We start from the raw sequence: 897,053 nt of genomic DNA, 5'->3' as shown, positions 1-897,053 counted from the left end.
AGAGGGAGAAAAGAAAGAGACAGTAAAGAATGTGCTAGAGAGAAAAAAAGTTACGTGTGGCCCTAAAAGAGAAAAAAAAGCGGGAGCCAGAGGAGAAAGTGTGGCGGGGAAAAGCATGACGAAAGAGCGGCGGAAAAAAAGTACAACGAAAGAGTGGGGGAAAAAAAGTACGACGAAAGAGTGGTGGAAAAAAGCATGATGAAAGAGTGGGGAAAAAGCACTAAGAAAGAATGGCCGGAAAATGCACTATGCACTGAGGGGGGAGCACGAACAGACGAAAGAGTGGGGAAAAACAAGCATTAGCCGAAAAAAGATAAAGCATGAGCCAGAGAATGAGGTTAAAGAAATTAGCCAGACAGAGAGAAAAAAAACACAATAGTGAGAGGGAAAAATGAATAAGTATTAGCAAGAGACCTCAAAGAAAAAAGCATGAACCAGAGAAGAAAGTAAAATGTGAGCCAGAGAGAGACAGGAAATAAGTAACGCACCATATAGAAAAAGTGTGAGGGACAGAAATAAAAGTAAAGCCATCAAAAGAGAAGTGAAGTAGGAATACAGCCAGTAAGAGACAAAGAGGGAGCACATCAGGTAAAGAGTTGGCGTGGGGGCGCTGAAGTGGGTTAACAAGGGAGTGAGATAGAGACATAAAAGCAGGGGTTAGAGGGAGTTAAAGTGGGCATGAGAGTGCATTAAAAGGTGTAGGTGCACGTGTGCTATAAATCAGGCAGGGTCACATTAAGGACCACAGTAAAGAAAGTGGGGAAAAAAGGACAAAGCAGCGTGGATGAGAAAACGAACATTGAAGTTGAAGCACAAGTTACTACTTGTGTAACGATATATCTGTAAGAGACATTAGTTAGTATTAGATTCCTTACCTTAGAATATGCCCAGGCGTCAGACTGGATCCGGAAGCTTTTGCGTAGCAGTACCCTTGCGCGTCGGTAGGCGTCGTCTGCGGATCCGCGTCCGTCGTCGGTGCCGTGATGACGTCGTCGGAGTACTTAGACGCCGCCTCCGCGTGCTGACGTCAGTTCTTAGACACACCTTTTCCGCGCCAGAAACGCAGAGCCATGTTAAAAACCAACACTGGTGCCATTGAAACTAGGGCCCTGGAAGGGGGTAACCCTAACCCTAGATATCGGTTCGCAGAACGGGGAGGATGGGTTGGTGGGTAAGGAATCTAATACTAACTAATGTCTCTTACAGATATATCGTTACACAAGTAGTAACTTGTGCATCTGAAAGAGACACGTTAGTATTAGATTCCTTACCTTAGAATAGATACCCCAGCAATACCAACCCCGGTGGTGGGTCTGCGAACCAATAATCACACCAGAAAGTCCTGGAGGACAGAACGGCCAAAGAAGCCATCCCTCCGGACTTGGCTGTCCAGGCAGTAGTGTCTTGCAAACGTGTGCAGCGATGCTCACGTAGCTGCCTGGCAGATGTCTTGTAAGGGCTCTCCCCGGCCCAGGGCAGTTGTAGTTGCCGTGGCTCGGGTGGAATGAGCCCGCAATCTAACAGGGGGCTCCTTTTTAGCCAAGGAGTAGCATGCCTGGATACACAAGATGATCCACCGGGAGATTGTCCTCTTGTGCACCGCTTTCCCCTTCTTAGCGCCCACGTAACGAACAAAGAGTTGGTCATCCACCCGGAACTGGCGTGTGCGATCCAAGTAAAATGAGAGCGCACGTTTTGGGTCCAGACGGTGGAGCCGCTCTTCCTCTTTAGAGGGATGCGGTGGCGGGAAGAAGGTTGGCAAGGTGATAGACTGCCCGATGTGAAAGGCTGTGACAACCTTGGGCAGGAAAGATGGCTTAGTACGCAACACCACTTTGTCCGGATGGACAGAAAGGAAAGGTGGAGTACAAGAAAGGGCCTGGAGCTCACTCACTCTCCTGGCAGAGGTGATGGCAACCAGGAAAGCAGTCTTCGGAGTAAGAAGGCAGAGAGGACAGTTGTGAAGTGGCGCAAAGGGAGCGCACATCAGAAACGTAAGAACCAGGTTCAAGTCCCACTGAGGCATCACAAACGAACAGGAGGGAATGTGTGTGTGATGCCCTTTAGAAATCTATTTACAATAGGGGACTTGAACAAAGAAGGTTGATCAGGCAGCCTTAGAAAGGCTGAAAGGGCAGAAAGGTAGCCCTTGATAGTGCCCAGAGCCGAGCCCTGCTGGGCAGGAGAAAGAAGGAAGAGAAGAACCTCAGAAAGAGGGGCAGCAAGAGGATCCACAGCCTTTGCTGTGCACCATGCCACAAATCTGTTCCACCTGCAGGCGTATACCGACTTTGTGGAGGGACGCCTGGCTGCCAGAATGACGTTACAGACTTCAGGAGGCAAGTCAAATGGCCTCAACTGTCGCCGCTCAATCTCCAAGCATGGAGGTGGAGACTGGACAGGTTTGGGTGGAGGACCGTCCCCTGCTGCTGCGACAGAAGGTCCTCCTGAAGAGGCAGACGAACCGGGGGAGCGACTGACATACTGAGTAGCTCTGGATACCAGTACCTTCGAGCCCAGTCCGGAGCCACAAGAATGACTTGGGCCCGGTCGCGCTTGATCTTCTTCAGCACTCTGGGCAGAAGTGGTATAGGCGGAAAGGCGTACAGTAGACCGCAGCTCCACTCGCGACGAAAAGCGTCTCCGAGCGAGTGCCGCCTTGAAAATTCCAACGCGCAGAACTGAGGACATTGCGCGTTCTCTTCGGTGGCGAATAGATCTAACCAAGGCTCTCCCCATTGCTGAAAGAGGCCTTGCGCCACGTCCGAGTTCAGACGCCATTCGTGATCCATCATGCACCGACGGCTGAGCTCGTCCGCCCTGGAATTCAGAGAACCTGCCAGGTGTTGAGCCACCAAGGTCACGCCCTGGCGTTCCATCCATTGCCAGAGGCGCAGAGCCTCCTGGCAAAGGGTCCACGACCCCACCCCGCCCTGTTTGTTGCAGTACCACATGGCGGTGGTGTTGTCCGTGAACACCTGCACTACACTCCCCCGGACAGAGGGGAGGAATGCTTTCAGTGCTAGACGAATCGCCCGTAACTCCAACAGGTTGATGTGGAGCCGGGTCTCCGCCGGGGACCAGAGGCCTCTGATCTCCGCCTCTCCCATGTGGCCTCCCCAGCCCTGGAGGGACGCATCCGTCACAACTACGTGCTCCTGTTGGGGAAGGGAGAGGGATCTGCCGCTGACCCAATCGCGGTCCGTGAGCCACCACTGCAGCTGTCTCGTAGTGCCCTCCGAGATCAGGACGTGGTCGGATCGGTTGCCCTGATGCTGGGCCCACTGAAACTTCAGGTCCCACTGCAGAGCCCGCATCTGCCACCTGGCGTGATGCACCAGCAGGATGCAGGAGGCCATCAGCCCCAGAAGCTGCAGCGTCAACCTGACCGAGACCAGGGATAACGGCTGAAAGATGGGAATCAGAGCCTGAATATCCCGGACCCGCTGTTCGGGTGGATAAACCCGAAACCGCGCCGAGTCGAGAACCGCTCCGATGAAAAGGAGCTTCTGAGATGGGCACAGGTGTGACTTCGGCACATTGATGGAGAACCCCAGCCGGTGCAGGAGATCCGCCGTAGTCTGGAGGTGGCTGACGACTGTCTGGGGCGAGCCCGCCTTCAACAACCAGTAGTCGAGGTAGGGGAAGACTGAAACCCCTAACCTGCGCAGATGAGCTGCGAGCACCGCCATCACCTTTGTGAACACCCGTGGGGCGCTGGTAAGGCCGAAGGGGAGCACGGTATACTGAAAGTGCTCGTGGCCAACCGTGAACCGCAGGTAGCACCGGTGGGCCGGCAGGACGGGGATGTGGAAATAAGCGTCCTGCAAGTCCAACGCTACCATCCAGTCTCCTGGGTCCAGGGCAGCTAGGACCTGAGCCAGTGTCAGCATCTTGAACTTCTTCTTCCGGAGAAAGCCGTTGACGTTCCTTACGTCCAAGATAGGGCGTAGGCCCCCTTTGCCCTTCTTGGGTACCAGAAAGTAGTGGGAGTAGCAACCACACCCTACTTCTGGCCCAGGAACGCGCTCGATGGCCCCCTTGGCCAAGAGGGCCGTAACTTCCTCCTGCAGAAGTCGCAAATGATCCCCGATACACGGTGGTTCTGCGGTGGCATGGCTGGAGGAGTCGCCTCGAAGGGGAGGGAGTAGCCCCTTCGGACGATCTGCAGCACCCACCTGTCCGAAGTGACGGTGCGCCAGTGGAGTTGGAGATGGCAAACCCTGCGCCCCACTGGCGTCACATGGGCCTGAAAGCACAGACTAGGAGGGTTTTGAGGCGGATGCTGCGGGGGAAGGTGTGGACTGACCTCGCCGTTTTCCCCGACCGCCGGGACGGCCGTTCCCACGGCAGCTACCGCGTTGGGTATTACCCTGCGGAGCGTGGGTGGCAGTACATGTGTGTACACCCCTTCCGTGGCCACGAAAGGAATGAAAGGCAGCAGGTTGCTGGCGCAGGGAGGGCCGGAATGGAAGGCCGGGATGGAGGCCCAAGGACTTGGCCGTAGCCCTGGAGTCCTTAAAGCGCTCAAGCGCATGGTCTGCCTTGTCGCCAAAGAGGCGATGGCCATCAAACGGCATGTCCATCAAGGTGTTCTGGACATCGGCCGAAAAGTTGGCGGACCTCAACCAGGCGTGACATCTGACCGCCACCGTCGTTGCCATCGCTCTACCTAGTGAGTCGGTGGTATCCAGCCCACACCGTATAGAATATTTGGCTGCATCCCGGCCCTCCACAAGGGCTTGGCCGAGTTTGGCCCGTACCTCCAACGGACACTCTGGCAGCCCTTCCGCAACCGTATCCCAGAGAGTGGGTGTAGCGGCCCAAGAGGCATGCGGTGTTGGAAGACCGCATTCCCAGACTAAGGGACGAGAAGATCTTTTTGTCGTACTGCTCGTACCTCTTGGATTCCCTGTCCGGCGGTGCCGACGTGAATGCGGTCTGGGAATTGGAGGTCTGGATGACCAGGCTCTCGGGGGTAGGGTGGGTGGACAGGAAACATGGGTCACCCGGTGCTGGGCGGTGGCGTCTGGCCACGTTCCTATCTACGGGCGAACCCGTAGCGGGCTTGGACCAAGTGCCCAGAAGAACGTTGGTCAAGGCCTCATTAAAGGGCAGCAGAGGCTCGGCCGAGCTTGACTGCGGTTTAAGGACCTCAGTGAGGAGATTAGCCCTCACGGCTGCGACGGGGTGCTCAAGGCCCGAGGCCTTGGCAGCCCTCATCAACACCACACTGTAGGTTGCCCCCTCCTCCGAAGCCAGGGTAGGAGGGGAGACAAAACCAGTGTCTGGAGAGGTGTCCAGGCCACTGGCCTCCCCAAGGTCTCCTGCCCAGTCCTCATGAGACTGACACTCTCGGGTCAGAGGGTCCTCAGACCCCTCCCAATCCCCTTCATCACCCATCTCCTGAAACTCAGGGTTCTCAACTAATGGGGCCTGCTCATAGAAGTGAAACTCCCCAAACGACGTCTGGAGCGGCGCCCATCGGGGCCGTTCCGACGTCGGAACAGGAATGAAGGGGGCATCGGGGACTGCGCCGCCCGAGGACGGCGCCGGAGGCGACACCTGATGGTCCGACGCCGGGGAGGTCGAAAGGTCCACCGGCGACGTTCCAGATCCCGAAGAAGGTCTAGCGGCGTCCCGCGGCGCTGGGCCCGAGGCGCCGGCGGCGCCGGGGCCACTGTACCCTGCGGCGCCGGGCCCGAAGGCGCCGGGCCCCAAGGCACCGGCGGCGGCGGGATAGCGGGAACCTGCGGCGCCGGGCCCGAAGGCGTTGGCGGCGTCGGGGCCGAAGCACCTGACGGCGTCGGGGCCGAAACCCCCGACCCGCTAGAGGCCCCAGACGGGTCCGCTGGGCCCGAAGGCGCCGCGGAGCCCGTTGGGGAGAGTTTCCTCATGGCCATGAGGAAGCGCCCGATCTCCTCCGGCGTCGCGTTGAGCCCAGGGACCGGAGGGTGTGGAGCTGAACGCGGCGCCCGCGACTCCGACGGAGCGGCGTGGGCGGTGTCACCCGAACCCCCGGCCGCATCGCGCGAGCGTCGGGGGGAGTCCGCAGAGCGATGACGCCTCTTGGACTTCTTGTGCTTCTTACCTGACGACGACTTCGACCCGGAGGAGTGCGGCCTACTCTCGGAGCTGTGGTGGCTCCGAGCCCGCGACCTGTCCCTCGACCTCCCGTGGGACCGAGACCTCTCGCGGCGCGGGACCGACTGCCGGAGTTCGAGTCGCCTGCGGGACCGCTCCCGCCTGGCTTTCGAAGAGAGGGCCCAGCAGTCGGAGCAGGCCTTGTCGTCGTGATCGACGCCTAGACAAGTTAAACACAGGTGGTGAGGATCCGTGACCGACATCGTGCGGTCGCAATCCTCGCAGTGCTTAAAGCCGGGCATCCCTACGGCACCAATCGGAGTCGAAAGGCTTCGAGAAATGATCAAAAAACGATCAAAAAGTTAGTCAAAAATTGACTAGGGTTACTGCTTCTTCCAGATCTGCGCTTGCTGGCGCGGAAAAAAGAAGAACTGACGTCAGCACGCGGAGGCGGCGTCTAAGTACTCCGACGACGTCATCACGGCGCCCACGACGCCGACGACGGACGCGGAGCCGCAGACGACGCCTACTGACGCGCAAGGGTACTGCTACGCAAAAGTTTCCGGATCCAGTCTGACGCCTGGGGATATTCTAAGGTAAGGAATCTAATACTAACGTGTCTCTTTCAGATAGGGCAAGACAGTAAGCGATACAGTGGTGGGAGTGCACGAGACAGCAAGCGATACAGTGGTGGCCCGGTTTACTTCTGACAACGGCACTGTCGCCTCTGCCCCCGAATTCCGGCAGGCGACCCTGGGCGATGTACATTAGGGCGGCCGACACTTGAGCTAAGATTGGGCTTAGCTAGTGTGCCGCCTGAAATGCCATTTACCTTGTTTATGTAACTTATGAAAACAAAGCCCTTGTGTAGTGCACCGATTCCTGTGAAAAGTGTTCTGACACCTTTGGGTACTGTCAGCGCTATATAAATTCGCCTCAAACTAAGCCTTGCTACATCTTTTGACAAACCAGGTGTGAGCAAACCGTAAACAAGGCTTTTAAATCAAATTAATACCCTCTTTATGCTCAGCATTGCTCTAACTAATGGCATGCAAACGGGGAGGGGGGTGAAGGGGGTTCAGTACCGAGTACGCTGCCACCTGGGGGTACCTGACCCCGTTAATGATTTATCCCCAATGCCGATCGAAAAACAGCAGCTACTGTGAAACGCTCTGGCGCTATGACGGTATTTACTTCTTTCGAAACAACAGGAGTGAAAACCCATCAACAGGTCGGGATTGGGGTAATAGGCTATATATATTAAACAATATCCCAACTGGTATGATGAAAGGACAAATATTAAGGATATGAAAACATTATCCAGGGAGGCACAAGGAGACTCTATGCATTCATTTTCAGTGCTAAAAGCATCAATTTAATTGAACATATTTAAGGAATAGGACAGGGGAGAATTACAGTTAAATATCAGCACTGCAATTGTGAATACAAAATTTCAATGACCCAAGTGTGTACAAGGTGCACGAGTGAAAAGAGAGTGACACTACGGCGACGCAAGTATATGACGGTATTTACAGCGCAGAGCGGTGACATAAGAAATGCGCAACCATAATACTTTTTTTTTTTCTCTCCCATGCACCCTCACCAAGCCTCGACCCATTTCGGGGTGTCCGCCTGCAAAGCTCGGTGTCATCTGCCCCTCCAGCTGCACAACACCCGGCGTGGACCGAGGCCACATCGGGATGCCAAAAACGCGTGAGCACCGTGCAGGATGCTGTGCGGGGTCCGAGACCTTCTCCCTGAGCTCAAAGTAGGTTAAGGGTCCCTGCCGACCAAGCGCGCAGGCAAGCCCTCGGACTAAGATTAAGGTGAAAGTAGCCGGTGCCCCTAACATTAAAGAGACCAGCGCGCCCGGCTCTGCCCCCGCCATGGCCGCTGGAGAGGGAGGGAGGGGTGGGCGCCCGGGGGAGCGGCAGAGCAGAGTCGAGAGCGCGACGGAGAAGAGCTGCGGCAGAGGGAGGGGGGGAGGCGAGAGCGTGACGGAGGAGGGCAGAGGGAAGGGGGGGAGGCGAGCGGAGTCGAGCAGCTCCTGAAAGCAGAAGGGAAGGGAGGGGAGCAGATCCGGAAACAGCACTACGTTTCTCCGAGGCAAAGCAGAAATGCCTCGGAGAAACGCACCGCCGTTTTGCGATTCGGGGGCGTGTTTTTAGCAGTTGAGTGATGATTGACATCACTGATTAAAAACTGCAAAAAAACACGCCCCCGAATCTGCTCAAGCCGGGGCTAGAACCGAGTGACGCCCCTCTCCTCCAATGGCTGGCCAGCATTTACGAGGTCAGCCAATGGAGAAGAGGGGCGGGTTCAAGCCCCCATACTAGACATCATTAAATCTTCGGCTCCGCCCACCACTGTTTACATCAGTGTGGACGAGGCCTCGACCTAAAAACTCAGCCCAACGCCCTAAAACCGTATTCTCCACCCCAGGCCCAATCCTCCTTATGAGCCAGCTCTTCTGAGGCACAGTGCAGGTCGTAAAGAGGAAGCGGAATGGCCTCTCTGTTTCCTCTAATATTTCAGGCTGCACAGTGTGTGATCCGCAGGTCTTAAGACGTAACATGAAGTGTATCCAATGGAATGACAATGCTGACCTAAAAAGGCACAAAATAATTGTGAAAATGTTGAGGGAGCTCAGAATTCTGGCATCTCAGTCATATGAAAATAAAGGACCTGACATCACAGGCATGGAGGACGTCCCCAAGGAGCAGTTCTCGGGCTTTGAAGTAAACTCTCCGTTTGAAGCTAGCGGTGTCATCAATTAGTCTTGTTGTTCATTTGTTGTATTTATGCCACAAAGTATAGCATTCCCCAAACCAGAAAAAGGCCACACCATTTTAGCAACCCCGGATACATTAGAAGGTTGATTGCAAAAGTGATTTTATGTGATGCATTTTACAGAGAGAAACGTTAACACCCATTTGTTAAAAAATATATGGTTTCCGGGTTTGAATCACACTCGTTTACATGGAGTAACTTAAGATGTATCTACAATATGCATAGCATTCCCGCTGTCACTACTGGGTGGGGCAGTCTTTAAAAACTGATAAATACACACAGTGGTGACGTATATAACATGGACATATCCTGTTTAAGTACTTATTAACTGTAAAATTATTTGTTAGGGTTTTAATTAACTGAAACAATAAAATGATTTTGACTGAGAAGCGACGTCGTCTTTTAAATGCTCCTGTGCCACCCGTAACAAATGTAGATCGCTCACCATGTGCCACATTCATTGTAGCTGACCTATAATCAAGCAAATCCCCCAAAGAAAATACTGTTTGAGACAAACGATTTGAAAATAAAGATGTCACTTTTATTATGCTGTGAAGCAAGAGATTGCAGCAATACACATTTCATCAACGACCCAAAGTTACAATTTACTTTTGTTGTATTATAAAGGCACATCATTTTACTGATACATATTCAGTAACACATTTTCATTTAAAGGATTTTTTTTAGGAAGCTAGCAGATTTCACTTAGCTTTTCAAAGTTAATATAAAATTACAAATCCCCAGCGTAGATATATTAAAAATAAATGTGAGATGTCAATGGATACCTAGGAAAATACAGAAAACGCATGATATGCTGCATTGTGAAATTTAGTTGTGCATTGCAAGTACTTATAAAAACATCCTCTTAACATTGGCTATTTAGAAAAACAATGAATTTTCAGTCTATTATTCCAGTTAGCAGTTTAAAAAAATGTTGCAATCAAAATGTCATAATTTCCAAAAGTGTTAGTATTTTAATGTAAAAGTGTTGTTTCCCCCAAAAGGAGAACCATTACCAAAATATGCAAAAGTTAAAGATGGGCCCATGAAGTACTATCCACCTACTATAGAAAAATGACTGCAATCGTTGATGTACAAAATGGCAACACATTATCACACTTGGATGCACCTTGCAGAGGCGGCCAGAGGGGTGACTCTACCTGTTACCTCAAGAGTATTTCAGAGGAATGCATATAGGCTCATAAATGGGGTCTTGAGGATATATACAATTAACCACAAGTTCTAGATTTCAAATATTAGCAGTATTGTAACAAGCTTTCTGGTGTAGTCCTTCTCTTTTCCGTGTTTATTGGAAAATTGACCCATATATGGAAAACCTTTCTTTTAGCGTAAAAAAAGAATACCCTCTCACACCCAAACAGCTGTTGGTCTGTACATTAAGGAAAGTGAATTAGGCTTCTCTTCCTTTAAAATCAATTTCAGTAGCGGAAGAGGCAGGGCCCTCATTTGTTTGACTTGTCTGAAAGGTAGCTACCAGACTCTCAAATATAGGTGTGCTGTTCCGATAGACGTGTAAATAAACCTGAACTTTACAATTCAAAAAATGCTCAAGCAACTTTGAAGTACAAGAAAAGCCTTTATAATGTTTTGCCTTTTCTAGGCGAATATGATTTTCATTTTCCGAGAAGGTACCACTGTAGTGCATCATCAAAACGTAGTCCAATATGGCTACTAGCGGAGATCAGTGAACGATATTTTTTCAGTTTGAACATTACTTTAAAAGGCAGAAATTAAAATTGGACAACCCTTATTGTCAAAGTTGCTTGACGTTTTTTTAATGTGGAATAATCTTCAGTTTTATATAACCCTTCGCTGAACTTAATGCAAGGGGTGTCTATCCAAAGGGTGGCAACCCCAAGGGCCCTGCTCATAAGAATGATTCCCCTGGAGAGAAGGGACAGAGGTCATGCTTCGCCTTCCACCCTCTGGGACATGCAGGTACACCACCCTTAAGGAGTGCATCTTCTGTGCATGAACTCACAGCTGCTTAGCCATGGCTTCAAAAGACGACAACATGACAATAAGCTCCTTACTGGTGAAGGAAGGCAGCAACAGTGTTGGCTTCATAAAGGTCCTTGGCTTTCTTCGGGCTCCAGCGCATCCGCAGAGCTACGAAGAGTTAGACGAGCATCTTTGAAGGAGGAGATTGTGGCACACGTCACAGACCCGCACAGGTTTGGGGTAGGATGGAAGGGACAGTTCATTGCTTGAACAGCTGTTGCAAAAGATGTCACCGCAGTTTCTGCAATGATGCTGTAAAAGATTGTAAAGAGGAAAAAATGAAATGCTTCAATTTCGAAGTGAACATATGAAGTTGAGTTATAGTGGCTGCATTAATAGAGGTGTCTCAAAACACACTTTCGCATACACCCTCCTATAATGATTTTTCTAACAATTTAATTTAGAACTAAAATCAAACCAAGCTCTTTATTTAAATGAGGACATGTTCGCCAGTTAGCATCACTCTGCAAAACTTGGCTGCTCAGTTGACCTTGGCCTCTCTCTGGTTAACTGGGGTCATGGGCAGCATAGGATTTAATGGCACGTGAGCAAATAATGTACGCTTTGGAAGGTTGAAACATCGGTTTACATTACACTTTAGGCCCCTTTAATACTCTGGATGGGGAACAAAATAAAAAGGTGACAGACCCGGCTGTGTAAAGTGTCCTCCGCAGCTTCCCTTGAATACAATATATAAATGAATAGCTGGACGTGGCTTTTTGGCCCGAGAGTGGTACTTGGTGTGAGTAATACATCTCAAGGGCATTTTAGTACTTGTGTAATCCTGTCGGTGGTGAAGAAGTATAGTCAAAGAAATGCACAACAGAACAATGCTCAAGGCCATCTGAAGGTAGATGACAGAGGGAAGATGGTGAAGAATGTGAGACAGGTCACATCTATATTTTTTGTTTGATGAACTATTTAATATAGTGTTAGTAGACAAAAATGTGGTAGCAGGATGTATGTTGCCTTCTTTGTGATGCCAACTTGGAGGTCTACTTTTGATCTGAAAAATCAATAAAGGTTAAGATATAATAACTGGGATATATTCTTGCTTGTGCATCATACAAAAAGGTGTCATCTAAATTGTAGTCTCCATCTAGACCCGTTCATATGTGTACTCCGAGAAATCGCAGAGTTGATGGGACCAGGTGTGGCAGACCATGATGTCTAAGTGACTCAAGTCTCTCATGCAGAAACTTTCGATTTTATGGGACATCGGCTTAAAGTTGAAACTGCCCTGTGCTTTGAGTTTGGAGTATCTTGCGACCATATTCTGTGATATCCACGTGGTCAAACTATAGTAATTCAGCAACTGTTCTGTTGCGATCGAATACACTGGATTATGAAATAGTGTCGGCCCCTACGCCAAAGCCAGGAGATGTAGATACCTATTTATTTGCCTGCCTCCCTAGTGCAGTCAAGAACATTTCCAAATACTGTGCCTCGATTTGGTCACTAATCTGTGGATTACCAGGGTGGGTCGAAAGGTTCACACTAAAGTCTTTGATCAGGGAAATACAAAGTGTTTCCATAGTCTGTATATTTAGTTACCAAGCCTTGCTAGTAAAGTGCCGGGACGTTACCCGTGCTGAGGAAGGCAGATGCCTCTGGAGAGCTACCCATGGCGTTAAGATTTGTTCCATGGTACCTTGTCGAGGTTGTCAGTGTCTGGCAGATTGTTCGTCATGCCTGGCAAGTGTTTTCTGGTGAACATGATATTTTTCTCTAATAAATCTTCCCAAAACGTTTGGGTTTATAGGACGTGTTTAGTACAAAGCTTTTTGTAAGTGAACTGGATCCCATGTCTGTTATCCTCCGCAGCAGGGACACAAGTACCAGATGCTTTTCCATGAGCTCTGTAACGTTCATATGCGGGAGCCTTTCTTGTAAAGTCCCATGCTATTTCAACATAGATATCCTCTCTTTGCCAGTGACCGTTTTGTCAGTGTCTTTCCTTACTTGGGGTCTTGCAAGGCAGACCTCGCCGGAGACTGCGCTGTTCAGAGGTAAATAAGGAATTTCCGCTATGGTCCGCTGGGATCCATCTGGGAAAACAATCAAGCCCTTCCCTGTCAATAAAGATGTCCGCGAAAGTTCATTGGTTCCTTGCGGTTTTGTCTGTATATGAACCAAGTGGTACCAAGAGTGTTACTCTTTAACTCACAGATGATATCTTCTTGGTCTCTAAGCCACCAAGAGGCCCACAGAAATAATTAGATACATTTGCTGAGTTCTGCAGGCTAAAGGGCCCAGTCATCAACAATGGTAAAACTCAGCTGAACTTGGTGAAAACCTTTGGCGCCAATAATGGCTGTGAGAAAAAGACCTGACAGGTTAAGCATAAAAGGGAGGAACTTTCCATGCCTTGGATGGATATGTGACACTCGTGGGCATATTAACTAAAACTTCACACAAAGTTACTGTGCTGCGTTGCGTGAAACAGAGAGAGTAGAAATGCACCATATACATGTCCGGACTGGCTGTAGCGGGCAGTTTTTGCAGCATAGCTGCAATATCACCCCCTGTAATAAAAACTGCCCTGTCAAACAGCTCGGCCGCACCCCAACCCCCATGGGGGCCGGCCGAGCACTTTGCCAGGGCTGGTTTTGGTTCCCAGTCCGGCCCCAACCATATCTACTAAGATATGGGGCACTTGAGGCTGCCTTGCACCAACAGAGGCATCGTTGAGCTTTGCTGCAAGGGTGCCTGTGTTACGAGTACATTTGCTTTTGTACAGGGAGGGATACTTTCTGCACAAAAACAATCCTTAAAGGCATTTTTCTTTTTCCATGTGTGATGTGGAATGCATCACAAATAGAAAAAGCAAGTAACAAGGAGAAGTAAAGGTATTTCTCCCTGTCAGGGATGCGCACCATACTGGTGCAATCCCAAGTTTACCGACCTAGTAGATCAGGGATTGCATCAAAATCCATAGGTGGATGGTTAAAACCAGTATGCAGGGAGTTGGGAGTTGGTGACTATAGGGTCGCCCTACACATCCCCTCTTCAGACACAACATCTCTGCTTATTGTATGTGGGGTTGCAAAATACTTATCAAGTGCTTGGCTGATACGCACTAGGTCGATAAACTCAAACAAAGCTGTGAATTTGCCTGTATAGAAAGTCCATATGTACATCATTATCTTGCACTTTACTTCCTGTTATCAGGTTTAAAAAAATAAAATAAAATTGTATATAGATTTTTTTAACGTCTTTTATTGTTCTTATATTTGTGAATTGGACATACTATTTTATGCGTGTTTTTATGTTTAGAATGTATGTACTTTTATGATATGTAATATATCGAATAAAGTAATCCAATAACATAGGTGGATGCATGGGAAGGCCCATGCTCCATCCATGGAGCGCTGCCCGAAGCAAAGTAACACAAGCCAGAGGCGATATGTGCTGCCTTGTGTTGCTTTTTTAAAAATACAAAGCCAACAAAGGTACCGCAAATCAGCCGGTGCGTGACTTTGTAAATCTCTACTAACATTTTGCGTCATGGCTCCTCCAAAAAAGTGGCGCAGACACAACACAAAATGTTAGTAGGTCTGCGCCTAGGCATTTTCTATCACCAGCACAATATCTTATTTCTGCAGGAACAGTATGATGTTTTGAAGGGCCACTACACAAAATTAGTATGCACTGAGCAATTCGTTTTTAAACCACAAAATCATACATCTACTATTGGCATCCAGTGCCTGACATTTTCTTTATTATGAAATGCCTATAAAACATTCCCTCCTTCCTTTGTTAGGGCCGACTACCGTTTCACAGTTTTACTATTATTAGTATTATTTTAATTTTTTTACTAACTCAGACGAAATGTTATGAACAACAAGTTACATACCTTTAGTAACTATCTCTACTCGGAGATTCCTCACCCTTTAAACTGTTCCAGACTGGATCTAGAAACTTTGTAATAGCTCGCAGCGCAACTAAGTGAGATAGTGGGGCCAGTGGTGGCTGGCACAGGTAAGCGCGGTGTGGTGGGGAAAGTTAACAGACGTCAGAATAGGTATAATTAAATAAATAACACCTATTTCGGCGTCTGTCGACTCCCTCCCCTGCCACACCCCACTACACCATGCTTACCTGTCCCGGCCGCTACTGAGTGGGGCTCTGGTAGCAGTTGCAATCCTTCCTTCTGACATGCCAATGCACAGACATAGAAAGTGCTACCCTATGTGTTGATGGCAGTTCCCTTCCATTTTCCACACCCTCAGAGGCTAAGAGAAGACCAACGTAATTATATATATATGTATATATATATATATATATATATATATATATATATATATATATATATATATGAACTCCACTATTGCTGGTAGAAGGGGTCAGCTGTCACGGGCGGTCCTGCATGAAGCTACCAGCCAGCCACATTAAATTCTTCAGAAAAACTCCACCAATTATGGAAAGATGCAGGACACTCGTAGTTCAGTGGTATAAGATTTATTCCGCAGATGAAAAAGTAACGACGCGTTTCGCCAATACGGCTTGATCACGCTCGTCTGCATGTAAACACAGCCATTTTTTTATACATCCAACACCCTAGTGCATAGTTACCAACTTGGAAAATAAGCAGCCATTTTGGAATGGTAAAATGTTGATGGAAAACATATGCTAACCCGTCCGGGTCGCAATTCCTGACATTGATATATTTCAAAAACATGTAACATGAATTATGTACATATTAAATACAAAAATATATTAGTTGCTGTCAAAAGAGTTACGTATGATCAAATCACATAATTTGAACTCCCACAATGTTTTCGACATATCAGAATCTAGTAAATGCATAATTATATCATCATTACACATGTACTCCCAGATATCTTCCTCGGGAGAAAATAAATTACCAGCGTGAGTGATAGTATTTCATTCGCTGCTCAATAATCTTCCGCGCCATTGGTTAAACGTTGTCCTAGCTACATGCCGTCAACAGTCGTAATGATCGACTATGTGAGAAAAAATGCATACAACTCTGCCCCAGTGGGCTATAAACCTCCCAAGTGTTCAAAGTCACGTGAAATCATATAAACCCCAGTGGGTTTCAAAAAATAATATTGCATTAATAGATTCTTCCAATAGAGTCCAATATCTTCTGCTAGCCCAAGTTGTGTGAAATCTAAAAACAATACAAAGATTGTGTTAAAATCAAGAAGACTACGGATACATTATTACAATAGATTAACTCTAATCTGAATGTGCACATATATTCATTCATATAAATGTACGGCCAGTTCTTCACTCATATTAAATCCTTTCGGAGTAAGACACTCGAAATCCACAATATATTTTGATTCTAGTTTCCTAAGTGACAACTCGCGATTGCCTCCTCGGATCCCCAAATCAACGCTGTCAATAACCACTAACTGCACCAATTTCTCATCCTGCATGTGTTCTGAGAAGAAATGTCGCGCTATAGGGTATTGTCTGTTGTTGTTGCGTATTGCGCGAAGGTGCTCCAGTACTCTCTTTTTGGCCTCATGTTTGGTACTTCCCACATACCATTTATTGCATGGGCAGATGAGCACATATACACTATAGGGTGTGTTGCATGTTAGATATTTGCGTATTGTGAAGGTCTTACTAGTAGTGGGCACAAGAAGAGTCTGGCAATCATGACTAAATTTACATGCTTTACAGCGTCTGCAGCATTTAAAGCCAACATCCTGATTAGTTGTACTCGCTGATGTAACATAATTTCTACTTAGTTCATCTCTTAATGATCTACCTTTCCGGAAGGTTATTTGTGGGTTGTCACTCAAATATTTCTTGAGATGTATGTCAGTATGCAACACATGCCAATGTTTCTCAAATATTTTACGCACCTCACGTGCTTGACCTGAAAAAGTAGTGATAAATCTTACTTGGTTTACATCATCCGATGTAACTCTCGGAATCAATAATTCGTCTCTGGTTTTCAGTGCTACTCTTTCCTTGGCAGTGTTGATCATATTAGGACTATACCCCCTATTCTGGAATCTCAGACACATTTTCTTCTCTTCATCACGAAATGCACTCTCGGTACTGCAATTCCGTTTGGCGCGGAGTAGCTCGCCATACGGAATGCTGTAAACCAAGCTACGGGGATGGCAACTGTTCGCATTTAAGATGCTGTTACCAGCAGTTTTTTTGCGAAACAGCTTGGTGACCAGCTGTTTGTTCTCAACCTCAACAAGAACATCGAGAAACTCAAGCTTTACATTACTGATATGTTCAGTAAATGCAAGATTCAAATTGTTGACATTTAGTTTCTGTATAAAAAGCTTCACAGATGTCTCATCACCGTTCCAAATAAAGAAAATGTCATCTATGTACCGCAGCCACAGGGCCACGTTGTCAAAGTCTGCCATCTCACTGACAACCTGCTCCTCCCACCAGCCCATGAATAGATTCGCATAGCTGGGGGCGAAGCAGGTTCCCATGGCTGTGCCCTGTGACTGACGGTACAAGATGTTGTCAAAGAAAAAAAAATTGTTTCTAAGACAAAAGTCAATCATAGATATGATCATTTTCGAGTGTTGCAAGTACGAGACAGAACGTGTCCTTAGAAAATGTTCAATGGCTTTCAGTCCCTGCTCATGAAAAATACTCGTATAAAGGCTTGTCACATCTAGTGTGACTAGAATAAAGTGATCTTCCCAATGAATTCCATTTATGGCAGTCAAAAAATGGGTAGTATCTTTAATGTACGATGGGAGAGCGACCACATACGGTCTAAGGTAGTGGTCGATGTATTTTGATGTATGTTCCAATAGTGACCCAATTGAAGATACAATTGGACGGCCTGGTGGAACTAGGGGGTCTTTGTGAAGTTTGGGTAATAAGTATAACATGGGGGTTCTAGGGTGGGCACAATATAGATATTGAAATTCCTCAGGTTCAATTAATCCCACATCTTTCCATTCCAACAACAGATCCCTGAATGTTAGGTTAGATTTCAACAGATCTTCCTGGTTAGTTTTGCAGTAACACCTCACATCATTAAGTTGTCGTAGCCCCTCATTAATGTACTGAGTTTTGTTAAGCACTACAACGTTTCCACCCTTGTCACTTTGTCTAATGACAATACTCCCATCACATTTCAATTCATCAATGGCCAATAATTGGCTAGTGGTAAGATTTTTCTTTCTGCCCGGTATTTTTTGGTAACGTAATTTGGTCAAATCATGCAAAACACCTCTTTCGTGATGCCATCGATGTATTCGAAAGAGGTGTTTTGCATGATTTGACCAAATTACGTTACCAAAAAATACCGGGCAGAAAGAAAAATCTTACCACTAGCCAATTATTGGCCATTGATGAATTGAAATGTGATGGGAGTATTGTCATTAGACAAAGTGACAAGGGTGGAAACGTTGTAGTGCTTAACAAAACTCAGTACATTAATGAGGGGCTACGACAACTTAATGATGTGAGGTGTTACTGCAAAACTAACCAGGAAGATCTGTTGAAATCTAACCTAACATTCAGGGATCTGTTGTTGGAATGGAAAGATGTGGGATTAATTGAACCTGAGGAATTTCAATATCTATATTGTGCCCACCCTAGAACCCCCATGTTATACTTATTACCCAAACTTCACAAAGACCCCCTAGTTCCACCAGGCCGTCCAATTGTATCTTCAATTGGGTCACTATTGGAACATACATCAAAATACATCGACCACTACCTTAGACCGTATGTGGTCGCTCTCCCATCGTACATTAAAGATACTACCCATTTTTTGACTGCCATAAATGGAATTCATTGGGAAGATCACTTTATTCTAGTCACACTAGATGTGACAAGCCTTTATACGAGTATTTTTCATGAGCAGGGACTGAAAGCCATTGAACATTTTCTAAGGACACGTTCTGTCTCGTACTTGCAACACTCGAAAATGATCATATCTATGATTGACTTTTGTCTTAGAAACAATTTTTTTTTCTTTGACAACATCTTGTACCGTCAGTCACAGGGCACAGCCATGGGAACCTGCTTCGCCCCCAGCTATGCGAATCTATTCATGGGCTGGTGGGAGGAGCAGGTTGTCAGTGAGATGGCAGACTTTGACAACGTGGCCCTGTGGCTGCGGTACATAGATGACATTTTCTTTATTTGGAACGGTGATGAGACATCTGTGAAGCTTTTTATACAGAAACTAAATGTCAACAATTTGAATCTTGCATTTACTGAACATATCAGTAATGTAAAGCTTGAGTTTCTCGATGTTCTTGTTGAGGTTGAGAACAAACAGCTGGTCACCAAGCTGTTTCGCAAAAAAACTGCTGGTAACAGCATCTTAAATGCGAACAGTTGCCATCCCCGTAGCTTGGTTTACAGCATTCCGTATGGCGAGCTACTCCGCGCCAAACGGAATTGCAGTACCGAGAGTGCATTTCGTGATGAAGAGAAGAAAATGTGTCTGAGATTCCAGAATAGGGGGTATAGTCCTAATATGATCAACACTGCCAAGGAAAGAGTAGCACTGAAAACCAGAGACGAATTATTGATTCCGAGAGTTACATCGGATGATGTAAACCAAGTAAGATTTATCACTACTTTTTCAGGTCAAGCACGTGAGGTGCGTAAAATATTTGAGAAACATTGGCATGTGTTGCATACTGACATACATCTCAAGAAATATTTGAGTGACAACCCACAAATAACCTTCCGGAAAGGTAGATCATTAAGAGATGAACTAAGTAGAAATTATGTTACATCAGCGAGTACAACTAATCAGGATGTTGGCTTTAAATGCTGCAGACGCTGTAAAGCATGTAAATTTAGTCATGATTGCCAGACTCTTCTTGTGCCCACTACTAGTAAGACCTTCACAATACGCAAATATCTAACATGCAACACACCCTATAGTGTATATGTGCTCATCTGCCCATGCAATAAATGGTATGTGGGAAGTACCAAACATGAGGCCAAAAAGAGAGTACTGGAGCACCTTCGCGCAATACGCAACAACAACAGACAATACCCTATAGCGCGACATTTCTTCTCAGAACACATGCAGGATGAGAAATTGGTGCAGTTAGTGGTTATTGACAGCGTTGATTTGGGGATCCGAGGAGGCAATCGCGAGTTGTCACTTAGGAAACTAGAATCAAAATATATTGTGGATTTCGAGTGTCTTACTCCGAAAGGATTTAATATGAGTGAAGAACTGGCCGTACATTTATATGAATGAATATATGTGCACATTCAGATTAGAGTTAATCTATTGTAATAATGTATCCGTAGTCTTCTTGATTTTAACACAATCTTTGTATTGTTTTTAGATTTCACACAACTTGGGCTAGCAGAAGATATTGGACTCTATTGGAAGAATCTATTAATGCAATATTATTTTTTGAAACCCACTGGGGTTTATATGATTTCACGTGACTTTGAACACTTGGGAGGTTTATAGCCCACTGGGGCAGAGTTGTATGCATTTTTTCTCACATAGTCGATCATTACGACTGTTGACGGCATGTAGCTAGGACAACGTTTAACCAATGGCGCGGAAGATTATTGAGCAGCGAATGAAATACTATCACTCACGCTGGTAATTTATTTTCTCCCGAGGAAGATATCTGGGAGTACATGTGTAATGATGATATAATTATGCATTTACTAGATTCTGATATGTCGAAAACATTGTGGGAGTTCAAATTATGTGATTTGATCATACGTAACTCTTTTGACAGCAACTAATATATTTTTGTATTTAATATGTACATAATTCATGTTACATGTTTTTGAAATATATCAATGTCAGGAATTGCGACCCGGACGGGTTAGCATATGTTTTCCATCAACATTTTACCATTCCAAAATGGCTGCTTATTTTCCAAGTTGGTAACTATGCACTAGGGTGTTGGATGTATAAAAAAATGGCTGTGTTTACATGCAGACGAGCGTGATCAAGCCGTATTGGCGAAACGCGTCGTTACTTTTTCATCTGCGGAATAAATCTTATACCACTGAACTACGAGTGTCCTGCATCTTTCCATAATTGGTGGAGTTTTTCTGAAGAATATATATATATATATATATATATATATATATATATATATATATATATAGATCCACCAAAGACGTGCGCAATCCATCACGCTGCACGAACCACACCAGCAGAGCTTGAAAGAAGTTCTTTTTATTTGGAGCAAAACAGGCATAACGCGTTTCAAGTTCAACAACTTTTCATCAGATGCCGATAGCTACTTGTCCGTGGGTTTGTTAGGTTTTAAATCAACGTAACTCTAAGGACAGTGAAAAGGGACTTCAGTCCATTCCTTCCAATTAAAGGGACAGTCTTTAAGGTATTTCTTTCACGTGTCATCCAAACAAAGTAGCAGGGGAAAGTACTTCAAAATACACAAGGTTATATATATATTGCTGCTCCACTCTTCACGCTACTCCACGGCACAAAGAAAAGCACTCTCGGGGGCGAGTCCAGAAACGATTTTATTGTAGACTCACGGTAACCAGACGCGTTTCGGCAGTCGCCTTTCTCGATGGTGTGACACCATCGAGAGTAGCGTGTAGAGTGGAGCAGCAATATACACAGAGTAGCGTGAAGAGTGGAGCAGCAATAGATGCGGGCGCACCACCCGCGAGAAGCACCCACACGAGAGTTCACGGACGAGGTGAAACAGGAAGCAGTGATATATATATATATATATATATATATAGATATATCATTATACGCCAAAACTAACCTGGAAGCTTGTTACTAACAACTCTCCCTTCTAGTCAATGTTATTGCGACCAAGGATGCAAATGCAGAGGGGAGGGGTGGCGGATTTATGAGTTCTATGTTTTGATCATAATGTACATAATCACCCTCTGTGCCGGAAACTATCGCATGTAACAGTGTACTAAATGTGAATTGATATCGCTATGTTTTATTTTGTGCAATAAAAAGCTTAATAAGAAAAAAAAAGGATGCAAATGCATTGTTCCATGAAAGGCGGTTTCATTAATGCGGTTAACAGAGTATTTAACTCCCAATCTGGAGACAATTTACTGAAGGCAATCAACTGAAGTTATGGAGGTCTGTGGTAAAATATTAGTGGAAAGTAGATGCAAGTCTGCTTTGAACAGGGTGAGAGTTTGGATGGACATGTTCTACAACTCTGAATACCAAAGTTGATGCGCCATAATGGCACCAAGAAAATCGGCTTGCAGTGCTCTTATTTTGAACAACAGTCTTGGTACCAGAGGAATGGGTGGGAATATACATTCAGTCCAGATCATTGTGAAAGCTACTTCTCTCGCTTCTGGGCAACACCATCAGCTTACAAACTGGGGGTAGTTAGAGTTCTGGTCTACTGGACACATATCCCCCTGGGAAGCACCCAATCTCTGAAATACTAGATTTAATTGCACATTGGGCTTTATGATCCGTATCTTCTAAGCCTACTGCAACAGCATGCGCTATGATGTTCCTCCCTCCTTCGGAATGAAATTCATGGTTGTGTCATAGTCTGTACCAATCATGACTTGAGAGTCTTTCCTTGTGGAAAAGAAGGCTTGAAGAGCCCATCTGACTCCTTTTGAGTTTGAGAAGTTTGATACTGAGCAACATCTCTCTTGAACCATTGACCTTTGACATCCTTATAGACAAGTGTCTTTTGTTAAGTAAAGTTGCGGTTTGGCAAGCAAAAGGGGTTGACCTTTGAATACACTACTGTTCTTTAACCTAACCACCATAATTGCAAGGCCAGCTTCATTTCTGGGTGGGGGGCGGTGACTGGGAGTTATGATGATTACCTTGTATTAACTTACATTTCTCTGCTTCCAGTGCATGCTTAGCTGCTCTTGGTTGTTGTCAAGTTGATGTATTCATAGTGGTAGCTAAACCTAAGCTTGAAAAAGTTACTTTCATTATGATCATATCTGAGCCTTCTTGATGCATCCCTCCCAGTCATCTAGAAAAAGGTAGACTACACACCCCTTCAGAGACAGGGACCTTATGGAGGAAATCGACTATGTTTTGCAGGAATCAGGATTTTGGAATAGGCCATCTCACTGATCCAGCGATGGTAGGAATTTTTTATTTTTGACGCACTTTAGGATTTTGTATTATGATCAAGCTTCTTGTTTCTTGAGATACAAGTTGCTGGACCTGGCCTCTTTGTAGGGTCACCCGTCACCCTCAAACCTTTGCCTTCACCCCTCCTACTTTTGCTGAATTCATTTTTGTTGGCTGTAGGGCTCTCTGCATGTTACCACTGCTAACCAGTGCTAAAGTGCTTGTCCTTACTCCCCCAAACATGGTAAATTGGCTTACACCTAACTGGCACCTGTATTTAATTATAAGTCCTTTGTAAAGTGGTATACAATATATACACATGGCCTGTGTTAAACCTGGCATCTTTGGCGTGGTTTCCCACTATCTTTTTGCCTCTACCTCCTGTATTTTTGATGCTGTGCTGGATTTCGTTTTTGCTGGGTTAGATGCTTTGGGCACTTTGCCACTGCTGTTCAGTGTCAAAGTGCAAGCGGTCCCTATGTAAATTGTTATTATGATTGGTTATCCATGATTGGCATATTTGTGTCACCAAGAAGTCCCTAGTAAAGTGCACTGAGTGTGCCAGGGCTGGTGATATCAAATGCTACTAGTGGGCCTGCAGCACTGATTGTGCCACCCACATGAGTAGCCCTAAAATGGTGTCTCAGGCCTGCCACCGCAGGGCCTGTGTGCAGTCTGTGAACTGCCATGTCCTCCTGGTCAGTGTCCCCACTGGCCGGGCCTAATTCTTCCCTTTCTGTACACATTGGTCCCCCTATGGAAGGCCCAAGGTACCCCCTTGGGCAGGGTGCAGTGTATGTGAAAGGTAGAGCATGTACTTGTGCAGGTGACATGCTCTGGTAGTGAATTACAGCCATTTTCGTTTTTCACTATTGTAAGGCTATCTTGCCCCCATAGGCTATTATGGGGGATGCTGGCTACAGCGGCAACCAGCATATCTTCCCATAGGAGCAAGATAGGACATACAAGTCTGGTATCCCTGAACTCAGAATTTAATAACACATCTTTTAGGAAAGGTTGTTTTTAAATCCTGTGTTTGAGAACAGCACTTTTAGAAAGTTGCTGTTCTCTTGTCTGCCCTTTCTGTGTGCCTTGGTCTGTTTGTGAATTGACTGTCTGGTTTGTGAGTGACAGGGGCTGGGTGGCTCCCAGAGTCTGAGTGGGCGATCCATCTGCATCTAGAGTGGTGGGAGGGGGTAGCACCTGGGCCTGAATAGGGCTGTGCCTACCTTCCACAATGCAGGCTCCACCTCCTGCTGGGCGGCTGACGACCCTGCCCTTCTCCCTGAAAGGAAAGGAGAGGCCAGGAAAACAAAGTGCTCAAGGAACACCCAGAACTGGTTCAGATCGGGCTCAAAGCCCTCCTGCACAAAGGGATCAAAGACTTTTAGGGGTATAAGTACAGGACCCCTGACTACAGAAAATTAGATCATCCTGGAATCAAGAAGGAACCCCTGCCAAGGAGAAAGCTGAAAATGAAGAAGGAAGACTGTCCTGCCGTTGCTCTGCTGGACTGACCTGCTGTTGCTTTGCTGCCAAGGAGAGGGGAAGGACTTTGCTTTTGGTACTGTGTCCCCTTGCTTGAAGGACGTTCCAAGGGCCTGAGAAGAGCTGGCTCCCTGTTAAGAAGTCCCAGGAACAAAATGACTTCACCCCCAGCTTCCCTGAACTCTGCTGAGAGAGTTCTGTCCTTCCTAAAGTGCTTGGGCCAGTTGTGGTGCCTCTGGAAGTTGTACCTGTGTTGGGAAGCTGGAAACCAAGCTTTTAAAGACTTTCTGCAAGTTTTGTCGCATCGCTCGCTTGCAAAGCGCATCCCTGATAGTGCGAGGAAATTCCCGCCGCTACGAAGGCCGAGATCGCCGCAGTGCCTGTTGCCGCTGCCGGAGTCGTCTCATTCTTCGTTTGCGGGACGCACCAGACTGGTGCGGTAAGATTACCATCGCTGTGAGTGTCGTCGCAGAGCCTGTCGTCGCTGGGTGAGATCGTCGCACCGCTTGCTTGCGGACCGCATCACGTCGCTGCGAGTGTCGTCGCAGAGCCATCGCATCGAGGAGCTGCGAGAGGAAGGTCACCGCTGGTCCGCGCATCGTCGCCCCGGAGATCGTCGCAACTCCAAAGATCACCGCATCGTGCCATTGCAATCTTCTTTTACTACGGAACCTCCGCACCGGAATCCATACAAGGTATCGCATCCTTCCCCATACAGACCGGAGTCACCGCATCACGCCCGCTACATCCAGCGGGGCTGTCGCATCGCCTCCCCCAGGGTCTCAGGAGTGACGCATCGCTTGTTTTCCACCGCACCAGTTTCTGTTTTGGAACTTTGTTGCATTTAAAGGTACTGTTGGCTAAACGTGACGCAACTGTGAACTTTTCACACAACTGTGGATTATTTTATCTCAACTTTACGAACTCTTTTGAAACCATAATCTTGAACTGTGTATGTTGGATTTTTGTCGTTTTGGTCTTGTGTAGTTTAGATTGAAATACCTTTATTTTTCTAAACTGTTGTGGAGTCAGTTTGTGGTGTTTTTACTGTGTTACTGTGAGTGTTGGTACAAATACTTTACACATTGCCTTCGATAAGCCTTGACTGCTCGTGCCAAGCTACCCAGGGGGTGAGCAGAGGTTATGTAAGAGTGTTTGCTCCTTACCCCGACTAGAAGCAAGGGTCCCTATTTGGACAGTGGTACCTATCTCTGCCAACTAGAGACCCCCAGTTCTAACATTGTTGGTCAGCGGTGGGATTTGAACTTGTATTTGTACTAGACCCACAGTGATTGTTGTACACCACTAGTGAGTGCAGACCACTACGCCACCCCATACTACTGGTTTTTTTGGTTGGTTCTATTTTTGATTAACTCTTCAAAGCATCATGTCTGTGAATGGAAAGGCACCCAGTGTGGAAGAGGCAGAATTGGAATTTTGTATTGAGGATTTGTATTCCTACAAAGTTGCACAGCTTAAACAATTCTGCAGCCAGTTTGAGTGCCCCATAAAGAACAGCCTCAGGAAGGAGGACCTACAGAGCATCTTGAAGGCCTATTGGGAGGCCCAGGAATGAAATGGTGCAAGTGGAAAGGGGGGGTTTCAGCCCCATGAATTGCCTGTGAGCAGATCAGATTCAAGGGCTGGCAGCAACCACTCCGGCCGGGGTCTGACCCCAGAAGAATTAGAAGAAAATCAAAAAGTGAGAGATCATGAAATTGAAATCTTGAGAATGAAAATGAAACAATTGGAGGTAGAAAAAGAAAGGGCGGCAGAGGAGAGCAAAAATGCCCGTGCCCTGGAGGAGAATAAATTGCTTTTGGCTCTGAAGTGAGCATGAGAGAACTGGATATCAAGGCCAAGCAGGTGGATTCCAGTTCAAATGGTGGCAGCGCACAGCCAGTGCAGATGGGTAAAGTATAAATTCCCAAGGATGTGGTACAGAATTACCATAGGAGTGAGGATATTTATGCCTGTTTTTTTCTTATGAGATTGCATTGAGAATGAATGGTGTGCCTGAACAGCATTGGGGGGCGGGCCTGTGGAAACATTTTGAGGTTTCTGGGAGGAGTGCTCTAGAGCCCTTAGAGTTAGCAGGTACCATGACCTACCCCAATATGAAGGAGGCCTTATGTCTGAGGTATGGACTTACTCCAGAGCCGTACAGACTGCAGTTTAGGAACTCTAAGAAGAGAGAGTCTGAGACTTGGATGGAGTGTGTTAATTTGTACTCACGCGCACTGGAAGGTTGGATGAAGGGCAGCAAAGTAACTGATTATAAGGGGTTGTTGCATTTAATTAGTTGGGAGCACTTGAGTAGTCTTTGTGTTCCAGAGCTGCGCCAGCATCTTTTAGTCAGCAAGCTGACAGACCCCATTGAGCTTGCTAAGGAGCCGGACCAATGGACCAGTACCAGGGTCCACAGAGGAATTGTGGGTACCACAGCCAAAGGTGGGTAGGGTCCCCAGCAGAAGAGTGGTGGGGACAAGGGTAACCAAAAGGAGTTCTCACAAGGGCCCCAAAATAGTTCCCAGGGAAAGGAATCCCAACCCCCCAGACCTAGACAGCCATGGCCCCCTAGGAGCAGGCGGGACAATAGAGACAACAGGGACAACAGGGGTCCCCCTACCTGCTATCACTACAATGAGGTGGGCGACTTTGCTCCTAGATGTCCCAAGAAACCTCCAGCACCCACTGGTGCTCCAGCCCCAGGGTTAGCAAGTGTAGCTTTGGGAGGGGATTTTTTTTCTAGTGAGGAGGAGGGAGCAGCAGTTATGACCCTTGTCTCTTTAGGAGACCAAGAGATGGTCCAGGAAACCTTACTGCCCCCTAACACTAAGAAATACGGGCAGAAAGTGATCATCAATGGGAGAGAGTTAGAGGCTCTGTGAGACACAGGAGCCAGTGTGACATTCGTGAGGTGTCAGTGGGTGTCTGAAGAGCAGGTCATTCCTGATGTACTCCGCCCTGTAGTGGCAGCTGACAGCTCAGTGCGCCTCTGCAAAGTGGCGCGTGTTCCCTTTGAATGGGGAGGGGTCTCTGGTCTCTTGGAAGTTGTTGTCAGTGATGCCTTGCCTGTAGACTGTCTGCTAGGTAATGACCTGGAGCGTTCTCCATGGAAGGATGTGGAGCACCGAACTCATCTGGAGATGTTGGGTTTGCCTGCGTAGATCTGAGTGACCACGCGTGCTATGGCAGCCAGTAAGGGTGATTCAGCAGAACTGGAGCCTGAAACAGTGGCCCAGAGACCTGCCAAGAGAGGAAGAGGTAGGGGGTGCGGGAAACCAGCCCCAGCCGTTCCAACGGTCCAGGAATAAGCTGAACCTGAGGGTGGTGCCCTGGAACCTACAGAGGAACAGTTGGCCGAACTTGGCGACCTGCCTGAGCTGACCCATTGTCAGCACGAAGGTGGGCCCTCCAGGGAGGAATTCTGCAAGGCGCAGAAAGAGTGCACTTCCCTCATTGGCATGCGGCAACAGGCTGCAGACCAGGCAGCAGGTGGAGCATCCAAAAATCATTTCCTTTACTGGGAAGATGAGTTGTTGTATAGTGAGCCTAAGTTTGCTGAACCCGGTGCAGCCCGAGTGCTGGTGGTACCCGCACGCTTCAGGAACTTCCTAATGGGTCAGGCTCATGACGTGCCTCTCGCAGGACATCTGGGGCAAGACAAGACCTTCCAAAGGCTTGTCACCCACTTCTACTGGCCCCAGATGAAGAAGCACGTTGGTACCTTTTGTAGAACTTGCCAAACATGTCAGGCCAGTGGCAAGAGCGGAGGGAAGTGCAAGGCACCCCTCCAACCCTTTCCTGTGGTGAGCACCCCTTTCGAGTGGGGCCCCTGGACCCCAAGACAGCCTTAGGCAACAGGTTCATCTTGGTCTTGGTGGACCATGCCACCCGGTACCCGGAAGCAGTCCCTGTCAGAACAATCACAGCACTCGTGGTGGGCCGTGCATTGATGGGGATCTTTTCCCGAGTGGGGTTCCCCAGAGAGGTGGTCTCCGACCGGGGTATCAACTTCATCTCTAGGTACATGAAGTCTCTGTGGGAGGTAACTTATAAGTTCACCACTCATACCACCCTCTAAGAAATGGGTTGGTTGAAAGGTTCAACCGCACCCTCAAAGGTCTGATCATGGGCCTAGCGGAGCCAATGAGATGGAAGTGGAACGTCTTTCTGCCATGCCTGTTGTTTGCCTACAGGGAGGTGCCTTAGAAGTCCTTAGGGTTCAGTCCCTTTGAACTCCTGTATGGCCACCCTGTTAGAGGACCTCTCACACTGGTGAAGGAGGGGTGGGAGAAATCCCGTGGGAAGACACCCCAGGATGGGTTTAGCTACGTGCTGGCCTTCCGCAACCAGACACAACGCTTCAGGAAGCTTGCACAGGAGAACCTAGAAGCTAGCCAGGAAGAAATGAAAAGATGGTACGACCAGAATACCACTCTGGTCGAATTTCAACCTGGGCAGAAAGTGTGGGTGATGGCGCCAGTGGAGCCTTGTGCGCTCCAAGACAAGTGGACTGGGCTATATGAGGTGGTGGAGTGCAAGAGTGAAGTAACTTACCTGGTTAACTTGAAGACTCCCAGGCAGCCCCTGAGAGTCCTGCATGTGAACCGCCTCAAACCCCACTTTGAGAGGTCTGAAGTGACAATGCTCATGGCTACAGATGCTGGAAGGGAAGAGGATAGTGATCCTCTCCCTGACCTCCTGGCAGCCAAGGAGCAAGACGGGTCAGTGGATGGTGTGATCCTCTCGTCCACCCTGACCCCAGAACAGCAGAGGGACTGTCGCCAGGTGTTGGGTCAGTTTTCCTCTCTGTTCTCCCTGACCCCAGGTGTCACCAATTGGTGCGTCCATGATGTGGACACTGGAGATAGCCTGCCTGTGAAACTGAAATTTTACAGAGTAGCTGACAAGGTCAGGGCCAGCATCAAGGAAGAAGTTTCCAAGATGTTGGCGCTAGAGGTGATTGAGCCCTCCAGCAGCCCCTGGGCTAGCCCAGTGGTCTTAGTACCAAAAGCTGCTGCCCCCGGTGCCACTCCAGAACTCTGGTTTTGTGTGGACTACTGTGGGCTCAATGCGGTCACCAAGACTGACGCACACCCCATCCCCAGAGCTGATGAGCTCGTGGATCGGTTGGGAGCTGCCCAGTACCTCAGTACGTTTGATTTAACTTCTGGGTACTGGCAGATTGCCTTAACTGATGGGGCCAAAGAGAGGTCTGCATTCTCAACGCCAGAGGGGCACTTCCAGTTCCGAGTTATGCCCTTTGGGTTGAAGAATGCCACTGCCACTGCCACATTCCAGAGACTGGTAAACCAGGTACTGACCGGGTTGGAGGAATTCAGCGCCGCATACCTGGATGACATTGCTGTGTTCAGCTCCACGTGGGAAGAACACTTGCAACACCTCTGTGAAGTGGTGAAGGCTCTGCAAAGAGCAGGCTTCACTATCAAGGCCAGCAAGTGCCAGATAGGGCAGGGATCTGTGGTGTACTTGGGACACCAGCTAGGGAGCGGCCAGGTGGCACCCCTACAGGCGAAGATTGATACCATTCTGGCTTGGGAGCTCCCCAAGTCCCAGACAGAGGTAAGAGCCTTTTTAGGTCTCACCGGGTATTACAGACGGTTTGTCAAGGGATATGGCACCATTGTTGCCCCCTTGACAGAGCTGACTTTCAAGAAGCAGCCCAAGAAAGTGAATTGGACCGAAGCCTGCCAAACTGCTTTTGATGCCCTGAAGACTGCCATGTGCACAGCACCGGTGCTCAAGGCACCCGAGTTCTCCAGTGAGTTCATAGTGCAGACAGACGCTTCAGAGCATGGTGTGGGAGCAGTACTCTCACAGATCACTGACGAGGGCTGGGACCAACCTGTAGCTTTCATTAGCCGGAGACTACCCCCAGTGGAGTGCAATTGAAAGGGAAGCTTTTGCTGTGGTCTGGGCTCTGAAGAAGCTGAGGCCCTACCTGTTTGGGACTCACTTCCGTGTTCAGACAGACTACAGGCCCCTCAGACGGTTAATGCAGATGAGGGGTGAGAACCCAAAACTGTTGAGGTGGTCCATCTCCCTACAGGGAATGGACTTCACGGTGGAACACCGCCCTGGCACAGAACACGCCAATGTGTGTGTGTGTGTCAACATGTTTCAGAGTGTGGAACCCCTTCTTCAGGACGGGGTACACAAATCCCCACCTTACTCACGTTTCTCTACTCGCAGCGGAGTCAAGAGGAATTTTCTCTGAGGCATCGTAGCGAACCGGCACGAAGACCCCTACGTTCCTGAGGCTCATGAGGCATTGAAAATTAACCCATAACAGTCAGCTGAATAGCGACAAAAAGCCAACTTGTAGGTACATTGCATAACCTGCACCATATCTCACTTTTGTAAATAACACATTTTTAAAGTAGAGAAACGTGAGTAAGGTGGGGATTTGTGTACCCCGTCCTGAAGAAGGAGTTCCACACTCCGAAACATGTTGACACACACACAGGAGGTGATGCACATTGTCCTGCATTTCACACCTCCATTAATTCACCCCTTTTAATAGCGCCAGCCCGGGGGCCCATTAAAATTTTTTTGTGTTTACCCCACGAGCCAGGCACTTTTTAACATCACTCGCCGATAACCTCACCACTCACACACATAAAAACAAATACCTTCACACACACCACACTTAGTCAGTGAACAAGTGCTCACGCGTAGTCGCAGGTCGTAGCACGCCGCATCCCGTAGAGGGGTGCGAAGACCCCAATGATGAAGCATGACACCAAGGGTCCTTTTGGTGTGTGGGGGGTATTTTAACAACACTGGGTGCTCCCAACCATAGTTGAGAAACCCATTTGCCATAAGAGTGGATTCTTTTTGTTTATGTAAACTTGCCAGGGAGTACGAATCCACAAATACTCTCTCTCCCCTCCTTGTTAAAATTTTGTACCAGCATATCTTCCCATAGGAGCAAGATAGGACATAAAAGACTGGTATCCCTGAACTCAGAATTTAATAACGCATCTTTTATGAAAGGTTGATTTTAAATCCTGTGTTTGAGAACAGCACTTTTAGAAAGTTGCTGTTCTCTTGTCTGTCCTTTCTGTGTGCCTTGGCCTGTTTGTGAATTGACTGTCTGGTTTGTGAGTGTCAGGGGCTGGGTGGCTCCCAGAGTATTAGTGGGCCATCCCTGGGCTGAATAGCTCCATCTGCATCTAGAGTGGTGGGAGGGGGAAGCACCTGGGCCTGAATAGGGCTGTGCCTGCCTTCCACAATGCTGGGTCCACCGCCTGCTGGGCGGCTGACGACCCTGCCCCTCTCCCTGAAAGGAAAGGAGAGGCCAGGAAAACAAAGTGCTCAAGGAACACGCAGAACTGGTTCAGACCAGGCTCAGAGCCCTCCTGCACGAAGGGATCAAAGACTGTTATGGGTATAAGTACAGGACCCCTGACTACAGAAAATTAGATCATCCTGGAATCAAGAAGGAACCTCTGCCGAGGAGAAAGCTGAAACTGAAGAAGGAAGACTGTTCTCGGGTTGCTCTGCTGGACTGATCTGCTGTTGCTTTGCTGCCAAGGAGAGGGGAAGGACTTTGCTTTTGGTCCTGTGTCCCCTTGCTTGAAGGAATCTCCAAGGGCCTGAGAAGAGCTGGCTCCCTGTTAAGAAGTCCCAGGAACAAAATGACTTCACCCCCAGCTTCCCTGAACTCAGCTGAGAGAGTTCTGTCATTCCGAGAGTGCTTGCGACAGTTGTGGTGCCTCTGGAAGTTGTACCTGTGTTGGGAAGCTGGAAACCAAGCTTTTAAAGACTTTCTGCAAGTTTTGTTGCATCGCTCGCTTGCGGAGCGCATCCCCGACAGTGCGAGGAAATTCCCGTCGCAGCGAAGGCCGAGATCGTCGCAGCGCCTGTTGCCGCTGCCAGAGTCGTCGCATCCTTCGTTTGCGGGATGCACCAGACCGGTGCGGGAAGATTACCATCGCTGCGAGTGTCGTCGCATAGCCTGTCGTCGCTGGGTGAGATCATTTCACCGCTTGCTTGCGGACCGCATCACGTCGCTGTGAGTGTCGTCGCAGAGCCATCGCATCGAGGAGCTGTGAGAGGAAGGTCACAGCTGCTCCGCGCATCGTCGCCCCAGAGATCGTCGCAACTCCAAAAGATCATCGCATCGTGCCTTTGCAAGCTTCTTTCACTACGGAACCTACGCACCGGAACCCATACAAGTTATCGCATCCCTCCCCATACAGATAGGAGTCACCGCATCAGGCCCGCTACATCCCCCGGGGATCTCAGGAGTGACGCATCGCTTGTTTTCCACCGCACCAGTTTCTGTTTTGGAACTTTGTCGCATTTAAAGGTACTGTTGGCTAAACGTGATGCAACTGTGAACTTTTCACGCAACTGTGGATTATTTTATCGCAACTTTAAGAACTCTTTTGAAACCATAATCTTGAACTGTGTATGTTGGATTTTTGTCGTTTTGGTCTTGTGTAGTTTAGATTAAAATACCTTTATTTTTCTAAACTGTTGTGGAGTCAGTTTGTGGTGTTTTCACTGTGTTACTGTTGGTACAAATACTTTACACCTTGCCTTCGATAAGCCTTGACTGCTCGTGCCAAGCTATCCATGGGGTGAGCAGAGGTTATCTAAGAGTGTTTCCTCCTTACGCTGACTAGGCAAGGGTCCCTATTTGGACAGTGTTACCTACCTCTGCCACCAGAGACCCTCAGTTCTAACAGCCTGTAAGTCAAATTCTACCAGTGGGATTGCAGCACTTACTGAGCCATCCACTTAAGTAGCCCCATAAAACTTCCCAACCTAATTCAGTGTTAAACTGCCAACTCAACTTGGCAATATAACTCCCTTGCCAAGCTTTTAACTCCCCTTTTATTGCATAAAGGTCATCCTTAAGGTATGCCATACATAGCCCATAGGGGGGCAGGGTGCATTGTAGTTAAAAGGTTGGACATGTACCTGTTAGTTTAACCTGTCCTGGTAGGGAAAAACTCCTATATTAGTTTTTCACTACGGTGAGGCCTACTTGTCCCATAGGATAACATTGGGCTGCCTTATTACAGTTAAGAAGTGCTAACCTTCATTGGGAACATGTGAGCATTTAGTATTTGGTATCTATGAGATTGAAATCTTTAAAGGTAACATTGGATTATTAATCACAATTTTGAAAATGTCACATTTAGTAAGTTGGCATTTTCCTGGCCTTTGCTATTTGGTGTCTGCAGCCTGTCCGCATCACAAGACTGGGTGTAGTTGGCAGTTGGATGTGTGAATTCCTCTCAGACCATCACGCAATAGAGGGAATAAATGTGCCTGAATATGCCATCAACTGGCAGGATGGGTGAGGTGGAGCTGGGCATAGCCCCACTTGCAACTGAATAGGCTGTCTCTGCCTTTACACGAAGGACTTGTCACCACTGCATTGTCCATGCAGCCAGATTGGAACCAGGGCAGGAGAGACAAGAAATTCCAAGCACTTCAAAGAGAAACTTGTAGAAACTTTTCCTACTTCAAAGACGTCACCGGGTATAACAAAGGGACACCCTGGCCCACTCTTCAAATCGTTATGGACCTGTGAAGTGGCTCTCATAGGACTGCCAGCTGCTGTGGCCTGCTGTGTACTCAATAAGACTACTTTGCTGCCGCCACTGGAAGGACTGCTTTGCTGACTTGAGCCTGCCTTGAACCCTCAGAGGCCTGCCCGACTTCTTGAACCCTGCTTCATCACTTGAACCCTGGAGTAACAGAATAGTCAAAATCCCAATCTTGGAATGTTTAATTTTTAAATGTACTTTATCTTCATAATTTAGTGGGGATTTTTCTTGTGTGGTGTTTTCACTATATTACTGTTTCTGCGCTGCATACATTCTAAACACATTACCTATAAGTTAAGCCTGGCTGCTTTTTGCGCCAAGCTACCAAGGGTTAAGCACAGGTTAAATTAGTGATTGCTGTGGTTCACCCGGACAGGGAGTGTGGCAGTTGCCTGAACAGGGTCACCCCCCCCCCACCATTCAACTAACAGCCCAATTTATTACACCAGTTGAGATTTCTTAGATCCAATACAGGTCACCAATCACCAGACATTTTGTATAAGAAAGAACCTTAAATAAAACCCCCAAGCCTTTCTCTGAGGGTGGCACTCTATGGCTCCATTCTCCAGCAACTTAGTAACCTCCAAGTGTAGTTATTTTATATGTTTGTGCTTTTCCACAATTGGAAGAAGAGATGGTGGTTTCTCCAAGAGTTCTAGGATATGACCATGTATGACTATGCCCACACCCATTTGCCTGTTGTTATTTTCTCGCAATCCTTTTAAGAAATAACTCCTTTGCCATCCCACTGTGAGAGTCAAGGGAGAGGAAGAGAGCCTGACTAAGGCAGGCTCTATCTTCTTTGGTGTCAAAAGTTTTCAACAGGTTGCCTCTCTGTCTTTGGCCGTGCTAGCTAGGCTGGCCACATTGATATCTCTGCTGATAGAGAATGAAGACTGTCCATAGCTCCCATAATACCTGTTCTGGTGAAAATGGAAACTTTTTGAAAAGATCCTTGACTTGGATGTCGGCAGTTTCCCTAAGGATGTCTGCTCTACAGGGAACTTGCTGTTTTAGTGTCTGTTTCGATAGCGTGAAGATTCTCATCCAATTTCTTGCAAGGACATTTTGGCTGTCCATGATCTTTGGCTGGAATTCTGGGCTAAAAGATGTGCTCTGCACCCACCTGTAGTGCCTCATGACTGTAGCATTTTGCAATGTAGCAAAAACATCAGGCATCCACAGTTGCATCAATGAAAATGGCTGCCGCTTGCTCTCTGTCTTTTTTAATAGCTTTAGCCTTAAGTCTGTCCTCTTCGCCTAGCTTGCCTAAGAAAGGGAGTATACCCCTCCATAGTTACCAGTTAAACCTAGTTACCATGGCTAAAACATTGATGATTTTAACAGTTTTCGTTGCTAGAATATTTAACTGTTTCCCCATGGAATCCAATTTGCATGGGATCCCATGTCTGGAGGGGCTATGCAAGACATCAAAAGATTCCTTAACCTGTGCTGAACAGCAACTGAGGCTACAGATTCAAATGAAAGTACATAATCCCAGCCTCCTTCCGGTCACGTGACCGTATTTGGAAAACGGCGACCGGGAACTACAGGAGGAGGGATACTGCGTTTACGGTGAGTTCTTTTGTAAAGTGAGATAGAGAAATTATCAAAGTATATGCCCTCAATGTTAACCTTTACAACAACCACTACTGATGCCGTTTTATTTTCGGCCTTGCTTCTGCAGATAGTTCCGGATTCTAGTTGCACCCACATGAACCGAAACCTGTTTGTGAATCCCCTCCCGGTCAGAAGCTTGATGTGCACACTCATCAAGTTACCTGAATGGATTTTTTAAGTATAGATATTGTTGACTATCTTTAACTCTCACAACAATCTAAGAATCCTATACATGGTATATTTGAAACGCCTGCATTTTCTCTTCCTAGCACGGCCGATGCAACATTCCTACCGTAATTGCTTGCGAACGTAGAATCCGTGGAATAATCACCACGAGAGGATTCAAATAACTTTACTTCGTTCACCACTCCCATTCACGGTGAGTGGCGATTTTAAGGCATTATAACGCCAAGTACTTTTATAGGGTGGTACGTAAAGAGAACCAAGAAATAGAGGTTCTCTCTGACACGCAAATGCCCTTTTTTATTTCATACAGGAAGGTACAGTCACACCTGGAACCTCCCCAGAGGCTTAAAGCAATTCTTCTTTTTCTATCTTACAATCACACGTACCCTGCATTGACGATTAGATTTACCAGTCTTATACGGTGAGAGGTTAATTTTTTGCTACATATGTCTGCATAGATTGTGCTAGACATCTAGATAGTATTCTAGTGATGTCTGTGTCTCTACAGATACAAGATGACTAGGGGTAAACACTAACAGGTGCTTTCCCTGGCTCATCTTCTCCTTTCGTTGTCACCCCTCTTAATAACCCCTGCCCCCTGAAATTTTCTTCCCTATTACAGCAATCAGACTGTGTAGACACTTCACTCCAGACCCATAGGATTTTAGGTCGTGTCTTAAGGTATGCGAATTTCCGAACATGCAAACACTGTCATTAACAGCGTTTTTGAAAATGGGCTTGCATGCACTTAATCCACTATACAATCGTGAGAATGTTCACATAAGTGCATGTCACGCCGCCATACCAGGCCTCTTGTGGTGTTCCTTTTTCGTTTTTGCAGTCAATGTCTTTTACCTGCTAGAATACATAACTCTGTAACATCCCACAGTGTTCATCTTGACCAACATGTTTTAAATTGAGAATTCAATGCTTTGCTATGAGCCTTTTGCTCACGATAAATATCTAGTGTTCTCCATACCGTCACTGTTGCCACGGGTGTTAGATTTTCCAAAATCATGGCTTGTGTGATGCACCTTCCTTCTTCCCTTTTCTAACACCCCGATCACCATACATACCCATTACTATACACAGTGCATGCAAAAAATCTAAGATATATGTATATGCACTGAAATAGACCAAGTGTTCCATATCTGTTTTACTGTGCTTCTTTCCCAGCCCTGAGGAGTCGCAGTGATTTGTTCCCACGCGACGAAACACGTGTCGGCTGGTTGTGGAACCAATAAACCTACATCTATTTCCTAAGAAACTGAACAGGATTGCAATTGTCTTAATTTGGCTCTATGAATAGAATGTTATTAATTACGTAATCACTTTTGAAACACCGTAATTGTTGTGTGCGAGGGCATTGCAGTTTTACATTGTTTCGTAGGTTTGGTAACTTGCCTACTTCAGAATGGTTAAGGGGTCTTATCCCCTCGCCCTTCCGCACTACACCTCAACTTAGCACCTTATAAACTTCAACGATCACACTAGGCAGTGCGCCCAACTATTTCTGAAATACTAAAAACCCCACTTGTTGTACTGTACATTAACAGTTCACCTTGATGTAAAGCAAAGTAATCTGTTCCAAACACTTTTTCATTCACCTTCCTCGACATCTCAAGTGCAAATTCAGTTTTAATCATGTCTACTGAAACAAACATTGGTACACTGTGCAGTCTGCACAGACACGGATACTACGGCAGAGTCACAGAACATAGATTATTAAAAGTTATCCTGTGGCAAGAAATGTGACACCGAGACCAGATCAAGGGAAGCCAACGGCCGACACCTCTTGCAGAGGGTGTGGCTGCTCTAGATGTGCAGTATCTATTGAAGCAAATACCTTGCATTCAATTGTAAAGGTGTTTCTAAACACCAGGAACGCTGAAGATCTTTTGAATTAGAGAATATGCTGTGTGCAGCAAAGAAGCAGTCTAAGTTGGTGGTACAATCCTACCAAAATGTTAAACAAATCAAACCATACTTGTTGAAATTTGCCATTAATAGTTAAAGAGTATACAAGGCTGTGATTTGGGCTTTTCAATACTGGTGAACACAAACAAAAATTGAAATAATGTTTAGGAACACCTGTTTTTTCTTCTCAAAAACATGTCTTGAAGGTACTATCATGAAAGCATGGAACACATAGTTTATCGTTTCCTGAACTACCAAAGTGAAAAGATATAATTTTTCAAAACCTGTCTTCTGAAGTTTAAGAGTGCATATAGGCTATTTCATTATGTTTTATTAGTCAGGGTAGGCAATTTGATAGTAGTTTTGAAAATGGATAAAAGCAGTTAGTCACAGTTTGGAAGTAACTGATCAATGTGACCCACTTGACTAATGCATTTTTTAAATATTCTGTACATAATAGGGCAAGGTTGCGAATCTCTGCATAGAAGGCTTCCTTCACAAACAGATCATGCTATTTAAACATTCGATTGTTAACAATTGTTTAGACCAAGATTTTTTTTAAAGTGAAAACAAATTGTTGGTCAATATATGATTTAAGTATAAATCGTATTTGCTTTATTTAATAACTTAAATGGGCATCATTAATCTGATAATAAAGTATTAATTGATTTCAAAAGAGTACCACAAGAGAGATTGTTATCGATGATAAATGACTTGCTCTGATGTACACATCTACTGATAGAATTCTTACCTTCTGAATCAATACTCATGGAGTACAACAAATGGGTGGGTCTGAGGATAGCATTAAACCAAAAGGTCTTGCAGCATGGACCTGGCAAATTTACCCTACCTATAGACCTAGTAGTCAAAGCAGTAGCACTTAGTGAAGATATGGACCAAAGAACGATTCGCAGCCCAAGACATGAACAGAACAGGAGCGCCCCTGCACAAGTCTGAAGAAGTAGCCATCTCTATAGTGGATACCGTCAAGCAGTTCATTCTTCGATGGGGTGTGTCACAATTTGATACAAAATACAATCCTGTGGGAAATTGTTCTCCTCTTGATTTATTTGCTCTTCTTTTGCCACACAAAACCAAAGAACAGCTGGTGAGCCACGTGGCATTCAAGGTCATATCAACATATATACCTACAGTCTGCAGTCGAGCCCGTTGCTGCACTGTCCCACTCGAAATAGCAACACAGCCTTAAGCAGAAAAGAAGTCCACATTCGAAGTACCAACTTGTCTAGCGGGAAAGAGGTGAACAGAGGATGGACCAAAAGGATTTGCAGTTTACGCATCTGCTTAGCCATAGTAAGGACAATGAAGAAGACTATCTACAAAGTAGGAAGCCTCAGAGAACACCTATGTATGTTTCAAGTCCCACAAAGGCATGATATAAGGAGAGTGAAGAAATAAGAGTTAGCGTTTTTAGAAACCACATTACAACAAGGGATTTAAAAAATGATGGATGATGATGCAAACAGAGAAAAAACTGATGTATCCGAGAGAGGGTTTAACTGTGCTCAAAGCTAAGCCTTGATGATCTAAATAAAGTGTGAACTGCCAAATGTCTGACAAGGGTGCCTTCTGCTTATAGACTTTCCGTTAGGCACATCTAGCCACAAACACAACAACTAGCCAGGGTAAATTGATTTGGTGGAGAGATGACGAGCTGCAAGAATGACATCCACAAATCAGAGAAATAGGCAGGAATGCATAATGCAGACCGAAATTGCACTCCAGGTGAAAGTATTTCCCAGAACAAATCTGCCTGAGACAAGCCCCATCTGGTAAAGATTAACTGCACCACCTCTGGATGAAGACACCATTCCTGGTTGGCTGGCAGATGATTCACCGACACTGAAACATCGTGAGTAATGGGCTGGTGCCACATTTTTACCTCTAGACAGAGGACATGAGTCAATGTACCCTTCTGCTTGTTGGTATACCACATAGTGGTTGTCTTATCGGTGAGTGCTTGAAGAGCTTTTTTCCCCAGCAGATGTCTTTTGGTTCAACCAAATTACCTGCAACTCGATATGACACCTGTTCTATGGAGGACCAAAGACCCCAAATCTCCATGTCCTCCAGGTGACACTCACCACAGAGGACTCATCGGTCACAACTGTGGCCATCGCTAGCAGAAATCAGAGGAGTCTTGCACAAGTGAGTTGGTCCTATCCCAGCCACAAAAGCAGGTCCCAGGAGACCTCCAGAGAAGATCAAAATGTTCCCTGGGAGGTTGCCCCAGGGCTGTGTCAAGTGAAAATGGAGCCACCCTATAATGCGCTTGCATGTGCCACTTTGCATACGGGAAAAGCAGAATGCAGAAGGCAAGGTGATCCAAAATAATCAACAAATGTCTGGGTCAGATGAGTCCAACCCAAAACATCAAATGTTTAGGACTCGTTGTGCAGGGCTGTAAGCCCTCAGAGCAACGGTATGAAAATGAGTTACTTACCTGTAACTACAGTTCTACAGTATTGGTTTTCGTTCATAGATTCACATGCTTGAATCACCACCGTTGTCTCAGTAGGAGTCCTACGATATACATATAAAGGCAGTAGATAATACTACAATAGGTTACACTGCAATGAACAGTCACTGCAATAGCCTATCCACTTTCTTTTGTAAAAAAAGAACCAAACTTAAGTAGCAGCAAATCAGTGCCACTTTGCATACAGGACAAGCAGAATGCAGAAGGCAAGGTGATCAAAAATAATCAACAAATATCAGGGTCAGATGAGTCCAACCCAAAACAAAGTGTTTAGGACTCGTTGTGCAGAGGTGTAGGCCCTCAGAGCAATGGTATGAAAATAAGTTACTTACCTGTAACTACCGTTCTACAGTATTGGTATCTTGCATAGATTCACATGCTTGAATCACCACCGTCGTCTTAGTGGGAGTCCTATGGTATACATATAAATCAGTAGATAATACTACAATAGGCTACAATGCAATGAACAGTCCTTTCAATTTTTACATAGAACCATCAGTGGAGCTATTATAGTTCTCCAGTATTGGATCTTTCATAGATTCACATGCTTGACGCATCTCCGCCGTCTTAGTGGGAGTCCCACAGTATACATATAAAAGAAGTAGATAATACTACAATAGGCTACAATGCAATGAACTGTCACTACAATAGCCTATCCACTTTCTTTTGTAAAACCGAACCAAACTTAAGAAGCAGCAAATCAGGCGACAGCACCTTCTAGAACAATCCCAAGAGAGGCTAGGTTCCTCAGATTTTCAAGCACAAGTGTGAAACTGTTTACCTTGAGGAATTAGGGAAGCCTCTCAGGGGAGGAGGGTGGGTGTTGCATGTGAATCTATGAAAGATACCAATACTGGAGAACTGTAGTTACAGGTAAGTAACTTATTTTCTTCTCCAGTATTGGATCTTTCATAGATTCGCATGCTTGAATCAGAGTAGCTAGCAGTGGCATAGGTATACATGAATAGAAGTACTGCAATATATATATATAAATATCTACCCTTAGAGGATGGTGGGTAACAATATACATGCAAATGCTAAAACGTATATAAAATATCATGTAACAAAGTACACATATATATATATACATACATACATATACACACCCACATATATATATTGGGCGCTGATGAAGGCATTAGCCGAAATGCATTCGCCGCCGCTGGTTCTGTAACCTGAGAAATAAAGTCTTTTCCTACCTGTCCCCTTGGGCTCCTGCTTCTTCATCCGTGAGGGAGGTTTGTTTTGGACATTGCATGCGCCAGCCAGCGGCGCATTTCAGGAGCACTCGCCACGACTTTGGGTCCGGACACTAGCTGGCACGCCCTGCGGCATTTCTGGTCTTTCCTGTTCAGAATATGTCCGGTACCCGCCCTGGCAATAGGAGGACGCGAGCAGTTGAGGTATTGCACCTCTACCGTGGCATTTTGCTTCCTGCATCAAGCCCCTGCACATTGTTCTCCTCTTTCTGGTGGCTGTGGCGATATGAGGGGACTCAAGGAGGGGCTTTATCATCGGGGAGCAGCAGAGTGAATCATCGTGTCCTGCCATATTGGGGTCTGCTATAGAGAATGCTTTCATCATTGTCTCTCCCCCTATTTTCACCGACCTGAGACGCATCATCATTTGGCATTTTGGGAGTTGTAGTTCGCGGAACTACAGGCGAGCTATAACAGGTGATCGGCATTGCAAGGGGGAGGAGCGGATTCGTGTCATCTATTAAACAGGCAGAAGGGAAGAACGAACTTTGATCCACCTACCTGGCTGATGAAGGCATTAGCCGAAATGCATTCGCCGCCGCTGGTTCTGTAACCTGAGAAATAAAGTCTTTTCCTACCTGTCCCCTTGGGCTCCTGCTTCTTCATCCGTGAGGGTGGTTTGTTTTGGATATATATATATATATATATATACACACACATCACACAATGCAACGCAGAAAACATCTCTAATAATAGAGGCTTACTTTACTGGAATAGAGGAGGACGTAGGACTGCCTGTCCCACTGCTGCTTCGCTATAAGTTGCCATATCCAGGCTATAATGCAGCGTGAAAGTATGAGCACTCTCATGTAGCGGCACAGCAAATCTTGTCCAGTGGAACACCAGCAAAAAGAGCAGCAGAAGATGAAACTGCCCTTGTAGAATGTGCCCTGGCCTTGATTGTGAGCGGTTTACCCACCTTAATATGACAGAGTTGAATAGTAGCAGCGATCCATCGTGCACTAGTTCTTTTTGTAACAGCAGAACCCAGCCTTAAAGGCCCATAAGATACTAGCAGTTGATCCATTTTGTGCAGCTGCTTTTTTTCTTTGCAAGTAAAACTTAAGGCAATGTTTGACATCCAATGAGTCAAGAGATTTCTCCGCCCATGTAGAAGGATGCTGGGAAAAAGTGCGCAGAATAACAGGTTCATTAAGGTGAAACTGAGATGGAACCTTTGGTATGATCTTAGGGTTTTTTCTAAACATATCATAGTCCTCTGTGAAGCGCAGGTAAGGCTCTTTAATTGTGAAGGCTTGAATTTCTCCTAGCAGAAGTAAGCACGAGAAGCAAAGCCACTTTTCATGTGAGAAACTTGAGCTCAATTTTGTGGATTGGCTCAAACTGTGGTTTCATTAATTGAGACAGGACCACATTAAGGTACCATTCTGGTAGAGGAGGCCTAATGGGGGGAAAGGTCCTGAATAATTGCTTCATTAAGTGCTTGATGATGCGAGAAGAGTAGAGAGAAAAGTCATTGGATGTGCGTCTGTATTGGGATAGTGCCGCGAGGTGGACCCTCACTGAAGCACACGCCAGACCTGATTTTACCAGAGATAAGAGGTAAGGCAAGATTCGTTCTGGAGAGGAGAGAAGAGGGTGAATGTTTCTGAAGGCATCAAAAACAAAAACTTTTCCATTTTAGTCTGTACGTTTTAGTAGTAGAATCAGATCTAGCTCTGGATAATATGTCTCTACAGTCTTCAGGGATGACTACATCTTTGAATTCAGGTTCCAGGCATGCAATTGCAGAGAAGCTGGGTGTGGATGCAGGATCTGTCCTTCGTTCAACATTAGGAGGGAGGATGACACTGACAGGCAATAAGGCTTGGACTATGACAGCAGTAGTAGCTCCGTGAACCAGTGCTGACGGGGCCAATGTGGAGCAATGAGAATGAGTTGGCACGGTTCCAGTTTCATTTTCATCAGTACTCTGGAGATGAGGGGGTATGGGGGAAAAGCGTACGCAAAGATTCCCGACCATCTTATCGAAAACGCATTCCCCCATGACCCTATCTGCAGTTCCGTGCTGCCGAAGAACCGGCATTTCTGGTTCCCTTGAGACGCAAATAGGTCCAAGTAGGGTGTTCCCCATTTCTGGAAAATGTGATCGAGAATCAGTTGAGTTCCCACTTGTGATTTGTTTGACTTAACTTGCTCAAGATGTCTGCCAGGTTGTTCTTTACTCCTTGGAAATGCTCCGCCTTGATCGCTACGTGATGTTGCAGTGTCCCTTCCCAGATCCATTGAGCTTCCAAGGATAGGGTTGGAGATCAAGTTCCTCCCTGCTTGCTTAGATAATGCATGCAGTTGGTATTGTCTGAACGGATGAGGACTGATGATGCTCTTATTTTTGGAAGAAATGACTGGAGGGCTAGAAAAATCGCCCTTAGTTCCAGAAAAGTGATATGCATTTTGGAGAGAGAGACTCCATTTGCCACTTATTTGGAGGTCTTGCAGATGTGCTCTCCAGCCTTCAAAAGATGCTTCTGTGGTCAACATAAACTCAGAAGAGGAGAAAGGAATGACAGTTCCAGAGAGAGATTGCTGGCAGACTGCCAGCAATAGAAGTGCATCTTTCATGATAGGTGTTATCCGAATGATGTTGTAGTGTAGTTCCTATTATCCCAATAGGCTCTGCGCATTGGAATAATATCTTCAATAGTATAGACCTAGGGCAGAGGTTAACTAGGTCTTCTACCGACGATATTAGACTTAAAGTTTAATGTTTGTGCCAGCTAGCTCAGAGTTCACTAGAAACTTTCTCAAATAGGCAGGGAGGATTTTAACCTCCCTGGATGGACAAGAAGGGATTTAGTTTCTGACAACCATAGAACATGACAACTTTGCTCTCCCCTAATCAAGAGTGTATCTCTAGAGTCGTGTGAAAACAAAAGACAACTTATTTTACTCAGTCAGTTCAGTGCATTCTTAGTTTCACCAGATTGTAGAGAAAAGGAAGAGACGGGCGTGTTCAATAAAAGATGTTTTTTATTGATCAGTCTCTTTTCTCATACAAGAGAAATGAATCGCTATTATTGCAATACTTGTAGTTAAGTAAAGTGCATACAGTAAAGACAGAATTATAAAATAATACTGTAAAAGCATTGATATGGTTTCTGAGCCATATGATACTTTAAAATGGATAAAATATATACATACATATATACATTTGACTAATCGTACTCAACTGGTGCTTCTAACCACGCCTACCCCAGTGTACCTGACCTAAGCCTAATACGTGGGCGGGAGTAGATAAGTAGCAGTTTAAGTTAAGTTCGTTTTGCCAAGGGACTGATTCGAGAATTCTCTGCAAGGGGTTATTCAGTTCTGTACCTGAGATCTAGAATGATGGAGGGCTGGTATCTCTTATCCCAGGTCTTGATATTCCAGCTGCCTGCGAGGGCTGCTTGGAAGCGCCGGAGCTGGATTTCTCAGCAGGAGAAAGGCAGCGTCTCGTTCTCAGCGCGTCAGGAAGGCGGGGCAGCGCCTGTGGGCTTCGCTCTCTGCTGGGCTCCTCGGCACGTCTCGCTGCTCCGATCTCGTCACCACCGCATGTGTTTGCTTAAGGCAATGTCGGTAATATTTATACCTGAAAGGTGCCGAGATTGACGTAAGGATGGACATATATACATCAATAAGGATGTCATATGAACGGGCTCGTTCGCACATTCTTTTGCTGAAGTTCTCGGGAAATCAAAACAATGGTTATGGGAATTTCCCAGGTCGCTGTAGGTTTGATTTGTTTTGAGAACTCCGTATGCCTTATCAGGGGCTGGAGGAATATCGCTTGTCTAATTAGATGGCATGCGTTATGACCTAATCAGATAACGCGCTTCTGTGCCGTGGTGTGGCTTAATCAGATAACGGTTTTTGCAGCGTTGGATGGCTGCTAGTTAATTATTAACCAAACCAGGGTCAGGAATAGGGGAATCGATACATTACCTATAGGAATACATCACACCCACTCCACGTAGACTATGTCCATATTTACAAATCTAGGCATAGTGAAATCAGTAGCGTTTGTGTATACTGTACCACCCCAAAATACATTCATATGTATCCTGAAAATTTTGAAACATAATCACATGTACTATCACGTGTACTATATGCACAAGCAGTCTAATAATGCTAAACATATAACGCATATTTCTAAATTCAGCATGAATAAATGCGAAAACCACACATGAAATGGCTCTTAATAGAGAAAAAAAGTGCGAGACCATTTCATCACAATCATAAAGTTATGTATAATAGTGCTAGAGGATAGCGAATGTCTCGTGACTACCTAAAATAGAAATTTAGTTCTCTAAGAATAATGTCTACTTTAAGCAGAAGATAAGTGTCCCAAAAATCGTAAATATTTTTGAATTGGGAAAAAAAGGTTCTTGCAGTCTGAAAAACTGATGAGAAGAAAAAAAAAAATTCATATCGCTTTTTAAATGTTGAAGGCCAAATTCAGGATGTAGGGAACTCCGAGTTCTAGTTTGCTGAAAGTTATTCCTGCTGTTCTGGTGAAAACATCATATCATTTAGACTGTTGAAAAAACTGTCAACAGCTACTTGCGTAAGTTCCACTAATTCGGAAAAGGTTGTTACCATGCATTCATGAGCCTGAGCATGATTGCCTCCATTGATGTTTTGATCAGCATAGCTGACTGAAGGTCGTACCTGATCGATGCTGCTTTCATCTTGTGCTTCACTACCCCTCAATCGTAGTGGTGAAGTCTCCACGAATGCCGTCATCAGGATTGGTAGCCGCTGGGGACAGCACAATGCATGAGCCGTTACCGGACCCAACAAGGTATCTGCGTCCATTGGCACATCCGATTGTAGTGCCAGACAGGTGTCCAACACGCATTCTTCGCCGCATAGCAAGCACCTTAATACAGGCATAACACAACTTTGCCACATTGGTCTAAATGAAAGAGACCAAGTCATGTTCAGGTCTCTAAGCCGGGATAGTCCAAGGATTTTAGTTACCCGGTCCCGGTAGCCAATGGCTAGGATCATTTCTTCCCTTGTCGCAGGTGTTTTGTCTGTGACATGGTTTGCCATAGCGAAATAACAGGATCAAAAATAGAATACCCGCTACTAGTCCCAAAAGGAGTGGAAGTCCGCCAAAAATGGAATGGACAAAGTCTGGAAAAATACCCAGGATGGCTTTGAATGGAGTTAAAGCACCCGAAAACACTGCTTTAAATACACTGGAGACACCAGTGGTATCAGAAATATTTAAGATTTCGTTCAGTATTTCTGCGAAATGTACGGGGGAATTAGTTGATAATAATGAATGAATCTCTTCTGTTGTCCTTGCAACTTGGAGATCATACGTTTCTTTTGATGACGTGAGCCTGGTCGGCGTCTGTAGGAGCACAGTCTTCATTCTGCTTAAAGTATCTATTCGAATAGAAGCAATTTTCAAATCGGGCCATAACCTTGCCTCCCTGTCTGGAGAATCGTTCGGGAACAAAACTCGTTCACAGCACATGACCTTCCTAGTCACGGTTATGAGATAAGGTTTTCCGGGCAGCAAACTACAACATCTGCGATCTACTATTAGAATGTAACTCCCGTTCGAGAGTCTCCTAAAGAATGGTTCTATTCGTGTTGCAGGTGTGCCTAGCTGATAACATGAAAGGTTATTTGAAGTCCCTTCACAGGCTCCATGCAAGCTAATACCCTGACACAGAAGTGTACCACTTAGTGATCTTGCACAATTATTGCCACTGAGAAACACTTTCTGGCCTTTATTACTGACACATTCGTGTGTATAGGGCAAGTTCCATATTGACTTAATGTATTCTTTACCCAACCTTTCATACTGGCCTGCCTGTATATATTTTTGGCAGAATTGAAACTGGAAAGTAGTTATCGGAATATTTATTATTCCATGTATTATCCATTCAATGACAGGTCGTTCTGACATTGTCAATGGTAATCTCTCAAGTTTTTCAATGCTCAGAATTGTATAGTCAGCACCCTTCTGTGCCAAACTGATTTGTTTATCAGTAAGGTTAAAGATATTAAATAATGACGTTGTGTTGATTAAACGCCAAGGCACATAGCCAGAACACAGATTTTGTAACGTCCAGCCAAGCTGTACAATAGAACGCAATTGGGACTGACCGTGTTGTAACATCAGTAAGTCTTGCGATATTATATCGATTGCTGAAGACACAATGCTGTCCAGAGAATATATTCTGGAGGACAGAGTCATTAACCCATTGTCCACCACAGAAAGTGATTTGTCCAAATTAATACGGTCAATTTCCCGTATTTTTTCTGCTGTCTCAATTTGAGTTACTTTCCAAACTTCGTTATAAGCTGCATATATAGAGGCCGCTATGAAACGTTTTTGACGCTGTTTGCGTGGTCCCAATATGAAATCACGCAAGTCAGCACCTTCTGTAAGTAAAGTTAGGTGTTGCTTAATTTCAGCCAGTGTGGACGTTTGTAGCCATTGAAGGCAGAGCTTGCACACGCTGTAGGTGGTTACTATCCCTGGATGTTGTCTTTGGGAATATCTAGGGTCTGGCCTAGTCAATGTGAACCCCTGTTTTTTGTTCAGGAATCTGTCTTGACAGTTATTGGTATCTGTGGGCCAGATCAACCATTTTTTCCATTCAGGATGTGTTCTGTTTTGGTTTAATATATGGTTTACGTCTATCTCATCATCTATAGAGCTATTACTGTTCATTGTTGGCTTTGGAATAGACGGTTTGTTCAAATCTTTGATTTTGGCTAAGCCAAGACAGGTAGTTTGTTGAATAGTGTCATTCAAGAATATAATTTGTTCTGGGATCATGCAGGCTCTAAACAATGATTCTATACCTTGTACTTGCCAATCTCTTGTACCCCAAACAGTTTTTGCTTCAATATTATTGTTCCAGAAATCAAACCCAAATGTATTCATTTGTTCAAAGAATGAATCGGAATATATCAATTTTGTGTTTGTAAGCATGGTCTTCATACCTGTCTTATTTGACAATTTGAAATAAAATGTTTCTGCATTACTTGTGTTAAACCCTGAAAAGTATGAATATTTATCATAAAATGTTTTTGAGCTGTCTTTTGGAGGAGTAGCACAATGTTCCCATTGGTTATAATTTAAAACATTTCTAGGTTGAGCAGATTTATGTAGATAATGGTTACCATAGTGGTTATAGCAGAACATCTGATCATAATTAGACGAACCCTGCAAATAATCATGTTCTGTAAATTTAGCAGACATCACAAGATCAGACATCATATCATTAATACTTTCAAAGTCCCAATCATCAGCAAATGAGCTTGGTTTTACAAAGTCACTCAATGAGATCTTGAATTGGTGTGGATACTTCAGGATTTCAACCGGACCATAGATTTCATAATCAGTTTTGTCCCATGCTACACCGCCTGGTATAGGATTGGCTGTGAAGTTCACTGAAGAAAGTTCTCTTTTCTCGATGTGTGAAGATGTGTGTGGTTTAAGGACCAAGTTGATTTTCTGGCTTGCTGTGTCCATTTTAGCATATTTTCCTTCAATGAAATGTCCCAAGCATAGTACCATGATGAGCCAAAGAATGAGGATAAATGCACCGAAGGCCACCCAAAATTCAATCCATGGAGAAATCAGATAGGTTTCTTTCAGCTGTTGAAAAAGTTCCTTAGCTTTGTCTTTAATAGTTTTTGTTGATGGCTGTTTCTTTGCTTCACTAAGGACTTCAGATGAATCATCGAAGTTGATGAAGTAGCCGGATGCTGTTCTGTCAATTGTTCCAATTGTTTATGGATTTTGCTTTGTTTCATTAGCAAAGTCTGCAGTTACATCATCACAGGTTGTTGTATCTTGATGAAAAGTTTTAATTTGGGTTTTAAGAGGTTCAAGTTCCATTGCTTTGTTGCATAGTCCTTGTTGATTCACTGTAGATTTTCCAAATGTGATCAGTCTTCCAGTTTGAGCCTCTGTATTCGTAGCAAACATTGGTGTTCTGCTACTTCTTGGGAGTCCACTTGGCCTACTGTTCGTTATCGGCCACATGATTGTGGTTTAACCAGGTAGATGGATACAACTCGGTTCTCCTTTTTACCAACAAGGGGCGGTAGTACTACTGATCTTGTCCGGTTGACAGACAAGACAGGAACTGCTTTTCTGTAAGAAGGCCCAAATTCCTTCTTTACCGCGATCTTCTCTCTGACTAGATCCCCGACTTTTGGAATCCAGACAGGCCTTGCTGGGACAGGTGGTTTCTCTTCAGTGGTTGTTGGCTGTTGTTTCAACTTTATGTTGCTCAGGTCTTTTCTTGTTTCATTTAAGTCCTGTAAAATAGCCAAACGATCTTTGATATCAAAGCTTTTGTCTTTAACCACTGAAGTCTGACTATCAAGATCTTGGATCATCATTCTAGTCCCGAACAATAGTTCGTACGGACTGAACCCTTTCAGAGAATTCCTTGGCAGGTTATTTAGACTACGTTGGACACTTATTAAATGTTTGACCCACCCAGCACCCGAACCTAATACCTTTGCTGTTATAGATTGCTTTATGTCACGGTTTTTTCTTTCTACGATTCCGTTTCCCTCGGGATGAAATGGACAAGAGTACCGCAATGCAATGCCCATGCTGGTCATGGCCTCCTTATAAGCCCGGGAGCTAAAAGCAGGACCCTGGTCAGAATGTAGCATGCCAATTGCGTATGTGCCGATAAAGACTCGCAAATCTTTTATAACAGTTCGGGCGTCAGCCGATCGCTGGGGCCACATCCATATGAATCTCGTGCATGAATCCACTGCGACCAAGATATATTTATAGTTACCATCCCTTTGTAAGGGACCACAGTGGTCCAGGTAAACACAGGCTAATGGTTTATCTGAGATTAGAAGGGGCGTCTGTGCTGGTCGTTTCACTGTTGATACTTTCATTCTTTGACATGCTTCACATTCTAGAACATAGTTCCTTGTTTGTCTTCTCATTTGTGGCCACCAGTATCTCTGTTTTAATAATGATACTGTGGCTGAAATGCCAGCATGTATAGAAGCAAGCCCTTCGTGTGCCGCTATGATGAGTCCTAACCTATGTTCCATGTTTGGAATTGCCCTATCCCCCACTCCAGGGATTCGAGCAAACGGAACATTATTTGCATCAGTTATATATGAGTACTTTACTGGAAAGCCTTTCGGGAGTGTTTCTATCGCATCTTTTACTGTAGCGCTGACAGCCTGTAATATTTCGCTGTCTATTTTTGTTTTTGACCGGGTGATAGCAGCTACGGAAGCCGTTTGCACTGCTGCCTTCGCTGCTTCGTCAGCCAATGAATTCCCTGCAACGTGAACGCCATCACGTTGATGACTCAGTGTATGTATCACGTGAGTCTTTTGTAGTTCCTTTTGCAAAAGAACTACTTGTTCCCAAAGCATTTTATGTTTGATTGTGCCACCTTTTGCATCTTTAAAACCATTCTGAACCCAGATCTGCAAGTATTCATTGTAAGATTGGACGCAGTAATACGAATCGCACACAATAAGTGTGGGGAATTCTCGATCGGTATTTTCAAGCGCCATCTTGAATGCTAGTAGTTCTGCTCTTTGAGCTGTACAGTCTCCTAGAGATTGCGTTTTAGTGACCACAGGTTTAAATTTTCCTTCGTGCTAGCGACCTTTAACAATCGCGCACGCAGCACTGTAGGCTTGCTTACCCCCCACTGCGGGTTGTGCTGATCCGTCTGTATATATTATACAGCCGTAGTATTCTAGAGGCAGAATTTCGGTCGGCGGAGGACATTCGAATTCATATTGGAGAAATTCTTGTGTTTTTAAATTGGGATCAAATTCGTATACCACGTCTGTTGCAGCAAGAGAGTTAGCCCACTGTATCCATCTTGGATGGAGTGCTTTAGCATTCGGAATGCTTGCCTTGGTTACCGCCTCTAGAGCTGGTATAGGTGTCACGATGATTATTCGTTTACCCTGTGCTAGGGCCCGCTCCTTTGCTACAGCAGTCTGTACCGCGGTCAGAATTTTTTCCGTTGGGCTAAATTTCATTTCAGCTTTTGTGTACAAATGTGATTTGTATGCTATTGGTACCTTCTCTCCCTCATTAGAGGTCAGGTATGTGAATCCGCATCTACCTGGGATGACTCGAATCACAGGGTTGCGTGTGTTTTCACGTGTTTCTAGTTTTGTTTTAACTAACATATCTGTTTGTAAGGATCTCAAAATTTCTGTGTGTTTTTGAGTCCAATTGATTCTTTTGAAATCTGGTTTTATTAGATCATAGAGAGGTTTAATTCTCTCTGCATAATTTATAATGTATGTTCTTCCGAAGTTTAGGAAGCCTAGAATTGATTGTAAGTTTTTCAGTGTTCTAGGTGCTTGGATTACAGCACATTTCTCTAGGAAATTGTCAGCCAGGCTTTTGCCTTCACTTGATAGTTCATATCCTAAAAACAGGATTGTTAGATGGGCAATTCTTGACTTTTTAAAGTTGAATTTGTAACCCTCTGCTGCGAACCCAAGTATTATGGTGTTCACTCGCTTCAAGTGAGTATCCAAGTCATCGTCTGTTAGATAGATGTCGTCGACATAAGATAATGCCTCGTCATCATATGTTTGTAGTAATTCTGTTACTCTCGCTGAGAATAATCCTGGGCTGTTCTTGAACCCCTGGGGCAAACAACAGAATTTTTTTTGCGTGCCATTTATTGAGAACGCCGTCAAATATCTGCTCTCTGGTGCTATATTTTGACAAAAGAATCCATTAGAAATGTCTAAGGTTGTTTTGTATTTTTTGTGCACTATGTTATTCATTAGTGCAGCACTATGCAAGTTTTGTACCGCAAATGTTTTGCAATATGAGTTAAGGTGTCTGTAGTCCAAAACAAGACGATATGAATTGTCTGGTTTGGAGACAGGAAACAAAGGGTTGTTCATTTGTGAGGTGCAAGTTTCAATCACCCCCTGGTATTCAAGTTGATCTAGGATCTCTTTTACCTGTTTTTTAGCTTCTTGCTTAATCGGGTACTGCCTCTGTGCAGTAGGTTGTGATTTTAACTGGATTTTGTGAGGAGGAGAGTCCTCATCCCATCCCACATGATTTTTATATAAGGCAGGGGCTTGAGCTACTGCCCACTTTCTTGCAAGTGTATATTTTTTATGAATTGGAATATGGTTTGAGAAGGCAGGCATAATTATTTCTTCGCCATGTGGGCACTCCCTGACAAACTCTGGAGGCCAGTCTCGTTCAGCTAGAAGGATGTCATAGCCCTTGGAGAGATTATCCCAAAATAGACCCCTTATTTTTCTAGTCTAATCCCCCTCTATACGCAATGTTATTTCATATATTTTATGAGGTTTGCTTACTCTGGTATCTGCAGTTTCCACCTGAATGTATTCATTCGTGTCCACTGTCTCCAGATGATTCATAAGGACTTTGCGAGCTATGCTCACTTCTGCTGCGCTGTCTAGCATTGTCTGAGCCCATTCTCCGTTTTTCAGCTGTGTCCTCAGTATTCTCGGCATTGTTGATTACTTTAATACTGGCTACCTTCTTTTTTGGAAATTGTAATTTTTTATTCTGATGAGCAGGTTCTTTGTCTTTGGACTTGACGTGCTCTTCCCTGTGTTCTGATCGTCCTCTTCTTTCCGATTTCTGCGAGGAAGTCTGAAAAGATTGAGAGGGACGTGTATCAATATCTTGATATCTATCAGGTTTTTTTATATTATCCCTATTTCTAAGGTTGTATTTTTTCACAGAGGGCTCCCTTTGGGGAGACTTGCATCCTTGATCAGGAGATCTTTCTCTCCGCCGAGGAGACCTTCCTCTGGACTGGAATCTTTTTTCTTTAGAATTGGATTGTTTATTTCCATCCCAGCTCTTTTTTTGAGTGTTTAAGTTATTTTTTATAAATACCTTTTCAGGACTTTCAACTAGTTGGGGTTTCACTGGTATTCCACCCAAACTATCTCTTCCTAGTTCTTTATAGGATTTTTCTATGATTCTGGCAATTTCAGATGGTTGGTCTGCTATATTTGTCTCTTTTAACCTCTGGCGAAACGCCACATTTGCTGCTTCTCCCTTTATGTTGGCTAATAATATTGCAGAGACCTGCTTGAAATCTTTCAGTAGTTTCATACTGAGAGTTAAAGCGGGTTCTGGACCGTATTCGCCTTGAATCTGTTTTAGCACATCTGGTATTACTGACATGGATGGTACACCATGTGTTTTTGTGTAAATGGAGGCAAAGACTGTTCCCCAAGTGTCACAGTCCTCCACATGTGGTGCGATTCCCATTGGGAGACAGATAGTCAGAATCCTATGTTTCTCAACAGGGGTGGTATCTGGAAACACCGACTCTATTTGAGTGATTTTTTGTGCTAGCCAGAAAGGAATTTGTTCCCGTTTTGCGGGTACTTTACCTAGACAGGACTGTATGTTCTGAGGTGTAATTTTATTTGTGTTCCCCTGATGAGTAGTCAGCTGTGGAATTTTAATTGCTGGTTGGATTGTTGAAGTCCGCATTACATATTGGACTAATTGTCTATGTATTTTTATTAATTGTTTTAGCTGTGCTAAAAGCTCTGGTGCAGTCATTTCTTCAATGTCTGGATGTGGTGTATATCCGGCTAGGACCGGCCATGTTGCCCCTGGTCTACCTAGTGGACCGAGCCTGGTGATGTGATTATTATGTTTTAGGGCGCCATGAAACAAGAGTAGGTGCTCTTGGAATTTGAGTGGTATTTCCACTTCCTCGAAAGGAGTGTACTCACTAGGAGGTTCCTCTATTTTGTAATAGTGGAAGTCCTTTGTTACAGCGTTTGCTGCTGGAAAGTTTATCCATGAATAGAATACCTCTGTCTGCCGATATTCGTGTGCCTCAATTACGAATATGACTGTACCACCTCTTGGTGTCAGTCCATTTTCTATAAGTTTTAGGGTTATAGATTTCCTTATGTTGACCGGGATGAGTATTGCATCTGGGTCATTTTCCAGCAGAGTATTGTCTGCTACTAGGAGTTCAGCTGCTAGTCTAACTGTCTCCCTTTCTTCTTCACTTTCTGTCATTTTACTGACAGGAAGGTTATTCTGTTTGTTTGCAGATCAGGTTTCTATGGAAACAAAGATTAGATGCACAATATTTTGGAACAGTGTATCCTTCAACGTTGAATTAACCAAGAACCATACATAGGAGTCTCCTCCTGCGAGGTTTGGCGGATATGACCTTTCACCCACTCCAGACGTCTTTGGAGTATTATGGGAAAAAAGGGGTTCTGTGTGAAAAAGCACGACTGAGTTACTCTAATGTCTTGCGTTAGTTTTATCGCCTATCCAAACGTTGGGCGCCATGTAGTGTAGTTCCTATTATCCCAATAGGCTCTGCGCATTGGAATAATATCTTCAATAGTATAGACCTAGGGCAGAGGTTAACTAGGTCTTCTACCGACGATATTAGACTTAAAGTTTAATGTTTGTGCCAGCTAGCTCAGAGTTCACTAGAAACTTTCTCGAATAGGCAGGGAGGATTTTAACCTCCCTGGATAGACAAGAAGGGATTTAGTTTCTGACAACCATAGAACATGACAACTTTGCTCTCCCCTAATCAAGAGTGTATCTCTAGAGTCGTGTGAAAACAAAAGACAACTTATTTTACTCAGTCAGTTCAGTGCATTCTTAGTTTCACCAGATTGTAGAGAAAAGGAAGAGACGGGCGTGTTCAATAAAATATGTTATTTATTGATCAGTCTCTTTTCTCATACAAGAGAAATGAATCGCTATTATTGCAATACTTGTAGTTAAGTAAAGTGCATACAGTAAAGACAGAATTATAAAATAATACTGTAAAAGCATTGATATGGTTTCTGAGCCATATGATACTTTAAAATGGATAAAATATATACATACATATATACATTTGACTAATCGTACTCAACTGGTGCTTCTAACCACGCCTACCCCAGTGTACCTGACCTAAGCCTAATACGTGGGCGGGAGTAGATAAGTAGCAGTTTAAGTTAAGTTCGTTTTGCCAAGGGACTGATTCGAGAATTCTCTGCAAGGGGTTATTCAGTTCTGTACCTGAGATCTAGAATGATGGAGGGCTGGTATCTCTTATCCCAGGTCTTGATATTCCAGCTGCCTGCGAGGGCTGCTTGGAAGCGCCGGAGCTGGATTTCTCAGCAGGAGAAAGGCAGCGTCTCGTTCTCAGCGCGTCAGGAAGGCGGGGCAGCGCCTGTGGGCTTTGCTCTCTGCTGGGCTCCTCGGCACGTCTCGCTGCTCCGATCTCGTCACCACCGCATGTGTTTGCTTAAGGCAATGTCGGTAATATTCATACCAGAAAGGTGCCGAGATTGACGTAAGGATGGACATATATACGTCAATAAGGATGTCATATGAACGGGCTCGTTCGCACATTCTTTTGCTGAAGTTCTCAGTGAAATCAAAACAATGGTTATGGGAATTTCCCAGGTCGCTGTAGGTTTGATTTGTTTTGAGAACTCCGTATGCCTTATCAGGGGCTGGAGGAATATCGCTTGTCTAATTAGATGGCATGCGTTATGACCTAATCAGATAACGCGCTTCTGTGCCGTGGTGTGGCTTAATCAGATAACGGTTTTTGCACCGTTGGATGGCTGCTAGTTAATTATTAACCAAACCAGGGTCAGGAATAGGGGAATCGATACAGTACCTATAGGAATACATCACAATGTAATTGAATGATCCTTTTACTTGAAGCCATTGGATGTCCAACTGCTCCTGAAAGTGTCTCATCCTTAGACGAGCATGAGGTACCATGAGGATGGCTGAATACATCATTTCGAGAAAGGATTTAAGGAGATGGACAGAAGCGAACTCTTTTGTAGAGATTGTGAGCCAGAGATAGAATGGCATTCCGTCTTTCAGTTGATAAGAATGCCTGGTTATGGAGAGTATCCAATGTTGCTCCTAGAAGAGTTATCTGATGAGAAGGAGCTAGAAAAGATTTTTGAAGATTGACTGCGGCCCTTGAGAGCGGACGAGCAGTAGGCAGAAGGAGATGGTTTCTGAGGCTTGATGAAGAGAAGGAGCTTTCACCAACCAATCGTCGAGATATGGGAAGATCTGTAGGCCTTTTAATCATAGGTACGCTGCCACGAAAGCTAGGTACTTGGTGAAAACCCGAGTAACTGAAGGACGGCCGAAGGGAAGCACATTGAATTGATAATGCGTGCCTGCCACAGAGAAACGTAGACATTTTCGATGCTTGTGATGGATAGGAATATGGAAATATGCGTCTTCCAAATCCTGGCTTGCTAGGAATTCTGAATGGTTCAGAAGCTTTAATATCTCCTGGAGAGTTGCCATGCAAAAGGATTTCTTCATCAGGTATTTGTTAAGTTTTCTGAGGTCTAGAATGGGACACCATTCTCCCGACTTTTTCCTTTTATCAGGAAAAAACAGGAGTAGAAGCCTTTTCCTCTGAGAGAGCGTGGTACAGCTCCCTTTTGAAGCATTAGCAAAGCCTCCTTCTTTAGCAATTGAAGATGGGGTGGTATTGATTTTTGAGGTGGATGAGGAGGTGGCGTGGAGGTAAACTCTAGGGTATGGCCATATTATATTATATCCAGGACCCATTTGTCTTTTGTTATTTTCTGCCATTGATGTAAGCATCAGAAAGTTTTTTTTTTTTTAAAGTAGACCAGGGAAGAGCAGCAAGCAGCGAGGCATCGTCACTGCTTTTTGACAGAATCCATGGGTTGAACTTGTTGCTTCCGTCTAGGCTGTCTGGAATAAGCAGCTTGTGGTGGTGCACGGCATTGCCGTTGCTGCTGGTAGGAAGGCCCAAAACAGGCGTAAGTTTGAAGCTGGTATCTCTGGTAACCTCCTCGAAAAAATAGGCTCCTCTGCAATGCGCTCCACGAAAAGGGGTCTTTCTATATTGGAGCGTTCCCAAGGCCTTAGCTGTGTCCTTGTCCGTTTTGATGGCTTGCAAAGTATCATGAATATGTTTGCCGAAAAGTTTCACCATCAAATGGCATGTCCGGAATTTTGCTTTGCACCTCAGGGCGGAACATTGTTGCCTTGAGCCAACCCTGGTGCCAGAAGACAGCAGCTCCAGCGAGCTGATGAAAGGCCAATGAAGCAATTTCCATAGAAGCATCAAAAATTCCAGACGCATCCTTCCCCTTCTAGCAAGATCTTTCGTGCTTCCAGCCTTTCATCCTCTGGAAGGAGATCTATGAAATGACCGATGTGCTACAACATCTGTCGATCGTATCTGGCTAAAATTGCTAGAGCGTTAGAGGCGCAAACTGTAGCACCTGAGGTGGTTGTGAATCTTTTGCCAATGTTATCTAGGCACCTTCCTTCTCTGTCAGGCAGTGCAGTAATGAGCGCTAAAGGATTCTTTGATCTCTGTTAGGTGGCTTGTGAGATAACGGAGTCAGGCTTAGGATGTCCTACCAGACAAGCAGGAGCATCATCAGGAGCTTTATTATTTCTTGTCGATCCGGGGCAAGACAGGGATAAGTGTGGCAGGTTTCCTTATTACTTTTACACCTTCCTCCCAGATGTGATCTACAATGGGTATAGATCCGACAGATTTTTGGTAGATCGTTGAAATCATAGAGAAAGCAATCTGATTGCTTGACAGTTAAAGACAGTTGAAAACGCGAAGCTGCTCTTTCTATTAGAGCGTGAAAGCCACCAATATCTTCTGGTGGAGACTATACAGTTTGAGGAGAGGGAGAAGCAGGTGTCTATATAACACAGTCCTCCATTACATACCCTACTTGCCCATCTTTTTGAGGTTGACTGTCTTCAATTTCTCCGTCTTCAGAAGTGTCCTGATGTTGTTGCAGCAAAATAGAATCTCCCGCAGGGGAGGTCACAGGCAAAGGTTCAGAGGTACATGGTGGAGAAGAAGCAGGCGGTGGTGGCTGTGGAGGAAAGTGTGTGCGGTAATCATGCAATAAATCTTGAAGGTCCTGTACCAGAGTTACAGGAAGGTGGACCATAGGCTCATTAACTTGCTCCATGTATTGAATCTTTGCATGTGGAGGGTGATATTCTTGTTGGTAGTAACCCTCACATTCATCATCCTCTTCCTCTTGATATTTTACCTGCAGCTGAGAAGGACTATCAGCAGGTCCAAACATTTCATCGTCATCAGATTCCCCTAAAAAGGTTGAACGTGGCAAAGGTAAATAATACTGGATTTTGAAAACAAATGCCTCGTCAATGAGAACGTTGTCGACAGGCATGTAGGTGTAAGTTGTAAGAACGATGGACGCTTACAATCAGGCATGGGATAAAGTGTCGTCAACTTTGCCGACGGTAGCAGAGTCTGGATCGTCGACGAGGACATGACAGGAACGGATTAGGAAGTTGTCAGCAGTAGCAGACGATATGGTCGTTGACGAGACAGTTGACGAACCACTGTCATCGATGAGGACGCCGACGAGAAGGTTGTGGTCATAGCCGTCCGAGTGGCTTTCGATGATGAGGTAGTCAGCGGTGTTAAAGCCATCGTCATTACTGAAAGCACCATCGGCTGGACCGTCGTCGTACCCGTTATCGACGATGTAGATTTTGTCAACAGCGAGGTAGGAGCATGTCCAGAAGAAGATTTTTGAGTGGACAGTGACCCAGATGAGAACACCGTAGGTGAAATACGCTTTCTAGAGACTGACATTTTCATTGAATGTTCTGAAGAGTGCTTTTCCTTTTTATGGCTTTTTTTCCGCAGTAGGAAATGAAAGTTTTCTTTTTTGTGAGGTGCCTGCATATTCCTGACGAGACTTTTTAGAAGTCTTTTTCTTGGAAACCTCAGGAGATTCAAGTGGTCTAGCTCTCCTTTTGGATGTTTCCTAAAAAGCCTGTGAAGGTAGAGTTCTCCTCATCATCAGAGATGACGTCAGATTTATGTTTTAGTTTCTGAAGCCAACTCAGTAACCTACCCTCTCTGTCTTTGAGGGTTTTTGTAGAAAAAGTCCTACAGATTTTCAGTCTTTTACCTTATGTTGAGGGTAAAGGCAGTAGATGCAGTTTTTATGTGGATCTTCAGCATGCAGCCTCTTCTTACCGCAGGATCAGCACGACCTTAAGAGACCTTTCTTTGAAGAACACGACGTGCAGTAGAAAATCTGAGGGACCTAGCCTCTCTTGGGATTGTTCTAGAGGAAGCCGTCGCCTGATTGGCTGCTACTTAAGTTTGGTTCTTTTTACAAAAGAAAATGGATAGGCTATTGCAGTGACAGTTCATTGCATTGTAGCCTATTGTAGTATTATCTACTTCTTTTATATGTATACTGTGGGACTCCCACTAAGACGGCGGGGATGCGTCAAGCATGTGAATCTATGAAAGATCCAATAATGGAGAACTATAATAGCTCCACTGATGGTTCTATGTAAAAATTGAAAGGGCTGGTGGTGGTCCCTGGAATAATTTGCTAAAAGCCCCAGGTTGAAAAGTAGAAAAATGTGTTCCGACACCAGCTGTGGTTAGCCCATCATAAATATACAGTCATCTAAGTACAGGAATACATGTATTCTAAGCCAGCGAAACTGGTCAGCAACCAGCAACATGACCTTCATGAAGACTAAAGGGGCAATGGCAAGGCTAACAGGGAACATCCCAAACAGTAGTGAGTAGACCTCACCCCAAAATTGAGGTAACACCTGTGGGAGTGCAGCTATCCCACACGTATTTCGAAATTCTGTGCACCTATCTTTGTCCATATAGTGTGTGGGAAGAGATGTGTCTCAATATCATCATACTTACTTGGAGAAACCATGATGGACATATGCATGGTGTTGCAATCTGAACCATAGAGAGTCTCTAACCAGGCACATTTCTGCTCACAGAGTATCATCCTTTAAGGGTGCTTACATTCTCTCCCAGCAAGAGCAGCAGAGGGACTCAACTCCAGCACCAGCGAACATGGTGCTGGATATGGCACTATAACTACTGGCAACGCCTTTAATGGAGTAGGGGTTGCACTCAGCACCAAGGCAGGCTTGAGACAACTCTGCGTAAATCGACCAACACCAAGGCTGAATCTGGAAACAAAGAAACAGTGGGAGTTTCCAAAAGCTCCATGGACCAGATGGCGATCTGGTTGGAGGCGAAGTGGACCGAATAATCTGGAGCATAAATTGAGCAAATGCTGCCACTTACAGTTGCTCGACCCATGGCACTAGAAATTCTGGGCACAACTTTTCCAAAACAGGCACTGGCTATGAGGGTGACGTTGAAGCGGTGTCGGGGATCGGTACTTCCATGTTTCTCACTCTGACTTTGCAGCAAGAGCAATGCATTGCAGAGAAAGAATGTAGTTTGCATTTTTGTTTTTTTATCACCACCAAGCGGTACTGGTAGCGATTGCAAAGGATTCAGTCATGTGTCTGGAGGAGATTAAAACTGGTGATTAATATACGGGTAGAAGTACCCATCAGATGCTAGCCTGTGTCAGCGAAAATTGAACTGCATTAACTACTTAAATGAAAGAAAAGTACCTAATTGAAAAATGAACAGCACTAACTGAGTAAACTGAGACTGAATAATACAATGAAAAATGCAAGGAATATATTAACTGCAATTCTGTGCGGCTTTTTGAAGGCACATAACATTTGATAGTATGCTCCTTTGACTACGTGTAACCACAGCTCTGTTGACAGGTCTAGGGTATTCGTAGGTCATACAATGAATCCCGCACACTTGTCAGGAATATTTAAGTTTTAAGCTTCCAGGAGCTCGAGGATTCTACTGCCTCACTGAGATGAGATAAGAGAAGGGAAGAACACACGACTCAATCTTGCCTGCCTTAGTGGTGTTCATCTATGTATTTATAAGAATGAAAGTCAAAGGAACCTGAGCTAGCTACTGCCCCCTCTTCTTGTGACCCTTTGAAATAAGACTACCACACCTGAAGATATGTGCGCCACTGTAAGTCACATTTATTTTTCAAGCTTGGGTCAAAGGGTCACACATGAATTTATTTTTGTTGCATTAATAATCTACCACAGGCCAACAGTTTACAGTTAGTGTTGCTGATGTCCGCAGAAATGTTGATGATGTGTTTTGCAACAGCACAGAAGTCTCCTTTCATATCTTCCAGCAGTTGCTTCAGGTGGGTTTTTAAATCATCTCACATATGCCGGTTTCATCTGTGACAATGACTAGAGTTTTTGAGCCTTGCGGTAGCAGCTGCTATGGCTCTAACTTCTTCCCAAATGGGCTGAGGACCTCTCCTTTCCATTAGGGAAGACTGAACATGTGGTGGGAGGGTTCTAGAGCCACAGTTCAGTGATCACTCTATGTAATCTCCACTGGACAGCATGACACATACGTGCTAAAAGGTGCACATAAGGTGCCTTAAAAGTCAGAGTGCCTTCTTCCTGCAGGTGGTAAAGCACAAACATAGCAGTGACTACTTTCCTACACACCTTGCTGAAGTCATGTAGAGAACCTTCCATCTCCAGGGAGTTAATGTGGAGGTCAAACCTGGCAGAGGCCATCTTAGCTAGAGCTAGAGACCTTCTGTCCTGCAGAAGGCTTTTCAACGTATCCGTCTTTAACAACAGGTTATGTAATCAAATCAAAGTGCTTCTCATCTTTTTATATTTGTCTAAATATCCCTCATCTTTTAAGGAGAATAGTTTTCATTGTGGATGGATTAGTTTTGGTACAGCAGTTAAACAATTGCAGAGGAAAAACCTTTTGCAATAAAGAAGAGTTTAGGCTGCAAATGCTTTTATAGAGGCCCCAGAGGAGTTTCCACCACTGGTCAAAGGTTGCAGAAATGTCTTCTAAAACGTTGCCATGGTTTCCTAAACAGATATAAAGAAATCTGCTGGAGTGTATACATAATTAGCTGATGTGAGGCCTTGTGACACTTGGTTGCTCCTCCTAAAGGTATTCGTCACCATAACCACCCATGAAATGCTTTTCCTCTTCCTCTAAATAAAGCCGATGTGACATTAGTTTGCCCAATCCAATGTCCACTTCTTTGTAAAACGTGGCTCTCCTTGATAGGAAAAAGGAAAGATGAAAACTGTTGTTCTATAGGCAATGTTCTCATCAATGAGGAATATTTTTTTATTGATGGGGCGGTGAGCAAGTGCCAATGACGGCATTGTGGTATGAGAAACCATATGGGACTGTCATCAGCAATGACTCCAGGGAAGAGACATTGTCTATAAGAACATTTCTAAAAAGCCACCAATGATCCCTTGACAACAATAAGGTCATCATCAAAGCATTAGTGCAACTGACTAGGAATTTAGTGCCTTCTGAGTGTTAATTGGAAGGGTTGTCAATGCCAAGACAATCAATTACAGTTTCTTGAATAGGAAGGATTTGGTGTGGTATCCTTAGCAGCTGGCATGAACCTTTGACCGTATTTTTCTCCTTTTGCTTTAGAGGCAACAGCTGAATGCCTTGATGGCACCACCCCAGAAAAAAGGGCATGCTATAGCATAACAGCAAAGCCTCCCTACCCTGTCACAGAGGTTTTTTGTTTTGTTTGTTGTTTGAGGAGTAGGGCAAATGGTATATTCCTCAGGGTTGGAAAATATATTTGAGTTTTTACAAGTTGCAAAAGCAGATGGATTTTGATAGCCAATTTGTGTTTATGGATGTGAGCAAGGTGTAAGGAAGCATCAGTCAAGAAAAAATCCTTTCCTTTCTATCGAAAACAGTCATGTTTCTTTACATCCAGAGTTTAACAATTGGCTGAGATTGAATTTGTTCCTCATATAAGCCACAGACCATATTCAGGTACTTCCCTTCTAGTTCAGAAGTATCAAAAAACGTAAGCAAGAAAGGTTTATTTTTACTCTTCCTGTTAAATGTAGCCTCTAAAGGATTATTTCATTTAAAAACACAATATACCCAAGAATACCAGCAATAGCTGTAGTTAGCGATAAAGTATTGAGTGATTGAAGAATGGAGCAGAAGTGCTAATGAATACCAGCTGTAGCAGTATTTCTTCATTGAAAGATTCCTCTGTTCATTGTGAAAAGACTATTGGTTTATGTAAAAACGATGGTTCGGCCAACTCACTACCACAGACAACTTGGGTGGTTTGATTAATCTTTGTCCTGAAGAAGGCAGCAACCTCAACTTTGCTGAAACTATAGTTAACCTATCCTCTTATGGCCCAGACTCATGCTATGTGGTTCTGATCAGTAGGTTTTGTCTTTTCATTTTGAGTCCTTGTTATTTTTAATGTCCATCCTTTGTTTTATCCATACTAATATTATAAAGAGAGAGCCCAAACCTTTGAGGCGGGTAATCTCAGTAACCACAGCACCAATCACAACACCCAATACAGCATTGGAAAGGGCAGTTGCAGCCGAAGGACATAGGCTATGCAGACGGATAAAAAAATGTATACAAAAAATTGCAAAAAATCCATACTATACTATCCATACTAATATTATAAAGAGAGAGCCCAAACCTTTGAGGCGGGTAATCTCAGTAACCACAGCACCAATCACAACACCCAATACAGCGTTGAAAAGGGCAGTTGCAGCAGAAGGACATAGGCTATGCAGACGGCCACCATATACATTTAAAAGGTAAAAGAACCGTGCCAGAAAAGTAGTCCCTTGTGGGCGTGTCTGCGTTCTGCTGTGGGCGTGTGCTGGGGGCGTGACAAACGCTGGGGGCGTGTGGTACGTTCTGCCCTTCATGCCATGTGAGTCGTAATTGCGCCGCATCAAGGGGAACGCTGGGGGTGTGACACGCTGGGGCCGTGACAAACGCTGTGGGCATGTGTCCGCGCTGTGGGCGTGTGTCCGCCCTTCATGCAATGTGAAGCACCAATTGCGCCGCATCAAGGGGCACGCTGGGGGCTTGACAAACGCTGGGGGCGTGTGCTACGTTCTGCACTTCATGCCATCTGGGTCGTACATTAATCAGATCGTCTGCTGTGGCCGTGTGCTGGGGGCGTCACAAAGGCGTTCACCTCGAAGCGTGGTAAGTAACCATTCGCAAGACTCCCTTGGGGGACTGCCCGTTGTCACACATACTGGGGGTGCCGAATGCAGTGTGTGCCTTCACCTGGGTGCGTCTGAAAGGGCCGAATGCAGTGTGTGGCTTGGCCTGGGTGCGCCAAAAAAGCACTGCGGGCCGAAGAGCGTCGGTGTGGGTCATAAAAAAGTAAGAACAGCAGGAAACAATCATTCAAGACTCACACAATTCTAATTGTTAGACGGTCGCCGCTAGCCCTCAAGCGGGGGCACACGCGACTGAGCGTGTCTGCAGGGACAATTACTGCAGCCTCTCATGCGCGCGGTTACTGAACTATCACATTAAACCAAATTACACGCGCCTGCTAACATCAGCCAAGGCTGTAGCCGGGCTCAGGCGGCGGATAACTACACTAATTACATGCGCCTGCTAACATGAACCAGGGCTGCAGCTGGGCCTCAAGCGGGGGGACACGCGCCTGCTAACATCAACCAGGGATGCAGCTGGGCCTCAAGCGGGGGAACACGCGAATGACCGGATCTGAATACACACATTCTATTTCATACCCGGACAACGTGGACATCGGGGAGGAGGGGGGTCAGTGAGGAATCCACAGGCAGATACTGTATCCACCAGAAAAACGTTACCGAAGGTAAAGTAACTTGTTCTTCTGATGGATACATCTGCCTGTAGATTCCTCACCTTTTGAATAGAATCCCACAGCAGTCCCACTCCTGGAGGAGGGTGCCCACCCTTCAATACCAAAAAGTCATGCAGGACAGAGCGCGCAAAGTGACCGTCCCTCCTCACTTCGGAATCCAAGCAATAATGCTTTGCGAAAGTGTGGAGGGAGGACCAAGTTGCAGCCTTACAAATGTCCACTACAGTAACAACTGTGGCCAAAGCAGAAGTGGATGACTTGGCTCTGGTGGAATAAGCCCTAACACCTTCAGGCGGCTCCTTACCAGCTAGGGCCTAGCGGATCTTGATGCACAAGATGATCCATCTGGAAAGAGTGCGCTTGTGCACAGCCTTGCCCTTCGTGCCTCCAATGTAGCCCACAAAGAGCTGATCATCCAATCGCAAGTCTATAGTCCTTTCCAAACAAAAGCTAACCGCTCTTTTAGGATCCAGGCGGTGAAGTCTCTCCTCCTCCTTGGAAGGATGAGGGGGAGGATCGAATGCAGGAAGGGTAATTGACTGCCCTAGATGGAAGGGAGTAACCACCTTAGGCAGAAAAGCAGCCCTGGTCCTGAGGACCATCTTTTCAGCATAAATGGTCAAAAACGGGGGTTTTGAACTTAGAGCTTGAAGCTCACATACCCTCCTGGCCGAGGTAATAGCTACAAGAAAAAACGTTTTGAAATTCAGGAGTCTTAAAGGACAACTATGTAAGGGTTTAAAAGGAGAACCCATTAAGAAAGTCAGTCCAAGATTAAAAACCCATTGAGGGACAATAAAGGGAGTAGGAGGAAACCTATTGGTAAGACCCTTAATAAATCTTAAAACAATTTGAGATTTAAACAAAGACAGCTGATCCGGCAAAAAAAGAAACGCCGATAAGACCGACAAATAACCTTTTACAGTGCCACAGCACAACATTGCTGGGCCAAGCACAGCGAAAACTGAAGAATAGGCCTTTAATGATCGAACAGCCAGGTCTTTAGTATCCTCCTGAAGGTCAGCAGGTCTTGGGTCTGTCGTAGGGTCAGTGGGAGGGTGTTCCATGTCTTGGCGGTGAGGTGGAAGAAGGATATGCCGCCGGTGGTTGTTCATCGGATGCGCGGGATGGTGGCGAGTGAGAGGTCGGCGTAGCGTAGCTGGCGGTTGGGGGTGTAGAAGGAGAGCCGTCCGTTGAGGTAGGCTGGGCCGGTCTTGTGGAGTGCCTTGTGTGCGTGGATGAGGAACTTGAAGGATATCCCCTTGTTGACGGGGAGCCAGTGTAGGTTTCTCAGGTGGGGGTTTTGTGGCAGTGTTGTGGTACATCGAGGATCAGTCGTACCGAGGCGTTTTGGATGCGTTGTAGTCGATTGAGGAGCTTGGTCGGGGCTCCCGCATAGAGGGCGTTTCCGTAGTCGAGTCTGCTGCTGACGAGGGCCTGGGTGACTGTCTTTCTTCTCTCTCCACCATTTGACGAATCTAGGCCATCTGGAGCAGTAAATAGATTTGGTGGAGTGTCGCATGGACGATAAAATAACATCCACCACATCCGGCGGGAGAGACAAAGAATTCAGGTTGCCCAGTTCAATCTCCAGGCATGAATGTGCAGGCTCTGGAGGTGGGGGTGAAGAACCTGCCCCTGCGACTGCGAGAGGAGGACTGCCCTGAGAGGGAGACGGAGCGGAGAGTGCGATGAGATGTGAAGTAGATCTGCGTACCACACCCTTCTTGGCCAATCCGGGGCGATCCATATAACTTGAGCTCGGTCATTGGCGAATCTTCCTCAGAACCCGAGGAATCAAGGGTATGGGAGGAAACACGTAAAGGAGTTGCGAGCTCCAATTCAATTGAAACGCGTTCCCCATCGCTCCCTGCATCGGATATTGGAGACTGCAGAACAACGAGCAGTGCGCGTTCTCGTGAGTGGCAAACAGGTCCACCCGAGGAGTTCCCCACATCTGGAAGGTGTGAACAACCTCCAGATGAAGCCTCCACTTGTGATCAGCCGAGAACTGCCGAGTGAGACTGTCCGCATGCGATGTTCAGCACCCCTGCCAGATGATATGCCATCACACAAATCTGGTGGTCCTGGGCCCAGGAGCAGAGTCGTAGAGCCTCTATGCAGTGACGATACAACCCTACTCCTCCCTGCTTGTTGATGTACCACATCGCAGTAGTATTGTCTGTCAGGACCTGAACAGACTGACCGCGAAGGGAAGGAAGGAAAGCCTTTAGTGCCAAAAGTATTGCCCGCAATTCCAGAAGGTTGATGTGAAGCAACCTTTCCTCTGGAGACCAAAGGCCTTTGACCTCCAGATCCCCCAGATGAGCACCCCACCCTAGAGTGGAGGCATCCGTGATCACTGTGGCCACTGGCGGTGGAGGCTGAAAGGGATTTCCTTGAGACAGGTTGCCCTGCACACTCCACCAAGTCAGCTCCGCTGCAGCGTCTCTGGAGATACTGACAGACTCCCTGAGATCTCCGTTGTGCTGATACCAGTGTCTGCGGAGGCACCACTGAGGGGCCCTCATGTGCCAGCGTGCACTTGCATGACTGACCAACAGAATGAAGGAAACAAACACACCGAGCAGGCAAAGGACCTTCAGGACCGGGAAAACCGCTCCATCATGAAACAAAGGAATCATCTCCTGAAAGTTGAGAATTCTCTGACGAGGTGGAAAAGCTCTACACACAGTAGTATCCAGTGCCACCCCTATGAACAGGTTGCACTGAGAAGGCACCAGGTGAGATTTGGGCACATTTATTAAAAACCCAAGTCGAACAACAGTTGAGCTGTCACTCGCAGTTGATGAAGCACCATCTCCGGCAACTCTGCCTTGAGCAGCCAGTCGTCCAGGTAAGGGAAAACGGGAATCCCCGACCTCCCGAGATGAGCTGCCACCACTGCCATCACCTTTGTGAAGACTCGAGGTGCTGTAGTAACGGCAGGACCGCAAACTGGTAGTGCTGCGACCCTACCGTAAAACGGAGATACTTCCTGTGCGACTTCAGGATGGGGTTGTGAAAATATGCATCCTGTAAATTGATCAACACCATCCAGTCCTCTTGCTGCAGCGCCAGAAGAACCTGAGCAAGGGTCAGCATCTTGAATTTCTCCTGTTCGAGGTAAAAATTCAAGACCCTGAGGTCCAGGATCGAACATAACCTGCCATCCTCTTTGGAAATCAGGAAATACCGGGAGTAGCATCCCTGACCCTTTCCCTGCTCCGGAACCACCTCTATCGCACCCTTTTGTATAAGGCAAGGCCCTCCTTCTGGAGAAGAAGCAAATGGTCCTCCGAACAGAAACCTTTACATGGAGGAGGAAACCCAAAGGTCGGACGTGACCGGTTCCCAACCCTGTAGAAAGTGAGACAGCCGACCCACTACAAGACCCACATGTTCCAGGATGAGGGATCTAGGGTTACTTTCCTGCGCTACCAGGGGGAGCAGGGGAGGTAGAAGAGGAGGAGGAGAGAATGCGGGACGACCCCCGCTTGCTACCCCCGCTCCTTCCTCTGTAGGACTTATAAAGAGGATTTTGCTGCTGTTGTTGCTGAGGTTGTCGCAAGCTACGAAAGGAAGACTTTCCAAACCCTCGATACTTCTTATATCCAAACCCCCTTGACTGAGTTTGCAACCCTAATGATTTTGCCATGGCTTTGCTATCTTGAACCTCTAACGAGCGGAATCAGCCTTCTCTCGGAAAATCAAGAAGGGTAGCCGGTACGTCTGGGGAAAAACCAGAGGATCTAAGCCAAGCCTGTCGTCTCCTGGTAACTACGGCGGAGCGCATAACCCTGGCCACTGAATCAGCTGTGTTCAGGCCAGACTGTATATCCTGTAGAGCAGCAGCCTGAGCATCCAACAGAACCTCCATAAAATGTCCCCACTCGTCATCAGGCAACTTGGGCGCCAATTGCTTAGCTGAATCCATCAATGTATGTAACGTTCCAACAAACAGGTAGCATTGGTTGATTTTAGTGCCATGCTAGAGGAAGAAAAGACTTTCTTAGCTGATTGCTCCAACTTCTTAGAGCCCCTGTCGGCAGGAGCCTGAGGAAAACCACCTGAAGACTGTTTAGAACAGGACGCCTGTACCACCAAACTTTCTGGGGACAGATGTGAAGAAAGAAAGGGAAAGTCTCCTAGAGCAGACCTATATCTCCTTGCCACAGATTTAGATACAGCAGGAGAAGAAAGTGGTTACGCCACACCTCCAGGATAGCTCAGTTAAAGCTGTATTAAAAGGCAACAGCTGCTCGAAAATGGAGAATTTAAAACCTCAGTGAACAGATTTGGCTTATATTGAGCTGTAGGTAGTTGCAAATACAAAAGCTCCACAGCCTTTCTGATAACGGTATGATATGGAGCTACCTCTTGAGGTGGAGAAGCCCTTGAAGAAGAAAGCTCCTGCTCTGCGGAGGTGTCCAAGCAACTTGCCTCCTGAAGCCCTTCGAAATAAATCGACAGACTGCTCTATCTCACCCTCTTCAACCTCGTCTCTCTGATACTGTTCTTTCTTCAACAGTCTCTGTGCCGCTCTCTGTAGGAAGGTAGATCCCTGACTATGGTTGCCCCCAACTTTTTGCCTGGTGTTTTGCTGGTTTTCTGACTTAGTTGACCTGGGACCCTGCTATTCAGGACCCCAGGCCTACTGCTCTCTCTGTAAAATGGATTCCATGTACCTTAGGTACATATCTAATTGGATACTGAGTCACCTTATCAGTCCCTGTACAGTGTACCTTAGGTACCCAGGGCATAGGTGTACCCAGGGCCTACCAGGGGCTGCAGCATGTATTATGCCACCCCTGGCTGGCCATCCAAATCTGACACAACTGGCTGCACGGCAGCTGGGGCAAGGTGGTGTAATCACCCTTTGCTTTAGATATAGTATTCCTATATCTAACCCTAAAATGGACACATATATTCCTATCAGTCACTCCTATGGCAGGCCTTATCAATCTTGAAGGCAGAGTGCTTGGAATAATGTGAAATGGTGCTCTGGCATGAGCTGAGCCCGTTTGCAGCTTGCGGAACCAAGTCCTAATAGCTGTTCCAGGATAACGCATACCATATACTCTTAAGTGCATTATAATCCTCGCGGTTATATGCCAACTCTGGTATCGCTTTATCAAAACATGTCGAGTAAGGTGTCATACGAATTGGAATACTAACCCCTCGCCAATTTTGGCGACGGGGTTAGCATTCCACCCTTCTAGAGGGACACGACATGTATGTAACCTGTAACCCCGGTTGAAGTCAGACATAGCCTCAGCTCCACAAGATGGATGCTGCCACCGAGACACAAGTCTGCCCTCCTGCTGCTGGGAGTCCTCCCAGCCCAGGAGGCAAGGACAAAGGGTTTCCTGCCAGGGGCGGTGCCAGCACCGTCCCAGACAGGATTTTGTGTATCCTAGGTAGGCAGGGCTTTAGAGGAAGGTGACTGCAAGTGGCACCCCGGTGCTCACTGTGCATAGGCCGGCTGGAACCAGTTCCAGGGGCACTCCAGCCCCTGATCTGGGGAAAGCCCGCCAAAGGAGAGGGGTGTAACCACCCCCCTCCTAGTCCCACCCATAGGGCAGGACTTAGTCGCGTGCCAGCCCCTTTTTGCAGGATAAAGGTAGGAACTGGCCCCCTTCCAAATCAGATCAATCTTTGAATCCTGAACCGACCTTCTACACGAAGAACTCAAGACTCTTCTCAAGATTTCTCCCTTGTGACTAAGGAGTAGTCACCCTGCAGCAGCAGGCACCAACCAAGCATCGCGGTTTGTTGCCAGTCTCTCTTCCGGATCAAGACTGCTCCAGCACGACGAGAACCGGCTTCCCTGGCACCTCTGACCTCAACCTACATCATCAGCCCAGCTGTGACCCGTGGGTGCGACGAGACCTCGAGGGACCAGCCATCTTCAGAACTGCACAACGCTTGTCCAGCACGACCACCAAGTGACCCTCGACTGAGTGCTTTGGGGTAAGAGAAGCCCCGACCCTGAGCAGCTCCAGCACCGAAGTTCAGCCCCCCTGCATCCACGAGATCTGCGTGGGGCCCTTCTGCTTTTTGCTGCTCACCGCGTTGTCCAGGTCACTTGCCCGTTGGCTAGTGACCCTCTGACGACGAACTCTAACGACAAACTCCGCTGGTCTGGTTGCTCCGGACTGGCCCTTGCTTCCCTCCACCAGAGAAGCACTCTGGACCCTCCTGGTCCACTCCAGACTCCATTTTAAGTCCACTGCCTGGGCTTGCATTTGCCAAGACTTGTTGCCCCAATCCTGGGTCCAGCGACGTCGACAGCAGAGACCTTCGTGGGACAGCTCGCACCTCCATCCTGGTCGCCGACAACGCCTCCTGGTCCGAGAGACTGCAGAGCCCAGCAGCGCCCACTCACCTGGTCGAGGTGACTTCGTCCGGTGCCATCCTGGTGCCCACCTAAATCACTGGCTAGGGATTCAGAACTTGGTCCCCTCTGCTTACAGGTTTTCTTCCCTGATCCAGGCTTGGATCACCACGAACTTCTTCACTGGCCGCCTGCCAGCAACTTCTTTCTTCAGGCTCCTGGTTCTTTAACAAGGGTTTCCGACGCAACTTGAACCCTATGCAGCCGCAGCCCCTGGGCTAGGTAAACTGAGTACTCCGGTGCTCCAGCATAGTCCAACACCCTAAGTGTTCGGATCCACTCTTGTTTTCGACCCACCTAGTCGGGTTCACCCGAGAACAGTAACCTTGTGATTGCTAGTATCCATAGACTTGTTCCCGCATTACGCGTGAGAGTTCCCACTCTGCACACGGCGTCCCTAGGCCTCCTGCTTCTAATCCAAGGGTTCAGCATTGTAGGCCTAGCGTTTCTACAGTCTAGAAAAGTATTACTTACCTGCTAGTAACTTCGCATTCCACTTCTTGTGTATATGGTTTTTCGTGCCCCTCAGGCATTTGTGTAAATTGTGCGACTTTCAGTAATTCTTTAAGAGTTTTGTTGTGTGCTTAGCTCCCTGTCTCATAAAGAGCCAGGGTAGTCCTGTTATAAATAAATATACTTTATTTTTGATAACAACTTGTGTGGTGTCCTTTCACTTGGTGTTCAAGGGGTAATGTGATGGTAAAACAGCTGGCTTAACACGCCCTCTAGAGTCTTAGCCTTAGACTGGTTGACTTACAACCAATCACCAATAAGGGTTGTTTGGACTGATACATAGTGTTCACTAGAATAGTGAGCACTGCATATCAGGTCAACTTCTCACACTCTCCTCGAGAGCAACCTTGGTTGCGGCGTCAGCGTCGCCACACATGGCGCATATAGCTCCGGAGTCTTCATGAAGGAGGATCCAAAGGTTGAATAAGCGCCGTACGATGACGAGAGGAAGGCCGACCAGACGGCGCCGGGGGCTCCATATACGGCACTGAAAATCTCGGAGCCGGAAACTGCCATGACGGCGCCGTCGGAATGAAAGGCACGAAGGGTGCCTGGGCATAATGCTGAGGCACGCCCAAATTGAAGGCCAGAGGACCCACGGTACCCGAAGGTGCTCCGGAGGGGTAGGCTGCCATGGCAAACACGCCATACATTGCATTTAAATGCGTAGGATCTGAACCCGGAGTAGGAAATTGAGGATACGGAGCAGAGTCAGTATCCACACGAGGAGCATCCGACGTTGGAACAGTCGGATCCACTGGCGGAGTCACAGGTCAAGTCTCGTGTAGAGGAGTAGGATCATCCCGAACTGGCAAGTCCTCTGACTCCGGAGAGCCCCTCGGCTTCGGCAACCGCACCGGAGTACCTTTTGGAGAAGGAGATTTTTCCAGAGTCACCAGAGGAGATGGCAAAGACAAAAGAGATATCAAGTCATTATGACGACGTTGAGGCGCCGGAGAAGGTGATCTCGAAGTCTTTCCCTTCGACGAACGGCGCCGAGAGCCATGCCTCCTCTTCTTCTTGTACTTCCTTGACTTCGAAGTCGACGACTTCGACGTGGATCTTTTTCACCCTCTCTTCTCCTTCCTTGCTTTTGCCATGAAAAGCTTGGCCTCCTGTTCTTTCAGAGCCTTCGGGTTCTTTTTACAACAACAGAAACAGCTCTCCAAGTCGTGGTCCGATGACAAACACCACAAACAGTCCTCAGGGGGGCAGTGATGAACATATGACCCCCACACTCTCTACAGGGCTTAAATAATGACTTCCTCGAAGTCGCCATCGCACAGCAACAATTAAAACTGGAGAAACAACAAAGTAACTCAACACAGTAAGGAGTCCCAGAAAATCGTTGCACGTCAACGGCGTGGATAAAAGGGAACTGACGTCATCACGCCGACGAGGCTCTCTTATGGCTCCGGTGACTTCACGCGGATTAGCGAGCGGAGCCGTGGCATTGTGACGACCTCATCGGCGAGGAGAGCTAGGAAAAAAAGTTTCAGTGGAATGCTGGTGCAGGGGATATTCAAAAGGTGAGGAATCCACAGGCAGATGTATCCATCAGAAATAGTATTACACAGATCGTACAAAATAAAATAAAATTCCAGCAGTGTAAATACGGACAATGAACAATTCCGACAATCTTATTCAGTCTCTAAAACTCGTAACGCTTTCTGATAGCCATAGTAACTTTAATATAACTGGATTCCCTTAAAAGTGGTGCAATTTTTTTCCTCACCTCTTTATATAGGGGGCAGAATAAGCTAAAGTGCATAGTGCTCTGGTTTGACGAATTATCACACGGACAAGGCATGAGCTTATTGGCCCACCTTATTTGACGTGGGAATGCCAATAGAAAGTGCTCGTCTTAGGCCCTGTACAACTTGTTTCGATGTTGCTGACTGTGACAGAGGACAGTGAGATTCACAACCAAGAGACCAGGTGCTGTGGTCATGGGATCATGACACAATGGAGAATATAGCAGATAGTTGGTGGTTCCATTGAAGCTGGAGACTCAGAGTCTGGAAAGAGTTGCTGAGATTCAATGATGGACAGGGTTTACATGCCAACAACATGCAGAGTAAAGTGAATTTCGGGGTGTACATGCCCATAGACGTCAGAGGGGCAGAAGCAGTCTTGATGTATCAGGCACCGTCTGAGTCCAACATTCGAGTTCTCTATCCCAGGAGGACTAGAAAAGTAAGTGTTAGAATTCATAAGGGGGGTTAAGGTCTCCGTGTTTGAGTAGCTGCTGCACTTCAAAATGTTGCTTTGAGACCACTGGGAAATAATGCTGCCTATAGTTTCATCTTGGTGTAGGTTGCTGCATTGTACTTGGTAAATGACAACCAGTGCTTCATCTCCATCTCCATCTGAATCATATTGTATTATCTTACAGACTTGCACTTCGCCAGAGGAGGGCATGTGGAAGCAATGATGTCTGGAAAGGAGAAAATAACGAGGAGGGGATACTGTGTGTGACTAGCAAAAACCTGTCACACTTCCCAAAAGCTATAGCAGCTCACAGAAACATGAGCATAAAAAGATGCCCAAAGATGTTTAGAATAATGCTTCCATTTCATTGGCACTTTTACTAAACTACTAGATAAATATTGATCAGGCATTAACCATGCTTCCTCCAAACTGATAACAACAATCTACTTCCCAACCTTCTTTCTCAGAAATCTAGCACCTACTATTCCTCCATCACGTTTTGACCAGCACAGACAACATGCTTTTGAAATCCAGTCTGTCAACTGTTTTGGCATCCAAACTCATTACGTAACTAAACTGCTTCAAATTTATCCCTAGCCTTCACACATTAGTTGAGGTGTTTCTCCCACTGATGCCACCAGCATGACTCTCATGAACTGTTTCAGGTACTAGAGTGGCCAGCCATCATGCCAATATCTTACCCAAATGTTCACATCAAGTTTATCAAAACACAGAAGTCTGTGCATTAGAAAGCTCAGTTTCTTCCCTCTACTTGGAGAACACCACTATTCAAGTCTTCCCCCAGTAAATCTGGCAGTGAACCCTTTTTGAAAGTCGCGGTGTGCAGGCTCAGCAATTCTGTAAGTACTTCATAAAATGTAACCTGCAAGTCATTGCTACTGGGCTAGCTATGCTATCTAACAACCCATTTCATGTTGTTCGCCAGTATAGGCTGATCAAACAATTTCTTGTATCTTTGGCAATCTAGTTCTCTTTCAACAGATTTAGTTCAGTCACCAGTGTTATCACTTTATCAATTAGAGGCTAGCAGGCTTTCTACATGTTTTGGCCATGCGCCTCTGTCTTTTTTGTACACCTTCAAGATAATGCACAAAATACAAGTTAAACAAGCCTACAAGAGTATTAATGTATTCTGTTATGACTTTCCCCCAAAAGCCATCTGAACACTTTTGAAGAACTACATTTAGAAATCTCCAGGTTGAAGGCTTTACTTAGCTATTAGTTTATTCTTTATTGGTAAGTGAGCTGAAGGTATTCTATCCTTTCTCCTGCCACAAAGCTGGGCAGGTCCGCGCAGCAAATACATGTGCGGTCAATACTATAGTATGTGCCATACTATAGTATGTGCCAGGGAACAGAAGGAGCAACCCTTAAATTGGCGAGGCAGTTCCCTCCAGATCTGAACAAATTATATCAACTTTGTATGTCCAACACTGTTTATGACGATTGCCCCACAGGGAAAAGGTCAAATATGTAGTTGAAATTACTCATGCCTATCAGGCAGGAAATGTAATGATTTTGTAGTATCGTTTCTACCTTCCAAAACCGATTATCTTTTATATATACACGTAAAATCAGTACCTTTTTACTCACACAGTTTAGCAGGTATTTTTGTTCTCCACTAATAAAAGACTTCATTATTTTGAACACTACTTTTGGATTAAATCATATCAAGAAATCCACTGCACTTGACCTGAAGAAAGTGATTAACATTTGACCCTACCATTTTCTGCTCAGTTTACCATGTTCTTTTACAGTTGCAACTCTTGGAGAAATGTTCATTTAACATCCTGCCACTTAAGCAATGCTAATCACTTCCTTCTTTGTCTCTTACACATTCTTAATTACCTTTACATTCTTTGAGATCACCATAATAACAACTATTTCTATGTGCCTCCCATTGATTTTCATAAGCTGGACAAATTGTTTCATTTCTCTTTGTACAACCTGTGAGAGTAGTCTTCTGAACACCACACTTACTTATTGGATGCAGTTGAGTTTATCATTCCTCTTCTATTGAGTTGTTGCCGTCATCCTTTGGTTCCAGACCTTCAGGCTGAGTGCAGTCATGTTGGTTATTCTTCCTCCATTGTGCAGCATAGCAGTATCTGCATACTTTTGATACAGGTCACCTGTCCTTGGCATGAATCCATCTTCTACCCCTCCTTTTGGCTTTCTCCCACTTTTCTACCCAGGTCCGTGCTTCATGAAGGGAATGTTCATTATCGATAGCCAGACAGAAGGGCAAACCTTTATCCATTTTCCCCTTATCCTTATCAAACCACCACCAGACTTCTCTCAGAATTATATTAAGATTCCTGTACTTGAGAAGTTTTTTTTATTATTGCAAGGACACAGGGTGATGGTTTACTGGCAAGAACTTCATGGGCCTTTTAACATGGAACATGGCAGACATTTTTTCCTGTGAATTACTGCACTGATAATTTCTCAAGGAACAGTTTGGTGTTTCTGGCTTTTTCATTTTCAGGGCACATTAACAATCCATGGTTTATTAAGTAGTCTTTGGCATCCACACCTCATCTCAAGTGCAGCATTTTAGGCTTCAGCTCAGTCACCCAAGCTTGCAAAGCGGTCGTCATGTCCTCAATAGTTGACAATGGCCCAGCCAGATCAATAATCCTTAACAGTACATTTGATCAGTTTAACATGATAAAGAAACTTTAGTCCAATGGGTGCTTATTTTCTATTCAATGACTGTTTCAGGTTTACAATGGCCTTCAGGATATCTGGTACAGGAATCACGCTAGAGATATAGTTCTCACCATTACTTTATGTGAGGAAATGTAGATTTAATGTGCACCCCTTACTCTTTTCTCTATCTCAGGCCATTCTTTGTGAGATGGCCACCAGCATCATCAGACCCATCAGATTGCTTAGCACTCAGTCTCATCAGAAGACTGAGCACTAGGAATCAGGTCTTTTCAAATGTGTGTCTATTCCTGTGGCGTAGCAAGTTAGGTTTGCCTGTTGAGGCTTCAGTGAGTTCTTATTTTCACAGTGTTAGGAGCCGAACAGTTTAGACACTATCCCTAACCACAGCTAAGGAGGAGTATGGCATTGGCAGTGCCTAATGACAGCCTCAACATTAGAGGAGTTGTATCCTGGGGTCAGGAATATTGGGGGCGGGGGGGGGATCTGGCCTTCATAGGGAGAGGATTAAGGGAATTGCTGGAGTCCTTGGTAGGTGGTCCGGGTACAGTGGGCGAGGGAAGGAGAGGGAGGGCTCAGAGTGACTTCGCCTGCACAGGACGCTGGGGGGGCAAATATGATGCTCTGGAGGTGTTGATTCTGGGTTTGGCACAGGGGTGGGAGAAGTACAGGAGCAAGGGAGCATTTAGACCAGGGATCATGTGTGTGCAGCAGTGGGGAAAGGAAGTGCAAATACTGAAGATGCTCCTCCTTTTGACTGTCTGGCTCCTTTCCCTCTTGTTCTTCCTCCGTTGGTTCGGCTCCCTGGTTTTCTTTGGACTTGGCCCTCGTAACTTTTGGACTGGAACTCGTGTGCGCCCCGCCATTTTGGGACCCTCTCCTGTTGTCGCTCTTACCCTGGGTGCATCTTGCCATGTTGAGATGGTTTCCATCGATGCCCACGACTCGGGTCCGCCATTTTGTAAATTCCTGTCCTTTCCTTTGGTCCCTTGGATTCCATCCTGCTGACCTTCAGACATTTCACTTACTCTGGACTGCCTTATCTCTTCTCCCTTCAGGTCCCCCTCTCTCCTCTCACCAATGTCAGCCTCCAACTCTTCTCCCCCACATACCGCTCTCTACCCTTTTTTATTTTAATTTTTTATTTCTCTTTCCACTCTGTAAATATGTGATATATACTTGTCCAAGCCGAATCGCTGGTAAAATAGAATGCTGAGAAAATCTTCTATTTGTATATATGTAAATAGAGATAACAAGCACCAGAGTCCCGAGGGGCGATCCGGAGGAGGGGCTAGCGGTGTGCGCTCCATTGATGACTAAACACAATATGGCTCCCTTGAGCTTTGGGCCGACGGGCTCTTGGACGACACACCTGCGTGCCGGTTCTGGCAGCGAGGCCTTTGACTGTTGTGTGGCGGCCTTCTCTTCCACCCCTAACGATCTTTCTCTACTGATGAGGGAAGTTATCCCGAAACCCGAGACATGTCTCGGGCGATATCCTAAAATCCGGGATATGTATCGGGTCTAGAGATTCATCAGTCCAACAAGTACCGACTTGCACCCACCTGAGTGATCCACTAAAGAACTACAAGCACCAGAGTCCCGAGGGGCGATCCGGAGGAGGGGCTAGCGGTGTGCGCTCCAATGATGACTAAACACAATATGGCTCCCTTGAGCTTTGGGCCGACGGGCTCTTGGACGACGCACCTGCGTGCCGGTTCTGGCATCGAGGCCTTTGACTGTTGTGTGGCGGCCTTCTCTTCCACCCCTAACGATCTTTCTCTACTGATGAGGGAAGTTATCCCGAAACCCGAGACATGTCTCGGGCGATATCCTAAAACCCGGGATATGTATCGGGTCTAGAGATTCATCAGTCCAACAAGTACCGACTTGCACCCACCTGGGTGATCCACTAAAGAACTACAAGCACCAGAGTCCCGAGGGGCGATCCGGAGGAGGGGCTAGCAGTGTGCGCTCCATTGATGACTAAACACAATATGGCTCCCTTGAGCTTTGGGCCGGCGGGCTCTTGGACGACGCACCTGCGTGCCGGTTCTGGCATAGAGGCCTTGGACTGTTGTGTGGCGGCCTTCTCTTCCACCCCTAACGATCTTTCTCTACTGATGAGGGAAGTTATCCCGAAACCCGAGACATGTCTCTGGCGATATCCTAAAACCCGGGATATGTATCGGGTCTAGAGATTCATCAGTCCAACAAGTACCGACTTGCACCCACCTGGGTGATCCACTAAAGAACTACAAGCACCAGAGTCCCGAGGGGCGATCCGGAGGAGGGGCTAGCGGTGTGCGCTCCATTGATGACTAGAGATAACTCTAACCACTAGTATATGTAGTAGACCTTTGTACTCACTACCATTCCTACGTGATTCTTGGAGTTTATCCATTTGTATCTCTTCTTTGAGTGACTTTACAACTTGTACATTTGCAATTTTTCTCTACTTGTATCTCTTCCCTGTGTGACTTTACAACTTGTACATTTACATTTTTTTCCTGTTTGTATCTTTCATGTAACTCATGTAATCCTAAATCCTTATGTATCGCAACTGGTTCTTTTGTAAAGCACTCTGAAACCTTTGGGTAATGTTTGCGCTATAGAAAATCGCATCAAAAAAATAAAAATAAACTCGCACAGATCTTATGTGAGGGACTTACTGAGCAGTCTCACAGGTTGAGAAGTTGGTGGTTATTCTGTACAGGATACTTCTTCCCCAATAGACTGGGGGGAAACAGTTTCAAACACCCAATGACCTGTAGAGAACAAGGCTGCTGGATCAAAAAACTTTCTTTCCTCATGTATTTATCTTCATAAACTCCTTGTCAGTAGAAGCTGCTGGGATTATGCAAAGAAAGGATTTAGTGGAAGGACGACTTCAATACTTTACAATGTAGGATTAAGGCTGATCTATAAGCCTGGAGATTGCTATTCTTCTGCCTCTTACTTCGCTGTGAAACTGAGAACACCGCCTGCCCTGCATATAAAATCAGGTCGATTAGCACCTTGTTATGAGGTAAGTGAGATTTTGTTTGCTGGCCCGTGGGGATCCCTAAAGACGGGTCCCCAAGACCCTTTCTTCCTTCCCTCCCTACTCCAAAATCTGGATTGGGATAAGAACCTCAAATTCATAACCTGGTCTGCAAGGGTTTGGCTATGTGTTCCTTGAGCACCTTGGGGTGCATCTGTTAGCAGAAGTGGTCCCTCCAAACACGCAAACCCACCGCAAATAAGAGTCACACACTGACATCTTATTCCTGCACCTGCCTAAATTTGGATAATATCTTGGGAGTGCAAAATTACATATTTTTTATGACTGTAGTATTTGTGTAGCACAAACCTAGCAGAAAGGCAGCAGAACACTGTAGAGCAGACATAACTGTAGGAAAACAGGGAGTATCTCCATATCCTAGAACCTTCACCAAGGGAAAACAAGCATTGGCAAAGCCGATATGTCTCGACAATGCCTGAGCTATTGGCCATGTCAATGTGAACGTCTTTTAGCTTTGTTATCCAGCACCACACCTGCTGTTCAGCATGGCTGAAAGTCACTGAAAGCCCAGAATCACAGGATGCTGAGCCACCGCAGAGTCTCTTCGCCCTTCATCAGCTCAGCATCCTGTGATTCTGTGCTTTCAACCTTGCTGAACAGCAGATGTGCTGCTAGACAACATGGCTAAAAAGACATTCACATTTTCCATCCATTGGGTGATGGTCTGTGTCTGCACAGCCTTTCCCTTCTTCACTCCGAAATACCCCAATAAGAGTTGGTCGTCCACCCGGAACTCTTTCTTGTGGTCAAGGTAGAACAACAATGCTCTTTTTAGTTCCAGACAGTAAAGTTGCACTTCTTCCCTAGAGGGATGTGGCGGAGAGTAAAAAGTAGGCAGAGTGATGGACTGGCCTACATGAAAGGGTGTGACTACTTTCAGTGGAAAGGAAGCTCTAGTTCATAGAACCAGTTTGTCTGGGTAGATGTTCAGGTATGGAGGCTTAGATGACAAAGCCTGAAGCTAAACCTGAACCTCCCTGCAGATATTATTGCCACCAGGAAGGTCGTCTTGATAGTAAAGTCCAGGGCAGACAAGACTTGAGCGTGTGTGAGCATTTTTACTTCTCCTTCTTGAGGAAGAAATTGAGAGGGCCCAGGTCTAGGATAGGTGAAAGGCTCTCAACCGGGATCTGGATTGTCGCACGGTGAGCCACCAGGAGCTGGAGGGATTGCTCCCTCAAAGCCTTCAGATCATGGTCATGTTCGAGGTACCAAAAGCATATAAAATGCAGGTCTGTCACTCAAATAGAAAATTTTTTACAACAAGGGGTGGTGATGGACAGAGTCTCTGAATTAAGCAGAAAACTCTCACCCAGTCAAGAGATCAGGGCTAGATCCAACACCGTTTTTTAGCTCACTGCATCATCCCAGTTTCAGAACCTGGCTGTATGCAAATTAGTCTGTTCCTGTCCCAGTGCATGATGGGAACAGGGCAAACCAAACTACAAAGCCAATTCTTACACTGGAAAGGAAACAAGCTACCGGGGACAGGTTTCTGGCATTTCAGCCTCTTCGGCCCGGCTTGCTTGAATCCTGATGGTGCAGTGAGCAAGGGACTCATGTCTGAGCATACCCTTCCATGCTTAGGGTGGACAAAATAATTTACAACAAGGGGTGGTGATGGACAGAGTCTCTGAATTAAGCAGAAAACTCTCACCCAGTCAAGAGATCAGGGCTAGATCCAACACCGTTTTTTAGCTCACTGCATCATCCCAGTTTCAGAACCTGGCTGTATGCAAATTAGTCTGTTCCTGTCCCAGTGCATGATGGGAACAGGGCAAACCAAACTACAAAGCCAATTCCTACACTGGAAAGGAAACAAGCTACCGGGGACCGGTTTCTGGCATTTCAGCCTCTTCGGCCCGGCTTGCTTGAATCCTGATGGTGCAGTGAGCAGGGGACTCATGTCTGAGCATACCCTTCCACGCTTAGGGTGGACAAAATAATTTACAACAAGGGGTGGTGATGGACAGAGTCTCTGAATTAAGCAGAAAACTCTCACCCAGTCAAGAGATCAGGGCTAGATCCAACACCGTTTTTTAGCTCACTGCATCATCCCAGTTTCAGAACCTGGCTGTATGCAAATTAGTCTGTTCCTGTCCCAGTGCATGATGGGAACAGGGCAAACCAAACTACAAAGCCAATTCTTACACTGGAAAGGAAACAAGCTACCGGGGACCGGTTTCTGGCATTTCAGCCTCTTCGGCCCGGCTTGCTTGAATCCTGATGGTGCAGTGAGCAAGGGACTCATGTCTGAGCATACCCTTCCACGCTTAGGGTGGACAAAATAATTTACAACAAGGGGTGGTGATGGACAGAGTCTCTGAATTAAGCAGAAAACTCTCACCCAGTCAAGAGATCAGGGCTAGATCCAACACCGTTTTTTTAGCTCACTGCATCATCCCAGTTTCAGAACCTGGCTGTGTGCAAATTAGTCTGTTCCTGTCCCAGTGCATGATGGGAACAGGGCAAACCAAACTACAAAGCCAATTCTTACACTGGAAAGGAAACAAGCTACCGGGGACCGGTTTCTGGCATTTCAGCCTCTTCGGCCCGGCTTGCTTGAATCCTGAGGGTGCAGTGAGCAAGGGACTCATGTCTGAGCATACCCTTCCACGCTTAGGGTGGACAAAATAATTTACAACAAGGGGTGGTGATGGACAGAGTCTCTGAATTAAGCAGAAAACTCTCACCCAGTCAAGAGATCAGGGCTAGATCCAACACCGTTTTTTAGCTCACTGCATCATCCCAGTTTCAGAACCTGGCTGTATGCAAATTAGTCTGTTCCTGTCCCAGTGCATGATGGGAACAGGGCAAACCAAACTACAAAGCCAATTCTTACACTGGAAAGGAAACAAGCTACCGGGGACCGGTTTCTGGCATTTCAGCCTCTTCGGCCCGGCTTGCTTGAATCCTGATGGTGCAGTGAGCAAGGGACTCATGTCTGAGCATACCCTTCCACGCTTAGGGTGGACAAAATAATTTACAACAAGGGGTGGTGATGGACAGAGTCTCTGAATTAAGCAGAAAACTCTCACCCAGTCAAGAGATCAGGGCTAGATCCAACACCGTTTTTTAGCTCACTGCATCATCCGTGGAAGGGCATACTCAGATGTGAGTCCCTTGCTCATTGCACCATCAGGATTCAAGCAAGCCGGGCCGAAGACGGCTGTAATGCCAGAAACCGGTCCCCGGAAGCTTGTTTCCTTCCCAGTGTAAGAATTGGCTTTTGTAGTCTCGTCTGCCCTGTTCCCATGATGCACTGGGCCAGGGACAGACTAATTTGCATACAGCCAGGTTCTGAAACTGGGATGGTGCAATGAGCTAAAAAACGGTGTTGGATCTAGCCCTGATCTCTTGACTGGGTGAGAGTACTCTGCTTAATTCAGAGACTCTGTCCATCACCACCCCTTGTTGTAAATAATTTTGTCCACCCTAAGCGTGGAAGGGCATACTCAGATGTGAGTCCCTTGCTCATTGCACCCTCAGGATTCAAGCAAGCCGGGCCGAAGACGGCTGTAATGCCAGAAACCGGTCCCCGGAAGCTTGTTTCCTTCCCAGTGTAAGAATTGGCTTTTGTAGTCTGGTCTGCCCTGTTCCCATGATGCACTGGGCCAGGGACAGACTAATTTGCATACAGCCAGGTTCTGAAACTGGGATGGTGCAATGAGCTAAAAAACGGTGTTGGATCTAGCCCTGATCTCGTGACTGGGTGAGAGTACTCTGCTTAATTCAGAGACTCTGTCCATCACCACCCCTTGTTGTAATTAATTTTGTCCACCCTAAGCGTGGAAGGGCATACTCAGATGTGAGTCCCTTGCTCATTGCACCATCAGGATTCAAGCAAGCCGGGCCGAAGACGGCTGTAATGCCAGAAACCGGTCCCCGGAAGCTTGTTTCCTTCCCAGTGTAAGAATTGGCTTTTGTAGTCTGGTCTGCCCTGTTCCCATGATGCACTGGGCCAGGGACAGACTAATTTGCATACAGCCAGGTTCTGAAACTGAGATTGTGCAATGAGCTAAAAAACGGTGTTGGATCTAGCCCTGATCTCTTGACTGGGTGAGAGTACTCTGCTTAATTCAGAGACTCTGTCCATCACCACCCCTTGTTGTAAATAATTTTGTCCACCCTAAGCGTGGAAGGGCATACTCAGATGTGAGTCCCTTGCTCATTGCACCATCAGGATTCAAGCAAGCCGGTCCGAAGACGGCTGTAATGCCAGAAACCGGTCCCCAGAAGCTTGTTTCCTTCCCAGTGTAAGAATTGGCTTTTGTAGTCTGGTCTGCCCTGTTCCCATGATGCACTGGGCCAGGGACAGACTAATTTGCATACAGCCAGGTTCTGAAACTGGGATGGTGCAATGAGCTAAAAAACGGTGTTGGATCTAGCCCTGATCTCGTGACTGGGTGAGAGTACTCTGCTTAATTCAGAGACTCTGTCCATCACCACCCCTTGTTGTAAATAATTTTGTCCACCCTAAGCGTGGAAGGGCATACTCAGATGTGAGTCCCTTGCTCATTGCACCATCAGGATTCAAGCAAGCCGGGCCGAAGACGGCTGTAATGCCAGAAACCGGTCCCCGGAAGCTTGTTTCCTTCCCAGTGTAAGAATTGGCTTATGTAGTCTGGTCTGCCCTGTTCCCATGATGCACTGGGCCAGGGACAGACTAATTTGCATACAGCCAGGTTCTGAAACTGGGATTGTGCAATGAGCTAAAAAACGGTGTTGGATCTAGCCCTGATCTCTTGACTGGGTGAGAGTACTCTGCTTAATTCAGAGACTCTGTCCATCACCACCCCTTGTTGTAAATAATTTTGTCCACCCTAAGCGTGGAAGGGCATACTCAGATGTGAGTCCCTTGCTCATTGCACCATCAGGATTCAAGCAAGCCGGGCCAAAGACGGCTGTAATGCCTGAAACCGGTCCCCGGAAGCTTGTTTCCTTCCCAGTGTAAGAATTGACTTTTGTAGTCTGGTCTGCCCTGTTCCCATGATGCACTGGGCCAGGGACAGACTAATTTGCATACAGCCAGGTTCTGAAACTGGGATGGTGCAATGAGCCAAAAAACGGTGTTGGATCTAGCCCTGATCTCTTGACTGGGTGAGAGTACTCTGCTTAATTCAGAGACTCTGTCCATCACCACCCCTTGTTGTAAATAATTTTGTCCACCCTAAGCGTGGAAGGGCATACTCAGATGTGAGTCCCTTGCTCATTGCACCATCAGGATTCAAGCAAGCCGGGCCAAAGACGGCTGTAATGCCAGAAACCGGTCCCCGGAAGCTTGTTTCCTTCCCAGTGTAAGAATTGGCTTTTGTAGTCTGGTCTGCCCTGTTCCCATGATGCACTGGGCCAGGGACAGACTAATTTGCATACAGCCAGGTTCTGAAACTGGGATGGTGCAATGAGCTAAAAAACGGTGTTGGATCTAGCCCTGATCTCTTGACTGGGTGAGAGTACTCTGCTTAATTCAGAGACTCTGTCCATCACCACCCCTTGTTGTAAATAATTTTGTCCACCCTAAGCGTGGAAGGGCATACTCAGATGTGAGTCCCTTGCTCATTGCACCATCAGGATTCAAGCAAGCCGGGCCGAAGACGGCTGTAATGCCAGAAACCGGTCCCCGGAAGCTTGTTTCCTTCCCAGTGTAAGAATTGGCTTTTGTAGTCTGGTCTGCCCTGTTCCCATGATGCACTGGGCCAGGGACAGACTAATTTGCATACAGCCAGGTTCTGAAACTGGGATGGTGCAATGAGCTAAAAAACGGTGTTGGATCTAGCCCTGATCTCTTGACTGGGTGAGAGTACTCTGCTTAATTCAGAGACTCTGTCCATCACCACCCCTTGTTGTAAATAATTTTGTCCACCCTAAGCGTGGAAGGGCATACTCAGATGTGAGTCCCTTGCTCATTGCACCATCAGGATTCAAGCAAGCCGGGCCGAAGACGGCTGTAATGCCAGAAACCGGTCCCCGGAAGCTTGTTTCCTTCCCAGTGTAAGAATTGGCTTTTGTAGTCTCGTCTGCCCTGTTCCCATGATGCACTGGGCCAGGGACAAACTAATTTGCATACAGCCAGGTTCTGAAACTGGGATGGTGCAATGAGCTAAAAAACGGTGTTGGATCTAGCCCTGATCTCTTGACTGGGTGAGAGTACTCTGCTTAATTCAGAGACTCTGTCCATCACCACCCCTTGTTGTAAATAATTTTGTCCACCCTAAGCGTGGAAGGGCATACTCAGATGTGAGTCCCTTGCTCATTGCACCATCAGGATTCAAGCAAGCCGGGCCAAAGACGGCTGTAATGCCAGAAACCGGTCCCCGGAAGCTTGTTTCCTTCCCAGTGTAAGAATTGGCTTTTGTAGTCTGGTCTGCCCTGTTCCCATGATGCACTGGGCCAGGGACAGACTAATTTGCATACAGCCAGGTTCTGAAACTGGGATGGTGCAATGAGCTAAAAAACGGTGTTGGATCTAGCCCTGATCTCTTGACTGGGTGAGAGTACTCTGCTTAATTCAGAGACTCTGTCCTTCACCACCCCTTGTTGTAAATAATTTTGTCCACCCTAAGCGTGGAAGGGCATACTCAGATGTGAGTCCCTTGCTCATTGCACCATCAGGATTCAAGCAAGCCGGGCCGAAGACGGCTGTAATGCCAGAAACCGGTCCCCGGAAGCTTGTTTCCTTCCCAGTGTAAGAATTGGCTTTTGTAGTCTGGTCTGCCCTGTTCCCATGATGCACTGGGCCAGGGACAGACTAATTTGCATACAGCCAGGTTCTGAAACTGGGATGGTGCAATGAGCTAAAAAACGGTGTTGGATCTAGCCCTGATCTCTTGACTGGGTGAGAGTACTCTGCTTAATTCAGAGACTCTGTCCATCACCACCCCTTGTTGTAAATAATTTTGTCCACCCTAAGCGTGGAAGGGCATACTCAGATGTGAGTCCCTTGCTCATTGCACCATCAGGATTCAAGCAAGCCGGGCCGAAGACGGCTGTAATGCCAGAAACCGGTCCCCGGAAGCTTGTTTCCTTCCCAGTGTAAGAACTGGCTTTTGTAGTCTGGTCTGCCCTGTTCCCATGATGCACTGGGCCAGGGACAGACTAATTTGCATACAGCCAGGTTCTGAAACTGGGATGGTGCAATGAGCTAAAAAACGGTGTTGGATCTAGCCCTGATCTCTTGACTGGGTGAGAGTACTCTGCTTAATTCAGAGACTCTGTCCATCACCACCCCTTGTTGTAAATAATTTTGTCCACCCTAAGCGTGGAAGGGCATACTCAGATGTGAGTCCCTTGCTCATTGCACCATCAGGATTCAAGCAAGCCGGGCCGAAGACGGCTGTAATGCCAGAAACCGGTCCCCGGAAGCTTGTTTCCTTCCCAGTGTAAGAATTGGCTTTTGTAGTCTGGTCTGCCCTGTTCCCATGATGCACTGGGCCAGGGACAGACTAATTTGCATACAGCCAGGTTCTGAAACTGGGATGGTGCAATGAGCTAAAAAACGGTGTTGGATCTAGCCCTGATCTCTTGACTGGGTGAGAGTACTCTGCTTAATTCAGAGACTCTGTCCATCACCACCCCTTGTTGTAAATAATTTTGTCACTCAAATAGAGCAATTGATAGGCACCAAAGGCCTTGAAGCTGGCATTTTTGAGAGGACATACCTGCCACACCTGGAGGAAAACCTCAAAAAGACTAAACAAAAAGTTGAAAAAAGTTAGTCAAAAATTGACAGAGGGGTAGCTTTCTCCAGATCTGAGTTGACTGGCGCGGAAAGAAAAGAACTGATGTCAGTGCACCTGGGTGGCGCCTATATAGGCATCACACATGTCACTTCCGATGCGGACGATGCCATGCCAAGCTTATCGAAGCCACTTACTGCAACGCATGTGTACTGCTCCAGAAAACTTTCTGGATCTAGTGTGACGCTTGGTGATAATTCTAAGGCAAGCAATATGCGGCTCTTAGCCTCTATCACATATATGTACTTGTAAAACACACTAACAATTGCCAGGGTATCCTCGCGGGGAGCAGGTGTGTGTGCCCAGCCCTGCCTATGGTAGGCTGGTAAATAATAAAGTCAGTTCTTCAGCTTCATGCAGAATTCAAGAAGAAAGAAGGAAGTTCTGTTGTGCAGTGGGAGGCTATTCCACGCTTTAGAATTGATGTAATGCTTTAGGATTGATGCAAGGGAACGCCGCGTCCCAAGGCAGTAGTGGCCGCAGTTGCCCTAGTCGAATGGGCACTCAGCCCCACAGGAGTCTCCTTTTTCGCCAAGGAGTAACATGCTTTGATGCACAGAATGACCCACCGGGAGAGGGTCCGTTTGTGCACAGCCCGACCTTTTTTGGCACTCACGTAACCAACAAAGAGCTGATCATCCACCCGGAACTGCTGTGTACGCTGCAGATAGAGTGGGCGCGCACGTTTTGGGTCCAGACAGTGGAGCCTCTCCTCTTCGCTCAAAGGATGCGGGGCGGAAAGAAGGTGGGCAAAGTGATGGTCTGCCCGATGTGGAAGAGCGTGACAACCTTTGGCAGAAAAGAAGAACGGGTCCTCAAAACCACCTTGTCCGGATGAACAGAAAGGAAAGGAGGTTTGGAAGAAAGGGCCCGATGCTCACTCACTCCTCCTGGCAGAGGTGATAGCAACCAAGAAAGCTGTCTTTAGAGTGAGAAGACGCAAAGGACAGTTATGAAGGGAGCGCACATCAGAAAACTTAAGACAAGATTTAAGTCCCACTGAGGCATTATGAAGGGTACGGGTGGAAACAAATGCGTAATGCCTTTAAGAAAACGGGTAACAATCGTGGACTTAAAAAGAGAAGGCTGATCTGGAAGCCGCAAAAAGGCAGAGAAGGCCGAAAGATAACCTTTGATAGTGCCCAGAGCAGAGCCCTGCTGGGCCTAAGCGAGAAGGAACAGAAGAACCTCAGAAAGAGGGGCAGAAAGGGGATCCGCAACCTTCGCTGTGCACCATGCCACAAATCTGTTCCACCTGCAGGCATATACCGATTTGGTGGAGGGGCGCCTGGCTGCCAGAATGACTTCGGGAGGAAGATCGAAAGGTGTCAACTGTCACTGCTCAATCTCCATGCATGGAGGTGGAGGCTGGACAGGTTCGGGTGGAGGACCGTCCCCTACTGCTGCGACAGAAGATCCTCCCGAAGACGGATCGAGGGATCGATGCTCATACTGAGTAGCTCGGGATACCATACTCTTCGAGCCCAGTCTGGAGCCACAAGAATGACTTGGGCCCCGCCGCACCTGATCTTCTTCAGCACTCTGGGCAGAAGTGGTATAGGCGGAAAGGCGTACAACAGACCGCAACTCCACTCGCAACAAAAAGAGTCTCCGGGCAAGCGCCGCCTAGGAAATTCTAACGTGCAGAACTGATGATATTGAGCGTTCTCTTCGGTGGAGAATAGATCAAACCAAGGCTCTCTCCACTGCAGAAAGAGACCATTCGTGATCCACCATGCACCGGCGGCTGAGTTCGTCCGCCCTGGCGTTCAGTGAATCTGCTAGGTGTTGAACCACTAAGGGAAAGCCTTGATGTTCTAGCCATGTCCAGAGGCGGCGAGCCTCCTGACATAGGGTCCACGACCCCATCCGCCCTGTTTGTTGCAATACCTCATGGCGGTGGTGTTGTCCGTGGACACCTGCACTACACTTACCCGGACAGAGTAAAGAAATGCCTTCAATGCAAGTCGGATCGCCCGCAGCTCCAGAAGGTTGATATGGAGCCGGGACTCCGCCGGAGACCAGAGGCCTCTGATCTCCGCCTCCCCCATGTGGCCTCCCCATCCCAGGAGGGACGCATCTGTCACTACTGTGTGCTCCGGTTGGGGAAGGGAGAGGGATCTGCCACTGACACAATCGCGATCCGTGAGCCACCACTGCAACTATCTTGCAGCGCTCTTCGAGATCCGGACGCGATTGGACAGGTTGCCCTGATGCTGTGCCCACTGGAACTTCAGGACCCACTGCAGAGCCTGTATATGCCATCTGCTGTGCACCAGCAGGATACAGGAGGCCATCAGGCCCAAAAGCTGGAGGGTCAGCCTGACAGAAACCCAGGATAGCAGCTGAAAGAGCGGAATCATAGCCTGAATATCCCAGATCCACTGCTCTGGAGGTTAAACCCGGAACAGCGTCGAATCCAGAACCGCTCCGGTAAAGGGGAGCTTCTGAGAGGGACTCAGGTGCGACTTCGGCAGATTGATGGAGAACCCCAGCAAATGTAAGAGGTCAGCCGTAGTCTAGAGGTGGGTGACGACTGCCTGGGGCGAGCCCGCCTTCAACAGCCAGTCGTCGAGGTAGGGGAAGACTGACACCACTTACCTGCGCAGATGAGCAGCGACCACCGACAACCTTCGTGAACACCCAAGGGGCACTGGTAAGGCCGAGGGGGAGCACGGCAAACTGAAAATGCTCCTGGCCTACCATGAACCGCAGGTAGCGCCAGTGGGCCGGCAGGACGGGGAGGTGAAAATATGTGTCCTGCAAGTCCAATGCCACCATCCAGTCTCCAGGGTCCATGGCAGCCAGGACCTGAGCCAGAGTTAGCATCTTGAACTTCTCCTTCCGGAGGAAGTGATTGACGTCCCGGAGGTCCAAGATGGGGCGCAGGCCCCCCTTGTCCTTCTTGGGGACCAGAAAGTAGTGAGAATAACAACCACTCCCTACTTCCTGACCTGGAACGCGCTTGATGGCCCCCTTGGCCAGGAGGGCCGAGATTTCTTCCTGACGGAGAAGAGACAAATGATCCCCCGACATGCGGTGGCGCCGAGGTGGCATGGCCAGAGGGGCGGACAGAAAGGGGAGTGCTTAACTGTGGCTGATTATCTGTAGGACCCACTTGTCCGATGTAATTTCGCGCCAGTGGTGGAGGTAGTGGCGGATCCTGCCACCCACCGGCATGGGGTGCTCCCTGAAGCTCGGATTAGGAAGGCTTAGAGGCGGAAGCAGCGGGGGTGGAAGTGGACTGACCCACACGCTGGTTACCAGACCCGCCCCTGCGGAATCCACGGCCACGCTGTGGCTGGTTCTGCACAGGCTTGATGGAGGAACGTGCCTGGGTGCCCCTGCGCTGGCCACGAAAGGAACGAAACCCAGACGTGGCAGGGTTATTCGTGGAAATACCCAAAGACTTGGCCGTGGTCCGAGAGTCTTTAAAACGCTCCAGGGTATTATCAGCCTTATCGCCAAAGATGCAGGAGCCATCAAAAGGCATGTCCATGAGCGAGCTCTGGACATCGGGCGAGAACCCAGTAGAACGCATCCAGGCGTGGCGCCGCAATGCCACAGTCGTGGAAATTGCCCGCCCAACGAATCAGCGGTGTCCAAACCACACCTTATGGCAAACTGAGCTGCATCCTTGCCCTCCGCAATCGCCTGGGAAAGGACAGCCTGGACCTCCTCAGAACACTGAGGCAATACCTCAGCTACCGAATCCCACATGGCGTGGGAGTAACGGCCCAATAAGCAGGCGGTATTAACAGACTGCAAGCCCAAGCTGGCCGAGGAGAACAGTCTTTTGCCAAATTAGTTCAGCCTCTTGGAGTCCTTGTCCGGCAGAGCCGTGGGAAAGGCACTCTGCGACATCGAGGCCTGAATAACCAGGCTCTCAGGCGTTGGGTGAGTGGTCAAGAAGGCGGGGTCATGTAATTAACAAGGACACCCTGTAAATAATCTAGAGCTCCTAGGACAGGGTATAATGACAGTTGCAGAAAAAATTCCTAGGCAGTTCAATTGGTGCAAGAAGGCGGGGTCACCAGGTGCCGGCCGATGGCGCCTGGCGACGTTCTTATCCACCGGCGCCCCCGAGGTCAGCCGCAACCAAGTGCCCACGAGGACTTCGGTGAGAGCCTCATTGAAAGGGAGCAGCGGCTCCGATGAGGTAGACGCCGCCTGGAGCACCTCCGTAAGAAGGTTGGTCTTAAGGGGCCAGCATGGGGAGGTCGAGATGGAGAGCCTCCACAGCCCGACGCAGCACCACGGTATAGGAAGCGCCCTCCTCCATAGTAGGCGGAGGAGAGGCAAACCCTGGGTCAGAAGACACATCAAGCTCGCCCGCATCTTGGAGTTCGTCCACCCAATCTTGCTCGGAGTCACATTGCTGGGCAAGGGGGTCCTCTGAGCCATCCCAGTCCTTGTCTTGCTCCGGAGTAGAGGGAGCCGGAGATGGGGCCAGCGGCGTCAGGAACGACGCCGAAAATGGGGCCTGTCGGGGCCGAGCCGGAGCCGTATTCCAATTTGGATCCCAGGCCGGAACTAAATGGTTTTAGAACCGGGGCAGGGGCGGAATAAACGGCACCCAGTGCGACGCCTGTTGCGGCGCCGGGCCGGATGCAAGGGCGGAGCGGGGCTGGAGCAGGAGGCAAGGGCAGCGCCGAGGCAGGAGCCAGTGGCGCTGCACCTTGTGGCGCCGGAACCGGCGCCGCACGATCCTGTGGGATCCTGTGCAGGATCCGGCTGGCGCCGGTGGCAGAGCCGCCGGGCCAACAGGATCTGAACACGGGACCGCAGGGCCCGAAGACGCACCGGCGGGATCTCGGGGCCTAAAGCGGAGGTCCATAGCAGCAAGAAACTCTTGCATCTGTTCGGGAGTCGCCGACGGACCTGGGTATGGCGGGTAGGCTGCGGGACTCCCCGGCTCCAGAGGAACCGCAGGGGCGGAGCCCCTGACCCCCTCGTCCACCTCCGGAGAGCGACAGGACATCAGAGAGCGAACACGCTTCTTCGACTTCTTTTTATGGCGTCGCTTACCGGAATCTGAAGGCGAAGACTTAGAGCCCGAAGAGCGACGGCTCCGGTCCCGCGAACGGCCCCTAGACCCGAAGCGGCGGTGAGAGGAGTGCCGGACATCCAGCAACTTCAGGCACCGCTCCCGCAAGGCCTTTGGGGCCATGGCGCGACAGTCTTGACAGTCCCGGGAGTCATGATCGGTCTCCATGCAGTAGAGGCACACTTCTTGGAGGTCCGCCACAAACCTATTACGGCGGCACGACCCACAAGACTTGAATCCAGGCATCCCTACGTGCACCAGGAGACAAGAGGAGGAGACAAAAAGTCTTAAAAAAGTAGTAAAAAAATGACTGAGGTACTTGCTCAATCCGGATCTGCGCTTTCGGCGCGGACAAAGAAAGAACTGACGTCAGCGCGCATGGGTGGCGCCGAAGTAGTCTCCGTGAAGTCATCCCAGCGCTCACGACGCCAGTGACGGACGCAGAGCCGCACAACACCACCTACCGATGCACAAGGGTACTGCTAGGCAAAACTTTCCGGATCCGGTCTGACGCCTGGGGATTATTCTAAGGTAAGGAATCTATCACTAACGTGTCTCTTTCAGATTGTGTATGTGTGAGGAGTTAGAATTGAGTGCGTCTGTGTTTCCTGAGGTGTGCTGTGATGTGAGTTATGTGTGAGATTCTGAGGATGAGGATGACTCTGGCAGCTGTGTTCTAGACGGTTTGTAGTCTTCTGATGAGTTGCCTCGGGATCCGAGCAAAGAGGGTGTTCCCATAGTCCAATTTGCTGGGGACTAGTGTTCTAGCATTGCCTGGGAGCCATTTGAAGATCTTCCTCAGAATCTTCAGGGTATGGAAGCAGGATGCAGTGAGGTGTTGACTTGTGCAGTCATGTCCAGTTTGCGGTCTCTGATTATTTCGAGGTTCCTAGCATTGGTTCTGTGTGTTGGTGTGGGTCAGAGTTTGACTGGCCACCAGCTGGAGTCCCATGGTGAGTTGTTTTTGCTGAAGATCACTACATCTGTCTTGTCAGTGTTGAGCTTGAGACAGTTGGTTTTCATCTATTTAATGACTTCGGTCATGCAATCAATAAACTTGTTTCTTGTATCGGGGTTCTTGTACGAGAAGGAAATATTGATTTGTGTGCCATCTGCGTAGGTGGGGATGTAGATGTTGTGTGAGCGGATAATGCTGACTATAATAAACACATTGTGGCAGAACCATTCTAAACAAGGAATCATTTCTGCATATTGTGTGGATCAGGTGGGTCTTCAGGTGATATATGCACCAAAACTATTGTGTTCTATGTTGCATGCACCAGCATCCATGGAATAAGTGGTCATTAGCAGATTAGTCACAAAGGTAATCCATAAATATACAAACATATCAATGTATTGCACTCCACAAGGCAAACTGCTATGAACACAGAGTCGTCTATGTAAGTAGAGGCTTTTAAAGTAATATATTTGGGTGCTTTTGACAAGCCAAACTATCAGACTTTTCGCGGTGTCCACCACAAAATGACAGCACCTCCAACCAGAGAAGTGGGAAGAAGGACAACTTTTAGCAAACACTAGGACATCCTTTAGAAACTGGATTTCTATTTTGGTGTGAAACTATTTCAGTCAAATTTTGTCAAATCTCTTGAAATCATATAAAATGCAGAAAAAGAAAAAGGTTTGCTTTTCTTTTAATATCTATTCACCAATATTATTTACTACCAAGATGAAATTGATATGGTTATAACTTTAAGCAACTCCCTGCATTTAAACCTAGTTCAAAAGAAGCATTTTTCCAAAAGTACCTTTCTCCTCGATATAGAGAATTCTCTCTCGCACTGTTTACATTGCATAACTTCATCATCTTTCAACCACGTATGGCCCTGAGAAGTAAGAAATGACAGAGTTTAAGATTGTAATCCAAATAGGATTGGTGAAACAGACAATTTAATTGAAGGGACATTAACCTTTATTTTGACATCCATTTGTTAATACCACAAGTTTATCTCAGAGGTTAATACCCCTATGGTTCTTGGTTCCTTTGTTTGCCATTTAGACATTAAAACATTTTGGCCCTTGCATTTATTATTTTACAAATTAAGCACTGATCAGAACTCATCTCTGCCATCAATATTTTGTGAATTATATGTCCGGGTTATTGATACATTATGAAACATCACTCACTGACTTAGCAAATGGTTTAACGTCATATAACAATACAAGAACATTTGTCACAAGTAGCAGATACACAAAACAAACAAAGCACCATTGTGGCTGGTTTTGACAACATATTATGGCTGCTTTCTGGGAGCAGCTTTGGAAGGAATTGGGCCGGAAATAGCCATCAAAGATAACAATGGTCCTATATGAAACGCCATTGGCATCTACATTTGCAAATACAGCCATAGCAAAATTCATCGTCCTTACACAGCAGTAAGCCAATATTCTCACTTAATTAGAGTAAGGTCTGAAACCATACACATCTAGGGCCAGCTGTATGTACTAAGCATTTTTATGGTTTAAAAAACTCTAATTCAGTATTTGTGACCAGGAAAACTGCTTTTGCAGATGTACTAATTAGATTTTAGAAGTCAGAAAATCTGGCCGCAAAATACTGAAATGTTACCATGACTTCAACGGAGGTGGTAACCCATACGCAAAAAGCAAAGGGACTTATCTCCTTTGTGAATTAAAAAGAAAGTTTGTTGGGAAATAAGCAGTGCCAACTCCTAAGCAAACAAACAACAAATGCTTTTCTTTTTAAACACAGTTCCATTTCCTGTAAGGAAAACCGGTTGCACTTAGAAGAAACAAAAGTTTGCTTAATTTATAAGTAATTGCAGACATGGTGGTCTGCTGTCGCCAGCCTGCAACCGTAGTGAGTAGCAATTTGCGACATACCTCATTAATATACATGAGGTAGGTCGAATTAAGACCCACTACGATTCGTAATTTTAAGAACCGTCCTATTAGTATATAGACTGGTTCTCAATTCTTTTTTAATGTTTGCAAAAACACTGGTAGCAACTTGTGATCAGGTTTGTGTACTAATACCCTCAAGTTTTTCTAAGATGTTGTTTTTTTTCCACTTTACCCGAGTGATTAATGGTATCAGTTTGGGCAATGCGTGCATACAGCACATGATGGTTGTTTTTGACAGCAGGCTGCATTTGTCTATGGTAAACATAACAGACTGCAAGTCCCCTTTGCTAAGCATTACTTCATAAATCCAGTCTGACCTGTTTGGTCGCAGAGGTTGCAAGACCCTTCACTGTGCTTAATGTAAGTTTCCTTGAATCAATAAAATCTGCCTCTCTCCCCTATTCCTGTGTTATCTACTATCGTCCACCCAATGGTCAAATCCTCTACGGTTTTCTGAGGTAAATCAATATTAACACCCTGACCAGTACAAACCAGTCTGATCTTGCACTTCTGGCTCCAGAAACCTGCAAATAGAGACGCAGGGGAAACTGCACTTTTTCCGGATAATGAAAAGAACTTCCATTTTGAAAAAGGCAGTACTTTGGTTGGAACAGACGCTCTTCCTGTGCCTCAAAATTAATGTCAGTTCTCTTGTCCCACAACTTTGTACACTGTCTAGTTACCGCAGCCATAATAACTTGGCACAACTGTCCATGTTAAAGATTCACACCTCTAAATTGCTGGTTCAAGACTCTTCCTCAATGGGTGGTGGTTTTTGAGTCAAAGTGATTTTAGTTATAATTGTTTGGGGTTTAATCTCAACCCTAGAAGGTGAGGTTGCCTTCTAATTTTCTTTCTGGATCATAATTTTAACAGTTATTTTTTTTAACTTACCGGTGAGTAAAATTTGCATTCTTCTTTGAAGATAGCGCAGTGAGTGAACATTGACTTTGTGTGCTGTTAATCATATATGCTGCATCTGATTTTTCATTCCCTAAGAAGTCCTAGAGTAATCCTGAACTGCCCTGCTTCAACACCCCATTAGAGTCATTTTAGTACACTATGTAAATGTTGTAGCTACCTTCAGCGCTTTATTTACTTCTTTTATATCTTCCATCTTCATCTTGGATCTGAAACAAAGGAAAAGAAATCAGAGAGGGTCTTCAAAAATGAGAGAGAATTCAATTCAAATGCCTTACTTAGCAAGTAAGCCAATCATGAGGAGAGAGGTCTCTAACTTGCCTCTTAATGCCTTAAAATGTGCAAAGTCTTACAACAAACTGAACATGCCGTCATTTGTCCTAGGTCTCATACTTACTGCGCTGTTCCTTTTTTTAAATCGCCGAGTAGAGGCCACACATATTTAAAAAATTAAATTGAGTCATCTAAGTTGCTCTATAATTAGCTTTGTTTCCTTACCAGAAGCAACTGCTGGCATTAGAACTCTTTAGATTCAACTCATTCAATCTGGGTCACACTGTACTGAGTGGAAATCCAAGAGCATGCTAGTAACTGTATGCTTGCAACAACCTAAATGGGTAGGTGAAAGGCAGCAAATAGTTTAACTGAACACAATCTGATGCAAAAGCTGTGGGCTGGGGCACTGAGCCAAGTGGTATTTTTAACTAACAGGAGGTTGCAAACGTTGCAAACGCACTGAAGAAACCACTTCTCATACTGTTCCATGGCTTTTCCCAAGTTGTCCAAATACAAGGTAAGGTCTACATTTAAATACTACATGTTCACACCTCACAAGAACAAGCTGCACCTTCATTCCCAACAGAAGACCAAACGTCTCTTATTTTTATGCAATGTCTCAGATATAAAAGAGATCAGCGTGTAAATTACTCAAACAGGTCGTTTGTTGGCTGTGAAGTTTCATGGCAAATATTTATTTTGCATCAAGATGTCGTGATAATATTAGCAATTATCTGTGAATTTTGATTATAAAAAAATAATTTTGATAGCACAGTGCCCCCTCACCTGCCCCACTTAGGTTGTCACTCAAACACAATAAGCACGCAGGTAAAAGATACATTTGTTCATGTATTTTATTTGTCATAGTTAACAAAGTAAAATTTTTCTCAATTTACAAACGGTTTTACAATTTAGAAACAAACTCTTATTATACAAAGATTCCCAACAAAGGAAAATAGTAAAAGGTATGGAAGGTTTAATGTAAAGTGGGCTTATGATTATCGCTGGCTTTGTTGGGAACTCTATTAAGTGATCTCAAAACCAAGAAGTCATTTATTTTTAATGTCATTTTAATTTTATACAGTGGTATACTCCTCTCAGGTTTTCCAGCTGTATCACTGTGAAAGCGATGGCACAGGAGGTGGGCAGTATTTGTACAACCAGAGACCTCCAAGAGGCCTGAGGCGAGTGTTGCTGTGGCTCGTATGCTTGAATTATTTCAGTGGTCCTTCTATAGCCCACGCAGCATACTTTGGGCATGGCAATTCACCAGTGTCCCTACTGACCTGTCCGTCTCTCTCCAAAAGAGTGAATATTGGCAATGGGCAGCCAGCGAAAGGCAGCTAAGGCTACGGTCCACAATGGTGAGCATAACCCATTCCGATATACCATGGTTAGAATGCTAATGTTGAACAACATAAAGCAGCTCCACTTTTTTTTCTTACTTTCCTTTTATTTCGCTCAGAGTTTACCAGTGTATTTTGCCAGGAGCACTTTCAGTTTAAGTATTAAATTCAGCATAAAATAATTGTTCCTCAGCTGTTTAAAATGCAACTCGTGAAAAACCCGCTTAACTGCAAAATGATCCTTTTGGAAAAGTGCATATCATCCAGTCCTAGATATGGAAAGATGTTTTCAAATACTGAGAGTAAAGAAGGTACACAGCAACCCCTCATCGGTTTGCATCGAAATTACCAGAGGGTTGGCAAATGCACTACTGATGCATGGAGGACAGCAATATGTTTGGTTTACGTAAATCTCAGGCGATACGGTAGAAGTTGGCACTGTCAGATGAAAACAGCCTAACATAGGGAAAGTGTTTCCCCTCCATGCAACATTCCTTGGAGCGACTACGTTACAGTGTAAGGCAGCAGATCATGCCAAGAACTCCTCTCCCTTGACAAGGCAAGATGCCGTCTGCCACATGTCATCTGGAGTGAAAGACCTGGACCATGGCGACAAATATAGAGATAATGTGATTCAGCTGCTGTTGGATTATTCTCCTGTGAGGAAGGAGTTGCATCCCTGGTGTAGTGGGTGGCAAACCAGGGCTGACAATGCCTGATTCCGGATTGTGCCTAGGTCTGTGGAAAGAAAGAGGCCAGGAGGTGTTGCCAAAAGAGAAGAGCAAGTTCCTATGACTGACTGGGTCAGGATGAGGTGCTAACATCAGAACTGATGTGACTACATGGGGCTTATTGACACAGAGGAGCAACATCTGGCCAATTGACTCCGTGTCATAAGTAATTACCGCCTATATTGCTATGCCATGCCACCAAAAGAGGATAAAGGGGCAAAGAAAAGAGAGGATGGATGTCTTCAACTTTCAGCTGCACCATGGAGTCAGTGACTGTGATAAGATCGCAATGGAATTGGGTGCAATCCTCGACAATTATCCCACACAGAAGGGCGTACGTTCCCAGAACTGATACAGGACCTACAAACCACCACCAAATCAATTGAAAAGAAAGTCATGACAATAGCAGATGAACAAGGACCTAACCCTGACAGAGCATGATGTTAAGGGTGTGACGGCAAGGGTGAAATGCCTTGAATCCTCATTAGAGACCAAACAGATTAGCTGAAAGATGTGGCATAAGCAGCAAATGTCTGTCTGTATTCTGGGTGACCTGTGACTTCTGGAGTTTCATTAAAAAGAAGGCGCTGCATCTTGATCTGTCATTTCTAAAATCGATACTGAGGGATTTCAGGCTTCTAACTAAGAAAGGGAGAGAGACTCTGAGGTAAAAGATAGTGTCCTGGTGGTGTTCTGTAACCATTCTGAGAGAGAAGTGGTACTTTGCGCAGTTAGACAATGGACTGATTTACAGCATCACCCACCTTTCGGCACCCATAAAGACTCAGCAGACAACTAATTGCCTTGCCAAGAACAAACGGCTAGTAACCCGAGTCAGAACCGCGCAAACCTCTGCCCATAACGCACAAGTGTGCGGGTATGCCCAGATCATGTGCAGCATGTCCGCCACGTGGGCGCAGCAGCGAGGGCTATCAAGAGACACTGCAGGGAATGTTTTATGTAATCTGGCCAGTGTAAGATAAGCTCTATGCAAAATGCTGTACTGTACGAGTTGAAAGCAGGCATTGTGGGAAACCTTACATGGGTATGCTAATGTTCTAGACCATTCATTCGGGGACGTTCCACAGTCTGTATCACACTCCCAAACGTGTTATTTCTGTTGTCTGATATAAGCAGATTTAACATGTGTCAGAGACACAATTTGTTGCATTGCTGGTTTTAAAAGACGCTGGATTAAAGGAATAAGGATCCTGATGATGCAATGTCTCGAAAGTTACAGACAGTAGTAGTAGGGGTCAGTACAGGACTGTTGAGCTTTGCTGCTCCCCTAAATATCCGATTAAGGTATTAATGTTAACCCAGGTGATATTAGTGCAGGAGGAGAGACCAAGTTGGAGAGGAGCCCCTGATAGAGGATCGATCTAAAGTATAAGATGAACTTAAAGGGGAGTGACTACATATCCTAGAGCTCTGTGAGAACTAGAGCACTCATTATGGGGTCTTAGGCGCCTTGGAGGAGAACAAAACCTCCTGGGAGATCTAGATATATCTAGCCATAACCATCTCATTCTTGAAGTATTCTAAGTAGCAGACTTAGGTGGCACTGATGTTACCTAAGGGGTCACTAGTGACTTCAGTCGCAGCTGAATAACAGAACTCCAGTCCTAAGATTCAATATACCTGGATCAAGAGAAAATAAACATTTTGAACTTATGGGTGATCAACTGAGTGAACACACTGGTAACAAGTGTTGAGAAATATATATGCATACATATGTGTGTACTTCATAGTTAGTTCCAATTGTCACCCACACTTTCTCAACCCATTGAGCTATCCCACTTCTCCCTACTACACATGCTGCAAACCAGGTCCTCAACGCAACACGAGCCCCGCTACCTCACAGATTCCAACCTTGCAACAAGGCTCTCACTGCCCTGGACAGCCCGGCAGCTGCAGGCACCCCTTCCCCTTTTTGAGGCCCTTCTCTCTCTATGGTACCATGCACATCTGGTACCAATTACCTCAAAGAAACACCTATACTGCCTTAGTGTCTCCCATGTTAGCTAAGTTCATTAGGACAATCCAGACGCATAGACCGTTTCCGTCTCAGAGCCCCCGACAGCTGTCTATACTGCAAGTTATGGTACAGATGTTTTCCTTCCATTTTATGCTAGTGCTAAATTTCTATATGTTTTCTCATATTTGCCTCATTGTCTTCTTTGTTCTATACTGTATATAAGCCTGGTTAACAGGACATTCAGAGAAGATGGAGCCTTTAGTGCATGCCCACATTACGTGCAAGTCAGCTCTTCTTCCTTGGCCGGACATCAAGCATTAATGCCTATAAATAAACATCTATTAAATATAATGGGGTTATCCTGTGTTCCTCAGAACCTATGTCAGCTATCCTTGGAATATGTAAAGTAGATACAAGGATACACTGAGCAAAACATTTTTGGGACATTTTGAATATTTGTGGTTCCAAAGTCTCATGTTTGTGTATGTGATCACCGGGAGATTTGTGATTTTCACTTTGTATATGTTAATGTGATGTATTGTTAGAAGATATACCAGAGGATCAGATAGTTGGAGACAAACTGTCCAAAGTATGCAAGTCATTTTTGTTCCCTGGTGTGAAAATGGACGAGGAGTAGCGCTAGGGGGCCTGAGACCTCTTGAGATAGATTAAATTAAATATTTGACGGAGACCATAGAATTATGGGGTGATGCAGTATGGGAGTCACACTGTATGAGCGACTGTTTGCAGCAATGGAGGTCAACTGCCAGAAAGAGAGCTCTCCTTTTAGAGAAGAAAGGCCAGAGAAATGGGAAACCACCGCAGTCTCTAGACATAGGGTCTGAAGAGACTTTGGCAGAGAACAGTGAGTGTGCGCCACCTAACAAAAGAGAATAAGAACTGTGAAAGGATTGCCCCACGATATAGTCAATGTTTGCTAGAATTAAGTAACTGCGTTCTAACATAATAACATTTTCTGTCACTGTGCAAACACTGTGGCTTTACAACAACAGTAGTAGATGGGATACAGCAATTTCAAACACCCCTCTTTCTAGAATGCCTGCAGCTCTGATGTGCATGTGGACGCACAGACAAGTGCATGTTGATTTCAAAGAGGTAGAGAAGTTGTCTACCTCAGAGAAGCCACAATGGCTTTATAAAGCGAGGAGAGAGACAAAATGGGGAACATGCAGTTGAGGGTACATGGACTGATGCGGAGATCTGTTTGTTTGCGGATGAAAAAAGGACTAGACAACAGAGGTTGAATGAGAGTGGAGGTTTCAATTCCTGGCATATGCTTAGAGGCACGAGCGGGAGGGGTCACCCGACACAAGAACCAATCACCTTTTCTGTAGGCACTGTTCCGCCTTTGTCTCATTATACAGCCTCTCCTCAGCCACCTTCAATTTACCCATTCTTCTAGGCCCCTACTTAAAATATGTAAGGACCAACACACATGCACATGTGCCCCTTATTTGTTTTTACATATCACTGGAAGGGGATTTAACAAGGGTGTCTGACATGATGGCTGGCCCCAGAGAAAGTTGTTTTAGAACTGCGGCTCTGAACGAACACATATCCTTTGAAGGGGATGGGGAATATGGTTTTGAAACCTTGATCTCTCCTGGGCGACGATTTAGAGCTCAGAACAGAATAAAGGGAGATCAACGAGCAACGCAAGATGTTAGCTAAAATGAGGAGGGAGGCAGAGGAATTACAGCAGATGGTGGAAAATAAAACAGAGGAAATACACCATTCCTTTAAGAAAATTAAGTGTCAGTCAGATGAGAAGGAACGAGAAATCCTTACATTGTCACGACAAATGCAATAAGAGAGAATGAAGAGAACAAATTTACAGATACGACAATTCTAGCGTCTAAAATGAAGGCACCGTAATATTGTTAAGGGAGGCATAGCGATGCTGCAGTCTTTGACACCTTTAGAGGCTACACAGATGGCAAAAGATATCCCAGACCCGTTCACAGTCAGTGTGAAATATTATGAGTGGTTTCTTAAAATGTGCATAGCGTAAACTGATTTTCCTAGATATGTAGAACTGCCACTGAAAATAGGATATAGAAGTAGATGGCTACTAGTAAAAAGTACTTTCCAAATTCCACAGAATTGAGATTGGGTAACCCTGACTAATTTTATGTATGTCACAGAACGTCAAATGAAGGATTGGCTACTTTCTGAAGAGGACACAATTAATGGCCTAGCCATAAAGGATGGTGGTTTTTCTTAGGGTTAAGGCCATATTGCAGAAGCCAGACAAGTCAGTGGCTGATAACATTTTAAGGTACAATGAAGCATGGGATAATAAAGCAGGGGTACAGCGGACAGTAGAGGCATATCGTGTTAGCTTCTCAGACAATTATACATGGATTATTAGCTTCAGTGGCCCATAGTTGTAAACTGCCCAACCCTGATTGGTCAACTGAAGGATATCAAGCGTTGTGCACACTTCTGATTAATCTGGAAAGGAATGCTAGTTTTAAGGTAAATAAGGACACAGTTAAAAGTGATAAAGGGATGGTTATGTTGCAGCAGATGGGAGGAGAGCCCTGAGGGAATGTACGATCAAGGGGCATCACGTAGACAGGCTGGAGAGCAAGGATACCAGAGAAGAGACCAGAGTAGGGATCAGTGTTATATTTGCCAAAGGTACGGGCTTTGGGGTAGAGACTGTAGAAATAACAGAGGGAGAGAGAATAGGAGAGAAAGATGGGGAAATGGCATAAATGACGGGAATGAGGTCTAGCCAACAGCACCACCCATGCCCAAAGACATCCAAGACCCAAAGCACTCCATGGGGAACCCTTTCTGGGGACAACAAGGATCAGCATAGGACAACGCTGAGAGAGAGACAGTGACCCAAATTGCATAAACCCCACCCCAGTGTTTTATAATGAAGGTATCAGAAACGCCAAAGGAAAATCCCATATGTCCAATTAAGGTAGGTTGTAAAGAGCTTGATTTCTTGATAGAGAGTGGCACAATAATATCGGTGGTAAGGGACAAGATAGGACCAAACAGTAGCTGGAAAGTGACCAATGTGGCTGTGAATGGAAAGTTGATGCATGAACAGTTCAATGAACCAGTATATATAATTATAAAATGATACACTAATTTCTTTCATCCCCATATGCGCCCATAAATTTGATGGGGCACGATCTTTTATGCAAATTGTACTCAACATTATATTTTCCACAAAATGAGATTTACGTAAAAGTATGTGAGGACAGGTTAGAATTAGATATTAGAGCACTAACTGCTTGCAAATTAAGTGAGGATTCAGTGCTGTGTGCACACCCTGTATTGTCTCTCTTTCCAACACAGTACCAATGGACTCTTTACAGGGAGATTTTTATAATATTTTCCGAAAATTGTTTAAATACAGCCCTGACGCTGAGACTGATTTGGTCACTCATTTATTGCAGTTGACATTAGTACCAGGACGTGTACGCTGTACTGCAGCATTTTTCCTAGGATCAGTGCCTGAAAGGTACGCCTCCATGATGAACAAACACCTGTACTGGACAATGCAGTTGCTAGAGGACACACTGTATGTAGGCAAAGAAAACTGCAGTAACCAAATTGCGGCTAGTAAGGTGCAACATACCTGCTGTGTCTCATTCAACTGAACCAAGCAAACAAAACCAATGAACATGCCCTACACCTTACCCACCCCATTTGCCCACTATTCTCCCAGTCATAACTATGGATAACACTAATAAACACCCCCTCCCTGCCTTGCAGACCTAAAACTGGCTGCCCCATCCCCTTCTCTGCAGAGAGCCTGCCTCCCAACCCAACAAGTTAAACTGAGGAGACATGTGGCTCCCCCTCAGGGCCGGACTGGGAGCTCAAAGCAGCCCTGGTAAATTTTATTGGACCAGCCTCCATACAGTGTGTAGCGAGCAAACCCTGACCTTGCGAGAGAGGACTTGCAGGTGATGGAATTTTTCCTCCCACCAAGAATTTTTTTTAAAAGTGGCAATTGAACAGGAAGGTCCAGGAACAGCCCAGTCAGCAAACATGCCACCAGTATAATGAAAAACGACCCCCCTCTGTTGTACAGACACTGCCACCAGTGTGAGAAAAAATACACCAGCCAGCATGAGAAAAGATGCACCACTTGTGTGAGAAAGACACCACTGCCACTTTGAAAGAAAACACAACTACTAGTGTACACACAAAGGCACCACCACGATGTTAGAAAAGAATCACCACTAGTGTAAAAACCCTAAGACCAATGTGACAAAAGGCACCATCACTAGTGTATAATGCTAGACACATCACCACCAGTGCGAGAAAATACACACAGCCAGTGTGAGAAAAGACACTATCACCCTAAGTGTAGGGAGGACACCACTACTAGAGTGCATAGCTGCCATCAGTATGATAAAATCCACAGAACTAGTGTGAGAAAAGCCATAAGATTGAAGGACAACCCATTGCTTGTGAAGAAAGACACTAGTATCACTGTGAGAAAGATGGTACAACTAGTATACAAGACACTACCAATGTGAGAAAAGACAATTCACTACTGTGAGAAAGGTGCTCGTCTACAGTGAGAAAAGACACCACCACCGTAAGAGAAGACGCCACAACCAGTGTTCAAAGACTCCGTCACCAAGTTTAAAAAGACACACCACTAGTGTGAGAAAAAAACACCACTGATAGTGTACAAAATACACCAGCTGTAGTGAAAAAAAGACACCACCACTACTATCCAGAAACCACCAACAGTGTGAAAAAGCCAAACCACTAGTGTGTGAAAAGACATTATTATTAGTACACAAACACACCACCACCAGTGTTAGAAAACACAACACTAATAATGCACAAAGACACCCACCTCATTGTGAAAAAGGGGGTTTAAAGACTATGAGAAGGTGGTTCTGACCATTTTGTCTGCCCAGATTTTTTATTTAGCCTTTTGATCACCTGGTTTTTCACCTTTTACTGTGGGAGAGCCTCATAACCGGTGACGCCCCTACAGTAAACTCATGGTAAAATGGACCATGCATGTTTACTACCAGTGTACACCTTTTAAGATATGGCAGCTGTGACGCAGTAAGGGGCACTTGGGTGGTAACACATGACCACGTGTGCACACATGTGAGGGCTGCATGCGGGAGACTCCCATTATGTGCAGTTAGAAACTGCACACAGGTAGCCTGGCGCAAAAGGGACTATGCAGAGTTTGGTAGTGACCTGGAACAGGCCTTATAATGTGGGTGTACACATGCAAGGGATAGGCAGAGTGATTTACTGTTTGACTGTACAGACAATCCAATATACTCCTATGGGAAAGACTACGTTAGGGCTCAGCTCCAGTTCTCTTTTGGGTAGAAACGCCAGAGTCACAACGATGTGCACTGTAACCCGTGTAAAAAGAACAATTCTGTAAAGTTCAAAAGGTTATCTGTACAGCTTATGGGTCATCCAGAAATGTCATATTTCTCCGACTCCCACTGGGCTGGGTTATTTACTTTTCATTCCAGCTGCAGAAATAAAAGCCCTCAACGCTGAAAGGAAACTACGAACAGTGCTTAAGCCTGCCCTGAAGGAGGTTGGGATTGGGTGAACCACTACGCATCAATCAGCAAGCTGTCGGCATGTGCCAGGAAGAGGGTCTGACCCTGGCCACTCCACACAGGAGGGAGTCCAGACCTCTGAAGCTAAGCCAGGGAGGTGGACATGGGGAGGCTCATTTGACGATTTGCTGGTGGAAGGCACTGGCAGTGATGTCAGCGAGGGGTGGAGCGGAGATGCCCAGAGCAAATGTGGCAAGTGACTCCGTGGTGATACCATTTTGAGCTATCCAAGAAGACTGTGCAAGGAGGTTGGGTCAGGGGTGGAAAGATGATGCGGCACACCAGAGGTGTGTCCCTGCTGGACACTGCCGCCCCCACTTAAAAGGTCCTGCACAGGGGAGAGAGCTCTCTCCTGGTTGTTCTTTCTGCCGGGCACTGGACTTGGAGGCAGTCGCCCTGGACAATTGAAAGGAGAAACCTCCCCTGACAGCCATCAGGCCCCATGACTCTGACTGACTGACCCCAGAAACAGTGGGTTTACTCCCTAGTACCAGGTAAGCTGGTCCCCCTTACACCAACTGAGGACCAGTTGGAGGAACGTCTGGACTCTGCACAAGAAGTAAAAGGCCCAGAGAAACCAAAGCAAAAAGGCTGGCACAGGGAACAGTGAAATCAACTCTCTGTGAAGTTTGGCAACTTGGAGGCCAGAAGAAAGTGCTACAGGGGCCATATTACAGTAAATACACATTTCCATTGTTTGCGCACAGAGAACCTTTAAAAAAGTGTGCCGGGCACAAACAATGAAAATGTGCCCTATTACCATGAATGCACTGCCCCCATGCCAGCCGCAAACTCAGGCTGCCCTGGGGCAGTACATTGCAGGTGGGTGCAGTCAGCAACCACACCCGCCTGGAAGGGGATGTCTGGGGAGTCCCTAGGACCCACTTTACCCCTCCAGACAGCTGCACTCAGGGGGTTGCACTGACAGTGCACCTCATGAGAGCATCTTTTTCTCTACGTCCATGTCTGTAATAGAGCATGGGGGCAGAGGCATAGGGATTGAATTATTTGCACGGGCACGCCCAAGCAAATGATGGAATGCCCCCTCAAAATAGCGCTTGGGCTTTATGAGTGCCAGCGCTATCAGTATTACAGAAGGGGCCGCACAAGCATCTGCGGCCCCTTCTGTAATACCAATGTGACCCGGGAGTGTGCAGAGAGGGCGCAAAGGCCCGTTGGCCCCCCCCCTCCCCCGGGGCACTTTATGCAATACAGCCTCGAGTGTCTAGGGCTGGGCACCAGGAGCAAAACCGCACCAAAAGCGTCAAAATCAGCCCAACGGGGCCAGATATATGCCTTCGTGAAGCAGGCGACCTTTGACCTTTTGGCCGGGGTGGCAACGAAGCACATGGGGCTCCATCGCTGTCCTCAGCTGTGCCTCTGAGGTGCAGCAGGGCCTGGAGGCTGCCCTGAGCCTGGAGGCGAAAAAAATAACCGCCTTGTCAGCAGGCAAATGCTCGGGATGATGCTCTCCCTCGAATATATGATAATACAACGCTTACCTGTACCACGCATGGCTTTACCACGCGTATTTTACTACGCATGTGTCTTTACCACGCAGCATTTGAGCACGCAAGACTGTACTCCGCCATATTTACGTTACGATAACCAGCGTCAAAACACGTCTTTCAAAATAGAGATAGGACCTCTATTTTGACGTACACGCCACGTCGTTGTTGAAGCTCTTTCCTTTCTCTCAATTTGCACTGAATAGCGTTTTTTTCGAACGTTTTCTTTTTTTTTTATTCCGCTTTTTTTTTAGGGGGGGAGACCCCCCCCCCCCCCAACCCCCCCTTTTTATTGTCCTTTTCTCCTAATGAAATACACGCAGGACGAAGCGAAGGAACGAAGACTGGAAGCAATGAAACTTGCGTTGTAAAAACGTTCGTGGAATGCACCCGCGGTGAAAAGACGTTTGCGTGGTAAGTGACCCGTTGTAAACGTAACGCGTGGTAATGCGTTCGTGGTAAATGATGTTTCCCGTTCCCTCTCCCTCCAGGTCCTGGGTGTCGAAGAGGCCTGCGGTATCTTTGCAGCTCTGCGCAACATCTCAAGTCAACAGGCCCGGCGGTCTAGAAGAATCTTCTTCGACTGAAGGGATTGACACGTCATAAGAGGCCTCATCATGCTCGAGGGGAGATTACAGACCCGGTGGAGAGCAGCCTCGGGGTACCTCGATGGCCGTATCAAAAGGGCGTCCGTTCCATCACAGACGAAGCAAGATGTGGACTGAATGGAAGGAAAGAAAGGACCAATGGGTGATGACTCACCGGGGGCTGGAGTTGGACAGTAACTGAAAGCGTCGACCTGATACGAGAGAAAAAGTGGAAATGCAATTGTATACAATACTGACAGGGACATAATGGACCGTGAGCAGGGCCGGCGCTAGGCATGGGCAGCGTGGGCGGCTGCACAGGGCCTCGCACTCAGCCCACCAGCATGGGGCCACGCACTGTTGATGTGACCTGTTGTTCCCCACTGCCCCCCCTCAGTGTGCCCCCCTCGGTAGCCCCCTTCCAGGAGTCCTCCAGCCCTCAGACTGTGACCCCCCCCCCCCGCCGCCTCCTGGTTTCCTTAGAGTAACGCCCCCCCTGTCTTTCGCTCAAAAGCCTCCCCCCCCACACACAGTTAAAAAAAAGGTGTCGCCTTGCAATTAAGGTCCATTGGAGGGGGCCCCCTCCCTGGGCCTCTCAGGGATGGTGTCTGTCCGGAGGCATAGGGGAGGGAGACGCTCCCTCAATTGCAAGAGGACCATTCACAGACACTGTGGGGGGCCCATTGTCCAGCATTTTGGCGCCCCCACAGTTTTAACTTTTAGACCACAATCAATTTTCACACCTATCGGGCTGAAGGTGTGAGAAATGCTTGTGGAGTAAAAGTTAAAACTGTGGGGGCGCAAAAATGCTGGACAATGGGCCCCCCACAGTGTCTCTGAATGGTCTCCTTGCAGGGGGCCACTTATCTAAATTAGAGGGGGCCTCGCACGGTGCCTTTTAGCCCAGGGCCACGCAAATCCTAGGACCGGCCCTGACCGTGAGAACTGAAAAGACCACCGCAGCTGTGTCGATTCGGAGCACTGAAGCACGTCAGAACAATGACGGGAAAAAAAGTAACAATGGCGCCGATGACCATGAGCATTACTAGTAAGAGGTGGAGTCGGGTTATTTTGTGACTCGAGAAGAATTCTTTGAATAAAAATAATTTTCACACATCCGGGGCCAAACACTTGATGGCAGGAGTATGCACAGCATGTGTATCCAGATATGCCTCGAACATATACATATATCTCTCTTCACAAAATACTCAAAGGGGGGTCACTTCAGTGCCTATGACTGTAGATGAGGATCCCTTGGAAGAGAATTGTAGCTTTGTAAAGTAAATAGTAGAATCTTTCATTCTTACTGACTGAGGTGCTGGCCCATTTCTTGTAAGGCCTGCTCTTGTTCTTCACAGATTTTCTGTATTTCCTCCTTTTCATCTTGCAAGTTCTTTAGCTCCTACAATCAACAAGAAGAATCTAAACACAGAATCATATAAATAAATGGCAAGTACAGTACAATGCTTCACAATTATTTCCTCACCCCAAATATCCTATTTTTTTTCCAGCTAGATCTTCTTCACTACCACTATATCAAGTACTACTTTGAGTAACTGTTAGTCAAAATTGCAGCATGGTTTATCCCTACTCGAGTGAAATGCTATAATTACTCTTCAACACTTGTACTGTCACGTCCCTCCTTCCTTGGGCTTCACACTTCCCAACTGGGCAGCAAAAGATAATGCTGCACACTTTCTGCTGAAACACGCACTGGAGTCACTAAAAACAACAAAGAACATCTGAACAGTCTAAGACAATTAATTTAGCTTTACCATTGGATAGCCTTTTTTCTTTATATTCCTTTCCTATACTTGCTTCCTCTTTCTTTGTGCTTTTCAATCTTTATGTCTAGTCTAGTGTAGCAGGACCCTATGGCTACTGGTGCTGGCCCTATCAAGTTTGAAATGAAAAACACTCACAATGTGACATATTCTAGAGCATCTATTGTTTTATTAAGTATTGTGTTCTTTGTTATTTATCCTTTAAAACGATAATATTGCAATTTTAAATTAAAAATTACCAATCAGGACAAGTACAGGCAATGGGACATATATTAAGGACTGATAATTTAGAGTTGAGCTCCTTGACAGAAAATAAATGGTGCTCAGTCCCATATGGAAGAGCTTCATAAGGCGTTGTGGCCTAGCCAATACTTAGCTATTCATTATGGTGTTTTAATGAGGGCAGAAAGTGAAATTGCATATTTCCGGATGCAATTTGTATAAAAGAGACCACCAAAATAAAATATTTTGACTACTATGTTGTTGTTATGTAGTAGTATTTGCTTCTCGGGCAAAAATAAAAGTGAAAGAAATTATTAGTCCTCATACGCCCATGATTTTGCCGCAAACATTTACATCAGAGAATGTCTCATTGCTGAGGAAGTTTTTCTAATTTAACTATCCTGAACCTGAAGGAGATTCAGGATGTGCGGCAGAAATGAAGGGGGTAGTTTGAATCGCAGATCAACAATAATATTTAACATTTTTGTGTTTCTGTTATTGTATTGTTAGGTACACATTACAACACGCAACGTCTTAACCAACAGACATTTTCTCTTGCAAATAAAGAAAAAATAATTGCAGTTACACAAAGGCATGGCATATATATATATATATCAAGTTTGCTGCAAAGCTAGAATGCCCAAAATACTATATAATCATTTTCCTGTTCAGCAAAAAGCAGGTCATGGCAGTGATTCCGAGAAAGTGTGCAGCTGCATTAATTTCACAGCCACTCCCAAAGTGCCCAATGATAACGATCTTACAGCTGCTGAACCAGCACTGTCCAATCTGCTACCTCTTTGTAAGCTTATCGCTCTTCGTAAATTAAATGCGACATTGCCATGCCATTGCCCGCTTCAACATATCTTTCACCCAGTCCTCCAGCCTTGATTCCCTCCATCTCATCCAGAGCATAGTTTTGAATCTGTTAGGAGGAATTGCCCTTAGAGATGCAAACATAAATTAATGTTTTCCTGTTTTAGGCTTAAAGACAGTCCCTAACAAACAATCTTTAAATTAATCATTGGGATTATTAGATGTAATTTAGCTAGGACTTGTTTTTTAAACATGTTTTAATTTGTTTTATCCTTTTCCATTACAACAGATAAAGCAACAGGGTGTAGAAGACCATAATACATTCACAACATGATTGGATATAGTAAAATTGACTTCATACATGAAAGCCAGACTCGGCGTGTGCTATCAGTTTTCAGCCGCATAATGCAGCTTACTACACTGACAAAATCATGGAAGGTTCATGGGGGTCTTTCATCAGGGGGGATCCTTCGAGTTATATGCTAGCATTTTCCAGAATTTAGCTAGGACTTGAGTCCAAAACCTCTGTCTGGATGGACAAAACCAAGAGGCTGATTTAGGTTTTGGCAGACAGAGAAGCGTCAGGGTGGCGGAGAAAATTACCTCAGTCAAATTTATGCTGAACGAAACCGCTGTCACAGCAGCTTCGGTCAAGGTACAAAATGTGTGGTGGATATCCTCTGTTCCAACTTTAGTTTTGACAGGTGTCTACAAAACTTTTAACATTTTTTTGTTTTTCAGATACACGCCCCCAAAGTGGGAGATTGGTTTGGAAAAACAAAAACCTAATGACCTCCCCCAACCTGGGAGATCTCTCCTAGGATGTGGGGGAATTTGTTTTTATTTTATATCCCTCACTGCCAGGTTTTACATGAATAAAAAAAAAGACATCACACCGCCCACCCAAAATAGAACAGTGTAATGCCTTTCCTCTGAGAGCAACTGCTCCATTGGGCTGTAGGCAGAAGCTTTCCAATGGAGCCAATGAGGGCTCTGTTGATGGAAAGCTTAGGGGTCTTCCATCTCTAAATTATGTGGGTGGACTGAGAGTTTTTATGAAACAGGCTATTCCATCACATTTGCAACAAAGTACCCTGTCCACCAAACTCCAAATCAGGTGGAAATTACTTTCCAAGGACCTTAGCCAACTCAGGAGGGTCTCTGGGTATATTTAATGTAGCTTCATAGAATGAGTATTCCCCCTCCTTCTATAAAGAAACATTTACAATGCAACGGTCTCGCCTTTGCAAAAGTTAGAGCTATTGGCATTGTAAATGACATTTTTAAAAATTTATGTGATGGTTTTGAAAACAGATAAATAAATGGCATTGTCATTTACAATGGCAATAGCTGAGCAGTAGAGAGTAGTAGAGAGTTGTAGTAGTTAGTACAGAGTGAGGAGTAGAGTTGTAGAGAGTAGAGTAGTAGTGAGTTGTAGGCAGTAATAGAGAGTGAGTAGTATAGATTAGTATAGAGTGAGTAGGAGATAGTGTGTAGGAGATCGTGAGTAGTAGAGAGTGAGTAGTAGAGAGTAATGAAGAATACTAGATAGTAATAGAGGGTAGTAGAGTGAGTAGTATATAGTAGAGAGAGTAGTAGATAGAGTTAGTAGAGTGAGTAGTTGAGAATGAGTAGTAAAATTGAGTAGAGATTAGAGAGCAGTAGTTAGTGAGTACTAGAGTGTAGTAGAGAGTAGTAGAGAGTAAGTAGCAGATAGTGGAGAGAGTAATTGCGTGATTTGTGAGTAGAGTAAGTAGTAGATAGTAGAGAGTAGTTTGAGTGTGTAGAAGAGAGTGAGTAGTAGAGAGTGAGTAGTAGAGAGTGAATAGAGAGAGTGAGTAGAGAGGAGTAGAGTGTGAGTGGCAGAGAGTAGTAGTAGAGAGTGAGTATAGTTCGTAAAGTGTACTAGAGAGCAGTTACTCCCGTACGTGCCACTAGAACTGTACTGAAACGCAGAAAAATTGAAAGCTATGAAAATATTGCTAAGGCGAATGTGATTTCTTTCAAGAGCCTCTCACGGCTGCTTTCTGTGCCATCTGCTGCCTGAGCAGCTTCCCAGTGAATGGAGCTGCACTGAAGCAGAACTGCTCCCGCACTAGGGCACAATCAGGTCAGGTCAGCACACGCTGGCACCGTCACAACTCCCACCACCTCGGTACCAATGCATGACCACCTACTCCGGAGCGTGAAGAATAAGCTACAGGTCCCAATCCTCACACTTCCTTTACCACAAGCACCAGAAATGCCCGATGGCTGCACTACACCAACCTGACTGCAAGAAGCCCAGGCCTCCTGATGCAGAGTACCAAAAGCAACTACATCCCGCCCCCAGTTAAGCAACCCAAAAAGCTTTCACTAAACCCGCTCTGCTCTCAAGCAGATTCATTCCCCCAACTTGCGATGATGTTTTACAAAAATTAGTAAGCACGGGGACCAGGTCGACAGAGTCCCAAATGCATACACCCCTCCCTCTCCATCTAATCAGTTTAAACCTTCTTAAAAAGCAAGTGGAGCGGCTGCAGTGGCCAACCTCTCCCTGCCCATTCAGCATGTTGCATTACATTAACCCTGCTGGCTCTGCGGGGCTGACATCACCTCGGCTCCATTCTTCGGCGTGCCGGCCGAATCATCGCAGGCACGGCTGCGCCTGGGCTTCTGCGCAGGGAAAACATCACTGGGGGCCACTTTTCAATGATTTTGTTGAGTTCGGGATTAGCTGGATTAAGGGACCCCCTGCAGCTGCGAGGAAGTTTCATCACGGGGTCAGCATAGTTCGAACCATAGTCTGTCAACACCAATCGAGGGAGACTACACAAAAACCAGCCAGTTTATAACGCGAAATAAGCGTGCACAGAGCCACTCAAAAATGTTCGATATTTAATCAAACTACCTGGGGTCGCTATAGTAGGAATGTCCGGTATAGTTGGGTAAATACGTAGTTTATTTTGGTTGCAAAACGACCGGAGCAAAATGGACGACCGTGTCAGATCTTTTATTTAAGTTAGTACAAAGTGCCCGCCATATTAGGCCAAAACCAGCAGCCGATACACACATGAAGTTAGCCCTTTTAAAGAATGCTGTCCTAGGTCAACACTCATGGTCACGGTATAAACGGTGTTACCATCCGAGGAACAGGCTTCGGACACTTAGGCGTGGGCACTCCAACATTCTGCGCATAATGTTCCGTCAGTCCAATAAAAAAAAATGTAGGCCCGCAATACGAGAGCTATTAAATATGGATAAAAGCGAGTGTTCCCTGCCCCAATGCAAAAAACTGAACATTTCTTGCCTTACCCTTCTTATTTATTTTTTAACCTCCATTTCACTCAAACTAAAAAAGGTTTGGAAAAAAAGGACTCATAGATGTGTGCATTGTGTTTTGGGGAGATTCTTCCCAAGAGGCCTCATCTAGCACACAAACTTGGCTGTTCAATCAAAGCCTGATCTGTTATATTTCTGCTTTCTCCCATTTGCTGCATTCACCAACCAGAGAAAAGGGGGCACCTCAGCAGAGGCTCTGGCCTGCAGCTGTAACACAATACTTTTGCACAGCCCTGTGGACCCCTGACATAAATTTTACACCGCAGCTGTTCCACGTTGCTGGCTTCATTCAGGCCACAGAAAAATGTATTCAAGTCAACAACAAAAACGTTACGAGAAAAAAGTGAGCGTGCTCCTGCCCTAACATTATAAGTCTGCTTGCAAGCAAAATGATAAGTCAATTGGTGTAGGAAACAAAAAAGGAGAGAGCTTTCTTTTGCAAGCCATGTGAAACTGTATCTTGTGATAAAAGGGAGGCCCGTCCCATCCCCCCAAAACTCGGCAAGAAGTAGAGAATGGGGAAGTGAAAGCGCACGACCTAAAGAGAAATACCCATTATAAAATGGAAAGGAGTAAATCAAAAATCCTAACCCTGGAAACAGGGCAGAGATTTCAAAAGACCGCATGGCAGGGTAAAACAACAAGTGCTCGCCATGACACAGCGCTGTCCCTTTCAGACTGACTTCCTGCTGACATAAAAGGTTCCTTATCTTCTTTATGGGGCCATCTGTTGGACCCATAAAGAATATAAGAAAGCTTTTACGCTAGCAGGACATCAAGTAAGTCAGTCTGAAAAGGACGGGGCTTAGAGAGAAAGAAGAACGTCACTAGGACCTCTTCTCATATGGCTGGCCACCGTTTAGGATGCCAGCCAATGAAAAAGAGGGGCGGGGCTTAACCTCGCTAGTGAAAATCCCTCTATGTCATTAAGTCTCGCCAGCTCGTCTGCGCATGTGCGCAGTCTTTCGCAGGTGGAGACCTAAAAAGTCTCAGAACAATCTTCTTCCCATTGCTACTCTGTTTAATTTGCTCTCCATTGTGCTACACATGGAGCCAGTCTGCCACCAGAGATTAAGCTAAGCATCACCATTAGGGTTTTTGTTATTTTTAGAATATCTGAGAATACCACCCAGATTTCTATGGCTATTTGCACCAGCTATGCATTTTGCACGAACTGTGCCATTCCAATGTCAAAAGACACTTTAGATCCTTAAGTGTTATAAAATTATTATCAGTATACAAGTCTGCAGGTTTAAGGCAACGGCCACTCATCCATTGCACCCCCCCCCATTTCCTTTTTGATTGTTTTGAAAAGTGGTAGACTAAATGCATACCCCTTGCAAAAGGAGACCTTTATATAACCACTCTTTCCAATATTCTCCCAATTTCTCGCATCATGTAAGGATAACTCTCGGTTGTGCAAATCCCTGTTGTTTTCCAATTAGTGTACATGTTGTAATTGCAAAACCATATGATGAAGTTCTTCGTCTACCAGCCTTAAACCATCCCCCTCCACCTCTAACTCTATCTCTAGCCAAGTTAATCATTCCTAGCTTAACCCTGCTTCGGACCCAGCCGTATTAAGCAAATGGTCCAGGTCTTTGAATAGCTGTGCAGATATAATTCACCGCACCTTGAAGAGAACAAAGGAACCTTTTTAGAAAGTTAATTTTCGCCAGTGATGCTTGACCCATTATAGACGCGGAAATTCATTAAAAAATAAATAAATCACTGACTTTCTGAGGCCTTGCACTACTCTGCCCAGATTACATCGCTTGAATTTCCAGGCAAGTGAAGCATTCTGGCTCCCACATTTGGTAATTTGTCTCTCCAACCCTTTCAACTCTTTATGGGGAAATAATTCAATTAAACAATGGTTGTACCTCAGCACTCTATTATTTAACATAGAAGCAAGTGCTTCTAAGGAAAGGAAATCTCTATATTGACCTTCTTACCGAATCATGACTTATTTGCAATCAGAGAAAAACGTCCATCCAATATTAGACTGTATTTAGAGAACATCCAAAATATGAAATATTTTTACTGTTTTAATGTCATATGTAGCACAGTTTTTGTTGATATGATGTCATATAATGTCATATTATTGATACATATTTCAAAGCACTTTGTTAGAAGTTCTTCAATCAATGGATCCCAAAGAGAACACAAAAGGCAGCCGACACGTGTTTCGTTACTAAAAGTAACTTCCTCAAGGCTTTTATCGTTTCCTAATTAGGATAAGTCATACGGGATTGAACGAAGTTTCAAGAAATAAAGAGCTGATGAACTTCGAACGAAAAGTACGTTGCCCTTCTATTTTTATAGGTCAACCTCATATATTGTGAAAGTTTTAGTCCTGAGCAAAAAGTGTTCTATCAACAGTTGGCCGCAATTAGTTTTAAAACCTTTTTTACATAAACCATGTGATCACTTTTCGCTCATTGATTTCTGGATTTAGACTGGTCTTAAAGACCCTATTGCAACTTTTGTTTTTCATCGAGGCCATTGATTACCTGTGCATGTAATTTATCATTTGGGTATCTAGACTTTCTTAAGCCTGACTTGAATGTGAACCTTTCGTTCTATTATCTTAAACATTAACACTTTCTGCATGTCATGTAAGTTATATGACCTGATAATATCTGTCTCTGACTGCCCCTGGACTGTTTTAACACTGTTCTTTCACTAAGTAGTAATGTTTTTCTTTTTGTGCATCGTCCGGGTTTTTACCCTTCTCCATGAATGAAATGTTAATTGAATTTCTCTGTCTAACTAGTCAATCTGCTTGTTCTTTTGAATGGAACGTCTTTTTGATTTTTTCATTTATGTTGCCGGCATAACCGATGACTTATTTTTCAGACTGTATGGTTGTCTTTTTTCTAAACCTATATAACTCTTACTGTTGATACTGTTACCTACCAGTCCAATTCTCACCATCTCACGCGTCACGTTATCCTCTTTTTTGGGTTCCTAGCCAGAGTACCGAGTCTGTTCTTCTAGATTATTGATATTGGTTGTTTTTTGATTTCTTGTGTTTCTTCTCAGTATTCAAGGAACCATATTTTTATATTTCCTCACCTGGTTTCTACCTATCTCATGTGTGATGTCACTACCTAACGTGTGAGATGTATTTTTTTTCTCGCTTTCACATCCATAAGGGTTTTCACTCACGTAAGGTGATCTTCTGCGCTATGCACCATTTCACAGACAATACGTTTTTTCCATACTGTACTATGTTTTTCATCTCACCCCCAGCCCTGAAGAGTCACAGGCTCCTTGCCCGCTTGACGAAACACGTGTCGGCAGGTCATTTGCTTTTGAAGTTACCTTTCAACAAAGGAAGGTCAAATACAATCCTTTGAAGAACAAAAAGACTTTCTATCGTGTCCACTTTGTTTCATTTACTACCTATTGTGTTCTTTTGATTAAGCATGATACATGTATACACCTCGCTTAACGTGTGCACAGGATTCGTGTCATAATCTCATGTATACTAGTTTGTCATCTGCATATATCCAGACAACATGCATCGTAGCCCCTGCTTTTATACCCCAGTCTGTAGATTGCAGTCCAGCAGTGCCACTGAAAACACAAACATGAGCTGGGACAAAGGGCTGTCCTTCCTGGCAGCCCCTATCAGTACACCAACTGTCATTTCGTTCGCCTGGTCTTCACCCTTGCCTTTGACTTCGTGTATATCAGTTTTATCCATCACAAAAAAAAGGCCAAACTTCATGCTCTCCAGTATACGTAGCATACAGTCCACCTAATCGTATAAAATGCTGGATCTTCTGCTGATATTGAAGTCAGTCACTGCAAATTAATTGTTTTCCTTTGGGACACAAATCAGCATTGGTTCGAATGCTTTAAGGTTCAAGGTAACTATGAGCAGACTATTGGCAATGAGAAACTTAAACCCTCCGGGAACACCTCAAACAGCATATCAGCCAGTACTTGTGCCTGCATATGAACTGTCACACCATTATGTCCTCTAAGCCCTAGAAATTCAATATGGGCACCTCTTACTAAAGCAATCAAGCTAGTAAATTACCGATTTTGGTCCCCTTCACAAACTGACTCTGCCTATATGTTCTACCTACTCACTTCCACCAAATCGGTTTGTCTCTCCACATTATGGGCAGCATCTTGATCTATACTCTTAAGGTTGGTTTCTGATGTGTCAAGCTCAGCTTAGTACTGTATATCCTGAATATCCTATTCATTCATTCCCCCCGCAACCCCACCTTGAGCACCTCCCATTGCGTTGCACAGGTGCTATGCTCCGGTTATCTTTAAAATAACATTCTGAATATGCTCCTGGATGGCTATCTTCTGTAGGTTTTGTGGGTGGCTCAATAGCAAGGATTTTCTTTAGCAAGAGAGTGGCTCGCTCAACAGATATACAGCAATTCAACTCTACTGAGCATTCAGGGCTTAGCAATGAGCATCAGCCCTAAGGGGCTGCTTAACCTTTTGACCATCTAGCACACAATCCCTATCTTCCAATCACAATTTGGGAACATCTAATTAATGCAAAGCTATTGTAAATATGTCAGTCGCACATCCCCCCGTTACAAGAAAAGATTTGAATCAGTGAGACAGAAGCAAATCTTAGACCCTTAGACCCAGCATTATCATCTTATCACCAAGCAAACCCATGTATCTTACAGAACACATCTTTCTTTCTGCGCTACCCTCACTACCCATCAAACATTCCACTCCATCTTAGCTAGTCAGGCTACGACCCCCAGGATTTGCATCCTGTTTCAGGTCTTTCTGAGAGGTCTCTGCCACAAGCATTCTCTTCTTGCCCCACTGTCCTGTGATACGCCTGCTAGCATTCCACAGCCTCCACTTTCTATCAGAGTCCTGAAGCAGTAGCTCCACCAGTGAAGACCTGAATGATCAAGGCTAGCTCACAAGAGCCCGTAATCGCTTCACATTAAGCCACAATTGAAACCACTACCAGATGTTCTATGGTGCAGTAAAAAATATTTGACTTTCCATCTTATATGAATCTTAGTTGGGCAGGATATAGGAGTATGCACTTCAAGTTTAGTACTCACAGCTTTTGTATCTCAGGGGCATAGGATTTTTTTTAGTTGCTGGACCTATTGAGTATAGTACAGAAAGATTAGGATTGTTCAGTTTTCTTATTACGTAGGACCTGATTTTGAACATGCTGCATAATCATGAGAGAGCGAGAGAGAAAGAGAGAGAGAAAGAGAAAGAGAAAGAGAGAAAGAGAGAAAGAGAGAAAGGGAGAAAGGGAGAAAGGGAGAAAGAGAGACAGAGACAGACAGAGAGAGAGAGAGAGAGAGAGACAGAGACAGAGACAGAGACAGAGACAGAGACAGAGAGACAGAGACAGAGACAGAGAGACAGAGACAGAGACAGAGAGAGAGAGAGAGAGAGAGAGAGAGAGAGAGAGAGAGAGAGAGAGACTCTACTCAGTTCGGATGTCATTTTTTTGATGATCGACTACCCCTTCGGTTTCTTTCGTTGTGTCCACAACTTTTCTATGACTAGTTTTCATCAGACTGACATCTATTAAGATGATGTCTATTTTTCCTTCAAGGGCTGCTGTGGAAACTACAATGGCCTCTAGGACAGGGGAATGCAAATCTCCAACCAGCCCCTCCTTACCTCGAAAAGCCTACTGCGACTGTGCAGGCCTGCTACCACCAACCATTTCAGTATACTGATTAATTTCGTTGTCTTGGGTTGATTTAGCTGAAAGCTTTCCCTGTTGGTCCCCTATAGCCACAGCCCCTCTTATTGTTGGTTCAGCTCCAGTCCTTTTCTCAAACAGCAATCAGCGCTACACAAAATAACACCAGACCGCAGCCCACAATTCAGCAGATATTCAGAGCTATGAAACCTCCTTGTGAGAGCGGCCACTTTTAGGAGAGGGATACCTCAGGGGTTATTGAGCTATGAAACCTGCTAGGAATCAAATCATTCTTTCTGCTCGTTCTCATTGACAATATTCAGTCTCTGGGAAGGTGTCACCAGTTCAAGTATCCTAAGAGACAGGGCGCACTTCCAGCTGCACTGAACGACACGTCCAGCTACTTAATCAAATGATAGGTGCAACCATCAAAGTGGATGAACCAACGCCTGGAGAGTCATTGCAAAGCTTTGTCTTTAGTGTCTCCTACTATAAAGTACCAGCTTCATTACAGTTCTACAAGCCATTCTATGCCACAGTAGGCCATGTAAGGCTCCTCCTGCTGCACCAACTGCAACATTCCCTCAGCTCCTGCTATTCACTAGGTAACCTTGACATGCACTATCCAGGCCCATGCACAAGGCAGGCCTTACAACCTTCATCCACCTCCAATCCACAGGTCTCTCTCAGGGGCGTTATCCAAAGGTGTCTCTCAGGAGTGTTCTAGTACCCCCTTGGTCACAAGCCCTGGCTCCACCAGTAAGAATTCACCTGCAACCACTGTAACTAGTCCTTGGTTGGGTCTACACTCACCATCATAATGTGCCAATATCCGCACTGACATCCTAGCAATGCAAGCCTCAGCCATTTTGTTCCACTTCTCCAGCCACCAGGCTATCTCACCTTGCTCCAGGGGATCTGGAGGCAAAAGGAGGCAATAAATTCATTGTGTAGTGCCAGATCAAGCCTGCGAAGGAGAAGGCTTCCTTGGTCTGCTGATAATCTTCTCTGCTAACTGGCCGCCTCTTTAAAGTAGCCCTGTCTTACCACTCCACTCACGAGGCTGGCTCTTCATCTCCGCTCCCTAACACAACCTCAATCCCACATCAACCTAGCTGGCTTCTAGCTTTTTTTAATCTTTCGCCATAAGATCATGCAGGCAATGTGTATTTTGTACTCAAATACAGTCAGGATTCTGTGGGACATTGCAGGGGAGTGCAGAACTATCGGTTAACACAACCTGCTGCCGATCTTGCTTCTTGTAATGCATCCTACCAAAAAATATTTAACAAGAAGGTTAGGATGATCTTTTATAACTTTAACATTTTCTTTAAAAATGTTTATATCTGTTTGTATTTTTTTTACTGCAAAGATATGTCTGATGTTTTTTAGATACAAAATACTTTCTGCACATAGAAAACATTAACACCTGATCGACACCTTTACCTTTTTTAACCCTGACACTTGTTGCAGCTCAGTTCTAAGGACACTGGTAGTTTCCTTTTCTTGTTGTAACTCATGCTGTAGATTCTGACGTTGTTCTTGTTCACATTTCAACATTTTATCCAGGCTTGAGCTGTTAGAGAAACAAAAAAAAGGACAATGGGTAGTATTACGTTTTATTTTAGTAGAGATAAAGCTAGTTAAATTGTTGATGCTGTGTGACTCATATTGATTATTACTCGATGTTGGACAGGACCTTTTGGAGAGGTGATTATAAAGGTGGATCCGTATGTCAGGCAGCATCTGTAGGGCGGCTTAAAGAGAAGCATGACGAGTTCCAATACTGCTGGTTCAGTGAAGCCTCCTAACAAGTCTTTCTTGGGATCTTGGTTCTGTTCCGTGTATTGTGTGCAGTGTCTGTCTTTTTCTATGTATAGTCCTAACCTGTTTAGCTTCCATTGCTATTGCTGCTGGCAGTTAAGGAGTACATTGACTACTGCAGGATCAATATGACTCTCCATAATGAAAGGATCTGGTGCTTTTTTAGGTCTCGCCTAGGCAGCGCATGCATTGTTCTCTTTCGAGACATGATGTATCTAGTCTGTGGTCTTCAAGCACGCCCATTGTTTTTCATTCGTTCCTTTGGGTTCGTAAATCCAGTGGCGCATTGGATTTATTTGTTCCTCCTTTTGGTGTTTATTTCCCTTCTATTGCGACTGGCCCTATAGAACAAGTTACTTACCTTCGGTAACAATTTATCTGTAAGAAGCATTAGTAGTGATAGATTCCTTACCTTAGAATTACCCTCAGGTGTCTGACTTGATCCGGAAATTTTTTCGTCAGAAGTAGCCATGCATGTCGGAAGGTGGCGTTGTGGTTGCCGAGATGACACGCGGCAGCTACTTAGACGCCACCCTCGTGCGCCGACGTCAGTTCTGTACACGACTTTCCGCACTAGAAACGCAGAGCCATGTAAGATACTGACCACTGGTGCCTGGAAACTAGGGCTCTGAAAGGGATGACCTTAACCCTAGAACGGGGAGGATGGGTGGGGCGGTAAGGAATCTATCCCTACTAATGTTTCTTACAGATATATCGTTACCGAAAGTAGGTAACTTGTTCATCTGAAAGAAACACGTAGTGATAGATTACTTACCATAGAATAGATACCCCAGCAATACCAACCCTGGTGGTGGGTCTGCGAACCAAGATCACACCAGGAAGTCCCGGAGAACAGAACGGCCAAAGAAGCCGTCTCCCCGGACTTGGCTGTCCATGCAGTAGTGCTTAGTAAAAGTGTGCAACAAGGCCCACGAAGCTGTCTGACAGATGTCTTGTAAGGGGACACCACGTCCCAGCGCCGCAGTGGCAGCCATCGCCCTTTTGGAATGGGCTCACAGCCCCACGAGAGGCTCCTTCTTAGCCAGACAATAACAGGCTTTAATACAAAAGACGACCCATCCGGAGTTAGTCCGCTTGTGTACGGCCCAACCTTTCTTGGTGCCAACATTGCCAACAAAGAGCTGGTCATCCACCCTGAACTGTTGTGTGCGGTTCAGGTAAAATGAGAGCACACGTTTTGGGTCCAGACGGTGGAGTCTCTCTTACTCTCTGGAAGGATGCGGGGGCGGAAAGAAGGTGGGCAAAGTGATGGTCTGCCCGATGTGAAAGGCAGTGACAACCTTTGGCACAAAGGATGGACGTGTTCTGAGCACAACCTTGTTGCGCCTGGCTGCCAGAATGACATCATAGACTTCAGGGGGCAAGTCAAAAGTAATCAAGTGATGTCGCTCAATCTCCACGCCAAGAGGTGAAGACTGGACAGGTTTGGGTGGAGGACCGTCCCCTGCTGCTGCGACAGAAGATCCTCCCGAAGAGGCAGTCAGATCGGGGTATCGATCGTCAATCTGAGTAGCTCGGGATACCAAACTCTTCGAGCCCAGAATGACTTGGGCCAGGTCGCGCCTGATCTTCTTCAGCACTCTGGGCAGAAGTGGTAGAGGTGGAAAGGCGTACAACAGACCGCAACTCCGCTCACAACGAAAAGCGCCGCCTAACGAGTGCTGCCTCGGAAATTCCAACGTGCAGAATTGCTGACATTGCACGTTCTCTTTGGTGGTGAATAGATCTAACCAAGGCTCTCCCCACTGTCGAAAGAGACCTTGCGCCACATCCGAGTGAAGACGCCATTCGTGATCCATCATGCACCTGCGGCTGAGTTCTTCCGCCCTGGTGTTCAGTGAACCTGCCAGGTGCACAAGTTACTACTTGTGTAACGATATATCTGTAAGAGACATTAGTTAGTGATAGATTCCTTACCTTAGAATATCCCCAGGCGTCAGACTGGATCTGGTAAATTTTGCGTAGCAATACCCCTGCGCGCCGGCAGGTGTCGTCCGCGGCTCCGCGTCTGTCGTTGGCGTCGTTAGCGCCGGAATGGCGTCGTTGGAGTACTTAAACGCCGCCCATGCGCGTTGACGTCAGTTCTGATACACAGCTTTTCCGCGCCAGATACGCAGAGCCATGATAGAACCAACACTGGTGCCATGAAACTAGGGCCCTGAAAGGGATGACCTTAACCCTAGATATCGGTTCGCAGAACGGGGAGGATGGGTGGGTCGGTAAGGAATCTATCACTAACTAATGTCTCTTACAGATATATCGTTACACAAGTAGTAACTTGTGCATCTGAAAGAGACACGTTAGTGATAGATTACTTACCTTAGAATAGATACCCCAGCAATACCAACCCCTGTGGTGGGTCTGCGAACCAATAATCACACCAGAAAGTCCTGGAGGACGGAACGGCCAAAGAAGCCATCCCTCCGGACTTGGCTGTCCAGGCAGTAGTGTCGTGCGAACGTGTGCAGCGAGGCCCACGTAGCTGCCTGGCAAATGTCCTGCAAGGGCACTCCCCGGCCCAGGGCAGTTGTAGTCGCAGTGGCCCGGGTGGAATGAGCCCTCAATCCAACAGGGGGCTCCTTCTTAGCCAAGGAGTAACATGCCTGGATACACAAGATGATCCACCGGGAGATGGTCCGCTTGTTCACCGCCTTTCCCTTCTTAGCGCCCACGTAACCAACAAAGAGTTGGTCATCCATCCGGAACTGGCGTGTGCGATCTAGATAGTAGGAGAGTGCACGTTTTGGGTCCAGACGGTGGAGCCTCTCTTCCTCTTTCGAGGGATGCGGAGGCGGAAAGAAGGTGGGCAAAGTAATGGACTGCCCGATGTGGAAAGCCGTGACAACCTTGGGCAGGAAAGAAGGTCTTGTCCGCAACACAACCTTGTCCGGATGAACAGAGAGGAAAGGAGGTGTGGAAGAAAGAGCCTGGAGCTCACTCACTCTCCTGGCAGTGGTGATGGCAACCAGGAAAGCAGTCTTCAAAGTAAGAAGACGGAGAGGACAGTTATGGAGCGGCTCAAAGGGAGCACACATTAGGTAAGTAAGAACAAGGTTCAAGTCCCAATGGGGCATCACGAAAGGAACAGGAGGGAACATGTGTGTGATGCCCTTCAAAAACCTATTTACAATCGGGGACTTGAACAAGGAAGGCTGATCAGGTAGCCTCAAGAAGGCGGAAAGGGCAGAAAGGTAGCCCTTGATAGTGCCCAGAGCAGAGCCCTGCTGGGCAAGAGAAAGAAGGAAGAGGAGAACCTCAGAAAGAGGGGCAGAGAGTGGATCCACAGCCTTTGCTGTGCACCATGCCACAAATCTGTTCCACCTGCAGGCGTATACCGACTTTGTGGAGGGACGCCTGGCTGCCAGAATGACATTACAGACTTCGGGAGGCAAGTCAAATGGCCTCAACTGCCGCCGCTCAATCTCCAAGCTTGTAGGTGGAGACTGGGCAGGTTCGGGTGGAGAACCGTCCCCTGCTGCTGCGACAGAAGGTCCTCCCGAAGAGGCAGACGAATCGGGGGATCGACTGACATGCTGAGTAGCTCGGGATAACAGTATCTTCGTGCCCAGTCCAGAGCCACAAGGATAACCTGGGCCCGGTCGCGCCTGATCTTCTTCAGCACTCTGGGCAGAAGTGGTATAGGCGGAAAGGCGTACAATAGACCGCAACTCCACTCGCGACGAAAAGCGTCTCCGAGCGAGTGCCGCCTTGGAAATTCCAACGCGCAGAACTGATGACATTGCGCGTTCTCTTCTGTGGCGAATAGATCTAACCAAGGCTCTCCCCAGTGCTGAAAGAGGCCTTGCGCCACGTCCGAGTTCAGACGCCATTCGTGATCCATCATGCACCGACGGCTGAGTTCGTCCGCCCTGGCGTTCAGAGAACCTTCCAGGTGTTGAACCACCAGGGTCACGGCCTGATGTTCCAGCCACTGCCAGAGGCGCAGAGCCTCCTGGCATAGGGTCCACGACCCCACCCCGCCTTGTTTGTTGCAGTACCACATGGCGGTGGTGTTGTCCGTGAACACCTGCACTACACTCCCCCGGACAGAGGGGAGGAATGCTTTCAGTGCTAGACGGATCGCCCGCAGCTCCAAAAAGTTGATATGGAGCTGGGACTCCGCCGGAGACCAGAGGCATCTGATCTCCGCCTCTCCCATGTGGCCTCCCCAGCCCTGGAGGGACGCGTCCGTCACAACCACTTGCTCCGGGTGGGGTCGGGAGAGGGATCTGCCACTGACCCAATCGCGGTCCGGGAGCCACCACTGCAACTGTCTCGCAGTGCCCTCCGAGATCAAGACATGATCGGACAGGTTGCCCTGATGCTGGGCCCACTGAAACTTCAGGTCCCACTGCAGAGCCCGCATCCGCCACCGGGCGTGATGCACCAGAAGGATGCAGGAGGCCATCAGCCCCAGAAGCCGCAGCGTCAATTTGACCGAGACTCGGGATAAAGGCAGAAAGATCGGAAATAAGAGCCTGAATATCCCGAACCCGCTGTTCGGGAGGATAAACCCGAAACTGCGCCGAGTCGAGAACCGCTCCGATGAAGAGGAGCTTCTGAGAGGGACACAGGTGCGACTTCGGCACATTGATGGAGAACCCCAGCAAGTGCAGGAGGTCGGCCGTAGTCTGGAGGTGGCTGGCGACAAGCTGGGGTGAGCCCACCTTCAACAACCAGTCGTCAAGGTAGGGGAAGACTGGCACCCCTAACCTGCGCAGATGAGCTGCGACCACCGCCATCACCTTCGTGAACACCCGCGGGGCGTTTGTAAGGCCAAAGGGGAGCACGGTAAACTGAAAGTACTCGTGGCCTACCATGAACCGCAGGTAATGGCGGTGGGCAGGCAGGACGGGAATGTGGAAATATGCGTCCTGCAAGTCCAACACTACCATCCAGTATCCACAGTCGAGAGCAGACAAGACCTGAGCTAGAGTTAGCAGCTTGAACTTCTCCTTCCGGAGGAAGCGATTGACGTCCCTGAGGTCCAGGATAGGACACAGGCCTTTGTCCTTCTTGGGCACCAGAAAGTAGTAGGAATAACAACCACGTCTTACTTCTGGCGCAGGAACGTGCTTGATGGCTACCTTGGCCAAGAGGGCAGCGACTTCCTGTTGAAGAAGTGCCAAATGATCCCCCAACATGCGGTGGTACTGGGGTGGCATAGCTGGAGGGGTAGTCTCGAAGGGGAGGGAGTAGCCCCTTCGACTATTTGTAAAACTCACCTGTCCGAAGTGATGGTGCACCAGTGAGGGAGGTGATGGCGAATCCTGCCGTCCACTGGCGTTTGATGGGCCTGAAAGACCGGACTAGGAAGGTTTTGAGGCAGTGGTGGCTGGGGTAGAATTAGACTGACCCGCCCGCTAGCCCCCTTGACCTGCCTCTGCGGGTCCTATGTCCGCACTGAGACTGCTGCTACTGCGGCCTGTGGCTTTGAAGCGAACATGCTGGGGCGCCCCTTCCGTAACCACGAAAGGAGCGAAAAGCAGAAGGCGGAGGTGGGCGAGTGGCTAAAGGCCAAAGGACTTGGTCGTAGCCCGCGAGTCCTTAAAACTCTCCAACGCCCAACTGCCTCGTTACCAAAAAGGCGAATGCCATCAAGGGGCATGTCCATAAGGGTGTTCTGGACATCTCCTGAGAAGCCAGTAGTCCTCAGACGGAGCACCACGGTCGTGGAAATTGCTCTACCCAGCAAGTCGGAGTTGTCAAGGCCACATCTTATTGTGAACATGGCTGCATCTCAATAGCCTGAGATAGCACTGTCCGCGCCTCCTCCGGACACTGAGGAAGCACTTGCGCCACCGTATCCCACACAGAGTGGGAATAACAGCCCAAGAGGAATGCAATGTTCACAGACCGCAGCCCTGAACTGGCAGAAGAAAAAATCTTCTTCCAAAATTGTTCCAGTTTCTTGGATTCCCTGTCCGGGGGTGCGGTAGGGAATGCGTTCTGGGACGTTGAGGCTTGGACAACCAAGCTCTCAGGGGTGTTGGCAGAGGAAAATGGGGTTGCCCGGGGCCAGGAGTTGGCGTCGGGCCACATTCCTAACCACAGGAACCCCTGTGTTGGGCCTGGACCAGGTGCCCAAAAGAACATCAGAAAGTGCCTCAATAAAGAGCATCACTGTCTCCGCAGAGGAAGCCGCCGGCCGAAGCACTTCTGTCAGGAGGTCAGTCCTGACGGCCACTGCAGGGAGTTGGAGGTGGAGGGGCTCCGCCGCCCTACGCAACACAACTGCATAACTTGCACCCACCTCCGTACCACGGTAGGAGGAGTGAGCATACCATGGACAGGAGAGGTGTCCAGACCACTGACATCCCCCAGTTCCTCTGCCCAGTCAGGGTCATACTCACACTGAGCTGTGAGAGGGTCCTCAGACCCACTCCCAGTCCTCCCCTTCCTCCGAAGCCTGATGTACAGGCCGAAAATAAGGACGATGGACATAGGGGTAGAAAGGCCCCATCGGTGTCGGAATCGGCGTCGAGCAACACCGTTCCGGCTCCGTGTCCCTGTCTGGCTGAAACCGGGGTCGTCTTTGTCCGGTGCTATGGGCGACGTCGGAGGTGGTGCTGGTGGGCTCGACGTAGGTGGAGGTGTGAGTAGGTCAACAGGCGTCGACCGGGTTCCAGGCCTGGATCCTTGGGGGCCCTGTGTCAGAGCCAACAGCGATGCCAGAGCCCCAGTCAGTGAAGGGCGAGGGCCCCCAGGTCACAAAGGCGCGCCGGCAGGGCCCGACAGACCAGATAGGTGGGCCATGGCTGACAGAAATTCCTGCAGCTGGGCCGGAGTCACCGACAGACCCGGGAAGGGCGGGTAGGCCGACAGCGACACCGTAGGCTCCGCCGGAGCCACGGGGGAGGCACTACCTGCACCCTCAGCCATGACGGGCATGGGGAAGTCGTCTAGCGATGACGCTTCTTCGACTTCTTGTGCTTCCTCTTACCTGACCCAGAGTGTGAAGACTTTGATCTTGCTGAACGATGGTGATGGCTCCGCGACCGGTCCCTCGACCTCCCACGGGACCGGGACCTTGAGCGGCGTGGAGCCGACTGCCGGACCACCAGCAACTTTCGGGACCGCTCCTGCAAAGTCTTCGGTGCCATGGCCCGGCAGTCGGGGCATGACTTGTGGTCGTGGTTGCAACCAAGGCAGTAGAGACACACGCGGTGCGGTCCGTCACCGTCATCATCCGATGACAGTCCTCGCAAGTCTTGAAATCGGGCATCTCTCCAACACCAGGAGTCGAGCGACTCGAAAAAAATGAGACAAAAAGCCTCCAAAAATTAATGGGGGTACCACTCTCCCAAGACCTGCGCTTGCTGGCGCGGAAAAAGAAATAACGGATGTCATTGCATGAGGACGGCGTCTAAGTAGCTGCCGCGAGGTCATCTCGGCGACCACGACACCAACGACGGACACGAAGCCAAACGTCGCCACCTTCAGACGCGCAGGGGTACTGCGGACGAAAACTTTCCAGACCGAGTCTGACGCCTGGGGGTAATTCTAATGTAAGGCATCTATCACTATGTGTTTCTTTCAGTTAGAAGTAGTCGCTCCCTTCTGTCTATTTCTGTTACTTTCAGGGCACCATTTTCTTTTGTTTGTCTTGGCTTGTCATTTCTGAATGTTCTGGGTTTGAGCATTTTCATCTACACGAGCCTTAGCTGATGGGATTTTAATTTTTCGATTGCATCCCAAGGTGTCCCCACAGCAGAGCCACTGCGCCCTCTCATCCCCCCAGCAACGCTTTCCTGTGTTCACATATTTGTAATTTATGTACTTTAAAAAAAAAAAAATTATGTAGCGTGAACTCCACCCCAAGTTATCGGAGCACTTTACTCAAAACAGTTAGGCCTTATAGTCCTTTATCCACTGTCTATATAAGATGACATCTCCCTTTATAATATATGGACTTGCTACAGTGCTAATTGTTTTAGGTTTATGCGTATTGCTGCTGGTAGTGGCTCGTATACTGCGTTATAGAGCACAATAGTTAAAATCAACATTCTAAACTATAAGAGTGTCTCTGTCATTTATTGTTGTGGACAAGTACGAGTGAGTGAGCGAAAGGGTACGTGCTGCTACCGCGATTCCTGAGAGAGTCTGGAGTGTTGTGTTCTAGGGTGTCTAATCATTTGTACCTTCATGGTTGGTTAGAAGAGCGAGTGAGACACTATAGCTTGTCGGTCCTGGGATTGTGGGTACTGAGGCGGTAGGAAGGCTTAGCCCCTATAACACTGAGGTCCCGTATTCCTGTGCATAGTTCTGTGTATGAGTAGAATCCCTGCAACAGCATGTCTCAAAGAGATAGCGTAAGAGCTGCCTAGGAGAGACCTAAAAATGCTAACAAAAATAGTAAACAGATAGCTAAAAATTACAAAATTATACCAGTGCAGAAGTGTGCAGCAGTGATGGGGAGAAGTGCTCAGTGTAGGTAAGCAAGATGCCAAAAATCCACATTGCTGACACAGTAGACCTGTAAATTAGTCATGAGCCCAGATATTTCGAAGACTTTTCATCACAGACACAGACATGCTCTGATATGCTAGAACGCTGTCAGTATGAAGAAAAAAGCATTGACATAGCCAATAGGTCTTGCCTTAAGGGACCTTATAAGTTTTTAGCCATGCAACAGTTGATGTTGTTGCACCAAGGATAGTGTGCTGTATAACTACATACTTATAAGGTTCCAAAGGCGAAACCTATTGACTAAGCCAATGCTTGTCCTCTTAGCTTACGCTTTTAATACACCGGCAAAGCCGGCCACGCAGGCGGCGACCATCAGGGCCAGTAATTGAATTTGTTCGATCACAAAAGACAACCACTTTGAGGCTAACCGCTACATCTTGAACGTCTTCTAAAACCACTGGTTTGAATGTAGATTTCAATTACAGGCTTGGAGTGATTTACAATACACGTGTAAACATGTCAGTCTTACAGCACATATACTGCCTCAAGAGAGGAGAGTTGAAGTGCTCGTCCTCTGCAAAAGGTGCACCAGCATTGCAAGAGTCACGGGATGGAGCGATTGTCGGTTCTCAGAGACGCACTATCATTACAAGAGACGAGGAAAGTAGTATTCGTCGGCTCCTGGACATGCACTCTTATAGCTGAGAGACGGAGTGTGTGTCTATTCCTAAAGACGCGCGATCAATTCCTCTCCACTGAAACACCAAGCAGCGCAGCTACTGCAAGTGACAGCCTAAAACCAAGGAATGTTTAAGTTTAACCCTTCTTGTGCGAAAGCAAAGTAAGGAAGCGCATACTCGGGCACAGCCTTACCCGTCATTATGGGGGACAGCACCAAGTCCACCCACGCTTTGCTCTTCTGAACTTAAGGAAAGCAGTGAGCGTAGTCAACCGAAAAGCAAAACCATGTAATTTAATTTATAAAGGTGGCTGAGTTGACATGAAGTACCACAGACACTGCTTCTGACTGTACATGCCAAATCACCAACAGCCAATCAGGGGGGCAGCTCGGCGCTTCCTGACAAGCGGGAGGTGGTGGGTGACGTAACGACGAGAACACTGCCGGACGCCAATCAATAGCGGCCCGAAATGGAAGTCATGTTCCCCCAAACCTCTCCCCCTTGCTATGAAGAGCCGACAACCGCCAAGTTAGTCAAAGTCCCGGAAGCGAGGTGACCTCTTCGGAGGCAGCATTGACGTATTGATTGGGACAGGAAGAGACTGTTGGCGAGCCAGCTTCTGGAGGTTAGTGGGCACGCACACACTTCTGTGCTTCATCATCCACAACCGGACAGACTTTATCGGAAAGCTGAAGACGGAAGTGCAAAATCGTAGGAGCTGCAAATAAGAAAAGTGTGCTCGGGTATTAGCAGAACGTTACTTTTTTTTACACTCAAGATACAATCAAAAGGTGGCAAAAAGTAAATTTATTCCATAAGTGCTATAGCGGGAAAATTGGAGACAGAGCAAAAGTGCAAGCTAAGCAGTTAAGAAGGGAAAATAAAAACAGCTGTTTTAAAGCACTCATGCTTGTGCCAGCTTGCCCCTGGCGGGAGCAGGAGCAGGAGCGCACGGCCATGCGAATTAAAAACAGATGGTCGGCGCGTCGCTGCTCGCTCCCGCAAGGTAGATGCCACCACAAGCACGAGTGTGCTTGAAAAGGAGATGACCGATTTCTAAACGTCATCTCCTAGAGCAGTGTATGCGCTCTGCCTAGGCGAGACCTAAAAAGCACCACTGCACAGGCCGATGGCATTTCAGTCCTAGAGGTCAGAAATTCAAAGAACAGTCTATCTACACCCAGGTAAAATAAATCTGGAGCAAGCCAAGGTCACAGAGGATTCGACACGTAGCATAAGTCTGGACACGTCAATCTTTCTCAAAAAATTAATTCTGTGACCTTATTTCAGATTCTTGCTTTGCTCCTAGTTCATATCTGTAGGGGACAGCAATACTTTTATCACACCCAGAGGTGATATGCCCCAGATACCTTTAGACCAGCAGGCACCAATAACAGCAAAAGGAACACACACCATACTCAATAATAGCTTATACAAACTAACTTGCAATCAAAACATCATATTGATAAATCGGTTATAGAAAAATATTACATTAGGGTATCAGTATTTTCCTCAAATGTTATACATTCATACGCTTTAGTTGTCTGCTACATAGATATGCAAGCAGCCCTTCATGGTGATCTGTGGATGGTTGCTTTCTGGACATGTGGTCTGAAATACTATTAAGAAACGCCCAACCAGCAACTATTTCAATATTCTTGGGAGCTAAATTACAAACAAAGGCACTAAACACAACAAACTAGAAGTATAACACACACTACCTTTCTAGCTTTTTTGAAAGTACACCATAATGAAACGACATCTATGAAAAGTGACAGTAAGTAGGACCTGCAGCAATAGGTGCATATTCAATGCAGTCAGCATCCGTCAGCTTCCAATAGTTCTGAAGCGCATGTGACCTTTCAGTTAGCGTGTGAATGATGGGTGCTCCGACTCATTTGCCCAGAAACTAATCAGAAGAGGTTAATCTGTAGCAACTTCCACAACAGAGGAAGCTAGCTTACACATTAAAGGCACAAAACAGTAGAAAATAAATGTCTAACAATCCCTCTCTTTCAAATATTTGCAAAAACACATGAACAGACATCCATAGAAAGCAACAATGAATACTTAATTCAGCACTGTACAGATGTTCAACAACATAGTGAACTTCCAGCACCTTTAAGTATAAGCTATTCCATCAGCCTAGTCTGATCCTCACATAGTTTGCTTGTCTGTACCACCTTCGTTTCTCAACTTCATGCCAGACAGATTGCAGAATTTTTATAGCCAGTGCTCATATACGGTTGCATTGGAATACAACTTCATCCCAGTTACCTCCTTCTCGCTAAAGTAGTGTGAAACTGCCACGTCAGGTCTGCTGGAGTATAACTTGAGCAAGAGAGCACTGGGAAGATGTAAGCAAGTGACTATGACAGTAAGACATCTGTATACCACCTCGAGCCGAAAATGCCTTTGGGCATTTTATTTATTTATTTAATTGATAAGGTTTTATATAGTGCGAACTTGACCCAAGAGGGTATCAGAACGCTTTACATTTAGGATTGTTGCGTTACAAGTTACATCAGATACAAAAGCATTGTAAGGAACAGTACACAAACAATGTTGCAGCAATTCGAAGGAGGAAGGAGTAATAGCGTGGAGACGAGGAGGAACAATGCCCAATGTCCGGCTGGGTAGGTGATGGTCAAGGGGGAAAACCAGGGTCAGACTCCTCATTAGCTGTCAGGCAGTTCCACTGGTCATCAGCCATGTTGCTCAGGTCTCAGCGTTCAGGAAAAGCAAATTTATAGTTTATTTGATATACAAAGGTTATATAGCGCTATCTAGACCCGGAGGTTACCAGAGCGCATAACCAGGGGAACGATGCATTATAAGGTACATCAAAAGGATTATGAAGCGCTGGCTAGACCCGTAGGTATCAGAGCGCTATAGCGGAGGAAGATGGCATTACAAATTACATCAGTTACAGTAGCGTAGTAGGTACAGTAAACAAACAACGGGAGGAAGGAGTAATAGCAGGGAGACGAGGAGGAACAATGCCCAATGTCCGGCTGGGTAGGTGACGGTCAAGGGGGAAAACAAGGGCCAGACTCCTCATTAGCTGTCAGGCAGCTCCACTGGTCATCAGCCATGTTGCTCAGGTCTCAGTGTACAGGAAAAAACAGTTTTTAGTTTAATTGATTTGCGACGGTTATATAGCGCTATCTAGATCCGGAGGTATCAGAGCGCATAACCAGGGGAATGTTGCATTATAAGATAGATAAAAAGGATTATAAAGCGCTGGCTAGACCCGTACGTATCAGAGCGCTATAGCAGAGGAAGATTGCATTACAAATTACATCAGTTACAATGGCGTAGAAAGCTACAGTAAACAAACAACGAGGTTGAGAGAATTTATAGGAAAAGGAGGGGAGGAAGGAGCCAAAGTAGGGAGACGAGGAAGAACTGTGTCCAAAGTCCGGAGAGACAAATAAAGAGGGAAAGGGGAGAGGTGGAGTGAGAGGGGAGAGGACGAGGGGGAAGACGGAAAGGAGATAAAGGGAAGGTCAGCCCAAAGGTAGCCTTTTTTGGATGCTGCGGTCCCCTTCAGCCAAGCATCTTCCAAGCTCTCCTCTGTCTATCCGTCCACGCAGCTGTCTTGGTCATGGTGGCTGATTGGTCGTACAGGCAGTGTCTTAGAAACCCCCTTCCGGCAAGTGGGGGGCATGAGCTATTCGTTCCTCAGTGGATTGAACCTCAGCCAGGGACCAGGTCATGTGTGCTCCTAATGATCGTGTTCGGGCCCTATAAGGAATGTCGCATGTGACCCAAGACTCACCACTCCGATGGTGCCCTTCAGCAGACTACAGGGTATCAATACATTTAAGTTCCTCTTCCACCCGCGATCATCTTGCATCTTAATTAGACTTTTCGGAATAGCAATTCTTTGCTTCAGCTTGTATCGGACCCTAACGCTGTACTGTGCTGTCTGCGGAGGAGCAGTGCGTGTGTGGAAATAGGTCCACTGTTTCGTCATGAATCATGTACACTAACCAGCTAGACTGCCGTTTCCCACATTCCGTGTTTGACCGCTGTTGTACCCACGTCCACTAAAGCAGGGGTGGCAGTCGTCGCACTCGCAATCCACGCTCTCACTCTCTCCTCGACAGCTCAATGTTGCCTCCATACTGAGAGCGGTAGGAGCCGTCGCCTCTGCTCTCGTCTCTGATGTGCTCACTTACCACGAGCGCATCAGTAGCGGGCGTTGCCTCTCCTGCAGCTGGTTGTTCATGGTGCTCTGTCTCCGAAGCGCTTGCCGCGCGGGCTGGCAATCAAGCCCACATCAGCTCCCGCTCTGCCCCTCCGGAGCGATTGCTGGGGGTGTGGGGGGAGGGGTCTCTGGGCTTATTTCAGGGCTTGCAGTTGGCAAAGAAAGGGGGGACACCCACCGCTTTGGTCTGTCTCAGCTCCATCCCGGCTATCCTCCCAGCTCTGTTACTACATCAGAAACAACTGGGTCTTGAGCCACATTAGTTTGTGATGGGTACTTTCGAGGTGCAGCAAAGCCTATTAACAGATGTCACTAGTATCCTAGGTAAAGAAATCTGTGGCAATGGTGTTCTGTTATTATCTAAACAAAGCTAATAGCAAACAATCTACCCCTTCTACCATTCCAAGGTGTTAGCACAGGATGTGATCAACACTATCAGTCATATGTCTCCAAAATGCCTCAACCTACCTCTGTAGACATCAAAGATAATGGCCTACTTCAGCACTGTTTTAAAATTCCTATGTCCCAACTTGGATACATACCATTTGTTCAAATAGTTCAGCATGCCAATGTATCAATTTACCACGGGCAGGCGCAAGGTAAAAGTCTGTTTTATTAAGAATTTAGTAATTAGGAGCTGATGTATGAAGAGAAAGGTGACCGGTCTCTGATTTTTGCACAATAACAGGTTACATCGCAAAACAGGTCGGCAGACCGGGCAGCCTGATGAATAATAATTAGGCTAACCGCTACTTGTGAACTCCTATGATTGGTTACAGACACAGGGATGACGGCCTGAAAGGAACAGAAGACCACCATCCCAGCTTTGCATTCCCAAACAAGATTATTTTTTTAAGGCAGCCTATTTTCTTAAAAGAACCCTTACTGCTTAAAAAATAAGAGGGTGTTTTTCGCAATACATCGGGAAGGCAATGGTCCCCTGGAACAGTGAGGAGCGCAACGCCCATTGGGCTGAAAGGGCTTGAGCCCCCCGTCGAATGGCTCAGTCTGGGCTGCTGTGGGTTCTGCTGGGCAGTGTCTGGAGTCTTATCTCTGGCATGCCCGAGTTTTTCAAAGGTCTTTAAAGACCATTTGCACATTTACAAACCTTTGTAAACTGGTTACCGAGGCTTTAGGTGTCTGTTTATTTTTGAACCGTCTAGAACATCAAAATAATGAGCTGGCAACCCGAATCATAAGAATGGAAGTTTGTTGCAGGATGAGCACATTATTTATTTCCTCCACCCTCGATCCCTGATTAACACCATAATAGCAATAGTTTAACTTGTATCTTAAACCCTACGGTGCCGTCAATAACATGCTGAATTACTTCAAGTGTTGTCTCAATGCAGGGTGCATTCCCAGACACACTCCTCATTCTTACCCTTCACTTTCACACTTACCCTGCACTCACAGCTATCACAATGCACTCACACTGATCACCATGCACTCACACCATTCACCCGCTCACCCTGCACTCACAGTCATCACTCTGGACTCACAATGCACTTGCGCTGTTCACCCTGTACCTCACCCTGCACTCACACGAGTACACTACTCACCCTGCACTCATGTGACACTTCACTCACCAGTCCCCCTCACTGCTCAATCTGCAATCTCACTCACACAAGCCCATCACTAATCATGCATTAATTCGTCCCATTCTGCACTTACATCCGCACCCAAATTCATATGGTCACCTCACTCATCCACCAGTCACTCCTCTTACCCTACTCTCACACTGTTGCATCGCTCACCGTGCACTCACATGGGCACTCCTGCCACCCACACAGCGCAGAGGGTTAGTGTGCTTGCTACAAAGAATGTGTACCATGCAGATCACAGAACTGAGTGTGAGTAAACTATGAATAGCGCTATAAAACACATGAAATGCTTGTCAGAAAGGTGCTAAGGAGAGATGAGGTGCATTGTTGGTGAGAGGTAGTGAGGGAATTTATGGAGAAGGAGGAAATGGGGGCGGGGGCACCAAAAAAGACTGTTGCACCGTGTGCGACCAGTGCTAGGGCCAGCACTGGCTGAAGGTATTAGCCCCCAGTGGTGGCTCCTCTGTTATGGCGGAAGAGCGTCACCCCACTGCTTTTAAATAGTGAAAAGGAAATATAAAATGATAATAACTTTAAGTAATTATCATTTTGTGTTTCCTTTGCAGGCGGGAGGGTGGGTGGGGCAGCTCTGCTCCGGGTGCAGGGCAGGGGAGGAGTGGTATTCCCAATCCCAAGTGTGCAATGACTGTTTGGTCGGCCCTCTCGGGCCGCCTAAACAGTCATGCGCACTCTACCCTTCTCCATGCAGGCTGCATTAGTAGCCTGCATGGAGAACATGCCCACCCCTATAGCCCCTGGTTGAGCTCCATGTCAAGGCACTCAGACCAATCATAACGCATTGCAGTGTTATGATTGGCTTAGAGGAGGGAGCCGGACTGCCTGCTTCCTGTTCCTGAAATCGTAAGCAGGAGAGCAGGACCAGAGACGCCGGACCCAGCTGGCGGAAATGTATTTTTTTCCCACCCCGTGCGTGACTCCCCCTCCACCCTGCGCAACACCCCCGCTACCCCAGGCACCCACCTGTGAGCCATACCGGCCACCCCTGTTAGCCCCCTCCGAAGTATGCGTCTAGTTGCGCCACTGGTGCTCAATAAAGTTAATCTGAGTCAGTTGCACCTCCTTAAAGTGTTGATAACAGACCAATGGTTTTCAACTACAACTGTGGTCACAAAACCATTGAGTTACCATTCCGCAAGCAATTAAGGTGGGATTCTCCATTCGCGCCCCCTTCTGGTTGTAATTCGGAATGGATTGCAAAACCAATTTTGTGAGTAGGAATGGTTTATCCAACTCCCAAAATGGGTTTAGTATAAGGACAAAAGGCATTTTGTAGCCCCAGACCCTCTGATTTTACAAATTCCAAGGCTTGCAAAGGCAAAATGGCTTTGAACATTTATTTAGCTCATGGACCTCTGCATAAAGAAATTAAAACCACTTATCAGAACACACTAAATAAAAGAGAATTTGAATGTGTAGTAATAGCCGAGTTCTCAAAAACGTGAACTTTGAGGGTTGTAAAAGCAGGAATAAATGGTTATACTTCATTTATTTTTATCCATAGTCATGACATATTTGGACTCTATTCTCGTCATGAACCATTTTGTGTCATTGCATACTGACCTCTGAGTTGGACAAAAACATCCGAAGCTCAGAAGAGCGAAGAAGTAAGAAGTGAGAGATTAAGAAGAGGAAAGGGCAACCGCACCATTTGAAGATTATCTTGCGTTCAACCATGAGACAGCCCTCGTACTTTTCTGAGTCAGCAATTACCTGGAATCAACAAGGTTTAATAGGTTTGTCTTTTTGTATGTCCTGCTTTGAAAACTAGTCCTTGGAGACAACCCTCACACTTCTGATTTTGTGAAATCTCTTGTGGAAAGCTGCAACTGTCTCTGCAATTTCTATGGAACTGTCTTCCAGGAACATTGATGCAGTACTAGGAACATGAACATTGTGTCTTCATTATTGTGGGCATTCCTCTACTAGAATTACACGTGCTAAACAATTAATCAAAATACTAAGTACGTATGATTCATATGAAATATGGTTGATCTTATTATGTTCTTTAGTGTAATAATCAAGCCTACATGAACATTTTAATCTAAATGATGACTGCTTCATTTTCACATCAACTTATATAACTTTTGAAGAGTTTCTAGAAGATTGAGGACTATGTGTCTCACTTTTGTTGATATTCAAAAGAACACAGTCACTTAGAACTAAAATAATTAAATTGGTACGAGGCAGCTTTGTGGCAGTTGCTTCTACTAAGAGTTCTTAACAACAATGAGATAATGTTATAATTGTCGAGCATAGAAAGTGAAGAGCAGAGACTTCTCCCGGTGACACTCGGACATGTCGTACATCATAACTCAGGTTCCCATTGAAGGCGACTTTGACTCTTCGTATGCTGAGGTATCAGTGTAGCCTGGCCTTGTAAAGCAGGAATAGCAGGTCTTGCCATTTTCTTCAATATAGAACGTCATCATTCAAATAGGTATGGTGATGTGTATCCTCTGTGAAACTCATAATAGTTCTTTTTAATGAGTTGCTAGAATTCTAGAATTAGACTTGTTCTTAGAAGTAGCCGAAAGATGGTACGATTGCTAAAAATCATGTTGGAGTGGTATCTATTATTCACGCATCTGGTAACCGCTTTTGCTCCCATATTACCTGTAGTCATTGTAGTTACAATTCATACTGTGTACACTAGACTAGTATTTTAGTTTTAATTAACAAGTTACTTACCTTGGTTAACACTCTTTCTGGTTAAGACTATCTAGCTGCAGATTCCTCCCCTTTAGTATAATGCCCAGATGTGAGACTGGATATAGAAACCTTTCAGCAATAACTCTGCACACCTGAAGGTGGCGCAGTGTGGCTCTGTACCGATGATGTTTACCTTTGGAAATGACATGCAGAGCCTATATAGACGCTACTCCTGAGCACTCAGAGCTCCATTGGGATCCAAGTGATGGAGTCTCTTCTCCTTAGAGAGGTGAGGCGGAGCATAGCACGTCAGTATGGTGTTGGCTTGACAGTCGTGGAACAGCATCACAACTTCTGGCAGAAAGGATGCCAGAGTCCAAAGAACCAGTTTGTCTGGTAAGGTGGTATACAGCAGGTGAACACAAAGAGCTTGAATCTCACATGCCACACCGATGTTATGAACGACGAGGAACACTGTCTTGAGTTATCAGAAGCTGCAAAAAGCAGCTGTGAAGTGGCTCAAGTGGGGTACACATTAGAAATGTGAGGATCGTGGTTTGGACGCCGAGGGAGATGGCGGCATAGCGTTGTTGTTCCTCCCGTGGCATAAATCGTTACCTGAGTTAGGAACTCTAAAACTGCATTAAACCCGGAACTTGCAGCAGTTCTAGGCATCGGAAGCCGGGAGGTTTGCTCAGAGTGGGTTTGCGGGTCCGAAAACGAACCAGAAGCCACCAAACATGCGGAGTTCCTGATCGAGCTGTACCGGCATCGGAAGAGAGCGGAGATGACCGGATAGCTAGCGGCGCTTATCGGCACAGTGGAGCAGCCTACACGTGGACTCCTGCGCCGCTCTCACCTCCGGGGACTCTGCGGACACTCATGTGAGTACAGTCGGCCCTTTGCTGCACTGCACATCGGCCTCTGATATCGGCGCACGGACGGCAAATAGCGCGCACAAAATGGCGGGCGCCACTAGTTACCGTAGAGATGCCGGCGAGGGATGGCGGACAGCGAATTGAATAGTGGCATCCTATTTACTTATATAACCTGAAACCGGAGCACCGGAGCAACCTAATACCTATCTGCTTACAATGCGGGGGCAACGCAGTCCTTGAAGACATTATGAGTGACTCGATGTTAACACCGTGCACTGATCTCCTAAAATGGCGGGAGTACGATGTCAGCTTTGCCCTAACATCCAGCCGGTGAAGGCACTCCGCGATCTTGATGCACAACAACAATTCGGCTTTGCCCTTAAAGTTAGCACTTACCTGTACACTGCTTCACTACATTAATGGTGTAGTTCCACATAATGACCAAAATAAAGGACAAGTAACTCAGGGCTCAGAACACGGAGGCAAGACGGTCCCATACTTAAAATACGGGGACTGGTCAGCTCTATATTGTTAACACACACTACTGTACCTGTGAAACGGGTAGTGCGAGGTTCATCACACAACGACACAACGACCTGATAGCGCTGCCTAAGAAGTTAAAAACACCTATTTAAAGCAAAAGAGACGTGATAACTAAGAGGTAGTACTCGTGGTCTCCAGCTAACATCTCACTATCGCGCCACGTGCATGCTTGCTGTCTCTGCCTGAAAACCTATGTAATTTGCAGAATATTCCACAGAAGGAGTGTACACTGCGTGTGCAGTATCTATCTCACGTTCGGCTCCATCTCCAGTCCTACACTACTCGCAAACATCTGTACACTAGAAACCATCAACATGGGGGATAAAGAGCACACGAAGAACCTAAAGAGACTCAAGGCTGACCAATCAAGTCTAATTAAAGGCAGACAGGACAAAGGAGATGCCATTGACATTATATTGAGCAGACTGGATGAGGTAAGAGACCTTGCAAAGTCAACTAGAGACGAGGTCGTCGCCATCAGACAGGGCATAAGAGACACTAATGCAAGGCTTGCTGAAGCTGAGTCAAGGCTCAGCCGAATGGAGGACGCTCAAACCACAACATGCGGGGCTCTCAAACGCCTGTCCATAGCCTCAGATCAAACCACAAAGAGATTGTCCGAGTTGGAAGATAGAAATCGGAGGGGGAACCTCCGCATTTTCGGAATTCCAGAGGGATCTGAAGAGTCTCACAGCTCCTGCATACAGTTTCTGGAATCATGGTTTACACAGGCCACCAATATCACCTTCCATCAGCCGCTTGAATTCGATAAAGCCCATCGTGTTCCAGGCAGGATCACAAAAAACCAAAAAGGGCCCAGACCTATCGTTTGTAAACCATTGAGATACCAGCACGTGGAACAGATTCTGGCATTCATTCAGAAGTGCAATCACATATTATGGAGAAATGCAAAAGTCTACATCTCACAGGATTACAGCAAGGAAACAGTCGAAGTCCGAAAGGCATTCCTGGCTCTCCGTCCACAGCTCCAATCCAAGGGATACCAGTATGGATTCGTTGGCCCTTCCAAGTACAAAGTGACAATACATGGATCTACACAGATATTCACGGATCCACTAAAGCTCAAAAGAATACTGGGCACTCAAGACATACAGGACATGGACACTAATGGGCCGGACGTTGAGACTACCCCGGTTTCAGTTTCAGCTTCAGCCTCAGCCTCAGCGACTGCTTCTGCGACTGCTTCTGCCTCTGCCTCTGCCTCAGCTCCTGATCTACATTGAGTATCCTTTGCCTTACTAGGCTCCATTTACTTACCTTACCTTTCTGACAATACCTGTACCTAGAATACTGTGATACAAATGAATGGCGATAGTGTGAACACTCAGTGCATAACCACATACAATGATATATGCCACTTGTTTGGGGCTACTAGTGCCCGGTTGGCGCCATAATGGCACCTCATATTAGCTTGGTATTGGCTTGTTACGAACCAGTAAATAGAGGATAAAGAGGATGCCACCATATTCTCAAACATTGTACTCATGTTCTTGTTAACGACATGGTTCATAAGCACATCTACAAAAGTAACGGACTCGTAGAATGGCAAATATTAATCCTTGGCTCCACAATCCCTTAGTTTAATGTAACGGACTCTAATGGGCAAAGAGGTGGGGAGGATGATTATTGTTGAATGCACGTCAGAATCGTAGTGTGTTGTCACTGGTGCATTGACAATGCCACACTACATATAGAAATATCAAGAGAGCAGCTAATATCTACAACCTTTAGTAAGAGCCTGAGGTATTATGTTAATCTGTTACTATTTTAGGCCTGGAATGGTCACTGTTCTAACCTCCAGTTGTAGTAAGCTCAAAGATACGGTCACATCCGTTGTTATACTTGTTAAAAGATCCACACAGGGATCCAGTTCCAACATTTATAAAGTGTATTGTTATCCATGGGGGGATAATGCTGTTGTTATCTTTCTCAAGAGTCACCATGCCTATTGCATATTTTTGAGGAGGGGGATGGGTTGGGGTACATGTGGGGTGTTTCATCTTTTTCTTTTACTTATTGTACTAATTTTATTTAGTGGTTGCACTTTGCCGTCATTCTATGCGCACTCTCAGCACTCTGATATAGAGGTGGGTTGTCTATCCATATGTGAAACCTTCAACTTTATCTGGGTACTCATATCCCTGAATGCCTTGCTTACAGCCAATACAGTTCCCGTATTAGTACCCACTCAGGCTGGGGAAGTCATAACTATACTGCTGACTTTCAATAGTTCTCTAACAATCGCTGATTCATCGATTAGGAAGGGTATTAACAAACGCAGGGTCTTGCCCTCCAACGATGGTCATCTAACAGTGTACCATCCTAAATATGACTATGCCTATGCCAGTGGTTAGTACACCTTTGGGGGTGACCCAAATAGGGAAGCTGAAGATACTTTCCCTCAATGTTAAAGGCCTTAACAATCCAGTAAAACGTCAAAAAATCCTAGACTATCTACGTAGGCAGATGGCAGATATCGCACTGCTTCAAGAAACCAAACTAGATGCTAAACAGCTCTACACACTTAGAAATAAATTCTTTACGGATGTCACGGGCTCAGACGCAGTGGGGAAAAAGAACGGGGTAATAACTCTGATTTCCAAAAAATCTAACATTGATCTTCTCTCCTCTACGTCTGACACCAAAGGGAGATGGGTTACAACCAAACTGCTAAAAGATGGGACGGACTTTTACATCACAAACGTTTACGCCCCAAACACATGCGACTTGAAGTTTTGGTCGGATCTAACAAAACAAATTGAAAAGATCATCGGCAGTCCACATTCTTGCGGGAGACTTTAATCTCCCAGTGGACCCGAACCTGGATAGAGACTCTAGATGTCCCTTTCGTAGCAATAGGTCTCACAGAGCCTTTAAAAGTCTTGGTGAACAATTCCATCTAGTAGACTCATGGCGCCTGCAAAACCCGGACGGAAGGGATTACTCATTCTACTCCTCACCCCATGACTCGTTCTCGCGGATTGATTACTTATTCATCACACAGAACGCCATACCCAGAATACTAGAGACTTCAAAAGAGCCGAGACTCGTGTCCGACCACTCCTGCGTCACACTCACCATTTCTGACATAAAACCATCCACCCGCCAATCCCTATGGCGTCTTAATGATGAAGTACTTGAACATGAACAGCACCGGGTAACCATTGAAACCGCTATCAAAGAGTATCTGAACCACAATATCAAGGGTGATACCTCGGACTTAACTAGGTGGGAAGCATTAAAAGCACTATAAGAGGTGTAATTATTAAGATTAAATCTGCCATGAATAAAAATCACAATAGGAAGTTAGAGGAACTAGAAAAAGAGATATCAATCCTAGAAGCTAATCACTTGCAAGACAGGAGAGTAGAATCACTGAATAAGTTAGCCAATAAAAAATACGAATATAATAAAATTGTAAGTGAAAGAGCCGGTGTTTGGCTGGATAGGAGGAAAAGGTTCAAGCTGTGTGAATCGAACAAGGCAGGTAAAAGTCTGACAGCTTACCTGAAATTTAAATTACAGAAGAACACGATAAATTCCATAGTTGACCATCTGGGTGTTGCTCATTCCGACCTGACTAAAATAACAGACCTCTTTAAAGAATTTTACGAGAAACTCTATGCCAAGAACGCAGACGTGGAAAATAATCAGATAAATGAGTACTTGAGTAACTGCAACCTCCCATCTCTTTCCCAAGATGAGCAAGCGGACATAAACAGGCCAGTTTCGTTCCTGGAAGTCCAGACTGCCATTAAATCACTAAAGTGTGGTAAAGCCCCCGGACCGGATGGCTTTTCCGCAAAATTCTACAAATGTTTCTCCCCGATAATCACACAACCACCGCTTAACATGTTCGAAGAAATAAGTGAAACAGGTGAAGCTAAAGACACTCTGTCAGAAGCTACTATCGCGGTTATTCCGAAAGAAGGGAAAGACCCCACACTAACCAAGAACTACAGGCCCATTTCCCTTATAAACCTTGACTGTAAGCTCTTTGCATCCATCTTAGCGGCACGCCTCCAGAAAATATTACCAAAGCTCATACATCCATCACAAGCGGGATTTCTGAAGAACAGATTGTCCAGCGATAACACCAGGACTCTTGCACATGTGTTAGAAAAAGCGAAGCTCCTGTCCACCCCCTCAGCAGCTATAACACTAGATGCTGAAAAAGCATTCGATAAGGTTGATTGGAGATACTTGGAGGCCGTGCTTCATAAATTTAACTTGGGTTCACCAATCATAAAGATGATTATGTCCCTTTACTTCTGTCCGAAAGCGAGAGTCAGAGCAGGAGGTTCACTCTCGTCACCTTTTCAACTACACCAAGGTACGAGGCAGGGATGCCCCCTTTCCCCGTCACTATTCGTATTGGCTATCGAACCATTCCTCTACCAAATTAGGCACAACAAGAACATACAAGGAATCCCCTTCAACGACTGTATCATAAAATTAACGGCATATGCAGATGATGTGTTGGTAATCTCAGAGAAAGCGGATGAGGCTATACCGGCTCTCCTCACCACTATTGACGAATTTTCAAAGGTATCTGGCTATAAATTAAACAAAGACAAGACAGAGGTCAAATCACTCAATAACTTAGGGAACAAAGACATCATAGGAGACTCTGGCTTGACATGGCAGCCAGGCTGCTTTAAATATCTGGGGTTGGATTTTGATAGCGACCTAATCTCTACAACACGAATTAATGAGAACATTGTTCTGAACAAGATAAACAAGTTACTAGATGGCTGGTCGCCTAAATACTTATCCTGGTGGGGCAGGGCTGAAACCCTGAAGATGATGGTAACACCGTTGATTAATTACATAGCAAGTATGCTGCCAATGACCTTCTCCGAGGATTTCGTTCACAAAGTGGAGAAGCTGTTTGGTACGTTTCTGTGGCAAGGGAGGAAACCCAGGATATCAATGAAAAAGCTACAACTAGCTAAAGAAAAAGGCGGGCTGGGTCTCCCGAACTTCAGACACTATCAAACAGCGTTCCTATGTAAGCAGGGAGCCCTGTGGCTAACCAAAGAATCAGATTATACCCCACTATGGATAGACATCGAAAAAGCTATAATGGGTACTACTCCACTCATGGCCCTACTCACCATGGACCTTGCACATATACCCCACTCTAAATATATTCTCCTAAACACGAGAAGGGCTCTCCTGAAGCTCGACCAGTCAAACCATAAAGGTCTGAAGCTCAAAAAGTCCACTTCCATAGCACTTTGGCATAACCCCTTACTGAAAATCAACGGGGCCCCCCTCCAGTGGGAACACTGGTCCGCGAAAGGTATTAACATGGCCAGTGATCTCTTCAAGGGTACTGAACCTCTACTGTTCTCGTCACTACAAGCTTCACATGCCCTCACGCCATTAGACTTCTATGATTTTTTTAAACTAAAAACACTCCTCTCTGCGCGCTCCCTGACTCCCTCTGAGCCATGGCTATGGAGCTCTGTCCCACGCATCAATAAATCAGGTCATTTTGTCTAGAAGGTCTATAAAATTTCTCCTACCCCTCCCCCAGAAGGCGAGCAGGAAAAATGAGAAGAGATGGGAAACAGAGCCCAACACAAAAGGTATGACCTTCGACTGGGATATAATATACACTACTGCATTTAGAAATAAGGTCTCCCCTATATTGTCACAAACTAAATTCATGTTAATTAACAGAACATATTGGACACCTGAGAAACTCTTTAGACTTAAGTTAAGAGACTGCCCTACATGCTGGAATTGTGAGGCAGAGGTGGGGGACTTGACCCACATGTTATTTAATTGTTCATTATTGAAGGGATACTGGAATAGAATATTTGACTGCATTGAACACATTTTCGGTATCAAACCTGCGAGGGAGTTTGCCTATGTTCTACTGGGGATACAGGAACCGCTCATCCCTAATGCGACTGACCGACAACTAATTGATCTCCTTCTAACCTTAGCATGCAAAGTTGTACTATGCAAGTGGAAAAAGGCTTCTGAGGTATCATTCAAAATGTGGCAAGAGTGGTTGTCCTTCCTAAGAGGCGCTGATAACCCAGCACTGCACTCCTCTCCAGGGCGTGTCTCCCATAAAAAGCTTTGGAAGGCCCTTGACGCTTCCTCCTTCTCGTTCGACCCCCCTTAGACCACAGAACTATTGTCAGACCAAACAGCTGTAGTCAGCGACTGCGAGTCTCGAGAGATTGCTCCAGATGTTTTCAAAACGAGAACCTATACTTGATACTTGATGGCTAAGCAACTGCAATTGTTGTTATATATGTAAATGTATGACCACTGTATTTGTGAATGTTTCCTTTTCTTTCTTTAGGTTTGTTTGCTACGCTAATGTGTCAAACGATTCTCTTACATTTTTTTTCTCTACCATACTCAGAACTTTGTACTTGGGAATTGCTTGTACTGTCTTTAATGCTTCTTTGCTCCTTATTGTATTGTCTTGTGCTTTTCATTTCTATTCTATAATAAAAATGATTCGAAAAAAAAAAAAAAAAAAAAAAAAAGAAATGTGAGGATCAAGTTAAGGCTCCTCTGAAGAATTACGAAGAGAGAGGGAGGAAACAAGTGTTGTGATCCTTTCAAAAATTGCATAACAGGGGATATGAACAAAGAGGGCTTCTTTGAAAACTGCTGAGAGACTGAACAAGCCAAAAAGTATCCTTTCTTTGTGCCCAGGCCAAGGTCTTGCAGGGCTAAGGACAAAAAAACAATATTATATCAGAGAGCTTTGCCTGAGGGGAGTCAATCTTCAAAGAATCACATTAAGCCACAAATGTGTCACAACAACAGGCATATACAATTTTAGTTGGGGGGCACCTGGCTGCCAAGATGACATCAACCACCTCCTGAGGAATATTAAAGGTGTTCAGTTGTCGCCGGTCAATCTCCAAACATGAAGGTGAAGATTAGAAAGACCCAGGTGCAAAAACCTGCCTTGTTGCTTCAACAACAGTTCCTCAGGAAGGGGCAGCCTGATTGGAGGACATATTTACAAGCCCAGGAGCTACGGATGCTATTCTCTCCTTGCCCAATCTGGAGCCACTGGGGTGACAAGGGCCCAATCGGTATCAGCGGAAAGGATTACAGGAGTCCTGAGTTTCACTTGAGGCAGAACGCGTCTCAGAGCGAGAGATACCTAGGAAATGCCAACAGGCAGAAATGCAGACATTGTGCATTCTCAATTGTGGGAAAGAGACCTTGCTCCACCTCTGGGAGTAACTGGCAATCGTGATCTGCTATGCACCAACGGATGAGCTTGCCCGGTCTGACGAACGGGCAGAAGGTTGATGTGGAGCCAGGCATCAAAGACAATTATGCAACAACAGCGTGCCTCTGACACCATGAAATAAGCAAATCTTTGGAAAACCAATCGTTTTTTTTATTTAACGTTGGGATCTTTTCATTTATCGTGTATTCTTTTTTCAATTTTTCAAATTACACAAACATGACCCAAGTTGGGCATTGGAAACATTTCTTAATGTGTACAATCAAAACAAGGCAGTGAGTTCTGTAAATATATACAGTGCGAAACAATTTAAACAAATAGTGATATATACATTCAAAACAAGTGTCTTCCAATCACAAAGAAAAGAATAAACATCACAGGGAAATATTAAAAAATATTTCAAAGGTACAATGTGGATGTTGATTTTTCATCCACTATTAGTCCTATTATTCTGCGACAAAGCAACAAGGGCAGATTGGAACTTTTTACTGTCCTCAGGCTAATGATGCTTTTTAATGCCAGGGGAGAGGTCAAGGAGGTTATTTCCAACACGAGGGACAGAAAAACCCTGAATTTAGGGCTAGGGTGGATACAATTCAAAGTCTGTGCTCTACTCGGTTTGCCTAGAAACGCGTTTTGACCTTCTGGATGGCGCTTCTTATTGTGAAGGTCTTCATCAGGGGAGATGCAAGTTCAAGAGAACAGGACTTGTGTACCGTATTTCTTATAGTGGCCGCAACTGTTGTATATCTATTAAAAAATGTGACTTCTTTTGCATTATACTTTTCCTAGCCAAGAAACTCCGCTACATCTGCATTTGTGGTTAAGCAATGTTGTATTTCACTTTGAAAGCCTGGGTTAGGTCTGAAAAATGTTAAGACCTCGCAGCCATTGCTTTGAATGCTGTTTAAAGTTGCTATCATACTTCGCTACCCCAATCAGGACATTACTTCCGTGGAGAAATAAAACATCGTCCAGCCTAGTGTGGCAAGTTTGAGGGTGGAGACGACAGCTAACAGCTAACAGCAGACCAGGGGAGAGTAAGTGATTACTTGCTGCTGTTACAGTATTGTTCTAGTATTACTGGTGTCTTAAGTATCCGGACCACCCAACCTGCCCTCGTTTCAAAGAAGTGCGCCCCCCCCCCAGCCTCTCTTAACCTCTGTTGAAGGATTGACTTTGACAAATTGAACACCTGACTTTAACTGGCTGAGGGGGGAGAAGCAGTGTCAGGCCATGCCAGAGGAGCCAAGACAAATCAACACTGGGCCATATACTTTACTCATCCTGATTCTTACCCCTGCCACTTACCCCAGCTATGAAAGTGCCCAGAGAATTGCTGTGTCAGGTGAAGTGAGGCGATCTTACCAAAGTCGTCTTGGACAGCAAGTCGAGACCCTCTCGCCAACCTGATCTCTCATAAAGCTTGGGAATGCGTAAGGGGACGGAATGCCCGGGCCCCAGCCCCCTAAAGAAACCCACATACAGACCCACCAGTATTGATACCATGGTGGAGCACACAGTAGCAGTGGTGGGCAATGAAATTAACCTAACCGAACAAAGGTTGTCTCTGGGACAGGGAGGAGGCACCGGAAATGCGATGGTTGCTCTCAGATGTGCCTTAATTGGCGTTACTGGTCGCCCTGAGGGAGAAGCCGTTATTGGTGAGACTGAAAGCATAGTATGCTCCGCTCACCCATTGGAGCTATGTGAAGATAATAATAGTGGAGTAAATTACGACCTACCACGTGATGGGAGGTAGGATAGCATTATTTCCACTGCTGAGCCCACATCAAAGCGGAAGAAGATAAATTCAAGGGCGTCACACGCAAAAACTAAAGGACCTGAGACATAATGACACCATGTTCTCGACCTATGACAACACCTTTAAGGAGGAGGTGTATTAAAGTGCCTCTAAAATGTTTGATACCTGCAAACACAACAATGATGGACAGAATGTGGATCAATGTCACACATTCACCCCAGTCCAAAGATCTGGGCCCAAATCCATCGTTTTTCCACTCCACACCACCCTGGGTTAGACAATGGCGATATGCAAATCAGCGCTGACCCTGTGCCCCATGGGAACAGTCCAGTCCGAACTACAAAAGCCATGTCCTTCCCAGAACGGAAACAAGCATCCGAGGACCGGCCCGGTTTCGAGGTAACACCTCTCATCAGCCCGGCTAGCTTGATTCCAGTGGTGTGGAGTGCCTGGGACTCACGTCTGAGCATCCCCAGTACACTTAGAGCGGTACCTGCAAACACAACAATGATGGACAGAATGTGGATCAATGTCACACATTCACCCCAGTCCAAAGATCTGGGCCCAAATCCATCGTTTTTCCACTCCACACCACCCTGGGTTAAAATGTTTGAGACACAGTTACAGCCAATAAAGGAGCGACTTGAAAAGATTTAGGTGCTTCTAATGACATCTTTAAGTTTGTGTGATGGTAACTCACACCTCAACAGTCACTGGGGACACCAGCGATGGAGAGGCACCCAAAATTACACCTCATGTCATGCCTTCACAACGCCTACGTGGTACAGCCCAAAATGGGTGTGCTATCCCAAAGCCTCCGAATCTCTAATCTGCGCCCCAACCTCAACCTACTCACCCCCTTCCTGCAATCCCGGGGCTTAGAGACAATGCAATCAGGGGTCAAATGGGTGTTGCTCATGACAAAAATGGCTTCAACAGGAGTACTTTACAGGGGGTCTTAAGCGACCGAAGCGCTCCAGGCACACAAGGGGGAAGCATGGCAGCGGACAGAGTTCCCAGTAAGAAAAATTACTCCGGCCACCGGATTCATGTCCCTATGTCATAGTAATGGTGGGGTACTCCAGTTGCAAGTAAATCAGATAGAATCTTGGGGGAAACTTCGAAACAAGAACGTCGAAGGCCTGAGCTTACATAAGTACTTTGACCCAGGGGATATCTGTGACATATTAATGGTACGAAGAGTAGGCTGGGTCGAGCCAGCAAGGACAAATATAGAATGGGATTGTGTTGTAGTCCGCTTCAGGCAACCTGCCATGGCGAGGAACATTTTGAAAGTCCATTCATTGGAAATCTCAAAAAAAATCAAAGATTGACACACTCCCCTTAAGGGATTTCTACAAACCAAAAACACAATGGCCTCATTACTATCCAAATCGCCACATTCAGCAGGGGGAATGGAGTCTGCAATGCCAAAATAGATTCTCTCCACTATCAGACTGTAACAAGGTGGGTTGACAGGAAATGACTGCTATTCACAGATCGCGGAACAAGACCCTCGTGGCGATGGAAGGAGAACCAGTTTCTAGTACGGAGGCTGACCCTGGTAGTGTTGGTATCCAGAACAAAGGTTATTGTGAAGCTAATGTCTCACTTAGTCTCTCACGCCCAGTCTATGAGCACTCTGCCCCAACCATTACTGTTTATACTTCACCTGCCAAGTTTTTTGGGCTGAAAATATTACATTGAAACGTTGCAGCCCTTCTTACAAAGCTATTTATGCCTGATTGGCAAAAGTCTGTAAAAATGTATGACATTGGTTTTCTGCAGGAGACTTGGGAAACCAATTCGATAGATTTCGACGGTTTCATGTGTTTTAGTCTTCCCACTCCCCCATCTCGCTCTGGCAGAGCCTCTGGTGGTCTTTCCATATGGGTTAATCTTTTCATAGGTGGCCGTGCAAAGTCTGTATGCACCCCGGGCTCTGATTTTTAAGCTGATGCTTTTAAGGGGGCACTGACGCTATTTTTGATTAACGTTTATAACAATGATTTTGTGAATGTGCCCAGTCAAAAATTCTGTTAGGGGGTGATTTCAATGCTAGATTACCACACCAGGGGCCAGAAGGTGTAGTAGATTCCAGCTCTCCCCCACCCCCTGTTCCTGCCCCAAGAGTTATAAAAGTGACCACCAAGATTCCTACAAAAAGGGAAGGGCTAAGGTCCAGTAGGAAAAGGCCAGCGACCCCACCCAATAAGAAAATTGCAGAGGGGAATGCGGGCGAAGGAGATGAGAGCCAAGCCTGGGATGATGGCATATTAAAAAGACTCATGGGTATGTTGGACAAAGGCAAGACAGGTAAAATGGATAGGGGGGAGTAATAAGAAATTTCCTGGGGACTGTGTGATTTTGAACCTTAAAAGCCCCGAAGTTTTACCAGAAATCTTGAACAATCTTCTCCCTCCACAACGTAGAACGGCAGAACTAATTCCACTTACTCTGGACTTTTTTTATAATAGGAAAGGCCATGTGTCAAATCCGAGTTTTCTGAGAACCAGTTGGTCTACAGTGTCCAGTAGAAGTGTAAGGGAGGGTCCTTCTAATGTCTGGGGGTTAAACCTAGATAATAGATTTACAGCATTGTCTAACTTAAACGAATGCGATTGACTCACATTAGATAAAGGATTATTAGAGGAACACCAGTTGAGTCTTCCCATATGCCAGTTAGACAAATTACTAGACCAACACACAAAATATCGAGCACCAGATTACAAGGTCCCTCTAAGTCCAAACTGTAATGCACCCATAATAGGGTCAGATGGTTCTATCAATATTAGATCAATAGTAGGGGATGAGTTAAGAGTTGAGCCGGGGGGAATGTCAAGTGTGAACTCTAGGGAAAATATGGAGGTGCCATGTACATTAGGCCCAACTCCAGGAGATCGATCATTGACTTTTATATCTTGGAATATAGCAGGCATAGCAAGTAAGTTAGACACCCCGGAATGGGCTGATTATATTGATAGACATGATATAGTTATGATGCAAGAAACTTGGTCAATCAACCCAGTATTTCGTACGGGGTATTTAAATTTTTATAAACCTGCATCTAGAGGTGAAAAAGGACGCCCCTCAGGAGGACTGTTGATATGGGTTCGTCAAGCAATGACTTGCACCATATCACAAAGGCAAATAATATCTAATGACATCTTAGCACTGAACATCAGATGGCCCAATGGCCAAGAAGTAGCCCTGTACAACATCTATGCTAGGGGAGTTGGTGCAGGTATTCCATCTCAAGTATTTACCACCCTAGAACAAGATGTCGAAACCCTTCCACCTAATCCACACATTATTGTGGGTGGTGATTTTAATTCAACTTTTGAACCCCTAGGAGAAGAGGACAGGAGTTTAACGGAAGAGGAAGATAGCAAATGGGGAATACCGCAACTGGAGATTCCTCCTATCAAAAGATGGAGTGCTACGGCCATTAGGATAAAGAGTCTCTGCCTCTCCAGAGGATTGAGAGCCACGAATGGGAGGACACCGTCTGATTTACACGGGAATTTTACATTTGATAATGGCCGTGCTACAAGCAGGATTGACTATTTTTTTTTCTTCTTTTTTTTTTCCAAAACCTTTATTGCACTCTGCATATTACACAGCGGAATGCCTACAACCCTGCTGGCCGGGCGCTAATACGTGGTCGTTAGTCACGGTGTAGCTTTGCATTGTGTTAAATAAATCAACAGTTTCTGCAATTGTCCAGTAAAGCATACTGCAAAGTAAAAGTGCATTTGAAATAGCAGTGTCAACATTCAAGGTGGTTTTGATGAAATTTTTTCTATATTTTTGAAAAACAACAAACTCTAAACTGAAAACATTAGGAATGACATTACGGTCAGACATGGATCAATGCAGTCCGAATTGCAAGTGCCTCCTGGGAGAGGCCTATTCCCGTCTCGTACCCCAGTGTTCGAGCTCCCCCGCCCACGTTGCGCTTACATCCACCCCCGTCCCCCATTCAGCAGTTCAAAGGAAGGAACGCATGTAGCGGCCCTGGTCGTTCTCCTGCCCAACCACTTCATCCAGCTTCACCCCTCCTCCCCCTCCTCCTCAGAGTCCTCCTGGTCATCTTCCAACAAGGGTTCACAAATGTCCCCCCTGTACCCATTCCATTGCAACCACACCTTATTCCATTTCCCTGGGCAGGCTCGGCTGGAATATACCGCCCTCTCGGTCACCATCACTCTGTCCATATGTAGACACCATTGGGACTTGGACGGTAGGTCTGCCACACCCCATCGCTGCGCTATGTCACGCTTTGCCACCATCAACCCCACCGTGACCCAGAGCTGTTCATGTCTAGAAAGGTAGTAGGCTCCCAAACGTTAAGTAAGCACCTCCGTGGGTCAGGCAGCAGGGTCCGGCTTAATGTTTGTGAAATTGTGTGGAGTATTTGCTTCCAGTATTCCTGTATCTTGGGACATTCCCATATGGTGTGAAAAAACGAGCCCTCCTCCCCACACCCACGAAGGCAGTACGGATGGGGCGTCCTATGTATGCGGTGCAGCATGGTTCTCGTATAATAAACCCTGTGTAGGATCTTGAACTGCACTAGTCGCATGCGCGCTGAAATGCCCACTTCCTTAGGGGACCCAAGTGCTTCATGCCATTCATGTTCGTCCATATCGCCGATGTCCCCCTCCCATTTCCCCTTTAGTTGGAGTGTTGGATCCGGGGAGTTATTGAGCAATTTGCGGTAAGTGAGTGATGTCGCCCTTTCTAACATGTAGTCAGTGAGGAGGCGGTCCTCCAGGGGCGAGGATTCAGGCAGAGGTGTGTCGGGGGGCAGGGCTGTGAGCAGTGCGTGTTGTATTTGGATGTACCTATAAAGCTCCCTGTCACCCATATCATATAGTTCTTTTAGCCGGGCAAAGGGTATCACAGCATTCCTCTCCCACAAATCACCCACCGTGGAAATACCTATCGTATCCCAGTGAGCAAAACCCTTAGAATTCCTCATATTGCCCAGTGCCCGAGAGTCCCACAGCGGAGTCATCTTAGTGATCTTCCCTTTCCAGCCCAGTGCCGCCGTTGCCGTGTGCCACAATTGAACTGTTAATTTAGTGGGGCCCACTAAGGCCCGCACCTTGCGGTGGTCATATAGCGGACCCAACAGAGTATCTGTGCCTAATTGTGCCCTATCCGACTGGAAAGCTGGTTCGGTTTGCGGAGCGTGAATCCAGTGGTTTATTGGCTTAAGGTGTGCAGCCCAATAATATAGTCTTAGGTTTGGCAGCGCAATACCCCCGTCATACCAATCTCTGTGCAGCTTGGACTGTGCCACGCGTGCAGGGAGGTTCCCCCATAAAAGGTTCGAAACCAGAGCTGCTACTTTCTGGAAGAACCTAGGTGCCACGGGATAGGGTGTATTTTCGAGGACGTACAGAAAACGTGGCAGCGCCATCATCTTGTAGAGTGCCGCCCTGCCCAGGAGCGTCAGCGGCAGGCCGGACCAGAACACAACATCTCGTTTCAGCCTGTCCAGGTGAGGTTTAAAATTTTTTTCAACAAATTCTGTCGGGTCTTTGGTGACATGGATGCCCAGATATTTAAATGATGAGCCCGCCAACTTCAGCGGGCACGTGCCGACCAGATTCGGGGCAGGACCCTGCAAAACGTACAGTTCTGATTTGGTCCAGTTCAACATATAGCCGGAAACACTTCCATACGTATCGCAAATGTGTAGCAATGCAGGCACCCCACCCTCGGGGTCAGTTAGATAAAGCAACATATCGTCTGCGTATAATGACAGACGGTCCTCCCAACCCCCTTCCATGTTATACCCTTGAGGAGGGGTGAGGTCCTTATAAGGGTCGCAAGAGGCTCCAAAGAGATCGCAAACAACAGGGGCGACAAAGGGCACCCCTGTCGCGTGCCCCTCCCCAACGGTTACGTGCGTGAAATATGGCCGTTAGCCACCACGTGCGCCACCGGGTCGGTGTACAATAGTTTGACCCACGCAATAAAGCGAGGTCCAAACCCCAAGCGTCTCAGCGTTTCAAAAAGGTACTCCCATTCCACCAAGTCAAAAGCCATCTTGGCGTCAAGTGCCAAAATGACTGCTGGTGCGCCGATGGTGTCCGCTCTAGCCAGTACACCGTGCAGCCGCCGCAGATTCAACGTTGTGTTTCTGTGCGGCATAAATCCGGACTGGTCCGGATGTATAATCGATGACAGATGGGGCAGGACCCTTAGCGCTAGGAGTTTAGCAAATATCTTCACTTCGGCATTTAGCAAAGAAATGGGTCGATAAGAGGAACACTCCTCCGGCGGTTTGCCTGGCTTGGGGATGGTTACAATGGTCGCTGCCCGCTGGTCCGGCGGGAGGGAACCCCTCTCCAAACAATCCCTATACATTCCTAACAGATGTACACTGAGGGCCTCAGGCATCGCTTGGTACCATTCAATGGGTATGCCGTTCGGTCCCATTGCCTTACCCGGGTTTAGAGCCTTAATTGCCAATTGGATTTCGTCGGCAGTAATGTCCACCTCTAACTCACTAGCGGCCTCCGGCGACAATGTTTGGACCTCGATCGGAGCTAGGAGGGCTCTGGCCCTCTCAGCTGTGATCTCACACTCCGGGGTGTATACTCGTTCAAAATGGGCCGCCAGTAATTCTGTGATACGCCTCGGATCAGTATGCGCCTCCCCTCTCTCGTCCCTCAGACGCTGGATCCCCCTGGAATTGCCCTCCCGCTTATCAAGCCACGCCAGCATTTTCCCTGCTTTGTCACCTACCTCATAAATTCTATTTTGAGTGTCGGCTATGTGTCCTTTTACCAGCAGGCGCAAGTGAGCAGTATACAGCTGCTGTTGGAGGGTGAGCGCGTGAAGGCCGGAGGGAGAGGGGTGTCGTTCGTGAGCTTCGGTCCGCTCCTGCAATGCCACCTCCAGATCGGCCAGTTCCTGTGACAGCTGCCTCCTATGCCCCGTAATGGAATTAATGGCTTGCCCCCGCAGGACCGTCTTATAGGCTTCCCAGAGTGTTTCCGGGGAGCGCACTGAATGCATGTTTTCAAGAAAATATTGCTTCGTTGTGTTTTTAAGAGTCCTGCGAACCCGTGGGACTTTCAAGTAGGTTGCACTAATGGGGTAAATGCGTTTGCGCGCTCTTGCCTGTGAGGAAAGTGTCAGTGTGAGCGGCGAGTGGTCCGAAATCCCTCGAGGGTGAATTATCATTGCATCAACATGGCGGAGGCCCTCACCCAGCGACATGAAGTAGTCAATGCGCGAGAGGCTGCCATGCACCGCAGAGTGGAAAGTGTATTGCTGCGCGCTGGGGTGCAAGTGTCTCCAGACATCAGTCAGTCCCATAGCCGCTGTGAATCGCTGGAGGTAGGAGCCCCCCCCCCCTGCGGAGAAGGTGCGGGGTATTTGTCTAGTTGTGTGTCCATGACCGCATTAAAATCCCCCCCCAGAATGGTCTCACCCTCGGGGAGAGTCAAGAGGAATTCTCCCAGTTTCGGGAGGTGGACCGACTGTAATGCCGGTGGAATATACACGGACACTACGTTAAAGAGCTGTCCCTCCCACTGACCATGGAGGGCCGCAAAGCAGCCCTGGTCGTCAGTCTTAGTCGACAAAGGCAGGAATCGTGAGTTTTTCTGTACCAGAATGCCGGACCCTCTGGAACCGGACGTGAACTCGGAGTGAACCCACATCTTATAACCGCGTCTGTCCAAGGCCTTTACAGCCCCCCCTACCAGGTGGGTCTCTTGCAACAGGGCTATGGTAGGCCATTGTCGCTTAATTGCTGTCAATACCAACCCCCGCTTAACCTTGTCTCCCAAGCCCCTCACATTCCAGGACATTAAACGCAGGGGAGGGCATTGTGAGTCGGTGGATTCTACTTCCACTGCCGGGACAGAGTTATCAGCCATTGGTGATTACAGTGCTCACGATGCATCGGCTGAGAAGCAGAACTGATCTAGCGGCCATGCCGTCGCCTAGCAAAGAACCAAGGGACATCACGGGGGCATAGTATCACTGGCCATCCCCATCAACTTGCACTGGCACACACAGGAATTGAAACATTGACCCCGACCATTTGCGTACATTCCCAACAACAACAAGAACATTACAAAACAACCCCCCCTCCCTGCCCCCCTGCCAAACGGACTTTGAACTGCCCGCCACCCCAACTGAGCAGAGTGCTCTTCCCAGCCCACAACCAGAGTACTTGCGTGTAGGGGGGAGAGCGTCTCCCCGGGTAGGCGGCCTCCCTGTAGGCTGTAGGGGCGGCCATGCCAGAGTCCACGTGTAGCTGTTTAAACAACAAGTCACATTGGGAATCAGCGACTTTTAACAACGCAGAGTCCGGGGTAGGAGTCATTCGTCCCCACCTCCCCCTTCAATTCCTCGGGATGGAGAGCGTTCCGCTCCCTCCACTCGGCCAGACGTTTGTGAGCCAGTTCTGCTGCCACCTCTACGGTCTTGATCCGGTCTGTGCGACAGTATGACAGCCCTGCAGCCGGTCCCGGGCTGTTTCCGGGGAATCGAAAAACCACACTTTTTTGTCCGCAACCACTCGAAGCTTAGCCGGGAAGATCATGGAGTACGGCAGTTCCTTTTCTCTCAGAGTCTTTTTCACTTCTAGGAACGTTCTCCTCTTTCTGGACACCTCTGCCGTGTAGTCTGGGAAGAAAGCAATCTTCGAGTTCTGGATTTGAATGGCCGGCGCCACTCTCGCAGCCTGTAAAATGGCATCACGATCTCGAAAATTGAACAGTCTAGCCAATATTGGTCGCGGCGCTCCTCCCGTCTTGGGTTTTCCCCCCGGAATGCGGTGAGCCCTTTCGACCGAGAAGAAGTTCGAGAGTCCCTTGGGTTGGAGCCGATTCTTGACCAAGTCCTCCACGTAGAGGTCCAGCGCCCCCTTGTCCTCCGATTCCGGCACACCTATAATGCGAACATTGTTGCGCCGGGAGCGCCCCTCCTGGTCATCCAGTTTGTCTCTGAGCAGCTTGTTATCAGTCTGCAGCCGTTCCATCGCCGTTTGCAGTTCGGACACATCCTCGACCAGCGATTTAGTAACCACTTCGACCTGCTTGACCCTCTCATTCATTTTCTGGAGATCCGCCCTTATTAAGGTGACTTCAGTCGCCGTGGCACCCACCGTTGCCTGCACCTGGGCCAACGCCGCCAGGACATCATCAAGCGTGGCCTTTTTTGCCCCGTCGGTCTCCACTACTTTTCCGGCATTCTTGCGTTGCTCCTGGGGCGGAGACTGTCTCTCATACGCAAATTTGTCCAGCTTGGCTTGAGTTGAGGTGTTTTTAGGGCCCCTATGTGACATGGTGCAGGCTGTAGCGATGCCGCTAAAGGGGGCGCAGTTGGACGCGTCTGAACGGAGCCGGGCCGTCCCCACGTGCTGCGGTGGTCGGCCGCGTTGAAGCGTGTAGGCAGAGTCACAGTGAGGGCGGAGGACGTCTCCTAGCAAGTCCACAGCAGGGGGGGGGGGGGTTGCCCCTGCAGGCGCTATGTACCGGCCGGTTGCCGAGTCTGTGTCGAATCCACACCCCTGCAGCGGGCCTGTTGGGTAACTGGGTGGCCTGCTTCAAAGTATAGCCAACACCGGGTTATGCCCCCGTGGTATGCCTCACCCCAGTGCCCTCTTGATGCGAGCGCAGTCCGGGCCCCCACCCCTTCGACGGCGCGGCTAATGTGCGTTATTCGGCGCCCTCGTGGATAGGTCTGCACATGCTGCCGTCTCCCCCATACAGTGGGCACCGTGATGTGCGGATGGTCGCTGCTGGGGCCTGGTGCGCCTCGTGGGTGCAGCGGGAGAATGGCGGCGCCGAGCCCAGTTTGCACGGTGTCCTCTACTCCTCCGGGTGGGACACACGGGCCGGGAAACAGGAAAGGGCTGCACTTGGAAGCGCTCGTGTACCTGGGTCACTGGAGGGAGCTCCGCGGATTTTCGGAGCGACGCTCCCGGCGAGCCGGCACTTCCGGTCACTCTTCCCCCGACACCAGGCCACTTCCGGCCGGCTGCAGACGCACTGTGGATCCGTGGCTGCACTGCGGAAGGTAGGCCCAGCTCCTCCTCAGTCTTCAGTCGGTGATTCAGTTCCCGTTCAAGCCTCCGCCGTTCCCGAAATTTCGGCAATGATAGCCGCACGGACTCCGGGTCTGGTCCGCCCCACACAGCTAGTGGAGAAAAGGATATTAGTCACGGATTGTTGCGGGAAGCCGCTTCTTCCCGGGAGCCTCCCTAAGCCGCGGCCGCCATCCTCGGCTGCTAGCCACGCCCCAGGATTGACTATTTTTTAATTGACGTAAGAGCATGGTCTAAGCTATTGGACATGGCAGTTGTATCACGACTAGAGAGTGACCACCATCCCCTGTATATGACATTTCACCCTTATCAGGAGCCTAGAGCACCTTTAAATAATAATCAGATGGTAACACAAGATGTTGTGTGCTCAATAATCAAAGACATCTGAAATGGGGAATGTTGCTAGGGGATGGAAGAAAATTAGAACATTTGAAAAAACTTGTAAAGGAGGAAGTGAGTAATATTGAGGCCCACTATGGAAATCCTAATTTCCAGGAATACATGATGGAGGCCCATAAAAGTCTGTTTAGCAAATTGCAAAGCTTTTTTATTAAAACAGTAGATCCAACTGCAGCCCAAAAATATCAAGCCGTTAAAGGCTGGTATGATAAAAGCTGTAGATTGGCAAGGCAAAATTTAAGTACAGAATTGAAAATAGGAAACCCAATAGCTGTTAAAAGGGCAAGAGATGTTTATAGGCTGACGCAAAAGCAATCAAAGAGGCGTTGGGATGAAGAGAGCTGGAGTGAGCTAAAACAGGCCTGTACCAACAAAGACTCCAAGCAGTTTTGGGCCTTAGTTAAATGGAATAGGGGTGGGGCAGCTGCCCAACCACAAAACCATGTGTCAAAAGACGATTGGAATGATTTTTTCCAACCCCAGTATGCCAGATGTCCGATATATGCATCCATATCTCCCCCCCCAAACTGTCTTTTTCAATGATCAAATATTTACTGAAAAAGATGTTAGCTTGGCATTGGATTGCGTGTCAGGGGGAAAAGCGCCGGGCATGGATGGCATTCCAGCAGATGTTTTTTTATCGGACCGGAGTTCTTGGTCCACATATTTTACATGGTTAGCAAATGCAATAGCTATGGGTGGAGAAGTCCCAGCCTCGTGGAAAGGGGCTGAAATCATCCCTATATTTAAAAAGGGCGATAAAACCCAGGCAAAAAATTATAGACCCATTAGTTTAATTGACACTGCGCAGAAAATAATGGGTAGATTAGTCCAGAATAAACTACAGCAGTGGATTGAAGATCAAAATATATTGTCGCCATATCAAGCTGGATTTCGCCCTTTGACTAGTAGTGTTGACCAAGTTTTTTATTTTCTAGCCATTTATTGGAGAAATGTCACGCTGCGAAATGGCACATTGTATGTAGTCTTTGTGGACTTAAAAGCCGCATTTGATCTGGTCCCGAGAGAAAAACTTTGGGAAACCCTGATGTGGGGATAAGCCGTGAACTCCTAACCTTGCTGGTGCGCCTCCAAGAAAATAACTTTGCAAAAATAAGGTGGGGTAAACAGGGGGAAGTGACGGTCCCTTTCCCAGTGGAACGAGGGGTGAGGCAAGGGTGTGTCCTGGCCCCCACGCTTTTTTCAATATATATAAATGGAATTGTGGACTATTTAAATAAAACCCCTAATGACGCTCCAATCATAGCAGGAGCACACGTCCCCGTACTAATGTTCGCGGACGATACGCTTTTACTATCGCATACACCTAGTGGATTGCAGAAAGTGGTTGACGTCTTTGAGGATTTTTGTGATAGCCGGGGTCTGGAACTAAACACCAGCAAAACTAAATTCATGTGCCTGAGTTCCCAATCAGCTTTCAAGGGGATGATAAAATACAAGGGCGAACCATTGGAAAAAGTAGATGCCTTTTCTTATCTAGGAATTATCCTACAACATGACATGAAATGGAAATCACATATTAATATGGCGTCCTTAAAATTTAGTCAGCTAGCAGGCGCGGTCACCATTAAACATAACACATCTTTGACAAGACCTATAAATTGTGCACTCGAACTTTATAGTATGAAAGTATTGAGTGCATGCTTATATGGGTCTGAGCTCTGGGGTTTTTCAAATTTAGGAGATTTGGGGCGGGCAGAAAATAGATTTCTGCGAGGGCTTGTTAGGGCCCCACAAAGTACCCCTATAATCCCACTAAAGATGGACCTAGGCAGGAAAAATATTGAAGACATTGCCCGCCTACGTCCTTTGTTGTATTGGAGGCGTCTAATGGTAACCCCAGAGTTAAGTCATTATGTATCAGCTCTTTTTGATGTTGTGAATACTGATCGTTTCCATTGCATTACATGGTTAAAGGAACTTCGGGGTACATTGGTGAAGTTGGGCCTTGACCTTTTGTGGGCTAATTAAGGATGTTGCCGCATTCCCTTCGAAAAAACAATTCAAGGATATATATTGGGAGTCGGTATATGTATCATTGTATCGTAAAGGTTTGCAATCCACCCTGTCATCACGTTTTTTGGACATTAAACAACTTCCATTTTATGAAAAATATTGGGATGTAATTGAACGTCCATTTGACAGAAAATTATACTTTCAATTTCGTGTGGGAACACTCCCAGTGAATGCTTTTATACAACACTGGTCCCCTCTGCAGGACGCTTATTGCGCCAATTGCAAAAACCAATCAGAGGACATTGCGCACCTGTTTTTTTCCTGCCCCTTGTATGCTATTCCGCGTCGAAAGTGGCTAAAACCAGTTTGCAAAAATATGGGTACTCGCTGTTGTTCACAAGCCCTAAGAATCTTAACATCTGATTGCTCAACACCATTAGTAATAGGTACAGCAAAATTCTTGGCCTGGGCTTGGGTAATAAGGTCACGCACTTTAAAGCCTATTGGTTAATATGAATTATGAACTGCCTGTCTAAATTTGCCTGTTTCTTTTAAATTTTACTCATTGAAATTTTAAAATGTATGTATACATTTTTTAAAATTTATCAGCATTCAACTTCTATTGTTTAATATGTATTTTTAATGAATTAGTTTTATCTTTAGTATTTATTGTATCATGGGTAGGAGTTTGCTTTTATGACTAAAAGTCGAATAAAGCTTTGAAATTTGATTTGATGCTGCCAATCAACCCAATGAACGGAGAATGAATTGTGACTTTAATTGCATCTGCCAATCTGTATTAAGTCATGGAGGAGGCAGGTAAACACACTCAGAGTCTGTCAACCTTTAGAGGTGGGAATGCTTGCTCAATTATAGACTATATCCTTCTCATAACTTGAAGGAAATGTTGCTGGATGGTGCAACTGTTCCAACTGACTATGAGGATAACAATCCAATCAAAATAACACTGAAGGCACCGTATAGGGAGACTTACCAAGAGATGCCAGTTCTAGGAAACTTAACTGCATCTATTCACAACCTCAGGATATGCTGGAAGCTGCCAGATCCATCTAAGTTTCTCAATGTGTTAATAGCTGCAAACCTGCTGATGGTTTTGGAGTGCCTACGAGAGAATGATACTGGTGAGGCAATTGTAATCTCCTTCGTTGCTCTCTGTGAGAGGATAAGACTATCTCTCTCTAAACGTATCAGACTTAGGGGCGTAACACAGGTCCACGCAGCCCACCCGGTGCGAGGGGGCCTCTTGCTCCAAGGGGCCCCCTCGGCACTGCACTGTGGCCGGAGAGCTCCTGATTGAGCCCGGGGGGGCCCCTCTAAGTACCATGCAGGGAGGCACCCTCACTTTTCGTTACGCTAGTGATCATTCCACAGTCTGGGTGCCCTCAATGGTGTGATTAAAGTTGTTCATGGGCAAACCGACTCTTTCGAAGGGACTGTGATCGAGGCTTAGTGGCCATTCAGTGCAAAGCTTGTACATTAACTATAAATAGACGGAGGAAAGAAGTAATCTACCAGCAGTGGTCCCTTTTAAGTGACACTGCCTGCACAAAGCATAGCAAGTCATTCTGGAAGGCTGTCTCTTGTATGTGTTCCCTAGATCAAGGTAGATCAGCAGTTAGTTGTCACATAAATGGGGAGGACTTGGTGGCACTCTTTCAAAAAATTTATTCTGGCGCCAGTTCGGTCAGTTTGCTGCTATGGCCCGGGGAGGCATTTCTGTACAGGTAGGGAAGGTTACCATCCAGGAGAGTGCAGGAGGGAAAGGACCCGGGCAGGATGATGATCCAATCAGAGGCAGCTGGTGACGTTTGAGGGTGGTGTGGAGTGGAGTTCCCAGTTGGCAGCCCAGTGTTGGGAGGGGGAGGGGGCTCGGGAGTGTTTGGCTGGCTTCTGCCAAGCGGAGGCAATGCCTGGTGCCTCCTTTTGGCAGCCGGGGCTCGGATTCGCACGCGCACAAATCTATGGATTGGGCCACTCAAGCCACATTCGGGAATTTGTGAAGATACTGTACACGCACGCTACTCTGGGGACTTCTGCACTGCAGTCGCTCATCGCCACAGTCGGTTTTTCACTTTCGCACCTCCTCTCAAGGCTCTGGTTGAAGCCTGGCTAGCGCGAGAATGTGGTGGCGCAGAGGAAGAGAATCATGAAGATCGTAGTTTGATTGGAGAGGAGGGCATGCTTGGCATTGGGGCTGTGGTTTCCCCCATGCAGGCATGCCATGTGTGTTGCCATGGGGAGCGCGTTGATTGAAGTGTGGAGCCAATCCAGGCAGGGCATGGATTATTTGGTTTTGTGCCTACCTGGCGTCGCTCTGCTCGTACTTTCCTAGCTTCTGAGTCGATTGTTTTTCAACACAGCCTGCACTGAATTTGTGGGTGTTCATGGGCGCCACCCACCGCACTGTTTGTTTTGCGCGATCCATTTGCCAAGTGGTGACATCAATCTCTGCTCGGGAGGCACATCCAGGCCTGTGACTTGTTGTGGCTGGAGGGCAAGAGTGTTCTGCATGTGGTGCTCTGGCTGTGGCCAGGGCCGGTGTCCGTCCTGCGCAGTGCACAGGCTCCCGTCTCCCATTGTCCAATCAGGAGGCCTGGGAGTGGGGCAAGGGGAGTGTCTGGTTCTTGCCACCCACTGCCCTGCCCCTTGCCGTTGGTTTCAGTGGCGAGCTGCTGGGGACGCCTGGGGCGCAGGATGGGCGCCTATTTGGGGACAGGCATTTTCCCCTTTCTTGCGCCACTCCCTTCGTGGTGACATCACTGTTTCCGCATTTGTACTTCCAGGGTGAGCAATATTCCTGGCCCCGGGCCAGCACATGCGCAGAAGGTCTCTGACCTCCTGTGACCTCGTCATCGTCAATCCCTTGACGAGAGCAGAGCAGTCGGAGTCAGACAGAATTTAATTTGTGACACACGGGCCATGAGCACTTCATTGATTTGACGCTGCTGCATTGCGTGTGGTACGTGTCTCTCTTGTCTTCCTCCCCGATCCTCGTCCCGACTCCCGAGGCTAGTGAGGCAGTGCCCCATTCGCCCCTATGCACCAGCTGCCACTGGTCCCAATTGACATTATTAAGTGTAACATGGATTTTTGAGCCCCTCTGTTGACAAACATTTGTAACAGCCTGAACAGTTCATTGATCACCCGGCTCCAGGGCTTCCTCAATCATAGTACCGATCTTTAAAAAGGGCAACAGGACGGAGCCTAAATGTTACTGCCTGTTTTCCCTGTTAGATATACCAGCCAAAATTTTAGGCAGAGACCTGTGTCAATATGGATTCTGCAGTAGTATAGGGACAATCGATCAATGCCTCAACTTAAACCTGATCCTCGGGAAATATAAGGTGGCCAAGCAGTCTGCACTGTGTCTAACCTTTATGGATTAGACAATGGCCTTTGACTGTGTTAATCGGGCTAAGTTGTGGCAATCTCTCATTAATCGGCAAATGGATACATCCCTAGTTCACTTGTTGGTCTCCTTGCATACTGACACTAAGGCCCGAGTCAGGTTTGGGAACGGAGAAGTCACTGATGAATTTAGTATTGGTCAGGGGTTCGCTAGGGGTGTGTTTTAGCCCCACATCATTTTATTCTTTACATAAATGATCTTAGTAAGGAGCTTAGTAAGTGCACTCCAGACGTGGCCATGGTGAATGTTGCCCCTACCAGCATTATTGTATGTGAATAGCGCAGGGTTAATTGCCCTCACCCACAAAGCAATGCTTCATCTAGTGCACTCCTTTGTCATTTTCATGGCCCATCTATCAACTAATTTTACTAGGTCTTTTAAAATGACTTGTGGCCTAAAGCGCATGCAACCCTTAACTATTACAGTAGGTAAGAAAGTGCTATTAATTACCAGCTCCTTCTCTTACCTGGGGTCACTTTCAGGTCGTCTGTAATATGGTCTGCACATATTGCACAAAGAAGGACCAAGTTTTCCAGGGCTGTTGGCTCACTGCTGTCTCCCGTCACCCAAGGGAGAGAGGTTTCAACACCCTTCTTGCAAATACTTTCGGCACAATGCGTCCATATAGCAACTTATAGGGCATGAACATGGGGCCTGTTAGAGAGTACTGTTAGCCCGCGCGTCAACCTCCAGCATCATTTGCCACAATGAACTAGGCTTAGACTTTCTGAGCGACTTTATCAGTAGCCGTCCAATCCTCTTGTGGCTTTCTATGTGGAGCTCAGAAGAAGCAAAATTAACTAGAGAGAAAGTTTTAGCCTGCTTGGCTTGCGATAAGGGTCTTGTGATCCCCCGGCTAGCGTGCGTCAAAAAATCTCCGGAAGCCATTGGATTGGCTGATGTGTTTTTAGATAGAATGCCGCAGGCAGCCTCTGTTAGAAAGCAAGTCTCGCTGCTAGAACAAGCCAAAGAAAAGAGGATCAGGGCTGAAAGACAAAAATCAAGTGTTAAGCATTATTTATATCTTAATCCCGGGGATCTCTCTACCAACGACCTGCAGAACACTAATAAGAGGTGGGATAGTCTTTTATTGCAAAAACGAAGATTGCGATCGCACTCCTTTAAGTATAAATAAGCTTAATGCGTGAAGTTGTCCCTGTCCTTATGTTTAGGGTGCCAGTGGGTATCACACCCTGATCCTGAGGTGTGAGAGGTCACTGTAAAGAGGACGTTCTCCCACGAGGAGAATCGCACCCTCCGGCACTCCGCTGTTGCTTTGTTAATAATAATTCTTTCAATCAAAGTTTTGGCCAATTTGTATTTAATTCTGTTACAAATTTCATTTAAATCATCTTTCACTTGGATTCACACGCTGGACAGGTTTCACCTTGTTCTTTTTCTGAAGAATTACAGATATACCTCCTGAGGAAGGGCAATGCCCAAAATGCACCCGGGGTTGTGCTAAAGCAATGTGAAGATGTATGCAAAGTACAATGTGAAGTCAAAATTAGTGCTGCATAAACACAAGATGATTTAAATCAAATTTGTAACATAATTAAATACAAATTGGGCAAACTTTGATTGAAAGAATTATTATCAACAAAGCAACAGCGGAGTGCCGGGAGGGTGTGATTTTCTACGTGGGAGAACGTCCTCTTTATAATCTTTTATTGTTCAGCTTCCCGGCTGGTATTATGAAATTTGTACTTTATTTTCCGGCTGGACGGCAACACCAAGAGAATGCCATGTACTAACTTGCATAAAAAAAAATATGGTACATTTCCTCTTCTTCTGTGCATATTATGAAATGTATACCAAAAAATTCCTCATACCATTTTTGAACTTTAGGAATCTACGGCTTTGCTTTCAAGTATATAATTTCTTATTGCCATTACCAGATGACGAAACATGTGGTCATGTGATTCTGGGTCTAGATGTACGACCCATTTTTGCGTGCGCAAATGGGTTAGCAACCCGTTTGCGCATGCAAAAACTAACAGGGCCAGGTACAAACCCTATTTAGCGAGTCGCAATTTATTTGCGACTTGCTAAATAGATTTGCGACTCGCAATTAGGAAGGGGCGTTCCAAGGGCGTCCCTTCCTAATTGCGACTCGCTACCCTATGTAAGATTGTTTTGCGACCGCAATTGCGGTCGCAAAACACTCGCAGTTTACCACCCTCTTCAAGAGGGTGGTAATGCACTCGCAAAAGGAAGGGGTCCCCTTTGCAAATGCAGGGGAAAATATTTTTTAGGGGCTGCAGTGGTCCCAGGGACCTTTAAAAAATTAAACGAAAACGTTTAATTTTTTTATTTTTAAATGCATCTCATTTGCTGCATTAAAAAAAACCTGCCTAATTGAAAAGCAGTCCCAGACATGGAGGTCTGCTGAGCCCAGCGAGCCACCAAACACGGGAGGACCTGCCATTCCTAATGGGGTCGCAAATTGCAAGTGCCTTATGAATATTGATGAGGCATGCAATTTGCGACCCCATTGGGAATCGCACACAGCTGTATATGGCATTTAGTGACTCGCAAATTGCGAATCGTACATCTGGCCCCTAGTTATTTAAAGCTATAGTGCGCCCCTGGAAGTCAATAATTTTAGATTAATTTCAGGACATCAATGAATCAGTACTTAACTCTGTTTTAATTTGTTTTTATTAATTTCAGCCTGTTTTTATCCTGATTATTGGTCATTAATATCCCAAACCTGATAATTCTTTGTATTTTACTTGTATGTTTTATTAACTTGTATGCATTTTATTGATATTTTTGCAAGTGTGCATGCTTTTACACCGTGGAATAAAAAAAGATTTATGATTCTGCCTTGCTAATGCAGACCAACAGGGCTGAGGTGCCCTGGAGAGGCTGAAGGGGGAAATATAAAACTGTAATGACGGATGCTGGTAGCTTTGATATGACAAATGCTACTGTAATAAAGTTTGTGGAAGTTGGGGACTAAATCAGTGGCTTGAAATGGTAAAGTTACAAGGAAACGCCACTGTGGAGAGACAATGTGCTTGGCATTGTTGCAATCCTTGAGAGAGGTAGGAAATTGGACTTGTTTTGCATATCCAAACTTCATGATGTGTGTAGTAATACTGGACTGAATTAGGTAACCAAGTGGCAAACAACAATTTGGCTAATACTGAATTGTCTTCTATTTCTACTTCAGAAAGGTCTATCCAGCAATAACCTAAATGGGAAGAATATGGAGGAGCTCTTCACACTCGAAGCCAGGTTCTGAGGAGGAATTACTAGATAGTGCTGCCTTTATAATTTACTGTAATCTTTTACGTAACAGGTCTGACTGTCAGTGAAGGATAAGCCAAAGTTGGTAGATTGACTTGGGCCCAATTGAGGGCACTGACTGGGATGAAGCCCTTATTGCACCTTAGGAACGTTGCTATACAGTAGAGATCTAAGCACATTCAAATCACATCATAGTGGGATAGCAAGGATGCTATGGCCCTGATACAACAAGGGAAAACGAGCCGCATTGTCGGCTGCTTGGATAGTAAAATATAGCAACCATTTGTTGCTCGGTGGATCCTTAATGACATGGGGCCCAGTGCCACTGTACCTGCTGCACTATTGATAGCTACACCCGAGCATAGTGTCTATTTTTGTATGTCTAAATATTGCAATCGGAGAGACAGTAGATCTGGTCTTTTAATACTGACTTACTCTTGGAGTACTCCTGATTAACTGCTGAATTCTAGCAGTTATCCAACAAGAGAAAGTCTACTGAAAGAAAACTCTTTGTGAATTGGGATCTATGGCATCTATCTGGGGCACAAACAAAGCATCTCTCATGCCGAAGGGACTACACATGGTCCCATCAAAAATAACCTGAGCAAATACATATCAAAACAGATAATAATAATGACATTCTAACATTACAGTAAAGTTCTACAAAATACTTTAATACGGTCAAATAGATGTGGCATTCCTAAAAGTAAGAGTAAATACCACGAGTCATTCTGAAGCACAGCTATAAACAGCTGTAAGAAGGCAAAACCCACAAACAAATTCTGTCATCCAAGTCAAGCTAACTAGTTGCTTTATGGATATTAACAGATATTCCCATGTAATTTTAAATAAACAGCTGTGTCATACACTGAAAAGCACATTTGATTTTGTTTAAAATGCTCACTAAAGTCTATCAATATTATTCTACTGGAAGCCCGCCATACCATTGTCTGCCAAGTTCTGTGAGTTGATGCTGCAAGGCTTGAATCTTGCCACCAAACTCTTGTTTTGCCTTTTCATGCTTCTCAACAACTTCCTTCATGGCTTTTTCTGACAGTTTTACTCTGAAATTTAAAAAAAGGTACTATTAAGCAGAATATATATGAAAATATGTTTTACACAGAGAATACACATTCATTTGGGCTTCCATTGAAATCGCAATGCACTAGGCAATGAAATGAATAGTGTAAAAGTCATTTACCTCCCCGGAAGTGTGTTGGACTCTTTACGCACACCTTGTATAATTTCCACTTTAGTTGTAATTTTATAGAGTCACCAAGAGAAAACATATTGGTTCAAAAGTTGTACCAAGGCCACAAAAAGGTGATAGTCAATATGAAGAGCAAGCGCTACTTTAAAATCTGTCAGAAATAGGTCATCAAATTGACCAGAAGGACCCTATTGTTTTGTTGCATTATTATGGTACAGGTTTGGATCCCATTGATGGCATTTTAAATATGACAGATACATAAATGCCCTTAGAAAAGAGGTTCCATACATTCCATAATGAAAATTCTATATAACACTCACTACCCAACAAGCACAACTTTCACTGAGGAACTTTCAAAACCAATAAAGACAATACTATATCACAAAGCTGAGCCATATTATTCCCTAGTGCATAAGCATTATCTACCTTCAATACGAGAGTCACTTGAATAGAGTATATTCATCTAAACCCATAGGTTGCTTATATGAAGTCTTAGAAAAAAATCCTTCATCTGCATTCTTGATTGTTGTTTAATATCACAAAATCATTAATAATTTTTTTAATAAACATTTTTGTCAAAACATTTTTTAATTCTATTTTTCCAAATTTTGTTATGCATGAAAAGAAATAGCCATCGTACTTTGTTACTTCTCACAGAACTTTTTCGGTCTAATTTAAAACAGTGGCACCCAATTGATCCTCAGTAAACTTGGCATGGTATACATAACTAGGAGTCAGATATAGTCACTGATGCAAAATCTTAGATTGTAGTAATTAGAAGGTGTTCTTCTCTTCAAAAAAGATTAATTTTATGAATAAGCAGTCTTTGTGTAGAAACTCTTCGTTGTTACAAGTGTGGGCAAATGGCATGAATGACATCATCACCAGTCTCTTTTACGAGTACCTCTCTTTCACTTTGCTTTCACAATCTGAAAACAATATTTTAGGTCAACCTAGGATTTCTAGCCGCACACTGGATTTTCAAAATAATGTATAAATAAACATGATCTTACAAGTAATCCTAAAACCTACACATATTTGATCAAAATAACAAAAATGGAATAACTGATTTATCGTATCCTCTTAGCTTAGACTTAGCTTGGAGAATACAGAGATGCATAATGATATGTGCTTCTTTTGTCATCAAAGCATCGCTTTATTCAGTATGACTTAGCACACTACCGATCACCTTCTGTAAATTAAGCCCAGTGGATCCAACCTCACGTAGTTTCCAGGAAACCTATCCTGGTAAGTATTCTTGTCAGCAGACAGTTCTTTTGCAAGCAAGGGCAAGACTGCAAACCAAGATCAGCCCTGGCAAAAATGGTAAAACCAGTCACAAGCTGAAGGAGAAAGTGGCTAGAATAGGGCCATGTGGCCATTGTTGGGTCTTGGCAGCCCACCTGACTTAGAAAGCAGCCCACTACCCTGAATCCCACTGTGGAAATGCAGTAAAAGTGGCAGAATGGCAAGTCCGGCCCTGCATGAGCACATCACACTGAGTTGCTGCTTATGTAAGAAACTTACAAGTACCCTCCCCTGATTAAATGCTAGGTTTGAGAGGTCAACCCACTCCTCACTTGGACCTACCCAACCCTCTACAATAGTTTTAAAGATCAGTGGAGAGTAAGTAAAGGCACCACGGGCTTCTCATGGCAAAATCTTGCACATCTGCACACAGAACCCAAGGAAAGTGGAACAATAGATGAAAATAGGTTGGCCATATTTTAGATGAGGAAAAAATAAAAATTGAATCTGAGGATTAACGAAAACTGCCTCTCTCACTGTTATACCTCCCATCAATACCCTCAGAGAGTAGAATCTCATAGGAACTTTGCTGCCTGTCCTTTGAGTCCATTCGCCGCCTGCATTGCCGCAACTGCCTTCAAGAGAACCCCTGCTGGGACGAGGGGCTTTGCCGCCACTCTGGCGCCACTCGCACTGCTCTACACACTCTGGGGAGGACTGCAACCCCCAGAGTGCACTGCTCCTTCCCGAAGCTGCCGTGAGTGAGGGGGGAGGCGTGGCCAACGCGCTTATAGCGCAGCCTCTCCCACCATGGCGCGGGACGCAGCCCGGACCAAGGGTGGGCCCGTCAGAGACAGTAAGAGGCTGGGCTGGGCCACCCCCGCAATAACTCGACTCAGAGACTATATATGCACTGCTTGTTTCCTTGTTGCACGTATTTTATCTGGGTAGGCTTCTCTTCTCTAATATGAGTAAGAGTAAAAATCGAGGTGTTGTAGGGACTTTAGATACCTTTCTTGTGAGGGCAGAATCAGTCCTCATAAATGAAATTAAGGTAACGGAACGAAGATTGTATCTAGAGCCCGTACCCTCACAGAGCAGACTCTCCCTGACACCTGTCTTTATGGACCAAGGTAGGGAATCCAGGAATGAGCCATCCCCTATATTGATTGGCACCTAACTACAAGCTGTAAATAATCAAGTAACAGACATTGTTTCTCCCCTTCCCTCTGAACCCGAGGATGCCTCTGGTGGGCCAAAAATTATTACTAGAGGACATGGCCAATCGTAGGGCATCTATCAGCGCAGATCCCCCAAAGAAAAAGAGAGGCAAAATTGCGCAAAAACAGAGTAAACCAGCTCAGAACACAAATAGGAGATGAGGGAAATCAGTTATTGATGTGGAGAATGGCCTGCATTCACCTACAAAACATAATAGGATTGTTAAGATTGCTGAGGGGATATTAGATGGGAACTTCTGGGGAAAGTTCGAGACTATGATGACAACCCTCTTAAAACCTGTTCTGCTAAAGATGACTATAATTAAAACTAGATTGGAAAAGGTGGAAGAGCTGGTGACCAGTCGATATTCAGCTACAGCGGCGGATGGCCCCCATAACGAGAGAATGCCTTCCACCGTGTAGGGAAGCAGGTTTGGTCTCTGGAACAACCTCGAGCTCCAAAATAAATAAACAACCACATGGCAAGATCATTAATAATAACTCCAATGAAGATCTAGCATGTACTAGTCAACATCTCTCTGAAACTGCTCACCATCCCACAGCCCCTAGGAACCGGCCTGGTGCAAAGGGGGAAGCAGAATCTATTAGAGAATCTAATAGGACAAACAGCAAAAATAGAGCTTCAGAGAAGGGGAAATACTCCCCAGAGCATTTAGATCTAATTCATAATTCATTACAGAATTTAAATCTCCCACCAGAAGCAACCCCTTATACAGTGGTTTTATCTAATGTCTCTTCTTGCCCATATATCGATCCTGAGCACTTGTCCAGCCTAAAGAATAAGTCTCTCCACTTTCTGGCCACCAAGATTGGTCTTAATAACCATCTTTTTTCAGATTTTAAAATGGTTTGCAGAATTGGATGGGTAGGCCCTTCACCTAAATCACTGCGGGGGACTGTGTTGTTTTAACCTTTAGGTCACCTCTATTAGTACACACAATCCTGGAAAGGGGTTTCAACGGACCTGTAAACCCACATGTCATAAACATATTACCGCTGGGATATTTTTACAGACCACCCAACTTGTCACAACGGCAAACCTCAATGTTTGAGAGAGATATTCATAGGGAAATAAGGCAGTTTAGATATCCCATATTAACCTATAATCGCTTTGACGCACTGAACTCCCTAGAAAATATTGATTGACTGGACCCTGTGGTTTTTCTTGTGCCTCCCAGTCCTGTAGCCAGGACTAGAGTAGGCACGATAGAAAGGGATAATGATACGTCTTCTGCATCCCTCAGACACACAAGCAGGATGGAAGCAGGTACACCAGCAAGGGATAGTGACAACTTCCCCCCTAAAATTATAGCCGGAAATATTAGAGATGAAACATCTGATCACCAACACAAGAAACTGTACTTATAATGGCAAACCTCCTTCCTGTAATTTTGTATCATGGAACATAGCCGGGATTAATGCTAAATTAAATAATCAACTATGGTGGGATTTTATTATCAAGTTTGAGATTTTGTGTCTTTAAGAAACTTGGACTAAGAAAGAGATACACCTGAACGGATAGAGGACCTACCATACTCCAGCAGTTGATGTATAGAACGCAGGGCTACGGGTGGTCTGTGCACATATATATTGAATACTCTAGATATAAAGAATGTTACGCTGCTCGCCAGCGAGGATTATTACCACCTAATGAAAATGGATGTGGATGCATTACGCTCCATAGCCTTGGTAAACTTTTATAATAATATTCCAGCAGGAAAAGTGGGTATTGTTATAACAAACATCTCGCACTCACTGAAATTAGCCAACAGAGGAAAGTCAGAAGAAATCATGATAATTGTGGCAGGGGATTTTAATTGCACGCTATGTCCCAATGCCGGGGATAATATATGTGGAGCCTTAAGAGAAGATGGGGTAGGTTTGTCACATTTTAGGCATACTGTCCTAGGGGAGTTGCTTAATGAACTTATTTTTAGTAACAATTTAGGTTTTGTGAATGAGTTATGCCCATCTCCTGCTCTTTTACCAGGGACATTTAACGGGAGGGGACTTTGCTCTACAATTGATTATGTACTTATATCAAGCAACCACGCATGCACTCTCCGTCCTGACCCTCTCCGACATGACCGTCCTGCTCCCAGCAGAAGCGGTCGCTCCACAAGCTGATCCACGCCTTCACCTGCCCTGGTACAGTAGCTATCTCGCACTGCACTGCTTGAGCCTGCAGAACTTATTTAATATAAATAGATTGCCTGCATAATTATCGGACCTTATTTAATAACCTGCATAACTATTTGCTTTTCGCTAAGATAGACCTGATAGCAGCGCTTATTGCCAGGGTGCGCTAGTCCAACTGTTAAGATTGCTGCCTGCTGATTTAATTTGCCTGATTGTGCCGACGCCACTGCCATTAGCCTCGTGCATTTGCCTATCGTGCCCCAGTCCGGTTTTATTATTGGCTTGCAGCCATTTTGTTTGTTGTCGTTTGAGCCTCCCTGCCCTGATCTCCACCCCGCTCCCCGCCTCCCAGCTGACCCTCCCTCCCACTGATACTGATCACCAAGCTCCGCCGTAGTTGCGCTGTGACCGTCCTGCTCCCAGCAGAAGCGGTCGCTCCACAAGCTGATCCACGCCTTCACCTGCCCTGGTACAGTAGCGATCTCGCACTGCACTGCTTGAGCCTGCAGAACTTATTTAATATAAATAGATTGCCTGCATAATTATCGGACTTTATTTAATAACCTGCATAACTATTTGCTTTTCGCTAAGATAGACCTGATAGCAGCGCTTATTGCCAGGGTGCGCTAGTCCAACTGTTAAGATTGCTGCCTGCTGATTTAATTTGCCTGATTGTGCCGACGCCACTGCCATTAGCCTCGTGCATTTGCCTATCGTGCCCCAGTCCGGTTTTATTATTGGCTTGCAGCCATTTTGTTTGTTGACGTTTGAGCCTCCCTGCCCTGATCTCCACCCCGCTCCCCGCCTCCCAGCTGACCCTCCCTCGCCCCTCCCCTTCCACTATCCACACATGACAGATGCCTTTGCGCGCAGCAATCATGCGCAGCGATCGCGCCCCATGCGCGCCAAAGGTGCGCCAAAGGTAAGCCCGTCTACGCCCGGACCGCGCCCAGCGCCAGACCCCCTCGCCGCCGCAAGACCCACTCCACCCGCCTAACATACGACGCAGCTACCCTCTCAGCACTTAACCCCGGCCGACTCCCAAACTGCTTCCAAGCCGCCCCAGGAAACACCCATGGATCCTTCACCTGCCACTCCTGCAAGTTCGACTGCATCAGGAACCAGATCACAATCACTAACCCCAAACAAAACACGAACAATAACCACCTAAAGTGCATCCTGATCAACACCCGCTCAGTCCACAGACACTCCATAGAACTCTGGAACCTACTCGACACTACTTCACCGGACGTCGCCTTCCTCACAGAAACATGGATGAACGCCTCATCAGCCCCTGACATCTCCATAGCCATCCCGGAGACCTACAAAATCATCCGAAAGGATCGCATCAACCAAACAGGAGGAGGTATCGCCATCGTCCATAAGAACACCATTCGCATCACGACCAGTCCGGACGATAACCTCGCTACCGCCGAGCACCTTCACTTCCAAATTCACACCGACCCCAAAACCACACTCAGAGGCACCCTCATCTACAGACCCCCAGGACCCCGCTCACAATTCAGTGAAGACATCGCTGACTTCATCAGCCCACACGCCCTCACCTCCAAGGACTACATTCTACTAGGAGACCTCAACTTCCACCTGGACAAGAAAAACGACAACACCACCACCACCCTCCTGGACAACCTGGCCAATCTCGGACTCAAACAACTCGTTAACACCCCCACCCACTCTGCCGGACACACGCTTGACGCTATCTTCACCTCCAGCAAACACATCTCCTTCGATCACACCACAGCCCTCCATTGGACTGACCACAGCTGCGTCCACTTCACCTACAAAAAGACCAAGACCCACAACACCCCACAACCAATTCCCCGAAGAAACTGGAATAAAATCACCTCCGACCAGCTTTTCTCGTCGCTTCAACAAAACCCCCCTGCCAATTCATCGGACTCAAACCAAGCTGCCACCGACCTCACTCAATGGATCACCCACAGCGCCAACGAACTGGCCCCCTGGAAAAATCATCAAATCAAGCAAGGTAGCAAAAAAGCCCCCTGGTTCAACGATGACCTTAAGAAATCCAAGAAGCTCTGTCGTACCCTCGAGAAAACCTGGAGAAAAAACCCTACCTCTGACAACCTGGCCTCCTTCAAGAACGCCACCCGCAAGCACCACCAACTCATCCGATCCACCAAGAAATCAGCATTCAAGGATCGACTTGACAACAATGCCCAAAACAGCAAGGAACTATTCAACATCGTCAAAGAATTCACTAACCCCTCCGCAGGCAATAACGACATCACCCCCTCCCAAGATCTCTGCGACTCTTTATCTTCATTTTGCCACAACAAAATCGCCGAAATACACAACAGCTTTCAAAACCAATCCGAAGACCAGCTCACTCCACCCACCTCCGAACCAACAACACCCTCCAATAACCTTTGCGCCTGGAACCCAATCACCACTGAAGACACCATCCGCCTGATGAACTCCATCCACTCAGGATCGCCAACCGACCCTTGTCCCCACCACATCTTCAACAAAGCAGATTCCATCATCGAACCCCATCTCCGAGATGTCATCAACTGCTCCCTCAACTCCGCCACCTTCCCGGAAATCTGGAAACACGCCGAACTCAGCGCCCTTCTGAAGAAACCCACGGCTGACCCAAATGAACTTAAGAACTACCGCCCCATCTCGCTCCTCCCATTCCCCGCCAAAGTCATCGAAAAAGCCGTCAACAGTCAGCTCGCCACTTTCCTCGAATACAACAAATCCCTCGACTCCTCTCAATCAGGATTCTGAGCCAAACACAGCACCGAAACAGCCCTCATCGCAGTAACAGATGACATCCGAACACTATTGGACAACGGAGAAACAGTTGCTCTCATCTTACTTGACCTCTCCGCAGCCTTTGACACAGTCTGTCATAGCACCCTCATACAACGCCTCAGCAACATCGGAGTACAAGGAAAGGCATTGGACTGGATCATATCGTTCCTCTCCGGAAGAACCCAGAGAGTCCGCCTCCCCCCTTTCAAATCAGAGGCCACCGAAGTCATCTGCGGCATACCACAAGGATCATCTCTCAGCCCCACCCTCTTCAACGTATACATGAGCCCCCTCGCATCCATCGCGCGCCAGCATAACCTCAACATCATCTCCTACGCGGACGACACCCAGCTGATCCTCTCCCTCACCAAAGACCCAAACACCGCCAAAACCAACTTACACAAAGGAATGAAAGAAGTAGCCGAGTGGATGAAGAACAGTCGTCTAAAACTAAACTCGGACAAAACAGAAGTCCTCATCTTAGGATCATCCCCCTCTGCCTGGGACGACTCCTGGTGGCCACCGGCCCTCGGAACGGCACCCACACCTAAGGACCACGCACGTAACCTTGGCTTCATCCTTGACTCCTCCCTCTCGATGACCAGACAAGTCAACGCCGTATCATCATCCTGCTTCAACATCTTACGAATGCTCAAAAAAATCTTCCGTTGGATCCCCACCGAAACAAGAAAAACAGTCACCCACGCACTGGTCACAAGCCGACTGGATTACGGCAACACCCTTTACGCCGGAACCACAGCCAAACTTCAGAAAAAACTCCAACGCATACAAAACGCCTCAGCCAGACTCATTTTAGACATCCCTCGGCAAGCTCACATTTCCAACCACCTGAAAGACCTCCACTGGCTCCCTGTCAACAAGAGAATAACGTTCCGTCTTCTCACCCACGCACACAAAGCCCTCTACGACCTAGAACCCGAATGCCTCAACACGCGTCTATCCTTCTACACCTATGATTGTCCAATCAAGCCCTCGCCGCAATTCCGCGCATCCACAGATCCACCATGGGTGGAAGATCCTTCTCCTACTTAGCGGCAAAGACCTGGAATTCTCTCCCCACCCACCTCCGCCTCACTCAGAACCACCTCTCCTTCAGAAAACAACTAAAAACCTGGATATTCGATAAGTAACTCACCTCCCGCCCTAAAAGCGCCTTGAGACCCTCTGGGTGAGTAGTGCGCTATACAAATTCTAGAACTTGAACTTGAACTCTCTGCTCTTTTTATGTCTCTGGAAATCCTCTTAGTGTCCATTTCCCACTTTGTTTTTCACTTATATTGCCCTCTTGTAAGAGACCTAGACCACATAGCAACAACGATCAATTGCTGGAAACTATAACTATTGGAAGTACCCTTCGATGGGCAGCCGTTGACCAAGAAAAACTTACCAATATAGTGATAAAGGATTGTAAAACTGATATAGACCTCTGTTTGAGTGAAGAAGCTGCCCCTGAAAAGATTTTAGCTTCCTTTATTGGTATAACCACCATTATAAGCGAATCCCTAATTAGACGTAAGAAGAATAATGATTCTCAACGTGGATGGTTCGAATTGAAATGCACTCAAGCACTTTCCCGGCTTAAGAAAGAATTGCAGAAAACTCCTAGAAATGTTTCTGCACTAAGGCTAGCCAGAGAGGCATACAGACATGCATAAAAGGCTAGAAAGACCACAATGAAGGACGCTTGGGAGGCCCTACATGAGGCCTCAGCAACTAAAGATAGTGCAGCATTCTGGAGGGCAATTAGAGCCCCTTTCTTAACCAGTGAGGTGGGCCCAACTAACGAGATAACCATACCTGAGGATCAGTGGATTAATCACTTTTCCCAGGCATACAGAGGAGAGGGTAGTCCCCTCACGGACGATAATCTCCATCAGGATACTTCTGGTATGAAATGTTCCTTGCAGAACAAGGAACTAGAGTTTACCCTAGAGGAGGTGGAGCGGGCCCTTCAAGCTAGTCAAGGTGGCAAAGCTCCTGGCCCAGACGGGGTTCCCGCTGATATTTTTAAAATAAACACCCATCATGCTATCGTTTCCCTTTCTCTATTTTTCGTCTTGCTTTAATATGCACTGCATGAACCTTCTTTTTAGGTTATATTTCATCCTGCAGTTTCCATAAGAGACTTTTTAAATTATTTCACTCTGTTTCTATGGTTCTAACACTCAGCTCAGGCTCTAAACCTCACAATCTTCACAATATTGCACTGAATATTAGAAAGCTGAATTTTTTTTCTTAACTGCTTTTAAAAGCACAAGCCTTGGTATGTGGGCTTACTTTTCACCTATTTCCCCTTTTGTTTTGAAATGTCCGGCCTTTACCCGGCCGATTAAAAACGTATATTTGCTTTTCTTTCTTAAACCAACAGCCTTGAGAAAGCCCTGGCTTGACCAGCCAAACAGGGCGAAACACGTGTCGGCTGTTCTGTCCTTTGTTGTAAGATCTAACTGCTTATTGGACAAATGAGAATTGAGCAAAAATTGATGAAATGGTGTGATAACACTAATAAAAATAACTTTGTTTACAAAAATCAATTGGTACTGTGGCATCTCTAACAATTAATGAAAATTTGCCCATTGATGGGAACGAATGAAAATATTGGGAAGGAGGAATAAAACGCTCACAAACTTCTGTTTATCTTTGTTCTTTAGAGGCTGGAGAGGTCAAGAGCCTTGAGCCAATTTTCCTCCAAGTAAAACTGATTTGGGTTTCATATCCAGTGTTGGGATTCCTGGACCGTATTGTCTCTTTTTCACTAATCCCAGCTGTGGGGGCCCCTCCTGGCACAGGTGCTTAATGCTAGTTGGAGCACTAGTTTTTTGCCTACCTGGGTAGTCTCTACTATTGTGTCTATTTTTAAAAAGGGTGATAGGCACGATCCGGGATGCTACAGACCCATCTCCTTATTGGATGCAATAACAAAGGTGGTAGGCAGAGTTCTTCTTGAGCGTCTTCAGGACTGGGCTGAGGAGAACTCTGTTCTGTCAGACCTGCAATATGGCTTTCGGGCTGGGGACTACTGAGCAGGGTATAAACCTTTCTCTATTGGTGGGGAAATACACAAAGGCTAAGAAAGGTAACTTGTTTTTAGCATTCATGGACCTCACAGCCGCTTTTGACTGTGTGGTCCATAATAAATTGTGGTCAATTTTAGAAGTCATGGGGGTTGAACCTAACATTATTTATTTAATTTAACGCTTTTATTGCGAGGCCAAGGCCCGCGTCCGCTATGGTGTGAGGGGAGAATGTTCAGAAGCCTTTCCAATTAAGAGCGGGGTCAGACAGGGTTGTCTCTTGGCCCCGTTCCTTTTTAACTTGTATATAAATGGACTTGGGGAGGCTCTTCTTAAGGATAACCAGGATTTTCCGATGGTAGCGGGGCGTCCTATTCCAGCCCTCCTGTACGCGGACGACGCGGTACTGATGTCTCATACCCAAATAGGTCTTCAGCGTTTTCTGGATAGTTTCTCCCTCTTTATGAAAGACTAGCAGCCTGTCCCGACGTTGTTCGGGTATGAAATAGAATGTGTGTAATAGGCAAGGGAAATTTATTTTAAAATCTCGCGGTAGAGAACATTTTTAGCATGAAGTGTCCCAATAGTTAGGCATGTGTGTGCAGATACTGTGTGTACCTCGGAGTAAGAAGTATTAGCAGATGTCTCTAGTGTGTATGTACTCCACTTCCGTAGGTAAGCGTGTGTGAAAGTGCATTCAGTTGTAAATTTCGTATCCCCGCAGGCTCGCTGAATAGCGTCATCCCCCGCTTGAGGCCCGGCTCCAGTTTTGTTTGATGTTGTGCTTGTGGTGTAAAGTCGTTGATGCAGAGAGTTGAGTGGGTGAAAGCGCGCGCTGGAGACGCTGCACGTGTGGGAAAGTGCAGTCAGTTCAAAGGTTAGTGTCCCAGCAGGCGCGCTTAGTCGCGTCATCCGCCGCCTGAGCCCGGCTCCAGCCCTGGTTGATGTTGTGCGCCTGGTGTCAATTTGTTTATGCAGAGAGTTGAGTGTGTGACAGCGCGCAGGAGACGCTGCAGTTAGTGTCCCTGCAGGCACGGTCCTTTATGCAGAGAGTTGACTGGCTGACAGCGCGCAGGATACTGTGCAGCTATTGTCCCCGCAGGCACAATCAGTCGCGTCTGCCCCAGCCTAAGCCCCGGCAATTGCGGCGCCCATTGGCCACGCCCCTTGCTCCAGCGCAATTGCCGCACCCATTGGCCTTGGCCACGCCCCCAGCCTTACGCACACGTTTGTTTTCCACACTCCCTCAAGGCACGGTTTTTTTTGGGGGGGGGGGGGGGGATGTGCCGCGCGATTGTTGCCGGTTGTCGCGCCCATTGGCCACACACCTTGCTGCCGCGCAATTGCAATTGCAGCGCCCATTGGCCTTGTTCACGCCCCCAGCACAACACACACGTTTAAGGAACGCTTTTTTTTTGTCGTCATGACGCGCCACGCCCATGCCCACGCCCAAAAGGGACTACTTTGCTGGTAAGGTTCTTTTATCTTTCAAATGTATATGGTGGGCATCTGTATAGCCTATGTCCTTCTGCTTCAACTGCCCTTTCCAATGCTGTATTGGGTGTTGTGATTGGTGCTGTGGTTCCTGAGATTACCCGCCTCAAAGGTTTGGGCTCTCTCTTTATAATATTAGTATAGAAGATCTAGATTTAAGAGTAAACTCGTCCAAAACTTTCATTATGCGCTGTGGTACTGGCATCAAGAAGCATAAGGATATGTTTGTGGCAGGGCAGAAAATTGGGGTTGCAAAGAAGTTCTCCTACTTGGGCATTCTCTTTGCCCATAACGACACCTGGGCTCAAGCAGTTTCAGCTAAAAGGTTGGTTTTATTACGCACTACATCTGCTTTAATTACGTTTGGTAGGAAATTAGGGAAAAGACCCCCATAGAGCTTTTAAAATTATATAAAGCTAAGTGCGTTGCAGTGGCACTCTATGGCAGCGGGGTGTGGGGTTTGCTGATTTACTCCCGATCCAGAGAGTGGAAAACTAATTTTTAAGATACATCTTATGTTTACCGAAAGGTTCCTCTGCAAGCGTTTGTCACGCAGAGTTAGGGCTTCCATTTATCTCCGACCTGATCAGGGTTGAACCTGTGTTTTTATGGCACAGGCTGTGTTCAAAAGATGAGGCCAATTTAAATAGAAAAATCCTTGCGGATACGTTGAAACTGGAAGGGGCAATGATGATTCCATGGCTAAGATATGTGTATAATTTTTTTTATATCAACGTCTGTTTTTATTTCACCCCCAAAGAGGGAGTACGCAGAAAGAAAAGGTGTCATGTACACAGCGGTAAGCCTACAACCCACAAAGGGGCCGGCCGCGACAGGAAAGGAAATTCAATAACATACTGTGCTTGCATAGCCTGTGATCTCATCAATCTTACACCCAGCGTTCTGCCTACAACCCAGTCGGGCCGGCCGCGTCTGAAAATAGCGCTAGCTGTCACCATGCCTAAATAGCACCATGCATGGAACCGGGCGCAGACCATAGAACGGAACCAATAAAACTACCGGACCTCAGCGGCCCAACATACAACCAGAAGCCTAGAGGGAGGCAACAGAACTACAGGGATAGTGGAAAGAGAGAGTAGAGGAAAGGTCAGGAAAGAGAGATTTAGAAAGGGGGGGAGAGAGGACCCAGGGAGGAGCATCAGCAAGGATAAATGACACTAGGCATATCGCAGGCTCCAGTACTATCATTCCAGGAGTCTGCACTGTGTAAAGGGGAGCACAGCGTCATCTACTAACCGCAGCGCCCGCAACCTAGGAGGCATGTTTTGCGCATGTTCGGTTCTGCACAGATAAGTCACCAAGGGCTGCCACACCTCCTTAAAGCGTGTTTTGCGAGATTGCAGTCTCGCGGAGAGCAACTCCATAGTGATGACATGCCAGAGTCTCCCAAACCACGCAGCGATAGGAGGCGCCTCCGGCTTCTTCCAGTACAGGGCAATAAGTTGTCTGGCAGCACCTAGCATTTGCAACGATATGGTCCAATCGCTTCGGGTCAGAGCAAGCAGGTTTGCAGGTTTGATTCCTAGCAACAGTGTACTGGCGGCATCAGGCAGAGGGAACCCCAGGACCCCCTTTATGTGGCTCAAGACCTCCTTCCAGAAGGTGGCAATCGCGGGGCAGGTCCACCAAATGTGTAGGAAATCCCCAGGCACATGTTGGCACCTCCAGCAACCGGGAGAGGCGGATGGAAACATTTTAGCCGAAATTCCTCCCTACAATGGGCAAAAGATTTAAAGGTGCCTCCATCGAAGAGATCTGTAAGGACTCTGCAGTCTCCCTGCGTCCAACTATGAAAGGCTCTGGTACGACACGCCGGTGGAAACCGCGGATTGCCCTCAATAGGGGTATGCGGGGAGGGGAATGATGTGAGACCTTTACGTACTTCTATCCTGTCCCATATTTCCAACACCGTCTTTGTGGGCACCGCCAGATACGCCCTGCTTTATGAATCCACGCTAGGTCCCATACTGTGCGACCGGTTACAGCTCTGTCCATGTGGAGCCACTTTTTTTCGCTCTCCCTGGTGCCCCACTCAACCACGAATCGCAGGTGAGCCGCCCAATAATAATCCACTAAATTAGGGCACGCCAGTCCTCCACGATCTCTCGGAGCCATAAGAAGTGCCTGTGAGAAGCGGGGCCGCTTACCCCCCCATATGAAATTGGTGCAGTCTTTCTGCAAGGCTCGGATATTTTGTAAGGGTATAGGGGTAGGAAGACACTGGAATAGGTAAAGGAGTTTGGGCAGAATAGACATTTTGAGGGCGTTAAGTCGTCCCAACCATGAAGGGATAAGTGACTTCCATCTCCGCAGATCTTCAAGGACCGATCTGCGACAATCCTTCCACTTAAGGGACGACCAGTCATCCAGGGAAGGGGCCAGATTTAGGCCTAGGTACCGAATATGTCGATCGGTCCACTGGTAAGGACATAACAGCTCTAGCGGGGGAACAGCAGGTGGAGGAATGGTAAGGTTGAGCACCCAGGACTTACCGTGGTTAATTTTCAAACCCGAAGCGCGTTCAAAGGTGCAGAGCGTGTCGTGGAGCGCCGGTAAAGATTGTTGGGGCTCCGTGAGAGTGAGGATGAGATCGTCCGCGTAGAGCGCCACTTTATGGGCTTGCCCACTCATCGGGATGCCGTGGATAGCCGGATCGCGGCGAATCATGTCTGCCAGAGGCTCTATCGCTAGGGCAAACAGTAGGGGCGAGAGAGGGCAGCCTTGCCTGGTCCCTCTCCCGATGCTGATCGGGTCCGTTAACTGCCCGTTCACACGGATCCTAGCCCTCGGCGCAGTATAAGGCGCCATGATTCTGGCGACCATCTTCGGACCAAGACCCATCTTGCAAAGTACCGCCCGGAGGAATGACCAGTCGACCCGGTCAAACGCCTTCTCAGCGTCCAACGATAGGAGACAGGCCGGGATCCGCCAGTGGCGTGCCTTCCCCACCAAATGTGCGATCCTTCGCACGTTGTCAGCCCCTTGGCGGCCCCGGATGAAGCCCACCTGATCCGGGTCGACCAGCTCGGGCATATGGGGGTCCAGCCGCTTAGCCAGCACCTTGGTGTAAATTTTAAAATCGGTATTCAGGAGTGCTATCGGGCGGTATGACGAGCAAAGGGTGGGATCTTTCCCAGGCTTTGGAATTAAAGCTATTTCCGCCATTCCCATATCCGGAGAGGGGCCCTGTCCATCAGCGAATGAATTGAAGAGTCGGAGAAGGTGGGGACCCAGCTGAGTCTGGAACAGGCGATAGAAGGACAACGGCAGGCCATCGGGACCCGGCGTCTTCCCCATATTGAGCTCACTAAGAGCCAAGACTATCTCTTCTTGCGTTATCGATTCCTCTAGAAGCCCCGCCGTATGTGGGCTCAACGTTGTCCCGCTGTACTGCTCCAGAACCTCCTCCACCAAGGCAGGAGGTGGTGGGTCCGCAGTGTAAAGCGTAGCGTAATACTCCTGGAACGCCTGCAGTTTATCCCTAGCCGCCGTTGCCTTAGAGCCATTAGGAAGCACCACATTCGCTATATGGGACTTGGCCGCCTTGACCCTCAGTCTCCTCGCTAGGAGCTTCCCAACCTTGTCCCCTCCACTGAAATGTAGTTGTTTCAAAGCCAAAAGGGAGCCCTCAGCTCTATTCGTGCGCAGCAACCGTAATTGGCCCCGAAGAGTCGCCAGGCGACGTCTCGTCTTTAAGGTAGAGCCATCTCGATCTTGTGCCTCCGCTACCTTCAGGTCCTTCACCAAACCCTCCTCCACAGCCCTCCCTTCTCGGGCCCTCGCGATCACAAGGGATGTAATATGACCCCGTATTGTTGCCTTAAAGGCATCCCAGACCACCGGAAAAGGCGTCTCAGGCAGATCGTTGGTCTCGAAGTAGGAGGTAATGGCAGTACGAATGTCTTCAACATTCGCCGCTTCGCGAAGGATGTGTGGCGGCAGATACCATTTCCGCTCTCGAGGGGGGCAGTCCCGCGAAGCCCGAAAGATCAGTCCCACATGCGCGTGGTCCGAAATTGAGATATCAGACATCTCCACTTCCACTACATCCCCAAGGAGGTCATGAGACAAGAACATACAATCGATGCGGGAATAAGAGCGATGAGCGCTCGAATAAAAGGAGTATTCTCGTTTGTCCGGGGAAAAATACTGCCACGCATCAAACAACCCTAGATCGTCAATCTGTTTGCGAAGCGCCAGGGACATCGCCCCCGCCCCGTGGAAGGAGCCCTCACTCCGGTCGATCTTTGGGCACCACACCATGTTAAAATCGCCCCCTAGAATTAGCGAAGGGCTGCCCTGAGGTATCTGCTCTCGCAAGAGGTTCCGGAGGTAACGATCCTGCGCCTGATTGGGGGCGTACACATTACACAATGTCAGACGGCGAAGTCCCACCTCGACAGTCACCCTGAGAAAACGGCCATCACCACCCCGAAAGGGCCTGCTCTCCCCCCGCCTGATGCCAGCCTTGCACAGAATCGCCACCCCTGCGGTTTTCGTATCTGCCGCCGCCCAGTACTGGAGAGGGTATCTAGTCAGCCTGCAGAAGATGGGTCTCCTGAATAAAAAATATGTCAGGGTCATGACGCGAAAGGTAGTGCCAGATCTGCCTGCGCTTATTAGGCGAGTTAAGGCCCTTAACATTAAGGGACAGGATCTTTAGGGGGCCATTCACCCTACTAGCCATGACAGGTATCATCCAGCGTCGCTCTCAAAGCCATCCTCACCGATCCGCACACCATCCATACACCCCAGACACGAATCATCCCTCTCCTCCCCCCGCCCGTCACCCCCTGCACCCTCCCAGGTCCTGTACAGAAGAAAAGAGAAACAAGAAGGAAGAGAGAAAGGAAGAGAAACGGAGCAGGGAACATAGAATAATAACCAGACAGCCGGATAGGCTGGACGTATGAACCAGATAAACGCGGCCAACAGGGCCAGAGTTCTCTGTCCCCAGAATAGAGCATCCTACACCCACAGGTTCGAACGCTCTTCAGGATGCCACTCCCCAGGGGGCAGTTCAAAGGGGGGCCGGCTAGCAGAACTCACCAAGAGGTACAGAACCCCCACCGCCCCAAGCCCAGCGTGCAGGGATCATGGGCATGCCAGACCCCCCCCCCCCCCCCGCCACCCGACCTCAGGTCAACAGAAGGAGACATGAGAGCAGTACATCAGGAAGAAATCAGCTTGCCGAGCTCTATCCTCAAGGCGTTGGAGGGCGCGGTGTGGGAGAATGCCCCTCAGAGGCAGGTACGGTCTCTTCAAGAGCACGAATGTGGGCAATAACGTCCTGTTTAGCTTGGCTGTGTGTGAGCTCCGCAACGGGCGGAGTGCGCCGTCGCCTCGGCACCGTGGTCCAGTCGGGTCCAGTCGGTGTCCTCTTGCGGGGTGAGGGTCGAGAAGGGCTCTCCGGGGGAGAGGATGAAATACGGAGAAGCCACGCCGCCTCGGTATAGGATCTCAAAGCTCTGCGCTTACCCTCCCACTGGAAAATAAGTGCGAAGGGGCCCCATTGGTAGGGAATGTTCAAGCTCCGCAGCTTCTCCGTCACCGGGCGGAAGGCACGTCTACGCTTCAGCGTATTAGGCGCTAAATCCTGAAAGATTTGAATTTTGTGGCCCTTGTATTGGAGGTCCGGCTTGTCTCGCGCACACTTCCAAATCTCCTCTTTCTCTACAAAAAAGTGCACTCTGGTGATGATGTCCGGCTGGAGGCCCGATCTCCCCGCAGGGGCCGCCACTCGATGCGCCCGGTCCAGAGTGGGAGGCGATACGTCCTCATCCCCTCGGACCTCATGGAGAAGCTGCGCTACATAGTCCATCACGTCCTTCCCCTCTTCTCCGAGTGGCACACCACGGATACGGAGGTTGTTGCGCTGGCCTCTGTTTTCCAAATCTTCCTGCTTGATCTGGAGCTCAATGTTTTGTTCCTCGAGGGCTGTCAGGCGCTGCCACAGATGTTCCTGGTCTTCCGTGCGCGTGTCCATGATCCTCTCCAGGTCATCAACTCGGTCTCCCAACTCCGTGACCTCCCTCTTAAGCTCGGTAACGCAAGAGTGCACCTCAGATCTCAAGGAGCCTATCTCAGCCTTAAGGTCCGTCATAAAGGCGGTCATGAACGCCTGGGTAACCGGCGGGGAGTCCGCAGCCCCTCAAGATGGGCCCTCCCCGGCTGCCGGTGTCCCCGTCTTGCCCCACATGGCCACTACGGTGTTATCCTTAGGGGCCGCCGCTGGGTCGGCCCTGGCGCCTTTATTAGTGCACGTCATCGCCTCTTGCGACCGGAGGGATCCTCTGTAGGCCAATGTTCTCCGCTCTTTTGCGATCACACAGCACCAGACAGCAGGCACAAGCAGTAGCGGGGGGGGTGTTGGCCCACAGGGACAGCACCCTAGCGTGAGGTACAGGGAGCAGGTCTACACCCCGGCCACCCGAGGTCCCAAGGGCCAGATCACCCAGCTCCCACAGCAGCAGAACAACAGTGGGCCCCCACACCCCCCCGCAGCAGTCCAGGCAGTTCTAAACCCACTGAGCAAAGGTACCTGAAGACAACCCGGTCAGTTGTAGGGCACCCCCTTCACTCTGTCCTCGCAGACAGCTCTCAGTCCTGGGCCACCTTCGTATGATCCCCAGGCACCTTAACTGCACCGAGGCACCAGCGCAGTGGACGCCTCTCACCACCGGGCCTCCGCGCTCCGCCTCCTCCTTGCCGTGTGCGTTGTCGGGGGACTCCCGTCCAGCTTAGTCCACTCCAGTGCTGGCAGAGGGCCACAGGTGGGGAGCAACACCAGGTGAGGAGCAGCACCAGGTCAGCAGAGGGCTACAGATGGGAGCCAGCACCAGATCGCGATCCAGACAATCCACCCTCTGCTGCACTCAGTCGCCGGCACACTGCTCTCCAAGCACTCCGGTCACCAAGATGGCGGGCGCCGTTCGCTACAGTTAGTGCCCCCAGGGCACCGCACGCAGCGAGCCTCCTACAATGTCCCAGCCACAGCGATTCCCCCTCTCACCGGTGCACAGTAGAGCCGGGGTGGGAATTACCCGGCGATCAGTCTCCCACCAAGCAGCTAACCTCCGCCTCGGAGCTGTAAGATGGCGGGCTCTGCTCCCGCTGGGCGCCCGGTCAGCCAGGAAGGCACGGCAAACAGTCCTCCGCCTCGCGCAGCTCTGCGGGTAGCCAAGCCAGGCACCCCCACCCTCCTGCGAGGGTCAGGGGAGAAGGCGGACGTCCGTCAGCGCACACCGCCGATCCCCTTCAGCCGTTACCGGCAAGGCGCCAAGATGGCGGACCCCGTCCTCGCCGATTCAGCCGTTCGCTCTGCGCGTCTCGCAGAAACCCAGCTCGCGGATATACAGGTACAGCCGTCTTCCACTCGGGGGCATAGAGGGGGGAGGCCAGGCACCCCCAGAACCGCAGTAATAGCTGATGATTAGGCCAGCGGCGGCGGGAGCTCCACAAGAGCACGTCCGCTCACATCGCCGGTTAAGCCACGCCCCCCTGTGTATAATTTTTTTACGGATCTTGGCCATCCCGAGTTTTTCACCGATCCCCGCTCCCTTAAGCTTATAACAAGGAAGAAGCTAAGAAAAGAGGGAATGCTGCTGCTAGACTAACAGAATGTCATCTGAAATCTTAAAACCCACCGTTCTGCACAATCAGATGGCTTTAATCACTTTTAACATTCAACCTTACCTGACTTACGTACAAGGTGCCCATGATAGGTTCCTATTGACCCGTTTTAGGTTGGGAATTTTTTTATCGAATAGTTACTTTTCCCATACCAAATGACAGGTCCCAAAATCTCCAATCATGCCCCTGTGATAATTTGTCCCCACAGTCCATGATCCATATTACCCTTTTCTGTAAATTTTATACTGCTGCAAGGGCCCTGTACTTGTTGCCTATTTTTAAATAGCTTGGGTTGCGCCAATGCAGACCAGCCTTTTTGGCTCTACAATTTTTAGATAATGAGCATACGGTGTTTAGGATATTGATCTTTCTGAAAAAAGTCTTGTCCTGTAGGAAGCAATTGTCCATGATTTGATACACTCTGTCAAGACCAATAAGACGGATACACTTTAGGAGCCACATTTAATTTTGTTCTCAGAGGACGTGACCAAGCAATTTAGATCAGACTGATGCTTTTGGAGTAATGAAATATTGGTTTACATAGGGTTGGTCCCCTTCTACAAAGGGAAAGGCAAACTATAAAGTCATATATTGTTACTTCAAGGACAACCATAGAATATCCCCAAATATTTAAAAAGTTGTCAAGCATTTCTACTGCATTTAAGTTACAAACTCAAATAGGAAATTCTAGGCATAGCTGTAATAGTTTTATATTATTCACAGGTCCACTGCTATCAACTCTAGGGCACTATTTGGCTAATAACATCACATCCGTACCACTGTTTCTTTTTTATTCTAACATGTTCATGATATATGATCTGTTGTCACTGAAAAGCAGTAATAGCAAGTAGTCATGCCATTCCTCATAGGAAATGACTAGAGTAATTTGTCTGCCTCAGTTCTTATAGCAAGTTCAGAACTTTTCACATGATCAAAGAAATAATCACAATAAAGTGTTGCACACAGGAGACAATGAGCACTTAATGTTTTGACCCCCTCATATACCAATGACCCCTCGTATACCAATGGGACTAATGGGAGCTAATTTGAGGGAGAGATTGAAATGCTAAGCTCTTAGGCTCACTTGATTGGGCTTGCTAGCTTGCTCATCCATATTTTTACACCCTATTACAATATGTGAAGATAGTAAATACTGTAATTAATACCAGATATGCTAAGTTGGCCCACGGTGTGATCGAGGCAATGTTATAACCCCTGTGCAGCTACTGCATCTACTGAGTGAGTTACAGACATTATCAGTATAAAGTGACTCCTAATATGAATCTTTTGTCCCTTGTGAAGGTCAAACCGTATACATCATGTAGCCCCTACCAACTCCCATTGCCAATTCATACTTCTTATTCTTAAATGTTCCTTTCTATCCACTAGTACGGAGTAGAGGGAGTCTCCTATGTAAGTAAATGGCTGAAGCATGCACTTGAAAGTCTCTTTACAAAGTTCACTGTGAATATTGGTCTTGAGCTGCAAGCTGAAGCTGGGGTAATAATTAAAGCTGCACGTGTGTTGTAGGAGAGGTGTAACACCACTCATGAACTAGTAACTGCTATGTCCAGACAACTGATGATGGCAGGGGACCATGTGATACCTTACCTTTTACCACTGGCTTCCAAAGAACTAGCATGTATGATTATCATGCATGACAAGTGAAAGCTGCAGAACCATGTAACATGTTGGTATTCCTAATAAGAAAACAAGTTACTTACCTGTAACTTTGGTTCCCCAGTATTGGTAACTTTCATAGATTCCCATGCTTTTGTATCATTCCCCGTCGTTGGAATGGGAGTCTCGGTAACAAAAATATCATAGCAGTAGGTACAAAAGAGAAAGAAAAAGGCCTAGGCCTCATTCCCTTTTGTAGCATATCACCCTCTTTTTGTAAAAGAGACCAAACTCTAGGCGTCAGCCAATCAGACGTGCCTCACCCCTTAGAACCCTCCATAAGGAACCTCAGAGCCTCAGATTTTCGTAGCCGTTGTATATCCGACACCATATCTGCTAAAGGCTGAGCTTTCCTTGGGGAGGTGGGAGGGCGCATGGGAATCTATGAAAGTTACCAATACTGGGGAACCAAAGTTACAGGTAAGTAACTTGTTTTCTTGCCCCAGTATTGGAACTTTCATAGATTCCCATGCTTTTGTATCAGAATAGCAAGCAGTTAAACACCACAAATACATTTTGTATAATAATACATTGCAACAGTCAATACTATATAAGAAATACAACTGTGCAATCAACGGAAGGTGGGATAGAAGGTAAAGCTCACAAATCACTGGAAGAGGTTCCTTAGGACAGCCTGGCCCACAGCCGCATCGTCTTGCTGTAAAGACTCCAAGCAGTAATGCTTAGTAAAGGTGTGCACGCTGCTCCAGGTAGCAGCCCTGCAAATGTCTTTAATTTGCACCCCCGCAAAGAGGGCCGTTGAAGATGCCACTGATCTTGTCGAATGAGCACGAATCCTGCCAGCCAGAGGTTTCCCTGCTGCAGTGTGGCAATGACGAATGGCACCTGTGATCCATCTTGCGATCCCCTGTTTAGACAGTGGAAGACCCTTGCCTGGACCACCAAAGGCAACCAACAACTGTGAAGATCTCCTAAACCCCTTAGTGCGATCCAAGTAGAATTTTAAGCACCGTTGCACATCCAGAGTGTGAAGTGTTTTCTCCGCCGGAGTAACTGGGTTAGGAAAAAACGTTTTCAGAATCACCGGCTCGTTTAAGTGAAAGTCCGATGGTACTTTGGGAATGAATTTCGGGTTCATTCTCAAGATTACAGTGTTTCTCTTGAATTGTAGGAATGGCTCCTGGATGGTGAGGGCCTGTAACTCTCCAACTCTCCTAGCTGATGTGAGGGCCAAGAGGAGAGCCAACTTCCAAGATAGGTATTTCAAGTCAGAACGATGAATTGGCTCAAATGGAGCTTTCATGAGTTGAGAAAGGACTAAATTTAAATGCCAAGTCGGTGGCGGAGGCCTCACTGGTGGGTAGATTCTGAACAAGCCTTTAAGAAATTGCTTGACTATCCTGGACGACCATAATGAAGGTCCAGATCCAGACCTCCTGTACCTCGAAATGGCCGCTAAATGAACTTTAATTGATGAATGGGCCAGATTTGATTTAGCCAGTGACAACGGATAAGGCAGAAGTTGATGAGGCTTTGAAGTAAAAGGGTCTATCTTTTCCTTACTACACCAAACACAAAACCTTTTCCATTTCAATCTGTAAATTTTGTTTGTAGAAGGGGCTCTTGCCTGGGAGAGAACGTCTTTGATCTCACTGGAAAGGGGAAGATTCATGAACTCTCGCTGCTCAGGAGCCATGCTGTCAGGTGTAACGACTGAGGATCTGGATGCCAAACCTGTCCTCCGGACATTGTGAGAAGATCAGGAATATCCTCCAGCGGCAACGGAGGAACTAGCGACATCAGATGGAGTTCTGTGTACCAGAATTGTCTCGGCCAAGCCGGGGCTACCAAGATCATTTTGCATGGCTCGATTTTCATCTTCCTGATGAGGCGCGGGATCAGGGGAATGGGAGGAAAAGCGTAAACAAATGTCCTCGACCAGGCTATCGAAAGGGCATTCCCCAACGATCCCTGGTGGTGACATCTGCTGGCGTAAGACCGGCATTTCTTGTTGGTCGGTGTGGCAAAGAGATCTACTCCGGTCTGCCCCATTTGCTGAAGAGCTGTTCCAGAACCTGCTGGTTTAACTTCCACTCGTGGCTTACTGAAGATGACCTGCTCAGCTTGTCTGCGTCTTCGTTCAGCACTCCTGGTAAGTGCTCTGCTTTCAGTGAGATTTCGTGATGAATTGCCCATTCCCAGATCTGCTGCGCTTCCTGCGAGAACAGAAGAGATCTGGTTCCTCCCTCTTTGTTCACATAATGCATGGCCGTGGTGTTGTCCGTCCTGATCAGCACTCGTGAACCTTGAAGTCGCTTTAAGGTAGAGCCATCTACCTTAAAGCCTGATCGCTCTTAGCTCCAAAAGGTTGATATGGAGCTTCTGCTCGCGAGGAGACCAATGGCCACTGACATGCAGATCTTGCATCACTGCTCCCCAACCCTTCAATGATGCATCCGTCGTTACCATTTGAGGAGATGGAACGTTTGCGAAGGATAGACCTTGGGACAAGTTGTTTTGATGTGTCCACCATAATGCTGCTTCTTTCATCCTTGGAGTGACGGTCACTTTGTCCTCGAAGGATCCGTGAACTTGCTTCCATTGAAAGTCTAACTGTTCCTGCAGAGGACGCATCCGGAGCCTGCAGTGAGGAATTAGGGGAATGCAAGATGACATTACCCCCAGCAGAGATTTGTAGTGGCGTGCTGAAAGACACCTTTTTCCTTGAAAGTTTCGAGCTAGTCTTTCCAGTTTCTCTTTCCTTTCCCGGGTCGGAAAAGCTTTTGAGAGCTTTGAATCCAAAACAGCCCCTAGGAACCGAGCCCTTCTGGAGGGAACCAGGGAGGACTTTTCTCTGTTCAGAGTGAGCCCCAGATTCTGAAACAAATTGGTGCAAGCCCAAACAGCGTCCTGCGCCGCTCCTTTGGACGGGGCCTTAAGTAACCAGTCGTCCAGGTAGAGGAAAACTTGGTAATGGTTTCTTCGCAGAAATGCTGCCACCGGCGCCAGCACCTTTGTGAAAATTCTTGGCGCAGAGCGAAGACCAAAGGGTAGAACCCTGAATTGAAAGTGGCTCTTGGCTACTGTGATTCGTAGAAACCTTCTGTGTGCTGGGTGGATCAGGACATGAAAGTACGCGTCCTCCAGATCGAGCGTGGCCATAAAATCCCCCGGGCTGATCATCCGTAATATATCCTGAAGGGATACCATCCGGAAGGACAGGGAGATGAGATAGGTGTTTAGCTCCCTGAGATCTAAAATGGGGCGCCATGTTTCCAGCGTCTTTACCAGGAAAAACCTGGAATAAAATCCTTGTCCCTTTTGATTGGTGGGGACCGGCTCTATTGCTCCCTTCCGGAGCATCTGTTGAACTTCGAGCCTCAGGAGACGCAGCTTTTTTGACGGAATGGCTGCCGGGGGCCTGGGTGGTGGGACTTCAGTAAACTCCAAAGTAGGTCCTCGTTTGATGATGTTGATCACCCAACGGTCCGATGTAATTTTGGACCAATTTTGAAGGTATTTGGTTACCCTGCCTCCAACTGATGATTTCCTGGCGGAGGGAACAGTAGGCAAAGCCAGGAGGCCGCTATTGGCGTTTGGACGTATCCCGTCCTCGGTGAGCCTGTTTGCCCTTGTTGTAGGGCCTAGAGTAATTTGAAGACTGGCCTTGTCTTTGTTGGTAAGACTGGCGGTTCTGCTGATAACCTGATCCATTAGAGGAATAGCGTTGTTGCTGGTAAGATCCCCTGTAACTATTTCCTCTACCTCTTGAACCCCTAAAGGGGAACTTGCAGTACTGGAGAGTGCCCAAGGACTTGGCGGTCTCCGTGTCCTTTTTAATCTCCTGGAGAGTGTCATCTATTAGTTTACCAAACAACGCCTCTCCATCGAAGGGAAGATCCAGGACCTTGTTCTGTATTTCTGGTCGAAACCAAGTAGCCTTCAACCACCCCTGGCGACGTAGGACTGCCGCTCCAGCCAAAGCACGAAAAGCCGTTGTCGCAATGTCCATGGCGCAGTCTATTATCTCCATGGAAGTTGCCTCCCCTTCCTGCAAGATTTTCTTTCCGGAGGAAGCTGATCAAAGTCGTCGTCGCGCTCGTCGACGAGACTGCCGTCGTCGAAGCCGTCGACGACGACGTCGTCGTCATCACCATCGACGGTGATGTCTTCCTCGTCGACGATGTCATTGTGCCCGTCGACGATGCCTTCGCCGACCATGTCGTCGGCATACCTCCCGCCGACGTTGAAGAGTGTTCCGTCAACGCTTTTCTCCTCGATGACAATATCTTCGTCGACGACTCTCCCGTCGACGGGACTGCCGTCGTTGAAACCGTCGACGACGTCGTCGTCGTCGTCACCATCGTCGACGGTGATGTCTTCCTCGTCGACTATGTCATTGTGCCCGTCGACGAAGCCTTCATCGACGATGTCGTCGGCATACCTCCCATCGACCAATTACAATTACGGCTTCATTTTCTTCGTCGACGGGACACCCGTCGACGACGTCTTCGTCGTAGAGGATTTAGAACTCCTCTCTGAAGATTGTGAAGAGGGTTTTTTGAAGGCTGGGTCTGTCTTCTCACCCTTAAAAGCCGTAGCTGGTCCTGCCTTCTGTACACCAAGGTGAGGAGATTTTTCTGGACTTAGGCTCTTAGACTCTCTGGGGGTCTTTTTAGAAGCCTTAGAGGGGTGTTTCACAGAGGAAGATGGAGAACCTCTCCCCTTTTAACTGACCTTTTTGAGGAAACAGCTGAAGAAGACTCCTCACTGTCACTGGAAACTCCATGCTTCCTTTCCTTTTGTAGGAGAGTGGGGTCTGCAATCCTATGGTCACCCCAGATTTTTGCTTTTTGCTTCACTGGTTTACGACTTTCCCTGGCTGTGGGCCTGCTAATCAGACCCACAGCCTAGCTGTTCTCTCTCTAAATTGACAACCATGTACTTTAGGTGCATTTACCAACTGGTACTGGGCCACCTTATCAGTCCCTGTACAGAGTACCTTAGGTGCCCAGGGCATAGGTGTACCCAGGGCCTACCAGGGGCTGAAGCATGTATTATGCCACCCCTGGCTGGCCATCTAAAACTGACACAACTGGCTGCACGACAGCTGGGGCAAGGTGGTGTAATCACCCTTTGCTGTAGATATAGTATACCTATATCTAACCCTAAAATGGACACATATACTCCTATCAGTCACTCCTATGGCAGGCCTTATCAATCCTGAAGGCAGAGTGCTTGGAATTATGTGAGATGGTGCTCTGGCATGAGCTGAGCCCGTCTGCAGCTTGCGGAACCAAGTCCTAATAGCTGTTCCATGATAACGCTATACCATATACTCTTAAGTGCATTATCAACCTCGCGGTTAAATGCTAACTCTAGTATAACATTATCAAAACATGTCGAGTAAGGTGTCATACGAATTGGAATACTACCCCCTCGCCAATTCGGGCGACGGGGGTAGCATTCCACCCTTCTAGAGGGACACGACATGTATGTAACTGTGAACCCCGGTTAAAGTTAACTCGAGCCTTGGCATCACAAAATGTATTGTATTGTATTGTATAGCATTTTTATAGAGCGCGTGGTTACCATGAGGCATCCCAGCGCTAAGATAGATCAAGACTCTGAGGTGGGTAGGGGGAGGGGGTGAGGGGGCAGTTATGTGGGGAAAAGGAAGGTTTTTAGTGATTTTCGGAAGCAGAGATGAACGGATTCCGCACGGAGTTGCAATGGCAACGAATTCCAGTGAGAGGCCGCTTTCACAGAGAAGCGGCGACCTCCGGTGCGAGATTTCTTGTATCTGGGCACCGTGGCTAGGCATCCGTTATCAGACCGCAAGGGTCTATTGGGTTTGTACGGAGTGACTAGGCTTCTCATAATCGGGGGTCCTTTACCTTGCATGATTTTGTGAGCAATGCACAGTGATTTAAAAATGATCCTCTCTCGAACAGGGAGCCAGTGAAGCGCTCTGAGAGCAGGTTTGGCTGATGACCTGAGGGGGACGCCCGTTAAGAGTCTAGCCGCAGCATTTTGAGTTTGTTGGAGCTTGTTGATAGTGGCTTCCGGAGCACCCAGGAAGATTGCGTTGCTGAAGTCTAGTCTCGAAAGAACTAGACCCTGAATCGACAGCTTTTTCGAGTGCTGCGGGAAGAGAGGAAGGATTTTGCGGGCGGAGCGAAGAAGGCCGAAGCAGGTGCCTGCCGTCTTTTCCGTTTGAGTCTTGAGCGAAAGGTCCTGCTCAAGCCAGACCCCCAGGCTTTTAATTTCCTTTTTTGGGATAGGTGGGTCCCCTAGACAAGCCGGCCAGATGGAAGAGGGCAGAGAGGCCGACTTGTGACCTAGCATCATAATATCTGTTTTTGATCCGTTGAGCTTGAGTGAGGACTCACCCATCCAAGTGTGGATCTTTGTCAGGCATTGATGTATCTTTGTCAGGCATTGATGTAAATTATCAGGGCATTGACTGAGTTGAGACAATGATACGACCAATTGGGTATCATTGGCATAGCTCACTATTTTGATCCCAAAGGGAATAACCACCTCCTCCAGGGGGGCCATGTACACATTGAACAATGTGGGGCTGAGGGATGAGCCCTGTGGCACCCCACACTGGAGGGGGATTATGGCAGATTGAGAATTGCCATCCCAGACTTGAAAGGTGCGGTTAGAGAGGTAGGATGAGAGCCACGTCAGAGCGGACCCTCGTATTCCCGCTTCGGCCAGGCGCTGGATAAGGATATGATGGTTCACTGTATCAAAGGCCGCACTCAGGTCAAGGAGGATCACTGCCACTGATCCTCCTGAATCCATAATGCGCCTAGCCTCCTCGATGACGGTGAGGAGGGCAGTGTCGGTGCCCTGGCCTGGGCGGAAACCGGTTTGGGAAACCCACAGCCAATCATTGGACTCCAGGAAGTGGGAAAGTTGGTGGTTCACCACTTTTTCTGCGATCTTGCTGAGTCCAGGGAGGAGGGAGATAGGCCTGAAGTTGGCCAGCTCGAGAGGGTCGAGGTGGGGTTTCTTTAGAAGGGCCTTGACAATGGCCCCTTTCCAGCTGGGAGGCACAATGCCCTGGGAAAGGGAGAGGTTGAGGAGCTCAGTTGCCGGAGTGGAAATAGAGGCAGCTATCTGTTTTAGGTAGCGCATCGGAACTGGGTCGCTGGGAGAGCCGCTTGTAATGCTGGAAAGAGTTTTAAGGAACTCCGCCTTATTAAAGGCGTTCAGCTGAGGGGTTGAGTCCAGGGGCAAAGTCTCATGAAGAGAAGGGGTCTTCGTTTGGGGAAGAGTGGAGATGATATTTTTTATTTTCTGATCAAAGTAGGTGGCTAGATCGTTGCATTTAGAGCCTGAAGGGTCTTGGGGTAGCGGGGGCTCAGGGATCTTCAGGAGTTCTTTCGTTGAGTTGGAGGCGTTTTTTATTCTGTGATCATAAAATGTAGTTTTGGCATTTCTGAGGGCTGCTTTGTACGCTCTGATAGATTCGCGGTAAGTATCTTTGTTGGCCGTATCCCAGTTTTTTCTCCAGATACGCTCCAACCTCTTGCAGCCTTGCCTTTGGGTTCTGAGCTCAGGAGTGAACCAGGGTGCAGAGCCAGTTCTGACCTGCCTTTTACTAAAAGTTTTTTTGGGTAGGACACAGTCCAGCGACTTGGAGAGCCAATTTTTGAAATTGGTGTCAGCGACAACAGGATCCGAAGCAGGGGGTGGAGGGGAGCGTTCTAGGATGTCAGTCCATTTCTCCACTGAAAGTTTAGGCCACCTTCGGTCCTGAGTAGGAGTGCTGAGCGTGTGTAGAGGTTTGAGCTTGACCTGCCAAGTGAAGGTCAGGAGAAAGTGGTCTGTCCAGGGGAGTGGGGACGGGGGACTGATTAGAAGTGACTCGATGTTGGAAAGTATCGGGTCTAAAAGATGACCTTTAAAGTGCGTGGCTCCTGTGTTCATGAGGAAAATCTCATAGGAGGCGAGATCAAGGAGTAAGTCAGTGGCTGCCTTGTCTAAGTGATCGTTAAAATGGAGATTCAAATCCCCCAGAATGGTGAAATTGGGTGCAGCGGAGGCTAGGACGGTGACTGTTTCTAAAAGAGAGCTGGTGAAGTGACCAAGGCTTCCTGGGGGGCGATATACAAGGAGGCCTGTGAAGGAGGTGGTGGCAGAAAGCTGGAAGTGGAAATAACAGTTTTCGGAATCCAAAATTCCGCCGTCCTTCATCCTGCAAGTTAGGTGGTTTTTATACAGAATGGCCAATCCACCTCCTTTACCCGAGGGTCTGATTTGCGAGTGGATAAGGTATCCCGTGGGCAGGGCGCAAACTATGTCAGCCTCCGAGTTAGTGGAAAGCCATGTTTCTGTAAGAAACAGGATGTCCAGGTCATGATCCTGTAGCAGATAGTTAAGCTCGAGCGAGTGTTTCGGGAGGGACCTGCAATTGAGTAACGCCATGCGAAGGTCTGTAGTGGCTAGGTGGTGGTGCGTCGGTCCGGATGGGTCTTTGCAGCACAGTTCGCAGTGTGTGTATGCGTGCCCAAATTTATACATATAGTGACAATGTCTGTTCTTGCGTGGTCTCAAGGCAAAGAGCTCACTTCTGGAATAGAAGATAGAGCTAGCGCTGTGATCGGGCATAGGTTCTAGCCCTAAGCCCGACGGAGCCTGGACGGGCCCAGACGGGCTTGCCTCTGGCGCGCCTCTGGCGCGCCATCCGCACGCCCGCTGCGCCGACGGGAAGTGAGGTCCATTTTATCGTGCTCTGGCCCCAAATCGGCCTGAGCACTAGCGCGCTGTCCTCTCCCTCACCCAAGATGGCGGCCGCTGTCTGCGCCTGGGGAGGAGGGGAGTCTGAGACCTGCTGGGCCCGTGAATCGGCCTGGGTAGGAGGTCAGGAGTCCCAGGAGGGGAACGATCTCTTGGTGAGTAAAAATATGGGGAGCGGAGGGGTTTCTAAAAGCTCTGAGAGAGTGGCATAGATGGATTACAAAACGGCGATTTTTAAAGTAGCAAATAAGTTCAAGTAAGATGATAAAACAGATAAAACAGATAAACAGCTAAAATAAGTTCTAACTCCTGGCTTCCGCCTCAGGAGTGTGGTCTATCACTGACCTGCAGCTAGTTTGCGCTTCTTTTATCGTGCTCTGGCCCCAAATCGGCCTGAGCACTAGCGCGCTGTCCTCTCCCTCACCCAAGATGGCGGCCGCTGTCTGCGCCTGGGGAGGAGGGGAGTCTGAGACCTGCTGCCACCACAGACACAAGTCTGACCTCCTGCTGCTGGGAGTCCTTCCAGCGAGGGAGGCTTGGACAAAGGGTTTCCTGCCTTGGGAGGTGCTAGCACCACCCCAGACAGGATTTTGTGTATTGGGTAGGATAGGCCTGAAAGGAATGAGACATGCCTGGGGCACACAAGGTGCCCTGTGCATACACCGGTTCAAACCAGTTGCTGGGGCATCCCTGCCCCGGCTCTGGCGCGAAACCGGACAAAGGATAGGGGGTGTAACCACCCCCCTTCCTGGTCCCACCCAGGGGAGGGACCTAGTCAGCAGTACAGCCCCCTTTAGCAGGATAAAGGTAGGAGCTGGTCCCATTCCAAATTAGATTAATCCAGAACTACTCTACAAGAAGAAACTCTGGACTTCGACGTTCTGCTCCACAGAAGACTGAAGAAATCTCACTTGTGGGCAAGGAGTGTCCACCCTGCAACTGCAGGCACCATCAAGCGTCCAGCGGCTTCACTTTGTCGTCTTCCCTCGAGGATCCAGACTTCAGAGCCCGACGAGACCCGGACTCCCAGACCTCTCCGACCTCAACTCACATCTGCAGCACAGCTGAGATCCATGGGTGCGACGAGACACGTGGGACCGGCCATCTTGAAAGAAACTGCACTTCGCTTCCAGCACGACTCCCGAGGTAAACTCGACCAAGTGCTTTGGGGAATGAGAAGCCCCAGCCCCGAGCAGCCCCTGCACCGAAGATCAGCCCTCCAGCTTCCACGAGATCTGCGTGGGGCCCTTCTGCTTGTTTGCTGCTCGACGCGTTGTCTGGTCACTTGCCGGCTGGCTAGTGACCTCCTAGACGACGATCCTTGAAATCTTCACTGCTGGTCTGGTTGCTCCAGACTGGCCCTTGCTCCCTTCCAAAAGAGGAGCACCCCGGACTCTCCTAGTCCGCACCAGACGCTTTTTCCACTCACCGCGTGGGTTGCCTTTGCCAAGGCCTGTTGACGCCGAATCCGGAACAGACACCGCCGACAGCGAGAGCCTGCGTGGGACAGCTCGTGCCTCCATCCTGGTCGTCGAAGACACCTCCTGGTCCACGTGGCTGCAGAGTCAAGCGTCCACTCTTCACCTAATCGCGACGACGACATCTGGTTCCTTCCTGGTTCCACTCCAGTCACTGGCTAGTGACTTTGAACATTGTCCCCTCTGCTTTCAGGTCTTCAGCTTTTCTGATCCACCCTTGGATCACACCTGACATCTTCCTCCTGGTCGCCTGCAGCATCTTTTATTTCAGGCTCCATTGACTTCAACGCAGAAACCCGACACGACTTCGCACCTATGCACCCGCAGCCCGTGGGTGAGGTAACTAGAGCATTTTCGGTGCTCAAGGGTAGCTTGACTCTCCTAGTGTCCAGATTCACAGTCGTTTTAGTCCTAACTAGTCAGGATTGTCCGTACTCACCTTTTTCTTGAACTGTACTGTCCATAGACGTTGTTACGCATCCCGCGTGTGAGTTCACACTCTGCACCCGCGTCCCGTGGGCCTCCTATTACTTACCTAAGGTTAAGATAGCGTAGTCCCAGCGGTCCTGCAGCCTCTGGACAGCTCCATTTCTTCTATCGACTTTCACATTCCATTTACTTAGTATATGGTTTGCCGTGCCCCTAGGGCACCATTGTAATTTTGTGCAACTTATCGTATTTTTCCTAAGAGATTGTCATGTGCTTAGCCCTCTGACCTCATAAAGAGTTCAGAGGTGTTTGTTATTAATAAATATATTGTTTATTTTAATAACAACCTGTGTGGTGTCCTTTCATCTGGTATTTAAGGGATTATATTGTGGTAAAACAGCTGGCTTCACATGCCAAAAGAGTTTAGCCTAAGACTGCTTTGTCCATGCTACCATTAGGATAGCTGGTCTATAAGGTTGACTTACAACCAATCACCATAAGGGTTGTTTGGACTGATACAAGGTGATCACTAGAACTAGTGAGCATCATTATTTCAGGCCAACTTCTCACACCTTTTGCCTCTGCAGCCAGGTCAACAGCCTACCAGCACGATCTCGGAGGGTCTTGGTAGAAAGCGTGCGGCAAATCTTGCAGTCTTCTGCCTTATGATCTGGGTATAAGCAGTAGATGCAGTCCTTGTGTTTGTCTTCAACAAACAACCTTTTCCTGCCACAGGTCGAACAGGGTTTGAAAAGGGCCTTCTTCTCCTTGTCAGCCATCCTGAAGTCAAATTTAAAAGATCCTGAAGAAATTCCGAAGAGAAAAAACTATAGAAATCCTTTTTAAAGAGTTGAATAGAGAGGGGCGTGGCTTGGCGGCGATGTGAGCGGACGTGTGCCTGCGGAGCTCCCGCTGCCGTTGGGCCTATCATCAGCTATTAAGGCGGATTTCGGGGGTCCGGATTCACCACCCTCCTCCCTGGTACCCCTGACCAGCTGGGCACCGCATCTGGCCGCAGGAAACCTCTGCGATCCGCCTGTGCGCCGGCGGGAACGGGCGGCCGACTCCCTGAGAGGAAGTTCACCGGGTCCGTCCGCCATCTTGGGTCCGCGGAGGAGGCGACCCGCAGCGGTGCTTTGGAGGCCCTGAGGCTGCCGGCGATCCCTACCCGGAGCGACCCCCGCCCTTCCCGCACTGCCTCTCAGCGGCGATCTCACCTGTGCCGCAGCGGTAAGGAGGGGTGACGGAGAGGGGGCCCCGGAGCGGCTTGCGGTTCTGAGGCAACCATCCCCCGCGCTGCAAAGAGTGGGGCGGTGAAGCGGCGGAATCTGGACTCAGGCCCCAGGGTGGGTCGGAGACTTTGCTAGCCTCCAGCGGACTGCCTGGAGAGCCCGGCCCTGCAGAGCCGAGGCGGGAAGCGGAGGGGACGACCAGTACGGCGGACTACGGCTGGGGGTGCCCCCGGGGCACTTTGGAGAGCGGACGTCGCCTGCCTTCAGGGAGGCGCCGGATCAGCGCGCTTTCGCGGCGGTTCTTCCCTAGGAGGTGAAAGCGGGCCTGGGGCAACTGTGTGTGTCCCTTCCTGGTGCTGGCCCCCTCTGGAGGTCTAGGAGCCCCCGCTGGAGGAACGCGAGGGGACCTGCTGCTAGACCTGCTGCTATACCTGGCTGGACGTGCATAGGGGGCGGAGAAGCTGTGGCCTAGGGCTCCCTGGACTGTCTGCTGTGCCACGTGGGGTGTGCTGTTGCGAGGCCGGGGCCCCTGAGTGCGAGTCTGTGCGCGGGTGCCTTCTGCCGCCTCCCTTTGCGCTTTGCGCTTTCGCCCGAGCAGCCTGCGGCGGACGAGGCCCCTGACGCGGCTTGGAAGACGCCCTGTAGCCCACGCAAAGGATGACGCGCACGAACAGGACCAACAGGGCGGACTCTGCACCGGCCTCCAAGGGAAACCCGGTGACGGCCATGTGGGGCAAAGCGGGAGCGCCGGCGGCCAGTGGTGGCCCACCTGCGGAGATTGCGGATTCCCCCCCGGTCACACAGGCGTTCATGGCCGCCTTCATGACCGACCTTAAGACGGAGATCGGGTCCCTGCGGTCGGAGGTCCACTCGTGTGTCACGGAACTTCGGAAAGACGTCACAGACTTGGGGGACCGTGTGGACAGCCTGGAGAGGACAGCGGACACGCGCACCGAGGACCAGGAACAACTATGGCAGCGTCTAACGGCCCTGGAGCAACAGAACATTGAACTCCAAATCAAGCAGGAGGATTTGGAGAACCGGGGCAGGCGGAACAACCTCCGCATCCGTGGCGTGCCGCTCGGAGAAGAAGGGGAGGACATGATGGACTTTGTGGCGCAACTCCTCCACGAGGTGCGGGGCGACGAGGACGTATCACCCCCCACACTGGACCGGGCTCATCGAGTGGCGGCGCCTGCAGGGAGATCGGGGCTCCTCCCTGACATCATCACGAGGGTGCATTTTTTTGTGGAGAAGGAGGAGATTTGGAAGCGTGCTAGGGACAAACCGGACCTGCAATACAAGGGCCACAGGATCCAGATCTTTCAGGATTTGGCGCCCAACACCTTGAAGAGGCGACGCGCTTTCCGCCCAGTGACGGAGAAACTGCGGTCCCTGAACATCTCGTATCAGTGGGGCCACCCCTTTGCACTTATCTTTCAATGGGAGGGTAGGCGTAAATCCCTGCGATCCTACGATGAGGCGGCGCGACTCCTCAACATTGCAGGCTCTCCACCGGGGACCCCCTCCAGGCGCCCTCCGAGCAAGAGGACACAGCTTACCCCGGACTGGACCACGGTGCCGAGGAGACAGCGTGCGACACCTGCTGACGTACCAACAACGAGCCAAGCCAGGCAGGAGGTCATTGCCCACATTAGAGCGCTGGAAGAGGCGGAGATCGACCGTGCAGACCGCTCGCCTACGGGACGGTCCTCCACACCGTGAGATGGACAGCATACCTAAGTCGCTCTACCTGAGGTACTGTTCTCTTATCCCCCTCCGGAGGGCGGGGATGGTTGTGGGACGGGAGGGGGGTGGCTTGGACTCCTGAACTCCTTTTGCCGGGCCTAGGAGGGTGGGGGCTCCATACCCTCTAGTGTTCCCGGCCAGCCATGTCCCACCGAGGCTGTCTCCTGGGGAGTGACATCCCGATGGACATTCAAACCCGAGGGTGTAGGATGCCCTACTGCGGAGACAGTGCACTTTGGCCCAGTTGGCCTAGTCTTTGCGGCCTAGGCCGTTGGTCCTTCAGATTGCTGAATGTTTGGCTTTCTTGTTCGACTTTCCTTTTTCTCTTTTTTCTATCTTTTCTTCCTTTCTCTGTTTGCTATGGGGGACAGGGGGTGGGGGTTGGGGCGGAGGGCGGGGGTGGGCCCTCTGGGTGGGGCTCTGGGATGGTGGGTGCTCTGCTGCGCGTAGCTCTGCGTACTGACCTTGGGGACCTCCATGATGGCGAGTGATTCGGCCAGACCCCTTAAGATTTTATCACTCAATGTTAAGGGCCTTAACTCGCCCAATAAGCGTCAACAGCTCTGGCATTACTTCCTGCAGCATGACCCGGACATCATTTTCATTCAGGAGACCCACCTTCTCCAGGCAGATACAAAACGCATGGCGCACCCTAGATACCCCCTCCAATTCTGGGCTTCGGCAGATACGAAAACAGCTGGGGTGGCGGTTTTGTGCAAAGCTGGCATCAGGCGGGGCACTGACAAGCTCTTCCGGGGTGGTGACGGACGCTTCCTCAAGGTTTCGGTCGAGGTAGGCTCTCGCCGTCTTACGTTGTGCAATGTGTATGCGCCCAACCTGGCACAGGATCGCTTCATTCGGGACCTCTTACATGCTCACGTCCTTCGGGGCGGACCCTCGCTCATCTTAGGGGGCGACCTTAATTTGGTGTGGTGCCCTGCGCTGGACCGGAGTGCGGGCTCCTTTCATGGATCGGGGGCGATGTCCTCAGCGCTGCGTAAACAGTTGGGCGACTTGGGTCTCTTCGACGCTTGGCGCTACTTCTTCCCCGACAAACGGGACTACTCTTTTTATTCGAGTGCGCATCGCTCTTATTCCCGCATCGATCACTTGTTCGTATCGCATGACCTGATATGTGATGTGGTGGATGTGGACATGTCGGACATTTCCATCTCGGACCATGCGCACGTGGAGTTACGCCTCCGTGACCTGCGGAGTGGTCCCCCCAGGGAACGAAAGTGGCGCCTGCCCCCTCACCTCCTCAGAGATACTGCGGCGGTAGATGACATCCGCACGGCCATCGCCTCCTACTTTGAGTTTAACGATCTGCCGGAAACGCCGTTCCCGGTAGTGTGGGACGCCTTCAAGGCTACTATTCGGGGTCATATCACTTCTCTTGAGATAGCGAGAGCGCGAGAAAGACGGGCAGTGGAGGAGGGCCTGGTGGTGGCCTTGAGGGAGGCGGAGGCGCGACACCAAGAGGGGTCCACTCTGAAAGCGCGGAGGCATCTGGCGAACCTGCGGGGGCAATTGCGCATGCTACGTGCGAACCGTGCGGAGAAATCTCTATTAGCATTAAAGCGCGTACATTTTGACGGTGGGGACAAGGTGGGGAAGCTTCTGGCGAGACGTCTGAGGGTCAAGGCGGCCAGATCCCACATAGCGAACGTGCTGCTCCCGGACGGGTCTCGGGCAACGGCGATGGAGGCTAAACTGCAGGCGTTCAGGGACTATTACACCTCCTTGTACACGGCAGATCCAGCCGGCGCTACCCCGCCGGAGGAGGTCCTGGAACACTACGGCGGGACGCGCTTGCATCCCGACGTGGCGGGTAGGTTGGAGGAGCCGCTTTCACTTATCGAGGTGACTGAGGCCATCAAGGATCTGAACTTGGGGAAGACGCCGGGCCCTGACGGCCTACCGCTTTCTTTTTACCGGATCTTCCGGGAGCAGCTAGGTCCTTACCTCCTCAGGCTTTTTGCTTCCTTCGATGGTGGCCAGGGTCCCTCCCCGGACATGGGGATGGCGGAAATAGCTCTAATCCCTAAGCCTGGGAAAGATCCGGCGCTTTGCTCGTCATATCGCCCGATTGCGCTGCTCAATACTGATTTTAAAATTTACACGAAGATGCTGGCCAAGAGACTTGACCCCCACATGCCGGAACTCGTGGACCCTGATCAGGTGGGCTTCATCCGGGGCCGCCAAGGGGCAGACAACGTGCGGAGATTGGCACACTTGGTAGGGAAGGTGCATCATTGGCACATTCCGGCGTGCCTCCTGTCACTAGACGCTGAGAAGGCGTTTGACCGCGTGGATTGGGGGTTCCTCCAGGCGGTCCTCTGCAGGATAGGTCTCGGCCCAAGGATGGTAGCCAGGATCATGGCACCTTATGTGGAGCCGAGGGCAAGGGTCAGGGTGAATGGGAGGTTGACAGATCCGTTTGCCATTGGCAGAGGGACACGGCAGGGCTGCCCTCTCTCGCCATTGCTGTTCGCCCTGGCGATTGAACCACTGGCGGACCTGATCAGGCGACACCCGGACATCTGCGGCGTTCAGATGGGGGGGCAGACCCATAAGGTGGCGTTATACGCAGACGACCTTATCCTCACTCTAACGGAACCGCAACGGTCCTTGCCGGCGCTTCATGAGGTGCTCTGTTCCTTCGAAGGCGCCTCAGGTTTAAAAATTAATCACGATAAATCGTGGGTGCTTAACCTCACGATCCCTCCGACCGAGGTTCCCCCCCTGGAGGTGCTGTGCCCCTACCGGTGGACGGACCAGCATATCCGATACCTCGGCCTCTCCCTGACTCCCTCTTTGAACGGCTGGTCGGCACTCAACTGGGCGGAATGCCGCAAATCAGTTCTCGCTGACCTGCAACGGTGGAAACCTCTTACCCCCTCGTGGCTGGGCAGATTGAATGCGGTCAAAATGTCTATCCTGCCCAAACTACTCTACCTGTTCCAATGCCTTCCTACGCCCATCCCTCTGCTGAAGATTAGAGCCTTGCAAAGGGACTGTACTAAATTCATCTGGGGGGGCAAGAGACCCCGCTTCTCCCAGACACTCCTCATGGCCCCGCGGGATCGTGGAGGGCTGGGATGCCCAAATCTGGTGGACTATTACTGGGCCACCCACTTGCGGTTTGTCATTGAATGGGGTGTTCGACGGAGTGAGAAGGGGTGGCTGCATCTGGACCGGGCGGTCACGGGTCGCACGATCTGGAACCTCGCTTGGACCCATAGGGCGGGAAGGGCCCCTAGCGCTTATTTGGCGGTTCCCACTAGAACGGTCCTGGACGTGTGGGACAGGGTGGCGGTGCGAAGGGGCCTGACGACTTTCCCCTCACCCCACACCCCCATAGAGGATAATCCGTGGTTCCCGCCGGCTAATCACACTACCGCCTTTCGCAGGTGGACGCGTGAAGACTGCAAAGTCCTTACGGATCTCTTTGACGGCAGCTCCATTAAGTCCTTTGGCCATTGTAGAGAGGAGTTCCATCTTCCCCCAGAGGCTGAATTACAGTTTCTGCAGTTGCGGCACTGGGCCCTGTCGGATGCGATGTACCCGGGGGCCACTCGGGCCTTCACCCCATTCGAGAAGCTGGCCCGCTCCGGTGCGGGCGCGAAGGGCCTTATATCAAAAATTTATCAGATTCTGCAACATCCTTCCGCACCCCCTGCACACCCGTATCAACGTCGTTGGCAGGAGACTCTAGGTGCTGATATTGACCAGGCGCAGTGGACCCGCCTCTGGAGGGATGTTCCTAAGGTGTACCGCAGTGTGCCGCAACAGGAAAATGCGTACAAGGTAATGACGCTGTGGTATTATACGCCCCAACGACTGCACAAGATGTTTCCCTCTGTGTCGCCCGGTTGTTGGAGATGCGATCATGTGCCAGGTGACTTCATGCACATTTGGTGGACCTGCCCAGTAATCGCTATCTTTTGGAAGGAGGTGTTGAGCCACATTCGGGGGGTGCTGGGATTTCCCCTGCCTGATGCTGCTAGCACGATACTGCTGGGACTCATGCCTGTTGACCTGCTGGCCCTGACCCGCAGTGATTGGACCTTAGCGATGCAAATGTTGGGTGCCGCCAGGCAACTTATTGCTCTATACTGGAAGAAGGTGGAGGCCCCCCCTCTAGCTGTGTGGTTCGGCAGACTGTGGCATGTCATTACTATGGAATTGCTCTCGGCCAGGCTGCAGTCTCGCACGACCCGCTTTGAAAAGGTTTGGAGGCCACTAGTGGCTTACCTTTGCAGGAGCGAATTCGCTAGGAATATGCCCCCATCGCTGCGAGCATTGCAATTGGTGGAAGATGCGGCGCTCCCCTATGCTCCTCGCAATTTGTAACGCCCCCACTGCAGCGACTGTCTCCTCTACTTCCGCCCTACTCCTCCCCTGCTCTTCTTCTCTTCACCTTCTAACCTCTGCTTTCCTCTTTTGACGGCCTTCTCTTGGGCCTCTGGTTGACTGTTGGGCCCCTGAGGCCGGTTACTTGTTTCTGTTTGATATGTTTGCATTTGCCCGCTCCGCGGGAAGATTTGTGAGGCGGGGTATCACTGGGGTGTGCCGGGCAGCGCTTTTTGACCCCCTTCTTGATCGACTTCGTGGGATCTTGCTGGACTTTGATGTGCAGATCGATGAGTGCGATTGGACGTTCCGATTTATGCAAACTTCGCACCACGAATTCTTTCACGCGGCCGGCCCCATGAGGGTTGTAGGCTTATCGCTGTGTCACTGTGACCCTTTTCTTATGTGTGTCTCGAACTGAGGCTTAATAAACAGAAGTTGAAATAAAAAAGAGTTGAATAGAGCAGAGCTCAATGGAGACTCCCTAGCACAACGTGCGGTAGAAAATCTGAGGCTCTGAGGTTCCTTCTGGAGGGTTCTAAGGGGTGAGGCACGTCTGATTGGCTGACGCCTAGAGTTTGGTCTCTTTTACAAAAAGAGGGTGATATGCTACAAAAGGGAATGAGGCCTAGGCCTTTTTCTTTCTCTTTTGTACCTACTGCTATGATATTTTTGTTACCGAGACTCCCATTCCGACGACGGGGAATGATATAAAAGCATGGGAATCTATGAAAGTTCCAATACTGGGGCAATTAGATGCAATTATGTGTCCATTCATTTAAAATGCACTTTAAATACAATAAGCCTTGCATCAATGTGTTCATGTCAGTGCTGCATTCAGTTTCCAGAAATTAGTTGATTACTTGCAACCCCAGCTTTCCAGCATTGGTATCTTTCATAGATGTGCGCGCTACAATTATTCTCCGTTGTCAAGCTGGAAATTTCCAGTAATTTTAAATGGTGATAAACAGTGATGAAATAGTGTTAGTCCCAAACAACAGTAATTTTTGGTAGACTATTCACCTCTATTGAAATACCCTGACCTTCAGCCAGTGAATTTAATATGCTGTGCATTTTAGTCCCCTTTGATGCTGACATAACTCAGATTTCATGACACAAGTGAACAACATACACATACAGGAAGTGAGCTTGGGAGGAGGGTGGATCACATGTGACTATGAAAGACACCAAAGCTGAAGACCTGGAGTCAAAGGAACAAAATTAGATCTTTTATAGATTCACAAGTGACATTCAGAATAGCGAGCAGTCAAATAAATATTGTTTTAAGTGGTAAACAGGCTCATCTTTTAATTAAACAATTTCCAAAGGACTGCATGCTCAGCTGAAGAGGCTGCTGCTGTATTCAAATGCAGGCAGTAGTGTTTCATAAACATGTACCTGTGTTTTCATGTTGCTGCGTGACATATGTCCAGGAGAGAGTCTCCTGCATGCAGAGTGTTGCGGTCTCGGACATGCTTTTTGTGGAGATACTAAGTCACTTTATCCTCTAGAGTGCATTTGGCTTTGTTATAACAGAACGTTATACAGGCTGCATGTGCCTGTCCTTTCATGTAGGTACAAAAGGGGGTGGTGATGGATGGAGCATCAGAACCAATCAAACACTCACACCCAGTCAAAAGATCTGGGTTTGATCCATCACCGTTCTTTAGCCCACTCTGCCACCCCAGTTCAGACATGGCTATATGCAAATCAGTCTTACCCTGTGCCTAATGGGAACAGTCCCGTCCGAACTGCCAAGCCATGCCTTCCCTGGACCGGAAACAAGCTTCCGAGGACCGGTTTCTGGCATTCCAGCCGTCTTCAGCCCGGCTTGCTTGAATCCAGTGGCAAAGTGAGCAAGGGACTCACGTCTGAGCATACTCTGCCACACTTATGGCGGCCAAAGCGGTACAAAAGGGGGTGGTGATGGACGGAGCATCAGAACCAATCAAACACTCACACCCAGTCAAAAGATCTGGGTTTGATCCATCACCGTTCTTTAGCCCACTCTGCCACCCCAGTTCAGACATGGCTATATGCAAATCAGTCTGACCCTGTGCCTCATGGGAACAGTCCAGTCCGAACTGTCAAGCCATGCCTTCCCTGGACCGGAAACAAGCTTCTGAGGACCGGTTTCTGGCATTCCAGCCGTCTTCAGCCCGGCTTGCTTGAATCCAGTGGCAAAGTGAGCAAGGGACTCACGTCTGAGTATATCCTGCCACACTTATGGCGGCCAAAGCGGTACAAAAGGGGGTGGGGATGGACGGAGCATCAGAACCAATCAAACACTCACACCCAGTCAAAAGATCTGGGTTTGATCCATCGCCGTTCTTTAGCCCACCCTGCCACCCCAGTTCAGACATGGCTATATGCAAATCAGTCTGACCCTGTGCCTCATGGGATTACAGCCGGGCTGAAGACGGCTGTAATGCCAGAAACCGGTCCTCGGAAGCTTGTTTCTGGTCCAGGGAAGGCATGGCTTGGCAGTTCGGGCTGGACTGTTCCCATGAGGCACAGGGTCAGACTGGTTTGCATATAGCCATGTCTGAACTGGGGCGGCAGAGTGGGCTAAAGAACGGTGATGGGTCAAACCCAGATCTTTTGACAGGGTGTGAGTGTTTGATTGGTTCAGATGCTCCGTCCATCACCACCCCCTTTTGTACCGCTTTTGGCCGCCATAAGTGTGGCAGGGTATGCTCAGACGTGAGTCCCTTGCTCACTTTGCCACTGGATTAAAGCAAGCCGGGCTGAAGACGGCTGTAATGCCAGAAACCGGTCCTCGGAAGCTTGTTTCCGGTCCAGGGAAGGCATGGCTTGGCAGTTCGGGCTGGACTGTTCCCATGAGGCACAGGGTCAGACTGATTTGCATATAGCCATGTCTGAACTGGGGTGGCAGAGTGGGCTAAAGAACGGTGATGGGTCAAACCCAGATCTTTTGACTGGGTGTGAGTGTTTTATTGGTTCAGATGCTCCGTCCATCACCACCCCCTTTTGTACTGCTGTCCTTTCATGTAGGCATATGACAGATATTCAGGTGGGAAGGATCAGAATAGTCTGCCCATCAATTGTTTGCAATCCTCGCTGAATATATGGATGATAAGGCCAAGGTCCTTCTGAACCTGAATGTGGCAGCCACAAGGAACCTCATGGAGATGCATTTCAAGCCTTGTTTAGCCAGGTTCAGGAGATATGCCATATTGTGATGTGGCAGTTTCGAAATAACATTCATCCTTTTACCACTGCACCATATGTAAAAACTCTTCCTCTTTATACTATATATCTTGTTAGATGGTTAGGAAGCAGGCTGCAAGGCTAAGTGATTTGAGATTGTGGTATGCGGAATCTTCAGAACTAACAGAGAATGTCTAACAGTTTGAGCACGTCGATGCACCAGCCCGGGTGAGGCCATGCTGATACTATCACAATTAAGTCTTCCTCAATTCTACGAGGATAAGTGTGAAACAGTGGAAAGGCATAGGCAGAGATGTTCACACATTGCCCATCAAGCCTTGTCACCGGAGCCGGTTTGCAAAGGCTCAAAATGTTTTGTTTCCAACCACCCATTTTCTTCTTTATAAAGAAGAATAGAGACTAAAGGAAAATATTACTTACCAGTATGCATCTGTTCTCAGCATGTAGAGCTGTAGATTCATATGCTTGTGCATTGATCGCCATCTAGTGTTTACCCTTTGCTTTTCTTCAGAGAAGTCTTTCCAGTCACGGGGTAGGTGACTCCTCACTTAGGTGATAGTGCGCATGGGCATCTACGCCATTGTTAGATTGTTTTCCAGCAGAGGGTGATAATGGAGCCAGAAAGAGTAGTTAGAAGGAGAAGTCCATTTATGTATGTATCTAAGGAAGACATAACTGCAACAGGTATAGGCACCCGAGGAGGTGGGTGGGCGTATATGAATCTACAGCTCTACATAACGAGAACAGATGCATACTGGTAAGTAGCATTTTCTGTTCGAGGCATATGAGCTTGTTGTGTGTCGATTTAGATACCGTATATAGATTTACCGATTTATGCCCTTATATAGGTACAATTCCCATTGCCCTTATTTAGGCATAGAAATCCAGTCCTTATTTAGGCATTGCTCATGCTGACCAAGTACAGGCATGGTCAACTACATCCGTTCATCTACGTCACAACGAGTTCTTGGAAAACCAGACTCTTAAGCCTTTAGGACTTTCCCTTGCTTGGATATTGATTTCTCCAAGAACTCATTTATTATGTATGAACATCTATTCCTTAGGGGTTCATTCATGGCGTTCTTATGCCCGACTTGTACGTCAATACTGACATTCCTAAACACCTTCAAGGTATAAATATACCTTCACTTACCATGTATGGTACACCATGGTTCAGCTGCCTACTTGCTCGCCACTGCAAGTTTGGAAGGAAGTTCAGTCCCCAACTGACGCACTGAACAGACGCTGTCATCCTCCTCGCAGAGAATCCAGCTCCAGTACGTTGCAACCATCAAAGTTGTAGTGTGTCCGCCGATACGCGTAGCTCCACAGTGTGACTGTGAAGATACGCGTGACTGTGGAGATACGCAGATCAGCGGACACACTACAACTTCGATGGTTGCAACGTACTACGGTTGCATCTTAAGGGTCACGGTAAAAGGAACTTACAAGAGGAGACTGTTGAAGAGTTGATTGTGTATAAGGTGACAGATCGCATACAGTAGGATCGCAAATGAAGGTCCACTGACTAGTTACGAATCACGTATAATGTGGACAGTCGTATTTGGAAAAGATTGGGTGTTATAGGAACAGACTGTGTTATCAATACTTAGAGGCACAGCGTTGACCCATTTCAGTGGACCGATGGTTGCCTACATGCAGATCTGAAATATATTGGACCTGCCAGACGCAGTGCCGGATATTAGGATCTTGCTTGTGACGTTTTTAGGACACTTTGAGCTGAGCTGGTTAGACAAATATCCGGACTAGGGTTCTTGCACATATTTCGTTACGCAGGAACAGACACGACACGTTTTCGATTCTGGCCTGTTGATTCTGTCGTTTATGCCTTGAAAAAGTCTAAGCAAAAGACGAAACACATGTCGGCTATCGTGTGCTGGGAATGTTTTTAAAAAAAATTTCACAACATGAATAAAGACTGCTGAACAGCATGAACAATGACCTTTCTGGATTTCTGTTTCAGATCAATATTGTTGTGTCTGATCCACTCTTAGCATAGGGATATATACCGAAGGATCCCACAAATCTAATCTTTACTGTTTATGGATCAATAATTGACTAAATGGTGTGCTGCCAGAGCCTCAGTTTTTTGTATAAATGGTTGCACATTGGTTTGTGCTAATAACACCTTTAGGTAGTAGGTTTTTGGGGCTAATTTAGCACTCGTTTGCAGAAATATAGCAAGCTATTTTGACTTCTCACGCCAAATTAATGACGGACTATAGTGTGTATATTGAATGTGCGGATATTTCCCTTTAAGGGAACACTACTACCTGTGTGTTTATGTCATAACTTGAATGGAGTCCGTTCCATCAGCTGCGACCGACAAGGGCGCGGGTATGTTCAACAGCCTTCCCCGAATGTTCCGGCCGAAGGTTTTCGAAAGTAAACAATACATGGAGAAGGGGAAACGCGGTCGATTAACAATACCGTCGAGGGTAGTGGATTGCACGTCTACGTGCTTGACATCCTGTTGTATGGCTCACATTTATTATTTTATTTTTGAAGTTTATAAAGCGTGCGGCTACCCCCAACGGGGGTGTCCCGGCGCTGCGGACAAACCGTCAACCAGAGGGGTACAGAGTGGTCTAGATATTGGAGAACAGCCAGCTTTTGAGTCTACTCCAGAACAGTGATTCTGATGTAGTGAGCCTGAGGTCTAGAGGGAGGCGATTCCAGAACTTTGCAGTGGCCACAGAATAAGCACGGCCCCCCGTTCTAGAACGACGAAAGCGAGGGGCATACAGGAGGCGGAGATGATTTGATCTGAGGGCACGAACCGAATGCACAAGTTACTACTTGTGTAACGATATATCTGTAAGAGACATTAGTTAGTGATAGATTCCTTACCTTAGAAGATCCCCAGACGTCAGACTGGATCCGGAATTTTTTTGCGCAGCAGTAACCTTGCGCGTCGGTAGGCGTCGTCTGCGGCTCCGCGTCCGTCGTGGGCGCCGTGATGACGTCGTCGGAGTACTTAGACGCCGCCTCCGCGTGCTGACGTCAGTTCTTACACACAGCTTTTCCGCACCAGAAGTGCTGAGCCATGTTAAAAACCAATACTGGTGCCATTGAAACTAGGGTCCTGAAAGGGGATAACCCTAACACTAGATATCGGTTCGCAGAACGGGGAGGATGGGTGGGTCGGTAAGGAATCTATCACTAACTAATGTCTCTTACAGATATATCGTTACACAAGTAGTAACTTGTGCATCTGAAAGAGGCACGTTAAGTGATAGATTCCTTACCTTAGAATAGATACCCAGCAATACCAACCCCGCTGGTGGGTCTGCGAACCAATAATCACACCAGAAAGAAGCCATCCCTCCGGACTTGGCTGTCCAGGCAGTAGTGTCTTGCAAACGTGTGCAGCGATGCCCACGTAGCCGCCTGACAGATGTCCTGTAAGGGCACTCCCCGGCCCAGGGCAGTTGTAGTCGCCGTGGCTCGGGTGGAATGAGCCCGCAATCCAACAGGGGGCTCCTTTTTTGCCAAGGAGTAACATGCCTGGATACACAAGATGATCCACCGAGAGATGGTCCTCTTGTGCACCGCTTTCCCCTTCTTAGCGCCTACGTAACCAACAAAGAGTTGGTCATCCACCCGGAACTGGCGTGTGCGGTCCAAATAGAATGAAAGCGCATGTTTTGGGTCCAGACAGTGGAGCCGCTCTTCCTCTTTAGAGGGATGCGGTGGCGGAAAGAAGGTGGGCAAGGTGATAGACTGCCCGATGTGGAAGGCCGTGACAACCTTGGGCAGGAAAGATGGCTTAGTACACAACACACCGGATGGACAGAAAGGAAAGGAGGAGTACATGAAAGGGCCTGGAGCTCACTCACTCTCCTGGCAGAGGTGATGGCAACCAGGAAAGCAGTCTTCAAAGTGAGAAGTCGGAGAGGACAGTTGTGAAGAGGCTCAAAGGGAGCGAACATCAGAAATGTAAGAACAAGGTTCAAGTCCCACTGAGGCATCACAAACGGAACAGGAGGGAACGTGTGTGTGATACCCTTCAGAAATCGATTTACAATAGGGGACTTGAACAAAGAAGGTTGATCAGGCAGCCTCAGAAAGGCTGAAAGGGCAGAAAGATAGCCCTTGATAGTGCCCAGAGCAGAGCACTGCTGGGCAAGAGAAAGAAGGAAGAGAAGAACCTCAGAGAGAGGATCAGAAAGAGGATCCACAGCCTTTGCTGTGCACCATGCCACAAATCTGTTCCATCTGCAGGCGTATACCGACTTTGTGGAGGGACGCCTGGCTGCCAGAATGACATTACAGACTTCAGGAGGCAAGTCAAATGGCCTCAACTGTCGCAGCTCAATCTCCAAGCATGGAGGTGGAGACTGGACAGGTTCGGGTGGAGGACCGTCCCCTGCTGCTGCGACAGAAGGTCCTCCCGAAGAGGCAGACGAACCGGGGGATCGACTGACATACTGAGTAGCTCTGGATACCAGTACCTTCGTGCCCAGTCTGGAGCCACAAGGATGATTTGGGCCCGGTCGCGCTTGATCTTCTTCAGCACTCTGGGCAGAAGTGGTATAGGCGGAAAGGCGTACAACAGACCGCAACTCCACTCGCGACGAAAAGCGTCTCCGAGCGAGTGCCGCCTTGGAAATTCCAACGCGCAGAACAGATGACATTGCGCGTTCTCTTCGGTGGCGAATAGATCTAACCAAGGCTCTCCCCACTGCTGAAAGAGGCCTTGCGCCACTTCCGAGTTCAGACGCCATTCGTGATCCATCATGCACCGATGGCTGAGCTCGTCCGCCCTGGCGTTCAGAGAACCTGCCAGGTGTTGAGCCACCACGGTCACGCCCTGGCGTTCCAGCCACTGCCAGAGGCGCAGAGCCTCCTGGCAAAGGGTCCACGACCCCACCCCGCCCTGTTTGTTGCAGTACCACATGGCGGTGGTGTTGTCCGTGAACACCTGCACTACACTCCCCCGGACAGAGGGGAGGAATGCCTTCAGTGCTAGACGAATCGCCCTCAGCTCCAAAAAGTTGATATGGAGCCGGGACTCCGCCAGAGACCAGAGGCCTCTGATCTCCGCCTCTCCCATGTGGCCTCCCCAGCCCTGGAGGGACGCATCCGTCACAACTACGTGCTCCGGTTGGGGAAGGGAGAGGGATCTGCCGCTGACCCAATCGCGGTCCGTGAGCCACCACTGCAGCTGTCTCGCAGTGCCCTCCGAGATCAGGACGTGGTCGGACAGGTTGCCCTGATGGTGGGCCCACTGAAACTTCAGGTCCCACTGCAGAGCCCGCATCCGCCACCTGGCGTGATGCACCAGAAGGATGCAGGAGGCCATCAACCCCAGAAGCCGCAGCGTCAACCTGACCGAGACCCGGGATAAAGGCTGAAAGAGTGGACTCAGAGCCTGAATATCCCGGACCCGCTGTTCAGGAGGATAAACCCGAAACTGCGCAGAGTCGAGAACCGCTCCGATGAAGAGGAGCTTCCGAGAGGGGCACAGGTGTGACTTCTGCACATTAATGGAGAACCCCAGCTGATGCAGGAGGTCTGCCGTTGTCTGGAGGTGGTTGACGACTGTCTGGGGCGAGCCCGTCTTCAACAACCAGTCGTCGAGGTAGGGGAAGACTGAAACCCCTAACCTGCGCAGATGAGCTGCAACCACTGCCATCACCTTTGTGAACACCCGTGGGGCGCTGGTAAGGCCGAAGGGGAGCACGGTAAACTGAAAGTGCTCGTGGTCAACCGTGAACCGCAGGTGGCGCCGGTGGGCCGGCAGGACGGGGATGTGGAAATAGGCGTCCTGCAAGTCCAACGCTACCATACAGTCTCCTGGGTCCAGGGCAGCTAAGACCTGAGCCAGTGTCAGCATCTTGAACTTCTCCTTCTGGAGGAAGCCGTTGACGTTCCTTAGGTCCAAGATAGGGCGTAGGCCCCCTTTGCCCTTCTTGGGTACCAGAAAGTAGTGGGAGTAGCAACCACACCCTACTTCTGGCCCAGGAACGCGCTTGATGGCCCCCTTGGCCAAGAGGGTCGTAACTTGCTCCTGTAGAAGCCGCAAATGATCCCCCAATACGCGGTGGTTCTGTGGTGGCATGGCTGGAGGGGTCGCCTCGAAGGGGAGGGAGTAGCCCCTTCGGACGATTTGCAGCACCCACCTGTCTGACGTGACAGTGCGCCAGTGGAGGAGGTGATGGCGACCCCTGCCCCCCCACTGGCATCACATGGGCCTGAAAGCACGGACTAGGTGGGTTTTGAGGCGGATGCTGCGGGGGAAGGTTTGGACTGACCTCGCCGTTGTCCCCGACCGCCGCCACGGTGGTTTCCACGGCCGCCACCGCGTTGGGTATTACCTTGCGGAGCGTGGCTGGCAGCACGTGTGGGTACACCCCTTCCGTGGCCACGAAAGGAGTGAAAGGCAGCCGATTGCTGGCGCGGGGCCGAGAGGCCCAAGGACTTGGCCGTAGCCCTGGAGTCCTTAAAGCGCTCAAGCGCATGGTCTGCCTTGTCGCCAAAAAGGCGACGGCCATCAAACAGCATGTCCATGAGTGTGTTCTGGACATCAGCCGATAAGTTGGCGGATCTCAACCAGGCGTAGCGACGAACCGCCACCGTCGTTGCCATCGCTCTGCCCAGAGAGTCGGCGGTATCCAGTCCACACCGGATAGAATAACGTGCCGCATATCGGCCTTCCACAAGGGCTTGGCCGAGTTTAGCCCGTACCTCCAACGGGCATTCTGGCAGCACGTCCGCGACCGTATCCCACAGAGAGTGGGTGTAGCGGCCCAAGAGGCATGCGGTGTTGGAAGACCGCAGTCCAAGACTCAGGGAGGAGAATACCTGTTTGCCGTATTGCTCATACCTCTTGGATTCCCTGTCACGTGGGGCCGACGGGAATGCGGTCTGGGAATTGGAGGCCTGGATCACCAGGCTCTCAGGGGTGGGGTGGGTGGACAGGAAACAAGGGTCGCCCGGGGCCGGGCGGTGGCGTCTGGCCACGTTCCTGTCTACAGGCGAACCTGTAGCGGGCCTGGACCAAGTGCCCAAAAGAACGTCGATTAAGGCCTCATTAAACGGCAGCAGAGGCTCAACCGAGCATGACTGCGGTTTAAGGACCTCATTGAGGAGGTTAGTCCTCGCGGCCGCGACGGGGAGCTCAAGGCCCAAGGCCTTGGCCGCCCTCGTCAACACCACACTGTAGGTTGCCCCCTCCTCCGTAGCCACGGTAGGAGGTGAGACAAAGCCAGTGTCCGGCGAGGTGTCCAGACCACTGGCATCCCCAAGTCCACCTGTCCAGTCCTTCTGGGACTGACATTCACGTGTCAGAGGGTCCTCAGACCCCTCTCAATACTCCTCATCACCCATCTCCTGGTACTCAGGGTTAACAAATGATGGGGCCGGTTCATGGAAAGTGAACTCTCCGAACGGCGTCGAAAGCGGCGTCCAGCGGCGCCGTTCCGTCGCCGGAACCGGGTCGAGGGAGGCATCGGGGGCGGCGCCGCCCGAAGACGGCGCCGGGGGTGACTCCTGAGGGACCGGCGCCGGCAAGGTCGTCAAGTCCACCGGCGACGACCCGGATCCGGAACTGGATCCAGTGGGCCTGGCGGCGCCGGAGCCGAAGCACCCAGCGGCGTCAGGGCCGAAGCCCCCGACCCGCTAGGGCCCCATGACGGGTCCACTAGGCCCGAAGGCGTCGCGGAGCCCGTCGGGGGAGTGAGGGACCTCATGGCCATGAGGAACCGCTCTATCTCCTCCGGCGTCAGGCGCGGCCCAGGGACCGGAGGGTATGGGGCCGGACGCGACGCCTGCGACTCCGACGGAGCCGTGTGGGCGGTGCCACCTGAACCCCCGGCCGCGTCGCGCGAGCGTCAGAGGGGGGGGGGGGGGGGGGGAGTCGGAAGAGCGATGACGTCTCTTCGACTTCTCGTGCTTACCTGACAACTTCGACCCTGAGGAGTGATGTCGACTCCCGGAGCTCCGATGGATCATCTCCCGCGACTGGTCTCTCGACCTCCGTCCGGACCGGGACCGTTCCTGGCACGGGGCCGACTGCCGGAGTTCGAGCCGCTTGCGGGACCGCTCCCGCCTAGCCTTCGAAGTCAGGGCCCAGCAGTCGGAACAGGTCTTGTCGTCGTGGTCGACGCCGAGACAGTGGAGACACCGATGGTGAGGGTCGGTGACCGACATCAGTCGGTCGCAATCCTCACAGGGCTTAAAACCTGGCATCCCTACCGGCACCGTTCGGAGTCGAAGACTTCTAAAAAGAATGATCAAAAGAGACCAAAAAGTTTAGTCAAAAAAGACTAAGGTACCACTTTTTCCGGATCTGCGCTGCTGGCGCGGAAAAAAGAAGAACTTACGCCAGCACGCGGAGGCGGCGTCTAAGTACTCCGACGACGTCATCACGGCGCCCACGACAGACGCGGAGCCGCAGACGACGCCTACCGACGCGCAAGGGTACTGCTATGCAAAAAAAATCCGGATCCAGTCTGACGCCTGGGGATATTCTAAGGTAAGGAATCTATCACTAAAGTGTCTCTTTCAGATGGACAGGTTTAAGCCTTTGTCTCAAATAGGCAGTGCCTATTCTCACATGAGAAGAAACTGTAGGATCTCCTCTTGTAGCTCTTGAAAGTGCACATAATGTCCTTTGCAGGGTATGTCTTGATCCACCATCTGAAGTACCCAATGGTTGGATGGGATGTTTACCTATTCAGAGGCAAAATATGAGATTCTTCCCTTGGCTCGAAAGGAGTTTAATGGTGTGGACAGGAGTAGTGAATCACATGGCCTTGGGGTCTTCTTGTGAAGATAACGGAGAGGCTCCTCTTTTGACCTGGGGATCTTTGGCAAGGCTTTGACTGTTGACCTCTCCTTGAGAAATATCCCTGAGTGTAACTGTAATGTCAATATGGGTGGTTCTGTCTACTCAGACCGCCATACTGAGAGGAGGTACTCATACAACTGGGATCTCTTGGTGCCTCAAAAGGGATACCCCAAAGAATGCCTGAACTGCAAGGCTCCCAGGAAGCAGATAGTGTCAGTGTCTGTTTTGATGGTCTGTAAGGGTTAGTTGATGTGCTTTCCGAATAAGATGCTACCATCAAAGGGTATGTCAAGAATCCTGGCCTGCACCCCTAGCAGTGTTGATAATCACTGCCAATGCATTTGCTCTTTCTTGACTATCAACCTTGCCTCACTGCTCCGGTCTATTGGAATCAGGTCTATCATGCTTATCTTGAGGGACAGAGATACAGGTGACCGGGTTTATTGAATTTTCTCTGGGCTGCAGCAGCAATGAAAGAGTCTGGTTGATTTTTGGTGACCCATGAGGCACGTTTCTGCTCTGCTAGTGCTCTATATTTTTTCTCAGAGCAATATATAACTGGCTGCTTGACTTGTAGACAGTGTCTTCCTGAGATTCAACCTCTCTTTTCTTTAAAATTGTAATGGACTTTACTTATTTCTTTGGTTGCTTCTGTAAAGGAACCATTGTTGCCCCTTAGGTTGCCACGAGTAGGACAAATCTGTTGCTTGCACTATTTAAAAAGGAATGGATATGTAAAATGTTGTCTCCAAGAGACTAGAGCTGTGTTTTGTCTAAATATTGGGGCGACACTCAGTTTATCTAGCTATTGTCCTCATGATGATGCTGATCTTACTACAATTCCTTCTCATCTTTCCTCTGTCCATCATAGTCTTTCCTCATGTCTTGGGGGTAGTATGAACTCCAGAGTGTGGAGGTGAGGAGGCTGCATGGGTTGTATAAATTGTGATGGTAGCAGCTGCACTTGAGGTGGCCTATAATGCAGGGGTTCAGGGACCAGTTTTTTGAAGTTTCCCTCATCTGTTGTGAAGAGTTGAGAAAATTTAGAGGCAACTTCATCCTTAGTAGGTTTTGGTATTGATGTCTGTAACTGTAGTGGAGATCATAGTCTCATGTGATGACTATGTGAACATGTAAGCACATCCTCAGGCACGTAGATCATATAGTCGTCTTGAATCTTTCACATGTAATGAAGGTCATACTCTTTCTTGACAGGATCTTTTCCCATTCTAGAGGCATGACTGGGCACTTCATTAGAAAATTTCAAATCAGCAAGCTCTAAATGTTTATTTTTCTGCCCCCGCCTTGTGGAAGTGCTTGAAAGAGCACTGCACATAGAAACATCACCTAACAAGGAGGAATCTGCCCTTTTGGAGGAGCAGTATCCTCCTTGAGGCAGAATCCCTTTTTTTCCTGAAGAAAAAGGGCCACCTTTCTGCAAGATCAATACTTTTTGAGGAGAACTCTCATCTTCATGCATGTCTGTCATGTTGACAGTTGTACTTTTACCCTGGTCCAACAATAAGTCGAATAGCTTCCAAAACATTAATTGTACAGCATAGCTGACGCAAGGGCTGGCAGACAACCAGGGAGTTTAAGAAACCTTAGAAATCCAGTCAAATGTAAGAAATCTGTCAGGCAGAGCAGAGCTTTGTGTGGGGAATCCCACACACAATATGCGGTAGAAATCTAACTTATTTTGGCATCTAGGAGGTATGTAACGCTGAGCATATTTACCTCGCTAGTTGACATTGGACACATTTCAAATGAGGTGAATGTGCTACTAAATAAACACTGTCATTTGGTCATATGGCTATTTTAAGACAGTTTATTGCCGTTTAAAATTACAACAGATTCCTAATCTGACGTTGAGAATGATTCAAACTTGTGAATCTAATAAACATCTAATGGTGGAAAATGTGCTGATACGACCAATGTCTTAAACTGAAAAATAAAAAGAATATGACATTCCGTCTTACGATAATGGAAGCAAAGCACTCTACAGATCAATGCTAGGCTGGCGAAAGTGAAACTCGCTACAACAAATTCTGCCCTTAAATGGTGAAAAAGAACACCCCATAATAAAGTTAATATGTCTACATTAGACATTTACGTTATACAACGGACACACAATCACATAACTAAAGACATTTCTTGAAACAGTTAAGTAAAATAAATAAATTCTTATTTACATATTGGTTGCTCATTAAAACTTACGTTTCTTCTAGCTGTTTTGATGCAGATCCATTCTGATTTGATTTGGCTTCTAAGGAAGCTATAATTTCACTTTTTTGATGTAATGCAGTTTCAGCATTCTGTTGAAAGATTTTTGGGGATAACCGAAGTTAAATAATTAATACTATGGCATATAATCAAGAAAGGTACGTGAAACAAAACCACACTGAGAATTGGGAACTTTTCTTTTTAAAAAAATATGCTAAATAAAACTTTACTTTGACAATTTCAAACAATTCCTTAAGCACTCACCAAGCATCAAACACCCCTTATCAGAAGTCAGATGCCTGTAGTGCCAGTTGGACGATCTACCAGGGGAAATGCTTCAAATTTTGCTTGAGGAAAGCATGTCAAGGAATCGGGTAAATAAACTTGACAAGTTACACAGTCCCTGGTGATCAAGGATCATGAAAGAAAAATCCATGACCTTGACACTCTAAAGTCTGCTGGGTGTGTTTAATGTAGTGGGTCATGTGATGCTGGTAAGTTGTCTTCAGAGACCGATAGACATTACTCCTTACAGAGGATTACATCCTTTGTAGAAAAATAGTGCAACATGTGAGGAGTGGGGTATATGCCATTAATGAGAGTGGGGGTCACCAAGGGTATCACAAGTCTTTTGGAATGTGTTAGGGCTTGTGGAGGTATCAAGGGCAATATGTACAACCGAATTTTGAATGCGCAAACGTGTTATCAACCAGATTGCACATGCAAAAACGAATAGGGCCATGTACAATTGGGAAGGGGCATTCCCTTCCTAATTGCGACTCACTACCCTATGTAAGAATGTTTTGCAACTGCAGTCGCAAAACACTCACAATTTACCGCCCTCTTCAAGAGGGTGGTAATGCATTCGCAAAAGGGAAGGGGTCCCCAGGGGACTCCTTCCTCTTTGCAAATGTAGGGGACAATAGGGGCAGGAAAACAGGCTGCATTAAAAAAAACACTGCTTTATTGAAAAGCAGTCCCAGACATGGAGGTCTGCTTAGCCCAGTAGACCACAATAGCAGGGAGGGCCAGCCATTCCTAACGGGGTCGCAAATTACGAATGCCTCATGAATATTGATGAGGCATGCAATTTTGCGACCCAATTGGTAATCGCAAACAGTGTCTCTGACGCTGTTGTATATGGCATTTAGCGACTCGCAAATTGCGATTTGCAATTAAGAGCAATTTGCGAATCGCTAAATGCCCTGGTTGTACATCAGGACCCAAATGTACTTTGTGTGGGTGACTTCTGTATAAATTATACTTGCCCTGTAAGAGGCACAAGGTCTTAAGAGAGTCTTCAGGTGGAAAGGTGCTTCACTCTTCATGATGAAGATGATGATGCTCCTAGGGCTTACAAAATACAGGTAAAAAATGGGCAGAAATCTGCTTAGCTTCTACAAGCTTCAGTTGATAAAGGATCCAGGGAAAGGGTTAATTGGACAAATGAAGAAATAAGAGCTATCTAAATACCAGACACACAGAATTCCTTTTTGTAAGCTTAATACTCGGAAGAAAATCTGACAACTGGAGCCTCTGTGGGGAGTTCAAGCTCTGAGCCGCCTCCCTGGCCAAGACTCAGATCAAAGTTAGGTGAATATGCTGTTTTAATGTGTGAAGTGCTATGTTAACCTTGATTACTAAGGGCGCCCAGTCTTGTGACTGGAAGGAAAATGCTACTTACCAGTATGCATCTGTTCTTGGCATGTAGAGCTGCAGAGTTGTACACTATGCATAGATTGCCACCTAGTGGAGGGCCTGGATGTTTGCAGTTTGTTGTTGACCTGAAAAGTTCTTTGGAAGTCACGAGATAGGTGACTCCTCCTTAGGACCACATTGCGCATGGGCATCGGCTCCGTCCCCAGATTGTTTTTCGCCATTAGGGAAATGATGGAGCTTTGCAAGTACAGGAAGGATGCCCGTGTAATTTGTATCTAATTAAGATAATACTGGAACAGACAAGGGTAGCCGGGGAGGCGGGTGGGCGTGTACAACTCTGCAGCTCTACATGCCAAAAACAGATGCATACTGGTAAGTAGCTTTTTCCGTTCGAGGCATATGAGCTGCAGATTGTACACTATGCATAGATTATATAGCAGTACCCACTCTTAGAGGGGACCACCCCTATCTGTTGCAGTAGTTTGGAATAATGTTTTGAGAACAGCCTGGCCCACATTAGCTTGTTGTTTTGTTTGCACATCTACACAATAGTGTTTTGTGAATGTGTGCGGTGTAGCCCATGTGGCTGCTCTGCAGATGTCGTCTAGGGGAATGTTCCCTAAAAATGCCATTGAAGCTCCTATCTTTCTGGTAGAGTGGGCTTTAGGAGGAACAGATAGCGTATGTTTAGCTTTGTGGTAGCAAATCTGTATGCATTTGACAATCCATCTAGCTATTCCAGATTTTGAAATGGGATTGCCCTTGTGTGGTGGTGAGAGACACAAAAAGTTGTTTTGTCTTACGAAAGGGTTGTGTTCTTTCTATGTAGTTTAGCAATGCTCTTTTGACATCTAAAGTGTGAAGAGCTCTTTCTGCTACTGACTGTGGTTGCGAGAAGAAAACGGGCAGTTCCACAGATTGATTGAGATGGAATGGAGAAATGACTTTATGCAGGAATTTTGGATTGGTATGCAGAACAACCTTATTTTGATGCATTTGCAAAATGGGTTCATGAATGGTTAGTGCTTGTAGTTCACTAACTCTGCGCAGGGAGGCAATAGCTACTAGGAACGCAACCTTCCAGGTTAAAAATTGTAATTCACATTTGTGCAGGGGTTCGAAGGGAGGCCCCATTAGCCGTGTGAGAACGACGTTTAAATTCCATACAGGTGAAGGTGGTACTCTGGGAGGAATTATTCTTTTAAGGCCTTCCATAAAGGCTTTAATGGCAGGCACTCTGAACAGAGATAGATGTTGTCTGTTTTGCAGATACGCTTCTATTGCAGCAAGATGTAGTCTAATAGACGTATAGGCTAAGTTACATGTTTGAAGATGCAGTAAGTAACCTATGATGTGTTGAATAGCCACATCTAAGGGATTAATGTCGTTGTTATGACAATATATTACATATAGTTTCCACTTGGCTGCATAACATGCCCTAGTGGTAGGACATCTAGCTTCTTTAATTACATTCATGCAGTCTGGAGGAAGGTTCAGATATCCAAATTCTAGGACTTCAGGAGCCAGATCGCAAGGTTGAGCTGAGCTGGGTCCGGGTGTCTGATCTCTCCACGGTTCTGTGTTAAGAGGTGTGGAGACAGGTGCAGTTTTTGGTGTGGTACCACAGACAGTTGTAGCAGTGTAGCGTACCACGGTTGTCTGGCCCACGTTGGAGCAACTAGGAGGGTCAGAGAATGCGCCTGTAGTTTGCGTACTACTAGTGGCATGAGTGTTTGAGGTGGAAAGGCGTACGCAAATCTGTTTGATCAATTCATCCATATCGCATTGCCTTTGGACAGTGGGTGTGGTATTGATTGCCCTTGAGGCAGTATCTGCAGCGTCTGGCGGCGAATCTTGGGCATTTTGCGTTTTTGTGGGTGGCAAACAGGTCTATTTGAGGTTGTCCCCACATCTGAAAGAATGGCTGAAGAACTTGCGTATGAAGTTCCCACTCGTGGGTCTGTTGTGTTTGACGACTTAACAGATCTGCTATAGTATTTTGTACTCCTGGGACATGTTGGGCTAAAAGAAATATGTTCTGAGGTATGGCCCACCTCCATATTTCTTGTGCTAGTTGAGATAGTTGCAGGGAGTGCGTGCCTCCTTGCTTCTGTATGTAATACATTGCTGTCATGTTATCTGTGCGGACTAACACAGCTTTGTTTGCTACTTGCTTCTGGAGAGCTTTTAGTGCTAGGAATACTGGTAGTAACTCCAGATGATTGATGTGGAGTAACTTTTGTTTCGGTGTCCACCTGCCTTGCATAGTGTGTTGCAGTAGGTGGGCTCCCCAGCCGGAGAGCGATGCGTCCGCAGTCAAGATTATCTGTGGAACTGGCTCTAGGAACGGTTGTCCCTTGGAAAGGTTCACTGCAGAGAGCGATGCGTTTGACCGTCTACCAACACTAGGTCTGTTAAGTGACCTTGAGCCTGGTTCCATTGACGTGATAAGCACTCTTGTAGCGGACACATTTGAAGTCTTCCATGGGGTACTATGAAGATGCAAGAGGCCATCATCCCTATGAGTTGCATGAACACTTGTGCTGGGAGGGAGTGTTGTAGCTGAAACTTTGTTAGCAGAGTTTGCATGCTGGCTATCCTTGCAGGGGTAGGATAAGCTAGCGCTGTTGAGGTGTTTATTGTGGCACCTAGGTACTGTTGTACTTTGGATGGCTGTAGATGAGACTTGGTGTGGTTTATTGTGAACCCTAAGTCGTGGAGTAGGTGTATGGTGGTATGAGTGTGTTTTACGCATTGACTGTGTGAGCTTGCTTTTATGAGCCAGTCGTTGATGTACAGGAAGACATGGATGTGCTGTCTTCGTAGATGTGCTGCGACCACTGCCAAGCACTTGGTGAAGACCCTTGGTGCTGTTCTGACTCCGAATGGGAGTGCTTTGAATTGGTAGTGCTGCCCGTCTATTACAAACCTGAGATACTTCCTGTGAGCTTTGTGAATGGGAATGTGGAAGTATGCTCTAGACCTCAAGGTCTTGAGCATACTTGAAGTCTAGAGTAGCCAAGAAGTCGTTTTGTGACAATAGAGGAAGGACTTGCTGGAGTCTGACCATGTGAAAATGGTCTGACTGTATGTATATGTTTAGCGGTCTGAGGTCTAGAATAAGCCTTAGAGAGCCGGCATTCTTTGGGATTAGAAAATATAGAGAGTAAACCCCCTTGTTTTGCTGGTGCAGAGGAACTAGTTCTATTGCACTTTTTTCTAGCAGAGATACTACTTCTTGCTTTAACAGTGACAGATGTTCTTGTGACATTGGACGCTGTTTGGGTGGTATGTTTGGGGGAGGTAGATGTTAATTCTAGACAGTAACCTAAGTGAATAATTTGTTGCACCCACCTGTCTGATGTGCTGTTGATCCATGCAGGCAGGAATCGTTGAAGTCTTACCCCCACAGCAGTGGAATGTTGGGAGGGAAGGAGAGGAAAGTCATTGGGTAGGGGTGGAGGCAGAGCGGGAGGTGTTGTTTTTGCCTCTGCCTTTGTTGTTACCCCTGTAACCCTCTCTGGTAGCCCTTGGTGAATGTGGATTGGCCAGGGGTTTTGTAGGAAGTGGAGGGACTTTCTGAGGAGTAGCCTCTTGTGTTGCCTCTGTACAATGAGAGACGAAAAGAACGCCTGGGAGCTCGCTGCTGCAAGGCTCCCATTGATTTTGCAGTGTCAGTGTCTTTCTTCATTTTTTCCAAAGACACGTCAACTTTTGGGCCAAATAAGTGTGTTTCATCAAATGGCTGATTAAGTATAGAGTTTTGCACCTCAGGTTTAAAACCTGAAATACGTAGCCAGGCATGTCTACGTAGTAAGGTGCTGGTATTGATTGCCCTTGAGGCAGTATCTGCAGCGTCTAGGGCACAACAGATGGAAGTATTAGTGATATTTTTACCTTCCTGTATAAGTTCATTAGCCCTGTTTTTGTATTTGTCTGGTAGGTGCTGCATTAGGGACTCTAGGCCATCGTAATGTGCCCTGTCGTATCTTTCCAGCAAGGCTTGGGTGTTGGCAATGCGCCAGATGTTAGCTGCTTGTGCCGCAGTTCTCTTGCCAGAGGCGTCAAGGAGTTTAGATTCTTTGTCTGGTGATGAGGCTTCACCTGTTGTTTGGGAATTAGCACGTTTACGTGCATTGGATACCACTAAAGAATCTAATTGTGTCGGGCCTTTAATATAAGCTGGGTCTGCAGGGGCAGCTTTATATTTTTTCTCAATGCGGGGAAACCTCTGTTGCGTGCTCAAGGACACTCTTAAGCATTGGTAAGATGGCCGTAGACCTTTGTGTGTTGTCAAAGGTGTCTAATAGGAAGTCTTCCTCCACTGCATCAGTGTGTAAGTCCACCCCATGAGATTGTGCAGCCCTCTGGATTAGCAGGTTAAAACCTATGGTGTCCTCTGGTGGGGAAGGTCTAGAAGGATATATATCATCCTGTGGGACATAAGGCACATCAGGGGTGTTGTAATCATCCCATGGATTAGGTGACTGAGGGGGACTATTAGTGTGTGGTGGGTAATGTGTACCCCCACCTTCATAATCAGAATCTGTGTGTACATCATCGTCTGGGTTAGGAGATGGTGTAGGTGAATGCTATGGTGGAGGAGGTGTATGAGTAGGAACAGTATGGGGAGGTGGAGGAGAAGGGACCCTTATTGGAGAGGTTGCAATGTCTCTCTTCTTTGCAGGGGGAGGAGGTGCTGGCGCCTCAAGTGGTCTCTTCTTGGAGCTGAGAGTCAATTGTCCAGTTTTGGGATCCTTTACAAGGGTTTTTTGTTGTGGATCTGGTGTAAAAAGCTCATGTGAGCCAGGTAAATCCTTTGGCGTCGAAATTTTCGGCTCCGTATGTTTTTTTAGGCATCGAGTCGTCAGTTGGCTTAGGAGTGTGCCCTTTCGAAGTGTCTTTAATGGGAACCTGTTTTTTCGGTTCCGAGGGTTTTTTCGGCTCCGATGCGTGTGAGTCTGGAGCTTTGGTTGATTTTTTTACTCGGCTCCGAGTGCGGTTTCGGTGTCGACGAACCGCTGCCAGTCTTCGGCGCCGTATGCTTGGGTGTCAAAGCAACGGTCAAGGTGGAAGAGGAAGATGGCTTTTTCTTTGGTGTCGGTACTGGGTCGGCACCGGAAGTAGGCTGGCTCGAGCCCGAGCCACCTGAAGGCTTTGTGGTCTTCTTTGCCGGGCCCGAAGGCGGGGCGTTAGAAGTAGTCTCTCGGTGTGCACCCGAGCCCGAAGGTGAGGGTGTGACCGAAGCCTTTTTAGATGGTGTCGAGGAAGGGGTGGGGTCGACGGTCTTACTTACGACCCGTTGAGCTGGAGTGACCTCCTCGACGTCGGAGTCCTCGGCATCTGATGATCCGATACTCTCTTCGGTGTGCTGGTGTTCTGGCACGTTGATGTCGTCGGGAATCGGAGCTGACGAGCGAGCCATAGTTCTTCGAGCTCGTCAGTCCCGGATCGTCTTCTTGGAGCGGAATGAGGCACACGTCGAACAGTCTTTGGCCTCGTGCCCCGGTGAAAGGCACAGGTTGCACACCTCATGTAGGTCGGTGTGGGGAAACTTCGACCCACATTGAGGACACTTCTTGAATGGCGTCCTTTCCATGAGCTAGAAAGTGAGGCCTAGGTAGGCCCGAAGGCCTTTGTCGACGACCGGAATCGAAGACTTCGAAGTTAGTTGAGAATCACGATCGAGACAATACTGTCGAACTGGGTGAGGATTGCGCGCCGAAGGAAATTTGGTTCCAAACCGGAGCGCAGGAAATACATCGGAGCCCGATAGCGGAAAAAAACAATCTGGGGATGGAGCCGATGCCCATGCGCAATGTGGTCCAAAGGAGGAGTCTCCTATCTTGCGACTTCCAAAGAACTTTTTAGGACAACAACAAACTGCAAACATCCGGGCCCAACACTAGGTGGCGAACTCTGCAGCTCATATGCCTCGAACATATTTTAACCATGTACAATTATGCAAGATCAAGTGATGGAAGAAATGCTATTCCTGAGTAATTGAGAGAGAGAGAGAGAGAGAGAGAGGGAGTGAGAGAGAGAGAGAGAGAGAAAGACAGGGAGAAAGAGGGAGAGAGAAAGAGATGGAGCGTGTCAGAGTAGCATCCCAGAAACTTGTGGCAAACAGTGACCCCTTCAACCCACATATTGTATCCATGATGGTGCCAACCCCAGGCATAATACTGCTAGTTCATTACATATTGCAGACACCAATAGTTTGATGACACCTGCTGACCCCTTAATTATACTCATAATTATTGCTAGAAAGGTGACAATTAATGACATAACTTGGGAGCCATGGCATGTTGGTAGCAACTTCTAGCACACTGCTTGCTCTGACATAATGGTAGCAATATTAGCTAACAGTGGATACCCTGGACAAAATGGCATGCACTTCGGGCGTAATGTTCGATTTGGAATTATAATGCTGGCTCTAGCATCATGATGGTTATTATAGGCATCCATTTGCAAGCACTAACAGTTACATGCAAGTTAGGCTATGTATGGCAGGGTTTACACATATTTAGTGAGTGAAGGTTCCTTACTTTGTTAATAGCAAGCCACATACCTAGACTATGCTAACACCCATCCACCCGGAACATCAATGTACTCATACATTTATCTATGCTTTCACTCATTTGATGATCTGTGCACTCTCACTCATTCATCATTTACTTGTTTGCTAATTCAGCCATCTACCCATGCATTTGCCCCGCCATGCATCCATCCATCATCCTCTCATCTAGTCAACCACTCACTCTATCTTTCTTGCACCCATCAAATAAGTCTATTATTCCAACAGGTGACTAACTCTAGCATTCACCTACTCACCTATACACACTACCAGACACAAACTAGCCAATCTATGAAGAAGCACCTTTCACATATAAAAACAACAAGATCTATTGGCCTAGTAGGTTATTTATATTATTGTCTAGACGTAGCGACCATTACAACTCACAACAGAGAATATATAATGCAATTTTTCTGCTTAGCAGTCATTGCTATTTAGGCAAATCAAGCTTCGGGTAGGGGCTGTTGGCACTCCAAAGTTTTGATTTAAAAGCCTAAAAGTAGATGGTCTGTAATAAATAGAGGTATACCCTTTTATCTAATCAGTCAAGGGCCAGATTAAGAAACCCGTCCACTGCTCTTGTTCATATTAGTACAGTAATCAATCTTTATCAAATAAAGGTTTCAGTTTTCAAGTAGTTTCTAAGTGACTTGTGATCTCTCTTCTGAAACCTAAAATGCACCAGGATGTGGACTGTACCTTAAATTGTGTCTTACCCATATGGGTGAGTAAGTAGGTGTAGTGATGCGAAACAGGACAGTGCATATATACTATGTAAGGGAATGCCTCTTTTTGCATGATCACCCCCAAAGTTTGGACTAATGCTGTTAGTTTTTCAACTTCGAGTGCACTGAGGCCTGCTAATCAGACCTCAGTGAGAGTGTTCTAACACCTTACAAAATGTATGCGGAATTGGCTACCTCTCAATTGGCATAAGCTGACTTACTTAAAAGTCCCTAGTATATGGTACCAAGAGTACCCAGGGCATGTAAGACAGAGTATCCCACCCACAGGGCTGCAGCACTGGTTGTGACACCCTGTGTGGGACAAAGTACAAAATGGCTCCTAGCCTGCTACTGCAGTCTGAAAGAACAGTTTTGAACTGCTCATTCAACTTTGCAATTAAACCAATGGCAAACCCACCACCTCCCTTAACAATATGCACAAGTCTCCCCTAAGAAAGGCCAATGGATAGATCAGTTCCGGCGAGGACCTCTTGAACATCCAATTAGAATCGAATCAGGAACACACCAGGATAAAGTGCAAAGTGTATATTTTTATTGCCAGAATACTTAATCCAAATGTTGCTCGGACATAGTGCCCGCCATTAATATATATTACAACATTCCGAATACATTCACAGCCTGCATGCCGATGTTTCAGAGCTCCTGCTCTTTCTTCAGAAGCTCGACATTTCAGTTCGTTCTTTCTGACACACCCAATTTATAATTGCTTACTTAGGCGCCCGCCGTGAAGGATCGCACCACCCCGCTATCACTGGGGGCCACAGGGCTAGGAATCATGCCAAAGCCTGCTAAGTGGGATGACAACGCATAGGATTGACAACTGACCCCTGTATTCTGAGGCCCATCGGAGGGCTTTTGAAAAGGTGACAACAATGAACATTACGTGCATCCAACAAAGGAGTGAATTATTCTGATATACAGTACAAGGCCTAGAGGGCCAAGCAAACTACTCATTTGAGCAGCCCATCAAAGGGTGCCTAATTAAGCAATTATAAATTGGGTGTGTCAGAAAGCACAAACTGAAACGTTGAGCCTCTGAAGAAAGAGCAAGAGCTCTGAAACGCGTCAGGCTGATATCGGCATGCAGGCTGTGAATGTATTCGGAATGCAGGACTCAGTTTACCTTAATAAAGGGTTTTCACGGCAGTTGCTGTCTGAGTGCGTCCTTGCCTGGGGGCATCTTGGAGCTTTGGATTTCAACGCGGCAGTCCCGCCGTTAAGGATTGCACCATCCCGCTTTCACGCGGGGGCCACAGGGCTAGGAATCATGCCAAAGCCTATTAAGTAGGAAGACAACGCATAGGATTGACAACTGACCCGTATATTCTGAGGCCCATCGCAGGGCTTTTGAAAAGGTGACAACAGTGAAAAATACGTGCATATATCAAAGGAGTGAATTATTCTGATATACACTACAAGGCCCAGAGGGCCAAGCGAACTACTCATTTGAGCAGTCCATCAGAGGGCGCCTAATTAAGCAATTATAAATTGGGTGTGTCAGAAAGCACAAACTGAAATGTCGAGCCTCTGAAGAAAGAGCAGGAGCTCTGAAACGTGCCAGGCTGATATCGGCATGCAGGCTGTGAATGTATTCCGAATGCAGGACTCAGTTTACCTTAATAAAGCGCCAGTTGCCGTCTGAGTGCGTCCTTTCCTGGGGGCATCTTGGATATATATATATATATTTTTTTTTTTGTGGAGTTTTATAAAGCGCAAACTTGACACATTCATATGTCCTGACAGCAACACTTCAATTTGCTGTTTTTGGTGTAGAAAAGTGAGACTGAGTTAACAATTGACCCTCAGCCCAGCAAACTTTTGAATGGGACTACTAAAATAAGTACTTGAAGGTATCAAATTAATCGTGGCATCAAACCCGACTTGATACCGAAGTAAAATTTTATGTCACTATTAAGGAAAGGCAACTTTTAGAAGGTTACACTCCGTTGCCCAGTGGCCTTGCACACCTGCTGCCCACCAGACAGGCTTCTGCCCTCCTGGGAAGTTGCGCTAAAGATTCCCAGGCTCAGAAACAATAGAAGCATGCAACAGGAAGAGATGTTACCACACCCATGTCACTAAGGGTGTTGGCCCAAAAAACAAGCTTCAAAGGTGAAGCCGCCTTTGGTGAGAAAATGGCGATCTTCTCCAGAGGGGTTGTGCCTTTGTTCAGGTAGACAGGTTGGCAGTGGAAACAAACAGGAGACCAGTGCTCAAACTGGTTTTCGCATGGGTGTGTAGCCCACAGGTAGCCACATCTCTAGGGTGGGATAACAAGCTCATAGCATTCAAGGAAGAGTTCAGACATCTAGGGAGTGGGCAGAATAGTGCACTATGGAATTGCTAGATGCCATACATAGCCAAATGTCGTCACATTGCAGGAGGGGTAATGGTAGCCCATCTGCTAATGGCTGCATCTTCCCCCAGAGCACTTTCTGGGCATAAGTATGGCACCCTGAACCTCAGATCACGCCGGAACTGGAGAAAGGCTCAAAGAAGGACTGCTGGACTACACATTCCGTACCTTGGGCTAGCAAAGAGAGGACTGTGCCTGGGGCTCCTGAATCATGGAAAAGTGTCTCCCGAGCCCAAGACTAAAGAAGTGACTTCAAGGGTCAGTGAGCTGACCTTCTGACACCAGCACCAGGCAACCAAAGCTGAAGAAGTCCATTCTGGCAAGTCAGTAGCCACTTTCTGCGAATCGCAGTGGACTGCCACTGGGCACCTCAAGAGACTGATCCTCGATGGCCAATAGTTGCCCCCAAGTCTCATCGTCTCAGATGTGTCGTCTCAGCACATATTGGTTGCCAAAGAGGAACACCAGTCTTCACCAAAGGATACCACTGGACCCGCTGTGCATGGAGATTGGTAGTCCAGCTGCAGCTGTCCTTCTACTGACTCAAAGAGGACTTCAAGGGACACAGACACCTGCAGCCAGGAAAGCCAAAGTATGACTTACCAAGAGATACAAAGTCGTAGTCTTTCAAAGTTTTGGTACTTTTAATGAAATATTGGAGATATATTCCATCTAGAGTGTGTAAATCTATTTACACGATCATTTGTGGTTCAGGAAAAAGGATTGGAAAGTTCAGGGCGTGGCCGGAACGCAGAACATAGAGGACGTGAGTTAGGGAGGCTCCTCGGCCCCCTCCACCATCCGCCTAATTCCTTGCTGTGAGTGGCCCCACATCATCCACTATCATCTACTATGGGGGCTGGGGAGCCAGGGAGCGCATTTTGTTGAGACACAATCTGCAAAGGTACGTCCTCTGCGCATGGGAGCTTCAATCGAGCAATGGGCTGCTGGCTCTGCGTTTCCAGCCCAGGCAACGGCAGCGGTCTACCCAGGATCAGGCCAGGCCCTCTGAGGTGAGGCTCCGCACAATTGTCAATGGCTAGGCAGAGAAAAGGCTGGCAAAGCCCTAGAGTTGTGTCTCCGTGGCCCGGCCGGCAACTTAGACCTGTTTTGGGACTGAAAAGACACCGGGAGCCCCTTTCCTGCAGGTGGGAACGGAGTCCTCAGAGGGCGCTTAGTTTGGGCAGGATAGCTAAACCGCCTAATGGCTGGAGATATCCCCAACGCCCGGATGACATGGATGATGCAGGCTAATGGGGCCCTATGCTGGGGCCCAGGGTGGGAGACAGCAGGCTCCACACTGCGGTTGGGACTACTTTTGCCCCCACTCATATATGTTCAGATTATGGGTGAGGCAAATTCTTGAACCCTGGACTACGCGAGTACCCCACGGAGTCTCCTACCTTACTGAGATACTACTCAGCACCTACTTTTCGAACTTTGCATGGGTGCATGAGGTAGAAGCGTAATCAACGGAGAACCCAGTCACCAGACCCCCAACCTCGGGTATTTCGCCCCTTCTTGTCCCTTGGTTCACAGCGAAGAGCAACCATGATAGTTACTACGGAGTCCCTTATGGAGAAGACCCATGCCCTGTGGGGGCTTCTCCGGCTGAGAAGTTGGACAAAATACTGGCGCCATTGCTTACTCTAGGGAGGCCTTTGAGACCAAATTCAACTCTCACTAACGCCATGGCGATCCTCAGAGAAAACCAGCAAAAACTCTCAAACAGAATACATGGGAATACTCAAGCCATAGCTGAGTTGGACCCTCCAGCCAACATACAGTGGAACAAACACAGATACCCATAGAGGAGAGCTAACTGGATGATGCGGAGGTCAGCTACCTCTGCAATAATGTGTGGAATGTAGGCATACCAGAGGGGGCGGAGAGGAGCGACACAGCCGCATTTCTTGAACATTGAATTAAACAAGAGGATGCGCTTTCCCTGCATTTTGTGCTGGAGCATGCACATCGGGTTCAGACTTGGCACCCTCCCCTCCCAGTGCCCCGCCCAACATATTCTTTCAAGACTATTGAATTATTGTGACCCAGATACAACCCTTATGGCTATCAGTGAGAAGGGTATTGTCTATCTTGGCAACACAAAAATATGTTCTTTCTAGATCATACACTTGGGGTCTAGCGTCAAACACCATAATGTACGCAGGTGAAACAGAAACTGCGAGAACTAGGCCTTAAATGTGCCTTAATATTTCCCGCCAAACCATGCATCTCTGAAGGCCAGCATAGCCATTTTTTCATACAGCCGGAGGCAGCATGAGACTGGGTGGAGGCTTTTCATAAACAGGCGCCTGGTCGCCCCCGATCTCCCTCCCAACTGCTCCCGAACTGGATCAAATAACTATGGTCCAGATACTACATGGCCGCAGATCATGGTGTGGTACTCCAACATTTTTACAGAGTGAGCGGGAGCTGCACCTTGCAGTCGCAACTGCAGCCTCCCTGGTGAGACTTTCGGCATCGCCGCATTTACTGTCATTGGCGGCAACTATGTCAGGAGAGGATCCCTCATCAGAGGAACTTGGCTCCGATACTCCTTCATTGCCACTATTCACTATGTAGTCTATTGCTGATTTAGGCGAACTCTCGTTAACTATGACCAACCTACATCACAGGCTATGCGGCTACCACATGACATGTTTTGCCTTCAGATATGTAGGTATTTGTGGCCCCTCCCCTGCCTGGGAGGGGCCACGACATTGAATCCGCAGTTTTACCGTACTTTGGTCCCCATTACATGAGTGGTCCTACTAGCCCTCTTTTTTCGTTCTGCACCACTGAAGCGGTTGGACATCCCATGCGGCAATCGCTACAACACCCTAAAGTCTGGGAAATGGTTATTACCTCGTTTTGTCCTCCATTCCCTTTTTCTTTGCCTCGTTGTCATGTTTGTGTCAAGTTAGAGTTTTGTGTTTGGATAGTGTTTTTTTGCTCTGTCCAGGGGCTACCTTTCGCATCCCATTAGTCTTTTATTTCTGTCTGAGCAACTGTAGCGATATGCACCCTCTCGGACGCTCCCAGCTATATCCAGTACACATAGGTTCCCTCTCCACTACACTGGTTTGGTTCCAACACTGACCACAGCTCCTCTACTTTAACAATTCTCTGACTCACATAACCTAATTATATGGAACTCAGGGGATGAACTCCCCGGAAAACCGTTAAAGGGTACATGCAGCACTGCTCTGTTAGCATACACAAATTACTCGGTTACTAGAAACTCACTGGATCACTGGGGCAGTGTCCCAACTGCAGGCTAGATGGTGGGGCAAGGTCATAGGCTTCCCTGCTTACGCTAGAGGAGTTGAATTATGGATTAGAGATGGGGTCCCTTTCAGGCTCGACACAGTACATATCAACCAGGACAGCCACTCTGTATTCCTTCATGGTACCCTGCGTGGCCACCCATGGAACAGAGGTGTTGTGTATGCTCCCTACTCCGAACAGTAGGCCTTTTGGACTCAACTAACAACATTACTTGTAGGATGGCCGACTGCCCTATGCGTAATAGGTAAGGACTTCAACTCAGTCCTGGACATTCATCTTGACACCTCGCTTACTGTGAACTCCTGTGTCTCTTAATGCAGACATGCTCTGGCAGTGGTTGACTCACTCAGCACTAGATGACAAGTGGGTTCTTCGATATCCTACACGCTGGGAGTTTTCCTTTTACTCTTTGGTCCACAAATTACATTCCCAAATGGACCGTTTTGTTTGTTCTATGTACCTCCATAACATAGTGACCTACATCCACTACCACCAGAGTATTATCAGATCATAACCCTCTCTGTATGACGGTGGAATGGGGCAATCCTTCTCCATCGATTCCTATTTGCTGGTTACGATGTTAAGATGTCCCAGCCAGCGTCCCAACACATTGACACCTTGTTTCAAGAGAATACAGGAAACTTCTCCTCCCGTTTGGTGGAGTAAGAAACTTTTAAGATCATCACAAGCAGGCTTTGCATCAAAAACCACAGTGGCTGCTCTCAGGGTGCTTACACTAGATATCCAACAGGCCGAGTCGACTCTGCCAGAGCTATAACGAGCTGTGGTGGTATCCCGACAGCACGGGTGAGCTGTGCGAGGCGCGAGTTAAGTTCTTTGGTACTGCTGAACTACTTACGACCCAAGACTGTGCTGCTCACCTAGCTAGGATCCACAATGAGGGAGACAAATCTAGCTGCTTGCTGGCACATTTGGTTTCTCACCCCTTGCCTGATTCTAATCCAATCCGGGGACACAGCTCACACCCAGACATTGATTAATGCCGCCTTTTACAATTACTACTGGGACTTTTATACTGCTCCACCGGTCAGTTTAATAGATTTATTGCCCAACTTCCACTTCCTCGTTTAACCCGAGAGACCCGAATGCTTCTTGACATGCCCATTATGGAACCTCAGATTCTCTTGATTCAAAGCTCTGCCTAAAGGTAGAGTGCCAGGTACAGATGGCCTAACTCAATAGCTGATATTAATGGTAGGCCATCTTTTCTAAAGGCTCCCCTAATCCTACCCTTAATGACACACTCAGCTCTACGTTATTAAAACCCCACAAGGATCCAATGGACTTGGCATTGTATTGTCTGCTCTCTATTTTAAATAGTGACTATAAGATTTCTACCAAATTGCTTGTAAGCTGATTATTGCCGGAACTACTGGAGTTAATACACAATGATCAGGAGGGCTTTATATTAGGTCGAAACACCTCTTCAAACTTTCGCAGGCTGTGGCATATTAAGAGTGAATTGGAAGCTTCCTTTACAAATGAGGTCTGTATTTCATTGAACTTGGAGAAAGCTTTTGATTCCCTACACTGGGGTTATATGCACAAAGTGCTGAGTCTATTCGTGATAGGTCCGTACAGTTGGAAATGGATACAAATTCTATACTCTGCCCCTTCAGCCTGGGTTAAAACTGGGAAGTATATCTCAGCACCATGGCCTTTCAGGGTTGTCACTTATCACAGTTATTTGCTATGGCCTTGGAACCTTTGGCAGCCAGGCTGCCCCTCCTTGAGGCCACCTGGAGACTACCAGTACATGGTACCACTCACATTGTGGCCCCTATAAATTAATGATCTCCTTTTATATATCCGAGACACAGACATTTATTTATCCACCATCACACAGGTTATCTCGAAGTTTGCTAAACCCTGTACCACACGGACATCGTGGGTTCCGGGGGAGGGACCACGAAAATATGTCAAAATCAGATGCTGATGGAGTCTGTCTCCTGATGCATTGTGGATTTCAGGGGACGGCCCGTATGTTACCTCAAAACTGAAACCTTTATTTAGAATTTTAAAAAGTATGTCTATGCTCAACACTAAACAACAGGGACATGCAAAGCATGTGTTCTACAGCAGCACATGCTGGAAACATATAATTCCATAAACTTGCCTAAAGGCACATTAAAATAGACTATTCACAAGCCCTTCTGTTGTCATCATCTAGAACAATTTGCCCAATATTTGGGACATCTGTGGTCAAAACATTTTCCTTGCAAAAAAGAAAATTACTGTTAAGGCCTCTTGACAACCATGATAATTGCAGTCAGAAGCCAGAAACATAATTGCAGCACTGAATATCACTATCATAGACAATGGAAAAAAGAAAGCTAAACTAGGTTCCCGCGCATCAGATTCTCGACTTATATTTTATTTGGATAGTTTTCATAGTGTGTGTGCCCATTATTTATTAAGAAGAATTTAAATGATGAGAATTTGTGAGAATAGTATGCGAGCATTGCTCCCAAAATGGCCTCTTACCAGAAACCGAAAACTCTAAGTGTTCTCTGTACACGTTTGGCACTCTGTTTTATCCTGGCTATCCAGCTTGCTGCTCTCTGCTGGCTCTCCTGATCAGTTATACCCCTATTCATTTTTCCTGTTTCAGAAACTTGAATTGTGTACTTTTTGAGTTTTTATTGACACTGTAGCACAGTATCAACTCGCAGGTCAGATTTGCGTCCCAAAAATAATTGTATAAATAAACTCAGGACAGCTCACGTCACAGTGATGCGGTAAGTGGAATATGAACACAAGTTAACCACCAACTATGAAATATATTAGATTAAGGTTACCTGGATTTTCTGGAACATCTGCAGATTAATTGCTTTGACTTCATCCAGCTGCTGGCGTAGTGCAACTAAACTATCTTGCTTTTCATGGGTGTCCTTTTCCAAAAGTTTCATAGCAATTTCCATTTCGGTTTTCATTCCAATTTGAAGCTCTAACTCTTTTTCCATTTCCTTAAAAAATCATGTTAAAATAGGACTTGTTTTGAAAGCGGAATGTTACTGCACGTCTCCAAAATATTGCGAATTACATATTAGTTAGATATCTGAAGACGTCAAATGAGATAACACAGAAAAAAAGGACTATGTGGTGGTTTGGACTGATGAATAACATAATCTCTGTTCGTTGTATGTGCGTGTCCCAAGAACCTCTGCAGTATATGCTCTGTCATCTTGTGATAGTTACCTTTGTTAGTATTTTGTTTATCCAGGACGTAGTTGGTAAACTGGGGGTCTAAGGCTATTAAGGTGATAATTAAAAGGAGAATGGCATGGTACAGTGAAGGTTGGAAGTGCCTACCTTGCCCCGGAAGGGATTATGTATGATGTAAAGCTAAACTCCTCCTACTCTGTGTAGAGACATTACTGATAGAGTAATGGCAAGGAGCTTGTATCTCCGGAGTAAAATACATATATGTTAGTAATGAGAAAGACTTTAATCTGAATAGCTGAGGTTTGATGAGGCAGCACCATCACATTTTGCGCCCGACACACTGTCTTGGATGATTATTGCTACATCATAAATATTTTCCTTTTTAGTGGCAAGTACCTCAATCTGATGACATTGGTTACAGCTGTATTCACTTGAGGCGTGGCTGTGTGCAAGCCCAGCACACATGCATTGAACTTGCGTGGTTAAGTTCTTAAACTGATGGTGCCATGCTAAAAGGAATGTGTGGTCAGTACTCGGTAATTATATGAGGAAGTAGTGTGTTAACTGATTAGTTTAATTGACATGCTGTGAATGTTATGCCCTAATCTAGGGGTCGGCCACTTCTGGGGATATGAACAGATTCCCTGTTCCTTTAACAAACTATGTATACCACAAACCAAGTCTTACAGAGCTCAACCCATGCCGTACCTTAACTCAGACACAGTTTGATTGGATGGACTCACCTTTGGAGGCAGCCGTTTGGTGAAGACCACTAGACTGGAACAACGACACACTATAGCACGCAAATAGAAAGAAAGGAATGCATGTTCAACAGTGAGCCCCGAGCACTGACAACTCCCGTAGAAGAACATGGTGGATAGCAAGTCAGTCAAGGAAATAAGGCAGGTGGAATAAGAGAAGGCAGAAGAGGTGTGATAAGAGCTCACAGATGTAAATACACTTTGAACTTAGTGTGATTACAGAGAGCTTCAGTGGTATTCCTCCGGTGCACTGTTGGTTATCAATGTTGACCTAGAGCTGAAACAGAGGTGTGCAGGGATGAATTGGTGTATTTTAATTATGTGGGAGTTGGAAGAGATGAAGTGGAATTTCCTACATTATTTAGTATCTGTATGAGGACCCATTAACACGCTTAAAAGGGAGCTAATGATTGTTATGCACTGCCTAGGGCCCGAAGGATTAAGGGTCTCTGAAATGTTACCCAATTGGATTTATCAGATCTCCAAAATGAAGTATTGAGCATAAGATCAAGTTACCTACCTTTGGTAATGCTCCAGTGCACCGGTGGTGGCATTGTGCGACTATCTGTTGACTTCATTCTGCCTTGGAAGTGATGATGGAGCCACATATAAGCATCACACTCGACAGTAGATTTTTTTAGGTCTTGCCTAGGCAGTGTATGCGCTGGCTCTTCGAGACATGCATTATCTATTCTGTTGGCTTACAGCTCGCCCATCGCTTTTCATTGGTTTTTGTTGCGTTTCTTCCAGAAAGCTTTCTTCTATGTGGGTAATGTATCTTTTTTGTCACTCCTCTTGGTGTTTGCTCCCTCTCACGGAGCGGGCCTATTACTTGTATCCTTTCACTTTGCTGTATGTCTGTTTGCTTCTGTGCACTACTTTTTTTGTTGATTTCTGAAAGTGTTTCAGGAAAGTACAGTTTTCTTTCTCTGTTGTGTTACATAGTGCGAACTCGACCCGTATCGGAGTGTTTTACACAAGCACCAGTTGCATTACTAATGGACACATTCACAGGCACGCAGAAAATAACTGATTCACCCAGAATCAAGGGATGTTGAGCCTTCCACCGAGACTCAAACCCAGTTTTTCAGCTTCAAGGTCAGCTGCTCTAGCCTTTATGTCACTTGGAAGCGGTAGAAAACACAGCTTTCATGCTAGAGGATTGTTGTATTTCTTTCTTGTTTGTAATGAAGGCCATACCAATGGGAAAATAAGGTAAGATGTACGATGGGGTTCTAAAGAGGGTTGGTTGCCAGCAGGCTCACCCGAGAGAGGTAGGTGGGCTGGGCTTACGGGTGTATGTTTTAAAGGAAGGCTGTGCTTAAGGAGTGGCCTACACCCCATCTGTCGTGTCCTGCTGGTGTCACCCGTTGCTCTTGGATGTTCTGGAGTGGACGGAAGCTTTTGAGTAAGTTGAGGGATCCCCGCAATGTTCCTGCATCAGCAGCCAGGCCCGAGTTTTTTTTTTATTTTTATTTTTTAAACTGTTTTATTAATTTTGTGCACACAGCATACAGTCACATATCTCATATCAACCCTCTTACGATCCACATCCGGCTGCCCCTCCCGCACATACCCCATCAACAGCTCCTAATCATAACGTCCCCCCTCCCTCTCTACCCCCAACCCCCCCTTGTCAGTGTGCCTCTACGCCCTTGTTATGGCTTATCATATCCAACCACTCTGCAGTAAGCATCAATCCCCTTCGTCCATTACTCACACCAGAGCCCAGGCACGGGTTAGCACTGCTCAAGCCCTCCATTCCATCCCCCAGGTCCGATGTCCCATGCAACTCACCTCCTCCCCGCTTCCGGGTTCCTAGTCCAAGTCCCCTCCCCCGGCCCCTGCAATCTCCTCCGCGCCTCGCCCCGTGTCCCCCTCCAGAGCTGCCGGTTCATCAGCCTCCCCACCTTCATCCGCCTCCAGAAGCGATTGCAGATCTGTTACTAGCGCGCTCCATGCCCTAGCTTTTTCCAGCGCTCTATCGTTTGCTGCTCGCATAGCTAATTGTAAGCGAAGAGAACCTTCACACGAGGCCCATTGCAAAAAGCACCTCCGCCACCTCAGGAAGTTAGGTCCCCCTCTAGATTTCCAGTGTAATGTAAGTTCCCTTTTAGCCATTATGAACCCCAAGTCACAAAACTTACTAGTGATCTTAGTGGCAGGAGTATGGGGAAACCAGAGTAGCAGACATGCGCCCGCGTCCGCATCTATACGCCGACCCGTGACCGCGTTCAGGCATGCGAAAACCTCACTCCAGTACGTGCCTAGCCCCGTGCACGACCAGAACATATGTTCAAAGTCAGCGTCCTCAGCAGCACATCGAGGGCATAGTGTTTGCGCGCCTCCAAATATCCGATGAATCCTGGCAGGCGTCCAGTACGCCCTATGAAGTGTGTAATACTGGACCAGTTGGAACCGGACATTGCGGGTGCCCTTCTAGGCTCTGCGTACAAGCTGGGGCCAGGTCGTCTCCGGTATCTGCCGACCAAGGTCAGCCTCCCAGCGCTCCCGTAGCCCGTCAAGAGGAGTAGGATCAGCTAATGCCAGCCTCCTGTACAGGCACGTGATGGCCTTATAGGTGCCAGCCGCCATCACTACATATTGACAGCCCGGTGACGTGGGTGGTTCCACCAGCCCCATCCTCCATCGCCTCTGAATCCCGGCAGCCAAGGCCGCATGTAGCAGGAAAGTACCTCTCGGCAGCCCGAAGGCCTCCTGGAGATCGCCAAACGGCATCAAAGCTCCGTCCCGGTATAAGTCTACTATCATGTGAACCCCGAGTTCCTCCCAGCTGGCAAGCGCCGACCAGTCCCCGCCATGCGGGATGGCAGTACACATACCCAGGGGAATCTCCGGCGCGTACGGTGCACGACACCCCACCCGTCTATGGCTACGCAGCCAACACTTGCGGAGAGTTCGCTCCTCGAGAGTCAGCAACTCCAGCCGAATCTCCTGTTGGAGCACAATGAAGGACAGAACATGGCGCTGTACTAGCCGACCCTGCGGGCTGTCCGGTCCCCTAAATTCCCGCGCCACCGCCTGCGTGAGCCACTGAAGCTGTGCAGCCAGGTAATACCATTCAAAGTCTGGCACGGCCAGGCCGCCCTCCTCCCGGGACCGAAGTAAAGTATTCAGGGCTACGCGACGCCTTCCATTACCCCAGATAAAGCCAATCACCACGGATCTCAGTGTGCGGAAGAAGGAGGATGGGATCCACACCGGTAGCGTGCGGAAAAAATAGAGTAATCGCGGTAGGACCACCATTTTCAGCAAGGCTATCCGCCCTGCCACAGATAACGGAAGGACACGCCAAAACTTCATGCTACCTCTAATGCCCCTCATGGCTCTTCCCACATTCCCTTCGTATAGGAGCGAATGGGTGTGATATATGTGAACTCCGAGGTACTGCAGACAATCCGGTTCCCAGCGCAGACCATCCAGCACCGTTGGTTGAACGCCGCAGGAAGTTAAGGGGAATAGACAGGTCTTAGTCCAGTTAACCCGAAGGCCCGCAGGTCCCCAAATTCCTGAAGCAAGGCACGTGCTCCCAACACGGACGCATCTACATCCGCCAGGAACAGCAAGAGGTCGTCAGCATACAAGGAGATATAATGCACGTCGCCTCGGGACAATACCTCATCAAAGGACTGTCCCCCTCGGGCCCGCGCCGCCAGCGGTTCCATTGCCAAGGCGAAAAGGAGCGGAGACAAGGAGCAACCCTGTCTGGTGCCCCGTCCAACCAGGCACGCCGCTGATATCGAGCGTCCCGTACGAACCCTAACAGTAGCCGACTCATAAAGCAACCTCGTCCAACGGACAAAGCCATCTCCCAGCCCGAACCGAAGGAGGACACGGTACAGATAAGGCCATTCCACACTGTCTAAGGCCTTTTCAATGTGTACCGATAACACGGCCGCCCCCGCGGGGCCCTCCCCTTCGACCTCCATGACTCTGATCAGGCGTCGTATGCACGTAGAGGTGTTCCTAGTGGGTATAAAGCCCGACTGGTCCGGATGAACCAGCGAGCACATATGGGCAGTCAACCTCGTCGCTAAGATTCTGCTCAGCACCTTGTAGTCCACCGTGAGCATCGATAGCGGACGGTACGCCGTTCTAGCTGTGGGATTACCGCCTTTTTTCAGCAGCGGGACCACAATCGCCTCGCGCGCCGACGCCGGTAGTTTACCCTGCTCCCAGGCCTCCCCATATACCTGGTGGAGGCGAGGTGCCAGCAGGTCCACATACGCCGCGTAAAACTCAACGGGGAGGCCGTCCCCCCCCGGGGTTTTCTTCCTGGCCATATGCTTAATCGCCGCCCTAATCTCCCCCTGGGTGATAGCCGCCCCAAGCGAGGTTCCCTGTTCCGGATCCAGCCGTGGAAGCTAAGCCTCCTCAAGAAAGGCATCCAGTGCCGCTGGACACTCCGCCATCCGACTCCGATAAAGTTCCGCGTAATAATCCCGGAACTGAGTGTTAATCTCCAGCTGCGAGTGGACCACTTCCCCAGCCGATGTGGCCAACGATAAAATCGGCGTGCCCCTAGTATCAGGGGCCGCCAACCACGCTAGCAGCGAACCGACCCGATCCCGTTCCGCATGCGCACGGACCATGCACTCCCGGTAATCATGGCAGCGGAGCCTCTCCACCTGGGCGGCCACCCGTTCCCAGGCTTCCAGCACTTCGTTTCTACTGCTACCCGCTTCGTGGCTGTCCCTCTCTGCCTGCCGCAGGGCATTCTACTCCCGTGTGACATCGGCCAGCAACGTCCGGCGAACCCCCGACGAGGACGAGAGGCATGCGCCTCTCACCACCACCTTGAGGGCGTCCCATTCAATTGCTCGAGTGGACGCGGTTCCTGAGTTCTCAAGGAAGTAACGCTCAATGCAATCCTGCAGTTCCGCGCGAAAAACCGGGTCCTCCAGCGTCAGCGGGTTCAGCCGCCATGTAGGGACCGGCTGCCGCTGCCTGGTCCAGATGACCGTAAGCAGGCAAGGGTTATGGTCCGATATAGTCCGCGCTAGATACTCACAGTCCTGCGTGAGCTCCTGCGCCCCACCTGAGCAGAGGAAAGTGTCGAGACGTACATGTAAATCATGCGGTACCGAATGGAACGAATAATCCCTATCCGTAGGGTGGCACGTCCGCCAAGCATACCGGAGTCTCCAGCGGTCCTGCCAGTCCCTCCGAGCCTTGGCTACTCTACGCACCACCGATCCAGCTAGCGGAGGATGGGAACGGTCCATCTCGACATCTGCCACCGAGTTAAAATCCCCTCCCATGTACACCGTGTTTACGAGCACATCCGATAGGCGGCTTGACAAGACAGAGAAAAACGCAGCCTGATCAAAGTTGGGGGCGTACACACTGCAAAACGCCACATCCCGGCCATCCAGCCTCCCCGACACCGCCACAAATCTCCCGTCCTGATCCACTTTGGTGACCAATGGCTGAAAGGGGACACCCGCCCGCACCCAGATAAGCACCCCTCTAGCATGCGCAGAGTAAGTAGTATAGAAGAGTTGCCCTCTCCATCGCCGCTGCAGCGCCTGTCCCTCCACCAGAGTTAAATGTGTCTCCTGTAATAAAGCTACCTGGACCCCCCTCCGTACTAAGTATGCATGGACCTTATACCTCTTCCTCATGGAGTTGAGCCCCCGCACATTCCAGGTAATGCACTTCAGTTCCAATCTAGCCGCCATCTATGAGCACATAGCAGAGTCCAAGCCCCCAGAGTCTCATCGGCACACTGACAATTCCCAGAAATTCAACAATCCCAAAACATCCCCAGCCAACTCCCCTCCCACCCGCCCCCAGAACAGGCACCAAACAGTTGTCACCCATCCAAACCCTTCCCCCGAATACAAGAGAAACTCTGGTAAATACCAGAGACTCACAGATTACGTGAGGTCGAGGAGGTGACCACTCGCCAGCCAGCCGGACACCCAAAACCCGTCCCACCAGAAAGGTCAGTCCCGGCTAAGAGGAATCCTCCTCCATCCCCCCCAGGCGGCCCCACCCCTTGTCAACAAAACCCAGGACCCCGCAACCCCCATAGGGAGCAGAGCACATCCGCCGTTCCATCCACCCAGAAAGCAGGGCACCGTCTGCCCACGAAATGTGAAGTGTCCACCCCTCTAGTCCAGCAGACCCCCTTACTGTCAATCTCACAGCGTCCCGTATTCACTCATCCAGTAGGCCATCCGCCGTCTGCGGCGTAATCCGAGGCCGCCCCTCCGTTTCCTTGTCCGATGCCTCATCCGATCCTCCCAGTTCCGCCTCATCCGAACCCAATCTCGAGCCCGAATCCGCCAACTGAGTCTCAGGCACCACTCCGGATATGTCCGACACCGCACGCAGGGCATCCCTCCTCTCCTGCGCAGTCTGAGAAGCCGAAGGAGACCTCCTGCCCTGCTCTCTCCTCCGGTTACGCCTGCTCCTGCGCGGTTTCGGCCGGGCCTCAGCGTTCTCCGTCCAGGTACCCGATCCATCCTTACCCGCTCTGTACCTCTCCAACCACTGCCAGGCGTCATCCGGGGAATCACAGAATGTCGCCACTCCGTCCACCAGCACCTTCAGGCGGGCTGGAAACAGCAGAGAGTATTGGACCCCTTCGTCGCGGAGAGCTCTCTTGACGGCTACAAAGGAAAAGCGGCTACGCTGAACCTCCTGGGAGTAGCCCGGAAGAGCGACACAGAGGCGTTGTCCACCTTGTAAGGGCCAGCCAGTCTGGCCCGTCGCAGTATAAGGTCCCGGTCCCTGAAGTGGAGCAGCCTAGCTATCACCGGCCGAGGGGGACGGCCCGGGGCCAGGGGGCGAGCCGGGACCCTGTGAGCCCTTTCCAAGGTGTAGAAGTGCGTCAGGCCCTCTGGGGCCACCACTGCCCGCAGCCAGTTCTCCAGGTACGCAACCATGTCGTCCCCTTCGATATTTTCGGGTAGGCCCACCACGCGGATATTGTTGCGTCTGTTGCGTCCTTCTGCATCAGCTGCCCTCCGTTCCAATTGCTGCACCCTGCGAGTTAAGTCCTCCAGTGCGACATCCGACGCCTTCTGGGCCGGCTCCAGTGTCACTATTGCCAGTTCAGTGGCCTTAACACGTTCCGCAAGCTTGCCATGATCCGCCTTCAAAAGGCCAAGGCTCGTAGAGACCTGGGCGATGTCCTGGCGCAGTGCCTCCCTCGTGTCCCCTATAGCCTTCAGAATCTGGTCCATCTGCTGCTGCTGCAGCCCTGCCATCCCACCATCCACTGCCTGCTGTTGGTCAAGAGGGTCAAGGGAGTCCTCCACCTGGCCTGGCGGTGCTGCGCCCACTCCATTCCGCGGCTTCCCCATGAAGGCCCACCGGCAACAGCGTCGACACCAAACGCCACAACGCCACCCCTATTAGTCCCTCCACTAGGACCAAAGTCACTGGCCCGCCGATAAGCCTGATAGGGTGGCAAAGTCCAACTCGGTGATAAGAAAGAAAGCAGAAAGGGCAAGCAGCTGGCACAGCTAAATCTCGGCACACTCTACCTCCAATGCGACTCCCTCCTTTCCTGGCCTCCGCAGTCCACAGTGAGAGCCGCCAGGCAACCCCATGCCTTACCCAGGTCGCTACTGCCGGCAGTTCCCAACGCGGGGGTCCGTGATGGGGGCCGAGCGGACCCGGGCTCCCTTCAATTCCAAATGGCCACTCCAGGGAATCCGCAGTGACCGGATCGTTGCCGCCAAACTGCTGCCGGGTCACGAGGGGCTCCTCCAGGCACTCTCCTGCCTCGCTTGCGGCCACCAGTCCGGCACCACGCCACCAAGGCCCCACGGCTTCACCTCCAGCTCGGCGCTCCAGGGCACCAGGCCAACATCACCGCTCCGACGCCACTACAGGAGCAAGGCGGCAGGCGGCCGCAGCGTCGCCCACCTCCGTCGGGCACCTCCGCACTCCGCCCCTTCCCCAGGCCTCCTCACCGCTCCAGCCTCCAGGCGTCCCCCTCTCCGGTGCCCGGCCTGCTCGGACCTGGTCGATGGGCCCCCGGGGGGCGACCGCCCACTCTCAGGGCCAAGGTGTCTGCCAATGCCGGCCTCCAGCCACCCGTGGCGGGCCCGATCCCGCCGGCCCTCCGAAAATCTAGGCCGGGGATCAGCCGCGATGTGCAGGCCCAGGCAAGATGGCCGGCCGTCGCCTCCGCAGCTCTCACCGAGGGGCGCGATTCTCCACACCCTCGGGACCCAGCGCACTCCCGTTCGGCACCAAGGCGACCCGCGGCTCCTAGCAATCGAGCCCGGGTGTCGGCGCCGCCGGGGGGGGGTCTTTCAGCAGGATAATGCCCGAGACCGACCCGGAGCTCAGAGCTCAGGCGTCCATGCTCGTCGGCTCCGTGGCCACGCCCCAGCCAGGCCCGAGTTGCTGACAGCCTTCACTTGTATTTGGAAACTGCAGCTGTGTACTCTCCAATATTAAGGATAGTTGGAGGAAAACTTGTCAGCTTCAAAGCACTTTTATCCTGCAGGGGTTTATGAGCTATGTGTCTATGGGGAAGGAGAGCACTGCACATGCTGTAGCACCCTGCTCAGTGTGTATATTTGGAGGCCATGCCCTTCTTCGTCTCTTACCTCATGCCTCACTCTAATCAATTTTTCTGTTCTGAGCCCTCCAGTATAACTAACAAAACGGTATCGGAGGGCTAAAGGGACATTTAAAGACCCGTCTAAGTTCTATCCCCTTGAAGGAACAACATGAACAACAAACAAACTTAGAGGTCTAAATCATAACTTGTATGGATCAATGTTTTCATTTGGTAATCCTGCCAGGGTATTCTGTCTCTTGATCATAATTACTTTATTGGGCATAAGCCCCTTCCTTGTTAAAAACAAGAACAGTGCACTGTTCTTGTTTTTAACAAGGAAGGGGCTTATGCCCAATAAAGTAATTTTTGTTAAAGCTCCCTATCCTGTTTTAACCATCACATTCATCTTCATTTTTTTGCACTGCACTTTCCCATCAGATCATCATCATTTGGTCTAATCTAGTAATTGTAGGTCATTACCCCATGCCAAAGATGGGGGTATGCCGTATGTCTCAATGATCAAGAGACAGAATACCCTGGCAGGATTACCAAATGAAAACATTGATCCATACAAGTTATTGATGGGAATCCATAATGGATTTTGATTAGCAATTACAGGTGGCCCTTTTCTTGGCGATCTGGTCTGTTGTTCATAACTGTTAGCCACTTCTTTATCTTGATGTACTTTTTAGACATGAAGGTATTTTGAAAGATATTCAGATCAGGTTTCTGATTTAGACCTCTAAGTTTGTTTGTTGTTCATGCTGAGCGCTCCAGTCCCAGTGCACATAGTTTTTACCCACTTTCTATCCTGTTACTGTGGCTTCTCGGGAGATAAAGCTTCCCGTACCAGAGGTGTGGCACACTGCATGTTAAGCAGCTGAAGACAATGGCTGCTGTGATTAAAATATGGTCATACTGCCTATTTTACTGTTACGGAAATAAGCCTGTACTTGAGGGGCATCTAAGGATATAGTAATAATGAAACTGGAAGCGCGAAGTTAGCTGTGTTTCCTAGATACATCTAATATCAGTTTTTCTGCTGTTCAACAAATCCAATTCAGTAATATCACAAGACCATCATGCCATATTCCAGGAGATGACTCCTAAACCATTGCTAACTATATTGGGAATACCTATCATCCAGAGGGCAATTATAATTCAGTGCACCTTCTAGCGAGCTCCAATGTCTAACATTATTATTGGGGGACAAGCTACGTTTTTTGTCTTCATTTATGAAATTATTACATTAATGTTTCGGCTGGCTAATATCGAAACAAAAGCCAATAGGTCTATCGGGGCAGACAAAACATCCAACATACATCACTTATTGAGCAAAACATTAAAAACTATTTTATTAACACAAACAATCTACACTTACTAACTACTCAACTACTGTAGACTAGAGAAAACAAAAATAAAACCTCTTGCAAAGGGGAAACCAATTGGATTTGCCAATGCTTTTTGACTGTCATAGCACTCAGACGTAGATCCCAACAATAATCCAAGGAACCAGTGTGATTCTTAAATAGGGGCCTTTTCAATCAGCAAAATATAGGGGGGCAGTATCTGCAGTCATGTAGAGCATCCACTAGAAAGAGCATTACCGAGAGTAAGTAACTTGTACTTCTAATGGATACTTCAAACCACAGAATCCTCACCTAAAAAACTGATGCCAAAGCAGTACTACCAAAGGTGGTGGGCCTGTGGAATGGCCCAGATCAAAAAGTCCTACAGTACTGAATGGGCAAGATATCCATCCAGTTGGACCTCGGTGTCAAGGCAGTAGTGCTTTGAAAACCCGTGTACTGACACCCATGTTGCAGACTGACAGATAGATGTCAATGATGCACATTCTGCATGTCAGCGTAGTGGCAGCAGCCTTGGTCCTGATAGACTAACCCCCAGTCCTTCCGAAAGCTGCTCCTTGGCCAGTGCTTAGCAGATCTTAATGCAGACAACCATTCACTTTCACAGCATTCTTTTCAGTGCGGTCTTGCTTTTCTTTGCCCCAAATTAACCCACAAAGAGCTACTCGTCCATCCAATGGTCTTTGGGACGATCAATGTAATTTTGGGTCAAGCTGATGGAGTCTCTCTTCCTCTTTCTAGGGTGAGGCTGAGCAAAGAACGTTGGTAGAGTGATGGATTGTCCAACGTGAAAAGCAGTCATGACTTGTCAAAAAGGCCACTCTCGATCTCAACACCATCTTATCAGGGGAAAAAAGGTGTGCAAAGTGGCTGCACCAAGAGAGCTTGGAGTTCACTTACCTGGCGAGCCAAAGTCACTGCAACCAGAAACACCTTTTGTAAGAGTCAGGACACATAACATATAGATGTGCCTTGGGTTTGAATGACGTACATATAAAGTGAGGAACAAATTAAGATCCAGCTGTAGCATCGCAAAGGGTTCTGGAAGAAATAAATAAGTTGACCCTTTTAGAAATCTCAACACAACGGTGATTTGAACAAGGACTGTTGGACAGGTACACATAAAAAGGCAGAAAGGGCTAACAGATAACCTTGTGCAAGCCCTTGCTAGGCCAGAGACAAATGAACTGTAGGCCATCCAACAGTTTGGCCTGCAGTGGATTAGTATTCTGCCACACCAGGCTATCAGGACACCTGGCAGCCAGGATCATATCCACATCTTAGGGAGGAAGATCGAAGGCAGTCAACTGTTGCCACTCAATCTCCATGTACAGAGATGCAGACTGTACAAATGTGGGTGCAGGACACTATCCTGCTGCTGCAACAGGTCCTCCAGAAGCGGTAGCTTGGCCAGATAGCATATGCCTCTGGCCAGAAGTTTAAGGCACAACACTCCCCTTTCCAAATCTGTTGCCAGTAGGATGACTTGGGCCCTGTCATTCCTGATCATATTCAGCTGGAGAGGCTGTGGCTGAACAGGGTTCAGGATTTCCCTGTCTCGACTGCATCTCAGAGAGAGAAAGGTTTCTTGGAAACTCCAGTGCACAAAATATTTGACATCGTATGTTCTCAATGATGGTGAAATGATCTAGCCAGGATTCTCCCAATTCCTGAAACATCCCCTGTGCCAACTTAAGGTGTAACCGACACTCATGATCTCTCAGGCGCCAGCAGCTGAGTTCATCCACTCTGGCGTTCAAAGATCCCACCAGTGGTTCATGACCAGGTAAATGCCCTGGTGCTTCATCCAGTTCCAGAGATGAAGTGCCTCCTGGCATAGGATGCAGAATCACACACAGCCCTGCTTGTTGCAGTAACACTTGGTGTCTATTGTAAGAAACTGAGCAATCCTCCCTATGGTGGACAAAAGAAAGGCTTTCAGTGCCAGATGGATGGCCGCCAACTCCAACAGACTGATGGGGAGATGAGTCTCTGTCAGAGACCAGAGCCATCGGATCTCCACTTCTTACAGAGGACCTCCACATCCCATCACTGATGCATATGTCACCATCGTCAGCTTTGGGTGGATCAGAGAGACGGGTGAGCCGCCGCATGTCCAGTTGTGATTGAGCCACCACTGCAGGTCTTTAACAATCTCCTCCAAAATCTCGATGGAATCAGACTGTTTACCCTGGTGCTGGACCGACTGAGACTTCAGGTCCCACTGCAGAGCCTGCATATGCCACCTGGCATAGTTGACGAGGAGGACGGCAAAAGGCCCAGAGCCTTATAGCAACTCTAACAGAGCCACATGTCTGAGGATGAAACTTTGGGATCACAGCCCAAATGTTCGAGTCTCGTGGTGGTGGAGGAAAGGCCCAGGAAAGGGAACATCTGCAAGGGTCAGGTTTGACTTTGGCACATTGACAATGAACCCCAGCTATGTTAGGAGGCTCGCCATCATCTGGAGGTGATAAACGACTGACTGTGTGAGCCATCTTTCAACAGCGAGGCGCTCAGGTAGAGGAAAACAGGAATCGCCAACCTCAAAGCTATGCTGCGATCACTGCCATCACTTTCATGAACATCTGAGGGTTGCTGGTGAGTGAAAAGGGAGCACAGCAAATTGAAAATGACACTTAGCGTTGTCTGCTTAATCCCTGCCCGACCCTGAAATTACTGAGATGCAATGTTGCAGGGGTAGTGGGCCTCGACGTTGCCTAAACTTCAATCTTCTTGAATAGCCTTGAAAGATCCAAAACTGTTGAAGGAACAGTCTCACAGGCGTGGAAACACCTAAGGAACATGCAGAGAGGTAGAGCTTTCTTTAAAGCATTCCAGTGTTGAATCACACTTCTCGCCAAGGAGGCAAGAACCATTGAACGGCATGTCCATTAAAGAGGCAAACATGTCACCAGATAAGCCTGTTGATCTCGTCCAAGAGTGCTGCCGAAGCACTATGGTAGAGCCAGCTGCTCTGCCCATGATGTCAGTATTGCCCAGACCGGATTACATACTTTGCAGCATCCTGACCATCCTGAATGGTTTGAGCCATGTTGGCCAGAAATTGCTCTGGGGTTACCAGCAAAATCTTACCAACATGTCACAAAGAGCCTAGGTATATCTCAGCAGCAAACAGCTGGCTTTGACTGACTAGACAGGGCTAGACTGACAAAGGAAACATCTGCTTCCTAAAAAGTACGATTGTTTAAACTTCCATAGTTGGCATTTGTAGCTTTAATACCTCACTCGGTCACACCTAACTCAGCTTGCGCGTCTCAACCCCATTGCAAACGATGCACTCTTCTATTGCAGATTCTGAGGTGGACCCGGGGTTTGGGGAAGTGTCTAGCCTACTGGTCTCCTGCAAGTCCATGTATACATTTCCATCATCATAGTGTCGGGGAAAATAATCCCCCTCATCTCCAATGTAATCTCCAAAGGCCAGTTGGCTCTGGTAACAGTCCGTACCAAAGATTTGCTGGAGTGCAACTTTGAGGCAAAAGCATGGTTCTTTCTGAGTCGTCATGGACTGGGGTTAAGTGAGTCGGTGCTGCTTCAGGGGGCCAAATACTCCTGGTGGAGATGAATTCGGCTTGGAGTCAGATAAGACTATAGGAACAAATTGTTTTTTCTTTGACACCATCTAGGTCAGTGGGGCTGGTATACATTTGGGTGGCGGACTGGAAGTGAGCTGAAGCAATTGGGCAGAACCTGAAGCAAGTTCAGGATTGACAGAAGGCGCTGAGGGTGGTCCTGCCATCAGTAACCTGTTTGGAGGTCTTAGTGAATCTTTCAATGGGAGCTGAAAGAGGTAAAAAATTAGCAACATGGCTTTTTGAAAAGCCTCAATCAGTTGCAATGTCATCGATAGACCCAGAAACTCTGGGTACATGCAGATCAGTTGTGGAACCAGCTCCTCGGCTGGGGACTGGGAGTAAAATTGCAAGGCACCCTGGACTGGGTCAAATCTCAATTGGTCTTTTTGTGCTTTCCCTTCGACTGACCGCAAAACTTAGATAGCTATGAAGACCTGTTGCGGGAACAGCCTTGAGAGTGAGAATAGATCCGCACACTCGACTTCGAGTGGGACTTCTTATGGTGATTGGCAACTTACAGCTTTGCTTCACCTTCCCGGATAGCTCTTGGGTTCATGAGAGCACACTCCTCACAGGTCTTTGAGGTGTGACCAATACCCAGACACTAGAGGTACACTTCATAGATCTATCACAGGCATTTCTTTGTGAAGGTTCCTACAAGGTTTAAACCCTTTACTTTTTGGAAGGAACACAGTTCCCCTATATTCTGGCAAAAAATATTTTGCAAAAAAAAAAAAAGTCTACACATAAATACATCTCTTCACACGCAAGCTTTCTAAAAGTACACTTCTATACCAAAGTCTAACCTCAGCATGCATGCTCTTTGGAGCATTCATATATGCCACCTAGAAAAAAGAACAAAAAGAAGGGATTATCCAGGGTATATGCTCAGTGTTTAAGGTTTGACACGTGCCACATCAGTAACCCTCCTAAGCACTTAACACAGACAACTAGTTGATTCACAAAAAACACTGTTTTCCAGGAAATGTATTTGCAACTAGCTTGTGTATTGGCTGAGGGACTATTCATCACGTGTGACAAAACATTACTCAGCGTCTCATTTTATTGGAGGCTTCCTTGTCAGAGGGAAGACTCTGAAAATACCTTATAAATAAGCCTTCAATATTCTGTGGGAGCACATTGAAAGACATTCAGGAGAGCGGAAACATCTTGATATGTTTGCAAAGTGAACTATGATCATAAAACTTCAATAAATTGCTTCCTTCCTAAGAGCCAAAGAAGCAGTGTCAGGGTGTATGTAAGCCACCCAGAAATGCATGAGCGGTAATTTTAGAAGACTGAATTGGTCCAAAGCCAAGGTTCTGCAGCTAGATTAAAACAACCCCTGGCCCTTTCTAGCTTGGCCCTCTAAACTGGGTACCGTCCCTGTACAAAGTGAAAAGGTTAAAGGTTTTGGCTTCAGGCTTAATAAGCAACACACTCTAAATTCCTAAATCAATGCAGTGTTTTCCTCTTGAGAATGTTTAAGAAAACTTTGCGGTTTATTCGCTCACACCTCAGTGGTGAATGATGCTGTAAACTCAAGATTGATTAACTCCAATGGCTGTTATTCGGGCCTTTTGGTAGTCCCACTAGGAAGGCTGCAAAGAGTCAAAAACACAGCAGTAAATTAATTAGCAAAGTAGTTTAATTTCCAGAAATGTGATAGAATCTCTGAGGCCTGACAAACCCTTTAATTGCTCCTAGGGGAAAAGCCAATTTAATTTAAGACATCATGCTATTGTCATAAACCTCTTAATGAGCAAGTGTCCTCTTTCTTTCAGAAGTTGTTACCAAGGAACTCACCTTTGTGCCCGCTTTGGTTTAGCAGTTTACATTTGTTGACTGTACCTCGCTTTGCTAGAGCAAGAGTGGGTGGCCAAGCTTCTTCAGTTTCGGCACACATCTTTGGAATGCTCTTCCCTCTTTTTTTCAATCAATGAAAAAACCTATAAACTATTCAAAAAAGATATTAAAACCCACCTTTTCCGTTATTAGTTTTCACTCTTTCTCAGTTCCTTAGCGCCACAAAGCCCAAGGGTGCATGTCTTGCACTGAATAAAAATATTATTTATTTACACATGCCTCAGCCCTTCTTGTGTCAGCTCTATCAGGCATGGTAGAATATGATGGGGCTGTATGGAGAAGGGATGCAGCACTCTTGATAAGGACCAGATCCCAACTCTATCCCACTTTGCAGAACAAGACTTATTAGTGGATAGTGCTCCAGCTTTTGCTAGGATGTGTTTGCAATCTGCAGGATTTCCTAGATTCAAGAAACTAGGTATAAGAATTCAGGAAGCAATCCAACTACAGTGATCCTTGGCTGTGACGAAGGACCTGGCCGTAGCTCCTGCACAGGAGATTTGCTTGTGATCCCAATGGAATCAGTTGTGCTTCTGCTAAGTCTAAGAGTTCTGTGAACCAATATTGTCTGGGCCACCTTGGGGTGATTAATATCATGTGGCATCGTTCCTCTTCAGTTTCACAATGGCTTTTTTAATAAAATGAAAGGGGGGAACCTATGTTTATGACCTTAACAATACAATAAAAACACATGCTCCCGCTCAACCTCTTTTGCAGATCTCTGCTTAGGATGAATGTGCGCTTCGTGTTTGTCCGAGATGCAAACAACTCCAGCGTTGGATTTTCCCATGACAGTGGCAGCTGGCTACTTAGAACCTTATGAATTTCTGATATTTGTAGTCAATTCAGATGCGGAAATAGGTAACTTGGAGGTCTAAGTATACCATATACTTGCAATCCGCTAGCAGTTTAGAAGGTCCTGTAGAGGGACCATCCAGAATGATTGTATACTGGAGGAAGACACTGACCTGATGAATAAGAAAGGTACTGGGCTAATGGATGAATTCTATAGCATGATCAGGATTTAGGTCTTTAGTCTGTGCAGATATTTGTGATTGTGTGGTAGTGTTGGGGGTGAGGGGGTAGATGTTAGATGAATTCTAGCTTGTGCCTAAATTGTATGAGATTCAGCATCCATTTTTCTGATGTTATTTGCGCCCATTCTGGGCTGAAGGTTTTAATTTTTCCAGTCCAGGACCACATTTCTGGCGGGGTTAGTTGAGATAGCAGCCGGTTCCAAGGCACTGTCAAAGGAGGCATCCTAATTCTTGTGATTCTACCTGAGAACCACCCCCGCATAGTATGCTGTAGAATCCTGCAAGTGTTTCACTGTGGGGCACCTGTTGTTGCTGGCCACAAGAGAATGGAAAAGGATTGCATCTATTGTGGCTGATAGCATTCATATCTAGAACTTTAAAGATACCCTTCCCCTTATGCTGTCATTGGTTGAATGCTGCTCCAAACGGGTAATCTGGGTTGGATTATTCCTTTGGTTTAGGTGTGAGCAGTTTTGCAACTAGCTGCAGTAAAACTTTGCTTGGCGATGTATACTCCAGGACTATTTCGGATCATTTTCCAGTTCTAAGTTCTACTGTAAATGGAACAATAATGGATTGTTGCGTCATCAACAGGGCGCATGTCGAAAGAACTATCCATGCCAGATTCTTTGTCAACAGCGTGGTCTATGGGGTGGTCATCAACAAACAATTTCTTTATTGTTTTCTATATAGAAGGTGGAGTTTGTGACCTCCTCATCAACGGTGTGTCCACTGATGACTTTTTAAGTTGTGGTGACACTGAGGTAGATGAAGCCTTTTCTTCACTTCCGATTTGGACACAGACAGAGGTTTGCTAGATTGTTTGTGGGCCTTTTGTGATTTGTTCCTGAGGCTCATAAAATGACGAAGCCAGTTGTTCCACACAGGGTGAGGTTTTGGTGACTGGCCAGTTTTCGGATAGCATTTACGTTCATATTACCCCTTCTCAGAAAGGGTGCTCTGGACTGACTCATGCCCGGTTTAAGGGGTATCCATGAGTATATATTTCTGTAATCACATCAAAAGCCTTACTTCATGGCCCTTAAGAACCGTTGCAGAGAATGTTATGCATATTTTAAAGTCCTTAGCCTTGTGGTTGGGGTGTAGGCAGCAGATACATCTCACAAAGATAATCCGTGTACATTTTCATCTATTCACAAGCATCTAAGGCTTTGAAGCAATTCTCTTTGAAGAAGATTGCATTTTAGGAAAAATATCTTTCTCATGTAATCAGAAGCAGGTGGTGGATGACTCAACACACAGAGAGGGGCGTAAAAAGGACTTCTGAGATAAAAGTAGAGTTGTTTGTCTGAAGAGAGAGCAAGACTCTAGGATTCACTTTCTGCTGGTGAGATGGCCTCAGAACAGGTGGAGATCCCGGTACTGTAATCATTTGTTTGACAAGGGGTCTTTTATACTAATGTTTGTTAACTGGCTAAAGGCCTTTAATGTGCTTAGGCTGTCAGTCTGCTTTAGTTTTGTTGCCATGGAACTCCCATCTCAATGACTGGGAATGTTTCAAGCATGTGAATTTAGCAAAGTACCAGTAATGGAGAAGGAATAATTAATGACCTGTATCCTAGTTTGTAGTCAAAGTTATGAAACTGCCCAGTGCACATGCAGGATCCCGGAGCACTTTTCACAAGTATATATCCAATTTTATATACATTTTTACTTTAAAAAAAAAAGCTTTTTCCTTTAAAGAAATAAATAGTATTTTAGAAAAGCCGATGAAAGGCTGTATTGGCCAAAGTTTGGCTATTTACTTCAAATAAGTAATCATTTTTATAGGAACACTAGAAATAACGTGGTGACTAGAACCCTTTTTTAAAGGAAGGTGAACAAAAATAGGGACAATAGAGGAACAGGATGAAGCATGAAAGGCAGGGAACACTGGTGCTCCTCCTTTAAGGAGTATCATTCCACCGGTATCCAATAATGCCCTGTAGGTGGCAGTTGAGCCAGTTCTTTATTCTGACTCCTGATGACAGGATCATTTAGCATGACGCATGACCTTTTGGAGGTTTTCTTCCTATCTGAAACCTTCCTTTGCTTAAGGTATTTGGAGACAAATCTGCAATTTCTTTCTGTTTGTTGACAAAATAAAAAAAATTCCTTCACAAAATATCATTTCACATGTGGAACAAAGAAATCTCAAACAGACCCTCACACCTGTGCATTGTGCGTCTTTCCGATTCATATCCTCCTGACTCCTGCAAATTTTGTAAAACATGTCCAGTGGAACTTAAAGGTCAAGGAGAAGTTCAGGGTTCATGGACTTCAGAAGATTGATGCAGGCGTAGAAGTAGCATGTCGAAGACCTGATGGACATGCAGAGGGTACCCTCTCTACCTCTGCTCCATTTCCAAGAACCCCCTATGTGAGAGACCTAGGAAAAGATCACATAGGAAGAAGTGAAAATGCACCCAGTCAACGTCGAGGACTATGAAGCTGACCAGAGCTGGCTCGAGAAGTAGTTTGATGTCGAAGATTATATCGACCTTTAGAGGCATTCAACATTGAGGGATTCCTCTCCTAACAGACCATTTCATCATTCTGTTGATTGTGTCTGCAATATGAACAGGAAGAGAATAGCACATATGACACACCTAGGAATAATCCATGACATACTCTACTAGCACAGAAAGTACTCTGGGCTCCAGGGCATGGCATTCAGTGCTTTTGAGAGGCGGAGCCTGATGTGTTTTTGGTAGAAAATTCCAACGATGGGAATTTGAGTAAGCCCTTTTGTGGCACTGTCATGGTAGTGCTTGTGGTAGCACTGCTTACAATCACCTTTATAGGGTGAATCTTTCCTCTCCAGCAAATATAAGGCAAGTCTCCTTTCACGATCCTTGAAGATCTCCGTTGGAAAAGTTGGTCAAATGTCGCAGCGAGAGGTCTTATGTTTAGGATATAAGCTGGAGTCGTGGTGGCAGCTGCGCAAGATGGTCGCACCCTAGGGCCACTCTTTACCAGCTGCTTCGAATCCGCGAGGAGCAAAGGAGGTCCAGACGGTGGAGAGCGAGGAGATAAAAGTGCCCTGATACTTCTTGAGGGCTGAGGAGCCCATTTAAGACACACAGGGGCTCCTGCAGCGGTGACGAAAGTGCCCATTTGCAGCAACACGTGGCTTCAAGATGGTGGTGAGGTTCTTCGATTTCCGACTTCGTCTCGTATTCGGCCGCCATTTTGTGACCTGCCGCCATTTTGTGTTGCGTTCACTCAGGCGACACGGCGAATGGAGTGCTTTTGCCTTTTCCAGCTGCTGCGTGTCTCTTTTCTGCTAAAAAGTAACCCCCTGCCCTTGTTTACGAAACAGATGTCAGGGTCTGGCCGAGTCTACTAATCCATGTCTGGGCTGATTGATCCCTGTCTCGACTGACTATTTGGCTCTCCTATTCTTTCCCTACTTTATCTTATCCGACTGGCCTTCGCTATTCTCTTCTTGTATTCTCTCGTTACACAACTATCCTTTGAGGCACACAAATACGTCCTGCCACCTGTGAATTAGATTATGGCACTAGCATTGATTAACTTGTGGGGAGGGGTAACACACAGAGTCTGAAAGAAAGGTGTATTTGGGACATTCGATAGTTTGTTTTCCAACTTCTCCTATTGGTTAGCTTTGTGTGTACTGAGAATACATGTCGTAAATATGTGTGTTATAAAAGATTGTACGCCACGGAATTGTAGTGGCATTCTCCTGAGAACCTACTCTGTACTTCTGGGACAACTGTGCTTAGCTGCAGCTAATAAACCTGATTTTCTACGCCCAACAGAGTGTCTTGTGCCTCTGTCCGACAAGGCAGGTGAACTCGGAGATTAAGGCGTGCCCTGCGCCGCCAGGCCCAACGTGGGGCAGGATCAGTGGTAGCGGTTCAGCCCGAGGGTCGTGAGGAGCCCCGCAGGAAAATTCTGGAGGATTCGCGAACCACGTCAAGCGACCCCTGCATGTCGAAGTGGACCGAAGGTCTTTTACAGCGCGGCTACTCCTTCTCGACGGCTGCTGACGACTGCTGCCCTGACTTCCGCCCTGCCTTGGCGCTTTGGTGACGATTGGTATTGCGAGACGTTAGACAGACCTCTGTTGGCGTGAAAAAACATCTAGTTAAGTATTCGTGGGTAGCGCCCATTTCTTTGTTTTTCTTTGGGTTTATTATTCGACTATTGCAATAGCCGAAGCCAAGGGGTAAGTACGTTTGTGCTGTGTAAATCGCTCTACATCCCCTTGAAGTTTGCAAATAGACCAGTGACTTTGAAAATGCCTGGTTTTAGTAAGTTTAGGAAGTTCTGTTGTTTCGGTTGTAATAGGGATTCCCGGTTGGAGGATTCTTGTCCAATTCCTCCGGTTGGAACTCCCACTTATGAGCTCTATTCAAAACATGGTGTTGGTCCTATTGTCTTTAACGATGCATGGATTCGATACACAAACAAAGATGGTGTTCTGCAGTGGCCACAAAATGGTAGTTTTGAGTCTGACATACTAGATAATCTAGAAGCAATTTTGTTCAAAAGAAAAGCCCGGCCGGCAATGTTTGACTCTTTCCGCCTCTGGCGTAAGGAAGCCAAACAGAGAGAAATTAAGCAGGCGAAAAGAGACATGAAAAAGAAAGATATGACGATTATACAAGCTGCCCAGCAGTTTAAAAATAATGAGATTGATCAGGCGATTGAAGTCTCTGACAGACAGCACTGTATGGCAATCGATAAATGTTACCCTGTGTTGCCTACTTCTCCACAGACGAAGATCCCTTAATGTCCCATTTGTTGAGATTGCCTCCGCCCTATGTACAAGGTGCTAATGCACCCCCACTGGTGCCACTTGTTCAGCCACCTGTCGGTCTGCCACAGGTCCCGGTTCTTCCACAATTACCTCTTCCAGTATTGCCACCCCCGCCTCCTTTGCCGCCGACTCCCGTTCCTGGGATTCCTATACCTCAGTCTCCTCTATCCTCGGTTCCTCTTATAACTATCAGCCCTCCTCCTGCTCTGCCTAATGCTTTGTCTCCCGTTCTACTGTCCGATTCTCCTACAGCTCGAAGACGATTGGTCGATACTGTCTCTGGCCTTTTCTCCCCCCTTTTTGGATCTTTTAACTGGACTCCTGCTCTTTCTCGAAGACAATCCCGTAGTCAACTTCCAGGTACTGACGAGCGAACTGTGTTGGATAATCTTGCCCGTAAATGGATCACAAGTGGTCCACAGTATAGTGTGCCCGATATCATGAGCACCATTCCCAGTGGGATGAGCCCAGACAGAGATATGCTTTCAATGTTATGTGTGATACTCTTGTTAAAGGTTGGGAGGATATGGACTTGGGTCTAGCTCTCCAGGGTCTGTTAGATGTACAGGCTACGTTTGATAAGGGACTTATTGTGGGTTCTGAGGTTGAGAACGCCGTAAGGACACTTGCCGCCTTTAGGTGTATATTTTCTTCTCAGGCTTCTCTTGCACCTGATCCTGCAGTAATACAAAAAGTGAAACATTATCCTATGAGAGAAGTTCCTCCAATATAGAGAGATGCGGTTCCACAGGCAGGCGCTGTTCCAGCTGTCCCTGCTCATTTCCAGCGTATATGGGTACATGTCCCTTGGAAACGATCTGAAGTTTTGGCGCTTAAGCAGTCTTTACCTGACCCTCGTAAAAATCCTGCTGGGTATTATAAAGAGCTGTCCCAGACTGTTGATGCGTGCGTCATGAATTTGGCCGATATTGATATGTTGATAGGAAATGTAGTCCCACAAGCATTATGGGCTCGGATTCGTAAGGAGGACCATGATCAAGTTTTAGGTGGTGCGTGGGCTGCTTTAACTGCCGCAGATGCAGCACAAGTAGGTGGTGCTAAACCTGATGCTTTGATTACAGAATTGCCAGGTAGGATCATTACCTTAAGGAAAACGATGATGCCTGCCTTACATGTTAACTGGGATAAATTAGCTGCGTGTAAACAGAAGAAAGATGAGTGTCTCCGATTTCATTACCCGTTTTGAGGAAACGTTTATCGACCACAGTGTTCAAGACATGAGTACTGAGGGTGGACAACGATTATTTGTGGACAAATTCGTATTTAATTTACTTCCAGAATTGTTGCGTAAATTAAAAGACTCAGAGAGTTCGTGGGCAGTTTCTTCGTCTACCCAAATTCTAGCCACTGCTCAGTATTACGAGAATAGGGATAAGGAGGAAAAGGATAAACTCGAGAAAAAGACTAAAGAATTGAAAAGGAAGGTTCTTTTGCAACAGGCATATCCCCCTCGTTCTGCTCAGCGCCAATTTCAACAGCCTCCCCAGTTTCAGAGGTTATTACAGAAACCTGAACCTTTTGTCCCGCGACCTTTACTCGGTCCTAATCAATGTGCCTATTGTAAAGAGGAAGGTCATTTTAAGAATAGCTGTCTGGTTTTATTGCAGCGTAATGGTGGATTGCCAGGGCCACGAGGCCGTGGTAGTTTTCAGTCAGCACCCAGGGGTAGAGGGCGAGGTGCGTTGTCACAGACACAGCGTTCCCTTCCCCCTCAGTTTCCCATGAATTATTTTGACCAACAAAATACTCAGTCTGCACAATACTACAATGACGACTATTGTGTTGAAGGTGAGAATCAGGATTTTCATTCTAGCTAGGACAGCCATGGACAAAGCAAGGGAGTCGTATCTGTTGCAGTGGATCAGAATGGGCCTTATGTTAAAGTTGTTGCATTGGGTGTTTCAGAGCCATTTCTTTTGGATACTGGTGCAATGAGAAGTTCTATCATCCACTCTAAACTCCTTGGGGCACCTTTGTCTGGCTTAACAAACGTTTCTGTAGGTTTCTCTGGCGCCCCAGTTCATAACCCGGTTTCTTGCCCTTTGCCTCTTTCGATTGGTCCTTATGATTTAGAGGCCCCGCTCATTTTAACGAGTGGTTGCGGTGAGAATTTGTTGGGTTTGGACTTATTAAAACGTCTTCATGCAACATTATACTGTTCTCCCTCTGGTGTACATCTTACTTTAGGTGAGCAATTGATATCTCCTATGTATTTGTCTAAGGACAACTTTCCACCCGAATTGCATTCCCTTCCGGCTACGCTTTGAGCTACAGGGCCGAATGATGTTGGTTTGCTTCAAATTCCACCTTACGTGGTTACTGTCAAGCCTAATGTTAAGTTACCACGCATTCCTCAGTATAAAATTTCCAGCGATGGTGAAAGAGCTCTGTTGGCTATTATCCATGATTTAGTTAAGAAGGGTGTGGTGGAAGAAACTAGATGAAATGTTTCCAATAGTCCTGTTCTGCCTGTTCTTAAACAAACTGATTCTTCTCAGCCTCCTGTCTATCGATTTGTAATTGATCTTCGGGAGGTTAACAAGATTGTTATACCCCAGTTTCCTGTTATCCCAGATATAACTGCTTTGCTCACAATGATACCTGCTTCGGCTCAAGAACGCTTTCTTCAGTATTCCTATTGCTGAGGAGAGAAGAGATCTTTTTGGTTTCTCTCTTGGGGGCCGAAGCTTTCGATTTAAACGTGCACCCCAAGGCTATTGTGAGAGTCCCTCCATTTATAGTCAGGCTTTGAAATCTCAGCTTGATGCTTTCACTTTGCCCCCAGGTGCCACTCTTATTCAGTATGTGGATGATTTGTTGATTGCTGCTGATTCGGAGGATGTTTGCAAAAGTGTGACTGTCTCATTGTTGCGCTATTTGTCTGATCTACATCATAAAGTGTCTCCCTCTAAATTACAATATTGTCGCCAAGAGGTTACCTATTTAGGTCATCTCTTGTTGAAGGAGGGAAGGCGATTGACCCCAGAACGTATTAAAGCAATTGCACAAATGTCCGTACCATCCACACAAAGGGAGGTGCGTGCCTTTTTGGGCATTACCTCCTATTGTAGGCAGTGGATTCCAAATTTTTCTTTGTTGGCTAAACCTCTGCTGGCACTTACTTTGAAAGACATACCCCAACCTCTTCCCTGGACTGACGAATGTCAGAAGAGCTTTTCTGACTTACATACTGCCTTGTGTTCTGCCCCTGTGTTAGGTACTCCAGATTACAGTAAACCTTTTACACTCTATGTTCATGAAAGAGAAGGTTGTGCATTGTCAGTTTTAACACAACAATTTGGGGATAAACAGCGGCCATGTGCCTATTTTTCGGCTACATTGGATCCAGTAGCCAAGGCATTGCCTAGTTGTCTTAGAGCTACAGCAGCAGCAGCGATCTCCATTCGTCAATCTGCTGGATTGGTACTGGATAACACCCTTGTTGTTATGGTACCACATGCAGTGGATACTCTTTTGAACAGAACAAAAACACATCTCACGAGTGCCCGTTTGTCTGGGTATGAGCTGACGCTTTTGGCTAGTCATATACACATCAAGCGATGTAATACTTTGAATCCAGCAACACTGTTACCCATTACAGAAGAGAAAGATACCCAAGAACAGCATGATTGTTTTCTCCGTAAACAGGAGGAAACAAAAGGCAGAATAGATTTAAAAGATACACCACTCGTGGACTCGGATGGGATCTTATGGGTGGACGGGTCTTGTTTTAAGCTCCCTAATGGTGAAACGACTGCAGCCTATGCTGTTACTACTTTACATACGGTTGTTGAGACAGCACGTATCAGGCAGAATTCAGCCCAAGCAGCTGAATTGATAGCCTTGACCAGAGCTTGTGTATTGGCTGAAGGAAAAAGAGTGAATGTGTTCACCGACAGCCAATATGCATTCGGGGTGGCCCATAGTTTTGGCCGTTTTTGGAAAGAAAGAGGATTCTTTACATTACACGGGACTAAAATACAGCATGGTAAGTTAGTGAATGATCTTTTGGAATCACTTAACTTGCCTACCCAGATAGCAATTGTGAAGTGTAGTGCACATAAAAGGATTACTGATGATGTGGGTCGCGGGAATGCTTTTGCAGACGAGGTAGCGAAAGAAACAGCGAGAGATGCTACAAGTCGCATGTATGTTGCAGGCCCTGCAAGCTGGGTCAGAGAAGCAGGAATGTGTGAGGACACAATAGAAAGTGTGAGAATGATTCAAGGAGAGGCTACAGAAAAGGAATTGAGTAAGTGGAGAGAAAGTACGGGAATGTTGGACGCGACAGGGTGTTGGACGGAATTGTCAGAACACAAACGTTGGCTGTTACCAGACGCCTATGTATTGCCTGTGGTTACTATGGCGCATGGTCCAGCTCACATCAGTGCGAAAGGGATATGCAAACTTTTGGCTCCAGTATGGCAAAATGAAGGAATCCCTAAATGTGCGGAAAATGTGGTGAAACATTGTATCGTTTGCTTGATGCATAATCCAGCAAAGGGAACCCCAACTCCGGCAGGTCATTTTGCTCCCCCCTACGTATCCTTTTGAGGTATTGCAAGTTGATTACATTCATATGGAACGTTGCAATAATTTAAAGTATGTTCTGGTGGTGGTGTGTGCCTTTTCCAGATGGATAGTGGCCTACCCCCTAAAGGATAATACTGCTTTGTCCACTGCCAAAGTCCTCTTGAAGGAATTATTCCCGAGGTTTGGTTTGCCGCGAGTTGTCTGGAGTGACAACGGAAGTGAATTTGTAGACCAGATTATGCAGAAGGTGTGTGCAGGCCTTGGTATCAAGCAGAAATTCCATGCGGCAAACCACCCTCAGTCAGCGGGTTTGGTAGAATGCTATAATGGCACTCTCAAGCTCAAACTGGCAAAGATTCAGGCCAGCACGGGTCTTCCTTGGCCCGATGCTTTACCTTTGGTAATCCTATCTACGAGAACAACTGTACATTCTTGCCTGGGACTCAGCCCATACGAGGTTGTTTTTGGACGCCCAGCTAACGTCTGGGGAGTCCCACGTCCTAAAAGGTACTCTGATATTCCGTATCCTATGTTAACTGACTACTTGCATGACCTCACCACTAAATTGCGTGTTCTTCATCAGCAGGTACAAAACGCTTTACCAGAGGCTTCCACCGACCCAGGGCACTCCATCCAACCTGGAGTCTGGGTCTGTCTGAAGAATTTTCAGCGGAAGAAGAATTTGGAACCTCGTTGGGGGCCGCCTCGACAAGTCATTCTGGTGACACGTACAGCAGTGAAAGTCGTCGGGAAGAAGATTTGGATCCATGGCGTGCAATGCAAAAGGGTACCTTTGCCTTTGCCTTTTGATCAGTGGGTTCACAAGGGTATAGGTGATAGTGAAGGCGAAAGGGTCCCTCGGTTTGTACCTTTCAGTAGTGCACCTCTGGATTGGACAAAATTTGAGAAAGAAGACGACGACGTGTTGCAAGAAGCTGTACCACCACATCTGCGGTTGAACACAACAAATCCAGAGATTTTGTTTCGAGAACAAACAGTACCTGATAAGACTCAGTACAATCTGAGACCGAGATTGACAAAAAACAATTGAACTTTTTTTTGGTTGTATTTTTTAAGAGAGATTCTTTTTTACTATCCATCAAGTTGCAGGGTCACAGTAGGAGTCTTAGGCTGTGACCTGAGTAGTGACATAGGTCTGCAGGACATGCAGTGTCATAGGACGCCTAATAACCACAACTAAGTGATCTAGGAAGATTACCGTGAGCAACGCTTTAGAGAATGGATATTGAATTTGGAAAGAATTATACAAATCAAAAAAATGAACAGTAAATGTAAGAAATTGTTGTTTAGTCCATGTGGCATCATTTTGTGTACTTTAATATGTATATGTATTTTATTGGCTTGTGTGGGTTGGGTTGTTCATACTATGCAGCAAGCACCTGTTCCTACTTCTGTTACTTTGTCTTCTTCCACTACTGTCTTTCCGCATCAGTTTCATACACTGCCAGAACACGAACAAACCAGGAGAACAGAATATTTTAACAATTCATTTATTCAGCTGTTGCATCAGCATCAACTAGCAGTCAATACAACTGACTGTTGGTTTTGTGGACTCATGCCCCATAACACAGAGAAAGGGATGCCATATCTAGTCCTTCCATTCTCTTATGAAGGTTCTGCCTGGGCCTATATGGCTATGTTTTCTAATGCATACCAGAATCAACTTCGACATCCTCCTGCTGGTCCATATGCTGGTGGAACAGATTTTAGTAATAGTTCTGTGATAAAGGGAATAGTGGCTATGGCTAGGGTCTCCGTAAGTGGTAAGATTCCCGTCGATGAGAAACGAGCATATGATGGCTGGAATGTGACTCGTTATGTTACTAGCCTCAAAGATAAGGCTAAACAAGGAGTATCACCACCAATTTGGACCGTACCTCATCGAGGAAATTTGTGTTTGCAGATCAATGGTAGAAATATTAAAAACCAACAGGAAAAGAGTGTCTGTTCCCGTACATACATCTATTCATCACAGATTCCTTCACCATTAGTACCATCTCAAGGCCTACACATGGCTCCCCACCAATTTTTCAGGACCATGTTATGTGGCTTTTCTTCTCTCTCCAACATACACTGCTCCCTCAGGTTATCATAGAAATAGATATGGCAGAGGGGTTCTTGATACTAAAGACACCGCAGGACAAGAGGGAGGGGACTTTTTCAAAGGACTCCTTCCTTTCTGGGGCCCAATAGTCAATAGCAGAATATTAGACAACTAGTTCGTGTTGTTGAGGCTACCATAAATGTGACTTCTGGAGCCTTGAGTAATTTAACAGCTGAACTTCAGGTGGACCGCCTTATGAATTTGCAGAACCGGATGGTTCTAGACATTATTTTAGCAGACAGCGGAGGAGTCTGTAAATTGATCGGGTCTAGTTGCTGCATTTATATTCCTGATAATGCCCCTACAGTATACCAAGCCATCTCTAAATTGCACATAATTTCCGAGTCAATTCATCAGGATGCAGGAGATTGGTCGATGATGGGATGGTTTTGGGGACTACTGTCCACATGGGGATGGAAAGTGTTAACGTTCCTTGGAATGGTTCTAGCCATCATTTTCTTTTGTTGTCTGTGTGTACAATGTGGTCCCACCATCTGTGGTGTTTGTACCACCATGTGCGTCCCAAGACCTGTGTCGCAGAGGACAGAGCACCTTAAGATGATGGTGCAGCAACAGCTCGATGACCTCATGGCCATTGACATCGATTCAGATTAACTTGAGTCTTTTGTGTTTTGCCTGAGTAATGGCAAAAGGAGGGTCTGAGGTTCTTCGATTTCCGACTTCGTCTCGTATTCGGCCGCCATTTTGTGGCCTGCCGCCATTTTGTGCTGCCTTCACTCAGGCGACACAGCGAACGGAGTGTTTTTGCCTTTTCCAGCTGCTGCGTGTCTCTTTTCTGTTAAAAAGTAACCCCCTGCCCTTGTTTACGAAACAGATGTCAGGGTCTGGCCGAGTCTACTAATCCATGTCTGGGCTGATTGATGCCGGTCTCGACTGACTATTTGGCTCTCCTATTTTCCTTACTTTATCTTATCCGACTGGCCTTCGCTATTCTCTTCTTGTATTCTCTCGTTACACAACAATCCTTTGAGGCACACAAATACGTCCTGCCACCTGCGAATTAGATTACGGCACTAGCATTGATTAACTTGTGGGGAGGGGTAACACACAGAGTCTGAAAGAAGGGCGTATTTGGGACATTCGATAGTTTGTTTTCCAACTTCTCCTATTGGTTAGCTTTGTATGTACTGAGAATACATGTCGCAAATATGTGTCTTATAAAAGATTGTACGCCACGGAATTGAAGTGGCAGTCTCCTGAGAACCTACTCTGTACTTCTGGGACAACTGTGCTTAGCTGCAGTTAATAAACCTGATTTTCTACGCCCGACAGAGTGTCTCGTGTCTCTGTCCGACAAGGCAGGTGAACTCGGAGATTAAGGCGTGCCCTGCGCCGCCAGGCCCATAAGGCCCGGTTCTTCAACGGGAGCGCTAAGAGAAGGGGACCCAGCTGCCACCAGAGCCAGGGAGATTTCAGTGGAGTCTCTCCAGGGAGTGGGGGACGCCGATTGCGGCCTGCAGCACTCCGCCTGCGGTGGCCTATGGATTCTGGCTGGCAGCAGGCCTGGATTGGAGGCAGTGGCCCCCTGGGGTCTCCCGATAGAGAAAGAAACGGCCTGCCACGGGCCCCGACTTGGAGGGGGGAGACGGCAGAGGTTCCTCTGCAGGAGCGAGGAGCCATGCCTTAATGCTCTGGGATTTTTTTTGCTGGACCCCCTGAGAAGGCAGTATCTGCATTGTGGAGGGGCCCTGATACCCCAGAATGACGTGTTGGCAGAGTGGACTGCTGGGGACCTGGCGGCTGGACGCAGAGGCCTGATCCACCTACAATGATTGTGAAGCCCTCCTTGGCTGCCTGCTGTTCGGGGCCAGGTGGTGCAGGTGTTCCTGAGGTGAGGGGGCACCCACGGACCTTGTTGAGCTTGAGGGCAGAAGTTGGTGTGCCCTCTGGGGGAGCTGCTGGGCTTCGAGACCCAGAGGTCTGGGGTGTGGAGCAGACTGGGACCATACCTGCCTGGACTGGGCACGGTATCGACCCCTGGAGGCTGGTTAGCGTGGGCTGACTCTGGGGCCTGGGCCCAACTGGGGCGGAAGCAGACGTCCCCTGCCGCCCCTGAGACAGCGGTGTCCTGAGCTAGAAGTTCCATTTTCTCCTGGTGGAAAAGCCCAATCCTGTGCACAGTAGTCACAGAGATGGTGTGCACGAGACCATTGTGCAAGTCCACGAAGGGCACTCTACCTGGCTCAGGGTCCATGGCGCTGCAGGAGGGCCCATTGTAGCAGCCAGCGCTGGGGATTCAGCTGCGGGGGCGCTGACAGGCACTACGTTGGCGCAGATCCTGAAGTCATCAATAACCATAGAAACTACCTGGAACAAAAGATTGAGACGCTCATAGTAGACCAGGGGATCTTGCGCAATGCCCATCGTAAGCTGATCGCCAGGGGGAGGGAAACCGAAATGGTGGTAACAGCAGTGCTCCTCTGCTTGGATGCTCTGGAGGCGCCGGTCAGAGACCTTACCAGAAGGGTGGATACTCATGAGCAACGAGCAGAAGATGACGAGGGCCGCAGCAGGCGGAACCACATTAGCATAGGAGGACTCCCAGAAAAAGTGAAGGGACAAGATATGACCCAATTTCATCGGTTGTGTCTACAGTAGCTTCACAGGGGTTGTCGACATTCTTCACCCTGGAGAGGGCGCACCACATACCAGGCTGGACTCTACCTCCGGGGAGCCCACTGTGTCCGGTTGTGGCATGACTGCTGCATAATCAAGATCGGGACCACATTTTGCAGCGCTCTCATGAAGTGCCAGGTTTCAGGTGGACAATCTGCTGGTGGCTATCTACCAAGACTATGCAATGGAAATACAGCGCGCAGGACCACTTTCACAGAAGTTACATGAAATGAGCACTCTGAGGCGAATGTCTCATACATGCTCCCATTCCCAGCCTGGCTTAAACTGTTGGTGGATGACAATGCATTTTATTTTTTGACACTCCAGCGGCTGCATGGGAATGGCTAGAGACTCACGGGGCAGGCGTAGATGAAGCTCTCTGGACTAGGCCTCTGTGGCCCCAGAGGAAGAGACGTTGATTCTGAAGCTGCCGAGTGCATGGCCTAACAGAGGCGCAGGAGCCGTGAGGCAGCCTGGTGGCCCTTGTTATGTTATGTTATAATTTTTATAAAGTGCGCAGCTGCCCTAGCAAAGGGGCATCCCAGCGCTAGAACAACTGTCAAAGGCAGGCGACAGGCCAGATGACACATACACAGACAAATTATCTGGAGAAAAGGTAGGTTTTTATGGCTTTGCCTAAAGAACCATGGCTTTGATTGCATCTGATGCTCACAGGAAGGGAGTTCTACAGTTTAAGGGCAATAACGCGGAAGGAGAACCCTCCTGCTCGTGCTCTTTTGAAACGGGGAACTACTGCCAGGTACTGATCCATAGAACGTAAATGGCGGGTAGGCATATATGGTGCAAGAAGATTGGCTAGAATAACAGGAGATTGAGCGTTCATAATTCTGTACGAGATGAATTTTAAACTGGATGCATTTCTCCACCATGAGCCAGTGTAGTCTGCGAATGGACTAAGAGGTGGAGCAAGTTCTTGCCAAGCCCAGGAGCAACCGGACCGCAGCACTTTGTGCCCTTTGTAGGCGGAGTACCTCTGCTCTGCCCTAAGATAGAAGAAGCTAGCGTAGTCCAACCTGGATAGAATGGTGGCCTGAATGATCACCTGTCAGAAATTAGGATCAAAGAATCCCAGCACGGGTTTAAGACCATGTAGGAGGCCAAAACAGACCTCGGCTATCGCTTTTGTTTGAGCCTGAAAGGTTAGGGCAGTGTCTACCAATACTCCAAGATTTTTAACAGCCTGCTTCGGGACAGGCGAGATGCCCAGAGTGGAAGGCCACCACAGCTCACTCCACAAATGCGCATCTTTACCCACCAGTAGGATCTCAGATTTGCCGGGGTTAAGTTGGAGACAGTTGGCGGTCATCCAGTTAGCGATGGCAGTTAAATCATCATTGAATTTAAGCACATCTTGCACCGAGTCATCAGATAGTGCCATCACCAACTGTGTGTCATCCGTATAGGATACCACAGTTAATCCTCTATTCCTGGGAACTTCTGCCAGGGTTTGGATGTAGATGTTAAATAAGGTAGGGCTCAAGGCAGAGCCCTGAGGGAGCCCTGGTGTACTGTATGCACCTGAGAGCAGTAAGGGGGGGAACAGGTACTTGGAAGTACCTCTCAGATAAAAAGGAGGTAAACCAGCCCAGGGCCGGGCCGCTGAAGCCAATGGCCTCCAGTCGCTGCAATAGGATCTGAAGACTGACAACGTCTTTGCAGCCTTGAGCAGTATCAGACTACAGGAGGTAGCCCATAAACCACAGGGAGATTGGGGCAGTAGTTAGTAACAAACAACAGTGTCTCAAACACGGGTATTATTTAACGAACAGGTACATGTGGCACAATTAATTGCAATGGATTAAATCCAAAGGAGCAGAAAGCCAGGGAGATATTTTTCTTACGAAGGTAAATTGTATTTCAATCAAATAACATGTTGGACATATTGAACTTCATATGTACAAGCACATGAGGCGCTAGCACTGCGTTACATTAAATGACATGTAACCATAAAGATACTGTGCACAAGTGCTCGTGAAGTTTTAGTGACGGCGCAAGTGACACGTGATGTGGTATAGACAGCGATTGTGGTGGGCGCACCAGACAGGTGAAGTTAAAACAGTTTCTTTACATTTGAAATACTCAAACAGTTATTGTTACCAAGTTATACAGATTAGATAGGGTATTCGTTTGGTGGAGGCGCCAAGAGTTCCGCTGTGGAAGTCGACGGCGTTTCGGCCTGTAGATGTATTAGGCCATCATCAGGACCAGGTTACGTAATATTTGATATGCAGTGCTGGGGATAGAAGGATACATGTATTCCATTATATACGCACAGGTTAGGGGACCAAGACAGACAGGTAAAGTAGGGAAGGGAAAAGGTTTTAAAATTCGAGCCCACAATGACGGGGAGAAGACAATTAAGGAGCGCTAAAAACAATTACCGCTAGGCTCATTGAAAGGAAGAAAAAGTGAGCTAGAGGCACCTGTACATAAGCAGTAGTGAACGTACTAAGCAGTTGGGTCGGGCTCAGTTCGGTGGGACACTGCATGTCCCAACGAAACAGCTGAACGAGCAGGGTGAGCAGCGACGGGTCAATTAGTGCGCATGGGAGCTCCGAAGTGCTGCCTATAAATGGGAGTTTGGAGACACTAACACTGATAAGGGCTCCTCCACGTCAAACTCCCATGGCACGGATTCAGACAGGGAGAAAGAGACTGGCTTAACTCTGCTGGTGATTACCCCACGCTCAGCGGATGACCTGCTTTGGAGGAGGGTGGTGCCTACTGGCTACGTCTCAGGAGGGTCTAATACCGGGGGGAGATCATGATGAAGTATTGGCATATAGGCAGTTATCGATGCTAAACATCGATTATAAAATATTTGTAAAATACTGGTGAGCCTGTTGCACGATCATCTGCCTGCATCCATGCACAGCGATCAGAGCGGCTTTATCCTGCAATGGAATAACTCGCTCAATACCTGTAGACTGTTCCACCTCATGGGAGAGAAGCCGGAGGAGCACACCCATATGGACCTGGCACTCTTGATAGACATAAGGAAGGCTTTCGACACGCTGAACTGGTCATATTTTCAGGAAATGAGGAACTGAATGAATCTGGGCTCCTGAGGGTACAGATGGGTCGCCCTCCTATATGTGGACACGAGGGCTCGAGTCAGGGTGGGAGGTAGCATCTTGGTGTTTTCCTTTGGGTGTACCGGAGCACGCAGCAGGGGTGTCCTTTGTGCTCAATGCTTTTTGCATTGGCACCAGAACCCTTTGCCAGCATTATGAGAAGGGAGGGTGTGCCATCGGGGATACTGGAATGCCAGAAACCGGTCCTAGGAAGCTTGTTTCCGGTCCAGGGAAGGCATGGCTTGGCAGTTCGGGCTGGATTGTTCCCATGAGGCACAGGGTCAGACTGATTTGCACATGGCCATGTCTGAACTGGGGTGGCAGAGTGGGCTAAAGAACGGTGATGGATTAAACCCAGATCTCTTGACTGCGTGTGAGTGTTTGATTGGTTCAGATGCTCCGTCCATCACCACCCCCTTTTGAACCGCTTTGTCGCCATAAGTTGGCAGGGTATGCTCAGACGTGAGTCCCTTGCTCACTTTGCCACTGGATTCAAGCAAGCCTGCCTGAAGACGGCTGGAATGCCAGAAACCGGTCCTAGGAAGCTTGTTTCCGGTCCAGGGAAGGCATGGCTTGGCAGTTCGGGCTGGACTGTTCCCATGAGGCACAGGGTCAGACTGATTTGCACATGGCCATGTCTGAACTGGGGTGGCAGAGTGGGCTAAAGAACGGTGATGGATTAAACCCAGATCTGTTGACTGGGTGTGAGTGTTTGATTGGTTCAGATGCTCCGTCCATCACCATCCCCTTTTGTACCGCTTTGTCGCCATAAGTTGGCAGGGTATGCTCAGACGTGAGTCCCTTGCTCACTTTGCCACTGGATTCAAGCAAGCCTGCCTGAAGACGGCTGGAATGCCAGAAACCGGTCCTAGGAAGCTTGTTTCCGGTCCAGGGAAGGCATGGCTTGGCAGTTCGGGCTGGACTGTTCCCATGAGGCACAGGGTCAGACTGATTTGCATATGGCCATGTCTGAACTGGGGTGGCAGAGTGGGCTAAAGAACGGGGCTGGATTAACCTCAGATCTGTTGACTGGGTGTGAGTGTTTGATTGGTTCAGATGCTCCGTCCATCACCACCCCCTTTTGTACCCCTTTGTCGCCATAAGTTGGTAGGGTATGCTCAGACGTGAGTCCCTTGCTCACTTTGACACTGGATTCGAGCAAGCCTGGCTGAAGACGGCTGGAATGCCAGAAACCGGCCCTAGGAAGCTTGTTTCCGGACCAGGGAAGGCATGGCTTGGCAGTTCGGGCTGGACTGTTCCCATGAGGCACAGGGTCAGACTGATTTGCACATGGCCATGTCTGAACAGGGGTGGCAGAGTGGGCTAAAGAACGGTGATGGATTAAACCCATATCTGTTGACTGGGTGTGAGTGTTTGATTGGTTCAGATGCTCCGTCCATCATCACCCCCTTTTGTACCGCTTTGTCGCCATAAGTTGGCAGGGTATGCTCAGGCGTGAGTCCCTTGCTCACTTTACCACTGGATTCAAGCAAGCCTGGCTGAAGACGGCTGGAATGCCAGAAACCGGTCCTAGGAAGCTGGTTTCCGGTCCAGAGAAGGCATGGCTTGGCAGTTCGGGCTGGACTGTTCCTATGAGGCACAGGGTCAGACTGATTTGCATATGGCCATGTCTGAACTGAGGTGGCAGAGTGGGCTAAAGAACGGGGCTGGATTAAACTCAGATCTGTTGACTGGGTGTGAGTGTTTGATTGGTTCAGATGCTCCGTCCACCACCACCCCCTTTTGTACCGCTTTGTCGCCATAAGTTGGCTGGGTATGCTCAGGCGTGAGTCCCTTGCTCACTTTGCCACTGGATTCAAGCAAACCTGGCTGAGGACGGCTGGAATGCCAGAAACTGGTCCTAGGAAGCTTGTTTCCAGTCCAGGGAAGGCATGGCTTGGCAGTTCGGGCTGGACTGTTCCCATGAGGCACAGGGTCAGACTGATTTGCACATGGCCATGTCTGAACTGGGGTAGCAGATTGGGCTAAAGAACGGTGATGGATTAAACCCAGATCTGTTTGACTGGGTGTGAGTGTTTGATTGGTTCAGATGCTCCGTCCATCACCACCCCCTTTTGTACCGCTTTGTCGCCATAAGTTGGCAGGGTATGCGCAGACGTGAGTCCCTTGCTCACTTTGCAACTGGATTCAAGCAAGCCTGGCTGAAGACGGCTGGAATGCCAGAAACCGGTCCTAGGAAGCTTGTTTCCGGTCCAGGGAAGGCATGGCTTGGCAGTTAGGGCTGGACTGTTCCCATGAGGCACAGGGTCAGACTGATTTGCATATGGCCATGTCTGAACTGGGGTGGCAGAGTGGGCTAAAGAACGGTGATGGATTAAACCCATATCTGTTGACTGGGTGTGAGTGTTTGATTGGTTCAGATGCTCCGTCCATCACCACCCCCTTTTGTACCGCATTGGAGATACTGCAGCACATGAGGTGTCTGCTGATGACATGTTGGTCTACCTCCAACGCCCTGACATGGGAATACAGTGGTGCATGTCTGTGCTGGAGGATTTGGGTGAAGCTTCGGGGTTTCTGACCAACTGGGAGAAGATATATGCTTTCTACTGTTACAGGGTTGGGCAGACATGCCCCATTTTGTGATAGATTTCCGTATCCAATGGGTGTCAACACAGCTGAAATACTTTGGAATGCAGGTTTCTTATGATAAGGAGGGCACAAGGGAAGCCGACCTAGGGTCTGTGCTCTGGGGACTATTTTTTACACAACCCTGGCTTGATCTTTTTTTTAATTTCTGTACTGGTTTGGAGAAAAGTCAATAAAAACCAATTAAAAAAATACTTAGACTAAAAGCACTATATGCATTTCTCATGAGGGTCATCACTACAAATCTTCTGTTACCCCCAAGAGGAGCAAATACTGAAGAGAAATTTCTTCACCTGTTTTGCCAAGATGATGGTTGGACCTTTCCCTTGCGCCAGAAAAAAAGTCAAATAATCTCTGAAACAAGTAACTGAAGCAGGATCTGGCAGGAGTCCATGCAAGTTGTACAAAAGGCCAGAATCCTGTCAAATGTAGAAAATATGTCAAGACAGAGCAGATCAGGGACTCGAGCACACAGTATGTACAGTAGAAATCTAAGCGGTGGTGGCTGGCCCTCGAGTAGGAGTTCAGCACTTCCATCCCACTGAATGAAGTTTGGTTTTATCAAATGAGGTGGGTGGGCTAATAAACAGAGACTGTTATTGGATCTATAGCCGTTTTAACACTGTTAACCACTGTTTAAATTTAGGGGGTATTCACAGCCTAATTACGAGAATTATTCAAGCATGTGAATCTATGAAAGATCCAATGCTGAAGAGGATAGGATTAATGATCCTGAAGAAAGCTGTGATTTTTCATTTTCAGGAATATATCAAATATATATCATACATTATTATACTGACAATCCAGAGAATGTTATGGTATGGAAATGTTCAAAGCAAACTCCAGAACATCACTGATCTGATTCTGGTGAACCAGCCCTCTTAATGTTTTAGACTTATCCATTTCATAAATTGGGATTACAGGGGCCAAATGCTACAGGCTGTAGGATCTCCATCATAAAAGGCACACCGGTCCATTCTACAGCTGTGCTTGGTGTTGATACAGCCCCTGCAGTTTTTCATACACATCCACGCTGTAGGTTACTTTTCAGATGTGAAGAGTGACTTGTTAGAAGAAAGACAGTTGCCAATTTCAGCAGGGAGTGAGTAGCACAGAAGTATGGTGCTTCCTTATATCACAAAAGCAAGCTGTTGCCTAGATTGGACCTGGATTAACAGAATGAAATCTAGAGTGTACTCCCAATATCACATCATAACCTGTTTATCAAAGATGACCATCAATAACGCAGCCAGTGAACCAGGACCCTCTTGAATGGGGTAGTAAATGACTCGCCAGTTTAATGCAATAGAGCAATACAGATGTGGATGGAAAATCATTTGCTGTGTTTATATCTTGATTTCTACAGTATGTATGGTGTGTGGTGGGGGAGGAGGGTGGGGGGTGGTCGGATGTTCCGCAGACCTCTTGGGTGGAAACTTTTCAGTACCTAAAGTCATTACAATCTGTCAATCACATGTACGATGCTTGCCGGGCTCTGCCCATTTGGTACTACAGAAAATCAATAACATTTGTTGTTAAAAAAAAAAAGGATGACCATCAAGCGATTGGCTACTTATTATGCAAATGAGTTCTTGTTAAAGACAGTTTCTAAATTATATCACATGAAAAAAAGAAACGCTGTGTGATGCCAGTTAACATGGAATGGATCATTCATACCAATCGAATTCTTCTTTCTTCTTTAAACTGTTTCCAAATGTCATTGTACATTTCATCTAGACCTTGGCGAGACTGTTTATAAGTTTCCAGTTCTACTTTAGTATCCTGCTTGGTTACCTGCACAAAAGTTAAGATTTAGTACATATGATTTTAATTCCATACTAATGAAGCAACATTGTTGTATTCGTCCTCATTAAGCTAAGCACTCAAATATTATGTTCACTCAGTTTGAAGTAGCTCTGACATCCCAAATAAAATATCAATGCAATACAATGGCTAACAGAGCAATAAGATGACAGCATCTATAAACAACTGTACCACTGCAAATAAGTACTTAAGAAAGCAATAAGTCTGGATCTAGACAACGCAATACGATCAGACTCAGATCTTGAAACCACAATGCAATGGGCTCTTTGGTTGACAAGAAAGCAGTTCCAAGTGCTATCTGATTCTAAAATAAATATGAAAAGTATGATATTGTATGGTTTAAGCAAAGTATTTGTCTGTACTAGGTACTGGCTGAAGCTAGTCATAAGCTTTACTTTAAATGGTGTTGTCAAGACAAAACATGGGAACATCCCTGTCTTAAATACAACTCTGGTACAAACAAACACTTACCAACTGATAGGAGTTTCCTTTCTCTGACCACAGATGAGGGAATGGAAGGGAAATAAATAACTAATATAACTGATATTGCATTTGTCCACTGAAGGATCCAGTTGTTCTCTGCTCTTACTCCTAAAAGTGTAGACATGTTTTAGAGGTCATTGTATTGTAGATTTGTACAGCTAAGGAGCTGTACAAATCCACAATAAAATAACCTCTAAAAAATGTCTATATTTTTAGAAGACGCTTTTGGAAGAAGAAGTATCAGCCTATGGTTTTAATATGTGAGTAAGATGTTGTGCATGAGGTTCAGAAGTATGCTTTAATAATTTTGCAGTGAACTTTTAGTCACACTTCTGCATAGACTGAATCAAAGAGTTGTGAAACAGATGCGGTCATAATTTGCAATTACAATCATTGTGGCTCATTCTATATCTTGCGCAAATCTCGCTTTTAGTGAAAGGGGCGAAATCCAAAATATACATGGGACAATGTACCCCCCTCAACTATACAGTATGAGAACATTGCAAGTCACCAAAAAGTTACATGACTGTACAGTGGTACAACGTCGAAGGCCAACTTCCTTCATACAGGCATTAAAATCCAAAAAGAGTTACCATATGCTTAGGCTTTCCCGTTTTCAGTTTCTAATTGTTGGGAATTACGGTATTTTTGTTTTCAGTGTTTTCCAATCTTTTTAAACATTGTAAACATCAGTGGTTATCAGTGTTTGTTCTGTCTTGCTCCATACACAATCAGAAGGATGGTGTTTTTCCAGTACTTATAAAGAAATTTGCCGTTATTTCCTTCCTTTCCTCATTCATTCAAGTTCTCAATTATTCCTACATTCTTTCCTACTCCCTTTGATGAATATTTTCATTGAATTTGCTCCTCCAAGCAATCTTTCATCATTTCTCTATCTCCCTCTTTGTCCAATTTCCCAGTCCTCCAATTCCTCTTTCCAGTAGTCCAGTCCCACCCCAAATCAAGGATGTGTATGAATGGAGACATGTTGGCACCGCATTAAGATTTGATTTCAGCATATAAAGGGTTAACGGTGGTCATTCAACATAGAAATCACTAAGTATTCCCAAGACATCCAGTTTTACTTTTAATCTTGCTAATGGTAACCTCATCATAAACAACTTTGGAGGTTAACTTAAGCGATTTTATATTCTTCCTTATCCAAATAATAGTATTTATTACCAGCAAGTGTTCTCTCCACAAGTGGGGTAGAGCCTGCCTGGCTATGATTAGCTTGTCAGCAAGGACTCTATGATGACCCAGCCATACAGATATTTGGATCAGAGTCCTTTTAACAATATCAAGGTCTTTCCCCGATTTTGGTTGGGAATACGACAAGGTCTCTGTTAAAAATTGTTGGGTGATATCCCCTTCTATATAAATCACGTACTGTGAGCCATGCTTCCAAAACGCGAGAATAAGTAGGTATGAGGATTTCAGGGGCCTTGTTAATGGATCAAGGGCAAATTATTTGGCTTAGCATGGCCCGAGTGGGTCATGGGTTATAGTGGGAGCATTTATACTGTTTGACACTATATGGTTCCAAGGCAGTATTGTGCGGCAAAGACATGCATTTTCCGGTTCCCATTGAAAAATAAATATTTCCGTCAGTGGTGCTTTATTTGTTATATTCTACTGGGTAGGCTGCACCTCAAATTCAGATCCCAGCTCCTCAGACCGTTAAATGCTACTCCTGTCCACCAGATCAACCAATATGGATATGTCCACTCAGTCATACGTTTGCAACCACTCTAGCTTAGCCACCTCCCCAAGGAAGATTCCTGTCTATAGTCGGCGCTCTCGCTCATCAGACTGCCAATCCACCCAGTGCTTAATCTAAGTCAATGGTTGCTGGTGGGAGCTGCCAGCACAAATTTTTTAAGGGAGCGGCACTTATTTTCTGAATCAGATATTTACAGAAAGCAAGATAGGGAAAAACAAACAAAGCGGCAAGATAGAGGAAGAGAGAGACGACAAAACATCATAAAAGGAAAAAATAGGAACTGCAAGAGTGAGCTAAAGTGGCAGGGAGTGTCTATTAGTGGATTAAAGAGGCTTGAGGTGGATTCACAACTGCTCAGCCTTGGTATTGGGCCACCAACTTTTAATTTCACCTGACATGGGCTTCTTAGCAGAGCTTTGGGCACCGGCACAGATTGTTTTACTAATAAATCACTAGTTCAAGCCCACAATGTTCATGGGAGCCCCATCAGGAATGTACAACCATGACTGTGGCGAGATGTAAATGTTGGATCCCCCATCCACCCAGATAGCATATGTAAGTTTTGATGCATACTAAGCCTAGCTTCATGTATCAAAGGTTCTTTCAACGGGGCGTAGACCCACTCTTTAACCACCACTAACTGTAAAGCCCAGTAGAAACTGCACAAGTAAGTTGGACTGCCCGTGTTATGTTATATTATGTTATGTTATCGGTGCTTGTATAGCGCACAGCTGCCCCAGCAAAAGGGCGTCCCAACGCTTTCAGCATCAATGAGGCAGAACAAACACAACACCTGAAACAGCGTCGACAGACAACCACCAGAGCTAAACTGAAGGAAAGAGAAAAGTTTTAATGGCTTTCCTGAAGACAAGCAGACACTCTATACTGCAAATCTGCACAGGCAGGGAGTTCCATGACCTAGCCGCTAGACAGCGAAAGGAACGCCCCCCCAGCGCGGCAGCGCTTTACCCTTGGAACAGTAAGCAGGTGTTGCCCCGCAGAACGCAGCTGTCGAGGGGGGACATAGGGAGTAAGCAGGTTTGGCATAGCAAGTTTCAAAATCTTAAAGGAGAGACACCACGCCTTAAATTAAATACGCTTCTCCATAGGGAGCCAATGAAGTCTCCGAATGATGCCGGCAACAGGGCAGAATCGCGGGAGTCCCACCAAGGCTCTGGCAGCAGCATTCTGGACATGTTGCATCAGAAGTATTTCAGCCTTATTTGCCCCCAAAAAAAGGGAGCTGGCATAGTCCAGGCGAGATAAAATAGTCAACTGGACCATCAGCTGACGTGTCGATGGTTCAAAGAACTTCAAAAGGGGCTTAAGACCCCGCAGAAGGCCAAAACACGTGCCAGCCACTTTCCTGGGTTGGACCTGAAAACTGAGATTAGAGTCTATCCATACCCCCAGATTTTTTACCACTTCCTTTGAAATGCGGATGTCACCCAGAACAGTTGGCCACCAATGTTCGCTCCACAAGCTTGCGTTCTTCCCAACCAACAGAACCTCAGTTTTGTTGGCATTTAGTTGCAAGTAGTGGGTAGCCATCCATTCAGCCACAGCCGCCATCCCATCTCTAAACCTGGAGGCATTCGGAGAGGAGCCTTCAGCCAAGGTCACAACAAGCTGCGTGTCGTCAGCATATGAGACCATGGTAAGGTCCCACTGCCTGGCGACCGCTGCTAGAGGCTGAACGTACAGATTGAACAACGAAGGGCTCAATGCTGAGCCCTGGGGTCCCCCCTGGTCGATGGAATGGACCTGAGAGAGAAGCGGGGGGGTCGGACACTCGGAAAGATCTTTCGGTCAGAAAGGATCTGAACCATTCCAGAGCCAGACCAGCGACCCCACCTCCTCTAGCCGCTGTAACAGAATACCATGCGAAACCGTGTCAAAGGCGGCACTGAGATCCAACAGCATCGTGCGGCACTCTGACCAGAATCAAGAATGGTCCGCAGATGTTCAGTAGTGGCCAGGAGAGCTGTCTCCGTACTGTTGCCCGGGCTGAAACCATTTTGTGATGGATCCAAGGTGTTATTGGAATTCAGGAACTGTGTAAGCACATTATTAACATGTGCCTCTGCAATCTTTGCCACCCAGGGGAGAAGAGATATAGGTCTAAAATGTTCATGCTTAGCTGGGTCCAGCGTTGGTTTTTTAAGAATGGGAGATACCCATGCCTGTTTCCATAACGCCAGAACAGTTGCTGTGGAAAAAGAGGAGTTAATTATATGACATAGCGGGGCCCAAAGAATAGAAAACGACTCCCTACACCGCGCCGGCTTCAGAGGGTCGGATGGAGAACCAGTTTTAATTTTACCACTCAGCCGAGTGAACTCCTCCTGTGACATGCAAGGAATAGCTGCCAAAGACAGCCGAGACCCAGTTCCAGGAGGCGGTGTGGTAGAATGAATAGACATTTGTGGAAAAGACTGATAAATGGCGCAGACTTTCTCCACGAAAAAGGTATCTAAATCATCACACTGCTGTGAAGACGAGATGACGGGCACAGTAACTTTACCAGTCCTGAGGTCTTTAAGGATCTTAAAAATGCATTTAGCTGGATTAGGACTAATCTTAATTTTGTTTTCATAGTAAGCAGCACGAACTTTAAAGATAGTTCTATGATACTGCTTAATCTTAGCAAGATAGCATACCTTTTTCTCAGAGTCATAATCCTTTCTCCACTCGCGTTCTGCTTTTTTACAGGCTTTCCTTAAAACGATCAAAGAGTCATTATACCACGGGCAGGTGATAGAGGTTTGGCCCTTAAACAATTTAGCAGGAATAAGGGAATCTAGACCATGGTTGATCCAGTCACAAAACGAGCCATATTCAGACTCGGAGTCATGCAGCGGTCGCAAAGGGTTAGTAGTGAGGAAAGCATGGAAATCATCTAGCTTCAATTTACGCCAAGGGCATTTAAAGACAGGCTGTTGGATGTCTGAGTTAAGAGGCTCAGTGATCGGAACGGACATTTCTACCAGAAAGTGGTCGGTCCAGCCCATGGGTTTAGGCATCTCCACCCTTGTGGACTGAATATTAGAAAATATGGGGTCTAACATATGCCCAGCTACATGCGTAGAACCAGACACCAAATGATCCAGCTGAAATGCAGCTAAGTCTGCAAGCAGACTACAAATTGCACTGTCATGAGTTAAGTCAAAGTGCAAGTTGAAATCCTCGAAAATGCTAAAATTACCCGTGCCCATAGCGAGCAAATTGACTACCTCCAAAAGGGCATCCTTGAACTTGGCAGCCCGCCCTGATGGCCGGTATACCAGGAACCTTGATAGAGTCAAATGAGAACTCTCAGAAATACTAAAACGAGCACACTCGCAGCCTTCAATTTCTTCCTTAATGAGAAGACAGGAGTAGCAGGATTTAAAAATCACTGCGATACCACTCCCTCTGGGCTCCCTATTGATCGTACATATGGAGTAAACCGAGGGTAGTGCTAGATTAGGTTCAGCCACCATGTCCTCGGTCAACCAAGTCTCACACAGGAAAAACAAGTCTGGAGCTTCCCCTATGACTAGTTCATGGATTTCTGAATGATGTTTAGCCAGCGACCTCACATTAAGCTGAAATATTTTCACCCGGCCCTGAGGTTGAATGGAAGATACAGGTAATGGGGTGAAGGGGTAGAGATGACATAATTACAACCGGAGCAGCCAAATAATCCGGCCCCTGGGTTAAGTGGAGGTGCCTTACACGTAGTAGCCCTTGAATTGATAGCCAGTAGTTCTTCCCTGCAATAAGAATACAGTCCAGACTGATTGTGACCAGGGGTCCTGGCGAGAGGCAACGTACAGGCGCGGATGGGCGCAGAGAGGCTTGCCTTCGGCGTGCCGCCGGCGCTCCCACGCCTTAGCCCACTTAAGTATAGGAGCCACCGGGAGCACTCAGCAACTAGACCGCCAACCAAGAAGGCGTCTAGAAATGGGAACCGGAAGTGAGGGTTTCCACAGATCCGATTCAAGTCACCCTCCACAACAATCAGCCCGAGAGGCGCTTGAAGCGAGTAAAAACAGGTAACAAAAAAGAAAAATACAATAACAAGAGTGACAGGTTTCACAAAGTAATTAAAAACAAGTAGCAGTGAATGCACGCCACCCAAAGTGGCGAAGGAGGTGTACAAGTAAAGTTAAAAATAGCGTTGCTGGCTTAGTTCAGATCATAGACACCTCGTACAAAACAATCGGGCACCTACTTATGGATAGTCTGAAAATCGGAGAAGATACATTATCTTAAAGACAGCAGTTCTGCACAAGTGTGAAAACCATATATTCAGATTGGAAGGTTGGACAGACCCTTGAAACCTTTTCAAAACAGGATTCAAGGTTGTGGTCTCTGAAATCCATTTCATTTTCTTGTTACCAAAATAACCTAATTTTAAACCCACTTTCACACACTGCAACATTGTTTCACTTTGAGGAAACCAAGCGACCAGTGCCGAACCAGATATGTGGATCAGAGTCCTTTTAACAATATCAAGGTCTTTCCCCGATTTTGGATGGGAATACGACAAGGTCTCTGTTGAAAATTGTCGGGTGATATCCCCCTCTATATAAATCACGTAATGTGAGCCATGCTTCCAAAACGCGAGAAGAAGTAGGTACGATGATTTCAGGGGCCTTGTTAATGGATCAAGGGCAAATTATTTGGCTTAGCATGGCCCGAGTGGGTCATGGGTTATAGTGGGAGCATATATACTGTTTGACACTATAAGGTGCCAAAGCAGTATTGTGAGGCAAAGTCCTGCGTTTTCCGGTTCCCATTGAAAAATAAATATTTCTGTCAGTGGTGCTTTCTTTGTTATAATCTACTGTGTAGGCTGAACCTCAAATTCAGATCCCAGCTCTTCAGACCGTTAAATGCTGCTCCTGCCCACCAGATCAACCAATATGGATATGTCTATCCAGTCATACGTTTGCAACCACTCTAGCTTAGCCACCTCCCCAAGGAAGTATCCTGTCTATAGTCGGCGCTCTCGCTGATCAGACTGCCCATCCACCCAGTGCTTAATCTAAGCCAATGGTTGCTGGTGGGAGCTGCCAGCACAAATTGTTTAAGGGAGCGGCACTTATTTTCTGAATCGGATATTTACAGAAAGCAAGATAGGGAAAAACAAACAAAGCGGCAAGACAGAGGAAGAGAGAGACGACAAAACATCATAAAGGGAAAAAATAGGAACTGCAAGAGTGAGCTAAAGTGGCAGGGAGTGTCTATTAGTGGATTAAAGAGGCTTGAGGTAGATTCTTGACTGTGCAGCCTTGGTATTGGGCCACCAACATTTAATTTCAGCTGACATGGGTTTCTTGGCAGAGCTTTGGGCACCGGCACAGATTGTTTTACAAATAAATCACTAGTTCCAGCCCACAATGTTCATGGGAGTCCCATCAGGAATGTACAACCATGACTGTGGCGAGATGTAAATGTTGGATCCCCCATCCACCCAGATAGCATATGTAAGTTTTGATGCATACTAAGCCTAGCTTCATGTATCAAAGGTTCTTTCAACGGGGCGTAGACCCACTCTTTAACCACCATTAACTGTAAAGCCCAGTAGAAACTGCACAAGTAAGTTGGAGAGATACAATCCCTAATAAACTAACCGACACAGAGTGGGTAAAGAAATACACAGAGTAACTGCGCATCACAGCAGATTCCAGAGTGTTACATCAATCTGCTGAAAAAACAATCTTAAACACAGCAGTTCTGCACAAGTGTGAAAACCATATATTTAGGTTGGACAGACCCTTGAAACCTTTTCAAAAGAGGATTCAAGATTGTGGTCTCTTAAATCCATTTCATTTTCTTGTTACCACAATAACCTAATTTTAAACCCACTTTCACACACTGCAACACACACTGCAACATTGTTTTTCTTTGAGGGAACCAAGCGACCAGTGCCGAACCAGATAGAGGAAGAATTTGGATCAAAGTCATAGCTTAACATATACAACTTAAATATCTAAATAAGTTGCAGCACGGACATCGGTCAGCCACAAAAAAAGCATAGTGTCTGAATATAGGGAAGTACAACATTCACTGGTATCCCCTCATCTGAAGCTGCTAAAGAGGAGGATCGCCAAGGATCCAGCAAGCCAATGGTTCCAAGGCAAATGTGAAAAGTAAGGGCAAAAGATGACATGCCAGTCTTGTTATCCTACCAAGCTTGAAATGTGGTGATAATCTGCTATTATATGTCAAGCATAGCCATTCAAGACAAAAATACTTTTTCAAACCCCATCAGATATCGTCATTTTACTGAGTAAATCACTTTCTTGACATCTAATGACCAAACAATCAACAAGACTTTTAAGCTGGTCAACCGACTTAAGCAATTATGCAATTAGCACAAGTTCAACCATGCGATTCTGTGGGGGCATGAATCTTGATTAATGAGAGCGAATGAGAGTCAGGTTAGGTTACAGGAGCTAACAGGTCCCCTTACCAGAATACTTGATTTGGCTGAGGAGGCAAGACCGGATGGCAGAGAAATTAATCCTTCAACACATTCAAACTGGACACAGAGGCAAGGAAACGTTGTCAGCTAGCCAATACTAATACAGCAATGGCGCAGGAGAGAAGAAAAAGCATTTTACTGAAAATGTATCTGAAACTCGGAAATCTGGCAACAAAGAGGGCAGTCCCACAGGAAAAGGGCATTCTTTTTGCGTATTTCTTTATCAAGGAAATGAGCAGATACATCCCCATGTTTACGCCTTAAACTCAATTTCTCTTTGAGAAAATCCCTAGCTCCTGGGTTCCTGGAAAGCCTGTTTGAAGAAGGAGCCACTTAGTGGCCGCTTCACTTCAAAAGGAGGCTGCCAACACAAAGGTTCCTTTGGCTACCAACAAGAATTCAAACTTCAGTCTTCCCTCAAAGGGGCAGGGGCTTCAGGGCAGAAGATCTTGATCAAGAGGATCCCAAACCACAGGTAAGCCCTTCCAATTTTTGCCATCCTCCAATAGGAGGCAATTTAGATTAATTTCATCCTGATTGGCAAAGCATTACAGCAGTCCCTTGGGCATTAAAGACAATCATAGGGTGTCCTTTAGAGCTTTACAAAGAACCGTTTTAATCGACCCTTCCACAAAACCTTTTGTTTTTCAAAAATCAGTTATCAGTTAATAACCCAAGAGGTGGATTCTCTTTTTCAGAAAAACACTACAGAGATAGATTCTTTCAATTCCTGGGGCTTCCTAAGTTCCAGCTTCCTAGTTCAAAAGAAGAACAAGAAGTTTCAGCCACTAATAAACCTTAAGACCTTCAACAATTTTGCAGTATACCACCACTTCAAGATGGTAACGATTATCCAATTAAGAAATTCATTGTTAGATGGTGATTGGATGAGCCAGTTGTACATTCAAGAAGCATATCTTGCAAATCCTATCGACAATTTGTTCAGGAAATTTCTTCCATTCCAAAGGAGGGGAATGTTTTACCACTTTAGGTGGCTTTGATGCAGACTCTTAATGGCCCAATGGTGCTACACGAACGTCTGGTGATAGCCCATTTCTGGTTTCACGGGATACAATTAATCGTCTATATGAATGATTTTCTTCTTTCAGCCCAGGCCAGATGTCTATTAAGACAACAATTAACCTTCACCAACCTACTTCAGAATCTGCATTTTCTAATAAATTGAGAGACCTTGTTGGATTACCTCAAGGTACATGGAATTCCTAGGTTTTCTTATTGATTTTGACAAGTCAATCTTGCAATTACCTTAACCCAAAGTGGGAAAGATAAAGAGAAAAAGTCTTCAGGTTTTGAAGATGTCCACATGATCGCTCAGGCTACTGGCTTAGTTAAAGGGGCCTACTGGTATCTTTCATTCAAGCAATATTTCCAGGTCCATTACATTATGGTGCCCTCTAGAGACATGGGGCCCGATGTAGGTCGGTCAGTATTTTCGGCAGTTACCGATCGGTAAATAGGTGATTGGCATGTAGGGGGCTTTATTTTACCGAATCGGTAAAATTACCGATTCGGTAATTTTACTGATTCAGTAAAATAAAAAAATCGGTAAATTTACCGAATCTGAGCCACCCATATGTAGGTGGGACTCTTCAGAGTCCCAGGAGCCTTACCAAATCGGTATTTTACCATCAAATAAATTTGATGGTAAAATACCGATTCCGGTGTGCATGCACATGTGTGCATGCACACCTATGCCATGTGACAGGCAGACCTGCCCTTAGGGCATGTATGCCTGCCACATGGCACCCGAGCCTGTTTTGGGGGTGCCAGAGGGTGTCACCCCCTGCACCCTTGTGGAAATCGGTATTTACCGATTCGGTAAATACCGAATCGGTAATGCCCATTCATTCCTATGGGCTTCATAGTCCATAGGAATGAATGGGCATTACCGATTCGGTATTTACCGAATCGATAAATACCGAAATCATCCGATTCGGTATTCCAGCACATCTGGAATACCTACATGTCGACCCCATAGATTTACCGATTTTTAATTACCGAATCGGTAAAATTCGGTAATTTAAAATCGGTAAATCTATTTCACCTACATCTGGCCCTAAATATCTGGAATGTTTGTTGTGGCATCTCTTACTCATATCCTACACTTAGGTTAGGAATCCCAATCAGAACTCCAATGTTGGCAAGCCCATCTAGATGTTTGAAACAGGAGAGCAATTTTCCTTTCTACCCAAGATATACCATTAGAGTCTAATGCAAGCCTATTAGGTTGAGGTGCAAGATGTCGCCAGTTCTCAATGGCTGTACATTGTCAAAGAAGGTGTCATTGCTGCACCTAAACTGTTTAAAGACGCTTCTCAGCACTTTTCAATCAAACATTTTGCAAAGGGCAAAGTAAGATACTCTAGCCTCTTAATGGTAGAAACATATCAGTCATTTGGCAGGAGCAAGGTCCAAACAATTAGCGCAATTAGCCCAGAGTTTCAGGGAATTTCACCTGCATAGGAAACAGCTTGTTCGAGCTGAATATTTGCCAAGCAATCTCAACACAATCATGGATTACTGCTACAGGCAAAGCAAATGTCAAGTCTTTTTTCCAGGTGGGGCCACAAATGCTCTTTGCTTCACAATCAAACACTCAACCTCTACCTTTTACAGTGGGAGATCCGACCCACAGGCCCTTGCATGGATGCATTTCTCCAAGACTGGTCTTGGTCTCTCAATTATGCTTTTCCTCCCTTTATCATGATCTCACAAGTGCTTGCCCAGGTTTGATGACAGAGGGCTTCAATAGTCGTCCTGAGCCTGTTCTGGTGACTCAACCATCCTAGAACTGTCTTCCAACTAACCTATTCTAATCCCATCTTTTCTCAGCCTACTTCTCAATTCACACAGACATCACATGAAAATGATTCTAGAAGATACCCTAGTTCTAGTGGCTTGGAAAATTGTGGGGAACTCCAGAGAATGTCAGGAATTTTGGCAGACTTTGCTCAATTCATACACCTATCCTGGACACCAGGAACCACCAAGGCATATCGGTCTGACTGGGCACGATGTTGTAGTTGTTGTGTGTGAAAAAAGAGTTGTTGTGTGGATAGGGGTTCAGATCCCTCTTGAACAAATCTAGTCATGGTGCTTAATTTTTTGACCACTTCTCAAAGGGGAAACTTACAGAACTATAAGCTTTGTTTTTGAAGCAAGGAAAGAAAGTGCCTTTCTTTTTATTTTGCAATGTTATTATTATAACAACAACAGTCACCACATAGCTCTGTCGAAGGCATTACTTGCAACCCTCCATACATCATGTGTTTATATTATTCAATCCTTAACTACTTTATGATTATTATCTCGTATGTATTTCAGTCCTCTCCTTCAGCTTCAAAATGTGTCTTTTCTCCTTAAGTATTCTGTGAAAGGTCCCCATATATATTTAGGCCTCAATGGCTCTGGCTGCTCCTCTGCATACAGCGCCATGTTTTCTTTGCAGTACACCATATCCTTCATCCACTGTTCTAGTTTGGGGGCGGACATATTCCCCCAGTTCATAACCACCCTCCTTTTGGCCATCAGCAAAGCTATTGTTGTGAATTTACACACTCTACCCTTCAGGCGTTGGATCAGGCCTAACAGGCATACTTGCGGACTGCAGTGTATTGTGGTCTCTACCATGATCTGTATTTGCTGAACTACCAATTCCCAGAACATATGCATCTCTTGACAATTCCATGTTAAATTCATAAAATCCGCCCCATCCTGGATCTCTGACATAGATACCTATATTTAATTCCATACCTGTGCAACGTAGCCGACATGTGGTACATTTGGTGTATATTTTTTTAATGAATTATGCGCAGGTTGCAGTTGGACGTTAGCGTCTCCTACTGACTGCAGCAGTATACCCAGTCCTCCTGCATAATTTGAGGCTGGAGCCTTTCTTCCAGCATTCTAAACTACGGTTCGTGTCTCTCTTTGTTTCCTCTCTTGCTGCTTTGTATAAGTTGGTGACTAATTTGCTCCTTGTAGGGCTTACTAAAAGCACGGGAAATGTGTTTAGTGTTGGTGGTTTCTCTGGGAATGTGGGATAAAGCTCTATTCACAGCCACCCAGAGTCTATAATATGTAAATACAAATAATGGTGTTTTGTTCCTTATGTACTGTAAGTCATCACTCGTGATAAATCTACCATCTGGATACATGTCCTTTATTTTTTTCAATACCTGCCCGTTTTAGGATCTTCATTGCCCCCGTCTCACGCGTGACCGACCAAGCTGGGTGATGCGCTATTGGAAGTAAAGGAGTATATAACAGGGGCTTGTCAGACCTCATTCTCAGGGTTGGCCAGGCAGCAGTAGTGCAGCCTATAGTGTTGATTTCAGTTCTTGGTATCCCTTGTTTGTAATGTGGTAGCATGCTCCACAGCGAGACCTGGTGGGCGTCTCCGTCCTCCACTGCTACATGTGGTGTGTACTCATGGAGAATGTACCAGTAATGCGCAAATTGTGCGTGGGCGCATAGGTAGTATAAATATAGATCTGACACACTAAAGCCAACATTCTTGTAGTCCAAGGTAAGCAACTCCCATTTTGTCCGAGGTTACTTCCCCACCCATATAAGCTTTATTAACTGAGAGCATATGTTTGTTAATAGCTAGATAGGTAGTGTAATAGGTATATTTATGAATAGGTAGATAAATCTTGGTAGTATTATCATTTTTATAAGCGCAATCCTATCTGCAAGCAACAACGGCATTTATATCCAACTGTTTAAATTTTTTTCCAAATTACTAAATGCCCCGCCTTAATTTTCCCATAATACCAGCTCCAGGTCCTTGTGTACCCATACTCCTAGATATTTAACTGGCTGCATTGACCACTCAAGGGGATACTCAATTTCGTGTGGAGTAGTGCGCACTGCCAAAGGAATAATCGTCGATTTATTCCAGTTTATGCTAAGTCCAGAAAACCACTCAAATCGAGTGTATTTGCCAAGAATAGATGCAAGATGGTTCTCCGGCTCCCTGAGAAATAGCACCATGTATTCTGCATACAAGGCTATATTAATTGTCCGTAGTTTGAATCACAATGCTGACTCACCATGGCGCTGCCTAATGATGCATGCCAACGGCTCTAACATCAAGGAGTACAGCAATGGTGACAGAGGACAGCCCTGCCTTGTTCCCCTGTAAATAAGTAGTGGTTCCGACGTGGTGCTGTCTATTCGGATTCTCGCCACTGGAAAGTGCCTATCTTCAATGAAATCAAGACTTTCCTTCAGAAAAAAGCTAGGCAAAACTACATTTCATTTACTGGTACAACATCACACCATGCAGGCAATGCCTGATTTCTCTTGCCTGAACAATGGTTTTCTGGCCCTTTCCGTTCAGGCAAATCCAAGACAAAATAGTCAAACACTACAGATGATGGCTGGGCTCAACAACAAAGCTTTGAATGGAATTACCAAGAAAGTAGAAATTGCCAAGAAAGAAAACTAGGCACTAATTTTCACACTTCCCATTCTCCAGCTCATTGCTGTCTTGTATCTGCCAACCTAAAAAAAAGACAGTCTAGCATGTTTGCACTACCACTTAGCTAAATGGCCTAGATATTAGTAAAATGGAATGCCACTGTAACAATTAAATCTAATTGTTGTGATTTATTACAAGAAATCATTTTTGAGATGTGACAAATGCAAATAAGTGCAGCAAAAGATTGGGATTCAACACCTATGTGACTGCTATGAAGTAAATAACTTTGTGACTTTTGGAGGAGACTGTTGAGAAAACCTAATCATACATTCTCATATAAGTATTATTGAGAAAGGGTGTACCAATATATTTTCAAAACAAATATGGGTGTTGCTTCTCATTGGTTTGATGTATCCACTAGCTTTCAATATGTTTGTTAACTTTCATGGCACTAGTAGGCCAAGAAGAAGTGTTATTCAAGGTTGCGAATTTGCAAATGTCTGCAAAACTTAACCCCATTTTCGGTACTGATAACTGAAAGCTCGAATTTAGGAGAATGAGTAGCTCATGAATGCAGTCTCAATGTAGTGTGAATGATATCTTTGCCTCAGAAACATCTTGTTCTTTAGTGAGAAGATCCAGTAACCAGCTCGTTAGATACGTTTTTGATGAAAGTAATACATTTCTGACATGTGATTAGGTTCCATAGACTTGTACTGAAAGAAAACCTATACACTCTGTCCAACATTTTATGTATTTTAGTCTTATGCTCCAACTGACCCTTTTCTAGGGACAACTCTGGTCAGTTGAAATACTACTTGTCTTTAAATACTTTACTGTGTTGCTTGCTATTTTGCATTAAATGCAAGTTAGAGTTTGAGCTTACCAACGTGTTGGGTTTTGTTTTTAACACAGTTTTCAACTTCTAATTTTCATACTGTTCTTGGTAACTGATGTTGGTACATTCTGAGATAAGTCAGGACAATTTGTTCTTGCTTCAATGATAGTAAAATATCACAGGCACTTTAGCACTAATCCACCACACCACATTGCACCCTAGGACACTTACACACCAAATGTCACCGCATCCTGGGGCACTAACACAAAATACTGTCCTGTACTCTAGGGGCCCCAAGTCGCCAACACTGCATCATAAAATATGGACTCCAACCCATCACACTTCTCCATCTTCAATGCAGTACATCATAGTGGATTAGTATTCTAAGGATGTAGCGTAGTGTGGTGGGTTAGTCTCACCAGAGTGCAACACAGTGCCGTATGGTAGTGTTCATAGGATGCTGGATGTGCAATCGTATTGAAACAGCTAAAGTTCTCCTTTAGCTGGAACAAAATTGCAAACATGAAACATCAATACTGTGCTGGTTTACAAGACATGGAGAGTGGAAAGTAACTGTGGCCCTTGGTTACCCAGAAATAGCATTTCCTGCATTGAATAATACAACATATTTGAAAACCAGATGTCCCCAAAATGTAATTCCTCACCATGGCACTGTCAATTAAAAGAGAGACTGATTTTGTAATTCAGTAATTTATGATAAAACGCTTTCTATATGACTATATGGCCATTTAACCTACCCAACTTGGTATATCAGCAGGTCAGGTTTGGTCACAACAGTCTTGTTTTTGGTCAATGGGCACCCACCTCACCTGTTTGTTCTCTCATAGGACAGAAATACCATTAATTTGTGATGATGCAGGAGCCGTTTACCAAAAGCATTAGGATATCTAAACGAAGATTGGACAAATGTGGTTTCGTCAGACTGGGGCACAATGCTTAAGTGGCATTGACAGAGATGAGAAGAAGAGTTTGATAACTATTACTTTGGCCATAATCTCAATTCCTCCCCAGTATTTTTTACACATATTACTTACCGCCACACTTCTTTCACTTTGTTCACGAATTAAAGCATTCTCGTGTTGCAACTGCTGCTGTTCTTCTTGAAGAGACACAATTCGATCTTTTGCTGCAGAAAGCTGTTGGAAGAAAATGTGAAGGCGATTTAATTTAATTTAATAGCTTTTGGCACAAACTCATAAATTTTAGAAAGAACACCACATTGAATTCAGGTTTTTATACAAGGACTTCAGGGAGTTGCTTTATTTAGTTTGTGAAGTATCGCTTGGAAAGCCTATTGTCTTTAATGGACATGTTCAGTGGTTTTTAGCATAAAACCAATTTATTTAGCAACCGATTCTGAAATTGTTTTGTGCACACAGGTTTAACTCAGGTACGTAAAAAAACAAATTGGAAGGCACATTCACAACCCTGATTCATAGAATCAGGATGTGAGATACATTACTCTTGCAAAGAACATTAATGAATGTGTAAAGTGCGGCTAGGTTTGCAGCCAGTCCTGGGTAGGTCTTACTGCTAAAATTGATGAACATCAACTAGCTTGTTAAGATTGTGGATATGCATATTACACATCTAAAGCACGAAATGTGATGAACTCCCTTATCAGGGACAATAATTGGATAAGTTGCACTGGCTATGGAATCAATTAATTCTACTTGGGTGGCTCAACTAATAGGAATATTATTGCAGCTAGTCCTGTGATCTCTGATGAGACTCAAAAGTTCAGCAGTCTATCAGATAGTTCCACATCAGCCTAAAATCTAAGTAGAGGATACACGCATATATGAAGTATGGTGGGTATGAGAACGGAGACATCAGGAGGAGAAATGTCCATATTACTTATTCGTATTCTTCATTACTCCGGATATCCTGTCCTCATACCAGTACCTACTAAATGAGATTTCCATCCTTTGATTCAGGCATCACATGACCCAGCATATGCACCATAGAACTTTAAAATCTAATACCCTCTGTCTTGCCCACATATTATTCCTTGCGTTTGCTATGCAATAAATGGGAGAAAAGCCACGCACATGATCTGTCATCCCAAAGCATAAAGTAACCGAGATTATGAATAAGAGAACGGAGTGATGAAAGTATTGGTATTAGAAAAGGGAATTTGGAGTGATGGAGATTACTAGTACAAATTGGGATATTACTTCCTCAACCCATTTCACGTATCATTACTTACTAAATGAGGATAGACCATAGCAGAAACAGCAACTAAATTCACAGAAATCCAAACTCCATAATGATGCAGTTCAACAAAAAATTGTTAATGGGGTGTTTGCATCTTCCAAGCAGAAAACAATTCTCTCGGGCAAAACAAACACCAATACTTAAGATCCGAAATCTATCGAATTACTATCACCAACATCTAACACTGTATTGAGAAATAAAAGCAGACAGTGGAGCCCATGTGGCTGCTTTGCATATATTCATAATAGATGTCCTGCGTGTTACGCTCAGGATGCAGCTATCCCCGGGGTAAATTTACCCTGCACTTTCCCTGCTGAAAGAGCAGAACGCTGGGAAGCACAGGCCATTGAAATCAAGTCTTTACACCTTCTACATAAGCTTGCAGTAGAAGCTTTACGACTATGAGTAAAAATAACAAAATTGACAAAGGGGTTTTCACACAGTCTATACCCCCAAGACCTTGTCACAGTGATTTTCACTGTTCTGAGCACGCACATCAAATGTATACAAAGATTCTTCTTCAGGGGTTAAAGGAACTCGAAAGATAGAAGGAAGAGTTATTTCCTGTTTCCTATGGAAGGTAGACATAACCTTGGGACAGAAACCTGGTCCTATACTATAAAACAGCTTATCGGGAAAAATTATCCAAATAGGAGGGTTTGACCAATAATGAATCTACGTCTCATAATGTATCTGCGGATGTTATCACAACCAAAATTAACACTTAGTTAGGAGTTTAAGATCAACTTCTGAATGAGGCTTAAAGGGACAAGAATGAAATACATACAAAAACACTAGAAGTTACCATGAAGGATCTACCAATTGTTTTGAGGGTCTAAGCAAAGAGAAGCCCTTCAACAGTCTACTGCCCATAACTTCCATCTCCTTCATCCCTCAAGGGCTCTTGGTGCCCATATTGCTGGCCATTTCACTTGTAAATTAGTCACTGACTGTCTCCTAAGTACTTCCTGGAGAAATTGTAAAATCCATCTTGATTCACAATCTGGTAGATTTAAGGACTTTTCATCACGGCATTTAGTGAAAAAAGTCATTAGATTTCCTGGTGTAAGAGGTCCAGATTTCTGTTTAACGCTAGGCAACTGGGGGAATGGTTGCGCCAGGGGCGCCTGGCGGATGTGTGGAGAACCCACAAACACGATTATACTCACATTACTCACACCCACACAGGCTGCATGTTCACATTGACTGCTTTGTTGCAAGCGCGCCGCTGCTAGCGCAATGTCTCAGTGCAGATTACATGGGCAAAACGCATTCGGATCACAACCCACATATCATGACACTACAAGGGGAAGGTAGTGGTACAAGCAGGCATTTATGGAGGCTCCAGCCTCTAGGACTGGAAGGCCCCCCATCCAGAGCAGCAGTAGGCAAGGCACTAGAGGAGTACTTTGCATACAATGTAGGGGCAGTTGTGGGCGTAATGTGGGATGTCGGCAAAGCAGTGGCCAGGGGACAATGCATGGGTTTGAATTGGCGCATCAAGAAGCAGTTAGACAACAAGATAAAGCATATCAAAGCGACCCGACTAGACTCGAAGCTGATTTGGCGCAGGGTGACGCAGTACAGCCAGGCATAGATGACCGGCGTCAACAACACACAGTGGAATTAGAACGGCTCCGTTGTTTGAACTATACGTCTCATGCAGCGCACACTCATGCAGCAGCAGACAGTGCCTGAGGCTACGGCCCGCAAATGGACTGGTACACTACGGGATATCCACCACGCATTACACCAGGGTTTACCGATCAACACACTGTGCAATGACGGTAGATGCAGACACCTTCCTCACTCCTCTGGCCCTGCGTCACAGCACAGCAGACCAGCAAGTTGAACTGAATGAGCGCTTACATTACTGGAAGTACAGGCTGCCATCAGCTCGCTTGCTACATGCAAGGCGCCGGTCCTGATGGGTTTCCGGCTGAATTTTATAAAGCCCATCAGCAGACCTTGGTGCCGCGACTCCTTGCGGTTTATCAGAATGCACAAGAAACTGGCATATTACCAGATACGATTTGCGAATCCCTACTGGTGTCCTTGCCTAAACCGAACAGAGATGTGCAACTGATCGGTTCTTACCGTCCGTTGGCATTGCTTAACACCAACTACAAGGTGCTCGCAAAAATTTTGGCGAACAGATTGGCCCCTTTGGTACCGCAGCTAGTACAAGCCAACCAAAATGAGGCCCAGGGGACATTTTGTCTATTTAGAGCCCACGAGGCTCCAGGGCCCCACAGTTGTTCTTCGAGCCCAGGAAAGCTCACAGCGCCATTTGCTCTCCGAGCCCACGAGAAGCTCACAGCCCAAGTTGGTCTTAGAGCCCGAGGCTCCAAAAGGCGGCATTTCAGTGTGAAGAGCCCGGAGAGGCTCTTGGGGGCCATTGTTGCTTCGAGTCCCCAGGAGGGAGGCTCCAACGAAGGGGCACATTGTGTTTAGAGCCCAGAGAGGCACAGGGGGCAATCAGTTCGGCAGAGCCTGTGAGGCTCCCACATTGGCCCCAGCAGTATCTCCCCAGCTGCCCAGCACTTCGTGGGCAGCTGCCACGTTTAGGCCCCTGACTTTGGGACACAGGGCGTCCTAGCCCTAGAGAGGCCAGTTGGCCTAGAGACTGCCACAAGTGGTGGCTCATGTGAGTTTTGCGCAATTGCTTTTTCTTACACCTCTGAATGTGTTTTGATGCATCATGTGTTTTCCTTCCCTACACCTCTGAATGTTTATGCATCATGTGTAATGTTCTTGCTTATACCCCTACAGGTATTGTGATACTTAGGTGGTTGTTTTTCTCCTAGTACAGGTGGTGCTAGTGAGGTCCTGGTTCCCTGCGTGACATTCTCCTAAGGTGGTTAGGGTTGCGTAGGTGGTACTTACCTTTTACCAGTAGTTACTGGTTGTGTGCTAATTTGTGCTACAGGGATTTTATATTCTATGTTCTAAGTGCTAATTCTACCAAGTGCTAAGTTCTAAAAGTGCTGATTCCTGACAGTGGTCCATGTGGCCCTGTCTTGTACATATCCCCTATAAATTCTGCCCGTGCCTGTTGGCACATTGTAAAGTATGTGTTTTATCTAATGTGTTTTGGTGTAATACAAAGGCTATTTTTATACATAACCTTGTGTAGAGTTTCCTTTGTGGTGGGCCTTGGGTGTTGTTGCTGGGGGTGCGTACGCAAACACTTAACTCACATTGCCTCCAAGTTTAGCCTTACTGCTCGTGCTACGTTACCAAGGGGGTGAGCAGGGGTTATCTTGGCGTGTAACTCCCTTGCCCTGACATGGAAGTGGTTGTCTCTGACTGACTTTGGCGCAAGCCCTGGCCAGCCAGGGATCCCATTTCTAACATTGGCTGGCAGCGGAAAGGATAAGGATTTGTGTTTGCGTTGTACCACAGTGGCAACTGGCCGCACTTCAAAACTCTGCATTTAAGATGACCACATTTTGGGGATTATTGTTTTTTTGAAGTTCCTTATTTTCTTCTCCTAAAGGTATCATTGTGTAATTGTGTCCAGTACATTTGTTCCCCGCCCTGCGCCCAGAGTTTGGTACCTGTGTCACGTGTGGTCAGGTTGAGAAATCAGGGGTGGTAGAAACTGCCTTACTAGTCCGAGGGGGGGTTGTGTGTGGATGAATGGTGTGTGGCACTAGACAAGTGAGTGCGAGTTCTCTGGGATAGGGAGCTAGCTGAATTCTTTGTAATTTTGTACTCTTGCTTCAGCTCTGACAGTTAAGTCCCCTGTGTTGCACGTGTCTGTGAGTATCCTGCCAAGATGGAGTCTGCTTTTAATGTCTGGGGTCTGTTTATGCAGGAACTGAGAGAGTTTTGCGAAGAGAGAGACATTGCAGTGAATGAGTCAGACACCCAGTCCCAACTTAGGGGTAACCTAATCCAATGGCAGAAGGATGACCGGGAGCGTGAGCACAGTGAGGAGAGGGCCCGGGTCTCACACCATGAAGGTGGCGGGTCTGAGGGGAGCCTTGAAGAGTCTGAAGAGGAGGAAGAAAATGAGAGTACAGGGACGCCAGCAGATAGTGAGGACCCCATAGATAGGGAGTCCCTTGCTGTGTCCAGTGTTGGAGGCAGTGCCTCATTCCTTTTCCTGTCCCCAGAGGAGTGGGAAGATCGGAGGAGAGAAAGGGAGCACCAGCTGGCTTTAGAAAAGCTCAGGTTAGAGCATGCCCAGGCTATGGCACAGCTGGGCGTTAGAAAGCAATAGCTAGAGACTCAGAGGGTCTTAGCGCAGGAGAGGATAGAGGAGGCTGAGAGGGCCTTCACCAGAGAGAAATTACCTCTGGAGGGTAGACTATCGCGCAGTTTTAATTTTCTGGACTCCCCAGGGCGGGTTGAGTCCAGTGGTGGCAGCTATATAGAGCCCAGTGCGAGCAGTCCCATTCCCAGTTCCCAAAGTATGGTACCTGTTTCCCAAGAGGAGGAGTTAAGGTTGAAATTCAGGGGGAGTAGGAAACTGTCTCACCAGTCTTGGGAAAAGTTTGAGGATGAATGTTGTGGAACACTGTTTGCTTGGGTAGAGGTTCACACTGACTCTGATTTTGACAGACTGTTTGATCTGATTGTCAAAGAGCACCTGCTCAGTTGTTGTTCACCAGGGTTGCGCCAACACCTGTTGGGGTGTGGATTGTCTGACGCATGTGAGCTTGCGGATGAAGCAGACCGCTGGGAAAGTGCTAGAGGTTCTCTAGAGTCATTAGGGAGTGATTCCAAAAGTAGTGGTTCAGGTATCTTCCAGCCCAGCGTGGTGGAAGAGGCTCAGTGTAGCCCAGCTAGGTACAAGGATAGCGGGGAGGGTGTAGGGGCTTACTGCCTGGCTCAGTGGAGCAGGAGTAAGAGGGTGACCGAGGGTCCCCAGACGCACGAAGCCCTGCCTCAGGACTTGGATGATTTCTTGAGGGAACACCAGGTTGGGGACCTAGGCTGTCCTGTTAGTCCATTTGAGGAAGATCTCCTAGTGAGTAGAGGACCTGGAGCGTCTGTAAACAGAGCTCCTGTGGTTCCAGTGTCCGGCAGTGCTACTCCTGGAGGGAGGGCACTGAAGTCCTAAGTGAGGAGTGATTGGGGGATGAGCTTCCCAGTGGATGCACCAGTGGACCAGGGACTAGCCAGTTGGGCTAGATCTTCTTGGGGGGACCCGGGTGGCGCCACTTCTGTTCTGGGGGATCTTCACGCACTGTCAGATGGACAGGGGACGGGAGATCTGCGCCAGACAGACAGTCACACGACACATGGGTCATGTGTCAGCCTCAGGGGGATGGCGTGTGAATCCCCAGAAGTCCTGGAGTGCCAGTCAATTATTCCACCAAAGGTTCTAGACCCGAGGTTGGAAGGCCAGGTTCAGGATCCGCCTGACCTGAAGGGTAGGATGTCTGTAAGCAGCGTCCTGACCGGTTCATCTTCCAGGCGAACCTCTCCAGTTGGGAGAGTGCAGACCTCTGGAAGGGGGTGCAGAGGGTGGGAAAGCCCACCTCTGACCCCGGTGCAACCTGAGGGGTTAAACCCTGGGTTGGAATGGCGTTCTAGGTGTACCCCTCGTCGGAGGTGGAGGAACCCTAGAAGAAGAGGTAGGGGGAGGAGAGCCTTCCCTGAGACTCCTGGTCCGCCTAAGGGTGTAGACCCTAGGCTGGAGAACCAGTGGCAGTCTAGTCCTGTCTTGCAGACAGGAAGAGTGGAGAACGGCTACTATGTGCCAGGGGTTACTACCCCCCGCTCTGCGAATAGGCAAGGACCAGTGACACCTGGGTGGCCCAGGGCCTGGTCCTGGCCGTGGACAGCTTGGGAGTACCAGTGGGGTAGCCCAGTTGTTCAAGATAGTGGTTTTAGAAGGAACCCGATGGGTTCACCGTGGCATAGAACAGGAGGGTGTCCCGGCAGTTGCGGGCCCGCGTCCGTGTTCTATCGCCCCAAGCAGGGAAGTCCATCACGGTGGTGATTGGTATACCCTGCGTTTTGGCTGAAAGGGGGGTGTGTTGGACTTGGCCCTTCTGGCAGGTTCACCCCTAAACTTTTTGCTTTTAATGGTGACCCAGTAGTAGTGATTTTTTGGTTTCTGCGCACTTTCACTGTGTCCCAGTGGAAAGTGCGTGCGCACTCTGAGTGCATGTGGTGAGATAGGCCTGCCCTCCCATAGGAATGCATTGGGAATGTATGTGTCCCTGGTAGTTCCTGATGCGTGGGGTGTGCAGGCTCGAGTCTGGTATGTGCAGACTCGTGTGATTGAATGCTGCGCAATGATGTATGCAGCGTGTATGTGTCTAGTACGGAAGTGCCACTTCTAGACATGGCTGTGCATGTGCTGTAAAGGTGCTGGCGTGTGATTGGCTGGAGCTGGCTGGGGTGCCAGGCTCCATGAGTCATGATGGGTCTGCCCGGTGGTGAGTGTTGAGATTAGCATGTGTGATGTGAGGGAGTGGTGCACCTGGGTCCTGAGTAGGGCTGGGCTTTCCCCACACAATGCTGGCTCCGCCCCCTGTGGTGCGACTGATGACCCTAGCCCTGCCAGTGAATAGAGTGAGGGGCTGAGCACATCAAGGGTGCTCCAAAACCAGCTGCGACTGGTTTCTCCCCCACCCTGCACCTACAGACAAAGGATTTTCCAGTGTAAGAAGGGGCTGTGTCCCCTTACATGTTGTTCTCTTCCAGGATCCTTTTGCTGAGGGGGGCTGTTGCTGTTGGGCGCCAGGAGGACCGCCACTTGGACTGCCTCCCTGCCTGGAGGCCCAGTGAGCTGGCTCTGGGCCCAGCCTTGCCCCCCTGCCTGCCTCCAGAACGTTGCTGGAGCTTTACCTTGCCCCTAGCACCTGGGGGCGCTTTGCTTTGCTTCTAGCGCTTAAGAGCGCTTTATTTTGCTTATAGCACTTGGGGAGCGCTTCATCTACCTTTAGCTCTTGGGAGCGCTTCATTTGTGCTAGCGAGTGCCTACCTCGCTTTATTATTGATTTTTGAGGGAGCCTACCCCTCGTGTGTGTCCCCGCATCACCGCCGCAGCCCGGGACAGCCGAAAATCGCCGCCCGGCCCACGACCAGGAAGTCAGGCAGGCCGGGGGCGGGACAAGCGGGACAACCGGAAGCTGACGGGAGCCCACCCCGCGCTCCGGTGAGAGGGAAGCACAAGCCGAGGACGTGGGCGAAGCCGGCAATCAGGCCGGAAAAGAGGAGACCAGCCGACTCCTTCCCCTGCTTCCCCTGGACTGGGGAAGCCAAGCAGAGTCCGCACCGGGAGAGCAAGGAGAGCCGCCGCAAGACAAGGAAGCCCGTCGAAGACTCCGCCCCCCTACTGCCGGTGAGTGCGGGCGTCCCCAGGGTCGCACCTCCGCTCGGGGCAGGGTGACAGCAGTAGAGCCCCGAGAGGCTCCAGGCCTTCCGTTCGTTCGAGCCCAGAGAGGCTCGTAGGGGCATATTTGTTTAAGAGCCGGTCAAGGCTCAGGGGGCATATCTTTGTGTTCGAGCCCCCGAGCGGGGCTCCTACGTTGCACGGGGCATTCTTTCTTAGAGCCCAAGAGGCTCCAACGCAAAGGGGGCATTCTTTGTTTTAAGAGCCCACGTGGCCCAGGGGACATTTTGTCTATTTAGAGCCCACGAGGCTCCAGGGCCCCACAGTTGTTCTTCGAGCCCAGGAAGGCTCACAGCGCCATTTGCTCTCCGAGCCCACGAGAGGCTCACAGCCCAAGTTGGTCTTAGAGCCCAGAGGCTCCAAAAGGCGGCATTTCAGTGTGAAGAGCCCGGAGAGGCTCTTGGGGGCCATAGTTGCTTCGAGTTCCCAGGAGGGGGGCTCCAACGAAGGGGCACATTGTGTTTAGAGCACAGAGAGGCTCAGGGGGCAATCAGTTCGGCAGAGCCTGTGAGGCTCCCACGTTGGCCCCAGCAGTATCTCCCCAGCTGCCCAGCACTTCGTGGGCAGCTGCCACGTTTAGGCCCCTGACTTTGGGACATAGGGCGTCCTAGCCCTGGAGAGGCCAGTTGGCCTAGGGACTGCCACAAGTGGTGGCTCATGTGAGGTTTGCGAAATTGCTTGTTCTTACACCTCTGAATGTGTTTTGATGCATCATGTGTTTTCCTTCCCTACACCTCTGAATGTTTATGCATCATGTGTAATGTTCTTGCTTATACCCCTACAGGTATTGTGATACTTAGGTGGTTGTTTTTCTCCTACCAGAGAAAATAAATAAGCATTTTGCCCACGCAGACGCCAAATGCGCACAATGCAATGAGGCAGGGGCACACCTCATACACATGCCGTGGTCGTGCCTCTGAGGGCTCCCCTGTGTTTACTGCAGGGACGGCATGGATGAACATGATGTTAGTCCCCAACTTCCGTCACCCACCTCCTTAGCCCAACTATGTGAAAGCCAAAGAGGGAAGGTGGGGAAGGAGGGAAACAAAACAAAGGACGAGAGAAGGGGTCGATGCCCGCTGGGTCTTCTGAGAGGGTCTGCTCCAATCCTAAAAAGGAAAACATAACGTGAGTGCTAAGTATGGGTAAGACAGGATGTACAAATGGTCCTTCCTAGTTCCTAAGGGTTACCTTGAATAGAAGGTACCATTATGTGTGAGGAAACCACTTCCCAGGGACAATAGAACACTTTTACTGTCTAGAAGGAGGAACACGAGTCAATAGGCAATAGGACTGCGTCAGTAAGCAAGAAAACCAAGAAAATAAATAAGGTACAGACCTTAGTGAGAATCACCGTAGAAATAGTAAGCCCCAAAAATGAAACCAGCCCTAATTCCCGTACTCCTGTAGGCAGGGAAAACCCCAAAAACTCAATTCCCTTATCAGGAGGGGACACCGGACAAAAGACAAAAAAAAGGAAAAAAAGGCAGGGGGCATCGCTATATAATTCGTACTAGCAAAGAGCAACATTACTTCGCAGTTATAATTATGTTTTCTTGCTTTTACAGAGATCGGAGAACAGAAGGACCTCATGAAGTGGGTAAGAGAACAAGGAACCATTAGATAAGTGCTATACAACTTTAAACATAATATGCAATTCCCCAAGAAACAAGGTAACCATGATGCTTTAAAACACCTTGCCTAATTCTCTGTATTGCAGAATCAGGACAATAAGGGGTTAAGCCCAACAAGAACACTGGAGCTGCAGAGAATCCTAGCAACAGGGAGCAGACAGCAAAGCAGACAGTCAAGGACCCGGAAGCAAATTAACACCACAGGAGCCAGCAACTCAAAGAAGCAAGAAGAATCCCAGATGACAAGAACCGAAGGGCAAGCCAAGTTGCAGGTAAGCAGGGAACACTTGAACAGCGGTGGGATATCTGGCGGGATCTGAACTGGAAAGCAAAGCGCGTTACCAGCGTGGATACTGTCGTTTTATGCTGCAAACGCCGCCCCCAGCTGCCGTCAGGGAACGGTGGGCGGGGCTCTTGGCTCCGCTCTCCAGCACAAGCGCTATTGGGGGCGGCGTCAGCCACAGCGCCCAACAGTACACCCCCCCAAAACTCACCCTCCCAACCGGTTTGGGTTTGAACGGAAAACCACGATAGAACAAGCGTACCAAACGGGGATCATGGACATTAGATGCCGGTTCCCAAGAACGCTCATCCGGCCCGTAATCCTTCCAGTAAATCAGGTATTGCAACAGACGACTCACCCTACAGGAGTCCACAATATAGGCCACCTCATACTCAGGACCATCATCCACCAACACAGGAGGGAGTTGTACAGGAACAACAGCGCCATGGGCGACAGTCTTCAACAATAACACACGAAAGACTGGACGTAAATGCAAAGAGACAGGTAAGTCAAGTTTCAGAGCTACAGGGTTCTCCACTTTAGAAACAACATAGGGACCAATACAGCGGGCTTAAATTTGTTTGCACCCTTAATCTGGATTTTCCGAGTGGCTAACCACACCCTGTCTCCTATAGCATAAGCAGGCGGAGGTCGACAATGTGGATCTGCGCCTTCTTTGTACTTCCTCTTGGCCTCGTCCAAAGCTTTTTTAGCAGAAGCCTGAATATCCTGGAGACGAGATACCAATTCATGAGCAGCCGGAGAAGTAGAAGGCGTTAAAGGAGAAACCAGACCATAGCAAGAGTGAAACCCGTAGGAACAAAAAAAGGGAGAAACTCCAATAGAAACATGTTCACTGTCATTATATGCGAACTCCGCTGTCCATAAAACTGAGTACCAATCCTTTTCTCCTTGTAAGAGGTGACACCTCAAATATTGTTCAATACACTGGTTGACCCTCTCTGTCTGACCATCGGTCTGAGGATGATGAGCCGTAGAGAGACGTACATATATCTCCATCATGCTATTCAACCCTTTCCAAAAACGGGACGCAAATTTAGGGCCCCTGTCTGATACAATGATGGAGGGTAAGCCATGAAAATGTACTAACTGTTGGAGAAACACAGGCTAGTTCTTTGGAAGTAGGCAGTTTCTTCAGGGGTATGAAATGAGACATCTTGGATAACATGTTAACGATAAAAAGTATGACAGAATGCCCTAGCTTAGTAGGGGGCAGTTCTACAATGAAGTCCAGAGTAATGGAATGCCATGGGGTAGGAGGAGGTGGTAGAGGGGACAAGAGACCAACATGTACTTGGTGGGTACTTTTGCTTTGAGCACAGATGTAACAACCTTGAACGTACAACCGGGCTGCATGATTCATAGACGACCACCAGAAATGCCTCTTAAGCAAAGCAAGGTTTTTTTTTTATATCCTGGGTGGCCTGCTAAAGCGTGTGTATGACACCAATCCAGTGCCTGTGCTTGAAGAGACTGAGTAGGGAGAATTAAGCCACCTTGAATCAAAACTAAGTTGTTACTTCTAACCCTGTTATGCTTGGTTTTGAGGTCCCTGAGTACGTATGAGTCGTGTGCAAGAGCTACCTCTTTCATGAAAGATTCTTCTGAGACGGTACCCCCCCCCCCCCCCCCCAACAATGCTCAGCTGATCTGGGAAGTAGCCAAAACAGGATAGAGCATCAGCCTTACCGTGTTTAGTGCCAGCCTGAAACTGAATGACATAGTCAAAGTCACTAAAGAAATAGGTCCATCTCAATTGTCTCATAGATAAGGCCATAGCAGCCTTCATGAATTACAGATGTCTATGATCGGTGATGACTGTTACAGTGTGCAAGGCTACAAGCAGGTACTGATGTCATTTTTCAAAGGCTATCTTTATAGCCAGTAGCTTTCTATCCCCCACAGAGTAGTTTACTTCAGCAGGTGTTAGGCTTATGGGAACAGTATGCCACGGGATGTAGATGTCCTGTCTGCCTGTCTCTCTGAGACAGGACTCCTACTATGGCAATTTGGGAGGCTTTTGTTTCCAGTAGAAATGGCTGTGAAGTGTCAGTATGTGTTAAAACAGGGGCCGTAACAAGGGCTTCTTTTAAACAAGTTAAAGCCTTTTCAGCTTCTTGAGTCCAATGAAACGACATCCCCTTTTTTAAAAGTTTAGTGATGGGGACTGTAAGAGCCGCAAATCCTTGTATAAATCGGCTATATAATTGGCGAAGCCCCGGAAGCTGTGCACTGCTTTTACTGAACGAGGAGAGGGCCATTTTGTGATGGCAGTAACCTTTGTGGGATCTATAGATACCCCTTTTTTTGACAAGACAAAGACTAAGAAGGTGACTTCAGGAACATGGACTTCACACTTGTCCAGTTTTGCGTACAGGTGGTTATCTCTGAGACGGGTTAGGACACTCTTTCCATGTCTGACATGTTCTTCCACCGAAGTAGAATAGATCCGGATATTGTCAATGTAAGCAATGGTGTTTAAGTCTAGGGTCTCTCTTAAAACATCGTCAATAAAGAATTGAAAGGCGGTGGGGGCGTTCCACGGCCCAAAGGGCATTACTAGATACTCATACAGCACGAATTTTGTTCGGAAGGCCGTCTTCCATTCATCTCCAGCTTGTACTCGAACTAAGTGATACGCCCCTCTCAAATCTAACTTAGTAAATATAGAGGCCGATTTCATTTGGTCGAGCAGGGTTTGTATCAGAAACAATGGATATGGATCTTTATAGTCACACCGTTAAGAGCTCTGTAGTCAATGCAACACCTAAGAACCCCTTCCCGTTTAGGTATAAAAAAAGAGGGGAGGATGCTGCAGACCGAGAGGGACAAATAAATCCCTTTTGCAGCATGTCATCCAAATATTCCATCAAATACATGTTTTCTTTTTCTGTCAATGCATATATGCGACTATATAGGATTTTGGCACCAGGTACTATGTCTATACGACAGTCATACGACCGATGGGGTGGCAGAGTGGATGCTTTTTCTTTGTCAACACACATCCTTGAACTCCTCATAACAGTCAGGTAATGTAGGGGCTGTACAATCAGTGCTACTAGCCACTTGTTGTATTGTTGTAGGAGGCTCAAGGCAAAAGTTCATCCAATACTCGGATGCAAAATCAACAGAATGGTTTTCCCAGTTGATATCAGGGTTGTGTTTCCTCAACCGCGGGAAGACCGAGGATAGCCTGGAACTGAGGTGAGGAAATAATATCAAAATGCATAGTTTCATGGTGTTGCTTTAAGAGTAGCACGTCTAACTCTATGGTGGCATTTATAATAGGTCCAGACTTCATATGACTTCCGTCAGTGGTCTTGACGATGTCTACGGTGCTCTTCGGTTTTGTAGGGATACACATGTTCTCCACCCAGGCTGAATCAATAGAATTTCCAGTGGCACCAGAGTCCAGCATGAGTTGCACGGCAATCTTTTGGTCTCCCCAGCTAAGCAGAGAGAAAAAAGTGTTATAGAGGATAAGAAGTAGACCCTACCCCTACCAAATGGGAGACCAGTAAATCTGTCCCACCTGAGCGATCCGTCTCCACCATGCTGAGGCGTATCAGTTTCCAGACTCCATACGTTTGTGGGGTTTAACTCTGCAATCCCTCAGAAAGTGCCCTGATTTGCCACAGTAAATACACTGATTGTTCGTCCGTCGTCTCTGCCTCTCTTCCTGACTCAGGGGACCTTAATACTGCCTATTTGCATGGGTTCTGGATCCTCAACTGGCTTCTCGATATCTGGTTTTACGACCAAATCAATTAAAGCATCACAAGTTTGAGGAGGGTTGACCACTTGTGCCAGCATATCCTTTAACTCAGCTCTTAAGCCTTTATAGAAAAGAGCACTACGTTTGGCTTAAGGCCAACCAGCTTCGGCCACCAATCTGTTGAAGCAGGAGACGTAAGACATTAAATCCTTGAACCCTTGATTAAGGTTCAACAACTCTGTGACTACAGACTGCATAAAGGAATGTCTGTCAAATAAAGGCTCAGTAATCATATAATAGAGGGTCGTTTCTATCCACTAAGGGAATTGACCATGTGGTGGCTGTTCCACCCAGATACGATAAAACAAATGCCACGCTGGATTGTTCGGTGGGAAAACAGGAGGCCGTGCACATAAAATGCAACTGACAAAGATTGATGAATGTGGCAAACTTGGCTGGATCACCCATAAAACGTTCTGGGGGGCGAAAGGGATAGAAGAAGGTGTAGTGATGTGATATACTGGAGGAGTAGTGCTCGGAGGGAGAGGAGATGAGGCGAAAAAGGTAACATGAGAGCCTGCTGTAGGGAATCAACTCTAAAAGACAGGGCCTGGGTTTCCTTCTGTAGATTCCCTATCATACAGGCCCAATCTGCTAATGTTATCGGATGTTCCTGCATGACGTCCGGGCAGTAAATAAACGTTGGCTTCGTGTTCTGTGAGGGTTCACCTGTGTTTACTGCAGATACGGAATGGATGAACATGATGCTAGTCCCTAGCTTCCCTAACCCACCTCCTTAGCCCAACTATGTCAAAGCCAAAGAGGGATGGTGGAGAAGGAGGGAAACAAAACAAGGGAAGAGAGAAGGGGCAGACGTCCGCTGGGTCTTCAGAGAGGGTCTGCTACAATCCTAAAAAGGAAAACATAACATGAGTTCTAAGTGTGGGTAAGACAGGATGTATATCTGGTCCTTCCTAGTTCCTAAGGGTTACCTTAAATAGGAGATACCATTATGTGCGAGGAAACCACTTCCCAGGGACGATAAAACACCTTTATTGTCTAGTAGGAGGGACACAGGTCAATAGGCAATAGGACTGCTGCAGTAAGCAAGAAAACCAAGAAAAGAAATAAGGTATAGACATTAGTGAGAATCACCATAGAAATAGTAAGCCCCAAAAATTAAACAAACACTAATTCCCATACTCCTGTAGGCAGGAAAAAACCAAAAAACTCAATTCCCTTATCCGGAGGGGAGACAGAACAAAAGACAAAAAAAAGGCAAGGGGCAAAGCTATATAATTCGTACTAGCAAAGAGCAACGTTACTTCGCAGTTCTAATGATGCTTTCTCGCTTTTACAGAGATCGGAGAACAGAAGGACCTCATGAAGTGGGCAAGAGAACAAGGAACCATCAGATAAGCGATATACCACCTTAAGCATAATATGCAATTGCTAAAGAAACCGTGATGCTTTAAAACCCCTTGCCAAATTCTCTGTATTGCAGAATCAGAGCAAAAAGGGGTTAAGCCGAACAAGAACACTGGAGCTGCAGAGAATTATAGCAACAGGGAGCAGACAGCAAAGCCCCGAAAGAACAGTCAAGGACCCTGAAGCAAAGGAACACCACAGGAGCCAGCAACACGAAGAAGCAAGAAGAATCCCCGACAACAAGAACCGGAGGACAAGCCAAATTGCAGGTAAGCAGGGAACACTTGAACAGTGGTGGGAGGCCTGGAGGGATCCAAACTGGAACCCGAAGCGCGTTATAAGCGTGGATCCCGTCCTTTTATGCTGCAAACGCCGCCCCCAGCTGTCATCAGGGAACGGCGGGCTGGGATCTCGGCTCCGCTCTCCAATGTGCCCGACAGTGCCCAACTATTCAAACAAATTGGGGGGTGGTCACTCGGTGCCTGGCCCAATGCACGGAACGAACACTGGACTAGACATGAGAAGTTTGTATACTGGGACTCTATCACAGGTCCAAAAAATATTAGACGAAGTCCAGATACATAGATCTGGGTCTCATAGTGGCGAAAAGATTTCTTATGCGTCGTTGGAAGTCTCCCACTTCCCCAGCGACAAAAGCCTGGTACCAATCACTGCTGTGCTGGGCGCAGGCAGAAAATGTGACACTCCAACGAGAAGATACTATCTGATTGCGGAGGCAGCCACTGGCACCGACATGGGATGCAATACTAGCAGAGTTTCGTATATAGTGGCAGGGAAGACCGCACCTATGAGCGATGGCGAATAGGCGCCACTATAGACAGTGCGGACCTAGGCCCCACTTGGCGGGCTGTCCTCAACTCTGCATGCAGCAATGCTTGAGGTGCTAATTAAAGTTGCCATATATGTATAATATGAATGATTCATGGTAGATGGAGTACAAACTATTTGATTTTGTTGTTTTGTTGAACGTAGTTCAGTTTCACGCACCAAGTAACTCTGTTATGCAACTGCATTCTATACTAGAAGTTTAAAACTGTTAATTATGATGTAATGCATCACAATAGTACCGATCTGTACTGCCACTAAAATTAGATTTCTGAACAGATAGGCCTCTGAAGAAGAAATGCCTACATTTTTCAAACCTCTCTTCTCAATAGCCGTGACGCTAGACACATCTTGTGCTATGCCAGAAGAAGGACATGAGTACTTAGCAGTCATTGATCTATTGGAAAGACTCACTCTAGGACTGTGGACATTAATATCCACCAAAGAAACCAACTCATCTTCAGCCATAAGAGTCCCTCCAGCAACAGATCTACCTCTCTTCCTCTGAAGACTGACCAGGAGCCAGTCTATCAAGGCAAAGGGTGAAAGCATGAAGGAGAAGAGGAGGCCATGGGTAGGTCAGAGCATCCACTCCTAGCACCCCTCCTCCGGATACCTGGACATATATCTTGTAGAAAAGTGTTTTCTGCATTGACAAAGAAGAATTTGAGAAGTTCCAACCCATTGGCATATTCTCTCGTATATAAGAGATGCTAGACAAAAGTTGTGTCATGGGTGAAAGACTTTGCTCAGCCGGTCTGATACAATATTCTCCATCCCCCATTGCTTAGGCAGGCTATCATTATTGTGTTGTGCAACCTACATAACCCCACTCAGTTTGGAAGAAGTTGGGAAAAATGAAGAAGAGCAATATACACTGCATTAATTTCTTTCCAGTTTGAGGAATGGGATTTATCTTCCTTATCCCACTTCCTCAGAACAGATAGATCCCCCAGTGTGGCTCTCCAGCCTGCCTTTCTTGCATCTGTAGTTCAGATCAACAGATGAGGAATAGACAGAGTGACCCCTTGTTGAGGATTGAGGGAATCAACCACCACTGTAAACCCCCCCCCCCCCAACACTATTTGTCACAGGTATCAAGTGCTGTCAAAATGTATCCCAATGATGTAGGAAATAATGAACCAATGGACAAAGGTATAAACAACTCCAAGGTACCACAAAGATCCCGGTAAGGATGCACTAAGATTCTTTTATCATGGAGAATGGCCACCAAAGGCGCTAAAAGCTACGCAAAGAAATTTGGTAAGAGTGTCAAGCTGAATGTAAGCAACTGAAACAGACAATGCTGCACCTCTACCAAGAATCTTAAGAACTTCTGATGAGGAAGAAAAATCAGAATATGGAGGCAGTTATCCTGAAGATCCAAAGTCATCATCTACCGAGAAGACTGCATTTTGTCAAAAGTTTGTGCCTTTTTTTGATGAGCTGGTCCTGACTGCAGAGAAATTGCTTTGAACTTCAGAAAGTACCCATGATTTATTATTTCCAGACCTCATGTATTTGATACATTGGCTTGCCAAAGCTAGTGCAAATAAGAAAGAAACCCCCCCAACAGGCATAGTTAAGACAGTTTCTTGCATTTAGGAGAAGGGAGTGTGGGTGACTGTTTCGGCCTCTGGGAAAAACAGGATTGTTTGATTTTACTTTTTGCAGTCTGAAACAAAACTCCCTTTGACACCTCCTTTTCAATGGTCCATGCGGCGGATCCGACTCCTTAAGATGGGATTTGAATTAATGTGCATGTTTTTGATTCTTGAACGCCCTGCAAAGTAAATCCTGCTGCTGGTCCCCAGAAAAGACAGTTCCCAGAATAAAGCATATGCAAATTTCTGTGTCACAGATTCCAGAGTCTCAGATAAATATGGTGACAGGGCCCAACACTGGAGACTGTAGAAAACACAAAAGCCTTCAGAATGCCACATGTAACATCTCATAAAAGTGTTGCTTGCATCTGCATATTTGTAAATAATTCCGAACAGTCTTCCCCATCTTGAACGGCTACCTTTATAACTTGAAAATTATTCACAAATGGCTAGGATTCATATACTAAATTTAAAGCTGCTCGTACATACGAATTTTGACTTGCAGAGCGTTTCCTTACAATTATCTCCACTTTGCAGTCTACCACCTGTGCCAATGAAACGTCATCTGCAATAACTGAAGATTTTCTACCAGGTTTGGCTGTCTCAGATCAATTTTCCGCACTGTTGGAAATTCTATTTCTCCTTTTCCTTAAAGAATATAGGTGTGATAAAAAATTACAAAGATCTGCCTTTTCTGAATCTTTAAACTCCATCTGCAATACATTCTTACCTGCTTTGTTGAATGCCAGACAGGGAGTAGAATTAAATTGTAACTGCTGGAACATTAAAGGACTGATCCATCACCATTCTTTCTGCCAAATATTTTAAAAAGGTTAATCTAGTCTGATTTTTGTAGCTCTGACCCCTTTGTCACAGGTTCCAAAGCATGCAACTGTTCATCATAATTCACTGAGGGCCAAAATGAGAGAGAAGATGGTGAGATGATACTGATGGAAAATATAGAAGATGTAGGCGAAGACAGGGGATAATGGCTGTTAGATCTGGGGTCTCTAGTTGGCAATGGTATTCACCTTTGTCCAAATAGGGACCCTTACTTCCAAGCCAGGATAAGGGCATTACACTCCTTAACACCATCGATGCGGTGCATTTTCCCGCTGTGCGCTGGAAAATTCTAAAAACCGCGGTTCATGACGAGCTCAGCTCGTCATGAGTGTACAAGAGGTGTACTTCTTTGAGCGTCGAAGGTGTTAATAACCCTGCTCACCGACTTGGTAGCTTGTCACGAGCAGACAGGCTGATCTCAGAGGCAGTGTGTTAAGCATTTGTGAATATACACAGTAAGACAGTGAAAACACTACAGATGGACACAACACAGGTTTTATAAAAATACATATTCTTTATATAGACTTAACACAAGACCACAAAAGACAAAAAATCAAAATACTACACTTAAGATTGCTTTCAAGATGATAAAAGTTACTTAGTTCAAGTTGATGATAAATGCGACAAAGTTCTCAACAAAGTATCTGGATGCGTAACGGACAGTAAACAAAAGGCTCGCAAAAGGGGAGATGCGTCGGTTCCGTGATCCGGGGGAAATGATGCATCATGCCTCAATGCTTGCGCAGAGTAGGGGATGCGTCGTAGTCGTTACCGGTGCAGAAGTGATGCGTAGATTCTCGGCCTGCGGGTCTGTTGCGGTGCGCAAGATGGCGCCTTGATGCGATGCGATGATCCAGCTGCGAGGCGAGAAGATGGCGCCCTTGATGCGGCGATGCGATGACGATGCGTAGACGCCCTGGCCACCTTGCTATGACTCTGTACTTTGGAGCCACGACAGGCCCTGCGACACGCTTCTCCGGTGATGCGATGGCGACTCTTTCGATGGTGTCACGCTTCTCCGGTGATGCGACAGCAGGTAGCTTCGATGAATACACGCTTCCAGGCAATGTGACAATTTCAGCTGCGGCGGCGACACGCTTCCTCTCGATGCGTCACGCTTCCAGCTCCCAGTGACACGCACATGTCTGTAGATAGAATTCCCAGCAAGGAAATTCACAGGGGGAGCTGGAGATGAAGTCTTTTGTCCCTGAGACTTCAGCAGGAGGCAAGCACAGTTCAAGCCCTTGAAGAATATTCTGTAGATGATGAGTCCTTTAAATGTTCCTTCTCCTTTCCTTGGCAATGAAGCAACCACTGCAGGCCAACCCAGCACACAGCACACTGGCAGAGGGGCAGTCAAACTCCTGCAGCTTCCGTTCTTCTCCTTGGCAAAGGTTTCTTGTTCCAGAAGTGATCTAATGTCTTGGGATCAGGGTCCCAATATTTATACCCCAAAATCCTTTGTTCTCTGAAGGCAGAGAGGCCTATGCCTAGTCCAAACCAGTTCATGAGCACTTTGTTTACATGACTCTCTACTTCCTTTCACTGTGCAGGGCAAAGACATCAGCCGCCCCACAGGAGGTGGAGCCAGCACAGGGGAGGGAAGGCACATCTCTGGAGCACTTTGTTGACAAGATTCCTTCCCTCCTTTCACAGTGCAGGGCAGAGACATCAGACAAGCCACAGCAGGTGGAGCCAGCATTGTAGAGGGAAGGCCCAGCTCTATTCAGGTCCCAGGTGCAAATTCTCCCTCCCATCTAGATGCAGATCTCTCTATTCACCACTGGGCTGCCCCAGCCTGTCTCCTGGAATCCCCCAGCCCTGTCGCTCACAAACCCAGACAAGGAATACACAACCTAGCTGAGGCAGGCCTGGATAGTTTGGCAAGAAAATACCTACTTTCTAAAAGTGGTAGTATCAAACACAGAATATTAAAACTAACTTTACTAAAATATGTATTTTATCATTCTGAGTTCAGGCATACTAAATTCGAATTTCTACCATGTTCCCTGAGTCAGTTAGGATTATAAGAATGTAATAATCTAACTGCCCATTCTAGCCTATGGAGAACAGGTAGCCTTTCAATAGTAAAAAACGGAAATGGCTGTAGTTCACTATTAGGACATGCTACACACACCAGAGCATGTCCTTCCTTATACTTACAATGCACCCTGCCCTTGGGCCTACCATAGGGGTGTCTAGTATGAAGCAAAGGGAAGGTTTATGGACTGGCAAGTGGGTGCACTTGCCAAGTCGACATGACAGTAATAGACTGCACACAGGCCTTGCAATGGCAGGCCTGAGACATAATTTACAAGCTGCTTCTGTGGGTGGCACAACCAGTGCTGCAAGCCCACCAGCAGCATTTGATTTACACGCCCTGGGCACACATGGTGCACTGTACTAGGGGCTGACAGGTAAATCAAATAACCCAATCATGGAATCACCAATTAGTACATCAATTTAACCTAGGAAGCACTTGCACTGTGACACTGAATAGCAGTGGCACAGTGCCCAAAGCATATAACCAGCAAAAATATCAAGACAGAGGAGGCAATCCGTCAAAAATGGAAGGGAGACTCACGCCAATGGTGCCAGATATAACACGTGTCCCCTCCAGCTAAAATGTGGGGAGAACTACCCTTCCCCTTGGGAGTTCTCTTCACTAAGGCGGAAAAATCTGGACAGACCATCAGCGTTGGCGTGTTCTGTACCAGGGCGGTGTTCCACCGTAAAGTCCATACCCTGTTGCGAAATGGACCACCTCAACAACTTTGGGTTCACACCCCTCATCTGCATCAGCCATCTGAGGGACCTGTGGTCGGTCTGAACCAGGAAGTGAGTCCCAAACAAGTATGTCTCAACTTCTTCAGCGCCCAGACCACAGCAAAGGCCTCACGCTCAATTGCACTCCACCTCTGTTCCCGTGGAAGTAACCTCCTACTGATGAAGGCTACAGGTTGGTCTAGGCCCTTTTCATTAATCTGTGATAGAACAGCCCCACACCATGCTCTGAAGCGTCCGTCTGAACAATGAATTCTTTTGAGAAGTTGGGCGCCTGAAGCACGGGTGCTGTGCACATGGCAGTCTTCAGGGTGTCAAAAGCCTTCTGACAGGTGTCAGTCCAGTTCACTTTTTTGGGTTGCTTCCTGAAGTCAGCTCAGTCAAGGATGCAACAATGCTGCCATACCCCTTGACAAACCTCCTGTAGTACCCCGTGAGTCCTAAAAAGGCTCTCACCTGTGTCTGAGTCTTTGGGGGTTCCCATGACAGGATGGTATCAATCTTGGGGTGTAGGGGCGCCACCTGGCCGCTTCCTACCTGGTGACCCAAGTACACCACGGAACCCTGCCCGATCTGGCACTTACTCGCCTTGATCGTGAGGCCTGCCTTGAGCAGTGCCATCACGACTTCCCAGAGGTGGTGCAGATGTTCTTCCCAACTGGCGCTGAACACTGCAATGTCATCCAGGTAGGCGGCACTGAAATCCTCTAGTCCAGCCAACACCTGGTTGACTAACCTCTGAAAGGTGGCAGGGGCATTCTTTATCCCAAAGGGCATAACCCAGAATTGGTAGTGCCCATCTGGTGTGGTGAATGCTGACCTCTCCTTAGCCCCATCAGTCAAGACGATCTGCCAGTACCTAGATGTCAAATCAAATGTGCTGAGGAATCGTGCAGCCCCTAACCGATCAATGAGCTCTCCTGACAGGGTGGAGCATTATCTCCCCCTGTCAAATCGTTTTGAGCCTTTTATAGGCTTAGAGGGGGTTGACTGACTTACTCATCCTACTGGTGGTACTACTGTGACCCAGGCAATAGGCAGGGATGCTAATGGAAGAATATCCGGCGGGGAGAGGGTCCACTCAGTGGATGGCACATCGGTGGGTGGTGAAACTGCTGTAAATGGTGCAACGTCTGGTGTCTCCCTATGGGTGGAGACAGTACCCCATGTAGTGAATGATTTGGATAGGGCCAGGGTTGGTCGGGAGGATGGCCAAGGTGTGGATACGCCGTCCTTGGGATCCCTGTTTGGAGAGACCCCTATAGTTGGTGGGATGCAACCAGGGTTAAACCCGAGGGTGTCTGCTTATATCCAGCCAATCACCCAGGATGCTTTGCTTAAGATAATTTCATGGAACATCGCAGGGCTGAAAAGCAAAACTGCTATTAGCGAGTGGGCTGATTTTGTGGATGACCATGACATCCTAATATTTCAAGAAAGCTGGGCCCCTGATCCTGTCTACCGTGTAGGGTATCTACATTTTTATAAACCCGCTACCAGGGGTCTAAGGGGTAGACCGTCAGGTGGTCTAACTATTTGGGTGAGGCAGTCGCTTAGTTTTAGGCCTACGGAAGTATTAGTGCACAGCCCGGATATTCTTGGGATAAGGTTAACCGGGCCTAACCAGATGGAGTTTATTATTGTAAATATTTATGTTCGTGGGCTACCAGGTGGGAGGATCCCGGGTATTATAAATGAGCTAGATCTCTTCCTTGGCTCCATTGGGAGGGAAAAGTTTGTGGTGGTGGCAGGTGACCTAAATTGCACCTTCGAACCCCTGCCCTTTGAGGGGAATGATATCTTTGCAGAGGAAGATGCACAATGGAATATTCCACGACTTGACATAAAACCTATTAAGAAGTGGACTGAGGCAGCCTTACAGTGGTTGGGTCTGTGCCTTGAGTGGGGATTAAGAGCCGTCAACAGACGATCTAGTTCTGATAAAACTGGTCGGGTAACTTTCGACAATGGTATTAATACTAGTCGAATTGATTATATCCTAATTAAAGCAGAGTACTGGCCCTACCTAGATGATATGACAATCTCCGCTCGCCCGGAGAGCGACCATAACCCGCTCCTCCTTAGTTTAAAAATTGAGGGCAGACTGGAGAGTAATGTAACTACTGAGATCGCTACTGCAGAGACCCTCCTTACAAATGATAGGCGTAGGGCCCGGTGGAATAGGGTAGTAGACAACCCCCTGCTTTTAGGAAGGATCTCCTATGAGGTCTCTTCCATGATGACTGTGCTATTCGCACTGGCCGAACAAGAGGACCTGATAGCGAATATTAGCGTACTCCATGAAAAGCTTGTTGGTGTTTTGAAAACCCTCTTTTGTAAAAATGCTAAACCCGGTAAACCTTTATCCAACAAATCAGGGAACAAATGGTACAATAAATCATGCCGCCAGGCGTACAGTTCTTTGGTTAAAGCTCTAAAATCTCGAGTTACTGTTAACATTAGGAAAGCAAGGTATGAGTATAAAAAAGTTCAAAGGCAGGCCAAGAAGGACTGTGACGATCAACACTGGCTGGATCTACTCGAAGCAAGTAGTGCGAACAACCAGACAAAGTTCTGGCAGATCGTCAAATGGGGTAGTACTGACGAACCGCAAGCTCCTGTAAATCATGTGACTGCAGCAGATTGGGTCAAACATTTTGAGTCCCAGTTCAGGGGTCCTGATCCAGAAACACTCTGTGTTTCTCTTGAGCATCTTTTAAAGGGTCCGATCATGTGCTCCCCTTTAGTGTTTGCTTGTAAAGATGTAGAGAATGCACTCAGATTGGTACAAGCCGGTAAAGCTCCAGGCATGGACTGTATTCTGTCTGATTTATTTAAATATGATTCCCCAAACTGGGTGCCTTATATCACTTTCCTAGCTAATGCCATTGTGATGGGGGCTCCAATCCCGGAATCTTGGCGGGGGGCCGAGATACTTCCAATATTTAAAAAGGGGGATCGATCGGCCCCGGGGAATTATCGTCCCATTAGTTTAATAGACGCCATTCAGAAAATTATAGCTAGGATGGTGCTAGCCAAGATTCAGGTATGGAAGGACCAAGAGAACGTTTTGTCCCCACTACAGGCAGGCTTTAGATCCTGTGTCAGTACGATCGACCAGGTGTTTAGATTTCTTTTAATTCATTGGAAGGTGGTTACTTTGGGTGGTGGAACTATCTTTGCAGCGTTTGTGGACTTAAAGTCTGCTTTTGATTTAGTTCCAAGAGTTAAGCTATGGGATGCATTAGGATCCATGGGAATGCCTAATGAACTTTTGGAAATAGTTATTAGATTACACGAGGCAAACTTTGCACAGGTTAGATGGGGCAAACAGGGGCAGGTGACTGAGAGATTCCCCGTCACCCGTGGTGTACGAAAGGGGTGTGTACTTGCACCGACTCTGTTTTTGTTATTCATCAACAGGGTCGTGCAGTACTTCGCTGAAACCCCAACTGACGCCCCTCGTTTAGGTGGCACAAAGTTCCCGCTTCTTATTTTTGCGGATGACATCCTTATTCTATCAAAAACTCAGAGGGGTCTTCAGACCGCACTAAATAAGTTTGAGGAATTTTGTCAACATAATGATCTTCAGGTCAACGTCACCAAACAAAATTCATGGTATTGTCTAAAAATAGGCCGGTTAAGGGCCATGTTACCATGAATGGTCATGAGCTAGAGCAGGTGAGCGTTATGACATACTTAGGGGTTGTGTTGGAAAATAGGCTTAGATGGAAACCCCAGCTTGATGTACTTTCCTTGAAGTATGCCCAGCTGACAGGGTGCCTAATTAAGGAGCAGAGAACATCCCTGACTAAAAGGATAGGTCCGGCGTTAAAAATATATAATGCCAAAATAAGTTCAGCAATCTTGTACGGTGCGGACTTATGGGCTTACTCGGATCTTTCTCAGTTAGTCAGAGTCCAAAACAAATTTCTCCGTAATCTGGTGGGCCTTCCCCAATCCAGCCCCATGAAGCCCCTGTTACTTGATCTGGGTTGCCACTCCATTGACGATGTTGCTCGGTTTAGAACAGTAGCTCTTTGGAGGAGAATTTGGACGACTCCCGAACTGGCACTTTTTGCAAACGAAATCTTGGACCTTAGATCCATAGTGGGGTCAGATAGCCTTCCTTGGTTTAGACAAGTTAGATCACTTTTGGAAAAAATGGGTCTTAGCCAGCTGTGATCAGCATCATCCAATAATGTTTTTTCCACAAAAAAGGAATTTAAAGCACTTTATTGGGCTACGGTAAGACAGCAACTTATCTCCCAGACAGATCCCACCTATTTGATGGGTAGATTATTGGTACACAAAATCGACCCCTCTTTAGAGGTCTACTGGGATATCATTACAAAGAGTCTGGATAGGAAGCTATATCATCAGTTTAGGGTCGAGTCGCTCCCCTTGATCTTTTACTAGCAAATGGTGTGGGCAGTCAAATGAGTTTTGCCCTTGGTGAATGGATCAAAAAGAGTCAATAGGTCATGTTCGCTTTGTTTGCCCCGAATACTCAGCACCCCGGAGAAAATGGCTAAAACCAATTTGTATAAACATGAAAACACGGGTGGGGTTGGAGGCACTATGGTTATTACGGACTAATACTACAGGCCCAGTGGCTATAGCTGTGGCAAAATTTCTGGGGTGGTCTTGGATTATCAGAGCTAAGCACCCAACAGTTAGATAGTGGATCTCTCGTTTTAATATTGTTGCTACACACTTTCTGACGTCTTTAAATTTAATCAAGTTTTATCTATTGTACATAAACATCTTTGTATGTCATCCTTAGTAGACTTACTCTGAGGTGCATTGTGTTTGGGATTCAATTTATTACCCTTAAACTGTAAATGCTATGATGGACAGATTTTAACATTGGTATTTATTGTAATACTGTGTCAAGTTGAGAGTAGAGCTCTTTTATGTTGTCTTTTAAAATGAAATATTTTGAATAAAGACGTATGAATGAAAATGAGCTCATCAGCCCTGGGGATGGGGAGTGCGTCAGTCCTGGTGACTGAATTGAGCCCTCTGTAGTCCACACAGAACCAAAGTTCAGGTGTGGCACTAGGCGTGGCAGCCTTTGGGACCAAGACTACTGGGCTGGTCCAAGGACTGTTTGAGGACTCAATTACCCCTAAAGCAAACATCTTGGAGATTCCCACCTTAATGTAAGCCCTAACCTTGTCAGTCACTCTGTAAGCCTTGTGCTTCACAGGAGGACCGTCTCCAGTGTCCACATCATGGACGCACCTCTCTGACACCAGGAATAAAGGAAAATAGATCAGAGAATTGCCCCAACAGTTGGCGACAATCTTGCTGCTGATCAGGGGTCAGTGTGGCAGAGAGGCTGACACCATCCACTGACCCATCTTGCTCTGTTGCAGACAGGAGGTCAGGAAGAGGCTCGGTCTCCTCCTCCATTCCACCATCTGTCGCTAGGAGCATGCCCACTTTGGACCTTTCTAAGTGGGGCTTTAGGCAGTTAACATGCAGGACTCGCAAGGGGTTCCTGGGAGACCGCAAGTTCACCAGATAGGTGACATCACTCTTGCGCTCCACCACCTCATATGGACCGGTCCACCTGTCCTGGAGCGCCCAAGGCTCCACAGGGGCCATGACCCAAACTTTCTGTCCAGGCTGAAGCTCAATCAGAGTGGCATTCTGATCATACCGCCGCTTCATCTCCTCCTGGCTGGCTTCCAGATTCGCCTGAGCGAGATCTCTGAATCGCAGAGTCTGGTTCCTGAAAGCCAGCATGTAACTATATACATCCTGTGGAGGTTTCCTGGGAGATTGCTCCCAGCCTTCCTTGACCAGACTCAACGTTCCTCTTACCGGGTGACCATGCAAAAGCACAAAGGGGCTGAACCCTAAGGACTTTTATGGCACCCCACGGTAGGCAAACAGAAGGCATGGCAAGAGGACGTCCCACTTACGCCTCATTGGTTCCTCAAGACCCATGTTCATGCCTTTGAGGGTCCGGTTGAATCTTTCAACCAGCCCATTACCTTGCGGGTGGTAAGGAGTGGTGAACTTGTAGATAACACCACACTCCTTCCACAGAGACTTCATATAATTAGAAATGAAGTTTGTATCTCGGTCAGACACCACCTCTCTGGGGAACCCCACACGGAAGAAGATCCCCATCAGTGCACGTCCCACCACGGGGGCCGTCACGGTCCTGAGCGGAATGGCTTCCGGGTAGCATGGTCCACCAAGACCAGGATGAACCTGTTGCCCATGGCTGTCTTGGGGACCAGTAGCCACACAATGTCAATGCCCACCCGTTCAAAGGGGGTACTGACTACAGGGAAAGATTGGAGAGGGGCCTTGTGCCTCCTTCCACTTTTCCCACTTGCCTGGCAAGTTTGACAAGTCCTACAATGAGTATCTGAACTCTTCCGCATCTGGGGTCAATAAAAGTGGGAGACAAGCCTTTCAAAGGTCTTGTTTTGCCCCAGATGACCAGCTAAAGGAACATCATGAGCAAACCCAGTAGGAAGGCTCTGAAGCGCTGGGGTACCACCAGTACACGGGCTGACCCAGGCTCAGCAACCTTAGGCTCGCTATACAGGAGACCGTTCTCTCAGAAGATCCAATGTGATCCAGACTGATCACCTGCTGCCTGGTTTGTGGCCTGTTGCCTCAAACCCACAAAAGAAGGGCACTTCTGCTGCTCTTCACAAAATTCTTCCCTGGAGGGACCCCCTTCTTGCTGCCAATGGGTTAGCTCAGGTAGGTTCCCCAGTTCAGAAACTTGCTCCCCTGTAAGTTTCAGGGAACCCCCTTCAAGGTCTGCCTCCTCCTGGACTGTGGGAACAATGGGGGCTGGTTTCCCGCAGCCCCTTGTTGTGTGGCTTTTTAGGCTCCGAGTGAATTTTCCAGATTCATGCCCATATATAGGTACAATTCACATTGCCCTAATATAGGCATAGAAATCAAGCCCTTATTTAGACATGACCCATGCAGACCAAATACAGCCTTAACTACTTCCACCCGTACCAAACGTCAGAACGATTTCTTGGAAAAACGGATTAAGCAGTCAGGGACCTTCCCTTGCTTGAATATTGATTTATCCAAGAACTAATGTACTTTGCAAAGAACGACTATTCCCTAGGGGTTCTTTCCTGACGTTAATATGCCCGACTTTACATCAAACTATGGCATTCCTAGACACCTTCAAGGTATAAATATACATTCACTTGCTCTAGCAAGACACGGTGGTTCGGAGCAGTTCGACTATCTACTTGCCCGACGTAGCTCGCTACAGCAAGTGCCGAAGGAAGCCGACCCTCCAGCAGACCCACTGATCGAGAGACAGCCTTTCTCTCGCCGAGAATCCAGCTCCAGTGTTTCCAAGCTCCCCTTGCGGGGTGTTGGGAAATCGGGTCCGAGACTGAGATACCAGACCTCCTTCATTCTAAACTAAGGTATGGAGATGATTAGAACCTAGAGAAATCTTGGATAGATTCTTGGCAAAGAAAACTAAAACTTATGCTACACAATACTTACTTCTTCCCGCGTACTAGACTTAGGTTAGGTACATTGGGGTAGGTGTATTTTAGAAGCACCAGTTGAGTATTTTTAGTCATTGTTATTTATGTATGTATTTTTATATGGTTTAGAAACCATACAATGCTCTTACAGTATTATTTTATAATATTGTTCTCACTGTACGCATTATACTTTGCAGTCTGCACTACGATTGTAGCAGTTCACTTTTCTTGCATGAGAAAGAAGACTGTTCAATAAACCTTTTATTGAAAACGCCCGTCTCTCTATTTCTCTGCAACTCTGTAGAAACAAAGCATGCACGAGTGACTGAATGAAATACTTATCTATTGTTTCCGCGACTCTAGAGATACATTTCTTCTTCTTGGGAAACAAAGTTGTCATGTTTATGCGGTTGTCAAACTAATCCCTTCTTGTGAATTCGAGAAAGTTTCAAGTGACCTCTGAGCTAGCTGGTACTCACTATTAAGTTTAATATATTCGATAGAGGCCTAGTTGACCTCAGTCCTACGTCTACTCTATAGAACATATTACTCCAATGCGCAGAGCCTATTGGGAATATAAGAACTACACTACATAGCGCCCAACGTTTGGTAAGGCACTAATTCAACGCTAAATACTAAAGTAACTCAGTCGTGCTTTTCTCAGAGACCCTTTTTTCCCGTAAAATACTCCAATAGACGTCTGGAGTGGGTAAAAGGATAAAATATCCACCATAACTGAGTAGGACAAAAATCCTATGTATTAGTTTTTGGTTTGTTGAACGCTGAAGGATACAGTGTTCCAAAATATTGTGCACCTTATCTTTGTTTCCTTGAAACTTGCTCTGCAACTTTCATTAAACAATGTCGGTTAACGGCGACAACACAACCGGTGGAGCTGCAGCAGATGCAGCCCTACCAGGCTTTGACGTTACAGGTTTCCAAGAGACCGATGCGGATGCTATAATCATCCCAGAAAATTTAAGGAAAGCCATCACTATAAAATGTATAACAAATGGCCTATCATCAAGAGGAGGTAGGGTAATTTTTGTAATAGAGGCACATGAATATCGTCAGACAGAGGTATTTTTTTCATGGATTATCTTCCCTGAAGCAAATCCTGTATCACATGTGTTTCACTTCTACAAAAAAGAGGAACCTCCAATGGAATACATTCCTTTTGAGGATATTGAAATTCCACTAACTGACCAAGGAAATGGGATCTGGTTTAAAGGCGCACTACAACATCAAAATCACATTACCAGGCTCGGTCCACTAGGTAGACCAGGAGCAACATGGCCGGTATTAGCCAGCTATACACCACATCTTGCCATTGAAGAAATTACGGGTGCAGAACAATTAGTTCAGCTAAAACAACTAATAAAAATACACAGACAATTGGTTCAATATGTCATGCGGACTCTAACAGTCCAACCTCCTATAAGGATTCCACAACACACCCCTTACCAGGGGAACACAAATAAAATTACACCACAGACTATACAATCAGTCATTGGTAAATTACCCGCAAAAAGGGAACAAATTCCATTCTGGATAGCTCAATAAATTACTCAAATCGAGGCAGTATTTCCTGATACTACCCCTCATGAGAAACACAGAATCCTAACAATCTGTTTACCAATGGGAATCGCACCACACCTGGAGGACTGTGACACTTGGGGTACAGTCTTTGCTGCAATCTATACCAAAACACATGGTGTTCCGTCTATGGTGGTAATACCAGACGTCCTGAAACAGATTCAAAATGAATACAGGGCAGAGCCTGCTATAAATCTAGGTATGAAATTACTGAAAGATTTCAAACAGGGTTCAACAATAATATTAGCTAATATTAAAGGTGAAGCAGCATCCGTGGCAATCCGCCAAAAGCTAAGAGAATTTGATGTAACTGACCAACCACATGAACTAGCCACAATAATAGAAAAATCCTATGAAGAACTAGTTAGAGACAGTTTGGGTGGTACACCAGTGAAACAACAGCTGACTGAAAGTCCTGAAAAGTTTTTTATTAAAAACACTCTCACTCTTCCTAAAAAGAAGTGGGAGAACACTAAACAAATTTCTAAAGAGAAACGTTCTCACTCGCGAGGTAGGTCTCCTCAAAAGGAGCCCTCTGAAAGGAGGTATAACCTCAGGAATAGGGATCATTTGAGAAAACCTGACAGATATCAAGATACTGATACACATTCCTCTCGTACCTTTCAGACTTCATCACAGAAATCCGAAAGAAGAGGACGGTCAGAACAAAAGGAAGAACGCTCAGACAATGTTGGACAGCGCAGCAGAAGTAACAGTAGCTCGCAAGATCTTGAAGGACCATCTGGAGACAGTGGACTTGAATGAGTACATCCAAGTTAAAACTGCTGATACCAGGGTTAGTGTCCCACTTAAGTTATATGAAATAACACTCCGGATGGAGGGGGATATAACTGGAAAAATAAGAGCACTCTTTTGGGAGAAGCTCTCTAAGGGTTTTGACATTCTTCTAGCTGAGCAAGACTGGCCACCTGAATTCGTCTGGGAGTGCCCACATGGCGAAGACATCATTATGCTAGCCTTCTCCAATCATATTCCAATTCATAAAAAATATACTTATGCAAGGAAATGGGCGGTAGGCCAGGCTCCTGCATTATATAAAGATCATGTAGGGTGGGATGAGGATTCTCCTCAAAATAAAATCCAGTTAAAAACTCAACCAACTGCACAAAGGCAGTACCCAGTTAAGCAAGAAGCTAAAAAACAAGTCACGGAGATATTAGATCAACTTGAGTACCAAGGGGTGATTGAAACATGCACCTCGTCAATGAACAATCCGTTGTTTTCTGTCTCCAAACCGGACAATACATATCGTCTAGTTTTGGATTACAGACATTTAAACTCCTGCTGCAAAACCTTTGCAGTACAGAATGCACACAGTGCAGCACTAATGAATAACATTGTGCATAATAAATATAAAACCACATTAGATATTTCTAACGCTTTCTTCTGTCAAAACATTGCACATGAAAGTAGGTATTTGACCGCTTTCTCAATTATGGGGACACAGGGTCAATTCTGTCGTCTCCCCCAGGGATTCAAGAACAGTCCAGGGTTATTTTCAGCCAGAGTAACAGAGTTACTACAAACCTATGATGATGAGGCATTATCATATGTCGATGACATCTATCTAACAGGCGATGACTTGGATAGGCACTTGAACAGGGTGAAAACCATAATATTGGGCTTCGCCTTTGAAGGGTATAAATTCAATTTTTAAAAATCATGAATAGCCCACCTCAACGTCCTTTTCCTAGGATATGAGTAATCAAGTGAAGGCAAAAGCCTGGCAGCATACTTTTTAGAGAAATGTGCGCTGCTCCAACCTCCAAAAACACTGAAAAACGTACAGTCAATTCTAGGTTTCCTAAATTTCGAAAGAATTTACATTCTAAATTACGCAGAAAGGGTTAAACCTCTCTATGAATTAATCAAACCTTATTTCAAAACAGTTAATTGGACTCAAAAACACACAGAAATGTTACGTTCTGTACAAACAGACATGTTGGCGACAACACATTTACAAACACGCGTAAACGTACGCATCCTAGTGAACCGAATCATTCCAGGAAGATGCGGATTCACGTACTTAACCTTTAATGAAGGAGAAAAAGTACAGATAGCTTACAAATCACACTTGTACACACAAGCTGAAATGAAATTCACTTCTACAGAAAAAATTCTGACAGCGGTTCAAACTGCAGTAGCAAAAGAGAGAGCCATCGCACAGGGTAAGTGCATAATGGTCGTTACTCCTGTACCTCCCTTAGAAGCAGTAACAAAGGCGAGCATTTCAAATGCAAAAGCTTTACATCCGAGATGGATACAATGGGTTCATTTTCTTGCTGCAACAGACGTTAAATACGTTTTTGACCCCTATCTAAAAACACAAGAATTTCTACAATACGAACAAGAATGTCCTATACCCACTGAGATTCTGCCTCTAGAACAGTACGGATGTATAATTTATACAGAAGGAACAGCACAACCCGCAATTGGGGGTAAACAAGCTTATAGTGCTGCATGCGCGATCGTTAAAGGTCGCTGGCGCGATGGTAAATTCAGACCTATGGTCACTACGACGCAATCTCTAGGAGATTGTACAGCTCAGCGAGCTGAACTACAAGCATTCAAGATGGCGCTTGTAAATACTGATCGCGAATTCCCCACACTCAGTGTGCGATTCCTATTATTGCGTTCAATCTTATAATGAATACCTGCAGAACTGGATTGAAAACGGTTTCAAAGATGCGAAAGGTGGCACAATCAAGCATAAGTTGCTTTGGGAACAGGTAGTTCAGTTACGACAAGAACTACAAAAATATCACGTGATCCATACACTGAGTCATCAACGTGATGGCGTTCACATTGCAGGGAATTCATTGGCTGATGAAGCCGCGAAGGCAGCTGTGCAAACAGCTTCCGTAGCTGCAATCACTCATTCAAAAACGAAAATAGACGGTGAAATAATGCTAGCTGTCAATGCTTCAAGCAAAGACAATGGTAAAACATTACCTAAAGGCTTTCCACTCAAATACTCATACATAACTGATGCAAATAATGTTCCTTTTGCTCAAAACCCTGGAGTGGGGATAGAGTAATTCCAAACATGGAACATAGATTAGGACTAATCTTAGCAGCACATGAAGGGCTTGCCTCTGCACACGCAGATGTTTCTGCTACAGTATCATTACTAAAACAGAGATACTGGTGGCCGCGCATGAGGAAACAAACCAGAAACTATGTTGTGGAATGTGAAATCTGCCAAAAGATGAAAGTCTCAACAGTGAAACGTCCTGCGCAGATGCCCCTGTTAATCTCAGATAAACCATTAGCTTGAGTCTACCTGGACCACTGCGGTCCCTTGCAGAGGAATGGTAACTATAAATATATCATGGTCGCAGTGGATTCGTGCTAAAGATTCATTTGGATGTGGCCTCAGCGCTCGGCTGATGCCCAAACAGTTATAAAAGATTTGTGAGTCTTTATCGGCACATATGCAGTCGGCATGCTACATTCTAACCAGGGTCCTGCGTTTAGCTCAAAAGCTTACAAGGAGGTCATGGCCAATCTGGGCGTTGCATTGCGGTATTCTAGACCATTCCATCCTGAGGGAAATTCGGTTGTGGAGAGAAAAAACCGGGACATAAAGCAAACTATAACAGCTAGGGTACTAGGCTCGGGTGACGGGTGGGTCAAACATCTAATAAGTGTCCAACCTAGTCTTAACAATCTGCCAAGAAGTTCTCTAGGGGGAATCACTCCATATGAAATCCTTTTTGGAACTAGAATGATTGTCCAGGACCTTGATCATCACACTTCAGTGGTAGACCAAAAACCTTTTTATATCAAAGACCGTTTGGCTGTTTTGCAGGACTTAAATGAAACAAGAAAAAGTCAAAGCAACGTATTGCAGAAGCCAACGACCACTGAAGCAAAACCACCAGTCCCAGCAAGGCCTGCCTGGATTCCGAAGATTGGGGATCTAGTCAGAGAAAAGATCGCGGACAAAAAGGAATTCTTACAGACAACCAGTACCTGTGATAGCAATCCACGGATCAAGAACAGTGTTACTGCCGCCCCTTGCTGAAAGAAAGGAGAACAGGTTTGTATCCATCGTGCTGGCCAAACCACATCATGTGGCCGATCATAAGTAGTAGGCCAAGTGGACTCCAAAGATGTAGCAGACGCCCAAATCTGGCTACAATCCAAAAGGTTCAAACTGAGAATCTTATCACCTTTGAAGACTCTGCAGTACAGAATAAAGGACTATGCAACAAAGCCATGGAACTTGTGCCTCTTGAGACCCAAATAACAGTTTGTCAAGAAACGCCCGTCTACAATGAAATAGCATCTGAGTATACTAACATGACAAGTGATAAAGTGGTTTTAGCTATTTCATCGAATCCCGAAGCAATCCCTACAATTGACAGAACTGCCTCTGGCTATTTCATTAACTTTGATACGTTTTCCAAGGATCCTAGCGAACCTGAAACGACGCGAGCTAAAAGAACTTTTAAAGAACAAGTAACAGAACTTTTTCATCAACTGGAAAAGACATCTGGTTTCACCATGGGTTGAAGTATGGATTGTTTTGGGTGTACTTTTTCTTCTACTTTGGTTGACTCTGGTATTTACCTTGGGAATGCTGATCAATGGGAGATATAGTACAAAGGACACAGCAAGTAAGAACATCAACTTACTCCTCAAGCCACACAAATCATCCCATCGTGAACAAAGAGACTTGTCGTCAGTGAACATCACAGCCGCTCCTATACCTGGTGGTATAGCTTGGGACAGAACTGATTAAGACATCTTTGGTCCTGCAGAGCTGTTGAAGATTCCACACCAATTCAAGGTTTCCTTCAGTGACTTTGTTTCACCCAGCACCTTTTCTGATGATTGGGGCTTTGAGATTGTTAATAATATGATGTCAGACTTAGAAATGTCTGCAAAATTTACAAATCATAAATACTTAAAAGGTTCATCGGATTATGAACAAATGTACTGTTATAATAACTATGGTCATCATTTCTTGCATAAATCTGCAAACCCTAGAAATGTTTGAACTTATAACCAATGGGAACATTGTCCAACGCCACCGAGAGGTAGCTCAAAAACATTTGATGACAAATTTCCATACTTTTCAGGTTTTAATGTTTCAAATCCAGAAACATTTTACTTTAAAAATGTTAATCGGACAGGAATGAAAAGTATGTGGACTAATACAAAGCAAATTTATTCTGCGGCCTTTTATGCTCAGCTGTCTACATTAGGCTTTGACTTTTGGAAAGACACCATTGAGACAAAAACGGTCTGGGGCACAAAGGCCTGGCAGGTGCAGGGATTGGAAGCTTTATTTAGAGCCTGCATTATCCCAGAACAAATAATGTTTTTGAATGACACTGTTCAACAGACACCTTGTCTTGGATTAGCTAAGATAAAAGATTTAAACAAACCGTCCATACCTACACCTAAACGGGATAGGGAAAACACTACAGAAGGGGTGGTCGACATAAATACTATTTTACTTAAAAACAGAACAGATCCTGAATGGAAAAATGGTTAATCTGGCCCACAGACACAAACAACTGTCAAGATAGATTCCTGAATAAGACACAAGGGTTCACATTCTCTAGGCCAGATCCAAGATATGTCCAAGGACGTCATCCAGGGATAGTAACATCATCAGTGTGGGAAAACTGTGCCTTGAATGGCTACAAAGTTCTACTTTGAAAGAAGTAAAACAACACTTATCTTTACCTAAAGATGGCGTTGATTTGAGAGACTTCTTACAAGGACCTACTAAACTGCGTCATAAACGTTTTATGTATGCCGGTATCTATGCCCTATATCATGAAGTATGGGAAAAAACGCAAGCAGAGGCTGCAGAACGAGTACGAGAAATTGATCGTATTAATTTAGAGAAATCTCTCTCTGTAGTTGACAATGGGTTAACGAGTCTGTCATCCAGAATATATTCTTTGGACAGCATAGTATCCTCTGCCATAGGCATATTTGAAAAGGACGTGATCATTTTACAACATGGTCAGTCACCATTGCGTTCTATAATGCTTTTGGGCTGGACGATACAAAACCTTCATTCTGGCTATGTGCCTTGGCGTCTAATCGACACCACGTCATTGTTTTCTGAATTTAACCTTACAGATAAACAAATCACATTGGCACAGAGGGGAGCAAACTATACGGTGCTGAGCATTGAAAAACTGGGAAAATTACCATTAACTGTTTCTGAGAAGCCAGCAACAGAATGGATAATACACGGTACAATCACTCTGCCTGTTACGATTTCCCATTTTCAGTACTGTTTGAAACATATACCAGCAGGCGTGTACGAAAGGTTGGGTAAAGAATACATCAAGACATCCTGGGATTTACCTTATACACACAGATGTTGGAGTGGGGGGAAAAGAAGTGTTTCTTAATGGTACGAATTGCGAAAATGCGCTAAGCGGTTCACTCTTATGTCAGGGTATTAATTTACACGGTGCCTGCGATGGTTCCTCGAACAACTTATCCTGCCATCTGCAAGGTTCTCCAGCTGCAGTGATTGATCCAATTTTTAGGCAGCTTTCTAATGGAAGTTACATTATGTTGAATGATCACAGCTGCTGTGGCATGTTGCCAGGAACCCCATATCTCGTAACTGTGTCAGCCAGGGTCACTTGCTGCATGCAAGTATTGTTTCCTAAAACTAAGACAGACGGGGAGTCGCCATTATGGCCTTCACTGAACATCTCTTCTATACAAATTGATACTTTAAGCAGAATGAAAGCCATTCTTTTACAAAAAACTGTGCCACTGACCTCGCCCAAAGAGATGTATGGTCTGCAAGTCGCAAGGACTTCTGCAGAGATACACACCCTATTAACTACAAACTGCTCTATGCATTTCTCAGAAATGTTAGGTCGAATCTTAAACATGTCTGATACGAGTGGTATTGTACATGTATTTAAGACAGTTTTTTCGGGACTGTTAACACCCTTTGAAGCAGTCCTAGGCATATTTCCAGACTTCGTGCACTCTGTGTTTGGCGGCCTGCCTCTCGTTTTGGGACTCGTAGCAGGGATACTATTTTTGCTCATTCTGCTTCGACATGGCAAGCCAAGTCACCATTGACACCCAGATCACCTTGGAGAACACTCTCCTGGCAATGAAGTGTCGTAAGCGCATGATACAGACACTGGGATTGACTTGTTCAAGAGGAACAAGTTACTTACCTTCGGTAACGCTTTTTCTGGTAGATACAATATCTGCCTGTGGATTCCTCACCTTGTGAATATCCCCCTGCGTCAGCAACATTCGGAAATTCCTTTCGTAGCTTCGCGCCGACTTGGACTCAGACGTCATAGAGGCACGACCTTGCTCTCGACTCCGCTGACGTCACCGACGCCTATATTAGGCCCACGCCGGTGTGATGAGATCAGTTCTGCCCTTTTTTCTGTGCCTTCGAGGCACACGGATGGACCAATGACAGTAGACATATACACAGTATACGCAGTACAAATATCAAGGTAACACACACAGTGTGAAGCAAATGCAATAAAACATTTGACAATAAAATAAATACATAATAGAAACACTGGCATAGAAGAGTGGACAACGGGGAGGCGGGTGGGTCAGTGAGGAATCCACAGGCAGATATTGTATCTACCAGAAAAAGCGTTACCGAAGGTAAGTAACTTGTTCTTCTGATAGATACATCTGCCGTGTGGATTCCTCACCTTGTGAATAGAGTCCCACAACAGTCCCCACTCCCGGAGGAGGGTGTCCACTCTTCTAGACCAAGAAATCCTGGAGAACAGAGCGTGCAAAGTGACCGTCCCTCCTCACCTCGGAATCCAAGCAGTAATGCTTCGCGAAAGTGTGGAGGGAAGACCAAGTTGCCGCCCTACAAATATCCTCTACAGGAACACCTCTAGCCAATGCAGAGGTTGACGACTTAGCTCTTGTAGAATGAGCCCTTATACCCTCTGGTGGTTCCTTACCGGCCAAAGAGTAGCAGATCTTTATACAGAGGACGATCCATCTCGATAAAGTTCTCTTATGGACCGCTCTTCCTCTCTTGCAGCCAGCAAAGCCAATGAAGAGCTGGTCATCCAACCGACAGTCTTTAGATCTGTCCAGATAAAAAGACACCGCCCTCTTGGGGTCCAGACGGTGTAATCTCTCCTCCTCCTTGGAAGGGTGTGGGGGAGGATAAAAGGTAGGGAGGGTAACAGATTGACCAAGGTGGAAAGGAGTCACCACCTTAGGCAGAAAAGCAGTCCTGGTCCTAAAAACCATTCGATCAGCATGAATGGACAAGAAAGGGGGCTTGGAACTAAGAGCTTGAAGCTCACTTACCCTCCTTGCCGAGGTTATTGCCACGAGGAAAACTGTCTTAAGAGTCAAAAGCCTCATAGGACATTTGTGAAGAGGCTCAAAAGGAGCACCCATCAGAAAAGTCAAAACAAGATTTAAGTCCCACTGAGGCACAATAAAAGGAGTAGGAGGGAACTTATTCGTGAGGCCCTTCAAAAACCTTAAAACCACAGGAGATTTAAAAAGAGATGGCTGGTCAGGCAAGCAGAGAAATGCCGACAGCGCTGAAAGATAGCCCTTCACCGTGGCAACAACAAGCCCCTGTTGCGCCAGAGAAAGGGCAAACTGGAGAACATCAGACAAATGGGCTCTCAAAGGGTCTATAGATTTCTCCCCACACCAAACGACAAATTTCGACCACCTATAAGAATAGTTGGACTTAGTAGAGTCACGCCTGGCTGACAAGATGACATCCACCACGTCAGACGGGAGAGAAAAAGAACTCAGGTTGCCCCGTTCAATCTCCAGGCATGAAGGTGTAAGGTCTGGAGGTGGGGGTGTAGAACCTGCCCCTCCATCTGGGAGAGGAGATCTGCCCTGTGAGGGAGACGGAGCGGCGGGTGAGAGGAGAGGTGGAGAAGGTCTGAGTACCACACCCTTCTTGGCCAATCCGGGGCGACCAATATGACTTGGGCCGGGTCTTGGCGAATTTTCCTCAGAACCCGAGGAATCAAAGGTATGGGAGGAAACCCGTAAAGGAGTTGCGAGCTCCAACTCAACTGAAACGCGACCCCCAAGGCTCCTTGTATCGGATACTGGAGACTGCAGAATAACGGGCAGTGAGCATTTTCTTGAGTGGCAAAAAGGTCCACCTGAGGAGTCCCCCACGTCCGAAAGATGTGACGAACTACCTCCGGATGAAGCCTCCACTCGTGGTCGGCAGAGAACTGCCGACTGAGACTGTCTGCACGAACGTTCTGAACTCCGGCCAGATGATTTGCCATCAGACAAATCTGATGGTCCTGAACCCAGGACCAGAGACGCAGAGCCTCTCTGCAGAGACACTGCGACCCCACTCCTCCCTGCTTGTTGATGTACCACATCGCGGTCGTCTTGTCCGTCAGGACTGGCACTGACACACCGCGAAGGGAAGGGAGGAAGGCCTTGAGTGCCAAACGTATCGCCCGCAATTCCAGAAGGTTGATGTGAAGCAACCTTTCCTCTGGAGACCAAAGACCCTTGACCTCCAGATCCCCCAGATGAGCACCCCACCCGAGAGTGGATGCATCCGTTATTACCGTGGCCACCGATGGAGGAAGTTGAAAAGGCTTTCCTTGCGACAGATTGCCTTCCACGCTCCACCAAGACAGATCCGCTGCAGTTTCTCTGGAGATCCTCACTGACTCCCTGAGATCTCCGTTGTGCTGATACCACTGCCTGCGGAGGCACCACTGGAGTGCCCTCATGTGCCAGCGTGCATGGCTGACCAACAAAATGCAAGAAGCCATCAGACCGAGCAGGCGAAGAACCTTCAGGACTGGAACGACCGCTCCATTGTAGAACAAAGGAATCATTTCCTGAATGTCGCGAATCCTTTGAGGTGGAGGGAATGCACGACAAACAGTAGTGTCCAGCACTACACCTATGAACAGGTTGCGCTGGGAGGGCACCAGGTGAGACTTGGGTACATTTATCGAAAAACCCAACTTGTGCAACAACTGAGTTGTCTCTTGCAGATGACGGAGCACCTTCTCCGGCTACTCCGCTTTGATCAGCCAGTCGTCCAGATACGGGAATACAGGTATCCCCGACCTCCTGAGATGTGCTGCCAACACTGCCATCACCTTGGTGAAGACTCGAGGTGCAGTAGTAAGACCAAACGGAAGGACCGCAAACTGGTAGTGTTGCGACCCAACCGTAAAACGGAGATACTTTCTGTGTGACTTCAAGATGGGAATATGAAAATACGCATCCTGCAAGTCGATCGACACCATCCAGTCTTCTTCTAGCAGCGCTTGAAGAACCTGTGCAAGAGTGAGCATCTTGAACTTTTCCTGTTTCAGGTAAAGGTTCAAGATCCTGAGATCCAGAATTGGCCGAAGCCTGCCATCCTTTTTGGGGATCAGGAAATACCGGGAGTAGCACCCCTGACCCCTTTCCTGCTCTCGAACCACCTCTATCGCACCTTTTCGAAACAGTGCCAGGACTTCTTCCTGCAGGAGAAGCAGGTGGTCCTGCGAACAATAACCTTGACAAGGAGGATAGTTCGGGGGAAATTCCCGAAAGGGAAGAGCATACCCATTCCCCATGAGACTGAGAACCCAAAGATCCGATGTAATCAATTCCCAATCTCGTAGGAAATGGGTAAGCCGACCCCCCACGGGACCCACATGATCCGGAATGGCGGATCTAGGGCTGCTTTGCTGCGGTGGCTGGGGGCTGGGATGGGGAAGAGGAGGAAGCGTGACGGCCCGAGCTCGGGCCCTTTGCTTGGCTCTATAAGATCTGTATAATGTGTTTTGCTGCTGCTGTGGCTGCTACTGGGTTGACTTACAGGTTCGAAAAGAAGATCTGCTAAATCCTCTTGAACGTCTTCCAAAAGTGCCCCTGGTCTGAAGGCCCAACGACTTTGCTGTCGCCCTGCTGTCTTTAAAGCGTTCTAAAGCAGCGTCTGCTTTTTTTCCAAACAATCCAGACCCGTCAAATGGAAGATCTATTAACGCCGCCTGGACATCTGTGGAAAACTCACTTGACTTCAGCCACGCAGCTCTACTTGTCGCTACGGAAGAACCAATGACCCTCGCCACAGAGTCCGCCGTGTCCAATCCACTTTGAATAACCTGCCTTGCTGCAGCTTGAGTATCAGAGATTACCTCTTGGAAGTCTTTTCTATCCTCCTCAGGTATCTTGGGCACCAACTGTTTCACAGTGTCCATAAGAGCGTGGATATAACGCCCCATCAAGCAGGTTGCGTTTGTGGACTTCAAAGCCATACTGGCAGAGGAGAAAACCTTTTTAGCAGCCTGATCCTGCTTTCTCGACTCCTTTTCTGCTGGGACCTGCGGAAATGCACCCGTAGATCTTTTGGAACAGGCAGCCTGCACCACCAAACTCTCCGGCAGAGGATGAGAGGTTAAAAATTCCAGGTCTTCAGGAGCTGCCCTATACCTCCTAGCTACAGCCCTAGATACAGCAGGAGCTGATACAGGATTTTTCCAAATCTCTAAAATTGGATCCTATAAGGCATCATTAAAAGGTAGCAACGGTTCAGTCACTGATGAAGGAGAGTGCAGGACCTCTGTGAGCAGATTAGATTTAAATTCTGCAGTCGGTAGAGCAATGTTCAACAAACTTGCAGCCTTCTTTATCACCACATGATAAGGCGTCACATCCTTTGAGGGCTTATCAGAAACCGAAACAAAGTCCCATTCAGGGGACAGTTCGAGGCCACTAGCTACAGTCAGGTCCTCAAAAGGGTCCTCATACTCCTGTAGTTCGCCCTCCTCCAGATTTTCCTCTCGATATCTTTCTTCCTCCATCAATCACTGGGCTTCACGCCTTGATCTTTGCTTCACAATCGAAGCCGTCGGATCCGCAATCGACTCCCGACGGAGCCGGAGCCGGCGTCGAACCCGACGTCGGACGAGGAAGAGATCCACGACGTCGCTCAGGGTTCGGCATCAAAGTTGATGGAACTGGCGTCGAAGGAATCGGAGTCATCGATCTCGGCATCGATGGCTTCGGAGTCGAAGGCCTCGCCGGAGTCGGATAATGCCAATGCGGCGTCAGAGCCGGCATAAAGGGCATAAAGGGTACAGGTGCATAGGATTGAGGAACACCCAGACCATATGCCATCGGACCCATGGGACCAGTAGGAGCCCCAGAGGGATACATAGCCCTTGAATAAATTCCAAACATCGCATTCAGGAAATGTGTAGGATCTTGACCTGGAGCCGGGAAGGCTGGGTACGAACCCCCAGGCTGCTCTTGAGGGCGTGGAGTCGAAACGACGTCGATCTCTTCTTCGGGCTGGTGCACCGGAGTCGTACGGCCTTCGGGCAGCTGAGCCCCTCCCTCTCCAACCTCCTCCTCCTCACCTTCATCCTCCCGACCTGAAGGATGGGATGGGTCCGGAGATGGAACCGCTTTCTGCTTCGGCGAACTCGCCGAATTCGCATGCGACGCCTCAACTTCGGCATCCTGTTCTTCAGAAGCCGAAGATACTACCACCTTCTCGACCAGCTTCACCTGCGACTTCGGCTTGCAACCCGACTCCTTCCTCGATCGATGTCGGGATTTATGGGTTCTCTTTTTATGCTTCTTTTTTGAAGATCTTGAAGCATGGGCCGAGGACGAATCCGATCGCGACCTCGATCGAGACCTTGACTTCGAGCGTCGAGTCCGCGACCTTGATTTCTTCTTCTCCTTTCCTTCTTTAAACTTGGCAGCAAGAAGTTTTGCCTCTCTTTCTCGGAGGGCCTTTGGTGTCATCTTCCTGCAGGATTGGCAGTCCTCGACGTCGTGGTCGGAGCTCAGACACCACAAACAGCATTCATGTGGATCTGTAATGGAGATTATCTTGCCACATTCTCCGCTGGCTTTAAATCCGGTCTTCTTCGAGGTCATGTCGAAAGAGAGAAGACAAAGAGACTAGAAAAATAGCAAGTAACAAAGTTACAGCAAAAGCTACAGATGATCCCAGAAAACCGTTAGCGTCGACGACGCGGAAAAAAGGGAACTGATGTCATCACGCCGGTGGGGGCCTAATATAGGCGTCGGTGACGTCAGCGGAGTCGCGAGCGATGTCGTGCCTCTATGACGTCCGAGTCCACGTCGGCGCGAAGCTACGAAAAGAATTTCCGAATGTTGCTGACGCAGGGGGATATTCACAAGGTGAGGAATCCACACGGCAGATGTATCTATCAGAAATTTGAATACCACGTGGTTTCTATCATTCTGACCAATCTGGCAAGATTGCATCCTACCTGTTCTACGATGCCTGCTATGTGGAGAAGAATGCGTGATGGACATCTGTCTGACACTATCAGTGCTGCCAAAGGAAGTTGATACTTTGCTTGAACCAGTAACGGCTCATGCACTGTGTTGTCCCCAGCGGCTACCAATTCTGATGACGGCATTCGTCGAGATCTCACAGACGCAAAATGCAGAGGGTGAGATACGTGGAGCAACAGGCGCACAGTCACTATCTATTACGAACATTGCTAATGCGTCTGACGCTGATGGCGATGCTTCTCATTTATGTGCGGTTGATCTGCTTAACGAGGTAGTCCAACTTTCACCTACAATAGTAGACAAATTCTTTACAAGCTTAGAAGACTTTTGAAATTAGCACACAGTGTTCTGTGACGCTCTGAATTCGACCTTCACTTTTGAAAACAAGCTTCTAACTTTGGAACTCTATTTTTCTATGATCAGATTTTTTTCTCCCAATTTGTACTTTTTTTTGGGGCACAAAGTAATCTGCTTAAAGTAGAACTATTCCTAGAGAACTAGAATTCTTTGAAAAGTTCCGAGAGACAATATTTGACCTTGTCCACACTCAAACAATTTATATATTCTGTCATGGAATGGTCTCGACTTTTCTTCTGTATTTAAGAACCATTTCATAAATGTATTTTCATGATTCATTCGGATAGTGTTTTTCAAATGTCATCTATATGCTTTGTATGAAACATTTCCTTTAAATACGTACAGCACAAATGCTCTTTTCATGTACAACCATTTCAAATGCATTTTTATGTATATTGGGTGGGGTTTTAACACATCATGTTTAGATGTGTTTTATGTGTTTAGAACTTAGTAATGTCGTACATAATAAAGTGGAGTGGGTGTTGTGTGGCGTTTTAGGCTCCGAGTGAATTTTCCCGATTCATGCCCTTATATAGGTACAATTCAAATTGCCCTAATATAGGCATAGAAATCAAGCCCTTATTTAGACATGACTCATGCAGACCAAATACAGGCATAGCTACTGCCACCTGTACCAAACGTCACAACGATTTCTTGGAAAAACGGATTAAGCAGTCAGGGACCTTCCCTTGCTTGAATATTGATTTATCCAAGAACTCATGTACTTTGCAAAGAACGACTATTCCCTAGGGGTTCTTTCCTGACGTTTTTATGCCCGACTTTACGTCAAACTATGGCATTCCTAGACACCTTCAAAGTATAAATATACCTTCACTTGCTCTAGCAAGACACAGTGGTTCGGAGCAGTTCGACTATCTACTTGCCCGACGCAGCTCGCTACAGCAAGTGCCGAAGGAAGCCAACCCTCCCGCTGACGCACTGATGGAGAGACTGCCTTTCTCTCACCGAGAATCCAGCTTCAGTGTTTCCATGCTCCCCTTGCGGGGTGTTGGGAAATCGAGTCCCGAGACTGAGATACCAGACCTCCTTCATTCTAAACTAAGGTATGGAGATGATTAGAACCTAGAGAAATCTTGGATAGATTCTTGGCAAAGAAAACTAAAACTTATGCTACACAATACTTACTTCTTCACGCGTACTAGAGTTAGGTTAGGTACATTGGAATAGGCGTATTTTAGAAGCACCAGTTGAGTATTTTTAGTCATTGTTATTTATGTATTTATTTTTATATGATTTAGAAACCATACAATGTTCTTACAGTATTGTTTTATAATATTGTTCTCGCTGTACGCATTATACTTTGCAGTCTGCATTACGATTGTAGCAGTTCACTTTTCTTGCATGAGAAAGAAGACTGTTCAATAAACCTTTTATTGAAAACGCCCGTCTCTCTATTTCTCTGCAACTCTGTAGAAACGAAGCATGCACGAGTGACTGGGTGAAATACTTATCTATTGTTTCCCGACTCTAGAGATACATTTCTTATTCTTGGGAAACAAAGTTGTCATGTTTATGCGGTTGTCAGAAACTAATCCCTTCTTGTGAATTCGAGAAAGTTTCTAGTGACCTCTGAGCTAGCTGGCACTCACTATTAAGTTTAATATATTCGATAGAGACCTAGTCGACCTCAGTCCTATGTTTAATCTATAGGATATATTATTCCAATGCACAGATCCTATTGGGAATATAGGAACTACACTACACCCTAAGCTCTTCTCTTTAAGGCAGGTCCCTGGGCCATACATTCAGGCTCCAGGATCTCTTGAACACCTTAGCTGCCATAGACCGAGTGGTTACACCCGCCCACTCAGGCAGACCCAACATCTCTAAATGAGCCTTCTTCTCCACCTTAACCCAAGGGGAACTTTCTAAATCATTGCCTAACAGACAATCAACAGGCATGGCTGGCCTCACAGCTACTTGATGAGTACCAGAGCCCCCCCCCTCAAAGGGAACTTGAGCCACTTTGCAACGGCTCTCAGTGTTGTCAGCGGCAACAACTGGGAAGAATGCATTGCGGACCACCTGCTCTTCAGACACCAAGTGACACTTGACAGCTGTCACACTGTCTCTGGTGTCTCTCAGAGCCTCCACTCTATGGCCATTTGATGGTCACCCACTGCCTGCATTTCTTAGTGTTATCAGGCAGCTGAGTTCTAGGGACCATCTCAAAGTCCCCTAATGAGACAAGAGACATTTCTGTGGGACCCCACCCACCTAGGGCACCCATCTCCTCCCCACCCAGGGCTACAGTGGCCATCTGACGGGGTGGTGCACGGGGTGGCACATACTGACCCTTTTGGGGACACTGGAGATCATACCAATGGTGTCCTACCTGCTTACACTGAAAGCCTCCTATGAACAGGTTTACCTGTTGGGGGTCCCGACTTCTTCTCAGGGGAGGTTGGGAACCCTTACCTTGGTTCCCTTGGGAATTACTTTGGGGCCCTTTATGGAACTCCCTCTGTTTACCCTTGTCCCCCCCACTCTTCTGCTGGGGACCCTGCCCACCTTTGGCGGAGTCTCCCACAAGACCCTTGTGGACCCTGGTACTGACCCAGCGGTCCGCCTCCTCAGCAAGCTTTCTAGGGTTAGTCAACTTGCTATAAATAAGGGGCTGGCGTAGCTCTGGAAAACAATTAGCAGACAAGTGCTCCCTAGCAATCAAATCATAGAGCACTTGAAAATTATCTACATTGCTACCCCTCACCCAACCATCCATAGCTCTGCAAAAGAAAGACACATATTCTACCCAAGTGGTTCCCTCCAACTTCTTATAATTCCTGAACCACTGTCTATAGAGTTCTGGAGTGAAACCATACCTTGTCATCAGTGCTCCTTTCATGTGGGCATAAGACATCCTATTCTCACTGGCAGGTCTAACAAGGTATCCTTACCTTCAGTTAAAAAGCGGCCCCACAACCCCGCTCCCCAATCCTTCTCAGGTACCCGGTGGGCCAACATTGCTATCTCATAGGCTGCAAACCACTACCCAATATCTTCAATTTTGTGGAAATCTTTGATGACATCCTTGGGAATATGTACCCTGCCTTCTGAAGGCACAGATGGTGCCCTACCACCAGAGCGATTGATTTCTAAGCCCTTAGCCTTGATCTCTAACTCCCTCAACATCCTCATGTTCCATTTTCATTCTCTCTCTTTCCAAAGACAACCTGTTATTCTCGGTTTCCCTTTGACTCTCCATCTTAAGCTTAGCCAACTCCAGCTTGAGTGCCCTATTTCTCTCCCTGTGTTCCAACTCTCTGGGGGACAGGTCTTTGGAATAGATACTGCTGCCAGGTGGAGGGAGTCCCACTCCCCTGGCTGAAAACACTGGCCTCTCAATGGGCCCATCTGTATCCCCAACTGGCTCCACCACAAGATCAGGGGCATTTCTTGCTTCTACCCAGGCCCTTCGCGCCTTCTGGTAATCATTCTTTTTAGAAATGCCTGGTGTAGCAACTTTCAATTTCCTGCACAGATGCTTGAGCTGTTTCACAGTGTACGTTTCCAACCTCTCTTCCTCAAATTCAAGATCCATAGATGCAACAGATGCTGGTTTACTCATGGTAGTAAGAATTGGGAGTTTTCAGGAAAAACTTACAGTCTAAAGAAAAAGATTCTAAAACAAAGTATGTGGTCGCGTTTGGACTGCATTCACTAGTAGTGTACACCAATCACTGCATATGAAACACAAATGCAAAGTCCAAATCCTCACCACTGACCACCAATGTTAGATCTGGGGGTCTCTAGTTGGCAATGGTATTCACCTTTGTCCAAATAGGGACCCTTACTTCTAAGTCAGGATAAGGGGATTACACTTCTTAATAACCCCTGCTCACCCCCTTGGTAGCTTGACACGAGCAGACAGGCTTATCTCAGAGGCAGTGTGTTAAGCATTTGTGTATAAACAAAGTAAGACAGTGAAAACATGACAGATGGACACAACACAGGTTTTATAAAAAATAAGTATTCTTTATATAGACTTAACACAAGACCACAAACAACAAAAATCCACAATACTACACTTAAGATTGCTTTAAAGATGATAAAAGTTACTTAGTTAAAGTTGATGATAAATGCGACAAGGTTCTCAACAAAGTACCTGGATGCGTAACGCACAGTAAACAAAAGGCTTGCAAAAGGGAAGATGCGTCGGTTCCGTGATCCGGGGAAAATGATGCGTCGTGCCTCAATGTTTGCTTAGAGTAGGGGATGCATCGTAATTCTTACCAGTGCGGAGGTGATGCATAGATTCTCGGCCTGTGGGCCTGTTGCGGTGCGCAAAATGGCACCTTGATGCGATGCAATGATCCGGTTGCGATGCGAGAAGATGGCGCCCTTGTTGCGGCGATGCGAAGACGATGCGTAGACGCTCTGGCAGCCTTGCAACGACTTTGGAGCCGCGACAGGCCCTGCAACACGCTTCTCTGGTGATGCGATGGCAACTCTCTTGATGGCGTCACGCTTCTCCAGTGATGCGATAGCAGGCAGCTTTGATGAACACACGCTTCCAGAGAGATGCGGCGAAGGCTCGCTTCTCAGGCGATGAGTCGATTTCAGCTGCGGCGGTGACACGCTTCCTCTCGATTCGTCGCGCTTCCAGCTCCCAGCGACACGCAAATGTCTGTAGATAGAATTCCCAGCAAGGAAATTCACAGGGAGAGCTGGAGATTAAGTTTTTTGTACCTGTGTTAGGACACAGAACGGGACCACAGCGCTGCCGGCCAGTCGACGGAACTACAACCCCCAGACCAGCTAGCTCAAGAACTACAGTACCCAGAATGCCAAGCCGGGAGCAGGCGCATAGCAAACCGGCATAAAACCAACAACGGACGCAGAGGAAGGCGTCGGATATTGGAGTTCGTAGAGCGAGCCAGCACTTCTGCAAGGTGAGACCTTGATTCTTGAACCAGCCTTTGTAAGCTCCGCGAGGAGCGTTCCGACATACTTTGTTGAGACCCGTAGGTCACAGTCCCAGCTCGAGGGTTAACAAGCACTCCGTTTCAGCGGCTGGTGTGTCCGCCCGTGAGGAAACAGGCAAGCCGAACTTGTACCACGCTGCGCTGTTTTGCCTCAGTCCCCGCTCGAGGGTATCGAGCGCTGAGACTCGCGCTACAACGCGCTATCTACAGCAGTCCCCGCTTGAGGGTATCGAGCGCTGAGACTCGCGCTACAATGCGCTATCTACAGCAGTCCCCGCTCGAGGGGATCGAGCGCTGAGACTCGCGCTACATATTTGCATCAGTCCCCGCTCGAGGGTATCGAGCGCTGAGACTCGCGCTACAAAGCGTTATTTGCATCAGTCCCCGCTCGAGGGTATCGAGCACTGAGACTCGCGCTACCAAGCGCTATTTGCATCAGTCCCCGCTCGAGGGTATCGAGCGCTGAGACTCGCGCTACAAAGCGCTATTTGCATCAGTCTCCACTCGAGGGTATCGAGCGCTGAGACTCGCGCTACGACGCGCTATCTACAGCAGTCCCCGCTCGAGGGGATCGAGCGCTGAGACTCGCGCTACATATTTGCATCAGTCCCCGCTCGAGGGTATCGAGCGCTGAGACTCGCGCTACAAAGCGTTATTTGCATCAGTCCCCGCTCGAGGGTATCGAGCACTGAGACTCGCGCTACCAAGCGCTATTTGCATCAGTCCCCGCTCGAGGGTATCGAGCGCTGAGACTCGCGCTACAAAGCGCTATTTGCATCAGTCTCCACTCGAGGGTATCGAGCGCTGAGACTCGCGCTACGACGCGCTATTTGCAGCAATCCCCGCTCGAGGGTATTCGAGTGAGCGAGGATCTTGCATTAACTTATTCTTTCAAACAAACGACCGCTCGAAGGAATAGAGTCGGACTAAAGCTCGTGTTTATTGCCCTCCGTTGGATGGTGTCGGGACCGACACTGATGCGGAGGACGAGCCAAGAAGTTAAGCAGTACTCCCCCACAACGCTCGAGTGGCATTGTCGGCCACTACTTAGCACGGTGCCCTCTGTTGGTGAATGCCGGGACCGGCATTCGTGCAGAGGACGGTTGGAAGGAAAGGGCTTAAGCCCATGCACCAACCCAGCACTGTACTGCGACTAAAAGTTCATCTTTTGTTTGATTAAACCTGGTTTACCGTATAACCGGATCTCGTGTGTCATTGCAAGTACAGAAGTCGGGGTGGTTTTCTTCTATACTCAATCCCGAGGCATCCAGGGATTACAACCTGAGACTTCAGCAGGAGGCAATTACAGTTCAAGCCCTTGGAGAATATTCTGTAGATGATGAAAGTCCTTAAAAAGTTCCTTCTCCTTTCCTTGGCAATGAAGCAACCACTGCAGGCCAACCCAGCAAGCAGCACACTGGCAGAGGGGCAGTCAAACTCCTGCAGCTTCCTTGGTTCTTCTCCTTGGCAAAGGTTTCTTGTTCCAGAAGTGATGTAGTTTCTTGGGATCAGGGTCCCAATATTTATACCCCAAAATCCTTTGTTCTCTGAAGGCAGAGAGGTCTCTGCCTAGTCCAAACCAGTTCCTGAGCACTTTGTTTACATGACTTTCTCCTTCCTTTCACTGTGCAGGGCAGAGGCATCAGCCGCCCCACAGGAGGTGGAGCCAGCACAGGGGAGGGAAGGCACAGCTCTGAAGAACTTTGTTGACAAGATTACTTCTCTCCTTTCACAGTGCAGAGACATCAGACAAGCCACAGGAGATGGAACCAGCATTGTAGAGGGAGGCCCAGCCCTATTCAGGTCCCAGGTGCAACTCCTCCCTCCCATCTAGATGCAGATCTCTCTATTCACCACTAAGCTGCCCCAGCCTGCCTCCTGGAATCCCCCAGCCCTGTCACTCACAAACCCAGACAAGGAATACACAACCTATCAGAGGCAGGCCTGGAAAGTTAGGCAAGAAAATACCTACTTTCTCGAAGTGGTATTTTCAAACACAGAATATTAAAACCAACTTTACTAAAATGTGTATTTTATCATTCTTAGTTCAGGCATACTAAATTCGAATTTCTACCATGTTCCCTGAGTCGGTTAGGATTATAAGAATGTAATAATCTAACTGCCCATTCTAGCCTATGGAGAACAGGTAGCCTTTCAATAGTGAAAAACGAAAATGGCTGTAGTTCACTATTAGGACATGCTACACACACCAGAGCATGTCCTACCTTATACTTACAATGCACCCTGTCCATGGGCCTACCATAGGGTTGTCTAATAGGAAGCAAAGGGAAGGTTTAGGGACTGGCAAGTGGGTGCACTTGCCAAGTCGACATGGCAGTACTAGACTGCACACAGGCCTTGCAATGGCAGGCCTGAGACATACTTTACAAGCTGCTTCTGTGGGTGGCCCAACCAGTTCTGCAAGCCCACCAGCAGCATTTGATTTACAAGCCCTGGGCACACACGGTGCACTGTACTAGGGGCTGACAGGTAAATCAAATAACCCAGTCGTGGAATCACCAATTAGTACATCAATTTAACATAGGGAGCACTTGAACTGTGGCACTGAATAGCAGTGGCACAATGCTCAAAGCATATAACCAGCAAAAACATATCAAAACAGAGGAGGCAATCCGTCAAAAATGGAAGGGAGACTCACGCCAATGATGCCAGGGCTAACAATGGTTAATGTAGTATCTAAGGACTTCTTAATGCCTCAAACAAATAAATTGACCACTGCAACTGTTTGTCAGATAAAGCAGAACCTGAAGCAGAAGGGGAAGTGGGAGAAGGAAGAGGAGTTCCTCCCTTTGCTGCTTCCTAACTTCATTATCCCCTTTTGAGCAATGATGCCTTTTGGCAGACTGTTTCTTATGATCCATGTGAGCCATCTACCCTTATGTACCTCAAAATAGGCCCCCAAGGCCGTCTATAGCAATGCCCAAGTAAGGACTGTAAACAGGCAAAACAAAATATAACAAAAAAACAACAAACAAAAAATAACCTTCACAAAATCTCATTTGGCCCGTGGCCTGCAGCCAGAGGAAGATGGTGGTTCCCTTGTGAGCTCCATACACTCTCCCCTCTCACATGTATGAATTTAGATACCTCACATGAAATAATACAACTACTTTTGCCTATAAACAATAAAATGACAGTATGGACTGTAATCCTGGTGAGATGTACTGCTCTGGATTGCTCTGGATGAGGCGTTCCCTTCGCAACAGTGCAGTCTAGTCAAAATCTCACTGTGCCTTGTCATACTCCGAAGAGTTATTGCTTTTGCCTTGAGGGCACAACAGAGACAATATAATTTCAAAACCCAGCTGAGTTTGGATATCTTCCCTTCCCTCGCTACCCAGCGCTGAGAGTCATGTGAAGGAACATGGTTAGTACTGACATTGCTTGCCAGTGAATGTGGTACGGTAGATCTCCCCTCTGTAGCCTTCACAGCAACCAGTCCAGTCCTCCCCGCCATCTTACTTTCAAATACACACAGGACTCTACCAACCCGGTTCCACATTGCAACCTCATGGGCCCCCTTGATGAAATGAGCACTCAGCTGCAGAATCCTCATGACAAGTCGCAGTTTGCTCACCAAGGGAGTGCAGAGTGCAGATCAGACAACATGTCTGATCTGCAAGACCTATAAAAACCTCAAAGCAGTTATTTAACTCCCATCCCCACACACCACTCACCTGGCTTCCGCAAATATTAGGACCCAATAACCAGCAGACAACAAGCCACCACTTTGCAAGGTGACTCTTGTGACCAGGCCTGCTGGCTGTTGATGCTACCCATAGGCCACCAGCCCACATCTTACAAGGCAGCTCCCGGCACCAGGACTCAAGAATACATAACTGGGTAGTAATTCAACTGTCTGTTACCAGCAGGTAAACCCCCAAATCACCCTTAGATGCCTCTTCAGCACCTACCTCCAGTCTCTGGACATAAACTGCTGCAGGACTCAAGCTCGCTAATCTGACTAACCTCAATTGCTAGACAACAATCTCAAGGGGTAGCACAGTGCTTCCACATTGCAGTTGGTCAATTCCTGTTAATACAAACACAGCTGTTCATCGTCATGGCTACAAGCAAATGGCACTTTGCTGACATGCTCGTCTCTTCAGAATACTTTGTTTATCATAGATGGTTAGTGTGATTGTTTAGGAACCCCCAAAGCCAAACTCACTCCTTGATCCTCAATCCATCCAGTTACGTATGCGCTAAGACTATAGCTCAAAATGCATTTCGGACCAGGAAGCATGGCAAGTCATAAAAGGAGGTTGAGTGGCAAAGACCTCCACAGTCTCAGTACCAGACAGATACTACATTAACTCTTCCAAACTCCTCCTCGGAAGTTTTCAACAGTGTATGCAACCCTAAAGATGGTTAACTCTAAGGAACATAAAGATAGACACTAAGGCGGAGCTAAAAGCGTACAAAGTCAGACCCTCCTGTGCCTGAATCACCTATAAAGGAGAAAGCTGAAACAAGCTCAACCTTGGACACAACTGTGAAAAAACGAAATGCTGTGCAGAAGAATGTGCAGTGCACCAAAAACAGTCTTGCTAGAAGCTCATTCAGTGAGATTCGTCACAATTCATAATAAACTAACTGAGAGGTCTATCCAGCATTCCTTTGCTGGTCCTGCCAGGTTCAGAAAGGTCTACAATGGCCAAACGCATATGTCCCCTGAGCCTGCTGCTCTTGAGACTTTCAATGCGAAGAAATCTGAAACTCATGGATCTCTAAAGATCAACTTTCGCTGTCATTAACTCTTTCTATGTCTTGTCACCCACATTTACTGACTACTACCACACATTCTTACTACCACAAATCACCTACAGCTATTGACAACCAGCAATCTTTGTGGCACTAACCAGATCATTCAGCATAAATCACCATTAATTTATCCACAGTTCCAGCCCTGTAAGTTAGCAATTGCTAATATCCACTGTCCATGAGCTCTAAGTCCCTACATACGCAACACTGTGTTTAGCTAAGATAGAACGTACTTATTACTCTATTGTGTATTCGCTATTTACTTACAACTTACTTGCAACTCACAACTTACTTATGAGGTACATACTTTCTGCAAGAAATAGTGTCAGAACTGTACACCCATGCATTGGTGCTGGTGTATCTTTCGCATATCATTGCAGCGATGCAAGGGACCCGGGAGCTACATTAATGTCTCAAATTCTGCTCAGTTCTCTGAAGGCATTATTCCCAAAGTTTGCTATCCCTGAGCATTCCCAAGCTAGATGCACAAAATCAGCCTCCTCTGCACTACAACCAAGGCATCTGTCATCTACAAAGCAAACTGCCAAGTCATGTCTTCCCTGGACCGGAAACAAGCATCCTGGGATCGGTTTCGGGCTCACATCCCTCATCAGCCAGGCTATCTTGAATCCAGTGGCAAAGTGAGCAAGGGACCCACGTCTGGGCATACCCTGTCAACTTTGGGCGAACAAAGCAAAACCAACGTCGATGATGGACATCTGTCATCTACACTCAAACCAAATCTACACAGCTTACCAAGGGTATAAACAAATCTTTGAATACATGTAATCAATTTATGTTGGCTATTCAGAGGTATTTTGGATGGCTGAGCAGCAGAAGAGGCATTATTAGTCCGTTATATCACAGTCTTAATCCCTCTGCCACTGCAGAGAGGCAATAATATCCTCCTGTGGTCTGCTACTCCAAGCTGGGGTGTAAGGCCAAGAAAGTATGTGCCTGGGACTGGCAATGTGCATCAAATGTAGTGGAAAACAAAAAGGAAAGCAGTGACGCAATAGAGGGTAAGAAGCAGAAAAACGAAGAGGCCATGAAGAGCAAGGATGAGCATGGTAGGGCCGTAGTTGAGTGTACGTTTGAAGCAAGATTTTGTAGAAATTCCTGGGTACAATACTCATACGCTCGAAGGCATCGAACCACACAGAGTTTGATTGTCCCAAAATGCTGGGAAACGTACACAATGAAAGTTAGTCTTTGTCCAATTCGAAATTCGACAGGTCACCTCTAAGGGGGGAAATATGATACATGTTCTATCCAATGCTTTCACATCCGATACACATCTGCATGATATGAGACATAATAGGAGCGTTAGCTTGTCCAAAAGCTGCTTCCTAGAAAGATACTCATTCACCAACTATGAATCCCTCTAAGGAGTTTACAAATGAAAGACTGAATGAACAGACAGACATTTTTTTTTAATTGTTTCATTTAAATTTTCTAAGAAGAAAAATAGGAATAGCAAGTTCCAACACAACCGGCCAGCATGACATTACCACAATATAGGAAACGTGTTAGTTCAATACAGTGGAGTACAAAGCATATTGAATTACAACAGGTGATCAAAGCGTACAGTCCAGTAGACAGTGTATAGATACCAAGACTACAATCATCATCTTTAAACATGTCAGACATGAATACTATAGGAGTCATCGGGGGTGCATAGTCAAGAAGGTATAGACATGCAAATCATACCGACATTACACATTTCAGACAATATATAATAGCTAGTCAGACTACAACAGTACAGGGGCACATTTCAGAACTAATCGTCTTCAGTGAGGACCGGTACAGGAGTAACGGGCCGACTCCGGGCCCAATCTAGGAATGGTTCCTATATGTTGCATGGCCTCGAAGTCAAGGGTATACGTTCCCAAAAAATGCTAAGTTGTGTGTAGCCATATGTGACATCATTCAGCCAATCTTTGAGACAGGGTACACTCTTTCGCCCCGAACGAATATCCACATTTCTTTTAGCATATAGTACGAGAGAACAGGCAGGCATTAAACGCACGGCTACTCAGCAGAGTGTCCCGGTGCTATTAGGCATTTCTCCACTTTACCCCTGAACCCACCTAGTTGCAAAATAGCCATGTTTTGAGTTGTTTCCTGAAAACAGCAAGTTCCGTCGTGGCTCTGAGGGCCGCCGTAAGATGGGTCCAGGTTTGGGCTCCCAGAAATATGAAGGATTTTCCTGCGGTTCTGACCCGGCGTATCCTAGGTATGGTAGCCAGGCGGTTAAATCAAGACCTCAAAGTTCTAGAGGGAGTGTAGTGAAGTATTCTCTTCCTAATGTAACTGTCGCTCATGACATGTAAAGCTATATATGTAAGCACCAAATCCTTGAATTTGATCCTCTTTCTCAGTGGCAACCAGTGTAGAGCACTAAGATACAAACACATATGGGTCCTTCGGTTTAAATTGAGGAATTAGTCTTGCTGCTGTATTCTGAACTTCCTGCAAGCGGTTTAGAAGATACTCAGGCAGACCCAAATATGGTACATTCCCATAGTCCAGCCTAGTAATTAAAGCCTGGACCACAGTTTTCTTAGTGGTCCTAGATAGGAGAGGTAAAAATGTCCTCGGAGTTCGTAATAGCCCGAAACAGGTACCTTCTACCGCTTGGATTTGATATTTCATAGACAGAGCTCTGTCAATATGGATGCCCAGATCTTTTGCTGTGTTATAAGAAGAGGGAGGTGGAGACATATCATGCGACCACCAAAGTCTCCACTCCTCCGAGGGTGGAGCACCAAAAAAGATATTCTTCGATTTATCGGATTACATTTGAGTTGGTTCCTAGCCAGCCATTTGAACACCCTGGAGAGGCAGATTCTGATCTCCCCCCCTCAAAGTCTGCCTGTTTCTCACAGGTGAAGAGTAGTTGGGTGTCCTCCGCATATGATAATATTTTAGTCCCACACACTTCAGCCAAAAATGCATGTGGGGTCATATACACATTAAAGAGTGTTGGGCTCAAAGCAGAGCCCTGTGGGACACCGACTTTCAGATTTGGAATGGCGACAGTATAAGGAGGAGTCCAGACATCCTGCTTTCTGTTCTCCCAAAAAGAGGATAGCCATTTCAGGGCAGTACCACCAATTCCAATCTTCTGAAGCTGTTCCAATAGTTTAACATGCAGGACCCTATCGAAGGCCGCAGAAAGGCCCAAAAATACTAGGAAGGCTCTGCCCCTCTGATCCAACTTCTCTTTAATGTGCTCTGTAACCTTTAGCAGCGCTGTTTCTGTGCTACAGCTAATTCTTAAACTTGACTGACTGGCATGCAGCAGATTATTATTTTCCAAATAACCTGAGATGACTGCATTTCCATGCTTTTCCACCACCTTAGAAAAGGTGGGAAGTAGAGATATAGGCCTGTAATTAGATAAGACTTTACGATCAGCCGAAGTTTGTTTTTTAATAGCGGGTGGATTTTAGCATGTTTCCATGTAGAAGGCATGCACCCAGAGTCCAGTGAGGTGTTGAGAACCTTGTTGGCCACTGTATTGATTGCCACAGCCACCTTTGCAAAGTGTTGGGCTGGACAAGGATCAGCAGGGGATCCCAACTTTAATTCCCTGATGATAGAGCGAGATTCCTCTAACGACAGTAATTGTGAAAGTGTGGGGGTTTCTCCTATGGACAGCCTCAGATCAGAAAGTATCATATAGTGGTGGTCATCTTGGGACACCTTATCAAAGGAGTTTTGTATAGTCACAATGTTTTCATTAAAGAATTCAGCCAGTTGATTAGTCCATTCCACCAATGGTTGAAGATCGCTGGTAGTTGACTCACGATTGGAGAAAGATTTTACAATTTTAAAAATCTCCTTTCCTTTGTTTTTTGATGCCTCAATTTTATCCTCCAGGTAGCTTTTTTCATTGCCTAACTTTTATATATTGGGCCTTCAAGGCCAATTTATAATCATGTTTGTCCTCTAAGCTATACTTTTTTGCCATTTCCTTTCCAGTCACTTGCACGTTTTTTTAACTAGTTTTTAGCGTCTCGTTAAACCAGGGGGCGGAAAGCTTTGCTTTATTTGTGTATCGTGTAGTCATAGGAGCGGACTCATTTATATTCTACAAAAACCATGCTTCAAGATGAAAGGTGACCCTTTCTAGATTCCCCGATAGAAGTGGAGGTGGAGGATTCAATGGTTTTTCCCAAATTAGTTGGAGAAATGTGAAAAGCTCTATGCATTGATGACATACTTACGTGATGCATTTGTCTATTTTTCCGATATGTGGGGCAACTAAAACTGATTAAAAAGTGATCCGACCAAACTAGAGGTACAGGATCGCCTACTTTAAGATTGACATTTGAAAAAATGTGATCGAAGATGTGTCCGGCCCTATGCATGGGTCACAAAACATAATGGATAAGGCTAGGAGCTGAAAGAGTCTCGGTCAAAGAGATCACTTCCGTATCCATTGGTCTATCCATGTGACGGTTTAGGTCACCTAAGACCAAGAAATGCCTATATTTGAGGGTCCAAGACTGGTTTAAAGACTTCAGAAATGCCCTCGCCGAACCTGGTGGCCTATAGATCAGAGCACCCGCCAGGGATTGATAGGGTGATAGGGAGCAGAGGAAACTTAAACATTCCGCTCCATCCATATCTCCCAGAGTGATAGCAGTGCAGTCCAAATTCTGCTTAAAAATAATTGCCCCGCCTCCCCTCCTTCCTAAGTATTTTATACCTTTGTAGAATGACAGCTGCAAGAGTGAAATTGGAGGACTCATTAAGCCAGGTTTCAGTTAAAAACAGTACATCTGCTACGTGTCTCTCTCCGCCCGGTGGCGAGAAAATGTTTTTTGAATATTTGGGAGCCCACAGACTTGAACACTTCTCAAACGCGATGGGCCACACTGGGGTTCATGTTGGCCAAACTAAACATCGCTCAACTGTGTGTGGGGGGGGGGGGAGCAGCACAACCGCCCACTCTGGAAGCCTGGGAGAAGAACCTTGATTGGAGTATGTTTAGAGAAAAAACTGTATATTTGGCAAGGGGGTGTCCTAGGAAATGGTCCCATATCTGGAATCCGTGGAATGTATATAGAGGGGAGATGTGTGTACTGCCTCAAAGTATTGAGCATGATGACCCTATATCCCCATGATGTTCCTCTCTATGATGAAGTCAATGTAACCATCCACCCATGCGTACTGTAATGTGTAACCTGAACGACCCTCTGAACTGTACTGTTTTGCCGATGTGTGTTTCAATATAAAGATTTATACAAAACAAAACAGTAAATCTGGTTGGGAGTCCTGGAGAAGGTTGAAACCCTGCATATCATGTTTCTGCAGGGAGTGAGTGTTTAACAGAAAAGCTGAGAAATCTCTGTATGCTCTACCAACCGAAGTCTAGGATAGCAGCTGTCGGCAAGAGTGGGGTAATCCTCAGCTCCACCTGTAGGGGCCCAATTCCAATGTAAACATTGGTGTTCATCATTGTTCTCCCAGTCTATGACATCTCACAGACATGGCATTACTGGAGTTAATTTGAGTAGCGTTGCCCAAATATTCACTAACCTCTGCTTCTTTTCAACAAGAAAATTAGCAGAATGGCACTCCCCCACTTGCTTTCCGTCTATCCGAGGATGTCCTGTAGAGATGGCTGGACGGAAATGATTGACTAATGAGTAAGCTGAACCAGCTGCAACAAGCTGGGCCAAAAAAAAGAACAACCATTTGCACGTCTGCCCCCATGGGATACACACTCCTCTTGTCGCACTAACCAACCCATTGCCACCATGCCAAGGCGTAGTGTTTATGGGTACCGGGAGCCCACGATTTGGGAGAGGAAGAAATTAGTTTGATCTGAAATGCCTGAGACACACCATCGTGTCCCAAAACCATCCAGGCCATGACGGACAAATGCCCCTCTAAGAGAAACAGATGTGATAGACCTGCAGGGTCCGTGAGAAGGTCCTGGACGATTTGAATCTTCACAGGGAGATCACACAACAGTTCTAACTCCACCGGAAACCAGGTTTGAGCTTTTCATATTGGCGTGATGAGAATCAAATCCGCCTTCTGATGCCTCACTTGGGCCAGAACCCTCTGATTCAATGGCAAGAAACGAGTAATGTAGATTTCCTACCAAATACTGCAGAACAGCATCTGAGCTCACCGCTAGTGGATCTGGTTACCAGCGGAAAAAGATCAGTAGTTGTAGACACTGTTTTGCTGGCACCAAATGCAGAAACGCTTCCACTTCAACCTGTATGTCTTGTTGGTACTTGGGGCTCTTGCCTGAGAGAGCACTTCTCTACATTCTGCTGAAAGATTCAGACCAAAAAATTCTCGCTGCTCAGGAGCCATGCCGAGAGCTGTAGAGACTGTGGATCCGGATGCCAGACTTGGCCCTGGGACATTGTCAGCAGCGAAGGAATCGGCTGCAGTGGAAGTGGAAGGTCCAGGGAGAGAAGGTGCAGTTCTGTGAACCAAAACTGTCTGGGCCACGCAGGAGCTATCAGAATCATCCTGCGTGGCTCTGCTTTGAGCTTCCTGGGAAGTCTGGGGATCAGAGGCATGGGGGAAAAGCGTAAACAAATGCGCCTGACCAGGCCATCGAAAGCGCATTCCCCAATGATCCCGGATGGTGAAGCCTGCTTCCATAGAACTGGCATTTCTTGTTCTCCAGAGTGGCAAAGAGATCTATGGAAGGCCTGCCCCATCTGCGAAAGACCTTCTGTAGAGTGCAGTTGTCCAGTTCCCACTCGTGGCTGACCGACTTCAGTCTGCTGAGCGTGTCCGCTGCTTTGTTGAGAACACCTGGAAGGTGTTCCGCCTGGAGTGATACCTCCTGCTGGATTGCCCATTCCCAGATTGTCTGAGCTTCTTCTGACAATAGTCGAGATCTGGTGCCTCCTTCTTTGTTTATATAATGCATCACCGTCATGTTGTCTGTACGTATTAGAATGGCCGACTGCTTTATACTTGGAAGAAAGGCCTGCAAGGGCAGGCAAATCGCTCTGAGCTCCAGCAGATTGATATGTAAAAGACGATGCTGGGGCAGCCAACGGCTGCTTCCATGAAGGTCTTGCAACACTGCTCCGCATCCCTCTAGCAAGGGGTTTGTAGTTATTATGTGTGGAGCAGGGGCGATCCTGAGGGAAAGGCCCTGAGAAATGTTTTCCTTGTTCATCAACCATGATGCGGCGTCCCTCATGGCCTCGGTAACTGAGATCCGTCGACCTGGCACCACTGCAAGTCTAACTCTTCCTGGAGTGGACACATCTGCAACCTGCAGTGAGGAATCAGAGGTATGCAGTAGGAAATGGACCCCAGAAGGGACTTCTAGAGGCGAACTGAAAGTGACTGCCTTTTTAACAACCAGGAGGCCGTGGTCATCAGCTTTTCTTGCCTCTCCAAGGTCGGAAAAGCTTTGTTTATGGACGTGTTTAGAATGGCTCCCAGAAATCTAGCTGTTCTGGATGAACGGAGAGAAGACTTCTCTTCGCTGAGCGTTGGCCCGAGACTGACAAACAGGCGTGTGCATGCTATGACTGATTCTTGTGCTGCCTGCCTGGTAGGAGCTTTCAGTAACCAGCCATCCAGGTAAGGGAAGACCTGAAGCTTTTGTTTTCAAAGAAAGGTTGCTACCGGAGCTAACACCTTTGTAAAGATCCGTGGAGCAGATCGAAGTCCAAAAGGTAGAACCTTGAACTGAAAATGGCTCTTGGCTACTGTGAGGCAAATAAACCTCCTGTGAGCTGGGTGTATGGGTACGTGAAAATAAGCGTCATCTAGATGCAATGTGGCCTGAGTTGAGAAGTCGAAAGATGTCTTGTAGAGAAACCATCCGAAAAGATTGTTTGATGAGATAGGTGTTGATCTCCCTCAGATCTAGAATAGGGCGCCACTTTTCTAAAGTCTTCTGGACCAGGAAGAACCGGAGTGGAAAACCTTTACCTGCTAAGAGATAGGGACCGGTTCTATTGCTCCTTTGAGGAGCATTTGATGGACCTCCAACTGTAGAAGACGGAGATGTTTTGATACAGTGGCGCGAGGGGGCTTGGATGGTGGGGCTTGGACAAACTCCAAAGTATGGCCGCATTGCATGATGTTCAGCATCCAATGGTCCGATGGTATTTGTTGCCAATTGTGGAGGTAATAAGAAATTCTGCCTCCCACTGATGTCACAGGAGGAGAAGGGGTAGCAGTCAGAGCCAGCAATCAGCTATTGACGCTTAGAGGCGTCTCTGCCCTGGGGTCCTTGTCTTTCTCTCTTGTTCGAGCGAGAGAAAGAAGAGGATTGATTCTGCCGCTGATTGTAGTTCGGCCGGTAGGTTTGTGACTGGGAACCATACGAGGAATATCGCTGCTGTTGATATCCTCCCCTGTATGTAGTGTTACCTCTTCCTCCTGCTCCTCGAAATGGAGCCTTAGGATTTTGCGGTTTCCGTATCCTTTTGGACCTACGGACGAAACCAAGTAGCCTGCAGCCAGCCTTGCCGATGAAGGACAGCCACTCCAGCCAAGGAGCGGAAAGCAGTCGTTGCAATATCTATTGCACAGTCAATGACTTCTGCAGATATTATCTCGCCCTCTTGGAGAATCCTTTTTGCTTCCTTCTTCCGGCAACTGGTCTAGATAGGGGGAGAGGTCGCACCACATTTGGCGATCGTAGTGACCGTGTATAGCCAAGGCGTTCGACGAAGAGAGAATGTTCGACGAAGAAATGGACGTCGTCGACGCAGCCGGCGTCGAGACCGTCATCATCCCAGCCGTCATCGACGATACAATCACCACTGGCGTCGAAATCGTCGACGCGGAACCCATATGTGTCAGAGCTGGAGGCGAGATAACCACAGTCGACGGGCCAGAGACGAAGAAGACTGTACCTTTGATGCTTTCGTCGACGGAGTCGTTGACAGTGTCGTCGACGAGTGAACTTTTTTCGGGGACTTTTCCTCAGAAGATAAAGATGAGGGCTTTTTTAAGGTCTTTGGAGCCGCAGGAAGAGAAGTTGGAGGAACAGAGCTGGATTTCCTCTCAGATATTACTCCTTTTGACAGTCCTTCCCTCTCCTTAACACCTCGGTGAGGAGATTCGACAGGACTAAGCTCTGCAGACCTAGGAGAGGTATTTTTTATGGCCTTACTAGGGCGTTTCTCAGTCGGTGAAGGAGAAGCTGTACCCTTTATTACAGACCTTCTGGAAGATGTCGCAGGGGATGCTTTGTCACTCTCACTGGAGACTGGTTCCTTCCTTGATTTTAGCTTCTGGAGCCAGGTCAAAAGACGCCCCTCACAGTCTCGCAGAGTCTTGGTGGAAAAGGTGCCGCATATTTTACAGTCTGCTGCCTTATGGTCTGGTCTGGGTACAGACAATTTTGTGCTTATCCTCAACATATAACCTCTTCTTAGCAAAAGTAGCACAGGCTTTAAAGAGGGCCTACTTCTCCTTATCAGACATCCTGAAGAAGTTGTTGAAGAAAAATCTGGTGAAAAGTAGTAGAATTAAAGTTGTTAGGAATAAACTGTGCAGAGCTCAGTAGAGACTCCCTTGCACAACGTGCGTTAGAAAATCTGATGTTCTGAGCTTCTCTCAGGAGGGTTCTAAGGGGTGATGCCATTCTGATTGGTTGTTCTTTTTTTTTGTCCTCTTTTACAAAAAGAGGTGGATAGGTGGCAAAACAAGAATGGGCCTAGGCCTAGGTTCTGTTTTGGTAATGGTTTCTATTGCTATTTTATGTATACCGGGGACTCCCATTCCGACGACAGGGAATGATACAAGAATGGGAATCTATGAATGTTCCAATAGAAGAGTAAGTTAAGTTTTAGGGTGGGTATGGGTTTTTGGGTGGTAAGGGAATTTTTAGGGTTTACGATCTGTATGGGATTTTGGGTGGCAACGGTATTTTCAGGGTTAAGGGTGAGTATGGGTTTTTAGGTAGCAAGTGTAATTTTAGGGTTTAAGGTGGTTTTGGGTGTGAAGGGAATTCTTAGGGATTAGAGTGGGTATGGGTTTTTGGGTGGTAGGGGATTTTTTTAGCGTGGTTATGGGTTGTGGGTGGTAAATTAATGTTTAGGGTTAATGGTGGGTTTGGGTTTTCAAGTGGTAAGGAGATCTTTAGGGTATAAGGTGTGTATTGGTTTTTGTGTGATAAGGTATTTTTGTGGTCGGAAGGGATTTTTTTAGGGTTCACTGGTTGCTGGTTAAATATATATATATATATTGATACATACAGAAATGTATATTTATTTATATTGTTGATATATAAGTTTTTATAAATACATGCCTTTAGCACAGATGCCTTTATCACAAATATGTAAGTATTTTACAGATAAAAATCAACCCATATATATTCAAAAAGGGCTTATACTTACTTGTTAAATACTTACAATTTCGTGGTTAAGGCATTTACTGTAAAGCCATATTTGTTGTAAATAATTTAGTTGTAAAAGTCTTTAGCTGTAAAGGTATTTTCGTTAAATTGCTTGTGTTGTAAAGACATTCGTTAGTGGAGGGGGTTGGTCAACCACTTGGTGCCTGCTTCCCACCCCCGTTTTATGCTCCCTATTTCTTTCTTCCCTTTGGTGCATGCTGGTCCATCCCCTCTTATGTTGCTAGACGACTCCTACCTATAAAGCCACATTCACACATCTTCCCTGTGTTAAAGGCCCTACACTGGTTAACAGTTGCCAGAAGATCCACCTTCAAGCTGCTTTGTGTCACATACCAAGAAATACATGGCAAAGGGCCAATTTTCCTCAGGAAGAAAATGTACAAATACATACGAAAAAGGAACCTATGCTAAAGAAATGGCTTCCTGCCACAGTGATGGAACATACAAGAAAAAAAACATGGCTGGAACATCTTTCTCTGTTCAAGCAGCCAATTTATGAAATTTACTACCCACACACAAAAGACCCATCGACAACCATCTTACCTTCAAAATATTAGCCAAGAGCTGGCTCTTCCAGAAATAACAACTATAGTCACAACACAACAGTGTACCACAACAGTATTCACAGAAATGACAAACTATGCTTCTCACTTCATAGAGATGAAGTTGCCATTATATATGTGTCATTGTACAATGAACTATACTTCATATTAGCAGCTACATTTATATAAGGGGAAAAATGTATGTCACAGCACAAGATACATGCGTATATATAATACAATGCCATAACTGCTGCTTCATTGTACATATAGGTGCATATAGAGGAGTTTATGCTTGCTACCGAAACTTTAAGAAATGTCATGAGAATTTTGCATACTTCATCACTACATAAATGTGTACATCCGACCATGTAAATATTGATGTTACTATGCAAGGTATTTATATAGAGGCGTTTTCTTCAGCCAATAAATCCTTACCAAGTGTGACTGACTGACTCACTCACACACACACACACACACACCTTCTTTCAACCTTTGTCCCATACCTTCTCTCTCCGACTCCTCCCAAACCTTTCTGACTACTATGAACCTCCAAACGTCTTTCCAAAACGTTTACCTCCTTACTTCCCTTTCAAATCCATTCCCATCATCGTATCCCTACTCTAACCTCTAATAAACACTGAAGAATTTCCAGAGCACAAACCTTACACAACTAATAGAAAAAACTATTAACCTCTAATCTTGGGTAACAGGGTATCATGCTACTCCCTGCAAATCACTTCAATGCCTTATCAAGTGTAGTAGGCACAAAATAAATACCATTTACAATTATCCTCTCTCTATGACTCATATGTCACACATGGCTCTCCACAAAGTACTCCAGTTCCTCTAAATCGAGAATGTACTTCTACTCCTATTGGACTGCTATTATTGATAATTGCCATCTCCATAAAAATAACCCCTTCTTACCTACTGACTGTTCAGTATTACTTGCTTTCATCTACCTGCTGTGGCAAGACTGTGCCTAACTGCCCACCCCATCACATACTCTAATAATTCCCCGAGTCTGAGCCTACATCATACATAGTAATTGAGGCACAGATAACACTATATTGATCAGGATCACATATAATTACCACACTTTAAGAGATATATTAGTTTTCACTTTTATAAATCAGGAAGGAATTAATACATACTTGGGGCTATGTTCTGTATTCAGATGAAGGACTACCCCAGAAATCAACTATGTTTATATAATCATGTATAATCTTATACTTTTTAAAATCAACATGATTTAAACAAATTGAGACATTCTTGTAATCCATAATTTCACAAACAAATACTTTAACAAATTATTTGCAAACCTCCTCCTGCAATTTTGAGTTGGTCCTCTCTAAATTATCTATCTTCAATTGGAGATCACCAACAGTGCAACTGTAAAAACAAAATTTAGAAAGAATGGTAATTTAGAGAAATGAAATTAACTCCTTATATTCAGTAGCATATTTTACAACACCTTTGTTCAGAGAGCTAAGATAATTTTTAGACGATAAGAAAGACAGTCTCCAATGGATTATAACCATCAAAGCAATATATTACAACTGAGAAGGAGATGGAAGAAAAGTTTAGTTCCAAGTAAAAGTGCAACAGGAACAGCATGCTCCAGAAATTTCAACTGATAAAGGGAATGTAAGGATTTTTATTTTTTATCTTTAAGAGAGAATGGTACTACTGGCTGCAAAGAGCACCACGGAAACCCAACAAAATAAACACCCAAAATAAAACAGAAGAGGAATAAGTCACCTGACTCGGCTGTAGGCAAATATTGCAACACAATAGTAAGTGATTGAATAATTAAGGAAAGAAGGGTATACAGAGTGAATATAGAGTGCTAAGAGAATTCTAAGCCACTGTTTATTAGACCCATCATTCCATCTTTCACACTATTCGTTTTTAGGTTGAGCCTAGCAGCAGCACGCTTACGCATACGCTCGTGGCTCTGCGAGGCATGCTGTATTAGGGTATGCACTATAGGCCCTGCTCACTCTCCGCCCAATATTTTTTTAATTAGCTTGTGCCATTGTCCTTCGTGAACGCTGGCTTCCGATTCATTATGAGGCTTGTTAGTCCCTCCTTGGTAAGGCCTAGTCTCCTTTAGTGACCGCCCATAAGAACTGGACCTTTTACTGGTGGTGTGACATGCTTTGCTTTATAAGTTGACCACTATTTTCCTTAATGCTCTTCCCCTATTCCACACATGACATTGCAGCATGCCTACTACTGTATTTATTTAAATTACTTAGCGGTCGGATTTAACTATAGCTGCCACGCGTATTCACTTATTTAATTTACAGCGCAGTCCGCTTTCAGTTTAGCTGCTGCGCTCATTTATTTATTTAATTAATTCCGCGGGCCACTTTCACTCAAGCGGCCGACCTCAACGCTTCTTAATGAATTATTTTTACTTTGTGTGAAATCGCACCATATACGCTTTCACTTTAATTTAGTCCATGCCCCTTTGTTTAGACGCTGCTCACTGTAACCTGAATACCGTGAGCATCGTCTAAATAAATGGATGTGGCCAACTTTAAAGTGCTCTTGCATTTGTAAGAGTTTGAGCTATTGGCATTAAAAATAACAATGTCTTGTTTGGTTTAAAACACATAAATAAAAGGCATCGTCATTTACAATACCAATTGATTAAAAGCTCGCAAAAGCGAGACCTATTGCACTGAAAATGCTTGTCCCCCTAAAGTACACATGTGATGGTCATCCTAGATGTGTCAATTAAGCTTAAAAGGCAATTACATGCCCTAGTTGACTGTTGTACAGTAAGCACCAGCACACATAATATAAACAATAGCGAAGTGATTGAGTTTTGGGAAGGCAAATTAAAAGAAAATTACATAGCACAACATTTGACTGTATGTTGTATGTGGTGAAACAACTGCGGAAAGTATTTGATCATCAGTATTTTTGTGATATTTTTGTCTCGAAGTTTAAATTGGAAAGCTCCCTGGGAGCCTGTGGCTACGATAGCAATTGTGGCAGCAGGCACACGTTTTAGATATTTTTATCTGTATGGTAGCTCTTCTACAGTATCACTTATTAAAGCTTTTAAAACCATGTAGAGCATTTGGTTCTATGTGCTAGTACAATACGTTTGCTGAATCACAACACTATACTCTATAGCCTGGAGGAGAAATGGATGACATATATTCTATCTCTCTCTAAATCATAAGTGATGCCGCAGGTTTAGCATCAATTAAATGTGCATGGGAGAAGCCAAGGTGTAGACTCAGCCCAAATGTCTCTGCCATAATATTCCCTCCAAAGACCCCATATCTTTCCAAACTTTCAGGGGCAATCCCTACTTACAGTACACCACTAGTCCTGTCTCCAAGCAGTGATCCAATCCCGGGCTCTAATTTGCCCACGTTGGACTCAGTGAGCTCCTCCAATTACAGCTGATATCTTTTTACCAATCATTCATTCCAGGGCACAGAGGAGAAGTTTGTTCCAGGTGAGATCATGGTTTGTAATGCCCAGAATTGTAGGGTCTTATGAAACACAAAGTCCACCCCCAAAACCCCAGAGAGCTGGTCTGCGACCTCCCTCCTCCAGAAGGTCTAATGGCTACAATCGCAAATTGTGAGCAAAAATTGCCTCCTCCCGGTCCACACTTGAGGCATGTGGTGTGAAAGTCCAGTACATTTTCGCCACTACACTATTACTTAGCAAAAAGACTAAGACAGCTCCTACTGAGATTTTGACTGGACTTATAGCCAAGAATGTTTCAAAGGAAATGTGGCTATAGGACTATTATCAGTGATCACTCCTGCATGAACCAAAAGCATTCCCTACAACATATGTACCTAATTTGCCATATTTCTTCTATTGAGAGAAAAGGTTTGTTGTGGACTTACCTACGCGGTTCAGGTGTTCTAACAGCGAAAGCTGTATTTAACCTGTGCACATCTATGAAGAAAGTAGATTCTCCAAGTTTGGGAAGAGAGACTCTGAATTTCATTAAAGACACGGAGGCTAGAATTATTTTTTTGATAACCAATTTTATTGATTTTAGGTTGTAACAAAGATAACAGCACCATTCAGGAGTACAATGTGAAAGACAAGGCAAGGACGAAAACACATCACGGTGGCATATAGAGGCGGACATACATAGGGAAGATATCGGCATACCCACTCCAATCCCGGACAGCACATCAATCCCCTCTAGTCCTCTATCACTCCGACCCACTTGCCCCACAACCTCTGGCCACATATAGAAGCCTTTCCTGTGTGGCACACCAGTCCACTCCCCTGCGCGCCAATGTGGGTGCAGTAGTGTTCAGCCAGTGAGCTGCAATGTCCCTCTTGGCCAGCACCAGCGCTGTATTAAGAAAGAGCTTCTCAGCCCTGGTACCATTCAGTCCCTCGGTGATGCCCAAAAGTACGTTCATAGGGTCAAGGGGAACCTCCCAGCCCAGGACCTCCGTGAGCTCTCCGGTCACGAATTCCCAATACCTATGGATCGTAGGACAAAGCCATGCCATGTGATAAAAATCTGCCTGGGTGTGAGGGCAGCAGGGACTAGCCGAAGCCTTGCTGAGGAAGAAATTATTTTGTGAGCCATCAAGGCGTCTCTCCAGTCAGCATTCTCCAGGGCCCCAAGCCAACCCTCCCACTTGTCCCGGAGTCGAGATAGTGAGTTGGGGGTATTGTTTGTAAGAGAGCGATAGATGCGGGAGATTCCTCCTTTCCCCAGATTACCAGGCATGACCTGAGCTTCGGGTGGGCTATATTCAGGTAAGGAAGTGCCCTCAGATATAAAGGAGTGGAGGGCATGTCTTAGCTGCAGATATCTGAAGAACTGGGAAGAGTGGAGGGAGTACCGGGCCTGTAAGTCCTGGAAGGAGCGCAAGTGGATCCCACTTCAGACATCACCCAATAGGGAAATCCCAATGAGATCCCAGGGTCGGAATCCCGAAAGGGTAGCAACCTCCCGGAGTTTGGTGCCACACCACAAGGGGGTATACTGGGTCAATTTGTCCGACCAGCGGGTAAGGCGCAAGGAGGCCTGCCAGGCTAAGAGTACTCCGCGTGTGACCTCAGGGAGAGCTTGGGAAACGGCGTTTCCGTACAGCATCCCCATGATATTAGACAGACCCAGGGTGTGCAGTTCCAGACTGTACACCGGGTCGGACCATAGCCATTAAACCAGTCGTGCACAGTAAGGAGCCGAGTCGCTAAATAATAAAGATATAGGCTCGTCATCCCAAGACCTCCGTCAAATGGCGGGATCCGGCATTGGTCCAGGGCCAGCCTGCGCCTCCTCCCTCCCCATAAAAACTTAATGGCCAAACAGTCCATCTCACGGAACCAAGATCTGGAGAAGGAGAGGAGCAATGTTCTGGAGCATGTAATGGAGGCTAGAATTATGCATAAGTCTTTAATTGCCACTCCACTGCAAAACTTCAAAGAAAACAATAACCACACCTAAAATTCCAGAACTAGAATGTCACTAAAGTCTATACAAGTCTCAGGCCAACAACCAGCTTCCTCTCTACAGCTGCTCTGTTGCAAACAAATCCTGAGTCATACTTGAAAATAGCCAAATTATTTATCAAACAGCGCACTACACATAACTCCTGATGGTTATTGAACCTTGGATAGAAAATCGAAGACAACCTTAGCATGTGTTGTAATTTGAAACAGTATTCCATCTGGGTTATGTACCCTATTACTTACCTACCAAGCTCTCACATCTGAAGCTCTCCAGAAATTAAACATAGAAATGTTGCCAACTTACAAGACAGCTGTCCTAAAGATAAATACTTATTGGCAGGCCAACTCGCCAATAAATGAAATATCAAATTTACGTCCCACAAACAATTATACATTCTCCTAGTTGGTCTCTGTAACTTAATGCATTTCATTACTCTACAAATTAAAGAATCTTGTCTGCCCTCATTACGGCCCTTGACCTCTTTTCCAATGTCCTCTAAATCTACAATTTTACAAAATCAGCCACATGAGGCATAGGCCACCAATCTGATCATGCCTGGGCTAAACATGGCCATGCCCTGAGGATCTTTCACGATCCCTTTCTCCTTCCTTAACATCTCTATTTTATCATCCCCAAACACTATAACAGGAGATCGGGGACCAGGGGTAGGCGAAGGAGGAGGGAGGCGTAGCAACTTAGACCGCCTACTCCGAGGATTACCTCTAAACGTCGAAGGAGAATGACACCCGCAGGAACGACTTCTATAGTGGACGCGCGGTCGGTCAACGAAGATACTTCAATGACTGTGACATCCGCTCTTCAATGAGCTTCATGCTATTTTCTCTTCCCGCCTTTGGACGACAAAAGTCACACTCTGAGTCATGGAGCTCGCCCAGACACCACATGCAAACAGAGTGTGGGTCTGTGGTGGACATTTGTCATCCACATAACTCACAAGGCTTGAACTCCGAGGACATTGAAAAAGGCACTCTGCCCGATGAAAACATCAGGTAGGCTGAAAAACGGCCAGAGGAACTGCAGTGCAGATTAGCATTGCTAATGTGGAAAAGTAGGAATTGCCATCAGTGCGTTGGGGGAGGACTTATATGGTCTCCGTTGACGTCACATTTGGAAGACGACGTGACTACAGAATCACTTGACGCCCTCTACCAACGTGCAGAGGTACCGCTGAAAAAATTTCCAGATCCAGTCTGGCGCCTGGGGAGGATTATAAAATAAGTAATCTGAGGCTGGATGTCTATCAGATAGACCTTATGAAGCAGGTTTCTAGGCATTCATAGGGGCCAACTTAAACTCGGAGCCAATCAGCATCAACCAGTGAAACGATTAATAGATAAGATGAAAAGATAACCAGTCAGTTGTTGACTGAATGACATACTGACTGTTCTTAATGACCCACTTGGCTGGGTTGAGAGATCCTCTAGTCAACAAACATGATCATGACATAAACGGGCTCCACATCTGGCCTTTTCCAGTATCCAACCATGCCGAGGAGATTTTGTACTTTCCTAAACTTTTTAGTCTGAAGTCTGATGGTGTCCTTGCTGCATATGTGGTGAAACCCACCAGAGATGGTGAACTTGTCTCCAAGTGGGTGCACTAGTCGTGATGGATTTGTAAATGCTGTAGGTTTAGAAGATGATGTAGGTTGGCAAGAGGAACCAGTGGAGATCCATGAGAATGGGGGACAAGTGATCATATATCTTTGAGCCTAAGATGAGACATGGTGCAGTATGTAGGATGCCCTTAATGGGTGCTAGTGTGGAGTCTGGGAGGCCATGGAGCATGGTGTTACCAGCATCCAGATGCAAGAGTACAAGTGCTTCAACAGCAATACTGAAGTTGCTTTCCAGAAGAAACAGTTTCACTTGCTTTAGAACTGTAGATTACATCAACCTCAATTAATAACCTACTTTCTTACAGTGGCTATGCCGCTTTTTCCGAAGAGCCACCTTTGACTTTAGGTGATTTCTGAGTACGTAGGTTTGAAGTTTTTGTATTTTGTAGTGATGGTCCAATATGCAAAGCAGAGAATCTCGAAATTCAGAAGTATGGAGTTTGCGAGCCAGCGGAACACTTGCAAGGCTGGAGTAATGTGTCCAGTGATTAAAGGTGGAATGGCTGCTGTGTTATGGGATTACTAGAGCATGTGAAGGTAGAAGAAGGGGACCTCCTGGTAGATGATGTTGGCACAGTCTAGAGCGGACACTACAGGGATGATGGATCTCTACACCCACTGAGGGAAACCAACGTGGGGTTATTCTTCAGGAGTTCTGAGAGGAAAGATCTGATCTGACCACTTTGCTAACCTGAGGGATTAATAAAATATCCGTTCCCCAGGAAGGACCATTCTATAAGCTGAATGTGGGAACTGGTACAGCGAATTCCTTCACCTAGAGTTAAATGCTATATTACAAAAAGCAAATCATGCACATTACACAATAAAACTAAACTCCCAGTATTTATCACTACACTCACACTTTGAACTTTTCAACAAACACCTGCCTGTGTTAACCAAATTGCCTGAACTAGCATAGGTACGTAAAGCATCACATTTTAAATTTCTCATGGAAACATGGGATCCTAGTGCCTGTTTCTGAGAAATGGTACACGTTCAAGCACACACAAAGCACTTAATTTATAATTTGACAAGCAGAATGATTGATAAACTAAGAGAATTTATATTTTGGAAACGAGAGATTTTACAATAACAAACTGAGACTTTCTTTTGAACACTGAGAAGCATAAATAAATGGCAGACTTTAGAAAGGTTTCACAAAGCACTGTATAAATCTTAAGTCTCTTGGCAGAAACAATATATAATGTCAGATTGCGGCAAATGATAAACGTAATTTCAAGTACGATGCACAGAAGATTGTGCACTCACAAAGACTGTGGGGTCCAAAAAAACACATGCTTTCCAGATGTAAAAACCGAAGTTGTAATGGAGTGATATTAAAAGGCGTAAATAGATTTAACTTATAAGGAACAGGTGTATGAAAGACACACCACCTCCCTTCTTGTGACTTTGTGCAGGACAACCGTGACTCTGTGAATGTAGAATTTGGACACAGAAGGAATAATACAGCAGTCTAGAACTACTGTGAACACCATTACGTTGTATCAATAACATTTTTAGGTCTGGCTTGGGAACATCTTTAGTTGACTAGCAGCCTAATGTAATAAACCCGATTTATTTCAAGGCGCCCTAACCCCGTGTGGTGGTTCTACTGGTAATCTTAAAATTGTTTCATGGAATGTAGTGGGTTTACGTAATAAGCTCTCCCTACCGGACTGGAATACCTTTATAGATGGTTATGATTTGCGTTTATTCCAGCAAACATGGAGCCTGGAACCTTTGTATAAGCCTGGTTATTATTGTTTCCATTTACCAGCTTCCTCCTCTGGTCGAGGACGCCCATCTGGAGGGCTCATGGTGTGGGTTAAGGCAGCACTTAATTGTAAGATTACCCATCATCAGATTTAATGAGACTCTCCATTAAGGGCTTGAAGGGCAATAACACCTGGGAACTCTTTAACATCTATGCTAGAGGCACCCAAGGGGGGGGCAAAATCTTCAACTATTTCCATTCTTTCTGAAGTGCTTCTCTTCTGTCCTTCAGACTCTTTTGTTCTGGTCGCCGGCGACCTAAATTGTTCATTCGAACCTTGGGCGGTAGATGATACCATGGGAAATTACGATGAGGATGCCAGATGGGGCATACCATCTTTGTCAATTATGCCAGTGAAGAAATGGTCACCGGTTGTCATTCAATTAAATGCCCTAACGCTGGAATTCGGGCTAAGTGCGGTTAATGGACGTACGTCCTCTGATGTAATGGGAGCAAATACATATAATAGGGTCTCTTGTCCCAGTAGAATTGTCTACATATTGGTTGACAAGAGGTCATGGAAGTTTGTAAATTACATGATTATTATACCATCTATAGACAGTGATCACAACCCCTTATCCCTTAATATGACAGAAATGTGGCAAAAGAAGGACTCTACTTCCACCACTGGACCCAGGATGCTAACAAAGGCAGTTATACCATCTAATTGCAATAGGTTCCTTAAATGTCCAAAATTAATTTTGAATACCAAAGATTAAGCACCCTATGGGAAATCTTAAGAGACCAGACTCTTAGGCTTTCTGCAGCTTGTAAGAATGAGGTTGGGCCCCCAATTGTGGTATCAATTTATGTTGATACAATAGATATGATTGGCTCTTCGTCCATTAAAAAGCGCCCTAAGAGTGGCAAGCCAGTTGAGAAGTGGTTTGATAAAGACTGTAGAATGAAAAAAACCAGTTTGATACTTGCCATCAAATCCAATAATTCTGTTGAGGTTCGGTTGGAGAGACTACAGTATAGGCGAGCTATCATAGAGGCGAAGAGGGTATGGGAAGATTCACATTGGGACAGCATAAAGGCAGCGAGCCAGTCCAAGAACGGCAAGCTGTTTTGGGCTCTGGTGAGAAGATCTAATCGTCGTGACCCGGACCAAATTCCTAATCATATAACTGATTGGGAGTGGTTTGAGCATTTCAGGAAACTCTATGTAGGAGATATGGATACCAGTAGATCAGGGCCCTCTAGCTGTTTTATGGCAGCTACACCAATCGCTCAGGGTTCCTTTGTCAAGATAGGGAAGAAAGAGGTGGTGGCTGCTATAAATAAGATTGTACCTGCTAAGGCCCTGGGACAAGATGGTATACCGGGCGACTTATTTCGAGCTAATGTCGAGGACTGGGCCACTTACTTTGTACTCCTTATTAATGCTCTGTTGGAAGGATCCCCGGTCCCAAACTCCTGGAAAGGGGCCGAAGTAATTCCTATCTACAAGAAGGGTTCCAGGGGGGACCCGGCCAACTATCGACCAATAAGTCTTATAGACGCTGGCCAGAAGGTGGTCGGCAGGGTCCTCCTGGAGAGGATCCTCTCATGGGCCGAGGAGAATAATATTATTTCGCAGTTCCAGGCGGGCTTCAGGGCTTGTAAAAGCACCATAGACCAGGCATTTAGGCTGGCACTTCTGCACTGGAAGGTGGTTACCATAGCAAAGGCGGTCTTTATTTAGCATTTATTGATCTGAAGACCGCCTTTGACTTGGTCCCCCGAGACCGCCTATGGCTGGTCTTGCAGGAGATGGGGTTTCCCCTACCTATCCTGAACCTCCTGGCCCGCTTGCATGATGGAAATTACGCCCACATTAGATGGGGTACGCAGGAACAAAAGACAGATAAAATCCCTTTAAATAGAGATGTTTGCCAGGGATGCGTATTGGCCCCTACACTATTCACGCTTTTCGTGAATGGGGTAGTTTCCTTTTTGCATGAAATTAACGCCGATGCCCCAGTTTTAATTTACAACAAGGGGTGGTGATGGACAGAGTCTCTGAATTAAGCAGAATACTCTCAACCAGTCAAGAGATCAGGGCTAGATCCAACACTGTTTTTTAGCTCATTGCACCATCCCAGTTTCAGAACCTGGCTGTATGCAAATTAGTCTGTCCCTGGCCCAGTGCATCATGGGAACAGGGCAGACCAGACTACAAAAGCCAATTCTTACACTGGGAAGGAAACAAGCTTCCGGGGACCGGTTTCTGGCATTTCAGCCGTCTTCGGCCCGGCTTGCTTGAATCCTGATGGTGCAATGAGCAAGGGACTCACATCTGAGTATACCCTTCCACGCTTAGGGTGGACAAAATAATTTACAACAAGGGGTGGTGATGGACAGAGTCTCTGAATTAAGCAGAATACTCTCACCCAGTCAAGAGATCAGGGCTAGATCCAACACCGTTTTTTAGCTCATTTGACCATCCCAGTTTCAGAACCTGGCTGTATGCAAATTAGTCTGTCCCTGGCCCAGTGCATCATGGGAACAGGGCAGACCAAACTACAAAAGCCAATTCTTACACTGGGAAGGAAACAAGCTTCATCAACATCAACATAGAGCCTCAACCTCTAGGCCGATTTCCCCGGCCCTGGAAATTTACGCTGCCAAGGCTGTAGGCTGTGCCCTATATGGAGCCGAACTATGGGGCTTTGGTTGTGTAGACGTACTAGTCACCGCAGAAAACAAGTTCTTTAGGGAGCTTGCTTCCATCCCTAGGGGCACCCCAACCAAGCCACTCCTGAGTGATTTGGGTCGTCGTTCAATCAAGGACTTAATCATGTTGCGACCTCTTTTATACTGGGCTCGGCTATGGCGCACCCCAGAACTAGCTAGATATGCCGACGGCCTAAGAGAGGTAATGAACCTTCAAGGATCTCACAAGATTGGCTGGCTAGTAAATATAAAAAAGCTCCTTCTGGCTACTGGCCTTAAAACTTCATGGGAGTCTGGGGTTGCGCTGACCAAGGCAGAAACTAAGAGAGCCTTTTGGGCATGGGCCGATAACCAGGAGCACAGGGACCCTAATCTGGGCAGGCTGACTGATGCATTTCGTCAGCATAAGCAAGTGCCTCGTTTGGAGCCTTATGTAGATTTTATTCAGATACCGAGAGATAGGGCTCTTTTTATCCAGTTTAGAATGGGTACCCTTCCTCTTCGCGATCGCACAAGCAAATGGAAGCCCCCGCACCAAACGTCCTCGTATTGCCCAACTTGTGCAGGTGTTATTGAAAATATTCCTCACTTTTTTTCGTATGCCCAGCTTATACCAAACCCAGACTGAAGTGGCTTAAACCTGTATGCATACAGCTTGAAACTAGGAACCATTCTGTTGCTCTTAGAATACTCCAAGCTGACGCCAGTACAACCTTGGCCTGTGGGGTGGCAACATTTTTAAGCTGGGCTTGGCTGATAAGACAGAAGGCTATATGACGAACGTGTTTAATTAATAATTCCAAACCTCTTCAAAGCTGCTGTAGTTTAATACATTTTTTAACATACTATTGTAAAAATGATTTTTAGATGAAACTTCTTTTTTTTTTAATACATTTATTATGAAATGTGTTTTAAATTGTAAAAATGCTTTTATGATATTTCATATCGAAATAAAGCTTTGTTGACCAATTTGACAAGCAGAATGATTGATGTTGGCACAGTCTAGAGCGGACACTACAGGGATGATGGATCTCTACACCCACTGAGGGAAACCAACGTGGGGTTATTCTTCAGGAGTTCTGAGAGGAAAGATCTGATCTGACCACTTTGCTAACCTGAGGGATTAATAAAATATCCGTTCCCCAGGAAGGACCATTCTATAAGCTGAATGTGGGAACTGGTACAGCGAATTCCTTCACCTAGAGTTAAATGCTATATTACAAAAAGCAAATCATGCACATTACACAATAAAACTAAACTCCCAGTATTTATCACTACACTCACACTTTGAACTTTTCAACAAACACCTGCCTGTGTTAACCAAATTGCCTGAACTAGCATAGGTACGTAAAGCATCACATTTTAAATTTCTCATGGAAACATGGGATCCTAGTGCCTGTTTCTGAGAAATGGTACACGTTCAAGCACACACAAAGCACTTAATTTATAATTTGACAAGCAGAATGATTGATAAACTAAGAGAATATATATTTTGGAAACGAGAGATTTTACAATAAGAAACAGACTGTCTTTTGAACACTGAGAAGCATAAATAAATGGCAGACATTAGAAAGGTTTCACAAAGCACTGTACAAATCTTAAGTCTCTTGGCAGAAACATTATATAATGTCAGATTGCGGCAAATGATAAACGTCATTTTAAGTACGATGCACAGAAGATTGTGCACTCACAAAGACTGTGGGGTCCAAAAAAACACATGCTTTCCAGATGTAAAAACCGAAGTTGTTATGGAGTGATATTAAAAGGCGTAAATAGATTTAACTCATAAGGAACAGGTGTATGAAAGACACACCACCTCCCTTCTTGTGACTTTGTGCAGGACAACCTTGACTCTGTGAATGTGGACTTTGGACACAGAAGGAATAATACAGCAGTCTAGAACTACTGTGAACACCATTACTTTGTATCAATAACATTTTTAGGTCTGGCTTGGGAACATCTTTAGTTGACTAGCAGCCTAATGTAATAAATTAAAAGATATAGCTAGAGGGTCTTTGGATGAGCCCGGACTTTAGATCAGCCATTTTCATCCACTCGTCTATTCAGATGTCAGTCACGTTTTGCTTCTGAACACATCATATTGCATAGGGCAATGGGTCAGCCTACTTCAATCATTGGTGCCTTTCGCCGGAAAAGATTGCATTTTGTCACGTTCACATCCACCAAAAAGAAATGTGCTTCAGTTGGACCATCAGGTGTCCTTGCCAATACCTTTTTCATTTCTTCCTTTATGTCGATTTAATTTTGTATTTTCTTTTTGAGCTTAGACTTTGACTTCAGGTTACATTAATTCAAAGCCAATAGTGCCCTTTCTTTGCGCCAATAAGAATTTGTGCATACAAACTAAAAGGGTTTCTATAATTTTTCTAAGTACATCTGCTTTCGAAGAGGACCACCATAAACATATGGTGCCAGGTTTAGGCAGAGGTATGTTTTCTTTTATGTTCTTTTATTTTTGCGGCTCACGCTTGCAAAAAAAACCCTGACAAATAACCATTGCACCAGCTTGCTATGGCCAGAACAATTGGCTTTGCCAAAGCTTGTATTTTACAACATCCCTGCCACATTAAGGGACAAATGATGTAAGGAAGTCATTTTGCCAATGCAGTCATAGAGCCTGCTATCCATCGTATGCCCCCTTTACTGCATTCACAATCACAGGCATTCCCTAGTCTTCACAGAGGGGACCCCGTCTCGTTAATATACATGAGGCAGGATTTCTGCCAATGACACTGAATGGCTGAAATGCAATGCGATCACACAGAATGATGGAGCCGCCCTGCAGAATGTGACGAGGGCCCCGGAATCTCCCATATCTGTGGTAGCGCTCTAGTGTTTGGAGAGCGGAACCGGAACCACGTCACCGGACGTGGAAGGCGAGGATGTAGAGTTTTCTCTGGCGCTTGCAGCCAGAAGTAGCCAGCCCCGGCGCTCCCTAGAAATATAATAAAAAATAACTAAACCCCTACAGCAGTGTGTGCATATTTTACAGTGGCGACGAGGCGGGATCCCGGTCGACACCCGACCGATCACGCGACCCCGCAGTTGCACGCATAACGCGTGAGAAACAAAACGGAGCGCGGCAGAGGTGCCGGCAGGACAGAAAAAGGCGCGAAAACGGGCGCCTGCACAGCCACAAGCCAGGAAGGAGCCTCACAGTCATCCCACAGCCCTGTGAAGGTCACAGCACCAGAAAACGACACCCCACGAGGGTGGAGGGCACAGCAACACAGCAGAAGACACCGGAGGGAACAAAAAGAGGTACCCAGCCATTATATCACGGTGAGCCCTCACCAGTGCCTTGGAAACAGAGTATAGGGGTGCACGCTGGCGGAGACTGCAGGTCCATTGACCGTGAAGGCAGGAGGCAGTTCAAGCACGAAATCTAGCACCACAGAGGGTGGACTGGGAGTGGACAGTGAGGGAGAACACAAAGAGGACGAGGAAGGAGATCAAAGCGCCCCAGGGAGTCCCTCCAGGAAGACTGTCGTCACACCTAGGACCAGGAAGACAGCTCCAACCATGGCGAGCCAGAGCACGTCCCTCACCCAACTAGTCCCATTCCTCACGAAAAGCGGAGAACCAGAAAGAAAATGGGAAGACTGGAAGAGGTACTTCCTCAACTATCTGGAAGCGCTAGAAGAGGAAGGCGAAACCGTATTCACGAGTCTGAGGAAAAAGAAAATCCTCCTCCATAACTTAGGTCCAGAAGGGCTCAGGATCTATGACACCATAGTGAAAGGTGAAAGAGCAGCGACGGATACGGAGGTATTTGATCACGCCATCGAAGACCTAGACGCACATTACAGGCCTGTGGTGTGTGTCGCCATCGACAGATTTAACTTCTTCCAGAGGAAACAGAAGAGCGGCGAATCTGTTGATGAGTACGTGGTGGCACTGAGGAAATTGGCAGTCACGTGCAAATTTGGAGGACTGCACGATGAACTCATCAGGGATCAAATCATTATGCATACCTCTAGTACCCACATACAGGAGAAATTGTGGGTGAATGGCGATGCTCCACTCAAGGAGATCTGGGCGATGGTCAAGAAAGCCGAGCTATCGAGAAGATGTGCCCAAGCGGCGAAGAGAGACGCCCAAGAGTCGCAAGCAGTGTGTAGAGTAATGGCGCCAAACAGAAACGATCGGTGGAAGCAAAATGAGATGCGGAAGTCCCAGGGAGGATCTAGAGCCGACGTCTCCACTAAATCACAAGCGGATAGCATAACACACAGAACAGGAAAAACCCAGTGTTACAGGTGTGGAAGCAGTAACCATCTGGGAAACGACAAGGTTTGTCCCGCCTTCAAGGCCAGGTGTTCCTACTGCAACATCTTTGGACACTACGAGAAGGTGTGTCGCAGGAAACCGAAGAATGCAGTAGTGCGTTTGGTTGACCATGATCAGAGAGAGGATTCCAGTGATCAGGAAGACAAAGGTGAAGAGGAAGAACTCCTGTACATTGATGTCCAGGTTCTGGAGATGGATGGTTCCAACACAGACAGGCCCCGTCTCGACATGCACATAGGGGGCATACCGTTGGAGATGATCGCGGACAGTGGAGCACCCATCTCAATTGTTCAGAGACAAGTATGGGAAGACAACTTTGCGGCAAAGATCAAGGAGACACTCCTACCCATGGATGTGAGACCAGTAACGTACACTGGACAAAAGATCCCCATGTTGGGCTACTGCCCGCTTTTGTTTGAGTTTCGAGGTCGCCATGCGCAGTGTAAGCTATATGTCGCAGAGAGAGGCCCGTCTGTTCTAAGTTGGAAGGACCAAGGGGCTTTGGGGATCCAGCTCAACCCCGGAGGCATAGAGAAAATTCTACTCATGGATATGGCGGTCAAGGAAGATGTGCAGCTGTGGAGGAAAACATATCCCAAAGTATTCAACGGACAGATTGGCAAGTACACGCACCTCATCAAACTGAAGGAAGGGGCAGTACCAGTAGTACACAAGGTGAGGAACATTCCGTTCCGCAGCAGAGAAGCAGTACAAATAGAACTGGACAGGTTGGAAAAGGAGGGAGTCATCAGGGCGATAGAGAGCGCGGAGTGGCTGTCTCCCCTGGTTGTAGCCCAAAAGCCCAACGGCAAGGTACGTCTCTGCGTGGACTTAAGGGAGTTAAATAAAAACATTGTCATAGACAAATTTCCCTTGCCGCGAATCAGTGAAATGCTGGCAAAAACGAAAGACGTCACATGGTTTTCCACGGTGGACCTCTCATCAGCCTATCATCAGGTTAAGCTTCATCCGTCGTGCACCCACCTCACGTCGTTCATCACACCCTTCGGGTGCTACGAGTTCGTGAGGATGCCCTTCGGTTTAGCTTCCGCCGCGGCCGTGTTCCAGAAAATCATGCATAACCTCCTAAAAGACCTGAAGGATGTCCTCTTCTTCCAGGATGACATTCTGGTAATGGGGAAGTCGAGGCAGGATCACAACGTGAAACTTCACAAGGTGCTACAGAAACTGCAAGACAGTGGATTGACTGCTGAGTGGACTAAATGCAATTTGGGAGTGCAGTCGGTCACATACCTTGGCCATGAGGTGAGTGGACAAGGTATAACTCCGAAAAAAACAAACATGAGAGCCATCATGGAAGCACCCACTCCGGAGAAGAAGGAAGATGTTCGGTCATTCCTAGGGATGGCCGAGTATTACAGCAAATTCATCCCTCATTTCGCTACAAAGACTCACTACATAAGACAACTGCTCAAGGAGAAGAACAGGTTTCAGTGGGGAAAAGAGGAACAAGACGAGTTTGACGCTCTCAAGCGAGAAATGGGTACAGCCATTCCCCTCAAGGGATTTGACCCCAAAGCAGAGTCTGTTCTCACCACAGACGCCAGTGACCGTGGCCTAGGAGCGGTACTGATGCAGAGAGAGGAGTCAGGAGAGATGTCGACAGTCAGCTTCGCCTCCCGCTCGTTGTCGCCCAATGAGGAGAAGTTCAGTGTGGTGGAGAAAGAGATGCTGGCAGTGGTCTGGGCGGTGGAAAAATTCAGGCAATACTTGTGGGGTGCCAAGTTTCTCGTGAAAACCGATCACAAGCCCTTAGTTCGCGTCCTGACATCAAGCGGACATGACCACGCCACACCCCGGATTGCCAAGATGACTCTAAGGCTATTGGACTATGTCTATGACGTTGAGCACATTCCAGGGCCACAGAACAAAGTAGCCGACTTCCTAAGTAGGGCAGCGGCCATGGAAGAGGCAAGGAATGAAGAAAGGCAAGAGTGGGAAGGATACGTCGTAGCCACCATCCAGGACACGGAGGAGGTGATAAGCGCCCAGGACTGGGAAGAAGCGTACAGGGAAGACACAGACTTGGAGGCTGTAAAAGGATATGTAATACATGGCTGGCCAGAGAAGAGACACTTAAAGGAGGAGCTGAAGAGATACTGGGAAGTCCGAGAGGAACTGTCACTTGCTGAAAACCCAATATTCCTACTCAGAGGGGACAAAGTAGTTCCGCCCAAGAACATTTTGGAAAGGTTGATGTCCTTAATGCATGAAGGTCACCAGGGCATCACAAAGACGAAGGCCTTGGCCAGACAAGCTTACTGGTGGCCAGCCATCGACGCGCAAGTAGAAAGACATGTGCGCTCTTGCGAGTCTTGCGCAAAATCGGACAAGGCCCAGAGCATGATGAGACCCCCACTGGGAAGATTTCCGATTCCAGATGGCCCGTGGGAGATGTTGTCAGTGGACATAATGGGACCAGTCTTGAACAAGGAGGGCACGCAAAAGTACGTGGTGGTCGCCGTGGATAGGTATTCCAAGTGGCCCGAGCTACAAGTCTTGGAACGAGTGGATACTGAAGCGGTGATAAAGTTTCTGCGTACCACCTTTGTCAGCGAAGGCATCCCGAGGATCATCACCTGCGACAATGGACCCCAGTTCACTTCGGAAAAGTGGACGGCCTTCACCAACAGAAACGGAATTGAAGTGAAGCACACCCCGATCTACCACCCGGCGGGAAATGGCCAGGTGGAACGCTTTAATCGCGTGATTATGGGCACCATACAGGCCGCCATTGAAGATGGAAAGGATTGGGAAATAGAACTGGAGAAGATGATTTGGGCATACCGAATCACACCGGGTAGCACGGGCTACAGCCCCTTCAAGATCTTAAGAGGCAGAGAGGCATTCACCAAAGACAATGCAGCATGGAGGAAGTTGATTGTCCAGAGCAAGTGGTCACCGGCGGTGGTCAGGAAAAATCTGGAGAGAGCCCAGGATGTCTACACGGCACACTACAACAGAAGACGGAACACGCAAAGCACAGAACTGGACAAAGGTGATTGGGTGAGGGTGAAGCTAGCCATCATGAAGAAGAAAGGAGAGAGCAAGTTTTCACCTCCCCTCAAGGTAGTGGAGCCCTATGCAAGATCAGCTCTACTGAGCGATGGTAAGATTTGGTCCATGGACAGAATGGCAAAATGCAGCAAGATACTGAAATGGGAAGACGAGGAAGTAGAAGTAACGGAGGACGTCGTAGAGGATGGAGAAAGAGTAAGTGGAGAAGGGCAAGTAGAGCAAGTGAACGGAACGGAAGGACAAACAGCTGTGGGAGAAGGAGTTAGTAAGGAAGCAACGGAAGGAAAGAGCAGAGGCAAGGAAGAGAGTGAGAAGAAGGTCAAGGATGTGGAAGCAGAAGGTGCGAGAAGGAGAAAAGAACAAGAGACTACAAGCGGAGAGAGACTGTTGGAGGGAGTGGAAACTCGAGCAGGTCGGAGAATTAAGGTACCTGAGAGATTCAAGGACTTTGAAATGGACTGGAAGTAAGACTTTTAAAAATGTGTTTATTGTGCATAAAGGGGGGAGATGTGGTAGCGCTCTAGTGTTTGGAGAGCGGAACCGGAACCACGTCACCGGACGTGGGAGGCGAGGATGTAGAGTTTTCTCTGGCGCTTGCAGCCAGAAGTAGCCAGCCCCGGCGCTCCCTAGAAATATAATAAAAAATAACTAAACCCCTACAGCAGTGTGTGCATATTTTACAATATCTCACATATATTCACTGACCAAGGCTGACTGGGGCCGCCTTTGGAGGTTTGGGGCAGACTTGCGTCGCTGGGGCCCGCACTACGCCCCGGATATATAAGCACATGTTTCATAACGTAGAAAAAAAATATGTTAAGTCGCAGGTTAAAAACAGCAACTGCTTTGCCACCCAATCCTTCGTACATCCATTCTCCTCAGTAGTACGAAACACATACAATTTACTCTCCCGGATAGGACCTAACGTTTCATTTATATGTTGTTATTTTCCCGCTGAGGAGAGCGACACTGGACACCTGCCTGAGAATGCAGATTTTTTTTCCCTCCACGATATTTACTACCATTTTTCAGTACATGAAAGGTTTTCTGAGAAGCAGGTATCGTTTGCCTTTCCACCAGTACTGGATAATGTAACACTTGCGCAGCAGGTGACCACCGTTTGGGCAGGGGGAGGGGGAGAGATGTGTGAAATGCATAACGTAAACTAGCCGCGCAGCTCTGGGTGGTGAGAAGACACACTTTAGCTCTTTGATTTGGACCAGACTGACAATTACACGTGCAGAAAACGTCTTACCTTAGATGCCTATTCAATTCTTCCAAATAATGCTTTTGGTCAAGGATGGCAGTCATCTCTTCTTCTCTGTTTTTAAAGACAAATCATTTGTGTTACAAAGAAGGGGTGTTCAACCAATGAAAGTGCATACAGCAGTTATCTGAAACGATACAATTATGCCCGAGTAATGATTTAACGAGCAACTTAAAGGTAATAGTGCACTTAAAACAGACTTTAGACTTCGTCGTCATTTGGGAGAATTTCCTTAAAGAATTACTTTTGACCTTTTATATATCGTGCTTCATACCGCTCTTCTACGGGTTCTAAACGCTGCAAACAGGAGTTACAATCAGCCAATGTAAATGCACTCAATTTACCAATCTCAGAGGTATGCAAGCCATTGAAGTCGGAGCCTGGCTCCCCGGGATTCCAAACCATGACCTGTAAATGGCTGTAGAGTTTAACAGCAAAAGTCGAAGTCTCTCAGCTACTCTACCAGCATATTTGGAAGAAATGTCTAGTACCCAGATTTCATTATCACCATCCAACGAAATTTAGCCCGGGCTCTAAACCCATACAAAGTCTGTACTCTGTGGTCAGACAGACAGACAGACAGACAGACAGACACAGACACACACACCCACCCCTCCCCCCCAAAATATAACCTCTCACAACAGAGGGTCTGATTCATAAACCTCTAGGACTAATACTCACAAATCTGCTCCTTTAGTAATACGGACAAGTTACTTACCTTCGGTAACGCCTTATCTGGTACAGAAATAATCTAACTGCAGATTCCTTATCTTTGAACTTCCAGGCATCAAAATGGAGCCGGAAGAATTTTTGATAGCAGTACCCCTGCATGCCGGTAGATGGCATCAGTCGATTCTGCATTTCGTCATCGTGGTCACGTCTGTCGTCATCAATAAAACCACTGTTCCGGCGTGCGGACGTCAGTAGTTTTCACAATTTTCCATGCCTGAAGCACAGAGCCATGAAGTGACTGATCATGGTCTATTAAAAAAGACAACTAGGGCACTGAGGGGGGAGCAGCCAAGGCACTAAAAACTATTCTGCAGTGTGGGGAGGATGAGTGGGTCGGTAAGGAATCTGCGGCTAGACTATGTCTCTACCAGACAAGGTGTTATCCAGCCCTGCCAAGTATCATACAACAGACGTAAGACTAACGCATTTTAGTGCGGTGGTCCGCATCACCGCACTGAAATACAAAGTCACGCATTATAGCACCTCCGCAGTTGTCAAGTCGGAGGCCTCTGTAATGCACCATACTGTCTGTGAAAGAATTAGCAGTTCACAATGCGCCCTTCTCCCGGCAGGCTAAGGGGGATGGCTCAGTAGCTTGCTGCTCTAATTGCTGCGCTGCTACAATGTTACACACTAATAACACTCAACAGAGCAGAATTACGTCAGGAGTCAGTGCCCAATAAGGTAGAGTCAGCCAGGTGAGAGACAGTGTCAATTTGAAAGACAGATTTTAATAGGCGGGTTTGTCCTGCCGCCTGCAGCGCTAGTGCTCAGCGGGCGGAAGATACAATCTATTCATTTTGGCTGCTGCGGTAAATGGTGTTGAGATTATAGCCCACCGGCGAAGGCAGTGCTCTTCTAACAAACATGCCAGCACACTGCTGCTGTGCTCACACTTAAGTGGTCCTGCGACCCGACCCGAGCGGGTTCTCATCAGCCCAGAGGCAGCACATACAGGTGAGCCAGAATGTGGCCAGCATTGTCGAGGAAGTCCACGAATCGTTGCGGCCCGCCAATTGCCATTGGCTCTGGCTCGCCTCAGTAAGGTAATCTACTAGGGGTAAATTGCTAATCCTGAATGTACAATTAAGGCTTGTAAAGCAGAGTGAAAGAGGGCATTAGAGCAGACACCGTCAGTCAGCAGTGATCACTTTACATATGTTTATGATCACTGCCTTGCCCCACACCCAGTGTATTGTTGGGAATGACTTATTGGTCACAAAAATTCCTTCAACAATACAGTCAAAATATATGCGTAATTCATCAAAAATAATCTTCTTGGGACAAGATGATCAAGGCAAAGGCTTTTTGCATATGATTTTCTTTTTATTCACAAGCATAAAAAAAACAACCAGCCAACACGTGTTTCGTCAGTACAGAGTCCGTACCAAGACTTCCTCAAGGCTAAACGACGTTGAAATCGAACATGCCTTATAAAACTATGGTATGATAACCTCAAAGCATGATAACGCGACCCTTCCAGTCGCGTTATCATGTGCGTGGGACGCTAACGCTCGGGATCTCGGATGTGGTTTTGTACACATTGACAATACTGCCATTACTATTAGGAGCGAGTAGTCCGTCCTTCACGTCACCAGACGGGCAGAAAAGTTTTGAACACGGGACTACAGATACCGATGTTCTGGTCTCCACTACTCCCTCATTTCCACTTTAGCGGAGACATCTCATGAAGAACATAGTCGGCCATTGCCAAGAGGATCTTTCCTCCACGGCATCTAAGAACTTTGTTCCGGCATTGTATTTAAGATCCAGTCTGGGCCGATATATACATTTTCGCGCGTATTACCATGTCCACATCCCGCAGTGACTGACACAATATTTGAGGTTATCATACTATAGTTTTATATGGCATGTTCAATTTCAAAGCTGTTTACCCTTGAGGAAGTCTTGGTACGGACTCTGTACTGACGAAACACGTGTTGGCTGGTTGGTTTTTTGACGCTTGTGAATAAAAAGAAAATCATATGCAAAAAGACTTTGGCTTGATCATTTTGTCCCAAGAAGATTATTTTTGATGAATTATGCATATATTTTGACTCTATTGTTGAAGGAATTTTTGGTACCGATAAGTCATTTCCAACATTGCTTTCAGGATAGTGCTGAACTGACTCTTTTTGAATTTCTGTTTCGGCAGGTCATTTTGATTTGCTTTAGTCACCCTAGGCAGTGAGTGACAGCGGTCTCCCTAGCACTCCGACTGTACTTTCAGTTATTGTGATAACTGTGTGCCCTAACTTACAGACTATCTGATACTTGTATGTATTTGAATGTGCGGTTACTCCCTTCTAGGGAACACCACAACCAATTGCTTCTATCACCACACCCAGTGTATATCCATATGCACCTGTTGCAGCTAGCTGCAATCACTTTATAAACAGCCAGCTGCAGGTCGACACACCATCCCCTGTCCAGCCGTACAAAACATAAAGGGGGGAGAAAACAGAGTGACTGCCACTTGCAGAGTGAGCACAACCCCAGTGTAGACTCGTGACTACTGCGGCATTTCGAGGAACGGCATGGCATGTATTTTTAACTGTAGACAGTTAAGCAAGTAGTGAGTCTACTCACTATGGTACAGCTGCAAAGAAGTCTGCCATCTTCAAGTCAGGCTGGCAACCTCACTGATTCACTTGTTAAAACCTGATGCATTTTAACCGAAACGCTGAAAAACTTGACTACCTGTTTACAGGCGATAACATCCTATGTGAACTCCGAATTTTCGAGGTATGCCCAGCGTACATCATCTTCGTGTGAATTGTTTTCAGCCCAGTTATGGTTGACAGCACTAAAATCTCATGCTGCCAAGTGAGGATTTACACAGGCATTGTTCGCGGTAAGCACATGTCTGGGCTGTATTCCTTTCTGGCATTTGAGTTCTATTGGGTGGGTGGGGGCGCAATTGACAGCTCGAACTCTGCCTGTATGTGACAAATAACGACTTAACTACCAAACAAAAGGAACAGTATGGTGGAACTCTGAACTGCTCAGTTAAGTCAGCTGAAAGATCCGTGTTGGAGGCCCTCAGAACCGCTAGCAACACTGGTACAGCTTCTCTATTTAGATATGCCTTTTAAATAGTTTTTTTTTAACATTCTGGTAACTTTCTCAACAAATCAGGCCCCCAGTAATTGCTGCTGCAGCTCAGCACTGGGAGAGTAAAATTACGGGAAGACTGATGCCTGTCTTCGACCTCCTGCCCTCGACATACAAGTTTGTGTTAGTGCCCTTCCATTACTGGTGCTTTATAGAAGTTAAACTCTTTTTTGGGTTTATCATTGCTCAAATGTGTGTAATTTATGATATTTCTAGGTTTCCCTCATATTCATTGCTTGATTTTGCTTGTGAGAATATGTCACTCATAGTTGTTGAAATGTCACTCATAATTAGACCCAAATTTTGAAGATGTCACACATAGCAATCTGACACCTTGGCAGCTATGGTTATCGAAGGTAAGTAACTTGTCCAGCTGATCGCACATCTAGCCACGGATACCTTACATTTGAACAGATACCCAAGCAATACCTTCCCCAGAGGTGGGACTGTGGAAAAACTTTAGACCAGAAAGTCCTGCAAGACAGCGGCCAAACAGGCCCTCCCTGCAAACCTAAGAAACAGGCAGTAGTGTCTGGTGAACATGTGCAGAGAAGCGCATGTGGGCGATTGGCAAATATCGGCAATTGGAACACCACGCTGGAGGGCTGAGGCCGCGGCCTTCACTCTGGTGGACTGGGCTCTAAGGCCTTCAAAAGGCTGTTTCTTTGGTAAGGCGTAACATATTTCAATACGGAGGATAACCCAGCATGATATGGTCCTCTTCTGAACAGCATGCCCCTTCTTTGCTCCCACGTACCCTATAAAAGAGTTGATCATCCACCCGGAACTCTTTGGTGCAATCTAGGTAGAACGATAATGCTCTTTTTGGGTCCAGATGGTGGAGACACTCCTCTTCCTTAGAAGGATGCGGAGGTGCACAGAAAGTGGGCAGAGTAACAGACTGTCCCAGTTGGAAGGGAATTACCACCTTAGGCAGAAAAGTTGCCCTAGTTACTACTTTATAAAGAAAGACGGTCATGTAAGGAGGCTGTGAAGACAGTGCCGGCAGTTCACTCACCCTCCTGGCAGAGGTGATTGCCACCAAAAATGCAGTTTTAATAGTGAGCAGCTATAGAGGACATTCGCACAACGGCTCAAACATTAATACATTAAAAAGGTAAAGACCAAATTAAGGTCCCATTGTGGCATGATAAAAGTGGAAGGGGGGAAACGAGTGGGTTAACCCCTTAAAAAATATCTGAACAAGAGGGGATTTGAAAAGTGAAGGCTGATCTGGCAGCCGAAGAAAAGCTGATAGGGCCGAAAGGCAGCACTTCAGAGTTCCCAGAGCAGAGCCTGGCTGGGCGAAAGAAAAAATAAACGGGGGCACATATAACAAGGGGGCAGATAAGGGTTGAATAGACACTGCTGTAGAATATTTACAAAATTTGTTCCATCAGCAGGCGTATGCCGACTATGTGGAGGGATGCTTGGCTGCCAGGATAACTTTGCAGACTTCAGCAGGAAGGTCAAAAGCCGTCAACTGTCGCCGCTCAATCTCCATGCAAGGAGGCGGAGAGTAGACAGGTTCGGGTGGAGGACCTTCCTCTGATGCAGCGACAGAAGATTCTCCCTAAAGGGCAGCCTGATCAGAGGATCGATGCTCATTGCCAGAAGCTCGAGATGCCAGATTCTCCATGCTCAGTCCGGAGCCACAAGAACGACTTTTGCCCAGTGCTCCTGATCTTCTTGAGCACTCTAGGCAGGAGTGGTATGGGCGGAAAGGCGTACAGGAGGCCTGAGCACCACTCGTGACGAAAAGCGTACCTGAGCGAGAATCGCCTTGGAAACTCCAATGCGTAAAATTGATGACAGCAATTTTGCACATTCTCTTTGGAGGCAAACGCACAAGTTACTACGTGTGTAACGATATATCTGTAAGAGACATTAGTTAGTATTAGATTCCTTACCTTAGATATCCCCAGGCGTCAGACTGGATCCGGAAACTTTTGCGTAGCAGTACCCTTGCGGGTCGGTAGGCGTTGTCTGCGTCTCCGCGTCCGTCGTCGGCGTCGTGATGACGTCGTCGGAGTACTTAGACGCCGCCTCTGCGTGCTGACGTCAGTTCTTAGACACAGCTTTTCCGCGCCAGAAACGCAGAGCCATGTTAAAAACCAACACTGGTGCCATTGAAACTAGGGCCATGAAAGGGGGTAACCCTAACCCTAGATATCGGTTCGCAGAACGGGGAGGATGGGTGGGTCGGTAAGAAATCTAATACTAACTAATGTCTCTTACAGATCTATCGTTACACAAGTAGTAACTTGTGCATCTGAAAGAGACACGTTAGTATTAGATTCCTTACCTTAGAATAGATACCCCAGCAATACCAACCCCGGTGGTGGGTCTGCGAACCAATAATCACACCAGAAAGTCCTGGAGGACAGAACGGCCAAAGAAGCCATCCCTCCGGACTTGGCTGTCCAGGCAGTAGTGTCTTGCAAACGTGTGCAGCGATGCCCACGTAGCTGCCTGACAGATGTCCTGTAAGGGCACTCCCCAGCCCAGGTCAGTTGTAGTCGCCGTGGCTCGGGTAGAGTGATAACTGCAAACACAGCGCTGATTTGCATATTGCCATTGTCTAACCCAGGGTGGTGTGGAGTGGAAAAACGATGGGTTTGGGCCCAGATCTTTGGACTGGGGTGAATGTGTGACATTGATCCACATTCTGTCCATCATTGTTGGGTTTGCAGTTACCGCTCTAAGTGTACTGGGGATGCTCAGACGTGAGTCCCAGTTACTCCACACCACTGGAATCAAGCTAGCCGGGCTGATGAGGTGTTACCTCGAAACCGGGCCGGTCCTCGGATGCTTGTTTCCGTTCTGGGAAGGACATGGCTTTTGTAGTTCGGACTGGACTGTTCCCATGGGGCACAGGGTCAGCGCTGATTTGCATATTGCCATTGTCTAACCCAGGGTGGTGTGGAGTGGAAAAACGATGGATTTGGGCCCAGATCTTTGGACTGGGGTGAATGTGTGACATTGATCCACATTCTGTCCATCATTGTTGTGTTTGCAGTTACCGCTCTAAGTGTACTGGGGATGCTCAGACGTGAGTCCCAGTTACTCCACACCACTGGAATCACGCTAGCCGGGCTGATGAGGTGTTACCTCGAAACCGGGCCGGTCCTCGGATGCTTGTTTCCGTTCTGGGAAGGACATGGCTTTTGTAGTTCGGACTGGACTGTTCCCATGGGGCACAGGGTCAGCGCTGATTTGCATATTGCCATTGTCTAACCCAGGGTGGTGTGGAGTGGAAAAACGATGGATTTGGGCCCAGATCTTTGGACTGGGGTGAATGTGTGACATTGATCCACATTCTGTCCATCATTGTTGTGTTTGCAGTTACCGCTCTAAGTGTACTGGGGATGCTCAGACGTGAGTCCCAGTTACTCCACACCACTGGAATCAAGCTAGCCGGGCTGCAGAGAGGTGTTACCTTGAAACCGGGCCGGTCCTCGGATGCTTGTTTCCGTTCTGGGAAGGACATGGCTTTTGTAGTTCGGACTGGACTGTTCCCATGGGGCACAGGGTCAGCGCTGATTTGCATATTGCCATTGTCTAACCCAGGGTGGTGTGGAGTGGAAAAACGATGGATTTGGGCCCAGATCTTTGGACTGGGGTGAATGTGTGACATTGATCCACATTCTGTCCATCATTGTTGTGTTTGCAGTTACCGCTCTAAGTGTACTGGGGATGCTCAGACGTGAGTCCCAGTTACTCCACACCACTGGAATCAAGCTAGCCGGGCTGATGAGAGGTGTTACCAAGAAACCGGGCCGGTCCTCGGATGCTTGTTTCCGTTCTGGGAAGGACATGGCTTTTGTAGTTCGGACTGGACTGTTCCCATGGGGCACAGGGTCAGCGCTGATTTGCATATTGCCATTGTCTAACCCAGGGTGGTGTGGAGTGGAAAAACGATGGATTTGGGCCCAGATCTTTGGACTGGGGTGAATGTGTGACATTGATCCACATTCTGTCCATCATTGTTGTGTTTGCAGTTACCGCTCTAAGTGTACTGGGGATGCTCAGACGTGAGTCCCAGTTACTCCACACCACTGGAATCAAGCTAGCCGGGCTGATGAGAGGTGTTACCTCGAAACCGGGCCGGTCCTCGGATGCTTGTTTCCGTTCTGGGAAGGACATGGCTTTTGTAGTTCGGACTGGACTGTTCCCATGGGGCACAGGGTCAGCGCTGATTTGCATATTGCCATTGTCTAACCCAGTGTGGTGTGGAGTGGAAAAACGATGGATTTGGGCCCAGATCTTTGGACTGGGGTGAATGTGTGACATTGATCCACATTCTGTCCATCATTGTTGTGTTTGCGGGTAGAGTGAGCCCGCAATCCAACAGGGGGCTCCTTTTTAGCCAAGGAGTAGCATGCCTGGATACACAAGATGATCCACCGGGAGATGGTCCTCTTGTGCACCGCTTTCCCCTTCTTAGCGCCCACGTAACCATAAAGAGTTGGTCATCCACCCGGAACTGGCGTGTGCGATCCAAGTAAAATGAGAACGGACGTTTTGGGTCCAGACGGTGGAGCCGCTCTTCTTCTTTAGAGGGATGCGGTGGCGGGAAGAAGGTTGGCAAGGTGATAGACTGCCCGATGTGGAAGGCCGTGACAACCTTGGGCAGGAAAGATGGCTTAGTACGCAACACCACTTTGTCCGGATGGACAGAAACGAAAGGTGGAGTACAAGAAAGGGCCTGGAGCTCACTCACTCTCCTGGCAGAGGTGATGGCAACCAGGAAAGCAGTCTTCAGAGTAAGAAGGCGGAGAGGACAGTTGTGAAGTGGCTCAAAGGGAGCGCACATCAGAAACGTAAGAACCAGGTTCAAGTCCCACTGAGGCATCACAAACGGAACAGGAGGGAATGTGTGTGTGATGCCCTTTAGAAATCTATTTACAATAGGGGACTTGAACAAAGAAGGTTGATCAGACAGCCTTAGTAAGGCTGAAAGGGCAGAAAGGTAGCCCTTGATAGTGCCCAGAGCAGAGCCCTGCTGGGCAAGAGAAAGAAGGAAGAGAAGAACCTCAGAAAGAGGGGCAGCAAGAGGATCCACAGCCTTTGCTGTGCACCATGCCACAAATCTGTTCCACCTGCAGGCGTATACCGACTTTGTGGAGGGTCGCCTGGCTGCCAGAATGACGTTACAGACTTCAGGAGGCAAGTCAAATGGCCTCAACTGTCACCGCTCAATCTCCAAGCATGGAGGTGGAGACTGGACAGGTTCGGGTGGAGGACCGTCCCCTGCTGCTGCGACAGAAGGTCCTCCTGAAGAGGCAGACAAACCGGGGGATCGACTGACATACTGAGTAGCTCTGGATACCAGTACCTTCGTGCCCAGTCCGGAGCCACAAGGATGACTTGGGCCCGGTCGCGCTTGATCTTCTTCAGCACTCTGGGCAGAAGTGGTATAGGCGGAAGGGCGTACAATAGACCGCAACTCCACTCGCGACGAAAAGCGTCTCCGAGCGAGTGCCGCCTTGGAAATTCCAACGTGCAGAACTGATGACATTGCGCGTTCTCTTCGGTGGCGAATAGATCTAACCAAGGCTCTCCCCATTGCTGAAAGAGGCCTTGCGCCACGTCCGAGTTCAGACGCCATTCGTGATCCATCATGCACCGACGGCTGAGCTCGTCTGCCCTGGCGTTTAGAGATCCTGCCAGATGTTGAGCCACCAGGGTCACGCCCTGGCGTTCCAGCCATTGCCAGAGGCGCAGAGCCTCCTGGCAAAGGGTCCACGACCCCACCCCGCCCTGTTTGTTGCAGTACCACATGGCGGTGGTGTTGTCCGTGAACACCTGCACTACACTCCCCCGGACAGAGGGGAGGAATACCTTCAGTGCTAGACGAATCGCCCGTAACTCCAACAGGTTGATGTGGAGCAGGGCCTCCACCTCTCCCATGTGGCCCCCCCCACCCTGGAGGGACGCGTCCGTCACAACTACGTGCTCCGGTTGGGGAAGGGAGAGGGATCTGCCGCTGACCCAATCACGGTCCGTGAGCCACCACTGCAGCTGTCTCGCAGTGCCCTCCGAGATCAGGACGTGGTCGGACAGATTGCCCTGATGCTGGGCCCACTGAAACTTCAGGTCCCACTGCAGGGCCCGCATCCCCCACCTGGCGTGATGCACCAGTAGGATGCAGGAGGCCATCAGCCCCAGAAGCCGCAGCGTCAACCTGACCAAGACCCGGGATAACGGCTGAAAGATGGGAATCAGAGCCTGAATATCCTGGACCCGCTGTTCGGGTGGATAAACTCGAAAAAGCGCAGAGTCGAGAACCGCTCCGATGAAAAGGAACTTCGGAGAGGTGCACAGGTGTGACTTCGGCACATTGATGGAGAACCCCAGCTAGTGCAGGAGATCTGGCGTAGTCTGGAGGTGGCTGACGACTGTCTGGGGCGAGCCCGCCTTCAACAACCAGTCGTCGAGGTAGGGGAAGACTGAAACCCCTAACCTGCGCAGATGAGCTGCGACCACCGCCATCACCTTTGTGAACACCCGTGGGGCGCTGATAAGGCCGAAGGGGAGCACGGTATACTGAAAGTGCTCGTGGCTAACCGTGAACCGCAGGTAGCGCCGGTGGGCCGGCAGGACGGGGATGTGGAAATAAGCGTCCTGCAAGTCCAACGCTACCATCCAGTCTCCTGGGTCCAGGGCAGCTAGGACCTGAGCCAGTGTCAGCATTTTGAACTTCTCCTTCCGGAGGAAGCCGTTGACGTTCCTTAGGTCCAAGATAGGGCGTAGGCCCCCTTTGCCCTTCTTGGGTACCAGAAAGTAGTGGGAGTAGCAACCACACCCTACTTCTGGCCCAGGAACGCGCTCGATGGCCCCCTTGGCCAAGAGGGCCGTAACTTCCTCCTGCAGAAGTCGCAAATGATCCCCCGATACACGGTGGTTCTAAGGTGGCATGGCTGGAGGAGTCGCCTCGAAGGGGAGGGAGTAGCTCCTTTGGACGATTTGCAGCACCCACCTGTCCGAAGTGACAGTGCGCCAGTGGAGGTGGTGATGGCGAACCCTGCCCCCCACTGGCGTCACATGGGCCTGAAAGCACGGACTAGGAGGATTTAGAGGCGGATGCTGCGGGGGAAGGTGTGGACTGACCTCGCCGTTGTCCCTGACCGCCGGGACGGCGGTTCCCACGGCCACCACCGCGTTGGGTATTACCTTGCGGAGCGTGGCTGGCAGCACGTGTGGGTACACCCCTTCCGTGGCCACGAAAGGAGTGAAAAGCAGCCGATTGCTGGTGCGGGGCCGAGGGGCCCAAGGACTTGGCCGTAGCCCTGGAGTCCTTAAAGCGCTCAAGCGCATGGTCTGCCTTGTCGCCAAAGAGGCGACGGCCATCAAACGGCATGTCCATCAGTGTGTTTTGGACATCGGCCGAAAAGTTGGCGGACCTCAACCAGGCGTGGCGTCTGACTGCCACCGTCGTTGTCATCGCTCTACCTAGTGAGTCGGTGGTATCCAGCCCACACCGGATAGAATATTTGGCTGCATCCCGGCCCTCCACAAGGGCTTGGCCGAGTTTGGCCCGTACCTCCAACGGACACTCTGGCAGGACTTCCGCAACCGTATCCCACAGAGAGTGGGTGTAGCGGCCCAAGAGGCATGCGGTGTTGGAAGACCGCAGTCCCAGACTAAGGGAGGAGAAGATCTTTTTACCGTACTGCTCGTACCTCTTGGATTCCCTGTGCGGCGGCGCCGACGGGAATGCGGTCTGGGAATTGGAGGCCTGGATGACCAGGCTCTCGGGGGTGGGATGGGTGGACAGGAAACATGGGTCGCCCGGGGCTGGACGGTGGCGTCTGGCCACGTTCCTATCTACGGGCGAACCCGTAGCGGGCTTGGACCAAGTGCCCAGAAGAACGTCGGTCAAGGCCTCATTAAAGGGCAGCGGAGGCTCGGCCGACCTTGACTGCGGTTTAAGGACCTCAGTGAGGAGATTAGTCCTCACGGCCGCGACGGGGAGCTCAAGGCTCAAGGCCTTGGCAGCCCTCATCAACACCACACTGTAGGTTGCCCCCTCCTCCGAAGCCACGGTAGGAGGGGAGACAAAACCAGTGTCTGGAGAGGTGTCCAGGCCACTGGCCTCCCCAAGGTCTCCTGCCCAGTCCTCATGAGACTGACACTCTCGGGTCAGAGGGTCCTCAGACCCCTCCCAATCCCCTTCATCACCCATCTCCTGTAACTCGGGGTTCTCAACTAATGGGGCCTGCTCATAGAAGTGAAACTCCCCAAACGACGTCTGGAGCGGCGCCCATCGGGGCCGTCCCGACGTCGGAACAGGAATGAAGGGGGCATCGGGGACAGAGGCGACACCTGATGGTGCGACGCCGGGGAGGTCGTAAGGTCCACCGGCGACGATCCAGATCCCGAAGAAGGTCTAGCGGCATCCCGCGGCGCCATGCCCGAAGGCGCCGGTGGCGCCGGGGCCACTGTACCCGGGATAGTGGGAACCTGCGGCGCGGGCCCTAAGGCGTTGGCGCCGTCGGGGCCCGAAGCACCCGACGGCGTCGGGCCGAAAACCCCAACCCGCTAGAGGCCCCAGACGGGTCCGCTGGGCCCGAAGGCGCCGCGGAGCCCGTCGGAGGAGAGAGTTTACTCATGGCCATGAGGAAGCGCTCGATCTCCTCCGGCGTCGCGTTGAGCCCAGGGACCGGAGGGTGTGGAGCTGAACGCGGCGCCCGCAACTCCGACGGAGCCGCATGGGCGGTGTCACCCGAACCCCCGGCCGCATCGCGCGAGCGTCGGGGGGAGTCCGCAGAGCGATGACGCCTCTTGGACTTCTTGTGCTTCTTACCTGACGACGACTTCGACCCGGAGGAGTGCGGCCTACTCTCGGAGCTGTGGTGGCTCCGAGCCCGCGACCTGTCCCTCGACCTCCCGTGGGACCGAGACCTCTCGCGGCGCGGGACCGACTGCCGGAGTTCGAGTCGCCTGCGGGACCGCTCCCGCCTGGCTTTTGAAGAGAGGGCCCGGCAGTCGGAGCAGGCCTTGTCGTCGTGCTCGACGCCTAGACAAGTTAAACACAGGTGGTGAGGATCCGTGACCGACATCGTGCGGTCGCAATCCTCGCAGTGCTTAAAGCCGGGCATCCCTACGGCACCAATCGGAGTCGAAAGGCTTCGAGAAATTATCAAAAAACGATCAAAAAGTTAGTCAAAAATTGACTAGGGTTACTGCTTTTTCCAGATCTGAGCTTGCTGGCGCGGAAAAAAGAAGAACTGACGTCAGCACGTGGAGGCGGCGTCTAAGTACTCCGACGACGTCATCACGGCGCCCACGACGCCGACGAAGGACGCGGAGCCGCAGGCGACGCCTACCGATGCGCAAGGGTACTGCTACGCAAAAGTTTCCGGATCCAGTCTGACGCCTGGGGATATTCTAAGGTAAGGATTCTAATACTAACGTGTCTCTTTCAGATAAATCTAATCAAGGCTCTCCCCACCGCTGGAAGAATCCTTGCACCACCTCTGGATGGAGATGCCACTCGTGATACGCAAGGCACTGTCGGCTGAGTTCATCTGCTCTGGCATTCAGAGAACTGGCCAGATGTTGAACCACCAGGGAAATGCCCTGTGGTTCCAGCCAAGTCCAGAGACGCAAGGCCTCTAGACAGACGGTCCACAACCCCACACCCTCCTATTTGTTGCAGTACCATAAGGTAGTGTTGTCTGTGAACACCTGAACCAGCCTTACCTTGATGGACGGTAAAAAGGCTTTTAGTGCCAATCGGATTGCCTGAAGCTCCAACAGGTTGATAGGGAGCCTGGCTTCCACCAGAGTCCTCTGATCTCCACTTCTCCCAGGAGGCCGCAATCTTCCCAGAAGAGAAGCATCCTTAACTATTGTGAGATCTGGGTGGGGAAAGGAGAGGGTTCTGCTTAGGACTCAATCACTGTTTGTTAGCCACCACTGAATGCGTTTTGCAGTGCCCTCCGATATCTGAACCAGGTCGGTAAGATTTCCCCAAAGCTGTGCCCACTGGAACTTCAAGTCTCACTGAAGAGCCTGCATGTGCCATCTGGCATGGCCCACAAGCAGGATGCAGGAGGCCATGAGGCCCATCAGCATCAGAGTCATTCTCAGCGCATTCAGGATAGAGGCTGCAACATCAGTATCATAGCCTGAATATCCTGGACTCGCCGCTAAGGAGGATAAGCCTGAAACTGCACGGTGTCCAGAATTGCTCCGATAAAAAGAAGCGTATGAGAGGGAGTCAGGTGTGACTTCGGCACACTGATAGTGAACCCCAGCGATTACAGGAGGTACACTGCTGTCTGGAGTTGCGAAACGACTGCTTGGGAGGAGCCAGCCTTCAGTAACCAGTCACAGAGATAGAGGAAGACTAGACCCCTGATCTTCGTAGATTGGCTGCAACCACCACCATCACCTTTGTGAACACCTGAGGGGCACTGGTGAGGCCAAAGGGGAGCAGGGCAAACTGAAAGTGATTAAGGCCCATCGTAAACCACAGGTAGCAATGATGGGCAGGCAGAACAGGAATATAGAAATAGGCATCATGCAAGTCCAACGCAATCGGTGAGCATCTTGATCTTCTTGAGGAAGCAGTCGAGGGCTCAGAGGTCAAGGATAGGGCAAAGGCCTTGGTCCTTCTTTGGAACCAGAAAATAGCAGGAATAACAAACAGTGCCTATTCTGGTCCAGGAACCTTCTCTATAGCTCCCTGGGGAAAGAGAGTCTTGCCTGCCTCATGGAGCAGAATAAGATGATACTCCATCAGACGACTGTACAATGGAAGCATAGATGGAGGTATAGTCTTGTAGGGGAGGGAGTAGTCCCATCAGACTATTTGCAATACCCACCTGTCTGAGGTGATGTCAAGTCAGTGGTGGAGGTGATGGTGTATCCTGCCACCAACTGGACTTGTATGATCCAGGGGAATCAGACTAGGAAGGTTTTGTGGTGGCGGAGGGGATTGTGGCTTGGCTCGACTTCTGGCTGCCCAAGCCTTGAGGTCGGGGTGAAACGCGTTGACGGCCCGACAAAGGTTGCTGAACTTGCAGGGCTCTCTGGGTAGGCATGGTTGGAAGCCTCTTGCATAGCCACGAAAGGAGAGAAAATCATACACAGGCCGGGATGTTGTGGTGAGGCCTCAGGACTTGGCCGTAGCCCATGAGTCCTTAAAAATGCTCAAGAGCTGCATCTGCTTGGTCTCCAAAGAGACGGGAGTCATCAAAGGGCATGTCCATAAGATTAGCCTGGACATCCCCCGAAAATCTAGACGTCCTCAGCCAGGCGTGGTGTCCTATGGCCATATCAAGGAAATCACTCTACCTAGTGAGTGAGTTGTGTCCAAGCCACAGCGATTGGCGAACTTCGCTGCATCTCTCCTGTCTAAAGTTGCTTAATAGAGCCGAACCTGGTCCTCCTTTGAGCTCTGGACAGCACCTGCATACCCGTATCCCATATCAAATGGAAATTACGGCCCAAAAGGCATTCAGTGTTCACCAGCCGCAAACCTAGACTGGCGGAAGAGAACATTTTCTTCACAAAGCTTTCTAGTCTTTTGGATTCCCTGTCCGGGGGTGCGGAAGGGAACGCACCACAGAAAGCTAGGACCACCAAGCTATGTGAGGTGGGTCGTGAGGAAAGCTGGGTCACTTGGTGCAGGCAATCGTTCTGTTCACAGGAGCCCCTGTGCTGTTCTTGGACAAGGTTCCCAGAAGAACCTCCGTCAAGGCTGCATTGAAAGGCAGCAAGGGTTCTGAGTGGAGACACCAGGCTGCAGGACCTCTTTCAAGACATTAGTCTTGACTGCCTCTGTAGAAAGCTGCAGGTCCAGGACCTACGCAGCCCTTTGCACCACCATTGCAAATGATGCCCCCTCCTCCGTAGGAAGGTTAGGTGGAGACAGCATGCCAGAATCTGGGGAGGTGTCCAGGCCACTGGCATCACCCAGTTCCTCATACCAGACTATATCCTGAGGTTGTGGGATTTCTAAGGGATCCTGCTCCCCCTCCCAATCCTCCTCATCCATCCCTAACCCTTCAGAATTGGGAAGGTTGAGTCAGCACTGGTCTCCGCATCGGTGGATGCCTGGCCCAATGAATATAGGGGTGTTCTGTTTACATTCACAGGCTGGAATTGCACTTACTCCAGACAAGAACAAAGTAGGGTGTGCCACTAATCATTGGTGGTATTTCTCCATTAAACGAGCCGACATAAGTGGCACTGGGTCGCGATTAGTTTTACGGACTGCTCCCTCCAAGCCTTCATTGGCATGGCCTGGGAATCGGAGCACGGTTTTGTGTTGTGGTCGAGCTCCAGGCACCGGAGTCACCCTGAGTGGGGGTCCGTGACCGACATGGCGGGGTGACAGGCGTTGCACAGATTGAACCTAGAGCTCTTCTTGTTAGGGGTGTTCTGTCTCCATTCACAGGCTGGAATGGCACTTACTCATGACATGAACAAAGTAGAGTGTGCCACTAATCATAGGTGGCATTTCGCCATTAGTAAGAGAGTTCTAAAATTGCAAAATTCCAGTAATACTGCGTTCTTCACTCAGGATTGGGAATTTATGCTCACTAAATGCTTTTATTGCACCTAAATTATACTTTGGGGAATTGATTTTACCATGATTATTATACAATGCTTGGGTGCATGTGCAGACTTATTGTCTCCAATGAAGTTTTCAATCTCAAGTTGTACTATGTGCTATGAGAAGTATTAGTTTATGTTCTCCAAGGAGGAGCCACAGAGTAGAGGTCAGCTGCTTCAGAACATCCTGTAGAAACAAGCAGGATATTGTGGGGGCTAGCTTTAGCAAATGCTTGTCTTACAGACACTGCAACAACAAAGGTGTGCACCGAATACTTGAAATTATGTTAGCCACTGGCAATCGCTCGGGCCGTATCCCAAACCATCGTCCAGCTATACCTGGTCGTTTGGGCTGGACTGTTCTGATTGGAGCAGGGTCAAGGCTGATTTGTATATGGCTGGGTCCAAACAGAGGTAGCATGATGGGCGAAAAATTATGGATTGGAATGCTGCCCCAAGCGATACCCAGCAGCAGGGCCGGACTGTGATCCCAACACAGCCCTGAAAATGTTGTCAGACCGGCCTCCACCGCGGGGGGCGCAATTGTCAAGCACTGCTGCTTAAAAAAAACGGCCCTCAGCACTGCTGCTTTTGTTACTCTAGGCCGATATTGCAGCATTGCTGTACAATGGCCTCCAGTAATAAACAAGCATTTACAATGCAATAGGTCTCCCAGCTTTAAAGTTTGAGCTATTGGCATTGTATATTACAATGTGTTACATTAACTTGTTATCAAACTCTGAATTGTTGTATAAAGATGATTTGCAAACTGTCAAATGTTGCTGAATAGTAAGCAACGTTGTGAATAATATTGTTTGCTAGTCATCCTTGGGTACCAGAGTACTTCACTTGAGGCAGCTCACTACTCTGCACTCACTACTCTGCACTCACTACTCTGCACTCACTGCTCACTACTCTGCACTCACTACTCACTACTCTGCACTCACTACTCACTACTCTGCACTCACTACTCACTACTTCTAACGTCATTGATTAACAAAAGGATTTCTTGTTTTTGGATCTGTCTTGAGCATATCAATTTGGTTACCTGTTGAAATGCTAATATTCTCATTTAGAAAGACATATGAACTCACTTCATAAATGGAAGGACTTCTGGCCTAGAGAGCACTAGGGATTGTTTTGGTATTGATTGACTAGAAAGCTATTTGCTATTTTCTTGGTGGTAGGTTGGCAGATTTTAGAAACTCAATAGCTAGTTGTATCTATGATAAGCAGGTGACTATGAACAAGATATTGATTTTGATGGGTCAGCTCAACTTTCACTCGCAAAGTATCCCTTAGGTAATCTCCTTATGTAGATTCATTTTACAGTCAAATGTAGGTTGGAAAGCTAAACACCTCTGGACACAACTACCTGCTCCAGTTGGGGACAATTTACAAAATTTTGTTGGGTGATTCCCATGGTACAGTAATTTGGCCTGTGCTGTCATCTGTGTACACTAATGCTCATGTGAGCGTATGTTTGGGGCCACTTGTGGCAATGAGCGCAATATGCAGTGACGGCCTGAGGAGTGCCTTGCTATACAGTTAGCCAGGAAAATTACATTTCTGGAATTATTACCCATTGTGATCACACTGCAAATATAAATGCTTCACTTCTCGGCTCAAAGTATGGTATTGGTGTCACATCATGTAAGTGGCTGACACCTTTAGTAATCAGAGACATTCTTAGTATTTTGAGGACTAAAAGGGGTGCCTGATTTGTGTGCTGGGAGCACAACTTTGGCACTCACGGAGACCACACCTCACAAGCCTTCCGGGTCTGGCAGTGTTAAAGAAAAAGATGAATGCCCACTTCTTCAAGGAAGCTTTTCTAACCATGCTCGAAATGTCTGGACTTCACCCTTCCCTTATTTCCCCCTGCGATTGATCCTAAATAACGAGAAGATCCCACAACTCCCAAGAAATGGCTTGGGCTACTCATGCTCTGCATCATTAGATGTTACAGTACTATGGAGTGACTCGGATCACAAGCCAGTGCTTTACAATATAAGTAAATAATATAGCTGATAATATATAGCTAACAGAAGACGGAAAGAATCCACGGACGGAATACACGGAGGCCGCCCCGGAAGTCAGGCACGGTCGCCTGTGACGGGGGCGGGGCCACGTCCAGACCGGAAGAGGAGGCAGGCGGAGTCGATGCGTCTCGCGGCCCGGGGCTCCTGTGAGCGGTGTGGAGACCCGGGGCCGCGCTAGCAGGAGGTTGGGCGCCGCGTGCTGAGAGAAGAGTCCCCGACATTGCCCAGGTAAGTTTCAAAAGGCTGGGGGGGCGGGGGGGCCTCGGCGCACTCGTGTGTGTATGCATGGGAGAGTGTGAAGGCTGGGGGGGCGGGGGGGGGCCTCGGCGCACTCGTGTGTGTGTGTATGCATGGGAGAGTGTGTGTCTCTGTATGTATGTATGTATGTATGTGCGTGCGTGCATGGGTGCTCGTGTGTGTGTCTGTGTCTGTGTGAATGCGCATGCGTGTGGGAGCTTCCCAGGAGACAGCAGCTGGCCACAGCGCTCGTTCGCGTGCGCGTGGCCAGCTCTAATCGCCTCCTCGGAGACAAAATGCGCGCGGCCAGTACTGTCTCCTGGGGAGCACAGTCAGTGACAAAAGATCTCCTGGCGGACACAGCGCTGACGCGCTGTTAAACGCCAGGAGACCTAAAAACAGCCCCCCACCGCTCAAAAAACGGCCCCACCCTTCCAGCTTCCTGGGCTAGGGCCGGCTGGCCCTGGCCAGCAGCGGAGATTAATTCAAGCATTCCATCCATCACCTTGTTGTAGCAGTTGCCTTACAGACAGCTTGTCTGTTAACCCCCATCTTGTATCTCATCTCACTTGTGTGAAATATTCCTTAGGAAATCTCTCGAAAACACAAGGAGGCCTACAGTCTCACACATGAAATTTAACACCTTTTCAAACATGTCTGTTTATGCAAACCTTTACGGTTTTGAGGCTAATAAAAATTGCGTACGGCAAATCTTTCTGCAAGTCTATATTTCACTAGTAATAGATTCACTCTGGATGCTTTTTCAATTGTCCTGACATGTTTCTTTTATCCTGTGCAGCATGAATTAGGGAAATAGTTCAGCAATTCCCATGGCTACCACAACAGTCATTTTGTAAAACACTGAACATTTCGCTGCCAAGCACGTGCGTGGCAGAACTCTTCCACTGTTAATTATATTGTACAGCACTTCCAAAATAGAGGTTTTCAGATATACACATGTTCATGAGAAGGGCATTTGCTTACCCACAGTTCTTTGAAAAATAGCTTTCATAGTAATAAGAAATTATGTTTTAATACATGCATATAAGCAATTTTCAAGTAACAAACGTTGCCAATTTTCATATGTATTTTTTTTGTCATTTCGATATTGAGAGTAAAATTAAAAAGTGAAGTAAATAATTAAAAATAAATAAATGCTTGGCCCTTTGGCATGATAGCTCCTTAAATACCAAGCAATAAGATTCTCTCTCGTCCGATTAGATCTGTTGTTCTTGTTGCTGATATCCAAAAATGATACCCCACAACTTTCGACATGTAAGGCACCTACAGTTTCAGTATTGAAAGCAAATCAAATAGCATTAGAATAATAAAGAAATAAAGAACGGCCTCGCAACTAAGATGTGCCTGGAAATGCAAAATAACATCTGTTTTTTTCTATTTTATTTTTGGCAGACAAAAGTAAATATAAAAAAAAAATATCAACTGAAAAATATATTGCATTTACATACTTATCTAGCTAATACTTCAATTAAGCATTTGTTTATAATGCAGGGTGTGTTATGTTCCATATAGGTACCAGAATATAGGCCCGGGTAATATCATACCCCTTCACCTACATTACCTTCTCTGCACACTACACAGTAACAAGCCTTTTAGGATTGAACCTTTACCTAGTTCTAGTCCTGAGCGCAGAAAGAGGGTTTCCCCTGAACAATAGTGTTCTATAACTTCATCAATAGACTCAAACAGTATGAATGAATATTCACAAGGGTTCTTGGAAACCAGGCAGGGGATAAACCACCTGCATAATATCTACATACAAGGTTCATCCCATACGTCATGCTCAAATCCAATAATGGCTAATACAAGAAACATGGGACAAAGGAACCCTAGATACTTTCTGTATGAATACAGCACCTCTTGCTAGTGTTAGCTAGAGGGAACCAAAACTTCCAGGCCGACACACTGACCAGAGATGCTGAGGCTCCTGCATACAGACTCTCCAGCTGACATTGGTCTGGTACATCCCTCGCAGGGTGTCCAACTCGAGACCAGGAAGGGGTCCCACACTCTCTTGTTTCAGGTAATGAGGATAGACTAAACCTAGAGGGATTCTTGGCTTCACACCTACTCACATGCTAGGTACACTTAAGTACATCTAGATAGGCATCGTAGGAGTATGCACTTTCTTTTATCGTGCATTTTATATTCAAGTATGTATTCATGACTATTGCAAGATGGTAGAACTGTACTATCCTTTTATATTCACTGTACTGCTAATCATATATATCTGCTACTATCTAACGGCTGTTGCAGCACATCTATTTTACACTAGAAGAACAACTGTGCAATTAATTCTTATTGAAACTCGCCCAACTGTTTCTTCTGTGTAACTCTCGGAGACCGAATAAGTAAGCACAAGTGACAAAGCGAAAAGTAGTACATTGTTTCCACGATTCTGAGGGATCAAGGTTGTCATGTTCTAAGGTTGCCAGAAACTATTCTCTCCCTGATAGGAGGCGATTCGAGTGGCACTGTGAGCTAGCTAATGCAAACAGGCTAACATTCTCGGTGGGGGTGCTCGGAACCAGTCTTGCACCAACCCCACAGTTTATGTTATCCGCACGCGCAGATTCTGTACAGGAATATATAAGAAGTACACAACAGGTGTGTTGCTTTTAGTGGCAATACCTTCTTTCACAGATGGTTTCTGAGTTTACCAACAAATGTTCCCTGCCATCTGCTACAAGAAAGCACCTCATACTGAAATGAGCGTTCCATGGAAGATGGAGTAGTTTCTTACCTGTAACTCCAGTTCTGTAGTAGGAGTATCTCTGTTATAGTCATAATCTAGTGAATAGTCCCGCCCATGTGCGTGGACCCCGGAGCAATCAAAAATAATCTCTTAAGCTGTCTTCTTTGCAGTCCTGCATAGACACTTAAGAGAAAATCAAGACAAATAATGCAGCCTAACACTTCCAAGGCTACAAAGGCCACCACTTCATCCAAACAGTGAAAAGGATAGCCAACAATGTCAGATTTTACACATATTTACCAAGTTTCCCTCATAGAGAAAACTCCCCTTCACCAAAATCCTTGAAATGATAGAGAGGAAGGGTTGGACAGACAAGCCCCCAAAGGCTGCCATTATGTGTCTGGAAAAGGGATACCGTGCCTTTAAGGAACTCTCCAGAGACCCTCGGTATCCCAGGATGCACAGCCAAAGTTCTTTTACTTTCAGTTCTTTTTTCCAGCTCCTGCTAGCAGGACCCTGGAGCATTGAGCTCTCCCTTTTTGGGCTTTTCTTCAATTTTTGACACTTTAAGTGTTTTGAGTGTTTCACTCAACATCTGGGGTCTTCCTCTTCCTTTTGCTGTGTTTTTAGCTAGTTTTGCCCACTCTTTCTGTCGAATATGCCAGCTTTATTCGATAAGTGCCCTAAGTGTGCCAGGAAGAAAGCTAAATCTGACCCCCACAGAGTATGCATACTCTGTCTCCCTTCCTCCCATGTCCCTGAAGACTGTAAGATTTGTCAATCTTTCTCAAGGAGGACCCTGCGTGACAGGGAGAAGATTAGTCTCCAAGGCCTGGAGCAGAGGAGACATCAGGAACCAGGTGGGTCTGGGCATGGAGGGACTCAGTCATCGTCCTCTGCCCATGCTTCGGCCTCTGGAGGGCTCCCCAGTCAAGAAAAGGCCCAGAAAAGGCACTGGTCCCGGTCGAAGTCGATGGCTTCGACGTCGGCGTTGAGGGGCATGACCACTATCTGTTCCCCGTCGACCCAGGGCTCTGGGTCGAAGCGTCGTCGACGTTCGACGTCGAGGGGAAGGACGTCGAGACCTCGGCCGAGGTCGATGTCGAGGACATCCCGGACGTCGACACGTCATCGACGTCGAGATGAGTCCAGGAGGCACCGGCGCTCGCCCTCGAGGCGACACCGCCGTTCGCCGTCGAGGTCGACTCGACGTTCGACGTCAAGGAGAGACAAGTCGATGTCGAGGAGAAGAGAGCCGGCGTCGAGGAGTTCATCGACATCGAGAAGCAGAAAGGCGAAGAGGTCGACGTCGAAAAAGGAAAAGTCGACGTCGAGGAGGCGTTTAAAGGCACGGTATCCCTTTTCCAGACACATAATGGCAGCCTTTGGGGGCTTGTCTGTCCAACCCTTCCTCTCTATCATTTCAAGGATTTTGGTGAAGGGGAGTTTTTACTATGAGGGAAACTTGGTAAAAATGTGTAAAATCTGACATTGTTGCCTATCCTTTTCACTGTTTAGATGAAGTGGTGGCCTTTGTAGTCTTGGAAGTGTTAGGCTGCATTATTTGTCTTGAATTTCTCTTAAGTGTCTATGCAGAACTGCAAAGAAGACAGCTTAAGAGATTATTTTTGATTGCTCCGGGGTTCACGTACATGGGCGGGACTATTCACTAGATTATGACTTTACACAGAGATCCCCTACTACAGAATCAATAATCCACTAGCAAATAACCTACTGCTTGAGGTTACATGTTTACTCATTTGAAGCCTATTACCTGTATTTATACATTTATTTTCACAGAGCTGTGAGAAAAAATCTGCCAGGCAGCTGCACTGTCACACCAGACCTAAAATTTAAGGGTGGGCTATACATTTCACTCTGCCGGTGGAGTTTTGCCAAGTTCCAGCAAAACTTCTCTGTGTGGTGGAGTTTTTCTCGCATGTGGCTCGCCAACGCTAAGTTGACAAGCCCAAGCAAGAATGTGGTCCCCCAGGGTGATTTTCAGGCGCTAAGGTTTTCTCAATGCGGTCAGCCCAAACTATTTAAGGTGAGAACGCTGCCACTTGATGTGAGAAAGCTGCAGCTCAATACTCGAGTGACAGCAAAGAAGCAGCACCCTCGGACACACCACATCCTGCTGTTTGCACTGATTTTGCAGCACGGGACAAGCTCCTGTAACTAAGTATCAGCATGACATGCCGATTAAGCCCACTCGTGGAACTCCACAGAATACTGCAGAGTTTTTATGCAACTCCGCGGAATTCTGCAGAGTGAAACTTCAAGAGTTCCCCCATGGCTTCTTAAAATGAGAATGACAAGTAATTGCTGTAATATACACTATGGGTTTCCAGGATTCAAAAGCATTGCTACCACTAGCTAGAATCTACATTATCGAGGACTTCTTGTTAGACTCTACATCAGGTTAAGATCATGAAAACGAGACCTAGGCTACATTTAAAAGAGATCGCAAGAGCCATCTGTTTTTGAATCTTAATTAATTAATTAATATATCATGTTGCTACCATACATCTGCCAATTAACATTTGCTTTAATTGATACAAAGTTTATACATACTGTTTATCATTCTCACTGCTCTGTGCATCCTTGAGGAATAAAGAAAAATCAATAACTCCAACCTGAAAAATAAACAAAAATAAACATAACATTGCCTTCCATAAAAAAAGGGAATAAAGAGCCTTACAAAACATTTTATTCACAAACTAAAAAATAAGCCTGTTTGGCAAACACGTGAAGATGAGGCCCCCTTTTTCTTGTGAAAAACAACAAATTCCCAGGATGAAAGACAAGAAAAGAGGCCTCAATACGTGAGGTACAGATTGTCACCACTGGCATCAAGGCAGATTGCATGACACAGAGATGATCTTTTTGCCAGAAAATGGGAATTAATACAAAGGTGAAAAAACACAACCAACAGTGGTGTTGTAATGTTGTATTGTGGTTTTTAAGGCTAAAATGAAGGCCTTCACTGGGCTGGTATAAAATAGGTAGAAAAACATGCACGTGGTGGGATCAGCAGTGTAGCAGAGAACTCAGAGAACACCCTGTAGCCCATACCAAAGGAGTAGAAAGCAGCCGAATGGTCTGGCTACCTGCTGCCATATGGCTAAAGAACATCAGAATAAACAGGGTTAGGTATGAGGTCAAGCATTTGAGATAGAAAAAGGTGAACAGCCTGTACCACTTCACAACAGACACTGCCCAAATCCTGAGGCACATCACCTCCAATGTAAACAGCTTGGAAGATGCTACCCATCAAGGGTGGCTAATATAATATCTGCTTGTCTATTGCCCAGAGGGTGCTTCCATGGCACTGTGGTCTTTTCTTATGGTATTCCATTTGCCTTTAGCACGATATTTAACCCTATAATCCAGAAGTGACACAACAAGGAATGCACACGTATCAGTGATGCATGGGAGAAACACATATTCTATGTGATATTACGTGCCAAATAAAAACAGGTAGTCATATCTGAATAAGGGACCTTGAGGTAATTCAATATGTATATCTATTGGCTGGGAAATCTATCAATCAATCAATGACCAGTTTATTCGCAGTTTCAATAGGAAGACCATTAGTGCCACAATCAGGATATAACTGATGAAGACATACTAGGAGGCTGATGACCACTGAGATCGCGGTCTGCTTTGAGAATACATGCACACATGTACTGCATATTCATAGGCTGAGCTACAGCTAAGATATTCACCACTAAAACATCAGAGGTTGGCTTACAGATATTAAGCACATCTCACACAAGCCACAGTGAAAGATACAGGTTCAACAATGTATTCCCTGCCAGAAAGACATGTAGTATCCCAGCAAGAACAAGGAGATTTTGGCAAGCTTTGATAATAAAAATTACATAATACATAAATAACTGATTCAGAGAGAAGTTGATAGAGACATCAGATTTCTATAGACAGATTTTACAGTCAGACAATCAAACAGGCATCTATATAATGCAGAACTAATAAACAAAGCCATGCGACACAGGATACTATAATACAATAGCCACACAACCAAACAATAATCCAGCGATGCCTCTACGTGAAGATGACAGTGGTAACAGGCTCAGGACCTATTGAAGGACTTCCACTCTGAACATCAAGGATTAGCTAAGGGGAAGGGCTATAGTGGTAGGCCTCATTACTCTTGAACTGATTCCAGTGCAATATACATTTGTAAGTGACATCATTCTGACAAGATACTTCCTCGACATCACACAGTCTAGCAACCCTAATATGCTTGTTGCAAATGGCAATAGTGCACACTATTTAAAGTGCCACACTAACTCATTGACAGTGAAGGACTATCACAAACCCTTTAGCAGACGCACAGAACAACATGATACATATTTTTATAGGAATACTTTCTACTGTGTTACCTTACTAAAAGAGCTACAAAACCAAATTACAGCCAATTGATGGTTGCAGATCAAGTACTGATCAACTCAATAAAAAGAAAACATTAAACAAAATAGTTAACTGTGTAGTTCTCTCTGATTTTTAATATAGTGCATGAGAGCGTCTGCCACATACTACATGGAAACCGGTCCTCGGAAGCTTGTTTCCGGTCCAGGGAAGGCATGGCTTGGCAGTTCGGGCTGGACTGTTCCCATGAGGCACAGGGTCAGACTGATTTGCATATAGCCATGTCTGAACTGGGGTGGCAGGGTGGGCTAAAGAACGGTGATGGATCAAACCCAGATCTTTTGACTGGGTGTGAGTGTTTGATTGGCTCAGATGCTCCGTCCATCACCACCCCCTTTTGTACCGCTTTTGGCCGCCATAAGTGTGGCAGGGTATGCTCAGACGTGAGTCCCTTGCTCACTTTGCCACTGGATTCAAGCAAGCCGGGCTGAAGACGGCTGTAATGCCAGAAACCGGTCCTCGGAAGCTTGTTTCCGGTCCAGGGAAGGCATGGCTTGGCAGTTCCGGCTGGACTGTTCCCATGAGGCACAGGGTCAGACTGATTTGCATATAGCCATGTCTGAACTGTGGTGGCAGAGTGGGCTAAAGAACGGTGATGGATCAAACCCAGATCTTTTGACTGGGTGTGAGTGTTTGATTGGCTCAGATGCTCCGTCCATCACCACCCCCTTTTGTACCGCTTTTGGCCGCCATAAGTGTGGAAGTGTTTGCTCAGACGTGAGTCCCTTGCTCACTTTGCCACTGGATTCAAGCACGCCGGGCTGAAGAAGGCTGTAATGCCAGAAACCGGTCCTCGGAAGCTCGTTTCCGGTCCAGGGAAGGCATGGCTTGGCAGTTCGGGCTGGACTGTTCCCATGAGGCACAGGGTCAGACTGATTTGCATATAGCCATGTCTGAACTGGGGTGGCAGGGTGGGCTAAAGAACGGTGATGGATCAAACCCAGATCTTTTGACTGGGTGTGAGTGTTTGATTGGCTCAGATGCTCCGTCCATCACCACCCCCTTTTGTACCGCTTTTGGCCGCCATAAGTGTGGCAGGGTATGCTCAGACGTGAGTCCCTTGCTCACTTTGCCACTGGATTCAAGCAAGCCGGGCTGAAGACGGCTGTAATGCCAGAAACCGGTCCTCGGAAGCTTGTTTCCGGTCCAGGGAAGGCATGGCTTGGCAGTTCAGGCTGGACTGTTCCCATGAGGCACAGGGTCAGACTGATTTGCATATAGCCATGTCTGAACTGGGGTGGCAGAGTAGGCTAAAGAACGGTGATGGATCAAACCCAGATCTTTTGACTGGGTGTGAGTGTTTGATTGGCTCAGATGCTCCGTCCATCACCACCCCCTTTTGTACCGCTTTTGGCCGCCATAAGTGTGGCAGGGTATGCTCAGACGCGAGTCCCTTGCTCACTTTGCCACTGGATTCAAGCAAGCCGGGCTGAAGATGGCTGTAATGCCAGAAACCGGTCCTCGGAAGCTTGTTTCCGGTCCAGGGAAGGCATGGCTTGGCAGTTCGGGCTGGACTGTTCCCATGAGGCACAGGGTCAGACTGATTTGCATATAGCCATGTCTGAACTGGGGTGGCAGAGTGGGCTAAAGAACGGTGATGGATCAAACCCAGATCTTTTGACTGGGTGTGAGTGTTTGATTGGCTCAGATGCTCCGTCCATCACCACCCCCTTTTGTACCGCTTTTGGCCGCCATAAGTGTGGCAGGGTATGCTCAGACGTGAGTCTCTTGCTCACTTTGCCACTGGATTCAAGCAAGCCAGGCTGAAGACGGCTGTAATGCCAGAAACCAGTCCTCGGAAGCTTGTTTCCGGTCCAGGGAAGGCATGGCTTGGCAGTTCGGGCTGGACTGTTCCCATGAGGCACAGGGTCAGACTGATTTGCATATAGCCATGTCTGAACTGGGGTGGCAGAGTGGGCTAAAGAACAGTGATGGATCAAACCCAGATCTTTTGACTGGGTGTGAGTGCTTGATTGGCTCAGATGCTCCGTCCATCACCACCCCCTTTTGTACCACATACTACATGGAAGGAAGTCCAATATCTCTTTTCTCCTACATTGAAGTGGAGACCAAAAGTGGCATGAAGATGAAAGCATATAATTCAAACACTGTGTGTAAAACTTTAAAATCTGGGAAATTAAGTCCAATATACTCTCTAGAATGGCCACATAACGTGGCGGCAACTATACTCCAATGTCACTTATACTTTACGTAGAACCTCTAAGTTTGTTGATGAGAGATTCAGGCATTGAGCTACATCAATACACGGGTGATTTAAACCTGGGCAATGACGATTATCAATGATTCAAGACACCATTATTCAACAGTGTGAACTGGAGAAATAGCAAATCTGGATGATAGAAACGTCTGAAACTAAACCCGCAGAAAATGGAAATCATTCTAATCTCTTGCAAATACAATAACAAAATAGATCCAAGCATAATCTGGTAATTGAAAGTTCGAGACAGTGAAGAGTCTATCGAGTCTACGTGATTTCCCTGTAGACGATCACCCACATCAAAAAGGTGACACGATTTGAAAATTTCCATATGCATTCTCTAAAAAGAATAAAGCATCTGCATGCTTAAAAACAGTGGAAGATAGTTGTTCATGCTCTAATTATTTCCAGAATTGACGTCTGCAACACTGTTATGGTGGGTATACCTCATAATGTAAAAACCCCAGTAAAAGGGACATATTGCTTAATTACTTTTCAAGAAGAAGTTCAACCACATCTTCCCTATTCTTAGGGAGCTGTTTGTTGACCGCTGAAGAGGTGAATACAATTTAAAATCCGCTGAATCACCTTCAAAGCACTACATGTAGGAAGTTATCTTGTGTAATTGAGTAGGCTATCCAGTGGTACACAAGAGCATGACGGAGCAAGAACATACTTCCCCTGGAAACAACGAAATTCCAAATGAGTTGAGCACAAAGGAGATATTTCTTTGCTGCCTCCACAGACATTTGGAACTCCCCAACAGTACAACTAAGAAGAATTTATCACATCCTAACATTGAAGAAAGAACTGAAGACCCACAAATTACTCTTAGGATCCTTATTTTTCTTTGACTAGAATAAGAAAAAGAAAGGAAATGTTACTTACGGCTTGCAACCCCTCCAGTATCCCATTATGCACAGCAGGTGGCAGTTACCTCAGTTTCCGGCTCCTTGTGACAGGATCTTGGAGTACTGAGCCTAGGCATTTTTGCCTCTGTATTTTACTAAAAATCTTTATAGACTGGAATCTAACCAGCTTCACAAATTGCCTTTGGACGCCTAAACTGTTTCTCTGTCATTTTCTGACTGGAAAAATGTGTTTTAAGGCAAATAAAATGCTATCTTTATTGACAAGTGTCCAATCTGTGGCCCAAAAAAGGAACATCAGATCCCCATAATCTGTGTATATTTTGCCTGACAGTCACATGGCAAACAAATGTCAACATTGCAACACCTTCTTCAGGCATACCCTGCAGGACAGGGAGAAGATTTGCATTCAGGGAAGAGACAAAATACTCAGACAGCATGAGGCACTATCTGAAGGTAGGGTGTCACATGAACGAGGATAGGGTCAGTCCTCTGCCAGGGCTCTACCTTGACAGTGACTCAATGAGAGGGAGATCCAAAAAGAGGGTAAGTCAAGAAAAAAGACGACGTTCCCGTTCGACGTCGAGAACAATGGCGTAGAGATGAGGTATAGTGGCAACATGCTCATAGTCAAGAACTGGGATGACGCCAAAGAGAAGGCGCCTTACGATATTGAAACACAGACAGTCAACGTGGCGAGGAACCGAGACATTCAACTTTAAGAGGCCATTCGAAGTCAAGACACACAGAATCTGCACTTTCCATCTCTAAATTGGTTGATTGTATCAGGAAAACACAGGTGAGGAGACTTCCGACACCTTCAGATTCAGAAAACTCAAGAGCATATTTACCATCATCGCCAGTAGTCATTCCAGATTCTCCAAGACACCATACTACTCAACAACCTTCTCCATTTAAACATCCTGTTCCACCAGCAACAACTCCACCTCACTCACCTGGGATCTTCCTCCTCAGACTGCAATGCCTTCGGGGGCTCACTTTCTAGCAAGCCACCTATAGTACTAAGAAGATCTAAATCTCCACCACAGTGGTCCATATCTCGTTGAAGATCCGAAACAAGCTCAAGAGTTTCATCACATTTCAGACAAGACTTTTCTACAAGATATTCATCTAGATGCAGACACAGGTACAGGTCCAAGGTCAGGAACAATGATGTCCTCGGACACAAGGAGATGTTTCTCTCCTTTCACTGATTCTCCTAAAACAAGATTCTCGCCAGTCGTTGACATTAACACGTTTCAAGAAATACTCATACGAGGAGTTCAAAAAGTGAACATTCCGTTACCTGCTCCCACAATGATGTCTGTGAATTGTGACAATAAATCCCTACTAGTTTAGAATCCATCATTACCATGACAGTTAGGGCAGTTCTTTTTTACTGATATAATTGTATCCTGGATGTAAAGTCACAAAAGTACTTCCCTCATACCTTCTGTGGAGGTGGGAGGCCGGATTACAACTGTAATGCAGATGCCCATGGAGTTGAAATAGGATGACAGTTAAGTGAGCTTTTCTTCTCCTCCAGAGGATTCTCATTAATTGTAATAAACACTGAATCAAATAGCAAACCCACCCCACATAAAAAGCGAAGGGATGAGCAGAAATGTACACAACTGTAACCCGCGAGGGCTGACAAGGAGGGAAGGAGCCAACAACAATGTGAGTTGCACACCAAAGGGTTTATTTTGAGGTTTGTAATGATTCAGAATTAAATGGGAAAACAGAGTCAGTCTTGACAAAGCGGGTCTGATGGTGTCCTGCCGTCCTACTTTGGTCCTGGTCCTCCGGAGTCTTGGTTCTCGTCACCGTATTCGCCCCGAGGAGAAAACAAAGGAGAGGTAGTATTTAGATGTCTGCTCTGAATACTACAAGTGATATGGGGTAGGAAGTGCGGGTAACGTTTGTGGGAACAACCACCACCAGTGTGAACAAAAAAAACACATTCGCGATAAGCATCTACTTTTCTCACCACAAGGAGTGATGTGACGGTGCTTAGAGAACTGTGGTAAAGTTATCTGCACACGGTGTATCGTCCCCCCTCCAGTTACCCGGTCCCGACCCTTAAAAGACAAGAGAGCCCGGAGCCTGCTCCGTACCTGGCTTAGCCACGCGTCTCCCTGAGCGTGGCTGGGCGAAGCGTTTTCTCGGTGGCCTCCTGGCTCTCCTTCTGACGGTGGTTCCGGGTCTTCCTCACTGTCAGGGAGTCCCTTCGCGTTGTCGACAATTCTTCAGTCCGTTCGGCTTCTCCGTCTCTCCCCGCTTCTGCTCCCGGCAGCTTTTTTTTGTTTCTTCCGCGTCCACCTTTTTCTCCGATGTCTTCGACAGGGATAGGCCGACGAGCTCTGACGTCGTGGGGGCAGGCGTCAGTTCAGGGAAGTCCAGATCCTCCTTAAAGGGCCCGTTCCAGTCCTGCGAAGGAGACTGAAAGTCAGTCACAGGGGATACTACGGGCGATCCCGTGACAACAACCTACTCGAACAGGTTCATTAAACAATCCTGTACTACCTGTACTTCAGCCAAGGAGATAAAATCAAGACTCTAAAGCCTTGTGAATCCATAGACAGACCTTCAAGTGGCAGTTTAAAACATTTCTGAGATGGGAACCTTTCTCTGAAGAACCACCATAGCTGTCACTTTACTAGGTGAGCTGTAGGTGTGCCAGGAGGAAATTTGTTTGCCAACTGGTAACAGTAAAATGCAACTACTATAGACTGAGAAACCGATTCTAACAGGCCTGTAACGTACAAACAAATATTCAGAATGTCCAAGACCTTTAGAGTGTGGTCTAGAATATTAGCACTTCCTCAGATCCAGAGTGGGAAGGGATCTCTCGACTAAAAGACAGTGGCAATGAAATAGTATGATTAACCTGCAAATCTGACACTACTTTGGGAATGAAGCTTGGATGAATTCACATCACCAACTTCTTCTTACGGAACACAGAGTAGGGTTCATGACCACATAGGGTCTGAATCTCGCACACTCTCCAAACTGAATTATAGATACAAGAAAAAAAGCTTCCCAAGTTAGATGTTGCAAGAAAAACACGAGGATTGGTTCAAAAAGGAGAACTCAGCAATTTAGTGAAGACTATTTTAAGTTCTGAGGTGGAGAAGGCGATTTAACCGGAGCAAATCCTTTCAAAAGATCCTCTAAAAAATCCTAACACCACAGGAATTTTAAAAATAGGTCTGTGAACAAGACCTTCCACAGGTCGAATCTCTTGCCCTAGTGAAGAAAAATAGATGGATTGATTTTGCGGTGTCTTCTTTACAGAATTCCAACATTAGAGGGGTATCAATTATTTTTTAAAAACAGCTTAAAGCAAGGTTAATTGCCCAGATGGCGGACCCAAGGGGGCAGGTGGGTCATTGCTACAGTGGTCATCTCTGGGGCCCAATACACACTTGTTGGATATTATGGGCCTAATATTGATGACCCCTCTTCTCTAGAGTCCATTTTTTCTCACCTTTTATCTTTTCCGGAGCAACCATTTGGGCGGGTGATTTTAATATAGTCTTGGACCCTCTCCTGGATAAAACACCTAGCAGTCGTCCTCGCGTCCTTTCTAAATCTAGGACCTTTTTGCTCAATTCCATGAAGCAATATGGGTACGTGGACATTTGGAGACTGAGGTCAGGACTGCAACAAGGTACTTCTTTTAGGAACTATAAATATCACCATCAGTCCAGAATAGATTTCGTCCTGATTAGTCAGAGACTGATGGATGCTGTCAAGACCATAAGTTACCTCCCTTTACATCTGTCCGACCATTCAGCAATTTTCATGGAGTGTGAGGGGCTACCTTCCATTTCTTTTAGAGGTTGGTCCTTTGATCGATCTCTTCTCTCACACCCAGATGACGTCTCCTTTCTTAAGAGTGAGGTTCAAAGTTTTAGGAGTATAAACATTGGCTCGGCGCCGTCTGGAGTGGTTTGGGACTCTTTTGGCTTTTTTAAGGGGGCCTATTACAGGCAAGGTTTCCTTTCGTTCTAAACAATATAAGGAGGAAGTTGTATCCACTGAGGCTGACATTGTAAAAACACAATTAGATATCGATGCCATGGCAGCTTCTATGGACTCAACTTTAAAACCACTCCAGGATAAGTTGCTTGTCTTAAAAGCGCAGTTGAGTTCAGTCTTGGGCAAGAGAGTTCAGCAAAGATGGGAGGCCAGCAAATTAGCCCATTTCCAATATGGGGAAGGGGCAGGGAAGTTGTTGGCTTGGAAGGCTAAAACAGATCAGGCCCGCAATAATATTGTGTCAATAACCACAAGTAATGCTATAATCTCTTCTGACGAGGGCATAAGATTAGCTTTTAGAGAGTTCTTCCAAGAGATATACCACGAAGATAAAAATATCAACCCCGAAACAGTTAAACACTGGCTGAGTAAGATTAGTCTTCCGGCTCTTTCTGCTGAGCAGAGTATCCTCTTGGATAGCGAGATCTCTGAGGAAGATGTTAGGGCAGCCATCCGAAGTGGTAAGAAAGGGAAAGTGGCAGGAACTGATGGCTTACCGGTAGAAATCTTCAAACTCTTAGAACAAGAAATAACATCACCTCTTGCCACTCTATTCAATCTAATTTTGTTGGATGGTCAGCCTCCCCCTGAATCTTGGAATGGTGCTTCCATTACCCTTATTCTGAAAGCAGGTAAGCCAGCCTCCATTTGTGTGTCTTATAGACCAATTTCAATCTTAAATGTAGATTACAAGATCTTTGCTACTGTTCTGGCAAGGAGGCTGGCAGAGGTGGCTCCCGACCAGTTACATCAGGATCAGAAGGGGTTCGTAAAAGGCCGCCAGCTTTATGAATTAACATATGATCTAATAGGCGCCATTGATATGGCTACAGCTGCGTCCCTTCCCCTGGTTGTTGTAACATTGGATGCCACCAAGGCCTTCGACAGGGTAAATTGGACAAACCTGTCGGAGGCCCTGGCTAAGTTCAACATTGGGGGGGCTTTCCGGCGAGCCATTAGCCTTCTGTATCAGAACCCTACTGCTCAGGTTCTGGTTAACGGAGCTCTATCGGACCCTTTTAACATCTCCAGGGGGACGAGGCAGGGCTGCCCACTCTCCCCTCTCCTATTTGATTTGTATATCGAGCCCCTCGCTCAACGCTTGTGGGATGATATTAATATTAAGTCATTTTCTTATAGGGGATGGGAGAGGAAGGTAGCCCTCTACGCGGACGATGTACTTATTCTTTCTTCAGATGCACAAACCGCACTTCCAGCAGTATTGGAAGCGGCACAAGGGTTTGGAGAAGTATCTGGTTATGAGGTAAATGCCTCAAAAACCGAGATCTTAATCTGGAATGATGACCACTGTGAAATTAGTATTCAGCCTGGGTCTTCAATGCGGTATCTTGGTTTAAATATCACAAAGGATATAAATCAGTTAGTAGCCTTTAACTTCTCTGCAGTGGCAAAGCACTGTCGGCAGTTAATGCGATCCTGGGCTCAACTACCGTTATCCCTTTTGGGGAGAGTAAATTTGATTAAAATGACCATTTTACCCAAAGTTTCTTTTTTATTTAACACGATTCCTCTTTATTTTGATCCTTCCGTGATAGCAAAGCTGCAGGCGGATATCTCTTCCTTTATTTGGAACAGGCATCTTCCGAGGATTGCCTGGAAGAAACTCAGGAGGCGTAGAGAGAAGGGTGGGCTGGTTGCAACAGACCTGCAGATGTACGCCTTGGCGTTTCCACTATCTTATGCCCGAATGCTCTTAAAGATGCCGGTCGATTCTGGAGTGGGTTCTCTGCTCTCGGCTTTGCTGGATGGGGAAGGTCTTAGCCAGTCAGGTTTTTTGTTTAAATTTGGTAACCAAAAATGTTTTAAAAAAATTAAATTGAAGATTCTGCAGGGCTTTATAAAAACTTGGGCAAAATTAATGGTTAACTTAGAAATTAGCTACTATGGCAGTAGGACTCCCCTTTGGGGTCTTCCAGAAAGTCCTTTGTGGTTGTGTGATAGTCTGGTGGCCCCGCTTAAAGAAGCAGGGTTGGTGGTTTGGGGGGACCTATTCTCAGAGGGTATCTTGCTTCCGTGGGAGTGCCTGAGAAGTAGAATTGGTCCTAACTTTTCAAGGTTTAAATATATGCAAATGGCTCGCTGGACTCTTTCCTTCCTTGCTCGACCGTCTCTGGCAAATAGGTTTCCTATTGGAGGCTGTAGTCAATCTAGTATCCCAGATGGTTGATAATCCACCGGCTAAAAAGGAAGTCTCCCTTTGGTATAATTTGATTCTGGATGAACTTGATGGGGACTTTTTACTACCAGTCCAGTTTTGGGGATCTACCATGTTAGGACGCAACGTAGAAGATCTGTGGAGCATCTCATGTAAAGTTTTGTGGGATCTTGTTAAGCCGGCATGGTTGCGCAGAAATCACCTGTTCACGCTCCACAGGGCATATTATTCTCCCCTTAGACTTTCAAAATTTTCACAAGGGAACCCTGTGGTTTGTGCTAAATGTGGACTGCCTGCGGCTTCGGATGCCCACATGTTCTTCGAATGCCCTCGTCTAGCTCTCTTTTGGGATGCTATATGCCACACTCTTTCGGAATCACTAGGAAGGCAAATAAACCTGGATCTTTCTACTGTCATTTTTGGGGACTCGGCAGATGTTCAAGGGCAAGCAAAAAGTCTTTTGTTTTACTCTATCCTACTTGCCCGCAGAGAGATTTGTAGAAAGTGGAAAGATCCTATTCCTCCTTTATTCATTGACTGGCAGATATCAGTCCTGCAAGTCGCCAGAGTAGACCTAGCAAGATCCGGTAGCTCAGCTAAGAAAGCTTTTTGGCACCAGTTGGTTTGGGGTCGTTGAGTTGACGGGGTTTTTTTTTTTTTTCTCCCCGGTCCGATGATTATACACCTGTGGTGCTATTGAACCGGCAGAGCCCGGATTCATCTTCTGGGATACATTGGTTGTACTTGCACCTTTAGCTGGCTAAGTCTGGTCTTTTTTTCTTTTTCTTTTTGCACTTCTCTGGTTTCTTATCTGATGGTCCCTAAGGGTATAACTTTTCTGAGGGTATTTGGTTCCTTGATAGTCTTGTGTAACCATGCCCTGCCAGGTTCTTAACATGTGACAGATTGTTATATTCCAGACGGTGGCTTCACTCGAAACCAAGGTGGTAAATGAGGACCGAATTTTTTTTTTTTAATAAAAAAAAAAGACCTTCTACAGGCAGTAACAGCCAGAATTGTACCTTCGAGGAAGAGAAGCAAAACCCAGATCCAAATTAGTGGAGAGGGTAAGGATATACTGCCTCTTCTTGACATCAGGAGGGATGAAAAGCTGTTCTGACTACACTAGATACAGAATCTCTTTCATTTGAAATTGCACGACGTTCTGGCTGAAGTGTGCATACACTCCTTCAAAATGCCCAAACTGTCTTGCAGCAGATTTAGATGCCCATATTATATAAGCTCAGCAGTTAGGCTGCTAAGTATAGAGATGTAAGACTGGGGTGCAGGATCTGGCCTTAGAACTTGTGCAGGAGATCCAGTATGCACAGCAGCCTCTTCTGTGGTCACTCCAACAGCTGTAGAAGGCCGGCGAACCACAAGTGGTGTGGCCACTCGATCTATGAGGATCTTCCTGGCCTTGAACCAGGACAGCCGGATTAAAACTGCTGCAATCAGTGTGATCAGAGGAACGACGTACAGAAATATCCCTGACCAGTCTTTCACAAGGGCATTCTCCTTCCATCCTGGTTCATAGTACCTGGAGGCAAGGTCTGGGAATTTCTTCTTTCATGCCTCTGCAAATAGGTCTAAGTGGCGAAAGCACCAATCGCGAAAGATGTCATGAGAGACCCTGTTGTGCAAAACCCATTTGGGATTTTCCTGCAATGTTATAATTAAGTCAGCATCTGCGTTCTGTAAACTTAAGAGAATGATCAGTCCTGATTTGTAAGTTTCTCGCTTTGAAACATTTCTAAATTGCCTAAGATTCCAAAGTTACTGGTCTGGAATGAGTCCCTCCTTGTTTGTTCAAACAGCACATTGTTGTGGTGTTGTCCATTTGGACCAGAAGAACACTTAAACACTGGGAGAAACAACCTTAGAGCCAGGTGGGCTGCTCTCAATTAAAGAAGGATGATGCGATAAGGCATGTTTTTCTTGAATCATGTTCCCTGCACTTGAAGTAGATCCATAAGTGCACCCCAACATCAAAGTGAGGTGCATGTTACAACTGTTTGTGTTGCAATAGCCATATGAAAAGGAACCCCTCCTCATCAGAGTCTGGCACCAGCATGGGAATTACTAAACCGAAAACTGAAACCGAGTTAGTCAGTCTTCTCAGCTCCCAGTGAATTGGCACCATAGGCCCTCCAATTATTGCTGAAGAATCCTCGTGTGCTGGCTGAAATGATGAACCAGGAAAACGCAAGAAGGCATCAATCCTAGCAGAAAAGATATCTGTCAAGGTGATGGATTTCAGCTGGTTTTAGATTGCAACACTTCAGGTGGACAGGCGACTTTCTCTGCTCGAAGGATACACTTCTGCAACCTGAGTGTCCAGAACCTTGTGTAGGAAGTAGATTGATTAACCTGAAACTGCAGTTGATTTCATATAGTCGACATGTAAACCCTGAAAAACAAAAGAATGGATAATTTGATAGTGGCATAGAAAATTCTGTGATGTTAAAGCTCGGATTAGTTAATCACTTGGATAGGGATATACACACTGTTTCCCGAAGTACGCAGCTGCCACCACCATACATTTGGAAAAGATCACGGATGAGGACGTTAAACCAGAAGAAATTATTTTGAATTGGAAGTGATCATTGCCCTTTAGGTACCTTAGGCAATTCAAATGTTTCTTCACATGTGAAGTATTGAAATAAGCATCATGAAGGTCTATGGCATATATCCGGTCCCTCAGGTGTAATTGGTGAGAACTCTTGTGTAGATCCTTTCTTTCAAACTGCAACGTAATGGGAATAAATTCCATTCCTTTTGGTGATGACAGACCTTGTCGACTGCTTCACTTGGCAATAAGGTGTATTATTACTTTTGAAGTTGCTTCTGATAGTATTGGGAGAATCTTCTTGGCGGGAAGTTTGGTGGAGGAGACTTGAACCTCAATGAGTATCTATTTTGCATATTTTGTCTCCTGTTATTTATCACCTCTCTAGCAGATGATTTGTGAAGTTTCCCTCAACCAAAGTGACTAAAGGAGAAGAGGAAAGTGAGGAGTTACTGGTTTGTTCCTTCAGAAGCATTCCACTAATTGTAAGGTTGTCTTTGTTCTTCCTATTGTTGCTTGGGCCACTGAGCAATCATCCAGCTGAATAAACCTTCAACCTCGAAGAATAATCTTGCTATTGATTTTTATTATTGAATTGGGTTTTGACAGTGTAACTTTACGGGTCAGTGAATACACCCTTGAGTATTGCAAATCCGGTATATTAGGAAGTCTTCTCCTTTTTAGCTATCTCACCCACTCAGCCAAGGGGTATAATTTACTTGACTTTAAATGTCCTCGACAAATGTTTTGACCTTGTTTCGTTGAGAATAGAGGCCTCAACATGAACAGTGGTCTAATACGGAATGGCCACCTGATATTGAATGGTGCGCTGATGTCAAACAATGCTACAATGGAGAGGGTGCTTGGACTTCTGCTCACTGTCGAGACATTAGGTCATGACTGTATCTGTGCTTGACTTCGAATAGGAGAAATGTTTCTTCCCAAGACCATGTCTCTTGTTAGACCACCCTCTGTGGGAGTCCTTGGAAGAATGTTGAAGAACCATGCTCTTCAGATCTCCTTAAAGTGATTTAAAAGTTTTTGTTTTACTGCTCATGCATGCCATAAAGCCTGATGATCTGCTTGTCATTTAAGGGTTGTCTGGACATCATCTGAAAGTGACTGCAATATTCACGGAGGTGTTTCCTGGCAGATGTATTATACAGATAGGGTTATATTGTTCCTTTCTTCCTGCCATAGTAAAAGTATCTACCATAAAGAAAGAACATGTTTTACAAATAAAACATTTCTAAAGTCAAAAGACTGAACGAGGCAGAAAAATCAAGATTTGCAAAGGTTTCCAAAGTGAAAAAAGCCAAAAAAGGCTGCACTCAGTACTGCAGGATTCTGTTACCAGGCAAAAGAAAAAGAAGAAGAGGACCAACTGTCACTGACAAGACATGATGAGCTACTGGAGGAGTGGCATCAATTAAAGGTGCCATGGCAGTTTTCCGGTCTATGTTTTTTTTTATTTTTGAAAAATGTTTAGCGAAAGATAACCCTAGTCACTAATTCTTTCCTTTTATTAAGCTGCAAAAAGTTTTATTTTATTTTTTAAATGATTTGTATATATATATATACATTTACAAAAGTGCTTTCGGATCCAGCGTGTGAGTGGGACAATTTAGCTCTTATGACAATAAATGAGGATCCCCTTATCCAGTTCTTATCATGGTTGCAAGAAAAAGACTGTTAAACCATAGCCTCCCAGTCATTTATGACTGTAACCCCTCGAACAGAATGGATTTGCTCTAATACTGTATAATTAACCAACCAAATGTTCTGGAATAATAAAAATAAAAAAAGTCTCTCCAGCATCATTTTGGTATCTGTGGGTCATTGGAGGTTCACACACTTAAAGAGTAACACTGGACAGGGACATCACAAGCAGAGTATGAAACGACAGGACTTTATTTTTCATCTTAGTGGACAGTACACATCAGTCTGGTACTCTACAACAAGCTGTTCAATCTAAAACACACCTTTATTGACATTGGAACAGATGGCATATATTAGAGTTCAGACATCTCCAAGCATGAAAAGGGTCAATTCTAAATTCCCTGAGCCAGGTAGCAGGGTATTTAGCAAGACACAAGCATGTTTGATTTTGAGTCTTATCTGAAGGAATCTTGTACTACATCCAGATCTTTTTCTATTAGCAGTTAACCTTTAAAGCACCCTGCTATATTTGGAAATAAATAATTGCTCTTGGTTTTCAATGGGAGCATATAATGAAAATACAGTAGGGTCTTTGCTCTCTGGATATATCCTTTGCTTACCTTCACTAACCCCATTTTAACTTTTATTAAGGCAAAAGAAGATTGAGACTGTACGAAAATTGTGTGAATATGCACCTCTGAACATCACCCTTCAGCAAGTGTGTCTTATGTATCACTCCAAGTCTGTTCAAATTCTACAGCTGCTGCAAAATAGAATGAAGTTCCAAGGTCAATGAAGCCCTAGGGCATAAAATGTTATGCATTTTAGTTCAGCCATAGTGCACAAAGAGTTATCGCTCAAGATGCATACTTTCAATTTGTCCCACCCTGCAATATGCTCACTACTTGCCTCATACCTTCTGGGCAGTGGGAGGCTTGCTTACAACTTTAATGAGGATGCCTATGGAGGTGAAATAGGATGACAGGCAAGTAACCTTTTCTTCTCCTCCAGAGGATTCTCATTAATTGTAAGAAGCACTGAATCGAATAGCAAAACCAACCCACATAAAAAGCTGAGGGATGAACAAAAATATACGCAACCTACTCAAACTTGGCTAGAGCCCTGGTCCTTTCGACGTGTGCCCTTCAGACGTGTGTATTCAAAAAAGCTCAAACACCATTCAGCCATTTTGGAACGGAATTGCTGGGCATCTTGAGATGGCTCTCCATGCAACTGGAATCAAGCTATCCTGGCTGACGAGGGCTGAAAGCCCGGAACCAGTCCTAGGATGCTTGTTTCCAGTCCAGGGAGGACCTGGCTTGCCCGTTCAGGCTGGACTGTTCCCATGGGGCACAGGGTAAAGACTGATTTACATATGGCTGGGTTCAAACTGGAATGGCATGGTGAGCAACACAATTATGGATTTAGGCCTAGATCTCTGTACTGGGGTGAATGTATGACATTGTTCTGCATTCTGTCCCTCAACTGTTGTTTTTGCATTGGGCATCTTGAGAGGAGCGGGGGGGAAGGAAATAACAGCTACCCCACAACTATGCCTACTAAATATATGGGACACCACTGACTGTAATCAGACCGAGTAAACATGGGTCTTGCTCGGGTGGGCCATTGTCAAAGAAACATTGCACAGAAATGGGGGTTGGGGGAGACGCCACTAATCAGAGCCTGGGCAATTGACATGGATAGAGCCATGAATGCCGAAAAGTATGTATTTAAAAACAGAGGCTGCCCCAAAAAATGGGATCATAAATGGGCAGCATGGAATACATATAGAGGGGAGCTTTGCCTGTCACCTACTATGGAGTTGCGACGTAGTGGGGTCGAAATGCACAAAACATTTACCGCAATTACTGACTTGTCAGAACAACGAGCTACTGTGTTGTCTAAGTGCAGTTTATTTATTCATGCTGATTGTACACCTGTAGACATGCCGAGCCCTGAAAGCATTGCTATATTGTTTGTGGTATTACTCAATAAAAAATGTTGAAAAAAAAAAGCTCAAACACATGCAGTGAACCAATGACTGGCAGATGCCACCACCCACATTTAAAAGTAATCTTTGTATAGTTCATGGGTCTCCAACAAGCAGCTCGGGAGTTAATGGTACTTCACCTGCATCCTTGAAGTAGCTCCTTAAAGTGAAGTTTAGCCCACTACATCATTCAGAGGGTTAATGCACACTAAAAAAGAGAGCATTGCTAAACTTAAGATCCTTATAGTGGCAGCCAGCCACACCAATTTCAGGGCCTCATGCTAACAGACACTGTTGGCTTGTGAGGCTTGCAATGTGATCATCTGTATCCACTTCAATCTAGCTCAGTCGCAAGCAGTTTGGACTTGAGGGCCCCACTCTGTCAGTCACACTATGTGTCGTGAGCCAGAGAGAAAACATGCAAGTGGGATGCAAGATCAGCCCGGGAGCCCTGGAGAGCAGGTGCTAAATCCAGAGCATGGCAAGTAATAGGACACTTGGATTTTTTGGGTGTAGTTGACATAAAGAACTGCAGAGAGGTGGTATTGACCCTCACTTTGCACCCCCCAGATGGCAGAAGGACTATCAGGAACCTGGTGGTGATAGCTGCAGTGCCATGATGAGCAAGTCCTGCACACCTTTCTGTTTCTCCCATGTTACCCTGTTGAGGTTTCTGAGACCCTGGAAAAATAATGGAGGGGTGTGCTGGAATATCTTGACACAGTGCCCCACCCCAGTCACTAGACAGTATTTGTGCTCCCAGAAAGAGGCAGAATGGGGGGTTTACCCCTTGTCTGCCAAGTTCAAAACTACACTCAAAGAAATCCCAATTTCCTTTGACTTGGGTGGTGTACGGCTACAATATTCAGGGTCTTGGTCAACAGATAACCACGGAACGCTACCAATATTGACCATTTCTGCAACCTAAAGACCCAAATGAATACAGGGCGGTATAGTTTGCATGGATCCCAGCATGTTTTATACCGACAATGTCAACGTAGGGGTCAAAAAAGACTATTCTTCCCTCATGTAAGTGCCAGAGAACCCAGGCACTTTCAGGCTATGGCCAAAGCCTTATCAACCTGCATTCCCACATTCCCAAACTGAAAAGCAGCTTCCTATGTAAGGGTGGACCTAACACACATCATAGTAACAGACCAAAACCGAAATTATGTGAAGACCTCATTGGCCTCATAAGGTCCAAGTTTTCACCGGTTCCTGATGCAGGTGATTCATCATAGATGCAAGTGTTTGATAGCATGCAGAAGTTGGAGCAGCAATACACCAGTTACGTCTTTGAACCCAACAGGCAAATAATCATTCATTGATTTATAAGACTTACTCGCCTACTTGAAAACAATAAATGAATACATTACATAGGGCAGATGGCCTGGATGAAGTGATAAACATTTCAAAACATGTGATGTCCTTTTAAAAAAAATTAATATTATGGACTAACTAAATCTTTCTCTACTCTGAAAAAAAGGGATGGTGCTCCTAGCTTGGTGTTTTATTCAAAAGTTTGAAATATTATGCCAGCTGAGCAAATTGGTATTTATTTGAAGAGGGAGCACATGCTGGTCTATTGATTTGAGTTTGCCCAAATGTGACTTCAAGTGGGGATACCGCTTTTATAGGGAATGGTAAGGACTGTTCTCGAAACTCACAGATTTGAGAACTCCCTCACAGAAATTTGAATAGCCAACGTTTGACACCCCCTTGGCAACGCGACACGAGCAGTAAGGCTGATCCCGGAGGCAATGTGTAAAGCATTTGCGCACGCACCCACCAGCAACAACATCCCAGGCCCCCCACAAGGAACTCCACACAAGGTTATATATAAAAATAGCCTTTGTGTTACCATAAACACATTAGATCATAATCACATAATTACACTGTGCCAACTGCCACTGGGCAGTATTTACAGGGGATTATATACAACGGATAGGGCCACGTGGACCACTGTCAGGAATAGAACTTAGTAGAACTAGCACTTTGTAGGAATAGCACTTTGTAGGAATAGCACTTACAACATAGGATAATTGTATTACCAAAGAACAAGTGTAGAACACAACCAGTAACCACTGGTAAAAAGGTAGGTACACACTACACCATCCTAACCACCTTAAGCATATATCACGCAGGGAACCATGAACTCACTAGTATAACTATACTAGGTAAAACAACCTCCTAAGCATGAAAACACATTTAAAGGTATAGGCAAAAAGGCATTGCATATTATGCATAAATCACATTAGGCAAGTAATCTCCTTTGCGCAAAAATCACATAGGGCATAACCATGTACCCCAAGCAAGGGCACAACACATGAAACTGTCCCCAAGCCAATTTGGCTTCTCAGGGGGCTGAAACGCCCTTTGTCCAAAATGTCAGGGCTGGGCTGCGCAGGCAGCCAAAGAAGAATGCGCAGAAGAACAGGCCTAAACGAGGCAGCGGCCCACTAAGTGCTGGGCAACTGGGGAACTGAGCCTGGGCACCAGCGTGCACCCTGGCTCTCCTCTGGGGCTCTTATAGCAGCAACAGTGCCCAAAACAATGTGGGAGCCTCGTGGGCTCTGAACAAGTATGCGGCCACACAACGTTGGAGCCTCTCGGGCTCTAGATACAGAATGCCCCCGCAATCGTTGGAGCCTCGTGGGCTCCGACTTCAACAATGCCCCGTGTGCGTGGGAGCCACGTGGGCTCTAAATCGGCAGGAAATGCCCCCAATGAAGCGCATGGGCTCCTAAAACAACGGAGGTCCCTTCAGCGTTGGAGCGGTCCGCTGCACTGCGGGACCGCTTGGGGAGAACAGGGACAGCGATTGGGGGGGGGGGTTAATCGGGGCAACGTCCCACTCACCTGGGACTCCCTCGCGGTCTCCTCTCCCTCTCGGCGACTCTTCTGGGCGGACTCTGGCTGCACGCGGGGTCTCCTCTAGCACAGGAGCCCCGCACGCACCTCCAATCACTCTCCGCCTCCCTCGGCACCAGCAGGCAGTCCGGGGCTCTCCCTCGCACTCGGGAGCCCCGGTCAGGGCGCGGCGAGCAGCTTCCGGGCACAGGAGCGCGGGGTGGGCTCCCGTCTGCTTCCTGTTCACCTCTCCTGGAGCAGCCAATAGCAGCGTGGCCCCGGGCGACGAGCCTCCTGCAGCTAGCCAATGACAGCGCGGCTTCCCTGATGACGACGGCATCAGGGCCGGTGGCGGTGAATTTCTCGGGTAAAATACGGGGTAGGCTCCCGGGATAAACTATAGTATAAAGCGGGGTAGGCACCCGCTAGGCACACCATGCAGGGTGGGCACCTGTCACAGAAACAAAGTCCAGGAAATTCTTTGTAGGAGGTGGGGGGGCAAAGGCTGGGCTCAGGGGCCAGCTCACAGGGTCCTCCAGGCAGGGAGGCAGTCCACAGTGGTGGTCCTCCTGGCGCCCAGCAGCAGCAGCAGGCCCCCCTCAAGTTAGGATCAGGAAAGAAAATTTTTCATGGGGTCACAGCCCCATCTTATACACCTAATCTCTTTGTCTCTAGGGTGCAGGGTGGGGGAAAACCAGACGCAGCTGGTTCTGGAGCACTCTGTTGTGCTCAGCCCCTCTCCCCATACACAGGACATCAGTCGCACCACAGGGGCGGAGTCAGCATTGTGTAGGGAAAGCCCAGCCCTATTCAGGTCCCAGGTGCACTCCTCCCTGCCATCAACATGCAGATCGCTCCATTCACCACCGGGGCAGACCCATCCTGGCTCCTGGAGCCAGGCACACCAGCCAGCTCCAGCCAATCACAAGCCAGACAGGCAACTCATCTTTATTACACAGACATGCCCACTTCTAGAAGAGGCACTGCCACACTAGCCACAGTAAATCCGCACACATCATCGCGCAGCATTTACTCTCACGAATTTGCACATACCAAACTCGACCCTGCACTCCCCACGCATCAGGAACTACCATGGACACACACATTCCCCATGCATTCCTATGGGAGGGCAGGCCAATCTCACCACACGCACTCAGAGTGCGCACGCACTTTACACCGGGACACGTTGTTAAAGTGCGCAGAAGCCAAAAACAACTAACACCAAGTCATATATCAAAGCAAAAAGTTTAGGGGTGAACCTGCCAGAAGGGCCAAGTCCAACAGACGTCTTATAGGAAGCCAGTGGAACTGTCGCAGCACCTTTGAGATCGGTTTGTATTTAAGAGTGCCTGATAGGATCCTGGCAGCTGAATTTTGGACCAGCTGTAATTTATTGAGGACCATACTTTGTGCGTTCATGAAGAGACCATTGCAATAGTCAATTTTTGACATTACTAAAGAACTGACAAGAGTTTTTCCAGTACAAGGTGGGAGGAATGGTAAGAGTTTTTTTAATCATCCTTAATGTGTAGAAGGACGATGAGACAACGGTATTGACGTCAGGTTCAAAAGACAGCTTGTTATCAAATGTGACACCCTCATTTCTGACCTTTGATACAGGAAGTGGGGGAGGTCCCAGTTTGGTAGGCCACCAGATGGAGGACCAACAGTTTGCCAAAAATCATGACCTCTGTTTTTTCAAAGTTTAACTTTAGGAAATTGATAGCCATCCACGTGCTGATGGCCACCATTCCATCCTGAAATTTGGCCATGACTGCTCCTCCATCATTATGCACTGCCAGCACCAGTTGGCTGTCGTCAGCGTAAGATGTGTGACCCATCCCGTGTGCTTTGATGACTTTGGTGCATAGGTTTGCTTCATATCAATTTTTCAGATATTACATTTTACCACATGAATTGGTGCATGGTCAGTATACAATTCTAAATCGTTATAAGCTGCCGCTCAGTTGATTGCTTGGGGTAGGCACTTATTTTAGGACAATCAACAAACACCACATGTCTCTGAGACAAGAAGAGTCTGACGGATGTAACTATATGTTTATTTTGTTGATCAACCTTTAGGGTAAAATATTACTGATGAAAGCCCTGTCACGCTTATCTCTATTTTGTCCTACTTATTTTAATGTGTTTTTAAATAAAATGATTAATTGTTTTGGGCAAATCTTAGGAAATCTACACAAATGACTCCTTGCTGGATTTAAAATTCGACCTGCTTTTGAGAACTATCTTTCTGGTTTCAACCCAGGGGTGTCACACCTGTTTTTACCACAGACTGCAGGTAGGTATAAATCTTAATAGTAAGTAAAATTGCCGACAACTTAGAAAATTACAAAAACAGCGGTTAAAATTATTTTCTAGCAACTCGGTCCATTCCTAAAACCTGGGAAGGGAGTGATCTTAGCACAACAAACCTTTTCTTGATTCCATTCTTGGACAAAAACAAATACTTTCTTGCATAACGTATTTTTTCAATTTTTTAACAACCTCACCTCAAAAAAATATTTTGCTACATTTTGGCTATTTTCTGTTGCCTGAATGAGAATCAACAAAACTTGAATATATTTAAATCTACAAAAATTGGTCAGCTCTGGAAGCTGTGTCCGCAGAACTGTCCATCTCCCAGCCTGGCTGACTTTTGAAGATATATCTAGCTGACTGGCCGATTTGTCAATGTCCAGGTCGTGGGCGGGAGGGGGAGCCTTCTCCTTGCTGGTCGATTACCCCAAACTGTATTATTAGTCAGATGATGGACAATGTGTTCCTATTTACTCCTTCTGATTGTTCTTCCTTTTGGTATTTCTAGGGGATTTTGTGGGGGGGGATCCGGTGTTCCATGTCCACTTTCCGTTTTAGAATTAGTGTAGCTCCACACGCCTACAGGGCTTCAGGTCACCCGACCGCTCCACACTCCGGTAGTGCCATGTATGACATCTTGCCTATGCTGTTGGTCCTATCTGTCACCGGTAATGCCCGTCACCATGCTTAAGATTTTAACCCTCAATGCACGCGGTCTCAATAATCCAGTGAAGCGCAGAGCAGTCCTGTCATGCCTAGAAAACACCCAAGCAGATTTCTGCCTCCTACAAGAAACGCATCTCTTAGCGAGAGATTGCCACCGTCTTCGGTCACGAAAATTTCCCACCCAATTCTTTTCTTTAGGCCCTACTAAAACAGCGGGGTGGCGATCTTGGTGGCTCAGCGGTTTAAGGGGGAGGTTCTGCATAAGGAAGCCGAGATTAAAGGGAGGCTCCTGACCTACCGATTTGCCCTAAGTAGCCTGACATTCACTATTGGCTCCATGTATGCCCGAATGAGGGGCCAGGAACGGTTCCTACACTCTACTCCCACGGAGGTCACAGCCATGACTGACCACCATGTCATCCTGGGGGGGCGACCTGAACCTAGTTTTTGATAACAACAAGGATAGATCTACCCAATGCACTCACCAGACAGGTGCATTCTCTGCAGAGGGGCTTGCTCGAATACACGACCTGGGGTTTTGCGATCTGTGGCGCAGCTTTCACCCTCACGAGCGGGAATACTCATATTACTCCAATGCCCTTAAGACTTACGCGAGACTGGACCATTTTTTGGTATCTACACCAGTGCGCACACACACGACTACTGTTGACATAGGAGTAGCCTCCCTTTCGGGCCACGCACCAATAATCGCCACTCTCCCCCTCCCACCCACATCACGGCCCTCCAGGGTATGGCATCTCAGAGACACCCTCCTGCACCGTAAGGAAGCAGGTAAGCACATACAGCGCTCCATTACGAATTACCTCTCACATAATGCCAATTCTGACACAACCCTTGCAACGCAGTGGTCAGTGCTGAAGGCTGTCATATGGGGGAAGATCATCGCAATTTCAGGGGCAGATAATGTAGAGCGCAGGCGCAAAAGGGACGAACTTACGCAACAGACCAGGGAGTTAGACCAGATACACAGGCGGACGGGAGCCCCTCGAGTGTGAAGACAGCTTAAGGCCGTGCGCCACCAACTAGCGGCGCTTGATCAAGATTGGGCAGAATTTGCAGCGCTGCGATTGCCAGATTGGACAGGTGTGGACGCCTCCTCGCCCATAGGTTTAGGGAGATCCGACAAAAGCAGGGAGTCCGAGAACTCAGCAGGACGAATGATACATGCATATCGGAAGACAAAGTCGTAGCTGAAGCATTTTGCGATTTCTATGCCACTCTTTACGCCGGGGCCCCACTAGAAAGCTCCAATGGAGCTGCTTTCCTCGGCTCGGTCACCTTGCCAACACTGACCAAAGCCCAGGCTGACCACCTCAACAGGAACATTCACACAGAGGAGGTAATCGCGGCCATATCTCGTCTTAAGCCAGCTAAGGCCCCCGGGCCGGATGGATTTTCAGCTATTTTTTACAAAAAGTTTTGTGCCTTGCTCGCCCCTCTCCTCACCCAGCTGTTTAACTCTTTCGCCGACCCTGGGGCGATTCCGAGTGATCTCTTGAAGGCCTCCATAGCGGTCATCCCCAAACCCAAACGTCCGGAGCATATCGCCCGATATCTCTCCTTAACATAGATCTTAAATTGTATACAGGAATCCTGGCCACTCGTCTTGCCCCTCATATGCCCGGTCTCATTGACCCAGACCAAGCAGGATTCATTCCTGAGCGCCAAACATCAGATAATACCAAACGGGTTCTCCAGCTCATCGAGAAGGCTACACGTGTGCCAGGGGAGTACATGATGCTCGCTATCGATGCGGAGAAGGCATTCAATCGCGTTCACTCGCCCTACTTAGATCAGGTTTTAGAATGAGCGGGGATGGGGGAAAGATTTTGCACATACATCCTCAACTGCTACAAGTTTCCGACAGCGGCGGTTCGGGTGAATGGGCACACGTCGTCCTGATTTCCAATCGAAAGAGGCAAGAGACAGGGGTGCCCTTTGTCGCCCCTTCTCTTTGCCCTCTATATGGAACCTCTAGCTCAGAGAATGTGGCAGAACCCCAGAGATTATGGGGATAGAATTTGGCGGCTATGTCCATACGATTAGCTTATATGCAGACGATGTGTTAATATCACTTGCTACTCCGAGGAGTGCGTTGCCGGCATGTCTGGCGGACTTGCATACCTTCGCTCGGGCTGCAGGATTTAAGGTGAGTACAGATAAATCGATGGCTCTAAATCTGTCTCTCTCACGAACCACCTGGGAATACTTTGAAAACTTGCTTCCTATTCAATGAGCGACAGATACGATTCCCTATCTGGGGATTCAACTGGCTTCCCCCTCCCTGCAGTGGTTACTATCAATTATGCACTTCTGCGTAGGAAGATTAGTCGGGAACTTGGTCAATGGAAGCAATAGCCTCTTTCATGGTTAGGCAGAATTGTGGCAGTAAAAATTACCATTCTACCCCAGATCCTCTGTCTCTTCTGCACCATTCCTCTCCGACCACCCGCAGGTTGGATACAGCAGACACAATCGGATCTAGCTCAGTTCATCTGGAGTGGTCGGAAACCAAGATTGAGGCGAGCTCTGGCGACGCTTGCTCCTGAGGGGGGAGGACTCAGTGTTCCTGATCTCCGGCTCTACTTCCAAGTGGCTCAGCTGCAGCACCTGGTTGAGTGGAGCCGCTGGGAATCGGAGAAACACTGGCTGTTTCAGGATCAGGCTGTGGCTGCGCGACCCTTGCAAGAAATTACTTTCTTGCGCAAGTCCCTTAGACCCCCCTAATTTATACACCTCGTACATTACACGGGTTCCCCTTGAGATGTGAGACGCTACCAATATCAAACACAAACTCACAACCTTCCCGTCTCCGCTCACCCCATTAATGGACAACCCTGATTTCACTCTTGGTATGGACATGGTCGCCTTTGCAAGGTGGAGGCCTGCTGGGTGCCGCTTCCTGTATCATATGTACGACGCCGTAGGGGTCATCCCGTTTTCCCAATTTAAGCAGGAATATGGGCTTCCAGAGACAGAGAGGCATAGATATTTATTTATTTATTTATTTATTTCGATTTGTATAGCGCTATATAACCCCGGGGTCTCTAAGCGCTTGTCCAGTAAACACCGCAGGAAACCAAAAGAAAACACTGCAAAGAATTTATATCCCACCCCAGGCCTTCTGGAAAAGAACAGTCTTCAACCTCTTCCGAAAGGTCAGCAAATTAGGTTCTTTGCGCAAGTCCACCGGGAGACTGTTCCAGGCCTCTGGGAGGGTGTTAGAGATGGCACGACCGCCCACTGTCGCCAATCTAAAACGAGGTTGCATGAGGAGGGTTGCCTCAGCAGATCTTAGCACCCTGGCAGGTGTATATGGGGTCAGGCGGGTCTTGATGTATCTTGGTGCCTTACCGTAAAGGGATTTATGTGCAATGCATAACCCTTTAAAGAGCACCCTCTGCCTTATTGGGAGCCAATGTAGCTCGCGCATAAGTGGGGACACATGCGTACTCCTGGGTTTCTTGTGAATGAGCCTAGCGGCATCATTCATCACCATCTGAAGTTTGTCTAGGAGTTTTTGGGGTAGGCCCAGATAGAGCGAGTTGCCGTAATCCAGTCTTGCAAGGATCATAGCGGAAACCGCCCTTCTCAGGGTGGAATGGGACAATAATGGCGCGATCTTCCTAAGTTGACGAAGCATGCCAACACAGGTTCCTACCACCGTGGTAACTTGTTTCCGCATGGAAAGCTTGTTATCCACATAAATGCCAAGGCTTTTTACAGCCACTGCCGGCTCCGGGGGCGGTCCAAGTTCCCTCGGCCAGAATCCATCATGCCATGGATTACCAGCGATGGTAACAGGTAGAACTTCCGTCTTGTCCGGATTAATTTTTAGGGAGTTCAGCGACATCCAATTAGCGGTCTGCTTCAAGATGGTTTGCAGATTTGCTGGTGCCCCAGGTGCATCATCCATTTGGATAATGATTTGGGTGTCATCAGCATAGTTATATACCTGACAATCCATTTGATTCAGGAGTGCAATCAATGGTTGGAGGTATATGTTGAACAGCAGGGGCGACAAAGCCGACCCCTGTGGCACTCCACAAGAGATTGGTGTTGCAGTGGAGAGCAATTCTCGCAACTGAACTCTTTGTGTCCTCCCTTGTAGAAAAGAAACAAACCAGGCGTGGGCTGTGCCCTGGATGCCGAGGTCTCTCATCCGCGACAGCAGTTGTTTGTGACAAACGGTGTCAAACGCCGCGGAGAGGTCTAACAGCACCAGGGCGCCGGGTATCCTCTTGTCTGCCCTATTTCGGAGCTCATCTATGATGGACAACATGACCAGTTCCGTGCTGTGATTTGCACGGAACCCTGATTGGTTTGATTCCAACAGGCCGTTCCCTTCTAGATGGTCAGAGAGGGCGGCCAAAACATGCTGTTCCAACACCTTGGCCAGGAAAGGGATCTGGGAAATAGGCCTAAAGTTTTTTAGGCATTTCACATCTGCCCCAGGCTTTTTTAGCAAAGGGATCAACCTTGCTTCCTTAAAGGCAGTAGGAACCTTTCCTGATGCTAGAGAGGAGTTCAAAAGATTCAGCACCTCCTCTTCTATACCTGGCATGGTCAGTTTGAAAACGTCAGGGGGACAAGGGTCTGCCTGGGAGCCCGACTTAACTCTCCCAGTGAGCCGGGGCAGTTCCTCTTTCGTTATGGGCGGAAGAAGATCCAGAGGTCTAACCACCAGTTTTTTAGCCGACGTGGTCAGTGGGGGGCAAGCATGTATGGGAGTACAGGCAATTTCCGAATTAAGATCTTCAATTTTGCTAGTGAAGAAGTTCTGAAATCTCTGGCAGTCCTCTAGAGTGAACTCCGGCCTTTGTTCTTTTACTTTCTTGAGTTCATTTAGGACTCGGAAGACTTCCTTTTGAGGATTTATAGCTGTGGTGATCCTTTCCTCATAGAAGTCTGCCTTCCTAGCTGTTATTGCCCGCTTGTAATTCGCTAATTCAAGCAAATAGACGCTTCTCGCCTTAGTATCATAGGCTTTGCGCCAAGCTCTCTCCATCTTGCGCACGACCCTCTTTTTCTCCCTTAGGGAGTCGTTGTACCAAGGGGACCTCCGGCCTCTATTCACTAGATTGACCCTACGTGCTGGCGCCACATGGTCGACCGCACTTCGAAGATATCTACAAGTAAGGCATTGGGCGCTTCAACCCCAGGTCCGATCCGAAGCAGATAGGCACCTTACCCCTTATGAAAGATGGCTCATTACACGTACATCAGATAAAAAACTCATCTCCGATCTCTACAAGATGCTACAAGTAAGTCATACAAACAAGTACAACGCCAGCAGAGCGCAATGGGAGAGGGAACTAGGCAGGACACTCAGCCACAGAGAGTGGGAAAGAATATACTATAGGGCCCGACATTCTGCGTACCACATGGGGCTTACTGAGACTCTCACAAAGATGGCAACATACAGGTATTATAATCCGGAGAGCCTACCTGCAATGGACCACACTCGGGAGGCGACATGTTGGCGTGGCTGTGGCCAAGTAGGTACTTTAGTGCACCTGTTATGGGAGTGTGAACATGTTCAACCCTACTGGACCCAGGTGTTAGACGAGGTGGACAAGCATTTCGAGACCGAGATCCAACGCTTTCCAGCACATATCCTGCTGGGTTTCCCCAACCCACTGACCTACCCGCTACGATCTTGCGGAGGCAGACAGATAGCAATTGCGCTGGGGTCAGCAACACAAAACATACTCATACACTGGCGCACTCCCAACACCCCAACATTCACAGGCTGGCTGTAACGTCTGTGGCATGTACTTGGGATGGAGAAGCTGACACTCACCATGGCGGGGGTGGGATCCGAATATGACGAGCTGTGGCAACCCTTTCTGTCGCTTTTAGCCACTGCATTCAGTGAGGTCACATGCCCCTGATACCTCTGGCTGCTGCGCCTTACAGACTCCCAACGGACGGGCTAACGGGGGAGGTCACTTGTGGTTTCATTTAGCTTAGGTAGTGGACATGGAACACAGGGTGAGTGGTAGTTGGATGGGTGGAGGGAGGGGGTGCTCAGGGGGTTGTTTTCCTTTGTTTAGAGTTATCTCATATATGTGACACCAGCTAGATAGCCGCCTGCTGTTGAGTTTGCGCCTATCGCTCTGTCAGGCCGTATGTTCCACAGTACTGATTGTTGATAGCTACTCATACGTGCTCATTTTTGTGCGTTGCAAACTTAAGAAATTTAAACCATACATTTACAAAAATTGGGGGGGGGGGAATGCAAATTTGGCCTGTATAACTTAAACATTAGGAAAATGTAAGCACAAACTACCATACACATCAAAAAAGTCATAGAGTTCAGCACTGCTGTGGAAATTGCTCAGCACTTATGGGGTTATCAGGGAACTTCTCTTTAGTCAATATTTATTTTCACCCCGTTATCCTGTTATCAGAAAGAAAACAGCTTTCCTAATATCTCCATCTGAAAACATAGTTCTTCTTCCAGAGGGTGGGTTGATTCTGATCGCTGGTGAAATTTGTGCCTGGTACTGCTGAAACGTATTCAGACATCAAACTGTTCTTCAGACAGATCTGTTAGACATGGCATTAAGGGTAGAGCAGGTATTCCTTAATAGCTGTTTAATTATGTTTGATGCCTATTGTCTTATGAATTACCTCCTAATAATACATTTGGTTCACCAAAGAGTTCATCAATAATTGATTTTTTTAATGAATTTACCTTTATGTTAGGTGAGATAAATTTGTAATATTTCATCAGATTAATTGTGATCATTAGCATTAGAAAATGACACTGTCCAACTCGAATAGCCCTCCAATATGTTTTCCTAAGTTTGGCATGGTCTGCTAAAGCTAAAGGCGCCCTGGCTGATTTCTTTGTGTTGATTTTCCCATACTTCTTGCAAGGAGAAAGGAAGATGATCGATAACCTATTACTAAGTTTAAGATTTAGGATTCAAAAATTTTAATCAATTTTCATGATCAATAATATTTTTTGGATCCGAGATAAAGGTTCCTGAGGGAGAAACTTTGGTGTGACCAGGATTGCAAAGCATCTTCTTGAGGCGTTAAGAAAAGTGAGAACAGAGCTTTCCCAAAATTATTTCATCTCCACGGATCGCATATGAACAGAGTGTTTAAACCTGTAAATCAAGTGACTCCTAGCAGCTAGTTTCAAGATGTAGGGTTCGAGTTGAAGGGCTCTCCACAAAAGCATTTCTGAAAATAAATGGATGGTATATATTAAAAATGTATTTGCCCTCCCTCTCACAGCAACTGTACATATCTTAGCTTCAGGCTGCCTTGACAAGCTGACAGGTGAAACTACAATTTGTCTAATAGTATTAAAGGAGGCCAATTGACTGGACAAGTTCTTCAACAGTATGTTAAAACTTTATATTGTTTAATGGGCTGTTTTTTTTTTACACAAATCATTTACATCTATATGACTCATGGTTCCCTCTTAGGTTATGGGCCTTGATTCCAATTTGTAAATAAAAAAACAGTAGCAAAGCCAACTGGTCAGGCGCTTTAATATGCTTATACAAATATGTGCATTCACAAATGCAGCTGCACGCACTAAAGCAGTTTAGCGCATTAAAGCTGGATGTACTGCCTTTGCAAATGTTGGGGGAAAAAAGTAGTAAAACCAGGAGATAAAGAATTCAATGTGACAAACATTGTGACGCACAAATGTACTTTTCAGAGGTAAAATAGATGCTTATGTATTAAGAAATTTCTGGAATGTGGAGTAATACACCAAGTAGACAATGGCATGAGGTGCGAGAGAGTTCCCATAAAAGAAAGGGAAAGAGTGTAGGGTACGGGCTATCAGTTCTTGACTGCTGGCTTACACGCAGAGGGCCAAGAATGATCCAGGTCAGAGTAAGCAGAGGGGAAAACAGTCCCTCCTAGTCACCTGATCACAAGTCTACAGATTACCAAGATGGTGCCTGACAATTTCCCACCTGTTTAGCTCATGCTTAGTTTACCGTATTGCGTTTCCTCCACTTTTGTTGTGTTACATTCCCTGGGTGTTTTTCTCTTTTGTCTTGGTTGTCTTACCAAATTTCCTGCTACAAGGTTGTACAGTATTTAAGGACCCGGCAAGGTTGCTATAGCGCCAATATACCTGCAAGGTGAATGTTTGCGCCTTACAAATGTCTGTTACTTACTTTTACTCATTTGCTTACTTACATTCCTAAGCCTCATTATCTTTGATCATTTGGCCCCATCAATACCGCTATTTTGCTTTACCTTACTCTGGGTGCTACTAGACCTCTGGGTGTTTCTTGGAGCCTTCAGGGCTCGATGCTGCCATCTCCTTGGAAGTACCCAGTGAGCCCCATTGTCTTTTCTACCTGTGAATACTTTTATGCAGGATTCCCTTATATATAATACGTGTCCTTGTATCACCAGTTGTTTCAGTGCCTCAGGCCGACTCTCGTATCACTTTTACAACACCATCCATTCCAGGTGTGCAGAAGGAAACTTTTGTAATATGCCTTTGCTGCCATGCTATGTTTCGCTCTCGACTTCCCAAGCCCTATACTCCTCTTTAGCTGTTACAGACTGATCTTTGAAGTTTTGTTACCATTCTACCTCCCAGGAAGTCCGTACGGGGAAATGGGTGGATTTTCTTCGGAGTCCAAAACCTGTCTTAACCTTGCGAGGATAGGGCGCAATGCTGACAGCATAATTGTACTACAGTTTCAGGACGAATTTAGGAAAAAAGTATTTATTTTTGGTGAGGCATTTGTTTTATTGCATTTATTTGATAAATATTGCAAAATTCTGGGAGGTTCGCTTTTTGTTGTCTTTGTAGATGTGATTAATGCCTTTCGATAGGGTCCTGAAGCCCTCACTCTGGGCTAATTTGGAAAGTTAGGAGATTCCACTTTGGATCCTATCTTTTGCCAGATGTTACATAGTAATGTGGACTATCTATATTGCTCCACCTGTATTGTCATGTCATATCTCCTCGTCCAGTATTTTAACTGCAGGAAATAGCCTTTCCCGGGGTGTGAATGTGCCTATCTTTATAACATTGCTGGAGGTGCTGGCAAAGTGTCTCTGTGGCCCAATAATCTAGGTGCTCTCTGAAAGAAAGAGGCAAGTATTTGTATAAACGTATTATTGAGTTTTGAGTTAGAAACACAACATAACATGTGAACATACCATCTAGTCACTGTTAAGCAATGTAAATAATAAATTAGCCACAATATTACATCAATTAGTCCTCGCCTCAATTCTGTCCTCCCCATGATTATTTCTTCACTCTTAATTAGTGTGTACATATTTAATCAACTCCCAAGAGGTCCATCTATGAGCCCCAGATTTTCAGATGTTTGTTTGGGTGACGTCTTATTTGACATAGTCCTTTCTCCAGATAAACATGCCTAACCACTCCTTTGTACCCACTAAAAATCAAGCGGTAATTTAGCTCAACAAGTGTAGACCAATGTCTCTTTTTGTGAATAAACATTTCAATTCTACTTGCATAGGAGTTCATCACTCACTTACCCTGAGAGGCAAGTATTTAATTAGCTCTACCAGTCAGAGCTTTTCTGGCCTATTCACATAGACAAAAGTCAATTACATCTCTTAATGTGCTGTTCATTCTGGAATTAATTTGCATTACAAATAAAACATTTTTACCTGGGAATCCAAATCTTCTCCTTTTAAGCAGAGATTTGCATCAATGACATTGAGTCCAACCAATAGCCCCACAATCACTGCTCCTTCTTCCTCCATCATTAAGGAATCAGATTCATAAAATTCACTAAAAGAATTGACATGCATTGAATTACATTGAGTAAAACCTTTTCAATTACAAACAAGATCACCTTTGGAATTTTATCTGATCACATCAAAAACAATGCAGTTGACCTTATTTTTGTTTGACATCAGCACCACATGTTGACAATATTCATACTAGTAAATCAAAATATAAAAAATAAATTACATATATTTTAATGCACTTACCGGTCACATTAGTTATTCCTAGTCCTACCTCTCCCTTAGGTGCTAACAATTGCTGGGCACGTCCTCAGCACTACCTACGATGTGTTAAGCATGTTTCCAAGACATCTTTTTACCCACCCTCAGGAGAGGCACTGCTACTCTTCCCCCACCTTTGAGGTCAGTGTTAGCGCTTCCGCTGCCTTCCCGACCCCTTTCTCAGCGAGATCATGGTGTTAACATGTACACAGTGCATTGATGTTTGGAAACTATTCACCGACGCTATGAAACACACGATTCTTCCAGCGTTTCTGTGAGATGGATCACCAAGCACAGAAATGTGCTTACCTTTCTATTTTCAGAGATCAGGAGGGACACAGGAGGAAAGCTATGTGTTTCTCCTTTCCTCTGGCACACCTACACTGTGGACGCCTGCTCGAGGACAGAGGAGTGGACTGTGATCCAACAACAGAAATTCATACTAGAATGCAAATTGTTTTTTTGGCGCAGAGTGAGAGTAGCTCTCTGGTAGATGGTAGGATCCCTTGCACTACAAAGATTTATTTTTTCATTGGCTATGGTTCCCACTTCGGGGGAGGGTTGGTGGCAGAGGAAAAAAACACCTCTAGGTCACCAGGGTTTGTTACTTATTTGGGCACAACACCCTGGCAGATGCTCCCCCTATACTTTTTAGGGTGGTATCTGTCTGGCCTATGATTTATGGGGGCTGATTGGTCAGGTTTGTGTCTGCCCTGCCCGGAGGAGTGGGTGGGAACTACCACTAGACCACCAAGCAGTTTTGACTGCAGTATGGGAGCTGCCCTCTTGCAATAGATCGCTCCTCCGGTACTTAAAAAAAATTAAAATTATATAAGTCTGGGGCGTGGGTTTTACCTCCAGAGGAGGAATCAGCCATTTTCGTAGTTGATCTGGCCAGTGGTGTGGTAGATTTTGTGTGCAGTGTGGAAATGGCCCCCAGGCAGACGGTCGCTCTCTCTGTAGTTTATTATTTTACGGTGTCAGACCATTGTTTTTTCCCCTCAGGTGTACATTGGTGATATACCCTATCTGCCTCCGGGTGGGTGAAAGCCAATAGACCAGTGGGAATTGTGTGCATTCAGTGTGGGTGTGGACCCCCCCAGCAGAGAAGTCAGCCATTTTTCGCTTAATGTGCCCCAAGGGGTGGGGATGGATAATGCCTGTAGACCATTATGTATGGGAGCACTTAGTGTTTTGTAAAATACCCTTCACACACCAAAAGGCCCCTTGGTGTCATGCTTCATCATAGGGGTCTTCGCACCCCTCTAACGGGATGCGGCGTGCTACGACCTACGACTACGCGGGAGCACTTGTAGTAATGACTATGTGTGGTGCATGTGATTAGGGATATTTTATGTGAGTGGTGGATTTAGTGAAGGATTAAAAAATACCTGGCTCGTGGGTATATTAGAATTTTTTTTTATTCATAACCCCGGGCTGGTACTATTAAAAGAAGTGAAGTGCGAGGTTGGACCGGTCGTGTTAATGGACAGTACCTCTTGTGTGCGTCGACATGTTTCGGAGACAGAGTTCCTTCTTCAGGACGGGGGCACAACTTCCCCACCTTACTCACGTTTCACTAGTTTCGTCACAAAATTGTGTATATGTTAAAAAAGTGGCAGAAATATGTGTATAAAAATAATAAAGGCTACAATGTGCCTACAGCGGTATGGCTCAAGTTCAATGCAAATTCCATGACCTGAGAAAAAAAGGAAAAGGAAAAAGATTTAATGGTCACCCTGGTTTCGGGTAGCTCAGACAGGTGCAATCACCTGGAACAAACCATGCGCTCAATTGGCCCTGTAAAAGAAAACTAACAAGACACACAACACAGACATATAAACACTCCAAAGTTACAAAAGAAGCTATGGTCATACTTGTCAAGTATTGCTTGCTTGCTTCATGAGCATTCAGAAACGTCTGGGGGGTGATTACTATTGTGCAATCTGAGTAGAAAACAATGTAGGTTTTAGCATGGTTCCTTACTTACTTAGTTCGTTTTGGAAATGCTTGTTTTGCACACTCTATACTCACGAACTCGGGATGAGTTGTCCTCCGTCTTACCCCACACGCTGCTCTGCCGAACTGAATTGGAAAGCTCGGGGCGTGTGGTATTTATACCTGGTTCGGTGTTAGTGGCTTAGACTCATTGGTGTGGAAACCGGATACGAGTATGTGCCCATAAAAGGGTAATCCACCTTTAATTAGGTGTTTCTAGTAAAAATAGGTTAATTGCAAGTCCTTATTTGGCAGATACTGAATTTTTTTTTAGCCCCCTGGTTCCGTATGCGAGGTGTGCGCATGCGCGTAGTGCGCCCGCTATGTCGCGCATGCTCAGAACAGGGCATCGGTATTGCGCATGTGCGAGGGATGACAGAATCTCCCCGCGCATGCGTATTGCGTGTACAGCACTCCTTAATGCTCTCATTGTCTTTCAAAAGCGGAAACTGGACCGATTTAACTTAAATTTCATCCGATACTGGGATAGAAACTCTTGAAATTATACTGTCACTGTTTAGTAAGCTCGAGAATTCATCTATCATTGCCTAAAATATCAAAAAGCCGTGATAAGAGCAATCATGATGGATGTAGAAAGTATATTATTATGCATGTGCACACATTGTCGTCCTGACTACGTCAGTAAGTTCCTTAATCATGAGGAGGGTAACGAGGTTGGCTAATTAGATAGCTGTCCCCAAGGGACCTCATCATTAAGTCCCATAATGTGGGTGCCCAGACGGAACACCCATCTTTGTTCCTTCTGGAAAAGACCCACCTCTGATGGCAGTTGTTCGATAATTGTCCACCTTAAGTCATTGACACAGTGTTGAGCATTAAGGTAGTGTGTTGCCATCTTTGTTGTGCTATTTTTGCAACGCACATTGCTCTTGTGCTCATTCATGCGTATCTTTACAGCCCTCGTGGTCATCCCCACGTATTCTAAGCCACATGGACACGTGATCAGATAGACCACGTTTTTGGTATTACAGTTTGTCATTTTGTGCTGCTCCCACGCAGTTCCGTTCCTGAATGTTAATTTAGTGCTTTTTTGTGTCAAATGACAACTGCTGCAGTTTCCACATGGGAAATGACCTTGTATTCCTAGGGCCGATTGTCTTGTTTCAAGGATAGGTTTGGGTCGTGTGTGTACTAATATGTCCTTTAGATTCCTACCTCTACGGTGTGCGAACATTGTTTTTTCCAGATTTAGGTTGCCACATGTGAGAATACCCCAATGTTTGTTAATGATCTTAGAGACTTTATTGGACATGGTATTGTAGGTGGCGGCACATATTGGTCGTCTGACTCCTGGTGTCACTTGTGGTTTATCAATCAATCAATCAATCAGGTCATTTATAGAGCGCACTACTCACCCGTAGGGTCTCAAGGCGCTGGGAGGGGGGGGTGCCGCTACTGCTCGAACAGCCAGGTCTTGAGCTTCTTCCTGAAGGAGAGGTGGTCCTGGGTCAGGCGCAGGTTGGTCGGGAGTGCGTTCCAGGTCTTGGCGGCCAGGTAGGAGAAGGACCTTCCTCCTGTTGTCGCTCTTCGGATGCGGGGGACGGCGGCGAGGGCGTGGTTGGTTGATCTGAGGAGGCGCTTGGGAGTGTAGAAGTTGATCCGGTTGTTGAGGTAGCACGGGCCTTGGTCGTGTAGGGCTTTGTGCGCGTGGGTGAGGAGACGGAAGGTGATTCTCTTGTTGACCGGGAGCCAGTGCAGGTCTCTCAGGTGTCCGGAGATGTGGCTGCGTCGGGGGATGTCGAGGATGAGTCTGGCCGAGGCGTTCTGGATCCGCTGGAGTCTCTTCTGGAGCTTGGCGGTGGTTCCGGCGTAGAGGGCGTTGCCGTAGTCCAGTCGGCTGGTGACGAGGGCCTGGGTGACCGTCTTCCTCGTCTCGGTGGGGATCCACCGGAAGATCTTACGTAGCATGCGCAGGATGTTGAAGCAAGACGAGGAGACGGCGTTTACTTGTCTGGTCATGGAGAGGGAGGAGTCCAGGATGAAGCCCAGGTTGCGTGCGTGGTCCGTCGGTTTGGGTGCGGTGCCCAGGGCGGGGGGCCACCAGGAGTCGTCCCAGGCGGAGGGCGAGGAGCCCAGGATGAGGACCTCCGTCTTGTCCGAGTTCAGTTTCAGGCGGCTGGTCGTCATCCATTCGGCTACATCTCTCATCCCTTCGTGCAGGTTGGTTCTGGCGGCGGCGGGGTCGTTGGTCAGGGAGAGGATCAGCTGGGTGTCGTCGGCGTAGGAGATTATGTTGAGGTTGTGTTGGCGTGCGATGGCCGCGAGGGGGCTCATGTAGACGTTGAAGAGGGTGGGGCTCAGTGAGGATCCTTGAGGGACGCCGCAGATGACTTTGGTGGCCTCTGACTTGTACGGTGGTAGGCGGACTCTTTGGGTTCTTCCGTCGAGGAAAGAGGTGATCCATTCCAGTGCCTTGTCCTGGATTCCGATGTTGCCGAGGCGCTGTACTAGGGTGCGGTGGCAGACCGTGTCGAAAGCCGCGGAGAGGTCCAGGAGGATGAGGGCCGCTGTTTCTCCGTTGTCCATCAGAGTTCGGAGGTCATCGGTGGCAGCGATGAGGGCGGTCTCGGTGCTGTGGTTCGCACGGAAGCCCGACTGTGAGGGGTCGAGGGATCCATTCGTCTCGAGGAAGGCGGCCAGCTGTTTGTTGACGGTCTTCTCGATGACTTTGGCCGGGAACGGGAGGAGCGAGATGGGACGGTAGTTCTTGAGGTCGGTGGGGTCTGCTGTGGGTTTCTTGAGAAGAGCGCTGAGTTCGGCGTGTTTCCAGCTCTCAGGGAAGGTGGCGGTGTCGAAGGAGGTGTTGATGATGTCCCGCAGGTGGGGTGCGATGACCGCGTCGGCCTTGTTGAAGACGTGGTGAGGGCAGGGGTCAGTCGGAGATCCGGAGTGGATGGAGTTCATGGTGCGGATGGTGTCTTCGGTGCTGATCGGGGTCCAGGTGCGGAGGGTCGTGGTGGGTGGCGTTGTTGCGGTTGTGGCTTGCGTTGGTTGGTTGTTGAAGCTGTTGTGAATGTCCGTGATCTTGTTGTGGAAGTAGGCCGCGAGGGAGTTGCAGAGGTCTTGCGACGGGGTGATGTCATTGTTTCCGGCGTTGGGGTTGGAGAGCTCTTTCACGATGTTGAAAAGTTCCTTGCAGTTGTGTGCGTTGTTGTCCAGTCGATCCTTGTATGTGTTTTTCTTGGTGGCGCGGATCAGTTGGTGGTGTTTCCGGGTGGCGAGCTTGAGGGTGGTCATGTTGTCCGTGGTTGGTTCCCTTCTCCAGACTTTCTCGAGGACTCAACAGTTCTTCTTGGAGCTCTTGAGTTCGTCGGTGAACCATGGTGTTTTTCTGCTGCAGGGTCTGCTGGGTGGTGTTCTCAGAGGGGCGAGTTCGTCCGCGCAGTTGTTGATCCACTTCGTGAGGTTGTCGGCAGCTTGGCTGGGGTTCGCTGAGCTGGCGGGAGGGTGCTGGCTCAGGGAAGCGGTGAGCTGGTCGGCTGAGATCTTGTTCCAGCTTCTTCGGGCGACCTGTTGCTGGTGGTGGTGGATCGTCGTTTTTCGGAAGGTGAAGTGGACGCAGCTGTGGTCCGTCCAGTGGAGTCCTGTTGCGTGGCTGAAGGTGACGTCTTTGCTGGATGAGAAGACGGCGTCGAGTGTGTGTCCGGCGAGGTGGGTGGGGGTGGACACCAGCTGCTCGAGTCCGAGGTTGGCGAGGTTGTCGAGCAGGCTGATGGTGTTGCGGTCGCTGTTGTTCTCCAGGTGGAAGTTGAGGTCCCCCAGGAGGACGTAGTCGGCGGAGGGGAGGGCATGCGGGCTGACGAAGTCGGCGATGTCCTCGCTGAATCGTGTGCGTGGTCCCGGGGGTCGGTAGATCAGGGTGCCTCTGAGGGTGGTGTTCGGGTTGGTGTGGATCTGGAAGTGCAGGTGTTCAGCGGTGGTTAGGGTGTCGTCGGTGTTGGTCGTGATGCGGATGGTGTCTCTGTGGATGATGGCGATGCCTCCTCCAGTCTTGTTGGCGGTGCGGTCCCTCCGGATGATCTTGTAGCCCTCCGGGATGGCAATGGCGATGTCTGGGGCTGAGGAGGCGTTCATCCAGGTCTCGGTGAGGAAGGCAACGTCAGGGGCGGAGGTGTCGAGGAGGTTCCAGAGTTCGACGGCGTGTCTGTGGACGGAGCGGGTGTTGAGCAGGATGCACTTGAGGTGGTTGCTGCTGGGGTTCGGCTTGGCGGGTGTAGGGAAGGTCCGGATGCAGGTGAACTTGCAGGCGTGGCAGCTGAAGGGTCCGTGGGTGTGCTTCGGGGCGGCTCGGTGACATCCTGGGATGCGGCCGGTGTTGAGTGCGATGAGATCGGCGGCGCTGTAGGTTCGGCGGGTCGGCTTCCGTCGGTGGGGGCCAGGGGTCCTGGCGCTGGTCGCGATCCGGTCGCGGACGGGCGCAGACGGGCTTACCTTTGGCGCGCCTTCGGCGCACAATCGGCGCGCCCGCTGCGCGTCAACGCTGCGCGTTCGCACGGTCGCCATTTAAGGCGAAGTGCGCGGGTGGGCGGGGCAGCTGGGAGGCGGGAGCGGGGAGGGAACAGAAGGAAAGAAGGGGCGGGGTCGGCGGTGGTGGCGGGAAGCGGGGGCGGCGAGGGAGGCGGGAAACAGGACGGGGGACGACCAGAACTGAGACCAAGCACAAATTACAGTAAAAACAACGCTGAACGCGGGCAGAGACAAAAACAGCAGAAACAGCAGAAACAAGCACAAATTACAGTAAAACAACGCTGAGCGCGGGCAGAGACAAAACAGCAGAAACAAGCACAAATTACAGTAAAAACAACGCTGAACGCGGGCAGAGACAAAAACAGCAGAAACAAGCACAAATGACTGGAAAAAGCAGCAGGGTCAGCCGGCAGCGAGGCAAGGCACAGCAGAGGGGCGTACGCAGCAGCTGGTGGCCGTGCGACGCGGGGGTCAGTAGAGCTTCTCGGTGGCTGTTTTTTGCTCGCTTCATAGCTTTGTTAATGATTTTCACAGGGTAATGTCTTTGTTTTAATTTCTCTTTCAGGTCACAGGCCTGTCATCTGAATTCTGATACCTCTGTGCCGTTACGCCTGAGGCGTAAAAACTGGCCATACGGTAAGTTCTCTCTCAGGTGTCTCGGGTGGAAGCTGTCATACCTTAAAAGACAGTTCCTCGCTATTGGTTTGAAGTGGGCCGTCGTTTTGAGCCTACCACCTTCTGCATAAATGTTTAGGTCCAAGAATACCAGAGATTTGTCGGATACTGAACTCGTAAACTTCAGAAATGTGTTTTGGTTGTTTAACCAGGTAAGGAAGTCGTCTGCGGAGTGCCGGTCACCATCCCAGATGACCAGGACGTCGTCAATATACCTTTTCCAGGTATTGATGTTAAGTCTGTGAGGGTTCTGTGTGTGGAGAATTCTGGTTGATTCCAAGTGGTGCACATATAACCCCGCCAGGCTCGGAGCAAAGGTACTACCCATGCTGGTACCATGGCTTTGCAGGTAGATGGTTGATTTATATTGGAAGAAGTTCTTCTGTAGTGCCAACGAAATGCACTCCAGTACAAGACCTCTAGGTGTCTGGTATTGCCACGGTGTCGTGAAAAGAACCTCCTCAATAATTAGGAGCGTCTCATCATGTGGTAAGCTCGTGTACAAACTTTCAACGTCCAGACTCATCAAGAGTTGGGTCGTGGGGTCAAAAGGCTGATCCTGTAGCAGTTGAAGGACTGATTTTGTGTCCTTTAGATAGGTATCAGTGGACTGTACCAATGGGTGCAAAAATGCGTCGGCGAACTTTGATAAAGGCTCCGAGATAGAGCCGATCACAGATACTATGGGTCTCCCTGGTGGGTTTATGGTGTTCTTATAGATTTTGGGAATGCAGTAGAAATAGGGAATGCGTGGTGCCGTCTGTGCTAAGAACTCGGCTTCTTTCTTACTCAGCCAGTCATGCGCCAGTCCCTCTTCAATCATACCTCCTATTCTGATGCGGAGGTTCTCAGTGGGATCTTCCTGTAGGATAGTATAATTGCGTCTGTCTGCCAACAATCTCATACACTCTGTGTCATATGCCTCTTCGGTTTGTAGGACGATGGCCCCGCCCTTGTCCGCTGGTTTTATTATTATGTTCTTGTTATCCGCCAGATCTTTTATAGCTTGTTGTTCCAGTTTACTGGTGTTGTGGAAGTTGTTAGTATTTGTCGGGTTAAGCTTGTTAACTTCTGTCATGATGGCTTTCTCAAAAGTTAATAATTCAATAGGTAGCATTGAATTAGGAGGAGTAAAAGTAGATTTTGGTCGTAGGCCTGTGTCTGTTGGCACCGTGGTGGATGGTTTATCTTGAAAGAAAACCTGTAACTTCAATTTTCTAATGAAGTCCTGTATCTCCATGTTTAGTTTGAAAATGTCAGGTCTATGTGTTGGTACAAAGCCCAAGCCCTTATTTAACACATTCCTCTGTATTTCAATCAAGGGCCAAGGGGTCAGATTAACCACTAGGTCCCCCTCTTGCTGGTTAAGGGTTGGTTTGGGAGGGATCCCATCATGCTCCTCGTTGTTCGGGAGTTGCCCTGATCTTGGTCCTCCCATGCAATATTGTTGCCTTTTCTGTTCTTCCCCCGTGATCCGGGGCGGGTACCTAAAAAAGGTTGTGGGCCATAGAATCCGCCATCATACTCTGGATTCCATTGTGGATAATTTTGTCCAGTGGCTGGTGGGCCATATTGGAAAGAGGTAAACGGTGGTGGTCCCATGTACTGTTGGTACTGGGGTGGTGGTTGGTATCCTCTCCACCCTCTTTGTCTGGGGAACTGCTGTCTCTTTTGTCTCCAACCACCTCTTGGAGGCCTGTATCTTTTGTTACCACTTGAATTTGAGCCTGATGAGCCATTGTCAGACGCAATTATACTGTCCTACTGGAAGATCCCACTGAGAACCTCCGCATCAGAATAGGAGGTATGATTGAAGAGGGACTGGCGCATGACTGGCTGAGTAAGAAAGAAGCCGAGTTCTTAGCACAGATGGCACCACGCATTCCCTATTTCTACTGCATCCCCAAAATCCATAAGAACACCATAAACCCACCAGGGAGACCCATAGTATCTGGGTTCGGCTCGATCTTGGAGCCTTTATCAAAGTTCGCCGACGCATTTTTGCGCCCATTGGTACAGTCCACTGATACCTATCTAAAGGACACAAAATCAGTCCTTCAACTGCTACAGGATCAGCCTTTTGACCCCACGACCCAACTCTTGATGAGTCTAGACGTGGAAAGTTTGTACACGAGCTTACCACATGATGAGACGCTCCTAATTATTGAGGAGGTTCTTTTCACTACACCGAGGCAATACCAGACACCTAGAGGTCTTGTACTGGAGTGCATTTCATTGGCACTACAGAAGAACTTCTTCCAATATAAATCAACCATCTACCTGCAAAGCCATGGTACCAGCATGGGTAGTACCTTTGCTCCGAGCCTGGCGGGGTTATATGTGCACCACTTGGAATCAACCAGAATTCTCCACACACAGAACCCTCACAGACTTAACATCAATACCTGGAAAAGGTATATTGACGACGTCCTGGTCATCTGGGATGGTGACCGGCAGTCCGCAGACGACTTCCTTACCTGGTTAAACAACCAAAACACATTTCTGAAGTTCACGAGTTCAGTCTCCAACAAATCTCTGGTATTCTTAGACCTAAACATTTATGCAGAAGGTGGTAGGCTCAAAACGACGACCCACTTCGACCAATAGCGTGGAACTGTCTGTTAAGGTATGACAGCTTCCACCCGAGACACCTGAGAGAGAACTTACCGTATGGCCAGTTTTTACGCCTCAGGCGTAACGGCACAGAGGTATCAGAATTCAGATCACAGGCCTGTGACCTGAAAGAGAAATTAAAACAAAGACATTACCCTGTGAAAATCATTAACAAAGCTATGGAGCGAGCAAAAAACAACCACCGAGAAGCTCTACTGGAGGATAAACCACAAGTGACACCAGGAGTCAGACGACCAATATGTGTCACCACCTACAATACCATGTCCAATAAAGTCTGTAAGATCATTAATAAACATTGGGGTATTCTCACATGTGGCACCCTAAATCTGGAAAAACCGTTGTTCGCACACCGTAGAGGTAGGAATCTAAAGGACATATTAGTACACACACGACCCAAACCTATCCATGAAACAAGACAATCGGCCCTAGGAATACAAGGTCATTTCCCATGTGGAAACTGCAGCAGTTGTCATTTGACACAAAAAAACACTACATTAACATTCAGGAACGGCACTACGTGGGAGCAGCGCAAAATGACGAACTGTAATACCAACAAGCATTTACAATGCAATGGTTTCGCCGTTGGAAAAGTTCGAGCTATTGGCATTGCTCATGACATTTTTTTTTTTTTACTTATAAATAAATGGCATTGTTATTTACATTGCCAACGGCTGACACTACAGGTGCAGGCACACCCGTCCAATGGCAGAAGTACTGAGGCTGCCATGAATCTAGAGTTCTGTACTGCCATTTACCAACCTGTGTTGGTAAATGAGCCAGATGGAGACCCGTTTCGAGGCCCCCTTAAACTGAAGGTGCTCAGACCCCTTGAGTCCCGGCCCACTTAAAGCCCTGCATGTCAGTAAAGGCATAATAATGGTTCCAAAATGCATATTTAAGTTTTAGCAATACAGACGCAAATATATAATGTCAAAGTTATACTCGACAGTTCTAGATGACAGGCGCATCATTCAAAAAAGATTTTCAAACACTGCCAGGTTTAGTCTTTAATGGCAAATAACCGAATCCACACTGTGGCACGCTCAAAATGTAAGTAAATGCATACAGTCAAGAGTTCATATATACCTCGTCTGTTTACTGGTTAAATCACAGTTCTCTGAGTGCGCTGTTGATGCTCCTCGACTTCGTCGGGCTTCGACTCTAGGCGCATCCACCGTCCAAACTTATCAGATAGTCGCAGAGGTAAGATACGGCAGGTAGGAGGCGCAACTTCTTTGAACGTCTCTAGTAGGCAGTCCCTCCGGCCCCCCTGTGTATGTCTCTCCTGCCCCTCTTTTAATGTCCCTTCTGGGAAGTTTCCCCTGTCCCGAGCTCGTCCGGGGTCTCTCGAGGAGACAGTTCTCCAGGGGTCAACTTTTTCCCTTGAAGGGCCTTCGGACCTGGATGGTGGGCTTGGACATCGCTGCAGGGGTCCTGCACAGCTCCTGGAGCGGGGCAGGGTGCCAGGGGTAGGGGGCCTCCGGGGTCCTGGCTCCCTCTGCTGAGTGACCTCAAAGCGCCCTCCTTCCTACAGTCACTGCCTCACTGCACCTCCCGGAGCCTTTTAAAGAAACCCTGCTTCTTCCCCGGGAGGAGAGTGCTGTCAGCCAACAGGTAGGGCTGCGAGACAGTCATCAGCTCCTGCGCCGGGCGGAGGGGGCTACAGAGTGCAAGGGGAGGAGAGACATGACCCAGCAGCAAGATGAGAAAAAGAGAGGGGGGTCAGGTGAGAGGTGGGCACGGGGAGGAGTGTGAGAGAGGGTCAGGCAGGAGAAGAGAGATGGGCAAGCGGAGGAGAGACAGGGGGAGGGAAATGGATCGTAGGGGAAGAGAGCGAGAGGGAGAGTGGGGTGGCAGGCAGGAGAAGATAGACATGAGGAGAAAGAGGATGAGCGTCAGTTAAGACCAGGAGGAAGATGGACCGGTATGAAGTAAAAGAAGATGCTGGAGAGGCAGGGTGTGGAAAAGTAAATTTTGCCATGTTGCATGTGCCTACGTGTTCCCCATCTTATGCTATATGTGCATGATTGATATGCATGTATCCCCCTATGATCGATAAAAGACGCAATCATAGTTGTGTCCAACTCTAGTATGCCAGTTTCTAGTTCTCGTGAAAGCAACGAGTATTAGGCCTATGTTGCCACGTTTTACAGTGTGCACGTTAATTCATTGAATTGTCCCCGTTTCTAGGCCTCAAAAAGGCCCGGACATCAGATTCAGCTCCTGTCTCCTGAACCCTCTCTGAGGAGCGATACAGCCCCCACCTGCATCCCTGACCCTTCACTTACTTCCTGCCTCGCAGTGCCCGGCCCGGCCTGGCTCTGCCTCCCAGTCTGCCAAGAGTAGGTTATGTTTCTAGTTATCAGTCCAGCCATCCTTCTCTGCATTCCTAAGCTACTGAATCGCATCAATAGTTTCAGTCATGGTCTAGCCTTTCTGTCTCCATGTAAGAGAAATACTGTATTAATATTCATAGAATATTCCTAGCACACGCAATACATGTAGAATTATACACGCACCAGTCTTAGTGTCTAGTAGCCTTTGCCCTGATAACTTTTGGATTCTATCAATATGTACTCCAAACACCAGATACTAGATATGCCTTAGGTACATGTCGTTCTGACACTGTAGACTGTAGTCTCCTCTTCTAGCGCAGAAGTCATAGCCCCCAGTTCCTCCTGGTAACACGTCATTGCCCGTTTGCGCGCACCACTAGGTTAAAGGTCCCAGCTGCTCAGGTAGCCCCCTCCATGTTCCCGCCCCGTTTATGACACTTCTGTTACGTTTGCATCACATGTCTATGTATACGCCCTGTACACGCCTTCTTGTTACATCATTTTGCCCTTATCTTTCGCGACTGCTACGAGAAACGCCTACTGCTACGCCTACTGTATTGAATGTAATGTATTTGTTTAAGTATATATACTGTATCATGTTACTTTTCGGTGTGCAGCTGCCGTCCCGTGCTTCCAGGCTGTTCTGTCCCTTCCCTTATGCCTGATTAAAGCCTGAAGACTCAAGATACCTCGAATCCTGTCTCTTATTTATTGAGCTATCTGTTTTATTCACTGTATTAAAAAATAGTACCGGTAATTAATTATTTATTTACCACATAATGGCGCCCGAATAGGGACTTGCCCTTTCCCCACGCGCCGGTGAAGCCACGCAGGCCCCCTGATCCTCTGCAGCCGTGACGGAACCATACCGTGCACGTGCAGATATTTCTGCTTCAAGTATCCCTCAGGCCCACGGAGGGGACGGAGGTTGCGGTCCAGCATCCAGACGAGGCGGTGAGGAACGCGGCGAGTCCCGACCAGAGCCCAAGCCGAGAGTCCAAGGTCCGAGGTATCCGGAGGCCCACCTGTAACTGAAGTCCGAAGTTCGTAGTCCGTCGTCGTAGCCGTCCAGTCTAGTCCGAGGCTTTCCGTTCTTGCTGCCCGGTGAGTACCGTTGCTGGGGTAGTATCTAGACAGGGTCAATTAATTTGTCTCTGGTCCGTGGGTTTGGGTACACAGATCCAACACGAAGTGTTCACTTAGGTGGATGCGGGTCCTGACGTGTCTCTTTATGGGACCGGTATGTTCCGTACTGTTTTAGCAGTGCATCTAGTAATTCTAGTAAGTTCCGTTCTCGAGAAATTCATGTCTCTGTTTTCAGTATACCAGGTAATATTTCTGTCCGAACTGTTATTCTAAATGTTAGTTAATGGGTTTTCAATGTCGTGGTATGAGTGATTTGTTTTTTCCAGTCATTACTGTGTTTATCGTGTATTGTATTGTGTTCGGATTCAAGTCTAAGCATGCCTCTATTCTCTAAGTTACGTCAGTTAAAAACACGAAAAGGGTTACTCGAGGAAGCAGTTCCTGTCCCGCCTAGGGACAGCCCAGGTCATTTTATGTATCACAAGCATGGCTTAGATGCCATAATATATCTAGACTTATGGGCGGACTATACCAAGGAATTAGAACAACAATATAGATGGCCCATATCAGGTACATGGGATGCCGAGTGCATCATGCGAGTAGAAGAAGCATTATGGAAAAAGAAAGCCAGACAGTCCCAGAAAGATGCCATCGAGTTATGGCGCAAAGAATCTCATAAAAGAACCGAAAAAGAAATCAGAAAAACAGAATTAAGTAGGGAATCCTCAGAAAGAGCCCAAGAAAGGGAATTGATCGAAGTAGGTGAACAAGTTAAAGCAGAACAGTCAGATAGACAGAGAAATGCCCTTATTAAGGGTATGTATCCTCTTCTTGCCGAGGGCTTGCCAAAAGCAACCCCGGAAGCACCATGTAATTTTCCGCCGCCATTAGTTCCGATCAAGCTACGTCATAAACCGACCGCAGCTGATATTTTTCTCTCGTCCTATTTGGACGATACAGTCCCGGAATATGCAAACCCTGTTCTGCCTGCTCCCGTAAATAATGTAATTCCTGTTCCTCCGGCCACCGGGGCCGTGGGTACAGTTCACGTTACCGCACCCGTTGCAGCATCTGTTACGGCACCCCCGGTCCAGCCCACAGTACATGTACCCGCTACATCAGTCACTCTCCCAGCACGTACAATACCCATCGACGATTCTAGTTTAGGAGCCGCGGGGGGAAGTCCTCCTGGAACCCCGCCTCAACACAGACGTATGACGCTACTTGAGCTACATGAACGAGCGTTACAGCGTACGCCAAAAATTCAAACATTTACAGATATCAAGCGAGCACTTACCGAATGTCGTTATGATCCAGTTCCAGGCGATGGTACTATGGTCATATATTCATTACGTTTAAGACGGGTGACCGACTATTTGGACACCCTGCCCAATATGAAAGAATATCTAGACAGAATATATCGTTTTATCCGTACAGGAGTGGATCCAGAGAGTGTTCGCGACGCCATGATTCAAAGAAAAGTCGAGATTCAGCTCATGCTTTTAAAGTTTTTAATAAATTGTTTAATAAGGGAACAAGATTATCCGGATAAAGATCCAGAAGAAATGAAAGTCCTGACCAGGTGGAGTGACCATATAGCCGAGGGAAGACACAAGACACAAAACTGTATAGAGAGTATGTACAAGAAAATTCGTAGGGAAATAATAAAGTTACACGAGAAACGAGAAGCAACACAAGCAACCGAGAAAGAAGACAACTCTGATACTGAAGAGGTAGACGACGAGAATCCCTCCAGAATAGCGTATGTAGGTAGAACTAGACTTTCCGACCGACATTTACGCCTAGATCACAAGAAAGTTTTCCCTCCTCCCGTACCAGAACAAGGTTCTCTTGAACAAGTATTCCAAGCTACCGATCAGATTCTGAAATCACGAATAGGCTATAGTGAGCTTAGTACAATGCATGAACAAGAACTAGCCCGATCAGCAGTCCGGTGGACTACTGATTCTACCACTTTTCCAGATGAAATAGTGGCACAAATGTTTCTGAAACTGCCCCCAGCCGAGCAGCGACTGGTGGGTATGTATATGATTCAGCACCTCATTACACTGTATGAGGGACAGCATTCTGATCCAGGTCCGCTACATGATGTTTTGAAGGAATTACTCCAGTATAGATGGAAAGGTCTAGGTACTGATTTAATTAGTATCATTCTAGAACAACGCCACAAATACCGAACGTTTCTAAATCCACATTTTGTTCATGTCTCACCTCCAGAAAATAAATCATTTTACATAGATAGACAGCATCCGTTACGAGAAGTACACCCAGTTAGGACAGCGGGTGGTGACCTAGAACGAGTATTTGTTTACACCCCCATCACAAAAATGGAACTCTTAGAGATGAAAAAGTGAATCCCCTGTCACGACAAAGATCCAGCAGGGTTCCATCGAGAATTAAAAGACATGCTCCGTATGGGAGAATACACGTATCCGGATATCATTAAAATGTTAAAGGTCCTGTTGCCCGCAGGGGTATATGAAAAACTCAAGGAAAAAGAATGGGAGGTGGGAGAGAAAAAGATTGATTGGACAGCTTTAGAAGCTGAAGATAATACACGAGTACCAGGTACCGGTCTTGGGGAAAAAGCTAAAGATTTGCCCGAGTTATTGATACAAGTTTTGCCAAGATTACTAGCCACGAAAAAGGAAGACTGGGATGCAATCTCAGCCTGTAAACAGAAACAAGATGAAGATACTAGTGATTTTTATTCAAGATTTGAAAAATGTTTTATTATTAATAGTGGTCTGAAAACAAGTAGTGAATCGTACCCTCATCTCTTTGTTACCAAACTGGTCGAGAATTCAAGTCCACAAGTACCTGGCAAGCTAATACTCCGTCACAGATGTTACAAATGCTCCAGTATCACCAGAACAGAATCAGGGAAGAGCAGGAACACGAAAGGAGACGTATGAAAGACACGAAAATGAAAGTATTAGTTGCACAATCTGTTCCACAAGACAATCAGAAGAGGGGTCTGAATCAAGCCAGTCATCTTGCAGCTCCCGTTAAAGGGACCTGCAATTACTGTAAACAGCCAGGTCATTTTATAAACGAGTGTGCAGTTCTGAAACACAACATAGCTACTGGTAAAACTAAAGAAAGACCACGTCCGCCTAGACAAGAACAAGTTTCACAGACTTCCCAGTCACCACAGAATGCGCAACAGACAGTTCCAGTACCGCAGCCTATAGCTGCAACACAGCACGTTACACAGCAGATGTACCAGTATGCCCAGACGGAATATCCAGATTATCAGCCGTATTCATGAAACAGCCTAGAGAGGGAGGTAGGCTTGCCTCTCATCGAGATACCTGTAGATCAAGAGGGTCCCTATGTACACAGTCAAGTATTAGGGAAAGACAGAAAGTTTTTGATTGATACAGGGGCAAGTAGGACTACCATCAGTCATGACGAGGTTCCAGGGGCTCCGCTCTCAGGCTCTAGAAATGTTTCCCTTGGATTTTCAGGAAAGCCGATTGTTAATGAAATTTCGAAACCAGTTACTCTAGAAGTTGGTCCATTGTCCCGAACTACTGATTTGTTACTTACGAAATCATGTCCAGAAAATTTGTTAGGCATTAAGACATTAAAAGAATTAGGAGCAGTAATTTGCTGCTCCCCAGAAGGGGTCCGTTTGTTTTTGAGAGACTTCAAAGGTCATTATGTATTACGTGATTTTGATCCAAGATTATTGAATGTACCACAGCATTTATGGGCGCAAGGTCCAACTGATGTAGGTTGTATGCATATCACACCCTATCGTGTGACTCTAAAGCAAGGTGTAGTTTTGCCACGAATCAGACAGTACAAATTGCCATCTGAGGCTGTAGCAGCCTTATCCAAAATTATTGACGAACTTATTGCTCAAGGAGTGGTTGTAGAAACTGACTCCAATATATGTAATTCTCCTATAATTCCAGTCCTGAAACGTACTGATCCAAATGCACCTCCAGTATATCGATTAGTGATTGACCTTCGAGAGCTTAACAAATGTATCATACCTCAGTATCCAGTAGTCCCAGATATTTCATCCCTCTTGACAGCCATTGATTCTGAAGCTATGTTCTTCACAGTTATCGATCTCAAGAACGCATTCTTCAGTGTCCCCATTCATCCAGACAGCCAGTACCTTTTCGTTTTTTGTTTAAATGGAAGAAGCTATAAATTCACACGAGCTCCTCAAGGTTTCACAGAAAGTCCTAGCATTTACCGTCAAGCATTAAAGAGACAACTAGACAATATTCACATGCCAACTGAAACTGCCCTGCTCCAGTATGTCGATGATCTACTGATCACAGCCCGTTCTGAACGTGACTGCGAGCGAGCGTCGCTTACAGTCCTGTATTTTCTGGCAGAGATGGGGCACAAGGTGTCCCCTTCCAAATTACAATTCTGTGTCCAGCAAGTGGTATACTTGGGACACTTACTGTCCAAGTGGGGTAGGCAGTTGACACCTGACCGTATCCAGTTAATAGCGAGTCTTCCACAGCCCAAGACACAGAAGGAGGTACGAGCTTTTATCGGCCTCACTTCTTACTGCAGACAATGGATTCCTCAGTATGCATTTCTAGCCAAGCCACTGATACAGTTAACGACACAGGAGGCAGCCGTATCGACTGTCCTCCCTTGGACCCAGGAACATACACTTGTTTTTAATGAGTTAAAGAAAGCCTTATGTCAAGCACCTGTTCTAGCAACACCGAACTACAGTAAGCCTTTTACACTTTTTGTCACAGAACGTGATGGTACTGCATTATCTGTTCTCACACAAGATCAAGCAGGACAATACAAGCCCTGTGCTTATTTTTCTAGCACATTAGATCCAGTGGCCCAGGCTCTGCCTGCGTGCCTCAAGTCAGTTGCAGCCACAGCTCTAGCTATCAGACAAAGTGATTCCATAGTGTTAGGACACTCCCTGACAGTACAAGTTCCACATTCCGTGGAAGTTCTTTTAAACAGAACCCAGACTCAGCACTTGACAATTGCACGTTTAACAGGTTATGAACTGACACTGTTTCAGCCACACATAGAAATCAGACGCTGCAATATTTTAAATCCTGCTACACTGTTACCGTCAGTTACTTCAAATCCTGCCACACATGACTGTGTGGAAGTTGTTAACATTATGACGAAGCCAAGACAAGATCTGACAGATATTGCATTACCTAATCCCGACCTGACACTTTATGTGGATGGTTCATGTATGAGAACAAGTACAGGAGAATTAGTAGCCGCGTATGCAGTGACTACTGAAACCGAAGTTATAGAAACACATCGTATAGACACCCTGTCCGCCCAAGCAGCAGAGCTTGTCGCTCTGACCCAAGCTTGCATACGTGCCAAGAACCTGAAAGTAAATATATACACAGATTCACGTTATGCCTTCGGAGTCGTACACGACTTCGGAGTGCTCTGGCAAGAACGAGGTTTTATGACTTCTCATGGAACCAAGATTCAGCATGGTCTCCTCATTCAAGCTCTGTTAGATGCAATACATTTGCCGACAGCTATTGCTATCATGAAGTGCAAGGCACATACGAAAGTCACTGACATTATTTCCCAAGGTAACGATCTAGCAGATCGAACAGCCAAGCTTACAGCTCAGACTCCAGACATTCCAGTTAACACGACACAGACACTCACTCCAGATCAGACTACTTGCATGACAGTTAAGGACCCTACACAGGATGTCATAGACATACAGTTACACGCTACTCCCGAAGAGATCAAGAAATGGTCTGAACAAGGAGGGGTCCAGACAGATCAAGGATGGTTGACAAAGGGAAAAGCCACTTGGTTTCTCCCCGACTCTATGGTTCAAGTCATTATTAATACCGCACATAGTCCAGCACATCTAGGAGAAAAAGCTATGTTAGACAGTATTCAGAACCTTTGGTTCAACAAGCATTTACGAGCTGCAGCCAAACAGAAAGTACATACCTGTATGATATGTTATCAGTTCAATCCAGGTAAAAGTGTCCCGGTGGAACAAGGTGGATTCCAACCTCCTGACCACCCTTTTGAAGTCCTCCAGATGGATTATATTCAGATGGAGCGATGTCGAGGTTTCAAGTATGTCCTCGTAGTTGTATGCGCTTTGTCCAGGTGGACAGAAGCATATCCAGTTCCAGATTACACAGCTGCGACCACTGCCAGGCAGTTGGTTCGTGAATTCTTTCCCCGCTATGGACTCCCTAGGGTCGTGTATTCAGATAACGGCCAGCCATTCTCATCCGAGCTCATGAAACATGTTTCCCTTCTGTTAGGGTATCAGTGGAAGTTCCATTGTGTACGCCATCCTGAAGCAGCCGGTCTCGTTGAGAGACATAATCAGACTTTGAAAATCCGAATTGCTAAAGTTTGTACAGAAAAAGGTGTAGACTGGTTAGTTGCCCTGCCAGTTGCTCTATTCTATATGAGGATGGTTGCACATTCCAGATCAGGTCTGTCCCCTTATGAGGTCGTATTCGGCCGTCCTCCAAACATGTGGGGTACACCTAGACCCCGTAGTATTACAGACGTTTCCAGTAATATGCTGACAGATTACCTAGCTTCCTTGATGTCTGCCCTACACTCTTGTCGTTCACAGGTTGCCGCTGCATTTCCAGACAACACTGAGGTGAAACCGCATGAAGTCGTTCCTGGAGAACATGTCTTGGTCCGCAATTTTGATCGTTCAAGTCCGCTGGAGCCCCGGTGGAAAGAGCCTCGAATGGTGTTGTTAACAACAAGGACCGCCGTGAAACTAGAGGGCAGGAAGGGCTGGGTCCACATCAGCCATATTAAAAAGTTCCATGGATTACGAGAAAAGACATTTGCTAAGGACTGCCTTATTCCTAAAGACTGCCTAAAAACACTCTGAACTCAAGCCTCCCCTGTTAGAGGAAACTCCGCAGCAGGAGTATAAAGCCAAGTTAAGGTCTAGTAAAATAAGTCAGCCAGTTTAATTGTCTAAGTCCCTCTCGGGTGAAACGGTTAGACAGGTTCCTGACATGTATGAGACAGACCCACACAGTGAGAGAGTTAGTCAAAACTCTAAAAGATGTATTGTCGTTCTATTCTTCTTGTTATTTTTGAGTCTAATGGTTACCTGCACAAGTTATGCTTTACATTTATGTTTTCCAATTTCACATGTACATATGTTTTCCAATGCTACAGTAGAGCACACATTTAGTGATCTGCCTCCTCACGAGTTATCCTATCGTCTTGCTATGCGAAATAACACATTCATCCGAATGTTGCACTATTCACACCAGACCAACAATGCTACTAATTGTTGGGTGTGTGGTCGACTCCCCCCTTTCCAGACGCCGAAGGGAGTTCTGCCACTCTTTCCTTATCCGTTTTCACATAATGGTTCATGTGGAGCATGGTCCACGTTAACGTCTTCCTCAACTGATATGTCCTTTCTGAATCGAACATGTTTCCCAGACAAGCAAGGTCTTTCCCATAGAACAGGGTTAGATCTAGAAAATGAAGTATATGATCTAGGTAATTATTCTTCGAATTTCATGGTCCTGAATGTTCAGTCCGATACTACTCCAGATTTGCCTGCTATTTCAGTACTACCAGTCAAAGGCGAATTATGTATCAGAAAGAATGGTTCCGCACATGTGGGACATAGTGATTGTACTACTACTGTCGAGTATAGTGACAGTGGGAAATCTATTTTCAAAGCCTCACGTCATTCTTATTTTGTTTGTGGTCAGACCGCATATGTTCGTCTGCCCCTCGATTGGGATGGAACATGTTATATTGCTTTCCTACTGCCACCAGTTTTCCTAGCCCCATCTGATTATCACAGAAACACACATCTAGTACACGTTAGACATAGAAGGGAGACAGAGTCCCCAATTGTCGATCAAACTGAAACTACTCTAGAACAATATCAAGACTTCAATAAAGGTTTCTTTTTCTTTATAGGACCTGTCCAGAATAGTAAGTTAATACGTAGGCTAACCAGAACCCTTGAAGCAGTAGTGAATGAGACTACTTCTGCTCTAGGTAACTTAACCGAAGAGCAATCTGCTATGAGATTTGTCGTGCTCCAAAATCGTCTCGTTCTTGACGTCATACTGGCCGATAGAGGAGGAGCATGTGGAGTCATCGGATCTAGTTGCTGCATTTTCATCCCTAATAACGCGCCGTCTGTTTATTCAGCTATAACCAGACTTCATAAAATTGCCCATCAGTTACACCAGAATCCAGGCACCTGGACATGGTCCGGTTGGCTCTGGAGTATAATATCTGCCTGGGGATGGAAAGTATTGTCATTCCTGGGTATAGCAGTAATGATCATATTCAGTTGCTGCCTCTGTATACAATGTGGCCCTGCGATTTGCGGCATGTGTGCTACCTCTTGTATTCCTAGTCCTAAAACCCGTTCCAAGACAATCCGAGACGAGCAAATGATGCTATATGAACAGATAGATGGTATCATGAATATTGATGTTTCCTGATGGAAACGTAGGGCACAAGGAGGGAATGTGGAAAAGTAAATTTTGCCATGTTGTATGTGCCTACGTGTTCCCCATCTTATGCTATATGTGCATGATTGATATGCATGTATCCCCCTATGATCGATAAAAGACGCAATCATAGTTGTGTCCAACTCTAGTATGCCAGTTTCTAGTTCTCGTGAAAGCAACGAGTATTAGGCCTATGTTGCCACGTTTTACAGTGTGCACGTTAATTCATTGAATTGTCCCCGTTTCTAGGCCTCAAAAAGGCCCGGACATCAGATTCAGCTCCTGTCACCTGAACCCTCTCCGAGGAGCGATACAGCCCCCACCTGCATCCCTGACCCTTCACTTACTTCCTGCCTCGCAGTGCCCGGCCCGGCCTGGCTCTGCCTCCCAGTCTGCCAAGAGTATGTTATGTTTCTAGTTATCAGTCCAGCCATCCTTCTCTGCATTCCTAAGCTACTGAATCGCATCAATAGTTTCAGTCATGGTCTAGCCTTTCTGTCTCCATGTAAGAGAAATACTGTATTAATATTCATAGAATATTCCTAGCACACGCAATACATGTAGAATTATACACGCACCAGTCTTAGTGTCTAGTAGCCTTTGCCCTGATAACTTTTGGATTCTATCAATATGTACTCCAAACACCAGATACTAGATATGCCTTAGGTACATGTCGTTCTGACACTGTAGACTGTAGTCTCCTCTTCTAGCGCAGAAGTCATAGCCCCCAGTTCCTCCTGGTAACACGTCATTGCCCGTTTGCGCGCACCACTAGGTTAAAGGTCCCAGCTGCTCAGGTAGCCCCCTCCATGTTCCCGCCCCGTTTATGACACTTCTGTTACGTTTGCATCACATGTCTATGTATACGCCCTGTACACGCCTTCTTGTTACATCATTTTGCCCTTATCTTTCGCGACTGCTACGAGAAACGCCTACTGCTACGCCTACTGTATTGAATGTAATGTATTTGTTTAAGTATATATACTGTATCATGTTACTTTTCGGTGTGCAGCTGCCGTCCCGTGCTTCCAGGCTGTTCTGTCCCTTCCCTTATGCCTGATTAAAGCCTGAAGACTCAAGATACCTCGAATCCTGTCTCTTATTTATTGAGCTATCTGTTTTATTCACTGTATTCAAAAATAGTACCGGTAATTAATTATTTATTTACCACAAGGGGACAGGCTTGCGTAGGAGAGAAGGGGCAGCCAAGGATTTTCAGGGGAAGCTGAGAGCACCAGATCGAGAGAGAGTCGTTTAGTCAACATCTCGTCTCCTACAATTATGCGCCGTTTATTAACAGAATGCCATATTTCCCAACGCGCACACGGCGGCTTGTGCCACTGTACTGCCCGTGCCGCATAACACCCAAGCACAAATGTAACACACGCACCGCATATGCTATCATATATCACACTGCACTTTTTAACATGTACATTGACATACGTACACAAGGAAAACTGGAACAGAAGAACAATACATTTGCATATCTGTAACATAATAAAGAAATAAATACACACGGGTAGCGTGCAGCAATACACAAGTACATATGTGAAATCTAGCAGACAACTCGCTATCTAACTATTAACTATAGATTTATAAGCATAGCCCCCACAGTCACAGGAGTAACACTCGTATGTACAAAATGTGCAGAACAGACATGAGCACACATGGCAATATCCGTAGGACAACGCTTACCCCGGTGTGGCAAAACACGACTCCCAGTGTCTTATATGCACACAAAATACACGTATACACACACCCAAATACGAGCGGCCTTACCCCAAAAATGTATATGGTCATAATAACAAACACACCTATCCACACTCGTCATCTCCCATCTACATAAATTTCACGGGGGCGTGGTTTCAACGCCGACCGGGATGGCCGCGTGAGCGAGTTGCTCCGCGCCAAGTCCCGTCTCTTCTCCTGAGAAATCCAGCCCCTGACCCCGGCAGCTGAGAACGGGGTCCGGTGGGGTCGCTGGCCTGGAGGAGAGCGTCTGGCCCCCGTCGGGTCCCTAGACGCCGCGTGGAGACGGACCTGGCTGCCGGATCAGCCTCGCTGGCCGTGAAGACAAGATGGCGACGCTGACGACGTGAGGCTCCGGGAGCTGAGCGGAGAGAGGTGCGGAGCAGCTTGGAGGCTCCTGGGGGACTCGCGAGAGGCGGACGGCCGGGGGACAGACGAAGGGTGCTGATCCCGAGCGGCGGCGGTGGAAAGCGAGGTGACCGGGAGGTAGCGGCGCCCCTCCCCCACCTGGTCTCCCTGGAGCTCTGGCCCTGGGCTCGTGCAGCGCAGACGGGGGTGCTGCGGGGCCGCCCGGCCGCTGAATACACCGCAGCGGGACCCGCTGAGGCGCAGTGAGGAGCGGCGGGCTGTCGAGGCGCTGGGGGTGCGGCCCCCCCGCGGCGCTTGGTTGATCCGGGGAGCGAGCAGGCCGGGAGGTGGCTGGAGGCCTGATTTTCAAAGGAGAGCCTGCCCAATGGAAGGCGAGGGGGCGCCGGACCAGCACCGCGGCCTTTAGACTCTGAGGAGCACTGTGGCTAAGGTGGCCAATACATCCCAGCCCGTTTGGGGGCAGTTTACACACTTGCAAGGGGGGCCGCGTCTGTGCTGCAGATGGTGGGTGCGTTCACCGGCTGGACTTTACAGGGCATGCAGTAGCACCAGAGACTGCCATTTTTTGCCCCGTGGTTTGCCGATTGCCTAACTTGATTCCTAAGAGGAACGGCTGACTGTCCCTGCTTTGTACAGCATAGTGTACACCTCCCTCCATTGGCGTTTGACCCTCCTGAGTAAGGGGGAATGGCCTGACTCTTTTGGACTTTGCTGAAGACACAGATTGCCGCGGGGCCTGCCCTGGCACACAGGGGCCGCCTGATCACCTTGGCAGGGACCCACAAAGGTCGGTGCTGCAGGGAGCTGAGGGCTCGGTCTATCCGGAGACACGGACTTCCGGCTGCTCGCCTCTTCGGAAGGGCTTGCGACATTTGGAACGGCCCTGCATGGTCCCGCTTGGCCTGGAGGTAGGGGAGCTACGCTTGCTCGGTTGTCTCGTTGGGTGACACGGGGCGGGCCTAGGATCGGATCAACCGGAGGAGCTGCCGCCGCCGGCCACGGTCAGTGGGGGCTGCTCGGGCGGTGGGGCTCCCGCGCTCAAGATGGCCGCGCAGGGAGCTGGAGCCGCCGCACCGCCGGAGCGGGGAGACGGGAGATCAGAGGAGGCGGATGGCGGTGTGGCGACAGGTCCCTCATCACAGGAACAGAGGCTAAATCTCTGCCTTGATGCGATATTGGCCGCGATCACTACCACAAAAGAAGAGCTGCGCCAGGACATAGCGCAGGTGGCGACGGGGCTTGGCCTGCTGCGAGCGGACCACGCCAAGCTCTCTGATAGAGTGAAATCAAACGAACAATTGCTCCAGGAACTGAAGCCAGCCGTGGTCACTGCGGAACATAACCTTGAGGACGTTGTTCGCCGTCTGGCGGTCCTAGAGCGTCGAGCGGAAGACGCGGAAGGGCGCAACCGACGGAACAATGTGCGGGTGGTGGGGCTTCCGGAGAAAATCGAGAAGGGTGATGCGGTGGCCTATATGGAGGACTGGTTTCGGACAGTGGTGGCGCCGGAGGGCCTGTCCCCCTTCTTCTCGCTGGAGAGAGCGCACAGGGTGCCTGCCAAGCCGCCTCTGGAGGGCAGACCGCCCCGACCGATGGTGGTCAAACTGCTGCACTACAAAGATCGGGATCTGCTGATCCAGAGGGCGAGATCACAGGGGCCTTTCCAGGTGGATAACAGCAAGGTGACGATTTTTCCGGACTACACGCAGGAGGTGCAGCGGGGCAGGGCTTCCTTCCTGTCGGTGAAGAAAGAGCTGAGAGAGGAGGGGATCCAATACTCATTACTTTTCCCGGCCAAGCTGCGGATCATCGTTGATGACAGGACTCACTTTTTCCAAACGCCCGATGAAGCCTGGTCGTGGCTTGAACTGTATCGTGCGGGAACGGATTGGGCGCACAGACCCGCCAGGGATCGTCTGCAACCGGTTAAGGTCAGGAAATCACAGCGCATCCGCTTCCGGAATCGGCGCCAACGGGCCGAGCGAGAAGCGCAAATGATGGCCGATAGACAGAGTGCGTTAGAGGCCACGGCGAGCATCACAGGGTCGCAACGAGAGGACGCTTCCAGAGACTCGGCTTTGGAAGGAGAGGGGGAGAAGACCGGTGATGATGACTCGGAGGTGGGAGGAGTGCAGGGGCCGGAGGTCACCCCACAGACATCAGATGGTATATTTAATGGGTGAGGGTTGTGGCAGCTGAACGTTTTCTGAGGCCTGGAGGCGTGGACGCTCCTGACTTCTATTGGACTGCCAGGTATGGGGCTGCTCTAGCAGTGTGGGACTACGGGCGCGGGGTGGTTGCTCTGCCGTCCTGGTTTGGGGTTCCACAGCCTTCGTTAGACCCTTAAGGTCTTCTGTGGTGACGACCACAGGTTAGTGTGATGTGTTGGGAGTTTAAGGTTTGGAACGGGGCTGAAGCTGGGTTATTAGGCCCTGTCCTGGGGAGGGGGTTGACGGGTGTTAGGGGATATGTTTTTCGGGGACTGTTCAATTGCTGCAATGCGGGTGAAACTTACTGGCTGGCGCCATTGTTGGGTTTGATGCTTTATGGGGGCGTTACCTAATCTGAAATGTGTCACATGGAATGTCCGGGGTATTCATGCCTACTTAGTGAGGCGAGGCGTCCAGATTGCGATGCTTCAGGAGACTCACCTGACGCAGCAGGAATGCGGGGCGTTACAGAAGAGATGGCGGGGTCAGGTGTTTGGCACGACATATTCAGCGTTCGCCAGAGGGGTGTTGATATGGATTAGGGCGGGCACGCCGTTTCAGGTAACGAACAAGGTTCATGCCTACTTAGTGAGGCGAGGCGTCCAGATTGCGATGCTTCAGGAGACTCACCTGACGCAGCAGGAATGCGGGGCGTTACAGAAGAGATGGCGGGGTCAGGTGTTTGGCACGACATATTCAGCGTTCGCCAGAGGGGTGTTGATATGGATTAGGGCGGGCACGCCGTTTCAGGTCACGAGTCAGAAAACGGATCCAGAGGGTCGTTATGTAGTAGTTGAGGGACGGCTGTATGGTAGGGAGGTGGTGCTGTGTAACATCTATGCCCCCAACATTGATCAAGCGCGTTTCTTTGAAGGATTATCGCGCTCACTGGCGTCTTATTTAGCGGGCCCGGTGTTGCTGGCAGGGGATTTCAACTCCATTTCTGATGTGCTGTTAGATAGATCGCACCCGCCCCTAGTGGACTCCCCAGTGCGTCGCTTAGCGACTCATAGGCGGGACTGGCAAGATCAGTGGGGCCTGGTGGATGTGTGGAGGGCGCAACACCCCGAGACTAGGGACTACTCTTACTTCTCCGCGCTCCACGATCTACATGTACGATTGGATACAGTGCTCTGCAGTCATTCTCTAGCGAGTGTGGTGACTCACTCTGAGTACTTATCCAGGACCATATCGGATCATAACCCCCTGTTGCTCTCTATGCAATGGCGGCTGGCGAGGTCGGCGGTCCCCTCGTGGCGACTTCGTCCGGAGACGCTGGAGGATCCGGCGTTCTGTGACACGGTCCGCCAGGGCATAGATGGCTATTTTACGGTTAATGCTGGGTCAACGGCGACTAGAGCGACTGAATGGGAGGCTATGAAAGTGGTGGTGAGAGGGGTGTGTATGGGACGGTTCCTGACTGTGCGAGGAGCAGTGCTGAATGACCTGGCGAAGGCAGAGGAAATGTTGAGAGGGGTGGAACAGCAGAGACCCGAGAGGCCGGAGTTGCAGGAACGATTGCTGCAAGCTAAAGAGGCGGTGGCGACTGAAACGGAAAGACTGAGATGTTATGATTATAAATTGTATGCTGTCAGAGTGCATGAGGAGAGGGACAAAGTGGGCACGCTCCTTGCCAAGCTGGCTGATCCGAACCCTAGAGGGAGTCCGATCATGAGTATCAGACGTGAGGACGGGGAGGTGATCTATTCCTGGGGCGCTTTCAGTCCTACTATACGGGACTCTATGCCAGCCACCTTGAAGCGGCAGATCGAGAGATAGGTGATTATTTAGATCAAATTACTTTACCGCTACTGGATGTGGAGGAGGCCCGGGACATGGGGGGCCCCATCACCCTGGGGGAAATTAGAGGAGCAATTAGTCATATGGCGCGGAACAAAACCCCAGGGGTGGATGGGCTACCGATCGAGTTCTACGCTAAATTTATGGACGTTTTAGCACCCAGGCTGCAGATTGTGTATGCGGAGGCGAGCCAATTGGGGCGGTTGCCGGACTCGATGAGGGAGGCGTTGGTAGTGCCGCTGCTGAAGCCGGGCAGGGATGCGCTGGATGTCTCTTCTTACCGCCCATTGTCTATGTTAACTGTAGACTACAAGATCTTGAGTCGTATCCTAGCTACCAGGCTCCTGCCGCAGATGACCTCATTGGTGCATAGGGATCAAGCGGGATTCATCCCGACTAGGAGCACCTCGATGAATATTCGTCGATTGATCGGGGTCATTGATGATGCAGCTACGGCGGAACGGGGCCCGGTGGTGTTAACGGTAGATATCGAAAAGGCGTTTGATAGCTTGGAATGGGATTATCTGGATGGCGTGTTGCTGAAGTTTGGAGTTGGGGAGGGGTTCCGGAGGTGGACGAGGGTGCTTTATTCCTCGGCTAAGGCGCGGGTGCGGCTAGGGACTATGGTCTCTCCGGCTTATCCGGTTTGTAGGGGCACGAGGCAGGGCTGCTCGCTGTCCCCTCTACTATTTGCCCTGGCAATGGAACCGCTGGCGGCGCAGGCGAGATCGGGCGTCGTCTATGACGGAATCGTGCGGGGGTTAGAGTCCCACTATATATCGTTATATGCCGATGACCTGTTATTGTACTTGGCGGATTCCGGAAGGGCGTTGGAAGGCGCGGTGGACATGTTGGGCAGGTTCGGGAGGCTGTCTGGCCTCAGGGTGAACTGGACTAAGACTTGTGTATTCCCGTTGCGGGAGACCACGCACTGCCCGCAGCTCACACGACTGGTAGTGTGGGAACCCTCATGTTTTGTCTACCTAGGCGTGCGCATCTATCATAACGCAACAGACCTCCTTGAGGGGAATGTGGGGCGCTGCATCCGAGCGCTGAGGGGCAGTATGGACTTCTGGTCCTTTCTCCCACTTTCCGTCCTGGGTCGAGTGGCACTGCTGAAAATGGTGGCGCTCCCGCGACTACTCTATTACTTTAGAACGTTGCCGATATGGATCCCGCAGAAACTCTTTCGGGAGTTGCGGTCGTTGGTGACCAGCTTTCTGTGGGGCCAGGGCCGCCGGAGCGTGGCGTTGTCTACCCTGACGAGACCCAAGAGTGAGGGAGGGATGGCAGTCCCCGACTTCGAACTATATTATCTAGCGGCGCAGCTTCAAGTTCTGACACAGATCGTGGCTAGAGAATTCAGGGGGCCAGATAACGACCGAGGGATCGGCATCCAGAGACATGTCTTGTCATCTATCGTTATGCAACAGAGACTGGCTGGGAGGGATCTTACGATGGAGGAACGGACGCTTAGATTGTGCTGGAACAGGAACCTGAAGAGGGCTGGGAAGCGCCGGCCGTATGCGCCGGAGTTGCCGTTAGGAATGCTGACTGCCTTGCCTCACGGGGGGATTGGTCCCAGTTGTTGACGAGGAATGCTAGGTTTCAGCAGGTGCATTTTTTCGTTCTGCATCGGGCATATCTGACCCCGGAGAGGTTACGCAGACACTTCCAGGTGCTCGATGCCGCGTGCCCGAGATGCCTAGTACCAGAGGTAGATCTGGACCACATGCTGTGGGGGTGCCCGAAACTGGGGGACTATTGGCCGGAGGTGGGAGATCTCCTGAATACTGTTACGGATAGAGAGGTGGACTTTGATAAAGCGGCGTGCCTGCTCCTTTGGTTCCCGCACACCAAAAAGACCAAAGTGACGAGCAAATTCATTGGGTTGGGTTTAATATTAGCACAGCGTGAAATCACTTGGCATTGGAAATCTAAAGGAGGGCCGTCTGTGCGGAGGTGGAGGAATGAATTGTTGAAGTGGTCTGGATGCGAGAGTGTGCTACGGATGCGTCAGGCGACTAGAACTGGTAATGAAAAAAGCTTGGAATTGGCGCGTTCCTGGGAGCTGGTGGTGCAGGCTTTAAGGGACCACATCACTGAAGGCGAGGGGGAGGATCTGGAATAGGAAGGGATTCCATGGGGCTTACGTGATTGTCTGAACTTCCTGGTGGATGTCATACCGCAGAGCGAGAAGGACTGTTAGGGCCCGCATTAGCAGCAGTTGGAGGGGGGGAGGGCATTAGGGGGGAGTCGGAGGAGGGGGGGCTACCGCCATGTGGAAGCTTCCCGGAAACGGAGGGCCCTGGGAGGTCGTCCTAGCGCTTTCAGAGACGTGAAAATGGAGTGGCCTAGGGCTAGATGGAGGAAGGGTTGGGTTGGCTGTTATAGCATAAAAGCGGAGACGATGTTATTTCCGACTTATGGCCCGATCAGGGCAAGCACTGAGGTACCTCCAGCGTACTGGTTACTTGAAACGCCGCCCAGCCTCCGGGATGTGGGCTAATTGGCTGTGTATTGGATTGTCATATTATCGATTGTTGGGGGCCGCCAGTGTATAAGTTGGCTTATTGAATAGTTTATTTCTGATTCTGCAAAAAAAATATATTAAAAAAAAAAAATACATACATTTCACAACAGACATATACCTCACTCTACACCACAATGAAAAACATAAGGTAAAATATACCGACACAAACAACGCAGACACCAGTGCCCGGAACACAACAACACACCAACTCACGTTTTCAACGTGCTGGCTTTGGAACGCAGTTTAACTACCAGGAACTATTGCAGATTTGGAAACAGTGCTTTCAGTGTTTCTCCTCGTCAAACTCTCGCCTCATATATGAAAGCAAAGCATGTATGGGCCATTGGGGGTCGGAGCGGCCCAACCGGAATTCACACAAGAAAACACCAGGACCCGGTGAAAGTGTGGTGTGTGGCAGCGCAACGCCTTCATGACACCATCGGCCACATTCACAGCAGATTTGGCGCTACCAAAAGAAACGTTCCCTCTCAGTTTGTACAGCCTCTGAACCCACAACTGCAGGGCTGTGTGGTGCGCACCAGACATCGGAGCATATTTTTTTGTATCCATCCATCGACCTGGACGGATGGACAAAGATAGCGGGCACCCAGCAACCAAGTTGCGGTGCCCAGGAGCTGTGTTCGGCCTGACCGTTGCCTGCGACTGCGGCAGACTCAGAAACTACACCGAGACGTGCCCAGTGGTACTCACGATGGGAGGTCCCGCACTAGAGGGGTCTTGGGAGCAGCGCTCAATCCCAGTGAAATGATCTAGGGAGCGACCGACCCAGCCCGACGCCTCTTCCTGTGGCTGGACAGAGAGCTGATCGATCAGAGAGACAAGAGAGCGTGTGAGTGCGCCTTGCCTGGGCTGTTGACTGCTCACCGGTGGAAACCGCCCAGCTCGCCTCAGGCTCCCGTCCACAGTTGTTCCTCTGCCGGCTAGCCCCTGCAAAAGCATCACCAACCCTGAAAGTGGTGCAACAGTGGAAGCCGGGCAGCATCTCCTACGGAGCTTTGTATGCCAAACTCCTCATGACCGCGATTTTGGCCCGCCCACATCGGTGCAGCCTCGCTGCCCGTATCGGGCGCAGTGCTGGCTGATACTGCTCCTCTGTAGCCAAAGCTCTCCGTTTGTACAGCCTCTGAACCCACAACTGCAGGGCTGTGTGGTGCGCACCAGACATCGGAGCATATTTTTTTGTAACTCACTCCAAAGAAGAAACAAGAAATACGAATCTCTGCTGCGCACATAACTAACAAGCACCTACGAAGACGCGGACAGCGGGAAGGGGAGGGGGGGGCGGGAAAGCACATGGACAGCGGGAGGGGGGGCGGGGAGGCACACGGACAGCGGGTGGGGGGGCGGGAACGGCCAGCACTCACCTGGACCTGGACTTCCTCTGGCGGAGATCGGCCGCACAATGACCAAACAAAACTGACAAAAAAAAAAAATAAACCCCGCCCACCGCCGCAATGACGCACGAAAATGGGCGGGATGAGTAAAAATGGCCGGAACGCCCCCAAATCTGCTCCGCAATTGACGGACAGATCTCTGTTCCAATGGCTAGCCTCCATTTATGGAGCTAGCCAATGGAACAGAGGGCGGGACTAAGCCCTACACTGTAGGGACATAAGATTTCTCCTGGGCGAAGCTAGGAGCTCCGACGCCAGGCGAAACCTAAAAACGTGGTCTATCTGATCACGTGTCCATGTGGCTTAGAATACGTGGGGATGACCACGAGGGCTGTAAAGATACGCATGAACGAGCACAAGAGCAATGTGCGTTGCAAAAAGAGCACAACAAAGATGGCAACACACTACCTTAATGCTCAACACTGTGTCAATGACTTAAGGTGGACAATTATCGAACAACTGCCATCAGAGGTGGGTCTTTTCCAGAAGGAACAAAGATGGGTGTTCCGTCTGGGCACCCACATTATGGAACTTAATGATGAGGTCCCTTGGGGACAGCTATCTGATTAGCCAACCTCGTTACCCTCCTCATGATTAAGGAACTTACTGACGTAGTCAGGACGACAATGTGTGCACATGCATAATAATATACTTTCTACATCCATCATGATTGCTCTTATCACGGCTTTTGATATTTTAGGCAATGATAGATGAATTCTCGAGCTTACTAAACAGTGACAGTATAATTTCAAGAGTTTCTTTCCCAATATCGGATGAAATTTAAGTTAAATTGGTCCAGTCTCCGCTTTTGAAAGCCAATGAGAGCATTAAGGAGTGCTGTACATGCAATACGCAGGGAGATTCTGTCATCCCTCACACATGCGCAATACCGATGCCCTGTTCTGAGCATGCGCGACATAGCGGGCGCACTACGCGCATGCGCACACCTCGCATTTGGATCCACGGGGCTAAAAAAATGTGCTGAGTCTTGCCGGATCTGCCAAATAAGGACTTGCAATTAACCTATTTTTACTAGAAACACCTAATTAAAGGCGGATTACCCTTTTATGGGCACATACTCGTATCCGGTTTCCACACCAATGATTAGATTAGATGTGGACTTATAGAGCGCAGATTGCTGCCCGGAGGCGTCCAAGCGCTAAAACATAACCAGAACCTACCAGAGAGCTGTGAAGGAGGATAGCTAAGTTAAAGGGGTAAATTAAAAAGGAAGGTCTTTAACTGTTTACGAAACACAGAGAGATTGGGATTGGCTCTGAGGTGCAGTGGCAGGGTATTCCAAGTTCTGGACGCATTGTGGGCGAACGTCCTGCCGCCCGATCTGGATCTTTTTATTCTCGGAACCACTGCTAGAAAGGTCTGGCTGGAGCGAAGCCTTCTGTTGGGAGTGTAGTGGGTGACTAGGTCGCGGGTAATGCTAGGGGCAGTGTCCCAGAAAGCTTGATGGGCTATGCACATTGCCTTAAAAAGCACTCTCTGGCGAACCGGTAGCCAATGGAGGCTAACCAGTCCGGCCCTCACTGATTGTCTCCGAGGGATCTTAAGCAGTAAGCGCGCTGCGCAGTTCTGCACTGTCTGCAACCTGCGCAGGGTGTACTCTGGGGCGCCGAGATAGAGCACATTGTTAAAATCAAGGCGTGACTGTATAAGACCCTGTATAGCCACCTGTTTGGCTTCCATGGGAAGAAGGGGAAAGATTTTATTTAACATCCTCATGATGCCAAAACAAGTGGCTGACAGTTTTGTGGCCTGAACGTTGAAAGACAGGGATCTGTCCAACCACACTCCGAGGCTCTTGATATTGTCTTTGGGAGATGGAAGAAGACCCAGACACGGAGGCCACAAAGAGGCGGGGAGGCAGAGATCTGGGGGGCCTAGAAGCATCAGCTCCGTTTTGTCCCCATTCAGCCTGAGGGATGATGAGGACATCCAGGTCTTCACCTCTTCTAGGCATTCTCTAAGCCCACCTGGCGTAGGCCGGTTGGCCTCCTGCCCCAGTGAGACCACCAGCTGCGTGTCGTCCGCATAAGAGATGATCTTAACCCCGATTGGACGGACGACCTCAGCCAGTGGCCTCATGTACAGGTTGAAGAGTGCGGGGCTCAGAGAGGATCCCTGCGGAACTCCGCACTTTAGAGGTCTGCTGGAGGACACAGACTCGCCCTCAAAGACTCTAAAAGATCTGTCCTCTAAAAAGGACTTAAACCACGACCAGGCTTTATCCTTAATCCCGGCGCAGGATAAACGGTACAGTAGGGTATCGTGACTGACCGTGTCAAACGCCGCAATGAGGCTAAGCCACTAACACCGAACCGGGTATAAATACCACACGCCCGAGCTTTCCAATTCAGTTCGGCGGAGTAGCGTGTGGGGTAAGACGGAGGACAACTCATCCCGAGTTCGTGAGTATAGAGTGTGCAAAACAAGCATTTCCAAAACGAACTAAGTAAGTAAAGAACCATACTAAAACCTACATTGTTTTCTACTTAGATTGCACAATAGCAATCACCCCCCAGACGTTTCTGAATGCTCATGAAGCAAGCAAGCAATACTTGACAAGTATGACCATAGCTTCTTTTGTAACTTTGGAGTGTTTATGTGTCTGTGTTGTGTGTCTTGTTAGTTTTCTTTTACAGGGCCAATTGAGAGCATGGTTTGTTCCAGGTGATTGCACCTGTCTGAGCTACCTGAAACCAGGGTGACCATTAAATCTTTTTCCTTTCCCTTTTTTTCTCAGGTCATGCAATTTGCATTGAACTTGAGCCATACCGCTGTAGGCACATTGTAGCCTTTATTATTTTTATACACATATTTCTGTCACTTTTTTAACATAAACACAATTTTGTGAAACTAGTGAAACGTGAGTAAGGTGGGGAAGTTGTGCCCCCGTCCTGAAGAAGGAGCTCTGTCTCCGAAACATGTTAACGCACACAAGATGTACACAAGAGGTACTGTCCATTAACACGACAGGTCCAACCTCACACTTCACTTCTTTTAATAGTACCAGCCCGGGGTTATGAATAAAAAAAAAAATTCTAATATACCCACGAGCCAGGTATTTTTTAATCCTTCACTAAATCCCACCACTCACATAAAATATCCCTAATCACATGCATCACATGCACCACACATAGTCATTACTATAAGTGCTCCCGCGTCGTAGGTCGTAGCACGCCGCATCCCGTTAGAGGGGTGCGAAGACCCCTATGATGAAGCATGACACCAAGGGGCCTTTTGGTGTGTGAGGGGTATTTTACAAAACACTAAGTGCTCCCATACCACTGTGGTGAACACTTCCCTGACACCCCCAGTAGAATTCCTTTTGTTTGTACAACTAAGTTAGTGGAGTAAGAATCCTGCTCTATAACTCTACCTCCCCTCTCTTGTTTATTTGTATGTAGACCATTGGGGACAGTGATGCTCAGTGTGTGGGGTGGCTCCTTTTAGACTGTCACTTCCCTTGTTTGGAGCAAATAGTGTGTGGCCTTGTTTTTCACACCCCTGGAAGAGAAGATTCACCAGTGTTCTGGCCAATCTTTCCCAAATGGGAGTGGAAAGCAACACTGAACAACAACAGCATGTTCTTGTATCTAGCGATCTTTCCTTTATGAGGCATGGTTCTCCTCCCTGCCCAACTCAAATGTTCCTAACTAGTTACCTTTGAGCCCTTCCGCTTCAGAGGGATTGTGTAAATTTCTGAATTGTTTGCTTCTGCAGCCTTTTTCATTGCGTTTGCTTTATTTCAATGTGTATTTGTGCGCATGTATCGCCTTCAAAAATGGTTTTGTTCGTATTTACCATGTCTCGCTGTAATATTTTTGCTATTTGAAATGCCTTACATCTGAACTTATTTAACTGCATCTTCTCCTTTATGTTTGATGGTGTTTTATTTCTACCCCGTTTCACTTTCAGTGAGTTAACCCGGTAAGTCCACATTGTATTCAGATTTGGTTTTGGACGCAGCTATTTGTTCAATGGCTGGTCATGGTATTTTACACAAGTGGCTGCACCACCATTTTGTATTTCTTTGTTCCCGCATCGAACATAGTAAGGGGCTGCCATTGTGAGATTGCTTTGGAATATGTTGCTGCAGGATGTGAGAATAGTGCATGTTTCATGTGCTTTATTTTACTTTTTCATGTGTTTTTTCACGTTGGTAATTCTTGATTGCTTTTTGGTTTTTGCATGTTGTTTATTTTGCTTTGTGATATTTGTAGTAGTATGTGACTTTATTGCGTTTCTCGATGTTGACTACTGTAAGCATCGTTCTTTTTTATTGCTTTCCATAATTTGTATCTATTTATGAACTCAATGCATTTTTCCTGTCTTATGTGAATGGCTCAATTCTAAATCAAATGAGTCACTGCTATGATGGAGCAACAGTGGGGAACAGAACTTGCAAACCACTGTTGCTACATAATAAAGGAATTCAAGCTGCTCTTTCCTGGCTCTGAGAGCCTGTCAGAGCAGCGCTGCGAAGAAGGTATCAATGCTTCTGGAGAAGAGAGAGGGAAAGGTACATAGTGGTGGGGATGGGTTGCAGGAGATTATCTAGTTTTTTTTTAATTTGGTACAGGGAGGAGGGGACATACTACAGCTCCCCGTTACTCCATTGCTCCGCTTGGCGACTGAAAGCCGGGACAGATGATTTTGGGAATATACAACACAAAATTAGAGATGGGTAAAAAGTGAATTAAGGGTATATTTTTGACCTCGGTGTTCTGAGTGACATCATAGTTCACTTGAGCTTTGCTCTCATTGCCTACTTCATGTCACTCAGAACCCCATGGTGAAAAAGATATCCGTAATTCTTTGATGCCCACCTCTGTAGCATTATACTGCTAGAAGGTTTTCCTTTACTTTGCAATACTTATAGCATAATTTCATTCTTTTTATTGTGCTTTGAAATTTATGTGTACTACGTGGAGTAGGTGCAGTTGCTCTTTGGTGTATCTGTCTCTGCCAAGTATCGGTATCTTTTACATTGTAGAAAGCTCATGGTGCAGTTTATATTTTTGATTTAACATACTGCTTCTTTTTTCTCTTTATTTCGGTTGTTGCTTTTTACATTTGCATCTTTGGTACTCTATTAGGAGCACTGTTCTTGGTGTAATTTTCCCTAACGACTATTCACAATTAAAGCACTTTACCCATGACAATCTGAGGACAGGTATCAGACGTGCATAAACCAGCATAGGTGCCTGCTGTAGAAGATAACACTGCTGGTAGGTATCAGCCAAATCGGTTTATACAAAGGAGCAGCAGCGTGACCGTAGAGCAGTCCACTCAACATCACAGTCCCATCCCGACGCGTTTCGTAAACCACTTCATCAGGGGCATTGGGCTTGGAAACAAACAGCAGAGCGGTTTTTGGCGGCACATCTTAAGTTCCAAAAACCCCGCCTCAGTGGGTGTGGCCCACACCGTGGCCTCATGGTTCTTGTAGTTACCCCCAGTATTCTCCAGTGAGTTGCTTGCTGTTTGAACCAAAATTAAAGTCAATAAAATCCAAGTAGATCGTGGCACAAGCTGTCCATACACTGCCACCACTTATAATGCTTTCAAAACGGCACCAGCGCAATTTGCAGATCCGCCGATTGACGGATTCGCTGGGATGCCGGAGAATCGGGTTATCTTCCGCGGCTCAGGCAAGCCACTAAATGCCAAGGAACAAAGGTGCCTGCTGTAGAAGATAACAACACCGCTGGTAAGTATCAGCTAAATCGGTTTATACAAAGGAGCAGCAGCATGACCGTAGAGCAGTCCACTCAACATCACAGTCCCATCCCGATGCGTTTCGTAAACCACTTCATCAGGGGCATTGGGCTTGGAAACAAATAGCAGAGCGGTTTTTGGCGGCACATCTTAAGTTCCAAAAACCCCGCCTCAGTGGGCGTGGCCCACACAGTGGCCTCATGGTTCTTGTAGTTACCCCCAGTATTCTCCAGTGAGTTGCCTGCTGTTTGAACCAAAAATACATATATACACATATATATATATATAGTCATGTGATCAAGGCTTTGTGCCGAAACGTTATGGCGAAAGCTGAATAAAGATTAACAGCATCCGAAAATTTTGGTCCGTGTCTGTGTCCGCAGGCGTGTTCGTGGGAGAACGATTGCACAGCACATATACACACATATACATATATATATATATATACATATACATGCACATATACATATATATATATATATATATATATATATATATATATATATATATATATATATATATATATATATATATATATAGATATAGTGTTAGCACTGGTGTCTGGAACCCACCACTACGCAAGGAGAATAAAGCGGTTAGGAGGCATTCTTACCTCCTACTTTGGGCGGCATGCATTGCCGTGTCAGCCCCCGCGATGGACACTTTGCAGAATGGTAGCGGCGGTCATGAAGAGGACCCGAGGAAAAGCTAATTGCGGGACTTTTGTTACACGGTTTCCTCCAGCGCTGCGCCTGTCCGTTTCCCTGATTGTCTCTCCCCTCGGCATCACCCGACCAGGAGTGCACTACACAGCGGCATTCTGGTTTGTGTAGTTTGGTATTGAAGAACTGCACAGGTGAGCCGCATTACTATTAGGGGGAGGAGCGGGGTATTATTTAAATGTGACAGGACTGCATTCGTCACAACGACAGAGGAAGCACTTCTATGAGAGGCGCTGAAGAAGGCAGTTTATGCCGAAATGCATTTCGCCCCACAAAGGACTCTCAATAAAGCATTTCTCGGAATCCTCTTTGGGTCACTGCTTCTTTCTTTTGGGAGGAGATACTTTGTTCATATATATATATATATATATATATATATATATACATATACATATGGTATCTTAAGTTTTTTGCAGTATGTGAAAGAATTGTTTTCAGTCCTACTCTGCCAGTGTGCACGTGGTGTGACAGGATAGGGAAAATAAACAGTGAGAAAGTGATTTAACAGAACATCCTAAAATGGGTTCCCAGACTGATGCCATTCTCAACTGTGTTGCTGCAGCTATTTTCGCAACAACTGGGCTGGAGTTCGTTGCATGGTAATTCAATTCTACGTCTCCTACAAAGTCCTGCAAATGTCCACATCACATTTCCTCTGTATTGGCTGTGGTAATTTGCCCCTGGATTTGCCATCTCATAATGGAACACTAACAGTCTCTGACATTTTTGAAAACTTGAAACCAAAGCCTACATGAGTCCCACTGTTTTCTTACCAAGATTGCCTTGCAAACATCAAAGTGTAAGCCTTAAAAGTCAATTTACTGACAGCTAAGTGAAAGAAAACTCCAGAACCATGATCTAAGGTCAAAGGTACCCTAACTGTGTGGGTGGGTCTATTGCACATGAATGGAATGGGCCAAATGGTAACAATGCAAACATTAGATTGCCACCAAATTAAATTCATGTGATCATGGCTTTCGGACATTTTCTCTCTAGCAGAAATGGTTCACCCACAAAAGTCAGGTGGAATTTTCATTAGGAGAGGTGAAGCAACACTGGGTGGCAGGGCACTTGACACCCCCGTTAGATTCCACAAAAGGTCTGTCACAGAAATGAGAAAATTATTTGTTTAACCAATGTTTAACATTTGAAGGGCACTGTGAGTAAGAACATTTAGTGAGACCCATGCAGGCCACACACCCTGGACTGCCCTTGGTCTCTAGTTTTCTAAAATGTCTTAGTTGGTAGGTTTCTGTAGATGCCATCTGAACCTGAAACCGAATACACCAGCTACCCAGATACCAAAATGTGGCATTTACAAAGGTCCTTTAACACCTTCTCTTAGTGGAGTTGTGGGGCCTTTCTTGTTCCAGCATTCTTTGGGAGAGTTGTGGCAAGTCCGGGTGTTTGGACACTTGCCATTCCCTGCAGATTTCAGAACTCTCAGTCACAGAAATATGAGAAAATTTGTTTTTCTGAAACTACAGTTTGCCGTTTGCATGGCATTGTGGGTAAGAGAAGGTAGCGAGATCCACGCAAACTGCACCACCCTGGACTCCCACGTATCAAATATCAGGGACTAGTAAGTTGCCCTGGATGCCAGGAACCCCAAGCCCATATATGGCAGCACCCAGGTACCCAAAAATACAGAATCTGAAAAGGTCCTTTGACAGCCTTTTCTTAGTCATGTTTTGGGGGCTTTTTAGTCCCACTCTATAGACCGACCCACATAAGTGGGATACCAGTTTTATCAGGAAAGGTATGGCAAAAACGCGCAATAGGACACTCTCCATCCCCTATAGATTCAGGAACTTTTCTGTCGCAGAAATGTGATATTTTCAACTAAAGTCTCACTTTTGCAAGGCATTCTGACAATGTAGTGAGATTCATCTAAGACGAACTAAGTTGGACTCCCCTGGTCTCTAGTTTTCAAAAATGTTTGGGGTTAGAAGGTTTTTTTAGGTTAACCTCGACCCCAGGCAGAAATAAGGCAGGCAACCACCACAATGAAAGTTAGCATTTGCCAACATCCTGTACCATTTGATTAGCCAATTCGCACATACGAAGTACCATTTTTGCTGAGAAATGTATGACATTTTTGACTTTCAAATGCAAACAAGTGCGTACATAAAATACCTTTTAAAAAAGTGCCCACAGCAGAACCTAGCATTATGGGTAAACGAGAATTTGGAGTGGTACAATTAACGTATATCCTTAAAAATTCCCTCAGAATAACCTGTAATTACAGGTAATCCAGAAATTAGAGTGTTACAAATAACCTATTATTATAAACTGCCGTTTTTTGGATACTCATTTCCCCACCTTTTGCTGCTAGATGCCAGAGGGCAGCAACAAAGGCCTGTGTGTGCAGGAGGGGACACCTCAGCCTACACAGGATGGCTAGGGAATGGACCCATCATGGCGGTGAGCCACAAAGGCTTTACTGGCACTGCTGGACAAAGGAACTTGTCCCCCGCTCGAGGAAAAAGCCTCCCCCTGCCCTAGGCAGTGATTCGCGTGCATGCGGGAAAATGAGCTATTCAGGAGGTGTACACCTCCATGAGGCTGACCACACCTCTAGGGTGTAGCAGCTGACGAGTACAGCTGAGGATGGTTTAGGCCTTCTTTAATTTAGGCTAGAAAGCAGGCTCTGACTAGTTTTAGTGACATACACCCACAGATGTAGTCACCACAGGGGTGGATTAGCCACAGGACTAGATGCCAGTTGGCTACTAATCCTCACACCCACTAAATCCAGAATTTACAGGGCTCCCCTGACACCAGATGCTCCGATTCAACGCGATGCTAAGAAGAGACTTGTTTTCACGACACAGCGTGACTCCACAAAGAGAGGCACTAAACTCTGCACCTGTGGCAACCAACCTGCACCCATTAGATTTTAACTCAACCAAGGCAAGAGGCCGGTTTCAAAAGGAAGGTGAACCCCTCCGCAAACTCCAGTCTCCCTTGGGCTAGAGGAATTAGTCCTCTGCAGTCGGCAGGCACAAACTGCTAAATTCACGAACTTGAAGTACTGTCCACGGGGTTAATGGCATGGACCACTCACAGTCAGAAGGCAGGTGGCTTCTGGAAACTGTAGTCCCGACCCTCAGTGAGGCGCTGCTTTCTACAACATTCCCCTGGTCCTCTGGAAGAAGATTTCCTCATTCGCAGTGCTTGCAGGTACCAAGGCTTGTTGGTGGTCAGTCCGAATACCACCTGCTTTATTCAACGCTCCAAGAGAAGGGATCCACCTGCATGAATGACAATACACCTCTGTAATCCATCGTGAAGATCATGCATTTGTTTTCACCTCTCTTGGTATGCTTGCTTACCTGCACCTGTTGCCGCAGATCCTGTCCAGCACTTCGGATAGCCAGAAGCACCTCTGCACAGAGTCCTCCGAGCCAGGTAGATTCGAACTGCCTGGAGACTCCTGGTCCAATGTCAGCTCCTTGCTTAAGTTCCATAGGGTTTTACTCAACTCGTCGCCAAGGATCTTTTTACTAAGTTAGCCATTTAAAGACCGAAAACCTGATTAATAGCTCCGTTTGACAGCTAAAGTGCACCTCTGAACCCTGCTCGCCTGAACCAGGTAAAATTGTGCTAGCAGTTGTGAACTGGTCCAGGGACTCACCAGACCTTATCTCTAAGTTGTCCGTTGCATATATGTGTTTTCCCATTGACCGCAACGTCAATGTTTTATGTAGCTAAAGTACGGATTTATTTGATACTTTAAAATTGATAACTCCAGGTACCCTTTATGTATCGATTTGGTGTCTAAAGATATTCACAACATTGGAATGTTGGGAGCTCCATTGAAAACAATGGAGTGCTACGGGCTTCTACTGGCCGGTAAATGCCTTGAGCTCCAACATTCCAATGTTGTCCTTCATAGCTGTTTCTGTGAACAAAGGACTAACGGAGCTCAAGGAGATTTCAATCCCCTCGGGCTCCATGAGGCCTTTATTTGATTTGTTAGAACATTCTTCCGTATACTGGTGGAATGTTCTAATAGCCTTATGGCTCTCCGCAAATGGGCAATACTGGCACTAAAGTACCGCTGTCTTGTTAACCCCTTGCATGCTCATGACGGCCGGGAGCCGTCACGGTGGGCTTGTGCGGAGGTCTGCCCCCGGCCGTCCGAATCCCGCCCACTAATAAAAACTCCTGCACGGCGCGAAAATATGGCACGCACGGAAGGGGTTAAAGGCCCGAGCCGAAGGTGGTCTATAAGGCTATAATAAAAATCTGCATTATTTTCATAAATTGGTGTCTGATTTCTCTAGAGTCATGTCAATTACTTATCGTCCATGTTGGTGATGTGTAATGCTTAAAGCATGTTCCTCTAAGTAGCCGGTCTACTATTTGCCACTCCACCAGGACTGAGAAAATGTGTACAAGAAAGTACAGGGGGGGGGTCCATTTTTGTGTATTGTGCTAGTATTACATGGTAAGGCACCTCTGCCATACCACATAATATTTCCACCTTGCAACATTAGAGTTTCAGCGGTGGGATTTCAGAACTTGCATTTCGCTTCACCACTTAGACATAAGTATGTTTTTTGTGCATGAGAAATCCTCAATTGACTTAAGACACAAAAAGTGTTTATTTTCAGACTTTTTTAAAATCAAGTTTTAATCTAAATTTACAGGGCCCTGTGTTACATCCCTATTGCAATAGTAAATTAAAGAATAAAAAGTTTAAACGTTTTTTAGAAAGTAGGCCAAAGTATATCAAAAGTTTTATCATTAGGTCAAGCCTTGACAGCGCTTGCTCTGTCTGCAAGACATGGTGTATCTCTTCAATGGATTTTGGCACACCCACCGGTTGCCGTTGGTTGTCATCTGTGCCTTTTGAAAATGCCAGCTTGCTATTGGTGCATTTGTTTAAATGCCCCTCCTTTGTGTGCTTAGCACCCTCCCTGGAAATTTCACTGACAGAATGTTTTGTTTGGCCATCACACTGTTATAGCGTGTTATTGCCACTTCTCCCTCCTCTTGTCTGGCTATGATCAATTAGAGCGGTACAAAAGGGGGTGGTGATGGACGAAGCATCTGAACCAATCAAACACTCACACCCAGTCAACAGATTTGGGTATAATCCATCACCGTTTTTTAGCCCACTCTGCCATTCCAGTTCAGACATGGCCATATGCAAATCAGTCTGACCTGTGCCTCATGGGAACAGTCTAGCCCGAACAGCCAAGCCATGCCTTCCCTAGACCAGAAACAAGCTTCCTAGGACCGGTTTCTGGCATTTCAGCCGTCTTCAGCCAGGCTTGCTTGAATCCAGTGGCCAAGTGAGCAAGGGACTCACGTCTGAGCATACCCAGCCAACTTATGGCGAACAAAGCGGTACAAAAGGAGATGGTGATAGACGGAGCATCTGAACCAATCAAACACTCACACCCAGTCAACAGATCTGGGTTTAATCCATCACCGTTCTTTAGCCCACTCTGCCACCCCAGTTCAGACATGGCCATATGCAAATCAGTCTGACCCTGTGCCTCATGGGAACAGTCCAGCCCGAACTGCCATGCCATGCCTTCCCTGGACCGGAAACAAGCTTCCTAGGACCGGTTTCTGGCATTTCAGCCGTCTTCAGCCAGGCTTGCTTGAATCCAGCGGCAAAGTGAGCAAGGGACTCATGTCTGAGCATACCCTGCCAACTTATGGCGAACAAAGCAGTACAAAAGAGGGTGGTGATGAACGGAGCATCTGAACTGGGGTGGCAGAGTGGGCTAAAGAACGGTGATGGATTTAACCCAGATCTGTTAACTGGGTGTGAGTGTTTGATTGGTTCAGATGCTCCGTCCATCACCACCCCCTTTTGTACCGCTTTGTTCGCCATAAGTTGGTAGGTGGGATTAGTATATAGGGAGTAAAGGGTAATTTAAAAAATTCAATATATATCTAAAAATATATATATTTAATATGAATATAAAGAAATATAAATAATACAATTTAAAAGAAAAAATGCTATATATATATTGGAATCAAGGGTATTCAGAAAAAAGACGGCTGGCAACAGCATTCTCCATGCTGCGAGTGCCCACCCCAAACATTTGATCTCCAGTATCCCTTATGGGGAGATGCTGCGTTTAAGACGCATTTGCAGCAACCCCGTAGATCTGGAGCAGGCGCAGAATGAAAGCAGAAGTAGGTTTTTGGAGAGAGGCTACTCTAGCAGAGTGGTCGATCAAGCCATCCAGAAATCCATGAATATGAGTAGAGGGGAGCTCCTGATTAGAAAAGTAGACAGGGAGCCAGACAAGGGACAGGACAAAGCTATACCTGAAAAGGTTGAACCTGAATGTTTTAGGCTAATAACGGGGTTCACTAGTCAACATCAACAGATTAGAAGAATAGTGAATAAACACTGGCCTATAGTGCTTAAAGACAATGTGATTGGCAGTACACTGCCTAAACAAGTATCATTAACCTTTAGCAGGGCCCCCTCCTTAAGGGATCACATTGTGAAAACTAATCCGGACCCTTTTATTAGAACAGAGTGGTGGCAAAAAAACAAAGGTTTCTATAATTGTAAGGTTTGCAAAGCCTGTACCCATGGTATCAACAAAAAAACTTATAAGGATGGATTTACTGGAAGAAATCATGAGATAACCCAAGTCTTAACATGCAAGACAGAATTCGCCATTTACGTCCTATGCTGCCCATGTGGATTACAATACGTGGGCAGTACGAGGAATGCTGTCCACAAACGTATATTGCAACATTTGCGGGCAATAACAAACGAGGACAGTACATACCCAGTGGCGCGTCATTTTAGAGACCACCATCAAAGCAATAATAAGGGTCTTAAATATTGGGTTATCGACTCTGTCATCAATAACAAACGTGGTGGAGACAGGGAAACTAGGCTTAGAAAGCTCGAAACAAAATACATTCTTCTGCTCAATTCTAAGGTGCCTTTTGGGTTAAATGTGACAGAGGACCTCCACACTTGTTTGCTCTAAAATCAGATTGAAATAATTTTTGTGGTATGCTCTCCCCCATATGGGCAATGTCCAGAGCGGTCACCCGGCTGGGTGGCTGTTGTGACAGACCCCGTGGGGGCTGCGAGCATATACCAACAAGTATTATAGGAACTGCTGCTATAAGAAAAATATTATCCAGTTATTTTAAACAAGTTTTTTTTTTTTTTTCACTGTGCACAACTTTAACCATGTTAGGAACCATTACGATGAAATATACCAGAGGGAACCTAACAATGGATTTGTTATTGTCTATATTATTTAGGGTTGGATTTATTTTGGGTACTTATGACCCTGTTAGTTTTTACTCACTCCTTTGCACTTTAACTTGTAGACATACTAATAGTGGCACACAAATAAGGTAGAGAATTTCGTATTATATGTATATTACTTTATTCTGGGATGTGAATTAGGAATCCATCACACATATTGTGGCCTAATAATATCTTTGACTATATTTGAGACAGTAGACAGGGAAGAACCTTTATGAAGTCCCTACCACTCTCTGTATCGGATGAAATCTGATTAGAAGCTTTAAATATTCCCTAGTCGGGCCTATGAAATGTAAATAATTGTATATTTGCACAGTTCTATAAAAATTGCATATTTGCACATCTTTGCAAGATTTGCACATTTATTAGGATGATGCACTTTAGCATGAATTTGCACATTTGAATGGAGGCACTTAGCACTTTATAGCGTTTTTTGCACTTAGTAGGTCCAGATTGTATGTTGCGGATATATATAATCAAGTGGTAGGCATATGACAAATGTGTCTGAAAAGAAGGCTCTCTTAATTTGTTTACCCGTTTTTTCTACTGATGGTATTTTACATTAATTGTCCAAATAATGAATTTTGCCTGATTAATCCTGATGGAATATATTTGACTTGGTAAATAACATATGAATGTATTTTACATGCCATTCTTTTAATACCGAATCAAAAGTACTATGTGCCCGACTGAGTATGTCTTTTATGTCTAGTCACTATTCTGCACAGGTGAATTCAGTTCAATCAATCACTAGCACTTTAAAAGGTGTACCTTACGATTTAAACGCTGTCATGTGATCAAGGCTCCGCTGAGCCGAAACGTCTGTGACTCTTTCTGCTTAATAAATTGTGAAGAACCTCGAGGTCCGTGTCCGGTGTTTACTTGCCAGCAGAGGGAACTGCGGGTGCTCGTGAGAAACGGAGTTCAGGATATATATATATATATATATATCTCCAAACAAACCTACGAACCACCTCCAGCTGCGAAAAGCCGGCGAAGAAGGAGAAAAGACAACAAGGATTAGGCAAGATGTTTCGTTTTTATTTTCTTGCTGCCAAGTTTAACAGGATGACGCGTTTCGGGCTTGAAAAGCCCTTGATCACATAACGGCTGCATCAAACAACTCACTTTTTTAAATGCTTAGTTGTGTACTCCCCTACACCATGTGACACAGTCACGTGATAAGTAATAGCGAAGAGATACTATGTTACTGCAGACATCTCTTTTCTGAAAACATCTGATGACCCAGAAAAACATTTATGATATGTCTACTAAATACATTTACAAATATTCCTGTATAAATACTTGAATTTCATTGTTTCAGACATATTGTGTGATTACTGTATAAATACAATTGTGAGGATTTTGAGGTCTACGTTACAATTATTAAGTCTCAGGCTTCAAAGAATTAACGTACTAGTACAATGCTCCATATAAATACAAAGCTACACCTCAATCTCCAAATCTAATCATATATCAGAATTCCATGTCATCACAAATATAATTTACACATCTGTAACATGTGCAAATCTACTCAAAAAAAGTGTTGTGTGCTTAAATGTGCAAAATCCATATGCTGTGCAAAGAAGTCTACTGTACGAATAACTATTGTAATGTGCAAACCGCATGATAAATAACATCTACTCATCATATCTTCAACAACAATGAATCCTTATAAATAGGATAAAACATTGTTTAAGAATATATACATAGTGTATTAAAACTTTATCATTTGGTAAAATCAATACAAAAAAGAGGTAAAATTCATTATACAAAATACTCAGATTTGATTATTTACAATATTTATACTTTTAAAGCCAAATGGAAATTGATGTTAAACCAAATTTTAGCCAATTCTCACAAATGTATACTCCGTTACTGCTCTTTACTCATTTCTTTTTATATCCATGAAATTAGGGAACCTATGTTTCGTGCGGAGATATACAAATGATTTACCGACGCCAGCAATCCTAATGTTGTACTACCATCTGCGTAATCAGAAAATAAAACCAAGTATTGCGCATAATATCCAGGGTACATACCATTTACAGAAAGTGGTGTAATTCCTCTGTGTTATTAAGCCCTTCCGGCCATATGCTGTCAAATTCAAGTATCATTTTGGTTTCTAATTGACGCAATTGCCGTTCACGATCGCCACCCTGGCAGGATTTGGGAATAGCTCCCACAACAAAATATTTGAGGCACACCACATCATTATTATGACATCTTTTAAAGTGGCGTGCCACAGGGTAGGCTTAGTCAGTATGTAGGATTGCACGAAGATGCTGCAAAATCCTGACGTACACCTCTAGCTTGGTACTCCCAACATAATTCAATCCACAGGTGCACGTCAGGACATACACCGCAAACCCCGTTCTGCAATCATAGCTCCCTGAAATTGCTACATCCTGAGCACTGAATGGAGTCCGAAAATGAGTAGTGTTAACTCTGAATTTACACGCTCTACAGCTGGAACATTTTCGAAACCCACTGGGCGGCTTAAGCCACATGCTGTTTGAGAGTGTTTCAGGACTATTTTTGTCTAGTTTTCTTCCCATATTATTAGCTCTCCTGAATGAAATGACGGGGCTACTAGATAATCTTGGACTTAGAACTCTGTCAGTTTGAAGGATCGGCCAATTTTTCTTGACTATGGCCTGAAACTTTCTCTCTTCCCGACTAAACGTTGTTATCCGTCTAGGGCACTCAATTTTTTCTGACTTTTCAGTCGGGATATCTACTGAATTTGACATCCCATTGACAGGTGTGTATATATATATATATATATATATATATATATATATATATATATATATATATATATATATATATATATATATATATATATATATATATAGTACTTTTACAAAGTATATGACTTCACCACACATGCATTTGCGTTGTAATGCCATGCGTGATAAAGTCATATGCGGTGTAAAAGTTTGAGGAATGATGGCTTTGCGGAGTAATTGTCCCGCGTTGTAAAAAAATGAGGAGTGATGGTATGCGGTATTTTTGTTTGAGGAATATCATCGTATATTTATTAAAATCACCACAGATAACCAGTGGGCAAGGCCAACTTGCCAGTTCTACCTTGAGGTCCTCAAAAATCTTAGGGTCATCTTGATTTGATCCATATATTGCAGATTGTGCAGCCTACCTCCAGTTCTATCAATGCCCACTGCCCAAGCCTATCTGACAACTTGCGTTTAGCCAATCCCATGGCAACCTTTGCAAGAATCGCAACTCCCCGGATATTGCAACTCTGAGAAGTACAGGCCAGTATGCTGTACCCACCTATGCCCATCAGATCCCTTTTCCCCCAGGCGATATGCGTCTCCTGCAAACACAGGACATTGAACGCCTTCATTCTAACGAACTCCGCCAGTCTTTGCCTCTTATTTCTATTGTTCAATCCGCCCACATTTATTGTGCAAATGTTTATCCTACCCATTTAAGCCTGATTTGAGCCAGCCTAGTGTGCCTTCAAATGATTTGATCCATACAAAAAATGGCAGTTTTGCATTAGACTTCATTTCATCTCTGGGTATATATGTTTTTTTAAATTGTTCACCCCCTACCCCCTGTCCTCCTCCCGACCCCCCCTTCCCACCACCACCCCTCAGAAGTGCTCAGACTAGGGTCTGCGCACGATGAGCACAGCACACGTGACCGAGAGCAGTATAATAATATAATCTTATAAATACTGCCCTGTGATGGGAGGCTGTTAGTTCCAATTAATTTCTATTACTTCATCAACGCATTATATATATATATATATATATATATATATATATATATATATATATATATATATATATATATTATTTTTTGTGTGCCCCCCCCATTCCATAGGGTGTCAACATCACTATCGGTGCTCTCCTTTTGATCATTTAATTCCTGGTTATATTCCTATCCTATTATATTCCTGGATAGTCTCACGTTAATCAGACCTGCCAAAACAAAGTTAAACATCTCTTATACTCTTATGTTTTTAGGCCTTTAGGCCTTCCAAATATTCTTTTGCCTTAATTTCTGAGGGAAAAAAACCCACGATTGCACCCCAAAATCACTTTTAACTGCGCTGGATTGATCAGGAAGGCTTGTGTATTCTTATCCTGAAAGGGCTTGATCAGCAGTATTAGCCGCCACCGCCTTTCAACTGTAGCGTGGCATAAGTCTGGGCGTACAAAGAATGACACCTCCCACTAGTTCTCTTCGCCTCGGGCCTTGCTTTTTCAGAGGCTGCTTGACGCAGCAGAAAGTTCATAAAGTAAACCAGGATAGCCGGAGGCTTCGAGTCTTCTTTTAAAGGATATCTCGGCTTAAAAGGGACTCAGTGAGCTTGCTGCACCTCATGCGCCCAATTCCAGTCAGTCAGTCAGTTCGGGAAGGGCAGCCCTCAATAGCTCCACTACATTGGTTCGAGTGTCCGACCCCTCCACTCCTTCAGGGACCCCAAGCACGTGCAAGTTGTTGCGTCTCTGACAAATTTCATGGTCCTCCAGCTTCCACTGTATATCTTTTAGCTGGGATTCGTGAGCCAGTTTGTACTTGTGTTGTTACAAGGTGGACTTTTGGGGAGAAGCAAGATGGCGGCCGCTTAGGAGGCCGTTAGTAGCACGCTGACCAAAGAAGAGCCAAAGGCATGAAACTATAACTTACCTGTGAAGCAGGCCCTTGGCGAGAACTGATGCCTCCCCCCCGGTGCTGAACTCCAAGGCTGAAGGTGTTTGCCAGATACGGAGTGGTCCCGGGACAGCTGAGCACGGATATGAGAACCCAGAAGAGCAGACGCTTAGGCATGGATGCCGAAAACAGGCGCAGCAAAGCGAGCAGCCGTCGGAAAAGAAGGGAAGGGGCGGTACTGCAGGGAAGTCGCGTCCGACTAGTCCAACAGTAGTTGATCTGTGACAGGGTTCCTCTGCGAAACAAGAGCCACAGGAGAGAACTGAGGAAGACTGCAGGGGGCCCGATAACCCTTGCCCGGAGCAGAAGACAGGAGAGGCACCAGGGCTGGGATGTGCCCCGGAGACATTGGGAGCAAGGCAGGCTGCCAGAAACGAACCCGCTCCCTGCGACACAGGCCCTGAGCGAGGGTGGCAGGGGGGGGGATAGTATTAGGGAGACTGCAGTCCTGGCCGGTTTGATGGCTAGTTCATTAGGAGAAATCAATGGACCAAGCGCAGGGGCAGACTCCCAGGGCCCCCCATCCAAGGGTGGAGATGTGATAACTCTGGTATTAAAGGCCGCCCACTCATTGCCTTCATGGTTTGTCCCCCAGGTGTAGCGCTGCCGGATGATCAACAAGGGGAGAAAGAGGCTGATAAAGGCTCCCCCGAGAGAGGAACAAGTGATTATTTCTTTTCAGTGTCAGATGGGACTGAGTGGTCAGAGGACGGGCTTGGCTCTCCTCCGAATTTAGCAAAATGACAGTGACCCTGAAGAGAGTGATGGCACCAGAGCACTAACTGCTCGTAAAGCAAGGAGGAAATCTATCTTGAAACGCTTAGGAGGCAAAGACCTCACCTGGGACAACACACCTACGAATCAATTGTCCAGTACGCCACCAAGGGAGGCGGTAGACACAGGTGTAGCCGCTCCAGATCCCCCAACACTAGAGGACATATACCAGGCAATACTAATGCATCGCGGTGAAACACGCCAGGACAGTCGGAAAGCTCAGATAGCCCTGCGTAAAGGGCAGGGGGTTGTCAGGAAATTGACCATAACATGTAACTCTATCGGGGAACGAATGACAGACCTCGAAACAAGAATAGCTACAACAGAGACAGATTGTGGTTTTTTTTTTATGCTCATCTTTTTTGAAGAGCAACATGGAGAGAGCCTACTGTCTGCCCTGCCCTTTCAAAATTTGACCCGCCCCGACTGTTTGTGTTCGGGGTCTGACACGAGAACACCTGGTGTCATGTTTGTTTTCTGCAGGATTGCTTTCATGGACAGGTCTACGGCTTCCTAATTTTGAAGAGGCTGTTCAGAGCAGCAACTGGACGATCTTGGAGGATTGCCAGCCATCCATATTGACAAACTTACCTTGCAGATTGCAATGCAATTGTGGCGTTTCCTATGTGTTTGGAAATGTTTCACACCCAGCATTGTGAAACATTTCCATATTTTATAGCAAGTATATTAATAAAGTTTTATGTTTGTTTTTGTGTGTTTAAGTTGGCACACATATGCAGCATAATTAATTCACTGGGCTCTGTTCCAGTTGCACTAGCTTTTAGGGGTGCACAGCTTCTCTTGTGCTGTCTGTCACTGGAAGCCGTAAAGCACAGAAAATGTCAGCTTCGTTAATACTTGTAAGGTCCCAAAGACGAGACGATTGCAGTGCACATGCTGGTTTTTAATAAGTTACCCACTTTCTAGATAAAGTAAGTACAATGCAGAGTGCACCAGAACTTGAGGAGATCATTCTTGCAGCTCGCAGGATCCAGGATCTTAGAGCCTTGGGCAAACCTAGGGGCATTAGCTACAATGCTACTGCCAGAAAGGAGGCCCTATCTCAGTTCGTCCAAGAGCATGAGAATGAGCAAGATAAAACAGAGAACCTCTCATCAGGTGAGCCTGATACAGAGAATCAAATACTGGCTCAACAAGTAGTTGAATAAGACAAGATCTCATGCACTTCCAAAGATCCCCCTCATCTGCAGCAAGTGGCAGAGGTCAGTCTAGTGGTATACCTGAGAGTAGGGCAGCAGGATACGGGGAGGACAAGCTTGCCCAAATCTCTCTGAAGGAGAGATAGCTTGAACTAGGAGAGGAGACTAACCATAGAAGAGAGAAGGTTTAATCTGGGCCTTGAGCCCAAAGATGGTGGCAGCAAAGTTAAAAGGGTATGGGAGGAATCTTGTGACCCTAACATTCCAAAGGGTATAGCTCCAAGTTACAAAGATGAAGATGGCATTTCAAAATGGTTTGCCCCTTTTGAGAGAGCCAGCACCATGAGAAGAGCGGGTTGCCAATACTGAGGCTTACTACTGTGGGAATTACTACCAGTTAAGGGCAGAGCTAGAATTCGGACCCTAGATGAAGAGTCCTATCACTACATGAAAGACACCATCATGGAAGGGGTTGGACTCACTATAGAGGAGTACAGAATCAGATTTAGGGAAACCCATAAAACTAAACTTGGGTAGATTTTGTTGACATCTCAGTCAAGGCACTGGAAGGCTGGATTAGAGGTAACAATGTGGAAATGTATGAAGGGCTGTACAATCTTTTGATGAAAGAGCACATCCTAATAAATTGTTCCACAGAGAAATTATGACAGAATCTGACAGATTCTAAGTTATATTCTCCCAGAGAGCTGAGAAAGAGTGCAGATAAATAGGTAAGATACAGGGTTACCCAGAACAAGACCCAAGGTTGAGGTGACTCCAAGCAGGGTGCTCAAACTTCCCAACAGGGGAAGGAGGTAAGCACTGGCAAGGGTGAAAAGACAGAGTCCTTTTCAGGCCCCCAAAAGACTTTCAAAGGAGGCTGGACCCAAAGACTCTTCCCAGTCCAAAGCAAAGGGGCATCAGGACATGAAATGGGAGCCCAAAAAAGGCTGGGACGTGCTTTGACTGTCAGCAGGCAGGGCACAAGAGAGGTGATGGGATGGGATGGGAGTAGGGGTGGCCTCTGTAGGGTCCAGAGAACACAGTAAGGAAACTTTGGTTTCCCTGGAAGGGTTGGACAATGAAACCTTGGCAGTCTTACCTCCAAGCCTGTAGAAGTACAGACAAAGGCCAAGAATCAATGGTACTTGAGGAGAGGCTCTGAGGGATACAGGTGCCAGTGTTACCATGGTAGCAGTCAAGCTGGTTTACCCAGACCATTTGATCCCTGGTGGCAGTCACCAAATTACTAATGCTGATAATCATCCAATGGCTTTGTTGAACTTAAGAGTGGGGAGGAGTTATTGGCTAGAAAAAGGTGGTTGTGTCTCCTGCCATCCCAGAACAGTGTCATGGGCAAAGGCAGAAAAGAGGGCTCATGAAAAAATGTTGGGTCTCGGAGTGGGTGTGTGTGACAACTAGGGCACAGGCTGCACCTCAGCGTAAAGGTTAAGAACTGGAGCCTGAAACTATGGTCAAGCACTTTAAGAACAAAGGAAAGCTTGTTAACTTTGGTTATCCTGTAAGTATCAGGTTTTTTAGGTATATAGGTATATATATATATATATATATATATATATATATATATATATATATATATATATATATATATATATATATATATATATATATATATATATATATATATATATATATATATATATATATGCTTCGCGCGCATCCGAGATGGCCGCGTGAGCACAGGGCTCCGGGACCCTCGCCACCTCCCGCATCTATCCTGAACTCTATCCTGATTACGAAGACTGGTTATTGAAGACGCAACCCAGCTGATATAATAGCTGCTTTCAGAAATCGATTTGGACTCCGGGAACCGCAACTACGATAATTTGAACTTTTGTGGCCCGCTCCATGGAGCTACCCCGGGCTCGAGTCATTATGGTGCCCAGGCAGTAGTTGAACAACAGCGGCCTGCGGGGCTCTGTTCACAACATTGGAGTTGACTTTCGGTTTCGTTTTTGGTCCCTCAGCCTCCTCCTATCTCAGGACCGCTCTAGCCCCGGGGTGCAGCCGGGGCCCGCAACTTTATCGTGTGCCAACAGCAGAGTGTTTATGGTCGTGGTGATATCCTGCTGAAATTCGCTTTTGGAGATCTCGTTGGGTGAATCGTTTGGAGCCATTTTTACCAGGTCTCAAAGGCCCCTCCGGGGTGCAACACCTACTATGGCGGGCAAACCCGATAGCGAGAAGCGAAAGACCAAGACCATTCACCGGGGAGGTACTATTCAAACGAATGTTATGGATCGCTATACCCATCCTAAAGGGTCCCCCGGTGGTGCGAGTAGGACTCTGGTGGAGGCAGGTGACGGCTCAGCCGAGTCAGATGATTTGACTCTACAGGACATCATGGGCGCCATTGCCAGTATGAAGACCTCCATTGGCCAGCAATACGAGGCTCTGGCCCTTAAGCTTGACACTGTGGCAATCGACGTCAACTTGATCAGGGTGGACTTATCAAAGACTAACGAAAAGGTAAAATCCCTAGATTTGAAGACCTCCAGCCTTATGACTGATGTGTCCGATTTACAGACGGAGATTCGCAATCTACGATCCTCCAATGATCTCTTTGCTCGTCGGCTGGAGGATTTTGAAAGTCGGGCCAGACGCAATAATATACGTATTATTGGGGTCCCTGAAAAATCAGAAGAACCAGCTGCAGACCTCCTAGTTGAGGACCTCGTCCTAAATCATCTCGGGCCCCAAAGGCCTGAGCAACTTTTTTGCGGTGGAACGTGCACATAGAGTGCCGGGTGGGAAGCCGAAGCAGGGTGCCCCTCCTCGGCCTATTATTGCCAGAATTTTCAACTTCAGAGATAGAGACGCTATCCTGCAGGCATCGCGGGTGGGCGGCGCCACGAAATTCGAAAACACTACAGTGAGCTTCTACCCAGACTTCACTCAGTTTGTTCAGAAGCAAAGGATGGAGTTTCAGGTGATGAAGCGACGACTGAGGGACATGGGTATGAAATACGCGATGCTCTTCCCAACTTGGCTACGTGTTGAATACGAGGATCGGACGTTTTTCTTTGACCGCCCTGAGAGAGCGAGTGACTGGCTTGACACATTGCCTACGCAGCGTGATCGCTCGGAACATTCTGGAGGTGCTGAAGGTGGCCCGTCGGAGCAAGAATGAGCAGTGGTTCCTGGTTTCCGGACATTGTACATAACTTGCAGCTGTGGTTCGAGGACTTATACACTTATGTTACTTATGGTGTAAGACCCAGGGGTGGCGGGGGAAGTGGGACTCTTTCCTCCTCCGGGTTTCTTTTTGTAGACTAGTTAATGTTAGGGCGACAGGCACACTGCAAGTTGGGGTGGCTTTTGAGTCTAACGCAGGGGTGCAGGGTGGGGGGAGTTGTATCGGGTGTTTATCCGGGGGCGGGGGGGGGGTTGGGTGTGTTTTCATTTTTCTCAAGACAACGTATTGTTTTACTTATGGATCTGGGTGTTGTGTTCGCCGTGGGGTGGGTTCCGCATTCACTTCTGGGATGGGGAGTAGGGAGTTGAAGTTATTGTGTTGGAATGTTAACGGGTTGGGGGATAGGATAAAACATGGGGTTGTGTAGCAGCTACTGAGACGCCTCTCCCCTGATGTAGTGTTACTGCAAGAGACACATCTGATCGGAAACACATGCCTTGCTATGAATCGGCGAGGATATCGTCTTGCTGCACACTCCGGATTCACTAATGGTTCTAGAGGGGTGGGTATTTTAGTTAAGAACTCCCTCCCCCTGGAGGTAGATGACATAATCCTCGATGACGGGGGGTGCTACGCTGCTCTCACTGGTAGGTGGGAGGGGAAGACTGTTTCATTGCTTTCTGTATACGTCCCTCCTGGTCTGCAGACTACGCCTTTTGCTGATTTGGGGAGAGTAGTTCTGGGACTTCCAGATGGCGTCCTGGTGATGGGTGGAGATTTCAATTCTGTCATATCTGACAGAGAGGACCGCTACCCCCCAGGGACCTTACGACATCACAATCTTGGGTAAGTGGCTTTCTGGAGACGCTGGGACTGGTAGATTGCTGGAGGCTACTGCATCCGGGACAGGCACAATACACCTTCCACTCTGGTGTTCATGGTAGTCTCTCTAGACTTGACTATGTTTTGATACCAGCAGCACAGGCCTCATCAGTTAGGGAAGTTAGACACCTGGCTCTGGGTATTTCAGATCACTCCCCATTGTGGCTTTCGATAGACACGAGGACGGGGGCTGAGGGTCGATTGGCCCCGATTAATCCTTGGTATCTCCGCAACCGCAAAACCCGGGCAGAGTTGGTTAAGTCTCTGGATCTGTACTTTGCTGAGAATGAGGGATCTGTGTCCTCTTCTGTTTCACTGTGGGAGGCTTTCAAGACGGTCATCCGCGGGCAGGCGCTATCGTTAATCGCTGGTGCCAAGAAAAGCAAAAATGAGGCGGTGGTCCGCCTCGAGACTGAAATAGCTGAGTTGGAAGGGGATTTGAATTGGGTATTACTCATGATAGGGTTCACGTCCTCAGTCTCAAACAACTTGATTATAGAGCATTGGTGACGGACGCTGCCAGAGTCATGAGTAGAGAGCAGCTGGGACGGCTATATGACGTGGGAGACAAGGCTGGGAAACTGATTGCTTGGTTAGACAGAAAGGAGAGGGCTAGTCGTGTGGTTCCTGTGATTGAGAGAGCTGATGGCGTGCGAGTGACTGACCCTGTTGAGATTGTTGAGTGTTTTGCTGAACATTTTCGAAATGTGTATTCCCCAGTCTCCGATAGACTAGAGGAAGATTCTCATCTGCTGTTACGAGATATCACGTTGCCTTGCCTGTCGGATTCAGACAGGGACCTGATGCACGCAGCACTTTCGGTTGACGAGGTGGCACTCGCTATTCGTTCTGTCCGTTCGGGAAAAGCTAAGGGCCCTAATGGTCTCCCCATCGAGCTTTACAAGCTGCGTCCTGACAAAATGGCGCCGTATCTTCGTGATATGTTCCTGGAATCGCGAGACATCGGCTCCCTCCCCCATGATCAGAGACTTGCGACCATTGTGGTGATTCACAAGGAAGGGAAGCCAAGGGATCGCTGTGCATCTTATAGGCCTATTTCGCTTCTAAATGCGGAACCCAAGATCCTCGCAAAATTGCTGGCACACCGCTTGATAACAGTTATCAGTGACCTGATCCATCCGGATCAATCTGGTTTTATTCCACATCGTAATACAGCATTGAACTTGCGGCACCTACATGGCGTTCTCGCGAGGGCAGCGTCACTGCGTGAACCGGCCATCTTGGCATCCTTGGATGCTACGATGGCCTTTGATACAGTGGAATGGCCGTATCTCTGGGCTGTCCTTGCAAAGTTTGGTTTGGGTCCTGGTTTCATTGGCTGGGTGAATCTGTATGTGGATACGTTGGCTCAGATTGTGGTGAATGGTCGGGTTTCTCCGTCCTTTGTTCTTGGGAGGGGCACGCGGCAGGGGTGTCCGTTGTCCCCGCTTCTTTTTGCCCTCGCCTTGGAGCCCCTGGCTGCATGGCTGCGGTGGGAGCCGTCGATGAGGGGTATTCAGTGGACCCCAGACTTCGAGGATCGAATATCACTCTATGCAGACGACTTCTTGTTGTATCTCACTTCGCCTCGAAAGTCGTTGATTGTATTGTTTGATGTGTTGAACTCGTTCGGGAGGAACTCAGGCCTCGTGATTAACTCGGCCAAGTCTTGTGTCTACGTACTTTCGGGCGACACTCCCTCTTTGCCGCGTGGCTGCCCCATACAGGTGACGCAGATGGATTGAAATATTTGGGGATCTTTTTTACCTTAGACCCCGGGGTCCGTTATGATCGTAATCTGCTTCCTCCGCTCCAACGGTTAAAATCTGACGTTGTGGCCTGGCGCAGACTGCCATTGTCCCCCCTCGGACGCGCAGCTCTTTTTAAAATTATGTCCTTGCCGCGGTTTTTATACGCGCTTCAGAACACGTTTGATGTCATCCCGGCAAGATATTTCCGGGAGGTGGAGAGTTTGCAGAGGCGGTTGATATGGGATGGGCGTTCGCGGATTGCCCTCGCCAAACTGACGCGCCCCTGGTATGATGGCGGTATCGCACTTCCGGATATTAGGCGATACTATTGGGCCTCTCAGCTGGGAGCGATCAACCATGGAATGTACGGTCCTGTGTTGAATCCTGCGTTCGAGATGGATAAGTGGCTGCTACCGGGTGGAGACTATAAAAGGGCGTTGTATTCCAAATCGGATGGAGGGGAACTTTCGAGACCCACTAAGATAGCGGTGCGAGTGTGGCATTGTGCGACTGCAGCAATGGGATGGAGGGATCGACTGACCCGGGCGAATCCGCTCTATGCGTCTGAAAGACTGGGCAGCCTATGGAAGACGAAAGGGTTTGAGAAGTGGGATATGATCGGTATTTCCAGGGTGAGTGATCTCTGGGCCAAGGGTAGGATTACGACTTTTGAGGAGTTGAAGGTAGAATATGAGCTGAGTGACAAGGAATTCTTCCGTTATGCGCAGATTCGACACGCGTTGCGTTCGGTTTTTCCTGAAGGTACTGTTATCCCGGAATCGTCCCCGCTCGAAGATCGGGTGCTTGACGGACACGTTCCCGACAGCACTATTTCTCTGATATATAAGAAATTGATTAACGATAGGGTTGACCTGTTGGCGCAACTCAGAGAGGTTTGGACCAGTGACGGTCTAGAGTTAGATGACGAGGACTGGCAATCGGCGATATCCTCACCTATGGAGGTCGCGATTCCGGCCCGTCTCCAACTCGTACAACTTAAGATCCTGCATCGGGTTTATGTGACTGGCCCCCGCCTGATTCGAATGGGTTATTCTGTGGACGGGTTGTGTAAGCGTGGCTGCGGTTCAATTGGTACTTTCTTCCATATAATTTGGGAGTGCCCGGAAGTAGCGGTGTTTTGGAATCGAGTGCATGCTGTGATGGAGGAGGTCACGGGTGTTGCGCTGTTGCCTGAAGCCAGGCGTTGTCTGTTGAATGTTTGGGAACCGACTGATTATGATGTGGCGCAGACTCAGTGGGCGACCCTTGGGAATATGGTGGCCAAGAAAGACATTGCACAGTTGTGGGGTTCCCAGAGACCGCCCACGGTCCTGGCATGGAAGGAGAACATGGACTGGTGCATGTTTAGAGAGAAGACGGTGTATGTGGCACGCGGCAGACCAAAGAAGTGGGGCAAACTCTGGGGCCAATGGAACTCCTACCGGGGGATATATGTACACCTCCCCTCGCTGATATTACAGATGTTCCTCTTTCCCCCTGACCCGTCATTCCTACTATTGTTTAAGCTCCAATGTATTTTGACTCTGATTTCCCCCCGCTCCTCCCCCCTTGCATTGGTGATTTGTATTAACTGCAACGCACGTTCCCTCCTCCCAGAACACATATCCAGCTGTACTGCTTTTATTGCCTTGTTTGTTTATGTTTCATACATAATAAAAAGATTAAAATATATATATATATATATATATATATATATATATATATATGATCAGCTTTATTTTTATTAAATTGGTGACTGATTTCTCTCCATTTGTGTCCATTGTTTATCGTCCATGTTGGTGATATGAAATGAATACCACATGTTCCTTTAAGTAGCCTGTCTGCTTTTGCCATCCTACCAGTACTCAGAGATTGTGTTCAAGAGAGTACCCAGGGTCCATCTTCGTGTCTTGTGCTAGTATTACATGGTAAGGAACTCCTGCCATACCACAGCACCTATGTGGCCAAACATTCTTGGCACCCTTCAAAACTGCAGAGCTTTCCTTCATACACTTTTAGTCCAATACATTTTCTCATGAAGTGAATCATGATTGGAGCACTTGAAAAAATAACTGTTTGCCATTCCTCAATTGATGGCTCTGGGGTACTGTGCCGTTTTAGGCAACTGACAGAATATACCTCTACGACGAAAGGGTCTGACTGATGAAACAGTATATTTCTTTCAAATATCTCTCCTGATTGCAAAGGTTTGCAGATCAAAACCAGGTTTCGTACTTCTCTTTTTCCCCCAAATAAAATTCACTATTCATTAAATTCAATTGTAAGTGTCTTTAGGAAAGTCTTGAGCGACCTAGACAAATGGCTCTTTACTGGAATGTTTTCTATCTTTCAGAAATGTATAGCATTTGTGGTTCACCTACGGGTTTCACATCTCTTTTCCTAACAAACTGCAAGTAAAAACGGAAAAAAAGAAAATAAGGAACACCATTTAGAAAAATGCAAAAACTGTGGTTGAAAAAACATTTTGTTTTACAACTCTTCGTTTCGCATAACTGGGAATAGGACGACCTTGGCACAACAAGCTTTTTGTTGATATCATTTTTAGGGTAAGAAAAATTACACACTTTATTACCCAGCACTTTGGCCAATTTTTTTTTAACTGCCATATTTATAAGAAGAGTAGCCCGAAGTGAAAGGGAGCTGCAGCCCTTCTGCAGAGACCTCCTGGGTTAGAAAGGCACTGTGCCAACAGGCGCATAATCCTCGGACAGAACGGTTTGACAGCAAGCTAGACACACAATAGAACACTCACGAAGGCTGAGAAGCATGGAGCTGGGTGCACTGGCGAGGGACTGAGGGCCTTTAACGCTGCTGTAATGGTAGCTGCTCTGCTCATTTGCCTTTCTCCTCCTTTGAGCTCCCTCAAAATAAATACACAGAAGAATTAAAATGAATTAGAAATAAAGAGGGACAGCACGGTGCGCCCTTTGGATCATCGCACGACTTAACGAAACCTCCGACGGCTAGACATGAAATATAGCGTCTAGATGTCTGGAAAGTAACGCTGAGCCACCTCAATTTGGAAACAACTAAGGTCTTTCTACCCTCAAATAGGAAACAGCTGAACAACGAAGCAAAAATTGCAGAGTACTTGGGCGAAGACCTGGAACTTAAACCAAGCTTCTCTTAGCCCCTGAGTTTGTGAGATATTCACAAGGTCTCAAATTCCCTGAATGTTATGCTCTAAATAATTAGATTTGAAGAACCTGGTGACATTAACTTGAATCAACATCTCACAGGTGAGGGAACTGCCTCAAGCACTAATGCTGCGTGTCTTGGGCAGAAAGTAAATTTTCAAGCAACAACTCTGGCCGCAGACCACACAAGCCCTATCTACGAATGATTAAAGAACCATCCAGCATGAACAAATGAATGCTAAAGAAGCTCATATGGAAAAACGGGATAACATCCTTCAGGCAATCGCTGCCTCGAGAGAAGCATATGAGGCTCGGTGGCTGGGAGGTTAGAGGCGCGGTTGGAGGTCCCTTCCATAGCCACGAAAGGAGCAAAATGCGAATTGGGGGTAAAGACTTAGACTGACTGTCCATGAAGCACTCAAGCTTAGAATCCGCATAGTCTCAAAAGTGTTGGGTGACATAGAAGGGCATTCCATAAGGGAAACTTTGACCTCCTCTGAAAAGCCAGTCACTCTCAACTAGGCGTGGTGCCTCAGGGCACCAGAGATTAAACCACTCTGCCCAGCGAGTCGGTCATATTGAGTCCACATCGTATTGTGAACTTTGCTGCACCTCTCCTGTCGGTAACAGCCTGAGAGAGGATGACCTGGGCCTCCTCCAGGACCTGTGGCAGCACTTGCGCAACCATGTCTCACAGATTGTGGGAGTAACCACCCAAAAGGCATGGGGCCTATGGTAGATGTCTCGCCACTCTTTCTCTGTCAGTTCCCTCCCCAGTTCTCGCACCCATCGTTTTTAGCTCGCTGAGGGCAATGAAGGAGCTGGCGATCTCAGCATGGTGTGAAGTTCAGAGATCATTTTCTTATCCAAGTGTTTTGTCATTATCCATTTCTCATATTTTGTGAGTTTCCTGCTCACCAGGGGTCTGACTTCTGGCTGTAGGAGCCAATGGCGGAGTTGGAAGTATTGGAATCAATTTGATTCCGATATGGCGTAGGATTGCTGCACTTCCGAGAACGGGTGGATCCCTCCAAATCGAAGTGGTGTCCCGCCGCTTTGCATTCTGAGTCACGCCATTGCGAAAACGCATATTCGTCTATCCCTGGTGTAAACTCTGGGTTGTCAAATAAGGGCGTAAACGGTGAGGGGAAAGACGTGATCCCCCCGCCTGACTGCCACCCCATCCCAGACGTGCAGCACAGACCTCATAATAGGTGAGCCCTTGAGGTTCGATGGCCTCTCTGGTCTCTTCAAGAAGGGAACCTTCCATAGGGAAAGTTTCGCCAGCGCTCTGTCTTGGAACAGCCACTGTTTTTCAGATTTTGGTTGGCTCCATTCTACTAGATACCTCAGTTGTGCCACTCTAAAATATTCCAGGACTTTCTGTATACCCAGCACTCCCTCCTCCGGTGGTCTATGGCCAAGATCTCTGCGCATACAAGGTCGCACCCCCGCCCAGTAAACTGTTGTATTGCTGTTCGTATTTTTTGGAGTGTCCCCGGTGGGGGCCAGGCCGGTAAGGTCTGGAATATGTATAGTGCCCTGGGTAAGATAGACATTTATATGGCTGTGATGCGGCCGAGCAGTGACCGGTGATGTTGTTGCCATTGCCGGAGGTCCTTCGAGATCTGGGAAAGGAACTTGGAATAATTATGCGTGACTGTTTGTGGTATGGAAGGGGCTATGTCTAGTGCCAAATAAGGAACTATATCCAGAGTCTGCAGCCATCCAAAGGACACCTGTCCTCCCCGGTTAGTTCCTCCCATTGGCCTAGGCGTAATACAATGGGCTCTCCCACATTCATCTGAAAACCAGAGACCCGACCAAAGGATTCAAGTTTGTGGAGAAATGCCGGCACTGACTGCTCAGGGTTCTCCAAGGTTGCTAGGAAGTCGTTGGCGTATAAACTCACGGAATGCCTTTCCCCGCCACATGGGATGCCCGAGATATCAGGATTGTCTCTGATCCTCTGGACCAATGGTTCCACGTAAAGAGCAAAGAGGAGGGGTGAGAGCGGGCACCCCTGTCTCGTACCTCGCTGGATCTCAAAGGGCCAAGAGGTCATCCCATTGACCCGGATTGTTGCTTTGGGTCTATCATAGCAACTCGCTACCCAGGCCCTGAACCGGTCACCAACGCCAAAATGAGCTAGAGTCTTGTCCAAAAAGCCCAGTCCACTCTGTCGAAGGCCTTTTCGGCATCAACAGGAGAGCATCCATCTTTGTACGGTGGGCTGTGTCAATAATGTGCAGGATGCGCTTAGTGTTATCGCTACTCTGACAGTTGTGGATGAAGCTGGGCTGGTCCGGTACGATGATACCGGGCATTTGTGGGCCCAGTCTGGCCACTAAGACCCCCGTAAACAACTTCAAGTCTAGATTAGGGAGGGAGATCGGGCGGTAGGAGCTGCATTGAGTCGTATCTTTCCCAGGTTTAGGCATTGCCACTATATCGGCCGCCAGCATGTCGGGGGGGGGGGATCGTTCAGGGCCCTGTGAATGAGTTAAAAAGCTGCGTCAGGACCGGGGTGAGGAGTGAGCAAAAGGACTTATAAAAACCAGCCAAAAAGCCATCAAGCCCCAGTGATTTCAGAAGCTTGAGACGTGAAATCACCCCTATGACCTCTTCAATTCTGATCGGTGCATCAAAAGCTTCCGCCCCCACGGCGTTCAGCGCCGTCGTGTTGGCCCCCTGTAAGTAGGAGTCACCTTCCATGCTTAGGTGCGGGTCTTTTCCATTTAGTGCGGAGTAAAAAGTCCCAAAGGGCTCCTGCTATTTTGGCGTCGCTTTTGACCGTCTACCCCCTAGCGTTCTGGAGAGCTTGGACCTTCATCTGTTGGGTGCGGGTCCTGAGTTTACTTGCTAAGAGACGCCCTGTCTTGTCCCCTCCAATATAGTAGGAGTGTTTGAGCTGGAGGGCCGCATATTCGTATCTGTCCAGGTCGAGTTCTGCCAGTTGCGCCCTTGCTGCTTTCAGTTGGCGCCACACCCTGGGCGCGCCTGTCCGACTATGTACCCTTTCCAACTCTACCACTTGTGCTGTAAGAGGTTCCTGTTTTTCTTTGCCTTCCCTGTTTTCAGCTGCGAGATAGCTATCAGCTCACCCCTCACCATTGCCTTGAGGGCCCCCCACAGTGCTGCAAGGGAAGTCGCAGGGGAGTCGTTCGTCGCTAGGTAGTCGGTAATGCATTTATGTATTTGCTGAGTCACTCCCGCCCTATGTATTAAGTTTTCCCTAAGTTGCCATGTCCCGTTCTGTTTGTGGGTTGGGGGCATGTCGAGGGTCACCGTCACTGCGTCATGATCTGATAGTGCTACTGGTGTGATGTTTTTCAATGTCTACAAGTTTGATCAGCTCCAAGGAGCCTAGGAGGTGGTCCAATCGGGTGTAGGTATGATGTGTGTGGGAGTAGAAGGAAAATTGCGATGAATGGGGTTGAGCTACCCGCCATATATCTACCAGCCCCCTCTCTCTCAACCATTCCTTCCTGGTTTTGGACAGTGCTCCCGTTTGGCCGTAGCGTTGGTCCGACCTATCGTTCTACGCGTCCATGACCAAGTTGAGATCCCCCAACCACGATTAGTCTTTCCTGTGAGCTTAGGTCTTCTGATAGGGATGTAGTGAGGAATTTCTCCTGTCCTGAGTAGGGGGCATCAAGGGAACCCACTACGAGGCAAAAACCACTCACCCACAGCCTGTAGGCCAAGAGACGGCCCTTTACTTCTGCTACCTTGTCGCCCACTGACCCCTGGAATTTCCTGGCAATTAGTATGGCCACCCTCACTTTCTTATTGGATGTGGAGGAATAGAATTGTTGGGGAAAAGCCCGGGATTTCATCCGGTGCCAATTCTTGGGGAGGAGATGGGTCTCCTGCAGTAGACACACCTCTGCCCCCGGTTATCCAGATAAGATATGATGGCTCTCCGTTCTATGGGGTTGCTGAGCACTTTCACATTGAGAGTGACTATCTGGAGGGTGGATTGGGAAATGAGGTAACCGTGGGTCTAACCTGCTGTGTCTGCATTGTCCCCATCCCTAACATTGTGTGTGTGTCCTCTGCCACCCTTGTGTCTTGAACTTCTGCTCCTGCCCCTTGCCTACTCCCATCCCATGGTAGCACACCAGTTCCCCCCCTCCCTAACCCGAACTGAAAACCCCAAAGATTGTCCAGTGCCCGTCACCCAAGAGCGCGGGCATTTGGAAAACGGATCTTTCGGGAGCATATGTGGACCAAGATTTTCGGGCCCCCCAGCCACCCTCCCGGGGTGAGGTAGTTACAAAGCATACGTACCCCTGATGAAAGTCACGGGCAATCTGAGGATACTGTGTCCTTCAGGGCTGCCTGTCTCTCCTGCGCCATCCTGTTAGGGTTCGGTCCCGGCCCTAGAGCGGGTGATCTCCTCCGTACCACTTTCTGCCATTTCGCCCCTGAAGGTTTTGATCTTGGGTGCTCGCCTCTTCCTCTGGGTCCCGACGTTCCAGGCCTAGTATCCTGCATGTTTCTTGGAGGGAGCGGAGCTGGTACAGCTTGGTGTTCCATTTGAAGATCAGTCGAAAGGGGTGGCCCCACGAGTAGGCCACTCCTTGCTCTTTCAGGTGCGCAGTTACCTCTCTGAACTCCCTTATTTTCTGCAGAGTTATGGCTCCCAGGTCTTGGAAGAGGGCGATAGATTGGCCCTGATTTGTGATCGGTTGTTTGGCCATAGCCTCAAGCAGGATGCGCTCCTTGAGGGTGTAGTCGGGAAGAAAGGCTAAGATGCCCGGCGGAGGTGCAGGGACCCGCCGCCTCAAACCCACTCGGTGAGCCCGATCAATGCAGATTTCAAAGTCTTGCGGCACTCCCATGATGTCCCGGAAAAGCTCTTGTAGGTACTTGATTATGTCAGGCCCCTCCACGTCTGAAGGCACCCCCCTCATATGGATGTTATTCCGCCTCAAGCGGTTTTTGAGGTCTTTGGTATGTGCCTGCAGGTCGATTTGTTACTCCCCCAGGCTAAGCAACTCTTGTTGGAGCTGTTCCACTTCCTCGTCTCTGGCCTGGATGCGGTCCTCCATGGCTATTACTCTTTCACCGATTGCATCCACATCACTGCGTATCTCTTTTACTTCCCCAGCCACCTCACTTTTGAGTGTTTGGAAGTCGTCCCTTAGGGTATTGAAGAGTAAGTGATCGGAATGTCTTTGTCTTCTGGATCCATCTGTGAGTTCGAAGCCGGGGGCGATCAGCCCCCTTCTCCACTGATGGGGGCCTTTAGAGAGCATGTCTTTCAGAGTCCGCTCCTTCCTCCCCTTTGCCGAGGACATAGTGTTCGTCAGGGTAATCCGCAGTGAGGAACTAAGGCTCTCCTCCATCAACGCCGTCGTCTGTACCTAGAGTTGTCCAGGGCCTCCTTGATTGTGCCCGTCTATTGGTTTATGCCTTCCCGGGTGTCAGCACCTCAGGGGGGCTCTCAGCGCACCTCTGCCAGGCGATGCCTCTGACCGATTCTCAATGGGCACTGTCAGGCGGGTGCCTACTGTGTTCGCGCTGTTCTTCTGAGGGGCTTCTGCTCTCGCCGTCAAGCTTGCATTTCGGGTTGGGCCTAACCACTAACTGCTCCCAACTTTATACGTTTGCCGGAATAGGCTCCGGGTGGGTCCGGCGCTAAATATACAAATGGGACCCTGTATCTCCACGCTTGCCTGGTATCGCGTCTCTCCTCTAGGCGGGGACTGACTTGAGGGCTCTGTGAGACTGCTTGGGGAGTCTACTGTAGGTCCCAGCCCCAGGGGCCAGGAAAGTCCACGGGGGCGCCGGTCCCCTCCTCCAATAGCGCATCTAGAGGTATGCAGGGCCGCGCCGGAGCGCTTTTCCCTGTCCCGCTCACTGTGTTCGCCTACGCGCGGTCCCTCCACCCGGCGCACTCAGGCCTCTCCGTACCTCCGCCGAGTGTCGGCTGCAGAGGCTCGTTGCGTAGGCCCCTTATGGAGATGCCACTGTGTCCAGGACCGCAGTCTCCCGCAGCTCCCTGCCCCGGGGATCGCAGTTATGCCCAGCCCACTGAGATAGCTATTTTAACATTGCGGGTCTCCACCCCGGGCAGGCACCGTCGCGTTGCACCCACCTGGGGTCTCATGTCGTCTGTTCTGGGGCGGGTGGTAGGAGCTGGAGGCCAGTGGCCCGTCCGTGGGCTGCTGCTTCTCTACTCGTCAGTCCCGCCAGTCCCGGGGACCCCGGGTGCGAAGTCCCTATTGCTGTGCTTGTCGGCTGATTGGCGGCACCAATCTCCGGGGCGTGCCTTGTCTTCTCTGCACTTCTGCTGCTTGGTGTGGATATTCTGCGCGGGGCAGGGCTCCCTCGGAGTTGGGCGCAGCTAGGTGGATAGGCGGGCCTTGACCGAGGCAGACGCCATTTTGTTCCTCCATTGCACGGCCACTGCGAGCTGTCTATCGTCTGCAATCCTGCCCCCCGGTGTGGGGTGCGTACCGCTAGGGCTGCCTCACAGCGGTCGATTGCTGTTCCGCTGATAAGGGTGGTGTTTACGGGGTTATAAGTACTATTTTACCCAGGCTAAGTGGTCGGGAGCGGAGAGCCGCCGGGAATTGCGACTCACCAGTCTGCCATCTTGGCCACGCCCCCCACATATTGTATTTTTGACTACTGCACTCCATCATATATTGTAAAGCTGAAACCTATTGCCAGTCTGGTGACAGACTGTACTATAAATCCTTCCCTCTTTCTTCCAGTGTTCCCCTTACATTCTAATAGTTATTCTGAGCAATTCTAATTAGCCAGAGAAATTAGTTTTGTGGATGCTTTCTCCTGGTCTTCAGATTTATTTTTTAAATGTTTGATTTTGGAGACTGCATTGTTAATTTCTATAAACCTGCTGCTGAAGCGGAGTTCTGTTGTATTCTCCAGTCATGCCACATGTGTAGCGAAACAGAAAACGTCCCGCCAAGGTTGGTGGGTCACGCTGCGCACTTTGATCCTTGGAGGAAGGAGCAGTGACCATCGTGTAAGGTGTTCCTTGCACACAGCATACTGAGCTATCTGAACCAGGTACCATAAAGGTGATACACCAAACTTTGGTAGAAACTGGGAGTTGTCTGCACGGCGCCTGGCGCGTCGTGCAATTCATTGGTCTTGAAGAATTTTCCTGAATACATTTTACTGAGTACATCACAGGAAATTGGTTTCCTTTTACGATCAGTTGGAGATTAGCAGTATTCAGCCAGATTGCCCCTGAGGAAGGGACATCACTGTCCCGAAATGCATCGGGCACTTCATTAAAAATTTTGAAAATGACATGTATTGTTATGAAGATACTGCTAGATGAAAATTTATCATAATGTTTTGTGATTATTAGTGAATGTACAATTGTCATTTTGAACCAGATGTACGTGGTCATTTTGAACAAAGCTAATCATTTGTTTTAAAGATATATGATGCACATAAAAATATGAAGCATTGTGTGTAGAAATTTTGGTTTGATTCATAGTACTTGTTATGTTTATGTATTAACCTTGAGTATTTGATCAATAGTCTGGAAGGACTATACAAGCACAGTGCGCAGCGTGACCCACCAACCTTGGCGGGACGTTTTCTGTTTCTAGTTTATTAGCACTTGTATGGCAGCAAGTGCAACGCAGCAGCACCTTTGTTAGAACAGAGTATACCTTGTTTGATTTCACTGAGTAATTTAAATAGGGAGTGCGCTTCCATCCCATTATTTGCATATACATGTGTAGCGAAGGCATAGCAGTATAAACTCCATAGTTTTAAAAGAAAATCTTTTCCTGGTGCCAAGATCCATCTTGCCTCCATTATTGATATAATTCCCTCCTAAGTGCATAATTTCACCACCACTGAGATTCCTGCATTATCTCTTATGGTCTATACTCTCGAGAGAATAGCAAAAGAAGTTTCTCTCAATGCAGAATTTCCAACCTATTTGGCATTCTATCTAAACAAAACAGAGCAGGTTTCTTCTTTGCATACTATAGTATATGTGTGGCTCTTTGCACCATTAACTGCCAATATATTTTTTACCACAGACAGCATTGATGCTCTGGTATCATGACAACAAAGTGCTAGTCTGTTTCTGAAAAACAAAAGACTAATAACCTCCATACCCTACATATTTATCCCAGGTCATGGGAGTCATTGTTGTTTTTTTCCTGTCTGTCACCGCCAGCTTTTTACTGGTAGTGACGGACAACAAAAAAGACATTACATCCTAAATAGAACATGCAGTGTAATGCCCTTCCTCCTACCTCCTCTACTCTATTGGAGGAAGTATTCTGTCTATGGAGCCAATGGGGGCTCGCGAAACGGAATACTTAAGATCCACTCATCTCTAAATGAGGCGGACAGACCAAGGGTTTGGCAGTGAGGGTACTTTATTGCGTGTCTGCCAAACCCTATTATTGGGCCCTAAGTTTGTCTTGTCTCCCTGGATGCCTTGTGCTACCATACCTACGTGTACATTGTTCTCCCACATTCCTTAGTCAAACATCCTCACTAAGGTACCTTGGTATGAAGAATTTATTTCGAAAAATGAAAACATATACCTACATACAACAAAAACCGTTGACCTCACTCAGTTTCATAGAGGTCAACATGTTTGCAAATTATTATGATCTGAAGAAATTGTGTGTTACCTCAATTGCTCTTTGTGGTCTAGAAGAACTTGCAGGTAATCTGCCAATTTCTTTTGCATAAGGGCAAGATGAAGCCAAGCCCTTCCTCTTCCAACAGGCGTCCTAGAAATTAAACAACAGTGGGAAGTTTAAAATAGGATTGGTGATAATAATAACGTGTCTCCAGTTCACTTTTGAGTTCTTTATATCTCAATGTTTTTACCAACCACAACCACACTAGAGCTTGTTACCTGATAGAAGCACCCATTAATTTATCAATGATGTTTCTATTACACCACTCATTTGGGGCCTATTCGAGAACTTTTATACTAATGCTAGAAAAAGCAAAGCACAATACAGATTTACGCGGTATGAGTGTAGCACATACTGTTTTATTTAAATTTGCTAAATTCTATGTATTAAACCCATTTAGCCATTCGTTAGCATGTTACCCCATAATATAATGGGGTTTGAAACAGTTAGGAATCGCTATTTGCAAGGGGCATGTTTAGGGTGTTGGTAGTATGTGAAAAACGGTTCTTGCACTGAAATGGATCTTAAACAGGTTAATTTGGTATCAAGCAGGGTGGCAGGAGGTATGGTTAGAGATTTGGTAACATGAGCTTCCTGATCATACCATCACAAATGGGCAAATACTTTTCAAAAGAGCCAGAGGAAGGTTGTGAAAAGGATGGCTGAGAGTGGACCATGGTTCTGCACATTCCGGGAGGATCAAAGCACAAGAACAAAGGAAGGCAGGTCCAGGCTGAAGCCCCCCTTTCCCCAAGTCTCAGTGGCATGACCTAGCAGCAAAGCTCTTAATTGTCACAAGTATTGTGGAGAGAAGAGTTGTCTTTCCCTCCCGTATGCTTGTGTTGGAGAGAAGCATAAATGGAGTGGCTCACTGGTTAGAGGCGGCAGACCCGGAAGCAGAGAACGGCCCGGGACCAGGGTTCAATTCCCGACGCGGCAGGGTCGTGGACCAGGGTCAGCGGACTTGATAATTCTCGCCTCGGTGCCTACTCTAACCAGGAATCACACTCGGCAACTCTGGGCAATAGCTTGCCTCATCTCTACAACGGCCGCCCACATTCACCGGGGATGTCTGATTTCACCTTGGAGATACCCAGTAGGGACCATCTCACAGGGATAGCCAGGACGGGTTGCCCAGCGGTCTACAGCGCCACGACGCCTCAGGGCAGCAGTGCGCTTTACAAGACACATACATACATATACATAAATCGGAGGGAAAGGCCAGACAGAGTGCAGGGGCCGCAGCGGAGGTGCGATGTACCAACGTCGGTGGAGACTTAGGGTGAAGTCTGCTCATTTCTGAGAGTGCTACTGTCCCCTCGTCCTATCTTGAGGAACTGATTGGCTGTGGAGCTAGTGCGATGGACTGCTGTAGGCAGCTGAGGGGTGAAGGTGCAAACTATTAAAGAAGGAGCATAAAGGCCAGACTGAGGAAGAGCACCTTGGGAGAAACAAGTGTGATCACTGGAACTAGGGATCTCGGCACAGTACAGGGGCCAATTGCTGAAGTATTTCAGCAGTCAGTGACTACTAAGAGCCATATGAGTAGAGCTGGCAGGAACCTTGGATAAACTGTGTAGCAAATGCAGTTGACAAATGGGGCCTAAACTCAGTCAAAATATATGTTTTGTGAGCAGTGGCAGCTAGTGAACTTTGGAAGTTATATGACATAAAAAGCATTTTGGGAGTGAGTCTATACCCTTCCTGCCCATAGGGAGCCCTGGATGAGGAGGGGGGGCGGGGGTGAAAGAGACTGAAGACTGCTTTTAATGGCCGTATTCACCTTCTATAACCATCTTTCTGGTGGATAATATAACTAACCACAGATGTCTCACCTTGTTAATATTTCTTAGGCATCAGACTGCATCTGAAATGTTTTTGAACAGTAATCCAGTGCACTGGTAGGCGGCGTTGTGTGGCTGGGCCAACATTGTTACACTTCGGAAGTGACAATTGGAATCTCATATAAACACCACACATCTGTGGTGATGCGAGTGGCTTTCTGTGTTGTCTAAGCCCTCCGATGGAGGGCCCATTGGCAGACTGGTGTTACCAATGTGGAGATCTATAACGTGGGACATTATTAGATGGAAGTAGAATCTAGTTCACAGAATGTGGAGGTGGGAGGCCAGTGAGGAATATGCTGTTAGATACAGTATCCTCCAGAAAGATTGTTACCAAAGGTAAATAACTTGTTCTTCTAACAACAGATTCCTCGACCTTTTGAATAGATACCACAGCACTGCCTCACAAGGTGGTGAGTCTGTGAACTGGCTTGGATCAAAACATCCTGCCAAACGGAGAAGGCAAAATGCCCCTCTCGCCAAACCAGACTGTGGAGGCAGTAGTGCTTTGTGAACAAGCCTGCCAACAACCGTATGACAAATGTCTAGGACAGGCATTCCGCTTGCCAATTTAGCTTTGGCCACGCTGGATTGAGCCCATAAGCCTTCTGGAGGCTGCTTTTTATCCAAAGCTTAGCAGAATTGTATGTAGAGGGCAATCCATCGAGAGAGGATATGTTTTGCACTGCCTCATCCTTCTTGACTCCAGAAAACCCCACAAAGTTCTGATCGGCCACCCGCTGTTCAAGGGTGTAATCAATATAAAAGCTGAGTGCCCTCATGATGGAGTCTCTCTTACTCCATAGAGAGATAAAGAAGACCAGAGAATGCCAGAAGGGTGATAGCCTGCCCAACATGAAACGGAGGGACAACTTCCGATGGCTAGAAAGCTTGGGTTCTTATCACCAACTTTTCTGAATATAACACTGAATAAGGTGGGTTGACAGAAAGAGTTTGCAGCTCGCTCACATGCCTAACCGAAGTTATGGCGATGAGAAAGACCATCTCTAATGTCAGGAATCTCAAAGAGCAACTGTGTAGCGGCTCAAAAGGGGTGCACATCAATACAATGACAACTAAGTACAAATCTGACTGTGGCATCACAAAGGTTTTTGTCAGAAATAAATATTGCAACCAATGAAAAACCTTATCTCAACTGGTGATTTAAAAGAAGAGGTCTGGTAGCCACAAAGATACCAAAAGAGCTGATAGGTTGTCCCTTACAGTACCTGAAAGCAAGTTCTTGCTGGACCAGGCACAGCATAAATAACAAAACCTCAGGCAAATTCGCTCGCAATGGGTCACCTTGTTGAGTGCGGCACAAATCCACAAATTTGTCCTACCGACTGGCGTACACTGATTATGTGGAAGGATGCCTTGCTGGCAAGATGCGGATTCATTTATAAGCATGTAGATGCAAATCGTGAAGGCCCGGGTGCAGTACACTGCCCTCCTCCTAAGACTGAAGATGATCCTGAAGCAGCACCTTGATCAGAAGACAGATGCTCATGCCAAGGAGCTACACTCTCCTGGCCCAGTCCAGTGCCACTAAGCTGACTTGTACCTGGCCATTAATGAACATCTTCAGAAACTGGGGCAGGAGAGGCAGTGTTGGGAAGGCATAAGAGAGTCCGAACCTACACTCTTCACTGAAGATATCTCCAAGAGAGAGGGATGCTTTGGAAACGCCAACGCCAAAGGTGCTGACAATGTGCACTCCCAGCAGTGTGAAAAGATCGAGACAGGATTCTTGCCATTGGTAGAAGTCGCTTTGTGAAACCTCCTGGTGCAATTGCCTTTCGTGATCCACTAAGTGTCGGAAGCTTAGTTTGCCTACCCTAGAATTTAAAGGTACTGCATGGGGATGTACCACCAGAGAAATTCCTTGCCATTCCAGCCACTTGCAGAGGTGCAGAGCAGCCATACACCAGGCCCAAGACCCCCAACATGCCCTGCTTGTTGCAGTACCACACTGTGGTTGATTGTCCCTGAGCACCTGCACCAGCCTTTCTTGGATGGTGGGCAGGAAGGCATTCAACGCCAAGTAAATCACCCTCAGCTCCAATAAACTGATGTAGAGTGGAGTATCCTCCAGAAACCAAACTCCTCTGACCTCCACCTCTCCTAGATGGCTAACCAAGTACTGAAGTATTCATGACCACGATCAGCTCTGAGTGGGGTAAGTAGAGTGTTTGTTACTGACCATCTCACAGTCCAGGATCCCACACTGTAGACCTTTTACAGTCTCCTCTGAAATCTGGACACAATCAGAAAGGTTTGCCAGATGTTGTGTCATTGGGATTTGAGCACAAGAACACACAGAGCCTGCATGTACTGCCTGATATGCTTTGTCAGCAGGAAGCAGTAGGCCTATAACCCCAGTAGTCTCAGAGCCATTCAACCTGAGATCCAGGACAGAGGTTGAATGATCAGGAGCATAGTCTGAACGTCCTTAACACTCCACTATGGAGATAAGGCACTGAACTACACTGTATCCAGAATATCCGTGATAAACGAGATCATCTAAGAGGAGTCACATGAAAATAAGCATCCTGCTGGTCCAACGTCCCCATCCACTCTCTGGACCTTGGCTAGCATAACCATCTTGAACTCACCCCTTTGCCGGAAGGCATTTAGAAGGTGAAGATCCAGGATAGGACAAAGGACTCTGTCCTTCTTCGGCACAAGTAGCGGGAGTAACTCCCAGTTCATACTATTTGGGCCAGACAGCTTTCCTGATAGTAGTGGAGGGTGTGGTATTGTAAAAAGAAATAGAAGGGCATAGCCCCAAAGGACAATTTGGAGGTCTCTTTTGTTGGAAAGGATGGTCTGCCACCCCTTTAGGAAATATATAAACCAGCCTCCAACAGGGCTGCTGTGTGCCAGCAAGCAAGGACACAGTAAAGTGCTTTTGCAGCTGCAGATGCTGGAGGAGTGACAGACTGAGCTGCACATTGTCCTTGCTGTTCTGAAAGTGGTCTCTAAGAACTGCAGCTCTGCCACAAAAGGGATGAAATGCCTGCCGGCTGGTGTAGGGACGGCAGAAAAAAAGGAAACCTCCGGTTGTAGCCACATAGAGGGCAAAATTGCTGGTGTAATCGTCTTGTGGGAGCAGAAAACCCCCCAAAACACTGTAGTTTTGCTCTGCTTAAACCATTCCAGGGTTGCGAACGCTTTCCATGTCCATTAAGGATGCCTGAACATCCAATGATAAGCCGTAGATCTCATTGAGGTGCGGCCCTGAAGAGCCACACTAGTACTCATCTCTCAATTGAAGCAGTCGGTTGTGTCCAAGCCAGAGCGTATGACCAATTTTAAAGCATCGCAACTGTTTGGACTGTATCTCAAAGAGTAGCAGTCTAAAAAGCAGCTGGTGTTCACTGCCTTCAGGGCAAGGCTCTTAGAAGAGAAAATCTGTTTTCCAAAAATCTCTATTATTTTAGATTTACAATCTGGAGAAGAAGGAAAAGTGTTGGAAGTGTTGGGGAAAGCTGTACCATACAGCTCTCTGGTGTTGGATGTTGTGTTGTAAAGGCTGAGTTACCTGGTGAGGGACGATGGTGATGAGAGAACTAGCAGACCTGAAGATGGTTTCGACCACGTGTCCAAAAGAATATCCATAACTGCCTCATTAAATAATAACAGGGCCTCTGTAGGCGCTTGACCTGGTTGAAGTACTTCAGTTAACACATTAGTCTACACCTCCATAGCAGGTAGCATTAAGTCTAGAATTTCTGCTGCCCTCCACATAACAACTGCAAAAGAGGAGGTTTTCTCCATGGCAAGATAAGGAGGAGACACAAAGTCAGTGTCTAGATAAGTTTCAAGACCACAGGCAACTTGAAGTTCCTCATACTAGTTTCCCTCATCATATTGGGATACAGTTACCACATCCCTCGTAATTGTTGCTGTCAGAGTCAGTATAAAATAGATTGTGTAGTTTGGGCCGTACCACATGCTAAGGGATCTGAATCATGGTCTATTGGCTGTGTGCCGGTCAGAGATAGGCGCAATCTTGGTCAATGTCATGGTGGCTTCTGCTTAGAGTCAGATAGCACGTGTGGGCTGTAATCCTTCAGTGGCATGGATAGCTCTGGAACCGAAGCCACATATTTAAGGTACGATCGGGAGTGTGAGGGGTCTCCCCCACATACGTTGTATTATATCTATATCTATATATCTATATCTATATATCTATATCTATATCTATATATATATATATCAAAACAAAACCCTTTCAGGCATAGAGTGGCGCATAAATTATGCAAAAAAGGAGAGAACTCTGGGTAGTTCTCAAGTTTAGGTGGAAAGCAGCCCCTGTTAGAGCACTCTCAACACCAGCGACACTCTAGATCTGCTCACCTCAAATGTCTGATTTTCTATCAAAGTTTTTAAGCATAGGATTAGCACAGTGCTATCCAAGCCGAGATAGAAAATGAAGTCTTTTGCAATTTATACAGCAAAGTCTTTAAGCAAAGGACTAGTACAATGCTGTCCTTGCCGAGCTGTAAAATTACGTAAGACCTTTCTTCAGTGGCAGCAAAGACTGGAAGTTCGCGCTGCAACACAACACTATCATTTATAACTCACACCTGCCTCAGTGGGCGTGGCACTCCTAAGCCTTCTGGTGGTTGTAGGCTGTGTGCTTCAATATTCCCAAGTGGGTGCTTCCTTACAGTCTTTAAATTAATTTCAATAGTAAAAATGACTCCACAGTGGGTGAATGCAGCCTTTCTTGTTTTGCCGCTGCCTTGCTTTGCAGAAGACGAAATGGCCTCTTGCAGACTCCACCCTGACATGGGGTCTGCATCTTCCTTCCGAGATATATATATATATATATATATATATATATATATATATAATATATATATATATATATATATATATATATATATATATATATATATATATATATATATATATCCTCTCTGTTCCTCTGTGCCCAGACGAACCAAATGAAGTTGCACTCTCGCAGTTGTATTTTCCAGCAGCAATGTTAATTTATTCTTAAATCAATTTTCCAAATCAGAGTACAGGTGAACAACCTACGCGTTTCGGTATGCATATACCTTGGTCACGGTTGGTTTGCTCTAAAAGAAAAAAACTGCATTTTTAGTAATTGTAACAATATTACATAATTTACTGTCTCTTTGCATTCAATCACAAGGTGCATTCAGGGACATATAGTCACATTATTATATACATCTTGAAACAGTCCAACCTGGTTCCCAGTTTGAATATGCAATTTGGATATGTCTGTTCTTTATAGGTTTGGTGTATATGTACTACAGATTCTGGAGGTTGATTTGATGTGAATTCAGTAGATTTAACCATGTATTGCTGTTTGACATATTTTTTCATTTTGTAACTTTATTGTTCAAACGCTCAATTCTTTGGTCTTTTTCATTTCCTTTTCTATTTTACACCATTTACACCATTCTTTTAACCTATATACGCTATGGTTTAGACAAAATTGCACCGGGTTTACTCTTTATAAATTTTTCTATTTTTCTCTTATAAATCCTTTATCTTTGTGGGACCAGTTTGTGTTTCTTTTCCTTTTTATTTAGAGCAAGTATGATTTTCAGGGAGCCTCATAGGTGAATGTATAATTCTTCCGATAAATTCAGTCCACATGGAGACATACGTCTGAAATTGAGAATGTGTCTGGACTCTTTCTGCCTTAGAATTCGTTCTCTGTTACCTCCACGTTCACTCTGAGGAACAGTTTCTATTCCACTGAACTTTAAACACTTCCTATCTCCCTTATGATGAAGTTCCACATGTTTTGCGATGGCGTTATTTTTATCCTTGTTTGCCTTCGCTCTTACGTGTTCCAGTACTGTCTTCTTTAGCTCACAAATTGTGCTGCCCACATATTTTAATTTACATTGGCATTCAATTATGTACACAGTGTACTGGCTTTTGCAGGTGATAAATTGCTGTATCCGCCATATTTTTCCATCAGCCAAAATAAATTCCTTTATTGGGTTGGCATTTTGGCAAACTTTACAACTGTGGCATTTCGCAAAGCCTTTTGTTTTCAGCCATGTTTCTTTTCTTTGATTGGTTCTTAGATGGCTGTGGATTAATCTGTCTTTGAGATTGGTGGCTCTGCGATACGTGATGGTTGGATGATTTCCCATACGTTTGCCAATTGTATTATCCAAATAAAGGATTTTCCAATTTTTTCTCAGAATCTGTGAGATTTCTGTGGCTTCTTGGGTGTAAGCCTAGATTACGCGGATTGGTTCTTCTGTTTGGTTGTTGCCAAGGATTCTTTTGGTGACAGGCATTCCTCTCTGGGTTTCTCATTTGCCCTAAGCTAACATTTATTTACAATTTTGCTGTTGTACTTCCTATTTAAGAATCTTTTTTTTGTTTTCACACTGTGATGTAGCCACTCTTCTTCCTCGCTACAAATTCGCCTTAATCGGAGGAACTCTCCATATGGGATACGATATATATATATATATATATATATATATATATATATATATATATTATATATATATATATACATAAATATATATATATATATACACATAAATATATATACACAAATATATATACACATAAATATAATATATATATATTGTTATTTTTTTATGGCCTCCAGGTAGACCCATCGTGCCTGCTAAAGACAGCCTGCTAGAGAAAACCTCGACGTATATCGACAGTTTCATCGCTCCATTCGTTAAAGACCTCAGCTCATATCTGAAGGACACGAAGGACTTTTTGAGAATTATACAGGGTGTCAAGTGGGAGGAGGACATGATCCTAATAACTTTGGACATTGCCAGCCTATACACTTCAATCAGACATGAAGATGGCCTATTAGCAGTAAAAAGTTTTCTGGACAATAGACCTCTCAAATATCGAAGCCACAACACTATGCTGTTGGAATTAACAAATTTTTGTGTAAGGAATAATATTTTCTTATTCTTGGGCAAATTATATCTACAACTCCAGGGGACCGCGATGGGCACGTGCTTCGCCCCCAGCTACGCGAATTTATACGTGGGCTGGTGGGAGAAGGACGTGGCCTGGGCGGGGGACAATGACAGGTGGATGAATAATATCGTCCTGTGGACCCGCTACATCGATGATTTATTCTTGGTGTGGCGGGGCACACAGGATGAGGCTGAGAAATACATCACCGCATTAAACAATAATGATTTGAATCTCAGTTTCACCAGTAGCATGAGTAGGAATGAGGTCTTCTACTTAGACCTTCGGGTCTATGTGGAGGATGGCGTGATACAGACTGCAGTCTATCGGAAACCCACTGCGGGAAACACTATTCTGCACTCTCATAGCTACCATCCCCGTAGTGTTATCAACAACATCCCCCTGGGGGAGTTTTTGCGGATGAAACGCAACTGCTCGACCCAACAGGAATTTGAGAAGGCGAAGGGTCAATCAAGGAAGAGATTTCTCGATAGAGGGTACAGTAAAGGGATTCTTGACCAAGCTGAGATCAGAAGCAATGCAGTGGGGAGAGAAGGCCTACTAATAGACAAATCCAAATCTGCAGATTCGAAAATAAGAATGATCACTGACTATTCAGAGAAGTCACCAGAGGTTTTCAATATTATGAAAAGGAACTGGAAAATATTGAAGACAGACTCTGTAATAGGAAAATCCCTATCTGATTACCCTCTCGTCTCATATAGAAAAGGAAACTCCTTTAAGGACCACCTAGTTGAAAGCCACTATGTAAGCAGGAAAAAGAAAAAAACGACTGTTTGTGGCTTCTTCCCATGCATGAAGTGCAAGGCCTGTAAAAATTCGAAAAAGGTCAAAGAATATGAAGTACCAGGAAGAAGAACAAAAACCAAAATATCGAAGTTGCTCAATTGTCTTTCCGACTACACTGTGTACTGCTTAATATGCCCGTGTGGGAAAAGGTACATAGGGAGCACAGTGAAACAAACCAAACTTAGGGTCCTTGAACACATGAGGGCTATCACCTCGAAAGACCCAAGCTATCCTGTAGCTCGCCATTTTGAACAAATGCATGGCAGCAATAGCAACCTACTGACATACTTCATATTGGACCAACTAGTCAGAACAGAGAGAGGGGGGAATTGGGTAAAAAAGTTGAGAACCCTAGAATCAAGGTTCATCATACAGCTCCAAACCAAGACCCCCGGTGGGATGAACAATGAGGAAGAGATGTGGACTAACATCTAAAACATCCCCATCCAGGTCCCCATATGAAACTATATGAACTGAGAGAATAAATGGAGGTCAAAGATGGGAATATGTACACAAAATAAAAACGAAAAAGAAAATTTAATCTGCCCAAACCCTTAAGGAATAGGAACAATGAAAAATAATATAACCTGTGAATATGTAACAGGATCGATAATGAATTGCCCATTCAGGGCTTAATTATACTCGATTGGAAAAATACAATTGTTCCCAATATTCCCCCAAAAAAAGTAACGTGAACCATTCGACAGGGCCGATGATGGGATCATCATGGGCTCTGCGAATGAACGGCACTGGGAAAAATAGGCGTGCACAAAGATGTCTGACAATATAATCTACATGTATATACACACATTTGTTGGATTTAATGAATGAATTATCAACACTATATGAATTATGTGCATGAAATTGTCATATATCGTGATAACAAATGAGATAGTAATGATTGTGAACCCACTATAAGATGGCCGCCATAAGTAATGCAGAAATTACAAGTTTTGTGCCGTTTTTTATGTTAATCATTTTAGAACACGTGACAGGTTGTCATTATGAATTTTATTTAAATCACAAACAAACAAAGTGCAGGTTTACACTGAGGAAGGCGGCAACGCCGAAACGCGTTTGTGACCTTTTATAACTGCAAGAAGTTTCTGTTATTAAATAACTGGGCGAAACCACGCTACATTGGCTCTGAGTGCTCTTTATTTGAAGACGAGTCCCAAGGATCGTGGGACCTGGCGTTGACAATATAAATATATATATATATATATATATATATATATATATATATATATATATATATGGTAAAGGCATACGTTGTAAAAGCATATGCAATCTAAACAAAGTCGGTGTAAGAAATGCGTGGTTAAGGCAAGCAATGTATTTCCCTCGGTCATACAACAGACAGGAGGTCCCTTTGGATCCTCGGGTCTCAAAGGCATGCCAGTGGGAGCCGGTAAAGTTATGAAAATGTGCAACATGGCCTTTCTGAAGGACTTTGGATGCTAAGTCCTAAAAGGATCTAAGAATTCAGAGTGTGCCAGGGCCGACATGGAATCCCCTTCAATGGAGATGCGGAGCGAGACCCGGAGGCATGCTGAAGCCCTCGCATCCTCTGTAGAGTCCAAGACTGGCAGATTCCTGCTTCAAATTCTTATGCTTTTTCTTGGACATACCCAAAGACTTCGACCACAAAGAAGATCTTTCACAGGAACAAATTCGATACAAGGAAATGGACCTTCCTTTCAACTTTGACAAGTTGCGTCTGTGAGTCTTTGGGTTCATCTGAGCTCAGTCGTCGCAGACTCTTAAATAGTGTTCCAACCCCAGACACCATAAGCATATTTCTTGAAGGTCCATCAGAGAAATCTGTTTGCGACGGTTACGTCACAGTTTGAACCCTGTCATCTTATGGGGGTGTTATTTCCCATTGGACATTGGTAAATTCTGATAAACGTTTTGGTCAGAAAGACTAAGAAGAAACTCTGGATCCATGTTTCAAGGTACGGAAGGAAATAAACTGACATTAGCGCACATGGTGGCACTTAAATGTGGCTCTGCTCGCCCCTTCTGAAGCAATGCTGGCATCGAGCCACAAGAGGCCACCTACATATGCGCAAAATATTCTTCAAAACGTTTCTGATTCCATTCACAAGGAGCAGAATCTGTGGTTAGAAGTATCCATCAGAAGGTGTGCTTTTAGCACAATTTCCATTTCCCAAAGAGACGTAGGGCCAGATGTAGGTAGCCCAATAACGGCCGAATTTACCGAATTTCGGCCGTTACCGACCGGTATTAGGCTATTGAGATGTAGGTGGCTACATTTCAGATTCGGTAATTTACCGAATCAGTAATTTAAGGAATCGGTAAATTACCGATTTCTTAAAATACCCAATCGGTAAATTACCAAATCTGAATTATAGGGAGCACTCAAATGAGTGCATTGCATGGTTAAGGATTTGGTATTTACCACCAAATAAAAATTGGTGGTAAATATCGAAAACCTTTCAAAAAGCAAATTTGTGCCTTTTTCAAAAGTGCCATGGGCAGACATACATGCCCTTAGGGCATGTATGTGTGCCACATGTGCACCCATGCACTATTCAGGGGTGCAACAGGATGTCAATGTGACACCCTGCCACCCTTGAATGTGTTTCCCCATTACTCAATCGGTAAATACCGATTCGGTAACTCCCATTCTTTCCTAGGGGCCTCAGGCCAGTAGGAATGAATGGGAATTACCAATTCGGTACAGCTCAACAGCCTTTCCACAGATCTCCCATGTTAATCAATGCGAGAATCAGGCCTCACAGTACTGAACACACCATCCGATGTCATTCCCTACTAGGGCATGTAGCGCACACATGCATGTGTTCTACCTCTTCTCTACACCGCACCCTGCCCCCAGTGAGCACTCAGAAGCAGCGAGAGACATGCAGAACTTTGGCAAGTAGCTTTTAAATGCCAAGCTGTGTAACAGTAACCCGCACACACAGGCCTCGCCATGGAAAATCTGTGGTATGTTTGAAGAGCTACTTCCGTGAGTGGCACAACCAGTGCTGCAGGGCTACTTAGTAGCATTTGAGTTACATGTCCTAGGTATATGGCTTACCACTGGACATGTGACTTACAGCTAACTCAAACAAGCCAATCATGTATACACCAGTCATCAGTATGTATATGACAAGCGCTACGCTTTGGCATTGAATGGCAGTGTCAAAGCACTCAAAGTCCTAGGGCTAGCATGTAGATCAGCGGAAAACCAATAGGGACAAAAGCAAAACATTGAGGGAAAGCATCCTAATAAGAGCCATTTCCAACACAGCCACTTTCTGCAATGAAAAGATTGCCTATTGCATCTTGTACCAGGTATGTACATCATAATATTATAATACATGATCATGTGAATGCCTATTCATTATGTACTTTTGCAAGCTATATAATCCTGCCACATCATAAATGATGTGTAAGGATGATATAACCAACTAGCTGTCAATAGTATGACAATAACATTCTGCACTGAGGCTCCCTCAACATGTCTTTGGCTGGTATTGTGTCTTTAAGGTTACCAAGACAGAAGCTGATAAATCTTGGGGGGTCACACTGTAGTAATTTGGCAGCGGCTAGATTAAGCATTAGCAGAAGACATGTTGTATTCAGCAACTATTGTAACATTGTGCAGACTCCATTTTGTATTTGTGGCAGCCATTTTGTCTGCCACATGTTGCCATGTGCTCATCATGTGCTCTGTCCTACCTTTCTGTTAACTGCTCTTGAAATCTGCCCAGAGACGAGATATATTTAGACCTTTCCTGTTCTGCACATGCTCAGTTGAGCTTGCAGCTGTTGTCAATTTATATCTGTCAGGATGTGTTTACTAGAAACTGGACACTGTTAGCTCCTCCTACTTGTCGACCCTTCATTTTCTGTATGACCTTATATGTACCTAAACCCAGCACTCTGTGCTTTTACCGCCTTCTTTTGAGCCCCTTTGTGGGTATAAAAGGACCATGCTCTTTCCATTCAGTGTGCTACTTCATACAGTTGCCGAAGGGTGCTGTGTGAATATAGTACCACCTCTTGAGGTTAATAAACTCTGTTTTCTCTATTCCAGTTTCTGTGCCAACTTCTTCTTATTTGTCTGAGGACTCTGTGCAGAGAAGGGAGAACCCCTAGCACTGGTAGGCCCTGCTGAGGCTCACCACTACAAATTGGCGCATCCAACGTGGAACTCATCGGTGACTCGGATGCCCAAAGGAGTGGTTGTGACGAAGGATTGGTATCTCGCCGTGGACGTGATCACTGCCAGAAGAGACCCGAGTCTTAGCATCCAAGGCGTTCTTTCCTTTCTTTCCAATCCGACCGTCCAGGTGGTACCGGTCCTCGACTGAGATTTCTTCTGTTGGCTTGCCGTGCAGTGGCCGTTTGGTCGAATTTAGAACTTGGCAGTTGGAATCTGGACGCCCTGTGATTGGTAAGAACCGCTGTACGGTACTTGCTGTGGGTTTTGGAAGCCTGGGATTGGCAAGGCAGTTTTAGAATACGCTTGCTGTGGCAATTTTTGTTTGGTATGACTAGTCATGATGTGTATGTGTAAGTGTAATATATGCGTTGCAACACATATAGGCAGGTAATGAGGAGATTTGTCTCCAAGTTGTGATTTTAATTTGAACGGCACAACGTATTAAAGATACTTTAAGTGCTACTTTGATTAAAATACTGCATAATTTGCACTATTTTTGGCATGCCTGCTTTTGGCGCACTTCGTAGGATCAATCAATCAATCATGTCATTTGTATAGCGCACTACTCACCCGTAGGGTCTCAAGGCGCTGGGAGGGGGGGGGTGCCGTTACTGCTCGAACAGCCAGGTCTTGAGCTTCTTCCTGAAGGAGAGGTGGTCTTGGGTCAGGCGCAGGTCGGACGGGAGTGAGTTCCAGGTCTTTGCAGCCAGGTGGGAGAAGGACCTTCCTCCTGTTGTCGCTCTTCGGATGCGGGGGACGGCGGCGAGGGCGTGGCTGGTTGATCTGAGGGGGCGCGTGGGAGCGTAGAAGTTGATCCTGTTGTTGAGGTAGCTCGGGCCTTGGTCGTGTAGGGCTTTGTGCGCGTGGGTGAGGAGGCGGAAGGTGATCCTCTTGTTGACCGGGAGCCAGTGCAGGTCTCTCAGGTGTCCGGAGATGTGGCTGTTTCGTGGGATGTCGAGGATGAGTCTGGCTGAGGCGTTCTGGATCCGCTGGAGTCTCTTCTGGAGCTTTGCGGTGGTTCCGGCGTAGAGGGCGTTGCCGTAGTCCAGTCGGCTAGTGACGAGGGCCTGGGTGACAGTCTTCCTGGTCTCGGTGGGGATGTGCTGCTGCTTTTGTGGAAATAACCGGTTAAGACTTGAGGAATCGCAGCCGGCTCCCCCAGAGGGGACGCCTAATAGAGATAAGTACATAAAATATGGTCTTTCTTCTATAATGTACAGCACATTATGGAGGAAATACACGCGCAAGGATCCTGAGTTACGTTGGGTGATGTATGGGTCATTTGAGATGCGAAAGATTGAGTATGTGGAACAGTGTATGTTCGAGCAGAAATCCAGACAAGATATGTTTGAGTGTGTGCGTATGTGGGTGAAGGAAGTACGTGAGCGTGAGAAACGTGAGCAAGCGCTGATTGAGAAAGAGCAACGGAAGAGTGTGTATGAAAAAGCGCAAGAATTTTGAAAGAAAGAAGTGAAAGAATTGGAAGAAAGACAGGAGAAGGAGCGCAGATTACAGATATCTGGCCAATATGCTGTTCGGCAGCCTCTTTATCCTGTCCTTAATAAACCACAAGATGATTTTTTGTTACTAGATCGTCCTTCGCCTCCGTATGCCGTTCCGTCCGCTCCATCCGGCGAAGATGAGGACTCTGAGATAGATCGAACGAAACCAGACACTCGCTCCATGCTGTCGGTCGATCGTGCGATACAAAAGGGGATGATGGACGGAGCGTTTGAGCAAATCAAACACTCACCCCCAGTCAACTGATCTGGGTTTAATCCTTCACCTTTCTTTAGTCCACTCAGCCACCCCAGTTCAGACATGGCTATATGCAAATCAGTCTGACCCTGTGCCTCATGGGAACAGTGCAGCCCGAACTGCCAAGCCATGTCTTCCCTGGACCAGTTCGTGCGGCTGAACTAAGAAAGACCGCTCGTCAAGCACTTCATGATACTGTCACTGTTTCTAATATTTTAGATAGTTTACAGGGGTGGCAGGAAAGGGAGCAATTATATTTTACTGAGCATTTTGCTGAATAAGTTGTAGAGATGTTTCGGTAAGTTTCTGGTGTTTTAGAACCTGATGATGTAATAGCCGATTATAAGCAAATACGTAATGGGCTTTTTACTCTCCCCCAGGTGACTGATACGATAAGGCGGTTGTTCAAACTGCGAACTGAGGCGCTTCGTCTGCGAGAGGAGAAACGGAAAGCTAAAGCAGATGAACGGACGGGTCCGGTCGACGGGAAACAATCATCTATCTTCGGAACAGATAAGACTAGTATACTGCATGCAAAGCCTATGCGAGAGGTAGCGCCTTTATATGTTCCTCCTAAAGGAGCAGGCATCAGTGATGATAAGTCTTCCATTGACGCAAAGGGATATTTTATTTATAATTGGGTGTATACTCCCTGGAATAGGGCAGATGTAATGGCACTTAAAGCTGCATTGCCTGACCCGCAGAAAAATCCAGCCGCTTTCTATGAGGAAGTTGAGGGAGCCATAAATTCTTGTACCATGACATTAGCTGACATCGATTTATTTTTCGGGCTGATATTACCGCCTGATATGTGGAGGTCTGTGCGGAAAAATGATGATCAAGCAGCCTATGGGGCGAAATGGGACGATATAGAGATAGAAGATAAAGAAAGAGAACCAGCGAAAAAGCCATGTAGATTGATTTTAGATCTTCCCGCTGCGATATTAACTAAGTTAAAAACGATCATTCCCCCTAAAAAGATTGATTGGACTATTTTAGCATCGTGTAAGCAAAAGGCAGATGAATCGGTTCAGATTTCTTTATGCGTTTTGAGGAAGCCTTTCATGATTTTAGTGGTCAGTCGCTAACGGACGATACGGGCTGACATTTGTTTGTAGATAAATATGTTACGAATCTATTACCAGGAGTGGCTAGCCGTTTAAAAGCTAGTGAAAGCTCTTGGACTACCTCTTCTCCGGCATTTCTCCTGACGATGGCTCGATATTATGAGCGTCAGGAATTAGAAGCAAAGGGTAGTGAGGATAAGAAGTCTAAGGATTTGAAAATGAAGGTTATGTTATCTCAGGTTTATGGTTCGCCTTCTAGAGGTAATGATAGAGGCGGGCGAGGATTTTATGGTTCTTCTTATACTCGCTCGAATTTGGCTGTTGATCAATGCGCGTATTTGGCCATTGGGCTGATGAGTGTCCATTGTTGCGCTCACAACGCTATGCTCGTGGCCGAGGACCAATGAGAAATCGTGGGGGATATTCAGGTCCTAGGGGCAACACGAACGATCGGCTAGGTTTGATTCTAATGCACGAGCACAGAATGGGTTCAATACTTTCGACAGGCGAAACCAATACCAAATGTCTGATTATGCGCAGCCTGATTTACATGATTCTGCTTATGCATAGGATTGCATAGGATGGGGTAAGGAATCAGTTGAAGTTCCAGTAGATCAGAGGGGTCCTTATGTTACAGCACATGTTTTGGGTTGTACTGATCAGTTTCTGGTTGATACAGGAGCTACTCGTAGCGCTCTGTCTAAACAATTGGTTCCGAGGGCTCCCCTCTCTGGCTTAAGGATCACATCGATAGGGTTCGATGGAACACCTTCCCTTAGCCCATTGTCACAACCACTTGCATTTCATGTTGATAAATTTGCTGCTCCATGCCCGTTTTTGCTTTCCTCAAATACACCAGATAATATTGTGGGTCTTGATATGCTCAAGTATTTCAGAGCCACAATAAGATGTTCCCCTGAAGAAGTACGTGTGATTTTGAATGATAATTACCCTGTGATGGACAGAGTTTGTCTTGTTCAAGAGGATACTGCATTAGCCTCCCTACCTAAAACTTTGTGTGCCACTTCAGATACTGATGTGGGACAGATGGTTATTCCACCGGTGCATATTAGTGTAAAGGAGGGGGCTGTGTTGCCACGACTGCCCCAATATAGAATTTCACAGGAGGGTGAGGAAGCACTTACACAAATTGTACAAGATCTCATTGAAGAGGGGGTTGTTGAAGAATTCCATTTAATGTCTGTAACAGTCCTATTCTCCCAATTTTGAAAAAAAGACACTGACACTAGGATTTATCGATTTATAATTGACTTACGGGAAGTGAATAAGATAGTGATGCCACAATACCCAGTGGTTTCTGACATTACGACACTTCTTACTTTAGTTTCACCAACTGCAACTATGTTCTCTGTTATAGACTTGAAGAATGCTTTCTTTTCGATCCCTATTCATCCTGATAGCCAATATCTGTTCGGTTTCACTTTGAATAATCGATCATATAGATTTTGTAGAGTTCCTCAAGGCTATACTGAGAGTCCTAGTATTTACAGTCAAGCACTAAAAAGACAACTAGATTATTTTGTTCTGCCCGAAGGTGTGGCGCTCATACAATATGTCGATGATATCTTGTTGGCAGCCGATACCCCTGAACAATGTGAAAAATGCACTTTGTCCTTGCTTTCTTTCCTTGCTTCACATCATCACAAAGTATCAAGAAAGAAATTGCAATATTGTAAACCAAAGGTAACCTACTTAGGTCACCTTTTGTCTAAGGAGGGGCGTGCACTCACATCAGATCGTATTCAGGCAATTTTAGACACACCAGTACCCTCCACACAGAAAGAAGTTCGATCATTTTTAGGTCTTACTTCCTTTTGTAGGCAATGGATATTAGGATTTTCATACATTGTTAAACCTTTGTTAGCCCTTTTGACAAAAGACACTCCAATACCCCTTCCATGGACAGATGAATGTGAGAATGCTTTCCGACAGTTACGACAAGCTCTTTGTTCAGCACCAGTGTTAGGTACTCCAGATTACACGAAGCCTTTTACATTGTACGCACACGAGAGAGATGGATGTGCATTGTCAGTTTTAGTACAGACACATGGTGATAAGCAACGTCCTTGTGCCTATTTTTAGCAGTACTTGATCCTGTTGCTCGAGCGTTGCCTGGATGTTTTCGCTCGGTTGCAGCAACAGCTGTGTCAATACACCAGAGTGAAGGGATAGTTTTATCACATAAGCTGTTGGTGCTGGTACCCCATGCTGTTGATGCCCTTTTGAATCAAACAAAGACGCAGCATTTAACTAGTGCTCGTCTGACAGGATATGGCTCCTCATATTACCCTGAAGAGATGTGCAACACTAAACCCAGCCACGTTGTTGCCATTTCCGGCGACTCAGCCTGAGGCGCAAGAAACACATGATTGTATTTTTCTAACTGAGGAACAGACAAAGGGTTGTAATGATTTGCAAGATACGCCCCTTTCAGATGTAGATGGAGAACTATGGGTTGATGGGTCTTGTCTGAAGTTGCCGGATGGTACAACCTCAGCCGCGTATGCAATTACTACGCTTCACACGATAGTGGAGACAGCTCGCATACCACAGAAGTCAGCTCAAGCAGCAGAACTAATAGCTTTGACACAAGCATGTGAGCTTAGTACAGGTTTGCGTGTGAACATTTACACAGATAGCCGCTATGCTTTTGGAGTGGCGCATGATTTTGGCCTGCTCTGGAAGGAAAGAGGTTTTCTGACATCACATGGAATGCAGATAATGCACGGAGAATTAGTGCATAATCTTTTAACTGCATTAACATATCCAAAGAAAATAGCTATAGTGAAATGTAGTGCACACAACAAAGTGACTGATAAGGTGGGACAAGGAAATGCTTTTGTAGATCAAGTGACACGTGAGACTGCGTTGCAGCCTAACACTACTTCTATGTGTGTAGTGAAGTCACAAGCTGAGCAGTGGCACAATGCTAGGAACAAAGTACTAGAGATACAGAGGACCGCTTCTGACAAAGAACGGGAGCAATAGTCCAAGGATGGAGAGTTGGATGATGAAGGTTGTTGGTGAAACAAATAGATGGGTAAATGGAAGTTGCCTATAGCTTTTGTGCAACCTATGGTTCAGATGGCACATGGGCGAGCACATGTTGGAGCTTCAGCAATAGTGAAATTGCTTACGCAAGTTTGGGAGCATCCAGAAATTGCTAGCACAGCTAAGAGAGTAGTACAGTCCTGCATGATTTGTCTGCAATTCAATCCTGGAAAGGGGACACGAACTCCAGCAGGAGGGTTTGCTACACCGACTGCACCTTTTGAAGTTTTGCAGATGGATTATATTCAGCTTGAACGCTGCAATAATCTGAAGTATGTGTTGGTGGTGGTATGTGCCTTCAGCAAATGGATTGAGGCGTACCCTACAAAGGACAATACTGCAATTACTACGGCAAAGGTGCTTTTGAAGGAATTTTTCCCTCGTTATGGTGTTTGTAGACTTTTGTGGAGTGATAACGGACCTCATTTCATAGGGAACGTTATCAAGTATGTCCTGAAAGGATTAGGGATCAAACAAGAATTCCATGCAGTGTTCCACCCGCAATCAGCAGGATTGGTAGAAAGATACAATGCTACTCTGAAGTTGAAATTAGCTAAAATACAAGCTTCTACTTCTCTGACTTGGCCAGATGCACTTCCACTGGCATTGTTGTCTATCAGATCAGTACCTCATTCTCGGACAGGCCTTACTCCTTATGAAATTCTGTCGGGACGTCCCATGAATATATGGGGGGTCCCGACACCGAGCTCAGAGAACGATGTACCTTGTGTTTTAATGAATGACTATTTGGCACATTTGACTGATAACTTGGTTTCTATCTATTCATCAACAGGTTCGAGAAGCACTCCCAGACCGAACCACAGGTGAAGGCCATAATCTCCGACCTGGCGACTTCATTCTCATCAAGTCCTTTGAGAGGTCGAGCAGTCTGGAGCCAAGGTGGTGTGGTCCCGAGCAGGTCTTGCTTGCAACGAGAACAGCTGTCCGTGTCACCAACCGAAAAAACTGGATCCATGGGATCCATTGTCGGCGAGTACAACCTGGTTTGGTGGAGCCTGCTGTGTTGACTGACCATCGAGAGATTCTGACTGTGGAGAAAGGCCGTGCTGTGGTACCTGACGAATCTGAGGAGTTCTTCCCGGACCCAACTGTTTTTGGAGCAAGGAGATACGATTTGAGGCCAAGGAAGAAGCTTGCAGTTGTGTAATAGTTGTCAGAACGGTCCCTAGGTTAGTGAAACGGAGAGCCGATGAGGCAACGGGGGGGATCAGCCCTGCATTAGAGTAGTGACACCCGTCTTGGCCCGTGGTGAAGAAATCAACGGCTGCCTAGGGGGAAGAGTTCTGACAACCTTTTAGTTTCAGGAAGATTTGTTTTGTACATTTGCTCAAATGGAGAAAACCAAGATTTTCTGAGCTGTAGGGTTCATTGCTGCCTTAGCGATTGCAGCTACAATTACATGGTTTGTTGAAGATGCAAATCCTGTTCGTGAGTTGTTCGTTGTTACTACGCCAGTGCCCGAGGAACATTTTTACTTTACTCTCCCATATCAAGAATTGAAACATAGACAGTCTTACTTGAATAACACTTTCATCCAGATGCTACATCATACGCATGCTGCTATGAATGCTACAAACTGTTGGATATGCGGAATGATGCCAGCTCATCAAAAGAAGGGGGGGACACCATTTATACCTCTCCCTTTCTCGCACAATGGTTCTTGTCGAGCCTGGTATACTTTGCTTTTTGCAACTAGGAAGCCTACAGTAGGCAGACTGCTTTTCCGGTTGAATAAAGAGTGTCATCAGGACAAAGAAGGCTATTCACAAGCCAATGGAACTATATGGGAATGGGAGGAGTACCGACCGGACAAAGCCTCAACGCCCTACATTTTCACAAATACAAGAGACATTGTCGAAAGCGAGAAATTTGTTATCTCTGTAGCTCAAACACAAGCTGAATTATGTGTACAAAGTATTGGACACATTCCTGTAGGTGTTAGTGATTGTATCACTGTATTAAATATAGATGGTTTGAATAACAGTACTTTTCTAGCTTCACATAATACATATTTCATATGTGGAAATGGGGGGTATTATCGACTACCAGCTGGGTGGTCTGGGGTCTGTTATGTTGCATTTTTATTGCCCCCTGTGTTTTTGGCACCTGCATCATATCATAAAGATCTTAAACTGCTGAATAATGTGACTATGAATCGCTATAAGAGGGACTTGTCCACTGATAACGTAGACCAAACCGATACTAGTCTGCAACAATATGTAGATTTCAATTTAGGACTGTTCTTTTTTGTAGGAGCTGCATTAAACAGTAGGAAAGTGCGGCGATTAACCAGAGTTGCAGAAGCCGTCACAAATCAAGCTGCTGTAGCTCTAGGGAAGCTTACCGAAGAATTACAAATTGCTAGGATTGTTGCTTTACAGAACCGAATGGTTTTAGATGTTATGTTAGCAGAAAGAGGTGGTGCATGTCGCATTATCGGAAGTAGTTGCTGTGTGTTCATACCTGACCACACCCCATCTGTGTATAAAGCAATCAATAAACTTCATAAGATTGCTGCCGACTTCCATACCGATAATGGTACCTGGACTTTTGCATGTTGGTTCTGGACTCTAATCTCTGCATGGGGCTGGAAAGTTTTAACTGGCCTCTGTATAATTGTTGCAATTATCTTCACATGTTGCATATGTATTCATTGTGGTCCAATGTTATGTTCTATGTGTCTTACTGCTTGTATACTAGCCAAGAAAAATGTTGCAGAAATGAAAGCACAATATATGATAGACAAAGAAATAGCTGAAATGAGGAGTATAAATATGCAGGACGATTACTTAGACTATCCCAGAAAGTCGAATGTCTTCAGCTAATGCTGAAAGGGTCGTCTGTTGTAATTTGGCAGCGGCTAGATTAAGCATTAGCAGAAGACATGCTGTATTCAGCAACTATTGTAACATTGTGCAGACTCCATTTTGTATTTGTGGCAGCCATTTTGTCTGCCACATGTTGCCATTTGCTCATCATGTGCTCTGTCTTACCTTCCTGTTAACTGCTCTTGAAATCTGCCCAGAGACGAGATATATTTAGACCTTTCCTGTTCTGCACATGCTCAGTTGAGCTTGCAGCTGTTTATATCTGTCAGGATGTGTTTACTAGAAACTGGACACTCCTAGCTCCTCCTACTTGTCGACCCTGCATTTTCTGTATGACCTTATATGAAGGGTGCTGTGTGAATATAGTACCACCTCTTGAGGTTAATAAACTCTGTTTTTTCTATTCCAGTTTCTGTGCCAACTTCTTCTTATTTGTCTGAGGACTCTGTGAAGAGAAGGGAGAACCCCTAGCACTGGTAGGCCCTGCTGAGGCTCACCACTACAACACCACATAACCTCAAAAGTAGCAATATTTCACATCAACTAGTATTGTTCAGACAAGGAAAGAAGATAAACACTCTAATTAAGGTTAGAATGATCATGAATCGATAACTAAAGAACGCACTATATTCACTACAAGAGAATGTCCAGCAAATGCAACTGTACTTAGCACAAAAGGCCAAAGGCCTTAGAAAGACCTGAGAGGTCCTATCTGAGACAGTAATTGCAAAATAATGTTTTGCAACGTCTGAGCCAATTGAAGCAGATTATCGTGCATTTCATTTTGCACATGGATGTGTATGAAGGACTACACAGAGTAGGCAAACACAAAGCTTTTCTGTTCAATTCATCTTAATTCAGTTACAAGAACAATAAAATAAACAGATAAATCAGCACTTAATGCAAAAAAGAATACAGTTTATCATAATTTACATTTCAAGACCTTTCCATATTCTGATGGCAGCGGACAAATATCGACTAACATGGCATACTTAGAGGAATGCAAGCATCTGTAAATACAAAGTGCCAGCCTACACTATGCAAAATTGGCAATTTTGAGAATAAGTATAATAAACTTCTTACCCGAAGAGATAAAAACTTTAAAACTTACAGCAGAAGTGCAACATAAATAACACACTGTCACAAAGAATAGGAGCCAATTCAAGTGTATATTCCTCTTCCTAAAGGAAATGGTAAGTTGTATTGCACAATACCAAGCCTAAAATGTGTAAGCAAATGACGATCCCATGTATCATAAACATATGAGAGATAGGGTGCCATTTTGTTGGTTGTCTTGGCCATAATATGCAACTTAACAGATGAATTAGATCATTCCATAGGATCTTAAGCCGTGTGCTCTCTCTTGTGCAAACTAATGAATGCAACATACAATTGGGGGGTCCTCTTCAACATTTATTAGCTAACAAAAAACTTAAAATAAATCACTTATGTTAACCGGTATATTCAGTACCCCCATTAAAATAATCTGGATATAGGGAGGAGAATTCAATTTAGCCCTCAACCCAAGATTTGGCTGTTCTAAGTCACAAAGCATAACCCCAGGTCAGTGGGTGCATTGCACGTAAAACAAAGGAGCAGCCCTTGTGGATATATGGAGAACACACATGGAGGAGGAGAGGGAATACTTCTATTCTTTGGTACATATTGCTATTTGCATATCAATTTTTGGTTGATGTACAGAACTCGTGTATTCAGGATTGATCCATCTTGTACTTAACCTAGGACACTTTCGGAACACTCCCTGATACTCTTCATGTTGAACATACCAATGCCAATGCAGGTGTCACAGGACATGGGTTGGCTATTTCACTCTGGGACACTACTAGACCCACTGTTTTGTAAGGAGCCAAGATCCAACATGGATGCATGTTTTGTCAAGCACATAGGATCCATGCCTCCTCAATGCACAAAATGGGAGGCCTACATACTTTACATTAGAGGTATAGCTATATCAAAGCTCTCAGGGGGTTCTCAAATTCCCGAGAATGCACTAGAAACCAAATTAATAACACTTGACAAACGCCACATTACATACTCAAGCCTGAGATTTTAGATGAAGTGAATAATTGACTAATAACTCCAAAAAATAGGTCTGTACGAGAATTTAAATATTTCTGAAATTATACTCTGGCAAGAAAGTACAGTGAGGTACAATGTCCAAACAGGACACATGCCTAGTTGCTGCACACACCAAGTGGGGGATGACTGTATCATACCAACAGGGGCATTGGTGTATACACTAGAGAGCCATCCTAGGAAAGGAGTGAACTTTTAATACGTCCCTCTATAAGGGAAGACAACCCATGATATCCTAAACACTTAACTTGATGATCTGGCATTAGCACATGCATTGATGATAAGTACTGGCTTCCTTTATCAGGTGGTTTAGCAGCAGGCAAAATTAAGTTAGCCATTGACAGTTATGCAGGTGAGGTTCTACTGGAATATGTGTCCAAAGTCCCCATTTATATGGAGGAGATTAACAGCCGTGTTGCTACTTCTTGGAAAGTGGAGAATTGCCACCGCATTTTTGTGCAGTCCCCTGCCAATGATAAATAACTGGCTCTACAATGCAGCTTTCTGTAATGAATTTGCAGATGTGCCCCTCTTTAACACATGCAGCCAATAGGTCACAAGACAGACGGGCACCTTTAGGATCCTATCCAGAGGGGAAAAATGTACATTAACTCAGACAGCTCTGATCTACATCATTTATATCTTGAACTCATACAAATACGCTGTGGTCACAGAGTAAGTGAACTTTACAGTTTGCGGTAGACAGAGTGTGCTATGGAGGTTTTGGGCCAATCAATGACGCTGCATTGCAACACTTATGCTTACACATTACACCTTTCTAAATTACTTTTCTTTTTTCACAGATAGATCAGCATTTGAACTCTGCATATGTCTCACATTACAACATTACCCAAACTAAATGTGCCACAAAATAAATTGTTATATGTGATCTTTTCCTTTACCTATATCTGAAAATCAGAAATATTGTGTAAAATCCCTTTCAGAGGCCCACAGGGCAAGCAGGAGTTACTGGGCCCAACTGTGTCGGCTGAGGCCTGATTTTGCTAAATTATTTACACTATTCCATTATCTCAACTTCAGTAGAAAGGCATAAGGCATAAATGACATAATATTTGGTGCACCCTTGTCAATCAGACACTCTTCTTTACAAATGTATTACAATATCTTCTTACTTACTTTAACTCTGGGAGATTTTTAACACTGGTTGTTAAATCTGATGCTTCGGGGAGCAGTTTTTCCACCAGTTCTAATGGACCAAAGAAAGACTTATTTTGTCCTATGAAACTCTTCTTCACTGTAAAGGGAAACATTTATATTAAGCACAAACATTTGTATTGTATTTTCCACTGTACTATTAGTTCTAGGGTAACACAATCTTAGCCCCCACAACTACGTTTCACGTTTGAAAAATCAAAAGGTTCTGATCACATATTTCTTTAGCAAACTGATAAAGCATAGAAAAACTAGGGAGAGTCAAAACAGTGCCCAACATCATGCATAAGTAATTTATAACATATATTAATCATACACATCGACACAGATTTCTTTATCAATAATTGTCATCCTCTAGAATGTAAGTCTACCACACAAGCAAAGCAGACAGTCTACAAAGTACATCGAATTTAGCAAGTAACTAAAGAGTGCATGACATTGCAATTGCATGTCCAAATTGTATAAAATGCTTTGGGGTCAATATAATTCCTTTCCATTTCAAGTTAATAAAGGTAACTACATTTTCCAAGAAATTGTGTACTGGCTGTGTATTGTTAAAGGAAAACTTTAGGTTAAGTTCTACAATTTTCAGAAAGCCCAACTGTCGTGTAAGTAACACTATGTTAGCTGAACAGACAGGATCGTGAAAGACCTGCAGAGAGGTATGACGTTTAGGATAGGTGCTGCATTATGTAAATTGCGCATTGCACCTAGTTGCAATTCAGTGCACATTTAACTAGGTGTGCAGGTCACAAACAGGGACAGTGCACCCTCTTAGAGATAATGGCCTGTCCCCAAGGCAGCCGCAAAATGGTGCCTGATCTGGGGACAGTGCATTAGTGAAAGGTAGAGCATCTGTTTGATGCACAGTGGAGGTGGCATTTTTATAAATGAGGGGCAGCTATCCCCTTGCACGTGGGTTCAGTGAGTGACTGTCCCTGCCTGCAGGGTATGTCTGGGGGAGTGGGGTCCATTCTATCCCTTTTCCCCCTTTCAGAGTAAGCCTAAACTGTGTGCCTCCTCTTTGAGGAGCAGTCAATGCACCTTCTGACAGCCTCTTTGCCTCTGCAGCTGTGCCGCATTATGGACACGGATGCAAAGGCAAACAGTTTTCCTCATTGGCAGAGGTGCGCCGGCACAATCTTTACTGCAGTAGGGGCTAAGCAAGCATCTGTAGGCCCTTCTGTAATACCAAAAAGTCCAGGGGCGTAAAGGCAGGTGCACACGCCAGTTGCACCTTTGGGGCACTTTCTGTATTATGGATCGACGTACCTAAACAGAGCTTCCTGAAGGAGAAGCTGGAACCTGTTAAAGGCCAGAACTGCCTGGCTGTCTGCACCATACATTAGTAGGAAGGGGAGCCAGACTCTTCCTGTCCTGCTTGCCTCCAAAATCAGATTGAGCGTAGCTACCACATACATTATGAATGCAGATTAAAGCTGTAATGAAATAAATACGGATACAATCATTTATCTTTCAATTTGCAGTAAGGCGTTGTGTAACATTACAGGGACAGTAAGAAGGACTATAAACTTTTTAAATCAGCAGACAGTGTGCCAGTGGTTGCAGGTGGTATGCACCACCGCTCATTCTTGGTGACGAGGGCCAATTTTTCGGCATCGACCTAGAACAAGAGAGAAAGAATGACGCAGAGAAAGATTGGAAAAAAGTGACAATCGTTAAAAGAAGTAATAAAAAATAATCTGCAACTGCAAAAGAGATAAAATGGGCATAGGGAATTACAAAAGAAACACCTTTGTGGTGTGGCACATCCCTAAAGACAGTCACAGTTGCTAAAAGCCTAAAAAAATGGGGCACTATTGGGATCACCAAGTTAGTATGTCGTATGTGGCGGACATTTCTCCAGCACTGCAGATGGAATCTGAAGTAACTGCATCATGCTTCTTTCAGTACTTACAGATGAAAAATACACTACAAGATTAGGGGTTTGACATACATTACCAGATCCCATCCCCCTAGAAGCCAAGATATCAATGACTCTTCTTGGGAAAAGGAGCTATGAACAGTTGCATATATATAGAGCCTTTATTGGTAATTTGCCAGATACACTTTGAGGAGTAAGAGACAGGTGAGCAACTGGTCTGGTACGGTTTGATAATGAAGATGTGGATGAGGCTCTAAAATATCCCTGATCAGTAGCAATCCATTCTCACTTCAGATTAAGAATTTAGGGCCCCATTTAGATCTTGGTGTGACTGGTCCCGGGGTCACTTTTCCAGTGGTCTTTCCGCCTCCAGCCTTGGTTTTTCACCCGGTCGATTTAGATGTTGGGTGGTTACTGGAGGAAGACTGCTGCAGTGCCCCCATTTAGATCTTGGTGTGACTGGTCCCGGGGTCACTTTTCCAGTGGTCTTTCCGCCTCCAGCCTTGGTTTTTCTCCCGCTTGATTTAGATGTTGGAATCTTTCTCCCACTCGGACGGCATCAGAGGCAGAAGCTGCTATCAGAAGGAGTCCTGCCAAGATTCCCGCCATCCAGATTACAATGTGCCTTTCCATTGAGGCAACTGTGGCAGGCAAACTTTCAAGAGCAAGTTGGTGGAAAAAGGTGGAAAAACATTTTTGGGGTGATCCCACCACCGAATCAGTCATTGTCCAGGTTCTTCCTGTGCTACTGCTACTTTACCATGATTCTCAGTTACCCCATTGTCACCAGAATCTAAGGTAGACTTTTGTGGTGGGTGTCCATTCAATAGTATTTGTATGTTTTTGATGTGCACTGCTTTATGTACAAACCAAAAACCGTGAGCAGTACACATTACCTACAAATACAATTTGAAAGATTCACAACACATTGAGATGAAAATAAGTAGTACTTACTTGTCTCCACTCCACACCATGGCCTCACTTCTTCAGGACTCAGCTGACAGGACACCGCTAGCACAATGGGAACATCTAAATCGGCTGTGCGCAATCGTGCCAGCATGACGTCGATGGAGTATTGTTAAACAGCAGAGAAAACCACCGCTGCGGCAGTGTCATGTCTATTGTCGCAACAGTAAATAAAGCAAGAGGACCGCCATCAGCTTGACAGAGTACTTGGGATCACTGCAGCAGTGGGACAGCGGTAGTCCGGTCAAAATCTAAATCAGCCCTTTAGTTAGATCCTATTAGAATAGAAACCTGAAACACCAAACTGGTCTAGTGACAAAACCAACATGACTTAGATGCCACATTCGTTCATTCACTGAAGGAATGTCTGAGAATAAATTAAACTTCATTAAATATAGACACTAAAATAGGAGGGATTGTGGATATCAATTTCACATACGCTAAAGTTTGCCATACATGGAATAAAGTGAGATTTGGGAATTAATAAATACGTCTGCACAATATGATTGATGACTGCCACATAGGGCAAACAGGCACTGTAATTATAACACTATACAGTGAGGAAAATAAATAATGAGATATAGGCAATAAAAAGTCCAAATGATGTTTGTTAAAAGCTTACCACTATTTGAGAACTAGATATAGGGATATTCAGGTTCAGAGCAAAGCTGGTGTGTGTGGTGGTGAACGTCGCAACCAAAACAAAAGTAACTTGAATCTTGCAAGAAGTGGAATGTCAGATACAGCAGCCATCTTGGATTGATATCATATAAAAGCAAAGTTAAGTCAGAGTCCCATCCTTTTCCCAAGCAGTTTGTGTTTGACAGTCATTGAGGACCATCATCGGCCACTACATGTTGCATGCAGCATTGATAACGGCCATACAAAGGCACTGGGGCGCTGGCCTCTCGGAACCGCCTCCGACTGCGGCATGTCAGTACGTTGTGATGGCGGCGGGTACGTATAAGGCTGTTACCTGCCTATACAAACGCATGCTAGGTGAAGATGCTCACCCGTTGCAAAAACTGCGGCGCGCTGGATGGCGGACCTAGGCAAAGATATCCCTGATGCAACCTGGTTACAAATACTCAAGAGAGCATGGAAGGGCACTAGAAATGCTAGATTCCAACTCATCCAATACTTTATATTGCATAGAGCATACCTCACACCAGCTAAAATTAATCAATATTTTCGGGTGGACACAGCACACTGCTCCTGTTGCCGCTTGCAGGGAGCGGATCTATGCCACATGTTGTGGGACTGCCCTCATGTGGGAACGTATTGGGAGGAGGTAATTTCGTCCCTTGGTAGAGTAACTGCGCGGCAGGTGGATATGGATAAGGGACCATGTCTGCTGCACTGGTTCCCGCACACTAGCAAGAATAAAATAACTAACAAATTTATGGACTTGGGCCTCATCCTGGCTAAAAGGGAAATTACATCGCACTGGAAGGCAGCGACAAGCCCTAGTTATCCTAGATGGAAGGCAGCGTTTCTTATATGGGCGGGTAGCGAAAGCTCTGTTTGACTGCAGCAAGCACATAGGACCCATAACGATAGGGCACTGGAGGCGGCGCGGGCGTGGGAGGCACTGGTGTTAGAGCTTAGGTTGCTCGACACAGATATGGAATCGGAATCAGATGTATCAATAGAGGGGGAGCAGATACAGGAGCAGGCATAGGTGGATTCCTATGACTTTAAGGGGCTTAGTGGGAGAATGGATCCTCGACTCCAGGGCACACACAGTGCTTCTTAGTGTGATGGGCGAGAAAACTAGCATGCAGACTATACATCAGAGAAATACATTACTCATACACTTTACCTAGCTCATGGATTTGGCAGCAGGGGTGGGGGGGGTGGGGAGTTTTATGGACACTGGGTGGGGCCATGCATAGAGCACTGCTTCAAGCTTTGGACTAGGGCTTGGGAACTGGAGGGACATTGATTGAGAGTACTGGACATGGTGGGGAAGGATTTGAAACAAGATCCAAGAGTGTTGTTCTATAATACGAATACTGTACTGTTCTCTCTCATGATGCTTTGTCGGACATTGAATGCTTGAGATGGTCCTCCTTAATGCCTTTTTTGTGTGTTGAAACAATAAAAAGATTTTTTTTTTAAATAATAATAATAATTGAGGACCATCATGTAACCAAAGTCTTGAGGTAGAGGCGCCAGATTGGAACCTTGACTTCCTACTTTTGACTACTCTATTTGTTATCACAATCATTACCATTTTCAAGGTATTGTATATTATTATGTACTCTGTGCGTGCACTATTTTCTATCACATGCTTTTGATACACTCTTGTTTTTCACTTTGCTTCTCTCCTGTTTCATCAACATCATAATTTTCTTCCTGCATTTATAAGACATTAACTCATTTTGAACTTATGTGAATGAAACTCTTTGGTAAGTCCATATGAGTCATACACAATGACTGCCCCCCACTCATAAAATACCCATCTGCACTGCGCTACAAAGAATTTTCAAGGGAAACAAAGAACCAATGGTTTCTTATATTCCCAGTGAGAAAACTATATTAAGTGTTTCGGAAGAAATAGCTCAGATAGATGACTTGTTGCTTGAGGTAATTAGGTGAAAGGATGGACTATGATCTGAATGTTAGAAGTTCTTTCCGAATCTGGTATTGATTCATTGCAAACTTCCATAAGCAGAACCCGAATAAAGTGTGACAAGCCTTGCATCAGTGTTTTTGTCTCTCTTCCCATTTACCCTTTTCCCTCCGCATGAGTTGCTGTGATTTCAGTTACAATTAGAGATCATGGTCTCCCTGTGGAGGTGAGTAGGCTTAGCTTCATGGCACTCCTGCACAGCGGTAACGAAAATCCTTCCCCATGACAGGCACTGAGGTAGAGATGCTCATCCTAACACACATACATAGAGAAAGGGGACAGACTGGTGTATTGCAATTGAAAAACAGATATACGCAGGGCTTCCCACAAAAGGAGATAAGATCTGGTATCTTTGGGAGAAAGCTTCAAAAAACAACCAAAGGAGTGTAGTAAGAGTAAGGCGACTTGGAGTCCTGATCACAACAGCAAAATTACATTAAGGGGAACCTATGAAAGTTGATATTAACAAAGCAATACTCTATTTACGATCTTGTGTAGTAAATGTATCATTCCTATTGACATAACTGTACATTGAACATCAAATGACAATGAGATGGTTGTGCAATACTAAATATATGTTTTGTACTTAAAGAACCTACTAGTCTAGTAGATGATAAAGAGACAGGAAGTGTACAGCAGCAGACAAGAAAGTTATGAGGTAGAATCAATGCTAGGCAGCTATAGTATTGAGTAACTTACATACAGCAGCAGGTCGTTAAAGAAAACTTTGGGCCTCTGCACTTACTTATGTTTTGTAAGTAAGCTATATAAAAAATATATCACAGTGCATTAAATACGTTTTTGCTTAAGAATGCAAGTTGAATCAAATAAAATTGCCTTTTTCTCAAAGATTTACTTAGACACTCTGCAGACACAGACTGCCAAACAAACAAGACAAAATCAACAAGAAGTACCCTCAGTCACCTCCCTTGCATCCTGGTAAGATAATTTAACAAGAACCATGCTATTGTTTTAAAGTCAACAGTATTTCTATCAAAAGCATTGTTTAGGGCATGGAATTTTCACAGATAGCTTTGTTAATACATGCATATTTTCATTATATCAGACAGTGCTTTATTCTACCTAAATTCAGAACATTTGCTAACATTTTCCAAGCCAGAACCTTTATAATAAGTCTCATATGTACATACAGACATTAAAACAGATTTGAAGATACAATATCTGGCATTATATGAGAAACTACATGAAACAAACATGAGGAGCCAGACAATCAGTGTATGATGAGCTGCATACGGTGCATTTGATCAGGGGATTACCCCTTACACCAACAGTAATTTTAAAAAACATCTAAATGGGTGAGTTATCTTTTCTTACTTCATCCTCTCTCAGCTTCTATTCTACTTCTGCAATACACTGCTGATATGAATTGTCCGTCTTTCTTGCAGAGTCATCCCCCCACCCCTATCTTGTCAATTTACACCTCAACTCCAAAAGTGTAAAACTGAGGCATGTAGGTAAGGGGGTGGGAGATTAAGCAATTCTTACTATGGTATCTTCCCTGTTTGAGCCTCTTATTTCAAGAAGGGGCCTTTGGCCTTAACCCTGCCTCTTGATGTTCCATTATTCCAAAGTGATCCTTTCCTAAACCCCTTCTGTACTATAACGAATAATCAAATTTTCCAATTTTCTTTCCTTCCATTGCATCATTCTGCTATCAATACTGTTTCCAAGAAATGTCAGACACTTGCCATTTTGATCCCAATGGTCTCTCTCTCGCATGGACTCTATAGTGTAACTACACCAGTGTCAGTATTCATTGCGTGCCAGAGTCTTGCCTATGGCGCTCTTTGGTGTATTCTTCAGATCATTTACCATGGTTGTCTGTATCGAAAATATATGGGAGGTGGCCCTCTTTTATGGCTGAAAAGATGTAACTGATCAAGTGCTGTGGCTGCCTGCATTCACTGTGTCCAGCATACGAAGACTCGTGTGGCCGTTTACAATGGTTACTTTTCTCCTGTGCATGCATGTGGGCTACTCTGCTGTTCTCTTGAGTGGATCCTACAAAGCATCTATCCTAACTGCCTACAACAAGCACATTCTTGTGTATTGCCCCTCTGTTGGTCATGGATGACTTCTACCTTACCAAGCAAATACTGATGGTGGTTTGCCATTAAATGTGACTTGCACGGCATTAGGACTTAACCGCCTTGATTGGTAACATTTGTTTTGGTCCTTCGCAGGTGGTCTAGTTTCATTTGTTTGTAAGCCTGTCTGTATCCAATAAGGCCCGACAACTGCTCCTCTTATTCGGGAATGGAATCTTCAGATCTTTCATCACAACAGCCTGTGTCCAGGGTATGCTTGTGGGTTGTCTAGTCACTTATGACTGTGATCTAAAGAACATTTACCACAGCTACTCTTATCCATTGCATTCTTGTAGGTTGGTCCTCCTTTGCGTAAATTCAACTCAAACCTTGCCTTTTTTATGCAAGTTCACAAGCAGCACTTATTCCCTTTTCCTTATTACAGTCCATGCATCAGCACAGGAATATAATGAGGGCATTCTACTGCTCATCATATATAACACTTCCCACACAGACCATGCTCATAATTCTTACCTTTTCAACCAGACACTACAAAACAGTAATATAAAGTAGATGTGTTCTTTCTCTCACCCTTCTTTTCTCCATTAAACAATCAGGCACAGAAAAAGAAATCAGGATAAGAGCACTGCTCTAGTCATTCATGTACAACACCAAAACTCTTCAAACATAGATCAAACTGCAGTTCAACACTCTTACAACTAAGCATTCCTCCACAATAGAGTGCTAACCATCCACCAATGAGCCTTGGAGGATCATCGAGGAACTGCTTCACTATATATATGCAATTAAAATGCAATATACACTACAAAGATATAGAGATTTTTATTGAGGTTGTAGAATTTAATTTCTGCATGTGACGCTCTACACAATTTTAGATTCGGGATGTTTTCACTGGATGATTGTATTATTTTGGTCTATATGTTGTAATTGTGAAATGTGTTTATATAAGATTTTTTTATTTTGTTATTTTTTATTTTGACAAGCAAGTCCAAGAATGCAGTATTTTTCTTAAAAATACAAAGAGATTAATTTTCATTCATTACAGGGACAGATCAGTGTTCAATAGATGAAAAAGAAAAAGAAAAACAAACCATAAATCACATTTCTTGTCCAAATCGATAATGTCATATAGTGCAAAAAAAAAATCCATTATCCAAATCCTCTATAAATTACAAAAAATTAACCCAAATCTTTTCAAATTTAGCAATAGCTTTTAAGCTTCTACCCTTAACAAGAGCCTTTTCCATAGTATAGATTTCATGTAACAAATTCCACCACTCGATCGTATGAGGAGGGTTCTGCGAAATCCAAGCCCTAGCTACAGCCAGTCTGGCACAGGACAGAGCTATACTTAGCCAACTCCTATTTGTAATGCCCATAGGGTGTAAAGATAGTAATACCAAAGGTGCAGTGATTGAAGTATTAATCAATTGCTTTTGAAATAAGACATTTTCGATTTCTGGCCAGTATTTAGTAAGCAGGGGGCACGAATAGATCATATGTGTGAGGTCTGCTGCCACCAGGTCGCATTTAGGGCATTTTGTACGATCACTACTTAAAATATTTTGTGGCCATTTGGATATTTTTAATGGAGTATGGTATAGTTGACTAACTGTCCTATATAATTGTAATTTCAAGCTAGAAGAATGGACTAGTTTATTAATATTATCAAAAGCAGTTGAGACATTCTGTGAAGTCACTTTGATTCCTAAATCAATGGTCCATTTTCACGCCAATCTAGGGCAGTCATCCGATGTGTTTTGGCTAAGACATTTATAACCCATACTAATTAGAGACTTCTTTTTCGTAGAATATAAACAACTCCAGATGTCGGAGCTATTTATTTTTTTCAGCTTCATTTTACATATCAGATAGTCCTTGATTTGAAGATATTTGTATATCATTACTTCAGGAAGGTTATGCAGAATTTGTAAAGTTGCAAACTGTAAGAAGCCCTCTGAACCATATAGATCTCCTAGCGTCTTAATTCCATAGTTGGCCCAGTCCCTCCCAGTTTTATCACTAAAGATAACAGGAAGCCCTGGGTTGTCCCAGAGTGGTAGCTCAGAATGAAAAAGGAAGTATCACAATAAGTCAAAATCAAGTTCCAAATACGTACTGCATCTCTTGCGGTCTTAAATTTTACGCGCTTAAAATAGTTAGGATCTTGCACTCTTGCCAAGAACTGTTTTGAGTAAGTGCCAAGCATAAACTGATAAAAAAAAATATAATATTGGTTTTTAGCTAACAGACTACGAAGCCGGCCTAAAAAGGATGCAAAGAAATAGACTTTAAAGTCTGGAAAATCCAGACCCCCTCTTTCAAGTGGTAATTTTAGTATGGACATAGATCTTCTGGCCTTTTTATGGCCCCAAATAAAACTGCTAAAAATTCCATCCAATTTTTTAAAGAATAAATTGTTAACCTGCAACGGAATAGAGCGAAAAAAATATAAAAATTTCGGCAAGATGTTCATTTTAATCAGATTAATTCGGCCAAGTAAATTAAGTGGAATTTTGTGCCATTTTTTAAGCAGTGTGGTCACCTCTTTTAGTAAGGGATCATAGTTTAACATATTTATTTCATTGATCTTAGAAGAGATTTTTACCCCCAAGTAAACTGCAGATTTACAAAGTCCTGGAACTACATAGTTAGCTTGGTGATTCATGATAATTTGTGTTTTATTGATGTTTAATTTATAACCTGAGATAGCTCCGAAGTTTTTAGCTTCCTCTGTAATTCCGAGTAGTGCGTCCACCACATTAGTGGTATAAATAGCTAAATCGTCCGCATATGCAGTTATTTTAAGGATTTTATCTTCATGTTGCATCGGTGCGATCTTATTTTGAGTTTGCAGGGCGTTAATAAAAGGCTCCATAGAGAGAGCAAAGAGCAGAGGTGAAAGCGGGCACCCCTGCCGAGTCCCCCTTAAGATTGCAAAAGTGGATGAAAGTGACCCAGCGTAGCTAATTTTAGCATTGGGATCCCTGTTTAGAGCCTGTATGCTTCTGAGAAACTGCTCTTTAATGCCAAACTGCTTCAAGACCCTCCACAAATAATCCCACCTCACTCGGTCAAACGCCTTTTCTGCATCTAGAAGTATCATACCGAGTGGGGTGAGATTAGTTGCTGCCACATCAAATGCAGTAATGGCCATGTTAACATGGGTAGTAGTATCCCTTCCTACTACAAAGCCATGTTGTTGATCATTTACTAAATGTGGCATAAGGGGTGCCAATCGCATTGATAACAGCTTAGAATAGGCCTTGGCGTCGGCATTAATCAAAGAAATAGGTCGGTAAGACCCGCATTCTGTAGGTGGCTTTTTTTTTTTTAAACATAATTTTGTCGTTTTTCCAAGAGTCCGGGGCCTTACCTGTAACACTAATTGAATTAACTACTAAACAAAAAAAATTGTCATCTGCACAAATTTTGTATAGTTCAATTGGAAGTGCATCTTCCCCTTCCGCTTTGTTAGATGGAAGAGAAAACACTGCTAAACGTAATTCTGCTAAAGTATAGTTCTCTTCCAATTTGTCAATGTTTTCCTGATCTAAGTATTGTTTTACTGGTAATTTATCATTTATGTAGGATTGGATCTGATCTTCCGTATTCCTACTCTCAGGAGTGTATACATTTTCATAATAAGAGGCAAATTGTTCCATAATTTGTACAGGCTGTGAGTATAAAATATCATTAGGACCCCTTATAGATTTAATTAAAGTCGTTGCCCGATCGTTGGCAACTTTGTAGGCCAAGAACTTCCCTACTCTATCTCCACATTCATATTGAGAGAGTTTATATTTGAGTATTTTACGACTGTTTTTCCCCTAAGTGAGCTTTTAATAATTGAACGTAAAGTCATACGTTTATTTTCCAATTGAGCAATATCTAATCTACTCAGCACCTCAGCTCTAAGATTGTCAGCTAATTGATTCTCAATCAATAAAATATTTGGGGTCGCTGCCTTAGTTTCTTTCCTTCGTAATGCATTTTGCTTGAATACATATTGTTGTGCGAGCCCCCTAATAGAGGCCTTACAAGCATCCCATACTGATAAAACAGTGGCAGTATTGATATAGTTTACGAAAAATTCCTTTATGTGTTCCTTAAGAGCTGCTACAAAAACTACATCCGTTAATAGATATCTTGGAAACGTAAAGGGGCGTATATCTTTTGACCTTTGGGCTAAACAAAATGTAAAGATGATAGGATTGTGATCAGAAGATATTTTTGGAATAATCTCCATATGTCCTGAGTCTATTAGTGCATCAGAAGCCCATGCCAAGTCTATTCGAGAGCAAAGTTTGTGGGGGGATGAATAATAAGTATACCCTGGTTTACCTGGATAAAGGCTGCGCCATATATCTTTCACATTATGTATCTTTGCTAGTTCCAGGATTGCAGCTCTCGTTTTACGCATGCGTGGAAATATCCCTCTCTTCGTCACATCTTGTTCATAGTTTAATACACAATTAAAGTCCCCCATCAAGATAAGTTCGCCCTCCCAGGATAATAATTCTACATTCAACCAATCAAATATGCGTGGTTCATCTCTATTTGACCCATAAATAGTACAGAAGACGTAATTACAGTTTTCTATCCGCATTTGCACTATTGCCCATCGACCCCCATTATCTGCGGCAGTTTTAATCACTTCTCCCCGCATTTGTCTCTTCTTCAATATTGCCACTCCACGTATTGGAGCGTTTAAAGTAGTACATACTCCCATCTCGTATCCCAGTTGGGCCAGAAGTTTTTTGTCCTTAAAACAAATATGTGTTTCTGTTAGCATAACCAGATGTGCATCATACATTTTCAGTTCCTCATAGACTAGGCTTCTTTTAGTCTTGTTATTCAAGCCTGACACATTCCAAGCTAAGCAACTACAGTACGCCATTTCGGGTGTCATTCAAGTCATAAATCTCTATCCCTATCCTAGCGTTCCTAATATTTTCAAATCTTATAACTGCCAAGTTATTCTCACTTAGACTTGTCATGTCATTTTTTATTTTTTCCCCCTCATACCCCTCTCCCACCCCCTACTCTGTCCTCCCCCCGTACCATAGGGAAAACATCCCCTTACGCACCTGCTGCCGTTGGATGGGCAGCCTCCTGTGGGTGCAGCTATCCGTATAACCCTCACCTTCACCCTTAAGTGTATCAGTCTGGGCGCCCCAAATGCCATATCAATTTGTCATCCCCTTGTCAAACACCATTGTAATTCAGAGAATATCAACATCTTATCCCTTTATGCCTTATGCATTAGTAATTTTTGCTAGAACCATCTCCGCTTCTTTAACCTGGTTTAGGAAATACGTATGACCTGCTTTAATGACTTTTAAGCAGGCCGGTTCCTGAAGAAAGACCTGTGCCCCTGTTGCTTTAAAAGAATCAATTAATTGACGTAGATTCCATCGTCTCTCCATAGTAGTCTTACAGAGATCTGACCTAACAAAAAAGTTACATCTTCTGTGACAATTGGGGAATTAGGTCTTGCTTTCAGGGAGACCGCCTGCCTCAGTAAAAAATTCCCAAAAAAATCAAAAAAGGGCGGGGAAATTTGCTTCCTTTGTTTCTGTTTACTAGCGGCAATCTATGAACTCTCTGTAATTGAGAGTCCCAATCCCAGTCCGCCAGATCCGGGAAAGCACGTTGAAAAAGTTTAACAATGTAGGCACGAGGGTCTGACCCCTCCGACCCTTCTGGAATCCCGAAAAGTCTAAGGTTCTGTCTTCGTTGTCTATTTTTACATGTCCTCAATTTTATATTGTAAAGCACGGATCTCTTCATCATGAAGGGCATTTTTTTGTTCAGCATTTGCTGATTGTTCTTCTACTTGCACCACCCTCTGCTGTAGTTCTTCTACCTCTTGGGTTATACTACTAATTTTACTGTTTACTTCCAGCAGATAGTTTTGCGTCTTAGTGTTGTCTTCTTTCAGTTGTAAGAAGTATTGTTGTGCTTGATGCCGCTGTTCGGTCAATGTATGCAAAATTAAGGCTAGAGAAGGACTCTCCGACAGTAGTGTGTCAGGCATTATATCCGTGCAAGAGACTGTCTCAGGAGATAAATTTGTGGAAGTATGTATGTCCATATCAGAGTGGCAACTCTCCTCAACCGGAACAGCTGTTGTAGGATGGGTAGGGTATGCAATGTGAGTGTGGGTAGGGTATGCAATGTGAGTGAGGGCAATCCCATTTGTCTCTTCTCTACCATCAGTCACTTCCTGCGAGCATCTCCCCCCCAAAGATCTATCCGCGAGCGATTGATTTAAAGATTTAGAGGAGATTGCGTTGTCCCTATCTTCTTGTGGGGGGATAAGCAACCCCGTAGAACTATTTCCTGATAATCATAAGGCCATGATTTTGACCCCCCCTTTGGCCTGAATCCACTTACGCAGTGGGCTCTCGTCTACGATAGGTTTGCCTCTGGTATTTGCATACGATATAGCCGTAGAAAGAGTGGAGGGGTTGGTATTTTTCTTATTCTTTGATTTGTTTTTGGCCTTCCCCCTTCCTTTTTTTCGACCGAGTTGTTTCATAACATCCAGTCCACCCCACCATTTTCTTCCTCATCGATCAGTTCCTCATATTCATCGTTAGACCCATCCACTTTATCGATATTCTCCAAAACAACGTCGCAGGAGGGCCCACTTAATTCGTAACCCTCGAAAACTTTCTGCACCGTTACCACCTGAGTGTTAATGTCAGGTTCCAAAGTTTCACAGTTCGTAACACTTAGTACATTATTCAACTCAGCGCCGCTTATATCTGGCTCTGCGTCCATTACCGCCATTATCTCCAAATCCAGCGCCTGCACCCTATCTTTGTCAGCCTTATCGGCCTCTAAGACCTCTATAGCCACTTCAGAGTTTTTAAAGTTTTCATCACTGACAATGTCCTTTATCTGCTCATTCTCTATTGTATCTTTTGTATCTTCTGCTTCTTTCCTTATTTGATCTATAGTATCCGTTTTATTATTCTTAATGCTATTAGTTGCAGAGGCAGCGGAAGCAGTGGTTACAGTAGCCATTTTCGATTTAGTAGAAGTATTTTTATCTGCCACAGTAAACAAAGGAGGTTGAATAATCTGCTGCTTACCCGATACAAGCGCAGCCTTATCCTGTCTCCCCGTCGTCTGCTGATTTTGCGAGCTCGTTCCTGCTCCGGCTCCTTCTCCCAGTAGCACGTTCCCTAGGATTTTCGCAAGAGTCTTCTGTTTTTCAGCCGTCTTTTGTTTTTCAGCCGTTACATTGCTCGCCGCAGCGGCCGCGACGTTCCCTTGACTGCTGCCCTCCTCCACTGATGCAGCTGGGACACCCTTCACGGTCCGTGTTCCCCGGGGCGGGTTCTTCTGAGCCATTGCATGCGCTGTAGAATTCGGTGCTGGGCAAAATTTTCCTCGTGTGCCCAAGCCAAGGACGCTGGCTATCCTCCAGGCGTAGGGGCGAGAGCCGTGGCCCAGACCCGAGGAGCCGAGCCAAGAGAGCAATGACCAGCGAGCCCAGCGAGCCCAGCCTGCCTCAGGACAGAGGTCCCGGCTGACGTATCCGCCCAACAGCAGAAGCCGCATTCGCCGCTCTCCTGCAAGCAGACACCGGCTTTCCTGAAGGTAGTCACCACCGCTCTGTGGCCGCTCTGTGAATGCACAAGTGGTACGAGAAAGATTTGCGGTCGGCTGTTTCTCAAGTTTTAGAACAGCCTGGCCTCATCAGGGGGGTAAAATCATCAGTTAAACATCGAGGCGAGGGAGCTACGGACTCGAGTTGCACCGGGCGGCGTCTTCAGTCCGCCATCTTTTTTCCCAGTTTATATAAGATTTTTAAGGAGTTGTATTAATCAGAAATAAACTATTTACTTACAAGTTAGACATCAGGTTTTAGTTCAGCGTATGTGACAGCCTTAAGACTCCCAGCGCTTGCAACCCCATTTGTTGGACAGTGTACATTAACTGACTATGCTCACCACAACATGTTACTTTCATAGAACATTATACTCATACATCAGCTCCCACAATTGACCCACAACAAATGGTTAATCAGTTAATGAGTGCACTTTTGTTTACGTTTAATACGGCTAAGTAGTTCTATTTTACCATCTCCAACTTGCTTTTCCTAGTATGTAAACGTAAGTGCATATGATCACCAGCTGTTACAACTGATAAAAATTAAGATCGAATATATATTTAGCGGTCTCAGAAACATACTCTTGAGCAGTTATTGTTATTGTTAACTTGGTCTTTTATAGCGCCAACTCACCAACAGGTCTCTAGGCGCTTAGAAACAAACCGTCAACAACGATTCATAAGGAATGGAATAGTCCGGGCCAGTAATAGGATCTATTTAGCTGGGTCGAAAGCCTCCCTAAACAGAAAAGTTTTTAACAACTTCCTAAAACGCAGGAGATTCGTTTCTTTCCGAAGTGATTCTGGTAGATTGTTCCAGATCTGCGGAACCAGAACCGAGAAAGACCTGCCTCCTTTGGTTTTTAGCTTATAGCGGGGGCAGACCAGAGCTGAGATTCAGCGGACCGCAAAACTCGCTTGGGGGTATATAACTCCAGGCGTTCTTTGATATACGCAGGAGCTTGCCCATAGATGGCCTTGTGGGCTGTACACAAGCTCTTAAACTCTACCCTCTGTTCAATGGGGAGCCAATGTAACTTGAGAAGTAGAGCAGTAGCATGTGATCTTCTGGGTAACTTGAAGATCAGACGCGCCGCGCCCGTTTGGCCATGAGATAAGCAACTTGGGTGGCTGGGAGACTGGGCGCACACAACCGTAATATGTTACAAGTTAACACAAATGTTCAATCTTCTTAGGGTACTGTCCAATATTATCTGGTGCTCCGGAGTCGGAAGAGCCACCTAGTTTTCCTTAACTGGAAAAACCAAGCATCGATGAAGGGGTTCTCAGGGCACACATAAGTCAAAAGTTGAGGTCACGGTTTCAACCGTTTTTTATTTACTTCTGTGTGCCTGGAGAACCCCTTCAGTTATTTGACCATGAGTCTGATTTACAGAATAATGCATCCATTTCTTTAAAGTGCATAAATGTTTTACAGTTGCCCCTACACAAAATGGAATGAACATACCACAATATAATGTAACATTTTACGCAGATATGCAAAGAAGCCATGTATTTTTTGTTAAATTAGTGATGTAAGATAATTATCCCAAGAGTGGTGAAATGAAGGAGACTAGAGTTACAGTTTACATGTCCTGAAATGTGACCTATTTCTAATTGTCATTGACAACAAGTGTAATAAAGGCTTAAGACAAAAGAAGGCTTTTCGTAATAATAAGTGTAGTGTAAAGGAGAAGTAAGATCAGAAACTGCTGTTTCAGAAGCACAATGCTTCTGGCATATGCAATCAATTGTTTGCAGAATGCTTTCGAGAACAAAAATAAGTTAATTATTTAGTGGACATTTTGTGCAGAATACATCAGGAACCATTTGAAAACAAATCAAAACAATGTGTTTTCAGATAGTAATTTTTAGGGAAATGGCAGGCTGTGTATTCTGTACAAAGAATCACACATTATGTGATACTTGTTGTGTATATTACAAAGTGGAGATGACATTCTTCTTGGTTTTCTTTTTAGTTGCCGTAACTTCCTGTCCGATCATTTGTACGCAATTTATCTTGAATATTTGACTTATGTCCCTCATTGAGAACCACGTATTCATGAATCTGGAAAAACATCCATACTGGTTTTACTTCAAAAGTAATTATAAGAATTGGTATAAGCTATGAGTGTTTCTATTTACATTTGATTATCATTTGCTTTCAAAACAACATTAGTAACATGATACCTTTTATATCATAGGTTGATCACATTATGTAACAATAATTAAATACTAAGAAAAGTGCTATAGAAGCTCACCACACCATCCAATAATATCTTTACCCATTTCTATGAATTGTTAATAACCTTCGAAATTCGGCCTGGTAATAAATATGTGACTGTTTTGTGATTGTGACGCTGATGTGGATTTGTCTGGCAAAACCTGCAATAAACATAGAATACATAAAAATTCTGACTACTGGATAAGACAGATCCGCACTGAATTGGATAGACTTCTGTCAGCTGTTCTCCAAAATAAGCGCAGGAGCTTGGAAAGAGAGGTAAGTATTGATCTAGCCCTCAACCACGTTGTTAAAAAGAAGTATTATCATACTTCTGGGAGGCTGCTTGGAATAGAGAATTGTGGGAGATTTACTATACATAGGATAATGTATAAACGTCCACCTTTAATTTCCTTATTAATGTTGAGTTGTGACATCTCTAGTAACCTTTATAAAGACCTGACATAGCTGCTCAACTGCAATAAGTTATTACAGTTGAGCTCTGACATCACAATGCCGGCTGCCAGAGCCATCAGCCAAGGTGAAAGACATGTCACAGAACATCATTATAGCTGCAGTTGAAACAATGAAACAGAAACTGGCCTTTCCTTTCCAGATACGTTTTTCTAAAAGAAAAAGTGATTAGTAGAAAGCAGATATTTAAGCCAGCGTGGTCATTTTTTCACTATTATTGATCCAGAAAGATGGAATCTCTCAATGGTTCTACATAAACAGAGCAACAGCATCTTTTTAAACCTGATTTACAGTGAACACATTCTAATATCGTATTGCAAAATTTCTGAACTGCTTTTTGGTGTGTTTACTTGTGCAGTATGGATTCTGCTTTTATTCTTCATTTATATAATGCAAATGAAAGAGCAAGACACTAAGGACTTAAGTGGTTTGTAGGAAGGACGAAAGTATGAGCATGTATTATATGGAATAAAATACGCTCTGCTGTACATTGAAAGGATATGGTAAGTTACCTCAGAATTCCTTGAATTTATTAAAGAATTCCATGACTTTTTTTAAAGGAATTCCACTTTTTGCTTCATCCCTCTAGAGCAGAGGTCTTCAATCTGTGGGGCGCAACCCCTAGGGGGGCCCAGAGTCCTGGGAAGGGGGTCGCCCATTATCAGGCCTAATTCTGCCTGGAATACAAAACGTTCACTTCCTTTTGGACAAAGTCAAACACATTCCTTAAAACGTTTCAGCTGAAGTTAATTGAGTGTCATGTGCTGTAAAAGGAAGAGGCCTGGCAGACAGGTTAAACAACCCTTCAAATCAGCCTTCATGCCAGGGTGCCTGCTTGCCTGAATGACATTTAATGTGTGCTAGGAGTTAATCTGCAAATGTAAAGGATGCTTGGGGGTGGTTCTGGCTTTAACCCCTTGTACGCTTGCGCCGGTCAGGAGCCGTCACGCGTCATGGTGGGCGTGTGCGGAGGACGGCCCCCGGCGGTCCGAATCCCGCCCACTAACAAAAACTCCCGCACAGCACGGAAATTTCACGCGCCTGGAAGGGGGTTAATCACTTCAAGCATTGTGATGGCAAAGATGTGTTTTTTTGTGTGGTGGTTCACAACTGGGCTGTGAAGTGTGCGCTTTTAATGATAACGGTATTTACAAAGTGCTTAGTACCCCTGAGGAGGTGTTGAAGGGACAGATATGCAAAAAAATGCATTACTTATGGTCTGATATTACACAAATCTACATTTTGGAAGCTCCACTACATCCTAAAACTCTTTGCACATTTTGTAGCAGTCTAACTTATAATGTGTGTAACGCAAGTATAAAATAATGACTTACACATTCACACTCTTTTCTGTCAAAGGCTGTGACCTCAGAGCAAAAAAAATACAAATGTCACTATTTTCCACTGCACCAACCAAATTTAATTCTGTGGCTGTCTGTGCAGTGCATTAAATAATAGAGGTTTTATAATGTACTATATAGTAACAACTTTTTCAATGTACTTTTCATTTTAGCTACCCATTATTTTATATGTAGCTACCTGATGGTGAAAGACCTAAAAAACCAACAAAATATTTGGGGCTGATTTATGAAACTTGCGCCGCTGGAGCGTCAGTTTTTTTGAAGCGATGTCAACACAAGCATCTCAATCATATCTATGAGGCGAGGCAAAGTCACCCTGCGTGGCCTCATAGTTATGGAGTAAGACAAAACAGCCAAGTCACTGCGTTTCCCTTATTCTAGTAGGCGTTCCATAGGCGTTGCAGTGGGTGTTCCCACACAACGCCCATGGATTTTGACGCTGCCCCAGATTTACAAAACCATGTAAACCTGGGGCAGTGCCAAAACCTTACGCCTCCCCACACCAGGCGTAACTAGGAGAAATGTTTTAATTTCTCCTCATTTTTTCCTCTTTCCATGTGTGCTGCATTCTGCAGCACACATGGAAGGATGAAAACCCGTCTCAAAAACCATCCTGCCAATGTTGGCGCCAGGCAGCAATTTGTGCACCAACATAGGGGGAAATTGACAAGAATGCACCGTATTTCATAAATAAGATGCATTCCTCCCCTTTCACGTTGGCGTAGGGCAGCGCAGCAATAAGGCTTACGGTGCTGCCCTACGTCGATGCCTCATAGAGGCCCTGTTTTTAGCCGCACCTTTGACCACGCCACCAACCACTGAACTTTGGTTTGCTAAACACTGTTTAAGTTATTTTCCCAATGTATAAATGATTTGCTGTGGGAATTGGGGGCGTTTATGTCTGTCGATAGTTGTCAATGATGAGGAGTACCAAGTTCTAGAAATTTTTGTCAGGAAGGGGCCCCTTACACCTAAAAGTTTTTGACAGGGCGGTCTCGGCATCAAAAAGTTTGAAGACATCTCTCTAGAAGATCATGCAACTGCTTGGCGAGTTTGAACATCCTTATAATTTAAGGCAGCGGGTACTTTAATCCATATATTCACCTAAGACCTGACATGGTAGACATTAACTAAGGGACAGTTGCTGGAAAAGGGAGTACTATCAAATAACTGCTGGCAAACATAGTCAGTTTACAAATGTGACCTGCAAGTGCCCTTGAGCATTAACACTAGCTCTGAGATAATTCAAGTTCAAATGTTACATGTGTCCAGGTAACAGACTATGAAAATTCCTTTTCCTACATCGCAAATAATTTAAGCACAGAGGAGGGCTTTAAAAAGTGTCATTTAAGTAGAAAGCTCGATAACATAGTTGATCATTGATATGTATTTAAAGACAAGCAAAATAAGAGCTAGTCTTTGAATTAGGATACATAGACAAATAATTTGTTGAAACAATAACACATCGATTAACAGCTATTGATAAGTTTGCACGGATTAAAAGTATGAAAGGGAATTTATGATGAGATTTTGTGAGCAATTCACTGATGACATCATAGAAAGAATCATTCTTAAATTATTTAACATGGAACTAATTTTTTAGATAACTTATCTGTGTAGAACATGGTTTACAATATTTCTTTTGAATACATGTACAACACTACAGATCAAGCGTGTTTCTCTGCAGTGTCATTCAGTATGACAGCAGCACAGAGTGTGTATGCCGAGTAGGTGGATTTCAGAATATTGGGGAGATATCAAATAAATAATAAATTATGATACAGCTAGTTTATTAAAAGTTAAACCGAATATGTAAATCTGTAACTACATAGCTAGCTTTCTTTCAAACAAGTGCGTTAAACATTTATTAATAAACAATTGTAGCAGTTCAAAAATGAATATGCTATTGAACACTTACCTTTCAGTCCATGTTTAAGGCAATGCTCCATCACCACAAAGAACTGTTGGAGTGGAGGATAATCAGAATCCAATATTCTTCCCAAGGATAGAGCAGACTGAATTAAGACTTTTATACTGAGTTTCATCATGTTCATCAAGTTAGCTCTCTCTTCCATTATGGCAGTTTGAATGGCTGTGGAAAATTACGAAAATAATATTTATATAATAATAATATTTAGAAAAAGACTGTTCCTGAAGTAAGTGTTATCACGCGCTGTATTTATCATTATGCATTGGGGAGAACTGACTGATGGGATGTGTGGAAGTTTACTACCACCCTATTTTTATCTTGGCTTCACTTAAAAACTATAATAAGAAAGCAACAGTGTTGTTCTTTTGACCTAATACCTCTATTCTTATAATGAAGCATGATGTTACTTTATTGGAACCTTATGCTCAAGGATCAGTGCAACCTTACTTAATGGAAGCATTGTCGATTAGATTAAAATTAGATTTCTTAAGACTCAGATTTGGATTATTTGATCTAGATTAGATAAGGTAAACATGGAAATAAACTTGAGCTAAACTATGAGCTGTCAGTTTTGTCTTATAAGTAGGAATAAGTGGCTCACATATTCTGCTGCTACTAACCTAAATGAATTAATCATATTTTTATTTCCATCTTTTAGACCCTTAAGTAATAGATCTTGCTCTCTGGCAATAACGAAATCTGCCCTGTGGCTTTGTAAATATTTTTTATGCAACTAAATTAGCAAAAATAGGCTTTACAAATGTAAAAATTCTACACAATCACAAACTGGTCAGCACTAGAATTCCTCTTAATGCAATATTGCCTTGTGCATGTCCGAATCAGATAAATGCTAAGAACCGTTTCGTATTTCTGTAATACTCAGAACTAGCTCTACTTTTTATGTAATATTGTGTAGAGCAGTATCTTAATTATGATACATTTTTTGAATTAACATATATCATTGTAATGGTTTTTATTAACTAAACAATATAGATACAATATAATCCAACCAGCAAAGTGACACCGGTGCTACAAATTACAAAAATACCACTGTCTAAGACAGCTAGCTTAGAGAACTTTAAAATGCACGTTTGGCTGGCCATCCCAAGACGGCCGGCCAAATAGACATGAGCGTTTTAAAGCGCAAAGCTTCCTGCTGCCACTCGTCCTGTCACTCAGTTCAGGATGGGTCAGTTGGTGAAAAATAAAATGGTAATAAATAAAGTTTATTACCGTTTTATTTTTCAGCACTGGCCTGAGAAACGACTTTCCTCCGCTCAAACGGAGGAGACGCCACTAACTAAAATGTAAGGAGAGTGCTTTACATGAACCTACCACAACGAGTTGATAGTGCATAACCAAGGAGGGTGCAACAGCAAGGCACCCCAACCACAAAAGAAGACACCTGTGACAGTGGCTTCATAAACATTAGCTAACTTCTACTATGAAGACTAGGAGCAGACATTCTGGAACAACAAAGATATGAGACTTCACCAAAGAGGAAGCACCCATTGTAACACATTAGTAATATCCTTTAAGGATGCTCTACTATTCTAGCAAAAAGCAGAGAGTCCTTCTGAAAGTCAAGTGGGATGACATTCACAAGCAAATCTAAGCAATTGTGTTAACTATGCTCCACAATCTATACTGTTCTCATTATTCCTTACAGCAATGTGATATTGTGAGCTATCATAGGATTGCATCCATGGATGGAGGTCACCCACTGTGCGACTGCTACTTTGGCTGCCAGAGGAATAGAAACAAGCATTTGCAATGCAATGGGTCTCGCATTAGAAAAGTTTGAGCTATTGGTATTGTAAATGACACATTTTTTATTTATGTGTTGGTTTTGAAAATAGCGAAATTAATAGCTTTGTCATTTACAATGCCAATAGTTATAACTTTCGCAAATGAGACACCTATAGCATTTGTAATGCAATATGTGTTGTATTTACGTGACTTAGATGTATTGATATTACAAATAACAATGGCTTTTAAAAAAAATTAAATAATTAATACTTAAACAAAAGTTATTGTAATTTATAATGGCAATAGCTTAAACTTTTGAAAATAACTTTTGTGAAGATTATGTTCAGTGTATTTTATTGTGACCCAAATCCAAGAACAGAAGTGAAATATTAACATCTTTTGTGACATTTGTAATAAAGCTTGAAACGTTGAGAGAACATATTTGAACCAGTTGTTGTTGAATGGTTGCACAGATTGATGCTGTGATGGCGACGAGTGATGCTGTGGCGTTCAGTGATGCTGTGGAAGTGCATAGTGATGTTGTTATGCCCCTGAGTGATGCTGTGGTGGTGCTGAGTGATGCTGTGGTGATGCGATAGATAGAGTGAGGGCCATAGATAGATAGAGTGAGGGAGATAGATAGATAGATAGATAGATAGATAGATAGATAGATAGATAGATAGATAGATAGACAGACAGACAGACAGACAGACAGACAGACAGACAGACAGACAGATAGATAGAGATAGATAGATAGATAGATAGATAGAGATAGATAGAGTGAGGGCGATAGATAGATAGATAAATAGAGTGAGGGCGATAGATAGATAGATAGACAGACAGACAGACAGACAGAGTGAGGGTGATAGAGTGAGGGCGATAGAGTGAGGGCGATAGATAGATAGATAGACAGAGAGATGGTTGTGTGTGTGGTTGTGGGTGTGTGTGGTTGTGGTTGTGGTTGCGTGTGTGGTTGTGTGTGTTATGCTTTGTTTTGCTATGCTATGTTTTGTTGTATTTGGTATGCTATGATATGTTTTGCTATGCTATGATATGTTTTGTTTTGCTATGATATGTTTTGTTTTGCTATGCTATGTTTTGTGTTTTGTTAAGCTATGCTATGTTTTGTTATGTTATGCTAAGTTTTGTTATGCTTTGCTATGTTTTGTTTTGCTATCCTATGCTTTTTGTTATGCTCTGCTATGTTTTGGTTTTCTATCCTATGCTTTGTTTTGTTATGCTATGTTTTGTTATGCTATGTTTTGTTATGCTATGCTTTGTTATGCTATGCTTTGTTGTGTTTTGTTATGCTATGTTTTGCTATGCTATGTTTTGTTATGCTATGTCTTGCTATGCTATGCTTTGTTATGCTATGTTTTGTTATGCTATGTTTTGTTATGCTATGTTTTGTTATGCTATGTTTTGTTGTGTTTTGCTATGCTATGTTTTGCTATGCTATATGTTTTGTTATAGTATGCTTTGCTATGCTTTGTTTTGTTATGCTATGTTTTGTTATGTCATGCTTTGTTTTGTTATGTTATGCTATGTTTTGTTATGATCTGCTATGTTTTGTTATACTATGCTATGTTTTGTTATACTATGCTATGTTTTGTTATGCTATATTTTGTAACCTTATGCTATGTTTTGTTGTGTTTTGTTATGCTATGCTGTGTTTTGCTATCCTATGCTTTGTTTGCTATGCTATGATTTGCTATCCTATGCTTTGCTTTGTTATGCTATGCTGTGTTTTGTTATGCTATGCTGTGTTTGGTTATGCTATGCTATGCTTTGTTTTGCTATGCTATGTGTTGTTATGCTATGCTATGCTTTCTTATGCTATGTTTTGTTATACTATGCTATGTTTTGTTGTGTTTGGTATGCTATGCTATGTTTTGTTATGTTTTGCTATGTTTTGTTATGCTATGCTATGTTTTGTTATGCTATGCTTTGCTATGCTATGTTTTATTTTGCTATGTTTTGTTGTGCTTTGTTATGCTAGGCTATGTTTTGTTGTGTTTGGTATGCTTTGCTATGTTTTGCTATGTTATATGTCTTGTTTTGTTATGCTATGCTTTGCTATGTTTTGTTATGCTATGTTTTGTTGTGTTTTGTTTTGTTATGCTATGCTATGCTATGCTTTGTTGTTTTTGCTATGTTTTGTTGTACTCTGTGTTGTGTTTTGTTATGCTGCTTTGTTTTGTTATGCTATGTTTACTTTTGTTATCCTATGCTTTGTTTTGTTATGCTATGCTATGTTTTATTGTGTTTTGTTATGCTATGCTATGTTTTGTTATGCTATGATGGGTTTTCTTGTATTTTGCTATGCTATGTTTTGTTATGCTATGCTGTTTTGTTGTGTTTTATTATGCTATGCTTTGTTGTGCTATGCTATGTTCTGTTATGCTATGTTTTGTTATGCTATGCTTTGCTATGCTATCCTATGTTATGATATGCTATGTTTTGTTATGCTTTGCTATGTTTTTTATGCTCTGCTGTGCTATGCAATGCTATGTTTTGTTTTGCTATGCTGTTTTGTTGTGTTTTATTATGCTATGCTTTATTTTGCTATGCTATGTTTTGTTATGCTATGCTTTGTTATGCTATGTTTAGTTATGCTATGCTCTTCTGTTGTGTTTTGTTATACTATGCTATGTTTTGCTATGCTATATGTTTTGTTTTGTTATACTTTGCTTTGCTATGTTATTCTTGGTTATGCTATGCTATGTTTTGTTGTGTTGTGTTTTGTTATGCTATGTTTTGTAGTGTTGTGTTGTGTTTTGTTATGCTATGCTATGTATTTTGTTATGCTATGTTTTGTTATGCTGAGCTTTGTTATGCTATGCTTTGTTTTGCTATGCTATGTTTTGCTATGCTATGTTTCGTTGTATTTTGTTATGCTATGCTGTGTTTTTTTAAGCTATGATATGTTTTGTAGTGTTATGCTATGCTTTGCTTTGTTATGCTACGTTTTGTTTTGTTATGCTATGTTTTGTTGTGTTTTGTTATGCTATGCTTTGTTATGCTATGCTATGTTATACTATGCTATGTTATACTATGCTATGTTTTGTTGTGCTATGCTACTCTGTTTTGTTGCGATATGCTATTCTTTGTTATGCTATGCTATGTTTTGTTATGTTTTGCTATGTTTTGTTATGTTTTGTTATGCTATGCTATGTTTTGTTATGCTATGCTTTGTTATGCTATGCTTTGTTGTGTTATGCTGATTTGTTGTCTTTTGTTATGCTATGTTTTGCTATGCTATATGTTTTGTTTTGTTATACTATGCTTTGCTATGCTTTGTTTTGTTATGCTATATTTTGTTGTGTTTGGTTATGCTATGCTATGTTTTGTTGTGATTTGCTATGTTTTGTTATGCTATGTTTTGTTATGCCATGCTTTGTTTTGTTATGTTATGCTATGTTTTGCTACGTTATGCTATATTTTGTTCTGCTATGTTGTGTTTTGTTATGCTATGCTATGTTTTGTTATACTATGCTATGTTTTGTTATGTTTTTTTTAATTTTTATTGTTCAGTTCATAGCATACACAAAAACACAACCAAATAAATGACATTCAAAGCAAATGATATTCAGGGCAAAGAAATAGATATATCGTTGTGACAATTTTTTTTTACAGCAAAATCTCTAAATGTTGGATCATGGGTTGCCATACTTTCAGCCCTAATTGTTTCTTCTTCAAAGATTTAATACAATACAAATTAAATTTGAGATAGAACACATTATACAATTTAGCTCGCCACATTTCATACGCTGGTGCCTCTGGTTTCAACCACTTCGAGGCAATACATAATCTAGCCACCGCCATTGCCATAAAAATAAAGTAACGATAAGGGTAACAGTTCTGTGTACTTTCTCCATCTTTACCCACCCCAAAAAGCAGCAATTCCCGATTCTAGAGCATTGCACCTTAGTTGTTTCTAGAAGAAATTGCTCAATACATAAAAAAAACTGAGTAAGTGCATTGCAATCAAAAAATATATGAACAATATCAGTTTCCTCCATTTGGCACCTGATGCATTTTCCATCGTAGATATCGCCCCACTTCATCATTTTTGCTGGCGTATGGTATAAGTTAAAAAGAGTTTTATAATGTTGGGTGCGCAAATTTGCGGACAAGATTACTTCGCCCGCCATGTCAATTGAGTCTTGCAATACTAAACCGGAATTGCCCAATTGAGTCTGCCACTTTGTATCTTTAATAGCAATATCATCTCGTTGTTTGGAAAGTAAAATTTCATATAAGCTCCCAATCTTTGCCCCTTTTATCAAAGCTTCAATAAATTCGTTACACAAAATACACTGTGATCTGCAACGTTTGTATAAGAAATCACGTAACTGTAAATATTTAAAGAAATCATTCTTGGTTATTGCATATATTTCCATTAAATCCATAAACGACACCAATGCTCTGTCCTTGAAGATATCCCCTAAACGGTGAACCCCTTTGTCTCTCCATGCTTTCATCTTCATATCCCAGAATATCAACGGAAATATTTCTGTGGAATCAAGGGGTGTATAAAAATGAATCCGTCTTATAGCCAAGATTTTGCAAAGCAATTTCCACCCCTTATAAGCTGCAATCATAGTTTTAAATCTAGTGCGTTTAAAATAACTCGGCTCAAAGAATTTAAACATAGCTTCACACACCTGGTTCCCTAATAACATCTGATAAATGTTAGGCGATTCAAATTGACGTGTCTCCCCCCCTATTACCATATACTTTGAATTTTGTACAAGGCACACTAGATAATATAAAATGAAATTGGGCACCCCCCACCCACCTCGTGTCAATGGTAGCATCATATATTTTGAAGCCCGGCGGGCTTTCTTCCACCCCCAAATAAACCTATGCGCAATTGATTGAATCTGCATTAATTGTATCCGTGACAACTCCAAAGGAACCGTCTGAAAGTAATAAAGCACTTTGGGAAGTATACACATCATTAATACGTTGCAGCGCTCAACCATTGTCAGATGTAAACATTCTACCTTTTCTAACTGTCTTTTAACAGACCCTAATATATCAATCCAATTTACTTCAATTATTTGCTGAATGGACATCCTAATTTTAATCCCCAAGTACTTAGACTCTGGTGCTACTCGTGGCTCACCTGGACACAGCCCTGCCGTGCATACGACTTGGGTTTTGGAAATATTTAATTTGTATCCCGCAACCTGTCCGAACGCTTGCGTCAAGCGTTCAACCTCACTTAATGCTGGCGCGGGATCAGATGTCACAACTACTATGTCATCAGCATAAGCAAGGATGCGTACTTCATACTCGCCCACTGGCATTGATTGTATAGAATTAGTAGACTCCAACCGCTGTAATAATGGCTCTATATAGATAGCAAAGAGAAAGGGAGAACATGGGCATCCCTGCCGTGTTCCCCTGGTAATGTACACATAAGATGATTCATGCCCCATGGTGCATATTTTGGCTCGAGGACGTTTATACATGGTTTGTAATGTCTGTAAAAACTGAGGTCCAAACCCCATCTTGCGCATAGTAGCCCATAAAAAAGCCCATGTAACACGATCAAATGCTTTTTCAGCATCTAAAAAAAATAATACCAATCTTCTTTTGTAATGTGGTTGCATAATCTATTAACAATATAACCCTGTGCAAGTGATTAACCGTGCTTCTACCTGGGAGAAACCCGTGCTGATGTCGAGATACAAGCGACGGGAGAACTTGTACAAGTCGAGTCGCCAATATTTTGGAATATATTTTGGCATCAGCATTAATTAATGATATGGGCATATATGACCCGGGAGATCGGGGGGGGGTTGTCCTTTTTTTTTTAAAGACTACTATATTAGCGTCGTCCCAAGACATCCTAGGATTTCCACCACGAGCGGCTATAAAAGTAGCAAAAAACACAGTTGATGGACAGAATGTAGAACAATGTCATACATTCACCCCAGTACAAGGATCTGGGCCTAAATTCATCGTTTTTTTGCACTCCACACCACCCTGGGTTAGACACTGGCTATATGCAAATCAGCTCTGACCCTGTGCCTCATGGGAACAGTCCAGTCTGAACTACCAAGCCATGTCTTTCCCAGACCGGAATCAAGCATCCAAGGACCGGTTTCTGGCTATCAGCCTTCATCAGCCTGGATAGATTGACTCCAGTGGTGTGGAGAGCCTGGGACTCACGTCTGAGCATACCCAGCCCACTCTGGGTGAAAATTGCAAAAAACACAGTTGATGGACAGAATGTAGAACAATGTCATACATTCACCCCAGTACAAGGATCTGGGCCTAAATCCATCGTTTTTTTGCACTCCACACCACCCTGGGTTAGACACTGGCTATATGCAAATCAGCTCTGACCCTGTGCCTCATGGGAACAGTCCAGTCCGAACTACCAAGCCATGTCTTTCCCAGACCGGAATCAAGCATCCAAGGACCGGTTTCTGGCTATCAGCCTTCATCAGCCTGGATAGCTTGACTCCAGTGGTGTGGAGAGCCTGGGACCCACGTCTGAGCATACCCAGCCCACTCGGAGTGAAAATTGCAAAAAACACAGTTGATGGACAGAATGTAGAACAATGTCATGCATTCACCCCAGTACAAGGATCTGGGCCTAAATCCATCGGTTTTTTTGCACTCCACACCACCCTGGGTTAGACACTGGCTATATGCAAATCAGCTCTGACCCTGTGCCTCATGGGAACAGTCCAGTCCGAACTACCAAGCCATGTCTTTTCCAGACCGGAATCAAGCATCCAAGGACCGGTTTCTGGCTATCAGCCTTCATCAGCCTGGATAGCTTGACTCCAGTGGTGTGGAGAGCCTGGGACTCACGTCTGAGCATACCCAGCCCACTCGGGTGAAAATTGCAAAAAACACAGTTGATGGACAGAATGTAGAACAATGTCATACATTCACCCCAGTACAAGGATCTGGGCCTAAATCCATCGTTTTTTTGCACTCCACACCACCCTGGGTTAGACACTGGCTATATGCAAATCAGCTCTAACCCTGTGCCTCATGGGAACAGTCCAGTCCGAACTACCAAGCCATGTCTTTCCCAGACCGGAATCAAGCATCCAAGGACCGGTTTCTGGCTATCAGCCTTCATCAGCCTGAATAGCTTGACTCCAGTGGTGTGGAGAGCCTGGGACTCACGTCTGAGCATACCCAGCCCACTCGGGGTGAAAATTGCAAAAAACACAGTTGATGGACAGAATGTAGAACAATGTCATACATTCACCCCAGTACAAGGAACCCCAGTAGGTTTCCTTTTCAATACATTATTAAGACCACAAACATTAAAGGAGCAAATTTGTAAATTCCTAGCCATCATCAAAACTTGGAAATTGCTGGTCATTGGAGACTAACCGAGAGGCAAAATCTACTCCACAATGCTTAAAACAAATGCTATGAACGGACATTTTATCATTTTCCACCCTTACACATATCCCCCCTCTCCCCCTAACCCCCCAGTGCCCCCAAACCCACCGACACACCACCACACCAAACCCCCCATCCCCCCAAGGTGAGCCCCCCCTTAACTAAGGCAAGAGGGCTGACCGCCCTTATGATGTTCGGTGAGTGGCTCTCTAGATACTCGCCCACTGAATCCACAAGAGAAAAACAAATACTAAACCAACAAATAAACAAATTAAAAAAAGAAAGTCAATTTTAAATCAAGAATGTCCAGATTAGTATACTAATCCATCAAGCCAAAGTACACAGGTATTCTTTCGCAGCAGCCTCAGAAGTGAAAAAACGGATCTGGCCCTTGTAGACAGTTTTTAAAGTTGCTGGTTGTAGTAAGAACACTTGTAGGCCCTTTGTTTGAAAAGGAACAATTAGTTGCCGTAACTTCCATCGCTTCTCAACGGTGGAATGACAAAAGTCGGGCCGGACAAAAAACTGTATTCCTTTACCAGTTATCTTCCTGTCAGGTCTAGCCATATCAGACAGTACCTGCCTTGCCAAAAAATTGTTAAATGAAATCAGAATGGCCCGCGGTTGCTGAGGTCCTGCTTGCCCACTTCTTGCCGGTCGCTGCCGAAAAGGAAATCCATGGGTCCACAGAATCTCGCGAGCCCAGTTCCATTCTGTCACTTCAGGAAATGCTTCCTCAAATAGCTCTACAACAAATTTACGTACACCCCAAGTAGGCGAAGATTATTATGACGAAGATGGTTTTCCAGTTCAGCAATCTTGTCATGTACATCGTCTTTGTGTGCCTTTATTTCAGCAACATCAGCCTTTTGAGATACCATCTGGTCTTCTAGCGATGATATCCGCGCCTCTGCTTCCACCATTCTGTCAGTAAAGTCATTGCATGTTTTGGCCAAGCGTCAAACAGTATTTTGTAACTTTCTACATGCAGTATGTGTTTTCAAATGTTATGCTATGCTATATTTTGTTGCGTTAAGCTGATTCGTTGTCTTTTGTTATGCTATGTTTTGCTATGCTATATGTTTTGTTTTGTTATACTATGCTTTATTTTGTTGTGCTATGTTTTATTGGGTTTTGTTATGCTATGCTATTTGCATCTAGACGATCTTTCGAACGCCACATGCACTAACCTGCTAGATGATCTAACAGCATTAAACGTGAGATTACTGAACTCCAGACCCACGCACAAAGCAGGACACCTGCTCGACCCAATCTTTTCTAATATTAATGACCTGAGATGGCTCAAAACAACTCCTGTCTGCTGGTCAGATCATTATTTAATCCAGTTCAGTCTAAAACTACCAGCCCCCACCCAGCTGCAGCCCGTCTGTCCAGTTACTTCTATGAAAAACTGGAAGACACTTAACATCGGCCAACTAAATTACACTTTAGCCATAAATCCCCCAACTCAAGGCCATGATAAGGAAAGCATTGCCAATGCGACTCATTCATGGCTCAGCGATGCCGCAGACGCATGTCTTCCCCCCCATCACATCAAGGGAACTCATCACCGTCCCCAGCCCCTTGGTTTAATGATCACTTAAAATTAGTGAAATCTAAGTGCAAAGCATTTGAAAGACAGTGGCGGAAAGATTACGCACCTGGAAAAAAAGAGATATACCTAAAAGCAAGAAATAAACATCATACGGCCTGTACAAAGGCCCGAGCCCTTCACGTTGCAAACACCATAAACACAGCAACAAACAGGGCAAGAACGCTCTTCAATACGGTGAAGAAATTAGCGGGTGCACAAACTACTGCTATCGCCCGTCCGCTTAACAAAGTACAATGCCAAGATCTCGCCATTTTCTTTACAGAAAAAAAAAAAATCGATAAAATAATCAGCGACATAAAAAAGGACACCCGTGTAATAGCCCCACAAGACGACACGGAGTCCACACCCTGTGCCATAAACTTCCTAGACCACTGGCCCCTGATTACTATCGAGACTCTGAGGTCTACCCTCAAAACCATCAAGTGTGGCTCCCCCCCGCGACCCTATTCCCATTAGTGTCTTGACACAATTGGAGGTTCCCTCCTTGAATATCATCGCGGACACTTTAAATTCCTCCCTCAGACTCTCTACAGTTCCTACACTCTAGAAGCACGCTATGGTCAGTCCACTTTGAAGAAAACCACAGCTGATCCCGAGATACTAGCCAACTACCGACCCATATCACTTTTACCAGCTTTCTCGAAACTTCTGGAAAGACATATTCACTCCACTTTGACCCACTTCACTGAAGAAAATTCCCTCCTTCATCCATCACAGTCTGGCTTCAGGGCAGGTTTCTCTACTGAGACTGCTCTGCTAGGAGTAACCGAGAACATCCGGAAACTCCTGGATGAGGGTCAAACGGTCGCACATCTTTTCACTGTCCGAATCCAACCCCTCAGTTCCTTCCTCTCTTAAGCAAGGTCTCCACGATATCTTCAGCTGGATGTCTAGCAACCAACTGAAATTAAATGGGGAAAAAACGGAGGTCCTCCTCCTAGGGAAAAACCAAGACTTATGGAACTCCGCACATTGGCCCTCTGGCTTGGGAAAACTCCCCCAACCAGCCACTTATGTACGTAATCTGGGGGTACTTGTCGATAATGCTCTATCCATGAGACAACAGGCCAACAAGGTCGTCGGCCTTTGTTTCACCATCATGAAATGGCTAAGAAAAATCCTGTGGATGTTGCCCTCCGCTACCCAAAAGACCGTAGTCAATGCCCTCATAACCTCTCGGCTTGACTACGGCAACATCCTGTACCTTGGTTCTAATCAGGCCGTAATTAGGCGACTACAACTGGTACAAAATTCAGCCGCCAGATTACTATGCAAAATCCCTAAAACCACTAGCGTATCAAAATACCTGAGGGACCTGCATTGGCTCAGGGTTGAGAACCGGATCAGGTTCAAAGCCCTGAGCTACATGTTCAGGATAAAGCCGGCACTGCACCAAAATATCTTCAAGTATTAGCCCGCCCTCACTTTCCCTTACTTTCCGGTACGAAACCTGCGTTCACAATAAGCAGCTAATTTGTGTACCTAGGTTTAAGCTAGCAAGAATGGGAGGGAGGTCCTTTTCACACCTAGGACCCACTCTCTGGAATGCACTCCCTCCCCACATCCGCAAGGAGGAGAACTTCGCCAGGTTCAGGAGAAGCATCAAGACCTGGTTGTTTGAGAAATAAATTCTGCTTGCCCCGTTTCATCATACTTATCTTGTACTGTGTCTCGGCGCCGGGAAACCCTTTTTGGGTAGCTGCGCGCCTTATAAGTGTAAAAAATAAAATAATAAAATAAATATGCTATGTTTTGTTATGCCATGCTTTGTTTTGTTATGTTGTGCTATGTTTTGCTACGTTATGCTATGTTTTGTTACGTTATGCTATATTTTGTTCTGCTGTGTTGTGTTTTGTTAGGCTATGCTATGTTTTGTTATACTATGTTTTGTTTTGTTTTACTATGCTTTGTTTTCTTATGCTATGTGTTGTTGTGTTTTGTTATGCTATGCTATCCTATGTTTTGTTGTGTTTTGCTATGTTTTGTTATGCTGTTTTGTTATGCTATGCTATGCTATTTTGTTGTGTTTTATTATGCTATGCTTTCTTTTGCTATGCTATGTTTTGTTATGCCATGCTTTGTTATGTTATGCTATGTTTTGTTACGTTATGTTCTGCTGTGTTATGTTGTGTTATGCTATGTTTTGTTATGTTATGCTATGTTTTGTTGTGTTTTGTTATGCTATGCTATGCTTTGTTTGCTATCCTATGCTTTGTTTTGTTTGCTATGCTATTGATTTGCTATCCAATGCTTTGCTTTGTTATGCTATGCTGTGTTTTGTTATGCTATGCTGTGTTTGGTTATGCTATGTTATGTTTTGCTGCGTTTTGCTATGCAATGCTATGCTTTGTTTTGCTATGCTATGTTGTGTTATGCTATGCTATGCTTTCTTAAGCTATGTTTTGTTATGCTATGCTATGCTATGTTTTGTTGTGTTTGGTATGCTATGCTATGTTTTGCTATGCTATATGTTTTGTTTTGTTATGCTATGCTTTGCTATGCTATGTTTTGTTATGCTATGTTTTGTTGTGTTTGGTATGCTATGTTTTGCTATGCTATATGTTTTGTTTTGTTATGCTATGTTTTGTTGTGTTTTGTTATGCTAGGCTATGTTTTGTTGTGTTTGGTATGCTATTTTATGTTTTGCTATGCTATGATATGTCTTGTTTTGTTATGCTATGCTTTGCTATGCTATGTTTTGTTATGCTATGTTGTTTTTTGCTATGTTTTGTTATGCTATGTGTTGTGTTTTGTTATGCTTTGTTTTGTTATGCTATGTTTTCATTTGCTATCCTATGCTTTGTTTTGTTATGCTATGCTATGTTTTATTGTATTTTGTTATGCTATGCTTTGTTATGCTATGCTATGTTTTGTTATGCTATATGTTTTCTTGTGTTTTGCTATGCTATGTTTTGTTATGCTATGTTTTGTTATGCTATGCTTTGTTATGGTATGTTTTGTTATGGTATGTTTTGTTATGGTATGTTTTGTTATGGCATGTTTTGTTATGGCATGTTTTGTTATGGTATGTTTTGTTATGGTATGTTTTGTTATGGTATGTTTTGTTATGGTATGTTTTGTTATGCTATGCTTTGTTATGCAATGTTTTGTTATGGAATGTTTTGTTAAGGTATGTTTTGTTATGGCATGTTTTGTTATGGTATGTTTTGTTATGGTATGTTTTGTTATGGTATGTTTTGTTATGGTATGTTTTGTTATGGTATGTTTTGTTATGGTATGTTTTGTTATGGTATGTTTTGTTATGGTATGTTTTGTTATGGTATGTTTTGTTATGGAATGTTTTGTTATGCTTTGCTATGTGTTTTATGCTTTGCTATGCTATGCAATCGTATGTTTTGTTATGCTATGCTTTCTTTTGCTATGCTATGTTTTGTTATGCTATGCTTTGTTATGCTATGCTTTGTTATGCAATGCTTTGTTATGCAATGCTCTTCTGTTGTGTTTTGTTATACTATGTTTTGCTATGCTATATGTTTTGTTTTGTTTTGTTATACTTTGCTTTGCTATGCTATTCTTTGTTATTCTATGCTATGTTTTGTTGTGTTGTGTTTTGCTATGCTATGCAATGTTTTGTTGTTTTGTTATGTTATGCTATGTTTTGCTGTGCTGTGTTGTGTTATGCTATGCTATGTATTTTGTTATGCTATGTTTTGTTTTGTTATGCTTTGCTTTGTTATGGTATGCTTTGTTTTACTATGCTATGTTTTGTTGTGTTATGCTATGATTTGCTTTATTTTGTTATGCTATGCTAGGTTGTGTTATGCTCTGCTAGGTTTGGTTATGCTCTGCTAGGTTTTGTTATGCTCTGCTAGGTCTTGTTATGCTCTGCTAGGTCTTGTTATGCTCTGCTAGGTCTTGTTATGCTCTGCTAGGTCTTGTTATGCTCTGCTAGGTCTTGTTATGCTCTGCTAGGTCTTGTTATGCTCTGCTATGTTTTGTATGCTCTGCTATGTTGTGTTTTGTTATGCTATGCCATGCTTTATGTTATGCTATGTTTTGTTATGCTGTACTTTGTTATGCTCTGCTATGTGTTGTGCTTTGCTATGTTTTGTTATGCTATGCTATGTTTTGTTATGCTATACTGTTTTGCTGTGTTTTGCTCTGCTATGCTTGGTTTTGCTATGTTTTGTATGCCATGCTATGTTTTGTTGTGTTTCATTATGCTATGCTTTGTTTTGTTATGCTATGTTTTGTTATGCTATGCTTTCTTATGCAATGTTTTGTTATGCTATGTTTTGTTGTGTTTGGTATGCTATGCTATGTTTTTGCTATGCTATGATATGTTTTGTTTTGCTATGCTATGTTTTGTTTTGTTACGCTATGTTTTGTAGTGCTTTGTTATGCTATGCTATGTTTTGTTGTGTTTTGCTAAGTTTTGTTATGCTATGTGTTGTGTTTTGTTATGCTATGCTTTGTTTTGTTATGCTATGTTTTGTTTTGGTATCCTATGCTTTGTTTTGTTATGCTATGCTATGTTTTGTTTTCCTATCCTATGCTTTGTTTTGTTATGCTATGCTATGTTTCGTTGTGTTTTGTTATGCTATGCTATGTTTTGTTATGCTAGGATATGTTTTGTTGTGTTTTGTTATGCTATGCTTTGTTATGCTATGCTATGTTTTGTTATGCTATGTTGTTTTGTTGTGTTTTATTTTATTATGCTATGCTTTCTTTTGCTATGCTATGTTTTGTTATGCTATGTTTTGTTATGCTATGCTTTGTTATGCTATGCTTTGTTATGCTATGCTTTGTTATGCTATGTTTTGTTATATGCTATGCTATGTTGTGTTATGCTTTGCTATTTTTTTTACGCGTTGCTATGTTTTATTGTGTTATGCTATGCTATGTTTTGTTATGCTATGCTGTTTTATTGTGTTTTATTACGCTATGCTTTGTTTTGCTATGCTGTTTTGCTATTCTATATTTTGTTATGCTATGTTTTGTTGTGTTGTGTTTTGATATGCTATGCTATGTTTTGTTATGCTATCTTTTGTTGTGTTATGCTATGCTTTGCTTTGTTATGCTATGCTTTGTTTTGCTATGCTATGCTTTGTTTTGCTATGCTTTGTTTTGCTAGGCTATGTTATGCTATGCTATGATTTGTTGTGCTACGTTTTGTTGTGCTATGTTTTGTTGTGTTTTGCTATGCTATGCTTTGTTGTGTTTTGCTATGCTATGCTCTGTTATTCTATGCTATGTTTTGTTGTGTTTTGTTAAGCTATGCAAGCTATGCTTTATGCTAGGTTTTGTTTTGTTATGCTATGTTTTGTTATGCTATGCTTTGTTATGCTATGCTTTGTTTTATTATGCTATGCTTTGTTATGCTATGTTGTGTTATGCTTCGCTATGTTTTGTTATGCTATACTACGTTTTGTTGTGTTCTGTTATGCTATGCTATGTTTTGTTATGCTTTGCTTTGTTTTGCTATCCTGGTGTGTGGTTGTGTGTGTGGTTGTGTGTGTGGGGTTGTGTGTGTGTGGGGGGTGTGGGTGGGTGTGGTTGTGTGTGGTTGTGTGTGTGGTTGTGTGTGTGGGGGGGGGGGTTGTGTGTGTGTGTGGGGGGGTTGTGTGTGTGGGGTGTGTGTGTGGGGGGTTGTGTGTGTGGGGGGGTTGTGTGTGTGTGGGGTTGTGTGTGTGTGGGGGGGTTGTGTGTGTGGGGGGGTTGTGTGTGTGAGGTTGTGTGTGTGGGGGGTTGTGGTTGTGTGTGTGGTTGTGTGGAGTGTGGGGGTTGTGTTTGTGGGGTTGTGGTTGTGTGTGTGTGGGGTGGGGTTGTGTGTGTGGCGGGGGGCGTGGGGGGAGTTGTGTGTGGGGGGAGTTGTGTGAGGGGGCTGTGTGTGGGGGTTGTGTGTGGGGGGTGGGGGGTTGTGTGTGTGGGGTTGTGGTTGTGTGTGTGGGGTTGTGTGTGTGGGGGGGATGTGTGTGTGTGTGGGGGGATGTTTGTGTGACATTAATACTAAAAGCATCTCAAAATAAAGAACACAAACATCGAGTTTGTGGATAGAGAAAGCACATTGTAAGTCAAACGGTGCAGCAAAGCATTAACACAACAGTGTTCTTTGATGTTTGATGTTCTTTGAAGGAGATCATAGGGGCGCTGCTAAAGTTTTCGCGGGCGAAAGTGACACATGTCCTTTGATGTTTGATGTTCTTTGAAGGAGAATATCAAAAGGGGCACTGCTAAAGTTATTGCCAGCGAAAGTGATCTCGGTCGCTTAATGAGGCTGACAAATGGTGCGCGTGCCCGGCGCACATGCACTGTGCCCGATCCGCCTGCAGACTGGGAGCAGTTTTGAAAGTCCCTTACTATACTCTTGCTGAACAACGCATGCGCGTTGGTTCAGCGAGACCTAAAAAGTGATGAATAAAATGCTTGAATTAAATCTCAGCCACTGGTAATTATTCAGGCAGCATCAATGTCATTGTTTTGTCCCCTGCATGCCACTTCAGATTACACCCAGACATATACTCATCACTGTCCAATGGGAACAGTCTAGCCCGAACTGCCAGGCCAGTTATGTTATGTTATGTTAATATAAGTTTTGTATAGCGCTCAGCTACTCCGAAGAGTGTCCCGGAGCTAAAAACCCAAGGAGGTGCAGAGCAGGAGAGATTGAAAAATTTACTGTACAAAAAGCCACGATTTGAGGTCTTTCCTGAACGCTAAGAGATTGACATTCTTCCTTAAGGACAAAGGCAAGGCATTCCATAGTTGTGGCGCCAGGCGTTTGAAGGAGCGACCTCCGATCCGGGCTCGTCTAATTGCCGGGACAGAAGCCAAGGCCAAAGAGGACGACCTAAGCGACCGAGATGGCAAATAGAAATCGAGTCTTTTCCTAATGTATTTGGCACCTGTGCCATGGAGTGCCTTAAAGGCCAAAGTAAGAGCTTTGAAGATAATACGTTTGCGTATTGGAAGCCAGTGGAGGGCTTTCAGAAGATCTCTCGCACTAGATCTCTGATGAAGACCGAAGATTGCTCTAGCAGCAGAGTTTTGCACCGTTTGCAAACGCGATAACAGAAATTCAGGAAGGCCAAGATATAATACAGTTCCCCTATCAATTGGAACACAAGCAATCCTAGAGCATTTTGGCGAAATTGTATCTCTTGAGTAGAGTTCAGTGACCACAGTACCAATGTCTGGGAATACCATCATACTAAAAGACATCGCACTGAGGACTGAGGCTGCCTGCCACCCCCAAACAACGACAATTTAATATACGGAGACCTGCTTCAAATAATATTTTCCCCTGCTTTCTCCCCCATAATACACACAACAAATTGAACACATCTGTCAGGAAATGAAAATAATGTCTTTCTCATACGAGGGATTGAAAAATCTACACGCTTGCTCATTATAAAGAGCCAGATTTAATCAGGACTAGCTATTTTTAGGGCCTAGTCGCCCTTTACGAAGACAAACTGACTTTTGACCTCTGTCTCTGAAAGCAGAGCAAATGTGACAAGATAACAAGATTTAAAGGCATTTTATTGCTCACAAGGGGAATCAACTATAAAGATGCCTTTAAATCTTGTTATCTTGTTACATTTGCTTGGCTTTCAAAGACAGAGGTCAAGTATACTACAGGTAAGTCGAACAGGTTTTTTTTCAAATTACTAGACCTGCAGGTCTATAAACATTTTATGATTTCTCAAATCCTGCAATCAATTTGGTGCTACAGTCGCAACACATGATTATTGAAGTAGAGAGACAGTTAGTTTCTAATACAAGGAGGTCGTCAACAAATGCATCCAACATTCTCACTACTGCAGACTCATCCTGATAAGATTTCAGACACATATTTAGCAACACACGCTCTTTCAAAGGGTTCCTTGGGACTAGCCTCCGATGTCCCACAAAGGCACTTTTACTTTTCAACTCTATTAGAGTGTTTTCAGGGTTGTCTTAATAAAGAAAGACACTCCTCTTGAGGAACAACACCTATTTTCCTTGGTAGTGGCAGCAGCGAAATTCAAAAAGCTGTTAGTAGAGCGGTCATCCTTTGGCCATGATGTCTAAATGATGTGCCATCTGACCAGGAACTAGCCTGGCATTATTAAAAGTGGTATTCTCCAACAATGTTGCCCCTTTGAACACTTCTATGAGCAAAAGTACCCCTATGTTATTATGTAACTTCCAAGATCCCAAGGCAGATCACAGCGGAGCGAAAATTAGTATGCAATAATTCGACCCTTCTCTGGGATTGGGTAGTTTTTTAGGTTTGGGCTAAAGACAGCTTTAGCCATCTCTCCAAATGTTTGTAATACATAATATACTGTATATGAATATATATTATATATAGACAGAATACTTTCAGCCATTGCTCAAGTTGGAGTGTCATTCAAACATTGAATCTTCCCACAAGCAGTATACATAGAGTGGGGCATGGGTCAGCCCCTTTTAGCAATTGCTTTATTGCCAGCATCAGTCATATTTTCGGATCAGCCCATAGAACACTCATTTGATGTTTAGAGTGTCACTGAAATGGGAGTGATGGCAATTAGCCCTTACAAAAGCCACAGCTGCACAAGAAGGGACAGTGAAGGGAGGCAAGTCCAACCCACTTCAAAAATACTTCATTGAGCTGTGTCAACAGGATCCAAGGTTCAGGGCTCAAGAAGATGCTTGAATATTTGTGTGCACAGAGGCATTACATTTTTAATGCTGCACGCATTGCCCTTTAGGCAAACAATGCTGAGCCATATGTTTTAGAATACAATACCAGTAATGTGGCTAAGGATTTCAAAATAAGCCACAGAAGAGATAGCGAAGGTGGAGGTGTCAGTAACTAAGTATTTTTTCAGGTCATTTGAGATTTTTGAGAAATGTTTTTTCTCAAAGCTTAAGGCTATTGTGCATCAAAAAGTTTACTGCCTCGCCGAAATAGCAGTTACATTTTGCCGATACAGTTTGGCGTGAGCATGTTAGGTTAAGCAGGAATGTGTCCTTTTCTTTCCACTAATCAGGTCTGCTCAGTATTGAGTTCGCCTTTTGTATGTTTGTTTTTAAACCCTGTCTTCGTTCTGCTGAAGTGACGGGCCATAGCTTTAAAGGCTCATGTAGCTCTGCTATTATGAAGCTGCTGTACCCTAGCCTTACAAACACTAAGTAACTGCAGGTTTCCTTACACTACAACACCGTGATTGATTGATTGATTGATTGATTGATTGATTGAAGGAGTATTTGAAAAGTCAGCACGTAAAGCTCTATTGTTTACAGGAGTAATTACTTAACTTTGATTTGCTTTACATGCTTTCATTTCATTCTTTTTACTTAAGAATGCTTTTCGGCTGTTCCGCAGTGTAACACCACCGTTGCTATTTGATAGGTCACGTTAAAATGAAAACAAACTGCTGTAATTTAAACAGTTTTCAAACTAGTAGGAATGTCCAAAACCATCTTACATGCACCCGGACTCGGCAAAGTTTGAATGCATGTGGCTATGGTTGTAAAATCTCTGGTTTTAAAATGGGCTTGTACAGTTGAGAACATGGAAGGAAGAAAGCTACTCTTTACCCTTAAAAATAAAAAGAGACAGGGTTACTTACGTTAGTCTGGGGTTGAGAGGACGCGAGGCAGATTCCTTTATCCGATAACGTTGATGAGCCACCCATGGCAATGCTGCAAATCAAGGATAGATGCGCACACACCATATCATCCTGGTGCCCCCTGCCACAACTCAATACACTAACAATGGTTGAAGTGCCTACTCACTGGAGACAGGGCAATTCTTAAGACATGGGTTATTTATATATGGAGGAGAGACTTATCACGTTCAAGGAGGCAAAGTACCTGCTCAGGTATGAACAATTCTTTGTTTTCTCCAGACTAAGGAAGGCTGCCAGAGAGACATGGATGGAGTTTACTAAACAACCTACGATTGTCCATACATTGGGGGTTGTAGGAGTATTGACTTACGGACGACACAATTATGACTTTGGTCAGGGCACTACAAAAACATTGCTTACAGGTTCCAATAGTGGTTAAAGAACGCTGGGAGTAAGACTTTAGAAGGCTATATCGGATTAAGAATGACAGCAGACTTGGGTACACATTAGGTCAGCTTCCTGTATTGCTAAGTGTAAGGTCACTCAAGTTAACTCAAATACGTACATAGAATCAATCTCCCCCCAAAAGTGCCAACGAAAATAAATCCAGAAAGAGGGGGCGACTGTCACAGGTGCAGGGCAGAAGATGTATATTTCATCAATATAATGGGGTCATATGCTATAGTGGATTACTGGAGACATGTCATCCAGGGGATTCGGGGTGGATGGACCGATGGTGCAAAAGACTCTAGAACAATGTATCTTGTGGATTTATAGGCTGAGAAAGAAGAAAATGATGTATAAATTAATTAATCCACTTCTGTTACTGGGCAAAAGACATGTGGCTATGCACTGGCTCTAGCTAGGTGCCCCCGCGCTAGAGAAATGGCTTAGGAACGTCCATGAATGGACAGTGGCAGAGGAAATCCATCTGCTGCCAACTAGAGTTGTTTGGAAAGCTGGGCACTTTGAAAAGTTTGATGAACTCAGTGGCTTATACTTTCAATGATTTAGGGTTTGCAGACATGAGGTGGGAATCATTGCATCTTTGCTCGGTTGGTCCCGTGGCTAGAGAGGAAGAATAATTTGTATATTCTTGTGACTCCCGGATTCAGGCTGGTGTGCATTATGATTTTTGTTTTAAATCTTGTTGACACTGTCATTATAAATCGATAAAAATGGTAAATAAATATTTTTAAAGAAAATATATATATCCACAAAATGAGATTAGGATTCTTAAATAGACCAGTAAGTAAGTAAGTAAGTAATGTATTATTATGCATGATTAATTAAAACCGTTGCATACATTAAATAATCTTTAAAAACAACAATCACTGTTACAAAAGTGTGACCGGTTTTAAAATGGTTAACTATTACAAAGAGATTAACTAGTTTTAAAACAACCCAGACTGTATCTTACATAAAGCCGTATAAAATGTGGTTACTGTTTTAGTCAGGTTAAAAAGTCTATCTCATATAGGATATGTTATTGAGCAATCCGCCCTCAGATTCATTGCTTCTCCTTGGGGTTCCCTTGCCACTGAAATTGTTCGAGGCGGTAAAAACAGCTTCAAGATATCACTGGGGAAGTGGTCCTGATGTTCTGCTTAAGTTATTGACGGTAACTGTCTAAGGTGACTAGATTGGTTCCGAGGACCATCATACGGTGATTGTACAAGGCCAGTAGAGATACTTTTTTTAGTGTCTGTCCAGTGAGATCAAGGAATTTTGTAAGGCGGCAGTTCAACTGTGCTAGGGTTGGATTGAAGCACAGGATTACCGCCTGTCTGCAGGACTTGATACCGTGTTGGTTAAAGGATGGTTTTAGTAAAGTTTTCCTTAGGTCTTTTAACTTGTCGTAGATACAAATGATGTGAATGAGGTTCTCGACTCCACAAGCACATAGCCTGCATTGCTGGTCTCCTCCTCGACGTTTCCAAGGTGGTAAAAATGGGTGGATTGAGCCAACTCCCAAACGAAGCTTCAGAAATTTTTCTTTAGTTGTTATCTTTATTCTTGCGCTTAGGTAAGGTTGAGGTTTACCAGCTTCGTAGTTGTTGAGCACAACCCATCCATGGGCCCGTTTTGACAGCGCTTCCTTGTCCTCTACAATAGATTTAAGTCTTGTTGACTTTGTGACAAAAATTTTTAATACACAGTGAGTCGTTGAAATTTTCCAAAGGTCGGTCAGACCAAGAGCTTTGATGGAATCCAGAAGGTATTTGTTCGCTGGTGATTTCCCCATTCGTGTTAGTTCTTCCCAGAGATGGTTATTTAGGGTACCATTTTCTGCAGCTCTGATTTTATGCCAGCATTTTGCATAGGCTCCCATTCTCTCTGCCTCTTGGTTTTGAAGTCCAAATTCCAACCGTATTTGGGCCGGGGAAACATATTTAGGGAGCTGAAATATTGCTCGGTAAGAGGTTGCTGTTATGCCGTTTAAGATTGCTGCATCTCTTCCTCTCATTGGCTCACTAGTGTAAGTGATCGTGGGCTGCAATTTGGCTCGCAGGACTTTTAAGAAAGGATCTAGAGACAGGTCCGGCAACATTTTCTTCAAGGGTTTAAGAGCCAAGCAGGTCATAGCTCCCTTCCTTCGCAAGGATTCCAGCTGCGGCTTGAAGGAATTGTTTTGATCTAAAAGTATCCCCAGATACTTGTAGCTTGTTACTTGACGTAAGAGTTTCCCATCAAGGTACCAGCTTGGTCTTGTCTTCTTATGGTAGTTTACTGCTATAACTTTGGTTTTAGTAAGATTTATTTTTAAGGCGTTCCGTTTAGAAAAATTGATAGCCACGTCCAGAAGATGTTGAAGACCAATTGGGGTCCGACTGATTAGGACTAGATCATCAGCGTATAACACGTTTGTCAGTGTCATACCTCCTAACTTCGGGGCATGAGATGAACAGCTGTCCAGTTCCCCTGGTATGTCTGCTAGGAAGCGGTTAAACAGCAGTGGAGCTAGGACGCACCCCTGTTTTAGACCCTTAGTTGTGGGAATTCTGCTTGAGAGGTGCGTCCCGCCACCTAGTTTTATTCTAATCCACGTGTTGGTATACAGGCTCCTAAATTGATCTAAAAGAGGAGTTGGTATCCCCCAGCTGACCAGCTTATGCCAGAGCTTTGAGCGATCAACGTGGTCGAACGCTGCTGTGTAATCTATAAAGCAGAGATACAGGGAGTATTTGCCCTCTTTTGCAGCGTCCATGAGCATGGTTAAGGCCATGATGTTAGTTGTTGTTCCTTGGCCTTGACAGAATCCTGTTTGTGTTGCAGGCATAATGTTATTCTCAGAAGCCCAGTAGGCTATTTCTTTCACGATAATCCCGGCGTAATATTTAGCCTCAGCGTCTATAAGGGCTATCAGCCGGTAATTGTTTGGAATAGACCTCTCGCCTTGCCTATATATTGGGCTGATAATGGAGCCTCTCCATGATTCTGGAAGTGTGGGAGTTCTTATAGCATGTCTGAAAACTGGTACCAGTGCGTTGCTCCAGAAGTCAGAATCTTGTTGGAACAGCATTGGTGGAATGCCGTTGGGGCCGGGAGCTCCCGCCCGTCTGCCTTTAGCTATTTGCTTTTCTATGGCCAGTGCAGCAGGGCTGTTATGCTCTTTTTCTTCGATGGGTAGGCAGTTTTGGTCTGAGAAGTCCTTCTCCCGCTGCATCGGCCAAGAGTTGCTAATGTTCTCTAGACCACTAAGTAGGCAAGGTCTATTTGGGAAGCATTTAAGGTATGCATCATAGGACAATGCCTCATAATGACCATAAGGCTGAAAGATTCAGTGAGTATCTGGAATGCTGCAAATGAGAATTGCAATGATGAGCAACAAATGAGCAGCTCAAGCAGCCACCTCAAAGCAATAAGACAACTGCAGGTAAGTGTACAACGAAGCAGCAAGAGCTCTTGAAAATATTGAAAGTCCCACATATGTTGCAAGATAATACAGGGAGGGAGGCACGTTGGACAGAATAGTCTCAATACTAGAATTCCAATGAATACTGCAAATCAATCAAGCAAATCAAGCAAGTGGTATATAACAAGAGGTCTGTGGACTTTTCCCTATTTAAAGTCTAGTGCATAAATGAAGCTACTGAGGCAGAACAAAAAGGCATATGCGTTCATAGACGTTCTCATAAGACAACATCAAGCCTCCCTAACATTAAAAAGGATGCATCACCTTCAGATGAAAGGGATAGATAACTGCTGTTGGGTGAAAGCACTGTCTTGAAATATAACTCCGTACATAAGATCGTAGCACTACTCAAAGTTTAATGGCAGAAACAACCTGTCAAATAGCCAGGCACCATGAATCTCTTGTTTTTCTATGGACATGGAATCCGTTGATGTCAACACCACAATAACAAGGTCTATAACATAAAAGCAGAGCTTACAATCAGTCCATAATACAACACATCCCCTTCCTTTCCATCTATGGAACAACAAATACAAAGCAAATACGACATACAAACATATATATACTCTACAAGAAAGGATGGAAAAGGACTTCCTAACAATGAGACAACACCTACAAAGAACAAAACAACATACACCCAACATGACCCCAATAAGCAGGGCAAGCAAAAGGCTTAGTACCATCCCTGGCACACAAAAAACAAATAGTAGTGCTACAGTGGTAACTTAGCTAAAAACATAATCACCCCACCAGCCAGGAGGTCTACTAACCCAAACACGACGTAGGCCAGTGTTTTCCCACTCACCCCCACATTCACGGCTCCCCTTGCATAATGATCCTGTGGTTTAACGAACTCATTGTCATACATAAGTAACCAGCCGGGACTATCTTCCTCCTTCTCAGACAAAGGAACACCCATACAAATTAAATCAAAACAAGCTTTATTCGATTTCAGGTAATAAATTCATACAGAAGAAGAAAAATTCATCATCTAATATCACAATGAAAATGCATCTATATACCACAATCTACTGGTAAATTCATGATATAGTAATAAACATATGATGCTTCCTTTGAAGAGATTTTCCGATGGACTCTTCCCGGAATTCACTGGGTATTTACTTTCCTGGTCCTTATTACGCTCTTGAGGAATCCCGCCATGGAACCAATACAATAAAAACTATCCAACATTTGCAAATATGCAAAAGCAGGAGGACATTGCCTCCAACCTCTCTGTTTTAGTAAATGTCTTTAACCATCTTTGCCTTTCAGTGGAATAGAACTTGCAGAATAAAACCACATGTATCGTACTTTGTTGTGATATGTTGTCACAAGGGCATCAACATAGTTCTCTCGACCAGTCATTGGTACTTGGGTACGAAATTAAATGGTGGAAAGTCCCAAATCTAAATCTGGTCAGGAGATATCCGTCATATCTGCTCGAAACATGTTGCAGAAATGGTTGAATGTTACACGTACTTGTAATCAATTGATGGTGCATCACCGTAGGTTTATTCAAGGCAAGTGCTAGCCTATTGTCTTCTAGATGAGTCATAACGACTCTTTTAAACTCTTTACGTTTAATGGCATTCAGGCTATCAGGCAGGTTAAAATATTCAGGATGGCCAATGTCCTGCATAAAATTCGACACATTTCAGCCATAGGATTTTACAGGCGTTATCTAATTTCATAGCATCCCTCATTATATCCCTATTAAGGGCGGCACTCTCTGTGGTCCAAATTCTATGCCAGAAAAGAACTGGCTGGGCCCTGATCAGGTCAGAAATGTGTGTAACTCCCAGCCCAGAGTGACAATTAAAAACTGGTGCGCTATTTGGAACACTTAAGAGGGACCTCGAAAAGGCGTTTTCCGCACGCTGAATTAGTGTACGGTCTTGGAATCCCCAGATTCCTGCCCCACAAAGAACTATGCTCACGCATTTTGTGCGATATATCTTTAGCATGATTTCTAAAGGCCTTTTCCCCAATTTTTTAGAAAAATGAAAGAGGGCCGATATAGACTTCATATATAGTAAATACCTGGCCTTAACAGCCGGTGCCCAGGAGCCTGTCCTGTCAAAAAGCACGCCCAAATAACTAAATGAGTCGATGGTTTCAACGTCGCTCCCCCCCCCCCGCCTGAAATTTTTTTATCTTATTTTTCGTTGCTCCACACGACATCACAAAGCTTTTCTTAGCATTCAATCTCAGGCCAAGCCTATCCATAAAGATAGAGTAAAAAGAGAGGGCCTTCTGTAAACCGACTTGGGTGCGGGCCAGGAGGACGGCGGCGTAAAGGAGGGATGCGATCAGACGGGAGTTTACATGTGGCGGATCCCTAGTATGTAACACCAACTTCTGTTCCAAGGCATTAGTATATAGGGAGAACAGGAGTGGTGCCAACACACATACCTGCCTTACGCCTTGTTCTATATTAAATGGGGCAGTGCATTCGCCTTTGATTCCATAGCGGCCATTGCGGTGGCCCCTGTATATCGATGTCTTAAAAATTGAATTAAACAGGGTCAACTTTTAGTTCCTTTAGGACCCCCCATCGCTTTTCGTGGACTATGCAGTCAAAAACCGCGGAGAGGTCCATAAAGGCCAAGTAAAACTGCCCAGATTTTGCTTTAGAAAATTTACCAATTAAAATGCTTAAGTTTAAAATCTGCTCGTTTGTGCCTAGGCTGGCCCTAAACACATATTTAACGTTGCTTAAAACCTCGTTTTCTTCGGTCCATCCCTGCAAATCGATCTAGGATAATCCTGCATGCCACCTTCATCAAAGAGTCCAACAAGGATATCGGGCGATAGCAGGCAGGATTATCCTGATGGGGACAATAATGGATTCGGACCATGTTTTAATAAATCCTCTCTCGCAGCATCCCTGCAAAACCCTGGTTAATATAGGACCCCAGACCTCCAAGTTTGACTTATAGAGGTCAATCGGTATCCCGCCAGGAACGGCCGCCTTTCCACTCTTGCTAGCAATAACTGCGGTGTTCACGTCCTTGAGCGAGATATCGAGTTTGATGGGAATAAAAAGTTGATCAGCATTCGCTGACTCTTGCCTCTCGAGAGTACCCTCATTGGACTTCTGTTTTGCGTATACACCAGAAAAAAATTGATCCAGGTCTTTTCACATATTGCTACCTTGATGGCTAGTACGTCGATTGTATTTCCAAAAAAAGGTGCATTTACTGCTGCCCAGAATTTCGCGCTATCGTTGGACTCAGCGGCTACACTGAGATCCTTCCATGCCTTATCTTTCATTTCTGAAATCCTGTGTTTCCTTGCTTCATTATACGTTTTTCGACATGCCCTTATCTTAAACGTCTCTCACCTCACACTGTAAGGCAGTTTTTAAGTTTCTATAACTTAGTGTGCAATTTTTATCAAACCAGCCTTTCTTCGTTTTAGACGAGCCTTTAAATTTACACAAAGTATTTCTAACAGTTTCCGTGATACTGTTAAAAGCAGTTAAAACCTTGTCATGCATAGGGCTATCACTTAAACATATTAAAATGGGGTCTAATGCCTTTACCACAATTTCTGTGCTCAATTTCTTAGGATCCCTGCTTCCCCAGCGGACAGCATATCCATTCTTCCTTCCCAATTAAATATCCTGCAACCATGCTAATTTGTTGCCATTTCTCTTTGACACCCCGCTTGGGACTATTATGTTCACACTAATGGCCAAGTGGTCTCTCATAACGTTAGGGTGGATATCATAAGCTTTCATGTGGTTGACAAATCGATTTGGGATAATAATAAAATCAATAGTAGTATTAGCACCTCTCCCTATGAATGTATGACCTAAATCCACAGGGGGCGTGCACAGACGGTTTGAAAATCCCAGATCGTGCTTAAACATGACTTCATTGAGCAACTCGCCCTTGATAGTGTGTTGGAAGTGAAATGATGGATCATGGTCGTCCAAGGTTAAACCACACTTCCCAGTTCCCGCCGCAGGACACAAGTTTATATTAAAATCCCCACCCCAAATAGGTATAATTTCCAGGTTGGACTTTAAATCTGAGTAGGCGATATCTCCACTTAGCTTGTCTAATATGGCGCCCAGAGGTCCAGTTTCAATATTATTGTAGAAATTGACAAGGAGCATGGCGTAGTTACAATCCATCTGTATAAAAACCGTCTGAAAAAAGGTTTCTGAACTAACCATATAACTCCTATGTGTGGCCAATAAGTTAGAAATGTACACACATAGCCCTCCTTTGGGCCTACCACTAGATGATTGAATGGCAGGGGTATGATATGTCTTATACCCATTTATATGTGTACTTTCTGTCACCCAGGTCTCTTGGAGACACAAAACATCACATGTATTAATAAAAGTCAACCAAGCTGGGTCATTGATCTTGTTCCTTAGACCTGCCACATTCCAAAATAGAATTCTACATGAACCTGTTTGATATTCAGTTTGGATCGTATTGCCACCTCCTAGGACATTAAAGTTACTTGGGGTGTCTGCCATTTCTTCCCTCTGTGCCTCTAACACTGGGTTCTGTGGTGGAATAACAGCCACGGTATCCATGTTAGGGATGTTGTCGTGTAGATAGTGACCCCTGTCGGTTGGATGTCAATTATTCTCGTCTAGGGAAGTAAGGGGGGCAAAACAGTTTGACACGCCCACTCTATAACGTGACCCATATTGTCTCCATCCTAGTTCATCATGATACACTGGGTTATTGGCAAAATGTGGTTGATAAAAGAACCCCAGCGGACGTACTTGGATGCCAGAGTTTGGTAGATTTAGATTACACATTCTTGATAGAACTTCCCTGACTAATGTTGGTGAGCCTAATGAAAGGACTATACAGTCTCCTTCGTATAATTTGGTACCATTGCCCACCCATGCCACCCTCCTCACCATCTTAAATACTTTGAAAAGGGCATTTGTTAAACCTGTCTTGTTTCCCAGCAAATTAATGGTCTTGTTTCTTAGTGCAGACCAATTTTCTACAGTTACAGTAAAAAGTTGGGGGGCATTAGCTAATGTGATTGTGTATGGTATCGCCACTGAGGGGAGAATTAATATTTGGGCATTGTGTTTTTCCCCATAGACATTATTACCCCCCCCTTGTTTGTATTTACACCAGCCCATGGTTCCACTCTAGGCTTCTCATATTCTCTATCCAATACATTAGACCCTAAATGCGCTTCACTGTGGGTACGACGGTTATTAGAGGGGTTAAATGAATTCGATCACTGATCCTGGGGCTCACCCCGCCCGCCACTCTCCTGGGTTGTTTTGTTTGCTGCTGCAATGGATTCTGTGTTAGGCCTAGCTGGGTGCAAAGATCCATCCAAAGGGTGCAAGTTCACCACATCATTACGTAGTGTATTATTATGATTTTCCCCCCCAAGAGTGTCCCTAAGCTAAATTCTATTTTATCCAATCTTAGGCCAAGAGTGTTAATGGATTGCATCACAAATTCTTTTAGGTCTTTTATAGCTCTACACACCTCTGATAGTTCACTGTGCGTAGCATTGCCCAATTTCTTGCCCCCCAAGGGGGCCTGGTCCCTTTGTGTTTTGCTCCTGCCCCGCAGTCCATTCCCATTTGGCCTTTTTGTCTGTATCTTAGAGAGTCTAGGGGTATAGGCAGGGGCCTGGTGTACTATTACAGTATCTCCACTGGAATTATTAACTACCAGCGGTTTTGGCGAATTACAGCTTTTCTTCAGAGGAGGTATTTGATTGCTTCCTGGGGAATCATTTAGGATGCTGTCAGGAATAACCTGTACACAACCATTATTGGGTTGTGCACAAGTAGCATCTATTGATGTCTCTTTCCCACCCCCTTTTATGCCATTAGCATCGCTGCTCGAATTACTCGCCTGGTCTTGTTGTTGGGTAGGTTGGGGGAATACGGATTCTTTGTTTATTGTCTCCTTTACACTAATTATCTGTCGCTAAATGTCTCCCACAGCCCCAGTTAAATAGTTTAATAATGTCATATTTATCTTTCTATGTTTGCTTGGCACTTTAGATGTCTGGCTCACGGCCTGCTTCCTTTTCCCCATTTTCCTCTCCCCAATAGGCTAACAACACCTTAACAATAAGATTGCACAGCCCTATTAGTCTGGCTAAATGACTATGTCCTTACTCTTGGCAAAAGTCCTTTGGTGTACAAAACCCTTCGAATGGAACCTCAATTAAGAATCCTAAAAACGGAATTAAGGACAGTTAGACAAGCGTACACGCTTGGGGAGCACGACAGGATACCATGATACAAAGTGCGAAGTGCAAAATCCAAACAGGATAGCAGCAAAAAAAAGTCGTAGTGTGCAAACTGCAGTTATGTTAAGGCGCTACAAAGTGCGAAGTGCAAAGTCCAAACAGGATAGCAGCAAAAAGAGTCGTAATGTGCAAACTGCAGTTATATTAAGGTGCTGCAATGAATATCGATAAATCACAGTACCTTTATAATTAGTATCAAATTGCAGAAGTCAAAGGGGTTGCCCAGCCCAGCCTCTTCCGTCCTCTGACAGGCGCGGACGGGCCCGCCCTTGGCCCGGGCTTTGCCAGGGCAGCGCCCGGACACGCCCGCGCACGTCTCGCGCTGCCTAAGAGGGCCTCTTGCACCCTCTAGTGACGTCCTCAGTGTGTGCCGACGCAATGCCTTCTGGGTATTGTGGTCTGCACCCGCCTGGCCGTTTCCCTCACGGCGGTGCGGTGCGGTGCAGTGCAGTGCAGTGCAGCGAAGCGGTTGGCCCCCGGGAGAACAGGTAAAGTCTGGGCAAAGTGCAGAGTAAAAAATTGAGCCGTTTCCCTCACGGCAGGAGGTCCGAAGGTCGGCGCGTCCCATACATTGCCCAACCTTCTGAAACAAAGCTACTCTCAGGAGATTGCATGTTTGTCCATTTTCCAATCTTACCCAACGGCCTCCAACTTCCTTTACTTTATATGGGCCACGAAATTTGGATAAACCTCTACTCACAACACCAGGTTTCACCTTCATCCAATCAGATCTTGACCATTGCAAGAAGTTTTGATTTCTTCATACATTTAGAATCTCCCTCACACATCTACATCAGAACTAACTTTGTACCTGGTTGCCCACCCCTCATCAGCTCAAAAGGTATTTTCACTGTCCCAGTATTCACTGTGGTGCGATATGCCCATAACATATCTTTGATCGCTTTCTGTATGTCAATATTAGCTCTATCAGCCAGCTCCCAGGTGCTCTTAACCACTCGGTTGAGCCTCTCAACCTGGCCATTTCTCTGTGGGTCATATAGTGAGGTACGTATGTGTTTAACCCCTTCAGCGCTGATGACGAGCTCAGCTCGTCATCAGTTGCGCCGCTCGCACGCTGATGACGAGCTCCGCTCGTCATCTAACGCGGCTTTTTGAAAAAAGCCGCATAGCGCAAAAATCGCCGCAGCGCGCATGCGGTTAATATCCATGCTGCTCAAAAATTGCTGCATCTCCATGGATGTCAACTGTGTACCATTGTCCGAGATTAATTTAGAGGGTATCCCTTCCCTTCTGAATATTTCCCCCATCACAGAAATTGTGGCTTTGGTGTTGATGGATCTCATAAACACTAGCTCCAACAACCGAGACTTAGCATCTACTAATACTGCCGCATATCGTTCATTCGCCGGATGGCTCAAAAATGGGCCAATGAAGCACAGTAACTCCCAAGCATGCTCTGCTTCAACCACATGCTGATTGTGTTCAGTCACATCCAACCCAACTCTAAATCTCTTTTCGAATTCTTGCATGCTTCACATTTCTCCACCCAGGCCTTAGCTTGGGTGTCCATTCTTGACCACCAAAGATTTTCTTTAAGTCTCTCAATGGTGGAAGTTTGACCCAAATGTCCTTCGTGGGCTAACTCTACAAGTCTTTCTCTCACTGGACTAGGTGACACAAATCTCTACTTTCTCATGATAAATCCATTTTTCACTAGAGACAACTCCTCTAGGACCTTATAAAAAGGTCTAACTGCCTCCGGAAGTGCGCCTTCCCTTCTCAATTCACCTCTGAGCATCTCCTTCACTGCTTTAAGGACCTCACCAGACTCTATAGCAAACTTACACTCACTCGTGGGTAAACATCCCTGTAAACTTTCTGTTACATCCTCTATATCAGCCACTATTTCTTCTGAATCAGAGGAACACTCCTCAGCAGCCTTATCAGGTAAACGGGACAAACAGTCTGCTGTCTGACAGGTATTCAATGTTGCAGTCATTCTCCTGTACCCTAACTGCCAATCTTGCAAAGTGACCTGAACACTTGGTTGTGCCATTGGGTCCTAAAACTTGGTACAACTGCTTGTGATCAGTGCTCAATATGACTTTTCCACCCAATATGAACACTCTGAAATGATTAGTGACCCCGGCTGCTGCTAGCGCTTTATGCTCAATGACGGAGTAGATTTTTTATGCCTCAGTCAACAAGCATGGCACGAAAGCCACCTTTCTTTTGGTACGTTCATGTCCTTCAGATAAGACTGCACCTATGCCATTCGCACTCGCATCAACCGTGACAATAGTTGTTAGGCCAAATTAAAACAGAACTAAAAAATCAGCTTTAGGAATGTCCATTTTAAGTTGCTCAGAAGCAACCTACTGGAACTTTCCCCACTCAAATGTTTTCCTTTTTTCAACAAGTTCCTCTATAGAATAGATTTTCGAGCAAAATCCTTCACAAACTTTGAATAATACTCTAGGAACCCCTATAAATGATCTCAACATGTCCTTGTCACTGGGAACCCGTGCATTCACATTCGCCCCAATCAAATTAATTTTAGGCTTTATACCTTCACAGTGATCAAGTGCCCTAAGTACTCCACTTCTCTGACTAGAAACTTGCACTTGTCCCTGCGCAGAGTCATGCCTGCTCCAGCTATGCGGTTCATAATAGCCTGTTGTGCTCAGCAACATCTTTTCCAAAGATAAGTATATTGTCGTGAAAAAAAAACCAATTTTTAATTCCATCCTTGTCACCAGAAAATGTTATAAAGATGACATCGTACACAAGATCACAGAAGTCCTCATGAAGTTTAATGGCAGAAAAAACCTGTCAAATAGCCAAGCACCATGAATCTCTTTTCTCAACTGACATGGAATCAGTTGATGTCACCACCCAGGGATGTGAAATTCCTACAGCCCGACACCCAGGACATATTGTTTGGGGTCAAGGGCAACACGTTTTCATGTGTATTTTGTCCTTGGGACACGTAGGCCCAACTCTCTGCAGCAGAAACCCTTTCGCTGCCAGTTTGCAGTATCACATTATGGATCAGGGAAGGGCACTCTCTGCAGTTTAGGTAATATTGTTGTCCATATGCTAATGCTGTTCAAACTTGTATTTATGATTCATTATTTGAGAGCCTTTATTATTAGGGTGAGTGCTCTAATTAATGTTGTAAGCTCTGACTGCATTACTGACAGTGGTTCCAGTATTAAAATGTGTACACACATGTTCAAAGTTTAGCAATATGAGGCTATTATAATGCTCCCAGAATGCTCTCTGATTTGATGCACATATTTGCTGAAGCTTGAGAGCAAGATTGATGATTCTTTGCTTTCAAAATAAAATGTTCATAAAAAAATGAAAGCAGAAAAAACATTTCTCTAAACCACTGTAAAATTTTAGGTACAATTTCTTTGCAGCATAATTTAGTAAAGTGTTGATGCACGCTAGTATTTCCCAAAAATATTCATAATGGAAAATCAGTGTAACCAGTTTCAATGAGATTATGGGAAACAAAAATAAACAAGCATTGGCAAAGCCAGTAGGTCTGAAATTGGTGGTCAGCTTTTTAGTTTTGTCAATGTGTGACTTGTTTTGGCATGGTTTTTGTAAAACCTCACTGGTGTAGGAGCTGTCCGGCCCTCACCATTATAACAAGCATTGGCAAAAGCAAACGTTGTTTTGGTCTCAAAAAGCACACAGCCACAGTAGTTACTGGTACTGAACAAAACTACTTTGTGTGCCGATATTCTCCTAGTGAAGAGCAGAATGCTGTCAATCACAGCGAAGCCAGAAATACAGTGAGAGAGAAAATATTTTAATAAACTCAAAAAGTCACGGTCAACGCCAGACCAAATTAGGGGCCCAATTATTGAAGAAAGTCTTCAAAGTGCACCCCTGGTATATGTCCTTCAATTAAGTGCAGCTATACGGCTTTCGTGAATTCCAAAGAATTTACAGAAGTAGGACAAGAAATAGTACTCTTAGAAAATTTTGTGAACTGCATTTTAGCATGAGCAAAGGTTGCATATGTAGATTTCCTCATACGAAAATCTGAGTGTTTGCATGTTCTCTTTCCCTCCAACCACTTTTTTCCCCAACTCTCGAAGAAGGTTTACGTCTGCCGTTGTCAGGAGTAAACTGCCAATATTTCTCAGTATGAGAACAGGTTAGAAAAGAGTTGTTGAAAACCCTTAAAACATCTAAGTTAGTAGGTTTGGACAGACTCAAAAGGGCATTCTAACCCTGGAACTATTGCTTACCACTTAATTTGAGCCCTAGTATGTAGATCTGTGGAAAGGTGGCAACATAAGGGGATTGCAAGTATTCAAACACTACTATGGTATGAGCCCTGGCATTATCAGAGAGGCTGTATCAGAGTTCTTATATAATGAGATTACTGCCATAACTTATCGCCGCAGTACATGGCACCAAAGGGACAAGTGGATTTTGTTACAGGACAAGTAGATTTATGAAGTAACTTGCCCCATGGACAAGTAGATGTTTTATTAAATTCCACATCCCTGGTTACCACCACAGGCTCTGTGACATCAACAGGATTCCATGGCCCATCATTAGGCCCTAAAACTTATAACAACGCCTTGTGATCAGTCCTCAATATGACTTTTCCACCCCATATGAACACCCAGAAATGATTAGTGGCCGAGGCTGTTGCTAGCGCTTCACTCTCAATGACGGAGTCATTTTTTTCTGCCTCAGTCAACAAGCATGACACGAAAACCACTGTTCTTTCTGTACATGCATGTGCTTGAGATAAGACTGAACCTATGCCATTCGCATCAACCGTGACAATACATTTAGGCCAAATTGAAATGGAACTAATAAATCAGCTTTAGCAATGTCCATTTTAAGTTTCTCAAAAGCAAACTGCTGGACCTTTCCCCACTTACATGTCTTTCCTTTTTTCCAACAAGTACCTCAACTGAATAGATTTCCCAGCAAAATCCTTCACAATCTTTGAATAATACTCTAAGAGCCCCATGAATGATCTCAACATGTCCTTATCACTGAGAACTTGTGCATTCACAACCAGGCTCATCAAATTTATTTTAGGCTTTATACCTTCGCCAGTGGATCAAGTGCCCTAAAGTATTCCACTTACAGGACTAGAAACTTGAACTTGTCTCTGCGCAGAGTCATGCCTGCTTCAGCTATGCGGTTTAACACCTGGTACATTATCCTGTTGTACTCAGCTACATCTTTTCCAAAGATTAGAATATAATCCTGAAAGAAAACCACATTTGTAATCCCTGCCATCAAGTGTCATTAGTCTCTGAAACACACTAACAGCTGACAAGAGCCCAAAAGGTAACCTGTTGAATTGTAACGCATCTTCAGTGGTGACAAAGGACGCAGGGGTGTGGCATTCCTATAGCCCGACTTCCAGGACATATTGTTTGGGATCGAGGACAACACGTTTTCATCTTTATTTTGTCCTTGGGACAAGTAGGCCCAACCGCCTGCAGCACAAACCCTTTGACTGGTCCCACATTATGGTACAGGGAAGGGCATTGTCCGCAGTTAAGGTAATAATTGTGTCCATATGTTAATGCTATTGGAACTTGTATTTATCATCATAATACAAAGCCGTCCTTATTAGGGTGAGCACTCTAAGAAAATGTTGTAAGCTCGGACTGTACTATAAAAATGTGTATACATGTGCTATGTGTTGTGTTCCTTTCTTTTGGAAAAGCGCTTAGAGACCAGTGGTGATTTGCGCTATACAAAACTACAACATGTTTACAAAGTTTAACAATATGAGGCTACATACATTGCTTCCAGTTGCTCTCTGATTAGATGCAAACATATGCAAAAGCATAATTGCTGATTCTTTGCTTTCAAAATAAAAGGTTCATGAAAAATATACAGGTAGGAAAAAAACATTTTGCTAAAACTACTTTACGTTTTTAGATACCCTTTTTGAAGCATCATTGAGTCAAATGTGTTGATGCATGCTAGCATTTCCATAAAATATTCATAATGGACAATCAGTGTAACCCATTTCAACAAAATGAAAGGAAACGTAAATAAACAAGCACTGGCAAATCCAATAAGTATTAAGCCTTTTGGTTTTGTCCATGCGAGTCCTGTTTTGACATGGCTTTTGTAAAACTTTATTGGAGAGGGAGAGGGTGAGAGGGAGAGGGTGAGAGGGAGAGTGGGCGAGGGAGTGGGAGAGGGGAGAGGGAGAGAGACACAGACACATAGACACACACACACCACACACAGCCTAAATAGGAGCCTAATTCTTAAGGGAAATCACAAAAGTGCACCCATGGTATATGTCCTTGCATTAGTACAGATTTACAGCTTCCATGAATTCACAAGAGTTTATATAAGTGGGTCAGGAAATCGTACTCTGAAAAAATATTTGTGAACTGCATTTTAGCACGAGCAAATATGAATGTGTATACTTGCTCGTGCAAAAATCTGTTGTGGGGTAACAAGTTCACATTCCCACCAAACACTTTTTCCCCAACCCTGGAAGTTTTACTTCTGTTCTTGTCAGGACGAAATGTCCAACCTTTCTCTGTATGGGAAAATAGACGAGACAAGCTGATGAAAACCCATAAAACACTCAAGTTAGTAGGCTTGCACAGACTCAAAAGGGCATTCCAACCATGGGGAATTACTGCGTACCGCTACCTCCAGCCCAAATATGTAGATTTGCGGGACAGTGGCAAAATAAGGGAATTGCTAGTATTCAAACCCTACTACGGTATGTGCCCTGGCATAATCAGAGAGGCTATATCAGATTTCTTCTATAATGAGATTGATTGCATAAATTGTTGCTGCACCACATGACACCAATGGGACAAGTGGATTTTGTTAAAGGAAAAGTAGGTTTATGAAGCAACCTGTCCAACAGACAAGTAGATATTTTATTCATTTCCACACCCCTGAAGGCCATCAAATGCTTTGAGTCTTGATGCAATTTTACCTGGTGATAGGTGCTCATAAGGTCTAATTTTCTAAAGTATTTGCAATTTGACAACTGAAAGATCAGTTTGTTAATGTTGGGCAAAGGAAAACAGTCTATCACCAAAGGTTGGTTTAGACTGCATAAATCCACACAGAACCTAGAAGAAGAGTCTGCTTTCTTGGTGATTACTACTGGAGACACCCACTGAGTTGCTTCCATGGGCTCAAAAATGTTGTCTTTGAGCATTTGATCAATAATAGACTTAACTTTTGCACAAGCTGCTAGTAATACCTTCCTATGACAGTGCTTTACTGGAATGAGATATTCTCTCAAAAGTATTTTGTTCTGATAGTCTTTGATCTCACCAATTCTATCCTCAAATATCCTCTGAAAACCTTTGATTAAATCTTCCAACCTTCCCTCCTCAACAACCAACACTTGTTCTCTGGCTCTGGGATTCACAACGATATGGAGATCGTACTGGTGTGACCACCACAATATTGGAGGTCCATCGGTCGCTACATCTATTCTCCCATTAGTTACACCATCTTTGATCCTATATCTGCTGAGAAGTAACCCATGATGCCAACGTCAGCTCCCTAATAACCTTTCAAGATTACGTTAGATATTTTCTAACTTTCCTTTGACCATAGGTTATCAAACGTGTTTAGGTACGATGGTGTACAAGGAGCCTGAATCTACCAACAACACAGTAAATTTGTCATTGATTTTAAATTCTGCTTTGGGTCATAATCTTCTTTTCTCAAACTGGTACTCCTCTTTACCGCCACTAGAACCCTGTACTCTGCCCCTTCGCCTGCTTCTTCTAGAAGGGAAACTCTTTTCTACGAGCCTTTGCAAACACTTGAGAAATTACCTTTCTTTCACATTTTGACACTCTCTACCAATGGCAAATCAGGCTCTGTGACATCAACAGGATTCCATGGCCCTCAATAACAAGACCTGTAACATGAGAGCAGTGCTAACAATAAGTTCATAATATGGAAATACTCATGTGTGGCGATTGGAAAAATGATGACCTACTTGCCTCCTGGCCTGATGATCTGGGACCACCACCTAAAGTATCTAAGGAACTAAGAAATCTCGAGATTACCATGAACTCTAAGCTATTAATGAATGACCAAGTGGACAAACAAGAAAGATCAAGCTTTGTTACTATAAAAACTCTGCAATGCATCTTCCCTCCACCTGGGATTTCCACACAAGATTCAGGCTACAATCTCTCTTGTTCTGTCTAAATTCGATTATGCCAAGAGCCTCTACCAGGGATCACCTTCAGAACTCAGCTGCCACACTACTCCTACATATAAAGCCAAAAGCCCACATCTCTCCTGCCTTGAAAACCCTACATTGGTTACCGATTGCCAGAAGATACACATTCAAGCTGCTCTGTATCACCCTCTAAGCGATACATGAAACAAGACCGCTCATCAGGAATAAAATCACCAAATATATTCAACAAAGAAACCTCCGCTCCAGATTGGCACCTCGCCTCAAAATCCCACCACATAAAAAAAAAAAAAAAACATAGGTGGTACATCCTACTCTGTTCAAACAGGCAAACTTGGGAACTATTTTCCCCCCAAACAAAAAATCCAAAAACTACCTTATCTTCAGAAGACAACTCAAGAGACGACTATGACGGGGTGCGCTCCTGCTCTACGCCGCTGATCAGTGCGTCTTGCCGTTCTTCCGGCATTCTCCGGGCCTACTGTCTGGCATCCTGCTGACCTCTGGTTGGCGTGCTCTTCCAGTGCTTGCTGTGCGACATCTTGTTGTGTGGTTACCAGCTGGGGAGTGTTGCCAGTTGATTCTGGCTGCACCGCGCCCCGGCTGTGTAGCTGCTCAGCTGTGGCGGCGGTCCTTCGGCGCTCTATCGTTACGGCCCTGCTCCTGGCGTGGAGGCCGTTCGCAGCTGTTCTGTGCTGCTGAACATATTGAAGCAGCCTATGCTGTATCTGGCTGGGACAAAGGACAAAAGGTGCGTGCAAGTCACCTTTCTTACAGTGACTTTTTGTTTTTTGCTGAGCTCTTGTTGGTGACGACGTCTGCCTGCATTGTGAAGAGTCTTTTGCGGCATGGTGCCCATCTCTCAGTGGATGTCCTGATTTGTACTGCCCGCAGGGGGGGGAAATGTTGGTGGTTCCTAGCACTGCCCATTACCCACAGTGTTTTTCTTTCATACGACTTCCCTGGTAGTTCTACCCAGTACCAAAACAAAAACTAAGGAGGACTAAGTCCAGTTGCTGTTTTTCACCACCGCCAGCTCCTGTTTGCAATTGGGGAACTCTAAGCCCCAAACACCAGCACTCCCAGGAAGGAGGAGCCAACTTTGCACTCTTAAGCGCTATCGCACACCGTGGCACAGGAAGCGCACGGGGACCCAGGTTGGAGCCCAGAGGAGACTGGGCTGGGCCACCCCTCGGACGAGCGGGGAAAAGTTTACAGGAGAGTTTTCAGGACACGCTTGCACATCAGCTGTTTTCGTCCAGTTATGGGTAAGAAGAAGACCATTAATGGTCAAGGTGGGGGGGCTACATCAACTACCGTAGATGCCTTTCTAGCCAGGGTCCCCAACATCCTCTCATATGAGATTGAGTTGACTGAACGCCGGCTATCCCTGGAGGATTGTAGGCATCTCTCCGAGCTATCGCGGACTTCACCTCAGACCACACTCGATCCCTCCTTTGATCTTATGACCAGGTATCCCCGCGAAACTACCCCGCGCTAGCTCCTGTAGCCGTATCAGTTTCACCGGTCCTGTTGGACCAGTCCATACAGCCTGCCGCAAAGAGCATAGGGGGGAGGGGGTAAAGCGCAAAACGAACCGGCAACAAGAAGTTCCAATTTGCCAAAAAAGGGTCATCAACAGGATCAGAGTGAAAGAACTCCCCCCCACCAATTTCCAGCGCCAAGAGCCTCCACCACCCAAAATGTTGACTTTAACTGCAACAAATTGGAAAATATGGTCAAGGATCTACTTGGCCCATTGCATGACAGGCTTTTGAAAATTGAGGAGAAATTGGATTCTATTGTTTTTATTACTAATACGGACACAGCCCCTCCACCCCTTCCCATGGTCGATGGCCCCCTTACAACTAAAGGGAGCAGGTTGTTGTGTCATCTTTACCCCCTCCCCAATCCCTCCAACCTGTGTTACACCCCCTACCTTTACCTTCTCAGAAGCGACTGATAAGTCCTAGGGCATCACAACACATTCCTACCCCTGGTATGGACTTCAACAGGGTCCTAAATAACCTAAGGGGGCATGGAAATGACAGAGGCAGTGGACGACATGGAGGCCAATTAGCACAGTCCTGTGAGCCCAACTTAGTGCTGGACCTCCCTTCCGCTGCTTCCCCTTTGGTCCTGGTATTGGTAAACGACCCAAAGCTGAGGGAAGGCCAAAGGGAAAGACACTACTCAACTCATGGATAAATCCCTCCACTGGCTGAGCACTCGGGCACCACTTTTTGATGGTCCAAGGGGCATGGCCAGACATACTATTATGGCGAGGAGGGCGAGTTGGGTGGGTCCTTTATCAAAGGCTACTCAGGGAGATTGCGTAGTGGTAAACTTTAATAATAAAAACGTTACCTAGTCCCCATTGCATTATTTTCAGGTCAACCTCTCCCACAGCTTCCAGATCTCTGTACTGCTAGAGCATTTCTATAGTTTTTATTCAGGTCCATCCGAAAAGACCAAGGGAGCATCGATCGTTGGAGCAGTTGGCCTCAATAAGTCTGGGCAGCTAGATAAGAGTGAGATGGAGTTATCAAACAGATTTGAGCCCCTAACTCGGCTGGCTGATTTGGAATCTTGTGACTGACTCTCAGGGGTAGCCGTGACTCAGCCACGGGAGCCAGGACACATGGTCACCACTCAGGATAAAGTCTACCCAAGAACGTGAAGATAGGGGGGTTGTAGAAAGGGGTTCCGCACTCACCTTAAAAATAGTTACATGGAATATATCAGGCGTAGGTTCAAAGTTAAGTAGTTCAGATTGCTTAGCCCAGTGGCAAGTTTTAGACTTTTTATGTATTCAAGAAACGTGGGCATCTGAACCTATATTTTTAGACGTGTTTCGCTCATTCCAATCAGATGAGCTCCCATCCACCTGTGGAAGAGCAAGGGGGGAGGGGATTGTTGACTTTGATTGCAACCCCTTTGCCTCAGAAAATTATTAATTTTCGACGCCCGAGTCCCTATTTCATATTCTTCTGATTGAGGGGAACAGGGACTGGGATTGGTTATTTGTGAATTTTTATTATAATAATTTTGCGGGTAATATGAAGGACGTTGTGGAGCATTTAGATGTCGAAATTCAAAATAGTATTAGCACATCATATGGGAACGTTGTGAATATTTTGTGAGTTGGAGACTAACTCCCAGCCATGCAAGTTCAACGAAAATAGGGTATGTGGTCTTGAGGACACTTCAGTAGACCCTATTCGACATTTTACCCACCACAAACATGGCAACAGTCTAAATAGGTTGTTAATTTCTAGAAACCTGATAATCATCAATAAGGTAAACCCTAATGCAGATGACCTAGTTTTTAAGAAAGGACTATGAACCAACACTTGATTTCGTAATAGTTTCAGGCATACTTCAGGCTTGTACTAAACAAGTTGAAATAAAGCCATACCCATTCAGTGATCATGCTATTCTCCTCGCCTCGATGGGGATGGGCCTGAGACATGCATTACCCACCCATAAAATGAGTAAACCCATCCTGGGAAGGAAAAATGGCTTCCAGTTAAAGTGGAATCAAATAAATTAGGGAGAATAGTCCTGCTAATTCTAAATAACAGTATAGAGTCTTTAATGAGCTGTCTGAATCCTAAAAACAACCCCGATCAAATCACCTCCAGTTTTGTGATTCTTCTTGGCGAAGTAAAAAAGGCACGGACATGTGCAAAACAATCTAATGTTGCCCCGCCCATCCGATGGTTCGACCCCTCCTGCACACGGTCACTAAAATCTCTGCATAAAGCCCTGGACACATGTATGCGAAACAGTTTTCTAATAGCATCTCTTAGGAAAAGTTACCTGGGAGCCAGGTAGTTAAGGGAGAGAACTTTGAGAGAAGAGGCGTGGGAAAATGTACAAAAGGAAGCAATTTTTAAGTCTGGGTGTGATTTCTGGAAAACAATTAATTCTCAGTTTTTCAAAAACCATGAAGATCCCACACTAAACATTCATGTGAGAGAAGAAGACTGGGCGGCCCACTTTGAGCAGGTTTTTGGCTCAGAGGAGAATGGAGCAGCAGAAGACCCACCTGTATCCCTCCCCATGACAAAGCATTTGACATTCTCTCAAGAAGAGATACAATCCGGCCTGGGCAAATGTATAGGTGGGAAGGCCCCGGGCCCAGAGGGGGACCCAATTGTTCTATTTTTAACTCATCAGGACCTGTGGGCTCCCTTCTCACGAATATGCTCAATGCAATAGCAAAAACAGGCCCCCAACCAACATAGTCGAGTAGAATAATAATCCCGATTTTTAAAAAGAGAGATAAGAAGAACGCCAAGTACTATCGATCAATTTCTTTATTGGACACAACAGCAAAATTATTGGGGTGACTATTACTACACAGGTTGGAGGAGTGGGCCAGGGAGAAAAACATAATGATAGAAGCACAATATGGATTTAAAGAAGGGAAAGGTACAATTGACCAGTGCCTAAACCTGAGCCTGACAATTGACAAGTACACTAGAGCTAAGGGGGCTCCAATCTTCTTGGCATTAATGGACCTCAGTGCCGCTTTTGATTCCGCGTCCCATACTAAACTATGGGACCTAATGGACACCATGGGAATCGATCCAGCTATAATAATTTGTATTCGCCAATTATATGGCAGTGCTAAAGAATCAGTTCGCTACGGCAACAATGGGGAATGCACTCACCCCTTTAAGATCAGCCCCCTTCATATTCTCCATTTACACTAATGGGGTTGGGGAAGCACTTAAGGCCGTGGTTCCCAAATTGTGCGCCGCGGCACCCCGGTGCGCTGCCATGAGGTGCCAGGGGCGCTGTGCGCACGTTGTGGGAAAGTGAAGTTTTGTGGTGTGTCAGCTGTAAATTACGTGCCCCCTGCATATTCGGCGAACATGGTTTGGGCCGAGAGTACTGGCGCGAAACGTGCGTACTTATACGCACGTTGGACGTACGTGCTTTCACAGGCGTAGTCCTAGGCTCCATTTTACACGCATTTTAAACAGACATTTTATAAGAGTGCCAGACTACAGGCTGCTTTTTTAGGCATGGGGGGGGGGGGTAAGAGTGATTTGCCCGGCTCAGAATCACAGGGTGTTGAGAGTTGACATCTTTAGCTATTCGGCCACATCTCCTCCTCCTCAAACATGAGGTTAGCTATGAAGGGTACATTTGTACTTTGTTGTTTTTCCTGTTCATTGAAAGAGATATTTTATTAAACTGAAGTTTAATTTAACAATTGTTGTGTGGTTAAAAAAAGGTGCATGCAAACATATGGCTATTAATCTGTAGTATCGTTTCTCACTTAACGAGTTCTTATTAAACAACGGTTATCTTTTTATTTTGTTACAAATATGATTATAATACCTTCATTATTGCATCCCAATTACCTTAGGAAGCCGACAGTAAGTACTCCCGAGGTCGTGCTTACACCCCCCTCCACCACGCCCCCCCCCGCCCACCGGTAAAAAAACTGTGGGGAGCCACGGCCAACTGCCAATTAGGTCAAGAGAGCCACGGTTCAAAAAAGTTTGGGAACCACTGACTTAGGGGTCAACAACGGATGTACCCGTTTTTGATAGCCGCAGTGTTCCAACACTGGTATATGCGGACGACATCGTCCTGATTGCCAGAACATGTTTGGCCTGCCAGCGCTTAATAAGGGACTATGTAGCCTTTATTACTTATTAGATTTACAGGTTAATGAGTCGAAATCCTTTAATCTTGCACCAAGGCTGGTGGTGGGTAAAGAAATTCCTTCCTTTCATAGCGGCACTCGGTATTTGGAGTTGGTAGATTAATTTCCTTATCTTGGGGTCGTTTTTGATAAGTCACTGTCTTGGGCAAAAATGGTCGACAATAGGGCTCTAGTGATGAAAAGGAGTGTAGCTTCACTAGAAGGCTGAGATTAAAACCTATTGAAACTATCAAAAAGATTTACCAAGCTAAAACAGTCTCTGCTTCCTCTTACGGTGCAGGCGTTTGGGGTATGGCATCTGTAAGCCTCCTCCAAAACCTGGAAGATAGTTTCTTCAAGGGTATAGCCTCTCTCCCTTAGTCCTCCCCAACCAAACCCATCAACTAGAGTTAGGTGTGCCCAACCTGACTGACAGTATCAAGCTAGCTCCAATTATGTTGTGGCATTCAGTATGGCACAGAGACACAGTGAGCCTAAATCAATTGATTATAAAATACTGCCTTAGTTCAGAAAATTGGCAAAACATTGTGTGGCTACATTATGCGGGAAAGACCCTAACTGACACAGGGCTCAAGAACTTGTTTGAGAACCCTACTGCTTGCCAGAAAATCTCTAAGCTTGAAATTAAGTCCTCCTACTTGAAAAAGGTCTCGTTAGATTGTTATGAATCCAACCTCCTAAAGAAACTGGTTATTCTGTATCAACAAATACCCCCAATTTTAGAGGAAGGGAATTCTTATCTAGCAATTACAAATAACTCCCAGCACAGACACATTTTAATCAGATTTCAAATTAATTTAAATTAAAGCCTCAGATGTTGAGTTTTCCTGCCAATAAATGTACCCATTTTGACCTATCAGCCTGGTGATATGGTATCTAAGCAGTCTGATCGCCACGTTGTTTTATTTTGTGCTTTTTATAAATATCCTTGTGCAAGGTACATTACCAAATCATAAAAAGCTGTCATTTTAAACAATCTCGAGTAGCACTTTATTTTTTTTAATTCCTTCCAGATCCCTTTATATGTTGTTCAGTCGCTACGTTTTTATGAGCTTGAATGAACACTAGGAAGACTCTGCACTTTAGTATTGAATATAATTGACATGGCTCTTAAGATCAAACACTTTTACGTGGACAGTCTCTTTTGCACTCTATTGATCTGTATAAGACACTTAGGTTTATACCTGTTATGCTTGTGTCATTTCCCTTCTACCATTAGAACCAAATCATTTACTCATTACTGTAGTAGTAGTGCTAACTGGTACAAGAGAACTACTGGCTTTGACTGATAATTGCATTTTGCTCATTTGCAATCTTGTACAAATTTAGATTTGCTTTTTATGTTTCTAACTGTTTTTCTCTGAAGCTGTATTTTATAATTTTTAACAATCATACGTGCTACTAACGGTTTTACTCAAATTTACGTTTCTTGTTTCTGTAAAGTGAGTAATAGTTGTCTTCCTTTTGGTTGGCTTGTATGGATTTATTGCTAAATCCAAATAAAGATTTCTGATGATGATGACTCAAGAGTTGGCTCTTCCCCACATAACCACCATACTCAAACATAAATATATAGCATATCTCTCTGTATATAAGCATTTATTTGAACTATAGATGTGTACTTACATATGTGTATTGTTTGTATAAACGTGAGTAATTATATTTTTAGATGCATAGATATTCATTAGTTCTGTTTATCAGATGTATATGTTGCTTATACTTTTATTATTCTATGTTCAACATGTATATAGGTGACTGCATAAATAAGTAAATGTTTTATCATAACTATTTATCTACATTTATTCACTAAAGAATAACAACAACAAAAATTAGGTTTTACAGCAACACTTGAAAGTTTGAGTTTGTTGAATACAGCTTGAATCTACATATATTGCCTTCCTTGTGCATGTGTACCTTCCATGTACTTATGTAACTTTGCATCTAGTTCAGTATCTCCAATGCGCTAGCTCACCATATACCTCTCGCAGTATGTCCTCTACCTCCACTACGGCTCCTTTCAAACCTTATTCTACTACTCTTCCCAATGCACCACTCCGATTCTCGCCCTATCCCTCTCTCAATATAACCTCTAGCTCCACTCATTCCAAACCCCATTCCACTACTATGATACCCAAAATAACCCTTCTAAACTCTTCCCTCCTTGCATCATCCCATACCTCTATTACTAATCAGATCTCCCAAACAAGCCTTTCTAAACCCTTCCCTCTGATTCTTACCCTTCCAACTCCCATTTACTCACCCCAAACCTCCTCCTACTGCTATAAACTACTGGAAAAAACTCTGTAGACCCTTCTCTCTTATATCCCTCCACTATTCCTTTTCAATCCAAATAACAGACTAAACTGTCCACCGCTAAAATTAATTTCATATTTCCCTATACTAATTCCCCACGAATCCTATTTGTATTCCAGAGTAGTATGCTACCCGCCGAAGAGCTCCTCAAAATATCCTCAGGGACAGCAAGCGCTATATAAATACAAACCCTTCCCTCTTCTATCCCTCCACTATCCTTTTTTCAATCCAAATAAGATTATCATGACCACAGTACAAATTAATTTCATATTTCCCTATACTAATTCACCACTAATCCTTTTGGGTTCCGGAGTAGTGTGCTACTAGCCGAAAAATACTTCAACACCTCATCAGGGGTAGCAAACGCTATATAAATGCAAACCCTTCATCCCTCTTATATCCCTCCACTATCCTTTTCAATCCAAATAACAGAGTAACAAGTCCACCGCTCAAATTAATTTCATATTTAACTATACTAATTATACTCGCCGTAAAAGCGCTCATATGCCTCGTCAGGGGTGGTAGTAAGCGCTATATAAATGCAATTCAAATACAAAAGACTCCCTTGTTGGTGATGAAATGATCTTCACCATTGGGCAAAACAAAAATACTTCCCTTCTTCCCAATTCCCCCAGTGAAACATCAGTCGCTCAAAGTCCTGTTTAACCGGTGAGTTGAGGAACACAGGGAAGATGTCAATCGACCCATGCCACAGACACCTGCTGAACATCTGTCAGCTCATCTACTGCAAATTACTTAGAAGTTTCCCCTCACACCTACTGATATCGTTAAACTCCTTTTTTTCCAGAAAAGCAGGCTTCTTGAACTAGAGCCATGCCATATAAATACTCTATATAAAATTGATAATGAAAGCTATAATAACTCATGATTAAAATGTACACTCACAACTTGGGCGTCCCAGTAGTGGCATAAATGTGGTTGTTGCATACTATATACAAGAATGCCGAGAAAGTGCTGAGGTTTCTTACTACTGTGATAAAATCAGCAATAAGACTTTCGTGCAGTTCAGCATGAGGCCGCTAAGCAGATCATTAAAGTTTTTTACATCAAAGTAGAAACCTCTTACATAATATATCGGAAACAATGTTCATATTTCCAAACACACGCAACAGCCGAAATTCAATCACACGGTGTAAAAATCCTCACCAGCCACATGACGTAAAGCGCTTCAACGCCTCGTCAGGGGCAGTAAGCGCTATATAAATGCAATTTACATGTTCTCCCAACCATCGATAACGAACAAGCATGTCACGAAGAGCTGGGTATTGAATGGAGAAAGAAGGGTGCTGAAAAGAGACAGAGAACAGAAAAAGTGGGAATGACATACAGGAGGGAGACGAAGAGTAGAGGTGGCTGGCTTTGGTAAACATGGCGAGACAGAACGCAGCTATAGGGGATGCAGTAGAGCAAGAAAGGCGCATGGACAGGTCGGAATGAATGACAAAGAGATCATTCTCACTAACGCATAACAACTAAGGTTACTGACTTACACAGACCGTCCGTAAAATTCAGCCTAGTGCCCGTAATCCGTTATTGATGTTTTAATGGGCGACATTTGTCCACAGTGTCAATACTTCCGGGTCGCATGACAGCCAACAGCTGAGCCTATTATGTGAATCGTTTTGAAGTGGTGAAGGCTCGTATCTATAAGGTGACCTAGGATTGGAGCCTTGTCTTCAGCTCAGCCAATCGTCGCGTACTATACAAAATTCAGTCGTGTTCTTTGGTTTACGAACTCTGCACGTGCCTGTGCATTCTATAAACACCGTCCAAGCCACTTCACTTGGCGGTGTGTTTGAAGCTGTCAGGCTGTGCTGCTTGCTGACATAAACACAGTCAGACACGAGCCGGTCGTTGACAGCCGGATGTAGCCTGTACACGTCCCACTGCCATCCTCGAATCTACACGGAACAGGTTGAGGAAGGAGGGCAGGATATGCGGGAATACCTCCAAGGTTTGCGTGACATATTTAGCACTTACTAACATTGAGGTTGTTATGCATTCAAGTAATGAAACGATCCAGGAGAGACTTTGGATAAATGGAGATGAGAATTTAGATTTCGTAATATCCATTGTGAGAAAGGCAGAACTTTCTTGTAGGAGTGCACAACAGGTCAAGGGTAAAGATGTTTCTGTCAGTAAAGAAATTGTATCCAAGAATAACTCAAAATCAGACAATAAGAGTAAGGATTTCTTGAAAAAAAAAATCTTTAACTCAAGAAGCAATACTGAAGAACTTAAAGGTAATTTGAAGTGTTATAGATGCAATAACAAATCTCACTTAGCTAATAGCAAAAGTTGTCCTGGTTTAAAACAAAAGTGTTCTAATTGTGGTTTAATAGGACATTTTACCTCTGCATGCAAAAGGAGTAAAACCAACCAAAAAGTGAAATCTTATCTTATCTTATATTATCTTAGGGGAGACTTGTATAGCGCTCTGTCACCATAGGTTTCCTGGCGCTGGGTGGAGCTGAGAGATGTTAGAGAAGGGGGGCTAGCCAGACTGTGTAAAGAGATTGGTTTTAAGAAGTTTTCGAAATTCCAGCAGAGACGTGGAGGATTTGAGCGATAACGGCAACTGGTTCCAGAGTTGGGGAGCCAGATGGGCAAATCTGCAGCCACCGTATTTTTTGAGTTTAATTGGAGCCACAGTCAGAAGTTGACGATGGGAGGACCGTAGGTTACGTGCCGGACGGTAAGGAGTCACTAGGGATCTTAGAAAGGCGGGAGACGTACCAGTCACGGCTTTGTAAGTCAGGCAGCCGATCTTGAATGTGGCTCTCTGTTCGACCGGCAACCAGTGGAGTTTGCGGAGCAGTGGTTTTGCAGACTGCCACTTTGGGGTCTTATAGGCTAGTCGGGCCGCCTGGTTCTGCACCACTTGCAGCCTATGAAGCAGGTATTTCGGTAGGCCATGATACAGGGAGTTGGAAAAATCCAGGCGGGATAGCACAAGGGCGATCAGGACTTGTATCAGGGCTGCAGGCGAGAGGAGGTGGGCAACTTTCCTGATTCTCCGGAGCTGAAACATACAAGAAGATACGACTGCACCAACCTGAGGTTTGAGGGAGAGCTCCGAGTCTATGATCACCCCCAGACTCTTTGCCGACTTAGCCGGGACGGGCGGAGGGCCCAACTCTGTAGGCCAAAACTGGGGACTCAGTGGATGGAGCTGCTGCCCGGGAGAATTAGTTCTGTCTTCCCTGGGTTCCGCTTAAGCTGATTGAGGTTCATCCATTGCTGGATATGTAACATGACCGCCTGACAGTCGAGAGCTGCGTTAAGGGTGTTAAGAGGAAAGATGATGTGCAGGTCGTCTGCATAATTGAAGACGGTAATGTCCCAGCTCTTCAAGGAGAGGATGAGCGGGCGAAGATAGAGATTAAAAAGCAGGGGAGACAGAGAAGAACCCTGAGGCACGCCACAGATGGAAGGCTCCCTAGTAGCTGTGAAAGGACCCAGGTGAACAGCCTGGGTTCTACCTGTCAAGAAGGATTTAATCCAAGCCAGGGCTGACCCCCGGATGCCGGCTTGTTCGACACAGTGGAGAAGGATGTCATGGTCCACCGTGTCGAACGCTGCCGACAGATCCAGCAGGATCAGAGCCTGGGAAGACCCTTTGTCGGCATTGCTCCTGAGGGAGTCCATAACTGCCAAGATCACAGCCTCAGTAGAATGGGCAGGTCTGAAGCCGGCTTGGTTAGGCTCGAGGTAGCCGGTGGACTCGATGAACTGGGAGAGGCAACAGGTGACATGCGCCTCCAAGATCTTAGAGAAATAAGGCAGGAGAGAGATAGGCCGATAGTTGGCAAGGTCCTCTGGATCGGCTCCGGGTTTTTTCAGCAGTGGTACCAAGGCAGCCTCCTTAAAGGAGTTGGGTACAATGCCGGCCTCAAGAGAGGTGTTGAGTAGAGGCAAAATACAGTTCGGCAGAGCCAGGCAGATGTCCCTGAAGACAGAGGGAGGGTAGCAATCATTAGGGGAGCCAGATTTGACTCGAGAGGCAAGTTTGGCGAGGGAGTGAGGGTTAAGGAGGGGGAAGTGTGATAGTGAGCATGGGTAACCAAGGGAGGGGGCAAGAGGAGCGTCAGGAAGGGCAGGGGAAATAGTGTTCTTGATCTTAATGATCTTTTCAATAAAAAAGCTATTTAAAGCATCACAAGAATGTTGGGTGGGGACCTGGGAAGGGAGGGTTCTGGCAGCAGACGTCAACTAGCCCATAATTCGGAATATTTCCTTGGACTTGTTGGGGGCAGCAGAGATTCTCTTGGAGAAGTATGAAGATTTCGCAGCTATAATTGCGCTTTTATATATTTTTCGTGCCTCAACGTAAGCCTCTCTGTCGGATGGTAAGTAGAAGCGCCTCCACCTGCGTTCCATCTGACGCAGTTTAAGCTGCTGGGATTTCAAGGAGGGATTGAACCACCTGTGTGACTTGCTGTGGCGGGAGCGGGGAAATTTGGAAAGGGGGGCGAAGAGGTCACTGGCTTTAGTGATCCAGCTGGAAAAATCGTTTTCCAAGGCCTGGACTGTCGCATTGCAGCGCAATGGAGGTTGAGTGTCAGCCAGGGAGGACAGAAAACCTTGCGAATTGAGGGTGCCCCATTTGCGAGCAACCCCGCCTGCTACTGCAGGAGCTTTAACACGGCTTCTGATTGTAATCACCGTGTCGATTAAGTGATGGTACGACCAAATGCAGGGGGTAACCACAGGACAGGAGAGAGTGAAATTGTAGGCCCAGATGTGATCTAATATGTGACCCTTAACATGAGTGGGGGAAGAGACAAGTTGATTCATGTTAAAGTTAGAAAGGACTTCGAACAGCTCTGCAGCATGGGGGCCGGCATCGCTATTGTTATACCAATAGTTGAAATCACCGAAGATAGCGAGGCGGGCAGATGAGGTGATCAGGTTGGCTAGTTGTTTGCTAAAAGTAGCAGAAAACAAAGGCATGGAGGACGGGGGGCAATATAGGACAATAAGAGTAAGGGCTCCCTCTCCTGTTTCAAGACTGATGATAAGATTGTCTACATCGACAAGAGTGAAGGAGGATGTAGAGATGAATTTAAGCTCCTTCCATATGACAGCTGCCACCCCGCCACCAGCACGGCCGGGGGGACGATTGATGTTCAACATATAGTAGTCAGAGGGAAGGGCTGCCAGAATGTCAGGGAGGGAGTCATCAGTTAGCCAAGTTTCAGTGATTAGGAGGATGTCAGGGCGCTCATCAGTGAGTAGGATAAAAAGATCAGCATGATGTTTTACAAAAGATCGTGTGTTTAAGTATAAGACACGTATACGAGAGTCTTGATTATCCGTGCATACTGGGGGGTGGGCGATAGGGTGAGGAGAGGAGGCTGTGCGCGCGATGCCCAATAGGGAAATGCGATCCAAACAGGCAGGGGGTAGGTTACATGGTTTGGGCTGTAGGTTTCTCAGGGCAGAGGGAGTATATGTAATAGTGGTGACAGAGTACCTGGTCCCTGAGCCCGACCGAGCGCGGACGGGCAGGACTCTGGCACGACTCCGGCGCGAGTCTGGCGCGCCCGCAAAGCGCGTCCGCTGCGCGGAGAAGTGGACATCCCTTTTATGCGCAACTAGAGCGCGCTAAACCCCCCACACACACAAAATGGCCGCCGCAGTTCTGTGCCCGGGACCAACTCCACAGCTTCAATACTCGGCTGGGAGTGGCCCAGGGCAGCGGGGAAGAGGGGGGAAGGAGTCAGCAGGTCGAGCTTCTTAAAATCAAGCTATTTAGACCAAGTTGCGAGATAAGTGAAAAAACGCCGATTTTTGCATATATGTTAAGTTTTAAAATCAGGTAAAATCAATGCAGCACAGAACAGCACAACCTCCCGGCTTCCGCCTCAGGAGGGACTCAGACACACACAATCAAGCGCCTGGCCGATAGGGACCCCTTTTATGCGCAACTAGAGCGCGCTAAACCCACCCACACACAAGATGGCTGCCGCAGTTCTGTGCCCGGGACCAACTCCACAGCTTCAATACTCGGCTGGGAGTGGCCCAGGGCAGCGGGGAAGAGGGGGGAAGGAGTCAGCAGGTCGAGCTTCTTAAAAGCAAGCTATTTAGACCAAGTTGCGAGATAAGTGAAAAAACGCCGATTTTTGCAGATATTTTAAGTTTTAAAATCAGGTAAAATCAATGCAGCACAGAACAGCACAACCTCCCGGCTTCCGCCTCAGGAGGGACTCACACAATGCATTGAACAAAGTGACAACAGTGAGGATGATGCTTACTCAAATGATTCAAACAATTGTTTGTTTGTTTTAAATGTTAAAGAATCTAAAACATTAGTTTTAGATATTGACAGTGCTACCATAAAGAAAACACCTGTATGTGATATGATCATTGGAGGTGTTAAAATTAACATGTATGCTGACCCAGGTTCACCATATTCCATTATAAGTGAGTCTGTATGGAAAAAATCATTTGTGAATAGATTAGGTAGCCATTTAGAAAAGACTGATATTAGTCCTGAAGGATATTCAGGTGGAAGAAAAGATATCTTAGGATTCAGAACGTTAGTTTTCAGGTTCAAGAATAGAAAGTGTATTGCAAAGCTTTACATTTCAAAAAAAGGACCTTCAGTTCTTAGTTGGTTTGATCAGGGAAAACTTGATATCATCCTAAACCCTAACAGTCCTAATCCTGTAATGTTAGTAGATGAACAAAATGGTATTTCTGCAATGATGTTAAACAAATTTCCTAATGTTTTAAAAAAAACATAGGGAAATTAACGAATTTTAGACATGAAATTCGTTTGAAGGAAAATGCGTGCCCTAAAGTACACAAAGCACGGAATATTCCTTTTGCTGTTCGAGGGGAAGTGAAAAATGAGTTGGATGCTTTAGTCAAGGAGGGTATAATAGAGAGAATTGAGTCATCAGAATGGGTTTCTCCCATTGTAGTTGCTAGACGGGCCAACGGCAATGTCAGACTTTGCATTGACCTCCGCCACCTAAATAATAATATTGTTGTAGATCAATTTCTTCTTCCCCGTATTTCAGAATTGCTATCATCTGTTGGTGGGTCGAAGTTCTTCTCAACCATAGATTTGTCAGCTGCCTACCACCAGATAGAACTACATGAAAAGAGTAAAGATCTCACTGCTTTTATCACCCCATTTGGGTGTTTCAGATTTAACAGGATGCCTTTTGGGTTGGCGTCGGCAGCTGCCATTTTTCAAAGGGTAATGCAAGACATTTTAGAGAATTGCAAAGAAGCTGTTTGTTTTTAGGACGATATTTTAGTATTCAGTGACAGCAAAGAAAAACACATTTCTGCTTTAGAGAATGTCTTCGATGCACTTAATCTACATGGTCTTACCATCAAGCATGAAAAATGTAAGTTTGGTGTCCAGTCAGTGAATTATTTAGGCCATGAATTATGTGAAGAAGGAATTAAACCTAAATTTGATCTTTTGGAAGCCATTAAGTCTGCACCGCATCCCCAGTCTAAAGATGATGTGAGGTCATTTTTAGGGTTAGTTGAGTTCTACGCTAAATATGTACCAAATATTTCTTGTAGAACATTTAACATTAGCTAGCTAATCAAGAACAAAGTTACTTTTTTGTGGTCAGAGGAGTGTGAAAGAGAATTTAATGATGTGAAAGGTGCAATATGTTCTGCTACTGCTCTTTCTTGTTTTGATCCTTCTTTGCAAAATATCATCACCACGGATGCAAGCTCAAAAGGGCTGGGTACGGTTCTTGCACAAAGAACCAGAAGTGGTAAAGAACTCATTATTGCGCATGCTTCCAGGGCCCTCACTCCTTCTGAAGAGAAGTATTCCACGATTGAGAGGGAAACCCTAGCATGTGTGTGGGCACTGGAGCATTTTAGGATGTTTGTATGGGGTAAGGAGTGTCTATTGAGAAGTGACCATAAACCCTTGGTACGCTTACTTACTACGGAGGGCATGTTAAGAACTTCTGCACGCATTGCACGTATGTCTATGCGTTTACAGGATTTTATTTATGATATACAATATGTACCAGGGAAAGACAATGTTTCTGCAGATTTCTTGTCTAGGATGCCTTTACCCATTCAGGAAGATTTGTATAATGAGTGGGATGATTTTCAGATTGCCATAGTTCATGATGAGGGCCCTATGTCAATTGATCAAACTCTATGGAGAAATAAATTTGAGGAAGATAAGATTTTGAGAAATGTTGCAGATTGCATTACTGGTGGTTGGCCTGATAGAAAGTATATCAAGTCAGAACTTAAGAGTTTCTGGGAAGTGAGATCTGAACTTTCATGTGACAATAATATCATCAAGAGAGGTGAACGTATTGTTCCACCAAATGGCGTAAGAAAAACCATAGTCTTACAAAGCCATGAAGGCCATAGTGGTATTGTCAGGACTAAACAGCAGGTTAAGAATTTATTTTGGTGGCCAGGAATGGATTTGTTTATTGAACGTATAGTAAGGGATTGTGTTATTTGTGCGAATTCTGACAAATCTTTGACTACACTTAAACCCAACATGGGTGAGCACATTATTCCTGACAATCCGTGGGAGACCATTGCTATGGACATTATGGGTCCCATTGGATGTGACTCAAAATATATCATTGCAGCTATTGATATTTTTTCAAAATGGCCAGTCATTAAGATTGTTGAGAAAATAGACACTGACTCTGTATTGTGTTTCTTAGACAGAGTTTTTACTGAAGAAGGTTTACCTATTAAACTCATAACTGACAATGGGGTACAATTCAACTCTAACAAGGCTAAAGATTACTTTGCAAGATTGGGAATAATACATTCCAATATTTCTCTATATAATCCCAGTGGAAATAGGGTTATAGAAAGATTTAATTGAGTTCTTAAAAGTGCAATACAATCAGTTGGGAATGAAGGCACGAAATGGGAATTGGAAGTTCTTAAGAAAGTATGGATGTATAGAACCACAGTGAATTCCATGACTGGATGTTATCCGTTTGAAATCATGAGGGGAAGACTTCCTAGAACTAAGGTGAATCCGTCATGGTTAGTTAAATCCACCTCTTCCAGTGTAGATTTAGAGAAAGTTAAAGATAATCTTGCTCATACTCATAGTACTAATAAGAAATACTTTGATGAGAAGTTTGGCTCTAAAGTTGATCCGAAAGTGGAAGTTGGCATGTTAGTTAAAGTAAAAAAACCATGGAAGGTTAAAAAGGGAGAAAGTTTGTGTATGGGTCCTTTTGAGGTCATAGAAGTTTTGAAAAATTCTGTAAGGTTATCAGATAATAAAGTATGGAATCTCAGCAGGATTGCTATTCTTAAAGCTGATAAAACAATCTATAACAAAACTGATAACTTAAACCTTCCAGATTATTCTTATTTGGATGATGATTTAGTTGATAATGTAATTCATGATGAAGATGGAACAATAGTCAGTAGTCCAGGTGTGGAGGATGATTCTTGTCAAAATGTAAATGTTCAGCCTGCTAATAACAATGATGTCATCTTGCAGAAAAGAACAACAAGAAAGCCTAAGTGGATGTCTGATTTTATTGTTTATGTTAAAGGAAAATTGGAAACCTAATGTGAAACTGCATTTGGAGTTGAAATTGTATTTTAAGTTTTTTTTTTGTTTTCTTTTATTTCTGCTCATTTATTTGTTTTGTTTTTAAGGGAGGAAGGTGTGTTATGTTTACACGCGCCTTCTCACGTGCAAATTCTCGTGCAATCTATTGTTGTTATCTTTCAAATGTGTGTCTCATGCCACGGCACGATCTGCCATCGGGCCGTTCAGCTGTGAACATACGGTTTAGTCAGTTGTTGTGCGCTGACCGGTGCTACAGGATGTATAGCTGGTGGTGCTTCCTTTTTCTCCAAATAAACTTACGATTTATCCAATTTAATGAGTGGTTCATACTCAACAAGTGTTATATTTGTTATGTGGAAGTTGTGGGCAAGTAAATTAATATATTAACGTTAATAACCCAGTCAGGTGTTTCGCTTGTGCCTAAGCGCTAAAGCAACAGTCAGTCAGATTAGTGCCTGGTTTGTAACTTCCGCATCACAATTAGTGTAAAATATGAGAACGATATTTAAATTCAGCGAGCACTGGCAATGTCAATAGGTCTGGCTTAGGCACTCAAGGGGGGTACTTACACTAGCGCCGGTCTATGTTATGGTTGTTGGTTTAGACAGTTTTTATTACACAATATCTGTTCAGAAGTCCAAACTGATTCAGCTGAAAGACTTCACGCACTGGACTAATGGAACCATGTTATCATGGCACTGTCACCTATATTATTCATGGACTGAGCTCAACACTGGATTTACAAGCGCTTGGGTGTATTAGGCACCCCATGTATACCCGAAATGCTCCACTCCATGTACCAGTAGTAGGTTTCCATTATTGATGTGTGATCCAATGCATGGATAGTCCTACGAGTATGTTGCCTTTCTGTACATGTAACCTAAAAGTCAATAAAAAACAGATTAAAAAAAATAAAAATTGATGGGCTTAGGCACTCAATAAATTGAAGCCCTCATATATGCACTCTGTCAATAATCTTTGCACTCATGCATCTTATATTATTTATTTAATGTGATTTTTATATTGCGCGAACATTACTCAAAGGTGTCAGAGCGCTTTACAAAAGAACCAGTTGCGTTTCAAAAGGACTTTGGATTACATGAGAGAGATACAAATAAAACAAAAATTGCAAATGTACAAGGTGAAAAGTCACTCAAGGAAGAGATAAAAACAGTAAAAAATTGCACATGTACAAGTTGTAAAGTCACACAAGGAAGAGATACAAACAGATAAACTCTAAAATCACATAGGAATGGTAGTAAGTACAAAGGTCTACTACATATACTATTGGTTAGAGTTCTATATATACAAATAGTAAATCACACAGGATTACATTTTAACAGTGATTAGGCTTGGACAATTATATAATACATGTATACATATATATATATATATACAAACCACACAAGTTTGCCTGTTGTAGAGAAAGTCACTCCACAGGTAGGTATTCGCCAAATCTGTTTATTGAGAGCAGCCACAGCATGAACATGCCAGGTCCTTGAAATGCATAGTCCAATCCCGACGCGTTTCGAAAGAAAATAAAGGACACACCTGCCTGCAATTGCACTCTGCGAGAAAACCAAACTGCAGTGTAAAACCACGAGGCAAGGAGGAAGCAGAGCTTTTACCCGTGATCAAGCCTCTTTTGGAGGAGAAACGCGTTGGGTTTATTTGGACCTGTACAGCTTTCATTACAAAATTAAAAAGCACCTTTTGAACCAGCAGCTGGGTGTCAGTGTTCCCTACTTGAAAGAGAAGTTTGGAGTCGTGAATATATATATATATATATATATATATATATATATTTATTTATTTAAGGCAGTCCGGCAAAAAGAGAAAAAACTATCGAGGGACATCAGGAGGAGTTGGGATGGAAGAAGGAACGGAACAAAGGTCAAACAAAATGGCGGGTCCAGGTCGTGGGTATAGACAGAGATCATTTTCAAAAATGGCGGGATGCACAAAAGTCACCAAAGTAAAGAATCTAGAAGAGGAACCCAGAGAGCAGGATTCCATTGAGTAGAGTCAGAGGGGGGCCGCAGCCACAAAACCAGGCGAACGGAAGGCTGTAAGATGCATGCACAGGCTCTGGCTGGCTGATGACCAGGAGGGGTGAGCAGGGGTAGTCCACCTGGATGCCGGGGGCAGTGGTCCCAGACCGAAGGAGGCAGAAACGCAGTCCAGGAGGGCACACACCCCCAGGCTCGGATAGCAAAGAACAGCCCGGGGCGCCACACCGCAGCACCGAGAATCTGCCGGCAAATGCACCCCCCTACCCGGCAACAAGACTCGCGAGTCCCGGTTGTCCCACTGGAGGCAAAGCATGAGGGCAGGCCATGGTGGAAGCAGCAGAAGTTGAACCCGGAAGGCATCGGGTGGGGAGATCTCATCCCAGATCCTCAACAGCCAGCCGGAAAAACGCCACCAGGCACCAGCACCGCCGAGACTGGACTCCGTCGATGGCCGGCCATCACCGAAGCGTTGGCAGGCAGGGGGAGGCAAAGCACCAGCAGCGGAGAAGACGCAGAGCAACCATGTCAGATGCCCGGTTGAGTAGGTGGCGGCCAGGGCGGTCAACCGGACATCGGCCACGCTGCTCGGGCTCCGCCGGTCGGGGAAATGCTCCAGATTCAATCCGAAGAGCTCGAATCCAGAGGAGGAGGCTGGAGAGATGAAGACATCAGTCCGAGCACGACCCTGGTGAGTAAAGAGGGTCCAGGGGCTGAAGACCTGGGGTTCCAAGCCCAAAAAGGCCATCCCTGGCCGGGAGCTCCCGGCCAGAGCTCCTCACCTGTCGGCCATCATCCATCCTTTGGGGTAGTCTAGCATTCAATCTCTGACACAACTTCAATAAACACCCACTCAACGTATGCAAGATAAATTAAAAGAATACAAGTAGAAAAAGTAAAACATGCTAGCATCTAAACACGGCAGTCATGTGTTTGCAATAACTAACCTGAACATAGCAGCGGGTGTCTGTTTTACTGATGCATTGTACACAGTCAATCTTGGTTTTAGAAACAATATGTTAGCCATCTTGGAACCAGGGTACACTGTTCCTAAATGATTCCATGTTGCATAATTAAGATGTAGTTTGCAGCAAAATCTTAGCTTGGGAACGACGCTGACAAGCACAACGTGAGCGGTGGTTGTTTACAGCTCTTGTATTTAATACTGGTTTGAGGACTGAAAAATACATCCTCGCAACGAGGACACTTTTTGAACTTAAATATAGGGCAAAATAATAGATTTGCATTTTGCATAATTTATCCAACATTTCCTGTAATTATACAGAAGAAAATTACACAAATTTCACACGCCCCTATAAATTACCTGCCTACAGTCTTAAGCACAATGTAATAACAATTCACCTTTAACCCCTTCCATGCGGATGACAAAGCCAGCTCGTCATGGGCGTTACCTGCGCTACGCGGATGACGAGCTGGCTTTGTCACAAACCGCGCGATTTTTAAATTTCAGCGCACAGCGGGAAAACCCGCCAGCGCGGTAGCGGTTAAAAGCCAAGTACATTTAACATGTGCTTTTCACAATAAGTAAGTCAAGCCTATTTACGTTGTCCTAACTTTAAATTATAAACAGATCACTTTTAAGGAATCTGACGCGATTTTTCCATTGAACTGATAAGTCTTATAGCCGTCACCATTGGCTTGATACTATAACCAACACAGGCCTACTGAAGTGTGCATAAGCTGGCAACCATCATGAATACAGTTAAGAAATTACAAATATGTACAGTTACAGTTGGCAACACAGTATAATACTGCCCTCAATAAGGTCTTACAGGAGCTATCACAGTCAAGATCATCTACTCCCAGGGTTTGTCAGAGTGGGTGATCTACACCATATCACTTGTCTACTATGTGAGATTAACAAGTAACAAAATACCTGTCTACAGCCTGTAATATAGTGACAATGACAATAAATGTATCTTAAGATTACTTAAAATCGTTACAAAACATAAAATGTCTACAACTTTTTATACAGGCGCCTTTGTTTGGTCGCTATAAAAAAGTGTTGTTCGGTGATAATGAGTCAGTACGTATCAAGTATTTTACGGAGTATTTAAAAACTTGGTCGTGTTTATTAGTGTGCTAGCGGCATCGTGTGTTTTTAATGGGGAGTCATAGGAGACGGGGGAGGTGAGTGAAATCACATTGTAAGCAGGGGACAATTCTTTGAAAAACATACTGGTTGCAAGGAATGTACAGAGTGCTCTGCAGTTGTGAGTTGAGGGCGGATCCAGACATGGAAAGGGGGCGCGAGGCTGCCCTGTTCTGAAGCGCTGAATTAAAGTGCACTGTGCCAGACTGAAAAAAAGCGCAGGAATACAAAAAATAGGCTTGATTGTCCTGTTTCTTAGCTTGTTGCTGACGTACATTAAGCATTTACCAAATCTGAAAATTTCAGACACTGTTTCCAAGGATTGGAAAAGTACAGTGGCCTCATTGGCTGAACAAGTCCTGTTGTGTTGTATGATATCGGTCTCAGTAAAGTTCGCTAGGTATGTAACAGTGCAGGGCAGCACAACAGCGAAAGCTCCTCTGCTTAGGTGGAGGTGCATCGCCCCTCCGCCAGCCTTAAAACTTGAAAAATAAAACTGGTTTATAATTGTTTTATTATTCAAGTTCTCGTTTAGGGAGCAGGCCAAACATACATGCACACTGAGCTGTTTCTAACCCCAGGCACGTTGCCGGTTTGGGGACCGCAAAACACAGGCTCCCAGCCTCACTGGGAGCGCAAATTAACAGAGCTTAGGCCATTCCTGACGCTGCTTTCAAACATGAGACCAGTGTCAGGATTGGCCGCAAAGGACTCTGGGAGTCTGTATTGCAGCAGCAGAGAGACTCAGAGCACAAGAGTTGCAGGCAATCGTCAGGTAAGTTTTATTTATTTATTTGTTTATTTTCTGTTTTCGTCCCTTGCCGCCCCGCCACTTCCCCCGCACAACAGCCACTACTGCAGCTCAATAGTAAATGCGCTGAAAGTTCTCTTCTTTAACTGCACAGTCGGCACCCAATGCAGTCCTGCCAAGCGTCACGCAACAGGTGTGACGCTCACGCATTTCAGTGCGGTGATCCGCATCACCGCACTGAAATGCATTGTCACGCATTTCCACCTGTGCCAGGGCACTCCTGTGCCCGAGCTCTCAGCCTCTCTCTGCTGTTCTGAGAGAGGTGCTCTGCTGCTCAGCCCGAGTCAGTGCCTAAACAGTTAATGAGACTGCCGCAGCTCTCAGCTCTGGCTGAGAGCGGCGCGCTACAATGTATCAGTCTCTCTGCCAGGTCAGAGCTGCCTGCTGTCCGACTCCTGCCCGACTCCTGCCCTGGAAAGTAGAATGCGCAGGAATGGCGCGGCGCGCGGCTTCTCACTCCTCATCTGCAGGGGGGCCGGGCTGCCCTCTAGTGAGTCGATTACTCCGGCCGCTGTAGTGCCATCACGTCCAGGAAGAAGTGCAGAAGCAGCGGGGGGCATTAGAGAGTGCAGGCTACAGACTCTGACTCTCTCCCTGCGCCCTGCCCCGCTAAAACACTGCAGCCAGCTGCACCTTGTCACCTCCTGGCAGCTCAGCTGAGCCCGCGAGTCAGCTCTCTGGCCACCAGGAGACTGGCAGCGCGGCCGCGCCGGGTGGCGGCCGAGGAGTGCAGTCCGTCGTGGTCACATCGAATGGAGTGGAGTGGACACAGCTGAGCAGCCTCCCGGATGAAGACAGGCACCACTGGCAGAGTCAGGGCCAGTGCACAACGTGGGCCGCCGGGTCATCATGGGCAGCCGCAGGCAGCAGCAGGTCGACACTTCACTAACAAGTTAGTGTCAGTCACTGTCAGTGTCCACGCTGCGCATGCGACGCCGGCCTGTGTCACTAGATTTTAATTATGTTATGCGTCACGCCGACAGTTACCCCGGGGTGTCAGAGCGCTTCACAATAGGAACATCCGTACTAATACATGAGGAGAAAATTATTATAAAACAACAAATTACAAAACGCAAATGTTAAGTAACATGAGGCAAAAGTGACAATTGTGAGCAAACAAAATACAAGAGGAGCAAACGGTGCAATACAGGAGGAAAAAGTGGCATGTGTACAAGTTATAAAAGCATACAAAGTAACAAGTAGAGCCTATAATACTGCAATAAATGGCAGACACTCAAACTACAAGAACAAACGTTACGTAGACAATAGTGGCACTGGTGCAAGTGTCTAAAGCAAACAATATGTAGGAGGTATAAGTTTCCCTCGTCTTAATTGCATGATTTTTGCTCGCGAGAAAGTGTCACTCATAGTCGTTGAAATGTCACTCATAATTTCACTCACATTTTTAAAATGTCACACATGGCAATCTGAAACCTTGGCAGCTATGCCAATGATAGTCTTGAGTTCTTTCCAAGATGGGTTCAGTTCCCTGATTGGGACTGGAACTAATCTTGTTGACAGAATATGTCTTAGGGCGTGTTTGCCCACTGCTCGGTGTAGGTGGTGTTTGGCGAGGGTATTCATTTGTGGTGTAGTTAAAGTCTCCTGCAGGGATGTTGCTACGAGGGCTTTACATCTAGATGTCCCCTCGGATCACCAAGCAAGGGATCTTCTGTCCAGTCTAGCAGCCCTGCAAATCGTGCAGAAGGGGTTTGCACCCACACATATTAAGGGCCATTTTTTTAGATGCGGTGCTCAGTAATAACCATAAGCTCCATGTGGGTCCCCCAATCCCTCTCTCATGGTCCGATCATCTACTGGTCCCCCTGAAGTGGGAAACACTGATGCCCCCCGTAGTGCAGTCTCCAGCGCAATGGCTGGGAAGGAAATGGTCGAATCTTTCTGTCACCCGGTGGCTGACCTCTCTAACTGCTATCACCCCTTCATGCGGCCCTGATCCAGGCAAAGCCAATAGTAGTTTTGATAACTGGACAATGACCTCGTTGGACCCCATAATCCCTGTAAAGCCCCTACACAAAAAAAAGAAACCAAAAGAGGCATCCTGGTTCACTTCTAAGCTAAGGGAATCAAAACACAGTTGTAGGAAATTAGAGAGGAGATGGAGGCAGGTTCAAGATGTCAGAAGCAGAAATGCCTATAGAGAAGCTATCAGAAGGTATAAGGCGGAAATAAAAACCGCGCAATCTTTATTTTATGAGGGCAAGATAAGCGCAGCCGCTAATTCCCCCAGGGAAATCTTCCAGATTGCCAAATCACTCACTAACATCCCACAAAAAACCCCCGAACCTAGAGAGGCCCAAAACCGCTGCGATAATCAGGCGGAATACTTCCACCAAAAAATCCAGCTGATTGCCCTCTCTTTTCTCTCGCCACAGGACGAATCCACTTTTCTGGGCAGTGATAGCTGCCCTACGCTTACGTTTTGTCCTCTAAGGAAGTTGCCCCTGCTTAATGAGGAATCACTAAACACCTTAATGTCGAGAGTATCATCTGGTTCCTCGACAGATTCAGCCTCCCCGAGCAATCTATTGTTACGGCCAGTGATCCTGAAGGTTCTAAACGCCTCCATTACAGCTGGAAAGGTGCCGCTAGCATGGAAATGTGCCCAAGTCAGAGCACTATTGAAGAAACCTAGCTTGGATCCCTCTGTCATGGCCAATTACCGTCCGATCTTTCTCCTGCCATGGCTGGGTAAACTGCTTGAGAAGCATATCAACACCGTCCTGGTCCACCATCTGGATTCTAACAATCTACTCCATGACTCTCAAGCAGGCCTCCGCCCCAAGCTCGGGACGGAAGCAGCCCTCCTGGCCGTGACTGAGAGCGCTCTGAGGTATCTGGATCAAGGCGGCACTGCAGCAATCATCTTGCTGGACCTCAGTGCCGCCTTTGATACGGTAGATCACAACATCCTGCTTTCCCATCTAAAATATCTTGGAGTGACGGGACTGGCTCTTTCCTGGCTGCAATCCTTCCTGGCAGACCGATTCTTTCAGGTTTCGGAAGGCGATATTCAATCTAAACCCTGGCCCCTTAGCTGCGGGGTTCCGCAGGGATCTTCCCTGAGTCCAACCCTTTTTAATGTTTACATGGAGCCTTTGGCTGGGATAGTGCGCCCTTTCGGCATTGAAATTGTCACCTATGCAGATGATACCCAACTGGTGGTTGCTTTCAACCACCCTGAGGGATCATCTGGTGCCCTGGGCAGTTGCCTTGGGGCAGTGGCAGACTGGATGGCACTCTCCCACCTAAAGCTAAACGGGGACAAGACAGAACTTATGTTCTTGGGTAAGTCCCCGCCACCTAGAACAGCTATAGACTGGCCAACATGCATGGGCACAATGCCAGAGCCTAAAGATCATATTAAGAGTCTCAGAGTATGGCTCGATGGCACTCTCTGCTTCAACCATCAAGCGGTCAAGCTCTCCGCCATCTGTTTCGGCCTGATGAGGTTGTTGAGAAAAATGTTGCCCCTCCTCCCTTTTCAGGCCCGAAGGATCATGGTGCAGGCTCTGATCTTGTCCTGCCTGGACTACGGGAACGCCCTGTATTTGGGTACCCGCTGACTACCATCAAAAAACTTCAGGTAACCCAGAACTGTGCGGCACGGTTACTACTGAAGTTGCCTCGTAGCCATTCAGGGTCAGCTGCTCTGAAAAAACTACACTGGCTGCCTATTCAGCCCAGGGTTCGATTTAAGGCAATGTGCATAGCCCACAAAGCTATGTGGCTTGCTGGCCCTGCTATGATTTGCTCATTAGTAACCCCCCTACCACCCATCGAGAAATCTGCGTTCCAGCACATCCTTTTTTGCAGTCTCACGGAAAGTGCAACGAGCTAGAGGGGGAGGTCGCTCCTTCTCCTGGAATGCTGCCTCCTCATGGAACTCACTCCCCTCCACCGTACGCAGCGAACCTGATCTACAAAAGTTGCGTAAACTTTTGAAAACATTTCTTTTCCACTAATCTCCGTTGCCTGACCGTCGTCTCTGCCCACCTGTCCGAAGCGCTACGAGGCCTCAGGGTAGAAGCGCGCTTTATAAAACTGATTTTCATTTCATTTCATAGCCAATTCACGTGACCAGGGCCGGACTGAGAACAGAAACCGGCCCTGGCAAACTACTCAGCTGCCCCCCCTGGGGTCAGGGGGAGTGCAGCTGAGCAGTTTGCGATGGACTGTTACGGACGATTTTGTTACCGGGGGCCGACATTGCTGACCCCCGGTAACAAAAACGGCCCCCACCCTAGAGGCCTGCCGGGGAAACGCCTGGTGCCCACTATGGCCAGTCCAGCCCTGCACGTGACTGCTAGTGGAGCTGTTTCCTTATTGCGGATTTAATGCACGAGTAGCTGCTTGGGTTTAATCCCAGTTTTTTTACTTCCAATTGCAGGCACACAATGGCTAGTGCTAGGTTGATTGACCAGGGCTTATTAGTGCTTGTAAAGATTGTTTTTATTGAAGATTTCATAGAGTAATCCAGGGCGGTCAATACCTGGAAGTTAATTAAGCCTGAATTCTAGCCTGATCAAGGTGTTTCTTGAGAACTTTGGATGATTAAATAATTTCTTGTAAGCTGTGCACTGTATTTTCTCTAAAGCAGTGGCCAGTTTGCCTGGGAATGCTTGCTGTGCGTAGTTAAGCGCGGGAGCAGCTTGAGCTAAACCATCCTCTTTATAGTGGTGGTCAATGGACTGTCTCCGGTGGCGTTTAGTTTACACATGGAATATGTGACCATTCTTGCCTTGCTTTTCATTTTATTTATATGTAAAGTTGGTTTCACAGTTTCCCTTAACCATTCTCCCAGGTAGTTGTAGTGTTGCACGCAATCCAATTTTAGCTTCCTCAGCCAACATTTACTGACCCTCTTCTTTAGGTACTTCCCAAAGACCACGACCTGGTTTTGGTACCATTAGCAACAAGTTCATTCCTCAAGTTGTATGTGTTTAGAGCAGTAAGTGCTTTTTGCATACCTATTTTGTGTGGTCAATTAGCACTAGGTCGTCCGTGTATTGCATGAGAGGGATTCTCCTTTTTCCATTTCTGGGTGTGAATAGTGCAGCGTCAAAATTTTTTTTAAACTTATTTTTTATTAGTTTTGACAAAAACACAAATATTTTATCCGTCAAGGCTTATCATGGGCATTACATTCTTATTTGAACAAAAAAATCAAAAACATCTTACCCCCCACCCACCCCTCGGTACAGGCTCAAGCTATCATTTGTGTACATTTTAGTATATAAGCAACACATACATGAATGATTTTTTCCTACCTAGTACAGTGTCTACACCATCCGACAACGCTTACAGTGCTTGACTATACATTCTGTCAGTATTCTTTTAATTCTTTGTTTACAAACTCCTCCATAATTGCATTCCAGTCCAGTGAGATTGGAACCTTTCACAACCCTTTCTGTTCTTTCTCTTTGTAGTTCTGCTCCCTCTGCCCTTCTCCAACGCACCACCTGTTAGACCTGGCATCATTGGCGTGAGTCACCCTTCCATTTTTACTGTTTGCCTCCTCTGTTTCTGATATGTTTTTGCTGGTTATATGCTTTGGGCACTGTGCCACTGCAATTCAGTGCCACAGTGCAAGTGCTCCCTATGTTAAATTGATGTACTAATTAGTGATTCCATGATTGGGTTATTTAATTTACTTGTCAGACCCTAGTACAGAGCACCATGTGTGCCCAGGGCGTGTACATCAAATGCTGCTGGTGGGCTTTCAGCACTGGTTGTTCCAACCACAGAACCTGCTTGTAAAGTGTGTCTCAGGCCTGCCATTGCAAGGCCTGTGTGCAGTCTAGGACTGCCATGTCGACTTGGCCAGTGAACCCACTTGCCAGTCCCTAAACCTTCCCTTTGCTTCACATCAGACACCCCTATGGTAGGTCCAAGGGAAGGGTGCATTGTAAGTATAAGGTAGGACATGCCCTGGTGTGTGTAGCATGTCCTAATAGTGAATTACAGCCATTTTCGTTTTTCACTATTGCAAGGCTACCTGTTCTCCATAGGCCAGAATGGGCAGTTAGATTATTACATTTTATAATCCTAACTGACTCAGGGAACATGGTAGAAATTCGAGTTTAGTATGCTTGACCTCAGAGTGATAAAATACATATTTTAGTAAAGTTGGTTTTAACATTCTGTGTTTGAAAATACCACTTTTAGAAAGTAGGTTTTTTCTTGTCTAACTATCCAAAGCCTGCCTCTGCTAGGTAGGGTATTCCTTGTCTGGAGTTTGAGTGACAGGGCTGGGGGATTCCAGGAGACAAAATGAGTTAGCCCAGTGGTGAATAGAGAGATCTGCATCTAGATGGGAGGGAGGAGTAGCACCTAGGACCTGAATAGGGCTGGGCCTTCCCTCCACAATGCTGGCCCCATCCCCTGGGGTGCGGCTGATGTCTCTGCCCTGCACTGTGAAAGATGAGAAGGAATCATGTCAACAAAGTGCTCCAGGGCTGTGCTTTCCCTCCACAATCCTGGCTCCACCTCCTGTGGGGCATCTGATGTTTCTGCCCTGCACTGTGAAAGGAAAGAAGGAGCCCCGTAAACAGAGTGCTCGGGAACTGGTTTGGAATAGGCAGAGGCCTCTCTGCCTTCACAGAACAAATGATATTGGGGTATAAATAATGGGACTCAGACCCAAGAACTTTAGATCACTTCTGAGAACAAGAAACCTTTTGCCAAGGAGAAGAAACAAACAAGCTGCAGGAGATTTGGACTGCCCCTCTGCCAGTGTGCTGTTTGCTGGGTTGGCCTGCAGTGGTTTCTTCATTGCAAAGGAAAGGAGAAGGAAGGTTTTAAGGACTTTCATCATCTTACAGAATATTCTCCAAGGGCTTGAATTTGTGCTTGCCTCCTGCTGAAGTCTCAGGGACAAAGGACTTCACCTCCAGCTCCCCTCTTAATTTCCTTGCTGGGAATTCTAACTGCAGAAGCCTGCGTGTCACTGGGAGCAGGAAGCACGTCGCAACAAGAAGAAGCGTGACGCCGCCGCAGCTGAGATCGTCCCATCGCCGGAGAAGCGTGCCGCCGCCGCATCTCTCAGGAAGCGTGTCTTCGTTGAAGCTGCCTGCTGTCGAATCACCGGAGAAGCGTGACGCCATCGAGAGAGTCACCATCACATCACCGGAGAAGCATGTTGCAGGGCCTGTCGCATCTCCAAAGTACAGAGTCGTCGCAAGGCTGCCAGGGCGTCTACGCATCATCGTCGCATCAAGGGCACCATCTTCTCGCATTGCACCAGGATTGTCGCATCGCATGGAGGCGCCATCTTGCGCATTGCAACCGGACTACAAGCCGAGAACCTACGCATCATCCCCGCACGGGTAAGGGTCACAACGCATCCCCTACTCTGCGCAAGCATTGAGGCACGACGCATCATTTCCACCCGGATCACGGAACCGACGCATCTCCCCTTTTGCGAGCCTTTTGTTCATTTTGCGTTACGCATCCAGGTACTTTGTTGAGAACTTTGTCTCATTTATCATCAACTTCACCTAAGCAACTTTTATCATCTTTAAGTCAACTTTGAGTATAGTATTGTGGACTTTTGTCGTTTGTGGTCTTGTGTTAAGTCTATATAAAGAATACTTATTTTTATAAAACCTGTGTTGTGTCCATCTGTAGTGTTTTTACTGTATTACTGAGTATATTCACAAATGCTTAACACACTGCCTCTGAGATAAGCCTGTCTGCTCGTGCCAAGCTACCAAAGGGGTGAGCAGGGGTTATTTAGGAGTGCAATCCCCTTATCCTGACTTGGAAGTAAGGGTCCCTATTTGGACAAAGGTGAATACTATTGCCAACTAGTGACCCCCAGATCTAACACTACCTCATTATACCAGTCTAACAATGTGGGCAGCCTGGTAGCTTTCCACCTCATGGTTACATTCCTTTTTGCCAAGATCAGTGCAAGGTTCACAAATCTGCAGGTGGGGTCTCCCTTCTTTTTCTTGAGACCTAGACCTAGACCTAATATACAATAGTCCAGTGCCTGAATATTCCCGGTCAGTGCCACACTATTCACCAGTTCTTACACAGTTGACCAATAGTGCAGTAATCTCGGGCAGTCCCACAACATATGTAATAAACCGGCATTTGGGGAATGGCAGCGAGGACAGTCACCTGATATCTCTGGGAACATTCTGCTGAGCCTGTGGGGGGTTAAATACGCACAGTGCACAATCATGAGCTGGATAAATTTAAACTTCGGGTTCCTAGAAATCTTACATGGATGTTCTAACACTATCTCCCATTCCTTATCTGTGAGTGTGCGGCCGATATGGGCATCCCATCTATCATGAGTCAACTGCAGTGAAACAGACGTGTGCGTGCCGATACCCCGGTACAGCCATTTTGTTTGGTGACTTCTGTTACCCATCAAATATTGCATATGTGTTAGTGCATGGGTCTGCGGCTCATCCCCTCCAGGGGCTCGAACCATTTTGACATAGTGCGAAATGTGTGCATGCAGCAGAAACAATCTATCTGTCACCCCCCAACTCCCGCACAAATGTGTCATGGTTCATCAATGTGCCATCAGTGAAAAACTCGCCTATCGTGGACACTCCCACCTCTGCCCAGATCTCTATGTGTCTAAGTGTCACCCTTTCCGATGAAAGTGGAAGGCCCAACAGGGGTATGTTTGGGGCGTAGGGCGTCGATATTTTAGTATAACACATGGCCCTCTTCCAGTACTGGAGGGCTGTCCACAAGAGTGAGGACGCTGATGCAGGGGTTTTACTGCCTGGTAGCTGTAGTATATGCAGTTCCCCACATTCCCAAGCTTGGGGGGTCATGGATATTTCTCTCAGGTTACGGCCAGTTATCCAGTATGTTAGCCACTGTAATTGGCCTGCATAGCAAAAAAATGTCATGTCGGGGACTCCCATACCCCCTTGCTTCGTAGCTAGTTGCAGCTTAGCAAGCCCTATACGCCTACGTCCTGAGCCCCATATGAACTCAACCAGGAGGGTGTACAGTAATTTAAACATTTGCAGCTGAATCTTAATGGGCAAATTAACAAAATAATATAACAGTCTTGGTAGCATCACCATTTTGGCTATGGCTACCCGCCCGGCTACCGATATCGGTAAGGAAGTCCATAACCTTATTTGCCGTTGAAGTGATGTTATAGAGCGAGATAAATTACCATCTAAAATATCCTCCACATCCCGATATATCTGAATACCCAGATTTTTAAAAGTACCAACGCATTCTGGAACTTCCAACAACCAAATTGAATTGGTTTGGTCCTGGGTACGTCATCAAAAAAGAAGGCGTAAGACTTGTTCTCATTTATTGTTAGCCCTGAGAGTTTTTGAAACACCGAAAAAAGCTCAGGCATAGGATCACAAACCTCGTTCAGATTTGTAATAAGTAAAATGATGTCATCGGGGTATGCTGAAACCACATGCATATCCCCATTTATACGTATCCTCCTGTGTCCTGCCATTACACGTAACTTTTGCACTAAATGTTCCAGCGCTAAGATAAATAATAAGGGCGAGAGCGGGCAACCCTGTCTAGTACCCCTCACTACCTGGTATTGGCTTGAGATGTGTGTCCCCGTGTGGGCCCTTGCCGTCGGATTCGTATATAATAGTCTCACCCAGTTCATGTACTCTAGCGGGATCGCAAATCTAGGAAACACAGTCAACATATAGTCCCAGTGCAATAAGTCGAATGTTTGCCTCAGATCCAGAGAAATGCAGCCCCCGGATCAGCATTCGTAGGCACCTGCGATATTACCATAAGGAGCCTCCGGATGTTGAGCGCCGTGCTCCTATTTGGTACAAATCCACACTGGTCAGTGTGTATCAGTCTGGGGGAATATTGTAACAGCCTTGTTGCTAGCAGCTTACTTAAAATCTTGTAATCTGTATTAAGGAGCGATAGGGGTCTATCCCTCACCATATCTCTACTGTCTCTTCCCGGTTACTGCAAGGAAATCACAGTTGCCTGCACAGTAGTGAGAGGGAGTGAGCTATCCTCTAGCGCTACTGGATACAATTCTAGCAGTCGGGGAATCAACAACTCAGAATACATTGCATAAAATTGAATGGGCAAGCCTCCATTATGTTATGTTATATTTAATTTGTATAGCGCACGGCTACTGAAAGTGTCCCGGCGCTTGCTCCAGAAAGTAGACTGCACACCGACCTGAAGCTAAGAGCAACATAGCAAATATTTTCTGAAGATAAATAGGGCCTAACCCATAAAGGGCCCCATGCGCGATGGACAGCATTTTGAATTGTAGCCAAGATTCAACTGGGAGCCAGTGCAAGTTACGCAGGTGGGTGCGAACACTATGTCTAGATGGTAAAGCTTAATAGCAGTCTGGCTGCCGAATTTTGGACTACTTGCAATTTCTTTGCAAGATAGCCTGGACTACCAAAGAAAAGAGCGTTGGCATAGTCAAATCGGGATAAGATCAGGGCACAGACCACGTTTTCCTGGGCACTTCCAGGCAGAAGGGGGAGAAACTTCCTCAAGATTTTCAAAGTGCCAAAGCAGGTCCCTGCCAGTTTCTTCACGTGTGTCGAAAAGTTCAGATTTTCATCGAACCAGACGGCAAGATTTTTTGCGGTTCCCTTTCCCACAGTGGGCCGAGGGAAGTCAGGAGGCCACAGCCTATCTCTGAAGTCCACTGGGAACGAGCCATACAGGAGCACCTCCGATTTTCCTTCATTACACTTCAGCTGTGCATTTGCCAGCCAGTGAAACTGAGAGGACAGACAGTGCTGTGCGGCCACAACAGACTTGTCCCCCTTCCCCCAGGAAAACAAAAGCTGCGTGTCATTCGCGTAGGCCATCACATTAGCCCCCAATGACTCCGTGAGATAAACCAGCGGAGTCACATAGATGTTAAAGAGAAGAGGGCTAAGTGATGACCCCTGCGGCACGCCAGTTGTCACCTGCATAGGCACAGAGGTACACGGAGGGAGCCAGGCCTGCTGCAACCTGCCTTCCAAGAAGAACCTGATCCAGTGCAGCGCCGATCCATCAATTCCAATTTCCAATAGACAATCAAGGAGCAGAGAATGAGGCACAGTGTTGAATGCCGCCGAGAAATCTAGCATAACCAGAGCTGCTCTCCCGCCGGCAACCAAACACTCCCGGATCGCCTCTGCCACCTCTAACAGTGCTGACTCCGTACTATACGAGGCGCGGAAACCAGATTGTGCTGGATGAAGCAAGCCTGACACCTCTACATAGTTGGTTAGCTGAGACGTAACCACCTTCTCGCAAACTTGGCTGGGGCGAGATAGGACGATAGTTCTCAGGTAGCAGAGGGTCAAGTGATGGCTTTTTGAGGAGGGGAAGAATCAACGCCTGATTCCACGACAGTGGAACAGACGCCTCGCGGAGCGACTTGTTGACCATTAGATTTACCTCAGGATTGATAGTATCTGCCACTTCGGACAGAAGCCTAGCCGCACACGGGTCATTAGGTGATCCAGACTTTAGTGCCTTGAGGATTCTAAGAGAGCTAGGCAGATCAACAGGTCTAAATGTAGAAAGGATGGAGACAGATTCTGTCACCTGCTTCCCCAGTGAGGCGGCAGTAGTCTTCCTGGACATGGTCGAAAAAGTATCTTGTATGCTGATTATTTTGTACCTAAAGAATTTCAACAAGGTGTTGCACCAGGTATCCGAGGTGGGTACCACCGAAGCCTGGGCGCTGGGGGCCAAGAAACTCTGCACGATTGCAAAAATGTCTTTAGAATTATTATTAGCCCGATCACTGCGAGCGGAGTAGTGCTGGCCTTTGGCCATTCCAATAGCTGCATAATAGAGTTTCTGTTTGGCTCTAAACCAAGGCTTGGAGGGGGACTCTCTCCTCATCTTAAACTGACCTGGTTCAGAGAGAGCGTAGACCGAATCGGTAATCCAATCTGCAAACCTGGATACATTATCCTCCAGGTCTTCTAGAAGGGGAGGCCGTGAGGCTGCCAAGCAGCTGCTAAGCTGCCCAGCGTCCATTTTCATGAAGGTGGGAGGCCGATGGGAGCTGGCTAGTCCTGGTGGGCGCTTAATATCCCATGAGAAAAATATGGGGAAATGGTCCGACCAGGAGACAGGTAGCGGCCTCACAACCGATATAGGGAAGTTAGAGCAGATGGTGTCCAAAGTATGCCCTCCTTAATGGGTAGGATACGTAACCCATTGGGAGAGCAGGGCTAAATGGAGAGTCCAGAAAGGCCGCTGAGTCAGTCATCTCTGTATGATCAAGATAGATATTGACATCCCCAAGTAGCACATATTTCGAGGAACGCAATGCTCTATATGCCAGAGCATCCCCACAAGTTTCCAAAAAGACACTAGCTAGTCCTGGTAGACGATAGATCAGGGACCCCCGAGAGTGAAATGAGCAGAAAGTTGTAGGCTAAAATCCAAGACCTCACCTTCACCCCAAAGAGTGGATGTTTCACTGTGCAGGATCCAGCATTCCCTATATAAAATGGCCAAATCCACGCCTCTGCCGACTGGGCGATCCACCCGATGGACTTTATAGCCAACAGGAGTGGCCAAGGCCACAATTTGTTTTGAAAAAGCATCAAGCCAGGTCTCAGTAATGAACAATAGATCTAAAAGATTATCAGAGACCAAATCTGCAACATCTACATAATGCTTCCTCAAAGGTCTAGCATTGATGAGGCAGGCGCTGATGCTCCCGTGCGTAAATGAGTCAGTAGACATGTTATTCGAAGAGAGCTTCGGTGTAAATGAGTACCCACAGTCCACACAGACAGAAACACTTGTAAGACCTACCGAGTTGCCGCTGTGTGACGGGCATAATGGGGTTCTAAAGGATTTTAAAGACACACTCAAAAACTGGATGATATTTCTGTTCGCTGAGTCAGATCTGGCAGAATAACGTGCCCTGAGCATTGATTTAGCACTGACGGGCGCAGACGGGCTTGCCTTAGGCGCGCCTTCGGCGCTCGACCAGAACCCATTTACATAGAGTTTGGCTAATGCCGGTGTGCTGCGTGCAACGACTGGAACGCTGACCGCGAGTCACATCCAAAATGGCCGCTAACCGGCAGTAGCTTCAGCAAAGTGCACTGCAATTTTCTTTTGTTTGAATATATTTTATTAGTTTTCAGCACTTATTTACAGTACATAGTTATGCAATGTGCAAGAGAAAATGGCACACATAATCTTCAAAACATCACAGCGACAAATCAGTATCACGATAATACACAACGGGATATCGAACACATATCACATTACTCTCGGCAAAAACTGATGAGAAGTATAAGAAGAAATAGAGGGCTTAGAGAGCGTGAGGTCACATGGTGTCGCTAGTAGTGTGGTCTGGGGTTCGGGGATGAGATGTGAGGCGGCATGCTCTTGCAGTTGCGCGTTTTCCCCAGATCCCACCCGTCAATTAGCATGAAGTGTACCACCTGTTACAAGGTCACAGCAAAAGTGCTGCGGGCTAGAAGGTCTTTGGCAACTTATACAATATTCTCAACTTTGTAACAATCATGTCAAATGGAAACTTTCATGACATCAGAACTTAACCAACAAGGAAAAGGAAATGAGATGGGACAAAAAAATAAAAAGAAATAGATCTCCAACATAGTGATGTGGGGGGAAGAGACTGGAGAAAGGATGACATAGGGAAGGAAGATAGGGATGAAAAGCTAGTGGATTAAGAAGAATGTCAATGTGCGTCTGTGGAAGTAGGCCTCCGATTCCAGGGCCAGGGTGTGGAGTGATAGAGGTCCTGTAGGGTGCGGGTTCCTCTCAGGGGGAAAAAATAGCTCAGCAGTGTCTAAGAAGCACCAGGGTGCCGGTATCAAGAGGAGGGGGGGTTTCTGGGCGTTCGTTGCCCTGCGATTCCGCAGTAGCACCTCACAGCATGGGTATAGGTTATGTTTTTCACACATCCGGGATGAGGGGGTATCGATAGGTGCATGAGGCTTTCCAACCCATCCACTGTCCAGGGCCGGCTCGAAAAGGGGCATCATCTAAGTGATTCCATGATTCAAACCCGCCTGTTGAAAGGACTTCAGGGTATCATCCCAGAGCTGGGCAATGGGGAATTTCCTCAGCCCTGCCGTCTCCTCCCTGTGTAGTATGGCGCTCTCCGCTCTCGCCCAGTTTTCAAAAGAGGCATACCAGTGTTTAGCATGTGGGGGTTCGCCGTTTTTCCAGCGTTTGGTGAGTAATCGTTTGGCCGTGACGAGTCCTAAATCCCAGAACCTGGCCGACACCTTGTTGAGTTTAGTCCTTTTGTACAGTCCCAGAATGCAGGCCTCCCATGTGTGTGGCAGATCCTTGCCAGCACTCTGTGTCAGCAGGGTTGTCACCGTGTTCCAGTATGCCTGTATACCGGGACAAGCCCAGAGCATATGCAGGAGGTCTGCGTCAACTAAGGAGCATCTTGGACACGCAGTTGTGGTGATCGAGAAATACTTATTGATCTTGTCTGGCGATAAGTATGCACGGCGTAATATGTAGAATTGTATGATTTTGAAGCTGGAGTTACGCGGGACATTAACGGGGCTGGCCAGTGCTATTGCCCATTCTTTGTCCGTCCATACCCTACCCCTATCTGCCGCCCATTTGTCCCGTAACTGTTGGGTGGAGCATTGTGTGTACATCAGCAGAGCCTGCGCTAGCCAATGGACCACGTGGGAACCGTTGCCCATGACATGCAGGTATTGTACGAAGTGGTGTGTTTGTAGCTCTTCGGATATGTCTCCCCAGGGGCGGGCAAGTGTGCGTATTATGGACGCATGGAGGAGAAACTGCCCGGCCGGTAGGCCTGTGTCCCTGACTAAATCCTCAAAGGGAAGCAGGACGCCGTCCGCATACAAATCGCCCAATGCTTTCACCCTAGCATGCACTCACCTCTCCAACACAGCCTCTGTCACCGCTCCACCGTCTCTGGGAGTTTCCAGCAGCGGCAGCGCCGGGGCATAGGGCTTCTCCTCTCGGGTGAGTCTCAGGCTGCGTAGAAAACACCTGCGAGCCACTGCCACGTGTAGCTGCGGCGGGCAGGGAGCCCTGGTCAGGGGGTGAAACAATGCGTGGATCTGCGTATGGGTCCACATTATAGTGTCTGTGGCAGTATCACATAAGTTCCCTCCGCTCAGCCATCCCGTCACCCATTGCAGCTGCGCTGCCAGGTAATACAGTTCCAGGTTTGGAACCGCAAGGCCCCCAGCATCTGTGGGCGCATAAAGCTTCGTCAATGTGTATTCCGAGGTTCCCGGAACGTTGTAGGGTACCAGGCGAGTCTCCCGCCATTGATGCGGATGTCACACTCCTGTGCATCCGGGCTGAAGGAGTACACTCCAGATTTGGCCCAGTTGATTCTGAGTCCCGACATGGCCTCTAAGGTTCGGAAAATATCTGACAGGGACCGCGGTAGGCGAGTCAGACCCCTAATGTACAGGAGCAGGTCATCAGCATACAGTGAGACCGCATGTAAACCATCCGCCAGTGGGATCCCCCACTCCTCTCCCTGTGTTCTCAGCAGCGCTTCGAGTGGTTCCATGGCCAATGAAAAAAGCAACGGGGATAGGGGGCAGCCCTGTCTAGTTCCTCTTCGTACCCGGATGGCTTCAGATAGCAGCCTGCCAGTACGTACTCGTACGGTAGGTTTTTGATATAGCAATCCAACCATATCAATATAGTCGTCTCCAAGGTCGAATTTCTCCATCATCGCTCTGAGATAGGGCCACTCCACAGAGTCAAATGCCTTCTCGAGGTCCAGTACAAGGCACCCCGACCGAGGCCATTGATGTGTGGCATAATTTTGCACCCTAAACAATCTGCGGATTTTGTAGGAGGTGCTACGTGTGGGCATAAAGCCATTCTGGTCGTGGTGTACGAGAGTTGGGACCAGGGGGGCCAGACGTTGAGCCAGGGTGGAGGCAAGTATCTTATAATCAGTGTTTAACAGGGCCAATGGTCGGTACGAGCCCAGGCACTCGCCGTCCCTGCCGGGTTTTAGGAGGGAGATGAGGGTGGCCTCATTTAGCGCGGGGGGAGAGAGGAGTCTTCAGCGGCTGCCGCATACATTCTTAGTGCGGTAACTGCAAACACAACAATGATGGACAGAATGTGGATCAATGTCACACATTCACCCCAGTCCAAAGATCTGGGCCGAAATCCATCGTTTTTCCACTCCACACCACCCTGGGTTAGACAATGGCGATATGCAAATCAGCGCTGACCCTGTGCCCCATGGGAACAGTCCAGTCCGAACTACAAAAGCCATGTCCTTCCCAGAACGGAAACAAGCATCCGAGGACCGGCCCGGTTTCGAGGTAACACCTCTCTTCAGCCCGGCTAGCTTGATTCCAGTGGTGTGGAGTGCCTGGGACTCACGTCTGAGCATCCCCAGTACACTTAGAGCGGTAACTGCAAACACAACAATGATGGACAGAATGTGGATCAATGTCACACATTCACCCCAGTCCAAAGATCTGGGCCCAAATCCATCGTTTTTCCACTCCACACCACCCTGGGTTAGACAATGGCGATATGCAAATCAGCGCTGACCCTGTGCCCCATGGGAACAGTCCAGTCCGAACTACAAAAGCCATGTCCTTCCCAGAACGGAAACAAGCATCCGAGGACCGGCCCGTTTTCGAGGTAACACCTCTCTTCAGCCTGGCTAGCTTGATTCCAGTGGTGTGGAGTGCCTGGGACTCACGTCTGAGCATCCCCAGTACACTTAGAGCGGTAACTGCAAACACAACAATGATGGACAGAATGTGGACCCAGGGTGGTGTGGAGTGCAAAAAAACGAAGGATTTGGGCCCAGATCCTTGTACTGGGGTGAATGTATGACATTGTTCTACATTCTGTCCATCAACTGTGTTTTTTGCAATTTTCACCCCGAGTGGGCTGGGTATGCTCAGACGTGAGTCCCAGGCTCTCCACACCACTGGAGTCAAGCTATCCAGGCTGATGAAGGCTGATAGCCAGAAACCGGTCCTTGGATGCTTGATTCCGGTCTGGGAAAGACATGGCTTGGTAGTTCGGACTGGACTGTTCCCATGAGGCACAGTGTCAGAGCTGATTTGCATATAGCCAGTGTCTAACCCAGGGTGGTGTGGAGTGCAAAAAAACGATGGATTTGGGCCCAGATCCTTGTACTGGGGTGAATGTATGACATTGTTCTACATTCTGTCCATCAACTGTGTTTTTTGCAATTTTCACCCCGAGTGGGCTGGGTATGCTCAGACGTGAGTCCCAGGCTCTCCACACCACTGGAGTCAAGCTATCCAGGCTGATGAAGGCTGATAGCCAGAAACCGGTCCTTGGATGCTTGATTCCGGTCTGGGAAAGACATGGCTTGGTAGTTCGGACTGGACTGTTCCCATGAGGCACAGTGTCAGAGCTGATTTGCATATAGCCAGTGTCTAACCCAGGGTGGTGTGGAGTGCAAAAAAACGATGGATTTGGGCCCAGATCCTTGTACTGGGGTGAATGTATGACATTGTTCTACATTCTGTCCATCAACTGTGTTTTTTGCAATTTTCACCCCGAGTGGGCTGGGTATGCTCAGACGTGAGTCCCAGGCTCTCCACACCACTGGAGTCAAGCTATCCAGGCTGATGAAGGCTGATAGCCAGAAACCGGTCCTTGGATGCTTGATTCCGGTCTGGGAAAGACATGGCTTGGTAGTTCGGACTGGACTGTTCCCATGAGGCACAGTGTCAGAGCTGATTTGCATACAGCCAGTGTCTAACCCAGGGTGGTGTGGAGTGCAAAAAAACGATGGATTTGGGCCCAGATCCTTGTACTGGGGTGAATGTATGACATTGTTCTACATTCTGTCCATCAACTGTGTTTTTTGCAATTTTCACCCCGAGTGGGCTGGGTATGCTCAGACGTGAGTCCCAGGCTCTCCACACCACTGGAGTCAAGCTATCCAGGCTGATGAAGGCTGATAGCCAGAAACCGGTCCTTGGATGCTTGATTCCGGTCTGGGAAAGACATGGCTTGGTAGTTCGGACTGGACTGTTCCCATGAGGCACAGTGTCAGAGCTGATTTGCATATAGCCAGTGTCTAACCCAGGGTGGTGTGGAGTGCAAAAAAACGATGGATTTGGGCCCAGATCCTTGTACTGGGGTGAATGTATGACATTTTTCTACATTCTGTCCATCAACTGTGTTTTTTGCAATTTTCACCCCGAGTGGGCTGGGTATGCTCAGACGTGAGTCCCAGGCTCTCCACACCACTGGAGTCAAGCTATCCAGGCTGATGAAGGCTGATAGCCAGAAACCGGTCCTTGGATGCTTGATTCCGGTCTGGGAAAGACATGGCTTGGTAGTTCGGACTGGACTGTTCCCATGAGGCACAGTGTCAGAGCTGATTTGCATATAGCCAGTGTCTAACCCAGGGTGGTGTGGAGTGCAAAAAAACGATGGATTTGGGCCCAGATCCTTGTACTGGGGTGAATGTATGACATTGTTCTACATTCTGTCCATCAACTGTGTTTTTTGCAATTTTCACCCCGAGTGGGCTGGGTATGCTCAGACGTGAGTCCCAGGCTCTCCACACCACTGGAGTCAAGCTATCCAGGCTGATGAAGGCTGATAGCCAGAAACCGGTCCTTGGATGCTTGATTCCGGTCTGGGAAAGACATGGCTTGGTAGTTCGGACTGGACTGTTCCCATGAGGCACAGTGTCAGAGCTGATTTGCATATAGCCAGTGTCTAACCCAGGGTGGTGTGGAGTGCAAAAAAACGATGGATTTGGGCCCAGATCCTTGTACTGGGGTGAATGTATGACATTGTTCTACATTCTGTCCATCAACTGTGTTTTTTGCAATTTTCACCCCGAGTGGGCTGGGTATGCTCAGACGTGAGTCCCAGGCTCTCCACACCACTGGAGTCAAGCTATCCAGGCTGATGAAGGCTGATAGCCAGAAACCGGTCCTTGGATGCTTGATTCCGGTCTGGGAAAGACATGGCTTGGTAGTTCGGACTGGACTGTTCCCATGAGGCACAGTGTCAGAGCTGATTTGCATATAGCCAGTGTCTAACCCAGGGTGGTGTGGAGTGCAAAAAAACGATGGATTTGGGCCCAGATCCTTGTACTGGGGTGAATGTATGACATTGTTCTACATTCTGTCCATCAACTGTGTTTTTTGCAGCATACATTCTTAGTAGCCTGGGGATTAGAATATCTGAGTATGCCTTGTAAAATTCGGCAGGTAGCCCGTCCGGGCAAGGGGACTTGCCATTAGATAGGGCAAAAATGGCGGTACGCAGCTCGTCGGGCGGAAGCGGCGCCCCCAGGTCGCCCTGTTGCGTGGCAGTCGGTCTCGGTAGCTGTATGTCCGAGATATATTCGACGATATCCGTGACGGGGACCTGTAGTTGGGAGCGATACAAAGCTCGATAGTGGTCTATGAAAGCCTTGTGTATCTTGTCTTGTGTATACACCACCTCGCCCCGGTCAATGCATATCGCAGACACGGGTGCTGAACGATCTTCTTGCTTGATGAGCCAGGCCAACAATTTCCCCGGCTTATTGCTAAGGTGATGCGTACACGCCGAATGAGCCGCATAATTGATATGGCATAGCCGTTCCAGCAAACGTGCGTGTTCTATGCGCGCCATGAGCAATGACCCGTCGGCTCCCCCCACCGCCTCCCGCTCCCGTTGGAGCAGTTCAGTCTCTAATTGCGTCAATTCTCCCTCTAGTTGTTTCTGTAGGCGCCCCTATGTGCCCAGGCAGTGTCCCCTGATTATGACCTTGAAGGCGTCCCACACAATCTGGGGGGAGGACGCAGTGCCGGTGTTGTCGTCAAAGTAATGTGCTGTTTGTGCGGAGAGGGAGTTGCGAAAAGGAGCGTCAAGAAGCAAAGCTGGTTGTAGTCTCCAGGTGGGAATGGGCGGATGTGGGCGCTCCCATGCTATGTCTAATACGTGCGGGTTGTGATCAGAATGGGTGCGACCCATATAATATGAATCCATAACAAGGGGGAGAAGTTCAGTGGAGATCATGTATCTATCTAACCGTACATGTAAGGTGTGCGCGCCTGAGAAAAAGGAATATACCCTAGAGGTGGGGTTGCGAGTGCGCCAAGCATCGTGTAGGTCCCATTGCGCTGCCCAGTTTGTGAGAGCTTTCATGGCTCCATGAGCTGGTGTGCCGGTTTGGGGCGGGAAGGAGCGGTCTAGCGTGGCATCAAGAATGCAGTTATAATCACCACCCAGTACCAGGGGACGCCGTGCCAAGGCACCAGCTTCGCAGATAACTGCGCGAAGAAACCTTCCTGGTCCTTGTTAGGGGAATATAAGGAAGCCAGAACCACCGTCTGTCCATCCAATCTGCCATGGACGACGACAAACCTACCCTCCGGGTCTGTGTGGGAATAGGTGGCCGTGAAGGGAGTCCCGGGCCTCACCCATAACAGCGCCCCCTGGGCATAGGAGGAGTATTCTGTGGCATAGAGTTGCCCGCGCCATCTGCGGTGTAGTGTTTGCACTTCCGCCTTGTTTAAATGTGTCTCCTGTAGGAGTGCGATGTGGACATGGTGGCGTTTAAGGTAGGAGTAAATTTGATACCTGCGTGATGGTGTGTGCATACCTCTTATGTTCCAGGTGCATATTTTTATCGCAGTCATTTTACCACATCAGGTGACCCCCGCACCTACTCCCCGCCATTGTCCCGCATCTGAATCCCGCCCCTGTAGCCTCCTCGCATCCCCACTGCACATCACCAAAGATTTCTTCATTGACATTGGGATTAAATACTCAAAAAACAAAAAGGATTGTGAAGTAAGGAACATAACAGACCACAAAAGTCTAAACCAATAAAAAATACCAAAAGGTCGGTTGCTGAACATGCCGACGTCCAAACTCTATCGAGATAATTAACATTTCAGTTCAGGGGGTCGTTGCATGCTGGGCACAGCTGCGGTATTACAGCAGTATGGCCATCAAGGAAAGCTTTGCCCCTCCCCAGGCTGCAGGAAGCAGGCATTGTCAATCAGAGAACATACTGAATGGTCACGGCATGGCTCGCTATGCATATGTCAGTTGGGGCAAACCTCAATTGGGCAGGTTAGACAGGTCCTTGTGCCACTCATGTGGCCGGGTTGCCTAGAGTCAAGACCCAACAAGCAGGGGCAGCTGAGGGTCATTACCAGTTTGGCGTCATGCCACTGATCAAGCACCGGTGGTAGTACTCACTGCGTCTCGTGTCCGTAGTCACGTGTCTAGTCGGGGACCCCACCCCGAGCGTTGTCCAGACCACGATCCAGCAGGTGCATATACAGATATTGTGACCAGAGTGTTACTATCCAGATGCTGTCCATCATGGTCCGGTGTTACCCTTCAACTAATCAGGTCCGCCTTCTGCGGTGTAACATCTGGTTGCTCCATGGACCTCTGGGAGTCAGGTAGCCCGTAGATAGCGTCGTCATCGCTAGGGAAGGCTCTGGGGCTGGTGTCCGGAGCAGGGTCCGCTGAGTTCCGTCACTCTGTGGAGGGCATCCTGCTGCTCAAGAAGAATAAGCTCTGCAGGCGGGGTGAGGTCCATCGCCCCCTGCGACTGTGGGGCCGCCGGTGATTTGTGCCTGCGGCGCCGCTGCGGTCCGCGAGCGCGTGACGTTGTGGCGGACCGCGGTATCCGTCTACTCCGCCGTCTAGCCAGGCCTCAGTTTCCTCGGGGCTGGTGAAGAAATGTGTTTTATCCTGTGCCACCACCCTTAGTCTGGCAGGGAAGAGAAGGGAATATTTGAGGCCTACTTGGCGTAGTCTCACAGCAAGGAAGGAGTGCCTCTGGCGCTGAACCTGGACTGTGTATTCGGGAAAAAACATTATTTTGGCGTTGTCAATCTGGACATCCCCGAGCCTCCTGGTTTCACGTAGGATGGAATCGCGGTCACGGTAATTCAGAATCCTAAGGAGTAGTGGCCTGGGATTAGATCCCGTGGGAAGAGGCCTCGTCGGCACTCGCTGCGCACGCTCCACCACGAAGTGAGGGGACAGAGAGCCCTCCGGCAGTAGAGCCCTCAGCCAGCCTTCCACGTGCGTCGCAGGTTCCTTCCCTTCCCATCGTTCCGGCACACCTACGATTCTGATATTGTTTCTCCATGCCCGCCCTTCTGCATCCTCGGCACGGTCTTCCAAGAATTCGACCCTGTTCAGGAGATCCCATACTTGTTTATCAGTCTGGCTGACCCGAGGTTCAAGATCCACCATTGCGCCTTCCAGAGACGTGGTGCGTTCCGCCAATTTCTTGTGGTCGGCTCGAAGGTGGATAAGGTCAATTGCAACACTGTCTATTTTGGTCTCCAGAGAGGTGCCGGTGAGCTGAAGCGATTCTTCCAGCCGCTCCATGGCAGCTAGCATAGTGTCAAGTTTCGTCGCCACGTGGTCGGCGTCCGCAGGTTTCGGCAGCTTGTCCATTTTCCCCTTCAGTTGTCCACCCCCAGTGCTAGTTCGTGTCTTTACACCCCCAGACATGAGCAGAGCGATGGATGAAGGAGTCTGTGTTTTCAACCAGGACCACCAGCGGTAGGGACCACCTCAACCGACGACCCAGGCAGTGCAGATCCGGGGATGTGGCGGCCTAGGAAGGCCGCAGGTACAGGCGGCGTTTCTGGTGTGGCCACCCCACCCCTACTTCAATGTCAAACAGTCACAGCCACTGTGACCCGGTCCGGCCGTGGCCACATATCAATCGGGGTGTCAGGCGCCGTCCGCGGTGATTAAGGCGTGGCCGCGGGCCTGAGGGCACCACTCGGTGCGGCCGCAGGGTGTGCGAGCAGACGTCGCGTCGTGTATAACCCTCAGAAGCACTCCCCCGTGCAGCGTATACCAGCTATTGCCCCCCCCCGCTGCGGGTAGCAAAGTACAAGCCAGGGTAGCACCCTGTGCAGAGCTACTGACCTGGCTGGCTACAGGGGTCCTCTGGCAGGTGAGGGGCGGAGGAGGAGGGCAGTCCGCTCCGGGATCCAAGTCCAAAGGTGGGCCGCGGCGCTGTGGTGGTCGCGCCTCGCAGCAGTCGTGTTTTGGGTTGGTGCTGTGGTCCACTCCTGTCCGTGTGGGGCTCCGATCCAGCCAGCAATGAGGGGTCCCGCTCTCCAAGGGATCTCACCTCCTTTGGTTATGCCTCTCCACAGGTGTCTGGTGAAGCCCCGCACTCCGGACCTCCTCCGAGTGTTAATCAGCAGGAGGTGCGGGGCGTATGTGCGCTGTGGCACAGGCACGCTCACCCAAATCAGATTCTATGCCTCCAAAAAGGCCTCCGGCGTCTCGCGCTGCAGGCCCCACTCCCAGGCCCAGCCCCCGAACACAATCCCCGGCCTCTCGTGATCGCGCCCACCGGCCAGGCGGCGCGTGATGCGGCTGGAATGTCTCAGAAGGGTCCGGAGCGGCAGGGAGCGGACAATCAGCCTCAAAGTCGGTAGGGACGCGGATGATGGTGTTATAACACTCCACCTGCTATTTCAGCCAATGCCGGATAACTGTAGCAGAGTATCGGCCTGGGGAAGGGAAGCTCAGGCCGGAGCTCTACCCTTGCACGTCTGCCGCCATTGCGTGCCTAGCCACGCCCGAGCAAAGTGCACTGCAATGGCGTGGAGTCTAACACACTACAAATGAGGTAAACAAAGATGACACACAACATAAAACAATTTTTAGATTAAAAATGTCCAGGATCCATTACCTGGCGTCTTGTTACGGGGGAGGGCATTAATCGCCGTTTTAATTTCCATATGTTGATTGGCCTCTTTATGTCTTCCGCTTGGTCATCACTTAGTGTAGGAAGCTGCAATCCCTCAAAGAATGCCTCGTATTCCCTTTCCTCTACCCAGTCCGGGGACGTATACAGTCGCTCATAGTACTGCCGAAAAACAATGTTAATTTCCAGCTGTGTGTGTTTCACCTCATCGCCCGGGACATCTACTTCCAGAATGGGAGACACAGGTGGTGCATCTTTAATAATCCTAGCAAGCAGGGGGCCCGCTCTATCCGCATTCACATGTTGTTTCTGTGTATATAATCTATAGTCTAGAACTCAGAGTTCTTCCAATAATTCTGTGTGTGCTATGTGCAGTTCTTGTAACTCTGTTTTGCTCATGGTATTAGTTACTGCTTCCTGTTCCAGTTTGCCCAGCCTATCCTCTACATCCGTAAGCTTACCAAGGATTGCTGCACGTACACCCATTTTTGTACTGATCGCCACCCCCCCATATTACCGTTTTAAAGGCGTCCTATGCAATCTGTCGAGTGCTAGCTGTGTTTGTGTTCTCATTAAAATATTGCGTTATGGCCATAGAGAGGGCATTGCGGAAAACACAGAGTCTTCCAGCAGTAATGGGTTTAACCTCTATGACGGAATTGGTGTTGGAACCTTCCCCCATATTAATGTGGCCTCTACCGGGTTATGGTCTAAATACGTTTTGTAACCACAAACCCCTGACTGAGTCCGGGATGAGGGAACCAGAGGCACAGGGTGCTAGGAGCCGGCAGACTCCAACAGAAACTGTTAATCACAATAGAGCCGCTCCCAGGGAGGTGTCGCTAGTGCTAGTGCTAATCAATTCGTGAGTGCAGGCATCTCACTAAAAGTGAAGGACTGGTCTCACACACCACCTGGTGTCATGCTTCATCATTGACCAGTCCTCGCCCTCTAAAAACTTGGTGTGATAGAGGGCGGGCATACACCTGACGACAGGGATGCACTTCTAAGCTAAGTGGGGGCCCATAGAAAAATAGTGAGGTTAAAAAGCCATTATAGATGTCAAATTACATTTTTATATTGCTGGCAGCTATATGGTAATTAAAACAAAGTGATCGGTGTAATGGGGATATTATTGTTCCCCCACCGATGTCAATGAGGTCGACATGTTTCTGCCAATGGCCCAGTAGGGTCCGTGGCATTCTTCAGGACCTAACCAAAGAAGTAAAATGCGGGCTCCACTCTTTTTTTATTTTTATTTTTATTTTTTATTTTTTTAGTCCTCATTTAAAGATAATATGCTCCAAAAATCAAGAGAGAGAATTTCTCTGGCCCCTTCAAGAGTCTGAAGGACATATTTTATATTACCGGTCTGGTTTCACCCCCACAGAGGAGAAAGGATACTATGTATCTCCAGAACCGCACCTTCGACTACTTCTATAGGCTTCAACCTCCGTCTTGAAAATCAGACGGCCAATATAGTCCCACTTTCCAGTGAGAGGCCTAATTAGACCGGTCCCCTGGACTTTGCCTAAAGCATATTATTAATCATTGGACCCAGAAACGTGTATATCTGCTTAAAAGACAAAAAACGTAAACAAGGAGATTTAAAAAACGATATAATCTTTTATATCCATATCTATCCATATCCATATTCCATATTCCATACTAATATTATAAAGAGAGAGCCCAAACCTTTGAGGCGGGTAATCTCAGTAACCACAGCACCAATCACAACACCCAATACAGCGTTGGAGAGAGCAGTTGCAGCAGAAGGACATAGGCTATGCAGACGGCCACCATATACATTTAAAAGGTAAAAGAACCGTGCCAGCAAAGTAGTCCCTTGTGGGCGTGTCTGTGTTGTGCTGTGGGCTTGGGCTGGGGGCGTGACTAACGCTGGGGGTGCGTGGTACGGCCATCATATCGTGGGCTGTGGGCGTGTGCTGGGGCGTGACAAACGCTGGGGGCGTGACACACGCTGGGGGCGTGTGTCAGCCCTTCATGCCATGTGAGTCGTACATACAAGCGCCAATTACGTTGCTGCGCAGCATCAAGGGGCACGCTGGAGGCGTGACACGCTGGGGGCGTGAGAAACGCTGGGGGCGTGTGTCCGGCTTTTATACCCATGTGAACGCAATTGCGCCGCATCAAGGGGCACGCTGGGGGCGAGGCTACGTTCCGCCCTTCATGCCATGTGGGTCGTACATTAATCAGAACATCGTCTGCTGTGGCCGTGTGCTGAGGGCGTGACAAACGCGTTCAGCTGGAGGCGTGGTAAGTAACGTTACTGCAGACTCTCCTGCGAGCTGTTACTGAACTCTCTCATTCAACGAAATTACACGCGCCTGCTACCATCAACCAGGGCTCTAGCCGGGCTCAGGCGGCGGATCAGTACACTAATTACACGCGCCTGATAACATCAACTAGGGCTGCCGCTGGGCCTCAAGTGGGGGAACACGCGCCTTCTAACATCAAACAGGCCTGCATCTGGGCCTCAAGCGGGGGAACACGCAAATGAGCGTGTCTGCGGGGACAATTACTGCGCCTCTCCTACTCGCTGTCACTCAACTCTATCATTAAACGGATTTACCCGCGGCTGATAACTCTCTCATTCAACGACATTACACGCGCCTGCTAACATCAACCAGGGCTGTAGCCGGGCTCAGGCGGCGGATCACTACACCAATTACACGCGCCTGCTAACATCAACCAGGGCTGCAGCTGGGCCTTCTCCGTCCCGATTCTAATGAAACAAAAAATGTTGTCTACCGCGAGATTTTAAAATAAATTGCCCTTGCCAAATACACACATTACACACATTCTATTTCATACCCGTACAACGTCGGGACGGGCTGCTAGTATATTATATATATCACGCCCCTGTTTCAATCCAGTTATCCCAAATTTCCCAGTATTTAGTCTCTTTCATGAAATTATCTGCTTGATCTAAACGTACTACCCTTTGGATGGAGTAAAGCCATTCATTTTCCGTAGGGGGACATGGTAGTATCCATTTAATACAGAGTTCCCTACGAGCTAGGAGTATCAAGGTGAAAAATAGAGCTTTATGACTTTTTGTAAATTTTCTTTCATCCGCTTCGCTAGGAGGTACCCCAAAAATTACAGATAAAGTTGTTAGTTTTATTTCTAGCCCCATAATGTCTGATATGGTCTTACCCGCTTGATTCCAAAATGCGGATATTACCGGGCAGCTCCAAAACATGTGAACCTCGTTAGCTCTATCTTCTCTGCATTTGGGACATTTCTTGATCTCCCGATTTCCCATCTTCGAGATTTTCTGGGGAGTCCAGTAGGCCTTATGGGCTGTGAAAAGGTGATTCTTTTTTAATAGTGCAGCATTTATACAAGACCAAAGAAGTGACATAGATACTTGCCCAATAATTTCGAGCTCTTCACCTGGCAGGTCCTTCTTCCATATCTCTACAAATGAGGCCTGCTCCTCTTCTCCATTTTGTGCAAGTAATCAGTACCACTCTGACATCTCTTTTTCTTTAATGCCGCAAGAGTAGATCTTCAATGCTAGGTTCGAATTCCCTTTCAGTTCTCTTTCCGATGCTTTTGTCTAACTTATCAACTGATAGTATTTAAACTTTGAAATCCGATTTTCAGTTAGAGCTAATAGGTGTGGCCAAGAAATGAGATCTGCCTCGAATACCAGTTGCCCCTAAGTATTTATTCCGCATTTTCTCAGAGGTTTTGCCAGGGCATCTGTCAAACATAATGGTGTCCCAGGCGAGTCCCAGATTGGAGTAATGTCATTATAATATGGAATTTTTAGAAGACGACTCACTTGTGACCAAAGTTTTACTGATGCTGTCAGAATCTTCAATTTTACTTTTTTTTTAAATTTAGGGTTACCAAATTTTAGTAGAAAGCTCCCGGCTTGTTGAGAAAAATCCTGTGTAAGAGCTTTAAAAAGAGGTGTGAACATACAGTCTTCCAGCATCAATTGTCGAAAGTTTTTTAACTGGAATGCACACATATACAAGTATAGATCGGGACTTGCAATCCCTCCATATTCTTTTTTCTTTCTAAGTTTTTTATGGGCACTCCTTGGGCACTTTTTTCCCCATATAAACCGGAAATACTTCTTTTGTAACTTTATCGAAATTGACTTGTGCAATTTTGTCGATATTATGGACTATTTGGATTCCCAAGTATCTTATCTCCTTCTTTTCATAGATGCTCTCAAAATCCGTATTCCACTTCATGAACTCTGTTTTTTGTTGGTTTAAAAGATACCCTGAAACCTTTCCAAAGTTCTCTATTTCCATCCATATTTCTGGGTAGGATTTTTCTAGATTCCCTGTAAACACAACAAGGTCGTCTGCATACAGGCCTATTTTTTTCTCCCATCCATTATATTTTAAGGGGGTAATTTTTTGTGATGCTCTTAATTTATAGGCTAGGGGCTCGATATACATATTAAAAAGTAACGGAGAGGGGAGGAGCTACGCTAGCAACCAAGATGGCTGCGTAGGCTCCCGGCTCCGCCAACCTCCTTCTCCAGCCGGACGATCCTGTTTAATATCCTGATTTTCCGCCCACCCTTCGTGTGTATGAGCCGACACAGAGTCCGATGGTGAAGTCCGGAGAATTTTACCTGCCAGCATGACGGAGATACGTCGTGTTTCAATCTGCGGCCTAATCCACATCATGAGCCGGGGCCTCGAGTACTGACCCAGCCGGGTTTCAGTTGATCAACATCGGCCGTGGGGCACTGTTTGGGTCCGGTCTCCCGCTGTGGAAGTTGTCTTTTTGCCTGATTTCGATAGCGGTCACTGGTAGATATGCCACTTAAGGAGCAGTGACGAAGCACGTCTAGGGCTGTGGGCGGTGGTCTCTGTTCCGGGGACCCGCTTCGTCGCCACCGGGTCCGCTGGGTCAGAGTCCTCGCTCGCGGTGGCTGACTGACGGAGTGCTGCCGCGATAACTGACAAGTCACCCCCTGTAGCCGTCTGAATCGTTTTTGTTGGTTCCCCCGGAGAGACCCGGCTCTCTTGGGAACGTTAACATGTTCAGAGCTGATCGAGAGGGGAAGACTCGGACGGAGTCTGAGCCGTCACTGAAGACCGTCCTGGCCGCCATCGGGGCACTACATCACCATGTGGAACTTATACTCCACAAAATGATTGCCAGACCACTAGTGTCGAAAGGATCGAGACCGGACCCAGCTCCTTTGCAAGATCCACAGCGAGCTATGATCCCCACAGTGATTATCATCCCAATGAATGTGGGCCCCGTGCAGAAAGGTACAATGAAATTCCTGGCCGACGTGTTTACCAACAATAAGGAACCCCTGGCTTTGGGAAAACCGCCATTTTCAACATCGCTGCGGATCGAGGGAGGACCTGTTGGTTCTCCATCCCTGGATACTGTTGATATTTGTGTTTCGTTCATGACGCCATCTTTCCCCTCCCTGACTGGTTTATCATGGTCGAGAAGGAAACGACAGCAGGAATCGACCCGGACGAGGGAGATCATCGGGGATGGAGGAGCCCACAGAGGCTTAATACTCTTGACTCTTTCCAGACTGAACTTTTCCGAACTTTTGGTGCTACTTGACTCTCCTGTTAAAGCGGTGGTTTGTATGGAAGGGGTTCGCATGAAAGATCGGAAGGGCCAGGGATGAGATTTATGGACGGGGTTTAAGTTTGTGGCTTCAATAAATGTGTAATTTTTTCATCCTTAAGATCACGGAAGGTTGGGCTGGGTTTACAGCTTCCCCTGTTAGTTTTGTTGATGCTTGTCCAAATTGATAGCCACTTTAAGGGGGTTGCTTGTCTCTGGCGGAGGGGAGGGGAGGGGAAACTGGGAGCCTATATGAAGATATCTTCCTCCACAGTTCTTTTTTCTACTTTTAGAACCTAGTTAGATGGGGCGACAGGCACACTGCTAGTTGGGGTTAGGCGCAAGCCATATGCAGGGGTGCAGGGTGGGGGGTCGGGGTGTTTTGTATTGTATTTGCTTGTTTTTTGTGTCCAATATCCTGTTAATATCCTGATCTCGGATGCCTTCTTATGGTGTTGGTCTGCTCGATGGGTGAATGGGTCCCAGGGGCGATATTGTTTGCATTAATTGTAGAATGTATTATGTGTTAGTTTTGCATGATTGTCGCGGTCGTTGCTTTATTTTAACTCTCTCACTTCCCGTACTCCTGCCACTTGAAATATCCTGTTTTGTTATGCTCCGGTCTCTCGGGGTGGTGGGGTCGGTTATTGATGCTGATTGACTAGTAAAACACGTCTCTCCTGTTTTAATACGACCGCATGACAACGATTACTCATAACATTGTTTCTGCCCTGGGAACGCCCATTGATGTATTCTATATTGGTACAATTGTATTATTTTCCGTAAAGCAAGGCATCCGTATTGATTTCTATGTTTTTCACTTTAATAAAAAAAATATAATAATAAAATAACGGAGAAAGGGGACACCCTTGTCTGGTGCCTCTTTTAATCTGTATTGCTCTTGTTAGATTTCCATTAACCAGGATTTTGGCTGAAGGGTTTTTATAAATGGCTTTAATTGCTGCTGAGCATTTTTCCCCCAAATCAAAACACTGTATTACTTTAAATAAAAAAGTCCAGTTAACTCGATCGAAAGCCTTGGCGGCATCAAAAGTCATTATCGCCAATGGGGACTTATATATCTGTGCCATATCTATGGCTCCAATGAGATCATAAGTTAATTCACTTAACTGCCTCCCCTTCATAAATCCTTTTTGGTCCGGATGGATAAGCGAACCTGTAACTTTGTCCAATCGTCTGGTTATAATCTGCGTATATATTTTATGATCACAGTTTTAAAGCGAGATTGGACGATAAGACTCACAATCCCATGGATTTTTGTTAGGTTTTAAAAGAATTGTGATAGTTGCTTCTTCCCAAGAAGCTGGGGGATTATTACCCTCTATAAAAGAGGAGTTGAATAATTGTAAAACAACAGGCATTAATTAATCTTTTAAGATGTTATAGATCTCATTTGGAATAGAGTCTGGGTCCGCAGCTTTTCCCTTTTTTTAAAGAGTTAATTACTTGGACTATTTCCTTTGATAGTAAAGGGCCATTTATATGCTATCTAGCCTCTTTTTGGAGAGGGGGAAGATCTATCTCTTATAAGAATTCTTCCATACAAGCCTCATCAATTATCTCATCTTCTGTATAGAGTTTTTTACAGAACTGGACAAAGGCTTCCTCAATTTCATCATCTTCAGTAACTATACTACTGTTATTTGAGGATCGTATCTCTTTTATCCAGTTTCTCATCTGGTCCTTCTTTATTTCCCAGTCGAGGAGTTTGCTGCACCCTTCCCCATACTCATGGTGTGCGAGTTTGCTGGCGTCCCATTTTTTTTAAATGATAGATTCTAGAAAGACCGCTAGTTTACATTTAGCAGATGTTAAGTCACTTAGAATAACCGCGTTCTCCTTATCCCTCTCGAAATTTTCATTCAATCTCTGTATCTCGTTTTCCAGCCTTTTAGTCTCCTCTTTTATTTTCTTTGCTTGTACGCAGGATATATTCGTTAACGCTCCCCTCAGGAAGGCTTTATATGCGGGCTCCACTCTTACCAAACTGTGGTGAGAGGATTTCCACTGAGTGGGGTGATAAAGATCACACTCCACCGTGATCTGGCCTGTATCTAAAGCCCTATAGTTGGGACACTGTGCCCCATAGGAGGGTGAGGGCAGGAGACCCCTTAGGTCAAGCGTGGTCCCTGGCTCTGCGCCTAAGTCTGGGCTCCTCCACTTCAGCGGAGGAGCACAGACATAGGCGCAGAGGCCGGGACCACGTCACGGGAGGAGCACAGACTTAGGCACAGAGGCGGGGACCACATCACGTATCACGCTTGACCTAAGGGGTCTCCTGCCCTCACCCTTCTATAGGGCACAGTGTCCCAACTATAGGGTTTTAGGTACAGGCCAGATCATGGTGGAGTCTGACCTTTATCACCCCACAGTTTGTTAAGAGTGGAGCCCGCATTTTACTTATTTGTTTAGGTCCTGATGAATGCCACGGACCCTACTGGGCCATTGGCAGAAACATGTCGACCTTATTGACAACGGTGGGGTGACAATGATAGCCCCATTACACCTATCACTTTGTTTTAATTACTATATAGATGCCAGCAATATTAAAAATTTATTTGACATCTATAATGGCTTTTTAACCTCTCTATTTTCCTATGGGCCCCCACTTAGCTTAGAAGTGCATCCCTGTCGTCAGGTGTATGCCCGCGCTCTATCGAACCAAGTTTTTAGAGGGCGAGGACTGGTCAATGATGAAGCATGACACCAGATGGTGTGTGAGACAAGTCCTTCACTTTTTGTGAGATGCCTGCACTCACGTATTGATTAGCACTAGCAACACCTCCCTGGGAGTGGCTCTATTGTGATTAACTGAATACGTTTTGTCCAAGTGTGTGGTGTCCATAACAGTGTCTAATAGCTTCCGTGAACAAAATATCCTGGCTATACGAGTGTGTAGGCTACGCGGTGCGGAGAAGAAGGAGTATTCTTTGTCTACTGGGTGTTTCTCCCTCCAAATATCTCCCACTCCCCAACCTCCTGGCCATGCTTGAAGCTCTTCTATTTGCTTCCTACACCCCGCCCCTTGCAGGGGAATGTGCGATCAGTCCAGTTCTAGGTCCAGCACTGCATTGAAATCACCTCCTAGGATCCATGGGTACCCTTCCCATTCCACCAAAGCCGCACTAAGAATTGCCAGAAATTTGTCCTGTTCCGTGTTCGGGGCATAGATACTCCCTACTGCTATGTGTTCGCCATCCAACAAGCCTTGCAACTGCACATATCACCCATTCGAGTCTGTCTTCTGTTCTTTAAGTTTGAAAGGGGTGCCATTCCTGAACAATACCGGGCCTCCCTGGCAAACGCAGAATAAGAAGTAGAAAACAGCTGTCCCCTCCATTTCTTAAGGAGCGTAGCGGCTTCTGCCTGTATTAGATGTGTTTCTTGTAAAAAGACTATCTGTGTCTTCCTGCGGAATAATTGTGCCAAAATTCTATGTCTTTTGTGTATCGACCCCCATACCTCTTACGTTCCAGGACATATATTTATATCTATTAGGTTGCGCCATCAGGTTGCATACAAATTGAGCATCACAAAATTTCCTGCACACCGAGCACACCTTCTAGCACATGCAGCCGAGCCCATAAACTCCTTTAAACTTCCCAATATTAGGTTCTCCCACACAACAAAAGAAAACCAAACCAACAAAACAAACTCAAGAAGAACTCCATAGTTTCCATAACTAAATGCAATTGCCTGAGGGGTAGTGGCCACCACCCGCCTCATAGCATCTTCCATGTAATACTCAAGAAGTCAGTGACCTTAGAGCCCCCACCACACCCTATTTTGTGTGTCGATCATCATTGTAGACAACTCAACCAACCAACACAGCAATATTACCTAAATAATCACATAATTGGCATATACAGCATACATTGTAGACATATAGATACTCATCTAACAGTTCACGACAGCAGCAGGATATAGGTACTTCCATCAACCCAGATAATCATTGACAGTCTGAGGGGTGACTAGGGAAACAGTGCCAAAGTAGACTCAGAGTCAGATTGTGCATTCACATCTTCCGAAGAGTCCACAGTTACCAACACCGATTGTGCATCATGGCCTACTAGTGCTACCGCCGTCAGGATCGCAACATTTTGGCTGTCCGAGATCTGTTCTTGTGACGGGTGTCCTCCTCTATCGGTGCCAGTTTGGTTTCCCTTGTCGGGTCTTTCTCTCCTCATCCATTGCAATTTAGACTGCTGTCGTGGAGTGCATTGCGAGGAGTACTGTGAGCCTGGTGGTGACATAGTAAATTCCAGCCAGTCCACTGTTTCTTCCGGACTGTCGAAGAACAGGGCTTTTTGATCATTGAGTACCTTGAGGCGAGCCGGGAACAATAGGGCGTATTTCAGTGGGTGCAGTAGAAGTTTCCTTTTGACATCTTGGAAAGTAGCCCTCGTTCTTTGTACTGCCAAAGTAAAATCCAGGTAAAGAGAAATTGTTTTGTTCTCAAATGTTATTGGGGCCTTCTCTCGTGCTGCCCGTAAATTGTGTCCCTATCTTTATAATTCAATATTCATGCTATTATCGGCCGAGATGGCGCCCCTGGAAGAGGAGGTCTGGGCGGGACTCTGTGAGCGCATTCGACACTAAAATGTTCAGTGAGCCCCATCGTTGTGTTGGATGGGCCCCCTCACTTCTCTCAGGTATTCCCAAAATGCGCACATTATTGCGCCTAGAGCGTCCCTCTGCGTTGTCCACCCTGTCCTATAGACCTTTCAATTGGTGCTGTAGTTGTTCTATTTGGGAGGAGTGTGTCGTCTGTTGGGGTATAAGATCATCAAGTGCCAGCCTGTTATTTTTTACTTTGTCTGCCAGTTTTGAGTGATCAGCCTTCAATAGAGTAAAACTGGCAGTCAGTGTGCTTATTTGCGGTTCCATAATGGCCCTGGAGTCTCGGATTTCTCATAATATTAAGTCCCGCTTGCCTTCAGTACTGGTGGGCTCCGTGGGCGGAATCACTTCTGAGTCCAGATGGCGCATCTGTGTGTCTGGTACTGTTCCTGTTGGGCCGTCAGGGGGTGTGGGTTCCGATTGTTTGCTTCTGGAACACCCCATATTCTCCAAGGGGTCAGAAACAGTGTATGGCTCAATTACCACCCCCAAACACCACTGGTAGGATGTTATAGATAGTCCACAGTAGTTGCAAAGGGTTGTATCTCATGGCCTGTAGCGTCTCAATATCGGGCCCACATTGCTGTCATCATAACAAAGCGCTTCATTTAGACTCGGTCTCCAGTGGCACCGTGTACTTCTACCACACTCAGATACTGGCACAGGCACACCTGTTGCATGTAGGGCACAAACTACAATGACACCCAATCCGGCTCCTTTCCACGCTACCATGTGCCCCTGGGCAGGCAGTCTCACAGAGAGAGGTAGGTTAACAACCGCAGAAGGAAGTGTCGGGGCATCCGTTGGTATGTGCCTGGGGGCAAAGAACCTGCCAGACTGTCTATGTGAATCCTCCGTAGTCACTGGTGTTCTTTACCAAGCCGAGTGAGGTAAGCCCTGACATCCGGCATGCTAACAGCAGCACCCCCAATAAACTGCCATTCGTCACCTCCTGATGTTGCCCCAGGCCATGCACACTCCCCATGGAGTGAAGGCGGTCGCGCTCTCAGCACTCGAGCCGTACTGTTGATTCTGGCCGCAGGGTCTCGCTACACTCCTGTGGCACATTGCAGTTTCGGTGTCAGCGCAAACTCAGCCATATACAACATCCGCTCGTCCAAGGGAGGCGATACCAAGCCTCAAACTGCCCAATTTTTGGTTTGCACCAGTCTGCAGCCTTCCGATGCATGTAGCGCCGTGAGGGAAGCGTCAGTGAGCCTATGTCTTACGGATAAATGCCCCAGTGTCAGGGAGGGTTACGGAGCTCTTATAGTTCGCGTCCGCCATGCTTAATTGCTGCTTAATTTTTTTATCGGCGCTACTTGCTTCATTGGGAGGTGCTGCTCCCGTAGTGGCATCCTCTTCATCCTGCCCCAGGGGATAGTATGGATTTGTCCTGTGGTAGATTTTCTCCGGTAGACTGGGGGGTCGACCTGAAGTTCTGGACAGTGTGTGGCTGACTTTTTGATACTCACCCCTGTCTATGGTGTTAGGAGAGGGTCGGTTACAGTTGAAGATAGCTCTAATATTGAAATTGACCCATTGAGATCCTGCAGCTTAGGCCATGAACTGAACCTTTTTACCCCAAGGGTGGACGGCCTCCCTGGAGTGCCTTGTTGGAGACTTTGTTGATAGCAAGGGATATACTTGTGGTTGCAGTTGTGGTAGCTCGTTGCTCCCTGTTGGTTGCGAATCCTTGTTCACTCTCTTGAAGTAGGCCATAATCCCCCCCTCTTGTGTGCCATTATTACTTGGGCTATGCCGGGCTTCTACCCAGTTAAGCTTAGTGCCACTCCCTGCCCGGCTTGTTCCTCCCCTGTGTTGCATACCTATAAGGCCTACGATTCCTGGGCACTGCTGCTGCCTTCCCTGTACATTAGTCCTTATTACCTTGGTTGTGATTAGAGATTTCTGTGACCTCTTCTTCGAGCATTACACAAAGGCCTCTTGGGTGAAGACTTAGCAGGAGAGTTTTAAAAATCCAAGGGGGAGAGCCAACGTGCCTGGTAGATTTTGCCTTCTTTTAACATCAGTGGTTTTGTTTGCTTTGCCTTCCTTTGAGTGGACTGCTCAGCAGGTGTAGGCGAATGGCTTTAGTGAGCTTTTCCTGGTATCTTGGAATGCGATAATGTCCAGTTTGCACTCAACTCCTGATCCCACTACCGTGGCCCCCCACTGTGCTGTTGTGTGCCTGCCTCTGCTCGTGTGGGCACTGAGATGCTTATGCGTAGACACATTTTTGTTTCCTTGTAGGTTTTTTTTCTGGCAGGTACATGAGGTAGGGTCTGGGAGCCAGGATGGTCGAAGTATCTTGGCCCAGTTAGCTTTGCTCCTTGAAACTGAGTGTTTACACTGATGGAGTAATGGACTGTTGGACCACACCTTACCTCCCCTTGGTTGCTATGTAGAAGATAGGAGGAGAGGTACATGCGCACCTGTGATGTGCCAAGAAGGGTGTGTCAGAGGAGCAACCAGGAAAGTAACCGTTTCCTTATCCTTGTTTAAGTTGAAGACCATGGCAAACAGCAGTACTGGTCGCTCTATGGTTCGGCAAGGGGCTATTTGAATGACTGCTGCTCTGGGTCTAGCTCCTGCAGTTGCAATTGACACGTGTAGAGTATGCGTGGAAGGAAATCTGCTGTTTGCGTTTGCCTTGCTCGAGGATTCCCAACAGTGCTGGTTGCGTAATGCAGAATTACTGCATGAGTTTCTATGAGAGTTTACGGTGGACACAGGGAGCTGGGGGCCTTTTTAGGATCCCTCTTGGTGCATGTGGGGCAAATGAATGAATGAATGAACTGTGATTTATAACCGCGCAACTTAGCCCAGTGGGCGTCAAGGCGCCTTTTTGGATTAGGCATTCTGTGTCGACTTCTGTCGTAGAGGGGAGTTGATGCTGACCGTCACCCTGACTGCAACCCGCACCGACCTAATGGCACCTGATTCCGCCCAACGGGAGTGGTAAGACCGCCTAATGCTCGAGGTCACTCACCCACTTCCCTTGCCCCACTTGCTGTCTTCTGTTGCGCACCACACACCTGTTTGCCTTCTACTGTTTGGTGAAGTCATAACTGCTCCTCAACCTCCTTCTCTGGTCCTCAACCTCCTCCTCTGCTTGGCGTAGGCTAGTCCTGTTGGTTACTCACTGTGAGTGCACACGTTCACCACGCACCTCCGGTCCCACGATGCATACGCAGGGGCCCTGCCTGGGCCAGTTGACTCATGGGTAAGAGGCTCACAGGGTTCTCAGGCTAGGACTGAGCAGGCTAAAGCTATACTGGTAATATCGTGTGATAACATGCTGTTAGAGGCCTACTGGCTTTAGCAAATGTTTTCTACAATAAATAAGGTAAGCCTACTGCCTTTGTCGTAACTTTTAATAATAAACAAACCAGATCATTGGCATCTGGCATAACTCCTCACTGCGTACCAATCGGGCCTATGGGTGTTATTATTGGCTTGTTACCATAAGCAACTTAGGCCTACTCTATTGAGCACAAACTTACACACAGGCAGCCACCAGGAATGAATTTGTAAAATGAAAGTTGGCAAAACATAATACTATCTCTGCTTATAAAGTGCCTAATAAGGATTATCTTAGTGCATATCTTCTATCCCAGTGGTTTGTTTTGGTGGGTCACCTAAAACCAAAACCCTTGCCACTATGGAAATCTGTGAGATTTCATGTATCAAAATACGTGCTTAGAGGTTTAAGTAAGGTGCATAGCAATCCATTCTTAAAAGCCTAATGCTTTTAGCATCAGCTTTTCACAAAAAGTAGGTGAGACCTGCTGACTTTATCATACAATTTCATAATAAACAGATCAAAGTTATGGCATCTGGAATGACTTTCCAAATGAACTGATTTAGCCTTCACAATTGGCATTACACCATCATCTACACAGGCTTATTCAAATGCACACAAATTGGCAACAATCATGCATGCAGTAGTTAAATTACAAATATGTATCAAAGTACAATAGGGTCTCACAAAAATCATCTCAGTGAAAACTACTAGGGTTTAGTCCGAGTGGGTGGCCAGCTCCAAAATCCGTGTCTACTACAGCAATCTGTGAGATTAAATGTAACAAAATACCAGGGTATTATCAGTAACACAATGTGATAACAGACAGCTATTAAAGGCATTCTGGCATTAGCAAATACTTTTCTCAACAAATAAACTAGACCAACTCAGGCAAAGGAAAATGTGACACATCCCTGGCACTTTTTTTGATGAGCAAGTACCCATGGTCCAGGGCCAAAATTTTCACTCGGACTGGGCCAGGCCTAACATTTGCTTGGCTTCCCCGCCTATATTTTTATGTATCACTGGCAAGCCCACCTACATCTACTTGCTTGCTGCTTGCATTTCTGGATTTGGAGGGGAGCAAGCCACTTCAGTCACCCAAAGTGGCTTTCCTGCTCGAATGTGTAGTCTCAGCTACTCTGATGAGGTGAGACAATGTGGGTTGGTCCTCTTTGAAAGTGAGTCAACAGGAATGCAAGCTGAGAGTTGGAGCACTGCTTTCTATCTTAGGAGACTACGCCTTGCCCTTGCCTGTGTGGATCTTGGGTGCGGCTCAGTTTGATGCCGCACCCAATCTTCCCCTCGCTCCAGCTCCTAAGTGTCACTCAGTATAAAATCCATGTACTTTCAGGACATCTGTGTTGCCTTTGAAACTTTGAACATTTGCAGACTCTGGACTATCAAATCCCATATATTTGTCAGATTTTCTCCAATGCTTTATATTGTTTTGTCCTCATTTGTGCAGGAAGTAGGCCAAAGAAGCTCAATTTTGAGCAAGAACGGCAGAAGCCTCCCAGCTTTCACAAGAAAAGGAAAAGGGAAACTAGGGCCATGGCACTCCTTTGAATGGGCTCAGACCCACATAAGCAACCTTGTTTGTTTGGGGAGCTCTTTGTGTTGTCCGCGTAAGAACTTCCCTGAAAGGTTTTTGCTTAAATGCATAATCATTGGACATTCTCGTTTCAAAGTCAAAAATTAACCTCACTTGTTATTTTGCCGAGATCTACACCAATGTTCCCATACATTCCAAAACTTTATTCTCTTAGTTAGGGAGCCACTGTTGTCTAAACTATCTGTTGGACTGATGCTAGCCATTCCCACAAAGTCAGGGAGCTGGGGAGCACCCACTTCAAACCGAGTTGGGTGGCCTTCGTGCTAACCATGTTAATACAAAGAGTAAGGATTTTTGCTTCTTATGCAATTTTAGAGGTAACCCTCCACCATCTGTGTCCCCAAAAATCACCCACCCCAGGCTTACCTGCATTTTCTGACCCATTACCTCTGTAAGCACCTTACCAATTCTTGCCAAATGGTCTGGATCAAGGGGCACTGTCAAAATATGTGGACATCATCTGCCTTTTCTATGCCACACTTCTTTACCACTCTCCCAGAATCGTTAGCCTTTTCGGTGTCCAGTATACCCTCTGCACTGTAAACAGATGATTTTTCCTGAGAGGGGCAGATATAGTAGAAATCCATAGAGAAGACATTGACACTTGCCATGAGGTTTTCACGTCCAACGTCAGCAGGTCCCTCCTCCAGATCTCTCTTGGCAGGGTGAAAACCTACTCCCCAGCATGTACCAGCACCCAAACCCACTTGGAGACTTCTTTACTTTGGGATGATCTTCTTTGTAATTTGTCCTCCCAAATGCTATTTCCTTTAGCGACTTTACCTAATCCCCGTTCCAAACTTTGCCAGTTGGTAATACTTGAATTTGGACAGGTTACCTATCCTCTGTAATTTCCGACAGGGAAACCCAGGAGACCGAGTTTTCCTTTATAATTTCTCCCATTTTTTTACTCCCCTCCAATTGGAGGGCTTGTCAACTTGTATTGAAGACATTTGGGAGACCCCGGAGAGTTCCATATAGGCGTGGAACTAAAATAGTAAGGCATTCCTAATGTCCATCTGACTTGATACCATAGCTTGCAAGCTGCCTCCATATATCTTCAAACTAACCTTTTTAAAATATTTTGGGTGTCCGAATTTAAAAAGGAAATAGTCGCCCTCCATTGGTTAACTTTTCATCCTAGCTTTGAGAAGTGGGGTGGAGGCGGAGTTATCCAAAAGTAGAGACCCTATATTATTTAATTGGGAAAACCCGACCGTATTGATAAAAATCTAGACATGCAATTCCCCCCCCCATGTTCTTTTTTTCTTTTCTTGTCTTGTTCTTCCACGTGATTCTCACCACTTTAGAGGACCATATGAAACTGCTTAGCTCCCCCTGCAGTTTCTTAACCACTCCAGCTTAAATTCCAACGGTATTGTATTGAAAATAAACGTGAATTTCTATTGCATCGACATTTTTAAGCTATTAAACCTTCCTAGGAATGAAAGTGGGAGTCCTCCCCATGTCTTTAGTAAACTCCTGGTTCCTGGCGCTGCTTTATTAAAGTTTACCTGAGCCATTTTAGCTAGGTCTTCCATCACCTGTATTCCCAAATACCTTATTTCCGTCTTCACAAGTGGACTGTTACATCGAGTGTTCCATTCTGTCATTTAAATTTTTTTCTGATTAGCCAAGTAACCAGAGACCTTCCCAAAGTCTTCCAAGGTACTCCAGATCACTGGTAGCGATCTTGCCAGATCTCTTGTATACACCATTAAATCATTGACATAGAAGGCCACCCTTTTCTCACATCCAATATACTCAAAGGTGATGATGTTTTGACTTGCCCTAATTTTATTTTCCAGCTACTCAATAAATAGCTTAACAATCGAAGGTGACTTCAATCCCTAGCATATACGGCCTCGTAGTACTCGTAGTCTACTACTTCTATAGTCCTACTGTCCTACTTCTTATTTTGCTTCACATAAAACGATACAATCATGACCTTCCTAAGAATGTAAGGCATGTTTAGTTCTGGTAATCTACTGCTTCTATAATTGCAATGTCTTACTTTTTTATCTTGCTTTACATAAAACCATGGATAACCTCAAAGTGTGTAACTATGAACATCCTAAGAATCTATTACTATAATATATGTAATCTCTTAAATCTATTCTCTGTATATTACTGACACTTACTTGATATATTACTGTCATCTAAATTAAAGTATTCTGGACTTAGAAGTACTGTATCAGGTCAACTCAACTAAGTGGGAATTACGGACAGTAAGATGTTATTCCTGATCAATGTAGAGTACTACTGATGTTCTTATTTAGAGTCTTCTTACACGTCAAACATCCATCAATTCTGACAATAATGTTGTACTGTATTGAGACCTTACATTATGTAGTGTTATAAAGAATTAACGTAGCATGAGAAAGTTAGCGCTTGGGTTTAGCCACCGGGTCGCTTGGCGATGAAGTGTCTATCTTCTGATCTTCAGCTTTTTCTAGAAATTTTCTGAGGGCTTCTCCTTCCGTAAATAAGTGAGGAGTTCCTTGAATTACTATTCGGTATCTGGCTGTGCCTGCGAAGGAGAACTGATAGCCGAGTTCCGTCATTCTGGGTCTGAGGGTAAGAAAACACTTCCTTGTTTCCACCGTCTTTTTAGAATAATCTTGTGCAATAAAAGAAAATTTGCCCTCCCTTATAATTTGGTTGTATTTTCTAAAATAGGCCAAGATAATTTCGACATGCTGGTATCTTAGTGGTTTGCAGGCTATCAGTCTTAGTTTGAACTTGGTTCGCCATTCTTTTTGCAGGGACTCTATGTGCTCTGTCAAATTCTAAGGGCTTATCAAAGTTTAGTTTTGTCTCCTGCGGTAGCCATTTTTCTAGGAATGACCCTCATGAAGTTGCCTCATCCTCTAAGCCTTCTGGCAGACCAAAGATGCATAGATTCCCTCTCCAGTTTCTATCCTCCAACTCAGATAGTTGTTTGGCAAATGCGCATGTGGAAGATTCAAGCTTTGTTACTAACTTTTGTGTAGAGAATATTCCGTCTTCAAGTTGGCTTATTCTGTTTTCTGCTTCGATCAGTTTACTGTTGGTTTCTTTGATATCTTTTTGGATTTCCGAGATTTCTGTTTGCATAGAGTCAGTATTTTCTTTAGTGGATTTAGTTAGATCATGGACTTCTGCAAGTTTCATCAGTATAATTTCCATTGTTGCATTAATGTCTTGTTTATTCTTGACCAGGGAATCGGGATTTGGGGGGGGTCTGATTTAACTCTTTTGGGAGTCGATTTTATTTTATTTTTCCGCCATCATAACACCGGTGTTTTCCCCGCATCTAGAGAATTGCATTTATACGATAACTGATTATTTGTTCAGGATTGTTTGTTCGCTCTAGTAACACTTCAGTGGTGCTTTTGAACAGTCAGTGCAGCCATGTGTATTTTAATTGTTTTTTGGCGCTGTTGGAAAAGTAGGATTTCCAAGTATGGTTTACCATTAGCCAGTAGAATGTTAGACTTGTATGGGCTTACATAGCCTTGCGTGGACGACTTAATCAGATATTTATCCTTAAGTTTCCTTAATACCTTCCACACTTGTTGAAGCCGCTGATTTATGCTAATGCATTGTATATAGTTTTGGCCAGTTCATCTGTTCCTCAGTTACTCCCTTTCTATAATGCCCGTATATTCGTTTGATTTTTCTTTCTGGCATTTTAATACTTTCGTTTCTGTGATTATATCTGACCTGGTTGATGTCTATTTACTCTTTCTTATTTTGAAGGTAGTGATTCTGCAGTTATATATGTTCATTTACTAGACGCCATCTTAAGGTCAGGCAGGCCGGCAATAGGATTAAACACCTTGACCGCGGCGCAAATTCCGCCGCGGTGCTAGAGAATTAATGAGTGGGTGGGGTTCGGACACCCCCAGCCGTCCTCCGCACACGCCCACTGTGCCATCTGACGGCGGGGAGCCCTCCAACGCATGGAACGGGTTAAGGCACAGGTTGCGTTTAGGTGCCATTTTGAAGTCAGGCTATTATCCAGTAAAACTTCATGGATTAGGAGAGGTAAGAAAATGTGTCTCCTACTTAGCGTTTTTTTTTTTATTCCTCTTGTGTTTCGATTGTGCTGGCGCTATTAATTAATTCTGGCTCCCTCCAGTATCTATCCCGCTGTCTGTGGTCTGTTGAGGTCCCAGATGAACCATGTGCTCTCTGTTCAGCCCCTGCGATGTAGTTAATGTGATAAGCTTCTTCTTTTTTGTGAGCTCCTTCTTTTTAACTTGTTTGTTCTTTTTTTAATTTGTTTATATATAATTATGGTGCACTTACCACGTCTGGTCTCTCATGTAATTCCTTCTCCGCTGGGACTGTTATGGCGCAAAACTAAGCCGCACTGCTTGTAGGATCGCCTCGTCATGTGGGCCTCTTCTCTTCTGCCCCCATCTCTTATTGGGGCTCTGGTTCGCGTACGTGTCCTGTGGTGGTCAGGTGTCCCTCCGGTCGGCCCCGGCACACTAGATGCATTGATCGCGGCACTCCGTCCTTACCGTGTGTCATTTAGGCCCCGGTGTTGTCTCGTCGTCGGCTGTTTGTGGGAGGAGGGAAGTCTCCGCGTCGGATCTGGATCTCTTCTTCCTTGCCTTCTGACTCTGGTCGGGCTCCGGTTCACGTTCCACTTCGACCAGCTGTTCTTTAGGTCCGCTCCGACACACCAGACTGGATCTGTATTGAGCGTGGTGCCCCGTCTTCACCGCGTGGAGACCAGGCATTGCTGCTGTCCTGCGTCAGCTCCGTGTTGGGTTTCAGTCCCGATCTTCCGGGCTCAAGGTACTAACTTCAGCTTAGTGCATTCCTGTCTCCCTTCATCTGTGTTGCTTTTCCTGGTATTTTTTCCTCTTAATCCTGCTACGTGTGGTCGTAGTGGTTTGAAACGGCGTTCCTCAGAGGCAGAGCCGCTCACTCACACCGCCATGTCCTTCAAACTCCAAGCCACATATTTAACACACCTAAAGGTTAAATATCAGTATCAGCAGTGCTCTTTCACTATGTTCCTATACTGTTGCTGAATAAGGTTTCAAATGTTTAACGGTTAACATGAATGCACATGTTCAACCTGAACACACGACTATGTGACTTTTAAGATTTCTCATGTTACATATACTTATTATGTTTTATACAACTACGTAATAGCGCTAACATAACAGGCGTTCCTCTGAGAAACGCTTTCCTTTGTTCTCGCCATGCCTTTTAAACCTAAAGGGGGAGGGAGGGTGGATTAGGGATGTGGGGAGGGGAAAAAAGGGATCTGTTCCTTTACCTTTTTCTTCTTTCTTTTCTCTTTCTTTTTTGTGGCAACAAAAGTGGTAACTTTTGTTGCCACTCCTGGTTTTTTACTTGTTTATCCAGGTATATTTTATTTAGCGCTATTGGAACACACACTAGGTGACTGGTACTTACCAGAGGATGCGGGTGCCCCATAGGAAACTGCTACTGACCTTGGTCCATGGAAAATCCTGCCCAATATTGATCACACAGACTCCATTAATAGCCCGATACAGACGACAGCTGTCTCTAAAAGCAAAAGCATTAGAATATGTAACGTATATGAATCCAAAGATCTTAGATGAATGAGTAAGATGAACCAAACTCAGGAAAATTTCTAAATAATATCACTTACTATTAAGGACCTGAACTACCTAGTCAAAAGAGAAAAAATCCTGGACTATATCCATAAACAGAAGGCAGATATTATTCTTTTACAAGAAACCAACCTAGATACTAAACTAGCGGAATCTTTCCATAACAACCCGTACACAGACATTCCATTCTCGTCAGCAGTTGGTTAAAAAAAACGGAGTACTCACGCTGGTAACAAGGAAAGCTAGAATTGTGATAGACTCATCCTCTACCGACACACAAGGCAGATGGGTGATTTCAAAACGAGAAAAACACAATTCTACACTATATATAGCAAACATTTACGCACCCATAAATGACGACCCGGAGTTCTGGGAAAACCTCACAAAACAAATCAATTCTATCCCAGACTCTGAGACGTTAATTATTGCAGGGGATTTTAACCTACATTTTGACCCTAACCTGGACAGAAAGTCCAGATGCCAATTCAGACCAAATAAATCACATAAGGCTTTAAAAGTCCTACGTAGCAGATACAATATGATAGATGCATGGAGACTACAAAACCCAGCAGAGAGAGACCACACTTTCTACTCCTTCCCACACAACTCATACTCGTGTATTGACTATTTTCTGAACTCCGGCAACGCAACCAGTAGAATAGATCACACCACTATAGAACCCAGGGTTACTCCTGACCACTCCTGTGTCACTCTGACCATTACGGATTCATCACCTCTGCTTAAAGAACCCTTATGGAGATTTAATATTGACGTCCTTAACTCCCCACACACTAAAAAAGAAATTGAGGACGCTATTTAAAATTTCCTAATAGAAAACAAAGAAAATGGTACCTCACACCTAACCAGATGGGGGCACTGAAATTCGCCAGCGAAGAGTAATAATCAAAATCAAGTAATATATGAATAAAGAAGCTAACCCTAAACTAATGAACTTAGAGAAGGATATAGCTAATCATGAGAAACTACACATAGAAAATAATGACCCTCTGACTTTAAACAAAATTCTAAACAAGAAATACGAGTATAACAAAATTGTCAGTACTAAAGCAAGAGTTTGGGTAAATAAACAGAAAAGCTTGTGTCTATGCGAGTCCAATAAATCAGGGAACTCGTTAGCCTCAGACCTCAAATTCAAAATACGAAAACGGGCCATTAATGCCATTAAGGACCAAAACGGTATTATACAAACCAATCAAAAATCAAAAACTTTACGAAACAAATCCCAATATACAACATATAAATAACAAAAAATACCTACATGTCGTATGACTTAAAACCCTGACGGAGAAAGAAATTAATTTGATTAATGGGCCAATCACCCTACAAGAATTTTACAGCGCAATTAAGAAAATCAAATCAGGGAAGGCCTCAGGGCCCGACAGTTTGAATGCCACCTTCTTCAAAACTTTTGCAGATACATTAAGAACACCGCTACTAAATCTTTACAATCAGTTTGCCTCCACTGGTCAGGTGTCGGGCACCCCAGCCGAAGCCGTCATTACGGTAATACCTAAAGAATTCAAAGACCCCCTTCTCACCAAAAACTATAGACCCATTTCCGTAATGAATATCGATTGTAAGCTATACGTGATGATACTAGCTAAACGGATAGAGAAGCATATTTCTAAACGTATCCACCCATCCCAAGTAGGATTCCTCAAACACAGATTAATAAAGGAACAACACAAGGACCTTCTGCCATGCAATTGAAAAAGCGAACCTATCTAACACTCCACAATGGCCATTACACTCGATGCTGAAAAAGTGTTCGATAAAGTAAACTGGGTTTTCCTACGTATGATGCTAGAAAAGTTCAACCTGGGCAGTTCTCTAATAAATATGAGCATAGCATTGTTCAAGGAGCCATCAGCGAAGGTGAGGGCGGGAGGTGCAATCTCGTCTAGCTTCTCATTCAAACGAGTAACGAGACCAGGATGTCCTTTCTCATCTTCACTTTTCCTACTCATAATAGAGCCATTTTTACAACACTTAAGAGAAAACAACGATATTGCGGACCTAACCTTCGGAGATGCTTTGATCAAAGTAGCTGCTTACGCTGATGACGTCCTAGTTATCTCAGAGAATGCGGAGGTGGCTATTCCTGCACTTATGAAGTCGATGCAGGAGTTTTCAGAGGTCTCCGGGTACTCATTGAGCATAGACAAAACAGAAGTTGAGCTGCTTAGCAACCAAGAAAGTAAGGAAATAATAGGGGATTCAGGCCTGACTAGGCAAACGGGCACAATTAAATACTTGGGTCTGGAGTTTACTAATAACCTCATCACCACACTAGAAGAAAATGAGAAAATCTTGTTGAAAAAATCACCGAACTACTTGATGGATGGTCACCAAAATTTCTATCCTGGTGGGGCAGAATAGAATCAATTAAAATGATGATTACCACTCTTATTAATTATGTTATCAGCATACTCCCGATCGGACTTTCTGAGACCTTCCTTCTGAAGATAGACAAGACCATCAATAACTTTCTTTGGCAAGGTAAGAAGTCAAGGATCTCTTTACGTAAACTTAAACAAGCTAAAGACTAAGGAGGGGTGGGTCTCCCAAACTTTAAAGCTTATCAAACTGCGTTCCTATGTAAACAGGGAGCGGTCTGGTTCATCAAAAACCCTGCCTATCGACCTCTGTGCTTAGAAGTGGAAAAAATCTAAATAAGGGTATCCCCCTTCCCGCACACATGACAATGAATACCTCCTATCTTCCCCACTCCAAATACATCATACAAAACACAATGTAGGCCCTCTTCGAATTAGATAAACACTCGAGCTTCAAATTTAAAACTTCTAACATGACAACACTACGGCACAACCCCAATATACGAATAGTAGGCCAGACACTACATTGGCAGGACTGGTCAAAAAAAGGTATTCATTTTCATTAAGGATCTGTATGATAACGCCTACCCAAAACCCTTCTCCACACTAAGGATGGAAAAATAACTGAATTAAATAGATCTATATAAATTCTTGAAACTCAATGTCCAGGTTGCCAAATTACACATAAAACTGGCACCCCCTCACTTCCCTCCAAGTTAGCTCGGTATAATAAACTAGGGTATATTGTACCCAAGATATACAAAATACTGCTACCAGAACCTCGTAAATCCCACAAAGAAAATGAGAGGAAATGGGGAAAAAGAAGGTAACTCTAGCATGACCAAGCTTGACTGGGAGCAAATATATAAGGTACCCTTCAGAAACAAAGTCTCACCTACACTCTCCCAAGCAAAGTTTATGATTATCAATAGAACCTTTGGACACCAAATAAACTTCACAAGCTAAACCTTATAGAGTCCCCCCTCTGCTGCAGGTAGGCGACCTCGCACACATGCTATTTCACTGCCCCCTGCTCCAAACATTCTGGGACAAGATCCTTGATTGTATAAGAGACACCTTTCACATCAACCCAAATAGAGAATTCTACATTCTTCTAGGACCCCTAGCCTACTACAAAATGACAATGATATGACCTGTTAGACCTAATGATGACTCTGGCATGCAAAGTTATTTTATGTCACTGGAAGAATTACAAAGGCTTCTCATTCAGGATATGGCAGGAGCGGCTAACCTTTCTTAGAGGTGCACACAACTTAACTCTACAACTCACCACATGACGCTCCCCCCACACTAAGGGGCCTATTACGATGGCGGATTTCCCGCATCCACCGGGCCGGCGGAAGCCACCGCTGGCCCGGAGGATGCGGGAAATCCGCCGCGGAGGCTTGAAAGACCCACCTCCAAATTAGGATGGCTGGTGGGTCTTACAATCTGTCCTCCGCTTTTCCGCCGCGGTCGCCTTCCGACCGCGGCGGAAAAGCATTAACATGGCTGGCGGTGTCTATCAGACACCGCCAGCCATATTAGGATGGAGTACAAAGTATGCTTTTCCACGGCGGCTTTTCCGCCGTGGAAAAGCATACGGACCTTCACTTCGGGGACCGCAAGGTGAAAGGGGGGTGGGGGGTGCACATGGGGGGTACCTATGGTAATTGTGCACGCAAATGCCGTGCATGCATTTTTAACATTGCGGCGGGTGCAGCTTGAAGCTGCACCCGCCGCAATGTCAAAGATTGAGGATGTGACCGCCACCCTGGCAGTCACATCCTAATCTGCACGGAGGGAACGCCGCAGCCCCTGCGGACGGTCCCTCCTACTCTATGGTGGCGGACGGACTCGGGTCCGTCCGCCATCATAATCGGCCCCTAAATTATGAAACGCCTTAAACACCTCCACCCTTGTTTTCAAACCCCCATGAACTAAAGGTGAGATGCCTGTGATACTATGCCTACTCTTCGGCCAGGGAAATCGAGGAATCCATGTCAGAATCACATAGTAAGAGGCCCCCTTTATGACAACTGACCGCTATGATGTTCCAATGGCTGCTTCCGCTTCTTTTTCTATTTCCCCGCTGATTTAAATTTTACTTATTTTTTCTTCTTCCCCTATTATTCTTTTTGTTAGAAGGACAACTACAAAACTCCCACAAGAGTTTTAAGAAGGAACTATTAAAAATCAAACCAGAGGATAGCTAACCTCAAGGGTGACATGACCTCTAACTATTGGCCACCACTGAGTCTGGAAATTTGATCTGTGTAACCGCCACAATTTAAATATGTAAACAATATCTTGGTTACCTAAAAATGTATGAATAATGCCATGTATCGACCACGTGGATGATACCCATGTTAATGAGTGATGTAATACCTGATGTCATTTTGTATTTTTGTTGTACTTTATTTAAAAAAAATAAAAATCCTAATAAAATATATTTGAAATAAAAAAAAAATGGAAGGTGACAGCGGGCAACCCTAACGGGTTCCTATTCTAATATTTAACTGTTTAGTAAGATTACCATTTACCAAAATCTAGGCAATTGAAATGTTATATAAAGACCCAACCGCTCTAAAGAAGACCTTGTCCAAGTCATGTTGTTTGATCACACCATGTAGAAAGGGCCAACTCACCCTATCGAAAGCTTTTGCATCGTTGAAAGTGAGTACCGTTAAGGCAGTTTTATCTTTAGTGGTCATGTCTATTACACCAATCAGGTTGTGCGTCAATTCATAAAGTTGCCTTCCCTTAACAAACCTCTTTTGATCTTCAGGAATTAGTGTTCCGACCACCTTCTCCAATAGCTTAGTTAATACCTGTGTATACATTTGATAGTCACTATACAGTAATGAAAACGGCCCGTAGGACTCGCATTTCTTGGAGTCCTTATTTGGTTTGAGAATTATGCTAATGATGGCCTCATCCCAGGAGCACTTCACATCTTGCCATTTTACAAAAGCTGCATTCAGTATGTCTGGTAAAATAGGAACCAACTTGTCTTTCATGGCAATATATGTAACTCATTTGGTGAACTATCTGGCCCAGCTGCTTTCCCTCCCTTTAATTTCCTGATTGCACTGGACACCTTTTAACTAATAATCTCTGAATTTAATTCCTCCTTTAGATCTGCTTGTAGGATTGGAGCAGCCACTCCGCTGGGGTAATTCTTGATCTCTTCTTCCGTCGCAACTAGGTCTTCAGTGTATAATTTTTTTAAGAAGTGTGTAAGAGCCAGTTCTATCTCTAAATCTTCTATACATATTTTGCCCGAATCTTCATTTTGAATGGCTTTATTGATGTTTCTGGTCTGTCTACCTTTGTTTTCTATGCCAATAACTTGCCACACCCCTCTCCATATTCATAGTGGGACAGTTTACTTGCGTCCCATTTTTTCCAAATTATTGCCTCTAAGTATTTGCAAGTTTATTTTTAAACTTTCTTCTATTGCTTCCTAATCTTGAGAATTAGGAGTGTTATCTGGCTCTCTAGACAGCCTCTGTATTATGGATTCAAAATTCCTTATCTTATTTTTTTTTCCTTGCACCTGTTTGCAGCTAGGTTAGTTAGTCTTCCCCTAATGAAGGCTTTATAGGTGTCCCAGACAATTTGCAGAGGGGCCAAAATTCTAACAAAAATAATTATCTTGTTTCTTATTTCAAGTGATCTATTATCTGTGGATCTAAGAAGAGTACTCAGTGTAATGTCTCTCTCTGGGAAGCAGTTATTCAATCTAGCATGAGCTCTAAGCTAACTGCTGAATTGTAGGACAGGTATTCCGGTACTGCTCCACTTTTTGGGTATTTTGCTTATTTTAATGTCTACGAAAAATAAATAAATTCTAGAAATATGTCCATATTTTGTGTTATGGAAAGTAAATCTTTGCCGTTTATTTCCCTTCAGCCATCAACAAGGTCCAAATCTTCCATTATTAGTTTTAGTGAGGCTCTTATTTTAGGTGAATTAGCTGTGCTTCTAGTAGTGGATTTGTCTAGGAGAGGGTCTATCAATAGCTTGAAGCCCCCTCCTAACATTATGGGAAGTTTGACCTCCAGAAGCTGGTTTTATACTGCTTGAAGGGGGGAAGGATCATCAATGTTTGGCCCATAATAACCCACAAAAGCATACCAAGAGCTGTACATTTTAACCTTTTCAATCGCCCACCTAAGTCTTAACAGATTTCTTAAAAAGGATTGCAATCCCCTTGACACAACGTCTGGCTAGTACAAACATACTGATCTACCCATTTTTGTTTTTTTTATATCTTCACATTCTTCTCTTGGTAGGTGAGTCTCCTGAAGGAGTATGACTTTGCTATCCGCGAGTCTCAAATATTCGAAAATAAGGCCATTAACATTCCAAGTTAGAACCTTTAGGGGTACCAAAATTGACAACCCAGACATATTAACCTAGAGATAGGAAACTAGATCGCACCTATCTGAGCTCCACAAAAAATGCTGTATATTTAATTTTTACGAAGGAGGCTTCTATTATTTTTATTTTTATCCCACATGCTCCCCAACCCAGATCTTAAATATTATACAAACATCCTGATGTGCCAGTGACCCTCCCTCTGTCTACTGGGTGATCCTCCCTGTAACCATTGGGTAAATCTGGGAAGATTTATACCCGTTTGAACTCTCTTTTTTGTAGGCAGTTATTGAATATTTCTGGTACTTTCTTAGCTTCTACTGTTTATCCTGCGTAGTCCTGGAAATATCTTATTTAATGTGTAAAGATCACTCTCCTTTGGAGAAACTGCCAGCTTTGAGGGCTTCTGTCAGAATGTTTTCTTTGAGCGAGTAGATCTTAAAATTTATCGATATTTTCCTTGGCTTTTTCATAGCAGCTCCTATTTTGAATGGGTCACAATGGACCCTCTGTATATCTTCCTCCAATACTTTAGGGTCAACACAGGTGATTAATTCCTTTATTAAGCTAATGGTAAAAACTTTGATGTTCTCTCCCTCTAGACCTTCAGGAACGTTCAATACTCTAATATTGGTCCTGCTTGTGTTGTTTTCAAGTGATTCAATTTTATCCCAAAGATCTTTTTCTCCCATTTTTAGGTTCTGTATTTCTTCATGATTGGCTTCACCTCTGGTAAGCTCCTCTAAAGAGGCTTCCATCACTGACACCCTTTCCATCAAAGTATTCATTTTAGCTTCCAGGGTTTCACATGCCTCCTGAATCTTTTCCTGATGTTACTCCCATGTTGCAAATTTCTCTATTTCTTCTATCAGCATTACAAATAGTTTTTCTACACCAACTGGTCTTCCTGTCCCTGAGACTGTGGACTTGAAATCCGTAACTGAAGACCCTGTAGGTGAGGGTGGTCCAAAGCTGTGTCGTTGGGTAATACTTGGAATTTATTACTGATTTCAAGTACCTCTTTACTTCCCCTGTCTTCCCAACACTAGCAATGCTATTGCTCTGTGTGCTGGACCCTAAGCTGCCTATTTGGTGTAGCTTAGGGGTGAAAAAAGGAGATCCTCTTCCATTTTCAACTGGACTTTGAAAAAGGAGCTTAAAGAAGGAGTGATCTAATGCATGCTGCTCTTTTGGCACTTCCTCCCGCACTCCTTTGGGTTATTTAGTTGCGCAATTTGACTTCGGGACCAGTCGACAGGGGCTGAAAGGAAAACCATGAAGGGATTGTTTTATCTCCCCTGGCTCTCTTTTTCTATTTTTAACACTTTTTTTTACGGGAAGCAGAAACCAAAACCGGTTTCACTTGTGGCAAAGTTAAAGTGTTTTTCTTAGGGCGTATCTGACATTTAAAGGATCACAAGTACCTTGCTCCAAGCCCCATGCCCCTGAAGAAATTTGCTTTTTACCTGCTGCCTTTTTCCTGGCCACAGGAGAGTTGGTAAGTTCTTGTGGGTTTATCCTTCCACGCCCGACCTCTTACTTAAATCATATGCAGCCTGCTGACTTTCTCAGTTTTCTTGCCCATGGTGGCATCCCTGCGAAAGTTTGAGAAAGGAATAATGATACACAGCTAGCCCAGCCTGCCCAGCCAACATCAATGCTTCCTGGAATACCCCGGAAGCAAAATATGTGCTGAGGCTTGCCTGTCTCTGCTTAGGCTCAATGCTGCCTCTGACCACAGACTCGCTCTGTTAAGTTGGCTGCCTACAATCAATGCTGTCCGGACCTCGCGTAAAGCCTGCAAATCTATCATGGGTAAAAAACAGTGGCAGACGGAACACCCAGCCCTCTCTTATTGATAATAATCCTGCCAGTAAGTTAGTAAAACCGGGAGCCTCAGCATTTGCTTAGGAATACGAGAGCTCCCAACCGGCACTCTCAGCCGGCCGCCATGTTCCCTATCGTTATAAAGTCTTCTTCCTCTAATGCTCTATTGTGTCTCCAGATTCAAGGCACTAGGACTCCTCTCGAGAGTTCTAGCACCTGCTTCATAGTTCTTTCTTGGGCAGGCCTCAAAATCCACTCGCCCACTCGCTATGGCGAGTCAGATGTTATCAGGGCGAGCTATTTTTGGGGACTAATGGCCCGGTTTGGCGAGCGACTCCAGCTGACAAAGAACAGGTGTACTTATAATTAGGAAAGTGGAAGAACAATAAAGATGCCTTTAAATCTTGTCACATTTTCTGTGTTCAAAGACAGAGATCAGATGTCCGCTTATGTCTTCCTAAAGATGGTTCCTTATTTCATCCTGAAGATAGTGTTTACAAAATTCTCTAACTTTGCAGTAAGAGAAAGAAACGTGTACTGTCTGACAATTACGCTGTGTGCAATGAAAGGCTATAGGGTTTCAGTTTCTTTATTAAAAAAAAAATAAATAAATACCTTGTAAATAAAATGTCCAACTTGTTGAAAAAAAAGTTAGTAGTTAGGAAAGCACTTTTTTTGAGCGTGTGATGGTAATAAATATTTAATTGGATCAAAACAAGTTAGAACACTTTACTCGGTGATGTGCAAATGATAAATATTTGCTGAAATCCAATTTCCCCATTATCATTTGTATGATATATAGTGATATCAGTAAATCTGCATGTCAGTCGGACAGTTTGTGGCCATTTCAATGGAAATGTGCTGTCTGTAAATGACTGTGAATCATGCTTTAGTAATCTATTAAAAGTGAGAGCTTTTAAACATGAACTCAGACACATTCGTGCCCCCGCCCTGATGACAATGATAATGATGAGGCAAGTAATGGTTCATGTGTACCTTTAATGTGGGCTAGATTTTTGTTATACATGGTGCAACATTTGAAGGTGCACTCCTGTTTAGTAATAAAATAAAAAGTGACTTGATGAAATAAAATGTTTGCCTAGGATCACACGCGTTGTACCAGTTTATGGGTCAAGTGCATTATAGTTAGATCAAGTACATTATTCAAGTCACTAGACCTGAAAGTCTAGTAACATGATTCTTCAAGGCCCGTTGGGAACCTGCTGGAAGATCAAGATACAAGTATGAATAGTTAGGTATTCTGTACACATGCTTCACTTGCATTTTGCAGCTGAAGACTGCTTCTGGGACTGGTGTGTGATTAGCACACTTTTATCTAGTGTTACAGTGCTACCGAATTGGCCCTACGATGCAGTACCTAAAACTTGCCTGGATCTGTAGAGGTTAACAATTATCTACGTAGCATAACGCTTCTTTTGCTTTTTAGCATTTTGAGTAATTTAAAGCTTTATTTCAATGCATAATTGTAATTCATAAAGGATTTGTGGATTCGAAAACCATTCACCGTGAGTCTATACTATTGTAGATGAATATTCCTATGTCATCTTGTGTTAATACTATTTCAATAGTAGCTTTGACAGGCCTGTGTTAACCTTTCTTGTATTACTTTCACAGTACAGTCATATTAGTCAGGCCTCCAAAAATCTACTCGCTATGGCGAGTCACATTTGATCAGGTAGGTCAAGCTATTTGTAGCACAAATTCTTCCGTTCTTGCTGGTGAACAGGTGTTCTTTTCATTCAGAAAATGAATGAGCAATAAAGTTGCCTTTAAATCTTATTTTTATCTTGACACAATTGCTGTCTGTTCAAGGACAGAGGTCAGATGTTAGTTTGTCTTTTTACTAACTGTTTCTTATCTTATCCTGGAAAATGGTGGTTACTTTTCTTTCTCTTATTACAGTTAGAGGTTTTTGTCAAGTGAGCTGTCTGACAATCACTGTAAAACAAAAGGATGTAACATGTCAGGTTTTTTTTCTATCACAACATTTAAAAAGCTTGTACATCAATAGTGCAAGTATTGCAAATTATATCAGAAATTACAAAAGAAAACTCTTTTGTAATTCAGAAGTGTGATGCAAACAAAAATGTAAATAGGAGTCAAACAAATAGGAACACTTTACTTGGTGATGTGCACATGACATATTTGCTGAAAGTATATTTCCAAACTTTATACACAATAGTTTTATCAGTAAAACCACATCAGTGGAGAAATGTTGTGGCCATTTACATTGAAAATCTGGTGATTGCAAGTAAGTGTGTTGCCACTTCATGCTTCAAGTATGTATTTATTAATCCGTTCCGTGCTCCCAACGGCTGACAGCAGCACTACCTCCCTGGTGCTGCGAACGACCGTTGACCGTCGCAGCCCCACCCACCCTTTAGAATGCCCGCACCGCGGCGGAATTGCCGCCGCGGTACGGAGTTAACAGTGATTGTTTGTAAACATGGTTTGAAAAACATTCCTGCCCCCGCCCTGATGACAATGCGGTTAATCAACTAAGAGGCAAGCCAGAAGTCATTTTTTTCCTATGTGAGGTTATATTTGTATTAAATATGGAGCAAAAGTTTTGTCTATTAAATCAAGCAAGAGTTTTTTGTACAGCAGACATGCTGAACTCACGTATTTGAAGGTGCTCTCATATGTGATAAAGCAGAAAATGGTGGCTCGGTGAATTAAAATATTAAATTGAGTAAATCCAAATATTGTACTGGTGAACCTAATAAAGAAAAATAGGGCACACATTTTAGCTTGCCTAGAGACTGAATTGAATCCAAAAAGTATGCTGGAAGCTATTGATGCTATAACCCAGACAATGAATGGAGTATTAAAGGTCGATAGAAAATCAAGAGCCTAATGGCACCAAATTAGTTTAATAGTGATTGCTCATGGACGAATAGATTGCTCACGGCTTTGAAGCAGAAATCGCGGATAAAGAGATGGTGACATATGCATGCATCAATACAAATAGGCACTTATGGCCCGTAGGGTGACTATTAGACAAAAGGTGTGGGATAAATTATATGAAGCAAGTGTTAGTAAGAATTCTAGCCTTTTTTGGAAGACCATCAATGCCTCTTTTTCTTTCAAGACAATCTCACTGGGGTATATTGGAGTAATAGGGAGTTTTTTGCCCTGCAGAGTTTAGTGATAATTGTATAGGTGACAGTTATTTTATGTTATGTTATATGAGATTTGTAAAGCGCGCTGACACCATGGGCTTCCTGCCGCTATAGAACAGAGGTGAAACACAGGCTGGAAGTTTGCAGGATTAGCAGGGTATGGGGAAGAGGAAGGTTTTAAGCTGCTTCCTGAAATGAAGAAGGGAGCTGCTAGATTTGATGGTCATGGGAGAGGGTTCCAGAGCTTTGGGGCTAGGAGGGCGAACCTGCGGCCACCGAATGTAATTGTTCTGGTTCTGGGTACAACAAGCGTGTGAAGATGGGCAGAGCGCAGGTTGCGGTTTGGGCGGTAGGGGTTGATGAGTGAGGTTAGGAAGGCGGGGCTGGGGCAGTGGAGAGCCTTGAACGTGAGGCAGCCCAGCTTGAAGGCCACTCGTTGTTCTATAGGCAACCAATGCAGTTTGTGCAGCAGGGGTTTGGCCGATTGCCATTTGGGGGATTTGTGGATGAGGCGAGCTGCTTGGTTCTGGACTGCCTGAAGACGCTGGAGAAGTGATTTAGGAAGTCCGTGATAGATGGAATTGGAAAAGTCCAAGCGGGAGAGCACAAGGGAAAGGATTACTTGGATCAGCGCAACTGGAGGAAGTAGGTGGCTGACCTTCCGAATCTTACGGAGTTGAAATGAACAAGATGAAATCACAGAACCAACTTGAGATCGGAGAGAGAGTTCGGCGTCGATGGTCACGCCGAGACTCTTCACAGATTTCGCGGAGGTCGGGGGTGGGCCCAGTTCAGTGGGCCAGAACTGGGTTCCCCAGGAGGAGGGGCTAGAGCCCGGGAGAAGGAGCTCAGTTTTCCCAGGGTTTAATTTCAGTTGGTTACAGTTCATCCATTCCTGAATGTGAAGCATGGCGGAGTGAAAGTTATCCACAGCGTTCGGAGAGTTGAGTGGGAAGATGATCTGCAGATCATCGGCATAGTTATAGACTGTGATGTCCCAGTTCCGAAGTGAGTGGATTAGGGGCCGGAGGTAAAGGTTGAACAGTAAAGGTGACAGGGAGGATCCCTGGGGGACTCCACATGACATGGGGGTTTTGGGCGCCATGTAGGGCCCCAAGCGGACGGCTTGTGTTCTGCCAGTCAGGAAAGACTGAATCCAGCTATGGGCAGGTCCCTGGATGCCAGCCTGTTCGACACGGTGAAGCCAGATGTTGTGGTCAACCATGTCGAACGCGGCCGATAGATCAAGAAGTACAAGGGCCTGGGGGGTCCCAGAGTCGGCGTTCCTCCTAAGTGTGTCGAGGACAGCCAAGATGACGGCCTCAGTGGAGAAGGCTGGCCTGAAGCCGGCCTGGTTGGGCTCCAGGTAGCATGAAGTCTCGATGAAGTTGGAAAGGCATCGGGTGGTATGCGCTTCGATTAATTTAGAGAAGTAGGGGAGGAGCGAAATAGGGCGGTAGTTGGACAGTTCTTCTGGGTCCGCGCCAGGTTTCTTCAGTAGTGGGACTAGAATGGCCTCTTTGAAGGTGCTGGGAACAAGACCTGTGCTAAGCGAACCGTTCAGCAGAGGAAGGATGAATTCAGGGAGAGAGTGGCAGATGCTCCGAAGGATCGGAGGAGGGCAGCCATCGTTCGGAGAGCCCGATTTTACCCGGGACGCGAGCTCCATCAAGGAGTCAGGCATGAGGGTGGGGAATTCGGTGAAGACGGAGGAGTAATTGGGGGGGTATCGCAAACAGGAGTCTGAGGGGAGGTGGGGATCGAGGCTTTGATTTTATTGATTTTCTCACTAAAGAAGAGATTGAGAGCATCGCAGGTTCCTTGGGTGGGGGTTTGCCCTGGGAGAGTTCTGTCATCGGAGGTAAGTTCGTTCATAATTTTAAAAACTTCCTTAGATTTGTTGTCCGCGGATGAGATTCGGGAAAGAGAAGTGAGCTGATTTAGCTGAGGAGATAGCGATTTTGTAATCTCTACGGGCTAGGGTGTATTGCAGTCTGTCTGCCTCAGAATAGTTGCGGCGCCATGTCCTTTCCAGCTGGCGAGTCTTCAGTTTGAGTTTTTTGAGGTCGTCCGTAAACCATCTGTGGGAGTTGTGGTGTCTGGTCGGGGGGAATTTGGTTAAGGGAGCAAATTGGTCACTGGCTGACTTAAGCTTGTCGATGTTGGTTTGCGGGTTGAGGGCCGGCCGAGTGTCAGATAGGGTTGCAAGGAAGCCGTGGGAGTCGTAAGAGCTCCATTTACGCGAAAGGCCGCCGGTCATTAGAGGGGCGGGGGTTCTACCACTGACGGTGAGAGTGGTATCGATTAAGTAGTGGTCTGACCAGGTGCAAGGGGAAACGGATGGGGGGGAGAGAGTCAGATTTTGAGTCCAGATCTGGTCCAAAGTGTGGCCCTTGATATGAGTAGGTGAAGTGATTTGTTGAGTAAGGTTGAGGCTAGTGAGAGCCTCGAAAACCTCTGAGGCATAGGGCCCGGCGTTGGCATCGTTGAACCAGTAATTGAGGTCGCCGAAAAGGGCGAATCTTGGGCTAGAGGTGAGTAAGTTGATCAGCTGTTCGGTCAGGGAGGCCGCGAATGAGGGCATAGGTTGGGGAGGACGATAGAGAAGGAGTGTTAAGGCTCCTATGTCCGTTTTTAGACTGAAGATTAAATTGTCTACTCCCGAGAGGGAGAGGGTAGAGGTTGAGATGAAATTGAGGCGTTTAGAGATTATGGCAGCCACCCCGCCCCCAGGGCGATTGCCTCGGCGGTCGGCACGAAGGATGTAGTAGTCTGGGGGGAGGGCCGCCAGGATATCGGGGAGAGAGTCGGCAGTCAACCAGGTCTCGGTAAGCAGGAGAGCATCCGGCTTCTCGGTGGAAAGAAGGATAAAGATGTCGGCTTGGTGTTTTACCAGGGAGCGGGTGTTCAGATATAACCACGGTGGCATCGATCTTAGCCGGTTTGGCGGGGGGAATGCTCCGGACGTCGGTCGGACGAAATGATGCCGCTAGTGATGATACGTCTGATGGTGGAGGGAGGAGGTATGAGGAGGTAGGAGGTTGGGGGATTGTAGATCCCTGAGGGAGTCAGCCGTGTAGGAGATAGGGTAGCCGGCTTGGCTGGTCCCTGGCGCGGACGGGCGCAGACGGGCTCGCCTTTGGCCAGTGGCCATAAGATGGCATCTTCTACATATCCGGAGGTTGCAAAAGCCTTAAATCAAACTACAAAGAACAAAGCACCAGGCCTGATAGGGTCCGTGCTGATCTTTTCCTGGCAAATCCTGATTTGTGGCTCCCAGTGCTTACTAACATTTTAAGCTGTGTAGCAAGTTTCGGGACCATTAAATCTTGGTCCAGTGTGACCATAGTTCCCATCTTTAAAAAAAGAGAAATGTCAAACTCTGACAGCTATCGCACAATTTCTTTAATTGATTTTACTTGCAAATTACTTGGCAAGGTTTTACTGGACCAGCTTGAAGCATCCAGTATTTCTGCCGCAAGCAGGGAGCTGCTTTAAATAGCAGCTCCCTGCTTGTGGGAGTAGAGTTTCATCTGTTTCCCAGCAGGCAAATTTTGGCGCAGGGAAACAGATGTAAACTCCGCTTTCTTCAAGCTGGAGCTGTTTGACAACTCCGACTTGCAGAAAGCGAAGTTATGCTTGCTTTTGCTTTGCTGGAGCTGTCAGCTCCCTCCAAGCAAAAGCAAACAGCTGCCTCCCAAGGGTGGGAACCTCAAGAGGTAGCAGGAGGTCGGCCCTGGGTGTTGGCAGTCCTCGCGGCCTACCATGGCTCCACGATGGGGACCGCGCGGCCACCCTCATTGTAGTAGTTAGCCCCAGGGAAGTGGTGGTCCTCGGGACTGCACTGGCCCGTCTTTATTTTATGTTTAACACCCCGGGGTGTAGGCGGTCCCCGGGCTGTAGGGGAGGCCGTATGGGCCCCCGGATTCATTTTGTCTTAGGAGGTGGCGGTCTCCAGGTGAGGCTGTATGGCTCCCCTGCATTCATTTTATGTTTAGCGCCAGGGAGGTGGTGGTCCCGAGGGCCCAGACGGCCCAGAGGGACCCCAGCAGGGCAAAAAAAGCATGTTTTAAAAGTGTTTGCAGCGAAATCGCGAAATTCATGAATTTGCAAGGGGAAAAAAGCATGGGCTCCCACGCTTCTTTCGTAAAGGTCTCCCGGGAGAGCCAGTTTCCAAAGGCAGATTCTAAATATAGGAGGGGTGTGCCAGGGCCCCCTTCCTGAGGTTCTTTGAGTCCTGGGGACCCCCACCACCCGGGGCTTTTAAAAATATATTGCAGGGGGGCCACACAGACCCCCTCCTGGACTTCTAGAAGCTCCTGGAACCACCACCTACCGAGGCAATTAAAACAATTGGCAGAGGCTGCGTGGACCCCTTGGGCCCGACGAACACCACCACCTGGGGCTTTCTTTTTCTCTATAAAAAGGAGATGGGTTGGGTAGCCCCCCTCCTAGGCTGTTCATGGCCCCAGGGACCACCACCTCAAACGTAGAGGCCCGTGCAAATAGAAGGAGGGGGTGCCACAAGGCCCCACTACTGGATCCATATAGGGCCTTGGGGTCTGCCGCCACCAGCTCCTGCTATGTCCTGGTACGCACACCCCCGGAACATAGCTATTTGCTTTAGCTTGGCAGGAGCTCAGAGATCCCTCAGACCTAAAGCAGACACTCAGCTTTCAGCAGGTGGGAGCTGTCAAAGTGCTCCCTCCCTTTGGAAGCGAAGGTTTAATCTCTTTCTCTGCCAGCAAACATGCGGGTAGGGAAGAATATGAAATGATTGCTCCTGCACAGAGGGAGCTGCCTTTCCAGCAGCTCCCTCTGTGCAGCAGCAATGCCGGCTCCTACAGGAGGCGGAGAGCCTGATGGTACCTTGAGGATCCCCCTACAGTCCCAGTGAAAAGAGCAGAAAGAGGCAAAATGAAGGTCAGAAGGGAGCAGAAAGAGGCAGAATTAAGGTCAGAAGGGAGCAGAAAGAGGCAGAATAAACATCCGCAATGAGCAGCAAGAGGCAAGATAAAGGTGAGAAACTAGCAGAAAGAGGCAAAATAAAGGTAAGAAATGAGCAGAAGGAGGCAAAATAGAGGTGTGAAACAAGCAGAATAAAGGTGAGAAACGAGCCGTACGGCAGAATAAAGGTCAGAAACAGACAGAATAAAGGTCAGCAAAGAGCAGAAAGAGTCTAGATAAAGGTGAGAAATTAGCAGAAAAGGACAGAATAAAGTTGTGCAACAAGCAGAAAGAGGCAAAATAAATGTCTCCAACGAGCAGAAAGAGGCAAAATAGGGGTCAGAAACAAGCAGCAAAAGGCAGAATAAAGGACAGCAATTAGCAGAAGGAGACAAAATAGAGGTCCGCAACGAGCAGCAAGAGGGAGAATAATGATCAGCAACAAGCAGAAAGAGCCAAAATAAAGGTTAGCAATGAGCAGAAAGAGGCAAGATAAAAGGCAGAAACAAGCAGAAAGAGGCAGAATAAAGGGCAGAAACGACCAGCAAGAGGCAAAATGGTGAAAAAGGAGCAGCAAGAGGCAATATAAAGGTGAGAAACAAGCAGAAAGAGGCAAGAAAAAGGTCAGAAACAAGCATAATAAAGGTCAGCAACAAGCAAAAAGAGGCACGGTAAAGGTCTGAAACGAGTAGAAAGAGCCAGAATAAAGGTCCGTAACGAACAGAAAGAGGTCAAATAAAGGTCAGCAACGAGCAGAAACGGAAAAGCAAGGTTGGCAACGAGCAGAAATAGGCAAGATAAAGGCCAGAAACAAGCAGAAAGCAGTAGAATAAAGGTCCAAAGGAGGCAGAATACAGGTCTGAAACAAGCAGAAAGAGGCAAAATAAAGGTCAGGAGCAAGCAGAAAGATGCAGAATGAGCAGAAAGAGGCACAAAAGAGGTCATAAACAAGCAGTAAAGCAAAATAGAGATCGGAATCGAGGAGCAGCAAGGAGCAGAAAAAAGGTCAGGAGTGAGCAGAAAGAGGCAAAATAGAGGGCAGGAGCGAGCAGAGAAGAGACAGAAGAACGAGCAGAAAACGAGCAGAGGAGGCACAAAACCGGAGGCAGCAGAGGGCAGGTCACTGCAGACAAGCTGGACAGGATCACTGTCACAGGGGGAGCTGGAACACAAGGAACTGCTCCTATGTGCCCCCCTAATTGTTTAACTGCACACCCTTTCACAGACCCACTGATACACTCACACACCCACTCATGCACCCAGAGATTCACACACCCACTGACCGACACACTCACACTCATGCACCCACTCACAGATTCATTTAAGCACTCATTCACCCACTCAGAGACTCACACATACTCAGACTGATTCAGAGACTTACACACCTACTCACACAATTATGCACCCACTCAAAGATCCTCTGAGACTCGTATCACTCACAGACCCACTCAGATACTCACTCACCCACCCACCCACTCACAGAACCACTCAGTCTCTTGCACGCTCTCACAGACCCACTCAGACACTCCTGTTCCCATTCACAGACCCACTCAGAGACTTGTGTACCTACTCACAGATCCTCTAAGAGACTCACACACCCACTGACTGATCCACTCCAACACTTAATCACAGAGCCACTCACAGACCGTCTCAGACACGCACCCACTCAGTCTCATCCATCCACTCATGCACTCACTCACAGACCCAATCAAAGACCAATGCACCGACTCACAGACCCACTCACAGATCCACAAGGCACTCCTACACTTACACAGCCATGTAAACACCTATTCAGTCGCTCACACAAACACTCACTGACCCATACAGCAACTCACATCCACAAATGCACTCGCACACTCCCTCACAGACCCATGAAGCCACTCACACACACTCGCCTACCTATACAGCCACTCACACACCCACTCTCAAAGGTTATAGGTAGAAAACAAATATGAAAAAATGTTAAATTCACCAACAAAAAAAACAAATTTTACAGGGGCATTATAATTTGCAAATCAAATTAAAAAAACTTTAAAAATTCACCGAAAAAATAAAGGTTACATGGACGTTCTTGTTAGACTCGTACAAATTCAAACTATGTCCCTATAACCTGTCATTTTTTTGTGTGTGAATTTCACCAGTTTTCTTAAAATTATCAATTGTGCTGCAACTTGACTCATAAGTTCAATTTACCAATATACATTTTCACAAGTTTATAAATACATTTTATTCACACATTCATTCCTATTACATATTTAAAACTAAACATTAATACATTAAGGTGAGGTAACTTATGTAGTCTTTCTATAAATAAGTCTTTTTTTATTCCTTGTATTGATCTGCGGATCTGTTCCCAACCAAAGCACACATTTAATACTAAAAACAACAACGCATTTACTACAAACATATGCTATTGCAATTTCCATAAGTGTATGCCTGTGTGTGAGTGGCTGTGTGAGTGGCTGTGTGGGTCTGTGAGTGGTTTTGTGGGTCTAAGTGGGTGTGTGAGTGGCTTTGAGTATGTGAGTGGGTGTGTGAGTGGTTGTCTTGGTGTGTGAGCAGGTGTGTGAATGGCTTTGTGGGTCTGGGAGTAGGTGTGAGTGGTTTTGCGGATGTGTGAGTGGATGTATGGGCTTGTGAGTGGGTGTGTAAGGAGATGTATGTGTTTGTGAGTGGGTGTGTGAGTGGTTGTGTGGGTGGGAAAGTGGGTGGGTGTGTGAGTAAGCGTGTGGGTCTGTGAGTGGGTGTATGTGTTTTCTAAAAATTGGGGCCTTGATCCACAGACCCGCCGCTTTGGATCCACAAAAGAAAAATGTCGGACAATGTCTTGCCCATGAGGGGGCCCTCACAGACCCCTTCATCAGTCATATGGGGTTAGGGTACCTCTACCCTGACCCCTTCTATCACTTTTATCTCCCCCCCTGGAACCATGTCCTGGTAAACAAAATGGCAGCCTCAATTTTCCTCTCAGGTTACGGGCAGCCAATCACGGCATAGCTGTTAGGATGTGGATCTGCCACTGTTGATTTGCGTCTCTAGATGTACATAAATCTTGTTACTTCAATAACTCCAAAACTGCTGAACAGGTTTACACCAAATTACAGAAAGCTGGACCACGATCTAGCTTTGTGCCAAATTTGGTGTAATTCCGTTGAGCTGTTCGGGCTGTAGTCATGTCTAAAATTCCTATGGGAAATGGCATGGGTAAAACGTGTTTTGGGACCCCCCTTTTTCTTCGCCCCTTGAGGTTCCGTGAATTCTGAACCCGTGTTTGATGTCCTGGTTCCGTTACGATTTTTGTAGCAGTGAACCGTAACTAATGAGTTGAGCAAGTACCAGTGTTTCCGCCATGTTGCACACAAGGATTCACTGTGTATTTGAGGATTCCATTGCGAACCATAGTTCTCATTCCGTGTAAGGCAGCCATTTTGTGGTTGCCCTCACATGAGCCGATGACTGCGGCTGAATGAGTTTTCTTAAGACCTATGCCCTTTAGCTGAGGTTCGCGCTGACTTTTGGATGAACCAAGTGAACTGACCTCGTTGCCTGAAGCTGACCTTGATGAACTAGTTTCCCTCGCCCGGTAGCTGATCAAGATTAAGGATCAGAGCACAGGACATCGTAAAGTTTTATTGCACACAAATATGCCTTATCCTACTTCTACCTGTTTTCTTTTTCTCTCTTTATGGTCTATTTATGATATGGGTCGTGGCCTCCTTGTTATGGGTTCGTTTGGCCTGTCTAAAGAAGAATGTTGGGTTTGACCGATGATTGATCATGGGCTGGGCAACTGAAAAGTGGGTTTTACCGTCATGCGATACCTTTGGTGTGAATACATGTGATTGGACAGTTTGTAAATATTAGGTATTTGTCTGGAATGTGATTTTTGGCATAAAAAGGGATGACTTGCTTTGTAAAATTGAGCAGTCTCCTGAGAACTCATACCGTGATGATTTCTAGGACTTCTGTTACTGGCTGCAGTCAATAAATTCGATCTTTGACGTCACCACGAAGAGTCCCGTGTCTCTGTATTCTAAGACAGTTGAACCCGAAGACTTTGGGCGTGCCCCTGGCGCCGCCGGGTCCTAAATAACCCGGTTCTTCAGTTGGCGCCCAACGTGGGGTGACATCAAGCGGTACCGGTCCAAGCCTGAAGATCGTGAGGAGCTTCGTGAGGAAATTCCGGAAGAGGGCCCCCACTCCATCGACCCCGGTATGTCGAACGTGGACTGAAGGTCTTTGCTGCGAGGTTTCCCGCTTTCTAGACGGCTACGAAGGACCGCTGCCCTGACTGTTGCCCTGTCTTGGACCCCCCTTTGTGCAGCTTTGTAAGGCGAGACGATAGACGGGTCTTCTGGTGACGTGACTGATACCTTAGTTAAGTATATGTGGGTCGCTCCCAGTTCTTTGTTGTTCTTTGTTTTTGGTTCTTTGCATACTTAGTTTTTGGGTCTTTGATTTGGGTATTGCAATTTCCAAAGCTGAGGGACTCGTATATTTGCGAGACTATCGTTGCAGATAATCCCTTGAAGTTTGAAGCTAGATTAGTGAGCGAAGATGCCTAGTCTTATCAAAATTAGGAGAATATTCTGTTGTGGTTGTAACAACGATTCCCGATTGGAGGATTCATGCCCGATACCTCCAGTTGGAACACCGACTTATGAGCTCTGTGCAGAGATATTTTTGGCTTCTCTTTAGGAGGCCGAAGCTTCCGGTTTAAACGCGCTCCTCAAGGCTATTGCGAAAGTCCTTCCATTTACAGCCAGGCTTTGAAAACTCAGCTTGATACTCTTGTGTTGCCTGCTGGTACTGCTCTTATTCAGTATGTTGACGATTTATTAGTGGCTGCTGATGATGAGGAAACTTGTAAAGAAGCTACTATTTCATTGTTACGACATTTGTCTGACTTGCATCATAAAGTGTCACCTTCAAAGTTACAGTAATGTTGCCAAAAGGTGACCTACTTAGGTCATCTCTTGTCAAAGGAGGGAAGAAGGTTGACCCCAGAACGAATTCAAGCGATTGCCCAAATGACTGTGCGAAGTACGCAGAGAGAGGTACGTGCTTTTCTGGGTATCACGTCGTATTGTAGACAGTGGATTCAAAACTTTTCTTTGTTGGCAAAACCTCTGTTGGCATTGACCTGTAAGGATATACCGAACCCTCTTCCTTGGTCTGACGATTGTCAGAAAAGTTTTTCTGAGTTGCGTGATGCGTTGTGTTCTGCTCCAGTGTGGGGTACTCCTGACTACAGTAAGCCTTTTACACTCTATGTCCACAAGAGCGAGGGTTGTGCATTGTCAGTTTTGACTCAACAATTCGGTGATAAACAGCGTCCATGTGCGACTTTAGATCCGGTAGCTAGAGCATTGCCGAGTTGCTTAAGAGCTACAGCGGCAGCAGCTGTTTCTATCGGACAGTCTGCTGGATTGGTGATGGATAACACGTTGGTTGTGATGATTCCACATGCAGTGGATACTTTGTTAAATAGAACCAAGACTCAGCACCTTACTAGTGCGAGATTGTCGGGCTATGAGTTGACGCTTTTGGCTAGTCATATACACATCAAGCGGTGTAATGTATTGAATCCAGCGGCATTGTTGTCGATTTCTGTGGACACAGATGGTCAGGAACAGCATGATTGTTTTTTGAGGACGGAAGAGGAAACGAAGGGTAGAGTCGATCTGAAAGACACTCCTCTTTTGGATCCTGATGGTATGCTATGGGTTGATGGGTCATGCTACAAGCTCCCGAATGGTGATACGACTGCAGCATATGCCGTAACGACATAATGCACAATTGTTGAAACTGCACGAGTGAGCTATAATTCGGCATAAGCAGCGGAATTGATTGCATTAACGAGAGCGTGTATTTTGTCTGAGGGGAAAGAGAGTGAATGTGTATACCGATAGCCAGTACGCGTTTGGTGTTGCACACAGTTTTGGACGCTTGTGGAAAGAAAGGGGATTTCTCACATCGCATGGGACTAAGATCCAACATGGGCAGTTGGTGAATGAGCTTCTTGAGTCACTTACGTTGCCAAAGCAAGTTGCGATCGTGAAGTGTAGTGCTCATCGGAAGGTTACGGATGATGTTGGTCGTGGTAATGCGTTTGCGGATGAAGTTGCGAAAGAAACAGCGAAAAATGTGATGAGTCGAATGTATGTTGCAGGCCCTGCGAGATGGATTGGTGCAGTTGGAATGTGTGAAGATACGATTGAAAGTGTGAAATCAATCCAGGCTGAAGCTACTGAAAAAGAAAAAAGCGTGTGGAGAGAAAATACGGGTAGATTGGATTCGGCTGGTTGTTGGGTTGAGTTATCAGAACACCAAAGATGGATGTTGCCAGATGCAAATGTGCTTGCTGTGGTTACGATTCAAAAGGGGGTGGTGATGGACAGAGTATCTGAATTAAGCAGAACACTCCTACCCAGTCAAAAGATCAGGGCTTGATCCATCACCGTTTTTTAGCTCACTGCACCATCCCAGTTCAGAACCTGGCTACATGCAAATTAGTCTGACCCTGGCCCAGTGCATCATGGGAACAGGGCAGACCAAACTACCAAGCCAATTCTTTACTGGAAAGGAAACAAGTTTCCGGGGACCGGTTTCTGGCATTACAGCCGTCTTCGGCCCGGCTTGCTTGAATCCTGATGGTGCAGTGAGCAAGGGACTCACATCTGAGCATACCCTTCCACACTTGTGGTGGCCAAAACGATTCAAAAGGGGGTGGTGATGGACAGAGTATCTGAATTAAGCAGAACACTCCTACCCAGTCAAAAGATCAGGGCTTGATCCATCACCGTTATTTAGCTCACTGCACCATCCCAGTTCAGAACCTGGCTACATGCAAATTAGTCTGACCCTGGCCCAGTGCATCATGGGAACAGGGCAGACCAAACTACCAAGCCAATTCTTTACTGGAAAGGAAACAAGCTTCCGGGGACCGGTTTCTGGCATTACAGCCGTCTTCGGCCCGGCTTGCTTGAATCCTGATGGTGCAGTGAGCAAGGGACTCACATCTGAGCATACCCTTCCACACTTGTGGTGGCCAAAACGATTCAAAAGGGGGTGGTGATGGACAGAGTATCTGAATTAAGCAGAACACTCCTACGCAGTCAAAAGATCAGGGCTTGATCCATCACCGTTTTTTAGCTCACTGCACCATCCCAGTTCAGAACCTGGCTACATGCAAATTAGTCTGACCCTGGCCCAGTGCATCATGGGAACAGGGCAGACCAAACTACCAAGCCAATTCTTTACTGGAAAGGAAACAAGCTTCCGGGGACCGGTTTCTGGCATTACAGCCGGACGATCTTGCGAAGCATACGCAGGGTGTTGAAGCACGATGAGGAGACGGCGTTGACTTGTCTGGTCATCGAGAGGGAGGGGTCCAGGATGAAGCCCAGGTTGCGTGCGTGGTCGGTTGGCTTGGGTGCGGTGCCCAGGGCTGGGGGCCACCAGGAGTCGTCCTAGGCGGAGGGCGAAGATCACAGGATGAGGACTTCCGTCTTGTTCAGTTTCAGGCGGCTGTCCTTCATCCACTCGGCGACGTTTTTCATCCCTTCGTGTAGGCAGGTTCTGGCGGTGTCGGGGTCTCTGGTGAGGGAGAGGATCAGCTGGGTGTCGTCGGCGTAAGAGATGATGTTGAGGTTGTGCTGGTGTGCGATGGCTGCGAGAGGTTTCATGTAGATGTTGAAGAGGGTGGGGCTGAGTGAAGATCCTTGCGGGACGCCGCATATGACTTCGGTGGCCTCGGAGCGAAACGGAGGGAGGCGGACTCTTTGTGTTCTTCTGGCGAGGAACGAGATGATCCACTCCAGTGCCTTCTCTTGGATACCGATGTTGCTGAGGCGCTGGACTAGGGTGCGGTGGCAGACCGTGTTGAACGCAGCGGAGAGGTCCAGGAGGATGAGGGCCACTGTTTCCCCCTTGTCGAGCAGGGTCCGGATGTCGTCGGTGGCTGCGATGAGGGCGGTCTCGGTGCTGTGGTTGGCTCTGAAGCCGGACTGCGAGGGGTTGAGGGATCCGTTCGTCTCGAGGAAGGCGGTCAGCTGTCTGTTGACGATCTTCTCGATGACTTTAGCAGGAAAAGGGAGGAGCGAGATGGGGCGGAAGTTTTTGAGATCGGTGGGGTCCGCTGTAGGTTTCTTTAGGAGGGCGCTGATCTCGGCGTGCTTCCAGCTCTCCGGGAAGGTGGCGGTGTTGAAGGAGGCGTTGATGACGTTCCGGAGTTGGGGTGCGATGGTGGAGTCGGCCCTGTTGAAGACGTGGTATGGGCAGGGGTCGGTCGGTGATCCGGAGTGGATGGTGTTCATTGTGCGGGCTGTGTCTTCGGTGGTCACCGTGGTCCAGGTGCGAAGGGTGGCGGTGGGGGGCATTGGTTCGACGGTTGGGTGCGTGGGTGGGGCGCCGAAGCTGTTGTGGATGTCGGCGATCTTGCGGTGGAAGAACGAGGCGAGGGAGTCGCAGAGGTCTTGTGACGGAGTGATGTCGTTGGTGCCGGTGCTGGGGTTGGAGAACTCCTTGAAGATAGTGAAGAGCTTTTTGCTGTCGTGGGCGTTGTTGTCCAGTCGTTCCTTCAGGGATTTCTTCTTGGTGGTGCGGATGAGCTGGTGGTGCTTGCGGGTAGCGTGTTTGAGGGCGGTCATGTTGTCGGTGGTCCGGTCGAGGAGCCAGGCTTTCTCGAGGGTGCGGCAGGTCTTCTTGGAGTCCTTGAGGTCGTCGGTGAACCAGGATGCCTTCTTGCTTCTGGGTCTGCTGGGAGGGTTCTTTAGTGGCGCGAGGTCGTCGGCGCAGGCGGTCAGCCACTGTGTGAAGTTGCGGGCTGCTTCGTTGGGGTCCGTTGTGTTGGCGGGTGGGCTCTGGCTGAGGGAGGTGGTGAGCTGGTCTGCGGTGATCTTGCTCCAATTCCTGTGAGGTACCTGTTGCGGGTGGTGGTGGGTCGTGGATCTTTTGAAGCTGAAGTGGACGCAGCTGTGGTCGGTCCAGTGGAGTCCGGTGGCGTGGCTGAAGGTGATGTACTTGCTGGAAGAGAAGACGGCATCAAGCGTGTGGCCGGCGTAGTGGGTGGGGGTGTTGACCAGTTGCTTGAGTCCGAGGTTGGCGAGGTTTTCCAGCAGGGCGGTGGTGTTGCGGTCCTTGTTGTTCTCCAGGTGGAAGTTGAGGTCCCCGAGGAGGATGTAGTCAGTGGAGGGGAGGGCGTGCGGGCTGATGAAGTCTGTGATGTCTTCGCTGAATTGTGTGCGTGGTCCCGGGGGTCTGTAGACGAGGGTGCCTCTGAGGGTCGTCTTAGGGTCGGTGTGAATCTGGAAGTGGAGATGTTCGGCTGCGGCGAAGGAGTCGTTGGCGTCGGTAGTGATGCGGATGGTGTTCCTGTGGACGATGGCGATGCCACCTCCGGTCTGGTTGATGCGGTCCCTCCTGATGATCTTGTACTCGTCCGGGATGGCGATGGCGATGTCGGGTGCAGAGGAGGCGTTCATCCAGGTTTCCGTGAGGAAGGCGACGTCCGGTGATGTAGCGTCGAGGAGGTTCCAGAGTTCCACGGCGTGTCTGTGGACGGAGCGGGTGTTGATCAGGATGCACTTGAGGTGGTTGCTGCTGGTGTTTGTCTTGGTGGTTGCGGGGCAGGTTCGGAGGCAGATGAACTTGCAGGTACAGCAGGTGAAGGGTCCGTGCGTGCGTCTCGGGGTGGCTCGGCAGCAGGCGTGGGTCCGGCCGGCATTGAGTGCGTTGAGAGTGGCGGCGTCGTAGGTCAGTCGGGTTGTCTTGCCTCGGTGGGGAGGGCCAGGGGTCCTGGCGCGGGCCAGGCGCGGACGGGCGCAGACGGGCTTACCTTTGGCGCACCTTCGGCGCTCAATCGGCGCTCCCGCTGCGCGCGTCCGCTGCGCGGTCGCTCTGGGGGCGTCATAAGTAAGGAGCCGGGAGGGAGGAGCAGCTGGGTGGCGGGAGCGGGGCGGCGAATGGAATCACAGGGGGGCGGGGCCGCAGAGTGGCGGCGCCGGGAAATTCCAAGAAGCAGCGGGCAGCGGGAAATTCCCAGGAGCAGCGGGAAATTCCCAGGAGCAGCGGGCAGCGAGCGAAGAAATCTGCAGGCAGGAGGCGGCAAAGGCAGGCAGGAGCGGCAGCAGTGAGTGGGGCGACCAAGCCCTGTGGAGGGCTAAGCGGTCACACATGTAATCTAAAATATAACCTCTCACCTACAGAGGCTCAGAAGATGGCTGCAGCTTAGAATATGGAGTTGCTCAAGCATAGGCCTCTACTACTTGGAAAGCAGAATGCTATTATACCACGTCAAAGCTAATAGGCTAAAGTCATAATTCACCTAACTCAAATAACACTATGCACTTAATCCCTCAGTATCCACTATGGAGCACCTGTGTGCACCATCACCAACAACACTGCACCTTGACATCCCCTACCTTCTATTCTTTGGCAAGATTGTTCTAATGCAAGACCATCCTACATTAAGGCTAAAGTAACATAGCACACTAAAGTCAGTTCACAATGGTGGTGATCGAGGGTCATCACAGATCATCAGACCACTAAAGTAGCTCATGCATTACATTACACCCCTTGACCCTTGAACATCACCATTCACATATATCAAAAATAAAATCACTGAACCAAAGGCACAGCTATGACTGCATCTTTTAACTGCAAAATTGGCATCATTGCAAAGTAACTAGCAACTGAATATCATGACTGAAAAACAAAACTATCATTGGGGCACTATATCTGTTAACTGTAAAAGCAGTATCAATGCATAATAACCAGCAACTGAATAAAACCTAACTGAAGATTTGAGTGTCATTGAAACATTACATATCTCATTTAAAGGCAAAACTGTAAAAAACTAAATTTTAAGAGTGAAACATGCAAGACTGTAGGCCATATTTGAAAGAGTACCTACAAGTGAAAACTGCATTTCAGAATCAAAACACAACTGTTAAAAAGAATATTTTGAACCAGCAACTCTCGTGCTGAAGTGACTACTCAAAAACATTGAATTCAAAGCAGATCATAATGAACTGTTTTTTCTTTTTGTTCTTTTGAAACTTCATAACTCAGTTAAAATATCTCAAAATAATTCAGCTTGTGTCATTTGAACCTCTAATAATGAAACTGCAAATTCTACTGCCAAGGCAGCCAACTGTAGCTAAGAAAATATCTACTCCAAGTGCAGCACAAAGTCTCTATGGAACAAAAGTGTTCTTTTCTGTGAAAAAAGCAAAACAAAAAACACCACTGTCTCTTGTCAGGGTGCACACGCAGTTCTCCTGTGCGAAAGACACTCAGCTCTCATTCTGTTAAAGTCAGCCTCACTCGAAGGGGACAGTTCCAATTGCAGAACACTCTGCTGATCCCTTCTTCGCTTAGAAAGAAGCAGTCCATCTATGTAGATGACAGCTCTCTGGCATCCAACTTCCTCAGTATCCCCTCGGCAAGGAAGAACCCCATCTGATCTGGTTCTCCATAGATCATCAGCTCTCGTCTGCCATCAGCCCCAGGACATCACCACCGTCCCGTCTGGCTCCAGGCTTGGGGGGGTTGTGGGGTCCACTCTCCAAAAAATAACAAAATAAAATAATAAAATAAAATAATAAAGGGGGGGTGAGGGCCCATGCATACAGGGAGGACCTCACTTGCAGCCTGGCACCGCAATCTGAAACGATAAACAAGTATCACATGTCTTGCAAAAACTTCAATTCAAAAGCAAATAATTTTCTTTTTACATCTCTCAAAGTCCAATATTTTAATTTCTGTCTGCAAAGCTCTCCTCTAGATCTGGGGAATAGCTTAAGAATGCTACCTGCATTATATTCTCTAAGTTTATTTGGGCAAAATCTAATTTTTCCTTACACAGCCAGAAGGGCTGGGGCAGTCAACTGTACGCTCTTCTCCTTGCTAACCTACGCCTCCCTTCGAGAGATGTCCGCGTCCCAGAGCTGGCTCAGTTTCAACCATAACAGAGACAGACTGCTCTGCCTCGCAAACCCTCTTTTCGAAGAGCTCACATTCCAAGAGCGAATCGCCTGCCAACTTCTGTCTGCCCTGTCTCTCTCCTCATAAGGAGGTAGCACCTCTGCAAGCCTCCATACGCTTCTAATTGAGGGAAGCTTTCTAACCAGAGGAGTGGAATTACCCCACCCTCACACAGATTCTCCGCGGAAAGAATTTGGGTGCTCGCCAAACATAACAAGCAGAGAGGAGATTGCTCTCGCGGTCGCCCCCTCCCTTACAGAGAGCCCGGGAAAGAGGAGGCTCTGTGGAATGCAAGGTCAAAGCATGTTAGTTCCCAGCCGTTCACAACCCAAAAGCTGTGAAATTTTCCATTCGTAAATGGAATACACTAAACTAAAACCACATTGAACAGCCCACCTTTGAATGCATGCACCTTCATATATATATTTTCTTTTAAACTATCATTTGTCTATAGGACTATTGGTAACTAAAAGACAAAACATTGGCAACCTTAAAAAGTCACATACAAAATCTCAGGGTACTTCTGTAACAATATCTGGGGTAGCATCAGTCAAAGAAGGTATATGTTTGTTTAATTTGTAACCATCACCTGTCATGGGCAAAGAATGATCACATTTGTGCACCAGCTACATAAAATCATTTAAAACAGTAGTTGTTGGGGTCACCAACCCTGATTCTGTGAAATCCTACCCAACTGCTTTTCTGCCTATATGGGCCATTTTACTACTAGTGCGACCTCCCATAAGCAAATCACCTTTTCCCTCACGCTGTTCTGTCCAGTATCTTTTAGTGTGCCAAAGCACATAGTCATGGGCATTTGTTCAGCATCTGAATTGAAAAGTCCATGCACTTCACTGTAGCTAAAATGGGCACATTGCTTTTGGTTAAAATCACAAAATACATTTTTAAAACCTGGAAGTAGCCAGTAATACACAATTCGCTGTTGTACACTTTCAAAATCATATGCTTGCATTTTTCTTTTAAAGCAAAATGTATTGTGCACTAATAGGTCTGATTTATTTCCACCACTGATGATCGTTAATTCTAAAACGCGGGTCTTCTTATCGTTTCTCTCTTCGGAAGAATTAATTAAAACAGCCTGTGCAATTGGCAACCTGACTAGATTTTCTGTAACATTTTTCACATGTAAATCATGCACGTTTAAGTCTGTTGTCAAAGGAATATTTTCACACTGGGCATCAATTAACATTTCCTTCAGCTCTTTTGGCAAATGCTCAAATTGTGGCTGCACGTTAAACAACACATTAAAAATAATCCCACTATCTCTGTCTGAAACATCATCCCACCTTTCAGGGTTATATTCTGAGATGTTACATTCACGTTGCAGCTGCGCACATTTTAAATGCATTTCTTTTTACTGAACACTGTAAAGGGATCCCGCCCTTTCTGCCTAAAGTAAAAAAGCTATTCACAAGCCCTTTATACAAAACACATTTAAACACACAGCAATTCTCGTTCAACCAAACACAATTAGCTCACTCATGAGCCAGAACACCATATGGGCTACCCCCATGCAAATAAATCAACTGATATCTGAGAGTCTGCTTTCAATTGCAAAAAAACCCAATATTTCCCCTTTTAAATCAACGTTCATATCCTGCCGACTACGCCAATTTGTAACGACCTGCTTCTCTGTATGTTTTGGTGCTCTGTCAGTCACCAGGTCATTACTTACCACATCCTTCTCAGGTTCCAGAAAGACACCACATTTCACAATACTTACCCAAGAAAGGAATAAACACTGTCAACCTATAAGACCATTGCTGAGGAGCTCGCAAATAACAACAAGTCACAACACCTCCCAATCCAAGAGGGTACGCAGAAATTCACAACACCTCCTAATCTAAGAGGGTACACAGCACGTGCTCCTCCTAGCAATGTAATTTAGACATCCCTGATGGGAGCCGATTTCCCTCCCGTATCAACAATTACTCATTAGAGGGGAATCGCCCATCCCTCTGTAAGTACTTGGTAAAAGAAAGGGTCCCGACCTTCCCTCACAAGGAATGCAAACAAATGATATGCTCTAGGGTTTCTTTATTACATGATAATAGGATGACAAAAGAAAGAAATAACTAAACATCACAGTAAACATTAGTAGCAATCACCAACACATACATATACATAGAGCCTGAAAATAAAAGCATAGTTAGATAAAGGCAGATATACATGGAACACCTCACCATAATCTTAGGCATCTTGTCATCTGAAGAAGGGTCTGTCTCTCTTTCCCTCTCTCTCTGGTTGGTTCCGGACTCTCTGTTGCACAAACACGACTGCACGTCTGCACCGTGATGTATCATCAGACCTGTGGAAAAGTAAATTTTGCCATGTTCTGTGTCCCTACGTGTCATCCATCATATGTTATGTGTGCATGATTAAATATGCATATGCATTCCCTATGTTCGATTAATGACGCAATTACAGTTGTGTCCACCTCTAGTATGTCAGTTTCCAGTTCTCGTGAATACTACGAATATCAGGCCTATGTAAAGTTACGTTGCCACGTTTCTCAGTGTGCACGTTATTCCATTGTAAAGTCCCCGTTTCTAGGCCTCAGAAGGGCCTGGACACCAGATTCAGCTCCTGTCTCCTGTCTCCTGAAGCCTCGCTGAGGAGCGATACAGCCCCCACCTGTATCCTCGACCCTTCACTTACTTCCTGCCTCGCAGTGCCCGGCTCAGCCTGGCTCTGCCTCTGAGTCTGCCAAGAGTATGTTATGATTCCAGTTATCAGTTCAGTCCTCCTTCTCTGCATTCCTAAAGCTACTGAATCGCATCAATAGTTTCCGTCATTGTCTAGCCTTCACGTCTCCACGTTAGAGAAATACTGTATTAATGATCATTTAATATTCTTCATCACGCACTACATGTAGAATAATGCATGCTCCAGTCTTAGAGTCTGTTCGCCTTTACCCCGATAACATTTGGATTCTATCAAACATGTTCTCTAAACATCAGATACTAGATACTGCTTAGGTACATGTCGCCCTGACTCTCCAGACTTCAGTCTCTGCTCCTAGCACAGAGTTCGAAGCCCCCAGCTTCTCCTAGTAACACGTCATTGCCAGTTTGCGCGCACCATTAGGTTAGAGGTCCCGGCTCCTTAGGTAGCCCCCTCCATGTTTCCGCCCCATTTATGACATAATCTGTTACGTTTGCATCACATGTCTATGTATACGCCCTGTTACACCTCTTTTCACCCTTATCTTTCGCGACTGCTACGCGTCACGCCTATTGCTCCACCCACTGCTACGCCTATCGTATGTATTGTAATGCAACTGTTTTAGTATATATGATCGTGTATTGTTATTAAATGTTAGCGCGCTCATCCCAGATCCAGCCCCAGCAGCTGCTGGGCCCTGCCATCCTATTCCTATGCAGGTTGTCCTGTTCCTGTCCTTATGCTGTATTAAACCTGCAAAACTCCTACTACCTCGAATCTTGACTCTTATTTATTGAGCTATCTGTTATTCATTTATTCATCCAAAAATAGAGGTATTATTTATTTATCTACCACATAATGGCGCCCGAACAGGGACTTGCCCTTTCCCCACGCGCCGGTGAAGCCACGCCGGCCCCCTGACCCTCTGCAGCCGTGACGGAACCATACCGTGCACGTGCAGATATTTCTGCTTCAAGTATCCCTCAGGCCCACGGAGGAGGCGGTCCAGCATCCAGACGAGGCGGTGGAGGAACGCGGCGAGTCCCGACCAGAGCCCAAGCCGAGAGTCCAAGGTCCGAGGTATCCGGAGGCCCACCCGTAACTGAAGTCCGAAGTTCGTCCGTCCGACGTCGAAGCAGTCCAGTCCAGTCCGAGGCCTTCCGTTCTTGCTGCCCGGTGAGTACCGTTACTGGGGTAGTATCTAGACAGGGTCAATCTGATTGACTCTGGTCCGTGGGTTGGTGGTACACAGACCCACAAACGAAGTGTCCACTTCGGTGGATGCGGGTCCTGACGTGTCTCTGTATGAGACCGGTAAGTTTCGTACTGTTTCAGCAGTGCATCTAGTTTCTGTTCCAGTCAGTTCTGTTCCCGAGAAAATTCATGTATTCTGTGTTCCGTATTCCAGGTAGTATTCTGTTCGAACTGTTATTTTAAATGTTCTTCATGTATTTTAATGTCGTGGTATGAATGGGGAAAAGTATCGTGTTCATTGTGTATTGTATTGTGTCTAGATTACAGTCCAGTCATGCCCTTGTTTTCTAAGTTACGTCAGTTAAGAACTAGAAAGGGTCTGCTGGAAGCAGCAGTTCCAGTTCCGCCTAGGGACAGTCCAGGTCATTTTATGTATCAGAAGCATGGCATAAGTGCCATATTATATCTAGATTTATGGGTAGAGTATACCAAACAGTTAGAAGAAAAGTATAGATGGCCTGTATCAGGCACATGGGATGCCGAGTGCATCATGCGAGTAGAAGAAGCATTATGGAAAAAGAAAGCCAGACAGTCACAGAAAGATGCCATCGAGTTATGGCGCAAAGAATCTCATAAAAGAACCGAAAAAGAAATCAGAAAGTCAGAATTAAGTAGAGAATCCTTGGAACGAGCCCAAGAAAGGGAATTAATCGAGATTGGTGAACGAGTTAAAACCGAACAGTCAGACAGACAGAGGCATGCTCTTATTAAGGGTATGTATCCTCTTCTTGCCGAGGGCCTGCCAAAAGCGACCCCAGAGGCATCCAGTAATTTCCCGCCACCATTAATTCCGACCAAGCTACGTCACAAACCGACCGCAGCTGATATTTTTATTTCGTCCTATTTGGACGACACAGTCCCAGAATATGCAAATCCTGTTCGCGCTCCGCCAGTCCCTGTAAATCAGGCACTTCCCGTTCCTCCAGACACCGGGGTACCCCTTGCAGTACCTGCTACGGTCCCCCCGGTCCAGCCCGCCATACCAGTTCAGCCCGCATTTCAATTTCCTGCCACACTAGTACGAAGAGGATCAGTCCTCCTCAAACCCCGCCGCCACACAAGCGTTTAACGTCAGCCGAATTACATGCACAAGCGTCACAGCGTACGCCCAGGTATCAGTCTGTTGCAGAAATAAGAAAAGCCCTTACCGAATGTGGCTATGATCCAGTCCCAGGCGAGGATAGTATGGTTTTATATTCATTACGCGTAAGAAAGGTGACCGAGTATCTAGTCACCCTACCAGATATGAAAGAAGATCTAGACAGAATATATCGTTTCATCCGTACAGGGAATGATCCAGAAAGTATTAGTGATGTCATGTGCCAAAGAAAAGCTGAAGTCCAGCTCATGTTATTAAAGTTTTTGATTAATTGTCTAATACGAGAACAAGATTATCCGACCAAAGATCAAGCCGAAATGAGAACCCTGACAAAGTGGAGTGATAATATAGCCGAGGGTAAGCACAGGACCATCAGTGCTATGGAAAGTATGTACAAGAAAATCCGTAAAGAAATAATAAGGTTACACGATCAACGTAAAGCAGCACAAGTAAGCGAGAAAGAAAATGACTCTTCTACAGAAGAGGTAGAGGACGAGAATCCCGACAGAATAGCGTATGTAGGAAAATCTAGATTTCCAGATCGCCATTTACGCCTAGAACACAAGTCAACTTTCCATCATCCAGCACCAGAACAAGGTTCTCTAGAACAAGTGTTTCAAGCTACCGATCACATTCTGAAATCACGAATCGGTTATAGTGAGTTAAGTACTATGCATGAACAAGAACTAGCCCAATCAGCAGTCCGATGGACTACTGATTCTACCACTTTTCCAGACGAAATAGTGGCACAAATGTTTCTGAAAATGCCCCCAGCCGAGCAACGACTGGCGGGTATGTATATGATTCAGCACCTCATTACATTGTATGAGGGTCAGCACTCCGATCCAGGCCCGTTACATGATATCCTGAACGAGTTACTCCAGTATAGATGGAAAGGTTTAGGTACCGATTTAATTAGTGTCATTCTAGAACAGCATCACAAATATAGAACGTTTCTGAACCCGCATTTTGTTCATGTCTCACCCCCAGAAAGTAAACCATTTTACATGGAGAGACAGAATCCGTTACGAGAAGTCCACCCAGTTAGAGGAACGGGTGGCGAACTAGAACGAGTGTTTGTTTACACTCCGATTACAAAGATGGAACTCCTAGAGATGAAAAAATTAATCCCCTGTCATGATAAAGATCCAGCAGGGTTCCATCGAGAATTAAAAGACATGCTCCGTATGGGAGAATACACGTATCCAGATATAATTAAAATGTTAAAGGTTCTGTTGCCCGCAGGGGTGTATGAAAAGCTCAAGGAAAAAGAAGGGAGGTGGGAGAGAAAAAGATCGATTGGGCAGTTCTAGAAGCTGAAGACAAGGCACGAGTACCAGGTACCGGCCTTGGAGATAAATGTAAAGAATTACCAGAATTATTAATACAAGTTTTACCCAGATTGTTAACAACGAGAAAGGAAGACTGGGATGCAATCTCAGCCTGTAAACAGAAACAAGACGAAGACATTAGTGATTTTTATTCTAGATTTGAGAAATGTTTTAGCATCAATAGTGGCCTCAAGACGAGTAGCGAGTCATACCCTCACCTTCTTGTTACTAAATTAGTCGAGAATTCAAGTCCACCAATTAAAAATCGAGTTTTGAAAGTCGAAAGTACCTGGCAAGCTAATACCCCGTCCCAGATGTTACAGATGCTCCAATACCACCAGAATAGAATCAGAGAAGAGCAAGAACACGAGAGAAAACGTATGAAAGACACGAAAATGAAAGTACTAGTTGCACAATCTGTTCCTCAAGGCAGTCAGAAGAGGGGTCCGAATCAAGTCAGTCATCCTGCAGCTCCCGTTAGAGGGAACTGCAATTATTGTAAACAGCCAGGTCATTTTATAAACGAGTGTGCAGTTCTGAAACACAATATAGCCACTGGTAAGACTAAAGAAAGACCACGTCCGCCTAGACAAGAACAAGTTTCACAGATTCCTCAGCCACAGAATGCACCACAGACAGTTACAGCACCGCAGCCCATCGCTGCAACACAGCACGTTACACAGCAGATGTACCAGTATGCACAGTCTGAGTATCCAGAGTATCAGCCATATTCATGAAACAGCCTAGAGAGGGAGGTAGGCTTGCCTCTCATCGAGATACCTGTAGATCAAGAAGGTCCCTATGTTCACAGTCAAGTATTAGGGAAAGACAGAAAGTTTTTGATTGATACAGGGGCAAGTAGGACCACAATTAGCCACGCCGAAGTTCCAGGGGCTCCGCTCTCAGGCTCAAGAAATGTTTCCCTTGGATTTTCAGGAAAACCCATTGTAAATGAAATATCAAAGCCAGTTACTCTAGAAGTAGGTCCATTGTCCCGCACTACTGATCTGTTACTTACTAAGTCATGTCCAGAAAATCTATTAGGTATTAAAACACTGAAAGAGTTAGGTGCAGTTATATGCTGTTCCCCAGAGGGAATACGATTGTTCCTACGTGACTTCAAGGGTCACTATGTATTACGAGATTTTGATCCAAGATTGTCCAATGTTCCGCAACATCTATGGGCGCAAGGTCCAACTGATGTTGGTTATATGCAAATCACACCCCATCGTGTGACTCTCAAGCCAGGTGTAGTGTTACCACGAATCAGACAGTACAGATTGCCACCTGAGGCTGTAGCAGCCTTATCCAAAATTATTGACGAGCTCATCGCTCAAGGAGTGGTTGTAGAAACTGACTCCAATGTATGCAATTCTCCGATCATTCCAGTCATGAAACGTACTGATCCAAATGCACCCCCAGTATATCGATTAGTGATTGACCTACGAGAGCTTAATAAATGTATTATTCCTCAGTACCCAGTTGTCCCAGACATCTCTTCCCTATTGACAGCCATCGATTCCGAAGCCACGTTCTTTACTGTAATTGACCTCAAGAACGCGTTTTTCAGTGTTCCCATTCATCCAGACAGCCAGTTTCTTTTCGGATTTTGTTTAAATGGAAGGAGCTATATGTTCACATGAGCTCCTCAAGGTTTCACAGAAAGTCCTAGTATTTACAGTCAAGCACTTAAGAGACAACTAGACAACATTCACATGCCAACTGACACTGCCCTGCTCCAGTATGTCGATGATCTACTGATCACAGCCCGTTCTGAACGTGCTTGCGAGCGAGCATCCCTTACAGTCTTGTATTTCCTAGCCGAGATGGGACACAAGGTGTCCCCTTCGAAGCTTCAATTCTGTGTCCAGCAAGTGGTCTACTTAGGACACTTACTGTCCAAGAGGGGTAGGCAGTTGACACCTGACTGTATTCAATTAATAGCGAGTCTTCCTCAGCCCAAGACCCAGAAGGAGGTACGTGCTTTTATCGGCCTCACTTCTTATTGCAGACAATGGATTCCTCAGTATGCATTTCTAGCCAAGCCACTGATACAGTTAACGTCACAGGAGGCAGCCGTATCGACTGTCCTCCCTTGGACATCTGAACATACACTCAGTTTCAATGAGTTAAAGAAAGCCCTATGTCAAGCTCCAGTTCTAGCTACACCAAACTACAGTAAGCCTTTTACACTTTTCGTCACTGAACGCGAAGGTACAGCATTATCTGTTCTCACACAAGATCAAGCAGGACAATACAAGCCCTGTGCTTATTTTTCGAGCACATTAGATCCTGTAGCCCAGGCTCTGCCTGCGTGCCTCAAGTCAGTTGCAGCCACAGCACTAGCTATCAGACAAAGTGATTCCATAGTATTAGGACACTCCCTGACAGTACAGGTTCCACACGCCGTGGAAGTTCTTTTAAACCGAACACAAACTCAGCACTTGACAATTGCACGTTTAACAGGTTATGAATTGACACTGTTTCAGCCACACATAGAAATCAGACGCTGCAATATTTTAAATCCTGCTACACTGTTACCATCAGTTACTTCGAATTCTGCCACACACGACTGTGTGGAAATAGTTAACATCATGACAAAGCCAAGACAGGATTTGACAGATATTCCATTTCCAGATCCAGACCTGACACTTTATGTGGATGGTTCATGTATGAGAACAAGTACAGGAGAACTAGTCGCCGCGTATGCAGTGACTACTGACACTGAAGTTATTGAGACACACCGTATTGACACCCTGTCCGCTCAAGCAGCAGAGCTAGTTGCTCTGACACAAGCCTGCATACACGCCAAGAACTTGAAAGTTAATATTTACACAGATTCACGCTACGCATTTGGAGTCGTACACGACTTTGGAGTGCTCTGGCAGGAGAGAGGTTTCATGACTTCTCATGGAACCAAGATTCAGCATGGTCTCCTTATTCAAGCTCTGTTAGATGCAATACATTTACCGACATCCATTGCTATCATGAAATGCAAAGCACATACGAAGGTTACTGACACCATTTCCCAAGGTAATGATCTAGCAGATCGCACAGCCAAGCTTACAGCTCAGACACCAGACATTCCAGTAAATAAGACACCGACACACACTCCAGATCCGACTACATGTATGACAGTTAAGGACCCTACTCAAGATGTCATAGATATCCAGTTACATGCTACTCCCGAAGAAATCAAGAAATGGTCCGAACAAGGAGGGGTCCAGACAGATCAAGGATGGTTAACGAAAGGAAAAGCCACATGGTTTCTCCCCGACTCCATGGTTCAAGTCATTATCAATACCGCACATAGTCCAGCACATTTAGGAGAAAAAGCTATGTTAGACAGTATCCAGAACATTTGGTTCAACAAGCATTTACGAGCTGCAGCCAAACAGAAAGTCCGTACCTGTATGATATGTTGCCAGTTTAATCCAGGTAAAAGTGTCCCGGTGGAACGAGGGGGATTCCAACCTCCTGACCACCCTTTTGAAGTCCTCCAGATGGATTATATTCAGATGGAGCGATGTCGAGGTTTCAAGTATGTCCTTGTAGTTGTATGCGCTTTGTCCAGGTGGACAGAAGCATATCCAGTTCCAGATTACACAGCCGCGACCACTGCCAAGCAGTTGGTTCGTGAGTTCTTCCCCCGTTATGGACTCCCTAGGGTCGTATATTCTGATAACGGCCAGCCATTCTCCTCAGAGTTAATGAAACATGTTTCCCTTTTGTTAGGGTACCAGTGGAAGTTCCATTGTGTACGCCATCCTGAAGCAGCCGGTCTCGTAGAGAGACATAACCAGACTTTGAAAATCCGTATCGCACAAGTTTGTCAAGAGAAAGGTGTAGACTGGCTAGTAGCTCTGCCAGTTGCTCTGTTCTACATGCGCATGGTCGCACATTCCAGATCAGGTCTGTCCCCGTATGAGGTCGTATTCGGCCGCCCCCCTAACATGTGGGGTACACCCAGACCCCGAAGTATTACCGATGTTTCAAGTAATATGCTGACAGATTACCTAGCTTCCTTGATGTCTGCCCTCAACTCTTGTCGTTCACAGGTTGCCGCCGCATTTCCAGACAATACCGAGGTGGCACCGCATGAAATCGTTCCAGGATCCATGGTCCTGGTTCGCAATTTTGACCGCTCAAGTCCGCTAGAGCCTCGCTGGAAGGAGCCCCGACAGGTCCTCCTCGCCACCCGTACAGCCGTGAAGTTGGAGGGACGCAAAGGCTGGGTGCACCTTTCGCACGTAAAGAAATTTTATGGACTGAAACCCGTCTCAAAGAACATTTCCCAGGATTTGAAGGATTGCCAAAGTACTATTCTCAAGGACTGTCCCGCAAAGAACAATGATACTGCACCCTCCCCGTTAGAGAAAACACCGCAACAGGAGTATAAGTTGAAACTCCGGTCTAGTAAAATAAGTCAGCCAGTTTGATTGTCTAAGTCCTCCCCTAGGTGAAACGGTTAGACTGTTTCTGACATGTATAAAATAGACCCCCATAGTGAGAGAGTTAGTCAAAACTCAATCCGATGTATCGTTTTTCTATGTTTCATATTATTTCTCAGTATTATGATTTCCTGCACCAGTTATGCGTTTTACCTGTATTTTCCAGTTTCTCATGTAAATACGTCTTCTAATGTTACAGTAGAACACACGTTTAGTGATCTGCCTCCTCATGAACTCTCTTACCGCCTCGCTATGCGAAATAATTCTTTCATCCGCATGTTACATTATTCACACCAGACCAGCAATGCCACAGATTGTTGGGTGTGTGGTCGACTCCCCCCTTTCCAGACACCGAAGGGAGTTCTGCCACTCTTTCCTTATCCATTTTCGTATAATGGTTCGTGTGGAGCATGGTCCACGTTAACGTCATCCTCAACAGATATGTCTTTTCTTAACAGTACATGTTTTCCAGACAAGCAAGGTCTTCCCCACAGAACAGGGTTAGATCTAGAAAATGAAGTGTACAATTTAGGTAATTATTCTTCGAATTTCATGGTCCTGAATGTTCAGTCTGATACTACTCCAGACTTATCTGATATTTCAGTACTACCAGTCAAAGGCGAATTATGTGTTAGAAATAATGGTTCCGTACATGTAGGACATAGCGATTGTACTACTATTGTCAAGTATAGTGACAGTGGGAAATCTATTTTCAAAGCTTCACGCCATTCTTATTTTATTTGTGGTCAAACTGCATATATTCGTCTGCCCCTCGATTGGGAGGGAACCTGTTACATTGCCTTCCTACTGCCACCAGTTTTCCTAGCCCCATCTGATTATCATAGAAATACACATCTAGTACACATTAGACATAGAAGGGAGTCCCCCATTGTCGATTATACTGAAACTGCCCTAGAACAGTATACAGATTTCAACAGAGGTTTCTTTTTCTTTATAGGACCTATCCAGAATAGTAAGCTAATCCGTAGGTTAACCAGAACCCTTGAAGCTGTAGTCAATGAGACTGCCTCTGCTCTAGGTAACTTAACCGAAGAGCAATCTGCTATGAGATTTGTCGTTTTACAGAATCGTCTCGTCCTTGACGTCATACTGGCCGATAGGGGCGGGGCCTGTAGAGTCATCGGATCTAGTTGCTGCATTTTCATTCCAAATAACGCGCCGTCTGTTTATTCAGCTATAACCAGACTCCATAAAATTGCCCATCTGTTACACCAAGATCCAGGCACCTGGACATGGTCCGGTTGGTTCTGGAATATAATTTCCGCCTGGGGATGGAAAGTCTTGTCCTTTCTAGGTATTGCAGTAGCGATCATATTCAGCTGCTGCCTCTGTATACAATGTGGCCCTGCGATTTGTGGCATTTGTGCTACATCATGTATTCCTAGTCCCAAGCCCCGTTCTAGATCCCGTTCCAGGATAATTCGAGACGAGCAAATGATACTGTATGAAATGATAGATGGTATCATGAATATTGATGTTTCCTGATGGAAACGTAGTGACAAGGAGGGAATGTGGAAAAGTAAATTTTGCCATGTTCTGTGTCCCTACGTGTCATCCATCATATGTTATGTGTGCATGATTAAATATGCATATGCATTCCCTATGTTCGATTAATGACGCAATTACAGTTGTGTCCACCTCTAGTATGTCAGTTTCCAGTTCTCGTGAATACTACGAATATCAGGCCTATGTAAAGTTACGTTGCCACGTTTCTCAGTGTGCACGTTATTCCATTGTAAAGTCCCCGTTTCTAGGCCTCAGAAGGGCCTGGACACCAGATTCAGCTCCTGTCTCCTGTCTCCTGAAGCCTCGCTGAGGAGCGATACAGCCCCCACCTGTATCCTCGACCCTTCACTTACTTCCTGCCTCGCAGTGCCCGGCTCAGCCTGGCTCTGCCTCTGAGTCTGCCAAGAGTATGTTATGATTCCAGTTATCAGTTCAGTCCTCCTTCTCTGCATTCCTAAAGCTACTGAATCGCATCAATAGTTTCCGTCATTGTCTAGCCTTCACGTCTCCACGTTAGAGAAATACTGTATTAATGATCATTTAATATTCTTCATCACGCACTACATGTAGAATAATGCATGCTCCAGTCTTAGAGTCTGTTCGCCTTTACCCCGATAACATTTGGATTCTATCAAACATGTTCTCTAAACATCAGATACTAGATACTGCTTAGGTACATGTCGCCCTGACTCTCCAGACTTCAGTCTCTGCTCCTAGCACAGAGTTCGAAGCCCCCAGCTTCTCCTAGTAACACGTCATTGCCAGTTTGCGCGCACCATTAGGTTAGAGGTCCCGGCTCCTTAGGTAGCCCCCTCCATGTTTCCGCCCCATTTATGACATAATCTGTTACGTTTGCATCACATGTCTATGTATACGCCCTGTTACACCTCTTTTCACCCTTATCTTTCGCGACTGCTACGCGTCACGCCTATTGCTCCACCCACTGCTACGCCTATCGTATGTATTGTAATGCAACTGTTTTAGTATATATGATCGTGTATTGTTATTAAATGTTAGCGCGCTCATCCCAGATCCAGCCCCAGCAGCTGCTGGGCCCTGCCATCCTATTCCTATGCAGGTTGTCCTGTTCCTGTCCTTATGCTGTATTAAACCTGCAAAACTCCTACTACCTCGAATCTTGACTCTTATTTATTGAGCTATCTGTTATTCATTTATTCATCCAAAAATAGAGGTATTATTTATTTATCTACCACAGACCGCCAAAACACCAGACCAGCATCTCTGCATCTCTCTGCCTCTCAGCATCTCTGAATCTCTCGGACCCCCTTTCTCTAATATAGAACTCTATCCTCTATCAAAGCTTCTGGAAGAACCCGCCTACCTTTCTCACAAGATTCCTGTACCTTTCCACACCAAGCACCCAACTGCAGCTGGCCAAGCGTTTTGTTATGGCGCCAATGCGAAGAAGGCACATTCCTCCTGATAAGAACTGGTCTGCTCTGGTTCACTGCCGGCGAACAACACATGTAATCTAAAATATAACCTCTCACCTACAGAGGCTCAGAAGATGGCTGCAGTTTAGAATATGGAGTTGCTCAAGCGTAGGCCTCTACTACTTGGAAAGCAGAATGCTATTATACCACGTCAAAGCTAATAGGCTGAAGTCATAATTCACCTAACTCAAATAACACTATGCACTTAATACCTCAGTATCCACTATGGAGCACCTGTGTGCACCATCACCAACAACACTGCACCTTGACATCCCCTACCTTCTATTCTTTGGTAAGATTATTCTAATGCAAGACCATCCTACATTAAGGCTAAAGTAACATAGCACACTAAAGTCAGTTCACAATGGTGGTGATCGAGGGTCATCACAGATCATCAGACCACTAAAGTGGCTCATGCATTACACTCGTCCACAGCTAAAGTCTTGCTCAAAGAATATTTCCCTAGGTTTGGATTGCCAAGGATTGTGTGGAGTGATAATGGAAGTGAGTTCGTGGGGAAGATCATGAAGAGAGTGTGTGAGGGTTTGGGCATAAGACAAAAATTCCATGCTGCGAATCATCCCCAATCAGCTGGATTAGTGGAATGTTACAATGGCACTTTGAAGCTAAAGTTAGCCAAAATTCAGGCGAGTTCTGGTCTCCAATGGCCCGATGCTTTGCCGTTGGCACTTTTGTCAACTAGAACTACAGTGCATTCCCAAATCGGACTTAGTCCCTATGAAATTGTCTTTGGTCGACCGGCAAATGTGTGGGGAGTGCCAAGACCAACAAAATTTAGTGATATTGACTATCCTGTGTTGGTGGACTATTTGTATGACCTGACGGCTAAATTGCGTGTTTAGCATCAACAGGTTCACGATAACCTACCACCAGCCTCTGTGGACCCAGGTCACACCATCAATCCTGGTGACTGGGTTCTCGTGAAAAATTTTCAACGGACCAAGAACGACCAGCCCCGCTGGACGGGCCCTCATCAGGTGTTGCTGTCTACAAGAACCTCTGTAAAGGTCTTTGGGAAGAAAAATTGGATCCATGGCGTACACTGTAAGAGGGTACCTTTACCTCTGCCGTGCGACCAGTGGATCCTCGACGGTATTAAAGACACCGAGACCGAAAGGTTGCCAAAGTTCACACCGTTTAGCGACGCTGAGTTGGTATGGAGAGGGTCTGAGAAGGAAGACGATGATGTCTTACAAGCAGCTGTGCCTTCATCTTTGAGATTGGACACCACCCAGCCTGAACTGTTATTTAAAAAACAGACAGAGCCTGGTAAAAACCGTTATAATTAACGACCTAGAAATAATGGACTAATAAAGAGCAAATAATTCCTTTTTGATTTTAGAACTGCACTCTCTCAGCCAAAAAACTGTTTTGATCTCTTTTTCCTTTTTGCAAACCACCATCCGGGTTCAGCTGTAGGGTTGCGGTGTAAAGACTTGGGAGTGCAGCCGTGTAGACACAAGGTCGACGGTTCTGGTTGGTCTTAGGGCGTTCCCTGGACTGACAGACGCACTCCTTAGCAGAAGAAAACCAACCGCCGCGAACAGCCCAGTTAGAGGATGGAGTTTTTTGAGCTCGAGAAAGTTGCTGGGAAAATGAACTTTAAGATGAAACTATGTAGAATAATGCATAGCAAATATTTTCTGATTACATGTATTCTGATGTTTTTTAGCATGGCGTTGACTTTGGTGGGTTGGATTGTTTTTATTACTCAAGTGCCTTCTGCACCCATTTCTCAACCTACGACTTTTCCTACTGCTACTTCTTTGCATTCTTTTCACATCTTACCTGAACACGAGCAGATTAGAAGGTCAGAATTTTACATAAGACATTCATACAGCTACTGCATCAACATCAGTTGGTAGTGAACATTACTAATTGTTGGGTGTGTGGTCTTATGCCACATACTACAGATAGAGTTGTTCCCTCCCTGATCTTACAGTTTAGTCAGAATGGGTCGCTATGGGCTTTTCAGACAATGTTCATTTATGCCCTGGAAGTCTATCCTCTGCATTCCATGAGAGATAACTTGAGTAATCAAGCCTTGGTGAAGGGAGTTATGAATATGAGCAGAGATATCGATACGTACAGGACTATTCCCAGGGAAGAGTTATCGGCTTATGTTGGATGGAACACGACCGGATACAGTGTTAGTCTGAATGAAAGGCAGAAACGAAAGAGGTCACCTCCGATTTGGGTCGTACCCCACCGAGGTCAATTTTGTCTGCAAGGTAATGGCAAAAATCCGAAAGCTCAGCTGGGGACTAGTGTTTGTACTCAGACATATGTTCTTACGTCTCAATCTTCCCAGCCGTTTTTGGCAGCTAAGGGCACGTATTTTGTTTGTTACAACAGAGCACATTCATGGTTGCCCCCTGATTTTTCAGGAACGTGTTATGTTGGATACTTGTTGCCTCCTACGTATACTGCCGCTGCAGATTACCACAAGATAAGAGTTGTTAGAGGTGTCCTCGATCGGGAAGATACCGCTGGACAGGAAGTGGGAGACTTCTTTAAGGGTTTCTTACGGTTTTGGGGACCTATGGCTAACAGTAGAGGCCTACGGCAATTGACGAGAGTGGTTGAATCCACCATAAACGAAACTGCCGGTGCCCTTAGTAATCTGACAGCTGAGCTTCAAGCGGATCGCCTTAGGCCGTTACAGAATCGTATGGTTTTAGACGTCATACTCGCAGATCGAGGTGGAGTATGTAAAGTGATCCAATCCAGTTGCTGCGTTTTTCTCCAGATAATGCCCCGACGGTATACGAGGCCATTTCCAAGTTACATAAGATCTCCGAGTCTATACACGTGGACGAAGGAGATTGGTCGTTAACTGGATGGTTTTGGGGACTGTTATCCGTTTGGGGATGGAAGCTTCTGATGATCATTGGTGCGGCTCTAGCGGTTCTTTTCTCATGTTGTCTTTGTGTGCAGTGCGGTCCGGCCATATGTGGCCTCTGTGCTACTACGTGCTTCAGGGGACCGCCTGTCTCGAGAGATGCACAGAGAAACAAGATAATGCTTCAACAGCACCTTGGTGATCTGATGAGAATTGACATCGACTCTGATCTAGACTGAGTAATTGCCTATGTAAGGGCAAAAGGAGGGTCTGAGGTTCCGTGAATTCTGAACCCGTGTTTGATGTCCTGGTTCCATTACGATTTTTGTAGCAGTGAACCGTAACTAATGAGTTCAGCAAGTACGAGTGTTTCCGCCATGTTGCACACAAGGATTCACTGTGTATTTGAGGATTCCATTGCGAACCATAGTTCTCATTCCGTGTAAGGCAGCCATTTTGTGGTTGCCCTCACATAGGCCGATGACTGCGGCTGAATGAGTTTTCTTAAGACCTATGCCCTTTAGCTGAGGTTCGCGCTGACTTTTGGATGAACCAAGTGAACTGACCTCGTTGCCTGAAGCTGACCTTGATGAACTAGTTTCCCTCGCCCGGTAGCTGATCAAGATTAAGGATCAGAGCACAGGACATCGTAAAGTTTTATTGCACACAAATATGCCTTATCCTACTTCTACCTGTTTACTTTTTCTCTCTTTATGGTCTATTTATGATATGGGTCGTGGCCTCCTTGTTATGGGTTCGTTTGGCCTGTCTAACGAAGAATGTTGGGTTTGACCGATGATTGATCATGGGCTGGGCAACTGAAAAGTGGGTTTTACCGTCATGCGATACCTTTGGTGTGAATACATGTGATTGGACAGTTTGTAAATATTAGGTATATGTCTGGAATGTGATTTTTGGCATAAAAAGGGATGACTTGCTTTGTAAAATTGAGCAGTCTCCTGAGAACTCATACCGTGATGATTTCTAGGACTTCTGTTACTGGCTGCAGTCAATAAATTCGATCTTTGACGTCACCACTAAGAGTCCCGTGTCTCTGTATTCTAAGACAGGTGAACCCGAAGACTTTGGGCGTGCCCCTGGCGCCGCCGGGTCCTAAATAACCCGGTTCTTCACCCTGCGTGACGGGATCACCCCTAAATTTTTCAGACTGCAGCTGAACTAACTGGCAAACTAGTTTGTGGAGATTTGTCAAACAACACCAAAATTATTAGCAAAACAGCAAACGCTCTTCCTATGCAAAGTAGGTCCTAACTATAACTGCCTACTGGCGAATGCTAGTAGGATATATATATAATATATATATAAGTTTCAGGCAATTCATTGAGGGAGCATCCAGTACGGACTTAATTGTGAAACTTCAATTCCCACAAGGCAACGTACTTAATGATATGCAGCCCATCGGGGCAAACGATATGTGCCAAACTAGAATTGAAGAATGACTATGCGCCCCTCTGACTACTTAAGCCTTTGAAAAAGAGACAAATCGAAACGCGTCAGGCTGTTGTCAATTGTTTTATTTACCGGATATATATATATATATATATATATATATATATATATATATATATATATATATATATATATATATATATATATATATATATATATATATATATATATATATATGATGGCACACTGGTGAAATAATCATATTTGCACTAAGAAGGTCTGCCCTCGTCATTTCTCATGCAGCTTTGGGAAGTTAATGTCACGAGTTGAAGATATATATATATATATATATATATATATATATATATATATATATATATATATCTTCATCTATCCTTCTGTCTCCCCCCCGCTCCTGGCAGGTTGGTTGTCGGCGGGGCGCGCCGATGTCAAACTTTTTCCAAATCGCATAAATTAAATGATCATACAGGAGGGTAATCTCACCACCAGGTCTTATTTTATTTTTTGGAAAACATGTTTTATTGAAGATTATACACAATGTGCAGGTCTCTGTTCCCCAGAGATAACTGCAGGACATTTAGGCTTCAAAAATACAGTACAATCCAATTTTCTACTTAACTGATCCTTTAACAAATAAAGAGGCAAGTGTGAACATTGCCCCCCCCAGCCCTCCCACCACCCAAACTCCCCCCTCCCCCAGCCCCAGCCCCGACCCCCCAACCCCCGTCGCATGGTCATCATTCCTCGTCTCCACTTCAGTACATAAAATCTGAACCCAATGTATACTCTGGTCGCTAACGTCTTATCCCACATTTACCACAGGGTCTTGATCCGCCGGAGGCTCGAGCCACAGTCCCCTAAAATCAGCCCATCTCTTCCAAATTTTGAAGTGTTTCCGTGGGCAGCCCCTAGCAACAAATATCGGCTTCTCCAGCCCCATGCAGAAATCGAGCCCCCTCTTCCAAGCCGCTACTGTAGGGGCTCGCGTGTCTTTCCAAGCTCTGGCCACATCCCTCTTGGCCAGGGTGAGGCCCAACAAAAGCAAATGTCTCTTGTAGATATTCCCACCGACCCCCTCTAAAACATGCAGGAGACTTAGCTGTGGTGTATGGGGAAGTTCCCATCCAAGCACTTCAGACAAACAGTCCCACACCCCTTTCCAAAATCTATCCAGTGCAGAACAGCTCCAAACTGTAAGCAGGAACCTCCCAACTTCCAGCCTACATCGTAGACAGTCCGGGAACATGATCAGGCCCGCCCGCCATACGCGTTGTCTGGTAAAATATACCCTATGGAGGTACTTGAACTGTATAAGCCGGAGGCGTATCGAGATGGCGGCACCCCAGGGTCCGGCCAATGCCTCCCTCCAATCCTCCTCTTCCAAGGCACCCACATCCGCCTCCCAGGACTCCTTTAATTTCTGTAACGAAGTGGAACAGTGCTTAACTAAGGATTGATATATACAGGATATTTTCTTAGGCCCCAGGTCTCCCATAAATACTTTGGCCTCAAGGGGGCTAAACTCGAAATATGGGGAGAGAGCATGGCGGAATTGAAGGTACTTGAAGAACTGAGTACGGGGCATACCAAACTCCCGGCTTAGCTCCTGAAAGGACTTAAGGGTCACCCCCGATAGCACGTCTCCCAATGTGGAGATACCTATGCTGTCCCACCCCCCAAAACCTTGTAACATGGCTAGACCGGGGAATCGACCATTGCGCCAGAGGGGAGTTTCGCCCGTCAAAGTGTTCCACCAACCCATACGCCGCAGGGCTTGCCTCCAGATCTGAAACACTAATTGTGTGCCGGGTGGTAGCGTCTTCCGTATCTGCGCCGCGTAGAGGATAGTGTGAAGCGAGTAGGCACCCATTAGAAGGCGCTCCAAGGCGTACGCTGGGTCTCTCCTATTCCCATACCACCAATCATTTAGAACAAGCAGATGGGATGCCTGGTAGTAGGAGAGGATGTCAGAGGTCGCCAGGCCACCACAATAGGAGAAGAGGAAGCACGTGCGCACTGCGACCCGCACAGCGTCCCCCGTCCAAAGGAACTGGCCAAGCACTGCGTTTACCTGCCGAAACCATGAGGAAGGTATTGGGTATGGATGGTTCTGCAGTTGGTACAGCAGTCTAGGGAGGGCTACCATTTTGAAAATAGCCGACCTGCCGTAATATGGTCAACGGCATGCGGGACCACGTTTTGATATCTGCTTTGACCCGCTCCCACACGGCACAACATTCCTCTCCCAGGAGATCGCTGGAACATCGGATAAAAAGACGCCCCGGTATTTAATGCCTCCCGTCGCTACCTGTAGCGCTGATTCCCAATCTCCAGCCCGTGTATGCCCCCCCAGTACCCATAAGGTGGATTTGCGATAGTTCATGTACAGCCCCGACGTCTCCCCAAAAATCTGCATGATTTCCATGATACGTGGTCCTGACCTGTCAATGTCTGTTAGAAAAAATAAGACATCGTCCGCATACAGCGTTATTCTATCGGACAGGTCCCGGTCCCACTCGAATCCCCGTAGCTGTGCGTCCATGCGCACCCACACGGCCAGCGGCTCCATGGCCAGGGCAAAGAGGTAGGGCGAGAGGGGACAACCCTGCCGGGTGCCCCTCCCGATGGTGAATCTAGAAGAGGTGACCCCCGCTACCCTAACCGAAGCCGTCAAGTCAGTAGACAGCACCTGGATATACGACAGGAAGCGGGAACCCAGATTCAGTCGCGATAGGAGGGCGAATAAGTAGACCCAACTCAGAAAGTCAAATGCCCTGTCCATATCGGCCAACAGGAGCGCCGCAGGCACCCCGGTGTTCCGGACTGCTGCCGCCGCCACATGTGCTCTTCGAATGTTATGTCTGGTCACCCTCTGGGGCATAAAGCCGGCCTGATCCGGATGAACAAGATCGGCCACGTAGGGCAGGAGGCGATTGGCCAATGCTTTATCGAGAATCTTTGCTTCAACGTTCAATAAGGAGATCGGGCGGTATGATGCATGCTGCTCGGGTGGACGGCCCAGTTTATGGAAGACAACAGCTTCCGCGTGTCGCCAGTCGGGGGAATGACTGCCCCGCTCCCGAGCTTCCTCCACAGCCATTCTATGACATGCCCCCAGCTGTAGGTGGTATTTTTTAAAAATTCACTGGGAAATCCATTGGGGCCGGGCGCTTTACCGGTATTAAGTTCGGCCAGTGCGGTACCAAGTTCCTCCTCCGTTAAAGGGAGATCCAGACAGTCTCGCACCTCGTCCGAGAATGAACGCGGTGGCATATCTGCTAAGAATTTGTCCACAACGTCGGCTGGGAGACATTCATTGGGAGCATACAGGCTAGCGTAGTAAGTGGCAAACCCCTCTGCCAATGCCTTGGGATCCGAGACTGGGGACCCCTCAGTGTCTAATATCCGAGGCAAGGGCTGGACCTGGAACGTACCCTGGCAGAGCCGGTGGAGCATCGTCCCAGATTTATCCCCCCATTGGTAGATCCGGCTGCGGGTAGCCAGCCATATCTGTTTGGCTTCGTCCATCAGCATGGACGCATAGGACTGCTGCGCTAGAAGAAGCTGCCCTGCCGCGTGCGCCCCCCCTCTGTACTCCCTAGGAGCTCTAGTGCTGCAATGTCGGCCTCAGCTCGAACCAGGTTCTCCCTACGTGTCTTCCGCGCTGCAGCGCACCATGCTATGTCCACTCCCCTGAGCGCTGGCTTCATGGACTCCCACACCGTGCTAATCTCCGCTACCGACCCTACATTTTCAGTCAGAAAATGGGCAATGGCCTCACCCATGTGCCTCTGGTAGTCTGGCTGCTGCAGATGCCACACGGAGAGGCGCCACCTGAATGGCCGCCGCTCTTTGTCTAAACTAACGTCCACTGTGGTGGGAGAGTGGTCCGAAAGCCCGTGGGGCAGGATGTCCGCTGCCTCCACCCTATGTATCGCCACACCTGGGACAAATAGGTAATCCAGCCTGGAAAAGGATTTATGAACCGCGGATACGTAAGTGTAACCCCTCGTATTACCATGTAGGTGCCGCCAAGTGTCCACCCAATTAAGGCCCGTGCCATGTCAGGAAGTTTAGTAGAGGGGCCTACAGCTCCACCGCTCCCCAGGCGATACCTATCCATATGACTGTCCATAACATCATTCCAATCTCCTCCTATGATTTGTAGCGCATCGGGAATGTCAGCCCATACCCCAAACAGTTTTTCGACCAGGGACCACTGCAGAGGGGGCGGGGCATAAACACTTCCCAGCACCAGCGGTTCCTCACCCAGAGTACCCTTGATAATGATGTAACAAACCTGCACATCGGTCCATTGAGCTGAGTGGACATAAGGAATCCTGCGATGTATGAGGATAGCCACTCCCCTAGAGCCTCTCGTAAAACCAGCGTGAAACACCTGGTGATACCCAAAGCGCTGTAGACATGGTATTTTTGTGCCTAGTAGGTGCGTTTCTTGGAGCAGTATACTACATCTGCGCCTGCCCTCTTAGCCTGCCGTAGTACTGCCCCCCTCTTAATCTTATCCAGGATACCCCGTACATTCCAACTGAGGACCCTGAGAGAGCTCCTGGACCCAGGCGTCCTATTCTCGGAATCAACCATTAGGGGACATCAAAGGTGAACGCCCAGTCATCAGGCCCAGCCTGCTCACAAAAATCCACATTCCAGACTCCCATGAGACCATGCGAACCCTCCCCCCAACGACCCGCGACCCCGAACTCTAACAACCCCCCTTCCCCCTCCCCCCCATACCTCAGAAACGGTGAAGTACCTGTCGCAGCATAGCAGGCACCCGACCCCCAACGGGAGGCCAGAGGCCATCTACCTCAATGGATCCCCATCAACTCTGCCCAACCCCTCAGTCACCCACAACCAACCTGCTCCTCGGGGAGCTGCCCGCCCAGAACTCTCCCCCCTCCCCCCGCTCTCCAGTGCCCCCCTCGTGTCGTATAATACGGAAATCGGCTCCCACGGAGCCACCTACCCACACAACTGAACCTACCTGTGGGAATAGAAAGAAACATGCATACGCTAATACATAGCAGAATGTTCAAACTTGCGATCAATAGCACTCCCAAAGTGTGACTGACACCGCCATCAGGTTCCGTCGACTTGACGGTCAGGGGCCCCTTTCCCCCTCTCAGATGCACTCCCGGATGTTGAACGCTGCCGGGACCTGGATCTCCAATTACCCTTTCGCCGAGTCCCTCGAGAGGCCCGTGACTGCGGCCCGCCCTGAGAAGAATCCGTCTCCAACCCCGGAGGTGTGTGCACTCTGACTGGCACTGTCTCGTCTGTCCATTGGAACACACTCCTCCGGGGTGTCAAAGAAATGAGTGCGGAACTGGAATACCACCCGCAGGCGTACTGGATACAACAAGGCATATGGAAGTTTCAGTTCACGCAGGCGGGCCTTGGCAGCTGTGAATGATTGCCGCTGCTGCTGTACCATGCGAGTATAGTCCGGGAATATCATGATTCGATGGTTCTCGTAAAGAAACGGCTCCTTCTCTCTGGCGATTTTCAGGATAGTGTCCCGGTCATGATAGTTCAGGAGTTTGGCGATCACTGGTCGTGGCCGTGCCCCCTCTGGTGGTTTCTGCATGAGGACCCGGTGCGCCCGCTCAATCACAAAACAGCGGGATAGTGAGTCCGGGGGGAGCCAGCCCCCTAACCACTGTCAGGAAGCCCTCCATGTTGCCCTTCTCACATCCTTCGGGCAGTCCCACAAAGCGCAGGTTGTTTCGCCTGGCGCGGACCTCCGCATCTTCCACTCGGAGAGCTAGGCCTTTCTGAACTGACTCCATGCCTGCCACCTTACGCTTCAGGGCCTCGACGTCATCTTCTACTCCGGAGAGGCGCGTCTCAGCTTCCGTGATGCGGGACACCGCGTTTCTCAAATCTTGGCGCAGTAGTGTCACATTAGCTCCTACGGCCCCTATCTTTGCATCCAGCATATCTCGGGACTGCGTTATGGCTGCCATGAGTGCGGCATTGTCCGGCCCAGCGTCTTGACAGACGCCCCCGCACTGCCACTGGGGCCCGTAAATTTGTCTAGGGGGCCTTGTTTGGGAGGCTCACCGCCTCCGCCACCTCGAGTCATGTCCGCCGGGCACCAGGGATGGCCCCTCTGGAGACCGGCAGCCGACTTCGCTGCTGGATTCGGCCTGCTACTGCCGATGCCCTGCGCGCAAGACAGGCACGTGTATGGTCAAGACCCTCGTTGTGGTGTGTTGCCACTTGCCTCCTTCGTTGGACCCTCCACCTGGGGGCAGCAATAGTGACCCCAGGGCAAGTGTCCCGCACCGTCTGACTCACCGCCGCGGCCCAACCTGACCGCCGAGGGGGTATAAGGTTATCTCCGCGTCGCACTGCGCACCGAAGCGTCACCAACTGCACCAGGCCTCATCGCTCCTCCTAGGCACCAGGATATCACGTCTGCCGTGACCTCCGAGGGTTCCCATATTAACCGGGGGCTGCAGGGGATCAAGCAGTGCCGCTGGGTGTCAGCGTCAGGCCCACCAACCTGGGGACCGACTCCCGCACTGCCTGCCCAGCCCCCTCACTCTCCGCCGGGACCCGCGAAACTCGAGGTCCCGGCTCCACCACTCTAAATAGACCCCACAGCACGGGACCTCAATCTTCTGCCCCCGGTACTCGAACTCGGCCAGAATTGCACTCGGGGCCCGCCACCAATATCAGACGCTCGATTCTCCCCGCTGGAGCACTCGAAAGCGGGAGGAAGCAGGATATTTCGGCGGATAGATGAACGGCGGGACGGAGCTTCTTTAGGCTGCGTGCTCGCTAGGCCACGCCCCCACCAGGTCTTTTTTAATTCCAGTAACGCGTTTTTCCTGTCACAGCAGGCTTGCTCACACACTGGAGTGTGGGTTAAGGATACATATTTATTATTTAAAACAAGGCAGGGAAAGAGGACTGCATTTCGATAGTCAAATGACATTAGTTAACATAGCGGCCATTTTAGACTAGTGTTATCGTATTTACATTCAGTTACATTCGGTCCCTGTAATGTCCATTATAGTGAAAAACAGTATGATTGACATAGTGTCACAAGTTAGTGAGACATGTTCATTTTAAGTTTTTATAATCTTATGTTTGGAATATGTGGTCTGTACACTTAATGTTTATCCATTCACAAAACATAGTGCCCCTAAGCAGACCTAGACACGCACTCAACTGCTGTGCTGCCACTCTGTTTCCCCTTGTACTATTATTGTGAGTTCATAATTCTCTATTCATCACATAGTGTCTGTTCTGCGGGTACAAATACGCTCAGCATATGGTCTCTATTAATGAGAAAAGACGGAGGGAACTCTCAACCAACCCCTAGATTTCACCCCAACACAATTTTTTAATCTTCACACCTTTCTCCTAGTCACAGTACGTCATACTCCCACTTAAAATGGATGAGGAAACTGAAAGAAGGAGTGCGGCTCAAAGTCTGTTCGCACGAGCCCCCAACAAAATCCAAAGTGGAATCAAGGAAATGAGTACTAAAGATACTTCATTACAAGACAAACTTAAAAGATATGAAAAACGTAAAAAGTCCGAAACATCGAAATAGTGGGAGGCCCTATCATTAGAGGATTATGTAGGAAAGGAAATGGTACCCGGAGGCCTCAGAATCTATACCACGCCATCCTACGAATCACCCAACCCTAGAATGCTACAAGAATGGGCGGAAAATTCTGCTCAAAGCTCTAAATGTGTGCTGATGATCCTCATCAAGTATGCCTGGGAAGATAGGGAAGGGATAAGGAAAGAACTTAAAACTTTGGAAGAAGAAATAATGAAACACAAAGAACAAGAGGCCATCAGCAAGTTCATGCTAGATCTTAAAGGAAGGCTGAAAAGATCCGAAGATGACATGAAAGCGAGAAAACAATGAAAACTGCACAGCGACTGTTGAGACTATGAAAGTGGCAGAATTTTAACGTACAGTCCTAAATATGACCATATGTATGAGAAACTGGCACAAGGAGAAACTATTGAGGACATATCTGGTACAGAATCAAAAAATATCAGTGACACTGAGGGAGAAACACCAGAAACAAATACCAGAACAAATGAAGGGGCGAGCGGAGCAAGACCACAAACAAATTTTGTAGAGGAATATCGCCTCATGAGAACTGAGGCAAATTCCGAGGATGGTGAAACCTAGAGGGAGAGGTCGGGGACAACAGCGAAGAGGAAGAGGAAGAAACGCGGAAGAAACTGGCAAAGAAAACCGCGGATCAGACAGAGGATCAGGCAGAGGACAAGGACGTGGACAAAGACCAATGGGAATCAAGAAGAGTGGTCCAAAACAGCAACACTAATGGAAGACGAAATGGTAAATAAAACAATTGTAAATTTATCATACAGACCGCTTAGTATGGAGGATAAAAGAACCCTATGTCTAAGACTTTCGTTCTGTCCTACCGGCAGTTTTGAAACAAGAATTGACATATTCAAATTTGTCCGAAAACTGAAGCTAAAGAAATGGCACAATATCAAAGGGACGAGGCCACCGTATCCAAATATGAATAACAGGATTGAAGACAAAGAAAGTGAAGAAATCCCGTTCATAAGTATAGGTGACTTCATTGCAGTAACTACTTTACACGACCTGTACAATGACCCGGACTCAGAAACAAACGTAGACACAGAGGAAATAATTACTGACCGCCCAGCACTAACAAGATTTAAACCAAAATCCATTTTCTACCCTATGACACCCCATGATAACATAGATGCCTTTCATGAGACAGTGATGAAAGACCTGATCAAGTTTCGCCAGAAATCTAGCAAACATACATACAAAATTCCAGAAAGAAACTTTTCCAAAAACAATGGGATCTAGTAAAATCGCTAGCTGAAGATGAAAATCTTGTAATCCGACCCGCTGACAAGGGAGGGAATATTGTCCTGTGGGATCGAAACATGTATATAAATCCTATGTGGAAACAAACATGGAAGAATATAATGATAGCATTATAAAAATCTGGACTATGCTCATAGCATGGAAAGATCAAGGCATCCTACACCGGGAGGAATTCCGTTATCTGAAGAAGGACTATCCGAAACTCCCCAGTTTCTATCTCCTTCCAAAAATCCATAAGAATGCCACCAATCCACCAGGACGACCGATAGTGTTTTCAATCGGTTGTGTCTCAGAACATTTATCTAAGTATGTAGACCATTTTTTATGGGAATATTTCATCAACCTGCCATCATATACAAAGGACACCAAAGACTTCCTAAGTAAAATGAATGATGTAATTTGGGAGGAAGACTATCTACTTATTACAATAGATGTCAACTCTGTGTACTCAATAATAGACCACGAACTTGGCATGCAATGCTGTCACCACTACCTGATAAGGAGAAAAATATGCTATATGTAACATACCATGATATTGCTTGAAATTATGACATTCTATTTATCTAACAATATTTTTCTGTTTAATGGTATCATGTTCAAACAAGTCCTTGGCACGGCTATGGGGACTTCTTTTGCCCTGAGTTTTGCCAACCTTTTTATCGAGGTGTGGGAGGAGGAAGTCCAGGCCAACTTTGACAGTACAGAAACAAGAGGAAAAATCATCAAATAGATGAGATACATCAATGATCGCTTCATTATTTGGAAAGGGGATGAAGAGTCAGCCAAAACCTTAATTAAGAAACTAAATGTTAACACCTACAAACTCAAACTTGCATATAACATCAGTAAAGTAGCCATAGAATTCCTTGACACTGTAGTGGAAATACGACAAAACGAAATCTGCACCAGACTACATAGGAAAGACACAGCAGGGAACAGTCTTCTCCATGCCCTGAGCAGCCACCCAGAAACTTTGAAATGGAGTATACCATTTGGGGAACTGCTCAGAGCAAGGAGAAACTGTAGCACCATGGAAGACTTCCTTATTGAACAAGAAAACATGCTAAGTAGATTCAGGGAGAGAGGATATCCAAAATGGGTGCTAGGAAGAGCAAAAAAGAAAGTGAGTGCCATTCCTAGAGAAGACACCTGGCATGACAGACCGAGGGAGGAGGAAGAGCATGAAAACCAGCCACTTATTATTTTGACCTACAATGCTGAATCCAAGAATTCTCAACAGAAATTGGAACACGCTTGCGTGTGAACCTACTCTGTCTAACGAAATATCTGCACGACCACTTATAACATACAGAAAAGGGAAAAATCTTAAAGACATGCTCATGAAGGGAGATATCTCTAAAACACAGTCCAATACACGTCTGAATTTAAAAGGATTTTTTCCTTGCGGACACTGCAGGGCATTCCGCAACAGCCATATGCAGAAGAAATACCGAACCCCAGTGTCAGGGAAAAATATTGAGCAATTCCTGACATGCGGTACGACCTATGTCATTTACATTCTGGAATGTCCCTGCCAGTTGAGGTATGTGTGGAGTACAACTCTAGCTGCCAAAAAAAGAGTCATGGAACATATGAGGGCAATAAAGAATAAGGTTCCACATTTCCCAGTAGCCAGGCATTTTGCCGAGTACCACTTGTCAAACAGCTCATTGTTGACATTCTATGCAATAGAACAAATAGAATGCAACAGAAGAGGGGGAAACAGGGAGTTACAACTTAGACAACGTGAGTCATGGCACATCATTAATCTTCAGAGTAAGCATCCTGGGGGACTAAACCAAGACGAGGAACTGAGTGTACATCCGTGAGAACAGTAAGAGTTAGGTAGCCTACCTAGGACTGAATATAGTATGCTGTAGGTGGTATAATTGGAGGACTGGTGTATAGCAAATAGTTCTGTGAGATAATGTACATTGTAAATGTAAATGTTTTATGTAAATGTTTTTGTACTAGTATAGCGCAGAGCTGCCCGCAGTGGGTTTCCCGGCGCTTGTACGAATACCGCAAGGGAACCCTTCCTGGCTTTCCCTGTGATGTGTCCACTCCTGGGCACCCCCATGGTGCAGACCAGGCATCCCTCGCGTTGTGGGGGCCATTGTGGAGACTGAGCAAGCTATTGCCCAGAGTTGCAGCGCGGGACTCATGATCAGAATAGGCACTGAGGCGAGAATATCCGGTCCGGGGAATTAATGAGCCCGAGACCTGCCGAGGCAGGAATCGAACCCTGGTCCCTGGCCAGAGCTCTGCATCGAGGTCTGCCTGCTCTAACCATTGAGCCACACTTCTCCACTATTAGTGTTTTAACCTGTACTATTAGATACTGATATTTTTTCTTTTCTTTTTCTGTATTTTCTTTTAATTGTAGGAGGAAAGGAAGGGGCCGACTCCGGAAGGGAATCAAAACTCTCCCCTACCCTTTTCTTCAAGAACGGCACATCAACAAGTATCGACGTGGTCATTTTTACAGATAAGAGAACCCTTGTGTTCCTAATAATACGGTTCTGTTCCAATTTGTAATTACTACGTAGAATATTATTTGGGGACATTAGGTAGCACTGGAACGGTTTGTACTATACACTTGTATTCACGTTTTTTCTTCTGGGGCGGGTCTGTGATTTTTAATTGTGGAAGTAATAGGGTACGTAAGGAACTGATAAGACTTATTGAGGCAGTGTCCGCTTTTCATCTGCACACAAGCACTTAGGGTCACTATATCATTAATACAGACCATATATGCTTAGCGTATTTGTACCCGCAGAACAGACACTATCCCCCAGATTCATCAATGTCCCGATTTGCGAGTCCTTAATAGCGATTATTAAGGAATCGCTATTAAGGACTCGCAAAACGGGATTCATGTAGAAATCGCACAATTAAATGCGATTTCTACAGCTTCCTTATTTGCGATTCTCTAATTGCTAATCGCAAATAAGGAATGACTCCCCATTCATTCCTATGGGCCAAAGGCCCATAGGAATGAATGGGGAGTCATTCCTTATTTGCGATTCGCAATTAGCGAATCGCAAATAAGGAAGCGATTTCAAGGGTGCCAGGGTGTCCAAAGGACACCCTGTAGCACCCCTGAAATGCAAATGTACACAGGTGTTGCGCACACACATGTCCAAAGGACATGTGTGGGGGGGCGTGGTCTGGCCACGTAGGAAGATGGCCGCCTGCTAAGTGAGCTCCGCCGAGGGACGGACCCCCGACGAGCTTCTATGACTTGCCTGCTGGAGCGGGACGTCCTTTCCCTCATGGCAGTGTTCCGGGACTCGTGAGGATTCCAGCGGTGTTCTTCTTCTCTGGGGAGCGGCTCCTATTCCCATGATAGCGAAGTGACGGTGAGGCGGCCGGCTCCCACAGCGTACGCCTCGGCATTCGCGCGCTTTTGTGGCCGCGCCTCTCTTCAGCCGAGGCGGCGCCTGAACTACCACAGGGCCGCGCCTCCTTCATATCAGGGCCGCGCCTCCTCAGACGCTTCAGAAACGCCGCAAGCTGCTTCTTCACCACTCTATTGCCAATGTGAGCAGTCAACAGCGCCCTCCTCAGGTTCCTTTCATATTACCATTTCTCAGAAGCTGCAATTAATGCTTTTTCCATGGGGAAAAGACACCTCGACAGAAATGACAAGAACCTAAAAGTCTGGCACGCTGGTTCTTTCATGACAACATGTCTATTTAATTACTTTTAATATTTGTCATTACATATGGAAACCAGCAATTACTATTATTTGAAGGGGCAAACATAATACTACTGTCAGATTTACATGCAGCAGTACTGATCCATTTCGTCCCCTCACCAGTTGGTTTTCCACCTTTTGTTTAACTGCTCTCTAGACCACAAGTGTCCTTTGGGTCAGATTGACTTGACCTTCTCCGTTTGACTACTTTTATTCTCTGCCTTATTCTCCTAAAATGGTACCTTACCAATTACACTAGTCTAAAGAGAAGCAGACGGAGGAAAATATTAACGACTGAACTCACATTTACAGTTACTATTTTCTATTGTGCGCTTTGTTTTTCTTTGCAACCATTTACTGTCTTTACATGCTCTGCTTATGAGGTAGTTTACGTACGCAAAAATTGGTTACTCTGATATTTCATTGATTTTGTGACATATTATTCGCCTTTCTATAGCAATGTTGTCATAATTTTCCGATTTCAGGAGTTACCTGTCTGCTGTTAGTATTGGTTATTTTATTGCTACGTACACCTTATTACCTCATCGTTATTTGCTATATTCCCGGCTTCATCATTGCCTCATATTCCAATATCTCCTCCATTCGCTACTGCAGACCCCCATTGAAAAGGTCAACGGTCATGTCTAACAGTAGAAATGGTAGTCGTGGACCTAAACAACCACTTTTCACTGATGTGATAAAACAACCCTCTCCTGTGGCAGTTAAAGGTAATGGTTCTGCGTCATCTCCTTCATCGCAAGCTGCATTGCCTCAGAGTGACAAATCCTTATCTGACACTATGCAACGTATTTTGCAAGAACTTTCGCGGGTCAATCGGCGATTAGAGGGTCTGGATATTGCCATGACTTCATTGACAGCAGAAACTAAGTCTATCAGGGCAGAACTTTCTACTTTTCATTCCAGGATTGATGTCATTGACTCTAAAATAATGGACATAGAGGGTCGTCTGGATTCTGTTCAGGGTTCAGAACAAGACTTACTTTTCCTACACAGCAAGATCATCGATTTGGAAGATCGCAGTCGTAGGGACAATATCCGTTTTTTTTGTTTTCCTGAAAATGTTGAGAAGCAAGACATGAAGTCCTTTATTTGTGATGCCCTTCCCACTCTGACTGGACTCTCTTTTACTCCTCCTCTTGAGCTCCAACGTGCTCACAGATTGGGTCCGCCACGTTCTGGCTCTTCTGCAAGACCTAGACCTATCATTGCTTGCTTCCTTAGACATGAACAAACCAGACAGATTCTATCATTGGCTCGTACTCATGGTTCCTTCCTGTTTCAGGGTCATACCATCCATATGGCTGCTGATTTCTCTAAAGAAACGAATGAACGAAGAAAGGCATTTCTTTCCATGCGACCCCAATTGCGTCAAATGGACATCAAATATGGTTTATTTGAGCCTGCGCGTTTTCGTATTACTAGGAATGGAGAATCCAAAGACTTTTATGATCCTGCACTTCTACAACAGTTTCTGAATGACATCAGGTCCGAAGATATGGAAACGCCGTCTTCTTCTTATGCTCAACCCTCTCAGTCCAACTCCTCATCTCTGAATCCTTTATCGTCTCAATCACACACCTCTTCTGAATCTAGACAAAGTGGCAGAGATTTCACTCGTCTGTCTCGCTCTCAGGATGGCAAGGATTCAGCTCTACGTTCTGTCTCTTCTCACACCAATACACAGCAAAGGGACAAGTCCAGATCGCCTCTTAAGACACCCTCTGATGCTGACTGAACTCTTTTCAATGCTTTAATGTTTAATTGCTTTTTCTTACCCTATAAGTCTATAGCATTGTTTATTATTCATAATGCTTTCACTGTTCATTTAGCTCAACCAGCTTTTAACGCATGGTATAATAAGATTTATTCTCTTTAGTATTCTTTATAGTACTCTGTGCTCTATTGTTCTTATATATTTACTACTACTATGTGGTTTACTCTTAAAAATCCCTCTGAGGCCGACTGAATTCCTTTTTGTGTTCTACTGATTTTCTTTTTTCGTGAGTTGATGGCCGCCCATGTTGTTGATATTGTTCTGCTTCATGCTTTGTCCACTGACACTCCCTAACACTGCATGATGGGTCTAGATCGCCTCTTAAGACGCCATTTGATGCTGACTGAATTCTTTTAATGTTGGAATGCTTTATTACTTTTTCTTATTTTATAAGTTTATAGCAGTGTTTATTGTTCATAATGCTTTTGTTGCTCGCTTAGCTCACTGAGATTTTACTGCATGGTGTTGTTGTTCTTATATGTTGCTTCATGCTCTATTGTTATTTTCTACTCGCTACAGATCTTTCTGCATGGTATATTAGATTCACTCTCCTTAGTGTCCTATATGGTATTCTGTACCTTATTGTTCTTCTATATTTACTAATAATATGTGATTTAATTATTTCAGGTTTTGCTTATTATATACTATAAGACTGTTCCCCATCCCACAAGAGATCTTTCTCCTCCTGTTCACTCCCCTAGCTATGGTGTTGTTATTCTTGCTACGCCTCTCATCATTTGTTTCATGTATTCATTATTTCGGTTGATGTTCTTTGTTTTACTGTTTTCTTGGTTTAAAATTGTGTTTGATCATTTTTCTTTGTTTCTTCTCTGTTGTATGACTTTCCGGGGGTTTTTTCCCTCCTTTTCCTCTACTTTCTATCTCTTTCCCTCTTTTTTAATGACAATGTTGGTATGTCCCTCATTCCTGTTTGTATCTTATCTCCCCTTTACTTTGTCCTTCTAGCTTCTTTTCACTCTTTTCATGTCCTTCCCATGTCATTTTTAGGACCCTGGGGGTTTTGAAGTGTTGGTTATCCTTCTTATTACATTCCGTGACAGACTCCTGTGGAGACGTTCAGGAGTTGGTCCAGACTTTTATGATGATATTTTATTCTCTTCTGCTTTATGTATTTCATGTTACAATTTATCCTATAGGTCCCCATTCTTCTTTCCTTGGAGGGGGTCTGGTTCCCCCCGGCGTTGCTCTAAGTGTACCCAGACCCGTAGTTAACAGTCCAGGTTGCTCTTCTCTCCTGCTGTTCTTACTTAATTTTCCTTTTCTTTTTCCTTCTTTTCTTCTTCTTTTTCCCTCCCAGAGTACCATTTCTCCTTTTTCTCTCTACTTTTCCTCATTTATTGTTAACTTAATCCTATTATTATGCCTTCTATCCATCCGTTGTCTGTGGTTTCTTGGAATGTTCACGGCCTCACCCACTACATAAAACGTAAGAAAGTTCTTTCCTATTTACATTCTAAGCATGTGGATGTGGCTCTATTGCAGGAGACTCATTTGGATGATATTGAGTCTAGTAAGCTCAGCAGAGATTGGGTGGGTAAAGTCATCCATAGTTCAGTCTCTAAACCTGATCCCACCAATCCTAACCCTATTCGTAAATGTGGAGTCGCCATTCTTTTTAGGAAGTCACTTCCTTTCACAATTTTAAAGACATGGTCGGATCCGGAAGGTCGGTATGTTTTTGTTAAGTTGAAACTTGGTAAATCCTTCCTCTGTCTTGGTTCTGTATACGCTCCGCTTGGTTCCAAAAAACAATTTTTCCTTCGACTAAATCGTCTTCTTACGGAAATCAATGCTTCTCAATTTCTCATTGGTGGTGATTGGAATTTAGCACTGGATCCTGCTCTTGACAGAACAGGTTGCATTGACACTATCAACGCTTCTGACAGAGCCATTTTAGGGGACATCCTTGCTGACACTGGTCTTGTTGACCACTGGAGACTAAGTCATCCACAGGATAAAGAATATACGTTTTTTTCTTCTACCCACGGTACGTTTTCGCGTCTTGATTACTTTCTTCTTTTGCAAGATTCAGTCCGACTGGTTACTGATTCTAAGATTTTAGAAGCAGCTATTTCTGATCATTCTCCTGTCCTTTTGTCTCTAGATTTGGGTCTTATGAATCCGGGGCGCAAATCGTGGCGTTTGAATATCAACAAATATAAAACACCAGCGGGTAAACTTCTTTTGCAATCCCACTTACGTGATTACCTTCTCAATAATGCAGACTCGGTTTCCTCTAAACGAACGGTTTGGGCAGCTGCTAAGGCAACCATTAGAGGCCAAATTATGCGGGACGCTGCTCTTAATAATAAAAAGAACGCTGCCAAGCAGACTGAACTAGAAAACGATATTCGCCGACTCTCTCAATTATATATTTCGCAACCATCTCTACAAAACCGAAAGTTATTAGAACAAGCGCGTATGTCTCTCAATACTCTTCTTACCTCTAAGGCGGAATACGCCTTACAAAAAATGAAGGGCCGTCATTATGAACAAGGAGTAAAAGCTGGTCGGTTATTGGCTGCGCAGTTGCGCCAGAGAGAGGCCGCTATGGCGATTCCAGCAATAAGATCAAGTGGTGGGGATATTCTTACTCGACCACAAGAGATAGTTGAGGAATTCACCTCATTTTATAGGTCTCTATACTCCCCAGGCACTCAGGTAGATAGGATAGTGATGTCTAAATTTCTGGATGACGTTCATCTTCCACGGCTCTCCGATGATGGCAGGGCTCTACTTGAGGGAACTATCACGAAGGAGGAAATTTCTTCAGCCATATCTTCCTTACCCTACCATAAAGCTCCGGGAGATGATGGTTTCCCTCCTGAATTTTTTAAATGGACTGGTCAGAGTATGCTTGATACCCTTCATGCTGCCTTTGAGGAAGCCGTGGAGGAGTCTTCTCTTGGTTCTATCTCTAATAAAGCAATCATAGCAGTCTTACCAAAACCTGGCAAGGATCCTCTATTATGTAGTAGTTATCGCCCTATATCCCTTTTAAATTCTGATGTTAAGATTCTTGCCAGCATCCTAGCATCACGACTCCGCAGGGTTTTGCCTTCCTTAATTGATAATTCCCAAGTAGGTTTTGTTCCCGGTCGTTCCTCCCGCAATCATTTACGTACTCTCTCCCATGCCCTATGGTCCGCTAAAAATTTTGCAGATGATGCCCTCCTTCTTTCTTTAGATGCTGAAAAAGCATTTGATCGTATTGAGTGGGAATATCTCTTTACCATAATGCAAAAATTTGGATTAGGTGATCAGTTCATAGCCAAAGTACGACTACTTTACGATAGCCCATCTGCCCAAGTTAACTGTGGAGGTTTTCTCTCTACTCCATTTCCTATTCGGCGGGGTACCCGTCAAGGTTGTCCACTCTCCCCTCTTCTTTTCCTTTTGGCTATGGAACCTCTGGCTGCTGCAATTCGTCAATCGGCTGATGTGGTGGGTGTTCCTCTTCCAATTGGTTATTCGAAAATTTATTTATATGCGGACGATATTCTTCTTACACTTACTAATCTTCCGCGATCTCTCCCTGCTCTCCTCCGTGTCATTGATGATTTTTCTTCTTTTTCTGGCTATAAGATAAACTGGGACAAAAGCGAAGCCTTACCTATGTCCCTTGGTACTACCAAAGATGCAATCTCTGGTTTTCCATTTCACTGGCAACCTTCTCGGCTTAAGTATTTAGGAATACTCCTCAATAGGGGATTGGATAACGTTGTCACGGACAATTTAACTCCCTTGATTGCGCAAATGCAAAGGGACTTCGAGAAATGGAAAGCCCTGGGTTTATCCCTTTGGGGACGGGTCCAGGCGATTAAGATGGTCACCTTACCGCGTTTTCTTTATGTTCTGGGTATGCTTCCTTTGACTATTCCTTTGGCTACTCTTCGGTCCATTGATTCCAAAATTAAATTTTTTATATGGGGTACAGTTAAACCGCGTCTCACCTTAGCAAAATTAAAATCCCACCAATTGCAGGGAGGTTTGGGTCTTCCCTCTATCGAGCACTATTCCCTTGCCCTTCATCTTTCTCATCTTTCTTTCTTTTTACCTAAGTCTAAGGACATCCCTCAATGGGTGCCACTTGAACGCCATTTATTGGCTTCTGGCCCTGGTTTATCCCTTTTATATGGCAAGGGTTCCAGTTCTCTTGACCCCAAAAATCCTATCCTATCCGCCATGTTTAAGTCTTGGCAAAGAAGTCACCGTCTCCTTAAATCTAATTCGCGGCTTCACTTTCATGCTCCTATATGGTCTAATTCGGCTATTCGAGTTCGAGGTCGCACTGTATCCTGGCCTTTATGGCAGGACGCTGGTATTCATTCCCTGGAACAACTGTTCCATGGTGACGATTTTAAATCCTTTTCCCAACTAAATGAGGAATTTCATTTACCGCCCACTCAATCCTGTAAATATTCTCATCTTCAGCAAGCTATCACAAAACATTTAAGTTGCCCACCTGAACTATTGTCCGCTTCTCCTATTTTATCTTACTTGAATTCATGGGGAACTTTTAAGGGTGTTACTTCTGGTCTCTATAAGACTTTTTTGCACCCTTTATTTTCGCATCCCCTTTCGAAAGCTCTTCAATTGAAATGGCAAACACGCCTCTCGGTGACATGCTCAGATACTCAATGGGATCTCATTTTGGAAGGATTACATAAGGGTGTTCGTGAAGCTCGCCTTAAATTTTGTATTTTTAAAATTCTTCATGAGTGGCACTGGTCTCCGGTCAAATTACATCATGCTAAGTTACTTTCGCATTCTTTGTGTTGGAGGTGTTCTGCTTCCGGCTGTGACATAACGCACATTATATGTGAGTGCCCTCGTACCAGATCATTTTGGCTTTTTGTACGCAACACCTTGGCTCATTCTATGTCATTGCTATTACCCTGTACCTCTGCAAACATAATTCTACATGACTTTCGTGGCCTTTCCAAGTTTACTAAACCACAGACCCGTCTCCTCCATACTGCTTTAGCCACGGCAAAAATTTGTATATTGCGTCACTGGAAATCTCCCTTACCTCCTTCTCAGGAGGAATGGTTGGTGGCAATGATACAAACTGCCTCTTATGAACGTATAATTTACAGTCTACAGGACCCAGCTTCCATTTTTCTGCAAGTGTGGTCCCCATTCCTGGAGACCACAGTGGATGATAACTCTGTCTCTACTTCTTCTTCTTCTACGACTACTCTTCCTTCTTAAATTCACCTTCCTTGTAACATGCTTACTTTCTCTTCCTTCTCTCTTTTCCGCTTCCTATCGTTTTTCTTGTTTCCATCTCTTTTCACAACTAGTTTGTTACTCTGGGGCTTCCTTTCTCTTTCTTTTTCTTTTTCTTTCTTTTTCCTTTTTTCCTTTCTTTCTCTTCTCTTTCTTTTCTTTCCTTTTTTACCCTGAATTTCGCCTTATGAATACTAGAGGATGTGTTGTTTTATACCTCCTTTGTTATATTTTATGAATGATTTCCTCATTTATACTGTGATTCATTACTTCCTATGCATATGTGTCTGCATTTGTGACTTATTTGAAATTTTCTTAATAAACAATTTCAACACAAAGGACATGTGTGTGTGTAACATGCAACTTTACACTTCGCGGTAAGTAGCGGCTTCCTTGTGTAGTTTGTTTTCCACTTATGGCCCCTTTAAAAAGCCATTGTCGAAATATATCGATAGATTTCTAAACCCGATGGTCATGGACCTTAAGTCGTATGTCCGAGATACGGGGCATTTTATCCAACAGGTGGAAGGTACCCCATTCATTGAGAGCTCTGAGATAATGGTCACCCTAGATGTGGAATCTTTGTATTCTAACATCCCCCAAAAGGGTGCGTATGAGACCATCGAAACCATATTATCCAGAAATAATGATATCACCAATGGCAAATTTATTCTGCAATGTCTCAAGATAGTGCTCTTTGAGAATTACTTTGAATTCGACCAAACCATGTACAGACAAGCTACTGGAGTTAGCATGGGAGCGAGCTGTGCACCCAGTATAGCATGCCTGTATATGGGAGAATTTGAGAGAACTAACATCTTAAATGAAATGGCCCCCTTCTACGAGAACGTCAAGAATTGGAAAAGATTCATCGACGATATCTTTTTCATCTGGAAGGGGTCACAAGAACAACTCTATGAATTCATCGAATGGCTAAATGCGGCAGATGCCAATTTGAAATTTACTAGCCATATCAGCAAATCTAAAATAGAGTTTTTGGATACCTGGATCGAACATCACGAGAACACTATCAAGGTATCTCTATACACTAAACCTACGGCACGGAACACCCTGCTCCAGTACGCTAGCTTTCACCCGCGGAGCCAGAGGGATAGTATCCCATATAGCCAGTTCCTCCGTATCAGAAGGAACTGTTCTGATATGCGTGACTTTCTGACCCAAGCTGACATCCTGAAGGAAAAACTACTCTTTCGAGGGTATCCAGCTAGATTGATTAAAGACTCTTTCAAACGGGCAAGGTACACAAATAGAGAGGTGATGTTTACATCAAAAAACACTGAGAAGACAAATCAACTTATGTGCATCACTCGCCACTCGGAAATGAATCACAAAATTCGACAAGCCATCAATTCGAGTTGGCATATCCTGAACTTGGAGAAAGACAGGACCCACTTGAGCAGACCCATATTTGCCTTCAGAAAGAACCCTAATCTGAAGAATCACCTGGTAAGAGGCAAGCTGCCGGAAATATCTGAAAACACTCAACTACCATAACTGGATTGGAACCCATATATGGCAACCACAAATGTGGGACATGCCAAGTTTGCCCACAAGCCATTGTGGGTGAAAATGTCAGTACCAACACTCGCACGGTGTCCGTGCGGCGTAATGCCACCATGACCAACTGCCGTACTAGTAACATCATATATCTGATACTGTGTCCTTGCAACCTCCCCTATGTTGGGGAAACAGACAGAGAATGTCGAGTGCGAATAGGTGAACACAAGTCAAACATCAGGAACAAGAAAATCACAGCCCCCATTGTAGCACATTGGCTTGAAAAAGAACATAATGAACTAGAACTACGCTGGTTCATTCTGGAGAAAATAAAGGCCGGACCAGGAAGTGATCCTGTGGGCCTCCGGAAAAAACGAGAGGTCTTTTGGATTTTTTTCTTGAACGCTGTAACTAAAGGACTGAACGAAGAATGCCCTTGGCATCAGGCATTCTTGTAAAACGACTTTGAGTGACAGGATCTGTGAATCCCAAAATAAACAGGGGGAAAAAATCTTATTAATTGGTAGAACTCATATATTGGACTCATCTCCAATAACACGTTGGTGGACACGGAGTGGACTAACATAAAATGCTGGCTCTCCATGTTTTTGATGAGACCCTATCATACACCCTATATATGATTGGACATCCGGCTGTCCCGATTTTTGCCCATCTTTTCTACCCTGGGCATTCGTACCAATAATTACACATAAAACCTTTGGGACTGCCATGTTACGCAAACTTCCCACAGGAGAAAATAAAACTATGGCATATTTTGTTGCCCTTTTAAGAAATGTCATGCAACCATTGATATGACTATTTATTTTAAAACATGACTTCACCAGATAGCGAACTGAAATAACTCATTTCTGTTCATGAAACAAGGATTCATCTTTCTAAGATGGCCACCACCCGTCGATTGTAGAATATGGGTCTGTCATCTATGTTTACAGCCCCAGTACAGCTGATCCCTATCAGTGGGCGTGCGGTTGACTGCCTATTTAAACGTGAACAGGCTCAGACAAGGTGAGGTGCCTGTCTCCCGTTGCGGTTGGTCGGCCGGTTTGAGCCGACGGAATCCCACTGAAGGACGAACTACTAGAACTTAAAGGTAAGAGTATACCCCGATATATCTAAGCTTTAGCCCTTAGAGGTAGCTCACGTGGCTAGTAAAATCATGTATATAACTAGCTTCCCTGTCTTACGTTAGGAACCCCTGCCGACAGTAACGATCACGGCGTATGGAACCGTAATTGCTGCACATCGCTTCGGGAGAGTAGTCTGAAACCTTGCCCGGTAAGCAGCCAGTTACACAGCGGGTGGTTTCCACAGATCTGGGCAGCGGAACCCCAGTTTAAACTCCTCAACATCTAGGATAAATGGCGCTGCTAGTAAAATTATGACTATAACTAGCTTTCCCCTTACCTGTTGGGAATCCCTGCCGGCAGTAACGAACGCGGCCTTTGGAAACCTAAAAGCCACAAATCATTTCCGGAGAGCAGCCTGAAATCTCTCCAGGTAAGCTGTTAACTGCGCGGTGTAATTTTTCTGCAGGACAGGGCCACGGGACCAGAGTTCGATTCCGACCACACCCAGAATAAGATAATGGAGCCCATACTTAAGATTCCATCCAAAGGCAAAAACGAAGGGTCGAACCGAATTTAGTGGAGACCCCTTCGCGCCCCCTTGCTCTAAATGCAGAAGTAATGTCCTAACCAACATTAGCAATTCAGTAATTTAATTATTGCACTTCATTGTGATTACAGGATTGCATTATCCCGCGTAAGTGGAATCAGAAAGTGTCACCCCCTCTGTCCATGGATCACCTGGCTACAATTATCTGTCCACCAAATACTAGGATTCCAATATAGGTAATATATCGCATGATCATTTCCCTCTTGCTAGCTACACCTTGTAATGTTGAAGGATAGCATGTGATGTTTTTGATATATTGTGTTTCCTTCTTTCTTGTAGTCCATCCTTGTAAAGTGTGAAATTCCTTACTCACAACACGAATCATGCCAGTAATCCCTATGTTCTGACATACATTATGTAAGGTATGAAAACAATGTTTTCTAAATAGATTAAACTACCATAGACATTGGACAGGGTTAGCAAATTGATGTCATCCTGGGCCTCTAAAATTGAACTCCTTGACCGCCATAACAATAGATAAAATTAAATGTATTTTAGTTCCAATTTTGGAAATTCAGTCAATGCGCTCCAGAATGAATGTGTGTATATATGAGGGAAGTTTAATCAGTCTGAATATGAGACATGCTATGAAATGTACCCAATGGTTCGCCAAGACAAGGTTATCTAGTTGCCTTCAGCAGACCTCACCGAACGGGAAGTCTTCTCCAGGGAGTGTTAATAGGTAGTCTAGTTCTGCACAGTCACAAGAAGTTAACTATACAGCAATCCAACTATGAAATAATGTTTGGTTAAAAACATAAAAAACAAAGAGGATATTAATAATGTTATCGAAATTTTAAATAAGCAGAAAATGTATATTTGTATGATTTGAATCTGTATTTTGAATGAAGATCTAAGACACTGTTTTTATTTTCAGATTTTATGCCTGTCCCCCTCCCAGTTAACAACCCCTAGCCCTGACGAAGGTGTGGCCCCACCGGCCAACCACCGAAACGCGCGTCGGCTTGCGTTTCCAGGAAAACGGCATACTGACCCATATTCATCAGGACTTCTCTATACGTCGTTTGTCCCCTGGAATAATATTCTGACCTATGCAACAAACTTAACATCTTTATGTTGCAAGCACCAGGACTATATGAGTGAATGAAAGCTGAATGAAAGAACACTAGATTGATTGAAATGGAATGAATGAGTTTGAGAGCATGAATGCAGTGTGGTATGTTACTGGGTAGGCTATGCTATAGGTTTAGGATTACTCCTTTCTTTTTTATCTTTCCCCCCATCATGTGTTTTTGATGTTATAAATATAATGTGGATTCAAACAATGTAATCAACTTTTGCACCTTTTGATACATAAAACCAAAGAACAATAATAAATAATATATATATAAAAAAATATATCTTCTCTGAGTATATCTGGATTGATTTGCCTCTTGTTATGTGCAGTGCTGGCTCCTAGATAAATCACCCATTTAATACTGGTTGGATCCTCTCTGGGACCACAATATCTTGGGGCAGGGTTGCTCTTTTGTGTTCTATTCATGGCACCAAGAGAATTCTCTAAGCTTTTTATTTTGAAATGTTTGCTTCTATTTGCTTTTGGGTTGTAGTCCAGAGAACTTGCAGGAACCTTGTTGTTATATGGTTGGAATCTTCGAAGAGAGCATATATTTTAAACCTTTATTAGCCCAGAGAGACTTAGATGACGGGTGAAAACTTAAACAAAAAGTAATGATGAACGATAAAGCTTGTACCATCATACAGGTGCGTGGTTACAGAAACCACTTTAAATACTGGTGAGTAGGTCACCTTGATAACAAGAGGTCCTGAGAATTAGTGGGGTGGCTTTCGTGTAGGTCGGTTTAAATGCCCCATTGGGTATGGTAATTGTTGTGAAAGAACGTAGGCACACACCATAATGAAGGAGGTAAGTGACTTTATTGTCAATAACTGTTCAGAGCGGGCTCTCCCTTGCTAGCCAGTGTTCCACCACCATCAAAGGAACACTCTCTCTTAACACCTAATATAGAATCCTGCCACTGCAGAATTCCACCACAAAAAAGGCATGAGACGAGAATAAGCCAAGTCCCATATTCTAAGATTAAACTGCATACAACACATCTCCTTACGTTCTATATGACAGAAAAATTACAGTACAGGAAGATAATATATCCTTTCAAAATAAGAGCATAAATTACTCTCCAGCAACCTGGAGACAAAATAAGAGGGATAAAACAATAGAACATAAAATAAAAAACAAGAACAATGACTACATGTATAAGCATTCTGATCATTTGCAACTTAAACAAGATTATGGGACTGCATTAGCAAATATAATCTTTCAAATATCCTGGTGGTCTGCGATCCCTTTCACTCCTTGTTTCTTTGAAACCCCTAGCACTCTCAACGTCTGTGTCCTCAGTGAGAGAGGGTAGTATGCTTCCACTCATCCCCCTTTCAGCCAAAGAGGTTTCAAAATCGCCATATTTGATCAACATGTGCCCAGTGCAATCTCCCACTCTCTTCACTTCACAATTACCATCTTTCTGATACAACACAACTCTGTGTCAATTCCACCGCTCGCCATTCTCCAAAACCACATATTTGTCTGCACGCACCATTTTAAATGGACCTTTAAATTTCGACAATCCTCTCATCACTCGTTCAGTTTTGACCTTAATGCAATCGCACATCACACTACTAGTATCTAAATCGACCTCCTCAGACTTGTGTTCTTGCACACCCACTCTTGCTAACCTCTTGCTACCCATTCTTTCATCCAGGAGGGTACCATTTTGGAACCTGGAATTCTCCCTCTCATCAGCTCAAAGGGCAATTTACCGTGGCCTCTTGTTAGTAGTGCGGTATGCCCAAACTAAATCCTCCACAGCCCTCTTGATTTTGTGTCCCGCTACATCAGCCATTTGGATCACACCTTTAACCACTCCTGTTGGCTCTCTCCACCATACTGTTCCCTTCTGGGTTGTAAAAAGAGGTGGAGTGATGCCTGATGCCATGCCGTTGGAAAAATACCCTCATATCGTGAGATACTAACTGCGTGCGATTGTCAGTTATAAGGTTAGATGGTACCCCCTCCTCTAAGAACATCTTCCTTAAAGTTGCAGTGGTGACTTACGTGCTTGCTGTCATGAACAATACACTCAACAACATGGAAAATGCATCCACAGCCGCCAAAGCAAACCTACAATCACTATTCAAGCAGACATAGGACCAATAAAATCAATACATACACTATGCTAAACCTCTCCCGGATTGGTTATATGACCGATTGTTTACCCACTTTAAGTCTCTTCTCTCCTTTACATACACTGACCACCAGAACTGTGCTTTGGGACAGCATTGTGTTAAATTCTGCCCCAAATGTCCCTCATGCGCCATGTTTATGAGCTTACTTCTCAAACCCATTGGGGCACAAACCTGTCACCCCTCCTCAAAACCTTATCACCACACATGGTCATTTCTTCAAGAATTTTCACAAAAAGACACACTGACACTGCAACACAACTCTCTCTCTTGCTCCCTGAAACCACCATCCGCCTGACTTCCTTGAGGGTACCATCACTATCCATTGCTTGGCACCACTCTTCCACAGTAAAAGCAGCAGCAGCCCCTTCCAACACTGCATCTTGCACAGAGGCTACAGGTTCCTCATTTTTGCCACTCCATTCATTTGATCCATCCATCGCCTCACAATCAACTGCCAACCGGGACAAACAATCAGCCTGTGTGTTCCGCCAACCCTGTACATGCTCTAGTGCATATCGACATTCTTGAAGTCTGGCAGCCGGTCTAGCCAACCTGGCAGAACCTTTGCCAGCCCCACCTGGAAGAAGAACTTTAACCAGAGGCTTATGATCCAATCTGAACACAAACTCTGTACTCCATATGTACGTTCTGTAATACCCTACACCCCATGCCAAAGCCAGGTTCTCTCTCTCAATCACAGAGCAGTTTCTTTCAGCATCTGTTAATGTCCTTGACGCAAATGCAACTTTTTTTCCCCGCTACTATGTTTTTGTGATAGAATGGAACCTACACTTGTTGCACTTGCATCCACAGTTATGATGGATTTGCGGCCAATGTGAAATCTCACAAGAATTCCTGCCTTACAGATTTCTTTCTTGATCAAATTAAAACATTCCTTTTGTTTCTGCTCCCAAATAAATGTTTGACCCTTCCTTAACAGCAATGTTAACACCTCTGTCTTATCAGCAAACCTCTGCACAAACTTTGCATAGTATTCTATGAAGGCCATAAAGGACCTCAATTGCTCCCTGTCCCTGCGTCTTGGGGCAAGTTCAGTAGCTTTCAACGGTTTCTTCTTTGGCTTAACTCCCTCAGCAGACAGTGTGTACCCCAAGTATTCCATTTGTTCCAACAAGAAACAACATTTGTCCTTACTCAAAGCAAGACCCACATCAACAGTCCGCTGTAAGGCTTGTTTCAAAGTCGTTTTGAGCTCCTCAGTGGTTTTACCAAAAATCAGTATGTTGTCTTGAAAATAGAGACTGTTGTTCATTCTCTAAACAACTCATGAAATTATGCATTAAAAAACGCTCGCTGCTGATGACCACCTGAAATGCATACGTGTAAACTGAAAAGTTCCTTCCATTGTTATAAATACAGTGAGTCGTTTTGAATACTCATTGAGCTTAATCTGATGGTACACATTTTTTAAATCCAATTTAGAAAAATACCTCCTGCCCCCCCCACCCCTACAGCATAAGGGCCAAGTTAGGTAGGGGGTACGTATTGGCTACAATGTGGTGATTCAAAGATCTCAAGTCCACACAGAACCTCAAACGTCCATCCACTTTGCATGTATTGATCACTGGAGACACAAAGTTGGAAGCCTCCACAAGTTCAATGATTCCCTCTCGTAACATCTCCTTTATCAGCTCATTTGCACTTCTCTGACAATCACTGGGACTCTCCTGACCATGTACTGAATTGGAACTGCACTTTTTTTTAGTACTATTTTATGTACATAAACCTTCAACATTCCCAGTTTGCTCTCAAACACTTGTCTCATTGAGTTCAGGATTTCAGATATTGATTCTTTCTCAACTACCATCACATGTGACTGTGCCCTCGGATTTACAATGATGTGTAAGTCGCATTGATGTACCCACCACAAAATTGACCTTGCTCTGCTATGTATACTTTTCCTCATATGTTTTTACCTCCAAATTCGATGTCAGCATATATGTAACCCTCAATATCAATAATCTCTCCTTGATATCCCATTGGCGAAATGTATTTGGGTTGTAATTTCATACCTCCCCACAATTGCTTAAGCTGAATAGTGTACATTGAACCTGTGTCCACCATAAGTTGCACCTCGTGCTCATTTATTCTGAACATTACTTTGGGTCCATTCCTCCTGTGGTTCTCGTCTAACCCTTCATATTCTACTCTTAAGATCCTCTTGGGCATCTATGCTGGTTCAGTTGATATATCCGAGGCACAAGTCACCCTTCCACGACCTACCCCTTTTACACATTTTCAGAAAGTGCCCAAGAAGGCCACATCTTCTGCCCTCTCTATTATTAGCTAAACAAAACTTGGAGTCTGAGGCATGACTCGCACTCCCACACTGATAGCAACCCTTATGTCCTTGTTTGGATGGTGTGTAAATCTTCCTCTTTGTATTGCTGGGCTTCACCTCATGATCTACCTACCGCCCCAATATCAGAAACTTCACTTCCTGATTCTTTTTCTCCAGTTCTCTCATGCACAAATCTGATTGCTGTAGCACATTGACTATGCTTATGGTATCACTTAATGTGGGGTTCTGAGTCAACCTTAACCTCTCTTGAATCTTTTTGTTCTTACACTGTACAATAATTTGGTCTCTGAGTTTGTGTGTCTTAACACCAAGCAAACCTTGGTAGACAACTCTCGTAACCTAGCTGCAAACTCATCTATAGTCTCCTCCACTTTTTGATGTTGTGTAAAGAGTGTATACCTTGTCATAACAAGATTATCTTCTTTCGCATAAAAACGTTCCAACTTGCGTCTGGCTTCTTTAAAGACACCTTGGAAGGGATAACCATTTGCCTCAGTAGCTGGGGGGAAGTATCTATAAAAGACGTTGGCCCTCCTTGCCTAGTCTATTTAACAGCAAAACCTTTTTTATTGTTGGATGAAACCCCACTCCATCTAAAGCTTCTATCTAGTTGTCCAACATTAAGATCCAATATTCCCAAGGCATTGGTGGAGAACCTGGTTGCATCAAGAAACATGGTGGTGGAATTACAGAAGTGTGTTAAGGTGAGGCTACTGGGTAGACCTCACTGTGATTACTCTCGGAGGCTTCCATTACTTCCCATAAAAACTAATCTAACTTTCCCCAAAGATAACTATTACCAGAGACATAGGGTGTCTCAACACCAGCAACCTGTTAAAAAATACAGCAATAATGAAATGTCCAGAATAGTGTGCGATCACTGAGAAGCGCACTGTAAGAAACCCTCTGTAGAGACTGCTTCATTAAACAATGACATCTCCATTAAGAGTGTGCGTATCACTGAGAAATGCACTGTGATATGTTTTCTTTGAAACGAATCTCACACCATCAGGCACTCAGCGTTATGCTCAAGGTGCAAGGTGTGTGCATCACCGCTGCACACACTGAACTGAAGTGCAGTTAAAAGGTGTGTCCATCACCATTCCAAAGTACGCACCACAACAAGATTCCTTTGGTCACTCAAGATAGCCACCACGTTATTTTGACGTCTTACGCCACTGTGTCTCAAGACCGCAGTGCTTCCTCATTGTTTGGGACTTCAAGATGGCCACTGCAAGCGTATCTGGTGTTGGACTTCAGGGGTTGCATAGTGATGCGGTCCAAAAGTACTAGACTGTACAATCTGTTAATAAAGCAGATCTAAAATATGGTTGCTGTGCGTAGTAGCATAATACGTCACACCACCCCGTAGCACTCAAGCCAAGTGGTCCCTCTGATACGCCTCTGTGCCTCTCACTTACATATGAGATGGTGCTTCAGCTATATTCTTGCAATGGCACGTAGTTTTTATGGAGACTTTCACCATCCTCGTAGGTTCTCCTACGCTCTGGTGTGATTTGAACACAGCGCCACTCCTCTCAAACTACTCTCGACCCTTCACTGAACTGGCCAGCTGATTGTTGCCAAACTTGTGCTGAAGGAACGTCGATACACACTACAATGGAGTGGCTTTATTAACAACAACTCAGAGCGGCCTCTCCCTTGCTGGCCAGTGTTAATATGCCGTCAAAGGAATGCTCGCTCTTAATGGAACCCTGCCACTGCAGGATTCCACCACAACGAAGGCACGAGACAAGAATAAGCCAAGTCCCATATCCCAAGACTAAACTAAATGCAACAGTAATGTAGTGGTGTATTGAAAAATCTTGCTTGGGACGTTTGAATATTGTAAGAATACAGTGGCTACAATGACAATAAAAGCATAAAATTATACAGTCTCACAATGTATTAGAAGGAAGAAGACACTTACACATAAGTGTTCAATTCCAGTCTTTTATTGGAGCATCCACATTCAAGATTGAGGAGTACCACACTGAATAAGAACACCAGTCTAGAACGTGGAATGCCATTAGTAAGATGAAGCTCAACCAATAAATACAAAGAATGACAGCAATAAGATAAGGAATACCTGCGGTAAAGAAACTTGGTTAAGGGCATGGAATCCAAGGTACATGTTATGTTAGCCCAACTTGTAGAGCGCAACAGCTGCCTCAGCAAAGAGGTCCCATCGCTGACTGCAGCGAGACTGAAAACTAGAGCCTAAACTGAAGGGTAGAGATGAGTTTTGATTGCCTTCCTAAACGTCAGATAGTCATCCAGACTGCGAATATGGAGGGGGGGGGGGAATTCCAGAGCTTGACCGCTAAGTTGCGGAAAGATCCTCCCCCGGCTCGTAGACGTTTTACCCGCGGGACAAGAGCCAGGCATAGCCCCATAGAGCGCAGATGGCACTTGAGAACTTGTAAATAACCATCTGATCGGCAGAATTCATATTTAATCATTAAGGGCACTTTTATTGATATATTCAGAAATCGGTTTCTCAAATGAGCTGGTATTGTGGCGTTTTAGTGATAACAGTCTTTTGTGAAGAATAAGTTGGAACCACCCAAATGCTTCAGTTTTACTTGCCACTGAAGAAAGGTGGCACTAACTTGAAGTTCCCATTATTCTGAACCTTTGTTAGGACTTAGTGAACGTAGTTTGGTGAGATTTAGAAGACAACTAGCATGTCGATAATCAGACAGGTGGATGGCTCTTGCCTTGGACATGCCAGTCTAGCTGGAGAAAAGTCAGCCACATATTTGGTATGTAACATATTTCTCAGAATTACATGCCTTGTAGTCGCACACGTTGGCCCTGCTCCTTATTTTCCCATAGGCATCTGCGCTTCTGGTGATCCAGTGCCAACTCGCATATTTTTCTTGTGACTTGGATCTGCTGTGAGAACCTTGCTCGAATATGCAGACAAGCTTTGTGGTGTACAGACATATTGACAGTCTGTGGTTATTTTTCCAGAGACTGGAGTCACTTGGTTAAGTTTTAAGATAAGAGTCGCCAAATGTTTCACTCCAAAAATATTTGTGATCAGCAATTAATATCGCTAATGAGTCGTTTTATTTGGGTTGCACGTTCAAAAGAGTGAATGCTACTATAGTGTTCTTGAAGGCTTGTAAACAAGGTTCTTTCCACAAACCTGGCTCAATGAAAGTAGTGTACTGATTTGCCTAGGCCTTAACAGTGACCCGATTAAGAGCAGAACAAATTGCAGACATTGCTGCCATAGTAACATTTCACCATTTAACCCCTTGCGTGCGAGCGCCTGCCAACGGCCGTCACTAGCACTACCTCTGTAGTGCTGTGCACGTCCGTTGGCCGACGCGGCCCCGCCCACTTAATAGAACTCCCGCACCGCGGCGGATCTTGTGACGCGGTAAAGGAGTTAAAGAGAGCAAAACATTTAAATATTATTTGTGCAAATCAGTCCACTATGATGCAGAGTGCCAGCAGTTTCACAGGTACTGAGAAAGGTAACCCTCCCTGTCTCCATCCCTCAGCATCCCCTCCACGGGCAACATGCACTTTAATAACAAGACTCAGTGGTTGTGTGCATAGCACTGGTGTTTGTCCTGCACTGCCGTATGTCAGTTATACTCAGGACCACTGGAATTATATATGTGTGCGGGTGCTGCATTTTTCGAATAATTAGGAATTTGCCGTATTAGCCACATAATCTATCATATACTGTATAATTGTAGATTTTAACCAAAACTTATTTCTAGCTTAAACGGTCCAAAAGTTACTAAAAACACAGCAACACATGTTGCTGCACAGTGGAAGGCCCTTTGCATAGGTTCACTGGTTACCTTTATGTTGCTTATTACTATATTTGGGAGTTAAACCAACACTAATGATGTGCAACTATGCCTAGACATTTAAGTGTAAAAATGAGAAAATAATCAATACTATCACAGAATGTACCACATGCTGCATAATTTGCCTTTTCTTACCCCTTAATCGCGCTCCTTCTGCCACGGATAGGCCATCTGCAGCTACAAAGAGACTGTGTGCAGGACACAAGTCTCTCCCTGCTATAGGTTCCAACGGATATTCAGACGTAAGTTTGTGTATCGTGACACGCTGCAGACTGTGGTACATTTTACATTTCCTATCTACTCTCTATGTCACAGTTCAAGATTCAGGAGTCACGTGTCTGCCCATGCTTGCTTTTCCTCATGTTAGTAACGGAAGTATTCTCTTCCCCCTTCCACCTACGGGTCACGGTCCAGAAAAATGCTCTGTTTTCCACGTTCCTGGATACTTCAGATAAGGGCACAGAAGTCCGTCCGAGCACTTCTCCAAGAGTTCCTGGGACAATACAGAATTGCACATGCATAAAGGAGTGCAACATATCGTCTCCATTAATGTATCACGGTTTCTGATATTCGAGTTTACATTATTGTCATGTCACCTGTCCCAGACTTCCATGGATATTACGACAGAGTGTAATACAGTCTGAGCAATGCCATAAGCATTACACACCAGAAAGCTTTCATTTGGTGTCTTAAAAAGCACAAAAACTGCCCAAACGCGTCAAAGCAGCTCTTTCTCATGGACTCACAATCATACAACTCAATATTGCAAATCTGACATATCAAGGGAGATTTCTCACTCCATCATCCAAGAAATTATCTCTGAAAACGGTAATAATGATTTCTTATCCCCAACTCAAGATGTGATACAGCCCATAACATGGGCAATAACAATAACGTGTCACAAAAATATTTCACATTAAGACCCATAAATAATCTCAGCCCCTTCTCTCAGAATCCTGGGATATTGCAGATGGGGTCAATGGAGAAAAATTAAACCATCATCCAGGCATGGTGGAACTGGGGCAGCAAGTAGGCCAAGACACCAAAATGAAAGTGGCCCTCATTAGCGAAGCAGATAGCTGAAAAATTGATAACATCAGAGAAATCAACAGTGAAAAATGGCGCCCACTTGGTCATGAAATCATGCATTTGAGGTGTCAGAATTCTTCTATCCTAATGCCGCAGTTTCTGTTGCTACATTTCTAGTTGAACTGGTGTACTTCCTGCTTTTACCACTGGAGGCCAGTACTGCCACACAGCTAAACATTTCTTCTCTTGTTCTGTCATTTTTTTTGTCATTTCCGAGTTGAATTAATTGTGCTGTGAGACGATCTTTTGTTACGCAATGCAAAGGGTCTAGCTCACTTCACCTCCAGCGGACGTCGCTCGCTGTTAACTTATATATATCTGCTTTCTAGACAGGACATCTCTGCCTGGACTTTATCCTCTTACACCACAAATCCAATTCCGTAGGGACGCCTTATCGCCATTTTCTACCTACTTGCGGGTTACGCCAGGGGCCTCATGAACGCCCCCTCACTATTTTAATGGCTTTAGTGGGGTACCACTGGCAGGATGAAACGTTTCAATTTTATTTTGCAGTTTTATAGAGGGCGAACTCAGCCCGAGCTCCATATTACATTATACAAGGTCAGATTTTTGTTTTCAGTTCCAATCAGAAACTCGCTCATAAATACTACTGCAAGCGGGTAGTATGAGGGCGTTGTGAAGTGGGCGATCAATTCGAATAAGAGATCATGGGATGGATGGGTGGGTGGGTGGGTGGACGGACGGACGGAGAAAAAGGAAGGACTGAATGATGGATGTAGAGAAAGATTGGGTGAATGAATGATCTAAGGCTGGGTGGACGGATGAAAAGAAAGCATGGTAGGGAAAAAGGAGGAATGATGGATAGATAAAAAGACAGAATGATGGATGGATGTAAAAAAGACATAAATGTTGATTCAGAGAAGGAAGGAAGACAAAGTCTAAAAGAAGGATGGAGGAATGTAAGCGTATTTCAGAGAAATCCTCTAACTAACTGCAGTACTCGCTCACCCAAATACTCGCTCATTGTTATATAGGATATGGTTCAAAGGGGGGAGGGAGGGGGTCTTAGGCCACAGCCAGGTGGCGTCTGTCACTGCACATATGTGGGGCCTAGTTCACAAAGCCTTTGCGCTTGTCACATATTCACGGTAAGCAACTATCTGACCTACCCGAGTTGAGGCTTCACAGTGCTTCCTGGTCCAGTGTTGTCATGGTGCATGTTTGTCCTGGGAAGTGAGTCCTTCGCTAACACTGGCCCACCGAGGGAACCTGGCTGATATGTAATCTGCCTGCTCGAGAGGGTGTTTCCTGTTAGGAAGATAAGAGCAGTCAACCGTTCTCCAAAACATTTCCAAACGCTGTTTTCAACAAAAAGTGAAACATACCCAAATATGTGTGCAATGCCCAACTCTTTAGCCTCGTTGGTCACTTTCATGAACTTCGCAATAACAGAAACAAATGTTTTGCACAAAGCTTCTGATGTGTTGACTGAAGCAATCTACTTTTTGTTTATGTTTTGACGTAATTGCCACTCGTACAAAAGCACTGAAATGCCTCTACAGCAGAGGTCTTCAAACTTTTGGATGCCGAGACCCCCTGTCAAAATTTGTATGCGTAGGGACCCTCCTCCTGACAAAAATTTCTAAACCTCTAGGTTATGAGGAAGGTGAGGACCAAATTATGCGACAGGCTTGACTAAATTGTGTGAGTAGAAAATGTAAATAATGTTCTGTGATGCTGCGTATTTTGGGGTAGCATTGCTTTATTATTTAGAATTTTTTTAAACACAGTAATACTGAGGAAAGATTTCACCCCATCAGTACCAGTTTATAACCAAAATACAGCAATTAACATCAGAAAGATGTCTAGTCAACCTCTGTGAAGGGCCTCCCAATCCGCAGGAATACGCGCTGCCACATTAGAAGCTCACCTGGCCATGGCCGGGAGCAGCAAGGGTGCATTCAAACCGTGGCGGTCTTCAGGCCCGGACTGGCCATAGCGGGCACCGGGCAATCCCCCGGTGCGCCGCAAGGGTGGGGGCCGGTTTTGTTAGAGGGCCATTTTTGCAGCATAGCTGCAAAATCGGCCCTGCAACAAAATCGGCCGAAAACCGGTCCTAGCAAAGCGCTCGGCGGCACCTCCAACCTCCCTGAGTGGGGAGGGGGGGCCGGCCGAGCACTTTGCCAGGGCCGGTTTTGGTTCCCAGTCCGGCCCTGGCGGTCTTGTGCAGAGTTAAGCAGTTTACACATGTCTCTTTCCTCTCACCCCCTTCCTTTCATCCCTCTCTTCTCTCCAATCCCAACCCCGGATCCCTCTCTCACATTGCAGACAGATGGTTATTAGCCCCAGGACACCTTTTGGTAACAGTAGCGCACTACAAATGTAAATAATAGGCAGAAGCAGGGGATCCACTAGACCCGAACTTCGGGGGGGGGGTTAACACTCCCAGCCAGGGCTTGTCCAAGCACTGGTCGCACACGGTGCAACAGTCTTTCCACCTTCTCCATGAATTCCCTCACTACCACTCACCAACAATACACCTCATCTCTCTATAGCACCTGTCTGACAAACATTTCATTTTTTTATAGCGCTACTCATAGTTTACTCACACTCAGTTCTGTGGTGTGCATGGTACATCTTCTTTGTACCAGGCACTTTAACCTTCTGCACTGTGTGGGTGACAAGAGTGCCCATGTGACTGCACGGTGAGCAATGCAACAGTGTGAGAGTAGGGTAAAAGGAGTGACTGCAGGGTGAGTGAGGTGACCATATGAATTTGGGTTCGGCTGTAAGTGCAGAGTGGGACGAATTAGTGCATGGTTAGTGATGGCCTTGTTTGAGTGAGCTACAGCTTGAGCAGTAAGGGGGGACAGGTGAGTGAAGTGGCACATGAGTGCAGGGTGAGAAGTGTGCTCGTGTGACTGCAGGGTGAGGTACAGAGTGAACAATGCTAGCGAATTTTTAGTGCAGAGTGATCACTGAGAGCAGGGTGAGCGGGTGAATGTTGTGAGTGCATGGTGATCAGTGTGAGTGCATTGTGATCACTGTGAGTACATTATGATCACTATGAGTGCATGGTGAGTGGGTGAATGTTGTGAGTGCATGGTGATCAGTGTGAGTGCATTGTGATCAGTGTGAGTGCATTGTGATCAGTGTGAGTGCATTGTGATCAGTGTGAGTGCAGGGTGAGCGGGTGAATGGTGTGAGTGCATGGTGATTGGTGTGAATGCAGGGTGAGCGTGTGAATGATGTGAGTGCATTTTGATCAGTGTGAGTGCATTGTGATCACTGTGAGTGCAGGGTGAGTGGGTGAATGTTGTGAGTGCATGGCGATCAGTGTGAGTGCACTATGATCACTGAGTGCAGGGTGAGCGGGTGAATGGTGTGAGTGCATGGTGATTGGTGTGAGTGCATGGTGATTGGTGTGAGTGCATGGTGATTGGTGTGAGTGCATGGTGATCAGTGTGAGTGCATGGTGATCAGTGGGAGTGCATGGTGATCAGTGTGAGTGCATTGTGATCGCTATGAGTGCATTGTGATCGCTATGAGTGTATTGTGATCGCTATGAGTGCATGGTGATCAGTGTGAGTGCATTGTGATCAGTGTGAGTGCATTGGGAGTGCAGGGTGAACGTGAAAGTGAAGGCGAGAATGAGAAGTGAGTAGTCTGAAAGCATTCCCAGAAACTTGAAGCGTAGGATTTCAGATATAAGTTAAACTATTGCTATAATGGCATTAATCAGGGTTCGAGGGTGGAGGAAATAAATAATGTGCTGATCCTGCAACAAACTTCCAGTCTAATGATTAGGGTTACCAGCTCATTATTGTGATGGCCCAAACATCAGCAGTCACCTACAGCTGTATTTTTTGCACTTACCTGTGAAAACTTAGAACAGCAAATATAAATAGAAAACACTTTTAATTGTGTTCTATGGATGCCTCAATGATCCATGACTAATAATTAAAGAGAATAAAGACAGAAAAGTCACATAACTAATTAATACATACTTTTTTATTTATAACTCAATTTAGTGTCAAGAGCAGGTCTCTGCAGGATCTCAACACATAGCAGGCATGTTTCTTTTGGCAACCCAACTTTATATTTCTTTTCATTAAATGCATTCTCACACTACAGCAGTAAGTGTACAAATACAAATGTAAGGAATAGGCAGAGTGGGGGCCCAGGGGGTGCTGGAACCATAAAAAAACTAAGCTTTGGTAATCGCGTCACTGATAGAGACTCCTTAGGCGGAAAGCCGGGAGCGCGTTTTTGCCTTTTTAAAAATTGTATGACCACTGTATTTGCTCTGTTTTTAAAACCTACCCGACTTCCTGCATCTTTGAACAGCGGACCTCACGCTGCTACGTTTGTTGACATCCAGGTCGCCATTCTCGACGGCGAGGCGAGCCACTAGACACGCCCACATCTCTTGGCCACGCCCCCTCACCAGACCTACAAATAGTGCGCGCTGACCACTAGCGCGTCACTGATAGAGACTCCTGAGGCGGAAAGCCGGGAGCGCGTTTTTGCCTTTTTAAAAATTGTATGACCACTGTATTTGCTCTGTTTTTAAAACCTACCCGACTTCCTGCATCTTTGAACAGCGGACCTCACGCTGCTACGTTTGTTGACATCCAGGTCGCCATTCTCGACGGCGAGGCGAGCCACTAGACACGCCCACATCTCTTGGCCACGCCCCCTCCAATGCCCGACCACCTGATATAAATTATGTGCCTTGGTAGGAAGCGCAGCGGACGAGCGCAGTGGGCGCGACGATTGCGCGCCGAAGGCGCGCCTAAGGCAAGCCCGTCTGCGCCCGTCCGCGACGGGCCGGGACTAGGGGCTCGTCACTCTGCCCCGCCTATCATCTATACCCCCGACCAACTTCGTTACTGCCAGGGCCCCTGGCCCATCTCAGCCTCTATCTACTCTCGCATCTCCTCTCTTGGTCTTTCTTCTGCTACTTCCTATCTCTGTCCTTCTCCTACAGTTGACTCCCCTCCTGTGTCTTGTAGCACTGCTCCCTCAGCAACCCCGAAAACCTTCACAGCCTTTTACCTCAACACCCGGTCTGCTGTTGCCCATGCACATGAACTCTCCGTTTTACTGGATCTCCATGCTCCCGACCTTCTCTTTTTGACCGAGACATGGTTCTGCGATGACTCCCTCCCTGCCCTACTATCCACCCTACCGGCCACCTACTATGCCCTTAGGGCGGACCGCCCTTCTGGCAGAGCCGGGGGTGGCGTGGCGGTCATCGCACGCACCAATCTCCCCTTCCAAATGCTACCTCTACCTGACATCGCGACAACTGAATTTCTGGTGATCCGCACAGTTTCCACTTCTCCCCCCTTGACCTGCTTCCTCACCTACCGTCCCCCTCAGTCCCCCTTACAGTTCCTCCCCGACTTTTTGGAGGTCTTGGCCACCATCACAATTAACAATTCCTCCATTCTGCTCCTTGGCGACTTTAATTTCTGGCCTTCCGACTCCGCGGAGTGCCCATCCTCCAAAGAATTCTCCGAAACCCTTCACTCCCTCAACTTCATTCCCCACGTTTCTTCCCCCACCCACAACAAAGGTCATATACTCGATCAGATCTGGTCCCTGAACTGCCCTGTGGACTCACTCTCTGTCACCCCTTGCCCCTGGTCGGACCACCACCTAATCTCATTCCTCCTGCCCTTCCACCCTCCAGCCAAACCCCCCCGGCCCAAAAACACCTGGGTCCGATCATGGGGTCGTGTTAATCTGGAGAATCTCTCTTCCCTCCTTACCTCGTCCCTCCCCTCCCTACAGGGTCTTCCCACACTTTCCCAGGTCGACGCCATAGACCAGTGGCTCTCCAACGGACGTGACGCTCTTGCCCCGCTCAAGCGTATTACCTCCAAACGCGACAAGGACGCCAATCGGTGGTTCACCGAAGAGCTTAAGACCACCAAATTAACAGTCCGCCGCGCTGAGCGGGCATGGAGAAGAAATTACTGCCCCACCCTGAAACTGGACTACATTAACATCTTGAGCCAGTATAAAAGAGACATCTTGGAGGCAAAAACATCTTACTTCTCCTCCAAAATCTTAGCTGCGGAAAACCAATCCAAGGAGATATTCACCATCGTCCACACCCTAGCGTTCTCGGACAGAACTACTCTTAAGCCGGCCCCTTCCGAAGAACTCTGTTCTTCCCTCAACAACTATTTCATTCATAAAATCATCACCATTAAGGCCAACATCCCGCCACCCTCCTCCATTTTTGTTGACCCCCTATGCCCCCCCCCTAAGGGCGAGCTTACCTCATTTCCCCCTATCACTCGGGAGAGCCTGATTACCTTGGTTCCCTTGGTCAAATCCGGTTCTCCTCTCGACCCTTGTCCCGCTCACATTCTCCGCCATATCTTTGTTTCCTGCCCCGACCCTCCTCTTCACTTTCTTAACAGCTCTCTCGCTCAAGGCATCGTCCCTAAACCCTTGAAATCTGCGGTAATTGTACCCATTCTAAAAAAAAACGGGGCGGACCCCTCTGTCCCCGCCAATTTCCGTCCTATCTCCCTCCTACCATTTCTTGCCAAGGTGCTCGAGCGCCACGTCACCTGCGCTCTGAGCTCCTTTGTGGAGAATCATGGTGCTCTTGCCTCCCGTCAAGCCGGTTTCCGCCCTGCACACTCTACGGAGTCCGTCGTCCTGTCGGTCCTGGACACCCTCAGGGAGGGTATGGACACTAATCAGCACCAGGCCCTTGTGCTCCTTGATCTCTCAGCCGCTTTCGATACGGTGGATCACACCATCCTCCTTTCCCGTATCGGAGCGGCGGGGATCGGGGGGACCGCCCTGGTCTGGCTGTCCTCCTTCCTGAGTGACCGCACCCAGGCCGTTCGCCTGGGTGACTTCACGGCGGACGTCCGGAAAGTTCAGTGCGGGGTTCCCCAAGGTTCCTCTCTTTCTCCTCTCTTGTTCAATCTGTACATTGCTCCCCTAATCTTCTCTCTTCAACAGATGGAGGTCGGCGTATTTAATTATGCGGACGACCTCCAGCTTGTCTTTAATCTATCGTCTCCTTCCTCTATTCTTAATTTTCAATCTGTTATGCTTCACATCAGGGACTGGATGAACCACAACCACCTTAAACTCAACCCCGACAAAACTGAGTTGGTATTGACGGGTGGTTCATCCAGCCCCTGGTCCCCTCTTTTCTGGCCCCCTTCTCTTGGCCCTCCTCCTACCCCCGCATCCTCAGTTAAAACACTTGGTATAAAACTTAATTCTCAACTCACCCTTCACTCCCAGGTTAGCTCTGTGGTATCTTCTTCCTTTCTTTCACTGCGTACTATACGCAGGGTGTCCCGTTTCTTCACTTTCTCTGCTCTAAAGCTCATCATCCTGGCCATGGTGGTATCCCGCCTGGACTATGGCAACGCCCTGTATGCCGGCATCCCCGCCTACAGTCTGCGTCGCCTACAACAGATCCAAAACCAGGCGGCCCGCCTGGTTTTCAAACTCCCCAGATTTCACCGCTCTACCCCGCTCCTGAAATCACTTCACTGGCTCCCTGTGCGAGCCAGAATTGAATTCAAGCTTGCTTCCATTACTTTTCGGGCCCGACACGGACTCGCACCTGAATTCATCTCCTCCGAGATTGTGTCCTATGTTCCCACCAGGGAACTTCGTTCGTCCTCCCAGTCCCTCCTCACCATCCCACGCTACCGGAGAAAGAAGTGGGGAGGCTCCAAATTTGCCACCCTTGCCCCTACCCTCTGGAACTCCCTCCCCCTCGAACTCTGCACCATCTCTCTTCACCCACAATTCCGCAAACAACTTAAGACCTACCTATTCACGAGATCCTTCGATTAATAACTCTCCTGTTCCCTCAGCTTTTTCAAACTAGGATCCTGTCAGTAATAGCGCCAAGAAACCGCAGGTATACGTGCGCTCTATAAGAAATTTTAAATTCAAATTCAAATTCAAATCAGTTAACAAAGGCATGTAAATATGCTAATGGTCTTTAAAGACCTCTGAAAAACCCGGGGCGGAGATAAGACTCCAGACACTGCCCAGCCGAGGCCCCCAGGAGCGCGAGCTGCACTGCAGCAGCCCAGGCTGAGACACAGGATGGGGGAGGAGGGGGGCTGAAGCCCTGGAGGCCAGGGCAGAAGTGACACTGTGAAGGCGCGACCCCCTTTGCATCGCTTCACGCCCCCCCTGGGGGTCGCACCCCACAGTTTGAAGACCCCTGCTCTACAGCAATAGGTCCTGCGGCATGTTTATAAAGGATGCTATAAATCTCACACCCGCATTCAGAGTGCACCACGCCCGTTATCGTAAACCTGGCACTCTGACTTGAACTTCTTGAAAGCATTTGATATTGCATCGCTGTGGTTGGTTACTTTACTATTCTGGATTAAAGATCCATTTGGTCACTAACCATGGCACTATCGCTGATTGTTTATGAGCTTGCTGTACCAATGTTTGAACGCCTATGCATGCCAGTGGATGAGTATTTCAATATGTTGCCAAGCTGCATGTACTCTTGGTCTCACAAATAATACTGTACTTGTTAAATAACTAATAAATTTTTTTTTTTTAAAAGAAAAGGGTCTCTTTCCTTAGATACATCAATAGCAATGCAGCAGTTGTAAAGAAAGTAGAACATTCTTGGGAAAAAAGTGTACGAATTGTGCCCTTGGGTTGTATTGGTATGTACATAGTGCTTTCTTCCCTCCTTGTCAGCCCTTGAACTCATTCCGGCTTGCCGAGTAGCTCGCCACTCCACATGTATCATTTATATAGCGCTGCAAAGCTCTGGCAAGGTACGATTCATCGGGTTGCTGGGCTCTCGTCTGGTGCATGGTTGAAAGGGTGTTTGTTGTAGTTTAGCCAAAATGAGATCCTTGCGTTGTTAAAACCTGGGGTCGGGTCGGGGACAATCGATATTTGCCCGGCGGTATTGCCTCTGTGACCCTCTAGTTATTTAATCAAATGAAGAGGCAGGCGCTGGAGACTGGAAAGCAGGAAACAAGGGTTTTTTTATTCTCTCCGGAGGAGAACACAACGAAACGGACAGAAGGTATCGTTCTGAGGTGCTCTAGATACATTTCTGAGGCCTGGCCTCTTATACCCTGGTTTATGACTTTATTGTAAATTACACATTCATGTTAAAGCTTTGATGCATGGAAAAGACATTCCCGGAACTCCCCTTTGGGCCCGTTCCCACACACATTTACAGTTGAAGTCCCCACCCTAGTCACAACAGGTGATGAGTATCACGCAGCTGGATATTCCGCCGATTCACGGAATGAAGGGGGTTTGATCGGATCTCATGGAGTGGGGGCTTTGATCAACCCGGGGATCCTTTGATGGGGGAAGCTTTCTATTGTACGGGGAGGGGCAAGGAGTGGTATCGGCAGAGCTGGGTGTCGGCCTGGGAACGGGGAAGACAAAACGGGTACACGGGGAAAAAGGGGTTTGCATCTAAGGGCCGGAGATCATGAAAGGGAAGCAGGGAGGTGTCGCGCTGGGAACAAGATGAGGGCCTGGGGCAGAGCAGCGCCGAAGAGGGGTTTATGACTCAAGGCAGGTGCAAGCAGGGGGGTGGTCAGCGTGCAGGCTTAGTGAAGGCGAAGGGCTACGTCAGGGGCCAGCGGCATGCAAAAGGGTTCGTTCTGATCGGGGCGCCTAAAAAATGGCGGGCGCGCACGACAAAAGTGTGGCCTCAGGGGAAGAGGCAAGATGGCGCAGATAATGTTCACCAAAACGTACTAATTTTCAACAGTCCTCCCTTTAACATATTCAAGACATCTTGCTGGTTCATTTTCTACTCGGTTCTATTGCGGTGGGCATGAGAAAGAAAATGGTAGGAACCCTAGATGAAAAGAGTTGTAAACAATACATTTTAACATTTCTAGTTTTAGTAGGTGGGCCTATTTGATAAACTTTGATCAATTTGTTTAGCAGGAAAGTCATAGGAATGCAATACAAAAACGATTCTGTAGCGAGAGCAGCAAGTATAGTTCATACTGACAGGTTATTACATATATATCAGGTTCGGATTGGAGCATGATCAATACAATGGCGGCTGGGAGAGAAATGAGGTCTAGCAGAAACGGCGATTGGGGATGTCAAATGTTCGAAGTTTAACGAGTTCTCATCATTCTTTGTTGTCTTTCGTTGGCGCTGTTGAGCACCGGCGGTGGAGCTACAAGTCCAGCTCTGTTCTAAGTTCTGCGTTGCAGGGCACGACCCTTTCCTCGCGTTTCTGGTCGGAAAGGTCCTTTTCGCCCTGTGTCCTTTGAGGTGATTGTCAGAAAGTTCAGATGGAAGAAGAGCGTACAAAACAGTCCATAGGGTAGGTCAGAGGAAAAGGGGGATGGAGCAAGGCCAAATTAGGAACAAACTAGGGGAACGAGAGACTTCAAATAGGCGGGCGTGTGACCGAATTCAGAGAGCGGGGACTTGTCGACAGACACTGGACATCGAGCAGGGATCAGGTCGACCCTTTCTTCTCATGTTGTCGAAAACAGTGCCTCGTCCTGCAGCTCTTTTCTGTCGTGGTCTCGCCTTGGCTAATGTCGCAGGTGTTCCTTAGTCTGCAGTCAGGCCTCGTGCTCCCACATCCGGTCCTTCTCTCCTCCAACAGCAGTACCCTTAAACAAGTTTGAAAAGACAGTCTTTAGAGAATTTGCAGATGAAGATAATCAAAAAGTCTATTTCTCTCCCAGCTCCAGGCAAAGAATGAAAATGCCCGTTATATTAGTGCTCACAACTGGCATATGAATGACCGGTGACGGGCTTGTTGGATTTACTATGACTTTCCTTTACAATTTATTTACTACACAGGTATTTTGCTGAGAGACGAACATGGCTAAACATTTCCTTTCTATTGATGCATCCTGCTTTTCAACTACTACGGGGTTCATTTTGATGATTTCTTTACCTTGGATTAGTCTGTTAACCTTGTAAAACATCATTCTGGATCCTACGTAACCTTTTACAGCCCGATTACTTAATTAGGAAGGACAGGGGTTTTATGGGAAACAATCAGGGACATAGGAAACTTGTGGTAAGGGCATAAATCGACCCATCTCTCACAACCGGAAATGAGGGGTAGTTTCATAATTCCAGTTTTTGGGCGGCTGATACAGAGGAGGTAACAGGGGTGATCATTTTTCCGGTTTGGGTATTGCGACAATTCGGGGAGGGGAGGGTCGCGTATTCTGAGGTCCTTGTTTTATACCATAGGAGCCGTTGACATGTAGTTCCCTTATTTCGGGTCAGATTAGGGAACCTCTGTCGTCTTACCTGTCCTTTCCCTTACGGTCCAACCTCGGTTCATTGACTTCTAGCGGAAAAGGAGAGGTAATGACGCGGCCTCAGGGTGATTGTATTAAAGACAAGTTTTTGTGCAAATACTGACGGTATTTGAAGCCAATTAGGTGGTGTGCTAGGGGTGGCAATCTGCCAATTTCGGGGCTAATCACTCGGAAGAGTGGGAGTGCAAAAATAGAGAGGAGAGAGAGAGAGAGAGAGAGAGAGAGAGAGAGAGAGAGAGAGAGAGAGAGAGAGAGAGAGAGAGAGAGAGAGAGAGAGAGAGAGAGAGAGAGAGAGAGAGAGAGAGAGCGCAACGGCAGGCTAAATAGTACACGTGCAACAGAGAGGGTGGCAGTGTATTCAAGAAAGGCTATTTAGTGCATTACACAGTAAAGGGCATTCACGGGTCTGCGTTAGAATCTTGTAATCATGCAGTTTGAGCATTAGACAGGGTAGAGGGGACATGCCTTGAAAAAAGGAAAGAAGAAAGGAGGTACCATTTTGTCGCACTTTCTCGCATTCTCGGTCCTTCGACCAGTTGGGTCAACGCCTCAGTCACACACACACATTCCCTCATAGTTTCGCATCAAACGTGACATGGGTTCATTCGTCCGGTCTGGTTTAAGGGTGATCACTTTTTATCAGGTTGTGCTAATTTTTCCGGTTTGTTCGATACGTGAGTAGTCTGCAGGCGTGCTTAGACACCACCTTGCGGCGCTAGTCCGTTTCGTGTATTAGACATGGCAAGGCTTCAGATCTTCGCCACACCTCGGCTGTAATCTCTGATGTAACCTGCAGAGGGAGGAAAAAAAGGGGGGGGTGGGGGAGACCGCATTCGCACATATTCAAATACATGGATTCATAAGACCTTTACTTACCTCTTACTCGTCTTTCCTCCTCGGGGCAGGGTCCTCGGGGATATGGTTTCTGGAGTCGAGGGGGGGGGGGGGTAGTGTGTCCATATAGGTCGTGTGCGGGGAAACGTAAAAAGGAAACCAGAGGTGCTTAGTGCGAGGTATCTAGTCAAAGGATGTATCTCATTATCGGGATCCTTAAACCTCTTTCAACGCTGTGGCGTTCTAAGGTTCTTCGGTTCTTGGGTCAGCTCCGTTCCCCGATACTTTGGAACGTTGCACTTTATAATATTTACATTATTTCATTTCACCCTCCTTTTACATTCCCTCATTTACACCGTTCGTTTTACCCATCCTTGGAAGTCGAGGTCTTCCTCCATGCGAGAGTTCATGACTCAGTCGCGTACTTTGAAGGCGGAGTGTCGTGTTGCCGATCCGATCCGTCCTCCAGGGCTGGGCAACCATCTTCTTTTAACCTTAAAGAGAGAGCAGAGTAGGGTGCACAGAAAAGAACTTTCCCACCGATCCCACATTTTTAAAATAAAGCATGCAATATCCGTCCATAGTTTCAAAAACTTTATTTTGCAAAAATCATTTCAGCATGTGGATTATGAGGGTGCGGTCGTATTTGGCCGGTCGTGGCAATGGCTAAAGTGCGTACAGTGGGGGGTGTCGTTTGCAGCAATAAAAACATCAGAAAGTTTTACTCATTCATTTGTAAGAGACTAAAACGTCTATTAATTGGCTGGGGGTTCGGGGGCATTTATTTTCATAATTTAGAAGCATAATCATAATAGTGGTAATCAGATTTCCTATATGCATACCGTACGTGTGCGTCGTAAATGAGGTTTACATCAGTTATAAAAATATAATACATTGTACATTTGTAATCAACATTTGTAACGGGGATCCTTTCATACTGTTCGTCGAGTGAGTTCTCCTTGTCTTTTCTAGCCAAGTGTACAAAGGATCATATAAAATCTCAGAACATCAAGTTTATATTAGTGCGGAGGAACACCACGAGGTGTTCGTAAGTTCCGATTGATACCAGCGCCATTTTGGGCGGGGCCGGCTCAGTCCGGAAGCAGCATCAGGGGAAATGTTTCCCATTACTGGCAGTTTGGACCAGAGTCCTTTTCGGCAGTTCTAGAATTCATGCTAACAGAAGGAGTGGCAATGTCATGTTTGCTTCGTTGGCGATCAAGGCAGCCGTCCCTTACCGGAAGCCTGCAAAGGCCGAAGGTTCCGCCGGGGACCTTTGTAGGATCTTCAAGGCTGCGGAGATGCTGTCGGAGATGGGGGCTCGTGCTCCAGGGGGCAAATGTTCGAGTTATATTGCTGGTCAAAGTTACTCTAGTGGCCGGGGCCCGCCTTCCAGCGGACCCAGACGCCATTTTGAGGCCCTACAGGGGCCACTCCCGTCGAGTTTTGCAAGAGTGGAAGAGACCCTTCGGAGTGAAAGGAAGAGGTCCCTGTTTTGTGAGAGCGGGACGTTCGGCTGGGGTGCAGCTGTGATGCCCCCACCTGGGGGGGGGGGCGAGGGAGACTCGTCCGCATCGTCTCCTTCTCCCGGTGCACTCCATGCCGCTCCTTTTCATCGCCCCGCATGAAGGTCTCTCCACATCCGGTGTTCCCCAAGTCCTGTGCTCAGTGCTGTGGGAGTATGGCCACCTGTGGCGCGCATTCGGCGCGGCACGAGTATCGGTGCAGTCACTGCAGGTTCGGTGTTCCGAAAATATGGCCCCCATTGCACGTTCGGTGCTGCGCAAGTACTGGGGTGCCACCATGGTGTGTTCGGTGCTGTGGAAGTATTGGCACCATCGCCTGACTGGGGGTGTTCGGCGTCGGGCCGGGGGCTGGGAAACCTCCTATCGGTGGAGGTGGGAGAGGCTCGTCCGCGTCGCCTCTCCCTCCCAGCCCAACTTGGACAAATTGTTGTGGAGGTACGTGCAGGACATCCCGCCGTCCAGAGCTGCTGCGGCTGTTACGGAAGAGAAACGGAAGAGGTGCCTCGTTCTTCTCTGGACATGTGGCGGGACTACTTAAGTCTATCCAGGCCCGTTGCGGCTGGCTGAGGAGACATGTAGCGGGACTACCTACAACTGCCCGGGCTGCTGGCTCCTGCCTCTCCTCCGGCTCCCCCATACGTTAAGATTTCCTGACCAAGAGTTGGCGGCCGGGCCCGCCTTATATGGGTTGCCGTTGGTTGGGCGTAGCCGTAACCCTGCCCTACTTTGGAAGGTTCCAGAATGGGGGGGGGCGAATGTTCTGTTTGACTTTCATTTTCTACAGTTTACCGTTATTATTCCTTGTTTGTTGTGTTAAATTAAAAGTTCAAGTTCATTAATGGTCTACGGATTTTGTTTTACCATTTCTTTCTTTCAAGGTTGCTTTTATGCTAAGTTTCTGCTAACAGAGGTTGAGTAACACGGAAACACGTGTAGAGGGATGACGCAGATTTGTACATTACATACACACAAACTCAGACGGGGGACAGTACAAGTACGACATACAAAGACCCAAGACGAATATAAAACAGTTATTGGTCATAATTATCTCTTTCTGTCTGTGAATTTGAAACGAGGCTGGGTTCCCGTCTTGACATTGCCCGACCTAGGAGAACTTGAGCATGCCGCTGAGATTTTCCTGGCGAAATCTGTGCCATCGGGCATAATCAAACGTGGTGGTTCTGTCTGGTCTGTCTATGTAAGTCGGGTTCTTCTTTGTCTCGCGCTTTTTCCCGTACTGCCGGTCTGTCGTTCCTGTCGGCCCTTTGCCTTTACTCACGCTCAGTAGAGTCGGGCATTGGGCTTTCCAGTGTCCGACATACCTACAAAAAGCGCATTGGTCTGGCCCTAAGTCTGGTCGTCTTTTGCACAGTGTCGGGGGATAAGTTGTGGGTAGCGGTGTCCTGGGGTTGTCCTGTCGGTATATTTCTCTACTTGGTTTGTCCTCGTCTTTTCTCTGTCGTTTCATAGCCTCTCTGCGCCACATACCGAGACTGTCGAGCATAATTGGCGTTGTCTTATTATTTCGAAGGGCTATTTCTAACGTTTCTATTTTATCAAGGTCAAAGGATCCTGTCAGTGGCCACTGTTTGTCTTGACTATCTTCGGTATACCTGTGCCACAATTTATTATAGGCTATGGTGACTAATCCATAGTTTATGAACATGTCCTTATTAGGGGTGCCTTCTAGTGGAGCTATATGGTCCACCTCTAATACACGGTCCGGGCTAAACAGGCTATTAATCAGTGGGGAGAAGACAGACATGACGGCTCGTAACGAGGGACTAAAAAGTCAGCACTGCCTATCTTATCACTAGGTGCAAAGACCGGACAGAATATTTCTATTCAACGTTGTTTGCAGGCAGTGAATACCTCATGGATCAAAAATAACAAAAAGACCAATAAATAACAATGGGGAGAATGAGTAGGTCCGCAAAGATCTGCGTTACCTACCCTTTTCACTATCTGCAAAAAGGGTGGTCTCTTCCCTGTTTGCAGACAGGGAATCTCCAGGAAACAATAGTTTTGCGAACAACAGTTCAGTTTCAAGTAATTATTGAGTGGGGGAGAAAAAATAAGCACGGCTGCTGCCCTACCTATCCTCCACTGCTTGCAAAGAGAGAGCCCGTTGTTTCTCCGTTTGTAGGCAGTGAATCTCTAAATAAATAAAGAGCAATACTAGTATTTTTAAACAATCAAACAATCATGCAAATTTTCGCAACTTGTCGTGGTAACACGACCTTACCCGGACCGCATGGACAGTTTCCTGTCTTCCGAATCCAGCGCCCGATCTTCCTCTTTTTCTCGTATTTCTCACGGCACTCCTGATGGTTCCCAGTCAGGACCGTAGATCACTCGAGAGAGGTCTGTTCGGAACTAGTGAAGTTCGGATGATCGGCTGCCAGACGAGGGTCTATTGGGCAAGAGCTCTCCCGATCGTTGCAGTCGTTCACTCTGTCGTCGGGACCTCTCCCACTGGATCCACGAGTCGCTGATGGGCCCCACGCTTGGGACGCCAATTGTTAAAACCTGGGGTCGGGTCGGGGACAATCGATATTTGCCCGGCGGTATTGCCTCTGTGACCCTCTAGTTATTTAATCAAATGAAGAGGCAGGCGCTGGAGACTGGAAAGCAGGAAACAAGGGTTTTTTTATTCTCTCCGGAGGAGAACACAACGAAACGGACAGAAGGTATCGTTCTGAGGTGCTCTAGATACATTTCTGAGGCCTGGCCTCTTATACCCTGGTTTATGACTTTATTGTAAATTACACATTCATGTTAAAGCTTTGATGCATGGAAAAGACATTCCCGGAACTCCCCTTTGGGCCCGTTCCCACACACATTTACAGTTGAAGTCCCCACCCTAGTCACAACAGGTGATGAGTATCACGCAGCTGGATATTCCGCCGATTCACGGAATGAAGGGGGTTTGATCGGATCTCATGGAGTGGGGGCTTTGATCAACCCGGGGATCCTTTGATGGGGGAAGCTTTCTATTGTACGGGGAGGGGCAAGGAGTGGTATCGGCAGAGCTGGGTGTCGGCCTGGGAACGGGGAAGACAAAACGGGTACACGGGGAAAAAGGGGTTTGCATCTAAGGGCCGGAGATCATGAAAGGGAAGCAGGGAGGTGTCGCGCTGGGAACAAGATGAGGGCCTGGGGCAGAGCAGCGCCGAAGAGGGGTTTATGACTCAAGGCAGGTGCAAGCAGGGGGGTGGTCAGCGTGCAGGCTTAGTGAAGGCGAAGGGCTACGTCAGGGGCCAGCGGCATGCAAAAGGGTTCGTTCTGATCGGGGCGCCTAAAAAATGGCGGGCGCGCACGACAAAAGTGTGGCCTCAGGGGAAGAGGCAAGATGGCGCAGATAATGTTCACCAAAACGTACTAATTTTCAACAGCGTGCAGTCATGACGTTTGAAACCTGAATGGAAGTGGTGCCCAGGGCTACACAGCACCAACACCTGGGTGTTGCAGAGAGTGAGAATAGATACACTAGGCAGGTTGGTGCCTACTATCTTAGCACAGAAACTTTTATAAATGTAAATGTAAATGTAGTGTACTTGTATAGCGCACAAATCGACCCCAGCTGGGGTATCTCGGCGCTTGTACGAATACCGCTGTGGAACCCTTCCTGGCTTTTCCCTGTGAAGTGCCCACTCCTGGGCACTCCCAAGGTGAAGCCAGGCATCCTAGCGTTGTGGGGGCCGTTGTGGAGATTAAGCAAGCTATTGCCCAGAGTTGCAGAGTGGGACCCATGATTAGAATAGGCACCGAGGCGAGAATTATCAGGTCCGAGGAAATTGAGCCCAAGACCCGCCGAGGCGGGAATTAAACCCTGGTCCCGGGCTAGACCTCTGCATCAGGATCTGCCGCTCTAACCATTGAGCCATACATAAATAGCGGTTGCAAAGTCCACGTGTTAGAGCACTAAGCCCCTTGTTAACGAGTTGACTTGACTTTTTTATTGTTGGTTTCTTTTTTAAATTACAACATGCAATAAGATCATCCAGTTCAAGGATGTTCTCATTATGATCATATTGTTAAACATTACAAATACAATAAGTGAACTGGTCTGGGGTGATAGCCTTCTCATAATAGTGTTCAGTCAGTTATTTATTAGTCATAAGTCCCATAGAAGGTTAAGACAACAGTATATGACAATGTTAATTCATATTTTACACTAATGCCAATATATGTTTTATATTATTCATTTATTGTACGTTATGTATTCATCACTAGATGGAATGGGTGTACAAGCTCTGTTAATCATGTCTATATTTTTATGTAATAAAATACATTAGAGTCCTTCAATTTTCTTTATTCTATTATGTCATTATACTAAACATGTTTTTCACTAAAGTAGATTTGTTTCGTGTTAGCTGGATATAGATGCCGGGATACCAGGGGCCTGGACTTATGATTTCTCAGGTATCCCTTGTCTAAACCTGGCCATTACAAGTTATATTCCACAGAATTAGGACTACCTACTTGAATCTGGAAATAAATAATGTGCTGATCCTGCAACAAACTTCCAGTCTAATGATTAGGGTTACCAGCTCATTATTGTGATGGCCCAAACATCAGCAGTCACCTACAGCTGTATTTTTTGCACTTACCTGTGAATACTTAGAACAGCAAATATAAATACAAAACACTTTTAATTGTGTTCTATGGATGCCTCAATGATCCATGACTAATAATTAAAGAGAATAAAGACAGAAAAGTCACATAACTAATTAATACATACTTTTTTATTTATAACTCAATTTAGTGTCAAGAGCAGGTCTCTGCAGGATCTTTAAACAACACATAGCAGGCATGTTTCTTTTGGCAACCCAACTTTATATTTCTTTTCATTAAATGCATTCTCACACTACAGCAGTAAGTGTACAAATACAAATGTAAGGAATAGGCAGAGTGGGGGCCCAGGGGGTACTGGAACCATAAAAAAACTAAGCTTTGGTAATCAGTTAACAAAGGCATGTAAATATGCTAATGGTCTTTAAAGACCTCTGAAAAACCCAGGGCGGAGATAAGACTCCAGACACTGCCCAGCCGAGGCCCCCAGGAGCGCGAGCTGCACTGCAGCAGCCCAGGCTGAGACACAGGATGGGGGAGGAGGGGGGCTGAAGCCCTGGAGGCCAGGGCAGAAGTGACACTGTGAAGGCGCGACCCCCTTTGCATCGCTTCACGCCCCCCCTGGGGGTCGCACCCCACAGTTTGAAGACCCCTGCTCTACAGCAATAGGTCCTGCGGCATGTTTATAAAGGATGCTATAAATCTCACACCCGCATTCAGAGTGCACCACGCCCGTTATCGTAAACCTGGCACTCTGACTTGAACTTCTTGAAAGCATTTGATATTGCATCGCTGTGGTTGGTTACTTTACTATTCTGGATTAAAGATCCATTTGGTCACTAACCATGGCACTATCGCTGATTGTTTATGAGCTTGCTGTACCAATGTTTGAACGCCTATGCATGCCAGTGGATGAGTATTTCAATATGTTGCCAAGCTGCATGTACTCTTGGTCTCACAAATAATACTGTACTTGTTAAATAACTAATAAAAAAATTTTAAAAAAAAGAAAAGGGTCTCTTTCCTTAGATACATCAATAGCAATGCAGCAGTTGTAAAGAAAGTAGAACATTCTTGGGAAAAAAGTGTACGAATTGTGCCCTTGGGTTGTATTGGTATGTACATAGTGCTTTCTTCCCTCCTTGTCAGCCCTTGAACTCATTCCGGCTTGCCGAGTAGCTCGCCACTCCACATGTATCATTTATATAGCGCTGCAAAGCTCTGGCAAGGTACGATTCATCGGGTTGCTGGGCTCTCGTCTGGTGCATGGTTGAAAGGGTGTTTGTTGTAGTTTAGCCAAAATGAGATCCTTGCGTGCAGTCATGACGTTTGAAACCTGGATGGAAGTGGTGCCCAGGGCTACACAGCACCAACACCTGGGTGTTGCAGAGAGTGAGAATAGATACACTAGGCAGGTTGGTGCCTACTATCTTAGCACAGAAACTTTTATAAATGTAAATGTAAATGTAGTGTACTTGTATAGCGCACAAATCGACCCCAGCTGGGGTATCTCGGCGCTTGTACGAATACCGCTGTGGAACCCTTCCTGGCTTTTCCCTGTGAAGTGCCCACTCCTGGGCACCCCCAAGGTGAAGCCAGGCATCCTAGCGTTGTGGGGGCCGTTGTGGAGATTAAGCAAGCTATTGCCCAGAGTTGCAGAGTGGGACCCATGATTAGAATAGGCACCGAGGCGAGAATTATCAGGTCCGAGGAAATTGAGCCCAAGACCCGCCGAGGCGGGAATTAAACCCTGGTCCCGGGCTAGACCTCTGCATCAGGATCTGCCGCTCTAACCATTGAGCCATACATAAATAGCGGTTGCAAAGTCCACGTGTTAGAGCACTAAGCCCCTTGTTAACGAGTTGACTTGACTTTTTTATTGTTGGTTTCTTTTTTAAATTACAACATGCAATAAGATCATCCAGTTCAAGGATGTTCTCATTATGATCATATTGTTAAACATTACAAATACAATAAGTGAACTGGTCTGGGGTGATAGCCTTCTCATAATAGTGTTCAGTCAGTTATTTATTAGTCATAAGTCCCATAGAAGGTTAAGACAACAGTATATGACAATGTTAATTCATATTTTACACTAATGCCAATATATGTTTTATATTATTCATTTATTGTACGTTATGTATTCATCACTAGATGGAATGGGTGTACAAGCTCTGTTAATCATGTCTATATTTTTATGTAATAAAATACATTAGAGTCCTTCAATTTTCTTTATTCTATTATGTCATTATACTAAACATGTTTTTCACTAAAGTAGATTTGTTTCGTGTTAGCTGGATATAGATGCCGGGATACCAGGGGCCTGGACTTATGATTTCTCAGGTATCCCTTGTCTAAACCTGGCCATTACAAGTTATATTCCACAGAATTAGGACTACCTACTTGAATCTGGAAATACTGAGTGAAAATGTGTGTTTTCCTAGGTTACAGGGACTAATCCCTGTGAGACATTGGGTTGGTAGTTGAGGAGGGTAAATCCCTACTCAAGCAAAAGCCAAAATCCTCCCCAGAGTGAACCACAAAAAGTCACTAAATTAACCTCTGCTTAACCCTCTATTTGCTTGGCAGAAAAGCTGTCGGCACTTTGAGGCAGCATGTAAAGTATTTCTTTAACACTTTAAACAGTAATAAACTGAAAACACAGCACAAAAAAAATTCCACACTAATTTAGAAATAATAATAAATTAAACAAGACAGTGAAGGGGCATGAGAGAGTGAGGCGGAAACTGAGGAAGAGTGGAAAGGCCAAGACAGTGAAGGGGCAGGAGAGAGTGAAACAGAAATAGAGGAAGAGTGGAGAGGCCAAGACAGTGAAGGTGCAGGAGAGAGTGAGACAGAAACAGAGGAAGAGTGGAGAGGCCAAGACAGGGAAGGAGCAGGAGAGAGTGAGACAGAAATAGAGGAAGAGTGGAGAGGCCAAGACAGTGAAGGGGCTTGAGAGAGTGAGACAGAAATAGAGGAAGAGTGGAGAGGCGAAGACAGTGAAGGGGCAGGAGAGAGTGTGACAGAAATAGAAGAAGAGTGGAGAGGCCAAGACAGTGAAGGGGCAGGAGAGAGTGAGACAGAAATAGAGGAAGAGTGGAGAGGCCAAGACAGTGAAGGGGCAGGAGAGAGTGAGGCGGAAACTGAGGAAGAGTGGAGAGGCCAAGACAGTGAAGGGGCAGGAGAGAGTGAGGCGGAAACTGAGGAAGAGTGGAGAGGCCAAGACAGTGAAGGGGCAGGAGAGAGTGAAACAGAAATAGAGGAAGAGTGGAGAGGCCAAGACAGTGAAGGGGCAGGAGAGAGTGAGATGGACACAGAGGAAGAGTGGAGAGGCCAAGACAGGGAAGGGGCAGGAGAGAGTGAGACAGAAATAGAGGAAGAGTGGAGAGGGCAAGACAGTGAAGGGGCAGGAGAGAGTGAGACAGAAATAGAGGAAGAGTGGAGAGGCCAAGACAGTGAAGGGGCAGGAGAGAGTGAGACGAAAGCAGAGGGAGAGTGGAGAGGCCAAGACAGGGAAGGGGCAGGAGAGAGTGAGACAGAAATAGAGGAAGAGTGGAGAGGCCAAATAAGTGAATGGGCCGGAGAGAGTGAGGCGGAAACTGAGGAAGAATGGAGAGGCCAAGAGAGTGAAGGGGTAGGAGAGAGTGAGACAGAAACGAAAGGCACATGGCGAATTGCGAACAAATGTGAACATTAACAATGCAAAAATACAACAAAGCAAGGCGAAGTTGTGGCGTGCATGGACCTACACTGCATGCAGCTCTGCCACACCCAGGAATACCCTCGCCCAAAGAACAAACTGCAGGAAGAAGCTGCCTCAGCCATGTCTGGAGGATGTAAGAAGGGGTCGACAGAAGGCCATTCCTGGCGAGGCAGCCATTGTTCCGGTGTCGTCCCCTTTACATGGTCAGTAGGAGCAAGTGGGAGGAGGGAGTGGGAGAGGGGTGTGAGATAGATCAAAGCCTTTACTGTGATCAGTGGCCGCAGGCTGCCAGTGGGAGGGAACGAGCATATGGCGAGCGGCGGAGGAGTCTGGTGCGAGGCGTGGGGGGCGGGGGAGGGGGAGCAGGCATATGGGGTATGAGTGAGGCCAAGCGCGCGTCTGGGGAAGCTTTTACGCTCCAGTACCCAACATGCATTGTAGGAAATCCGGCTTGTTCAAGAGAGTTTGGTCACTTGTAATAGTTTTCGAGCAATAAATTGCTTGACCTAAAAACTACATAATATGACACCAAAACCACAAAACTCCAATCAGTAGTACCGGAGATATACAATTGCAAAGATGTAATAGAAGTATAGCACCTAAAAGCATAAAGTGCCCCTCACAAGTTCAGGCCGACTGCAATGGAGAGCGGACTGGATACAGGGACTGGTTAGTCCTGCTGAAAAAGTTACCTTCTAAACTCCAACGCAGAGAGGCAGTTCGCGATGGAGGAGGACATGAGGAGCAGGGAGAGCATCACAGATGGTTGTTGCAGTAGCTGAAGATCAGGCTGGGCATGGCAGACAGTCGTTGCTGTTGCACGGAGATCCTGTCAGCCGTTGTTGGAGCTTCTCTTTGGCATCTCCGCAGGCTGTCAATGATCTAGCTCGAAGTGCAGATCTTGCGTTACCGGTCGTTGCTGGTTATCGGGAAGAGTCAGGCCTGCATTGGTAGTTGCCACGGGCAACACACAAAAGCCCAAAACTTCAGGATTCCTCCTTTTCTTCCAGAAAGAGCTCAACTGATGCCACAACATGGGTCCAGGACCTGGGAGGCGCCTCTTGGTGATCAGGAATTCACTTCAGCAGGAGCCAGCAAGGCGAAGGCAGGTCCAAGCAGGTCCAGAGCAGCATGTCAGCTGGGCACTTGTAGTGAGGCCTCAGAAGGTTGTTGTGTCCCTGGAGCTCAGAACAGGAGGCCAGCTAACTAGCCCTTTGAGTCACTCAGTTAGCCTGGGATCACCGGTTCAGGTTCAGTCTTCTTTCTGAGACTGCAGGGCAGGCCTCAGGCAGCAGGACAGTCTTCTGGCAACAGAGCAGTCCTTCAGTAGTATCGGCAGGTCCAGGAGTGTACTGAAGAGAGGGTCTGAGGGTCCCATGTTTAGGTCTCGCCTAGGCAGCGTGCATGCGCTGTCTAGGAGATGACCTTTAGAAATTGGTCAGCTCTTTTCAAGCACTTGTGCTTGTGCTGGCATCCACCTTGCAGGAGCGAGCAGCGGCGCGCGCGCTAATTGAAAACAGATGTCCCGCGCGCCGCTGCTCGCTCCCTGTCAGGACCTCAGCACAAATAGTAGCAACAACCGATTTACCCAGGGCTAAAAGGAGCAGAAAGATGCCAGTAAATCGCTCCTGGTCAGAGCTCACTCGGAAATGGCGCATCAAGGTGACCGCCGATCCGAGACTAGAGTTAGCGGTCTAGTCTCTGAGCCACAGCTGCAGGGCAATCCAGGTGATGCGCGAGCCTTACTGGAAATGCGCACTTCACCGAGGATTCGACAGAGGAAGCAGCGTTTTCAGAGGAGTTAGTCAGAGTTCAGAGTTAAAGAATCTTTTTCATATTGTAATTAATTCTAGTTTATTGAGAACGTTATTTCACATAATTGTCGAGGAGTGGAGCAGAAAGAATAAAGGCGACTCACAGTAAACTTACCTGGAAGAGTCGTCACACGCACGAAGAAGAGCCTTCATCACAGAGAATGTGGCAACCCTGAAAAAAGCGAGAAAGGAAAACGTCACACTCTAACTAAAGCTAAGTGACAATACAATGTAATTAAAGAAACGATAACTGTCAAGAAACTAAATGTTTTTGAGGAGACCTGCAAGGGAGAGCAAATAGAAAGAACAATAATTAGAACAGTAAGCACAGATGAAAATAAGGATAATTTCATGTTAAGGAAAACTCAGAAGAAATCCAATTAGAAATTAAAAGTAAGTGAGGAGAAGATAGAGCAATAGAACCAAGTTAAATAGTAAAAGACTCTAATCACCATTTTGTATTCTAGAAGGTGAAGAAACCTTAATGCCTGAATATAGCTAAGAAGTTTAAAAGAGAGAAGAAAATTCATATATATATATGCCCAGGAGTCTGGTGTCATTTGGTGACTGGGCACTGCGAAGGCCCATGCCAATGTGGTGAGGTTTGGTCGACTTATTCATTTGTTATGCATCAGTCCCCTTCAACCCGGAGTTTGTACCTGTTTTAAACTGAATTTTCATGCTGGTTAATTCTGACATTTGAACTTCAATCTCTGGTCCTGGTTTATTTCATTCAAGGCACTGTTTCTTTGCTTCGGAATACTCGCTGGTGAACTTCCACATAACATTTCTACCATCATAAGGCATTATGGGATTGGTAGTCCCTTTGGTTTTCAAGCACTCGCTTGGAGTTTGACATTAAAGTCATTTAGTTCACAAATGGTGTTTAATCTGATTCCGTAGAATGACTACCATTATTTTGTCCCAATGCCTTCCGATATTTGCTGAGGAATTTTGGCATTTGCAACAAGATTGAAGTGAACACTGCTTTCATTCAAAGGTCAGAGGTCGCAAGCTGGGAGGATTTGCCAGGACCCTCGGCAGATATCCTGGGTCAGAAGCTGTTTTTCATATTGACAATTAAGTGACTTTCAGCAGCACGCAGCTCTAACACATTTATTTATTTTGTTTTAATAATTCAGGTGATACGAGATAAATTGTTTGGCGTCGCATTTAAATGTACATATTTTCCCTTGAGTGTTGGAGTTAAACTGGCCATGTATGCAATCTAATTTTAGTTATGCTCATCATGACAATGGTACATTTGTCAATTTATAGTTGCATTATGCAATTTATTAACAATTATTTTTACCTGTAACTTTGCTGACAAGTAGTTGCTGAGAGCATTCATATGCCATATTGGTTGTATATTTTGATTACGTACTCAATAGTATGTTTTCTCTGTCTATGTAGACCTTTCAAGAGGGAAGGGCTATATATAATGCTGTAAGTTTTGACACCAAACAGATTGACAAAGGCTTCTAGCAAGCCGAAACGCGTCTCTTGTCTCATGGGTTGAGGGTGACCTATGACATTAAACTAATGCCGTATCCTGACAACCTGAAGTCCTTGCCTTTTTTCATGGATGTTTCTGTGAGAGCTGGATGTTGTTTTCATATATATATATTACCTACTGGCGGGTATATATAGTTAGGATTGTTTTCCATAGGGAAATCGCAACATTCTATTGGGAATAACTTTGGCGCCGGTTGAGGAATCTTCCTGAAATTGTCCTTAACTTTGCCTTGCGGCGCTCCGGTCCTTCCCTGAAAGTTTTGGGGGGATTCGTCAAGCGGGGGCCGAGATAAAAGGGAGGTCCCAAAACGTTTTTTCCCCATGTTAATTTCCATAGGGCGGTTGGACTCACTTTTAGCCCGAACGGCTGAATGGTTTTCCACCAAACTTGGCAAAATTGTAGGGACTGGTAGCCCGATGTGCCTTTGCTATGTCTCAAGATATGTGCTCCAGTGGTTTTTACGAAAATTAACTTTGAAAAAATATATATTGGGCTACATTGGGCTATATATATGGTAGAGCCCAAATGTAGCCCAATGTAGCCCAAAGATGGCCACCAGAGACAAAAAAAAACAAATGTAGCCCCAATATCAGCCAGATGTAGCCCAACTATAGCCCAATGACAGAATGTCCCATACTGTTCTAAAGAACAACTAGAGCGCTAACAGTCTTACCTATGACAAAAGTATGGCACACCTGAAGTCATCTTGATTGGAATAAAGTGTTAACACTTAAAACATTTAATTTGCAAAGGAACAAAATGAGGGGGTTCATTTTGCCATAGAAATTATGACTAGTGCTGAAGAAAGAAAAATTAGGGCACATTTTGAGTGACTTCTCAAATCCTCTTATATTTCATTAAAAAAATTCTGATATGCAGTCTCCCAAGATGGCCACCAGAGACAAAAGAGCCTGTGCTTAAAAACTCTGTTAGCAAAGCAGGCATTTGAGATTTAAAAAACGTTTTAATATATAAAAACGTTATCCGCTAATAGAATTAGCATTTAAAAAACCTTGCGAATTCAATGAAAAAACCATAGGTTTCAGGCCTTATATAGTTAGGAATTAGCATTTGAAAAACCTTGTGAATTCACTGAAAAAAACCATAGGTTTCAGGCCTTATATAGTTAGGAATTAGCATTTAAAAAACCTTTGAAATTCACTGAAAAAACATAGGTTTCAAGCCTTATATAGTTAGGAATTAGCATTTAAAAAAACCTTGCAAATTCACTGAAAAAACCATAGGTTTCAGGCCTTATATAGTTAGGAATTAGCATTTAAACAACCTTTGAAATTCACTGGAAAAAAACATAGGTTTCAGGCCTTATATAGTTAGGAATTAGCATTTAAAAAACCTTGCAAATTCACTGAAAAAACCATAGGTTTCAGGAGTTATATAGTTAGGAATTAGCTTTTAAAAAACCTTTGAAATTCACTCAAAAAACTATAAGTTTAGTGGTGTTATAGTTAGCTGGACATTTTACTCATACAAAACCATTGAAATTGCTCCTATATAGTTAGTTGTACTAACTATATTTCGCGCACCCGCAATCCACTGCTGATGATGTCACATATTAGATCATTCATGACATGGTCAGTGACATCACTGATGACATCTCAAATGACATCACTGATGACATCATCCACGTGACAATCACATACACCTTTTCATACACTATTACAATTTTTCATCACTCTTTGTAAAATACAGAGTATCATATTTAAATCCATTGTCACAGCAATACAAGTATCTAAAAATCCACTCAGTGATTCATAGATTTATACACACATCTAATCACTTACCTATGGATTCACTCATACATGCTGTCAATGAACAATAGAACACTATCAAAAATACTTATACATCTATATCGACATTAAACAACAGCACGCATCCTATTCACATATCAAGTCATCCTACTCACTTATGCAAACAATGGATCATACTTACATATTTACTTAGCAAAACACTTATACAAACACCACTTCTTCTATTCATTTAGATAGTAAGTCATACTTAGTGAATTATAAAATCATTATTACAAGTATACAGTTATCCATACAGTCACTCACACAATCATTGTGTCTTATGTATACTTATTTATATACAACAACTGACACATACACTGCCTTTTATTTTTCTAGTTTGTTGGACCTGTACCATTGAGAGATATATTTGCTCATCACCACACCCATAAAGATATTCACTCACCCAAACAACTGTTAGAACATGTAGTTTTAACTTCATATATCTACTGAATCAACTATTCACACATCTTTGGACAGTCACACACCCCCCAGCGAACCACACACACTTTCACACTCCCATACAAATACTCAGTTAACTAATCAATAACTAATAAAGACTTTCACATAGCTAGTAACCAACTGTAGAATCAGTTTACACAACAACTGACAAAGTGATACAGATATTCACACAGTTTAGTCACTATCCTGCTTAGGGTTCCTGAGGCCAAGATTGCACTTGGCGCCTCGCTTTTGACCGCGCTGGTCGCGCATTTGTTTGCTCTTCAATTTTAAAAAAACCTTCGTTTTTTGTGGATTTTGTTTATTAATTTTTTAGCCTGCCTCCCTGCTACTAATTCTTTCTGGCCCTTACCTGCACTGTAAATCTGGTGAACACCACCGCTGTTGGGCGGATCCGGGTTACCGGGAGGGTTTGGACTGAGCGCCATCTTTGTGAGGGGAGTAGTGCGAGCGCCATCTTTGAGCATCCAGGTCACCTGGGACGCCGAGACGACGCTATTTAGGGCGAGACTGCTGCAAGGTGAGCCTGCTTAGGGTTCCTGAGGCCAAGATTGCACTTGGCGCCTCGCTTTTGACCGCGCTGGTCGCGCGTTTGTTTGCTCTTCAATTTTAAAAAAAACTTCGTTTTTTGTGGATTTTGTTTATTAATTTTTTAGCCTGCCTCCCTGCTACTAATTCTTTCTGGCCCTTACCTGCACTGTAAATCTGGTGAACACCACCGCTGTTGGGCGGATCCGGGTTACCGGGAGGGTTTGGACTGAGCGCCATCTTTGTGAGGGGAGTAGTGCGAGCGCCATCTTTGAGCGTCCAGGTCACCTGGGACGCCGAGACGACGCTATTTAAAGCTCGCCTGACCAGCGCAGCGGTGACGCGCAGCGGTGCGCCTTCCCTGCGCCTGAGTCGTGCCAGAGTCCTGCCCGTCTGCGCTCGTCAGCGTCTCGGAGGCGGGCGAGGCGGGACTCTGGCTTTCCGGGTAGGCTTTCAAGGATGATTGTCTACAGCGCGGCCGCTTTATGTGCGCTTCGCCCTGTGAGGCGTGATTGTAAATCTCTTTTTCCTGGTGGTCGCCAACTGGGCAAAGGATGTCCTGGTTGTGCTTGGCGTCCTGTACCTCTACCACCTCGTATCTTGTCCTTTCCTCCCTTAGAATGTCACTGCGCCTTGTTAAATACTAGATCCCTGGCGCGTCACTCGGTGGAGATCTGGGACCTCCTTGCGCTCTCTAAAATTTCCTGTCTTTTTTTGAAAGAGACTTGGTTGGGGGCGGGCTCTGAACCGGACATCGCTAGTGCCCTTCCCCCCAACTTTACCATCTTAAGGAGAGACAGAACGGGAGGCCGAGGTGGCGGAGTGGCCCTGGTTGTTGACAAGTCCCTGGAATGCTCCTCTTTCCCTGTGGATAACATCGCTGGATGTGAAGCTCTTGGCTTTATTCTCCATCTGTCAGCTTCACATACCTGCACAGGGATTCTTGTCTACAGACCTCCAGGGCCTACAGGCTCGTTTTTTGAGGACCTGCAGGCGGCGCTGTCAGTACCCTGTATGCGCTCGGCGCACTGTGTGCTGCTGGGCGATTTAAATCTGCATATGGATTCAACAACTGACGCTGAAGCGTCCAAATTACGGGATATTACCGAGATGTTTGGGCTGGTTCCTTTTATCGACAGTCCCACGCATGTCAAAGGGCACACGCTTGATTTAATCTTTTCCACCGTACCGATTAAGGTGTCCCTCCCTTTACCGGTTCTATGGTCTGATCACTTCTTAATAAATTTCGTTTTATTGGCCGAGTGTCAGACTAGCCATAGAACTCACAAGGATGGGTCTCGCCAATCTAGAGCTTTCCACCTGGTGACAGCTGATATGCTCGCTGACGCACTCTGTTCACACCCTTGTACCATGACAGGGAACCTAGAAGCCGATCTGTTGCTAGTCCAAGACTGGCTTCAGGCAAGATTTGAAGAGCTTGCCCCTCGAAAGCCGGCTAGGACAGCCCCCTGTCAGGATTCTGCTCCTTGGTTTACCTCCATTTTACGGAAAGCGCGCCAGGACTGTAAAAGGGCGGAAAGGCTCTGGCGGCGCAAGTACGACCCTGAGGAGAAACTGAAGTACAGGGGTGTTATAAAATTATATCACAAACAGACTGCCGAAGCCAAAAAGATCTACTTTGAGCATAGAATAGACCAGGCTGACAATACGAGCCGGGAACTATTCCGAATTGTGAAAGAATTCGTGGATCCTGTTGCAGGCGCCCGTGTACATTCCCATACGGAGGAGTGGATCAGGCAGCTCGCTGACTTCTTTGTGGCTAAGATCCTAAAGATTCAGGACTCTTTTGGTAGGGTGGTGCCTCTGAAAGCTGCTGTGGCCTTGGAGAGCGATCTAAAGCTCCCCCCTTCTGCTGAAACTGAGTCTGGGCCCACGCTATCGGCGTTTCCCCCGCTCTCCTGCGAAACCTCACTTGAGCTGCTTTCCCGTTTGAAATCTGGATCCCCCTTGGATGCTTGTCCGGCTAAATGCCTGAGCAATGTGGCGTCAGCTGTAAACAACCTGCTGAACCCCCTGCTCAACATGTCTTTGAGCTCCGGAGTGGTCCCTAAAGAGTGGAAGCATGCTCTCATTCTCCCGCTGATTAAAAAACCTCTGCTTGACCCCTTGCAGCTGGCCAACTATAGACCAATCTCCCTCCTCCCTGCTCTGGCGAAGGTGGCGGAGAAACATGTTCAGCATACTCTTACCACCTTTATTGAGAATAACAAACTGCTGCATGACTCCCAATCTGGCTTCCGTGCCAATTATAGCACGGAGACAGCTCTTGTGGAGGTGACCGACGCCATCAGGGAGACGCTTGATCTTGGGGGAAAGGCTATGTTGGTCTTGCTGGACCTGTCGGCGGCATTCGACACCGTCCCACACGCAGGCCTCCTTTTAAGACTCAAGGAGGTAGGACTGCGGGGGACGGTGTTGGATTGGTTCCAATCGTTCTTAGCCGACCGTCGACAGGTGATCTGGGCTCCACCGTTCTCCGCGGAAATGCCTTCGCTAGAGGTGGGGGTGCCTCAAGGATCTATCCTGAGCCCCACCATTTTTAACATTTATATGGCCCCTTTGGCGAAGGTCGCGGAGGCATTTGGAGCCCGGGTCATTTCATACGCTGACGACACCCAGCTCCTGTTTACCTGCAGGAAGGGAGAGGTTTTTGACGGCGGCAGAATCAGAGACTGTTTGAGTGCAGTCTTTGCATGGTTTCAGCACCAGAGCTTGAAATGCAACTCGGATAAGTCCGAGCTGCTCTTTTTCGGCTGTGCCCCTGACCCTGGCTGGAAGTCGTGGTGGCCCCCTGACATGTTTCCTCCCGAGAAACCTTCCTCCCAAGTAAAAAATCTGGGAGTTGTGTTTGACTACAGTCTTTCTTTTCGTCCACACATTACGGGTTTAGCGGGGAAATGCTTCGGCATTCTTAAAATGGTGAGAAAATTTCTCCCACTGCTCTCCCTACAATACCGCAAGAATGTTGTTCAAGCGCTTGTGGGATCGCGTTTGGATTATGCTAACGCACTTTTTGCCGGACTGCCTAAATATCTGGTGTCCAGATTACAAACTGTTCAAAATTCAGCGGCCAGGGCAATTTTTGGCCTCCCACGGAGAGTCAGCGCCTCTCTGCTGCGTGGCAGGCTGCATTGGCTATCAATGCCTTGCAGAATCAGGTTTAAAATCCTCACGCTGGCGTTTAAAGCCCTCCACTTGACGGGCCCGGCTTACCTCAGGAAGCGTATTGCTTTCTACGTTCCCCGGAGGAAATTGAGATCTGCCGACCTGGCTAAAGTGGAGGTGCCAGTGATCAAACGAGTGCGGATGGGAGGCCGGTCTTTCCAGTTTATGGCAGCCCGTTTCTGGAATGAGCTCCCTCTCTCACTTCGCAAGGCTAACAATCTTCTGGCCTTTAGGAAGGAGCTGAAGACCGTCCTTTTCTCTGCATAACCTGTGCGTCGATAGTGTATCCGCTTCTGGGTTTTCTTGGTTATGTTTCAGGCCTCTTTGCTAAAGCGCCGGGACACCCGTCCTGGGTAGCCGTGCGCTCAAAAAGAGCAGTATTAACATTTAACATTTAACATTTAACTATCCACTATATTTAGTGAGACATTATAAATTGGTCAAGTAAACAGTCAATTACACTGCTACTAAATCCTCCATCCAAATATTTATTTATATATACCCACTTATTCTTCAATGCAAATTGCTATATATATAATGCATATTTAAATAACAAAGCAAACCACATTCACTGGATGATGTCATCAGTGATGAGATTTCATCAGTGATGTCACTGACCATGTCATGAATGATCTAATATGTGACATCATCAGCAGTGGATTGCGGGTGCGCAAAATATAGTTAGTACAACTAACTATATAGGAGCAATTTCAATGGTTTTGTATGAGTAAAATGTCCAGCTAACTATAACACCACTAAAACTTATAGTTTTTTGAGTGAATTTCAAAGGTTTTTTAAAAGCTAATTCCTAACTATATAACTCCTGAAACCTATGGTGTTTTCAGTGAATATATATATAGATATATTACCTACTGGCGGTCGCCAGTAGGTATATATAGTTAGGATTTTTTCTCTATGGGATTTTTGAAAATTCTATGTCTAATAACTTTGGCGTTTGTGGACGGAATTGGCTGAAATTTTCAGGAAAATGGAACATTTTGTTTCTGAGCAGCCCCTGAAAATGTGGGGGGGGTTCGTCAAGGGGGGGCCGAGAAAAAAGGGGGGTCCCAAAACGTGTTTTTAACATTGAGTTTTCCATAGGGCGGTTGGCCTCACTTTTAGCCCGAACGGCTGAATGGATTTGCACGAAACTTGGCAAAATTGTAGGGACTGGTAGCCCGATGTGCCTTTGCTAGGTCTCAATATATGTGCTCCAGTGGATTTTGAGAAATTAACGTTCAAAAAAAGATATATATCTGTAACAGCGGACCGGGCAGCGCTCCAGTTCGCGTACTTTTCGCGTTACGGAGCTTTGTGAAGCGAAGCTGATTGGTTCTCCGGCGTCTGTAAACATTCCAAACAGTCCGTAGCGGCCGCCATCTTGTCTCTCGGTAGGATCGAGAGACAAGAGGAGGCCAAAGCGAAGGGGCAAATGACCATAAGGGGGCATAGTAGATCCTCCCTGACCCCCTAGGTTTGATGTGGAGGTTTTAAAAGGGCCCCTCGGGGCAAAAAAAATAATAATAATAATAATCGAACGGCTGAATGGATTTGCACGAAACTTGGCAAAATTGTAGGGACTGGTAGCCCGATGTGCCTTTGCTAGGTCTCAATATATGTGCTCCAGTGGATTTTGAGAAATTAACGTTAAAAAAAAGATATATATCTGTAACAGCGCTCCGCTTCGCGTACTTTTCGCGTTACGGAGCTTTGCGAAGCTGATTGGTTCTCCGGCGTCTGTAAACATTCCAAACAGTCCGTAGCGGCCGCCATCTTGTCTCTCGGTAGGATCGAGAGTCAAGAGGAGGCCAAAGCGAAGGGGCAAATGACCATAAGGGGGCATAGTAGATCCTCCTTGACCTCTTAGGTTTGATGTGGAGGTTTTAAAAGGGCCCCCCGCGGGGCAAAAAATAAATAAATAATAATAATCGAACGGCTGAATGGATGTGCACGAAATTTGGAAAAATTGTAGGGACTGGTAGCCCGATGTGCCTTTGCTAGGTCTCAATATATGTGCTCCAGTGGATTTTGAGAAATTAACGTTCAAAAAAAGATATATATCTGTAACAGCGCTCCGCTTCGCGGAGATAAAATTATCTCCCTATTACCTAGCTGTTGCTAACACCAGTTAGCGACCGCTAGTAGGAGATAGCGACCATCTTGGGCTCCACTTTGCATGTCAGTGATATTTATCACTAATGACATGCAAAGTGGGCATGCCAAGATGTTAGCGACTGGAAACAGTCGCTAACATCGCTATCTCCTATTACCAACTTTTGGAGATATTCGCGCTAAGCGCGAATATCTCCAAAAAGTAACACCTGCCCTGAGCAGTTCCTAGCCATGTTATCCAATGGGAGGTGGATAACATGGCTAAGAGCATTAGCTCGGTAATGCATGAATATCGCTGACTTTTCAGCGATATTAATGCATTGCGGTCGTTTTTCATCGCATTTGCGATAAACCTTGATAATAGCAAGGTTTATCTGCGATAATTTCTGACGATGCTTAGCGGTAAAAAATTCGTTGCTAAGCATCGTTAGGGATAAATATCGCTTAACTTTGGTAATATGCCCGAACGTCTGTTAACGTTCGATTCGAAGGAAATCAGGAAGTGTTGAAAAACATTGTCTGCGCCATCTTGCCTTTTTTCAAATGCCACACTTTTGTCGTGCACGGCAGCCATTTTAGATGCCTTGACCAGACCCACTCTCTGTACGCTGTCGATCCTTAGCATGGCTCCCCACCCTCGCAAGCATCTCCCCCAGGCACTGGTCACCCCCGCTCTCTGTCTTATGCATGGGTAATAAACCTCCCCCCATCTGCGCTGCTCTTCCCTGAGAATCACACCCTGTGCCCGCCCGACACCTCCCTTTCGCCCTATTCACTACCGCACCCTCTGGCACTCCTTTTCCTCTGTGTCCAATTGTCCAGGCCGGTCCTAGGCTATCAGCTAGCCCTGCAGATGTAGTTAATGGCCCCAGCTGTAAAGAATCACCCCTCCTCAAAGGAGTTATAGTAGATCAAGGCCCACACCCGATGAGATCCGTCACAGCACACGCGTTCCTACTATCTGAAAACCATCCTGTATTGTGATTGGGGAGGGGACCGAGCCTGAAGCGGAAGATTCCAGGGATGACTCTTTGTACATCAAAGTTTTTACAATTATGTGTCACATTAAAAATATATAGCACTCCAACAAAGTAGTAAGATTATAAAACTTTAATAACTTATAAATATATTCAACAAAACAAAAACAGTAAAAACATTTAAACATTTTTAGGGAAAATGAAGGAAGTAGCGGTCGGCTGTGCGAATAGTCCCAACGTAGCACAACGTCCAGATTTGTGGACGGCACCCAGGTGATGTTGCCTGGGTGCCGCACTGATTTCGGTATCCGGCGTGGGGAGTCGCGGGGGGTGGGTCATCAGTAGCGGTCTGTTGTGCGAATAGTTCCAAGGCAGCAGAACGATGGCACCAAGGTGATGTCCTGTAAGTTGCCGCCCTCCGAATAACGGCGTGGGGCGCCCGGGGGGGGGGGGGGAGGCGGCGTGAACGGGCCTCTCCAGGTGGAGTTTCGTCTGCTGTAGTGGGGCGCCCCTTTACCGTTTCAGTTGCCATTCCGTCCGCTTTTGGTCCACTGTGTCAAAAGCCGCAATTCAGCTGAGTTGCGCCCACTCTTGCGGTGCAGCGATAGGCGGCTGTCACAGGACTCTCAAAATGGCGGCAGGCTCTTTCCTTTTTGGGCCTGGTCCACTGAAATGGCCCTGGGACACCTTGGAAATCGCACGCTTATCTGCTAGGTCTTGGACCCCATTCTCGAAAGCGTCCCCTCCGCCTTGAGGATTCAACAAAAGTTTTGGGGGCCCCCGACTCCTGCAGGCTTCTGGTGGGGAGCGGCTGCCATGATTGCTCGCGGAATGACCACGACGGAGCCACGAGATGGTGGTGCTTTCATGTTGACGCCAGCTTCAGTCTGAAACATCCAGAAACAAGGTGGGGCTTTCATCGTTTGGGGAAAAAAAAAGTTTCATCCAATGAAAAGTGTTGTTTTTAGGTCATATGATCAAGCCTTCCATCATTAGGAAACCAAAAGTAAAATGAACCAATGAAAAGTTTTATAAACAAGTCACATGACCTGTTATGCGGCATAGGGTATAAAATGCGGAGAAAATACGTTGGCACGTGAGGCGGCGTCAGTAGCGGAACGATGTGCGAATAGGCCGAAGGCAGCACAACGCGCCAAGATCCGGATGGCACCGAGGTGGTGTCTAGTAAGTTGCCGCACTGGTGTGGCCATCCTACAATGCTGAAAGTCGGCGTGGGGCGCCCCGTTGGCCTGTGAGATGGCGTCAGTAGCGGACCGATGTGCGAATGGGGCCAAAGGCAGCGCAACAATATTTTCTGAATAGAAGACACCACAAGGCGCTGAGATGCCAAGATCCGGATGGCACCGAGGTGGTGTCTAGTAAGTTGCCGCACTGGTGTGGCCATCCTACAATGGTAAAAGTCGGCGTGGGGCGCCCCGTTGGCCTGTGAGATGGCGTCAGTAGCGGACCGATGTGCGAATGGGGCCAAAGGCAGCGCAACAATATTTTCCGAATAGAAGACACCACTAGGCGCTGAGATGCCAAGATCCGGATGGCACCGAGGTGGTGTCTAGTAAGTTGCCGCACTGGTGTGGCCATCCTACAATGCTGAAAGTCGGCGTGGGGCGCCCCGTTGGCCTGTGAGATGGCGTCAGTAGCGGACCGGTGTGCGAATGGGGCCAAAGGCAGCTCAACAATATTTTCTGAATAGAAGACACCACAAGGCGCTGAGATGCCAAGATCCGGATGGCACCGAGGTGGTGTCTAGCAAGTTGCCGCACTGGTGTGGCCATCCTACAATGCTGAAAGTCGGCGTGGGGCGCCCCGTTGGCCTGTGCGGTGGCGTCAGTAGCGGACCGATGTGCGAATGGGGCCAAAGGCAGCGCAACAATATTTTCTGAATAGAAGACACCACAAGGCGCTGAGATTCGGTTAGCACCGAGGTGGTGTCTAGCAAGCTATGCAGCTGAGTTGCGTGCGCACTTGCGGCGAATAGGTCGAAGGCAGCACAACAATGTTTTCTGAATAGGAGACACCACAAGGCGCTGAGATTCGGTTACCACCGAGGTGGTGTCTAGCAAGTTGCTGCACTGGTGTGGCCATCCTACAATACTGCTCCGAATAACGGCGTGGGGTGCCCGAAGGGGGGGGGGAGGCGGCGTGAACGGGCCTTCCCAGGTGGAGGCTCGTCTGCTGTAGTGGGGCGCCCCTTTACCGTTTCAGTTGCCATTCAGCTGAGTTTCGGCCGCTCTTGATGCTACAGCGACAGGCGGCTGCAACAGGACTCTCAAAATGGCGGCCTGTTCTTTGGATTTGGGCCTGGTCCACTAAAATGGCCCTGGGACACCTTAGAACTCGGACGCTTGAATTTTTTTTCCTTTCCTCTACATGCAAAAAAAGGTAAATGCCCGGTACGTTACACGCTTCATCTGCCACGATGTACTCTCCAGAGGAACCGAAAAAAAATATAGTTATGGTAACTATACCATGCATCGTCATATGGAGAGGTGGCACCGATTAATTATAGTGCTGCATAAAAGAGAGATTTGGAGAAGAACCCCCGACCTGCCAGTACATTCATCAAAGAAGTGGCACTGACAGCATCAGAGGCAAGGGAAACGGTCCCAAATATTTAGAAGAAGTTTGGAAAGATTAAAATGACATGTTTAGATTGTGGCAAATTAATTTCATGTGGACAGATGAGTGTTACTCTAATAAATACAGCATATGAACATCATCATAGTCGATGGTTGGTAGAGACATTTTGACTATATCCTGGACCTGCCCGTCCTCGCCAAAAATGGCGCTGGAATAAATGGGACTCGTAACTCCTTGTTGTGTACTTGTTGTAAAACTTTGATATCACGAGATACGTATGCAGTTTTGAAGCACATGGCGGGCGGGGACGAGAATAGATTGAATATTTCGACATCTCTATTGATATTAAGTTGTGATGTGTTATTGATTACTGTACTATTGAAAGTTCGAATTAACGTCACCCATGGTACTTGCCCGCAAATGTATATCTAGATAATTTTATTGTAACTGGCCCTGTCGTATTTTAATTATAAAATGTACGTCCACCGATTCCGCAACTGTTAGACACCTTAGTTCTTGCAACCTAATGGCCCGCCCGTAACGTTCCTCTACAGTGTAAATGTCTCCTCATCATATACGATTACAGTTTGCTCCGTGGCCGACGCACGTGGATATAGGCCCGTATTTGTATACTGACATTTTCACAATAAAGGTTTTTAAAAGAAAACATGGTAGTAGTATTTATATTGGTAAGGTTTTTAATAATAGTCACTGTTTTAGAATCAGTAAAAGGCAAGTGAAATAAAGCAGACCAATTACATGAAGGGTAAAAGGTATAATACGCAGGAACGCAGTAAAGATAAATGGTCAAGGGCTGTTGTGTTTTCTACTCCTGCAACATAAAGTGATCGATAAGAATCTCATATTCAAGCGTATCGGCGACTAAGACAGCAGGTCGACCCTCTTTTGCTCAACGGCTCCGTCATGGGACGAAGAAACGCCCTTTTTCTCGAAAAAAGAATATATTTTACTTGCAGGACAGTTGTAAATTTTCCAGGAAAGTACATTAGCCTGGAACATTATAACATATATGTTTAAGAAAAAATAATGTTCGAAAGTAATAAAAAGCGTAATTTTTAGGTCATATGACCAAGCCTTTCATCATTAGAATAAGAAAAGTAAAATGAACCAATGAAAAGTTTTATTAACAAGTCACATGACCTGTTATGCTTACGTTACACGCTGCGCGTCACGCCCCGGATCACTTCCGGATGCGCTAACGCGGCGCGTCATATGACGCATTACGCGACAACGCAGGTCCAGAATATAGTCGAAATGTCTCCACCAACCAGCGGTCGGAACACAACCCTTTTCAGCAGGCTAAATAGTTCTGTTAAATGACAACAGAAGGGACAGGCAACAAGAACCATCAGTCAAAGAGGGGAGGGCTAGTTCTTCTCTACCGGGTTACGTTGGGGCGCTACCGGAACTGATCGAATTGGTAGTCTACAGTGTTTCTGGATGTTTCAGACTGAAGCTGGGGTTAGCATGAGAGCACCACCATTTCGTAGCTCCGTCGTGGCCATTCCGCGAGCAATCATGGCAGCCGCTCTTTATCGTTATTTTGGGCGGGGTGGGTGGCGGAGTCGAGCTGTATTGCAGCCATCATGGTGTGGAGTTTAGTTCATCTCACTAGTTTCGTATTTGTCATGAGGGGTTGTTCCTAATGTTTCTATTTTAGCGAGGTCAAAAAGAGATCCCATTAGTGGCCTACTGATTTTGCTCGATTCCTTATGTTTTTTTACACGATTTTTCGTTATCTGCAAAGACTAAACAGAGTATTGCGACTCTGTGTTTGTTTGTAAATAGAGAATGAACCAAAGAGAACCAATTCTAAAACAGTAAATGCTTGGATAACAATCAATCAAATGGAGAGAGAAGCAGGCACGGCGTATTACAACGGGGGCAAAGGCCTGCGTTAACTACCTTTCACTATCTGCAAAGAGAGAGTACTCCTAATAGAAATGAGGGGGGGGGCAGCATTCAAAGCAGATCAGTGTGCATAAACACGAAAATGTTTTTACTTACCACGTATTTGACATTCAACAACTTATGATATTTGCTATTAAAAAAACATTGAAATTCACTGAAAAAACCATAGGTTATAGACCATATATAGTTAGGAATTAGCATTTACAAAACCTTGAAAATTCACTGAAAAAACCATAGGTTATAGACCATATATAGTTAGGAATTAGCATTTAAAAAACCTTATTTTACTCACACAAAACCATTGAAATTCCATATATAGTTAGTTGCACTAACTATATATCGCGCACCCGCAATCCACTGCTGATGATGTCACATATTACATCATTCATGACATGGTCAGTGACATCACTGAACTTTCACGACAGAGACACTATCTTGCGGGAAGCGAGGGCCAAAGACTCCCTTCTCTTTGAAAACCAGAAGATCATGATCTTCCCCGACTACACCAGACTTGTACAACAACAGCGGCACTCCTTTATTGCCGCCAAGGCGAAACTTCATGGCCTGAGGATTCAATACTCCTTGCTCTACCCAGCCCGCCTACGGGTGGTCTTTCAATCACGTACTCACTTTTTTGATGCACCGGAGGACGTTTTCAAATGGACTGATGAAACGGTGAGAGTCAGGCCACATGCTCAACCTGGACACTCGAGAGACCCATCGCATGACCGGGGGGACCAGACTGCCCGAGCCAAAAGGAATAGGAGGTCTAGATCTCGGAAACGCTCTACTTCTCGCAGTGGGTCTCCCACTGCTGCACCTACTGACTCTGATCACTCTGGAAAGGGCCGCTGAGAGACTGTGGGGACCTATGCCCTTCTACAGATGCTGTGAGCTCCGACTGAGAGGAGCTGTACCGCTGTATTCTACTGTACTGATGATTGACTGCTGCGTATACTGCCACGGCTAGTTTGTTCTTATACCATTGTGTGGGGTTGTGGGCAGGGGTTCGGGGTGCTCCTATATAGGGGCTACTTGCCTCCTACGTAAGTGGGAGTTGTCTCGGGAGGGGGGGTTCTATTGTTTGCAGGGGTAGTTGGGATCCATTGGTATGGTTGGCCTTGGGCGCTCTGTTTTGGGCCCGGGGTTGCCCATGCCGCGACAGATACTTCAGAGTTCTATGAGGTGTAGGGGTGGAGGGCAAGGGGCGAAGGGGGGGTGGGAATGGAGGGGTCTGGTTTGGGACAAGGTGGGTAGAGGGGTTGTTGTTGTTGGGGGCGCAGGGGTGGATGGGGGGATTGCACGTGATTTCTAATGCTTTGCTAATGACTGTGCTGTGTGCTTGGGCGTGGCGCCGGGGGCCTGCTAGGTTCGTTCCATTCGACTATGGCTGATGCGCCGCTCCCAGGGCTCCCCAGAGAGTCAGGGGGATGCTTGACAAGATGAAACAGGGGGCGATTTTACGATGGGGTAAGAGGGAGGCAGCGGATGTATTATTGTTGCAAGAAACACACATGATGGGAACGAAAGTGCTAAGCCTGCAGAGATTTGGCTATCAACAAGTCTATCATGCCGGGTTTTCTAGGGGGTCCAGAGGGGTTGCTGTTTTGGTACATCGCAGGTTGGCCTACATCCATGAGAGACAGTGGACTGACCCACAGGGTCGATACATTTTTATCAAGGGGATGGTGGGTACTGAACCAGTGGTTTTTGGGAGTATCTATGCCCCTCCTCCATTGCAGTGGTCCTTGTCTGAGAAGTTGTTTGCGGTGTGGGCGGACATCCCGGAGTCCTTGGCAGTGCTGGGAGGCGATTGGAATGAAGTAATGGATGTGTGTATGGATCGTCGGAGATTGCAGGGGATGTTGACAGCTGCTGCCCCAACCCGGTTGAATGCGATGGTGGAGGGAATGGGCTGGGTGGATGTGTGGCGACATATGCATCCCAAAGTGCGAGAATACACATATGTTTCGGCGGTGCATGGTTCCTTCTCGCGACTGGACTATATTTTTGTGCCCAGTGCGTTCCTGAACAGAGTGCGGGAGGCGGGGATCTTGCCTAGAGGATTGTCTGACCACTCCCCGGTGGCCGTCAGGGTCGGGCTGCGTAAGAAACGTCAGCCGTTCCGGTGGAGGATGTCCTCGTGGCACCTTCAGCAGGCCGACTACGTCCAGCACCTGCGGGGTGCGATTGCACGTTACTGGCAGGAGAAACTAGTGGAAGATATAGATGCAGTCGTGGTCTGGGAAGCCATGAAGCCCACCATAAGAGGGATAGACATTGCATGGTGTGCGGCGGCCCGTCGACAACGTCGAGAGGCCATCACTGAGGCGGCCGCGCAGGTGGAAACTCTGGAACAGCGGTGCCGGGGAGGGGGAGAGGAGGTGGAGGTGAGGTTGCTCCTGCAGGCACAGCAGTCATATGCGTCTGTGTTACTTGATGAGGCTAGACAAGCGTGGCTGGCCACGCGGAGTAGAGTCTATCAGTGGGGGGATAAGTCCTTTACCATGCTCCATAGGTTATGTCAACATACCCTCCAACCACTTACGCTGCCGGGTCTCACTGATGGGGATGGTGTGGCGATCATGGACCCAGCTGAACTGGCGGCGAGTTTCGCCCAATATTATATGGAGCAATATGCTCCGCGGGATTGTCTATCGGCGGACGCGATTGATAAATTCATTGAAGACTTGCCTCCGAAGGCGGTCTCAGATGAGATCAGAACAGCGCTAGACCTTCCCCTAACGGCGGAGGAACTGGGAGACGCGTTGGGACAGCTTAACACAGGGAAGGCGCCTGGGCCAAGCGGCTTCCCGAGTGAATTTTATAAGAAATTCCAACTCCAATTGGGGTCCCATTACCGGAATGCACTGGAGGCGGCGCGACCACAGGGTAGACTGCCAGCTGACTGGCGACACGCCGAAGTTGTGGTCTTCCAAAAGCCTGGCAGACCCCCAGACAGACAGGACTCCTATCGCCCAATATCCTTGCTCAATATCGAGGCTCAACTGCTGGCTAAGGCCTTGGCGAACCGCCTTCTCCCGTATGTGACTGACCTGGTCCATCCGGACCAGGCCGGTTTCATGCCAAATAGGGCGACGCGGCACAACATCAGGCGGGCGCAGGCGGCGGTAGATGCTGTTGGGGCCACGGGGGAGCGGGCGGCTCTACTACTAGCAGATATAGATAGAGCCTTTGATTCGGTCAGTTGGACATACCTGTTCGCGCTCCTGCCTCGCCTCAACCTGGGCCCGGTGTTTATCTCCTACATCAAACTGCTCTATACCGATATCACGGCGTCTGTGCGTGTCTCCGGGGCGGTCTCCGAGAGGTTTCCAATCGGCCGGGGGACCCGACAGGGGTGCCCGCTCTCCCCGTATTTATTTGCACTAGCTATGGAGCCCCTGGCCTCTTGGGTACGCATCGACGCGCAGATGCGGGGCTTTGAGTGGGGTGGAAAACTCACCAATAGAATTGCACTATATGCAGACGATGTCCTCTTCTTCCTTACAGATTTACACAGATCGGGCCCCCGAGTCTTGGAGATTATGCGTATCTTCGGGGAGGTATCGGGCCTTTGTCTAAACCCGCGTAAGTCCACCCTATGGGTGTTGGGTGGCGGGGTAGTGGCGGACCCTGGGGCATCAGCGTTGCAGGTAGCGGCCGGGGGATTAAAGTACCTGGGAGTGTTCCTCTCTGAATCCGCAGACATTGCATGGGAACGTAACGTGGTACCAGTGGGGGAGAGGGTCCAGACGGATGTCAAAACGTGGTCCGGGATGCCTCTTACTATCTTCGGTAGATCTGCGATCTTCAAGATGGTCGCACTCCCGCGCCTCTTATACCAGCTGCAGAACCACCCCCACCTTATCGCTCCCCGGTGGTTTCGGCAGGTTAACTCTGTCCTGGGCCGTTTCCTGTGGGCTGGAGGGGCAGCCAGGGTGGCGCTGCGGACGTGCTTCCTGTCCACGTATTGTGGTGGCCTGGCCACGTCGGACCTATTGTCTTATTATCAGGCCTCCCACTTGCTGGTACTTCAGGAATGGTGGTATGGGGACAGAGGAGACCCAGCATATGCCCTGGAGCGCTCGCTGATGGGAGACAACACATTACACACGATCCTATACTCGGCCAAGCTACGGAGAAAGCTGCCATGTGCCATGCGAGTGGTCTTTGTTATATGGCGACAAGCGCTGCGTCGCATGAGCTGGTGAGGCAGATTAACAGCAGAGACTCCGTTGTGGAAGAACGGGAGGTTCCCCGGGCTGGCCTCGTTGACGGGGTTTGGTGGGTGGGACGCCATCGGGATCTCGTCACTAGGACATGTACTGACCGGGGTCACCCTCAATTCATTCCAGGAGCTCAGGACCGAGTTTCATATGCCCAAGACCCAATTCTTTCGGTACCTACAGTTTCGTCATGCGCTAGCACCTAGCATTGCTGGCTTGGAGTCGTTACCGGAATTCAGCCCAGTGGAGGCGAAAGTCTTCATGGGAGACCTCGGCGATAAGAAAGTGTCCCAAATCTATCAAACGCTAGTCACTCACTGCTCCTCCTCCCTACTTCCCCTCAAAGATGCCTGGGAGAAAGACGTTGGACCCTTAGATGATGATGATTGGAGGGAGGCACTGGAGTCCCCAAGAGGGACTGCCATAGCGATACGACTCAGGCTCATCCAATTCAAATACCTACACAGGGCCTATTACACCCGGGAACGGTTGTGGAAGGCGGACCTGATCGTGTCCCCGGAGTGCCTGCGCTGTGGAGTTGAGAGGGTTACGCTGCTGCACACTGTGTGGTCTTGTGCTGGCCTGACCAGATTCTGGAGTGGTATTTGGAGTTGTTTGTCAGAGGTATTGGGGTGGGATCTTCCCCGCACCCCTCGATTAGGGCTTCTCCATATATTGGAGGGTGTAGGAGGAAATTTATACAAGCGCCATCTCTTGTTACTGGGTCTAGTCGATGCAAAAAGGGACCTGGCACGAGCATGGAAGGGAGTGCGAGCCCCCCCACTGTGTGCATGGAAGGCTGGACTGGACTACTTTATGGGGCTGGAGCGCCCAGTGTTTGAGGCCAGAGGATGCCCCCGTAAGCATTATAAAATCTGGAAAAGGTGGGCGGAGTATAGGGGGTTGCTTCTGGACACTCTGGCAGAACAGGAGGATGGATTACAGGTGGAGGAGGACCCTCAGGCCTAGGGAGGTGTGCCATACCGGGCACACTACGACCAAGTACTGAAGGCTTAATGTGATCACGTGCATGGGGTTAGGGAGGGATAAGGGGTGGGTAGACGGGAAGTTGGGTGGTTGGGGCAAGGGGGTGGAGGTGGGGGGGGTTTCTTGGTTTTCTCTTTTTATTGATTGGGCTATGCAATAATACTAAAACGTGTCATAATATTCGGTGGTGATCTCCTGATTGTGGAGAGCCACATATATGCTTTTACCTGATCAATCAATAAAAAATTTGTTGTGAAAAAAAAAAAAGGAGCAGAAAGATGCCAGTAAATCGCTCCTGGTCAGAGCTCACTCGGAAATGGCGCATCAAGGTGACCGCCGATCCGAGACTAGAGTTAGCGGTCTTGTCTCTGAGCCACAGCTGCAGGGCAATTCAAGTGATGCGCGAGCCTTACTGGAAATGCGCACTTCACCGAGGATTCGACCGAGGAAGCAGCATTTTCAGCGGAATTAGTCAGAGTTCAGAGTTAAAGAATCTTTTTCATATTGTAATTAATTCTAGTTTATTGAGAACGTTATTTCACATAATTGTCGAGGAGCAGAGCAGAAAGAATAAAGGCAACTCACAGTAAACTTACCTGGAAGAGTCGTCACATGCAGGAAGAAGAGCCTTCATCACAGAGAATGCGGCAACCCTGAAAAAAGCGAGAAAAGGAAAACGTCACACTCTAACTAAAGCTAAGTGACAATGCAATGTAATTAAGAAACGATAACTGTCAAGAAACTAAATGTAAAGTATAGCGCTGATACTTACTGAAGTTCTAGAGTCTTGGAATGTTTTTGAGGAGACCTGCAAGGGAGAGCAAATAGAAAGAACAATAATTAGAACAGTAAGCAGAGATGAAAATAAGGATAATTTCATGTTAAGTAAAACTCAGAAGAAATCCAATTAGAAATTAAAAGTAAGATCTTGGAAAATAAGGGTAGGTGAGTTTTCAAGGGATAGAAAAGAGGGAAAACTAGAGAGTAGGATAGATATATAACTGTGGTTTCCTTCCCTAGGTTTTTCTCATCAATACAAGAAGTCTGCGGGACAGACCAAGAGTTTAGAAGAACCCAACCAGCACCACTCTCTTCTTGTTTGTTATTTTATCCACTTTTCCCCTTCCCCCACGGGAATAGGCTAGAGGCTCAAGTTAAGTTGGGCTCTGGAATATTGCCTAGGTGGATTCGGAATCAAGCATCTCTGTTTCCGTGCAAGTTATGGTAAGAGAAATATATATGTAGTTATATATATATATTGTCCTAGAAGTAACTGTAGTCTGACACTCCCGCTACGTGGATACCAGCACTAGCACGAGTGCTTGAAAAGATTTCAGCGCACAAGGGCCATCCCTCGGTCCATCTTCACAATGTTTCCACCCCCTCCCGTTCTCCGTAGCCCGGTTCACAAAAGCTCAAGCACGAGTGCTTGAAAAGATTTCAGCGCGTAGGGGCCATCCCGCTGTCCATCTTCACAATGCTCCCACCCCCTCCCGTTCTCCGTAGCCCGGTTCACAAAATAGGAGCGCATTCAGTAAACATTGAAGTGCACATTGCAACCACTTTTAACTTTTTAGTACGGGTCTCTCAGTGATTTTCAACACAAATTGTTCAGGGGATATGCAGGAAGTTGGGCCATCCAGTTGATCTACTTGCAGATTGGTCTCTCTTCTGCAAAACATGACGCTCCAATGTAGCAAACTCCAGCACGCGCAGGGAAGAGCACATAATAACACCAGGTGCACAGCCTTTCAACACACATGTCCTTCCATTTCTACACATTAAGAGTCGGTGGTGGGTTCCAGTAGTGCCTCCATCCTAGGTGCCCCCCGCCTTCTGCTTTTAATGCTGATCCAGCTGCCCATGGCCCGTTACGCCACCGCCATCTCCTGCATTCCATGCAGTCCAGCAACAGGCATGGGGTAGAGCCTGTGAGGCCAGACTCCGGGTGATATAGGATTCCCCCATACAGACTTTTTTAACAACCCTATTGCAGGAAAGACTCTCAGAAAGTGACAGCACATAAAAGAAAAGCAACTCAAAGTAAGCCAACGTAGTCATATTTTAAATAATGTTATTATTTGTCAGTGAATATGAATTATTTGAAAGTAAAATCTTTGTACAAAATTGACCTAAACAGTCCTGATACATGTTTAAAGTCGTGTTTGTTCGAGTCAAAATAAAGTACAATTTGATGAATGCTTAAACTTTTCGATCTGTTTACATTACGCTGACTTCACTCCAAAGTGTCTTCTCTATTAACTCCCACCCCAGCCAGCATTACTTCGCTTTCACTACAGAGGGATTAGAGGGCCTCTACAAATTTTCTTCAGCAGCTGGGGGTGCTGGCTCCATGGCTCACAGTCATGGCTGGGGCGAGAGCGGCAAATGTCAGTATAAGGTCAGAGGAAATTGTAGTACAACTATTCCCAGATAATGCTTATATTGAAGAGCACAGGTGCCCTTAAACTGTTAACCGATCTTTACAAACTCCAAAAGCCCCTAGAAGCTCAAGTGCTTGTTTGGCTCAGCGCTGCACGTTACAAACCATCATTGCTATTTACTTTTCCCACTAAGTGTTGCGCGCGGCTGGTAGTCCCTTTTCTATGCCCATGATTTACACACGCGTCTCTATTACACTTTTGTTTCTGGAAGGGACATCTTACACAAGCTTCTCCGGTGCCAGCTGTTTGCTGTCAATCGAACTGAAGCAAAAACCTATAATACTTTAAATAATTACTTCTCAATATAGTGCTATATTGTTCCTAGTAGTGTCAGTGCTTCCACATTAAACAACAGTAGATGTTGTAGTACCCAGCATAATGTGCTGCATGGCTAAATATTTATAAGATCCCAAAGGCGAGACCCATTGGCTATTCCAATGCTTATTATACTTGGTGCTAGCTTTGAAATGGGAAAAGCGTCTGGAGGTTTCCACCCACAGAGGTGTTTGAAATGTCTTACCTTCCTGCCCTGGTGCCAGTCTGTCCGGGGCGGGACACAATAGACTAGTGTGAGGTTCTTTGTGAGCTGAGACAGTGCCTTTGAAGTGCAAGGGTGATGGCTCCACCCACTCTTCAAGTCAGGAGGGTCTATCCCTCCAAAACCCAGACACTCTATCGTGTAGCTATTTGTGAAGAATAAACAAACACCAACTGCCAACTATTCCTAGTCATGTGATCCATGAAACAAAATTAAGGCACCAAATGGTTAGGGAAAGAAAAAGCCAACTTTCTAAAAGTGTCAGTTTCAGAACAGTTACTTAAAATCCAACTTTCCCATTAAAGAGAGTTTTACATTACAGTTCCTTAGACACCAAATATGACATTCCTTCCTGCTCCCAACCAAAAGTTATCGCTTATTAAATGTAATGACGTAACCCAATGTCATCATATGGGCGAGGTAGAATTCACAGTTGTGAAAATTTAATTGTGGTTTTTCACTACCAGGACTTAAAAGTACATGTCCACCATTTTAAATAAAAAGCACCCTGCCCTATGGGCTGGTTAGGGCCTACGCTAGGGGTAATGTATATGTATTAAAAAAGGAGTTTTTGGCTTGGAAAAAGTTTTCAAGCGCAAGCTGCCCATGTCTGGAACCTTCTACCGCTGCCACTCCGTCAGGTACCTGATCTACTGACTTTTAGGAAGCAGCTGAAAACTTGGCTGTGTCATCAGCAACTCTAGATTGCCCCTCTTTGTGTGACCGCAACAGACTAGCCACGAGGCTCTCTCAGCGCCCGGACACACTTTCTGAGTAGCTGTGCGCTCTACAAGTACCCTTCTAACATAACATAACATAACATGAAAGACTGTATTGGCTCCTTCTTGTACCCAGGACAAAGAAGTCGACTCCAAGGTTCACTTGGCTGACCTGTGTGGCTACAGGGACTTAAAAAAAGCAAAAGTCCTTTTCCTGGGAATACCCAGCTGACCAGCAGCAACTGTACCTTGACTGGAGTTTACATGTTGCCTCTGCTTGACACCCTGAGAGCGGTAAAGTGACCCCCCTGAGGCCATGGGGGCCTCAGAATAGTACTCCTGTGGCTGTTTGGGCAGCAGAGGACAGTTTGGAAACTTTGAAAAACGTTTCCTTCAGTACTTCAGGAGGACCAGTGGAAAGGGTATCTGACTGGCAGTTACACTGAGTCGGATTGAATTTGACAATTGTCCCTGTCAAAGTACCTAGCACTTCTGTAAAACAAGTAAGTCCCATTCTGTGTTGGGACTTTAAACATTTTCAGGGAGAAATCTCTAAAGCTCCAGAGCTCCAGCGAGACCAACCTGCTTTAAGTATCCATCCTTCTTTTCCACAGCTGTAGATACAGTTTCAGTGGCACCCTAATCTGGGAGAATGTTTCTTCTCAAAACGTGTCAAGTTCTATTCTGCATTAGGACTTAGAAACTTCTGTGAACGTTTTGACTTCCAGACTTTCATAGGACTAATCCACTTGATTTATCTCACCAGGGCTCCATTCCAGTCAGCCTCAAATCACACAGTAAGTCCCGGTCATCGATTGTTCTGGAATTCTGATTTTGCTTATTTGTAGATACAAATGTCTTGAGGTAGCCCTCATTCTAGTGCAGTTGTATGTGTCTGAAATGTAGCAGTTGAAATTCTGCGATAGTCTGTTAAAGAACACTTTATGTGTATATAATGGTGGTGGAGTTGGGAGGTTGAAAGTGATGTAAATTATATGGTGATTGCGCCAGTTGATGGACTGTGCTCCTTTGACTGAAATTTGGCACTCTGAGCCAACTATGGCATTAAGGATATGGCATGTACTTTGTCTGGCCCCAGTGACAAGCATTTAGCAATTGAGCTGTTCAGGATTATCAAGTAGTCCAGTGGTCTGATGGAGTTCACATACGTTGAACCAAGTTTTGAGGTTTTCTAGGATACATAGTTTAGTGAAGTCAAGTGTAAAATCTGAAACGAATTCCAGGAGGGCTTTGGTGAATACTGCTTTGTGTCCATGGAGGGTATATTAGTAGGAATGATGCTGTGAAAGTCAGGAGTAGTGAACAAAGGCCATCTTTGAGCATGGTAGTCACTATACAGACCCTCCAGGATTTCGTGATTTGCAAAAAAATGCGAAATTGGCAGTTTTGTAAAAATTACACGATTTTTACAAAACTGCCTGCGAAATTTGAAAATGTGATCCTTTTTTTGACTGCACACTGTGCAGTGCTGCCCTGGGGCATAGTTGAGTTAAAAGTTTACATAAGTCAGGTGGTCACAGGATGGTGGGCCCGGTCTCGCCATCCCTGCCTGGGGGCTCAGCTGCGCTCTGTGGCTGCAGCATAAATCACAGCAGCTGAGACAGCCCAGGCCGGCCGAAGCGGCATTCACATGACGTGGCGTAGCTTCACACAACTACAAAAATAACAGTGTGTCCATTATTTGCAGAAACAGGAACTTAAGTTACTCTCTGTGAGGGAAGCCGCGGCGCGAGCGGGCGGCAGGTACGTTTTTAGTTTAGCAATCACTGCTTGCACCTCTGCTGCCTGTGCCACCAGTTAATTGGTGCTTCATCTTGCTGCATGACCAAACCAGTCAGTGACAAGAGGTCACACACTCGGTCTTCGCAGTCGCTAAAGGAGACTCGCAGCGGCTCACTCAGATCTGAGTGATAAAATAACTACTTCTTAAAAATATTTAATTTAAGCCTGACTGAGCCTGTAGCTCATTGATCTCCTCAGGCTGGTACCACGTCGAACTGGGATTCACTCGACTAACTCAGAAATCATACATTTATTAGCAGTTGATATCCGTGCTGGCATCTCAACCTGGTTGGTCGGGTCCCAAGTGGGACAGAGCCTTCAAATTTCAGTCATTCTGTTTTACATTAAAGAGCAAGATCATCATACTAGCCCATCATATCTAGCCCAAGAGGAGAGACAGTATTCTGCACTGAACCTTAACAAATAAATTAAAGCAATTATTGTTCAAAGCATGCATTGTTTTAATATTATAGCAGATACATTTTTCATTCAAAAATTGGTATTAAATCATCCTTTCTATAACTCCATTTTACTAAATGTAATACCTTATACTTATAAAAGGCACTTTCAACAATGTTTTAACAATTCTTTATCACCAGCTAACCACCACCATTTATTGTAACTACAACCTTAATTTACTGAGTGCCCATAATAATGGCTACCTTTTTAGAAAAAGGTGCTGTATTGGACTAAATATACTCACACATTTGATTTACAGCAAGATACAGGAAATTCATCCCAATAATTTGTGTTACTGTTTGGGATGGGCTGGTACTAAATGGCAATGTTTTTTAAGGCATCCCTTTACAAATTTAGATGAATTTGCAACCAAATTTGTTATAACTCAAGCAAGAAAACTATGTTGCAGTACTTAATGTGTGCCTATATTGAGATGATTCTTGCACTGTTGTGCTTAATTGCTATCTTTCTGTTAAAGCAGTTGTTTGTCAGCTATTCCTACCTGGTACAATGGCCAACGTGGAATTTGTGCTTTGCTGAAATTGCAGGTGTTAGACTTGGCCCTTTCTGCAGGGTTATCCCCAACATTTTTGCCTTCATTCCACCTATTTTTGCTGAATTTGTTTTTAGTGGCCTTAGGACTTTCGCACTTTATTACTTGATGACATGGTGCAAAAAGCAGCGGAAGAGTAAACCATTCTCAAACCTTTTAAGCTGGGGTCTGGAAAGTAATCCTTTATGTTCAAACATTCTCTACAAAATCTTCAGGACAAGAGTCCCTTTCTAGGCCAGGTTATGTTTGAAAACAAAATCCAACCTAGCATTAACAGTCCTACAAAATACTACCTCGAAGTTTGGGGCAAAGTTAAGACTTTTCCATCATACTTGGAAGAAATGTTACATGGTCCATTGGGTGCTCCATATAGCTAAGACCTGTTATCGAATTCCATGTGCCCAAAATACTCCCCATCTTTTTAGACCTATCCCATGACTAAAGAAATAGTTGAGAATTCAGGTAAAGATGATAGGGGTTCAAGTTCTTCTAGAGAAGAAGGAACTCACACTTGTGCCTTTGCTTCAGAGAGGAAAATTATTCTATTTTGTCTTATTTTTGGCTGCCAAATCTGACCGGGAATAAAGCCTGTTTTGAACCTGAGGACCCTGACCAATTAAATCTTAGTGGACATATTCAAGATGATTTTTCTCCAGGAAACAACCCCCTACCGGTAGGAACGATTTCTTGGTGACGTTTGAGCTTCAAGACGCATACTGTCTCATCTGGATTCAACCCTCCAATCAACAATTTCTGAGGTTTGCTGTAAGGAACCAACATTATCAATTTCAAGTCCTGCCTTTGGTCTGGCAACATCCCCCAGGATCATCAGCAACATACTAGCTCCTTTTGTTGCTCATCTTCAATTGTATGGTGTCACAATATTCTCATATCTAGATGAATGTGGGCAGTACGGTTCTAGGAGGTTTTTGCCGGTCCTGAGTGATAGCTTTGTGTTCCTTCGTGGCTTACTGTAAAAGACCCAGCAGGTGCAATTGATTGCAACTTGGTATTCTGCTTCACACTAACAACTTCCTCTTAGGTTTTAGGATGCCTCTGTGTATTATGCACAAGGAATAGTGCCAGGGTGTTAACTGTATGCTCAAGTCAACCTATGAGGACTGGACCAGGTAAGCAGTAGGAGGCCTCCCTATGCAGTCTGCTCACTTATTTGGATCAGCCACTACGATCCTGTGCCCTAGGGTGCCTGAGGAAAAGGTGTTCTGCCTCACGGATGCTGGAGGCAGCAGTGCCCCGGCAGGGTTACATACATGGGCGTTAGAACATCCCAGGGAGCTGCAGAAACTTTAAAAATGCCTGCTTCAAAGTGGAATACTCTGCTAAAACAGTCTCCATTGATTTCAGGCTCAATATGAATGATTATAAGTAAAATAAAGTGCCGCAAAGTGCTACTACATTTCCATATTTGTGCCGCTAAATTTCCATATATATATATATTTTTTAACATCTTTTTATTGAAAGAAAAACAGTTCCATCATAGTACACATTTTGGAGCAGTGAAAGAGCAGTATTAGCTTACAGTATGAAAATCACATCAATTCAATCATTAGCGGGTATTGGTATGATCCACCTCCAGTCCTGTGCGCCCTCTAGCCCGACTCCAGCCTTCAGTCCGTCCCCCGCCCTCCTAACCATCCTCCCACTCTCCTGACCTCCCCCCTCCCCGACCCCCCATCAGAAATGCAAGCCGTAGCTGAGTCTAAGACCATAACCTCCCTGGAAGGAGGGAGCACAGGCATGTCACGGGCAGTGCCCAACAGGGCAAGGCCCCACTACTCATCCTGTCCAGCCACTCTCCTCTGTACCTCCTCCAGGCCTGCCAGATCTTTTCCCATTTTTAGGGCAACCCCGACTGTTATATATGACCTTTTCCGCCCTCTGGCACCAATCCATGTCTCGTTGCCATTCCTCTATTGTTGGTAGCAGGTCACTCCCCCAGAGACGTGCGATATTTCTCTTTGCCACCATGCTCGCAAAAGCCAACCACACCTTATCTCCTTTGGGCCATGTTACCTCCCCCGTGACTACTAATATATGCCACCTGGCCTCCAGTGGCACCTCCGTCCCAACCACCTCCTCCATTATGTCCTTCAACCTGACCCAGTAGGAACGAATTTTGGGGCAGTCCCAGAGGATATGGAAGAATGTACCCTCGTTCCTGCACCCTCTCAGGCAGAAGTGTGATGTCGCGTATCCCATTTTAAATTGCACCGTGCGTGGGGTGTAAGACCTATGAAGGATACGGAGCTGTACCAAACGGAATCTCGCCCGAATCGCCACTTCCCTGGGGCACTGCAGGGCCTAGCTACAATCATCGTCTTCTAGCAAGCCCAAATCGGATTCCCATTTTTCCCGCAATGGTCCGAGTATATCTGGGAGGTTGTTCATTAGTTTCTTATAGGTGAGTGATATAGCCTTATCAATCATTGGGTCCAAAAGCAGCCTGTCTTCAAGTGGGGCGTACTCAGGTAGCTGGACCCCCTGTGATAAATGCGAATTTATGGCATGTTTGAATTGTTGGTAATGGAGGCATTCGCCATTCCCCATCTGGAATTCAGACTGCAAAGCCGCGAATTCCACCATCTGCCCCCTCTTCCACACATCACCCAATAGATCTATGCCGATGAGGCTCCATTGGTGCAGATCACGGATTTTAACTACCTTCTCAGGAAGTCGCCCTTCCATAGGGGTGTCTGAGCCGTGAGTTTCCTCTCCCAGCTGAGCAACTTCGTTGCCCGCTTCCATATCTGGACCACCACCGCGGTTTGGGGGGGCAAGGGCAGACTACGCCGTGTCCCAGAATAAAGGGCCGCCAAATAGGTATCCTCGCCCAGGGCTGCACGATCCACCCGATATGCCGGTTCCTCCTGCGGGGCAAAAACCCAACCATTAACATTAGCCAGTTGAGCCGCCCAATAGTAGAGGCGAATGTCAGGGACCGCCCGTCCCCCCTCTTAGGGACCGTGCTGCAGCTTACTAAGGGCAATCCGCGGACATCCCCTGATCCACAGAAGGGAACGCTGCTCCGCCTCCACCCTTTTAAAAACCTGATCCGGGATCGGTAAGGGGGAGCTCTACAGCACGTATAACAGTCGTGGCAGGGCCATCATTTTGAATAGTACCGCTCTCCCCATGAGGGAGACCGGGAGGGTACGCCAGTGTTGCACGTCACTGTGCAGGCGGTCAAGTTGTGGCTGCACATTAAGTCGGAAGAACTCCGAGGCCGTCGGTGTAATCCATATCCCTAGGTAGCGAAACGCCTCTCGCCACACCGGACCCTCACATCCTACCACCACGGGCGGATGGGGTCCCGTCAATACATAGCCGAGGGATTTGCTCCAGTTGATCCGGTACCCGGAATATTCCCCAAAAGTACGTAGTATAGCCATAGACGCTGAATCGATTCCGCCGGTCTCCGGGTGTATAGCAGGATGTCGTCGGCGTAGAGCGAAATACGCTCTTCCCCACCGCCATCCATTTCTATCCCCCACACCCCAGGGTCCGTCCTCAGCCAGTGCGCCAGTGGCTCCAGTGCCAGGGCAAAGAGGGTCGGGGACAGGGGGCAACCTTGTCTCGTGCTACGTCCCAATCGGAACTCGCGAGATATGGCCCCATTAACTCTGACTCGCGCCAGCGGTTCCGCGTACAGCAGTTTCACCCAGGAGCAAAAGTTTGTTCGAAACCCAGTTTCTCCAGTACGGCGTAAATATAGCACCATTCGACACTGTCGAAGGCCATATGGGCGTCGAGGGAGAGCAAGGACGCCGGAGCCCCCGCGGGCGCGGCGACTTTCTGTAGAACCCCAAACAGACGGCGTAAGTTGAGCCTCGTGTTCCGGTGGGGCATGAAGCCCGACTGGTCCGGGTGGACCAGCGACTGAATCACCGCTCCTAGGCGTGTAGCAAGGATCTTTCCAAGGGCCTTCTTCTCGTAGTTAAGGAGGGAGATGGGCCTGTATGAGCTACAGTCGCCCCGTGGTTTCCCCACTTTATGGATCACCACGATCGTGGCTAAACGCAGATCCCTCGGGAGTTGTCCCACGTCTCGCACCTCAAGGAGCATATTGCATAGATGTGATGCAATGTGGCTGGCCACACAGCCGAACGCCTCCGCCGGGAACCCGTTGGGTCCTGGGGCCTTCCCCGTCTGTAAATCCCCCATGGAATCCTCTACTTCGTTGACCGTGATTTTGGCCTCCAGCACATCCCTATCCGCCGCCTCCAGGACCGGAAGCTGCAAGGGGGCAAGGAAGTCACGACATTCCTGGCCATCACGAGATGTGTGGGAGCGGTAGACCTCTTTATAATAGCGCGCAAAGTCCTCCGCTATGGCCCTGCTCGTGGTACTCACCGACCCATCCGGGTGCTCTATATTTGGCACCCAACTACGGTCCCGGTCTCCCCTTTCCAGCCAGGCGATCATTCTATTCGCCTTATCACCCATGTCATACACTCTATGCTGGGTGGCTAGTGCGTGCGCCCGTGCTTGTTCCGTCTGGAGATCCTTTACTTCTTTGCTGAGTAGGCGCGCCCTATGTAGTCTAACTCGTCTTGTTCCGGGGTAAGCCCCGTCTCACTGTCTAGAGCCATAATCTCCGCCTCTAAACGCTCCACCTGTGCATACTTATCTTTACGCCTCCTCCCTACTTCAGCTTGTACAAAATCTCTTGCCACAGTTTTATATGCCTCCCACACTATCCCGGGGGATTCCACGGAGCTTACGTTGTCAGCAAAATATTGACCCGCTCTCTCCCTGAAACGCTCCTGAAAGTCCTTATCTTTAAAGAGAAAAGAGTCAAGCCGAGAGGGGACGCTCCATTCCCGGGTGGGACTCAACAACTGGACCCCCATGGTCTGAAATTCCTCGAGCCTGAAGGTGCCCATCTCGAAACAATTTCATGCAGTCTGCGCGCGTGAAAATATAATCGATCCTAGAGGAGGACCCATGGGCCGCCGACAGGTGTGTGTACTGTCTGAGGTGCGGGTTGTGTGTCCTCCATAAATCAAGGAGACCCATTGCGTGCGTAAAGTCCCTAAGATGGTGTGTCCCCCCCCCACCCAGCGTGGGCGACGACCTATCCAAGTCTCTGGCCATCACATCGTTCTTATCCCCACCCAGCACTAACGTCCCTGGAGGCAATTCCAGCAGCAACTTCCCCGCATCCGGAAGAGTGGACGTGTGCAACCTCGGAGGTATGTATAGCGAGCAGAAGTTCAGAGGGCGGCCCTCCCATTGCGCTGACAATGCCGCATAGCGAACCAGGGGATCAGACCCTAAATTTCCATATTTATGCAATTTGCTAATCTATGCCGCAATATCCTGGGTGGTCTGACTATAGAGTTTTGTACTCTACACCTAATCCCACTGTACCCTTAATTGGTTATTTTATATAGATTGTTAGCTGGACATTGGGGATGGCTTCATGTAAAATGGCAGAACCATGGTATCCAATCCAAGGTTCGGTGATAAAGAGGGGGGTAGGCATGGTGTCTTTTAAAAAGTTGCACATGTAGATTGTATTATTTCCTAAGGATCTAGCAGGCTAAAAATGCATGACAAATATTTGCAAGGATGACTGGAAGATCATGCAGACCTTGCAGAATTTGTTTGTGATGGTATTAAATCTTGATATAGGGTCTGTATAGAGTTGGAGGAGCATGGAGCCTGGATTTGGTGCTTAAAGGTGGTGGGTCTCCATAGACGGTTAATTGCCCTGGTGATTTGGATGACTGTTTTAAGTGGCACATGTGAACAGAGACTGCCATCTGACTGTACATGTGGTCGTTTTATAAGCAGTGGCTGCTGGCAGGGAACGGGGGAGGGCGGGTGAAGAAAAAAAAAGAAACACTTATCTCTTCAGCCAGCCACATCTATCCTCCACTTCCCTGCTAACGCCCAGAACGGAAGCAGAAACCGGAAGCACACACAGGCTTCCTCCCCAAAGCCAATCACAACGCTGCAGTGCAGCGTTGTGATTGGTCTGAGCACCGTGGTTCAGCGCTCAGGCGGGGAATGGGAGCCTGGGCATGTTCTTCACCCAGATGTGTAATAAAGCCTGGTGGAGAACATGCAAAGTGCGCGTAACTGTTTGGCCAGCCCAAGACGGCCGGCCAGCCAAACAGTCATGCACACTTAGTGTGCCAACCACTACCCCCACCCCCACATGACTCCAGCCCGCTCCGCACCCCGCCCTAACCTAGCCCTGCAGCTACCAAAAATAAAATGATAATAACAAAGGTATTATCATTTTATATTTTCACAGCTTTAAAAATGTGGGGAGTCGCTCCTCTGCCTTAGTGAAGGGGCCACCCCTATTTATAAGGTGCTTTATAATGGTTGCTTGAAGATTTGTTCTGAGCCGTGCAGAGGCTGATATGGCTTTAGTGGTGTACAATAAATATAAGAAAGGAATGCAATTCAGTAATTGATGTCCAAAACAAACACCAATACATTCTTCATGTTGGGATTTATTTTTGATGAATTTTATCAAACATCAGTTAATACAACGGATACAGCTGACACATGTTTAGTCTTAAAGACTTTTTCAAGACTGTCACTCAGTAACATGAAAAGCATGTTACTACACATAATCTAAAACAGTGTGGACATTTTGCTAAAGGTTAACATAATAGAAGAGAGTACCTGAAAAAAAGCAAGCGTCTCAATTTTGTACCAGAAAGTATTTTTTACAAAAAGAGTGCCAAGAGGGCAACCAAAAAACAGAATTGCATTGAGTGGGTGAGGATGTTGTTAGGTGTAGATTGTAAATATCCAAGCATGACTTTCAACAGCCAAATAGTAAAGATTAAACTCAAGTGGAAAGGCCCATGTTTAAAATGATTAGAGTCTAATAATAACCAAATACTAGCCTTTATGTGAGACAGTGTGGTGAGGAAATGGTTGAAATTTGGTGATACTCGTGCAAACAAAAAAAAAGAGTATGTACTCATAGAATCAAAGAGTGTTCCTTTTGTTGTTATTGTGTGTGTGTGTGTGTATTCAATGAACCAGTCGATGAGATAACCTGAAAGGCTGTAGAAAATCACTAAATAATAACTAGACAGGCGATGTACATTGATTGTGTATGAGGTCAATACTTACTGGTTTGTGATACAGGAATAGTTTTGTGTTACTGTGTTCTTGCTGCAGTCTAAAAAAGTAAATATGAAGGAGTAGAGAAATTGGGGGTGGTTATAGGTTTTGATGTAAAAATGTAAGAAATATGGCCAGGATAAAAGTAGTCATTTAAAGACTTAACTAGGTTGGGGCTCAAGAGTACAACTGTGTAGAATACTAAGGTCATTAAGGTCAATTGAATGGTGAGTCAATGTTTCATCAAAAGGTTTGATATTCTTCTTTCTTTGCAACATTTATTTTAGCTCCTTAACCTGTTAACTACCAAGGCTTTTCCACTCACATTGTGAGCCCTTTTTTGATATTTGGAATTCTTCAAGCTTACACCTTCATAATTCTTTCCACATAAGATATCCATACCACATTTTTTTTCCCAACCTAATGGGAATTCTAAAGGTACCCAGAGTTTGTAGATTCTCCTACAGTGAACTGATAAGAATGAAATAAAAAAAACAATGAAAATTAGTAGGAAAAATAGCCCATGGTGACAATGTTTTCATCTGGATTTTTATGTCACAATGGTTGATTTACAAAAGCAGAATGCCATAATGTCCAATAGATCAGGTCACTGGGGTTTGTAGTTCTCCAAAAACACTTGACACCTAGAGCCAACTTAGCTGCAGCTTATAATGACTTTTTATTGTGTACAGACTATGGAGCAATTCATATGATAAAATGTAATGAATAAAAAATGGGTATGAAGTAAATCTATGTGTTTCAGAAATATACACAAGGTATTGTGCTTAGGAACAGTGGGTATTTCTACAACTCATAATGCAGGGTTACCCATAATATCATGTGATTCGGAGGGCATTTTTTTCAAATGTATTCTTCTTGCACTGTGGCTTGCATTTGGAAGCCTAACATGAAGAAAAATCCAATTGGCAATAACTAATGTTCTACTTCTTTCTCCCAATAAAAATGGTATTCCACTTCTGTGGCGGAGCCAGGTGCCCATGATACAAAATGCCCCAAACGTGACCTGGAGACATGACATTACACCCAGCAAAATCAACGCATTTTTACAATGTGAGTTGATATGGAATATGGGCTTTAGCTCAGCTGCCACCCAGGGAAACTTATCAACCCAGATATTTCTAAAATCTAGATGCCCAAGTGCGTCCAGGGTGGTGTGATGATGGGACCTGTAGGATACCAAGCTCCTTTGGGTCTAGAAAGCCTTGCAATCCTCAAGCTTTGGCTAAAAACACTCCTTTTCCTCACATTTATGTGAGTGAACATTCCATAAGCTATAGGGATTGACATAATTCCTACTACCCAGTGTTTCTACACTTCTGATAAAAAATTATACTCCTCTTGTGCACTCAACTCACAAAGCTCCAAAACTCAACATGAAGACATTAAAAAAAGTCCTGGTTTGACAAAGGAGTAACTGGGTATTTTTGGCCCTGGCTCGCCCGCCACCCCCGGAAACCTACCAAACCCAGCCTTTTTGTTTTTTAAGTTGTAGACACCAGGGGAGTCCTGGGTGGTGTGCCTTGTGTGGATACCACAACATTTTCTTACCTGCAATGCTATGCAAACTGCAAACTTTGCCTAAAATCATGCATTTTCATCACATTTCTGCGATGGTAACTTGGCCCAGTAAATTGTACCCCACTTGCGTGGCTGGGCCTAGTGTCCGTGACAGGAACAGATCACTCCAGGGTCCATGCAAAGCCCATATATGCTTTGCATGCTCTCTGGTGTGATATATTCCTGTTGCGGGTGGTAGGCCCAGTCTCTCAAGTGGATACCCATTTTATCGGGAGACATGTGGGAGTGCTGGATGGTACTAATGCTCTACACTTTCCAGAACTTTCCTCACAGAAATGTGAGGAACATAAGTGGTTTTAGCCAACTTTTGTGGTTTGCCTTGTGGGTAAAAATACTTTTGGGATCTACTCAAGTCACACTATCTTGGACTCCCCTTTCTGTCTAGTTTTTAGCAATGTCTTGGTTTGGAAGGTTTCCTTGGAGACCACCCAGACCATCCACTACTCAAGTACAGACTTGTACCATTTGGTTTTAGCACCTCAAAAAGTACTAAGTTCAAAGAATAAATACTAGTAAAAGAATATTTAATCAGTTACTACTGTAGGTGAGTCGTAAAGCTTTGTCAAGGCATCACTTAACAGGCCTTTCACGCGCTTTTCACATGCCACACACAATGCTGTTAATATCAGCAGCAACAGGCCTAACACAATACTCACATCAATATACCTCCTCCATTCCAGGGCCCATCACATTCATACACCACAGGACTGAATTACCCATCACACATTCCCTCATCGACCGAATTGCATACAAACACACTAACAGCAAACCTTTACACACATTTCCAGACATATAGGTTGCTTCACAACATCACAAATTAAAAGAAACCTATACTAAGCTATTACTAGCTGTCGACTGTCTACCTTCCTCGAAGTCCTGAGTGATACCATACATGTGCCCAGGGAACCTTTATTAATGGCTCCCAGTGGTAGCCACCTGAGGTTCAGGATGATGTCTTTCATGCACCTTTAGCACAGTCGCTGTGCTAAATCCAACCTTCCCATTTGTAGATATATTCTTTGGACTATAGGAGCATATCTACCTTTGAAACTAAGGTAAACATGCTGGGGAAGACGGTCCTAAGTTACCTAAAGAGCACTTCTAAAACTACTAAGGGCTTTAGGTTTTGGCGCACAGGGTACTCAGTGACAACATGGAGTATGTTCTGTTCACCGCTATGGGCAGTGCTGTGACTGTAATACAGTTGTAATTTGCAGACAGAACCTGGGCCACGTTCTGTCGGAGGATGAAGGGGGCAAGAACGCCATAAGCAAGACCAAGGATGAAAATTCTCCCTACTAGAGGTAACAATTTGAAAATCTGCTTGCCTAGTCAAGCAGTGGCCAAGGTATGTATTTAAGCACAGCCCTTGAAATGTAGATACTATCAATATGACAGCTCCATTTCAGTCAATTCCCAGGACTTCACTTTTTTATGGTACAAAGTGAAGTAGTTTAAAAATCATAGGCCTGGCTGAGATGGGTACTGGGGACAGTAATACTGACTCTCCTGCATCAATGACATGGTTGACTCTTTCTCTCTGTTACAGGAATGCAGTTGGCAAAGTGTCGATCCTGTAGCCTTGCAAAGTCCTCCACAGTAGATGAAATAGAGGTGACTTTTTCTGCAGCAGTAAGCCTTTCATTTATGGCCAATAAAGTCAATCAAAGATATTGGCCTTCTCATGGTCGTCTGACAGTAAACAGTATGGGCAATGTATGTTGCCAACTGGATCAGATGGGTAAACAACGTCTTATACCATGTGCAAATGTTACAAATTGCATTATATGGCTGAAATACCTAGTCATTCTTTGCCACTCTGTCCATGTACTTGTTTTAATCAAATTTATACAATTAGTTTTGTGAACGTCTGCCAACTGACCTCAAATGGTGAATGGGGGAAATTCTGTAATTTTGAATTGTAGTAAGCATGAATACATCCCACCTATCTGAGAAGTCACTGGTAGCAGTTTGTTGGAATGCAAAACAGTGCTCTGGGGGTTTTGGAGCATCATACAAACAAGCTCCTATGAGAAATCTTTGTGGCAGCATTGAACTGTACTGCATGCCACAGTGCCAGCTTTGTACAGCTAGCTGAACAGCTTAGCTCCTGTATAGAGGTTGTCCACATAAAGGTTATAACCTTTATGAAGGGGTTGTTGCACAAGCTTCCGTGCAATCTTTACACTGATTCTTAGCATGGAAGGGCAACTTTAAAGGATTAGTAATAAAGTCCTTCCCTGTATATTCTTTCAGGCTGTATAGAGAACCATACATAACTAGCTCTTGTGCTTAGTATCTACCTCCTCAACAGCAGGCATACTTTATATACGATCAAAGGCTCATCAACTGCTATATTTTTTCCAGGAGTTTAAATCTTTGGAACCTGGCAGACAAATGTTCCATGATAGGCTGAATCTTAAACAACCTGTCTGAATGGTCTTGGGGCAATTCTGCAGAGTTATCACTGAAATGCAGCAAAATCAAAAAACTGTCTCTGCTCATGACCGGTGCAAAGCTGGGCGTTTCCCAGTCCCACACGGTACAAGCAAATGAGTGGGACTGAAGGCTTGGCTTGCACACTATTTTCATGTTTAGTATAAGGCCCAGATTTATTTTTCAACTCTCCAAGTAAATGTAAATGTATGTATACTTGTAAAGCGCACTATCACCTTTCAGGCATCCTGGCGCTGTATACTGCTGTGGAACCCTTCCTGGCTTTCCCTGTGAGATGCCCCCTACTGGGCACTCCCAAGGTGAAGCCAGGCATCCCAGCGCTTTCGGGGCCGTTGTGGAGATTAAGCAAGCTATTGCCCAGAGTTGCAGAGTGGGACCCATGATTAGAGTAGGCACCGAGACGAGAATTATCGAGTCCATTGAGCCCAAGACCCTGCCGCGTCGGGAATTGAACCCTGGTCAGACCTCTGCATCAGGGTCTGCCGCTTCTAACCAGTGAGCCAACCAGTGAGAGTCCACCGGTGTGCCCAAGAATGAGGCCAAATAGTGTCTCCATGCTTCCTCAGAATCTGTTCGGCATGCAAATGTGTATGATGCACAATTGCCATAAGGAAGTTAACATTGAGAAAGAGATGAACGTACTCAACAAGCAAAATATTTCCAATATTCTCTTTACATCCAGATTGTGTAGTGAATTAAGGTTTTTAGTGTTGAATTAAATTGGTGGGCTACCAAGAGAGCTCTCTGTCTGTGCTTTGCACAATACCAGCCTGCTCTTTGGATAGGGCTACACTTCTCCTGTCTCTTCAAAGCACAGATTGTGTGTTACATTCTTTATTGCTTGTACACTGTTTCTTTAATACCCTCTTCAGAATTATTTCAATTTGGTGTGTTTCCTGTTCTCTATTCCCATGGTGTTATGGTTCTACATTCTATCTACTTGTCATTGTAGCATTGGGCCAGAGCAGATGTTGTAGTGTGCTGGCTTTCAGTAAATCTTTTTATATTTTACCTTCCTTCTTGGAATGATTACTACAATTTTGGCGACGATTTGAAGTCTCTTCTGCTACAAGACTCCAGCACAGGGGTGATTTCTCTTCAATTTAAAAGAACCTGCTCATTTACCTTCTAAAGAAAAGAATGTGCTGTATCTTACTTTACTGGATTTGTACTTGACTTTCATTTGGTTTATCACCGCCTCGCTGTTCATTGAAAATCCCTCTGGATTCAACATTTGGTAGCTATATATTTATTTATTACTTGCCCTGCACTGTTTCGTTCTTGGTGATCAGTTTGTCGTTGCCTTTTAAATCTCCACCGCGTCTGCCTCCACGAGCCACCATGTGTGCACTCCCTTTGTTGTAAGCTCCTGCATTCAATCACAAGCTTCCTCTCTGTGAGTCTCCTTAATGCGCTGGGTGGTGACGTGCATTGTAGTGTAGTTCCTATAGTCCCAATAGGCTCTGCGCATTGGAATAATATCTTCAGTAGTGTAGACGTAGGACTGAGGTTAACTAGGTCTCTACTGACTATATTAGACTTAAGTGTTTGCCAGCTAGCTCAGAGTTCACTAGAAACTTTCTCGAATAAGCGAGGAGGAGTTTAACCTCCCTGGATAGACAAGAAGGGATTTAGTTTTTGACAACCATAAAACATGACAACTTTGCTCTTCCTGAATAAGAGTATATCTCTAGAGTCGTGTGAAAACAAAAGACAGCTATTTCACTCAGTCAATAAGTGCGTACTTAGTTTCACCAGATTGCAGAGAAAAAGAGAGACGGGCGTTTTCAATAAAAGGTGTTATTTATTGAGCAGTCTCTTTCCTCATACAAGAGAAATGAATTGCTACAATTGCAATACTTATAGTTAAGTAAAGTGCATACAGTAAAAGCAGGATTATGAAGTAATACTGTAAACGCATGGATATGGTTTCTTAGCCATATGATACTTTAAAATGGATAAAATAGATACATACATATATACATTGACTAATCGTACTCAACTGGTGCTTCTAACTATGCCTACCCCGGTGTACCTGACCTAAGCCTAATACGTGGGAGGGAGTAAGTAAGTAGCAGTTTAAGTTAAGTTTGTTTTGCCAAGAATCTGACTCAAGAATTCTCTGTAAGGGTTTAGTCAGTTCAGTACCTGGGTATTAGAAGGCAGGAGGGCTGGTATCTCTCTCTCAGGACTCGGTATCCCAGTCACCCGCAAGGGTAAGCTGGTAACGCCGGAGGCTGGATTTCTCGGCAAGAGAAAACACAGCGTCTTTCTCAGCGCGTCAAAAGGGAGGGGCAGCGTCCGTGGGCTCTCGCATCAGCTGGGCTCTTCGGAAGTAGATAGCTGCTCTGCTCCAGGATTACCACCGTGTGTTTGCTTAAGGCAACGTTGGTATATTTATACCTGAAAGGTGCCGGGTTTGACGTAAGGCTGGACATAAGACGTCAATAAAGATGTCACTAAGAACTGCTCGTTCTTACAGTGCTTTACAGGAGTTCTCGGACGAAATCAAAACAAAGCAGCGGGGATTTCCCAGGTTGCTGGAGGCTTGGATTTGTTTAAGAACTCGGTGTGCTTTCTAGGGGGCTGGAGGAATAGGCTTGCTTAATGTGACAGCATGCGCTATGACTGAATTATGAAAAGGGTTTCTATGCCGTTGTAGGGATATTATTGATTTATAACCGGACAAGGGCAAAGAATAGGAATATCGATTCAGGTACCTAGATAAACACACTACACCCACTCCACGAATTCATGTCCATAATTACTAAACTAAGCAATAGTAAACATATCTAACGGTGCATGTGTATACCGATCCACCCCAAAATACATTATTTTGCATCTGAAATGGCATATGCGAAATACACGAAAAATTAGTATAGGTACTGTACGCTTTCAAGCAGTGTAATCATTCATTAAAAAGGATGCACATATATATCAGCATGAATGATTTGCGAAAATTACACATGAAATGGCTCTTAATACAGAAAAGAAAAGTGCGAGACCATTCCATCACATATAAATACAGTTATTTGTAAATATGCTAGAGGCTGAGGTAATATATTGTCTCTAGAGTTCCTAAAAATAGAAGCTCTGTTCTCTAAGAATAGTTCTACTTTAAGCAGAGGATGAGTGCCAAAAAAAAAAGGTAAATATTTTGGAATCGGGGAAAAAAATAATTTTGTTTTTCAAGGGAAGAAGTCAAAACCGTTCCAAATATTTTCAGAATCTTTTGTTTTTCAAAGCTGAAGGCCAAATTCAGAGTTCAGGGAACGCTGAGTGCTCGTTTGCTTAAAAGTTATTCTTTTTGTTCAGGGGAGAACATCATTTCAGACAGACTTTCAAAAAAGCAGTTTACCGCTTCAGGTGAAAGTTCGACCAAGTTGGAAAATGCCGCAACTGTGCAGTCGTGAGAATGATTGCTATCATCGATGACAGGATCAGCAATGCTCACAGAAGGTCGTACCTGGTTGATGCTGCTCTCATCTTGCACTTCACTACCCTTCAATCGCAGTGGTGAAGTCTCAACGAATGCTGTCATCAGGATGGGTAACCGCTGGGGACAACACGATGCATGAGCCTTTACTGGACTTAGCAAAGTATCTGTATCCAATGGTACTTCTGATTGTAGTGTAAGACAGACGTCTAACACGCATTCTTCTCCGCACAGCATACATTTTAACACAGGTAAGATACAGTTCTGCCAGATGGGTCTGAACGAAAGAAACCAGGTGATATTCAGATCTCTTAGCCGGGCTAATCCAAGGACTTTAGTTATGCGGTCCGATAGCGTATAGCTAGGATTGTTTCTTCCATTGTTGCTGGAGTCTTGTCTGTGACATGGCTTGCCATAACGAAGCAGTAGTATCAAAAATAAAATGCCTGCTACGAGTCCCAACAGGAGTGGAAGGCCGCCAAAGATTGAATGGACAAAATTAGGAAAGATGCCCAGGACTGCTTTGAAAGGTGTCAACAGTCCCGAAAAAATTGTCTTAAATACACTCGCGATACCATTCGTATCGGAAATGTTTAAGATTTCGTTTAGCATTTCTGCGAAGTGCAAGGGGCAATTTGTTGATAAAAGGTTATGTATCTCTGCCGTTGTCCTTGCAACTTGGAGATCATACGTTTCTTTTGATGACGTCAAGGGCACTGGCGTCTGTAGAAGAACAGACTTCATTCTGCTTAAAGTATCAATTCGAATAGAAGAGATTTTCAAACTGGGCCAAATTTTTCCCTCCCTGTCTGGAGTGTCGTTCGGATACAATACTTGCATACAGCAAGTGACCATGGAAGAAACGCTTACTAGATAAGCTTTTCCTGGCACCAAGCCACAACATCTGTGGTCCACTATTAGAATGTAGCTCCCGTTTGAAAGCCGTCTAAAGAATGGCTCTATTCGAGTTGCAGGTGTGCCAAGCTGGTGACATGAAAGGTTATTTGAAGTCCCCTCACTGGCCCCATGTAGATTTATACCCTGACACAGAAGTATACCACTTAGTGATGTTTCACAATTATCACCACTAAGAAATACATTCTGTCCTTTTTCACTATAACATGTGTGTGTGTAAGGTAATTTCCATGATGACTTAATGTATCCTTTACCCAACCTTTCATAGTGGCCTGCCTGTATATACTTTTGGCAGTATCGAAATTTGAAAGTTGTTATCGGAATAGTTATTATTCCGTGTATTATCCATTCAATGACAGGTCGTTCTGACATTGTCAATGGTAATCTCTCAAGTTTTTCAATGCTCAGAATTGTATATTCTGAGGGGGCGTGGCTACGCGGGCGACGATGGTGGCCGCAGCTTGTTAGAGCTCCCACCGGCCCGTTCTTTATCCGACTACTAATCCTGGCTTCCAGACCCGTTTTGATCCCCAAACAGCTGGCGAGCAGTACAGAGGGCAGGAGGTCTCACCCGGTGTGCCATTCGGTGCTCCCGGATCGCTGGCGGAGCCGGGGACCGCGGCGGCAGTCTGCGGCCTAGTCCCAGGGGAAAAGCCGGGACCTCGAGTTTGGCGCTCCCCGGCCGGGGAGTCGACGCGCCGACCTGCCTATGTCCGTCCCCCGGGGACTGGCGGAACCCTTCTTCCGGGCGGAGTGAGGAGCTACTGGAGGGACCATCTGGCTATGGTGGGTGCCTGCTCTGGCATTTGGAGGAGGCTGGAGTGAGACGAGGCCTACGTTGAGGCCGCAAGACCGGGACCTCGATTTTCGGGGCCTCCGTCATCGGCAGCAGTGGAGTGGCTGGGGAGATCCGACCGAGCCGGCGGACCACACGGCTGACTGACTGACCCTGAACGGCGGGGCTCCAGGGTGCAGTGGCTGGGTGCTAATCAGCCTCGCTGCGATTTTGGGACGCACCTGGAGAACCTGGGGAGAGTGGAAGCCTGCATCCTTGCCGGTAAGCCGGGGCCTGGGTTTTCGCGCTCTCCCGGGGCCGGCTGCACACAGAACCGACGCGGATTACAGGAGGGGTCTGGGTGCCCCCGTGCTGGTGGAAGTGGCGGCAGGTTGTGGGGGGCGCCGCTGAGCCGCCTTCTGGGGTGCCCCTTGGACCTATCACGATTGGGGGTGCAGACCTTACCAGGGACAGCCGGTGGGCCACGTTGTCCCTCACTTGGATTGTCATTGGCGAGGCTGGTGGTGTGGCAGTCAGGAAGCCCGGAGACCTACGAGACCTGTGATTCTGGGGTGGTCCGCTGTGTGCCCTGCGGAGCAGTCGGAAGCGGGGGAGAGGAGGGCACGGCCTGGTGATCAATTTCCATAAACCCCTGGCTGGAGGCCGTTTCCTGTTCAGGGGCTGCGGGACCACTCTTCGGTGGAAGAAACCCTCCCCCCTCTGTGGAGCCTCCTGATACAGACCCCTACAGCTTCACGCAGCTATGACTAGGGGGGGGTGGCGGCCCGCCCAAGCAAGGGCCCATAGACAAGTTTACCGGACCCAGCGGAGGGTCTGGAGCTCCCAGCGGGGGTGGAGGAGCAGGACCGGACAACGCGGCACTCATGGCGGCGATCACCCAGTCCAGAGATATGCTGGACGCGAAGATTGGGGTAGTGGGTGCGGACGTGACCCTGCTGCGACAAGACCTACGGAACGCCGTGGAACGAATTACCGAGACGGAGTCATGGGTCTCGGTGGTCGAGGATGATGTGGGTACTTTGAAACGCAAAATGGCCGCGATGGAACACGTTCAGAAGGCCCTTGCGACCCGAGTGGAAGATGCTGAAGGTCGCGCACGTAGGAACAACCTACGCTTTGTTGGCTTTCCGGAACGATGCGAAAAGGACAATATGGAGCAGTTTCTAACCGGATGGCTGGAAAGCTGGCTCCCCACGGGGGCACTTTCCGCCTGCTTTGTGATTGAACGTGCGCATCGCGCATTAACGCAGCGACCGCCGGAGGGAGAACGACCCCGAACTGTAATCGCCAGACTGTTGAACTATCATGATCGGGATGTGATTCTCCGCGAGGTGAGGGCCAGAGACTCCATTGAGTACGAGAACCGGAAGATCATGATCTTCCCTGACTATACCAGGTTAGTGCAGCAGCAGCGTCGTTCCTTCTTGGATGCTAAGGCCAAACTACGTGGATTGAAAATCCAATATTCCCTGCTGTACCCGGCCCGCCTGCGGGTTGTGTATCAGTCCCGAACCCATTTCTTCGACTCTCCTGAAGATGTTTTCAGGTGGACTGACGAATCTGTGCAGATCAGACCCCATGCCCAGCCGGGTCTAAATCCTGATGCCCCTGGAGGTTCGTCGCAGGAGCGGAGGGGCCAGCCGGCCCGAACGGACAGACCACGGAGGTCCAGGTCGAGGAAGAGATCCGCCTCAGCCAGCGTGACTCGTGCCAGTGAGACTATGGCGTCCGACCACTCCGAAGACAATTCGTGAGCCCATGGGCGACACTGCGCTGCTGCGGGACACTTGAGCTGCCGGAGGGTCCTTGGCCGGGCCTCGTCCCTAGAAATGTGGGCGATGTTCATAGTGCTTGTACTTGGGGATGGTTTACTCGTAATGGTGGTGGCGGATAGGGGTCTGGGGGTGCCTAGATAGGGCCTCCGACTACCACGCAAAGTGGGTGTTGGTTAGGGGAAGGGTGGGAATTGTAGTTCTTAAGGGGTGTTGGGATCCATTGGTATGGTTGGTCTTGGGCCCTCTGTTTTGGGCCCGGGGCGGCCCATGCCGCGACAGGTACTTCAATGTTCTCTGAGGTATTGGGGTGGGGGGTGTTGGAGACAGGGGTTGGGGGTAGGACATGTAGGAACAGCGATAACCGAAGCTGTAGGGTGTGCTAGAGTAGTTCCTGTTGTTGTTGGGAGGGTCTGGGACGGGTGGGGAGGGGAAATGCACGTGCTGTTTGTTAAAGACCTGGAAGGAATTCACGGTATGAGGAGATGGCACGGGGGGCCGTCATGTTGGACCTCGATTGACTATGGCTGACTTACCTCACAGACTTTCCCGGGAGTCCCTACGAATAATCACTTGGAATGTCAGGGGGATGCTGGATGTAATTAAAAGGGGGGCAGTCTTGCGATGGGGGAAGAGAGAGGCCGCGGATGTACTCCTACTCCAAGAAACTCACATGATGGGCTCTAAGGTACTTAGCTTGCAGAGGTTTGGATATCATCAGGTATTTCATGCCGGGTTCGTCAGGGGCTCTAGGGGTGTTGCTATACTGGTACATCGCAGAGTTGCATACGTCCATGAGAAGCAGTGGGCTGACCCTCAAGGCCGCTTTATATTCGTTAAGGGCATGGTGGGCAAGGAACCGGTTGTCTTTGGGAGTGTGTATGCCCCCCCCCTCTGCAGTGGGCCCTGTCCGAGAAGCTGTTTACGGTGTGGGATGATATCCCGGAGTCCTTGGCGGTGATTGGAGGAGATTGGAATGAGGTGATGGATGTGAGTGTGGACCGTCAGAGGCGGCGGGGAGTGCTTGCTGGCCCTGCTCCAAGTTCCCCTACCCGGTTGCAGGCCATGGTGGAGGGATTAGGATGGGTAGATGTGTGGCGACATCTGCATCCGACAGCGCGCGAATACACGTATGTCTCTGCAGTGCATGGCTCGTTCTCGAGACTGGATTATGTGTTTGTGCCTGCCGTCTGTCTGAGTAGGGTGCGCGGCGCTGCAATGCTTCCGAGGGGGCTCTCAGACCACTCCCCAGTTTTAGTCACGATAGACCTGCTTACAAAGAGGCAACCTTTCCGATGGAGGATGTCCTCGTGGCATCTCCAGCAGCCCTCTTATGTCCAACACCTACGGGAAGCTGTTGCACACTACTGGCGGGAAAACCTAGTAGATGATATGGACGTTGTGGTAGTATGGGAGGCCATGAAACCTACTATAAGGGGGGTAGATATTGCGTGGTGTGCTGAAGCCCGCCGTAAACGTCGGGAGTCGACCACTACGGCTGCTAAACTCGTGGAGGACCTAGAACAACAGAGTCGGGGAGGAGGAGATGAGGTAGCGGTATGGCTGCTTCTCCAGGCGCAGCAGTCCTATGCCTCTCTCTTGATGGACGAGGCTAAACAGGCGTGGCTGGCCACGCGGAGCAGGATATACCAGTGGGGAGACAAGTCCAGTACCATGCTCCATAGGTTGTGTCAGCAGCGTCTCCAGCCGATCACGCTGCCGGGCCTCACTGCTGAGGACGGAGTGACGATTACAGAGCCGGCCGAGCTTGCAGCGAGTTTCGCCGACTATTTTAGGTCACAGTATGCCCCACGAGACGGTCTCCGCGCGGAGGATGTGGCTAAATTTATTGATGACTTGCCGCCTCGGGCGGTGTCTGATGAGGCCAGGCAGGAACTAGATACTCCACTTACGGCCGAGGAACTTGGGGAGGCACTGGGTCAACTCAATGTTGGAAAAGCACCGGGTCCGAATGGCTACCCTTGTGAATTTTTCAAGAAATTCCAGCTTCTTCTTGGGTCCCATTACCGTTCTACACTGGAAGCTGCACGGGAGCGGGGCAGATTGCCACCTGACTGGTGCCACGCCGAAATCGTGGTTTTTCAAAAACCGGGCAAACCCCCTGACAGACACGACTCTTATCGCCCCATCTCGTTACTGAATATAGAAGCCAAGATTCTAGCAAAAGCACTAGCGAATCGCTTACTCCCCTATATGGCGGACTTAGTCCATCCGGACCAAGCAGGTTTTATGCCCCATCGGGCGACGCGACACAACATCCGGCGAGCGCAAGCGGCGGTGGACGCGATGGGAGTCCTGGGAGAGGAGGCGGCTTTGTTATTAGCGGACATTCATAAGGCGTTTGATTCTGTCAGCTGGACGTACCTTTTCGCGCTCCTGTCTCGCCTCAACCTGGGCCCGGTGCTCCTGTCGTACATCTCGTTGCTTTATACAGACGTCACGGCGTCCGTTCGGGTCGCTGGGGCCACGTCGGGGGTATTCCCCATTGGACGGGGGACCCGCCAGGGGTGCCCGTTGTCCCCGTACTTGTTTGCTCTAGCCATGGAGCCTCTAGCGTCTTGGGTTCGCATAGACGCACAGATCCGGGGTTTTGTTTGGTCTGAAACCCTTTTTGATAGGATTGCCTTGTATGCGGACGACGTCCTCTTCTTTCTTACTGACTTGGATCGCTCGGGGCCCCGAGTGTTAGAAATTATGCGAGTTTTTGGAGAAGTCTCAGGTCTTTGCTTGAGTTTAGGCAAATCTACCTTCTGGGTGCTAGGAGGCGAGGCGCAGGTGGGCCTCTGGGCGGCAGACTTACGGCAGGTGACCGACGGTTTTGTACCTGTGTGGGATAAGGTTCAAGAAGATGTAAAAACTTGGTCTCGGATGCCTTTAACCATGTTTGGTAAATCGGCGATATTCAAGATGGTGGCTCTTCCCCGTCTATTGTACCAATTACAGAACTACCCTCATCCCATCCCTCCCCAGTGGTTTCGACAAGTTAATTCTACCCTGAGTCGCTTTCTGTGGGCTGGGGGCGCGGTTAGAGTGGCCCTGAAGACGTGCTTCCTCTCCACGTATTGTGGAGGTTTGGCCACCCCGATCTGTTGTCATATTATCAGGCCTCACAGCTGCTCATACTCAACGAGTGGTGGTATGGCGACAGAGGAGACCCGGCATATGCCCTGGAACGCTCATTGATGGGCGACCATACGTTGCACACGGTGCTCTACTCGGCCCGGCTGCGGCGGGCACTGCCATGCGTCACGAGAGTAGTCTTTGCTGTGTGGCGGCAGGCGTTACGTCGTATGGGTTGGTGGGGTAGGCTAACTGCTGAGACACCGTTGTGGCATAATGGTCAACTCCCCGGCCTGATGACACTCTCGGGATTTGATGGCTGGGATGCAGTTGGGATATCAACGTTGGGACAGGTCATGTCCGGGACTACTTTAAAGTCCTTCCAGGACCTTAGCGCTGAGTTCAGTATGCCCCAGACCCAGTTCTTTCGCTACTTGCAATTCCGGCATGCACTCACGCCCAGTGTCGCGAACCTCGACTCGCTCCCTGAGTTTAGCCCCATTGAAGCCAAGGTATTCATGGGGGACCTTGGTGATAAGAAGATCTCTCGCATTTATCAGACGATAGTGACCCACTGCTCTTCTACCTTGCTACCTTTGAAAGCAGCTTGGGAGGCTGACATAGGTCCCCTAGATGACGATGACTGGAGGGAGGCCCTGGAGTCCCCACGTGGAACCGCGATTGCGATGCGGCTTCGCCTCATCCAATTCAAGTACCTGCATAGGTCTTATTATACACGAGAGAGGCTCTGGAAGGCTGGTCTGATTGAATCGTCGGAGTGTCTGCGGTGTGGCGCGGCTGTGGGTACACTGCTGCATACAGTGTGGTCATGCCCCAGACTGATTGGATTCTGGAGGGGCGTATGGAATTGCTTGCCTGAGGTCTTGGGATGGGACCTCCCGCGCACTCACCGGTTGGGCTTACTCCACATACTCGAGGGTGTAGGTGGGAACATCTACAAGCGCCACCTATTGCTACTGGGCCTAATAGTGGCCAAGCGAGATATAGCTAGAGCGTGGAAGGGTGTCCGGGCCCCCCCCCTGTGTGCATGGAAGGCCGGTCTAGATTTTTATATGGGACTGGAACGGCCGGTGTTTGAGGCGAGAGGCTGCCCTCATAAGCACTTTAAGATCTGGAAGAGATGGGCGGAGTACAGGGGGCTGCTTCTTGATCCCCCGGTGGTACATGAAGAGGAGCTATAGATGGAGGTACCTGGGTGCCTCCTCACTGTGTCATGCCTTACGACCGATGATAATTTGTGTCTACTGCACGTGCATAGGGTTAGGGTGGGATAAGGGGAGGGTAGTGGGGGAGTTGGGCATTGGGCGTTGTTGGGGGGGACTGGGGTAGAGGAGGGGGATTCTTACTTTGATTTCTTCTCCGTTTCCTTGGTATTGATATAATGAGTGTATACTATGCTGCAATGTTTGGTGGCGCTCTCCAGATTGTGGAGAACCACGCCTTTTGCTCTGCTTAAACTCAATTGACTAATAAAATTTCGTTGTGAAAAAAAAAGAATTGTATATTCTGCTCCTTTTTGTGCCAAGCTGATTTGTATATCAGTAAGGTTAAAGATAGAGAACAGTGACGTTGTGTTGATTAAACGCCAAGGCACGTAGCCTGAACGCAGATTTTGTAACGTCCAGCCAAGCTGTACGATAGAACGCAATTGGGACTGACCATGTTGTAACATTAGTAAGTCCTGCTCTATTATATCGATTGCAGATGATACAATACTGTCCAGTGAATATATTCTGGAAGACAGAGTCATTAACCCATTGTCCACAACAGAAAGTGATTTTTCCAAAATAATGCGGTCAATTTCCCATATTTTCTCTGCTGTTTCAATTTGAGTGTCTTTCCAAGCTTCGTTATAAGCTGCATATATAGAGGCCGCTATGAAACGTTTTTGACGCTGTTTGCGTGGTCCCATAATGAAATCACGCAAGTCAGCACCTTCTTTAAGTAAAGTTAAGTGTTGCTTAATTTCTGCCAGTGTGGATGTCTGTAGCCATTCGAGGCAGAGTTTTCTTACACTGTATGTTGTTACTATCTCTGGATGTTGTCGCTGGGAGTATCTAGGGTCTGGCCTGGTCAATTTGAACCCCTGTATTTTGTTCAGGAATCTATCTTGACAGTTATTTGTGTCTGTGGGCCAGATCAACCATTTTTTCCAATCAGGATGTGTTCTGTTTTGGTTTAAAATATGGGATACGTCTATCTCAACCTCTGTAGTGCTGTTACTGTCAGGTGTTGGCTTTGGAATAGACGGTTTGTTTAAGTCTTTAATTTTGGCTAGGCCAAGACAGGTTGTTTGTTGAATGGTGTCATTCAAAAATATAATTTGTTCTGGGATCATGCAGGCTCTGAATAATGATTCTATACCTTGGACTTGCCAATCTCTGGTACCCCAGTTTGTTTTTGTTTCAATGTTATTTTTCCAAAAATCAAAACCAAATGTATTCATTTTTTCAAAAAATGTTTCTGAATAGATTAATTTTGTATTTGTCAGCATGGTTTTCATTCCTGTCTTATTTAACAGTTTGAAATAAAATGTTTCTGCTTCACTTTTGTTAAACCCTGAGAAGTATGGGAATTTCTCGTAAAATGTTTTTGAACTACCTTTTGGTGGAGTTGCACAATGTTCCCATTGATTATAATTTAAAACATTTCTAGGTTGAGCAGATTTATGCAAATAATGGTTAGTATAATGGTTATAGCAGTACATCTGATCATAATTTGATGAACCTTGTAAATAATCATGTTCTGTTAATTTTGCTGACATAACATAGTCTGACATGATATCATTAATACATTCAAAATCCCAATCATCAGAGAACGTACTCGGTTTTAAAAAATCACTTAATGAAACCGTAAATTGATGAGGATACTTCAAGAGCTCGACCGGGCCATATATATCGTAATCTGCTTTGTCCCATGCTACCCCACCGGGTATCGGATTGGCTGTGAAGTTTACTGAAGAAAGTTCTGTTTTCTCGATGTGTGAAGACTTGTGTGGCTTTAGGACCAGGTTGATATTCTGGCTTGCTGTGTCCATTGTAACATATTTTCCCTCAATGAAGTGTCCCAAGCATAACACCATGATGAGCCAAAGCAGGAGGAAAAGTACACCTAGCACCACCCAAAATTCAATCCATGGGGAAATCAGATAGGTTTCTTGTAGTTGATGAAAGAGTTCTTTAGTTTTGTCTTTAAAAGTTTTTGTTGTTGTTGGCTGTTCCTCAGGTTCGCTCGGATCCTCAGAAAAGTCATCGAAATTGATGAAGTAGCCTGATGCAGTTCTGTCAATTATTGGAATTGCTTCTGGATTTTTCTTTGTTTTATTAGCATAGTCTGTGGCTACATCGTTGTAGACAGGTGTTTCTTGACGAATTGTTGCAATTTGGGTTTCAAGAGGCATAAGTTCCATGGCTTTGTTGCATAGTCCTTGTTGATTCACTGTAGGTTTATCAAATGTGATTAGTCTCTCAGTTTGAACCACTTGATTTGTAGCAAACTTTGGTGTTCTGCTATTTCTTGGGAGTCCACTTGGCCTACTACTTATTATTGGCCACATGATTGTGGTTTAATCAGGTCGATGGATACAACTCGGTTCTCCTTTTTACCAGCAAGGGGCGGTAGTACAGCTGATCTTGTTCCGTTGACAGCTAAGACAGGTACTGTTTTTCTGTAAGAAGGCCCAAATTCCTTCTTCACCGCGATTTTCTCTCTGACCAGATCCCCAATCTTTGGAATCCAGACAGGCCTTGCTGGGACAGGTGGTTTCTCTTCAGTGGCTATTGGCTGTTGTTTCAATTTTATGTTGCTCAGGTCTTTTCTTGTTTCATTTAAGTCCTGTAAAATAGCCAAACGATCTTTGATATCAAAGCATTTTCCTTCTACCACTGAAGTTTGACTATTGAGATCCTGGATATGCATTCTAGTCCCGAACAATAGTTCGTACGGACTGAAACCTTTTAGAGAATTTCTTGGCAGATTGTTAAGACTACGTTGGACACTTATTAGATGTTTGACCCACCCAACCCCCGAACCTAATACCTTTGCCGTTATAGATTCCTTTATGTCTCGGTTTTTTCTTTCCACCATCCCATTTCCCTCAGGAAGGAAGTGATAAGATTCCCGCAATGCAATGCCCATGCTGGTCATGGCCTCATTATAAGCTCGAGAGCTAAAAGCAGGACCCTGGTCAGAATGTAGCATGCCAATTGCGTCTATGCCGCTATAGACTCGCAAATCTTTTATAACTGTTCAGACGTCAGCCGAGAGCTGGGGTCTACATTTTAAGTGAAACTAGTCTCTTTAATTATATTAATGGGACGCATTTTTTCTGGGTTTTTTGTATTGATGTTCTTATTCTATCTAAAAGAAGGGCATTGGTAATCTTCCGGGCAGTTCGCCACTGCGGTCTCTGTTGCAGTTTTGACAGTAAAATGCAAATTTGTAGTTTTGCAGGCTCATTCGCGGCCACCAGTATATTGATTGTAATTCTTTCAGAGATTCCTTAATCTTAAGGTGTCTTAGACCCTCACCCATATGTGCGTCTGCTATTAATAAGTTTCTCCTGTTCGTGTTTGGAATTACCCTATCCCCCACTCCAGGGATTTGAGCAAAAGGAATGGAGTTTGCATCGATTACGTATGTATAATTGAGTGGATAGTTGACGGGTAGTGCTGCACAGTCGCCTTTTGATGACGTTTTTACTGCCAGCATCATTTCCCCGTCTACGTATTTTCCTGAACGCTTTTTTGTAGCTACGGAAGCCGGCTTAGTTGCTTCCGCTGTGGCTGTCTTAGCCAATGAATTCCCTGAAACGTGAACGCCATCACGTTCATGACTCAATGAATGTATCACGTGAGTCTTTGGTAGTTCTTTCTTTAAAAGAACTACTTGTTCCCAAAGCGATTTTTGCTTTATTGTGGCACCTGTGTCATCTTTGTAACCGTTTTGAACTAATTTCTGCAAGTCGTTATTGTATGATTTGACGCAGTAATATGAATCGCACACTATTAGTGTCGGGAATTCGCGATCTGCATTATCTAGCGCCATTTTTAACGCCTTTACTTCAGTTTGTTTATCTGTATTATTTTCTACAGAATGTGATTTTGTTACCAGAGGTCTCAATTTACCTCCGCGCCACACGTATTTAACAATCTCGCATGTGGCGTTATAGGCTTGTTTTCCCCAAACCGAGGGTTGTGCATTTCCGTCTGTATATATTACACAGGCGTACTGTTGTATGGGCAGAATGTCGATTGGCAGAGGATATTCTCTTTCATATTCTAGATTTTTTAATTTTTTCATGTTTGGGCCAAAGTAGTATTTCACTTTGTCTGTAGCAAGAGAATTTTCCCATTGTATCCATTTTGGATTTAATGCCACTGTAGGTAAATTACATGGGCTTGTTAATGCCTCAAAGGCTGATTCTGCTGTTATAACAGTAATCTGTCTGCCATCAGCTTGGTCTCTTTCTTTTGCTACAGCTGTTTGAACCGCATGAACAATGTTTTCCTTAATGCTGAATGTTTTTTCAGCTTCTGTGTACAAATGTGATTTGTATGCTATTGGTACAGTTTCTCCCTCATTGGAGGTTAGGTATGTGAATCCGCATCTTCCTGGGATGATCCGGATCACAAGGTTGCTTGTGTTATCGCATGTTTGCAATTTTGTTTTAGCTAACATGTCTGTTTGCAATGATCTCAAAATTTCTGTGTGTTTTTGAGTCCAATTGATTGTTTTAAAATCTGGTTTTATTAGTTCGTAGAGAGGTTTAACCCTCTCTGCATAATTTAGAATGTAAGTTCTTCAGAAATTCAGGAAACCTAGAATTGATTGTAAGTTTTTCAGCGTTCTTGGTGCTTGGATTACAGCACATTTCTCTAAGAAATTGTCTGCCAGGCTTTTGCCTTCACTTGATAATTCATATCCTAAACACAGGACAGTTAGATGGGCAATTCGTGACTTTTTAAAGTTGAATTTGTAACCCTCTGCTGCGAACCCAAGTATTATAGTGTTCACTCTTTTCAAGTGAGTATCCAAGTCATCATCTGTTAGATAGATGTCATCGTCATAAGATAATGCCTCATCATCATACATTTGTAGTAACTCTGTTATTCTTGCTGAGAATAATCCTGGGCTGTTCTTGAACCCCTGTGGGAGTCGACAGAATTGTTTCTGCGAGCCCATTATTGAGAAAGCGGTCAAATACCTGCTTTCAGGTGCTATATTTTGACAAAAGAATCCATTAGAGATGTCTAATGTTGTTTTTTATTTATTGCGCACGATGTTATTCATTAGTGCTGCACTGTGTGAGTTTTGTACTGCAAAGGTTTTGCAACATGAGTTAAGGTGTCTGTAGTCCAAAACTAGACGATATGAATCGTCTGGCTTGGAGACAGGAAACAAAGGATTGTTCATTTGAGAGGTGCATGTTTCAATCACCCCCTGGTATTCAAGTTGATCTAAGATCTCCCTAACCTGTTTTTTAGCTTCTTGCTTAATTGGGTACTGCCTCTGTGGAGTTGGTTGACATTTTAACTGGATTTTGTGAGGAGGAGAGTCCTCATCCCATCCAACATGGTTTTTATATAATGCAGGAGCTTGGGCTATTGCCCACTTTCTTGCAAGTGTATATTTTTTATGAATTGGAATGTGATTTGAGAAGGCAGGCATAATCATTTCTTCGCCATGAGGGCACTCTCTGACAAACTCCGGTGGCCAGTCTTTTTCAGCTAAAAGGATGTCATAGCCTTTTGAGAGGTTATCCCAAAATAGACCCCTTATTTTCCTAGTCTTATCTCCCTCTATACGTAATGTTATTTCGTATATTTTATGAGGTTTGCTAACTCTGGTATCTGCAGTTTCCACCTGAATGTATTCATTCGTGTCCACTGTCTCCAGATGATTCATCAGGATCTTGCGAGCTATGCTCACTTCTGCTGCGCTGTCTAGCATTGTCTGAGCCCACTCTCCGTTTTTCAGCTGTGTCCTCAGGATCCTCGGCATGTTTGATTATTTTAATACTTGCTACCTTCTTTTTTGGAAATTGTAATTTTTTACTTTGATGAGCAGGTTCCTTGTCTTTGGACTTGACGTGCTCTTCCCTGTGTTCTGACCGTCTTCTTCTTTCCGATTTCTGCGAGGAAGTCTGAAAAGATCGAGAGGGACGTGTATCAATATCTTGATATCTATCAGGTTTCTTCACATTATCCCTATTTCTAAGGTTGTATCTTTTCTCAGAGGGCTCCCTCTGGGGAGACTTGTGTCCTTGGTCCGGAGATCTTTCTCTCCGCCGAGGAGACTTTCCTCTGGACTGGAATCTTGTTTCTTTGGGAGTGGATTGTTTATTTCCATCCCAGCTCTTTTTTGGAGTGTTTAGATTATTTTTAATAAATATCTTTTCAGGATTTTCAGTTAGTTGGGGTTTTACTGGTTTCCCACCCAAACTATCTCTTCCTAGCTCTTCATAGGATTTTTCTATGATTCTGGCCAGTTCAAATGGCTGTTCTGCTATATCTGTTTCTTTCAATTTCTGGCGGATCGCCACAGATGCTGCTTCTCCTTTTATATTAGATAATAATAAAGCTGAGAGGGGGGGCGTGGCTAGCAGCCGATGCCAGCGGACGCAGCTTAGAGAGGCTCCCGGCCCTCGCCCCATTAATCCGCAATTTATCCTTAATTCAACGCGGAATCCCCGTGAAAATCGGGTCGACTCCGCGTACACTACCGGTGCCTGCCCAGGGTGCGTGACAGGCGCGCAGACCGACCGCAACCAGAGCTGCGGATCCTACGGAGCCTGGGAGAGCAGAGAGCAAAATGGCGGCGTGAGCCCACGGAGGACGCCGGACTGTCGCCGGTGGAAACCCGGGGCGCAGCTGCCTGAAACCGACAGCTTTGTAAGGCGGGGGCTAACCGCGTGAGGCGGCCCGGCGGCAGCGGACTGCGTGGAGCCGAGTGCGGCGCTGCGGTGCCCGGTGGAGACTGAGGCCCCGGGGAGCCCGAAAATCGACGCCCCGGCTTCTGGGCCCGCGGCCCCTCTGCCATAGGCGCATCGGCGCCTGCGGGTGAACAGCGAGCGGAGCCCCCCGGGCGAACAGCGGGGGTACCGCCGAGCCCAGGACACAGGCGGGTCATCACCACGAACCAGCAGCGGTCTGGGAGCAGCAGCGACGGTAGGCGGACGGGGGCCCAGAGGGGGTGTGATCAACGGCGGAGAGCGGCGCAGGGGGCCTGCCCGGGGAGCCAACTGCCTCGCCTCGTGGAGCCAGGGGGGGGCCCGACTGGCTCCATTAAGGCACTGCGGGACTGGGTACCGCGCCCCTGATCCTGTGACCAGACCCACCCGCTCTGCCGACCTACCCCATTGTGCCACTCCCGGGGGCGCCTACGGTGGAAATCAGCGCCCTACGTCCACCAGGGGAGGCAATCAGCGCCGCACTGGCTAACGGAACAGTACTCCTGCAGTGAGATGTGCCAGTGGTTGTGAGCCTCGACGCCTTTGGTGGCTCTGTGCTCGGCAGGGGGCTGCGAGACTTCCCAAACAGGAGGGAAGCGGCGACTGGCTGGCGACCTTGGTCCGATCTGGTGTGCGACCTGGTTGGTGAATAGCAGCGAGGACTGTCTGTTCCACTACCGGGACAACTACCCATTCCCCCACAGGGGGGTCCGCTCCGACAGGCGCACGTGAGTGCAAACGCGGAAGCCTGGTACTCCGGCTAGTGGCACGACGGCCAACGGTGAGAGGAAGAACTCGGGCGACCGGCACCGGGGTACGGAGTGGGAACCAGGCCCGATCGGCAGCGGCGAACAGGACGCACCGGAACCGCGTTGCGGAGAAGGACAGCCACAGGCACCCTCCCCCACGTTGTGGAGGGGGGCGAGTGCGGGCGCAACGGCGGGTCCCCTGGGACACAGCTGCCACTACCAGCGAGTGATCCCCGACTGAGCTCTCACTGGAAGAAGCGACCGGACATCCTGCGGTGTGGACTGCCTGCAACGACCAGTCCAGGTTCGCTCGACGGTTCACCCTGAGGAGGCATGGGGAAACCGAAAGGGCCGAAAGGTGAGGGAGGATCGGCCACTGAGACTCCAGACACCATGCAACAACCTCAGTCAGAGCTGCTAACGATGCAAGACAAAATCCTAGAAGCTATAGCTGCAACGAGGAACGCTCTGCAACAAGACATTGCTCAGGTGTCGACGGGCCTGGGGCTCCTGAGAGCGGACCATGGGAAGCTAGCCGACAGGGTCAAAGAAGCGGAAACCACCCTGAAAGACATAGTGCCGGGACAGAAGGCTTTGGAAGGAAAACTTACGGACGCCCTGGACCGCATCCAGACGCTGGAAAGGAGGGCGGAGGATGCGGAAAACCGAAGCCGGCGAAACAATGTACGACTGGTGGGCCTTCCGGAGAAAAAGGAGGGGAAGGACATACTGGGTTATGTGGACAATTGGCTGCGGACAGTGGTGGCGCCGGAGGGTCTGTCCCCATTCTTCACGTTGGAGCGAGCACATCGTGTACCTGCCCGGCCCCCGAAACCAGGGCTCCCCCCACGACCGGTGGTGATTAAAGTGCTCCACTACAGGGACAGAGACTGGCTTCTGCAACGAGCGAGGGAAACGGGACCATTCCTGGTTGATAACAGCAAAGTCACTTTGTTCCCGGACTACACCTTCGAAACTCAAAAACAACGAGCTTCGTTCCTCTCCATTAAAAAAGAGCTACGAACGGAGGGTCTGCAATATTCGCTATTGTTCCCGGCAAGGCTCCGAATTTCATTGGATGGGAAGGCACTGTTCTTAACAACTTCAGCAGATGCTTGGGCCTGGTGGGACTCTTACAAGGCTGGAACGGATGGGGCCCGCTACAGGGCTGAGGAGCAATTCCAACAGGGCTCAGTACGAAGATCCAAGCGGCTCCGGAAACGTGGCCAACACCGGCAAAAGCCGACGGAATCACAGACGGAAGTGGAGCGGAAAGCTGCACTGCAAGCGGTGAAGGAGGTCTCGGGCGTGGAGCCGCCGCAGCGGGGAGAAGAATCGATCTCGGAGGACAAAAAGACAGGATCGGAAACTGAACTGTTGGAGGTGGACAGCACAAGGGGCCCGTCGGTAACGCCACAAACAGCGGAGGAAGTCTTTGGCAGCTAAATCATGAACCTGGGGGGGGCTAGCAGCAACAGCCGGGCTGGAATGGCGTACCCAACCGCTGGAGCAGGTGGGCGTCAGACTGGACAATCGTGAGTTTGGGTGCATTTTAAAGGGCGGGGGAGAACAGGGGGGCGAATTCCATCGAGGAAGCTAGTTCACGTGCCCAGAGGCCCCTAAGGCCGCCGCAGCACAGGCTGCGGAGTAGACAGTTTTGAGAGCACTTTGCTCAATTGTTTGGACGGGGGTAACTCTTTTGTGGTTAGGTCCTGTTCTAGGGGGGAGGATGTCTAGAGATGTTGGGGTACCTCAGGACAGGGGTGGGGGACGGGGGAGAGGGGCTGTGCAGGGAGGGATCAGGGGGCGATGGGGGAGGGTGACAGAACAGTTGGGGATGGGGAACGTTGGGGTCTTTATTGGTGTCTGGCCGCTGTTGGACAGGGCTTTCAGCCGACAATGTCGAGATAATGGATAGTATGGGATCATTAAAATGTGTGTCCTGGAACGTGCGGGGTCTGAACTCAATGACTAAAAGGCACAAAGTTCACTCTTACCTGGTCCGCAGGGGGGTTCACATTGCCTTCCTGCAGGAGACTCATCTAACTAAAAAAGAAGGGGCTGCACTACAGAGGAGGTGGAGGGGTCAACTGTACTACACCACTTATTCCGCGTTTGCCAGGGGGGTACTGGTCTGGATTCGGGCTGGGGTCCCCTTCCAAGTCACTAAACATACTGCAGACCCGGAGGGGCGATTTGTAGCTGTTGAGGGATTACTCAGGGGCAGCGATATAGCACTCTGCGGCGTTTATGCACCGAACACTGAGCATGCGACTTACTTCACTAAATTATCCAAGCACTTGGCTACCTACCTCGCCGGCCCTATATTGATGGGGGGAGACTTCAATTCAATTGAGGACACCACCTTAGATAGATCACACCCGCCACTACACGCTTCCCCAGTGCATAGATTGGCGAAGCATAGATTGCAATGGCAGGAGAAGTGGGACTTAACTGATGTGTGGCGCATACAACACCCTGCTGAGAGGGACTATTCCTTCTATTCCGGCATGCACGACCTCCATGTCCGTATAGACGCATTCCTAGGCTCCCGACAAGTATTACCAATGGTTGCCCGTATGGAATATTTAACACGCACGATCTCAGATCATAATCCCATACTACTCACACTAGCCTGGATGAATGGGACGGCACCGATCCCGACATGGCGGCTCCGGCCAGATACGTTGGATGACCCGCCATTCAGAACGGACTTAGAACTCAGAATCACCCAATACTTTACAGAGAACGAGGAGACTACCTCCTCTAGAGCCGCCGAATGGAACGCATTCAAGGTAGTGGTAAGGGGACACTGTATAGGGAAATTTGCAGGTACACGACGAACGTTGGTAGAGGACTTGGACAAGGCTGAACGAACACTGCGGGACGCTGAGAAATCGCGACCCCGCAACCCCGACTTACAGGGTAGGGTCTGTGCAGCGCGAGAGGCGGTAGCTGTTGAAGTGGAGCGCCTACGCAGCTATGATTACAAATCTTATTTGACTAAGGCTCTCGCCGAAGGGGACAAGACGAGGACACTCCTAGCCTGGTTGGCCAACCCCAACAGGGGTTCTACCCCGATACTATCCCTAACAGGGGTGGGCGGGGAAGTATATAACACCCAACCGGACATAGTGAGGTGCTTCCAACACTATTACGGCAACTTATACAGGAGGGGCTTGGAGACCCGACCCGAGGCGACGGAAGCCTTGTTAGCGGAGATCCAGCTGCCTCGGCTGGACCCAGAACACGCTAAAACAATCGGAGGCCCGGTCGACCTCGCCGAAATTAGGAGAGCCATAAAGAAAATGGCGCGTAACAAAACACCGGGGATGGATGGGCTGCCTATTGAGTTCTACGCAAAGTATGTGGATTTACTAGCCCCAAGACTTAGAACGGTATATAATGAAGCCAAAACGAGGGGAGAGTTGCCCCTTTCGATGCGCGAGGCGATCATGATCCCGCTGCTAAAACCGCGTAGAGATAGCGCTGACCCAGCATCATACCGGCCGTTGTCAATGTTGACGACGGATTACAAAATCTTAAGCACGATCCTAGCCGAGAGACTGGTAGCCCATATGAAGGGTCTGATTCATGGAGACCAATCGGGCTTCATCCCTACTAGAAACACATCCCACAACATTCGGCGATTGCTCAGACTACTAGCGGACCCCCCACAGACCGCAAGGGCCCCTATGGTGTTATCAGTCGACATTGAAAAGGCGTTCGATAGCCTGGAATGGGACTACCTCTATGCAGTGATGCAGGGTTTCGGTCTGGGGGACGACTATATAAAATGGACCAAAGTGCTTTATGCTCTGGCAGGCGCAAGGGTGAGAGTGGGAACTTTAATATCGGATCGCTACGAGGTGAACAGGGGAACGAGACAGGGATGTGCACTTTCTCCTCTGTTATTTGCTCTGGCCATGGAGCCATTTGCAATGCTGGCTAGAAGAGGCGATGCGTACCGCGGTCTTGAGGCACGAGGGACCTACCATCATATATCGCTGTACGCAGACGACCTCCTGCTATTCTTAGATAATTCCGAGGAGGCGGTTGAGGGTGCGGAGGATCTACTACTGAGATTCGGGGCACTCTCAGGCCTGAAGGTGAATTGGGCGAAAACTTGCCTCTTTCCACTCCGGAGGGAGGAGAAGTGTCCAACGACCAACATTAACATGCGCTGGGAGCCGGATTGCCTGCATTATCTTGGGGTTTACATCTACCACGATCCCGCCAACTTGTTGGACGGGAACGTCGGACGATGTATTCGAGCATTGAAGGGCAACATGTCCTTCTGGGCTACCCTCCCACTGTCCATGACGGGACGAGTGTCCCTCCTTAAAATGATCGCCCTGCCACGATTGTTGTACTTTTTCAGGACCCTCCCTGTGTGGATACCGGGAGAAGTGTTCAGGCGCCTGAAATCGAGCATAGTATCCTTCCTATGGGGAGAAGGCAGGCGGCGAATCGCATTGACGACTCTCATGCGCCGAAGGATCAGGACGGGCTAGCAGTCCCAGACTTCGAGCTCTATTACCTGGCTGCGCAACTGCAATTCTTCACGCAGGAGGTGGCAAGGGTGTACCGGGGTCCTGACCAAGAGAGAGAGGCGGGCACCCCCCGCCATGTGCTAGCATACATAGCCCTACAGCAGAAATTAATACTCAGTGGGCTGACCCAAGAGGAAAGGACGCTGCGGCTGTGTTGGAATCGCATGCAAAAGCGTGCCGGTCCTGGTCATCCATATGCGCCAGAGATACCATTGGGGATGATGACGGCGCTTCCACATGGAGGGGATTGGTCGAACCTCCAGTTGTGGGAAGAGGCGGGACTTCAGATGGTGGGTGACCTATATACCGACGGGGTGCTGTCGACATTCCAGACTCTGCAGGAACAATACGATCTCCCACGAGGAGACTATTTACTGCATGCAGCAGTAGTGAGGGCTATTCAGAAGCATTGGGGGGAGGGACTGATTGAACCTAAAACATCACTAGCGTGCCAATACACGATGATGACAGCAGGGACAATCAAAGCGGTTACGTGTCTCTACTCCAGAATGAGCACCGAAAGCATACCACCGCTAACACGCCTCAAAACACAATGGGAGACTGACCTACAAAAGGAAATCCCTGACACGACATGGTCCCAGCTCCTTCAGCGTGCTAGGAAAAGCACCAGAAATGCCCGTTTCCAATTAATACATCTTTACATCCTTCATAGGGCCTACCTCACTCCGAATAAAATTGCACAATACTTTGGCGCAGTAGATGCAGCATGCCCCAGATGCACGCTGGTGGGTGCTGATTTACTACACATGCTCAGGGACTGTCCACAATTACATGAGTACTGGTTAGGGGTTGGGGACACCCTGAATGAGGTCACAGATAGAATCCTGCACTATGACAGCGCGGTCGTCCTTCTACATTGGTTTCCACATACGCGCAAAACCAAACTGTCGAGTAAATTTATAGACATGGGCCTCCTTATCGCAAAGAGGGAGCTCACCAGGGGTTGGAAATCTAAAACAGCACCGACACATCAAAAATGGTTGAACGAATTTCTGAAGTGGGCGGCGGCGGAGAGCACGCTTAGGTACCAGCTGGCAAGGCGTAAAGCAGATGAGAAGGCTCAGGAAGCGGCGCTAGCGTGGGAGACCCTAGTCCAGGCGCTTAGGGACAGTGCAGTACCGAGCGACGATGAGGAGGAAATAGTACACATGGAGGCACTAATGCCGGACACACACACCTAATCATTGTTTTCGCTATCCTTACACCACCAACTCACCCAAGTTTGCGACCATAACACGTAGGCCCAGACACCAGGGAGACGGGGAGGGAGGGGGGGAGAAAAAGTGAAACTAACTCAGACATGGATGAGGGTTCATACACCACCACTGAACGAGGGGGAACAGAAGGCATTGAACAGTTAAAAGCGGAGAGTGATGACTCAATGAGAGTAATTATACAAGAGGGCTGAAGCAACACGAAACATGATTCTACGCCACCCAACCTCCGGGATGTGGGTTATAAGGCTGTGTATATAGTGACTAGAGGTACGGTAACTGCTCACGACCCCGAGAACATATTGACATGTATATTGTATAACTCGCATTACCTCTGCAATAAAAATTGTTTTACAAAAAAAAAAAATAATAATAAAGCTGAGACCTGCTTGAAGTCTTTCAGTAATTTCATACCCAGAGTTAAAGCAGGTTCTGGACCGTATTCATTTTGAATTTGTCTTAGCACATCCGGTATTACCGCCATTGACGGAACACCATGTGTTTTTGTGTAAATGGAAGCTAAAACTGTGCCCCAAGTGTCACAGTCCTCTACATGTGATGCGATCCCCATTGGAAGACAGATAGTCAGAATTCTGTGTTTCTCAGTAGGGGTAGTATCCGGAAATACTGCCTCTATTTGAGTGATTTTTTGTGCTAACCAGAATGGAATTTGTTCCCGTTTTGCGGGTACTTTACCCAGACACGATTGTATGTTCTGTGGTGTAATTTTGTTTGTGTTCCCCTCATGAGGGGTCAGCTGTGGATTGTTAATAGCTGGTTGGACTGTTGAAGTCCGCATTACATATTGGACTAATTGTCTATGTATTTTAATCAGTTGTTTTAGCTGTGCTAAAAGTTCTGGTACTGACATTTTTTCAATGTCGGGATGTGGTGTGTAGCTGGCTAGAACCGGCCACGTTGCTCCTGGTCTACCTAGTGGACCGAGCCTGGTGATGTGATTATTATGTTTTAGGGCGCCTTTAAACCAGAGCAGGTGCTCTTGGTATTTTAATGGGATTTCCACCTCCTCGAAAGGAGTGTAGTTATCCAGTGGTTCCTCTATTTTGTAATAGTGGAATTCATGTGTGACAGCGTTTGCTGCTGGAAAGTTTATCCATGAATAGAATACCTCTGTCTGCCGATATTCATGTGCCTCAATTACGAATATGACTGTACCACCTCTCGATGTTAGTCCATTTTCTATGAGTTTAAGAGTTATAGTTTTTCTTATGTTGACCGGAATGAGTATTGCATTCGGGTCAGTCTGTAGGAGACTAGTGTCTTCCTCTAGGAGACGAGCTGCTATTCTAGCTGCCTCCATTTCTTCTTCACCGTCTGACATTTTACTGACAGGAAGTTTTTTGTTGCAGATCAAGTTTCAAGGAAACAACGATTAGGTGCACAATATTTTGGAACACTGTATCCTTCAACGTTGAATAAACCAAAAACTATACATAGAAATCTCTTCCTACTAAGTTCCGGCGGATTTTTAACCTTTGACCCACTCCAGACGTCTTTGGAGTATTTACGGGAAAAATGGTCTATGTCAAAAAGCACAACTGAGTTACTCTAACGTCTTGCGTTAGAGTTCTCGCCTTACCAAACGTTGGGCGCCATGTAGTGTAGTTCCTATAGTCCCAATAGGCTCTGCGCATTGGAATAATATCTTCAGTAGTGTAGACGTAGGACTGAGGTTAACTAGGTCTCTACTGACTATATTAGACTTAAGTGTTTGCCAGCTAGCTCAGAGTTCACTAGAAACTTTCTCGAATAAGCGAGGAGGAGTTTAACCTCCCTGGATAGACAAGAAGGGATTTAGTTTCTGACAACCATAAAACATGACAACTTTGCTCTCCCTGAATAAGAGTATATCGCTAGAGTCGTGTGAAAACAAAAGACAGCTATTTCACTCAGTCAATAAGTGCGTACTTAGTTTCACCAGATTGCAGAGAAAAAGAGAGACGGGCGTTTTCAATAAAAGGTGTTATTTATTGAGCAGTCTCTTTCCTCATACAAGAGAAATGAATTGCTACAACTGCAATACTTATAGTTAAGTAAAGTGCATACAGTAAAAGCAGGATTATGAAGTAATACTGTAAAAGCATGGATATGGTTTCTTAGCCATATGATACTTTAAAATGGATAAAATAGATACATACATATATAGATTGACTAATCGTACTCAACTGGTGCTTCTAACTATGCCTACCCTGGTGTACCTGACCTAAGCCTAATACGTGGGAGGGAGTAAGTAAGTAGCAGTTTAAGTTGAGTTTGTTTTGCCAAGAATCTGACTCAAGAATTCTCTGTAAGGGTTTAGTCAGTTCAGTACCTGGGTATTAGAAGGCAGGAGGGCTGGTATCTCTCTCTCAGGACTCGGTATCCCAGTCACCCGCAAGGGTAAGCTGGAAACGCCGGAGGCTGGATTTCTCGGCAAGAGAAAAGACAGCGTCTTTCTCAGCGCATCAAAAGGGAGGAGCAGCGTCCGTGGGCTCTCGCATCAGCTGGGCTCTTCGGAAGTAGATAGCTGCTCTGCTCCAGGATTACCACCGTGTGTTTGCTTAAGGCAACGTTGGTATATTTATACCTGAAAGGTGCCGGGTTTGACGTAAGGCTGGACATAAGACGTCAATAAAGATGTCACTAAGAACTGGTCGTTCTTACAGTGCTTTACAGGAGTTCTCGGACGAAATCAAAACAAAGCAGCGGGGATTTCCCAGGTTGCTGGAGGATTGGATTTGTTTAAGAACTCGGTGTGCTTTCTAGGGGGCTGGAGGAATAGGCTTGCTTAATGTGACAGCATGCGCTATGACTGAATTATGAAAAGGGTTTCTATGCCGTTGTAGGGATATTATTGATTTATAACCGGACAAGGGCAAAGAATAGGAATATCGATTCAGGTACCTAGATAAACACACTACAGCATAAACAAGTAATTGCCGTCGCACGCAAAAGAATCCTGCGTATGCGCGTGCATTCCTCCTGCTACACGCTGACGTGCTGATGCCTCCTAAGCTCCTTTCCTCAACAGCACTGGAATTCCAAGCTTTCGCAGTCAATTACAGTTCCATACTGCTTGCTTCTCCCGTCGTGGATCTGTGGAAAACTGTAAGGAGCATTTTACAGTTCAACTTTGTGCGAGGAGCATCTTCCGATGACATCTGAGCGCTGCTCGACAACGGAGAAACAGCGGCCCTCATCCTCCTCGACCTCTCCGCGGCTTTCGACACTGTCTGCCATCGTACCCTAGTACAACGCCTCAGCAACGTCGGAGTCCAGGAGAAGGCACTGGAGTGGATCATCTCCTTCCTCGCCGGAAGGTCACAGAGAGTCCGCCTCCCCCCGTTCAGATCTGAAGCCACCGAGGTCATCTGCGGCGTCCCTCAAGGCTCCTCGCTCAGTCCAACCCTCTTCAACATCTACATGAACCCCCTCGCAGACATCGCACGCCAGCACAACCTCAACATCATCTCCTACGCCGACGACACCCAGCTGATCCTCTCCCTTACCAACGACCCCGCCACCGCCAGAGCCAACCTTCACGAAGGGATGAAAGAGGTAGCCGAATGGATGAAGAACAGCCGCCTGAAACTGAACTCAGATAAGACGGAAGTCCTCATCCTGGGATCCTCACCCGCCGCCTGGGACGACTCCTGGTGGCCCCCCGCCCTGGGCAGCGCACCCAAACCAACAGACCACGCACGCAACCTGGGCTTCATCCTGGACTCCTCCCTCTCCATGACCAGACAAGTCAACGCCGTCTCCTCGTCATGCTTCAACATCCTGCGCATGCTACGTAAGATCTTCCGGTGGATCCCCACCGAGACCAGGAAGACGGTCACCCAGGCCCTCGTCACCAGCCGTCTGGACTACGGCAACACCCTCTACGCCGGAACCACCGCCAAACTCCAGAAGAGACTCCAGCGAATCCAGAACGCCTCAGCACGACTCATCCTGGACATCCCCCGTCGCAGCCACATCTCCGGACACCTGAGAGATCTGCATTGGCTCCCAGTCAACAAGAGAGTCACCTTCCGCCTCCTCACCCACGCACACAAAGCCCTACACAACCAAGGCCCAGGATACCTCAACAGCCGCTTCAACTTCTACGCTCCCACTCGCCAGCTTCGATCGACCAGCCACGCCCTCGCCGCCGTCCCCCGCTTCCGAAGAGCCACCACAGGAGGAAGGTCCTTCTCCCACCTGGCCGCCAAGACTTGGAACTCCCTCCCCACCCACCTCCGCCTGACCCAGGACCACCTCGCCTTCAGGAAGCAACTCGAGACCTGGCTGTTCGAGCAGTAGCAGATCCCCCCCCCCCCCAGCGCCTTGAGACCCTCTGGGTGAGTAGTGCGCTATATAAATTCGATGATTGATTGATTGATTGATTCCAAGTAAGCACCTATGTTAACAGCGGACATACACTGTTTTATATATATTTATTTTTGTTAATAGTGCGAATTTCTTTTGGGCAGTAATAAATCATTCTTTTTATCATAAGTTGGCAAAAAAAATACCCATGTATTTTTACTGTGGAAAGTGTAAAACTGTGGCACAAGAAGGAATTTATTTATTTTAACTGTGGGAAAATATTATACTCTGGCACAAGAAGGAACTTATTTATTCTAACAGTGAAAATAATTGTTTTCTGTCACCATGCAATTTGATCCTCCCTCCAAATTTCTGCACACTAAAGTAGAGACTCCCACAGGTGGAAAGAAGAATTCTTGACTTATCTCAAGGCCATTGACGGAGATAGGCTGTCTGCTGAAAGGAAAAACAATATTCTTTTACAGTGTTTGGCTCTGAAGGGAAAGTTGTTTTTAGAACCCTACTATAAGCTGATGGTAGTGGTGACAGAAATGTTTATGAAGACGTTATGGCTCATATTGAAATCAGATTTAAACCTTCTTCTAGTGTTGCTTTGAATAGATGAAGATTTTTATACAAGGGCTCAAGAGGATAACAAGACATTCAATGACTTTCTCACAGCATTGCGTGCACTAACTGAGAATTGCAACTTTGGTCCCATCACTGACTTATTGATTAGGGACCAGATCATGGTCCAAGTCAAAAGTAAGAAGATTCAGGAATGTAGGAAGGTGGATATCTGACTATGGTTACCCCCAACTTTTTGCCTAGTGTTTTGCTGGTTTTTGACTTAGTTGGCCTGGGATCCTGCTATTCAGGACCCCAGGCTTCCTGCTCCCTCTGTAAAATGGACTCCATGTACCCTAGGTACATATCCAATTGGATACTGAGTCACCTTATCAGCCCCTGTACAGTGTACCTTAGGTACCCAGGGCATAGGTGCACACAGGGCCTACCAGGGGCTGCAGCATGTATTATGCCACCCCTGGATTGCATAATACAAAACAAACAAGACAGAAACAGACACAACTGGCTGCTTGACAGCTGGGGCAAGGTGGTGTAATCACCCTTGCTTTAGATATAGTATACCTATATCTAAACCTAAAATGGGCACACAGATCTCCTATCAGTCACTCCTATGGCAGGCCTTAACAATCCTGAAGGCAGAGTGCTTGGAATCATGTGAGATGGTGCTCTGGCATGAGCTGAGCCTGTCTGCGGCCTTCGGGATCTATCCCTTAGCCGTTTCCATGATAGCGTCAGACCATATACTTTTAAGTGCCTTATAATCCTCGCGGTTATGATAACTTTGGTCTGACATTATCTAAACATGTTGTGTAAGGTGTCATACGCTTTGAAATACTACCCCCTCTCCAGTTCTGGCGACGGGGGTAGCCTTCCACCCCTCTAGAGGGAGAAGACATGTTGGTAGCTGTAACCCCGGTTAAAGTTAAACGCAGCCTCAGCTCCACAAAATGGATGCTGCCACTGAGACACGAGTCTGACCTCCTGCTGCTGGGAGTCCTTCCAGCGAGGGAGGCCTGGACAAAGGGTTTCCAGTCAGGGGCGGTGCCAGCACCATCCCAGACAGGATTTTGTGTATCCCAGGTAGGCAGGGCTGAGAGGAAGGTGACTGCAAGTGGCACCCCGGTGCTCACTGTGCATATGCCGGCTCAAACCAGTTCCAGGGGCACACCAGCCCCTGAGCTGGGGAGAGACCGGACAAAGGAGAGGGGTGTAACCACCCCCCTCCTGGTCCCACCCATGGGCAGGACCTAGTCGCGTGCCAGCCCCTTTTCTTAGAATAAAGGTAGGAGCGGGCACCCTTCCCAAATGGGGTAATCTTGAAACTTGAACTACTTTCCACGAAAGGAACTCTTGTCATTCTCTGAAGACTCTCCCTTGTGGCTAAGGAGTAGCCACCCTGCACCAGCAGGCACCATCTAAGCGCTTGCGGTTTGCTGCACGTCCATCCTCCGGATCAAGACTGACCAGCTCGACGAGACCCGGATTCCCTGCCATCTCTGACCTCTACCTGCATCATCAGCCCAGCTGAGATTAGTGGGTGCGACGAGACCCGTGGGACCGGCTATCTTCAAGACCTGCACGACGCTTAACCAGCACGACCGCCGAGGGATCCTCGAGTGGGTGCACTGGGGTTTGAGAAGCCCCAACCCTGAGCAGCTCCAGCACCGAAGTCCAGCCCCCCAGCATCCACGAGATCTGCGTGGGGCCCTTCTGCTGCCTTGCTGTTTGCCACGTTGTCCGGTCACTTGCCCGTCGGCTAGTGGCCCTCCTGACCATGTACCACGACGTTTTCACCGCTGGTCTAGGTCCTCTAGACTGGCCCTTGCTCCTTGTTCAACAAGAAGTGCCCTGGACCCTCCTGGTCCACTCCAGACGCCATTTTGATTCAACCGCATGGGCTTGCCTTTGCCAAGGCTTGTTGCTCCAATCCTGGATCCAGCATCGTCGACAGCAGACACCATCGTGGGACAGCTCGCACCTCCAGCCTGGACGCCGACAACGCCTCCAGGCCCGTGTGGCTGCAGAGTCCAGCGTCACCCACTCACCTGATCGCGGTGACTTCATCCGGTGCCATCCTGGTGCCCACACAATCACTGGCTAGTGATTGAGAACTGAGTCCCCTCTGCTTTCAGGTCGTCTTCTTCCCTGATCCAGCCTTGGATCACACCGAACATCTTCACTGGTCGCCTGCCAGCAACATCTTCTTTCAGGCTCCATAGACTACAACGAGGATTCCCGACGTCATTTGAACCCTATGCAGCCGCAGCCCCTAGGCTAGGTAGCCCGAGCATTTCGGTGCACCAGCACAGGTTCACTATCCTAGTGTCCAGATCCTTTTTCGTTTTTAGTCTACCTAGTCGGATTCGTCCGGAAACAGTAACTTTAGAATTACTAGCATCCATAGACTTTGTCCCGCATCCCGCGTAAGAGTTCCCACTCTGCACCCGGGTTCCCTAGGCTTCCTGCTCCTAACCTGAGGGTTCAGTAAGGTAGTCCTAGCGGTCCTGAAGCCTCTGGATTGTGTTACTTACCTGCAAGTATTTCGCATTCCACTTGTAGAGTATATGGTTTTTCGTGCCCCTCGGGCATTTGCGTTATTTGTGCAACTTGCAGTATTTTCTTAAGAGTTTTGTATTGTGCTTAGCTCCCTGACTCATAAAGAGTTCAGGGTAGTCTTGTTATTAATAAATATCCTTTATTTTTATAACAACTTGTGTGGTGTCCTTTCACTTGGTGTTCAAGGGGTATATGTGATGGTAAAACAGCTGGCTTAACATGCCCTCTAGAGTTTAGCCTAAAGACTGCTCTTGTCCACGCTACTAGGATAGCTGGTCTATAAGGTTGACTTACAACCAATCATCAATAAGGGTTGTTTGGAATGATACAGAGTGATCACTAGAATAGTGAACACTATATATCAGGCCAACTTCTCACATTGGTGAGCAGCGGTTGGGATTTGAGCTTGCTGTTGTTTTACCATAACACGTATCCTAAGAATATCATTTGAAAGATCACATAAGTACCAAGGTACATATAACTTAGCTTAGAATACTCTGAGTTCTACTGAACCAGCTGTTGTAGTGTAACAGGGCTTAGCACACACTAACTACAACTCTAGCAAGGGATCAGTAGGTAAACCCATAGTGTAGGTAGGTGCATCACTTACACCTCACTAGAAAGCATGTCTACCCATGGAGAGTCTGCAGAGACTCCCCTAGTGGTTAGTGACCCTCCACAGGTCCTTTCCAGATATGCAGCTCTCAGTTTCCAGGAGATGAGACAATTGTGTACCTCCAGGAAATTGAAACAGGGTTCTAACCCTACCACTCCTTTTCTGTTAGGTCTCTTAGAGACATATGATGCTAGAAAAGCTACTCATACAGATGGAAGCATGCCAGCCTTAGAAGGTACCCTTGGTGATCCTGACCTCCCTGAAACTGAGGAAGTAGAGGAGGAGGAGGATGAAGAGGCTCTTTCTGGGGATGAGGCAGACAAAGTTCCTGAGCTAGTCAGCAGACTTACTAGGGCCAACTTAGACCTACACAGGGAAGGATCTGGGGGACCCACAGTACTGACCCTAAGCAGGCCTAACTTTGGAGTTAGACGAGATAGGTCTCATTCTAGGGACTCCAATAGATCTGTGCACTCTCATGCCTCTTCTCAGAGGAGAATGACTTCTCCCCAGAGGAGAATGACTTCCCCTCAGAGGAGAGAACATGAAGCAAGGATGAAACAGGCTAATCTGAGGATCCAGAGGGAAGAACTTGCCCTTGCCAAGGAGAAGCTTGCCTTTGCTAGAGAGCAACAGTTGAGTGGGGCAGTCCCCACTGGTGGCAGCAATATCCCTAAGGATAAAGACAGGAGTTTTGATACTAGACACCTGAGTAAAATAGTGCCCCCCTTTAAACAAGGGGATGACATCCACAAGTGGATGACTGCTTTGGAGAGGGCCTGCACTGTCCAGTGCATCCCCCAGAGTCAGTGGGCAGCTATATTGTGGCTCTCCTTTGAAGGTAAGGGTAGAGATAAGCTCCTCACTACTAGAGCTGAGGATGCTAACAATTACCAAGTCCTGAAGAATACACTGATTGATGGGTTTGGCTTAACAACTGAGCAGTACAGGTTGCTGTTCAGGGACACCCAGAAAATTCAGTCTCAGGATTGGGCTGACTTTGTTGATTGTGCCACTAGGGCTCTGGAGGGCTGGTTACTGGGTAGTAAAGTTACTGATTACAAAGGATTGTATAATCTAATTATGAGAGAGCAAGTCTTAAATAATTGTCAGAACCAGTTATTACACCAGCACCTGGTAGACTCTGATCTGACCTCTCCACAAGAATTGGGTAAGAGGGCAGACAAATGGGTCAGGACCAGGATTAGGCCTAAGAACCAAGGTGGTGACCAAAAGAAGGAATCAACCAAGCCTCAGGAGAAGGATGGGAATAAATCTACAGATCAAACCACATCAGGGCCCCAAAAATCCTCTGAGGGGGGTGGGTCCCAGAATCCTTCCAACACCCAGAAGAAACCTTATTGCTATACCTGCAAACAGGTAGGCCATTTGAAAACTGACAGCAGTTGCCCAAGGGCCAACAACAATAAGGAAAACATACCCCCAAGTAACACTTCCAAGCCTCCTGTTACTACTAGTAGTAATCCCCCAGGTGGTGGGAGTGCCCCCAAGAATTTGGGTGGATTTACTTTGGGAGTTCCTGGGGACTCTGGCCTAACCAGGTCCCCTAACTCAGATACTCTTGTCTGTGAGACTGGCATGGGGTTTGCCAACTTCACTGATTGTCCCAACACTTTGGACAAGTACAGACAGGAGCCCCTCATCAATGGTCTGAAAGTTGAGGCCTATAGAGACACAGGGGCTAGCATCACCATGGTGACTGAAAGCCTAGTCCCCTCAAGGCAACTTATACCTGGTGCCACATACCAGGTGACAAACATTGATGGAGTGCAGAAGAGTCATCCCATAGCAGTGGTAAATCTCAGCTGGGGAGGTGTCACTGGCCCCAAGAGAGTGGCAGTGTCATCAAACTTGCCTGTAGATTGCCTACTGGGGAATGATTTAGAGATCTCGGCCTGGGCTGAGGTGGAGCAAGAAACCCATTTTAGAATGGTAAACCTCCAGGGTAAGGTTAGTGGGGCAGTGATAGCCACAGCCCCAGTCCAAGATGTCCTCCCTGAACAGGTCAGGAGGGCTGTGCCAGTCACAGCCCAATCTCAGACAAATTCCTTCCCTGAACAGGTTGGCAAGGCTGTGATGGTAAAAGCCCATACCCAAACTGAGTCCCTTCCTGAAAAGGTTGGTGGGGTTGTGATGGCCACAGCCCAAACTCAGACTGATAATAGTGTTGTGAAGCCTGAAACTATGGATCACTCCACTCAAACAGAGAGCATTGAGGAGGAAGAGAAATCTCCCTCCTACCAGACTTTAGGAGAGGATCAGCCTCCTCAGGGAACTGATCTTACCCCTTGTGAAGAAACTGCCCCAGAGGTAGTCAGGCCTAGCCTGGCAGAACCCCTGATGTCAGTGGACCCTTCCAAGGTGGGACCCAGTCTGGAGCAGGTAACCTGCCCCTCTCTCCCCTGCCTCAGTCAGCTCAGGGCTGTAGAGGTCAGGGAGGCCAGTGGAGGACCCCAAAGGGCCCCCTGTCCAAAAGAACTCCCCAATCAGCAGATTAGGGGCACTGAAGCTAGTAGTCCTAGCCAAGTGAAAATAAAACAAACTCCTGAGGGATCCCCCTTAACATTAGTTAGGGACCTCCCACAGATGGACACTGTTGGGCACAGCCAAACCTGGGACCTAAGGGCCCCAAACCTGACCTGTCCCTCCAGTAAGCCAAACAGAGGGACCCAGCCTCCAGCTTTAGGTAGCCAGAGGTTGACCCTGAGAGCATACAGCAACTCAGTCCTGGAAAGAAAGGCATACATGGTGGATAGTGATTGGAGGAAGTTGAGCCCAATATTAGTGGAGCCTCACTTCAGTACTCCATCCCAGCATCAGCCTTTTACTTTGCCAAAACACACCACAGGTAGAGATTCCCTATGGTGGAGACCCTCAGACACCCTTAGAGTGAGGGATTGCTTAGTGGACCATGAGATAGGGGGTAACCATGCCAGTGCATGCACCTCCTCATATGGCCACTCAGGCAATATAGGCTTACCTGGTCAAGGATAGCCTTATCTCCTTTCATTTGGGGGGGGGGGGGTTATGTAGGAAGGTGGATATCTGACTATGGTTACCCCCAACTTTTTGCCTAGTGTTTTGCTGGTTTTTGACTTAGTTGGCCTGGGATCCTGCTATTCAGGACCCCAGGCTTCCTGCTCCCTCTGTAAAATGGACTCCATGTACCCTAGGTACATATCCAATTGGATACTGAGTCACCTTATCAGCCCCTGTACAGTGTACCTTAGGTACCCAGGGCATAGGTGCACACAGGGCCTACCAGGGGCTGCAGCATGTATTATGCCACCCCTGGATGGCCATCCAAAACAGACACAACTGGCTGCTTGACAGCTGGGGCAAGGTGGTGTAATCACCCTTGCTTTAGATATAGTATCCCTAGGCCTCCTGCTCCTAACCTGAGGGTTCAGTAAGGTAGTCCTACTTGCAGTATTTTCTTAAGAGTTTTGTATTGTGCTTAGCTCCCTGACTCATAAAGAGTTCAGGGTAGTCTTGTTATTAATAAATATCCTTTATTTTTTATAACAACTTGTGTGGTGTCCTTTCACTTGGTGTTCAAGGGGTATATGTGATGGTAAAACAGCTGGCTTAACACGCCCTCTAGAGTTTAGCCTAAAGACTGCTCTTGTCCACGCTACTAGGATAGCTGGTCTATAAGGTTGACTTACAACCAATCATCAATAAGGGTTGTTTGGAATGATACAGAGTGATCACTATCAGGCCAACTTCTCACAAGGAATACCTTTGGATCATGGGGGATCCCAACTTGAGAGACGTCATAACTACTGCTAAAGCTATGGCACAATCAGAAAAGTGGATGAAATCCATACACAAGGACAACAAGGGGACAGATGAGAATGTATGTGCTGTAAAATCTGCTCTACAAAAACTGAACCAAAGGGTATTCAAGAAATATGCCAAAGATTTTCATTGTTTTCGGAGCATCTTTTCCTAGGTGTCCATCTTTGGGTAAGGAATGTAAGAAATGTGGATGTCGTGGGCATTTTGCTGTTGTATGCAGAGATACCAAATCTTCTGCTGTTGGGTTTGGAAGAGGTAAAGTCTCTTATATCAACCAAGATTGTGTGGATGACAGATTGAGTGAGTGTAGTGGTGGTACGTTGCTGTCTATAACCGATGTTAACAGTGATGGAAACAGCTCCACTTGCCTTAACCCACCGAAGTGCCATGTACGTATTTTCGGTTTGGGAGTAGAACTGATGGTGGACTCTGGGTCTCTTTGGACGATTATTACTAAGGATGTTTTTCTAGATCGCTTCAAGGATCTCCTGAGCTTAAAGGATTTGAAAGAGTCAGACATTGTTGCTCGAGCCTTTGATGGTTCTACGATTGACATGGAAGGGTATAAAGAAGTGGATTTATAGTTCAAGGGACGTCATGCCCATATTAAACTTTATGTTTCAATCAAGGGAGTGAATGTGCTGGGTTGGAGGGACCAGTGGAGTTTAGGAATTATTCTCAACCCTAGAAGTTGTAATCCTGTGTTATTAGTGTCTGAAGGTGAAGTCGAAGATAGTTCTTCTAGTAAAGACAATAAGAGTGAAGTCAAACATAGTTCTTCTAGTAAAGACAATAAGAGTGAAGTCAGTGTCATTGTGAATTCCTTTCCCAAGGTATTCTCTGACAAATTAGGGAGACTTAATAAACTTCACCCATGTGATTAAACTCAAAAAAGGAACTTTACGTGTCAAGTAGAATATTAGGGGTGTGCCTGTATGGGTAAGGGAAGATCTTAAATTGTTGTTACAAAGTCTCATTGATGAAGATATTATTGTAGAAATAGTCATCGGAATGGGTTTTGCCCATCGTTTTGGCGAGGAAGGCCGACAAACGTTTGGGGCTCTGTGTGGATCTGAGAGCGTTAAATGCCAATTTGGTGGTGGACTGCCATCCCTTGCCAAACATAAATGAGGCTGTCTGTATGTTGGAGGGAGCCAAAGTGTTTTCCACATTTGATTAACGACCTGCTTATCATCAGGTTGCCTTATCTGATAGCTCCAAACACCTCACTGCTTTCATCACAGCACAGGGTCTGTTTCAATATAAATGAATACCTTTCGGGTTGACGTCTGCAGCATCTGTTTTTCAGAGGGCAATGTATCATATTTTTAAAGATTTGGACGGTTTTGTTAGATGTTTTCAAGACGACATTCTGGTATTTTCTTCAAATCATCAAAAGCATATGGAACATGTTATGGAAGTGTGCAAGCATTTAGAGGCAAATGGTCGAACTCTTAAAGAAAATAAGTGGAAGATGTTTTGCAAATCTGTCGAATATTTGGGCAACACTCTGTCTGGAGATGGTGTAGTCCCTAAAAAGTGCCTGGTGGAAGCCATTGTGAAAGCCCCAGCTCCTGATAACAAAGAAAAACGTTTATAATTTGCGGGGCTTTGTGAATATTATAGCAAATTCATCAAGGACTTTGCCACAAAAACGGAACCACTCAGACAACGTACCAGACATAAAGTAGTTTCATTGGACACAAAGACAACAAGATGCTTTTCAACAGATCAAAGAAGAGATAATTAATGCTCCCACTTTAGTATTAAATCATTTTTATTGATGGATTGTCACACAAATAATCATGTATTGACTGGCATAGGTATTACATTAGTTGGCATAACGAGAATTTAAGAGTCAAGGGGTTAATGAATCCAACCATCCTAATGGGAATGTAGACTTGCGAAAAGAGCTAATGCATGCAATCCTGTAATAAGAGAAAACAGACAAAAGAACACATAACTAAACCCCCCTCTAACCCACTACCCTACCCATCCCACCCACCACCCGTGTTCAATGTCCACCGCCTATTGCACCCAGGTCCACCTCTCACTTAACCGGGCCCTCCACCCTCCGTCTCCGAGAGACGCAGTAATCAAAGATATCGGGGACAGGTGACTTCACGGAATATGAAGACAAGAAGGGCTGCCACAGCTCTGTATATTTGGCTTGTAGGAGAGTAGGGTCTGATTCCTATGGACACCCCCAGGGGCTGGCCCGCCTCTCCGCAACAGGAGCCGGTGTGAGACGGCAGCAGTGCAGGAAACAGTGGCAGGTGTCAGCGAGGAGCAGGGGCCACTACTCCGCCCTCCCAGGGCCTCTCACAAGCCCTCAGGCCTCGTGCACCTCGAAACCCAGCCTCTGCAAGCCAGCTGTGCCCTTCCCTACCCCGGCTCTGCTTGCATGCAAATATAGCTGTTGTTCCGTGGTGCAGCTTCCAGCCAATGCCAGTGATAGCAGAAAGAGTGCAGGTGAATTCTAAGAAAATCAACATGCATAGCCATGAGCAAGTGAGGGATGAACCAGGCGACTGAAAGGGCCCCATCCTAACCCTCCCACCCCTCACTCCCCCCTTCCGTCCTGTGTGTCTGCTTGGTCTGAGACACCTTTCCCGGGCACACACACACAGCCGCGCCCAAGTACTTCACAGGTCTTTAAAAGACCATTTGCTTGCTAATGTGTGGCTCAATGGTTAGAGCGGCAGACCCTGATGCAGAGGGCTAGCCCGGGACCAGGGTTCAATTCCCCGCCTCGGCGGGCCTTGGGCTCAAAATTCCACGGACCTGATAATTCTCGCCTCGGTGCCTATTCCAATCATGGAGTCCCACTCTGCAACTCTGGGCAATAGCTTGCTTAATCTCCACAACGGCCCCCACAACGCTAAGGATGCCTGGCCTCCACCTTGGGGGGTGCCCAGGAGTGGACACCTCACAGGGAAAGCCAGGATGGGTTCCACAGCGGTATTCGTACAAGCGCCTTGAGACCCTTGCGGGTGAGTAGTGCGCTATACAAGTATCAATTTACAATTTACAATTTTTATATTTACAATGAGGCTTTGTTGTTTTTTCCACCCCTTCTTAGAGCTCCACTCGACTATTGCTTGAAGAATCAGCCCCCCCCCCCCCAGAAATTTGGCTCTAGTTGCACCTCTGGGCTGAACTATAGCAGAAATTACTAGATTTGTTGGCATACATTTATTTAGAGAAAATCTTCATTCAGAGGTAATAACTTGCCGATGGCCACAAACTTTCATATTCAATAGCTTGAACTTCACTGTATGGAATTTAAGTTATTACCAACCATTTGAGTCCGTACTGAAACACTTATCAACCATTCACCTTCAGATCTCCATACATAGCACGCAGCCAGGCATGTTCGTTTTCTGGGAGTATTACTTTGATCCGACCGCAAGATAAGTATTTTGGAAGTGGGGTGTGCAGGGGGACTCGCTGCATACGTGAGGCAGTGAGATTTCACATGTGATAGCTCTTCAGGAGAGTGATTGCAGACAGACGAGTACAGCGCCACACCAAGTGGCCTCTTGGCACATGGCCATGCGCGGACGTCTGCAGCTCCCAAAATGTGTAATCTCAAAGGCTGCCCGAGGCATTATTCATCTGCGTGCTACAAATTTCACATAATTGACTGCAGATCAGGTTTAGGTTGAGATTTCAGCAGGGCTGGCTGTTCCTTTCATCCTTCTGAGGGCAGTTTAACTCAGCACCATTGTTGGGTTGGATTAGTAAGTGTGCCTGATTGATTTTGGTCGTAACAAAGCCACTCAGTCATAAAAACGTCTCTCATAATTTCACTGAAATTATAAAAATGTCGCACATGTCAATCTGAAACCTTGGCAGCTATGAGTTAGTCCACTTCGCTTCCAGTAAAAACAATTGGGCTGACTTAAAGCCACGTTAGAGCTAACATTTAACGTGGGGTTCGCTCTGTCACAACCGGTATTTCTCCAGTATTAGGGGTGTCTTTCATAGATTCACATGCTTGATTATTCCCCGTCGTCGAAATGGGAGTCCCACGGTACATAAAATAGTAGTAATATATATATATATATATATATATATATATATATATATATATATATATATATACATATATACATATAGAAAAATTATATAAATATACATATACATAACCAATGTAATATATATAGAAAATATATAACCTAAAGTTAAAAGTACCATAAAACTGAAAAGGCCCATTGAAGCCTTAAAGGGAGAATTCACTTTAGTAACACATCATAGTCCTTATAATAGTCCACATTCCAGCCAATCAGGCAACAGCACCCTCTAGAACCTTCTCCTCAGAAGCTCAAGCCCTCAGATTTTCTACCGCACGTCGTGTGAAGGGAGTCTCCCTGAGCTCTGCTCAGTTTTCTTCAACTCTTTTGCTCTTTTAACTGTCAAGATGTCTACAACTATAAAATCTTTATTTAGACCGTGTTCATCCTGTGGAAAGCTTCGCCTTTTTCATGAAGATCCTCACAGTAAGTGTATTTACTGTCTTTATCCGGACCATGAAGTTAAAAACTGCAAGTTTTGCAGGACCTTCTCCTCAAAGACTTTAAAAGATAGAGAGGCCCGTCTCCTTCTGTGGCTACAGAAGTTGAAGACTTCCGAAGATCCTGTTTTAGACATGGAAAGCGTGTCTTCTTTCCATTCAAAAGCCTCTCTCAAGCGTGGGTCAGAGACTGAAATGCCTTCTCGTTTCCTGAAGAGAAAGAAGCTTGTCGACGCTTCTAAATCTGTCTCCCCACGGGATTTGCTAACCTCCACGCCTACGGGACCTGGTTCTCTGGCGTCGCAATCCCAGGCTGTGCCCTCGTCATCTAAAACTGGCACCAGCCCGTCGACAGGACCGTCGAAGCGTCCGTCGACGACTACGAGATCCGTCGACGCTGTTCCGACGTTGACGACAACATGTTCCATGTCTATGACGACGACGTCTACCTCGTCGTCGATGCTCCCAGAGGTGAGGCCTATTTCCTCTATTCTCAAGATATCGTCGACGGCCATTAAACCTGCCTCGTCGACGCCTGTGGCCAAGAAGCATTCATCGTCGAAGGCCCCGTCGACGCGTCCATCGTCGACGGCCACATCTTCGCCGACGACCACATCTTCATCGACGACCACATCTTCGTTGACGGCCAAGAATTCGTCGACGGCCAAGACTTCGTCGACGGCCAAGTCTTCGTCGACGGCCAAGACATCGTCGACGGCCAAGACCTCGTCGACGGCCAAGACCTCGTCGACGGCCAAGACCTCATCGACGGCGACATCCTCGTTGACGGTGCCGTCTATGCCGACGATTCCACCTTCGTCGTCGACTGTCTCGTTGACGGCGATATCCATGTCGACGACTTTCTCTCCGTCGACGGCACGCAAATCTACGTCATTGAAGACAAAGGAGAAGATATTATCTCCGTCGACGGCTCCATTGCCATCTACATCTGTTTCCACTGCCACCTCGTCGACGGGACCGTCGACGACACACCATTCAATCGCTACTGCAACTACTTTCACGGTGGTCACAGCTTTAGTGGTCAAACGCCCAGTTCCTTTGAGTCCTATGCCTGAAACTGTTCAAACGCAATTATTTGAGTCTGCAGAAGACGATTCTGATGACGGTTCCTATGTGAATGACGTTTCTCGTCCTGCATCCAGTCCATCTGAACTCAATATAAAGTGCCAAGAAGATGATGAAGTGTATGAGGAGGAAGAGGGTGCTCTCTTTCCTGTCCATGATGCTCGCTTTGAGACACCTCATGAGGAACGCATGACTCAAATACCGTCTTCTTTGGTGACCAACCTGCAGAATATGTTAAATGATTATAATCACAGGTTCCCTCTGTCTGCGCCTATTTCACCAACTCCTCAACCTGCGGCGCCAATACCCATACATGCGGAGATGCCGCAGTCGCCGATCCATCCGCAGCCAGATACAGATGATGATGAGGATGTGCACCAGGACACTGATCAGGACGTTGATAACCTCCTCACGGATTGGGATGATTATAGAGCCCAAACGCCATAAACGCCACCGACTTCGCATTTGCTGGTGGACATTGGGAGCTTTCATAATTTAATGGTGCGTGCTGCTAAACGTTTCCATTTAACCTTAGAGATGCAGCAAACGGATTGCTTCCTCTATGATTTCAAGGATCAGCCTCTCAAACAAACCCATACCATCCCGATTATTGATTTTATTTGGCAAGAAGGCCTTAAACTTATGGCACGACCAAATTCCATCCCAGCTGTGTTGCCACGTCTGGACAAAAAGTACAAAGCGCCTGCAGACTCTCCAACATGCCTTGTGTCTCACCCTAAGGCGGACTCCGTTGTAACGCAGGCTGCCCAGAAACGTTCAAGGAATCCGGCCACTCCGTTAACCTCCCCTCCGGACCAAGAAGGACGCCGGTTTGACTCTATCGGCAAGAAATTTACCACCATGGCTGCCACAATGGTCAGAGCGGCCAACTCCCTGGCCATCCTTGGAAGATATGACTGCCAAATGTGGTCAGAGATCGCAGCTTTGATTGACCAGATCCCAGATTCCGTCAGAGCTGAGGCCCAGACGATAGTCCAAGAAGGAGAAAAAATCTCTTCAGAGATTATAGATTGCGCTGTTGACATCTCTTCAACAGGGTTCAGACAACTTGCTGGAGCCGCTGTTTTACGACGCCAGGGCTGGCTCAAATCTACGGCTTTTCGCCCCGAGGTGCAGGCGAGAATTCTTGACTTGCCATACGATGGTGATTCGCTTTTTGGCAAGCATGTCGACGATGCTCTGGAATCCATTAAAAGGGACACAGATACTGCTCGTGCCTTAGGTAGCCTTCAGTACAGGAAACGGCCTTTTCGAGGAGCACGTGGCAGAGGCGGCTCTTCAAATGTTCGTGGCTCCTCCCAATATCACTCCTATGGCGACAACAAGCAAAGATACAGCTACCAATCTCAGAATCGCCAGACCAATTCAAGACCCTATCGGCGAAAAAATTATTACAGAGCGGGAAACACCTTCAAAAAGCAGTGACTTCCCCAACAAGTGTTCTCCGACTCTGAAGATTGGAGGTCGAATATCCCAAAAACTTCTCCAATTGGTCTCATATCACCTCGGATCGATGGGTCCTAGATGTCATCTAGAAAGGACATGTTCTCGAGTTTACAAAATTTCCACCCACCCGTCAACCTTCTGGTCCCCCCCCCCCACCTCATCTGAAAGATCTGTTGGCTCAAGTCAAGATCATGATACAAAAAGGGGCTGTCGAAGTGGTCCCTCGAGCACAACAGGGCAGGGGCTTTTATTCCCGCTTCTTCTTAATAAAGAAAAAATCGGGAGAATGGCGCCCCATTCTGGACTCAACAAATTCATCAAGTCTCAAACTTTCCGAATGTTGACCCTACTGGAAATTTTGCAATACCTCAATCCCGGAGAGTTCCTCTCCACTATCGACCTCCAAGATGCATATTTTCATGTGCCAATACATCACAAACACAGAAAATATCTTCGCTTCACTGTCGGATCGAAGCACTTCCAGTTCAAGGTGTTGCCTTTCGGCCTTCGATCAGCGCCGAGAGTCTTCACGAAGATCATGGCTCTGGTCGCAGCTTTCCTTCGCCTGCAAGGCATTCAATTTTACCCTTATCGGGACGATTGTCTAATAAAAGCACAGACACGTCAAACAGCAAGACCGCACACTCTGACCTGTCTGTCACTTTTTCACACCTTGGGCCTTTCTGTGAATCAGGAAAAGTCTCATCTTCGCCCCTCACAACAGAGAATCTTTCTAGGAGCCTTAATCAATTCTCGTCTGGCACAGGTGTTTGTGTCCCAGGAGCGACAACTTCGCATACTCAAGATGGTCGCTTATCTAAAATCAAAAAAGTCCGTTTGTGTCCGGATCTTGAAATCTTTTCTGGGCATGGCCTCCTCTTGCATACATCTGATTCCATACTTCACATGAGAGTCATACAGGAGGAGGTGGACAAACAATAGAGACAAATTTCGGGGTCGTTCAACGACAAACTCTACCTGACCCCCCGCATCCAAACAGCTTTGGAATGGTAGGCTCACCTTCCGAATATCGCCGCCGGGCGGCCCTTCCAGGAACCAGCTCCTACACTCACCATCACAACGGATGCTTCCTTGGAGGGTTGGGGGGCACACCTCAACAGAATGTCGGTCAAGGGCAAGTGGACTGCAGCTCAACGCACATGGCATATAAATCGTCTAGAACTCTTGGCCATCTTCCTTGCCCTAAAGTCTTTCCGGATTCTGATACAAGGCCAATCGCTGCTGGTATGGACAGACAACACCACCAGCATGCACTACCTTAACAAGCAGGGAGGTATGAGGTCTCTACTGCTTTCCAAACAGGCGCAAGAAATCTGTAATTGGGCAATTCAACATCAAGTTCATCTGACAGCAGTTCACGTGCCGGGCGTCTCAACACCCTCGCCGACTGTCTCAGCAGATCTCTGGCAGACAATCACGAATGGGAACTCCACCAACCCATTCTGGAATACATCTTTCGCCAGTGGGGCCAACCACAGCTGGATCTGTTTGCTACTCCAACCAACCGCAAATGCCTACGTTTTGCAAGTCGGCATCCCCACAGAGAGTCGAGCAGGAATGCGTTTTCGATCAACTGGTCGAGCGAATTCGTCTACGCTTTTACCCCGCTCCCTCTCATTCCTCGGCTGCTGCACAGGATGAAGCTTCAACCATGCCATGTCATACTGATTGCGCCCAGGTGGCCACGTCGTCCGTGGTTCACAGACCTCCTCCTACTGTCCATGTGCGATCCAATACCTCTTCGCCCTCTGCCTCACCTGCTCACCATGAACCAAGGCCGCATTTGCCATCCGGATCCGGCATATCTCCAACTACTGTTGTGTTTCTATCTTGGACCCTAATTCAATATTCCCGATTTATGCCCTCATGTGGTTATAATAAATAATATCCTTATAAAGGCATAAGAATCATATCCATATTTAGTAATAGCCCATGCAGTCCAAATACGGCAAGGCTACTCCCCTAGACTCCTAGAAAGTACAACGCGTTCTTTAAACAAACCAAGCCTCCAGCAGCCCGGGAATTCCCCCTGCTTTTGTTTTGATTTGCACAAGAACTCCTGGAGTCCAGAAAGAACTGTTAGTTCTTGGTGACGTCTTATGTCCAACCTTACGTCAAACCCGGCACCTTTCAGGTATAAATATACCAATGTTGCCTTAAGCAAACACACGGTGGTTTGGAGCAGAGCGGCTATCTACTTGCCCGGAAGCCCAGCCGAAGGAAGCCGCCCCTCCCTTTTGACGCACTGAGAAAGACGCTGTCTTTTTCTCCAGCTGAGAAAATCCAGCTCCAGTGTTTCCAGTCACCCTTGCGGGTTGCTGGGAGATCGAGTCCTGAGAGAGAGATACAAGACCTCCTACATTCTAGAACCAAGGTACGGAGTTGACTAAACCCTTGAGAGATTTCTTGATTCAGATTCTTGGCAAAAACCAACTTAACTTAAACTGCAACTTACTTACTCCTTCCCACGTATTAGGCTTAGGTCAGGTACACCGGGGTAGGCGTATCTTAGAAGCACCAGTTGAGTACGTTAGTCAATGTTTTTATGTATGTATATATTTTATCCATTTTAAAGTATCATATGGCTAAGAAACCATATCAATGCTTTTACAGTATTACTGTACGCACTTTACTTTATGTTAAGTATTGCAATTGTGGCAATTCATTTCTCTTGCATGAGAAAGAAGACTGCTCAATAAATAACACCTTTTATTGAAAACGCCCGTCTCTCTATTTTCTGCACTCTGGTGAAACTAAGTATGCACGATTGACTGAGTGAAATAGCTGTCTATTGTTTTCACACGACTCTAGAGATACACTCTTTATTCTGAGGGAGCAAAGTTGTCATGTTTATGCGGTTGTCAGAATCTAATCCCATCTTGTCTAAATCAGGAAAGTTAACTCTTTACTGAACATTCGAGAAAGTTTCTAGTGACCTCTGAGCTAGCTGGCAAAACTAATTAAGTCTAATATAGTCAGAGACCTAGATGACCTCAGTCCTACGTCTACACTGCTGATTATATTATTCCAATGCGCAGAGCCTATTGGGAATATAGGAACTACACTACACTACATGCTTGGAACCTGAGCACAATGAGTTTGCAGGTCTGAATATCACTCCGGAGTGCAAGAACGTGCTGGCTCATGCACGCGCTCCTTCCACCATTAAAACATATCAATTGTAATGGAAGCGGTTTTGTGTCTGGTGTCACAAGGGAAGCTCTTGATCCAATGCACGCCAAGCCGGAGCAAATCCTGCCTTTTTTCTTATCTCTAGCGAAATCAGGACTTTCTCATTCCACTCTTAAAGTCTTTCTGGCAGCGATGTCACGCTTTCGTCATGATGGCACCACATCTTTGTATTCCTCTCGGATCATTCGACAGTTCTTCAAAGGCCTCTTTCGAATGTATCCGCCTATACGTCGTCCTCCGCCTTCGTGGCGCTTGAATCTGGTCTTATCTCAGCTCCTCCTTCCTCCTTTTGAGCCAATCCATTCAGCGGACTTAAAATTCCTCACGTGGAAGGTTGCTCTTCTGCTCGCGCTGACATCATCAAGGCGAGTAAGTGATATCCAAGCATTTACAATTCCATCTCCATTTCTTCAATTCTCCAAGGACGCTGTTACTTTGCCTACAAATCCTAAATTTATTCCCAAAGTTCCCTCGGATTTCCATCTGAATGAGCCCGTCATTCTTAGGACTTTCTTCCCAAACCCTCGGTCTCCCACTGAGCGTTCTTTGCATTCCTTGGATTTAAAACAATGCCTGAAATTCTACATTCAGCGCACCGCTCCTTTTCGTAAATCAGACCAGCTCTTTGTGGCCTATGGCCGAATATGCAAAGGACAACCAGTCACCAAACAATCCATTACTAGATGGATTTCTTCTGCCATCTCCTTCTGCCGTTGCCAGGCTGGAAAGCCTCTCTCTGCTCCGGTGCTCCGGTGCGAGCACACTCGACAAGGGCTGTGGCATCATCTACCGCCCTCTTTGCTGGAGTGCCTCTGCGCCAGATCTGCGGAGCTGCAACGTGGTCGAGCAGACACACGTTTACGAGGCACTATTGTCTGGAATCAGCGGACGCCGCGGATGCTGCTGTGTGCCAAGCTGTGCTACGAAATCTGTTTAATTAAGGTGAGCCTCTGTTGCTTCCCGCATCCTGTCATAAAAGGTTTTTTGACATATGGCTCAATGTATGCTATATTATTAATACTACAGTTTTACTTATCTGGATTTGAACGCCTTTTATGACTCATGTATTACTTTACTGCTTTCTACTCTTATTCAAGCATGTGAATCTATGAAAGACACCCCTAATACTGGAGAAGAACATTAGTTACTTACCTGTAAACTGTGGTTCTCCAGTATTGGTGTCTTTCATAGATTCACATGCGACCCACCCTTTCTCCCCTCAGAGGCTCTCTTCTCCTCATGCACTCTTGGTCACTTTGGTGCTATGAAAATCTGAAGGCTTGAGCTTCTGAGGAGAAGGTTCTAGAGGGTGCTGTTGCCTGGTTGGCTGGAATGTGGACTATTATAAGGACTATGATATGTTACTAAAGTGAATTCTCCCTTTAAGGCTTCTATGGGCCTTTTCAGTTCTATGGTACTTTTAACTTTACGTTATATATTTTCTATATGTATTACATTGCTTATGTATATGTATATTTATATAATTTTTCTATATGTGTATATGTATATATATATATATATATATATATATATATATATATATATATATATATATTACTACTATTTTATGTACCGTGGGACTCCCACTTCGACGACGGGGAATATTCAAGCATGTGAATCTATGAAAGACACCAATACTGGAGAACCACACTTTACAGGTAAGTAACTAATGTTCTTATGTCCTACAGCCTCTTTCCTGGGTCAATTTAAATAAATGTGGAGAAATACTAGTTGTAGCGTCGTCTTTTGCTTGTTGCAAAAATAAATGTGGATAAATATAGATAAAATGCCCCAAAAATAAATATGGATAAATACAGACGGAAATGGCAAAAAAATAAATACCATAAAACCGGGAGCCCTAATTATAATCCTCGCGGTTAATGCTAACTTTGGTTTGGCTTTATCAAAACATGTTGTGTAGGGGAGGAGCCTAGCTCGCGACCGAGATGGCCGCGTTTTAGCTCGGCTCCGTTCAACCGCCTGTTTCTCTTCGTTTATCCTGTATTACTCCTGCCCCGGGAAGCCCTCCTTGCTGTGTGTCGGTATTCAAGTCGCTTCGCGGACACTTACCCGTTGCTCCGGTGATCCTGAGTGCTGTCGATCCTGTGCAGCGATCCCGCTCGGAGCCTCCGGGGCGGACTGGCCGGACCTCATTGCGACGCTGGGACGTGCCGGAGCATGATGCTCGGCCCTTGCTGGCGCTGTGGAGCTGGACGCGGAGGCTGATTTGCGAATTGGCCGGCTGTGCCCGTTGGCGACCCGACTGGCCTGGGCCCAGAGGTACGAACGCTGCCCCTCGCGGGAGAGCCTACTCCATTGTTCGGCTGGGTCCCCCCTCTGTTCCCCGGCCCGGCCATTTTGAATTTTTCCGCCCGGGCTCGGAGAACGCGGCCGGCGGCACGGGGGGACCGACGGACATCCTTCTTCTGTTGGCTCTCCTTCCTGCCTTGGGGCGCCTTGCCGCAGTTCGGCTGACCTTCTTTTGCTCTGGTGTTACCCCGGCCGGGGTACCCGACGACCGAGGACTTGCTGGGCTCCTAAGATGGCGGCCGGCCCTGGGAGTCTCTGCCGGGCCTGGGCGAGCACTGGGGGCCCGCCGCGTGGCCCGGTTGTCGGATCTTGTACAGAATTTCCTACGCTTCAAGTTGTCCTGGCTGCACTGAACTCCTGGCGGACTGCCGTGGCTGCGCCTGTTTCCGCTGTGGGGGCGTACCCTCATTTTGAACTGTGCGGGCCCCCGTCATCGGGTTTGGCCTCCTCGTTGCTGGTTGCGGCTGGTGTGTTCCTGGACTCTGTGCCCCCGGCGGGGACTGCATCCTTGGGTCGGAGAGTCTCCGGCGCCCCTCGTATTCCTGTTCGGTTGCCTCGACCGCTGGTCTGCGGTCCGCTTATATCCTGGCCTGGCCTCGATGATCTTTCCAGTTTTTCATCGCGTCTACACCCCGGCCTAGAAGCATGTGCCGGCCCGGCTGGGCTTGCCTCGTTCGCACTGTCCTTGGAACTCAGCCTGCGATGCGACTGTTGTGCTATGCTTTTCCTGGACCTTCAGTATTTTCTTTCACGTTTCTTCTTAGGACTGCCGCGGAACTTACTCCTGTGCCCTGTGTCCCTCACTGTTTGCTCTTTGTTTGTTCGGATGGCTACAACTTTGGACAAAAGCGGACAGGGCTGAAACTATTTCTATATGCGGTAGTCTTGCTTCTTTTGATATGTGACTGACAAGTGCTGTTGTGATGTTGTGTACTCTCATGGGACTCCTGAAACTTATCCTAATATCATTGACTTTCCGTGGGCTCTACCCCTCCCTAGTAGCAGGTGGCGGGATGGAAGAAGATGATCCTGTTTTTTCGCCCTCCCCCCGTGTGTGCTGTTCTTTCCCTTCCCCTGTCCCTTCCCTTTTGTCTTTGTTTCTACTCTGTTTCTTTCTTCTACATTTCGGGTTCTATTTAGGGCGACAGGCACGCTGCTGGGGGGTAGGCCGTAGCCCTCTGCAGGGGTGTAGGGTGGGCTTGTGGGGTGGGTGGGAGGGTCTGTTGTTGTTTTTGGGGGGTTTTTTTCTCCTCCTCTTTTTCTCCCTTATTGGTTCTATGGCCCTTGTGTATCCCCTTTTTCGGGGCTCTGTCTCGTCGTCTATCCCCCTGGTGTCTTTCTGGTGTATTTCCCCGGTATTACAAAGGTGGGGATTTGCTATGTCTGTTTTCCTATTTTGTGGTCGATTTTGTACCGGAATTTTGTTTTTCCTGTTTTGTCACCTGGGGGCGGGTGCTTGGGTTGGGGTCCCTTCCTTTTCTTTTTTTTTCCCCTTTTCCCTTCCCCCTCCCCTTTTGTGGGGTTTTCTTCTACCTGGGGGTGCGTTTTGTATTGTTTTGGTATATGGGTCCTTTATTGTGCTGATCGGTGGGATGGGTGGTGGCTGCGGTGGGCGGGCAGTGGACGGTGTGCGCAGTTGCCTTTCCTCATGCCCGTTGTTTTGCCCGGTACTTATTGGTATACCTCTGTCGTATTTGCTTCTCCTGTGTCTTTAAGATCGCTGTGTTGCTGCCCGCCGCGACCCCGCCCCTCTGGTTTGTTTCCCGGCCCGCCATGCCCCTGACCTCCCAAACCCGTTCTCTTTAAAAGAAAACTACCTTTCTATTTGTTCGCTCCTGAGACTGCTCTACGATGCTTGTTCTTTCCCCTGATTCGTTGCCTTTGTATACTGTGACAATTGTTATATGACTCCTGATACTTTTGCTATGTGGTGGCCAGCCCTGGTGGGTTGTAGGCCCGTATTTGTGAGCTTTCTCTGTCCAATAAAGGTTTTAAAAAAAAAAACATGTTGTGTAAGGTGTCAAACACTTTGGAATACTACCCCTTGCCCGCCAATTCTGGTGGCGGGAATAGTATTCCACCTTTCTAGAGGGAAAAGACATGTATGTTCTTGCTTTACCCGGTTAAAGTTAAACAGAGCCCCAGCATCACAAAATTGATGCTGCTGCCACAGACACAAGTCTGACCTCCTGCTGCTGGACGAAACTCCGGCAGGGGAGGCCTGGACAATAGGTTTCCTGTCCAGGGAGGTGCCAGCACCTCCCCAGACAGGCAGATGTGTATTGGGACAGGGAGGGCTGCATCAGCAGATGCTTTTTGAGACACTGCCTGGGGCACACAAGGTGCTCCATGCATAGCCTGGTTCAAACCAGTTGCTGGGGGAATCCAGCCCCGCTCTGGCGTGAAACTGGACAAAGGGAAAGGGGTGTAACCACCCCCCTTCCCAGGTCCACCCATAGGAGGGTAATCCTGCCCCTAAAATCAGTATAAAGATAGGAGCTGTGTCCCCAGGACTTTAGATTATCCTGGAACAAAACTTTGATACAGAACTCTTGGACCTTCGACGTTCTATTTCGATTATAAGACTGAAGACATCTCCCTTGTGGTCAAGGAGTGACCACCCTGTGCAAACAGGCACCACCAGTAACTTGCCGGTCTGCTTTGTCGATGCTCCCGCCGGAACCCGAAGACTCAGCAACACAGGGACTGGACTTCCAGACTTCTCTGACTCCGACCCACATCCACAGCAAAGCTGAGACCCGTGGCGGACACGAGAGACGTAGGACCGGGCACCCTGGACATCCTGAATTTTGCTAACTGCATCGACTCATGAGGTAACTCGAAGTTGTGCATTCGGGTATGAGTAGCCCCAGACCCGAGCACCATTTGCACCAAAGTTCAGCCCTCCACACTCCACGAGTGCCGCGTGGGGCCTGCTCTTGCATTTCAGCTCAACGCGTCTTCCCAGTTGCTAGCCCGCTGGCTAGTCAGCCCCCTGAAGACAAACCTTTGAAACCAAACTGCTTTCCTGGTTGCTCCAGGCTTGCTCCAGCTTTCCTGCAAAGAAGCTCCTCAGACCATGCTGGTCTTACCCGAAGCCCATCTTCACTTCCTGCGTGGATTGCGTTTGCAAAGGCTTGCTGGGCCCAGTCCGGATACCGACACCGCAGTTAACAAATCCTGGGACAGCTCGAATCCAGCTCTCTGACTTCATAAAGAGTGCAGAGGGGTTGTGTTAGAAATAAATACATATATATTTTATATATACCTTGTGTGGGGTCCTTTCATTTGGTATTTAAGGGATTATAACTGGTAAAACAGCTTGCTTCACATGCTCTCTGAAGTCTTAGCCTATGACTGCTGGTCCATGCTACCACTAGGAATGCTTGTCTATAAGGTTGACTTTACAACCACCATCAATAAGGGTCGTTTAGACTGGTGCAAGGTGCCCACTAGAATAGTGGACATCATATGCCAGGCTAACTTCTCACATGGCTCCTTCCCCAGCTGCTGTCAGCGAGAGCTTTTCCATGCTAAGCACTAGCCAGAGACGGTGAAGCCACCCATGAAATGTAGGAACATGCGCAGTCCGCCAGTGTGTGAGAATGTTTTGCATCGCTGAGCCTAGCGCGATCGCAATCAGGCGACCTCTGCGGAAGCGCAGCGGGTACGCCAGGGAGTTTGGTAGCCCCAGGAGAACGTATGATGGGAGACGGGGGATCTCTGTATCAAAGTGCGCATCTACCTCATCTAGAATCTGCTTCCAGTACCCCTGTAGTTGCGCGCAGTCCCAAAGCAAATGTACCAATGTACCCACCTGCCCGCAGCCCCGCCAGCATAGTGCATCCCTATTGTGATCCATTTCATGGAGACGTTCGGGGTGTAATACCAATAAGTCGCAAATTTAGTAAGGGTGTCCATGAGCCCCATGTGGTATGCCGAGTGTCGCGCTCTATAATAAATACCCTCCCACTCCTTACGGCTAAGTGCCCTGCCTAATTCCCTCTCCCAGCGAGCCCTACCAGCACTATAAACGTGTGTGTATTTAACTTGTAGACTCTTGTATAGATCGGATATTCATCTCTTATCCGTCTTGCGTGTGGTTAGGCAATACTCGTAGGGTGTAAGACGTCTATCTGCCACGGAGCGCACTTGCTCACTAAGCGCCCAATGCTGAGCCTGCAGGTATCTGAGCCTCTCTGCTTCTGGCAGCCCGTATTCCTGCCTACGTAGTGTACATATGATAGAGGAACCGGCATCCTGCTGGCCTCCATTTTGTGTAGGCCGCTGAGTCCAAACCCGGAACGAAATTGGGATTATCCATGATAGGGTTAAGGGGGGACGGGAAGGTGGTAAGTTCATGGCTAACGTTTGTCTGGTCCCAAACCTCCAGTGGAACGCTAGTAATATATGAGGCATTTAGGTTGGGGGGGGTCTGTGCTGTTTACGGAGGAAAGGAATTTCTTGTAGGGACCTACCAGCCACTGCCTGGTCCTGGAACAACCAGTGCTTTTCAGACTCCCATCTACTCCACTCCACCAAAAGGCGCAGCTGAGCCGCTTGAAAGTAAAGCGTCAAGTCTGGAAGCCCAATACCTCCTCCTTCCGGTGGGAGCATCGCCAGTCGTAGTTTCAGACGCGGCTTTCGCCCGTTCCATATAAACTGAGCCAACTCCGACTGTGTCAGCTTTATCCAACCTAGAGGGGGCCGTAGAGGAATATAAGATCTGAGGGAGGACAGTCATCTTGATTGCCGGGACTTTGCCTAACCAAGACAATGAGTAGTGTTTCCACCGCCCCAACTCCCTTTGAATCTTAGTCCTCAGCAGAACGTAATTGATATTAACTGTATCCCTCAGGGTTGGGGCCAGCTGATCCCCAGATAGGGAACTGCCTCTGTCGCCCACTGAATGGGGAACAAGCTTTGCAACAGATCCCGGGTGTGTTTCTCTAAAGACAGGTCAAGGGCAACTGATTTACCCATGTTGACCTTAAACCCGGAAATCCAACCAAACGAGTCCAGGTTTTCAAGACATGCAGACAATGCTTCCTTCGGGTGGGACAATGATATCAGGACATCGTCCGCGCTTAAGCTAATCGTGTGAACATAGCCCCCAAATTTCATCCCCGTTACTCCTGGATTAAGCCTCAATTTCTGTGCTAGCAGATCCATGTATAGGGCAAAAAGGAAGGGCGACAATGGGCACCCCTGCCTCGTTCCCCTCCTGATAGCAAACCGAGGGGATGTATAGCTGTTGACTCGTACTGTGGCCGCTGGGAATTTGTAACAGTTCAGGACAAAAGTAGGGAACTTCGGTCCCAGTCCCGCCTTCTCAAGTACTTTCGCTAAATAAGGCCAATGGACCCTATCGAACGCCTTCTCGGCGTTGATAGCCAACAACGTGTACTCCCCTGCCGTGCGTGTTGCCTTCTCAATAAGATGTAGGGCCCGCTTAGTAGTGTCAGAGGTTTGGCTTTCTGGGATGAAGCCCGCCTGATCCGGGATAATTAAGCCTCCCATGTGAGGTCCAAGCCGGGCAGCCAAGATCCCCGTGTATAATTTGAGGTTGACATTGAGAAGAGAAATAGGGCGGTACGCCCCGCACTGTAACCGGTCCTTTCCTGGCTTCGGAATGACCGCAATGGAGGCCTCCAAGAGATCGCTCGGAATCGCACCTGGCGTCGAGAAGGACTTAAAGAGGCGCACGAGAAGAGGGACGAACTGCGCGCAGAATGTTTTATAAAAACACACAGAGAAGCCATCAGGCCCCAGGGTCTTTGCCACTTTTAGGCGGGAGATGGCAGCAATGACCTCCTCTGATCGGATGTCAGGCTCTAGATGGTCCGACTGGTCTTTCGAAAGGGTTGGAAGGGGAATGGAGTCTAAAAAAGCATCTTCCTCTAGGTCGGCGGTGTCATCACCGGAATAGAGGTCGGCATAAAAATCCCTGAAGGCTTCGGCAATATCATGATCCTCTGTGACGCGACGACCATCTCCCCTAGCGATTTCCTGTACTGACTGCTGCTGTCTGGTTTCACGCAATTTGTGTGCCAATAACCGCCCGCATCTATCCCCTCCCGTATAATATGCGTGGCGTAGTCGCAAGGCAGTAAACTCCGCCATATCTTGATCAATAGCTATTAACTGCTGCCTAACCTCTTTCAGCTGCCTCCAGACCCTAGGCGCCCCCGTTCTCTGGTGCATTTGTTCCAATTCCCTGACTTGCTGGGTGAGCTCATCTCGCTTGTGTTTCCTTTCAGCATTATCTGCGGCAGAGATCGCCATAAACTTTCCCCTTAGAACGGCCTTCAAGGCTGCCCACTGTGTCGCGAGCGTGGGGTCTGTGTTACTATTGTGGGAAAGATAGTCTGCGGTAACGCGCAGTATTCGTGTGACCACTTCCTTGCGGTGCAATAATGTCTCTCTAAGGCGCCATGTTCGCTGCGCGCGCTGTGTCGGGAGAGGGAAAGGACAACAGTCACTGGGGCATGGTCAGACAGGGAGGCGACTCCAATCTCCACCTTAGTAGCTAGTGTGTGTGTAGGTGAGGTCGCGAACAGATAATCTAGACGAGCATATGTTTTATGCGCATTAGAAAAATAAGAATATTCCCTCTTCTGCCCTGAAGCATAACTCGCTCAAACGAGACCATCCCTCTGCGGAAAGGGCTCCCGCTTGTGTGGTGCGCTAACACGACCTATCCAAAATGTTGTCGAAAACCAAGTTGAGGTCACCCCTTAGCACTATGTGGCGGTCTGGCGTAGACGGGGCTTCTGTAAGTGCAGTGTGAAAGAACCTCTCCTGATCTTCGTTGGGTGCATAGTCGGAGCCAATGGTGAACATAGTAGAGCCTAAAGAAAACCTATAGGTCAACAATCTACCCTTAATCTCCGCCAACTTGTGTAGGATTTACCCTTGAATCTCTGGGACACAAGTATAGCGACCCCGCCGTCTTAGTGGAGCTAGAAGAAAAAAACTGTAGGGGGAATTTCCGAGATCGGAGACGATGGCAGTCTCGTTGTAAGAGATGCGTCTCCTGTAGGAGGCAGATGTTGGCGTGGGCTTGTTCCAAGCATAACAGTACTGCCATGCGCTTAACTGGGTTATTTAACCCACTCACATTAAGTTTGAGTATTTTAAGCTCCGTGACTGGCATCTACCCTATGGTGTGTTTGAGCATCGATCGAAGTATGCTAACAGGAAAGGATCTAAGAATCCAATTAGTGCCATACCCCAAGGGGTGCCATCCTCGGGTGCCCAATGTAATCTTAAGCGCTTGGTGGACAAAGAACATTAAACTCCCTCCCAATCCACACCCCACCCCAAAAAGCCTCAAAAAGTTAAGAAAAATACATTCACACATATTGTCCATCATCCGCAGATGTTTGGTGATGCAACAAAGACAGGCAATTAATTGATTTCCGATTTACTCCCTCCCGCCAACGGCCCAGGGCCGAGAACAAGCAGACTATTGGCCATAAAAATTAGAAAAGTCAGCCAGGTTGAGTCAAAGCTAATTCTGATGCGGCCGCCTCCACTGCAGCACGCTGGCCCTCCTCAATCTCCGCCATAGGAGGCTTTTTCACTAGACGTCGCCGCCTCTGTTGGCGCCACTGGGGCCTAGAATTGTCGCGTTCCATGGCTTGGCTGGTCGAGTCACTCTCTTCAGTTGGTGGGTCAATGCCCAGTAAACGGCAGGCTTCTGACAGGGAGCGCAATTGATAGAGTTTATTGTCCCACTTGAACACAAGATAAACGGATGGCCCCAGCTGTAGGAGATGTTGCGTTGTTGCAGTAATGTCGTAACTGGTTTAAAGGTTCTGCTTTTCTGCCGAGTGAGGGCAGACAAATCCTGAAACAGGACTGGCGACTGATCTTTAAAGGAGAGAGGGTGCTTCTGGCGGGTTTCTTGAAGGATCTCTTCTTTGGTGCGGTAGTCCTGCACACATACTAAGATGTCCCGGGGTGGGGCCGAGGCAGAGCGTGGAGGACCCACCTGGTGCGCCCTGTCTAGGCGAAGCTCCGAGTCCGGAGGGAGCCCTAGTGTGTGGTTTAAGAGCTCTTGTGCAAAACGGAACAGATCCTTCGTGTCTTCTGTCAACTTCACTCCCCGGATCCTAATGTTATGGCGCCGGGAGCGGTTCTCCAGGTGGGTCTGTAGTTCTACTTGTTGGTCATGGATCTGTATAATTTCCTGTTGCAGTGCCTCTATCTCGGTGTCCCTCCCTTCACCTTTGCCCTCGAGGTCCGCCACCCGCTCCCCAATACCGTCCATGTCTCTGTGAACCTCTTTGACCTCCTCCTTGAATTCCCGTTTCAGGGTGTGGATATCATCTCGCAGGGTGTTAAACAGTGACTGCAGGAAGGACTTGGTGATAGGTTCCGATCTGTCCTCTCGACCAGAGTTGGGTTGGGTAACACTCGCCGCCATGGGGTCGGGTTGTTGACTCCCCCGCGCTCTAGCAAACAGATCCTTCAAGGTCTTGTCCTTGCGTTCCCTGAAGGTGGACATTGCGCACACCAGACACCACAGGATTTGCAGATGGGGCGCTTTTCTCCAAATGAGTCCAATTGAGTGGACAGGCCCAGGAGTATCGAGTCGGACTCCAGCAATCCGTGTAGTCCAAAGGGCCCACCCTCGCACTCTGGAATGTCGGGGGGCCCTCGCCTCTAGAACCCGCACTACAGTCCGGCGCGGACCACACAGCTCCCAGGCCTCTCAAAGCTGTGCCAACCACTGTGACTCCAGTCAGCTTCTGCTCGCACCTCTCTAGGGTCAGTCCTCGAAGGGGGCGCAGATGGGCCCAGTAGGCCAACACCCCAGGTAGGTCTCTTTCAAGCACCGTCGTAGTGGAGACTTTCACTCCTGGGATGGACCCATTCAGGCCCCAGCTTCTACTTCCGCACCGCCGTGTCCCTAGGTGCTCCGCCACCCACTTACACTCTCACTCCACCCTCAGGGCCGTATCTCTTCAAGTGCTCAGCTGTAGGGGGGTGCCACTACCACTGCAGGCCTTCAGGCCTGAAACCTGCCGCATCCCGGTCTCAGGATGGCGGTTGGGACCCTCCTCTCCCGAGTCTAGTGTCTGTCAAGGTCCCAACCAAGGGCCGGGGAGTTGGGGTGGCAAAGTGAAGTCGGGGACTGCCCTGGATAGCACAGCCCGCTCCTCCATCAGCAGCTCTCTGGGTTTGTCACGCCGTCGGGTTTTATATCCGGTCCTATGGGGCGGTGCCAAACTACCATTCTCTGTGGCTATCCTCAACACCGTACTCTCCCTCCTCCAGAGGGCTCCCCCACTGCCACACTTGCCTGTGCCAGTCCGTTGTCCCTGCCGCCAATCCGCCCCAGCTGCCTCCGCCATTTAGGGGTGCCAGCAATTCATCGAGGTCCTCCGCCCACCATCCGCTCGTCTGTGCATGGACACATGGGCTCTCCCCGTCAGCTGAGTGTGATGCTTGGCTCTCCGTGCTCCGGGGTTTTGAGGTGTTAGGCCAAACAGTGAATGGCATCCAGTGAGTCGCCCTATCTCCTGTCGCGGGGGGCGGCCGGCTGTATGGCCCGGCCCTAGCTTCCACAGTCTACCGCTGCCTGCCGCCACGCCTCCCGCAAGCTTCGCTGCCGTCTGGCCCTTCCTCACGCCGTTGCAGTCCGGGCGTGCTCTCTCCTGAGTGATGTACCAATGGGTATGGCCGGGCACGCAGCAGGTCGCGGCCACGTTCAACAGGGCGCCACAACAGTGCGATAGTACTTAGCCCCGCAGATCCTGCCAGTCAGAGTCCCGGTCCAGCCACAGGCTACTGCCCCTAAGGGATCCACCAAGTCCCCTTAGTCTCACCCGTCAGTCCTGCCCTGCTGGTCCTCTCATTGTGTTCCCGATGTCCATCGCGCCCCTCTGGTACTAGGCCTTGCTTATCTGGCGCAGCGCAGCCCACTCCGCTGACTCAGTCACTCCTCAGAGCGCGGCGTGGTCCCTGGATTGCGCCAACACCGCGCCCTTCACCAGCAGCCCACACTGTATCTTCCCAATGCAGAGTCCAGTCCCACAGGGCGGCCCCCCCACAGCGCTATGTTATCCTTAGGGGATGGCTAAAGGGTAAAACTTTTCCTGCTGAGACCTTTTCTACAGGTATCCACTGAATTGGAAGTGGAAGGTGAGTTGATTTTCAAAGATGGAAAATGTGTACCTCCTGAGTCCATGCAAGATGCTATTCTTAAACTTGCACATGAAGGACATCCAGGAATGCCATCTATGAAAAGATTGCTGAGATCTAGTTTTTGGTGGCCTAGTATGGACAAGATGGTCGACAGGACTGTCAGAGAGTGCGCTGAGTGTGTCAACAGCGACAAGATGTTGAAACCTTATCCTGCTCCTTTGAAACTTGTGCCTTGGCCCAAATCCCCATGGCAGAAAATTGCATTTGAGATCTCTGGACCATTCCATTGCTTACCACAAGAAGCTCGTTTTACTTTGGTGATTGCGGATTACCACTCTGAATGGCCAGAGGGTAAGTTTGTTGCTCACGCCACTACACTGACTATAATAGAGTTCCTCAGAGAAATCTTTTCTCTTGAGGGAGTCCCGAAGTTCTTATGACAGATAATGGTGTGCAATTGAAATCGCGTGAGATGTAACATTTTCTGACCTTGTGTGGCATTAAACATTGCACTACCGCTCTTTATGAACCACAAGGAAATGGCCACGTTGAAAGGTTCAACCGTGTCCTTAGAGATGGTGTGGAATCCGCTAGAAAATCAGGTAATGAATGGAAGGTTGTGCTGAGAGAAAGACTTTGGATGCATCGTATCACTCCCCATTCAGTTACTGGTGTTAGCCCTTTCCGCCTTTTGAGAGGGAGAGACCCTACATCCAATTTATGTCCTTGGTGGATTTAAAAACAAATGGTTGAGGTTGATGTGAATAAATGTTTTTTCTAGAATCCAACAAAAACAAGATAAGATTAAACTATTTTATGATGCTAAAATGAAAGCAAGAATTCCTACTTTTCCTGTAGGAGATTGGGTGGCAAACCTGGTCTCGTGACTAAGGGAATTTCAAAGTTTGGCCCTGCCATTAGAGTTGCGAAAGTTAATTTTAATAGTGTTGTAACTGAGGATGGAAGGGTGTGGAACCAAATGTCAAAACACTCTCAACGATGTCAACCCTGGATTTTTGACGACTCTCCTGTTCTGTCACTGTTGCTTACTGTGTGAAAACAGATGTAAGCAGCACTAAACCTCCTCTTAAAATGAGAGACTATATTTAATGCTTTTGTGTTAAGGGAAGAAATGCGTTACATTATTTATTGCTTGTGCACTGTTTCTTTAAGTCCCCTCTTCAGAATAATTTCTATTTGATGTGTTTCCTGTTCTCTGTTATCATGGTGTTAGGGTTCTGCATTCTATCTACTTTTCCCTGTAGCACATGTTCAGAGCAGACATTTGTACTGTACTGGCTTTCAAAACATGTTTTTATATTTTACCTGCATTCTTTGAATGATTACTACATTGTGCTTCTAAAGGGACATGACAACTGCAGGACCATTGTTGTAACCTATCACGTCAGTCATGGATTGTGGAGCACTGTGCCTAGTGCGTTCCACATTCTCCAAGAACTGACTGTTCTATCTTCTGGCAGTTAAGAGCTGACCAGCCAGAGAGGGAGCCACGGATTTTCCACTCGGAGCTAACATACAAATAAACCCTCTTACCTCTTTACAGCTGACCTCTGTCTTCATTTCTTCATTTTGGCGACGATCTGGCTGCAGTCTCCGCAGTGGAAGTGGCAAGAAACCAGCGTGCTGTCGTTATTTCCTTCGTTGTCCCAGGAAGGCGCATCGTATCGTTTAAGCAGTACTACACAGTGGTGATGTAAAACTACGTAGTGGCGTTTCAGCGAGCCGTGAGTGCTGTTATTTATTTAACTTCCAGTAGCTTACCCTTCGCCCAAATTGTTGCCGACCAGTTGTCAGCGCGAGCACATGTACTTGAGAGAAGCGCGAGCAACATTATTAAAAGAGCGCGAGCCATAGACGCGAGCAGTCGCTTGAAAGGAGCGCGAGCCGTCTTCCATGACGCAAGCATAACGCTACGCCCAACCAGCTCCAGAAACAAGACGCAAACCTCCTTCCTCATCACGCTACCATAACAAGGCCTATCTCCTCCTGAAAAAACGTACAAACAAGGTAGCGGCCATTTTGTTTTTGCGCAAATCAGCTTTTGACAGAAATATATCGATCAGCATCAAAGCATCGACCTCATATTAAGAAACTCCACATTAAGAAACGTTTAAAAGGTACTCTTTGCTCTTCTTTTGTTATTAATGTTTCCCATTCATATTATTTCAGCATATTGCACAACGTTGGAAATTGTTTTTTTTTGCTACAATTTACCTCTGTTACTGTGGAATAGTATTACGACAACAATGGCAACTCAAAGCTCTGTAGTTACTCCACCTATATTTTTAGCCTCTCCAGGACCACTTGCAATAGAATGGGAGGACTGGTTGCCTATGTTTGAGACTTATATCGATGCAATAGATGGATCAAAATTTTGCGCTGATCGGAAAAAAGCTTTATTATTGAACAACCTAGGAAAGGAAGGACAACGTATCTTTAAATATTTACCGACTGCAACTCTACCTAATGGTAATGCTATAGAAAATGCATTTGATGAAGCAAAAAAACGTTTAGAAACAAGATTTGCTGAGGAGTAAATGCAAATTCGGTGCCATGACAGATGAAATGGTGCGCGATCAGCTAATTGTACAGTGTAAGTGTAGGAAGACCCAAGAAAGACTTGAAAGATGCCATCGAGATAGCGAAAGTTGTTGAACACTCACAAATTTGTATGCGTGAGATGAACAAGAAAGATGACGTATCTTATAGCAACATTTCTTCAATGCAGAATGCAGAATCCAAAGTTGCAGCTATATCGAAACCTGGAAAATACTTTCAAAAGACCAATTTTCAGGGAGGAAGACAACAGTTTAGGTCATGTTACAAATGTGGAGGTCCTCATAACCCTGACTATTATAAATGCCCAGCCATAGATAACAAGCATTTACAATGCAACGGTTTCGCCTTTGGAAAAGTTAAAGCTATTGGCTTTGTAAATGACAACATTTTTATTTATGTGTTTGCCATTTATTTAGGATATCAAAGCCATGTCATTTACAAAGCCAATAGCCTAATCTCTCGCAAATGCGACACCTATTGCATTTGCACCCACACCCACACAAAAAACTGGATCACAAGAAGGGAACAGAGGCACACACAAAACCAGGTCACAAGCAGGCAACAGAGGCACACACAAAACCGGGTCGCAAGCAGGCAACAGAGGAACACACAAAACCGAGGGGGCAGGGAAGCAGCTCTACTTGATAAGAATAAATCAGAGATCTGGCAACGATGGGCGTGATCATGGAGGGAATACTCAATCCACAAACAGGAGAGTAAGAAGCACTGCAACCAAATTTGCAAAGTAAGGAAAACATCAGAAAGAGGTAGAAAGAATTCCATGTTAGACAGAGGAAATGACATATTGTAAAAATCGTAAGGTAGGAAGAAGATGGAAGGAGCTAGAGCCACAGTTACAAGGGAGGACAAGAAAGAGAGGGTAAGAGAAAGAGAAAAATTTAGCAGATATGAGATATTGTTTTGATAAAAAAAAAAGTCATTGAGCAAGAAAGAAATAATAAAACAGTTAATGATGACAAACAAAGACTCTCCAGAGAGAAGTTGGACTGCGTGTTATAGTGAGGGAAAGGTAACTAGACGTACAAAGAGGAGCAAAGCCAGAGGGGAATTAAGATGAGAAGCTAGAGAGAAAACAAGAGATTAGACACCTCCGAGAAGAATGATAGAGAAAGGGGGAATGAAAGTGGCACTAGTGAGAACTGGGAAGTAATTCAAAAAGAGCGAAAAGTTTGAGAGGCAACTAAGGAGTTTTGGGAGACACGTAGAGCAAAGGAAATACCTGATACAACTGGTAAAATGAGCAACAAGTGACAGAATGCAGCCTGAGAGATAGAGCAGAAGAACAGTGGGAGGAAGACAGAACATTACAAGAACAGTTTGCTTGAAATATAGATCAGAGATTATTTTGCCTGCTGGTGAGCCGATGACCAATAGACATGTCACCTCAAAGGTCACTGTATTCCTCAAGGGAGAGAAGAAATGACCCAGTCAAGATATGCACCTGACTGCATGCCTCCACCTCTCCTCTTGAGCCACAGTCATTTCTGTGCATCTCCCCAAGGATTTCTAAGAATCTGTTTCCCCTGCAATGCAGGTGCAGGTGCAGTCAGGCAATCAGCATGGCTCTGGTGATAAGAGACCAGTCACATGCTGCCCTTGTGAGTGACCTCTCCCTGGAGAAGTGGTGTGATCTCGGACTTTTCCACCAATTTTATTTTGCTGCATTAAATCTTTTCAATACTCATTTAGATTCCATCTTCTTCCACTTCGGAAAGTGATTGAAATGCTCCAATTGTAACACATACATCCTCCCCAAGGCTACCATGGACTGCAGTGAGCAAAAACACGGGTGTTGATCGGTTTATAGAGTGCGCTCGACAAAAGCACCGTAGGTACCTCACCTCTGCCATACCTCCCACGATTAAACATCTGCTTTCTCCCAGAGGACCTTCAAATGTGCCTCAAAAGCCATCTCCTTCACTTCGAATGTTCAACTATCACCTTGGCCTCCCATGGCCACCACTTGAACAAGCACACATTGATTACTCCAGGCACACATTGTTTACTCTAAGCACGCATTGATTACTCCAGGCACAATTTGATTACTCTAAGCACACATTGATTACTACAGGCGCAATTTGATTACTCTAGGTACACACTGATTACTCCAGGCACACATTGATTACTCTAGGCACACATTGATTACTCCAGGCACCCATTGATTAATCCAGGCACACATTAATTACTCTAGACACACATTGATTACTCTAGACACACATTGATTACACTAGGCACGCACTGGTTAATCCAGGCGCCCATTGATTACTTCAGGAGCGATTTGATTACTCTAAGTACACACTGATTACTCCAGGCGCACATTGATTACTCTAGGCACGCATTGATTACTCCAGGCGCACATTGATTACTCCAGGCACACATTGATTACTCTAGGCACACATTGATTACTCCAGGCACGCATTGATTACTCCAGGCACGCATTGATTACTCCAGGCACGCATTGATTACTCCAGGCACGCATTGGTTACTCCAGGCACGCATTGGTTACTCCAGGCACGCATTGAATTACCAGGCCTCGTTGTGCTGTATAGCAGATGCACTGCTTTGCTTCGTTGCACTGTTCGCCTTCTGCCTGTCCTTGTTTCCGTTCACTGAAACAAGCCCCATGCCCAGATCGTTAAGCAGTCTCAGGGCTGCTCCACATAAATAAATCCGAACACAAACAGTTCATTCATGCGTGGAGCTACCGCCTCTCCCGTGCACAACACACGCCCTTATACATTGAACTTTGGAAGTTCTCTGACATATAGAAACAGCAAAGCATAAAACTTGTGAGCCGCACATCGTCTCAAAAATGAACTATTTTCGTTTTTTCTGGGTAAATGACCTGCACACGTTCGGCGCTGCTATCAACAATGCCACCCCCGCCCTCCCCCTCCCCCCCCTATATAATCCACCTGCCGCCACCTCCATACCATGCCCCCGGGCTCGTCCAAGACGAAGAGGAGGTGGTCCGCAAGAGTTAAGCATTAACAGCGGGTCTCTCACCTGGAGAGGGCAGACCAGTTCCTGCGGCTCAGAGACATTGCGGCGGCGGTCGGGAGCTCTGGAAGCGCTGCCAAGCAAACGAGTTCACCTGCGTGCGTGTGGTTTCTGTTTTTGCTGCTTCATCCCTCAGAGCGGCTGGTGCCGGGATCGCCCCATCCGACAAGTGCAAAGCCAACTAGAACGAAACACAAAGGCAACACCCCTGCGGAGGATTTGCGGTATCCTGTGAAGAGGGATGGGCGAAAACGCTGTTGTTCCCTTGACCCCCTGCCTTGGTGGCTGTTGCTGCACCTTCACCCTGGTGGCTGCTGCTCTTTCCTGCTGCTTGCAGGTCACGTGACAGCTTTTTTTTCTTATCTCCAACCCTGTCACTGCTTAACTGTAACTTGTCTTTTAGCAGCAACTTGCAAAGTATTAAAAAATGAAAATAAAAAGAGCGCGCTAGGTAGGGCGAGAAGGGCGGGGCCGGCTTCGTACAAAGTGCACCTCGCTGCCGGTTTTACAACCTGTCTGTGCAGGCGAAGGTTTCCAGAGGGGTTCCGATGTGGCCTTTCTGGGACATCATGCGAGTGTGTCTCGGGTGCCCCAGGTTCATTTTAGGTGTGTGAGGGGAGAGCCTCCTCCCTGTGGCGGAGCCCTGACTCAGATCTCGCTCGACCGGCCCGTCTTGGAAAGAAGGGTGCTGCCAGGTTCCCAGAACACACCTGCAGAGGCGGGACATTGGGCGATACAGATTTATCAGGAAAGAATCTGTGACGTATTGCATCCCAGATATGGGCCATCTGATTTCACGATGATCCTTTTGGCATTTAGCTATGGACTTCAAATGCAAGAGGCACCCGGACTGTGGCTAACAAACATTCTTCTCATGCCATTTAACCTGTGTGCCCAATATGGCGTCGTCAAGGGGGTCTACGTACAGGGTAAATTAAGCTCTCTGCTTAAACTGATAACTGGACTACAAATCTATCAGTCATGGCACTTACTGGCCTTTTCTGACTGTTTCTGACTGTTTACAAAGGCGAAATTCATCCGAGGTCGGGAAGGGTGGCAACCTAAACAATAACAAGTCAGGTTCCGGGCCGGCAGCCAATCACAGCGCGGCCCGGGAATGACGTCACGGGGGTGTCCCGGGCCGGCAGCCAATGGCAGCGCGGCCCGGGACAAAGGGGCGGGGCTTAAAAAAAGCACCAGAAACGCCCCCGAATCGCGTTTTCGAGAGAAAACGCGATTGACAGCCTCTGCCTCCCAATGGCTAGCCTCCATTTATGGAGCTAGCCAATGATAGGCAGAGGCGGGTCATCAGCCCAGATAGAAATCAAGAGGTTTTGCTAGCGCATGCGTACTTCGTACGCATGGCTAAGGCAAAACCTAAAAATTGCTTAAAATGTGGACGAAAGGGTCACTTTTCAAACATGTGCAGGAAATCTTTCAAACAGAGAGTTGCGACCATCGACAGTGACAATAGTACTGCCCTTGATGACATTGAAGGTGCATTTGTACCGTCAGATAAAATCCTATGCGTAGATGACCCCAAGGACCAAGTTGGTAGAAGAAATCGACCCAAGGCAGAATTTAAAGTCAATGGAGTCAACGTAGACTTGATGGTTGATTGTGGATCAATGTATACTATCATTCCTAAATGTATATTTGTTAAGTTGTGGCCTAACCAGAAATTGCTTCCCAGAGACATTAATCCAGGTGGGTACCAAGGAGAAACCATTGACATCATTGGTTTTATGGAATCTACCATTGAGTTTAAAGGAAGAACAATTGATGGTAAAGTTTATGTATCAAGAGATGGACCACCTATTTTGGGGTGGGTACACCAGTTTGATTTATATATTATTATAAATCCCACAGCTCCTACACAGGTGTTGGTGGTAGAAGACCCTTCATTAGAAGACATTTTGAATGAAGCCAAAGATGTGTTCAGGGAAGACTTAGGCTGTTTTAAGGGCTATGTGCACAAAATAATGTTGAAACCCAATGCTGTTCCCGTACAGCATAAAGCACGCAGAACACCTTTAGTGGCTAGGGAAGCAGTAAAAAAAATGCTCCAGGACATGCTTGATTCTAGTGTGATTGAGCCAGTTGAGAGTTCTTCATGGGTTTCGCCTGTAGTCATCACGGAGAAATCCGATGGCAAATTTAGGTTCTGCATTGACCTCAGGTCTCTCAACCAGAATGTCATAGTAGACACATACCCTCTTCCCAATATAAAGGAATTAGTTTTAGCACTAAGTGGTGGTAAATTCTTCTCGAAGTTAGATCTTAAAAACGCTTACCACCAGATAAAGTTACATAACGACTCCAAGCCATTAACAGCATTTATAACCACAGAAGGTATTTTTCAATGTGTTAGAATGCCGTTCGGATTATGCTCTGCCGCCAGTATATTTCAGAGAATGATGAATGTTTTATTTAAGGGCCTTAAGAATATCATTTTCTTTCAGGATGACATATTGATATTTGGGGATACGGTAGAACAACACAACCACACCCTTCGAGAAGCGTTGTTTAAAATTAGAGAATCAGGTCTCACACTTAAACGGGAAAAGTGCAAGTTTCTAGTAGACAAAGTGGACTATTTAGAGTATGAGATCTCAGAACAAGGAGTTAAGCCTAAACAGAACCTTCTAGATGCTATTCGATTAGCCCCTGTTCCGTTAGACAAAGACAAGTTGCCCCTTTTCTGGGGTTGATCGAATACTACTCCAAGTTTATTAAAGATTTTTCCACTAAAACAGCTGATTTAAGATCTCTGTTGAAGAAAGGGGTTAATTTTTTGTGGGAGAAAGCTCAACAAGCCTGTTTTGAAAACATAAAAAAAGATATTTGCTGTGCAGAAGTTCTTACACCATTTAACACAAAGTTAAGATCCATTCTTACAGTAGATGCAAGCGCTACTGGTCTTGGAGCAGTTTTAGCCCAAATTCACAATGGTGAAGAAAGAACTGTAGCATTTGCATCAAGAACGTTAACTCCCACAGAGAGCAACTACTCAGTTATAGAACGTGAGACTCTAGCTGCTGCTTGGGCCTGTGAATATTTTAGAACTTACCTCTGGGGAACTAAATTCACACTTAAAACTGATCATAAACCTCTTATAAGAGTATTATTACCTGGGGGAGACACAAAGTGTTCAGCTAGATTGGCTAGGTTAGCCTCCCGTCTCCAAAAGTTTTGTTACAATATTGAGCACATCCCTGGTTGGAGGAACATACAGGCTGATTGTCTTTCAAGACTGTCATTGGATTGGGAATCTGTTGATAAAGATGCCGTACTAAAAAAAGAGAATGAAGGGGCTGTCACATTCGTCCAAGATGCATTAAATCTGTATGAGCCTCAGGCTTTAGACAAAGATATGTGGATTGGTGCCATGCTTGCTGATAATGCTATGTTGGAACTCAAAGATCTGATAAAGAAAGGGTGCAAAAGAGAGAGTACTGTTTCCATCACGAATAGACCTTTCGTGAAAATTCTTGATGAGTTATCGATTTGTGAGGATAAAGTAATTATGAGAGGAGATACATTTGTTCCTCCAGCGTCTCTCGGACAGAATTTGATCACTTTAGCTCACGAGGGACACTTAGGACAAACTCGTACAAAACAGAGGTTGAGAACGAATTGGTGGTGGCCAGGCATGGATTCTGATGTGAATCATTATATTACTAATTGTCAAATATGTAAGGAGGGTGAGAAACGTTTAAAAGTTGGCTCACAAACGTCCTCAGGTCACATATCTGATCCAGGTGTACCCTGGCACACAGTGTGCGTGGACTTCATAGGTCCGATGAATAGTTTGAAAGAAAATTTACGCTTTGGTATTGTATTGGTAGATGTACACACGAAATGGTTAATAGTCAAATTTTTGAAGGATATAACAACTTCAACTACTGTTAATGTCTTAAAAGAAGTTTGGAGGGACGAAGGCTTGCCTTCTGTATTGTTGACTGACAATGGTACGCAGCTGACATCCTTAGAGATGAAAGCATTTCTGTCTTCGTGTGGCATTAGACACACCCGTACTTCCCTCTATAATCCACAAGGGAACGGAATTGTTGAGAGAGCTAATCGCCTAGTCAAGGGTGTCATTCAGATGGCTATCTCTAGTGGTCAGAATGTAAGTTCCATGGTGTCAGACATGGTTTGGGCTTATCGCTCCAGTGTACATAGTGTTACCAACAAAACACCCTTCGATATGATGCGAGGGAGACTTCCCAACACAAAATGAGTTCCCACGTGGTTAAAAGAACTAGTAAGCAAGGATGTATTACCCAATAATCTGTCTTCAACTCACTTGCAGAGTAAAGTGAGTAGTGAAAGGAACTTATCAAGAATGATTTGTCCTGGGGACTGGGTGAAAGTACGGTCTGGAAGACCTGGTGTTTCGTTGAAGAAATTTTTGGGTCCATTCAGAGTGAAGTTTACATTACCTTACTGTGTAGTTTTAGAGAGTGGTGAGAGGTGGAACTACAGGCGGGTGGCTCTGTACCAGAAAGGTAACTTGCATTCAGGAAATTTTAACAAGGTACTAGTGAAGTGTAAAAAGAGCAACGGTTACAACGACAATACATTTTTGTCTATGACAGATCGTGATTTGATTCATAATTCTGAATCTCATGAACCTCACTTTTCTGATGGGTGTGTTACAGGGGGGAGGTGATGCACCCACTTCAGCTCTCATTTCTGATGCACCCGCTTCAACTCTCACTTCTGCCTCTACTTCAGCTTCTGCTTCTACTTCTACTATCACTCCTGTCCCTGTAGATTCCAACACTGTGAGTCAACCCACTCGTGAGGTAAGAGTATACAGAAATCGATTTCCTCCTGGTTACCTTAAAGATTTCGTATGCAGATAAATGCACATGCTCATTTTAGTCAACCTTATGTTTTGTGAAATGTTATAAAATTATATTGCTTTCTTGTTTTGAGTTATATTCTATTATATTGACTTCTGTACTTTTGTTTTATTAAAGAGAGAGGATATGTTGTAACCTATCACGTCAGTCATGGATTGTGGAGCACTGTGCCTAGTGCGTTCCACATTCTCCAAGAACTGACTGTTCTATCTTCTGGCAGTTAAGAGCTGACCAGCCAGAGAGGGAGCCACGGATTTTCCACTCGGAGCTAACATACAAATAAACCCTCTTACCTCTTTACAGCTGACCTCTGTCTTCATTACTTCAACCATGTTACTCAGAAGCACTGAAAGATGACTCATCTTCGAATTGAACACGGCTGACTGAAAAAACATTTCCAGATTCGAATTAATTAACCTGAAACTGGCTCAGTAGTTACTGTCTGGGCAGCAGTTATCCAACGAGATCCCATCCCTGTTAACGGTGTAAAACCTTCCTTTTGGAATACTAAGTTCTACTTAAAAGTATTCTTAAAAATCAGTGGGTGGGTGGGTGGGTGGGAGTGTGCATAAGTGGGATATGTCAAAGAAGTTGACAGGCAAAAAAAAGCACTTGGCTCTGGAGGCTGCAATCCAAATGACTTCTCCAGAGGGCTTCACCAAAGTCATTAAAGAGACAAAAAAACAGACAATGACTTCAACTTGCCACATACATAATACTATAGCATACTTCGTGGGGCAAGGGGTGAGCTCCATCCAGCCACTGTTAATGTATTATGGCACAAACAGGGTTAACACATGTCTTCTAAAAAAAAAAACACTGGCTGTTTAGTAATGTTTGCTGTTCTATAACAGCCAATAGCTGGCAGATAAAGATTATTCATGTAAAATTGTCATGATTAATTTTTAAAATACATTTCTGTTTTCTGTAAGAGCACAAGACTAATGCCAATAACTAACAATTACCACTTGATTATTCATTAACTTTGGGTTCCAGAGCAGTGTGCTGCCTGCCGTAATGTGTTTCAATGCATTGCCAAGGGGAGTGCTATATAAATGCGATTTTAATACAAGGCCATGAATGCCAGCATTTTGAAACTGGAAAAGAGAGAGTTGAAATGCAATTGCAGGAATCTTTTTTCACTATTGACTAACAGTGCATTGTAGACAATTATAGGCAGGAGGCAGCTAAAAATAAATTCATATTAAAATCAGACAAGGACAAAGACTCGGCCCGGCCACCAAAATAAAAGTGTCCCTCATTAGAAAACCAGATATCTAAAAAAAAGTAGCCCAAGTTTTGCGGCAGTTTTGAACTTTTGAAGGTATTAAAGACTGCATTTGTGCTTACTGCGGGCAATGTTGGGAAAAAAATGGATTAAATAGAAGCCTCCTGGGCAGACAAAAGGCAAAATTACTAGGTGGTCCAGTTGATTAAGGCCTTTTTGTTTTCCCCAGGGGTTGGGAGCTTGGGGTGATTGCTACCTCCTTGGGGGCCCAATTGCCACCTCATGAAAAAAAATAATAATAATAAATTATGCCTTCCAGGGGGTTCAGTTTGTATGCCAGATTGGCCGACCCCCAGCAAAACCTAGTCTCCATTTTATTTTCACCTAGGGAGTCAATTACACTCCTCCAGGGGAAAGCAAATCTTTTTTAGAAAATAAATATAGCCACCAGAAGCGTCGGTTAGTATGCCGGATGGGCTGACCCCCTTGCAAACTTTGGCCGCCATTTTGTTTATCCTTAGGTGGGAGGGGTGATATTGCCCTCCTTGGTGTCCTGAATGCAGCCCTAAGGAGAAACCAACATTGTTATGAAGTAAATAAGCCCCATGGGGGCGGAGGGTTGGCCCATATACCAGAGGAGCTGATCCCTAAAAAAAAACGCAAAATTCACTGGTGTCTAATGGATAACTGCCCATGAATCTCAGCGCATCCGCAATATGCAAGCAGGAATTTGTTAGTGGAAGACTTCACTGGAAAAGGGATACCCTCTTCATAACATTTTTCGTCAAAGGTTTCCAAACCAAATTTGCGTCCATTTTGCCCCCACATGTTAAGGATTGTTAATGCACCCCGTGTTTATGGATTCCCCTGGAGGACACTGAGAAAATACCCCAAATTTGGTATTTTGCGATATTTTGGACTTTTGGAATAAAATGGGAGGAAAGGGATGAAGAAGAAAGTGTATGTTTTTTTCAATATAAAATGGCATTAATTAAAGTTTTTTTGTGCTAAGATCACCCTCTTCCGAAGTTTCAAGCAGAGCTGTAAAAATAATTAGTATCACACTTTTTGCGTGTTTCTAAGTGGTTGACAATTTTCCCTTTTTGTGGTTTCTACCTCATCTCAATTTGTGGTGAATACAGGTGTAAATCCAGGGTGTATCAGCAAAGCTATGTATTCTAAAAAGTGGATAAAATAAAATAAATCAACAGGGGCTATTTGTGTAGATTGGTCTGGTTTTCCGAAAGAAACTAATTAGTTGAATCAAAAAATAAGGAGGAAAAAATGAAATAGTTGACAATGTTTTTAACTGTAATTTTGTTGCCCCGATTATTGACTTACAAAAAATATACCCTTACATCCATCAGACTCTTCTAGTCACAGGGATATACAGTCTATGTTGGTTGTCCAAAAACATACAATACACAGAACCAACAACACACTGCAGCTTAAAATGAGTTTTCATTGTGTGCCAAGTATGCATCTATTGATATAGTCAATTCTAATGAACGAAAGGTGGGTATAAAAGAATTCCATGTATTTTAAAATTTGTCCGAAGGAGTGTTTATAAATAGTGGTTATGTGTAAACTTTGAATATGAGGGTCCTCATTCTATCATGTGATTCAGATGGCATTTGACAAATTGAGTTCTTTCTTGTACACTGGTTTACCTTTTTAAAGCCAAAATTGGAGAGAAATTCAGTTAATAATGCAAATGTTCTACTAGGAGGTCAGCAAGTGCCCTGACCTTCTTGGCCTGGGACCCACTCTCCGTCCCCGCAGCACCGCCTGGCCGTCTCCGCCGCTGACTAAGGTGAGCAGGGTTCGAGTCCGCTCTCCACCCGCTCTGTGTCTGCTCCGGTGCCTTGCTTCAGTGTTTGGCTTTGCTGTTGTATCCCTATGCCTTTCTTTATTTTCTTTATTTATTTTTCCTCACCTCTTCTCTCTTACCCCCTTTTCTTCTTGCTATTGCCCTTTTTGCCTCTCTCCTCTTCGCTTCTCTCGACCCCGCCACTTCCTGCCTTTCCCGCCTCCCAGCTGCGCTTTACCTCCCCTCACCCCTATTTAATGGCGGCCGCGCAGTAGACTCCCGCAGTGGACGCCCGGAGCAGGCGCGCCACTGGCGTGTCAAAGTCAAGCCCGTCCGCGAACCGACCTCGACCAGCGCCAGGGACCCTGGATCCTGAACCATCCACCGCTACGACTCAACCACCCTCCACGCTCTCAACCCCAGAAGAAACAACTGCCAACTGTCCATGCCGAACACGACGCTCAGTCAGTTCTCCTGCTGTAGTGTAGTTCCTATATTCCCAATAGCCTCTGCGCATTGGAATAATATAAACAGCAGTGTAGACGTAGGACTGAGGTTGACTAGGTCTCTACTGACTATATTAGACTTAATTAGTTTTGCCAGCTAGCTCAGAGGTCACTAGAAACTTTCCCGAAAGTTCAGTGAAGAGTTTACTCTCCTGATTTAGACAAGAAGGGATTAGCTTCTGACAACCGCATAAACATGACAACTTTGCTCCCTCAGAATAAAGAGTGTATCTCTAGAGTCGTGTGAAAACAATAGACAGCTATTTCACTCAGTCAATCGTGCATACTTAGTTTCACCAGAGTGCAGAGAAATAGAGGGACGGGCGTTTTCAATAAAAGGTATTATTTATTGAGCAGTCTTCTTTCTCATGCAAGAGAAATGAATTGCCACAATTTCAATACTTAACATAAAGTAAAGTGCGTACAGTAATACTGTAAAAGCATTGATATGGTTTCTTAGCCATATGATACTTTAAAATGGATAAAATATATACATACATTAAAACATTGACTAACGTACTCAACTGGTGCTTCTAATCTAAGCATACCCCGGTGTACCTGACCTAAGCCTAATACGTGGGAAGGAGTAAGTAAGTAGCAGTTTAAGTTAAGTTGGTTTTTGCCAAGGAATCTGAATCAAGAATTCTCTCAAGGGTTTAGTCAGCTCCGTACCTGGGTAATAGAAAGCAGGAGGTCTGGTATCTCTCTCTGAGGACTCGATATCCCAGCAACCCGCAAGGGCGGCTGGAAACACCGGAGCTGGAATTTTCTCGGCTGGAGAAAAAGACAGCGTCTTTCACAGTGCGTCAAAAGGGAGGGGCGGCGTCCGTGGGCTCTCGCATCAGCTGGGCTCTCGGGCAAGTAGATAGCCGCTCTGCTCCAAACCACCGTGTGTTTGCTTAAGGCAACGTTGGTATATTTATACCTGAAAGGTGCCGGGTTTGACGTAAGGTTGGACATAAGACGTCAATAAAAGATGTCACTAAGAACTGGCCGTTCTTTCAGTGCTCGCAGGAGTTCTAGAACAAATCAAAACAAAAGCATGGGGAATTCCCAGGTTGCTGGAGGTTTGGTTTGTATAAAGAACGCGTTGTACTTTCTAGGAGTCTAGGGGAGTAGATTTGCCGTATTTGGACTGCATGGGCTATTACTAAATATGGATATGATTCTTATGCCTTTATAAGGATATTATTTATTAAAACCATATAAGGGCATAAATCAGGAATATCTTCTTCATAGGATTTTTCTATGATTCTGGCAAGTTCAAAAGGTTGTTCTGCTATATCTGTTTCTTTCAATTTCTGGCGGATCGCCACAGATACTGCTTCTCCTTTTATGTTGGCTAATAATATAGCCGAGACCTGCTTGAAGTCTTTCAGTAATTTCATACCCAGAGTTAAAGCAGGTTCTGGACCGTATTCATTTTGAATCTGTCTTAGCACATCTGGTATTACCGCCATAGACGGAACACCATGTGTTTTTGTGTAGATTGAAGCAAAGACTGTGCCCCAAATGTCACAGTCTTCCGCATGTGGTGCCATCCCCATTGGAAGACAGATAGTCAGAATTCTGTGTTTCTCAGTAGGTGTAGTATCAGGAAACATTGCCTCTATTTGAGTGATTTTTTGCGCTAACCAGAATGGAATTTGTTCCCGTTTTGAGGGTATTTTACCAAGACATGATTGTATGTTCTGTGGTGTTATTTTGTTTGTGTTCCCCTGATGAGGGGTCAGCTGTGGAATGTTAATTGCTGGTTGGACTGGTGAAGTCCGCATTACATATTGGACCAATTGTCTATGTATTTTAATTAATAGTTTTAGCTGAGCTAAAAGTTCCCGGTCTGACATTTTATCAATGTCTGGATGTGTTGTGTAGCTGGCTAGAACCGGCCACATGGCTCCTGGTCTACCTAGTGGACCGAGCCTGGTGATGTGATTTTGATGTTTTAGGGCGCCTTTAAACCAGAGCAGGTGCTCTTGGTAATTTAGTGGGATTTCAACCTCCTCGAAAGAAGTGTATTCATCCGGAGGTTCCTCTATTTTGTAATAGTGGAATTCTTTTGTTACAGCGTTTGCTGCTGGAAAGTGTATCCATGAATAGAATACCTCTGTCTGCCGATATTTATGTGCCTCTACCACGAATATGACTGTACCACCTCGTGATGTTAGTCCATTTTCTATAAGTTTAATAGTTATAGTTTGTCTTATATTTGCCGGGATGATAATTGCATCCGGGTCATTGTCTTGGAGACTTGTATCATCCGCTAGGAGTTGAGCTGCTATTCTAGCTGCCTCCCTTTCGTCTTCACTTTCCACCATTTTTCTGACAGAAATCTTTGTTGCAGATCAAGTTTCAAGGGAAACAAAGATTAGGTGCACAATATTTTGGAACACTGTATCCTTCAACGTTGACTAAACCAAAAACTATTCATAGGAATCTCTTCCTACTAAGTTCCGGCGGATTTTAACCTTTGACCCACTCCAGACGTCTTTTGGAGTTTTTACGGGGAAAAGGGTTCTGTGTGAAAAAGCACGACTGAGTTACTCTAGTGTCTTGCGTTAGATTATTGCCTTACCAAACGTTGGGCGCCATGTAGTGTAGTTCCTATATTCCCAATAGGCTCTGCGCATTGGAATAATATAAACAGCAGTGTAGACGTAGGACTGAGGTCGACTAGGTCTCTACTGACTATATTAGACTTAATTAGTTTTGCCAGCTAACTCAGAGGTCACTAGAAACTTTCTCGAATAAACAAGGAGGAGTTTAACTTCCCTGGATAGACAAGAAGGGATTAGCTTCTGACAACCATATAACATGACAACTTTGCTCCCTCAGAATAAGAGTGTATCTCTAGAGTCGTGTGAAAACAATACACAGCTATTTTACTCAGTCAATCGTGCATACTTAGTTTCACCAGAGTGCAGAGAAATAGAGAGACGGGCGTTTTCAATAAAAGGTATTATTTATTGAGCAGTCTTCTTTCTCATGCAAGAGAAATGAATTGCCACAATTGCAATACTTGAAGTGCGTACAGTAAAAGGAGTATTATGAAATAATACTGTAAAAGCATTGATATGGTTTCTTAGCCATATGATACTTTAAAATGGATAAAATATATACATACATTAAAACATTGACTAACGTACTCAACTGGTGCTTCTAATCTAAGCCTACCCCGGTGTACCTGACCTAAGCCTAATACGTGGGAAGGAGTAAGTAAGTAGCAGTTTAAGTTAAGTTGGTTTTTGCCAAGGAATCTGAATCAAGAATTCTCTCAAGGGTTTAGTCAGCTCCGTACCTGGGTAATAGAAAGCAGGAGGTCTGGTATCTCTCTCTCAGGACTCGATATCCCAGCAACCCGCAAGGGCGGCTGGAAACACCGGAGCTGGAATTTTCTCGGCTGGAGAAAAAGACAACGTCTTTCACAGTGCGTCAAAAGGGAGGGGCGGCGTCCGTGGGCTCTCGCATCAGCTGGGCTCTCGGGCAAGTAGATAGCCGCTCTGCTCCAAACCACCGTGTGTTTGCTTAAGGCAACGTTGGTATATTTATACCTGAAAGGTGCCGGGTTTGACGTAAGGTTGGACATAAGACGTCAATAAAAGATGTCACTAAGAACTGGCCGTTATTTCAGTGCTCGCAGGAGTTCTAGAACAAATCAAAACAAAAGCATGGGGAATTCCCAGGTTGCTGGAGGTTTGGTTTGTTTAAAGAACGCGTTGTACTTTCTAGGAGTCTAGGGGAGTAGCTTTGCCGTATTTGGACTGCATGGGCTATTACTAAATATGGATATGATTCTTATGCCTTTATAAGGATATTATTTATTAAAACCATATAAGGGCATAAATCAGGAATATCTTCTTCATAGGATTTTTCTATGATTCTGGCAAGTTCAAAAGGTTGTTCTGCTATATCTGTTTCTTTCAATTTCTGGCGGATCACCACAGATACTGCTTCTCCTTTTATGTTGGCTAATAATATAGCCGAGACCTGCTTGAAGTCTTTCAGTAATTTCATACCCAGAGTTAAAGCAGGTTCTGGACCGTATTCATTTTGAATCTGTCTTAGCACATCTGGTATTACCGCCATAGACGGAACACCATGTGTTTTTGTGTAGATTGAAGCAAAGACTGTGCCCCAAATGTCACAGTCTTCCGCATGTGGTGCCATCCCCATTGGAAGACAGATAGTCAGAATTCTGTGTTTCTCAGTAGGTGTAGTATCAGGAAACATTGCCTCTATTTGAGTGATTTTTGCGCTAACCAGAATGGAATTTGTTCCCGTTTTGAGGGTATTTTACCAAGACATGATTGTATGTTCTGTGGTGTTATTTTGTTTGTGTTCCCCTGATGAGGGGTCAGCTGTGGAATGTTAATTGCTGGTTGGACTGGTGAAGTCCGCATTACATATTGGACCAATTGTCTATGTATTTTAATTAATAGTTTTAGCTGAGCTAAAAGTTCCCGGTCTGACATTTTATCAATGTCTGGATGTGTTGTGTAGCTGGCTAGAACCGGCCACGTGGCTCCTGGTCTACCTAGTGGACCGAGCCTGGTGATGTGATTTTGATGTTTTAGGGCGCCTTTAAACCAGAGCAGGTGCTCTTGGTAATTTAGTGGGATTTCAACCTCCTCGAAAGAAGTGTATTCATCCGGAGGTTCCTCTATTTTGTAATAGTGGAATTCTTTTGTTACAGCGTTTGCTGCTGGAAAGTATATCCATGAATAGAATACCTCTCTCTGCCGATATTTATGTGCCTCTACCACGAATATGACTGTACCACCTCGTGATGTTAGTCCATTTTCTATAAGTTTAATAGTTATAGTTTGTCTTATATTTGCCGGGATGATAATTGCATCCGGGTCATTGTCTTGGAGACTTGTGTCATCCGCTAGGAGTTGAGCTGCTATTCTAGCTGCCTCCCTTTCGTCTTCACTTTCCACCATTTTTCTGACAGAAATCTTTGTTGCAGATCAAGTTTCAAGGGAAACAAAGATTAGGCGCACAATATTTTGGAACACTGTATCCTTCAACGTTGACTAAACCAAAAACTATTCATAGGAATCTCTTCCTACTAAGTTCCGGCGGATTTTAACCTTTTACCCACTCCAGACGTCTTTTGGAGTTTTTACGGGGAAAAGGGTTCTGTGTGAAAAAGCACGACTGAGTTACTCTAGTGTCTTGCGTTAGATTATCGCCTTACCAAACGTTGGGCGCCATGTAGTGTAGTTCCTATATTCCCAATAGGCTCTGCGCATTAGAATAATATAAACAGCAGTGTAGACGTAGGACTGAGGTCGACTAGGTCTCTACTGACTATATTAGACTTAATTAGTTTTGCCAGCTAACTCAGAGGTCACTAGAAACTTTCTCGAATAAACAAGGAGGAGTTTAACTTCCCTGGATAGACAAGAAGGGATTAGCTTCTGACAACCATATAACATGACAACTTTGCTCCCTCAGAATAAGAGTGTATCTCTAGAGTCGTGTGAAAACAATACACAGCTATTTTACTCAGTCAATCGTGCATACTTAGTTTCACCAGAGTGCAGAGAAATAGAGAGACGGGCGTTTTCAATAAAAGGTATTATTTATTGAGCAGTCTTCTTTCTCATGCAAGAGAAATGAATTGCCACAATTACAATACTTAACATAAAGTAAAGTGCGTACAGTAAAAGGAGTATTATGAAATAATACTGTAAAAGCATTGATATGGTTTCTTAGCCATATGATACTTTAAAATGGATAAAATATATACATACATTAAAACATTGACTAACGTACTCAACTGGTGCTTCTAATCTAAGCCTACCCCGGTGTACCTGACCTAAGCCTAATACGTGGGAAGGAGTAAGTAAGTAGCAGTTTAAGTTAAGTTGGTTTTTGCCAAGGAATCTGAATCAAGAATTCTCTCAAGGGTTTAGTCAGCTCCGTACCTGGGTAATAGAAAGCAGGAGGTCTGGTATCTCTCTCTCAGGACTCGATATCCCAGCAACCCGCAAGGGCGGCTGGAAACACCGGAGCTGGAATTTTCTCGGCTGGAGAAAAAGCGTCTTTCTCAGTGCGTCAAAAGGGAGGGGCGGCATCCGTGGGCTCTCGCATCAGCTGGGCTCTCGAGCAAGTAGATAGCCGCTCTGCTCCAAACCACCGTGTGTTTGCTTAAGGCAACGTTGGTATATTTATACCTGAAAGGTGCCGGGTTTGACATAAGACGTCAATAAAAGATGTCACTAAGAACTGGCCGTTCTTTCAGTGCTCGCAGGAGTTCTAGGACAAATCAAAACAAAAGCATGGGGAATTGGTTTGTTTACAGAACGCGTTGTACTTTCTAGGAGTCTTGGGGAGTAGCTTTACCGTATTTGGACTGCATGGGCTATTACTAAATATGGATATGATTCTTATGCCTTTATAAGGATATTATTTATTATAACCATATAAGGGCATAAATCTGGAATATCGAATTAGGGTCCTAGATAGAAACACAACACTTCCACCACTGCTGCCAGACCTTCACCACCGTCCCGGCCGCCAACACCTCCGACTCCCTAAGATGCATCCTCCTCAACATGCGCTCTGTGCACAGGCACACCAGATAGATCTGGAACCTCCTTGACACCCTCTGACCAGACGTCGCCTTTTTTACAGAAACCTGGACCAACGCCTCCTCCGCCCCGGACATATTGCCATTGCCATCCCAGAAGAATACAAGATCCAGAGGAAGGACCGCCTCAACCACCCTGGCGGAGGCCTCGCCATCGCGCACAAAAACTCTCTCCACCTCCAGCGACACCTTCCCACACCACGCAACCCTCGTGGACCGACCACCACTGCATACACTTCCTCATCGACAAACCCAAGCCGCCCAAACCCGCTCCACGCCCCCCGCAAGGGAACTGGAGCAGAGTCACTGTAGAGCAGCTCAACTCCATCCTCAAACACAACACACACACCACCGAAGCCGATGCCAACCTTGAGGCCAGGGAATTCCACACTAGGCTCTCCAACTGCACAGACAAGCATGCCCCGCGACGCAACCCTAACAGCGCCCCAGGAAAACCGCCTGGTTCGCCACCGATCTCCAAGAAACCAGACGCACCTGCAGGCGCCTGGAGAAGAACTGGAGAAAGAGTAAGAAGCCTGGAAACTACACCACTTACAAGGACGCCATCACTCACTACCACCAACAAACCAGAACCACCAAAAGTACCTTCATCCACAACAAAATCCTCACCAACTCTAGCAACTCCAAGGAACTTTTCAGTGTCATCCAGCAACTCACCAATCCCCGCAGCGAAACCACAGACATCGCCCCATGCCAAGACCTCTGCAACAAGCTCAGATCCTACTTCCACCTGAAGATCAAAAGCATCTACGACAACTTCACCGACCAGACACCCGACTCCGCAACCGGCCCGCCCTCCAGCCACACCAGCCTGCCCACATCTCCTCCTGGACACCCATCACTGCCGAAGAGACCACTTCGACCATAAACAGCATCCACTCAGGGGCCCCCACCGACCCCTGATCACCATTCATCTACCATAGAGCCGCCACCCCCATCACACCCGAACTACAACGCATCATCAACACCACCTTTGAAACCTGCACGTTCCCAGACGACTGGAAACGCACAGAAGTCTGGCCCCTTCTCAAGAAGCCCTCAGCCGACTCCAGGGACCTCAAGAACTACCGGCCCATCTTGCTTCTCCCCTTTCCTGCTAAAGTTGTGGAGAAAATAGTCAACGCAGAGCTGGCGACATTCTTCGAAGACAACCAAATCTTGACCCATCCCAATCCGGATTCCGAAGCAATCACAGCATCGAAACCACCCTACTTGCTGCCACAGACGATATCCGCACAAGGCCACAAAGCAGCCCTGATTCTACTTGACCGATCAGCAGCTTTCGACACCATCTCCCATCGCACACTCACAGCCAGACTACACGACGCCGGCATACAAGGAACTGCCCTCGACTGGATCCGATCATTCCTCACCGGCAGAAGCCAAAGGATCAGACTGCCACCCTTCCTCTCCAATCCCACGGAAATCACCTGCGGAGTCCCACAGGGGTCATCTCTCCGTCCGACCCTCTTCAACATCTACATGGCCCCCCTCGCCACCATCATCCGACAACACTCGGCATTGTATCCTACGCAGACAACACCCAGCTCATCCTCTCCCTCACCAAGGACCCCACCACCACCAGACTCAATTTCCAGAAAGGAATGCAGGACGTCGCAGCCTGGATGGCCAACAGCTGCCTAAAGCTCATCCCCGAGAAGACTGAAGTCCTCGGCCTCGGAACCAACCCTTCAGCATGATGGCCCACCGCCCTCGGCAGACCACTGGCCCCCATGGACCATGCCAGAAACCTCTGCATCATACTCTACTCATCCCGCTCCATGAACCAACCGGTCACGCCATTGCCTCCTCCTGCTTCAACACCCTCTGCAAAAACACACAAGATGATAGACGGAATGTTGCACATTGGCAAAACATTCACCCCCCAGTCACAGAGCTGGTTTTAATCCATCATTATTTTGCTCACCACGCCACCCCAGTTCAGACATGGCCATATGCAAATCAGTCTTGACCCTGTGCCTCATGGGAACAGTCCAGCCCGAACTGCCAAGCCATGTCTTCCCTAGACCGGAATCAAGCATCCTAGGACCAGTTTCTGGCTATCAACGGTCATCAGCCAGGATAGCTTGACTCCAGTGGCGTAGTCAGCACGGGACCCACGTCTGGGCATACCCTTCCCACATAGGGCGAACAGCAAAATATACAAGATGATGGACGAATGTTGCACATTGGCAAAACATTCACCCCCCAATCACAGAGCTGGGTTTAATCCATCGTTATTTTGCTCACCACGCCACCCCAGTTCAGACATGGCCATATGCAAATCAGTATTGACCCTGTGCCTCAGGAGAACATTCCAGCCCGAACTGCCAAGCCATGTCTTCCCTGGACTGGAATCAAGCATCCTAGGACCGGTTTCTGGCTAATCAGTCGTCATCAGCCAGGCTAGATTGACTCCAGTGGCAAAGTGAGCAAGGGACCCACGTCTGGGCATACCCTGCCAAGTTCGGGCTGGACTGTTCCCATGGGGCACAGGGTAAACACTGATTTGCATATGGCTAGGTTCAAACTGGAATGGCATGGTGAGCAAAAACACGATGGATTTAGGCCCAGATCTCTGTACTGTTGTGAATGTATGACATTGTTCTGCATTCTGTCCATCAACTGTTGTTTTTGCATTTGTCACCCTGAGTGGGACGTGTATGCTCAGACGTGAGTCCCGTGCTCTCCATGCCACTGGAATCAAGCTATCCTGGCTGATGAGGGCTGAAAGCCGGAAAACGGTCCTAGGATGCTTGTTTCCAGTCCAGGGAGGACCGGCTTGGCAGTTCGGGCTGGACTGTTCCCATGGGGCACAGGGTAAAGACTGATTTGCATAGGGCTAGGTTCAAACTGGAATGGCATGGTGAGCAAAAAAACGATGGATTTAGGCCCAGATCTCTGTACTGGGGTGAATGTATGACATTGTTCTGCATTCTGTCCATCAACTGTTGTTTTTGCACTTGCCAAGTCGACACCCTCTGCATCCTCTGTAAGACGTTCAAATGGATCCCCCCGTGCAAAGGAAGACAGTCACTCACGCACTCATCACCAGCAGGTTGGACTCTGGGAACGCACTCTACGCTGGCATAAACAAGTTCCTACTCTGCAGACTCCAGATGATACAGAACACCGCCGCCAGACTCGTCCTCGGCATCCTTCGACACAAGCACATCAGCCACCTCCTACGGAATCTCCACTGGCTCCCCGTCGAGAAGAAAGTACGTTTCAAAATACTCACCCACGCCTACAATTGCCTCCACAACACTGGACCCAAATATCTCAACGACAGTCACCTTCCAAGTACCCAAAAGAAATCTCCGATCAGCCTACCTTGCCTTAGCCTAAACCCCTCACATCCACAGAGTCAAAGCAGGAGGTAGGTCCTTCTCCTACATCGCAGCCAAGACCTGGAACGAGCTCCTGACAGACATCAGACACTCCCCCTACCTGAACACCTTCAGGAAGGCACTCAAGACCTGGCTCTTCGGCTGAACAGCATTGCGTAATTCCCCTCCCCCGGGGGCCTTGAGACCCCCACGGGCGAGTAGCGCACTTATAATTCCCTGAATTATACTATTATGTTGTCCTAGACTTCTCCCAATATAAGCAGTCTCCCACTTGTGTGACTGGGCATACCGCCCGCGACCGGAAAATCCCCAAAAAGCAATAAGGGGCCATTAATGTTCTGACATGTGAAATAACCCATTCTGGCTATTTGTGTAGCTGTGGTATTTGGGCCCGGGCTCAGCCAACACCCCAGAGAAACCTAAGAAACCTAGACATTTCTGAAAACTAGACATCCAGGGCAGTCCAACAGGGTGTTTTGACTTGAATGGCTCTCACTACCTTTTCTTACCCAGCACTGTCTGAAAACATCAAATTATAACTAAAGCCAAAGATTGTTCACATTTCTGTGAGGGGAAAGTTCCAGATTCGACAGGAGTATACAAAATTCCTACCGCCTCCCATTCCCACATTTCTCCCACTCAAAGCACTACCCTATATGTGTGGCAGGGTTATCACCCACAGCAGGAAAAAACCCAAGTTTCTACCACATATGTGTGGCAAAGCTTATCACACACAGCAAGAAACCCCCCAAAAATGCAACTAGGAAACATCAAGATTTATCATTTCAAATTGACCCATTTTAATGTTGTGGGTAACTTTGGTATTTGAGTCCAGGTTGTGTCAGCACCTAGGGAAACCTCCTAAACCCAAACATTTCTGGAAATTAGACATTCAGGGGAGTTCCCTGTGGTGTGACTTGAGTGGACTCCTAGTACGTTTTTTTTTTACTCAGAATGCCCTGCAAGCCTCAAACTTTAGCAAAATCACAGATTTTCCTCACAATTGGGAGGGGGAAATTCTGGAATATGTGGGGATCCACAAAACTGTACCCTACTTCTGTGGCTGGGGCTTCGCCTATCTGCTGCAATAAGAACAAGTCAAAACTTGTACCATATGAAGTCAATGTAATGTCATTTATGTCTTCACATGGTTACTGTTTTAGTCCATTCCAGTGCTATGCATTAGGTTCACCCACACATACAATGATACAATGTTTCAATCATGAGAAATGTGGAAACGCAGGGTGGTAATACCTTTGCCATTGTAGGTAAGAAAAGATGTTGGGATCCTCTCAAGCATTTTACTCTGGATCCCATGGTTCTCTCGATTTCAGAAATGCCTACGATTAGTAGAGATGGTAGGGTTCCCTGAGGTTGCATGTCATTACAACAAATGCCTTTACCAGGCATCCTTTACCAGGTAGTGACTTTACCATTATCATTTTATCATTAATTGGATGTAGGAAGATCATTTGACTCCGCAGACCATTCAGGCCAGTCGAATCTCATTATTTGTGTTCGCGTAATGTATAATTAAACTAATATTGTTTCTTTGGCATTTTATGCAGAATTAGATCATTATTAGCAAACTTGGATAACCATAGAATATGTTGAGTTACAAGTTGGATGGAAACAATAATTATTAGCAGTGCTTTTGTTAGTTAAAAATAACCAATCTTTATTCCTGGCTCAAGCACCAAAGTTGAATACCCTGCATAAGACAAGCATGGAAAGCGAGTGAGAGATGAAACCTGAGATCAACTCTGTGACATACTTCTTTTCTGGTGTTATCCTGTTGCTGTGTTGCCAGAAGTGCAGGACCAGTAGTCCAGAAATTATTCAAAGACCCTCAGAAAGAATACCTGCACTGCAGCATGTAGTGATTTCATATTTACCTTTTTGGGCTTGGCTGCGTCCATTCCTCCGATTCCGTTGGTCAGAATGTCAGTTGGTCTTTGGCTGGCGTTGTTGGAACACGCTCGCATGTCGCTCTGAGGAACTGTTTTGTAAGTCAATAAACATTTGTTCCAGAATCCTTTGGTCTCCGGTGTCCTTATTACATTTCTTGGTGACGATCGCCAGCCACATGTAGTGACACCAGAGCGGCAAGGAACGTGGACGGTGGATGTGTTCGGCAAACCTCAAAAGTCAATAGTGGGAGCTGTCTACCGGTGGTGAGCGCTCAAGTCAGGCGCTAACAGTGATGTTTTCAAGAGTTGCTGTGGAGTCATTTCATTTGTGAGGAGACAGACGCTGCAGAATTAAAGTAAGCACAGTATACGACTAAAGGCATTTTCAGTGCAGAAGCGTAATCTGCGTGGCATTCATGAAGCGCAAAATGACAGTGCAGATTGTGAAGAAATAATTTCATGTGAGGAAAGAGAGACTTTTGTTCAGAAGCGAACTGTGGTAGAGGGAGCGTGCCTAAGTTTTGGGAACAGCATCACTTTAGCGCGCCGACAGGAAGACGCTTTGTGAAGGAAACCTTAAAAAAAATAGAGAAATGTTTCTTTTAAGAGGCGAAGAGTGGCTGTGAGCGCATAAATCAAATTGGCAACATCGTTGAGGCGCGCTGACAGGAAAGCATGTGTGTGCAGCGGAACAGCTGTGTGTGGAGGATTTGATGTGAAGGAGCGGTAAAAGAGGACTGACACGCTTCATGGTCACAGTTGTGTATGGCAACTGTCTTAGGTTCACATGAGTGCAACAGTGACAGCGTTTCAATAACCTGTCAAGTTTCTGCTGGTGTTCGTCAACGTAGTAAGTTTTGTTTGCTTAAGAAAGAGAGTCAGGAAGAGTGAGCCCCCTAGTGGCTTCTGTGTGCATTACGTACAAATTCACTAGAAGTGAATAGTTGTTTTGTAATAAAATAACATGGCAAGTTCATCAATAGTTATTCCGCCGTCATTCATGGCCCTACCAGGAAAACCTTCAGTGCCTTGGGAGGAATTGATCGACCTGTTTGAAAATTACATAATAGCTTTAGATGCCATAGAGTTGTCTCCAGAGAGGAAAAAAGCGCTTCTACTGGGTACTATAAGGAAGGAAGCACATCGCATCTTTAAATATTTACCTTAGATGTTGGGTAATAACAATCAACCTGTGGAGGATGTGTTCTTGGAAGCAAAACAATGTCTGGAGAAGCGGTTTGCTAAGGAGGAGAACGTCATGCTCTCAAGGTACATGTTCTATACCAGGCCACAGAGCAGGAGGAGACTGTGGAGGAGTTCGTGTCAGCATTGAGATAATTGTCCATCAAGTGCAACTTTGGACAAACGACGGATGAACTTATTCGTGACCAATTCACCGTGCAGTGCCACAGCAGAAAGGCACAAGTGAGGTTATGGGCAGCCAAGAACCCGACATTATAAGAGGCGCTGTCAATTGCGAAAGTAGTTGAAGAGTCCGATAGGTGTATGTTGGTTATGAGCAAAAAGAATGCCATGATGGAGGAAGTTGCAGCAGTTGGGTGGAAGGATCAGACAATAAAGAAAACCACAAATAAAACTAACGAGAAAATACAAAAAGGCAAGAAGCAAAAGGGGTTGTACGAGATGTGGCAGTTTAGTACACACAAGCGACTCTAAGTGGTGTTTCGCAAGCAAACAAGAATGCATGAAGTTCGGACGCAGGGGGCACTATGCTAGGATGTGCAAGATGACAGAACGATCAAGGGTTGTTGTTGCTGAGGATCAAAATTCTGATGGAGATGCAGATGAACGTGTATTGATGGTCCTACCAGGCAACTTCAGCAAAGGAAAAAGAAAACGCCCCAAAGCCGAATTTAACATTAAAGGGAAACAAGTGGAACTGATGGTGGACTATGGGTCTTTGTACCCCATTGTGCCTAAATGGATGTGGAAAAAGGAGTGGCCAGAAGTTAACCTGGAACCGACGGACATTGATCCTCGAGGATTCCAAGGAGAAAAGATCGATGTTCTTGGTTTCTTCACCGCACCCATTATGTTTAGGTCAAGATGCATGGTGGGCAAAGTCTATGTTGTGGAGGATGGTCCTCCTAATCTCGGGTTTGGACATCAATTTGACTTGCACATAATCATTGACACGCACTCGGAGGGGAAAGTACTTAGCTTGTCCGATATGTCTACGGATGAGATCTTGAGAGAAATGGAAGGTGTTTTCACTAAGGGTCTTGGTGAACTTAAGGGGTACACCCACAACATTGTTTTAAAGAAAGGTACTACCTCTGTCAAGGACAAACTTAGAAGGGTGCCTGTTGTAGTGCGGGAGGAGGTTAAACAAATGTTAGATCAAATGCTAAAAGATGGTGTTATCAAACCGGTGGAAGCAACCGAATGGGTCTCACCAGTCATTATCAGTAAAAAAAAAAGTGATGGGAAATTGAGATTATGTGTGGACTTGCGCAGTCTTAACATTATTGAATTGTTATTATTGCTCAGAAGTGGTAAGTACTTTTCAAAACTAGATTTGAAGAGTGCTTACCACAATTCAATATATTTATTAAAGATTTGGAACTCCTAGGAGGTCCACATAAAATGCATTCATAGAATTACAAATAAAACAGAAACACATAACAGGCATAATCACAAGCCATCATAAAAATTAGCAAGAGCATGCCTTCGATTAGCTAAATTTTGATAAAAGGAAACAAACAATATTATCAGAAAGCCCTGATCATACAGTACTTGAGATTTTCCACATTATAACTCCTAGGATGATATAATGGACATTATATACGCTGACAGTTCATTTAATAAAAACCAAAAGTTCCATTTCAACTAGAGAATCAATTTAGAATTAGAGACAGAATAAAACATGGGCATAATCAGACCTGTGCAAAAAGCAATTCAGTAGCAACCAGCTCACAAGAGAAAAACCTCCTGAATCCCACTACATATACGTTTTTAGAATTAACAACAGAACATAGTGAGAAGCAAGCCGCAACCTAACCCTAATTATGAGAAAATAGCAGTTAATAGCTGCCTATCAATGTGCAAAATACAAATTAATAAAACTAAAGACTACTACAGATGGAGAGCTAGCTAAAAGGCTGGCTAAGAGGATAGCCACCCGTTTAAAAAGTATACTAAAAAGGCAAGAGAAATTAAAAAGTTTACCACCAGATCAAACTTGATGAGGAGAGTAAGAACCTCACGACTTTTATCACCATGAAGGGGACCTTTCGGTTCAGTAGACTACCATTTGGGCTGTCTTCCGCAGCTAGCATCTTTCAACGCATCATGACAGAAGTGTTGAAGGGCGTAGAAAAAGTAAACTTTTCCCAGGACGACCTCCTTGTGTTCTGGAAGTCAATTGATGAACACAACAAATGTCTGAAAAAGGTCTTGGGTAGGGTGAGGGAGGCTGGCCTTACTCTAAGAAAAGAAAAATGTTAGATTTTGGTGGAAGACATAGAGTACCTGGGTCATACCATCTCTGGCAACGGAGTTCCACCAAAAGTTGACCTTATTGAAGCAATACGTGACGCACCTGTTCCTAATGACAAAGACAAACTGAGATCCTTTATGGGTTTAATTAAGTATTATGCAAAATTTGTAAATTCATTTGCCACTAAGACTGAGGCCCTTAGAGCATTGTTGAAGAAGGGGTGTTTGTTTTCTTGGGGGGAGGAGCAGCAGGTTGCCTTCGAGCAAATAAATAAAACATTTGTGAAGCAGGTGACTTTGCACCGTTTAACACCAAACTCACTACTTTTTTCTCTGTAGATGCCAGTGCGTGGGGGCGGGGCTGTCTTGTCCCAAAACTTTAAGGGGCGGGAGAGAACAGTTGCATTTGCATCACGGATGTTGTCGGAGTGCGAGTGTAACTATTCAGTTATAGAGCATGAAGCTCTGGCTGCCACATGGTCAGTGGAACATTTCAGGACTTTCTTGTGGGGTATTGAATTCTGCATCTGCACAGACCACAAGCCTTTGGTCAAAGTGCTGAGCCCAGGCAGGGCTGGAAAAGGCTCAGCAAGGTTAGCCAGACTGGCATCGAGCTTACAGGAGTACAGGTACAAGGTGACTCACATACCTGGATGGAGAAACGCACAAACAGACTGTCTGTCCTGTTTGTCTTTATGCAAGGGTGTTGGCGTGACTGAAAGCAATGCTTGGGAACAGGAGGGAGCTGTGGCATCTTTGGGTGACATGGCAGAATGTGTTGGAGGAGCGGTAACTGCAGACGAGTGGAAGTTGGCTATGGAACAAGGTTCCACCCCTCCACCCTTAAGGAGGTGGAACGCATGTTGATTAAGGGATGTAGAAGGGAAAGTACAGTGGGGCCCGCTGTGAGACCTTTTGTCAAAATATTGGATGAGTTCAGCTTGAGTGAGTCCAAAATACTAATGAGGGACAACAAATTTGTACCACCTTGTGCTGTCAGACGCAAAATAATAGCATTGGCTCATGAGGGCCATCTAGGCCAAACTTTGACCAAGAAACGTGTGAGAGAAAACTTCTGGTGGCCCTGTATGGGTGAGGAAATCAATGAGTGGGTGGTAAATTGTGATGTGTGTGTCCAGAGCGAGAAGAGGCTCAAGACGGGTCCCAAGACCAACACTGGCCATATTGAAGATCCAGGATTTTCATGGAGTACTGTTTGTTTGGACTTCATTGGACCTATGCACGGCAAAACCTTAAGAATGTGTTAGTTATGTTTGATATACACTCTAAGTGGCTCAGCGTGCATTTCATGTCCGAGGTCACCACTCAGAGTACCATAGAGAAACTCATAATGGTCTTTCAAGAGGAGGGTCTTCCCTGTGTCCTTGTCATGGATAATGGGACCCAACTGGTTTCGAAATAAATTAGAGATTTTCTCGACAAGGGCAGCATTACACATCATCGCACCAGTTTGTACAACCCACAGGCCAATGGGACGGTTGAGCGGGCCAGTCGCCTTGTTAAAGGTACCATTTCCATGGCAGTACAGAGCCAGAAAAATGTGAGAAACATGGTGAATGAAATGGTGTGGGAACATCGTACGACTGTGCACAGAGTAACCGGGGTTTCCCTTTTTGAGAAGATGCGCGGACGGAAACCCGGTACAAAACTTGTCCCTGCATGGCTTATTTCACCCAGTTCACCTGTGGTGAGAGACACTGACCATAGCGATAGAGCGTCAGGTATCTGTAGCGGTGATTTAGTAAAAATCAGATATGGCAGGACAGTCCGTGGCCCGTCCAAGTTTTGGGGGCCATTCAAGGTAAAACAAGTATTCCAGAACTAGGTTGTTGTTGAGAATGGAAACAAGTGGAACAAGCTTAAGGTCGCTTTGTTTTGCAAAGGAAGGGGTTTGCACACAAAGAAGATGGTGCTTATGTAAAAAGTTCTGACAAATGTGTTAACGACTTTTAGCTTTTGAGTGATGTTGGAATTGAAGCCAATGGAGGGAGGGGTGGGGTTGAACGAGGACGGGGGCGTTTCTCCTGCGATGCCCACAACTTTTTACCTGCTACCTCTTCTCTATCTGTTGGCATTGAGTCCTCACGCCCCTGCCATGACTGCAGACCGCCTAGTTATTTGGCAGACTATGTTATTACAAGATTTCCCTTTCTCCGTCTAATCCTGTTCCTGTTTTCCTCTCCTTTTCTTCTCTCCTCTCCTTGGGTGAAGGGAGGGGTGTGTGTAGTGATGTCATATTTACCTTTTTGGGCTTGGCTACGTCCAGTCCTCCGATTCCGTTGGTTAGAATGTTCGTTCCGCGCCGTTCCACGAAAGTCAGTTGGTCTTTGGCTTGCGTTGGTGAAACACACAAATGCATGTCGCTCTGAGGAACTGTTTTGTAAGTCAATAAACATCTGTCCAGAATCCTTTGGTGTCCGGTGTCCTTACTACACAGCACAATGATATGATGTTGTCTGCACTGCTGGATTGACTCTGCCTTGGTTTCATACTTTTGAGGGATTGTTTCTACTTTGTATGAGATATTTTCTTGGGGATCGTATTTGATCGGGGTTCTACTGCTCAGCGCTTCTATCCTAGTATTTCAATTTCAATTTATTTTATTTATGATAACGGAACTCTGTTGAGATCCACATAACAGTTTAACAGGAAAAAGACAACAAAATTACATAAAAATGAATCAAGATATCAATATAATGTTAAAAAACATTTAAAGAAATAAAACAATTTAAAACAAAACATTTCGTTTGGGGGATTAAGCATTCCTGCAATAAAGTCGAAAGCAGTAAAAATACCCATTTGAAGGCACAAGGGTTTTAACCATTTGCGCCTATATGCCATAAGGGCTGGACAAATAAAAACAACATGGTATAAATCCTGGGAATTAAAATTACAAAGATCACAAATATCTGAACCACCATGCCATTTGGATAAAAGACAGTTCAAAGGGAGTAAATTATATCTTAGCAAAAGGATAAATCGCCTAACTCCATGAGGGAGATTCCAACATAAATATGGCTGAGGTTTTTTAATTTCACAAGAATTACCGATAGTGAACATTCCTCTCTTTACTTTACTGGTCCTACTATCTACTCTGAAACTCAACTCCCAAGACGCAGTCTTTAGGGCTAACTTTAATTGGGCTGTAGATAATGAAAAGAGAGTTTGTTCATCTAGCTGTAATAGGGTAATCGCCTGTCTGAAATTCCTTACAATAGAGGAATAAGCATTAAAGGAACCCAGCAGCTCATTTTTTATTAGGTACCTCAGAGTGCCAGGCATTCCTCCAGCTATATTAAAAACCCAACGCACCACACTCGCAACTGCCTGAGACCTTGAACTGCGCAGGCCAAATTCTTGTCTTAACGAAGACGTAGAATTTGCAGTATTTACAGAGGCTAAATTACGTAGAATTTTTCCTTCGGTAGAATCCAAAAAATTCCAGCATGCCATATCCACTATTTCTAATCCGTAGATTAGGGATGCGGGGATTTTTGCTCGGAAAACCTCGAGCAATATGGAAAAATGCCTCCTACCTGTCGCTTTATACAGAGATGAGACTCTTCCCTTGAGCCAGAGCTTTCCTACTATTGTTCTCAGTATGGATTTTTTCGTTTAAATTACTCGTGACTATCTTCCCAAGAAAGGGATAGGAGTTGACTACTTCTAGTCTTTCACCCCCAACGGACCAATAATAATTATCGTATTTGGATTTTCTCCTTCCCCGAAAGCACATTATTTTGCTTTTTGAAATATTTATTTTTAAAAAATGAGCCTCGGAGTAGGAGAACAGAGCTTTTAAACGACAATTCAAGCCCTTTGGGGTAAGATCCAGAATTAAAATATCATCTGCGTACATTAAGCACGCGATAGGAGATCTCCCTAATACAGGTGCAATGCCATTGCTAGAGGATAATAGAGCTTTGGGGAGATCAGCAATGTATAAGGAGAATAACAGGGGCGCCAATAGGCAGCCCTGTTTAAGTCCATTATTTGTGGATATTATCCTAGATAGTCCTCTCTCACCACCCATTAAAACTCTGCACCAAGTGTCTGTGTGAAGTGCGATAACTAGTTTTAGTAAGCTGGGGGGCATCCCTAATTTAATCAACTTACTCCATAGCAGAAATCTGTCAACCTTATCAAAGGCCGTAGAGAAGTCAATGAAAGCCCCATAGACGCCTCCTCTACGGACTGTGACATATTTTTCGACCAAAATTTGAAGAGCAGTGAGATTATCCAGAGTACCATGTTGTTTTCTAAAACCAGTCTGCTCTAGTGGAAGTATTGCAGACATAGACACCCAGTCGTTTAAGGAATTCAATAAACATTTGGTAAAAACCTTACCTATGGCATCTAGGAGGGCTATTTGTCTATAATTTTGGGGTGAATCTCTAGCTCCCTTTTTATAGATAGGGATTAACAAACTCCCTTTCCAAGAATACGGAACGATGCCATTGGTATAACAAACTTTAAAGACTGGATATAAAATTTTCCCCCATAGGGTACTATGAGTTTTTAATACTGAAATCGGAATTTCATCTGGGCCTAATGCACCAGAGGAGCGCAAAGCTTTAATTGCAGCAAAGATTTCTAATTCAGAAGGGGGATCGTACGGAGATAAGTCTTCCTGCAGAATACTGGATTCAAACTTCTCACCATTACTGCTGTAAAGATGCTGGATAAAATCAACCCAAGTCTGCTCATTTATAGATATCGGAGAAGGTCTGGATCGTACCCCACATCCCTCCCCAATTAATGACCAGAAGGTCTTTGACTGCCCACTCTTAGATGCTTCACGAAGTTTAATCCAAAGAGCGTGTTCCTTCTCACATTTTAATCTAACCTTCAACCTTTTTCTTCTTCTTCTCAAAAGTGAAATTCTTTGTCTACGTTCTGGAATGGGGTACTATCCTAGTACCACCAATACTATTTCTCTACAAGCCTATAAAGTAGTTACTGCCTGTTGGCACTTGACTCCCCATAGGTTGTGAAAGCGAGCAGACAAGGCTTACTCTACTTTGTAATTGAGGTTTGACACTCATACAGCATTGCACAGTAAATAACACAATAGAGATGAATAGGGTTTAATTGACAGACAAGTAAATTAAGGCGGGTTAAGAATATGATGGACCAAAATCTGAGCCAGTGACACCATCTTCTATGGCAGAGATATTGCCACAAATATATT

At 46.4% G+C, this 897,053-nt stretch overlaps 1 protein-coding gene across 3 annotated transcripts; it reads right to left on the bottom strand.

Moving 5' to 3' along the window:
• Positions 1-9,393: 9,393 nt before the first annotated feature.
• On the bottom strand, positions 9,394-604,202 carry RUFY1 (RUN and FYVE domain containing 1). Of its 3 annotated transcripts, XM_078653336.1 has the most exons (19): positions 604,081-604,194; positions 555,908-556,081; positions 534,714-534,831; positions 508,919-509,020; positions 438,848-438,971; positions 405,956-406,017; positions 381,959-382,024; positions 363,141-363,210; positions 296,731-296,832; positions 280,564-280,680; positions 279,180-279,305; positions 241,532-241,699; positions 224,078-224,175; positions 170,337-170,456; positions 121,832-121,961; positions 109,879-109,973; positions 96,703-96,751; positions 94,505-94,582; positions 9,394-11,148 (listed from the first exon to the last, which is right to left on the bottom strand). In XM_078653336.1, the coding sequence occupies exons 2-19, from the start codon at positions 556,062-556,064 to the stop codon at positions 11,005-11,007; spliced, it is 1,926 nt and encodes a 641-aa protein (XP_078509462.1). In that variant the 5' UTR covers positions 556,065-556,081; positions 604,081-604,194; the 3' UTR covers positions 9,394-11,004. The 3 variants fall into 3 exon arrangements, with proteins under 3 accessions (XP_078509462.1, XP_078509463.1, XP_078509464.1); XM_078653337.1 differs by lacking the exon at positions 279,180-279,305 and having other exon boundaries at positions 604,081-604,202; XM_078653338.1 differs by lacking the exons at positions 241,532-241,699; positions 279,180-279,305.
• Between the last annotated feature and the right edge of the window lie 292,851 nt (positions 604,203-897,053).

The sequence above is a fragment of the Lissotriton helveticus genome, chromosome 7, assembly GCF_964261635.1.
Source record: "Lissotriton helveticus chromosome 7, aLisHel1.1, whole genome shotgun sequence".
Classification (NCBI taxonomy): domain Eukaryota; kingdom Metazoa; phylum Chordata; class Amphibia; order Caudata; family Salamandridae; genus Lissotriton; species Lissotriton helveticus.
The sequence above is the reverse complement of the archived record's forward strand: the minus strand, read 5'-3'. Positions and strand labels throughout refer to the sequence as shown.

Coding starts and splice junctions, on each gene's coding strand:
- RUFY1 (XM_078653336.1), bottom strand. CDS start 556,064: ATGGAAGAGAGAGCTAACTTGATGAACATGATGAAACTCAGTATAAAA. Junction 438,972..508,918: donor GACCACAAAGAGCAATTGAG/GTAACACACAAT, acceptor CAATTCTTTTAG/TGAATTTTATGAATCTGATT. Junction 241,700..279,179: donor CCATCATCTTGGCAAAACAG/GTGAAGAAATTT, acceptor TGATTTTTTAAG/GAAATGGAAAAAGAGTTAGA.